This window comes from Kogia breviceps, chromosome 6 (genome assembly GCF_026419965.1).
Source record: "Kogia breviceps isolate mKogBre1 chromosome 6, mKogBre1 haplotype 1, whole genome shotgun sequence".
Classification (NCBI taxonomy): Eukaryota; Metazoa; Chordata; class Mammalia; order Artiodactyla; family Physeteridae; genus Kogia; species Kogia breviceps.
Genome location: NC_081315.1, coordinates 39,994,788 through 41,148,220, shown reverse-complemented (window position 1 = coordinate 41,148,220; position 1,153,433 = coordinate 39,994,788). Strand labels below are relative to the sequence as shown.

General features: G+C 35.2%; 1 protein-coding gene, 1 non-coding gene and 2 pseudogenes across 13 annotated transcripts; 3 read left to right on the top strand and 1 right to left on the bottom strand.

Annotated features, from left to right (window-relative positions):
• Positions 1 to 96,842: 96,842 nt before the first annotated feature.
• Positions 96,843 to 96,997, top strand: LOC131758245 (large ribosomal subunit protein eL39-like; annotated as a pseudogene).
• Positions 96,998 to 248,153: 151,156 nt separating this feature from the next.
• Positions 248,154 to 1,110,139, top strand: ADGRL3 (adhesion G protein-coupled receptor L3). Of its 12 annotated transcripts, XM_067035740.1 has the most exons (28): positions 248,154 to 249,577; positions 420,199 to 420,267; positions 533,515 to 533,734; positions 552,658 to 552,861; positions 628,317 to 628,530; positions 709,576 to 709,685; positions 777,328 to 777,342; positions 779,498 to 780,298; positions 835,955 to 836,035; positions 932,509 to 932,811; positions 935,107 to 935,210; positions 945,143 to 945,328; positions 948,269 to 948,307; positions 972,928 to 973,111; positions 974,049 to 974,171; positions 979,199 to 979,407; positions 980,104 to 980,280; positions 1,006,224 to 1,006,433; positions 1,016,357 to 1,016,577; positions 1,028,998 to 1,029,064; positions 1,030,342 to 1,030,433; positions 1,060,523 to 1,060,549; positions 1,063,097 to 1,063,265; positions 1,071,096 to 1,071,221; positions 1,077,620 to 1,077,716; positions 1,096,443 to 1,096,571; positions 1,101,165 to 1,101,216; positions 1,103,360 to 1,110,139. In XM_067035740.1, the coding sequence occupies exons 3-28, from the start codon at positions 533,662 to 533,664 to the stop codon at positions 1,103,418 to 1,103,420; spliced, it is 4,074 nt and encodes a 1,357-aa protein (XP_066891841.1). In that variant the 5' UTR covers positions 248,154 to 249,577; positions 420,199 to 420,267; positions 533,515 to 533,661; the 3' UTR covers positions 1,103,421 to 1,110,139. The 12 variants fall into 12 exon arrangements, with proteins under 12 accessions (XP_066891841.1, XP_066891842.1, XP_066891833.1 ...); XM_067035741.1 differs by lacking the exon at positions 1,060,523 to 1,060,549; XM_067035732.1 differs by lacking the exon at positions 1,060,523 to 1,060,549 and having other exon boundaries at positions 248,155 to 249,577; positions 1,101,165 to 1,101,182.
• LOC131758359 (GTP-binding nuclear protein Ran-like) lies at positions 715,522 to 716,334 on the bottom strand (annotated as a pseudogene).
• Positions 964,293 to 964,396, top strand: LOC131759081 (U6 spliceosomal RNA). Its single transcript, XR_009336410.1, has one exon. It is a non-coding gene; the product is annotated as a U6 spliceosomal RNA (small nuclear RNA).
• Positions 1,110,140 to 1,153,433: the final 43,294 nt, after the last annotated feature.

The following is a 1,153,433-nucleotide window of genomic DNA, read 5'->3' as shown; positions in this document are numbered from 1 at the left end:
AATCCCATTTAAAATCTCATGAAAAAGAATACATAGCAATAAACTAAACCAAGTAGGTGAAAGACATACTCTGAAAACTACAAAATATTAATGAAGGAAATTGAAGTTGATACAAAGAAATGAAAAGATATCCTGTGTTCTCAGATTGGCAGGAAAATATTGCTTAAATGTCCATACTACCCAAAGCAATCTACATATTTAATACAATCCCTGTCAAAATACAGTGACATTTTTCACAGAACTAGAACAAATAATCCTAAAATTTATATGGAACCACAGAAGATCCCAGATTGCCAAAGCAATCTTGAGAAAAAAGAACAAACCTGGAGTATCACACTCCCTGACTTCAGTCTATAGCACAAAGCTACAGTAATGAAAACAGCATGGTACTGACACAAAAACAGACACATAGATCAGTGGAACAGAATAGCCAGCCCAGAAATAAAGCAATGCACTTATGGTCAATTAATCTATAACAAAGGATACAAGAATATACAATGGAGAAAAGACAGTCTCTTCAATAAGTGGTGCTGGGAAAACTGGACAACTACATGTAAAAAAAAAAATGAAATTAGAACATTCTTTAACAGTATACAGAAAAATAAACTCAAAATGTATTAAAAACCTGAATGTAAGACCTTAAGCCATAAAACTCCTAGAAGAGACAATAGGCAGAAACTGCTTTGACACACATCGTAGCAATATTTTTTTTAATCTGTCTCCTAAGGCTAAAGAAATAAAAGCAAAAACAAACAAATGGGAACTAATTAAATTTAAAATCTTTTGCATAGAAAAGAAACCATTGACAAAATGAAGACAGCCTACTGAATGGGAGAAAATATTTGCAAATCTTGTGACCAACAAGGGGTTAATATCCAAAATATAAAAATGGCTCATAAAACTCAATATCAAATAACCCAATTAAAATGGGCAGAATAACTGAATTGACATTTTTCCAAAGAAGATATACAATGGCCAACAGGCACATGAAAAAATGCTCAACATCACTAATCATCAGAGAAATACAAATCAAAACTACAATAAGATATCACCACACACCAGTCAGAATGGCTATCAAATAATGTGTTGATGAGGATGTGGCGAAAAGAGAACCCTCTTACACTGTTGGTTGGAATGTAAATTGATGCAACCACTATTGAAAACAGTATGGAGGTTCCTCAAAAAAAATAAAAATAGAATTACCATATGATGCAGCAGTTCCACTCCTGGGTATATGCCCAAAGAAGATTAAAACACTAATTTGAAAAGATACAATGTGCACCCCAATGTTCATCGCAGCATTATTTACAATAACCAAGATATGGAAGCAATCTAAGTGTCCATTAACAGATGAATGGAAAAAGAAGATGTGGTAAATATATACAATGCAATATTGCTCATCCATAAAAAAAGAATGAAATTCTGCCATGTCCAACAACATGGACATGGATAGACTTAGAAGGTATTATGTTTAGGGAAATAAATCAGACAAAGAGAAATACTCTATGTTATCACTTACATGTGGAACCCAAAAAATAAAACAAACAAATGTATATAACAAAACAGAAACAGACTCACAGATACCCAAAACAAACTAATGGCTAACAGTGGGGAGAGGGAAGGATAAGGGGCAAGATCAGGGTATTAGAATGAAAGATACAAACCACTATGTATAAAATAAATAAGCAACAAATATATATTGTACAGCACAGGGAAATACAGCCATTATGTTATAATAACTTTAAATGGAGTATAATCTATAAATATATTGAATCACTATATTATACTCCTGAAACTAATATAATATTGTAAGTCAATGAGCTTAAAATTAAATTAAGTAATAAAAATAAAATAAAATCTAAATCAGACTTCGAAAAAAAAAAAGTGTCAGCCAGGCTGCATTCTCATATGGAAGCTTGACTCAGAAAAAATCCGCTTCCAAACTCAGGAGAGTTTTAGCAGAATTCATCTTCTTACAGCTATACAGCTGAGGTTCCTGCCTTCTGTGGCTCTGCCATGAGTTGTTCTGAGGTCCTAAAGACCGCACATCTTTCCTTGACACATGACCCTCATAGGCCATTCAAAACCTGACAGTTTGTGACCTCAAGGCCAGGAAGAGTGTATCTCTCTGACTCCTTTGTCTGCTACCTGCCAGAGAAAACTCTCTGCTTTTATAGAACTTACTTGATTATGTCAGGCTCAACCTGGAAAAGTTCCTTTTTCCTGTACAATATAACATGACCAGAAAAGTGATATCTTATTGTATTCATAGGTTCCACACACATTCCTGGAGAAGACGTTATACAATAGCAAAGGTTATTGGGGATAATCTTAGAACTTTGATGACTACATCAACAAAAATGGGACCAGTAGTTGCTCAGTTATTTGGAAATAAGTTCAGATACAAATATAAGAAAGCAGTTCACATATTTATAATGTAATTTTACCTAAGATTTAAAAATCATATTTATTTACCAAGGTTTTGACACAGGGTCATATTATCTTTCTTAATAAATTACGTACATATCTAGTTTTGAATGCTCTAAAATGGAGGAAAGTTTATCATAATTTGTATTTTCTTTTTTCACCCAGTAAATTTTTTAATTTATTATTTATTTACCTATTTTTCCCCCAAATTTAAAGATCTGTATAATATAAAACATGATTGATAACGATCTTGAAGTTTTATAATTTACTGGGTCTGTCTTTGTGACATGTGTAGAAATGAGCTTCATAAGTATTGAACAGATGTTTGGAAAGGATATGGAATTTAGATTTTTCAATAAAAAATTTTTAGTCTATAAAAAAGTGCTAATTATATAAGTCAGATCTGTTACATACAACATACTATTATGACCACTGTGATAGATTAAAATAAATATCTCTTCCATCTGGCCAAATACCTTCAGGAGTCTTCATTTCATTTGCTGGTCTTTTGTTCTTTTGCCACTTGCTATTCTACTCAGTCCTCTGTACTCTGTGACAGTAGTTGAATGATTTTTAGGTGTGTGATTTCTGTTTTATCTTTTCAATGTTTGATCATTTGTAAAAAAAAAAAAAGAAAAGAAAAAAAACAAAAAACCCTCTTTTTCCTGTTTGGTTTCTTCCAGCAGTACACTCTCCTCCTAGGAAACCACCAGTAACCTTGACCCACTACAAATATTTGAGCTTAGTCAATAACAGAAGACTAATTGCTTACTTTATTCAAGAGTACCATTTCCCTAGCTATATGCTATGTAAAAAATTCTTTAAAGAAAAAAACAATATTTATTTTTTGCAGCTTTTCTCAATGACATGCCTCACTATACTCATTCTAATAGGACTGTCAGTTTATTTCAAGAGTCAAGAATTCTGAAAATGACCATGAAGTCTGAAAGAATTTCACATTCTCACATAGAATTCAATGCAAACAAGTCACTGAACACTCTGTAGTATACATCAGAGAATTCATGGTAATTTCTGGTACTCTCAAGTCCAGTTTATTATATATCTGTAGATACAATGGGGCCTTAAAACCTGTGGCTTTTTAAACATCAGCATGCTAAGAATTAATTGATAAATCATGAATGAAATGCAAAGCATAAAATGGTGTTACTATTTGTATTGCAAAAATGAAGCCTCAAAACAGACTATTAGGAGTCTAAAGAGTAAATTCAGGTACATTTTCCAACAACTTAAAGATAAGACAAGAGACACATTTGCCCTGTGATTTTTAAAGTTAAATATCTTTATGCTAAGTACCCCCAAGCAGACCTAGATTTGAGGATCTATGTGCAAGATTTATAAGAAAATGCTCTTGCAGAAACCATTAAAACAGTAGGAGAAACAATAGGCAGGCCATCTTAGCCCAAGTCCCAGATTGGTACCTTCAGCCTGACCTCACAGAGAGACTCTGGAGTATTAGTTGTGGTTGACAGTTGTCCCGAGCCAAGTCAAGGGGGCTGGGGCTTGTGTATACCAGCCCCCAGCAGTCAGTTCTTAAGGAGCATCGTACAGGTAGGCAAAGGGGCCTTCAAAATGCAAAGCAGTCCTTCTTACTTAAATGCCTCAAGCTATTAAAAATAAAGGCAAACAAAAGGGTGCCCTCCACACACAAACATGGGGAAAAGGAATGGTAGGAGATCTGGGTGAAGCACATAAAATAATTTTTATTTGCATTCAAAGATGTAAATTTGGCCAATTACAATATTTTATACAACTAAAATTAGGCAGATAGAATATAAAAAATGTTGCTAAAAATAAATAATTTTCCAGTAGCTATTTGTTATAGTTGGAATATATACATACAGAGAGTTTTATTCTTTTTTTTTTTTTTGAACAACAAAGCTTGTATATCTAGCAGAGATTCCAAAAGGAAAGATATGATCAGAGTATGATTAAGCTGTCTGAGAAGCACATATCAGTAATGCTCTCATGAAAAGAAAAATACTATTAAATCATGGAATTGTTCATTGTAGTCTAGGGTTAAAACATTTCAAAACTAAATGATTTTTAGCGTGAAACTCAAGTTGCCAGCTGAGGCATAACAAGACAGCAGCAGAAGTATTAGACTCAATATTGGCCAGAGCATTATGAGTCTCATTTACTTATTTACATTTAAGTTTAAAAATTAGTATGGATCATGTTATTGGTAACAAAAGGGGACTCATATCAGGCTGCCCAGACACCTTCCTGGTAACTTATATTACATTCTCAGCCCTGGCTCACTTGATATGCAGAACAAATTTGAAAAGGATGTGAATTTGCGAAGGCATGTTCGTATTCAGAAGGAGCATAGGAATGGTCAATTTGCCTTCGTTGTAGGGAAAGAAAGTTCTACCTAACTTAGTAATTAAAAAATATATATTTTGGAGTTTAGTTTTCCTTTTATTTCCCCTTTCCCCACAATTCCCCAGATTCTCCATCCAGTCACCCTGGCCATTCTGTATTCTTTGCTTTAGGGAATAGCTCTACTTGTGGAGAGCAGAGAGTAGTTAGTCCGTTTCCCTCTTTTAAGTTTCCAATGCTTAGGCTTTAAGAAATCAGAAAGGACACTTGACTGAGAAAAAGAAAATTGATCATGCAGAAAATATCATGAAAAAAAAAACATTGAATAAATGAGTAAAGGACACACACTCAATTGTTTTTAAATATAAAATTTGATTAATAAAAGTGCAGGAGGGCTTCCCTGGTGGCGCAGTGGTTGAGAGTCCGCCTGCGGATGCAGGGGACACGGGTTCGTGCCCCGGTCCGGGAGGATCCCGCATGCCGCGGAGCGGCTGGGCCCGTGAGCCATGGCCGCTGAGCCTGCGCGACCGGAGCCTGTGCCCCGCAACGGGAGAGGCCACAGTAGTGAGAGGCCCGCGTACCATCAAAAAAAAAAAAAAAAAAAAAAAGTGCAGGAAAAAATAAATAAATAAATAAATAAAAGTCCAGTACATAATTGAGAAGAGGTCCAGGAATCAAATACCATTTTTGCTGGTTTGAGTTCTGAAGTTCTTAGCCACAATGAATTTTAAGCAAGAATGACTCAAGATTTTCTGTTTGCTAAAATGACTACCCTGTTCAAAGTCATTTATTTACATGCACGCACACACGCACACACACACACAAAAACAACGTGCGTATTTAAACTTTGTACCCAACAATTAGAGAATACGTATTATTCTCAAGCCTACATGAAACATGATCACAGATTGGCCATAAATATACTCTTGACAAATTTCAAAGACTTGTCATAGAGATCACATTCATTATGAAATAAGGTTAGTGTGATGGTTAATTTCATGTGTCAATTTGACTGGGCCACAGGGTATCGAGGCATTTGGTCAAACATTATTCTGGGTGTGTCCGAGAGGATGTTTCTGGAAGAGACTAACATTGAATGGGTAGACTGAGTAAAGCAGATTGCTCTCCCTGATATGTATGGGTAGGCATCATCAAATAGAACGAAAGCCTAAATAGAACAAAAAGGCTGAGCCCCTCCTAGTAGAGGCAGAGTCCTCCTGTCTGACTGCCTCCAAGCTGGGACATAGATTTTTTCCTGCCTTCTAACTCAACTAAAACATCAGCTTTCCTGAGTCTTCTGTTTGCTGACTTACCCTGCAGATCTTGGGACTTGTCAGCAGCCTCCACAATCCCATGAGCTAGCTAGATATACATCCTATTGGTTTTACGTATATGGAGAACCCTGACTAATAAAATTAGATATTAATAACAATAAAATATATTTCTTAATCCTCATACATTTGCAAAATAAGAAATTCATGACTAAATACTTCTTGAGTAAAAGGAGAAATCAAAGTGGAAACTAAAATACTTAAAACTAAATGATTCAGACAATATCATATACCAAAACTTAGGAAATAACTGTGAGGAATTCCCCTCTTCTCTGGCCATCAAGATTCATCATGATGCCAAAGCAGCAATTTTGGTTTCCATTTCAACGGCCGTATTTGAAACACTTCAAAATATCTCCTCAGTAATTGAATATTTGTTTTTCTAATTTCCATTGCTTGCTTTGGAAGGGACACTACATTTGTAACTGTGCTTCCACACTACCTTTTATCTCCTGATTGCAGCACCTATGCCACGTATAAATTGTGTGCTTTACGTGTTTGTTTCTTACTATAGAATATGAGCATGATGGACTTAGAGTTAAGATTATGAATTATTCACCTTCTTTATCATAGTACATAGCACCTAGTAGGAAATTTTTTTAAACTTTACTGAATTTGTTCAAACTATTTTGAAATTCTAAAAATAGAGTCACAGACATAGAAAACAAACTTATGGTTACCAAAGGGGAAAGGTGTGGGAGAGGGATAAATTAGGAAGATTGGGATTAACATATACACACTACTATATATAAAATAGATAACCAGCAAGGACCTACTGTATAGCACAGAGAACTATACTCAATATTTTGTAATAACGTATAAGGGAAAAGAATCTGAAATATATATATAACTGAATCATAGCACTGTACATCTGAAATTAATATAACATTGTAAATCAAGTATACTCCAATAAAAAATATATATTTACAAAAATAATAAAAGTAAAAATAAAACATTTTTCAGTTTTTTGGGAGAGTTGGGGGAGGAGTGGACTTGTGGGATATGATTAAGTCAGTGCCACCTTATGGCCTTACTTGGTTATATTTCAAAAGAAGAAGGTAGAACATTAATGAAATAAGTATCCAAGTTAAGATGTTAGAGAAAAAAGAGAGTACATGTAAAGAAAGTAGAAGGAGGAAGATAGTAAAGATAAAAACAGAAATAAAAGTTGTAGAAGCAAAGATAAAGCCAAAACGTTTGGTACTGGAAGGAGTAATAGGATAGAAAAAATTCTGGAAAGTCTGATGAAGAAAATAGGAAAGAAGTAATTAATAAATAATATAAGGGAAACAAAAGGATATACAGCAGCAGAGAATACGAAGATAATAAAATAATATTAACAATTTTCTGATAAATCATTTGAATAGTTATATGAAATAAGCAGATTCTTATAGAATTGAAACATCAAGGTTTACTTAATACTGTATAGTCTTCTAAAAATTGTAGAAGCAAGTTAAGTATTCACACATATATACAAACATACCCCACAGGATCGTATAGTTTGGGGAGAGAGTTCTACCAGACCCTAAAATAATATGTCCTTCCATCATTGTAAAGTCTTCCAGAAAGTTAAAAAATGTGACCATTCTCCGCTCATTTCATGAAAGCAAAATTATACAAGGAGAGTAATGGAAGAAAAATTACAGGACAATTTTATTCAAAACATAGCTACAAATGAAATTCCTTAAACTGATGAAGATTTCTTACCAAAACCTTACAGTAAATATTCTTAATGGAGAAACATTGAAATCTTTTACTGTGACATCACAAATAAGACAAAGATGTTCATTGATTCACTTACTGAAAACATGTTGATTGAACCTATACCAAGCACTCTTCTAAGCATTTGTGATATACAAGTGAAATAAAACAAAGATCCCTGATTTCAAAGAAATTACATTCTAGTAAGAGATGATAGAAAACAGATAATAAATACAATTAATAAATGATATAGAATTTTAGAACCTGAAATATCATAAATACTTATAAATGTTAAATACATATGATAAATCTTAGAATCTGAAATACAATAAAAAAGAAAAAAGTAGAACAGATTAAAGTAAATCAGGTGGTACGAGTTGTAGCATTAAATAGGCAGTCATGAGAAGCCTCTCTGAGAAGAAGTTATTTAACAATCATATGAGAAGTATGAAGGAGACCAAAGAAATATCTAGAAGAATTCCTGGCAGTGAAACTGTGTTAATGCAGTAACACGCCTTTATGTTTGAGAAATGGCAAAGAGGCCAGCATGGCTAAAGTGGTGCTCTAGACTGGGTTTCCCGGAAATTAATCCCAAGGAATTGATGAAATTAGTCATCAAGGATTTGGATATTCACAGTTTATTTGAGAGGTGATCCTGGTGAGCATGCAAGAGGATGGGAGAAATGTAAGGCAGAGAAGGAAGAATGGCTGATAAAAGCTAAGTTGAGTCTTGATCCTGCTGGGGACTAACAGGATGTATGTACATGGCATCTTAGAATTCCCCAACAAGAGAGACGGAAGCAGAAGTATTTATCCACTGGTTCCCATTCCTCCAAAGTTAAGGGATACCCTTGCAGCATCACCACCCCAGTACTTCTGGGTTGTCCTGCCGTGGGCTTGGCAAGCTTCTGTGCTGCCAAAGTCAGCCCCTGGGCAGAGAAGCAAGAGTCAAGAGATACTATTTAAAGTGGGATGGTGCTAGTGGACATTTGAAATACCCATCATCATAGCTACAAGTGAACTCAAAAGTAAGTTTAGATAATATGGGGTGGAGAATCAACAGTGTCTGCTGCAAGTGGCAAGGACATGGGGAATGAAGAAAAGATCGGGGGAAGGGGATGAATGGAAGGGAGATCTTATAGAGCATTGCACATCTTGTAATGACTTGGCTTTTACTCTCTATTAAATGCAAAACCATTAGAGGGTTGTGAAACCATCTGGCTGTGCTATTGAGGATAGACTGTGGGTAATGGAGTAGGGGCAAAAGTAGCAGCAATAAAATGTTAGGAAGCTATTAAAGTAATTACCGCAAGAAATAAAGATGTCTTAGACTAAGTTGGTACTGGGCAATTAGTGAGACAAGGTCAGATTCTGGATATTTTGTTTATGGTGAAGTCTTTTTCTATGCTAAATATTATTCTATATACAAGTTGCTTACATATTAGCAGCCGAAGAGGTACCTAGAAATATATCTAGTAGAAGATATGTAAGACCTGTACAAAAAATTCATAACATGTATCGACAGACATTAAAGACATAAGTGGAGAGATGATTTGCAATCATGGACAAGATTATTCAAGCAGGATAAAGATATAAATTTACACCAAGTGAATCTACAAAGTCAATTAAATCAAATTTTAACAAGAATTTGAAATACAGATCGTAAAACTTTTGTGGAAGTATACAGGAGCAAGAATAATTGGTTCAAAGAATAATAAAGTGAGGTGATTTCTCCTTCTAGATATCAAAACCCATTACAAAGCTATGGTATTTGGACATTTATGCCAAGAAATAAAAATTAAGCAATGCAACAGGTTAGAGAGCCTGGAACTGAGAAATATAGAGAACAGAGTATACCAGATTATGGGGAAGAGGTGAGGTGGGGAAAGAGACAAGAAGAGACATCAATAAATGATGTCAGCCCAATTGGTGAATCCATTTTTGGAAAAAAAATATCCCTACCTCATACTCACATAGAATCAATTTCAGATGGATTAAAAAATTAAGTGTGAGGGCTTTCCTGGTGGCGCAGTGGTTGAGGGTCCGTCTGCCAATGCAGGGGACACCGGTTCGTCACCCAGTCCGGGAAGATCCCACATGCCGTGGAGCGGCTGGGCCCGTGAGCCGTGGCCGCTGAGCCTGCGCGTCCGGAGCCTGTGCTCCGCAACGGGAGAGGCCACAACAGTGAGAGGCCCGCGTACCGCAAAAAAAAAAAAAAAAAAAAAAAAAAAAAAAAAAAAAAATTAAGTGTGGAAAACGAAACGCAGATCTTTATGAATAAAACTATTAAATAATAACTTTCTTACTTGGGGTGAGGGAATCGTGTTTTAAATATGACCCCCCCCCCAGAAAAGCTATAAGTTTGACTACTAAAATTAAATTCAGTTCACAAAAAATACATAAAGAAGTGAAAAAATAAGCCACAAAGTGGGAGAAGATACTTGTAATACATGTAACTGACAAAGATTTAGTATCCAGAATAAAGAATGCTCACGTACCACAAGAAAAAGACAAATAGGTCCCTTTTTATATTTATTTGCTTGGCAAAATTTTAGAAATCTACAGTTGGCAAAGATGTGGATCAATGGAAACACACATTATTCATGAAATCCAATGTGACATTTTCTGGAAAAAGGAAGAATTCATATACCCTACCACCCAACAATTTGATTCCAAGGTACATTCCAAGAAACTCATTCACATGTATACTAAGACACATGTAATAGAAGGATTGTAGAGGTGTATAAAATTTTGGATACAAAGTAAATGTCCAAAAACAAGAGAAAAAATTAAAAATTAGAGTATGTTCATATTCTCTAACATGAAGAGAATATGTACAGCTACATGTGACAGCTTAGATGAATCATTAAAGCATAATGTGGGGTATGAAATAAATTTTAGAAAACTAAAATTATATACAAGTATGATAAACTTCTATGAAGTTAAAAACTAAGTAAAACAAAACAGTATTTCACTCAAAGTCTACTGATTTAAATGTTCATTCTATCCAAAAATACCCTCACAGTAACATGTAGAATGAAATATCTATGTACCATGGCCAATCAAGTTGACACAAAATTGATCACCAAAATAAGTATTACCAATATTGTTTTGTACATGTCACATTTTATACGATAAAAGCAAATCATAGAGAAAATGTGTTGGAGATTAAGATGTGGCAGTGGGCTATGGCTGAAAAGAAAGTGGGAAGGTATGAAAGGGATGCTGCAGTTGGAAGCACTTTTAATGAGATGTGCCTCTCTCTGAGGTACAAAATCAGATGCTATAGAGAATATTAAGTTTAACTCATAAATTTTAAATGTCCAATATTTCCAACCAGCCACTTAAACTGAGTTATTGTGTGCAATTTACCTAAGCTCTTAGTGCCTCTGCTTCCCATGCATAAAAAGAGAACAATAATAGTACTTATCTTTTAGACTGTTTTCACAATCAAATAAGGTAATACATATATGTAAAGCCCGAAGAACAGTGTATATACAGCAAATGTAAAATGTTAATACATAATAAAGATAAAATGTTACCATTATCATGAGTAAGATCAGTATTTATATTTTTAGCCATATTCATACTATTATTGTTGTTGTTGTAGTTATTAAATAGAGGTTTGAAAATAGTATACTTTCTTCATGAATGCTAGTTTAAATCTGAGAATAAAAGAGAAGAGACAAAGCTACATGTGACTTCTTTCTTAATCTGGTAGAGTCCTTCCCACACATAAAGCATCTATGTGCCCAGCAGGAGCTAAAGTACAAGAGGAAAGCCATACTAATGTGTTTCATGCTTGTCTGCTGTTTGACTAAATATAGCTGGTGTGCGGCTGGTCCCTTCCCACCATTCAGTACTCCAGCAGATGCATATTACATATGTAAAATATTTTTTAAATATTTGACGTATTTCCTAACTTTGTAAAAGAAAAGCAGTTTTTAAAGCTATGGCACAATACCCTAAGGACATATCTCTGTATTACATAAAAATCAAAAAAAAAAAAAAAAAAAACAGGATTCGCTAGTTAATTTTTAAGGTTTTATTTGCAAATATGTATTTATATAAAACTGTGCAGATAAAGAATTCACCTCAATGTCCTCAGTCCTTTAAAAGGATATTGATCATTTACTGTAAAATAATCCCAGAAAGTGTAATATACTTTGCCAAATCATAATTTGGAGAAAACAAATCCTCTGGTTTCTCCAGAGGAACCACCGGACTCAGAAAAAGTAGCCCTCATTCATTATAAGAATGGTATGAAAACAGTTCCCTCTTTCCCTAAAACATTGGTATAAAATTAATAATTCTGCTGCATTATGAGTAACTCAGTCAAGTTATCTATATTAATAATTCGTGCTGCCTGTGTGATCCTCTTTGGCTTTCAGAAATTGTTCTGAAACCCCCAAAAGTGTCCTTTCAGTGGCTCACTTGATATTTTCCCCACTTGATGTAATGACACTGGGAATAATTAAGCTGTTAAGAAAAGATTCATAATGAAACAAGAAAACACAAAACAATTAAGACAAATACTTTATGTTCACTTTATTTCCCTTCATTAGTATTTAAAGGTCAGAAAAACATAATTTGGAAAAAAAAGAATAGAACATGAATGCTAATTTCCTCTTGGTTTCACTTGCAAAAATATTAACATTGTTCTGGAATGTAAACCCAAAAACAATTAAAAAGAAGTAATAATCTTTAGGACTAATGTATGATGTATTATTCATTTGCAGTTTTCAAAATCTCAAAACTGACAGAGTAGCCATACTGCTAAATTAAACCTACCATTCTGGTAGGTTTTAATCCTTAGTCTTAAGTCATCAACTTCCTTTAAGTATTATTTAGAATTGAAGTACTTGGACCTTTTACACGGCTGGTAGGATTTGTATTCTATATACTAACCCTTTATTAGCTTACTCAGATAAAGGCCACACTATCTAGGATTATCTAGCTAATCAGAGGACTAAAAAGCTCTAGTCAAGGTAGAAGTTCTTGGTTAGGTCAGGAAACCAATAATTCCATTACTGATTTTGAAGTTCATTCCCTGATACTATTAGCTTATTATCCCTCATAAGAATCTAAATCTGCATTTCTTTTCACTTGGAGGAAATTTATTAAAGACCCATTTCAATTAATAGTATTAGATATAAATGCTATCAGTTTAAAATGGCTTATTACCCATAGCAAGTACTTCTAATCCCACATTAAAACTTATTCCTATAAATAAGGTTAAAATTCTAGACAGATTTCCAAAAATCACATTTATATGCTGCTTTTTTCTAATTTTTCACTTATAAATAATATTTCTGCTACTATATATGATATAAAAATCTTTTGACCAAAAACAAACCACAGAATTATACTGGGGAAAAAAATAATACATTCCAAAGATTAACACAAGCATGATAAATTTTATTAACTCACAATTCCTTGGAATTTTCAATAATTTAGAAGGGATTTAAGCTGATGTTTACCTAAGTTTATCTATCCAATCCGTTTCAGATTCTATAAATGTATGATATGGACAAAATAGCTAGGAATTTATTTTATAAAAGCAAGTCAAAGACCTATTTTCGAGAGCTTCTCAACAATTTACATAAAGAAATATATTAATTACAATGTTTACCTAGTTATTTAAAAGAAAGTTCCCCAGTGGTTTGCACTTAAAAAAGCATTAAGGCAGTCATTTTTTTTTTTAAACTCTTTACTCTGTTTACTTATTTATGTATTTATTTGGCTGTACCAGGTCTTAGCTGCAGCATGCGGGATCTAGTTACCTGACCAGGGATCGAACCCAGGCCCCCTGCATTGGGAGCTCACAGTTTTAACCACTGGACCACCAGGGAAGTCCTGGCAGTCAACTTTTTTATTTACTCCTGTGTGGGGAATTATATGCAACCAAGATTAAAACATTGGGTTTCCTTTAAATATTATCTAATTCAATTTTTAAACTATTAAAATGAGCTTTACTACAAATAGACCTCATTGGAGAGATTTTTCATCAAAACAGTAAATAACACTTAATCTTACTACTAGAACAATTAAGAGTAGAAAATAATTTTTGTCCCTTAAGGACACTTGTGAGTCCTATTTACTACTACTAGCTCTATATTAACAATAACTAACGCCTTCTACTTCTTAGACGTTTTTCATCTCATGTCATAATGTCTTCTAGAAAGGAAATCTTAAGTCTACTCAATTCTGGAATACAAAGAACTCACAGCAAACCTCAAATAGCCATATCCATCACCAATGGTTCTTCATAATGAGTCTGTGTGATGGTTAACTTTATGTCAACTTGGTTAGGCCATGGTACCCAGATATTTTTTTTCTAGATGTTTCTGTGAAGTATTTTGGGGATGGGATTAACATTTAAATCAGTAGACCTTGGGTAAGCAAACTGTCCTCCATAATGTGTGTGAGCCTTGTCCAATCCATTGAAGGCCTTAAGGAAAAGACTGACCTACCCCCAGAGAGAGGGAATTCTGCCCGCAGGCTGCCTGCAGACTCAAACTGCAAATCTTCCTTGAGTTTGCAGACTGTGGGCCTACCCCACAGATTTTGGATTTGCCAGCTTCCACAATCACTTGACCCAATTCCTTAAAATCCCTCTCTTTATTTTCTCTCTCTCTCATTTATATATATTTTACATATACATATGGATATGTAAAAATATGTATGCATATATATATACATATATAGATATATATATCTTTATATGTATATAAAAATATACATATCTTCCTCAACTTATGATGGGGTTATGTCCCAATAAACCCATCAAAAGTTGAAAATATCATAAGCTGAAAATACATTTAATACACCTAACTTACTGAACATCATAGCTTAGCCCAGCCTACGTTAAACATGCTCAGAACACTTACATTAGCCTATAGTTGGGCAAAATCATCTAACACAAAGTTTATTTTATGATAAAGTGCTGAATATCTCATGTAATTTATTGAATACCATACTGAAGGTGAAGAATACAATGGTTATGAGTGTAACAGTTGTTTACCCTCAAGGTCACATGGCTGGCTGGGAGCTGTGGCTCCCTGCCACTGCCCCGCATCATGAGAGAGTATCATACTACACATTGTGAGCCCTGGAGAATGTCAAAATTCAAAATTCAAAGTATGGTTTCTACTGAATGCTTATCACTTTCACACCATCACAGTCAAAAAAAATTGTTAAGTTAAACCACTGTATGTTGGGGACCATCTGTATATACACACATCCCATTGGTTCTTTTTCTCTGAAAAGCCCTAATACAATCTATAAATACAAAGTAGGAAAATAAATTTTTGAAGAAAGTCATTTTTCTATCCTTAGATATCATTGCTTCAGTTAAAAGAAGTTATTTGACTATTTTAAACTATATAAGCTTATAGTTATAAACTATAATAAACTATATAAATTTATTCATTTAAGTAATTAATTGTACTGATACTAACAATTAGTCTATAATTATTTGTAATTATTTTCAACATACATAAAGTTGAGTTTTCCATGTCTTGTATATGGCCAATGATACACATAGTTCTGCCCTAGAATAACTTGAATTTTTTCAAATTTCACATGATCACAATGTGAAAAAAATGGACTTCATGCTCCCTATAATTACAAAATATCAGGAAAAAAACAAATATCCAAAAATAGATGTAATGGTTAATTAAAATTTGGTCCGTCCTTATGATGAAATATTACTAAATAATCAACAATAATATTTATGAAATTCTTAAGAGACAGAAAAATGTTAGCGCATTATATATAAAAGAGCTGTACTAAAGTGTATATGAAGTGCAACCTTGACTGTGTAAAATACGTAGGAAATATATATGTAAAATAAGACATAAAGGAATGTCAAAATGTAAATAAAGGTATTTCTAGAGGATGGGATTGTGTGTGATTATCATTCTATTCTCTTTTATATTTTCCATTTTTCTATAATAGGCCTGTGTTGTTTTAATCATTAACAAGGAAAGTTCTAGACTTTGAGCAAACAAGTAATATGATTTTCTCAAAGAATTCTCCACTGACATCATTCAATTCTGCCTTTCCATAGCATAAGTTATATGGGCTATATATAATATTTTTTATCAGTTGTGCTGTAATCATCTATCTATACATCTTTCTTCCCCTGCAGTCTGTGAGGTTTACAAGGGACGATATTGTGTCCAATTTGCTTGGGCATGCCCTCAGCACATAATAAAACCTGTAATATTCAATAAATATTTGTTCATGATAGGCAATATACAATATTTATGGATATTTAATAATAACGACTATTAATAATTAGTAACTGATCATGACTGTTATCAACAGCATTATTTATTTTCCTAACCAATATTACCTCTCTTACTAGGGTCTGCTGTTATACAAAAATGTACACAAGATAATTTTGGTAGTGTTAGGAGGAATCCTTAACTGATTCGCCTCTCTCCACTCCCTACCCCCATGACTTCCCACCCTAATCCAGCAGGTCTAGGACTGGAAATTTGATGAGATATTATGCCTGTGATTATGTTAAGTTACATGACAAAAGTGATTTTGCAGATTTGATTATGGTTACTAATTAGTTGACTTTTAGTTAATCCAAAGGGAGATTATTCCAGTGAGTCAACCAAATCTAATCAGATGAATCCTTTAAAAGCAGATAGTTTTCTTTAACTGATAGCAGAAGAGGAAACCAGAAAGATTCAAAGCATGAGAAAGACTTGACTTGCTATTGCTGGTTGGAAGATGGAGGGGACCACATGAGAAAGAATGCAAGTGGCTTCAAGGAGAAAAGAGTAGTCCCCATATGACAGCCAGGCAGAAAACTGGGACTTCAGACCTACAATCCACAAGGAACTGTATTCTGCCAACCATAAATGAGATAGAACTGGATTCTGCCCAGAACCTCCAGATAAGAACCCAGGTCTGCTGACACTTTGATTTCCACCCTGGGAGAGTAAGCAAAAGCCTCAGTTGTGCTTGCCCAAGCTTCTGACCTACCGAACTAAGAGCTAATAAATTTCTGTTGTTTTAAGCTGCTAAGTTTGTGATAATTCATTCTAAAGCAATAGAATCCTAATACACTAATAAACTTTCCCTTTTTAATGCAGAGGTTTCCAGTTCTTAAGATGTTTGTCTTACACTATGAGTAATTCTTTGCTATGGTTATGAGACCCAAATGAGCACAGAACATCATACATGGAGGATTCTTAAATTTTCTCAAACTGTTCTCAGAGGTATGTAGAAAATATAGCTCCTCTGTTCTCTAAACCTGGCCTAATCTTCTACCACAGCCCACCCCACATAAAAGAAAACTTACTCCTGCCATATAACAGTATTTCAGTCTCTTCTGATTTTTATAGTTCTGGTTTGATACTTCAAAAACCAAATCCCTCACAGAACTGTTTTTAGGGAGTTTTTTTCTCCCCCCCCCCCCCGCTCAGACTTTCTAGAAAGATGCTCCAGTTACTCTTTTCTTCCTCAAAGTGGGGCATGGGTATATTAGGAGGCTCACAGTGTTCTCATGACATCAGAGGGAGGGAGTGTGGGCATGCCCTGCTTCCCTTGGCTCCGCTCGTCTCTGAGGAGGTTTCTTATCTGTCTGGCTGCTCCTCTTCCTGCCAGAATGCCCTGCTGTAATTCATAGTCAGAGCTGGCAAGGCTTCTTCAAGGCCTAGTGCTAAGCTCTTACTCACATGGCCTCATCTCAGCAATTGTTAGTTCTATGAATCTCCTTGAGTTTCTTCTAGGTCTTCCACCCAGAGCCTGGAATAGTCAATTAGACTATATAATAGTCAATAGACCCCTAATAGTCAATAGTCAATTAGACCCCTAATTTCTAACCACTGTAGTGGCATCATACTACCTCAGAAGTCCCCACTGGGACATGCAAGAACACTGCGGATTCAATCCACACTTCACAGGTATTACAAGCAACTCAGGAAAGCTTAAACCACATCTCTTCTTCAACCTAACCATGCTGAGTTCCAGAGTTTACTTCTTCAGGGACATCTGAGAAGCAGTCTCTTTCCAGAGTTGCAGAAATGAATCTAGTCAAGTACTCTAGCCTTGGCAATTCCTTCAGCTTATAATATATCTCCTTCTGTTCAAGACAAAGTCTGAAAATGGGAGATTGAGGCCCAGATTCCTCACTTCCTCACTCCATTATTCATCTGCTTTGCTCTACCTTTATCTCTCAAAATTCCTTGGGACTAAAAAAAAAAAAAAAAAAAAAAAAAAAAAAAAAAAACAGGCTCTGAGCTATCTATCTACTGCTTTTACATCATATCTACTTACCATGGGTACCAAGCCATAAGGATTATCCATGAAGGTAGCAGGCGTGCCCTCTATATTTAGGGAAATCTTTCCATAGCCTGTGCCATTGATGTCTGGGCACTATATGGCAAAAAAATTTCAAAATATCCACTCCAAGTTCTTCTTTCAAACCTATTTTTTGGTGGAAAATTCTTCCCTGGATTTCCAGAAATTAAACATTAATTCTATCTTAAACCTTGCATACCTGGTATAAAATTCCTAATCCCACCTGGCCTACCTCTGAAACCAATAGAAGCTTGAGTTTAGCTAGACAGAAGTCCTTATAAACAGAAAGTAAAAAGAGAAAATCATAATAACATAATCAAAATTCACCCCAGATATAGAAAATCACCATAAGGTTGAGGAAAGAAGTCTCAACACAGACAAATTTTCTAATTTTCTCATCTTTGATTGACATTAACCAGTTTACAGATTTAGAGAAATAGAGTTAACCTGAATTTGTTGTGTTACTGGAGGAAAACAAATGCTATATTACTTAATGACTACACGAAATGCTATGATGAGACATTTAGTCTTTCTGTGGCATTGAGGACGTTACCAATAGTAAAATTTAAAAGAACTTTCCATAGGATGACTTATGATTGACTCAGACTATATCACTGCAATGTGTACGTTATACACCTTGTAATGGCTTCCTTCCCTAAGTTAAATCAAAGATAATATTTCCATATATCTTGAAGCCTTTAAAACATTCAAGACCACCACTGTGGACAGAAACAGATATAGCATCATGTGGGGCACTCCTCTGCTCCTAGCTTTGGGTGAAATTTAAATGCTTATAAACTAAAACATATTGTTTTTGAAGACTTTTCTCATACAGTAGTGTTCATCCAGCTTTCTTGGCTGAAAATGTAATGTAATAAACAAACTTTTCTCTACATTCCAAGACTTTTAGTGTAAGAGGAAAATAGAAGCATAGCACTGTCCTAATTTATTTTTAATTCTTTCCTGTGATTTATTATGTAGGACACTGGACACTCCCTAGAGAGCTAGAATTCTGCACCACAGAGTATTCAACACTGCCATTTATTCAAGTCTATGTTTCTGAAGTTGCCATATCTAATATTACCAGGAAGTTCTCACAGTCTTAGAGAGTTTGCTAAATGGAAATTCCACTGTGTGAGTTTTCAGCTGCAGAGAATTCCACTTTCTATGGAGAAATGTCAGTAACAACTTAATTTCCTCCTTTTACGTGAGTATTTTATCAACAAAATGTTCCCAATGATCACATCACATTTTAGAATGCCACCTTTGGTTTATACAGACTGAGGTGTTAAGTGACAGAAAGAACAAAGGGAATTGGAAAAAAAAATAATTGTATGATAAGGAGAGTTCAGTGACTACTAGCTGTGTATGAAAATGAAAATCATGCAGATTAACCAATCCGATGCCATTCCTATTAGTCTCATTTATTAAAGCTATAGAAAACTGTTTACCCTGCTGGTTGGCTCTTGCAAGAGTGACTCTGATCTCATGAATGTCAGCACTTGTCCTCCAGGTTTACTCAGCTTTCAGCATAGATACTTTTCTTGTCCAGCTCTTCAAAGCAAAGAAAAGAAGAAGGAAAAATAAAGCATCCAGAGGGAGACTACAATATCCTCCACAGGGAATCCCTCCTGAGATTTGCTGACTTTAAGAACATGTTAAGAAGGAGCTCAGTGTGTCATAATCCATTCCGAGTGTGACTGGAACCTTCTGTGAAAGGTGAGCCAAAGGTCACTCTGATGTCAACAGGGCAGAAAAGGAATCCATAGTTTGCATCTCTGTCAAATAGTTAATTATTACCTATAAATTCTTATTGTCCAAAGACAAATTTATTCTTTCCTAAGGATTTCCTCATTTTGCCAGGTGAATAACAGCAAGGTAAAATATTCACCTAAAAATACTTAGGAAATTATAATTTTGTTATTTCAGTCCATGTAAAAGAACCAGTGCTAGCCATAAGAACATGGGACTAGACTGTGGAGCAATGTTCCGGGTAATCTCAACTCTAGAAAAATCTCTACAAAACTCTAGAAGTTCAATAGCCACCTTAAGGCAGAATTGATAGAACCTAATTCTTATGCCATTCAGTGTGGTTATTCTATGTCTAATTCATCTAAACCCATTTTTGAGAGCACCTTTTTTTTTTTTTTTTTTTTTTTTTGTGATATGCGGGCCTCTCACTGTTGTGGCCTCTCCCGTTGCGAAGCACAGGCTCCGGACGCGCAGGCTCAGCGGCCATGGCTCACGGGCCCAGCCGCTCCGCGGCATGTGGGATCTTCCCGGACCAGGGCACGAACCCGTGTCTCCTGCATCGGCAGGCGGATTCTCAACCACTGCGCCACCAGGGAAGCCCAAGAGAGCACCTATTTTATTACTGAAGTATTTCAATAGCCTCATATTGTGTCTAATTTTTCTTCTCCTTTGTCCTATCTATTCATCTCCCACACCTCCACTCTGACACCACCTTTTGCTCTCTAAAATATAATTGTGAGCATGTACTTCCCTATTGAACCTTTTATGGATTTTCATTTCATACAAGACAAACTCCAAACAACTCACTATTCATTTACACTCGCAATCTGTTTGAACTATCTTTTCAGGCTCATCTACTCCTTCACTATCACCCTCATTTACAAACACCACTCACACAATGCTCACTCCTTATACTGTTCCAAAGGCTCTAGCTTCTTTCAGTTACTTCACATAATCTTGTAAAAAAAGATACCTTCTACCTCTATGCCTTTGCACATATCCTATATACCTAAAATTTCAGCTACTTTCTCATACTCTAAGTTGTTACTGAAAGCACAAATGCTACCACATTCTTCCCTGACCACCCCAGATGGAAGTGTTTCTCCCACTACAATGTCCACTTGGAAGTTAATTATTTGCTTACAGACCCTGTCCCCATGGACTCTTAGCTCCTTAAATCTAGGGACCTGTCTTATTCCAGTTTTTTTTAAATAACAATTATAGAAAATTTTCAAATGCCCATTGAATAAAGGCATAAAAGAATCTAGTAAACTAATATCTGATATTCTTCCCTATGTCTCTATCACAAGGTATCAAGGTATTAACTCATTAGCTCTAAACCAATGTTTTCTTCCATTAATACCTGCGATATAATTGCTGAGTATATTGCTGTAATTCCATTTACATAAGTAAATTACAATCATACCATCTGTGGTAAACAGACACAGGAGCTTTACTAAAATCTTATTATTTGATGGTAGATGAATTAGGCTGAGATCATATAATACAGTAGTCGTGTTAACAGCATTTTAGACTTATTTGTGGTATAATAATATGACTCTACCTGATTTTCACAAATCTTGAGGCATTATTAAGAACACCCGCATGAAACAATGAGCATATATTTCATGGTTTCACATCCAATTCTTTACAAGTATAAACCTAATCCCCTCGATAATAAGCTTTTACAATCTCTGGTAAATTGAAGGAAAACACTTTTTTTCTCCTAGAATTGTATAGCAAACTCTCTTCAGATGACTTTCACTTGAAAACATGGAGTTTATTCTATTATTAGATAATATTCAACAAAGGCCAGACAGATAGCAATATTGTTTTGTTTATTAAATAACTGGTATATTGTTAAAAGAATTATTTTCTTGAATTAACTTCTAAATTATTCAAATTATTTCAGATTTATAACTAAAGATAAGGTACACAACCTTCCTTTGTCACTTTCTCCTGTCTAAGAAATGGGTATCATTCAATATTACTTTAAGAATATTTGAACATATAGAAGTGTTTAAGAGGGTTCTGTGAAGGTGCTTTAGAAAGCAAAATTATTGATGTAAAAAAGGCAAATCCTTGAAATGCTTACAGAATGATAAAGGATTTAAATTTTCGGAAAGACAATCAATATAAAAACATTTAAACATGGATCTCTAAAAGGTATTCTACAATTTCCCTGTTTCAACCAACAACTAAAATCAGTGACAGTAAAAAGTAGCAAACAAAATTATTGTTCTATTTGCTATTTGATTTCATTAGCATATTTCAACCGATTTTGCAAATCAAACTTCTTTGTGTCACTTCTTAAGTAGAACATATTTAAATGATCATTCATCTCCAACAAACCCATGGCTTCTTGTAGGCTCACTGTATTTTAATTTTATCCACATTTGAAAGTGTTTTTTTGTAATTTAAGGGAAAAAATTTAAAGATGAAAGCTTTTAAAATAAATGTATATACTAGTTATTAAAATGAAAGAACTCTAAAATCATTACAAAGAGTTTAAGAAGGAATTTATTATCAGATCAACATATTTTTAAGTTATTGTATAAATGTAAGTAAGAGAGAATTGTATAAATGTAAGTAAGAGAGTTTGAAATAAAAATCAAGATTCCCTTTCAAGCTGCTTTGAAATAACACTGCAGGTTGGACCAAATCTAGTTTGAAATGATACTATACTTGGACCTAAACTACCAAAAAGTTATTATCACCATCAAGAAACATTTATTAAACACTTAGGAGTACATGAAGCATCCCTTTATTTCATTAAAACTCTCAAAAAAAGTAATCTACTTTTAGGGTCATGTAACAAAATACTCTATTAATATAGCAAATGCAAGTAAATTAAATAATAATACGTTACTTTTTTTAAAAGTAAGAAAGAGATAACCACATTAAATCCAAGCAAGAAATGCCTTTAAGAACAATGATCAGTAGTAAAGAGTTTCAAGTTTGAACAAAATAGGTATGAGACATTTCAAAACGTGATCTGTGCATTTGAGAGACTGGGTGTGTTGTGCACCTGTGTTTAAGCATGAAATACACTATTCTTTCATTCATAAAAAAGCAGACAAAATAAAATTACCTTATTATCTACAAGAACAAGAGTATTTCTCTCTCCTTATAATTTTTTTAGTTTGAGCAGGTCCACAAGAACCTTTTGTCACAACAAGTCAGGTGGCAGAATTGATTGACCTAGTTATCATATTGCAACACTTCTTACAGTACAGTTTATCTTTTAGCCAGTTTCATGTAAATTACATAATTCTACACTGTAAACTAGAAAAACTATGATGTCTCTGGTACATTACTGTTTCTTTATTATTTCCTTTACAGTTGATTTTTTTTAAAAAAGCTTTTAACTTCATCTGAATGATAGTTGAAGCCATGGATAAGAATTCAATAATGAAAGAAAAATGGATAACAGAAGGAAAGAGAAAAAAGGATGAGGACAGACCTTGAATATTAACTCTGCTTCACAGGCAGGGGAGTAGATATGTAAATGTAAGGAAGACATGGGAAAAGAACTCACAGGCATACTAGCATAGGTCATTATAAAGTAAATAAGTGAAAAACAATTTTGAAAAATAGGAATGGTAAACAGTTTCAGATGTTGTTGACAACATAATGAGAAAAAGAAGTGAAAACAAGTCTTCGATTTTGGTGCCTAAACAGTTCTTTGTGACCATAGAATGTTTTTGTTTGAATTTGGCAAGCTAAATCGTGGCTGGTAAAGAATGAAGATTGTACGAGTACTGAGAAATTTTTTTTTTAAATGTGCAGTTTTACTTTTTTATGTATATATTTTTAAATTTATTTTTGGTTGTGTTGGGTATTCATTGCTGCATGCAGGCTTTCTCTAGTTGTGGCAAGTGGTTGCTACTCTTCATTGTGATGCATGGGCTTCTTATTGCGGTGGCTTCTCTTGTTGCAGAGCACAGCCTCTAGGCGCACAGGCTTCCATAGTTGCAGCACGCAGGCTCAGTAGCTGTGGTGCATGGGCCTAGTTGCTCCAAGGCAGGTGGGATCTTTCTGGACCAGGGATCGAACCCATGTCCCCTGACTTGGCAGGCAGTTTCTCAACCACTGCTCCACCAGGGAAGTCCTATGTGTAGTTTACTTTTTAAAGAAAGGATAGTTATTGACTGGTCAGCCCAGAAGTTTACAAAAGTGTGGTCTGAGCTTTGATAAACACTTAGAATTCCTAGCAGAAGGGATATGATTTAACTAAATAAAGAAAGGAAAAGAAGAAAGAAAGAAAGAAAGAAAGAAAGAAAGAAAGAAAGAAAGAAAGAAAGAAAGAAAGAAAGAAAGAAAGAAAGAAAGAAAGAAAGAAAGAAAGAAAGAAAGAGAGAAAGAGAGAAAGAGAGAGAGAGAGAGAAAGAGAGAGAGAGAAAGAGAGAGAGAAAGAAAGGCAGGAAGGAAGCAGGAGGGAGGGAGGAAGCAGGAGGGAGGGAAGGAGGGAAGAAAGAACATTCTTGAAGAGAAAGTCATTGTAGATTTTTTAATATCCCCAGTCATTATCATACGGTATATTTGATTCAGAAATATCTATAGAAATAGCACCTTGCATTTATATAACACATCAGTTTTTTTTTTCTAGACACTTTCCTGGTCTTCAAAGTATCAGGAGCCTCACAATAAGCATATGAGTATAAAGGTTGACTACCCTATCTTTTCAAATGAGGAAATATGTTTCCTGAGAAACATCCTTTGACCCTGCAAAATTAGTGGCATTGTTTGGGCTGGAACTCAGTACGTTGAATCCTAGTGCTAATGATCTTTCCACTAAAATCAATCGGGTTCAGGAACAGTAGCCTTCAGAGTTTATAACCAAGACTTGACTCTAAAGACCCTGATAACCCAAATATGTGTAAATGCAAAAAGTTAGGTAACTTTTCACCTCCAGTCTCAAGACTATGAATGAAATGTTTCAATAGCAATCATTGTCCACTCACTTCTCATTCCTTTTTATTCATTTTTCTCTCACACAAAACCATTAGCTAGGTGATGTGGCAATCTCTATTTTAAAATAGAAAGAAATAAAAAGAATGAGTTATTTGTTTAAGTTCACAAAACAGATCAGTGACAGCATTGGCTATAGAATTTTATGAACTATAGAAATGATCCTTGAAAATATAATCTTGCAATAGAATTTTAAAATATCAATTGCTTATGCACCTGCCTTTATTGAATAATCCTGTTCTTCACAAAAGTAATTTGCTATTAAACTTGTTTATTATGTTACAGTGCATATATAAATATGTGTACATGTATATACATACTTGCGTATACTTGAATATGTAGTATAAGATTTTTCAAGCAATTGGGAGGATCAAAAATTCTTTTTTCCCTCCTAACCACACAAAACCAAAAACTGAATCAGATTTTCCTTCAGTCTGTTATTTAATTAAAGGCACCCTCTTCTGAACTCGACTTTGATGTCCATGATGCTACATAAGCTAGTGATAGACTTCAAAGTAAGTGCAAGAGAGAAGCATGTAAATATAATAGATCTAAGGAAATAATAGATAATTATAGCTTAGAAATCAAGCATGATTTCAAAATATAAACAATGTGGGTTCAGGTTGTCTGGCTCCTTATCACTACCTGAGGGAAAAATAATGATTCCATGTAAGTGTTCAGTACCCATGAAGCTGTAAAAAATATATTGTTCAGAGATATCTACTGATCATGAAATTAACTTCATGGGGAAAAACTGAACGTATATTGTACCAAAAACAGAGGAAGCATAAAATATATAATATTGCATTTACAGGGTACATAAAATCTTACTGGGTCGGTGATAAATATTTGTGCCTCAGCAATTTTACCATTTTACAGACTACCTTCCTTGAGAATGTTTACAAAATACATAGACAACTTATTAATCAGTGTCAAAACACAACAATTCTAAATCTAGTAACATGAAATATGTGCAAAGCAGCCACCCTGAAAAATATTTAATTAATGGAATAATTTTCCATTCAAAAATTATCTTCCCTGAATAAAGTTCTCTCAACACAGAGACAACATTTTTGAGGCACATGAATACTGGAAGGCTCTTGTTCAGAAAAGAGTGTTGTACAAATAAAAAGTGTTTTACTTTTGATACTAATCACATTTTAAAATACATTTATGCACACATGAAATATTGCATAACAAGTTTTATTATTTATGACAGATATCTGCATTTACATCTGATTCTTGAAGATTTATATATATTTTTTATTATTCTTAATTCTTTTCATTTTGGCCAATCAGATTCTATTCTGGGGCTACTGGTTCACAAGAATGTCAAGGAGCTATTTAACTTTCCATTTAATACTCATGTGGTTAATTTGGAATGATGAGGATGTGCTTGTTATTTTACAAATGAATTATTCATTACTAAAGACAACACTATCCATGAATACAAGCAAGTAATATTAATCAAGGAAGACTTATGGCCATTAAGCCATCATATTTAAAATCTGAAGACAGAAGACAGGAAAATACAAATTCAAAAAATGCAATTAGCTGAAGAATAGGCCAAAAAAAAAAAAAAAACCCAAAATCCCTATATATCTTGAATTCTTCCTCAAACATCATATACAAGTCATGACATCTCACAAATTTCATATTTCTGAGGATTTAAATTCTTATTATACGAATACAACATTGTGGTCATTCTAATAACTACCACCTCATCTCACCTCAACCTTCAAAACTGAATTTGGCTTTCTCATCTCTAGTTCAAATTTAATACACCACAAAATTATGATCCATGTTCTCTCCAAAGCAGATTCTTTATGATTAAGAAGGCAGAACAATAGCTTGAAATATATCGGTCGCTGGTTATTTGAATCATCTTATTCAAATTGAATAATAATATTAAATCAATAAGTAGTTGAAGAATTGCAAACACTAATCTAAGCACTTTGAGCCATGTTGTTTTTATTTGGAGCCAGGATGATGATAATGATGATGGTTACAGTCCTAAAGAAGTAAGCCATGAAAGTACTGTATACATCTTTTGTTATCTAAGACCTCTATGTATGAGGTAGGTATTACTATGCATGTCTTCCCACTGAGAAAATTGTGGCTCCAAGAAAATATATAACCTGTTCATTATAACACCATCAGTGTGAGGTTGACTCAGTACTTAAACCAAGATCTGCTTAACCCAAAGTTGTATTATTTTTCTTTGCTGACCTAATTTTGAGGGGTTGTACTTTAAGATCAAACATGGTAAATTGAATGATTACATTTGTCTTTGCTCTCTTCAAAATCCCACAAAAATTACAATAAAGAGGGGGAAAGTATAAACCCAGGAAGACAAAGGGAAAGGGGTAAATATTTGGAAAATGAAAAGCAGATGGAGGGTAGTTGCCATGGCGCCAGGAAAAAGTAAGTTCCTTTTGGAAAGCCCAGAAAATATTAAGGTTGAATCATGGGTCAGGGTTTTTAAAAAGATAATTGAATAAAAATCTTTAGAAGCTTGAAAACGTTAAAAATTTCCCCCAAAATCTCTTCCCTTACATTTCCCATTTAGGCAATGACTTTGTCTCAACCTAGAAGAGGATTCCAGTTTTAGAAAAAAAAATTAGTCTTGCCATCACGGGCACAGTTTAGGGTGGAAGAAAGATGCTATCCAGAAAAAGGAGATGGAAAATCCAGATCTGAAATGGTGAAGTTCCACTCTGGGCCACCTACCCCCAAGTTCTCAGAATGTGACCTAGGAAGCTGAGATCACACAAAGACCACCAAACCTATACCCACTGTGCCCTAGACAAGAACTGGAATTTTTCTCTCTGGATAACTGACCAGCCCCAGAAAACAGCCTTTCAATCACTGCAATTTGGTTCCTTAGGAAAATAGGAGTCTTGCTCGATCACTCTATGGCCTTTTATATGTCAATTTATTTAAGTCTTTTTGTCTTATTTGTTTTGTCTATTTATTTTAAGTTTTATCCCCTTATGGTTGCTGTTTGTGTGGTACATCTTTTTCGATCCTTTTGTTTTCAGCCTATTTAAATTCTTAAATCTAAAATGTGTCTCCTGTAGACAGCATATTTTTGGGTCCTGGTTTTTTTTTAATTCAGTTTGATATCTGACTTATTTAATTCATTCATATTTAATGTTATGAATATAGTTAGATTTATGTCTGCCATTTCACATTTGTTTTCTATATGCTTCATATCATTTTGTCTCTCCTTTGCTGCCTTCTCTTATGCTGATTGGATACTTTCTAGTAACATTTTAATTCCTTTAATAATTTTTAATTATATTTAAAAATTATTTTTCAGCAATTGCTCTAGGGTTTACTATGTATTTATACTATCTTGATTCCAGTGAAACATAAAAATTTTACTCATATATAGCTGCATCCTCCCCATTTTTGTGCTGTTTTTATTATACATATTACATTTACATATGTTTCGAACCCTATAATCCATTCTTATGATTATTACATTTTATAATCTTATGGCTTTCAAAGATAAGAGGAGACAAATCATATATAATATTTATAGAGTCTATTATATTAATCTCATTTATCATACTTTAATTAGAGCATAGTTGCTTTATAATGTTGTGTTAGTTACTGCTGTACAACAAAGTTAATCAGCTATATGTATACATATATCCCCTCCTTTTTGGACCTCCCTTCCATCCCACCCACACCCCACCCATCTAGGTCACAACAGAGCACCGAGCTGAGCTCCCTGAGTTATACAGCTGGTTCCCGCTAGCTATCTGTTTTACATATGGTAGTGTATATATGTCAATTCCAGTCTCCCAGTTCATCCCACCCCCCCATCCTCCACCCGTGTCCACATATCCGTTCTCTACATCTGAGTCTCTATTCCTGCCTTGCAAAAAGGTTCATCTGTACCATTTTTCTAGATTCCACATATATGTGTTAATATATGATATTTGTTTTTCTCTTTGTGGCTTACTTCACTCTGTATGACAGACTCTAGGTCCATCCATGTCTCTACAAATGACCCAATTTTTGTTCCTTTTTATGGCTGAGTAATATTCCATTGTATATATATGTACCACATCTTCTTTATCCATTCTCTTTATTTTCTTCCTGTGGATTCAAGCTACTATCTGGTATCATTTCCTTACTCAAATAAAGCTTTGTTTCCACCCACCTCCTTTGTGCTGTTTTTGTCAAATACATTATATTTGTATATGTTAAAACCTCAACAGTATAATTATGTACATATTGTTTTATGTAAGTACATTTTTAATTAGTTAAAAAAGAAAGAAGAATAAAGAATATATGCAATTATTCTGTCATATATAATTACCTGCATAACTCTAACCCTCTTTGGGTGTGTGTGGATTCAAATTGCTGTCTGGTGTCACTTGCTTTCAGCCTGAAGTACTTTCTTTAGTATTTTTGTAGAGTGGAATTGCTAGCAACAAATGCTCTGTTTTAGCTTATCTGAGAATGCCTTTATTTCACCTTAATTTTTGAAAGATAGTTTTGCTGAACGTAAGATTCTAGGTTGACAGTTTTGTCCTGTTTTTTTGTTGTTGTTGTTGTTTTTACTTTCATCACTTTGAATATGTTGAATATGTTGTCTCACTACCTTCTGGTCTCCATTCTTTCAGAAGAGAAGTCAGCCATTAAATTTATTGGGTTTTTCTTGCATGTTGTGTGTAATGAGTTATTTTCCTCCTTACTGCATTCAAAGATTTTTTGGCTTTCAACTTTTTGACTATGATGTATCTGGGTGTCATTATCTTTGTATTTATCCTACTTGGAGCTAGTTAAGCTTCTTGGATGTGTAGACTTTTGTTTTCAGCAAATTTAGGAAATGAAAGGAGATATAGATAGTATCAGGACTGTTATTTTTAAAAGGTGGTAAAGAAAGGCCAAACTTTGGATGTGAAGTTTGACCAGAGACATAAATTAAGTGACAGTAATTATAGCCTGCTCATGTACTCAGAGCTTCAGCTTCTAATCTGCTTTGTGGTGTTTCTCTCTTAAATAGGAGAATACAAAGCATGATCACCAGATGTAAGAGCGTTCTATTGTTTTTTTAAGACATTATCACAAATTTAGCAGCTTAAAACAATATCCGTTTATTAGCTCACAGTTCTCTAGGTCAGAAAACTAGGTGTGGCTCAACTGTGTTCTCTGCTCCGTGTCTCAAAAGACTAAATCAAGGTGTCAGCCAGACTGTGTCCTCACTTACAGCTTGATTAAGGTAGAATCCATTACTAATATCATTCAGGTGGTTGGCCAAATTCAATTTCTTATGATTGCACAATTGAGGTTTTTGTTTACTTGCTGACTTTTGGTTGGAGGCCACTCTAAACTACTTGAGACTGGCCTCAGTTTCTAGCCAAGTGGTCTTTTCCAGAATAGGAAAGTTTGGTTCTTCAAGGACAATAGAAGAACCTCTCTCTATTCTGCCAAGATGAAAATTTTATAACATAAGTCAATTCCATGAGTGACTATGCCACCACCTCTGTCATATAATATATACTAGTCAGAACAGTGGCTACCCCATCATATTTTCAGGACCTACCATACCCAAAGGGAGAGTATTATACAAGGCTTATATACCAGGGGCTAGAATTTGGGGGGTCATCTTAGAATTCTGCCTATAATACAAGATATTTCCAGATATTTTTAAAATACCTCTTATAAATTCAGAGAAAATAGCCATGACTAAGCAAATGAAAGGAATCAGAATGAATAGTGACAAGACAGTGTGCAAAAGCTAACTTCAAAAGAAATACCTATGATTAATATCCTCAGAGGGATGAGAGAAAACTTTATCTTCAAGAAACAAGAATAGGCAATGATAAATAATGAATAACCAGAAGAGAACAAAGAGATCTTAGAAATGAAAATTGTGATAGAAAAAAATGTTTAAATCAATAGAAAGTTTGAAAAGTAAAGGAAATCTTCCAGAAAGTGTGACAAAAGGGAAAAAATAGATATTAAATGAGCAAAAAAAATTAAAATTAGAAGCAGAATCCAGGAGATCCAGCACGTAAACATTACAATTTCTAAGAAGAAAAAAAAAATTCAGGAGAAAAATTTAGAAAGGAAATAAGAATGTTTCCTTAAATGAAGAAAAAAATGTTTCCAAATTAAAATGACCCATCACCCAATTAAATAAGTGAAAATATATTCTCAATAATTTGTATTATTGTGTAAATTCTGGCACTATACAGAACATCCCAAGAGATTTCAGTACTAAAAAGAAAAAGAAAAACAATGTTACATGAAATATCCTGGTATCAGAATGGAATAGATCAAACCAATGGCAAAACTGGAGATAGAGGACAATGGATAAGTATCTCCAATATTCTTGGGGGAAAATATTTGCAATATAAAATCCTATATTTCCCTGAAATATAAGTCACTGGAAGAATATAATAAAAACACTTTAGATATGCAAATATCTAAAAAGTTGTATCTCCCATGCATCATTTTCTAAGAACCTACTAGGGAGTGTACTTTATTATAATGTGGGAGTAAACAAAAGAAGGAAGAGATTTTATCTAGGAATCAGGAAATTCAACACTAGAGAAAAGGGATTTCCCAAAATTAAGGCAAAGGGAAATCTCATAACAGCATCTATATTGCAGCCTAGATAGGAGTCTTATATTTTGTAGATGAAAACCTATAGGAGAGATGTCTCCAAGAAAAAATTTAGATAACCTAATATGGATAAATGTATCGATAGGAGCATTATAGATTTTCCAGAGATTTTGCAGTGTATTAGTGACAGGCACATAGAAGACTTTGTACCCACCATCCAGAAAAGTTAACTACAGTGGGGGTGTGCAGGGTGGCCACAGGTCATTATATTAAAAGGTAACATAAGCACGTTAACTGTGTAGCCAGGTTGAAAATGAATACTAATATAGGGCACATTTCTTAAAGAAAATCTTCCTTCTGTCCTATGAATGGAGCTCCACCTCTCATACTTAGAGTTGCAGCAATTCATCATCAGCGTTTTAGAAGCTCAATGCCATTCTCCTCCATCCTGATACAAGATAATTAATATAAACTCTGCTCCATAAAATGCATTGATGAAGTGATGACTCCCTTCCTCTCTTCCTAAATTTTATATTAGATTATGTCATTCCTCTGCTTAAATTCCTGAATGGTTCCTTTAATTTTCAGAAACAGTTTCCAAATCTTTGTTTAGCATTCAAAAACCTCTGAGATTTTACCTCTATGTACTTTGCAAGGCTCACTTTTCTCTTGACTCGCTGCCCCATACACTCCCATCTGCAGTCACACAGTGAGCTACAGGTGACATTTCATATCCTTGCACCTTTGCACATGCCATTCATTCTTCTGGGAAACATCATCGCAAGCTCTGCTTCTCTGTCTACATAATCTCCACTCGTCCATCAAGTCTCAACACACAATTCACTCAACAGAGATACGTTCTTGACCACTCAGTCCCAAACAGATCTTCTCCAAAGTTTTCTAGCTCAAGAAACAATATTAAAATCCAGTTTCCCAAATTCTAAGCCTGGATACTATTCAAAAGTATTTCTTCCTCTCCTCTATACCCCACATGAAATCAAGGACTACATTCCATCAATTCTACTGACAATATCTTTCCAAACAGATTCTCTCGACTGTCAGTCTGTATGGTCAGGCCACTCGCTATGGCTGTCCTCTTGCTCTCAGTACATCTGCTGCCCGACCAAGGCCTGCTTCACTTACACCCTATTCACATGACTGACGTTCCTACATACTTGCCCCATGCCCCAGCTAAGGATAGCTTAGCAAAAGGGTGGTGAGGGGCATGCCTCTCTACTGGTTTCTCTGGTAACTAATAAGCCCAGCTGATGTCAGTTCCCCTATAACTGGTAATCTCCTCTTCCCCTGCAGTGAGTGAAGACTGCCAACATATCATCCCCACCATCTACCTCTCACACACATTGGGATGTCACTCCACCTGGCTTCAGACATGTAAGCTCCCCCATCCGTTAAACCACTGATGTCTCTGATGCTGACTTTCTTTGGTCTTAAAGCTGGGCAGGCCTTGTAGGCCTGCGGGGTACAGCCCAACACAGTCTTAATATCAATTAAGAACACTATCATTTCTTCTCTAGAATATTACTGAATCTTGTGTCTTTACTTCCCATCTTGCCTCCTGTTCCAATCTATCACCTATACTGGACTTAGAGCATAGGCTCTAAAAGGCCTGTATATTTATCGTTATCCCAGTTCAGAGAGAAATTTCAAACTGACTACATCTAGTCCTACATTGAACAGGAGGCAAGGCTTTCCTTTCATTTTGCCACCATCACTGAATTGTCCAAATCTCTACTTTCTATCCTAGTAGAGGGCTCAATTAAAGTTGTAAGGGCCATGTGTTTTGAGGTTCTTCACAAATAATGGGATGATGGAGTTGAGGGAAAGCAAAAGCTGTGAGACAAATGTCACTTTGACTTGATGGCCAGTGAGCTGACCACTGCAAATTTTAATCCTCCCTGGACAGTTACAAGAAGGAGATTAGGCACTGAATCAACTTCTAAGTATCTCCCTAATACTCTGTACCCTTGCTACTCAAAGTGGTGTTCATAGACCACTAGCAATTTTATCTCTTGGTATCTTAGAAGAAATGCATAGTCTCAGGCTTCACCCCAATCCTACCAAATTAAAATATGCATTTTAGCAGTATTGCAGATGATACAATATTTCAGATAGTACATTAAAATTTGAGAAACTACTGTCTAAAAGAAAAGTTTTCTACTAATCCACCATGCCCTTTCCCAGCTCCCTTCCAGGATCAAATGCCATTTCTTCTTTTTCAATTGTCATAGCTTCTTCCTCCTTTCTCAATCTGCATCTTATCTAGTTTCAAGAAGTGGAAAAACTTCTCTGCTAACATGCGTCTAAATCTTTCTGTCTGGAATTTTGGGCAGAAGCTTCTTTTAAGTCCTAGTCTCTGTTTATGCTTCCAGAATCTGTGAGTCAGTCTCCCCAGGGTGATCTGGCAAGAGAAAAGGCCCTCCAGGAGCAGGTGAAAGAATTTCATGACTGCTGAAGGGCAGAGAAACTCATAGAAAACAACAGCTTAAAATTTTGAAATTAATTTTGACAGTAGAATTTTTTAAAACACAAATATAAGCATTCCAGTCCACACAATAAAAAATCTTCAGTGTCAACCTGATGCTATCAAGACAGTACATTCGCTTCAAAATGGCTTGCAAGGTTATGTTGGACATTTATTATTTTATGGCCCATTTACTCTTCTGATTTTTCTCAGAGCAGCTATACTTCTTCCACTCTCAGTCTGTGTGCTTCAGATAAAGCTGGTTTCATCTTTAGGTCCAGAGGTGGACATGAAACCTACACCTGGACAATCTGAACTTGACCAGGGTGACTAGATAGTCATATGCCCGTGCCCCAGACCAACTCAGTCAGGCTCAGAGATAATTACACTCTTGGCTTGCTGGCTATCTTAGTTCATGCTGCTATAATAGAATATAAGAGACTGAGTGGCTTATAAGCAACAAATATATTTCTCGCAGTTCTGGAGGCTCCAAGACCAAGATCAGAGTGCAAATATGGTCAGGTTCTGGTGAAGGCCCTCTTGCAGGTTGCAGATGGTTGTTTTCTTGCTGTAGCCTCATGTGGGTGAGGGGACAAGAGCTTTCTGGGGTCTTCTTTATGAGCACTAATCCAATTCATGAGGGTTCCAATCTCATGACCTAATCACCTCTATAAGTCCCCATCTCCTAATACCATAGCAATGGGGGTTAAGATTTCAACATGTGAATTTTAGGGGGATACAAACAACCAGTCCACAACAATGGCCTTACAGTAACAAGCTCTGGAACTGACTTGGCCCTCAGGCCATACTTTGTCTACCCCTGGTAAGTGACCAAGACAAAGGAATTGTCTTTTCTGCTGTATTAGAAACTGTGAGAGGTAAGTCTTTTCACCCAGAGAGAAAAATGGTTGGAGAAAAACAGTGGAAAGACAAAGAAAGACAAGATACTGAGGACTTTGTTTGAGCACCATCTGCTGTACTCCTGGACGTTTCAGTTGTAAGAACTCAAAGATTTTCTTTTTACTTAAGTTGTTCTGGACTAGCTTTTCCGTCCCTTGCAATTAACAAGAGTCCTAACATAAAGATCCTTCTTGATCATGTCCAATTAGATTACCAGCATCAGTTTTTATAATAACCCAACCTCACACTCTATGCTCCAGTCATACATTCTCTTGCCTCTGCTGTTAAAGAATCTTCTCCTTCATCCTCTAGTGACTTTCCCTCCCAACTTTACCAACTTGACCCCAACTCCTCCAGGAGTCAAGTTGGAAGTAGCTGACTCTGAGAAGCCTTTGCAGATCCCTGCCTTACATCTGACATCACGCGGTCTGTTGACGCTACTCACATAGTGTTTTTCAGGCAGTTTGGATCGTGTGGTTTTTTTAATACTTCTTCCATTCACACAGAAACTGCTGTTGCTGCTGCTGCTTCTTTTTCTTCTTTTTCAAGTCAATAATAATAGAGGTTAATATTATATTAAGCTTACTATATGCAGGATTTATTTTAATGCATTAAGTAATTTAATTTTCAGAACAACCCTACGAGGAATGTACATTTTTCCATTTTATAGACAAGAAAACTAAGACACAAAGTTTAAATAACTTACCCTATTTGTATTCACACAAATACTTGGTGGAGAAGTTGGACTTTATTGAAATGATGTAGATACTCTAGCCACGAAAGTGTCCTGTTGTTTATTTTACCATAATTACTTGCCCCAGGGCCTGGTACAGAGAAGAGAACTCAGTGTGTATATCCTCATGATCCCTGAACATCCTGAATATATTTCTACTACACCACTTTGTAAACCATGTTATAATAAATAAAATACATGTTTTCTCCCCTTCTAGACTTTTGGTAGCCAGTCATATGCGTCCTTGAATCCTTATTTCTTAGCCTAGGTCTTAAAAATTAGCAGGTATTCAATAAGTATACTGTCAAATGTTCCGTTGGGTGGTGACTGTGCACTCAGTAACTATTTAGCTCTACTCACACTGAAAAACTTAATCAATGATAAACCGATGATGATCAAGATAAAACACTTTTTCATCAGTGAGGTACATTTGATAAATACAACACATTTTTTTTTACTACAATTCTAAAACATTTTCTTCTGTTTGAAATTTAGTTGGGAGATTGGGATTGACGTATATACACTAATATGTATAAAATAGATAACTAATAAGAACCTGCTGTATAAAAAAATAAATTAAATAAATAAAATTTTAAAAGAAATTTAGATACTAGAGGGAAAACACACATATTCCAACTGCTCATCAACCATAAACTTATGTGTCATTTCTTTTTTGTAAAAATCACTCTCAGAGAAGATGGCGGAAGAGTAAGATGCAGGGATCACCTTCCTCCTCACAGATACATCAGAAATACATCTACACGTGGAACTTCTCCTATAGAACACCCACCGAACGCTGGCAGAAGAACTCAGACCTCCCACAAGGCAAGAAACTCCCCACGTACCTGGGTAGGGCAAAAGAAAAAAGAATAAATAGAGACAAAAGAATAGGGACGGGACCTGCACCAGTGGGAGGGAGCCGTGAAGGAGGAAAGGTTCCCACACACTAGAGGCCCCTTCGCGGGCGGAGAATGCGGGGTGGCGGAGGGGGAAGCTTCAGAGCCGCGGAGGAGAGCGCAGTAACAGGGGTGCGGAGGGCAAAGCGGAGAGATTCCCACAGAGGAGCGGTGCGGACCATCACTCACCAGCCCGAGAGGCTTGTCTGCTCACCCGCCGGGGCGGGCGGGGCTGCGAGCTGAGCCTCGGGCTTCAGTCGGATCCCAGGGAAAGGTCTGGAGTTGGCAGAGTGAAAACAGCCTGAAGGGGTTAGTGCACCCCGGCTAGCCGGGAGGGAGTCCGGGAGAAGTCTGGAGCTGCCGAAGAGGCAAGAGACTTTTTCTTGCCTCTTTGATTCCTGGGGCGCGAGGAAAGGGAATTAAGGGCACCACATAAAGGAGCTCCAGAAATGAGCGCGAGCCGTGGCTGTCGGCACGGACAACAGAGACAGGTGTGGGACGTGAGGGTTGCTGCTGCCGCCACCAAGAGGCCTGTGTGCGAGCACAGGTCACTCTCCACACCGCCCCTCCCGGGAGCCCGTGCAGACCGCCACTGCTGGGGCCCCGGGATCCAAGGACTGCTTCCACGGGAAAACGCGCGGTGCGCCGCAGGCCGGTGCAGCGTCACGCCGGCCCTTGCCGTCGCAGGCTCGCCCCGCATCCGTGCCCCTCCCTCCCCCCGGCCTGTGCCAGAGCGCCCAAATCAGCTGCTCCTTTAAACCTGTCCTGTCTGAGCGAAGGGCAGATGCCCTCGGACGACCTGCACGCAGAGGCGGGGCCATTTCCAAAGCTGAACCCCAGGAGCTGTGCGAACAAAGAGGAGACGGGCAGGTCTCTCCCAGCAGCCTCAAAAGCAGCAGATTAAGCTCCACAGTCAACCTGAAGTGCCCTGCATCTGTGGAAAACCTGAATAGACAGCAAAATATCCCAAGTTGAGGAGCTGGACTTTGGGAGCAAGATATACTATTATTTTCCCCTTTTTTCTTTTTGTGAGTGTGTATGTGTGTGCTGCTGTGTGAGATTTTGTCTGTATAGCTTTGTTTTCACCATTTGTCCTAGAGTTAGACCGACCCGTTTTTTTGTTTGTTTTTTTTTAATAGAAATTTTTCTTTTTAATAATTATTTTTAATTTTAGTAACTATATTTTATCCTACTTTATTTTGCCTTCTCCCTTTCTTTCTTCCTTTCTTCCCTACTTCCCTCCTTCCTTCCTCCCTTCCTTCCTCCCTTCTTTCCTCCCTTCCTTCCTCCCTTTCTTCCTCCCTTTCTTCCTCTCTTCCTTCCTCTCTTCCTTCCTTCCTTTCTTCCTTCCTCCCTTCCTTCCTTCCTCCCTCCCTACCTTTCTTCCTTCCTTCCTCCCTTCCTTTCTTTCCTTTCTATTTTTTCTCCCTTTTATTTTGAGTCGTGTGGATTAAAGGCTCTTGGCACTACAGCCAGGTGTCAAGGCTGTGTCTCTGAGGTGGGAGAACCAACCTCAGGACACAGGTCCACAAGAGACCTCCCAGCTACATGCAATATCAAATGGCAAAAATCTCCCAGAGATCTCCATCTCAACACCAAGACCCAGCTTCACTCAAAGACTAGCAACGAACACTGCTGGACACCCTATGCCCAACAAAGAGCAGGACAGGTCTACAGCCCCAGCTACAGCCCCATCCATTAGCAGAGAGGCTGCCTAAAATCATAATAAGGCTACCAACATCTCCATACACACCACCAGACGTGGACCTGCCCACCAGAAAGACAAGATCCAGCCTCATCCACCAGAACAGAGGCACTAGTCTCCCCAACCAGGAAACCTGCTCAACCCACTGAACCAACCTCAGCCACTGCGGACAGCCACCAAAAACAGAGGGAACTACAAAACCTGCAGCCTGCAAAAAGGAGACCCCAAACACAGTAAGATAAGCAAAATGAGAAGACAGAAAAACACACAGCAGATGAAGGAGCAAGATAAAAACACACCAGATCTAACAAATGAAGAGGTAATAGCCAGTCTACCTGAAAAAGAATTCAGAATAATGATAGTAAAGATGATTCAAAATCTTGGAAATAGAATAGACAAATTGCAATAAACAGTTAACAAGGACCTAGAAGAAATAAAGAGGAAGCAAGCAACAATGAGCAACACAATAAATGAAATTAAAAATACTCTAGATGGGATCAATAGCAGAATAACTGAGGCAGAAGGACTGATAAATGACCTGGAAGATAAAATAGTGGAAATAACTACTGCAGAGCAGAATAAAGAAAAAAGAATGAAAAGAACTGAGGACAGTCTCAGAGACCTCTGGGACATTAAACACACCAACATTCGAATTATAGGAGTCCCAGAAGAAGAGAAAAAGAAAGGGACTGAGAAAATATTTGAAGAGAAGATACTTGAAAACTTCCCTAATATGGGAAAGGAAATAGGTAATCAAGTCCAGGAAGCACAGAGAGTCCCATACAGGATAAATCCAAGGAGAAACACATGAAAACACATATTAATCAAACTATCAAAAATTAAATACAAAGAAAACATATTAAAAGCAGCAAGGGAAAAACAACAAATAACACACAAGGGAATCCCCATAAGGTTAACATCTGATCTTTCAGCAGAAACTCTGCAAGCCAGAAGGGAGTGGCAGGACATATTTAAAGTGATGAAGGAAAAAAACCTACAATCAAGATTACTCTACCCAGCAAGGGTCTCATTCAGATTTGATGGAGAAATTAAAACCTTTACAGACAAGCAAAAGCTGAGAGAGTTCAGCACCACCAAACCAGCTTTACAACAAATGCTAAAGGAACCTCTCTAGGTAAGAAACACAAGAGAAGGAAAAGACCTACAAGAACAACCTGAAACAATTAAGTAAATGGTAATAGGAACATACATATTGATAATTACCTTAAATGTAAATGGATTAAATGCTCCCACCAAAAGACAGAGACTGGCTGAATGGATACAAAAACAAGACCCATATATATGCTGTCTACAAGAGACCCACTTCAGACATAGGGACACATACAGACTGAAAGTGAGGGGATGGAAAAAGATATTCCATGAAAATGGAAATCAGAAGAAAGCTGGAGTAGCAATTCTCATATCAGACAAAATAGACTTTAAAATAAAAACTATTACAAGAGACAAAGAAGGACACTACATAACGATCAAGGGATCGATCCATGAAGCACATATGACAATTGTAAATATTTATGCACCCAACATAGGAGCACATCAATACATAAGGCCAATACTAACAGCCATAAAAGGGGAAATTGACAGTAACACAATCATAGTAGGGGACTTTAACACCCCACTTTCGCCAATGGACAGATCATCCAAAATGAAAATAAATAAGGGAACACAAGCTTTAAATGATACATTACACAAGATGGACTTACTTGATATTTATAGGACATTCCATCCAAAAACAACAGAATACACATTTTTCTCAAGTGGTCATGGAACATTCTCCAGGACAGATCATATATTGGGTCACAAATCTAGCCTTAGCAAATTTAATAAAACTGAAATTGTATCAAGTATCTTTTCCAACCACAACGCTATGAGACTAGATATCAATTACAGGAAAAGATCTGTAAAAAATACAAACACATGGAGGCTAAACAATACACTACTTAATAACGAAGTGATCACTGAAGAAATCAAAGAGGAAATCAAAAAGTACTTAGAAACAAATGACAATGGAGACACGATGACCCAAAACCTATGGGATACAGCAAAAGCAGTTCTAAGAGGGAAGTTTATAGCAATACAATCATACCTTAAGAAACAGGAAACATCTCAAATAAACAACCTAAATTTGCACCTAAAGCAATTAGACAAAGAAAAACAAACAAACAAAAAAACAAATTTAGCAGAAGGAAAGAAATCATAAAGATCAGATCAGTAATAAATGAAAAAGAAATAAAGGAAAGAATAGCAATGAGCAATAAAAGTAAAAGCTGGTTTTTTGAGAAGATAAATAAAATTGATAAACCATTAGCCAGACTCATAAAGGAAAAAAGGGAGAAGACTCAAATCAATAGACTTAGAAATGAAAAAGGAGAAGTAACATCAGACACTGAAGAAATACCAAAGATTATTAGAGATTACTACAAGCAACTATATGCCAATAAAATGGACAACCTGGAAGAAATGGACAAAATCTTAGAAATTCACAAGCTGCCGAGACTGAACCAGGAAGAAAGAGAAAATATGAACAGACCAATCACAAGCACTGAAATTGAAACTGTGATTAAAAATCTTCCAACAAATAAAAGCCCAGGACCAGATGGCTTCACAGGCGAATTCTATCAAACATTTAGAGAAGAGCTAACACCTATCCTTCTCAAACTCTTCCAAAAGATAGTAGAGAGAGGAACACTCCCAAACTCATTCTATGAGGCCACCATCACCCTGATACAAAAACCAGACAAAGACGTCACAAAGAAAGAAAACTACAGGCCAATATCACTGATGAACATAGATGCAAAAATCCTCAACAAAATACGAGCAAACAACAGAATCCAACAGCACATTAAAAGGATCGTACACCATGATCAAGTGGGGTTTATTCCAGGAATGCAAGGATTCTTCAATATACACAAATCAATCAACATGATACACCATATCAACAAACTGAAGGAGAAAAACCATATGATCATCTCAATAGATGCAGAGAAAGCTTTTGACAAAATTCAACACCCATTTATGATAAAAACCCTGCAGAAAGTAGGCATAGAGGGAACTTTCCTCAACATAATAAAAGCCGTATATGACAAACCCACAGCCAGCATTGTTCTCAATGGTGAAAAACTGAAACCATTTCCACTAAGATCAGGAACAAGACAAGGTTGCCCACTCTCACCACTCTTATTCAACCTAGTTTTGGAAGTTCTAGCCATACCAATCAGAGAAGAAAAAGATAAAAGGAATCCAAATCGGAAAAGAAGAAGAAAAGCTGTAACTGTTCGCAGATGACATGATACTATACATAGAGAATCCTAAGGATGCTACCAGAAAACTACTAGAGCTAAACAATGAATTTGGTAAAGTAGCAGGATACAAAATTAATGCACAGAAATCTCTGGCATTCTTATACACTAATGATGAAAAATCTGAGAGTGAAATTAAGAAAACACTCCCATTTACCACTGCAACAAAAAGAATAAAATATCTAGGAATAAACCTACCTAAGGAGACAAAAGACTTGTATGCAGAAAACTATAAGACACTGATGAAAGAAATTAAAGATGATACAAATAGGTGGAGAGATACACCATGTTCTTGGATTGGAAGAATCAACATTGTGAAAATGACTCTACTACCCAAAGCAATCTACAGATTCAATGCAATCCCTATCAAATTATCACTGGTATTTTTTTACAGAACTAGAACAAAAAAAAATCACAATTTGTATGGAAAAACAAAAGACCCCGAATAGCCAAAGCAATCTTAAAAACGAAAAATGGAGCTGGAGGAATCAGGCTCCCTGACTTCACACTATACTACAAGGCTACAGTAATTAAGACAGTATGTTACTGGCACAAAAACAGAAATATAGATCAATGGAACAGGATAGAAAGCCCAGAGATAAACCCACACACATATGGTCACCTTATCTTTGATAAAGGAGGGAAGGAAACACAGTGGAGAAAAGACAGCCTCTTCAATAAGTGGTGCTGGGAAAACTGGACAGCTACCTGTAAAAGTATGAAATTAGAACACTCCCTAATACAACACACAAAAATAAACTCAAAATGGGTTAAAGACCTAAATGTAAGGCCAGACACTATCAAACTCTTAGAGGAAAACATAGGCAGAACACTCTATGACATCAATCACAGCAAGATCCTTTTTGACCCATCTCCTAGAGAAATGGAAATAAAAACAAAAATAAACAAAGGCGATCTAATGAAACTTAAAAGCTTTTGCACAGCTAAGGATATCATAAACAAGACCAAAAGACAACCCTCAGAATGGGAGAAAATATTTGTAAATGAAGCAACTGACAAAGGATTAATATCCAAAATTTATAAGCAACTCATGCAGCTCAATAACAACAAAACAAACAACCCAATCCAAAAATGGTCAGAAGAACTAAATAGACATTTCTCTAAAGAAGATATACAGATTGCCAACAAACACATGAAAGAATGCTCAACATCATTAATCATTAGAGAAATGCAAATCAAAACTACAATGAGATAGCATCTCTCACCGGTCAGATTGGCCATCATCAAAAACTCTAGAAACAATAAATGCTGGAGAGGGTGTGGAGAAAAGGGAACACTCTTGCACTGATGGTGGGAATGTAAATTGATACAGCCACTATGGAGAACAGTATGGAGGTTCCTTAAAAAACTACAAATAGAACTACCATACGACCCCGCAATCCCACTACTAGGCATATACCCTGAGAAAACCATAATTCAAAAATAGTCATGTACCACAATGTTCATTGCAGCTCTATTTACAATAGCCAGGACATGGAAGCAACCTAAGTGTTCATCAACAGATGAATGGATAAAGAAGATGTGGCACATATATACAATGGAATATTACTCAGCCATAAAAAGAAATGAAACTGAGTTATTTGTAATGAGGTGGATAGATCTGGAGTCTGTCATACAGAGTGAAATAAGTCAGAAGGAGTAAAACAAATACCGTATGCTTACACATATATATGGAATCTAAGAAAAAAATGTCATGAAGAGATTAGTGGTAGGATGGGAATAAAACACAGACCTACTAGAGCATGTACTTGAGGATATGGGGAGCGGGAAGGGTGGGCTGTAACGAAGTGAGAGAGTGGCAGGGACATATATACACTACCAAATGTAAATTAGATAGCTAGTGGGAAGCTGCCGCATAGCACAGGGAGTTCACCTCTGTGTTTTGTGACCACCTAGAGGGGTGGGATAGGGAGGGTGGGAGGGAGGGAGACGCAAGAGGGAAGAGATATGGGAACATATGTATATGTATAACTGATTCACTTTGTTGTAAAGGAGAAACTAACACACTATTGTAAAACAGTTATACTCAAATAAAGATGTTAAAAAAAAAAAAAAATCACTCTCAACGCTTATGGAGTGCTGAGGTGCCCAAATCAAGGAACTGGGAAACAAACTTCCACTCTGATACTCATAAAATTTGCTAAATCTCACTTTGAATATGATGCACAATTTCAAAATGAAATATTGGCAAGCCAAATGTAGTAGTGTAGTAAGAGAATAAGTAATGATTATCTGTTACACTTTTTCCCATTGTAGGGTAAAAAAGACGTAAGTCTAATTCAAAGGATAGGAATTAATTTTAAAAATAAAGCAGAATATGAGAATAAAACAGGAACATCTTCACAGCCAGGTTTCCAAAAGCCTGGGACACCATTTAGGATATTACTGAAATTACAGCCAGTTGTTATTTGAAACTGGACTCACATAGCTTATCAAGGATACCCCTGAGTTCTCTCTATGTTGTCATACTCTGGGAGCAAGAATCCACTACCCTTTTCTCCACTGCTCTTTCACTTATTTGACTCAGCTAGCCTGTAACCATGCTTTTACTCCTGCCATGACCTTTCCTCTACCCTACTCCTTATGGATGGTTTCCACTTATCATAGCATCTGTTGTCCATAACTTCTAATAAGCAAAAGTTTTGGCTTTTTTTTTTTTTTTTTGGCTACACTGTGAGGTATGCAGTATCTTAGTTCCCCAACAACGGATCAAACCCATGCCCCCTGCTGTGGAAGTGCAGTCTTAACTGCTGGGCTGCCAGAGAAGTCCCTGCAAAAGTTTTAAAAACTGCCATGAGCTACTAAATATATATTTTAAAGTTATAATTACAAAAACAGTGTGATATTATGGCAAAAACATTAAAGAGCTGTATACTCTCTAGAAGCACACTCTAATATCAATAGTGAAAAAATTAACATATTATAAATAAGATATCACAAGTCAATAAAGAGATGATGCTGAGAAACAAATAATGTTGGGAAAATGGCCTAGAAATTAGGGAAAAGTTCCAAATAGATCCTCACCTCACCTCATACAACAAAATAAATCCCAGCTAGATTAAATTGGCAAATGTAAAAATCTACATAAATCCAGATATTCACCTTCAATAGAATTAAATAATTATAAATTAAAACAAAAAATTAATGGCATTTTTTTACTAATCAAACTAGATAAATCCTAGGAATAATACTTTTTATTGTTGGAATAGATGTTGGAGACAGACACAATCATATACTCAGGTGAAAGTGTAATTGTTTACATTTTTTAAAAAATAATTTTTCAGTATGAATAAAGAGGTTCAAAAAAGTTCATAACTTTTAACTAGAAATTCCCCTTGAAGGAAACCAGGAATATGTGTAAGTATACAACTATAAAAATGTCCACTGCTCTATAATTTAACATAGATTTTAAAAATTTTTTAAGTTCAAAAATTCAAATTAAAAGATTATTTTCCTCGTAAAATACAATGCTTTTATTAGGACGAAAGTTATCAATAATAATAGATTTTCTTAAATATTGAACTATCTCCTACAATTTTGATATGACTCACCCACAATTAAAGTACCACCTTGTCAGAGAATGATAATTCTAGATAGTTTTTTGTTACACATTGAGCTTTTAGCTATAGCATTTACTACTTTGAGGACATTATACATGGTGCTCCTGCTTTCTGGGCTGTATTTCCTAGTAAGTAAGAAACAGGGGGAAAGAAAAGGCCTAACACTATTTTCATTTTGAAGATTACATAAGCTGATAATAGATGCTCAATTAATGTTATTTCTCCCCACACCCTCCTCCTGATTTTTTCTCTATAGGTGTATCTAATAAAAATGTGTGTATGTACACGTGTTTTCCAGTTGAGTTATACTACATGTACATACCATCATATAAATCTGGATACCCAGCTTTACTCAGGAGACAGTTGAGATAAAGAAGTATGATGACTTATCCATGGTGACACAAACACTAAGCAGAACATCTGTGATAAGGATCCAGGTCTCCTAGCATTGTTTATTGCTGTAGAGCACACTGAAAAAACAATGCTGAAATTGAGGTAGCCTCTAAATATCTGAATGCCTAAAGGATACCTTCCCACATTTTAACAATTACCTTCTTCTTTCTGGTACCTGTGAAGCACCCTGACTTGGATGTGTCCCAACTTATTGTCTCGGTTCTCTTTTGTTTTTAATAGTGATTCAAATGTTGGCAATAATAAGCCTTGCTGGCATTTGAAATGCAAGAGTAGACTTTTCTTGTCCATCTAGTTTGGATACCTTTATAAGGAGGAGACTGAAGGTGATGAAGAAGAATTTATGCCCAAAAGACCTAGCTTTTTTTTTTTTTTAAACCACTGAATGAGCCCTATCAACTAAGAGTTAGTTTTAGAGATTCAATAATCTTAGGAATGTATTTGCTAAATATTTTCAAAGATCTTTTATGACATAACGATTATTACAGTATCATCATCTTTGTATCTGCCTATTCACCTTTGGAAAACAGGGATATGAAACCAGAATAGATTGTGCTTCATTCTGCATGATTGTTCCAAGCTGTGTGGGAGAGCTGTGTGTGTTCTTTCTTGCGTATCTTTGTGAAAATATATTATAGCGATCCTGCTGGCCTGAGGAGTGGTGGGTGCTGTGTGCCATGTGGAGTTAGTAGTGTCTTTATGGGAAGAAAAGCTGTAGGGGCTGGTGTGACGTGTCAGGAACATGCATCAGTTTATGAGTTAGGGATGAGTCAAGCGTGTACGTAACAGGCAGCAACATCTTTTGCTCAAGTGAGGCAAAACCTATTCTCAGTATACCTTGAATTAGATTTGAGCCCACCCATTGAAAAATCCAGGGAATCACTTCCAGTATTACTCTCACAGTTAAATATAAACCAAAGGTAGCCATGGTAGCACAGGAGCGACTGATTTTCAAAGATGTGGAAACACTGTATTTCCATCACTACCAAGGAATTAAAACAAACTTCCTAATTTACCTTCAATTTAGAGGTAGTGCTGGGTTTTAACATGCTGTGAAAAAAAGAACTTTGGTTTCAGAAAATAGAGTATATAGGATAAAATCAGAATTTAATATAGAATTATGTTCATTTTAAAAGTTTAAAATTTTATCTTAAAAACTTGATGTCATGTAACATTTAGATCAATAAAAAATATACTTTTAGGGCAATTCCCTGGTGGTCCAGTAGTTAGGACTCAGCACTTTCACTGCCCTGGGCCCAGGTTCAATCCCTGGTTGCATGGGTGCGGCCAAAAAAAAAGAAAATATACTTTTAATTACTCATTACTACTAATAATGTTGTGTTTAGAATTTATTGATCAATGTATTGAACATTAATTGAGAACCTATTAATTGTTGTTAGATGTACAACATTAATAACATATCCTTCTAGCCTTGTATCCCTCTCTAAATTAAATGCACTGTTAGTTTTTTGGTTTTGTTTTTTACAGCAGCCAATAAGTATCTTTACACCTATATTTCACCCAAAATATTGAAATTCTAGTTTACCATCTATTTCCACAACTAAACTGTAAATTTTTGAAATGAGGGATGATATTATAATATTTTTGTTTGCATGCTAATACTAATAGATCTAATATAACATGTAATCAAAGCAGATACTCAGTAAATATTGATAAATTGAGTTCATACAGAATGTACATGGAATAACTGAAGTATGTACAAAATACCATGAATGTAGAATAAAGGGAAAAAGAGAAAAAAATTGTCTAAATCATATAAACTTGAGTCTTAATGAATGATTAACAGTTTGTAATATAAGTCTTGCAACTCATCTGCCTTCCTGAAGCACTATAGCATTAATGCCTGAACCAATCCCCAACACACCTTATTCCTACCATTAGAAAGAAGATATCTGGTAGTTAGACTTACTGGCTCCCCCACAGAGATGGTTTCCTGGAAAGCAGTATGTAACATTGAGTTAACAGTAAAGAATACTATAAAAAGAAGCCAAACTCATTTTTCAGCCACCTGTCACATCAAAGAAATGCTTCATAATAAAATAAAATTAAAACTTTCTAAATATTGATATGCTCAGTAATAATGTTTTACTTCATACATCTATTCATTCATTTGACAAAATATATTTTGTGAACCTACTGTGTACCAGGCACTATTCAAGATTAAGGGCATGGGGAGAGAGGTTTTTTCAAACTCTTTTCTTCTCTTTCTGAGGGCAGAGACTGTGGGCTAGGGATGACATACCTCATTCAGGACACTAAAGAAGACACATTTCTCCAATTTTTAATGGAAGCATTCTAAAAATTAGCAAAAATGATTTCAAAACAAAGAGAACATTTTAAGAAAAATATGTAGATATTATAAATGTTTTTGCCTTGCTGTAGTTACTTAACCTATCTTAGGAGGTGGGGGGAGGGGGCATCTACAGATCCTGTTTAACTTATTAAGTTCAATAGTTTAAAAAGTCTACAAATAATAAATGCTGGAGAGGGTGTGGAGAAAAGGGAACTCTCCTACACTGTTAGTGAGAATGTAAATTGGTGCAGCCACTATGGAAAACCATACGAAGGTGCCACAAAAAACTAAAAACAGAGCTACCATATAATCAAGGAATCCCACTCCTGGGTATATATCCAGAAAAGACGAAAACTCTAATCCGAAAAGACACATGTACCCCAATGTTCACAGCAGCACTATCCACAATAGCCAAGATATGGAAGCAACCCAAGTGCCCATAAACAGACGATTGGCTTAAGACAACACACACACACACACACACACACACACACACACACACACACACATACTGGACTGTTATCAGCCATAAAAAAGAGTAAAATATTGCCATTTGCACCAACAATGGATGGATCTAGAGAATATTATACTTAGTGAAGTCAGACAAAGACAAATATCATATGATATCACTTATATGTGAAATCTAAAAAAAATGAAACAAATGAACTTATTTACAAACAGAAGCAGATTCACAGACATAGAAAACAAATTTATGGTTACCAAAGGAGAGAGGAAGGGGAGAGAGACAAATTAGGAGTTGGGGAATAACAGATACAAACTATTATACATAAAATACATAAGTAACAAGGATTTACCAAATAGCACAGGGAATTATATTTAATATCTTTAATAATGTATAACAGAATATAAGCAGAAAAAAATACCCAGATCACTATGCTCTACATCTGAAACTAATACAATACTGTAAATCAACTATACTTCAATTTAAAAAAAAAAAAAGATCAATAATCCACTCTGCTTTTCCTACAGAGGGAAACTTGGAGATGTCAGAGACTCTCAGCACCCATAAGAATTATTTTCCCAAAGTTTTCCCATAACTAGTTCTTGTTTACAAGGACTCCTCAAAGTGACAATTCAATGAGCAGACCCCATAAGAAAACTCACAAAAGGACAAGCACAATAGTTGTCTGTATATACTGGTATCATCTAAAACTCTATGGTACAACACAGGAATAAGGGCATTTTGAAACTTGTATGTACTCAATCCCTGTATAAGTCTAGGATCTGGACCAGTCATATGGAATTTCACCTTATGCCGGCACTGATACAACATTTCCAGGTAATTTTTATAAAAGTTGTGCCTAGAAAGCCTTTTGACAACTCCAAAAGTCTTCCCCTTCTATGCTCTCCCCTGTATCACAGGGTCTGAAAACCTGGGAACTACATTTCCCAGCATCTTGGGGTTAATTCCCACCCATGAGAGGCATTCATAGGAGATTTGGAATGAATAATGAAAGCAGAATAGCCTTCACAGAAATGGGATTTTGCAGAAACCTCCTGTGAATCACTCACCTCAAGTTCTGAACCTACAATCATCACCAAATAGTTTACTGCAGTTTTTTAAACTTCTGAAATAATCCAAAAGCAATAATAGTTTTTTTTAATCCATTTATTAAGAAAGACTTATTGAATACCTTCTATGAGCCAAGTACTGGCAAGGTGCTGTTGATACAAAATCAAATAAACATTTCCCTGCCCCAAAGGATCTTATTATAACTTTTATAACTATCTTACTACAACAAAAGACTCAAACCTACAGAGACTGACTTTTCTCTCATTTACAGACAGGGAGAAGAGGCAGCGCTGGTTTTGCTTTCACTGAATACTGAATGTAGCAATTTGATTTTGTAAAGTTGCCAAGGCAATGCCAACTGTCTGTGACAGCATATGGGGGTAGACAGACACTCACATACACAGACACAGTGATTTTGTAAGACTCCTTTATAATATACCAAACTAAAAATAAAAGTTTCCATCAAGACTATATTTTATCACATTAAAATAGCCTAATTTACCACGCTGTGGAGAATAGACGCTGAACCACTTCTAGCAGTTTGAAATGTGATCTAAATATATTAGGAAACACTATTTCTTTTGCCTCATGCACTTGAGTCCCCTCACTGAATAGTATTACAAGTAGCAAAAAAACAGAGTAAGAATGTTTATCACACTCTTCATCCCTATATACCTTAACAGACACCCACTTCCTTATATCAGATGGAAAACTATAATGAGGAAATGATGAATAAATCATTTAAGCCAAGTATCTTTCTATATGTAGTTTAAGCCATGATTTTAAAAATAAAGCACTTATAATCCTAAAATACTTTGGGCTGCATGCAGGATGTCAGTTTTACATTAAATTCAAATAGGAGGAGACCTTCAAGATGGCGGAAGAGTAAGACGTGGAGATCACGTTCCTCCACACAAATACGTCAGAAATAGATCTACATGTGGAACAACTCCTACAGAACACTTATTGAACGCTGGCAGAAGATCTCAGACTTCCCAAAAGGCAAGAAACTCCCAACATACCAGGATAGGGCAAAAGAAAAAAGGAAAAACAGACAAAAGAATAGGGACAGGACCTGCACCTCTGGGAGAGAGCTGTGAAGGAAGAAAAGTTTCCACACACTAGGAAGCCTGTTCACTGGCAGAGACAGGGGTTGGCAGGTGGCGGAGAAATGTTGGAGCCACAAAGGAGTGCGCAGCAACAGGGGTGCATAGGGCAAAGTGGAGAGATTCCTGTATAGAGGATCGGTGCTGACCAGTACTCACCAGCCTGAGAGGCTTGTCTGCTCAGGCACCAGGGCAGGTGGAGGCTGGGAGCTGAGGCTCTAGTTTCAGAGGTCAGATCCCAGGGAGAGGACTGGGGCTGGCTGTGTGAACACAGCCTGAAGGGGGCTATTGTGCCACAGCTAGCTGGGAGAGAGTCCAGGAAAAAGGCTGGACCTGCCTAACATGGAACAGACCATTGTTTCAGGATGCAGGAGGAGACGGGATTCAGAGCGCCGCCTAAATGAGCTCCAGTGATGGGAGCAAGCCGCGCCTATCAGCGCAGATACCACAAATGGGTGTGAAATGTTAAGGCTGCTGCTGCTGCCACCAAGAAGCCTGTGTGCAAGCACAGGTCATTCATCAAACCTCCCCTCCTGGGAGCCCATGCAGCCCACCACAGCCAGGGTCCCGTGGTCCAGGGACAACTTCCCTGGGAGAATGCATGGCACACCTCAGGCTGGTGCAACGTCATGCTGGCCTTTGCCACCGCAGGCTCACCCCGCATTCCACATTCCATACCCCTCCCCTCCCCCAGGCCTGAGTGAGCCAGAGCACCCTAATCAGCTGCTCCTTTAACCCCATCCTGTCTGAGAAAGAACAGATGCCCTCAGGAGACCTACACTCAGAGGCGGGGCCAAATCCAAGGCTGAACCCCAGTAGCTGTGCGAACAAAGAAGAGAAAGGGAAATCTCTCCCAGCAGCCTCAGGAGGAGTGGATTAAATCTCCACAATCAACTTGATGTACCCTGTATGTGAGGAATACCTGAATAGACAACGAATCATCCCAAAATTGAGACGGTGGACTTTGGGAGCAACTGTACACCTGGGGTTTGCTGTCTGCATCCAGTTTGTTTCTGGTTTTTTATATTTATTTTAGTTTAGTATTAACAGTTTATTATATTGGTAGATTTGTTTACTGATTTGGTTGCTCTCTTCGGTGTTTTTTTTTTAATATAGAGATATATAGTTTTTTTCCTTTTTCTCTTTTTGTGAGTATGTATGTGTATGCTTCTTTGTGTGCTTTTGTCTGTATAGCTTTGCTTTTACCATTCATCCTAAGGTTCTGTCTGTCTGCTTGTTTGGTTTTTTTGTGTGTAGTTTTTAGCACTTGTTATCATTGGTGGATTTGTTTGTTGGTTTGGTCTCTCCCTTCTTTCTTTCTTCCTTTCCTTTTTATTACCTTCTAATTTTTTTATTTTTAATAATTTTTTTAAAATTTTTATTTTGATATTTTATTTTCCTTCTCCCTTTCTTTCTCTTCCTTCCTCCCTCCCTCCCTCTCTCTCTCTCTCTCTCTCTCTCTCTCTCTCTCTCTCTCTCTCTCTTTCTTTCTTTCTTTTCCCTTTTCTTCTGAGCTATGTGGCTGACAGAGTCTTGGTGCTCCGGCCAAGTGTCAGGCCTGTGCCTCTGAGGTGGGAGAGCCAAGTTCAGGACATTGGTCCACCAGAGACCTCACAGCTCCACATAATATCAAATTGCAAAAGCTCTCCCAGAGATCTCCATCTCAATTCTAAGACCCAGCTCCACTAAACGACCAGCAAGCTATAGTGCTGGAGACCCTATGCCAAACAGCTAGCAAGACAGGAACACAACCCCATCCATCAGCAGAGAGGCTGCCTAAAATGATAATAAGGTCACAGACACCCCAAAACACACCACCGGATGTGGACCTGCCCACAAGAAAGACAAGATCCAGCCTCATCCACCAAAACACAGGCACCAGTAGTCCCCTCTACCAGGAAGCCTACACAACTCACTGAACCAAACTTAGCCACTGGGGGCTGACACCAAAAACAATGGGAACCACGAACCTGCATCCTGTGAAAAGGAGACCCCAAGCACAGTAAATTAAGCAAAATGAGAAGACAGAGAAACAGACAGCTGATGAAGGAGCAAGATAAAAACACACCAGACCAAACAAATGAAGAGGAAATAGGCAGTTTACCTGAAAAAGAATTCAGAGTAATAATAGTAAATATGATCCAAAATCTTGGAAATAAAATGGAGAAAATACAAGAAACGTTTAACAAAGACCTACTAAAACTAAAGAGAAACCAAACAATGATGAACAACACAATAAATGAAACTTAAAATTCTCCAGAAGGAATCAATAGCAAAATAACTGAGGCAGAAAAAAACAGATAAGTGACCTGGAAGATAAAATAGTGGAAATAACTACTGCAGAGCCAAATAAAGAAAAAGAATGAAAAGAATTGAGGACAGTCTCAGAGACCTCTGGGACAATATTAACCACACAAATATTCGAATTAGAGGGGTCCCAGAAGAAGAAGAGAAAAAGAAAGGGACTGAGAAAATATTTGAAGAGATTATACTTGAAAACTTCCCTAATATGGGAAAGGAAATAGTTAATCAAGTCCAGGAAGCACAGAGAGTCCCATACAGGATAAATCCAAGGAGAAACATGCCAAGACACATATTAATCAAACTATCAAAAATTAAATACAAAGAAAAAATATTAAAAGCAGCAAGGGAAAAACAACAAATAACACACAAGAGAATCCCCATAAGATTAACAGCTGATCTTTCAGCAGAAACTCTGCAAGCCAGAAAGGAGTGGCAGGACATATTTAAAGTGATGAAAGGGAAAAAACTACTACCAATATTACTCCACCCAGCAAGGATCTCATTCAGATTCAACAGAGAAATTAAAACCTTTACAGACAAGCAAAAGCGAAGACAATTCAGCACCAACAAACCAGCTTTACAACAAATGCTAAAGGAATTTCTCTAGGCAAGAAACACAAGAGAAGGAAAAGACCTACAATAACAAACCCAAAACAATTAAGAGCATGGTAATAGGAACATACATATTGATAACTACCTTAAATGTAAATGGACTGAATGCTCCAACCGAAAGACATAGACTGGCTGAATGAACACAAAATCAAGACCCATATATATGCTGTCTACAAGAGACCCACTTCAGACCTAGGGACACATACAGACTTTAAGTGAGGGGAAGGAAAAAGATATTCCATGTAAATGGAAATCAAAAGAAAGCTGGAGTAGCAATTCTCATATCAGAAAAAAATAGACTTTAAAATAAAGACTATTTCAAGAGACAAAGAAGGACACTACATAATGATCAAGGGATCAATCCAAGAAAGATATAACAATTGTAAATTGTAAATATTTATTACCCAACATAGGAGTACCTCAACACATAAGGAAAATGCTAATAGCCATAAAAGGGGAAACTGACAGTAACACAATAATAGCAAGGGACATTAACACCCCACTTTCACCAGTGGACAGATCATTCAAAATGAGAATAAATAAGGAAACAAAGGCTTTAAATAACACATTAAGGAAGATGGACTTAAGTGATGGACTTAAGTGATATTTATAAGACATTCTATCCAAAAACAGAAATAAATGAAAAAGAAATGAAGGAAACAATAACAAAGATCAATAAAACTAAAAGCTGGTTCTTTGAGAACAGAAACAAAATTGATAAATCGTTAGCCAGACTCAGCAAGAAAAAAAGAGAGAAGACTCAAATCAATAGACTTAGAAATGAAAAAGGAGATGTAACAACTGACACTGCAGAAATACAAAGAATCATGAGAGATTACTACAAGCAACTATATGCCAATAAAAAGGACAACCTGGGAAAAATGGACAAATTCCTAGAAAAGCACAACCTGCTGAGACTGAACCAGGAAGAAACAGAACTTATAAACAGACAAATCACAAGCACTGAATTTGAGAATGTGGTTAAAAATCTTCCCACAAACAAAAGTCCAGGACCAGATGGCTTTACGGGTGAATTTTATCAAACCTTTAGAGAAGAGCTAACACCTATCCTCTTCAAACTCTTCCAAAATAGAGCAGAGGGAAGAACACTCCCAAACTCATTTTACGAGGCCACCATCACCCTGATACCGAAACCAGACAAAGATGTCACAAAGAAAGAAAACTAAAGGTCAATATCACTGATGAACATAGATGTAAAAATATTCAACAAATACTAGCAAACAGAATCCAACAGCACATGAAAAGGATCATACAACATGATCAAGTGGGGTTTATCCCAGGAATGAAAGGATTCTTCAATATAAGTAAATCAATGTGATAAACCACATTAACACATTGAAGGAGAAAAACCATATGATTATCTCAATAGATGCAGAGAAAGCTTTTGACAGAATTCAACACCAATTTATGACAAAAATCCTCCAGAAAGTAGGCATAGAGGGAACTTACCTTACATAATAAAGCCCACATTTGACAAACCCACAGCCAACATCATTCTCAATGGTGAAAAACTGAAACCATTTCTACTAAGATCAGGAGCAAGACAAGGTTGTCCACTCTAACCAATATTATTCAACATAGTTTTGGAAGTTTTAGCCACAGTAATCAGAGAAGAAAAAGAAATAAAAGGAAGCAAAATGGGAAAAGAAGAAGTAAAGCTGTCACTGTTTGCAGATAACATGATACTATACATAAAGACTCCTAAAGAGGTTACCAGAAAACTACCAGAGCTAATCAATGAATTGGGTAAAGTAACAGGATACAAAATTAATTCACAGAAATCTCTGGCATTCTTATACACTAATGATGAAAAATCTGAGAGTGAAATTAAGAAAACACTCCCATTTACCATTGCAACAAAAAGAATAAAATATCTAGGAATAAACCTACCTAAAGAGACAAAAGACCTGTATGCAGAAAACTATAAGGCACTGATGAAAGAAATTAAGGATGATACAAACAGATGGAGAGATATACCACATGGTATATTTATTTATATTTATATTAGATTGGAAGAATCAACATTGTGAAAATGAAAATACTACCCAAAGCAATCTACAGATTCAATGCAATCCCTATCAAACTACCACTGGCATTTTTCACAGAACTAAAACAAAAAATTTCACAGTTTGTATGGAAACACAGAAGACCCCGAATAGCAAAAGCACTCTTGAGAGAGATAAATGGAGCTGGAGGAATCAGGCTCCCTGACTTCAGACTATACTACAAAGCTACAGTAATCAAGACAGGATGGTACTGGCAGAAAAACAGAAATATAGATCAATAAAACAGGATTGAAAGCCCAGAGCTAAATCCATGCACATATGGACACCTTATTTTTGATAAATGAGGCAAGAATATACAATGGAGAAACAGAGCCACTTCAATAAGTGGTGCTGGGAAAACTGGACAGCACATGTAAAAGAATGAAATTAGAACACTCCCTAACACCATACACAAAAATAAACTCAAAATGGATTAAAGACCTAAAAGTAAGGCCAGACACTATAAAACTCTTATAGGAAAACATAGGCAGAACACTCTCTGACATAAATCACAGCAAGATCCTTTTTGACCCACCTCCTAGAGAAATGGAAATAAAAACAAAAATAAACAAATGGGACCTAATGAAACTTAAAAGTTTTTGCACAGCAAAGGAAACCATAAACAAGACCAAAAGACAACCCTCAGAATGGGAGAAAATATTTGCAAATGAAGCAACTGACAAAGGATTAATCTCCAAAATATACAAGCAGCTCATGCAACTCAATATCAAAAAAACAAACAACCCAATCCCAAAATGGGCAGAAGACCTAAATAGACATTTCTCCAAAGAAGATATACAGATAGCCAACAAACACATGAAAGGATGTTCACCATCACTAATCATTAGAGAAATGCAAATCAAAACTACAATGAGGTATCACCTCACACCAGTCAGAATGGCCATCATCAAAAACCTAGAAACAATAAATGCTGGAGAGGGTGTGGAGAAAAGGGAACATTCTTGCAGTGCTGGTGAGAATGTAAATTGATACAGCCACTATGGAGAACTGTATGGAGGTTCCTTAAAAAACTAAAAATAGAAATACCATACGACCCAGCAATCCCACTACTGGGCATATACACTGAGAAAACCATAATTCAAAAATAGTCATGTACCACAATGTTCGTTGCAGCTCTATTTACAATAGCCAGGACATGGAATCAACCTAAGTGTCCATCAACAGATGAATGGATAAAGAAGATGTGGCACATATATACAATGGAATATCACTCAGCCATAAAAACAAATGAAATTGAGTTATTTGTAGTGAGGTAGATGGACCTAGAATCTGTCATACAGAGTGAAATAAGTCAGAAAGAGAAAAACAAATACCATATGCTAACACATATATATATGGAATCTTAAAAAAAAAAAAAAGATTCAGATGAACCTAGGGGTAGGACAGAAATAAAGACGCAGAAGTAGAGAATGGACTTGAGGACATGGGGATGGGGAATGGTAGGCTGGGATGAAGTGAGAGAGTGGCATGGACGTATATACACTAACAAATGTAAAATAGATAGCTAGTGGGAAGCAGCCACATAGAAAAGGGAGATCAGCTCGGTGCTTTGTGACCACTTAGAGGGGTTGGATAGGGAGGGTGGGAGGGAGATGCGAGAGGGAGGAGATATGGGGATATATGTATATCTATAGCTGATTCACTTTGCTATAAAGCAAAAACTAATTTTAAAAAAATTCAAATAGTAGATACAGAGTTGTTTTTACAAGAGATGACCTGAGACAGCACTAAACTTTTGATACTATCTTTTCACTGAAATCAAAGAAGAAGCTAAAAGGAAACTGAATAATTTGCTTTTCCTTTTAGATTTTAGTCTGCACATTTCTGTTTACAAAAAAAAAAACACCTTTTTCTTTTCCTCTTATGACACTACTTAGTTAAGCATGGATTATGGAATAATTCATTAGGTTAACAAAGAGATTAACAATAATATATTCAGGAGCACTTGATAAAGAAAACCAGAGCTCAAAATAATCTCAGCCAATACATGTCACTGACCTTTTCAGAACATAAGCTTTCTCTCTGTTAATGGCTCTATGGATTCTCCACAGCCTTGTTCTGGCAAAAAACCCTGCATTTTCCTTCTTAACCTTTTTGAGGAGGAACAAAACCATCACCTTTTTAATTAAAAGGAAAAGTTAGATATACTGGAAAATTCAAATATGTCAAGGTGAAAATAAGTCATTAATGACAATTTGGAGACTATATCCAGAGCAAATAAGAAAGTTCAACTTTAAGTTATCGTAAAAGAAAACCTAATGTTTTTATAAAACAATATTATGAGTATATAATTATAGTGGAAATATAACAACCAAAAGCAGGAATAGAAGAACAAATGAAGTCCATGTCATGGCTATGGGACAGTTCAGAGTAATGTCACTGTAGCCAGTGTCACTAGGTTGGTGCTTGAGATGTTCAAAACAATGTTGCGTTGCTGCCAAAGAAGGCATCTGTCTTAAGCTTAATGCCCAAATGGAAAGTGACATTGCTTACTACTGTGCCTGAAATAGCGAATGAATGAGTGAATAAATGAATGAGTAAATACAGTCTTACTGATCAACCCAAGAAACTGCAGAAAATTACAACCAGTACAAATGCAGAACAGTATACTCCAATTAGAGACAGAAGCCAGTCTCAAGTTAAATATAATAATACAAACTTTACAGGAAATATCTCAGGGAATGCATGTCCATAGAGATCTTTTGATAAAAACTCAGTGCTTGAAATAAAATATTATCAGAGATAAAAAATGTTCTGAAAACTGAAAATAAGCATCCTGAAATAATAGTATGGCCAATTCACAAAGAACCCTCAGCACTGCTGATTAATGCCCTGTTTTCCATCCTCTGGTGTTCTTCAAATGCCCAGAGATGATTTTTTTTAAAAATACATATTTATTAACTTGGCAGGTATAATTTAAAAACTTGCAGATGATTTCTCAGTAACCTCATTACCAAAAAAGTACTTAGTTGGGAAGAACTGCAAGTTCATATCACAATCAACAAACTACCTTTATTGTTGTTGAATATATGTATGCTTAAGCTAATGCATCATAAAATGCATAATGTTCTCATTTCAGAGAGAAGATTCAATCATATTTTTCTAATTCCATGTCATTTTTTATCTGCTTAAGCTAAACAACTATTCTAAGTATTTTTAAAGTAGTTCCTGGAGTGATAAAATCTGCCTGACAATTTCAGTTAAAATTCTCACATCTAAAGTGCTAAAAATAAGGTAAGCATCGTCTCTTAGAGAATTGTCGTAATTATCTTATTTCTATCTAGGTGTGATATATGTTACTACAGAAAATATCTTTCCACTGGCCTTATAATGTAATTCTGCTCTTAGATACAATACCATGTATCTATATTTAATTGTGTAGACAATATAATGATTATAATATAGTTTAGGCTGCTATAAGAGAGAGATAAAAAATAAAGTAAGAGACAAAAATAAGAGAGAAGCTTGTTTCTCTTTTAAGTAGAGCCTGAATACAAGCATTTTACGCTGGCACAGAGGCTCTGCAGTGTTTGATATCCAGGCTTCTGTTGTCTTTTCCCAAATTTGCAAAAGTGGTGAGCCTTCTACTGTATAGTCAAGATGGCTCACCTCCATCTAGAGAAGAGAAAAGGGGAAATAGCATCATGTCCCCACCATTAAAAGCACAACCTGGAAGGTACAACCAAAATTTCTGTTCATGTTGTATTTAACAGAAGTTGGTCACATGATCATATATAGCTACAAAGAGAGCAGAGAAATATAGTCTTTATTGTGAAAAGCAATGGACCAGAAAAAACTCAAGGTTTCTATTCTATAAGAAGTAGGAAAGAATAGATATTGAGAGATGGCTTTGTTCTGGTTCCCCCCGAAACAAATGATGACCCAAGGAAGTGAGTTTAGATAGTGATGTCGGGAAGCACAAATAAGAAAATGAGAAAAGTGAGAAAATAAGTAAGTTCCAGTGAGCAGGTTAATTTCATGGCCCATGGGGTTCTAGTGCTCTGGGTACACTTGTACAGATGACATGAAACATGAATCAGAATCATCCCACCTGACAATGGGAAGTTGAGGCCGTTATTAAAAAACCCCATCCCCCTTGGATGAGGGTTGCCTCTAAGTATATTCCTTAAGTCCTATTTCTTGGTTGCCAGTGTACTACAGAGAAAGTTTGCACCAAGCCAGAGAAAGCCCTCAGGCAATGAGGAAAAGACTCACAGCCACTTGAGGTAGGAAACCAGCAGCACACTGGAAATTTTACTGCTAATGCAGTTAATCTCAGGTGTGTCACTGGGATATGGGACTCCAAAAATATCTGTGACAGACAAAAACTAGCATTCTTTGTATTTCATTAAAATGACTTTCTTAACTTAGAAAAGTTTGTCTCTTATCTATTAATAAGCATAAAGTTACAATATCAAAAGAATGTCTTCTGAAAAATTTACATTTCATGTCTTCATGTGTTAAAACAAATCTCAAAACACTGTCAAAACACTATAATTTTTAGCTTGAGTATCTTTTATATGTGAGGTCCGTATCATATTCTGTTCTGCTTAGTCAAATCCAACTATGTCTGATGAGCATTTTTTTAGAGCAAAAATTGCATGTTCTAATAGTTTTGAAAATATAAAATGAGGATTGTTGTTTAAGAGTTAATATTCAATATCATGCTTCTATTAGAGTACTCCCAGCACTCTGAGCAACATACTAATACTACATTGTTCATCATTATAAAACACCCGAGGACAAGTTATTTGTCTTACTACCTTTCTAATCCTCATAGAGACAAATCCATGCATTGTTCAAAATGGATATTCAATTAAGGTTTCCCAAACTGAAAACAATCTCCCATTTGAAACTTCACTCCAAAGAATAATGGATAAAAAGATAAATAAAATAATGGGTAACATGTAAATCCCATCTCTGCAAAGAGAAGTCACTGACAGTGAATAGTAAAAATAATAATAGTAATACAAGAATGAAGAAAATACTATTAATTATACTAGTAATACAAGCATAGAGAAAAAGTAATATTAAAAAGTAACATGTCCCCTGCTGAGTTTTATCACTCAGATCCCACCTAAAATTAGGTCTTGGCTGGGATTTGGTTTACATATAGAAATGATATTCCTGGCCACTACTTGAGAACAGGATACAAGTCATTATCATCATGCATTATCATCAAAGACATGAATTAATATTTAGCTCGGAATAAATTAGTTACTGCCAGAAACTTAAATATCCTCTGCAGAATGTAATAACACACCATATCAGGATCTTACCCACCCCCCCAAAAAAAACTTTTCTAGGAAGAATTCAATCAGAGGTAGGTCCACCTTGAGCTCTATTCAAATGTCATTAGCTAAAAGACAAAATGACCTTCTAGTCAGGGAAGTAACAGGACCTGGAAAAATAACATACTCAAACTACTCTAGCTGTAAATATCTAACGTTTTACATTTTTCCTATTCCTAAATTTAGCTATTTTTAACACTATATGTTTTCACTTACACTCACATCTGACTAAGAAATGTTCTGTACCTTATTCACAATATGACTCTGGGCTGGAAGTCAGTGAAATATACAGACTGGTCTCGTAATAAGAAGGAAAATAATTCTGACAAAGAAATATAAAAATTCATATATGGAAGTGGGTCTCAGCCCAGACTCTTAGATCTCACCTAAGAAACTTTTCAAAAGTAGCTAATGCATAGGCCCCATCCCCAAGCAAAAACCTCAGAATACCTGAGGTTGGGGCAAAGTATTTTTTCCAAAGACTTTCCAGATTATTTCAATTTTGCAGCCAAGGTTAAGACCTATCAAACTAGATAGAAAAAAATTTTTGTTAAAGTAGCATCATATCTCATTACAATTACCTGGTAAGAGCATAAGGATGCTTTTCTGTGACACAAGAAAATATCAAAGATGAAATTTAGCATGTAAAATATCCTATGAAAAGGTAAAATACTGAATGAAATAGTGTAATAATAGTGGTTTAAAGAGTAGATCTTTTCGCTAAAGTTATCTGTTATCATCTAGATTGAATTATAAAAAACTAACCTGCCTGGAGAGCTCTCATCATATAAGAGGAGCTGCACCATCAAACTAGATGAGGTAATAGTTCTTAATAAGCAGTTTTCAGAAGTAATGAAGTAAATTCAATTACAGCATACTCCTTCCTCTCCCCTTCTTTCAGTAATACTCAATCAAGGTATTTACTTAAGAAATCTGAAAATGAAAAATTAAAGATATAGATGAAAATCTTAATATATATCTTGTATATGTTTTATTTCAAAATCAATAATTATAGCAATTCAATAATTATACTGATTTTGAAATACTAAAAACTGCATATAGTCATTGTCTTTCATTTTTAAGATATTTGTATTGTATATTTATATAACTCAACTAAAATACATGTCTTTTACATGTTTTGCAATTAAACCTAACTCTTCATCCTATATATGGCAATAAATTGTCTGAGAACTGAAAGGCACTGGATCACTTCTTATTTTCAGATGAAGAAAAAGTCAAGGATCAAAATAACTTCCTCAAGACCACATAGAATAGGAATGCTCAGCAAAAAGTCTCAACACACTGTTGTCATTAGCAGTTTTAAACCACATTGCAAGTAATGTGTTATTAATAATAGAAAAAATTGTTAACTATTTTCAGTTTTCTAGAGAAGAATTTATGAGCTTATACTTACACTCTTACAGTTCTCTCTTACCTGAATGTCAATATACTATTTTGATTCAATACAAGAGTATTATCAGGGCTTCCCTGGTGGCACAGTGGTTGAGAGTCCGCCTGCCGATGCAGGGGACGCGGGTTCGTGCCCCGGTCCGGGAAGATCCCACGTGCCGCGGAGCGGCTGGGCCCGTGAGCCGTGGCCACTGAGCCTGCGCGTCCGGAGCCTGTGCTCCGCAATGGGAGAGACCACAGCAGTGAGAGGCCCGCGTACCACAAAAAAAAAAAAAAAAAAAAAAAATACAGATTCAAACTCAGAAACTGAAGTTTCTGATTGTCTATTCAGTAATTTTTCTACTTTGACCAGTAACAGTTTACATGTTTTAGTGCAGCATCTTAAACTCACCCCTGTAACACAATGTTAAAATGGAAACTTTTACTAAGACTCTAAGGTAAGGTGTGTCAAATACCAAAGTGAGATGTCATACCAAATACAAATCTCAAAGTAAGTGGTGAAGAACCAGTTGGATGACTCAAACTCCTCACTGACAGTGAGAAGATAAGAAGTTTTAAGAGTTATGTTGAAAGGAAAGGGATTTTTAAACAAGATTTTGAAAAGAGATTTTGGTATACTATGAGTCAAAAAAGGCCTGGGACTTGTCCTTCAGCATAGATTCTTTCCATCAATTCATTACCTGTTTACAATCTGCTGATCAAGCATACTGAACAATCCTTTACCAGAGTTCATCCCACCTATCCCAAACAAAACTTTGAACTTGGATATTCCATTTTAGATTGAGGGTCTGAGGGAAGGCTCTTGCCCCTTCACCAAAGTAAACTAAATTGGATCAGTGGGGAATTTCCCTGTGAGCAAAGACAGTGGTGCAACCAGAACTACAGTAAATCCCTATTAAATTCCTCCTGTTTGTGCTCTTTATTAGATAATAAAGACTATTTTATTGACTATTCACTTCAGCTTCCTATAATATGTAATTTTGATATTCATATCATCTAGAATGTTAATGCTTATTTTGAACAGGGCAGGGCGGAGGACACAGTCTTGTGGCATAATGTTAAATACATTAAAAGCTGGACTTAATATATTAATCACAACCTCCAGGGAAAGCTTTTCAACACCACATGTCACTGATTCTAAGACCTACATTTTTTCACATCTTAATATATCTAAAATCAGAATAGTGCCTCATAATTATTGTCAGCAGGGCAGTGGTCAATGGTGTAGCTTCACTGTCAGCCCTTGTGTTAAGAACAAAATAAGCAACATGAAAGCTTACAGAATGGATGGTAGCTGTTTGGTAGAAAATTCGGAAGACAATAGTAGAGGACAATTTCATAACTACTGCATCACCAATTCTCTTGACATCACAGAATACAATATTATATGGAAAAATATAGCCTCTGATGACATAGATTCAGAAGAGTCTGAATGTGAAGACATTTTAGAAATCACTACAGAATTCATTTCATTTACATGTTTCTTTTAATATATACATGAGTGATATATGAAAGATCTATGTCAAAAATTAGAATAAAACAGCTTTTTCAATAAATATAATGCAACACTTCTAAGGAATAAGAAAGTACTATGTCATACTGATTGAAAATGTTTTTGTTTTCTTTCTTTGTGTTATAGAAGGAGGAAAAATATAATGATATTTTAGATTCATTATAGATTTATAATATAAAATAGTATGTATTAATATTATATTATATATTATTAATATAACATATAAATATATCATATACAATTATATTCATATAATCATATAATACATATTAACCAATTTAATTACATTAATGTAATTAATCTATTAATATAATTGATTTTCCATTATATTACTAATCACATTGTATATTTTGAATATTAAATATTATAACATAATATAAAATATTTATTTAAAAAGCTAACTTTACATCTCAACAGACTAGCAAAGAAGAAAACAAAGTTCAAAATTATCAGAAGTCAAGAAATAATAAAGATTAGAGCACAAATAAACAAAATAGAGGACAGAAAAACAATAGAAAAAAATCAATGAAACTGAGTTTTTTGTAAGATCAGCAAAATTAATAAACCTTTAAGTAGCCAAGGAAAAAAACACAGAAAAATAAAATAAAGTCAGAAATTTAAAAGCAGATATTATAACTGATGCTACAGAAATGAAAAGAATTATGAGAATACTATAAAAATTATATACAAACAATATGGACAACCTAAAAGAAATGGAAAATTACCAGATACATACTGCCTACCAAGAATGAATCATGAAGAAATAGGAAATCTGAACAGGCAAATAACAGGTCAGAAGATCAAATCAGTATCAAAACCTCCTAAAGAAAATCTCAGGACCTGATTGTTTCACTGGAGAGTTCTACCAAACATTTAAAAAAGAATTAGCTGCAATTATTTGAAATTCTTCCCAGAAAATTGAAGAAGAGGGAATACTTCCAAACTCATTTTTCAAAGCTAGCTTTACCCTAATACTAAATCCAGACAAGGACCCTGTATGAAAAGAAAATTATAGGCCAATATCCCTGATGAATATAGATGCAAAAGTCCTCAAAAAAATAGTAGAAATCTGAATTCAAAAACACATTAAAAGTATCATACATGATGATCAAGTGGGACTTATGCCTAGGATGCAAGGCTATTTCAGCATATGAAAACCAATAAATGTGATGTACTACATTAACACAAAGAAGAATAACAATCATACAATCACCTCAATAGATGAAGAAAAAGTATGTGACAAAATTCAACACCACTTTCATGATAAAACTCTCAACAAGCTAGGAATAGAAGGAGATTACTACAACACAGTAAATGCCATATATGACAAGGCACAGCTAACAGCATATACAACAGTAAAAGCTAAAAGCTTTTCCTCTAAGATTCAGAATAAGATAAGGATGCCAACTTTCGCCACTTCTATTCAACATAGTACTGAAATTGCTAACTACAGCAATTAGGTAAGAAAAAGAAATGAAAGACATCTAAATTTGAAAAGAAGAAGTAAAATTATCTGTTTGCAGATGACACTGTCTTGTATGGAGAAAGCCCTAAAGTTCCACTAAAAATTACTAGAACTAATAATCTTATTCAGCAAGGTGTAATGAATCAAAATCAACATACGAAACTCAGCTACATGTCTGTATACTAACACTAACAATCTGAAAATGAAATTGAGAAAAAAAAGTCCATTTACAATAGTATCAAAAATAATAAAACACTTAGTTATAAACTTAAACAAGGAGACAAAGGACATATACACAAAAACTACAAAACATTGCTGAAAGGAATTAAAGAAGGCACAAATAAAGACATTCTGTGTTTATGGACTGGAAGACTTAATATTGTTTAAATGTCCATACTACCCAAAATGATCTACAAATTCACTGCAATGTCCATCATTTTCCAATGGCATTTTTCACAGAAATAGAAGAATACAGTCCTAAAAGTCATATGTAATCACAAATGACCCCAAACAGCCAAAGCAATCTTAGAAAGTAGAACAAAAGTTGAGGTATCACATGTTCTGATTTCAAAATATACTGCAAAGTAACAGTAATCCAAAAAGTATGATGCAGGCAAAAAGACAGACATATACACAATTGGAACAGAAGAGAAAATTCAACAATAAACACATACAAATATGGTCAAATAATCATTGACAAGAATGACAAAAATAATACAATGGGGAAAGGATTATCTCTTCAGCAAATGGTGTTGGGAAACTGGATATCCATGTGCAAAAGAAGGAAACTGGTCACTAATACCACACACAAAGATCAATGTGAAATTGATTAAAAACTTAAACATAGACCTGAAACTATAAAACTCCTAGAGAAAAACTGAGGAAAAGGTTTATGACATTGGTTTTGGCAATGATTTCTTGGATAAAACACCAAGAGCACAGGTAACAACAACAAAAATGGACAAGTAAGACTGCATCAAGATAAAAGTCTTCTGCACAGTGAAGGAAACAAGCAACAGAATGAAAGGCAACCTATAGATTAGGAGAAAATATTTGAAAAACATATCTGATAAATGGTTAATATCCAAAATATACAAGGAACTCCTAAAACTCAGTTAAAAAAACAAAACAAAACAAAAAACATCCTGATTAAAAATGGGCAAAGGACTGAAATAGACATTTCTCCAAAGAAGACATACAAATGGCTAATGGGTATAGGAAAAGATGCCCAAATCACAAATCATAAGGGAAATGCAAATCAAAACTATAAACATGTGTCAGCTCAGACTTGTTAGGATGGCTAAAAAAAAAAGAGACAGAGAGAGAGAAAGAAAGTAAAGAAGTGCTGGAAAGGATGTCAAGAATATGGAATATTTGTGCACTGTTGGTGGAAATACAAAATGATGCCACCATTTTGGAAAACAGTATAGAGGTTCCTCAAAAATTTAAAAATAGAATCACCATATGATTCAGTATTCCCACTTCTGAGTATTTATCCAAAATGCTCTACCCAGCAAAGCTCTCATTCAGATTCAATGGCAAAAACAAAAGTTTTACAGATAAGCAAAAGATAAGAGAATTCAGGACCACTAAACCAGCTTTACAACAAATGCTAAAGGAACTTCTCTAGGCAGGGGGGATAAAAAGGAGCCACAACTAGAAACAAGAAAATTGAAATGGGAATACTCACCGGTAAAGTCAAACACACAATAAAAGTAGAAAGTCATCCACACACAAATATGGTATCAAAACCAGCAACTATGAGAAGAGGAGAGTACAAATGCAGGAAATGGGAACTGCATTTGAAGTTAAGAGACCAGCAACTTAAAACAAATTTGTATATATAGAGATTGATATATCTAAACCTCATAGAAAATGCAAACCAAAAAACTACAACAGATATATACACACAAAAGAAAAAGTAACCCAAACACAACACTAAAGAGGGTCACCAAACCACAAGAGAATAGAACAGAAAAGGAAGGGAAGAAAAAAGACCTACAAAAATAAACCCAGGGCTTCCCTGGTGGTGCAGTGGTTGAGAATCGGCCGGCCGATGCAGGGGACATGGGTTCGTGCTCTGGTCTGGGAAGATCCCACATGCTGCGGAGCGGCTGGGCCTGTGAGCCATGGCCACTGAGCCTGCACGTCTGGAGCCTGTGCTCCACAATGGGAGAGGTCACAACAGTGATAGGCTCATGTACCACAAAAAATAATAATAATAAATAAATAAACTCAAAACAGTTAAGAAAATGGCAATAGGAACATATATAACAATAATTACCCTAAGTGTAAATGGATTAAATGTTCCAACCAAAACACATAGACTTGTATATTTTGAAGACTAATCCTTTGTCAGTTGCTTCATTTGCAAATATTTTCTCCCATTCTGAGGGTGTGACCACCAAGAACACTGGGATAGGGAGGGGTGGAGGGAGACGAAAGAGGGAGGGGATATGGGGATAAATGTATGCATATAGCTGATTCACTTTGCTATACAGCAGCAACTAACACAACATTGTACAGCAATTATACTCCAATAAAGATGTTAAAAAAAAAAAAACATAGACTGGCTGAATGGATACAAAAACAACACCAATATATATGCTGTCTACCAGATACCCACTTCACACCTAGGGACACATACAGACTGAAAGTGAAGGGATGGAAAAAGATATTCCATGCAAATGGAAATCAAAAGTAACAACACTCCCATCAAACAAAATAAACTTTAAAATAAAGAATGTTACAAGAGACAAAGTAGGAGACTACATACTGATTAAGGGAATCAATCCAAGTAGAAGATATAACAATTGTAAATATATATGAACTCAACATAGGAACACCTAAATATATAAGGCAAATGCTAACAGGCATGAAAGGGAAATTGTCAGTAACACAATAATAGTGGGAGATTTTTAACAACCCACTTACACCAATGGAAAGCTCATCCAGACAGAAAATTAATAAGGAAACACAAGCCTTAAATGATACATTAGACCAAATAGACTTATTTGATATTTATAGGACATTCCACCCAAAAGCAGCAGAATACACTTTCTTCTCAAGTACACATGGAACATTCTCCAGCATAGATTACAACTTGGGTCACAAATCAAGCCATGATATGTTTAAGAAAACTGAAATCATATCAAGCATCTTTTCCAACCACAATGCAATGAGAATAGAAATCAATTACAGGAAAAAAATTGTAAAAAACACAAACACATTGAGGCTAAATAACATGCTACTAAAAAACCAATGGATCACTGAGGAAATCAAAAAACACCTAGAAAAAATAACAACAAAAACATGATGACCCAAATCCTATGGAATGCAACAAAAGCAGTTCTAAGAGGAAAGTTTATAGCAATACAATCCTACCTCAAGAAACAAGAAAAATCTCAAATAAACAACCTAACCTTACACCTAAAGCAACTAGAGAAAGAAGAACAAAAATCCCCAAAGTTAATAGAAGGAAAGAAATCATAAAGATTGGAGCAGAAATAAATCAAATAGAAATGAAAACAATAGCAAAGATCAATGAAACTAAAAGCTGGATCTTTGAGGAGATAAATAAAATTAACCTTTAGGCAGACTCATCAAGAGAAAAGGGAGAGGACTCAAATCAATAAAATTAGAAATGAAAAAGGAGAAGTTACAACTGACACCACAAAAATACAAAGGATCATAAGAGACTACTACAAGCAACTATATGCCCCAAAAATGGACAACCTAGAAGAAATGGACAAATTCTTAGAAAGGTACAACCTTCCAAGACTGAACCAGGAAGAAATAGAAAATATGAACAGACCAACTGCAAGTAATGAAATTGAAACTGTGACTTAAAAATCTTCCAAAAAACAAATGGCTTCACAGGCGAATTCTGTCAAACATTTAGAGAAGAGCTAACACCTATCCTTCTCAAACTCTTCCCAAAAATTCCAGAGGGAGGAACACTCCCAACCTTATTCTATGAGGCCACTATCACCGTGATACCAAAACCAACAAAGATATCACAAAAAAAGAAATTTACAGGCCAATATCACTGATGAACATAGATGCAAAACTCCTCAAGAAAAAAGTGGCAAACAGAATCCAGCAACACGTTAAAAGGATCATACACCATGAACAAGCGGAATTTATCCCAGGGATGCAAGGATTCTTCAATGTACACAAATCAATCAATGTGATATACCATATTAAAAAAATGAAGAACAAAAACCATATGATGACCTCAATAGAGGCAGAAAAAGCTTGTAACAAAATTCAAGACCCATTGTTGATAAAAACTCTCCAGAAAGTGGGCACAGAGGGAAATTACCTCAACATAATAAAAGCCATATACAACAAACCCACAGCAAACATCATTCTCAATGGTGAAAAACTGAGAGCATTTGCTCTAAGATCAGGAACAAGACAAGGATGCTCACTCCCACCACTATTATTCAATATAGTTTTGGAAATCCTAGCCACAGCAATCAGAGAAAAGGAAATAAAAGGTATACAAATTGGAAAAGAAGAAGTAAAACTGTCACTGTTTGCAGATGACATAATACTATGCATAGAAAACCCTGTAGTTGCTACTAGAAAACTAATAGAGCTCATCAATGAATTTGGTAAAGTTGCAGGATACAAAATTAATACACAGAAATCCCTTGCATCCCTATACACTAACAACGAAATATCAGAAAGAGAAATCAAGGAAACCATCTCATTTCCCATCACATCAAAAAAATAAAATAAAATACCTAGGAATAAACCTACCTAAGAAGGCAAAAGACCTGTACTCGGAAAACTGTAAGATACTGAAGAAAGAAATAAAACATGATACAAACAGATGGAGAGATATATGGAAGAATCAACATTATGAAAATGAATATACTACCCAAAGCAATCTACAGATTCAATACAATCCCTATCAAATTACTAATGGTACATTTCACAGAATTAGAAGAAAAAATTTTACAATTTGTATGGAAACACAAAAGACCTCAGTTAGCCAAAGCAATCCTTTTTTTTTTTTTTTTTTTTTTTTTGCGGTACGCGGGCCTCCCACTGCTGTGGCCTCTCCCGCCGCGGAGCACAGGCCCCGGACGCGCAGGCCCAGTGGCCACGGCCCACAGGCCCAGCCGCTCCGCGGCACAGGGGATCCTCCCATACCGGGGCACGAACCCGTGCCCCCTGCATCGGCAGGCAGATTCTCAACCACTGCGCCACCAGGGAAGCCCAGCCAAAGCAATCTTGAAGAAGAACAAAAACAGAAAAATAGATCAATGGAATAGGATAGAAAGCCCAGAGGTAAATCCAGGCACCTATGGTTACCTAATCTATGACAAAGGTGACAAGAATATATGGTGGAGAAAAGACAGTCTCTTCAATAAGTGATACTGGGAAAACTGGACAGCTACATGTAAAAGAATGAAATTAAAACACTCCCTAACACCATACACAAAAATAAACTCAAAATTGATTAAAGACCTAAATTTAAGGCCAGACACTATAAAACTCTTAGAGGAAAACATAAGCAGAACACTCTTTGACATAAACGAGAGCAAGATTTTTTTTTGACCCACCTCCTAGAATAATGAAAATAAAACCAAAAAAAAAAAAAAAAAAAAACCCAAATGGGGTGTAATGGAAACTTAAAAGCTTTTGCAAAAGAAACAGCAAAGGAAACCATAAACAAGACAAAAAGACAACCCTCGGAATGGGAGAAAATATTTGCCAATGCAGCAACTGACAAGAGATTAATCTCCAAAATATATAAACAGCCCATACAGCTCAATATCGAAAAGAAACAACCTAATCAAAAAATGGGCAGAAGACCTAAATAGACATTTCTCCAAAGAAGACATACAAATGGCCAACAAACACATGAAAAGGTACTCAACATCACTAATTATCAGAGAAATGAAACTCAAAACTACAATGAGGTATCACCTCACACTGGTCAGAATGGCCATCATCAAAAAATCTACAACCAATAAATGCCAGAGAGGGTGTGGAGAAAAGGGAACCCTCCTACATTGTTGGTGGTAATGTAAATTGATACAGGCACTATGGAGAACAGTATGGAGGCTCCTTAAAAAACTAAAAATAGAACTACCATTTGACCCAGCAATTCCACCCCTGGGCATGTACCTGGAGAAAACCATAATTCAAAAAGATACATGCTCCCCAATGTTCATTGCAGTACTATTTACGTTAGGACATGGAAGCAACCTAAATGTCCATCAACAGAGGAATGGATAAAGTTGTGGTACATATATATACAGTGGAATATTACTCAGCCATAAAAAGGAGCAAAATTGTGCCATTTGCAGAGATGTGGATGGACCTAGAGACTTTCAGAGTGAATTCAGAAAGAGAAAAACAAATATCATATAATATTGCTTATATGTGGAATCTAGAAAAATGATACAGATTAACTTATTTGCAAAGCAGAAACAGAGACACAGGTGTAGAGAAAAAAATATATGGACATACCACAGGGGGAAGGGGGGGTGGGATGAACTGGGAGATTTGGATTGACATACATACACTACTCTGTATAAAATAGATAACTAATGAGAACGTACTGTATAGCACAGAGAACTCTACTCAGTGCTCTGTGGTGACCTAAATGAGAAGGAAATCCAAAAAAGAGGGGCTATATGTATACATATACCTGAGTCACTGTGATGTACAGCAGAATCTAATACAACATTGTAAAGCAACTATACTCCAATAAAAATTAATTTAAAAAAATACCTAGAGACAAATAACAATGAAAACACAACAATCCAAATCCTATGGGATGCAGCAAAAGCAGTTCTAAGAGGGAAGTTTACAGCAATACAATTTCACCTCAGGAAACAAGAAAAATCTCAAATAAACAACATAACCTTACACCTAAAGCAAGTAGAGAAAGAACAAAAGAATTGAAAGTAGAATCTCCATAAGATATTTGCATTTACTTTTCATTGCCGCATTATTCAAAGTAACCCAAAGGTGGAAGCAACCTAAATACTCATAAATGAATGAATGGATAAAGAAAATGTGAGATACACACACACACACACACACACACACTAGTATTATTCAGCCTTAAAAAAAGGAGGAAATTCTGTCAAATGCCACAATATATAGGAACTTTCAGGACAAAAAAAGACAGTAACAAATGAACAAATACTGCCTGATTCCACTTAAATAAAGTATCTACAGTAGGCAAATTCATAGAATCAGGAAGTAGAATGGTGCTTGCTAGGGGCTGGGTGTATGGAAATGGGGAGTTGCTATTCAATAAGTGTAGAATTTCAGTCAAGCAAGATGAAAAAGTTCTAGAAATCTGCTATAAACAATGTGAATATAGTTAACAATACTGTCCTGAACACCAAAAATTTGTTAAGAGTGTAAATGTCATGTTATGTTTTTTACCACAATAATAAATAAATAAATTCTCTTACCTAAATATCTCCATGTATAAAACAGGGTAATTGTAAAACAGGCTAAGTTCTGTGAATTCTACATTTATTAACAAATTAACCCTCATAGTAAAATGTCATAAATTTACTATGAGGGTTAATTTGTTAATAAATGTAGAATTCATAGAACAGTGCCTGGAATGTTATCAGGTACTGTTGTTAATTTTTATATAAATTTCATAAACAAATAAAATATATTATTGATTTTTGTCATATAAATATACTATTGATGCATAATAAATATTGATAACTGATTGAACATTAAGAAGTGTAAAAAGTTGTCAATAAAGCAATTAGTTGAGCCAAGCACCAACAATGCTATTAATTAAATCAACAGTAAAATTTCCCGGGGGGAAGTTGTTTGAAAGTTGCAATGATGGTATCTAGGTAGCCCACTGTTCTTTTGTCATTATTAATCTTTGTTCAAAGCAACTGGTAAAAGATCTATTACTATTATTCATTATTTCCTTATACAATAATCTTCAATTAAATTTGTTTTCTCATACTTAACATCAATTGCTTTAATGGCACCCAATAATAAATGAATATATTAATACCATGTGACTGTGTAGCATTAGCTGAGATTATACACAGATGCTAAAACATGAGAAGAAAACTCAAATTCTAGTACTGAATTTCCCCTATTAGCTGTGTTATCTCAGGCAGATTATTTAACCTTCTCTGGGCTCATTTCTCTCTCTGGGAGGATGAGGATGGAAAACTGAGGTACCTTCCAAGACTGGTGTTTTTTCTTAAGTAAGCTGAATACAACTGGATCTTCTTACTTCTGCCTTGTAGCACATTTCCATACACCATCATATTCAACAATGAACTGAAATATATCTTTACTCAAGTGTCTGAAGATGAGCAAAGGGAGATACAGTGCATGACATAGAGCAAAATGCTTAAGAATTTCTCTTTGCTATTTTCTGTTCTGAAATAGTCACAATGGCTTGCTCAGAAAATCTCTCCTGATCCTATATTTGATTTCCAAGTTTTCTCCCAAAACTACCTCATGCTTAAGCATTGGCTTGAATTGTTATATGCCCCCACTGTACCCCTCCACACTTAGCTGTATGTTATATAGATCAATTTAGCCTTTATAGATTTCAATCAATTCTTTTTGCCCATTATTCCAATCAGCCCCACAGAGCAAAGCGGACACTTATAACTTAATTCCTTTCCTTTTATCTGTATTAAATTTTCAAATGTGGCCCAAAACTCTCTGTGTCCCAGTTCTGATCCAATCATGCATAACATTGAACATAATCCCAAGAAATATCCTTTAAAAGAGACTCACAGCTTTGGCAGTATCAAGAGTAGCATTACTGCCAGACACAAGCTGTGTAATTAAAATGAAGACACAATGTTCTTCCCCTTAGGCAAAAATGCCTGTTGTTGAGAGAGTGCACTGCAGAGCCCAGATCTTGGCTAAGAAGTAGAAAATAAGTGAGTTGTAGTTATACTTTCTTCTATTTGCAAGAGACTCTTCAATTGTGTTTGGGGCTCAAAATAAGATACAATCTTCTTAACCAAATGCTTTTAGAAATAAATTGAAAATTTTGTTACCTAATGCATGATTTTTAAAATTACCAATGCTTTAAAAAGCAACCTTCTTATTATTCTTTTCTATTTTATCTATGTGTGTACTTATCAGAAAATAAACTGTTTAGCTATTATTACATGTACATAGAGATAGTCACTAAATGAGAAATCCTAATGATATGGAAAAACTTAACAGACTAGAATGTTTTAATCATGTTCAGCAAGGTAAGAAAATGAAATGATACTGAGATCTACCTAAAGTATAGGTTGAGTGGCTAATAGTTCACATTTCACCCTCACTGGCCAATCTGGTGAAAAAAAAAACTATAGTAGGTGTAATACAAGTTTCAAAGATCTTCTCAAGACTTTTGATATTTCCAGGCATTATTAATATTAGCTTTAGTTGAATCTTCAAATTTACCACAATTACTTCTCAATCATCATGAACCCAAAAAGCTACAACATACTTTCAATGAACTCAGTTATTCAATAGTTTGTCCTTTAGCAAACTGAGGCATTTATAGACTTTTCTAAATTGAATATGTTATTTTCTGTCCTAAGGCATGACATGCCCTAGTCCTGCAATGCAGCATACCAACCAGAGACTCACTCACTCACTCTCTCTCTCTTTCTCTCTCTCACACACACACACAAACACACACATACACACACACACACACACACACACACACACACACACACGATCAAAGTCCCTATGAGTTTATTGCCCTTTATTTGTTAGTGGCATGTCTCTTATACTCACAATTCTTATTTATTGGAGTTCTTAGTTGAAGTATTTACTAATAAACCAAAAGAAAAATGCCACAGAGCTGTCCCAGTTCTGATGTTCAATATTCCCATGGCTCCATTTAACTGAAATTACTCTACTCATAGCTCCTGATGAGAGGGTAGACCTAGATGGCCATGACTCGTATAACTTGTCTTAGCTTCCTCTTGACCAAGCCAGAAACAAATAATTAAAGTTCAACAATAATCTATAGGCACTCCAGCAACACATGATGTTGCCTGCTATATCAAGGTAAGCTTAATGAAGCTGCTTTTCTCTGGCATGCCAGCTTGGAAAGAACTGAGCAATTAACAGAGGGACCTAAAATTACAGACAAATTAGCAAGAAGATATAATCAGGGTTTAGAGGCATGGAAGTTGAATCTGGGAATGAGTAACCACAGAGGGCCACACTCATGAGGACATAGAAGCTATGAGGTAAACCCTGAGTGAAGGAAAGCGAATAATAATTGTGTCAAAGCAAAAGGAGAAAAGAAATAAGGAGAATAAATGATGATTAGATGGAAAATAGAAACTAGCTAGCTAACAACTAGATAGAAGATATAAGCCCTTTTCTATTTAAGTCACTGTAATAACATCTTAACTCTACCCTGTGTTACGCTTGCCCACTGGGATCCAGCCATTCTCCATACAACAGCCAAGGTACAGTCTTTGAAATCATGCATCCTATCACTTGACACCCTTGCTTGAAATGCTCCAAGAACTTCCCAATGCATCAAGAATATATAATCTAAGGGCCCACATGAGCTACCCAGTTTCTACTGCTCCAACCCATCTTGGATCATTCTTCCCTCCTGCTCACATACACCTGTACCTGGAGTGTTTTTTCTCCAAGTCTTTTCTTCATTTAGAGCTCTGATCAAATGTCAGCTGTTTTGAGAGGACTCTCCTGACCACCCACTATAAGGCACCCTTACATGTCACCAACACTTCTGCTAGTCACTAATTCAACACCTGGTTTTATTTTCTTTTTAAGCTCTTGTCACTACCTGCAATTTTCCTATTTGTTTACTGGTTAAGGTCTGTTATTTCTCTCTATTTACCATTATGTTTTACATTTAGACTAGTTGGAATTTTCACAAGTATAATGCTGAGATGAACTTTCATAAAATTAAATTTTTCTATAAGTACATAATTTTTCCCTAGAATAAATTCAAGGAGTTGCTATGTATTGTTTTATCTTCTGAGTCACAATCATACAACTGTAAAATGCTTAAAATTCAACAATCAAAATTAAAATGAGTTATTGGTTAAAGAAAACTGGAGTGAGAAAGGATATTAGTAGACATCATGAAATACATTTTTTTCTACAATATTGTAGAACAATGCAGATAGATGGCCAGTTTAGATAGTAGGGCAGAAAAGTACTGCCTCAAAAAAATATACTGCACACAGGAAATGTTAGTGGGAAATTAATGAGCTTTTTAAGTACCTTGCATTTTTTTTAAGACCTACAGTGAGGAAGGTAATATAAAGTTAAGTTTCCAGTCAGATGACCTATTGGCAAAATTCTTGTTTACAATCATAAATGCCTTTAGGGCTCATCCATCAACATATATTAAAAGTTTCTTTAAAAATTCTGAACATTTCCATTGACTTAGGATCAGTGCCTATATTTCTTTAATTTAATGGAGACAAGCCAGGGGAAAGGAAGAGGAGAACAGATGGGGAAAGAAGCTGTCTTTCTCATACATTTTTCAAAGAAGCCTTAGGTTTGAAATCCTCTGGAAGAAGACCTGCCTCATGAGCTGTGGAGAGGAGGACAGGCCCTTGTTAATCAGAAATGACACAAAATCAAGATTTTTCAGAGCAATACCTGCAGTAAAGGATAAGTATTCTGACAACGTCAGTGTCTGCAAACATCTTCTAATGCCACCAGGTAAAAAATAATCACTATCAGCAGTATCCAATGCTTATTCAGCTAGTCATGGACCTAAATGACCCTTACTCAGATTTCTGCTACAAGATTTCCAGAGGTAAAGAAACTCAAATTCAGCTAAAAAAGAAAATCACTACAAAAGAATCAAAATAGGATATGTGATGACCAATAATCAATGGTGTCCAAACTGCCAAACAGCAAGCAGTCAGTGATATTCTGCGTATTGTTTCATATCTTACTATGTGTTGTGAAAAGCATTCTTTCCATAGGTAGACATTGTATGTATACAGAGAAAGGTGGTAATGTGATGAAGCCCGCACCACAGCTGATACTGACTATACCTTCTTAATTCTGCTTCTTTGGTGATGTCATTTAGTAGCTAGAAGTTGGCCATAGTTGGAAGTGTTTTCATGGAGATTTCTTTTTTCTCAAAATGTCAGGTTTAGTTTACCAGCATACTCCTGGAAATCTAATTGTATTTTGTGAATTATATATTCATATATATATATATATATATATAGAGAGAGAGAGAGAGAGAGAGACTCTCCTGATGGATAAAGTAAAATATAAAACAATAAAATAATCAGGCACAGGCTATGAGGGCAATGATATTAATATTAGGCCCAGAAAGCAAATTACCAATACAGACCCTTCAATGAGAGCCAATAGGCAACTTGATTTTTGCTTAGTGACATTGCCTGCTGGAATGAATATTTATAAATGCACTTTTTATAATTATCTAATTTTACTGAGATATCTTTTACATAGAGTAAAATGCACAACTCCTAATATAGCTCCATGAGTTTTAACACATGTATAACGCATGCAGCTTAACAACAAAATAAAGATATAAAACATTCCTTTCACCTCTGAATTCTCCGTTGTTTCCTTTCCAGTTGATAACAGAAACAGCCCTCTACTCCCTGCCCAGGTGACCATAGTTCTGATTTCCAACATTACAAGTTGGCTTTATCCATTCTAGAACACTATCTAAATAGAATCAAATAGTAAGTATACATTTGTGTTTGATTTTTTTCACTCAAAATAATATTTTGAGATTCAGCCTTGTCTTTTTTTCTGTAGTTCTTTTATGTTTTTCAAAAAATTAATGTTTTATCTGGGAATAATTTCAAATTTATAAAAAATGTGTAAGAATTAGAGTAATAAAACACACAAAATGTATACCTCTTAGCCAGATTTACCTGGTACCATTTAATTATTTGTTTTAACATTTGTGCGTGCTCTGTATAAATTTATATACACACACACATATATACATGTATATACTTACATATGTATGCAACTATATAAACATCTCCAAATATAGAAAAATTTTCTTAAACGTTTGAAAAGTTGCATGCATCATGGCTATTTGCCCATATATATTAGGTAGGTTACCTAAACGTAGATATTCTTTTACAAAAATCACATTATATATTATATTCAGTAAATTTAATATCAATAAGATTCTTTAATAAACTATCCCATATTATAATTTTGTCAATAGACTCAATTAGATCCTCTATGTGACCTTTCTATCCTATACAGGGTCCAGTCTAATCAGACTTCTTTCTTTTTTATTGTAGAGAATTATTCCTTTTTATGATAGATTTAAATTATTTATTCATTCTTTTGTTGAAGGACATTTGGGTTACTTTAAGTCTAGGCTATAATGAATAAAGCTTCTATAAACATTGTTGTCTACATTCTTTTGAGGACATATGCTATCATTCTCCTGGGTTAAAAACAGTGAAACTGTTGAGTCATAGAGCAGGATATGTTTAACTTCATAAGAAATTGTCACACAATTTTCTAAAGTGGTTGTATAATTTTACAGGCCCTCACAATTATATGAGCATTCCAGGAGCTTCATACCCTCATAAACATTTGTTGCTGTCAGTCTTTAAATTTTAACAATCTAGAAAAATGTGAAGTGTTGCCTCATTGTGCTTTATTTAATATTTCCCTGATGACAAATCATATTAAGCATCTTTTTATGGCTTATTGACCATTATTATGCTTTCTTTTGTAATGATCTGCTAAACCTTTTTTCCCATTCTTTTATTGATGTGTTTTTCTTTCTATCAGTAGTTTGTAGAAGTTCTTTTCATTCATGAAACTTTTTTGTCAGATATATGTATTGTGAATATTTTCCTATTATTTGGTTTGTTCTTTTTTAGTAAAGCTGTCTTTTGATTAGGAAAAGTTTTTAATTTTGATTTAGTGCACTTTTTTTTTGGTCTAAGAAATATTTGCCTAGTCTAAGGCCTAGAATTTTTTAAAGTCTCAGCTTAACATGAGTAGTTCTATGATTTTTCTTGAATTAATTTTGGGAAATAGTATTCAAAAGAGTAAATGTTCTTTTTGTTGTTGTTGTTCCACAATTATACAGTTGTTTCAGAAGCATTTGTGTCAAAGGTTTCCTTTCCCCGTTGGATTATATAGGCACATTTGTTTAAAGTATTGGTCATATATTGTGCTTCTATTTCTGTACTTCTAGGATATTGCTTTGAGTGTATACTAATGCCAATATTACACTGTCCTGATTATTGCAGCTTTACAATGTCTTAGAATTAGGTAATATAAGTATTCTCACTTTGTTCTTTATCAAGATTGTTTTGTTTCTTCTGAGGCGTTTGCAATTCTCTTTTATACATGTATATTACAGATATATAATATATCCATATTAAGCTTTTCATTCTCTAAAGAAAAAAAATCATTTACTGGTAGTATGATAGGGTTATCATTGAATCCATTGCAAAATTTGAAGTGAATTTACATCTTATACATTGGGTCTTCCAATAGCAAACATGGCATATCTCTCCATATATTTATTCTTTATTTTTCTCAGTAATGTACTGTAATATTGTATAGTACTAAATAATGTAGCAATGTAGTGTTGCTAGTATACAGAATACAATTGTTTTTTATAAATTGATTTAATATCATGGGAAGACACTATACCCAATCTTTATGCTCATTTCTTTTTTTGAATTATTTTACTAGTAGGACTTTCATAACAATGCTGAATACAATGGTGAAAGTGAATATTCTTGCTTTTTTCCTGATCTTAGGGAAAATGCATTCAAAATGTCACCATTAAGAGAGATGTTAACTATAGATGGTAGATGCCTTTTATCAGACTGAGGACATCATTTTCTAGTCCTAAAATACTGAGAATTTTTATTATGATTGAATAGTGAACTTTATCAAATCTGTTATGTTTTGGTTTAGCTTCCCTTTTTTATCTACTGCAGTATTCATACGATTTTTCTTCTTTATTCTGTAAATGTGGTGAATTAAATTATATGAATATAGCTCTAATGAGATAAAACTTACCTTTTAAAAAGTCACAGTATTTCCTGTAAAATTCAATTAGCTTGATCAAATATAAACAGTCATGTAACAGCCACCACAATCATGATATGAAACCTTTCCATGAACCCAAAGTTTTCTTGTGCTGTTCTCCCTTCACTTCAGTCAAGCCTCTTCCCTCACTGACAATCACTGACTCATCTGCCCCTTGTCACTGTATTTTCAACTTTTCCAGAATTTTGTAAATGGTATAATATAATATATAATTTCTTGTGTCTGGAGTCTTTGATTAAAATAATGATTTTGAGAAAATACTATCCTTCTTTATTAAATTGAATTGACACATTTGTCAAAAATCAATTTACCCTACATGTGTGGGTCTGCCTCTTTCCATTGATCCTTACACTAATACCAAACAGCCTAGATGACAACCATTTTAGAACTAATCTTAAAATTAAATCCTCCAACTTCATTTTTCTTCAAAAATTATTTTGCAAAGTCTAGATCATTTGCATTTTCATATGAATTTTAGCATCTACCTGTCAATTTCTACAAGAAATTTTGCTTGAATTTTAATAGAATACTTTTAATCCATAGATCAATTTTCAGAAAATTGACATATTAATAATAGTGAGTCTTCCAATCCATGAACATGGGATATATTCTATCTGTTTAGTTAGGTTTATTTTATTTCTCTCAACAATACTTTGTATTTTTAGTGTATAAGTACTTCTCATAATTTATAAAATATTTCAAAGAATATTTCTATGCATACTTATTTAGGATTGTTTTGTAATGAATTGATTTCTTTATCATTCTGAAATTTCCCTCATTATCCCTGGTAATATTCCTTGTCCTGATCTTCTTTGTCCAATATTAGTATTAACACTCCAGATTCTTTATGTATATCCTTTTCTATCATTTACTTTCATTCAATCTGTTCCTTTTCATTCAATCTGTGCCTTTGTAGGTAAAGTAAGTTTCTTGTAGGCAGCAATTGGATTTTGCTTTTTGTATCCAATCTGACAATTTCTTCCTCTTAATTGGATTTATAGATCTATACATATAATGTAATTATTGTTATGAGTGGATTTCAATTTACCATCCTGATACTTATTTTCTATTCATTCCATTTGAATTTTATTCTCTTTATTCTTTGTGTTCTGCTTTTCTTTGGGTTAATTGAGGACTTAGGTTTCATTTTATCTGTACAACTCTTTTACTAGTGAAATCTCTTGTTTTGATTTGCTTAGTTTTTAGTCATGTTCTAGGGTTTGAAATATATATAAATGTGTGTATATATATGTATATTTGCCATTGCAATATTTATTATATATATAACTGCAAATATATATTTTGTAATATATTTGTAATAATAATAATAAATATTTGTATTTCTTTGCAATAAATAAAACCTATTACAATCTACCTTTAAATAGTACCATACTTTTTGAGGTATATAGTATAAGAAACTTACATTATATGTCCATTTTCCTCTCCATCCTTTGGCTCATATTATCATACACCTTACTTCTACATATGTTATAACCTCACAAAACTTTGTGATTTTTGCCTTAAATAGGCAATTGTCTTTAAAGCAGGGATCCCCAACCTTTTTGGCACCAGAGACCAGTTTCTTGGAAGACAATTTTCCAGGGACCAGGATGGGGGGGATGGTTTCAGGATGACTCAAGTGCATTACATTTATTGTGTACTTTATTTCTATTATTATTACATTGTAATATATAATTAAATAATTATACAATTCACCATAATGCATAATCCGTGAGAGCCCTGAACTTGTTTTCCTGCAACTAGATGGTCCCATCTGGGGTGATGGGAGACAGTGACACCTGAAGTGTGTTACTTATGTCCAGTCTACTCTGTAATCTCGTTTTGGTTACTGTCACTGCAGAAAACCCTGCCTCACAAAGATAGGATGTTGGAAATGGAAACAGGCTTTTCAGTGCTTTGGTGGCAATCTCAGGATATTCTGCCTTGACTTTAATCCAGAATTTATGGAGATTTGAAGTTGTCTCAAACATACTTTTAAGACCACCGTCATTTGCGATCTCTAGTAGTTGATGCTCTTCTAAGACAGAAAAAGTCGGTTCACCTGGCTTATTCCCAAATGGATCACGGATCCATTCCTTCCCAGTTTGGGGGTCTTTTGTGGTTTGGAAGTAATGCTCAAACTCTTCTGAAAGCTGAGATAGGTGATCATGCACAAGCTGGGAGAAAGAAGGCCCTTGCTCAGTCTCTTTCAAAGTCTCTGCTAATGTTTGAAACATGTCAAAAATCCCAATGTTCACTTGTAGCCCCCATAATTCCAGTTTGGCTTTGAATGCAGCCACTTTATCTACCGACTTGAACGGAGTTGCCATTCTCCCCTGAAGTGACAGATTGATTTCGTTGAGCAGGTTGAATATGTCACACAAGTAAGCAAGTTTTGCAACCAGTGGTGATTGAAATGTGTCACCGAAATGTGCTACCAGTGGTGACTGTTTTTCTTAAAAAAATCTCTGGAGTGGCTCTCGTAACTCAAAAACTCTGGCCAGTGATATACCTTTAGAAAGCCATATCACTTCTGTGTGAGAGAAGATGTGTGTGCTCTGCGCCCATCTCCTCACAGAGCTGTGTGAACAGACATGAGTTAAGGGCATGTACTTTAATGTGGTTGATAATTTTAATCACATCCTGCAAAACTTATAAAGTTCAGGTGACATTTTTCAGCTAGCCAGCATTTCTCTATAGATGACACAGTGCATAGACTCAAATTCAGAAGTGACCTCTTTGACCTGAATAGTGAAACCAGAAAGCTGTCCAGTCATGACAGTTGCTCCATCCATGCATATACTGACACAAAATGACCAATTCAGTTTTCTGATATGTAATCATTCAAAGACTTGAATAATTCTGCAGCTGTGGTATTGGTTGGCAACAAAAGTGTACATAACATATCCTCATGCACATCCTCCTGAAAAATATATCGCACAAAAACGAGCATTGTTGCCTTGTTGTCAACATCAATAGACTCGTCAACCTGGATTGTGTACCATGGTGACTCATTAATTCTCTCTAAAAATTGTGCCTCAATATCTTCTGCTATTTCGTCAATTCATCTAGTTATGATGCTAGCCAAAAGAGGAACAAGTGCCACCTTTTGAACTGCAGCCTCTCCTAAAAGTTCATGACAAATGTCCTTAGCAGCATGCAGGATCAACTCTTCACCAATAGTAAAGTGCTTCTTAGCTTTAGCAATGCAGTTAGCCACTAAGAATGATGCTCTCAGTACAGAAACATTTGAAGTGGTGGCCTTCAATACTTGCTTCTGTTCTTCGTGTTCACATTTTTTACTTTTGAAAAACTCCAAATGCTTGTCTTTTAATTCAGGGTGCTTAGTATCCATGTGGCAAAGCAGTTTTGAAGGTTTCATGGCTTTGTTGGATAGCTGGTCACCACATATTATACAAAGAGGGCTTGGAGAATATGAATCACCTGCTGCAATGAACCTATAATTTAAGTAGGAGTCTTGGTATTTCTTTTAAATGCACTTTCTTTTTGTTGGCAGTCTTAGAGTCTTCTACTGTCTCAACATTTGTTCTTTCCCCATTTTCAAAGAAGCTCTCCAGCAACATTTGTTTTTTACTCATTTTGGCTAGGTTTAGCTTGTGGGCTTACCAAAACTGTGACTGAGATAAGTGTGCAGTGCTGGAAAGAGGCACGGATGGAAGTGGTAAATAAAATAATGGGCAGGCCATGTGCAGACTAAAATAAGTGTCAGATTCTGACTTAAAGCCTGCCACCAGATGCAGCTGTACAATTGAAGTACATCAGCTCACTTGCCTCTTTAAATCCTACCACCAGATGCAGCTTAATTATCACTTGCCACTAATTGATAGGGTTTTGATATGTCTGCAAGCAATTGATTTATTATGGTCTCTGTGCAGTCAAACCTCTCTGCTAATGACAATCTGCATTTGCAACCTCTCCCCAGCACTAGCATCACCACCTCAGCTCCACTTCAGATCATCAGGCATTAGATTCTCATAAGGAGTGCACAACCTAGATCCCTCGCATGCATGGTTCACAGTAGGTTTCACACTCCTATGAGAATCTATTGCCGCTGCTGATCTGACAGAAGGCAGAGCTCAGGCAGTAATGAGAGCAGTGGGGAGCGGCTGTTAATACAGATGAAGCTTTGCTCACTCACATGCCACTCACCTCCTGCTGTGCAGCCCAGTTCCTAACAGGCCATGGACTTGTACTGGTCCATGGCCCAGAGGTTGGGAACCCCTGTTTTCAAGAGTCTAACATTATATGAAGAATGCTTTTACATTTATCTAAATATTTACCTTTCCAATTCTTTTCTCTAGATTTAATTTTCCTGTCTGACATTTTTTCTTTTCAGATTGGTAAAAATTCTATAACATTCTTTGGAATATGTTTCTAATCCTCAGACTTCATTTATCTGAAATGTCTTTGCTTTCAGTTTTGAAAGATGATTTCACTGGATGTAATGTTCTAGTTACATCTAGCTATTTGTAGTTATATGTCATTAATTCCTCTGGCTACTTTCAAGTGTTTATCTATCTCTTTGGTCTTCAGCTGTCTGAATATGACATTCCTATATGTATCATTTTTTGTGTGTTTTATCCTACTTGAGTTTGGCTGAGCTTCTTGAATCTGTGTGTTGCTATTCTTCAAACTTGTAAAATGTTCAGCCAATTAAAAAAACCTTTCTGCCCCATTTCTTCTTCCCCTCTGGAATTCAGACTACAGATACATTTGAGCACTTGTTCTTGTCCCACAACCTACATAGGCACCGTTAATTATCTTTCAGTATATTTTCTCTGTGTGTTTGAATTTACATAATTCAATATAATTTACATATTTATATTATATATGTTTTAATAATACACATATATCTAATCTAGCTTATCTATATTATATATAATGTATTATATAACAATATAATTGTATTAGCTAGCGTTCAAGTTTATTGATTCTTTCTTTTACAATGTTCAATCTGCTCTAAATTCTATATAATAAACTTTTTATTTTGGATGTTGTAATTTTTTCACTTCTAAAATTTCTACTTGCTTTTTTGTTGTAGTTTTTACATGCCTGCTAATGCCCTGCATTTGCTTACCCACTTCTATCTCTTTGTATATTATTTGGAAATATTTTTAAAAACTGTTTTATGGGCTTCCCTGGTGGCGCAGTGGTTGAGAGTCTGCCTGCCGATGGAGGGGATGCAGGGGACACGGGTTCGTGCCCCTGTCCGGGAAGATCCCACGTGCCGCGGAGAGGCTGGGCCCGTGAGCCATGGCCGCTGGGCCTGCGCATCCGGAGCCTGTGCTCCGCAACGGGAGAGGCCAAATCAGTGAGAGGCCCACATACCACAAAAAAAAAAAAAAAAAAAAAGAAAGAAAAAAAAAAAAAAACTGTTTTAAAGTCCTTGTCAGTTAATTGCAACACCTGGGTCATCTTTGAGTCTAGTTCTACTGACATTTTTCCTCTTGATTATGGTTAGATTTAACCACATTTTGCATGCCTAGTGATTTTCAGTTGAGTATACTGTATATTGTGGCTGATTGATTGTAGAAATTTTGGATTTTGCTACCTTCTTCTAATCATATTGGCTTTTGTTCTGACAGGCAGTTAAATTACTAGCTTATTACCTTGCTTTTATGGAAGTTTAGCTTTAATCTTTGTTAAGGTGGTTATATTTTGATTTTTCCCTTAATCCTAGAGCATAGCTCTCATCCTGGGCTTATTTCTACTCGAGGGTACGTGTCACTGGGTCACCACAGTAAGCTGCCTACTGGATGTAGCACTGAAAGAACAAAAAGAAAAGCATAAGGATCCATAAAAGAAAACTTCCTTCCTACAGTGTACTACCATAACCCTTTGCTGACAGGGTCTAACCTTATGTCAGCTGATAAAGAAAAAAAATTTGTAAGGTTCAGTTCCAGTATCATAATTCAAGGCAAAGAAAAATGGATTTTGATAACTGCCATAGATGGTGTAATACTTTCTTAATTGTTATAAAATAGAAAGGAAAGAAGTCACAGTCATTTCATTTCAAATCTCCAGTCATCTAACATATCCAAACTTCAACCTGTGTCTCTTCATCCTAGTAACACTGTTATTTTCTGTAACATTTTCTATTTACCCATGCATCATCTGAAATTGGGAAGTGCAGTGTCAGCTATTGCAATATCTGGGCCATCTGTGGTTTTGTGAGAACCTACTTTGGATTCAATTGAATACCTGAGGTTTCCACTGAGACACTCTAATTTGGCAGGTCTTGAACTTTAAACTTTTCTCACCAGCATCCCAGAAACACCTTCCTAGAAAGTTTTACCAGCACCCCAGTGCACACTATCCTAGTGAGTATTGCTGACACCCCAGTGAATAGCTTCCTAGGTAGTCCTATCACCAACATAGCAAGTTGCTTCCTAGCATATTTCACCAGAATCAAAATGAACAGCTACTTAGAGAATTTCCCTGGGACTCCAATAAGTGTTTTCTCCTCAGTAGTCATGGTCTGTGACACCTCAGCAAACCTCCTTCATCCAGTTTTACACAGACACATACTTCCTATGAAGACTGAATCTCAGCCCTATTACGGGCAGTATCTCTTTCAAGTTTGCTCCTTCCTTAAGTATACTCCCTCAACCCTACATATACTTTTCCAACACTCTCTAGGGTTCTCTTTACCCCCACTTAGTAGCTAGTCCACTTTATAATTTATTAATGCTGTTCAAATTACTGGTTTGGTTTCTGTCTCTTTAATGGACCCTGACATCTTTAAACCACCTCAATGCAACATGAATTACAACTTTTGAAAGAAACTTCTCAAATGGCATACAGTTGAATTCAATTCAATTTAGGGTTCTACAAGCTATGTTTGATGCCTGAAATATCTACAAATGGGACAATAGCAAGAAATGTAAATTTAGTTAGAGTAAAGTTAAGGAAACATTGGGAAACATAATTCATCCTGAAGCCAACACACCACATCAAAAATAGTCTAGGAAATATAGTGCTGGTGTCAATATGTCATGCTTCTTTGATGGCAAAACATTTCATCTGGTAAATATAATTGAAATAATATGAGGCCACTTAAAAAAGGATAATACAAAATTCTAAATTTGTACTCTATGAGTGGACTTTCTACTTGGTTACTGATATTTCTTTTTTAACCTGTGAACATGGGTTCAAATATTTCTTTCAAATCCCATTACTCAAAGTACCTGTGTTTACCTCACATTCCCCCTCCCAAAACAATTAATTTTCCCCTCCCTCTCCAGTCTCACTGCTGCTCTTTCTTCACATTTGTTTGTAGTGGTATTTGTTTTTCATTGTCACAGATGGAGACCAGGAGCCTGGAAAACTGGTAAGTACTGGATTTTGTTTTACTCCCGAGATACTTGTAGCAACTGATTCCTTTTCCACAGTGGGGAGGTGCTGAAACTTGAGAGACTGGCTGCTGTTTGCTCTTCTTGAAGCTTATTGACTGTCAGTGTCTCTGGGAACCACCTGCTGCAGCTGGGGAATGTCAAATGGCTTCAGCAGTTCCTACTGAGAAAGTATTCATTTCCTTAGTGATAAAGTATTTCCCTCTAAGATATTATTGAAACATTACTGCTACTGGATATTGCTCTCCTTAAGAAAGGGAGCTTTCCTTTTAGTAATATATTGACTGAAGTAGATAAATAAGCTTACTTTATCATTAAAGACTCCATAGGACTCCCAACTCTTCTTTATCCAGAGTGAAGGAAATAGTCGAGTTAAAAAATATTCTGATTGATGAGCATATAAATTATTCCATCCAACTCAACAGGTATTTAAGAAGTATCTAGCATATGTTTAGAATCAAGTTAAAGCAGAAGTATTCATAATTTAAAAAACATTAAGGCCCAGAGTCAAACTTTGGATATTTGAAGTTAACACTTCTACTTAATACATATGTAGTATAGATAGCATTTAAAAGCCCCCAATTCCTCATCTATAAACAGAGATGATCATATTTCCTGTCTCTTGTGATGAGTACATAAGAAATTTCACATAGAGTTATTAATAATTATTATAATTTAAATGTTTTTAAATATTGGAGAATTGTATAAAAACTTTCCTGCCCTCAAGTAGCTTGCATGAAGCAAGAAATAAACAATAAAATACAGTATATAATAAATTGTCAGGCTGTAAAAAATAAATTTTATAAATTACAGCACTACTAATATGTGTAATGAATATTTAGGAAACAGAGTCATTTCCTAAAGTTTTCTGAACAACTTTTAAGAAAAGATGAAAATGTAGATAGGCATAAATTAAGTGCATGGATAAAAGCAAGGTATGCAAAACTAATTATAACATTTGAATTTTTTACATCCAAAAAGTCTTGGTCCCCATCAGAACATATATTCACTTTAAAAAGTAATACCTTATTATCTCTGAATTCATGAGACCTAAAAATTACCATTTTTTGCAATATCATTCAAGAAAAAAATGACAGGGCTTCCCTGGTGGCACACTGGTTGAGAGTCCACCTGCTGATGCAGGGGACACGGGTTCGTGCCCCAGTCTGGGAAGATCCCACATGCCGTGGAGAGGCTGGGCCCGTGAGCCATGGCTGCTGAGCTTGCACGTCCGGAGCCTGTGCTCCACAACAGGAGAGGCTCGCATACCGCAAATAAAAAAAGAAAAAAATGACAAAGCAAGAAAGTCTTGGTCCCTGTTTCTTTAACAAACTAGTGTCACTACCTGGTAACAAAGCAAAACTCTCTGTGTATGTGGGTAAATGTAAAAGTACACCAAACTGGGGGAGAGTCAAGATGGCGTACTAGGAGAATGTGGAATTCACTTCTCCTCACAACTAGGGCACCTACCAGGCACCAGAGGGGGACCATGGACACCTAAGGGTATGGGAGGAAAGCCCAGCAACCAGGTAGGACGTGGGCCATGGTGGGAGTGAAGGGGAAGGAGAAGTGAGGCAGGACAGGACTGGTGTTCCTGAGGGACAGCTGGGGGAGGGGAAAAGGGGAAGTTGGGGAACCATTGGGAGAACAGAGGATCAAAAGGGATCGTGGCCAGGTTTCCCCTGCCACATGGGTCCCTGAGAACCTGCTGAGATCCCAGGCCTGATCCTCTGCCCACCTATGCTCTCTCTAGAAGTGTGCGTCCTGAGTGAGTGGGAGGGAGGGAAGGGAGAGCAAAAGTATAGGCCGGGCCACTGAGACCAGAATCCCTGAGGGGTGTCTGGGGGAGGAGAGGAGTTCTTACACCCAGCAGGACCCACCCATGGTTAGGAGTTCAGCGGCAATGGGGGAGATCCTGGGGAGGACAGTGGGAGAGGGGTGCAAAGGAACAGAAGGGAACAGGACCAGTGCTTTTCCTGTGCACCGGGAAGCCTGTTGGGCTCCCGGGCCTAATCCTCTGCTTTCGGAGCCTCCCTCCTGCCTTGCAGAACCCAAGCCCCGCCACTACACCTCTACCCAGGGCCCTACCACTACACTCGGAGATCCCCTCCAACTAGCTGGGCCTAAACCCCACCTGCATACCCGCACTTAGGGACCTACCTCCAAACTCCAGAACTCCACACTCCAGAGGCCCTCTTTTCAACATGCTTCCTCTCCCCTTCTGCCCAGATCCTAGTCAGAGGCCCTGCCCCACATTTGAACGTCACCCTGCCTAGCTCCTGCCCCATGCTCAAATGTCACCCCACCACTGCCTAGGTCCCACCCAACCCTAAACCCCACCTCTGCCTAAGTTCCACCCCCACCTAAACTCCGTACCCATAGACAAGGCTTTTTTGTTTGTTTCTTTGTTTCTTTTTTCCACTCTTAGATTTGGGTTCTGTTTTACCTTGTTGATTCATTATTGTCAATTCTTTTATATTTTTATTTTTCCTAATAAATCTTTTGTTTTTCTAATTTTATTTTATTCTTTAGACTTTGTTAGTGATCTCCCCTTTTGGCTTGTTCTCCTTCCACCCTTTTCTTTATTTTTTTTTTTTTTCTTTTTTCTGTTGTGGTTTTATTTTACCTTGCTGCAATTGTTTCATTTATAGTTTTATTTTTCTTAACATATTTTTATCTTTCTAATTTTATTTTGTTTTTAATTCTTTGATATTGTACTGCTCCTTTTTTTCTTTCTTTCTTCTTTTTTTTTTTTTTTTTTTTAACTGCGCCACAAAGCTTGCAGGATCTTAGTTACCCAGCAGGACGTCAGGCCTGAGCTCCTGTGGTGGGAGTTCCAAGTCCAAACTGCTGAACTAACAGAGAAACTCAGACCCAAGGGAAAATCTATCGGAGTGAGGCCTCCAGGAGGTCCTCATCTCAGCAACAAGACCCAGCTCTATCCAACTGCCTGCAAACTCCAGTACTGGACATGTCAGGCCAAATAACCATTAGACAGGAATACAGCACCACCCATCAAAAATAAATGAAATGACAAAAATCATGTTACAAATGAAGGAGCAAGGTAAAAACCTACAAGACCAAATACATTAAGACAAAATAAGCAACATACCTGAAAAAGAATTCAGAGTAGTGATAGTAAAGATGATCCAAAATCTTGGAAACAGAATGGAGAAAATAGAAGAAATATTTAACAAGGATCTAGAAGAACTAAAGATCAAACGAACAATGATGAACAACAGAATAAATGAAATGAAAAATATTCTAGAAGTAATCAATAACAGAATAACCTGAGGCAGAAGAATGCATAAGTCAGCTGGAAGATAAAATGGTGGAAATAACTTCCAGGGCACAGAATAAAGCAAAAAGAATGAAAACAATTGAGGACAGTTTCACAGACAGTCTCTGGGACAATATTAAATGCAACAAGTTTCAATTTATAGGCATCCCAGAAGAAGAAGAGAAAAAGAAAGGGTCTGAGAAAATATTTGAGGAGATTATAGTCAAAAACTTCTCTAACATAGTAAAAGAAATAGTAAATCAAGTCCAGGAAGCACAGAGAGTCCCATACAGGGTAAACCCAAAGAGAAACATGCTGAGACACATATTAATCAAATTGTCAAAAATTAAAAACAAAGAAAAAATATTAAAAACAGTGAGGGAAAAACAACAAATAACATACAAGTGAATCCCCATAAGGATAACAGCTGATTTTTCAGTAGAAACTCTGCAAGGCAAAGGGAGTAGCAGGACATATTTAAAGTGATGAAAGGGAAAAAACTACAACCAAGATTACTCTACCCAGCAAAGATCTCATTCAGATTTGATGGAGAAATTAAAACCTTTACAGACAAGCAAAAGCTAAGAGAATTAAGCACCACCAAACCAGCTTTACAACAAATGCTAAAGGAACTTCTCTAGGCAGGAAACACAAGAGAAGGGAAAAACCTACAAAAAAAAATAAAATTAAGAAAATGATAATAGGAACATACATATTGATAATTACCTTAAATATAAATGGATTAAATGCTCCAACAAAAAGATATAGACTGGCTGAATGGACACAAAAACAAGACCCATATATATGCTGTCTACAAGACACCCACTTCAGACCTAGAGACACATACAGACTGAAAGTGAGGGGATGAAAAAAGATATTCTATGCAAATGGAAATCAAAAGAAAGCTGGAGTACTGGAGTAGCCATTCTCATATCAGACAAAATAGACTTTTTTTTTTTTTTTTGTGGTATGCGGGCCTCTCACTGTTGTGGCCTCTCCCATTGTGGAGCACAGGCTCTGGATGCGCAGGTCCAGCGGCCATGGCTCACGGGCTTAGTTGCTCCGTGGCATGTGGGATCTTCCCGGACCGGGGCACGAACCCGTGTCTCCTGCATCGGCAGGCGGACTCTCAACCACTGCGCCACCAGGGAAGCCCTAAAATAGACTTTAAAATAAAGACTATTACAAGAGAAAAAGAAGGACACTACATAATGATCAAGGGATCAATCAAAGAAGAAGATATAACAATTGTAAATATTTATGCACCAAACATAGGAGCACTTCAACACATAAGGCAAATGCTAACAGCCATAAAAGGGGAAATTGACAGTAACACAATCATAGTAGGGGACTTTAACACCCCACTTTCACCAATGGACAGATTATCCAAAATGAAAATAAATAAAGGAAAACAAGCTTTAAATGACACATTAAATAAACTGGACTTGATTGATATTTATAAAACATTCCATCCAAAAACAACAGAATACACTTTATTCTCAAGTGCTCATGGAACATTCTCCAGGATAGACCATATCTTGGGTCACAAATCAAGCCTTGGTAAATTTAAGAAAACTGAAGTCGTATCAAGTATCTTTTCCGACCACAACACTATGAGACTAGATATCAATTACAGGGAAAAAGTGTAAAAACTACAAACACATGGAGGCTAAACAATATGCTACAAAAATAACAAAGAGATCACTGAAGAAGTCAAAGAGGAAATCAAAAAATACCTAGAAACAAATAACAATGAAAACACAATGACCCAAAACCTATGGGATGCAGCAAAAGCAGTTCTAAGCAGGAAGTTTATAGCAATACAATCCTACCACAAGAAACAAGAAACACTTCAAATAAACAACCTAAATTTACACCTAAAGCAATTAGAGAGGAAAGAACAAAAAATATCCCAAACCTAGTGGAAGAAAAGAACTCATAAAGATCAAACCAGAAATAAATGAAAAAGATACAAAGGAAACAATAGCAAAGATCAATAAAACTAAAAGCTGATTCTTTGAAAAGATAAACAAAATTGATAAACCATGAGCCATACTCATCAAGAAAAAAAAAAGATTCAAATCAACAAAATTAGAAATGAAAAAGGAGAAGTAACAACTGACACTGCAGAAATACAAGGGATCATGAGAGATTACTACAAGTAACTATATGCCAATAAAATGGGCAACCTGGAAGAAATGGACACATTCTTAGAAAACACAACCTACCAAGACTGAACCAGGAAGAAACAGAAAATATAAATGACCAATCACAATCACTGAAATTGAGACTGTGATTAAAAATCTTCTGGGCTTACCTGGTGGCGTAGTGGTTGAGAGTCCACCTGCCGATGCTGGAGACACAGGTTCGTGACCCGGTCTGGGAAGATCCCACATGCTACAGAGCGGCTAGGCCCGTGAGCCATGGCTGCTGAGCCTGCCCATCCAGAGCCTGTGCTCCGCAATGGGAGAGGCCACAGCAGTGAGAGGCCTGTGTACCACACACACACACACAAAAAATACCTTCCCACAAACAAAAGCCCAGGACCAAATGGCTTCACAGGTGAATTCTATCAAACATTTAGAGAAGAGCTAACACTTATCCTTCTCAACATCTTCCAAAATATAGCAGAGGGAGGAACACTCCCAAACTCATTCTACGAGGCCACCATCACACTGACACCAAAACCAGACAAAAATGTCACAAAAAAAGAAAACTACAGGCCAATATATCTGAAGAACATAGATGCAAAAATCCTCAACAAAATACGAGCAAACAGAATACAATAGGTTATACATCATGGTCTAGTGGGTTTATCCCAGGAATTTAAGGATTCTTCAATATACACAAATCAATCAATGTTATACAACACATATTAACAAATTGAAGGATTAAAATCATATGATAACATCAATAGATGCAGAAAAAGCTTTTGACAAAGTTCAACACCCATTTATGATAAAAACTCTCCAGAAAGTAGGCATAGAGGGAACCTACCTCAACATAGTAAAGGGCATATATGACAAACCCACAGCCAACGTCGTTCTCAATGGTGAAAAACTGAAACCATTTCCACCAAGATCAGGAGCAAGGCAAGGTGGCCCACTCTCACCACTATTATTCAACATAGTTTTGGAACTTTTACCCACAGCAATCACAGGAGAAAAAGAAATAAAAGGAATACAAACTGGAAAAGCAGTAAATGGAAATGACAGTAAAACTGTCATTTTGCAGATGACATGATACTATACTTAGAGAATCCTAAAGATGCTACCAGAAAAGTGCTAGAGCTAATCAATGAATTTGGTAAAGTCGCAGGACACAAACTTAATTCACAGTAATCTCTTGCATTCCTATACACTAATACTGAAAAATCTAAAAGAGAAATTACGGAAACACTCCCATTTACCACTGCAACAAAAAGAAAAAAATACCTAGGAATAAACCTACCTAAGGAGACAAAAGACCTATATTCAGAAAACAATAAGACACTGATGAAAGAAATTAAAGATGATACAAACAGATGGAGAGATATACTGTTTTCTTGGATTGGAAGAATCAATGTTGTGAAAATGACTATACTACTCAAAGGAATCTATAGATTCAATGCAATCCCTATCAAACTACCAATGGCATTTTTTCACAGAACTAGAACAAAAAATTTCACAATTTGCATGGAATCACAAAGGACCCTGAATAGCCAAAGCAATCTTGAGAAAGAAAAACAGAGCTAGAGGAATCAGGCTCCCTGACTTCAGACTATACTACAAAGTGACAGTAATCAAGACAGTATAGTTCTGGCACAAAAACAGAAATATAGATCAATGGAACAGGATAGAAAGTCCAGAGATAAATCACACACATATGGTCACCTTATCTTTCTTTCATAAAGGAGGCAAGAATATACAATGGAGAAAAGAGAGTCTTCTCAGTAAATGGTGCTGGGAAAACTGGACAGCTACATGTAAAAGAATGAAATTAGAACACTCCCTAACACCATACACAAAAATAAACTCAAAATGGATTAAAGAACTAAATGAAAGGCCAGACACTATAAAACTCTTATAGTAAAATATAGGCAGAACACTCTATGACATAAATCACAGAAAGACCCTTTTTGACCCACCTCCTAGAAAAATGGAAATAAATACAAAAATAAAAATTGGGACCTAATGAAACTTAAAAACTTTTGCACAGCAAAGGAAACCATAAACTAGACAAAAAGACAGCCCTCAGAATGGAAGAAAATATTTGCAAAAGAAGCAACTGACAAAAGATTAATCTCCAAATATAGAAGAAGCTCATGCAGCCTGATATCAAAAGGACAAACAACCCTATACAAAAATGGGGAGAAGACCTAAATAGACATTTCTCCAAAGATATACAGATTGCCAACAAACACATGAAAAGATGCTCACCATCACTAATCATTAGAGAAATGCAAATCAAAAGTTCAATGAGGTATCACCTCACACCAGTCAAAACGGCCATCATCAAAAAATCTACAAAAAGTAAATGCTGGAGAGGGTGTGGAGAAAATGGTACCCTCTTGCATTATTGGTGGGAATGTAAATTGATACAGCCATTATGGAGAACAGTATGGAAGTTCCTTAAAAAACCAAAAATAGAACTACCATATGACCCAGCAATCCCACTACTGGGCATATACCCTGAGAAAAACATAATTCAAAGAGTCATCTACCACAATGTTCATTGCAGCTCTACTTACAATAGGCAGGACATGGAAGCAACCTAAGTTTCCATCAACAGATGAATGGATAAATAAGATGTGGCACATATATACAATGGAATATTACTCAGCCATAAAAAGAAATGAAATTGAGTTATTTGTAGTGAGGTGGATGGACCTAGAGTCTGTCATACAGAGTGAAGTAAGTCAGAAAGAGAAAAACAAATACCATATGCTAACACACATATATGATATCTGGAAAAAAAAAATGGTTCTGATGAACCTAAGGGAAGGATGGGCATAAAGACACAGACATAGAGAATGGAATTGAGGACACAGGGAGGGGAAAGGGTAAGCTGAGTCAAAGTGAGAGAGTAGCATTTACATATATACACTACCACATGTAAAATAGTTTGGTAGTGGGAAGCAGCTGTATAGCACAGGGAGATCAACTCAGTGCTTTGCAACCATCTAGAAGGGTGGGATAAGGAGGGTGGTAGCGAGATGCAAGGCAGAGGTGATATGGGGATATACATATGCATATAGTTGATTCACTTTGTTATACAGCAGAAACCAACACAACACTGTAAAACGATTATACTCCAATAAAGATGTTTAAAAAATAAAGAAAAGTACACCAAATTATATATGAGCTAAGTTGTTGAAGAATACATTTGTTAAACAATTATTATTTTGCTCTAGTGCTCTATGCAATGTGATTTGCTTTATTTGATTTCTATAAGTCATGGCAGGACTCTCTCCCACCTGAACCAATTGCACTAAAACTGTTCCACCCTTCCCTAAATTTTAGAGAATGGTAAATTTCCTGAGAAATTGTGGACAGTTAGTAAACTAAAGTGAAATTAAAAGAAGATATGATTCATTTTCCCTGCTAGTGAAATTGCACTAGAGAAATTGTGAACAGTTAGTAAACTAAAGTGAAATTAAAAGAAGATATGATTCATTTTCCCTGCTAGTGAAATTGCACCTTTTCTGATGATTTCTTATTAGTGGTTACTGCTGCTGTTTGGCGACCTTGGAAATGATAAAACATGTACATGGAATAATACCAATTCAAAGACAATTCTGTCACCTGACACTATCCTGGGTTACAGCTCCCTGAATGTCTTTTGGGAAACTACCCCACCTTCTTTCACGCAATTTAGGTGGGATAGTCAAACTCCTTTGGCCAAGGACTGGCATATGACCTAAACCAAACCAATAAAGTTATCTCTCCTCAGTGTTTGTGTCTTGAGCAGAATGACATGAGTTAAAAAACAGTTGAAGTTGCCACTAATTTCTTCCATCTAGGTGTGTGTGGTTGACTCCATTCTTCACTATGTCTTCTCTCAAGACTTTCAGGATAAAGAGATTACTGGACAAGAAACAAAAGGAGAATAATCCCATTCCTCAATGGATTCAGATGAAAACTAGTAATAAAATCACTACAGTGACAAAAGGAGATGCTGGAGAAGAACCAAGTTGTGTCTGTAAGGAACTGCACATAAGATGGCCTACGTATTTATGCTGTATCAAGGTCGCTAGCATCTTACCATAACAAGCTGAAAATGTCACCACTATCTGGGACAGTTGGACATGTTTTACTGGGAAAATAATTGTGTTTCTCTTTACTTCTATGTTTCTGTACAAGTAGGTTGGCTCAGTAATATGTGAGACCTTCTGCTTGGGGAAAAAAGAATAAAACACTTGAAGCTGCTACAAAGGAAGGGACCAGAGGAGATGTTTCTGATACTTTTCTCTCCTTTCCAAAGTTTTGTTGTTTAGATGTTTCTGTCAATTTTGTGAGCTTCTCTGTGTATTTTCAAAAAACTACTCATTTACTTAAATTAGATGAGTCAATTTCAACTACTAGCAACCAAAGAGCCTTAGTGATGCACATGTGTACAAAGAACATTTTTAGTGTCAGTAAAATTCAGATCTTTTTCCAAGTTTTTCAATTTGTGTCCAAAAAATTCAAACATGACAGAAAAAAATGATTAAATTCTTTTTATGGCTAAATAATAAATAATATTCCATCATATATCTATACCACCTTCTGTTTATCCATAATTCATTGATAAACATTTGGGTTGTTTCAAGTTTTTGACTGTTATGAATAATGCTGGTATGACTATCTGTATTCAAGTTTTTGTGTGGACCTGTTTTCAGTTCTTTTGAGTATACACCTAGGAGTAGAATGGTTGTGTCATATGGTAAGTCTATGTTTAATTTTTTGAGAAACCACCAAACTGTCTTCCAAAGTGGCTCTCATGTCAATTTGAGTGGACAAATCAGTCTCTGAAAATGATGCTTGCAAAGGAGTTACTAGCATGTCAAGCTCTCCATGATTTCTCTGACCCTAAAGGATTCCCAGATGACAGCTGTAGGGCTACTAGAGTATCTGGGTAACTTTTTGGCATCTGTCAGGATGTACCTTACTAATGAGAGAATGTTATACTCTGTGATTGATCAAGTTCTCAAAAACAATATTCTCTTCTTCCTTTTATTGGTAGTTCTGAACATTGATATCTTTTACTCCCCATGGAGTCAAAAAGCACCTAAGTGTATGTGATTGCAAGTAGAAAACTAGGGGACAGAAGTCAGGTATTGGCAGTTTATCCACTTTCATTTGTATGTGGACTGTTAATATAAATGTAAGATGTAAACTATTAATGCAAGTCAAAATGTTTCCATGAAGAAGTTTCAGCAGTTCAATTTTATAATTATAAATAAATCTACTAAATCTTAGACAATGCCAGCACTTGGATTTTTTTAAAACAAGTAAATTTTTTATTGGTGGCAACTAAATGGTATTTATAGCATTCATATTATACAGTAGATTCCATCCATCCACTATAGTTTTCTAACTGAGTTGTCTTACATGCAAGTACATGTTTTTAATGTCCGTCTTCTGTGTTGTTCCTATAAATTTGCTATTAAAATATATTAAACTATAAAAAAGATATGAGACAATATGATTATACCTCATAATTGTTTTATAAGTTTTAATGCTATGCATTTAAGTAACCAGAAATGTGGATTACAAATAATTATATAATTCATTTACATTTTTTAAATGGACAATTTTATTGAATGACATTCAATATTCTCTCTAACTTTAAGAGACAACAACTCTGATATAACTTCTAGCATAACTTCAAGTACAAGGAGAAAAGTCCTCTAAACATTTTATTCTTAGATATTTTTACATATATGTCACGTCTAAATGAACTATAAACTCCTTAGTTGTGGAGACTACAAAGCCAAGAAGTAATATAATAAAGAAAGCACAGAGTTGGGAAGATGGCTCCAGAATCTGAATTCAGAGTGTGTTTCTTACCAACTCAATAAATCTGATCACAGCACAAACTCTCTGACTCTCAGGTTACTCAATGATATACGGTATGATACCTCCCTCAAATAATTATTGGGGAATTAAATAATATAATATGTATAAAAGTCATCTTTCATAATAGTCAGAAAATGTCTGTCCTTTCCTTTTTACTTTTTGTGAAAATAAGACCTTAGGGCAGTTTCTTGCATGGTAAATACTCAACATAAAATATTTTGAAGATGATATGGTATTCCTTTATACATTTTATAAACTAGTATATCATCACTAGTTTCTTAGTAATTATTTTCTAATATGTCCCAAAGGTATCATAAATAGTTGCTTTATTATATATATATATACATATATATATATATATATATATATATATATACACACACATACATATATATGATTAAAGTCAATGTTTCGCTGCTGAAAATATACTACTTGGTGGGAAGGAAAAGATATTCATTTCCCCAACAAAACATACAATAAAAATCTGATGGTCATCAGTGTTGGCCCCCTAATATTTTTTTTTATTCCCCTCATGAGAACATGTACTTCTTCCCTCCTGGAAGTTAAATATGGCCACGTTTCACACTCTATAATCAAAAGTGGTGTGAATCACTCCCAGGCAGAAGCTTAAAGAGCCCCTGAGCAGTTCTGCATGCATTCTTTCACTCTGTCCTGACTGCAGTGTTTTGGCGAGCAGTGGTTCCTGTGTTACTTATGCCACCTTAGGGGATGTTTGGCAAGGTCTGGAGACATTTTTTGGTTGGCACGACTGTGGAGGGTGTTACCTGCATCTAGTGAGTAGAATCCAGGTCTGCATTAAATATTCTACAGTGCACTGGACAACCTCTACCCTTCCCACCCTGAGACAACAAAAATTTTGCCAGCCCAAACTGTCAATAGTACCACCACTAAGAAACTCTAGCTTGGGGTAAGGAAGATTTGATGGTGGTTCCTAACTGTCCAAAAATGGACAAGAAGTATGAGCAAGAAATAAACCTTAGCTATTTAAGACCACTAAAAGTTTCAGATTGTGTGTTATCACAGCACAGCCTTAACTTTCCCTGACACATTTATTTTGCAACTTGAGTGAAATTAGAACACAGTGGGCTTTCCCAAGTAATGTTTAAATAATTTGGCTCTGATATTTCTGGATTTAATATACTTTGAATACATGACTGCTGGGATTAAAATTGAGGTTGAAATTTGTTTAAAATGGAAAACAAATTTATCAATTCAGATTTCAAGACAGTTTAGCTTGTTTTTAGAGGGAAATGATTGTTCATGAGAAGCATCTGGTTTTAATGCCTAATGTCCTTGCTCTAAGAAACCCAACAATCCAGTCAAATGCTTGAGGGAAAAAAGAGATTATGAAATTTGCTTTTAAAAATAAAACTGCAGGTTACAAGTTTATTGAAAAAAGTGAACTTCATATCACTTTTAGTTAAATAGTTTAATAATCCTACTATTTTGTTATGAAATATTTTGATGCACATATTGAAGTAATCACAAAAAGGCTGTTTTGATTTATATTTTTAGGGAAGAAAAAGATGGAGAAAATAAGAAAAAAACAAAAATTATAAAGATGAGTTTTTTTCTATAAGAAATAGTTCTTTTGACAAAAAGTATTACTTGTGAGACAGATGTAAAACATGAAATTTTAATTTGTTTTCAGTCACATATTTTCTCTCCTCAAGATATTTGATTTACTTTTTCATTTTATTACTTTCAAAAGTTAATATATCCACATAGTACAAATAATTAAAATGTATAAAAAGATAAACTGTGAAAAGTTTCCTTCCCAGTTTGCCTACCACCTATGACCACATGGTTTGGCATAGGACTATTCACGAATGACACCACCTGTGGACATGTTTTCATACTATATCCAATCTCATCATGCTAACCACATTCACAGTAACCCTGTTATTAATTTCATATAGTTATGCATATATTCATTCTCATATTTTATATATGCATATTATATTAATGTGCATATATAATATATGTAATATATGCATATAAATATAGAATGAATGTAAATTAAAGTTTTTTCTTCCCTTTTTACTATTTTTCTTACACTAAGCACATCTGTTGGCTATAACATAATCTCCATGTCCATCCACAATAAAAAGCTCTCAAAAAAGGATCAGATTGTCCTACATGCTTTAGGGAAATAAGCTGCTATCCAAAGGCTCCCATTTTCAAGTCTAGCATTCCTAGCAATATCCCTTAATTGAGTTTTGCTTCCACAACTTATCCTATTGACATTGTTACCACACATACTTCAAATTCCCTCTGTTTTGCATCTGATGATCTAATGCTTAATAATGTGTCAATGATTGATAAATGCTTTGAGAGTTACCCCTCAGAGAGTATTGTATACTGTGATTTTTTTTTTATTCTCACAGATACATCATATGAAGTTAAGTTTTAAAATGTTTAAAACATACATTAAACTTGGCAACTTTCATTTAAAAGAGATTTGAAAAATCCTGTGTTGGTTGATACTGGGATCATAGTATTTAAATCTCCCCTTCTAGGTATCAATGAAAATGACCTTCAAAATATGGAAATAGTGGAAATATGCATTAACCTTGGAAATGAAAAATGTACCATCCATACACTAAGATGGTCAAGGTATTTCTGTATTATATAATGCAGATAGGCTCAGATTAGGAGCCACAGAGGACCAACTGATCATCCACACTTTTGTAAGAACTGTACACAAAGGAAATATATAAAGAAGGTCATCAGACTACAGCAAATAAGAAAGCTTCTGCATAACAGAAGAAACAATCAGCAAAATGAAAACACAACCTACAGAATAGGAGAAAATATTTGCTAATCACATATCTGAGAGAGGTTAATATCCAACATATATAAGGAAATCATACAACTCAATAGCAAAAAAAGAAATTATATTAAAATATGGGCAAATGACTCGAACAGACATTTTTCCAAAGACGACATACAGATGGCCAACAAGTACAGGAAAAGGTGCTCAACATCACTAATCATCAGGGAAATACAAATCAAAACCCCAATGAGATACCACCTCACAATTGTTAGAATGGCTACTATCCAAAAGACAAGAGATAACAAGTATTAGTGAGAATGTGGAGAAAAGGTAACCCTTGTGCACTGTTAATGGATATAAATTGGTGCAGCAACTGTGGAAGACAGTATGGAGATTCCTCAAAAAATTAAAAATAGAACTACTGTCTCATCCAGGAATTCCATTTCTGTGTATATATCCAAAGTAAATGAAATCACTATCTTGAAGAGATACCTGCATTCCTGCATTCATTGCTGTATAACTCACAATGGCCAAGACATGGAAACAATCTAATTGTCCATCAATGAATGGATAAAGGAAATGTGATATATAGATCACATTTATACACACACACACAGGAATATTATTCAGGCATGAAAAAAAAAAAGAAAATCCTGCCATTTGCAACAACATGGATGGACCTTGAGGGCATTAGGCTAAGTGAAATAAGTCAGACAGAGCAAGACAAGTGCTGCATGTTCTCACTTATATGTGGAATCTAATAAAGCCAAACTCGGAAATAGAGAGTAAAATGGTGGTTGCTGGGAGTTGAGGGTGGGGAAAATGGGGAAAAAGTTAATCAAAGGGAACAAACTGCAGCTTTAAGATGAATAAGTTCTGGGGATCTAATGTACAGCATGGTGACTATAATTAACAACACTGTATTATATACTTCAAAGTTGTTAAGAGAATAAATCTTAAATGTTAAGACCACAAAAAAAGGTAATTGTTTGAGGGTATGGAAATGTCAACTAACCTTATTATGGTAATCATTTCATAATACATACATATATCAAATCATCCCACTGCATACTTTAAATTTACATGTCATATGTCAATAGTATCTCAATAAAGCTGGGGGAAAAAGGCCCTGACAAAAATATAATAATATCCTCTAACTAAGACAGGTGAGGGATTTTTCATCAAAATAAACAATAGGCTACCATCTTACTGAAAGCAATGAAATGACATACAAGGAAGAAGAAAAAGTCCAACCTAAAGAATAATTTTTTAAAGTATTTCTCTATGTAGTAGATTTCCTACAAGAAATCAAGTTATCAGAAAAAAATATTTATTTTTCATCTTTGGAAGATTAAAATGTGTTATAGAAAGTTAGAAAATTATGAGTGAAAAAATATTTCACTTTCCTCCTTAATAATGATTTTTTTTTGTCTGTTCAACAGACATACCCACTTTATCTCCAAAATCACACATCTCAAAACAAAGAAAATGTGACCTCATGAGGTCAATGAGATTTTTTTCTCCAGGTAATTTGAATTTTGAGCAGAACCACGTGGAGAGCGAACATAGTTGGAGCTGAGACATTTGATGACAATTTCTGAGTTGAATTTTTCAGTGCTTAATGATTTAGCTTGCTCTTCCATTTCCTAAATTAGCCCATGAACCTTCCAATGAGTCCCTTTTTTGCTCATTGGATTTATGGTTTCAGTTCTTAAAACAACAAATAAACATCATTGAATTTTTATATATCAAAATCAAAACATACCCTTGATATTAGATCAAGTAATCATGAAAAAATGAAAACAATATGAGATCTGTAAAAAAAAATGCAGCAACATGAAAATCATGGGGTCAAAATTTCAAATATGATGTAGGCATTGAAAAACAACTTTATAACTGAAGAAAATCTATTTTGTAAAAAGGAAGACCATTAGAATTCTCCCAGAATTCTGAGGGTAATAAAGCAATAAAAAATAAATAATTGTTATGGACAAAATGTTTGTTTCCCCCTCAATTCATATGTTAAAGTCCTAACACCCAGTATGGCTGTATTTGGAGATGAGGCTTCTAAGGAAGTAATTAATGTTAAATAGGGCCATAAGGGTGGTGTCTTGATCCCTTAGGATTAGTGTCCTTATAAGAAGAAAAACAAGAGAACATTTTTTATCTCTTTCCCTGTACCCATTCACCAAGGAAAGACCATGCGAAGTCATAAGTAGGAGGCTGCCACTTGCAAGCCAAGAAGAGAGTCCTAACTAGCAACTAAATTTGCTAGCCTCCAGAACTATGAGAATATAAATTTCTGTTGTTTAAGCCACCCAGCCTGTGGCATTTTTTTATGTAAGCCTAGGCAGACTCATAAATATAATGAAATAAAAATAAATTACACCCAGGAAATTTAATCTATAGGGGAAAATGAAGCTTAAAGAATTCATGATAGTATAAAGCAAACAGATCCAAAATAATAATTAAAGAAATAATAGAAATATTCTTAAACTGAAAATGAACATTAGCTTCAATATTTAAAGGGTTCACCAAGTACCAAGAAAAAATCAGTGTACACATATACAAAAATAAATACTTTAATGAATAAAGAACATTTATGCAAATATCAAGAGAAAAAACTTACCTACAAAAATATAAAAAATAAAACTGCATTCAAGTGTCTATTATACAGTAATAAATGACAATAAGAATGGATTCATGTCTGCAGTATTTTGAAAAAAAATTATTGGTACTTAAGAATGCTATCTCACAATTCCTAACATTTTTGTAGGGCAATGTACTAAACAAATTGGGCTATATATTACAACTAAACACCTCAACATATTAATGGATTTACACAATCAAGATTTATTTCTCACTCTTGTCACAATTCACCTTGGCTTGAGGAAGGAGCCCACCCTCTCTGTTCCATGTAATCATTCAGGGACACAAGTTCCTTCCACGTTTAGCCCAGAAGAGACATATCATTCCCTCACACTCCATGGACAAGAACTAGTGACATGGCCAGGCCTCAATGTAAGGGACTGGAAAATATATCTAGCTGCATGCTCAGGTAAAGGAAACACATTTGACAAACATCTAACCAGCACTATCCAATAGAACTTTTTGTAATAATGGAAATGCTCTACTGCATTGTCTAATATGGTAGGCACCAGACATATGAGTTATTTAGCCCTTGAAATGTGTCTAGAATGACAGAGAAAATGAATATTTAATTTTATTTATTAGTTTTAATAAATGTAAATAGCCACTTATGAGTGATGGCTTTCATACTGGAGAATGCAGACCACCTGCACAGGACAATAGGATATATGTTCAAAGATGTTCATTGGGCATTATTGGTAATAGTAAAAATTTGGAGACAAAACAAATATCAACTAATTTGGGAAGTTGTGATATAATCCCCTCAGCAAATGGTTAAAATATTACCATTGAATATGAGTGCCTAGGTTCTGGACCTGTGGAGGCTAGAAATTTAGGAGACTTGGTAGGAAATATCAGAGTATCAAAACAGGTTGGCTCTTCTAAAACTTAGTGAGGCACTGCAAAAAGTACCATGCTTTGGTCTAAGGCAGTAGTTCTCAAACTGTGTTCTTGAACCAGAAGCATTAGCATCAACTGGGAACTTGTTAGAAAAAGAAATTCTTCAGCTCCCCACCTGAGACTTCCTGAATCAGAAATTCTGGGGTTGGGGCACAGCAATCTCTGTTCAATCAGCCCTCCTGGTGATACTTCCACATGCTAAATTTTGAGAACCACTGATCTAAGGCAAAAGTTCTCAACACTAGTTGCTCATTACAATTATCAAGGGAACTTTTAAAAATAGGGTTGCCATGGCTCCATCCTCAGAGACTTTTATTTAATTGTCATGTGGTAGGGCCAAGTATTTTTAAAAGCTCTCTGGGTGATTCAAATATACAAACAGAATTGAGAACTAAAACTGAGGTGACCCAAACTGAAAGCAGTAAACAAAAGAGAACACAGTTTTAGCACAAACAACGTTTTCTGCCTGTGGTCCACAACACAAAAGTGCTGAAGGTCTATCATGACTTTGTGGTTTTGGGGTTTTTTTTTTTGGGGGGGGGTTGTTGTTGTTTATTGTTGTTTTGAGGGTTTTTTCTTTTGTTTTATATTTAGTTTTTTTAAATTGGAGTGTAGTTGATTTACAATGTTGTGTTAGTTTCTGCTGTATAGCAAAGTAAGTTAGTTATACATACACATATATCCACTCTTTTTTACATGCTATTCCCATATAGGTCATTACAGAGTACTGAATAGAGTTCCCAGTGCTATTCAGTAGGTTCTTATTAGTTATCTACTCTATATATAGTGGTGTGTATATGTTAATCCCAATCTCCCAATTTATCCCTCGCCCACCTTTCCCCTGGTAACCACAAGTTTGTTTTCCACAACTGTGACTCAACTTCTGTTTTGTAAACAGGTTCTTTTGTACCATTTCTTTAGATTCCTATACAAACAAGCAATATCATAGGATATTTTTCTTTCTGTGTCTGACTTACTTCACTCAGTATGACAATCTCTAGGTCCATCCATGTTGCTGCAAATGGCATTATTTTGTTCTTTTTATGGCTGAATAATATTCCATTATATATATGTACTACATCTTCTTTATCCATTCCTCTGTTGATGGACATTTAGGTTGCTTCCATGTCCTGGCTATTGTAAATAATGCTTCAATGAACACTGGGGTGTATGTATCTTTTGAATTATGTTTTTCTCCAGATATATGTCCAAGAGTGGGATTGCTGTATCATATGGTAGCTCTATTTTTAGATTTTTAAGGAATCTCCATACTTTTCTCCATAGTTTCTGTACCAATTTACACTCCCACCAAAAGTGTAGGAGGGTTCCCTTTTCTCCACACCCTCTCCAGCATTTATTGTTTTTAGATTTTTTTTGATGATGGCCATTCTTACCAGTGTGAGGTGATATCTCATTGTAGTTTTGATTTGCATTTCTCTAATGATTAGTGATGTTGAGCATCTTTTCATGTGCCTCTTGGACAACCGTATGCCTTCTTTGGAGAAATGTCTGTTTAGATCTTCTGCCCATTTTTTGATAGGGTCATTTGTTTTTTTGATATTGAGCTGCATGAGTTGTTTGTATATTTTGGAGACTAATCCCTTGTCAGTCACTTTTTTGCAAATATTTTCTCCCATTCTGTGGGTTTTCTTTACATTTTATTAATGGTTTCCTTTGCTGTGCAAAAGCTTTAAAGTTTAATTAGGTCCCATTTGTTTATTTTGCTTTTATTTTCATTACTCTTACAGGTGGAACAAAAAAGATCTTGCTGCAATTTATTTCAGAGAGTGTTCTGCCTATATTTTCCTCTAAGAGTTTATAGTATCCAGTTGTACATTTACGTCTTTAATCCATTTTGAGTTTATTTTTTTGTGTGTGTTAGGGAGGTTTCTGATTTCATTCATTTACTTGTAACTGTCCAGTTTTCCCAGCACCACTTATTGAAGAAACTTTCTTTTCTCCATTGTATATTCTTGCCTCCTTTGTCATAGATTAGGTGACCATAGGTGTGTGGGTTTATCTCTGGACTTTCTATCCTATTCCACTGATCTATATATTTCTGTTTTTGTGCCAGTACCATACTTTTTTGATGACTGTAGCTTTGAAATGCAGTCTGAACTCAGGGAGCCTGATTCCTCCAGCTCCCTTTTCCTTTCGCAAGGTTACCTTGGCTATTTGTGGTCTTTTGTGTTTCCATATAAATTATAAAATGTTTTTTTCTAATTCTGTGAAAAATGCTATTGGTAATTTGATAGGGATTGCATTGACTATGTAGATTACTTTGGGTAGTATAGTCATTTTGACAATATTGATTCTTCCAATCCAAGAACATGGTATATGTGCCCATCCATTTGCATCATCTTTGATTTTGCATAATTATAATAGTGTGATCCAATTCTCTGCACCATTTCATGTAAGCAAGGACAAGGGACTAGGAATCCAAATAAAAGTGAGGACTGGGCCCTTGTTAGTTCCAGAAAAGTGAGAAAGTCTGAAGAGCTCAGGCCCAGACAGCTGCTCAAGTCTCCTGACAAAGGCTCCCAGAGGCATCCAAGGATGTTGCTCCCTTTGACTCCACTCACAGTCCAGTGTCGCTCACTGCTCTGAGGAAAAAACTGGAGCCTGAGCAGTGTGAAGTGTCATGAGAGTGGTCCCATGCACAAAAAGAACTTGAGCCAAACTGCCTCAAATTCTGGCTCTGCCTCTTATTAACTGTGCCACTTGGGAAAATGAGGGAATTCTTTTATGCCTCATTTTTTCTTCTCTAAATTGGGATAATACTATTTTACCTACCCCATAGGGCTGCTAAGAAGAAAGAAAGAATGAATGAATGCATTGTTCAGACTCTTAAAACAGTGCTTAACACCTATTGTTAGACTTAGAAATAAGATGAGGTCACCTAGGAAGAGAGAGTAGATGGAGAAAAAAAAAAATCAAATTGCCTGGCATCCAACAAATTATGTAAGTAAAGTATTTGCCACCCAGGTCTGGCTATAAGAAACCTATGACTACTTAATCCCTGAAGCAATTCAGGATTTCCTAAACTCATATAAATAGGAAAAGAACTTCCAAAGTGATATTGCCCACAGATGGAAATCCTCCCAATATCCCTTTGAAAAGTGATCATGAAGGACATTGGGTGAAGGAGGCTCCAACCATCCTCACTTATAGGAAATATGGGTGTTCTCTCATAGAACTCACTCTTCAGCCAAGGGGAAAAATAATTTAAAGACCATTGGCTAGTAGAATAAAATCTGTATCCTAGAGCTTTGATCATTGCATGTTGCTTTCCATTTTCCCTGTTTCTTAAACAGAGTTCTTATCATGTTTGTCTTGTTTTTATGCATATGTGGAGGTGGTTTTATTTATATTTTAGCCCACAAATGGCCAGATCACAAAGTGTTACATTCAGACCTGATTGAAATAACTGAACGTAATCCAGAGGTTTTAAATGAAGCAACTGAACAAGATTTCAGGTGGTGCTCTGATAGAAGAGAATAAATGTGTTTTCAGTTACACATGAACTAATTGTCTTATCTTAGCATGGTCACTGAAGAAAGTTTAAGTATCGGTAAAATGGTGAAGATGTGTCTATCAAAGATGAAATGTAGTGAATATTTTTATTTTGCCTCTTTAGGAACTTATCCTTCCTCCCCTCCCCCAACCTTTTCTTTTGGGAACCACTCCTTCAATTCAAAGAGATTCAATAACACATCGTCCAGGTTTAAGAGGTAGGCATTTGATCCAGGTCTAGAATCTTATTGTCAATTCACTTGTCCACAGTGATTGGTCCAAGCCTGTTATACGATCTAATATAGTCCAAACAGATTCCTGCCCCGAGTTTTTTGTTTAAAGCAAGAGTAAATGATCCTTCCACTTCAGGTTGTAGAGTTTGAAGGACGTGAATGGCCTAGCAACTAGGGCCATTGTCTCTCGTTTCATACGTGAAGACGCTGTCTGATGTAAGAGCAAATGAAGCCAAGAAGAGGCAATCCCATATGAGAGGAAGTTGGAGAGAACCCCAACAGTGTCAGACCTCCAGTGCTGGAGCCTGACACCCCCAAATCTGTTCTCAATCCTGAAGTTCTTTCTTTGGTTCTATGACCTTAGAATTTTAACACCTGATTGCAGGGACTGCAGGGGTGAGATACAGTACAGAGACAGGATGTCACCTTGATTTGGAATATAAATACCTTGATTTTATACTAAACTGGTATTTTCCAACTAGTAGCCCCAATACTGGTGGGTTGCATGAGGTTAAACAATGTGCTACCAAAATTATTTATTGGTCATTTAAGTTTGAAAAATAGCTAAAGTTTAAACAAAGAAATAAGTTTTTTTTTTTTCCTGTAACATTTCTCAAAGCTTCTAATTGCATTGTAATTCTTTGCTGTGGTGTAGAGTAACCACAATGCCACCTATTCAAAGAAAACCATATCATTTATTAACATCTCCACCGAACACAGTTTGGGAAATACTGGACTAGTCTTATGTTATAGACAGGGAAAATTGTCCTTAGGAATCTTATTCTTGACTTACTTGTTCTGATTTAAAGTCTTAGAAAAAAAAGAAGAATGTGGCCAGAAGGAACATACCATTTTTCCCCTGTGCAGAAAGTCCCAGATAAAGATGAAAGCCAATTCAGCTTAGATACCCCAAATCCAGGTTGTTAAATTGAATCACAGAGAAGCAAAGCCCTAAGCCAAACAAACAAATCTTTCGTGATGGAGCCATAGTGACTTTGACAGGCAAATCTGGGAGTATTTATGAATAAAAGAAATTTTCTAGTTTCAAAAATGACTGATATGGCTCCATTCAGCCATTTATGTATCCTACCTGATAGACATCAACTCTCTGATAAATAGAAGTTTATTCAAGCTCTTTTAGGTGTTAAGGATCTCCTGTTTGCTAGACAGTTATGAAATGATAATGATTTTTTTGGAGAATTGTGATATCTTTAGCTTCTAGATTAATCCTGAAACATCGAGGAAACATTTTCAGTTCAAAGATAGGCTAAAAAGAGATTAAATCCTCTGCTCTCAACTGTTAGGTTTAGTACTAGCCTGAAAGCATGAAGGTAGATGAACAGCCTTGAAAATCCTTGTAATCAGTCTTCTAAGATAAAATGCACTGGGTATTTTGCTAGTGATTGATATTCAGGACATTTCGTTATTTTACTTCAGCTCTACCCAGTTTTTGAAAGTGATAAGTAGATTTTGAGAAGGGGAGAAAAAAAATGAGATGTACACTTTAGAACTTATAATTGAAGGAATTGAATTTGCTCTAAGATTCCAACTAATAAAAATCCATACAAAACAAATGTCAGTAGCTTTGGTGGAAATAAATCTAGAAATTATCTTTATATATGACTATAGGAACATAAACAAACTGAAGTCAGTTTCACCTTAGAATATCTAGGGAAGTTGGATTGCAATTCCCAAGTTCAAAAAGTAGAAGTCAAATAAAATATTTAGAAAAATATTTAATTGAGACAAAGATAATAGCAGAAGATAGGAAAATTATGCCAAATAAGGCTCAAGTTTACAGTGTTTAAAATTACTACGCAGGTAAATAACAAATTTGGGTAAATATCACTCATCAGGGTTCACCACAGCCCAGAAAAATAAACCTCAAAATCATGTACTCTATTAGACCAGAGAGATTAAATCCTCTGCTCTCAACTGTTAGGTTTAGTTCTAGCCTGAAAGCAAGAAGATAGAACAGCCTTGAAAATCCTTGTAATCAGAACATGCATAATAAGCCATCTTTGGACTACCACAATAATTTCCCACAGTAAACAAGAGATGGAGTAATTTGAATAGAAGATAAAAAGCAAGGAATGCCTGTTTTCTATGGTAATGTAGCCCATTTCCCAGTCTACTCTGGTCCAGGGTATAAAACGGAGACATATTAGCAGTAAATCTTACTTATTCTTGTTCTGACCTGCAGTTTCTCCTATTCTTGACAGAACCTTTTCCAGTTGTATTGAGAATGCCTCAACAACTGTCTTCATGTGCTCATGAACAATTCCACTCAGTACCATGTGAGAGGAACATTCATATGTTATTTGTTTGGGTTTGCCTCCAGTCATGACTAGGGTCAATAACTACCTCCCTGCTGAAAGGCAGGAAGACACTCTCTTAGGTTGCGCTCCACAGAAGCAGAGCCTGAGTTGACAATTCTTTGAGTGGTATTTTGGGAGAGTGCTTTTATAATATAAGAAACGAGTTGAGTGAAGCAGGATAGAGCAGGAGGAAACGCTAAGTAAGGATGTGCCTCAGCTAGGGACTAGCTTCTTTCTGATCCCACAGTGAAGTTCTGAAGTTTAAATTGCACCACAGATGTAGTCAAACCTTAAGGCAATAAGCTGTCCTTTTGAACACCCATGTCCCATAGTCACTGGCCAAGGTCTACTTACAAGAGGTAGGGGAGAGGTGTTTTTTGTTCGGCCAGTAATAATTCTTGGGAGAAAAGGGGAGCTATGGGTTATTATTAGCCAACACTCAGAACAGCAGGAAGAAGGATGTATGAGATGGCAAAGGAACGAGGGTGAGGTACAAATAACACCAATTCCTTACATGGCATTGTTGCCATTTTGAGTGCATGCTCCTGCCTCTGCTATATCACCACTTCCACAAGGTACTGTCCCATCTGTGAAACCTCCACCTCTTCCTCAGGATCCACCTCACCCAAACACTACTGGCTTCTCACTATATACCATCACTTTTTAAGGTATAACTGATTCTTCTGAACAAGTACTGCTGTTCCCCATTGCCAATAGTATTGATATATGGGAGACCTAGAGAAGCCAAAGCTCTATCATCTTTGGCTACACAGGAGAGAATGTCTCTTCCCTTTTTGGGTCACACTTTCTTAGAGAAGAACTTAATATGGCCATGACCCCCATGATTTGTATTATTTCCTCAGAGCTCTCTTGACTTAGGACTTAGACATGAGTTCATGTAAGGTAGGATGGAGATGAACATAGACATCATGTTCTTCTCAGAATCATTCCTCCTATTTGAGAACTGAGGCTGAATTTCCTTATCTCTTAGGAGGTGTTCTTTCCTAGAAGTCTTCTCTGTCTCTTATACAAATAGATTTCTGGAAGCCCCACCTGCTCAGTCTATCTGTCTGAGATTTCCAGATGTATCTGAATCCAATGAGGGAATATTCTTAGACTTAAGCCAAAACAGTAGAGACAAAAATTTGGTAGATAATTATATATACTTCAATATCTGTAAGTCTAATTGTTTTACCTTCCTCCCCAAGTCTGGTCAGAGACCCGGTGAAGGCTGAGTTTATACCCTGAACCTTCATGAATTCTCCAAGATATGTCCATCCCGTGAGGTCTTCCTAGAGACTACAATCAAGGTTTCTCCTCAGTTACCCCAGCCCCAGTAATGTCTCATTTTCCTCCTAAAACAAATACATTTCTTACTCTCCTTATTTTTTTTCTTTTCATTCTATTCATATGAACTATGTTTTTATCATTTTGTCTGACTTTATAACAGATGCAGATTATAAACAGCAGCAATGATTCAGAAGCTCCTGAGAACAAAATCTAAAGGTTGTAAAACACATGCTGCATATGCTTTGTAAACATTTTCATTTCATAATTGTGCCTATGAACATCTTAAGTGTTTGAATCATGCTTAAGTTTGATAGGATTCAATAGGCTCGAAATTGGTTGTTCGTTCTGCTTTTCAAATGTTAGATCTGCCATTGCCTTATCTTTTATATATATATAATCTTTAATAAATATTAAAGCAATAAAGTAAATCAAGTAATAAATACTCCCTGGAAGAGAGACATAATTTACTTTTTTATGGCTCTAAGTATAAGACTTCCAGTAATTTGTATTCAAATGCACAAATAGTATACTTTGGTAAGCAACAAAGAAGTATATTTTTTCCTGTTAAATCTTTGGTTTTTAACTTCATGATATATAGTATTCTTGTGATTGAAAAATTATTAAATCTATAAAAAGGTAAGAAAATAAGCTTAAATAATCTGGACTCACATTTCATCTCTCAACAATTCATTTAAAAAGATGAGAATGTGTTTTTCTATAGAAGAATGTCATGAATATTGCTGCCTGCAAATAGATAAGAGGGTTCATGCTATTTTAGCATTTGTTTGAAGTCAGGAAATGTGAATTCTATGTACAACTCTGATTGACATTATCAGCTAAAACCAAACATTTCACTGATTCTTCCTGGAGTTTCTATATCTGTACTATCAAATAATAATTACTGTGCTTAATTAAAAGGGTAACAGAATGTTCTTGAGGTAAGTTTGGTACTTTAGCAATGAAGCATGTATTTCTAGAGGCCCTGTAGCATTGTGGTATCGAGCATATGTTCCATAGTCAGACTGCCTAAGGTCAAATGACAGAAATACCTGTACAACTTTGAGTGAATTATTCATCATTTTGTGGCCTCAATTTCTTCACTTATAAAATAGGGATGATAATAGTAGTCATCATATAGGGTGATTATGAGGATGCAAGCTATTAATGCCTATAAAGCTCTTAGAATAGTAGGTGACACATAGTAAATGGTATGTTTGTTAACAAATTACTATTCAGGTAACTATCACAAAATTTAATATTGTTTAATTTGTATACATGTTGGGAGAGGGAGTCTAAGATAACAAAGAAAGAAATCACCATCATTTAAAATAATACATAAAATGACATTCTGCAAAAGCAGAAACAAAACAAAAAATGGTTTTTGTCAGCTGCTAAGCCATCAAGTACAGTGTTCTTATCTTTGTAGTGGAAAGAATGGTGTACCCAAAGTTTGTGACTTGCCTTAGATTTTAAAAAGATGGTTGAAATGATGAAAATCAAATCTATATACCTTGTTTCTCAGGTTAGCATTGACTTAACTTTAAAAACACCATAGGATTCTCAAAACTTCTTAAATAATTTCAAAACAGATAACAGAAAAATTCAGAATTTTAGAGATGGAAGAGTCTGAAATTTCATTGGCAGGAGTATATAGAGTTTAAGGTTAATTTTCCTGCCTCCCTAGTACTAGTTATGTCAATGTGACTAAGTTCTGACAATTAATATCTAAACATCAGTGCTACATGCGACTTCTAAGATGCCTGCTTAAAGATCCTCTTTGCCATTTCCTACTTCTGTAATGGAGACGTGATGGTGGGAGCTCCAACAGCCAATTTTGTCTATGAGGCCACCTTGGGAATGGAGCAAACAGAACATTAGACGGAGACCGGGACCCTCATGGCTGTAGAACCATCAAATCAGCATTGAAAATCACCTACCTTATGTCTTTAATTTTGAGAGAGAAAAAAAATTGTATATTATTTAAATCTAGTGTTAAATGAAGCCTACTCCCACAGAAAGGACATAAACTGCTTTGCCTCTTTACTAAGATCTGAGACTCATGTTGCATGGAGAATATAGACAAAAGAAATATGAAATAAAGCAGGCATTATCCCACTACTTTGGTCTGAAAAAATATACCTTAGTAAAAGGAAGTTTTGTGGTGATTAGTTCAAGTTACCCAAATTCTCAGCACTGGAATTCAGGGCAATATCAAATTAGGAAAATTTTGTTTTTATTCCCTTTCTTCCTGGGAATGGGCAGTAGGATTTGGTATTTCTGGCTCCTAATCCATAAGGTCATTTAACATCCTTGATGCCTCTTTTCCTCTCAGTAACCCCAGAGTCTCACCAGGACTCCTCACCTAAGGCTGATTAGAGCTCTAGCACCTAATGGTCAGGGAGTATCTCTGAAAATGTTCACACACTAAAGACACTGCAACCCCTCTAATCATGATAATTGATCAAAAATATTCCCTGAAGGAAGCCTCCTATACGGTTGGTGGGAAGGTAAATTGGTACAACCAATATGGAGAACAGTATGGAGGTTCCTTAAAAAACTAAAAATAGAACTACCTTATGATCCAGCTATCCCACTCCTGGGTATATATCTAGAGAAAACCATGGTTCAAGAGGATACATGCACCCCATTGTTCTTAGCAGCACTATTTACAATAGTCAAGACATGAAAGCAACCTAAATGTCCATCGACAGATGAATGGATAAAGAAGATGTGGTACACGTATACAATGAATATTACTCAGCCATTCAAAATAATGAAATAATGCCATCTGCAACAACATGGATGGACCTAGAGATTATCATACTAAGTGAAGTAAGTCAGAGAGAGACAAATATCATATGATATCACTTATATGTGGAAACTAAAAAAATGATACAAATGAACTATTTACAAAACAGAAACAGACTCACAGACTTCGAAAACAAACTTATGGTTACCAAAGGGAAAAGGTGGGGAGGGGGATAAATTGGGAGTTTGGGATTAACATATACTCACTACTATATGTAAAGTAGATAATCAACAAGAACCTACTGTATAGCACAGGGAACTCTACTCAATATTCTGCAACAACTCATAGGGGAAAAGAATCTGAAAAAGAATGGATATATGTATATGTATAATAGAATCATTTTCCTGAACACCTGAAACTAACACAACATTGTAAATCAACTCCAATACAAAATAAATACTCCAATATAAAATAAAAATTAAATTTTAAATTACTTCTTGAAAATGACAATCTGTTACCAGAAAAGATACTAGTTTTTAAATATATATTTAGAGTGAAGCTTTAAATAGTTTGGAGTTGAGCAAAAAGATTGAGGGTATTTGTCTAATTTTATTTTCTCATTATATCATGCATAATAATTTGCCACCTAATGTACTAGCAATGGACAGATATCAAAGACTCAGTGATTATAACAAGGAGTAGCTCTTTTTTCAATAACCAGAACTTTGCTATTTTCTCCACTGAACAAGATTCACCTTGAGTATGTGTTCCAGATAATTAATTTCCAAAACTTGTATGGGAATTATAGGTCTAATCAAAGTGAATAACAGTATTAGGTGAGAATATCTGGAACAGATATAGCTTTCACATTCTCTAAACACACTGATTTTTAAAATGTTGCCAATATTGAAGATGCATTTGCAGTACATTTGGTCAATTCTTTATCAGAAACAGAATTTCTTACAATTTTATTTAGCACTAACTAATTATGGGATTCAGAAAATCTATCAATATATGGATCTTCTGTCAAACAAAAGACTGTTTCGTTTTTGTTTTTTTTCCTCGAGAAAGAAGTGGTGGAAGCTGGAGAAATAATGTTACTTCAAAGACATGAAAACAGTCATGTTTGATAGAGACTGCTTTATTCATAGACAACATGAGACTGAACTAACCACCCCATGTTCATAACCCAGTTGGTTATATAAGTACTCATTAGACTTAAAAGGATATAGAAATAACTCATCCTGAGAAATAATCTGTAAAAGGGTGGGTCAAATATTGGGAGAAACTCAAAGTCTAATAAAAGTGACCAGGAGATTGTCTCAAGGGAGGATAACTAAACTCATTTGCATGTCTAAAGCTGAGAGAAGAATGTGTTAACCCTAGGGAGATGGACTGCATAGCTTTTAGAAAGGCCAGCCCAAAGAAAGAAAAGTTGACATAATTATGCAGTGTTTCACAGGGAAAATGGAACCTAGATTTGATAAGAAAAAAGTTTATTCTAGTCATTAAAGTACATGCTCAAAAAAAAAAGTTTTCAGCCTATTTTATTTAAAAATCAAAGCCAAAGAACTAGCAAGCTAATATTACTAAAAGAAAAAAGTGGTTGGGAGAAATGCAGTCTTTAATTTAATTTTATCCAAAGAGCACACTATTACTTTGAACCACCATGGCTGAGAGAGCCATCAACGTTAAAGGAAACCAAGGGCAAAAATAATGACTAGAAATTTAAAAAAAAAAAAAAAAAAAAAAAAAAGATGTTTAGCAGGCAGAGAGTGAGAAGAACTGTCTAACCACTAAAAACAGTAACTGAAGGTAGAATGTAGTATATTTTCAAAACAATTTTATCAACGTCTGTCTTTACCAAATCCCATTACTACATCTGGCCTGGATGGAGGGGAGAGATGTAATTCAAAGGATTATGAATGGAGTGTCTTATACATAAGAACATTTTCTCACCCTCAAGCATATTGGGTCCAAATTCATGTATTAGAGTATTAGAATCTGAGAGAGCAAGAACACATTCCAAATAAACTCTGGGGAATGTATTGAGGATAAGGTCTCACCATAGCCCAGGTGGAATTTCCCTCATGCCTCTCATGGAAATATATCATTGTTACTTTAGCAGCTTCTCAAGTATTCTGATAGTGAGAAGGTGTATAAGTACTGTAATCTTCAGATCTCATCATAATTTTCTTAAATATCATACTAATTGATTGATTAATGTTTACTTATGAGTTTAGGTAGCATGGAATCCACACTAATTGGAAGTTACTGATGGGCAGAGACTGAGTCTCACTCAATCTTCGGTTGTTGGCTATGGTAGGCAGCATAGTAGCTGGAATATGTGAACATGTTATTTTACACAGCAAAAGGGACTTCACAGATACGAGTATCCTGAATTAAGGAGGTGGGTCCAGTCTGATTGCACGAGTCCTTAAAAATGGAGAACCTTTCCTGGATCAGAAAGGTGAGATAGAAGAAGGAGGAGATATTTGAAGAGAGGGACTCAATCTATGATAGGTGGCTTTGAAGTTGGAGGAAGGAGGAGCTAAGAATGTGGGAGAGCTCTAGACACTGAGAATGGCTCTCAGCTGACAGCTATCAAAATAAATGGGAATTTCAGGGCTTCCCTGGTGGCGCAGTGGTTGAGAATCCGCCTGCCGATGCGGGGGACGCGGGTTCGTGCCCCGGTCTGGGAGGATCCCACGTGCCGCGGAGCGGCTGGGCCCGTGAGCCATGGCCGCGGAGCCTGCGCGTCCGGAGCCTGTGCTCCGCAACGGGAGAGGCCACGACAGTGAGAGGCCCGCGTACCGCAAAAAAAAAAAAGGGAATTTCAGACCTACAATTGCAAGGAACTGCATTCTGCCAACAACTGGAACAAACAAGAGAACATTTTCCCCAAGAGCCTCCAGTAAGGAAGGCAAGCCTCCCAACACCTTGATTTTAGCCTAGTGAGACCCATGTCAGGCTTCTGGACTACAGAACTGTATGAAAATAAACCCATGTTGCTTGAAACCTCTAAGTCTGCTATAATTTGCTATGATAGCAATGGAAAACTAATACACCAGCATTTAACTTTTTGTCTGACATACCAGAGGCATACAATACAAAACATAAATAAATATGAATCATTCTCTCATTTAAAATATAAGAAAATCTACTCAAGTCCCTTTATCTCCTAAACCTAACCAATATTCACTAAAGTGTGTTATTCAGAACACCAGAGCCAACAGATATTTTGTGGTGTTGGGCAAGGTTACAAAATATACTGACAGAGAGAAAATTCTCATCTGATGATTTATAGTTTACACTAGCATGGTAAAGACTCAAAAAAAATCCTCTGAAAATCAACTATTTGATTTTGTGTTTCTCAAACTTATTTGACCTCAGAAGCTTTTCTTTTCCCCCCATGTTACATTTTTTAAAATATCCTCTAGAATAAAATAAGGAACTATCATCTTAAGCAAAATATTGTCATTTGCCTGGCTTGAGTCTCCTTTCTTTATAGTACAGGAAAAGCAATAAACATTCTTAGTAGAAAGAATAATAAAACAATCAACATATTTAGCAACTAGGACCAAAAAGGACCATATGGTTACTAATAATGCCAAAAGGATAAGGTTCAACAAGAGTAGGCTATAACATGACCAGTCCACTTGTTCTTTTAAGAATACCAAACCACAAACTCATTTATCTTTAACCTTTTTTGGGTGAGAATTTTCTGTTTCTTTTTTATATGTGTGTAGAACTACTGTTACAAATCAATAAATTAAGCATTTACAAGAATCTATGTCTTTGATATTATGATAATCTTTTGTCATTACAGTGTCTAATTTTAAAAGGTTGAGAATTTTACACCACCTCAAAAATGATAATACTTAAACAAAAGCAAAAGAAAATATTTTTATATTTTTCCTATTTCCAAGATGCCTGAGGATTTCTATTAGAAGAGTTAAATGAAACAGACTTAAAACCTTAAACTATTTGTAACAATTGAAACTTCAGTTCACTTTTACTCTAACATTCATTCAATAATGGGGTTTAACGTAAACTAAATGAAATAGTAAATCAATCTGGTCTATCCATTATACTATTAAATGCTATTTTTAATTTACCAAATAATTTGAAGCCTAATGACTCAAACTGGAAATCATAAAAATAAAATTTAGTCTGTCATAGGGTGTGCTTTTTTATAGTAGCCTTGGCTTCCTCTAAAGATTAATATAATGGAAAAACAAAACTTCCAACTATGATTTCTTTCTGCCATTGGACTCAAAGGGATTGATTCTACACTTCCAGATTACAAAGCAAAAAAGACTTTTACTGTTCTTAAACTCAAAATTCACAACAGTATATTATAAATGTTCTATCAAACATTAAAGATAAAGTATTATTGAGTCATTGTTACCAGAATCCCAACATTGTAATGTTATAAAAATGGCATTAAAAAGAGTACCAAAAACACAATTTCAAATCAAAGACAGTAAGTATATTTTATATTCCACCTGAGATGTGACTATATAAAAAGTTTTGATTTGTAAGTTGAAATTTTTCATCATGACTGCTTCAATTTTACCTTAGCCTAGAATTTCATTCCCTCTTCTGATCACATCATTTAAAATCTTGTCCTTACATATGAAATATATGAACTGTGGCGCAATCAATCCATCATTTCAGCCAGCATAACAGCGGATATCCAACCACTGTTAGGCTGATGTAACCTACATCAGTCATGACAATGGTTAAAATGGATGGTTTTACCAGGGCCTGATGCCATGATCAGCAGCCACTGAAAGACGCGGCTGACTATGGGACTTGAGTGATCTAAGTACTTACACCTCCAGCTATGTGTTAGCAAAAATTAATTAAATTGTGGCTAGGAGTAGATTTGGGTGATCTTGAAGGGACAGTTACTTTAAACACTTCAAAATATATTCTCTAAGAGATTGGAATGAACTCATATGGAAATAATCTTTTTTACAGATAAGAGAATTATTAGTCTAACAATCACTTTTACTTCTCGTCTCTTAGAATCTTGATAAGTTTAAGCATATAGAAAGGTCATCAGGATGACCTTTTAAAAATGAACATTTTTCCCAGTTCAGAAAGTTTATATTACAAACAAACAAATAAGTTGAGTCACGTATTTTACTGAATCATTAGAAAAACTAAAGTTTGAGGATGACCATTAGACGTGTCTTTTTTTCTTCAGACTTTCTGCTCTACCTAAACAAGGTACTTCAATGGACCTAGCTTAGTAACTTCAGGCACTATTTTCTGTTTATCTTACTTGCATGAGAGGTAAAGATTAAACTGCCTATTCATCTTCAAGCAGGGCTCCCAGAGCCCCATGGAAGTTGGCTACAGCTGGGTGCTTAAGCCACTCAATCTTAGTAGAATGTGGCAGTGGTCCACCAGGCCACTGTCCCACTCACTAGTCCAGAAAAGCTGTAATAAGAATCTTGGAACACATCCTCCCTGATCACATCAAGGGAGGGTCTAGTGCTCTCCCCACCATGTTAGTGGAATAGGGCTGGAAACAAGGGGTTGCCATTTGTTGATGCTGCTATTGCATCCCAGATCCTGATCATGCATGCCATGGAAAGAACTAATGATTTCCTAATCATGATATTTAACAGACCCACGCTCTCAAGTCAGCCTTCTGGCATTGACAGATTCATTTGCTGTCCTTGTCCATATGGCATTAGTCTCTGAGTTTTCCCCCAATAAATGGTTTCCAAAGATCTACTCCGTGTATGCTGTCTTGTCATTCACCTTGCTTACCTGTCTTGCCCTAGCATATGAAATACCATGAGCCTGTTTTTATTTCTTGCAAGCCAAAAGTGCAAAACTTAGATACTATTTTACATAGTTCAAAGAGAACAAAATTTCCCGACATTTCTGATGAAAACACAGCTCTTGCCAAGAAAACAAATATTGGCAACAGAGGAGAAAGAGCTCAATATTTTACTGGCAAAGTTTAATTTTAAGAACCTTACATTTCTCTGGAGAAATGTTTAATATTTAGGATCTTTCACCAGAGAATAGTATATATCCTTTTACAAACGAAGAGGCCAAGTGATATAGTCAAAAGAGCCCTGGATTAGAAGTCAATAGACATAGATTGTAGACCTGGCTCTGAAAACAAATCAACTGTGTAACCTGGAGCAAGCCAGCTTAATCTTTCTGAAACTGTTGGAAAGAGACTTTGTAAGAGAAAGAGCAAGAATTGATTCGGCAAATGAGGAATAGCTAAGTCAACTACATTTTGTGGCTTGAAACTTTGAGCCGGTAGAGTGCATGTATTAAAACAGTTCTATATGGTCAAGAGGGGCACCCAAATACTTGCATTTTAAAAGGCCCACCAATTCATGAGTATAATGGAAAAAAATTATTTTGTCATCAATAGTTCAATGTCTGTATACCACTGCTGGATGAGAAAGTGGATGATAACCATGCCCTGACATATCAAGTACACCTACCAACTTCGTACAGCACAATTACTTTGGGATAAATATAACTTGTACATTGTGCAAAGCATAAAGGCAGAGACAACAAATAGTCACTGCCTCTTCAATTATTACCTAACTAGATTTCAGAAAACATTTAGATGCAAAGAACTTTTAGAATGTGTTCGCTCAAAATGTTGTAACGTATTAAGCTCACGTCATTTTGTTTTTCTAAAGAACTCAGAAGTGCTTTACAAGATTCCATTCATCCATTACAAAGCTTTTATTTTCAATAAAGGAAGGAAGATGTCCAGATATAAAGTAGCTGTGATCATAAAAGACACTAGTAAGTACTGTCCAAAGTCAGGATTTGAAGAAGAAAACTCCCTGGAATACCAGTCTTAGTTTGATAATTTTTGTTACTATTTTGTATTGTTTTTTCACCTGTTCTTTGGTGGAATTATTTTTTTCTTTTGAGGAGATTTTTCATTTTATTTATTTCCCAAATCTATTACTTGGAGTTCTCATAAGTTAATGCTTTAAAGTTTCACAATTAATAATAGCAAGTGCTAAGTTGTTCTTGTTTTAAGTTAGGAGATTGTTTAGTTTTTTATTATTATGTGACGAATATTGTCACAGACCACTGTCTCCAAGGACGTATATTAGGACATCTTGTTTTACTGACATTCTGGATTTCCTCACTAACTCTTTGTCTTTTTTTTAAACCAAGAAAGTAGAGGTTAGAATGCAGACAACAGAAATAGTGATATCTCGATGGAGTGAGAAGGAATGATGCCAGATATATGTGGTATATACATGTGAGCTTGCAATCCTTTGCAGCTGCTGGCTGTCATTCCTTTCTTCCTCAGTTTTCCTTTATCCAAATGCCATCACCCTACCAGCCCTGGCAAGGTCACAGATGTTTCACAGATTGAACAACACTGGGAAACAGTAGTATACAGAAACACTAGTGTGGAGGAAAACAAAACACACCCTGAGGAGGACTACTGTCTTGTCTTGACAAGATGGTGGCAGCATTAATTGGTTCTGTGTATCTTAAAAGAAAAATTCTATCAGTGTTCCAGAATAATGCTTTGTCTCTGCATGGTATTAGCATATTATTTTGTGACAATACCAATTGTGGTACTCCTGTGCTGTAATTAAATGTTAGAAGTTCTAGATCTTTTTACCAAATTACACAGTATTCCGCAAATTCACAAATCAGTGTGAAATATATTTTCATATGGATTAAACTGAGTAGCACCTCTCCAGTGTCTTGTTTTAGTGAACATTTTGTCTCAATTCAGGAGTGATGGTTTTACATTGTTTTATCTTTAATAGGAAGAATATTTCATCCTGTGAAGACAGCTAGGAGATGAACCATTACAGTCTTTTATATTGGAAGATATGAAAATCATCCTAAATTCCTAATTCTGTACAAATAAATAGCAGAGTTCTCAGAGACATATTTATATCTTTAGAAGAATGAATAACTAGGTGATAGATAAACAAATACAATTTTTTTTAAATCCAGAGTGGGTTCAGAACACAATAATTTATTTAAACTGAGAGACTCTTCTCCCTATTTCTTTTTCAGTCAATTCATAAGTTCATTACAACACTAAGCACACTTGTCTGTACAAAGAACTGTATTAGACGCCAAAAGTAAGAAATAGACTTTACCTTTCAAAAGTCAGAAAGACAATAATACAGAAAATTATTACATAGGATAGCATATGGAAGTAGATACTAAAAATATTTTCAAGTGATATAGAAATGATGAAATGATTCTACTTGGGGAGAATCATGAAAAACTAACTGAAATGGTCTGGAAATGTTGCATAATTATGGTATCTACAGATAAGTGGAAGAAGTCATTCCCAACGGAGAACTGAATGAGCAAAAGCTCTGAAGCAGTAAGGGTTCAATACACTTACTCTTCTGTAGGCCAGACACCCCGGTAATACGACCATGAATATTAAGGTGGTTTATATGACGGAGTTAACAGTCTGGTAACAATCTGGAAAGAACAAGAAGAGAAACTTTGCCATTAATAACAGTACCACCCAATGGAGTGATGAAGTAAAGGATATTGAAAGCCAGGGAAAGGAGGTTATTCAGTGAAATGCTGGGGGGAGTGTATGTGTGTGTGGGGGTGAGTGGATGTGCACACGTGCACACACAAGCATGTATGTGTCTGTGTGTGCACCCACTTGAAGCATGTGAGAGACATAATCATAGTTGTGATTTAGAAAGATTAGTTCGGTAGAAATAAATAATGTGGAGTTGGTAGAATAGAAGTAATGAAGCCAGGGAAGAGTTTACTTTTGCATATCAAATTTACTCTTTTTTTTAAAGTAAGGTTTTACATTTTATCTCTCTCTCTGTTCCCTTTAATCTTTTTTTTTTTTTTTTTTTTTGGTTTTTGTTTTTTAATGGGAGATGAAGGAAGGTGGGCACGGTCTCTTGCCCTTGCTACATTCACCACCTGTTGGGTTTCTCTTATCATATACCTTACATGCTCTGTCTGCTGCTTCTCACTGTTTATTCCTGCATGTATTGTTTTTTTCTGTAATCTTCTTTGTCCCTGATGGCAATCCCAAGTACTCAAAAGCTGGTTGAAAATATTACAGCCTATTTTCAAACTCTGATCTTTAAGTTTTTATATGGATGTATGTTTCATTCAGGTTGGCAGTTCAATTTATGATAAGCAGAGCTTATACTGACAGAATCATATATTCAGGTCTTTTCATTTTAAAAAATACAAAAGAAAAGAAATTCTGGAGCCCCAGATAAAAAGCCTGCCCAGTTACATGGCAGAAGAAGACCAGATGTATGAGGAAGGAGGAAAAGGATCAGGAATCATAGTAGATACGATGACAATGGATCACCAGTGTGGGACTGTAGTTAAGAAAGGGAACATGATAGTGAGATACACGAGTAGGATCATAAAATGTACGAACCATAAGGTACTCGGCATTAATCAGTCCCTATTGATCTGGGCTTAGCACCAAAAGGAGTGTGATGACAGGGCCTGCCTAAGGCACAACTGCAAGGTAAGTGAATTGGGCTTCAGCAGCTGCTGACCAGTCTTTTCCACACCCTGCTTATCCCCACTGATGCGCACCCCTCCAGGCAGTTAGCACTCAGTACTTCCACATGTGGCCCACCACCCTGGCACTGTCCCACATTCCGATGCCATCTGGCTCTCTGGCTCTCTTTCTACCATCCTTAAATTTTGAGATCAGGATCCTAGAGCTCTGACAAACTATTTTGGAAACAGAAAGTAGTTGTGTTTCAAAGAAGAACCTGAAATAATGACTTAAACCCAGTGTGATGACTCTGCAATGTTGCAACTTCATACAGAATGGCATGTAGTAAAGAGATATATTAGAATGGGGAGATACAGTAAGAAAGGCTTTAGATGCTGTTGTTCTATAAAAAATACCTAAACCAAAACCATATTATGCATGCAACTATCTACCATAATACATAAATCTGGCATAAAATATTTTAGAATGACTTTACCCATTTAATTAAATGGGTAAACAAAAATAATAATTCATTTAATTCCAAAACATATTACTCTGCACTTTTTCGTGCTGAATTTCAATATATTTGTTTCTGACAAGCTTTTCAAGTTAATAAGAATCATTTTAAACTCTGTAGGTACTGTACCAACTCCCTAATAATTCTATAATTCATTGTCATGAGCAAATATATATATGTATATATATAATATATAATACACATACTCACACGTACATATATATATATACACATACATAACCATAAACATATACATGTACTTGTATGTATATGTATTTCTATATTCTCCAGCTTGAAATTCATATCATTCACTAAAATATTTTAAAACATTAAACCAAATTAGAAAGTGGTTAGTCTCACTCATTTTTTTCTAGAGTAAAAAAATAGTACTATATACATTGGAACTCAAAGCTAAATCTCTGAACCATTTCTCTATATCTCAGAATACATCAAAGTCTTCAATCGGCAGGCGGACTCTCAACCACTGCGCCACCAGGGAAGCCCCTAACTCTATGACCTTTAACAGGGGGTTCTGGTTAAAGCAAATCATCACAAATAGTATCCTTTCATTATGTTTTCTTACTAGTTAGAGTCAAAATCTGCCCTGAAAATATGCATGTTTACTGATTCAACCTTTTTTTTTCCTATATACCAGTATAAACAAGACCAACAAAGTCTTTGTTTTCATGGAATTTAAATTCTAGTTGAAGGAGAAAGACAATTAACAAACAAAATAACAAATATCAGATGAGGATGGGCGCTTAAAGAAAATAAAATACAGTGACAGGACAGTGAGTGGATGACACGATGACACTTCAGATAGGAGGGCAGCAAAGGCCATTTGAGGGGGGTGATCTTTGAGCTGAGAACTGATTGCCAAGGATCTGGCTATGCAAAGATATGAACGAGGAGCATTTCAGGCACAAGAAAGAGCAGATTCCAAGGCCCTGAAGTGGGAGGAATAAACATAGACCACTGGAAAAATAGACAAAGATTGATGTGGCAGCAGGAGACTGACTGCAGAGGGGAGCAGAAAGACCATCAGGGAGAAACAAGTAAGGACCACATGATGTAGTGGTTTTTAGGACTTGGTAAAGAACTCAGATCTGATTCTGAGTCAAAGCAGAAGCTAGTGGAGAATGTTAAACTGGAGAGTGAAATCACCTGTTTTCTTTTTTTTTAAGATGCTTCCAGCTGCTATGTCAAGAAATAGAGGGCAGGGGGACAGGAGTGGAGAACCGGGGCCCGTGGGGAGGCTTGCAGTTCTCAAGGAGAGTGTCCAAGTGGCTCAGACTAGGGAAATAGTAATTGGGATAGAGAAAAATGAAAAATTCAGACTATATTTTGACAGTAAAGCAAACAGAACTTGTTTCCAATTGGGACTGGGGTGAGGGAGGGATAGAGAGGAATCAAATCCCAGTCAAGCAGCTGAACTTACATATTTGTAAAACAGTTTTAAAAAATAAAAATAAAAACTAGATGCACGTTAAAGCCACTTGTTAAATTAACTCTATTGGAAACAAAAACTCCTTTAATTTTAATACAATAACATTCAGTTCAAAAATATTTGTTAAGGGGCTTCCCTGGTGGCGCAGTGGCTGAGAGTCTGCCTGCCGATGCAGGGGACACGGGTTCGTGCCCCGGTCCGGGAAGATCCCACATGCCGCGGAGAGGCTGGGCCCGTGAGCCATGGCCGCTGAGCCTACGCATTGGGAGCCTGTGCTCCACAACGGGAGAGGCCACAACAGTGAGAGGCCCACGTACCGCCAAAAAAAAAAATTGTAAAGAAACTACTATGCATAAAGCACTTTGGTAAGTTTTACAGATAGCACAAAAGACACCATTCCTGCTCTCAGTAACTGCTAAAAATAGAAGACATAATTAACTAGAGAACCAATTTTTAGATAACGCTTTCAAATCAAGTAAAACATTTATTGAATGCCTACAATGAGCACAGCACTGCTAAGAATGAAAGGTGGTTTATATGCTGATGAACAAAACATGCCATTGGCAGCAAGTAATTTAAATCTAAATGAAAAACATAATTTCTCCTGAAATTAGTTACCGGAGATTATAAAATATACCTCTATCCGTTCCATCTTCAATAAGCTGGGAATCATCACTATATCACTTTTAAAATCCATCTCCACTCTTGCCCAATGACGCCAAGCAGTCATATTCCTTTCCTCTTTTACATCATGGCTCAGCAAAATGTGCCTAAGAGACTAGAGCAATCAGCACATTGTGTTTTTCTTATAGACATACTTTGCTTGGCTCATGCTGTTTTAGGTAGAGAAGCTAAATTAAAAGGCTATGTACTCACAGCAAGTGAGTGCTGATGACCTAAATGATTGGAAGGAGAGTAATTTGCTATGCCATCTGAACTCTGAGTGTGCAGAGCGGAGTCATGCATGGGGCATGGCTCTGTGCTTTTCCGTGCATTCATGCGCTAGGATTTACCATTCCACATAATTAGTCACTTTATATTAAAATAATTAATAAGAAAGAGTTTTAGTATCTCGCCTATTGCTAATGGTATGTTGCCACTAGCATAAAAATACTTCAAATGTATCTTTGGAATGTGCAAGTGTTTCAAGCCAGCATCAGGCATTTTCAGGGCTGGGTGGGAGAATAGTGACAGAGGGTTTGTGTTTTTCAGAATGACTGAAATTACCTCATCTGCTACTTATAATTGTAGGTGTTAAATGCCAATGGTCTGTTTTCATTTTGAAGGGAAGTTTGGTATTATGTCAAAGCCAATGGTATGTTTATATTCATGATGTTTGTGGCAAAGGTTGGTAGAAATGCTTAAGGAATGGAATTTTTACATATGGAAGCAATTGAAGGGCAAAACACAGAAACATGTACATGAAATCTACTCTCAGGGACTTCAGCATAGCTGACTTTTCTCTGAGTTCAGATGAGTACCTAGAGGCTGGATCTGGCCCTCATAGTGATAAAAATAACACGTTCTCACACTTATGATGATAGACACCTGTTATTTAGACAATTTCTACCAACAGCAAAAAAATAAAAAGCAAAACTCCTCATTGCTAGCACTTCCCTACTCACAGCTGCTTCCTTTCCATACTAATCACAGCAAAGCAGACACCCATCTCAAAATTGACCAGAGAATGCAAATGGAAATAAAAATCTTCACTAAAGCATCTGAATATGATAACTGTCTGGTGACAGTATTTAGGAGAAAAGGGAATATTTAAAGAAGAAACTGAACTGAAAGGGAACAAGGAAGAGATAAAGAAAAAGTTTAACATATTTCCAATTGTTAAGTCTGTCTTCAGATTAAAGTGTCCTACATGTGTATGAATATAAAGATATCTGAGCAGATATGTATGTTTATCTTTTTCAAGATGATACTACTTTATTCCCTTAACATTTAGTAATGCCTATCAGGAGAAAGGAGAAATTATTTCTTCTTCTTAGGTTGGATTGGGCTTCATGGAAATTATGACACTTTTCCTGAGTGTTAAAGAACCAAAATCTTTGCGTAGGACAAAGATGGAAGATGATAACATTGAACTAACAGCCCTTTCCATCCCGTGGACAATTAAAACTGGTCCTATTTTGGCGAATGTCTAAACCATGCCTGGGCAAGCTGCCCTCTAGACTCAAGGCCGGCCCTTTCTGCCAACAGAGCTGATCCAAACTTGACATCCCTTGGCTAATTTTTCCAGCTGCACATGCTTCTGTGTTATCTAGAGCTGTGCCTTGTGGTTTAGGATTGCGCAACTCAGAATTCCATCAGCAGTTTCTCCTGCCCTTCCTGAAATTGTCCCAATCGAACTTAACACTAAGCAGGTACTCAGATATTCTGCCATATGCCACTTTTCACATACATCCCATCCAGCATTCGAGAATTTTAAACATTAAAAATTGGCTGTGCTCTGGGACCAAGCTGTTGTTTTCATTGATCTTGTCCTGTCACTTGATATTCACCAAAGTATAAAGAATCTGGTGTTACAGAAACACAGATAATGAGAGAAAATGACTACCTTAAGGACTTTTTGTGTACCAGGGGGTTTACCGAATACTTTTTAAGATAACTTGCAAACTAGAAAATTCTATACAAATATGAGAGATTAGTTGCAGTAACAGTACTATGCTGTTGGCCTTCCAAGAACACACCGACTGTGAGTCAATTTTCTCTCTCATTTTCAGTGATGGCATCATTAGACAATACACATATCTCTACATGGTGTTCACATGAGTCACACCTAAACCCTGCCAGCCATGGGTAGAGTTTGGTTCCTGAAACCTGTAAGCACATCTGACTCACTGAGAACTAACTTACTAAGATTGTAGTTGATAATATCAACATAGATGCTATCTTAACTGGACTACTCTCTAACATCAGTGAAAGGAGCTTTCTGTCGGCTCTAGTCACAAGCTCACAGAATGTCAAAGGGGCCATCTGGCTGGCAGGTCCCAACATGCAGCTGCACAAATTCTCTAAAAATTATGAGAGAAATTGGACATTTTCTATATAATAATACCACACATAGACTTAAAAATAACTTTCTTTGATTTTAATTAACATTATATAAATGCAACAAAGGAAAATGATACAAAATGAATTGTGAATTGTTGTAATCAATTATTAATTTAATACAATTTTTGATACAAATCAAGTTATTAATTTTTAAAAATATCTCTGACTTATCTCCTGTCTTGCCCTCTTCCTAATCCCTTCTCCATGCTGCTAACATTATGCTATTTCTAAAAAAATCAAACTTAATCAAGAGCTTACTTATTTATCCCTTTAAAGATTCTCATTTGCCTAAGGGACATAGTCCAAAACTCCTTATCAGAGCATAGAAGACATTCAGTGCCCAAGCCCCAGCCTACCTTTTCAGCTACATTTCTCATCTAACTTCTCATTTCCTTCTCATCCAGCCACTCTTCTCAACCTCAAACCATACAAAACTGCATGACTTGCAGTTCCTCAAAATTTCCAGGATAAGGCTTCTCTGGTGATGCAGTGGTTAAGAATCTGTCTGCCAGTGCAGGGGACATGGGTTTGAACCCTAGTCCGGGAAGATCCCACATGCAGCAGATCAACTAAGCCCGTGTGCCACAACTACTGAGCCTGCCTGCCACAACTAGTGAAGCCCACATGCCTAGAGCCCATGCTCCACAACAAGAGAAGCCACCACAATGAGAAGCCCCTGCTCGCCCCAACTAGAGAAAGTCCGCACGCGGCTACAAAGACCGAACGCAGCCAAAAATAAATAAATAGATAAAATAAATTAAAAATAAAAAGCCAGGATATTTCACACGGCCTGGCCTCTGCATTCACTGCTTCTTCTGTCAGGAGCACTCTTTCCATCTTTGTTTGCCTAGCAAACAAACACCTACTCATCTTTCAAAATTCAGCTCAAGCACTACCTTTTCTATAAAGAGTTTCTCCCTCCTGGATGTCTCCCCCAGTAAAATTATCACTCTCCTATTTATGGTGTATATATCATAGTACCTTTAGCATAAGGCACACAACCTCATATACAACTCTGTTCTTGCACTCTCACTCCCTTCCCCACCTCCCTTCCCTCCACTGCCTGGATTGTTCTGAGGTCAGGAAACGTATGGTAATTATCTTAGTATCCTCAGTACTAGCACCCTGCCATTGAGCATTTGTGGAAAGAGAAGAAAGTAGAGAGACAAGGAGAGATGAAGCAAAGCCAGAAAATTCTATCAACTCTACTCAAAAATAGATTTCACGTCTAACAGTATCTGAGCATCTCAGCTCCTACCACCCTCATCCAAGTCACTCTTCTCTGGACTTCTGAAACAGCCTGTTTCTTTGTTGGTTTTGCTTTCAGTTTTGCCTTGTTTGGCCCATCCTCCATACAGCCGCCAGAGTAATCTTTCTGAAAATCATATCAGATCATATTACTTTTCTGATAAAATCTTTCAAGGCTTCACATTAAGAGCAACAGCAAGAAAAAGATCTTCACGTGCCATCTTACCTCTTCAATCTCATCTTGCATGGTGCTTCTCCTAATTCAATACCATCCAGCCACACTGTTCTTATACCTTTCTCATTAAGACATCAGTTTCCCTGTCTCAGGGTTTTTGCACTTAATGTATCAAGAATATTCTTCACCAGATCTTCGCATAACTGCTTCCCTCACATCATTCAGAGACAAGTTCAAATATAACTAAGAGAAGTCCTTCCTGACCACCCTGATGTAGCCTCAATATAGCCTCAATCCCATTCCAAATACTATAATTGTCTAAGTGGAATTTATCACTATCTAAGATTATATTTTATTTGTTCACTTGTTCATTGCTTATGTCCCCCAGGAGTAGAACAAAGAAGAGATTTGTCTTCTTCAACGCTCTATTCCCAGGACTTAACAAGTCAAGGTGCATACTGCATGCATTAGGCACCTAATACATACTTGTTGAAAGGAGAAGAGAAAAAATCCTATTTCATTTACTCTCTAATTTTTCTAGATGACTTTTTCACAACTCTCCTCAAACTTATACTTCCTCTCCAAAACTGCTCATGTCTCCATTTGCTCCTACCTCTTATGCCTTACCCTTTGCTGCTCCTCTGCCCTCTGGGAATTGACCCCTATAAATGCATCATCTAGGGCCCTGCTGTCTGGCTTCCCAGAGTTTAAAGTGGGAGTCTTTGGCAGGATATCAAAGGGCAGAAGAAAGAGGCCCATGCTTCCTGCCTGCTGTGGACTGTGGTCCTGCCAGTCTCTGCACCCTCCCAAATCTACAGCTTCAGAAGGGAAGCTCCTCCTCTCACCACTGTTTCCTTCCTTTCTCCTTTAGGCCTAGGAGTGAAACAGCTTTCTTCTGGTGCTAGTCTCCTTGTGATTAACACTTCCAACTCATTAGTAAGACTCTTGAAACAATTTGAGTTTGACTTTTTTCCTGCTATGATCTGATTAATACATTTATCCTAAGCCAGTGATATTGCTTTGCACTTTACTAAGAAAATTGGGACGTTCAAATGAGAATTCCCAGCACCTGCTCCACCACATCTACCTACCTTCCAGCAGCTGTTTCAATATCCTCTGCCATTCTTCCTGAGACTCCAGAGCTGCCTAATATTATAGCCACCAGCAACATGTGGCCATTGAGCACGTTAATGTGGCCTGTATCATTGAGAAACCAAACGCTGAATCTTATTTAACTTTACTTAATGTAAATTTAGATTTAAAGTTGAATGCTCAATTCAGTTGTTGGCAAATATTAAATATGTTTGAAATGCTTGTGTATACAGAATCTACATTTGATCAGTTTTGGTTTGTGAAATCTAAATACCAATTAAGTATTTCTGATGAAAATTTAGTGACCAAATTAAGACGTTCTGTAGATATAAAATACACATAGGATTTTGAATAGTACAAAATAATGTAAAATTGCTCATTAATAATTGTTATTACATGTTGAAGTGCTAATATTTTGAGTGTATTGGATAAATAAATATATTATGAAATTAATTCATCTTTTACTTTTTAAATGTGGGTACTGGGAAAAAGTAAATTACATATATGGCTCATATTCTCTTTCTATTGCACAGCATAGCTCCAGATCCAGTCTCTGGGCCCCTAATTTAAATCAACCTTTCACTTGTACACTAGCTCACATTCCTCTCACCTGCTCAAACAGACCACTTTAGCAATTCTTACCTCTCTCTCCAAAATTACCAATTTCTTCTTTTAATTGTGTTCTTTCTATCCACACACAAACATACTATTATTTTTCCCCTTCAAAAAATACATTATCTTCACCCAATTTCAACCACAGTTTCACTATTCCCCTTGGCATCAAAATTCCCTGAAAGTGTTATTGATATTCATGTTCTCTAATTCCGGTCCTCCCTTTCACTCTTAAACCACTGAAACTGCTCTTATCAAGGTTCACTGGTAAGACAAGGTTACATGGGCCATTACACTTCTACATTGCTCACCCACTGATCTAAATCCTGATATTAGTTGATCTAACAAATAAATTTGAAAAAAATCATTAGCTCCCTCTTTCTTGAAATATTTTCTTTTTTTCTAGTTTCCAGGACATCATACTCTTTAGGTTTCCCTCTGGTACCACTGATTGTTCCTTCTTGGTCTTTTTTATTAATCTTTCTTCATTTTCTGAACCTCTTAACATTGGCATGCTCCAGAATTCAGTCCTCGGGCTTCTTTTTCTCTCTACCTTCATTCCTTTGGTGATTTACATCAACTCTTGTGGCTTTATGTATCCACTGTTTGCCAATGATTCCAAAATTTATGTCTCCAGACCAGAGATAAGTCTGAATTCCAACTCATATTTCTTATTACCTACTTGACATCTTAAACTTAACTTTTCCAAAACTGAACTCCAGTCTTTTGGATCTGTATCTTTGAGTTGCTGGGGACAAAAATTTCAGTCATCCTTGATTTCTTTCACTATTACACAATAGCATATCAATCAGGAAATCCTAGTGTCTCTACAAAATATATCAAAAATCTGACCAGTTCTCACCACCTCCACTGTTACCATACTGGTCCAAGCCCCTATCACCTCCTACATGGATTATTGCAAAAGGTTCCTAATTGTTCTCTCTGCTTCTCCTTTGGCTCCAACAGTCTATTTTCAACACAGCAGCCAGAATAAGCATGGTAACAAGGAAATCAGATCTTGCCTTTCCTCTACTCAGGAAAATTGAATGTTTCATCATTTCGTCGGGAGTAAATCCAAACTCTAAACAATGGCCAACACATCCCTACACAATATGGCCAAGACAATGCTATGACCACATCTCTTATTATTCTCCAGTTTTCTGACTCCACTTCAGACACATCAGCCTCCAAGTTCTTTCTAGAGAACACTAGTCATGTTCCCATCTTTGTTCTTTGCCGTGGCTATTCCCTCTTCCTAGAACAATTTCCCTACAGATATCCATGTGCTACCTTTATGCCTCAGAATTCACCTTTCCTATGAAGCCTGACCTGACTTCTTATTTTAAATTGTGACATTCACCCCAAATCCTAACTCCCTTATACTGTTATTTTTTGTTGTCATCTCCTAGCACTCACTGTCTCCTTATGTACTATAAGTTTTACTTATTTTTAAGTTTGTTTTTTTTATTTTCCACTCCGCTAGTATGTACACTCTACAAGGGCAGAGGTAGTTGTCTACTTACTGTCTACCTAATAAAATAGTGCCTGGCACACAGGAGATGTTTACAAAGTATTTGTAGAATGATATGATAGTTCAACACCTTCATTCAGTCTTATTTATTCAATTTTTAATGGCTATGTTTTCCAACAGAATCAAGGGCTTAAGTTCTAGTTTAAGAAAAAATATGTTCCAGATTCATCCTACTTAGCCTTAGATGTGCTTGAAAGTCCTGATATCCAGAGATCATGGTATGGAGATGGTGGGGTTTTTAAGTGTAAGAGATAGAAGACAGGGGATTTGCTGAGGAACTGCAGCCTAACAGTTATCGTGAAGGCTGACCAGTCTGCAATGGCAGCTCTGCATGAAGCCTAAGACTTTCACCACAGAATTCTGATTTCTGCTACTAAAGAAATGACATAGAGGCACAGAACACCCCAAATAGGAGATCCTGGGGATCATCTGGTCCAATTCCTTCCCACAGCTATTCAGTTGTAGAACTTGAACTCCAAACACTTGTCTCCCAGTCAAGGGCTCTTCCCATTATCCTACACTGCTTCCTCTTATGTGCATGTATATCTTTACATGCATAAATAGCGATTATAAATACAGGCTGTTGTTAACTGACAAGAGGCTTGTGCTTATTTATAATACAGTTGTAAAGAAACTGCACATTTTCTCCTGGAAAAATTAACATTATGCCTCTAGGCAAGCAAGCCCATATAAATGTATTTCACCTAGAACTTAGTCCAACTGTACTATTAATAGTATTTCAGTACCTAATCTCCATTCATAGAAGTACCACTATGGGATACAGTGCACAAGGTTTTAATCCACTGTACAAAATACACCTCAGTGCCAGCTCCATAAACAAGAAAAGCCCCCCAGAAAGTTTCTGCTGTTTCTCCACAGTAAAGGTGCATCACATACAACACAGTTGCAGGAGTGGAAAGTGCGGTATTTCCTGATGGTTGGGAAAACAATTTTAATGGGTTTGCTGTGAAGTTATTATTATTGACAGAATAATAGTTAACTGTTTTCATATTTATGATTTTAAAATATTACTTACATGCTAAAGTTCTGCTTAAACTAATCAATAATATTGAGTATATAATACATTCATTTGCTACAATTTCTGCTTTCATATATGTAGATAGGCAAAATATTGCCTCCCCCACAATATGTCCCTATCCTCATCCCCAGAACATGTGAAATATTACCTTACTTGGCAAAAGAGACTTTACAGAGGTGAATAAGATTAGCGACCTTGAGATAGGAGATCATTCAAGATATCCAAGTGGGCCCAAAAAAATCACATGAGTCCTTAAATGCTGAGAACTTTTCCCAGCTCTAGTCAGAGAAGGAGATGAGACTAGGGAAAGAGGACAGAGAGTTGAGATGTAGACAGGACTCTACCCATTAATGCTGGCTTTAAAGATGGTGACAGGGAGCCACCAGTCAAGAAGTGTGGGTGACCTCCAGAAGCTGGAAAAGGCAAAGAAACAATTCTCCTCTAGAGCCTCCAGAAAGGACCACAGCCCTGCCCACCCTTAGTACAGGGAAACCCATGTCAGACTTCTGAACTACAGGACTGTAGGATAATAAATTTGTACTGTTTGAAGCCATGAAATATGTGGTAAGTTGTTATGGAAAACCAATACTGTATTCATTTAGAAATATTTTTCTCACTAACCATAACCCAGATATCAACTAGGATCTCCCTGCCTCTTAAAATCAATATCACAAATGCAAATTCCCAGTCCATTGATTGTAAGAACAATTTTTCCCTCAAATTCGAATGGATTTGTAAGACTAGGGGTGGTTCTAATGGTCACCTCCAGCTCTATGTTTGTCAAAATAATTCAGTATAAGAACCATTCCATCATTTCCCTTATATATCCCCTTTTTATACAGCATAGATAAACCCAAGTGGAATTTGTTGTCCTCTATTTCCAACAAATTATTTGTGTGCATAAGATTATACTGAAGACAGGAAATTTATGCAACAGAAAAACAAACAATACAAAGGCAAATGTTTTTCAAAACTTTTTCTTTATCTGTTCTTCAACTGAAATTTCAGAATCTAGTCCTCTTGATCTTCTCTCAAATCCTATTGCAGAATAGTCTGAGCTCTTTTCTCCTACTGAATTTTATAAGCCTTGAGTTTTGCCTCTCTTCTCCCAACCCAGTGACTTGTCAAGGGTTTTCTCCAAAAAAATATTTCTTCCCCAAGGGCTGCAACTAAGATAGTTCATTCATCACACTTCCATATAAACTTTGACAACTTAATACACCCCTTTCTATAATCTATATAAGGAAGTATTCTCCCTTCCCCACTCTTCACATATATATATATATAAAACAAAAATTTTATGGCCATAGATCAAATTAGATAACTATTAAAATCTAATGGCATCATGACCACAATTCTCAAGAAATAGTGAAAAAGAAATGTTTAACTCTAAACATTTAATTAAATTGATATCCTGTTGTTTTAATATCATGTATGTATAAAAAATAAATGTTATCTATATGAATCCCCAGTTTAGAAGTATACAGCACGATTTATAAAGCAATTCATTACTGATTTATTGGAAAAAGAGGGAATTTTATTGACTATTAACTATGTACCAAGTACTTTTCAGGTATTATCAAACTTAATGAACACAATGAATAAAAATCATCTAATAGTATTTGATACTGCAAGCCAGCACAACACATGTATTTTCTCATTTATTTTTCAATAAATCCATAAGGTAGGTACTAATATCCCCATAATATGGATAAAGAATGCAAGGCAGGGGCTTCCCTGGTGGCACAGCTGTTGGGAGTCCGCCTGCCGATGCAGGGGACGCGGGTTCGTGCCCCGGCCCGGGAGGATCCCGCGTGCCGCGGAGCGGCTGGGCCCGTGAGCCGTGGCCGCTGAGCCTGCGCGTCCGGGTCCTGTGCTCCGCGACGAGAGCGGTCACAGCAGTGAGGGGCCCGCGTACCGCAAAAAAAAAAAAAAAAAAAAAAAAAAAAAAAAAAAAAAAAAAAAAAAATGCAAGGCATAGAAAGGTTAAGTAATTTTCCCAGTGACAAAAAAAAAAATTGATGAAGCCAAGTTTCACGTTCTGAGATGCTTGGCCCAGAGCTAATCCTTCTACCCTACAGGCTATAATACTGTACAATCAAATTATAGAAAAGGAAACCGAAGTTCTGAGAATTCAAACAACTTTCCTAGCGTCCCACAACTAATGGGCCAAAGCATAGCTTCCCAAATTCAGTCCACACAGCACACCAAAGTTCATGCACTTTCCACTATTCCCATAATCTACATGGGTTAAGCAACTTGCAACACCAAGACAAAAATCTGACTGAAAGATAATCACATTAACCCATTTTTCCTCCTCAGTTTTGATGCTAAGATATCCGAAACAAATAGTATATATAAAAAATATTTTGGAGAGGCATAAACTTATGGAAAGAGTAAAAACTTTTTAGTGAAAAAGACCTGATTTCATATTTAACACTTAAATAGAATATTTCCAGAAGAGTGCATAAGAAAATAAAGTTATGACTCTAAAAAGACAAGAGTAACTGAGACATTGAGATAAAAGAAGACATTTTTCACTAAATACACTTTATATTTGAAGAATTTTCTGTAATAGATTAATGTATCAATTCCTGACAAAAATTAGATTTTTAATTTTCCTTTTCCTTTTTTTTTTTTTTTTTTTTTTTAAGAAACTGTTTACTTTCTGTCAACCTTATTTCTACTTTCTGTTTAAGAGTCTGTGGAAGAGCAGCTTAAGACCACTCAGTGGTTGTTCCTACCTATTCAGTGGGCCGAGCAGCAGGTTGAGGCTCAGGCTTCCGCAGGGAATTGCTGGATGTGCCCTCAGACAGGTGCCCTCTGCGCCTTCAGACGGGTCTACGACCTCAGGTTGAGTAGCAATACTTTCGGGAGCTGGAACAGTCCATTTACCCTAAAATTCCTCCTTGCCCACAGCCTTTTTAGCAGCAGCACCTTTTCAGTCTCTTCAGGGCCTCTGCTGTAGAGATCAGGCGTGGCCTCCCGGGGGTGTTCTCGAGAGATTTTGCCAGCTTCAGAATATGATCTGGTTAGGTTTGAATGCTGGTTTCTGTTACTACTGCCTGTGTTAGTGTCGGTAAATTTCTTATCCTCGTTGAACCTACCTCCTTATTTGTAAAGTGGGAGTAAAAACTATCCACATGCCCTTTAAAAATTTCTTTTAGGCATACAACCTTTCTTACTTGATCATTCTTAGCCCTTAGCAGTCTGGTTTCATCCCACTCCTGATCACTGGAATCAGCAATGCAACAGGCACCTCTTAATTACCACTTTATGATTATTAAATCCACCTGAGATCTTTTGACCATTCTCTTAATCTCTCTGCTGCCTTTGACTCCCTTGATTAATCACTCCTTGAAACTCCTTCCTCTCAGCCTTAACAATATACACTTGAAGCTACTTTCCTCTGTGGAAGTATTTTTCAAGCTGCAGGTCAAAACTTGCTAAAGGACTCAATTAATGAATCACCACCACAAATTTGGTTTTCTTTTCATAAAATAAAATAGAATTGACTTGAAAACATCAGATGCATCACACTAATTACAATAAGTATTTTTTGGTAACGTATTTGTTTCAGGGGTGTGCGTGTGTGTGTGTGTGTGCATGTGTGTATGTATAGATGGGTTACTGTGCATTTATTTGTATAACTGACTAAAATATAAAATGTATTTCTCATTGCAAGTCATGGTGAAAATTCTGCAAGCCATGGTTCTAGAGCCATTCCTTCTCAGTTTAATTTGTTAGTTCCTATTCTTATACCAACTTCTTTGATATTGATTCTCTTCTTCTGTCTATAACCCTTAATTATCTCTTTGCCAGCTCTCTCTCCTGAACTTCACAGCCAACTTTTCAATATTACCACTTGGTTTTTTATAGATACCTAAGCTCATTATAAAGTATTGATCTTTTTAATCAAGTGACATGAAGAAAGTGATATGTTAGCATGCTTAAGCTGACAATAGTATAACAGGTTTGAAGAAGAGAGACTAGAAGCAGGGAGATCAAAGATATTGCTGTGATCCAGGTTAGAGTGATTAGAGAATAAATGCAAGTTAAAGGTCAATATGAGAAAACAATAAGTTTAATAGCAATTTCAGAAATTAATAAAGCAGTTTCTTAATATATATTAATATTAAGGTGATACGTGACAAATTTGATACCAAGTCTAAAGAATAGGAAGATTCAATTATTTCTCCAAAGTATTCAATCTAAAGATGAAAGAAATTTCAATACTTATAGTCACCAGTGATAATAATATCATGTTTATTTCATTTTTAACTTGGGCCACTAGCAGCATACTACACCTAAGCATTTAATAAAATCTGTCTAGAACTAAGCCCAGCCCATAACTTAGTCCCATAGAAATTTTAGTCTAATAAACAGTATGCACCTATATTTAGGTTCAGATTCACACAGAAAGTTTTTATTTAAACAAAAATTAAATATATATTCAGCAAAACTAACTCCTCTGAAATTCTATTGCTGGCTGAACCTTTATACCTATACTTGTGTCATAATCAAATATATAAATAAATAGGTCATAATTTTTAAATCTCTCCAATAGTTTGTCAATATTTAAAAATTAGAGGGCTTCCCTGATGGTGCAGTTGTTGAGAATCTGCCTGCCAATGCAGGGGACACGGATTCGAGCCCTGGTCTGGGAAGATCCCACATGCCGCGGAGCAACTAGGCCCATGAGCTACAACTACTGAGCCTGTGCGTCTGGAGCCTGTGCTCCGCAACAAGAGAGGCCGCGATAGTGAGAGGCCCGCGCACTGTGATGAACAGTGGCTCCCGCTCACCACAACTAGAGAAAGCCCTCACACAGAAACGAAGACCCACACAGCCAAAAATTTTAAAATAAATAATAAATAAATTTTAAAAAATTTTAAGTATTAAAAATATTAGAGTAAAAAAATTTTAATTCAAACTATTATTTGGATTTTTAAGTTCTAGATTTATGTGTTAAGATTTTATTTTCCCCAGTGGGATCCCCTTTACTTCACACAGAAGTGTTTCTTGCTCTTTTCTAGGAATAGTTTAACTTTCAAATTATGTGTCAACAAAGAAATCTGTGATACTGTATGTCAGATAATTAATTCCTCACTTTCTCCTCCTCTTCAACTAAATGTCCTAAAATGCCATCTAACTATACTTTAACAGGGTGATGGCAGTATAATTAGATCAAGATCTCAGCAAAGAAGAATCATAATGGAATGAAGACAGTTATGGGTTATAGTTTGAGGTTTTGCTACCACCCTCCAATGAGTCCATCTGTATAAAATGACTACCTAAAAAGTCAATGAGTGCATATAAATTCATGTTTTTACCATCCTACCAATTAAAAAGCCAATGAGATAATACTGATTAATGCACAGTATATCATTCAAACAGAATTGGACTTAAAATCAGAAGACACTTTTTTAGGGAATTCCCTGGCGGTCCAGTGGTTAGGACTTGGCACTTTCACTGCTGGGGTGTGGGTTCGATCCCTGGCTAGGGAACTAAGATCCCACAAGCCACACAGTGTAGCCAAAAAAGATACTTTTTAAAGTCTGATTTTATTATTTGCTAGTGATCTGGCCTTAAAGAAGTCACATAAACTCCTCGAGGCTCAAGTTTTTTTTCATTTGTAAATAAAATGAATGTGTTTTACAATATAGAAGACACTGACAGATAAAGCACCTAAATAATACTCCTCTAGTTTTTATGCTGAAATACTCTATGAAACCATCCTAAATAAAAGGAGACAGACCAGAAGCTGAACCACCAGTTACACAAAAGAAAGTAAGGAAAAGAAGATCTAGGTTCAGAGAAGTTTATCTGAAAATGGCTCCTTGTAATAAAGGCAAGAGGAATACGGTCCGCCCATAGCTCCAAGTATGCAAGGTCAACAAATAACACAGGTTTTAAAAAAAGGAAGGAAAAAAAAGGTAGGAAAAAGAAGAATGGAGTTCACATACATTCTTACATTGTGATAATGGGAAGCTGTAGGCAAAAGTGAAGAGCAAACAAAAGAGGATATAGTTGGGTTCACAAATAAGGGGTCATACCTGCGGCATTGTTTCAATATGAACATGTAAGCCTATGTGAGCTTATTGGGAATTATGTAGTAAAAGGATGAGATTGTCAGTCAAAGGGTAGGTAGACAGAAAATAGGAATGCTGTTGCTATGTTTGTATCCAAGAAAAAAGGCATTACAACAATGCTAATAGAATATTATTTTTTAAAGTCATACAAATTGTATTCATGGCTTGCTTTCTTATACTCCAGGTATGTACTGAGAAATGCAGAGTGGAGAATGAGCTGGAGCATCTCATTCTCAGGAGATCTTATATAGCACAAAACAGCAAAATCTGCTCAGGAAGAGGATAAATACAGGTTTGCATCAGTTTCTCAAAAATAGGAATAATCACTGGCACGATGTCCATCATTCCCCCAAACCACTGGCCCAGAGGGAACGATATGCTCTGTTGACTAGGTTCCCCAAGGAAACCTTTTTTTATTTCTTTTCTTGAATTTATACTATTAACCAATCTCATTCCACAAATGATGGGAAGTTGCTAAGTCCTGGGAAATTCTTAGAAGGAATAATTCTATCAGTCTGTCTATAATTCAAAAACATATACCCCTTCCTATGGAACCAGTTGCCTTTTATCAAGCACAGTAGCTCTGAAAATTAACTCAAAATTTCTTTTATCTACCTGTTGAATGAGCTTGGCCTCAAAGCAAGCATGATGAACAAGAAGCATGGCCAGTGGGCAAAAGGAGGAAACTAGAACCATAAAAGAAAGATAACATAAAGCAATGACATTTCAGTAGGGCTGGCTCTGAAGGAGGGCCCACTGTACAAAGGGTAGTGCCCAAAGAGACCATGGTTTGTTTCAAAAGCCACCAAAGGCTGAGAAACTCCAATCAGGCAAGTGGAGACACAGAGCAAAGGTTCTAAGAAGCAGACAAGACTTGAAATCAGGTCTATAATGTGGTCCACGTATCAGACTATGGAGTCATTCAGAAGATACCAAACATATAATGACTATACGAGGAACAAGATATAGCTTCTTATAATATAGCAATTCCAAAAGCTACTCAAATTGTTAGAGTTCTTTTTAGATCAGCAATTCAGGACCAGATTTAATGCCAGGAGAAAATTGGTACTTAGCAGCACATGAAGGCAAAATTGAGTTAACTAATGAGGCCTATATGAAAGGTATAGACTAGGTAGACATGTAGATCCAAGAAATTCATTTTATCACATCAGATTCTGATTGAATAACATCAAAACTATTTCTAGACCTTGTCACATTAGTGGGATTGAAATTACAAATGTGTTCCTGGTATTCATTAATATGAGTTCAGGAGCTAAGCAAGGATGCATCTTCACATAAAGGGCAGGGAAGCTGATCAGCAAAGGAAGAGATAGAAATTGGCACCAGCCCACAAATATAACAAAATCTTTCCTTGTTCAGGGTCAATAAGATCCTTCATATTACATAAACCTACATCTGGAGGAAAAGAGAAAGTGATAGGGTGAAAAATAGAAAATTCAAGATGTCCGTCTTCTCTATATTTTTCCCACTAGAGATTTTTTTCCTAGATGAACTAAGCTTAACCACTTAGTTTCTGTCCCTGAATATAACAAGGTCATTCCAGACTTTTACAAGAGATGTTTCTAAGTTATATTGTTTTTATCTCTCTTGTTAACAGACTGGTTTTTTGTTTGTTTGTTTGTTTTTTTGCGGTACGTGGGCCTCTCACCTCTGTGGCCTCTCCCGTTGAGGAGCACAGGCTCCGGACGCGCAGGCTCCGCGGCCATGGCTCACGGGCCCAGCCGCTCCGCGGCACATGGGATCCTCCCAGACCGGGGCACGAACCCGCGTCCCCAGCATCGGCAGGCGGACTCCCAACCACTGTGCCACCAGGGAAGCCCAGGCTGGTTTTTATTCAGAAATATTTATAATAAAAAATCTGGACTTTCAACAGTAAATTCAGTGCATTCATACTAAACTAAGCAGCACAGTTTTTAAAATAAATATTAATTAAATATTATTTTGATTTTGTAGTTTAGAAAGTTACATAATGAAAAAAGTTAACAAACTTGGTGCCATTTCTGACTCTTGAGCCCATTTACTGAAATTACACTGAAATTTAAGTTAGATGGACCCCACTTCTACTATCAAATTGTTGGCCTCTAAAGGGGAGTATCACTGTGATTGTGGTCATCTTTCTGGATCCTTCTCACTTTAATCCTATTTCCCCCAATTCTTATCCCTGCTTTATTTTACTTCTATTATATTATTTCTATCCCATTAAACTTTGGCATTTGTTCTCTACATTTTGATCCTTGGCTTATCTTCAAGGATTTTAACAAAGATTCTCATTCCATTCCTCCCTACCTCTCAAGGCTCACTTAGATACATTAGATCATCCTTGTTATGGACTGAATATTAGTGTCTCCCCGTAATTCAGATATTGAAGCTCTAACATTCAGTATGGCTGTATTTGGAGTAAGGAAGTAATTACAGTTATATGAGGTCATAAGGGTGGGGTCTTGATCCAATAGGTTTAGGGTCTTTTTAAGAAGAGTCAGGAGAGAGCTCACACATGCCCTATCTCTCTACCCATGCTCAGAGGAAAAGACAAAGCGGCCAACAGCAAACCAGGAAGAGAGCCCTCACCAGAACTGACCCTGCCAGACCTTGATCTGGGACTTGTATCCTCCAGAACTATGAGAAAATAAATTCCTGTTGTTTAAACCACCCAGTCTGTGGTATTTTGTCATGGCAGCCTGAGCCAGCCAAGTCCTAGATTTGAAATCCCACAGACCCCTTACTGCTATCACACCACAATTTCCCCAAAATGTCCCTCTTAAGCAAAAGATGCTGGGGGGATACACAGAAAAAATGAAACTCATAATATCAGAAGTCATCAAATTGCACGTATTTTCTTTATTACTGCAGGATGCCAAGCTTGGCGGGGGGAGGCAGCGATGCAAAGCTCTACAATTAAAAAGTGAGAGTTTGACCTCTTTCAACATTGTAAGTGATGGTTACCTTTCTAGACATATTTTTAAAGTCAAGAATTAAGTCAAGTGGGTTTTAATAGCTTTCTGATTCTTGCATTTATAGGAATTATCCAAGGTGCTATTTTACAATATATATTGTTGTAACTCACCTTCAGAAATTTTGATTCAGTATATCTGGGGTGTGATCTTGGAATCTACATTTCAAGCATCGAAGGTATTCTGATGATGTAGTCTAAGACCATATTTGGTCAAGCATTAATTTGAATATTCTCTGTGTTTTTATTACTATTACTATATATTTTACTGTTCAGTTACATGATTTTTTGCCATTTCTCAAAAATGTATTTATTTTATGATTCTTTCATAATATATTCTATGTGTAAGTCTCTAAACATTTATGTTTCCCTTCAGAAAAACAGATGCTTTTTTTTAATAATTTATGTTAACCCTCTTATTTTATTTATTTATTTATTGGCTGCATCGGGTCTTCGTTGTTGCGCATGGGCTTTCTCTAGCTACAGCAAGCAAGGACTGCTCTTTGTTGCGGTGCATGGGCTTCCCATTGTGATGGCTTCTCTTGTTGCGGAGCATGTGCTTTAGGTGCATGGGCTTCAGTAGTTATGGCACGTGGGCTCAGTAGTTGAGGCTTGCAGGCTCTAGAGCATAGGCTCAGTAGTTGTGGCACATGGCCTTAGTTGCTCCGCGGCATGTGGGATCTTCTCGGACCAGGGCTTGAACCCGTGTCCCCTGCATCGGCAGGCGGATTCTCAACCACTGTGCCACCAGGGAAGCCCAGAAAATGATATTTTAATTGAGCTGTGAACTTTGATGAAGCCCTACTAGAACTCAAAACAAAAGGTATTTCTCTGTTTTATTTTCCTTTTTATTAGTTTACAGTCACCGATGAGTCCTTTTTTCCCCACATGTTATGGTTGAACTAATTTGATCCCATAATCTCAAGACATTCATAAAGACAGACAGATCAGGCAAAATAAAAGACAACCAAATGTGCTTTTTTTCTCCTCTGATGAAATTTAAACTAGAGCTATTGAAGTTAGTTGTAAACTGCCAATGATAAAGAAATTAGAAATTCATTTTATTGACGAGGAATAGACAAATAAGAAACATTCTGCTCCCTTGTAGTCACCATTAACACTTTTTTTTTAACGTCTTTATTGGAGTATAATTGCTTTACAATGGTGTGTTAGTTTCTGCTTTATAACAAAGTGAATCAGTTATACATATACACATGTTACCATATCTCTTCCCTCTTGCGTCTCCCTCCCTCCCACCCTCCCTATCCCACCCCTCTAGGTGGTCACAAAGCACTGAGCTGATCTCCCTGTGCTATGCGGCTTCTTCCCACTAGCTATCTATTCTACGTTTGGTAGTGTGTATATGTCCATGCCACTCTCTCACTTTGTCACAGCTTACCCTTCCCCCTCCCCACATCCTCAAGTCCATTCTCCAGTAGCTCTGCATCTCCATTCCCGTCTTACCTCTAGGTTCTTCATAACCTTTTTTTTTTTTCTTAGATTCCATATATATGTGTTAGCATACGGTATTTGTTTTTCTCTTTCTGCCTTACTTCACTCTGTATGACAGGCTCTAGGTCCATCCACCTCACTACAAATATCTCAATTTCGTTTGTTTTTATGGCTGAGTAATACTCCATTGTATATATGTGCCACATCTTCCTTATCCACTCATCTGATAATGGACACTTAGGTTGCTTCCATCTCCTAGCTATTGTAAATAGAGCTGCAATGAACATTTTGGTACATGACTCTTTTTGAATTATGGTTTTCTCAGGGTATATGCCCAGTAGTTGGATTGCTAGGTCATATGGTAGTTCTATTTGTAGTTTGTTTTTTTTTTAAAACATCTTTATTGGAGCATAACTGTTTTACAATGGTGTGTTAGTTTCTGCTTTACAACAAGTGAATCAGTTATACATATACATATGTTCCCATATCTCTTCCCTCTTGCATCACCCTCCCTCCCACCCTCCCTATCCCACCCCTCTAGGTGGTTACAAAGCACAGAGGTGATCTCCCTGTGCTATGTGGCAACTTCCCACTAGCTATCTAATTTACATTTGGTAGTGTATATATGTCCCTGCCACTCTCTCACATCGTCACAGCTTACCCTTCCCCCTCCCCATATCCTCAAGTCCATGCTCTAGTAGGTCTGTGTTTTATTCCCATCCTATCACTAATCTCTTCATGACATATTTTTCCTTAGATTCCATATATATGTGTTAGCATACGGTATTTGTTTTTCTCCTGACTTACTTCACTCTGTATGACAGACTCCAGGTCTATCCACCTCATTACAAATAACTCAGTTTCATTTCTTTTTATGGCTGAGTAATATTCCATTGTATATATGTGCCACATCTTCCTTATCCATTCATCTGTTGATGGACACTTAGGTTGCTCCCATGTCCTGGCTATTGTAAATAGAGCTGCAATGAACATTTTGGTACATGACTCCTTTTAAATTATGGTTTTCTCAGGGTATATGCCCAGTAGTGGGATTGAGGGGTCGTATGGTAGTTCTATTTGTAGTTTTTTAAGGAACCTCCATACTGTTCTCCATAGTGGCTGTATCAGTTTACATTCCCGCCAACAGTGCAAGAGGGTTCCCTTTGCTCCACACCCTCTCCAGCAGTTATTGTTTGGAGATTTTTTGATGATGGCCATTCTGAACGGTGTGAGATGATATCTCATTGTAGTACTGAATTGCATTTCTCTAATGAATAATGATGTTGAGCATTCTTTCATGTTTGTTGGCAATCTGTATATCTTCTTTGGAGAAATGTTTATTTAGGTTTTCTGCCCATTTTTAGATTTGGTTGTTTCTTTTTTTGATATTGAGCTGCTTGTAAATTTTGGAGATTAATCCTTTGTTAGTTGCTTCATTTGCAAATATTTTCTCCCATTCTGAGGGTTGTCTTTTGGTCTTGTTTATGGTTTCCATTGCTGTGCAAAAGCTTTTAAGTTTCATTAGGTCCCATTTGTTTATTTTTGTTTTTATTTCCATTTCTCTAGGAGATGGATCAAAAAGGAACTTGCTATGATTTATATCATAGAGTATTCTGCCTATGTTTTCCTCTAAGAGTTTGATAGTTTCTGGCCTTACATTTAGGTCTTTAATCCATTTTGAGCTTATTTTTTTGTATGGTGTTAGGGAATGTTCTAATCTCATAGTTTTACATGTACCTGTCCAGTTTTCCCAGCAACACTTATTGAAGAGTCTCTCTTCTCCATGGTATATTCTTGCCTCCTTTATCAAAGATAAGGTGACCATATGTGTGTGGGTTTATCTCTGGGCTTTCTATCCTTTTCCATTGATCTATATTTCTGTTTTTGTGCAAGTACCATACTCACATAGAGGTGCTTGTAGTAATATCTCTTGATCTTTTGTATTTCTGCAGTGTCAGTTGTTACTTCTTTTTCATTTCTAATTCTATTGATTTGGGTCTTCTCCTTTTTCTTTCCTGACGAGTCTGTTTAATGCTTTATCAATTTTGTTTATCTTCTCAAAGAACAAGCTTTTAGTTTTATTGATCTTTGCTATTGTTTCCTTCATTTTTTTTTCATTTATTTCTGATCTGATCTTTATGTTTTTTTCCTTCTGCTAACTTTGGGGTTTTTTTGTTTTTCTTTGTCTAATTGCTTTAGGTGCAAGGTTAGGTTGTTTGTTCGAGATGTTTCCTATTTCTTAAGGTAGGATTGTATTGCTATAAACTTCCCTCTTAGAACTCAATTAACTCCATCTTGTTTAATGTATCATTTAAACCTTGTGTTTCCTTATTTATTTTCAGTTTGGATGATCTGTCCATTGGTGAAAGTGGGGTGTTAAAGTCCCCTACTATGTGTGTTTTACTGTCGATTTCCCCTTTTATGGCTGTTAGTATTTGCCTTATGTATTGAGGTGCTCTTATGTTGGGTGCATAAATAATTACAATTGTTATATCTTCTTCTTGGATCGACCCCTTGATCATTATGTAGTGTCCTTCTTTGTCTCTTGTAATAGTCTTTATTTTAAAGTCTATTTTGTCTGATATGAGAATGGCTACTCCCACATTCTTTTGATTTGCATTTGACTGGAATATCTCTTTCCATCCCCTCACTTTCAGTCTGTATGTGTCCCTAGGTCTGAAGTGGGTCTCTTGTAGACAGCATATATACGGGTCTTGTTTTTGTATCCATTCAGCCAGTCTGTGTCTTTGAGTGGGAGCATTTAATCCATTTGCATTTAAGGTAATTATCGATATGTATGTTCCTATTCCCATTTGCTTGATTGTTTTGCATTTGTTATTGTAGGTCTTTTCCTTCTCTTGTGTTTCTTGCCTAGAGAGGTTCCTTTAGCATTTGTTGTAAAGCTGGTTTGGTGGTGCTGAACTCTCTCAGCTTTTGCTTGTCTGTAAAGGTTTTAATTTCTCCATCAAATCTGAATGAGACCCTTGCTGGGTAGAGTAATCTTGGTTGTAGGTTTTATTCCTTCATCACTTTAAATATGTCCTGCCACTCCCTTCTGGCTTGCAGAGTTTCTGCTGAAAGATCAGATGTTAACCTTATGGGGAGTCCCTTGTGTGTTATTTGTTGTTTTTCCCTTGCTGCTTTTAATATGTTTTCTTCGTATTTAATTTTTGATAGTTTGATTAATATGTGTCTTGGTGTGTTTCCTCCTTGGTTTTATCCTGTATGGGACTCTCTGTGCTTCCTGGACTTGATTAACTATTTCCTTTCCCATATTAGGGAAGTTTTCAACTATAATCTCTTCAAGTATTTTCTCAGTCCCTTTCTTTTTCTCTTCTTCTCCTGGGACCCCTATAATTCGAATGTTGGTGCAATTAATGTTGTCCCAGAGGTCTCTGAGCCTGTCCTCAGTTCTTTTCATTCTTTTTTCTTTATTCTGCTCTGCAGTAGTTATTTCCACCTTCCAGGTCACTTATCCGTTCTTCTGCCTCAGTTATTCTGCTATTGATCCCATCTAGAATATTGTTAATTTCATTTATTGTGTTGTTCATTGTTGCTTATTTCCTCTTTAGTTCTTCTAGGTTCTTGTTAAATGTTACTTGCATTTTCTCTATTCTATTTCCAAGATTTTGGATCATCTTTACTATCATTATTCTGAATTATTTTTCAGGTAGACTGCCTATTTCCTCTTCATTTGTTAGGTTAGGTGGGTTTTTATCTTGCTCCTTCATCTCCTGTGTGTTTTTCTGTCTTCTCATTTTGCTTATCTTACTGTGTTTGGGTTCTCCTTTTTGTAGGCTGCAGGTTCGTAGTTCCCGTTGTTTTTGGTGTCTGTCCCCAGTGTTTAAAGTTGGTTCAGTGGGTTGTGTAGGCTTCCTGGTGGAGGGAACTAGTTCCTGTGTTCTGGTGGATGAGGCTGGATCTTGTCTTTCTGGTGGGCAGGTCCATGTCTGGTGGTGTGTTTGGGGGTTTCTGTGGCCTTATTATGTTTTTAGGCAGCCTCTCTGCTAATGTGTGGGGTTGTGTTCCTGTCTTGCTAGTTGTTTGGCATAGGTTGTCCAGCACTGTAGTTTGCTGGTCGTTGAGTGAAGCTGGGTTGTTGGTGTTGAGATGGAGATCTCTGGGAGATTTTCGCCGTTTGATATTACGTGGAGCTGGGAGGTCTCTTGTGGACCAGTGTCCTGAAGTTGGCTCTCCCACCTCAGAGACACAGCACTGACTCCTGGCTGCAGCACCAAGAACCTCTCATCCACACGGCTCAGAATAAAAGGGAGGAAAAGAAGAAAGAAAGAAAGAAAGAAAGAAAGAAAGAAAGAAAGAAAGAAAGAAAGAAAGAAAGAAAGAAAGAAAGAAAGAAAGAAAGAAAGAAAGAAAGGAGGAAAGAAGGAAAGAAAGAAGGAAGGAAGGAAAGAAAGAGTATAAAATAAAATAAAGTAAGATAAAATAAAATAGTTATTAAAACAAAAAATAATTATTATGAAAAAAATTTTTTAAGTAAAAAAAAAAGAAAATACAGACAGAACCCTAGGACAAATGGTGAAAGTAAAGCTATACAGACGAAATCTCACACAGAAGCATACACATACACACTCACAAAAAGAGGAAAGGGGGAAAAAAATAATATATCTTGCTCTCAAAGTCCACCTTCTCAATTTGGGATGATTCGTTGTCTTTTCAGGTTTTCCAATGATGCAGGGTACATCACATTGATTGTGGAGATTTAATCCGCTGCTCCTGAGGCTGCTGGGAGAAATTTCCCTTTCTCTTCTTTGTTCGCACAGCTCCCCAGGTTCAGCTTTGGATTTGGCCCCGCCTCTGCGTATAGGTAGCCGGAGGGCATCTGTTCTTCGCTCAGACAGGACGGAGTTAAAGGAGCAGCTGGTTCGGGGGCTCTGGCTCACTCAGGCCATGGGGAGGGAGGGGCATGGAGTGTGGGGCGAGCCTGTGGCAGCAGAAGCTGGCGTGACGTTGCACCAGCCTGAGGCGCACCGTGCATTCTCCCAGGGAAGCTGTCCTTGGATCCAGGGACCCTGGCAGTGGCGGGCTGCACAGGCTCCCGGGAGAAGAGGTGTGGAGAGTGACCTGTGCTCACACACAGGCTTCTTGGTGGCGGCAGCAGCGGCCTTAGCGTCTCATGCCCGTCTCTGGGGTCCGCGCTGATAGCCGCGGCTCGCGCCCGTCTCTGGAGCTCGTTTAAGCAGCGCTCTTAATCCCCTCTCCTCGCGAACCAGGAAACAAAGAGGGAAGAAAAGGTCTCTTGCCTCTTCGGCAGCTCCAGACTTTTTCCTGGACTCCCTCCCGTCTAGCCGTGGTGCACTAACCCCTTCAGGCTGTGTTCACGACCCCAACCCCAGTCCTCTCCCAGAGATCCAACAGAAGCCCGAGCCTCAGCTCCCAGCCCCCGCCCGCCCCGTCGGGTGAGCAGACAAGCCTCTCGGGCTGGTGAGTGCCGGTCGGCATAGATCCTCTGTGCGGGAATCTCTCTGCTTTGCCCTCCGCACCCCTGTTGCTGCTCTCTCCTCTGCGGCTCCAAAGCTTTCCCCCCCTGCCACCTGCAGTCTCCGCCCGCGAAGGGGCTTCTAGTGTGTGGAAACCTTTCTTCCTTCACGGCTCCCTCCCACTGGTGCAGGTCCCGTCCCTATTCTTTTGTCTCTGTTTATTCTTTTTTCTTTTGCCCTACCCAGGTACGTGGGGAGTTTCTTGCCTTTTGGGAGGTCTGAGGTCTTCTGCCAGCGTTCGGTGGGTGTTCTATAGGAGAAGTTCCACGTGCAGATGTATTTCTGATGTATCTGTGGGAAGGAAGGTGATCTCCGCGTCTTACTCTTCCGCCATCTTCCCAGCTCGGATCACCATTAACACTTTTAAAGCAATTAAAAAGTAGTCCATTAAAGACGATAGGTGATTTGTAATGTGAGTTGGACATTTTTGTCATTGGGGTCAGTCAAGATAGATTTTCATTCAATTATCTACGCATCTTGCCTCCCCAAGGGTACTTGAAGGAGTCATCTGTACCAAACTCCTCAGTTATTTTTAACTTGAAGTTCATTAGCTCAATGGCAGGTTGATGTATCGTACTTAAAATACACTCACATGTCATCTTTTAAAAAAATGTACTAACATAGCCTTACACTATAGAGTTAAATTCAATCATTCAATTTAGCTTTTGGTTCTTTGGAGAAATTACTTTCTTTTATCAAATTCAAGCTGCAGGCTGCCAGAAAAGGTGTTAATCATGTCATTTGCTCCCATTAATGTAAGCTTTGTTTTTATCCAGTTCTCTGCTCAACTTCCTTCTGCAGAGCCCTCTACTATATAATTACTTCCTAAGAGTAATGTATGTGCATTAAGAAGCATATTACACAATCAATAAATATTTATTGACTATCTACCATGTACCTGAAAGAAGACCTGTGCCCTTTACTCAAAGAAGTTATCATCTTATTGGCAAAATATGATTTGCATACATGAAATGTTTAAAGGGCCGTAAAATAAAATAAAGTGTTAAAGTATGCAGTTCAAAGAACTACATGCTACACAAGTTCAACAATAGGAAGGAGGTCAGAGGATTTAAACTGGGTTCAAGGGAATGAGCAAAGTTTTAGAAGAAAAAACAACTGCAGAAAGGCTGAAAATGATATGAGCACAGAAAGGGGGCTCAGAAGCAAGGACTGTAGCTGGTGTGAAGTAGGGGGAGCAGCCAGCCTGCTTCGGCTGGAAGTTTCACATTGGCAAACAGTAGGAGATAAGATAGACTGGCTGCAACATTAATAGCACTTTCCAGACTGTCCTGCCGTAAAACAAACAGAAGATCAAACACTATCTCTGATCTCTAAAAGTTTACATTCTTAGGAAAAGATAATATTCTAAGATGAATATTACATCCTTGCTTCTTTCAGTTATTCACCTACAAATATATATATATATATATATATATATATATATATGCATTTAAATCTGATTCATTTTCCATCACTTGATTTGGACACCACAGAATAATTTTAACTCAACTTTGATTGTGTAAGCCTCTCTCCTCTTTTATCTATATAGTTTAGGAAGTGATAGATTTAACTCGATATATTTAATCAATGACTGGACATTATTGTAATAGCCAGGCATTTGTTACGGCCCGGATTCTGCATTGTTTTAAATATAGAATAATTCCCTGTGAGAATTATAAATTGCAAACTATAACAAAGAGGAACTTAATTGAGAATATCTTAATCATACCTTAAATGAATTTACCAGGCAAAGAGTATAATATTTAAGTTTGGATTTGACCATCGATTCCTCCTTACCTAGGACATTGGAAAGTCTCTTCCCTCCAATTTTTTTCACTGTCATCTTTTGGAAAGTAACGGCTGATTTATTGTTCTTTGCTTCTCTGCTCTTCTGTTTTCTTCCTTGGCGCCATGGAGGGGAATCGCAGAGATGCTTGACAGTGATGCATAGGTTAGTTAATCCAGAAATTGGGACTCTGTGACCTCCCTAAGAAGCCCAGTAACCCACTCTCCTTTACACTCTCTCTTGTATTGTTCTCATTATGAGTATGTAAGTGTTTGGTAAAAAGGTTTGGTTGCCAATTTAAACTATTTATTGTCTTCACTACTTCAGCTGCTGCTGGATTACTGAACTTAATCTGCCAATAACTTCCAGGTAACACATGCTCACAGCAGTTTTCATTGCAGCTGCCAGTTGCTGAAATCTTTATGCACATTTGCAATTCACTGTGTTACCCCGCTAGTGCTGTTTCTGGCATATGCCCTAACTGCTGGATTTTCAGGTGTAGAGAGGTTCAGCAATTCTCTTTACAAACTCTGTACCCAGTGGGAGGTGCTGTTATTTTACTTTATTTGGAGAAATTAGCTATTCCCCCAGGAAATCAAACAAAACCCCTCTCTTTTATACTTTCATTTTCTTACTCTGAATAAACTCAACAGGTATTCCACCCAGGAACATTTTTTGTTTATTTTATTTTAAACTCCAGACTTTTCACTCAATGAGGGCATAAAATCCATGTGACTGACAAGGGACTGGTCTCCAAAATTTACAAACAGCTCATGAGACTTAATATCATCAAGACAACCCAATAAAAAAGTGAGCAGAAGACCTAAATAGACATTTCTCCAAAGAAGACATACTGATGGCCAAGAGGCACATGAAAAGACATTCAACATCGTTAATTATTAGAGAAATGCAAATCCAAACTACAATGAGATATCACTTCACACCAGTCAAAATGGCTATCATCAAAAAATCCACAAACAAAAAGTTCTGGAGAGAGTGTGGAGAGAAGGGAACCCTCCTACACTGTTGGTGGGAATGTAAATTTGTGCAGCCACTATGGAGAACAGTATGGAATTTCCTTAAAAAACTAAAAATAGAACTACCATATGACCCTACAATCCCACTCCTGGGCATATATCTGGAGAAAAACATGGTCCCAAAGGATACATGCACCCCACTGTTCATTGCAACAATGTTTACAATAGCCAAGACATGGAAGCAACCTAAATGTCCATCGACAGAGAAATGGATAAAGAAGATGTGGTACATATATACAATGGAATATTACTCAGACTAAAAAGAATGAAATAATGCCATTTGCAGCACCATGGATGGACCTAGAGATTGTCATACTGAGTGAAGTAAGTCAGACAGAGAAAGAGAAATATGTATGATCTCCCTTACATACAGAATATAAAAAGAAATGATGCAAATGAACTTATTTACAAAACAGAAACAGACTCACAGCCTCAGAGAAGGAATTCATGGTTACTGGGGGGTGGGGGAGCTGGAGGGAAGGTATAATTAGGGAGTTCGGGATCGACATGTACACACTGCTATATTTTAAATGGATAAGCAACAAGGACCTACTGTACAGTACAGGAAACTCTGCTCAGTGTTATGTGACAGCCTGGATAGGAGGGGAGTTTGGAGGAGAATAGAGATATATATATGTATGGCTGAGTTTCTTTGCTGTGCATTTGAAACTATCACAACATTGTTATTTGGCATTCCAATATAAAATAAAAAGTTAAAAAAATAAAAAGGCAAAGAGGTAATTATAATATAAGCACAAATATAAAATATGGTTTTTAATATTTCATATTGATATGATATATAATATATACAGTAAATATAAATAAACTTTGATTATAACATTTTACTTATTCATATAATTGAATACCATACAGCAGTTTAAATGAGTGTACCAAGTTCCATGTATCTTTGTATATAGGGAAAGCGATCGGGGAGGGGTTCATGGCGACTTTCAACTTTACTGGTAATGTCTTCTTCATCAAGAGGTAAAAAAATGGGGGGAGGTTTATAGCAAATGCAGCATAATGCTAAAGTTTGATAAGGCTGGGTGGGGGAACCCACGGGTATCTCTTATATTACTTTCTATGCTTATCTCATGTTTAAAATATTTTACAATTAAAAAATAAATTTTAGAGTCTTCCTGGTGGCACAGTGGTTAAGAATCTGCCCGTCAATACAGGGGACAGGGGTTCGATCCCTGGTCCAGGAAGATCCCACAAGCCGTGGAGCAACTAAGCCCGAGCACCACAACTAGTAAGCCCGCACGCCACAACTACTGAAGCCCACACTCCTAGAGACCATGCTCCGCAAGAGAAGCCACTGTGATGAGAAGCACGTGCGCCTCAGTGAAGAGTAGCCCCCACTCACCACAACTAGAGAACGCCCATGCGCAGCAACGAAGACCCAACACAGCCAAAAATAAATAAATTAAATAAATAAATTTATAAAATAAATAAAATTTTAAAGGAAAAAAAAAGAGCCACCTGATAGATAATGTTGCCTGAGCACCCAAGTGCTGAATTGTATGATAATTATTCACATGATTTATTTCAATTAATTTCTACAACAAACTTATGAAATGGGTACTAGTAAGTAAACGAAAGTTTTAAAAGTTAAAGAAATTCCCCAAGTTAACAAAATCTTGGTTTAAATATAGGTAGGTATAGGTAGTAAAGAAACTAGCAGATGCCAATTTGTTTACTTCAATAGTATCTCGGACCATCAGCAACACTGAGAAAAGAACCAGTTTACAGGGAGATTGTAACTTCTCTGTCCATGACCATTGTTTTTTTTAAAAGATAGACAGTGTTATGAGAGCCTAGGACAAGAAGAAATTAATGCACTTTCCATTATGCATATGCGTTAATTAGAATGGATACAACTAGAACCAAGTTATCATTACAGATAGAACCCAGCTTAGCTCAAATAGAATAGTTCATTACTCATTCACATAACAGTCTAGGAGGAAGAGTAGATCAGCAGGGTAGTTCACCTTTATGCTACTATTCAGGCACCCAGACTGACAGGTCTGGGTCATTTATAACTTACGGTGTCCAATGTCCCTCAGTTACCTTTTATTATCACTATTCCAGCCCAAAGTGAGAAAGAACACGAGGGGGCATGTCACGGAGTCTTTATAATCAACCTCAGAAGTGGCACACTCATATAGGACAACAGTGGAACCATTGGAAGAACATGGTCTCATGACTCCACCTAAATGCAAGGGAAGTTGGGAAAAATGGCACAGCTGGCTAGACACATGTCCAGCCCTTCAATTACAGAAGAAAGGGGGAGAAACTTCTGAGAGGCAGATAGCCATCTTCACAACAGTCTACCTTTCTAACCATTGAATATTTGTCAATAGATAAAACAGACTCATTCCCTCCCCAAGGAGACAATTCAAAGTTACCCAGTTGTTGCAGCCAGTCCGAAGTCCAGTATCTCTGGAACTATGGAATTTAGCTTAAAACGTATTAATATTGACTCATCAATTGTAGCAAATGTACCACACTAATGGACAATGTTAACAGCAGGGGAAATGGGAGTGGGGGTGGTGAGGGAATACATAGGAACTCTCCGTATTTTCTACTCACTTTTTCTGTAAACCTAAAACTGCTCAAAAAAGAAAAAAAGAGAAGTCTGGGGGAAAATGATGCAATCACAGTTCATTGAAACAATGCACTCCCACTGAGGTAGCACTGGATAAGACCCTGCCCTGGTATGGAGAGGATTCCCATTTTAGGTGTGATTCTGCCCTCTGGGAGAAGCTCCTTTTTCCATGATCCACAGAGGCTCCTGAATTTCCCTTCTACAGGCTTTCTCCTTCTTTGCCCTCCTCCATGGCACATCTGTGATGAGCATTCAGTGTGAGCCCTCCTTACAGGTCAGAGGGTCAAAATCTTTCTCAGGTGAAGTTTCTGGTTTCTTTGGTAGTAAAATCCTCTAAAAACCTAAATAAAGTCTTTGGTCTATTTATCTTCTGTCCCTTCCAAGTAGCAGTGGCAACACCCCCCAAATTTCTTAGACATGATTTTTCATCTGTTCTTCTATTCAACTTCCCTGCAAAGTGTGTGTGTGTGTGTGTGTGTGTGTGTGTGTGTGTGTGTGTGTGTGTGTTCTGGTGCAAACTTAATGACAGCTACCTTGAGGACATCTAAAATAGTTGGGTGGGAAGATATCACTCTTTATTTGATTTTTGCTGCAAGCGTAATTACCTTGATTCAACTTAGACATATTATTGGGCCTTTGCATTTGAAGTCTTTTTAAGTCTTATTTCTTGTTTGGGTTTCAGAAGCAGTTAACTTTTCCAACCCCATAAGACTCTTCATCTGTGAATTCTCTCCCCTTCAATCTCTGTGTACAAACCAGCCAATTCTTGCAATACCTTACTTGAAGCAATGAATAGCAGCCAACACATATAAATATTCCAACTCTTTCCAACCACTACACCTAAAACTACATGAGCATGTGGTCTGTGTTCTGAGTTATAGTTGGAGACAGTTTTTTAAATAAATGTCAATGTTTTGTCATGATATCATGTATTTCTCCAACTTTTCAGGCTGTAACACCTTGGCCCAAACCTGATTGGTTACAACAGGGATATTGACTGAAACAAACATCAAAAATTCAGTCATTTTATATATATATATATATATCTCACATAAAAGTGAAGGTAGGAGTTCCAGGGCAGCCCTGGCTTTTCTCCATGTAGCTGTACAGGGATTAGTCTGATGGAAACTCTGCCATTTTCAACATAAATGAATTCCAAGATCTCTCTGGTTATTGTCATGATAATTCGGCAGAAGGAGAAAAGAACACAGCAAAAGGATCAGGAGGCTAACAGGCCAGGTCTGTGAGTGCAAAATATCACTTCTACTCACATTCCTCCAGAGACAACTCTTTCACAAACCAATATCTAACTGCAAAGAAAGCTGGGGATGCAGTAGAGCTTACCAATCATTTGCTCAACACTTCCATTCCAGTGGAAAAATGGAGAATACATTTTAACAGGCAGCAAGAATACTCAAATCATAACTGGCCTTAGCCCCAGCCTAATTTCATGGAATAGTGAGTGATTTTTTCCACCACACCACACAAGAGGATCCCAAATCATCTCCAAGTCAGATACCCAAAGAGTCATTTAGTCAGAGCAAAAAAATAATTCCTCTTCCACCTTGCTTAAAAGCTTATTTTTTAATTTTCTGTGCCAGAATTTTCCTCTATTCAAGTTCATTGTGAGTGGGAAAGTTTATTCAAGAAAAACTCCATTCCAGAAACAGGCAAACATGTCAGAGCATAGCAGTGTACATTACTATCTCCATCTGGATTAATCATGTGCAGGATCAACAGCTGTTTCCATGCTGCAAGTGCAGCTCTCTGTACTTTGTATGTGGTCCTCCTGAAAGCGGCAAGGATCAGCCTTGGAGTTCATTCTGTGGTCTTGTGTCCAAAGTACCAACATCTCCAGAAAGAACAAAAATTTGTTTATTGGCCAAGTGCAGTCTCAATCCAGACAAAGAAATTATGTATTTCTTTTAAAAAGTAGTGATATTCTCAGAAACATACTCACCACTAATATTAAGTCACTGACCAGATATGAGATCCCATTGAAAGAGGTTTACTTGTATTGCTTTATCTTCCCAAATATTATTGTCCCCACTTTACTGAGGATAAAACTGAGGTTGGGAAAGTTTCACTCACTTGCATAAGCAGAGGCAAAATCATTCATTAGCAATCTGCGTACTTAGAGTCACAATCCAAAATGTTTTCATTTGGGTGAACAGTTACATCACATTTTTCTCCCAGAACAATGCATAATTCCTAAGTGATTCGTGCTTTACATTTGCGTAATTAGAGGCCCATTCAGGAGGTTTTCCCTGAATGGAGGAACAATCAGCTCCGGAGGAGTATTCAAGCCTTTACCGGTTAAAGAAGCTACCTGTAGCTTTTTTTTTTTTTTTTTTTTTCCGGTACGCAGGCCTCTCACTGTTCCGGCCTCTCCCGCTGCAGAGCACAGGCTCCCGATGCGCAGGCTCAGTGACCACGGCCCACGGGCCCAGCCGCTCCACGGCACGTGGGATCCTCCCGGACCAGGGCACGAACCCGCGCCCCCCGCATCGGCAGGCGGACTCCCAACCACTGCGCCACCAGGGAAGCCCTACCTGTAGCTTTTATATGACAGTTTTTACAGCTTATACCTATCAAGATTTCAGTACACAAGGTTAGAAAACCTTGCAAGAGTAAGGAGTTGCTCCGAAGCAATCTTAGCCTCATCCCATTTAAGATTTGAGTCATCTAAAGCTACCTGTTCTAATTCCACACTTAGCAAGCAAACTTCTGATTAGGAATTGGCTTCCCATGTGGTTACGCAACAGGGAAAGAATGTGCTGATCCAAAGGGTCTTATTTACAGTTTCTGTGACAATACTTTCTTATGGCAAATTAATAAGTGGCTTAGGGCTTCCCTGGTGGTGCTGTGGTTGAGAGTCCGCCTGCTGATGCAGGGGACGTGGGTTCATGCCCTGGTGCTGGAGGATCCCACATGCCGCGGAGCGGCTGGGCCCGTGAGCCATGGCCGCTGAGCCTGTGCTTTGCAGCAGAAGAGGCCAAATACAGTGAGAGGCCCACGTACCACAAAAAAAAAATAAATAAAATAAGTGGCTTAGATTATAATGTGACTTCCCATGCCAATTACCAAGAAAAGAAACTGCAATGATCATGAAATCTCAGGTGTTCTCACTATGCAAAAATTAAATTTGTCATTGAAAATTAATAAGTTGATATTCTGGGATCTAAGACAAAGCCCGGAACACAGAAACCAGAAGCCCTCACTGGCTACTTTGGTTTAAAGACACCAGGCCAATAGTAAAAGATGAAAAGACAGGAAAAGAAGAGCAATGAAAAGACTGGAAATTAAATTGTGCAAAATTTAAATTTGATACAGATGTTGATGAGGATTTTAAGAACGACAACAATTTGCTTAAACCAAGAGAGTGTATTTTATAATTTTACACCACAAAGAAGGAAACCTTTAGAAAATAATTCATAAGAAATTAATTTGAATTTCCTACATGATATTATTCAGACTCAGGCACTAAGAAGAATGAAGAAATTGAATTCAACTGAAATCTCTGCAGGGAGAGAAACTGAAGAAATAAAGGCTAATATAAGATTTCATGTTTGAGATCTACGGGAAAGGGGTATGCTTCCAAAAGTGATGAAAAAGTCAAAATGGAAATAAGTTTTTGTTTTCTGAAAAGTTTTATCTCATTCTTTTCAGATTTTGATGGAACTGATTCTGACAGATGTCTTTTGAACATTTGTATGAGTCCAGTGCTATACTAGGTGCTGGATAAAATGTAAGAGGAAAGTTAAAATGGTTCCAGTCTACATGAAGCTTAAAATGTTACTGAATACACAAGATAAATATACATATATAGCTTCAAAACAAGACTGTAAAAATGAGTGACAACGACTGCAAGCTCATTAGATATTCAGAAGAGAGACAATAAGGCAAACTAGAGTTGGGATAAAAATTCTTTAAGGAGAGAACGTTGGATGTCATTACTTCATGCAAGCTTTTAGGCATCAGCATCACAAGACACAAAAATAGAGCTAAGTCATGTAGAAATCACAGGAGAAAGCTCTGGAACAATTATAGCCTGCTCCTCTCCCACACTCAAAAAATAATGTATATATAACTCTTCTCAAAAATCATGAATTGAAGTTCTGTGACTAAGAAGTGACTGGAGACTTTGTTAGACATGCTCTGGTGACCCTTAGTGATCAAAAGTTTGAGGACGGTTATACTGGCTTCCAAATTGGCTAAAGCACACACACACGTGCACACATGCACACTTTCAGAAAGTCAGATAAAAACTCTAACCAGCTCTGGAGTTGCATCTATTTTGCTCACTACCTGCAGCTACAGTGGAGGTAACTTTCAATTAGAAGAATGTGCCATGAAAACGCCAATCAGATTCAGACACTACTCATACTAGAGTATTCCTTTTTAATTACCATCTTAGTTGTTATATTTGGGAGTACAGAAAAGCCTCAACTTTTAACAGTTCCATGACCCAAGTTTGATGATCCTTCTGGAATTAATTAGGTTTAAAGCATTTGATTAAGACCGATTTATCTAACATATTAGAAATATTCCACTTTTATCTAAGAATTAAGAAACCTGAAAGTGACGGGTTCTCAGATCAAAATTTAAAAATCTTAGAATTTTACTCCTTTTGTTGATAAAACTTTTAATATCTATAATAAATAAAATTCAACAACATATAAGGTAACAAACAATAGTAACAAGTCATAAAATAGAGTAATTTATAACACATTAGAAGTCATATTTATATATTTCATCAGTTACCAAATTATATCAAGGTAGATAAAAAATTGAATAGTCTAAATACCTAAAGTCATGCTCCAAAACGGTAATATTCTGACTAGAAATGAAACCAAGTTTAAAACACAAAGCAAAACACAACCTGAATGTTCTTAGAGAAAAATAAAATGCCTTTTGAAATGTGAATTTGTACACTAAGGCGGGCAATCATATACAATATTGGAAAATCAAAGCTATCAAGCAAGAAAAGAGCTTTCCATTTAGAAATAATACTTCAGAATGTAATAGACTTTAGAAGAACACTTTCAAGGTTGTTAGGCCATTTTTGTATCCTCTCTCAAGAGTGGTTATATTGAGAGACTCTTTTCCAAAGAAATACAGGGATTTTATTCCCAATTTATTCTTCCTCTAGTAGAAGAACAGAAAGGGAAGAAAATTCAGATTGTTCTACAATTTCTTCCAGAAACACGCTATTACACCTGTTCTCTAATTCCTCTTTCCAATAGGAAGATCTAGCAAGTAAGTTGATATTCTTTTTAAATCTAAAGGCATTCTGCATGATTGATTCTTGTAGCAAAACTGAATTAGATCATGGAAGGAATTATCAGTGTACTTGCAAAATTTAAGTAATATATTTGCTGATTTAAAAAAAAAAATTATTTATTTATTTTTGGCGGTGTTGGGTTTTCATTTCTGTGCAAGGGCTTTCTCTAGTTGAGGTGAGCAGGGACCACTGTTCATCGCGGTGTACAGGCCTCTCACTGTCGCGGCCTCTCTTGTTGCGGAGCACAGGCTCCAGACGTGCAGGCTCAGTAGTTGTGGCTCACGGGCCTAGTTACTCCGTGGCATGTGGGATCTTTCCAGACCAGGGCTCGAACCCGTGTCCCCTGCATTGGCAGGCAGATTCTCAACCACTGCGCCACCAGGGAAGCCCTGGCAATTTTTTGTTCAATGTCAATAACAAGACCACACACTTCTATATGTTAATGATAACTTAGATGCAAGTCCAAGAAATAATGTCCTTACAAAATAAAGATACAATATCTTCAGGCTTGGTTAACCTGAGCCTCTGTATATAAGCCAAATGTAAAACTTGTTTGCATGAGAGACACAAAGAAATAATATTCCTATTAGAGATGTAAAAACTCAATTCAGAGTCAGAAACCATTCTAGTGCTAGTTCAGGCTCAGCTGCTCACTATTTAAACCACTTACACCCTGAAACTCAGATGTCTAACCCCCAAAATGAAAGACGGATAAAATTATGAATTTATATAATAATATTTTAATAGATTTCGCTAAGACCATTTTTATAAGTGGCAAAGGTTCTAAATGTATTTAAAAACTAATTAGGAAAAATGGAAAATCATATATATTTGTAACTAAAAAGGTAATCTATTATATTGGAAAACATCATAAAGTTATGTTTGTAGTTATGTTTTTTACTCATTTAGAATAAACATATGTATTTGAGAGTAAAAAAAGTTTATCTCTTGAATATAAATAAGTAAATAATTAAGCACAATACATGGTTCTATTCTCTGTTTTTGTTCATTTGTTTTTATTTTACTATAAACTTACAGCATATGGTCAGCTATTCTGACAATGGACCAACTAGTTACATCTTTCTGTTACAGGTTTCACAAATATAGCTTTGTGACCCATACTACTCAGTTATTCTTTGTTACTTAAATTTCCTTTTCTATTAATAAATATAAATCAGAAAATAACATGGTTATTTTTTTCTTTCAGAAATGCTGAAGATATACCAAATGGTAGATGCTAGCTATGTCCTACAGTTCCAACCTTATAAAACTTTTTCCTTAATCATGTGAATGTTTGGCTAAATTATATGTTTTACACAGGGAGATAGTCATTTTACAATGTGAGGAAATCAAAGCTATATGTCATTCATTTAGACAGTACAGCATGATTAGTCCTTTGTGAAACCTACACTGGTTTGGGACTGATTATTCCTTTTCTTCTTTCAGCAAAACAATTTGGTCCAGTCCAGTAGACCAGCATACAGCATCTTAAAATAGATAACCCACTGATGTAAAAGGATCTCAAGCCCCTTTTAAAATAAGCTCCTTTATATCTACTGTGACATTCAGGCTCCAAGATAGCACCAAAGGATCCCACTTCCTAGTGTTCATGGCCTTGTATAGCTACCACTACATTGGATAGAGCTGATATATGCCTCCAATGGAGTATTAAGGATATGACAAAGGGTGAATTCCAAGACGAGATAATAAAGGACTGTGGATTCTGTCTTACACCCCCTCTTGGATTGCTTCCTCTGTGAGAAGTTAGCTGTCATATGTAGAAGATATACATTCACACCAATGAAGTAGTCCATACAGAGAAAAGTGAAGCATCCTGTGAACAACCAGTAAGGAGCTAAGACCTTCTCCAGACAGCAGTGATGTTGAATGAGCCACCCTGGAAGTGGATCCTCTAGCCCTTGTCAAGCCTTCAGATGAATACTATCCCAGCTGACCTCTTGATTGCAACCTTTTAAGAGATCCATTACCAGAACCACCCAACTAAAGTGGCCCTAGATTCCTGAGCCCCAGAATTCTGAGATAACAAGTGTTTATAGTTTTAATTAGCTAATTTAGGGAGTAATTTGTTATACAGCAATAGATAACTAATACAATACTAAAAACCTTTGATCTTTTATTTTTAAAAAAGCGTCTTGTCAACAGTACCTCATCATACACACACATACACACATGCATTCACATGCACTTGTACATATACATATGGAAAGCATATGCTAAAAATTATTTTTTACCCCAAATGCACTCAGAAAATATTCACCTTCTCTACATAATTCCCTCACAGTTACTTTCATTACACATTAAAAATTGCTATAATTTTAAGATATTTTAAAACTGTTGCACCTAAAAGTCAGGAATTAATTTTACTTTTTTAATATTTGTATATTTATAAATGAATTTAATAGTTAGCAGCTACTTACTAAGAATAAGCCCAACTCTATTACATAAATATGCCATTAAAAAATAAACCATTTTCACTCTCTCAGACATTTGGTGTTCCCATGACTAAGACAGTTTATGTTACCAACAAAGACTTTCTTATTTTGAAATACATAAAGGTAGTCTCAGGAAGCACAGAAAACTTTGAACCTGACACTAAACAGGTAAGTAAGTTTGCCATCAGCACACAATGCTTGGCTAAGGTCTTTACCATAATACATAAACAAATTCGTAATGACTGGCTGTTTTGCTGCTTCAGCTAGTTTGCCTGCTTGCCACAAAGAACTCCAAAGTGCAACATCTTGAAGATATTCCCATATTTAACACCACAGGAAACCACTTTTGCACTCCCAATTTGTTGTGATTTTTTAAAGTGGGGCACTACAGATTGGAAAAGCACGCAAGTGTTGTTTGTTTCCTACAAACTGGCCATCTTGCTGTGAAAAAAGGGAAGCTCCCATCACAAGCTTCTGTAGAAATGGCTCTGATTGGCACTCTGCTGACTTGTTGATCTTAAGCACAGCCAGCAGAAGCCTGATTGTAATTATTCTTGTTCCTGCTCTCTGTGTATACATCAGGTGCAGCAGGGCTCTCAGAGATGTGCTGTTTAGTATCAAAACCCAACAGAGTTGGAGAGTTCCCCTTACTCATTCACTAGTAGGCAAGGAAACACATTTAACATGGCTAAGTTGTTTGCAAGCCAAGCCAAACATAGCAGGGCTCTTGATTGGAGCCTAGCCAAGTGCTCATAGTGGGTGGTCAATGCACATTTGTCTAATTTAATTGAATGATCACAGAGAGCTTTAAATTAAACTAGAACTTTCGAAAGTTTCCATTGTAAGTGCCAGCTTTTAACACTAAAATATGATAGCAGATTCATATTCTCAGAATATGATTACCAAAGGTCTTTCTGAAAACTTCCTGTAGTGTAGGCTAGAATTAGTATATGTGACCAGAGTCACTTCCACAGTGGAAGCTTCTGACATAATTTTCTAGCCGTCCTAGAGTGGTAATGAACTATCCAGTATCCTTTTAATGAATCATTCTCTTTTTCAAATATCCAGAGCTATTTTCTATTTCTTACAACTGAGATTCTTGACTGATACAGGGGTCCTTTAAAGAATATATTCCAGAACTTGAAGCTTTTAGGCAACTAAAATAGAGAAAATAAAAACTTACAGTATCAACATAAAGCTTGCAAACATTATAACATTAAAATATGACATTTCAACATAATATTATTTTAAAATGATATCGTAACACAAAAAAGTAAGACAAAAATAATTTCTGAATTTAAAAGTCCTTTAGATTGATCATATTTAGCTTCATGGGAAAGAACCATTTTTCACAGTAAAAACAGTGCTCCACAAGCAGTTGGAAATCACTGCTCTAGAGCATTCAGCTGAATGTATATTTCTAACCACCCTTCTCACCATGCCTCATAAACTACCATTGTATGTTATCTTTATTATCCCTCAATTTGTCTCCTTTCATTCCCATGTCATGACATTGTAATGGATTTAAATAATTTATCAGTCTACGGGATGAACTAGGTTGGAAACAATGGCTTAACACTCAAAACTGATCTATAGAGGAAACACAATCTCTATCAAAACCCCAAATGGCTTTTTTTTTTTTTGCCAAAATTGACAAGCTGAATCTAAAATTTATAAGGAAATGCAAGAGAACCAGAATAACTCACAAAAAATTGAAAAAAAAAAGAATGTTGGAGAATTTCCACTTTGTGATTTCAAAACTTACTAGAAAGCTATAGTAAACAATACTGTGTGGAGTTAACATACGTATATACATATAGATGAATAAAATAAAATTGACGATTCAGAAATAAACCCATACATTTATGGTCAGTTGATTTTTACAAGGCATTTCAATGAGGAAGAAATATTTTTTTCAATAAATCGTGCTGAGACAACTTCATAGCCACATTCAAAAGAATGAAGCTGGGCACGTATCTCACACCATATACAAAAACTAACTCAAAATGGATCAAAGACCTAACTGTAAGAGCTAAAATTATAAAACCTTAGAAGAAAATATAGGTGTAAATCTTTGAGACCTTGGATTAGGCAATGGTATTCTAAGACATGACACCAAACCACAGAAAAAATAGATAAATTGGTTTTATCAAAATTTAAAACTTTCATACTTCAAAGTATACTACAAGAAGGTGAAAAGACAACACACAGGATGGGAGAAGACTTTTGCAAGTTATATATACGATAATGGTTTATTATCCGGAATATATAAAAACTATTATAATTCAATAATAACAAGTCCAATAACCAATTTAAAAATTGGGCAAAGTAACTGAATAAACATTTCTTCAAAGAAGATATACTAATGGCCAATATAAACATGAAAAAGAGACTCATTAGTCATTTGGGAAATACAAATCAAAACTAAAATGAGATAACACTTCACACCCACTAGAATGACTATAATCAAAATGACAGAAAATAAAAATGTTAGTGAAGATGTGGAGAAATTGGAATCCACATACACTGCTGGTGAGAACATGAAATGGTGTGGTCACTTTGAAAAATAGTTGGCCAGTTGCACAAAAGGTGAAATATAAAGTTACCATATGACTAATTCTGGAAAAGGCAAACCTTTAAAGGGTAGAAGACAGATCAGTGGTACCAGAGTTTGTACAGGGAACAGTTGCCTTCAAAGGGTCTGCAGAAGGAAATTTTATGATGATGAAATTTTCCACGTAGGACTGGGGTGTAGATATATGACTATGCATTTGTCAAGACACACAGAATTATACATAACAAAGACCGAAGTTTCCTATGTGCAAATTTTTAAAAATCAACCATCATATCAGGAGGTTTCAGGATGGATTGTAGGCCGTGACCAAAAAATATCATTACATTACAAATAAATGACATAACTTCACTGAAGTGGGTAAGGAAAAACTGACCTAAATAACTTTAAAACAGTGTCTTGACTGGATACTATAAGGTGAAAGACAAAATGAATTGTATACAACCACTATTGCCTTGTTGATAAATTTGTCTCTCATAGAGATATGGATTAGCAATTCTGTAACTATTGATACTTTACCTGTACCTAGGGTTGAACATATAATTAAATAAATTGCACATAATAGGACCTAGTTTCTCACTTCCAGAGAAAGTAGTTACAAATAAGCAAAGAAGAATGGCTACAATGAACCTTACGCAGTTAGTTTCAGAGATACAATGTGAACATATTTTTATTTTAATGTATATATATGCAGATAGATAGGTTCAGTGATATAGATATGTGTGTATATATGGTTTGGTATACATACATGTATTTCTTAGCTTTGTCAGCTAAGGACCTAAAAGCTGACATCAGTAGTAATAAGCACACCTCACACCCAGATCTTGATTTCTAAATACATGATTCCAAAAATAATTAGGACTCCTGGAAGAAATGACTTATTTTAATTTTAGAACTGAGAAAATACAAGATGAACCTGGTGCATCTCACACTGTGAGAAAATAAGCAAGGGCTTAAGAAAGGGAGAAAAATTAGTGGTCTGTGTCAAAGAGGAAGAGAAGTGAGACAGAAAGAGCTCCCAATGGCCAAAGCTGGAACAATTTCTGCAATACAATAAATAAAGATCACATTGAATTATAAACCCAAAGAATAGAATAAATGTTCATGCATCCATGCTGTTATAAATAATTGATTAAAAAATAAATGGGGAGTTGGGAAAAATCTCTTTATAGAAGAACACAGTGAATAAATGTAGAAGGAATGAGGCAACTAGAATACAACATTAGCAATTGCTGTGGGCAAAGTCCACTGATGAATGCTAAAACTAGTTAAGAAAAACCTTTAAGAGAAACAGAATGTTTGCATATCTTCAAAGTATCTCCCCAAAAGTAAATAATTATGGTGGTTTTTACCATGTGTCCACAAATTTGTTGCTTCTCCCCCTCCAGATCTTGAAGTTTAACTCTCTTCCCCCTGAGTCTAAGTTGGATTTAGTGACTTGCATGTAACAAGGGAAATACAGTAACTTTACAGTGGAGAAATTTGACAGACATCACCTTAAGTCGTATATCAGTTTTCTAAGACTATAGTAACAAAGTACCACAACCTTTAGCTTAAAACAACAGAAATGTACTTTCTCACAGTGTGGGAAGCTAAAAATCTGAAATGGAGTTGTTGGCAGGGCCATGCTTCCTCTGAAGGCTGTAGCAAGAATCATTCCTTTCTTCTTGCTTCTGATGGTTACTGCCAATGCTTGGCATTCCTTGGCTTCACTCCAATCTCTGCCTTAGTCTCCCTATGGACTTCTTCCTTGCCTGCCTGTGTTTATTTCCAAATTTCTCTGTTAAGAGGACAACAGTCATTGGATTTAGGGTCCAAACTTATCTAGGTTGATGTCACCTAAACTTGATTACATCTGCACAAACCTTATTTACAAAAAAGGTCACATTTTCATGTTCTAGGTGGACATGAATTTTGTGAGTCAGTCTTCAATCCAGTACAAGTAATCAAGGTCAACACCAACACTGGTTTTACAAGAGCTGATTGAATGTCTTTGTAGACAATTCTACCATCTTCGGGTTGGAGTCTGTTAATCATCTTTTCCATGTGAGTTGTGATTTTCCTGATCCTTCATATGCTGAGTAATTTTGGATTTTACTCTAGACATTTTGAACACTATGCTATGAGACTCTGGATCTTATTTAAATACTATGGATACTGTTGGTGTCTTTGTTTTAGCAGGTTATCAATCCCATTTGATACAGGTTTCAAGATCTGACCAACATTCCATAGGTTGTTCTATTTGTAAAGCCTTTACAGTGCTATTTAGATTCATCCTGTGTGTTTGTCACTCATTGATCAGCCTGGGACTTGAGTGGGAGTTTATCCCTTGATTCATTACTCAGTGTTGTTGGTATGGGGAATTCCCTGGTGGTCCAGAGGTTAGGACTCCATGCTTTCACTGCCATGGGCCAGGGTTCAATCCCTGGTCAGGGAACTAAGATCCCACAAGCCACACAGGCAGCCAAAAACAAAAAAAACAAAAAAAGTTGTTGGTATGCTATTTAGGATCACATCTACATATATACCTCTCAGGGATGATCCCAATAATTTATAACAAATTTATATGGGTTGCTTTTTCAAGCTCTTTCCTCTCCATAATTCCCCTGGTACTTTTCAGTTCACTAGGCCTCCCTTTTCAGTCTTCCATCAAGAAAGCTGGGGCTCTATTTACTTCACTGTACCACACACTTCCTGATATAGAATAGAGTCATAGTAGGATGGAGAAAGACAAAAGCAACAAGGGTTTATCCCACCCTCTTGGCAGAACTGATCAAAGAGGAAGTTTCCCCTCCCTCTCAGTTTTAGGCACCAGTGGGCCCGTGCTCTCACCACTATTGCTACCAGATCTGTTTCCTACTCATTGACCATGAAATAGACTGCTTCTCCTGGAGTTTTCTCTGTCTTTGTTAATGTTCACTTCTGCGTTTCAGATTTCTTTGAGTCCAGGCTAGGAAATAGTGGGGGAAAATCAGAAACTCACTAGCAATCCAATGTCACTAAAAGTTTTGCCCTTTTTTTGCTTCTATTGAATATTTAATTTTTAAAGTCCTTAGATCACTGCTTCATACATTTTGTCCAAGTTTTAAACCTCATTCAGTAGAAGAAACAGAGTGAAATATGCTTAATCCCTTTACCTGGAACAAGAATCACCATAATGGAAATAAACTAGAATAACAGAAAGATATTAGGAAAATCTCCAAAAATTTAGAAGTTAAAAAAACATATTCTAAATAAATAGGGTATATCAAAGAATATTAGAATTGAGTTTAAACTAATGAAAATGAAAATATGACATATCAAAATTTGAGGAAAAAAGCTATAGCAGTGCTTAGAGGGAAAATTATGCCACTAGGGACTCATGTAAGAACAGGAGATATAAAAATCTGTAAACCAAGCTTTGAAGCGTAACAGAATATACTTCTCCAAAATATGTCAACTTTGGCATATTGATTATTTTGAACTGTAGACATTTGAAATACAGCAAATGCAGGGAGAGGCCTTTTCTGAACTCCCCTTTTTTACCTAAAGACAGATCCTCTAAAAGAAATTCAGTTGTCATAAATCTCCTCCCCAGAGTTTCATCACCAGGGAAAATTGATATTATCACAGGAGATGAGACTAGAAGTTGACAACACACCCAGGAAAACTTTGTCACAAAATATTGTACTTCCCATCTCTTCTTCCAAGGGCCCATTCATCTTTCCTAAAAATCATCTACTCTCCCCTAGGAAGCCTACAAACCCCTAACTTTTCCCTATTAAGATGGTACTTAAGCCTACATTCTAAGCCATTTCTTTGAGTTACTAATTTTTCCCTAGGTATCTCCCATGAGGTACACATTGGAAAAAAAAAAAACTTCTGTTTTTTTTCTCTTGTTAATATGTCTTTAGTTACAGGGATCGCAGCTAAGACTCAGAAGAGTAGAAAGAAAATTATTTTTCCTCCCCTACAGTTTCTGCCTTCAGAAATTGGATAAATAAGAACTACATAAACCCAAAGCAAGAGGAAGGAAGGAGATAATAAAGACAAAAGCAGAAATCAATAAAATTTAAAACAGAAGAGAAACAATAGAGAAAATTAAGGAAAACCAATGCTGAAAAGATATATAAGCCAACCTACTTGTTGCTTGGATCAAGATGATGATAGAGTAGACATGGTGAGAAGTAGTCAGATTCTGGATATATTTTGATGGTAAGGCCTACAGGATTTTTTACATATTAGCAGAAAGCTGTGAAAAAAATAATCAGGGAGGTCTTCAAAGGTTTGGGCCTAAGCAACGAGATAAAAACATTTGCTGTGTAAAAGAAAGACTAAAGAATGAGCAGTTTTCAAAGGTATAGCAGTCAGGATTTATTTTTTCCTGCATACAACAGAGGAACCCATATATAATCAAATTTAAACCTATGTAAGATTATTCATATATTATGTAAAATAATTCTGAAGATAAATAATCAAACATATTATTGGGAGATTCAAGTTTGCATATTTATGCTCTGCTATCCTGGCACGTGTTTTTCATCCTCAATGTCACCTATTGATGTCCAGATGAGACCTAATCCAGCAAATACATGCAAATTCAAGCTAGAAAAAAAAAAATCAGGTTCTCATGAAAGGAGCCCTTCAACTGTCAGTTCTCTTTAAGTAGCTACACAGGAAGTCCCATGTAACAGATCCATTTATATCACATTAGTTAGAAATAGTTGCATGACAGCCCCTATTGCAAGGAAAACTAGACAACATATTATGTTATACTGGGCATTGATGTATCCAACTAAAATCAGGACTCCAGAGGTCACAGTGTAAGACTTTTGTGTGACGAAGAGGAGACGGAGATTAAGAGATATACAGAGCTACATGGAAATGAAACATGGCAATGAGAAAATCATGGAAATTTTGTGATTGATGTACACAGTGATACAGGACACAGTGACATGGAGAGCAGCATGAGAAATGCTAACCATTTGTAGTATGTAGAATAGATGAAGGTGATTTAAAGGCAGCATTCTAGAGATCTGGTCTATTTGAAAAGCCAGTTAGATGGACATAAATGTTTCAAAAGAGAAAATTCAGATGTTACTGTACAGGATAGAAATAAGAAAAAACAGGTGAAAAAATGGTTCAAAGTGGCAGACTAAAGGCAGGACGCAGAAAAATTATCTGAAGAAGGACAGCAGCAAAGACTCTTCACAGAGGGCTTGTAAACTAAGGTGTGGGGAAGAAGGGACAGGGTATAGTAATGTGTTCCAAAAAATATAGTCAATACTACTGATAGATTGCTGCAAATCTAATTTCTATTATAGAACAGCTACTATACAAGTTTCCCAGTACAAATGGGACAGTGTCACATCATTATTGTTAATTATCAGTAATTATCAATTATTGGTAATATTGGTAATTATTAAAGATATTTTGCCAAGTAATTTAGCAAAAGAAAAATCCTTACATTTACTTTCTTTAGATGGCATTGGGTTTGAAATTTATTTTTAGCCACCAATTCAGGAGAGAAAAGAAATCATTTTTTGGTCACTGTTTAAATGGAAATAACATTTATATATTAATTATTATAAAACGATGACAACAGTCTACAAAAAGCTGTGCTTTTATTAATATATTATAACAAGTAATAGAAACAGACTCAGAGATCGAACTTATGGTTACCAGGGAGGAAGGGATAGTCAGGGACTTTGGGATCGATATGTACACACTGCTGCATGTAAAATGGATAACCAACATGGACCTATAACACAGGGAACTCTGCTCAATGTTCTGTGGCAGCCTGGATGGGAGCGGAGTTTGGGGGAGAATGGATTCATGTATATGTATGGCTAAGTTGCTTTGCTGTGCACGTGAAACTATCACAACATTGTTAATCGGCTATACTCAAATATAAAATAAAAAGTTAAAAAAAAAATTTGTGGCCATGCTGTTTTGGAAAAAATAATAATAATAATATGAACAGGATGTTATATGTGTAACTGGTATGTTATTGGTTGAATATATTTTTGTTTAGTATACTAGACAGAAAAGGATTAACATTTTATATTTGTATTAATATGGAATTACCTCTTTGAAGGCTAGCTCATTTCATCATCCATACCAGTAATGAGGGAACATCTAAGAGGGAATCCATATGGAAGTAGAAGAATATAGGAGATAACGGGGCAATCTTCTTCATGATTATTTCCTACGATTATTTAAATCCACCCATAAAACAGTTGTCAAAAAAATCACTATTCCTTTTCTTTCTTTTTTTTAAAGACTCTTGACCCATAAGAAAGAAATCTAAAATATTTTACTTGGGGCTATATAGCTTGACCCAACACCTAAGTTTTTGTTAACAGCTTCCTTTTCCTTCTATTAAAACTAAGTTGCTGAAGAAGTTACTTCTTGTAGGTTTGAAAATGATTGCAAATAACAACTGATTCAGTAACTAATAGAATGGTTGTTTGATTTAAATCTATACTATTTTATTGGTTCTAAATGAATCTAGGATTATAACAGTTTTTTTTAAGTGTTATTGTGCTATATTTAGTATCATCCAATGAGAACAGAGACTTTAAAAGATACTTCCACATTCTCATGGCCTAAAAACTGTCCTGAAGAACCCTCCAACAAAAGTTTTTCATCCCATGGTTACATGCCACTTTCTATAAATGAAGAACTGAGTCTGTAAGATAAACAAAAGGGACACATGTAATAAAACTTGAGCAATGTATTAAAAGGGAAACTGCCCTTTAGAGATAATGGATCTATTCTCTACTCCATGCATGAATGCAACTCTCATTAACACTAATGGAAGTTATGCATGAGCATCAAGAAAATATACCTGGAATACGGATTTCCAGAATGGGTAATGGCATCTAATCTATTCCTGGCACAGCTGTGTCTTTATGCTGCCAAACAAGAGTACTCCTAAAATTTGGGGATAGGGATAAGCATTTAAGAGAATAATTATTTTTTTAAGAGAAGAATTTTAAAGTAGTAAGAAACTTTGAGAATACAATACCTTTGCATTTTTCTTCTCTTAAAAAACTCCTTTCAGTCACTGGTAACTTCTCTCCTGCCATTGCATGGATTTTAAGAGCCTGGTTTCAAAGCAATGATGTCACCTAACCAGTTAACTAAGATAATTTATAACCGCAATGCCTGACACAAAGTTAGTGCTCAGAAAAGTTTAGTTGTTTTCTCAATCTCATTTGGATATTACATATAAGAAATAGTCATAATAGTAGCTATCAATAATCCAGAAATCTTTTTTCTCTGAACTCAAAGATTCCTGATTATAGATTACCTGTTGATGTTTTGGTAGGTTAATTTAGCTGCCTAAAGCTTTTTTACTGTGGACTTTTAAAAAATCAGATTGTCACAACATTCAAGCAAATTTTTATTAAGCAAATCATAACTATAATTTACCTAATTTATTGAACACAGCCAAGTTAGATATTAGTATAATGTTTCAATAAATATCAAAATGTACGTTGGAAACCAGGGCAATTTTGTTAACCCTTCACCTAAATATCTTTTGTTAGCCCTTCACCTAAATATCTTCCATGATTTCTGGCAGAGACGTCACATCAGTTGAACACCTGTACTTATGTTCAGAAACTCTCCAGAGCAGTCTCTCTATACAACTGATCTCTGTTCAACCACATGACAGAGAATAGCTGTTTTGAAATAAACTACATCACAGTTCTTGGTCTTGGTTTTTGTTTAAGTAACTAATTACTCAGTTTATCTAAGGAGGAGTTCCTATCTATTTCATACTGATATATTAGGAGTTTTTTCTAATCTTTCTTCCACAATTTTTTCCTACTGAAATTCTCAGAAGCTTCCCTGTCACATTTCCTGCTTCTTGTTCAATAATGGGGATTGCTCATGGTCAGCAGGTAGATCTCTTTCTCCCTCCCTCTCTCCCTCCCTCTCCCCTCCTTTACCTCTCTCTCCCCTTTTGCCTTTTGCTTTCCTTTCTGTCAACTCTACATAGGGTGTACATATTTCTCCTCCCTTTCTCCAATCTGAAAGGGTAGGACAAGTTAATTCTATTGAAGTTTTCAGGAACAGTGGGTAAGATAGAGACAAAACTGGCTTAATACTAACATAAACATCTTCATATTTTCTGTGATAATCACTTGTATAAGTATACTACTGAAATGTTTTGAAAAAGATTGAAACCATGTCTTCTGAGATCTACAATTTGAGAAAGAAGAAAAAATAGAAATTCTGGCCAAGAGTCTAGAAATAGCATAGATCAAGAAGCAGTGAAGGAAGCTGACAAGAATAGAACTAGTGTGATTGGAAATTGCCTAGATGCCTGACACTTTAAATGTTAAGTGTTATTGCCATATATTTAGTATCATCCAATGAGAATGAAGCTAGGAGAGATTTAGAAAATTTACCAAAGACAGACACATTGTAAATATATATATATATATATAGATGTGTGTGTGTGTGTGTGTGTGTGTGTGTGTGTGTGTGTGTGTGTGTACAATTTGACTCCAAATCTCCCAAACTTTCCACAGCTAGAAAAGGCTGCCTCATTAATAAAATGGAATTTTATTTAACCAACATTTTCTGTCCCCTGAGTAGGTCATCCAAGCCATCAAATTAGAAAGTTTTTGGTCTCCTACCAAACTTCCAACTATACATACCCCAAACCACATGACCCATACACTAGAAAACATCTTCCAATTTTCAAAAGTCTCCAGTAGCCAAATTATTTCATATTTCTTAAAGAAGGTATATTGCTCTTAATCCCAAATATAATATCTTTACAAGGGCATGTTCTTCCATTACAATCAGAAGAATACATTTGTTTCCCAGTTGCCTCATGTAAAATGAGGATAACCTCCCCTCCATCCTCACACAGCTGTTAAAAGACAAAATTTATGTAAAATAATTGTATTTGTTGGTGTGCGCTATTTTGCAACTTTTCTGTTGCATGACCTAAAATAATGCTTTGAGTATAATTCTAATTAAATATTGAATGGATGACCTTTGACATCTTAGTTCCAAATACAGCTCCAAAGAAGAAATACCATGTAAACCACTACCTATTATTATATTAGAATTAAAAGAATCCATTTTTAGTGTTCTAAATACTTCAGGCAGGTAACTACTCTACCATTTTCTTCATTTACATCTGTTCATTTTGCATTTAAAGAGGCAATGTGGCATAATACAAAAAGCATGAGAAATCCTAAAAAATTTGTTCAAATCCTCCAAAATACTTGCTATAAAGTTTACAGTCTTTACAAAATGTTAAATAATTTGTTTGTGCTTCAGTCTCCACAGCTGCAAAATTGGAATTGAATACCCCATTGATTTGTTAAGATGAAAAGGTACTGTACCTGGTAGCTGTTACATATTATACAGAAAATAAATTATTGTTACTTTATTATCATCACCATCCACAATATTCAAGTCAATACGATGAGGCTAGAAAGAATTACTTCATAATCGAGCATTTATATGCAAATTTTACTAAAATATGTTTTTTAGGTTGTGAACTATACTCACTAATTGATGGGCATTGAGTTAATTAGGGTACACAGACCACTAATTGCAGGGAACAAAAAAGATTCCCTAACACAACTGTCTCAAAATATAGAGTAAGTTTGTGATATCTATTATAGTGTATGAGTTCTATCAGCACAACACTATACATTTTTTCCCTGCAAAATCTAAATTTGTATACCCAAATAATAGATTTGTGGCCTTGGAAGCTTGAAATAACCAAAAACATTTCCCTTTCTTTCTTTCTCTTTCTTCATTTCAAAAAATTTAAAGTCTGTTCAATGTTCCAAGCAAATAAAACAATTTGCTGACTTTCTCCACTTATTTCATTGCTTTCTTCTTTCATCCCTTTCCCCAAACTCTATTTTCTAGTCCCTTTACTTGTCTCAAAAACTCATTCACTCTACAATTTCAAATACAAAGACCATATTTAAATTATAGTATTATTTGTGGAAAGAAAAAGGGTGTTATTTTACATTTATTTTAAATCAAAATACCAAATCATCTAACAAGCACTTCCAAATATGAAAATTTGATCACCAAAAACCTGACCAAGTCATGGATGGCTTCTTTGCTGAATTTTCATAGTTGCATCTTTACAAATTCCCTAAATATTGTCTCTACATTTAGAGAAAAAATATAGCTGTCAGATTCAAAACAGAAGCACAAAATGCACAGAAAATCAGCTAAATACCTTATAATGCACACATTATGATTTTTATCCCTAACTTCTTATCAAGGTAGAACACCAAATATTAATACTAGATAAAAAAGATCTGGAATACTAACTTATGGAAAGACCTACCACAGCTATATCCAAGTTACTTATGTCCCCTTTCCAACATTTTCTCTTTGTTCAAGGTATACATATGTCTCCTAAAAATAAGAACACTAGCTATATCTGCTTAGGAGTCAGGAAGGAAAATACTCATCTTTCCATTTTGGTCCATATTTACCAACATATTGCACCTTCGTGTTTACTGTATCAAACAATATTCCAGTCAAGACCTTAGCCATATGCTCTCCAAACTTTGATTAGTATAATGGAATTCTGAGTTTGCCTTACAAAATTGCCTTCTGGTCTGTTCTAAACCCACGTTACACTATGCCATGTTTCTTTTCAGGTCTGAATATCAAAACCTTAAATTTGATGGATTAAAGCAATGCTTTTTAATTAAAAACACATACTGAGAAAAATAAAATTAAGAAAGAATAAAGATTGACTCTGTAAATTGGAACATATAAAGCTCAAAGCACAAAAGAGAGTGGAGTTCCACTAAAGTAAGTATAATTTAAAAGTCAAATTTAAATATATGCAGAAAGCATATGAAATCGTGTGTATTTTAGCCATTAAGAACAGATAATATTATTTGTCTCAAATTTTTTAAGTTCTTTAATGAAATAATATAATGTTTAAAATATGGGGAAAACCACTATAAAAACTAAGTAGTGTTACTATGACAGAAAACCAACTAGTCTTAGGCTAAGAAAAGTGAAAATGGGTTTTTGTTTCATGAGAAATAATTAAATAGGAATATGCATTATCCTAGTTACCCTTTTAACCTAATAAATATTCCAATAATATTTAAAAGCACATTTCTTATAGAAGCATTATATTCTGAGGCTTTGAAAATAAAGTTTTTAAAAATTAAGAAAACATGACTATAATTCTGAAGAAACATATGATGTCTCTTGGAGTAAAGATGGTACAGCAAAAGAATTTATTTCATTTTTTGCTTCATTTAACATATATTTATTAGACTTCTACCATGGTCTAGCACTGTGATAGGTCCTGTGGAAAAAATAATGAACAAGCAACACAAACCCTATTATCTTGGAGAGAAAATGAAGTAGGAAAAAAGACACTAATCATTTAGTCATAACCGTAAGATCTTTGCATATGCTGTTCCTGCTGGTGGAAAGGGGATAGGGAAAGAATTCCTGACACAGAGAAAATGTATGATGAATTCTAAAAACTGTTAAAAAAAAATCCAGGGCTTCCCTGGTGGCGCGGTGGTTGGGAGTCCGCCTGCCGATTCAGGGAGCGCGGGTTCGTGCCCAGGTCCGGGAGGATCCCACGTGCCGCGGAGCGGCTGGGCCCGTGAGCCATGGCCGCCGAGCCTGCGCGTCCGGAGCCTGTGCTCCGCAGCGGGAGAGGCCGCAACAGTGAGAGGCCCGCATACCACAAAAAAAAAAAAAAAAAAAAAAAAAAAAATCCAGTAGGGACCCAAACATACAGGATTTTGTAGACAAGTTAAGACTTTGATTTTTAGTCTAAAGGCAATAGAAAACTATTGAAGTGTTAAGGAGATCAGTGAAATGATCATATTTTCAACTCAGAGAAAATTAAATTTCAGACTACATTGCTCACTTCTGTTGTAGAAACAAACATCAAAACCTTATAAAACAGCAAAAGGTTTGTATGTGAACGGTCAGTTGTAGCTCAGTTCTGGGTGTCAGGCTACACTGTTGCTCCCCAAGATTTTTTTATTTTCAGGTCAGGCTGAAGGATCAGCTCCTATCAGGCACACCTCATGGCACATCAAAAAGATTTTCCAGGGCTTCCCTGGTGGCGCAATGGTTGAGGTGAGGGTCCGCCTGCCGACGCAGGGGACACGGGTTCGTGCCCAGGTCTGGGAAGATGCCACTTGCCGCGGAGCGGCTGGGCCGGTGAGCCTGTGCATCCGGAGCCTGTGCTCCGCAACGGGAGAGGCCACAACAGTGAGAGCCCCCCCTCAAAAAAAAAGATCTTCCAGCAGTGCATAATATCCTTAAAACCTCTGCCTGAAAGTGAAAAGATCTTTTTTACTCCAATTTCATTGCCTCCTACAAGTCACACGGCCAAGACTGACCAAGTGGTCAGAAAGGGCACTTAAACTAATGAGAGGGCTGGCAAGCTATCTGGCAAGGAGATAGGAAAGAAAATATGTAATCCTTCATTAGAGAAGGGGGAGAAGAGTTAGGAACAAAAAAACAATCTACAAGTGTTTAAATATAATTTTGTGACTCGAATGAATGTATAAGATCCTATAGCAAGGTCATAGCCTTCTTAAAAATCACCTTGCTTGTTACTTAGGTATGAGGAAACAAGCTAGTAGATTTATCATGAATGAAACATTTAGAGAATGTATTCAAGGATGACTACTCCAATAATAATGTGAAAGCATATTACAACTTCATAAAATATGTATCCTCCAATAAAAAAGAAAACAAAACTAAAAGTCGTCTTGGCTAATAGATTTCAAAACCTGCATTTTATATTTATTATTTTATTTCATCTACATAAAACAATTTAATTTTAAAGATTTCATAACCAGAACATTATGGCTTATCTCTAGTTATTTGTACAGATATACATCAAAAATATACACAGCACTATCTCATGTAAATAAGCACTAAAACTTAGCCAACCACTTCCTATAAAATAAATGTACCTAATTCATGAACATAGTGAGAGTAATGGTTTGGCACTTAAAATATGAATCATATCTTATTTGAGAATTGATAGTTTAACTTCATCAGAGATAGATAACCAAAATCTGTGTACTAAGGTAATAACTTGTTCATTTTGTACTTTTTAATGATGAGGGAATTTCTAAACCAACAAATAATTATACCTTGCCACTGAAAAATTTGCCTAGTGATGTGGCTTTCTGGAAGTTTCACAAGTCTATCTAGAAATTTGAATACCTCCTGTCTGATCAGAGTGTCCCCAAGCACAGGAGTTTTAATATTCCTTTAAAAGTATCTTATTCATACTAACAAATACTAATTTTTGTAAGTATTATTCCATGAAATTTATTTTCATTAAATACTATGCCCTTTTAAAAATGACCCATCTGTAGTATATTAGTTTTCTATTGCTATGGAACAAATTACTACAAATTTAGCTATTTACAACCATACAAATTTATCATTTCACCATTTCCTTGGGTCAAGAATCTAAGTTCAGATTAGCTGGCTCCAGTTCTCAGAATCTCACCAGGCTGAAATTAAGGTGTTAGCCAGAACTGCAATCTCATTTTAGCCTCAGGGTCCTCTTCCAAACTTACTGGTTGTTGGAAGAATTCAGTCCCTGAGGCTGTAGAGAATGAAGTCTCCATTTTCTTGCTAGCTGTAAAACGTAATACTCTCAACTCTTAGAGGCCCCTCAGGAGCTGGCCAAATGTCCCCACTCCCATAGGCAGTAGAGCACATGCTGGTTTGCTTCTTCAATGACAGACAGCAGGAGAAGCTGTTGTTTGACTCTCTGACTTCTTTCGGGGTCTCAAAGGATGACATCAGACTCACACAGTAAAATCTCCTTTTTGATTAAATTCAACTGATTGGGGACCTTATTTATATCTGCAGAATCTCATCTACCATATAAGGTCACATAATCACAGCAATGATATTCCATCATATTCACAGGTCCTACCCACACCCAAAGGGAGGGAATGGAATCTTCAGGGCCATTTAGAATTCTACCTACTACACATGGTTACTTTTTTTTTTCCAACTGGCCCTGCTGACTCAAAATCTAAAATGTAGAAATACAAATTCAACTCCACATAATTAATTATAAGTACAATTTGACAATCAACATGCCTGGGTCCTTGAGGGGAAAATACCATGAGAAACCATTGGGAAACCTTCTCTAACTAAAAACTCACTTCATATAAACATGTATTTAAACTTAAAATAATTTTACTATAAACAGTGAGTGAACCAGAGAGGTCCAAAAGGGAACTAAGACGGGTTCTTTAATCATTCCACTCCCACACATTCCTCCAATTCAACCTTTTCCTTTTTCTTATTCTCTTTCCTCCACGGGTGATAGGGCATGAACATCAACATGGAAGATCTCTACCAGCAACCTCAAAAGATAATGGAATTAGTAAAAAACATCATCCCAGTATACTCTGAGTTCCTGAAAACTGTGAGCTAAGATTTTCAGTAAATGAGCAAACAAATCAATGAGAGAAAGAGAGAGTGTATATGTGTGTATGAGAGAGAGAGAAACAATATTGGCTGGCAACCCTAATCTTACCCCAACCAATGTAAATACTGAAATTTGTGTTTTAAATTGAATGCGTAGCAAATTCCAACAGTTCCATTTATCTTCCTTTATTTTTTTATAATAGTCTAGTTTTATTTTATTTAATTTTATTTTTAAAAATCTTTATTGGAGTATAATTGTTTTACAATGTTGCGTTAATTTCTGCTGTATAACAAAGTGAAGCAGCTATGTGTATACATATATCCCCATATTCCCTCCCTCTTGCGGCTCCCTCCCACCCTCCCTGTCTCAGCCCTCTAGGTTGTCACAAAGCACCGAGCTGATCTCCCTGTGCTATGCGGCTGCTTCCCACTAGCTATCTATTTTACATTTGGTAGTGTCTATATGTCCATGCCACTCTCTCACTTCATCCCAGTTTACCCTTCACCCCCACCCCCGTGTCCTTTGTTTTAAATTCTTAAGGCAGCCTTAAATATTCAAAAATATGCATATATCTAAAATGATTTTTTTCTTTCATTAAGGGTTTGTAACAGACTAAATATCTGAAGGTGAAAATTGATAAATGTCAAATGATGAAGGAAATCATTACCTTTTAATATAAGTAGAAAAGTTCTAAGGCTAATAACGGATAAAAACCTAGACACCATTGGAGTTGCCATTTATTACTGAAAAAAGCATCTAATTTCAGCATGGTATAAATTACAGTATAAATATTTAATTGTTTATCAAAACTATTCAAGGGAGAGATGGGATTTTAGGTACATTCTGCAAGCAGGCATAAGGAATTGCTAAATTATCCAATTAAATTAGAACTTGAAAGCTGCCCACTTTGAGATTCACTGCCAGTTTGAGTGGATTGACACTTACCTTATTAATTTTCTGTGATACTTTTTATTGTTTATAAGGTTCTTTCACTTTTAATATGTTTTATTTTTATCCTATTATGAAATATATGATTCAGATTTGAAAATATGAAGATATAAACTATATACCATCGTTTTACCAGACTGAAGAGATGAACGTAAATATACAAGAAGAGAGACATTAATTAAAACATAACTTTAAGATATGAGAACCTTCTATCCTTCACCCTTATAAATATATGAAAAATGGATGGCAAATACACTGAAATCTCACTTTAACACTTTAATACTAAGAGAAATTCAGCAGAAGGAAGCTTGTCTTTCATTTTACCAGAGACATTTGGAAGGTAAAACTATAATAGAAAAAGGATTTTGGCTCTAAGGTGATCTCTTGCTCTGATCCCTTGAGGACTGTATTATAGAAAAATTTCACAGTATCCCTTCATTCATCAATAAAATGAAAAGATATTTAAATATTCAGAAATTTATTAATAATTGTTATCAGTTTTTCCTACAATCCATTTAAACATCATGCTAACATTTAAGATAAGAGCAAACAGTTAAGACAGTAGTAAAAATCATATCTTTTTAAGCTTTTTTTTACTTTGTAAATTTACTTCAGAAAAGCTGATCCTTTTTGGTGTTCTATTCAAGAAATTGTAACATATTCTTGTAACCACCACAACAATCAGGGTCCATAATAATTTATCACCCCCAAAAAATCTCCTTAAGACTATCTTTTATAGTTATAGCATGCCTTAACCCCTGGCAAGTACTGATTTGTTCTCCTCACTATAGCTTTGTCTTTTCCAGAATGTCACATAAATGAAATATGCAGTTTGTGACCTTTAAATGTGGATATTTTATGTAGGTAGGTACAAACAAGAGTAACAAAACAAAACAAACAAAAATACCCTTAATATAATCATGTAGAGCTCATTAAAATAACAGTGGAAATATAGATTAGAAGTCTGCCCACAGACTTGGAACAGAAGATAAAATCAGTTCTATAATATATGAGGTCAGAACGGAAGGATAGAAACGGTGCCTCCTTTCACCAGACTAAAATGTAAAGCTGTCCCCAAATTCACCTGTCAGAAGTATTTATCTTTTAGATATGTTCTACAACTTTACAATTCTTTTAAGCTGGCTAGTCCCATTTCCCCCTTTGGAATATGGAGCCACATGACATCCACCTGTTAAGGTCAATTAATTTGTGAAAGAGCTCCAACAGCTTTGAGCAAAAGCTCCTTTCCATTTATTAAGGAATCAGATAACTGCCATATGTTAATTGATAATCCATTTCTCACTTAGAATAGTGAGACAACACAAAAGCATTATTTACACAGCATATTAAATTATTTCTTTTTTAATATAAATGGATATTTCTATAACAATAAGAGTAAGATTTCCTATAAGAATTTATCCCTTATTTGTGAATTTATTTTCTCTAATCCAGTTTTTGGAGGAAAAAAAAATATTGACAGAAGAAAAAAGGTCTTTCAAATGATTTTTGATTCGTCTTTAAAAATGGATTGAAGATTATGGGTATAATAATTTATAATAAAGAACAGTTCCGTAAGTATTAGCTTATGATGGAAAACGTATAACTATATCAGTTAAGAGATTGTCTTGTTAGCTAGGCCTTTCAGATAGCAAAGTGATAGTGAAGACAACACTAAATAAAATTATTACAACTTGCTGAGACTGTCATATCTAGAAAATGATAAATAAGGTCCCATTTCTCATTTGAATTTATGCTATTTTTTAGTTGTTGGTTAGTTTGAATGACCACTTTGAATGTTTAACTATAAGAAACATTAAGAAAACCTCCAGAGTGTTTGATGGAGCTAAAAATTCTTATCCATTATAGAGATTATGTTAAGAAAATTCAGGGGTTGGAAAAAAGAAGTCAATATTTCAATTTTTGTGCTTCCTAAATTTTCTGTCATTTTCTCTTTCCAAATACAATAATATAGAACTTCAAAGGCCATCAGTCATCACAGTATTTATAAATTGGTGAGAATATACTGATTCACTTATACTTTCACTACCATAGAAGTTTGCAGAACATTAACAATGAAATTTGCCCTCATAAATAATAAAATAGCAAGCCTTATCTTGAAATATTATGTTTTGATCATTGCAGATTAGAGAGCTATCACACAAGATTATAAAGGCTAAAATCTTTCCCACAATCTACAAGTCCTTGGGAAATGTCTATTTTCCAGATAAATCTCAAAATAATAGTTTTATTTTATTCTTGTGCACTACAAACTCATGCTACAGCTGGTTCACTTCTCCACTGAGAACAATTAGTTCATGTATTTTCCTCTATTGGATATTCTCTTCCATAAGCTACTTAAGAAGTCATTGTCCTTGATTAACAACAACAAACATTTTTTGAGCCTCAACTGTGTGTCATGTGCTTTATTAGTCACACTTTCACAAGAAGAGTCAGTCAAAAGCAAACATACCCAGTTAAGTTTCCCTACTTCCAATCCCTCTGAGGACTGCATATATCCAGCCTCTTGGAGCATTCATTCACATGGAACAGAATCTGTACCTGATCAGCTGATGAATTTTGTGCTTCTACAAATATGATATAGAAGAGTCAGCCTTGCATCTGGGGAGAAGCTGAGGATTAGTAATCTGGATGGGCATTCAAGGAGAGGTCAGGAGTAAGCACTCTGGCTCTGAGTTTACATAGGTCAGAATGGTAACACTGCAGTGGAATGGGAATATAACAAAGGAGGACTTGATCTGCTGGAGAGGAAAGAAGGATCAATTCTATGCAAAAGCATGAAGTAGCATATATTTAGTGTCTGCCACTGAACTTCTCATTGTCTTTGGTGCCATGGAAACAATAGTTCCTTTTCACTACCTCAGGTAACTAGTGTTTCTTTGTCCACCCAATAAGAAAATTTGTTCTTGAAAAGGATATAGCTTCCTTCACTTTAAAGTGTAAAATACAAATCTTCAAATTCTACCCCATTCGTCAAGTACTGGAGAGGAGAGAGTCAGCTAAAAGGTAAGAATCAATGCATTTATTATGTAAACAGCACCTGCTGATCTGCCACCTTAAGGTCTGTCTGCCTTTGCCCTTCCTTTAAAGAAAAAAAGTGTTTAACCTAACTCTGGGTAGGTTGTTCTTCTTCTGAGGATTTGGAATCATGGGAAGCAGAAATAAGCAACAGCCAATCAAAAAATAGGAAAGAAAAAAATTTTTGATGTTTAATTATTCTTCTCTGGTTATTTCAGTTTTATACCTGATTTATTTTTTAGTTTTGGCCCTATTAAGCTGACTTTGCATCTAGTCACTGTAAGCTCATAAAAGTAAATCACGGATGACAGCTGAGCAATGACTCAGAACTTACATCGCTCTCTAAGCCCACACTCTGGCCTGCCTCATATTGCTCTATGCTCTTGGTTCCAAATTCGTGATTACTTATGGTAACTTCATACTTCCCTTCAAACTTCACTTCCCTTGCTCTGGTTTGCTGATGATAGACTAGCGTTTGGATGCTGCTGATTCTCTACTGTTTTTGGTGTTATCTATGGGCAGCAAAGTGTTAACTCAGCAGGCCTAAATTTCTCAAACCCTGCACATTCCAGAGAAAGACCTATCTTCAGGACAGGCCCTTGGCTGGCTCCTGTAAAATAATCTCATAACTCCTCCAACACCCTACCACCAAAAGAGGTGCTCTTGTTAAAAGAACTGTGATGGGCAGACAAAAAAATAAACATCCATATATTTAAGTGGCACTGAAGGCTTTTACCATCAAATCTATGCCTAGATTTGTTGTCTCCCACTACTACTTGCTTCCTGCCCAACTTTGTGTCTGTCTTTAGTTACAAAAGGTTACTCACTATTGTACTATTATATGCTTCCATGCCTCTACATCTCTGGTCATGCTATTGTCTGTGTTTGGAAGATCTTTCCTCCTCTTCTCTATCTTTAGAAATTTTATTTATCCTTTAAAACTCAGTTTGAATATAACATCTCGGGTGACCCTTGGTATAATCCACCAGTTAGAATCAGTCGTTCACTCTGTGCTAATTTAGCCATTCAGTTTACACTTTATTATGAATTCATAGTCTTAGAGTTAGTTGTGTGTATCTGTGGCCATCAGAAGATTAAAGAATGGGAAAAAAAAGTGTCTTAATTATTTTTATATCCTCTAATTTGCAGTAGTGTCCCTAATCATCTGGGTTTGTAGCCCACTGCATAATTTTTTTCTCTGCTCCCCACTTCCACCTCTCAATTTATAATCCAAGTAAAAAGCATAATTGTTATGCAAAAAGTATCAGGACAAGCCTTCTAACCTCACCTTTTCACCAGATTGCGACCAATAAATGCAACCCATATGAATATTCTGGAATCACTTCTAAGACTAGTGCTTTGAGCCTAATAAACAGTAAGTATTTGAATTGAATTTGATTGCAGTAAAAACTACCCAGTCTATTGGGGCTTCCCTGGTGGCTCAGTGGTTGAGAATCCGCCTGCCAATGCAGGGAACACAGGTTCGTGCCCTGGTCTGGGAAAATCCCACATGCAGCCCAGCGGCTGGGCCCGTGAGCCATGGCCGCTGAGCCTGCGCGTCCAGAGCCTGTGCTTTGCAACGGGAGAGGCCACAACAGTGAGAGGCCCACGTACCGCAAAAAAAAAAAAAAAAAAAAAAAAAAAACTACCCAGTCTCAAAATATTCTCATTGGCCCACAACTAATCATTCTACTAGTCAGATGACAAGTTGTTGAAAACTAAGGTTTTTTGTTTAAGCAAGATTGTAGAATGAGAGTTCGTGTAAGTATAAAAGTGGATTTAATTTGGATACATTATATAAAATACAGAATTATTTTACATGCATGTCTAAATATCAGAAAGATTAATTACTCATGAATAAATGGATTATATATCATACACAAAGAAATTACGAAGGTCACTTTTTCAAAGATAGCACATTCATAATCAATATAATTAGTTCTGTGACCATACCTATTGCTGTCTTTTTACAAAACTCTGACTACTGGATCACAACCAAATTTGTCAGCTGAATTCCAGCTGCAGAATTCATGTTTCTCATAACTATATGAGAGGGAGAAGAGGACTGCCTCATTTTCAAGCCCTAAGTGGAGACCACAGTGTCAGCTGGAAAATGATAAACTTTTTAAATGAGTTCATTTTATGTGGAGATCACTTAGAAAGAATAAATATGAAACCAGTGGTAGTGTATTTTCTGATACATTTCAGATTTTAGCCAAAGATAGAAAGGGTGGCTGTAGTGCTACAGAAAAAATTTTCCTGCCTATGTCAAATAATGCATATAGCTGTCACAAATAATCTCACTGGACCAATATACATTATATATTTACAGATTCTCATAATATAAATATTCGGTATAATGGAAAAAATTATCACATCAGAATTTTAAATTTAATGATTTAAATCATCTTTTTTGTTCCTTTACTTGCATATGTCTTTTCCAAAAGCTGTAATTTATCCTATGGTATAGTAAGAAACAACAGTTTCCAATAAATGTATGATTGGGATATTTTAGGTTTTTTTAACTTCTAGGTTCATTCCTAGAATTGAAGACTTTTTTTAATGTTATACATTTATTCATTGTTTTTTATCTTCAGGTTTTAAAACAATTAAACAACAATATTGCTTGATGTTTAAGCATGTGGATGCAAAACGTGGCATTTAAGGTTTTCAATGTATGTGCCTACCATATCTTCCTAGCTAAACTTTCTCTACTATTGTACAATAACTGGATGAGTTAGTTATGTTGACCTTCTCAGATTGCTGAATAGTCCAATAACAATGTCTTTCACTTACTGATATCTTGTATTAGTCACAGAACTAAAGATTGTATATACTGCAGTGAAAATCAGCATAGAATTTAGAATGGTTAAACCTGAAGATATTTGGGTTCAAATACCAGTCTAATCCTGTAGCACTTATGTAACCATAGCAAGCTACTCAAACCTTTGTGTCTCATTTACTTCATGTATGATTTAATGATAATAATAGCATCTGGGGTTTCCCTCGTGGTGCAGTGGTTAAGAATCCGCCTGCTAATGCAGGGGACACGGGTTCGAGGCTTGGTCCAAGAAGATCCCACATGCCGCAGAGCAGCTAAGCCCATGCGCCACAACTACTGAGACTGTGCTATAGAGCCCATGAGCCACAACTACTGAGCCAGTGTGCCACAACTACTGAAGCCCACGTGCCTAGAGCCTGTGCTCCACAAGAAGAGAAGCCACCATGATGAGAAGCTTGCACACCACAACGAAGAGTAGCCCCCACTCACCGCAACTAGAGAAAGCCCGTGCACAGCAACAAGGACCCAACGCAGCCAAGAATAAATAAATAAATTTATATTAAAAAATAAAAAAATAATAGCGCTTAACTCACAGAATTTTTATGAACATGAAATTGGTTAATATTTGAAAAGCTCTAGACAAATTTTAAGTGCTCAATAATTGTTAATTGGGGTTTTAGTCCTAGCTTTGTTACTAAATTATGTGGAACATCAGGCAAGTAACTTACTCTCTTTGGTCAAGTGAAGATAATACACCTTCTTTAATTAGTTATTAAGGTTGCTGTAAGTGCAAAGCTTTAAATTTTTAGTAATTTATGTATTAGCAAAATGAGTGATCAATCTTGAAGGAAATGGAGTAAGGTTAGGATGTACCAAAAGTAGGTATAATGGTAAATGGAATATATGGGAAGAGGAGAGAGAGAGAGAGAGAGAGAGAAAGAGGAAAAGGGAGAGAGTAAACTAAAATGTTGACTATTCTTGAGCTGGGAATTCCACAAACACTAAACAGAATGTGTGACATGTACAAACCAAAACTAATAATGTTTATAAAACACAGAAACCTGGAAAATATTACAAGCTTAAAATAGAGCAATTGTTTTATAAAATTCAACGTGGTAAGTACTCAAAAAATATTCATTTATGAATACATATCTACAGAATAATCTTACAATGTGTGTATTTTTATTTCCAGTTTACTAACTGGAGAATAAAAGTTAAGAAAATGTAAGCAAATTACCCAAAATCCACAGCACAACCCAAATAACACTAGAGTTGAGGTTCAAACTGTAAGTCCTCTGCAGATAAAGTCTGCATTCCTTCTAAGATAAAAAAAACTGCATCTCATTCCATGAAATCACATCATGTAAGTCTGTCTGAGGCAATGGTGGAAACCTAGGCTGAAACAGCCAACACATCTCACAAAACACTTTAGAAAGATTATGTTTCTTTTCCATTAGAAAGAAGTAGAACATATGGTTCAGGTGGCCAGACAAATAAGTGGCAATGGTTTCATCAATATCCTAAAGGAAGAAGTTGAATAATTGACACTAGAAAAACATTAACAATGCAAGAGTGAGAAGAATTGACATTATCTTCTATAGGTTTGTATAAGGTCAACAATGTATACTATATTTTATATTGTAGTATATTATATATATCGAATTCTATAGGGAATTTCAAGGATCGTTTTGTTACTTGCAATTTTAACCTTTCACATTGGCTTTAGAACTTAACATTACACTTCCCATCCACTGGTGAGAAGCAAATTTAATCTATTCTCCTTATATGACACTCTTCTTATATTCCCTACATTAATGAAGGTAGTCTAACTGCTACAATTCGCAAATGCCAAAATTTCAGTAGCTTACCACAGTAAACATTTCTTTCTCATTCAGAACTCCCTCAAATGAGTTTTCCTAATCCGTGGGTGGCTCCCCTTCAAGCTGTGATTCAGGGACCTAGGCTTCTTTCATTTTGTGAATGTGACTCTTATCCTCCTCACTTGGCTTCTAAGATCTGGGAACAATCTTCAACAGGCAGAGAGCAAGGAAGAAAAAAATATACGTGGGAGGTCTTATAAAGCCTGACCTGGAAGTCTGCAGACTCTATAGCATTTCTACTGAACACACATGGTACATTATATACACTGTAATGTAGATACAATATATATACCTTTGGCTAGAACTCAGTCACATGGTTATGTAATCGAGGTTACTCATCAGTTAGATCCATTAAACTATATCTTGCTTAATAAGTAATAAACTGTAACCTACCTTCATTGATCAAGCTCACTTTGTTTTCATAAAAACTTGAGTGTCCTCCAAGTCTCACATAGCCTAAACAATAAGATATTTGCCCAAGTTGTTTTTCAGGAACTTGGAGTCAGCTGTGTCCAGTTTGAGCTCCAGTCGGTTAAGACTGATTGGTATGCCTCCACCCTCCAACTGGGCATGCTTGAGTGTCCGCTCAGTGACCTTTTGACGTCAGAGGGTCAAAAACTCCACCCTCAGAACATGTCAATGCCACCATTTTCTGAACATGCATCCTGTGAAGAAGCCTGTAGCTTGGTTGCACCTGCGCAGGACAAAGATTACCTCACCTTTTTCTTATTGCCAATCACCTTTCCTCACACTTCTCACACCTCAGACCACCTGCTTCTTTATCTCATAAGTATCCAGCCCCTTACCTTCAGGGAGGTGGATTTGAGATTTGTTCTCCTGTCTCCTTGCTCGGCTGCCTGGTCAAAAAACCCTTTCTCAGCTGCAAACCTCGACATCTTGGCATTTGGCTTGCTGCTCAGCAGGCAAACAAACCTGGTTCAGCAACAGTTACGCCTATCTACAAGGGAAGATGAGAAAGACAGTCTCGTTCCATGAAGAGGAAGAAGACTTGGTGACAAACTAGCTAGTCTGAGACATACTCTCACTACCTGAAGACATCTCATTTTAGAGTTCCATATATCCAAATACTTCGAGGACCATTCCAGATGCAACCTTCCTAAGAAGTTTTCTGGGTTCTTCCAGCACAGATGTGATTTCTGCCACAGGTGAGCCATTAACCAAGTTTGCAGGGGGTCTGTTTTGTTTTGATTTCACAGTGCTCTTAAGGAGTTTACCCTAAAGGCAAAATAGATTAAGACTGTGATTCAAGAGCCAACATCAAAAGTTCAAATGCCATCATGTTTACTTATTAATTTCATGACCTTGGAAAGTTGCTGTAACTCTCTGTGACTTTATTTCCTTATCTGTAAAACAACACTCTCCTCAAAATATGGTTAAAATGTTCAATTGGTATCATATATATAAAGCTCTTAGAAGAGTGCCTGGCACATAGTGAGTCCTCAATAAATGTTATCAATTATCTTAAATCTGCCACTTATTGTCCATTCACTTATCTCATTACTTTTACTAAACCAAAAACTCCTGAGGGCCATGATCATGCCTTATTCATTCTGGGATCCTATACCTTCTTTCTATGGTAACTTAGGAATATTAGGCAATCAAATATTTGTTGGACAAAGTAAATAATTTCTTTCTTAGTTTTTATAAAGATTCTATATGCACTGTCATTATATATGATGGAAAAGATAATATATCAGAACAAAATATATAGTGATGCTTCATATTCAGTTGCAAAATATTAAAATATATTCATAATTTTCCCTATTACTTATACAGTTTAGTACATAAATGTCTGCTTAAATGTATATAGGATGATATTTATGATTGAATTTTACCCTATGTGCCTATGTGTCCTTTATATTAATGTAAACTCTTGAACAGTGACCAAAAATCATTACAGCTTGATGTCTTTTTCAGTGGCCAGAATGAAATTAATTGGTCTCAGGCCAATTCCTAGTGGACAAGTGTCTAAATCAAAAAACACCACTACAATTAGCATTACTTTAGTTAATAGTTTTAACCACTGAGGTCAAGGATAAAATGAATAATAAAATTTGAACTAACCTTGCAATGCAAGTTGTAACTTCTTCCAAAATAGAGATTGGATAAGCTTAAAGTGATGTCTGCTAACGAGTTAATTTGCAAAATAAAAGAAAGAAAATACCAATGAGACTGACTAGGAATTTATGTAATTTTATGAAACCAAATTTTCTATAATAGTCATTCCTTAATAAACATAAGAGTCATTCCTTTTCACAAATAGCCTTAAAAAGTTTTCTTCAAGAAAAATTAAATTTCTACCAAAACTAACAGTAATTTTCAACCTACTATTAATTTTGCAAGTAAAGCTGAGAATTTAAATACACATATATTTATTTCATTCCCAAGTCACCATGTAGAAGATTCACCGGTAAATTTCTAAAAACCAGGAGAAACACAAATATTCCCTGGGTCTTTACAGAAAGGTAGAAGAAACTTAACCTCTGGATCCAAAGAACTTCATCAAAGGACTTCAAAGTACAAAGGCTAAAAGTCTCTCTAGCAGCAAAAAGGTAAAACCTGAATTTTTATCCCTTCACAGGATGATGGGACTCTCTATAAGAGTAGAGACATTTTATTTTTGCACATGATATAATTTAGGTTCTGATAAATTGAGTTCATTTACCTAGAGTTACACAGTGATCTCTACTCTTCATGTCATGCTTATTGTTAACCCTAAAAGATTATACATTATTAGAAGTTCTTATGTATGCATACAGGTGTGTATGTATGCATGTGTTTAACATTGTTCAAAGCACTGAGAAAAACACTAAAGAACAAAATAGGCAAAACTCCCTGCCTTCATGAAATTTACATTCTGGTGATGAGAAAAAGAAAATAAATAAGAAATATATTTAATAATGCAATAGTACAAGGTCAGAGAGATCAGTTTGTAAGATGATGTATTAGTTGCTAGGGCTGCCACAGCAACGTACCACAAATTAGGTGGCCTAAACAGCAGAAGTTTATTTTCTCACAGTTCTGGAGGTTGGAAGTCCAGGATGAAGGTGGTGACAGGGTTGGTTTCTTCTTGAGGGAAGGATCTGTTCTAGGCCTCTCTCCTTGGCTTGTAGATGGCCATCTGCTCCCTGTATCTTTACATCATCTTCCCTCTGTGCCTGCATCTGTGTCCCAATTTTCTCTTCTTATGACAACAGTCATACTAGATTAGAGCTCACCCTGATGACCTCATTTTAACTTATTTACCTCTTTAAAGATCTTATCTCTAAAAACAGTCACATTCTGAGATACTAGGACTTAGGACTTCAGCACATAAATTTTAAGGGGCTAACAATTTAGCCCATAACAAGAGGAGGAGTGATACTGGAATTTTAAATGGAGTGATCTAGTCTGGTTTCAATGAAAAGATAATGTCTGGGAAAAAGACTGAAGGAGATAATGTACAAAACAAAACAAGTTGCAACCTTGTTTGTAATAAAAGTTTGTAATAAAAGCCAAATTTCCAATTAATAAAAACCAATTAAAGTTAACTAAGGGGGCTTTCCTGGTGGTGCAGTGGTTAAGAATCCACCTACCAATGCAGGGGATACTGGTTCAAGCCCTGGTCCGGGAAGATCCCACATGCCATGGAGCAACTAAGCCCATGCGCCACAACTACTGAGTCTGCGCTCTAGAGCCCACAAGCCACAACTACTGAGCCCTCGTGCCACAAGTGCTGAAGCCCACATGCCTAGAGCCCGTGCTCTGCAACAAGAGAAGCCACTGCAATGAGAAGCCTGTGCACTGCAACAATGAGTAGCTCCCTTTCGCTGCAACTAGAGAAAGCCCGCGTGCAACAACGAAGACCCAACGCAGCCAAAAATAGATTAATTAAATAAATAAATTTTGAAAAAAATAAAGTTAACTAAGGTCAGAACAAAGGCAGTATCTCATAGGACCCAAGGAAAGGCCTTAGCTTGGCTTCAGGAAGGCCCTAAAATCAGAACCCAGAAAGTCTCCAAGAACCTAGGCAATGCTCTGTCTCTCCATGGCTTGTCCCTGCTTCTCTCTGCATGTCTACTTCATTTTCTTCTTGCAGACCTCCCCTCTCTCCTTGTCAGTCCAGTAACTGACAAAGCCTCTCCATGGTTTGCAGTTAATACCTATTCCATTTTCAGGTGGTTGGAGAGATTTACTAGCCATTCCTGAATGTTAGTTCCAAATTCTCAGGAGAGAAAGACCAACTGGTCCAGGTGACTGTGGACAAAGACCTAGGACCATGTAGAACAAAAATAGCTGTCTTTCTCTGTGGAGGGACAAGATCCTTCTTTGTGCAGGAAAGATGAGACTTGTGGGCTAAGTAAATGATTCCAAAATAGTCTATGACAGACAGTAAAAGTTTCCTCTTCAGCTATTAGATATCACATTTTTTTTACAAACTATTTTAGTCCTTTCTCCTTTTTCCACTCTTTTACTTCCCTCATCAAAATGAACAAATACTCTTCAAATTACTCTGAGCATCCCTTCTCTGGCATGGAAAGGTAGAAAGCACACAGAGGAAAGGGAGCCATAAAAATTAGGTGAAATCCTAAGTTTCACATTACATAGCCCTGTGATCTTGAGCATGCTACTTTATACCTCTCAACTAGAAAAGGCATGTATTAAAGCTTTTTCACACTATATATAATTCCTTGTTTATGTAAATCCCCACTTACTTATTCAGAATTCTTTTTTTTTTTTTAGTTTATTACTTCCTCACCTTGGGCCAGGCACTCTGATAAAACAGTGTATCCAAAGGAGGAGTGGGAGTAAGGAGGGGATCTGACACATTATCTGCACTTTGGAATTAATGTAGGTTGAGTGTTTGTACCTGCTCCCCCATTGATATGTTGAAATCCTAACTCCCAAGTGATGGTATTAGGAGGTGGGCTGTTTTTGAGAGGTGATTAGGTTATGAGGGCAGAGCCCTTATGAGTGGGATTAGTTCAAGTATAAAAGAAACCATGAAAGCTCCCTCACCCCTTCCGTAATGTGTCATGTGAGATTAAAGTGAAAAGATGGCTATCCATGAGAATTGGGCTCTTGGCAGATACCATTTCCTGTTTAAAAGCCACCCAGTTATGGTATTTTTGTTATAGCAGCAGACTAAGGCAGAAATTATTATTTGCAATGTAAAATTCCAGTCTGCTTTATGAAAACCTTTACTTATCTCAGGAAAGTTCAAATCAAGGTCCTCCTATGAAAGTGAAGCAGAGAATATGGAGATAGAAACTACAAGTTTCTAGAGGACAGAAACTGAATCTTGCTACCTTAAATAATCAGGATTTCACACATTTTAAAAGGAACTAAGTAGTGATCTTTTGTAGACCATGTGCCCCATTCTCCTATCTTTCATCTCTAAGCAACTCTTAAGTAGGGAAATTTCAGGCTAGATGGATAACAGGGTGATTCCATGTCAGACTAGTGAGGGATAAAGCAATGTGAAGATAGGACAATGAGATAACTATGAAATAAAAGCATTCCTTTTGTCACATACTATTTGTATCATAGAATCTTTTAAATCTCAAAAGATGTTCAATCTCCTTTTACCTCTAAATGGGTCACCCAAAATTTCACATACGATGATGGTTTTGTTTTACTTTACTGCTAATTTCAGCCTCTAACCTCAACATTCATATCTCCCAAATGTAAGCAATCCATGAATAGCTGCACAATTTAGGGTTATTAATTAGAATAAAGTTGGCAGTTTGACTGCAGAGTTCAGCCTGTTTTCTTGTGATTCTTTAATGCGGTTGACTGCCTGCAAACATTTAAATGATTCCCCTGCCACTTTTCTATGTATTTAAGCAAATAGACTATTACAAGAACAAAGACCTACTTGGTTTTTCTAATTTGACAGACGATAAAAGAAGGCTTTAGCAGCTTTGTTTTTTTTCTAAACCCATTTAGCACCAAGAGCATATCCACTTCGACTTTTCTTAGAACTGGTTCATTATGAAAATGGTCTAATAAGGAATAGTTGGACCTAGAGTTTTTATCCAGCCTCGAATGAGCCCAAGCTTGTTTCTCATTTCTTTGTTTCATAATTATGTTCTCTTTCAGCCCATTTTGTTGTCTCCTCCTAAACATGCTCTCTTTTGCACTATGTTTCCTTTGATTGCGAATACCTCATTATACATAGTAATTTCTATTATAGGTACAATATAAATTCATCAACTGATCTCTAGGTGTCTACTTTTCTTAAATAACCCATTGACAATTTATAATATAGGTGCTTGCTCAAAATCTTATTACTGTATGTTAGAGAAATATAAGTAAATAAACCATTAAATAATAAGAATAGAAAGTATAAATGTTTCATAACCCTGAGGTTGAGCTCTGCCCAAGCCAAAGGCTTGCATGCAGATGGCTTTCTTCGAATGTGACTCCAGGAAGCAGATGGTGAGGGGAGGGCAAGGACAGGAAAACATGGAAGGAGGGAAAGTAATGTGAGATTGCAGAATCTTAAAAACTGATGGTTAGGACACTGTTTTTTACTTCTCTGTATGTGGGACATTTTTTGTGGTGTCCTGCAATTGTCTTGAATTGGCTCCCAAGTGTTAATTTTCAGAAATGTTGATAGTTGATTTTCAAACCATGGGTAGTTTGAAATTGGCCATGGTGGTGGTATTTATACCACAGAAATCAGCAAACACTTCCCATCAGAGCATTTATTTTTATCCCCAGGAACACCACTCAGGATACTTTTATTGGTTCTATCAAGGTCCACAGATTACATTTTTGTCAATAAGTTTTATTGGAACACAACCACACCCATTAATTTATGTATTACCTGTGACTGCATTTGCACTAAAGTCAGATCTGAGTAGTTGAGACCCAGATCATATGGCCTACAAACCCTGAAATATTTACTATATGACTCATTACGGAAAATGTTTGTCAATTGCTCTGTTGAACTATGCTGAGTGAAATTTTCTGTCTTGGTAAAACAGATACCTGCAGCAAGATTGTTCCATTTACCTCTTTGCCTTTGTTTATCAAGATGATAAGGCGTCTACTCTAACGCTTCCCTGAGTAAAGTTCATGCATATATGTCCCAATCCTTGTGCTTTGCTCCCCATATGTAGGTACATTTCTTGACTCCCTAAATATATCTGCAGCTATGGAGAGATTTTTAAACAGCAGCAGATTTTAAGCTCCCAGACCCTGCATAACCACACCCTAGAAAAACAGTGTAACAAAATTATCCTTTTTGTGTATTTTACCTCTTTTTTTCTTTAGCGCTGTGTATATGAGTCCCTCTTTTGCTTAGCTACTGGCTTAACCTACATCTCCATCTTGGCCTTCAGTTTTGTGGGACCCAATGTCCCCATTATTCCATCCATTGACTTCATTATGTCTCTGATCCCAGAGAGCCATGGGGCAACTTTGATATTCATACATTGATCTTAAGACTCTGCTTCTTTACTTGTTTACTAGGCCTTTGTTGAACTCCATTTTCCCCTCTCCGGTTATGCCCAAGATCCCACCTCTCAAATAAAATGTGCTTAGCTCATACATAACTAAGCAATATACAAAGCTTCTCCTTGATTCTTGGGCTTTTCCTACATTTGATTATTCTCATTGAATTTTTTGAAATGTTATTTAATTCAATATTTGCATAACTATATTTATTTTTAAAGCACAGGTGCTTTTTTCCATATTTATTGTTTCACTTACTAACTGTTAATCCCATTACTAAACATAATAGGTGAGCAGAATGTAATAAAAAGTAAAAACATGGGAAAACCCTTAAAGAATCAGATGCCAAATGTAACTTATGCTCTGATTAAAATCCGTTATATTTTTAAAGTATATTTTGAAATTATCTTTATCCAAAATGCAACCATAAAAACCAAAACTAAAAACAGACCATGTTTTAACTGCCTTTCCTAAGACTCTAAATTTCGGAAAAGTGCCAGATTTTTATAATTATCAGGAAAAGAAAAAGTTGAGTTAGTTCTCCTCCTTTCATCATCAAAGCACATTTTAGGTGTATTTATCAAGAATCTTGCAATAAATGAAATCCAGCTTAAACTAAATTAAGCAAAATGCAAATAGATTCAGTGGGGAAGTTTGGATGTAGTTGGCTAGATCTAGGAGTTCCCCTCTGTTTCTGTGTCTCTCTGTCTCTATCTCTCTCTCTCTTTGTCTCTCTCCATCTCTTGTCTATGCTTCCCCCTCTGTTGGCCTTATTCTCATGCCGACTGTCTACATGTAACAAAATGATGTCCTATAACAGCTTTAGCTTACATATTAAGCTGATAGACATCAGAGAGAAAAAGAGCCTCTTTACCAATAGCTCAAGAAAATGTGTCCTGGGACTTTGATCGTCCCACCCAATAGGAACACATCTGTCTTTTCCCGACTCAATCAATGTGGTTAGGGGGAAAATGATATACTGTGATTGGCCAGGGCTGGATCACATGCTGTCACTGTGGTATTTGAGGGAAAGCCACTTAAAAGCCTCAAATAAAAACATAAACAGCAGAGGGAGGGATAAGAAGGTCATTGTACCTACTAACGTCTTCACTATGGACTATAAATAGCTACTTCTTCCTAATGTGAAAATTCCCACTATGATGAAGGTATGTACTGACATGAAATATAACTAAAACTTGAATACAATTGCTCTTCTCTGGAAGGGTTTGCTCCATTTCAGATGAAAGAATAATGAGTAAGTGGGTGAATGAATGAATGAATGAATGAGTGAGTGATGAAACTTGGACTCATCTTCTTCTCTTGAAGAACTTCAAGGTCAAACCAACCATTTGTCAATTCTTAAAAGAAGTATAATCAACCAGAGGTTGAAGTCACTATCTGTCCAGTGTGTATCTATACTCCTGAAACAGGCCCAGACCCAGTAAAGCTAACAGAGACAATTTAGGCCTGGGGAACTGGTCAGGTTTCAACAGCAAAGTTCTCAAGAACATGGATGTTAAAATATTTTAAAATATCCCGTTAAAGACAAGGAAGTCATAATCTGGCGGCTCTTTTGAAACTTGTGTATCCCTGGATTTTCCAAATGGTCTCACTTTTCAATGACCTAAAATTCCAATCACAACAGACATTTAACAATAAAATTCCTGATTATTTAACTTAATCAACACAGAACATTCAATCATTCATTTGTCCAATTTTTGTAATGTTGAGCAAGTCACAAGTGACTTATTTTTTTAAATATTCTCCATTCTTCCCCCCAGTACCTAGCTCTTTACATTCCCTTTCCTCTCCTCATCCTCTCTGAATTCCATACTAAACACTCCAGGTTGAATGAATCTACTTTCTTGGTAAACACAGCATTCAATTTTAGCATTTCTTTTATTAATTTGTAATTATGGGTATGTGTGTGGGCATTTTCTCTATTAGATGATAAATATATTGAGAACATAGCCCCATTAATAATTATATCTCTAATTCCAAGTCTAGTGGAAGACTAGCAGTTATTCAGTAACATAATTTAGTTTATTTCCAAATTTTCAAATGGAAGTACCTATGTGTACTTGGAATAAAATCAATTTTAATTTAGAAAGAATAGGAAGCCTTCATAAGGATTCTGACTGAGATTTCTTGGTACTTTTAAGGGCCCTAGAAATTACTTGCTATGATTTCAAATTCAAAATGTAAGACTTTTCTTTCCCTGATATGTGTAAGAAGCCATGTTTTTTTCTCTCTCTCTAAGAGAAAAAGAAAAATAGTTTTTTGTGTGGATAAAGGCAAAAGTGAAGGAAGAGTAGAGAGTGAGACAGAGATTCTTAAATGGTCACATGCAAAGATTTTACATTTGATGGATGTTTACATATTTTCACTTTGGAGTCAGTTTGATCCTGTATGAAGTGAGAAGGAAAGATACTGTTATCTTTACCTAACAAATCAGTAACTAGAAAATTAAGTAACTGGAAAGTTAAGGAACTAGGGCAAGTTCATGAATCAAGTTAATACATGAGTTCAGTGTGTAATACGGAGTAGGATTATAATTACAGTAACATATTTCAATCTCCTTCACTTATTATTACATTACCTTTGACCAGAAGCATCACTCCTTTAAGCATCATTTTTTTTTTTCATTTTGAAACAGGGATTAAATAGCACCCACCTGATAAAGTCCTGGTGAGGAAAAGGAAAGAATGCATGGAAAGCACTGCTCACTGGGAAGTATTGTTTTGCAGCCACTTCAGCAGCTCTCTCTGACTTTACCCTGCCAACCTGCCTCGTTTAAGAAAATGTTTGCTTAGAAAAGTCAGAGCAAAAGTGGAAAATAACCATATGTTGAACTTGCTGAGATGTAAGGAGAAAGGCACCAAAAAAAACTTTGACAATTCATTCTGCAGACCAACAAGAAGTGTTACCGGTTGAAAATGGATTGATTGCCATAAGAGAAAGGGCTTGTGGCTCAAGGTGGTGAAGCAGCCTCAGGGCACAATGGACAGGATGAGAATGTATAAATACCAAACACCATTTCTCCATGAGATATTTGAAGAGAGGACAATTGAAAAATTAGCTAAGACCTATAGTAGCCAATACAAGTAAATTTTGCAGCCTCATAAAAATTTTCTATATTGAAACGCTAGTTTTAAGGACTTAGACACTAAAGTACATATTTGAAGGAAAAGATGATGGTGATATTGGTACATATTTCATATGCAAATTGCTTGATATTTACAGACTTCTAAAATTTGAAACCAAAAAGTTACTGAAGACGTATTAGGTGTGAGGAGAAACTGTGTAAGCTAAGTATTATAAGGTCTGTGTTAAAAATTTAGACAATTTGTCAGAGTCCTTTCAGGCCCATAAGTGTTACAACTTTCTATTTCATTTAATATTCAACAAATATTAACTTTAGATTCATTCTAGTTCTCATGAATCAACAATTCAAACATTTAAAAAAAGATAATACAGATTTTTTGCGGGTGGGCCGCACAGCAAGGCTTGCAGTTCCCCGACCAGGGATGGAACCCGAGCCCCTGCAGTGGAAGTACAGAGTCTTAACCACTGACCACCAGGGAAGTCCCAATACAGATATTTTAAATGTTTGTTAGAGTTTATTTATATGATGTTCTTGCTCTAACTGGAAAAAATTTAATATAGTAAATAAACTGAGCATCCTAATATTTGCATTTTCATAGTTATTTACCTGAACAAGAGTATATACCTCTGAAATGAGACGTAAGAGGTAGTTCCTTAACATGGTCCCTAAAATCAGAATCCTTTAGGAAGAAAATGTAATTGAAGAACAGAAACCAATATCTCTGATATCTTATTATAGTTATTACTATTATTTTTTGAAAAAAACTGTTGGTTCCCCCTTCCGGTAATTATTAATAATGTGATGAATTCTAAAATTAATAATATGCAAAATCTCCTAGTATCTTGCACACTTCCAAGTCCCATGATCACAAATAATGCTATCTTTTCTCCTTCAGCTTCTCACCACCAAACATCCTACCTTGTGCAGTTCATTTCTTTTGAGCTGCAGAATCTGATACTGTGCAGAGAAAGAAAAGTTGTGAGAAATGAAGAAGAAAAACTTGTCACGAGAGGCCAAGAAGATACATATAATAAACTTGAGAGGAAAAGGGTGTGGGGGGAGAAAAGAAGTCACATGGGGTAGAGTAGCATGAAGAGAGAGGGATATTTTCTGATGTTGAGTGGTGAAGGTAACTGAAAGTGGAGTGAGAAAAGATTATGACTATATATTGAGTTTTTATTAGAGGAAGCTTTATCATTCAGACACTGGAATTCTCTGGACATATAGGTCCAGGAATCAAAAGAGTTACATTTGGGTAGCTCATCTAAGACTCTGAAATAATCCTGGGATAAAAATCAGAACTCCTAGGATTTAAAATAATAATACAGTCAACTTTCTCTGAATTAGAAAGTCAAAAAACCGTTATGAAGATGACAGTACAATGAAGTCAGGGGTTCAAAGTTGAGAAACATATCTATTTAGAAGTGGATATACAAGCCATAGATCTAAACAAATGGGGCCCTACAAATAGGTCTGCTAAATTGAGGAAACAAAACATATTCCCTTAAGAAGTGTTGAAATGGGATATAGTCTTGGCCAACCCACTGCCATGTACATCCACACATCCCCATATTCAGTTTCTTAAGAAATTGGAGTCCTTATTAGAAGAGTTCTAAGTTCACCTTGCATGGTGAAGTGAGTAGCTCCTTCCCATCTCTCCATTGTCAATACCAAATCTTTGAAGGGCTTGATGCTAACAAGGGACTTAGAATTTAAAAAAATTTTTGAATTATATATATATATTATTTGCCATAAGAATTTAGAAAATAGGCAAGAAATAATATTTTATGAAGTGAATAAAATTCTGAGCCATAATTGACATTGCATAGAAATGTAGAATATTACAGGCAGAGAAAAGCCACCATTTTTAATTAGTCTTCAAGCCAGTTTTGCATTGGGACTTAAAACTGTAAAGAATAGCATATGTATAAAGGGACTAACTCACTGCCTTAGAACAGAGTAGGCAAACGATGCCCCAGAGGCCAAATCTGACCCACTACATGTTTGGTGTGGGTTTTATTTTTTGTTTTTCATTTTAACCACTAACGAGAATGGGTATTATTTTTAAGTGGCTCTAAAAAATATCAAAAAAAGAATTATATTTGGTGACATGTGAAAATTATTTAAAATTGAAGTTTCAAGATCCACTGTAAAGTTTTATTGTGACACAGTCACATTCATTTACATATTGTCTATGGTTGGTTTCATACTGCAAGGCCATAGTGGAAAAGTTGGGGCAGAGACAATATAAGGGCTGTACCACCTAAAATTTTTATTAGCTGACCCTTTATAGAAAAAGTTTGCCAACCAGTATACTGGAATAGAAGAATTGAATCGAACAGAATAGAATAGAATAGAAGACACCTCTGTCTCTGCCAATTTCATAAATGTACACAAAGCCAGGGGAAATATATTCGGTCCCCTGGATAAGCTGTCCCAACTCTAGTGGACAGCTCCACAAAGAACAATAGAACAAGACATGGAGGCTCAGAAGTAAGTTAAAATGGAAGTGATTTGGAGTAAAGAATTCATACTTTCTGTTGAAATCTATTGTTTGTTCAAAATCTCCTAGATTTTCATTGTTGGTGAAGGAAAATGAAGACACATTAGAAGCTATCAGGGGATCCAGATAACTAAAATTCAAACTGAAGTGTGGGGATGAATCTGATAAACCAGAAGTGATATAAATGTCTCTGCCTTCAAAAGATGAAAGATCCCAAAGGGCTGAAATAAAGTTTCCCTTCTTAATCAGTGGACTTCGCTAGTTACAGGTTAGGGCTGGACCTAAGAAGAATGACCGTGCTTGCATTCAGAACTCAGTTGGGATAGAATTGGTTACACATTTGCTCTGATTTTGGCAAAAAAGAATATCTTTCAGTGGTAAATAACTATTAATATTATTATAAAGTAAGCAGAATTTATTTTTCAAACTACTGTTAAGTGACACCTAGAAAGTACAGGAAATAAATAGTAAATGCCCTTCCCCCAGCCTAAAGTAGAGAAGTGGGACTGTGATAAACCCAACAAGGCTCTGCTTGGCAGTGTTTCTGGAGTCCTTCCAGATAAATTACACAGCACTCGCCAAGCCCTCCTCCTCTGCCCCCAGTAAAAGAATGAAAAGAAAAAAAAAAAGAAAAGAAAAGAAAGGGAGTCAGTGTGTGATAGATTGTCAATACAAGGATCATCTGAAAGTCCCATTTATATATCGGATTTGCCTTTGAAGGCATCTCTAAAGATTGACCAGGGTAAATGTGTTAAAAGGGTAAAATTTTTAACTCATAAATTTCTCAGTTCTTTCTACCTTGTTAAATACAGAGAATGTACTCTCCCTAGTTATTTTCTCCCTGATGAAATGTGTCTTTGTCAGAATATCATGATGCTGAATCAGATAGTAGTCAGAAAGAAGTAGATGGAGTAAGAAAAGCCTTTTTGTGAGATACTAAGATTACCTACATAATAAAAGTAATTAGAGACTGGAAAATAAATCAGGAAGAAAAATCTGCTTTGATTGGGAGATACTGAAAAATGGGGTTTATTATCACTTATTTACACTCAAATATATTTTCAGGCATTGGTTTTAGAGAAAGACAGACTCCAAAACAAAATAAAGTAGAAGAGAATTAGAGAGAAAAGAGAAAATGAAAAGAGTCCCCAAATTTGGATATCAGAAGTATCACTACGTTTAGTTTTTCTGCATACCTATTTGAATATGACCATGAATAAGATGAGATCAGGAGTTCTAGGATTCATAAAGTTTGTAATATACTTTTATCATGTAGAACACATATTCAATAGGTGATTGCTGCATTTGACCTTTTATTTGGAATAGTATTTCATTCACAGGGGATGAATCAGATTGAAAACCTAGGTAACCAGCCATAGAATTTCATTGCACCCTAAAGACTGTTGGTTGACCGGCTTTAGGCATGCCATCTTGGACATCCCTTTGCTTTTATATTAGTGTTGACAAATCATTTTTCCATAACTTTCCCCCTGAATTTGTAAACATTTCACCATAAATTGTCATTTTTGAGATGATGCAATGCTATTCACTTTTCTAGAAGGCCAATAGACTCAATTTTTCTCTACTCTTGAGAATATCTTGACAGCATATTTCCCTCTTATGCTCGAAAAGGAAGATAAATAAATCAAGGCACAGTGAAATATTTAAGTGCGTAACATCCTTTCTAATGCATTATCAAAGTATCTGTTAGCACCACGTAAATAAAAGTTTAAAACATTGTGTTTCTCTAATCAGACAAAGGGTGTCACAAAAATCTTTAAAACGTAAAGGACTAGCACATTTGGGGTGAAATTTTGATGCACTGGTGCAGAAATCAGACAAAATTGTCTCCAATGTGACCTCCCACAAGTGAGGAAATAATTTATGCTCAAAGATTGAACACTTTTTTTTCAACGTGGAAAATACTGTTTTAAAAAGTGGCTTTTAGAGATATCCTGCTACTGAGTAGGAAGGTGAATTTTTGTGAAGAGCAAACATATTCAAGAGAATGACTTTTGAAGAGTGGCAATTACTTCTCCACTGAAGAGAATTACTATGTCAAAGAATCAGTAAAACATATGTACTCATTCAATTCAACAATCATTTACTGAGTATCTTCTTCATGGAAGGCAATGTATTAGGTGTTGAGGTATAAAGATGAGAAAACCACAGGCTAATGTGAAATAAATATGCCAATTTCTCCACTATAATGCCAATGTGCTAGAGAGTCACCGTGTGCTATTGGGGAGGGAGAAAAATTATGCTGACTGTGCGACTGCGGACCACTTCATGCCACATGTGGGTTTAAGCTGGGACTTCAAGGATTGTAACTAGTTGTGATAACATGGAGGGAATGTGGAAAAAAAAATTGAGCAGAAGTAGAAAAGTTCACTGGGAATGAGGTAGGAAGGAGAGGTGTGAGTGAATAGACTAGAGAGACTAATTTCAAAGACACTTCAGAGATAGAATTAATAGAGCATAGGGCATAGTGACATAAGATTTGGGTAAGAGAGTCAAAGTTGGAAAGTTTTCATTTGGAGCATCTTCCTACAAAGTTATTTTCCTAGGTGATACTGAAAATTCAGGATAAAGGGTAAGTTTTCAGGATAAGTAAGTTGATTCTGTTTTGAGCATATTATATTTAGGTTGACTATAGGACATTCAGCTAGAATAACCAGCAAGCAGTTTAAAATCCTAGTCTCAGGAACACTGGAGAAGCTTCAGTCAGTTATTCATTCAATGAATAGATATTGAGTATAATGTATATATCAGGCACTGTAGTAAAAACAGAAAGTATAAAAATTAATTAAGATGACTCAACTCTTTAGCAGCTTCAAATCTAATGGTAGAGTTAAATCTATAAACACAAAACTACAAATCAATGTGAAGTGTGGGTCTCCTAAAAAATAAGAGTTGTCTACAAAGACCATAGAAGGAAAATGGGGGAGAGGGGAGACACAACTTCACCTGAGAAGAAGGGAAAGCTGGTATTAGGATTAAGGGAAGCTACCTTTAGGAAAGGTGGACCCTGTCTTCTTACTCTCTTTAGCCAGAACTCCTCTTTATGGACCTGGTACATCCTGCTAGGAACTTTCGTAGTGATACCACTTGACATAATGCTCCTGCATTTAATATATTTCTACACCCATCTTTATGTGAACTTCTGCACCTGCCACTTGCAATGAAAAGTTTTCTCATAAGACTAAGGCAGGTAACAGGACATTAAAGATAGATATTATTTCAAATATAGAGCTTCTTTCCCCCTTGAACTCCAAATTTGTACATATAACTGTCTATTTGTTATCTTTACTTGATCGCAAACTTATGATATTCAAAACAAATTTGCTAATAAACCTTCCTACCTCTCACCCTGCAAAACCATTTGCTTCTCTCTCAAAATTCCTCATCTCAGTAAATGGCACCTTTGGTTCTCAGGGCAGCATTTAGGGTGACTTTTTAAAAATCTGATCTAGTTATTCTTCAGTTTGGGCTTTCCAACCTTCTCAGAGTAGAAGGTAAAGTCCTCACAATAACCTATAGGTCCCTAAAGAGCCTTATGATCTCCTGTCTGGAATCACTCCAAGCAGACCCTCACACTTCCCAGGTATTTATCAAGTACAATCGGTATATTCCCATCTCAGGGCCTTTGTACTTGCTATTTCCTCTGCATCACATGTTCTTTCCTCAGACATCCCTATACTTTGCTCTCTCCCCTCAATCAACAATTTACTTAAGTTTCTTGTTTTCATCAGACAGAACCTACTGACATCACACTGTCTAAAAGTTTAATCTCATTCCTCATACATATACACATGCAATATACTTCCTCTACTTTTCTTTATTTGTCTTATTTTTCAATACTTTCCACTAGAATTTAACTTCCATGAGGTCAGAGTTTTGTTCATTTTTTTCACTCTTATATCCTCTGTACCTAAAACAGTGCCAGAAACATAGGAGGTGACCGATAAATATGTCAAATTAATACTTTAAAGCGGAATGAATTATAACCCTTGAATAATTGCTAAATATATTCCTTTAATAGGAAGGAGGGAAGGAAGGAAGGAAGGAGGAAGAAAGGAAAGAAGGATGGAAGGAAGGGAGAAAATTAGGATAGAAGGGAGGGATGGGGGAGGGAGAGGAGAAGAGGAAGAGGAAGAGGAAAAAAAGGAAAAGAACAAAGAGGGAAAATAGACAATGCATTTTCCCAGAAAATTTACAGGGTATCCATGCAAGTTACTTGTTCACATTAGGAGAGTCTCAGATCTTCCTGTCAGAGTTTAAACTGAATGTAGGACCAAATTATCAGAGATGTTTTGCTTAGGATTAGTTAGCTTCTCTGTAACATTGGACTTTTCTCAATTACCAAAGTAGAAGTAATCACTCCGTTTTTCATTTTTCTTAACATTATTTTGTGTATAATCCTTTGAGATGGTACTGCCGGAAACCAGAATAAGTGATTTCGTATTTTCAATTCTTCTGCCTGACTATGAAATAAACAGGGCCATGATATTGTATCATTTCTCTTTGATCCCCAGTCTAGCATACTACCTAATATGTAATAAGTTATGTAATAATTACTCATAAATCTGTGGGTCTCTTTGACTCACTTCTGCTACAAAATACACATACCTACCTCTCCCTCTATCTTTTAAATTACCACTCATCTGAGACCTTTGAATTGAACATTCTAAGTGTTTAGAAATAACATAATAAAATTTTAAATTAATCCTTAAGTCTGAAAGATCTTCCCTTACTCCTTGTCCTAGTGGTTACCCTTCCCCTTCACCCAGATTTGTCACCATGGTCATAGGGCTCACCTCTTAAACTAGAGCTTCATAAATTGTCTCTTCATTAAGTCCCTGGACTCCATATACGGTCTGAGTCCTCAGATAACATAATGAATATCTGTACAGCGATATCCCTACTTAAAACAATTCCATTATGAAACAGATTTATTTAGCATCCTAGCCTGAAACATTTGCTTTTGGATTATTCTCAATTTGGGTGTCTCTGTAGAAAAATGAAATTATATTTTTGGTATTTATCTAACATCTGCCTGACTATAAATACTCTTAAAAGTCTTAACTTCTAGAAACAAGGGAGAGTCTGCCACCAAAAATATATGGCTTCTATCCTTAGAGCTATTTGAAGTTCAGAAATATTAGAGTTCAGCCTCAAAACAATATATTAAATAAATCAATGTAAACAAAGGAATTAAAATAATTATTGTGTAAAGTGAGCATTGAGGACTCTGACAACTTAGTGCCAAGAAAAGTGGGACCATTTATAAATATCCTCAGCCATTTAGAAACTCATTCTGGGTCCTGGAATTATTTCAGTGAGATAACTAAAACAATTTTTGATAATAATTGTTTCTGAGTACTTATAAGGGTATAAACCTGATTGTCCAATGAATGAATGGTGACAATTTTAATTTTGAACTGAATTTGCTTTCCTAACATTTCCATTTACCAAAACTTTCCATTAAATAATAATTGCTTTGGGTTATATTTTGAGAATTGCATGCTCATACTTTTGGCCAGTTGCTTTGCTTAAATGTGTTTGAATCTTCACGGCCCTTCAAGGTGGGTCTTTTCTATTTTTTTCAGGCGAACACAGATAAGAAAATAGATTTAATGGCTCTATAGCTCATGCTCTCAGTCCACTTCACTACACTGCTCCAAAGAGAATGAATATAATAAACCATTTATTTCTCTGATTCTTGCAATATTGAAGAATCCCATGAAATTAAGAATAACACAAAGGATAGCCTGAAGGTAATTGTAGTGCAAACACGTATTAATTACAACTATGAGACATTTTTATTACTCAGGATTACCACATTCTGTCATCTGAATGATCTCTTGCCTATTCTTTCAAAAAATATTTACAAATATGTTTTTATATTTACAGAACACATTCTCTATACTTTTTACTTAAATGTTTTCTTAGTGTACTATAACTGCAGAATTTTGCACATTTCCTAAAAGTATATTAATTATCCTATTGACTGAGTTTGTTCAGAGAATTCATTTATCCTAGTATGTAACCATCATTTTTTAAATAGTTGCCTGCTTTCTTAATACAATTAGAAGTATTTTTATTATTAAAAGGGGCTTCAATTTAATGTGTCAAAACTGAAAATTTTCCAAATCTGTCTTAAAATGTCAACATCATTTTATGCATATGTATCTGTGACTATAAATATTCACTTTTAAAATATCATAAATTATATATAAACAAATGAATTAAAACCCAACACAACCATATCTAACAAAACCAGCGTTTCTGATAAGTTATACAGCACGAATTACCAAGAGATGTCTTTGTGAAATCACTTTAGTGAACTCTGAGATTATATAAACAATTAAATCATTGCTCACTATTATCATTGCAATTAGGCGTTTGTTATTCAAAGATTTTTACAAACTTAATAGCGATGTCTGCTTTCAAGTGGAATGGAGCAGCTTGCAACTGATCAGTTCTTCACTTAGAGCAATCAGAAAAGCTGGATAAATGGAAAATTCAGAGAGCTACTTAGACAATGAGAATCAGAAGAGCTAAAATTCCAGAGAGAGATAAGAACTTTGAAAAGTTCAGTTTACCTCTATAGCCATTTTTACCCTGGAGCATTTGCCAATTATGAGTGTGGGAGGGACCTTGAATAGGGTAGATATCACTTCCCGTGATTAGCTTACATTGACTTTAAGGAAGAGATTACTGTTGATGGGCTAGGCCATTCCTGGTGAGAGATTCCATATGTGAGAGGTACTGAGGGAGATTCTCCTTTGCTGTGTTTGAAAATGGAGGGGGACACATGGCAGGGCACAGCAGGTAGTGTTTAAGAGCTAAGAGTAACCCCTGGTCAACACACAACAAAAAGATGGGGACCACAGTCCTATAGCCCCAAAGAACTGGATTTTCCCAACAGCCTGAATGAGCTTGAAACCTGATCCTTCCTTAGTCAACTCTTCAGATGAGCACACAACCTAGTTGATACAATGTCAGCCTGGTGAAATTGTGAGCAGAGAACTCAGTCATGCCATGCCCAGACATCTGACCTACAGAAATATAACCTGATAAGTGGGTATTGTTTTAAGCTGCTAATTTTTTGGTAATTTGTTATGCAGAAATTCTAAGCAAAGTAGAAGGCTGAGAATCTGCTAATTATATTGATGAAGAACCACTGCATGGAGAAACCAAAAAAGCTTTTGGTGGAGATTTCCAGAAGCTTCAAACGTGTGACCAGTTTCTATGTGAGACAGGAAACTGAAAACTTAAATGGAAAACCTCTGAAAAGCAGATCTGATTTTCAGCAGGTTTGTAAGATGGTTAATGTCCAAGAAAACTCACTAGATTCTCAGTTGAAAATCCCAGAGGGACAGGGGTAGAGCACAAACAGACTGAACCTAACCAGGGCTAAAACCAGCCTCTACTCAGTTAAATCACTGATGGATTAAGGGACCACTCTCTTCAACTAATAGAAAGGGTAAACTCTCTCCAGAGAAAGATAACATCATCTACAATATCCAGCATTCAGTCAAACATAGCTCATCATGCCAAAAGTCAGGACCATGTAGTTGAAAACAACAGATAATAAAACCAGATCCACCAGTGAAACAGATGGTAGTTATTTAACAAAAAACTTTAGCGTGGGCTTCCCTGCTGGCGCAGTGGTTGAGAGTCCGCCTGCCGAGGCAACGGACACGGGTTCGTGCCCCGGTCAGGGAAGATCCCACATGCCATGGAGAGGCTAGGCCCGTGAGCCATGGCCGCTGAGCTTGCGCGCCCGGAGCCTGTGCTCCTCAATGGGAGAGGCCACAACAGTGAGAGGCCCATGTACCACAAAAAACAAAAACAAACAAAAAAAACTTTAGCGTAACTGTTATCGATATGCTCTAGAAAGTATGAAAACCATGACGAAAGGGTAAAGTGAAGAATTTCACCAGATAATTGAAGTCTGAACAAATAAATCATATAGAAGTTCTGAACTGAAAAAACATGCAATACCTAAAGTAAAGCATTAATAAAGCATCAGAGGTAGTCTTCTATTATCTAAGAAAATTCATGTCAGAGTTCTCTGAAAAGAAAAAAAATGACCAAATAGTCATTACTCAGCTTAACTCATGGTATTTTTAATTTAAAAGTATAACTATGTAATTTTACAAAATAACACTTAAGAACCATTTCCAAATTCCTAACAGCAAAAGGATCAACAGTGGTTGTTATTTAGATTCATGTCCAGCTATACACTTGAGAAGGATTTAAATTTTTGTTCTTCAAATATGGAAAATAAAATAAAATACCAATTAACCAAGAGAATATCCAACCTTTAACATGCAAGTTATTGGAATTCTGGAGGCACAAGAATTCAAATATTGGTAAAGCTTAGGAAGTCCCATAAGTCTAAAGCTAAACTTCTCTGATGACTTCAGGTTGAATAAAGAAAGATTCAAAAGTTGTTTTGAAAGATACTCCTAATTACTGCTTTTTAAATTCATAAAGTGTTATCACAAGTGTCCTATTATGAAATGTCTTTAATTTGATTTCCCTCAGAAATGTGAGAAACTGAAAAGAAACTAGCCCAAAGATTAATCTTACTTCTTAATCCTTTGTTATAATCTGGTCATAAGGAAATTCAGAAAGTGCTTAACAATAAAAAAGCAATTCCATGCATATCATATTCTGTTTGATCCAAGGAAACACAGATATTCATTTACCAAGGTATTGATTCCATTTATATATTAATTATTTTTGTTTTGTTCTTAAATATAACACTGAAGATGTTTTTTGAACATGTGAACCAGGTAAAATGTTTTACATAGGGAATACAGGAACAACCATACACTAAAATGTTTTTCATTTCTACTTCAGAAAAATTTTACTATTCCAAAATGGTGTCAACTTTCTCTTGAAAGACTGTTTTTTATGAGAAAAATCTCCTTGTTGCAAGATTCTTAAGATAGTATACTAGTAATGAATATTAGCTATTATTGCAGATATAAAATTATTAATGGACAAATAAAAAAGAAAAAAATATTAATCAAAGTACCCCATTCTGGTTAAGAGAAATTTATTAACATTTATTAATTAGAAGACCATAATTTTATTTTTCTCAAAAAACAAAATATTTTATGTGATCATAGTTAACTGTATCCCACAGGGTTTTAAAATATACTTTACATAAAATGGTAAGAGATATCACAATAATCAAGTAAAATCAAGTATAAAATCATTTTGGAAATAATAATGACAAATTTAGGCTAGTAATACATTGGTTTATAGTAAATTATTATGAAATATATTCTAGATTTATTCATATATATAAATTATAATAAGCCTTTTACCCTTAAAAAATGAATATCCTCTTATTTTATACCCATTGTTGAATATTAGAGACAAGTCTCCTGAAATGGGGTAAAATGAACTCTTTCTTTTTTAGTAGTCATTAAAATGAAACAAGCCTGTAAAACATTTAGGATCTGAGCTTTAGACATCACTATGAATTACATTTTTCAAATTTTGGACCTTTTCAGTAATTCAACACTTGTATTTATTTCAAGGTTAGTCAGTATAAAATTTCACATTGGTATGTGAATGGTTTTTATTTCTGGTCTAGATCTTAACTATGCACTACAGGTGTATGCTAAAAATGACTTAGCAAAGAAAATAATATTGAGTCTTCCAGCTTCCCAGATTTTAATTGCTAAGTTGAAGAATGACTAATAAACACTAAATAAATGAGAAAAGATCAAAGAAATATAATACCCACATTTATCATTATTAAATTTGGGTTATGGTTTATGCTTATGTAACTCGTATCTGAGATGCCTGGGACTTGCAATCTACATTGTGTTACAGTAGGCAAGGCAAAGAAAGAATGACATTTTGGTTGGCCTGAGCCCCCATTCAGCACTTGGGAAAAAATATTTCCTTAGATTTAACTTTACACAGATGAAAGAGAATGAGCTTTAGAGTTGACAGATCTTTGTTCCAATTCTGCTCCAGCCCCTTGTTAGCTTTTAGAAATTAAACAAGTTTCTTAATTTATTTTAACCTTAGTTTTGTAATCTGTGAAGTGATATGCATTGTAGGTATTCTTCCCTATATAGGAATTGTAAGGGAGCAGGAACTTTCTCCCTCTACCCTCTTGAGTTCTTGTGGCTGGAGTAATAATACAATTGACACAGACAGATTAACAGAAGAAAGAGAAGCACATTTTAATTCATGCCCACAGAGGTCCCATAGAATTGGGACCTAAGAATTGGCCAAAGCAGGTAGCTTTTATACTTTTTAGACAAAGAAACAATACATTTGTGAGGAAATGACAGGACAAAGAAACTTGGATTTTGGGTGCTCAATTAGTGAAGAATCTATACAGAGTTTGGGTTTAGAGTAGTATATTAAAGAAGTAACAAGGTTTGTTTATACAGGCTTTTCAGCTCTGGATTCCCCATCTCTGGTGATATAGGGTCCTTCTCCCTCCAGATGCAGGGAGTGCACCTTTCATATAAGAGATTTATGTCCTGCTTTCAAGGGGACAAAGGAGGATCAGAGTTTCCTTCTTGCATTGGCAGCTTCAATTCAAAATAATAAATATGCCATTTGTGGCACCTGTTGGGGGGACCTGCCCTGAGCCCCAATAGAATATAAATATATATTTAAAACTTTGGGCTCTTAGGCATTCAATAGATGGTAGATATTCCTGGATGGCATGATCCTGTACTGGCAAGTACTCTATTCAGTAGTTCAAAAGAGTTAATTAACACAAAACAATGTTAACCAAATCTGAGGTATGTGTAAAATGACTAAAACTAAAATTCATGGTATGCTCTGCCTCTTGGAATCAAATTCCACATGAAGATTTCTCATCTAGCTAATACACAAGTGTTGTGATGAATTTCTCAACAGTTGCTTTCATACTGAGCCCTGCCAGGTCTTGTCCTGAATGTGACTCTTACTTAAGCACTCAAGGCACTTTGGCCTAGAGCACATTTCAGCCTTAGATGAGGGAAGCCTCTCTATTCATAATATTGCTAGATCCTTTTCTTTGCTCTTTTTTTTTTCCTTTGCTCTTTTTAAAGCAATTCTTGCTGATGAAAGTTAGAAAGTGTGATGCGTGTATAAGTGTATTTCTCCTTTCCAGCCTCCTCTATCACAAATGCCAGTCCTTACCTTCCCTTTCAAGGGAAATTCTTATTTTCCTCAATGCTTTTTTAATGCATACTTTGAGGTACATGTGAGGTATATGTGACTTTATTTCTCTCTTGGTCTTTACATCCCGTTTGAAATTCATTTTCCAGATTAAGAATCCATATAAAAGAACCACAGAATTTCTAGGGAATATCATAAATGCACTTATTGAAATTATGTAAGATATGTGTTATTGCTAAATCTGACTCACTGAGATTCAGTTAAAAAGTCAACTCCACCATTAAAGTTTCCCTCCTCAGCTCTGCCCTCCTCACAACTCCAATTGTCATTTATAACACTTTCAGTTCACATCATACTTGGACTTATAGTTTTGTATGTGCATGGCTTCATTTTTTAAGCATGAGGAAGAAGAAAGAGCATGGACTTTGCATATTACACAAACTCAGGTTGAAATTCCAGCCTTACAATTACTTCCTGTGTGGCCTTAAAAGTTACCTTAATCTTGCTCAATCGCTTACTTACTGTTTGACGCTTAATCTCTGTGTCCCAGTTTTCTCACCTATAAAATGCAGGTAACAATAGTTTTTAGTTAAGATACAAGTATTATGATGACTAAATCAGATATTTCATGTTAAGTGTTTAGAACAGTTACTGGTACATGGTAAGTGCAATAAAATATTAAATTTTATAATAAAAATAATTCTATCATAAAATTATCATTATTATCAAACACTCTAAATTTTATTTTTCATAATATGTATAATCACACTTTCTTTTCAGGGATGTTATATGAGTTAAATGTGATATTTTATGGAAAGAATACCTAGAATATTTTCTGACAACTAATGTGTATTTTGTAAATAGTGGTCTATCTTCTACCTCAAAATCTAGTTTTCTTCAGAACAGATAGAATGTTTTACTCATTTTTGAAATTCTCAAATCCTTTTATGCATAATTGAATCCCAATAAATATTTCTTGAATTAATTAAATCAAATAGAGTCAAATATAATTAAATTGAATAGCATTATACCAAATAAATTTTTGTTGGTAAGGCTAGATCTTATCAGCAGTCTTCAGTGGTTTATCATTTCTGATTCTGAGAATTTGCAGAAACTGACAAATGGTACTAAAATTTGCTATTCACTTGTGAATAATTTGAAGATTCCCCCCTTTCTCCAGACATCTGGAGAAATCTATCTTATTCTTAAATCTAAAGAAAATAATCTGTTGAAATTCTCAGAGAATTTAAATGAAAAATATGCTATATATTTTACATCAAAATCCAGAAATACCTAAAGGAAAAATGAAAAGTTTGTTTCACTATCAAGTGAAGAAACTTTAACACATTTAGCAAACAATCGTTGAATGCATATTATATTTACTTCAGGGATCGACATGGCCTGCAACAAAGACATTTAAGAAATGATCATTTTATATTTTTAATAAGTAACAGTATTTTAAGTGAAATAAGGCATGCAACTGAATGAATATAAGATGAAAAAATTGTTGATACCTATGGTACACATGGAACAAAGTACTTAATGAATTCTGAAAATAAGAGTATTTCTAGCTGAAAAATGAGAAAAGACTAAAACAAGGTAGTATCTGAGTTAAGTCTTAAAGGAGATATAAATATGTTGATAAGTCAAGATGGAGAGAAGAGTACAATCAGACTTTCCAGAGTGAAGATAGTCTTAGTGGGTTCAATTATGTCCTGAAAAAGATAGGTTCAAGCTTTAACCTCTGGTACCTATAAATGTGACCTTATTTGGAAATAGGATTTTTGCAGTTGTAATCAAGTTAAGATGAAGTCATACTGGATTAGGGTGGGCCCTATATCCAATGGTTAGTCTCCTTATAATGAGACGAAGATTTGGAGACACCCAGACACACAGGGAATAAAACCATGTGACTATGGCGGAAAAGATTGGAGTGATGCACCTACAAAGACAAGGAATACCAAGGATTGCCTGCATCCATCAGAAGCAAAGAAGAAGGAAGGAAAGCTTCTTCCCTAGAGCGTTCAGAGGGAGCCTGACCCTGCTGACAGATTGTTTTCAGACTTCAGAACTGTGAGACAAATTTCTCTTGTTTTAAGCCACCAAGCTGTGGTAATTGGTTATGGAAACTCTAAGAAACTAATACAATGGTCAAAAAGGATGTTTTCCACAGTTTACCCTTCTGTTGGAGTGGGATTTAATGAAAACAATTTGAGATTTAATCCTAATTAAAATTTTGACTGTGTCATTTTTACTAGATGTGTAGCTTTGGGTAAATTAATTAACTTCTCCTAACCTCAACTTCACTACAAAAAGGATATGAAGATACCTACCATACAAGCTTTTCAGATTTTTTTGTGGCTCAATTAAGATAAAGTATATTTGTCATCTGATACATAGCAGACATTCAATCAACATTAACAGTAATAATGTTATTAGTGATGACTTTTATATAGGGGCCATTGCTGATTGCAATTACCAAGAGCACTGATGGAGTGATGATAATTAATAAAATAGATAACCTCAGACTTTAATTATACCTCATTTATATTTACTTAAGATTTTGAAGATCTAAGATGTACCTGTGACTTTTAAAATCTTGAAAAGTCAACATTTTGTTTGAAAATAGATAAGCAAGTTACAGATACACCAGAAATTTTTTCTTTTTTGCATAATTACAATAGATATAACTGACTCTAAGCATCATGTTTGACTGACTTTGGTAGTAGTCAGATGATATGATTAAATAAATAATTGTTATTTTGTAACTGGATCAGTAATATGTTGGCATTATATTAAATAGTATTAGATATGGACATATTTCTTGGTACTATGTAAAACTGTATAATGATGAATCACATAGTCCCAGCTTTGTTCATTTTTGATAAATAGAAGACAAACAGTACCATATGCTTTATCGATGCTTCTCAAAATGAGGTTTGGAAGGTGTGTATAGCACAGTGCCAGGTGATACTTGACAGCTCCACAAGATAAACAGTGCACGTATTCCTGTAGGCTAAATTTTAGGAAGACTAAAAAGGGAATTAAATGTGTAATATGAAAGCAAGCACAGTAATGAACAAATAGTTAACAGTGCACATTCTAAAGCCAAAGAGCCTCAGTTCATTTTCTTGAGCCAACCATTAACTTTGTGAATTTGGGTGTGTCTTAGTTTCTCTCATCTATAAAGTGGGGATAATCATTAGTAAGACATATAATATGATTATTAATTGAGCTAATACATGTAAGTCACTTAAAAGTATAGTGACTGACACCAGAGTTGGATTTACCATGAAGCTATAAACCTTAGCATTAGGGTTTTTTTTTCTCTTTGCATTGCTCATTTCAAGCCTTGGGTGGCACCCTTGCAATGTTCTCACAGGCTCACATCTTTTTTATAAATATGCAAAAATAAAACATAATCACTTAAGACAGCTGTCTCTTTCTATTCTGATTCCCTCTGCATCAGCTTTCTTTCATGTCAAATGAGTTGGAGTAGCATTGGGCATTCAGAACCATCTAGAGGTAAGCTGAGTTGGAGAGCTGTTGAATTTAGGCTTAGTAGAATAATTTGCATGTATAGCTAAGGTACTACTGACTGTTTTGGTGAACGAATGCATTCCAGGATTACTCCTAGCATGCTGTGCTGATGTGTCCAGTGTCATAATATGAAGGTATAGGACGAGAGGATAAACTCGTCCTATAGCAAGGTGAACTTATCCTGTAGCACCTGGCAATGGAAGTATGTGGGTAGTTGAGAAGAAACAAGGTTTGAAATGTATGCAGTCAGAAACTAATTTCTAGAAAAATCTTCCAAGTCTTGTAGCTTATACGTGAAATAAAATTCAGAAAAGTTTCCCCAAATTAGAAAGCAAAAAATTTACATGACATTATAAATAATGAGTTGTGATGCTGAAAGAAGTTTTTCTAATGTCAGTATCATTAAAAAATAGTAATCAATCAGTTATGCTAGAAGGAAGACTAAATTATCTTTGTATACTCTCTATAGAAAATGACATTTTATGATTCTTGCCACAAAAAGACAATCAAAGGGTATGAAGACAAAAGAAAAGGAAAAGAAATAGTATAGAGGTGTGTTATGCATTTAATTAATAAAGATTTTTTTTTCTGGACTTTATGATCCTTGTGATATTTGCTGATTTCCCATTCTAAATAAATGTTCACTTACATACTTAATTTTATATACATAATTTTATATTCATTTCCTTAATGAGCCAACAAAATTTTATAAGCTTCAGAATCTATAAAACCTGGATGGGGTTTATATTAAGTATTAACTAATAAAACCACAGAGCCATTAAAAATGTGTATGAGAATATATTTAAATATACATACATACATATATATGAATATTTTAAATGCTCAATTTTTAAATGTAACCCTGAGAGTCCAAGGAAATTTATAGCTCACAGAGAGAGATCAAACTACCATCACCACGTATAATTTTGAGACCCACTCTTTCACTGAAACCATTCAGCAAACATATTGAGCTTTCACTAAGTGTTGAGTGGAATACAAATTGAGCGCTTCACTGTCTCCATCTTCAAGGAGCAGAATATCTAGAGAGACAGAGAGTTGCTGTAAGACAAATGAATGAGGATGACAGAAGGAAGAAAGGAAGGAAGGAAGGAAAGAAAGAAAGGAGGGAGGGAGGACAGAGACAGAAAGGAAGTGTGGCAACATTTCTACTTCATTTTGCTTACTTGAGACCTTGGATTTTGTGATACCTCTTGTTATTTTCTGAGTGTTAGTCATCCTTATGTCATCCCCAGGAGAAATTAATCAAGAATAGTAAGAAAGAGACATTATGTAGTCCCAAGATGCAATATTTCCAGATATTTCTAAGTCAAGAGTGTTTCATCAATGATGGCAAGCAAAAGAATGGTTCAGAAGAAAACAATGAAATAAGAAAAATGGACGTAGATATTTTCCCTTTTATGTAACTGGTATTATCCTGGAAATTCGAAATTTGGTTTTTATAAAATCACTGAGAACTATTTCTCAATATAATATAGAAAATCCCTTTTTTCAAATGAAGATTCATTTTAATTATTTTTTAAATAGGCTAAAAAATAGCCAAGTGATAAAAATAGGAAATCAGCCTGAAAATATGGAAGTAAAGATAGTGAATTATACAAATCAGGGGAAAAACTTTGGTGAAATAACATAAAGAAGTAAAAAGAACAGCATAGGAATCAAGTGTAACATCTTACTGGGTCCCTCATCAGCGAGTTAAATCAAATCTTTGACATATGTTTGTTTATATTTCCATGAAAGCCTTAATTTTATACTCTTAAAACCTATCCGTCAAGATGCCCGATGGTTTCACATGACAGAGACTGGTAAAATGTGCTGCCAGGTGATTGCATGCAATAGATGGCTTAAGCCCAGGCATATCTTTTCTTGAACTCCCAGAGGTGAATCACAAACATCAATAGAACTTTACTTTTCTATTTCTCCAGCTCTGGTTCTCTGCTAATTTTGTGTTTTGTTTAGTTTTTGGTGTTCAGGTGGCAGATAAATTATTACCCATTGGTGGCAGCAATGATTAATAATTTGGTTTTATGATTTGATCATTTAGTGATTTCTGAAACTAGATTAATAAATCATAGAGATTTATTCTCTGTTAAGTGAGAACTCAACAGAGAATCTGGTTTGTTTTCTTTTATTTGTTTGTTTATTTTGAACTCAAATAATTTAAGAATGTCATGTCCACCAGCAAGGATAATAATTCTTTGTATATGGATTTCTCAGGCATTGTGTTTTTGTCTCTCCTGTGTCTCTTTACCTGTGATTAAAATTGTAGATTTGATGTTATAAGCTCATTGTATGTCCTGCATGTCTATGTGTCTGCAATTCATCAAGGCTTTTATTTTTTGTTACATTAGTGTGAAACATTTTTCTGCTTCCAGAGAGTATTAATAATTAGAAAATAAGTTACTTAAAGGAGCTCTGCTCTAAATGGTTTATAGAGATAGATAAGTGAATATATAAATTAAATATTCCTAAAATTTATAAAGAGTCAGAAAACTTAATTTCTAGTATTTTAAGTATGCTAGACTTTAAAAAAAAGTCTTCTTACAGAAAATAACTCAGAAATGTTTTAAGAATCCAGGTTCGTATACTTAAGGCATACTTACATTATATGAATTTCATAAATTAAGGTCAATCTATGGCAAACAAGACCATTTTATAATTTTGGTTTAAAGAAAACAATTATGCCTTTTTTCTTGACAGAGTTTTCAAGTTTTCTCTATTTTAAGTATAATACAAGCATACATTTATTCTACTTGATTTTGCTTTTCTTAATCAAATTTTACATTTTTTACTGATCAAATAAGATAATTTTACTCCTACATAATGTTTTTGATCATTAAAATGTAAATTTGTATTAAACTAAATTGAATAGTTGTTCTGAAACTTTTGATTTCAAAAGCAGTTATATTTTGTAGTATGTCAACTTGAAGATAATTTCCAAAATATTTTAAGGTAACTTAAAACCACAGATTGATATTCAATTGAGTTAATTAATGGATAGCCATTAGATACCTAACTAATTTGTAAGATAGAATACTGAAACATCAAACCATTGATTAATACGCATTACTTAAAGTTTATGTATTTTACTTATTTTTCTATGTTATAGAGAAGCTATATCATGGGGTGATGCTAATGAGTGTTCATTTTTGCCACTTTAAGGAATGTAAAAGGGATGTGTGCCTATCAAAAACTTTATTATGTATTTATTTCCACAAGCGCTGCTAATCTGTTAAAATGCTTTCATAAGAAGACAGTTTTCTATTAATCACTCTGCAATCTACTGTTTTCTCTGTGAAATAGAAGTTAGTTACTTTTGTTAAAAATGTATAATTAATGAGTAGTTGAGACAATATAGTGAGAATTCACCTTTTTTTTGTATTTTTTTTTAAGGAAACATAGTAATTTGTCCCAAAGCAGGAGTTCTCACACTTGTTGGCCTTTGGATGCCTTCATATTCTTAGGAATTATTGAGGACCCCCAAGAGCTTGCATTCATGTGAGTTATACTTATCTATATTTACATATTAGATATTAAAATGAATGATTTTTTATTTCTTTTAAGAGAGTAATGATGAATACATTGTATGTTGACAATAATATCTTAGTATAATTATGAAATTAAGTTTTACCCGGTAGAGTCTCTAAAAGCTATCCTGAAGTAATGTATCAGATTTAGTATATGAAAAATCACAATGAAGAGTGAAACTTGGAAGGCAAATTTTATTTTCTTAAATTATAATACCTTAATCTGAAAAGAAACTAAGAAATATATTAACATTTTAGCAGTTTGTTTCATCCTGATTGGCTTGCTTCTTTGGTTTACTGATTAATACCTTCACCTACAATATGGAAGGTAATTCTTTACCTTTTGTGTAATATGCTTGCATTGTAAAATTCTGCATTTTATCAGAATAATTTTCTGTGCTTTATGTTAACTTTATTAGATCCTTGATTATTTAAGAGGAAAAGAGCAAAACAAAAGTTACCACTTATCAAAGAACAAAAGTTCTTTAAATCCTGTTATCTTCTATTTTTTTAATGCTTTATTGTCACTTTAATTAAATGGTTAACCAAGTACTGTTCCTCAGGTACCCATGATCCTTCTTAAACTGAGTGTCCAAATCTCTCTTAAAAACTTTTTAAAATGTATCTTTCAAAAATCAGGTCTTAAATGCAGAAAAATAAGATAAAACTTTCAGGATATATTTATATCTAAATCTATCAGACTGTGACTTCCCTGGCAGTCCAGTAGTTGAGGTTCTTCACTTCCACTGCAGGGGGCACATGTTTGATCCCTGGTGGGGGAACTAAACTCCCTCATGCTGCAGGGTGCAGTCAAGAAAATAAAACTATCAGACTATATCAGAGAGTCCCTGGAAAATCACAAAGATTTGTTCTTTCACTTCTTAAAAAGAGATGCTAAAAGTATCTAATTAGGTTTGTTTGATGAGTTGCATAGGCAGACTTGTCAAATCAGAAGAGACACTCAGCTTTCCTTAGGTTAAATTGATATTGGTAAAATGTTATTAATATAAATATTCATAGTTTATGGGAAGTCTTGGGGTATTTGTTAATGCCCTTGCTTTCAATAACATGTTTTAACCTCAAGGAAAACATTGATCAAAACTCTTATGGAGTAGTTTTTCAAGTTTTCCTGCATTGTTCAGTCTTCTTGTAGTGCTTTATCTAATAATATTAGTCAATAACAATATAATGTTATGAGTCATAGTTTCAGTTATTACTTAAAATGTTTATAGACCACCACCTTACTTCTTTAATTTGAATCTACCACCTTCTAGGCCAGTGATTCTCAAATGGTGATGCATATCAGACTAACCTAAATGTTGGTCTTACTCCAGAGTTTATATTTTTGATATGCTCTTGATGTGTATATTATGTTTCAGGATCATTATATGTTATATCTCAAGATTTTTTTCTTCTTATACGAAAATTTCCATCTGTTTTTTAATGGTCAGATAAAACAGTCACTGACTTCTTTAAAAACAAAAAAGTTCAGTCTCCTTCAACAAAGGGTACTCTCAAAGCTTTGTGGAAAAGGACTGTTCTAGGTATTTCACACTATAGACACTTCAACAAATAGCATGTTGGATACATGCTTCTGACCTGACATCATTTAGACCACTTTTAGACTGTACCAGCGGACTAAGTCAGGATTCCTAGAACTCTTTTTAGCTGAGAAACAGATGGCCTCATAAAAATGCTAACCCAATATCCAACAGAACAAGAATTAATTACATAGGACTGAATGAATTGATGAGGGAAATTTTAATATAGTTTTTTTAGGGAGGGGAATATTATTAATATTGCTTTAATGTTCTCTTTCCTGAATGTATAAGAAAGTGTTTTCCCTTTGTTCAGCTATCTGAAACCCAGAACAATTGAGTAAACTCTGCTTTTGTAAATTGAGATGAAATATTTTAGATGATACCTAATTCTGACTGATTATCAAATTCAGAAACTCTTACTGCTTCTCTTTACTTTTATGCCAATATAATGATTTGCATACATTTGATAAGAATGTCTTCCTTTTTACCAGGATATAATAGAACAAAATGAGTGTACAACCATTGCCTTATCTCAAGAGTGTCATATTTGAGAACAATGCTCATTTAATCAGATATGACAAGCTGTTTTTGAGAAACAAAGCTGGCTTTATTTTGGAGGTAATGGCTACAAAACTCTCCCTGGAAAACTGCCTGATACCTGGTTTTCAGGGCTCAGCCTTGCAGATAGTAAAGAAGGTTACTTCCTGGTAGGTCAAGAACCTTAGAAAATTTGGGGCACTATGAGAAGAGAGAAAAATTACACAAGATTAGAGTTACTGCAGGTGAATGTAGTGGAGGGATTATCTTGGAGTTCACTTCCTTACCTTGGACTAGAAAATAATAAAAGCTTTTATAAATCAAATGTGAATTACTTATGAAAATTTCTAAGCAGACATTAGCCTTATAGTGTTTGTAATTGTTAGCTATTATATGGCTCATGATTTGCAAAAAGTCTAAAAAGGTCTATATGGTAAATTAATACTCTTACTGCACCTGTGTAAATAATCAGGCCAAACTAGTGGGACCAGACATTTTGTAATCAAGATAATCTTTCTTTGAGATTATCATGATTACAAGGTAAGGGAAAACTGTCAAGGAAAATTCTGAAAGACTTTGAAAGGTACCAGAAAGATTACTTGGTGTCTACAATGAAAATTATCTATTGTCTAGAGCACACCTTTCCAGGTTTTCTGACTCTAAGAAGTTTGTACTTTTCATTGTCCTGGACCTATTTTATAATCATATAAGTTGTAGAAAATCAATGTGAATGATTCTTGACCATGGAAGTACAAATTAATTGTGTTCAGTGGAATGAAATTGATTATTACTTTGTGGATATTGAACCATTTTGCCAGTTTTGCATCTATTAAGCAAATTTATTTGAACATTCACCATGGGCTTACATAAGATGTCTGCTCTTTGGATTCTCCTACAAACTGGTTGTAACATCTTACTGGTTCCCTCATTACTTAATGAATTATGTAGAATTTTTGGCATGTGTTCATTTAAAATATAAGAAGTTATGATAGGTAGAATACTTGAATAAGTAGCAAGAAGAAAAGTATACTACCACAGGTTCAATATTAAGCATCTTAAATATATTTAAAAGGTAAAGTGTATAATTAAGCCTTCATTTTGATCTCACAAACACTATGAAGAGAGAAAAAGTTTAGATTTTAAAGTTTTATGTCAGCACATTTTATGTATCTTTATTTTCTATAACACTGGTTGGCCTATCTCTCAAAAATGGTTGTCATGAGCACTGTTCGGTCACATCGTTTCATTGATTTAAATTGGTTAAAAGTCACAACATTTGCATTTCTGAAGCAGTGCAAAAGTTCTGTCACCTAAAAAAAAATGATATCTTTGAAATAAGAAAAACCAAACTCTATATACTGAGTGGTGCACTCTTGAAGATAGATTTCTAAAAACTGACAATTTTTATCAGTCCATAAAATTTCATATCCTGCTCTTGCTTATCAGTGTCAGGACAATAAGGTACCCAATGTAGAGACCATCAATGGTCTTAAGGAGAATTATGCTAACACATCATTTATCAAAGTAATATAAGAAATATTAGTTTTAAAAAATGTTGATAAATATTTCATGCAAAAAGAATTCTGTGTCAATTAAAATTTGAAAAGAATATTGTCTATGAAAATTAGCATATTAGAAGTTCTGTGCACTCTTACCATTAAAAATCATACCTGTGAAGCTTTAGGTTTTCAAAACCTATGTGAGCATTTTTCCCAACAGATATCTATTAACAGCATGTGGAATAATATTCTTCAGAAAAATGGTTTAGGGTAGGCTTTACTGTCATGAATCATAGATTGTCAATAAACTCTTGCTAACTCCCATAAAAATAAGATATTTTTAATGATAGCAATTATAAATGCTTATAATAGAAAGAATTATAAATAAAGACAAGAACAAATAGAAATATAAATCATATATAATCCCATCAAGCAGAGATAAACATTTTTTAACACTTTGTGTCATTTTTGTATGCATTAGCAAGTTTATTTTTTTATAAAAAAGGAGTCATGGGCTTCCCTGGTGGCGCAGTGGTTGAGAATCCGCCTGCGGATGCAGGGGACACGGCTTCGTGCCCCGGTCTGGGAAGATCCCACATACCGCAGAGCGGCTGGGCCCGTGAGCCATGGCCGCTGAGCCTGCGCGTCCGGAGCCTGTGCCCCGCAAAGGGAGAGGCCACAGCAGTGAGAGGCCCACGTACCACCAAAAAAAAAAAAAAAAAAGCAGTCATCCTTCTTTCTTTTCTTATAACCTCCAATTTTTCAATAAGCATATTACAAACATATTTCTAGGCTGTTAAATGTTTGAAAAAACAACTTTTAATGGCTTCAAGATATTATATTTATGAATTTACCATAATATTTAGATAAACCTTATCAATGGGCATTTAAATTGGTTTGTTTATTATTATTATAATTCCACCATGGACACCCTTATGGCTCTATCTTGAATACATCTATAATTACTTCTTTAGGATAAATTTCTAATCCAAGCATAGTAGATCAAAGAGTATGCAAAATTTTAGCGCTCTTAATCTGTATAAGTGTTTGGCCTCCAACCTCCGTTGGGTCCTCCAAGCTGCAGACCTTTATTATGTTTGTATTTTACTATCAGCTCTCTTTCTAGTTTTTGAAGATGTTTAAAATCATGACCACTCTCTTCAAACCTTCCACTATATTCATTCTCAGCCAGCTGACTTTACATCCTTCTTTTGAGAGAAAATAGAACACATGCCTCCTCACCTAAAATAATTCTACATACTTATTTGCATCACTGTCTATCCTTTTCAGCTTCTCTAAAATTAAAATGTAAATCTTTGTCCTGCATCTTGGATTCCCTTCTTTTGTGTTTCTCAGAAGACCTTCATGTTCTCTACTCTGCATCGTCTCCCCACCTCTACTGATTCCTTCACAACAAACAAAAAAACCTCAGCACCATAGTCCTCTCCCGCTACTACCTTATACTCCCTCCACAATTAAATGTCTTCAAAATGTTTCTACTCATGGTTTTCATTTTCCTACCTCCACCTAAGTCTCATTGTACAAGTCTGGCCCACCTCCATCTCATACACTGCTCTTGCCAAGGGCATGTTTTTACCAATAATTCTAGTGTAACTTATCATTTGGTCCTTATTTTATTTGCCCTCCCTGCAAAGTTTAGCGCTCTCGATTACTCTGTTTTTGAAACATTCACTTTCCTAGGTTTCACGAAAGCATACTGTTCTATTGATGTTTTTCCTCCTACCTTTCTGACTCTCTGATCACTCTCATTTTACAGCTTCTTTTACTCTATACATGCTTCAAAGTAAATTATTTCTCAAGTACTGCACCAAGCTCTTTTTTCTTGTCTTCTCTTTATTTTTTTGTTTTGTTTTGTTTTGGTTTGTTTTTTCTCTCCCGTACAACATACTGTCTCTAGGAAATATCATCTATATTCATGAGTTTGATTATCATCAATCTCATGTTTATCCTGTTTTACAGTACTAAGTATCTAATAATTTCCATGTACTAGCTACATCTTCACTCAAGTTACTTAACCTATCTCAACCTTAGCTTTCTCATCTGTAAAATGAGAATAAGAATTGTATATCTGCCATGGGTCACACTGTAAAGCATCAGTGAGATAATTTAAGTATTTTAGTACCATACCTGGCAAAAAACAAGTGCTTAGAAAGTACCCTTGGGCTTCCCTGGTGGCACAGTGGTTGAGAGTCCGCCTGCCGATGCAGGGGACGCAGGTTTGTGCCCCAGTCTGGGAGGATCCCACATGCCACGTAGCGGCTGGGCCCGTGAGCCATGGCCACTGAGCCTGCACATCTGGAGCCTGTGCTCCACAACGGGAGAGGTCACAACAGTGAGAGGCCCGCATACCGCAAAAAAAAAAAAAAAAAGTACCCTTTATTCCTAATCTATACTGTATTCAAAACAATTTTGGACAAAACATTATAATACTCAAGTGATTAGTGGGAAGAAAATCCTCAATCCTCAGTGAATAACCAAATTAAGGCCAAAATAACACATTGATTATGTACATAAAAGTCTGTATTAGTTAAGGTTTGTACCTTTTAATCGCTTTACCTATTTCTCTTATCCCTACCCCTTTTCCTTCTGCTAATCACCATTTAGTTCTCTGTATCTATGACTCTGTTTTTGTTTTGTTTCGTTTTTAAGATCCCACACACAAGTGAGATTATGTGGTATTTATCTTTCTCTGTCTGACTGGTTTCACTTAGCATAATACATTCTAGGACCACCCATGCTGTCACAAATGGCAAGATTTCATTTTTTTTATTGCTGACTGGGTGACTTTTATTACATTGTGTACACATTTGACACTTGAACAACAAGAGGGCTAATCTTTGTATAACTTATAGCTGGCGCTCTGTATTCATGGTTTATTGATTTTGTTTATCTTTTCAAAGAACCAGCTCTTTGTTTCATTGATCTTTTCTATTGTTTTTTTAGTCTCTATTTCATTTATTTCTGCTTTGATCTTTCCTTGTATTAATTCTGAGTTTTGTTTGTTCTTCTTTTTCTAGTTCCTTTGGGTGTAAGTTTAGATTATTTATTTGAGATTTTTCTTGTTTCCTGAAGTAGGCTTGTATCACTATAAACTTCCCTCTTAGAACAGCTTTTGCTGCACCCCCCTGATTTTGGATCATTGTTAATTCATTTTAGTTTGTCTCCAGGTAATTTTTGATTTCCTCTTTGATTTCTTCTGTGTTTTTTTTAGTAGCATATAGTTTAGTTTTTAGCAGTCTTATAGCTGATTTCTAGTCTCATACTGTTGTGGTCAAAGTAGATGTTTAATATGTTTTCAATCTTAAATTTATTAAGATTGTTTTGTGGCCTAGTATGTGATCTACCCTGGAGAATGTTTCATGTGCACTTCAAAAGAATCAGTATTCTGCTGCTTTGGGATGGAATGTGCTATATATATTTACTAAGTTCATTTGATCTAATGTGTCATTTAATGCCAGTGTTTCCTTACTGCTTTTCTGTCTGGATGATCTGTCCATTGATGCAAGTGGGGTGATAAAGTCCCTGACTATTATTGTATTACTCTCAGTGTCTCCCTTTATGTTTGTTAATATTTGCTTTATATATTTAGGTGCTCCTATGTTGGGTGCATATATATTTACAGTTGTTATCTTTTTCTTGTTGGATTGATCCCTTTATCACCATGTAATGTCCTTCTTTGTCTCTTGTTACAGTCTTTGTTTTAAAGTCTATTTTGTCTAAGCATTGCTACTCCAGCTCTCTTGTTGTTTCCACTTGCATGGAATACCTTTTTCTATTCCCTCACTTTCATTCTGTGAATCTTTAGATCTGAAGTGAATCTCTTATAGGCAGCCTATATATGGGTCTTTAAAAAAAAATCTATTCAGCTACTGTATGTCTTTTACTTGAATAATTTGGTCTATTTACATTTAAAGTAATTACTGATAGGTATGTTCTTATTGCCATTTTGCTAATTGTTTTCTGTGGGGTTTTCTTTGTAGTTCTTTTTTGTTCCTTTATTAAATTCAAATGCATTCTAACAATTCAAGTGCATTTTTCACGCCCTCCTCCCATGTTTAATTTTTTTGACATAATGTTCTACATTTTTTGGCTAGTGTATCCCTTAACTACCTATTGTGGATATAGGTGATTTTACTCCTTTTGTCTTTTAACCTTCCTACTAGGTTTAGTGTATGTTTGTTTTTACCAATGAGATTTTTCCTTTCATAATTTTCATGTTTCCAGTTTTGGCCTTTCCTTTTTCACTTAGAAAAGTCCCTTTAATGTTTCTTGTTACGCCAGTTTGGTGGTGCTGAATTCTTTTAGCTTTTGCTTGTCTGTAAAACACTTTATCACTCCTTCAATCTGAATGATAGCCTTACCAGACAGAGTATTCATGGTCGTGGGTTTTTTATTCCTTTCATCACTTTGACTATATCATGCCACTCCCATCTGGCCTGCAAAGTTTCTCCTGAAAAATCAGCTCTTTTTGAGAGTTCCCTTGTACATAATTAATGTCTTTTCTCTTGATGCTTTTAAGATTCTATATTTATATTTAATTTTTGCCATTTTAATTATAATGTGTCTTGGTGTGGACCTCTTTGGGTTCATCTTATTTGGAACTCTCTATGCTTCCTGAACTTCGGTGTTTGTTTCCTTTTTCAGGTTATGCAATTTTTCTGCTTCTGTTTCTTCAGGTAAGTTCTCTGCCCCCTTCTTTCTCTCTCCTCAACTTCTGGGACCTCTGTAATTCAAGTTTTAGTGTGATTGATGTTGTCTCAGAAGTCTCTTAAACTATGCTCATTTGAAAAAACATTTTTTTTGTTCAGCTTGAGTGATTTCCACTACTCTGTCTTCCAGTTCACTGATCTGTTCCCTGTATCATTTAATCTACTCTTGACTTTGTCTGGCATGTTTTTATTTCAGTTATTGAATTCTTCAGCTCTGTTTGATCCTTCTTTATATTTTTCTCTTTGTTAAACTTCTCACTGTGTTCACCCGTTCTTCTCCCAAATTTGCTGAGCATCCTTCATTTGGAGCATATTCCTCTATCTCCTCACTTTCCCTAGTTATCTGAATTTCTTTGTATGTATCAGGTAGGTTGGTTATGTTCTCCAATATTGGAAAAGTGGCCTTGTGTAGGAGACATTCTATGGGACCCAGCAGCACATTCCCCTCTGGTCACCAGAGCTAGATGCTCTAGGACTGCCCCTTAGCTGGGCTGAGTGGGCTCTTCTGCTGTGGCAGGTTGACCACTATGGGCACGATGGTAGGCAGAAATGACCCCCAGCCCAGTTGGTTGCCAGGTCCTGCCAGCCCACTTTTGTGGTGGCTGCCAGCCCACTGGTGGGCAGGTAGGTCCTCAGCACTAATAGGCTAGAGGGAGGACTCCAAAATGGTGCTTTCAAGCACTGGTATCCTCTTGCTAGAACAAGCTCCCCAAAATAGCTGCCACCAACATCTATGTCCCAGAGGGAGCCCCAGTTGCTTCTTCCCTTTCTAAGAGACTCTCCAAGATCAGCAAGTAGATCTGACCCAGGCTCCTTTCAAATTACTGCCTCATTGCTGAGACTTGGAGCATATGAGATTTTGTACTTGCCCTTTAAGAATACAGTCTCTGTTTCCTACAGGCCTCTGGCTCTCCTGTATGTTAATTTCTCTGGCCTTCAAAGCCAGATGTTCTGGGGGCTTCTCTTCCTGTATAGGGGGCTCAGACTCCCACTCCTTGGTGAGAACCTCTGCAATTGTAATTATCCTTCCTTCTGTGGGTCACTTACCTGCGGGTGTATGTCTTGTCTCTACCGCATCTCCAACCCTCCCTCCTATCCACCTTGTTGTGATTCCTTCTTTATATCTTTAGATGTGAAAAATCCTTTCTGCTAGTCTTCAGGTTATCCTCATAGTTGTTTTCTAAAGAGTTGTAATTTTGGTGTGCCTATAAGAGGAAGTAAGTTCAGGCTCTTCCTACTCCATCATCTTGGCCACATCCAGTAAAATTCATATTGATCATAGAAAATTTACAAAACACAGATAGTAAGAAAGGAAAAGAAAATTACTTGTAATCACATAACCCAGAGATCTATCATTAACATTTTGATGTATATCCTTCAGGCAGCTGTTTTATAATTACTTAGGTACTTTGCATTTAAACAATTAAGGATAATAGCATATGTGTGTATATATATATATATTTTTTCTCTCTCTCTGTCTCTCTCTCTATATATAGAAAGCTTTCTAGTGCTTTCTATGTGTTAAATATTTTTCTAAGCACTTCACTTCATATATATTAACTTCTTTAATCTTCACAGTACTTTCTGTTACTACCCTTGTATACAGGTAAGTGAGCTGAGGCCCAGTATGTCTACATTCACATTGTTTTCTCACTGAGCAAAATGATTTTAAAAACTAGTCTGTAATAACAAGCATTGGTGAGGATGAGGAGAAAAAGCAACATAAAGGGAGCAGCCACTCTGCAAGACAGTACAGAGGGTCCTCAAAAAATTAAAAATAGAACTGTCATATGATCCAAGAATTCCTTTTCTGAATATTTGCCCAAAGAAAACAAAAACACTAATTAGAAAAGGTATATGCTCTGCAGCATTATTTACAATAACTATGTAAACAACCTAAGTGTCCATTGATATATGAATGGATAAAGAATATGTGATTTACTATATATATAATACTTAATATACTGTTTATTATATGTTAATATTTATTATATGTTAATATTTATTATATGTGTATATATATACATATATATATAATGGGGTATTGCTCAGCCATAAAAAAGAATGAAAGTTTGACATTTGTGACAACATGAATGGAACTGGAGGGTATTATGCTAAGTGAAATAAGGCAGACAGAGAAAGACAAATACTGCATAACTCCACTTATATGTGGAATCTAAAAATAGATAACAAATAAAACAACACAGAAACAGATTCATAAATACAGAGAACAAACTGGCTATTGCCAGAGGGCAGAAGAATGAGAGGTTGGATGATATAGGTAAATAGGATTAAGAGGTACAAACTTCCAGTTATAAAATAAATAATTCACAGGGAAGTAATACACAGCATAAGGAATATGGTCCAAAATACTATAATAACTTTGAACAGTGACAGATGTTTAATAGACTTATTGAGGTAAACATTTCATAATGTATTTAAATGTTGAATCAGTAGGTTGTACACCTGAAAAATAACATAATACTGTACATCAACTATACTTCAATTTTAAAAAACTTTAGGAAAAAAAAATTTAAGTTACTGGTTTGAAACTTTTTAACACATCATTAAGAGTAACTTAGTTGTTTACATTTTTTAAAAAAGTCTTCTAGTGATTCACTTTGTCATACCCATAGGTTTGAGCAAATGATTAAAAAATTGTAGAAATCCTGACAAATCTTTAATCACTGCTTTTAAAACACACACACATTTCTTTTATCTCTGTATAAAGCCAGTCCAGAGGTCAGCATTTCTCAGAAGTTACCCTGGGGTCCAGCTGCTGGAGAAGAGTATGATCTATGTTAACATCCCAGGCGGTGTAATCAGGATGAAAGGAGCTGTTCTGAGGTATCTATTAACTCCTTCCTCCAACACATTAAGTTACATCTCCTTACACTTTATGAGATCTGGAAAACACAGAGCATAATGTCCTTATTAAGTTCAGAGATAATAGAGGAGCCAGAAGGTGATTTAAAACTTAAGACACAGCATATTAGGAACTTTGGTATTCTTCTCAACTGCCAGACTCAAGAATCAGTGGAATGTCAAATCAAGCAGCATTTTATAATAACTGTGACATCTCTGCATTGAGTGAAAGTTGCCAAATACACTTACTATATTGCATTCTCTACCTTGAGGTAAAACATTAAAAACATATATGTAACACTTGGTGATAACAATATCTTTGCCACTTTGATTTCTGGGTGATGCAAGAAAATTTCACTTTTTATTACCTGTATACATAAAGAAAATATATAGAATATATTGAATTAAATAATCTCTCCAATATGCTATCATAATGACATAAAATATTACTATAATATACTATGTATTGTGTATATAACTATATGTTACTATAGTTTGACCAGTATGGTTGTCCTTTCAAATTTAATCTTTATGAAACAGAAACTTGTCTGTCTTGTACATCACTGTATCCCCTAGAATGGCTTTATGTCACGCACATTCATTATATATATTAATTCATTTAATAAATACATATGACTACATACTATTAATAAGGAAATGAGTTACAGAGAGACTAACTTATTCAGGTTCACATACACATACACATACACATACACATCAAGCATACATTGGTTTGAATTCAAGATTACTCCTAAAACAATCCACCACCACCACCAAGTAGGAAGAAAAAGGTCACAGTGACAGCTAGAGCTCTGGAACTCACACAAATCCCTAGGTATACCCCAGGAGTGTGTCACTAGGAAACATTTTAAGTCACAGAATTTGAATCACTGTCAAGATCCATATCTCCACCTGCTTATATTACAGCTATTTTTGTCTCCAACATATATTGTGACTCCATAAAGAATAAACTTTATGTCTTATTCATATGTATTACTATGGAGCTAGCCTAGTGCCCTGTACACAGTAGAGATCCAGTAAAGTTCTGATGAATTGAATTAGAGGTGAAAACTATGTAGCGGCACAACTAATATACAGAAATGAATATTCTTTTTATTGGACAAGGCAGAATATATATATATATATATATATATATATATATATATACTTATGTATGTACATGCATGTAGGTTGATCTAATCTACTATCAACATAGAATCAAACTCCAAACCAAACTAAAGGGCTATAAAGTGATGTTTCTTTATAAATTTTTATAGAGATAAAATAATTTAAAACAAAACTAGATTTTCCCACCAGCAAAAGGAATATTTGCTGTGGGTTGAGGCTGGCAGTGATGGGCCTAATCTCAAACTAGACATAGATGCTGAATTGTAAAAGGGACCTTGAAAGGCAAATAGTAGAGGAAAAGTCAACCAACTAAAACATGGGACAGGTAACAGGAACAGCCCAGAAAAGTGATTAGCATTGATGTAAACACACATTAGCACCTCCTACTGGACTCTAATACCATTAATATGCATGTATGTGTGTGTATATACACCTGTGTACATGCAGGTATGCATGCATACATATACATAGCAACAGACAGATGAACAGAGAGGCTCACATTCAGAACTGGGTCTATTTGGCCAAGGGTAACAAGACCACCTATGTAGATCTGGCCTTTAGAAGGGCTCCAATCTGGGAAGAAGAGAGACTGTAGAAAAAGTTTATCAAAATAAAGAAATGCTTCATTCCCAGAGGAAATGAAATATGAAGACATGTAGTCAAGCACAAAAAAGTAAAGCAGCTGTCCCAGCTACTCCAAGTTGGATACAGAGAAAGAGCTTGTTCAGTGAATCAAGACAGAAATCATTAACTTAAACTGAAGAAAACTAGGCAGAGCCAGACTTGAAGCAAAATCGTTAAAATGTTAAAATTTCTCACGTCTCTTTTTTTCTCTTTTCAGTGTCTTTCTTATCTTTTTCTCTTTTTCTTCCTTATCTTCAATAGGAAAGGGAGGTATTGTACAAATTAAGGTCACAAATAACAAAACCATAACATCATGTAAATAATGACAACAGACAAGTAATGATGGGAACCATAATCATCCCAGATGACAAAGTCTGGGGAAACTGCACAAAACCAGATGCTTATCTTTCAGGCATTCAAAGCAAAATGGGAACATAATACGATACATAGCTCTCAATAGCTAATAAGTAGAAAACCAAATGATCAGAAAAGAGGTATTTCCCTAGCTCTGAAATCTGAGAAGAAACATTGCATGAATCTACATTGAAACTTTTAAAAACCACACAGATAGTATTGTAATAAGGTCTTTCAGGAGGAAAAAAAAATAGATATAAAGAAACTTTGGATAAATAATGAATTCATAGAAATAAGACAGAAAAAAATCAGCAATGCAAGTGAAGATGAGACATATAAGACTAAAGGACAGGCAGGAATAAATAATTACATAAGGTAAAGAAGCACAAAGAAGATAAAGTGGTAGAATCATTTGCACAATTGAACTGGAAATGACAAAATACAGATTTTAAAACGATATAGGGCTTCCCTGGTGGCGCAGTGGTTGAGAGTCTGCCTGCTGATGCAGGGGACACGGGTTCGTGCCCCGGTCCGGGAAGATCCCACATGCCGCAGAGCGGCTGGGCCCGTGAGCCATGGCCGCTGAGCCTGCGCGTTCGGAGCCTGTGCTCCGCAACGGGAGAGGCCACGGCAGTGAGAGGCCCGCGTACTGCAAAAACAAACAAACAAACAAAAAAAAACGATATAAAATCCTATGGACCAATATCTGTCACAGTAAATGTCTACATTTTCCCTAGGAATATATTCCTCATTTTCATATAGGTCTCTCTGGCAAAAATCATTGTTTCAGAATTATTATTTTTAATGTAGAGGCTACTAAGTTAAAATTGCAGCTATTTTATAAAAATTCATTATGTTATCTTTCAACATCTTGCTTAAAAAGATTGCTCTGTTCTGAAATGACATTATTTTGAAGAGTTGATCTTTTGCTAATGTGAAGATGTGGAGGTGGAGGAACATAGGGTTTTTTGTTGTTTTGTTTTTTAAATTAATTTATTTATTTTTGGCTGCATGGGGTCTTCATTGCTGTGTGCGGGGTCTCTCTAGTTGTGGAGAGCAGGGGCTACTCTTTGTTGCAGTGCGCGGGCTTCTCCTTGCAGTGGCTTCTCTTGTTGCGGAGCACAGGCTCTAGATGCACAGGCTCAGTAGTTGTGGCTCGCAGGCTCTAGAGCATGGGCTCTAGAGCGCAGACTCAGTAGTTGTGGTACACGGGCTTAGTTGCTCCGTGGCATGTGGAATCTTCCCTGACCAGGGATAGAACCCGTGTCCCCTGCACTGGCAGGCAGATTCTTATCCACTGCACCACCAGGGAAGTCCAGGAACATAGGTTTTGGAAATAGATAGGTTTGGGTTTGAATTCAGCCCTTCGACTTATTGGCTGTTTGACCTTGAGAAAGTTAGCCAGTCCTTGGCCTTTTAAATTTACAATATGATGTAAATAACTCCTATATCTCTGAGTTGTTTTTATTGTTATTTTTTTGTTATTTTTTTGTTTGTTTTTATTGTTAAATGAGATCATGTATATAATGTTCCCAGCAAGTTTCTAGGCAAGTATTAGATAAATAACACTGCTCTGCTCTGATGGGCTTTGGACTCCCACCTTAAATAGGTAAATGAAATACATTTGTATCAGGTACTGACTATACTGCTGAACTGAATGAATAAGCATTTTCAGAACTCTAATGGAAAACTGATGAATTCATAAAAGTGCTAACAAAAGATCAAGATAAAAAATATTAATTACATGGGACTGAGTGAACTGATGAGGATGATTATAATTTTTGTGACTTTCTGTTTGAATAAAAAAATCAAAAATCCCACAAAGACTCAGAGGTTAAAAAAAAAAGAAACCCTCAAAGGAAAGAATTTCCTAAATATTTATACAATGAAAACAACCTTAAGAAAATAACTCTATGTCTATAGTTTTTAAATTATTTCACGTTCAACAGTTCAATCAATGAATATCTATTCAATATGAAAGGCATCTTGCTGGGTAATATATGTAATAAAATAAATTGTAACTGCTTCCCCAACAGTCTAATGAAGGACAGAAATATTTAACTGAATATTGAATATTAGCCAAGGTCTGAGGAAGACATATGAGTCTGTGGAAGGTAGGACAAATGGGAAATTTTATAGTAGTTCCAGAAAGGGTAAGGAAATAATCATGAAGGTTCCTGATCAGCTATACCTTTAAATATTCTGAGTATTAATAAATGTATGCGGCACTGTAATGATTTTTGCCTCCCATGAAATAATATTTCCTCTCAAAACGATTTCAGTGATTTTTTATCCTAAGAAATTCATAAGTACCAGGATTCTTCAGTACAAAATAAGCAATATTTATACCCCTGCAAGTTAACTTCAGTTTTCCCAAATCAAATTGGAGGTCTGATCTCTGCTTTTCTAATAAATACAAATCAAATTTAGTCATTTTTTTATCCTTGCTCTACCACCTGAGACCCACCAGTTTCATAGAGGGTTTTTTTTTTCATTAAAATAAATCTCCGTAATACGGCAACCACACGAGTTTAGTTCTATAAAATTATCTTAAGGGTTTTTTTCGGATTTATTTTGTTACATAGAAGTTATTTCAAGATTATGGTTTATCTCAAGATACCAGCAAAATTTTTCTTATAATTGTTCAAGTGATTTTTTTTAATTTCAAAAAATGTCTCTCATAATATTTGTAATTAGTTTCCGACAGAGTATATAACTTGCCAGTGAACCAAGGTGGGCTACAGAAAAGTAATTCCTCCAACTCACTTACTATCGCTTCCCATCGTTTGCATGAGCTGTGTAAGGCTAGAGTCCTGCAGTTAGTTCAAAGGCTTGTTGTTCTATTGCAGAATTATTCTTGAAGATTTAAGTGTTGAAGTGGAAGTAACAGTATATTCTAGGTTAGGCCACACAAACCAATTTCACTAAGGGAATGGAAAACTAATTCTAATGGAAAACCAAAATGATATTTTTTGCCATTCATATGTTCAGCAAATATTTATTGAACATTGCTATATGTCAGGCCCTATTTTACTTGCTGGGGAAATATCAATGAGCAAAATGGAAAAAGTTCTCATCCTCCAAGAGCTTACATTCTGCTGGGGAGATATTTATAAACCAGGGCCAACTTATCCATTATGTACAGAGCCTAAGGCCCATGGTACTTCTAAGGGCCCACAAAAATGTTTTAATTTTAATTTATTTTAAAACCAGATGAAAAATATGAATAATAATAATAATGCATCCATCCTGGATTATATTTTTCTTTATACCAATGCATCCATAAAATATAATTTAAAATATTTTTTATGGAGGAAGGGGACTATTAAAGCAAAAGTGCCTTGAGATCACAGAAGTTATATTATAGACATGTAATAAACACAAGTGAACAAGTAAATTACGTGGTATATTGGAGAGTGAGAAGTTCTGTGGAGAAAAAAAAAAGGAAGTGTGGTAGAGTGTGAGATAAGACTGTTTGAAATTTTAAATAGAGGTTAGAGAAAGCATCACTGAGAAGCAACAGTTGTGCACAGACCAGAAGGAAGTTAGGCAAAAAGCAGTGCAGACCTCTAGGTGAAGAGCATTCTAGGTGCAAAGATAAGCAGATGCAAAGCCCTGAGATAGGGGTGTGCCTGGAATGTGGACAAGCAACAGAGAGGCTATTATGGCTGCAGCAAAGTGATCTCTGGGGAGAGGAACTGAAGATCAGGCTGTGGAAGTGTCGGGAGTCAGACTGTATAGTGCTTTGCAAGCCACTTCAGACTTCTCTGAGTGATAAGGGAACAACTGGAGGATTTAAGGCAAGGCCACTGTTAGGAGTTAAATTTAGTACCTAAAAAGTTATATTGATGTCCTAACCCCAGGTACTTGTGTCTTTGATCTTATTTGGAAATAGGGTCTTTGTAAATACAATCAAGTTAAGATGAGGTCAAAAGGGTGAGTCCTAATCCAATATGACCATTGTCCTCATAAGAAAAGGAAAACACCATGTGAAGACAGAGACACACAGGGAGAATGCCATGTGATGACACAGGCTGAATTTGGAGTGATGTAGCTGCCAACTGTGGAAGGCCAAGGATTGACGGCCACCATCAGAAGCTAGGAAGAGGCAAGGAAAGATTCTATCCAGAGTTTCAAAGGGATCACAGCTCTACTGACATCTTGATTTCCAGCTTCTAGTAGAACTGTGAGACAATAGACTTCTGTATCTTTAAGTTACCCAGTTTGTGGTACTTTGTTACAGTAGTTCTAGGAAACTAACACAGTCACTTTGTTCTAACAGCATGTCTCTGGCTGAGTGTCAAAAATAAACTATAGAAAGGGCAAGGGTAGGAACTAGGAAGCTATCTTAGGTCAAGTGTCCTGGGAAGCAGATTCTAAGATGGAGAATTGCAAACAGAATGTTCATCCAGAAGTGCTCTCCGAAACAATACGGGGTGAGAATGTGGTTGTGGCGGGGGGAATGAGGGACTCAGAAGTGGAGAGAGGGAAGAGTGGAGCTCATAGAGCACTCGGGCAATTCAGTGGGGGTTCACTGAATGTGAGATGGTCCTTCAGAGTCAACTTGAAGTAGGAAATGGGCCTACCATAAGTATCCCTGTGAAAGACAGGTATTGAATTAGGTTCCTGAGGAGGGAACATAATCTTGAGTAAGACATCTCCCTTCAGCAAAGGGACGGAAATATTTGAGGAACTCATCTGTGAGCAGCTTACATTCTTCAGGCTGTGGAAATGAATACTTGGTCCTGGGAGAAGGAATATGTAAAGTGCGTCATAACATCTCCAGAAGAGGACACTACGATAGAAGAGAGATTCAAACAGCATGGGAAAACATGGGAATCAGAGTACAGCACATGGAATTCTGTGTATATAAATGGTGTAGTGTGTGTGAGTGTGTGTGTGAGTGTGTGTGTGTGTGTGTGTGTATCCTAGCAAGGATCTTCCATTTGCATAGCCCTCTAAATTTATGATATACATAATTTGGTGGCTACATTAACCTTGTAATGCAGGTAGGACAGATATTTTAAAATACGAATTTTTCCAATAGGGAAAATAAAGCCTAGAAATATCAACTGACTTGCCCAATACTCAGGGAGTTAATGGTAAGGACGAGACTGAAAATATGGTCTTCTGAATCCATGTCCTGTGTTCTTTGTACCGTGTCATATGGCCTAAATATTACTTCAGTTATGTGGTAGTGATGGTACTACACAATTCTGAATATTCTTTTACACTTTGCTATATTTCAGTACCACCAAGAGAGTGTGTGGCAAGAACTGCATAGTTGTTTATCAGACAATTTCTTCCTGGATCCAAAGCTAGACCACACTTGCCAATCTACTTTACAGTTAGTGTAGCCATATGACTGAGTTCTTGTGAATGGAATCTGAGCTGTGATAAGGATCATGCAGGCCCATAAATAAAATGCTAAGAAATCATTCCCACAGTGTTCCCAGTGCAATGGCAAAAGCCATGTGTTAAAGATGGAGGAGTGTCCATTAGCCTGGATCTCTGAATATTTGAAAGGAACAAAGATGCCTGTATACTAGCACCTCCGCCCCCCTTCAGTTTAGATTCCTAAACCAGGGTTTTCTTAACCATTAGAGAATTGGAAACACAGTATGCATACTTTAGTGCAAGATGTACAGTATAGATCTGGAATTTTATTTCATGACATTTCACATAAGTATAACCAAGATATCTTATTAAAATATAAATTGAATAACTTATGGTAAGACTATACCAAGCTGTTGACATATATACATTTAATCTTTTCACCATTTTGGGAGAAAATTATTATTTTATTTTTCTAATTGTTAAATACCTGAGAGACAGCTTGGAATAACATAACTAACTAATGAACTAATAAATAAATAAATAAATAAATACTTGAGATTTAAACCATTCCAACTTGAAAACACACCAGAGAAGGAGGTAAATTTTCTCTGCTCCAGTGTTCATATTTTAAAAATTGCAGGGAAGGACTCTAAATAGCCTGGCTTAAGTCATATGGCCATCTATAACAAATCACTGGGTAGAGCTGATTACAATATGTGATTTGGCCTGGATCATCTGTTTTCCCTATGTGGGCTGGGTTCCACAATGGGCAGATCACTGCCAATATACAAAGTGCAGAGGAAAAGGACACCAAGGAGTAGGCAGGCTATTTCCAAATGTAGGAAGAGGGAAATGATCAGACAAAATCCATTGATGACTATGACAAAGTTATATGGGCTTCATAAAAAAGGGGAATGTACTATAACACCTCAAGGGCTGTTTTCCAGAAACTAGGTACAGAAATGTAGCTGGCTCTTAGGAAAGAAATAGAACCCAGGTCCAGAAAGCCATCTAAAATCTCTCTGCATTTTATGTAGGCTCTTCTCTGTGCATGTGTTTTATGCTCCTTTCTGCAGATTATCATTCTCTTCACTGTTGTTGGGTGCCTAAAGGCAAGTTCAACTGATGATAAACTAGTCCAGGTTTTCCATCAAATGCAAACCATCTCTGATTCTCGAATTAAAATGGCGGGGAAAAGAGGGCCATACCACAGCTTGGAAGGTAACATGGCCTATTGAGGGAAAGAAACAATGACTCTCTCAACCCCAATTCTAATTTTCCTTGGAAAAAGACTTGATATCCCGCTAATCAAGCAACTTACCTCTTTCCCTTCCTGATCCAATGAACTGTAACCAAGGAAGAAGGTTCTCATTGTAAAAACTTGCATTTAGGATCTCTACCAATGTTGGCAGAGGTTTAGTAAGATAAACTTGTCTAAATGGTGTATTCTACTGAATGTTCAGCCTTGAGAAAGATATTATACTGTCTGAATCTTAGTATCATTATTAATAAAATAGAAATAATACCTATGTTGCTGGTTTCTTGGGAGGATTAGGCCTTGCCCATAGAAGGTGAGGGTCATTACACTAAAGGAGTTGTAGTGTAAAATTAACCTACATAAAAAATTAGGGCTTCCCTGGTGGCACAGTGGTTGAGAGTCCGCCTGCCGATGCAAGGGACACGGGTTCGTGCCCTGGTCTGGGAAGATCCCACATGCCGCAGAGCGGCTGGGCCCGTGAGCCATGGCCGCTGAGCCTGCGCGTCCAGAGCCTGTGCTCCACAAAGGGAGAGGCCACAACAGTGAGAGGCCCGCGTACCGCAAAAAAAGAAAAAAAAAAAATTAGTCATACTTTATTTTGAGCAAAATAACATATTTTCTCCTGGCTTGATAGCTAATTAGATGATTTCCAAGCTCTTTTCCAGTTCTTTAATGCAAGTGATTTTTTTCCAGTGGACGCTAAACCATTAGCCAAAAAAAGAGTGCTTTAAAAGCAAGAGATTTGCTAATATCTCAAGGCTGTTCCAAAGCATGCCATAGCATAAAATTATTTCAGAAGGGTTCAATTTGTTTTGAGCAATGGCAGCCTCCCCTAGTCAAGGTGACTAATTTAAATTTGGTAGCTCTCATTTAGATGTATAAATTCTATTAATATATAATCTTAATAGAATGATAGATATATTAATATTAATCAGACATAATTTAACAGATACCTCATGTATTTTATAACATATATCATATAACACTTGGCTTGAATTATTTCATTCACCATTTATTGAATATCTTATTAACTATCTAATATGATCCTGAGCACTGTATTTTAAAGTAAGCAATAATTATTATTCTTCCTACCACTCTTCATTTTGCTTTTATAAGAAAATAAGTGAGGTGTATGGTTGAAGCAGATATCAGAAATGAGAAAATCATCTAACTGGGAGTACTGCAAAAATAATATGACCAATATTCCAAGAAGAATAATTCAATATGCCTTCTATGAGCTCAGCTTTCAGGAAAATCCAGCAGGAAATCTTATAAGGAACCTAATTTCCTAGATATCACCACCTTAACATGGACTGTATATTAACACTATAACAACATGTCCATGCAGAATTTTCCCTTTGTGTACATCTTATTTGTGAGTTTAGATACAGATGCAAAAGAAGAAGGCATTTCTGATTAAGGGTAGCAGTATTTTTAAAATCTGATTGCTTTCTCCAGGAAAATATTGTACTATGTCATGTTTAGACAGCACCATATAGCAGAATATGTGGCCATGAATAGCATCCTCCACCATCAGGATGTTGAGACCCTTTGCATAGTATAGTCTGAAAACTCCTAGGAAAGGGTTCTGATTAGTCAAGTTTGGGTCAGCTCCCCTTGCCTGGATCAAACGTGGCCAAGGGACAGGCCCAAAAGTATGGACAAAGCCTCCTCATACTTACATGTACAGGAACCACGCTCAGAGAGGAGGGAGTAATTATGAGTCTGGTATCTCCTATTGGTGTCTTAAAAGAACAGGGTTGAGGAGCAGAGCCCAACAGGCTAGCAATATTTTACAAAGGAACAGAGTCTTTCCCTTCTGTTCCAGGCCACAACAATCATTATTAAATATCTGGTTGACCATGATATTTTCATTTGTAACATATAAGCACATTTGCCTTTACAAGAGGGAGACCTTAAGAAAACAGTGTTGGGTTTTTGAATATTTTCATATTTCTAGAGTCTGGAATCTGGACATTGTGATGTGATATTTTTAAGGCAGCTATGTTTGTATGAGTGCTGAGTACTTCTCCAAGAACCAGTGTTCTATTGCTAACATTTACAGTAAGTGGCTTACAGCATTTGGTGTTCAAGCTAATTTAAAGTTATGAAAGGTAATTTAATTGTGGGATCTAAGACAAAGTAGCTGGGATAGTTACAGAAAAAAAAAGCTTGCTGTTCCTTTCATAGTCATCCAGAACTGGCATGCATATATGCAAACATTACAGAAATTATGAAAAAGAGTCCAAAGAGACTCTTCCATTGAAAAGAAAAGAAGTCAGGATATTAAAAAATGTTAAACACTTAATTAGGAGAAGCTGTTTATAAAAAATATCTAGATCTAGATTTACTTTATCTAGATCTATAGATAAATTTCCAGGTAATTTAGAATGTAGAATACACAGATCCTCTTTTGGATTGAAAAAGAGTAAGGGTGAATTACTTGAATCAAGGTGAGAATAGACGATACCAAATCAGCAGGGATATATATAACCTGGGTAAGATTTTACAATCTTTTAAAATAGGTCCTTTGATGTACATCCCAAGGATTAGAGAGCATCACTGGATACTTCTTAGAATTAAACTATCCCTTAGTCAGTCAAATATGTTCTGACCATATATATATAATCTACACTTGAGTCATTATTCTAGTGAACCCAAGACCCCTTGGAATTCTAATCATACCATGGCATACTAGGAATCTGAGTATTAAGCTTTGCTGCCTGCTTTGCAGGTGTGATTTACCCCTGATTATCTTGATTTGTCATTGTATCTAGGCCCAGTAGCATTTAAGATTGTAACTGCTGATAATTGATTATTAGGGAGTATTTTTCCCAACAACAAAAGCTCAGTAATTTTGTGAAAGTTTACGTCTGGTTGAAATAGAAGGTCATTTCATTGAAGGTGGCATTGTCTACTGTCTGCAGTAGGGATTCATTTAGTCACTAAAAACCTAAAGTATGCAAAGCTCAGCCCAGGGTGGTGCACCATGTCAAGTCACAGGCGGAGGAAGAATTAAATCATTAAAGAACTCTGATTTTCAGCTGGACTCATGACTGCCTGGAATTGTCAACATTTCTTGTTATCCTTGTAGCTAAGTGTTACCAGCTTACCATTTTTGAGGATTAAATGAATGGGCAAATGGTACGTGCAACTTTAGGAAAATGTCTCTGGGTGTGAGTATGCCTTTCTTTTCCTCCTTTTCTTCTCTGTTCCTGCAATGTAGGCATGATTGCTAGAACTGGAATTGGGAATAATGGCCATGCCTGGCTGAGCAAGAAGTTAAGGAGGTTGTCTGTTTCAGGCTGGAATGCTTTATTAGGGCCACAAGAGCCCAGGATCGCTAACTGCTACACTTTAACCTGAGAAAGAAAGAAACTTTTGTTTACTGTTGCTTTGTGTTTCTGTTGCTTACAGCCAAAATGAATTCTAACTAATATAGAATATACAGATCATTCAAAAAAATTTTGTTTGCTTCAACCAACTTTTCCCCCCACTAACTGAATAACTACCAATTCCAATCAGGTAAGGGCATTTACTGAGTATGCAAAAACAAGATATCTTACATACTTACTCCCCTTATATAACAATTACAACTGAGGTGTGTATCACTATACAAAACAAAATCCTTGTCCATACCTCTGTTTATTTCTGTAGAAGTGATATCTGTAAATAGAAACTGTGGATAAATGACATATATATTCTATAAGGCAGTTGACATAATTTCAGCTTTCTTTCCAGAAAAATTGTGTCAGTGTACATCACTAGCATAGAGGCAGGCCTGTCTCAGTACACTTTGTTAGAGTTTAGTAGTTGGGAACTGCTATTTTTCAGCTAATTTCATGAGTGAAACATGAAACATGATGGATCTGGTAATTTTATATATTTTAATATAATTATAAAATTATAGTTAATTTTATATATTTTTATGTATTGGATTTATATTGGCAGAACATTTTTCCTTTCATTTATTGGCCATTTGAATTTTTTTTGTGAACATGTTATCCATGTTCTTTTCCTAACTTACATGTGTTAGAGATTTTAGTATATTAATTATTAATTTGAAAAAAATCCTTTGGTCAGGAAAGTTTTTAAATTATTAAAACATTTTAATTGTGGTTATCTTATTTCATTGGCTACTCAGCTTTTTCAAAAAATTGGGGGAGGGGTTCTTTTCCATTTTATAAATATTGATTTTTTTCAATTTTAATGGAGTTGAAGTCAACAGTGTGATCTATTTTAAAAACCACTCTAGCACACAGAGCTACCATGTATAATAGCATCTTTGCTCAAACATTATCTACTATACTATCTTGTCCCTGAGTAGAAGGTGTTAAATATAGCTGGGTAGCAAAGAGGGCACAGTATTTTATTTGAGTGTATTTTTGTGGAAGGTTCACCTTAGAAAAATATTGGCAAGAGTCATGGATTTCCTGGCAATGGAGTATTGACACTTTGTATCTTAAATCAAATAGAGAAGACTATGCCCATCAGATTAAAAATGATTTGGAAGCATGAAGTTTGAACCTAAAATACAGGTAGCTGCTGTAAAAATTGCTACCTTGACATTTGATTAAGTTGTATAAACCTATTCTTTTCTTTCCACTGCTTTTATTTAACCATGTTATTTTTATTCACTTTTTTTTTCCTTTTTGGTTCTTTCTCCCTCATTATTCTGTTTGTAATTTTGCTTATTTGTAGTCAACTCTTCCGTGGTGAATACTTTTAATTATTTATTTAACTCAATATGCTTACTTTTCAGTTAATATATTTCATATTTTTATAAATATATTAATTATATATTGAAATTTTATTCCTTTCACATATCCTACCAGACCTGCCATATTGTGATAAGTCTGATTCTAAAAATTGGTCTATAGGTGCTGTTTATTTATATTTCTACTGCTACCACTAATAACATTTAATATCTATATAGCACCTTTCATTCTATATTCTATTATTTTATTACTTTTCTACATATATACATTTGGGAGATGAAATGAGTAGTTTCCATTTTGCCTCCTTTACAAATAAGAGCCTCTTGTCACAATTGGCTGGAGTCTACTCTTTCCAAAATTATTTAAGTAACAAGGGACTCCAGATGTCAGTTTATATTTTGTTTAAGTACTCAGGGGAATTCATAGATGCCCCATAATAGGCAAATTCAAGTAGCCTAACTTGAGCCTGTGAACATTTAGTTGGTCAGAATTCAACAATATCATTAAATCTCTTTCCCATTTTTTTAAAAAATAAAAAGAATTATAACATGCAAAATATTGTGTATACAGATTAATCTTATGTTATACAGATGATTAAAATTTGTAATTTAGATTCCAGGAAGATCCTATAATGCGAAGAGGCATAGAGACAAGCAACTAATAATTTTAAAAGAACAAGAAAAAAGCAGAATGAAATAGGTGTTCTGTAGAGATACAATCAAAGGGAATATAATGGAAGGGGTGATTATTTTGAATGGGGTTGGTGAGAAAAGGATTTTTGGAGCAGTTGGTACTGGAATTGAGCTTTGAAGACTGAATGAGATTTTGATAGTCACTGGTACTGGGTATGGTCTGTTAATTCGAACGAGGTTTTATGTTCTTCATATGTTGACTCTACCTCCCTAAGAACTGGGAGAGCATTAGATCATTCTGAATATATTATATACATTCAAATATAATTTGGATATAATGTGCTTGTTGGATGCATATAATAAATCTTAGTTTCTCCTGTAATGGTAACCCGAAAGTATTGATATAGAAAATAACACCTTAGCCATTTCAGATTATGAAATTTTAGAGCAGGACAAGACCTTAGAAATTACCTACTTAACCCTCTCATTTACAAAGAAGGCAGAAAGGGGTTCAGTAATTGACCAAGGTCACTCAGTTAACCTGAACAGACTTTTCCTCTATCACAAGGCATTGCTTTGGAATCGGCACCTTTCTGTATCTATTATGGTAATTTTTATCGATGTAAAATAAAGTCACTGAATCCCCCACATCCGATTATCAGACGGCACTTTAACGGCTGCAATGAACTTGCACGATGAGGTAAGTTTGAAGGAACATAAAATGGACCAAAGGCAGAAAACGCACTGGGACTCGGTACCTGCATAATGAAAATATGGAATAATCTGTACCTGTAAAAAGAGACACTGGCAGTACTTTCAATCTGACGTCGCTTACTCACCTGGAGTGGAATGAAGGAGGAAGAGAAGAGGGGAGATAGGGAGGGGGGGAAAGAAAGAGAGAAAGAGGGGTGAGGGCAGAGGGAAGGCTGGGGGGGGGCGGGGAGAGAGAGAGAGAGAGAAAGAGAGAGAGAGAGAGAGAGAGAGAGAGAGAGAGAGAGAGAGAGAGAGAGAGAGAGAGAGAGAGAGAGAGAGAGAGAGAGAGAGAGAAGCTTGTCTCAAAGCCGCCAGGAGAGGTACCCTTTGTTTGACAAACCCTGAAAGGAAAGCCTCTTGTAGCAGCTCTCTCTTTCCCACCTCCAAGCGTTTGTCGAGCTGCTAGGTGGAGCCCGCGCGGCGGAGCCCGAGCGCACTCCAGATCCGGGTTTTGCCTCCCGCCACCCCTTTCTCCGGCGCAAGCCCCCTCCTCGGCTCTCGGCGCTCTCGGAGCTCGCCCGCCCGCGGCTCATTCTGGCCTCAGCTCGGGCCCCGGCTGCGTCCGCCGCACGCTGTCTGCACGGACCCAGCGCGCCCGCGCTCCGACCGGCTCTCGGCGCGTCGCCGGGTCGTCTGCTCGCCCGGCACTGCTCGCCCCAGTTCCCAGGAGCGGGGATGCAGATGCTGCCGCTGGTCCTGGTGGGCGCCGGCGCTGCCGCTACCGGCTTTTCCCGTACTGGTCGTTGCCTCCGCTCCTGCAGCTACCGCTGCTGCCGCCTGTGACTCGCCCCCTCCCCTTTCTTTCTTCTCTTTTAGCCTCCGTCCTCTTTCTCCGGGTGTGCGCGCACGCCGGTGGCACGGTTGGCTTTGGCCGGAGATCGCTCGTGTGTGCGCGTGTGTGACTGTGCGTGTCTGGAGAGCGCCAGAGCCTTGCTCGCTCTCGGGGAGTCGAAGAAGACACAGGACCGAAGAGGCGGCGGCGGCGGCGCGAAGCCCGGGGCCGCGCGATGAAGCTCCCACATGCTCGCAGCTGCCCGGCCCGGCCGGCGAGCTAATCAGCCACCCTCCGGGCTCTGGGCTCCGCGGCCCCCGGGACGCAGCCCTCGGCTGCCCGGCGCCCGCTCCGCCCGCGCGTCCCCGCTGTGCACCCGGGAAGGAGTTTGTGTGGCCCTCGCTCCAGCTCTCTGCGCAGGTTGCGGGCTCGAGAGGAGACCCTCGGCGGGGAGACAACCTCGGGAGGAGGAGGAGGAGGGTTTGGCGGAGAAGAAGCCACCCCTGGCCCTCGCGGCTCCCCCTACCTTTTCCCTCGCTCCCGCACTCAGCCGGAAAGGGGGGGAGGACGAGGAAGAAGAAGAAAAAGAAAGGGGGTGGGGTGGGAGAACTGGATATAAAGATCGGCTGGGGGGATGGTGGAACATTTTTGGTCTCTCCAGCAGCGTCTTTTCTTAAGCAGCAGCGGCAGCGGGAGGAAAAGCAGCCCCAGCTATGACTGCCGCATGTTAATAGCTGCCGCTTGGGTCCCTCGGCTGCTGTTGCTGGAGACAGAGCCTGACTCCGAAGTTGTGCAACTGTGGACTGGAAGAGACATTTGAACCCTCCACTCCCTTTGCTCCGTTTTTACCCCTTTGGTGTGTGTGAAGAGAGGAAACGTAAAGGAAGACAAACATTTGGCTTTTGCCCTCCCCCCCTTCCCTTTTCTTCATGGCTGTGTAGCAGAAGAAAGGGGGAAGGAAAGACTTTTTGTTGTTTCCTTATCTGGGGTCTCTACCCTCCTGCTGCCTTCTCTGCGCTTTGGTTATCATTCTTGGACGCCTGCGGTGGGGGTGTCTTCCCTGGGGCCGCTCGGTCTTTTGCCCCGAGCTCCATGGCTGGATTGTGGAAACTGCACCGGGCTGCAGGTTGTTGAGCAACTGATGGGACGATCTCAGGGACCGGCGGTTACGGAAGGTAATTTATTCTTCTCACACTTCCTGATAGTGGTGGCCCTGGCCCAGCGCAGGCATCTGCGTCCGCGGGGCAGGCAACCGAGGGGGTGCAGGATTCACGCACACTCACCCTCCCACTCACACACTCGCCCGCACACACACTCATACGGTCGTGATGCGGGGCGGGAAGGGAACCTCATGGCTGGTGGGCGCTGGGGGTTGGCACGGGTTCGAGGTTTTTCCAGCTATTGGGCGATTTGGCTGCTGAGAAATGAAAGGGAGAGTTGACCGGGAGCATTCGCAGTCCAACACTCTGGGGGACAGGAACGGTTTCCACCCTGGGAATTTTCCCTCCCCTCTCACCCGTGTCATCCCCTGGTAGGAACTGAATGCCGACCAGGGGGCGCCTTTTCTCTACCGGCCCGGAGCTGGTGCCGCTGGAGACGGGAGAGGGCTGGAGGACCGACAGGGACCGGGTGAGGCGCTGGGCTCAGGGGTGATGGGGACTGCGGGGCGGTGAGTCCGCCGCGATCTTCTCTAGACGCTTGCCTGGAGCATCCATGGTGGCCGCGTTTGCCCAGGTCGCGCCCCTGAGTCGCGGAGCCTCGCTACCTCCCCGCACCCCGCCCGTTGTGTCCCTTTCACGGCAATTCGGTTTAGACCTGCTTGCTTGGCCTTTGTTAGGCGCTTTTGGCTGGAGAAAGCTGCCACTTTCGTGGGTGGCCCGGGGCGGCGCGGTGTTGGGAGTGGGCACGGGGCGGGGGGCGGTGTTGCACGAATCGGGGTGGCCGGGGCGCCGGGGCGGGGTGGGCAGAACATTGGTGGCGGCGGTCGGCTGGGTTACAGGTAGGAGGGCAGGTACCCCGCATCTCTCACCAGTGAAGGGGAGGCTCTGGGCTGCAGCGGAGCGTCGGTGCCGCTGCGCTCCTGCCGATGGTCCCACATTGGAGCTCAAGGGCTAAACGTGCCAGGCCCCTAGCAGTATAGGTGGGTGGGTGGGTGTGTATGTGGGGTGGGGTGGGGGGAAACCTCCGCTACCAGGGTTAATTGGCAGCAGGATCGGCGTGTGACTGTCTGTGTGCGCGTTCGTGCGCTCCGGGGATGGCCTGGAGATATTTGCTGGGATGGGAGAGCTGATGCTACTTGAGCTGGGCTTGCTTATCGAAATCGCCTGGGATCCGCTTAACTGGAAAATCTGGTTTGAGGAGGCCGCGGGGGCCGATAGGGGTTGAGAAGAAGCCTCACTGTGTCCCCTCACCCCTACTGAGCACCTCTGAGAGATGCGTGCAGCGCCTGAGAGTCTCTGGTGCAGCGCGCAGGGCACCCCCAATTTGGCCCTGATGAGGACCAAGGAATAGAGTAGTCGTCTCTCGGGCAGATTGAAATAACCAAGTCAAGCCAGCATAACCCCTGGTCCCCGGAATTCTTTGGCCACTTTCAGATACGAACGTGCGCTGTTTTATTTATGGCCAGGGGTATCATAGCAATTGGACTAACTCGAGGTGTGCGAGCCACCTCTGGGTGTCTCCTCCCTGTGCCTGTGTGTGATCTTGCCTGCGGTAGTTGGAGTACATTGTAAACAACGGTGTAAGAAGCCCTGCCACAGTCTCCTTTAGAGCCCAACCTGGTGTGGTGTCTTGTGTTTACTTTCCTGGGTAGATTACTCATTAGGAAGTATAAGCCTTCTTGCCCCTCTGATTTTACATCCTTCCAGCCAGCTGCTGGGAAAACGAGACGCATAGACTCTGGCAGGAAGGAAAAATTGCCTTCTGGGTTTTGCTCTGAAGTAAATAGGCAATCTGCTAATTTAGTGTCATATGGGTTATCAACACTAGTTAAAGAATGTCATTGCAGAATCTACAAAGAAACAGTTCTTCAGTAATTTTTCATTTGGAGAATGTACTTTATTTCCCTGTGAGATTAAACAGAATTTAGCTAGATTTCCTTGGTGTATTTTTCAATCTGTAATGGTACTAAATGACCTGGAGTTCTGGTGCCCAATTTGTCTGTATGTGGATTAGACAGAATTGTCAGGTCTTTTATAGTATCATCAAAAGAGGTTTCCAGACGTTTGTCTAGGAGTTAAAAGAATACTTGCATTGAAATATCTTAACCTTTGTTTCACCCAATCTTTTTTTTTTTTTTTGTGACCAAGGGTTAAAAATGTACAAAGACAGTTTAAAAAAGTTGGAAAGCTAAACACTTTTCAGTTATTAAAAAGACATTAAATTGCTTAGTTGTAGATTAGCTCTGACTGCTTTTGTGTTTGTTGCAAATGGCTATGTTCTATTTTGTTGAAAAAAGTATAGCACTGTAAATGTGAAATGGTACTTTTTTTCTGGGTACCATGATTTCCACATTTCTTTCAATTTTAGGATCTTGACTTCTTGAAAAAGCTTAGGTTGCCCCCCCCACCCCCTGCCAAAAAGGAATACAGAATCATTGATGCCTGATCTTGATTAAGTTATATTTTTATGGGATAGTGCTGGTGGCGGTTGTCTTAATGCAAACTTAGGGAATTGTGATTTCATCCATGAGATTCTGGCTTCATATATTTCTTTCCTTCCTAGAGGGTATGTGTTAAAGCCTTTGCACTTGAAAATATTTCTTAAGATTAAAGAATACTTGTCCTCTCATTTTAGAAGATATAATCACAGTGTTTTGGAGCCCTTATGTTAGAAGATTTGATCAGATCTGTTCTTTGTTTCCTAGCAGCATGTGTTTCTTAGCAGTCATACATTCCACAGGTCCTGATGTCATTAGAACTGTGTCTGTCAGTGTATTGTGTGCTGTCTTTAGCTGAAGGTGAATGTGTCAGAAGTGCCTGAATGCCATTCCCTAGCACTTCTTCATAAGTAAATATTCAGTAACCTGCTTCATTGGTGAATATGGTTGACTAGACTATTTCTATAAACTCAGGATAGGAGGAATGATTAGTATAAAGGTTTATGTGAACTATTCAAATTTTTTAGATTGATATGTTAGGTTGCTCCAGGCATCCCTGGCCTGAAGCATGTGATTTGCTTGATGGGAAAATGCTTTTGATGTCTCATTTTAAGTTGCTTGGTGTGATTATCCTTCAGATTGAGAGCCCTCCATGAAAATATGAATGGAAGGTCTTTTAGAAATGATTTTCTTAATGATAATCTTCGTGCATTTTGGAGATTTAAACATTCCTTTCCATGGGGAATAATAGTGAGTATGAGACTTACTGGCTCCGGCTACTGTGCCTGACATTGTTTCTAGTAGTTAGGAAAGGCAAAATTTTTATGGACTTGTCCTTTAGATTCCTTGGTGAGTTATAGCCAAGTTAATCCTAAATAGAAGATTTTTAAAAAAAGTTTATCATATCAAAAGAATTGAAGTCAGTCAAATAATATAATGCTAAACTGGATGTTTTTCAGATTTCATTTAGGCTGCTTTAACTGCTAGATGAAACTCTCTTTGAAAAGAGCTGCCAAGTAGGAGTGACAGTTACTGTTAGAAGTGGGGCAGTTTTGCCCAGAAATCAGCAAGGAAAACTGATTGTGTACTTAAAAACAAAGTGATTTTGAGAAATGTTATACAGCCTTAATTTAGCATGGTGAGAACGGCTGGAGCAGTTGGAATTAGAGGGAGATGATCTTTCCTTAAGTTTTGCAAATGACTATTTTCCCTTTGATTTCTTAGATTTGCATTACATTCAAAATATGCAGTTGCTCACATAGGGAGGAACCCTAAAGACAGAGGCTGTATTGCAACTTAGCATTTGTTTGCCTTCAAGGACATATTTACGCTTAGATTACTATTACATTTGTGTCTTTTTCTTTTATGCAAATGAACTCCCTTATAGAATACCCAATTTTAAAATAAAATATAAACTAAAACATTCAAATATGAGTAAGGGCCTCCTGACATTTTTCCTTTCTTGTCTCTGTGTGTGTGTGTGTGTGTGTGTGTGTGTGTGTGTGTGTGTGTGTGTATGTGTGTGTGTTATTAGGGAGTTGTTGATCAGTGAGGAGAAAAATCCAGATTTTTCATTGGTTGTGATTTTGATATTGATGTTTATTGGTCACTTTGAGAGAGTAGGGTGAGCATGCCTGTGAACAGGGATAGAAAATTAAATCAACCAACTGAATACTGCTATCTGGTAAACTTCTATGTCAGTTATTTTGTAGAGCAGACAATCCTCTTTTCAAGGTGTATTCTGGGGAAATCTGTGGTTCTTTGAGACCCTTTCTGAGGATCTATTAGAATGAAACATTTTCATAATAATGCTAAGATGTATTTTACCTTTCAATCTCATACTTTAACAAATGTACAGTAGAGTTTTCCAGAAGGTTCATGATATGTAATGACATCATTGCTTTGCTGGCCTATGGCATGTGTGCTGGTGTATTCTTGTGTTTTAAAATTTTACCAGTTTAACTATTAATATATATATATAAATATTGATAGTTAAACGAACATAATCAACAGTTACTTTAGGTCATCAATTTTTAAGCGTGTAAAAGGGTCCTGGAACCAGAGAATTTGAGAACCGCTGAAGTTAACTTTTCAAGATCTTGCCTCCTTGTACTCAAAAGTTCACCCCATTGGACCATATAAAGAGCCATCTAAGATGAGAAAACAAGTAGATTGTTCAAGTTTTAAAAAAACACAAGCCATATGGGTATTTTATTAATTATTTGACGTTTTCATTTTTCTCTTCCAAATGTAGAAAAGCTTGTTTTTAGTTCCCAGTTAGTGAAACGGAAACTTTAAGGCTGCAGGTATCTAGCCTGACCTGCTGGCAGTAGCATAGGAGCTACTGGGAAAATTTAAAATCTAGGCCCCAGGTCTTGATATTCTGCTATCTGGAGAGGCAGAATGGTGTGGTGGTGACGAGAAGGGACTCTGTGGTGTGTTTGCCAAGGTTTGATAAATTATTTGATTTTTGACAAGATGCTGGATCCTCTCTCTATGCCTCAATTTCCTGGTATGTTTCAATGGGTATGACAACTATACCTAATTCACAGTTTGCTGTGAAAATTTAATGGAAAAATGTATGCGAAGTGTTTAAAACAGTTCCAGGCACATAATAGGATTGTAACTATTTGCTACTATCATTATTATTATTTACATTATTATTATTTACGAGGGTCACACAAAACTTCATTCAATTCCCCATGTGATTCAGATATGGAGTTATGTTTTAGCTCTTTGCTTTAGAGCATGTCTTAAAATGCTATTAAATTTGAAAATTTCATATAAAAGAGAATCTTGGCTTTATTTTACCCTTCTGTTTGAAAACTTATGAAGATTTACTGGGATTTTTGTGTTTTTTTTTTTGTATTGTAAGAATTAATAAAACACCTTCTTAGTTTGGGCCAAGTTTGAAATTTGGTAGAGTATGAATGCCCAATTAAAATGAGATTTCAAAGACCCTAATTGAATATTTATGTATCTTGGGAATTATTAGGGAGGAAATCACTTTTCTGAAGTGATATCAAGACGACTCACTACACTTTTAGTCTGTTAATCACTATCTAAGCATCACACCAGGGCATTTTCAGTGAAAAGCATCCTTGGGGTAATTATACACTGCAGTTCTGATTGTTTGTGAGTGGTGATATGCCTAACCAGTAACAGAAGCCCCACATAGAGATTAGTTTTAATAGTTGCTGAAGTTTAAAGATGATCTGTGGGCTTCCCTGGTGGCGCAGTGGTTGAGAATCCGCCTGCCGATGCAGGGGTCACGGGTTCGTGCCCTGGTCCGGGAAGATCCCACATGCCGCGGAGCAACTAAGCCCGTGAGCCATGGCCGCTAGGCCTGCACGTCCGGAGCCTGTGCTCCGCAACGGGAGAGGCCACAGCAGTGAGAGGCCCGCATACCACAAAAAAAAAAAAAAAAAAAAAAAAAAAAAAAGATGATCTGTAATATTACACTTCTGAATGGCATTTTGACATCTATTTGAAACTTTATAGAGATATTTATAAATTATGTGTATATATTTGGATATATTTCATGGCTAGTTTAATTTCTGACTTAAGCCTACCACTATGAAATTAGTACTGTAGCACTAATCTTCTCCAACATGTTGGCTAATCCTGACTTAGTGCTGTAGAAACTACACTATACTCCTTAGATGTGCATAGCTGGGCACTGTCCCTGATTCTGAACTGCTCAGAAATGGCCTTCGGAATGAGAGACACTTGAATACAGTCCCAATTCCACAACTTTATAGCTGTTTCATCTCTCTTTGTGAGATAAAGGTACTAAAATCTGCATTGTTGGTTTGGGTTGAGGAATAGGAAGTGAATAGAAAAGTACCTGATAAGAGTGAGCATTTAATAAATGATAACTATTATTATTAGTCAGAGTATTATTAGAAATGTCCTTAACTACCGGTATTAAGAAAACTTAGCCAAATCAAATATCGTTGTTTTTAATTGAAGAGTTCTTGATGAGCTAGGAAAATCAATAGCATTTTCTTAAGCAGTTGAGAAAGGTTTTACGTGTATTTTTGTCTTTTTCATATTCTTTTCCTCTTTCCTTTTTTAACCTTTTGTTAAATACCTATTTCTCAGTACTTCTTCATAATCCTAAAACGTTATGCTCTGCTACTAATGCTCCCCACAGAATCATAATCCTGACAGGAAAATATTTTTGACAGCCACCAAGTGCTGTGTCTGATGATTGACTTAAAATCAGGTATAAAATGAAAGTAGCAATTTAACTTAAGACATTTTAAATTAAACTCCTGATCATCTTTTCACGTGGCGTCAGCAGCTCTTTAAGCTTTAACTGCATCAGAATATTCTACAATGTTGTAACTAAATGATCATAAACTTGGAAGATTTAAGGATTTCCTATACTTTTAAAGGATTTATAATCCCAAAGTTTAGTCCTCCTAAGATTGCTATAAATGCAGATGAACCCTTAAAATTCAGAACCCCAAATTGTTTTAAAGACTAGAAGTATGGAAAGGGTCATAAATAAGTACATGTTTTAGAATGAATGTCTGTGTTTCAATGACAGTTGCCAATAAGAGAAGTTAGTAAATCTGTGACTCTTACATCTAATCATTCATCATTTATGTTATAATGGAAAAAGTACAACATGGTTGGTGGTAAGAATGAATGAAAAAATAAGCTGCATGTTGGACGTCTGACTTGCTAAATTGTACCAGGCTTAAGTGTTTTAAAGTATGACTCAAGAAAATGAAAGCCAAGTAGAAAGATACCCCCTTCTGTTTGATCAGCTTGTGTTGGTGTTTATGCATCCTGCAGAGGCAAAGTGTGTTACTATTCAAGACAGCCCCAGTGGCTCCACAGTAGCCTGAGATTGTGAGAATAGGGGAGAGACTCAAGCCCAGTTTTTGATGTTCTGCATGGGTGGGTAACCTGAATACTAAAATGCATTCCATTGACAGCTGACCCCGTAAGAGGTTTTTCAACAGTCTCCTGTTTTGTTTTCATTTGGTTTGGGTTTTTTTCCTCCTTTTCCTTTCCTCAGAGCTCTTCTAAATACTTTGGATAAGAGGAAATGGTCCTGGAGGATGGTCATCTTTTTGTATGAGATTTTATTTCTGGCCAGAACGGAAGGGCTCAACTGCTTTACATTTCTGTCTTTTGTTTTTTTCATATTTTCAGTGTTCTTGATTTGTCAGTGGCTGATGGTTGCCGTTTGAACCTTGATTTAGAATACTGATCATGACTTCAAGGAGTGGACAAAGAGTCTATTGAGAAATAGTTTTGTGTTAACATGAGGCGTGTCTATATCTGCAGACGTTCTTCTTTATATTGGCGTTAACTGTTCAGTCAAATTTGTCTATTGAGTTTTAATCATATTATTAACTATAGTTGACTTCGAAAGAAAAGCTTAGGCATACATTTTCTTTTAAAATAATATACCATCATTTTTAAAATTTTAGGCATGTTCAATTAAATTTTACTTTAATTTTCAATAATTTTTATGTATGACAGTTAAATATTATTTTGCAGCGTTCCAAAATGCAGCATGTTTTATGATAACATCATTTGTCATATGGACTTAAATTCAACTTAAAAGATTTAGTAGAATGGGTGTATTCATTATTTTTCTTTTAATTGCAGACACCTCCAACTAGCTTTAGGCCATAATGATTAATTTATTGGGAGGCTATTGTGTTTCTCACCTAAGGAATCTTGGGGGAAGGATGGAGGTTTAGAAAAAATTAGAAAATATTAGCACCTTGAGTACCACCAGGATTCTATTCCAGTTTCATGCTCCTATGCAGACTACCACTTTTCCTTCTCTCTGCCTACTGGATTCTTTTTTTGGGGGGGCCTCTCACTGGTGTGGCCTCTCCCGTTGCAGAACACAGGCTCCGGACGCGCAGGCTCAGCGGCCATGGCTCACCGGCCCAGCCGCTCTGCGAAATGTGGGATCCTCTCGGACTGGGGCACAAACCCGTGTCCCCTGCATCGGCAGGCGGACTCTCAACCACTGCGCCACCAGGGAAGCCGTGTTTACTGGATTCTTAACCTTTCACCACAGTCTGAATTAGGTACCCACCTTTAGATCAATCTACTATCACCAGCTTACTGGAATCAATAAGGATATTGCAGTTCCTAGGTGGATGCACTAATAGCTTGAAGAAGGGAAGGCTCAATTAAGAGAGGGATCATGTCTACAGAAAAAAGTAGATGGGCTGATAAAACCTGAATGTCCACTACAGTGATCCTTTGTTAACTCAGACAGATCAAGCATTAGGAGAAATGGTTAGGAAAGCCATTAAAAATGGGTGTACCCTTTTCCTTTAAGCAGCCAAAGTGATCGTGGAAAATGGTTTCCTGCTTACTTGACCCAGAAAACCCACAAAAACATGCAAATCAAGAGGTTCATATTTTCAGATTTAAGAACATCTGTGAAACTGCCCAACTTGTCAAGGCTATGCATGTCTGAAAAGCCATCAAATATCCGAAAGATGTCATTTACATGAATAATGTATGCCATTCCATCTTTCGATGGTGGAGTTGCCATCATACAATGCTGAACAGGGGACACTGGAGACAGTACTTAGAGTGCTGAATTTTTGCTACTCTTGCTTTTAAAATGCTGATCTGACAGGTTTAAGTGTAGATTATTTAAGCATTGAGTACCTCCAGGTGAAAAATCCCCCAAGATGTATCATTGGGCATGAACTCATGGTTGAGTTAACTTATGTATGAGCTCCACTAGCCACATTAAGATGGTCCTTACTGAAAAGGAACAAATTGTTGCTAAACCAGAAGTGGAGGTTTCACAGAAGAAAAAGTTATCCCAGAAGAAACTGAAGAAACAAAAACTTATGGCATGGAAATGAATACAGCATAAAATAAATGCAAATAGACATAAAAGCAGAAAAAAATGGATTTACAGATATGAATTCATCCATCTGTTTAAGACATCTAATTATTTTACACTTGCTAGTGTACTCATTATGTCATGCTACTGATGGGAATATATGTTTATTCAAGTAAACCGTATGTTTAGAGGCGAATATTCAAAAGTACATCATGTAGGATATTTCAAATAATTGAGTATGGATAACTAAAGAATCCAATGAAAATATACTTCATCCTATCCACTAATAATGTTATTGAAATGACAGACATCTAATTTGGATCCATTATTACAAAAACTAGAGTCTGGGTAGTGTTTAATGCTGTCACTTGACCAGCTGAAGTTAAAAGGTGCTTTAGAGCTATCATTTGTATAAGTTGGGAAACCTCTGAAATTTATTGTTTTTTACTTTTTCTTTATTCACCACAGAAAGTTGTGTTGACTTTTCATTTTAAGTTACCAACTCAATGTGAATAGTAAAGTCAGATAATTTGGGAGTATTTTTAAAGGTTAATAGAAACCTTAATTAGAAGAATTCCTGTGTACCTTCCTTATTGTTGCAATTCCTTGAAAAAGAAAGAGCCCTAAAAATTAGTAGGCTGTCAACATTTTATGATCTGACGTTACTAAGTGAACTTTGGGAGTATTTCTTTTTTGGTGCATTTGATTAAACGTGTGATCTTATCTTGGTGAAATAGCCTGTTGGGCTGCAGACAGTAGTGTTCAGAAATGAAATTTGCCTAGAGCCTTTGAGCAGACATTTATTCAATGAGACCCTTACTGAATAATGGATGATGGTGAAATTGCAGTAGTGTGTATGTATGTTTTCTTGCTTGAATATAGGGGTTGAGATAGAGCAACAACAAAAAAGTAATGGTGTATGAAAGAAAGCATTAGATTTATAAATGAGAAATTAACCTGCATTATTATAAATGAATGTACTATCTGTGTGAAGGACTCATAGTATCACTGTCAGAGGATGGTGTACTAGGCCATCTGCTTTGTTTTAGTAATCTTGCTGAGTTACTTCCTTTTCTGCTGCTGTCTCTTAGCTTGGTAGATGTTATTCTGGGATTTGTGCCACAATCCCAATGTATATCATTTATGTATGCTCTTTTGATTCTACTTGGGTGCCAGTAATAGCTGAATTTTGATTCCTATTCATTCTTCTCAATACAACTTATTCTACATTCTCAATGATCACATATTAAAAAGTTTTTTTTTCTTATATGATACAGTATGCTCGTGCTGAATACTTGTGAAATATGGAGATATGTAAACTCAAAACAGAAATCAACCAGTATATCATAATATAATGGTACATTGCCATATTCACAGAGGTTATGTCACACATTTTTAGCTTGATTATCCATGTATTGTATCCATGTATTAGCATTTTACGTGTGTATGTGTGTTTGTTTTCGTAGAATTGAGGTTGAAATATATTAAATATATAGAGAGTCTGTATAATTCTCTCCAATTTCCCAATTCCATTAATTTTTTGAGAGCATCATTTTTAATGTTGTAAAATATTTCATAGTGTGGACACACTATGATGTATTCAAACAGTTTCTTATTCATGTGGGTTGTTATATTTTTCGAGGGTAAATAACATAAAGCTTGGCCTATTCTCTGATGATTTTTGTAGCACAGATTCCTTGAAGTATAGTTATTAGGACAAAGGGTAAATAATGACTGTTTGACTTTTACTACCTGGTTTCAGTGATCCACATGCATCATTGTCCTCTGTGCATAACTGGTCTTCTTTTTGGGAAATTTTTAAGAATTGTTAACTGTCAGTTAGTAGTTATTAACTCTTCATTATTTATAAAGTTAGTAATTTACCAATTGTTTGGTAATTCTTAAGAATTACTAACTCTCATTTATATCAATGTATCAAAGTTGAGGTCAGTAAAATACTGTAGTCAGTAACTAAAAAAATGAAATTTATTGGCTATTAACATTTAAATAGGACTGTGCCTAATGTCTTTGAATATAACATAATATTAAACAAAACCCTACAGTGAATCTAATTATGAAGAATTAAGAAGTCCACCATCCACTTTATGTCTCCATAAACTTTCTTAGTTTTGTTCTCTGCTTTGAATGGACCTATCTCTTAAGTTCATCTAAAAACATCTCTTTAACAAAGCTCTTCTGTACCAAACCTCTCATGGAAAAAGAAAATTGGTGGGCTTGATTTGGGCTATTCTAAAATTTAAGGATGAAAAGGAGGAGTAAATGTGTCAGTAAACACATTTATAGCAATTGAAGGTTGTCTATGAAAGGAGAATGAGATCAGTAAATAAAGTAACTAAAGAGAATAGTATGGCTCATAATTCGTAAACGTGAACTCAATTTTTGCTAGGTTTAAGTTCAGTTAGAGATCTGTCCATAGGAATAAGAGTGAGATACAAAAAATGTGTTTGGTAGCACTTAAGTCAAATGGAAGAGGAAAACAGTAGGTACGCAATGCAAATTTTTATCATTTTTTACAATAATGCCAGTATCTACTGAATTTAATTTCATTAGTTCATTCTTTGGTCAGAGGGACTAACTGTTCTAATTTAAACAGCATCTTTGTGATTTCTGCTTCCAAGCATAAAGACATATATTTAAGGTACACTTCTAACAGTCAAGTTGGTGACCAGTTCTTACTTCACTTTGTATATTTTCTTTAAATCTGCACCAGAACATATTTATGGGACCGAGTTTAATGCTAGGTTAATAATGAATGTATAACTGCTTGAATGGGCTTTGTGGACCTAGAAGAAACAATTGAACATGAAAGCCGTTTTTGAAGTTACTGGTGCAAGATAAATTCAAATGCCATTGAAAATTGCCCTGCACCTGCATGTGGAATAATAAAGGCATAGAAGGAATCCTAAAAGGCACACTCTTGCACACTTTGTTTCCTCAAAAAAAAAAAAAAAAAATGTTGATTAGCAACTCCCCATTTGCTAATCAGTGGGTATAAAGTTTCAGTTATGCAAGATGAGTAAGTTTTAGAGCTCTGCTGAATACACTGTGCCTATAGTTAATAATATATTGTCCATTTAAAAATCTGTTAAGAGGGTAGATCTCATGTTAAAGCTTCTTAACCACAGAAAAAATTTTTTTATAAAGTTATCCGTCAAGAATTGAACTGACTTGCCCAAAGTGACATGGCTGGTTTGTAGCATATGCAGTGTTTTATCAAGGGATTTATCAGCCTTGCACTTGAGAATTCTCATTTCTGATTTCAGATATCGTCTCTGCATAGCTGTATCACATACTCATATAACTTTTCTAGGTCTGTTTCATCGTAAGTAGGGGATAAGGCTGGGTGTTCTTTCTCTCTAAAAACAACCATGAGATAAAATAATATGAATAAAGTTTATTAGAACAAAATACCTTTGTTTACAAGTTAATCTTTCAAAAAACTTACCTATTAAGGTAGTTGATTTTATAAGAATTTTCACATTACATTCTCCTTAAAGAGTTAACGCTATTACATGTGGTATTAGCGTATTTAAACAAATAAAATAGGTTAGACATTCTTTTTTGTGAAGGTTTAAAAAGAAAGTGATATGATGAAGATATTTTACATTCTTTAAAAATGTTAAGGAATATAATAAGTTTCTCTCAAATTTCTGTGTATTTCCCTACAGTTAAGGATGCTAATAAGTTTTCTTTAATAGTCAACCGTTTTAGGATATGATATAGGATTTGATAGAGTTTCTCATATTGGCTTTCTTTCCCTTATGTTTACAGATCAAATAAATTCTACATCCAGAACTTTGGGCTCACAGTACTCTTATCTTGTATCAAGGCAATTTCAACATGTCTTCATTTATAAAGCGGAAGTGTATACATTGATATACTTAGTATATACTTAGATATATACTTAGTGTTTCCCTTTCACTGCTTTTTTTATCACATGGCTGAGTTTATTTACATAAAATTATTACAAATTGTTTTAAGGTTTAAGCATTAACTTGCATTTGGTTCTATATTAATGATCTTTACTGAAAGTAATAAATATACATGTAGAGAAATACAAAATACAGGAACATAATGTATATTAATGAGAAGCAAAGAGGTAAAGTAGAAAGAGAGCAGAAGCTTAAGAGTCAGAAGTGCATGACTTCCAACCTGCTCTCTGTTATGACTCTGAAAATGTTACTTAGCCTCTTCATGCCTTAGTGTAAAATGGGAATAAAAATAATACTTACCTTTCAGAGTTATTGTGAGGATTAAATGAGATGATGTACATAAAACATGTAGCACACTGATAGCTTGTATACCTTGTGTTAATTTTTCATAGATCTTTGAAGCGATGCCTTCTTATAAGTGGGACTCTAAATTGTTCTTTTTCTGCAGTTCTTAAAAGACCAGCTTTATGAAGTCATTGATTTTTGTCATTCACTGTGTATTTGTTAGCACCAGATGTCTGCAGGATGCTGGGGATGTGGAGCATAACATTGACAGAAAGAGCCTCTGACTTTAGCACTTGCACAAATCATGGAAATAAAGAGGTATTAAGCAATGTATCTATCATGAATTATTTGTTAAAATTCTGCTAAATCCTGCAAAGGTCAAGTCCAGGATACTCTGAGATAGCAGCTCAGATCTTGTCTGAGCTGGCCGGTGAGTGGGTCTGCGAAGACTTCCCAGAGCAAGTGGCATTTGAACTGAGATACGAAGTTTGAGTAGGCAGCTTTAGAGAATGTGCTGGTTCACTGCTCCCTTCACATTCTGTCATTAGGAGGGCTCATCACAGACCCAGGCATGTTCAAGTGGAGGAGGCTAATAGAGGTGAGTAAAGGGAAGAAGACTGAGCATAGTTACCTTGATTTGACAGTAGGGACAACACACCTGAATTTTTCATTTTACAGAGAAGCTGAGTTAACACAGAGAATGGTTTAATATTAGTTGTCTGCCTATAATACTAAATTTCAGAATGTCAGAAAATAAAGTATCTGTTGACCATAAAGAATGGTCAGGCATTGTGGATTTGAAATGAGGAGAGTAGATAAGATCTATACAGATACTGAAACCAAGATTTCTTAGTTTAGCTTTAGACATTGTATGTGTGTTGTGACTAGAAGGGAGTTTTACTCCAGAAGTTGGTTTCTGTTCATTTTTATCCTAACTTCTTCCCATGCCCATTGGCTTAGTAAGTGTCTGGTGTCTTTTGGTTCTGAGAAACTCTGTAGAAATGGAGGAACTAGCTTTAGGAATACCAGCGTTAAAGTTTGGCAGTGCTATGGTTATGACTCTTTACTTGTCAAAGAACAGCAGTAAAATATCAATATGGAAAAACAATTGTTAAGAGAGACATGGTATTATTGTTTGGTAAAGACAGCTGACTTTTTCTAGCATCTCTCCCCTGCTAGGATTAATCTTATTATTTAAATTTTTGAAGGCTTTCCACAGTATGTGATGATAAAACTGATTTTATTGTTATTTAGAACAAATCATTGAATATGAATAAAATAATGGTAAAGTATGTTCTATAAAACAAATGATATTAGCTTAAGAGTCTCTGCAAAAGGATAAATAAGTGTGGTTTAAGAAAATTATCTTAGTGGAATAAAAATTTTAATATAGGAAAAATACTGTAGTAAGAAGTAGCAGGGCTTCCCTGGTGGCGCAGTGGTTGAGAGTCCGCCTGCCGATGCAGGGGACACGGGTTTGTCCCGCCGGTCCGGGAGGGTCCCACATGCCGCGGAGCGGCTGGGCCCGTGAGCCGTGGCCGCTGAGCCTGCGCGTCTGGAGCCTGTGCTCCGCAGTGGGAGAGGCCACAACAGTGAGAGGCCCGCGTATCGCAAAAAAAAAAAAAAAAAAAAAAAAAAAGAAGTAGCAAATTTGGGATCATTAATCTTTTTCATCCATTTATCAACATTTATTGTGTGCTTCCTGTGTGATAAAATTAAACACAATTGTGATAGAGATTAGAAAAAGGAAAATAATGAGTTTTATGAGAATATTTGCCCCAAGGATCTCAGGCACTCCAGATGAAAGTTTTTCTCATCCTGCTGAGCCCTGGAGGATATGCAGAAATAGGCCAAGCAGACAGTCTTCCTGAAGGAAGGAACCTCCAGTATCAAGGCCTAGAGTAAGGTGGAGCTCAGCTCGTGTGAGAAACTCAGGGAAGGTCGTAGTAGCTGGAACATAAGGATTGAGACAGGAAGCGTCATGAAATGTGGCTAGGGAAGTAAATGGGAGTACAGAATTTGTAGTGTTTTTTGAAGTTTAAGTATTCTGAACTTTATCTTAGGAGCAGTGGGAAGTCATTAAAAGTTTGAAGCAGGGAAATAACAAGAACAGATTTTCATTTTACAGAGATCATGTTGGCTGTTCTGTGTAGATGTCATTGGAGGGAGGCATCGAGAGGGGATACGGGGAGACCAGTTAAGTGAGAGTCTAAGCTTCTGCTGCACCCCTTCTCAGCAGGGAAGTGTAGGCCAGAGCTTCATATATAAGGAAGGGATTTGTATTAAATAATATCCCTTTCAACTCTAATATGCTACTGTAGTCTGATTATAAAGACATGGGGGAGTGAAGTGATGGTGATCATTATTTAAATTACCCTATCGGTACTTATTAATTTTTACTCATCTACCTGTTGATATATTGTTGTAATACTGTATCCAGTTGTTTCAGATTTATTTTTCACCTAAAAGTTAAAATCCATTTTTGGAGACCTGTAATATAACTAGAATTTTTTTATATGTTTGTATTTTAAAGGCTCCACAAAAATCATAAAATCAGATGTTGGGGCCACATTTGATTTAGTTAGGAGGGTTTATACCACAAAATTCTTTCATCTTGGTCAAAGTGATTTATTTGTAAATCCTCATTTCTGAAGTCATTCAAAGGAATTCCTATCTTAATGACACCTGAAAAGACAGTAATACATGTTTCTTGTAACACTACAGTGGACTGATAGTCTGAGTGACAAATGCAAAAAAGTTGACTGTATATTATTTAAGACTTTCTAAGACATTTTACCTCTTATATCTTTCATTAGTAATTTAAATATTGTCTTTCCCCCTTGTGTTCTGTTTTCTAATTCCCCATAATACATTTTTTTATATCTCTTTTATGGCATTTATGACATTTCTGCCATTCCTTTTGATTATTTCTCTTCTTGTTTTATGCTTGTATGGAAATATAATTTCATTTAAGGCTGGGAGTGCTTTTAGTTTTTTCATAACCATGAGTACCTGATTATATAAATGGAGTTTGTGTTTTATTTTGATAGGTTAATTTTTTTTAAAGATGGAGGTGTGTAGTATGTTAGATAAGCATCATACATGAAATATGTCCTGTTTGATTTTAAAAATTAATAGCATAACTTATCTCTAATAACTTGGCTGTGTCCATGACACTTAGTGATTCAGAACATGGACTTTAGGGTCAGATGAACTTAAGCCTAAACTTTGGAACTACATGCCAAGTAATAGCTTTGTGACTTTGGGTCATTTTCTGAGCCTCAGTTTACTCTGTGTATCAGTGGGCTAATTATATCTATTTCATAGTGAGATTATGAGAATTAAATTAGTTTCTGTCATATAATATAAGGTTTGGTTATTGTATATGAGAGTCAGATGGGAAAAATAGGTGCTATCACACTTGCACATAGCAAGAATGAGTAGAACACAGTGATTCAAGCCATCTCTTTTTATCCTTTGCTGCCAGACTTTTTGCAAGATTTACATCACCTCAATCTGTTGCCTTCAATCTTCATGGGTTTCCATTTGGAATCATTTTGTCATGTTACTTCATAAACACCATACTATCTTTTTTTTAATCTCTGACTTATTCTGAAAGGAATGATTGATTATGTAGCAATTTATGAGATACAAATGGAAGCCTGAACACTTGCAGGCACTGTCAGGTAAGAATGTCAGAAATGGCCTTATTACTTATTTCTAATACATTCTGTAGGCATATATACCTAATACATACAGGCTATAAAATATAGTTTTCTATACTTAGTATTTCAGGGCAGACAGTCTTCCCCTTTCCCCAAAGTACATTTCCCCCTAAATCAACTATTTTTAGAATTTGAAGAAAATTGCTTATTTTAAAAGGGACAATTTAAACAAACAGTATTACTGTCACAAATAATTAACTGATAAAGAGGACAGAGTATGAGCTCCTTTATCTTGAATAAACCTCTCTCATATTGAATGGAATACAGTTTTATAAAAACATGAAACAATGAAGAATTATGATTAGGTAAAATTCAGCAAAATTATTGGTGGTTTTGAGAAAAAAGTATACAGTTGGTATGCATAATAAAAACAGTCTAGTTTTCAAAAATATTTTGTAGCCAAGTATTCTGAAAGCAATTGCAGGTGTGTAAGAACTAGGACTTGGTGCCCTTTATACTTGGCCTGTGAGAACTTACTCTTCAGAGGTAGGCTTGTAGTATGATGTCAATATTTGTATCCTCTTGAAGAACTGCTATTTCAATATAAGATATTCTCTGTTCTCTAATTATAGTATGTAGAAGAGTTACAGTTTTAAACCTCTCTTGAGAGCTGAAAGGACTTTATGAAAGAAAGTAAAAACCCTAAGTTCTGGGTAATTGAATATCTGATATTACTTATAATCCTGACTGCTCTAAAATAAAAGTGAATTAGTAATTTTTCCATGAGTTTTTGAGTCTCATATTGGAATGAATACTTTCTTCCATAATTAAGTTGTTTTATTATTTATTTTCTTCTGAATGTTGTATTAAAAAAAACTGTGAAACACAGAGTGACACAGTTAAGCATATCAAAAAAACTTACTTTGAACAATTTTGGGTAATTGTAGCAAACCAGATGTTGCTAAGTTCTTTATTTAATCAGAGATAAAAAATATTCGCAATACAGTTTTGTCTAGTTGTCAGCTTAGATAAATGAATCCATTTCAATCAGCATGCTCCTAGTGAAAAAAGGGAGGGGATATAATAACATTTTTCTAGCTACATTTGTTGAAAATAAATATTAGCCTTCTATGTGGTTAAAACCATGCTGTGCCAATATCATCATAACCATAATTGCGGAGAAGCCTTTTCGATTTTTTATTTTTATGAAGTTTACTTCTTTTTATCCTCTGGAGGCATTGAGTTAGAGTCTACTTTTCATTTAGTTTATATGTCCATGTAGGTTTTTGTTAATTTTATATTGTCTTGAGGCTACTTGTTAAGACACTATTGGGTGCTTTATTCTACAAACATAATGCTGTGACATGGCCAAGGTTTTTTTTTTCCCTCACAAACCTAAATTCTATCTTTACCGTTCTTTAAAATCTATTGTAATTCTTGAGAGAAATAGATTCCCTGTTCTTTTTTGTTCTGTAGCATTCCCTGGTGGCGCAGTGGTTGAGAATCCGCCTGTCGATGCAGGAGACACGGGTTCGTGCCCTGGTCCGGGAGGATCCCACATGCCGCGGAGCAACTAAGCCCGTGAGCCATGGCCACTAGGCCTGCGTGTCCGGAGCCTGTGCTCCGCAACGGGAGAGGCCACAACAGTGAGAGGCCCGCATACCGCAAAAAAAAAAAAAAAAAAGACAAACTGCTTCTAGAGCTGTGCTGACTTCTCAGCAAATGGTGCATAAAACACTAAAGGAAAACAAAAGCCATGCTAACAAAACAAAATAAAATAAGGCATCAGACTTGGAAAAATAATGTTAATTTTAAACTCCATTAGAAATGCCAGTGAGAAGAATGGCAGGAAAGGATGATAGTTATAGGGACTGAATTGGTCAGGAATGAGCTTATGTATTTTTGTCTTCTTATTGTTCAGTCAAGGAGGGTGGAAAGAAAATCTCAGATAATAAAGTGATTAATTTCCTCTTATGATAATATCAACAACATCATACTTTTCCGTACTAATAGAAGTTTTGAATTTATATGCTGTCTTAGGGGCCTCCACTATTGTTGTATACAGGGGTTGTAGTGAGGGGTTTGATATTATGGATGTAATTGTTGATTTTTGTCAAATATATGGAAAGCTTGTAGGAAAAGTTGTTAGCATAGTAGAAAACCTCTATGAGCTGTAATAATTACCAGAGCTAATTGATTGTTCCAGTTTATGTGGATGTTTGTCTAGGCTATTCATTGAGGAAATATAGAAAATGAAGATTGAAGTTGGAATTTTATTTCCTGCTTTAAGAATAACTCTTAAGGATGTGTCTCAGAGTTTTTTTTTGAAAGTCAGACTCTCTTATTTCAGTTTTATTTGTGTCCTCTTTAGAAAGCAGGTTTTTGAAAGTGTTCTTAATTGGTGGATAGAAAATTGGTTGGAAGCATTTTACAAAATTCTCTTTGGAGAGAGATTGGAATGCCAAGGAAGAAGGGGAAATCATAGGTATAGTTTTATCTCCTTTTGCTTTTATTATGGCATTTTGAGGGAAGAGTGAAAAGTACATTTAAGGGTCTCTCTGCAGTTATGAGTACTACGTACAATATGAGCAGTGAAAGGAGAGTGATGCACAATTGTCCTTTTATGGATTTCTCATTGGTCTTCGCTTCAGTGACTCAATGAGAGAGAAATGAAATAGTTCCCTCAGCTTCTCCTGGAACATAGTAGTTTTGAATGTAGGTCTAGAACCAGATTGGTGAGTAGTGGTGTCAGCCAAATGACTCTACTTGTGTTTAAGATTTATATGTCAACATTGTGGGTATTTTGCCCACACACTCTGGGGTAACAAACTGTATTTGATTTTTATTTTTTTCCTGCCATGCTGAGGTGTGTGCCTGAGAGTTTGTGACCTAGCAATTGTTGGGCAGAAGAGTAGGTTGTTTTGAGGCCCCTTCCATTCTTACATTGCCTAGTTTCTGTCTGTCTCCCCGTGCCTTTTGAAGCATAACAGAAATGACAATCTAGAAGCAAGCGATCAGCTTCCAAGGGCACAACACCAACAGATCCCAGACTTTAAGTGTGTCATTTGAGGAATCTCCAAATATTACAGTCAGAAATATGAGTTAACAAAGCACTAGGTAAGTGTCTTGACATCTGTTAACCTCTCATTTAGAATGCTTGCTGCATTGTTAAAGTGGTCAGTACCTTTTCTACTCATAAAATTTCTGTGTTGGTAAGTTATAACGTATTTTTGGAATAATGTTGAAAAAATCATACTTTAATTTTTTATTTCCAGAAAGAATCTTTGTGTATATCTGAGTGGGGTCTCAAAGACAGATCTGATGAACATTTCATATCTAATAAACTACCTTTGTCATTCCTCTTTCTTCCAGCTTTCAATGTGTTTATTTTGTCAGAGTTATGATTTTGGGGGTGGGCTTATACATATCTGAAGTGTGTTTATGTGCCTTTGTGTTTGTATTGACATTAGAATGTATGCTACATGAATGTGGAAGCCACTCTTTTGTTCTTTTAAAACTGATTACAATTTGATATAGTAGTGGCCAAAAACATGAAATGTGTGGGTGTTCCTTTGGTATCCTATTGTGACAGGAGCCACTTCCTGGATGGTACTGTGGGCTGGTTAGTTTCCAATCAAACCCACCTTCCATGAGTTGGTCGCCCCACGGTTGAAGGGCTATATAAGACTGAACCTTTTAGAAACATGCCTAGTTTTATGTAGTTACTGGGCCAGTGTCTGGCCTTCCTATTTCTCTCCTTCCTATCTCTATACCGATAGGAACATTATCCTTTCTGCCTCATCTTCTTTAACCTCAGTGTTGTCCTGGGGGCATGAATATAATATCATCTAACAATCATGTGGTAGGGCAAGATAGTCCTAATACTAGAGTCAATGTTCGTCTGTGCAGATAATTACAAATACCACCTTGTTGTTCAGTTCAGCAATATATAGATTAATATAGTTTAACGGGCATCTGTTTAATGGGCATCTCTATTTTTACTTCCTCCTGCTCTTTTAGTGACATCCAGTTTATTTCCAGAGCTGAGCTTACTTCATTCTTAGAGGAGCAAGGCCCTTTCTTCTGAGCCCCAGTCAACAGTCAAAACCGGTCTTTCAGTAACAACCCTACTAGCTCATCCAGTTCTTTGGGTTCAGTCCTATGTATCTGTTTTCTTTCCTGGCCCATGGTCAGAGTGAAAATCCAGTGACTGCTTCCCTTGTTTCATTTAACATCTTTTCCATCATTGCTTTCTACCTTCTGGTTCTCTGAATATTTTTCCTAGTGGCTCTCAAAGTCTCATTTTTCTCTAACAGCCTCTCAGAATGCTCCCCACCCCCACGCTTTGTCTCCCCGAGAATTACCATCTGGAATTTATGATGATTCATCGTGGGTTACAGGTGAGTCACTTTGCCAAGCTTAGATTTAGTTCTCTATTGTTCCTTTTCAGTTCAAATATTAGCATAAACATTAACATTTCTAAACCCGATTATAACTATCATGCCTCCCATCAGACAGTAGCACAACTCTTCCCTCTTAGCTTGGTGAGGGGTGTCTCAGTATCTATAGTTATCCCAATGGCTGAGCTTAACGACCCCTTCTTTAAAAGAGAACACTTCAAGCCTATTTTAGTTATAACTAGACAATCTTTAGCATTTGTAACCATAAATAAGTCATTTCATTTTGAAGTGTGGGAGACAAGAAAAATCTTTTTCTTTCTTTTTTTTTTTTTTTTTTGAGGTGTAACATTCGTTTCTACATTGTCAGAAATCTCATTTTCTGTGCATGTGGGATTATTTTAACTTCAGGGTCATTAATAGAGCTGAGATTTTGGTGCGGAGTGGATAGCAGAAGTCCATTCATTTTATGGGACGTTAGATTCTTGACTTTAGGTGAAATGCAGATATCACTACTGAGGTGAATAATCTCTGAATTATAAAGTAGAATATGTTTGACCTTTATTTATTGGCCTCACGTTATGGGAAGATGGAGGAGGTGAAAACCCTGAGAGGTTTTCTGCTTTTACTTCAAATTGCCTAGCAAACAACTTGAAGGGCAGCTCAAGTGGGAATGTGGCATGGAGATGTAATTTCACCCCACTCTGGAGATATGTAGGTGTTAGTTAAAAAAAAAAAACAAAAAACTAATGGAAAATGGATATTCTACAAAATCCAACTCTTGTCTTCTATCCTCAGAATAATTAAAAGGTATCTGAAAGTGGAGCCTCATTATCTTTGTAAATTGAGATTAAACTCTCAGTGAAGAAGAAACAGAAATATACCCTACTGAGAAACCATATTTGACCCCTTTTAGATATTTAGAACTAGATTATTTTACTAATCTGTGCTTTGGGAGCAAGTTATATATCAAAATGATCTTAAAATCTTTTTATTTAAAATTTTGTTGTTTGGAGCTCAACATGAATTGCAGTGCTGGCACATAATACATGCTTCATAAATGCACAGTGGATGAATGAAGGAGTAAAGCTTTGTTTTGCCTTAGCAAAGATGTCTGCAAAAGATGGCGTAGGGAATTTTTACCTTTTCTTATGGCAACATATTTCCTGCAAAGTGTTTCTTATCTTTCAGAATTATATTACAATCCTAATGGGAAAGTATGATCTGTTCTTTATTTCTATCCTTGGCTGAGCTGAACCTTAGAATTTTATAACTAATGAAATACAGTGTTTTGCCTCTCAGGTTCATAAGTAGCACTTAGATTTTCATTTTTCATTCATGGCTGTATCTTTGTAAAACCATTCTTTTGTCAAAAATCAAAGGTTAATAAGCTCTAATTGTTAAACACAGACAGTAGAAGCTGTGATATGCTGATATTCTAAAGCTTTTTGAATATTTGAAATGGTCATCATTTGACGTTCTGTGACATCTGGACAGCTCAACAAACTAATCTAAAATTTTATGATAAAAGAACTGGCGTTTTTCTTAAATGTTTTATTTTGGATCAATTTCAACTAACAGAAAAATAGTACAAAGAGTTCCCATATATGCCTTAATCAGTGTCTCCTAATGTTACCATTTATGTAACTGTTGTGGTTTCAATGTGTCCTCCCTAAATTCATGTGTTGAAATCACAATGCCAATATGATGGTATGAGGAGGTGAGAACTTTTAGAGGTCTTAGGTCATTAAGGTGGAGCCCTCATGAATGGGATTAGTGCTCTTATGAGAGAGACCCCACAGAGCTCCCTAGCTACCTTCTCTGCCATGTGAGTACACAGTGAAAAGACTGCCGTCAGTGAACCAGGAAGCCCTACCAAACACCGAATCTGCGTCACTATGATCTCGGACTTTCAGCCTCTAGAACTGTGAGAAATAAATTTCTACTGTTTATAAGCCACCCAAGTCTCTGGTATTTTGCTATAACAGCCTGAACAGACTAAGACAGTAACTGTAGTTCAGTTATCAAAATCTGGCAATTGACATTGGTAAAATACCATTAACTGAATTCTGGATTGAAGATCTTGTTCATATTTCACCAGTTTTTCTGCTAATGTACTGGGGATGTTTTTAAACGTGGAGTAAGTTATAGTTGCAACTGTGTAAGGTTGATAATTTTTGCCATTATTTACTTTGTTAAAACAGTAATGATATGCCATGCCTCTTTTAATACATGATGCTATGATAATGGTATTCCTTTTTTCTTATCCTGAAGTTCATATCTGGATGCTAGCATAGGAGGAAAGGAATGCCATTACTATTTTAGGAAATCATTAAATGTTACTGATGTTAACATTTATCTGTCACCATTTAAACGATCTTTTCCATAGCATGATAAATTCTGTACTTCCAAGTCATTGTGGCTACAGAATCAAGTTAAATATTCTAGTTTGATGCTTAGATCTAATACTATCAAGATTATATTCTTCACCAATCTCATCAGTCATAAAACCCACTATTCTTAGAGTAGAAGACAGTAAGTGGAAAAAAGTAAACGTTCCAGACTAAAACAGGACTGAGAGGAACTGTAAGCATAGCAAATCATGACAGAGGAAAGTTTTGATTATTTGCAAAAGACCTTCCTTAGTCCTTAATGTGTTTAACATTATGTGGAAAAAATTTTCTTTATGTCTATAATTGTATGCTTCAGCATGGATTAAATCCCTCTCTGTCAACAACAGTTAATAACTGATCAGTCGGCTTACTGAGGACAGGTTCATCTCTTATTTATCTTCATGTGCTTCAGCTGAGCCTGTTTTCTGGCAGATGTACAGGTAAAATACGTGTCTGCTTCCCTGAGGGAGACGGTGAGACAGAGGCAAAGCAAGGGATTTAGGGGCCTGCTCTGCTACTTTCTACCTTCTAGTAGGTCTAGGCTCTGACCATTTTAAGGTCATCTTCTGGAACATTGTTCACTCTCACCTAGTCATATTAAACTACTAGCTCTTTGCCTACCATGCTCAACATTTCATATGTTGGTGTCTTTGCTTATGTGCTTATTACAGCCTTATTTATCTGTTTATGAATAATGAGCAAATGTAAAATGGCCTATGCCAAGTGAGTGGTAATAGACAGTACAGTTTTGAAGTAAGTAGTTCAAATAGGTAGTAGTAAGCCAATGAAAAGAATTACTCTGGTAGTCCTATCTAGACATTATTTGCTTCATAATATTGTTTTGAGAAAACTTGAATTTTGGGGTAAGATTTTTTACGTTTGAATTTTAATGTACATATTAGACATCTTGATCTTCAGATTGACACTGGATATATGGCTTCTTTTAACTTAATTTTTTCCTTTCAACCATACATGTGTTAATTTTAATTTGTAAATATGTAAAAAAAAAAGTCACAGACTTAGAGAACGAACTTACGGTTACCACGGGGGAAGGATGGGGGGAAGGGATAGTCAGAGAGTTTGAGATTGACATGTACACACTTCTATATTTAAAATGGATAACCAACAAGGACCTACTGTATAGCATAGGGAACTCTACTCAATGTTATGTGGCAGTCTGGATGGGAGCGGAGTTTGGGGGGAGAATGGATTCATGTATATGTATGGCTGAGTCCCTTTGCTGTGCACCTGAAACTATCACAACATTGTTCGGTTATACTCCAGTATAAAATAAAAATAAAAAAAAAACCCTCCAGACTAACATTAAATGACTTTATGAATCAAAAATTTAGAATGTATTTAAAAAACTTATTTCAGCATCGGGTATTTAAGTGAGGGCTAAAGAGTGTCTAGAGTGTAGATTGGCAATGACTAGTTATGTGATATTGGCATGTTCCTGGGTCTGTTGCAAATTGGGGATACTAAATAGTACTTCATCAGTAGTGTTAAGAATCATGAGATAATATATCTGAAGCACAGAGCAGTTTGTTCCACAATAAAAACAATAAATATTAATTATTATAATTCTTTAAAGAAAGCATCATTTTAGGATTTTAAAGCACCATGTAACATATGATAATATTATGAGAGAGGATTGAGGATAAATTTGCAGAAATATCATTGTTAGGTAGTTAGAAGTTAAACACTGTTAAATTTTGGTATATATTTGTTATTTTCATTTTCACTAAAGAAGAGATTTGTTAATTTACTTTGGAATGGATTTAGCAATTATCATAACATGTAAGTGCTTTATCCAAGAATGGGTAGATAATCAGGCAGCCTTAGGAATAAAGAGAAGTAGAGAGGTGGGGATAAATTAGGAGTGGTATGACAGCAAGAAAAGAAGAAAGCTATTAAATGATGGTGACTAATACATTTTTCCCTTACTATTACAGTAGTTAAAATACTGCCATAGAGGCATTTTAATTTTACTAGGCTCCTAGAATAAGAATATTGCTAAATTCACAAACTAAAAACTGAAATGAGATAATTCATGCAAATATGCCTAAAGAGATCTAACCAAATACAGCTTCGTTTTATTCATGCAAAAATAATTCTAGAGGTGAGTAGTCCAATACTAGTGTAGCAGGTTTGTGATGACAGTAAGACCTGAAGCTCGTATTGCTTTGTGATGCTCTTATATCCTGCGTATTCTCGTGGTCACAACATGGATGCTGCCCTTTCAGCCCGTCACATTCCAGGCATTCATATCAGCCATGGGAAGGAGGAGAAGAAGTTGTGGGGAGGTATTGGAACCAGTACTGGGAGAGGAAAACTTTCCTAGAAAATACTCAGCTTGTATGCCTTTCATCAGGGATGTGTCACAGGGCCACTCCTAGCTACAGGGGTGTCAGGGGAATCAAGTAATTTTTAAATAAGCACATTCTTATCCTGAACAAGTTTCTGTTACTTAGGAAAAGGGCGGTGAATGATAAGCAGCTAGTACTATCTGCAGAAGCCCTTAGCACAGTTCTCGGTACCTAGTGAGTGCTGCATGTCTGGTAGCCATTCTGCTGTTGTTATTACTGTATTACATGTGAATTCTTTTTGATCATCAGCATTAGTCCCAGTTTGGTCAAATGAAAGAGTACTTAATCGAACTCTCAAATATTGTGAATATTACAAATGTTGCAGCCTTTCCTTATCATTTATGAATTTGTAATGTGGGGTTAATTGCATAAGTTGTCAAGAAACTGTAATGAGATTTATTTCCCCAATTTTTTAAAACCCTTTCACCTGCATTGTGGTTTTTTGATTTGCGTGTTTTGTTTATAAAAATACCTATTACTGTTTATCCCAACCAGCTATCACATGAGTTTTATAGGAATATAGCTTTAGTTACCTATTCAACAAAATATTTATTTTATAAATATTTTTTATAAATATTTATTAGTGCACAAAAATGTGCACTAATTAGAAGTTTGTATCCTGATATGCCTAATAATATCTTGGGGCTTAGCAAACTTGCAGATCAATCTCAAAGGTTTTAGTCTTAGATGAAAGCCAACGGTCTCCTGGGGAAGAATGCTGGTAAGAACTAGGTAGGGTGGCTTGGGCCCAGGCAGGCCTCCAGCCCAAGCTGGTGTTGATTGTTCTAGACAAGGAAACTGAAGCAACAGCCCAGTTGGATAGAGTGTTCCAACATGGTGAGGATTGTTAGAAGAAAGATCTCTAGGAGAAGATGGTCTCAGCCAGCGTGTGCAGGGCTGGACCCAGCCAGGCCAGATGAGCAGTTTGCCGCAATAAAAGTAAATCCACATGACTCCAGTGGGTAGATCGAAGCTGCTGTTCTGCTTGCAGCCTTCTCTGGCAGCTGGGTGGGGCAGAAACTGAAGTTGGAAGACGTCCTATGATTCCAGGTGAGAGGGTTTGAAGAATGAAGAGGCCAACAGCTGACTAGTGATTCACACAGGGAAATCATTTATGGAGGTTGTCAGGAGGGGACAAAACACAAAAACAAACCCTCTCCCTAAATTGGGACTTCCTTGGTCCTTTCTTTTCTTCGGGAATACTACGCATGTGATGATGTGTATGGAGAAACCAGAGTCAGACTTGTTATAGAGTAAGTGATCAATTATTGTTATATGTATTACATTACACTGTCTTATATATTCTTATCTAGATTTAAAGAGATAGAATGTCTATTCTAATGTTTACTTAGGTGTGAATTCTAGTTCTACCAGTTCCTAGCAGTGTCACTTTGGAAAAGTAAGTTTATTCATCTTGAAAATGGGCTAATGATAGCAGCTGCTTCACAGGGCTGTTCTAAAGATTAAATGGCTTAAGATATGTGAAGTGTTTAGAACAGTGCCTGGCACTTGGAAAATGTGCTTCAAGATAGTTATTATTACAGTTGAAGGCACTGAAAATACCTTGTGAGGAGACAGGCCCTCAGCTTTCATCAGGGCACTCACCAGAATAGAGCCAAAGGAGGCCGTGCCACGTGTGGAAACTGCCGCCAGCACCACGACTCACCCAAAATTGTCATCAGTCAAGGTGATTTTGTTGCCCGTGTGTCAGCTTGAATGTGGATAGTGATGATGCCTCAATAGTTCTATAATATAGCTCTATTGCAGAATTATGTGCTTGAGTATTTCTTATGATGGACTTTGCAAACAAATTTATTTATTTTATAATTAGTACTAAAATTCATTATGAAAAAAGCCATCTGGTTTATTTGAATATGTTAATGAAAATGTAAATATCCCCTAATAATAATAATAATAATAATATACAACCTTATATTAAACATATTCAACTTAGTTTTATTTAACTGCTTCTGCACACATATTTTCACTTAGGACCAGGTCATCTATTTAGGCAATTGTGCGTGATTGAAGTGGTGTGGGTTAAATTCCTACAGTTCTTCTTTTAAAAATTAATCTCTTTATTCTTTATTTTAGTTTCTGGTACTTCTGCCTTCTTTCTTTTTAAGGCCATTGCTCACCCACGCTTGATGCCATGTACTACTTTTATATTTTTTCTTCCTTCATCCCTTTGATTGCAAGAGCTGTTCTTCCCAGGCTATACTGCTAAAATAATTCAAGGTCTGTACTTACCATCCAGATCCTTCATTTTATAGACCAAAAAGTTGAAGTTGTTGAAACGCGAAAGTAATGGAACAGATACTCAGAGGAACAAACAACAATATGAAGTTAGCCCGAGAGCCTGCATGTCTCCTGCGCAGTTAGTAGCCCCCGTGACAGTGCTTTCTCTGCTGGAGGTGGAGCCCTGGAGAAAGGGTATTGAGGGGCGTTCTGGGGGGTGGACCAGAGGATATGTGAGAAGATGTTAATGAGGTTAACTCCTGCGGTGCTGACTGTGGGAGTGTTCCCGTGCTACAGGTATCACCTTCATTGAGAAGGTGACATTTGAATAAAGACTTGATGGATGTCAGAATGTATAAGGAAGTTTAATCCAAATTCCTATATAAGTTAGGTTGTATAGAAGTTAGAAAATGAATAAGGTCATAAAAGTGTGTTACTTACAATCTCTGCTGTTCGGGCACAGTGACACATAATCCATAGCTATAGATATGAACCCTGCTTTAGCGGTAAATAGGAGATTTCAAGGATACTTGTTAGGGAAAACCTTAATTTACTAATAAGGAGGGAGGCATCTTTTACTGATAGAATGAGGATGATAGATAAAATGACCTGCTTAGGTTAAGAATTTCAGCATCCTCCTTAGCCCCACAATGAAAAGGGCCTCTTTGGGAAGGAAAATCTTTTACTTTTGAAAAATTACATTTTCTTTACTCTTGTAGTAAGTTCATTATATCTTAAAATGTGTTCAGTATTAGGGTTACTGTATATATCTTTAATGATATTTGCATCAATTTTGGTATCCAGTTATGTATGAAAGGCAGTGTTACATTATCTGAGTGAATGCAAGGGCTTGCCCTCAAGGTTCAGTATCAAATTTAAGTTGTTTCTTGACACTGGAAGTTTTAGAATGTCAGAAGTGCTTCCTAATAACTCTAAGCAGCCTATGCATATATTCAGTATTCACAGTCTAAGTAACACCAGCATTATATTGTTAGTGTAGGGATTTATTATCATCATGAGCTGAAACTGCTAAGTAATTCAGAAGTCTTGGTGTAGTAAAGTGTGAGCCCCGTTATTACTGGTGGATGTAGATAGAAAAGCTTCTTAATTTGTGACAGTGAAGAACATGATAATACACTTAGTTCAAAATTCTTGCTATGGTGGAAGTTGTGGTTTGGCAGATCCAAACTGGCAAAGTGAGAATTCTTTCTCTTGACATTAACTGAGAAGAGAACTCTGTAATTTTAATAATCATACCCTGGTTTTAAAACATACTGTGGATCAGGTCAGTCAACAAAAGAAGTTGAAATTGGTTTCCTGAGACTACATTAGGTGTTGGATCAATGTGGCACTGACCTGAATATTGTGCTGAAAGGTGTGACAGAAGAGGATGAACTTTAGAATAAGTTTGGTGTGTGTGTGCGTGTGTTGTATTGATGTGGTTTTCAGGAAGAGTCAGGAATTCTGATGATTAGAGCTGGGTATGAGCCAACTTCTGGGTCTGGACACTGGTAAGGAGTTTGGACTTTCTCGCAGTTAGTGGGTATAGGATATGGAGAATAAGTAGTTCTGCAAGGGAGGCCAGTCTTAGATGCCTCTTGGAAAGATGTTAAAGACCTAACCAGGCATGGTGAGAAGTGTACTGATATATAGGAGGTTGTAAGAAAGTGAAATATTTAGGAGTTAATGATTAACTTGTGGTTGGACAGTAAAGGAGAAGAAATCTAAATTGATTTACATGTTACTTACCTGGGTGATAGCGAGGATGGTGGTGTCATTTTATGGTCTTAGAAGAACATTAAAAAATTGGTGGGAAAAGTATTGCATTCAGTATAAGACATTTCTTCCCCTCCCAGATGGGTTCAGACTGGAGTTAGATTTCTGGAGCTATGGGGCGGATTTGGACTAGAGCTATAGATTTTGGCATCGTTGGGTGGAGGTTGAGGCCAAGGTTATGGATTAAATTACTAGGAGGAGTCATAAAGTGCAGGCATAGAATATAGCCAAGGGTAAATTCATGATGAACTCTAACACTGAGGGATCAAAACTAGAAAAGGGAAACAAGAAGGAATGATCACAGAGTGTGGAGGAAAAACACTTTAATTTAAAAATGGAAGCAAAGAAAGAGAGTGTTTCAGAAGTTCTTGTTCAAATGTAATTAGTGACCTTTTTCCAAAGCAGTTTTAGTGAAACGTGGTGCTGGCTGAAAGATGATTGCGGTGGGTTGGTGATTGAATGAAGGGTGATTAAGGACAGACAGCAAGTATAAATTATTTCCCCATTTGTTGGGAAGAGGTAGAGAAATTTTTGGCAGTGTCCAAAGGAGAATTACAGACAGTTGTGAGGGTTGGTTTTTTATTTGTGTGCTGCATTGCTCACTTGCACTTTCAAGATGAGAGAGGCTGGAATGTGAATATGAATTGTAGAAAATGTGAGTGAAAAAAGAACTACATAGCTAACAGAGCAAGTCCCAGAAGACCTGGAAGAAGAGGTTTAGTTTGTTCTTCTGCATGTAGAGGTAACAATACCCACCCTATGTCTGTAAGGAATTAATGAGAGAATATATTCTCATTTATCTAGTTACATGCCTAATGGTAAGAGGCACTCGGTAAGTGTTAGGTCCATTCAGCCTCCAAATCTTCATTCCCCAAATGTGCCTTGCTGACCTAGAGTTTGCACTAGCAGATATGTATTAAGTGAAAGTATTCAACTGTACTGTGTGTTTACTTATCCTACATTTATGATAATTTAAAAAGGGTGGAACTAGTTGACCTGTAATTCTTAATTTGCAGTTCAAACCTATGATTTGGCTAATTTTTTTTATTACTACATCTTTTCTGGCTATGTCATTGACTGTATAAAACTTTACAAATATAATGCTTACAGTTCAGAATGATAGTGCAGTGTGTGAGAGCTTGTAGACCAAAGTGTTGCTTATGAAAGTAAGAAAGAAGGGAAATAAAAATTCCTCCAATGGTGAGATAAGTGCAGAATGGATAAAGCATAGGTGTGTAAAGCCACCTCAAAGTGACTGAATCGCTCTCTGGCCTGAAGCTCTTTGCTGGGTTGAAGTATGACTAGATCTGATGAAATAATGTGTCACTCAGGAGAAGAGCTGGTTGACAGTGGTTGTGTAGGAAAGAAATTCTTCACCCATTGGTGAGACCATCTGCCCTTAGGGAAATAATGGACTGATGGACGAGACCTCTAGTATCTGTGAAGGTTATTTCTCCTTGTAAATTAGTAAGTTGACCTTCTGTTCGTGTATATCTAACTCTGTGGACTTGAATATAGTGAGCCTGCCCTTGAGAGGCCTTTTTTCCTCTAGATGTTCAGCTTTCATCAATGTTTCTAAGCATGTGAGAGTGAATCCTTCTGTCTGTAATGTGGTCAATGAGGAGACATGTTACAGCTTTTTATTTGGTGAATCCATCAGCCATTTTTCTACACAATGCATCATGGAGATAAAAAAATTAATACAATTGAAAACTCTTGTTTATTCTTTGGTATTATATGAAAACAGTCTTTACTACATATGACTTATTTTAATAAAGCTTTTTAGGGATTATATATATAAAATGAATTTTTATGAGCATGCATCAATATTATGATAGCAAACTAATTATTTTTAGTGATTTTTAGTCTCTGTAAGTGAAGGTCAGTGTAAGATATATAGGTTCCAGTAGTCTGTCTTATTAACTTGAAGAAAAGCATGATAAATTCTAGTAATAATTCCTCTGAATTACAGTTGTCACATGAAGTTGTTTTGTAAAAAGTATTATTTATTTCATAATTCAATAAAGTGAATTAGAGCTGTTTCCTCAGTGTGGTATATATCAAAACTCTTATGTCTACCCAATGAAATCATTATTGTAAATCTGTCTACACCGGCGTTCCTCCTATCTTTTTAGATAAACAAGGCTATGAATTTGACTTTCTCTTTCAGATATTACTACATTTATATCTTTTGCTTTACATGTGAATTTATGTATAATTCTTTACCCATTTATTTTTCAGAATGAAAAGAAATTTATTTATCATCTATAGTTGTAGTCCATCTGAGTTTATAGTTTTATATTTTACTTTATTGTTGTTGCTGACTAGTAAGAAATCACTTAAGCTTACTTTCCCTAATTTTTTTTTAATGCATGAGCAATACATTCTGAAAATGTTAGGAATCTTAACATTTTCCAAATACATATTCATTTGGGCTGCCGGGAATCTGAGGTACATTAAACTTCTAAAATTTAAGAAATTGAAAGCTTTACATGGTATTTTTTGTGTATTTTTCTATCCCTTATGTATACATATGTCACAATTTTTAGTTTTGTGGGATGGGTTCCTATTGAACAAGTAAATAATCTTTTCGCTAACAGAGTTGGGTTAGCTGCATTGTCCTCCACCTGGAGAGAGAAGAGCGTATAGGTTCTTGTTAGTCTCTATCCTTTGACACAGGGAAAAACACAAAATGAGGTGGAATAGATCACCAGTAACAAAATACTAGAGTCTTTTGTCTATGACAACTCCATGAGTGAAGCTGAGAAATGCCATTTTTTTCCTCTGACCTGAAGGATAATCCCATCTGCATTTTAGATGTTCTGAATATTGATAAAGATCATAAAAGATAGACCTATCAGTTAGCTTTAACAAAGCAAAAAACAGCTGTAAGATAATTAATGCAGCTGAGCTTTTCTGCAGTTATTAGTATTCTGGAAATATCTCACTAAGTTGCATTAGCTTTTTGAAAACTCTGCGTCTATTTTTAAAATCTGGTCAGCAATCACATCTCTAGTGCATTAAATGTAAAATAAGGTCTCCTTAACAGCCAGATGATATTGTGATATTGAATATAGAAACAATATGTAAGTGAATGGTCAGGGTGAAATAGGGAAACACAATAAAAAACATTTCTGAACAACTTTTGTAACAATGTGAATCTGTGTAGCAGAGGCATATAAATTGACACTAGCTCTTTTGCACTCCTGAGGTTGCACTGGTATCAATTCATTGGGGGCTGACAACTTTCTCCTTTCAGCTGATTGATTTTTCAAACTGATTAATGTTTTCATTTGAATGATAATGCTTACTTTGCAGAAGATGTGATCTTTTAATTAGCAGATGCTGAGATTAGCATTAGGGCTGAACAGTAATTAGCATTTGTTCTTATAGTACAAGAGCACAAACTAAGTGCTGAAGCTAATAGAGCTACTGTGTCTACTTTACATTGACTCTTTAGATCTTCTTTATGAGAGAGGTTAATAATTATTGAAATACTTGATCACTGTGGCACTAAAAACATTTTAACAAATTGAGGATTCACTTAAAAGAAGTTTCTCAATTTTCAATTCCTTTCATTTTCTCTCTCTCTCTCTCTATATATATGATTATGTTTTCAAGATTTACGTAAAAATTTTATAATGGAACTTAAATGTTATTTTGTGAAAGTGTGAGTTCTTATTTATATGTGTGTGTATGTATACACGCATATGTGTAGTTATCTGAAATAGTCCAAAATCTTGGTTTCAAGTTTTATGCTAATTTCAGTAACACTCACTCTATTTCCAAAGCTACTTTGGGAATCAGCTTAAAATTGATGAGACCCAACTAGAGACAGTAGAGTGAAGGGGTTAAAAATTGAGAATCGGTTCCCACTAGCTATCTATTTTACACATGGTAAAATATGTAAAACGTCAATCCTAATCTCCCAATTCATCCCACCCTCCCTTTCCCCTCCTGTGCTCACCCTTCCGTTCACTATGTCTGCATCTCTATTCCTGTCCTGCAAATAAATTCATCTGTACCATTTTTCTAGATACCACATATGTGCGTTAATATATTATATTTGTTTTTCTCTTTCTGACTTACAGGGAGCTCAGGTCGGTGCTCTTTGGAGACCTAGATGGGTGGGATGGGGGTGGGTAGGAGGGAGGTCCAAGAGGGAGGGGATATATGTATACATATAGCTGATTTACTTTGTGATACAGCAGAAACTAACACAACATTGTAAAGCTATTATACTCCAATAAAAAAAAAAATGCGGCTTGGGTTCAGGCAAACGTAGATTCAAGTCTCTACTGTCCCACTTTCTAGGGCGTGTTACTTGACGGTTCAATTCTCACTGTCTTCAACTGTAACATGAAGATCGTAATAGAATTCCTATGAAGATTAAAACTAGTACTTTGCATAAAGTGTGTAGTGTACATTAAATAACGATGAACTATTACTGCTTTCAAAAACCTACTATGTATATTAAATAATACTTAACATGACCTACATTTAAAAAAATATAGAAGAAAGATTATTTTAGCTTAGGTAAGCTTAGCAAAGAAAATAATTACTGAACACCTAAAGGATAACTAGACCCCCTTTAAATAAATATATCTTTTAATTCCAGATGGGCAGGCTTTTTACACTGTCTTGTGAGCATCATGTATGCCTCTACCTCCTCTCCAGAAAGCCCTGTCCTGTTAGTCATGGTGTCCATTCTAGCTCTTCATATGGGAATTCTTACAGATAGGCTGAGGGGTCTTCTCTAGAACTGCTGCTGAGCAGTGGCAGTTTCTGTTTTTTGTTTTTTGTTTAAATGGTTTCCACAGCAAATGATAGAAGAAAAAAAAAATCAAACCATGAATGATGAAATACTTATATAAATTCACGGCAGTTTGTCCATATATACAATGTGGACTACATTTTTTGGCTGAAGGTAGACAACAGGGTGATGTTTTATAGGGATGCTAAACATGTGGCTGACTGCTTAATGTATATCAAACTTCAACATCGTGAGACTTTAGCCAATGGTATTTAAAGAGAAAATTGTTGCCAATTCCTATTGCCGTGAGAGGCATGTTCCTATATAGAATTTTTTTTTAAAACTAGTGATGGCATTTAACATAGCCCTAAAGTAAGTGCTTTTACATCTGTTACTCTCTCCCAGGAGACATCAAACAGAACACTTAAACTCTGAGTAAGCAGAATAATTGACAGTCTAAATCTCTATCCCCACTGTTTGCTGCCTGCCCACTTAAATACAAACGTAGGGAAAGAGTAAAAAATGAGTCAAAGTAGATTTCTAGAAAAGAAAAAAAAAGAAGCTGCAAGATATAATGCTTTAGCTTTATTTCTTTGAGAGGATTTAAGTGGTACTTGAATGTAATGAAATTTTAACATGAAGAGAATAGGATTTTCTTTCAGGGCATCACATCCATTGAAAGTAGGTAAAACTAAATATGATATTGAAGCAGGAGAGTTGTTATTTTAGAATTAGAAAATAGTTAAGAAAGGCATTATTGAGAAATAACTGGCTGTAGTCCATAAACTGAAATATCTGTTTACTTGAGTGTGTATTTAGTTGAGTAGCAAAAGATAATATGGCGATTGATTATTTGGCAACCACTTCAGTTTTCAGACCTAACTAATTGGGGTGTTTTCAAAATAGATCTCAGAAGATTTCCTTTTCTGCCCATCTCTACAAGACCTTCTGTTGCATAAGTTCAATATAATGAAAAGTCCATCTTCAACAGCAAGTAAATCAATGAAGTTAGAACACTCCCTCACATCACATACAAAAATAAATTCAAAATGGCTTAAACACTTAAATATAAGACATGACACCATAAAACTGGGATAGAACATAGGCAAAACATTCTCTGACATAAATCATACTAATGGCAAGGCAATCAAAATAAAATAAAAAATAAACAACTGGGACCTAATCAAAGCTTTTGCACAGCAAAGGAAACCATAAAAAAAAACAAAAACGACAATCTACGGAATGGGAGAAAATATTTGCAAATGATGGGACCAACAGGGGCTTAATTTCCAAAATATACAAACAGCTCATACAGCTCAATAGCAACAACAACAACAACAAACAATCCAATCAAAAAATGGGCAGAAGACCTAAACAGGCATTTCTCCAAAGAAGACATACAGATGGCCAATAAGCACATGAAAAGATGCTCAGCATCTCTAATTATTAGAGAAATGCAAATCAAAACTGCGAGGTATTATCTCACACCAGTCAGAATGACCGTCATTAAAAAGTCTACAAATAACAAATGCTGGAGAGGGTGTGGAGAAAAGGGAACCCTCCTATGCTGTTGGTGGGAATGTAAATTGGTACAGCCACTAAGGAGAAGAGTATGCAGGTGCCTTAAAAAACTAAAAATAGAGTTGCCATATGATTCAGCAATCCTACTCCTGGGCATATATCTGGAGGAAACTCTAATTTGAAAAGATAAATGCACCCCAATGTTCATAGCAGCACTATTTACAATAGCCAAGACATGGAAGCAACCTAAATGTCCATTGATAGATGAATGGATAAAGAAGATGTGGTGTATATATACAGTGGAATACTACTCAGCCATAAAAAATATGGAATATTACCATTTGCAGCAACATGGGTGGACCTAGAGATTATCATACTAAGTGAAGTAAGTCAGACAGAAAAAGACAAATACCATATGATAGCACTTATATGTGGAATCTGAAATATAATACAAATGAACTTGTTTACAAAACAGAAATAGACTCACAGACATAGAGAACAAACTTATGGTTACCAAAGGGGAAAGGGGGTGGGGAAAGGATAAATTGGGAGTTTGGGACTAGCAGATACAAACTACTATATATAAAATAGACAAACAACAAGGTCCTACTGCATAGCACAGCGAACTAATATTCTGTATCTTGTAATAAATCATAATGGAAAAGGATATGAAAAAGAATACACACACACACACACACACACATACACATACATGTAACTGAATCACTATGCTGTACACCAGAAACTAACACAACGTTGTAAATCAGCTAAACTTCAATTAAAAAAAAAGTCCATCTTTGAGATAAAGGAGAGCTTACTTTAATATATTTATATATGAAATAGATGTAAAGGTCTTTATCTGTAATTTTTCTTATTCTTTTAATGCTGGATTAAAATTTAATTGAGTAGGTGGTAGTTTTCTATGTTTATTAACTTCCTATTTGAATGGCAAATTTTAGGGAAATTCAGTGGATATATAGAGCTTTATACAGGTATTTTGATGGGGGTATACTCATAAGCCACCAGCAGGTTCTTCATAAATGCTCATTTCTTAATAATTGCCAAAAGATGTAATTTGTTTGTTCATGCATTTACTTCTTTAGTGTACTTTCCATGAGAGATAAATTTATCTTGTTCCTTATAATTTTATGAATTGTATATCTTTAACAAATATTTGTTGAATGAATTAATGAAAGGTTTCATTGAAACTAATGATGATTATGATTTTAGTGCTATTATATCTATATATAATACATCATACTTATTGAGCATTTACCTTTTGGTCTTTCATCCATTATTTCATTTAAATTGTACAAATTATATTCTGCTATTGTACTCATTTTTAGATGAAAAAACATCTTTTTATACACATATCCATACAAAACATATATGGTGAGATTTATAGTGAAAATATAAATCTTTGATAATTTCTAGGAATAATCTGATAGATTAATTAATGAAGCAAATATAGTTCATTTTGGACCTTAAAGGATAGAAATGAGCTGAATAAGTAGATAGGATGGTTCAATGAAGATGATTAAGACATTTATGATAGCTTTTATAATGTTTAGGGTAAAAGTTTTAGAGAGGCCATGTGGTTCAGGATAGGTTCCAGAAGATATTAAATGACAGGCATAGGATATTTTGCCTCATCAAGAAATTGGATAACATGTAGATTCTTGAATTAGGGATCAATATATTGAAATTACTTTCATCAGTATCCATTTTAGCCAGATTAATCTTTAAGTGGCTTGGAAATGCATTTGAAAGATTACTTTTTTTATTTTTAGGACAGGTAGTATAAAGGAAAATATTTTTTAAAATTATGCTTTCTATATTTGATTTTTTTTAAATTTGTAAGTTACTTTAAGCAGAATCTGTAGTTTGAATTGGGAGTGACCTCTCTTCCATTGTTGTCCATCCTTAACCTGAATCTTTCTGAGATTTTAGTAAACATCACCATATTTATCACTTGGTTACAGCATAATGTAACTTTTTTTACTTGTGAGTGCAAAAGTACACTCAGATACACCATTTACTCTTAGTATAGTTTGAATTTTATATTCCCTTATTTTGCTAAGCAATATACTACTTGAGAGAAATATGTTTTATATTTCATAATATATGTAAACGTTAAAAATTACTAAATTTGCTATGGCATGTGACATGATTTGGATTATCAGACTATATCTGATCATGTAACTCCTTGCTCACCTCTCTCACCTAATTATTTTTCCTGGGCAACACTTAGTCATAATTTTATTTGCTTGATTATCTGTTTAATATCTAGTGCTTTGCACCAATTGTGACCTCTGTGAGGATGAGGTTTCTGTCTATTATGTTGCACGGCTGTACTTCCAATCCCTGCCGAGGATCAGACATGTAGTTGGTGTTCAGTAAATGTTTGTTAAATGAAGTCAATGAATGTCTTGCAGACTGATGAAATTGTGCTTCAGTGTTTTTTAAACACGTGGGATTGTTAATTGCCACAAGGAAGCCTGTGTATAGCCATTAGAGTGCTTCTGCAATTTTCCTTTTTTCTATTATCTCATATAGTAATTTATATTTGAATCAAAGGGCATTTGCATTATTTTAAAAATTAAATCTCTTTTCTATATGTAAGCAAAAATTAAAGATTAGTTAAAGATTAATTAAGATTAATTAAAATTAAGATTAATGTCTGAAATTTCAAGAAAAACCAAGGCCTGGATTTATCAGTGAGGAGATTTCCAATGAAAGAGTTGTATACATTTTTCCTTAACATTAGAACTAGTAGTGCAGAAAATACATAGAAATTCCCAGCGCACAAGTTATCATTGCCTGGAGGCTGTTGGCTAACAGTTTCCCCTGCGCTATTTAAGAATGTGCTCTTATTTGTTAGGTAAATAGAATATATATGATGATTTCAGTTTTACAGACTGTCATTCTCCTTAAACTTCATAAGCACATTCTTAATTTTAATATTTTAACATTAACGAATATATGAATTTATAATTTAATTTTACAAAATTATTGAACAGTTCTGTGCAAGGCACTGATCGAAGGGCATACCAGTAATTTACTGTCTCTGGCTTTATTTGTAAGCTAGTGAGGAAATAGGACAAGTGCTATAGGCAAACTACAAAGTGCCGTGGGGACATTGAGGAGAAACAATTAATTTCAACAAGGGAATCAATTAAATGTTCACGGAAATAGATGATATTAGACATGAACATTTAAAGATGAGTAGCATTTCAGGAGGTGAATTGGTAAGAACACAGTGACCCCACTGTGTGTTTGGTGTAGGGAGTTCAATTTCAAACCAGATGGGAAGTAAATACAGAATCAGGTGGAAATCAAAATATGTACTTTATTATTGGTAGATCTCAATCAGTAACCATAGTCTGGATCTGCAGCCAACTGATTTTTCAAATACTTCTCTCATAGAGTTAAACTTATCCAGACCAAGTGAAAAAGGACAATCACGTGCTGGGCAGACGTTTTACACCTTTTTCTTGCAGATGTCACTGACAGACTCTCAAGGTCCTACCCATCATGTAATCTCTGCTTCTCCCATGGGCAGCAGTGACTACAGAATGAAGAGATGGTCAAATATGCTTTCCTCTTGGGAGTAGAAGTTTATGCATGAGAGAGGGGATTACGGTTCCCCCTAACAGGCTATATCTTAATAGAAACCAGCTTAAGTTTTAAATACTTACTTCTAATATTTAAATAAAGCCTTGCTAGTTCTAATATTGGCTTTTCTTTAAAGCTGTCATTTTGTTTTGAAGGAAAACTATTTAATATCCATTCTAGTTCCTCTTTCTTCAAAGACGTTTAAAGGGAAGTCATGTTTGTATTAGTGGAAATCTTTGGCAAATAATTTTAAAAGGCTGTTATGTCTGATTTGTGAATGAAACCCAAGGTTGATTTTAATACCGTCATCATAAAATAAGTTAAAGGACATTATTTCACTGTGCAATCTAATGAAGCTAACCTCACTATTGAGATTGATTTGAATTCAATTTTACTTCACTACTAAAGTATTTTAATGAAATTCCATCCTTGGACTTAATGATTTTTTTTCTATACCAAAGGTAAATTTGTATTGGCAACTTGAAATACAGTCATTGATAGAATACAAAAGTTAGGATCGTTTGTTACTATCCAGATCTACCTAACTTTCAGATCTACCTAACTTTCCAAACCTGTCATATTTTGTATAGCAAATATTTGTTGGTTATGGAGTTCAGTGTGAGACCTTTGGCTGTGAAAGTTTATTAGCTGACTCCAGTTACACTGATTTATGTGGTAGTAAATATGATGAAGGGGGAGGGATTATGTTTAACTGATCAGAAAACACATTGAGAGTTAAACTTGTATTTCAGGTCATCTATTCTCTGGGAAATATTTTCCTTATAAAAATATTTTAATGATATAAACACCCATTTGATAGAATAGAAATAAAAGTCACTTAAATAGTATTATAGAAGAGTTGCTGACTTTGGTTTTCTTTCTCTGTGAGGCCTAAATAACTATACAAGTAATAAGCATAAAACTGATGTTTCTCTTTCTTTAAATAGATGTATGCATGTGTACATATATATATGGCGTGTTCTCTTATATCATGTGAGTTTAAATCTGTAATACTGAGAAAATAAAATTAGCATTTAATCTTTTAGGGTTGTTGTGCAATAACAAAATAAATTCATAAAAATAGAGCCACATAAAACCCATTCTTGGATTTCTTGCTATGGAATGGATGTACCCTAAGTTGATAATTGGGAACACGGATGGAATCATCCCCCATAAAACCCAGTCTTGAACTTGGTAGAACATAACTCTGGCAGAGATGAAATGATATTGGAATATTGATTGGTGTGGCCAGAGAAGTAGGCAGCCTGATAATCTTCATCTAAATATTTGCACTTTACACTGTGATATGGTGTTACTGGGTGACTTCGGTGCTGTCTTTCTGATCTGCTTTTCTAATCTATTTTCCACCACTCATCTTTGCTTATTATACCTTATACTAGTTTTTTTAATGAAAGAATGTTTGTTTAGAGAGAAGTGAAGGGTTTACCAAAAGGGGCCCTCTCCACATAATCCTCTCCTTGCCCCTACTCTTCTGCAGATCCTGGTGTGAAGAACTAAGCTGTAAACTAGAGAGAGGGCTGGGGAGTGGTAATGGAGAGACAGCATCCGGGCATTGTCTTTCTTTCTCATACTCTCTCCCTGCGGAAACACATTCAATTTTGCTGTCCTTACTTCTGCTTTCTTTGCCAGACTGTCAAGGACAGCTGAAGAAAAATCAAATAGACTCGTGGATCCGTGTTATTACACATGTAATGTTTTTAGCCTCACCTGAACCTCAGCAAATCCTTTCACTGGTCTCCCAGTCAGCTTCCTTTTCCCATCTATCATGGTCTTTACATTTGCACGTACTATTCTTTTCCTGAAATACCTTTTTAAAAATTTCCTCTTCAGATAAACCCTAGTCATCCTTCTAGACTGGCTGGAATGTTACCTCAATTTACAAAGCTTTGCAGCCTGCCCCTCCCTCCTGCCCATCTTCCCCTGGTCGTTTCCCTAGTGCAGTTACTATCTTTCTTTTGCAGGCTTTTAGTGTATCACAAGTAGCATTGTTGTTAGTGTTGAAGGCTTTCTCTCCCACGTGCAATTACTGGAGGCCATGTCCATGCATCATTAATTGTTGTCTAGCCCAGTGGGGGGGGCACATGGTTGACATCAGTCTAGGTTTGCTGAGTAAATCCATACCTGTCAAAATGCGGTCTGCTGGGGAAGCCAGAGTCGTCATCTTGTTGACATTTGTCACAAATATCTTCCTGTTTATAATTATCATACTTTATTTAAAATACATTACTACATAGTAATAGCATTAAGTGGTAAATAGATGGAAGGGTGAGGATATAGTTCAAATGATAATCTATTTTTCCTACTTTTAGATAGGGCCATAAAATATACCTTCAGGCAGATATCTGGTTTTTTTCTTTTTTTTAAACAAGGTTTCTCAGGTTATAGGCTGCCATAATTTCAATAAGTAGTTCCTGCCACAGTGTGTTAGCATCAGTAGGCTATTTCTCTGTTTCTTTTCCACCCTCATCTTCTCTTCTTCTATGCTACTCTGCTGCCTCCTAACTATGACTCTCTTCTAAAAATCTACATAAAATCTACCACCCCTTTCAGATCTCATTTTCATTGGCCGCCTGCCAGCTGTTGAGGCAACAGCTGATTTTCATTATATGGTGAAAGGGTGGGGCCATTGGTTCACAGCTGCCAAGTTCCTGGTTCTTTTCCCTCACCACCTTGAAAACCCATGTCCCTTATTGCATAAAATAGCCCAGCTGCTATCTGTCTTGCAACAGGTGATCAGGGAAGAGTTTTCTGTAGAATGATTAATAGTGGGACTAGTTCTGAGGGAAGCTAGGTGGTGTCTAACAAAACTTATATCAAGCATTAGCACTGGGGGTAAGTTTAGTCATTGCTCTCTTGCTGCAATTTGGGACTCTAAAAGGGTATTCTTTTATGAAAAAGTTCACAAACCCTCAGGACCTGATTATTTGCCTGTGTCCAAAGTTGTTTAGTTTCTCCATCTATTTAAACTTAAATATGTATTTAGGTTGGAATTTAGCAATATTGGCTTTGAAGGTATCCCAATCTGATGCAAATTTCACTTGTTTTTTATTTCTTTTTTTGTCATATTATTATATTAATTTTGTTTTGTCCAGAATAAATGAAGATTCACTTATGACCCAAGTAATAGATTTATGCTAATAACCCTTTTCCAATATAGTGTTTTAACCAAGATGAGGTTTCAATTTTTTGGGGGGTGGGTAATGGCTCAGAACTGGGGTGAGTGCTTTTTACTAGGATTACCTATCGTGGGGCATCAAATTTTATCATGTGCTTATAGGAAAGTTTATAATATATAAGGCAACACAATTGAGTACGTCTACTGATTATCTTTCAAGCAAACACTGTAATAATATAACAATCTGAGATTGAGATGTTTTTAATGAAAAAAGAAATAAATACTTAATTTTTTTCTATACGCTTTAGTTTCAAATATTTTTGTCATGAGCATATTGGCTTTTTAAAGCATGATGGAAAGCAGTCACTCTTAGTTTTAGCTGAATTCATTTAGCCATTAATTTAACATATAATATTCCAGACACTGAGCTACATCCTGGGGATAGAGAAATGAGTACAACACACAAAGAAACCTTCATTGTATTCTTTCGCAATTCAGGGGTGCTTTTATAAATAGAAATATTGCCTGTATACTCCCTCCGATAGGCAGACCAAAATGTATATGGCAATTTGTGCATTGTAAATTCTATAACCTGTTTAGCTCTATTGTAAAAATTCACAGGGCATTCACTTTTTGATGGTACGGATTCTAAAACTCAGGCAGGTTTTTAAATACCTCATCTGCATAGTTTGTGATGGGAGTTAAAAATATTTATTTTTAAAGGGCTTATTTTCCACCATACTTCCTACCTAATGTCATAATTCACAGTTGTCCATTTTCCTGCCCCAGGATTGTATTTAAGTAATGACACTTTTTGGTAAATTTCAGTCAGTTGCTGGGGTTGAATAACAGAAGAATAATTCTGCTATAATTTACATTCTGTAGATTTTTATGTTTTTAGTGCATTTTCACATAAAAAATCTGAGTGCATTCTCCCAACCTCTCTGAAATTTAGCTTTACCAGAAATTATTATTCCCTTTCTGAGATAATAAAATGATACTTAAAGATGTCAACAACAACAATAATAGCTTTCATTTAAATCAAGAGCAAAGGTTTGTCAGGACCAGTACCAGGAACTATACATCATAGTAGCCATGGGAGTTATGCACTATTAACTCCTTTTTACCGTTGAGAAAATTGAAGATCGGGCATGGTAGATGCCCTCCCTATTACCTGGCTACATTAGGATTTGAACCCAGATTTGCCTCTAAAACTTCCATGGAGTGTCTTTCTCCCTTACCATTGTGTCCCCCTTGTATGAATTAATCAAGTCATTCAGCCAGTTATCAGAGCTGGAATATCCAGATCTTGTGAAACATAATCTGGTGCATTGTCACTCACTGACTCATTATTTATTCAGAAATTATTTATTGCATGCTGACTCTATTTCTGTGATTATGTTTCCTTGCTCACAGAGTTAAGAGCAGAGAAACCGATTTGAATTTTCAGTTTATTAGTAATGCTTTAAGGAAACATGAAACCATTCAAAACAATTAGTGTGATTTATGTTTTAGAGCTTTTCTATTTACTCCAGACATCCCCCACAAGGAGAGTAGTAACCTAGTTTGAATACCATTTAAAAGTTTCAGAGGGGAAAACTGCTACATGTGTGAAATGCAGTGTTGACTCACTGAATTGAAACATTCTCATTTACTTGTCTTTGCTTCTTTAGCAGTTAGATCAAGTGGTACTGCAGAGTAAATTTTTTGTCATTCTTATTGATTTTCAGATATCTGCCAAAGCAGACCCATGGTAGGTTGTTGAAATGCTTCACTTTGGAAAGTTACATATGACTAGGCATGCTCTCAATTGAAAAGTTAAATTAGTATTATGTAACATTTCTTTCCAAGTATATTGAGTTTGATTTCCATTACTTACTAAGCAACTCATCAGTGATTTTATTTCTACTGCCTTAGTCTATTTATTGTTTGTTTAAAGTCCTTTAAAAAACAAATTTCACTGCTGATTTTATAATCAGTTGACTAAACAGCAAATACTGTGTTAATACTAATATATTGATTGTTTTACCTTTTGGTATAATTAGATCTGCAGTAAAACCTAATCTGACATGATTTGTTTGTGGGTTGATGACCCATGGGCAGAAATGTGTAATAGCTAAAGCATCTAAAATTAGCAGTCTTATATTTGTCTAATACACTCTTCTTTGAGATACCAACCAAGTTTTCTTTTAACAGCACATCTAATCAATTTCAAAGTAAGGAAAAATAAAGCTGAGCCAGTTTTGAAGATTTTTACTCCTTCAAATGTTCTGAGTGCTGGAATTTATTTTACAGTTCCAGCTAAGCAGCCTTCTAGGCTGAAAAGAAGAGGATGAATAGGGTCGAAATCTGCTTTAGGAGAGAGCTTGTTTATCGAGCTACACCTCATTTTCCTTTATCTGTCACAGCGTAAATAATAGGTAGAATTTCTTGGTTGGTTGTATTGTACGTGCACAGCATAAAGCTTAGAGTCAACTAACTGTAGCATTTCTGATTCTTCCTTAAGCCATCTTTAACTTACTAAGCTCTCTTCCCCATCTCACCTTCCTGCTTGCAATATGATCCAAGCAGAATTATGCAGTTTAGACAATTATAGTGTTCAGTGTCTATCTGTAAATTTGTACATTCAATCTTGACGTATAGATCTTTGCAGAAAGAAATAGCAATTACGGTGAAGTAGACTCTTAGGTATACATTGATTTTTAAATTTTTTTAGGAGCTTTCAACATTTTGTTTGGCAATATTTTTCTGTAAAGGTAATGCATTAGTAAGGATTAGCTGTGTCTCATAGCATTTATCAGAAAACCCAGCACATTAGGGGCTTAAATAGTATAGAAATTTCTCTCTCTTGGAAAAGAAGTCTTTCATGGGGCAGTGCATGGCTCTGCATTGTCTCCATGGTCTCAGAGACCAAGGCTCCTGCCTCCTTCTTCTACATTTTGACTCTGACTTTTATTCTCAGGATCACCTCATGTCACAACATGGCTTCTGGAGCTGAAGCAATCTCATCTACATTCCGTATTGCAGGAAGGAAGGATGCAAAGCAGGAAGCACAAAAGGAATGCATTTTTCAGCTGAATCTACCACCTTCTAGGAAATTCCACACAACACATATATATCATTAGCCTGAACGTAATAACATGGCCACACCTAGTCTTTAACTGGGTACATTGCTCCCTTAAATGAAATAAAGAAAAAAAGAGGAGAATTCAGTTTATATGCAGCTGTCATTGTTCATATATGTGATAGTTGGTTCTCCAATTTTCAGTTTTCTCATCCTAAAAATGGGCAAGAGTATCCTTCCCCTGGTGTTTGTATGAGGGTTAAGGGAGATACTGCATGAATGGTACTTAGTCATGGAACAGAGTAAATATTATCATGGTTGCTTTTCAACTTCTCCTTTCCCTTGTCATTATTGCAACATTAGAGCAGCAGGAAGTCTCAAGGCTTTATGGACACTTATGATATGAAGATCCACATTAACTTGTGAATTACTTCACTTTTGGGACTAATATGTGCTTTGTTTGCAATTGATATCTCCTTGTATTGTCTCTCTTCTATAATGCCTTGTACAACATGGCGACGTTCTATCTTCATGCCCTAAATATAACTGAGAACTGGGGATTAGTCACTCTTTAAAGTGAAAAAGGATTAGCCACAGTGATCATTAATCTATTCTGCAGTTTTGGGGACTACTGAGTTCACTGAAATAATCAGTCTCCTTAAAGAAGCAGCCTGCTCCTTAGTCAAGGGGACTAAATGAGTGTCAGAAAAGAAGGGCAGTCTTTGGGCAAGTCACATGGCTATTCTCTTTGTCAAAGGAGGGATTGGATTGGCTGATCTCTGAGGTCCTTCTTATTTTTAAATAATCTAATTGTAGGAATCCCATTCTCTTCAGATCTTTTAAGACCATGTAAGTTCTTATGGTGTTTGCTACCTTTTATATGAAGATAGATAGTGAGGGTGGGCTCATCCAGTGTGCTTTAAGGAGCCCTCACAATTTTATACCATTGGATTTTGCTGCCTGAGATACTGACTTCTTTATTTTCCTCTCTTAAGTTCTAAGAATTGCATATTATTCCAAGTAAATACTCTTGAGAATAAAAGTTTAGTGATACTTACATTAATACATCTTTTGTTGTAAAACGGCCATAGCATTATACATTATTTTCCTTTATATTAATACATTTTTGACATGTACTTTTATGAAAGGAACTGGACCTTTTTCCTCCCAAGTGAGCAGTGCATTACTAACAACTAAGTTCTTCCACATAACTACAAGTAAATAACTTGTTCTGGTATTTGTTAGTTCTGTGACTTTGGGAGACTACTTACAATGTCATCTGTAAAAATGGGAATATTTATTATACTTGTTTTATAGGTCAGAGAGGGAGAGTTAAAGAAAATCATGAATGTGAAGTGTTAACCACTTATCTGAAGCAAAAGATTATGACAATTATTATTTTATTACTAGTACTACTAGTACTAGTACCATTATGGAAATGCACTTGAAAGCTAGCTAATTTAACTAGGGTGATGGTCCATTTATCTATTGCTGCATAATAAACTATCAATAACCATGTTATTATGCTCACTAATTATGTGGGCAGAATTCTGACAGGACATGGAGGGCTCGTCTCTACTCTGCACTTGTCCAGGGCCTCAGTGGGGAAGATTCCAAAGGCTGCAGGTGCCTCAGGTCTGGGCCTGGATCATCTGGAGGCTGCTTCACTCAAATGTCTGGTTTCCGGGCTGTGGTGACTTGAAGGCTGTGTCCACGTGGACAACTGACAAAAGAACCTGTACATGGCCTCTCTCTGTGGCTTGGACTTCTCCCAGCATGACAGCTGTGTTTGGAGGGGGGACATTCAGAGATCAAGTGTTCCAAGCAACCCAGGGGAAGCTGCATGGCACTTTATGACCTTGCTTCAGAAGGTACATAACATCACTCCTGCCACATTCTATTAGTTGATGAGTTAACAAGCCCTTCCAGATTCAGGGGGAGGGGACATAGACCTTATGTGTCTTTGGAAGGAGTGTCAACGGACCTGGCACCATCTCCAATGCCCTACTGTTCTTATAGAAGGTTGAAAGGTGGAAAGGAATAAACATGATTTCATTTGAAAGTAGTTTTTCTGTAAATTATTCTCAAAAGTAATGAAACTCTAATCTGTCAACATTTAATATGAGCAAGCATTTAAAGTTTTTCATCAGGGCTTCCCTGGTGGCGCAGTGGTTGAGAGTCCGCCTGCCGATGCAGGGGACATGAGTTCATGCCCCGGTCCGGGAAGATCCCACATGCCGCGGAGGGGCTGGGCCTGTGAGCCATGGCCGCTGAGCCTGCGCATCTGGAGCCTGTGCTCCGCAACGGGAGAGGCCACAACAATGAGAGCCCGCGTACCACAAAAAAATAAAAAAATAAAATAAAGGTTTTCATCAAAGGCCTAAAATCGCTGTAAACGTAATCCTAGCTTTTAATCCTGCTAATCTTGGACCTTTACATTCTCAACTCTAGGATAAATCTTTCTTTTAAAAAGTTTAAAAGTCATTGTCGTTCTCAGGCAGGCATATTTTATTTCTCTCACATAGAAGTTATCTCTTCCTAAGGTTTTTATGAAGATTAAATTGCCTATTTGAAAAGTGCTTAGAACAGTACCAAGTACATATACCATAAATCCAAAATAAGTGTTCATTACACTTAAAAAAATGCCTGTAAATCCCTTTTAAAATGCCATAAGGAATAATAGGAAGTGAACTATTCTTAAGTCAATATAATATTTACCGACATTGTACCATTAAGATTTATCACTATACTATTTCACCAGATTTTAAAAATAAACAAAAGTGACTTTGTTAATTTGTTTAAAGGTCAAAATTTATTGTCAACTAATTAGTGATTCAATTTTTTTAATTAGTGACTGAATATTCTTTCTAAGGATGATAGTTACAATTATATTTCAGATGTGAATGTCTCATTAATTTTCCAAATTGATCTCTCATTTTTTGGAAGCAACAGTGTATCATCAAACTTGGTTAATAGCTCACTTATTCAGATTTATTTTAGATCATTTCTGGCTTGTATTTTGTCTCAAATTTAAATATTTTTTGAGGGGCCTCAGTAGCTTGTTTCAAAACCTGAGATTATAGCACCCACCCTCTGTTTAACAATGCTCTTCTAAACTTACTAAAAGCAGAAAGCAAACTTACTTACATCTAAATGACCATATTCTGTTTTGTTCACTATCAAGCTTGCTATTTCATTTTTATTTATAGTGACCTCATACTAGGAGTACTTTGCATAAGTAGGAGTCTAAAAATTATTTGAACAGCCAGGATAAGTATGTCTTTTCTTGATGTTTGGTTTCTGAGTGAAGTGAGGACACTAAGGTTAAAGTTTGTCATGCATATTTTTTTAGTTACCCATTCTCAGTCTTAGCCAGGCATATGAGCAGCTCTGACAGTTAACTCTATAAATCATTCAGGAATCTGACTGCTTTCTCAGAACATACCTGGGTCTTCAGGCAGGAGTCTACAGGTGATTGCCCCTACATGTTTGCCCAAAGATGATTTAGAAAATTGGTTGGAAGCTTTGCTCTTCCCCAGCTATCAAAAATTAACCTACCAGAAATCTGCAGATACAGCAACGTTATGTTAATGATTTTGTGACTCATGCACAAGACCTTTTTTTTTTTTAAGCTGGCTCTTCCAAATTCCAAAGATTCAGCATTTATTATTTGGTAATTTACTTTTGTATTTGCACTATGAATAGGACATTCATTATCAGGCTCCTTGACTGTCTCAGACCTCTAGGGTGTTGACTCAGTGTATTTATTGGGGGCAGGTAACCAGCGTTCTCTTATTCCAGCGGTGAACATTGTTCTCATTTGCTGGGAAAGAAGAGAGGAAAACCTTTGAACCAAAGACTTAACTCTAAGAGGGACTGTTGTCTGATTTCCAAACAGGCCAGGGAATACATTGTGCTGCAGGATCCCCTTAGGTGTTCATTAAAGCATCCTGACTAGGTCACAGGGGTGAGAGCCAAGAGAGCTGAAAGGGGCTTAGTCTGTGACATGTATACAGCTTTGTTTATATGTTCAGTTTTACTCATACATGTTTGTATTTATGACTTAATATATAGCCAGAGCCTTTTATAAAGTTATAAATTACAAAGTTCATTTCTAGAATTGTTATGTACTTTATAATTAAAGTAAGCTTCAAATGCTTTGAGATTTTACATGTAAGTTAGTTAATTCTTACATCTGTGAGGATTGAACCAGGTGATCTCCAAAGGTAGTTCTAAATCCTTGTGATTCTGTGGTACTTCCTATTTTTCTAAACTTGAGCTTCCAATTTTATTTTATTTTATTATTATTATTTAACTTTTTTTTTTTTTTTTTTTTTTTTTTTTTTTTTTTGCGGTGTGCGGGCCTCTCACTGTTGTGGCCTCTCCCGTTGCGGAGCACAGGCTCTGGACGCGCAGGCCTAGCGGCCATGGCTCACGGGCTTAGTTGCTCCACGGCATGTGGGATCTTCCCGGACCAGGGCACGAACCCGTGTCTCCTGCATCGGCAGGCGGATTCTCAACCGCTGCGCCACCAGGGAAGCCCTCCAATTTTATTTTTTACCTTTGCTTAATTTTTAGTGTAAACATTATCCTGATCAAAGTGCCATACAAGCAATCAAGTAACATTATCAGTATTATGGTGAGAACAGGAAAGCGTTTTACCTTCAGCTTTTCCTATTTTAACCACTTCTCAACCTCATTGTGCATTTTAAAATTTCAGTTACAGGAGTTGATTTACATTCAGCGTTTTCAGGTTTAGTCAAAGTGCATGTTTACTGTTCCACAGCCCCCTTCACTCCCCATCCTGTAGAAGTGTGTGTGGCTCAGTCCTTTGAAAGTTTGCAAACTGGGATCATAAACTTAGAAGCTTCAAGGGCCAAGCAGATAGTCTTGGTAAGTTAGACATATATTGTGTAAGTGCTGCAAGCTCCTCGATTATTTTTACTAGAAACTAGAAACCCAGATTTTTATTGTTAAGTGTTTCACCTTCTTAGTGCCGTCTGAAATTATTTTAAAACTCTGAAAAAAAAATGAAAGAAAATTAAAGCAATATGACTCTGCAAGACCAGATCTACTAGTCCTTGAACTTCTGCTTTAAAACCAGGCACACTCTTTTGCTTTGTGCTGATAGCTGTTCTGTTGTGAATCGTTCTCCCAAATAGACCCCTACCCTGGGAGATCTCCACTCCTCACTGCTATGTTGTACAAGTGTGAACGTGCCTGGAGACTATAATTATCCCTGGATTTTGACAAGAGTTCCTCAGTAGTAGTTGCCAGGCTTATGAAATTCCTGAACAAATTTCTATCGCCTGAACTAACATCAGTTTCACAGGCATCCAGGATTGATGCTGAACCTTGGGTCATCCTCACACTCAAAACTCTTCCTTTTTACCAGTCACTTGTCTTTCTTTCTTCTAGATGAACCTACGGCATTTTACATGTTTTCTGATTTATTCGTCATCTTTCAGAGTTATCCCTGTCCCTCACTCAGTGCCCATCTCATCACCAGTGCTTTCTTTCATTCTTGTTATCTTTTCACTTCTGTCATCATGTGCTCCTTCATATCACTTTATACACTCTTGCACTTTTTACATTAATGGAAAGAATGGGATGGCTGATATAAACAAAGTAACTTAAATTGCAGCATAAATGTAGCAACCACAGGTTAGGTTAAAGAACGATGCTATGGGTTGGTATTAGAATGATATTACCTGAGTGATGAATCCACTTGTTGGCAATCAGAGTTGATATATCATTGTTCTTCAACACAGACTTGCTCACTTCCGTGAAATTTTTAAGTGGCAGGTTTTCAAGAAAAGAGCTTCTGTTCTGAAGTAGCTCTTACGGCACAGAAGTTGCAGTATACACAGACTGGTGCCTAGAGGTCCTGAAATGATTCAGCTGGCCCTCTTAGGAAATGTTTTTTGGATTCCTCTTACTAAACATTGGTTTGATTTTATTTCTGTATGTCCCATTGTATGGACAAAACTGTTCTGAGTGATCTTGCCAATTGCTTTGTAGGACTTGTAGTTAAACTCAGTCTTTTGCTTTTCCCTTCTTTACATGTCTGATATGTTCAGAAAGGATGATGTTGTAGTGAGAGATGCCATTTTTGATTATTTACTCTGGGGAAGATGTGTATTATTGTTCATGTCGTCCTGAAGATCTATTAAATACATTTATTTTTCACAATGTTAAAAAGAGGTTTAAAATATTACTATTTTAAAAAAGGGAAGCCACGCTGTAGGAAGTGGAAGTTACTTGCCCAGATCACACAGGTTGTAAATGAGTCCTGGGAGCTCTCACTATTCACCATTGCTCTCTACTGTCTCTCATTACTTCATTTCAGATGACTCATGGTTAGTGTAGCCAGAGTAGCCCCTGGTAGACAATAAATCCTTTTCTAGCACCATACAAATCAATTCCTAATAAGTTGTTATGGAAGCTTTTTAAAGAATAATGTAAAACTTTTCTCTGTCGATATTTTGAAGAATTTACTGTTCCCTTTTGCAAACTGAAAATGCACTCGTCTGAGTCTGCCTACTGTCTTCTGGCCCCTCTCCAATCTCTTAAGTTCCTTCAAAGATTGCTGCATTTGTTGGATCTATTTTGCAGGTCCTCTCAAAAAAATCTGCTCTTTAGTCAAATGGTCTAGGAGATTGGAATACTTTTCCAGAAGCAGTCAAGTGGTCATTTCTCTGACAGAATTTTGAGACAACATGAACATTAGTTGTTTGGCTATCTTTTAATCATCCTTGTAATTATCCTTTATCTTTTATACTATTAATTTCAAAATGTATGCCTCTTTTCTCCTTGATTGTGTGTATTTGCTTATTGCTTTAAATTATTGTAGCACATATTTGGTATTTAGTTGGTAGAGAATTTAAAAGTAAATCAGAAGTTATCTTTCTGCAAAACTGAATAGAATGTACTAAAACTGCAAGAGTTTTCTCTGAGGTAGTATCAATAATTACTAACATTTCTTTTTTTTTTTTTTTTCCTCTGTATTATCCAGTAAAAGTACTTGACATTTTTAGAAACATCATTCATATGTTTCAAGATAAATCTCCAAAGTTAATTTCTTTTGTTTATTTGTTTTGTGTGAAGCAGTGAATTAATGAACACTAAATATAATACAGAAAGCACATTTTTACTCTGCTTTGCCAGTGACTTACTTTAGGTTAATTTTTACCTTTCATTAAGTGTAGTCTAGAACAAACCGAGTTTATAAACTCTAAAGATGATTGAGGGCATCCAGGGTAGAATCACATTTTAAAAATGCAAAGCCAATTAAGTTTGTCATGCATTTGACTGTGTGTATCCTCATATCCTGTCATTTGTATTTATGGAAAATGAATCTATGTCTTTGAAAAACTAAATGTAATATTTTTCCTATTAAAAATTCTAACATTTTTGTGATTACCTTTCTTATTTCTTATGCATGGGGTATTTTATACACACATATAATCAAATTTTAGTGTGAATTGAGATATGAAAATTATAACATAATATTCCCAGCTGAACACAAAAATATACTGTAAAACTCTGAATGTACATTCTGCAAAGCCAGTGACAAATCTTGCCCTTAGTTCTCAGAGTCAGTTTCATTGTAAAATATATTCAGTGCTTTTATTTCACCTTTCAATATCTTGAATTCCTTGGGATTGAAATGCAGTATTTCTATTAGATCCATTTTCCCAAGTCTATCCCTGACATATTTGCCCTCCTATGAATAATATCATTGTAGTCTGTGATAGATCACAATGTCAAGAAACTGATCTTGGTCCAATTTTTTGCTCTGTTGGAAGAAATAAAAAACTCAATTTGCTTCCAAATTTTGAAGAGAGGAAAAATGTTATTCAAAACAATAGTTTTAATATTTATTCATGATTTCTAATTAGTGCTATTTATTCTTGATGGTTAAAAAACCATAATAATCCTCTGGTAGCAAGTTTATATTGTGTGGGCCAGTGAATCTGTTTGTTTAAGTTCGTAGACTGGGTATGTATTTAAAAAGATCAGTTTTCTCTGAACTTGGTTTTAGACACACTAAATAGGATAGCTTAGGAACACTGTAAATGTACGCTCTGAGTGCCATATTTAAATGATGGAGATAAGTATTAAAATTCAATTTAAAAAACCCACTACTGATGATAGTTAACAGTCTTGAAGTAGAAATCAAAACATCATAATGCTATTAAGTTGTCACTGGTGTTCTATAGTCAGTTTATTCGAACTTATTAAAGATTATTTCACTTCATACCATTTTTGGATCCATTTTGCTTGCGTTAGGTAGAGATGTGTGTGTGTGTGTGTGTGTGTGTGTGTGTGTGTACGCGCGCACACACACACGCGTGTGTGCACTTTTGGACAGAAGGCACGGTGGTTTGTGGGGGAAATGTGTATGTGATTTCAACTGCCTGTTTTTCCCCAGAGTAAGAAGAGATGTGTGAATAGGTACAGGTTAGGGTCCCTCAAGTTCTTCATTTTAGCTACCAACCCTCTCATTATCCTCAAGACTAATATTTTTTGTAAACTTTAGTCTGAGTGTTACAATTTCTACCCCACCACTACTAAAATATTGGTACTACCAAGGGATCTTGCTTGTTAGCACTGAATGGATTAATGAACCAGGTCCCTTAATAAAATTTAGTCTGGGTTCCAGTAAAAAAGTCTCCTTCTTATAACATCAGAGAATCCCCAAATGAGGATACATTTTGCTCTACAAGCCACGGTGATTTTGGTACTGATGATGATTTTTCCAACTGTAATAGAATCCTCTCTACATATTGTGCTTGCAGTATTTAGGACCCACCAGAACTCCTGGGATAGTGTAAGCATGTGGCATTATGTTACATCATCATAAGGTGGTTTCATGGGGCCTTAGGGTCAAGTTTCTGATCTATTCTTCTGGGATGTGTGACCTTTGGGATGTTACTTTACCTCGTTGATCTCTTTTCTTCCATGTAGAAGGGGAATACAAATAGTTACTCCTTCTCAATTGTTATGTTAGATAACAGAATGCATATAAAGTGCTTAGTTCTGTATCAGGCACATGGTAAGTGCTCAATCAATGTTACTGAAATCAATTGTCATTGACACTCCTGAGATGTCTAACTGGTGAAAGAGTAAACTTAGAGTACTGTATTATTCATAACCATTCCTTGTAGCCCCTAAACCTATAAAATCAGTGTGTCTATAAATAGTAGCTAGGTTAACTACCTCAGCAATAATCACATGTTGTTCTTATATATATATATATATATATATAATAGAAATACAAAGTAACTCAGTTTTGAAAGTATAGTTAGAGAATACTGAGTATTGCAAGTACAAAAAAAATAGTCCTCATATACTTTGCTTCCTTAAATCCCATGTCCAAAGTAAGAAGATAGTAATTTGTCCTTTCTTCTCTGTCACACCAAGATTTTTAAGCATTCCCATATTTGCCTGATTAGCTCCTAATTATCACTTAAGGCATAATTCTCCATCAATTGAGCTTATTTCAAAACTAATTCATGATATACTCCAGTAAAATCTTTCACCAGCATATTCCCATTCTCACCATATTTAATAATTTTAGAATCAAGACAAATACCATGATAATTTGATAGAAGACCATCAGTGCTCAGAACTGATCAGGCTTCTTCCTAAATCTAAGCAACTAATAAGCAAAGCAGTTTTCCTCACAGCCTAGAGTCTTGCAGTTTTAACCTCACAGTGTCTGTATTGCATGAAGCCTGACTGAGCTACAAGTTAATCCTTGTCTCTCACTGACATGGTGATGGAAAGGAGGAAAATGGTATCACTGGCTTTTTGTATCTTTCTCTTGTACCTTTTTTTTTCTTTGAACAGGTTTGTGTTCTAAAACACTCACTTTCATTGGAAATCTGTGAGATTCTATTATAAAGTGATGCAAATCAATGCAGACTCAAATAGGTTACCAGGATATATGCCATTGACGGATTTCCTCTTTTCTATAATTTCAAAAACCATTACTTTATGATTCAATTTAGGAAACATTTGAATAGGTACTTAGTATCTAACACTGTGCTAGAGGCTTCAGGCATTCCCAAAGAAGTATAAAGATGGTTTTTACAATTAAGGAACTTCAGATTTCATTGGTGTTCATGAGATGTGTGTATGATTAAATGTCAAAATGTATGCGGAACATAGTAGACGTTAATACCACACAAGGTCAGAGTTGGAAGAGATCAGAATGATTTAGATATTTGAAGATGACTTCATTGAATATTAAACTTGTAAAGATGTGAAGCTTTTGAGAGTATTGGGAACCTAATAATGGTTTGGTTGTTTTATACTTCATGGATGAGAGATAGACTAGATAAAGCCTCAGATGAACTGTATAAATTTTATATCTCCTACCAAAGCATTTAGCCAACAGCTGTTTATAGAAAGAACCAGAAGTGTGCATTTCTGTCTGTTCTTTTCCCTGGGCATTGCTTGATCTACTTGTTAATAAATAATGAAGACTAGACACAGTCTAGTGTAGCACAGTTTATGTCAGAAGTAGAGTGTAATGGTAAGAACAAAGGCTTTGATATAAACAATGTGATTTTGGCTCTTATTTTTGATACTTACTGCCTTTACGATTTTGGAAAAGTTATTTAATATCACCATGTCTCATTTTTTTAATCCATAAATATGTATTTCATGGTAGTTATGAGAATTAAATAAGGTAAATGAAAAGTGCTTAGCAGAGTGTCTGGTGTAGAATACACCTCAACACATACAAATTTAACTATAAATTGAATTTAGAGACTGGTTTAAGACCTTTGTAACCTTATGCAACCACATCTGGTTTATTTCTCTGTATGAAGAGAAATATATCAATTTACCAAGGTGTTTTTCAGGACTGACATGATTCCTATGTTGAGATTGGCCATGGGGTGTGTGTGTGTGGGGGGGATGTTTTGCCTTGGAAATTGACACATACAAATCAGGGATCTTTATTTTTCCAAGAGCTTGTTTACAAGCACAGCACTGAATAAAAAAGACAAATGATTAAAGAATCACAGTAAAGTATGACAGAAAGCATAATACAGTGTTTCAATTTAGTATTTACAAGGACATTGAAACCAGCCAGGGGTGTCAAAAAGAGCATCTCCTTTGAATAGAAGTAACATCTGAATTGAGTTCTGAACGATCTAGGATTTGCCATGCAAAGTGTGAGGACAAAAGTATTTGAGGCAGAAGGAAACAACCTGTGTGAGGGTCCAAAGCTAAGAGGATTGTTCTTTCAAACAACTGAGTTCAGTGGGGCTTGGTCTTAGATTTCTACGGGAGATAGAGATGTTAGGGAAGGAGAGATTGAAGAGGTAAAACAGAGATCAGGAAAGGGCTTAGTCAGTCATGGTTAGAAGATTTGACTTTCAGCATTATTCCATGTTAAAGTAATCCAGACTTACCTATGAGGATCATCTTTAATACATAATAGTTATGAAACTTATTATTTGTATTTTTTAGCAGTGCCATAGATTCTGGGAAATCTATGGTTATTCATAGCCATCTATGTGGTGCAGTCACTCAGCCATCTCTAACTGTGTAATTATGATATATTTTTCATTCTTTTGTATTGTATTATGTGTTTTACTTTAAAATGAAGGCCTTTATGAAATCCAGTATACGAGTATCTGAATTCTGCCTGATAAAAGTCACTCTCTCAAAATTAGAAAACAAAGTTAGTTTGACGTGACTTTCCTAGGAATCACGCTATTCCTCTGTAAGTGCTAATTCTATTTTATAACTGTTTCAGTTTTGCCAGGAAGAAATACTAACCTCACCATTGTGCTATTTCTAGGCTTCACACTTCTGAAAAAATTCAGGCAATGCTTTCTTTCACATTTACCAAACAGTATATTAGTGGTCACCACTATCAGATCTTTTAACTAACCTTGGCTGCTTCTTGCCTGGGTCAGAACCCTGAATTAAAAGAAATATATCTCTTCCTTGATTTCTTTCCATTATCTTCTCAATTTTGGACCCTAGTTTCCACCTAATCATATTTGTTTTATAATAGTTTTAAGAGCATTTACCTTGATAGAGAAAAGAGAAAAAAAAAAAGAGTGTAGGACTTCTGTCTCCTTGCTCTAATTTTGCCCTACTTTATACAATGCCACCTATTCACCAAGAACTAGAGATTTCTTGTTTTTTTTTGTTTTGAATAATGAGGAACCAGTTCATTATTTTTGTCCTGTGATGCACTACTACCACTCTTAAAAACGGCTATAACTCAACCATAAAAGAGTGTGTCTTTTAAAATATTGTTATTTCTGGACAAACTACTAGCACCTCAGCTTTCAAATGGCAGTGCAAGGGAAGGTTTATAAAATAGTGGCCAGATGTATTAGGAACTGTGCATATTTATATGAGTTTAAAGTGTAAAGGTGAAAATTCCAAATGTGAAGTTTTTGAAAATGGTTAAATACGATCTTGATATAAACAGTCATTGGGTAGATAATGAATAGCTAAACTAAAAAGTTAGGTAAATGTAAAGTTATCGCAGAAACAATTCATCCTCAATTTGCTTTCTGCTGTGTTATTTTCTAAGTAAGTGTGTAACATTTTGTTAGCATTATTAATTGAAAATAATTGGAATGAGGGTGACAGTGTATAAAATATTATTTAATAGAAATTGAGCTTTGTAGTAAAGATATCCCTAATTTTCCCAGAAAGAGGGGATTTAAAATAGTTCATTAATTCACTTTGGCATTAAAAAAAAAAAAAATTGGGAAATTCTTAAGAGGCGGAACCTGGCGACTGTGGTTTAATCATTTTAATCTTAACTGTAATTAAGTATATAAAACATTTGTCTTTAAATCTAGTACCTTAAAAAAAAAAGACCCTGGAAAAGTTTAATCTCTTTGTATTTTTATGTATAATTCTAGCCCTTCATTTTGCAGGAAGAAAATATACTTCTAAAACTTTCTTATTTGGATGAAGTGTCTGTCTACTGTGAAGTGCCAGAAAAAGCCTTAAATGATATGTGATGTGCTACAGGTCATCTAATGAGGCATTCAGTGCAATGTGATTATGACTATGTTACCTGGTCATTTCAAGTTCTAGCCATCAAAACTGTGGGCACTAGTTTCTCAAATGAATCAGTAAAAAAGTTTCCAGGGCCAGGGAGACATAAGTACGCAAAGAGTGAGGAAGAAACATGCTATGAAGTAGAAGTGACTGGCCAACAGCATACATAATGTAGAGAGCATTGTGATTGTGGATACAATGGACTATGTTACAACATTTACTGTCATCCTCCTGGGCAACAGATGCCCTGCCAGGCCCTGTATTTTTTTCTGTGTGGGGGGCTGAGAAGATATAAATATGAATAAAGGATACTCCTTTGTTGTCAGAAAAAAAAAAAGGACTATGTTTATTTATCCATTTTGGGTAGATTTTCCTCATTTGTTCCAGGTTAATTTCGACTTTCTTTTAAATAAATGGAAATCACTTTTTTTTAGATAGACTTGTTGGTATCTTTGATTATCTGTGTGGTGCCTGCATGAAAGAAGAAAAAAGTAGATTTCTGCAGGTTTCCATAACAATTACAGATGCCATCAAACTGGCCAATGTTGGGAATTACCGCTCCATAAATAATTGTGGTTGGTTTCTAACTTGGATTTTATTCAGTCTAATAACAAGTATTGCTCTAAAGATAATTGTTGATGGTTGCAGACACTGATTTCATTCAATTAAGCTGGTAACCTTTTTAAGAAACTGCCTGGGAGAAAGCCAAGAATTCCAGTCAACTGATTTCTAGGGGAACTGAATTGAAATTGTCTTAGCCTAGAAAATGTTCCATGTAGACCACAGCTGTGTTAATTAACCTTTTCTTTAAACTACCCTCTCCACACAGAACTCCAGGTGAGTAACATAACTGGGACCATGTTATCTGGATTCAGATTTTGCTCAGAGTGTTTATAAACTTGGAAAGACATTATAAAATAAGTTTGAGACAAATAGTGAGAGTATGAAGGCTATTCTGTCTTTCTAAATCATATCAAAATTCAAATTCTTGGGGACTTCCCTGGTGGCGCAGTGGTTGAGAGTCCGCCTGCCGATGCAGGGGACACGGGTTCGTGCCCCGGTCCGGGAAGATCCCACATGCCGCGGAGTGGCTGGGCCCGTGAGCCATGGCCGCTGAGCCTGCGCGTCCGGAGCCTGTGCTCCACAACGGGAGAGGCCACAACAGTGAGAGGCCCGCGTACCAGAAAAAAAAAAAAAAAAAAAAAAAAAAATTCAAATTCTCCCTCCTTCCCTTTCTTCCTTTCTAAAAATCACTGATGTGTGTATTCAACAAAAGCAAAACCAGTGTGTATAACACAAAGGTTTGCCTTCTTTATGCCAAATTATAAATCCATAGTGATAAATATTGTGCTTGGAAGACACTGGAAACTTGGTCAAACATATTTCTTCCTAATGAAATATAGAATTATCAGAGTAGTATAATTGACCTATCACTAGTACTGCCAGTACCAAAAATTTGCTGTTTATCTTTTGTGCTCTCCAGAATGGGAGAGGAAAAAAACACATTGTGTTGAAAGTGTACATTATATCTGGGGGAAAAAAATGTTTCTTTAAATAAACAAAGTCTTTTGAATTAGTACCAATACAAGCTAAGAAGGCCAAGGTCATAGGTCCTAGTAACCTTTGTGTCAATAAAAGGCATCTTATATGTCATAACTACAACCATTTATCTATAAAATTGTATTGTTGATCATGCTAGTAAGAGGCAAGAAAGTATTAATGGAATTTCACAACCATCCATCTCTACCTGGGTAAGGTAGGAAGATAAAATGATAAACTCTCCAAAATATACTCATTTGAATGATTGGTAGTAGATGTTATCTTTATATACAGAATATTTGAGCTAATTTTTATTAATTGAATCAACTTGATTAATATTTCTATATTTCTAAACAAATAGAATCTATCAAAGAACAATTTGCTAAAAAATCATTCTTGACATTGCTATAGATACTGGGTATTAATAAGTGAAGCTTCATCATCTGCTGACATCATGTTCACAATTAAAAAGATTATTTCCAATGTGGTTTTGCTTGATTGACTTTTCCCTGGCTCATGGCAGGGTTGCTGTATACCTGAATTTCTAGGCTGTATCTTCTAGGTTTTGTGTCCACCTCATGACAGCAGCAGTTATTTCCTATTTTCTGGGCTAAATAAAAGGAGGAGAGTAGTTAATAAAGTGACTGAACAGTGGCAGGATAATGTAGCATGTATACCTTGTGTTGTAAACAACTTCTAATCTCTGTGGGCAAAAGCTCTAAGTAATGTAAGATAAAAAATATAACCTCAGGAGTTTTGCTAGGGGAGGAAAAAGTGAGATACTTGGCTGAAATGGACAAGTTTGAAATTTACCAGCCTTGAACAATGTTGAAAAGTGCCCAATCAAACTGGCTTTTGAATAAAAGCAATATAACATACTTTAGAGGTCATTTAGTTCTAGGAAGTGGGAGCTACTGGCATGTGTAGTAAGATAATGTGAAAAATTAGCTTCAATCTACGATTTTTGACCTTCAGTGCAATTTCAGTCAAAGTTAAAAGAGATTAACTTAAAATAATGATCTTTAAAATTTGCATTTTGGAATTTATCTTTTCCTTAGTCCTTGCAAAAACACATCGATGCACATAGATATTTGGGGAAATTATCTGCCGTGGTGTAAATTCAATAAGGAATTATGCCATATTAACTTTTAAGTTTTACAACTTTTAGTCTTGATATATTTCCAGAATTCTTCTTCAGGCAGTTAGAATTTGATAACAAACCCAACGGTAATTTGTTGGTTTAACAACAAATTTCAGGTTAAATTTTTATTTTTGGAATGGTTCCATTTTCAGAGAGGTTCTCTGGGCTTCTTCCTTCATGCCTCCTTTAGCCACCCTGCACAACTATATCCTAAGGGTCTTTCTGCCCTGCACTTGATTCTCCACTTCACAGTTTTTACCTTTTAAAAAATGCATTTAGGGATACTTCAAGAAGATTAAATTGTACTCATACATATTCATAAGGCAGAATAAAGAGTTGATTCTTATTTGGGGAGACCTTTTTAGAGAGTAGGGATTCTAGACTCTTAAGGAGATGCCATTCAATTTTAACATTATTTCTACTGGAAAAAGAGATTTGTCATATATTGCTTTGATTCACTAAATCCTTACTGGATGTTTTAGGACATCTTTGGACAAGAATTTGTGGGCAAATAGTCTGCAGTGGATCCCATATTGAGATTTTTGGTACATACATTTTTACAGACCGTTCTAAAAATATAGGGATAAGGATTTTCAGGAAGTCGTTTTTCTGCTGTAGTCATTCATTCTTATGGAATGAAAATGGTTTTATATGTAAAAAGAATCTAATCATTCCAAAAATATTTTATGCCTAACTCAAAAAAATTGTTTTGATCCAAATTATAGTAGTTCAGTAATTAAAGTAAGCCACGGACTAGTGTCAGCACCTTTATTTTTTAACAATAAACTCACAGGAACATTATTGTTGTAAGGCAGTGGAGAGTTAGTGTTCAGAATTACATGTTCAGTGAGGAAAATGTGCTGGGCTATTGCTAATAAATGAACTTTAATTTAGTTTTGAATAGTATTTTTGCAAATATCTTTAATTTTGGTGTATTATATTTTGTCTAAGTATTATAATTCTGAGCTTAATGGCAATTCTGATGTGTTGAATGCCATGTTTTAAAATATATTTAAAAGATTTAAACAGACTCAAGTTGCGTAAATGAAAGCAGGTACAGTTCTAGTTGGAAAATTAAGCTTTCAACTCTCTTGGAATATATTCATAATAACCTTTTCTAAAACCAAAATAAACGTCTTATATAATAAATTACTGGCATGTGATATTTAAGAGGCATCAATCAGGATTTCTTTTTTTCAGTGAGGGTCACAGCTGCAACTTAGCATGAATAAAAGTCTCTGTCTCCTCCCCTCTGAAAGATTTACATGTTTTAAGTAAGAGTTACATAGAGGTCTTGTAACACCACTGTACCATCATTGATCTCAGAGACTGGCCAAACTACAGACCTCTTCCTCCCTTCTGAAGAGTTGAGGCAGCCGACGTTTGATTCATTTGACCTAGCGTGTCAGTTTTCTTATCCTTTTTTTTTTTCGGTATGCAGGCCTCTCACTGTTGTGGCCTCTCCCGTTGCAGAGCACAGGCTCCGGACGCGCAGGCTCGGCAGCCATGGCTCACGGGCCCAGCCGCTCCGCGGCATATGGGATCTTCCCGGACCGGGGCACGAACCCGTTTCCCCTGCATTGGCAGGCGGACTCTCAACCACTGTGCCATCAGGCAAGCCCTATCCTTCTTTTGATTGTAGCTCACCTAAAAACTACCCTCAACATTCCAGCACAGACTAGAAAGAACATTAAAAGTGAGTTGATGTAAGCTTGGTAAATAAAGATGCTATCTCTCTCCTAATATCATGGTTCAATAAAAAGAAAAGGTGTCTTCTCTGTCCCTCTCGTACTGGCTCACAAAAACTGAGAGCTACTCAATTAAAAGGCTGGCTGAAAAAAAAAAAAAAAAAAAAAAAAAAAGGCTGGCTGTATATGGACTAAATCTCTGAATCTGTTTCAGTAAAGGCATCATTTGTCTAAAATTGGAATAGGGCATGGAATATTTTATCTTCACTTTCTTATTTTGATACTTTGATTCAAGCATTGTAATTATATGTTAAGTAGTATACCGGTATTTACAGGGAGGTGTTGAAATGCTTTTGAAAATACAAAATCTTAATCAAGTACGTTTTGTGGACGTATATAAGCATGCTCTTAGTCCAAAATCTTGGCAAGAAAAATTGATAACTGATTTTTAAAGTTATGAATATGTATAATTATCAGATTGGCCAACATGCCATTTTTCATGATCCCGTGTAAATGTATGATTGATTTTATGATCCCATGTAAATGTATGATTGATTTCCTAAAACACAGGGCTTCACTTTTTAGAGAGAGTTCATAAAAGTTATTTTGCTTTTGTTATGAATCCAATTTATTAACTGATCAAAATGAAAGAAAGTGTAAGTAGCTTGTGAAAAAAAAAGTGGGTCTCAGTAAGTTAATATTGCTTCAATTCTTTTGAAAGTTATTTATCTTTTGAGTGGACAAAGTCAACTTCTTAGTGTACAAGTCACAGGCCTAATATTCCAGTTTGAAATAATTGCAGGTTTTCTTTCCCGAATTCATTCTTCCCTCTTTGTAGATGCAGAATAGAGAACTTCATCTCAAGGATAGTTATCTCTTTTACCTGCTGATTAACCAAACTTACATCTTCTTACTATCAGTTTTGTTTCAGTCTAGGGTCTAATAAAGTGTATAAGAATTTATTGGACTGACTGAGCTGTTGTTTGGGAGGTAAATTCTATTGTTTAAGGAAGATATTCATATATCATAATTTCCTGTGGAAATGCCCTGTGAAATATTTAACATCAAGTTGCTAGCATACCTTTTTAGAGTTAATAACCTACTCTGAAGAAAAAGAAATGGCCTTCCTTTTCATTTTATTCTAGTTGTGTGTGACATGAAAATATGACACATATTTGAAAAAAGACATTATGTAAAATTAAATGTTAGACCTGTAATACATCATTTGTTAATTGGGCAAGATAATTTCTTGAGAAACACTGCTACTATACCACGGAAAATATGATCATGTTATCGAGTTTCTCAGAGGGCAAAAACTTTCTCAATTCTTTAAAACTAAGGACATTTATTTGGAGACTACTCCTGGGAAAATGAATTATTTTGTCAATTCATTCATTATTTGCCCTTTATACTTAGAGCTTTAAGAAGTGAAAGGCAAGTGATAGTATATCCACCGTTTCCTGGGCATTCAGATAGGAACTTGTTCAATTAAAAATTCTTGTTAGGTCAGACATAATGGATTCTTGTTGTTACTTTAGTATTTATTCAATGAAAGGGATCAATATTTTTGGCCCCAAGGGAGCTACACTGATAAGAGACTCTGCAGTTAAGTCTCTCTGTTCATTATAAACTTTTGGCTGGCAGGTGCAGTGTCTGCTGTATGACTAATTTTTATTAGAAGATCAAGGTGGAATAAGAATTCACGTATTCTTTTTCTCCCTTTTTAATAGCACATATGCTTTGTTAGTGCATTTTACATTCTCCTCCCTGTTCTCTTGTGTGTGCTCTTCATAGAAGGGATTTTTGAAAGAGAATTTGAGAACAATAGATCTGATTTTGAGAAATTTAACTATCATGCACTTGAACTCTGTACAGAGCCCATTTGTTTTGAGTTTGAATAGATTAAATCTGATCGTGGTAATATACAGGCTGGTAGTACCAGATAGGTAGAGAAGTAATCATTTTTCATTAGCATAGTCACCTTTGTCAAGTTTTAAATGTATCTTTGTTTAAATTTAATGAAACTGCTTTGTGATTTTTCTGAAGCATGGCATTAAATAAAGCTCTAATAAAATCTATTTTGCTTTGCTACTTGGAGTACTTTCCAAATATGGCCTAATGCTCTATTCAAGTAATAATGTCATTTGCAGAACAAGCTGTCAGATTTGACTAGCTCTAAATTTGGCGAGAGCCATTATTTAAAAAATTAAACCAAAATGCAAGTCCTTGCCATTCCCCAGCAGAACCTTACTCAGACCATCACATTTAATCTAATAGATGATTTATTAACTAGCCATTTAATTCATCTGAGTAGAAGATTTAAATGAGATCATTGATTTGAGAGCTGGCAGGAACCTTTCCAAATCATTTAGTTCTGCTCCCTTGTTTTGCAGATGGAGAAACTGAGACCAAGAGAAATTAAGTGCCATGCCCAAAGTTACATATCAAATTGTTGCCAGGAAAACCAGTTCCCCCAACCCAGTCTTCTTTTCAAAACATCATGTTAAAGACACTGGTTACTGTTTATAAGAAACAGTAATTGTTTATAATTTATGTAATAAACCAGTTTGTTTTGAGGCCCCAATTTACTTAGAATTATTAAAGTACAAATAATTTAGCTTGCAAAAACAAGCATATTTAAAGGTCAGAATATGTAAAGGTTAAATGTTAGAGACTAGAAATGATTAAGTATAGCCTATAAGCCTAAACTTAAACTTACAGGCTCCTGAGTGCATGGACCCTGTTTACTTCTATGTTTTTATAAAAGAAAACGTTTAGGGTTATAGTACTTACAGACTGTTGTTGCATGACTGCTTAAATTCCATAGAGGGTGTGAATTTGAGAGAATTTTACACGTGACTGGCACCAATATTTCCCACACTGGAATCACATTATTTGTATTACTTTTCAGTTAATATTCTTAATAAGAAAAAAAGCTGTTTATCTGAGATTAGACGTTCCTGGAAGCGTATATCTGTTTAATCATGAAAGTCCTAAGCATCTTAGGAGAGTGGCAATTATAGTAGTTTAGATTTGCTTGTAAGATAACACTGCATGAGAGGAAAGAAGTATAAAATGCAAAGGCAATTGGAGAGGTTGTCAGGAAATTAATGTTATCTGAAGCATGTTTTTATTATTGCTGCCAATAGGCAGATGAAATGTAAGAATGGCCAAGAAAAGCAAAATGTCCTAAACACCTGCCATTTATAGCAACTAATACAGTGAGAAAGCAAGCATTTCCTTAAATATGGAGTCCAGCCCTCACTATGCCAGGAATACCTGATTTTCTTTTTATGAATTTTCTGATCAGTTCCTTCATTGACCAAAGTTACGTCAAGACTTAATTTTGGAAGACTCGCTGCTCGTGGGTTCCAAACTCTTTTCATATCGTGTATATAGGGAATGATAATATTTGTGTGGTACATACATTTCTAGAAAACTCTGTCTCATAAGAGACTGAGGAAACCTCGTTGTGAAAAGAAACAACAGAAAAGCAGTAACAATTATTGATATGAGACCTTCTCCTGGAAAGTGATAAAGATAGGTATTAGTATTCTTTTTCTATAAAATTAATGAATGATCAGGAAGTACAGCTAAGAAGTAGTAGAACCAGAATTCAAATCCAGGTCTTCAGAATCCAAGTCAGGACTATAAACTCAAATGCCTTTAAAAGACAAGAATGTAAAATGAGACTGAAATGTATGTGTTGTAAATCTTTGCTCTTCACTATTGTATTGTATTGAATGTCCAAGTCCTTGCCCTTCAAAGATCTGACAGAATTGAATGTTACCCAATTTTTGAAATATCTCATCTCATTTGAGGTTATGCTATGGCATTAAGAAATATAATTACCCTAGAACTTTTGGTGGCTCAGAGTAAGTATTGTTAAGGTTTTGTTAGTATTTCAGATATTAAAATGACAGGGAAAAACTTGTGAAATGAAATCTATCTTATTTCTGTAGCACTTTCACATACACATCAGTGTGAAGTAGGTCTTTATAAGATTGATTTTTTTTTGGCATTTAAGGGAAAAAAGTAACTTACTAAAGTCTGAAATGGGTAAGGAAACAGAGAAGCCTACTGGTGTTCTGAACACTTTGCTGGAGGCAGCTGCGTCCCAGCACTCACTAATTTACGGGAGCGTGAGTATTCACTGCTTTTGAGCTTCAAATTATTCAGAAGCAGCATTCAAGGCCAGCCCAGAATTAATGTGTAAGTGACCTTTCTCAGCACTGGGACAGAGGAAAACATCACTTATCATTGGAAGGGGTAGATTTTCAGATGTCATGAACCTCTCTTGCTTCTATTTGAGCTAAATGGTAGAAGGCTTTCCTTTTCATAGATGTTCATTCTCATTAGAGAATGAATGGATGATATATAGTTCCATCTAATTCTGGATTCTTGCTATTCATTTGAATGATGTTAAATGCAAAGCAAGAGGGAAGAAAACGATGCATCCATTTAACAAAGGACCTTTCAGTGCATATTAAATTTACCATTAGAGGTAAAAATACATTGTTTTTTAAGTGCTTGATCTTTGTGAGATCTTCACTTAACAGAATGAATTCATAGTCAATTCCATGTAATTTGGATATTTGGGAATTATTTAGAACATCTGATTTCTCTAAGTACTGGTGTCTCCTAGGACACTAAAACATTGTACTTTCTCATATAAATTTGTGCTTATGCTAAAGTAGAACTTCTACTGAGTTTCAAAAAAGATATGGTTTTATGATACTAAGTTTACAATTTTTGTGTTCATTTTTCTGATTTTAGTGACAGACTTTTAAAATTTTAATTAAAAAAATCTATGCTCAGAAACATAAGTATGCTCAGAAGTCATTCTTTAAAAATAAGCAAAGAAAGTGAATCTAAAAGAAGGGGGAGGTAGGGTAATATCTTATATTTTTCAAATGAAGTTAAAGGTAATTTATTGATAAGATTAATCTTGCATTCCCGTGTATAAATCAAATACCTATGTGAGCCCTGTATTCTATGTAATGAGGGCTATAAAATATATTTTACTTTTTGAACAGCCTTTATAAATTCCAAAAAAATGCAGTAATGATTAGAAAAAGCCTATTCTAACATTTCCACAGACAGCTTGGGATATACTGCTAGTAAGAATAATGCTATGACCTCTATGGACTCCATGATGAGTTGGTAACTAAAAACCAACACTGATGCTGCTGTTTTATTGACATATGTAATATTTAGAATGAAAAATAGGTTTTGAATGACCTTAACTATCAGTAGTATTGAATTTATTTTGATATTTGTGAGATAAGACTCTTCATTTAAAGTAAATTAGGGAAATTCTGTGTAATCAAATGCCCATTGAAGAGCATTCAGATTGCTGTATAAAGTATATTCCACATAGATAGTAAGTTGAAGATAAGAAAAATTTGCATGGAACTATTATGTGGTATTCTGGAGTGATGTATTATACTGTCTATTCTAGTGTCAGCTGTCTAGATTTGCTTCCTTTCTCTACATGCTAACTGTGTGACTTTCAGTAAGTTACTTACTGTCTCAAGTCTCAGTATCCTTGTCATTATACAGGGGATAATGAGGAAACCTACTTTTTAGGATGGGAGTGGAATGAGATGGTGAATGTAAATGCTTAGTACAATTTCTGGCATAAATGTTACCTCCCTTATTATTTTTGTTGATGTTGTTTTTACCAGAGAGTAAGGACACATGTTGACTCACTCAGGACCAGATTTTAGTTTCCTGTGTTGAATTTATTTGATTTGGAAAGGAACATAAATATTTAAGTAAGACCACTTTCATTAGTCTGACACTCCCTTTTCCTAAGTATGATATTTGAAGGAAATTGTGCAATATATTGCCTCTCTGCAGCTGACAGAGGCGAGGCACTGCTAAGATGCCCTGTCCTGGGTATGGAGAAAGCTGGCCTAATGACTTTGACCCCATGTGAGTGGCACAGTTGCTACTCTTGCCCAACCGCCCAATCATTTCTGCAGAATTGTACAGAGGTCCTGTACTTGCTGAAAAATATGCTTGTATGGAAAGGACTTGTGGCATATTTTGTGGCATTGAATTACTACCAGCTGTTTCTTAGTCAATGTGAAAAGACAGAAAAAAAGAAGTGGTGTTAGCAAATGGAAGTGTAGTTTTAAAAAATCTGTGGTAAAATTTTTGTTTATGACTCATTCCCCTCCCTCTACCATGTGGCATATGAGAGGAGAATGGCTTCCACACTCATTATTTCAAATTTACCAGTTCACAGCTGCATAGAATAAAAATATTTAGAGCTTTTAAAGAATACTTTCTCTGTTAAGTAATGTCTGTCCCCCCCAAATGGAGTTTGTGGTACAAATCCTAATGGTTCTTTGTTATTTACCTAATATATATTTTAAGAGGTATTTAAAAAATATTTCTTCCCACAAGGATATCTGTTCCTAGGCATAAAGAATGCCATTTTAAGAGAAATTGACATAATAATTATTAGTTGTTTGAAAAATTGTGAAAACTCTGACTTTTTCAAAATAAGCTATTGTCTTCAGCAGTCTTGGTTATAATAAAGGATGCTAAAATAATCTTCAGCTTTTTAGGAGGAGGAGAATCTATGTGCAACATAATAAATGAGCAAATAATTAAGAAACCTTAAAGTGCACGTGTAGCAATATTAGAGGAAGAAGTTGCTATAATTTGAAAAGCTTTGGCAGGAAAATGTTCACTAAAGTGTGGAAGTCTAAGAAATATTTGATGACAGAGTTCTGGCAGGAGTGTGTTTTTCCTACCTTCCAACATGAAGAGTCTCTAACAGTTTAATGAGCAAGTATAAAAATGATAAATGTTAACATTATTATATAAACCATGGGAGAGACTGCTGTCTCCAGTATGAAATTGAGGAGTTCTAAATCGTATCCCATTAGTGGAAGAGAAGAAGGGAAGAATATGTTATGAGTTTTCAACTACATTGGCCCCATGTTGCAGACATCTAATTCCCCACGGCACTGGCTTTCCAAGAGGGCAGGACTGTTTGCGTTGTGTTTAGTAACCCATGCACCCAGTGTCTGGCCTAGAACTCCCCAGCAAATGTGTTGAATGAGTGACTATGTTTATCAGAATGACTGATTTAAAAACTAAAGTGTTTAGGGTTCATAATCTGTCTTCTCTGTATGTTTCTTTGGTTATCAGAGGTAGAGTGCTGGTCAGGAAAGAACACAAGATGGACACTTAGAAATCAGTTCCTGGCTCTGTCCCTAACTAGCTTTGTGACCTTGATGAAGTCACTTTCTTTTTCTGGGCTTCACTCTCCTTTCTGGAAAACAATGGTCTAGAATTGCAACTGAGGACACTTTTGGCCTTCAGAATTTATTCCTTTAGTTATTTTTTTTCTCCAGCTTTATTAAGATGTAATTGACATAAAACATTATATAATTTTAAAGTGTACAACATGTTGATTTGATACATTTATATATTGCAAAATGATTACTTCCACCCAAGGGAGGTTTTTAAGTGAGGGAATAGCCAGATCCAATTTATGGTTTCGGACGACATGTTTGACTGTACTCAACCCCAACCTAGGCCTTAGCCTTCAGACTTTAAGAGAGGATAGGGTTAACCTGCTATATTGTCCCAGACACTACGTACTGTCCATACTGCTGGGACAAAATAATTATTCCTTGCTGTCAGTGTTGCCCCCTGTACTACTTAAACCTGCACTTCACTCCCTTGTATTATCAGGTAAGTATCTCCTCCATTACACTACAAGTTTATCTGAGGGTAGGAATCTTGCCTTTATCAACTTTGAATGGTGGGTGTCTGTAGTGTTTTATACCTGACAAAATGTTTTCTTCACTAACAACAAAAAAGTACCTTTTAGTAATAAGTAAGTTTTTCCAGGAGCATCTGACCAGTGTAGCAGCTAAAGGGTATTTGTTTCTAAATTATCAGGATGTGTATACATGAGTGCATGTTGGTAAGTGGTCTATTCTCCTCTCAATGTGTTATCAGAAAGGAAGAACTAGGCCTCTGGTTCTTTTTTTTGCTCCAGGCATCACAGAATATCCTACAGGGTCTATCCAGTCTGCAAAGTTTGTCTCTCAGTGCTCTTTACAAATTTTAATTAGATCCCTGTAGAGGAGCATGCAGGCTTTAGTTTACCAGAGCTTCACTACTTCCCTTTGCTTCTACCCAGCCCACCTGACTGATTTACATAACCTGCCTGGTTCCTGCAGGCCCTTGTGTTTGAATCCTGTCTAGACAGATGGGGTGGGCATTCAGTTACTTACATATCTAAAATAAAAGCAATGTCTGTTGGCCTCTGGGGAGACCCTGTTGAATCTATTTATTCTCTTAAAAATAGAAGTAGAAAACTAAATAAGGATTAAAGTAGTAGAGATTTGTGACTCTACTATTTTTTTGTTTAAGTATTAGGTCTGAGACTATATCACAGGCCAAAGACAGATGTTATGGGAAAGACAATAAGCTGCCATCAGAGTTCATAATATAAGAGTGTGGGCCCAAAATAGAAAGATGGGAGTTATTCTGCCAAATGAGAAGTAGGTACCTGGGGGCAAAACACTGTTAGACAAAAGAAGTTGATTATTTTATTCAGCAAACCAATCCATTTCAGTAAAGGTCATGCTGCTGGGCAGAAAGGAATATGCTATATTATTTTCAACATCTTCAAAATGTTGCTGTCCACAACAAAGAAGGCTCTTTCCTCATCTTAACTTTAGAGCTTCCCTGACTAACCCCATTAAAGGTATGTCATACATAAATTTAGACATTTTAAGCCATTTATGCTTTCAATCTGTATAACTTCCGGGGTTCACATGTAATGGTTGCAGTGTAGAGAATATGTATTTTTGTTTGTTATATATTTACCTCTTTCAAACTTAAAAGAATAGCACTCAGTTCTGTCTATGGCTTTAGTGAATGTCTAGGCCTACTAGTCATGATTTTACAGATTTTGATTGTACTTATTCTTTGTTTTTGGCTTTCTGGGCTATATAAAGTACTTCATCCTTTAGTGTAGTTGCCGCAGGTGTATTTAAAGAATTATTTTGTATTATAGATTTTGGAATTCTTGCTGTTTATTTCTAATTCCTTTTAGTCAACATAGTTGGTAATGTAATGTATAACTGAGCTCTGAACTTCATTTAATGTTGGTTTGCCTATTTTTCTTACTTAGACAGTCTTCCCATTTTTTTTATTTTTTCATGCTGGTATGTTAGTAAGAAGGCAGTTCAAATTTAGAAAAAAATGCATTTTAATTCTTTTTCTAAAAAGTTTTAACCATCAAATCTTCAGCTTATTACTTAACTTTAAAAAATTACAGTGTACTCATCTGTAAAATTGGGATAATATACATAATAGATACTGTTATTTACATAATAAATATACCCAATATGCCTGCTATACATAATAGATACTGTAAATGAGAATCAAATGATAACTGATTTGCGAAAGAAACTAGAAACTTTGAAGCACTAAATAAGTTAAAATTTTTCTTTCTTTCTTATTGTAGCTATTAGAAAAGAAATCCCCCAGGTTTTATTTATTTATTTTGAAAAGTAATGTCTGGACACTCAGCAACTGTTTTTTGAGGGTTTCTGGCTCCCTGTGGGCAGGGTTTATAACATGCATTATATTTCCTCAAACTTTACGAGAGCCAGTGACCTGATTTCAGTTTCTGACTTTGCCATAGAATGCATGTGTAATTTTGGGAAAATAAGTCATTTAACTTCTTGAGTCTCAAGTTCTGCACTTTGTGGATGATAATATAGGCCTGACTAAGTTATATGAGATAGAGTGATGCATGTGAATCCTAGAATAGCACATGGATTAAAGTACTCTAGAAAGGGGTTGATATTGCTTTCTCTTGATGAATATAGGTAACGTATAAAGTACCTAGCATAAGGCAGGATCCAGGTAGACACACATCAATATTAATTCTGTTTCCCCGTCTTGTTAAGTTATGGCATTTTTTTTTTACTATAAATACCTTTTTTTTTGGTCAAAATTTCAGTTACTATGGCTTTCTCTTGATGAATATAGGTAACGTATAAAGTACCTTGCATATAGCAGGGTCCAGGGAGACACACATCAATATTAATTCTGTTTTCCCTTCTTGTTAAGTTATGGCATTTGTTTTTTTACTATAAATACCATTTTTTTGGGTCAAAATTTCAGTTACTTAGATAATAGTCAACGTCTTAGCATAGGCTTTGACTACAATCCAGAATCTAAAATCACAGGGATAGAGTGGAAAGAATGTTTGAATAGAGAGTCTCAAGATCTTAATTCCAGTCCCAGAGCCACACCTTACCAGCTGTGTTGTTCAGAACAATTTACTTAACCTTCATGAAATCCACCTCTCATTTATAAAAATAGGATAATAATATTTATCCTATGTACCAGCAAAGACTGTTGTGAGGATCAAATAAATGAACATGTCAAAATATATCATAAGCTCCGTTGCACTATAAAAGTAAATGATGCTCTTGTTCCTATTAGGCAAAGAATGCAAATATTAGGAGGGGACACTTCAGGAGAAGATAGATAGACCCTCAGATAGACCCTGAGGAAGAAGCAGTAATGGCCTAATCCTGTGAGGGAAGCCAGCCAAGAATTTATACCTGCTGAGTAAATTCTCAGTTGTAAGGTTTTGTGACTCTTACCTTAAATAGTTGAGCAGTCAACAATTTTCAAGGGGCTGGTTGGGAAATTAAATGAACGGATTAAAGTAAAATTGGGTAATATTTCCCCTGAACGTTTATACTTGAAATTTTTCAACTGTGACACAGCTGATCCTTTCATTTTTTTAACTGTTGTATCTGGGTTTGGCTGCCTGTAGTTATGGAATGAATCATGTTTATATTCTGAAATTATGGTCTATTTCATCTGTCTTTTCTCTTGCCCCACAACATGCAGCTAACATCTAAAAGTACCTTTTTCTGAAGGGAATTTTCTCCTCAGATCAAAACTCTGGAGTTTGAGCAACGATAATTAATGAGCTAGTAACAAATTGAATTTTAGCTTTTCTAGGACTATTGAAATATTTCTTATAATATTTCTGGTAGTCTTCGGAAGTGAAATTAAGAAATGTGACATCAAATTGCAAAAAATCTTAGGAAACATTGCAGTGGTGTTTCGAAGGGAAAAAAGAAACAATTCATGAGTAAGAAATGGTTTTGGAGTCCATATAAAAAAGGAACAGATATGAGCATGTACAGTATCAAAGTCTGATTTATACCACGGGTTTTGGTATGTTTTGCATACAGACATGCCAACTCTTAATTCACATTGAACAAAACTCTTTTAATAATAAAGTCTTATGTGGCCACTATTTAGTGCATTAAGTGTGTTGCTGTTCTGTGTCTGTTCATGATGATAAAAGAAAAATATTTCAGACTCCAGCAGATTGTGTCTGTCTAGACTGGTTTCAAAAAAGATATTGCATTATTTGATAATAGAAGTTGTAATATCTCAGCTTAGAGGCAGTTCCTTTTAAAATATAGATCTATTTGGACTGAGTCTTGAAGCCAAAAAGGTATCATTTCTGCTGCATCAGAAACTGGGTGTTTATTGACATTTCTGAGAGGTGGTTTGTTTTGTGTTTATCAGGTGAAAGTATTTGTTTCCCTGAACTTGTTTCATGTCAGCCAGCCGACTGTCTTCCCCTTCACCTGTTCAGAGTACATTTACTGAACACCTTATACAAATGATGTAATAGGAGAGATTGTTGAGAGTGTGGTCAAGGAAAGCATCTTTAAATAGATGACATTTAAGTTCAGGCCTAAAACGTTAGAGCTGGTCCTTCATCTCTATAAGTCTGGACTTAACGGTATCTAAGGTCACATCTGTTATTCTGTGTGTGTGTAATAGAATAATCTCCTATGACTGGCTTTACCATGTCTCTTCATGGCTTTATATTCCAGTTTGAGAACTTAACAGGTTTCTACTGCTGTTTTTTTTTTGTGTGTGTTTCCCTTTACATCTATTTATTTTATTTTAGCCCATCTCCCCTCCCCCACAGCTGTCCTTGCCTTGTGACAGAAACACTTCGCTTTAGGAGAGTAATGTCAAATGTGTTGTTTCTTATATTGGTTCTGTTAATAAATGTGTGATTATGGCTAAATCACTTAACCTCTTTGGGACAAAGTTTCCTCATCTGGAAAATGAGGATAATTATGTGTTGTAACTGCTTCAGAGTGTTAGAAGGTTATTAATATTTCAGTATTAAATGTGCATGTGAAGGACTCTGACAAGTACAAAACATGTGGGGAATATAATGTGTTTTGGTACCTTCACCCCCAGAGAGGCTGACATTGTAAAAAAAGATTTAACCTGTTTGATTTATTGCTCTCTAAAATACAGTTAAAGTACTTTTTAAGAAAAAGGATAAATTAATGGAAGTAAAGTAGGTTTCTGTATAAGGTGTTCTTTGTATGCTGCCCTTAAATATACCATGTCACTTTGGGAGACATTAATAGGGATTACATATTGGATGATGTTAAATTAAAATCCCCTCTCCAAAGTATAGCTTCTGATAATCAGATTATTTTTCCTGAGAAGATTATTTCACAGTAGATAGGCTTTCTAAATTACAGAGTTGTTTTTGTTTAATGATTAAAAACTTATCATATACTTTTTAAAAAAGGAAATAGACAAACACAGAGGTCCATGAAAAGATATATATTTTGATAGCAAGATATCAGAATCAATTTATTTGTCTAACAAAAAGAGTTTCATTAAATATGTTATGAGAGATCCACTTAGTGGAATCTTAGTGGAATGCTTTGCAACAATTCAAACTGTTGATGCAAAATTTACACCTTTTGACCCAGAAAATTGATGTAATATTTTATTGAATAAGAAAGACATAGAAGCAACCTGTGTCGACTGACAGATGAGTGGATAAAGAAGATGTGGTACATATATACTATGGAATATTACTCAGCTATAAAAAAGAATGAAATAATGCCATATGCAGCAACAAGGATGGACTTAGAGATTGTCATACTAAGTGAAGTAAGCCAAAGACAAATATCACGATATTGTTTATATGTGGACTCTAAAAAATGATACAAATGAACTTATTTACAAAACAGAAGTGGACTCACAGACTTAGAAAACAAATTTCTGATTACCAAAGGATGGGGGGAGGGGAGGAAAAAATTAGGAGTTTGGGATTAAAATATACAAACTACTATATACAAAACATAACCAACAGGGACCTACTGTATAGCACAGGGAACTATACTCAGTATCTTCTATTAATCTAAAATGGAAGAGAGGGCTTCCCTGGTGGCGCAGTGGTTGAGAATCCGCCTGCCGATTCAGGGAACGCGGGTTCGTGCCCTGGTCCGGGAAGATCCCACATGCCGCGGAGCGGCTGGGCCCGTGAGCCATGGCCGCTGAGCCTGTGCGTCTGGAGCCTGTGCTCCGCGACGGGAGAGGCCACAACAGTGAGAGGCCCGCGTACCAAAAAAAAATAATAAATAAAAAATAAAGTGGAAGAGAATGTAAAAAAAGAATACATATATTTATATATATATGTATAACTGGATCACTTTGCTGTACAACTGAAACTAACACAACATTGTAAATCAACTGTATTTCAATAAAAGTTTTAAAAAAATAAACTGAAAAAAATAAAAATTAAAAAAGATGAGTCACATAATATGACCTATTTTTGTAATAAAGCATATTGATATATATGATAATATAGAAAGTTTTGGACTATTGTATATCAAATATTATTTTAATTAAGGCTTCTAGTAATTTCTGATATTTTTCATTTTTATATATGCCTTTATATATGTCTAGATTTTTGAAAGTTAGCAAGTACTATTTTATTATCAGACAAAACAATAAAGCTATTTTCAGTTTTTTGAAGAAAAGTTGGGACTGTTTGAATTACATTTCCTAAATGGGGGTGTATTCCAAAGACCAGTAAAATTATGATATTCTAAACCATATTTTTGCTATATTTATTGCTGCAATTATATTTAAGCTTTTTACATATAAACCTCCTTTTGTTATGAATCTGGCAGTATTTCTCTGACCTAACCTTTTGGCACCTCAAGAATAGTATCCCTTGCACATAAAATTGTATTCTAATGAGGAGGTAAATATATATATTTTAAAATTTATTTATTCATTTACTTTTATTTTTGGCTGCATTGGGTCTTCGTTGGTGCATTCGGGCTTTTTCTTTAGTTGCGCGAGTGGGGGCCGCTCCTCATTGTAGTGCGTGGGCTTCTCATTGCTGTGGCTTCTCCCGTTGCAGAGCATGAGCTCCAGGTACACGGGCCTCAGCATTAGTGGCACACAGGCTCAGTAGTTGTGGCACATGGGCTTAGTTGCTCCACGGCATGTGGGATCTTCCCGGACCAGGGCCCGAACCTGTGTCCCCTGCATTGGCAGGCGGATTCTTAACTACTGCGCCACCAGGGAAGCCCGAGGAGGTAAATATTTTAAGATGACTTACATACTTGGAGGTAGTTATATTTTTTTTGCAATAAGAAATTGTTAATCCTTAAGAATACCTATAGGGACTTGATTCTTGGATGAAGCATTAAGTTCCGAACAAAGTGTGGAAAAGAAGGCAGGATTTAGACTTTAGAATCTTCGGACTGAAGCACTCCTTCCCTTTGATTCCTTAGAAATGCCTTAAGGCCAAGGAAGCAAAGGCAGGAGAAAATAGGGTGAAGTAATTCTGTAGAATTTCATTTTTAGATCTGGGCATGTTGGCTGACCTTGACTGAGCATTGGTTGTTTGTCTGGTTACAGTCTTCTTGTACAGCATTCAATTTCTTTTAATTGACAAAACCGTAACATTGATTTGGGAAAAGCATTTTTAATAAGTGTTAGGTTAGGAAAGAAGGGATTTTTCAAGGTTTAGAAAATCTTTTCAGTTTGTTATTGTCAATACCATCTTTCTAGAGTCACCAAGGTGAATGTGTCTCTGTACTAGTAGATTACTTGGGCCTTAGTGTCTGGGTATTCTAGCTCTGGGAACTACATCCAACCTATTTTTCATTTTACTATCTAGACTCTAAGAAGGGCGAGACAGCTGCTTTTGCTTGCCTTCCAAATATGGAGCATTGCAATAGAATAAAATGTAATAAAATAAAAAATAACTTCAACCTCCTTTTATCATTCATTGAGATAAAGCTTGGGATAAATTTGCATATCTTGAAGTTCTAAGTAGCAGGCTTCAAGAGTAGTCTATAAAGAATGCCATTTATAAGCCTTCATTCTTTCTTTTAAGTACTGGCAACTGATAATCAAAATTTTCAGTTAAAGAGGATTAAAATAAGTAAGTCTCATAATTTTAAAGACTGTGTTTAACAGCTACTTTCACAAGATTGAATGCAGGACTGTATAATGAGGTTTTCAATCACATTTAAAATCCACATTTGGTTATTAAATTGATTGGTAATCATTTTAATATTCATATAAGATAATTCTGTGTGAGGGTTTTTTGCACATGTCATAGTGTAGCATAGTGGAAAGTTGGTTTGGGGAGTGAGGAAGTTAGATTCATAATGCTTTTAAATTCATAACATTTTATGAGTTGTTTTGAGTAATTTTTTGGATGATTTGTGGCTTCATTAAAGAGATCCCCACACCTTTTGTATTTAACATAATAGATCCTTTTTTAATTCCTATATTTATACATCTTATTATCTTATCTCACACTGCCTAGAATTATTTATTGAGGGTGAATATTGGTTATAGATTTTATATAAATAGCATTGATAAAAGTAAAATCTGAAATTCTACAGTAATTTAGATTCGATTTTGATCTTTAGACTCACAATTTAAATTTAATGAGTAGTTGGAACCTGTTGCCCTGAGTTTGACAACCAGTAGTTATTTCATTCATTCATAATTACCTGGCAGACCCAAAGTTTTTGTTATCTATTGAAAGCCTTAGAATGTGAAGGGCTTCCTCTTGATATGAGACATAAATTTTCATTATGGAGATCAAGTCTGTTTTGTTTAATCACGCTCCAGATACTTTGCATAGTGGAGATCAAGACTTTTTGTTGTTGTTGTTTAATCATGGTCCAGCTACTTAAAAAAAATCTACACTGTTCTTTCTTTGTAATGTGTTCTCATGCCAAAGAGAATCATAATAGAAGGTTGCATTTAGCTATGTAGCCAGTCACACTTTGTAAAGGTCTTCAATAAGCCCAACAATAATTCTATCACTTACTGCCTAATATAATTTGGAAAAATAAAAGTATTCCTCTCTGTTTCCTTTGTGTTTATGTTTTCTTTGCAAGTGACAAATGTATAACTTGGCTATATCGGAATTGATCCACCTTCCTACTTTTAATAACTATAGCTACCACTGGCTTGATGGCTAAAATTTAGCTTCCCCAGAAATAGCCCATTAACAATTGAGATTTTTTTCAGGAATCCCTTTTCAGTGGTGCTTATGAACAGGACCTTCAGGTTCTTCAATTCCAGCTTTTTCTTTTTTTACTCTTTTTCTTTCTCTCTCTTTTTTTTCCTTTTGCAGCAGCTGCCTCAGGTGCTGATGACCTCAGTGAGACCTGCCCTTGCCTATTCCTTCAGCTCTGCATATCATATATTGTTACCTCCTGCCTAGGAAATCAGAGACACTCTCCCTATTTGCAACTAACTTTCAGAAATGGGACAGACTCTTCAGTCAGTTCTCCAAAGTACATAGAGATCAGACTCCAATGGTTCAGACTTTACTGGTAAAGTTCAAGGATAACAAAATAAAAATAACACATGGTAATGTACAAATGTTGTTAAAGAAATCTCATATCTCAAAGGCTGAGGTTTATCCTCAGGGTCTTCTGGCTCCTAACCTGCTTCAAAACCCTGGGCAGCTTACACTCAAGTGGAGTACTTTGAGCACCTACCTCACTGCCTCTACATTCTAGTGCAAATTTGAGAGGGCCATGCCCAGAGTCCTTAATCTCCCCTGATGTTAAAATGATTCATAGTGCTAAGGTCCATACTGCAGAGCACCCCCCTCCATTTCCTCTTACAATTATGTAACTATACCTGCTGCATCCACAATTACAAGTTTGTGGTCCTGTTCCCAGTATGTAATCGAACCCAGTACATTCTGTACTGTTTATCCTTGATAACATATCCTGCCCATTTCAGTGTCTTTCCATGCCTCTTAATTGATGTGAAGTGACACTTAACAGCGGTCTTTAACTCCAGATTTCCTGCAAACAGCTACTCAAACAAGCAATAATTTTCAGTCATAGAACTTTCTTCAGAAATAACAAAACACCATAACACTGTACCATATTTATAGAATATTAACTCATTTAAAAGGGATAACCAATTTTCTTAACCAGAGTCCACTGACGCCCCTTCTGAAATATCTGTCTCAGGTGATTGTACTGCTTTTAGGTCTCCCACGAGAAAGAATGGGCAGTTGTTTGCTTTATATTAACCTAATTTTGCACCCATACATACAGAAAAAGTGTATGACAAATATAAATAAAAGCTCAGTGCCTACTCTTTACCAAGGCAACTCACCGCATGTCATTTAAAAGCTGCATATGAATGATGAATCCAGAGATATATCTTTCCTCTTCTAAGAGTATGCAGTATTTTTATTTATTAATCAGTATTTTTGGCTACCAAAGAAATTGGAGTTTCTTATTTATAAAAATATTTTTGTTGAATCAATATGGGAATTTTAGAAGTCCATAACTAATTGCTCTTAAATAACTTTGTCTAGTTGTGAAAATAATTGGAGGGGCATATCCAAAATTTTAGCATTGAGGTATTTATCATATTGTACAATGGAAGAATTCTCATTGAAAGAATGTGTGTTTTCCTTAAAATACCTAAACAAATAGTGAAATTATATCAAATAGTGAAAATATATCAGCATATGTGAGTTGACAAAGATACTATTCATGCTTCCTTTCCTTTCTTTCTTTCCTACCGTCCCCTATCCCTTCCTCCTTTCTCCTTCAAGTTATCCTTCTTAGTCCTCTTTATTTTTTGGTGTTATTTTTAACAACCACTTTGTTTAATCTTTCCATGATACCTTAATGATCTTAAGGTTCAAAAATATGTATTTGTGAGATGGTTGGCTACAGGTAGATGGGCATGCTTTGGCAGTGAAAGAGAAACAACTTAATTTGTAGAGAAAGAAAGAAATATGACCCCAGCTTTATTTAGTATAATGCTTCAGCCAGCCAGAATACCACACGTTAAAAGACCACATCTCTAGATGCTAATTACAGCAAAAGGGTTTACCACCTGCACTGATTAAATCAACCTTAAAAAAAAATTATGCGTTTATCTTGCTAAGTAACAATACAGAATATTATCAACAAATGGAAGAGCAGGTATATATATAGTTTTAGTTCTCATCCCTGGGATACTGCTGAGTTTTAAGTTATATATACAATGAGGGGTATATTTCTCATAATTTTCGTTGGTGGCTAGACATAGTTAAGTAATTTTCCTGGTGTTAAACTTGACAAAACATATTTTCTAAAATGTAAAATATTTATCAGTACTTTTTTTCAGTTTCCCTGACCGTGCAGGTTGGTTGCCGAAGAATCCATTGATTTGATCCTCATGTTGTCCCCTCATGGAGCAACATTGTCCCACAGTCACACTTCGCAAATCCCATTGTTTTCAGTGTCTTGCTCAGTGCTCTTCTGTGGCACTTTTTGAACTGTGCTCCAGGGCTGGTGAAGCAGGACAGTCACTCGTTGTTGTAAACCAAGGAAAATGTGTTTTCTAACCTCACTTTACGCGGGTCTGTCACCGTTGTGGCCTCTCCCTTTACGGAGCACAGGCTCCGCGCGCGCAGGCTCAGCGGCCATGGCTCACGGACCCAGCAGCTCCGTGGCATGGGGGATCCTCCCGGACCGGGGCACGAACCCGTGTCCCCGGCATTGGCAGGCGGACTCTCAACCACTGCGCCACCAGGGAAGCCCTAACCAAACTTTTAACCTATTCTTGCTTTAGTTAGAGGTTTAAAATGATCCAATTTGGAGATTGGCATTATACTAGAAATTGTTATAGGTTTGGTGAAATGCTTTGTCCTTTTGGTGCTCTCCCTACATTCCAAAGAACTTGAATTCATTAATATAGTACCATTAAGAACAGAGAGGGGGCTATTCCCTGTTAGGAAATTAAAAACAATCATTTCCTTTTACTTGACAGCTTTGACTTGGGCTTCTGCTTTACCTTTCCTTATCTTTTTTCTTTCTTTCTTCCAACTCATGTGTAGGAGAACTAGGGAAAAGTGTTTAATTCCCTCAGAATCCTTTAAAAAAATGAAACAAGATCTTAAATATATTAAAATACTTTGATTTATTCTGCTGTAAGATTAATCCTCTTTGTGGTCAACTATTTCACAGCATGTGAAATATATATATATATATATATATATATATATATATATATGGGGTTATATAGTGTGTTTTTAAAAATACAATTATTTTAAACTTGATTTATATTTTTGGCTCAAATATGTGAACCCGTAGAATATTTCACATGGATTGCAGTGCCAAATTCATGTCATCCCCTGGAACAAAACAATGAAGTTTGTTTTTTGATTGGAGTATGGAGTCACTTGTTTAGGTTTTTTTTTCAACAATTAAGATTTTCACTTTGTCATGAAAGCCAGGTGGCCTTGGCAATGCAATTTTAAAAGAATGTTTGATTTTTGACAGTCATCTTTTTTTTTGGAAGTAAAATTTAAAAGTTTTTTTCTAGAATATTGTAGAGCATTTGAGATGGTGACAGAGATCATTAAATGAGAGAAGCTAAATTCATTCTGACAGTTTAAGATGATATCTGTATAACTAAGGCAAATTGGTGAGTTATATATAATTACCCAGTGAATTGGGAAACTATGCAAATAGTTAAATATAATAATTCAGTCCATCATGAATTTTTTCCCTCTTTTGTATACCCAGATAAACCTTGTGGATGGTTATAAATTCTTATGTAAATTCATCATACTCATTGAATTTTTTTAGCAGTATGTTCTTTCTAGAAGTCCTAATTTGAATAAGGTGAGAAAAGGGGGAAAACAACTCCAAAATTCAGCACTCTCTCTCTCTCTCTCTCTCTCTCTCTCTCTTTCTCTCTCTCTCTCTCTTTTCCTCTCTCTCTTTCTACATGTATAATGTTGGGAATAGTATTTCTTTCAAAGTTAGTATAAAGTCCATATATTTTTTTAAATGCAGTCACTAGTTTTATGCACATTTCCTTTTTTCAAATTTTATCCTCTTATTTTTGGTAAACAGGATGTCTGTATTCTTTAGTAATTATAAAGGTCAAAGGCCTCCCTCAATTTACAAGAAGAAAAGCAATGTCCAGCTTTACTTTCACTGAATCATGTTTAATGATTGAGCATCACCAACAAATATGGTGCTCTCTATAGTAAGGATTTTACATAGGTAGAAGAGACCATGTTCTCAGTACTTGAGTAGAAAATACAATTTAACACACCAAGGTAGAAATAGTCCAAGCACAAAATACTTGTAGATGTTGTAGCCATATTGTAGAAGTGTAGTCATGCAGAAGTTACACTTTGATGACCATTTGCCCCCTTAAACATCTCAGGATTTTAACAATAGACAGTTACTAACACAGTCTTCTTCTATGCTGTGGTCTTGCACTAAGAGTATAAATATGTTTGTTGTTAAGGTGACACATCCTGTTCCAATATGTTGACATTTTCATCTTAATGCATTATACCTGTCTGGTGAGGGTAACTTTAATGTGCTCCTGAAACAGTAAAAAAAAATTTTACCTGGAAAGTAAAAATGCCCACTCTAAGGGATTAGAGGTAATTTAACTCATTATTTTTCTCTGTATTGTAGAAAAATGATTGTTTGAATAAATGTTACTGTTTTGTGTACATTCATTAAATTGTACAAGAGTTCTGTAAGCAGCTTTCTGAGTGGTAATCAGAAGCATAGAAATATGGGCTATGATTGAGTGACATTTTTTAAAAGGTACTGTTTATAGCTCTACCTCTTTAGGAGAAATTGATAATATAGGATTATGGATTCAGATTTTTTGGTAACTTGAGAAGAACTTATCCTTGAAGAATAATACCTATCTTTTGATATATAACTTTAGTAAGCTAGAGTAAATTGTTTAATATGATTAATGTTTGAGATAAGTTTTGAGATATTATAGTTGAAGACAGTGATGATGATTTTAGGGACAGATAAAAATCTGACCCATATGACTTCAAAAAATATGTGAATATTGATTTTACAAATGAGTTGCAGGGACATATCTGGCCTCAAGCAGCAGCTTTAAGCAAGATCAAGAGGTATGATCAGATCCAGCATTTCTCTTTCTCCATTTCTCGGTGCTGCTTCCTCAGTGTTGACTCTGTTCTCTAGTGACCCAAAGATGGTGTGGCCACATGCTCTAGGACTACATGCTTTTCTCTTTAAAATCCTGATGGGAAGGAAAAAAATCTGCTTCCCATATTGTCTTATAAAAGTCCCAGGATCAATGCTATTGGCTCTGACTGGCTTGATTTGGAGAGTATACCTATCCCAATCCATCTGTAGGTCAATGAGAATGGCATGTACTAATTGACCTCAGTCAATAAAGGCTGATATGTAGATGAGAGTGAGACCAATTTCCTATTGCTGGGAAATTTGGGGTACTTTTTACAAAAGATAATGGATGCAGGAGTGGCAACCACAGATGTTCACTCTAGTATTAAGTGTTTCATTTTTGGAGCTCATGGGCACTGAGACTATTGATGGGTTGAGAGGGCTTAGCATAAGTTTTATATTTTTTGGACACTGACATTCACCCCCTCTTCCTTATTTTTAGGATCTTTTCTATTCATATTACTCCACCCATTCAGTGTATTAAGAAAAGTGAAGTAGAACACTATAAGTGAAGCAGACTAAAACATAATTCTTTTAGACCCTCCCCTAAACTGGCACTGGTGGAGAGGGCCATTTTCTCAGCTCTATACCAGCAGTAGTGTTAGAAGGTTTTGCTAGGAGAAAGCCTTGCTCTGTGCTTTTTAGCTGTAATGTCCCTCCCCTTATCAAAGGATGTTTTTCACCCAGTCCTTAAGATATTTTTATTTCCCCAAATTAATACATCTCCTTGCTTGAGTAACTTAGGAGCTTTTGGCTCTATATAACAGAAGACCAAACTAGCAGAGGCCTTAACTAAAGAACACTTGCTTACTTAAAAATAATTCTGTAAGTAGGTGGTACCTGTGATGGTTTGGCTTTGCAACTGAATCATCAAGGACCCATTCTCTTCTCAGAGCCTTTGGTGTGTAGTTTTGCTAACTCTAGGTAGTTAAATGGTTTTCAGATATCTTTGCATCAGGTCCTGACATAACAGCATTCAAAGACAGAAGTATGGTAGATTGAATAAATATTTTCCTGAAGTCACCCAGTAAACTCCCCTTCCATATCATTAACTAGAACTGGGACACATAATAATTCCTAGCTGTAAGACAGATGGGTAAATAAATATTAGGGTTTTCAATACTCAAGGTAGGTACTGTGCCAGGTAGAATGTGACTGAGAGTAGTTGCATGGCCAGCGTCTCCCACAGCTGCTTAAAGTAAATAAGAGATGGCTCCTTTTGTTTTATGTAGAAGTATGGGAGCAAGAGACTAGTCTCATGTTGAAAACTTATATGGAAATCCACTTTTCTGGTTTAGTTCTTATGCTTTTTCAATGGTTCTGAATCTTTAGGATAAAGTCATTTAAATAAAATATTTCCTGTAATAGAAGCTGATTATGCTAAACTTGTTATCCGTGCATGCTTCCTCAATCAGGATGCTAATAATGAAAACAGGATAGGTCAAAATAAATTATGCAAAAAATTAAAATTATGCATATATATGCATATATACACACAGAATGTTATATACACCTAGATATGTGTACATATTATCGTGGTTTTTTGAGGTAACATTTCCATGATGTAGCACAACTGAGGAATTCTAGTAATTTAAAGTAGCCTTATCATATTTTCCTTTCATTTACTGATTTCCAAGCTTTTCTCCTTTTATACGCTCAGATACACTATCTTTCCATTCAAATTTTACATGATCACTGCAGTCTATTAGCAAGAAATGCTTTAGATATATTTCCACCCATAGAAAATATTAGCATCTTCTCAGATAAATGTTTGCTTATTACAGTTCACACCATCTTTCTCTTTTTCTCACTTTATGTCTGACTAATAAGATACTTACCATTGTACCAGACTTAAATAATTATGACATAGATAATTTTGTTTCACTGGTCACTTCCAACAGTAGAAGAGTATTAAATTGTAGAGCATAGTAAATTGTAGAGCATAGTAAATTGTAGAGATATACATTATGGCAATAATTGTCTTTTTGGCATGGTTATAATTTATATTATAGAAGGTACCCATTTAGAGATAAGTTCTAAACATAATAGTATTTTCCTCATGCTATCAGAATCAGAACTTCTAAATCAAGTTTTTCAAACTTCTGAATGAGGCAAATATTTGGATGTTGCAATAACAAAGATTCTCTCCATGATTGTTATCTTTGTTCAGGTGAGATATATTTTAAAAAAGGAATAAAGGCAAATTTAGTGATTCCAATATAATGTAAGGAGATAGTAATAGGATACTGAAGACAGAACATCTAGGCTGGAAACCCAGCTCACCACTTATGTGCTGTGTGACCCGGGGTCACTTGCTTTAAGCTCTTTGTTCCTTGGGTTACTTTTCTATAAAATGATCGTTATGAAGAGTAAATGAAATTATCCGTGTAAGCACTTAGCATAGTGCTTAAAATATGGTAAGCACTTAGTAACTGTTAGCTCTTGTCATCATTTAATTTGTAAAATTTGTGGAAGTGATACTTAAAATTGTATTTTGAAAAATGTAAAACAGACAAAACATACCTCTCCTTTGATTACCAAAGAAATATTGTGGGTTTTCATGTGTCCATTAAATATTATATTATACTTATAAAAAGACTTGAACACTCAGTAGGCTTCATAATTATATTTCATCATCAAATTACATTGATTAGTACCATTATCTTAAATGTTTTAAGTAAGAGTTACATAGAGTTCTTGTAACCTAATCAGTTACAATTTTTGTAATTTTTACAAAGTTTATCCACAATTAATTTAGAATAGATGACCAATTGGAGTTGTCATTCATATATTATCACAACATATGCAGTTGGTTTGGCCAATAAGAATTAAAATAGTTGATCCTAAAATTCTGCATTCTGATTAAATGACATTATTATATAATTAAAATTTTAATCTACTGACATATTTTGTCTCTCCCCCTGTTTATCTTTCTACATTTACACGCACACACACAGTGTTAAGGAACATAGGACTATATTTAAGTTATTTTCGTCCTCATATGTGATTTTATTTACAATGAGTTTGGCCTTGACCAAGTTGACCATTGATTAATTTTGTGTTTCCCCAGTTATAAATCTGTGGCACATTATTATTTTTTTAGCTCCAGAAGTTATATTTCTAAATAAAAATAATGTACCATATTATGTGTAACATATTATAAATAAATAAGCTTTTCAAAAATGTAGGTGCTTAGTTTCTTAAGAATGGACTGCTACCTTTCCTTTAAGTCACTTGGCTTGGTCACTAGTGAAAATCCTGATCTTGACTGAAAGGGGAAGGTAGAAATTTGTAAAAGAAAGATCATTGCCCATGACATCATGTTTCCTTGTAAATAGGAACTGTGCTGTATTTAGTTTGAATTTCAAAGGCCTAGAATTTTAGTGGGGTTAATATATGTTTGTGTGTGTGTGTGTATTTGAGGAAATGAATGAGTGGTTTAATACAGATGCCAAACCATAACTTCTCATGAAAGATGTTATTTGCCCTTATGTCATTTTTAGCATATAAAAAATGACTACTGTTGAGACAGGAATATAAAATGAAGACATAATAAAAATAGTATAATGACTACTTTCAAATTATTTAGGAGAAGATTTTACACTGTTTTTCTCTGTTGAAAGCATCAGTTTTAAGCTCCAATGTTAACAAATGAGAGTTTTAATCACCATTAGTTTTTAAGTCATGCAACTGAGAAGGGAGGAGGAAATATTCCCCCCTTAGAGAAGAGTAAATGAGATGGAAATGGTGTTTTGCAGTGTCCGTTGACTGGTATAGAGTTTGTAGGGTGAAAAGTATAGAGCCACAATTAATAATGTAGTCAGCACAAACCTCAGTAAATAAACAGGTATAACTCATAGAGAGGCCAAGGTCTCTTCATAATCAAAACTACCTTATGCTTACTGAAATATACTTATTTTTCATTATGGCTCAAGTATAACATATTATTCTGTATATTTAATCCAGTTTATTTAGTTCAAAGAGAAAGTCTTCTAAATTTGATGACAAAAAGGAATATAATAACATAAAACAATCTCTGGGAGTTTTGAGGCAGTAGTTATAAGACTAGTAACATTTACTACAGTTTATCTGGAAGGCACTGATAGTGTTTGGGAATCAGATTATTGTTCAACTAGATGGAGCACTTATAAGTGTTTGTAATTACCTTTTGTTTATATGGAAACATGCTTCTGTGTGTATGTGTAACTGTGTATTCATAATTTGAACATTAAAAAAAAAGCCTGAATCTGAAGACTGCCTATAGCATAGGCCCTCATGACTATGCTGTACATCCAGTGAGTGCAGGGTTGTATTGGAATGAATCATGCAAATGAAGAAGGTCTGCCTGGGGGCTTTCCTTTGTTAACAGCAAAGTTAGAGACCTGGAATTGGGAGAAAGTCATGAAAGCTGGGAAGTAGCTGGAAGGCAGGAAATAATCTAGTTGACAAGGAAGGAGAATTTTATTTTATTTTATTTTATTTATTTATTTTTTAAACATCTTTATTTGAGTATAACTGTTTTACAATAGTGTGTTAGTTTCTCCTTTACAACAAAGTGAATCAGTTATACATATACATATGTTCCCATATCTCTTCCATTTTGTGTCACCCTCCCTCCCACCCTCCCTATCCCACCCCTCTAGGTGGTCACATAGCACAGAGGTGAACTCCCTGTGCTATGCGGCAGAGAAGGAGAATTTTAGATGCTTTTCTATGTTCTCTTAGATGCCTATTCTCAAAATGCTCCCCTTTGTTCAGATTGTACCACTGGGAAGGCAAATAGAACCTTCTTGACCAACAACCAAGACTCATTTTAACAAAATATGTACCTGAGTGGCTTGACTGTATCTTTTGACCTGTAACTTCCTGAGATCACCGGTCCAATTTGAGGCCCCAGTGGAACAGTAAGGAGGGATTTCACAGACTATTTTCTGTTTCTGCTGTTTCAATTCCAAACGCAGCTAGTTATCAGACACTGAACACTTGCCTCAGCACAGCCAGGGATGCACAGGAAACAGAGTTGGTGAATTGATGAGACTCATTGTGTAGCAGCTGGGGGGTTTGTGAAGTTTAAGACACCAAAGTCAAGCCTAAGCACTGGTTATATTGAGGGAGAGAAACCATGGTGCTGACTCATCAGAAGGAAGAGTGAAGATCTCTGAAATGGAGAGAACAGTTGCATTCCCCTTCCTCTTTTGCCTTTTAAGCCATTATTACCAAGGGAGCTGCATAAGACATGATTTCTGCTAGGTTTATATTAAATATGATTGTTGAATAAAGCCACTTGATTCACTTGCTAACCATATGATTTAAAGCAGTTGCTCAGACATTTCCAAATGGATTTATTTTCATTTCCTCACAATGATATTGAAACTCTACCTTTTCCTGTAAATGGAAGTATATAGATAGCTGAGGTACTCAGAATTTAGACTTATGACTTAATTTTACTTGTTACAATATACACAGTAGTGCTGAATATAATATTAACAAATACCTTACCTATGTGTGTACATCACAACTGCATTTGTTAATCAGAAATTAATAAACTAAGAATATAAGAATGTTCTAATTAATTCTATACTGATTGATAGTACTTAGAAAAAAGTGACAAAATAGAGAAGCATATTCTCTTGGCCCCAGATATTTGTTTACCCACTTTTTAATAAGTGAATCTAATTTCAAGTTTGCGGATAAGAATTCAGATCTAGCAAGCAGTAAGAATTGAGGAGGGTTCACCCAATGTGGGATTAATTTTACATCCTACTCTGACCTTCCTAGTTGTCTTACTAGAGCAAGTAACTCAATCTCTCTCTGTCAGTTTCTCCACTTCATAGATATGAAAAGCTCTCTTGTGTTTTTTTAAAAAATAAATTTATTTATTTTTGGCTGCGTTGGGTATTCGTTGCTGTGTGTGGGCTTCTTATTGCTGTGGCTTCTCTAGTCATGGAGCACGGGCTCTAGGCATGTGGGCTTTAGTAGTTGTGGCTCACGGGCTCAGTAGTTGTGGCTCACGGGCTCTAGAATGCAGGCTCAGTAGTTGTGGTGCACGGGTTTAGCTGCTCCATGGCATGTGGGATCTTCCCGGACCAGGGCTTGAACCCGTGTCCCCTGCATTGGCAGGTGGATTCTTAACCACTGAGCTACCAGGGAAGCCCTCTCGTGGTTTTTAGGGGTAAAAGAGGTAATGAACTTAAGAGTTTTGCACAGTGAATGGAACATACTATAATTTATCCACTCCAAGGCTACATTATATTCATATTTTAACATATCTGAAAATGGATGTATCATAATATTTGATAGCCTATCATTGTAATTGGCAACATGCTTTTTACCTTAATGGTACCTAAAATTATGTTATAATCAGTGGCATCTTGTGGGGTTTTTTTTTTGTGTTTGTGTGTGTTTTATTTTAAATATGGTTCATAAAATGGCATCTAAAATAATATTCTGCCCTTTAATGAAAGGTGTCAATATCTTACAAATATGGGAATGGGTGTTCCTAAACTTTTATTTCCCTTTGCTTTTCCGTGGAGCTATTATTTGGTGTTGTCAAGCCATTGTTCAATACTAATGGTTAATCTAAGTCTCAACCTAGGCTCCTTTTGTGATTTTTCAAATTAAATATATATATGTTATTTTTGATTAATAAAATATAGACATCACAAATATAAAGCAAATAATAAAAGTACTGAAATTTTCATAACTGAACAAGTTAATAACTACTGTGATTTAGCTGAAGATATTTTCACATCACCAAGTTTCTGATAAAACAGTTGATCTCTACATAATTCATAGGGGTTAAAAAACTAAAACTCCATCCAGTATGGAATTGATAGTATATGTTATATGTTTTTAAATGGACTTTCCCATAGTTTCTCATCTAAGATAGACTGATTTTTGTGGCTGTATAGTATGGATGTGTGTTACTACTATGTGCAGTATGAAAAGGATGCTGTGAAATAGAGGTCATTGATTTTTTCTGATAAGAAACAAAAGCAAAGCTAGCTTATTAACACTGTTTTTTTTTTTTGTGCTGCTTGGGCAAATGATGTGATGAAGGAGACCTGAGTGCACTGATGAAAAATCAGGACCAGAACATGACAGGTTGAGAGTTATAGGAAATGAAACAGAAGGTAGACTGACTCTGTACTCAGAATAAATCTCAGTTTATCTGGAAGTCTGAGGCTGGGAACATAGTCTCATTGCCCTTTCATGGTAAATGTCTGCAAACCCAGTTATGAGGGAGCTTTTGATGCCCTGGTGTGTGCCTTTCAGCAGATTTGTAAATTCAGTCGATATATGAAATAAAAATCAGCAGTTGGGAGTCAGTGCCTTGCCTTATATTTTGATAGTTAAATTGCTTAAGGATTTAAAATCCACCCACAGTAAGGATGAGACATACTGGATTAGAATTAAGGGATTTATTTGGTCTTCTTTTCCCAGAAAACCAAGATCACTTCATGTCAAAACAGTGTCTTAAGAAAGTGTAAATAGCAGAAGGCTTTACGCAAAACTTCATTTGGAAATGAAGATTCTCCTATTTCCAAAATATATTATCATTATAAGATATGATTTTGTGTACCTGTATTTCTGAAAGTACCTTGCTTTACACAAAGCAAAGCTTGTTAAATTATGTTTATGAAATACTACTTTGTGAAAGTAGCAATGCTGAAATATATATATATCTATTCGGCTCACTACTTTAAAGTTACGTTAATTGTAGCTGTGTAATTAAAAATGTGTTGCTATGGTATATTTGACATTTATGTTATTTGAAAACTCTCACCAAGGTATTTCACAAGGATAACATTGGTTTTATAGCAGTTGATATACCCTCACACCTCCTTAAGAATCTATAAACAACATAAAAACAGTGGATCAGTGTATAGCACCATAATTGATATTATCTGTTGAACTCTTTGATTGCATAGGTAACTGTTTATTTTAAAACTGTTCTGTTTTATTTCCTGGATAAAATGGATAATTCTCATCTCTCATTGGATACATTGAAAACCGTTACTGGATACCGGAGATGTCTTTGGTGTCCCTTTAATTGCATTGAATGGACTGCCACCTAATCAGTTTATGTGCTTGGCTCTATGCCTTCTATAATATATGCCAAATTACAGATTTCAAGCCTTTGTCTGTAGAATGGGGATGTTTATATGTACTTTGAAAAACAATAGGAAACACGAAAACACTGGAAGTTAATTTCTAATTTATTAATAGGGTTGATAAAAATCTGCTGCATTTTTAGTTTCTACCTTGAAGTTTTGAAAAGCATTAGAGTACAGTTCTTATTCCTAACAAAAGATTCTTTTCCCTTCTGTTTTCTACTTGAATCATGTTTCTATAATTGAAGGCACAGCGTAGCCTGGGGAAAAGGAGGGCTTTTGAATGAGACAGAACTTACTAAATTCCCACCTTATTTTTTTACCTCAGTCACATTACCCCATTCTCTCATTTCTGTTGTAGGTGTGTAAGAAAGGAAAAATAATTTTCCCTCTACACTTGTGAGTTCTTAGCTGAGGCCCCTGTAATGAAAGACAGATTAACAAGAGAAAAACAAAAGAAGTTTATTAACATGTGTACCTCATGTATATATGGGACATACCCAGGGAAAACTGAGTAGTAACTCCCCGGGGGTGGTTTAGAATTCAGTCTTAAATGCCATCTTAATAAAGAAAGGGTGGGGGATGTAGGCCTACAAGTTAGGGGAGAATAGATGATTTTCAGGAAAGATAAATGGGCCTTTAGAAAAAAAGATGGGAGGTATGATAGTTTGTGACAGAATTTGGGTGTGGTGTCCACTTCTAGGCTTCTCTCCTGTGACAAGTGTCGATCTTTCCTGGTGATGAAACTCCTAGGAAGTGATTTATGACATTGAGTTCCTTATGGAGGATCTATCATCATGTAGATAAGGGAAATTCAGAGAAAGCCTCTCCCTGCATTTGCCATTTTTCCAGATGTCTACAGCTTAAAATAATCAGTATTTCAGAGCAGCACAATTTGGGGTAAGATGTCTTGAACTCCTGTATATTTTAGGGTGGTGTATTTTGATGCTCTTCAAGGGTTTGTTTTGATTATCTCAGGAAACTCTCTTTTGAGGGTTAAGTAAGAATGGTCCTTAGTACTCATATCACTGTTACCAGCACCGCAACCACCCAGTCATTAAAACACTTAACTGTTTGCCAGGCTTCCTGTTATGTGTTTTGGAATCTTGTATAGTCTGCCAAATAGTCATTGTAGATGTATGGAAACAGGTATAAGAAGAATCAGCTCCTCAAGATTACATAGTTAGTACATATTATAGCCAAGAATACCAGCTAATTTTTAAAACATTTTTAATGATTTATGACATGTTTGTTGCAAACAAATTTGAGTATATGTTTTAATTATTAAATATTCTGGAATTCATCATTAACCTGTCCATGCAAAAGTTATTTAAATGGTTCCTATTTCTATGTTCTCCTTTTTTTTTTTTTTTGCAAAAGCATGAAGATATTAAGAAACTGTCATGAGAATATCATAATAATATTAAGGGGGATACAATCAGATTAATTCCATTTATACTTGCTGACTGGCCTACATTTGTGATGCATCTACTTGGGCACACAAGCTACTTGCTATACTGTGCTGGTAGAGATAACCCTTAATTCTTCTGTATCCTCTTTTTGAATCATTTCATTAAACAAAAGCCTTCGAAGTCTTTTGTTGAGGAGAACAAATGGTAAGATCTTATGAACTGTAGCTACTTTTGTTATTCACAAATTCCAGAGCCTTTCAAAATTTATCATTCACATTCTCAGCTCTGCACACAATCAGTCATCATGTCAGCTGCTGCCCAGGGAGCCTCACTTCAATTCATTCAGCCAATTAATAACCATCAGGACAACCACTGCTACATTAAAAATAATAATAAAAGCGAGTCCTTAAATAGCAGAGTTCTTTACTTCTGTAGTTAAAAATTAATTACCTATATTCAGTAGAAATCCCACTGTACATTTTGACAGGAAAGGAAAAGTAATATCTGTGTTGAAAATTAAATTGATTAGAGTGATACGTTTTAATAATAGGAAAGGCTATAAAGGGTATAATTTCAAAATAAATAACTTCAAATGATTTATTACAGGCTACCATAACTTAATCAGATTTTGGCTTTTGTTTTTGTAGTTCAGTGAGTGAGCAATCAAAAATCTGTAACCATTTGAATAATTATAAATTTTGAAGTAACTTTAGTGCACACACATCTCTACATATCGTGTGTATTTTTCTCCGTTAATAATAATAGGCACATATTGAACATTTAGCTGGCTTTTGAATATGTGATACAATCTGTTTGTGATTAAGTTATTAAGAAAATAATTATTTTCAATTACAACTTGAGTGTTCTCTGTCTTTCTCCTACCCTGTACACTCTCTCCTTCTTATTTTTTTAAAAAAATTTTATTTATTTATGGTTGTGTTAGGTCTTCGTTTCTGTGCGTGGCGAGCGGGGGCCACTCTTCATCGCGGTGTGCGGGCCGCTCACTTGTCGCGGCCTCTCGTTGCAGAGCGAAGGCTCCAGACGCGCAGGCTCAGTAGTTGTGGCTCACGGGCCAGTTGCTCCGTGTCATGTGGGATCTTCCCAGACCAGGGCTCGGACCCTTGCCCCCTGCATCGGCAGGCAGATTCTCAACCACTGCGCCACCAGGGAAGCCATCTCCCCTTCTTTTTTATCTTCTTTTATGTGATGTGTCACTTCTGGAAACTCATGGTGTATCACTGTTCAGAACACTGAAGTAACACTTCATATATTGCAATCAAAACATAAATATAAATATTATTTTATACAGCATCATTGTGAGTCTGTGTCAGGCACACTTTCACAGAACTCAATTGTGTAATATCAGGTTCTCTTTATTTTAAATGTCCTTGATCATGTTCTTCTCTACTAGTGTCTTCAATGAAAGCCCATGTTTTTGTCAGCATCCTCACTTAATTTCCTTCTTATTCTAGAAATAAAGGAAATGAGGTGTAAGTGCTGACTCGGATTATCAGTTTGCTGGCAATTTGCTTTTAAGTCACATATGGAATTAGAAGCATCAGTCTGTGCACAATGTTGCCACCTTTTGCTGGAAACTTCATATCTTTGAAAAGATCTGTTTTACTTTTGTCAATATCAACTTGAAAAAATGAAGGGCTGTATGTGAATGTGAATTTAAATTCAGTTTTTGTTTTATTAAAAAAAAATGCTTATGTCAGATGACCTGAAGACTTGTTTCTTTTCTTTGATGTATGTGAGGGCTATTATTAAGAATCTGGATAACTTTACTTAAAGATTTATGTTGTATATTTTCTCAACTATTGGCAAAAAGCTTAGTAATTAACAATTTCACTGTTCATTAGCAAATCCAGTGTAATAGATGTGAGTTCTTAAAAGGTTACCAAGAAAATTTTGATGTTTATAGTAGAAAGTGTATATGGTATCTTTTATTATTATTTATTATTATTATTATTTTTACCTTTCAGATTTTCACTTGTCTCATTTATCATCAAATATTGAGATCCAGTTTTCTCTTTTTTAGAAAAATATAGCAGCTTGCTGAAGAGTGGATTTTTTTAATATGTTTAAGAATATATTTAGCTTACACTTATCGATACTGGGTAATTCTCATAATTTTCTTATATTTATTTCAATGAAAGAAAGAACTTATTAGTTGAAATTTAACAGCTTCTTAAAAGTCATGTTCACTGAGAAATTCATTCTCATATATAATACCAGTATTTTATCTCCATGTAATCTCAGGTTACTGGTGTAGTAGCCTTTATTCGGTGTTCCATTGCAAATGCTTCTAAAGGGTTACTATGATTTTGCAAATATTTAAAAATCTGCCAAATACATATACTTGCTCTAAATACATAAATCTTCCAAACAAATCTGATGCAGGATTAATTTTGAAACTGGAATGGGCCAGCCTAATGAATGCCAAGCTTAATGTACAATCTATTTTTTGAATAAATTATACAGGAAAATTGCAGAGTGTGTAAATTACATAGCCATCATAAATCAATATCCTTTAGATTGCTCTGCCTTAGATAACGGGTAGCACTGCAGAGGCCATGACATCCTTGAAAGCGAATGAGAGGAAAGCAGTCAAAGTAAGAGAGGAACACCCATTAAGGAAAGGAAATGCTTAGAAAATTATTATAAAAGTTGAGTACACCAATTACACATCCCTGGGCACTGGTTATTTTATGCAGAGTGCACAGATGAATGAGATGGTTCATGCTGGTTTTCACTCTGTGACTGTTACAGAATTAAGATGTTTGAACCGTTCCTGCAAATTTGCCCTAATGCTTGAGAATGAGTTCTCAAATCTTAGCATTATTAAAGTAGTTTCTTAATATTTTGTACTCATTGATAAAGCTGTAAGATCCTGGTCTCTATTCTCATCTCAATTTTGTATAAGAAAATTAACTTCCACGGAGGATACTGGTAATCTCTTAAAAATATTTCACTATGGACCATCTAATCATTTTATTATAAAAACTTACTTTGCCATCCACTTTACGTTTGTATGGACTAAATGAGAAGTATTAGCCAGCAATAAAAAGATTATGAGTTTAAAACACCACTTTTAAAAATATTGTCTATACTGGCAAAACAAGTTTTATGAAGAGATGTGAACACTTTTTTTAAAGAAAGCTTTTTCACAGGATCAAATTATCTGCCAGGAAGTTTTGCCAAACAGATTTTAAGGGGAAAATCAGGCTATCCTAACTGTCCAAATGTTTTCTCACGTTTCAAACAAGCAGCTGCTGGGAGTTCATGCCAGTAGTAAACCTTTCAGGCAGAATGTGAGCAGCTGCCAATCTCGTGTCAATATTTTAAATTCACTTAAACCATCTTAACTGGTGTAAAAATGTCTCTTTCCCCCAGAAGGGCCAACAGATAATTCTTTCTCATGCTTTGCCTCCTTTTATTCCCCTAGTGGTGAAATAGCTAAATAAGCAGTTTCGGTGGAGAAAGAGAGATTTCTTTGAGTATTAGGAGTAAGAACAAATCTCATTTTGTCTGTTGATGAGGATAAATCTGAAATTACAACAAAAAATAACAATAATACGAAAAGTGTTAAAAATTGTACTCTAGGAATAGTTCAGCAAATACTAGTGTATTTGCTGATTTATTTAGTGCTTATTGTTTGAGTTTTGTTTTTTGTTTTTATTTTTAAGAAGGATAGTCCAGAATTTGACCTTCAGAAACTTAGTTAAAGCTTGGCAGAAGCAAGAAATAAATGCCTAGAAATTAGTTTGAAGATATCTATTAAACTTAAACACTGGAGAATAGTTATCTGCTTGACTCTTGGATTACGATATTAAGATTACATCGTAATCCATGGTCTAAAGGAGTTTTCTTTAAAGTAGGTAAAGTGCCTGATATTATAGCAGATGTAAACTGAGAGGAAAAATTTGGCAGAAGATTGTGCTTGAGATAAGATTGGATGCATCTTTGTTTCCTAGAGTATGAGGGTTTTATTAAAAACGTGATGGTGTGTAATAGTAGGGTGAGAATAATGAGGGGAAAAGATGAAGGAACAGCAAGGTGAGGCCACTTGTTTGCTTGGAGAGTGAGGATTTGTCCAGAGCTAAAGATGGTGAAGTGAAGGCTACAAGTGGAGACTTTGAAGCAAATGGTTAAATTCCATCCTGTCCTTGTGTGTTTTTATCTAACAAGTAGTCATTGGGAATTTTTTCATTAAAAGTTCAGTAGTTTGTGGAACTGAGCATTGTTCACTTCTCCTTCAACAGCCCTTTATTTTCTCTCTCTCTCTTTTTTTTTGCTTAGCACTGAAAAAAATTTCTTTAGTCATGGGTGGTTTTTATAAGATTTAATTTCACCTCTAATGTTAAGTTTTTATTATTCAGGTTCAAAAACTGCTTAACATATATCATTATGCACATTGATAATGGTTAAAAAAATATATAAAGCAAAATCCTAACTCATTATTCATGTTAGATTATGAGATATAACTACAAGGTAATGTGATTTTAAAAACCAAACTTTCAGAATTACTGCAATTAATGTAAATAAGGCAATCTTTTAAAATAGTTAATTTGAAAACTATACTCTTATTCTAGTGATAAGGATACTGCTAAGTCATTTTTGAAACTTCTCATTGGAATTGACTTTATAACCAGTAATGGATAAGAAAGTAAGAACCACTGCTTTGTCAAAAACTTGTGAACTATTTCTTTCTTTAACATCACTCATCTGGCTTGGCTCAAAATATATTTGGCGGGCTTCCCTGGTGGCGCAGTGGTTGAGAATCCGCCTGCCTGCAGGGGCTACGGGTTCGTGCCCCGGTCCGGGAAGATCCCACATGCCGCGGAGCGGCTGGGCCCGTGAGCCATGGCCGCTGAGCCTGCGCGTCCGGGAGATGCCACAACAGTGAGAGGCCTGCGTACCACCCCCACCCCCCCCAAATATATATATTTGGCTTTTTAAAAAATGAAATCCACATTTCACAGATACTATGAAATTTAATACGGACCTCATCAGTACCCCCAAAACATTAGTGAGTAATGAATATGCATTCTAACAGCGGTGCTAAATTGGAAAAGGGGTTCCAATATATCTTTTTTTTAATTAATGAAAAATTTGCTGTATTATTGAATAAAATTTTAAGGTGAGTTATAAGGAATCACATTCCTTAGCATGTATAAATTCTAACAAACTTGCTAAAAGTTAATTTTATAATGTCAACTCATGTGACTATCCATATTTATAACTTTCCTTTATGGAGTTAAAACACCAAACACTCGAATCTTGTGAGAGTAGTTCAGATACTAGTCGCATGGTAGTTAGGCTCTCAAAGCCTGGGAGATAGAATGCCTACTTTGAAAGCCCAGCTTCAGCTTTTACCAGCTGTGTGGTCCTAGGGGGAAAAAAATCAGTTCATCTTCCTGTAACTCAGTTTCCTCATTTGTATATTGGGAATAATAATACTGTCTCCCTTATAGGTTGTTTTAAAGATTAATAACTTAGTGCATGTGAAGTGCTTAGAATGATGCCCTGAACATGAAAAATGTTATCTAATGTTGACAGTTACTAAGTTAATACTGATAAATTTGAATTTATCCAGTCTTGTCTTTTCTTCACCATCAAATTTAACATTAAATGTTCCTATTTGTGATTTTCACCTGAAAGTAGTTGTGACAGAAACGGTTTCTCAAAAAGTAGTGTGTTATATAACAAAATCTGTCATTTTCTTTGATTAATTGTTCTCAACACTTTTACAATAAAAAAAACCAATTAATTAGATGTTTATACATTTTACATTTCAGGTGGCATCATTAAATGTCTGAAATGTGGGATTTTTAAGCTTAGCATAGCTTTCTCAGGGTTTTAAAGTAAGTGATTCTGTATTCTTAAATGTGTGAATTTTATGAATGGTTCCACAGACTACCTAGTATATTTTGATTCCCATATTTAATTGAGTAAATACTAAAGAGTACACACCACTCTTGTATGGCTATATAAAACATGGATGTGATGGAAAAATAAAGATATGTTAAGTCTTGCAAAAATCACAATTTAACCGCAACACAGAATCTCTCTGCTCTATTCACAAGGCATCATGTTCAGTATTAGAAGATGATAATAGATAGCTTGTTTTTTCAAGGGTGTGAACATGTTCATTCTGTGCCTTGGAGAGCAGCTGCGGCTGCTGTGCACAGATGTGACAGACTCTCCAGGTAAATGAGAGCTACAATGTTGTTTGTGTAGCTGCTGCTGATAATTGTAGAATATTTGTGCAGTAGCCCTGCTGCCTGGCTCTTCTGTTGCATTCATAGCAGTAAAGACCTCATTTTGTGATTGGTTTTGCCTTCAGGTAATTAACTCCTTGTTTCTCATTTTGTAGTGAAATGCATTTGATTTTAATCCAGTAGTGCAACTCTCAAGGGAATACCCATTTTACTATTGTAGATGAAATTCTCCCTGTGCACTTCAGGTCTTGAGATTTCCAGCGTGTTTCTTTATATTATTGGGAAAAGTGATTAAATACCCCACCCCACCTTTGGGTTATGCTACTGAGAAACAAACTCCTGAATTGTGACACGCAGTGAGGAGGTCTTATTTTTTTTTAATTTTTAAGCTTTATACCTGAGGTTTTTTACTTTGTGTATTCTCACACTTAGTAGTTATGAATGTCTTTGGCTTTTGTATGCTAATTAGTGCTTCCTCTTCTTGCGTTTGTTATAATTTTCAGATTTTCATTTTAAAAGTTAATTGTGTGTGTGTGTGGGGGGGGGCTTCCTTGCAATAACATGTTTCTGATTATGTCTGAAACATTTGGAGCTTTTAGCAAGCTCCAAAAGACCTTGATTTAACTTCTCCTGGGTATCTTCTTATTGATTTAAATCTCATAAAAGAGTATTACTAATATAGTGACTGCTTACTGAAATCCCAGAGCATTATGGGCCTTTGATAGGAAGGTTCTTCCCATTTTAAGATAAGGATCACCTGAAGTGATTCTGGCAGTCTTGGAAGTGAATCAGTTGCAACAATGCATACATTGCCTACCTTAGAATCCTTTGTCTTTGGATATGGCTCAAGTTGCAGTCAAAGAAAGCAGAGTTCTGGGTCATATTTATTAAGTTATGAAACAAGATTAAATTATTAAATTATGAAGACAGATTCTATTACTCAAGATCAAACAACTAGTGTTTGTTATCAGTCATAAGCCTTGTGCCTTGCATAAACCATTTGCAGGAATAATTTGAAACACTTAATTCTTTGAAACAGCAGATTATGCAAATGTCTTTTTCCACCTATTTTACTTTAAGTCTATTAAAAATACATACTTTAGTTACAACACTTAAATTGTGAATATCTTCCTGGGAAAAATGAGTTTTAATCTACATTTGGGCTTTCAGTAGTAGGACACATGTATTAGAATTTCTTTATTATTATATTGTTACAGAACTTATAAAGTATCTTGTGCCCCTCCTGAGGAGAGTTCAAGTTTAAAGTAACAAAACAACTGTATTATATATGGTGTCATCAAATGGATTAGAACACCAGTGAGGCTTGTGTTTACATAAGTATATGAAGTTGGTGGAGGAAATGCTAGAGTTGGTAGGATCTGTGGCAAACTCTTTCTGAAAGGTTATCTTTTATTCAGCTTTAGTGAATGTTTTCTTGAGGAAATGCGGGTTCACTCTTACCAGGTCTGATTTTTAAAGAGAAGTAAGGCATCTAGATTTCCATGTGAATTTTCCTAGTTTTTAAATGTTGCCTACTAATTCAAACGTTTTTCTAAAATTATTTTAAAATATATGGTTCATAAAAGAAAAGATGTACAGTATCCTTCCATAAACCCTTTTGGTTTTCTAACTCTCAGATTAGCCTGAGTTTTAAAAAATTGAGACGTAATTAACACGAAATATGCACACCTCTTTAAGTGTTCTCTTCAATGATTTTTGACAGTTATATACAACTGCATAACCACCACCTAAAACAAGATTCAGAACATTCTCATCACCCTGGAAGGTTCCCTGGTGCCCCTTTGCAGTCAATTCCTCATGCCCCATGTGTGCAACCATCTTCTGGAACTTTATTTTAAAGGGCAAAGAAATTCTGTCTCTATATGGGATGAAGCCCAAGGGCCACAACTATCATTGGCAATCTCCTGCTATAAAGGAAACAAAATGAACTCAAAACGAACTTCCTTTGGTCAAGGGAAGGAAGGAAGGGAAATAATATTTATTTAATGCTTACTCTGTGTTGACCACTTTATATCCATTATTGAATCCCCGTGTGCAAAATTCTGCGATTTTTAAAGCATCTAGATGCAGGGACTGAGGCTCATAATGAAATGGTGACTTGCCCAAGTGTCAAACAATTAGTAGTAAGGGGAGAAAGAAAAAACAGAATCATAGTATTAAAGATTTCTTACTACCATTAGCTTGGAAATGTATTTTTGAACATTAATATAATAATGAAAAATGGTTTTCTATGATATGATTACCACACGGTGATGACGACATCTAAAATATATTCATTTATTAATTGCCTGACACTATTCTGACATACTGTTTTCAACCTCACTTTCAAATTTAAGAAGTAGTACTTTTATTCCTATTTCACAGATTAGGAAAATAAGGACCATACAATAAGAGATTGTATGGTCAGGCCACTCAAGGTGGCTGTTTTCTTGCTCTCTGTACATCCTCTGCCCGACCACTGACTGCTTCACCTATACCCTACTCACGTGACTGACATTTGCCCCAGGCCCCAGCTAGTGATTGTTCTTATCAAAGGGTCGGTGAAGGGGCGTGCATGCCAGTCTACTGGTTTCCCTGGTAACTAATGAGTTCACCTGAGGTCAATTCCCCTCTAACTGGTAATCCCCCCTCCCCCACCCAAGACTGCCACCATATCCTGTCTGCCGTGTGCGTCACTGCAGGACCTTGCTTCAGACAGACAAGCTCCCCCATCCATTAAACCATTGATCTTTCTGTTGCTGACTCCAGGCTCTTTCTTAGGTCTTAAAGCTGGGCAAGTGCGGGCCTTGTAGGCCCGCGGGGTGCAGCCCAACAGATATTAATTACCTTGCCCAAATTCACGTATCAAATGAATCACTGAGCCAGAATTTAAACAGGAATTTAACTTTAAGGATTGTGCTTTTCATAAAACTATTTTGCTATTTGTTATATTTTAATATTACTGATTTTTATTTTGAAAGAAAACTTGATGAGTTATTCTGTGACAAATGTTTATGGATTACAGATATCATTAATGGATATGAAGTGTGAAAGTATACAAACAATATAGGTTTCCAAAAGTGTGGAAACAATATGGATGAAAAATGATATTTTAATATATTAAACCTAATATAATAGTAAAAAAAAAAAAACCCCAGTGTTGAAAGTACAGTTAAGATGTATACAATATTTTACTGAAGGGTGAGATCTGAAGTCCAGAAATTGGATAATTAGCAATGTAATGTTTTGTCCCATTGGTTGGGGGTTGAATAGTACACATTAATCCACCCTTTGTTCTGTATCATTTAGGGACCAATTGGGAAATTAAGATCAAACTATTTTTAGAATCATCAAGGCTAATTGAAGTGAGGGTAGCTTGAGTAAAATGTGGTGTTTCAAACTATCCCCCTGAAATGGTCTCACCTACCCATTTGTAGAGGGCTGGAGAAATCAAGATCTCCCTGAAAGCAAGCTCAAGACTTGTCCTAGTGACTTTCTTCCCAGTGGGAAGAAAAAAATGCTTAAGGGCATAGTGGTCTCTGAAAAAGGAAAAGAGCCCAGGGAGGGACCCACAGAAGAGTGTGACCTTAACAGTTTTACTTGTGCTGAAGTTGAGTATGTGACTCACTGAAAGCTAGCCTCTTAGCAATTCTTTGTCTCCTTTTGAGGGAACAAATAGGGGATGGAGGAGTGGCAGGATCTTCCACTGACTCTGCTCCGGAGAGTGGAAAGGTGCGGGGAGGGTGGGGACACATGAGCACCTCCCTGGAAGGATGGCAGTGAGAAGAGAGGGAGGGAGTGAGGGAGAAGTTCCAACTTTATTAACTGTTGCTCAGTTTTTTCATGCACCTTGAGTTTTCACTGTGAATGACAGTAAAATGTTTATGTATTCATCCTTTAATGTTTTAAGACTTCCTTAGAGGACACTTACTTTGCTTAACCTGTGCATTCACTTCAGTCAGCTGTTAGTGTGTTAATTCATCCTGGCACCGTAAGTGGATTTGAAATTCACAATAAAATAAAAACCATTAGTGAAGGTATGAGTCAGTAATAAAAATAAAGTCTGCAAAACTGTACTTTAATTAAAAATGGCTGTTGAAAATGAGAGATTAATGGAGTCATAAAGTAGAAAAATTAAAATGCATATGTAAAACTGAATGGAATAATAGTTCTGAAGATTTACCTTGTTTTAAAATGGTTTCTGAAACCTTCCTTTTATCATTGGATTGCAATTCTGAAGGTCATGAAGCCAAGGAAGGAGGAATTTGCACAATCATCATTACTGGATTGATGATAGGTATTACAGTTTACTGTCAAAGGTAATACAGTAGAAAACAATACTATTTTACCTTTCCATTTTATTTTTCTTTAAAACCAAGTAAAATATATATTTGTTTGGCAAGTTCTTTAATTATATTTTTGCTGCACGTATAGACAAAAGAATATTCCAGATTATATGGCCTCAAAGTAAATTAAGAGATCAAAATATTTTGAGTCATGAAAATGTAAAGCTGTAAATGTTGCTCATTTCTAATTGATTTTCCAGAGGGGAGAAAGATAGGAAGGAAGAAAGAAAGTCATATTTGTCAATTACTTTTCTGGATGTCTATTTGAATTCAGTAAATTAAGAGATGGCTTGGTCTACTATGTGATTCAATATCTGAGGTCAGGACAACTGGTATCCTAATTTGGCTGTACTGCAGCTTACAGTGGGGATTTGGGTCAAATCATTTAACACCCCCCCCCCCTCCAGCCGCTTTTTTTTCCCCCTCTAGTATGCCTCTACAAATTAAAATGCTGGAGAGTAGAGGCTGGGTATGATACTAGCGTCTTATCTACTCCTTGTCTGTGTGTGAAAATTAGCAAGACAATTACTTCCACCATAATGCTTTCTTATTGCTATATAGTAGTGATAATTTATCGTACTAAAAAATCTCTTCTTTATGCATACAACTCTAATAAATCATGTTTAGAATAGCATTGTCTTCAGATAAGAATAACCTCACGCTTTAAAGAGGTTAGAAGGAAAAGAAAGGTAGATTGCTGATGATTCATTGGTTCAGAGTATTGGTTTTTAGGTGTTTTCATCAGTGGACATTCTCCACGAAAACCTAACTACCCAATCTTCCACCCCAAAAAAATGAAACATATGATTTGGTTGTCCCATAAATCATCTTTCCAAGAAAGCGAGCTGTTCTTGCAATAGGATGGCAGATGGAACAGCTTTTTACCAGTGGGGGGTTTTGTTCTCTGCTGCCAAGGATATTGAGGAAAGAAGGAATTATGTTAATTTATCTGTTTTTCTCCTTTGCAAGCAATTTTATGTATATGAGAAGCTCACTCATTTTGGGATCTAAGTTATTATTTTTGGCACTTGGTACATTACACAAATTGTGTGCTGAATGTATGTATAGGCACTGGTTAATCTTTAAACAGATATAAATGCAGTGTACTGTTAAAGGATCTTCTGCTTGTTGAATTTCAAAAAGTCATGGGAAGGTTAAGTTCTAGAAAACATTCCAGGTAGTCTCTTGCTGCCCAGTTTCTAAGGTGTGCAGAATATGAGAGCTCTTACAAAAGGAGAGATTTTCTTTTCCCTAGCTAAAACCTAATAAAAAATATATAAAATGGACCAACTCTTACTCTGATTAAACATTCAAAGATTATTTTTTAAATGACCAGATTTGTAGAGGAATACAACGCTTAGCCTCTTGGTAAACTTTACTCCTGGTATTGACTTTTGATATACATGCAGATAGTTTTGCTGTCTCTCCCGACTTTATAGAATGACTGCTTAAATGCAGAATCTGTTTTCTCTCTGTCAAGACAATACTAATTTTCCATTCTTTGCCAAGGGCATGGGTTATTCCAGGGTGTAGTCAAGTGATCAATCCATAGGGACACATAATTATATCCTGCTCTTCGGTAACTTCAAAGAGAATATTTTGAGAGAATTATTAGTTTTCTCAAACAGTCACACGTGTATTGAAATAGCAAGATCAAATCCAAAATCCTTTGAGCTTTTTTGGAATAAAGATAGCATGTGAAAATGATGAACATCCTTATTACAGTTACTACTTTCTAAGAAACCCTTTGTCCATGCCCTCTAAGATCAGCTTATTTTTTTTTAGATTTCCTTTCTTCTCTTTTCTTTCAATCTCCTGTTTTTCACTTGTCCCACTTCAGGGGAAAATAATTGAATCACCTCAGGATGAGTGCTAGTGGACCCTAAGAATTTAATGCCTCTAAATAAATTATGCATGTTATGTAGCAGTTAGAAACAATGAAATGGGTATATTCCAGTCTATGTTGTGATTTCATGTGAGTAGTTAATATCTTAGGTGTTTTGTATGAATGTTGATAGAGAGGGGATAAAAAAGGATATCCAGATCTTAGGAAAGGACATTCTATTTTGTGCCTAATTTCAACTTTAGGTAAAATATGTCTTCTGTGCTCTGAGTTTCTCATGCTGACTATATGATGCTGACCAAAAACCCCAAAAACCAACCTCCTATATTTAGTGTATTATTCAATATAGTATAGGCTATGTTACAGTGACAAAGGTTTTAACACTATAAAGATTTGTTTTTTGCTTATATCCGGTGCGTAGTAGGTCATTTTCTTCGGCACTTCTTCTCTAAGTCATGATTGGTAGACCCAGGTTGCTTCCACTTTGTTATTACTCTTTCTGGAATATGTGGCGTCTAACATTGCTGTAGTAGTATAAAGAGCAGTAGAACACCAAGAGCTATATTTTGAGGGCCAGGTCTGCCCACATGTCATAATCCAGAACTTACTTAGCCTGCAACCTCACTGCAAGGAGAACAGGGAAAGCACTCTTTCAGTATGTCTAGGAAGAAGTAGTAATGGGTGGCTAGGCTTCATTGTCTTTGCCCATAGGTAGTGCTCTTATAAATTCATATAACACAACCTATGCTATTGCCATTAGAGTCACTTTCAAATTACGTTACCCATACCTAAATTCATTATGTATCTCAGTGTTCATAAAACAGTAAGAGAAAACCAGAACTTAAGACCAACACTACCCGACTTCAAGATTTTCTGTAAAGCTACAGGAATTAAGAATATATGGTATTTGGTGAAAGAGTAGACAAATTGTTCTCATCAAAAGATTAATGGAACAGAAAAAAGAATCCAGAAATAGACCCATACAAATATAGTTAACTCATCATCCACGAAGGAGCAGAGGCAATTTAATGGAGAAAGGATAATTTTTCAACAAATGGTAGTATAGCAACTGTATATCCACATGCAAAAAATATGAAACTAGAAACAGCCCTTAAACCTTTAACAAAAATTAGCTCAAAAATGTATCAAAGACTTAAATATAAAACACAAAACTATAAAACTCCTAGGTGATAACATAACCTGAAGTCTAGGTGTCCATGGGCTTGGTGAATAATTTTTATACAACAACTAAAGCACAGTATATGAATGAAAAACATTGATAGGTAGGACTTCATTAAAATAAAAAAGTCTGCCCTGTAAAATGTAACTGTTAAGGGAAATGAAAAGACAAGTCATATCTGGGAGAAAAATCTGCAAAACCCGTATCTGATAAAAGACTGGTATCCAATATATACGAAGAACTCTTAAAATACAATAAACTCTTAAAAAACAGTCCAGTTAAAAAGTGGCCAAGAGATTTAAACAGACAATTCACCAAAGATGATATTCAGTTGGCAAGTAAGCCTGTGAAAATATGCTGAGCATCATTTGTCACTAGGAAATTGTAAATTAGAAGAATGAGATGCTACTACACACCTATTAGAATGACTGAAATCTAGAACACTGACAACACCAGTTGTTGACAAGGCTATAGAGCAACAGGAACTCTAATTCATTGCTGATGAGAATGCAAAATGATAGAACTACTTTGGAAGACAGTTTAACAGTTTTTTTTAAACTGTATTACTGTATGATACAGCAGTCATGCTCCTTGGTATTTACCCAAATGAGTTGAAAACACGTTTCACAAAAACCTGCACACAAAAGTTTACAGAAGCTTCATTCATAATTGGTAAAACTTAGAAGATGTCCTTCAATAGATGTATGTATAAACAAACTGTGATACATCCAGATAATGGAATATTATTCACAAATAAAGAGAAATGAGCTATCAAGGCACAAAAAGACATGGAGAATGGTAAATGCATGTTGCCTAATAAAGAAGCAGTCTAATTCCATACTGTACGACTCCAACAACATGACACTTTTGAAAATTCAAAACTTAACAGTAAAAAGATCAGTGGTTGCCAGGGACTCAGGAGAATGGGAGAAGGATGAACAGGTAGAGCACAGGAGAGTTTTAGGGCAGAGAAACTATTCTGTAGGACACTGTATTGTTGGATACGTCACTATATATGTATAAGTTCTAAGAGTGAAAGTTCTAAGTGTGAGATGGGGAAAAGTGTGGAGAGCAAAGAGTATCCCAAGCAGAGCTAACACTCCCAAGGATTGATAAGAATCAGGTTAGACTTCTCAAGAGGAGGAACTGCTCAATTCCTGCCCAAGGTCTTAACTCACAGGTACCTTGTCTGTGGATCCCTTCCCTTACTTCTGATAGGATATCTAGTCCCTAGGTTGGCTATGGACATGTTTGTTCCTTTATCCCAATTCCAGGACACAGATTTAATGACTGTTCTTTATAAGCACCCCCAACCCACTCACAGGAGTTGAGTGGAAGTTCTGTCTAACCTAGACTAGCCACAAACACCCTAGTGGTGAGCCGCAGGATGTTAGGCAAGGGCTCTGTATAAAGCCCTCTTCTATGAGGACAGAGACTAAGTCTCCAATGGCAGTGTTAAAAGTGTAGTTCAAGTAATCTTGAAGGAGGGGCTGCAGAGGCAAGGAACCAGGCTGGTCTTGATTTTAAGTCTTGGATGTATAGATTAACAGGTACCTTCCTCCTACCAGCAACTTCTGGAAACCATGAAAGAGGGCTAAGGACCCAGAGATATAAAAGGAGTCAGACTTGGTTGGATTTTGTGGGGCTTTTGACTGCTGTTTTCTAAACCACCATAAAACCATTTTCAGATCTCAGTCTAGATATTAAAGAGTCCTCAAGATTACACTACTTTTTGGCAGCAAGTTAAAAGCCAAATGAACTTACAGAATAAGTTTGTCTCATTTTCTCCCCATTTTCCACATATGTACCATGCGTAAAAATAGTTTTGAAGTATCATAGTTTACACTTTTCATAGATATTTATTGAGTATCTACTATATACCAAATTTGTTTGAGGCACTGGGATATAACAGTAAATGAAAGTTTATCCCTGCTGTCATGAAACTTAATTCTACTTGAGGGAGACAGACTATGAAAAATATTTTAAAATAATCTAATGAATAATTCCAGATAGTGTTGAATACAATTAAAATAGTACAGGGTAAAGAAACATAGAATGTTCTGAGAATGAGCCTAACCTAGGTTCCATTGGGATGAGACTCAAATGATAAGAAAGAAGACGTTTCTTGAGGATCTGAGGGAATAACGAAAGCAAGTGCCCTGACACACAAACAAATTTGCCTTATTTCAGGGGCAGAAGAGGCTAATATGACTGGCATTTAGTGTGCCAGGCCAAGTGGGATAAAATATAAAATCAGAAAGATAGGCAGGGTCTAAATTATGTAGGTCTCTAAAATGCTGCAGTAAGAAATTTGTTTTTTCTTCTACTTTCTTACACACCACTTTAGAGAGTTTTTAGAAGGAAGAATGCTATATCTGATTTACCTTGTAAAAGATCATTCTGGTTACTGGATGGATAATGAACTGGGGGTAGGTTGGGGGTAAGAGTAGAAGGCAGGAGATCAGTTACAAGGTCTTTGTAGTTTGCTAGGTGAGAGAGAATGGTAAGTTGCCAGAATTGTGGTAGTGAACTATAGAAAGAGCTAGTCTAAATGCAGACAATGATTTGGAATTGTTCCATTCAGTTCTGTGTCATTTTCTTGTTTTAGAACTCTTTACCTTGGGAGAGTCCTAAAGTATCATATGATATACAAGATATACAAATATATATACATTGTGTGTGTGTGTGTGTGTGTGTGTGTGTGTGTGTGTATACATATAAAGTGGCCTAGTGGCCTCTTGCTCTCTCTGCTTTTTATATTTCTGGGAACTATATAAAGGGAGGTAGAGAATTTTAGGCCATTTTCTTCATGTATTTTTTTTCAAGATTTATTTTATTAAAGATACTAGTAGTAAAATTCCTGATAATATAGAAATTCAGCAGTACAATTTGATTTCTTTTGAAATTTTTTTCTTAAGGATTTGAAACTTTTAAGTGTCCACCCAGACTTATCTTTTGAGATTATTTATTTTATTATCCAGAAAGGTATAAGAGGGAAGTAAACTCTGAAACTTGTAGAAATGAAATAACTACTGATTTCTAAATTCCCTTATAGCTCTGAAAACTTTGGTCACTTTCTGATTGTGTGATTGTTGTGGTATAAACCATGAGGCTGGATTATATGTTCTTCAAGCATGTTAGTACATTTCTTAGAGCTAAATCTGGGAGAGGATCTGGTGGACCAACATCCTAGCTACTGGTTTCGCTAAAGAAGTAGCAATTATTTTCACTTTAAAAAATATAAAGCAGATTTTTGGTGGTCACATATGCAAGTACCCTACTGATTGTAAGGCACTTTTGACCCCAGTATTAATGGGATCCTTACAAAGGCTTTCACCAGTTTGTAATTCTAAGTGGTTAGAGTACATTCATTATGTACTGCCAGGATCCTTAAGGGGTTTTCTGTAGGGCTGGAAATGGATCTCCCTATATCAAAAGTTGTTAACTTGTTTTTTCCTTCTTGCATAAGGCATACATTAGTAGACTTTTTTTTTTTTTTTAATCCATTGAGTTTGGTACTTTTTTGAAGGGCACAGTAAGAATGAATTGTGAAATGTGAGTGCAGATTAGTGGAGAGCAAAGGAACTTATTTCCCAGTCATATTTTTTGATTGGGGGAAAAAAAGGCAAAAGTGAAACTTCTGTCTTTATAGCATAACCAGAGACTATATTATCCTTCCAATCTGCCACAGTAACATTTTAAATAGCAAAATATCTTCTTAAAATAATTTTTACTATTCTCCATCCTGATGTAAACGCTAAAAAGAGACCTGTTATTTCTGTGCCTTGTAAGAATAGGTATTATTGTAAATAATGATTTTTTCAAATTCAATCTACCCAACTTTGGAAGAAGATTGTTACAAACAACACTGCACAAGGAGACTCAAGATAAGGATTTTAGCTCTGGTTTTGTTAATGGTCCACAATTATACCTTCTCAGAAATCCAGTTCCCCTAGCAGCAAAAGGTCCATAGTATTTGCCTTGCCTTCATGTCAAAATGTTTTGAGGATCAAATGAGGTAATGCTCGGAAAAGTTTGTGAATCATGAAGTAGTATAATATCATTACAGTTTTTATGATTTGTGTCATCACTCCTTTTCAGAAGAACTGGCTACACACACTGTCTGCTGAAGTTTTGTCACTCTGTTCTGTGGAGTTAACCCATGCTAGTTGGCAAAATAACAAAGGTGTTATGAATATAGCCTTCAGATAAGCATCAGAGTCCCTCATCAGGATAATAGCTCTGCACCATCCCAGTACACTGCAAGTACAGTTATAGCGCACAGTTTTGTCCAGTTATAAACCCTGTCAGATTTTGCAAAATATGAGAACTCCCTCAGTTAAAATTTCTGTGTTTTTCTTGGCAAATTTAATGTTACAGAGAATTTAAAATATTTTAAATAGAATTATTATGTTGACAGTCACAATGCTAATTAAATGTCATATTTATTTAGCAGTTATTCATTGTCAGATATTTGTCAAGTTCTATAAATTCTCGAATTTAGTCCTTACAACCATCTTGCATTATTATGCCCATTTTAGCTAAAGGAAATCTGAAACTTAGAGATAGTAAATAACTTGTACAGGTTACAACTGCTAAATGATGTAATTAAGAATCAGGCTGCCTGGTTTTATTTCTTTTTATTTTTTAAAACTTTTGAATTTTATTTAAATTTTTTTTTTTATACAGCAGGTTCTTATTAGTTACCCATTTTATACATATCAGTGCATACATGTCAACCCCAATCTCTCAATTCATCACACCACCCCCCCGTGCCACTTTCCTCCCTTGGTGTCCACGCATTTGTTCTCTACATATGTATCTCTATTTCTGTCCTGCAATAGGCTGCCTAGTTTTAAAACGTGCACTGAAATACTACCTTATACTACCTTACCAGGGTCACTTTTTGGTGAAAAAATTTCAGAAAAATTTTAGATAGAAATGCAGCATTTTCAGAAACTCAAAAAACACCACTTAAGGAAAACACATGACAGTTCTTCACTTTTGTTCTGGGGAAAGAAACTTTCAGTTACCTGTACAACTACTTGGAATAAATTACTAAGTAGTTTGATAAAAATCTCCACATCAGTAATACTTTCAGTCCTATATGCCCAAGATATTTAAAGTTTATTTTTTATTCTATTAAGAACCCTGGATAAGAGAAAGCCTATGCCCAGCAATGAAGACCCAATGCAGCCAAAAATAAATAAATAAAATAAATTTATTTTTTAAAAAAAGAACCCTGGGTATATTTACATGTTTATACTTAGAGCTAAGAAAAGGATGGAAAAGTATGGCTAAATCCTGAAAATTGACTTTCACATATTGTGTTAGTGTATAAATATTTCCCCCTTCTACTATGTGTCACAGTTGATGAGCGGTTCTAAATATCTAAGCCTGTAACATTTAGAATCAATAGATGTAGGTTCGATCCCAGCTCACTATTGTGAGACTGTAGTATTGAGATTCAGTGTATTGCACTGAGCTATAATTTGATGATCATAACATGAAAATAACTATTAAAGTTTTTCTAATCTGTTTGAGAGCATTTTATAAACTATCAAATGCTATATAAATATTTGTATTATGTAACAAACTACAGATCTCTAGCAACTAAGGTACTCATATCTGTGTAACTTTCTTAAATTTTAAGTATGAAAGCTACTAAAATATGTGCATATGCTTGAACTCTTTCTCCTCTGCTGTGGACTGAGTTCTTCCCCCCTGTCCATTCATATGTTGGAGTCCTAACCCTAATAATGTGACTGCATTTTGAGATAGGACCTGTGAAGGAGTGGTAAAGGTTAAATGAGATCATAAGTGTGGGGCCCTAATCAAATGGTACTAGTGCCCTTATAAGAAGGCGGAGAGATACCAGAGTTCTCTCCTCCATGTGTGGACATGGTGAGAAGCCAGCTGTCTGCAAGCCAGGAAGAGAGTCTCACCAGGAACCAAATTGGCTGGCACCTTGATCTTGGACTTACTAGCCTCCAGACCTGTGAGAAATAAATGTATTCTCTTTAAGCCACCCTGTCTGTGGTATTTTGTTTTGGCAGCCCAAGCTCACTAATTTACTTTCTTCAGTATACTAATATACCTAATATTCCTAAGTATAGTTGTAATAAAAAGAACTAGTAGCAAGTTACACCAACCTAGTAATAGGTTATGTGGGGTGGGATGGGGGCATGGGGGGATAGATTGACTTTAAGGAATTGGCTCAGTCAGGAGAGTCAGGCAAAAGTTGATGTTGTAGTCTTGAATTCCAAGGCTGGTCACTCAGAATTTCTATGTTGCAGTCTGGAGGTAGAATATTTTATTCCTTGGGAAACCTTGGTGTTTGCTCTAAAGGGCTTCAACTTATTATATAAGGCCCACTCATGTTATGAAGAGTATTCTGCTTTACTTAAAGTCAACTGATTGAAATGTAAATTACATCTATAAAATACCTTTACAGGAAATCTAGGCTAGTGTTTGACCTAACAATTGGTCATTATAGTCTAGCCAAGTTAACATGTAAAATTACTATTATATTGCTGTAACAAATTACTACAAATTTAGTAGCTTAAAAAAATCACAAATTTATTACCTCACAGTCTGGAGATCAGAAGTCTGAAATGGTTCTCAGTGGCTTAAAACCAAGATGTTGAAAGACTGAGTTTCTTCTGAAAGTTCTAGGAGAAAATCTACTCTAGAGGCTGCCCCCATTTCTTGGCTCTTGGCTTCATTCCTCTGTCTTCAAAGCCAAGTCCTTCTTATATTGTCATCTCCCTAGGTTTCTCTCTCTTCTACCTTTTTCTTCCATTTATAATGGCCTTTGTGGTTACATTGGCCCCTCATGGATAATCCTGGCTACTCTCCTCATCTAAAGGTCAGCAGATTAGCATCCTTAATTCCATTTGTCATCTTAACTCCCCTTTGCCATGTAACATAAGATATTCCCAAGTTTCTGGGGTTTGGGACACGGACATCATGGAGTAGAGTGGCATTCTTCTGCCTACTTCACTAGCTGATCTTTGTGGCCAAAGAAGCATATGGTAATTGTTGAAACCAGACCTTTAAGTAAAACCACCTGAGTTGGTAGTCCTAACTCTTCCTCTGACTAACCGAATTCATCTGGTAGGTGACTTCATTTTGCCCCAGTTTACTCATCTATAAATTGAACTGATAGTTTTTGGAAGGGTTAAGTGGGTTGATACTTGTAAAGCACCTAGAAGAGTGATTAGCACATAATCAAGAAATCAACTCATTTATCTGTTATTATTTTGATTACAGATTTCAAATGTGGTTGTTTTAATTAAAACTAATATAAAATGGTTAGGGGAAAGGAGAGAGATATAATAATCATCAGTTTGTTCCATAGCTTTTCTTTAGGTTTTGTGTAACCTAAGATTACTTTTTCTCTTTGAAGTTATCTTGAAATCTGGAGACACAGTGGTATTTTCTACATATACGTATGTACCTACTAAATAAAAAATACTTCATGCCTGAGAATGGAAACAAATACACAAAACATCACCAAAGAAGTGAATGAGCATATTAAAATAAGAATTTGAAAGAGGGGTTGATTGTTTCCTGACTTTCTCCTGATTTGAAGAAGGAGGTGGGGGTTTTAGAAAAAAAGTGAGGTAGCCTTGATTATTTTTAAGAACACATAACCCTGTAATTAAATATTAAATATTCTCCATAGAAAATCAAAAGCAAAACCAGATTAGGTTACAACATCGACATCAGGCATAGATATGTGTTTGTTTGTGATTTTTATTGTTGGAAATGAGAAAATCTGCCAAATAGTTTACCTGTTAGGACCTGGCAGCTCAACAGGCAAATATGGTAGCAGCAAGATGATATATCTTCTTTACATTGAATTTTAAAATAATTACAGACATTTTGTTATGTACTTTTTATATTTAAGAGTTTTGACACCAGTGACCACATACTAAACTTTTCTGCATTTTTCTTGGTTTCGACAAATCCTTTCTATGATGAGTATTGTGAATTTAGTACTTACATTGGCATAGATAGGGAGAAGCTAAATTTTAACCAAGCACATGGGTAATATAATCCTCTAAATCATACATGAAATATAATGTTAAACTCTGAAAGCCTCAAATAATAACCTTATTATCATACTTATAATAGAGTTCTTATTGTGTGGAACTCTCACTTTAAAGATTACTGTACTGAATGCATTGCTTAAGAATAGCGTATACAAAATTTATAACAGATTTTGTACTGTTATTTTTATTTATGTTGTAGTGCAACATTTGGATGTTAACATATGCTCATCTACTAAGGTAGAAGTACTATTGAAATGTGAGTAGAAAGAACTTTTTTAGTAGCTTAATAGAAAACTATCACTTTGAAAGTTGCATATGAATTCTCATTTAACAGACTTTTTCTTTTAAAATTTTTTCATTTAAAAAGTATTTGTTGGGCTTCCCTGGTGGCGCAGTGGTTGAGGGTCCGCCTGCCGATGCGGGGGACGCGGGTTCGTGCCCCAGTCCGGGAAGATCCCACATGCCGCGGAGTGGCTGGCCCCGTGAGCCATGGCCGCTGAGCCTGTGCGTCCGGAGCCTGTGCTCCGCAGCGGGAGAGGCCACAACGGTGAGAGGTCCGTGTACCACAAAAACCAAAAAAAAAAAAAAAAAGTATTTGTTGAACATGTTCCAATACCGATTCTAGCTGTTGAGGACAAGTTAACAAGACATAAGAGATTCTTTTCCTATGCATCTTATATTCTAGCCTTCTTAAAAAAAAAATAATGTGATAATTTTTATCTTTTCTGGTAATTTATGGTAGTATTCTTTTGTCACTGGATATATGAAATAAATTAGAGGAGTAAAAGTATATTTAATATAAATTATTACATAAAATTTTAATTTTGAACTAATAGGATTAAATAGATTACTGTGAAATAGAAAGAGAAGGGGGTCATTGAGTAAATAGTTATTGATTACTTGCATATTGCAGAGAATTATGTCCCTTTAGGAACTAGAACCTATTATACTGAACAGTATAACTTCCTTGTAGCAAATTAGGAAATAGGGCCATACAGAAACTGGGACCTTAGAGAGTTAAATTGTTTGCTACGGTTGTACAGGTGGGGAAGCCAGGGCCCTCAGCTGAGTCTGGAAACCAGGTATATTTCATTCCAACATAAATACTCTTAACCAAATGAAATGTGGCATCTTGGTTTGTAAATTTTTAAAAATTTATTAAAGTATAGTTGATTTACAGTGTTGTGTTAATTTCTGCTGTACAGCAAAGATATTCAGTTATATATATGTATATATTCTTTTTCATGTTCTTTTCCATTATGGTTTGACACAGGATATGGAATATAGTTCCCTATGCTGTACATATGACCTTGTTGCTTATTCATCCTATGTATAATAGTTTGCACCTGCTAATCTCAAACTCCCAATCCTTCCCTCCCCCACTCCCTCTCCCTGTTGGCAACCACAAATCTGTTGTCTATATCTGTGCGTCTGTTTCTGTTTTGTAGATATGTTCATATGTGTTGTATTTTATATTCCACATGTAAATGATATCATACGATATTTGTCTTTCTATTTCTGACTTACTTTGCTTAGTGTGATAATCTCTAGGTCCATTCATGTTGCTGCAAATGGCATTATTTCATTCTTTTTTGTGGCTGAGTAATATTCCATTGTATATATATACCATATCTTTATCCATTCATCTGTCAGTGGACATTTAGGTTGTTTCCATGTCTTGGCTATTGTGAATAGTGCTGCTACGGAACGTGCATGTGTCTTTTCGAATTAAGTTTTGTCTGGGTATATGCCCAGGAGTGGGATTGCTGGTTCATATGGCAACTCTATTTTTAGATTTTTGAGGAACCTGCATGCTGTTTTCCATATTGGCTGCACCAGTTTACATTCCGACCAACAGTCTGGTTTGTAAATTACTCATTCTCTTGAGTGGGATGTTTCTAGATGTTAATATGTACTTTGTTATGAGGAATTTGAAGTCTCTTTGGTCACATTGTTTGTATGCATTCTCACACAGAAGGAATCCTCTGACTTTAGAACCATTATAACCTATTGGAATCCACATGCAGGTAATAAAAAAGACTCATTTATCTAAATGTCAACGGGAATTCTAGGAAATATATGATTTGCATATAGGTTTCAAATGAGCACTTAAATATTTGAGAATTGTATAGGAAAATAAACATTTATTGTCCAAATGTTACAGAAAAATAAATCCTCTATAAACTGTTTTTTTAATCAAGAAATTTAAATTTGAATCTCCATAAGCATTAAATCATTTTCTGTAGTTGAAATTTACCTCTATTTTTTCTCCTTAATTTTCACATACATGGAAAATTTTTGTCAATGTAATAAAAAGTTTATTTTGTTGATATAAAAAATACTACATATTAAACAAGATCTTACAATAAGCATTTCTTGAGTAGTTACTATTTGCTGTGTGCTGGGTGTAAGAGGATGAATTTGCCAATCTCTTTCCTCAGGCGTGAAATATTTAGAGACATAGTCACTTCATTTAAATGCTGTCTGAGACACATAAGGACATATCTGGTTATTTGCTATGGTTTTATTAGGTTTTTTTTTTTTTTTTTTTTTTTGTGGTATGTGGGCCTCTCACTGCTGTGGCCGATCCCGTTGCGGAGCGCAGGCTCAGCGGCCATGGCTCATGGGCCCAGCCGCTCCACGGTATGTGGGATCTTCCTGGACTGGGGCACGAACCCGTGTCCCCTGCATTGGCAGGCGGACTCTCAACCACTGCGCCACCAGGGAAGCCCTATTCGGTATTTTTAACAGAGAAAATATTTATAATCATAACTATTTTGTTATTTTAAAACCATTGTAAAATATAGAAAAATTTAGGTAGCCGACTAATATTACTCCTAATAGTAGCTACAATTATTTGTTTAATGTGGCAAAATCCGTGAAATTTTATTAGATTTTTTTAGAAGAATTTACTTTTAATTATGATTTTTTCAGTGTTATTGATATCCAGCTAGCCAACTATTCCAGTTTAAAAATGTTATTAGAAAAAAAAAGAATTCAAAGTTTGATATTAGAATATATTTAGCCAAGAATTATCTGTGAATTGGTATTGTCTAAGAATGGTATTTTTTGCCAAACTGTTTTCATATTTTATACAATAAGCTCTAAATTCAAACATGAATTTAGATTTATATGAGCCAAAACTTTGGGAAATAAGGCACAAAACATATTTAATAATAGTCTTTTTGTGCTGAAGGTTATCCACAGTCAACAGAAAGCCATTTAGTTAAAGTAGCATATTTCGGTAAGCACAAGACTACTGAACCATCTAACAGCGAATTTCAAGTGAAATCTCTGATTAAAATATTTGGAAGACTTTCTCTGGGAGATTAATCTTAATGGAGTACAGACCTATCATTATTAAAACTTACTATACTACTTTGTTTTTGCTTTGAAGATAGAACAACTGTTGTTAGGGGAAAGATTTTATGTTCTGAGTTTAAGAATGGTGAATGGGTAATTATACCAAAAAAGATAGATTTGCGTTGGAAAATTTTAAATTCCTTTCTTTTGGGGAGGTTTTGCTCGGATACTTTGGGGTAAATTTTTAATGCAGTGTGTGTTAAGATTGAACCACGCAACTCTCACTGACGTTAATGGGAATCTCTAGGCTAAATCTGTTCATGCTCTGCTGAAAATGTACCCCCTAACATTTGAGTACTTTTCTGGCTATCATAAATGCTAAAATAGTGATTATGCTCCACAGTATAAATATATATTTAGATAATTTTAAAGTATTTATTTGATGTAGGGTTATGTGAATAGTTACATAGAGCTCCAGTCTAATACTACTTAATATTGAAAATAGTGGTGTTCAATGAACTAAACTATACATTTTACTTCAACCAAGATAGGAATGCTCTGCTTCATTTTGACTTCATTTTACTTCTTGCTGTGATTCTGAACAGAAGCCACTGTGGTAGAAAGTGAGAGCACCCAGTGGATTCGTTTATGGAATGCCATATGCTAAGAGTATTCTTAGAGTTTCCCCCTCTTTCCCCTTTGTCCTTATTTTTAATATAAGTACATCCAAGGCTTCAAAAACATTCTATCTAGTGTAAGCTACACATTGAGTTTTGCTAGTTTTTTCTTCATTTTGCTGGTTGAGGCACAGTACACAAGTATTTCCTATAAAATATGTTCCTAGCTTGCTTTCTTTTTCTATTTTAGTACAAGTAGATGCTTTATCGTTAAATTGCTTTGCCTTGCATCTTTTAAAAATAATCAATTTAGAGAAATTCAAACCTACTGTAAAGCTAATTTATCAGATACTTACTGTATTTTATGCTGCTTTTGAATGGTATTATGTACTTGTAGAACCTTGTGACTCTTTAAATAGTAAACAAAAAATAATTTTTTTTGATCATTGAAGAATGATTGTAGAATATTTCTTACCTGGAACTTTCTGGTTAGCAGGGTTCAAGTAAGAAACATCCTAAGTTTTACTTTGTTAGTGTTTAGTGTTGGTTTGAAGAAAGCTTGGTATAGGAAGTTTCAGAAGAAATATAAGAAGGAAATGTAATCTGAAAATGTACCTATATTAAGCAATATGTATATATATATATATATATATATCATAGTGATGTAGCATATTTAAATTAAGGAAAAGGAAGTGGATTGTACTGACGGTAGTTTTTTGACTTTGGTAGAAGAATCAAACTAATTCCACAACATGCCTAATTTTAAAAATCTGGCTTTACCCATGTCAAGAATACTTTCTCTTTCATTCACTTTACTGAGGTTATTGAATATTACTATCTAGGACTAAAGCACCATTAGATACTCTCCATGTTAGAAAGATGAATAAAGCACTTGGAACTGGAGTGAGATTACACATTTAAGAGTGATGAAAATGAGTTTGGACTTCCTGAGTTCATTGTATCTCTAGATGCCATAAATAAATATCATCCAGTCTGATTAAAACTGAACTTCTGGGGTTTGGGGGAGAGGTCAATTCAAGGGACATAGAGGTGGTAGCTGAAATTCTAGGATTAGAGTAGGTCACTAAAGAAAAGTAAGTAGAATAAGAGATGGAAAGTCTGGAGAAATCATACAAATAAAGAGAAAGAGAAACAAAGAGACAAGGAGAATTTGAAGAGTAAAGAGGAGATTGTGAAAATGATAGACAAGGAAGAAAAAATTTTAAGAAAGATGAAGAGCTCAAATATCTAATGTTTCATATTGTTATTGGCATATTGACTGAGAAAAGGCAATTTAACTTATTAATCCATGGGTATGTTCACTTGTTTTAAAAAGATAGAACTTGTGCTCTAAAATATTGAGTCCTGAATGGAAAATAAAATGGAAGCTGCCATTAAGACTGTCAAAAATTGTTTCAGTACATTGGCCATGAGAAGAGGGAATCAAGTATGAAGGTGGTATGATACGGAGCAGGAGTTGTGGGAGGCTGTTTTGCTGTTGATTTGTTTCTCTTGCTTGGGTAAGATTTGCATCCATTTTTCACTAGGAAAATGTGTTAACTTATAGTCCAAACTGGGTCTCCTCTGATAGTGAAAAGGGGCTATTAGTATTTGCTCTAGGATTACAGGCATACACAGGAACTATGCCTAGCAAAGTAGGATATAATAAGTACACTGCCATGTGTGAAATAGATAGCTAGTGGGACCCTGCGGTATAGCACAGGGAGCTCAGGTCGGTGTGCTGCGATGATGCAGATGGGCAGGATGGGGTGGGGAGGGTGGGAGGGAGGTCCAAGCGGGAGGGGATATATATGTACGTACAGCTGATTCACTTTGCTGTCAGCAGAAACTAACACAACATTGTAAAGCAATTATACTCCAATAAAAAAAAATAGATACACGGTTTACAGGTAGAGGGAATTAAGCCTAATAATTTTCAGTTCTAATCTGGACAGGCTGGGGTAGCATAAAAAGCTTTTAGGGTTCTGGATGATATAGAGAGCAGAAACACCGCCACATTCATTCCTGAGATAATTGGATCCAGTGACACTTTCCCGATGATTGGCTGTAAAGCAGAGGCAAAACTTGCTAGCCCTATGCCAATTGTTTCATAATATATTAAAGAGTATCTTCCTTGCAATGAAAGGGAAAGACAGAAACAGCATATGACCCTCTAAACAGTTTTTACAGATGTATGTAGACACAACATAAAAAGGAATATGACAAATAGAATACCACCCATTACAAAAGAAAATAGCCAGATTTGCATAGTTGTTTTTTGGTCTGTTTTTAAGTTCAGGTTAACGTTTTTGAGATATATTAAATGGGACCATATGAGATTTAGGTGAAACTTTTTTGCATAGTTTAAGGTTTTTTTTTTTCTAAAGCAGAATATTTTCTTGATAAATATGGTGGGAATGTTAGGTGATATGATTGCCCTCTCTGTAAACTAAGAGGATCTCATTTGGTTTGGTTTGTTACACTATTGAATTCTCCTGGTCCTCCTCCTGCCTTATTGTGTACTGTTCCCCATAGTCCCTCAAGCTGAAAAGTGATCTTCAGTCAATAGTGTGCAGCGATTCGACCTGCTCGGTAATCAGTCCTGCTCTGTGAATGAAATTCATCGTGGGAGACTTGATTACTATCTCTGTTAGGACTGACCTGGTTGAAAGCCCTGTCAAGCTGCCTGAAATTTGGATGCTTTGGACGTTTGCCGTAAGGAATTCTTTGCTCACCATAGGAGCTAAATTGAACAGAGATGAAGGACTGGTGTTTATTGATTTTTTTTTCCCCCCTCCTTGCTTCTGAACAGCTTCGATGACAGGATACAAATTTAAAAGCCATTCCCTTAGCATTTAAGTAAAATACTCCTCTACTCTTGTAAGTCTTCCTGATGTGGTTTCAAATAACTTTCTAAAATAAAACAAGTTTTATAATTGGAAAAACATTTAGCTGGCTAATAGAAATTCAAAGAAATCTTTGACGATATTGTATCATTGCTTATACCTGCTCTTGAAAGCTGATAGTAATGGCACGGTTTCCTTCCTATAAGGATCAAACCATCCTTTGTTTGAAATTAAAAGTCAGTCTTTTGATGTTTCCCTGAGCCTTTTCTTCCTCTTTGCTCTTTTCTTTCTTCCTTTTTTTTGATTCTATTCTGATTCGTTTTAAATGTAGAAATTTAATTTTTCCATTTATATAAACAAAAATAAATGCTCAATGAAAAGTCAACAATACAGAAACTTATTGAGGAGAATAAAACCACCTGACATCTCTACAAAAATTAATTTTGTTACGTTTAGGTCACTATCCTTCTGTGCACATATATTGAATTGATGGTATTCTGTAAACTGCTTTTTTTTTTTTTTACTTAACAGTATGTTGTGACCATTTTCTAGGACAATAAATATAGATCTGTGTTCTCTTTGTATGGCTATACAGGATTCAGATATTTAACTGATTTTCTAAAGGTGGGCATATGGAGGTGTCTTCAGTTTTCTAAAATCCTAAACAAAGCAGAGGAAAAACTTTGTGTTATTCATTATTTGGTGTCAGGAGAGAGCTATTCAAGCTGTCTGAGCACATTGGGATGTGTTAGCAGGGGAAAGGTGCACGTCAGAGAACCTAAGGATATTCAGTTGGGTTTCCTTTAAAGCCTGGAATCAAATAAATTGGGGTTACTCTTGGGCACATTTAATTGTCTTAGCTTCTTTTTGGCATCTGCTGTCAGACTTTACATCTGTGTATATGGTGGAAAATGATTGTTCCAGTCTTACATATGCTCACAATTTAAGGCTGATTAAAGTTTTCATTTTTATTTTCAAATTTCATGGAGAGGAGCTCTATTTGGCCAGCATGAGTCAAGTGGCTTCTGCTTTTCCGATTAGTTAGGTTCAAGGGGAGGGGTAAAGTATACTGTGTACTCAGCAGGGACAGTGGAGATAATATGTGTGCCAGTTTTCTAAAGAGACAATGTGATGATGGAGGGAACACTTTTGCATGTACTTTTGTACTCTTCTGATACCCTAGGATAAATACATTGAAGTAAAATTTCAAGATAAAAAGCACTTATTGTAGATTTTAACATATCCCGCCAGCTTGTTTATTGGAAAGGTTGTTCCAGTAGACATTCCTTCCAACAGTACCTGAAATGTTTTTCTTCCTCGATGCTTATTACTACAGCAGTACTTAATTCTCAATCTTTTAACTGTGAACCTATATGATAGTCCAACAATTATGACCAATTATGTTTTAATAAAATTTATTTAAAAGTGAAGTTAAAACTATTTTACATATTTTCCCATTTTTTTTTCTTCTCTTTAAATTTTCATAGATGGATTTTTCTATGATCACCTTGGGCTCAATTTGTAGGAGCTTTTTCTTAACATTTGGGGTATTAATACTTTGTCTATCATTGATCAGAAATTATTTTCCCACTTAAACTTTCAACCTTGTTTATGATGATTTTGCTATACAGACATTTAAATTTTTATTTAGACAATTATTAAGCATGACAGAATTTTGGGTGAGAGGAATATACATTGCAAATAAAAGTAACTTTAGCTGTAAATAATAGCTTCTAACATTGCTAGGTATAAATTGCTACTGCAAATATAGAAATGTATGTAATTACTTGCAGAGTTTAGTCATTTTTCTCACTTGAATGTATGCATTGCAATTTCAGATCAGTCTTTTCTTTTTTGATTTGAGGAAATAGGAGCACAAAGTTTGAAGCTCTCTCATGGTACTGTTACTTAAAAAGGTGAGCACATTTACTGCTCTTTAGGAGTGGATAAGACTCTTAGATATCACGGGCTTCTTTTCACCTGCTGTAAAGTAAGGCATTTGGAACTGTAATTTCTATCAATGTGTATTGAGCATCTATAATTTATCAGCCTATTTACATGTGCTCTTTATTCATCTTTTCAACCCTGTAAGATAGGTATTATTGCCTGCTTCTTATGTGTTTGAGAATCTGAGGTTCAGAGAAATGAACTAAACTTTCTTATCATCATGTAGTTAATGTATGATAGAACTGAAATGTGAATTTAGTTCTTTCAGAATTTAAAACTTGTCATTTTCCTGATTATATCATATATTTATATTAATGTGATATAGACCCTGTGCTCCAGAAACTTAGTTTCTAATTGGGAAGAGGATATATTTAGTGAGTATTTGCCATCTAGATCAATGATTCTTAAGTAGGAAATGGTACCACCTCTGGAGCATTTGAAAACATGGGAGAACATTTTCATTTGTCACATTGACTGGGACTTGATACTGACATTTAGTGATTGAGGCTCAGGAATGCTAAACATTTTGCAATGCCTACTTCAGGCTCCTAGAACAAAGAATTTCCCCCCACATTTGCCCTTGGTGCCCCCATTGAGAAACAGTTTTTTTTCCTGTGATATCCATGAGCGCAGGGGACATTTCTTCTTCTTGTATTATTACTGCCTAGTAGAAGGTATAATGCCATTTAGCTTCAGGCTCTTGTTGCATGTACTAAAAACGTCCTAGAGTCATAGCCACGAATAGGAGCATCCATACTAATAGGACAGAAGTTATTACTCTCTCTTACCATCCAACCCAGAGTTTCAATACTGAGCACTTATGTTTACTAAGAGAATATCCAGAGCCTTCATGGTATTATAGATTTTATTGGGTTGGCCAGAGGGTTCATTTGTTTTTTTCTGTAAGATGGCTCTAGTAGCACTTAGTTGTCTTTAACTTCACTCAAAACAACTTTGTTAGATTGTATGTGACAGTTGTCATATTAGTGTGCATTTTGAAAAAGACATCAAAATTGGTGAACTTTTGTGTAGCCATTTTAATATTGAAGATGGAAGAATAAAAGCAACATTTTCGACATATTATGCTTTATTATTTCAAGAAATGTAAAAACACAACTGAAATGCACAAAAAGATTTGTGCAGTGTAGGAGAAGGTGCTCTGACTGATGGAATGTTTCAAAAGTGGTTTGTGAAGTTTCATGCTGGAGATTTCTTGAGGGACGATGCTCCATGGTCGGGTAGACCAGTTGAAGTTGATAGCGAGCAAATTGAGACACGAATTGAGAACAATCAATGTTATACCACTCAGGAGATAGCCGACATACTCAAAATATCCAAATCAAGCATGGAAAATCATTTGCACCAGCTTGGTTATGTTAATCGCTTTGATGTTTGTGTTCCACATAAGTTAAGTGAAAAAAGCCTTCTTGACCACATTACCTCATGCGCTTCTCTACTTAAACATAACAAAAACGTTCTGTTTTTAAAACAAATTGTGATGGGCGATGAAAAGTGGATACTATACAATAATGTGGATCAGAAAATACTGTGGGGCAAGTGAAATGAATCACCACCACACACCAAAGGACGGTCTTCATCCAAAGAAGGTGATGTTGTGTATATGGTAGGACTGGAAGGGAGTCCTCTATTATGAGCTCCTTCCAGAAAACCAAACGATTAATTCCAAGTACTGCTCCCAATTAGACCGACTGAAAGCAGCACTCTACGAAAAGCGCCCAGAATTAGTCAACAGAAGACACATAATCTTCCATCAGGATAATGCAAGACCGCATGTTTCTTTGATGACCAGGCAAAAACTGCTACAGTTTGGCTGGGAAGTTCCGCTGTATTCAACAGACCTTGCACCTTCGGATTTCCATTTATTTTGGTCTTTACAAAATTCTCTTAATGGAAAAAAATTTCAATTCCCTGGAGACTTTAAAAGGCACCTGGAACAGTTCTTTGCTCAAAAAGATAAAAAGTTTTGGGAAGATGGAATTATGAAGTTGCCTGAAAAATGGCAGAAGGTAGTGGAACAAAAGGGTGAATACATTGTTCAATAAAGTTCTTGGTGAAAATGAAAAATGTGTCTTTTATTTTTCCTTAAAAACCGAAGGCACTTTTTGGCCAACCCAATACATCCTAATCTGTTAGTATGATCTGTTTTTTTTTTTTTTTTTTTTTTTTTTTGCGGTATGCGGGCCTCTCACTGTTTGTGGCCTCTCCCATTGCGGAGCACAGGCTCCGGACGCGCAGGCTCAGCAGCCATGGCTCACGGGCCCAGCTGCTCTGCGGCATGTGGGATCTTCCCGGACCGGGGCACGAACCCGTGTTCCTTGCATCGGCAGGCGGACTCTCAACCACTGCGCCACCAGGGAAGACTTGTTAGTATAGTCTGAATTGTTCTCTGTCAGAATATGTCACTGGTTACTTCCTTCCTCACACTTATATTCTGTTAATAATAAACTACCAAAGGAATCCTGCTCTCTGCTCTTTCATGTTACTCTCTCTTGGGTGGTCTTTTCTCTACCAGGAATGCAATTCCCATTTTTCTTTACCTAAGTAGATCTAACTCACTTTTCATTATTCAGTTCAAGTATGTAAGTGTTCCTCTTCTGCAATTGCAGAATACCCTGTGCATAGTGCTATTAAGGTGTTTACCACAGTATATTGTATTTTAGTTTTCTGTTCTTGTTTCCCCCCTAGCCTGTAAGCTCTGTAAAGGTAAGAGACTATGTTTATTTCAGTAGATTAAAGATTTTACATTACTTTCCCTGTAATTTGAACTATTCTTGAATATACCACCAAGGTAAGAAGCTTGAGAGCAGTTTTGGAACAAGCTGTCCTTCCACCAGTTCAAACTATCCAAACATTGGATTATGTCTTGGCATTCTTTTTATTGGAATGAATCTTGTAAAACTCTTAGTAAATGTCCTCTTCACAGAAGAGATACTTATATGGCTTTAAATCCGTCATGGATTTCTAAATCTATCCTCAAGTTTGGCAGTAGAAACATTTTTTTTTGGCTTAATAAGGCTAAATTTTTGTTAAAATTTACTCTCTGTAAAGGCTTCATTCCAAAAAAATTTAAATCATTTGCTTTAAATAAGCATTTAACCAAAGTAGGAGATAATCACATATACTTTGCAAGGAAAGTAGGAAGAGGAATTAACACCTATGAATAGGAGAGAACACTTGGGAATTTATTATTTCTATTTTGTACTACCATCACAAATTGACTTAAAAGCAAACTATATCTTGATTAAATCCTGAAAAGGAAATCTTTAGTGGGCCTGTGCCACTATTAAGAATGCAAATATTTGAAATTCAGACTTATAAGAAATCATAATAAATGGAATTCTTGGGTAATTAAGTATTCTGATTTAAAGGAGCTTCAAATTTATAAAGTATTAACTAGTTACCTCAATTTTTCAGTTGTATTAAAAATATTTCTATAATGCTTTAGCACATTAATTTATGGGTAGTGCATTATAAAAATGATATATCCTCTTTGATATAGGCTCTTACAGTGTTTAAGGATCATTTTTTGAAATATGAAGTTTTTAATTGTAATTATGGGTTATGAATGAAATTATGTGACATAGCTCTTGAGTCTAGAATGTACTCTGGGTAATAATGTTCTAAGAATAATAATTTATAATATTTTTTTGTGATTTATCTTTTTCTTAAAAACTACATACAATAAGAAAGAGTTTAACTTAGATGGGGTTATGTTAATAATTAAGTTTTTAATGTGTCTGTTACATGTAATCTCTTTTGCTGATCAATGCTAATGACCAAAATGAACTATGGAAACAAATAAGTAAATGGTTAGAGTTTGAGAGAAAAAAAACCACTAAAATTAATGAAGTGCTCTTTCCTATTATGATATATATCTGAGCTTGTCTTTAGTTTATAAATATGTATAGTTGCATATAGTAGTAAAGAAAATCAAACTATTCCATAATTCTGTTAAAAATAGTGTATTAATTCATTCTGCCTTTCATACAATTAAATTGAAAAAAATATGTATAAACTAAACTTCAATGAAAATAAAGCTGTCATCTCAAGCTTTGTGGATTTTGTCTTGAAAAACACATGATTAGCATGTTAGATCAAGGTTAAAGAGCTTACTGTCTTTGAAGGCTCTGACAGTTGGGTTGCTGGCATGGCAAAAGAACCTGTATTCCATTAATGGGTGAACTTCTCACCCATGTGATAAATAGTGTACTTTAGAAAGAAGTAAAATAATGAGATTTATTTCCTCTGCTTCAGGGAAATGAGGCAGGAGCATATGGTTATCTTGACTGAAAAAGCTGTCTCCTTATCAATAAACTACAGATAAAAATGGCTTGTTTGAGTACAAGTCATAAGCACATGGAAATATTTATTGAAATTTTATATTCTTTGGACTCTTGTGAATTAAATGAAAAATAATACATTGTGAAATTTTAACTGATGTAAATAATACTAATATTGCTGACAGAACTAATATGTTCACTATAAACTAGGTATATTATATGTCTTTAATACATAGAGCTATAATAACTTAGGGGACACAATTTGAACTCTGGAACATTTCAATTCTTGTAATTATGTACTTATGGAATTCTACTTTATTTTTTGTTGTATTGTTCAGGGTACAGGTAAAACATCACAAAACGTGTAGTATAATATCCTGGGAATGTACTAAATTAGAAGCTACCTAATTTTGCCAGGGAATGTCACTTAAATGTGTTTTATTTAATCTGGATATGTTGAATTCTTGTTTAACCTGTGAAGTTTACTAACTTCCTGATCTTATTATTTTCAAAATATTCTTTAATATAAATTTCACTTGCAAAAAATTTCCATAGTTTGCAGATAATTTAAATTTATTTCTTTATTTGAGGACTGGAATAGAATTTCTGGAGCACTGGGGAGAGAAGTTCCACCCTCGGAACTTTCTGTAGTTGTTCGCCTTCCTCTGGTGTTATCAGGAAAGAAACTGAGAAAAATAACTGTGTTGTGGACAGGTATTAATGACATGCAGCAAAACTTAAAAGGGTGTATTTGTCATGAAATGAAAGTGAAAGGAAGCATTTTAAACTTTAGATACTTAATGCATTCAAAGAAAAAACCAGAGTGGTGGGCTTCCCTGGTGGCGCGGTGGTTGAGAATCCGCCTGCCGATGCAGGAGACACGGGTTCGTGCCCTGGTCTGGGAAGATCGCACATGCCGTGGAGCTGCTGGACCCGTGAGCCATGGCTGCTGAGCCTGTGCGTCCGGAGACTGTGCTCCGCAACGGGAGAGGCCACAGCAGTGAGAGGACCGCATACCGGAAAAAAAAAAAAAAAAAAAAAAACCACACAAAAAACCAGAGTGGTTACTATTAAGAGCTATCAGTAAGTGTTGTCAGGGACAACCTTCCTTTCCTCACACAAACTGCTATCCATTCCCACAGCTCTAGAAAATGAGCCTTAGAAGCAAGGTTTTTTCTAGTCACATTTTAGGACACTGGGGAGACTTCTGCAGATGTCTTCACTTGCGTTTTACTACGTTAATTTCCTTTTCTGTTGTTGTTAGGAACAACAAACAAGAATAGAATGTTATATATTTTAAAAAGACTCCTAGACCAGACTATAAAATATGTCTTTTTCAAATTCAGTTGAATTAGATTTGTGAGACAGCTTTGGAAGGATTTTTCTATGCATCAAATTGGATTCAGAAAGAGATTTGTCATCCTAATAGGTTAAATGGGGACAAAATCTAGTCTTAAGTTCTATCCATTGAATAAAATTTCTCAATTTTATATAGTAGATACAATATTTGCTTCCTCATTAAACATAAAAGAAGGTCTATTATAATCCATATGACTTAGATTCTTAACTCTTCCTTTTAAAAACACATTTATAAACTATTTCTATGAAAAACAGTAGAATGATTGCTGCCTTTCCTTGGAAGAGATTGTTTAAAATAATAAAACTGGTTTATTGAAAAACTAATGCAATGTTCAGTTAATAACCAATTATTTTTGTTTTTGTTTGAAGAAGAGACATTTAGAAGAACCTCATAGAGCATTTGCATCTGGGATTAGGAGAATGGACTTGTCTCAAATTTCCAGAAAATACCTAGAAAAGCAGTGCTTAATGCATAGATTCCTTTTCATTCTGTTGTACTCTTAAAGTTATTCACATTTTAAAGAAATATCATTACTACTTGAGATTATCCCTGTAATGAGAAATCACAGCGTGCATCTTGAAAAATGGTTCCACTTCATCTTTTCTCATTCATCTCCTAGTGCAATTATAAATGCATTAGTGCAGTGTATGGCTATTCAGGTCAAATTCTTTTTCAGGACTGATGTTCCTGTTGTACAGTTTATCCATCTTTTAACATGCTGAAATGTCAAAAGCTTCATTTTTGAAGAGTAGAATGTCAGTTTCTTTTTTACTTAGAGTTATTTACCCAGCAAAAAAGCAAGAGATTTGACAGTTGCAGCCATCAGGGCAAAGACTGGCTGATAATTTGAGGAGATAGGAGTAAATGTTCAAATATGTATCAGGGTGCCCAAAGTTTATATGTTTCTAGGACAGTGTATGAGGTAAAAGGGACAGTGCATGAGGTAAAAGGTAAGCACAGATCAGAATAATCTGTGCGTGTGTATATAAAAAGCTGCATTTCATTTGTAAATTTCAGGTTTGAGAACTATTTCTTCACTCCTATAAGCTCTTGATTTCAAACTCTTAAGTGACTTTTGAATTGCAACCCAGGGTATCATTGAGATTGCATGAAAGTTTTTTTTTTTTTTTTTAACATCTTTATTGGAGTATAATTGCTTTACAATGTTGTGTTAGTTTCTGCTGTATAACAAAGTAAATCAGCTGTATGTATACATATATCCCCATATCCCCTCCCTCTTGTGTTTCCCTCACCCTCCCTACCCCACACCCCTAGGTGGTCACAAAGCATGGAGCTAATCTCTCTGTACTATGTGGCTGCTTCTCACTAGCTATCTATTTTACATTTGGTAGTATATATAAGTCCATGCCACTCTTTCACTTTGTCCCAGCTTACCCCTCCCTATCCCCGTGTCCTCAAGTCCATCATCTACATCTGCATCTTTATACCTGTCCTGCCCCTAGGTTCTTCAGAACCATTTTTTTTTTTTAGATTCCATGTGTTAGCATACTGTATTTGTTTTTCTCTCTCTGACTTACTTCTCTCTCTATGACAGACTCTAGGTCCATCCACCTCACTACAAATAACTCAATTTCGTTTGTTTTTATGGCTGAGTAATATTCCATTGTATATATGTGCCACATCTTCTTTATCCATTCATCTATTGATGGACACTTAGGTTGCTTCCATGTCCTGGCAGTTGTAAATAGTGCTGCAATGAACATTGTGGTCCATGTCTCTTTTTGAATTATGGTTTTCTCAGGGTATATGCCCAGTAGTGGGATTGCTGGGTCGTATGGTAGTTCTATTTTTAGTTTTTTAAGGAACCTCCATACTGTTCTCCATAATGGCTGTATCAATTTACATTCCCACCAACAGTGCAAGAGAGTTCCCTTTTCTCCACACTCTCTCCAGCATTTATTGTTTGTAGATTTTCTGATGATGGCCATTTTGACTGGTGTGAGGTGATACCTCATTGTAGTTTTGATTTGCATTTCTCTAATGATTAGTGATGGTGAGCATCCTTTCATGTGTTTGTTGGCAATCTGTATATCTTCTTTGGAGAAATGTCTTTTTAGGTCTTCTGACCATTTTTGGATTGGGTTGTTTGTTTTTTTGATATTGAGCTGCATGAGCTGCTTGTATATTTTGGAGATTAATCCTTTGTCAGTTGCTTCATTTGCAAATATTTTCTCCCATTCTGAGGGTTGTCTTTTTGTCTTGTTTATGGTTTCCTTTGCTGTGCAAAAGCTTTTAAGTTTCATTAGGTCCCATTTGTTTATTTTTGTTTTTATTTCCATTTCTCTAGGCAGTGGGTCAAAAAGGATCTTGCTGTGATTTCTGTCAGAGTGTTCTGCCTATGTTTTCCTATAAGAGTTTTATAGTGTCTGGCCTTACATTTAGGTCTTTAACCCATTTTGAGTTTTAATTTCATTCTTTTACATGTAACTGTCCAGTTTTCCCAGTACCACTAATTGAAGAGGTTGTCTTTTCTCCAGTGTATATAAAGAAGTTTTCAGTTAACTGTTGTTTATATCTAAATACTTAGAACTGTGATTGAATGCTTTTCATTGATAATTAGAATTTTATTTATTGTATGTATGTTGGTAACGAAGAAACCAAGGATAGCATATGGATGTTGAAAAGAAGTTGGATAGAGAGCAAAGATTCTGTATATTAATGTAGAATATATAAGATTTTTCTATAAGTACTTAATTGTAATATATAAAATGCATAATGTACACCACGGAAATTGCTTTAAAAATACTGTAAATATAAATGTTAACTTAATTGTGGTGATCATTTGGCAAACAGTATTCAGATCAATGAAAGACTACACAAGTGCACAGTTTTCAAATTGGCAGTCAAATCCAAACAATAAGCTTCCCCTCAAATCTCTGAAAATTCTCCTTTTGTGAGAGAATGGATTGGGGTGGCTATTTTTCGTTTCCATTTCAAAAAGGAGTTGGACCTGAGGAATGATGAGGTTGTTATCCACATTCCACATGGTTTGAAAATACCTTGCTATATGCCTGTGTTGTGGGATTCATACAGGTCCGTGCAGTCCTGTGAAGCTGAGCCTCTGCTCGTTTTCTTTTCTTTCTCTGGATGGGACTGTGCTGTCTTGAGAAGGTCTATCTGTTGAGGGTTTTTCTCCCTGAAAGGAGGGTAAAGAGGATGGAGGGGAGCATGTTATTTTGGAAGCTTGCATGCCTCAGTGTGTTAAGTGTGTGGGGAAGTGTGAGGTTGGAAATTGGGCTCATTATGCCTTTCGGTTTATTCGTTTGTTGGTCCCCTGTCAACCTGCCAGTCCTCTCTGTGGGATAACTGCCCTTTGTATCATAATCTGCCAACATTCATGGTGGTTGCTTTCACTGTACTCATTCTACTGTGGAACTCCATTACAACTGGGGTTTGAATGCAAAGCTTCATGGTATCTCAGTACATAGACAGTGTGCTGAGCCACAAAGGCATCCTTTGTATTTCTCAGTCTTCCTATAATCCCTTAAAACAAAACTAAACAAAACAAACCCCAAACCAGCTTTGAAGAGGGGATTTTCTGGGAGTAGGAAGGAAAATATGCTTTCAACACGCTGTTCCATACTTTCATAATACAGTGTTTGGGGAGAGGGGGAAGTTTCTAATTTTAAAACCAGATTTGTTTCTTTGGCTAAAGTAGGCTGCACTTGGGGGTAATTTTCTACTTGCGGAGGTGTGGGTGAATTGGCCTTTGTCTTCTTGCTGTTACCTTGCCTGGCAGGTGGCTACATTGCTTATACTTGGCATGTGCTTTAGAAGTGCCTCTCTGATCCTTGTGAGCTCCTGCTTTGTCCTCCGCAGTCCTAGACCGTTCTTAACCCTGAACTCCCTTCTCAAAGGAAGATGTGCCTCTGCCCTCTGTGTGGTTACCTCCTCTGAATCTCTTGTTTATCCTCTCTTGTCTGTGGATGTGAGAGGTGGTTTTGAGAATAAAGCATAACCGAATCTTCAATCAGCAGACAAGTGACAATTACAAAGGAAACCAGGAAGGCTTGTTTTTCTTTCCTCCACACCCCCACCCATTACTTTAAAGACAGAATTCCAGCCCTGAGTTGTGAGGAAAAGCGGCGCAATTGGGTTGCTACAGTAAACGGGAGAGAAAGGCTGTGATTCTGCCTCTGTCCTTTCTGTCCCTCGTGGGGGCTGGCACAGGCTTTGAGGGGCTCAGGGTACTCTTTTCCTTTCTTTGTCTTTTCTGTTTTGTTTTTGTTGAAGTACTTGATGTAGATGGAAATGATATGTTTACCCTTTTTGTGAAAAATCAGTGTAAACTGATATTTAAGTTGTGGCATTAAAGTATTGAACATTTGCCAAGTGCTCTGCTTCACATGTATTTTCTCATTTAACTAGTGAACTTATATATGACCATGGAATTCAGAACTTCCTTTAGAGATTCTTTGGCTTTTTAAGAATCATAAATCTATTAATATTACTGTACCTTGTTTGGGCAGAGCATTGATTTGAATAAATTCATACACACACACACACACACACACACACACACACACACACACACACACACACACACTAATAATAGCAGTGCCTGCTAAGGTCTTAATCAGTACAGATGAATACAGGGCAGGTCCTAGGTCTTTTAGCTGCTGTCATTAAAAGAATAAAAAAGTCCTTGTTATACGGTGGTCTCTCTAACATTGACTTTTAGTACATCTTTAGTGTAGTATTTTCAGGACTTCTATGGCAGTATAAAATCGTGGAAACTTCTCCTCCTGTTCTTCATCTTTGTCAGTGGTTCCCAAAACTTAGTGTGCATATGATTCACTGGTGTTTTGGTGTGTGTGACAGAGATTGAGAAGAGACTGATTTGATTTAGCAGGTGTGGTGGTGGCACAGAGATATGCATATTAAATAAACATTCTGATTTTCATACAGAGGCTCAGAAGCCATCGTTTGAGGACCACTGAGAGAAGCCAGCTAATTTATAAATGAATCATTCTGCGTGAGGCTCTGCTCATCAACTGAGCTAGTTTAAATATGAATTTCTAAATTTGATCACCAGAAGAACAGTGTAATCTATATATAGTCATTTTTGTACATATTTATTTCAATATGTATATTTTGGATAACACCCTATATTTTCCATTCATAATTCAAAGTTATTGAATTACTGTAGTGAAAGTCAGTGTGTAAATCATAATGAATATTTTATGTGTATGTGCATTATTCTAGCCTTCTCACAAATTTTAGGTAAACTAGAAGATTATCACAGTGTTATGAAAGTATATGTTACATTCGGTAGAGCTTATCAGGTAATCCTGTTTTCATGTGTCTGCAAACTTGACTCATGACCATTCCATTTCACACATATATGTGATTCCTAATCCCTGCTACCTCTCTCATTAATGAGTACTATGGTAGTGTTGGGAAGGTTTTACTCTTTGTAGGCCCACCAATACAGTATTTAAGTGCTTTCTTATCAGACTGACTCTAGTGGTGATTGACCCAAGCTCATGCTTTTCTAGTCTTTGTTTAGATCCTTAACTTCTTAGTACTTGCGATTAAACAATTATAAGAATAGTTCTAATTCATAGGTTTATTTTGAGACTTGATGAAAGCATATATGCACAACCATTAGCACAATGCTTCACACATACTAAACCTTCCATAAATGTTTAGTTAAGTGGTCAGGAGTGTCTAGGAAACACATACAATCTCCAGATTTGTTGATTGTATCAGCAGTTTTGTTTTACTTAGATGTTTGTTAAACTCAACAAGGCAGTTAGATTGGTTTATTTTATACTAAATGAGATCTTGGAGATTTTAAAATAAACACCCATGCCACCATCTTTCATTTCAGACACTGAAGAAATGTGTATAGAATAGTGAATAGGTTGGCGTTGGAGTTGGTTTATTTGCTCCAGCTATGGAATACACATCTTCTAGCCTCACTGTACCTTTGAATATTCAATTATGGTGCCTTAACTCACAGAAGTTGAGTTATTGTCATCAAATAGCAACAATTTGAGTATCATTTATACTCTGTAAGATATTTTGTATGTATTTTCAATATTAGCAGGAATATGAAACTTTTTATACTAATTTTTTAACATTTTCTCCTTTTGAGTTGGATCTAGTTACAACATACAGCTGATATTAAACATCCTTGTAACTAAAATTGTCTTGCCCTTTGTATATTAATATAAATTGGCAAAGCTGGTTCTATAGTTTGGCAGTGGTTCTGCATGATGATGGAGCCTAGGGGGATAATCCTAGATTTCTTGGTCCTTGGGTTTGTGAAGCTCAGGTGTTTTGGGTCCAGTCTGCTGCCAGCTGGCTTATTCTGAGAGGCGTTGCTCTGGCAGTAACTCTTCAGGCAGATAGAAGCAGTCAGATTGGTCAAAATAATTGAGAACCAGTGTTATTGGAATCAGGATAATTCCTTTTCAGTTGGCCCTGGCTGCCATGTAAAGAGGAGTACAAAGTTAGAGTGGGTATCTGACTGTACTTGTTCTGCACTTCATAAAGTAACTCCATCTGAGGATGCAGTGCTTTATTTTGGTAGCCGTGATGTGGTGATTAGGTTCGTATTTTAGACAGGTCATGCATCTCGAGCCATCAGCTCTCAGATTCAAACTAAGTTGGACATTGTGCTCTAGGGAATAATTCTGCTCTACTCACATCTAACTGCTTGCTGCCTACCACAGGGTGGCCTGACTGGCCCTATTAATCCTCATTTTAAAGTCCAGGCCCAAATAGTACCTTCTCAGTAAATCCTTTCTCACCTTCCTTTTTCTACCATATCTTTCACGCTACTCTCTATTATAGCAGTTAGTGACTTCTAACTTTTTTGTCTCACTTTTGGAGGGCAGGGAGAGTGAGATGGCATTCTCATACTCTTTCTGTACAGCTTTGATTTTTTCAAGTCCCCAGTATAACGTCAGGCACATAGTAAGTGCTTAATAAAAGTGGAATGAATGAACATGTCATTTGGATATCTCTTTGTAAGGTAGACTTTAATAGGTTTCACTGGACCTGAGCGAATAGGGTTGCTGTTGTCCAGTGTAACTAAATGTAATTTATACCATTCCATCTCTGTTAAACGATCTTGCTCTGACATACTTCTACTCAGCTGGAGAATTCTGCTCTACTTTCTCCTTTAAGGACACTTTTACAAAGCTGTTTTTCACTAGTATTTAACAACAGTAATAATAAATAATGCTACATCAAGAGTCAAAGGACTTTCTTTAGGTTGTTTGCTGGTTTTTATAGTTTTCTTTTTCTCTCTCTTTTGCAGTGTGTCTGCGTGCAAGGGGTCAGGTAGGATGGGTAGTGGTGACAGTTGTATTAGTCTGAGGAATCACGACAACTTTGAAGTGAAAGATTGAATAACAGTTCTTTTAAAAGAATTTGCTTTAAACGCACCCTCTAGATGCAATTATGCCAAAATAACATTGAGGTTTTTAAAATGTATATATGTTTTGTCTTCTTATGTTTGGCATAATGGGTTGTGTGTGTGTTTTTTATTTTTGTTGTTCTTGTTTTTATTGTAAAGCCATTTTGTTAAATGTATAATCCATTGAAATCAGTACAATTTTGAGGAATAGCTACTTTGAGGTTTTCAAAACTGTTAATCTAGGAAGATATTTATTAACATGGAGATATTAGTTACTATTTCCCTTTGGGTAAATCTCATCTTACTATATTACAAAATAATTACAAAACTAATTTATGAATTCTTATAAAAAAATTAAGGACTACAGAGCTGTATCAAGTTAAGGGTAAAAATCCCCAACCCCTCCTATTGCCCGTAAGTAAATATGGTAAATGACTTAGTTCGTATTTTTCTAGACTTTTCTCTGTATATACAGTCATAAATAGGATAGTGTATTTATATATGCAATATATGTTTATGTATATATATGGTATACACATATAAAGTACATGGAATATTCATTAAAAATGGAAATGTAGCTGTTATACATAACATTCTCAGATATTTTTATCGCTTCAAAACTTATTGTAGAAATCTTTCTTTCTTAGTGTGTATAAATTTCTTTCTTTCCTTTTTATCAGTTCTATAGCGATTCTTACGTATACAAGGCCCGCAGTATAGTGATTCAATCTCCTCTTGGCCTTTTCAGTTTTTTCCTTCTTTGAATACTGCTGCAGCAGACATCATGGGCATACTTATTGGTGCACTAGTGCAAGTATTTTGGGAGATTATATTTGTAGAAGTGAAATTATAGGGGAAATTATGAAATACATAATAAGTGTTTTGCTAAATATTGTCAAAACACAATGCAAATGCAGCAGTTCTTTCTTTTACAGGGTTTTTAAAAAAACAGGATCTTGGTATTTTAGTGTAAGTACACTTTTTTCTAATTATAAAATAATTATATTCATCGTAGAAAATTTAGAATTATAAAAATGTTAAAGAATAAAAAGAAAAGCTTTAAAATCCTACCATCTAGAAGCAAGTGCTGTTGCTCTTTTTTTTTTTTTTTTTTTTTTGCGGTATGCGGGCCTCTCACTGTTGTGGCCTCTCCCGTTGCGGAGCACAGGCTCCGGACGCGCAGGCCTAGCGGCCATGGCTCACGGGCTTAGTTGCTCCGCGGCATGTGGGATCTTCCCAGACCAGGGCACGAACCCGTGTCCCCTGCATCAGCAGGCGGATTCTCAACCACTGCGCCACCAGGGAAGCCCGCTGTTGCTCTTTTGATACATTTAGTTCCAGTCCATATTTTCCTGTGAATAATTTTTACTGTATTGATACCTCAGATTTTTTGTATTAAACATTATAGTGCATTTATCATTAGAAACATTAAAACACTGATATACTGATTCACTCATTGTTTATTATATAGCACTAGCATCATACTTAATGTCTCTGTTTTGTATTGATACCTAATATATCTCCATTTTCAGCAGTCATAAATTGTAAGAAGCATCTTTCATGTAAAGCTTTCTCTGTATTTCGTATGTCTCTTAGAGCCTATTGAAAGTTATATAAATATTGGGTTAAATAGTAGTAATATTATAAAGCATTTAGATGACAAATGTATTTAGATGTCAAATTATTTCCTACAAAGACTGTATCAATTACAGTCCCTTCCGTATAGTTTAAGTATGCCTATTTCAGCATTCCCATGCTGCTGCTGAAGGGTTTTCATGATGCTTGGAAGGCTATGATCCATATCTTCTTTGAGTCTTAGAGTATTATTTCTTATTTGTTATAAGCACTTCTTTATAGTTTTGGCTTAAAGTTACAACTTGGGTTAAACCTGTTGAGCCTGCCAGTTGGCCAAATTATTAAACACTTTATGACTATTTACTTATTGTGTAGTTTTACATGCATTGTGCGTGGAGGGGTAATCAGTGATGAACCATCCAGTTATATAAATGTTTAATGGTGATAATGAAAACCTAGACTCTCCAGAGAAATGCCACATACATAAAATTTCCTTTCAACTTTGTATATTTCTTGGTGATCCCTTAGGAGACCATGCCATCTGCATCCATTTCTCACACATCCTGTGTACTCAGAGAAGGAAAAGGCGGGTCCATATCTTCTTTGGTTGCCATCTCCTCTTTCATATTTATCTTCTTTTTGTGACAAGCCATATTCTTTTGAAGCTCTTGTCACCGGGCTTTACCACCTTCTTCCCTTTTATCGTTGACATGACTGATCCCCTCATCATTTTCTCGTTCAGGGAACCTTCTAGGGTCAGTCTCATAGCTTTCCTCTCACCAAACCTCTAACTTCAAACAGCCATGGTTTTAATACAGCTCAGTTTTGAAGACTAACCATCTCTTATAAATTTATGTATTTGCCATGATTATCCTAAATCTTATCATCACCAGGTATTTCAGTTTTCAAAACCACAGAAATCAGACCTACCTCTGATTACAGTCTTCTCTTCTTCCAGTTAACTTTCTCAGGTACTCTCATAACATCAGTACCATTAACACATTGATTTTCATCCTTATCCATGTTCGATTCCTTGACAGTCATTTTTCTTACAGCCTTGCAGATACTCTCAGAAGCCTTGCTGCTCTCTCTGCATCACAGTAGCCTGGCAAGATGCCTTACCCTGTGTCGAAAATGATGTGTTGGAAGGACCCTGGCCACGTCAGGCTTAGTCCTTGCCCTCGTGCTGACTAGCAATATAACCTTGGCAAGTCATTTCAGTAATCTAGGCTACATAAATTGTAGTGTTTGGACTAGATCATCATTTTCTAAAATATAATAGATACTAGACCCAGATGTTATATGTAAAGAAAAAAAGAGTTCCACAGTCAAATGTGTTTGGCAAACATAGCATATTATTCCCTTTTACAAATTCACAGTGCATGATAACATCTTAAAGGCTCTGAGAATTCCTATAGGGAGAAAAAAGCAATTTAACCTTATTTATCCTAGTGTTTCTCAAACTATTTGACTGTGGAGCTTCACACGCTTAATTTATATCTGTAGAACTTGGGGCAGATTGAGCACACTTTGGGGATTGCTGGGTCAGATTATCTTTGGCATTATTTATTTTTGATCTTTAATTTTATGATTCTGTAATTTATTTTATGTGCTTGTTTTAGTCACTAAGCACATCTAGGGTAGATACAATTCAGCATCTCCATAGTTCAGTGAGATGGGTTTATGCTACATATCATCCACAAATAAATAGTACATTGACGGTGGTCCTTCTTTAAGAGGTATTCTTTTGAGATCAGCAGTATTTTGTATGCCATATCAGAGAGAGAGAGAAAAACAATTCCTGTGACTTATTAGCTATGCTGTGACAAGTAACCCCTTATTCCACAGTCATCACTCAGTGAAAATGAAGGTTTCTTAAGACCTTCCTTCAAAGTCACTTAAATGAAAAAGTAGATACATTTTTTGGGGGGGAGGGAACGCATATATGTAAGAATTGCCAGTACTTGCTTTGCATAATTTAGTGATTCTGTTAGGTTGCTTGAGTAAGTACAAGAGATGCATGCAAGTACAGGATTGTAAAGTTCAAAGGAAATGCAAACTTGATGAACAGAAGTCACTGTCAGAGACTAATTGTAATTCTGCGGCATATGAATCCTAGTAAAATGTCCCCTAAAAGGTCAGCCAAAAGTCCTGCTTCTGTCTACTGTTCCCTTGAAGAGAATTCTCAAATTTAGGTATTTCCTGGCATCGTAAAATACAAGAGAGCTTTAAAATATTTTTTTAAAAATATTTTTTATATGTTAAAACAACATGAGAGTGGTGGGAATGATAGCTGAGCCTTTTCCGGTTATTAAGTAATAAGAGATTTAGCTTTTAATTAACTAAATGTACTACGTGTGAATCAGAGCTCTTTAAATTGTATATATCCCCTTTTTGTTTCCATGTTTCATTGTCTTAAATTTATTTTTTTGAGAAAATATTTCTAAATATGACCTTTTTCAAATATTAAGTTAGCATATAGACGATTCATGCAAATGTTATTAGTTATGCATTTTAAAATAATTATGTTGGTTTTATTATAAATATGGGGAATAATTCCCCAAGATCATAGCAGAAATAATGAATTAATATCAATACTTAGACATTTTTCTAGCTCTGATGATTAAATGATTGCTTCAGTAGTGTAATTTTTCACCTCTACATAATTAATGACTCTGCATAAGCAATTAAATTATGTTGAATTTTGATAACTTATGATTAAATAATTACATATTTTGTTATTTCTAAAAATTAATTGTTTTATTGGCTGTGATGTTGATTGAGTTCTCAATTTATTGATTTTTGTTTTATAGGAAATGTTTTGCAAGTCAAAGAAAAAGCCCATGATACAGCATGGCAAAATCTCTATGTGTTTATTATACTGGCAGGAATAAAAACTGTGGTCCAAATACAAGAGCAGTTCCGCATATTACTGATTCATAAACTATACCAAGAGGGTGGTCATTGATTTTTTCTGAAAGGAAGTGCTTAGTGGCATACTATACTTTTCTGTTTCTTTTGTCCTCTTATGAAATGTTCAACATTTTATTAATGACTTGAAAAAAGACATCAAAAGGAATTTCTCCAGATTTGTAGAGGACACTTATTTGGTAGCAAAATATTACATTTCAGAAATAAATTCCACAATTGGTCCCTACAGCCTATAAAATTTGCATGAGTTATAGAAGAGGTTTATGGTATCGTATTTTCTTCAAGAAACCATCTGAGGAAATACTCTGTCAGGATGAAGTGGGTTAGGAGCTGCTCAGTGGGATAAGACTGAGGGATTTTTAGTCATTTGTCAAACCTGTCTGAGGGCTGACTACATGCTAGGTTCAGCTGCTGCTGTGCCTCCAAGGAACTTATAGTAACTTCTGAAATAGATATACACAAATTAGTGATGTTCAATAATATAGGTGCTCTGTCAGAAGTAGAAAGTTTGCTCAGAAACAAAATTAAAGTCATTTTAATGTGGGCATTGCTTCGGATGTTTGAGGTTTCAGTTACCTTACCACAATTTGACATTGTGGTGGTATCATTAGTGACAATTAATATTATCCGGAATAAGGCAGTTATATGTAGTATTGAAAAGAAAGAAACTTAAGAATTAGGGCCATTCTTACATACCCTAGTTATGATAAATTATGGTGGTGAAGAAGGTCCAGACCATATTATATAAAGAAATATTGGAAGACTATTTAGCCTAAGGAAGAGAATACTTAGGGATATGACAGCGTTGTATTGATGCCTGCAAATGCCATAATACATGCTTTTACTATTCTTTGCCCTGCTATAAGTGTCCAGAATATTTGTGAGAGTTAAAACAACTTTCAGAGTACGCTAAATTATATACAGTGAGGGTATAAGGAACCTTAAGCTTCTCTACTGGTATGTGAAACTTCCTTAAAATGGTTATGAGGAGAATTGCTTTAAGTTTTTAATGTACCTTTCCTTACACGAAAGTTAATATTTCCAACTATAAGAAGAAAGAAAAGGTATATACTTCCTGCTATTAAGTAGGAAGAGGTATATTCAATTTGATTCATCCTGGTAACTAAGTCTCTTCCTTAGCTATAGAAAGGTGCATTAGGTTTTTCAGGTCAGCAGGTATCATTATTCAAATAATAGAGCTCACTGTGTTATTAATACACCAGTCTGGTTTTTAGTATATAACCACAACTACTTAGAATGGTGTTTTGAATGATAGTCCTACAGTATGATGTCTGAGTTCACCAAAACAAAAAAGCCAATGTATTGTATGTGTATATTAAACCTCATTTATGTTTAAGGTCCCTGGGATGACTGTAGCTTTGCAGTATAGTCTGAAGTCACGGAGCTTGATACCTCCAGATCTGTTTTTCTTTCTCAAGATGGCTTTGGCTACTAGGGGTCTTTTGTATCTCCATATAAATTGTAAGATTTTTTTGTTCTAGTTCTGTGAAAAATGCCATTGGTAATTTGATAGGGATTGTACTGAATCTGTAGATTGCCTTGGGTAGTATAGTCATTTTGACAGTATTGATACTTCCAATTCAAGAACATGGCATATCTTTCCATCTGTGTCGTCTTCGATTTCTTTCATCAGCGTCTTATAGTTTTCAGAGTACAGGTCTTTTGTTTCCTTAGGTAGGTTTATTCCTAGGTATTTTATTCTTTTTAATGCAATTGTAAATGGGATTGTTTCTTGAATTTCTCTCTCTCTCTCTCTCTTTTTTTTTTTTTTTTTTTTTTTTTTTTTTTTGCGGTACGTGGGCCTCTCACTGTTGTGGCCTCTCCCGTTATGGAGCGCAGGCTCCGGACACGCAGGCTTAGCAGCCATGGCTCACGGGCCCAGCCGCTCCGCGGAATGTGGGATCTTCCTGGACCGGGGCACGAACCCGTGTCCCCTGAATCGGCAGGTGGACTCTCAACCACTGCACCACCAGGGAAGCCCGAATTTCTCTTTCTGATCTTTTGTTGTTAGTATATAGAAATGCAACAGATTTCTGTGTATTAGTTTTGTAACCTGCAATGTTACCAAATTCATTTGATGAACTCTAGTAGTTTTCTGGTAGCATCTTTAGGATTTTCTATTTATAGTATCATGTCATCTGCAAACAGTGACAGTTTAACTTCTTCTTTTCCAATTTAGATTCCTTTTATTTCTTTTTCTTCTCTGAATGCTGTAGGTAGGACTTCCAAAACTATGTTGAATAAAAGTGGCGAGAGTGGACATCCTTGTCTTACTCCTGATCTTAGAGGAAATGCTTTAGCTTTTCACTGTTGAATATGATGTTAGCAGCAGGTTTGTCATATATGACTTTTATTATGTTGAGGTATGTTCCCTCTGTGCCCACTTTCTGGAGAGTTTTTATCATAAATGGTTGTTGAATTTTGTCAAAAGCTTTTTCTGCATCTGTTGAGATGATCATATAGTTTTTATTATAAGAGGCACATGAAAAGATGTTCAACATTGCTAATTGTTAGAAAATGCAAATCAAAACTATCAGAAATATCACCTCACACACTTCAGAATGGCCATCATCAAAAAATCCACAAACAGTAAATGCTAGAGAGGGTGTAGAGAGAAGGGAACCCTTCTACACAGTTGGTGGGAATATAAATTGGTGTAGTCACTATGGAGAACAGTATGGAGGTTCCTTAAGAAACTAAAAATAGAGCTACCATATGATCCTGCAATCCCACTCCTGGGCATATACCCAGAGAAAAATATCGTCCAAAAGGATACATGCACCCCAGTATTCATTGCAGTACTGTTTACAATAGCCAAGACATGGAAGCAACCTAAATGTCCATTGACAGAGAAATGGATAAAGAAGATGTGGTACATATATACAATGGAATATTACTCAGCCATTAAAAAGAATGAAATAATGCCATTTGCAGCACGATGGATGGACCTAGAGATTGTCAATACTGAGTGAAGTCAGACCGAGAAAGAGAAATATCATATTATATCCCTTATATACAGAATCTAAAAAGAAATGATACACATGAATTTATTTATAAAACAGAAACAGACTCACAGCCTCAGAGAAGGAACTTATGGTTACCAGGGGGGAAGGGTGGGGTGGGGGAGGGATAGCTAGGGAGTTTGGGATTGACATGTACATATGGATAACCAACAAGGACCTACTGTATAGCACAGGGAACTCTGCTCAGTATTCTGTAACAACCTAATTGGGAAAAGAATTTGAAAAAGAATAGATGCATGTATATGTGTAACTGAATCACTTTGTTGTACACCTGAAAGTAACACATTGTTAATCAACTCTACTCCAATATAAAATAGAATCCCAGGGAAAGTAATGCCTTTATTCAGATGAAAGGGCCTATCACAGGTACTTAAAAATCTTGGATATTCTGTGAGAAAAAAAATGTTGAAGTTTTGTACTTGCTCAAAACCAGGATGAAGAGATGGCTTCACCAGTTTGACTCATGGTATGTTTCTTCACTAACTCATATTTTGTACATCTTATGTATAGAGAGTTTGCATTTATCTATCCAAATAAACTATATTCAGAATTTTTCTTCTTATTTCTCAGAAAGATTCTGTTAGTGAATTATTCTACCCCTAATGGATAATTTCTTGTCTATCATTTATTAAAATCAGATAAGCTGCCTTGTTAATATTTCTTCATCATCTAAAACCACCAGAGAGCACTCTTGGATAATTTTAGCACTTTTTCTAGACTTGTAATAAAAACAAATATTATGGGAAAAATAGAAAACATGATTACCAAAGAGAAGGAACCAAATCAAATCAAACCCCCAAACCCAAAGACAGACACTTTTTATTCCTTAATGGACACGTGAATGTTTTAATCAAAATGATTATAAAATAATTATTTTCCTATGTAATTGATTCTCTATTTTACATATATTTATATCATAGAATTTGAAATTACTTGGAGGGTAATTTTTGAATGTACATCAAGACATTTGTTAATCTTTTTATTTAAAAAATAAGGCACAGCTGGTCTTTCAACATTTTATAATTATTCTTCCTGGAGTACTTCAATGAGATCATGTCATAAATACTCCTTACTATTGCAAAGCAGAGTTGTGGAAAAAACCATGGATACTCAAATGAGTATCCTAGTAGTACTGCCAGAATAAATGTATGTTCTTAAAATACATTAACAAAACTTGTATTCTTTGGAACGTGGAAGCATAATTCTCAAATTAAACTTTTACAAGACAGAATTAAGGTTATTTAATGGGTGAAAATAAATTTCTGTAATACAGAAAGCTTAAATGTGAGAAAAGGACTAGTCAAGTTATAAAGTATGGTAGCTATAATAATGAATTAAAAAACCTTTGTAAATCATGACTGTGCCATTTTATTAGACATGGTTTCATAAACTGGAAGTTCTGGCAATCTGATAAATCTGCCTTTTAATATTCAGTGGTTAATTTTTAAAATAAATTATTCCTTTGTCTTCTAATGCAGTAGTTAATTAAATCTGTCTTAAAAAATGTGGAAATCTGCAGTCATGGCAGAGTAATAATGCAAATGTAAGTAAAAAGTTCTGAACTTAAATCCAAAACTATTATTTTAACCAAGTTCTTGATGTAATTTCAGAAGAGAATTTTGTAGTGAAGGTGAATGGGTTGGAAGGGTAGGTATTTAAGATATATACATTTCATTTAACTGCCTTAAAGTATTTATTTTATTTCTGTAAGAACTGATTATGTTTGAAGGCTAAGTAAAACATTTTTATCATGTTACTAGGTTCATGTAAAAAACAGGCAGTGGGGCTTCCCTGGTGGTGCAGTGGTTGAGAGTCCGCCTGCCGATGCAGGGGACACGGGTTCGTGCCCCGGTCCGGAAAGATCCCACGTTCCGCGGAGCGGCTGGGCCCGTGAGCCATGGCTGCCGAGCCTGCGCGTCCCGAGCCTGTGCTCCGCACAATGGGAGAGGCCACAACAGTGAGAGGCGCGCGTACCGCAAAAAACAAAACAAAACAAAAACAGAAAAAAACAGGCAGTGCTATTTTTAAAAATAACAGGACATTTTGAATCTTATGAAGTAGTGAAAATTGATAAATTAAACTGACATAATTTTGGTATTTAGAGATGTGTTCCATCAATATGTGGATTCCTTTCCTGAATAGCAGAAAACAGTAACAGTTTTTAAATATTTTCATTCCACTGAGAACCATTTATGATACGTTTTTACTTTGAAGCTAATTAAGCATTTGGTTATTGCTTTTCTGCCAGTGATTACAGAAAATACAACACAACAATAACAACCTATGGTTATTTTAGCAGTAAATCTCTTCCTTTTCCTACAGTGCTACACCACAATTATCTGTATTCTCTCTGTATTAGGCTCACCATACAATAAGACACAGTGTCCCTTTATAAAAATTGATCAAGTCGAGCCCCCTGGCTTCATTGCACACAAGGGTGTAACAACTTACCTCTTTTACCATCTGTTAAATGGCATAGTACTAGCACTTGTCTTATAGGTTATAGTGAGGATCAATGAAATAAGGCTTAACAAGTGCAAGTACCTTTAAATAAAATAACCTGTCAAAAATGTTAGATGTCATTATTTTCCATTAAACTGTGGGGTCCATAGGACTTTGTTTTCTGTAATATTTATCCATGGCTCCTCAAACTGTGCCTTCCCACTGTCAATATATGTTAAATGAATCAGTAAATAAATGAATGAATGTTTCGTGGATGGCCTTTTCACGCTATACCTCACTCCTACTCATTTTTGAGTTAGCCATTGGAAATTTAAAAACATGTATTACTTCTTTCATTTATTCTACAAATATTTATTGAGTACTCACTCAGAACCAGGACACTCTCTGAGGCTGTCGGTAGATTAGGATGTATTTAGTTATTTTAAAGGTTCCTTAGTTTCACAAATACTGTAGGTATGGGCCAGGTGTTGTAGAGATTATTTCAGAAGGGGCTCAAATTGGAAGCAAGGAAACAGGTTCAAACATGATATTGATAACAATCAGAAAACATTATTTAAGATCTGACATCAGTGGAGCATGAACCCATATGTGTACTATTTTCAGTTAATACAGTCTTCATTTTCCTTTTTGGATTTTGAATTCTATCCTGAAGAGTAATTATGAAGTAGGAAGTGTAATTTTTATGAAAAGGTGTGCCTCCCCCCAAATATTCTCATATAGAATATTTTCTTTCTGTCTAGGCACATCTATACCTTCATAATAACTGTTCTGTCAGAAATATAAAATTAAAAGCAGTGATGTGGTGTTCTTTATGTTAATCATAATTACCACTTTAGTACATTCAGGCACCTAGTGATTTGAGTGATGTTACGAATTTGAAAATATTCAATACCTGTTAGTTCCTACACTTGCAGTTCAGCATGAATAGAAAGGACCTGAGTCTCTCCATCTCTTTTTTTTTTTTTTTTTTTTTTTTTTTTTTTTTTTGCGGTATGCGGGCCTCTCACTGTTGTGGCCTCTCCCGTTGCGGAGCACAGGCTCCGGACGCGCAGGCCCAGCGGCCATGGCTCAGGGGCTTAGTTGCTCCGCGGCATGTGGGATCTTCCCGGACCAGGGCACGAACCCGTGTCCCCTGCATCGGCAGGCGGACTCTCAACCACTGCGCCACCAGGGAAGCCCTCTCCATCTCTTTAACTCCTGGTTCAAAAATCCCAAGAGAGGAGTCTTTTCTGTGTAGCTACTCTAGCTTAGGGAGACAGGCCCTAGCACTTCCAAGAAGGAGGAGTTTGCTGATGTTCTGGGCAAAGTGATCCAGGTGATCTAAGGTACAATTTATTTGTGTGCTTTTTTTTTTTTTTAAATAAATTCTCCTTAGCGCTATGTTTTTTTATTATTATTTTTTAGTTAATTTATTTTATTTTTGGCTGTGTTGGGTCTTCGTTGCTGTGCGAGGGCTTTCTCTAGTTGCGGTGAGTGGGGGCTACTCTTCCTTGCGTTGCACGGGCTTCTCATTGCAGTGGCTTCTCTTGTTGCAGAGAACGGGTTCTAGGTGCGCGGGCTTCAGTAGTTGTGGCTCATGGGCTCTAGAGCGCAGGCTCGGTATCTGTGGCTCATGGGCTTAGTTGCTTTGCGACATGTGGGATCTTCCCAGACCAGGGCTCGAACCCATGTCCCCTGCATTAGCAGGTTGATTCTTAACCACTGCGCCACCAGGGAAATCACTGCATTTAGTTTTTGATATTAAATTTGTTAAAGGATGATAGACATAGAAGGAGTTTGATATGTGGCATTACTGGATATAATTAGGGGAGAGCTGCAAAATATAAGTTACAAGAGAAAAGTGAAACTGTGTTCTGATCCTGTTGTGAGAAGTTGTGGTTCTTTTGGTGGGTGTATTGAAAGAAGTGAAAAACTTGGGAAAATTTTGAAAAGTATTTATGATTAGATTAATAAGTCTGGAAAAAATGTTGTATAACTCAAAAATAATAGTTGGTGGTTGTGGTATATTACTAAACTAGTTAATATTAACATAGGAAAGGTGTGACTTAAAAATGTACCACTATGGGAGGTGGTCTCTTCTAGATTAAAAGATCATTAAAAGCCATATTTAAATATTGGGTATAAACCATTATTAAATCCTTTTTGAACAAATCAGCAGTAAAAAATGATAAATTGGATAGTGGGTGATATTAAATAGTGATTGTTAAATCAGGTGTGAAAATAGAATGGTGGTTAAATAGAAAATATTATTATTTTTTAATAATTGGCAATGGAAGGCATTCTGTGTGTAGTTAATTTAAAAATACTCGGCCTCTAACCATCGTCTGAAAAGAGATGAAGAGGGAAAATACTTAGCAGCTTTCAGTATGTGGATGGATGTGTATAAAATTCGTGCTTTGCATTTTTCTCTTCACTTTTCTAATTGGAATTAGTTCTTTTTGAAGTGATAAAGCTTACCAGTATGGTTTCCTACTTTTCTAATTCCACAAATGGGTTTAATAGTGCCATTTTCATTTTCTAGGTAGAACCTACACCCAGCCATATTTTGTATTTATGTCTCTCTTCTTTTCTGACAGAAACATATACCATATATTTAATAATAACTGTAATACCAAATACTTATTGGTTGCTTACTATGTGCCATGTACAATCTAAGTGATTGACTTCTCTTAAATTTTTAAATCCTTATAACAGCCCTATGATATAAGTAATGATATACTGCCTTTTCATAGGGGAACACACTGAGGTATGGACAAGTCAAGTGGCTTGTCTTAGGTCTCACATCTAGTCATTGGAGCATCAGGGATGGGATCCTTAGCCATTTGTCTTCATTGCTTATGCTATTAACCACTGAACTATGCTGCTGCTTATAAAATAGTTTATTCCAAATACCTGGAAGTTCTAAGTATACTATGTTACAATATAAAGTTTACATTCAGAAACAAAATTGTTTTAAGAAAAAAAAATGTCATGGGCAAAACAAATAATTGTAGAAATGAAGGAAGAATTTAAGAAGACATTATAATGGTCGGGGTTATTTATTTGGGTAAGAAAGCATGATGGCATATATTACAAATTTCATATAAAGCTCTCTACTACCTGCAGTTGATAAGACTGGTTATTTTTGGTGCTTTAGTGACCCAAATAAAATTCAGACTTTGACCTCTGACTCAATAAGCTTTTGTAAGATATATACAATTTTCAAAATTATTAATCAGGAATGTAAATGATCTGCCCATTACCTCTGGGTTCAGAGAGGCCAGGACAGTGGGTTCCGAAGAAATTAGCATGATTTATTAGTAGTTCCAATTCGTATTCATTTCAATTTATCAGCACGACCTTGCTAAGACTCTTTAAAAAGCTTCTAGTGTTCACCTTGAGTCTCTGTTCTGCCTAGGTTTGAACAGTGGTATAGTTTTATACTTGCTTGAGCAAGTCAGTCTCTGATTTCAACTTTTCCTTCTTTCACAGTCTGAATTGATTGGAATATTTAAGGTCAGTGGACCAGAATAATTTGTCCTTGGTCCTTTCTTGAGTTCCTTAAAGGTAGGAATAGAAAGATTAGATTCATTTTATAAAAATAGTAGCATAGAGATCTCTTTTCTGTTACCAATTCTTTAACTGCCTGGTGGGTAACATTAGAGGAGACACTTAAGTAAGTAGTTGGATGTTTTCATCTGAAAATCTGGTAAGATGAAGTATAACGTGTTAACTGTTCAGAAATGTAAAAGTCAAGTAAGATAAAACATTTTCATCTGCTGCAAACAGATCCCACATTATATTATTATTATAAATGGTTTTTGTTAATATTCTCGTGTTAATTTTTTAAGCCTCTTCCAAAAAGGCTTCCTCTCAGAGACATATTTTACTCTTAGAATATACACATAGTCCATCTTTTTTGATGGTTTCTTAATCCTTAAATAATAGTGGTGCATTATTCACTCTACATAAATTAATTTGGTTCCTGTTATATAAGCACAGCTATTGTGCTTGGTTTAAATGCATTTCTAAGTTCTCGAGTGAAGAAGGTACATATCAAAATATGGAAACCTCCACTGGTAAAATAGAAAGGTAATAGGTAATATCTTTCTAAAAGTGGTCATTTGAAAATTAAATTGGGTATTTTCAATTTGTGGAGGGCATGCAACTGAGTCCTTTTTGGCCATGTCTATCTTGACAAAATATGCCTTGGCAGTCAGAGCAGACATTGACCTACTCTCCTTAAATGTATATGTATATATGTAGCTTTTAGTTGCTGACCATTTCACTTCTCAGCACAGCTGTGCAAACCTTTCTATGGGAGTTATGCATCTAGCAGAGAATAAAAGGAATGAAAGATTTTCAATAAATGTTGGTTAAATGAATGAAGAATAAATTCAAATTTATGTTTCAAGGATAGTCTTTTGGCTTTGGAGATAATGTTTATGGTGATATTCAAGTTTTGAAGTGTAATCCTGAATCTATTAGTTAATGTGGTATTAATTTGTTTTTTTAAATTTAGCTTTAGTGATAATAATAATTTAATAATTTATTATTTGAGCCACACAAGGATAGGTAGATAGATAGATAGTTAGATGCTATTTCTGTAGGGAAGTTTTGACGCTAGATCCTTGTATATAGAATGTGATATTTATGACTGGTGGATAGAGGAGATTATACACATTTGACCACAGTTTTGTTCCTTTTATCTGTGATAAATTCCTTTTTTCTCTAAAAATAGAACATTTGCCACTACTTAGGCAGATTACCCACTTACTGGTATTCTCATTGGTGTCTAGGTAAGGTTATAGATTTCTGCATTCCAGAGCAGTGATGTTGGAAAAGAGTGCATTTAAGCCCTAAAAAATATGTTACGTAGAATTTGTTTCTGCAAAACAGTTAAGACTATACCAAATGCACTGTGTTCTGGCACCTCATTAGTAAAATGGTACCGTTTCTGTTAATGCAGAAAAAATGATTCCACATATTAAGAGGAAGAATCCAAGAGTATTTTTCCTCAGAGAGGAAAAAAAATTGTTATGTAACTAATGACCATACACAATAGCTTTTTAAAAATTTCCATAATACTAATCATAGTTTCTATTTCATTTTTGAGCATTTTTTTAATACTCTAGTGAAGCAAACACAACTCATTCCATGTGATATTTGACAAGTTCATTGAGTTAAATGGCTTCTTCAGTTTTTGCTTCTTAATTTTTTTTGCTTGGTCTCATTTTAAATTAAAAACAAACATTAAAATTTTCCTTGTAGTTTCTCTTCATAAACAAAGTGGTTTGCAAATGCATTTTATCATTAATCATAAGAAAAAAAAGTTAGGAATAATGGTTTTATTCATTACTTTATTCTCTCTTAGAAAAAAAATTTCTAGCACATAGGAAAAGCTCAGTATATTTACTGAAATAATTAAATAATTTTTGAATGAATGAATTTAAAATCAGTACATATTCAGTTTACACCGTGTATTATTAGTATCATGTTATTGTTTTCATTATTATACATAGTATTATATATAGTATGGATTAGTCTTTATCTGTAATATTGGTTTACCAACTGATGGTGCTTGGGACCTAGACAATTCCCTGTTGTGATTTTAAGGATCATAAATATTTCTAACTGTAAATGTGAATACGGTTTATAATATTCAGTCCAATGTAAAAGGGGCAGTTTATTAGATGTAGGAATCCTAAACATGAACAAAATCATTAGAAAAGATGGTATATGTAAAATTTCTTAAGAAATTGAGATTATTCAGCCTGAAGAAGAGAAATGGCAGGCTTTATGTATATGACCAAGGTTACTGTCCAGAAAGTTTCTCTAACTACCAAAACAGACAAAGTAGATTAAAAAATGGTCTTTGGCCCTAATTGTAAAAATTTTCTTTAAGATAGAGTTGTTGAATAAGAGGATATATTACTAATACAATTATCTTTCTATGATAGTTTTTTTTAAAAAAAGAAAAACCCTTTCCCTGAAATAGATCTATAAACTAAACTCTAAGAAGGATTTGGATTATAGGTGCCTAAATATAGCTGCTCAATGCAACGTACTTCGGGTGCACTTTTCTCTCTTACAGTAAAAGATAGTGAAGGCTAAAACCCTTCAGACATTTAACGAGCATCTTTTCATTGCCTGCTGAATACTGAGATTTTTGAGGAAGTGAACTTTCAAATAGCTCTTTCCCTACTAGGTGACAATGTCATGTAAATAGCAATTATAATAATAATAGCAGCTAAATTTTATGTATCAGGCTCTCTCAGTGAGCATGTGCCTGTATTATTTCATTTAGGTCTTCAAACAGACACTATTTTTATATAGATATTCATACCAGTGAGGAAATTGAGGCTGGTAGGTACCACAACCCAAAGGCTGTGAATCTAGTAAGTAGGAGGCCCAGATATGAGCCCAGTGCTCCTCATCCTGTTCTCTTCTCTCCAGTAGCAATAGAATGCTGTGTGCTGTGCATGATGTGGGGAGCACAGCTTCTAAGGTTGAATTTTTACCAGCCACGTGACTTCCTGTGACTTTTTAAATGCCTTTGGTCTTCATTTCTTACGTTTATAAAGTGGAGATAATTATATTACCTATATCATTTGTGAGGTGACTCATGTATAGGAATAGTGCCTAGCATATAGTGAGTATTAATAAGTATAAGGGATCAGAGAAGAACAGGTACATGGGATGAGGAGAGAGAGGGAAGCTTCGTTTTGACTGATGGCCTGATTGTAAAAAGCTTTTTTGAAATAATCTGCTTTTGATTTGAGCCTTGAAGTATAAATAACATTAAACCAGTCAAAGAAAGTAGAGAGCAAAATGAAATGGTTAAGACTGGTGGGCTTGGGGTTAAATAGGCTTGATATCTAGTCCAGGCCCTGCCAATTAGTGACAAATTTCTAGACCTCCATGGCTACATCTTAAAATCAGAACAGTAATGATAGCTACCCTCATGATATTGGGAAGATTAGATGAGTCCATGTATGCAAAAGGACTTAGAATGGGGCTAGCGTATAATGAAGTTAGCTATTTTCATTATGAATTTACCTGCATTTTAGGACAGATACTCTGGAAGCAATAAACAGTATGAATTGGCAGAAAGAAAACAGGATATGTAGAAAACTATGATAGACTTGTGTAAATAAAAATTAGCAAAAAAAGTTATCAGAATACCACGGAACTTAGTGTTCTTTAGAAATAAGTGTAAGTTGTGAGACATACCTATCCAGTCATAAAGTTGAAGACAAATATACAGAAACAGTTAAAGGAATTATGAAATTGTGTGTGAGCTGAAGTAAAGAAGTTCTCTGAGGAAGGATACATTTTATTTTATGCTGCAAGGATATATTTGAAAATGCTATTTTTATGATATATATATGTAAGAAAAAATGATTACTTCCTAGATACTTCTGCTATAGTATATCCCAATGCCTATTGTTAATGTCTATTTTTCAAAGCTTTGTGTAGCCATTTACCAATGACAAGCTCATCTTCCTGTATTTTATTTATTTATTGAATTTTATTTTATTTATTTTTTTATACAGCAGTAACTAATAAGAACCGTCTTCCTGTATTTTAATTCAGAGCATAACATGTTGACACCAAGGTCCCATGACTAGCCCTTAACTACTTTTTCTCTGATTTTAAATTCTGTATTGTTGCTACAACTGACTAGCTTGAGGAATTTAAAATGTTTCTTTTAGGACTTTATATTGGATGCCGGTTAGAATGGCAACTTCTCTGTTTAAGCAATCTGTTGATATGAGTAGCATTTGTCCTAACTAACATTATTATTAGAGGACGGGGCTTCCCTGGTGGCGCAGTGGTTGAGAGTCCGCCTGCCGATGCAGGGGACACGGGTTCGTGCCCCAATCCGGGAAGATCCCACATGCCGCAGAGCGGCTGGGCCCGTGAGCCATGGCCACTGAGCCTGCGCGTCCGGAGCCTGTGCTCTGCAACGCTAGAGGCCCAAAATATATGTGTAAGCCGAGTGAAACTCCTAGATGTGTCCTAGCTTCCTAGTCCTGGGAGGGGAAATTTCTGTTTCAATTGTTGAAACAATTATTGTATTGTTGAAATTATTGTGTTGTGTTGTTGAAAATTATTTTGATTATTCTTTTAAGACTACAGGAGAAAGCTATTAGTGTAAATTTCATTAACTAAATTAATGAATTAATTAAATGATTAGTATAAACTTGTACATAATTTCATCTAAAATGCCATGTTTTTTTTTTGGTTTTTTTTTTTTTTTTTTTTTCCGATACGCAGGCCTCTCACTGCTGTGGCCTCTCCCGTTGTGGAGCACAGGCTCCGGACGCACGGGCTCAGCGGCCATGGCTCATGGGCCCAGCCGCTCTGCGGCATGTGGGATTTTCCCGGACCGGGGCACGAACCTGTGTCCCCTGCATCGGCAGGCAGACTCTCAACCACTGCGCCACCAGGGAAGCCTATGCATTTTTATATCTAATTTTTTTATGATATAGTCTTACTCCAAAAGACCTGAAGATATAAATTTCATTTAAGTATTTTTTAATGGGCATAATACAAAATATCATCAGAAGTGATTACTTGATGTTCTTTTTTATTTATTAATAAAGAATACAATGATATGTATACTTCATTTTGTCAGGATTCCTGAGACACGTGTCCCAATTTTTAAAAAAACCTCAAATTAAATGCTAGTAATACTTGGCTGTTTAGGATTTTTTTTTAATGTTTGAAAACATTTTGCCCTTTGTTTACTCTCTCTTGTAGTGATACTCCCTTATTTCTTGAAATGCCTAGAATTGTGAGCGTGTAAGTTATGATGCCCAGCATGATACAAGCATGTCATTTATTTCTGTCCTTTTTGAATATTGTCTTATGACTCTGCCATTTAATACCTCTTTCATGTTGAGAAAGTTTTACATTCTTTATACTGCAGATTCATCATCTGTTGAATGGTGATAATGTTATTTACTTTATAAGTTAAGATTTAAAAAATTATTCATGTAAAGCATCAGGTGTAACATTTACAGCCTTAATAGCTAAAAAAATGTGCCTATTATGTGCTAAAAACAGTTCTAGTTTTTTCACATGGTCTACTTTTAAAATCTTCTCAATAATATTTTAAGATAGCTCATAGACCCAGTTTTACAGATGAGCAAACTGAATCACAAACAATTGAAGTAATTTAAGTTCATACAGTTAGTGTCAGAGTTATAATTTGTAATCAAGCAGCCTGGTTCCAGAGCATACACTTTATGGTTTTTTTTTTTTTTGCTGTTATTACATAGATATTTTATATGTTATATGCATAATTTATGATAAATAATCAGAGGTGTGAGAGAACCACTCAATAAATGATATATCCTATCTTCTATAGTTTTATTATGTGGTGGGTGACATATGAAATGTGAAATAGAGTATATAAGGCAAAATTATATTATATTTATCTTGTATAAAACCCTACTGTGCATCTTCACTTCTTTCAGTTCTTTTTTTTTTTTTTAAGTATTTACCTCAAGTTTTTTGAATATTTATTTACACACTTGTTTTCTCCATAGGGTATAAAGCTTCTTAGTAAGCAGGGATCTCATGGTTGTTTTCTTTTTTGTATCACACATAACAGTGTAGAGATTAGAGCACAGTAGATTTTGAATAAATTTTGTAGGATGAATGAATAAACAAATAAATGAAGCCATTAACATAAATGGAGAATCAAAGAGGGACATTCTAAATGTTGGTCACGATATGTGCAACAGGTTGGAGTTAGAAATGGAAACAGGACATTTGAGAGATCACCCAAATACAGTAATGATAGTAATGGTTACAGTAATGTGACTTGCAGTAGTCTTTTCAATAATAACCATACTTTAATGTCATCAAGTTTTGAACAGCTGTGTTTTGTGTGATGTTGTAATAGATGTAATAAAAAATAATTCTGCACGCATGTTCTTAAAACTATTCTAGCAATTATGATAAAACTTACTTTTGCCTTAGGTTGAATTTCTAGACAGAACATTAAACAGTAGGATATTCTCTAAATGACAACAAAAAAATGCTTGTCTGGTAAAGGAAATGGAAGATGAGATAGGTGTTGTAGGCTATCATTATACCCAAGCCATGAAACAATGAATGGTTAGGATGTTATCACTATCATGCAGATGCCACTGCCTGGGTATCCTTCTAACTGAAGTTGGTTGCTGTAAACAGGGAAGGGAAAAAAAAATAAAAGAAACTTTTACTGTTGAGTTTACTTGACTACTTAACTTTAAAGATGACAATGCCAAAAAACAAAAAAGTTCAGTCCAACTACCACTCAGTTTAACTGATTTTTCTAAATTGTAAAATCTACATTTTAGCTCTACAGAAACTGCTGAAGAGACCAATACTTCGGGAAATAAAAAGGTGTGGAGGAGACTCAGCAAACATAGGCAACTAGATGTTAAAGATCGTTTGAGCTAAACTATCTCAAAAAGAATTACACCTTCCATTTAATGGAGACAAGGTAAAAGTATCCTTGGTGCCATCCTTGTTGTACATTTTCAGGTGGTCCAGGGGTAGTTTGCAGTGGTCCTGTTGCATGTCAGGAACTCTCAGTTTTTGGATCAGCAGAAATTTTGACAGGATGCTTCATGGTAGCAAATCTAAAGTTGGTTCTGCTTCAAAACTAAAAGCAATTCTTGGAACTCCTCAAGTTTTGTACCACAAATATTTTCTTGTCTAATGTGTATAGAACGGTAGAACACCAGTTAGTATCCTTAGGACCTGCAAATATCAACCAAAAAACTAATTTTCCTTCTCTTTTTTCTCTCCTTCCCAAATAACATTAAAAAATTTGTATTTCTGTTTTGTATGGTAAGAATTCTACATAATGCCTACAACATTTTCAACACACGATGAGTATAGATTGATGAGAATAATGATGAAAGAAGGAAAGATATTTGTTGGGCTTAGGAAAGTTATTATCTTAATTCTGTTGTGAAGCTCATTCAATTTTCCAAAAATTAGTCTACGTATTGAATAACTGATTTGAACTAGGGTTTACAGTTTATACTCTGGTGAAATGACAGCTACTTTCCCTGAAAATAGGGTAGTAGTTTTAGGGGGAGAAAATTAAGACATTTTATTTTTTAAAAAAGGGGTAATGGTACTTAGTAGCTTTATTTTAAACAACTCTTCTCCTTCCAATGTGTATAGAGTCACTAGAGATGCTGAAAAGACTCGAGGTTTCTGCAAAGCCACAGTCTTATGGAACATTTAAGTGGCAGTAGTTCTGCTAGCTTTACCATTAGCCACATAAACATCAGGTTCTATTGAGACATTGTAAAGGCACAAGTGGAATGCAGCCTGGCGTGCTGCTGTCTATGCTGAGTTTTAATAGTGCATCTGCATCATTTTTCCCAGTGGAAAATAACAGGATGTCGCCTCGTAGGTTTTTTTAAAAATAAATACTGTATAATAAAATATAGCCATAATAAATAGCATCTAAGCTAATAAAGCAGATTTGGACTGAATCCATTTTGCCTTCATCACTTAGTGTAGCTCAGGCTTTTAAGTAGTTGTGTATCCTAAATTGGCTTAATTGGATCAGGTTGCATTTGACTGCAGTGAAGTAGAGAAAGATTTTATTTTTATTTGTTGTTTAGGTAATATTTTCAGTATATTTCCCTTTGTACTGCACTGTGCTATTAACACAGTTTGTCCAGATTGTAATGTAAATTGCACTTTGATTAAGGTAGTTGACCTCTTAAGCTATTTTTGTTGTTTTGTTATTGTTACTATTATTATTCTTATTCCTAATGCTGGTAATTAAGTAGCTCCAAAGACAGGTGTTGTACATTGTTAAGAATTGGATCTGAGTGTCCTGGGAGCAGGAATAATGTTTACTTCAGTTTTGCAGCTCTGTTAGCTAACCCAGCTTCAGGTTTTCTGTGGCTTTGTTTATTGGATTGATTACTGAATGAAAATGGCTATGAATAGTTTTCTTCCTTGAAATCTAAATATGTAAATATAGGTTTGCTTTTTTAATATATTTAAAAATTTCATCCTTTTTAATAGAACGAAGGTTAATATTACAAGTTGAAATATAGAATTTAAAAGCTGTTGCCTATCAGTAGGAATTTTGCCAAGCATTAGAAGAAAAAAATTGGGGGTGAAAAAATGATTTCAGCCAAGTTTTTCAAACCCTTTCTGTCTTACCCTTCCAGAAATACCTTGTTCATCTTTTTTTTTTTTTTTTTTGCGGGCCTCTCACTGTTGTGGCCTCTCCCGTTGCGCGGAGCACAGGCTCCGGACGCGCAGGCCCAGCGGCCATGGCTCACGGGCTTAGTTGCTCCGCGGCATGTGGGATCTTCCCGGACCAGGGCACGAACCCGTGTCTCCTGCATCGGCAGGCGGATTCTCAACCACTGCGCCACCAGGGAAGCCCCCTTGTTCATCTTTGATCTTGATTCGTAACTATAATAACCGTAGCTTGCTGTGTTTACGGTTATAATAGGTATGTAATAATCATGTAAGAGGGGATATATGACTGTTTTCTATAAAGCATGGTCATTTAGTTCTAAATGCTATTTGAAGGAATAAGAAACATGCAAAATTTTATTTTCATTTATAGTTATAGGTAACTTTATATTTGCATATTTTATCTCATGAATTTGAGAATTTAACTTTATTTGTTAAGAGGAAAAGTAGAAAAAAATAGAAAAAAACATTTTATTTTAACCGTTAGTATTTCCTTTACATCTCCTGAAAGCATACTTTAAAGTAAATTGGTTATATTCAGTAACAAAGGAAACTAAATTCCAGTACCAAGTAAATTTTAAAAACTCAGTATTTTAATTCAGTGATTTCCCTTGTGTTATGTTCCTTGACTTGTTATTCTGAAAAGTACTGTTTCATTTTGATAGACTTTACTTTTTAAAGATTTGTGTTGATTGCTTGCAAGCAATATTTATTACTGTTAAAAGACTTGTGAATAAATATGGTTCCCCCCAAAACCCCCAACTAATTAAAAATATTCTACTGGACATTGTTTAGAAGGAGAGACATGAATTTCCCCCCTAATGGGTATGTGATATTTAAATAGCTTAGGGACTTCCCTGGTGGCACAGTGGTTAAGACTGCACTTCCAATGCAGGGGGCCTGGGTTCAATCCCTGTTCAGGGAACTAGATCCCATATGCATGCTGCAACTAAGAGTTTGCATGCCACATCTAAGGAGCCTGCATGCCTCAACTAAGGAGCCTGCCTGCCGCAACTAAGGAGCTAGAGAGCCACAACTAAGACCCGGCGCAACCAAATAAATAAATAAATATTAAAAATAAATAAATAGCTTAAAATGTGGGTTTATGTGCTCTTCTGGTGTACCTAATTTATAGAAATAAAATAGATATATTTAAAAGTAACATCCTCAAAGGGCATGTGTAAAACACACACGTATATACATATCCTTTAAACTTTATGAAGGGCGTTAACTTTTATTGTCTATAATACCAACATAGTTTGACCTTATTGAACTGCACAAAAGTAAAAATTCAGTTATATAAAATCTTGTTTGGGCAATGTGTTCTTTGCATAGAGAAAAACTTCTGAAAAATTGAAGCAAACACCTACCCGATTAAAGTGGCAAAACTCCAAATGTTTGATAATTTGAATAAAATAGTTTCCAAGGTTCTTTTTAGGTAGATTTCATTTTTCCTCAGAGCTTCAGGTATTCGTGGTGGTGGTTAGTCTGTCATTGTGCTGCCTCTGCTTCTGATTTCTACTTGATAGAACTCTATAGAAAATAAAGAATAACTAAGTGTTGACCGAGCGCCTGTCTGTGAGTCAAGTGCATTGAGTTTTAGTGCAGTGTGACTATTTTCTTTTTTAAACGTGTTTCTTGATTAAGGACTGTATGTTAGATTGATCTGATTTCCAGATGGTGGAGTCTCGTGATAAGGGACTTTTTACTGTGGCATATAAAGCACATCGTTTTAAAGATCTTAGTACTCAAGATTTTCTGCTTGAAATCTTATACAAAGTGAGAAATAAAGCTGCATGCAATGAACTACAGGAAGTATAAGAATGGAACAGAAAGAAGGAGGAGAAAGCAGAGTAGCAGTGCAATGGAAATCTGATATTTGATATGTAAGCTATTCCCTTTTAGTCCTGCAGCCAGATATTTTTTTTTTTCACTTGTGCAGAAGCATTTCTTTCTTTCTTTCTGCTTTTTGATCCCACACCCTGCCCCCTGCACAGTTGGAATGTCCCCAAAAGACTTTGGCAGAGGTTGCTTCTCAGAGGCTTTTTAAACTTTAGTTAGAATACATTTATTGATTTTTTTTAATGATCAGTGGAATGAGGATTTTTGGAAAAAGCTCATCTGAGATTCTGTGTCTGACTTGGCAATCCGAACTCTTTTAAACCTCTGAGAACACTTCATTAGATGCCAGGTCCTCATCGTTAGTAAAACTCTGTGAGGATTCTGGCATATTGGATTTTCCTTGGGATTGATATCAGCTGACAATTTGGCCTCACAGATATTGGAGATAAAAATCATTTTTCTGGAACTGACAGAAACTGCATAAGTATTTAAAAGTTCAGTAACTTTTTAAAAAAAATTCATTCATGAGTCTGTTGAAAGTATTTGGTAGCATGAGTTGGCACAATAACTTGTTCTTAGGCTCTTTTCCTTATTTATAATCGTTTGAGATTAAACCGTTTTAATTGTCTAAATTAGCCATGAAGAGAAAGTACATTTCTGTCAACTGAAAACCTGATAATTAAGGATAGGATAATATTTAAAGAAAAATATCTTTTCATATTTCAGCATTTCCGCTTCAGTGCATTTTAAAGTTTCTTGTTTAAATTTTGAACATGAGATAAAACTTGACAAGATTTCCTAATCCTTAATTCTGAGATAATTCTCATATGAATCAGTGCGTGTACTCCCCAAGTTATTCTGATTGATACTGTTCTAGCACCCATGTTTCAGGTTAGGCTCTGGTGTCTGACTGGTGTCAAAGGAAACGAGATGGATTGATTGTAGAGTGTTTAAATAATATACACTGAAAGTTGATTATTATGCATTGTATTTAAAAATTACTATACATTGTATTTAAACATTATTTAGAGGTCATTTAAATATCAAATATCTGCAATACATACAAAATGAATTAGTTCGTATGCAACCTTTCAAAAATACATATCTTATAGAAAACAATATAACTGTACTTTTTTTCTTTTTGCAATCCACCTTAAAAAAAAAGGAAACATTATGAGCTTTAAAGTATATAAAGAGAAGCAATAACAATCAATATCACTTGGTTGATGTATATATTAAATTAATTCTATATAATTTGTGAACCGTAGTTTTGTATTTTAGCAGGAATTCTGAGACCACATTTTTTCTAACTCCTGTATTTGAAAAATATGTTTATTATTCAAAATTTGCTATATTGCTACTGAAGTTGAAACAAATGGATATTGATCTAAATAATCCTCTTTTTAATAAAACTTCTTGGGTACTCAATTACTGTTATATTTTCATTACTTATAAAGCAAACTGTTCAAGTTATTTTGAACTGTTCTGTCATAGAACATATAAATGTGTATTTTTTTAACAATTAATACTTCATGATATAAGTAATGAAGTGGATTTCAGTGTGTTCTACCAGAAAATGATTATTTAAAAGTATAGAGAATAGGCACTTTTTATTATAAGTGAAAGAAGCTAAATAACTCCTTTTATTGTAGAACTTGGAAATCATGATCAGGATGCAAATATGTGTTATTATAGTTAAAACATAGCCACTTTTGAGGGTTAAAAACACAGATGAAAAGAAAGAATTGGAAAGAAAAGAGCATACATTGCATAGGAAATAATCTTCCTGGAATCTCACCAACTCTTCTTAGGGTTAGAGCAATGGGCTGATGACTACTTGTAATGCAGAAATGTTAAAGGGAAAGCAGGAAACCCTCCTTCCCTCAGCCATTAATCCATCTTCCCCACACAGAGTTTCCATTATGAACTGAGTCTTTTTCTAAGTATTGCTTCTAACTTTCCATAGTCACATCTGTTGTATATTTTACCATCTCTTCTCCCATCATAGGAAGCTTCTCCTTTTCCTGTAAGTGACAGAGTGCTTGAACTCCTTTTGATGGTGAATTATTCACAGCAGGTCACATTTTTTTCCCTTATTATGCCATAGGGCAATAGCTGCAGAGGTCCTTACATAGGAACAAGCTAAAGCATCTGTGACTCAGTTCTAAGGCCAAGCCCGAAGAAAGAGGTGCTTGTGGGTACAAAAACTTGGGAGAGAATAATGTTCTTGCCTTTTAGTATCTTTATCAAGGCCAAAAGAGTACAGCAGAAACAGACCCCTGAAGGAATTACCACTCAAGTACAACGCCTCAACCAAGATGAGAATTTTGGTGTTACATATTCCATGAACTTCTGATTAATCAGGAAATTACCATATCTGTGGGGCAGAAACAATCTTTATATAATTGAATTACAAATGAAGTAAAAGTCCTATTTTTGGTTTTGATTTTAATAAATAAAAACTGTTCTCTGTGAAAGTAAGAACTTTGTGTACACTATTCTAATCCTTGTTATTAACTACAGAGGCTGGGTATACAGGAGACACTAATTAAGGGTTTTCCCCTTCCCTTCTGTTTGTCTACCATATCCTATCCTATTCTACTTTATCTTATCCTGTCCTACCCAGTCCTATCTTCTGTATGCAGGCAGCCAAACTGACTGTCACCAGAATAAATTTCTTCCCTTGTCTTGGGTTAATTATAACTTATTTTCATATTCATTTAAACAAAATGTAAGAAGTTCAGCATTTTATAAGTAAAACTGTTGGGTAATACATTGCTTGAGCTTTGAGGATTATTCCCGGTTTTGGATTGTCTGCAGTCCTTTCCCCCAATGAACTATGAGTTGCCCATGTACTGTATATTATTTATATCCTTTGTAGATCTGTTGGCTGTTCCAAATAATATGTAATATTTTTTCCATGAGGAGGAAGTTTGTAAGTGATTTATTCTAATTTATCCACATTAAAAATGAAGATACAAAGGGCTAGAGAAGGGATGGGATTTTTCATAACGTAAAATAAATATTTAGCGGGAGTGTTTTCATTTTAACATCAGTCTTCAGTCAACATTACACATTCTTTCCTTTTTTATTACCTTGTTTTTGTTAACTTGGCATTGAGTTTGCTCTTCTTTTCTTACTTCCATTTAAGGTAGAGGCTTTAGTTGTTGATTTGGGAACTTCTCTGCTAATATAGATGTTGAAAGCTATACATTTGCTTTTAAGCACTACTTTAGCTGCATTTCATAAATTTTGTTATGTTGTGCTTTAGTTTTCCTTAAGATGAAAATGTTTTAAGTGATTTCTTCTTTGATGAATGGGATATTTAGAAAAAACATTTTTAAAAAAGTCCAAATATTTAGGGATTTCCAAAACTTATGTCTTTTTTATTTTGAATTTAATTCTGTTTTGGTTAGAAAACTCACTCTGTATGATTTCAATTCTTTTAAATTGGGAGAAAGATGGTATAATTCCTAGGTGAAAATGCCACAGCATCCCTACTGTTCTTACCAAAAGCAGAGTAGTTTTTCTGGCATAAGCACTTAATTTATTATATGACTAGTCAATTTCCATTGTCCTGAAATAGTTGTTTTTGGCAATTTTGTCCAGTTTTATAATTGATTTAGAGGTCTATCCTAAGGTACTTTCCTTTATAAAATAGCATACATTCTTGGGGCCTCTAAACTATCACATGTGAAAAATATGGTGCATTTAGAACAAAACTTTGTCTCTCAAGTTAAAATGCACCAGGAATTTAGAGATGTTTTTGTGCTCAAAGTGTTGAGGCTAAATTCATGGAGTTTACCTTAACAAGCTACTCTATCTGAGCTGTAATCTCTCTGAGGAACAAGCCAGCAACCCAAGCTGGCTGATGGGGAAATTCTATTTAATGGAGTAGAGTAGTGTCAAAAAATGTTTATAATGGAAAAGAATGTAGTCATCCTATAGAGGGTCTTGAAAGCCAGACTCTATGGAAAGCAATAGGGTGCATTTTTGGATTACTGAGGAAATGAGGTCTTAGATGATTCTGTTAACTGTTTTCAAGGTAGATTTAAAAGGGGATAGAATCGTGCTCTAAGAGTACCAAGGTGCTGTTGTAGTATGGCAGTTATGGGGGCCAGTGGTGACAACATGTAGTAGCAGGTGGCCAAATAAGTGTCAGATGCTTTGGATTCTTGTTTTGGCACTATTACTTGATAACCATGATAATCTTTTTGAGTTGCAGCTTTCTAACCTGTAAAATAGGAATATTTTTGCCTCTGCCTGCTTCACGTGGCTAGGATGATTATGTTAATGGAAATAGAGATAAAAAACAAATCTAAACACTGCAGAGAGAATAATATGGTGGTATATGGTGATGGTTATCAATAAAGAATTAAAGTAGAAAATATTTGAAGATAACTCATAGACTAATAGATTGGAAGACTGAAAGGGGGTAGTTGGAAAAATGATTTGAACATTACAGCTAAAGAGGTAACACTTGAAGGCAAGTTGAAGATATGGAGATAGAATGTTAATAATTCTGTAATGTATCTATTTATGGAGCTTTGTCTTATATTTTCTTAACTTCCAAATAATTTTAAATGATAGTATGAAGGCCATATACTTCCTTTCACAGATAATAAATTGTGGCACCAGTATTTATTTGTTTAATTCTGAAAATGATTGAAAGACTAGCTCTCATAGACAAAAATATTGCCTTATAATGACTTCTTTGATTCATTGTATTTTTATAAAATCTCAGCTCTCATTGATCTTTTAAAAATAGCACTGTCATCTTAGGTTGCAGACCATCTATTAACTGATACCAGAATGATCTTTTAAAAATATATTTGTACATGTCGCTTCTTTATTTCTTCATGAACCTTTCCTGGACAGTTCAGTACAAGATGTCAGATACTTTTGGAATTAATGCCACATGGACAAAGACAATAAAATGTCTTTTCCTCTTAATTCCAGACTTATTTTTACTGAGATTTCCTGGGGAATCTCATTTAAATATCAGAATGTGAATGTGCCTCGTAATAGTCATCAATGTTAGGAAATTCTGAGATGACTATTTCCTGAAAAATTCATTTAAGGAAGCTTGTTTTCTGCCTTCCATTATAAACATCCTCGTAACATATATGGACGGTAATAGTCAGTATAATGCTATTTGAGAAGCTTGAGGGTATAGACTCTGAATTTGGACTACTTGTGATCAAATTCTGATTTTACCACTTAGTGTCTTAGAATATTTATTTGTAAAATAAAGAAGATAGAATTCTTACCAACCTCAGAAGATTTTTGTAAAGGTTAAATGAGAATATAAATAAAGTGTTTTAGTCCTTAAAATTTTTTAAGTTAAATGAGAATATAAATTGTTCAGAAAATAGTGTTTAAAACTTAAAAATATTTTTCTAAAAGTCTTAAGAATATAAAATCAGACTTTCTCTTTTTCTCTTTCTCTCTTTTTCTCATTCTGTCTTAATCCTCATTGAGAATGATGTGTAAACTCTATAAGTGATATTTTTGTCTGTTCACTTCACTTCTGAAACCGTAGTACCTAGAACAGTGCCTTGACACAGGGTAAATATTTAATTGCTAAGTGAAGGAAGGAAGGAAGGAAGGAAGGGAGGAAGCTGCTCTACTTTTTACAATTGCTAGCTCAGTATTAGAAAATTTACCTTGAACATTCATATTTATCATGTATTTTTTTAAAATTGGAGAGTCAAACTTTATTGTTATATTAATTTCCATTTTTGATATCTTATATATGTGTTTGTTTACATTTTATCTAAAGCATGGACTAATTTAACTTTTAATTTTTAATTAAAGCAATCTAGTATTCATATCCAAAGTATTTCCATCTAATTCTTAAAACCTAGAGTGAATTGTGATACTTGCTTGGGAATTGCTTTTTATATAACTTTCGAACAGTAATGAAAAAATGAAAATATAAACTCATCAAATTCTTATATCCTCCATGAGTGTTTTCCTTTGAAGTTGTCACATTGCTCAAAAATAATTCCAGTGGCTTTTCTTTTTAAAATGCCTTTTAGACAAGTTTACTAACTAGAAAGGAAATTAGTAAATTCTAATTTACTAATTAAAAAAGCAAGTTTACTAATTAGAAAAGCCTTATTACTTTATACTGATAGAACAGTGTCATTTGATATACCTTTTCTTGAACTTCTCTGCTTTTCTATTCCCTTTACCTGTCCACTCCTCTTTTCCTTTCTGTGTTTTACCTCAGACCTGGCCTTCCTCCTCTTAGGAGGCTAAGTGACCCTGTGTGTTCTTGTTCTTTCCTCTGAGTTGTCTACAACTCTTGAGTCCCTTAAGTGGCTGTAATTGAGTGAAGTACTGAGATGTTGAATAGCCAAACTGTAAGTTGGAGAATCTCTGTTCTTCTGTATCAATAGAAATATGACCTACAGAGATAGTTATGCAAACAAAATCAAAGGCACCTATAATGGTGCACTTTTGTTCTTGGTCTCAATTTATGTAAGGTCAATACAGACAGTTTCCAATTAATAATTTTAATTTTTAACTAAAAAATTGTTTTGTTCACCCAGTCAGCATTTTTGAGGCTGTATTAGGGGCTTTGTTCTTTAGGGAGGTGTAATGGAAATTGAAGAAGTAGTCACAGTCCCTGTTCTCAAACAATCCACATTACAATGTAGGGTTCAGGAAAATAGAAGAATATACAAAGAGGTAACAGAGCATCAGGGAAAATCTGCTTGGCTCTGTCTGTGGCATAGTGGGTCTGGTGCTATCAGGGAGAATGTTGTGGAATATTATGTTTGGATTTCAGGATGTATTTCCTAAATGGGAGAAGAAAGATCTAAAGCACGAGGATATTTGGAAGAGAACCTGTGCTGTCATTACCCATGATTGCCCAGATATGTAGAATATTTACAAGGTGGGATATGCTTTTTCTTCAAAAAACAGGGAAAAAATACCTTATTGGTATTTTAGCCAATAATTATTCAAGGAACATATTCAATTTGTTGAAAGAAGAGTTGTACAGGGAAATTCAAGACGTTGATGAAAGAATTGCTTTCAGGTTCCTGTTCAAGTGGTCAAATCTGCCATTCAAATATGGACTTGGATTGCTCTTGTACAAAACCTCACTGATTGGCCAAATATGGGTAGATATTCACTGGAAAAAATACAGCGAGTTCTATTGCTTTAATGTTTTAAAATGTTCAAACAAAATATAATGATTCTACTAGTGAATATTTTTCCACTAATTTGTTTTCATACATATCTGATGGTAATCAATAGTGATTCTGTAAAGGAGAACTCAATTTTAGTTTTATGCTAATGACTTTCTGCCTGTATCTAATTCCTTATCCATTTGGGGGACAAGATTCTAGAATAGGTAATAGATTTTGTCATTGTTTTGGCATGTACATGATTACTTACCCTTCTGCTAATAGCATAATACTACTAATAGTGTAATAATTTCTAAGTATCATAATAATTAATACAGGTGACGCTTGTATAAAGCATTAAATGGACTCACTGGAAAATTCTAAAGTTGATAGGACCAGTTACATAACACTTAGAAAACACTGAAATCTCAAAGAGAATACCTTGAAGGATGTTACTCCTTTTTACAATTTACTTTATTTGTATACATAAAGTATACTATATATATAAAGTATATATATACTTTAATATATATATATATGTCTTTACATTATTCCTTTTTTGGTAAAATGTCTGACATTGATATTATTTTAATAATAACAAAAATAGAAAATGCTATGGTAATTTACAGAAAATGAAGACCAAAATCTACCATTTAAGTAAACTGTCATATTATTGTTTATTCCTTTCTAATATTTTTAAAATCTGAAATTGTCTAAATTATTGTAATCATAGCCTCTGTATTTATATATGAATACAGAGAGCATGTGTATTTTTTGTGTTTGTGTGTATATGTAGGATAGAGTAGGGAGATATATAGTAAGGTCTTCCTCTGATTTTTTTCTCAAAACAGTTCTAGTAATATAAGTGGTTAAACTCACCCAGGATCTTAGCTAGAAGTGCCTGTTGCAAGAAACCAGAACATTTCTTGGAAATCTCAGAATTTATTTTAAAACGTTGTGTGTTCATTGAATTAGGAAAATATTTAAATTCCATGCCTATCAAATTCATTCACTTTTCCCAGTGAACATTATAGTAAATGTTATGGTGTAGGAATATAGGTCACATGTAAATTGAAATTCGTTTTTACACATGGTTCTGCTGCTATACCTCACGCATTGTGGGAAAAAATACACTTGACAAACAATAAGAAATACACAAGTCTATTCAAGTAGTCCTACAACTATAACCATAAAATAAAATGTATATTTTTTCTCATCATCTAATTAACTTTTTTTTACAGAAATGTTTAAATGTTCAGTAAATCGGAGGAAAAAAACATGGATTTTTAGCAACTGAAGAGCAAATTAAGGTAATTATTAAATTATTGTTGGGAATCATGATTGTTAGTAATTTCAAAGTGTATTTAATATGTTTATATTCAAGTTAGTATCTGCTTTTATAAGTATCATATTGAAAATTTAACGTATTTAATGGGCTACTGAAATGAAATTTTACACATTTTTGGAAAATAAACATTTCTTGTGAACAAAAATGTAAATAATACACTTCAAAGTATTTGCTGTTGTGGGGAAGTGTACTCCAGCTATATGAAAAATAAATGAGCTACTAAAAATAAATAATTTCAGTAGCTTTCTACCTCTTTTAAAAGACACATCGCTGTCTTACTCTCTTAACTAATATGGAATAACTATTCAGATTTTTAAGAAATTAGTACATGTATATGACACAGCTCATTAAAGCCATTTTTGCTTAATTCATTCCATTTACTCTCAATTACATATCTGTGATAGTGAATGTCAATACTAGGAAATAAAATGTATGCATTTTATAGACCAAGCTGTTTAACATAAAGCACGTCCTTCTCAAAAGTTTTTTAATTTATCACAAATATATTTACAGAGTGCAACATAAGAGACTTCAAGGTGTATAACCTTAGTCCAGTACACATATTTGCGTCTTCTTCAGCAATCATTTGAAGGCTAAACAGGCCTTTATATTAATCAATCAACAATAAATTGGAATTTCCTTTCTCCTTAAAGTTACTAAAGTTAACTTCCTTAAAGCAATTTTGTAATTTCTAAAATGTAAATTCTTATAAATATGCAGCTTAAAAGTAGAAATAACTTTTAAATTATTTTCTTTATATTAAAATCATGTTCATTTAATTTTGAATTGTTAATATAATTTGTATGTATTATAAATCATTATAAACCTATTTTCAAAGATTCTGTATTTTTCTTTTTACTCTAAGCGTACTAACTTAAGATTATAAAAACGTTACACTCACCTTTGTAGATACTAAATTTTCCCCTTGATGTCTCTTCTTTTAGATATTTTTGTTTTAATTTCTTTGTCACTGCTTTCTTCTGCACACATTCACAAATGCAAACAAATAATATTATCCCTCTTTTCCAGAATAGATATGATTGAATCTACTTTATTTGTATTTGCTAGCTTATCTATATGTTGGCAGATAAATTGTACAGACATTCTTTTACTGACTTGAATAAAATGGGTTTTTTGGTACTTAGTGAAAGAAATAAATTTAGGCTGATTGAATCATTTTTTTAAAAATAGGCTGATTGAATCATTAAAAAAAAAAAAATTAAGCCAAACAAAACTTAGACGTCTTGCTCTGGAGAAATTAAATGCTGGTGGGAAAGATATGAAGCTCTATAGAAATTATTATATACATTTTAAAAGGGTCAATGGCAAACTGCTAAGGAAACAAACGTGGGAGCAGCTCACTTTTGCTAGAGGCTCTTGAAACCTTCATGGAGGCTATGAAATTCACTGAGGAGGTTGTTGAGACAGAGAAGGTGAGGTCATGCATTCCAGACTAACAGAACAGCTTGTGAAAGAGCATATAGAGCAAGGGATGGCCACTGAAGGATTGATATTTACTCTGTTGCTGAAGGGTTACACACGTGGTAGAACAACGTTAAGATATGAGTCTGGAAAAGTAGATTTGGAGCAGCTCATGTAATATATCATGTTTGCCAGACGAATGCTTAATTTTCCATTAAGCTGTCTCTATGGAGTGCTCAAGGGTATCTGTAAGGTTGTGAGAAGAAATTTCAGAACCTCTCCTGATACTTGTTTTCATTAAGAAATATAAGAAAGAAAGGCCTTATGATATTTAATATAATGACTGCTACTGGCCCCACATAAGAAATTTCTGGAAAATTGTAGGAATTTTTACAGTGTTAAATGATTGACAATGTTTGCTTCCTTGTTTTTTAACTGAAATATAATACATGTACCATAAGTTCACCCTATTAAAGTGTACAATTCAGTGGTTTTTAGTATATTCACAAAGTTGTGTAATTGTCACCAGTATCTAATCTAGAAATTTTTTTTCATTCCTAAAACAAACTTTGTACTCACAAGCAGTTACTTCTCATTCCTCCCTCACCCCATCCCCTGGCAGCCATTAATATACCTTCTGCTGCTATGGATTTACCATATAAATGGAATCATACAATATTTTTATATCTGCCCTTTTCACTTAATGTAATGTTTTCAAGTTTCACCCTTGCGTGAATCAGGACTTAATTTTTTTATGCATGGATAATAGTAATAATATCACATTTTGCTGATCCATTCATCAGTTGACAGACATTGGGTTTTTTTTAATACTTTTTGGCTATTATGAGTAATACTACTATGAACATTTACATCCAAGTTTTTGTGTAGACATATGTATTCATTTCTCGTAGGTATATACCTGGGGTGGAATTGCTGGGTCATATGGTAACTGCATGTTTTATCTTTTGGGAACTTTCAAATTGCTTTCCAAAGTGGCTATACCATTTTACATTCCCACTAAAATGTATGAGTGTTCTAATTTCATCATATTCTAGTCAAAAGTTATTGTCATTTTGAATTATAGCCATTCTGATGGATGTCAAATGATATCTCATTGGATTTTGATAGCAGTGTTTGTTTTTAAGAGTATTTTAGTGTACTGATGTTACATGAGTTTGGATAAGTGCATTAAATATAATTATTGCCAAATTTAAACTAGACTGGTTCTCATATTTAGACAATACATGCATAAGTCAACAATAAAAAATGGTAGAGCTGGTGTTTTCTCTATTCCTGTTAAGGGATATTTTCAGTCATTATATGATAAACATTGATAAGCTACTCAGATTTATTAAGGATAGCAAAAACAAAATAATCTCATACCATATGTGATTAAACTTGGCCTAAGGACATATTTGTCTTGTAGTATAAGTTAATGATAGTACACAGCATCATTAATAGCAAGACTTTTAATAACATCTGGAACACAAGTGCACACCTCTCTGGGTTTTTCAGCAATGTTTGAAGTCATGTTCAATCTAATCATTTACAAATTTTCACTAAATTTATGATAAATGTTTAGAAGGCTTATTTGAGATTTCCTGGGGGGAAGGAATGAAATCATTGGAAAAAACCTTAGTTCTTCCTGCTGTGGTACAAATGGTTGAAATCACACAAGATAAATTATATGGCAACAAATAAAATTGAATTACTTTATCACCAAATACTGTTGGAAGATGACATGAAAAACATTATTTTAACCAGAAAAAAAAAGTATTAGAACAAATTATGTAGTATGAGAGTTTTGTTTTGCCTTTGGACAAAATATATGTTTTTCCAGCATGCATTAATTTATGCTATTTGTTAGATTATTTTTTAAAATCAGGTTTATTGATATATAATTATGTAATGTACAATTCTATTTTGATGCATAAAGTTGTGTGAGAACGTACCACCAAAATCAAGATATAGAATATATCCTTCACCCCCAGTTCTCTTGTGCCCCTTTGTACTCATTCTCTCCCACCACTATCAGCCCCGGGAAACTCTAAATTCTTCTTTAGAAACAAAATACAAAAAAACAAAACAAAACAAAAAACACCTGAGAGGAAGCAGACTAAAGAGGTCAGGTTTTGAAAACAGATTCTATATATGACCTTCAGGGTGTTACTTATCCTCTCGCTGTTTCCATTTCTTTATTAGAAATATGGGATTAACAAAACTGTCTATCATTTAGGATATCATTTAGGATACAGCTAGGTATATTTAAGCACTTATAAGCACTTAATGTTTTAAAAATAAACTATAAGTTTTTGAACCTTTAAGGCAGGATATACTGGAGAAGATATATTTTCCACCATAAATGACCTCTTAGTATAGATTCAACCACAAAGCGTCAAATCAAGTTTTCAAAATAATAAAACCAATTAAGGAACATCATGCCCACACAAATTTTGGTTAATGGCTCCATTCTTCCAATTCCTTAGGCACAAATGCTTGAAGTGCATCTTGAATTTTCTTTCACCTACATTGCACATTCATTAGCTACTGAGCACCTCTTCGGCTGCTACCTTGATCCAAATTGCAATCCCGTCGTGGCCGGAGAATTACAACATTCTCCTGTTTTTCTTGCTCCACTGTTTTCACTGTACAGCCCTGAGAACCTCTTTCTACCCTCAACGTCCCCTGCACTGCAGACATCATTTCCATTTGCAGAACACAAGAGGCCGCTCTACGAAGGAGCCTTAGCTCCTTCTACGAATCACACTCTCCAAGTCACACCCATGGCTTATTTCCTAGGCTTCAAATATCCTCTTCTCATGGCAGCCTTCCTTGAACAACCTACTTAAAATTGAGACTGTCTGGGGACACTCCTTGCCCTCCTCTCTTGCTTTATTTTTCTCCAGATCATATAATACCACATTAGACACAATTCTGTATATTGTCTCATCCCATTAGTTAATGGATTTTAAATATTTCGTCTTTACAGCATCCTTTTAATTTCTACTTTTATGTGTCTTTTATATTGTACCACTGGCCTTGCTCATGGATTTGGATATTAGAAAGTTAATTCTGGAAGCAGGCAGTGTGGGGGGCCGTGTGACTAGAGGAAAGGAGGATTATCTGGGAAATATTTGCAATATCTCATGTAAGGAATTATAAAGATCCGGTTTAAGGCAACAACACCGGGGATCGAGTGGTAGTAACACATTCGAGACTATGTGTTTAAAAAGTAAAATTGGGGCTTCCCTGGTGGCACAGTGGTTGAGAGTCCGCCTGCCGATGCAGGGGACGCGGGTTCGTGCCCCGGTCCGGGAAGACCCCACATGCTGCGGAGCGGCTGGGCCCGTGAGCCACGGCTGCAGAGCCTGCGCGTCCAGAGCCTGTGCTCCGCAACGGGAGAGGCCACAACAGTGAGACTCCCGCGTACCACAAAAACAAAAAAACAAAACAACAAAAAAAAAAAAAGTAAAATTGACGGGCTTCCCTGGTGGCACAGTGGTTGAGAGTCCGCCTGCCGATGCAGGGGACATGGGTTCGTGCCCCGGTCTGGGAGGATCCCACATGCCGCGGAGCGGCTGGGCCCGTGAGCCATGGCCGCTGAGCCTGTGCGTCCGGAGCCTGTGCTCCGCAACGGGAGAGGCCGCAACAGTGAGACTCCTGCGTACCGGGGGGAAAAAAAAAAAAAAGTAAAATTGACAAGTCTTAGTGATTGTATTTGATTAGTGAGGGTTGAAGTCTCAGTGGGACAAGTCTCAAGCTTGAGACTGGCAAACCCATGGATGGTGACGCCTTTTACTGAGCTTTAGGGAGCAGTGTTCTTTGAGTGTGTTTTTTTACAGAAATAATTAATGGTTTCACATAAATAATAATGCTTGTGTTTTAAAGAAATAAAGTCCAGAGCTAGATGTTAATTTTTATCTTTAGGTAGAAATAATCTCTAAAACTACAACACCTTAAACTGAAGGTCATTAATGTCTCACTTCTTACCCAATTGTTTATAGGAATTAAAAAATATTTTGACTTCCTATGAAATTACATTTTCTAATTAATTTCAAAACCACAGTCAAAGTGCAGGATGTAGAAACTGGCCATGGGCAGAGCAAAAACACATTAATTATTCAGACAGTCATCCCTGCTTATCCCATTCTTGGAGATAAAGTGGCTGTCAGAATCTGTCAGCTGTATAGTTAGTGCCCTTCAGAATTTACATGCATAAATGGTGACCTTTGGAAATTTGTATAAAGATAAGTCTGGCATTGGAATGATAGCTGCCAGTCAGTTTTGCAAGGCAAAAGTTGTCAGCCACCATCTAAACCATAGAATGGGCAGTGAAGCAAGAATAGCAAATGGAGTATATACAAAACAACAATAATACTTATTTCACCCAAACAAAAATACAACCTATTTCTAATAGAGGTTTATAATGGTTACAGAAGTTATAACTAATTACTGAATATCCTTGAATCAGTATTTTTGCTTTTCTCACTAAACATTTTTGTTAAAACTTTTGTTCTAAAATATCAAAAATTTAAAATTTAATCATTAAAATATTTATTAGATGTTATATTATAAAATCAATGTATACTCATTATAGAAAATTTAGAAATATTACAAAGAGTTTATTATCCATAACCCCATACCCAGAGGAAGCAGAAGTTAATGTTTTTGTGTAAATTTTTAGTTATCTTTTTAAATAAATAAATATACATAAACATTCATAGCCTCATAAGTGGGCAAGTACCTTCTTACTAGCATTGTATTTTACTGTATTTTACTCAACCTAAATACTACTGAGAGAAACTGAGACAAACGTATATTTATATAAATCTTTTGGTATATAAGTGATTATTTCCTTGAATAGATTTTTAGCAATGGAATTATTGGGTTTAAGTTTATGACTCTTTTTAAAGTTTTTGATACATATTGTTAAAATTGCCTTCCAGAAGGTTTCATTTCCACAAGCTCTCAATTTACCTAAATACTCACCTTCTTTACCTAGTCATTTTCAAATGTTATATTTTAAATGTCTGATAAAAGCCTTCCATTTAGGGAATGTTGTATTAAAATCTTTGTAAGGTAGAAAATCATTTTCAATTAAAAATATATTTTCTTTGATAATTGTTACAAATTTCAATTTCTATATATAGTAGCATGTCACTTTATAACTTACCACACTCATCCCCCCAAACCTGAAACATTCATATTTCAGAACAGTGCTGAATATCTAAAATGAAAGTAAAATATAATGAAAACAAAATTCAAAAACTTTGAGCATTCAAAATAATTATACATAAATTGTGTGATAAGAGAGACTGACTAGCTGAGCAAGCAAAGTTTATTCTTCATCTCCTCTTTTTTGGACACCTATGACTTTTCCTGCTTTTGCAAACAAAGTAGTGTCCACTGTAATACTGGAATGCAACCAGACCTCCTTTAGTGTTTTTCATCTTGAAAATACCTGAACATGTTTTTTTTTTTTTTTTTAACTCAGTACATTGAAAATAAAACAAAAAGACTAGTTGAGAATAAACTATAAATGGATATACAGCTTTTTCCTGACATAATAGTTAATCTTAAATTGGGACATTATGTGGGAAGTACACTAGTTTAATCAAACCTCTAGGACAATTGTATGTTGACTTTCCATTATTTCTTATTTTGATGGGTAAACCCTGAGCCGGCAGTTTCCTGGACAGAATCTTGTGTCCTGAACCTTATACTTGACCAGATCTTCTTTACCTTAAACTATCCAGTGCTGCCTCTAATTTATGGCACTGAAAATAATACGATGGTTCAAAAAGACTGGTCTTTTCTGCCTAAATCAGGGATGCTATGTTGAATATAGAGAGATCTGCTCTAGGCCATAAATATTTATAGATTGGGGTTTTGTGCCATAGCTGAAAAGCTAAAAATAGTTCATTATTGACTATTGATTTTATTTGTTTTTTGCAGGAGAGGGATTTTTAAATAATTTTTAATTTGAGTATATACATTTAAAATTTTTTATTGCCTGTATGTGTTTAAAATTACTTAGGAGTATGTAAATACTGGAGGAATTTTATTAAATGTGTATACCCATGCAACCATGCGTGTTATTTGTCTGTGTTTATCGATCTGTGTATCTGTGCTTATAGTATTTGTTTTGTTTTGCTTTCTCCATGCAATTCTACGAGATTTAAGACTTGTATAGAACTGTGTTTTTATCACCACAAGTAGGATACAAAATAGTTCTATCACCTAAAAATTCCCCCATGCTGCCCCTTTGTGGTCATTTTCTGCCTGTGTCTCTAACCCCTAGCAACCACAATTCTGTTCTTCATTGTTATATTTTCAGATTTTTCAGAATATCATATAAATGAATCATACAGTAAGTAACCTTTTGAAACTAACTTCTTTCACTCACCATAATGCCTTTTTTACTTGTTTTTGAGTATATCAATAATTCATTCATTCATTATTGCTGGGAGGAATTCCGTTGTATAGGTGACTCAGGTTTAACTATCCATCCACTTGTTGAAGATATTTGGGTTGTTTCTAATTTTTGGTGAATATAAAGTTGCTATAAACATTCATATGCCATGTGTGTGTGTGTGTGTGTGTGTGTGTGTGCGCGCACACACATAAATTTTCATTTCTTTAGGGTAAATACCTAAAAGTGGGGTTGCTGGATCGTGGTAAGTGTATATATTAATTTTTTATTGTTCGTATTTTGTATTTCTAGCTGTATTTTGTTTCTATTTTATTTGTATTTTATGTGACATTGTTATATAAATTGTTGTGCAAAAACATTAATCTTCAAGTGATAAGTTAAGCTGTTAATTTTTTAACACTAGCTTGACTATGGCAGGACCTACTTTTATTGGTGTCTGAATTTAAGTAGAAAAAATTATATCATCCAAGTGGAAAATGCTGCTTTCATGATTTTTCCTTCCATGATATTTTTCACTTTTCTTTAGGAGTGTGTCTTCTTTCCTTTAGTGAGTGATCCCCAAACAACTAACCACAGGAACCACAGCTTAACTGTTTCTGCACTGGATACATGAACTGTTTTATTCTAACTAAAGCACCTTTTACATAGAAAAGACCCTCATTGAGAAAATAGTTTACAATATGTTCTAACAAATTTGGTCGTCTAGCATCCAAGACCCAGGAGATGAAAATAAAATTTATAAAGAGTAGAAATACTAAAAACTAAACATGAATCTATATATTAAGGATGGGGACCAAATAACCACTGGAAGTCATCATAAAAATTAGTAAATGTAGCAGTCTGGATCTATTATATGTCAGAGCAAAGTTTCCATGTGTATCCAAGAGCCTTTGAATTATATATATTTTACAAATGTGGTTCCTATTCGGAACACCTCTGGATCAGTTTACCTTCCCTCTAGGCCTGGTCTTGCCATTAACTTGCTGTGAGACCTAGGGCACATCATATAATCTCTCTGGATTATAGTATTCTCATTTGTCCAATTAGTGAGGGTAGTACTAGATTATCCATAAAGAACCTTCTTGCTCTTAAAAAAATAGGATGCTGCAATTCTGTGGTGAACTTGGGTCATTGAGAAGGATAAGTTCATTTGTGTGTGTTTAACATACTTTGTCAGAAAGCAAGGATATATACGGTATATTTTAAAAGACTTAAAAATATACATGTAACTTTGAAAAACAGTTTTGGTGCTTGGAAGAAATCCACTAGGTATTCTAGAAAGCTTGACTTATAGAATCATTAACTTCCCTATTATTTTTAAAAAGTTAAGTAATTTGAAAAATTCTGGATTTTGTTTTATATTAAGTATTTACATGAGTAAATATACATTGATATCCCCATTTTTTAGTGTTATAGATCTTTATTGAAAATTGTATTTTAAGATTTTTCCGGAATTTCTAATGTCAATAAAAACATATTGAATTAGTGCCTCCCCTTAATTATGAAACACAGGCTTCATAATAAATTCTCAACATTTTTCAGAGTAAGTATGCATTTTTTTCTAAACAACTTCAAGCTTATATAATCACAAGAAAAGGAGACTGATTAAAAACATCATCTTTGGTTACATTTGCTTAATGCAGAATAACTACTACATTAAGTAACATGTTTCAAATGCTAAAGAATGTCATTGTAAATCTTGAAGAGGAATAAAGATTAAAACATTAATTTTAATTTGCTTTTAAAAAATTTAGTGCATATTATATTAGTGTCTGGTGTGTGTAAGACCTCTGCTGTGTTCCGGAGTGATGGTGCTGTCCTGACATAGAGAAAATCACAAGTCTAGCTGGGGATACAGAAACATGTAAAACTAGATATATTATAGTGTCCTAAATACTATAATAGAAACATGAGAAAAAGGAAGTAAGTAATTCTGAATAAAAAGCCTTAGTAAAGCTTTGCAGAATTGGTAGCATATGGGAAGGATTTTACTACTGGAGAACAGAGAATGGACATCCTAAGAGAACAGATATTCTTAGAGTATTCTTTAGAAAATAGTAAATATTTTGTTCTGGGTAATATAGTTTTCCTGGGTGATAGAGTATTAGGTAAAGATACTTGAGGAAATTTAAGTACATTAAGAGACCCTTTTAATATTATTATATATTTAGTAGAGACCTAATAATATTGTGCTATTATTGTGACACTTTTTTTTTTTAAAGAGCAGCATCTCTTGGAAGTGTGAGAGTTTCATTAAAGGTGGGATAAAACCATCCGATAAGAAACATGAAATACAGGGCTAGAACTGATAGCTACCATCTTCTGTGAACTTTTTGCAAACACCAGTGCTCTCAGCATTGATGAAATTCCAAATACTGAACTTTCTCCACTGAATTTTTATATGAACCTTTGAAATGTATACCTTTAGAACTTATTTAGCTCAGGAGGACTACATTTTTTCTTCTTTAAAACATTATAAATTTTACACTTAAATAAAAGTTTCTTTTATATCTTTTTAGTTCATCTCATATACATTATATGCATTTTTTCTTTAGTCCTAAGATGTGTTAGTGGAGGAGAATTTAATTGTTTAAGAAAAAAAAAAGAAAGAAAGAAATTGGATTTCTTGGTTTGGCTTAGTTGCTGCCTTCAATATTCTGATAACAATAATGCAATTAGCTAAAATGTTTATCCACAAAATTTAATTCCTGGGGAGTAGCTTCTCAAATTGCCTCTTACAAGTGTAATGGAAGCAAGCAGTTGTTTGCTGCTTTGTTGCCAAAAATTGTGAATGGCTAGATTTTTATAAAACTTGGTGGTAATGCATGTATAATCATGTAAACTCTCCATTGTCAATTTGAATGAAGAAACTGAATTTTGTAGACACTTTTTCTTATGTTGTGTCTCAGTGTTCTCAGCCGTGAGTGAAGAAATCCTTGATGTTATTAATTATTCCACAAATGCAGTTTTTAATAGAGTTCTTTTTCATTTCAATTTAATTTCATCCCTGATTAAATACACTGAATTAGTAATATTTTGGATTGTCATTTTATGGATAATCTAGTGATAAGTAGTTGAAAATGAAAGTTTGGATATTTATTCTGGGCATAAATAAATATCCAAAGACAATGAATGCTTCTTATCATTATACCTGTATCAGTAAATATTGTAGCTATAATTCCCTCTGATACTACCTTCGAAAAGAATCGCTAATAGGGAAAGAGCAGAGGAAGTGTATTATAAAACCTTTGCTGAATATATAGCTTCTGAAAAGTTATCCCTGGGCAAAATCCTTTACAAATCATTTCTAACAATTTTGCTTTATTGTATTATGTTATTTCAGGTGCTTTCTATCTCAACTGGACTGTTTCCTAGCTGCAGTTAAAATATACTAATAGGTTAATCCTATGCAATAAATATAATAAAAATATTAGGGCTATAATAGGTTAAACCCACTCAGCAAAATATCACAATGAATTAGAGCTTTCACTTAAGAAATAGCCAACTGCAACCCATTTGTAATAGATAAGAAAGTGATAGCTGAAAATATTTTAATTGGCATGAACTTCAATAGAATGCCAAGGAATAAATTTAATATAAAACAATTTAGAAAACATTGATATGGAAGGGAATAGCTCAACTGTTAGTTTAGAAAGAGTAATACTAATTGCTTTTTTATCCCTTCTTCTAAAAGAGCACCTTGGGCTAATGCTAATATACAAACAAGGAATAATGAGCTAATGGAGTCTCCACTATACTATATTCGCCATAAATTGAAGATCACATCTGAACTGAGATTATTTCCAAATTGCATTTACTTATAGCCTATGTTAGCTAAAGCGGGAAAGGATTTATTTGTGAAGGACTACTTACATTGTGCCCTTCACTCAAATGCTTGCCACCTTTCCTGTACGTACGTGATATCCAGTAACAAAATTCTTTTAACTTTAGTTATAGCAGAAAGTAAACTTCTAAAAAAGTTTAAATGAATTAAATAACATTAGATTTTTTCTGATTATGCATATTCATCTTTAATACATTTAGAATGCAAACTCAAAGTGCTGGCCGCCCATTTCTGCCATTATTGATGGTCAAGTCTTTAAAGTAAAAAACCCACATTTTTTACTATCTTTGATAATGCCATAGAGCAACAAAAATTGGGTACTTTGAAACTTTTTAAAGAATGTACATATATCAAGTTACATTAAAACACATCCATTATATTAATCTGGAAGGAGAGGTTCTTATTTTGACTTATATTGGAAAATCATTGCCATGTTGACTCATTTGAACTGAATTCTTGAGTATTTTATCATTTGAAGGGCTTTGATCTCTGACAACATATTGTATAATATAGGTAAATATGAAGAGTAACCAAGACGCTTTTGGCTTTCCCCCATCACTGACTTTTTTGTAACATCCAACTTTAACTTATCTAGGAGGGAAATTTTATTGTTGTTATATTAATGTATAATGTAGTTACTATAAATTTACTATACTAAATTAGTTTATAAATTGACATCAATAACATGTATTCATGCAGTGCTTTGACTGGTGGTGTTTTTTCTTTTTTAAGATTTTTATTGATGTGGCCCATTTTAAAAGTCTTTGTTGAATTTACAATATTGCTTCTGTTTTATGTTTTGTTTTTTTTGGCTGCAAGACATGTAGGATCTTAGCTCCCTGACCAGAGATTGAACCTGCTCCCCCTCCATTGGAAGGTGAAGTCTTAACCTCTGGACCGCCAGGGAAGTCCCTGACTGGTGTTTTTGATGCTTCTCACATTCAAATTCACATCACTGAGTGTCTATTATGTCCCAGGTACTAGGAAACATATTTTCATGAAATTTTTAATAATCCATTGACCTAGTGAAGAAGAGACTACCCACTGAGAGGAATGGAAATTTGATTTAGTAGAATAAGATTTATATTTCATAGTTTCCAATATAATACAGATATGTTAAAACTGTAAAATAATGTATAACAACAACAGCAATAGTGCAGTTTCTCAGTTCACTTATATACAAAATGTCATCAAATCATTACATCATCATTCACCAGTTATTACAAAATTGTATAAAGTTAGAATTTTAAAGCAACAAACTTTTTCTTTTTTGCATGTTAATATAAATTCTGTTTTTTTCCCCCGTAACAATTTTGTCTTCTTGTTCTTCCCACAGAACTTCCTCAATTTCAAATTTTAAATAATTTTACAAAAGAAATTAAGGAATAGGACCAATGTGATTGAAGCAGAATTACCCTCCATTTCTGTGGTCTGGTCAGCATTAAAAACCAAACAGTAAAAAAAAAGATATCCAAAAGGGAAATGGGTGCAAATGTCAGGATATGAAAATATGAAAGCACATGATCTCTGGAGGTTTTGCTTTTTAAAACTCCTTCAGAGACCACCTGAATCCTCCAGAAAATTGTGAATTTCACAGCATCTTCCTACCTCTCAATTCCTAGTTAGCTATGTTGTCTATTTCCTCACCAACTTTTCTTCCCTCCTTTGCACTGTAGAGCTGGAACACCACTGTTTCTAAGATGCTGGTTGAGATTAGTCCTGTTATGTTCCTTATGTTTTGTAAGTGCCACATGTGAGTACCTATCTTGGGAAAATTTGAATAACTGCAGGAGTTGCTAATCTCTCGTAAAAATTTTAAAAATAGTAACTGGTCTTTTCAGGCTCCAGAGGTCTGTGTTGAATCTCTTATCTCTTAAGGATCATTTCTTCAAAGAAGGGATTTTAAAACTTAAAGATTCTACTTTTCTGTATTGTACTCTAAAGATCCTTTGAATATATAGTTGTAGAAATAGAATGGATGAGTAATAAATCAGTCACTGGAGAACCATACCAAACCATATTTTAAACAGGTAAGTAAATCTGGAACTGTTGGAAACTCTGGAATGAACCATTCTTCATATTATTTTAGAAGACTTTATCACACCCAGCAGGTTAAATTCTGAATGATGAAATAACAAGGTAATGCTAATTTTGCTATATTTTATTTTGCTTTGAGAAAAAATTCATTGAACAATGTTTCACTGAAACTACAATCCTGAAAATTTGTCAGTGTCCTTTGTGAAATGTCTAAGAGTTAAAATTAAGAAGTAGTTGAATGAGATAAAGTAAATTATTAAGAAATCAGCCTTTGGAAATCTAAAATTCCATATAAAACATGAGATTTTAGCTTTGAATTTGGATTTTGATCGATTGAAAATATCCATTTAAGCAGACCCTTCATTAGATATCAGAGGGTGAGAATTATTAGTCTCTGTAAATGTATGGCACCATAGTTCAACTTGAACAACATTTATTTCATTGAGATGTTATCTTTTTTCTTGTCTCTTAACATTTAAAACATGGCAAAGGATTTCATATTTAAAGTCATCATCTGGACTTGGTTAGCAAGTTTAATTCATGATAATCCTATCCGTCAACCTTAGTCTGATTCAGTTAATACCTGGTAAAATAGCATCTTCTTTTCTGCCTTTCCTGGCTTCCCTAGGTTGGCTGGCCACTCCACCTTTTTGGCTTCCTCTGTAGTTTTGTCCTCTCACACCATATATGGAGCCACTGGTACAGAACACCTTTCTTTAAAAAACACGTTTGACTTCCTTGGTATACCCTTGAAATATGAACCAACATATTCAGAGGATCTGTGAAAATCGAATATTCATTTAAATAAGCAAATATATCTGATGTAGAGAACATTTAAATAAAGGAAACCTCTCTTTCTTTTTCCCTTCTTTTTTGCATGTGCTTTTTCTCCTTCTACAACTGTCTCCGTGACACCCACCCCCCCACACACACCAGTCCTTTTTTCTTTCTTATTGCATAAGGAAAGAATAATGTATACTAGGGTTACTTGAATTTATTCACATATTCTAATTAGAAATAAAAGTACTGAATGGACCATTTATAGGACAGGACAATCCCTCACTTGTAAGTAGAAAGTATACGGAAATAGAAATTGTCCATAGAATTGAATGATACTAAAATTATTATTTATTCAAATGTCATGATATCCGAAATGAAAATTGCTTACTTCAGTTAGTATTCAGATCTTTACTAATAAATAAATAACATTATATGAACTGTGTGAAACAGGAATAGAGATGATTTTTTATATTTTTCATAATAGGAATTAATATAATTTAGAAAAGGGCACTGCTGACTAGTTTGGCATTGATGTTGAAAGTGTGTTTTTATGGCTAAAGATGCAATCTTTAAAGTGGATTATTTTCCATATGAAATCCAATTTTTAAATGACATAAATCATATATTAGACAATAATGTATAACAGAATTATTAACTTATTCCTATTTCATCTTCTGGGCTAATCGCATTAATTTTCAAGATGTAGTTTACAAATATTATATATACTTTATATTTTTAATGTATTTAGGTTTGTAAGTAAAAGTAGAAAAAGTTATCAACTAATAATAAGAGAAATGTCACTCTTTGTAATGCATAAAAATACTAAATGAGTACTTAAAACTACTAATACTGGTTCTATTAGTACATATTAAAGATAGGATTTTACTTCCATGAACTTGAATTTCTACCCTAAAATCTGAGATCATTGAACTAAATAACTGAGGTATCTTACTGGTGCTAAATGTTTCATATTTAAATCTTCCCTCTTGCTTTACAAACTTAAACACTTTCCTTTGGGATTTTAGAAGTGAGAAGGAATGTCATTCATGTTTGCTCTTATATATGGTAAGGTAGACAAGAAGCTCAGTCAGGATGGCAGGGTATAATTTCCAGATTTAAAATGTTGTGTTGACGAATGCAGTAAATTTGTACTTAGTTTTAAGTAGAGGCGATGAGTACCAGGGCACATGATCAGTGCAAGTGTGCCCCTGAGACAATATAATTTTCTGCAAATCAAAATAATCAGCAAGAGAGCATATATTTCCTTAATGGAGTACTGAGAGTTTATCAGCTTCTAATAGAGGGTTCATTTTAAAAGAAAGAAAAGGGGAAAGATCTAGTTGAATTTTTAAACCTCAGTTAAATAAAAAGGTTTTGCATATGTGGTATCTTAATAATTAATATAGCTGGAAGAGTTAATTCCATGTTGAAAGTAGTGTAATAATTATAGAAACGAGTATAATTATTATAAAAAGCTTCTGCTCCAGTGGAATAGTCAAATGAAATAAATATAGAATTCAAAAAAACTCACAGTATAAGAAAGAAGAAAAATGATATACTTTGTTTGGTACAGGAGACTAGAAAGTCAACTAGAAATAATTCCTGTTTAAACCTGGCATTTTGTAAAAGAGAGCTATCACTATAGATTGTCCATGAAATTCCCTGTGAATAACTGGCGATGTGAGGCTATAGTAGTCAGAGCTCTTTATTCCTTCCAAACCAGTTATTGTGCTACTAATTAGAATTGGATATTGGTGGTAGTGGAAATGAGGGAGACTATCAATGTTACTTTGTGTTAAATTTTAATCACACAAGTTAGGACATTCAGAATTATGGTTTCCATGGTAACCACAACACTGAGCCCTGTGTGAAGGCATTACAGTGGGGGTCTTTGATTAAAAGAAAGTAAACCAGAAGCGAAACAAAATGCTCCATATGTGCAGCTAAAGTTACCCAAAAAAAAAAAAAAAAAGTCCAGCTCCCTTGTCCTTAATTATATTTGCTTAATAGTATGTCACATGTTTGTGCAGTACACTGAAAGGTCTGTTGTAATTCTCATGTGGATGCTGTGTTTTCATTAGGTTTTAAATGATTATTTTTATAGTAACTTTTACATTTTTAAAATTTATTTATGATTTTCATTTTTAACACATCTGCAGAATCTGACTTTGGGGAACTCATGATAATGCATATGGAAGAAGATTTTTTTTTCACTGAAAATTTTTTAGAAAATGTGTAGATAGAATTGTAGTACTGGACTTTTGCGTATAAGCTTTCATTTTAAATATTTAGGTTAGGACAACTGTTTAAAATTCCATTTTGGGGGCTTCCCTGGTGGCGCAGTGGTTGAGAATCTGCCTCCTAATGCAGGGGACACGGATTCGAGCCCTGGTCTGGGAGGATCCCACATGCCACGGAGCAACTGGGCCCGTGAGCCACAAGTACTGAGCCTGCGCGTCTGGAGCCTGTGCTCCGCAACAAGAGAGGCCGTGACGGAGAGAGGCCCGCACACCGCGATGAAGAGTGGCCCCCGCTTGCCACAACTAGAGAAAGCCCTCGCACAGAAACGAAGACCCAACACAGCAAAAATAAATAAATAAATTAATAAACTCCTACCTTCAACATCGTCTTTAAAAAAAAAATCCATTTTTATTAAGTTAATCTTTATCATCAACATGAAAAGAGTCTCAAGGAAGAAATGAGATTGAGTAATTCAAGGTGTTTAGGAACACTGGACCCATAAAGATAATTCCCTGGTGGTCCAGTGGTTAGGATTCTGGGCTTTCACTGTCGGGGCCCCGGGTTCGATCCCTGGGGGAGCTAAGATCCTGCAAGCCACACGGCGTGGCCAAAAAGCAAAACAAAACAAAACACAAAACATTGGACACATAAAAAGATTGGTACAGTAAAAAGTAGTTGAAGACACTGATCACTAAAGATAAAATGTATTTGGAGATTTATTTTTGAAGAATACTCTTTGGTCACAAATGGGGATAATAATCATTAAACTGTTATGCTACATTCCTGTCTCATTTTTTATAGAAATGTAATATTTAGCATATGCTGGAAAACAAATGTGTTACATGTATATAGGCATGACTGGGTAATGTTTGTGCTGTAGAAACAGTAGAGACCTGCTCAGGTAAGGAATTTTTCCTGTATGATGGTAGTGGTGCTTTATTGAGCACCTATTATAGGCTTAGTTATGCTAAGTTTGTCACTGTCTGAATTTATATGCTTTAAGGAACATGTGATCTGGTGATATTTTTGACAAGAATAAGTAAAAATAAGGACAAATATTTTTCTACATCTTCATCTCTAAATACAGAAAATGCTAATTAGGCTAATACTTCTCATGAAATAGTTCAAAAACTTGTAACATATATTTGAATCAATAACATAGATTAAGTACTTCTCTATGAATACTTAGTCATGGAAGAATGCCAATGGATCAGATTTTAAAATTAAACATCATTTTACAGACCATTGGTGTGTTGCAGATATCAGCAAACTTTTTCTATAAAGGGCCAGATAGTAAACATTTTAGGCCTTGCAGGACATGTGGTTTCTGTCCTAACTGCTGAACTCTGCTTTCATAGTGCAATGACAGCTGTAGTCAATATGCTAAAAAATGAGCATAGCTGTGTTCCAATAAAACTTAAGTAGACGTTGAAATTTGAGGTTCATATAATTTTCACATGTCATGAAATATTCTTTTTTTAACTATTATAAAATATAAAAAAACATTCTGAGCTTGTGGGATGTACAAAAACAGGCAGTGTGGCAGATTAATCTTGTGGACTGTAGTTTGCCAAACCCTGACCTTTTTTATTTTCTGATTTTTGTTTTATTTTTATTTTTATTGGGGGGTTGTTTATTGAAATGCAAAGTATAATGTCTATCTGAATGATAAAAATTAGTACTTCAACACTAAACACTTCTGTATCCCAAATTATATTTTAAAATTCTATATCAGTTCCCATTGATGATGTGAATATTTGATGATCCACTCTATTTTGAAACAATAGTAATATAATCTACATGGATTTGATATGCCCCCAAAGTAGCGTGTTCTTTTCCACATGTGAGGTTTAATCAGAGTGAGAGCTAGGCAAATATTCGTGTAGAAGGGCGTCAAAATGTTGATTAAAGTGACTGGAGAATGTAGCTTATGCATATAGCTGCAATGTTAGCTACCTAACATTGCATCCCAGAATTAAGTGGTGTCAAGCTCAGAGGGATACATACAGGCCTCCCCATGTAGGGTGATGCCACTGTAAAATTTATGGTATGGAATAATACAATAGAATCTGTGTTTCCTTTGTGTGCCTGGCTGCCCACAGATGGAAGAGGGAAAATAATTTAGCTGGATATGTCAGGTTCTTTCCTAAACTCATCAGTTAGATAAGTCACATTTTTTACCTTTGGTAGAGTGAATAAAGGCTGACAAGAGCCAAAAGTTACATTAAATGCTGTTCTTTCTCATGAAAGAATGAATTTAGAGAAAAGGTTTCTGTTTTTCCTATCTTTTATTCATTCACTTATTCAGTCAATCATTCAACACATCTTTTTAGTTATCCACTGTATTAGCTCAGGCTGCCATAACAAAATACCATAGTCTGGGTGGGTTGAACAACAAAAAAATTATTTTTTCATAATTTTGGGAGCTAGAAGTCCCATCTCACAGTGCCTGTCTATTTGGTTCCTGGTGTGGACTCTCTTCCTGGCTTGTAGGTGGCTGCCGTCTTACTGTCCTCACATGACCTTTCCTCCCTACATTTTCAGAGAGAGAGAGGGAGGGAGGGAGGTTGCTGGTATCTCTTTTTATAGGGACACTAATCCTATCAGATCAGGGCTTCATCCTCATGATATTTAACCTTAATTGCTTTCTTAGAGGCCCCATCTCCAAACACATTCATTTATGAATTTTGGAAGGGAGTATTTTATTCCATAACACCTACTCTGTGTCTGGCTCTGTTTTAGTTAATGTATATGTATTAGTCAGCAAGTTCTTGGTACCATGGTGTTTATAGTCTATTGGCAGAGACAGACATCACTCAAGTAATTTCAATAATTAATGTGTAATACCAAACTGAAATAACTTCTCTAAGGAAAAGAAAAATATTTTTGAGACCATTATAATAATAAAGAGTATATATGTAATATATAATAAAAAACCTAACCTAGATACGTTCAGAGAAGGCCTACCTGGGGACTGAAGAGCAATGTTCTAGAGAAAGGAAGCAGCTTTGTGGGAAAAACAAAAAACAAAAAAACCCTTGTCATTGTGGGGTTCCTGTTCAGTTACTATGAGGGGAATAGTACCTTGCTTTTTTTCCAATTGCAGCTTACTTTTTGGTCTGCAGAAATACAAGAATAAATCCATAGTCTGTAAAAAATTAATTAATTACATTTAAAAGAACTTATCTGAAAAAGTTTAGAATCATATCATTTGACATTTCTTTATCCTGACTTTAATATTTATTAATAGAGGATGCCTCAACTAGGTGTTACTGCTAAGAAGTGGAAACTTTCAATCCATCAATTTTTAATCATCACTCCGAATGAAATATAAAAATCCTGATAGTGTATATAAGTAGTTTAATCTAAATTGATACCATGTTTACCTTTTTCCCTGGCAAAAAATGTTTGGTTAATATCAGTCAAAGGGAAAAATCTGTTCATGTTTTCAATAATTTTTTTCAAAAAGTATCAGAATCATGATTAAATAATGCCTTAAATAAAAAGCTTTTTGTCTTTTTAGAACTCTAGTATGTTAGTAGTGTCCTAATACTACAAAAGAATATTAAAAATATTTGAAATACTCATGAGAATAAAATAGAAAGTGATGATATATATGTATATAGACAACTGAGATGCAAATAAAGATGTGGTGCATATGCTTACAATGCACTCCACTTGACCAGAAGTTTTTTGCTAAACCCACTCCCAGACTGGGGCTTGGATAGTTTTCATAGTAACTACTTACTTCTTTGAAAAGAGATGGGATTAATTGAGGAGGGAATGTAGATGTCAAGTCTTTGGAAACACTGCTACTTGTTCATTATGGAGAATACAAGAATATTGGCAAATTAAATAACGACTTGATTTTACAGTGAATGAACAATTCCACTTGGAAAGGAAACAAAATTTCATAGGCTTTGATAAGTTTTTCCATGTGTAACAGGAACTCAGCCTTAATTGCACTTAGTATTATAGTAACTATTTATATTTCTTATTATTATATGTATAATAAAAGGGCACAGTTCTGTAAGTGGTACTATTTGTAGACTCCTAGCACTTAATCTTAATTGTATTAGTTATAATCTACCTAGTCCTGATACTATCTGTAGTAATACCCAAAGGGATTCTTTAACTTGAGATTTATGATGACAATAAAAACTTTTGTTAAGAGTTAAGTTTTGTTAAGACTGAAGCATTCCTATGGCATGAGAACTATTCATTAAGCCCAATGGAACACCAGATTGTATTCTGGTGTATATCACTTATTGTGATTCAAATTCCTCTTAATTCTGAAGTAAAAAATATACAATGTAAAATTCTAAGTAGATATTAGTACTGGCTGTAAGACAGATTTTTTAAAAATTTGGGGATGCAAAGTGAAATTTAGATTTGATCCTAACTTTACCAAATTCTTATGTTGAGAGGCTTCTTTGTATTAAATGCAAAACATGTTTTTCACATTGCCAAATGCTAAGCTTTCTAAGTATTGATAATTACCCTTACTCAGTGTAGTGGTAAGCCACAGCAGAAAAAGAATGCATTTTGTTCTGTATAATTCAACATCTGGTTGTCACTATAATGCTAAGCCTACCAGAAATACTCTTTGCCAGATGTGACTTATAGTTACATTGTATTTTATTCAGTGCAGCAAAATGTATTTGAAAAGAAGTCAAAGACATTACAGTAATAAACAAACCTAAGCAGTTTATTCATTCATTCACTGAAATGGTAAAAAACATTCGTAATGAAAATAGTTAACATTTATTGAGAAGGACTTGCACACCTGCTATTTGCGTATATAAAACGTTGTTCAGTTTTCACACTAACTCCGAGAACAGATTCTATTTGTTCTTCATGGTATTGCTGAGAAAACTAAGGAGAAAAAAGTTGTGGTTGGTTACACAGCTAACATGTGGAAAGGAAAGCTTTGAATCCAAGCTGAGACCAAAATGCTACACAATACAACCTCCATCTATGCTGCTACTTTTGACCCTGCCTATAAGAATAACGAGTGGTTAAATTTCAAGGTCAAATGACTTACTTTTTGTAATGTTAATGAGGACTACATGCCCCTTCTGTGAATTACTAGTACATTTTAATGATGATATATATTACTGAGGGAGATAGAGAAGGCAATATTTTATTAAGATGTTTTTCTCTGGTGAACATACAGATTTTTTGTGTTTAAAATTATTTTTAATATATCTGCGTTAATAGATAATCCACTTTTATTTTTAAAAAGTCATTTCCAGATTTGTATACTTTAAATTTGTCCTTTTTCCTTTTCTTATTTATCAAAATACAACAGGATAGGTAATGTGGCTGATAACTCATTGCAATTATTAAATCTTTGCAATATTATGCATTCATGTTGGGAGACGCAAGGGTAGTTCAAATATTTTAACTATAATGTGTTTGTAGAAGAAAATAGTCTGTGCAACTTTCTCGACATGTCAGGTTAGTAAAATAAAACACTGTTAGTATTGTTCTTTAATAGGTGAGCTTATCTCCTGTAATAGCTAAATGATGTCATTGGTATTTCCTTTAGCTTAGAACAGTATGCTGTATGCCACAAATCATTCCGTGGAACCAACTGTCATAAAATGGGGTGTAAGGTTTTATATTACAACTAAGGTTAAAAATAACCTTATGAATATTATGGATATGATTACTTTAGTCAGATTTGTATAGGTTTTATTTCATTCCTATGGCATTCAAGTTAGGCAAGTAATTGTATAAGTAATTCAGCAGGACTTCTGTACTTGGATTTCAGTGATAAAATTTGTATTCAATGCCTAAATCTGATACAGTGAAACCTTACAGTACTTTATTGTACTTTTGCAGAATTAATAATAAAGATAATTTCAGGTAATTTTTTTTGTAACTGGAAGCCAAGGTTAGAGCCATATGGAAAAAAACTGTTGAAGAATTATCCTAAAGTAATGTGCCTAAAAAATAATTTGCTTTGATATTGCAGAAGAGGATATGTCATTAGTCTTTCACATATTAATTTTCTCTTTCCACAAATCCATAATGAGAGAATACTCCCAGCCCTTTAAGATTTGGACAGAGTCTGAAAGCATAATTCAATAAATACTGTATTTAATCCTTTAATTTCTTTCCTTTATGTCCTATGAAACCCTCAAACTTCAAGGTTTGAGGTTCTCACAATCTTTATTTGTAACATCTTGATGATGTCTTAGAGTTGTCCACAAAAAGACAAAAGAAAACGCCAGCTTTGTAAACCAATTTTTAGTTTACATTGCATCTCCAGACAAAGTTTTACCTTCCAGACAAAGCTCTGTAATAAGTTTCTCTGTCATTATTATAGAACATCTTAAAGGATTGGGAAAAGGCAAAGAGAGTCAAATCCCAAGAGGTGAAGGAGACTGGATTAGCTCATATGTAATGTACATACTTTGCCATTAATTTCACAAATGCCTGTATTTAAAGCTATAAACATTCTTTTGGCTTGCATTCTTATGTATATGTGTGTGTACTCTATAACAATGAATGAATTCATTAGAGAATGAGAGAATAGATTAGTAAATGAAGGGATTCTTTTGTAAATCGTAGACTCAAAATTATAAATTAGTTCTCCATAACAAACATTTTGTGGACTATATTTATGAGGAATGCATATGGAAAAATAACCCATCTAATCTAAGTACACCTGATGGTGAGTCTACATTATATCATATTTTGTTAACGTAGAGGGCAGGGGGAAGAGGGAGAAGGAAAGGAAAATAAGATAAAAACATATTAAAATAAAGAGTCATTACTATTTATAAGATGGATCTGTGATTCTCAGAGAAATTTTACAAAATTTAACTTCCAGCAAGATTCTTGTGAACACTGCATTAAGTTGACTATTATACTCTTCTGTATGCTTTCTTCTTGTGCATATTTTCCCTCCTCTTTGCCGACAATGAATTCCAAATGTGCCAGGCTTATTAGTTTGGCCCTTACTTCTCTTGCTGGGTCTCTTGCTGGGCCCCAGTTGGCCAATGAGAAGGCTATTTTTTTTTTTTTTTACACTTCCCAGACGAGAAGGCTATTTTAAACTACTAATCCTGCACCTGGGTATTTGTAGCTCATGGGGGTATTAGCTGCTGTCCATTTTTTCCCTTTCTCTACTGCTTGGTTGTAGACTTGCCTGGTTGTAGACTGTACAGAGATTAATTTGATCATTACCTGCTTGTGAGAATAGGTTACCAGAAGCCCCACATCTGTCTTCCAGCTCTTACTGGTGTGGAGGACTGATTTTGGACTGAAGCTTGGTTTTCTTTTTTAAGCCTTGTGAAAATGTCCCCTGCTTACCAGTATTTAACTTGGAACTTGCTTTTTTAACGTGGATTATTTGATTTATATAAACTACAAAAGAGTCAGTAATGATGAATTTTAAAATTCTTGAAACTAATACATATGATTTTAGATAGACTGAGGTTCAAACCTAAATTCAGTGATAGCCTGGTTTTGTTTTTTTCTGGAATTTTAATAAGAAAACACTGAGTTTATATGATTCCAAAGTGTATTTCCTCTTGCTAAATCTAACAAGCTATTAAGCTTATTTCTGACAGTTTTAAAATTATTCTTATCGATTAATTTAAAAAAATATTTATTTATTTATTTATGGCTGTGTTGGGTCTTCGTTGCTGCGCGCGGGCTTTCTCTGGTTGGGGCGAGCTGGGGCCACTCACTCTTCATTGCGGTGCGCGGGCCTCTCACTGTCGCGGCCTCTCTTGTGGAGCACAGGCTCCAGACGCGCAGGCTCAGCAGCTGTGGCACATGGGCTTAAGTTGCTCCGCAGCATGTGGGATCTTCCCAGACGAGGGCTCGAACCCGTGTCCCCTGCATTGCCAGGCAGATTCTCAGTCACTCTGCTACCAGGAAAGCCCCCTTATAGATTAATTTAAGAGTCGTTAGTAACAAAGAAAGCTGTTGAATCTTCAGCTTACATATATTGACTTTCAAGTCTAGATAATGCAATTTACCTATTAATTTTGTCTTGACTCTTAACACGTCATAAGAACAATGATTTTGGCTGTGGAAATCTGATACTGGCATTTTATGCCTCAAGACTAGCTCTGCTTGTTTTATTAGTTTGTTTTTCCATATCTTTTAAATAAAAGCAAAGATATGTTTTGAGAAAAATCACTGAAAATTCCAATTTTGTTGAAAAATTTTATGATAACTATGTCCGTCTCGTCCCAAACTTTTCCTTTTCATATTTATCAAGCAGGAAAAATATCATTTATTTTCTTTTTTGATATGTCTAAAAAATTAGGCACTGTGATAACCTTGATTAATTCACAATTCCAAAACCCTAGACCAGTTGAACTAAATGAAAGAAAGGCATCCAAAAGAACCAGATTGTGTAGAGGTCTAAATGTTTCCATTATACAAAAAGTCACCTCATTCATTTTTTATTCTTTTTAAGCAATATCTAAAAAAAGAATATTACTTACCATAAGCCCTTTTAACCAAAATTTGAACCAGAAAATAAAATGTTATATCAGTACTTTCTTTTTAAAGTGACTTGTAAGCATTAGATAATATACCTTTATTGGGACTCTAAACATGATTGCGTTGATTTTTATGTTTGATTTATATTATTATTAAAATAAAAAATGTTGACAATGATTTGATCTGTAAGGTTAATCCAAAAGAAGTATGGGTTTTGCTTTGCCTTACTTTTAAAGAAGTGTTATTCTGACATTTTAAAATGAACTTTTTGAATATTTAGCCTTTCATAGAACTAAAACTTAATCCAGAGTTTAATTAAGGGATCACAGAAAGGGAAGTTTAGAATAAAGGTAACACATTACAGTTACATTTTTGTCTATGAGTATAGATACACTAGATTTTTACAATAATTCAGATGAATGTGTGTGCATGTGTGTGTGTGTATGTAATGTTCTTTTTGAAAAATAATTGCTTAAATCAGCATTTTGGCAAGGGAAGAAAAATTAAAACTCTAAAAAGTTGTTTTCAGTTACTCATTACTTTAAAAGAATTGGTGTTGGACACTTTAAAATAACATGTTTTTCCATAACTTTATTTTTGTAATTCTTTAAGCCTAGGTTATAAAAATGAGTAGTATTGAGAGGTGAGCTAGATAGAACAGGATATTTTTTCTTCTTTTAATTTGACATAGTGCAAGAACTATACAAAGAATTTCTGTATATCCTTCAACCACATTACCCAAAATATTAAACTTTTACCTGTAACCACAGTTGGTAAAAAAAAGAAAAAAAGACTACTTTGAAAAAAAAAAAATTTTTAGCACAGTGATATATGTGCTCTGTCATATCATTGGGCTTCACATGCAAATACAGATGCAAAGATAAAATTATGAAGAATGTCAACATGGTTAATGAAGAGCATTTAACCCAAAGTGTTGATCCTTTTGCGCATGGGATTCGTGTGACTACACTGGTTGCATGCCCACGAAGCCAGCCCTGTTTATAAACCTTATTCAGATGTCATCAGTTGTACCAATAATGTACATTATAGCAAGAGAAAATCCCTAATCATGCCTTACGTTCAGTGATTGTGCCTCTCTAGTTTCTTTTTTCCTTTTTTTTTTTTTTTAGGCATTTCTCAGTCTTTGCATCTCATGACATTGACATTTATGAATAGTATAGGAAGTTATTTTACAAATGTCCCTCAGTTTGAGTTCTTCTGATGTTTTCTCATGATTAGATTCATGTTAGACTTTTTTGACAAGAATACCACAAAAATGATACGGTGTTCTCAGTGCGTCATATCAGGAGGCAAGTGATGTCAGTAATAATAATTTGCCAGCCCTCCTTCCTCTGTAGAGATTATATTGTAACAGAATAAGCAGGATTCTTTCTTAAATACTAGCTTTCACATTTTTGTTCGCCTCTTATATGGATAACTGGCTGTTTCACAGTGGTATGATGCATATTAATACTTAAGAACAATATTTAACTTCTAGGTTTGAATTATTAATGATATTTCCATTCTTTCACATGCAATTTTGTCTAATAGCTCTTTCAGCCTTTATCTTTTGTTAGAAAAATGATCAATTACCTTATCTTGAAATTTTGTTTTCTACACATTTGTGAATTGTCAGAAATTTCAACTACATCTTAAGCTGAGTTGCTGGAACGACTACTTATATTTTACTTACTGGATGTCAGGAAATACTTGGGAGATTTGAGATATTTCCCAAACACTTTCAAATGTAGTGATATTTCTGAGAAAATCAGTTTAAAAATTCAATGAATGAAGTGATAATTCTATTTTAAGATGAGAACCAATTTTTGAAAGGATTTAAATATAAAGTCATTAAAACTTTTATTTTTTAGATTAACTATTAAGAATGTGTTAATATGAATGTTAACCCTCATTCATTCATTGTAATAAACACGAATTGAGTTCTGGGTAATACATCACCTCTCAAATCTCCACTCCAGCCGACCAAGTGCTGTGATAGTTCGTCTCTAAAAGCTCACTGTTTGGCCAGAGTCACAGACAGGTAACTCAATAATTTCAGTTCAGTGGGGCTAAGTCCTATGAAAAGGGCAGGCAGAGGATGTTCTGGGAGCTCTGATGTGGGTGCCTGACTCACCTTGGAAATTTATTGAACTGTTATGTTTCCCAGAAAGCTTGCCCGAATATATGATAAATTTTGAAAGGTGACTAGAGACTAGGGACAGCATTCTAAATGGAGGAAATAAATTAGAGCTATTGTGCTTATATTACCTTTAATGGTTATTCATTTTATAATGCTTTCTTAGTAAATTTGGTTTTGTTTTGTTGATTCCCCCAAAGAGGTTCCATAACTCCCTGAAAGTATCCCACCTACCACAAACAGGAGTGGAAACAGCATTAATAAATAATTATTTAGGTAAACTGAATCTGTAACTAATGCTGCAATGAACATGGGTCACATATCTTTTTGAATTAGTGTTTTTGTATTATTTGGGTAAATATCCGTAAGTGGAATTGCTGGATTATGTATTAGTTCTGTTTTTAATTTTTTGAACAACACCCTCCATTTTGTTTTCCATTGTGGCTGCACCAAAATACATTCTGACCAACCGTGCCCAAGGGTTCCCTTTTTCCCACATCCTCACCAGCACTTGTTATTTCTTGTCCCTTTGACAATAGCCATTCTAACCACTGTGAGTTGATAGTTCATTGCAGTTTTGATTTTCATTTCCCTGATGATTAGTGGGCTTTTACATTCTTATTTCACTCTACTATATATTAAGGTGAAAGATTTTCTTTAAGGTAGTCTTTTTTATTTATTCATTAATCTCCGATGAAATCGCTCAAATGTCTTAGGTTTTCAAGGAAAATGATTTAAAAGAAGATGTAACATTATTGCAACTAAGCTTTGACAGCAAGCTTTGCGATATTCCAAATAAGCTTTTCTATACTATCTTGGGGAAAAAGATTTCTGTACAATTTAAGAGGTGCATAAAATGTTTTATACAGTGAATAATTTGAAAAATATTTTGTTATATTACAAATTGCAGCCTATGACAAGAGGCTTGGGTCTGATAATGTTTTGTAAAATAGTAAATATGAAATCTGATAAAAATACCCACATTAAAATATTCCCATATATTAACTGAACACTTTGGTATATTAACTTCATACGGAGGAATTTCAAATACATCAAATGTATTAAATTTATGTACTGACCCTTAATATTTCCATAGTGTACAATGTTTGAAATCTACTGTGTACTAAAAAATAAAATATTTTTTTATTAAATTACATCAATTTTATAATTTTCATAGAATTTTTAGTATTGAGGTGACCAAAAATTTTTGTTCCGGTTTTTCCATAATATCTTACCGAAAAACCCGAACGAATTTTTTGGCCAATCCAGTAGTATGTAAATAGGAAGAGACGGAAGTAATTCCTGAAGTTATAACTATATCCTCAGAAATGATATGAAACACTTTTATTTTTGCAACTTACAAACCAATTAATGGTGTGAAATTTGTCCATTTAAAATAATCTACTAGAAATGATTGTCTAATAAATATACAATTACTCTTAACTCAAAATTATAAAATGTTTCTGTTTTGAAAGTTTATAGTTATGTGCATATCTAATAAACACAGTTGAATATGTATGCAAATATTGGAAGTTAAATTACACAATTTCCCTAGGATTTACTATACTAATCACTTTAGTAAATCTTTGGACATTTTATTATTTAGATCAAATTTTTGATGTCTTTGTGAAAATTATTGGAATAATTTTATCATATTTGTATTAATTAAAAATATGCATAATTATAATGCCTCATTATTCCATATTACAATTCCTAATTAAGGCCCTGTAGTAAAGGATAAGCAAACATTATTTCAAAACAAATTTTAATATTTAATTTTTTACTTTGTTTTGAATTAAGCTTTTTATATATAAAATTTATAAATAGATGTAGATTGACATGTAAGAAATATTACAGAGAGATTTCTTTTACATTTTACTAAGTTTTCTCCAATGGTGATATATGGCAGACTGCAGTAGAATATTACAAACAGGGTATGACATTGAAACAGTGAAAATACTCTTACTTTCAATCTGCATATATTCTTATATTTGAAGTGAGTTTCTTGTAGATACCATATCTGCCAATCTTTGTCTTTTATTTGGTATAAATTTATATAATATAGTTATTGAATATGTTAATTTAATGTTAAGGCTTACATCTTTAGTGTTTTTAATGTGTTTTTATATGGTTGCTTTAGGTATTACATTATATATAAATGACATCACAGTCAACTATTGTCAACATTTCACCAGTATGAGCAAAGTATGGAGACTTTGTCTCCCTTATCATCTCTTCACCCTCTCTCATTTATAATATAGTTGTCTTATATTTTCTCTACATGTATTCAGAACCACACCAGTGTCAAAATTTTGCTTCTAATGTCAAATATAATTTAAGAAGAGAAGGAAAGTCTTTTGTATTAACCTTTATTTTTTCTTACTATATTCTTTTTTTTCCTGATAATGATTGATTCTTACTTTTATTATTTCCATTCGATTTAGAGAACTACTTTCAGACATTCTTTTAGAGTAGGTTTTTGGCAACACATTTTCTTAGTTTTCCTTCATCTGAGGCTATATTTATTCCTTATGATTGCTGAAGGATATTTTCCTTGACATATAATGCAACATGTTCACAGGTTCCAGTGATTAGTATGTGGAAATCTGGGGGGGGGGTGCATTTTGTGCCTATCAGAACAGGAATGGTAGATCTTTTATTATAGTTTCTGTGGCCTATTCAAATTTTTTTTTTCATTTTTTTCTTCTCTGTGGTTTAAATTGGATAATTCTTTTTTTGTTTATAAAGTTAACTAATTCTATTATCTGTCCTTTCCATTTGGCTCTTGAGGCTATACACTGAGTTTTTAATTTTGGTTATTGTATTTTTCTGCCCTAAATTTTCCATTTGGCTCTTCTTTACATCATATATGTCTTTACTGAGACTTTCTATTTCTTTGCTAAGATTATCTGTTTTATTTGTTTCAAGTGTTTTTGTAATTACTCTTTGGGACATTTTTGTGGTAGTCCCTTTAAAATCTTAGATAATCGTGACACCTCTGTCATCTCAGTATTGACATCATTCAATTTTTCATTTCTTTGAGATCTTATTGGATAGCTGTATGATGAATAATTTTCAGTTGAAACCTGGACATTTTGTGTATTACGTTATGAATCTCTGGATTTTATTTAAATCTTCTGTTTTAGCTGATTTCTTTTGTCACTGCCCCAACTGGGGAGATTGAGTGCTGCCTTGTTACTGTTGTATGGAGATAGAAGTTCACGTTTCCCATTTGGCCGCTGTTAATAAGGGGGATCCTTAACACTGCTGGGTGAGGCTGGGATATCCAGTTCCCACCAGTCCTCTACTGATACCTTCCTGATTGGGAGGACTAAGAGTGCTTTGTTACTACTTCCTGTGTGGCCTCCACTGACACCACAGGGCAGGGGAACATCCTAACTGTGGGCAGTGGTGAAAGTCTCCACTTGGCCTCTGCTCACACTACCTTATAAGAGGTGCTTCATTACTATTGGTTGGGTGTGGGTATCCAAGTTCCCCATGTAATCTTTATTGGTAATATGGAGTTGGGGGTTCTTATTATTGCCTAGAGGGGATGAAAGTCTGAGGTCCCTGCTCTGCCTTCTCTGATACCATCCTTCTTGGGGGAATATTACGCTGTCTTGTTATAACCTACTGGAGGGAGAACTCTAGGCATTTCTTGGCATTTGATGGCATGGATGGTGGTTGGGTACACCAACCACCTGTGTTGTTTGCCTTGGGAATAGTGGTTTTGTTAAAAGTTTCCTGAATTACTGTGATGCCTCTTTCCTGATTCTTTGGCTCAAGAGAGCAAGCTTTATTTGGACAGTTTTTTGTCTGCACCTGTTGTTGTTTTCAGGTTGCCAATTTTTTTGTGTTCCACGACTAGGTTCTGTAAATCCAAAAGAAAACCTAGGAACTCATCACCAGGTCATTCCTTGAATCTTAAGGTCTCTAACTTGTCTGCCTATTCTCTCCAGTTTTCAGGGTCTTCTTATGTTTGTTTTATGTGTAATGCTCAGAATTCTTAGTTTTACTTCGTTGAAGAAGTAGAAAAAAAAGAAAAAACTTGTATACCTTTTTCCTGGGATCAGAGTTCTCTCTACCTTGTTGTTCAGAAGAGTAGTTCCAGATACTACCTGATTTCAGAAAATGTATCTGTTCGGATTTATTTTGTAATGTATGTGGATTCAGGATCAAGGGAAATTTATGGATTATTGCTAATTTTTGACTATTAATGGAAAAATATTAAATTCACATGTTCCACTGATATGAAGTATCTTTGTGTAAAAAAGCCAGATTAGTATGAAAGTTTATATTTAATAAGATGCTTCCATGTTACCAATCCACAACTTTGCCATTAGCTTCTAACTTTTTATTGTTTTAATTTTATTTTTATTATCTTATTCCCTTTCTCTGAGAGTATTGTCTTTAGTGATCCACACTAAGTCCTTCATTTGACAAATTGATTCTAAAGACATCTTCTGTATGACCAAGTTAAAAAAAAAACACATTGTTTACCATTTATGTACTTAAAAGTTTAATGATGAATATGTTGAAGAATGAGAAATTATTGTGGGTTTTCTTTTTGAAATATGAGAACATATTTAACCTTCATTTCCTCCTATTGTTTTCCTTCGTTCTGTCCCTTGTTTTATGTCTTGGTACCTTAGAATAAGAAGCCAAACAAGAGTCAAATGTTGACATGGCATGTCTTGGGTCTTATTGTTTTGAAACCAGTTTATTGAAAATATGCATTTTCAAATAGTATATGCATATTTGGCAGCTGTGTGATTTTCCTGTAGTTATTGTAAATACTTATGCTCCAAAGTCCTATTTCTAATATTAAGTTAAACCATATTGTTATGACTTGAATTCATCAGCTTTGTGAGAAAAGAGTCAGAAAATCATCTCAGAAGTCATTCTTAGGCTATCTCATATAATTTTGAAGGGCAGAAAGCGTTACATAAAAACAGGAACCCAGGAGCTAACTCATCTGGAAAAATGGGAATAATAATATCAAAGGCTTTTCACCTGCTTCTGGTTGGGTCTAATTAAAATCTGTGAAGTTTAATAAGTTCTGCAATGAAAATGTTTCACTAATTCAAGATACATGGTCCCTTGTATGTAATATAAAGAAGAACTTCCAAGACTATTGTTTCTACTACTCAGTGCATGTTAATTATTTTTGAACATTGGAGCTGATAAGTGAAGATTTTATTTATTCTTTTATATAATAAGTATATACCACTCTTATTTCCAGAGAAGAATTTTATTTGCTTGAATCTTTTCTTCTTCTCTCTGGTAAAGAGATGAATTATTTAAGGTAACATGATCCAAATGAATATTTTCAACAATTGTATTATTACGCTTGTTATTTTGCTTAACTCTTTCACCATTAATCTGTGCTCTTTATCTAACTGTTTTTGTTTCTGTGGGGTTTTTTTTTTTGGGAGGGGGTTTGGTTTGTTCTTTTATTTTGATTTTTTGTTTGTTTTTATATAGTCCATGTATGAGTGAAATCATACGACGTTTGTCTTTCTCTGTTTGACTTATTTTACTTAGTGTAACACCCTCTAACTCCATCTGTGCTGTCACAAAGGGCAGGATTTCATCTTTTTTATGGCTAAGTAGTATTCCTTTGTGTATATATACCACATTTTTTATCCATTTATCTATTGATGGGTACTTCGGTTGCTTCTATATCTTGGCTATTGTAAATAATGCTGTGATGAACATAGTGGTGCATTTATCCTTTTCAATGAATGTTTTCATATTCTTTGGATAAGTAGCCAGAGGGGAAATGCTGGATCATATGGTAGTTCTGTTTTTAATTTTTTGAGGAAACTCTATACTGTTTTCCACAGTGGCTGCAGCAATTTACATTCTCACCAACAGCGTATGAAGGTTCCCTTTTCTCTACATGCTTGCCAACATTTGTTTTCTTGACATTTTGATAGTAGCCATTTTAACAGTCATGATGCCTCATTGTGGTTTAGATTTGCATTTCCCTAATAATTAGTGGTTTTTATACCTTTTTATGTACCTGTTAGTCATCTGTATGTCTTCTTTGGAAAAAATGTCTCTTCAGCTCTTCCGCCCTTTTTAAAATTTTGTTGTTGTTGTTGTTGAGTTGTATGAGTTCTTTATACATTTTGGATATTAAACCCATATTGGATATGTCATTTGCAAATATCTCCTCCCATTTGGTAGGTTGTCTTTTTGTTTTGTTGATGGTTGCTTAGCTCTTTGAATAGTTATTAGTTAACCTGTGTTTTTGCAGTTATATTAAGGGAAATGGAAGAGAGGAGACAGAGACAAAAAGTATGAGAATTGGTTTGTCTTTTGCAATAGTATATTAAATCTAAGGGTTATATTTCTGGTTATTTTCTTTTGTTTTTTTCTCTGGTTTTTACAGGAGTTGATATCTGTCATGTACTGTAAAAGTGATTTTTCACTTAGTTTCTTGTAAAAGACATAAAAATTTGTTTTTCCAATTTTAGTCATCAAAATAATAAGAAAGCTTTTATATTATCATCTCAGCTTAAATTCTTCAACCTTTCATGGATATCTTAAGCAAAAATACTATATTTACCTAACTACATTGTAGGTTTCTGGTTGTTGTAAAAATAATCAGAAATGTGCAAATTCTAAGTAAGTTTCTGGATTGAATCTGAATGGAAGGAGATGCTACATTTTTATTTACAGCTATTTCTTATGTTTTGCTTTGACATTAGAAAATGTTTTATATGTTTCAGTGGAAATAGTCTTGAATACAAAGATAAGAACCTTTAAAGATAGGCTTATTAAGGGACTTCCCTGGTGGTGGTTAAGACTCCACCCTTCCACTGCAGGGGGCATGGTTCCATCCCTGGTTGGGGAACTAAGATCCCATGTGCCATGTGGTGCAGCCAAAAAAAAAAAAAAAAAAGGCTTATTAAGAGATATTGCTGAATGCTAATTAAGCTTATTGTTATAATTATTTCTCAGTGTATACATATATCAAATCATTATGTTATACACTTTAATACAAAGTTATATGTCAATTATATCTTAATAAAACTAGGAAAAGCCTATTTATTAGAAGTCATATACAAGAAATTTACAGTTACATTAGTTTGCCTTTGGTATTGGTAATTCATTATTGAAAATTTTATTTATTTGTAAATAATTGCCTTATTTCCATGAATCCTTTTTATTTTAGGAAGTCTTTTTTTTCCTGAGGAACTGAAGAGTTATTGAGGAAAGACAGAGGTTTTTTTTTCCAAAGTAATGTATCCAAAACAATTTTTGTAGAATATTATACTAAATAGTTAGGAAAACTCCAAATCTAGAAATTTATTGCATGAAGGAAACAATTTTAAAGTTGCACCATCTAGCACATCATTGTTTGCCTAAGATTGAGATGCTTATTATAAAGACAATAAGCTTCTAATGAGTAATGGTAACACATAAAATTGACCATTTTTAGTTTATCTCATTTTCCTCTATCTTTTTCTCCACTTCCTCTTACCAATCTCTTCTTCTTTCTCTCCTTTTTCCTTCTCTTCTTCTCATTTAGAAAAAACATTTATTTAAAATATATATTTTTCTTTTTCAATATAGTATGTATTTTCAACTTTTCAAATAATCACTTGATAGAGCCAGAAAATACATTTCAATAATATGGCAAGTGATAGCTCAGTGTAGGGAATCTAGATGAGGACATTTTTTCCCCAAGTTCTGACACTAACATATTATTCTTGTTTCAGCTATTCTTCCAATAAAGCATTTTAGAACTTAATAGTAGTCTATGCCTTTTTAAGCCTATCTTTTCCTTTCCTGTCTCTTTTGTGGTTTAGTGAGTTAGACATTCATCAAAATTCTGCAATCTCATTGGTAAGAAGTTTAGTTATTATATAATGTAATTTTTAGAATATAAAAAATACATTTTTCAGTTATATTTTTCTATGTCCTCATTTTTAGAATAGGTGAAATATGCAAAATATTATAATGTGTTATTTGAAGTTATTGTTAGTATTTTTTCACAAGCATAATATTGACTTATATTTGTCTCAGTTTTGGCTGAAAGCATATGACAGGAGGTAAGAAACTCAACTTCTTCAGTAAAAGCTAAAATTTCAAGTATTTTTAATAGTTATATACCTATTAATAAAAATGAAATAACTTTTAAACTTCTGTCAAAAGTCATTGAATCTCCTCATCTTCTTCATCAAGAACTTCCCCAGATTCCTCAAAATGATGTTATTTTATTCAGTTTCAATTTGTGGTAAAGTGTAGTTGAGTACTAAATTGAGTCAGAGTATGTAAGAACAAAGTTTAGAAAAATATTTTTGCCTACATTTTTGGATTCCAATATAAATGATTTAGAAAGATGTTTAAAAAGTACAGGCTGTGGATAAATTCCAGTGTGCTAATAACTGCTTGTTTCCAGTATGCAACAAAGCAAGGAAAAGTTGAGATTAATTTTGGGGAAACTTTTATAGCAATTTGTTTTTTGTTGCAACATCCAAACATATGATCAATGGGCTTGTTTTGTTGAGAGGGATATATTTCATGAAAGAATTGGTCTGTGACACATTGTATTGAAAAAAAAAGTTACCACAAATAGTCTGTAAAGCAATGGTTTAGCAAAACAATCCTCTCATTTGGTTTGATTGTTTTATGTATGGCTATTTTTTAGAAAAGTTTTCCTAAGTAGTAAATATTATGATAATAGATGTTTTAAAATAGTATGTCAAATTTTATATTTTTTCACTTTTAGAGGAAGTGTCTATAAATATAATTGAGGATCCAACTTTGTGCTTAAATTGTGTCTACTCCATGAATGAGACATATGGGTTATGAACTTTGGTGAGGGAGATAATTTTAGGGGGAAACCTTTTACTGCTGAAGTAATAGGCCCAAAGGGATCAGATTCATTTTATGTTGGTGGTGGAACAGTGAAGATTTTTGGTAAACACATTTTAGGCAAAAGTTTATCAGTTAGCAGTTGAGCTTGGTCCAATTCGATTAAAGATAGGATTTTTAATTTTTCCTAAGATATGTCATCCAGACACAGGGAACAGAGACTGGCGTGGTTTCCTAGGACTAAGCTTTTCTGTTGTCCTTATGTGTAACCTTCATTTTCACTCTTGCAAAATGGTTACTAACTAGAGTGCCGGTCACCATGTTCTGGCTAAAAAAGGACCAGAAGCAAAAGGCACATTTCATCTAAGACTGCCATTCATTTTGGAGATTTTTCTAAATGTCGCGCTTAGTAACTTTGTTATATTTCATTTGGCAAAATGATGCTACGTATTCTCTCATATCTGAAAGAGTGGAAGTGTAATTCCTTTTTAAGGTGAGAACAGAGCTTCTGCCAAGAGAAATGAAATTATAGTAGGGCGGCATTAGAGAATGGATATTGGGTAATCACCTGGCAGTCTCTGCTATAGCAATGGTCTGATATTCCACAACTGAGCATATTTCAAGCTCTGAACATCTGACCTGCTTTTGTCTTCAAAATGGCAATAAATTTAGATCAAATTCTGTTTGGGGTCATCTCTGTTCATTACTTCAGTGTCTTGAGTACTGTCTGATTTTTTTATGTTCCTGCAGTATTTTATTCTTCCTGACAGTCTTCCTATTGATATTATTTCTTTCTTTTTTGCTCTTGATAAAAGCTTTGTTCTTTGATAAAATGATACACATTGATAAATTCTGCAAAAGAAAACCACTTTCAATGAAAAGAGACCATTTGAATAGGGAAACAGCATTCTGTTCAGAAAATTCTCAGTAAGGCCCAATGTTTGTTTTGTTCATTTTCTAGTAAAATGCTCTATTCATCATGCATTCATATAATATGGCTCAATACCTAATTTTATTGACTGTGTTGAATATTCATTATTCTATGAGTGGAGTTTAAGAGGAGATACTCGATTGGATATACAGGTAGCACAGAGTAAAATTTAAAAGCTCTGTAATATTTAGGAAGAAAACGTATGTGAATTTAATTCAGATATTATCTACATGTTACTGATTATAAATAGAAATCCTATGTCATACATTTCAATAGTTTACTTGATTTAGAGTGGTTTTTATGGCTTTACAGTTTTACAAATTCATAGGTGACAATTGTATTAAGAATGTATGTATAATACATGTATGATACATGCAAGTAGATTTTTTTGTATCGTTATGACTATATTTTATTTTGGTGTTTTCAGAGAAGTAAAGTATATTTATATATTTTATTTTATTTTATTTTATTTATTTATTTATTTTTTTTGTGGTACGCGGGCCTCTCACTGTTGTGGCCTCTCCCGTTGCGGAGCACAGGCTCCGGACGCGCAGGCCTAGCGGCCATGGCTCACGGGCTTAGTTGCTCCGCGGCATGTGGGATCTTCCCGGACCAGGGCACGAACCCGTGTCTCCTGCATCGGCAGGCGGATTCTCAACCACTGCGCCACCAGGGAAGCCCTATATATTTTAAATAATTATTTTTTTACAACTCTAGATAGATCTGGTTGTGCATGACTACAAAATTACAAATTTTAAGGCACACCTTTTTATTTTCTTCACTTTTTCTTACATGGTATCTTTTACATTAGGGATGTAAAATGTGAATGTGCATTAGATTTACTAAATCAGTAATTTTAAAACATTTTGGTTTCTTTAAATGTACTCATGGGTTAGTACTTCATACATATTTTTATCATGATAAATTCTAAATAATAATAAAATACTGGCACTGGATAAAAGTTTAGAGACTAGTTCAAAGTCTCATTTTTATAGATAAAGAAACTAAAGCATAGAGTAATGTAGAATCATACCCAAGTTCAAAAAAAGCCACTTATTAGGTGAGCTGAATTAGAACTTCATTCTCTAAATCTTTATTTTTCTATCGCCTGACTCAAAGAAGAAATCTGCATACCAGATGAGAATTGCCAATCTAGTTATTTTGGAATACTAGTGGAAGATATATTCAAGTTTTAGCTCTGTCTCTTAAGAACTGCATAACTTGGAGCAAAATACTTGCCTGTCATCAGTTTTCTGTAAAACTGGCAAATGCCATCTTACTAACAAATTCATTCACACAACTGCTATGAAGATCAAATAAGATGCATGTGAAAAGCACTAGAAGTCTAATAATAGTACCACCAACAAGAATAATTTATATCTCTGTGGCACTTTTAGGCAGTACTATTTATTATTGCTCTAGTGCCTAATTCATTTGACCTGCTTATTTTTCTTTCATTTTATACAGAGAAATCATTAAAAATATTTCTACATGCTGTGATGCTAAATACAAGTAGGAAAATTTCTCTCATGATTTCAGCAGGATTAAATTTATTGATTTATAAATTTTGTAAATTATTTAAAGTTAATGTATATAAATGTGATCTATAGTATCAAATAACTAAATATTAGGAACTTTAATGAGTTAATCTGATAATAGTTCCATAGATGTGATTAGTACTGGAAGTCAAAACTCCTTGATGGTGCTGATTTTACTATCTATTTTCAAGGAAACAAAAATACACCTGGCTACTAGAAGCATCCCTAGTATGTCTGTGGCTTAATACCATTCACAGTGTTTATAATTAGATAGGAATTTTCTTTAAACATCATTAATTTTTTCCATCATTCTTTCTTGTCCTTGAAAACATCTATTCATCATTCAAGTCCCAATCTGATACTACCACCTTTGTGAATCTTCTCCTAATTTATCTTTTAATTTATATAATTTTTATAACTTGTATAAAGGATGTACTATGAAAATTTGTCCCCAAAAGGCATGTAGAGAGTTACTGCTTTGCATTTTCAGGTCTTTCCATGTTTTAGAGAGAATAGTCAGCAGATTTCAGTGTGTGTGTATTTTGAGGGTAGAAAGTCTTGAGAATCTTTCATTTAAGGTAACCTTTGAGCCTTAGAATTCAAATGGATGTATAACCTTTTTATGCAAATGTTAACTTTAGTATCTCTGAAAAGTTTACCAATTAGAGTATCCTCTTTAAAACATCCTCCTTAAAACATTCTTCAAAATTTTGTTCTTTTAAATGCTTCTTTGATTTCTAGTTTATTTGATTTCTCATCACATATTTTCAGCTAAGATTGTGACAAACACGTCATTATTATGCTTGTCAATATACACAAACATTCACAAACATATCATGTTTATGTCTACACACAGGTAAGACAAAATTGTTTATGGTTAAGTATTATGGAGCATCTTATTATATACTTGGTTGTATTATGTACTGAGGTTTCCAAGATAATTTTTGTAAACATGATAAAACCAAAACTGGTCCAAGATATTTTTCTATGTACTGGATATTTAAGAGACTCTCAAGTTATTATAAATTACAGTTCAGAAATATGAATGGGGAATAGTCATTTTAATTAGGAAGACACCCTTGGAAATGAAGTAATTTTTTTAAGGTAATTTCCTTGGTGAGTATTTTACTGATCACTTGAATTTATTTACCACACAGACGTCACTATGGAATAGGTATTTATGGGGTAGTTTTTAACTAGAAATAACGTTTTTTAGAGTTGAAATGATGAATCATTTTATCCATATCTTGGCTCAAGCAGCCCTAGTGAAAGGTGATCCCATTGATAGATTTGGCATATCCTAACTGAATGCTTCTAAAACACAGCAAAATCTGTCTTATATTTATGTTCAAAAGCTCTACATCAACAATGAGGTACAAAGATAATCAAAATATTAACCTGTACTTTGGAAACAAACAGGTAATTTTGCCTTTCATCATAACCGAAGCACTTTATAAATTAATAGAAAAATAAGTTATATGGCTACATATTTCTAAATGTAAATGGGATTGGAAGCAAGTCAACCAATCTAGTCAAATTTATGAACACAAGTGCAATAGTGTAGCTGTTGAAATGGCTTCACAGGTATGAAGAATATGTCATTCAGAAGGACACATTGATTCAGGTTAGTTCTTTTCTGCTTGTTTGCATTTAATTATGTCCTAAAAGGATTGCTATAGAGAATAAAATATACATGAACTACCACTTCTGATTTACAAAAGTATATCAATGACATTTCAATTTCGAGTGCAACCTCTGTAGGGAGAATAAGACTGTACATGCAACTTGCATTAACGATATTGAATTCAAATGAACATTTACTCCTATTTCTCATTCATCTTTTAGCCAAGATATTTTATTCCTACTGAAATGTACATTTTAACATTGCTTGTACTTAAAACCCACAATCAAAAAAACCAAGATACAAAAATAAGTAAATAAAGGTTGAAAAAAATTATGTTCTTAATTTCATTCTTTGTTGGTCCCTTATAAAGGTGGTGTTTCTCAATGCCCCTTAGTAAATATGGAATTAAGAAATTGAACTGCCAGTAACTGACTATGGAGAGAATTAAAATTTTTCTTGTGAATGCAGCACATATCTGATATGTTGATATCATATCAGAATATACTCCACCTAGTATTTTGATATTAAGTATAGCAGAGGTTTAGTGGCAACATTAAAACCTCGAGCTCAGGAAAGCCTCAGTGTGATTTTACAAAGAATAATGAGTGTTAAACAGTAGTTTCAAACTCAGTGTCTTTGATGTTCCAATAGTCATTGAATGCTACAAATATCCATTCTCCTTCCTAAGCCTTTGGTTTTTTCTCAAAAGTTTGAGCCACAGCCAGGGTAAGATAAACTGCCTTTCTCTTTAATTTTAAATTACTTGTCATTGTAATCATTATTATCACTTGTAACCAAAGAAAAGAGGTGGATTGGGAATGCAGTCTATGTATAGTTTCTGTCATTTTAATGGAAACAGTCTGTCTTTGTTAGGAATCTGAGGTAAATTGCACCAACCATGAAATAGGATCTTTAAGGTGCTTAAACAATCCCTCTATAAAACAAAACCAGTAGATGTGAGGGTCATCTGGCAGTAGCAGCTGTCCTCCGTTGCCCCTTCCTCAATGGCTGTTCTCATTTCACAGTGGGTACCCTTTGTCCCGGGAAGTTGTTCTCTCTTTAGCGACTGAACACTCAACAGAAGATAGCCTACTGAGATATAAGACAACTATTTTTTGTAGGAGTACTCAGCCTCAGGTAACTGGACCTGTTTGTTACCACCTATAACAAGTTCCATTGACATTAAACTGTTCTAAATATTTTTGTGTTGTACAGAGAGCAAACTAAATATAGTTGACCCTTGAACAACACCAGTTTGAACTGCACAGGTCCACTTACACATGTATATTTTTCAATAGTAAGTACTACAGTCCTTGGTTGGCTGAAACTGCAGATGTGGGGGAAGGGAGGTTACCTGGGCTGAATATAAATTATAAGAGGATTAACCCCTGCACTGTTCAAAATTTAACTGTATCAACAAAATGAATTGGAATATAACAAAGTTCTGTTGTAAAAAAATCACCATGTAAGAAATGATTAGGAAAGAATGAAAGCAAGAAAATCTGGAAAGATAGATTTTAATATTAAATCTGCCTCAGGAAGGGAGCTATTTTAAGTCATATTATTAATGTCAATAATAGCTTATAATATACTTGTCTAATAGGGTCAGTATTTAAAAAATAACTTAAGTTCTTAATAAATTAATAGCAATAACATGCCCTGTCCCAGTAACCATAGATAAGCTAATTAATTTATCTCTGCTTCAGTTTTCTCATAAGTAAAATGGGGATACTAATAGGTACTTTATAGTTTTGTTACAGTGATTGAGCCAATATATGTTGAGTATTCAGAAGGGTTCTAGGACAGAATAAGTTAAATATTTGCTATTATTTTTAATAATTACTAATAGCAAACTGGACTTACTGGGCTTTCCTTTACCCTTTTGCAGAATTACTTGCTTTGTTATGAAGTATGTAAACCAATTGATCTTTTCCCCTGAAGAATTAGTGTAAGACCAAGTTCTTGAAACTGGTTTATTTCAAGATATAATTGAAATTTCACTCTCACTTTTATGATTCTGTAAATGTCATAAATTTTTGTTTGTAGTAATTGTATATATAAAAAGTTGACTTTTAAATCAAGTTATTATGTTATATATTAACCAACCTGATTATGACTTCTGCCATGACATATTTCATCCATGCTTATCCATTTTTAGTCCATTTCACATCTCTGTATTACCTATTATGCAATTCAATTATTATATAAGGCAGGCTTTAAGTTTTAAAAGTCAAGAGAAGCCTGATAGGTAACAAGTACATTGGACTCTCTCCTAATCCTGAATTATTGTTGCAAGTGTCTCATTACTTGTAATACTTTTCTTACTCATGATTGGTGTTTTCTGTGTTTCTAGTGCTTCATTTAGGCATGAAGTTACTAATTTCCTAAAGCAAAGGATCAGGATATGCTACAAAACCAATAGCCTTATAAGGGCTCTTTTAACATTTAGAAGTAGCAGTTCTAGAATAAAAATGCATAGAATAGAGAAATTAAATGATTATTTTCCTGCATTCCAATGATCCCAGTACTTCACTATGCACTGTTTCTCTCTGGTATTTTCAGTGTTTCTTACATATATTTTTATCATCATGTTCTGGGCTCATTATGTGTAAAGATTGCATCTTGTGTATTATTCCTCTTTGAATTGTCAGCTCACAGTAGATTGCTTGTCAGTAGAAATTTAATAAAAGTTTGTTAAATTTAATTTATGAATGTATACATAAGATATCTAGATATTGTATTAGTGAAAGTTTATAAAAGTGTGCCTTTTGATACTTTACAGTGTCAGGATTGTGAATAGTTTTTTTCTTTTTAAATAGTTTTTTTCTTTTTAAAATTAACCTATCAGACCACCTCGCTGCTCACTAATGCTATAACTTCTGTGTTACTAAATACGATGGATAATTTCCAGTATCATCTTACTTAAGTCTCAGTAGCATTCAAAGCACTTAATGACTCACTTTTTTCTGAAACTTTTTTTTTTTTAAATGTGATGAACTAAATCATGTCTCTGGCACTTCCTTTTCAGTTGTAGGCAATGCCATTTGATTTTCCTCCTTTCCCTGTTTACTGAGTTCTTTCTGTGGATTTTCTAGCCTACGTGTCTTCTTATATTCCTATTCTGTAAATACTGATTCTGTATTGCTGACTCACAAATATTTATCTGTATGGACTTGGTTCCAGACTTATATATCATATGTTCAGCTGCCTCTTGACATCTCAACTTGGGTGTGTTATAGGCTTCTCAAATTAACATTTTCAAAATATTAAAAAAAAAAAATCTCTCTCTGCCTTCCACAACTGTTCTACCTACCTACCAATCTTCCCCATATCAATAAGTAAGACTTCCATTATGCCAAGGACTTTTGAATCATCCATGATACCTCTGTCTTGCTCACTCCAGAAGCTGCTCCTATTGATTGGACCCCCCCAAAATATCTCTCAAATGGAGCCAGTTTTCATTATATTCCTAAAGGCTATCTGCTTAGTCCAAGCCACTTAGTTTTCTGGTTTAGTCTACTAGAATGTAAACTTTTAAGAGCAGTTATTAGATATGTTTTGGTTCTTGCTATTTTTCAAGTAACTAACCTAGCAGCTGCCTCACAGTAGGTATTGGAAGATATCTGTGGAATAAATGGTTTGATTGGGGCTTCCTGGAGGAGCCTCTTCTATAATCACTGATAATGATATCTTGATAGAGAGGTCTGCCACAGTCATGGTGGGAAGACTGCTGGCAAATCCTGCATTAAATTGACCCTGATATTATTCGAGGTAAATTCTAATGCCTTTTTGGTGAAATCTTCCTAGAACTTTGATACAGTGATAAGTTTTGACAGAGTGATTCATGATTTACATAAAAGCACTGCTGTGAATGCCATGTGCACATATATCTTTAACTCAAAATATATGGTATCTAACTATGAAATTCCATACATTTAAATATTTATAAAATCAAATGATATTCTGATTTTAATCCTTTGTTTCTATAGTCAGAATAGGTAATGGACACACACAAAATAGTTTCCTTCTTTAGCATTAATGAAAGCTTAATGATTATCCTGAATCCTGCTTATTTTAAAATTATTACTAAGCTGTAATAATTTTGAAACAGAAAGAGGACTTTATACTACAATATTTAGTGAATATTTAGCTTCTTATTCATTGAGTGATTTCAAAATTTTTTAGTTTTTTATTAGAGCTAATTTTAAAACATACTCACAGCTTGGTTTTAACTGACATAACTTGTAAAATGAAGATCTGTAAAACTGAAGATGTACATGTCATCACTCATTATTTTAATTCAAAAGGACTTGGCAGATATTTTTAATATTAATTAATCATAATTTATATTTATTAAAATAATTCATTTGTTTATATGGCCACTGAGATTTAAAAATATCAACTCAAGTTCTGTGAAGAGAAAGCTTTCAAACATTAAATTGAAGAAGATAGAATTCATAATTCTGTTTATTGTAAATGATGAAATAAAAACAGTGTAACTCATATTTTTAAATGCCAGAACAATTTGACTTGCTACTTATGTTGAAAATACTTTTCAGTAATATATTTGGTCATGTGCAATTATGATATTTTTGGTGAATTTTTGTGTGATGTGACCATTTAAATTTGATATGCTTTATGCAGATGACTATTGTTTTTTATGGTATTGTAGCCCCTGAAATTAAAGGTGAATCATTGATTTTGCCATTTATTTTATTTTTTTTCATGATTAGAATTGTTTGTCATTGTTTCAAAAAAGAGTTCATGCTTACTAATAAAAATAAAAGATGTAGAGAGTAAAAAGTAGAGGCTCCTTTCCAATCCTCTGCTTAAATTTCAACTCCCACCAGACACTTATGGATTCATCATATCTTAAGTTTTCCATATCAATGCATTTCTTGATAAATGTATATGTACCCATTTTCAATGTGAAAATAGAAAGGTTGGTTTGGGTTTCTACATATAGGTTCAGAAAACTATTTTTGTCTGTGTTGTATTGTCTATATAATATTGTCTCATTCTAAAATATGTATTAATCTGATTACATTTCACCATCTCCTTTAATCAGTGCATAATCCAAATGTTTTATCCCTCACCTGAGCAGTCTTCTTTCTGGTCTTCTACCTTGTTCCCTGACAGTCCTTTTTCCATGAAACAGTAAGTGAAATCATCCCAAAAGATAAATCAAATCTCATCACTTCGCTGATTAAAACTTTCATATTAAACATTGATATTTGGTTATTTTGGGAGGTCTGAATTAAAGTAATCAATGGGAAATTAATCTTCATTGTGTCAGTTTCATTCTTATAGTTAGTATTCCTATTAGACCTTTATTAGTAATCACTTTTGTGATAGTCACCATTATAAAATTTTAAATATCTCAATATAGTCACTTTTCATGTTAGACTATGTCAGACATTTTTAGGAATATTTCAGGATTCAAATTAAAAACCTTTAGACCACTTAACCCTTTAATATTCCTTTCCATGTTTACATAACCATTTATTGCCTATGTATTACATATTTCCCTTTGCAGGCTATTCTTATGTCTAAACTATAGTCTTATGTATATGTTTATTAGTAGTAGGTATATTGTAAAATGTTGAGTCTATTCTTAGGCCATTTATTTCTAAAAAGGTTATAAAATATTGTTTATACAAAATATAGGAAATATCTTTGCTAAATTGGAAAAATTCAATCTTAGGCAAAATTAGGGGGGAGAGAAGCTCAAGAATTATTTGAAAAGATTATTTACATTTGCGACACTTCATATGAAGAAAACATGCACTTTTGCATTAGCTCACAAGTGAACATGGATCTATACCCGCTTAATAGTATTTATTCTTCTTTACAAATGCCTCAGTTTTAATAAGGACAAGGAGATTGTGTGTGTGGTGTTGTTCCTCTGTTCATTCTTGTGCATCTACTCTTTTGGTAATAACTATATAAAATTATATTTTGAGGTTTTTCATGTATATTGATGAATATACATACTGTTTTAGTTGTTGCTTGTTGGTGGCAGGTCAGTTAAAGGAGAGAGTACATTTATTTTCAGGAGACATATAATAGATACACGATCTATCAGATTGAGACAAATTGAGAGCATGCATTTCATTTTATGAATGTTTTCATCTTTTCTAGTTCTAGTGTGTTTTCTTGTCCTTACTCATCAGCTTTCTTTACATCTCTCTCCACTGTCCTATTTTTCTTAAAATACAAAACCAAAAGGAATGTCTAAGTTTTATATAATCTAGCATATTTCAAAGAATGTATTAAAAATTAAAAGTAGTTCCTAATATATAATATGTATACAAAATAAATATGAACCTTGCATAATAGACACTTTTTACAAATTTGGGGTTTATTCTAAAAATTCAGTTAGTATGTAATGCTTGCAGACCTGATGTACTCTGAACAACTTCACTAATATGAAAGGACAAAAAGAATTGATTCCATTTTACATGAAATCAAGAGTAAGAGCTGATTAATACTGAATTAAGCTCATGATTCCAAATGTGAGCAGCTTTTGTATAATAATACTTTTGTCAATACTGGTTAATTCATCATCTTTAACATCTATTTATTGTTTGTTTAAAATTTATTTGTTTGTTTCTTGGAAAAATTAAAGATTACAACTCTAGTTCATGTTTGGCTTCTTGAATTTTAAAAAAAATTTATATTTTGATTTGATTTGATTTTTATATTTTGATTTTATTTATGGAATAAATGTTTATGGATATGCAATTTGATAAGCACCTCATCCTCATGATTAATGGATCACTTATCATGTGGATAAACTCATTCTGATTCTTATATGTTCATTCACTTATTCATCCATGAACAGTTCCTGAGTGTCAGTCTGTTTTCTGTATTAGTACTTGTGATACACATCTGGCTGGACAGTTTCTTCTCTCAAGGAGCTCATAGTTGAATATGTCATAGTTGATTTGGGAAGACCAACATAAATAAATAATTACAGGAAAATGTAATGAGTTTCTTAAGAGATGTATGTGCAAGGGGCATTGCAGAAATTTAGGGCAGCAATGAACTCTGCCAGAGTTCATAAAGAAAAGAAGCAAGTACTAGGAGATTATGAGACCTAGCACTGACAGCTGTCCATTCCAAGTAGAGAGAATATGTTCAAAGGGACAGTGGTGTAAAACAGTGTGGTGGTACCCAGAGTTAAAGTACAGCAGTAGAGCTGCCTCCCTGTAACTGTTGAGGCCACTTTTCTAAAAACTCTAGTGGTAAAGTTTATAGATGAGAAAATTAACACCTCATATGAAATGCAGGGTGGATCCAAAGCCATTGCCGATATGAAAGACTGTTAGAATAATGCTTTTGAATTTGTAATATTTGTCATTGAAGAGAGACGTCAAGGCTGGAGACAAACATTTGGGATTGGTCAGCATATAGGTTCAGAGAAACGTGGGCTTGCCTGAAATTTCCAGGAACTTTGAACTTGATAGACCTTCAGCACTTACCAACTTTGTTTCTTGTTAATGCATAAATATCTAAAGATCACAAGTAATACTGGATTGAATAATGTTGATAGGAACCTAAAAGTGGGAAGACAGAAGGTGAATTTATAAAAATGTTGTTATATATGAATATAGAAAAAACATATTTGAGGTGAAGAGCATAATGACTGGTACACCATTGATCTAAAACCAAAAATTTGGTATGTTTATAATTAAATTTTATTCATTGATTTGAAAAGGTGAGTATACGCTCATATAAAACATATGCAATGTAATGGATACTTTAGAAATCTATAGGGTTTATGTTAAAAATGTAAAGACATCCTTAAAACTATCCATTGCATTTTTGTGACTGTTAAGTTTATTCAGCAGTAGTCTTTTTAATACACCATAATATTACTGGCAATGAGGCAGACACTTTGCATTGTTTTCCTGGCAATGATAATAAATTTGACAACTCCCTTTTTCCATGCTCTTTACCTCCTCACCTCGTCAGTCATGATGTCTTATCTGTTGGATCTGAAACAGTTTTATATATGTACTTTCTTACCACAGCTGTGTTTATGTTAAACCTGTCACCTTCTATTTGTAAATTTCCTTTCATCTTCCTTTTAAAAGTGCATACTGTTCTCAGAACCTCATTTGTAAAATATCATTTTCATCATGTCATTCTCCTCAGAAATAATTGAATTACTTGATGAATACAGATAAAAATCCATGAACAAGTTTCTCCTCAAGTGAACTTCCCTTTCAGTACAAGTTTCTTCTTCTCTATAAGCCCCACCTCTGACAGACTTCTTCCATACTTAGTTCATCCTCTTTTCTCTGCTTACAATTTTCTTTGTCCTCCTCCCTCCCTTTCCTCACTTCAAGGTCCAGATCAAATCCTGTTTTCCTTCACTGGACATCAGTCAAATTTTTTCTCTGAATTCTTTTAAAACCCATCCACACTTGGAACTTAATCCAAACAAATGGTTAACATTTGTAACAGATTTCCATTATTGACTTCTCAGGCCTATGTACCTTGTTTTCCCTAGCTACCTGGAAAACTCCACCAGGGCTGTCTACACATTTTGTACTTCTTGGAATTCCTTATACTCAGTGTTGTGTTTCTCAATATATAGTCTTTAAGCATTTTTTGATGGAGTGATAAGGCAGATGTACCCTCAGTGAGATGATGAATATGAATATGACAGAGTGAAAGAAGATATGAATATTTTAATACCCTTTTTAAGAATTTGCATGCCAAAATGCATACAAAAATATAAAACTGTAAGTATCTGAGACACTCATCACTTTCTTTCACATTAGCCTATTTCATTTCCTTCCTAGTACTAAGTATCATCAGAAATGAACTTATTTATTTACTTATTTAGTGGCATTTTTGTCTAGTTGATACATAGACTAGGCTCCATAGGAGACTTGTCTGTCTTCACTGCTGTGTCACCAGCATCAGCATAGTACCTGGAATGTGGTAAATATTAGATTAATTAATTAATTAATCAATTAACTAAGCAAAAACATACAATGCTAATACCCTAAGATGGTACAGATTATATGTTATTGTCTATCACTGGGTTTTAAGTTGAAGGAAAGAGAAACCAGGAGAAAGCTATTAATCTAAATAAATGATACCGAGTGCCAATTTAAGGTACTTGTGAAAACATCATTATGTTGTAGTATTCTCTTCAATTCTAGCTTCCAGATTTGGACTTCATTTGATAAGGAAGGTTCTCTGTAAATCTGTCTGAGATGCGTTAACTCTCAGGTCACTGTACTTAGAAATTATTGAATGAGTAAAACAGACCCTAGGAGGTTGAAAGACAGTACTTGATAGAGCAACTTTTTCTTAGCTTAAACTTCTGTCACGATTTGGTCTCAAATAATTCTTGAGAGTGACCCCCCTCCCCTTATAAATAAGAGGTGACATTTTTCTTCTGAAGGAAACATATAAATATATTGGCTGAATTTTTATTTTTAAACAGGTTTCCTTTTTATCTTTAGAAGATGATCCTTAGAAGGATACATTTCAGAAAAAAATATTCTTTTTCTTTTTCTTCCTACATTCATCCTATATCTCCCACCCCTTTTAAACTATTGCAACACCTGTTTTACACGTGCACTATACATGGATATGTACACACATTGATTTAATATGTGTGCCTGTCATATGCAATAAAATTATTGCAACCATTTCCATCAGTGATGTATCTGCCCAATATTTCTTATAATATAAAGTTTATGGTTCTTGCATTTAGAATATTTTTTCACACTTCATTTGGAAACTGACAAAGTTTAGAAGAAGGAATTATAATTGGGTGGCTCCAGTCATGTAACAGGTGATTCAAATCCTATTTATAAAACACCATCTGTTGTCTCAAGAGACTTCTCAGATGTATTAGCCATGTCAGTAGATTTCTTATAGTTTGTGAGTGGCTTTTCTGAAGAGAGCATAAGCAGGATGATTTCATAAGAGGTTAACATTTGCAGATGGTAGAAGTTGAGTTGCTACTTGAAAATTTGAGATAGAAACACATATAATGTATCACAATATGTTGTTGACCCATGATGTCCCACTCATTTTTCCTATCATGATTTCTGTTGTTCTGAGTTGTCCTGATTCTCATTGTTCCTTGACTTTTCTCTTTTTTCCCCTAATAAGTAGTGGAGATGATGATGATGATGATAACAACAGTAGCAACAACAACAAAAGTACTGATAAAATTACAGTTAATTTACTGTGGTCCTACTATATAATAAGTCATGTGCTATTTAATTTAAACATTATGCCAGTTGATCATCACAACATTCTAAGACAACATTCTAAGTTAAATTATTTGTACAGTATTGTGCAGCTATAAATGACAGAACCAATGTCTGAATTCATGTCTCTTTGAGAGCATGCAGAGTGACTCTCTAAACTTTATTTTTTTCCTGCTATTCCTCTTCTTTTTGTACTTTTTCTTGCTAAACTGATTCATTCTTGCTCCATCAATTTTCATCTCTTTGTAGATAATTCTTAAATTGATATCTGTAATCCCATCCCTCTCTTTCTTCTAACTTCTAATTTGTATCTCCGGATGTCTGGTCAATGCCTCTGCCTGAAAATACTCTGGAAATATCATTATCTTTCTACCAATATTTACCCCAGATTCTTCTTCGTTAAATCATTATCCTTTTAAATACTCAGACTGACAACATTGTTTTTGTCTCTATTCTCTATTTCAGCTGCTATCTACAAACAGGAGGCATGTAATGTTGATTTTTATCTTGTTCCCTGGTTTCCTTCATTGTTCTATAGCTACAGTATCCCTCAGATATATAACATTCTTTTAAATATTATTGCTATTCAGCACGTTCTAAAGCCTGCAAGTAGCCCTACAAATTACTCCTGCATGTTACTGCTGAATAATCTTTCTGAAATTATTGAAAAGATTCTCTTTATACTCTAAATAGTCTTCATTGCCTGCACATTTTCAAAAAGAATTAGAGAGGGCACACTTGCCTTATTTCCGTCTTGGTATTCACTATCTTACATTATTATATGCCAACAAATATTGGTTACATCCAGAAATCTCCTTCACAAATCATAAACTCCAATAAGCTGGACAACTTTTCATTACTTATCAATGTGTCCAAGTCCTTGTTCATGGCTCTTTTATCTCCCTGGAATGTTCTATTCTCCCCACCCCCTTATTAACTGCCTTTCTGATTCTACCCTTCATTCATTCCGTTTAGATAACTTTTCCAATGGGAGGTAATCTCTTCCATGAACAAACTGATCATGCCTGGCTGAGTGTTCTCCTTTCTGTTGTAGTTGTTCAGTGAATAAACATTCATTGAATTAACCATGCTTCATCCAAATCCTAAGCTTGGCTATTAAGCTATAGATAATTTTAAAGCTCTAAGTTCACATGAAGTACTATTTTTGCTGGAATCATATTGATTCTGATTATGAATATATTGTTTGAATATGCTTTCATTTTTGACTAGATAGTATGGTTCACAATGATGTTCATAAAACTTGCTTAAAAGTTGAGAATATTTTTATGGTATTCAGTGAAAATTAGGAATAGTAGTTTCAACTAAGGGAATAATTTGAATTGCAGGGAGTAAATAGCTTTCTTCATAAAAACTGTAAATATTTTATTTTATTCCTTGTAAAGTATTACTCAACTGTACACCATATTAATTCGATATTTTTGAGTTTCAGAAAATATTTAGATCACTTAGTGGGTGCAGTGTACTGAGTGCCTGGAAGATGAAAAGGAGCCCCTGTCCCTGTTTAAAATAGAACACTAGGTATTAACAAAAATCCTTTGATGATAGCTATAATGCTAGTTCAAATAAAGTATTTGAGAAATAGATACAGTTGGTTATTTCACAGAAGGAGTTATTTCTGAGTTGAACCTTGAAGCATAAACCTGAGTATAGGAAAGATATTACAAGTAAAGGGGAGAATTTTAGACATATTTTTGGGGGATGACTAGTGTGTTGTGCTAGAAGAAAAGTAAGAGCTGATGAAGCAGAGTATCAGATATATGGGAGAAAAATGACAAGAGGTTAAGCTTAAAAAGAGGCTGGAATAGGTCAAAGAGAGCCATTGGATCCTTTTAAGCAGAGAGATGACACAGTCATATTTATGGCACTGTAAATGCTGGATTGGAGAGGGAGAAGAACTGGTCATAGAGCTCATTTAGGAACCACTTCCAATAACCTCAGAGAGAATATCATGCTAGGGCTGGGATGGGGAATAAGAGTGGAATGAGGCAAGTGTGAGAAATCAAAGAAATTAGTATTCCATTGAGTGTGGGTTTAAAGGAGAGGAGGGTTACTTAGATGTTCATCTTGAACGTTGGGTGGGTCATAATAGTACCACCAATTTAATACAAAAAGCAGGAGAGTTCAGGAGGTGAAGAAAGCATAATGAATTTGTCTCAAGTTTATTAAGTACTTAAGCTTATGTCTGGGTTCCTTGAAGTCAAAACATGCTTATGCATCTTAATAATTCATACTTCAAAAAATACAACATAACTATATATTTCTTATTTTAGTTCTCCATTCCAAAGCAAGGGAATTTTTTTTTTTTTTTTTGGCCAGAAAGAGAAAGGAAATGTAAAATATTCTTATTCAAGGCACTCATGGCTATGGGGCATTGTTCAATTACAATTCATTTTTGTCCTAAATTATGTTTAATATAATGTATCTTGGAAACACAAAATGAACTGTGCAGCATTTTAAACAGAAGTTAAAAAACTCTGATACAAAACCATTTTGTTCTAAATCTAGTGCACTGTTTCTGACCCCTTTCTTGCCAAATTCAGCCAGTTTTATACCAATGAAGTCATGTAGTTTTCTCAACTAAAGGCCACTTAGTCTTTGTCTTATGCAACACAGTCTGTTTACCACCAAACGAAGTAATTTTCCAAATCCCATTGCAACATACACAGTTACATTCTTTACAAATACTCCATTTATTTTTAGATATTAAATGAAGATTTACAGGAACTCATGCTCTAAAGGATATTTCAGTACATGTTATTTAATCTTACTTAAAATTTGTTATTTTTTTTCCCTTTTAAAGCAGTTGGAGCTGTGTCATTTCATGTTTAAAAAGGATGTTACTTATTATCACTGTTCAATTTTTTTATGGTTATTTTCTTTTCTAAGAAAGACCTTTAAAAAGTCCAAATAATCTTAGCATATAAACCAGCCAACATTTCATTCTGTTATTTTTTTTAACATCTTTATTGGAGTATAATTGCTTTACAATGGTGTGTTAGTTTCTGTCTAATAACAAAGTGAATCAGGCATACATATCCCCATATCTCCTCCCTCTTGCGTCTCCCCCCTACCCTCACTATCCCACCCCTCTAGGTGGTCACAGAGCACCTAGCTGATCTTCCTCTACTATGTGGCTGCTTCCCACTAGCTATCGATTTTACATTTGGTAGTGTATATATGTCCATGCCACTCTCTCACTTCGTCACAGCTTACCCTTCCCCCTCCTCATATCCTCAAGTCCATTCTCTAGTAGGTCTGTGTCTTTATTCCCATCTTACCCCTAGGTTCTTCATGACCTTTTTTTTTTTTTTTCTTAGATGCCATATATATGTGTTAGCATACGGTATTTGTTTTTCTCTTTCTGACTTACTTCACTCTGTATGACAGACTCTACGTCCGTCCACCTCACTACAAATAACTCAGTTTCGTTTCTTCTTATGGCTGACTAATATTCCACAGTATATGTTTGCCACATCTTCTATATCCATTCATCTCTTGATGGACACTTAGGTTGCTTCCATGTTCTGGCTATTGTAAATAGAGCTGCAATGAATATTGGGGTGCATGACTCTTTTTGAATTATGGTTTTCTCAGGGTATATGCCGAGGAGTGGGATTGCTGGGTCATATGGTAGTTCTATGTTTATTTTTATTAAAAAAATTTTTTAAATAACATCTTTATTTGAGTATAACTGTTTTACAATAATGTGTTAGTTTCTCCTTTACAACAAAGTGAATCAGTTATACATATACATATGTTCCCATATCTCTTCCCTCTTGTTTCACCCTCCCTCCCACCCTCCCTATCCCACCCCTCTAGGTGGTCACAAAGCACAGAGCTGATCTCCCTGTGCTATGCTGCAGCTTCCCACTAGCTATCTAATTTACATTTGGTAGTGTGTATATGTCCCTGCCACTCTCTCACATCGTCACTGCTTACCCTTCCCCCTCCCCATATCCTCAAGTCCATGCTCTAGTAGGTCTGTGTTTTATTCCCATCCTACCACTAATCTCTTCATGACTTTTTTTTTTTTTTTTAGATTCCATATATATGTGTTAGCATACGGTATTTGTTTTTATCCTTCTGACTTACTTAACTCTGTATGACAGACTCCAGGTCTATCCACCTCATTACAAATAACTCAGTTTCATTTCTTTTTATGGCTGAGTAATATTCCATTGTATATATGTGCCACATCTTCTTTATCCATTCATCTGTTGATGGACACTTAGGTTGCTTCCATGTCCTGGCTATCGTAAATAGAGCTGCAATAAACATTTTGGTACATGACTCTTTTTGAATTATGGTTTTCTCAGGGTATATGCCCAGTAGTGGGATTGCTGGGTCATATGGTAGTTCTATTTTTAGTTTTTTAAGGAAGCTCCATACTGTTCTCCATGGCTGTATTAATTTACATTCCCGCCAACAGTGCAAGAGGGTTCCCTTTGTTCCACACTCTCTCCAGCAGTTATTGTTTGGAGATATTTTGATGATGGCCATTCTGATTGGTGTGGGGTGATACCTCATTATACTTTTGATTTGCATTTCTCTAATGATTAGTGATGTTGAGCATCCTTTCATGTGTTTGTTGGCAATCTGTATATCTTCTTTGAAGAAATGTCTGTGGAGGTCTTCTGCCCATTTTTGGATTGGGTTATTTCTTTTTTTGATATTGAGCTGCATGAGCTGCTTGTAAATTTTGGAGATTAATCCTTTGTCAGTTGCTTCATTTGCAAATATTTTCTCCCATTCTGAGGGTTGTCTTTTTGTCATTTATGGTTTCCTTTGCTGTACAAAAACTTTTAAGTTTCATTAGGTCTCATTTGTTTATTTTTGTTTTTTCTTTTCCATTTCTCTAGGAGGTGGGTCAAAAAGGATCTTGGTGTGATTTATGTCATAGAGTGTTCTGCCTATGTTTTCCTCAAAGAGTTTTATAGTGTCTGGCCTTACATGTAGGTCTTTAATCCATTTTGAGTTTATTTTTGTGTATGGTCTTAGGGAGTGTTCTAATTGCATTCTTTTACATACAACTTTCCAGTTTTCCCAGCACCACTTTTTGAAGAGGCTGTCTTTTCTCCATTATATATTCTTGCCTCCTTTATCAAAAATAGGGTGACCTTATGTGCATGGGCATATCTCTGGGCTTTATATCCTGTTCCATTGACCTATATTTCTGTGTTTGTGCCAGTACCATACTGTCTTGTTTACTGTAGCTTTGTAGTATAGTCTGAAGTCTGGGAGCCTGATTCCTCCTGCTCTGTTTTTCTTTCTCAGTATTGCTTTGGCTATTCAGTGTCATTTGGGTTTCCATACAAATTGTGAAACTTTTTAGGTTCTAGTCCTGTGAAAAATGCCATTGGTAGTTTGATAGGGATTGCATTGAATCTGTAGATTGCTTTGGGTAGTAGAGTCATTTTCACATTGTTGATTCTTCCAATCCAAGAACATGTTATATCTCTCCATCTGTTTGTATCATTTTAAATTTCTTTCATCAGTGTCTTATAGTTTTCTGCATACAGGTCTTTTGTCTCCTTAGGTAGGTTTATTCCTACGTATTTTATTCTTTTGGTTGCAGTGGTAAATGGGAGTGTTTCCTTAATTTCTCTTTCAGATTTTTCATCATTAGTGTATAGAAATGCAAGAGATTTCTGTGCATTAGTTTTGTATCCTGCTACTTTACCAAATTCGTTGATTAGCTGTAGTAGTTTTCTGTTAGCATCTTTAGGATTCAGGTATAGTATCATGTCATCTGCAAACATGACAGCTTTATTCTTTTTTTTCCGATTTGATTCTCTTATTTTTCTTCTCTAATGGCTGTGGCTAAAACTTCCAAAAGTACGTCAAATAATAGTGGTGAGAGTGGGCAACCTTGTCTTGTTCCTGTAGTTAGAGGAAATGGTTTCAGCTGAGAACAATGTTGTTTCAGTTGAGAATGTTCTCAATGGTTGAGAACACTGTTGGCTGTGGGTTTGTCATATATGGCCTTTATTATGTTGAGGTAAGTTCCCTCTATGCCTACTTTCTGGAGAGTTTTTATCATAAATGTGTGTTGAAAGCTTTTTCTGCATTTGTTGAGATGATCATATGATTTTTTCTCCTTCAGTTTGTTAATATGGTGTATCACCTTGACTGATTTACGTATATTGAAGAATCCTTGCATTCCTGGGATAAACCCTACTTGATCATGGTGTATGATCCTTTTAATGTACTGCTGGGTTTTGTTTGCTAGTATTTTGTTGAGGATTTTTGCATCTGTGTTCATCAGTGATATTGGCCTGTAGTTTTCTTTCTTTGTGACATCTTGGTCTGGTTTTGGTATCAGGGTGACAGTGGCCTCATAGAATGAGTTTGGGAGTGTTCCTCCCTCTGCTCTATTTTGGAAGAGTTTGGGTTATTTAAAAATATTTCTTTAAATTTGAAGATATTGCTGATTATGTTTAGTACACTTATGTGATTGTGGTTTTCCTTCTTTAGTCCAATGGTGTGTAAGCAATATAAAAATCCATTCACACATTTTGGCCCTCGATACTCTGTATTCCTCACTGAAAGACCACAGATCAAGTTTTCAAAGGAAAAACAGGATGGATATAAGCCATAACTAACTTCCAATATGACATCCATTTGTTGTTACTCAGTGAGTGTGATCATAGGTACAAGGACAAATTGCACTATAAATTATGTGAGATTTTATATGAAAAACTTATTAATTCACTAACACTAGATTTAGATGGTTTCATTCTCCTTGGGTGTCACTTTAAATACATTGCAGACATACTTGATTCTGATTCTTGAATCAGTGTGTGCTATTAGATGAAAAACAGTGAAAGGAATTTATTTTATATTATGTAGTATAGGCAAAGGGACTCTATTTGCTGGAATAAATAGGTATTCTTTGTTCACAGTATCAGATCTGTTCTATGCATTTAATAATCATAACATTTCTGGGTGGAATGACATCCTATTTAAGAGGGCACATTTGCATTGCTTCTCACTTGGTGTATCTGTTACTTTAATGTGATTAATTCTTTCAGATGAGCAGCTTTTAGGAATACTGGAGCTTTGTGTCTGGTCGTAAGCCTTTGATTCTGTTTTCCTAGGTTATCAATTCTTGAATCCTTAGCCTTGTCTCCTTTCCAAACCTTTAGATTGGTCTATGGCCACCTCCCCCATCCTCTCTAGGCACCAAATTCAGTAAATGGCTTTTGTCTTGATATGTGAACACAGCCTCTGATTTGATCTCAGTTTGCCTAAACCTGCTTTTTGTTCCCTTACTCCAGTTTGTTGTATGCCTGGATCCCTGATGTTTGTCTCTTTTGTAATCTTCTAATAAATTCCAGGTATCTCGGTCTTGGCACTAGATCTTACTTTATGGTGATTCTTGCATTCTGTATATCATGTACATTTGTAGTTTGATCTCTTATTATTGATGTCCCTTTGGGTCAGTATTTCTCATTTCACTGAACGTGCACTTTGTTTTCTATAATTCATTACTGGCTTTCAACCAACCCAGTGTGGCCTGTATTGTCACAGGCCATACCATGGTTATAAGCTAATCACGAACCAAGTTCCATAGTTGTTTTTTTTTTTTTTTCTCCCCTCAGGAATCCATGTATTCTAGGAACAAACAGTTTAGATTAGGTTTCTTGAACCTATGATACAGGATTGACAACTGATAAATTATTAAAACATGTCACTTCTATGTGGGATTTCCATTCATGTTTGTAGGTTCTGCATCTTGGAAGAAAATCTAGGCCCTATGACAGGCTTAATGCTGATAGCACTGCCCGTAGGAAAAGATGTATTCTGGATGCCCTGGCTAGGGTAGTTGGAGAAAGTATAGATGAGAATACCAAAAGTCAGAGAAGATTTATATAAAGGCAACGGCAATCTTGTTTTCGTGAAATCCTCAGAATTTTCCTCTGTGGCAGGCACAGAGCAGTAATATACATTGGTTGAAATCAGTAATAGTGTGCTGATAAAATCTTCCCCTGCTTTCTTCTCAGTTGTTGGCAGCCCAGGTGTATATTTATTTAACTGCTTGTAGGCCTCGCCTAGAACAAAAAATGTATTTTCTAGCAAATTGTTTGCTGCTACAAAGCTGAAAATATACCTATTAAGGAGAAGTGGACACAGGGAAAATAGTGAGAGATAAGAGACTTGGGGAAATAATTCTAAGCAACCTAGCTGTTAAGGATGAGCCTCTCTTGGGGAATTTTGGGGAAGTGATTTTACCTGTCTGCTTCAGTTTCTGTCCTTATTTGTGGAATGAAAATAATAAAAGTACTTCATAGATTATTGTTAGGTTTAAATGAGAAAATGTATTAAAAGTGCTTAGAACACTTCTCAGCATATGCATCATTTTATCAGCGTTACACCTTACATCCTGTGAACGTCAAATAATTAAGTTGAAATGTCATTCAAATGCATTTCATTAGCAGCTTTAAAGGGCAAGAATGGCATTGAAGGTTGTAGGGAGGTTGAAATTGAAAATATATTTAGTTACTTAATTTTTTCGTTAGACCTAGATTCTTAACTCATCTTGATAAATATTTATTGAGACCCCTTGATAAATTGTTTCAGAATTTGGATTAATTTTGTTTGAATGTGTCAGGCCAGAGAATAATGTACATGTAGGGAAAAAATAGTCTATTGTTTTTCCAGTCTTTTGGAGTCTTTTACTACAGGTATTTATGATCTGTAGAGTGTATAGCGTGCTAAGAATAATGGTGTATGAACTGATAAGTTGCCTTTACTTTCCCTAAATGAAACAAAAAGAAAAGATTTGAAAACCTATGGAATAATGTTATTTTTTTTTCTCTTTCTCTCTGCTGGTGTTCCATTTGATTTTTCTCATAGCAGTACAGTTTTAAAAGCCAATAAACAAAATATTTAATTGCATGATATTTTGGACAACATTTTCATGTGCCTTGCTTTCTGATATTTACAGGGTTGTCATGTACGATGTATGGTTTGTTTACTGTACAAGTCAAGGAGACAAATAAAAGCCTGAAACGCAGACTCTGCTTTACTTTCCAAGGTATATGCTCTAGTATGGGCTGAGTATGCACAGATCGGGCATCTTTTTCGAATGAATTTGCACAGAGTACCCTATGGGCTAACAGCAGCCCTGAATATTTGTTTTTGACATTCATCTAATGTACAAGTGACAGTAAGCATTAGATAATATAATTGAATTCTCTGTCACAGATGTCCTGCGTCCTAGAGTTATTCAATGGCAGTTTTAATTATTCTACAGAGATATTCCAAAAGAATATGGCACATCCTTATACTCACCTTTTAACTCTGTGGAAAAACTCTTCTTAGACATTTTATTATTCTCCTTTTATTAACTTAAACAAATGAAGTTGGACAATGCAATTGTAATCATGACTAGCATTCAGCATTGTAATGTAGACCTAGAGTTGAATGTTAAGATCAGCTTATTTCTCTTTATTGCTTTAGATTGATAAAATATACAAACAAATAATGATAAAAGTACTAGTAGAGTATTAAGTGGCAGGCATTAATGTGTAATTTGTGAGAAAATGGAAATCTTTCATTGTATGGTTTCTTTGCAGTATAAAGGAAGCAAAGGGAATTTAATCAAATATGGAAAATATGAAGGAGTGTTTTGTTTTTTTTAAAGCAAACTTTCTTGAAGGAAGAAGTATCCTATAGCTTCCTTTACCTTATTGTGGATATACTGAGATTTCCAGCCTTTTTATACCACTTCTGGGGTTTGATTTCTGGCTCACTACTTGGTGGTTGTATATTTACTTTGTTCCTTGGTTTTACAGATTATGAAAAGAGGGTGATAACTGTGGGTACCATTTGGATTTTTGTAAGGTTTAAGTATCATAATGTACATAAAGAAATAAGAACAGTGCTGGTTAAAATTCAAATCAATACCCATTTTAGCATTTTAATACCATTTCGTATAGTAATATGATAGAAATATATATATATTTTCGCTTTAGTGTCACTTTCAATTTAATTACAGTATTGGATTCTTTGGATGTTTAAATGACAAATGGATAGATGTGTGACAAATAGCCACCAAAGAATTCATTCTTTAAAAAGAAATTATTGCATTATCACTACCTTCATCATAATCGATTAGTAATTTGTAATGGTGCATATTCTACCAACGCAGAACTATTTTAAGTCTTACATTTTTAGAGATTTTCTAAAGCTATATCAAAATTAATGTTTTAAAAAGATCTGGTGGTAGTTAGACAATTCAGGGAAGTTAAAAAATGGTTGACCAGGGTTCCATTATAGCCTGTTAAAAACATAAATGTTTGTTCTATTCAGAGAATTCTCTGATACACTTACTATGTACTACATTTTTTCTCGGCAAGACTTCAGACACAAGTCTGTTGGGCTTCTGAGCTCTTACTGTTATTCTGTTTTGGCCCCAGCAGATTGGTTATTGATGAGCCATAAAAAAAAAAATTCTAAATAAGACAATTCTTATTATTTTAGAGTAGTAGAATACTACATTGCTTTTTCTAGCAGACATCATGCCTAGAAAACACTATTATGTTCTTTATTTTGTAAGACTACATATTCTAATATGATTATTAAGTGTAATGGAGAAACTCAGTTGCCATAGACTGGCATTAATTGTATTCAGTGAAAGTGCTGAATATGGGCACTTTACCTTTTGTTCGTTTCAAGGGTCCTTATTTAGTCAACTACAAATTAGGTAAGAAAAAAAAATTTGGCTAAGGAAATTAAGGTTCTGTTCTCTAGATGATAACTTGTTTTGTGAACATACTTTAAGTAACTAACATCAAGTTAGAGAATGTTACATACAACAGAGTGCAATGTTTATGGTCCAGACTGGGCATCCAAGAAGTTTGTGATTTGGAGCAAGTCATATCACTTTATTGGGTCTACTTATGCTTTGAATAAATAGACGAGACTTAGAGTTTTCAAACTGTATCTTCCTAGTCACACAGTCCTGTAGTAATTTATTTTTTTCATCCACATATTATGTCACTAAAATAAAGAAAAGAAAATAAAAGAACAATCCTTGAATTAGAAGATCTGTTCAGGTTCCCCTGTCTTTAAACTGAGTGCTCTAAATAAATTATTTTGTCTCAACAATTTATTTGGTGCCTTATTTAAAAAGGGAGGAAACATAAATCTCTACTATGAATATAGTTTTCTCCAAAAAAATCTGCTGATTATTTACTTCATTAGTCTTTGCTGTTAGTCCTGTTTTTTATGAAGCTAGATAGCCATTGGAAGCTTTACAACTCATATTACAAGTTATATCTTTTTAAAATTATTATTTTACTTTATTTGTGTCTTTTTGTATGTTTCTTTTTTACACTTGATCTTAGCCAAAAGGCTGAGAAGCGATGTATGTTTCTTTTTTTAAAAATGTTTCTTCTAGTTACATAACACAGTTATAAGTGACAATATTTAGTTTAGTCTTACATTTTATCTAGCCTATTAATCTCTGCCTGTTTAGTTGGCATATTGAGTCTACTTATATCTACTATAATTATTTATACATTTGGTATAAGACTATGATTCATCTCTGTTTGCCCCATCTGCTTTTTTGTTCTTTCAGCTCATTTTAAATGCAATTGTTTATTATTGAAATCTATGTTTAATAAAGTGGTCTGGTAAAAATTAAAGATAAAACATTTTCTTATACATAGCTTTCTTACGCATAAGCAAAATAAATTTGAGATTTTGCTGAAGAAATTTCTGTATACTACAGGCTTAAACATTTCAAACATCTATGAATAACCCTAATAAGAAATATTTGAGAACCATTTAGTGAGTACTTATTGTTTGCTGACTATTTCATTTATTATCTAACAGTTTAAATGTTCTTAAAGGAGTAAATTTAATACAATAGGCAGACAAGTCATTCGAATAGAATAGATAGCCTAGAAACAATTCCTGGTGTATATATATATATATGACCTGATTATGTGATAAAATAGATGATTCAAACAAACAGAAAAGAGATTGAAATATTTTAGAACTGTTCCTCTGTTAATTTCTTAGATACTTCTATAAAAATCCATTTCCCCTCTTACATACCACATGGCTAATAAATTATAGATGATTAAAGACATCAGTGTAAAATATATAACATTTAAAAAATATGTAATTATTCTATGAAATAGGATCATTCCTTTTTTAAAAATAGATTTATTTATTTTTGTCCGTGTTGGGTCTTCGTTGCTGCATACGGGCTTTTCTCTAGTTGTGGCGAGCAGGGGCTACTGTTCGTTGCGGTGTGCGGGCTTCTTATTGCGGTGGCCTCTCCTGTTGCGGAGCATGGGCTCTAGGCGTGCAGGCTTCAGTAGTTGTGGCTCACGGGCTCTAGAGTGCAGGCCCAGTGGCTGTGGCTCACGGACTTAGCTGCTCCGTGGCATATGGGATCTTCCTGGACCAGGGCTCGAACCCTTGTTCCCTGCATTGGCAGGCGGATTCTCAACCACTGCGCCACCAGGGAAGCCCCAATATATAACATTTTAATGAATAAAAAGGGCAAAGTACAACTTACTCTGAAAGGTGAAGGCTTTTATTAGCTTTCAGGTAATGAAAAATACTGTACAAGGCTGTACAACCACTGTGTTGAATGTCAATATATTCAACAATTTACAGATTGATGGCTAGGCCAGTTCAGATACCACTAAGGTAAAGAGAAGAGTTTACTTACATAATATGTTTTTAAGAATCTCAGAGCAGTCTGGATACATGGCAGAGACATGAGCAATATTTTCTAATATAAATGGACCTTCAAATTTTGAGCTCATGTTCCTCACCAGAGGATACAGAGGTGCAGAAAATAACATTTGATTGAGTGAGGATTACTTTATGTCTTCTGGAAGACCAATTGTAATCCTCAGACTCTTTTTCTATCTGTATACAAATGTCCATATGTTTGGAGTAGTCCAACTCATAGCCTAATTTGGACATATTCTGGACACCACTTGAGCTGGCCAGTAGTCCTCCTTAATCACTTCTGATCTACATAGAATGGAACAGGGGTCAGTTTCCCAGAAGTCATAGGAAGTCTCCGTAACAAAAAGACCAGCTAAAGAGTTTTTGCTATAGTATACTAAGCTTAATATGTACTGAACTCTGATTTTGCATTACTTTATTTTCAAATCCCTTTCCTTCTACCTACACAAAAGAAATCACTGGTTGGTGATGGGTATTTTATACAATGTCCAGATTCCCCTCCTTTAGAGCTGATTCCCCCAATTGCCCGGATTGTGGCTGCTTTGGGCTGACATGCAAATTTCTCTGTAGGAATTTCCCTTAGGCAAGGAGTTGCCTTGATCAAGGTTATGTCTCTGTCCTAAGGAAGTCTTCCTCCAATGAATGGTCAATGCAAGGGTTCCTAAACCCTCTCCATTGCCTTGCACTACTACCCTCACGAGGCAATCTTGCCTTGCAGTCTCCTCATTAATAGGGTGAAGCCTCTGACTTCTATCACAGTTCAACCTTGCCCTCTGCTCAGCTCTGCTTTACTCCTCCTGGGTGTTGTTCTCAGTAATCTTCCTGCAAAGTATCTTGGACTCAGAGTCTGCTTCCCAGGGAATCTGACCTAGAATGCTAGTCATATTCATGATAATATTCCAAATCTTACAGATATTGTCTCAGTTTTTATTGATTCCTGAAACAGGAAGACGGACTTGTTCTTAGTTGAACTTGTGATAATGTTTGAGAATATTTTAAATGTACCTTGCTTGGTGTTTGAAATTATCTTTAGCATCTTTTAAATCGTTAACAGGGCTTTAAGGCACAAAACATTTTTTTTTTTTTTTAAATTTCTGGAACACCATATTTATAACATATACCATTCAAGGATATCCATAAAGAAGGTGTATTTCTTTTTTTAATGTATATAAATTTATTTATTTATTTTTGGCTGTGTTGGGTCTTCGTTTCTGTGCGGGGGCTTTCTCTAGTTGTGGCAAGTGGGGGCCACTCTTCATCGCGGTGCGCGGGCCTCTCACTGTCACGGCCTCTCTTGTTGCGGAGCACAGGCTCCAGACGCGCAGGCTCAGTAGTTGTGGCTCACGGGCCCAGTTGCTCCGCGGCATGTGGGATCTTCCCAGACCAGGGCTCGAACCCGTGTCGCCTGCATTGGCAGGCAGATTCTCAACCACTGCGCCACCAGGGAAGCCCAAGGCACAAAACATTTTAAGACTAATTCTGTATTCTCCTCATTCTCACTAAAATTGTAGGTATAACTATAATAAATATGTTGTATTCACCATCCATTTTGAGATTTGGAGCATTTGTGACACGAAATCTCATGATGTACCTTCACTAGATAATGGAATAGGCAAATGACACAGGTCTTATTTCACAAAATGCCTGAAACAAAAATACCAGCATGTAAAAATAGCTTGGCAATTTATGGACAATTTATTATTATTATTTTCTTAATTTTTGAAATTCTGTTGTACAGACTACTTAGGAGAAATTCCCCAGAAGTTTAATGTGAATTTTGCTATGCTTCAGAGAGACATACATAGATTGCATTTTTAGGAATCATAATACTAAATTATAATTAAGTGATTAAGTCCATAAGTGCTGCTGTAGTTCACAAGTATCATAGTGTGGTTGGAAAGGATTCATAAAAAAGAAGAGACTAGGTCAATGGTGAAAGATTTAGGTACAGCAATGGGAGAACATTCTGAATGTGAGTAAAGTCAAGTAAGATGGAGGTAAGTTGTAAAAGATTTTTAATGTTAGTCTAAGGACATTGAACTTTACTTTTTAGGCAGTATGAAGTTTTAAACGATTCAAAGGATAGGTGACATGTTAAGAAATATATTACAGATGAAATAGTGATACGTAAAATGAATTGGTAAAGGAGGAGAGTGGTGAAAGGGCCCTATTTAGGAACTGATCTCAATAAGGTAGGATGCAGATCTACTTGATTATCATATTCTCAGTTCCATTATTCAGAAATCTTACAAGTATATATATGTTACGTATCTCTTGGGTTGATTCCTGGGGTTACTATTGACATGGATTATCTCAGATAATTGTATAGCTGACAAACCCCTCTTAGGCAGTGGGGTATTGGTGTGTTTAGTCACAGAATTGTCATTTTGGTTTATAATGGGTATTGTATTGATTAAAATCAGAACAGTCACTGAAGTCCACAGATTAAATATATTGCTTTCTCCTTATCTCATTGCCTCTAAGTTTATCCCAGGAGAAAATTTAATTGGTTTGGAAGCATTTATACTTTACAAAACTATGTTGGATCTACCTAGTATCTCACACTTCTGCAGATAATGGAAAATTGATTTGAACTTACAGGTATACATTCATCTATACTTAGAATTATTGTCCATTTTTTATACAAACACTTAGCTTATCTCTAGACCTCTGTTGTCTCCACTAACTTGCTTATTTCATTTAAAAAACATTATACTAGGTAGTAGCCCTAGAAATAATATTACCTAAAAGTCGCATAAATACCTTTATACATACACATTTTTTACATATATGCACAAAGATATATATATATATACACAGATACATTGATGTATTTATTATATTTACTTGACTTGCTTTCAAATGGCTGTCATTTTTCGATTGTTCTTTTAATTGAATTAGTACTGGTGATTCAGATAGCCAGTATTTCAAAACTGAGGAAATTGTTTGGTATCTGCATTCATATTTCACTTGTTTTAGATTCTGTGAACTTCACATTTGCTAAGAAAGTTCCCTGTTTTCCATGTGGTTTATGGAAATAAGTAGTATCACCTTTCACACTAAGATAAGCGTTACTCTAAAACAGACTTGTATCTTCCTGATTTCCAGCTATTTCACTTAATTGTAAATATGACATTATTAAAAGCTATGTGACTTATGTAAGCAGAGATCCTGTTTATGTTAACAGAGGTTTCATGAAGAGGTGACTAAAAAATAAAAACTTGAAGTTAAAGTTGGCAGAAGAATGAAAATTTCGGATAAATTATGTTGATTGAATCATTTTATTTTTAGATTTATCATAGAGAAATAATTTCTGTTATATTCAATACTGTTCAGGAATTTTACAAGCAGGTAGCAAAACTATGAAAGACATATACATATGTATGCATACATATATATATATATAAAAAGAAATTTTAAGAAAACTTATCCATTCCATCTATTAATAAGAGTGACTTTGCTTGATTTTATTTATATTTTGGAAGACATTACACATTAAGAATATTATTTTTAAAAATTATTTTATTGCCTCAGCTTTCCTTTCCTTTTTTCATATTCCTGTTCTTTTCTCTAGTAATATTCTTTAGGGCCTTTGCTGTATTTATAGTGTGAGATAAGAAAAAGTTGCATAGATGACCTTGGTAGAAATTACAATAAAGTTAGTTATCAGTGACAAATAGGATTCTTATGTAGAAGTCATAAAAGCAAGAATAAAACAAAATATATGATTGATTTCTGCAAATACATAAGTAGTAACTGTTTATGTGCAAACTTTTACTTTCATATATCTTGTATTTATTTTTATTTTCAAATCTGTTTTTTTTTTTTACCTTGAAAAATTATATTGAATAACTTTCTGCAATTTGGATATTATTTTCCCTATACTGAGCATGCAGTAGACTTTCATTCTGGGTTTAATGAATTTTTCAAATGAGCATTGTTAATTTTCATAACTTTCAGTTTAAATCTAATGAATAGAATAGAAATAGTACATAGTTAATGTTTATCACACACATGACTATAGTAGTATCTATATGTATAACATTCCTCCTACACTGAATTTTTAACAATTGTACTCATATACTTAAATATTGATATTTATATGATAATATATATTGTTTTCAGGTGTGAATTTGTTCCGTGAGCCAAATATTTAAATGTAAGTTATAAAAACTTAAAAGCATATGCTTCTAAATCTTCAAGACAAGCTGAAATTGAATCATTTCACTCTTCAATCTGTAAATAAGATTACTCTTTGTTTTTTTCTTTACTTATTAATGTGGCTTTTTAAAGCAAACTTTCTCTGAAGTATTTGAGATTTAAGAGATAATATTTATTTATACATACTGTTTATACTACATCTTGATAAGTGATTTTGAATCTATTGGCCAAACATGTGTCACATATATTTTACTGTGAATCCATACAAATAATGTTTATTTGTAAAATTTTATCTTGAATCCTTTCTTCCTCTCATCCCACCTACAAGGCAGAAAGGTTGTTAGACGTAATGAAAATATTCAGTGATAGAGTGTTATATTAGTCAATTATTTTTTCTTCCTGGAGTGAGATTTGGAGTTTAACCTAGATGACGATGGAGGCTTCTTTCTCTCTCTGAATGATCAATTCTAACAGCAAAAATAGAAAATGTAGATGATGTTAATGTATTTTAAAATTGGTAACCTAAGGTAAATAAACTCAACTGTTTTGAGGATAATATGTGGGTAATTCTTTCCACCCGGGCCCTCCATGCACACCGAATTCCAACTGTGAATGGCAGACCCTAGAAGTAGTGCTAATGGGCAGAGGAGCAACTATCAGGTTCGTTGTGATTCTATAGTGGCTTGCTGTTTTACACAGCTTCACCTAAAAACAAAGCAGCACATTTTATACTATTTTTTCTGAACTGTCAATTATCCTTAATTTAATGTATGCAACACTAAGCTAGCTAATATTTTGATTAAAAATACAGTTATTAATGCTCATGATTTTTAGCAGAATATTCTAAGTAGCAATTCTATGATTTGACATTAATAAAAGTTCTTAGGAAACTTCCAGGATTTAAAATTGCTCTTAGATATAGTAATAGCTTTCTCCTTGCAATTTATAGATCATTTTGGAATAGCAGCTGATATGTAGACATTAAAATGTTTTGAAGCTTCTAGTGGTAAAAAATCTATTATTTGCTCCATTTTTCTGGGGAAGAAAGTACTTGGACATGAAAAGACCTAAAAACCCATGTCTAGACATATGAATTTCTTTTTTAACATCTTTATTGGAATATAATTACTTTACATTGTTGTGTTATTTTATGCTGTATAACAAGTGAATCAGCTATACATATATCTCCATATCCCCTCCCTCTTGTGTCTCCCTCATACCCTCCCTATCCCACCCTTGTAGGTGGTCACAAGGCACCGACCTGATCTCCCTGTGCTATGCAGCTGCTTCCCACTAGCTATTTTACATTTGGTAGTGTATATATGTCCATGCCACTCTCTCACTTTGTCCCAGCTTGCCCTTCCCCCTCCCCATGTCCTCAAGTCCATTCTCTAAGTCTGCATATTTATTCCTGTCCTGCCCCAAGGTTCTTCAGAACCAGCTGTTTTTTTGTTTTTTTGTTTTTTTTTTTTTTAGATTGCATATATATGTGTTAGCATATGGTATTTGTTTTTCCCTTTCTGACATACTTCACTCTGTATGACAGACTCTAGGCCCATCCACCTCACCACAGGTAACTCAATTTCGTTTCTTTTTATGGCTAGGTAATATTCCATTGTATATATGTGCCACATCTTCTTTATCCATTCATGTGTCGATGGACACTTAGGTTGCTTCCATGTCCTGGCTATTGTAAATAGTGCTGCAGTGAATATTGTGGTACATGTCTCTTTTTGAATTATGGTTTTCTCAGGGTATATACCCAGTAGTGGGATTGCTGGGTCATATGGTAGTTCTGTTTTTATTTTTTTAAGGAACCTCCATACTGTTCTCCATAGTAGCTGTATCAATTTACGTTCCCACCAGCAGTGCAAGCGGGTGCCTTTTTCTCCACATTTATTGTTTGTAGATTTTTTGATGATAGCCATTCTGACCAGTGTGAGGTAATACCTCATTGTAGTTTTGATTTGCATTTCTCTAATGATAAGTGATGTTGAGCATCCTTTCATGTGTTTGTTGGCAATCTGTATATCTTCTTTGGAGAAATATCTATGGAGGTCTTCTGCCCATTTTTGGATTGGGTTCTTTGTTCTTTTGATATTGAGCTGCATGAGCTGTTTGTAAATTTTGGAGATGAATCCTTTGTCAGTTGCTTCGTTTGCAAATATTTTCTCCCATTCTGAGGGTTGTCTTTTGATCTTGTTTATGGTTTCTTTTGCTGTGCAAAAGCTTTTAAGTTTCATTAGGTCCCATTTGTTTATTTTTGATTATACCTCCATTTCCCTAGGAGGTGGGTCAAAAAGGATCTTGGTGTGATTTATGTCATAGAGTGTTCTGCCTATGTTTTCCTCTAAGAGTTTTATAGTGTCTGGCCTTACATTTAGGTCTTTAATCCATTTTGATTTTAGTTTTGTGTATGGTGTTAGGGAGTGTTCTAACTTCATTCTTTTACATGTAGCTGTCCAGTTTTCCCAGTACCACTTATTGAAGAGGATGTCTTTTCTCCACTGTACATTCTTGCCTCCTTTGTCAAAGATAAGGTGACCATATGTGCGTGGGTTTATCTCTGGGCTTTCTATCCTGTTCCACTGATCTACATTTCTGTTTTTGTGCCAGTAACATACTGTCTTGATTACTGTAGCTTTTTAGTATAGTCTGAAGTCAGGGAGTCTGATTCCTCCAGCTTGTTTTCTTTCTCATGATTGCTTTGGCTATTCGGGGTCTTTTGTGTTTCCATAAAATTGTGCAATTGTTTGTTCTAGTATGAAAAATGGCCTTGGTAGTTTGATAGGGATTGCATTGAATCTGTAGATCGCTTTGGGTAGAATAGTAATTTTCACAATATTGATTCTTACAATCCAAGAACATGGCATATCTCTCCATCTGTTTGTATCATCTTTAATTTCTATCACCAGTGTCTTATAGTTTTCTGCATACAGGTCTTTTATCTCTATAGGTAGGTTTATTAGTAGGTATTTCATTCTTTTTTTTGCAGTGGTAAATGGGAGTGTTTCCTTAATTTCTCTTTCAATTTTTTCATCATTAGTGCATCGGAATGCCAGAGATTTCTGTACATTAATTTTGTATACTGCTACTTTATCAAATTCATTGATTAGCTCTAGTAGTTTTCTGTTAGGATCTTTAGGATTCTCTCTGTATAGTATCCTGTCATCTGAAAGCAGTGACAGTTTTACTTCTTCTTTTCCAATTTGGATTCCTTTTATTTCTTTTTTGTCTCTGATTGCTGAGGCTAAAACTTCCAAAACTATGTTGAATAATAGTTGTGTGAGTGGACAATCTTATCTTCTTCCTGATCTTAGTGGAAATGGTTTCAGTTTTTCACCATCAAGAACAATGTTGGCTGTGGGTTTGTCATATATGGACTTTATTATGTTGAGCTAAGTTCCCTCTATGCCTACTTACTGGAGAGTTTTTATCATAAATTGGTGTTGAATTTTGTTGAAAGATTTTTCTGCATCTATTGAGATTATCATATGGTTTTTATCCTGCAATTTGTTAATATCGTTTATCACATTGATAGATTTGCATATATGGAAGAATCCTTGCATTTCTGGGATAAACCCCACTTGATCATGACGTATGATTCTTTTAATATGCTGCTGGATCCTGTTTGCTAGTATTTTGTTGAGAATTTTAACATCTATATTCATCAGTGATATTGGCCTGTAGTTTTCTTTCTTTGTGACATCTTTGTATGGCTTTGGTATCAGGGTGATGGTGGCCTCATAGAATGAGTTTGGGAGTGTTCCTCCCTCTGCCATATTTTGGAAGAGTTTGAGAAAGATAGGTGCTAGATCTTCTCTAAATGTTTTATAGAATTCGCCTGTGAATCCATGTGGTCCTGGATTTTTTTTTGTTGGAAGATTTTTAATCACAGTTTTAATTTCAGTGCTTGTGATTGGTCTGTTTATATTTTCTATTTCTTCCTGGTTCAGTCTTGGAAGGTTGTGCTTTTCTAAGAATTTGTCTGTTTCTTCCAGGTTGTCCTTGTATTGGCATATAGCTGCTTGTAGTAAATCTCTCGTGATCGTTTGTATTTCTGCAGTGTCAGTTGTTACTTCTCCTTTTTCATTTCTCATTCTGTAGAGCTGAGTCTTCTCTCTTTTTTTCATGATAAGTCTGGCTAATGGTTTATCAATTTTGTCTTTTCTTACCAAAGAACCAGCTTTTCGTTTTATTGATCTTTGCTTTCATTTCTTTCATTTCTTTTTCATTAATTTCTGATCTGATCTTTATGATTTCTTTCCTTCTGCTACCTTTGGGATATTTTTCTTCTTTCTCTTATTGTTTTCGATGTAAGGTTAGGTTGTTTATTTGAGATGTTTCTTGTTTCTTGAGGTAGGATTTTATTGCTATAAACTTCCCTTTTATAACTGCTTTTGCTGCATCCCATAGGTTTTGGACCATCGACATCTCATTGTCATTTGTTTCTAGGTATTTTTTGATTTCCTATTTGATTTCTTCAGTGTTCTCTTGGTTCTTTCATTGTCATAGTCTTTATTTTTAAGTCTATTTTGTCTGATATGAGAATTGCTATTCCAGCTTTCTTTTGATTTCCATTTTCATGGGATATCTTTTTCCATCTCCTCACTTTCAGTCTGTTTGTGTCCCTAGACCTGAAGTGCATCTCTTGTATACAGCATATATATGGGTCTGTTTTTATATCCATTCAGCCAGTCTATGTCTTTTGGTTGGAGTATTTAATCCATTTACACTTAATTTAATTATCAATATGTATGGTCCTATTCCCCCCCCCCTTTTTTTTTTGCTGTACGTGGTGGGTGTCTTACTGTTGTGACCTCTCCTGTTGCGGAGCACGGGCTCTGGATGTGCAGGCTCAGCGGCCATGGCTCATGGGCCCAGCCACTCTGTGGCATGTGGGATCTTCCCGGACTGGGGCATGAACCCGTGTCTCCTGCATCGGCAGGCAGGATCTCAACCACCTCGCCACCAGGGGAGCCCTATTTCCACTTTCTTAATTGTTTTGGGTTTGTTATTGTAGGTCTTTTCTTTCTCTTGTGTTTCCTGCCTAGAGAAGTTCCTGTAGCATTCTTTGTAAAGTTGGTTTGGTGGTGCGGAATTCCCTTAGCATTTGCTTGTCTGTAAAGATTTTAATATCTCTGTTGAATCTGAATGAGATCTTTGCTGGGTAGAGTAATCTTGGTTGAAGTTTTTTCACTTTCATCACTTTAAATATGTCCTACCAGTCCCTTCTGGCTTGCAGAGTTTCTGCTGAAAGATCAGCCGTTAACTTTATGGTGGTTCACTTGTATGCTATTTGTTGCTTTTCCCTTTCTGCTTTCCATATTTTTTCTTTGTATTTAATTTTTGATAGTTTGATTAATATGTTCTTGGGGTGCTTCTCCTTGGATTTATCCTGAATGGACTCTCTGTGCTTCCTGGACTTGATTGACTATTTCCTTTCCCATATTAGGGAAGTTTTCTTCTCTTCAAATATTTTCTCAGTTCCTTTCTTTTTCTCTTCTTCTGGGGCCCCTATAATTTGAATGTTGGTACATTCCAGAGGTCTCTAAGACCTCAGTGTTTTCATTCTTTTTCTTTATTCTGCCCTGCAGTAGTTATTTCCAGTATTTTATCTTCCAGGTCACTCATCCATTCTTCTGCCTCAGTTTTTCTGTAATTTATTCATTTTAGAGAATTTTAAATTTCATTCATTGTCTTGTTCATCATTGTTTGTTTGCTGTTTAGTTTTCTAGGTCCTTTTTAAATGGCTTTTATTCTGTTCTATTTCCATGATTTTGGATCACCTTTACTGTCATTACTCTGAATTATTTTTCAGGTAGACTGCCTATTTTGTCTTCGTTTACTTGGTCTGGTGGGTTTTTACCTTGCTGCTTCATCTGCTGCTTCTTTCTTTGTCATCTCATTTTGCTTAACTTACTGTGTTTGGGGTCTCCTTTTCACAGGCTGCAGGTTCATAATTCCCATTGTTTTTGGTGTCTGCCACCAATGGGTAAGGTTGTTTCATTGGGTTGTGTAGGCTTCCTGGTGGAGGGGACTGGTGCCTGTGTTCTGGTGGATGAGGCTGGATCTTGTCTTTCTGGTGTGCTATACCAAGTCCGTTGGTTTGTTTTGGGTTGTCTGTGAAAGTATTATGATTTTAGGCTGCCTCTCTGCTAATGGGTCTGGTTGCGTTCCTGTCTAGGTAGTTGTTTGGCATGGGATGTACAGCACTGGAGCTTGCTGGTCATTCAGTGGAGCTGGGTCTTAGCGTTGAGCTGGTGATCTCTGGGAGAGCTCTCGCTGATTGATATTACATGGGGCCAGGAGGTCTCTGGTGGTCTAATGTCCTGAACTCAGCTCTCCTACCTCTGAGGCTCACACCTGACACCCAGATGAGCACCAAGACCCTGTCAGCCACATGGCTCAGAAGGAAAGGGAAAAAAAAAAAAAAAAAGAAGGAAAATAAATAAATAAAATCAAATAAGATAATTAAAATAAAAAATTAAAAAAATATATTATTTATGTAAAAAATAAAAAAGTAATTTAAAAAAAAGAAGAGAGCAAACAAGCTAATAAACACACCCACCAATGATAAGAAGTACTAAAAACTAAACTAAGATAAACTTATAAATCAGAGACTAGTTAGTTGCATGCAGCAAACCCCAAGTACACTTGCTCCGAATGTCCACTGCCTCAATTTTGGGATCCTTTTTTGTCTATACAGATGTTCCACAGATGCAGGGTACATCAAGTTGATTTTGGATATTTAGGCTGCTGCTCCTGAGGTTGCATGGAGAAATTTCCCTTTCTCTTCTTTGTTCACACAGCTCCTGGGGTTCAGCTTTGGATTGGCATGGCCCCACCTCTGTATGTAGGTTGCCTTCTGGCATCTGTTCTTTGCCCAGACAGGACAGGGTTAAAGGAGCATCTCATTAGGGGCTTCTGGCTCACTCAGGCTGAGGGGAGGGCAGGGTACAGAATGCAGGGCAAGCCTTTGGCGACAGAGGCTGGTGTTACATTGCAACATTCTGAGTCATGCCATGTGTTTTCCCAGGGAATTTGTCCCTGGATCACTGGACCCTGGCAGTGATGGGGTCACAGGCTCCTGGGAGGGGAGGTGTGGATGGTGATCTGTGTTTACACACAGGCTTCTTTTGGGCTGCAGTAGCAGCCTTAGCATTTCATGCCCGTCTGTGTTGTCCACACTGATAGCTGCAGCTTGTGCCTGTCTCTGAAGCTTATTTAGGCGGTGTGCTGAATCTTTTCTCCTCGTGCACCCTGAAACAATGGTCTCTTGCCTCTTAGGCAGGTCCAGAGTTTTTCCTGGACTCCCTCCCGGCTAGCTGTGGTGCACTAGCCCCCTTCAAGTTGTGTTCATGCAGCCAACCCCTGTCCTCTCCCTGGTATCTGACCTCTGAAGCCCGAGCGAGCCTCAGCTCCCAGCCCCAACCCGTCCCAGTGGGTGAACAGACCAGCCTCTCAGGCTGGTGAGTGCTGGTCGGCACTGATCCTCTGTGATCCTCTGTTTTGTCCTCTGCACCCCCTTTTTATTTTTGTGGTACGTGGGCCTCTTACTGTTGTGGCCTCTCCCGTTGCGGATCACAGGCTTCAGATGCACAGGCTCAGCGGCCATGGCTCAGGGGCCCAGCCTCTCTGCGGCATGTGGGATCTTCCTGGACCGGGGCACAAACCCATGTCCCCTGCATCGGCAGGCGGATTCTCAACCACTGCGCCACCAGGGAAGCCCTGCACCCCTTTTTTTGTGCTCTCCTCTGTGGTTCTGAAGCTTCCCCCTCCACCCACCCCTTGTCTCTGCCAGTGAACGGGCTTCCTAGTGTGTGGAAACTTTTCCTCCTTCACAGCTCCCTCCCCGAGGTTCTGGTCCCATCCCTATTCTTTTGTCTTTGTTTTTCCTTTTTTCTTTTGCCCTACCCAGGTATGTGGGGAGTTTTTTGCCCTTTGGGAAGTCTGAGGTCTTCTGCCAGCGTTTATTCGGTGTTCTGTAGGAATTGTTTCACATGTAGATGTATTTTTGATGTATTTGTGGGGAGGAAGGTGATCTCCACATCTTACTCCTCCACCATCTTGAAGGTCCTCTAGACATATCAATTTATTGTGAAGAGCAATTAAAATAAGATATTCTTGAAAAGGACCTGAATATGCAGGATCATGTAAAGTTTAAACGAATATATATTTTGCCAGAAATACTTACAATGGAGGAGTAAAGTGTAGTGGTGAAGAGAATAGATGTGGGCCAGTCAGGTTTCAAATACTGGCCCTGCCACCTACTTGGTGAGTGGCCTCAGGCAAGTCACTTTAGTCTCTGTTCCTTACCTTATTTACATACAGATTAGGGGAAGGTTGTGGTACATATTAAGTTGATTAACATGTGTAAAGTGTGCCTATTAGAAAGGAAAGCTTCAGCTATCTTGGTTGCCTGTTCTTGAATTACAATTCTTCCTGTAGCTCTGAATCCCCATGTGGTTTCAGTTGAACAGCTCCTATAACTAAGTTTCACCTTAACTTAGTGGCCTTAGAAAAGAAGCTAAGGAAATTCCCTTGCTGTCCAGTGGTTAGGACTCTGTGCTTCCACTGCAGGGGGCACAAGTTCAATCCCTGTTTGTTCCTGTTGTGCAGCCAAAAAAAAGAAACGTTAAGAAAATTAGTACTTCTACTTTCTTTTCTTTTTTTTTTTTTTTTTTTTTTTGTGGTACGTGGGACTCTCACTGTTGTGGCCTCTCCCCTTGCGGAGCACAGGCTCCGGACGCGCAGGCTCAGAGGCCATGGCTCACAGGCCCAGCCGCTCCGCGGCATGTGGGATCTTCCCGGACTGGGGCACGAACCCGTGTCCCCTGCATCGGCAGGCGGACTCTCAACCACTGTGACACCAGGGAAGCCCAGTACTTCTACTTTCTGAATACAGATTTCACTGAGAGAAAAGACAAGGGTTTATTTAGGAAAAATAAGTGGTTTTGCTGATTGATTTTCTTTTTCTTTTTTTTTTTTTTTCCAGTTTGAGTTGTTTTTCATTCCTACCTTTCTTTTATCATAATACTCAGGTAAATTATAATATGACAGAAATGTTTTGCATTTTAAATTTACTTCAAAACAAAGAAATATTTAAAAGAAAACAGTGAGAATGTATGCAAATAGAATTATTTTGGTGAAAAATATAATATATTATTACATTATACTGGAGTATGATGAGCTTAATTTATAACCATGGATAGTTAACATGAATAAATCATACATTACAACAGTGAGCTTCCTCTGAGATGTAAAATACAGTATTTGCATATAGTCAGAATGAATTTGGCTGAACAAGTGTTAGCTTTTTGTTTGTGTGCATATATATATATACATATACATGTACATATGTATGTATGTATACACAGCTATGGTCTTTAGTCTTTTGTCCATGTAGACTCATATACAAAAACAAATATTTTGTTTTTAATCACAAACTAAACATAGAAATATGTGATTTGACAGAATGGAAGATTTTTTTTTTTCCCCTTAATCTGTGAGAGAAGTCTGTATCTTTGAAATTTCTTTTGTTTAGAGCTTACTTTACCAGAAAGGCCTGAATGCCTTTCACACTGGAAATCCTTCCTCAGTGACGATGGTATTTATACATTAAAGATGAGAAATTTAATTATGTGGCCAGTAATATATTTTACCTGTTTGTTAAAGCAAAACAAAGCAAAACTCTTAAAAAACAACCTCATGTCCTTGGACTAAAATTTAGTTGTTTTTCCTTTTATGTACCTAAATGTAATCACTCTAACATAGTGGTGCTGGGGTGGGAAAAGACATGTTTTAGATTTGAAACACTTCAAAGAGATTATTTTCTAACTAATGATGACAACTGAAGCAGAAAGAATATTGTATGAAGGCTGGAGGAGTGGACAAGGCAGTGAGAAAAACATCAAAGCATTATTATTAAAAATGAAAAAGAAGAATTAATCATAACTTTGGAATGTTTTCAAAGTTAAAAATGTTTTCCTATGACAGGGATTACAGTTAGGAATATTTATAACTAGAAAAGGTAAAAATATGGTCAAAGCTTAGCTATCTATATTTGAGGCTGCATGCTGAGACTGAAGTATTCTAAATAATAAATTTGTTTATTTAACAAATTTACTGAGCATCAGCCATGTGCCTCGCCTAGAAATTGTAGGTGTGAACAAAATAGACAGAAAACATTGTTTTTCTGTAACTATTACTATATTACTATAGTAATATAATAATAGTAATATAGTAATAGTCTGTAACTATTTAACTCACCTATTCTCTATTCTAGTCTATTCTACTCTGCTTCATTCTATTGTTGATTCTGAATTAAGAAGAAATATTTCCAGATAATAGCCCTACTCTACTTAAAGAAACACACTCTTTTACATCATTGAGATATTTGAAATTGAATAAACCTGTTACTTCATCATTAGATGTAAAGGACCTTTGATCAATAACAACATAGAGGGCTTCCCTGGTGGCGCAGTGGTTGAGAATCCACCTGCCGATGCAGGGGACACGGGTTCGTGCCCCGGTCTGGGAAGATCCCACATGGCCCGTGAGCCATGGCCGCTGAGCCTGTGCGTCCGGAGCCTGTGCTCTGCATCGGGAGAGGTCACAACAGTGAGAGGCCTGCATACCATAAAACCCCCCCAAAAAACATAGAGATATGTGTTTAGTTATTTGTTACACACACACGGAAAAAATAATTTTCACAGAGGTACGGAGTTGTATCTGTTTTATTCATTTGATCTCTACCAAATTGTCTATTAGTTTCACGTGTATTTAATAATTAAACAAAGCAGATATTTGAACAGAATGTTACAAAACATTCCTAAAGGAATTCAATGAGTTATTTAAACAGCCTTTATTCCATACCTACTGCTGTCTTTGCTTTGTTACTTAGGCTGATCAAATGTAAAGAAAAACACAGTCCCTTGAGTTTTGCGAACAAGTAAGAACAAACATAATGATATGTGACTCAGATAAAAGTATGTTGGTTTACTTCTGAGTCTAGAAGAGGTAAATAAGAGTTTTGAAATGTGGTGTATTGAGGTAAGTCTCAAAATATGCATAAGCAGTTGTTAGAAGGAGATGGGAAATGACCTCCTATTTATTGGTTAACATTTAGTCATACAAATTATTACATGGTAAAATGTAGGGAGTTATATAACTCAGTTTCTCTTCTAAATTACTTTTAGATGTTTTTCTACCAGTTAATATCATTTATTCATATTTTGATATACTTGTTTTTAGTCTTCTGAACAAAATGTACCTATGATGTTTTTTCTGATATAGAGTCTTTATGGACCAGATGCATGTACAGTTTGTGTCTTTTACTTAAATTAATACATCATGAGGTACTCTCCTTGCCCTTAATATGTCTCAGAATGTGATTCAGTGACTGTTTGCATTGTTTCCAAGAAACTAGTCTCCCTTTTTTAAATCATGGTTTGAAAATATATAATTGCCCAAGTTAATAATAATTTTTCCAGATATAAAATTGGTATTTAGTCATTAAGCAAGTTATTTCACTAGGTTGTATGTAGTTATCCTCAAATACTTAGGGGTTGGCACCTGGTAGTCATAGTGTTGAATTTGGAAGATGATGGGAAATTGATTATTAAACATAAAGTAATAAAAAATATGATTTTCATTAAATCACTTACCATGTCATATATTAAGAAAAAATCAAGAAAAATTTAAAAATCAGAAAATTCTGTCCATTGGCTTATTCTTTTCTGTGAATACAGTTTTGATAGCAGAGATTTCAGCTTAAATCATGTAATAGTCATATTCCTGAAGTAGTTTAGTTTGAAAACCTGTGTTAAAATGCAAATTACAGACAGTTGAATAATGTGAATTTAATCAAATTAATGGAGCTTTAATTTACATTTTTAATTCCTTCTGACTTGTTTCTTGTTCTTTGTGACTGGTCAGATTGAGTATATTCTGGAATGAGACCTACACTGGCAATTAAGATTCATGAGTTGTTTTTTAAGGTCTGCTATTATATGAGTGAATTTTAGGAAAGTCATTTAACATCTCTTATTTTACTGACTTATAAAATGATTAGATTGGACAAGGTTGGAGTTTCTTAGTTATTCCTGAAGATACTGAGTTTCTGTATAAATTCGTGTGTGTGTGTGTGTGTGTGTATGTGTGTGTGTGTGTGTGTGTGTGTATGAATGCAGATTTTGCTTGGAGTTCCTAATCTCCAAAAGTATATACACAACCATTGATTTTTAAGGCCTCTTGCAAATATAGAATTCAGTCTTTCTGGAAGTGTTCAGATTTCATGAAATGCTTTTTGTCATAAATTTGTCAAGATGCTTTGTCAATGAGTTAACGTGTCTGTAGATAGTAACTATATAAAAATAGATTACATGTGATAGTATTCTTCTTTTTGTCATAATAGGTGGGGTACTTTGCATTATGATTTTGTACCACTGCTATTTGATTTATATTTGTTTCATGGGAAGTGAAAATAACTAATTGGATATGTCCATAGATATGAATACTAGTGTTTTAGTTCATAAAAGTATGATGAAACAACAGTTAAATATCTTTAGTTCACCTATAAAAATTCAAATTTTCTTTATTTTTAAAATCTGAGTTAATTGAATTACTTTACTAATTTTCAAGGAGATTTCTAAAACAGTAATAAATAAAATCTTCATTAATAATTGTTTGATCAGAAGGATATTATTATTTTAAGACTAGAAATATCACCTCCAGTAATGGTTCTATGTACTAAATAGGTTCTAGATACATGATTTATAAATGTGCTTAAGATATGAGTATGATCTAATAATATTCTTGTTAGCTCTCAAATAGTGATTTGTCTTAGAAGAAATGAATTTGTAAAAATAATAGGAGTAGAAATAGGTAAATTCCTAAATTTTGCTCTTGAATACCAATTTATTCTAATTTATAAATAAGAAAATATAATGCTTTCTTGCCAAGTAATTGAATTTACCACATCAAATTATCCAACACAAATTATTCAGGTCATCTAACATTACTGACCAAAATTAGTTTAAAATTATATAGAAATACATTTTAAATTATGAATCATTTATTTATTTCCTTTTTGGAAACCTGTTATCCCTAGATGTTCTTGAGATATTTTATGTTTCAAAATAGCAGAACTGCAGTGTGATTAGCATGACACTAGTATCTTAGAATTTCAGTTCCATTTATTTTTCTAATTCCTATTTGTCACATTTCCTTTTAAAGGATTTGGAACATTTAAAATATCACCAATAAGGTGTTTGTTCAAAAACATGTTAATATTTAATGACATAACTGATGGTGATTTTTTAAGGATGAACTTTATATCACAGTCAAAAATATATTTTAGTTTATCTTATTTAGCTCATGTTCTACTATATGTGAATTATCTTTATAAATTTGTCTCATTAGATATTAAGGACAACCATTTAATCTTAAGTTTTAAACCCATTCTCATTCATTGACACTAATTTTTTAGGCACTTATCTTAAAAAACAGTAATAATTTAAAAAGTCATTAGAAACTGAATTGTTTCATCTTTCTAAGTCGCCAGTACAGATCTTAGTAGAAACCATATTGAATGGATTTATATAAACACTGTATGGTAACAAATTGATTTACCTCAGGATTACAGCTAGTTCCAGTTCCATGCCTCACAGCTGGTGTGAGTCAGCTCAAAAGTGCATCCTTTATTTTCTGTTATTCATCTGTTCAGAGAGGGTGTATTATTTTTCCTAATAAGAAATATAGTAATTAAAAAAATCAAACAGACAAAAACATCATAAATGCCTAAGGCATGTATTATTAACGGCATGAGGTATAATAAAATATAATATTTATATATGTAATTAAGGAGCATTTTGTTGTAAAATTTATACTTGACCTTTCATTTTTATAGCCCTTTTAGCAACCTGGTTATCTTCATTAAATGCATAAATAGAGATGGAAAGAAATACGATTTCAACAAGTATTTCTAATTTGAGCTGAACTTAATAACAGGCATAGTAAACTGTTGTCTATATATTGTTATTTCAAGGGTTCCAGAAAGTCCTTGGATCAACTAACCTCTTACTTTGCTGAATTAAATCTCCAGTAAGATCAATTCTTGGCTTTTATTGAAATGCAGGTGTTCTTGGGAAGGATAACTTCAGCCCTAGCAGAACTTTATGCTTTAGGTAAAGGAGATTATCACATTGTTTTCTAAGTAAGGCAAGTAAGAAGGAGTGAGAATTTGAGAAAAGGGTGCCTCTGAAGGGAAAAGGAAACTGTGGGGAAAATAGTTTCAAAATAGAGGAGACTGGGAGGCTGTCCTAGATGCTTTGGGCTTGGTTTGGTCCAGTTCACTGAATCAGTAGAAAAATTTGTTATGTACTGAAACATAATTAGCAAAGAATAAGATGACCTGATAGTGTCATTGTCCCTTGGTAAACTATGTCTTAAATGTCATTTAACAGAAGGAAGTAATAGATCTGAGTATTTGAGAGAAATAAAAAAAGAGAAAAAGAGATAGAAAGTTCTGTTGAGTTCTGTTTTCACCTTGGCTGAGTACAGTGGGCCAATCAGCCTAGCCAGGTGTTACGGTGTTACCCAGGATACACAGCCATTGTTCAATGAGTATAATGGTTGTACAGTACCTGCTTCTTGGCAAAAGATAGAGGGCCAAAGCCAAGTAGCACAACTCCTACACCAACAAGATTAAGACTTAGTCAGATTTGGGCCTAATCAGAATGGTTTCAGTGGCCCCCTTCTCAGATGTTTGCTTGTTCCCACCTCCAGAGTGTTTAGTAGAAAAATATAAGCCTCAGTTACAGAGCTAATATTCTTCCAAAGGTGGAATAGTTTAAAAGTAAAGTGAATGTAGAAAGGAAATCACAAAAGGAGCAGACATGGGTCATATAAATTTTCCTTGTTCCTAGGTATGGTTAAAGGGGCGGGTAGGGTATGCATAATGACTTGCAATTCTAAAGACATACAGAGATATACAGCATATACAAGCATAAGCTGTTCATTTGAAATTCAAATTTCACCTAGAATCCTGCATTTTTACTTTATTCTGGCAGTCCTTGTTTAGCGGACACATTAAAAAGGATAAAATGAACATAATAAATACAATGCATATGGTGCTTTACCTTGAAAAATATTTCAAGTTTATTGTAGAAGTGTGTGTGAGATTGTGAGTTATTGTGAGGAATGAGTGGATATGAAGGTTATCTGAAATTGGATGGAAAGTTTCAACGCCAGAGTGGACAAACTGAAGTCGCCAGTGGACCTTTGAATGTGTGTCTGTGCATTTTGTGTATCACTCTGCATTTGGATTCAGTTGAGTACAGCATTTTCCTAAGGGACTAGAGATGGTCTGTTACAATTACTTGATATTTGAAGCCTGAAAGCAGTCATAGACAATACATAAAAGGATGGGCATGGCTGTCTTCCAATAAAGCTTTATTATACAAAAACAGGCTACCTGATGGTTTTGCATGGGTTTGCAGACCCATGGCTTAAAGTTTCTTGCCTACAAAGTCTCACATAAGCAAATACAAAAGTTGCATTATGTTCAAATAGTTTCCCAACCACACCAATTGCATTGGAACAAATTTATATTTTCAAAACAAGTCATTCTTAAGTTTGGCATATTGGGGTACGTGGACATATATATAGCAAGAGGGTGAAACTTAAATAAAGAAACATTAATGCCTGTCCTGGGAATATAAAAATGCAACTTTGTTAGCTGGGACATGCTAAGTCAGGTTCACATTCTCTGCCAAGGTGTTTTCATATTTTTATTTCTTTAATTTCTTAAATTTAACTTCTGGTTTATACTGTTTATGTATATGATATTTAAAAATATCTATTTATTCCAGCAATCTCTATAGTACCTTTTGCATTTAATTTAGACTTATAAAAAACATTTTAACTAAAGTTCTGAACTCCAAACATTTAAATATGTTTATTCTTTTAAAATAACATATAACTAATATTATAATTCCTAAAGAATTTACACTGTGTAATATACATTTTAGTATTAGAACTAGGAATATGCATTACTTGTAATTGATATGGAAGGTATCCTTTCTTGACCACTTGATTTAAAATTGCTTTAAATTTTAGATAGTGTATTTATTAATTATATGTTTCCCTAGAAAACCTACCAAGGTTGGAGCATATAAATACATTCTTTACAACCTTCTCTAATGCAGGCAACCAGTTTGTGTTTATGTTATATATAATTGGTGAATGCCTCAAATAGTACTATAAGCATATTAGTCTACATAACAATGTAACTATTCCTTTGATATCTGTATTTTCTGAATGTCAAACTGAAACAAAAGGCCTTTAGAATTGTTCTTTATAAATTGTTGTCATCAACTGATCCTCAACGCTGGGATCCTGATGTCAATGCATGTTTTGGGAACATACATTTCAGTAAATGTTAAAATATGTGATTATTTTAGAAGACCCATGTAGACATGCTACATTTAGAGTATTTTGTATATAAAAATATCAATAAAAAAGGTATCTGCAAATATATTTATTTATAGGTGTATATATGCAAATATAAAAATACAATTAGTTGCAAGAGTGCAAATATATTTCATTTTATAGTAAAAATTTTTTCTGATTTAAAGTTAAAAAAGCTTGTCCAGAGGAAGATAGTAAGGATTTTAGGAAATAATTGTAAGAAGTTTTTAAATAGTATAAATACAACCTACAAATAGCTACATTTTTGTCCTAAACAAGGAGATTAATCAGCTCTAACACAATACATAATATTATGTTTAAATATAATTGGGATACAATTGCAAAGACATATGGTTGTCTGTTCTATAAATAATCGAGATGAATTTATATTGTATTTTATTGAAAGAAAAATAAATATTATGCTTTCTACTTATATTTCTTATAATTTTAAAATTGAATGTTCAAAAAAATCCAATACTTACTTGAGTATGAATTATGTATTTCTAACTGACAAATGATTTTGCCAAAATTTATTTTTTCTATTGGTAAGTTAGTCCAACATGATTGTGGAATCTAAAACTGTGGTTTGTTTTGGGCCTGGTTCTTGAATGGCAGAGTAATATACATACATTTTATATGGGATACATATTTTTGTTATATAACCATAATTCAATACAAATAAGCCAACTCTTTTTTTTTTCTTTTTTTTTTTTGGTTTTTGCGGTACGCGGGCCTCTCACTGTTGTGACCTCTCCCGTTGTAAGGAGCACATGCTCCGGACGTGCAGGCTCAGCGGCCATGGCTCACGGGGCCCAGCTGCTCCGCGGCATGTGGGATCTTCCCGGACCGGGGCGTGAATCCGTGTCCCCTGCATCGGCAGGCGGACTCTCAGCCATTGCGCCACCAGGAAAGCCCAAGCCAACTCATTTTTAATGTGAAAACTGAAAGGGTTTAACATTTGACAATCACATTTAAAACAATTTCCACTAACTGTTCCCTTTTGATCTTATTTCTAGATTATCTCCTACGTTAGCCAGTATCAGAAAACAAAGCCTTGGGGAAATTTGTCATCTCTAAAAATGACTGTAAAATACATTTCAATTCACCATATTATTTTCTTATATGAAAGATCATTTAAAAAAGCCCTAAAGGGCTTCTCGGGCTTCCCTGGTGGCTCAGTGGTTGAGAGTCCACTTGCCAATGCAGGGGATATGGGTTCGTGCCCCGGTCTGGGAAGATCCCACATGCCGCGGAGTGGCTGGGCCCCGTGAACCATGGCCGCTGAGCCTGCGCATCCGGAGCCTGTGCTCCGCAACGGGAGAGGCCACAACAGTGAGAGTTAGGTGTATCGCAAAAAAAAAAAAAAAAAAAAAAAAAGCCCTAAACATTTTGTATCGTTAGCATTTCATATGGGTGCCAAGAGCAAAATGTCCACTGGATAATTCTATTGAAGTTATAGTTGGTTTAGTCTGGTAAAGTAGGGAGGATACAAAAATCAGCTTATGGATGAGTGTGTTTTACATTACCTTCTTCATGCCATTAAATTGCCAAACAGTGGATCCAGTACTATTTAGAGAATTAAATATCCTGAAGGGATTGTATGTTCCATAAAATCAGAGACTGCTGGCTTTGTTACCTGCTCTATCCCCAGACTTAGAATGTCTGGTTACAAAGTAGACACTGAATAAATATTTGTTGAATAAATGATGTCTTTCTGTGTTTGTTAAACCAATGAGAGTTCAATTAAACCAATAATCGTTTGGGAAAATTTTTTATATAAAAATTAAGGAAGTAAATTTAAAATCAAACAGAACCCAGCTTTATGACTTTAGCTTGAGTCTGGCACCTTAGACCACTCGGCCATCCTGACAGCCCCAGAACCCAGCTTGAATGTCAGCTTTGTTGATTTTAGAAAAGCACCTGACTGGCCACATTAATAAAATATGGATGATGATACCTCAATTACAAAACTATTTATAAGGACCAAATAAAAAAATGTATTTAAGGCATTTAGCACAATGCATAAGATGCGTGGTGCACATTTTAAAAAGTAATTATTTTTAAAAACTATGTCTATGGACTGTTTTATTCATTAACCATGTGATTATCGCTTGCTGTGCCAAGCTTTGGTTTAGGTCCTGGGGATGCAGAAATGAGTAAGACACAGCCTGAATGTGTTCAAAGTCAAGGATAAGCAACAGTTATAAAAGCAAATAATTACAATAAATTTTTAATGTCCCTAATAGTGGTATGGACATTACAGTGTTAAAGGAGACATGCATTTTGTCTTTAGGTATGTTTTGTTCCAGTCTGTCTCACCTATCAGTGTGAAAGCTTGGTAGTTGCTTAAAGCACTTGAGAGTATTACTTCCTGGTACCTTTGAGTTCTATGCTTTAGTCTTGAAATTATTGTTATGGTGTTGTAGACCATACATTTAGCTAAGGAATTTCAGTGCTTGACAAACATTTAGTTAAAGAAATTCAGTGTCTGCTACTCTAAAAATAATTGTTGAATGGATGAGTGAATGGACACATTAATGAGAAGTTTGATTGCATTTCAAGTGTGGACATATGTATATGTGAAATAGATGAAGATTGAGGTAGATGTAGTTGGAGAACAATTATTTCTTCAAGAGGTGTGGTAGTGAAAGGCACCTCATTTCAAGTTGAAACACTCAGGAGTAAAAGTGATCTCTAGTTTCCTTGTCACAGTTTGTGTGAATGTAGCTAAATCATCTCCTAATTATTTGACACCTCATTATCTCATTTGTAATTTTGCAGTTCTTGCTTTCCTTCAACAATTTCCCTTTTTCATTAAAAATAATCTTTGATTATTTTTCATTATTCTCCACCTCTCTCTCTCTCTCTCCCTCCCGCACTCCCTCCCCCTCTCTCTCCTTTCCTTTCATCTATTTTTGATTTCTGGAACATGGAAAATAGTTATGAATAACCACATATATTCTCTTCTCTGCATGACTATGGCTGCATGTCTGTATTTCTCTGTTTTTTTAATCACTGAATTGATATGTACACCAGGAAAAATATTGTAATTTTTGTGGAAAATTATGTTCTTGCTACCTAAATTTGTTTTCTCACACCGTTGGCCTCTGTCAAGGGAAGGATAGATTAGACCTTGGGTAAGGCAAGTATACCATGATATCTCAGGTAATATAGATAGAAGGGGACATGGAGAAGAACACAGGTGTCCAGAGAAGAGAACGTGAGTTTCTCTTTGTGTGTTGGGGGGAAGGGGATGAATTAGAGAAAGAAGTAGCTACCTTAGATGTGGTTTATCAAGCATTAGTCAGTAAACTAGGGTGAGACAAATGCCCATGTTTTAAATCTTGGAATAATTTAGCTGGTCAAAATGCCTCTTTTATATGAATAAGCCAGAACTGTGGAAACAAGCCAACAAAAAACCTTAAGGAAGAGCTTCCCTGGTGGCGCAGTGGTTGAGAGTCCGCCTGCCGATGCAGGGGATGCGGGTTCGTGCCCCGGTCCAGGAAGATCCCACATACCGCGGAGCGGCTGGGCCCGTGAGCCATGGCCGCTGAGCCTGCGCGTCCGGAGCCTGTGCTCCGCAAGGGGAGAGGCCACAACAGTGAGAGGCCCGCGTACCGCAAAAAACAAACAAAAACCTTAAGGAAACTTTAAAACGGCAGCATTGACTATTGATGCAAAGTTCTAATGATATCAGATTATTTGTCTTTTTCTTTGAATGTCTGTTGCCATCCTCACAAAAATATTGCTTTGTAAAAGTCCACGTGTAATAGTTCTATGCCATGTACAATATACAATAATTTAGGATTAAGTAATTTAACATACGTGAACTTATGTTCTGACACAGTCATACACATATTGCTTTCCTTTATTTTTGTGCTAGGGAAGCAATAAATAGCCAGGCTCTAACAGGTTTTTCCCTGTAGTCTTTATAGTTACAAAAATCACTTTAGGCTAACAGCTCTCTAAATCATGGCAGCATATATTGCATAGGTGCTGCAAAGGAATTACGCATAAAAGGGAATAAAACAAAGTAAAAACCCCATTGTTGAAAAACAGTTATTACCACAGGCATAATTTCTTCCATCCCTTCTCCTGAGCCCCTGCCCATGTAGTGGCCACCGTCTCTTAAGCAATATCAGTCAGGTAACTTTGTGAAACCGTGTCTGTGTTTTACTGCCTGGCATGTAAATACCAGGTAGCTCGGCTTCAGCAACTGTTTTCCTGGCTTCGTGGCTTTGGTGAATCATTATAAGGTGCAGCTGGGATACTAATGCTAGCGGGCTAGAGAGAGATCTCTTTTTTCAAAAAGGTCTGCCTTTGTCAAATCACCCTGAAAGGAACGATTTTTCTCTAAAAGACTTTTTCAGAGTGTCCCAAGTATTCTGTAATATACAGGATGATTAGAGTTTAGAGAAGATTTTACTTTATCAAAACCTTAGCCTCAACTGAGTTAAAAATTATTTCTCTTTGTCCAGAATAATAGTGTCTTATGTAGCCGCATGTTGGAAATAGTGGAGAGAGCGATCTGAGACTCTAGCAATAGAGGCTGGAAGTAGGACTAGGGTAATGATTAACAACTGTGAGAAGTCCTTGTTTCTTGTTTAATGGACTTAATAACTTAATGGACGCCAGCTCTGTTACAGTGGCTGGCGTCAAGAGAGGGAAAGTCATTTAAAAGAGCCTACACTGCAGACTTGACCACAGAAAGAAGGACACCTAACTTCTCTACTTCAGTCATTGACTATCAAGCCAATCACCTCATTGTACTGACAGCTTCTCATTTCTCAAGTAATAGGTAAAATGAAAGATAAAAGTAAAATAGATTACTAAAGTATAAAAATGTTATAATTAAACTCTTCTTACTTTTTTGTGACCCTGGAGCCAGACTCAGAGTTCTGGACTATGTGCTCTGTTTGGCTGGGCTTTGTCATCTAACCCTGTCCTAACTCCAGGGAGCATGGACGTTTTCTCTGTTCTGAATGGGAGGTCCAGCTACCATTATTTCTAATTGATTCCCAGTCAGCCCTCAGATCTTAGAAGGAAAGGCAATACACTGCCTTGTGGTTCTGAGTTTAGGCTGTGTAGTCAGCCTGCCGGGTTTGAATCCCTTTTTGGCCACTGTGTGACTTTGTGAACAGAGATGTCTTCTTGGGAAATTCTTAATTGTTCTGTACCTCAGTTTCCTCATCGGTAAAAGTGATGGAAATAATAGCGTGTAACTTAAAGAATTATCATGAGAAATAAATTAACCTTTGCCAAGTATTTTGAATGAAGCTGAGTACGTCATAGGTGTTCAGATGGGGAAGGCTTTCCTAAGTAAAGACCTCTGTTTAAAAGCTCTCACACAATGGTCAGAGTTGCAGTTTTACCTTTGTGTGTGTGTGTGTGTGTGTGTGTGTGTGTGTGTGTGTGTGTGATTCAAGTTTGTCTCTTCATTTGAAAGCTATGCTCTTGGACATTTAAAAACTTGTTTTATATTAAAACTTGTTTTTACATCATCCTAATAACATTTTATCCCATGTAAAATATTTTTAGTTACTCTTTTGAGATTGAATTTGCATAGAAAAAGAGATAGATTTGGCCATGTGAAGATTCATAATTTTTAAACATTATCCAATTTCAAGGCAAATTGTAGTTTACCACATGAGAATATTGCACGGAATACAAGTGCCAAGAGAATATATAATATGGAAACTAATTTAGGATATAGTTACGTATATGAATTGTTTTGAAAAGTCAGATACAACTCCAAGAGCCCTAACTGTATGTGCCTAGGAAGAAAAAGAAGACATGATATTTTTATCACTGTTGTGCCCCCAGTAAGAATTTGTTTCACTGTGTCTTGTTTAAAGAAAAAAATACCCTAAAGAAATGGATGTACTTTCTACCCGGTGGGTGCTTTATTTGTTATTATTGGCTATATACACTGATTATATAAAGCTAATTTAAATTCTGCTTTTCCATTCTAATCACCTTGTCACACTTTTAGGTGGTACATCATAGTAAGATTCTAGACAGCTGAGAGGAAAGTCTTTTTTCATATAATTGGAAAAACTATGATTTTGAATGGGGAGGAAAATCTTGATCCTAAGTACCTTCTGAGGCAGATTAATTTTAAAAAGAGAATAGTTTGAATTTTAGGATCTGGAAATTGATTATGTTAAAATTATCTGTATCCCATACCTTTTAGAGAGTCTTTACATATTCCCAGAGTAGGCATACCTGAGTTTAAAAAATATTGTCTTAAAACACTTAAGTAACAACTGAAAATAACAATAGAACCAATAAGACAGAGAGGTTCTTATCTGATTGACAAAAGCATTTAGATAACAGTGATTTTTTAGAATTCTGTAAGTGGTCAATATAGGTGTCATTGAACAGAATTTTTGCTAATTCTGAACTTTTTCAGTAATATTTCAATACCTATCCTAAGGTTGCAAATTTGTCCCAACCACAAATAGCAGAAGGAAACCACTATATATATTTGAGAAACAGTAAACCAGGTAACACAAAGTGGAAGATTGTGGTTGACTTTGGGTACTAGATTCAGTATTTTTAACATATCCCTGGTATGTTACTACGTTTATGACATTGTTTATGGGACATTGATTAACAAAAAAACATGGTCAATGTAATGGTGTTGGAGGGATAATGGAGTAGAACAATACAAAATGCTTTGGGTTGAAGAGATATTTTAACTATTACAAGTAGTTTCAGGATAAGATGTATTATCTTTGTTGCATGAGAAAAATTACTCAAATTATCATCTTAAAAAAGCATTTTCTCATAATTTTGGTGGGTTATGAGTCCAAGTGTTACTTAGCTGAGTGCCTCTGGCTCTGTCTGTGTTGGGAGGTTGCAGTCAAGATGTTGGCCTAGGCTGCAGTCTCATCTGTAGATTCAGCTGGAGGAGAATCCACTTCCAAGCTTACTCAACATGGGCCTCTCTACTGGCTACATCATGATATAGCAGCTGGATTCCTCCAGAGTGAACCATACAAAATAGAAAGTACCTATGATAGAGGCCACAATATATTTATTATCTAATATTTGAAATGACATCCTATCACTTCTGCCCTATTCTGTTTGTTTGAAGGGAGTCAGTAAGTCCAGTCCATACTCAAGGGGGATGGATTACATGTGAAGACACCTGCAGGCAGGAATCATTGAAGTCCATCTTGAGGCTGCCCACCAAAGAGATGAAAGCCTGAGATGTAGATTTGGTAGAAGTAGAATAAAAGATCCACACTGAAGAAAGTATTGATGAACTTTGGAATGATAGCCCTAAATTTTAATCATGGCTCTGTGTCTAACTCAAGATATGATCTTGAGAGAACTAACTTATCTTCTTTTGGCCACAGATTTCCCATTTGTAAAGTGAGGTGTTGACTTCAATTATACCTACAGTTTCATTATTATTTGGTGTTATCTCCTTTTATCCTTTGCATATGGTTGAATTTTAGGAGCCAAGGAATCTGATTGGTATAAGGATCATCACTGCTACAGATGAATTAAGTAGATTGAAAACTATGAAGAGGCTACTGGATTTGACAATTAGCCCTTAGGGAATTTTTTGAGAGACTTTTTAGTGAGTGAAGGAGACAGACCTGGACTGGAAGTAATTAGAGGTTGAAGTGGCTGTGAGGTAATAGATCCAACATTTATTTGCTAAGGTGAGAATTTTGGCAGTGAAATGAAAAAGACACCTCTTCCTATGTTTTTGAGTGTATGTATGTGTTTTTTTAAAGCATTAGAGACTTTTATATATTTCTGAGAAAGACAGAGACAAGGAGTAAAAGGGAGCCTCAGCCTTATTCACCTTTGTACCTTAGGTACTTTGTGCAGTGCCTGGAGCAAAGCAAATGCAGGGCAAGTGTCTGATACATGAATGAAAGCAGCTTTTCCTTCTCCCATCATCAGAGGCAGAGCTATACGGCTAAAAGCAGGCACTAGATTGAAACTACTTGGACTGAAGCCTGGATCCCACACATTTTAGTTTGGTGACAAGTATTTGAGCAAGTTCCTTAAGGTTTTTGTGGCTCAGCTTTTCCATATGTAAAATGGGTATAATCCCAGACTGAACAAGAAATAAATGAAGAAAAAACAAAGACACACCAAAAACATATATACTGTTTATAATAGGGCATGAGACATGCTAAGAGCTTGATGTATGTTAACTTTTATTATTAACTAGTTTTATTTAGGAAAAAATATTTTCAGTCATTTTCTCTTTGACCTAATCAACTCTAATTACTCATCATCTGGAACCTTAATCATTGGTTTATTCTGTTACAATTTACTGAAGCAGACATTGATTGACCTTCTATTAGATGCCAAGCCTTGTGCTAGTTGATGTGAACATAAAAATGAATAAAATGTGATCTTGTACTTTTGGGCCTTATTGTCCAGGGGGAGATACACCTATGTGAACAAATGAGAGTAGTAAAGTATTCTTGACCTTGTGATAGAAATGTGAATAGACATTTTTGGGAATTTGTCAGGAAAACGTTTGCAGAATAAAAAATTGTGACTATTATAGAAGTAGGGTTTATTTTGTGATGGAAGAGATTAATGGATGTATTATCAATAATGACAATTAGCTCTGTTTACAGAGCCCATGCTTGAATCTTTTACAATAGTAAAAATCCTTACTTTTACAATATTGTAAAAATACTTTTACAATAGAGCCAGCAGACAAAATATTTTGCAAGGCTAAGTTTCAGTGTATAATAAGAAGGTTAGGACAACTTGTGCAAAATCCCTCTGAAATGTTCAGAATGTAGTCTTGGTATTTAGGTACAACTGTCTTATATGAATAACTTTTAAATAAGGAAAAGAATGTGAATATCCTATCACTTTTTGTGAATGACAGTAAAAACAGTTAATTCGAGTCTTTTCTATGGGAGGCTTTGTTTTGCCTCCCTACCATGTGAGGTTCTAAAAGTTAAGGACATGTAACAAACAAACAAGTTTCACTGAGTGTTATGGTAAATAGCACTTTGGGGATACTCAGATAATTTATGTACATCATTCGTTGAACCCAGGGGTTTTATAGATTATTATTAGTTGCCAAATTCATAGAACCAAAGTGATATCATTGCCCTTAAGTGTTGATAATTTTTTGAGGGAGAACATGGGAAAATCATTTGTCTAGCAAGAAGGAACAGTGAGAACACGTCAAATAGCAAAATAAAAACTGAGAAATGTCCTTATTGTGTTACTTTTATAATTTTTCTCACCCTAAACAGTAAAGAGTATGTTAACATCATCAGCACCATTACAGATTTTATTAACATGAAAAGACCTGCATATCTCAAAGCTTTAGTGCTAAGGAATTACCAGCTTTTTAGTATCTAAAGAATAAATTTATTTCACTTGAGTGCTATTATACTTCATCTATTTATCCAAATGTAGTGTATTTCCTCCAAAGATAAATCCTTTTCCCCCACAAGATTTTGTTGCTGGTTAAATTAATGTAACTTACTGTCCAACTCTCATTAAATCACTATTGCCCAATTGCACAAAGTTACGTTTTTAATTTAAAATGATTAATTGCTCACCAAAGAACATGTGCACTTCATAACAATCAATTAAACTATTTTAGACTAATGTAACCAACTATTTTAGACCGTGAGGGAAAATGTAAAATAAATGTCTTCTCACTGTGCTCCAATTGAACGTTCTGAACAGAGTTTTCACAAGCTGGGGCATTTTCTTGTGTTTCTTTGTTTACTATTGATTTGTTCTATAGTAGTATTTATTGCATGTCGCATGTCATAGGGTCCCTTGATTCCCTGTGTTAAAAATAATAGTATTTGAATCATGAAATTTTAAGCATGTTTTATCAGAACCTGAGGGAGGTGAAATAAGTTGGGATACTATTAACAAAACTACTATGTTACCTCAGCCAAGAGAAAAAGAATACAGCCCATTCTGATTGAATTCAGGGCTCGTTTCTGAAAGTGACAAAGATTTATAGTTTCTTTTCTGTCAATCCTGCTTATTCCCCATGGTACTAGATCTTTCTTAGTGCTAAGGGCAAGATATTTTCTATGAAGGTGTATTTTAAAGGTAGATTTGGGGAATGTTAGCAAAGCAACTCTGATTTTTTGAAACCATGATGAATTATGACTACCAAGTATAGGTCTTGATTAATAGTCATAAAATAGATCTTACATTTTCTTTGTTTTGTCAAAATACCTGCTAAGTTGTTGTGTTAACTGCTGCGACCACAGAGATTCCTCAGAAGCCTTGATAATATTTCAAGGCTTTAAACTTCAATTCAATAATATTAAATCATGGACAAGTGAAACTTCTAAATTCTATTACCTCAGTAGATTTATAGACTATGTGCATTTAGTTTTGAAATCTATAGACAACATCTTATTCATTGTAAAGAGCAAATCTGTAGATCCTGTACTGATGAAAAAATAATGATAACCTTTAATTTCAAAAAGTACATGATGTTACACAAACATTTTAGTTAAGAATTTAGACATTGCTCTTAAAAGATAAAGTGGCTTCTCAGAAAAATATGGGCAGATTAGCAGCATCACAATCTGTCTTGACCTAGGGGCATTTTTGGGGCTGTACTCAGTTTGGGTCATAAGACTTCTATTATTTATCTTTGTATTTATAAGTCAGATTTTCTGTTGTGTGATAGCTACTGTTCTGTCATCTGGCTAATTCCTTTCTAAATTAAGTATTCAAAAACCTTTGTTACCATAATCAAGTATTCAACAAATATCCTTGCGTATCAGTAATTTATAAGGATAATTATTATTGCTGGGGAGCTTTTGTCCCACATCCTACTTCCCATTTTATTTGTTTATTAAACAAAAGACTTGAACTCAGTCATGTGAAAACATTGATGAAATATACAGAAATAAATGAAATGGTATTGCACCAAATCTTAATCTTTGTAGTTTGAAAAAGCACTGTAGTGTAATATGTCTGATACATAATTTTAAAAGTTTCTTTCATAGCTTTTCAATAATTTTTTGTTCAATACATCTAAACTAATTTCAACTATAGTTTTGGTCTCCATACAAATAGTATAAAATCAAAAAAGTGAACTGCAATAGAGAAGTTAATAAAATTTCTCATTATTAGGTTAGAGTATTCATGGCCAGAATTTTTATCTGGCAGTATGGTCAAGCTTTGGTGTGGTGGTCATTTATGTTTTGTTATTATTAAGCTGTAGTAGTATTTTTTTAAAAAATGGTGATAGTTTATTTAGAATAGCAATGATCCACATCAAAAATTATAAAAACGTGGGCTTCCCTGGTGGCGCAGTGGCTGAGAGTCCTCCTGCGGATGCAGGGGACACGGGTTCATGCCCCGGTCCGGGAAGATCCCACATGCCGCGGAGCGTCTGGGCCGCTGAGCCTGCGCTTCCGGAGCCTGTGCTCCGCAACGGGAGAGGCCACAACAGTGAGAGGCCCACGTACCGGGGGGGGGAAAAAAAAAAAGAATTATAAAAACGAGTTGAACCAAAAAAGCCTACTTTCTTTCTTTTCTTTCTTTTTTTTTTTTTTTTTTTTTTTGTAAAAATATTAATGTTCCAAGAATCAGTGAATTCTCTGGACCAAACTGCTTAGTACAAAAATGTGTGGAATCAACAATTTGAACTGTACCCTTTAGCTCCTTGTAAACAGACGTTACCCCCAACTGTATTTTACATTTTCTTCAGTTTCTCTAAGACATTTGTAAATGCATCCCAGTACTAAAGTGTGTATAGGGGAAGGATGCAGAGAGCTTAGGGAAGTATACAACATTATCTCCTCCTCACTTGGTTTAAGGGATTTAAAAGTCTGTGCATACACACTACTATACCTAAAATAGATAAACAACAAGGACCTATACTGTATATATAGCACAGGGAACTATATTCAATGTCTTGTAGTAACTTATAATGGAAAAGACTCAAAAGAATAGATATATCTGTGTGTGTGTGTGTGTGTGTGTGTGTGTGTGTGTGTGTGTGTATCTAAAACTGAATCACTTTGCTGTACACCTGAAACTAACACAACATTGTAAATCAATTGTACTTAAGTTAAAAAAAAGAAAATTAAATTTATTTTGTGGTTTGGGGTTGGAGATACTACTTTCTACCTTACTATTATAGTCCTTCTTTGTCTTTATTATTTTAAAAAGCTTTATTATTTTGGCAGAAAAATATATTACTAATAGAGTATTCATAAAAAACTAGTCGATTTTTAATGTTCAATGCATTGCATTTCTCCTCTTAAAAAAAAAAGGCTTGAAGAAGATGATTTTGAGAGATTTCCTTAGTTCTAACATGCCATAATTACCCAAATATGGACTTGGTACTTTTTACATATATTAAACTATTTTAGTTAATTTCTCCATAAAATGTCTTGAGTCACATGTTTCATTTTCATTTCCTTATAAATTTTCTTGGAGAATAGAACATAAAATAATAATTACTTCATTTGGAATAAAATCTCCCAAGGCCAATAAAATGTTCATGTCTGTCAGAGTAATTTTTATAGTTATCTAGGATTAACTCTGTGCTAAAAAGATTAATGCTACATTTCTTTCCAGATAATTTTGTATATTCTGGTTAATTTTAAGATACATACACTCACATTGAGATACATGTTTGCATAAAACCATCTGCATTCATAGCAGGGTGATTCTTTGCATTCTTGGCTGGACCACTGTAAGTCAACAAAGCAAAAGAGAAAGAAAAAAAAGAGGGAAACATAGGGGGTCATGTCTGAGAGGAGCTAATGGATGCTTTTGGTATAATGATACCTGAAATATATTTTTTAATGTTCCTTAGAATTCAAAGAAACTTTTCCATTGCAGTAACTGTTTTAATCCCTGGGAACACTGATGTTCTCCAGACTGCTCATCACATTACTTTTTGCTTCTGCTATATATCTTCATTTCTGAATCTTTAAAAAAATTAAGGAATCCAATGTGGGGCTATTTGACTCTTCTCTGTTTGAGATAAAGAGAATCATTGTAGTATCTGTGTCTTGGATTTAGATGATGAAGATGTTTTACAGTGGATGTTTACTGGCAGTATTCAGCAAATTTCCCCTTATCTATTAATTTATAATAATACATCCGTTTCTATCTAAAATATTTAAATGTGCCTGTGTGTGCACATGTGTATATGTTTTATTTATATTCATATGAAATAATAAAATAATTAATTCAGGTAATATTTCCACAGTGAAAAAAAAGAATGCATAGATACATTGTAAAAAGAGCTCATTTTTTCTTTAGCATTTGTCACATAGGAATTACTCAATGTATTTTTGTTGTTAATCAAGTTAACATTTGTTGCTGGACTTCAGCTGAACCAACAAAGTTTTTCCTTTTTTTCTTTTTGACATCTTTATTGGAGTATAATTGCTTTACAATGGTGTGTTAATTTCTGCTTTATAACAAAGTGAATAAGCTACAAATATACATATACCTCTATAACTCCTCCCTCTTGCATCTCCCTCCCACCCTCCCTATCCCACCCCTCTAGGTGGTCACAAAGCACCCAGCTGATCTCTCTGTGCTATGTGGCTGCTTCCCATTAGCTATCTATTTTACATTTGGTAGTGTATATATGTCCATGCCACTCTCTCACTTCGTCCCAGGTAACCCTTCCCCGCCCCGTGTCCTCACGTCCATTTTCTACATCTGCATCTTTATTCCTGTCATGCCCCTAGATTCTTCAGAACCATTTTTTTTTAAGATTCCATATATATGTGTTAGCATATGGTATTTGTTTTTCTCTTTCTGACTTATTTCACCCTGTATGACAGACTCTAGGTCCATCCACCTCACTAGAAATAACTCAATTTCGTTTCTTTTCATGGCTGAGTAATATTCCATTGTATATATGTGCCACATCTTTTTTTCCTCTGTCGATGGACACTTAGGTTGCTACCATGTCCTGGCTATTGTAAATAGTGCTGCAGTGAACATTTTGGTACGTGACTCTTTTTGAATTATGGTTTTCTCAGGGTATATGTCCAGTAGTGGGATTGCTGGGTCATATGGTAGTTCTATTTTTAGTTTTTTAAGGAACCTCCATACTGTTCTCCATAGTGGCTGTATCAGTTTACATTCCCATTAATCTCCAAAATTTACAAGCAGCTCATGCAGCTCAATATCAAAAAAACAAGCAACCCAATCCAAAAATGGGCAGAAAACCTAAATAGACATTTCTCCAAAGAAGATATACAGATTGCCAATAAATACATGAAAGGATGCTCAGTATCACTAATCATTAGAGAAATGCAAATCAAAACTACAATGAGGTATCACCTCACACCAGTCAGAATGGCCATCATCAAAAAATCTACAAACAATAAATGCTGGAAACAGTGTGGAGAAAAGTTATTAGCAGATTAACTCTAGACAAAATTGTCAAAGAGATGCCTCTTTGACATCTTGATTCCCAAACTTCTTTTGTGTTTTGACACCAGGCTCCCAACCAGATCCAAATTTGTCTTTCTATTAGAAGAAAATTAACAATAAGCCACAAATCCCTCAGTATAAATCAACTACCCATGCTAGAAAACTTCCATATTTATAAAAGGACCTTATGAGAGAATATTTAAAATAAACTTAACACATAAGCTTTATAAACTAAACACATGTGTAATACACACACATGCACAAATGCACACCCTGGTGGAAGAACGGATATTCAAAAATATTTGGTTATATTACCTACCTGTCTTCCTATAGAGTTCCTTGGTGAAAAATACATTAGGATCATAAGGCATTTCTCAATTCTGTAAAAATGTAAAATGTAGGGTGTCATTCTTTCTGCTGACTGATAGGAGTGATTCTTAAAGGGAGCTATTATTTGGAAATTTTTAAGAAATATCTTTTAAGTAAATATTTAAAAGTTTAGGAAATTAGAGAAGATTTAAATCAGAAACTATTTATTAAGCCCACCACTGGAGAAAACACCATGGTGCATAAGTCTTGATTAAGGTAATAAAGGAATTTTGAGGGGTAAAAATACAGTGTAAATTCACTGGAAACATGTACATCAAAGGTGAAATTACCATATAGTGTTTACATGATTTTTTAAATATTTGAGATCCATATTAATATTGTTCCCAATGATATAATTTCTCCTTTTTTAAAGTTAGCATTGTTGTTACATTCCAAGGATGCATTATGATTTAATTTTAAATCATAATGAATTACTCTAGAAGACATTAACTTATCCCCTGAACAGTTTATAATGGTCAATACTGATATTTTATATATAATTATAAAATTAAACTATGCTTAACACACCTTTAGTAATATACTGGCTGTGATAATGAACATTTATTCCAAACAGCCAGAATCTGAAACAATATAATTGTCAGCGATCTAATTAATAAACAGTAGTAAGTTCAGTGATGAGATTTAATCAAAGAAGTTCATGCACTTCTTCATCTGACTAAAATGACTTGGTGATCGCAAAGTTTTTGTTGTACAATTACAAAGAATAGCAATAAAAAGGCAAAGAAGTCGAAAAAAGTTAGGATGATGCTCTGTAGATAGCGTATACTGATTAACTATGACACTGTGTAGACCTTGGTTTTCTCAGCTTCCTCAGGTGTAGTGAGGGAGCTAGAGGAAAATGGGCTTTGGAGTTACCCAACTCCAACAGGTGAACAAGACCCACCAGAAGCTTACATGTTCTTCATGTGGGCAAAACTGATGCAGTTTATTAGAATAAAAAAAGCCACTCATGACAAGATTATGAAAAGCCACTAAATATAATTAATCTATTGAGATGTTTATGTTAGGAATAATTGGAATTTTATATATTAATTAGGTTCCTTTATCAAGACCATGGGGAAGTTTGAGAGTATATTTATCTGTGTTTTATTTTTTTCTTCCAGTTTTATTGAGATATAATTGACATACAGCACTGTGTAAGTTTAAGGTGTACAGCATAATGATTTGACTTATATACATCATGAAAAGATTGCCATAACAAATTTAGTGAACATCTATCTCCTTATACAGGTACAAAATTTAAAACAAAAGAAAACAATTTTTCCTCGCAATGAGAACTCTTTGGGTTTACTCTGTTAATAACTTTCATAGAAACCATACAACAGTGTGGTTGATTATATTGATTGTACATTACATCACTAGTATTTATTTATCTTATATCTGGAAGTTTGTACCTCTTGACCACCTTTGTCACAGCACAAAGATACTACATTATTATTACCTATATTCCCCACTCTGTACATTTCATCTTTGTAACTAATTTATTTTGTAACTAGAAAAACCAGTTATTAAAGTATACATTTTCATTAAAAGTAAAAAATAAGACTTATCATAAAGAAAAAAGAAAGAAGCCTTTTCAAAAGGCTACGATTTTAATTGACTAAATAACCTTATTGTTTCACAGAGAAAAATAATTATCTCCCTTGTATTTTAACAGTTTTAGGAAAAAAAGTAAAGGATATATATATATATATATATATAAGCTTTGTGTTTAAACCATGTTATGTTTCATGTATAGCATTAAAAAATTATTGCTATGGTAAATCTTCATGAAAGCAAGACTATTTCTTTGGAAATGCAAGTTCCTGAGATATTTGATGGAATACCTTATTTTTCTGAAACATAAATTAATGTCTCAAATGCAAGGAGAAATAATCTTTGGGGTGCTTTCAACTATATCTTATTCAATAATCACAGACATGATAGAAAAAGCAAAACCAGAAAACATAGATATCTCTTGATTCTTAAAAAGATAAAAGAGATTCGCAATTATTCTAATTCACAAAAACTTTAACTACAAACTTAACACAAATATAGTTACTGTTTAAAAAAAAAATATATATATATATGTATTTTTGTTTGTGGTACACGGGCCTCTCACTGTTGTGGCCTCTCCCGTTGTGGAGCACAGGCTCCGGACGCTCAGGCTCAGCGGCCATGGCTCATGGGCCCAGCCGCTCCACGGCATGTGGGATCTTCCCGGACCGGGGCACGAACCCGTGTCCCTCGCAACGGCAGGCGGACTCTCAACCACTGCGCCACCAGGGAAGACCTTAAAAAACATTTTTAAACTAAAGTTGTCTCCACAGTTTCCATGGTAGGCAGTTATCTGCTTTGGCTCTTTATCTGCCATCACTGTGAAATATATTAGAAGAATATTTAAATAAAATGTTAGTTAAAATTGATCCAGATATCACTGTGTGTAATAATCTGCCAGCTTTGTTGTTTCTGATGGATTTTCCATCACAGTTGATCTGTGTTCCCTTACTTTATTTCTAGCTAGAGCCAAGTAACAATGACACTATATATCTTTTTGTACAATTTGCCAATTTTGATTATTTTAGAACCTAGGTGCTCCTGAATTGTCCTTGTGAATCAGCATTCTACAGAGAAAGGACTGAACAAAGAAATGATTTATGTACTGAAACGTCAGTGTGATTTTGAAACTACATAACTCAAACATATTTTTACCAAAGATGAGGAGAAGGGCTTTTTGTAGGGAATCAAAATAGTGGTATCTTTAAATAAATAGGAGTCATTAAGCCATTTTAGATGTCTTAATTATTAAGAAAATCAAATTTCATGAGAAAACCTTCTTACAGGCATTTACCTTAAATAATAATCTTTATCAAAGTAATTTTGGATAGCCACTTTTGTACTGCTCTTTTTCAAGTTTCTTTCCTTATGCTTTTTATTTGCATAGTCTCTAGAATGGATTGCTTTTGGCTTAAATTCATTTAAATATAACTTAGAGATAATTGTATAACATATCCTCTTACCTAGTGGTAAATAAAAAATAGTCACCCTATAGAATAGTATCTTGCTCAAATCAGTGAGATGATTTCACTGACGTGTCCAGTCTTTGAACACTTTGGAAAGTACGAACACCCAGAGGATGCAGTGTAAACACCTCTAGGTGAGATGTGTATGCCTGTTTGTGTGGTTAGGTTTTCATATTTCTTAATGGGGCTGTTCCTTTTCAAGAACGAAAAAACAACTTGGTTATTTTTCCCATTAACCAAGACTTTTGTTTTGTTTTGGTTTTACAAGTTGTCTTAAGTCACTGTATTTGATTGGTTTAATTATCTTTTTACATCAGAAAATGTGTACTATTATTTGTGTGGACATCTTTAGGAGTCATTTGGTGTAATCTTTTTAAATGGCAAGTGTTTGACATTATTATAATTTGAGGTGCCACTTATTTTTACTATTATAAAATAACCAGATACACAGAAGGTACACTGAGAAATAGAAATTGACTATTTGAATGATAACTTTGGATTATGCATTCATATACATTCTCTTGTTGTACTAGGTTACCAAAATCACAAAAATTGTGAGTTGCAATATTTATTGGATAAAAATATGAATGGTATGGTAAAAGATTATATAATTGTAGTTATGTACATTTATATAAATTATATATTACATATATACGAATGAATAAATTCATATATTAATAACTATAAAAGTTGTGTTATAAAATTCTCTAATTATGGGAATCTGAACAGGACCTGACTTACATGTTCCTTCTCTAAATACATCCTTTATTATCCTGTATTTAAATACACTAGCCAAACCAGTTTAGTTATTCCTTTTCTGCTGAGGTACTACCTTTAAGTGGAAATTTCCACTTACATTTCTGTTTTTCTTTTTCTGATATTTTCTTTCCCAAGCTTTTGCTTACTTATCCCCAGACCTAACTGGTGCTTTTTAGTTTTTCCTAATGCTGCTCCACATCAGTTTCTATAGTGATAGGACCAGAAACAAGATGAATGAAACATAAAGATGGTTTCATTCTGATTTCGTTTTACTTCCTGTTTGCCATTTTGCCTACCAGTTAAAACCCCAGAAGTTGAGGAAATGTTTTTAATTTGAAAATAGGCTTCTTTACCTTAAGCAGCAATGCCAATATCTCCATCATATACTTGTTTTATAGCTCCTGAAGAATCGATGTTATGATGATCATTATTTCTACTAAATTATATATATTTTACTATAAAGATTAAATATATTTTAGATGTATTTTTCTTCCCAATGAAGAAAAATACTTAGACGTCTAAGCAGCTATCTTAAAAGTTAAGTTTTGTAAAGTGACCCATTTCATAATTTGGTAGCGACCTATAAATGCTAATCATCAAAATATTAATATAAAATGTATTGATACATTCATATTTTTAATCTGTATCTTGGTGTTATGCTAAACCTCACTATGGTAACTGTTGATTTTAAAACCATACATATGTATTTAAATAAACTCCCAGTCAGGCTAAAGTTACAGCAGAAATATTGCATCATATGCTACAACCTTAGAAACTCTCCCTTGACAGTAATGGTCCCTGACTGCCTTTGGGTATTTTAGGCATGATACTCCATAATGGGCCATTAAGGAAGATGTTTAATTTGAGACCTATCCAGGTGCACCCTACTGAAATGAGATAGTTTCAAAATGTGTATTTTCTCTCCTGCCTGGTTACTACTGATACACTAACTACAAGGAATGACATATAACAAAGTTACCTTTATGAATCACAAAAGACAAGATATTTCTTTCATAATCTCAAGAACAAGATATTTAAAATATATAGATATCCTATGTCAGGAGGTTCTAAAGGAATTATTTTTAGACCTTGTCTGCTATACATTTAAATATATTTCCACTATTTTACAGTAATCTCTTTCTTATTAATACTTGTTTAATTCTTATTCATACCTGTTTAATTTAATTTTGAAAAAGAGACTTGTTGAAGTTTTTTAAAAATGTGAATATCAAGGGTTTAAATTAAAATTGTTTATATGAAAGAGATGAATGGGACTGACTATGATAACTAAACCACAGTGAAACTCTGATATAAGCATCTAGCTCCTAAAAAGATTTAGCTTCCCCTGCATTCCTCTTGGTTTTGGAAAGTCTTTAAATAAATTGTAAGTAGATGTGTATTTTTTTATTATCTGCCTGAAGGAATTGGAATAGAATGAATTTGACATTACTACCTCATTTCTTGTAGCTTTTCTATCCTAGGCTTTATTTTTAAGTCAGTTATTTAGTAACTGTCATTGCTTTCAGAGAAATAGTGTTAAGACTTTTTCCCCCAATTCAGCCCCCTAAACCCATGCTGTAGCTTGATATGATAATTTGACTTTTAAAGTTTATTGTCCCCAGCTATGGAAATAACTTTTTCATCAGTCTCAACTGTAGTGCTATCTGTAATGATATTTTCTATAATTTTGCTGGAGAAAACGTGGTTATGTTGGTTTTAAATCAAAACCTGCAACTTCACTTGTAAATGAAACTTAGAGTAGATATAATATATTGTCATAGTTGTCAATTATGAAGTACCCAGGTGATTTCAGTTGGGTAAAATTTCAGTTAAAATTGTCAAAAAGGAAGTGACGTAAGGCAGTACTAGTTTATCCCAATCATATAGCCTCAGCAGATAATAAAAATCCAATAAATATTAGAAACATTTGAAGTCAGCTTTACTGATCATTTGTTAATTTGATTCTTGAATTTAAAATAAGTGTGATGAAGTCACAAATAATTTTAATACTTTGAAGATATATTTTCTTCTTCTCAGTAACGTTCCAAGTAATCTCAGTTCCCTTTTTGGAAAAATTACTAACAGAATTAGTCATGCTGATTGGAATTAAATTGATACATTTTGAAGCTTTTTCAGAATATCACTTGGGAGATATTTATTTTTTTCCTGGTTGCTTTCAACTTTTTATCTAATTTAAGAAGCACTTGCTTGGCTCTTAAGAACCTCAGAGATCATTTCTGGGCTACTCACCTAATAAAGTCTGTGGTCTTGTCCCTCACTCACCCAAGACAAGCATGAATAAAATGGATAATTGGTGTCTATTCCGATATGCCAGAGATATATGATGCCAGCTAGTAGATTTTCAGAAGTGAAGATAATGAAGGCCTTCTGTTTATGGCATGAATCTCTCAATCTGAAGTTTGTTTGAATATTTCAGTGTACAACGATATCCTAGATCTTCATCTCACTTCATTCAACCCATAATCACTATGATAACTAGCTTAAAGCTCCTTACATTTATATAAAGTATTGTTTTATCACAGGCTGCTCTAAGAAAAATACCATAGGCTGGATATCTAAATAAACAACAGAAATTTATTTTTCACAGTCCTGTAGGCTGGAATTCCAAGATCAGGGTACCAGCATGGTTGAGTTTTAGAGAGAGCCCACTCTCTGGGTTATAGACAGCTGTCCTCTTGCTGTGAGCTCACATGGTAGAAGGAGCTAGAAAACTCTCTGGGGTTTCTCTTCTAAGGTACTAATCTCATTCATGAGGATTCAGCTCTCCTGACCTAATCACTTCTCAAAGGCCTCACCTACAAATTCCATCACATTGGGATTTGTATTCAACATATGAATCCTTGGGGAGGGACAAGCACAATCCATGGGTCTAGACTGTTCAGGTGCAAATCTGGGCTCTTTATTTTCAGCCACGTGACCTCAGCAAGCTCTTTTAACTTCTTGTTCCCATAGTTTCCTCATTGGCCAGTTAGTAATAATAATAGCCCCTTCCTTTGGAGTTGTTATAGGATTAACAATAATGTTTATATTTAAAATCAATTAAATTATTTAATATGTGGGAAGCTCTTACAGCAGTGCCTGATAGTAAGGGCTCAATAAATGTTAGCTGTTGTTATGAAGAAGACTGTATTTTGTCTCGTGCTCTAGATTTTGGAATAGATTCACATGCTTCTGTTAGAAATGGAATTATTTACTTTGAAGTAGAAACCTGTTAAATCTGCATGTTTTAACTGTAGCTTGCTTGCCTTTCCTAATTTCTACTTCCCCTGGAAATAGAAATCCATCCTTGATTATTATTGTAAATGATGTATTTTAAAGCAATTGTTAATTTTTTGAATATCCTTTAAAATAATGGCTATATTCATTCAAACTTATTTTTCACAACTAATATTGATGATAAAAATTTGAGATTTTATGAGTATTTTCATTTGTGAAGAGCAAAGTATCTATTTGACAAATCATATACATGGAAAGAGTGTGAGATTCAGTTTTTAGTTTTAAGCTATCTCATTTCAAACAATTATTTCCCAAACTAGTTGCTTTAATGCAATTATTTATAGTTAGCTTAATTTCAGACTCATTGATTTTTATTTGCTTTTGAACATATCAATGGAGGAAAATACTGTCTTATCCAAAGTCTATTGGAAACAAACTCCAATCAGATGCTTTGTGGGATCTCAGGGAGAAGGTTAACTCAAGGACACTTGGCAAGAAAATGATCCTCAGTAAAACATCAGTCTATTTTATGGTTAAATGATATGTTGTCCTAAAGCTAAAAATAGCATTGTTCATTAAATCCAAATTTGTTCCTGAACATTAATAGACATTTGTTAGATCATAACATTATCTGAAAGACAATTAGATGGGACTTTTACTCTAGAGAACTTCCTTATTAAAATTACCTTTCTAGATTACTTGTTTTCTAACGTAGCATCAAATTATGTTTGAAATATAATTATAAGGCAATATGTGTTTTACTTAAGCAATAAAAAATATTGTTTGTTAACGTTTCAGACAGTGTGTAGAGATTTAGCATTTCATTGCTTGAAAAGTGTGGTAAGTAATCTTTAAAAAAATTTAATTATACAAATAGGTCTTTCTTTGCTCTGATCGCTTTGAAACTTGTGGAGAAGATAGGAAAGGAATGAGGGAAGAATGAAGACCTGAGTGAAAGTTCTAGTGGAAACATAGTTTTATTTCTGAACTATTTCCCCTACTTCTAATCTGATTTAATTTTTTCCTGTATCTTCTGTTTGCAGTGATTTTTATTTATTTCTGTAATTTGTGCTTTTAAAAATTAAAAAAATAATATTATTCAAATTTTCAAAATTCATAGTTGGAAACTAAGCAAATTGAATTCAAATTCCTTTGTATAGCCCTCAGAACCTTTCCTGTTTTACCCAAATGCATTGTCTATATGATTTTCTCTTGTTCCTTCCTTGCTCAGTAGACCTGACATACCAGATAACTGGCAGTTCTATAATATGCTGTTTCTTTTTCCTGCTCTTAACTTTTTTCATAACAACGCTTAACTTAGAATAATCCTTTTCCAACCACTGTTTAGTTAAATTTCATCTATCCTGGGGCTTCCCTGGTGGCGCAGTGGTTGAGAATCTGCCTGCCAATGCAGGGGACACGGGTTCGAACCCTGGTCTGCGAAGGTCCCACATGCCGCGGAGCAGCTAGGCCCCTGAGCCACAGCTACTGAGCCTGTGCGTCTGGAGCTTGTGCTCCGCAATAAGAGAGGCCACGACAGTGAGAGGCCCGCGCACTGCGATGAAGAGTGGCCCCCACTCACCGCAACTAGAGAAAGCCCTAGCATAGAAACTAAGACCCAACACAGCCAAAAAGAAAATAAATACAAAAATAAAAATACAATTTGAAAAAAATATAATAATAAATAAATAAATTTCATCTATTCATATCCTTGTATCCTGAATGATACAAGTATCATTCTCTTCTTGAAGGTCTTCCAGACCTTCCAAGCTATGTTATCTCCTTTATTTTTTTAACTCCCTTCTTTATCATGTTTGGATTTAAATTTTATTATTTTTAATTTTTTGCGTTGTCTCTTCTCCTCCTCTTTTCTGTCCCATTATTGTCCTCCTGCTACTCCTTTTCCTCCTCTTCCTTCTTTAATGCAAGAATCATGCCATATATATATATTGCACACATCTTCTGTGACCACAGTTTACATTGTTTGCATTCAGTGATGATCTCTTGGAACACAGTGATGAAAAAAACATATGTGGGTTGATCAAATTTAATATTTCTTGAAAATATTAAACAAGATGATGGAGACTTTATTTTCTGTGAATCTCCAAAGGGATCTAGTACTATTTAAAAAAGTATTCACTGCTAGAACATTCAGCTCCTTATTGTTATCAGACTCGATAGTTAAATACTTTTTAATAATTATTTAATATAAAGTTCTTTGACTCCATAAATATTGAAAGGAAGGAAAGATCCTTGAACCTAATTGCAGCACTTCAGTTTTCAAAGTCAAAATATTGAGAAAGTACATGCCAAACATGCAACAGCAATCAAGCTCTAAAAAGACTTAAATGACAAAACATGTAAATACACAAAATGTAGATTAATAAAAATTTGTAAAGTTGATATGGAGTAAAATTTGTAGTTAGCAGAATTTGTAATAAGTGAACATATAATAGGTGGGGAGATGTAAAAGTATTATAAAGAAGATATTATAGTGTCTTTTCTAGGCTATTATGAGGGGAAAGCTATAATTATAACATGCAATTTAATTTGGGAAAAGATTGAGAATAAGTTATACAGATGTGATTAAGAGTAGCTAAAATAGAAGTAACAATTCCAAGATGAGTGACATTCAGATTTTAATCCTAATCTTTATTTAGAGGGTAGAAAGAAAGCTAATATAAAGTAAAAATAGCTTTCAAATGATTTGAGAAGAAGGATACATGAAAAAATTAAATGGAAAAAAAGTTATGACATCAGAATTTAAGGTCCCAGTTTCCTCAAAGTAAAATCAATGTCTTAAGTTTAGAAGAACTTTTGTTTCAGCAGTAACGAAAAAAATTCAAATAGTTTCAGAGTATAATTGTGCTAGATATGATTAAAATTTTGTCTAAATGTAAAAAATAAGGAATTTTCCATGAGGAAAGACTTTATTTACATAAAGCATTTGTAGACTATTTTTACATGTGATTAAAAAATATTTAGTGGAACATGAGTCAGATCACACAGTTACATAATTATAATCTTAAATATTAATGATATAAATTAGGATACTTTTAATCAACCTCACTTTATAATTTTGAATATTGTGAAATGTAGTGAAGTTCGGTAGCTTTGTTGGAAGACATATAAACTTCACTTACCTAATCAAAGTCTGTATTAGAAATATATACCTTCCAAGTTTTAGATAGGGTAACAGGCAAAACTGCCATATTGTGATAATCTATGGTAAAAGTTAGAAACACTGTCTTTCAATAATAATTTTTAAAGCATTTTATGTGTTGATTTGTTACTGGAAATTAGTAGCCTAAGTTACAAAGTATATTTCAAACAAGAGAAGCATACTGAAAATCCTTTTTTTAAAAAATAAAATCTCACATTGTTTTAGTACCCACCATTCAGCCATAGAATTCTTGAGTGTGCATCTCTCTCAAGGAGAGTGTGTTATTAGTTTCCTAAACATGTAAGTGAAAGGTGTGGGAGTTGGGCATGTGGTCTCTTCCTCAGTTTTGAAAGAATTAAGGAAAGAAGGGAATTGGCGAATGACAGACATGCACTGACAGACACGCACGATGGCACGACATCTCTGCATCAGACAATAATTTATGCTATCACTAATCTTCTCAACCAACCTACAAGGTGAATATTGTTTTCTCTTTTGTAGTTGAAGAAACTTGAGATTCAGAGAGGTGTGTAAACTTGCCTAGCATCAGAATATTCAGTTTGCATACTTTTAAGTCCCTTGCTGTTACATACAAAAGAAAATCTGGCAGTTTGTGTGTGTGTGTGTGTGTTTCTAGATTATCTCCCATAACACATATCACATTTTGCACAGCTTTAATTATTGGTGAGTATACCTTCTAGTATTCCTATTTTACTGCAAGTTGTTTTAAAACAGTGATCACAGACTTGTAGACACACTCTCCTCATTTGACCCATAGTGTTAACACAGAGCTTTGTACATAGAAAAGGCTAAAGAAATTTCATTGGAGATGGAAATACATGTTGAAATCGACGTTTCAAATGCTTTTTCAAATGCTTTTCATAAATCTTTTTTATGAGTAATTATTTTGTCTATATATGACTTAATGAGCCCCTAATGTCTTTTCTTGGTTTTTCTTCTCTATGTATTTTTGAAGAGCTATGTTTCAGAAATGACTTGAGTGAAAATCCCTTTTATATGAAAACTGGTTTGGTTAAGTTAATGACAACACATAAATTGGAAAAAAAATATCATCCCAGAAAGTTTTCTTTCTTTTTTTTTAAAAAAAGTTAGTAGTTAAAGAGTGGTAGTTTATCTTTCTGTAGATTATAAGCATACTTGTCTGGAACATTATATATTAAAATTTATATAGTTTACTTATTACAATTTTATTACATATATGCCCAAATTAGCACATTATTGTGGGGCTGTGGGTGAGAGGTCCATGGGTGGTGAGGCTAGGGTGTGAAAACATATTACCCTCCTCAAGTAATATCTTCTATTCATCTAAATTCCTTTCCCCACCTCTGTTTACAGAGTAATCATGAAAACAAATTCTTATGCTCAAAACAAATGCAAAATAATCTTAGTAGATGGGGTTTTATGCCCTGCTGTGATATCTTAAAATAAGCCATTATTATAAATAATAGATAACACGTTCTTATCCTTTCTATAAAGTAACTCTCTCTCATTGCTTCATCAAGGTGAAAATATACTATGTCATATGAAATAAACTATTCTGGTTTTCACTAAAGCTAGACTTAACAATTGCAATACTCATACTTCACTATGGAAATAATTTGCCGGCTCCTTCAAAAGGTACAATGTTATAATTAGGCTGGTTTCCTTCTTTAACATGCCCTTCTTCTCCTTTCTCTTTGTCCCTCCTCTCCTACCTCATATATCCATGCTGTTCCCTTTTTCTCTACTTGTCGCAATTGGGTAACACATTTAAGCCAGGCCTAAGTCTTCCTTGGAAACTTGCTACATTGTCCCTCTTCCTTTGCACAATTACTACCCCTGGTTATGCTCATACATTTTCTTGTTTATTCTACCATAGAGAGGTGAAAGAGCACTGATGTTGGAGTCAGACATTTGGTATGAAATTCTTGCTGAGTAACATAGTCCGATTTTACTTCTCAGTCGACATGAGACAATATTATCTGCCTGATAGATTTGTATGGAGAATTAAATCATATAATTGTATAACATCTAGAACATTGCTTGGAATATGACAGGAACTATAAAATGTTGCTTCTCTTTATGTTGAGACTTCATTTACTACGTCTTTTCCATTACAGTGGGAGTTGTGAGAAAAATTGTTCTACTTTATTGGTGATCTCAATAATATCCACCATGGTAGATATTTAGTATATATTTTTGAAATAATGTATAAATAATTCGCCTAGATGCCTGCCCTCAATTTTTTTTTTAAGTTGCAAAACAGTACTGTATATATTTATCTTACGTATATGTGTGTAGTTGTTTGTGTATACATGTCTGTGTGTATATAAATATCTCTTCATGCCATATAGAGGGGGAAAAAGACAATAACTGAATATGAGGGGGTAATTGTTTACTTGTTGATGCATCAGTCAATTTAAATATCTTCCTTTAAGTATCCATTAATTATTACATGCATGTAAAAGAATGCAATTTTAAATTAGCACCTGCTTTCAAATTTATTTTCAGAAAAAGTTAAACACTTATGGCACTTCTGGTAATTAAGGAAAAGTTCTAAATGTTTTCTTGTAAGTCAGAGTGTGAATAAGGAAAACAAAAGAAAAATGTTAAACATGATTCCTTTTTACATAATTTATTTTATTTCAGCCACATTTTTTTGTTGTCAATGCTTTCTCTATTTGTGAAAGTAAAATGTTATGAAAGTGTTTATTATGAGCTTCATTTTTCTATCATGTCTGTGTGTTTAGAAAGAAAATTATTATATCTGTTATTTCCAGATTTAGCATTCTCCGAGCGTGTCTGTACAATAGTGACTCAATAAATATTTTTGGCTTGATTTATCAAATGGTCTTGCTTCTTACACAACCACATTAAAAAGTGTGAGTAGGATAAAACTGAAAAGTAATGAGATGTATAATAACTGTTAAGATATATAGCACTTATTACATACTAGACACTGTTCTGGGCAATACATATTTTTATGTATTGTATATAACTAAAATGACAATTTTTAGCTTATTTAATGTTCATATAACCATATGAATTAATATTACTCCCCCACCATTTGCAGATAGGAAACCAAGGAACCAAGGGCTTAAATGACTTGCCCAAGGTCTTAGTACTAGTAGAGCTAGTAATTGAAATTGGGTTTTTTTGCTTCAAAATCTGTGCTCTTAATTACCATGCTATGAATAGTGGTGCCAGAGATTCAGATAAATCTGTGTAATTTTGCCTTATAACAAAGGCAAGTACCTCAAAAATACTTTGGAATGTGTTTTGGTAGAATGAGGCTTAATAAAATCCTCAGTAAATTATCTCTATTTTGAGTATTCCTTTCCAGAAAAATTTTAAACTTATACTCAAAATGTGAAATGATTTTAAATATATACCATTCACTTGAATAGAAAATAGAAAGAGAGAGAGAGAGAAGGAAAGAAGGGAAGAAAAGGAAGATCCAGTTTGCATTTGATCAGTTTTAAAAATGCTCACTGTGATAAACATCTTCAAAATTTGGGTCATGTTCCTTTAGTATTTTCACTTCCTAAGATAAGTCTGTGCAAACTTTAAAGAGGGGGCAGCTATATCAGTTTGGTTCAGTAAAATAACTTTACAATGCTAACAATTTTTAATGTCTTCCATATACACTTAACACTTTCAAGCCAGATTCCTTATTTTAAGTTGTAAGATCCTGGAGGGATAGGTTGCATGTTTTACTCAGTATTCTATTCTATGTTCCTAGCACAGTGCTTTGTATTTCAGTGGACACTCAATAAACTTCTGTTGAATGAATTGATTATGATTGAGCATAATTAATTAACATAAATCTAAAATTTTCACAAATTTAATTATAAAAATATTTAGAAAAGTAATATAGTTAATATGTGGAATGATTTCTGAATGATTATTAGGGCCTGGAATGAAAGTAAGACTCATGCATTTAATTTCGTTTAAACACACAGTAATGGTAATGAATGATTTTTTTTTTTACTTTTCTATTAGTAAAGATTATATTTGTGGAAAATGTTTACACAGAGTTAAGTACCAAATCTATTTAAACACATTAACAAATTATACAAACTAATCATTAATTATTATACAAATGAGTATAGTATATTTATACTGCTTTGTCCAGCGAGACTGAATTATTTGTTTCAGTCAGTTTGGGGGCTGGGAAGTAAACACTGTGCTAATACATGCATAAATAATGTACCTTAGGTTACTTACTTATTTGTATACATGATGCATGTATTCATTAAAATGATGAAGGGAGACAGTATACAGATGTTCTATTCAGGAAGGAAATTTTCAAGGAAATGAGAAAACCTATATTTGATAACCCTTTTTTTTTTCTTATTTGCAGGATTCAGATTTGGGATATTGGTGTTTCTGTTTTGAAGAATATTTCCTTTTGTGCTTTTTTTTTTAATCATCGGTCTTGGACTACAGAAGAATCAGAAAGACACTTATTTTGTTTCAAGTTTGGAACACTCACTCTTGAGGCACTATTATGCCTGAGAACATGACCATGTGGCCATCACAGCTACTAGTCTTCATGATGCTCTTAGCACCAATAGTTCATGGTAAGACCTTTAATTATATTTTTGTGTGATGCTTAATGTTGTCTTTGTTGTTTACACTAGACCCTTTCTTCTAAATTTTTGCTCTATGATTTTGCAGCTTTTGCCTACCATATATTAATAACAGTAAGTAATGTACCTTAAGCTGCAATAAATAGGATTTCGAGTTTGATTTCTTAAAATACTATTTAAAATGTATATCTAACCAAAGTTTTTAAAAAAAATAATGCATGTTTTATTCTTTGTTTTACCACACTTAAGGAATATCATCTGAATCATTAACTATATCATTTATTGTGAATTATTTTTATTTACATATTTTTGTAGGTAAAATAACTTTTAATACAGTAAGTATGCACATTTGAAAGAAAACACTCCAAAAATCTACTTTCCTGAACCAAGTAATCATTTGTTTCTGAGTGTTTACTACTCTCCTCAATCTTTAACAAACAGAATAAAAATTAAACCTCTCATTAAAGCAAAATTCTCACATCCCTTTCAATGCAAAAAAAGGAAAAAACCCAACAACATCAAAATGATATCAACATATGGAGAAAGGTATTTTTCTTGAAACATGCTAATATACTCATAAAAGACTGTGCTCTTTGTTCATTTAGACAACTTGGTATTCATGACATGAGTATGATAGTTAAGAAATGATCTCCCTTTGCAAATTTTATAAAACATAATTATTCAATAAATAAGCAAGACAAATTCTGTACCATTTAGTACAATATTCACGAGATCTCTCTAAAAATTGGCAAATTAAAGTCTATATATATGTTCCTTTTTTACAATTTAAAGTTTTCTACTAATTATCATTGGTTTTGCACTAAGATGAAAATGGCATAATATAGTCACTATCTCATACATTAATGGTAATTAGAACAAAGAAAAAGGGACACAGCTGTATTTGCCACTGCTTAGAAGGTCTCAGAATATTATAGTTTAGCAAGCAGCTGAAATGCATTTTTAGACTCTTCAGCTCACTTTTGGTTTTTAATTGACTACAGAAATCTATTGTAGTTCGTCAGTGATGTGAATCCGAATTTGGCTCATATTCATAAGTTTCAACATGAATTTTGCATTCTGCTGTCAGTATAAAAACTGGATATGATCACTTCTCTCTTGACATTTTCCCTAAAGTTCCCCTGATTTAACACCTTTATTTCTAACAAATTGCTCCATGATAGTGTTTTTTAAAAAATGAATGTAAAATTATACAACCATCTACTTTTAAACAAAGTAAATTTGTCAAATATTTCAAAATTTTTCCTTAATTCTTATACTGAATGTAGCACTTACATACATACTTGGGCACATATAACATTTTGTGATATGGGACAGTATAAGAATTATACAGCTTTAAACAAGTGCTTTTCTGATTATCTGTATATCTAAAGATGATTCTAATTAGGCTTTTAGATGTTATAAAAACACCTCACTCATAAGGTTACTTTGAAGATTAAATAAATAGCATATGTAAAGAATCTAGCACAGTGCATGACAGATATTAAGTGACTAAACACATTAATTTCCTTTATCATACTATCTGCCCCTCCAGTTTATTTTTGTTCCAGTAAATTGTAACAACTAGGAATTAGCTAACCCTGAGATCTTTTTCATTTGATGTTGATATTCAGAAAAAAAAAAAAAAAAAACAAACCTCTATGTACAAGTCAAGTTTAAAAAGTCAGTCTAAAATTGCACTGTTAGAGCAAGGTTGGTTAAAAATAGCAGAAATAGATATTGTAAGAAAGACTCCCTTTTCAGAGGTGAAATTTCTGGTCTCCAAAAAATGATACCCACTGTATATTTCAGTGGGCCCCAAACATCGCTGAGCCTTAGATCATAGGTCTTGAGTTAAGGCCTGTAGTGAACACACATACGTACACACACAAACACACACACACACAATCTCTCCAAGTAACTCTGAGAAGTATTTAAAAACTCCTAACAGGGCACAGAGAATATTGAGCCTGGTATATAAAAAATATAAAACATTTTGGCTAAAAACTAAAGTAATTTTTTCCATTGTATGTGAACTACTTTCTATTATCTTGACATTGCACCACATCAGGATAAACAATATAGAAGTGTTCCACTTATAAACTTTATTCTTATTACCTTGTGTAAGTATTTTAAAACTTCACACCAGAGAAAATGCAAATCAGTTTTGTCTGCCTTCCATAGGAGGCTTTCTCCATTGCCTTTGTGATACCACTTCGGGCTTGTAAATAAAGGGCTTCACGTGAGCAGCCTTTTGGAATCCAGCATGCTCATAAACAGAGGAGTGTGTGTACCTTTGATCAGTGATGAAATCTAATAGGATAGGCATTTTTATAGTCCCATATAGCTTAGAGTCCCAGTCCTGGCTTAAAGGAATACCATATAGCTCGAAAACTTAGAGGACTGAGGTAAAGTGGATGTCTCAGTTATAGAAGTACTCTTGTTTCCAAAACATCCCCTGATAGCATCTCTTTGCCTACTGCTGTTGAGATGCCTAGCTTCATTTGTCCTTAAGACCACAGAGAATTAACTTTTCTGGGTATTACCCGAACTGCTGGCCTTTTCTCCAGCGTAAATAATAATGATGACTATAAATTCTGTAGCCATAAACTTTAGAGGTATTGGTACAATTAATTATCACAACATTCTCATGGGTTTAATGTTATTTATTATTATCATCATTATCATTAACTTCTTATAGTAAAATCATTGAGGTACCAAGTGGCAAAAGAACTTGACTCAAGTTGCACATGAGACCCAGAGAGGCTTTAAAACAAAGGACTTAGCTTCTTAAGCTCTGGTCTTAACGCCAGTAGATAATCAGTTACTATCAAGGCCATTCTTCCCTACAGTAAAATCCCACCTCAACTCTCCTGGTCCTTTGGGAGGAGATAAGGCAGAAATGTAGATTACCTGCTTCTTCCATGTTCTGGGCACAGACAGACTGGGATTTGAAGTCTAACAGACCTGAGATAAAATTTCAGCTCTACTGCTTACAAGCTCTGTAACACTGTTACCTGGTAAACTAGTTAACAAATGTCATTTATCATAGACTATGAGCCAGAAAACTGTGGTAGTTGCTAAAGGTAAGGTAGTGAACAAAAGATTCTTAATTTTTCCCTCAAGCTTACAGTAAGTTAAACATTTGTAAACCTACTTCTCATCCCCAAGAATGAACACTTACTCCCTGTGCGGTTATTTTAAGAAATGGATGGAATGATATGTGAATAGTTTCTAACGTAGTGCTTGGCATTCAATAAATCTTTATATTTTATTTTCCTAGCCCTAACTACCTTGAAATAGAACTAAACCTCTCAGCATTACATAAGGAAAATGCATAATTATCATTATTCTTACCCTGATAATTGACATCTTTTGCTACTTGGACCTCAGCATTTAAGTTTTGCCAGAAAATGTTAATACTAGTATGTAAACAAAATTATTATCAAACTGATATATATATGTGTATATATATATAAAGGCTTAGTATATAATTGTCAGTATATAATAATATAGTATATAATTATCAATTGTCAGTGGTAGTAGTATATAATTGGTAGTATATAATTGTCAGAGAAGCATTTTTTGCATGATTTCTACATGGGTAAGATTAGAAACTAAGCTGAAGAATTCATTCTGAATAATGTTTACATTAGTTGAATAATCTCCCACATCATCCTAGAAAGTCTGGCCAGTGCTTTTTATAGGAAAACAAAATTAATTAGTATATCCACATTGTGTGTGTATATGTATATATATGTGTGTGTGTGTGTGTGTGTGTGTGTACACACACACACACACACACAATTTTAAAATTAAGAAATGTCTCTAGTTCTGTGTTTATCTGTCCATATTTTATGTCTCTGTGTACCTCTGTATTTCTCTTTTTCTGTTTACCATGATTGTGCCCCCTTCTTATACAGCCATAAAATCCTTATCTATAATGCAATGAGACCTGGCAGAAGTAAAGCGAAGCAGCTAAAGCAGGTGGCCAGTTCTTTGCTGTTAACTAATGTAGTGTTGCATGAAGATAAAAGTTTTTTTGTTCTATTGATGTTGTTGGGAGCAAGAGAAAAAGGGGGAATCGGAGAACAAAAATCAAGTGATAACATGGGCACCTGGGACTCATCCTTATTGGCAGTAAAGCAATATGCTTCAGTGTAGGAGCTGGACTAGGAGATCTGGTCCTGGAAGGGATGTCACACAAGCCACAATGGGTTGGGAGTTGAGAAGGTGATTGGGGTGCTCAAATATTTTAACTGCATCTCATCTTAATTAAACTGTGTTTAGAAACTGTCACAATTAAAAAGATAGAAAACAGGATCATTGGAGCTTACTGTGTGCTAAAGGGTACAATATTTTTTATGGTACCTTTGCAGAAAAAAGTAGAATTAAAAAAAATTCTTCTGTGACCACATGTGTACTTTTTTCTGCAAGTCTATTTTTTTGTCATTAAACTTGAATGTATATTTATATATTAATGGACTTTACAGGCAAACCTGCTCTTTATTATGTTCAAGAAGTTAATTATTATAAACAGTTCTTAGCAGGAACAAACCAATGATCGAACGCATATATATTTCGTACTATATGTTTTTATGTAATTTGCATTTTATTATTAACTGTTTTTACAGTTATAATAATGTTTAATGTGTCAATGATTTAAAATAATAATTTAAAATATTTTTTAACCTCTAATAAAATGTAAAGCTTGAGAAAGTACAAAATTACATTTTATAACACAACATATTACCGTATAATTTTTTTATGAAGTCATGTTTTATTAATTGTGAAAAAGACAGGTTGACTTCTAAGCTCTGCTTAACTTTGTTATTTTTAGAAATTAATCATCCTTTAAATATTTATAATGTTTGCCAGCCTAGACAATTTGTAATACTTGCAGTAATATCACTGTTTTTATGGTCAGATATGTTATACAGAAAAATCTTTGTCATTATTTTATATGAGGTTACTGCGAACACATCCAACACCATCTACATTAGCCACTCGGTACTGAAATTCAAAATATATATTTCGAAAGTTAACTATGCAGTCTCTAATATCACAATATTTACTACAAATATGCATGCCTGACAGCTTTCCTTTGTAAGAATGTGTTTAGGAGCCTTCCCTACACATTCGGTATGCAGGTTGGCAATTGGAAAATAGTTTTATTTTGCCTTTGCACTTGCAAAACATGTTATATGTGAATTTTATTGTAGTGATACTCTATGAGTAACACGGGTAAACCTTGAGAATGAAATAACATTTTTTATTTTCAGATTTTATGTACTGTGACTATTTGGGGAGTTTAGGATCATATTTTTTTGTATTTCTTGGCTTTGGGGTAGACTGTGACTGCACTAGGATGGTCATCATACACTTGATGTTGAATGAATTTCAAAGTATTTTGATATATAATATATAAATAACTATCTGTTTTCCTCTTCTCTGCATTGGTATTTACTTTCATTCTCAATGTAAGAATAGTCCTCTTATATTTATAATTTAATATAAATAGCCATAGTGCATTTTTCATACATTTATTTCCTCCATTCTGATTGGGAAATGATTACTTAAAAACTTGAAATGCAATAGGAAAGAGTCTCATTGATTTGTCATGCAAATAAGACACTATATATTATATTGTGATCTGTTTTAATTCGACAGTTTAGAATAAGACCCTATTGAAACATAGGGTTAATTCATTCTCTATTTCATGTTTTTAATTGATAAATTAAAAATAAACTATTTACATTTTAATACTTACATTTTTGTTTTATTTGAATCTATATTTGCCCTATATTACCATCATGGCAGAAGTAGTTTCTTTAAATAAAGAAAATTGTATTCCTATCAGAAAAATTATATATGAAGGATTTGATCAAATAAGTGAGTCTAGCTAAGGATTTTCAAGAGAAATATGCTAGTTGTACTTACCAAAGTAATAGGTAGACATCTTTGTACAAAAATAGATTCTCACAATGACATTTGATAAGCTTCCAGTGTTTATTTCATCTACACATAGTTTGTGGTGATTTGATTATCAAGAAGTCAAGGTTGTAGCTTACTGTTAGAGCACAAGAACATAGTCTCATGTATTTTTTTGTTTGTCATTACCAGTGTCTCCTACTTTATTGTCAAAGTAATTCTCCTCTTACAAATTTAGATCAGAAAGAAAAAAATCCAATAATCCCATGACCCAGTGGTATAATTAATATTAATGCTTGTTAGATTTTTTTGCAGTTATGTGTATGCACATTTTTTAAAAAATTGGAATAATGCTAGAAATAAAAATTATATCTTTAATTTTGACTTAACCTTTAAATTCAGACATTTCTAGCATGTTATTAAAGTTTCAAAAAATCATGATATCATGTCATATGATTGAACCATATGTTGAGGGCTCAGCACTGAAGGTCATTGATACATTACCATTACAAATAGCAGTAAACTGGAACACGGTTGTATATAAAATTTGACTGCATCTTTGTACCCCTAGAAGAAAATCTCTTGAGATATGGAAAGTAAAAGAATGATTCATTTTTAGGTTAATTAATAATTACTTAGTAATTAATAATTGATAATTAATAACAATAATTAATATTATCTAAAATGAATGGTAGTAAATGATCAATACAGCCTTGCTTGTTATCATAACAGTTTGTTTAAAACAATTCCACAAATTTTGGCTACTATAATAATGAACAAAATATAAATAAGAAGAGTAAATATTCAAATATTAAGATATAATTATTATTTGTAGGAGTATAATGATGTACTCAGAAAATTCAAGAAATAATAACTTTCCTAGAATTAATGGGAGCACTGATTTCAGGTGTATGATTCAAACATACATATATGATTCCATCAAAACAGCAATGAAATGCCTGAGTTACTTAGGAAGTATCATAGCAGGAACTACATGGAACCTATGAGAAGAAAAATGTGAAACTTACTGGGAGTTATAAAAGAAGACATGCAATATACCATGTTCCTAGATGAAAAGACTAGGAATAGCAAAATTGTAAGTTATTTCCAAGTTAATTTATATGTATGTTCACACACTGCATTCAGAGTACTGATGTGAGCTTTTCTATGTAGAAATTCAACAAAATTATTCTAAAAAATATATATAGAGAGAATATTAAACAAAAGTTAATAAGAAATGAAGAGTAATAGGATGACATAAATTGAACATAAATATATATATTATGAAAGTACAGTAATTAAGATAAAGTCTCAAAATTAGGCAAATTTATCAATTGTAAAAGAGATCCCTGAAACATTACTCTGTATGTTTGTGGTGTAATTTGGTAGGAATGAGTCCTCAGAAAATCAAATATCTAAGACAAGAATAGTCAAATAGGGATCAAATCAAGTGTGTGTGTGTGTTTCCAATTATATATTATGAAATTTCTGGAGAAAGAAATTTGAGTTACCGACTTTAATTTCCATTCTTGAACAATGTATTAGATAGGATAAACTTCGGCTGTAGTCACAGTAGATTCGAAAATGAATAATGGATTCTAGAGAATATTTTCTTGTTCACCAAGCATTCCAAGGCAGGTAAGTGTTTCTGGTTTTGTGTGTGTGTGTGTGTGTGTGTGTGTGTGTGTGTGTGTGTGTGTGTGTGTGTGTGTGTGTATGTAATAGGGGCTGGGAGGATGCCCTTCTCTTGTTCTCACAGTTATTCAGAGACCCAGTCTGATTTTGGAGCAAGGGTTCCAAAATCTTTCTGAGACTCATTGCCATTCCTGTCTACAGGAAGGAAGAACAAGCATTAGAAAGATTCCAATTGGAAGTTTTTATGGATATGCTTGGAAATAGTGCACTTTACTTTTGCTTCCATTTTCATTAATTAAAACGCTTCTTCATAACCACATCTATAAATGAGTCAGAAAAGCATAGTCCTCTTGTGATAAAGGAAGAAGAAAATATTTATAAAAGATGCCATGTAGTTTTTTAAAAAAACTAGATCTGATGCACCAATATCTTTTTTAATGTATAAATGGGGAGTTAAAAATATCTTTATTGATTTATATTTCACATACCATAAAATTTACCCAACTTAAAGTGTTTAGTTCAGTGGATTTTAGTGTATGCATAGTTGTGCACCCATCACTGAATCAATTTTAGAATGTTATCGGTCCTCCAAAAAGAAATTCTGTCCCCATGAATAGTCATACCCAGTTTCCCCTTCTCCCCAGTCCCTGGCAACCACTAATCAATGTCTCTATGGGTTTGCCTGTTGTAGACATTTTGTATAAATGGAATCATACAATTTTTTATCTTTTGCAACTTGCTTCTTTCATTTAACAATAATTTTAAAATTTATTTATATCATAGCATGTATCAGTAGTTAATTCTTTTTTTGTTTCCAAATAATCTATTGTATGAATATACCACATTATATTTATTAGTTGATGGAAATTTAGATTATTCCTACTTTTTTGGCTAATTTGTGTGTTGCTGTTATGAAAATTCATGTGCAAGTTTTTGTGTGGACATGTTGTCACTTCTTGGGTATACACCTAGGAATGGAATTGCTGAGTAATGATAACTATATTTAGCATTTTGAAGAACTGCTAAACTATATTCCAGAGTAGTTGCACAGTTATACATTCCAAACGGCAGTATGAGGGTTCTCGCATTCTCACTCGCACTTGTTATTGTCTGTCTTTTTTCTTTTAGCCATTCTAGTCAAGATGAAGTAGTATCTCATTGTAGTTTTCTTCTTTTTTTTGACAAACAATTAAAAAAATTTTTGCTATATAGTAGGTCCTTTTTATATATCTGTTTTAAATACAGTAGTGTGTACACGTCATTCCTAAACTTCCAGTCTTGATTTGTATTTCTTTAATGAATAATGTTGAGCTTCTTTTCATGTACTCATTGGCCATTTGTATTACTTACTTGAAGAAATATTATTTAATTATTTCTCAATTTTTATTTTTTGTTGATTTGTAAGCTTTCTTAAATATCTTTTTAAAAAAACACCACAGGATATCAATGTTAGAATACATTTAGATTTAAGAATTCTTTAACTGCATTTTGTAAAAGAGGCTTTTTGCCTGGATTTAGCCACTTAAATCTCATCTATTTTAAATTCACTTTGAAATCATATATCACTTGTCTAGCCCCACTCCATCTCCTCTTTTACTTACATATTTGATTCCTAAAAATAGTTCATTAATCTGCTTTTTTTATGATGGCAAAAACTAGTAATTGGCAATGATTGAAACTTTATTCTGGGATATGAACTGTATAGTGGTGAACTATATACAAAACAGCAAGGTAATTCATTGGGTTCTTTTAGTTAGTTTCCAATTACTCCTCCTTAAGAAAATGGTAAAGAACATTAGGCTTTAATTGTAGTGGCCAGAAATGTTTCTGTTTTTGTTCTAGTTTGAATTCTTGTCCTTCCAGATTCTGGAAATCCCCCTTTTTTACATTTTTTTTTTTTGTATCATTGCTCAAATTATAAATATTGAGTATTCTATTTCCATAGACTCGTTTTCTCTGATATGTTCTACATACAACTCAATACCTCTTTTAATTCATCTCAAGAAATTTAGGCAATCTGTTGTGTCTCTCTATCAAATCTACATATTTTAATTAGTGTCCTCTGGACTCACTCATATCACATCTTTAAACAAACAAATAGAAAAAGACGAGAAATGGAAAAGGACCTGAGGTTTTATATGGAAAGGTTCCTAGTAAACTTGCACTATTTCAGCCCATTGGGCTTATCTGAAATATTACTATTTGGGGAGAAAAGATTAGGAGAAAACTAAATAAAGATAATGACTTATAAATGTTAATACTGTGAACAGCTCCTACAGTTTCAAGGAACCCTGAATAAAGGAAGGTGTCAGTATTTAGAAAATAATACTTAAATGAAGCCCAGAAACTGAAATTTAGAGTATTATTCAATCTAAACTGCTTTAGAATCCTAATTTGCATGGTTCTGTTGAATGAACTAGAAGGATTTCAAGCCTTAGAGTCTAATTCCAATTCTATTACTTCCAAGAAACATGACCTTAACCAATTTGAATCACAGTTTCTTTATTTATTAAAGGGGTAATTAGGCCTACTTTGTTATAGTATGAGGATTAAGTAAAATAATGTATAGAAAGGCCCTAACACAAAGCCTCACACATTTAATCCTGGGAACATGTGGTCATTAAAACATACCTTTAGGAATTAGAACTAAAAACCAAATGACCTGGATAGTAAGCAAAATTTAAAACACAACACCATCTTGGGTCACTTACTTTCCATAGTGGTTTTCAAAGACTGCATTGTATATTCTTAATCCCCAAATGTGACAGTTTCTCTAATTATGAGCCTACACATTTGTACACACATTCCGTCATTATATTCAGGACTTACCCACTGGACTGTAACTAAGTCTTTAATGAGTTACTAATGAACATCTTAAGCTTAGATCAGCAAAAAAAAAAAGAGTGTTGAAAAGCTATTCATAGTTAAGCCTGTTGCTTTTAAATTAGACTATAAGCCCAATCAAATTTCCTGTCTTCACTATTCTTCCCAACTTTGAAGAAATTGAATAACGAGTGACAGATGTACCCTTACTTTTATATTATTAGTTTAATGTGAAGTTAAAGGGGATAAATACATTGAGCTAAATTAGAGAAATCATTGCTTATTAAATACAAAGATAAAATAATATGCAAAATTAAAATAGCATTTTACAATGATTCATGTTTTTCTTGGACTCAGATGACTTCAAAACCGATTAATTTTGTTGTTGCATTAAGAAATAACAGATGACATGAGGAAAAAAGATCCAGATATGATTAGACCATGTAGAGGAAAAAAACCCCTCTATATTTATAAAAGAAAAAACAGCTTTCACACATTACTCCTCTCCAGGCTGTTAGAGATACTATGAGAGTAGTGATCATAGACACTACCTGAATTAGATTATGACTATTCTTTTCTGTAGCGGTTGTTACAAATCAACATGGTGGTGACCATTTAGCAATGATCCTTTTTTAAAAAATGCCTTTTGATAGTGAAGTTGGTGAAACCATGCAAACCTTAAGGGCAAATGATTTAATAATGCAGACAGATAATACATAAAATTCAAAGCAACAGGCTGGTATGATGCTCTCTCCAAGGAACACTACATATTTGCTTAAGAGGAAGCCTTTTATATTAGTCACAATGGCTCAGGCCAGTGGGAAGAGCTGTGATAGTCCAGATGTTTTATGGGTTACAGGCTGTTGTTAGAGGCAGGCTTGTTGTCGTGCCTCTGCACAAAGATTAAAAACCACTATGCCGATTTTTTTTTTTTTTTTTTTTCCTTCGGTACGCGGGCCTCTCACTGTTGTGGCCTCTTCGGTTGCGGAGCACAGGCTCCAGACCCGCAGGCTCAGCGGCCATGGCTCACGGGCCCAGCCGCTCCGCGGCATGTGGGATCTTCCCGGACCGGGGCACGAGCCCGTGTCCCCTGCATCGGCAGGCGGACTCTCAGCCACTGCGCCACCAGGGAAGCCCCCACTATGCCGATTTTTAAAAGTGGGTGTCCAATAATAATTACACTCTATGTATATATCACCAACATAATATAACCGATCGTTTTGACCTGTGAGCCTGTTAACATATCAGCTTTCTTGTGAACCAGCATTTAGGCATTCATTTAGTATGTGTATTGAAGAGGGGGTGGAGGGGTAAAAGTCTCTTATTACCAGAAAAAAGTACATTAAAAGTTTTCATTCTTCTCAACTACCTTCAGAGATGCCAGTTATGGTTAACTTAGGATGGGGAGAAAGAACTCGTTAATGAGACAGATCTCTGTCAAAATATGTATAGTTTTGCTGTTTTTTCCCCACATGTGGAGTACAATTGGAAACGTGATTAAGAAAAGTGCCCCATTACTAGTTATAAAGATTTTTAAAGAAATTATTTACAACATTCTGAAAGCACATTTTCTATACCATTAAAATTTTAATATCCTTTAAGAGGGGAGTAGAGGGAGGGAAGTTAAAAGAAAATCCTTATTTTCCAAAGAATAAATTCCAGAATTTTTCTTTTGTTATCATGAGTTGAAATCTGTTTGCATTATGTTTACAAAGAGGCAGGTGTTTTTAGTTTGGAAAAAAAAAGCTATTAGTTATCACTCTTCTGAGGAACAAGGTATGTAATAGGCATTTTATTTAATTCGAATGAAAATAATGTCTTTTTGTCAGAAACTGATTTTTTTTTTTACAAATTTACATCAATAGCCAAAATCTTACTCTGCTTACTCATTTTAACAAATGCTTGAGATATTTACATTGCAATATTGCAATCTAGGCAACCATTACAATGAATAAGCCACAATTTTTCTTCTGTTTAAAACAAGGAAGATGCCATACATGAAAGACAATTAAAAATAATCTTTTAATGTTGTTTCTTTTGTTTTTTAACACAAGGAATTAAGTTTCCCTTTAGCTTTATTCATAACAAGAGTTTGCTTCTTCCACTAGTCTCAGGATGTCTTATATAGCTTTCATAACTTGCCTCTTCAGTATTCCGGTGAAAGTTTAGCCATATTATATTTTATTTTACTGTAACAGCTCTATTGTAGAGAAGAAGAGCAAGGAACCCAGTCTGAAGGGATAATTGCTTGCCCGCACAGGACATACCAACGCTTCATAAAACAGTTCAGCCCAGAGAAGGAGTCTGTTGAGTTAAATTGAATAATATTCACATATATTATGAAGGTGGCTTCATCATAAATAGGTAGACAATTCATCACTTCGGAGCCATTTTCTTGTAAGACCCAGAATTAACTCAGATTTTTCTCTGTGTTAGAACTTCCATGATGTAATTTCTACTTGGTGCCATCCTTAGTCAGGTGCTTGAGTTGGAACTTTTATGACGGTTGTTAGAGATTACTACCCAGCCTAGAAAGGAATTTTGCAGCTGTTCACACGCACTTCTAGGGGGAAATCAGGAGAGTGGTAATTTATTTATATGGCCAAAATGAAGGTTCTGGGAGAAAGGTAGAGCCTTTCAGTTATGCAAAAGGAAGCAGAATTGGAAAATGACCTTTACTTATAAGAAAAGAAATGAAAGCAGTAGTCTGTTTCCCTTTCCCTCTCCTTTCCCTCCTGCTTCCTCCCACCCCTTCCTCCCTCTCTCTATACATAGATAGATAGAGAGATATAGTTATAGATATGGGACTGAATTGGATTAGATATTCTGTATCAATCAATCATTTGTTGTTATAAGTATTTCAGTATAATTTCTAGCATTTATGTAGCACTTTACAGTTAGCTGAACACTTTTGCACACAGTAGCTCAGCGAATACTTACAACAATCCCTTGAATTGTAGGTAGTGGTATCAGTAATTTTAAGATGAACAGGGCTTCCCTGGTGGCGCAGTGGTTGAGAATCCACCTGCTGATGCAGGGGACACGGGTTCGTGCCCCGGTCCGGGAAGATCCCACATGCCGTGGAGCGGCTGGGCCCGTGAGCCATGGCCGCTGAGCCTGCGCGTCCGGAGCCTGTTTTCCCCAACGGGAGAGGCCACAACAGTGAGTGGCCTGCGTACCAAAAAAAAAAAAAAGGTGAACAAATATACTTGGAACCATCAATCTAATGATGCAGTGACATTTCAAATAGTTGTTAGAAGAGAAACTCAAACCAAAATTCCTTAACCAGCTCATGGAGACTTCTTCCAAAAGCATTTTAATAACCTACTGAGAATTGCCTTATTTTGTAGACCTGTGATTTAAATTAGAAATAAACCAACCAAATCAGCATATAGAAGAACGAGCTAGAAACAAAAGAAGAAAACAAAAGAAGTAGTGTTTGATTTAAGGAAAGCAGTATTGTATTTGCTTAAATCTTGGAAATAAAAAAGAAATCAAGATTTTAAATGTTTAGAAGATTTAAATTTTAATTTAAAAGTAGATTTAAAATTTTAGATTTTAGTAGAGAATAGAAGGGAAGTAGTGTGAAATTTGGTGCTGATTATATATACATAGTGAATAGTTTAGAATAATTATGGGAAGCATGATACTGGGAGTGTCATTTGGAAAGCCTGAGCAGTAGGGGAATTTCCTGTTAAGAAGGATAATTTGAACAAAGGATTTGGCAGGTACATATAGAGAATAAGTTTTGTATTCAAGAGATAATAGTGAAAGGCAGAATTGAATATGTAGGTTAGGGTCATAGCTATAATTACAGTACAGTTAAACCCTGTAAAGCTCATAATTAGCTAATTATTAAAAATATATGGTAGGGGGCTTCCCTGGTGGCGCAGTGGTTGACAATCTGCCTGCCAATGCGGGGGACGTGGGTTCGTGCCCCGGTCTGGGAGGATCCCACGTGCCGCGGAGCGGCTGGGCCTGTGAGCCATGACCGCTGAGCCTGCGCATCCGGAGTCTCTGCTCCCCAACGGGAGAGGCCGCAGCAGTGAGAGGCTCGCGTACTGCAAAAAAAAAAAAAAAAAAAAAAAAAAAAAAATATATATATATATATATATATATGGTAACCTATTACCCCAAAACACAAAGATGAATGACTCGTGAATATGAATGTTAAATCACCTGTAACTCTGATAAATAACACTCTGATGATGTCTTGTTGTAAGCATTTCTCTCTCCTTAGAAATATCTTAGTACTGCAGCCCATTGCTATGTCTAGATTCCAGGCTCACTATTATGATCAATAGATGTTTGGAGGAAGAAGCTGAATAATTGAATTACATTGCTAGTCACCTAAGGTCAACAAGAAAATAGAAGCAGTTGAAATTTGTTAGGAAAGATGCTTATTTAGTATTTTTATTAATTATAAATCAGTTTTGATCTCTGAAGGCATATATTATTGAAATCTGATATTTTAATATTTATTTCAATTATAAGCTCCACAGATAATATGAAAACTCTGATACCACCATCACGAATACTTTACCTCTTACATGCTCGTTATTTTTCCTTTTCTTCTCGCCTCATATTTACCCAGAGCCAATATTCAGGAACTTTGATACTCTGATGTTTGGAGACTACACATAAACATAGTGGAAATATTTTGATAATTTCAGTAGGTTGTGAAATATTAATTTTTATATTTCATGCTTGCCCACTAGGAAAGCAGAATCAAAGTGTTTAAATAGTAAAAATATCTGAATATGAATTAATTATGTGGACAATTTAAGCATGGCGATAATTTATATTACTTATGATGAACTTTTAATATTATTAATGATTAAAGCAACTCACATTAAAAAAATTAGTGTGTCCCTCATTTTAAAAAAATGAAATCTAAATCAGATATGTAATTTTTAAAAAGGTTAAGAATGAAGTTTTTCTCACTTTGAAGAAGGATAGAAAGAAAGAACAAGATGTATTGGCCTCATTGTTACTTCCTGCCCTGAAATCAAAATTACCTTTGAGACATCCTAAAATTACATACAACAAAGTTTGAAAATGTGATCTCAAGTAGAGATGGGTGTGGAGCATAAGGGGGATACCTTCCAAGTACAGATAATGTCACAACATTGTGGGGTATTTTTTCATAGTTAATTTGAAAGAAACCTTTTCTTTATGAATCTGGAGAAGAAAAGAGACATTCAGGATGTGAAGGCTATCTTCAGGTATCTGAAGACAAATGCCTTCTAGGAGTAGCTTGATACGTTTTGCATATAGCCCATTTGTATCAAATTTAGACAAGTGGATGGAGAATGCCAGAGTATAGATATCGCACCTTTTTCAACATGAGGAAGAACTTGCTGCTTCAAATGGAATTGGGTGGCCCAAGAACAGAGTGAGTTTGTGATCACTGTTTCCTTGTGTGAAACTTGGAGATTTTTAGCAGGGATGCTCTAAGGGTTATTATCTGTTGTGTGAGTTGAATAATTCTTTCCAGTCTTGAGATTCAATGCTTTTAATGGAATACCAGACTTATAACAGTGATGTTTATCTTGAAGATTTATTTTTATAATAGCTTCAGGAAGAAAAATTAGATTTATATTTATACTTGAGTAAATATTTCCCCAGAATTTATATAGTACCTTAAGTATAACATATACAATATTTTTTAAAACAAAAATTAAGCTTTTGGCTCTGTTCTAACAACCCTTCTCCATGTGGGCAGTGTAACGTCCTCTCCACTTGTGCTTCCAGTGGTCGGTGACTCTGGTTTCCTTTAATAGAGATGGTCATTTTAAAGGAGAGGCTGACCTATATAAAATGACCTATAGAAAATAATCTAGCTCCATGGAACACCTTGGAGTCTAATCTTTAATTTACGAGTAAAAGTCTACTTAACTTCCTGGTATTTTTATTTTCCTCAGTCTTACCACATGGAATTATTTTGTTCTTTGATCCAGATCTATTCTTTCTAGGTCCCTAGACTTTGCTTTCTGGTTATAGTTCAAACATTTTTGTCTATTTCTTGTTTAAGCTGAGATTCTTTCATTTAATGCAGGCACTATTATATTTTTCAACTGATGGTGATTCCACTCTATATGCATTTAAAATCAATTATAATTCTCTGCCTACTCTAGCAATTGACCTTTCCTGAAATAATTCATCTCTAATTCAGTAGAGATCATTATTCCTATGTCTTTTTCCCTATCCTGCCCTAGTCTTTTTTTCCCAGGAGCTTTATTCAGTATCCTAAACAGATGGTTGATTGTCCCCAAACTAAAAGCCTTACCCAGGTTTACAGAGCCCATGATCTGGCTGTTGCTTACCTTTCTGATCTCATTCCAGATTACTCTTCTCCCAGTCCACTATATACAGCTTCATTGGCCATTGTGCTATTTCTTTTTTTTTTTTAATTTTTATTTATTTATTTTTCATTGTGCTATTTCTTGATCAGACCATGGTGGTTCCAGCCTGAGCCCTCTGCAGCAGACTGGAATGCTCTTTACTCCTGATTTTTGTATGACTAGCAACTACCAGTATTTTGAGATCTCAGTTTAAATTTTACTCCCATAGGTATGTCTTCCATAAAAACCTAGACAGAGTAGCCTTTACACATTACCCTACTTAAACTTTCTATGGTTTACTCATATCTATATTGTATTAAAATTATTTATGTATTTGCATTATTCTCTATCTCCCACACAAGAATGGGTGATTCATTAAAGTAGGTATGTTATCTGTTTTGTTCACCAAAATCTCCAGCACCTAGAAAAGGACCTGGCATATAATGGGAACTCAAAACATATTTGTTGAATGAATGAACAAGTAAATGCATGTTCCATCACTCCGAATGTCCTTAGATGTTAATTTGGCTGAGGGTGAAATCTTTCAACTTTATTATAACTGAAGCTTGCAAGATAAATAATAGTTTTATAATCTTTTCCTAATTTCCTTCCATAGAGCAGTAAAAAAGGTGTTAGCAAAAACATACCTGTATATATTCATGTAAAAATAATCAAAAATTAATCACATTGTCAGTTTGGATAACAAAGAGAATGATATTTTGGAAGTTAAAAGATCAGAAAAGATGCCACTGGAGGTAATTATTTAGAGATTTTAATTTTCACAGCTTTTTTGGTCTTAAAACTTGTTTCCTTCTTTGACACCTTTTCATTCACATGAACTATCAAAATAGCACTCAGATTACCTCTTGCCTAGATATTTTAGTACACACACTTTATAATGAGTTTAAATAAAAATGTTGTTTAAGGGTGATGCCTTAAAGTTATATTATAAACTTTTTCATTGTAGATGGATTGTTTGACAGATTTCTTAATATAATTTTTATTTTCTATAAGAGCTGTATCATTTGTTGTGATTTGGAGGAGAACATGTTTTTCACTCTTAATTTGCAAATATTTTATATATCAAGAAATTGTAGTGCTACTTTATAAACTTCCAGTGTTAGAAAGATGATCTAAAATTCTTTTGCTTTATCGAATTTATTAGTTTCTCTCCTGACTGTTGAATGGTAGCCCTATAGCATTATTATCATGTTTTTAATATGCATGTTATAATATGTTAAAAATAATTATGTAAAGCAAAATCTTCTTCCTTGTAAAGTCTTTTTCTTTCTGTTAATAGGAGCATTTTCATTATCACTCCTATTTATTACACTAGTTGCAATTAGTGTAGAGAAATATGTATCTGTACCAATTCACCAGAAAAACAAAATCCTGTACTTATATCGTTCTGTTTTTCATATCATATAATGTATGACTGTTTTGTGAATATTAAAAGATAGTCATGTGTGTGCAATTTTATTTTTTCATGATTGTCTTGGTCTTCCATATTTATTCATTTATGTAATATGTACCATTTGTCAGTAAAATCACTGTGTATGTAAATGGCAAAAATGTATGTATATCCTTTTCACCCTAATGTGCATCACAGACCTTAATACAGCATCTTTCCAAAAAGGTTAAGTGGCCTGAAACATATAAATAAATATAAAACAATCCATGTAAGTGTAACAGTACAACAAATGAAACTAATAAAAAGAAAACCTCTCTGAAACTTTCTTCACCCATTACTTTATCAAGCTTTTTGTGTGTAAATATTTAGTTCAATAACCAGTATTTTTATTGACACAGATATTAGTGCCCATAAATTATAACAGAATGCTGTGAATCTTTAACAAATATAAATAATCTTCATATTTTTTCAGGTAGCTTTCTCTGCTTTCAATAATTATATTTAATTTTCTAATCATTGTTAGGAATTAGGATGAGGTTTTTGGCTTACTTAAGATCGTGATTAACTAGGACAGAGTTAACACAGTCATTACCACACTAGCGACTAGGAGATGCGATGTCCTCAGCTCCAGGGTTGTCTGTGGGGCCTGGGGTGGTGGAGTCCTGGGCCTTTGGCCTGCAGCAGAGAGCAGCCTGGGAATAGCCCCTAGCAGGGCTCCTCTGAGGCCGCGTGAGCTGAGCGGAGTCTGACGGTGCGCCCTGCGGTCCCCGCAGGTGGCAAGCACAGTGAGCGACATCCAGCCCTTGCTGCTCTACTGCGACATGCGGAGCGCAGCCCAGGAGGCGCTCTACCTCCCAGACATCTCCTTCAGCAGACAGCTGCAGAGCGCGCCACTGCTCATCGTGGACAAGGGCCCCGTGGAGCCGCCAGAGGAGTTCGTGGTCCAGGTTCCCAAGGAGCTCAGATCTCAGCCCAAGGTGCGGCCAGCGGTGGGGAAAGAGGGCTGCGGGTGGCTGGGCAGGGGCTCCTGGGAGGCTCAGCCTCAGGCAGTGGCCCAAATGTGTCTTCTCATATACTTAGTCTCTGCATCCACTCATACTGGCTGATGTTTGCACCCACTGATATCCTGATCTGTTGTTGAACAATGCATGCTTGTTCTACATTAGAGCCTCATCACTATCTCAGAAAGTTTGACTTTAAATTTCTGATTAGGTTTGAAATATCCTTGCATTATCACAGGAAGTTTACAATTACTCTTAGTGACAGTGTCAATGGTTGTAACATTTGAATGGTTGTAAAAGACACGTTTTAACATTTCTGATCATCTGCTTGTTTGAAATAAAATTCACATCAGTGGAAACTACCAAGATTTTTGAGGCGATTATGGTGAAAACATCTTGGTTAGGAATTGTGTATAGTCATCTAAAGCATAAAACCTGATAGAAAAGTGATTTTTACACAAGCAACCTAATTTTCTTATGAAAATGTTGGAGAGTGCTTCATTTATAATATTATCTCTGCAGCTGGCAAGTACAGTGAGTGACATCCAGCCCTTGAAGTTCCAGTGAGGAATATTATACAATATTTGCACAAAATTCAATACTGTTCTTTTCCTCAATAATTTATATATATTTTTTTCACCTTTACATAATATTTAGGCAATATAATTTTTCTTTTTACTCACCGAACTCAATACAGACACTCTTATCCCTCTAATTTCCCTCAGGGAATATAATATGTATAATGTAATATAATATAATATAATATAATATAACATAACATAATATACAAGCATTATATAATATTTATATATTTATTAAGTATTTATATAATTATATAAATATTATATTTGTAATTTTCTTTGTGTCTGCAGCATGAAAAAGGCTGAGAAGCATTTGGCAGGTAGAACCATGAGTATCAAGCCTTGTTCCAAAACACACTCACCTCTCCTATAGCATACTTTAATAATTATACAGGAAATACCGGCAAAGGAACATGAAATGCCACTATATTAGCTGAGCTTATCTTCTAAGCCCCATTATAGAACTCCCTGGTAAAATAAGTTGGAATACTGTGTTTTAGTTCAGGGACTAAGGTTAATGCATCACCCTTTGATCATTTTGAGATTTAAGAGACCTGTGAAATTTAAACCTAACTCTTCAATTACTGCAGGCACATAAAAAGAGTAAGTGTGTGGTGACTCTTGCACTCACAGTGGCTCTGTCCACTCAGTCACATCTTTAATCAGTGGCCCAGAATCTTGCAGTTCAGATTAGCATTTCTTACCTAGTGATGATGATTGGGGGGCAGTGGTGGTGGCTAAGTGCATATGTTTCTACAGAAGCATGTAGAATTGACTCCAGTGTATTAGGAAAAATCGGCAAATGTATGGTAAACATTCTTTAAGAACTATATTTTTTTTCTTTTCTGTTTTGCTTTGCATTACCATTTCAAACCTGAAATTCTCTAAATTGGGTGCAGTTACATTTTTCACAAAATGTGCTTCAGCAATCACAAAGTTTTCATAATATTGGCTTTGATTTATATTGTAAAATAGTAATATGAAATTAATATTATTTAATTTACCCAATGCATATATGTTTATCAGTTTCTAGTACTAGTGAAGAAGAAATCTAGAAATGAATTTTAATTTTTGAGTAGATGTTATAAATGTTTAAACCAGCAGCTATAACATAAACACACACACACATAAACACCTGCTGGCAATTCTGTCTTGTGACAAAAATTTAGAATAGCAGTCAATTAGAATAGTTTTTCCTATAGTACTTTTACTAAGATGTTGGCTAAATTTTTACATTCCCCCACTTTTATAGCTTAATAAAATTTTTCTATATTACGGGCTTTTACTTTTTGCCACGTACGTGGCAGATTACAGTGTAGTAATGGGATTAAGTCACGTTTTTCTATCAACTTACAAATAGGAAAACTGTATTCTATTCTGTTTTGGACAAAGACAAAAATGAGGGTACAAGGCAACCTTTACGTGATCTTGTAAATGAAGATTGATGTAAATGTCATGTGATTTAAAAGGAGCCTACAGAATCATGTTAATCTGTTATGATGAGGCCATACTTTCTGAAAGTTGCTTTTGTGCAAAAGTAATTTTATCAGTGAGATAGAGAACAACTGAAGGTCATCTTAAATGTTCCCTATAGAAAGAATAAAGAAAGCGAAGTAAATATTACAGGGGCATACTCTTTCTTGATATATAAGATAGTACATACAGCTAGAACACTTGGACCATTATTAAAAATGAAATTAAAATGGGAGATACTACATTACCTTGAGCTCTTCAAATTGAAAAGACATGAAGAATTCAAACTAGAAAATGTCAATAAACTCCAGCTTCCTTCCTTCCTCCCGCTGTCTTTCTAAAACAAAAACAACAGTATGCTATATAAACAAGATAGTTTAAGATATAGAAAAATCAGAAAAAAATGGAAATAATGAAGACTAATATTAATGCAGTCTTTGATTTGAAAATAAAATTGATACTACTTTAAAAAAGTTAACCTCTGTTTGTTCTATCGATAGCCAAACAAGCAAATAGAAACCCAACACACACAGCCTTAACATAACAAAAACGCTTTTATTTGTTTGAAATTAAACTTTGCCCCTTTTTTCCCCTTTACATTCGTTTGACTCCAGATAGCTAATAGAAGTTCTTGAGAGTTAATGAGTGTTTGGAGTCACAGGAATTAGGACTTCACAGGAGAGCAGCAAAGCATAAAGAATTAAAAAACACTGTTCTCAGAAGACCTGTTTCTCTTTAGCTTATACTAAGGCAGAAGGAAGTCTGAGGACAGATTGCACACTTAATGACTAGATATCACGACATTTCCTTGAAGCTAAAGGAATGTTGATGTGTTTTTTTATCAGCATTTTCCTTGCTTTAATTGTGATCTTCATGCAGATGCTTAGACAGTTCATTGAGATGATCTACAAATAACCCTCCTGCAAGCCATACATATGGTGTGCAGGGCTCATACAAGTTTCCCTCAGAGTATAGCTAAAGCATTTCAATCCTGACAAGTCATAAAAACTCTACCCTGTGCTCAATTTTTTAAACATCTTTATTGGAGTATAATTGTTTGCAATGGTGTGTTAGTTTCTGCTTTATAACAAAGTGAATCAGCTATACATATACATATATCCCCATATCTCCTCCCTCTTATGTCTCCCTCCCACCCTCCCTATCCCACCCCTGTAGGTGGTCACAAAACACCAAGCTGATCTACCTGTGATATGCGGGTGCTTCCCACTAGCTATCTGTTTTACATTTGATATTATATAAAACTCCATGCCACTCTCTCACTTCAGCCCAGCTTACCATTCCCCCTCCCCATGTCCTCAAGTCCATGTTCTACATCTGCATCTTTATTCCTGTCCTGACCCTAGGTTCTTCAGAACGATTTAGTTTTTAGAATCCATATAAATGTGTTAGCATACTGTATTTGTTTTTCTCTTTCTCACTTACTTCACTCTGTATGAGAGACTCTAGGTCCATCCACCTCACTACAAATAACTCAATTTTGTTTCTTTTTATGGCTGAGTAATATTCTATTGTATATATGTGCCACATCTTCTTTATCCATTCATCTGTCAATGGACACTTAGGTTACTTCCATGTCCTGGCTACTGTAAATAGAGCTGCAATGAACATTGTGGTACAAGACTCTTTTTGAATTATGGTTTCCTCAGGGTATATGCCCAGTAGTGGGATTGCTGGGTCGTATGGTAGCTCTGTTTTTAGTTTTTTAAGGAACCTCCATACTGTTCTCCATAATGGCTGTATCAATTTACATTCCCACCAGCAGTGCAAGAGGTTTCCCTTTTCTCCACACCCTCTTCAGCATTTATTGTTTGTAGATTTTTTGATGATGGCCATTCTGATAGGTGTGAGGTGATACCTAATTCTGGTTTGCATTTCTCTAATGGTTAGTGATATTGAGAATCCTTTCGTGTGTTTGTTGGCAATCTGTATATCTTCTTTGGAGAAATGTCTATTTAGGTCTTCTGCCCATTTTTGGATTGGGTTTTTTGTTTTTTTGACATTGAGCTGCATGAGCTGCTTGTAAATTTTGGAGATTAATTCTTTGTTAGTTGCTTCATTTCAAATATTTTCTCCAATTCTGAGGGTGGTATTTTTGTCTTGTTTATGGTTTCCTTTGCTGTGCGAAAGCTTTTAAGTTTCATTAGGTCCCAATAGTTTATTTATTTATTTTTATTTCCATTTTTCTAGGAGGTGGGTCAAAAAGGATCTTGCTGTGATTTATGTCATAGAGTGTTCTGCCTATTTTTCCTCTAAGAGATTTACAGTGTCTGGTCTTATATGTATGTCTTTAATCCATTTTGAGTTTATTTTTGTGCCTGGTATTAGAGAGTTTTCTAATTTCCTTCTTTTACATGTAGCTGTCCAGTTTTCCCAGCACCACTTATTGAACAGGTTGTCTTTTCTCCATTGTATATTCCTGCCTCCTTTATCAAAAATAAGGTGACCATAGGTGCTTGGGTTTATCTCTGGGCTTTCTATCCTGTTCCATTGATCTATATTTCTGTTTTTGTGCCAGTACCGTACTGTCTTGATTACTGTATCTTTGTAGTATAATCTGAAGTCTGGGAGCCTGATTCCTCTAGCTCGATTTTTCATTCTCAAGATTGCTTTGTCTACTCGAGGTGTTTTGTGTTTCCATACAAATTGTGCAATTTTTTGTTCTAGTTCTGTGAAAAATGTCATTGGTAGTTTGATAGGGATTGCATTGAATCTGTAGATCACTTTGGGTAGTTGAGTCATTTTCACAATGTTGATTCTTCCAATCCAAGAACATGGTATATCTCTCCATCTGTTTGTATCATCTTTAATTTCTTTCATCAGTGTCTTATTGTTTTTTGCATACAGGTCTTTTGTCTCCTTAGGTAGGTTTATTCCTAGGTATTTTATTCTGTTTGTTGCAAGGGTAAATGGAAGTGTTTCCTTAATTTCTCTCAGATTTTTCTTCATCATTGTATATGAAAGCAAGAGATTTCTATGCATTAGTTTTGTGTCCTGCTACTTTACCAAATTCATTGATTAGCTCTAGTAGTTTTCTAGTAGCCTCTTTAGGATTCTCTATGTATAGTATTATATTATCTGCAAACAGTGATAGCTTTAGTTCTTCTTTTCCAATTTGGATTTCTTTTATTTCTTTTCCTTCTCTGATTGCTGTGGCTAAAACTTCTAAAACTATGTTGAATAATAGTGTGAGAGTGGTCAACCTTGTCTTGTTTCTGATCTTAGAGGAAATGGTTTCAGTTTTTTACCATTGCAAACGATGTTGCCTGTGGGCTTATCATATATGGTCTTTATTATGTTAAGGTAAGTTCCCTCTATGCCTACTTTCTGGAGGGTTTTTATCATAAATGGGTGTTGAATTTTGTCAAAAGCTTTTTCTGCATCTATTGAGATGAACATATGTTTTTTCTCTTTCAATTTGTTAATATGGTGTATCACATTGATTTGTGTATATTGAAGAATCCTTGAATTCTGGGGTTAAACCCCACTTGATCGTGTTGTATGGTCCTTTCATTGTGTTGTTGGATTCTGTTTGCTAGTATTTTGTTGAGGATTTTTGCATCTATCTTCATCAGTGATATAGGCCTGTAGTTTTCTTTCTTTGTGACATCTTGGTTTGGTTTTGGTATCAGGGTGATGGTGGTCTCATAGAATGAGTTTGGGAGTGTTCCTCCCTCTGCTATGTTTTGGAAGAGTGTGAGAAATATAGATGTTACCTCTTCTCTAAGTGTTTGATAGAGGTAACCTGTGAATCCATCCGGTCCTTGACTTTTGTTTGTTCGAAGATTTTTAATCACAGTTTCAATTTCAGTGCTTGATATTGGTCTGTTTATATGTTCTGTGTCTTTCTGGTTTAGTATCAAAAGGTTGTGCTTTTCTAAGAATGTGTCTGTTTCTTCCAGGTTGTCCATTTTATTAGCATATAGTTGCCTGTAGTAATCTCTCATGATCCTTTGTATTTCTGCAGTGTCAGTTGTTCCTTCTCCCTTTTCTTTTCTAATTCTGTTGATTTGAATCTTTTCCCTTTTTTTCTTGATGAGTCTTGCTAATGGTTTATGAATTGTGTTTATCTTCTCAAAGAACCAGCTTTTAGTTTTATTGATCTTTGTTATCATTCCCCTCATGTCTTTTTTGCTTGTTTCTTTTCTGGTCTTTATGATTTCTTTCCTTCTGCTAACTTTGGGGATGTTTGTTCTTCTTTCTCTAATTGCCTTAGATGTAAGTTTAGGTTGTTTATTTGAGGTGTTTCTTTTTTCTTGAGGTAGGATTGTGTTGCTATAACCTTCCCTCTTAGAACTGCTTTTGCTTCATCCCATAGGTTTTGGGTCGTCGTGTTTTCATTTTCATTTATTTCTCAATATTTTTTGATTTCCTCTTTGTTTTCTTCAGTGATCTTGGTTATTTAGTAGTTTATTGTTTAGCCTCCATATGTTTGTATTTTTTACAGATTTTTTTCTTGTAATTGATATCTAGTCTCATAGCATTGTGTTTGGAAAAGATACTTGGTATGATTTCAGTTTTCTTAAATTTACCAAGGCTTGCTTTGTGACCCAAGTTATGATCTATCCTGGCGAATGTTTGATGAGCACTTGAGAGTGAAGTGTATTCTATTGTTTTTGGATAGAATGTCCTATGAATATCAATTAAGTCCATCTGGTTTAATGTATTATTTAAAGCTTTTGTTTCCTTATTTATTTTCATTTTGGATGATCTGTCCATTGGTGAAAGTGGGGTGTGAGAGTCCCCTCCTATGATTGTGTTGCTGTCGATTTCCCCTTTTATGTCTGTTAGCATTTGCCTCCTCTACTGAGGTGCTCCTATATTGGGTGCATAAATATTTAAGATTGTTATATCTTCTTCTTGGACTGATCCCTTGATCATTATGTAGTGTCCTTCTTTGTCTCTTGTAATAGTCTTTATTTTAAAGCCTATTTTGTCTGATATGAGAATTGCTACTCCAGCTTTCTTTTGATTTCCATTTGCATCAGATATCTTTTTCCATCCCCTCACTTTTAGTCTGTATGTGTCCATAGGTCTTAAGTGGGTCTCTTTTAGACAGCTTATATATGGGTCTTGTTTTTATATCCATTCAGACAGTCTGTGTCTTTTGGTTGGAGCATTCAGTCCATTTACATTTAAGGTAGTATCGATATTTATGTTCCTATTACCATTTTCTTAATTGTTTTGGGTTTGTTGTTGTAGTTCTTTTCCTTCTCTTGTGTTTCCTGCCTAGAGAAATTCCTTTAGCATTTGTTGTAAAGCTGGTTTTGTGGTGCTGAATTCTCTTAGCTTTTGCTTGTCTGTAAAGGTTTTAATTTCTCCGACGAATCTGAATGAGATCCTTGCTGGGTAGAGTAATCTTGGTTGTAGGCTTTTTCCCTTTCAGCACTTTAAATATGTCCTGCCAGTCCCTTCTGGCTTGCAGAGTTTCTGCTGAACGATCAGCTGTATACCTGATGGGGATTCCCTTGTATGTTATTTGTTGCTTTTCCCTTTTTGGTTTTAATATTTTTTCTTTGTATTTAAGTTTTGATAGTTTGATTAACATGTGTCTTGGTGTGTTTTTCTTTGGATTTATCCTGTATGGGGCTCTCTGTGCTTCCTGTACTTGATTGACAATTTCCTTTCCCATATTAGGGAAGTGTTCAACTATAATCTCTTCAAATATTTTCTCAGTCCCTTTCTTTTTCTCTTCTTCCTCTGGGACTCATATAATTCGAATGTTGGTGTGTTTAATGTTGTCCCAGAAGTCTCTGAGCCTGTCCTCAATGCTTTTCATTCTTTTTTGTTTATTCTGCTGTGTGGTAGTTATTTCCACTATTTTATCTTCCAGGTCACTTATCTGTTATTCTGCCTCAGTTATTCTGCTATTGTTTCCCTCTAGAGAATTTTAAATTCTATTTACTGTGTTGTTCATCATTGTTTGTTTGCTCTTTAGTTCTTCAAGATCCTTGTCAAACATTTCTTGTATTTTTCTCCATTCTATTTCCAAGATTTTGGATCAACTTCACTATCATTACTCTGAATTCTTTTTCATGTAGCCTGCCTGTTTCCTCTTCATTTATTTGGTCTGGTGGGTTTTTACCTTGCTCCTTCATCTTCTGTGTGTTTTTCTGTCTTCTCGTTTTGCTTAACTTACTGTGTTTGGGTTCTCCTTTGCGCAGGCTGCAGGTTCATAGTTCCTTTTGTTTTTGGTGTCTGCCCCCAGTGGCTAAAGTTTGTTCAGTGGCTTATGTAGGCTTCCTGGTGGAGGGGACTGTTGCCTGTGCTCTGGTGGATGAGACTGGATCTTGTCTTTCTGGTGGGGAGGACCTCATCCGGTGGTGTGTTTTGGGGAGTCTGTGACCTCATTATGATTTTCGGCAGCCTCTCTGGTATTGGGTGGGGTTGTGTTCCTGTTTTGCTAGTTGTTTGATGTAGGGTGTCCAGCATTGTAGCTTGCTGGTTGTTGAGTGGAGCTGGGTCTTAGTGTTGAGATGGAGATCTATGGGATAGGTTTTGCCATTTGATATTATGTGGAGCTGGGAGGTCACTGGTCAACCAATGTCCTGAGCTTGGCTCTCCCACCTCAGAGGCACAGGCCTGACACCCGGCCAGAACAACAAGACCGTGTCACCCACATGGCCAGCTACGTGGGGAGTTTCTTGCCTTTCAGAAGTCTGAGGTCTTCTGCCAGCATTCAGTAGGTGTTCTGTAGGAGTTGTTCCATATGTAGATGTATTTCTGATGTGTTTGTGGGGAGGAAGGTGATCTCCACGTCTTACATCCTCCGCCAACTATTCTCACTGACCAAAATATCTTCTCATGCCATTTACAGTAGCCTTTTCTGCCTCTGTCCGAGGGCTTCACCGCTGCGAAACTCATGGCTTTAGTCCTGTCTCTTTAAATGGTGGGGCCCACTGGCCCTGTGCTCATTTTTAAGTGTACCTTTTCAAGAGCCAAAATGCTTTTACAAGGGGCTTGTGTATTCTCTCAATCCTATTGGTGGATCACATCCAACTCTGCCATCACTTTTTTTTTCATTTTGTCCCATTCTTGGGTTTTTGTGTTTATAGCTTAGAATGCTTTTATGGTAATTAAAGCAAGGAGAAACTCCATTTGATTTTTTATTGCATTACACAAATATCAGCCTTTAAAATTAGTCTGAATTATTAAATACTGGTGGTTCCTTCATTGATCCTTGCCCTCACTTATTTTTTCAACTTTAATTGAGTGCTGATGCATGCTGGGTACTGCACTAAGTGGCAGGAAGGCAGTGATGGAGAACTTACAATCTTCGATCTCTCAGTCAGTACTGGGAGTCAAAAATTATACAGTGTGGCAAACATTTGTTAGAGGATACCTCTTCCCTGCACCCAATGAGACAAGAACTTTGTTTGTAAAATGGTGGTAAACATATGCCTTTGTGTGTGTGTAGGTGTGTGTGTGTGTGTGTGTGTGTGTGTGTGTGTGTATTTGAGGGGGAGTACTAACTGTAAGAGCACTATTTTAAGAATACATAATTCTTATGGAAATCTAAGGACACTCTTGAGTATTGGACTTTGGTTTATCAGTTAATGATGCCAAGTGTTTTGTTTTGTTTTTTTAAATTTCCTGTGGGCCTAGTTCTTCTCTGATTCTTCTCTTACTTTCCAACAGCTTTCTTTGCTCATTAATATCGTAAGTGACCACTAGCCTGAATTGTATACCACTGCTCTTAGCCACAACACTAACCAGCAACTGGCACTTGTTGTCTTGCCTTTAGGTTTGAATTTCCAAAAAGAGAATTTAATCCTCATTGAGTAAGGCCAATGTCCCTGATTTAATTATTCATGTCACTGGCCATCTCATGACCTAGGCCTACATAGAAGCAAGTTTGTGTAACAAAGAAGCAATACTGAGAATACCTTTTGTAAAAGTGAGTATAAAGTACTATGGAGCATGTAGAGAGATTGTCAACCCAGTCTTGGAGGATCAGAGAAGATGCTTTTGAAGAAAAGTGCATTTAAGTTGGGACCCAACAGTCAAATATTAGTTAGCCAAGCATAGAGGTAGAAGAAAGATACTATTATAGATAGGAAACAGTAGCACAAAGGCCTAGTTCAGTATGATTGGAACTTAACATGTCCAAAGGATAATTTTTAGTTATCAGTCCAGAAATCATCTGGAGAAGATCAGGATGGCATGATATAATGTTATGAGGAGTTCAGAATTTCTCTGATGGCAGTAAGGGGAAAATTAAGTTAATCTTAGAGGAATTAAGGGAGGAATGACCTGCCACCTCCATTTGAAGAATAAACTAGAGGCTTCAAGACTGGAAATGGGAGGTTATTCTATTGATTCAGATAAAAATGATGGTGGCACTAACTCTAAGAGTGAGTGACATTAGTGATAATGAGGACCAATTGACAAGAGTTAGAGATTCATTGGATAAGTGAGTAAGACAAAGGGAAAACCCAAAGAGTACCACTGAGTTTCTGGCTTGAAAGGTTGTATGAAGAATGATCGTCTCACTGAGATAAGAAAGAAAAGAGGAGGCACAGAGTTGGTAAGGAATGATGGTGGTGTTACCCAAACATTTACAAATGATTTCTTCAACATACTCCTTTGAATAGAAACCCAACTTTCTGGTCCCAAATTTTAGAACACTTAACTTAAATATAATATATAAATCTGTAAAAACATAGTTAAAAATAATGTTTGTTGAGCATGTTGTTCTCAATAGAAAGAACAAAAATTATTATCATTCATTGTTAGGATTCTATTTTGGCTTAGGTGTGATAAGATTCTGCCACAAAAGATCATCTGCTAGGCTTTTCATTCAGTTCTTCCTTCTACTTCCCAATAATACCTGGCAGGGCTGTAGTGGAGCCAAGATTAGATTTGATTTTGAGCTCTCCTGTGTTCCCATGAAACGGCTGAAAGAATTCTTACTATATATGTTTTTTTCCAATGTATATTTTTCAGTACTATGGCAAGGAGACAAATTGAATGAGGTTAAGACAGTTGATCTGCAGGCCTAAGTATACTGGGCATTCATTCAGTTCTTAGTATGATGTTCCATGTCAAAATTTGGAAAGAAGTAGGAGACTAGTCTGCTCATATTTGGGCTCATTAACAGTGTAACATAGCACACAGTTTAATAAAATAATAACAAAAATAATCTTCCTGTGTCTTTTGAGAATGCCTCAGAAACAAATCTTTATTAATACACTTGCCTAATTAAAACTGTTTATTAAAATAGAATATCACTTGATGCCATTGTTAAGTGATGCTTTTTCTTAAGGAAATGTTTACTGTTCTCATTGGTTAAGAGTCTAGAAAAATAAAAGCTGCACTCCAAAAAATAAACACTTTGAAATTCATAGATCCAAGGCCACAGTTGCAGAACCCACCTAATTGTACATATGAAGGCATTATAATAAGCTGATAGAGGCAGGGAAAGGGTGGTAAAAGTTCATTTATTGGACTAATTGTAAGACAGTGATTTGGGAATGGAGCCAAGTCTTTAGTATACCATGAACTTACCAACATGATAGGGCAGGTCATGGACACTGGACTAAATAAAGAGCAGGAATGCTTTAAAACCTATGAGCCAATCCAGTAAATAAGATTAGTAGACAACACATTTGTCTCTTTCCTCAAACTACCTCTCCACATGCCTTATCCTTCAGCCACATGGAAGTTCTAACAGTTTATTAAACAAACCATGCCCCCTTCCTTCCACATCTTTGGCAAGTGATATTATCTTTGCTGGTTGGAATGTCTTATACCATCTGAGTCCTCCTCACCTCAGCTAAAAATTTGATGTAGGGTTGACTTGAATTGATTTTCCTCTGCCTGCATTCATCCTTAGCTCTATTCTTGACCAAACAATTTCTGTCCTTCATCTTATTCTGAATTACAGTGGCCTGAAAGTTGTGTGTGTGCATTTGATAAACAATTTCTCTTTACTTCCTTCTGGCTTTTATATCTTCATTTGATATAACTATTGATCATAGGAAAACCTGAGACTTTTTTACTCAATATGTTTTTAATAGTGTTATTTATATTGACTTTGATGCGTTATCCTTCTGGCATGTTCTCATGTTCTTATTCCCCTTACTCCAGATTTTTGGAAAAGCTGGTTTTAATTTTGTTATTATATTACAGTCTGACGCATATAGGTAAAGTCCAGGAATTCATGGGGAAGTAGAGAGATGAAAGAACTTGTAACAGAAGAACAGAGATTATTGTTTCTACAGCAATGGGAACCCTCTCTTTTACAAGCTCAGCCTTTTGGATATAACTGTTACTGCAAGATAATAATATAATATGGCCTTCGAAGTGCTGTTAGCTTCTTGTTTTATGTGACAATATAATATTGTTTTAGATAAAAACTCGTTCACATTTATTTGTGTCTTTCAGTGAGGTTTGCCAGTTTAGACAAAATGTCAGGTCTAATTGATATGCAAAATAAATTATTTGGACATCATCCTTTTGAATCCTTATATACTTTATATGTTATTCAGGAAGGGTCAAAAGGAGAGAGGATACGCCAGTCCATATGTCCTACCAACCTCCCAGAATCCTTCTCGCTGGAATCCATCTTGGCTGAGCAATATGCGTGCCACCAGGAAGGACCCTGAGTCAGTGACTGGCCAGAGACAACACGGAAACTAATCCCATCACCATAAAACCTGAGACTGCAAGCCGTGTGGCAGAGCAGTTCTCCTGGGTTTCCTTACCCTACTGCTGTCCGCTAGGACACCCCTTCCCATTAAAGTCTCTTGTTTGTCAGCAAAAAAAAAGGAAAACAATTATATGTTCATGTGGGAAGAAGGATAATAGGCTAATAGACATTTAGGGAAATAGGTAAAGTATTGAGGTTAAAAGACAATAATAAACTTTTCAGCCCTAAACATGATTTTAAAACATTTTTTTAGGATCTTGTTTCTTTCCCAAATGGTATAAATACGAGAATGATGTATCCACTTGAAAATAAATGTGTTAGTGAGTTTGGCCTTCAAGTATTTTCAGGAAAATGTGATAAACTCTTGTTTCTATTGGCATAAATTACAAATTATTTTCCCTTTACATCTGAGAAGTAAAATTTGAGTAGCTTTTCAAAATGCTTATGGAAATTATATTTTTCACCATTACATTTTTCTTGTTACAAAGAATATTAATAATGGAAAATGGATGCTAAACCTTGACACTCTGGCCAAAAAATGATTTAATTAGGAATATATAAGTCATTTCATTAATTCATTATTTGAGTGTCTGCCACATAATACTAATTGTTTATATGTTCCAAAGAACCAAATTTTACCCTACCAGTCACAGATACTTTTCAGAATAAATTAATTACTAGAAAATCTTTTCCTTTTTCTTTTGTTTCCCTTCAACTCAAACAATGTGTGGTAGTAAAAGAGATCTGAAGTATATCCCAGATACAGAGAGGAAACTTCCATTATATTTATAGAAGTCTTAACCTCAAATTAAGATGAAAGGGGAGAGCAGAGCAGGTGTTGTTTTGCATAGAACATCATACTTTCATAGACTGTTTTATGTCTGTGTTTTCTAATCTTGCATTATTCATATAGGTCTCCAGTACAGCAATGCAAAAATTTGGCCAGGCACTCTAATTTATACTTTGTGTCTTTCATATATATAGTTAAGTAAATTGATGATTCTCCCTCTCCTCCAGATATTACTTCCTAAGGAAGGAATTTCTTTTTCTTGGCTATAGACATATCTTTAACTCTTCATTTTTTATTTATTTATTTATTTTATTGCTACAGAGAGGGTAGTAGTATGGAATTATAGTTACTCTGTGAGCTTTGGGGTCAGACAGATTTGGGTTCATTCTCAGCTTTACTGTTTATTAACTGTCTTAACCAAGGCTAAGGACTTACATTTAAAAAACTTTGTTAACGCATCTGTAGAGTGTGAAAATAAAAGTACATACATTGTTGTGATGATTAAGCATCATATGTGAATATATTAAAATGATTAAACTCATAGTTTTTGAAACCTAATATGTGTTACCTACTACTATTTACCCTTTTCTTGGCTTTCTGTTTTGTAGTAATCATATCAGAGATATATAATGGAAGAACCATGAAGAATTTTCAATGAATTTATTTAGTTACTTGTTAATATTTTTGTTTAGGTTTGGGAAGAGACAAAGTGCTATAATAAAATACTGGCCTTATATTTCTGTCACAATCATGGGTTCCCAGCTTGGGTAACTGAACATTGAGTATAAATGTTTAGGAGGGGAAATAATTTAATTTAATTTTCATATTTCTTGTGCCTATAATGCACATAGAACCCTCCATAATGCTATTTTTTCCTCAAGGACTTACAGTCTGTTGCTGGTAACAGAGAGAATAGAAAAACCAGTTGGTATTTGACTCAATGATTTGGTAAAATGTGTTGTCATACAAATGCTGTAGTATTTTATTTTATTTTTTATTAATTTTTATTGGAGTATAGTTGCTTTACAATGTTTTCTTAGTTTCTGCTGTACAGCAAAGTGAATCAGCTATATATATATATATATATATCCCCTCTTTTTTGGATTTCCTTCCCATTTAGGTCACCACAGAGCATTGAGTAGAGTTCCCTGTGCTATACAGTATATTCTCATTAGTTATCTATTTTATACATAATAGTATATACATATATGTCAATCCCAATCTCCCAATTCATCCCACCTCCCCCTTCCCTCCTTAGTATCCATACGTTTTTTTCTCTACATCTGTGTCTCTCTTTCTGCTTTGCAAATAAGTTCATCTGTATCATTTTTCTGGATTCCACATATAAGCGATATTATATGATATTTGTTTTTCCTCCTTCTGACTTACATCACTCTGTATGACAGTCTCTAGGTACATCCACATCTCTGCAAATGGCACAATTTCATTCCTTTTTATGGCTGAGTAATATTCCATTGTATATATGTACCACATCTTCTTTATCCATTCCTCTGTTGATGGACATTTAGGTTGCTTCCATGTCCTGGCTATTTTAAATAGTGCTGCAATGAACATTGGGGTGCATGTATCTTTTTGAGTTATGGTTTTCTGTAGGTGCTATAGTATTTTAAAGAAGGAAGAAATGGCATCCCTGGTATGTAGGGATAGTAGAGAAAGGAGGGCAGGTAAAGCTTTCTTAGATAATGTGGAATTTTTACTAACTCTTAAAAAATCCCTAGGATTATTTGGGAAGTGCTGGCGGGTGGGGGGGTGTTCCAGAGAAGTGAATTATGTGAACAAAGTTATAGTTGGAGAAAATTATGACATTTTCATCAAACAGTTAAGAGTCTAGTTTAACCAACAGTAAGAGCATGAGGAAAGAAGTGGTGGGGCAGGAAGTTTGAAAGGTATTTTGTAGCCATCTTGTAGAGGGTTCTAAATGCCCACGTGTACATAATTTTGTCTGTAGTGGGGATTCTTTGGAAGCTCTTGATCAGAGTTGCAGTTTAGAACCTGTCAGGATTGTGTGGGAAAGTTTAGTGTGGAGAGAGACTTTAACATGGAAAGATCAGTTAGGTTGTTGCCATAGGGCAGAAGGTAATGAGTGTCTGAACTGGAGAGAGGGTAGTCGGGATGGAAAGAAGAGGAACGATGTGAGAGACGCACAGAGATCGAATCTGCAGTGCTTGGCTACTAACTGGATGTAGGAAGTGAGGTTGAGGGAAGAATCAAAGGTGCCTAGGTGACTGTGCTCCCATTCATAGAATTAGAATGTCAAGAAAAAGCTTTGGTTTTCAGGAAAAAAAAGATGAATCTGGTCTTAGAAATATTTAGTTAAAGGTGTAAATGTGAAGTAAACTCTGAAATATTAATCTAAATATCAAGGGAGAAGTTATTGCTAGTAACAGAATTTAGACATTTTCAACATAAAGGTGATAGTTAAGGTCACTGGGGTTTAGGAGATCGTCAAAGCAGAGAAGAGAATGGGCAACAGGAGAACTGGGGGACACACTTTCATTTAGAGAAGGGAAAATTATAAGCCAATGGAGGTGATCATATCATGGGTTGATACAACTGGTAAATAAAAGTCCCAAACTTTTCTTATGCTTTGCCCCTCTGGTAGCTTCTGCTAATGCTAATCCACAGAAAGTTCATAAATGCATGATAAGATGATGACAGAGCATGAGCTAAATGGATGAGAAAATGAAAGTGTTTGATTCTCACTGAAAGATTTGTGACATGTGCTGATCTTTCTCAAATACCCTCTAGCAAGTAGAGCAAATAATAGATTAGATTTATGAGTATATATGATGGAATTGGGGAAATATGACTATGTCTACTGATTTCCTTCTATTTTGGAAATGTAGTTCCCTGTTTTTTTGTTTTTGTTAATTGGTTAATTGTGAATCATCAGGCTAAAGTAGTGCTGGTGTGAACATATATTAAAAATATATGAAAGTTTTTAAAATGTTAATTTCTGGAATGTTGTAATACTGTTTGAGATTAATAGAAAAACACTGGGATATTTTTTGATGAGACTTGGAAATTAATAATTAAACTAAATATTATATATTATAATAAGTTCTAACTGGTTGAATCTAAATATATGCAGTCAATAGCAAAAAAAAGTGAAGACTTGTTTAAATAATTAAATCAGTTTAAAATTTAAGAATTATACCAAACAGATTGACTTCTCAATTTTATTTGAAACGACAGATTGACTTCTCAATTTTATTTGAAACTACTGGTCTTGTATAAGTAATTTATTCCCACAGTTTCACATCTGAAAGGAAAACTGTACCTTTTGTTCATCTGATATTTATAAATCTTGTTTCATTTATATTAAGTAATGTGATTATTTATAGCATTAGAAAAATAACGTGTTTATAATGGGAAGATATTCTACCAGAATTATTTGAATAACCTATGACGATGTGTGTCTTGTTGGTTTACTTCTTACCTATATTTTATTTGTCCTGTTATACAGATTTGTTTACCATGTTAACATCTATGACAACATATTATTGTTGAAAAGCTACTTGTATGAGATTTATTTTTGCATTTCGCACATTTTTAGTTGACATATACATATACGTAAGTGCGTATCCATAGAATTACATATAATAATTACATGTGTGAAATCTAAACAAAATAAAAACGATTATATAACCTATGGGTAGAACTGTACTACAGATTAGATATAAGTTCTGTTAAAATCTTTATTTGTATTGCATTGTAGTTCAGAGAATGTTGAATATTTTTATAAGATACTGCCTTAAATTGAAAGAAAGTTATCACTAATTGAAAATTTCAAGGCTTGTTTCATTTTTTGCATTTCATGCTACATGATGTATTCACTTGTTTTCCCCTATAACATTGTGATGTAGACTTTGAGTTACGGGGTCATGTGACAAGGAAGGTGATGAGGTGTTTTGATAAGGCCTTTGGTAATCTCATTTTCTGGGCCCTGCCTAATTTAACAGCTTCATCTCTTACAATTCCTCATATGCATGCCATGTTTTAACTCTCTTGAAATATGACGGTTGTCTTGGTTTGGGTTCTCACGTTACCATGCCCTTCTCTCCCTTTTTTGCCTTTCTAACTCCCATTCATATTTTAGTTCTTGGCACCTGGGATATGACGCAGTGTAATTTAGTGATTAAGTGGTTGGTTTCTTGGGCCAGAATGCTTGGCATTCAATCCTGACTCCTTCACTTGCTAGATATATGACCTCTCTATGCCTCCCTTCTCTTATTTTTCAAATAGGAATAGTAACAATAATGACTCATAGGGTTGTTATGAGTATTAAATGAGTTAGAAAATTGTTGTGGCATGCAGTAAGCAATAAATGTTAGTAAGTCTATTTTTCTCTTCTGGTTGTATTGTCCTATACTATGTTCTTTGCTGTCACTTCTTCTGGGAAGCCTTCCTTGATCCCTGGAGGCTAGGATATGACAACACTATCATACCTTGTCTGTTTACTCATCTGTTTTCCTCCTTGATCTCTGTTTAAGAATAGAGGCTGTTGAGAATTCTCTGGTGGTCCAGTGGTTAAGACTCTGCGCTCCCAATGCAGGGGGCATGGGTTTGATCCCTGATCGGTCCCTCATGCCACACTGCGTGGCCAAAAAAAAAAAGAAAAAACAGAGGCTGTGTCTTTCATTTTTATATTCCAGGCACCCAGAATTGAGCATGCTGTGTGGTAGGTACTCAAATTTTTTGAATGAGTAAATAAGTCAGTGGGATTTGGGGGATATGTGCTGTTGTGTGGGAATTTATATCAATGCAATAAAAACCCCTACATAAACTACCAGGCAAGCTATAATAGAAGTCAGGACTGCAAGGCTTACAGACCAAGATGCCAAGATTCTGGAATCATGTGCTTTATTTATTCTGTTGTGGGAAGCCAAGAACAAAGCTATAGGATATGTTTACACAGTTAGGATAGGGTTCCATTGGATGGTTGAAAGGTTCACACTTTCTTAATTCTGTTTAATGTAATGTTGCAGTATCCTGATTCACTTTCCACTTCATCTGCTATTTCTGCTGATGGTGTGGTTACAAAGACCAGATAAACAAGGAAACTTAGTGATTGGAAGGTATCTGCAGGTAACACAAGCTCAGTTTGTTGGAGAGATGCAGAGACTCGTACACCTGACCGCAGCTGTACCTCACTGTTTAATGTGTTGAGCTGCTGTGGTTTATATCTGTCTTTCTCAAGTGGAGAACACATGGGGTCAGAAACGGACCATAATAGATGTCCCTAAGGGAGGCAGATTTAGAGGGAAATAGCTATCAATATAGAGGTGATATAATCTGGGATTTATGAACACTTAAGATTTATGGTCTTTATATCCCTTTCTAAGTAACACTATTTCATTCTTTTAATTGTTCCATTAATTCTGTACTATGTGTACGGGTTACTAACTTACTTTCTTTTCTTAGTACATCTTATGAATTTTGCCTGTCTCCCAAGTTACTTGCCTGTGCATTATGTATATTTAACACATAAGTCTTATCTATCCCATTTGTTTCTTGTATGTATAGCAGATTGAATATTCTCAATTGAAATAGCAAATACACATTGCATGTGTTATAGTTAGGCTAACCATATGTTCTGGTTTTCGCAGAGAGACCCAGTTTATACCTGTTGTCCTCCAGTATTAGTAATAGTACTAGTAATTTTCCTTAATAGCATCCTCTCCCATTCTCAGAAGTGTTCTGATTTGGGTGATAATGTATATTGCCACCTTAGTATTAATCTACCATCTGCTACTTGTAAAACTATGTAAATTGTGGTAAATTATATAATATCCCATCTATAAAATTTGTGAATTGGCTATTATTTGTAAAACCCTTGCCAAGTCCAAAAAACTTTTGATATTTATAGAAAAAAAATATAAAGCATTTTATTTCTTTTTTTTTCTCGTCACGTGGGGCTCTCACTCTTGTGGTCTCTCCCGTTGCGGAGCGCAGGCCCCGGACGCACAGGCCCCGGATGCGCAGGCCTAGCGGCCGTGGCTCATGGGCTCAGCTGCTTCGCGGCATGTGGGATCTTCCCGGACCGGGGCACGAACCCGCGTTCCCTGCATTGGCAGGCGGATTCTCAACCACTGCGCCACCAGGGAAGCCCAGCATTTCATTTCATTGAGTCTATTCATGTGACTACTACCCTGAAGACAAGTACATTTATCCATTAGAACTGGATCTAAATGCAAGTTGCATATAAATGTATGCATTAACTACTTTGAAATGTGCAAAACTGCAGTTTTAATTTATACTTGGGGTGAAATGTTTGAGACATTGTGACCATAGACTTTAAAGTTGAAAAACTAAAAGCACTTTTATTAATTTCTTTAAAAATTGAGTGTATTAAATAAAAGTTTTTGAAATTACTATATGTGGTTTTTAAAATACCTTATGGCTGTGAATTCAACCTATGCTTATATTCCTTATCTGAATATTGAATTAAATAGTTGGCAAGGAATACTGGCTTTTGAGGAAGATCATAATTTTAGTTTTCACTATGTTATATTTTCAGATGTCCATAGCCAGTTCTATAGGGATTTTGAGAATAATGGGAATTAAAGTAACTCAGATCTTTAGCAATGGATTTGGATATTACCTACAGAGAGGAAATCACATAAATGTATGAACTGTCTCAGAAGGGTTAGTGTAGACATAGAAGGGAAGTGAAGAAAATCTGGATAGCATTTCTGACTTTTTTTTTGCAGGTCAGTTAATTCTTGTTTTGTGGGTGTTTCAAGATTGACAACTAAAAACCTTACCATATAGTAACTGGATTTGCTCTACCCTCCAGAAAAAAATCTTCCTAGAATATATATCTGTATTATTTCATTTTAATGCAACATTGCTTTTTTTAGTTTTTGTCATGGGTAGAAAATCCCATGGCCCAGCAATGAGTTTGTTGAACACAGACTACAGGGAGATAGATTTTGCCTTTTGGTATTTTGCACTTATATCGTTATTCCACTTTGAAGGGGCTGGGGGTAATACATTAATTCGTTATTCAAGTCTACCTGCACGCCTGCTTAGGTGATGATCTGACACGACTAAAAAATGGTTCTAACAGCGTGCTGTGGTAACACATTAATTTTGAAAATACCAGGAGATTTGATGGATGATTAAATGACTTTAGCTTAGTGGAAACTTTCTCATTTTTGTAGGTGGATGGAAAAGCAAGAGTGATGGAAATGTATTGATCTGTGTATAACTGGCAGTTTATAGGAATTAGTATAGGTTAGATGGCAACACTTGACCCTTAAATGTAGTAGAGAATTTATCACACAATCATATTATAGTCATGTATATGTGTACCTTTTCCTCCTTACTTGATTATAAAAGTCTTGAGATGAGGAACTATTTTATTTATCATGTATTTGCCAGGGTTCTTAATATTATCTATGGCTTATGGTATTTACCCAATAAATATTTCTTTAATGGTGTATTAATTATAATGCAAATAGCACAATATTTGTCATCCGTAGACTACCACCTATGAAAGCAGGAGGTAGCTGATAAAACATTGGCATGCTTCTATGACATATCACTGACGAGCCTATTAAGCAAATAAAATAAAATGAGTGTGCATGTTTGCACACATGTTCTTTCACAGACCTGAATCTCACTAAAATAATTAAGTGCTTTGCTCCCACTTCTACCCTGCAGGAGACACGTTTTTCTCCTAGTTTGACTTGTTTTATACTAACAGGCTGCAGTTCAGATTTCAGTTGTTTGCTTCTGGGCTTTGTGGAAGCTGCTCATTAATTCCTTTGGGGTTGTGGAGGGGAGGAAAGGTGAGTACCTTGCATCATTCTGTGATAGCCTCAGGGGTTCATTCAAGAACCTTTGTGGCTTGCTGTGGTGAGAGCAATGAACAACCCTCCAGTTGGAAAGACATTATAAATAAAGCATTTCATTTCCTTCATTCAGCAAGCATTTACTATGAACCTACAGTGTGTAAATGAATGACTCTGTTTAGATAAACAATAGGAATCTGAAAATTTAACTCCTGCTTGGGAAGAAGTAATAAACCAATAGATAATATAGAAGATGAAGTAGAGAGGAGAGCAGCCCTGTTTTAAATCATTGAAGGATAGGGGATAATTGTTGGAATAGAATTCTCATATATGAATGCTCTCCAATTTTCTAATAGTATGCCTTGTGTTTCCTCCTGCCTGCATGACTTTGCCCTTAGTACTTCTTAAGAAAAGCAGACAGTTCTTTTTATCCTCTAGTATACTTTTTGTTAGCCTGTAGAAGTATTATTTTTACCTCCCATAGTATAGTGTCTGTGTTTCAAATGAAGGTGGTGTGTTTTCTACCACATGCATATAAAATAAGGAAAGTATCATTTTGGCTCTCTGAGTAAATTACTTATTTGATTCCATTCCGTCTGTTTTATAATACTGAGTAGTTAATAAGCTAAAACAAAATACTTGGCAGGGTTGACGATCCCTTTCCTTAGGAGAGATTTTGGAATTGGAAAGCATACCTCAATTTATATGAAGGTCACCAGTTTATACTGAGTATGTGAGGAAAGGAGGCAGTCAGATATGCGCGGCTGCATCAAGACAGGAAAAGTTTTGCATTTATAGCCAGGGCAGCTCTTTCTTGATCTTCAAAGTTAGAATAAAAGCTTGTATGACTTGGAGTGGGGAAAAAAGTTTATCAGCAAGATCATTAATAACTTGGTACTAAGCTTTTCAAGTTACAATTAGCTGCTCAACAGCTGTGACCTTCAAGAATGACTCATTATTGCTGGTCCTGATTGTTCACTCCCACTCTAGAGCTCTTTTCTGAAATAGTTTCTCTGACATCATTGACCCCAGGGGTCAGAGTGAGAAATGAGTCTTCAAGCACTCATTTGTAAGTCTTGTGTCTGCAGGATGCTCTCTCTCTGTGTGTGTGTGTGTGTGTGTGTGTGTGTGTGTGTGTGTGTGTGTGTGTGTGTGTGTGTGTGTCTAAGGAATTCAGCCGACAGTTAATGCTTCATTGTAAATCCAGCTGTTTGGTCAGATCTCAATTAGTATGATGCCTGTTGCAAGAAGGGGCACTCCTGGGAGTAGCGAGGAGATTTAGTGGCCTCAAAAACAGAGTAAAATTGATGGTAACATAGACTCCATTTTATTTAGTTTTATTTTTTTTAAGTCTCAATGCACATGCTTGCCAAACTCTGTCATGCACTGCGTAGCATCTCAACGGATCAGCAGGGATTTTAAACATGCTGTGTATTTGGCGTACCCTGCAACCCAAAGAGAAAGTGGGGATTAGAGAAACTGTAGTGAAGTATGAAATGAAAGCTCAGCTGGAAAAGGAGGACTGGATTATGTTCAGCTTCTTTGCCTCAGTTCCTTTGGATATTAAGAACATGGGGCTCTTAGGAAAAAGGGATTTGCTTTCTCAAGGTGTAGTGCCTAATCTCTATGTTCTGAAAGGAGGCTTAATTAGGGAAAAGCTATCTGTCATAAAACAAAGAATAAGCAAATCGACCAGAAGGTTGATAGAATTTGTTACTGAAAAGGACTTTTCTGGCTAATTAAGACTCAAAATTATATCTTTTACTCTTTGGGGAGTCTGGTCAATAAAATGTATATATAATGAAGCTTGTGAACATGCAGCCTTGGCAATTTCAACCTGAGATCTCAAACATGTGAAGTCATTGTGACTCTATATGGGGATCTCTGGATAGGACGAGACGGTCTGGTTTCTAGTTCTGACTCATTTCTTTCCAAACCATGAGATCCAGGACAGCACCTCTGACCTGTGTGCTTCTTAGTTCTCAGTTGAGAAGATGATGGGACTGGGTTAGACTTGAATGATATGTAAAGTTCTTGGGGAACTGCAATTCTCGGCATCGTAATCTCTCTGAGAGCATTTGTATTTCTCTATCGCCTTCATTTTAACCATCTGCCCTGGTTTCACTATTACTAGTTTGAGTGACTGAAAGAACCCTTGAATAAAATTTAAATACACCTCGGAGGTCTTTTCTTTTGTTTTCCAACATTAGCCTTTCCACCACAACACTGTAATTTCTTTGCCATGTCTAATGTCAAATGTTTAGGTTATCTAATTTCTATTTTTTGAAACGTCCCTATTCATGAATTTTCTAATATTATGATTTCTAAAGCATAGCTTTTGCATTCAAATGTATAAGTTTCCTCCAAAACATATTAATGATGAAATTGAAACTATTATTGATACTTTTAGCCAAAAGAAGATACAGATAAACAATAGCAATAGTAATAACTTGCTTATTAAAATGTACTGTGTACCGAGTACTTTTTGTTAAGTACTTCACATTAATATATATACTTCACATATATTAACTTATTTACTCTTCATAATGAACCTCTGATGTAGGAACTATTATTATTCCTTTTAAAGATAAAGAAATTGAAGCACAAAGAAATTAAATGACTTGTTCAAAGTCATGGCAGAAGTAGGATTTGAACCCAGGCAGTCTGTCACAAAGTCTGAAATCTTTACCTCTGTAACCACATTAATATTGAGTGAAATACAATGGATTTTCTTCCAGGAATATAACATTTCCACATGTTTTAGACATTAGAATTATGAAACACATTCCTAAAACTGGATTAAATATAGTAAAATCTTGGGGGAGAAGATTTGAGAATACAGCAGAATTGTCAAGTTGAATTCATTGTGCTTGAAGATTAACCTGAACTTAATACCCAGGTTGATATTTCAAAGGGACACTTAAAAAAATATTATATCTGTGCATATTGGAAATCTACCACTGATTAACTACAACTGATCACGGACATACAGGGGCATCCTTGGGTGTAGAAAAGAAGTTAAAATATACAACATTCATCTCACTCAACTTTTATCAAAGGTTATATATGATAAAGGGAAATATTCCCCAAAAAGGAAGAAAATTAGCCACACACCTTTATTCACAAATAATTAGGATCAGCTGGATTAAGCTGGGGAGGTAATGACACAGAGGCTTGATAAGCAGAAACCTCGAGGACATTGTTTTCGGAAGCAGAGTAAGAGAAGCATTCCAAGTTCATAGAAACTGCTGGTGGCCTGGAGAGCCATAGGAAATGAAAGGTCTGGGGCAAAATAGGCAGGAGTTCGTGGCCTCAGCAGCAAAATAAAGTCCTGAAGCAGCTTGATTTGCTCAGTCTTGGCTGTCTTTATTTGTTTCACCCTCCAGTGAGAATTCATCCTGAGAGAACCTGGTCAGCAGGTGAGAATAACTGAAAACAGCTGGCTGTTAGTGAGGGCGGGGATAGAGCAGATGCTGTTTTCTGGTAGAGTTGTTTTTGTTTGTTTTTTCCTGACAACTGGGCAAGTCACATGTAGTTTACTCTTTTAGCTAGACATTGTAATGGTGCTTCTTGTAATCCCAGGCCCAAAAGCCTGCCATTCTTATATGCTTGAAGGCTGATGTAGCTAAGGAAATATAAAGAAAGGATTGGGAATGAAGTATTGATATTCTTCACTAAGGTTGATTTGCTTCCATCTCATAGCTAAACTCCAAAGTCATCTTGATAGGAAAGCTGTCATTGGAAAGAGGAAGAATGCTTCCTAGAAATCCAGAAGGAATGTCAGCTCTATTCAGCTGGATTACCTGGAGAGAAGTTCCTCTGTACATTTCCAGAGGGAGCCCTCTGCTGAAAGAACTAGATGATTCCCCAAAGTTCCCTTGACCTTGTAAGTGTGTTCTTCCCTTCACTCTTATCAAAGCAAACAATCTGTAAAGAAAGGCAACTAACCAGGCAGATGGATATATTGAGACAAATATATATATATATATATATACACATACACACACTAATCTTTCAGTGGCAGTGCTGGTTGAGTTTTAAACCTATTTTAAATTGGTTTAGTCTATCCTTGCCTGTGACCGTATTTAGTGACATAGAGCTGTGGGGTTATAGAAAATGCATCCAAACTTTAACAAACCCTGATTACTAGAAGTAGCCCAGGAAAGTTTCTTTGTTCTGATAATTTTTTTATCTAAGTAAATTATATAGATTTTTATATAAATAAAGGTGATTATGTGAAAGTAGGAATGCAGTTTGAATCCGGATATTCTCATAAAATGTTTAAGCTTAGAAGGGACCATTTGAGATCATATCTACAATCTACTGATTTGTAAATGAGGAAATTGTGGCCCAGAAGTTTCAAGTAACTTCCCCATAGTTAATGGGCTGATGCCAGTTATGGACCCAGTTCCATTTCCAAACAAGTTTTACAGTTTCTTTATTGTGAACATTTATACTTTTTTTTTTTTTTTTTTTGGTACGTGGGCCTCTCACTGTTGTGGCCTCTCCCGTTGCGGAGCACAGGCTCCGGACGCGCAGGCTCAGCGGCCATGGCTCACGGGCCCAGCCGCTCCGCAGCATGTGGGATCTTCCCAGACCGGGGCACGAACCCACGTTCCCTGCATCGGCAGGCGGATTCTCAACCATTGCGCCACCAGGGAAGCCCCACATATACATTTTTTAAGTGAAATATTTATATTTTGATTTTAGTTGTTCAAACAAAAACATTTCTGAGGAATCTTATTATTTCTAAATATTTACATTATTTCTGGAAATTAAAAAAATAATTCATGTTCATAATAGAATACTGGAAAAACATAGGAAACTTTTAAAGAAAGAAATCATATATCGAGCTGCTAAAGGCAACTGCTACGGAGAGTTTTATGTATTTTATCTTTTTATTTATGCTAGCTATGTATCGATATATTTAGTGCAGTTGTGATTATACTATAATATTTTTAATCTTTTTTTTAACTAAGATTTTGAAAACATTGGACTCTTTTAAAGTGTTTACAACAGTTGCATTTGCATGATATTCCCTTAAGAAATAGAATAATTTATGTGCTCTCTATTTTTTGGCATTTCATTTTTACTAATAGGAGACTTTTGCATAATACAAATACATCTTAGAGAAGTGACATTGTGCTCTCTCACCATTTCCTCACCTCACATTCTCTCCTCAATTCACTTTAATGCTGCATTATTTGCTAACACTATACTCAGATTGCTTTTATTAAGTTCACCAAGTAATACCATTTTGCCAAATTCAGTGTTTGTTTCCTCTATCCTTATCTTTTTTTTTGTTTGTTTGTGTTTTGCGGTACGTGGGCCTCTCACTGCTGTGGCCTCTCCCGTTGCGGAGCACAGGCTCCGGACGCGCAGGCTCAGCGGCCATGGCTCACGGGAACCAGCCGCTCCGCGGCATGTGGGATCTTCCCAGACCGAGGCACGAACCCGTGTCCCCTGCATCAGCAGGTGGACTTTCAACCACTGCGCCACCAGGGAAGCCCCTATCCTTATCTTAATTGACTTCACAGCATCATTTGACACAGCTGATAACACCACGGTCTCATATTCCTCTTTTTCCTATGCTATTTTAGGACCTTGGGCACACAGAATTGAGTTGATTTGTTCCACACTGGTGTCACACTATCATCACTCGTCCCAGCTTGTTCAATCTTTGTTTTTATTTATTTATTTTTATCTTTCCCTGTGGTGGGCAAATAATGGCCTCCCAACGGTGTTGCCATTCTAATCCCTCGAACCTGTGAGTATGTTACCTTGTCTGGCAAAAAGGACTCTGCAAGGTGTGATTAAGTTAAGGACGTTGCTGTAGGAAGAATATTCTGGATTATCCAGGTGGGTCCAGTGTAATCACAAGGATCCTTAAAAGTCGACTTAGGAGGAAAAAGGGAGAGACAGAAGGAGAGGGAAGAAAGGCACAAGGGATGCACCATTTATTGGCTTTGAAAATGGAGGAAGGGGCCTCTAGAATCTAGAATTCTCCCCTAGTGGCTGGCTTCAAAAAGGAGCACAGACCTACCAACTACTTGAGTTTAGCCTAGTGACAACCACATCAAATTTCTGACTGCTAGAACTGTAGAATAATAAATTTTGTGTTGTTGTGAGCGATTTAACTTATATTAGTTTGTTACTGCAGCAACAGAAAACTAATACCTACTTTTCATCCTCCTTTCTCAAGCTCATTCTCCTTCCCTACTCTAGTGTATTTAATATATATTCTTCTGGTCATACCTTCATACCTGTATCCTTAAAAAATTAGAAAATATTTTGAGTGTTTTTTAATACACATGAATGCATAGGTGGTATCATGCTATTCATCTTATCTTTTTATTACTTTTTTCACTCAGTGCTGTCATTGAACTCTGTCCATATTGCTATGTTTGTTCAGTGATTCGGAAATACTACGTTATTGAGTATTCTACTGCTGTATCATATTTCATCATATGCATGTACCACATATTACCCATCTAGTCTTCTAGTGATTCTGTCTGCTTATCTAGTCCATCATATGTGTGGTTTGCATTTTACTTACCCAGTGATGGGTACTTAGGATGCTTCTAACTCTTTATGATCAAAAACAATGTGCCAGACATCCTAAATGTCTCTTTGTGTATCAGTATGAGAGTTTCCTTGGGAATACATTCCAGAGTAGGTCACACACATAGATAACTAACTTTGCTAAGCAATGACAGGTTGCTCTTCAGAATGGCTGTGACAGTTTTCACTTGGACTAGAGTTTCCCATTCTTCTTAGCTTCTCCATAGCTTAATAGTAGAAGCCAGCTTTAAAATTTTTGTCTGTTGGATAGATATTAAGTGGTGTCTCATTGTTTTAATTTGCATTTCTCTGATTAGTAGTGAGATTGAATATCCATTTTCAATACTAACTAACCATTTGGATAGTTTCTTCTGTAAACTGACTCTTCGTAGTCATTACCTATTTTTCTCTTTGTTGTTTTTCCCCTCTAGGTTGTAAGAATTCTTGATAGTAAGCCTTTGGCATTTTAAATTGTGCAAATATCTTCTTCCTTTCTGTTGCCCTTTAGATAAGTTTGGGCAGAAATCTTTCATTGAAATATAGTCACAACATGCCATTTTCTCCCTTTTGGTTTGTGATTTGCAGGTGTTTGAAAAACCATTCCTCACCCAATATCATACATATTTTACCTTTCACGTTTACAGTCACTCTTAGAATTGAAGTAGGTTAACTTTAAGTTTTTTTATGTTATGAGTTAGATAAAACGTTTTTTGGATGTAGTGAGTCATTTTTTTCAATTCACATTACCAAATAATGCAAGCTCTCTTCAGTGGTTTCTGATGTCATTTCTGTATAACAAATTCTCCTGTACTCTTAGACTCTTTATTCTCTTTCACTGGTTCATTAGCCTGCATCTAATCCAGTATACCACTGTGATTCTGCAATATTGCTTAGCACCTGCAGGAACAAGCCCCTTTTTTTTACTCCTTTTTCAAAATTGGCTTAAAAATTTTTAAACCAGATTGTCAAGTTCGTCCCAAATTTTATGATTGAGTTTTCATTAGAAATTCATTGAGTTTAGATTGATTTGTAGGATGTTAATAAAGTGAATCATATTAATAAAGTAGTCAAAAATCTAGAAGTCCTCTTCCATTTCTCTTTTGTTTACCTCCCCCTCCTACTACATTGCCTTTACTATTTGTGGGGCTAGAGCAGGAGCTTAAATAGAAGCCTGCATATCATACATCATAGTTAAAAGTTATAAATCAAGCTCTCCTCAGTACTCTGCCCATGTTATCATCCTGAAATATGGAGGCTGAAGGAGTTTCCCTCCTTGTGGGACAAACGCTAATAAACCTGAAACTTGTACTGTTCTGCTGGTAGGAAATGGTAGAAGCTGGGTTTACTCAGGATCTACCCAGAGGTGGGACTGACATAATCAAACTCTCTAGGGAGACAAGGGTGGGCAATGGCTTTCCTCTGTATCTCACTTTTCCAACTCAGGATTTCCAGGCAGTTCTAGGCCCTTCCAAGCAGCAAGGAAGAGAGAGGGAACTCTGTCTCCCTAGACATTGACTAAAGCTAGTTTGAGAAAGACAACTTTAGGCAAAAGCAGCCACTCTTTTCTCTGATTTTCTACTGCATAGTTTTTCCTCAGTTCTCCCCTTCTACCACCACCCTTCTTCCTTCCCCCAGCTGTCAGACTTGCCAGCACTTTGGAGACAGTTCAGCTTCTGGGTCTCTCCCAGTAATTCTCCTTGGTTATTGAACCATCAAAAAACTTTAATATGACGTACAAAAGAGTTTCTGTGAATGTGATTTGTGGGTCTCAGTCTGATCTAAGGGCTGTGCTGCCTCTACCTCAATCCATCAGGAAGTCTAGTCAAGCTACCTTGAAAACATCATTGTAATGAGTACCTTTTTTAATCCATTATTATCTCTCACCCAGGCTTCTACAGTAGCTTCTGTCTGGTCTCCCTGTTTCTGTTTTTACCTTCTTGAAATTAACTCTCCTGAGAAGGATCATTTTAGAACACAAATTGAGTCCTATCTCTCTCCTGATTTCAACCCTCTAGGGGTTTTTCCTTATTCTTTCAATGAAATAAAAACTCCCTTCATTGGTTTATAAAACTCTTACCTGCTCTGTCCCTGTTTACATCTGCAGCCTCATTTATATCACCTTATATGTATATTGAACCAGTGTCCTGGAGTTGGCTTGCATTGACCTGTGAGACTGAATTGGTAAATTTTCAGGAAATTTGCAAGCCAGCCGTTAAAACCAACTATTAAAAATAGTATATAATCTTACAATTAACTAAATTACATGGCAAGCAAATGTAATAAATTCTCCAAGCTCATCACTTCCTAATTATTTTATTACCTTTTAGTATTATTTATACTCTTGGGGTCTTTTCAAGTATATTGTATGTGTATAGTTGAAATACTATATAATGGTTTTGCTTTTGCGCATCTCTTCCCAACTTCATGTATAGTGAAGTCATGTTGATAGCTTGATATCAGCTATGGAGGGAGAATTTACACCACAGAAAAGGGCAAATGTTATAAATCAGTGCTTACTTAATGTTTTGTTGATTGGACAAAAGTAAGTGTTGGAGAAAATTAGTAATGCAGAGTAAACTTAACAGTGAGTTGTGTCTAGCTGTTACATTATGAATAGCACAAAATTTTGAGGAGATACTCCAGAATTTAGGAACTATATTGCAATATGACAAAGAAGTTACTCACATTACTGATGAACCAGTAAAATTTCAACATTTGCTGTTTTATTTTCATCTTGCTCATTAAACAGAAATATCAATCAGCATTAACTTTGGAACTACACTTGTTCATCAGTTACAACCTTACTTTGGCTACAGATAAAAGAGTTCTGCAAGTCAGTGACAGCATACCATGAGAATCAATTGACTGTATGGAATTTACAACATAGGGTATTGTATATGTTATTATTGTTTAGAAATTGTATGCTAGACATCTTTTATATTAGTAACATTTATAATAAACTTAATGTTTCTATATACACACATGTTTTTCTAGAAAGCCAGTTAAACATTTGTCAGCACATCACTGCTCTCCACCCCTATCCATTAAGCTCTCACTTCAGGGCCTTTGCCTTAGTTATGCCCTCTGCCTAGATTTTTCTTCCTCCTCATTTTTGCTTGGATATTTCTTCTGCAGTCTTCAGCTTAATTGTCACCTTTGTAGAGACCTTCTCTGACAAAAAAGTATAATAGTTCCTCTTTATCACAGCATCCTATTTTAATTCTCTGCAGAAGATTAGATATTATCATTATTAGTTTTGTTTATTATCTGCATCCCAAATTCTACCTTTATCCCTCTAAAATATAAGGTATCATGAGATTTGGTATCTGGCTTAATCATTTTATTCAGAGGGCCTTGAACAATATCTAGCATTTATTAAACACTAGGAATTACTTGGCTTATTTTCTCTTTTTGTTTATCATAGAAATGTTACATTTAAAGATTGCAGTTTGATTATTAAATTACATTTAAAATACTCAAATATGGTTATATGTATTGAAACTAATGTTGCTTGGACCAGAGAGTAATTATAGAATATAATTTTATCTTATTGAAATGATGCAGGAAAATTTTAAGTTATTTACCTTACTGGAAAAATACAGAGATATCGTGAAATATACCACTTGAAATTTTATTCTGTCTTAATCCTCAGGAATTATCTAGTTTATCTGTTACAGAGGAAATACACCGCCCTAGAGACTGATGCTGGGCTTTAAATACATCAAATACGTTTGCTTTTTAAAGTTCATACAGTATCTTCATCTTTGCAAGGAATATTTTTTGATCAGGATCATTTTACTTTGGGATTCAGTTGAAGTCTGGAAGATAATTAAATTCAGAGAACTAGATTGTTTTTCTTCTGCTGTGGTTTCTGGTATAAGAAAACAAACTGAAGAGTGCTAAAAAAGACAATATTGTTAATAATGACAGAGGATTTTGAATTTGTGTACTTTTGTTGCCGACTCTCCCAAGTTGGCCCCCTGCAAGGGTCCTTCTGCCTGGTATTCGAGCCAACAGAATGAGACCGAGTTCAGTTCAGAAGTAAAGGAAAGCTTTATTCTTCCATCAGAGAATGGAGAGGTGGGAGCTCATCACCTCCAGTCCAAGCTCTCGCGACAGGTTGCGGTGGGGCTGCTTTATAGGGCTCTCTTAAGCGGGGAGGGAGTGCTCTTGGGGCCGGCACAGCTGTGCTGCTCACGCTCCAGATCCCAGTGCCAGGCGCAGTGGCTCTGCTCACGGCCCGTTGCCGCCATCTTGAGTCCAGGTGTCCTGTGGAGCTTCTGCCCGCGCCCGCCCAGCTGAGGTACTGGGCGCAGCCATTTTGGCAGGAGGAATTCCGGTCTGAAGTGACAGGTTAGAGGCCTCCGCACGTGACGCCCTATGAGCACAAAGGAAAGGAAAAGGGAAAAAAAAAAAAAAAAAAGGTAGGCTTTATCTCATTACCCATAATCTATTTTTACTTCCCAGGAATTGTTAATGGACTTTGCTGGTGACACTTTCTCAGAAAGAGGCATGCCTTATTTGTACGGTAATTCATATATGCATGCAGACACGTGTATGTGTTCTAACTAGGTATGTCAATAAAATATTAAGGGGATAGGGATTACTTCAGTGTCCTATAATCTTTGTTGATTCACTTTATGAAGCAACAGACAAACTATCAATATTTTGGATATTTTGCTGTGGTGAATGGTGAATCAGTGATAAAAGCACTAGTCTAGGGGTAACAAGTATAAATATGATTCCGGAAGTATTTTTACTTGTGAGGCCAGTTGATTTTGAGGGGCTGACTAAGGCATAGTTTTAGAGTTATGATATATTTATTAATTTATGGGTCATTAATCTAGGGAGCTGGCCAACTAAGTAGTTACCCTATTAAATAATGGCACTATAAATCCAGGTAATTCCTAAATATCTCACTATTTATATTATAAATTGAGCTAGTCATAGGACCTTTCAATTCTCAACTGTCAGCTCGTATGTGTGTGTCTCTGCGTGTGGTTAGACACTTGTATATTTTTACATTGAAGATATTAATCACGTTGTAGCTTCATAGTTCTTTCTCATATCAGCTCCACAGTTAGTAGACTGTAGCTAAACATCGGATCCAAGAGTCACTGTACATATTCCTTTTAGATTAAACTAAGGATTCTATGGATATTTTTCCAGCACTAGGCCTTGAGACAGGTGGACCTGTTTGAAATTCTATAGTAGATCCTGGCTTCTAAATTTAATTATTTAGAAACTTGCCTGTCAAGTATTAGCAAATTCCTCGTGATGTTTTGTGTAATTATAAAACCAGGTATGTGCTTGTGGGGGAAGAAAAAATTTCCCTTCTTCCCTTCTATGTTCTTTGGCTGGTCTAATAATTAAGTTGATATAAAACAGAATAACAGGAGAAATACAGACAAAATGGCATGTATATGTAGGAGCCCCATAAAAATGAAGACTCAAAAGGCAGCCAGGTAATTAAAGCTTATGTAACATCCTGAGCTAAGGAAAGGGATAGGGGCATGGTGGGGATTCAAAAGAGTCAAAGGCCATACACAGGAAGGCAGAGGAGATGTTTAGAAAACAAAGGTTGCCCTGTTATAAGTTATCAGTTTCTTAGGTAAAAAGATATTTCTGGTAACAGCTGTCTTCCTGGTACAAGCCCCTTTTCCAATGGAAATTAGGGCTGTTGCAGGGGAGGTAAAGAGCTGTCCCTCAATCTGTTGGGTTTTTGATTACCTTTAGCTTATAATAATCCTCATGCAAAAGTGACATATTAGGCAGGGGGTGACAAAATCTACGCACCTTCATGCTCAATGAAAATAACAAAGGTATACCTCAAAGGTCATAATCAGAATTCTTCATTTTAGATAGAGTTGAAAGTATTCACAAAATCATGAAACTGGATATTTGAATGTTAAAAAAGACTTTGGTCTTTTCCTCTTTCTTATTTTACTTGCATCACATATGAAAATTAAGAGTAATAACTCTGGAGGAGACTGAAGGAACTGTGTTAACTGAGAAACACTAGAAAATTTTATTCATAGGATGTACTGTCAGCATTTATACAAGCTGTGATTGCACTTACATATAACTCATTACAGTTGACCCTTGATCAGCATGGGTTTAAATGCTCAAGTCCACTTATATGCAGTTTTTTTTCAGTAGTAAATGCTTTAGTACCACACGATCTATGGTTCGTTGAATTCAAAGATGTAGAACAGTAGCATCGGAGAAACTATGCATGTAGAGGGCCAACCATAAGTTATACACTTTGAAGGCGTGGAGGGTTGGTACCCCTAACCTCCACGTTGTTCAGGAGTCAACTGTATATAGACTTGAACATGACTCCTTTTGTTAAGATAATCAAGAACTTATTTTTACCCCTTGGGTTAGTAAATCCCTGATTCTAGGGTAATTTGTACAGATTATATAACAAACAAACTGAAGTTTTTTAACGTGTATACCTCATAGACATATGGGAAATAGAAACAAATAAGCAATTCCTTGAGGTGGGCTAAGCCACCACCTTAATACCATCCTCAGCTAAAGAAAAACGGTTGTGTGAGGTGTGAGGGTTGGAGTAGATGGTGTGTTGGTAGCATGGGAGGGGGAGAGGAGGCCCTTTATGGAAAGTTACCAGGGAAAGCAAGATAAACAAAGGTAAAGTGTGCTATGCAGATTTTGGTTGGTGACTTTCCACTGATAAGATTCTCTTGTGATTTAGGGAACCTTCTCTTCCTGGTAGAGAAGGAGACACACTCTTACAAATGAAGATTTCTTTTTTAAATGTAAATGTCCCTTACAAAAAAGTGACTTCTGTTTTCAGAGCATCTTCTGCAATAGCTGTTTCTCTAAATAATCTTCATAGCAAAGAAGCATGTATTTTGTGGTAGCTTATTCTGCTACCCTTCACAACTTTGCCCCAAATCTAGACGTTACCAGCCCAGTAAGGGAGAAGGGGAAACACCACTTTTTGTTAGGTGGATTACATTTATTTAATAATATGAATTTGGGGGCTATTATTTTAAGTGTTTATGATACTTTTTTTATACGATTCATTAAATTCATGCTTGGTATCATTTTAAAAGAATGCAGCTGTAGCAAATCTATATAATAAAGTGAGATTATGTTCAAATTTTAGGTTATTGTTATGTAATTTTTTTGAATTATATTTTATTGAATTTTTTTATACAGCAGGTTTTTATTAGCTTTCTATTTTATACATATTAGTGCATATATGGCAATCCCAATCATCCCACCACCACCACCCACCTCTCCCCACCCCGCTTTCCCACTGGTGTCCATATGTTTGTTCTCTACATCAGTGTCTCTATTTCTGCCTTGCAAACTAGTTCATCTGTACCAGTTTTCTAGATTCCACATATATGCGTTAATATATGATATTTGTTTTTCTCTTTCTGACTTAGTTCACTCTGTATGACATTCTCTAAGTCCATCCACATCTCCACAAATGACCAAATTTTGTTCCTTTTTATGGCTAATATTCCATTGCATATATGTGCCACATCTTCTTTATCTATGCGTCTGTAGAGTGGCATTTAGGTTGCTTCCATGACCTGGCTATTGTAAACAGTGCTGCAATAAACACTGGGGTGCATGTGTCTTTTTGAATTATGATTTTTCTCTGGGTATATGCCCAGTAGTCGGATTGCTGGATAATATGGTAATTCTAATCTTAGTTTTTTAAGGAACCTCCATACTGTTCTTCATAGTGGCTGTGTCAATTTACATTCCCACCAACAGTGCAAGAGAGTTCCCTTTCTCCACACCCTTTCCAGTATTTGTTGTTTGTAGATTTTCTGATGATGCCCATTCTAACTGGTGTGAAGCAATACCTCATTGTAGTTTTGATTTGGTGATGTCTCTAACGATTAGTGATGTTGAGCAGCTTTTCATGTGCCTCTTGGCCATCTGTATGTCTTCTTTGGAGAAATGTCTATTTAGGTCTTCTGTCCATTTTTGGATTGGGTTGTTTGTTTTTAAATATTGAGCTGCATGAGCTGTTTATGTATTTTGGAGATTAATCCTTTGCTGATTCATTTGCAAATATTTTCTCCCATTCTTGGGGTTGTCTTTTCATCTTGTTTATAGTCTCCTTTGCTGTGCAAAAGCTTTTAAGTTTCGTTAGGTCCCATTTGTTTATTTTTGTTTTTATTTCCATTACTCTGGGAGGTGGGTCAAAAAAGATTTTGCTATGCTTTATGTCAAAGAGTGTTCTTCCTAAGTTTTCCTCTAAGAGTTAGTTTTTTATAGTATCTGGTCTTACATTTAGGTCTCTAATCCATTTTGAGTTTATTTTTGTGCATGGTGTTAGGGAGTGTTCTAATTTCATTCATTTACATGCAGCTGTTCAGTTTTCACAGCACCACTTATTGAAGAGACTGTCTTTTCTCTATTGTGTATCCTTGCCTCCTTTGTCATAGATTAGTTGACCATAGCTGTGTGGGTTTATCTCTGGGCTTTCTATCCTGTTCCATTGATCTATATTTCTGTTTTTGTGCCAGTACCATATTGTCTTCATTATTGTAGCTTTGTAGTATAGACTGAAGTCAGGGAGTCTGATTCCTCCAGCTCCGTTTTTCTCCCTCAAGATTGCTTTAGCTATTTGGGGTCTTTGGTGTCTCTATACAAATTTTAAGATTTTTTCTTCTAGTTCTGTAAAAAATGCCGTTGGTAATTTGATAGGGATTGCATTGAATCTGTAGATTGCTTTGGATAGTATAGTCATTTTGACAATATTGACTTTTCCAATCCAAGAATATGGTATATCTCTCCATATGTTTGTGTCATCTTTGATTTCTTTCATCAGTGTCTTATAGTTTTCTGAGCATAGGTCTTTTACCTTCTAGTTAGGTATATTTGAGGTATTCTATTCTTTTTCTTGCAATGGTGAATGGGATTGTGTCCTTAATTTCTCTTTCTGGTCTTTCATTGTTAGTGTGTAGGAATGCAAGAGATTTCTGTGCATTAATTTTGTATCCTGCAACTTTACCAAATTCATTGATTAGCTCTAGTAGTTTTCTGGTGGCATCTTTAGGATTATCTACATATAGTACCATGTCATCTGCAAACAGTGACAGCTTTACTTCTTCTTTTCTGATCTGTATTTCTTTTATTTCTTTTTCTTCTCTGAATGCCATGGCTAGGACTTCTAAACTATGTTGAATAATAGTGGCGAGAGTGTACATCCTTTTCTTGTTCCTGATCTTAGAGGAAATGCTTTGTTTTTCACCATTGGGAATTATGTTTGCTGTGGGTTTGTCATTTACGGCCTTTATTATGTTGAGGTAGGCTCTCTCTATGCCCACTATCTGGAGAGCTTTTATCATAGCTCTCCAGATAGGTGTTAAATTTTGTCAGAAACTTTTTCTGTATCTATTGAAATGATCATATGGTTTTATCCTTCATTTTCTTAATGTGGTGTATCACATTGATTGATTTGTGTATATTGAAGAATCCTTGCATCCCTGGGTTAAATACCACTTGATCATGGTGTATGATCCTTTTACTGTGTTGTTGGATTCTGTTTGCTAGTATTTTGTTGAGGATTTTTGTATCTATATTCATCAGTGATATTTCTGTGTAATTTTCTTTTTTTGTAGTTTCTTTGTCTGGTTTTGGTATCAGGGTGGTGGTGGCCTCATAGTATGAGTTTGGAAGTGTTCCTTCCTCTGCAACTTCTGGGAATAGTTTGAGAAGGATGGGTGTTAGCTCTTCTCTAAATGTTTGATAGAATTCATCTGTGAAGCCATCTTTTTCTGGACTTTTATTTGTTGGGAGGTTTTTAATTACAGTTTGAATTTCATGACTTGTGATTGGTCTGTTCATATTTTCTGTTTCTTCCTGGTTCAGTCTTGGAAGGTTGAACCTTTCTAAGAACTTGTCCATTTCGTCCAGGTTGTCCATTTTATTGGCACAGAGTTGCTTGTAGTAGTCTCTTTTGATGCTTTGTATCAATGGTATCCATTGTAACTTCTTTTTCACTTCTAATTTTATTGATTTGAGTCCTCTCCCTCTTTTTCTTGATGAGTCTGGCTAAAGGTTTGTCAATTTTATTTATCTTCTCAGAGAAACAGCTTTTAGTTTTATTGATCTTTGCTATTGTTTTCTTTGCTTCTATTTCATTTATTTCTGCTCTCATCTTTATAATTTCCTTCTACTAACTTTGGGTTTTGTTTGTTCTTTCTCTAGTTCTCATAGGTGTAAGGTTAGATTGTTTATTTGAGATTTTTCTTGTTTTTTGAGGAAGGATTGTATTGCTATAAACTTCCCTCTTAAAACTGCTTTTGCTGCATTCCAGAGGTTTTGGATCATTACAGTTTCTTCTCAAGTGCACACAGAGGTATATACTTGAGAAGAAACTTTAATCTGCTGCTTTTGGATGGAATGTTCTATAAATATCAGTTAAATTGATCTGGTCTGTTGTGTCATTTAAAGCTTGTGCTTCCTTATTAATTTTCTGTTTGGATGATCTGTCCATTGGTGTAAGTGAGGTGTTAAAGTCCCCCGCTATTATTGTGTTACTGTTGATTTCCTCTTTTAGAGCTCTTAGCAGTCACCTTATGTTTTGTGGTGCTCCTATGTTGGGTGCATATATAATTATAATTGTTATATCTTCTTCTTTGATTGATCCCTTGATCATTATGTAGTGTTCTTCTTTGTCTCTTGTAACATTCTTTATTTATTATTATTATTATTATTATTGTGGTACGCAGGCCTCTCACTGTTGTGGCCTCTCCCGTTGTGGAGCACAGGCTCCGGGCGCACAGGCTTAGCAGCCATGGCCCACGGGCATAGCCGTTCCATGACACGTGGGATCTTCCCGGACCAGGGCACGAACCTGTGTCCCCTGCATCGGCAGGCGGACTCTCAACCATTGCACCACCAGGGAAGCCCTAACATTCTTTATTTTAAAGTTGATTTTTATCTGATATGAGTATTACTCCTCCAGCTTTCTTTTGATTTCCATTTGCATGGAATATCCTTTTCTGTCCTCTCACTTTCAGTCTGTATGTGTCCCTAGGTCTGAAGTGGGTTTTAGTTTTCTTGATCTTTGCTATGTTTTCTTTTTTCTATTTCATTTATTTCTGCTCTGATCTTTATGATTTCTTTCCTTCTGCTAACTTTGGGTTTTGTTTGTTCTTCTTTCTCTAGTTCCTTCAGATGTAATGTTAGGTTGTTTATTTGAGATTTTTCTTGTTTCTTGAAGTAGGCTTGTATAGCTATAAACTTCCCTCTTAGAGCTGCTTTTGCTGCATCCCATAGATTTTGGATCGTCATGTTTTCATTGTCATTTGTCTAGGTATTTTTTAATTTCCTTTTTGATTTCTTTAGTGATCTGTTGGTTATTTAGTAACGCATTGTTTAGCCTCCATGTGTTTTTGTTTTTTACCTTTTTTTCCCTGTAATTGATTTCTAATCTCATAGAGTTGTGGTCAGAAAAGATGCTTGATATGATTTCAATTTTCTTAAATTTACTGAGGCTTGATTTGTGACCCAAGATGTGATCTGTCCTGGAGAATGTTCATGCTCACTTGAGAAGAAATTGTAATCTGATGTTTTTTGATGGAATGTCCTAAAAATATCAATTAAATCTATCTGGTCTATTGTGTCATTAAAGCTTGTGTTTCCTTATTAATTTTCTGTTTGGTTGATCTGTCCATTGGTGTAAGTGAGGTGTTAAAGTCCCCCACTATTATTGTGTTACTGTCAATTTCCTCTTTTATAGCTATTAGTAGTTGCCCTATGTATTGAGGTGCTCCTATGTTGGGTGCATAAATATTTACACTTGTTATATCTTTTTCTTGGATTGATCACTTGATCATTACATAGTGTCCTTCCTTGTCTCTTGTAATGTTCTTTATTTTAAAGTCTATTTTATCTGGTATGAGTATTGTTACTCCAACTTTCTTTTGATTTCCATTTGCATGGAATATCTTTTTCCATCCCCTCACTTTCAATCTGTATGTGTCCCTAGGTCTGAAGTGGGTTTCTTGTAGACAGCATATATATGGGTCTTGTTTTTGTATCCATTCAGCAAGCCTGTATCTTTTGGTTGCAGCATCTAATCCATTCACCTTTAAGGTAATTATCAATATGTATGTTCCTATGACCATTTTCTTAATTGTTTTGGGTTTGTTTTTGTAGGGCCTTTTCTTCTCTTGTGTTTCCCACTTAGAGAAGTTCCTTTAGCATTTGTTGTAGAGCTGGTTTGCTGGTGCTGAATTCTCTTAGCTTTTGCCTGTCTATAAAGCTTTTGATTTCTCCATCGAATCTGAATGAGATCCTTGCCTGGTATAGTAACCTTGGGTAGAGTAATCTTTGTTGTAGGTTCTTCCCTTTCATCACTTTAAATATATTGTGCCACTCCCTTCTGGCTTGTAGAATTTCTGCTGAGAAATCAGCTGTTACCCTTTTAGGAGTTCCCTTGTATGTTATTTTTCCCTTGTTTCTTTTAATAAATTTTTTTTTTCCTTTAATTTTTGTCAGTTTGATTACTGTGTGTCTTGGCATGTTTCTCCTTGAGTTTATCCTGCCTGGGACCCTCTGCACTTCTTGGAACTGGGTGGCTATTTCCTTTCCCATGTTAGGGAAGTTTTCAACTATAATCTTTTCACATATTTTCTCGGGTCCTTTCTCTCTCTCTCCTTTCTGGGGCCTATATAATGTAAATGTTGGTGCATTTAATATTGTCCCAGAGGTCTCTTAGGCTGTCTTCATTTCTTTTCCTTCTTTTTTCTTTATTCTTTTCCAGGGCAGTGAATTTCACCATTCTGTCTTCCAGGGTCACTTATCCATTCCTCTGCCTCAGTTATTCTGCTATTCCTTCTAGTGTATTTTTCATTTCACTTACTGTGTTATTCATCTCTGTTTGTTTGTTTTTTAATTCTTCTAGGTGTTTGTTGTTTAATTTTTCTAGGTCTTTGTCAAACATCTGTTGCATCTTCTCGATCTTTGCCTCCATTCTTTTTCCAAGGTCCTCGATCATCTTCACTATCATTATTCTGAATTTTTTTTCTGGAAGGTTGCCTATCTCCACTTCATTTAATTGTTGTTCTAGGGTTTTTTATCTTGTTTCTTCATCTGGTACATACTCCTCTGCCTTTTCATTTTGTCTATCTTTCTGTGAATGTAGTTTTCGTTCCACAGGATGCAGCACTGTAGTTCTTGCTTCTGGTGGATGAGACTATCTAAGGGGCTTGTGCAAGCTTCGTTTATGACACATATTGATTATAGGTATGGAGTAAGTATTTATCTAGGGAGTAGACTCAATAAATACAGGACAATGTCATGACAGTTGTTGACCTGAAACAAACTGACTGCTAGGTATTACTCCAGCAAAGATCATTTATTCAGAATCAGCAGAGAGTTGCAGTTCCAGGTCTGCAACTGTAACATGCCAGTTACAAGCTCCCACACAACAAGGGATGTAGAACAATTTTAGAGAGAGCAAAGGGTAGTTGGGAGGGCTCTAGTAAACAGAGTCCTTGTCTTTTCATTGGCTGTGTCCTTGCCAGGAAAGAAGAGTGAATCCTTCTTCTTGTTGGCTTCTGCTATCATCATGGAATATGAGAGCTCCTTCTTCTAGTTTCCCAACTCTATTTAAGTGAGGTTTGTTTATTAATATTTTACACAAAATAAGTCTCATAAATGTTATTTACTTACTATTTAATTCAAGCAAATTTATTGAACACCTACTATAGTATCAGATCAAGTACTGTTCCATCATAGTCTACTGTCTCAGAGTTTACTACCAATTGCTTTGTTTACTTTTCTTTCTTTTTTTTTTTTTTTTTTTTTTTTTGTGGTACTTGGGCCTCTCACTGTTGTGGCCTCTCCCCGTTGCGGAGCACAGGCTCTGGACGTGCAGGCTCAGCGGCCATGGCTCACAGGCCCAGCTGCTCCGTGGCATGTGGGATCTTCTCGGACCGGGACACAAACTTGTGTCCCCTGCATCGGCAGGCAGACTCTCAACCACTGCGCCATCAGGGAAGCCCTACTTTTCTTTCTCTAAATTGAAGTAAAGTTGATGTATGATATTATATTAGTTTCATGTGTGCTTTCTTTACTTTATAATCTGTAGTTTAGGTACCTGGTTACAAACACTTGATTTATGCTTTTTAATTTGAAAGTATTCTTTCCTTGTTTAATAAAAAGGGAGTCCTCAGAAGATTACCAAACTTTGCATCACAGGGTAGTACTACCAAACTGAATCATATTTTTCTTTTATTTGTTGAAGGCCTTTTGTATTTGACTTTGTTATATCAGGCCAAGACTACATTATTAGACCTTGTATGCTAAAAATATAAAAAATTATTTCTCTGTCTAACTTCTTTCCCTGTGTTTTTGTTTGTTCTTCACATCTGTCCTACATTCAACTCCTTATCCATTTCCCTAAATGTTTTGAGATGCTGCAATGTGTCCAATGCCATGGCAAGTTCTAGGAATCAAAGATGTATACTATCAATCATTGCTATATGTGGGAAGCAACACACGCTAACAGGTAGTTTCAACTTATGTTAAAGGTATTTGGTTTATTGCACCTGCAACATTTAAGTTATACGATGCCTCCAGTCATTTTTAGAAATAGGGATAGTTTATAGGTGCATGTTTTACATTTGGATATGTTACTAAGTTGGTTGGCCAGATTTCTCTTAATTAAATTTTATATAAATGGTCTGTGACAAAAGTGAAACAGCTGTTGTTTCTGTATTTCCACTCTCTTTTCGTTTGAAATTCCAAAGTCAAAGAAAACATGTCTATGTACCTTAGCATTGCTGTACCTTAAATATATAATCGAGATCAAAAATAACAATAAAAATAAGAATAAATAAGTCTTTAGTGCAGTAGGCAAAATGGAAAAATAGATTTAGATTTTTAGGCAGGGGAGAAAGAATTGTTTTAGGTGGATAAAATAGCACAACTGTTAATTATGCTCCCACAAACATACAAAATTCGTCCCAGAATGCTAAATAAAGAAAGCTAAACAGTATAAATGATTTAGCATTAAAATAGATTCAGCCTCCCCAGTTGATTATATAACTGGTTGGTTGTGTGATTTTTAACCGTTATTTAACTTTATTTTTTTCCCATAGGAACTTATTAATTATTGGCTGACCTTACAATATAAGGAATGATTTTTAGGTATTAAGATCAAGTGTAAGCATAAAAAGAAATCACAATAATTCTAATTCATTGCACATTTTTCTATCAAGTGCTCTGAAATAAATAGATCACCAGATATTTCTCCAGCAAAGATGGGTTTATTTGGGATCAGCAGATAATTATAATTTGGAATGTGTAACCATGGTGAGCCACATGTAAGTCTTTACACTACAAGGGAAGGAAAACACTTTTATAGAGGGGAAAAGGAAGTTGGGAGGGCTCTAGTAAAAAAGAATCCATGGCTTTTCATTAGCTGAATCTTTGCCATGAAAGAAGAGGAGTGTTTTTTCTTTCTGTTGGGCTCTGTTATCATTATAGGGCATGAGAGCTCCTCCTTCTGGTCTCCCAACTCTATTTAAATGACTTGTCTGTTTAATTTTCACAGTATGTTGTTCTAAACACCTCACCCAGTGGAAGTATTTGGTTAATTTGTGGCTAGGCAACAGGATGTTTTGTAGACTTGGTGGAAATTTTCTAAACTTCTCAACTCCTACATTTGACATCTTTGGGTTTTCAGATTCTCAAGCTTGAAACAGAGTTAACAGCCCGTTTTTAAATTAGCTTATGCAAATGAAGAGTGTTTGAGCTGAAGCAATCAGAATTTACATATCAATGTTATGTGGAATTTTCTTTAAATTAGGGCTAGGGCAGTGCCTCTACATGTTGGAGGACCCAGGAGAAGGTTTTTGTGTGAAAGCTATTAAAAGGAAAAAAAAAAAGGGTCCATTTTGTCAGTCTCTGTTTTAGGAATTCACTGTAATCCTCATTAACTCGTAAGATTATTAAGAAATACTTTTAGTCCAGTTTGGAATGATAGCTCTTTAATAGGATCTCAAAGTCATATTAAGTACAGACTTACTGTAAATTACTTGGACCTTTAAAATGTTTGATGCTGTTTACTTGTAAAAAATTTCTCTCCTAATTTTAGGTTTTTAGTTTGTCATTTATATTCACATTTTCTGCTATATGTTTCCTAACCCACCATCTGTGTGTGTGTGTCTGTGTGTTCATGAGAGAAACTGAAAGAAAGGAGAGACAGAGAGGGAAGAAAATTGATTATGTATCTAAGTGTTTAAACAATAATTACAGGTTTAAATTTTATGGCATTTCTACACTTTAATTTCAGAGGCACACTGAATTAAATTGTATGTCAACATAAGGCATCTAAAACTTTCCTTTCTTGTTTCTTTGGAGCCTCCACATTAAATGCAAGACAGATTAGCAGGAGAGAAGTTTTATTTTGTATTCTTATGAGGAGCAACACAGAAAGGAAGGGAAATCCCCAAAAATGAGTTACACCTGGGGACTTACATACCTTTTTTTTTTTTTTTTTTTTTTTTTTTTTTTGCGGTATGCGGGCCTCTCACTGTTGTGGCTGCTCCTGTTGCGGAGCACAGGCTCCGGACACACAGGCTCAGCGGCCATGGCTCACGGGGCCCAGCCACTTCGCAGCATGTGGGATCTTCCGGACCTGGGCATGAACCCGTGTCCCCTGCATTGGCAGGTGGACTCTCAGCCCCTGCGCCACCAGGGAAGCCCTTACATACCATTTTAACAAGTGTGAAAAAGTGTGGGTTAGAGATATTTTATAGGGAATGTTTTGAGGCTTCTGGGGGAGGGAAGGAATTGTGGAAAGGTAGGGTAATAAGGGTCCTCTAAATACATTTGTTGTGCAGACTCCAGTCATCTCAGGTGATTAGAGTTGTCTCCAGAGTAGTTCTCTCATACCTGGTAGGGGGAGGAGAACACCTTTACAAATGGAAATTTCCTTTACAGAAAGGAAATTTATATACAGCTTTTAGGTAGCAAGTGGAAGGGCAGAGAGCTCCTCTTGAGTTTGCTATTTCTTAATTGCTTTTAGCTCAAAATAATCCTTTCATCAATGTGCCATATTTTGGGATAACATGTTCTGATCCTTTTTATCTGCCTTAGAATGCCATTGAATGTCCAGTAAGAGAATTTTCTTGCAATTAGTATAGGCATGTTTTAATTTTAACATACTGTATACCTTAGCTCTTTATTTCCTACCTAAAAGGTAGAAGAAATCTATATTTTAGTGAATGCAAATGACAAATGAGACTATTCAAAAAACAAAGCTTGGGTTATATACATTATACCTTTTTTTCAATAAATATTAATTGACTATCACTGTGCTCTAGGAGCTGTGCTAGATACTGAGAACACAGCAGTGGGATAGAAATGAGCAATAGACAATATTCTGCTTTCTTGGATAGGCAGTCTAGGGGGAGCAGATAGAGAAAAAAAGAATGGGAATATAATTCATTGGTATACTGCATCAAAGGAAAATAATCTTCTACCATTCTAGCTTCTTCCGGTGTTACCGAACCTAACTTTGGTCCACTCACCTGATGTGCAGCAAAGCCAATTTACTGATACCAAGTTGTAGTGAAGGAAGAAAGTACAGTGCTTATACAGGGCACCAAACAGGGAGAATGGGCAGCTCTTCTCAAAAGACCTGAACTCCCTGATGGCTTTCAGGGAAGGGTTTTTATTTTATTTTATTTTATTTTTTTTTATTTTTTATTTTTATTTTTTGTGGTATGCGGGCCTCTCACTGTTGTGGCCTCTCCCGTTGCGGGGCACAGGCTCCGGATGCGCAGGCCCAGCGGCCATGGCTCACGGGCCTAGCCGCTCCGCGGCATGTGGGATCTTCCCGGACCGGGGCGCGAACCCGTATCCCCTGCATCGGCAGGCGGATTCTCAACCACTGCGCCACCAGGGAAGCCCAGGGAAGGGTTTTTAAAGGCAACATCTTGGGTTAAGTTTGCAGGGTACATGACTTTCTTGGTGATGAGGTAACAGGTGGTATTTTGGAAATCTCAGTCATCAACCTTCTAGTTCTAACAATTTTGACCACAATGCTTGTGGTCAGCATTTAGCCACTATCTTCCACCTGGGTAGAAGTCTTAGGTTTTGCCTATCAACTCAAAGATATGCATCAGATTGTTATGTATATCTTTTGAGGAGGAACTAGGATTCTGTTTTATGGCTAAACTATTGTTCAAGTTACCTTGCTTAACTTCTTTTCCTTTGTTTCTGCATTCCATCACTTCTCTAATTAGTAACTGCTTGAGTCTGCTGTTTGGAACTTAACAAAAGCCTAGGAGATTAAAACCTTTTTTTACAAATAAGAAATGGGGACATGGAGGGGATTCTGTATCTGAGAGGCCTCCACAGGGACCTGCTTGGTTTCAATCCCTTCTTTTTTTATACTTCTCAATCCTAAGGGGAACAAAGGTGGGACAAGAAAGGGAATAAAGTTTTGAATAGAGAAGTTAATCATAAACTTGGCAGGAGAACTTGGTTTTAGGGGGACTCTGTTTCACTGGCTGGTCTAAGGATTAAATTGACATGAGACAGATTAACAGGAGAAAATTGAATTTAATTTCATACATGTAGTAACCCCATATACACGAGAGGCTCAGAGACAGAAAAGTAAAATGAACTATATATGACATCCTGGGCTAAGAAATGGGATAAGGGCCTAGGACTCTCAAGGACAGGAAAGTCATTCACAGGACAATAAAAAGAACAGATACTGGGTAACTAGATGTTTCCCTGCCATACAGATGGAATCACTTAGATAAAATTTCTCTGTAGTAATAACTCTTTTTTCTTTTTTTTTTTTTTTTTTTCAGGAAAAAAAACCTAATTTCTTCTAGGTTGTTAAAGGGGGCACTTATTTCTCTTGAACCTCTGGGTCTCCATTGCCTTTAGCTTAAAATAATCCACATGCCAAGATGGCACATTTTGGGGAGGCCTCTTTTAAAGCCCTGCAATATCATAGATCAAAAAGCATGGTATATATCAGAAAGTGATATAAAGAAACATAAGGCAGGGTAGATGAAAAAGGTTACAAATATAAAGAATATAGTCAGAAAAGAATGCAATGAAAAAGTGACTTCTGATCGATACCTTGAGGAAGAACATTCCAAACAGAAGGAACAAACAGTAAAAGAAGGCTGTGAGACAGGAGTGTATTTGAAGAACAGCAAGGAGATTGGTGTGGCTAAGGCAGAAGGAGCAAAGGGATGAGTATTGGGGAATGGCAGAGTTATGGAAGTGGGAATTGTGTGTTGAGGGGGTTAGCTGGGCCAGAGTAAGGACTTTGGATCTGAGGAAAATGTGGCTTTGAGTAACAGGACTTGACTTCCCTGTATCCAAGGATCATCCTGCCTACTTTATAGAAAACAATGGGGAAGGACCTTGATCATTTTGAAATGAAAGGTTTTCCTAAACAACTAAAGCTCCACAAACATAGATGCCTACAGGGCCAGGAGATAATGTCAAAGAGTAAAGATAAAGACTGAAAGCAACTGGGTGTTAAGAGGATAAAGGTAATAGGTATTTAGCCTCAGTGTGAAGGCTGAGACAAATCAGAATGAGCATGCACATTGTGGAGGTGCTGTCATTGCTCACCTCCAGTTTTTACAATGTGATAACATGGGTCCAGGTGTTGCTAGGTCTTCAGATTTTTTATGAAAAAATTTTTACAAAAATGTGAATTTTTATGTTAAATCTGCCGATCTGTATAAGTATGGCCACCAGCTCATATTCAAAACACTCAATAGCCCAATACTGTAGGTTGATTAAAGGATTTCTGAGGGTTGGATTTAGCAGAAAGGTTCCAGTTTGCATTCTCTAATCTACATACAGCAAGATAAAGCTGGTACATTCAACACTGGTAAATAAGAGATGAGATAAAAATGAAGGGAGATAGATCAGTCCTTATATTCTGATCTTTTCAGGTAAAAGTCTTATCAAAATTTTCTTCAGAAAAATATTTAGTCATAACCCAGTAATGAGTATGACTTAAATTATTATGCCTTAATGATTTTCAATTTGCTTATCAGAATAAGATGATCCTTAACACATTCAGATGCTAGAATACTCTATCCTTGAATAGCAGGAGCTTGTATATCTTATCTAAAATAGATTTTCATTATGGACCTTCAATGGATGCCTGGTACAGTCATTTTTGTAAAATTATAAATACATCATTGATTGACAGACATAAGACACCAGGAATTGCTGGAACCCATAGACTCACTGTGTGGTTTTGTTAAAAATAAGGCGGTAAAAGTTGATAACCCATTTATTATCAATGTGTACTCTCTACAGAACTGGGTATTTTAATGATGCACTGCCTGTTCCAGTGGATAGATCTATCTAACAGGCATTTATAAGTCATTACTAATGTAAAATTATCCAGCAGGCTAAGTGCCTGTCTTTTACTCTGTAATGCTAAAGTACTGTAGGTCCCCAGAGTTGCAGTTAATAAGAGCACTCAAAAACCAACTTTAGGAATCTCTCACAGGGTGTGGTTTCTTTAGAATGAATGTATGTATATATATACTTAGGCTATTTTGCCTTAAATCATTTGTCAGATTTTCTGTAGTTTTTTTTTTTTTCTTTTTATTTTATAAAAAAATATTAAAGAACTGTGATTGACTCCACCAATTTTTCATGAGAAGGGAATAACAGGTTGCCTGGATGAGAATATTTACAAAACAGTTGAGGTAATATGGCTCTTTATCTTAAAACCTGGTGCAAAACTTATGGGTAAAAATGGCACCTTTGATATAGTAGCTTGTGAAATATTTAAAAAGTGTCCCAAGTTTTGGGAAAGTCACAATATATATCTTGCATTTTATTAAAGTACTCCTATTGAGTTAGCTCAGATTTTGAGGTTATTGATTTATATTCTTTCCCATCACAATATATTTAATTTTCTGGCTACAAAATCTGATGATAGTCTAGTTGAATGGAGCTTTGATAGAATTGTAATACTTTTAAATCATTTTTCTTATGTGTTCCTGGCTCCTTTCCTCATGGACTGTTCCAGTCTGCATTGGATGCCCATTTTAGGGGCTGAGTAAAAAAAAAGTAGCACTGTGAAATTGGTGTTTAGCCCTTTGGTAAACATCTGATACATAATATTGCTTTTGGTTCTACTCTCTTTTACCGGTATCGGAGATAAGATAGATCTCTCTTTTTATTTCCAGATATTTACCTACCTACCTCTCTATCTACCTAGATTCGCTGCCTGTAAAATTGCTTGAAGAAATTATTTTTATTATTCAATTGTTTTTCAAAAATTCTCTTAAGATTCCTACAATGGAACCATTTTATTTTAAAGAGGGATGCTATTAAGCTTCTGGAAAAATGGGTACTATTTCTAGAACATATTGGACATATCCAAATCTCTTATAAAGTTTCAAAGTGCTGTTGAACAATGGGTGAATGACTTGAATTTTCTGAGTCTTCTTTTCTCATTGGGAAATGCAGATTATAGTGCCCCTTGGTTTATCATAAGAATTAAAGGAGAATATTATGTATAACCAACAGTTGTACTGAGAATTAAAAGAATAATGATTAGCACAGGTTCTGGTGCAGTAAGTGCTTAGTCATACTTTGGGATTATTATTATCATCACATACTGTGCTATGTAAGGAATAAATGAGCCAGGTTACATAATATATTTAGTGCTCTGTTTGTCACAGAGTAAGCTCTCTGCAATGGTAGCTTCTTATCATTATCACCACCATCATCATCCCTAACCACTGACACTTTCTCAGTACATAAAATTCCAAATTTTATTTTTTGAATGATAAATAAAGCAATCTATTTGCAGAGAAATGAGTCAGTAATTACAACTGGTTTTCAGTTCCCTTTAATTTTTGCATGGTGACTTGAAAGTCTTCTGTCAGTTGCCCTCCCTTTGTCAATATAAGTTGCTTTTGTTTATGGCCTGGCTGAAGACTTAAATAAAAATTAGAAAATGAAAAAGTTTAAAAATAAAACCTTGGATTGCATCCACCATGGCATTTAGTGTGATTAGTCTGAATTTGGCTCTTACTTGTCTACTGATAGTTAGTGCATCTGACACATTGGCAGGAGGTTTTTCCAGCACACATGTTCATGCATTGTAATATTTTGTACTTAGTGTGTGGACATATTTGTTATGTGTTACTTTTCTGGCAGTACCATAAGGGGATGAAAGTATAACTAAAAATGTAGGAAACAAGAAAAGTATGAGTAAAATATTTGTGTCTTTCTTCCCTATTTGCTGATGTCCATATTAGTTTGTATAGTCCACTGACCAAAAGAGGAAATAATAGGGCATTTATGCATAATCATAATCATGTTATTTTTTATTCTAGTGTTATATATGTTTTATAGAACAAAAATTAGCTTTGAAGGAATTGAGGAACTAAATATGGTATTCGGTTCTCTTGTTACCCCCTGCATATGCTATATTCATTCATGCCTATTCCCTCTATATGTAATTATCTTCTTTCTGTTTGATCCTTAACCATACCCCTCTGATTGACATGACAAACTCCTAATTATCTTTCAAGATTCAGCTTCAAGATTCATTACATCCTAAAGAAGTCCTTCTGTGCTATTACTCCTTCCCTGGCCAGGTAGAATTAGAGAGGCCCTCTCTTTGCTCCTATGTCCTGCCTTCCAGAGTTCAATTACGACATTTAGCCTATTATATTGTTATTGATTATTTGCCTGAAGCAAAATAAAAGTACAAACTGGGGAGGAATGCTGGATGTGTCTTTTTTTTTTTTTTTTTGTGGTACACGGGCCTCTCAGTGTTGTGGCCTCTCCCGTTGCGGAGCACAGGCTCCGGACGCGCAGGCTCAGCGGCCACGGCTCACGGGCCCAGCCGCTCCGCGGCATGTGGGATCTTCCCGGACCGGGGCACGAACCGGTGTCCCCTGCATAGACAGGCGGATTCTCAACCACTGCGCCACCAGGGAAGCCCGTGGATGTGTCTTTTTGTTGTTGTTTTAAATCTCTGATGCCTAGCATGGTGGTGACTAGCTTGTGATGTACAATAAATAATTGTTTGTTTCATGAAATAATGCATGCTAACTGTAACAGTAAATAAGGTACCTTTTATGTATCCAGAAATCACTTGTATATAACATAATTTCCCTACATTTCAAAGTAGAAATTGTAAAAACTAATGGTAAACTGACTACATTTGACCATTAAGTGACCAGGAGAATCTAAATTTCCAAGGGTCAAATTATTATATCCTGAAATTGTTGTGATGGTTGTTGTTTGTCTTTTTGGAATGGTGTGATAATCTGAGCACCTAAAGTAATTATGGTGGATACCTGCCTTTGTAAGTCACTAAGTGTGTTGGTATAGAGAAACCCAGTCCTACCAAATACGTCCAAATATTCCAGATCCCATTGAATTTTCCTTTTTTTTTTAACCTTACTTTAAAAAAGGAAGAGTAGGGCTTCCCTGGTGGCGCAGTGGTTGAGAATCCGCCTGCCAATGCAGGGAACACGGGTTCGTGCCCGGGTCCGGGAAGATCCCACGTGCCGCGAAGCGGCTGGGCCCGTGAGCCATGGCCGCTGAGCCTGCGCGTCCGGAGCCTGTGCTCCGCAACGGGAGAGGCCACAACAGTGAGAGGCCCGCGTACCACAAAAAAAAAAAAAAAAAAAAAAAAAAAAAAGGAAGAGTAATCTATCCCTTCATAACAACATAAAGAAGTCTTTATTCTCCATCTGGCTGATTCCTTATGGCCAATCTAATGGCAATAAGACAGTGTGAGAGAGATATGCCTAATTGTTCTCCAGTCATAGGTTTGTTTTCACTGTCACTAAAATACAGATTCTCTGGTATATTTATTTATTTATTTATGGTTGTAGCCATTTTCTTTAGGTGAACTATGATAACTTGGGTTGCTAGTAACTTGAAAAATGTTGAGACAGATAATAGTACTCTATAGATAAATAAACATGGTATGTTTTATTTTAATTTTCTCTCTAGGTGCTTAAAGAGTATGAGTGTGCTTTATTAATAATACTGATCAGTAATACACTGTAAGCTTTTATATCAAATTTTTTGCCATCCAGGGAAAGCTAATTCTGCCATTCAAGACTCATTTCTATTAGGATGCAGTGCTCCATGTTGAATACCTTATTTGGCAGTAGATAAAAGACGAGTTAATTCTGCTTATCTTACATTATTTAACAGCACCATTTTAGAATAACTTTTAAAAAACCTGTTCCATTGCCAATCTTCTGACTGAGGAAAATTGTCAGGAAAGTAATACATGTTTTGGAAGACAACAGACCTTTTAATTTTCAAGATTTAATTATTTCAACCTGTATCATTTATAATCTCATTTAACTCTAGGTACATTAGATTTCCTGATATCTCTTCCCTTCTCCAGAAAGAAAAATAAGTAATTTACTGTTTGTTTGTTTGTTTTAAAACAGATGATTCAAGGAGGAGGGGAAAGAGAAAGAGAAAAATCTCTTCAGGATATTTGATCTACTTTGAGTGAATTTTTGAATACCTGAAATTTTCATAGCTTTATGCTAAGTAAATATTAGTCAAGTCCTTGTAGAGAAAGCAAATATTGCCTGCATATGTTTCTCTCTATTATGAAACACACTAACAGTTGTTCCATTTCTATTTCATGGAAACTTACAAATTACAACCTATAAATCTCATAAAAGCCTACCAAATAAATATGAATTATTTTAATTCTCAGTAAGGTTGACTTCAGAAATTATTTTTAGCTGTATATCATAATGTTTGCTCTTGTCATACTATCTATACTATGGATTACTAATTCTAAGCTCAAGTTTACCATCTTGAGAATTTATTTATTACTTGTAAGATGGCTCTAACTCTATTAGTGTTTTAAGTAGACTTACAATTTATATTTAATCACATATTATGTTGGCACTGTTGATGATGATATAGGATAATAAATCTTGTCTAATTGCCAATACACTGGAACCAAAATAGAAAGCCAAATCAATGGTACATAGATATATCAGTTTAGGTATGTGTTGTCTTCAATTTTCTTTGACTTGGGGATCTGTTATTAACTATGATACTGCTGAAATGATCCTTTATTCCCCTCACTTGCTTGATTTTGTATGGATTTATGAGCTTACTTGAGATTTATGATTTCCAAGTCATAGTTTTGAAGAGAAAAGTCTAAAAGTATATTGATTCTGAGAAGGGAGAAGAGAAGATTTACCCAAGAACACTGAGCTGTAGGAAGTTTATTAGTTGGTCAAGGCTGCTGTAACAAAGTACCACAATGTGGGTGGGTTAAACAACAGAAATTTGTTGTCTCTTTATCTCTCAAGACAACAAGTCTGAGATCAAGGTATCTACACATTGGTTCCTTCTAAGGTCTGTGAGGGAAGGAACTGTTCCAGGCCTCTCTCTTTGGCTTATAGATAGCTGTCTTCTCTCTGTGTCTCTTCATGCAATCTTCCCTCTATGTTTTGTCTCTGTGTCTAGATTTTCTCTTATGAGGGCATCAGTCAAACTGGATTTCACTCTATCCTAATAACCTCATTTTAACTTGATTATCTTTGTAAAGTTCCTATCTCCAAATAAGGTCACATTCTGAGGTACTGGGGGTTAGGACTTCAACATGGAAATTTTGGTGGAGGACACAATTCAACTCATAATGGGAAGGAAAAGTTGCATTTTGGAAAAAACAATCTGTAATTTTTTTTCCTAGTAAGGCTTTACCTGCTATTTAAAGTTAATTTTTAAACTATGAACTGTCTCTCTTGGCATCTGTTAGAGGAGATTTAACGAAATATATTTTGGCATATACTCAATAGTTTTAATGTGTCTGATGAAGGTAAGACATGTATGGTTAAAAAATAAAATTAAATATTATGTATCAATGCAATTTTGATGTTTTATACAAGGAATTTTGTTCTTAAAGTATAAATAATTGAATAATACATAATAATTAAATAATGTAGTATAAACTGTACAATTTTACTATCATTAGCAATACATGTGTGCCCATTTTTATTTAAAAAAAACTGAGTTCCTGTCTTTTTGAGTAAATCTGATCTATTTGCTCAACAAAAATATAGCATCCTAACTTATAGAACATGGGATTGCCCATATTGTATCATCAATCACCTATTCAACTTGGACTCTAAGCTTGAAGAACATTATTGATCATTTACTTCCTATGTCTTATGATAAGGAAATAGATGCCTGAAGCAGAGAAGAAACTTGCCAAATGCTATGCAATTAGTATAAAATGTAGGGCAAGAACCCAAAAATTACAGAATAAAAATTCAACAAATTTTACAACTTTAAATGACCTTTGAGTTCAACAGCTTTGTAATTTTCCAGAGGAGGGAATTAAGGCTCAGAGAAGTTAAATAATTTGTCAAAGTCGTACAGTTAGCTCAGTGGCAGAGTAAATATTAAAATGCATGTTGCTGCACTAATTTAGAAATCAGTTCAAGCAAGGTCAGTGTCATGGGATGTTTTAGGGGTCATTGGGTAGCCTACACTGATCTTCATCACCCCTTCCTCCAAATAACCCTACATGTAACTGCTAAATATAGTTAAGCAAGTACATACATAGGTAGGAAAAATAGGGAGAATATCTGCAATCTTCAGACTATTGAAGTCACAGAAGTCCCAGTCAATTTGTACTACTGTTGGAATAAGTAGCCAGTCATTAGGAAGAAAAGTATATTAAAATTTAAGGACAAGACCCTCTGTCCTCCTACCATCTAACTCCCCAGCTAGATTGCTATTCCTTGGCCCCTTCTGGAGCCTCTGGTGAATTCACTGATGTGTCCCATACACCATTCTTGTCAAGGCAGAAAGGAAATTAAGTCTAACTGTCAATTCGTTTTGGTGTGGTTTTTCTAATTATTATGGTGCCTTATATTTTTCCTTATTCAATTTTCTTTTATCTTTTAATCTACCTAATTATATTATTAGTGTATTATCTGACTTTATTTGGAAACTTCCTTTTCTATCAGGAAATTTCTCCTTTCATTTTTAATCTTTTCACATGGCCCCATATCAAATATTTATAAATACTTTTAAGGCTTCTCCAGCAAGACATGCTCAAACAAGCAAAATAATAACAATAATAATTTCTAAAAGCCTGTACACCATACTACCCTTCAACCTGTTCTCTTCTGATAGTTTTTAATCAAATCATACTAATAATTTGTAACTAAATTTATTCTTTATCTTTAGTGGGTTCAAATCCGTGTTTTCCTTTCTTTCTGACTACTATAGAACCAATTCTTGCTAAGTGGAAGCAGTAGAAGAGGCATTGTGAAATAATTGCTTACATTCATAGTTGAGGCTGTGAGGAATTGCGAAATTTTACAATGGTTATACACTTAAAAAGTGATGAAGTCAGAACTCTTAACAAATAATTTTTCCAGTTTCTATTAGTCCCACTCTAATGTATTAATGCAAAGACATTAACTAAATTCTTAGGCTGGGATGCTATAACAGTTATACTACTGACTGGGTGACTTTTAAACAAAAGTTTATTTCTCACAGTTCTGGCAGGTGGGGAGCCCAAGATCAAGGAGCTAGAACATTTGTTGTTTGATGAGGAGGCTTTCTGATTCATAGGTGGCCATCTTTTTGCTGAATTCTCTCATGGTCGTGGTGGGAAGGAATCTCTTTGGGGTCTTTTTTATTAGGGAACTAGTCCCATTTATGAGGGCTCTGCCCTCATGATTTAATCACCTAACAAAGGCCCCCAGCTCCAAATACCATCATATTGGGGATTCAGTTTCACCATATATATTTTGGGGGAAGGGGAACACAAACATTCAGTCTATAGCACTAAGTTAATCATCTTTTTCACTCTTCATCATCAGTGAAAGTTCTGCATTACTCGATATTAATTTCTAGTTCCTTCATGATCCCCTTCACTCCATTTGATTCTGTAGAGCATAATCATGGTTCTCCTCTTGCTTCTTTAACTCTCTTTTCTTTTCCCTTTATGATTCCTTCTTCTATTTTTACCCCTTCTTCCAAAAATGAGTCTAATCCTTAGGATAATCCTCAGCTCTCTTATGTTCTCCAGAATAGTTTTTTTTTTTTCAATCTATGGATTATGATGATTGAGTTAGAAAATCAATTTAATGGATTGAGATTAGAATATTCTAATGAACCACAATAGAATAGAGTGAACCTCTCATATAGTGAGCATTGGTACCGGTTGCAGAGACTTGTTTCCATTGTGTGTGTGTGTGTATGAGCTTTGTATTGGGTAAAATATAAAAATGTATTTATTTCGATAGGGTCATGGTCAAAAAAGTTTCAGAAATACCTCCCTGTCTAGATTGTCTTCCTTGGCAATAAAAAAAAATAGCTTTATTTAGATGTAGTTCATATGCCATAAAAATCTATCCTCCTATAATGTACAACTCAGTGGTTTGTGGTATGTTTGCAGAATTGAGCAACTATCATCACAATCTAGAATTTAGAATATCTTCATCATCACAGAAAGAAAAACTATACCTATTTACACTCATTCACTATTTTTTTCCAAATTCCCAAGCCCTAGGCAACCACTAATCTACTTTCTGTCTATAGATGTGCCTATCTAGAGATTTAATATAGATAGAATAATACAATATATTGTAGCTTATGACTGGCTTCTTTTACTTGGCACAGTGTTTTCAAAGTTCATCTAACTTACAGCATGCAAGTTATACTTACATGAAGTTATAACTTACATGTAAGTTATCACTTACATGAAGTGAGTACTTCAGTTTTTTTATTTTAATTTTTCTATTGAGGTGAAAGTCACATAGCATAAAATCAGCCATTTAAAATTGTACACTTATATGGCATTTAATACATTCACAATGATATGCAATAACCACATATATCAGTTTCTAAAACCTGTTTGTCACCTCCTTCATTCTTTTTTATTGCCGAAAGATCTTCCATTGTGTGAATATACCACATTTTGTTTATCATTCATCAGTTGATGGACATTTGGCTTGTTTTCATTTTTGGCTATTATGAATATTGCTGCTGTGAACAGTTTGTATACACATTTTATTGGCAACCTTTTAAAATTCATGGAGTTCATGTATCATCTTAAATTCAGGTAATTATCACTTATGTTCCCCAAGATTGATTTATATGAGTACTTGAGGTTTAAGGGCTAGATAGTTTTTGAGTCTTTTTCCATGTAAAGACTTACCTTAAAGTGAGCTTATCTTTGTCTCCCTTCCCACCAATTTGAATACTCCTGACTTTCCCTTTTTCTGCTACTAATACAGCCATCCTTGTCAACTTTGATACCATTCTACCCTTTCTTCCCACATCCTGAAAGTCAACAGAATTTTGATTAATTTCCACAAGTCTCTTAGAGTCACACTCTCTATTTTCTTTATTAACATCATCATTTCTTCTTATTTGGGTGAGTACTATTGTTATCTTGTTATTCTACTATTTTTTCTCTCTAAATTCTCTCAAATCCATTTTGAGCATCTCAGGCAGACTAAGTTTCCTAATGTGCAGTTATAACCAAATCCAGACTTCACTCAAAGATATCAGTGCCTCATCTCTGAAGCCTCTCCCTATCCCTCATGGCCGGTGTTCCCTGGGTCCTGAGTCTACTGATGGCAGTGCTCTCAGCTAGGAACACCACACACATTCACGCAAGCCTGTATTACTTGCAGTAAGCTCCACAGACATTTCTGCCACTGAGGCCATTATAGTGGCTGGTTCTTACTGTGATCTCAGGACTCACTTCGGCAGAAACTACCAAGGAACTTTGCAGGGCACACAGCATGCACAAGGGCCACACAGGAAGGTTGTAGGTAGAGAGAGAGCAAATATGGACCTGGGGTTCTGCCTTTATTAGTATCTGTGGGTTCATTCTTTATTGGCTAAGTTGAAGCATAAGAGTGGGAGTTAGGGTTCATGAAAGGAGAAGCAGGATCACTCAAGTGGTCTGTTTTCTAGGTTATCAAGGGCTTTCTGAAAGAGGGAACTTCATGGGTGGGGGTGGCCTAGTTCCTTATCTGATTGTTTCACTATTAACTGTGTCATACAGCTGGAAATATGTTTATTCAATATGGATGTCTTTTGAAATGGACATCTCAGCAATCAAAAGTTTAATATCATGTACTTATAATCAGAAAGCTTAATGTCAGGAACATACACTACAGTCTGTTACATTTTTTTTGCTGTAATACTTACCACCAATGGACACAACATAAATTGATGGTTCATTTTATGTCTCCCCCAATCAGAAGTTAGGCTCCATTGAGGGTAGAGATTTTTTTCTGTTTGTTTGCTGCTATGCTCCAGCTCTTTGGACAGTGTGTAGGAGCTCGATAATTATTTGTTGAATGAACTAAAAGTCAAACCCAGACCTCTCTTGAACATAACCTAATATATATTTTCACTAGTAACATATATTATTTCTTGTCTTATACCTGTAGCTATAGCAAAAGTAGATTTCTTGCCACCTCCTAAATTAACTTCTGTGTTAATTTCAATTTAAACAAAATGGATAAATGGGTGAGAATGGAAATGACTGGGGCTAGAGTGGTATGGCTCAGGATTATGGAGAAGGGTTGGTCAAAGTAGCTCTGAAATCAGGATTATCTCAAAAGGCATCTTAAAGCAGTGGAGACACAGAAAAGGACATAAAATATGATCTTAAAAAAAGCATAAAAACTAAATGAGATTTATATTGAAGTGGAGACCAAAAACATGAGATCTATATTGTAGACATTGAGGCAATTGGAAGGCTCAGATCAGTGGAATGTGGAGGTTTTGGGCAGCATGGAGGCAGATAGTTGTTTTATTGGTTGTCTCTATGTACTTCGGGCTCCCAGATGACTCTCTATGGCTTTATTTATACCATTTTATCTACTAGGAATGGTTTTGTATATAATTCTCATATTCACTTAAAACTCTGGCAGTATCGAAATATACTAGATGTGTAACTTTGATCAAGCACTTATTATGTGCCTGGCACTATGCTTGACAATTGATTTAATTCCTATGAAGAAGGTTCAAATTATTATCCTCATTTCATACAGAAGACGACAACTACTTAAAAAGTTTGAGAAAGTTGCTCATGATTAAATAGCTTTTGGATAGGAACCATAACATTTATATTCATTACATTCATATTCATCTCCTAGAGAATAAAGCTTATTTTTTGGCATATAATAAAACTCAACAGCTGTTTGTTGAATGAATGGCTGAGTAGATAGATAAATAAATTGTATTAACTTACAAATAGTAATAAGAGGTTCACATCAGATGATGCTTCCCAAATGTTTGAGTGTTTTTGAAGATTTTAATAATATTTGTTAGAGAGTTTTCAAAAATTCTCTTGGCTTGCTTTAAATCCTTTTTCTTGGCAAAACTTGCTTTAATAGATTTAGTGTTACGGTAAACAAGCACATAAACCATACAAAACACTATAATTATGTAATTCACCACTTTTTTAAAAGTGCAAATATTATTCCGTGGGCTTATGTTTCCTCTACAGAAACTGATCAGGGGACCACAGATACAGAAGAAACTTCAACTCTTCGTAAATCCTATCTGTGCAGTTATTCTTCCTTGTGTCATTTTTTGCTTCCGTGTAAACCACGATTACTTCAGCTTCACATGGTCTTATATTTTGTCTTGTGAACAAATTGATAGCCCAGTCTGTCCTTAGACAGAGAAGTTAAAATTCTTAGTTTATCCAGATGCTGTAATGTGAGAAAAGAAATATAATTTAAATGCGTATGTTTTTAAAAAGAGCAATTTATGAGAAAGTGTGAATCACCTAAGAGACTATAGATGAATCCTTTTTTTAATATATATGTTTAAAAATATATTTCCCAATATTAGAAGATTTAAACCATGTGACTTGTGATATTTATGGCTATGTGGTATCTCAGAATACTATAAATTAAATAACATACCAACAACTTGTTATTAATAAAAACCTCACTTATGTCACAATTTGTTTTCTCCATAAATATCACTGCATTAATTGTGTCATGTGAAATTAAATACTGCAGAGATTTATAAGTATTATAGATGTGAAAATTCCATGTGTTCTCAAGGCCCCCTTCTGTGATATGACCTCATCTTTGAGACCACCCAAATAGAGAAATGCTTTTGACACTTTGAGTCTCCAAAGCATCTTTATGTAAATGATCATCTTTTGCCAAAAGTTCAGGCTTTTTGTGATGAATTCTTAGTGCATTTCTGAAATAAGATTTATGGGTGATCCAAGCGAAATTGTAGGACCAAAATAACAGTTGTTTATTAGTGCAGCAAACTAGAGATAGAAAGGCACTTATTCAATAAATACATGCTAAGCATAGTGTTAGGTATTGGGATCTGGTGGGATCTGTTCTGTTGTATTTGAAAAAATAACCCCATAAAATAAATATGATGTATAAATTACTTGTACTGACCCTAGAATTTTATAACCTTGAATACTCTGGAGATTCAGATTTTCTCTCAATAACTTTTTTCTACATAGGAACTATCAATTTGTTACCTCAGATTTAAATGTTATCATTATAGTACACAGATTTTAAATATATCTGCATCCTGGCTCCCTGGAGAGGAAACATTTTATTTTCATTTTTAAACTTTCAAGTGCCTAAACATATTTCATACATGGTAAATAGACATTTGATGCATATTGAATGAGTGAGTGATTGAGTGAACCTGCATCTGATTTCTAGTTCTTCCAATTTCCCTACTGTTTTTTCCAGGAAAACCCCTTATATTCACAACACGATGTGAGTTTTTTCCTAAATTAATATTCATATGATATTAAATTATGCTTTGTTAAAATAGAAATCAAATGATTAATATTTTCCCATAAATTTATGAACTAGAATAGAATCTCTTATTTGGAGAGACTTTGGACAAAATGTTCAATTAAAATTGATATATATAAAGAATATTTTTAAATACCTCTACTGACTTGCATTCAACAAATACTTATAAAAAGCCTGCTAAATTGCATTCACTTGGACAGATGTAAAACATAACTAGAGAAAGCTTACTAATTACGGAAAGCTAGATATTATTCACACTTTATTATAGAATGATAGTTGATTTTTAAAAAAATAATAACAACTGGTCTCTTTTTCTTGGATGTTCATATGAGGGAAAAAAAACCAATATGAAACTTTGGCCAAATAAGTGTACAAACAAGAAGAATGAAGAAACTAAATTAAAAACTGCATTAATGGTTATTTTTAAACTGTTTGTTTAAAGTGAAATACTTTCATTCACAAACCAAGTGGCCTCTGTCATTCAACCTAATTCTATTTTCTGAATTGGGCATTTACTGAGAAACAGATATGTTGAAAGCATACTTCAGATCAAACCAAGAGAAAGAGAATAACTCCATCATACCTACACCATCAGCAGTACTAGAAAAATAACTTAAAAATTGACATTTTCATAAAGCAGCCTTACGGATGTATGTATGTATGGTGTGTCTGTGTGATTTGCAATGCTTGTATATATTGAAAAAGCAAGCATAAATAAATGTAATAATTGCAATAAGGTATATGCATATAATCATCATTTGTAAATATCAGTGTGTCACTTGAGAACTTTAATAATTAAGTTCCAATTTTAGTTTTTAAATAATAAACTTGGCAAAATACCTTCTGAAATCATTATCAATTCAGTAAACAAGGTAATTAAAAAAAAACTTCCTCAAATATTAGGAACAGAATCCTGTTTAAATAATAGGGAAATATATCAGCCATAGTCAACATTAACAAGGATCTTGGAAATATTAGAGGATTCCAAGTGATAAATAAATATGAAATTAGATGATCAGCAGGATATAATTAAAATTCAGTTCAATGACTCCAATATCATTGACAGGAAGATGTGTCAACTGTGGAAATAATTTTGGATTTATGTATTTTTAGTGATGGATTTGTTTCTTGGAGTTGGGCAAATTTCTAGGCATTAAAATGATTCTTTCACTAAAAACAACTTACATTTTACCTTGTAATCCTGAAATGATAATTTGGAAACTTATTAAAATCTGTAAGATATCTTTGTTCTCATAAACTCTTTTAGAAATAGAGAGATTGAAAAATTCATATTTGATTAACCCAGTATATTATTTATTATTAATATTAGAAGGCTCCTCTATATTACTTATTAAAAGTTGCATAAATCTTTTTTATAGCTGCATTCAAAGAATATGTATTACATTCTATGCCAGTTAAATCAAAGATCTGAAAATCTCTTTACAAATGTCAGCATTTTCTTTTTATCACATCTGTTTAAATATACTTATAAAGTGATATGGTTTGATTGAAGTGTGAAAAATAATGCAGTTTATCCCTTCATTCATTTTTGGTATGAATCACAGAAAGCTAATTATGAGTGTAATCATCCTTTCTGCTCTCCCCTTCAACAACTTATTGATTCAAGTAAATGTCTGTTTGTAATAATACATTTTCGAACGCTTCCTCTACTAAGAGTTTGAGCAAGACTTAATGAAATAATTCATTTTGAATAACACTGAGCATTATAAGATTTTAAACTTGTGTTTTAGTAACTTTATAAACACTCTCATTAAAATCATTTTAGATACTCCCAACTTTCTTGGGTAAACCAGAGACAGACATGCTGTTCAAACCTCAGTTGGTGAAGCTGTGCTCTTTTCTTTCATAGTGTCATATTTTGTTTTGTTTTGTTTTTCCATCATAATCTTCATGATTATTTTGGGGTTATTTAATCATGTGTATATTTAATTGTTTTTAATGTTTATCCCCTGCCTCCATTTATGTTGTAAATTCCATAAGGTCATGAATCAATGTTTTATTGACCATTGAATACCCAACAGCCTGGAACAGTGTTGGACGCTTCCTTTAATGATCTATTTTTATTTGTTGAATGAATAGATGAAGTTAATCATTGATTGATATTTATTATTCAGGCATGTCAGAATATGTATTTCTCAACCATCATTTTGAAAACTGGTTTTTATTTCATAACTTTTTTTTTTAATGATTTGAGGAAAAATCAGGGTAGATGTTTAGAACTTTGATTTTAATCTATTTCAAGAAACTTGCTGTGTGATCCTGAAAATGTATTATATAAAAACTTTCCATTAAATATTTTTGTATGTGGGAAAATTTTACTAACCTCAGTGGTATATTTTGTAGTTGAGCTGAACAAATAAAATAGAGTGCTGGACATGCCCTATGTCATTTCACGACAGTTTTCCCATGTATACAAACAATCCTGGGTATAGCCTTTATCACCTGTTTCCTGTGATTTTTTTAAATGTGGTTTTTGAAGTCAATTCGTAAGGCTTTTGAAACAAGTGTGTGAGGTGCTTTTCTGCCTTTCAGAATATTTTTGTTTTTATTGTTGTTAGAGAGAAGAGAAAAATCTGTTTATTCAGAATCCTTCTGGTGGCTTTGCCTCAAAGTTTGGGAAAGGTGAGAGTTCACTTCTGACCCAGCCCAACATACCCAGCCCAAAATATCTTCACTAGTGTCCAGAATTATCCAGTGTGTGCTCAGGTTTTTTGTTTTGCCTAGGGTTTATGGTTTAATTTTGGCTAACTTTTTTCACATTCCTTTTTTTTTTGGCTGCGTTGGGTCTTCGTTTCGAGCGGGCTTTCTCTAGTTGCGGTGAGCAGGGGCTACTCTTCGTTGCAATTGCTGAGGCTTCTCTTTTTGCAGAGCACAGGCTCTAGGCACGTGGGCTTCAGTAGTTGTGGCTCGTGGGCTGTAGAGCACAGGCTCAGTAGTTGTGGCTCACGGGCTTAGTTGCTCCACGGCACGTGGGATCTTCCTGGACCAGGGCTTGAACCCGTGTCCCCTGCATTGGCAGGCAGATTCTTAACCACTGGGCCATCAGGGAAGTCCCTTTTTTCACATTCTGACTGTTTATTTTTCCTACTTTGTAGGAAAAATTGTCATCAGTATTTATGGGGAAAAAAAAAAACAACTATCTGGCTACTCTTTCTATCCTACAGTTTGCATATTTAGCAAGTATTTGGACTTTCCTAGGCTGAGAGATTTGGTTGGTTAATACATTCCTCATTTACCGATATCACCAAATAGAGATTCACTGTATTTAAAGCCAGGATTTACATTCAGTATTTAGTGTTTAGTTAACTTCTTAATGAAAATATATTTGTTTTAAAACATTGCTAATAAAAGTTTTCACTGGGAATAAAAAAAAGAATAGGCATTTCATTTTGCAAGCAGCATCATCAATTTGCAAACTTACTCCTAACAAATACATTCTAGTGGAATGAATGTTAACTTCTAGCTTCTGCAAACAGGTAGTAGGAAACTTTGGCTAGAAACCTTACCAATGTCGAGATGTGGATTTGGTCAGGGTCTTTATGATTAAATTTATTGTTCTAATCTGAGGTGCATTACACAGACACTAATATTCAGCACTGACTGGGTGAGTTTATATATGTGAAATCTGTTGTAAAGCTTGTGGATACAGGATTTATAAACCCTGTTGTATATGTTTTTCAATATTGAAGATTACCAAAGAGGTTATTACAAGGTCTTTTCTGCAGAAGATTTACCCTGCTGAATTAGAAAATGTCTTAGCATTGCTTTCCTTAAGGATAAAACAAAACAAAAACTTTTAAGCCATTGAAAGCTCTTTATCCTTTCCAAGGAATATAGTGTATTTGGGGGGGTGAGAGGAGGGGACGAATGTAAGTAGGTGCTGCTTGTGTATTTCTGAATGGCATTTGAAGTGCAGTAGAGAGTTCAACTATTCACTGTTTAGGAATTCCTTCCCTTCAAAATTAAATGTCATTTAGTCTTAACCTGAGACATCACTGTTTATTCAAAACTTATATATATCCTTCTCTAAATTTACTGTATATTTCTTGTTAAAATCTATATGACTACAGATTTTCTCTGTTATATGAGAAGAATAACATAAACTTTAAATTTGGCGATTTGCAATAAAGAAAATCATGTATTTATATACTTCAGTAAAGTATAATGACTACATTTGAGAATTAATGTCACATTTTTAAAGTAAAATAGTGATTTTCCATCTTACTGCAGTAGATTTTCACACAAAGGAAATTTTCGTATTAGTTATTGTGTTACAATATTATAATGTATTAAAATGTTAGAAAATAAATCTTAAAATTCTTAAAATAATAATATTATGATGTTATGTTTTGAGCTATTAAAAAAATGGCCCCTGTCAGACACAGTAAATGGAATATTTAACTTGCATTTTATGTTTGGAAATAAGGCTTCATTTCACCAAAGGAATGGCAATCCTTAAACTTTATATTATTGATAACTAATGTGATATCCTCACATTGCCTTATGTATTTCCTGACAGAACTCCCCGTCCTTTGTTCTTTCTGTTTGTGTGACACACAAGGAGGGTCATTGCATCTTTTTTCTCACTTGTATGACTTTCTAGTTCATGCCTCACATTCTTAGCATTTTGGGCTAAATCATATTTTCCTGGTGTATACTAAATGGGGATGATAATATTGACAAGCTTTTATAGTTTGGAGTTTGAAATACAATGATACTTTTTTTAAAATTAATTTTTATTGGAGTATAGTTGCTTTGCAATGTCGTGTTAGTTTCTACTGTACAGCAAAATGAATCAACTATACATATACATATATTCCCTCTTTTTGGATTTCCTTCCCATTTAGGTCACCGCAGTACATTGAGTAGAGTTCCCTGTGCTATACAGTATGTTCTCATTAGCAATGATGCTTTTAAAATTTAAACACCAAATATGTATTAGCAATTACCATCATCATATTGCCTTTTGTCTCATCAATTTCCAGACTCTGTTATCTTTCACCTAATCCGTTTGAATAATTATTGGTTAGTGCTTTTTAAGATTAATTTCATTAATATTATTATGTTATTCTTTTATGCTGTAATCTTCCACTACCCTATATTTGGACTATATTCTGAATCTAATTTGAAGCCTCTTTCTGATTTGACTGCTGTTTAGTTCTGTCTGCCATCTACTCCCAAATCTCTTGTGAATGTAACTTCTTTTCCCCATACTTATTGAGTTATAATTGACATAGAATATTGTGTTTGTTTAAGGTGTACAACGTGTTGATTTGATACCCAGGTATGTTGTGAAATGATTACCACATTAGAAGTAATTCACACCTTCATCACGTCACATAATTGCCATTTATTTTTTTGTGATGGGAACATTTAAGGTCTACTCGCTTAGTAACTTTCAAGTATATGATACAGTTTTGTTAACTATAATTACCATGCTGTGCATTAGATGTTCAGAACTTATCCATATTACAACTACTGGAAATTTAAACCCTTTGACCAACATCTCCCCATTTCCCTTAACCCCCAACCCCCGGAAACCACTATTTTGTTCTCTGTTTCTATGAGTTTGGCTATTTTAGATTCCATATATAAGTGGTATCTTACAGTATTTGTCTTTCTCTGGTCTGACTTACCTTAGCATAATTTCCTGAAGGTTCATCATTGTTTGTTACAGATGGCAGGATTTCCTTCTTTCACATGACTGAATAATATTCCATTGTGTATATATACCACATCTGCTTTGTACATTTATCCATCGATGGATACTTAGGTTGTTCCCATATCTTGGCTATTGAGAGTAGTGCTGTAATGAACAAGGGGGCACAGATATCTCTTTGAGATCCTCACTCAAAATGCTGAATATAGCTCTCTTTGCTCAGAATTTCTGCCTGGAATATTTTGTTATCTTTTCTCCTATATTCATATATTATTTCATCTTTAAAGGACGTCTCAAGCTTGCTTCCTTCAAGAAATCTGTCTTAAGAAACTAAACAAATTTATCGCTTCATTACTTTGTAATCTGTGTCACATTTTCATTGCACTTTATGATGGTTAAACCTTACATAGGTTGTGTACTCTCTCTACAACTCTAAGATTCTAGAGCGAAATGGAGACACTTAGGAAGATTCTCAGTACTTTTGCTCTGGATCATCTGTCCATCTGCACTCCCCTGCTGTGAACGTTCACCCATCTGATCTTGTTGTAATTATTCTATAATCTTTTGGTTTTAGTAATCATGGATACTATATATTGTCTTTGGGGATTTTGCTACACTCACATTATTAGGGTTCTCTAGATTGTTTTCCAGTTATATTCATGGGATGACATTTCTAAACTGTCAAATTTCACATATCACAGTTATCTATATTATCTATATCTATCTATCTATCTATTTATCTAGATCAGTATGAAGAGATTTATTATGAGGGATTGACTCACACAGTTATGAAGACTGAGAAGTCCCATGATTTGCTGTTTGCAAGCTGGCAGCCCAGGAAAACCAGTGATGTAGTTCCAACCCATGCTCAAAAACCTGAAAGTCAGAGGGCCACTGGAGTAGCCTCTGGCCTATGTCTGAAGGCCTGAGAACAAGAGCACCAATGTTAGAGGGCAGAAGACAGTTATCCCAGCTCAAGCAGAGAGAAAATTTACACTTCCTCTGCCCATTTGTTGTATTTAGGCCCTCACCAGACCACCTTAAATTGGTGGGGGTGATCTCTGTTAGTCTACAGAATCAAATGCTAATCTTTGTTAATCTTTTCCAGAGATGCCCTCAGAGAGATGCTCAAAAATAATGGTTTAGCAGCTACCTGGGCATCCCTTAGCCCAGTCACAATGACACATAAAATTAACCATAGCATACGAATGTTTATCATTTTCTTGATTTCATATGATACCTCTGAAGCTCCTTCTGTCAGACTTTTGGAATCCCATTCTGTATAGGACCACTCCTAGGCCTGAGATAATCACCAATGTGGATGGAGAATTTAAACAATATCCATGTCTTGTGTTTAAATAACTCCCAGCAGCCACATTGTAACTGATAAATATACATTTAGAGTTCAATTGGCATATCTTTTAAAATTTATTTTGAATTGTATAATTCTTTTTACTGGATTCTTGTGTATCTTGAAATTACAATTTTACTCTCACGAACACTTTGAACAGCCAGTTTGGTGTTCTTGAGATTTAGGAAAAGGCTGGGATAATAGTGATATGTGAAGTTTGACTCAGTTTTAGAAATTTTGTCCCTCATGAATATAATTAGAAGACAATGTAGAATATAATTTTATTAAATGTTGAAAACTTATAACAAGTAGATATGAGTTCATTTATTCAAACACTTGCTACATTTTTTAGGCAATCTCCATGTGAATAATGTCACTTAAAGGTCACCATTTCGTATATATATCCTCAAAAAGAATGATTAATGTTACCCTCATGCTGAAGCTCCATAAGTCAGAAGGATAGATTTACAGTAATTGTTTTATGATATTCCTCTCATGAAGACATTTTTTTCCTGTAATTTCAGAAATTCTAAATTTCATGCTTTTCTTTTTGACCTCAGAACATAATTGCCTTTGGTTATTTCTTTATGGTGTCAATTTTAATTGTCACTGTGTTACACTTAATTAAATACTAAAGCATTTAAATTATATGTATTCTTTGTTGAAATAGACTTTTGAAATTCAGTATATTAGATGCTTACTGGTAGTACATGTACTTTTATAGAAAGTAGATGATAGTTTGATATTTCACTAGTTTTCCAATGTTATTTTTGCTGCCAAACATTTCAGACTAGATTTTCAGGGCACATTTTTTAAAATTTGGATAAGCGTGTTGGCATGTAAAACAGCACAGAGAAAATACATATATTTAAGAAAATTATGTCATAGGTTCTGCTGAAACTTAAAATTGGGAATATTTGCTTTTTGGCAGCATTTAAGTAATAAAGAATTTTTAAAAGGCATTGCCAATAATTTATTATAGGCAGTAACCCACTTCCAGACATGTAAGTGCCCTTCTCTATAATTAAGAAATACCTTTAAAATCATTAGCCTTGACCTACAAATAGTTTAATTTACTTCTTTCTCATAAGGAACCAGATCTGTTTTCTTTTTATTTTAAAGTTTTCAAAAGAGCCTTTTTTTCCCCTTCTTATGATCATTGGGATACAGGGGGGAAAAAAAAACTTAACATCTATTAGTAATCTGTTTTTAGTGCTGAAACTGGATTATTTATGTATTATATATAATGCATAATATAAAATATGTGTATAATAAATTATATATATGAAATGTTATATTTTTTAAATTAATGGCCCAAACTATGTTTAAGCAAAGGGATGGTAATATTAGACTATCTGTGTGGGTCATTCATAGTATTTTTCTTTTATTGATTTGGTAATTCTTCAGTATCATCCAACAGTTTCAATGTCCACTCTTTAAACATTCCTTCAGAATTGATTCTGCACTGTATTAGTAATATATAGCCCAAAACTTAGTGGCTTAAAACAGTAAACGTTTATTAACTTCTGTGGTTTCTTTAGGTTAGGAATCTGGGAATAGTTTAATTTGCTGGTTCTGGCTCCAGGTCTCTCATAGGGTTGTAGTTACCCAAAGGAAGGGTTTCTTGTGGCTGGAGGGTCAGCCTCCAAGATGCCTCACTTGCCGGCCTTGCAGGTTCATTCTGGCTGTCAGCATAGTGTTCAGTTCCTTTTCTGGACCTCTCCTTGGGGCTGCTTGAATGTGCTCAAGATTCGGTGACCAGCTTTGTACAAAGTGAGTGATTCAAGAGAGGTTAAAGCTGCAATGTCTTGTTAATGAACTACTCTTGGAAATCACACACTTTCTACCAGGCTGTGTCCATTAGAAGTGAGTCACTAAGTAAAGCCCACATTCAAGAGGAAAGGGAAAAAAATGGAGAAGTAGCAAGGAATTATGAACGTATTTTAAAACTGCCACGTGGACATGTTTAATACAGTCTTTCTCCCTCCATGGGCTATCTTATCTACTGCTCTGGTTTGAGTACTACCTTATAATTCTCAAATTTATAAAGATTCTCTTCTAAATCACTGACCTGTATTCAACTTCCTACTAGATTTTGTTCATGGCACTACAATCTAATCACTTGCTTATGCCAATAACCTGGTAGTCATCCTTGTACCCTCACTTTTACCCTTCATGTTCAACCAATCATCAAATCATGTAAGTTTTTTGGTCCCTAAACATAGGTCAAATATGTTCTCTGGCATTACCCATTTAAAGCAACTGTTTTATCTTTACTGTTGCAAAATAGCCTTTTAATTTGCATTTTCTTACCTATGCTTAAAATTTTTTCTTAGTAAATTTAATTTTATTTAATACATGGGATTTGGGGTAAACAAAGTATAAAAGTAAGGAAATGAAAAATAAATAAAAATATAAGCTGATTGCTAATAGTTTTTAATATCACAACAAACACACACATAGGGCAGGTTGAAGATTTTAGCTTCTGCCTAATGGAGAATAGACTGCACCATTTATTTTTGAGTGGATCATTGAATATGTAGAACAATCCATGGGAAACCAGATTTGAACAGTGCATTGAAGTCTTGGTCCAGGGAGAGATATATATAAGTGCTTGATTCATCTGTCCTAAAACTAAGTAGTAGTGGCAGGCGTATTGTCCATTTAGTGAAAATCTAAATGAAAATCTTCCTTAAATAGGTACACAATGCTTTTCTCTATGTTATATATATGTCCAGCAACTAAGTAGTACACTCTTCTACACTTCTTCAGTGGCTACTGATACTCCACCTTCTGCATTTATTCTCCTCTACATCTATCCTCTTCAGCTACTTAATGTTATTACCATAGTTTTAGCCTATAGTCTACTCATACATTCTAGACTCATGAACCCAAATGAAAAGTAAACATTCCTGAGTGTTATCCTGACACCTTAAATTCAACATGTTTAAAAACTTAATTAATTATACTGGGTTAATGCCCTCAACCAACTAACTGACTGCTTACCTCTTAATCTGTGTTTAGTCTTTTACTTATTGATATCCTTTGTCCTAAAATCCGATGTCTCAAGTAGCACTCCCTTCTTTGAATGCTACCCTGTAAAGCCCTAGGGTTATCCTAGCAAATCTCTGGCCCCTGTCCTTGAGTACAGGAGGAATCAATTGACTCTTTGGTCATCAGCTTTTAGCACCCTACTCCCGCCCTCACCCCATCTTTAGACTGGTATCTTTAGTTATCATAACACACATTCACCAAGAATTTAAAGCATTTTGAGTCAAAAGTCACCAAGCAGGACTGCAGTAGGAAAGCCCAAGAAGAGAGTAACAAAAAGCAAGAAGTTTTAACAACAGATTGGCTGAGGTCTCAGAAAAGGAAGAATAAGAGTGATTTGTGCAGAAACAAGTGAGCAAGAACCGGGAGCAAATTCTCCGGTTGTTTAATCCTTGGTCAGGAGCACTTTTAATTAGGGATGTGTTCGACATGGGACTTGGGCAATTCCTGACGTTCTGGACATCCTTAGCAGAGAAGCTTAGTTTCATTTGCGTCCTCTTAGTCCTGTGGTCAGTGGGTAGTTCCAAAGTGCTGCATCTTAATAGAAGTCTACCAGATTTCACATCTGAAGCTTTTCCAATTTATTCATCCAATGTCTATTACACACCTAATAGGTGACACTCTGTTCTTTGTTACCACAAATTAACTCATGGTGAGAAGGACCTCAAGAATATGCCATCTTTTCCCTGTATTATTTTTCCATAGCCACTTCACAGTTCCCAGTGCAATATTATCCTGACACAAAATACAGTAGACTGTTTCACTGGCTAACTTGCATTCAATTGTTGACATTTTCCGTGTCTTAGTTGTTTTCTCTAGTAACCAAAGTCTCTCCGTTGTTAGCATGATAACTGAATGGTAAGAAAGACAAAACAACAACAACAAAAATCTTTTAACTTAAGCATATTTTTCCATTGGACTTTAGTGGCTGATTAAAGCATTTAGCAATGTAATTAAAATAATTTAAGTAGCTAATTAGGTATGTTATAGAATAGTTTCCAGTAATACATTCCTTTAAACAAAGCATCCATTATTCAGGAATGCAATTTATCACTGAGTTAATGATACTAATGCAATTATATGTTAAATGGAAGAAAGCATCCACAAATCAACCCTGGTACCCTGTAAAAATTTCCATATCTATAACTTTTGAATAATCCTTATAAGCTCAAAAGAGATACATGGGAAATTTGCCCTCGACATTTTAGTTGACTTTGCCACTGTCTGGTTCTAAATCATGTTTTTGACAGTTAAGACCCAGATTAAAGCTATGTCTCTGTATGCATTTTAGCAAAATTGACTGATGAGTTTAATCAACCAAATTGTCCACTTAGTCAAACAATGCTTTGACTTATTATTTGCTTATTTTTATTTCTTTGTTAAATTAACTTGTTTTTTAACAATATGACTTAATAGGTTAGGTTAACAAAATATAGCAAGATCAACTCAATGTTTGGAAGCAGTTTCAATGTGATATTTTAAAAATGGCTATACCAAAGTTAAGAAAAAAATTGTCTCAGCAAATGCTCAAAAGTTTACTGTAAAACATTCTGAAAAATTCTGATTTCAAGAACATTTTATAAAAAAAGTAAGCAAAAAATATCTATTATTCTATTTAAACTGATTGAAATTGTGAAACTGGATTCCCAAATTGGAACATTTTTATTGTTCAATGATTTTATTACTTAAAATGCTATATACAGTAATGAAAATATCTTTTTCCATTAAAATAGAATCTGAGTATTAAAAAGGACTTCATGTTTAAACAGCCATCTAATTTCTAAATGATAGATAAATACATATATTTTAGGAACCATAGAAACACACATTTCAGAAATTCAGTGTCTATTGTGAGACTACCCTGTCAAAATGTTGACTCAAGAACAAACTTTGAAAATATTGTTACTGGGCTTCCCTGGTGGCGCAGTGGTTAAGAATCTACCTGCCAATGCAGGGGACATGAGTTCGAGCCCTGGTCCGAGAAGATCCCACATGCCACGGAGCAAATACGCCTGTGTGCCACAACTACTGAGCCTGCGCTCTACAGTCCGTGCCCTTCAACAAGAGAAGCCACTGCAACGAGAAGCCTGTGCACCACAACGAAGAGTAGTCCCCGCTCACCACAACCAGAGAAAGCCCGCTTGCAGCAACCAAGACCCAATGCAGCCAAAAATAAAATAAACTTATTTAAAAAAATAAGTATTACCACCAATCTCTGTGTTAACTCTCTTTGATCAGTGCTGTGGATGTGCTAGATTCAGGTGTGTGTGTTTGCGTATGTGTATCTGTGTGTCTGTGTTTGAGGGGGATTGAGGACAAAACAAGAAAGATGTTGAATGACAACCAGAATGGATTTAACTGCGCAGTGCAGCTTGAGTGACCTATTCAGAAGTTATGTGTGGGGTCTTTGGTACATGTATAGTTTTTCCAAAATGGTATAGAAATGGGGTAAAAACTAATGTCATTTTCTATTTTGAAATAATAGGTATGGTTTCATAAACCAAGTCAATATTTTCTGTAGAGTTTAAGTGAAAATATTTATAGTAATAAAATCTCTTTTTCCCTATTCCAACTTCTTTTACACTTTCTTGCTTCTCTCCTCCCTTCCTTGCTTTCCACATTTCATGCTTACTAAAAAAGCCATAAGAAAAGGTGAATGTATTTATTTAAATACATATTTATGTATGTGCCAACATTAGTGAGTTAATCAACTATCGATGCAAGTTTATAGCTATCATGTATTTATAATTAATTATCTTATATGAAAATCAACTTACTAGCTGGTTGGTAAAGAATTTAAGAATTTCAATTATGTGCTTTTAAAAGAAGACTTGTTGAGTTTTTACAATTAAACATTTGACTGTCTTCCAATAATGTACTGATTATATTCACAGTCTTGGATTGTGAAACTGTTAAATCTGATGTGAAAAGATAGACAGTTTGCTGTATAAAAATGAAATATATATGTTCAGCAAACATATGAAACCAAACTAGAAAAACATATTTGCCACAAGTATAAAGGACAACTTTTCAATTTTCTTCTATCCAAAGAACTTTTTTTTGGGGGGGGGGGTGTACGCGAGCGTCTCACTGTTGTGGCCTCTCCCGTTGCGGAGCACAGGCTCCGGACGCACAGGCTCAGCGGCCATGGCTCACGGGCCCAGCCGCTCCACGGCATGTGGGATCCTCCCGGACCAGGGCACGAACCCGTGTCCCCTGCATCGGAAGGCGGATTCTTAACCACTGCGCCACCAGGGAAGCCCTATCCAAAGAACTTTTACAATAACAGTGTATAATAAAAAAGAGATGAAGGGTCAAGAAACATGGAAATATATTTCATTGTATAAATAAAGTGGTGAAAATTAAAATAAAGATGTTATATCATTCTTTGTCTATCACATTGGCAAAATATAAAGGAATTGGTAATGTGTAGTTTTGAAGAGGAAAGTACCGCTGGTGGAAGTGTACATTTGTATGAAGCTTTTTGGACATCTAGTTGTTGATATTTGCCAAATTTCAAATATATTTATGCCTTCATCAATTTCATTTATTAACATATACTGTAAAATATATTTGGATAGTTAAATTTTTTTCTAAAATATTATAGACAAGCTACACAGGTAGGTTTATACTTCTTGCAGTATTATGACACAAAAACACTGGGACATTTCTTTTGAATTTTATTTTATTTTTTTATACACAGGTTCTTTTTAGTCATCCATTTTATACACATCAGTATATACATGTCAATCATTTCTAAGTGCCCATTAACATGAGACCAATTAAATAATGTTTTATATGTGTATGTAATGTAGCCATTAAAAATGAGGGATACAACATAGGAATGAAAAGATTTCCACCATATATTGTTAAATTAATAAGTAAAATAAATCAAGATATGAAACAATATGTGTAGTGTGATACTACCCGATTAAAAGTTACTTAAGTAAAATTAAAAGAGGGATGGGAAGAAATATACAATGTTTATTTTTTTTCTGTAGACAGTTCTAATAGAAAAGTCACCACATTGTTAACTGCTTACCTCTTGACATTGGGGGAAGGGTGTGGGAAGGGGAGTTGACGGAAAATTTAATTTGTCTCCTTACAAATCTCTATTTTCTTAAAGAACATTCACTATTTCTATAATTAACTCAAAAAATATACTGATTATGTTATTACCTGAAACAATGAAACTGTTTCAAAATTGAAATAATTATTTAAATAAGTATATATAAACGCAAGAGGAGTACGTTTTTTGTTGTTGTTCATGGTTTCTATTAAAAAAGAAAACAAATAGACACAGTATTCCTGAGGTTAATCTGAGAATCTTGTTTTACAAACCGCACGATATTTCTGTATAGTCTTTACCTCACATACCAGCCAGTGTTTTAGAAAATCCAGAGTGCTCTGTTCCATTTATAAGAAAAATACCTGTGAGATAAGGTTTCTAAGAAATAATTGTTATAGCTAGATTTTTAAAAATTCTGTCAAGTTACTGAAGTGAGAGATAGTCTACTTTTAGTTAAAATTATGAATTGCAACTGCTTTATTCCTTTATATTAGTATATCAGAAATGGGTACTTTTCCTTTCTATGTAGCAAAGATGACTTATTTTTCTTCCTCCTCCTGGTAGCTTTCAGCCGTGCCCCAATTCCGATGGCTGTGGTCCGCAGAGAGCTCTCCTGTGAGAGCTACCCCATAGAGCTCCGCTGTCCAGGAACAGATGTCATCATGATTGAAAGTGCCAACTATGGGAGGACTGATGACAAAATTTGTGACTCTGACCCTGCTCAGATGGAGAATATACGATGCTATCTGCCTGATGCCTATAAGATTATGTCTCAAAGGTATGATATTTCTAATATTCTTTGTGCATTTAATATAAACTCAGCATGCATCTGTGTGACATATTGAGCATAGGTACACATAAAATTGTGTACTTTAGGATACTTTGAACTACTTTTTCAATATCAAACTATTCCCCATATCACTAAAATGCTAGTGCTAGAAATTGCAAATGGCATTTGGAAAATATTAGAATGTATTAGATTATTTATTGTTTCATGTGTTCTATTCTGTGTTCTCTAGACCTGAGTTCATTAGTTGAGAAACTAAATTTATTTTTCAGTTTTCATAAACAGAATTATGTAATTTTCTCCAGAAATTACAGAAAAATTATTTTACTGCTAACAATGATTTCTATTAGTGTGGGAAAAAGAGTAAAATTTAAATTCAGAGGCAATTTTATAACTATTAATCAAAATATAAAGACTATTGATTAATGATTATTTGGCCTTGGAAAACAATAAAAAATATTACTTTGATATCTAGTATATAGATTAATTAATTTAATACATTTAAACTATCTGAAATATTACCATAGTAAAATAATATAAAGTACCATAGAATATCGCTGGATAAGTAAAATAAAATCTTCAATTGCAAAGAGACTGGTCAATTAGAATCTATACTATATAAAGTTTATATTAAAATTTCTTGATAAATTAGTTAAATATTAAATATATCTCAAATATTTGTTCACTGTTATGATTTCTCAGAAATCAGTGACTGAGTCATTCATTTACGATAAACCTTCATACTTTCTAACTACTTGCTCACAAAGTAATTTTTAAAAACTTAATTAATAAATGATTTACTTAGTAAATTTGTTTTTCATTAGGATTTTTATTTAGGCATCTCTTTCTTTTGTTTAAGGACTTCTTAAAATATGGGGAAAATCAAACATATGTAAAAATAAATTGAATTATAAAAGCAAAGACAGTGGATTTTAAGGATTATCTTTCTTGTACTTAAGAAAGCCTGCCTTATTTTTAACCTTCTTGATACTTAAAATTCTGATATCTACATTGATAGTCAATATTTTTATAAATTTCTGTCATATAAATTATTCAAAGAAATTATCACATGCCAGAATTTTGATGATCAGAGCATCTGAGGTATAATTGAAGGATAGTGGTCTCTGGGCAAATCTGAGAGCTTTTATTTGTCTATTTCTAAAATGCTGGCTCATGCTAAGGTGAGTGTTAATGAGAAATAAGATTTTTAAATTAGCGATTCCATTTGATATAAGTTTGGTTGCATTTGGTTCTTCTTGTTGTCTCTTGTTGTTATATATTGACATACCTCCAACTATAGCTAAATTCTCTGACGTTATACCTAAAAGAAATCTAATCATTTCGTTGCCTGTAGGTGTTATAATCATCTTTCAGGAGTGGTTATTCCCTATGTAGTATGGAATGGGCACCATGACTAAATTGTTATTTTATTTGTTTCAGTCAGAAAACCAAACACAGGATTCTTCGGAATCCATTTGGGAAGTGGGTTGAGGAGGATTTTCTGCTTTTCAGTGATTAGGTTTTCATTTAAAATGTAGCAGAACCATTAACTTCACTAGCTCTTTGATCTCTATATGATTTTCACCAAAATTGTCTTAATCCTTTCATTGATATTATTAATGGCTCCCAAAATAAGCCCTTAATCTTATAATTATTGCAAAAAGTAGTTACAATGGATCCTCTGGAGCTACTGAATTATATGGGATGCATCTGTAAAGTGACAAATCTGCAGAGTAAAATTGCTTTAAGCACCCTGAGTAAATCATTTGTAGAAGCCTTCCTGGGGGGTTCTCAACTAAGAATTGTCAGTTAAAATAGCTGTGGTTGATTCTCCATGGAGGCAAGTTTCTTGCTTGTATTTAGGCCATTAAATGTACTACATTTACACTTGTCCAAAATAAATGGAGAGAAGAAATCTGGTCCCATTTTGTAAGCTACAAAGATATGGGGTGATCACGTCCACTTAAGCTGCTTTATAATGAACTCTCACTGTCACGTCAATGATAGTATGTTAAATAATGTTCATAATTACTAATTATGATATGGGCACATCATATTAATTATGATGTCAACAGTTTAAATAATGTGTTTGAATTAAAATATTAGTAGAAAAAAATCTTTTCCAAAAGGTGTTTTAGATTATTGTGTTTTCTTTCATTTAAACTTCTAGAAAGACATTATATCAACCTAAAAGTTTTAAGCACATCTCTACATGGGAGGATTATCACTAAACTCAAAATATTATTTGTGTGTCTTTGCATAACGTTGTTAAAAACGCTTCCTAACTTCAGCCTCATAAATTAGACAGATGTCACAGGCAACGACAGACATGAAATGTTATTCATGCAGATGTTTGAATACATGTTGAATGAATGCATAAATAAAATTGTATACTAACATGTTAGTTAGGTGCGAAAAATTGGGGACTTGAATCAAAAAGGTTATGACATGTGATTTCCACATTTTTTTTCCCCAGTAGAACTATGCAATCTGATATCTGCTCTAGAGAAGCCAGTTTCCTCACTGCCTTTCAGATTGAGCCTGGTGCTCTCAAATCTAAGTGTGTTCTCATGCTATTCTGTCCCCGACTTCTCTGAGTGTTCTGTGCTTTACTTTTTTCATTATACTATCAGAAGACTTTTTCATTATACTATTAGAACACATTTATTTGTCCTTCTCAGAACTTCTGAGGCCACTCACCTGTTATCATCTACATCCATCATTTTTGCATCCAAACAATAAATGTGTAGTTTTTTTCTTGTATAAACTGTAGGCTTCTAGAGGGCAGACTTTCTGTTTATCTTACCTAAAACTAACTTTTAATATGTAATAATCAAATATATGTATATATATATTTCAAATCAAACCTAATATATATATATATTTCAAATCAAATCAAATATATGTATAAATTTAGAAATACACCGTCCAAGTTTGTCATGCCATTTAAAAACTTTTTTAACTTTATTTTCTGAGTCATTTTTGTTTCTTTTTACTTTATATTTATATACTTAAAAGTTTAAAAAGATAGTATATATAGCTTTTGAATATAAATGTGAAAATGACTGTTAGCAACTGATAACTACAGAAATTTTACATTTTTAATGCAGCTGAGGTGTTTATGTTTTCTTCAGCCATTAATGGAAATACTTGCATTTGTCTTCTCTTCAATCTTTTTTATTGACGTATAGTTGATAAAACTTGCATTTATTAATTCCACCAATACCTGAAAGTCCATGATATGCCGTTCACTATGACAATTACTCTGCAGTTTTGTGGTTAAATAAGTCTGGCATGGTTCCTGTCCACAAAACTAGTTTTTTGGCCAATAAAAAACAAGTAGCTATATCATTTGTTCAGTAATTTATTTTTATCTCAGTTACATTTATTGAAGAGTTCAAAACAAGAAGGAATACTCTTGTACCTAGATGATATTAGGGAGTATTCACTGAAGAGAAAGTGTTAGGCTTGTCCTTGAAGGATTGCAGCGTTAGTGGAACTGGAAGAGACCAAAGTGATATTAGATATATAAGTGGATGAACGCCAAAAAAGATCGTGGGAAACAGCTTCTCTTCAGTAACCCTTCACCCATCCTTTTCTGTCATGGCTTCACAAGCTTATTGGTTTCTGCTGTGCACAGCTTACTCTCTCTAGGCCCTCTTCCAAACGTGCCTGAAGCCAGCCCTCCACCATCACCCATCCCTATAGACCCAGTACATCTTGACAATTCGATTATAAACTAGCTTGGATGCTATTCTCTTGTCATTAAAAGCTCCGAATGGAGTCCTTCTTATAAATTGGACATAGATTCCATCTAAATGTGGGAAGTTTGAATATCATATGTAATGATATCTTCATGCCAGCTTTTTGTAACAAATATTTTAAACATGTGGCATAACAGCCTTATTCTGCATAGAGTTGCCCATATTTTTTTAGTTGAAAAAGGAACTTTGAACAAGCATGTATATATGTATATGAGGTACAGTGATTTATTGAGGTATAATATATATATACTGAAAATTACACACGATAAGTGTACAACTCAGTGAATTTTCACAAACCAAGCTTATGTAACAACAACCAAGTAAAGATAGAATGCTAAGGGGACCTCAGACACCCCACCTTGTGCTTTGTACCAGCCATCCTCCCCTCAACCAAGAATTGCTGCTATTGGGACTTATATAATCTAAAATTAGTTTTGCTCATTTTGTAATTTAAATAAATGGATTCATATAGTATATGCTTTTTGGTGTCTAGCTTCTCTCATCCAGTGTATTCAGTTTTAAATATAACTTTATCGAAGCATTTTTATATATCAAATTCACCCATTTCGAGTGTACAATGATTTTTTTTTTTTAGTAAATTTACCAAGTGATACAATCATCACTATAAGTCAGTTCTAGATCATTTACATCACCACAGTAAGATTCTTCACGCCCATTGTTGTTAATCCCCGTCTCCTTCTCCACCCCATGCAATGACTAGTCTATTTTCTGTCTTTGTGTCCATCCTTCATGCATTACTTTTTTAAGCTAAAACCTGAATATTTGAAGTCAAGTTAGATTTATTGGGTGTTTCCGTGGGGACATTATCAAAGAAATACTAGCAGTTATTCCTGGAGGCATAGACATAAATATGTTGCTTGCCTTTTGAATTATGTTATAATCAAAGATCATGAATCTACACATTTAAAAAGTACCCTCTTTAGAGTTTTCTATCAAGGAGAGATGTTAAATGTATAAAGTAGGAGTAATTTTTTTCTGATTAAATGAGTGATTTAAGTTTTACTTTTAATTTTCCAGCACCATTTTAGCAATATTACATTTTCACATGTCATAGTCACATCAAGAACATGCGAAAAAAAAAAAAAAAAGAAAAAGAGACAGGGGAGGGAGAATTGTTTCTCACCTTTCTGGAAAAGTTATGTTTCAGTTTATATCAGTATCACTTCAGGGGATTTTACAGTATACAAAAAGGCCTTTGTTTTTGTTGTGTTTAATCCTGGTGAAGTTAAGAACTCTTTCAATAGCAGTAGAAGAAGAAACGCCAGTGGCAGTTTTTGTATGTACATTGTTGAATAAATGTTCTGCAATAACTGTGTATATAGACATGAGTTTTTCAATTTGAGAATTCTCCTTTGCTCATTACATCATGTCTTGTATTTCTCTTATGAATTATAACAGATCAAAAACAATCCTGCATATCAGGGACTTTTCCATTGAATCCATATTCTAATGCAGTAAAATGAACAAAAGAACAGATAGGCATAGAGACAGAAGGAAAAAAAGGAGGGAAGGAAATGAAGGAAAGAAGGAAGAAAAGTCCCATTCCCAAAGCCCAAATGTAAAGAATATGAAGAAACTGGAAAGTTTCTATCTGGAAGGCATTTATCTCTTCTTCTTTAATATTTTGTCCCATTTTGAGTCTGAGAATACATATTTGATAATATTCTACTAAAATGCTTCCTAGTAGTCTTTACTAATATTAAATTAATTTTGAATGAAATTATGTATGTGTAGTTTGAAATTCAAAAAGTTAGTAAATGATTCAAGTATTTCAGGATAGCTTAGGATAAAAGTTAAAGGGAGTTGTGTTGGCTGTCTCTTACAGGTCTTGGGGAGTATTAACCCTTTGTGCAGCCATTTTCTAAGCACTGTTCATGGAAACGTGGAATCTCTGAGTCCTTTCTTGGGATTCCACAGGGTCCAAACTATTTTCATAAAAATTCTGACATAAAATTTGCCATTTTCATTGTATTTGACATAGGCACTGATGGTGCAAAAGCAGTGGTAGGTAACTGTGGGCATTTTAGCAGGGATCAAGGCAGAAGCAACAGTGTACTTTAAAAAATATCTCAGTTATTTTAATTTCTAATATGATAAATATTGATAGCTATAACTCATATAAACTGATAGTCTGAAAATTTTAATTATTTTGAGAGTTAAAAAGTCATGAGACAAAAACTTAGGAAAATCGATGATTCATCAAACACAACTACTTTTTCATTTCTACTTACTGGCTGAAAATTAGTGATTTATGTTTTGTTTTCATTGTTTTTACATTGCATAATACTCATTCTATTTGCTTTTAAATCATCTAGACATTTTCTATGAGTGAATTATTTTTGAAGGGAAGAATATCTGCATGTTATAGAGTAGCCCCTGCTAATACAGAATCAAATGAGAATTAGACTCATAGCCTGAAAATTACTAACATAATTTTCTGTTCAGACACTCATAATTTTCATAAAATTATGAAAACCTCCTTAAATTAAAAATAAAATGATTAAAACAATAGAAACTTAGAATAGTTAATTTTTAAATAAAAAGTACTGCACAGGTTAACTGTATGATTTTGTAGGAGGGGAGGGAGAGTGCTGTCATGAAATTATTCTAAACACAAATATGTTGGAAGAACTAAATTTATAAGTATGTATACTTGGAAAGATATTTTTCAATTTAATGTATTGTTGATGTCATTTTTTTTTTTTCTCAACATTTTTTTTTTTGTTTTTTAAAGAGTCAATCTTGTAAAGACAGAGTTTAAGAAGTTTTGGGCACTCTTTGTTTCCAGGCACTCTTTAAATTTTCTGAGTTCTTTTTAATTTAGCAGTGTTAATGGTAATTCCAATGCTTGTAGCCATTAGTAAATGCATTGGCAAACAAACTAAACAAAATAAACCTAGAAAGGACCTAGAACTACAGGTAGAATGAGAATGATAGATTTACCTTGAATTTGCCCTGTTTCTCATAGATTTATAAAACATAAGAATCACTTTTTTTCATTCATAGTAAATGATAATCATAATCGTTTCCCCACCTCTAGCTTTTTAGAAATTTTATACTCTGTGGTCACCATGTAGAACTTGACATCTTGTGTAAAGTGTTTAGAAGATATTACCAAGAGAAGAAACATAAGTAGTTTCTGAAAATTAGAGAATATAGGATAAAAACACTGAAGCAATTATCTTGAGTATAGCTTAAATCCAAATGGAAATGAACTAAGCAGATTATGAACATAAATTCTGTCACTGATTGATGGGATGTCACTGGACTCTGGAGGAAAATAATTTATGGTGATATGTAGCAGATATTTAGAATAAATACCTCAGTTTCTCTATCATTACAATGATTTTAAAGATTGCTGAGGATATTGGGGCAGTGGCTTTCGAAGTACTTTGCCTTTCAGTTTTTGTTTTACTGATGAGGAGGTTAAGTTACACAGAGTTAAGAAATTTACCTTACTGTATGATGGTGCAAACATACCTGCTCTCTTTGGGCACAAGGCCTGTGATTTTTTTACTGTGCTCTTTTTTCTTCTTCTAAGACACTAAGAATACTTTTCTTCCCTCTTTTTTTAAAGTGGAGTGTAGTTGATTTACAATATTGTGTTAGTTTTAGGTGTACAGCAAAGTGATTCAATTATATATATATATATTCTTCCAATTATTTTTCTACTATAAGTTATTATATCGAATATTGTCCCCTGTGTTATACAGTAAATCCTTGTTACTCATCTATTTTATGTAGAGTAAGTTGCATCTGTTAATCCCATACTCCTAATTTATCCCCCCTTTCCCCTTTGTAACCATAAGTTTGAGTTCTAATTCTGTGAGTCTGTTTCTATTTTGTATATAGAATCATTTGTACTATTTTTTTAGATTCCAGATATAAGTGATATAATATTTATCTTCATCTGACTTCCCTCAGTATGATAACCTCATACTAATTGCTGCAAATAGTAATATTTCATTCTTTTTTTATGACTGAGTAATATTCCATTGTGTTTATGTACCTTATCTTCTTTACCCATTCATCTGGTGATGGACACTTAGGTTGCTTGTATGTCTTGGCTCTTGTAAATAGTGCTGCTGTGAACATTGGGGTACAAGTATCTTTTCGAATTAGAGGGGTTTTTTTCTAGATATATGCCCAGGAGTGGGAATGCTGGGTCATACGTATGGTAGCTCTATATTTAGTTTTTTAAGGAAACACCATACTGTTTTCCATAGTGGCTGCCCAGTTTACATTCCTACTAACAGTATAGGAGAGTTATTATCTGTAGGCTTTTTGACGATAGCCAGTCTGACAGGTATGAGGTGATACCTCATTGTGGTTTTGATTTTCATTTCTCTGATAACTAGTGATACACTAAGAATAATTTTTGTCACAAGGAAAGGTCTTTTCTCTGTTTTAGTACATCAGAAAAAGCAAGTTAGATAGTCAAATCCATCCACATTTTATATAATTCCATCTGTTGGTCAAACAAGAGAAGGGTTTTAATAAAACCAACCTTACAAAATTGATCAGTGTAGCCATTTAGTTTCATCTTCAGGAAAATGTCCTTAATATTTAGGATATTATGTACTTGCATAAATAGAAAGCATATTCAATTGTTATTGATAATAATAATACCTGTTAACATTTATTGTGTGCTTTTTATTTGCCGTAAACTCTGGTAATGAATTTACCTTTCGTTATCTCATTTATTCCTCTCAATAACACTAAGAGATACATATTGTTATCACTTCCATTATACAAATAAGTAATTAAAGCACATAGAAATTAACTTGCTGAAGAATTTATTTTAAGCCAATGTACTACTGCCTTATTTGAGGATTTGGGGTTTTGTTTATTGTAGCAAGGATGATAAAATTATAAAATGTTAAGATTAGTTAAGAACAGTGCTCCTGATTATGATCATGATGGTGAGAAAAGAAACTCATTCCATCTCATGGAAACATTCAACCAAATATCGGAGTGGTTTGTCTCAGGTTTGGTTAATGTTCAATTACAGCCATACATAGATTTTTATTATTGAAGTTTTTGATAGAAATGATTAAATTATTGTGAATCTGAAACTCTCCAGCCTCTCAACCCCTTTTTTATTTGAATCAATTATGTTTATAAAATGTTTTGTATGATGTCATGTTTCTTGGAAAAACATGCATTGATAGAACAGAGCCAATTGTATTACTAAATATTCCAGCTATAACCGTATATAAAGCAATATTTATTGAGAACTTTGTATGAGCCAGGCAGTGTTCTAAGTACTTTATATGAATTAACTCATTTAATTCTTTGTTCACGCCTATGAAATTGTTATCCTTAATTTACTGATGGGGGAACTAAAACACAGAGAGTTTGATTTACATGGCAAAGCTGCAATTTTAACCTAGGAAATCCAGCTTCAAAATCCAGGATAGCTACTACAATCTCTTGGCTGGTGTGCTCTGTCTAAATTATCTATTTTTAATAAAAGGCCTAACCCAGGAAACAAGTATGAACCAGTCACTGTTCCTGAAAAGAAAACACACGTGTGTGTGCCTGTGTGCATGTTCGCCCACCCACATATGTACACTGTTAAGTAGTTTGTTGTCATATTCACATACAAATAATGAAAACATGGCATGAAACTTATTAAATTATATGACATTTATTTTCTTCCTTAGGATAAGTTTTCAAGAAAAATCACTCAAGTACTTGTGATAAAATTTTTCATAAGAAAAACTATGAAATCAGATTTTGTGATTGTTTTTAACATTTTAGAGTTTATAGGGAAACAATTATCTATAGAAATACTTCAGTAAAGGTGAACTTATGGCTAATAATGGGAATAATACACCAGTTTCTATATGTGTATGGAAATGAAAGAAAATAGGTATCAGTTAATGTGCAAACTTGAGAACAGTGAGGACTCATGAGAGAAGCTAAATATATCATGTGGGCACTTTGAAATACTTGTAAATGAGGAAATGTATGATGCCAGCCTTTTGAAATCAAACTTGAATGTAAGTAACAGTGTGCATTAAAATTTCTAATGTTTTATATAATGAGATTTTAAACAGCATTAAACTCCACAAAGCTTTTGATAATAGTTATAAAAATGAAAGTGGATCTTTATTTGTACCACACTATGGTAACTTTGCTTTATTACAGAGGTCAGTTTATTCTTATTTGATATTTTCCATTTTATTTTTCATTTTCTGCCAGGTTATGCTGAAAACATATTGGTAAATTTGCCTCCATGAATACTCTGTTAGACACAATCTTTAACTGATTTATTTTTTCTTTATTATTAAGAATATGACTAAATAAAATATAATTAATAAATCATTCTGCGTAATATAATAATAATACCAGTTTCTGTAAAATTAGATATTTACTTTGTCACGTGTATTGCAGGAAGATATGTAAATCATATTTATTTGTAACTTGGTTTACCAAATGGTAAAAGCAAGATATGTTTCTTCATGCATATGGCCTTATTTCTATATATAAATATATGTTTGTGAGCTTTGGCTCAAAAAGACTTTGATCTTTCCAAAAAATGGTAGTACCCATGACTATTAGTACTATCAACCTTATGAAAATAAACATTTGGAATTGTTTCTTGGACTTGTTAGTGTATTGAGGAAGTAATATTAGGAAAAGAATATAATTCTACAAAAATATTGCCATATAAAAAGAGAAAAACATACTTTAAAAATATTATAAAAGACAAAAAGAGAAATTAAATGGCTATGGGTTCAAACCTTCAAAGGTAACAATATAGGAATGTTATGTGAAAGATTTATGAGTCCTCTACCAATATGAACATCTTATTAAAGACAATATTCTAATGTTATCTAATGATTTAATGGCGTTGACTTTTTTATTTCATAGTAATAGTAGTTTTTGTTTTAGTTTCAGAATTATGCCCACCAAGGGTAGACAACATGCTACATCCTTGAGCATTTCTGTTATATATGAATATTTATATATGTGAGTCTGATATATATCTAAATGTTTCTAATTTTATTTAGATACTATTTTTTTATTATCTTATTTCTCTCCCCAAACCACAACTTTTTGTCTTTCCATTAGAATATGCTGTAAAAGTACCTGTAACCAGTTTCATTGCTTACAATCTTCTAGACAGTGTGAATTATTTCTCTGAAGGTATTTTAGAAATTAGGTTCACAAAAATGTACTCCCTTTTCACAAATTACTCTCTGCAAAGTCTGTCACATTAAAAGGCCTTTCACCTTTCCAAGGAATTCAAGTAGATCATTCTTGCCTGAGGAGATAAGATTCTGAATTATTTCTAAGTTCAGGTCTTAAAAAACAAAACAAAATAAAACAAAACAATAACTAGAGTTTTGAAATGACTTTATATTCAATTATTTCCTCCAATAGCATTTCCCTGCTGTGACATAAAAATAATACTACACTATAAATAACAACAAAAATCATATATAATCTTTCAATAAAAGACATGGAAAAGTATAAATTAATAAAAGCAACACAAGCCCACATGGATATTGGAATGGAATATGAGCCTTATTATGCAAATTAACAGAAAAAAATGTGTCTCAGAATAAGTTGTGAGGTGCATAACATGTATCTAAAATGTTACATTATTATATGTAAAGGAAGAGATAATTATCCATGTGATATAATTGAATACATATTTTATAGATGTAATTGCATTATAAAAGAAGGTCAGCAACAAATGACAAAAAGGAGCTGCAACATAAATCTTATCCCCCAGATACTTTTAGTCTGTTGTACCACAATTTCTTGTGGGAAACAATTGAAAAGCATGTTGTTTTGATGGTTATAGCATGAACTCGATGTATCCTTAGAGTGGCAGCTTTGAAACTGTTATGTCAGCAGTGTTGGCATTACATGTGTATACAGACACATGTACACAAACACAAATAAAAGAGAACATAACTTCTGAGATATAAGTGTAGAGCATTTATGATATGTATTTCTTGAATGCAGATTAACTGTAAGAAATGTATTTTCCCTGTAATCACATAGTTACATCATGATCTAATGGGTCAAGACTTCAGATGATTTTCTTTTTTCTATCATTTATTAAGTAGGGGGGTATGTTTCTCATCCATTTATTTGATTATTTATTTTAAAATATTTTTTATTTGTTTTAGGATGATAGAGCAGATATATTTATTTTATTTTACTGTTGATGGTACTGATGCTTAAACAGATAAAATGATTAATCCAAGGTTAAATGTGACCCTGTGCCTTTAAGTTTATTTATAGATACACTAATCTATTTTTAAAACTAGTTTTTTTTGAAAACAGATTGACTCATATTTGGTTTTATGAAATAAAAGTATGTCTTTCATTTATTAGCAAAATGAAAAAACAGTTTAAATTCTTAGACTTTACAATTCAAAAATAAAATTTCCTAATTAGAAGCGGTAACAAATTGGAAATGAGATATTCAACAAAGGTGTAGAGACTTTTTTAAGAAAAAGGTGTCTCTTGGAGCTCCAAAATTATATTAGCTTTAGGAAGATGTTTAGAAACCACCTCCTTACTCCTTGGACACATATGCCTCATCTTGTAGGTTCAGCGTATGTGCTTTGAAATCTTTGCAGCAGACTTTGGTTTGAAATCCAAGACGTGTCCTGGTGCACATTGCTTCTCTGAGCAAGTTAGAAGTAATATACTTGCCTTGAAGGGCCATAATGAGGAAAGAAAAGTTTATGTTTTTTCACATGTATAATAGTACAATGTTAAAGTGGTTATTATTATGACTAGAGGTAAATGTTTCTGTATTATCATCTATTGTTGAATAAGAGGTGTCAGTCTGGATTTTAATGTTTATTTTCCTATGTAAGTCAAAAGAGAAGTGCTTAAAGAATTCCAATCTCAGAAAGACTCCATTATGTCTTTAGCAATACATCAAGTTCATATTCCAAACAAATATGATAGGATTTATTTACACTTGTAAATGTTTGTCTTGCTGTACTTATTTTATTTTTTAAAAAAATTTTATGATCTCTGTATAAAGAGTTCTGGTTCTGGGAAAATCCTTACAGCATATGAAGTTTATCTTTGAAGCCAGAAAGTTTTTTGGGGGGAGGCAGGGTTGGAGGCTTTCACTTCTGTATGTTCTGGGACCTCAGGCCTCATTTTTTTAGTATGTATAGTCTCTCTTCCCTATCCTAGTCCTTGCTTTGTAGTCCTATATAAGAATGCCATTACTTTCTTACTTTAAAATTATCTCTGAAGCTAAGAATTGTTCCAATTTCAGGTGAAGCGCATGCCTCAAAATGAGGGAAGAAGGCTCACCAAAGTAATATCTGTATAGTCCTGACAGAGAATGAGAGAAATAGATGCTGGGGAGGTAATCAAAACTATCCACTCCATGGGCTTCCCTGGTGGCGCAGTGGTTGAGAGTCTGCCTGCCGATGCAGGGGACACGGGTTCATGACCTGGTCCGGGAGGATCCCACATGCCGCAGAGTGGCTGGGCCCGTGAGCCATGGCCGCTGAGCCTGCGTGTCCGGAGCCTGTGCTCCTCAATGGAAGAGGCCACAGCAATGAGAGGCCCGTGTACTGCAAACAAACAAACCAAAAACTATCCACAGCTGCTCCAAAGGCAATTCAGAATTTTATGTGGAATATCACAAAATGATTAACCTTAAATAGGAATAATGCCAGGTGTAATACTGTATAATATATTACAAAGCTATTATTATTTCTTGAAAGTATTTCCTTCCCTCTTAGGAGTTCATCTACATACTTACAAGAGGCTATATTTCGAGCTATGAAAATGTCACTAGCTTGGCAAGAAATGTGGCTTGGGAATGTCTCCACAGATCATTTCTTTAGTCTTGGCATTGAATAATCACATTTTGTAGATTTTCTCTATTCTAGTTCAGGAAGTTATTTCAAATAATAATCTTCGTAGATTTTTAAAGGAAGTCTTATACTTGTGAATTCCATCTCACCAGTGTCATTTCATTCTGTCATTATTGTTGGAAACATCTTTATAGACCACATAAGGAAGAGTCACCCACACACTGTTTACATCAGTAATTAACAGAGATAGAATTTTAGGAGGGATTTTAGGCAGTGTCTTCACTCCAGAATTTTCCTCTTAATGAAGTAACTAGCACAGTGGGCGGCCAGCTGCATTTTTAAACCCAGCAGCACGATTGTGAAATAGAAACTATTAAGTGTCAGAAGGAAGGGTTTGAATATAACGTTTGCTACTCTGAAAATGATAAGAAGCTCTTCTGTAAGGAAATGCCTCTTGGACAATCCAGTCTAGGAACTTAGAAAACTTCAGGGCTCTTTCCAAATACATGTTGCCATACATTTTCTAGTATAGCTGGACATTTTGTAGGCGAAAGCCACAGAGCCTAAATAGGATCAGAATTCTCTGGCTTGTGAAGGCCCTCCTCCCTAAGACTAGAACCAGAATTATTTAAGTGGGCTCTTTTACATATACCTATAGGTTTGGGAATAAAGTAGTCATCTCTCAGCACTGAGGTATTGATATTTTCAGAAGGAATAATTGAAAAGGAACAAACAGCTGTTTGAAAAACTAAACATACTAACTCCCATTCCTCTTAGTTTTTTTCCTGCCTTTTCCTGACCTCTGGCCTTTGGGTTAATGGCATCAATGGTTAAGAATGGTTCTGATCCCAGGGAGGCACATGCCTAAAAATAAGGGAAGAATGTTCACCAAAAGTAAATCTGTATGTTCTTGATAGAAAACGAGAGATATAGATGCTGGGGAGATAATCAACACTATCCATTCCCTACTCCAAATACAATTCAGTATTTTATGTGGAATATCATAAAATGATTTCCCCTTTACTGGAAATAACAATGCTAATCACAAAGACTCAGAATCTCAGAATCTTTCAGGTCTCTGCAGTACCACCTCCCCCACATGAACTAAACCAAGCCAAAGAAGATAAAACATTGTTCCCACATGGTAGGACTTCACTTTTGAAAGAAAGAGAAGCAGTGCCTCTGTTTCAGTTTCATAGCACTGGATGCCTTATGATCTGATTGGAGATCCTGCCTGAAAGAAGAGATTTTTGGCACTAAGTAAATTTGAATTCAAATTTTAGTTTTGTTGCAAGTTTTATATAGGCCTTTGCGAATTCTCCCTCTCTTTTCTTTTTGTTTTTTTAAAATAAATTTATTTATTTAATTAATTTATTTTTGGCTGTATTGGGTCTCTGTTGCTGTGCGCGGGCTTTCTCTAGTTGCGGCCAGAGGGAGCTACTCTTTGTTGCAGTGCACGGGCCTCTCACCGCAGCGGCTTCTCTTGTTGTGGAGCACGGGCTCTAGGCGTGCCGGCTTCAGTAGTTGTGGCTCGCGGGCTCTAGAATGCAGGCTCAGCAGTTGTGGTGCATGGGCTTAGTTGCTCCGCGGCATGTGGGATCTTCCCTGACCAGGGTTTGAACCCGTGTCTGCTGCATTGGCATGTGGATTCTTAACCACTGCCCCACCAGGGAAGCCCTCCCTCTCTTTTCATCACTGATCTGAGGAGACTAATAATGAAGCCCTGGGCTGGCATACACCCCTGAGTGTGTGCTGGTGTTTCTGACCTGAGACCTGGATGCCTCCTTTATGTTGGCATTGGCCTTCCACTCCAGCTTGTCAAGGTCAAACTGCTGAAAGAAACTGGATGTGGGAAGGACTGGTGAGGTTTCACAGTAACCGCAACCTCTAAAATTACTTAAAAATTTTAAAATCAGTGGTATTTTTGCTCGGAAATAAAATGTCCAAGTTAAAAAAGAGAAATGCCATCACATTTTGCTCTTAGGATGAAATAACTAGCGAATTCAGTAATGAAAGTTTTTTTTTGTGTGTGGTACGCGGGCCTCTCACTGTTGTGGCCTCTCCCATTGCGGAGCACAGGCTCCGGACGCGCAGGCTCAGCAGCCATGGCTCACGGGCCCAGCCGCTCCGCGTCATGTGGGATCTTCCCGGACCGGCGCATGAACCCGTGTCCCTTGAATCGGCAGGCGGACTCTCAACCACTGCGCCACCAGGGAAGCCCGAAAGCTTTTAAATGTTTAAAATTTTGTATTATGACAACAGAAAAAGAAGTCTTAAAACAATGTAAAATCTCAAGTGATTTCTTCTTTCCCTTTCTTTAGTTCAAATTGTACTTTTAAATTTGATAAAACAATTCTATATGTTCTACCATAAAAATAATTGCTGCAGTTTTTACAGCATCCTAACTTCTCTTGTTAACACATATACTAAATGAACCATTGTTAGATATTGCATAGTAAATGGTATAATTCATTTGTAACAGAAAAAACAAATAAACAAACAAACAAAATATATATATACTGCTTTTAGCAGCAACCAAACACTTGAAAATCATTTTCCATTTCAGTCTGAATAAAAAAATAAATAAAAAGTCTATTATAAACATATGAGGTCTACTAATCTACCAAAAATTAGGAAACTTATTCATTATAGGAAGAAACTACTGTGCACTAAAATGCAAATCAAAAGTTCACTCTTCTGGTTTTTTGGAAACCTTTAAACTTGTCTTATTTGAAAAGACAGGAAAGGAGAGAGTCAGATATTAGAGGAAAGAGAAAGGTATTTCTATTTAAATCCCCAGCCTTCAAGGGGATTGTAACTAATGTAACTAATTAGCTACTTCCAAGTTATCAGCCTTGTTACCTGGCTAAGGTTTCCAAACCAGAAAGGGAGGAACGTAATGGAGCCTTCTTCACCCTGAGGGCAGGGTAGAGGAAGGTGGCATGCATAGGGAAAAACCATAGATAGACAGCTTCCCTTGGTCTGTGTGCATCTGGCCTGTAACTAGTGTTCACAAGAGCCAGTCTTTAGCTTGTTTGTACCATCCTTCACTGTTGCCATTTCCCCTATCAGAGAATGTAAATCATTTTAATAGTAGGTCCAAATAAAGAACCTATATGGTATATACATCTCAAAAAGGTAAAGCGATGCATGCCAACCAAACTAAAATCACTTGGATTGTCTATTCTTGGGTTATCAGGGGTTCACAGAAGATTGGGAAAGAAATTGCACTTTATTGAGGACATTTTAGTTCCTTATACCACCTCAGCAGAACTTTGTCCAGGCTCTCCTTTTACCTTTGTGCCTTGACTGTGGTCCTTTATGGCATGATGCTTTGGTTGGTAAAACATAATTTGGAACAAAGGATCCACTGAAGTGGAGGGAAAGAAAAGGAAGAAAAGAAGGAAGTAACTTTTGAAGAATTTGGATCGTTGAAAAGTAATCTTTTTCACTTTTTGTGTATATGCATTGACTAAAGAAGACTGTTAACTTTGTTTTGTGAAAGAGACCTTAATGTTTCATAAGAATTGTCAATAGCAAACATGTATCTGCAACAATAGTAAATAATGTGATGCTACTTCTTAGAAGGATTTGGCAGCTCCACTTGAGTCATTTGTAATGAATGCAATGATATGTACTCTCATTAATCATTCCATATTCTATACAAACACTATGAGGTACAAGTAGTTCAAACACTTATAATCTAGGGATATGATTATATTTTGGGTAGTTCAAGGTCCTCGATTTCAAACTAAAAGCATAAGAAAAACCAAAAGCCTACTCTGTTTTGTCGATAAAATTACTTCGATACAAAAAGTACAAGTTTTACTTCTCAAACATCCAACAAATACCCACAGTTTCTATATTGCAGTCGACCTTTATTAAAAGCTTATATATGTGAAATGAGTATTGAAAGCTGATGGTAAGCAAGTCCAGGCTTGATGGCACAAATAGACTCAAATTAACCACAGAGATAAGCTATTACTAAAGATACTTCCACTTAATGCACCTTTGCCACGAATCCTGATAACTGCTAGGAACTTAAACATGACTAAAATCGTTCCTCACTATTAAGGAAGTTTAAGGGAGAAGATTACATAAGCAATTACATTGAATAAAATGTGGTAGAAATAGTAAGAATGATACAGAAAACTAAAGGACTAAATGAAAGGCCTCCTAATGTAGCCTGAAGTGGACTGGGAAGCTAAGGGGTAAAATCTTAGCTAAGTCTTAAAGTGTACATGAGAAAGGCATCAGAAGGGTATTCAGGGCTAAGGAGAGATATGGGATTGCACAGATGTGAAGGGAACTAATGTAGTTCAGTGACACTGGAAGTTAAACTGTAAACCAGAGACTAGGATAACATGAGGTATATAGAGGCAAAATAATGGCCTTGACTATCATGTTCAGAATATTGGATTTTATAATGACTGTAGTAGTTTCCTAGGGCTTCCATAACAAAATACCAGAGACAATGTAGCTTAAACAACAGATATTTAATTTCTAACAGTTCTGGAATTTAGAAGTTTAAGATTAAAGTGTTGGGAGATTTGTTTTCTCCTGAGGCCTCTCTCCTTGACTTTCAGATGGCTTCTGTGTGTCCTCACATGGCCTTTTCTCTGTGCACATGGTCTCTTCTTCTTTTTTTTTTTTTTTTTTTTTTTTGTGGTACGCGGGCCTCTCACCGTTGTGGCCTCTCCCGTGGCGGAGCACAGGTTCCGGACGTGCAGGCTCAGCGGCCGTGGCTCACGGGCCCAGCCGCTCCGCGGTATGTGGGATCTTCCCGGACCGGGGCACGAACCCGCATCCCCTGCATTGGCAGGCGGATTCTCACCCACTGCGCCACCAGGGAAGCCCTTGGTCTCTTCTTCTTTATACAAGGACATCAGTCCTATTGGATTAGGGCCTGTCCTATAGCTCATTTAATTTTAATTACTTCTTTAAAGCCTCTCTCTCCAACTGTGGAGGTTAGGGCTTCAACATATGATTTGGAGGGACACAGATCTGTCTGTAACAGTAATTATGAAGAGGGTCCCCTGAAGGGTTTTAAGTGAAGAAGTAAATTCCTGCGTTAGGAAAATTTGTGTCTAGATGCATAATGAAGATAGATTTGAAGGGGAAAAATAGTGGAGGCCTGAGGACTAGTTAGAAACATATAACAAGTTTTTCGCTGTGAGAGGCTTGATCTAGGGTAGTTGTAGAATGAAGGGAGAAGGGGAGACTGAGTTGAGAGAAATCTATCATTAATGGGATACAGAGGGTAAGGGGATAAAAAAATAGAAGTCCCAACTTCTGTCTTAGGAAAATAGATAGTGGTACAGGCCAACAGAGAAAGGGAATAAAAACCGACTTTCAGCGCTGGACCAATCTGCCTCCACTGCCTGTCTCTCACGGTTGCCCACGCAGCTTTGCCTCTTTGATCTTGTCTCTTTGTACTCCCTGTCTTGCTCCTTCTAATCCAGCCACGATGGTATGTCCTTGAACATGACAGACACCCACCAGCTAACAATGCTATGAGTTGATCAAGGTAACAGCATAAGCAGTGTTCTCATTAACTTGCTGTGGAATGCTGTAGACAAAAGTACATACAGGCGCTTCCTTGTTGGCTCAGTGGTTGAGAGTCCGCCTGCCGATGCAGGAGACACGGGTTCGTGCCCCGGTCTGGGAAGATCACACATGCCGTGGAGTGGCTGGGCCCATGAGCCATGGCCGCTGAGCCTGCGCATCTGGAGCCTGTGCTCCTCAACGGGAGAGGCCACAACAGTGACAGGCCCGCGTACCGCAAAAAAAAAAAAAAAAAAAAAGTACATACAGAAAAATAGAAAAACCTCCTAAGTACAGTCATGAACTGAGAAGAAAACAAAACAAAACAAAAATCCCAAAACAAACAAAAAGTGAGGCAAAATTAGAAATGTAAAAGGGAAAGAAGTAGCATTTTGCAGACTCATTCAATCAATATTTGTTTATTTATGTATTGAAATATAAAGACAAACTCTGGTGGTTTTCGGGTGATAATGATAAGAAATGTTAAACTAGAGATATGTACACTGTCTAGAGGTTTGCCATTGGAACGCTAGCCATGTGCAGTTAGGCCCTTTTTATTAAGGAGAAGTGAGAAATTGGAGTTTTATAAAAATTTCCTAAATTCTGTTGGATCACTTAAAAAATACATTAGGTGAGTTGAACAAACTATATCTGAAGAAGAGATTTAGCTTGTATTTGACTGGTGTCTACTAGAATCTGGGGATTCAAATATGAATTATCATGAATGATGATTATTACTTCAAGAAGTCAATGAATAGGGCTCTATTTAATCTTCTGTTTAAAATGCATTTCATGATTCAAGGATCTTAATTAGTGTAGACAATCTCTTAAGTTCACAAAACTGACAGTCTCAGGGTTTGTTTCAGTTTACTTTCAACTTCACAGCATGCGCTTACATTCCAAGATTCTTCTGGGTGGTGGTAATGAAAGGAGGAGCTAAAGACCATCAGGGTATAGCTTTGCAACACAAACTGGAGTTATGTCAGAGCTAGGTTTTCATAATTACATTTGGCCAGAGCCAGATAGTAAAATAATAAATGATTATAGGCTTATTAGAAATGTTTTCCCTCAGACATGATGTCATTAGAAACGGTATGCCTTCACTTATTTGTAATTTGAGAAGATGTTGCCAAAGTACAGCAAATGAGGCAGGACAAATTATCTTTGATTTTCATAGTTGAAAAATATGGAAACATAACTGTTTACAAATTTCCAAATATAACTTAGTTATTCAGGGACAAAACACCTCAGATTTGTTACAGAGATATTCTTTTATTAATTTGGCTCTTTTGCTGGCATTTTCACCTACTTTACCCTAATTGTACATAAGTGTAAGGGTGAGAAGGAGGTGGAATTTTCATCTATTAATTATCTTTTAAACATGTGTCTGTTTGAGTTAAGTCTTTTATGGGAAGCACTACAAGGTCATGGGTATATGGAATTTACTATACCTTTATTTACACTATTAATTGAGAATAGTCTAAATCATTGATATATGCAATAGCATAAGGATATGACTTAGATTAGAAATATACTTGAGGGTATTGTTAGCGACCTCCAACAGCTCGATCATGTGGCAGTATTTTGAAGCAAGGTTATAATATTTTTTTGAAAATTAATAATTCACCAACTTACCCATGAAATTATTTGTAATTTCTTGCTTAAGATTACAATGAGAAAAAATAATAATTATTTTTTGTATTAAAATTGTCTCTCTATTTTATATTTCACAGTTTAACATTCTGTTAAGTATGTGATAATGCTTATTTGTTTGTGTTTATGTAGATAAGCCTTATCAACTGTGAAGCTATTAACTATGGAGAGGAAGTCACAGCAGGCATGAAGCAGGAAAATCCTTGCCAACAATATTCTTATTGGTTAGTCTGTTTGCCAATTTTACGTGGAAAAGGATATCTGAGTTCCAAATTGTTTAATTTTGAAATTAATTAAAATTTACTCATCAGTATTCCCAGAGAAATCCACACTCGTGTGTTATTCCGCACCTTCTGAAATAATAAATTCTAACTCTGCAGACTCGTGCAAATACATAATTAATAAGCAAGGTAAAATATGCTGTATATACTATATTGCACTACACCGTAAAGACGATTTAAAAACCTTTTTTAGGTTTCATAAAGTCATTTATGAGTAAGAATGTGCCTGATTACTTTTCATAGCTATTAATATTTAATGGCATAGCTCTTAAATTTAAAGAAGTAAACATGGTTCATGGGGAAAACACCCAGAATATATGGGATACATTTTTAAAGAATCATTTTATATTTTAACGTATTACTTAGTTCAGTTTCTCTGTTAAGTATTTTGAGTATTTCAGAAGTCTTCCTTCTGAATTTTCTTTCCTGTATTTATATGTACAATCCTGATTATGCAACCCAGCTTCACCTAATATTATTACGTCTTAATCCTTCCATCCCTTTGGCACGCCCAATGTTATTTTCAAATGTGTAATATTATGATAACAAATATTTCAAATTAGAACCCTCCAGCTTCTGATATGAATTTTTAAAATTGCCTGTGAGTACTTGGTTTTAATATACAGAATAAAATGGGCATAAATTATCAATGGTTATTTTTGCTACCTTCAATAAACTTTCCCCCCAAAAGAAACTGAAACAAAACACATATATAATAGTTACCAAAGATATGTCATATGTAGGCAGATACAAATTTTTGTTTAGAGAGACACTTCTGAAAGTCAAAGTGGGCAGTGTTAGTAATTATGTCAAGATAGTAGGGGTATACAAGAAGAGCCCTGTACTAACGAGGCCATGTGTATGAAATCTTATCTCCCAGAATTATTTATATTTTTATGAGCATTTCATATTAAAATAAGAGAAGTTATACATATACCTCTTTTATAGAAGGAACTGATTTCATTTTTAATGCAAGGAAATCTATGATGCAAACATTTAATTATAGATTTACTAACTCTCTAACTTAGTACTTTTCTTTAAGACAAGTGTCACGTTCCTAAAATCAATTTTTTAACGTCTTTATTGGAGTAAAATTGCTTTACAATGGTGTGTTAGTTTTTGCTGCATAACAAAGTGAATCAGCTGTACATATACATATATCCCCATATCTCCTCCCTCGTGCGTCTCCCCACCACCCTCTCTATCCCACCCCTCTAGGTGGTCAAAAAACACCAAGCTGATCTCCCTGTGCTATGTGGCTGCTTCCCACTAGCTATCTATTTTACATTTGGTTGTGTATATATGTCCATGCCACTCTCTCACTTCATCTCAGCTTACCCTTCCCCCTCCCCGAGTCCTCAAGTCCATTCTTTATGCCTGTGACTTTACTAAAATCCATTCTTAATTTTAAACGTACGTGAGTAATGCATTGATTCTTCACCTCGAATGGGCCCTATTTCCAAAGATTGCCTGGGGATAAGTCAGCAAACTACATTTTAGAAGGTGTGTAATTTCAAATTTGGACATGATAGGTCACCTTCTTATATCAGAACTGATCTTTAAAGGATGTGATGGACCTCGGAAAAATACCATTTAATGTTTTATACCGTAAGTGATCTGGCAGATTAAAAAAAATAACCATAGTCTAAGTATTTGTTGAAGAGAAATCCTCTAGAAATAACTTCACGGAGATAATAGTGAGATGGTCCGGTGATTAGAGCATATCATATTTTTCCTTGAGTTTTAGCAAGAATATAGGCAACATTCAATGTATTCTTCTAACATGTTATATGCTTGTCACCGGAAAAAGAAAAGAAAAAGGATTTGACCATGGTGAATAGAACACTACATCAATACTTTGAAAGATGAAGTCTTTTGTTTATTTTAGATTAGAAATTCATTTTTAGAGGTCAAAAAATAAATACTGAAGAGATAGTGAAGCATGTTTGCATATAATCAGCATTAGCAATTTGACTAAAAAGTGACAACTACTTATCAAAATCTTTTAATATTTTTAGGCATAGGGAAAATATTCTTTTTCTTTTTGTTCCCCCTCAAGTCCATTATGTCAAAATGTCAATATATGCAGGGCCATTCTGTTTTAGGGAGATGCTAGATGCTCTCATAAACCCCAGAATTTCAGAGGCTTAAAACCCATCTTCCCTAGGGCCTAGGATTTCCGTGCATCCAGCGGCAGGGCAGACAGGGGACATGAACTATAAACAGAGAAACCCCAACAGATCTTCAAAACCCTGGTCTGGAAATGTCACCTTTTGCTTCCAGTCATGATCCACTGGCAAGAACTAGTCACCTAGCCACAACTGATAAAGGTGTTCTGGGAATTCCCTGGCAGTCCAGTGGTTAGGGCTCTATGCTTCCACTGCAGGGGGCCTGGGTTGAATCCCTGGTCGGGGAACTAAGATCCCTCATGCCTCGTGGTACAGCCAAGAAAAAAAAAAAAGTGTTCTGCTGGTCTATAGTTTCTATATGTGGCTACTTCCTACACTCTGGAGTAAAGAACACAAATTTTTGTTCACTAACTATCTCTATCAAAGTAATTATGGTAAATTTAATTTGGTAGTGAAAGTTCATTCCAAAGATGAGTATTAACAGGCCATCAGAGTGGTACCTCTAAAAGGGTGAGCTGCATCCCCAAGGGGAAAACTATCTTCAGTTAATATCATTTTACAGTTTGAATTAATACCATGTGCATGAATTGATTAAATTGTCTATGTAAATTTAATGGAAAAGAATTTTAGTAATCAGTAACTCATCTACTCTAGTGTTTTACTGTAAACCATATACATCTTCTATTTACTTAGCACATTACAAAATGGGAATTTGATCATTTAAAGAGAATAAAAGTTAAAAAGATGAAGTAGGGTTTGCTTAATTTTCCTGTTGGAAAACATTCCCACTAGTTCACATGATGAAAGAAAAAAAATCCCTTTACTCTAGTCAGATTGACATCTTGCCAGCTTAAGCATATGATGAGTACTTTAGGGGAAAAAAAGCAGATATAGCACAGTATAATTGGCATGATTTTGATAACTTTCAATCTTGCAGCCATGAGGTTATTGTGAATTTTATCAATTGAAGCATTTACTGGTGGGAAGCCTGCTCCCTTCACTTCTGAAAAATCTCCAAGTGATTCATTCTGCTAAAAGACTCATGAGAAAACAGAAACGATAGTCTAAAGGCTCACTAGACATTAGACGGTGGAAGGAATCATAGTTATCCCTGTGTTTTGTCCTGAAAATATACACCTTTACTTATTTGTGGATCAACCAAAAATATGAAGAGTCTTTTAACTAGTTCTATAGAGTTCACCTTACAATAATGACCTTTTCCTTACTTTTACAAGATGGTTATTACCCTTGATAGAGATGGTAATACACTTTGAGGGAGAACTAAAAAATGAAGGCGGGGACTTCCTTGGTGGCAAAGTGGTTAAGAATCTGCCTGCCAATGCAGGGGACACGGGTTCAATCCCTGGTCCGGATCCCACATGCCGTGAAGCAACTAAGCCCGTGCACCACAACAACTGAGCCTGTGCTCTAGAGCCTGCAAGCCACAACTACTGAGCCCGCGTGGCACAACTACTGAAGCCCATGAGCCTAGAGCCCGTGGCAACAAGAGAAGCCACTGCAATAAGAAGCCCATGCACGGCATCCGTCTCGCCACAACTAGAGAAAGCCCATGCGCAGCAATGAAGACCCAATGCAGCCAAAAATATAATAAAGAAATAAATTTATTTATTTATTTTTTAAAAGGAAGGCACTCAAAAATCCTTAAATGCAAAGAGCAGCAGTCTCTTTTGCCATTGGGAAAGTGGATTATATTACTAGCTACAAAAAGTTGATGGATTTAGGCTTTTGCATCCTAGTATGAAGAATAAAGGACCATTTATAGATTTCACTACTCTGAGCACTGCTAAATTATTTATCGTTATACTTGAGATGTGTGGAATGGTGTGCTTGCCAGTTTAGTCTAGCCAATGTGAACATGAAATTGGCAGTCCCATGTTAAAAAACCTCAAGGGCGTGACTGGGAGCTGCTGTCTACTTCAAGGGAGAAAAGGAGAAGAGGAAATCCTAAAGCTTCTTTAAGTCTCAAGAGGGTTAATTTATTTGTTTTTTGTTTTTCTAATCATCCTAAATCATTTTATAGGACATCTATGTGCAATTTAGGCAAAGTTCCTACCCTCGTACATCTGAAGTAATTTAACAAAAATTTTAAAGGAGCAGATTATCCCTTAAATAATCATATTTTGTGCCTTACCATGGCCCTCAAGACTGAATATGATGTGAACCCCAACTCCTGTCTGATCTTGTCTCCTACCATGTTCCCCATTTTCACCAAATTCCACCCAAATGTTATTTAAGACTCTGGATTTGTTCCTTTAACATTTTCTTTATATTGGTCTGGGGAAGTTTTGAAACTGACTTAAATGAGAGCATAATTTCAATTTCTCTTCTCTGTTTTTCTTGTTTTGCATGTTTTGTTACAAAGAATGATATATTTGAGGCCTAGTTTCACTGATATTTTCTAAGAATTGTTGTATGTTTAAAAAATTGATCTAGAGTGGGTCCTGCAGACATGTTGTAGTAGTAGATTCAATTGGTAATGAAATATATACACTAAGGTACAAATATGGAAATATGTCATGTGTAAAAATGAAAATGTGATGGCAATGCTGCAGCTTGATTCCAACTGTGAAGACAGAGGCGTTTGTTAAATTACTAAATGGTATATGCATCAAAATCATCAGTGTGAACTTGTCCAGCATTTATTGGTAGAGATGCTTTACAGATAATGAATTTATTCCTCACATGTTTAATTTTTAATAAAGTTGAAAAGTAGTATTTTTACGAAGAAAGTGAAACATCTAGATCTCAAGAAAAATATTACAAAGTAAAAAGGTACTACTGCTAACTGTATTTGCAATACTCACAGTCACCAGCCAGCACAGAAGCGAAAGTTGTCACTGGAAGATTCAAAGTCTGCCAGCATACTACTCAACACAGTACTCTCACTAATAGCATTATGCATGCTTACACTGAAAATGATCTCAGAAACATTGAACTTATACCAAGTGGCAAACTTCAGAAGGATCTCTTTCCAAACTTCATAGCATGCAGTTCAGAAAGTGATTGATCTTATTAAGCAACTGCTGTTGTCTGCTATGAGGCAGTGATGCTTAAGATCACTACTTATTCTGTGCACCATTTATCCCTACTGAGAATATTTGCACTGCAGGATGTGAGCAATCAATTGGGATCCTGATGGCTAAAATATAAAGTCTAGCTTCTGATAGTTTAAATAAGGCACACTAGATTTAAAACACCTTTTAGCATAGTAATCACCCTAGTGCTAAGAGAATTAAAAGAAATTCATCAAGTCTAATAGAGAAAGAAAATCCAGGGTGCCAAGAAATAACATACTGCACGGGGAATGATGCTCACTTTATTTAGTCTGTGCTCAAGACTCACCTCTTAAATAATCCTTTCTTGACCTCCATGTCCGAAAGAGCAGTTGTGACCCCCTACCCCCAGACACACTTATTTTATTTCTTCTCATTTATTTTTCTTCAGACATGACTACCAATCCATATAAATCTATTTAAATGTATGTATGTATGTATGTATGTGTGTATGTCTCACCCAATTAGAATATCATCTTTATGAGGGTAAGGACTTTGTCTTTTTTAGATCACTGCAGTATGCCAGTGTCTAAGACAGTGCCTGGAGTATATAAGACCTTTAAAAAAAATAAATGAATGATGTGTAGTAAAAAGGAATGTACTATCCTTTTTTTTTCACTGGAACCAAAGTAAGGAATTTTTTTATAAACTATCTCAGAATATAGAAAGAGTTTTACAGAGAACCTTTTAAAATGGAAAGGAAGCTATTAATTTATAAGATAATGATAAGAAAAAAGTACAGTTTGAAAGGAAAAATTAATATTTATATGAGGTATGCATAAGGATGAAGATTTTAAGAAGTCTAACATCTTGAATTATGACTGCTATAAGTTGTTTTTAAATAATTATTAAATTATGCTTACTAAGCCTGACATTACACTAGACATTATGCATAAAAAGATTAATAGAGCATATGTCCTGCCCTTCAAAGGTTCACAGTCTGGAGAGAGTTGAATACAACTACAATAATTTAAATCAATAATGTATGTGTTAAAATAGAAGCCCAAGGATCTATGGGAACTAAGAGCGGAAGTGCCTTGCAATGTTGAGGGAAGGCTTTGAGAAAGAGGTACTATTTAAATTTAATTTTGAAATATGATAGAGATTTGTTGGTTGGTTAGACAAAAAGGAGCAAAAATGTGAGAAATAATTTGTATGTTCTGGTCAGAATCGTGTGTGTGTGTATGTGTGTTATGTGGCAGAATGGAAGGAGACTGATAGAGAAAGAGGGAGTGAATTATGGTTCTGAATATCAGATTAAAGAATACATTTTAATTTTATTCTCTAGGTGATAGGAAGCTGCCAAAGAATTTAAAGCAAGGGAATATAGCTTGAACAAGCTTGTGTTTTTAAAAAGTGATTTCTATGTCTAGAATGTGGTTAGTACATTGGAGGGAGACAATATGGCAAGGTAGGAGACTGGTATTTGAGACCTCCAGTGTTCCCCAAATTTTGTTCAATGGAACACTGGTTTTAGGGGATGTCCATTGAGAGTGTGTGAAAAAAGGATCGCATGATCAGCTATGTTTTGGAAATATTAAGTTAAGCACAGGTAAAAGGTTTATTATTTCTATTATTTTTTATTATTATTACTACAGAACTTCTTATCAAATTCAGTATATTTATGTGCATCATGAATCTCTAAGTTGGGAGAATGTTATGTCGTGTTTTCCAAACATGATTGGTCATGGAACCATGTACCTTCCCTCCTCCTGTCAACTGCCAATTTTATATATGACACTCTTGAATCCTCAGTAGGGCTAGCATTTTGGTTGACTTTCTCAACTGGGCTTCTATGAGAAATTAAGCCCTTAACGAAAATTATTTGAGTGAGTCTCTTGGCAATTCTCCCAAGCATGGTTCGTAGGTAATACCATTATAGATGCATAAAAGAGAAGCTAATTTCTTACATACAGTGAAAGCACTTGGATATTAGAAATCAGTTCTTTAATGGGGCCCCAACTGAAAGGAACACACTTTGAGGGCTTGAGTTAAAGCAATAGGAGTGTTAATGAAGAGACTGCCCCAAACACTTTAGTGAGTTATTTTGATTTGGGGGGGAATTTATGGCTTGGATAGACAGCTGTTATCATAGATTTTCTTTATTGAAGATAAATAAATGCGCCAAAAAGAATCTCAATACATATATATTTGAATTTAAAAATCTGACTTTTTCCTCCTCATAATTACATGACAGCAAGGCAGAGTTCTATTCAAAATGATTTAGAGACACCTTAATATAAGGAACAAACTTCTTCTATAGAAAATAATGGGTAGGGAACATTTGCATCTCAAAGAGTCTGGGAACATATGTTTCAACAAAACTGACCATTTTGTTGAAACACAGGAAAGACATCAAAAATATACTAAAGATCACATTGAAAATTATGAGGAAATTAGACACTGAGAGAAAATGGTCCAAAATATTTATTTTAAAAGGTTGACAATATAAGTGGCAGGAAAAGAAAACAGACTTAAGTTATTTGATCAGAATGATAAGTTGTTACAGAATAGCTGTGACATAGGGATACGTTGAAAACTAAAACATTATTAGAAATAAAAGTTTTTGAAAGCAGTGTCTTACTGAAAATATGGAAATTTACATGGCCGATGACTAAACTTCATACAATTAACATTTTAAAGTATAATTTAAGGCCATTTATATTTTTAGTTTCAGAATGAAAGCTGTTAAATAGTTTAGTGGGCAAAACAATTTTATCACTACTGTAGATTATTTTTTACTTCAGTAATCATGGAAAGGAATTTAAATTTTTCTATCCTTAAAAGATGTCATGTAGAATTTGAAGCAACACAAAGACCACAGGAGAAGGCTTGTTTTTCACAAACAGCTTGATTGATGGAAGGTTCCTTTCTTTTTTTTTTTTTTTTTTTTTTTAAGTAGTGCTGTCTTGCCAGTGAGATAGTCTCTATCCAACTATTGACTACAACCTTCCCATGTTGACAAATATATTTTTTTAAATTTTTTTCTTTATAATTTTGATTGGTACCTGAAAGGAAAGGCTATATTTCTGATACTACTTTGTGATTCACTTCTGTTATCCATACTATACAGTGTGACCAATGATTTAAAAATAAGCTTTTGTAAGTATATTATGTTCTCTTATGTTGGTATCCAAAATTAGACAAAAATATTAATGAGTGGATTCTTAATATTTAAACATTATCCTATAATTTATTATTTCTTCCTATAATAAGATCCTATCTTTATGGTACAGTGAATATTTATTTTGTTAATTCCATTTCATGAAAATCTGGACTTGCATGGGAACTTTCATAGGCATAGGATTAATTAATTTTGATTTCTAATGAATTTGATCACAGATGCAAATGGTCTGTGTTGTTCATTAGAATGATTTTCCCTGTATTTTATATGTGTGAAAATACAAACTTACATATAAACACATTGAATTTTTATTTAATATGGGGTTTATCAATTTTGATGTTTAGGCTATTCAGGACAAATGCTGCCCTTTAGAATTTTTCATGATTGCTTGAGTACATTCATATTTTCCTTTTTATACTTCTTTCTTCTTTTAAACTTTTCTTTCCATCGTACCATTTGTATTTTCTTAAACTTCAAAACCCCAAAGCACTTGTTTTCTCTAAGCCATTTAAATGAGCACTTTCTATCCAGGTGTTTAATGCCTCTCATTATTTTTGGTGATCACTAATTGTTTCTTCCACCTCTTGCTTTTTTCCCAAAATTACTTTGAGTGCTTCCATTAAGGCTGGCACCTCTGCTGCTCAATCAAAAAGAACATTCTTCTTCAAAGCTGCTCCATATATAAAATGGGCAGGTAAGAGGCAGCCAAGAATTCAAGCAGCATCTGCCCCCATCTCAGGTCACTTCAGTGTTTCTTGTTCAACAGCTTTATTTTTTTTATTTCTTCAACTATCGATCTTATTGACATAGTTTGAATTCTGAAGACATGCTTAATATTTCCTTCCCTAAGCAAAAACCTTGACCTATCTATTCTGTTAACTTTTGTTATAAATCCTACTTGAGTATCTACTCTATTACCTACCTAGGGTCTCTCTGACTGTTCTGTATCAATCAAATTCTGCATCAGTCAAGTTCTAGTAAATTCAGCTCAGTAACATAGTTTAAATATCTACTATTTTAAAATCTTTACTTGGCCTGAGTATTAGGGCTTCACTTACAATAAGACATCTTCCTGACTTTGAAGAGTAAAAGTCTAGTAAGAGAAAAAGTCACATAAATAGATAATTTCAGCCTAATATTTTAAGCCGTGAAATTGAGGGTATAATCAGGATTCTGTTGGAATCTAGAAATAAATTCTTTGCTCGATCTTAGAATTGAAGGATAGCTTCTTGAGAAAGATTCTATCTTGTAAAAGTAAGCAAAATAGGAAGATTTCTAACAGCAGAAGCCCAGATATGAAACAGAATGAATGTGAGGAAAACCATAAGCTTTAAATTTGTATTTAATAAAAAACTGTTGTATTATTTTAAATACTTGTTTCAAAATGTTATTTTTTTATACTGTGAATTTTAATCAAAGTAAGACAGTGCATTAAATTGCTGTATCAGCTGTTTCTATTTAACAAATCACCCCAAAACTTGGGGTCTTAAAACAATAAATGGTGATCAGATTCACAGTTTTGTTGGTCAACTGTGTGATTTTTCTGATCAGATTTTGGCCTGCTAGGCTGAGGCTTGATGGCCTAGGATAGCCTCACGCATATTTCTAGTGGTTGGCAGAGTGATTCCTTTGGTTAGAGGAGAGTTGGAGGGATCAATCAGATGGAGCTGGTTGACTGAGCTTTCCTTGATCTCCAGTTCTCCAGGCTTCTTTAAAAGGTGGTCTCAAGGTTCCAAGAAACTGCAAGCAAGAGCAAGGTCCAGTATGCTAGCGCTTTTCAAATCTCTGCCTGAGTCACATTTTTTTTTTTTTTGTAAGTGAACCATTAACCAAAGCAAGTCACATGGCCTATCCCTATCCCAGAGACAATTGTGGAGAAAGAAACTTCACCTCTGTTTAAGGAAATAGTTGCAATTCAGGTTTCAAACAGATTATTTGTATAGGGATAGGAACAATCTGTGTCTTTGTAATTTACCAGCCACCCTGTAGACTTTATAAAATTTATTATTTCATTTTTTTCTTCCTTCATTGTGTTGTTTTCATATTAAAAAGCACATTCCAATTTGCCGTGGGACCAATTATTATAAATGTACAGTAAGAAGAGCTGATGTGTTTTTTGTTTGTTTGCTTTTGTTACTGTTAATTTAGTACATTTGCTTCCTCACAGATCTCCTTTGTTCTTTCTACTTGATCTTTTTAAATGAAATCTTCCATAAAGAAATTCCCCCAAATATTTTTTTTCTAGAAATCAAAGCAAGAAAATAAGTATTTTCTCTGGAAGGAGATATTGAAATTATTTTTAAAAGATACTTCTATGCTACTCAGTACTCACATTTGAAATACTCTGTTTGGTAGCTTTATTGCTAGGCTTTTGCAGAGTGTGTTGTAGATATACATTTTTTGTCATGCTTTTGGATATATAGCAACTTTTATGATATTTTAGAACCAGTTTTTCCCTGGTGTCCAAAGTATTCCTAGCTAGTAATTAAAACTCACAAGGCTCATTGCTGCTCTCTGGCTACCTGTGTGCCATTCAGAGCAGATCCACTGTAGCCACTGCAGTTCACCCTTGAAAGTTCTAGAGACTGCAACTTCTCTCACATTTTTCTTTCTTTCTTCACTCAAACTATATCAGCTGTTTCCAAAGAAACATATCCTACCAAAGGACTTTACATTCTGGAGAAAGCAAATTTAATTTCTGGAGATTACTGCTAATTAAGCAAAAATGTGCTGCTAGTCATCCTGGTAAGAACAAATAGTTAAAATTTCTCTGCATCAACTTTTTGGTGGAGGTTTTACTAGTAGAAAGAATAGAGCAGAGTAAAATTATAAATACTTAAAATCTGTTCTTAGATAATTTAGGATACTTTTTCATATTTTAGATATATATACACATATATTTATATAGATGTATACATACATATAGATGTATGTATATATATATAAATATATAAATAAAATAAGTCTGGCTTTAGGCTTCTTTCTAAGAAAAATGTTGGGGGGTTCTTTAATAATGTAGAAAAGCACAAACAAGAACATTCCAATAAGTGTAGCAGATTTAACTCATGCAAATGAATTTCTCTCCCTTCTGAAACCCATACTAATGGCAGTAAAGAGATTTTTCAGACATAAATTCTACAACAGTGGGAAGACTAAGAAAGGAAACAATAGCTAGGCAACTTTGGAAGCTGGAAAGTAGATGGATGAATGGTAACTATTTGAGCATAGCTGAGAAATTTCCGTTCGAAACTGACATTGCAGAAAGCCTAAAACCAAGCCCATCCATCAAGGGATTGATGGTACCAGGTCCTTCTGGAGGTGGAAAATAAAATAAAAATAAAGTTATTTAATAAGCCACACTCTCAGAGAAGCCTGGACACTTGAATCTACACTAGTACCTCTAGTGTGCCTTGTATTCTTTCCCTTGCAGTAGTAGACAAAGAAAAAGTTTGGCTGACTTATTTTCTACTCTTGTGTATAGTATATGTAGTGTAAGTTATGCCTTCCTGTAGTTCATTTCTGTAACAAATTTTATGGGTTAATTTGGTTCTTTGTTTCTGTTTTTCCTTTTTGTTTTTTGTTTGTTTCATTTTAAACAATAAAGCCTCCATAGGACTGTGGAGGATTTCCCTCATTGAAGTGTATGTTGATAATGAACAGTCTTATGGTTTATTTAGTATTGATTAGTGCTTTTTAATCTTCTTTTCATATTTATTATAACTTTTTTCCTAGCTTCTTCTTTGCCTATATCTTTTCTCTATTATATAGTTTATTTTAATACCATGGATGAATTGAAGCCTGACAATTATAATGAAATTATCACAGGTTAAAGTCTTATCTGGAATTTAAGTAATAACAATGATGACAAACACACAGTGATTTCTAAGAAAGATGTTTCACCACCACTACCCCCCCATTCCCCTAGTGGACCTCAAGATGCAGTTGGCTTGCTGGAAATTTCTTATCATTTATAATTGTGAGAATACTTTTAATGGTAAATTAGTAAAATCTGAATGAAGCAAGGAAATTTTATGAATCTTGAATTTTTTTCATTTTAAAAAGTCTTCGGTGTTGGGATTTTATCATATGTGTTAACATTTTGCTTCTCTTCGCTCAAATGTTTAAAAATATTATGCCCTTAATATTAATAAAAGCCTTTTTAAGTATATTAATTGTTCTCAGTAAAAGCAACATTACCCTTTATTGCTCAGTGTGCTTAGTTAATTCTTCCAAACAGCTAATTTTCCTTTACTTACTGTCACAAGGACAGCAGAGCTAATTAATTTGAGTACAAAAAAGGCAGTTTTTAGGGGTTTTTTGAGTGCTTTTAATTTTTGCTGTGAACTTTAATATTAAAGAAGAAAAATAGTTATATCTCTCATTTCCTGTCTTAAAAAGGGAAAAAGGCAATTAATTTCTACTTCCATAATTTATTCAAATGAAGACTAAGGATAGAAGAAATTGCTGTTTTCATCTTTGTCTGTACTTGTAAGCAAAATTTTAGTCAGACAGTTAGACCACAGTAATTATTCATCAAGAGATTGCCTGTATGTCTCTGGCTGCTGTTGGTATACTTATATCAAACCAGTCAGTATTGCTTTCAGCATTTTCTGAGAGTTTACAAAACCAAGTTTGAGGCATACATACAAAACAAAGAAAACTTTGGAACTGCATCTCTTCTATGCATTGCAAAAAAACCCCATCTTTTAAAGGAAAGTGAGCTATAATCATTGACCTAACATCAGTGAGCCAAATCTCCTCAGTTTCATTCAAAAGATTCCATAAATTTTCCTGTATTCAGATTGAGGACAGTCTGTTAAAGTAAGAGAGAATAGTAATCCAAACCAATGTTGATAATTATGGCTGTGGATTAAAAAATGTCCGTATGAAGTTCTCACTGTGCATTATAAAAGCTTCTATCTTAACATGCTCATCATTACCTACCATTTCTCCAAAGCTTTTCTTACAAATTCAGTCTGATCTGTTAAGGTATCTTTTTATACATGTGGCAGGATAATAATAAAGTAAAAATGAAAATAATAAAAATGAAAAAAAACAGATTAGTAATAACATGATGAAGAAAAGAATAGTTAGCATTTATTAAATATTTGCTCTGTGCAGGCATTCTGATGGGTGCTTAATGTGGATTATCTTGTTTAATCATCACTATTAAGTAGATAAAAACTTTGCTTCCATTAAAAAAACTGATGCAGACACAGAGAATGGACTTGGGGACATGGTGAAGGGAGAAGGGTAAGCTGGGACGAAGTGAGAGAGTGGCATGGACATATATACACTACCAAATGTAAAACAGATAGCTAGTGGGAAGCAGCTGCATAGCACAGGGAGATCAGCTCGGTGCTTTGTGACCCCCTAGAGGGGTGGGATAGGGAGGGTGGGAGGGAGGGAGATGCAAGAGGGAAGAGATATGGGAACATATGTATATGTATAACTGATTCACTTTGTTGTAAAGCAGAAACTAACACACCATTGTAAAGCAATTATACTCCAATGAAGATGTTTAAAAAAAACAATAAATGAGGTGTGGCACACACAAAAATAAATAAATTTTTGAAAATAATATATTTAAAAAATACTCATACAGTGAGTAAGCAAAGGAGCTGAGATTGAAATCAAAGCAGTCATTTTCAAGGATTCACTATAACCGTAACATTGTACTTCACCTTCCTCCTTAGTGGTTAAGTGTAGTCATATCATAAAGTAACTATGATGATGCCATTCTTCTCAGTAAGAATTATGCAAAAATTGAGGAAACCAGCTGTTCAGTTTTCAGTCTTTAGAAGGAAAAAAAAAAGATTGAAAAATAAATGTTTATTATAACGGTCATTTTAATAGGCTAGTGAATAGGAAAATGTTTTAAAATATAACCTGAAATTGGCTATTTAACCAGGTATCATTCTTTCCCATTGTGGCCTAGAGTAACATTTCTGCAATTTCAGAAAATGACCAAGTCTCATCTTCTTCAAACCTTATTCTGCTGTCCTATTTTGTCTTTGCCACAAGTCTTCTCTAACTTAAGGTCCTAACTTTTTCTTCTCTGACTCATTTTATACATTCACATCTTCCTAATAAAACCAGTCCTTACTCAGCAATCTTGATTTTCCTAGAAGCCATCCCAGTAAATGTGCGTTAGCCGTTTCTAAACAAAAGGTAACTTTAAAAACTGAAAAAGAAGAGAGATGGTGTTCAAGCAGAACTGTGTGGTCACAACCCTATAATTTAAAAAGATTTTAATATGAATTAATTGTCAACACAAAAATCCTCTATTATCTTCTTTCATGTTTGAATCTTAGAATGTAATCCTACTAGAAATACTTCTTTGTAGATTTTTCCAAAGATAAAACACATTCATCCTTCAGAAACTGATACAGTTTCTTCCATCATTACCTGTACTTGTCAGTAATTGGTATTTAGCTTGTCCCTGATTGTAATAATTTCAGCAAATATTTATTGTGTTCCTGATATGTGTTAGGCACTATGCTAGGGGATAAGGAGAAGATAGTGTCTATTGAAGAAGACAAACATTCGAAGAGTAACCCCAATGAGTATATTATTACTCTAATAGAAGTGCCCTGAAGGATAGAAACATGGTTCTGAAGAGTGTTTAACAAAGAAATCTGAGCTACTCTGAGTGGGCATGTCATGGGAAACACTCTAAAAGAGACAGGAGCTGAAACACTGGAGAAGGGTCAGGAGGCGTATGGAGGTGAGATGGGAATAGGTTCTAAGGAGAGGGAAAGTATGGCCAAATGCTCTTCCAGGGAACTTAAAGGTTCCGCTTGTAGTGTAGCTGGTGCTTGCAGTACAAGGCGAGTGAGGCTAGAAATTTACTCCTTTCCTATGTATCTAAAATGATACCAGTCTTGTAACATCCTTGGAAGAATTGAGAAAATAGTCATCTAAGTCTTTTTATGTAGGGTTTAATTATCTTGCAGAACACTAGTTGAGAAAGACTGGTTTGCTTCATGTCAGATACAATTTTACCTATGTCTTGAATGTAATGAATATGGGATATCTTTAAGCATTTTAAATGAAGAAAAATCATTGTCATGATGAGATTAACTATAACAACTTAACTGTATTTAATAGTTAAGGTACCTCAGAAACAGCTTATATATTTTGTTATATATAGTTAAGAAATACCTTTTAAAAACTCATAAAACATGTCCTTAAAAATTACACTATAATAGTAGATATGCATCATTAATGTACCCTTTCTCGGATGCTTTAGAGATAACATTTTTGCTTTCTATTAAAAATGCAAATGCTGCATATTTACAATTCTTTTTGAAGTATGCATAGCTCTTTATTTTGAAGTAGAAAACTGGAACCTATTTTGAAAAATTGCCTGAATGGTGATAAAGACCCCAAAAGAGACTAGAATGTTGAAAATGAAATGTAGAAAATGAAACAATGGCATCTGAACTTTGAACTTTAGATGTAATTACATTAAGGTAAAGTATTATTTTTCATCCAGTCATTCAGTAGTTATTTATTTAGTGCTTGGTATATGCCAAGCAGTATTTATGGCACTGGAAAAATCAGTGAACACACTAGATAAAATAAACGTTTGTGGGTGGGATAGGCCAGATTGCTATTTATATAAGATGTTCAGAAAAGTTCTTGTTAAAAAATCATAAGGAAGATTGAGAGTATTTGTTACAAAAAGCATATGGACTTAGTTTATAAACTTTAGGTGCTTTCTGCTATTATTTTGTTCTTTTTTGGATAATAAACTTACATGTTAGAGGGAATAAAGCCTATATGTATTAATTAGTATGTAGAGACCTATATATTGGCTACAATACATATTTAAAATTTTTTAAAAATCTGTTTATGCCAACCCTAACTTAGGTGTTTTCCACTTCTTAATTTGAATATTTTTGAATTTGATCATTTGTCCATTTATAGACCTGATAGTCCTAATGAAGGTCAGGCAGACATATAAAGATGAATAATGCAAAGCTAAGAACTTGGATGGGGTCTTGATTCAGCATGGGGGTGGTGAAGGAGACTTCACAGAGAAGATGTTAGCTACTTGAAGGAGGAATAAAGTTAATTATTGGTGTGGCTGTGGGCACTGTAGGCATATCACTAAAACTAATTTTTAACAGTGAGTACATAATGGGAAGCATTGCATCAATTGACAATATTTTCTTTTGCTCTATTTTATATATTTTTGTATATCACAGAAAAAAGATCAAGTGGTTCTGCAAGTGGCAACTATTTATTAAATAGAACTCCAAGTATGTGTAAATTAAATGCCATTAAATTACAGTTGACCTTTGAGTAACAAAGGTTTGAAGTGCATGAATCCACTTATACATGGGAGTTTTTCAATAAATATATGTATATTTATTATTGGTTGAATTCATGGATGCAAACCCCATGGATATGGAGGACTGACTACGGGAGGTGATCATCTGCAGATTTTGGTATCTGAGATGGGTTCTAGAACCAATCACCCACGAATACCGAGGGATGACTGTATATTTTCTCACCATTTCACAGTGTAGAATGGATGTTTACAGAGCCTTTTATTTCATCTTCATATCAAATGAGAAAACTTAGCGTAGAGATGTTAAATAATTTCTCACTTTAAAAGTCTGTAAGAATCTAAGGACTGATTTAGTTTTTACTTGATTTAATGATTTATTTTATTCAGAAATATTACTGTTTTAGTGATTAAGTGAATGTTTTACACAGAATAACTTTTGTCTGTGTTTGTCTTCAGCTTCATTTCCTCTCCTCCAAATATGTTTATTTAGATTAAGCCACTTATCAAGTATTCGTATTTTCATACAATTCATGATTCAGCATATTTCTTCAAACAGAAAAGCTTGATAGGAACCAAGTTGGAGTCATTGACTGTATGCTACTTATATTCTCCTCAAACTTTTTTAAAACATAATTTTTTTTTTCTTTTGATCTCTGTTGTATTATCCTGATAGTATTGTCTATCGTCTGGAAAGGTTGAAGAAGTAAAACTTTTTCTTCCTCAAGAGGGATCAAATACAACAACTAAAATTAATCATTAATTAAAATTATATTTCAGGTCCAAGGATGTTACCTAATTTATGCTTATTAATTGCATAATTTCTAATTCCATTTTTATTATACCGTTATGAAAGAAAATTCTGTAAATAGTTTGGTGCTGATGATCACAGGCTTTAAAGTGATAAAGACCTAAGGTTAATAACAATTTTTGTTTACCCATGAAATTACCTTTATTTAATCTTCATGGTTGTTACTATCTTAATCTCTAAAATGGGAACAATTATATCAAATATATTGTTTTATGAAAATTAAGGGAAATATATACTAGTCACTCTTGCAATGTATCTGACATAGAGGTAATGCACAATTGTATATCTTTTTGACTTTTCATCATCATTTATTAAATTAGACATCCACCATTATATTTGAGCACCTAAAACAATAATATACTGCATCATTTTATGATTTTAGTCTGGATATCCCCTTTTCCAAAGAAATTGGAAAACCTCTCTACCCTTTTTTCCTTCTGATACTAACATTTTTAGTATTTCCTTCATGTATCAAGGGACATGGTAATTCTGATATTCTGCAGAATTTTTCATCTTTACTAGACTCTATATTCATTTTGCCTTATTTAAAATTTGTCTTTTCTACTTGTACCTCGTGAAAAATAATAGTCATCTTTCCTTAAGTGTTCACACATTTTCCTTTAGAGCTGGTACATTTAAGTATTAATAACAAATCCTAACTCTCAGTATATTGGAATTATAATACCAGATTGATTCGAAAAAGAATAAGTGGCGGTGTTTGGCTACTTCAAGGGGACATTACCCTCCTAAGCCCCCTCTGCTTGCTTATAGTGCCTTAATTTCCCAATCATTTAAACTCATTTTTTTTGCATTAAAGTTACTTTAAAAATGTCAACAAATTACTTTATAGATTATCTTTGAGTCACTATCATATATTTTGTGATTGGGTGGGATAGTGATGGAAGAGACGAAAGGAGGAGATGCAAAAAAGCAAGGATATACGAGTAGGAAGTAAACCTGGGTAACAGCGACTCTTGGACCAAATTGTTGTATATTTCATGGTAACTCCCCTTGGAGTTAACTTGATAGCATGGTAGAAAGAATATAATAATAATGATAATAATAATAGCAGCTAATGCATAACATAGCTATGTACAGCTTAATGATTAGTAGGACAAAAAGTGCATGTTTCAGATTCTTTGACAAATTATTTGTTTTAAAACAAAGGAGTTCTTAGAGAATAATTAATATTTATAATGTGGTTTACTTGTGACTGAGTTCATTAAACAGTTTCATTTAATATTATACCTCTCACTGATAACTGGAATTTAATTATAAATGAAGAATAAAAGCTTAAATCAAAGTTTGACATCTTAACCTGCCTACTTGAAAAATTTTGGTATGGCTCTCTAGCATGAAAGATGGTTCCTTCTTTTCTCTCACATATTCTTTCCATTTTTTGTTGTTGTTCTTATTAAAGTTTTGAGGGCAGTGTTCATTTCTTAAAGAGATGTCTGTAGGGAGGTTGAGAACTGCTTTGCCAAACTCAACGTTTCCTGCTTCAAAATATAGTTTAGGGACAGTCCTGTTTAAGAATCTCAGTATTAAAATAAAATTGGACCTTGCTCTTTTTGATTGTATATAAAATACCTGGAGAATAAGTGCTGCCACAGCATAGCAGCGGTACTTTCTGCTTACATAGCACCTATTCCTGCAAAGCAAATACAACCTTGCCTGCATGAGAGCCTCGGAGCCTCTGAAATGTGAGATCTTGCTACCTCACTTGACTAACAAATCAATGCTGAAAAGACAAGGGAGACTTTGGTGAGAATGATATGATTTGCAGATCAGCAAGGTGAGAATGAGTGAAACTGAAACTTACCATATATAGATGGAGATGCTCTTTAGGAACCTTTTTGCCTCAGAAGTGCTATGGAGATAGAAAAGATTTGTTTTCATTTTCTAAAAGGACAACTTGTCATATTCACAAACAATTGATGCTGAAACTATTAGAAATTTGTAGGGCTAAATGTATATTTTTATGGTGATGTAGTGACATTAGATATTTCTGTCCCCATTGTTACTTACTTTGTGAACTTGCATTTGTAGTTCAACAACATACATCTTTCATAGTTATTCAGGGCCATACGCTATTAGTATCTGAAGTTGTACTACATTTTTTTCCTCCATCTTTTTTAAAAAAGTCCAGCTAATTTGGATTGATCTAAAAATCATAATGCAGATTGCTAGAATCATAGTCATTTGCATTGAACATGTGTCCTAATTGTATCCATGTGCTGGCATGATATTCTGTAGAGACTAATTCTAATCAGTTCTGTCTAAACATTCTGGATTTCCATAAATTACTATGCTAAGTCGTTGACAGAATTCCTGCCAATCTTTGGGCAAATGCTTCCCAGTACTGCCATTTTAACGCTCCAGAGTGAGAGCAACATGACAGTTCTCTTCATCTATGTATTTTGCAGACCCACCTTATTTAAATGTGAAAGATTACTCCTGTGAAATCTCTACTTCAAGGGTATTATACTTTTCATGGATTTTATTGTACTGAATATATTGGAACAGTATATTACCCCAGTTTTCCGAACTGAATTGGCAATTGAATTATTAGGGTATGTTTATACACATGTAATACTCAGACATATTTTAACCCTTCTAACTAATATAATATACTTCACCTTCAAAAGGTGACATAATTTTTTCACTATTGACATTGTTATAATTTCATATGTATATAATATTATTCAGGACATTTCTCTTTTAATCATAGGTCTCTTTACTGCAAGTAATAGGATCTTAGTAAAATAGTTTGATTGAGAAAGAAATTTTTTTAGAAATATATTGTGTTGTCTACTGACTTTACATTTTCCTGGAACAAAGAACTATGAAGACTTCAGCAGGACTTCCCTGGTTGCTCAGTGGTTAAGACTCTGTGCTCCCAATGCAGGGGGCCCGAGTTCTACCCATGGGCAGGGAATTAGATCCCACATGCATGCCACAACTAAGAGTGCGCATGCTGCAACTAAGGAGCCCATGAGCCACAACTAAGGAGCCTGCCTGCTGCAACTAAGACCTGGTGCAACCAAATAAATAAATTAAATTAATATATTTTTAAAAAAGACTTCAGGGACTCAGTAAGCTTTGTGTCTTTCTCTCTTCCACTTACTTTCTCATTCTATTTTTCTCCCTTGCTCTCTTTATAATTCTCTTTTTTTCACTTATTTTTCTCACTATTAAATGTTTCTTACAGCTAATGTGTACAAATGGCCAAAAAAAAAAATCCTATAGAAATCATGTTTACATGCCTGCAGTCCAAGAAACCAGCCCAAGCTGTCTAGCCAAGTACCCAGGAAAGAACATTTGGGTTAGGTTGTAAATCTTGGTCACAAAGTAAATATATGAGTGAGTGAAAAGTGCGTATATAAATATGGAGCATTCTTTATGGGCAGAGATATAGGTGGCAGTTCTCGAAGAAGAGGTGGGCAGACACCCTGAAAGATGTCCACTTATATTATCTTTTAGAGGATATTGTATTCAGTCATTAAACTATGATGGTTGAAACTGGATAATAGTTTTTTCTTCACTGGCCACCTTCCTAGCCTAAATAATTCAGAATGCCAAATAAATATTTATTGCATAATTAAATGAGTGAAGTAATGGTTGGCAGGCATACCTATTGGTATCTCAATTTATGCTGATAATTCCATTATTTTCCCATATTCCAAGCTAAAAACCATGACAATTGTCTTTGACTAGCCCTTCCTTTTATGCATCTTTAGTACACTCTCGGAGGTTCTTCTTCTTGTTCCTTCACTATGCTTAATGAATTTCTACTTTCTCAGTATTTCCAATGGCATCTCCCTAATCCTGACTTCGCGTAGATCAGCACTTTCTAAATTCAGTTTTGTGGAATAGTCATATCCAGTGAGATGTTAATGAGAGTCCTGGGAAAAAATAATAAAAGGTTTCTGCTTTCAGATAAATTTGGGAAAGCTGCGTACTCTATCACCCCTTGGTGATTCACAGTGTACATTAGTGCTTTGAGAAGTTCTACAGTAAAGAAACCTGTTTAATGTTGATTATCCTAGCATTTCTTTAAAACATTTGACAAATGAATTCTTTTATCATGGAGTTTCTGTTAGAATCTCATGAGATGGTGTTCTATAGATCAATGATTGAAAAATGCTGAGCTGTAAAGTGTTAGAAGGAATTCTTAACCACTTTCTGTATTTCTTATCTTTCTGAGTCTCTGTATCCTATACATTGCCATTGAAACAATAATTATGAAATACCACCATGTAATGGGCATATAGAAAGTGATTACTAATCCTGTTGATTAGATTTACTTCCTAGAGAAAAAAGAAAATGAGTTTAATTGAAATCAGGTATTACTTACTAGAATGTAACATATGTTAGTTACTTAAAATAAGCTTAAGGTAATTTCAAAAAGAGTAATATAACTAGTATTGTTTTACTTAAAAACTAACTACTATTTACATATCTATATCAGCAAGGCCCCTATAAGGGAACTATGAAACAAAATTTGTAGATAGCTTCTCATAACATACATACCAACTCAAAGGTAATAATTGATAATAGGACAAATCAAACTGTATTAATTTTGATCATTGCTTCCTTAACTTTTATTTGCCTGTTATGTATTATTTTCTTTTAAATGGTGATACTGGGAAACGTTTTACATTTTAAAATTCCTAACCAGAAATATATTATTTATTTTGGTGTACTAGAAATCTTAAGGTCATAATCATTTTTCCATGTAAAGTAAAATGTTTATGTAAATATTTTGAAAGTCAGAATGAGAGTGAGAATGTGTTATTGAGTCTTTAAATCTCCATGAGTATTAGCTTGTTCTTTTTCTAACATCTTTATTGTAGTATAATTGCTTTACATTGTTGTATTAGTTTCTGCTGTATAACAAAGTGAACCAGCTATACGTCTACTTATATCCCCATATCCTTTCCCTCTTGCATCTCCCTCCTACCCTCCATATCCCACCCCTCTAGGTGGTCACAAAGCACCCAGCTGATCTCCCTGGGCTATGCGACTGCTTCCCACTAGCTATCTGTTTTACATTTGTTAGTCTACATATGTCCATGCCACTCTCTCACTTTGTTGCAGTTTACCCTTCCCTCTCCCCGTGTCCTCAAGTCCATTCTCTATGTTTGTGTCTTTATTCCTGTCCTGCCCCTAGGTTCTTCAGTACCATTTTTTTTTTTTTTTTGGTAAGTTTCCACATATACGTTTTATCATACGGCATTTGTTTTTCTCTTTCTGACTTACTTCACTCTGTATGACAGATTCTAGGTCCATCCACGTCACTACAAATAACTCACTTTCGTTTCTTACTATGGCTGAGTAACGTTCCATTGTATATATGTGCCACATTTTCTTTATCCATTCATCTGTTGATGAACACTTAGGTTGCTTCCATGTCCTGGCTACTGTAAATAGAGCTGCAATGAACATTGTGGTACATGACTCTTTGAATGACGGTTTTCTCAGGGTATATGACCAGTAGTGGGATCGTTGGGTTATATGGTAGTTCTATTTTTAGTTTTTTCAGAAACCTCCATGCTGTTCTCCATAGTGGCTGTATCAATTTACATTCCCGCCAACAGTGCAAGAGGGTTCCCTTTTCTGCACACCCTCTCCAGCATTTATTGTTTATAGATTTTTTTGATGACGGCCATTCTGACTGGTGTGAGGTGATACCTCGTTGTAGTTTTTTTGTTTTCCTCACTGTAGTTTTGATTTGCATTTCTCTAATGATTAGTGACTGTTTGTCAAAAAAAAAAAAAAAAAAAAAAATTGAACACAGCCTCCCAGGACAGGAGGTGATAATGTGACCTGTGCTTGCACATAGGCTTCTTAGTGGCGGCAGCAGCAGTGTTAGCATTTCATGCCCATCTCTGGTGTCCCCACTGATAGCCAGGGCTCGTACCCATCTCTGGAGCTCGTTTAGACGGTGCTCTGAATCCCCTCTCCTCGCGCAATGGTCTCTTGACTCTTAGGCAGGTCCAGACTTTTTCCCGGACTCCCTCCCGGCTAGCTGTGGCGCAGTAGCCCCCTTCAGGCTGTGTTCACGCCGCCAACCCTAGTCCTCTCCCTGGGATCCGACCTCCGAAGCCCGAGCCTCAGCTCCCAGCCCCTGCCCGTCCCGGTGGGTGAGCAGACAAACCTCTCGGTCTGGTGAGTACCTATCGGCACCGATCCTCAGTGCGGGAATCTCTCCGCTTTGCCCTCCGCACCGTGTTGCTGCGCCCTCCTCCGCAGCTCTGAAGCTTCCCCCTCCGCCACCCGCAGTCTCCGCCCGCGAAGGGGCTTCTAGTGTGTGGAACCTTTCCTCCTTCACAGCTCCCTCCCACTGGTGCAGGTCCCGTCCCTATTCTTTTGTCTCTTTTTTCTTTTTTCTTTTGCCCTACCCAGGTACGTGGGGTGTTTCTTGCCTTTTGGCTGAGGTCTTCTGCCAGCGTTCAGTGGGTGTTCTGTAGGAGTTGTTCCACATGTACATGTATTTATGATGTATCTGTGGGGAGGAAGGTGATCTCCGCATCCTCCTCTGCCATCTTGAAGGTCCTCCTAGCTTGTTCTTTTAAGTTAATGAAAGGAAAGCAGTAGTCATCATCAAAGCATGTATTGTTTAAAAATCAATGAGGGAACTGCCTTCTGTTGTGCTCTTTCCACTCTAATTTTTTTTTCCCTGTTCCTTGAAGCTTAGGAAGAGTCCTTGATGAGCCTTTAGATGTACAGTCTGGTGTCATGCCTGTTAACTCCATGATAAAAATGAACTAGTGTCCCATTCTAACCTAGATACTGGTCCTTGATGTTTTATACCTGGAAGGTAATTCTTGTTTCCCTTTTCAGAACCTCATTACCCCCAAACAACTTTTCTGTGCTCATGCTTATTTTATTTTCTCTTGCTAAGGATAATTGCATATAGTTCTTATTGCTTTTCTTAATGGTATAAATATAAGTTATCAATACAATGTAATTGTTGGCTGAGGTAAATGACCTTTCTGGGTTTCCAGAATGTTTTCTCCTTAGTTGATCTGCCGTATATGTCTGGCATTGATGTACTGTATGTGAATTCACAGTATTAACAATTTAAAAGGTTCATTAACTTTATTTTTAGGAAATAACATTGATAACTTTTAAAGTTTGGAGCTTCGCAATAATAACAGTGATGTTCATAGCTTATATTTGAAAGTAATTTACATGTTTGCAGATGTGCCTTCACCTATATTATTTTATCCTTGTAGCAACCTTGTTAAGATCATAGATATTATTATTCCATATAATGAAGGGATGAAGTGTATATTGTAGAGTCAATTACTCTGTGTCCTCATACACATAGGAAGTTTTGGAGCTGGGATTCCAAAGCCAGTTTTTCTTACTTCTTTATTCCTGAAGTAGTAATTTGATAACATTGGACCCATGTTGCAATTTTTGGTTTTAAAGAATGGTTATTGTTTGGCACACACACTTAGGCTTAACATCTACTTCATGTACAGTCCTAAGTTTATTTTATCTTTTGTGTGCTCCTTTTACAATGCAAAAATAAAGTGGACAGTATCTCAGCATTAATGCTAATTGCAAATCAATTCTGTGTTACTGTACTCTGTAAGCATATGATTTCACATATTCTAAAGGCACAGAAAGAAGCAAATATTAGGGTGCTGGGAAGTAAAAGCAGTATACCACTCTAGATATCCTATAAAGTCAGACCACATGGGTTTTAATTCACACCTTCCAAGCTCTGTGATCTGGCCCAAGTTACTTAAGACTCATTTTTCTTATGTGTAAAGGGAGAACCATTAAAGTATTTTCCTTGTAGAATTGTTCTGAAAATTAAATGGCATAATATATGTAATGCCCTTAGTACAAACACTTGCTAATTTTTAGCTATGGAAAAAACTAATGGAATGGAAACTTCAAACTATATTGAGACCACTGGAAGATCAAAACACACGGGCATGAAGAAGAAGAGAGAAATGAAAAGGAAGGAAACAGGGGAATGAGAAAGGGTAATTATAAAGAAACGTGATGGGGCTGCTCTTTCGATTCAGGAGGTACAATGTGGTGAGAGAATGTTCCTCCCAACCTAACAATAAAAACAAGCTGAATAAACTATAAAATCAGTTACTTTAGCCCATCAAAGAATCAGGCCCAAAGCAATTGAATAAATTAAAATCCAAAATTTGACAAACCTCTCTTAGCATATAAAGCTGCTTTCATTTTTGAAATGTGGGAGGAGGAAGTCACTAAAGTAAAAATAAAGCAGCTGAACTTTTAAATTTTTAAATGCCGTATGTGGGTTGGTGTAGGAGCTCAGAATTCCTAGGAGTCCTAGATACGAAGGGAGTCTTTACTCTCTCCTCATCTTTTCCCCATTGGCTTTCATTTGAGAGCTCATGAGAAAGGACAGGATAAGGGCAAGAGAACTGAGAAGTGCATCCTGTGAGGAGCAGGTACACCAAGTCTGCTGTAGTCTCAGTGTGATAAATGAGAACTAAGAGAAATGCTTCTTCATTCTGGGACTTATGTTGAACAAGTGGCAGAATCAGTCTGCCACAGGAGAGGGGCAGGAGAGATCCCCACTGCTCCTGATCTGGGGTGGGAGTGGGGAGGGCTAGGAGAGCTGAGACCTCCCATACAGTCTGCTAAAGTTTGAGGTCAGGCAGAACAGAGAGAAGCCCACAAGCTCTCTCCCCTGAGTGAGTCAGTGTCTGTCTTCCATTAGGGGAGGGAGAAGAGAGTTGAGAGAGAAAGCCCCTAAATAACAGGTGCAGAGACCCTGTTGAATGAAGTCACACGGTGGAGCAAGAATAGGTGACACCAGTGCACTGGGGGGTTGAGATCAGAACCAGAAGAAACCTGACAGGCACTCCAGGCTCTTGAAAGAGTACCAGGAAGTGGCCCTATAGCACTGGGACAGGAAAACGATTGCTGAGACATGCCTCTGGGGCATCTGAAGGCAGAGTATGACAACTAAGACAAAACCTTCTGTCACTTAGACTGTAAAGTGAAGTTTCTAATTCCATCCTCAGCATTTGAGCCTGTGGTGAACTGAATTTAATTAAAACAACAGTAAAGCCCCGGGCCACTGTATTAGTTTGCTAGGTATGCCATAACAAACAACTACAGCCTGAGTGACTTAAACAACAGAAATTTATTTTCTCGTGATTTTGGAAGCTGGAAGACTGAGATTCACCCTAATGAGTACATACAATCTTAATTAACTATTTAAAGACCGCTTCTTCAATCACAATCATATTCTGAGGTACTGGGAGTTAGGACTTCAGCATATGAATTTTGAGGTTACACAGTTTAGCTTTTAATTCCTATGTAAACTATACTAACATCTGGTCCAAACAGGAGTTGTAGCCTTTTCTGTGTGTAAATATTATTCACCTCAACCCTTATTGTTCTTTCATACAATGTTCATATTCAATCAAAAAATTACAGTACACAAAAAAAGCAAGAAAATGTGATCCTTTGCCAAGAGAGGAAATAATCAATAGAACCAGATCCAAGATGTTGCAATTATCAGATTGGATTTTAAAATACCTCTAATGCATTAAGGGACTTTCTTGAAAAGATGGACAACATGTATGAGCAGATGGGGAATTTCAGCAGATAGAAACTATGAAAAAGAATCAAACGTGAATGCTAGAGACGAAAAATACTGTATTGGAGATGAATAGTTCTTCACATTATCTTATCAGTAATCTAACACATGAAAGGAAATATCAGTGAACATGGCCAACATAGAGCAATCAAAATTTTCTAACTTGAAACACAGGAAGAAATATAACAGAGTAACTGATTTCTGTAAGACTATGTTTAAGTAGAGTCCCAGGAGGTGAAGAGAAAGAGAATGAGAGAAGAAATACTTGAATAATAATTGATAATTTTCCAACATTAATGAAAAACATCAACCACAGATCAAAACCCCAGAGAACTTCAACCAGTGTAAATACAAAGAAAAACATACCTAGAATATCCTAATCACACACAGAAAATCAAAGATAAAGAAAACTCAAGGAAGCACCCAGAGAAAGACACATTAAATATAAGGCAAGTGATGTAAATGATACCCAGTTTTTCATCAGAGACAATGAAAGCCGTGAGATAACAGAATAGCATCTTTAAAGTTCTGAAAGATAGATCTGTCAAACTAGAATTGATACCCCACAAAAAAATATTTTTCAAAAAAGAACGTGAAATGAAGACATTTTTTCTAAATTAAAAAAGCGGATGGGCTTTCCTGGGGGTGCAGTGGTTGAGAGTCCGCCTGCCAATGCACAGGACGCGGGTTCATGCCCCGGTCTGGGAGGATCCCACATGCCGCGAAGCGGCTGGGCCTGTGAGCCATGACCGCTGAGCCTGCGCATCCAGAGCCTGTTCTCCGCAACAGGAGAGGCCACAACAGTGAGAGGCTGGCGTATGCAAAAAAACAAACAAACAAACAAAAAACTGAATTTTTCTCTGCGTTCTCCATTACAGATATGTTAAAATTAAAAAAAAATTAAAAGGAAGGCTTCTTCAGGCTCTAGGGAAATGATAGCAAATATGTATCTGTGATCTTTGAGGTGAAGAATACATCAAAGATATGGAATATATACATATGAATATATTTACATATATGGGAATATGTATATATAGTATATACATATATTTTTATAATAAATATACACACATTAAATATATTATCAATCTAGTTAAATTCATTTTTGTGATTAAGGAAAAATAATAGCAGTATAATATGTTTATAGCATAAATAGAAGTAAAACATAATACTAGCACAAAGGATGGGAGGATAATAATTGGAAATATACTGTTGTAAGGTTTTTATGTTTCTTATGAACTAATAGAATTTTTTTTAAGTAGAGGGTGATAAGTTAAATACGCATATAGTAATGTTTTGAGCAATAACTGAATTCAACAAAAGAGGCATTGTTATGGATTGAATTTTTTCTCTCCCCCTAAATTCATATGTTAATTCCTAACCCCAGTACCTCAGAATGTGCCCTTCTTGGAAATAGCATCATTGCAGGTGTAATTAAGGTGAGTTCTACTGGAGTTAAGATGAGGTTCTATTGGAGTAGAGTGGACCCCTAATTCAATGTGATGGGTATCCTTATATAAAAAGGAGAAATTTGGACACATACAGGAACCCAGGGAGAATGCCATGTGAAGATGAAGGCAGAGATCATGGTGATATTTCAATAAGCCAAGAACACCAAAGATTAACAGCAAACCACTAGAAAGCAAGGGAAAGACATAGGACAGATTTCTCCTTCACATCTTATACTCTAGCCTCTAGAACTGTGAGACAATTAATTTCTGTTGTTAAGCCATCCAACCTGTGATACTTTGTTACAGCGGCCCTTAGCAAACTAATGAAGGCACAAATAAAAAGTCAGTAGCAAAGATAAAATGGAATACTAAAAGTACTCGGTTAATGCATGCCCCAAAATAAGGCAGAAAGAGGAAGAAACAAAATACAGACTTCATGAAACAAAATCAAACACCTGAATAATGAATTAAACTCAAACATTGCAGTAATTGCATTGAAGATAAATGGACCAAACACTCCAATTAAAAGGCAGAAATTGTCAGACTGGATAATAACTTTGTCAGATTCTCATAAAAGTGAACATACATCAACTTTATGTATGAGTAATTCCAATCCTAAATATTTATCTATGAGAAATGAAAACATCCACAAAAATATTTGTACAAGGATGTTCATACTAGCTTTATTGATAATAGCCAAAACTAGGAAATAGCCTGCAGGTTTATCCATAAGAGAATGGATAAACAAACTGTGGTATATTGCTAATACAATATGACATTACTCCCCAATAAAAAAGAACAAACCACTGATGTATGCCACAAAAAGGAAAACTCTCAAAAACATTGTTGAGTGAAGGAAGCTAGACACTACTAAGTAAATATATACTGTTGGATTACTTGGTAATGGAAATCAGATGAGTTGGTTTTTTTGTGTGTGTGTTCCAACAGAGTAGGGATTCAGTGGAAAGGGCATATATGAATTGTGGGGTAATGGGACTAACCCATGCTTCATAGGGTGGGTTAGGTGAATCTAGGCATTTGCCAAAATTGATCAAAATATGTTTAAGATTTCTTTATTTATGTATGTAACTTGGGAAAAAATTGGAATAAGAAACACATTTACTTATACTGGCATGTGGTCGCTTTTTATTTGACTTTATCTGTCTTTAGTGAACAATGCACACCATGTTTTAATCTACTAGTCGAGTACTACCACAAATATTTAATATTAATGTTCATACTGAGTTTCTGTTTACAAAGTATACTGCATACATACTGTACAGGCTTCAAAATTACTCTGAGTTAAACAGGAAAGGGTCAGTATGATTATCCCTGTTTTATAGAGGGGATGGTGCCACTGATGTTTATTTATCCAGAATCAGTGAGGTGATCAGTGGCCAAGACAAATCCTAAATGACAATATTTTGACTCTGACTCATTTCAGTGAATGTCTTCTACTGGAAGCTCAATAGTGTATAAATTTAGTTCCTCCCCCTCACTTAACCTGCTTGCTTATGTCTCATTTATGTTAAGTGGTTCTCTTTGAGCATTAGGTGGCATAAAGCTTGGTGGCTTGTTGAATAGACCCTATGTTCTAAGCCAGTCATATTGTACTTCCATGTCCCTGAATAAAACCTAGTTATTGAAAACAGCCAATGACAAGAGTGGGATTATTTCCTTTGTGCATATAGTAGGTTTAGAAGTAGAAGAAATGCCAACTCAAAATGTCCTTGTACTCTAAAGTAGAAAACCTATTTGTTTTAACCATATATTTCTGCCATCCTCCTTCCTCCACCTCCCCAAGGCTGTGAGATCTGTTGTGGTGATTATTAAAAGATCTTAGGTTGTTGAGGCATTAGGTACTTTCTTATGAGGAAGATAAGACTTTGGAATAATATTTACCACAGTATGTGAGTAATGCAGCATCTTAATAAATAAAATGATATGCTCAAATTCTTTTAAAAATTAGAAAATGTGTCTCCCAAAATAGTATTAAACATTACTGCTATGTTCTGAAATTCGTCATCAAAACTTACATACTTGTGAGATCTTAGGAAGGACATTTCAAGAGTTACATTTACAGCTCAAATAGGAAAGGGTGAATATAAATTAGAATCTCTCTGGAAAGTAGGTTTATCATGCAAAATAGGACTGATTCATTAGGGGGATTTATTTTACTCAGTTAATAAAATATGATATCCTGCTGAAGACACGACTACAGCAAGTATAAACTGAAGTAGCAGAGAGGTCATAAAATCTCATTAAAAAGGATTTTTAAATTGTAGTCACAGTAGTGGGTTAAATTAAAGAAAATGAGTGCACATATTTCTCATTCAGAATTATGTGTTCATAACCATAATTTTTAAACTTCAGTCATAGAGCCCATATTAAGTTCTAATTAATATTGACCATCTTTTCAAATAATTTTAGTATCTATCTAGATTTCTACTTAGTCCTTCATGTTACAGATTACATGGAAAAACAGTTGAGACCATCTATATTTCACAGAGGCTAACCAATACTCACACTCATTAAAAGAGAATGGAAATGTCTGAGTAAATTACTTCTGACTTTACTGCTGACAGCTGGAATCTAGAGAACAGTTCAGAGTATAATATCCTTATCTCCCTAAGCAAGAAGTGGTCAGAATAGTTACACCTCTTTTTACTTTCTGCAGACTTACAACTTAGAATCATTTAAACTGCTGTGATTGAATAATCAGATTGGATCATGCTGCTGCCACCAACTAAATCTGTTCAGAAAGCGGAATATGGCAAGAGGAAATAATTGAGTGTGTCTTCATTTTGAACAGAAAAAAGCAAGAAAAGTAGTAATTAAATACAATATCATGTTTTCAACAGATGTCATCTTTTTTTTTTTTTAACATCTTTATTGGAGTATAACTGTTTTACAATAGTGTGTTAGTTTTTCCTTTACAACAAAGTGAATCAGTTATACATATGTTCCCATATCTCTTCCGTCTTGCATCACCCTCTCTTCCACCCTCCCTATCCCACCCCTCTAGGTGGTCACAAAGCACAGAGGTGATCTCCCTGTGCTATGTGGCAGCTTCCCACTAGCTATCTAATTTACATTTGGTAGTGTATATATGTCCCTGCCACTCTCTCACTTTGTCACAGCTTACCCTTCCCCCTCCCCATATCCTCAAGTCCATGCTCTAGTAGGTCTGTGTTTTATTCTTGTCCTACCACTAATCTCTTCATGACATTTTTTTTTTCCTTAGAGTACATTTATATGTGTTAGCATACGGTATTTGTTTTTATCCTTCTGACTTACTTCACTCTGTGTGACAGACTCCAGGTCTATCCACCTCATTACAAATAACTCAGTTTCATTTCTTTTTATGGCTGAGTAATATTCCATTGTATATATGTGCCAGATCTTCCTTATCCATTCATCTGTTGATGGACACTTAGGTTGCTTCCATGTCCTGGCTATTGTAAATAGAGCTGCAATGAACATGTTGGTACATGACTCTTTTTGAATTATGGTTTTCTCAGGGTATATGCCCAGTAGTGGGGTTGCTGGGTCGTATGGTAGTTCTATGTTTAGTTTTTTAAGGAATCTCCATACTGTTCTCCATAGTGGCTGTATCAATTTACATTCCCACCAGCAGTGCAAGAGTGTTCCCTTTTCCCTCTCCAGCATTTATTGTTTCTAGAGTTTTTGATGATGGCCAATCTGACCGGTGTGAGATGATATCTCATTGTAGTTTTGATTTACATTTCTCTAATGATTAATGATGTTGAGCATTCTTTCATGTGTTTGTTGGCAATCTGTATATCTTCTTTGGAGAAATGTCTATTTAGTTCTTCTGCCCATTTTTGGATTGGGTTCTTTGTTTTTTTGTTATTGAGCTGCATGAGTTGCTTATACATTTTGGATATTAATCCTTTGTCAGTTGCTTCATTTGCAAATATTTTCACCCATTCTGAGGGTTGTCTTTTGGTCTTGTTTATGGTATCCTTTGCTATGCAAAAGCTTTTAAGTTTCATTAGGTCTCATTTGTTTATTTTTGTTTTTATTTCCATTTCTCTAGGAGATGGGTCAAAAAGGATCTTGCTGTGATTTATGTCATAGAGTGTTCTGCCTATGTTTTCCTCTAAGAGTTTGATACTGTCTGGCCTTACATTTAGGTCTTTAACCCATTTTGAGTTTATTTTTGTGTGTGGTGTTAGGGAGTGTTCTAATTTCATACTTTTTGAGAATGAGTTACATAACACATCGTTCTGCCTCTGACAGTATCCATTGGAGGCTACTTTTGCCTTCTGTAGTGTGAACTAAGAATGTTAATGGTACCCCACAGAAGATCGCTGTTACATAGTTAGCCGTAATTGCCTTTTTCGGACACACAGTCCCATTATGTGGGATTTTGTGAGCAAACCCTGATTCACTCTATTCTCCATATGACCTTATAGTTGTGACACATTTCCATCATACTTTCTGATCTATTTGTCCATATCCATCTCTTCTCCATAGGATAACTCTGGGTGTGAAAACTCCACTTTATTAATTTATCTATCAGTGATAGTGATCCCTGTCAGGTCTTGACATATACTAGACACTCAATAGGTAGTTTTTATTTGTATGTAACACTTTTTCTTTAAAAAAATTATTGATTTCCACCAGTCAGTACTTAGAAAAATAGACCATTTTTAATCATTTTTTACAGGTCATTGGGTCTCATTATCATTCTGGAGTTCTGCTTCGATGGGCTTCTTTTTTTGTTTGTTTTAAAGAAACAAAAATGATTTATTTTTCTAGAATAAACTTGTTTTCCTTTGTAATTAACCAGAGTTTGGCAAAGCTGTTTAATTTTCTGTTTAATTTTCTTTAACTATTTAGTGCTTCGGATTAATGGATACACCTTTCAGTTTTTTTAAAGAATTTTTTAAAAGCAGTTTTAGGTTAACAACAAAATTGAGAAGGAAGGTACAGAGATTTCCCTTACACCCCCTTATACCCTTTGCCTCCCCCATTATCAGCCTCATTCACCAGAATGATACTTTTTTTTTTTTTTTTTTTTTTTTTTATACCAAGGGCAAAGCTACATAGGCACATCATTATTATCCAAAGTCCAGGATGTGCTTTAGTTTCGGTGTTATACTTTCTATGGGTTTCGATAAAAGTATAGATCATTATAGTATCATATGGCATATTTTCACTGCCCTAAAAATCCTCTGTGATCTTCACACCCCACCTGCCAACAACCACTGATCTTTTTTTATTGTCTTTATAGTTTTACCTTTTACAGAATGTCATTTAGTTGGAATCGTACAATATGTAGACTTTTCAGATTGGCTTATTTTACTTAGTAATATGCTGTTAAGGTATTTCCATATCTTTTCATGGTTTGATAGCGTATTTCTTTTTAGAGCTGAATAATATCCATTGTCTGGATGTACCAGAGTTTATTTATCCATTCATCTAACGAAGGCCACCTTGGGTGCTTCTAAGTCTTGGCAGTTATGAGTAAAGCTGCTATAAACATCTGTGTGCAGATTTTTGTGTGGACATAAGTTTTCAACTTCTTTGGGTAAATATCAAGGAATGCAATTGCTGGATCCTATGGTAAGAGTATGTTTAGTTTTGTAAGAAGCTGCCAAACTGTTTTCCAAAGTTGGTTGTACATTTTACATTCCTACCAGCAATGTATCAGAGTTCTGTTGTTCCACATTCATGCCAGCATTTAGTGTTGTATATGTTTTGGTTATTGGTCATTCTAATATGTGTGTAGTAGTATCTAGTTTTATTTTGCATTTCTCTAATAACATACGATGTGGAGCATCTTTTCATTTGCTTGTTTACCATCTGTATATCGTCTTTGGTGAGATGTCTGTTAAGATCTTTGGCTCATTTCTTAAGTCGTGTTTGTTCAAAAGTTCTTTTATGTTTGGGATAACAGTCCTTTATCAGATGCTTCTCTTGCAAATATTTTCTCCCAATCTGTGGACTATCTTCTCATTCTCTTGACACTGTCTTTTGCAGAGCAAGAGTTTTTAATGTAGGATTTTAGTGAGTAGGCTTGAAGAATTGGGGAATGAAATACTTTTAAGTTAAAAACAGCTCTTAATGAGTGATTTTCTGTTCAGCAATGTTGGAATGATACACATTCCTTTCTAGGTCACTAAGTTAATCAAGTTAAGGATTTGTCGCCAATTGCCAATCCTATTGGTTACAGATATCATTGGTACTAGGAGGGTTTTTTGGGTTTTTTTGGTTTTAAAAAAGTATTTTCCTATGCTGAGTAATCCTCTTTCAAGTCTGTGAAGCTAAATGTCTCATAAGCTATGTTTCTATTCTCATTAGGGGAGAAAGAACAGTCTAGAATATGAAACATCATTGCCTTTCACTAATGAACAAGGGAGGAAAATGAGCAAACTGGCATTCACGTAGTAACTGCTATGTGCCAGACACTGTTAAGCACCTTGCATATATCATTTCAATTACTTCTCATCTAATTCAGGCATTTAGATATTGTTTCAGTTTTATTGATGAAGAAATTGAGTCCCATGGGATGTGGTAATTTTTGAAAATAGTTTTTCATCCTAAAAGTACTAGGGACATAATAAGAACACAGTTTCCTATGACTTCAGCCATCTCTTTCCAGTATTCTATATACTATCTTTCTCTCTTTTAAGTTCTTTAAATTACAGAAATAATGTTTTCCAAAAAAACCCCACAACACATTCTAGTCCTCATAAGTAACCACTTTTAACTATCATATTTTAATGCTACATATATGAACTACATGTAAGAAAATGGGATCTTACTCTATATATTGCTCTAAATATGGAGCAGTTAAAATAGGTACTTGCAGTTAAAATACATTTTGGAAAAGAATGCTAGTAAAAACAGTGCTATCTCATTCTTTTAAAATAGTTATATATAAAGGTAACATCATGTGCTAATTAATGAAAAAATCAAGCTCAATTTTTTTGATAATATGATAACAAGATATGTATCCTTCTAGTATTTTGTATTTTATTAATAAGATGAAGATCTATAATTAATTCATCCTTAATAGTGGTAACATCTAAATTTGCCAAATAAATTTTTAAGGCTTTAGGCCTCTTTTTATTCTCAGGAATGTTTATCTTTTATTTGTATGCCTTTAGTTCTCAGTAAATTTATAGTTTGAACTTTGCTTTGTCTTTTTATATTATCATTTATTTTTTAGAGGTCCTTTATTTTTTTTTACTAGGTTTATAGGTTATTTATATACTTTGTACCAGGGTTTAACCTTTTGTCACATCTCTTTATTTTAATGATCTATACTTTTTTTTTTTTTTAAAGCACTAAGCAACGTCTTTTGGGTTGATCCTAATGTTTGGTTATCATCATTTTACACCCTTGTTGTTTAAGATGAAAGTTTTAGAGAGATTCCAATCACTTTTTTAAAGATGAGAAAATAAATGTATCAATACTATTTTTCTTTGACCTGTAAATAGCAATGTTAGAACCAGAACCAAGCCCTCTCTAGTTATTATTTCTAGAAGATACCCATCTACACACACACGCACGCACACACACACACACTCACACACACACACATATATGGATTTGAGTCCACATCTCAGTTTGCTTTCCTATTATAGAGATCCTTCATATTTTAGAAGGGAATTATAATTCTTGTTCCAGTAAAGGTGACAAAGATTTACTGATCAAGCCTTGTCTAGGCTTCATTATGACCTTTTTCAGGATGGGCAGTTGGAACTGGAGCTGCAATCCATTGTCTGGCATCTTTTCTGCCCTTTCAGAAGAGTATCGTATCCACTTAACAATAACACATGTATATTGTAACCAGCTAAAGGTGTGAAAGTGGAGAAGCAATTTAGGGCAACTAAGTCTACCAAGAAAAATAAAGACTTTTAATCTTTGTTGAACAATAGTAAATGTATCCATATATCCTCTTATGTTATCAGAATTTACAATGGAAGTTTATTAAGGAGGATAATCAATAAAATACAACACCATTTTATAAAGTATAATCAAAATTGGACTTGATTCTATCTCAAAATGCTCATCACTTTCTAAGAAGTAAATTATAATTGTTGGTAATACATACTCAATAACATTAGAAATGATGTATTGAATGGAAGCATATTATAAGGCTTCCAAAATTTTACCAGATTCAGTATGCAACTATATTATTAGCACTGTCTGTCTTGCGTGAAGTTTCTCTATTGTATATTTTTGTAATGATATATTCCTAAAACTTAAATATTAAATTCCAATTGTAATGTTTTATAACAATATTTATTTTAAAAGTTATGACTACTATCCTTCATGTTTTTGTAATTTTTTGGTATTTTTATTTTAACATGTTTTTTGGGGTTTTTTGTTAATTTTTTGTTCTGTTGTTTTGGAAGCTTTTGCCCAAAATGACTACCAAGTGAACTAAATGAATAAATGATATTAATTTGACCTGGATCCTTATCAGTTGAAGAAGATAACTTGACTTCTGACTACAAGGTCATGATGGAGATCATCGTTCACCTTAACCATAGTATATAAAATAATTAAAATAAAATAAAATATGAACACAGTGAAAATTAACATGTCCCCTGTATTTCTATATGAAGTGATAGTGAGCTGGCAGAATCTATGCTGATTGTGGACAATGAGTAATAAATAATTTTTAGAAGGGTGTTTTTTGAATATCTGTTTGCCTGCTTAAGAAAAATAAAATGGAATAATAAAATAATACAGACAGGGATCCACTAAAGGACAAAGAGATTTGAATAAGATAATCAACCTCAATCATTGTAATTCTTGAACAAAATGATTTTTTTTCCTATTAATTGGTAGTTTTAAAATGTTGGGAGGAAAGGTTTTAGCTTATGGAGGCAATTTCCATATGAGAATGAGGTTAGAAATCTTAGCAAATCATTATTGGTCCATTAGAGAGCAGCAGTGATTCTTTTTTTGGATCATATTACAAGGGTAATTGCAATCCCCAAACAAATACAAATGGGGTGGTGAAAACTGATAAACTGATAAATGTGTATAATGATTATAAATCCTTTGTATTTACACTGTTTCCTAAATCACTAAAATACCACTAAATATATTTATACTGTTTATTGAGTCAGTAAAAACAATTCACTAAATTATTAACATTTCTTGTCATTAATTGCTATATGAGAGCACTTCTAATATACAGTAGCCTGATCTACCAGCTGCAATTTTGAAAATATATTTCAAGTTGTAGTGTTTCTGAGATTTGGAATGAAAGCTTTTCATACAGAGACCAGTTTTACTTTCAGGGGCAGGCTTAAAACTTTTATTGAGTAATGTTTTCAAAATAAATTACTTTTTAAGATAATTTTAATAGTGTTTTAAAAAATAAAAATTCTATTAAAAATATTTATGCCAAAGAAGGAAATATAATTGAATTATTATTTTTCAATCTTTCTGACAATGTTTGCATATGCATATTAAAAAAGAATTTCCTTAATACCGTCTAACAGAATTGGAGAAAGCATAATTTATTCTCTATGTTTTGCCAAGCATCTAAGGGGTGGCCTTAGTATAGATAACTTCAACAGACTATTGAAGAATACTGGAATCTTTTTGTTGTTGGTGGTGGTGGTGGTAGTTTTGTTTTGTTTGTTTGTTGTTTGTTTTGTTTTAGATATCAACATATGCATGGAATGCAAAGCTATATAATTTTAAATTGGGGAAAATTTTTTGTAATACTTGATGGAATGCATAGGATTTTAAAAAATTTATTGGAATATAATCGATTTACAATGTTGTGTTAGTTTCAGGTGTTCAGCAAAGCGCACATTCTACATCTACATATATACACTTTTTTTTTTTTAAGATTCCTTTCCCATATAGGGCATTACCGAGTGTTGAGTAGATCCCTGTGCTATACAGCAGGTTCTTACTGGTTATCTACTTTATATATAGCAGTATGTATATGTTAATCCCATTATCCCAGTTTATCCCTCCCCCTCCGTTATCCCCTGGTAACCATAGGACTTTAATAAGTATTTTTCATTTTATTTTTTACCCAATCTCAAAGTTAAAGATAGCTATTATTGTTGAAATCAAAATTGAGGTTTCTTTGGATTGACTGATTAAATAAATCAGGGGAGAGCAAGCAATGGCCCTCATTCCAAACTAGGCCTATTGTAACACAACTTATTTGTTTTTTGTCTGTGGAGGCTTTCTTGCTACAATGACAGGTTTGAATATTTGTGACAGAGCCCATCAGTTCAGTGAGGCCTAAAACATTTACTACCTGACTTTTAAAGAAAACTTATGCTGACCTCTCAAAGGAATACATACATATATACCATACATAGATAATCACCAAATTATAGTGCATTTTAGAAATCATTTTGTAGAAAAATGTTTGGGTATAGAATCTATAAACTCTTCCAAGTTTATCAGTTTTTGCTTCCCTGACCTACAATATTTGTATTTCTATCAAAGTTATAACCACCTTTTTTTTTCCTTGTAAGAGCATTTTTTTTATAATGGCTGCCAATAGAATAATTACTTAATGCCTTAATCAATTCCTGAGCACTTGGTAGGCACAGAAAAAGTAAGTACTAATGATATAAAAGTGAATAATTTTGTTCACAATCCACTGGGAGAGTCAGAGATAATCTAAATCAACACATGCATTATAGGCACTAAACAAGATGTAGTCAGGCCTGGAGGAGACACAGCTATTCAGGACTCTAAATTGCAGAGAGCTCAAGTCTAACTTAAAATGACTTACAGAGCAAGAAATTACTCTTTTACCTGAAAAGCCCCAGGTTTAACTGACTTTAGGTCTCTCTTCATCTAGGTGCTCAAGAGATGCGATCAGAAATCTGTCTTTCTCCACTTCTCTTGTCCTTTGTGTTGGACTTCATTTTTAAGTGTTAGCATATCGGCTCCAGGAGCAGCAGACTTATGTACCTGACCTTTCAATCTCAGTTTTACATTACCAGCAATCTTTTTTCCAGTGTTCTCAGCAAAAATTCCAAGTTTGGATACTATTGACTTCCGTTGGATTGCAAGCCCATCCCTTATTCAGTCAGTGTGACCAGGGAGCGACATTAGGCAGGTGAGGCTCACATGCCCAAATAGATTGAACATATGAGCAAATGATTCTTCAGGGCAAAATCCAGATGCACTTATAGGAGTGGGTGCTAGGTAGAAAAATCGATATTGACTACATGCAGCTAACCTGAAAACCTCTTCTAGGGAAACTTTTCAATAATGTGTAATTCCATGTAATTAGGATTTTCTGCATTAATCTTTCTTTGTGATATTTTGTGCTAAAAATAATACGACTTTTGTCTTTGGTGATGTGCAATGAAAAAGTATGGGAGAAGACTACAGTGACATTTTTTATTTTGGTAAAAGTTTGTATTTCTTATGTATATACTGGTGATTAGTTGATTTAGAAATTTGAAACTTTTTTAAAAAGTTTCTGATTTTTTTATATCCCTAATAATAAAAATTTTTGTAATGAATATGATCTATTTCATTAAGAAAAAATATATATGTATGTTTGAACTTTCTCTTAGCACCCAAAATTTAGATATGAATATAAATACAGCATGTTATTATATTAAATTGGATTCTCTTTTTCATTATTATCTATGAGGTGAGTTTGAAATGTTTCCAGATGAATATATAAAATTGTTCATATGCTGTAGGATAAGTACTGACTTGAAAATTAAATATGAAAATGATCTTAACACTTTTGTATGTCTTAAAATTCTATTCCATGTTCTATTATTTCCTGAAATAAAAATGATTATGAAATTTGTATTATATAGTAAAAGACCTGAGTCTAAAGAAAATGTTATTCTTTAATTATTGTATATATAAGTATATTAAAAAAAAATGGAAAGGAAACAGTGTTTTGAGAATGCGGTTTTCCAGGAATCTGACCTTTTTAAATGAGCTGCCTTTCATTGTTATTATTATTTTTATTGTTTTGGTATGGCTCCTGTTATCAGGAGCACTATTAATACCTAAATGAAAGTGTCTTCTTGGTGACCAGTATTGTATTTACATATACTTTATGATTTGCCTCTTTTAATTCATACAGGAGCCCTATGAAGCATGGGTACAATTATCTCCATCATATAGATGAGGTGTTTGAGGCTTAGAAAGGTTAAGTAATTTATAAACTATAATAGCTGATAATTGACTGACCCAGGATTTATTCTCAAGTTTGCATAACTTTTAATCAAATGTTTTTAATTTATGCAGGGCTACCTCCAATTACCTCTATCATGTAATTTGAAAATCATACATTTGAAAAGCATTATAATAAAAACAATAGTATATACATAAAATCTTCATTAGCAAATTTGTTATGATTGCATTTAATAGTAATGTGCTTCCTCAGGCTTACCATTAAGTCAATTCAGTAGTAACTAAGATAAAGGAAATAAAATTAAAAAATGAGAAAACAGTTTAAATAATCTATTTTTTACATTAGGAAAAAAAAATAACCTAAAGTTTGAGTTGCTTTTATGCAAATGCTTTTCTTTCCTAGTTAAAGCATTTTGGCTCAAGATTGTGGTGGTGGTTAGTAACAACTGAGGCCTTCACTTTTCCTTCGATAGATAGATTCATTCAGAAAACGTTTAAAATCACTGATTTCTATATGCTGGCCACTATGATAAATTACGGCACAAAAATTGGCAAATTTCGCTTCTGCATAAGTCAAGTTTCTAAAAAAGATTTATTATACTTTTCTTCTTATGGAACTCTAAGTACACAGTTGACTTGAATTTAATTCAAATAAAACAAATGTAATGTTACCTTAGATTTTGAGTAAAAACATGTATTTCCTTTGGATTTATGATATTCTAGATATATGTGGAATATACTTTACTAACTGGTATAAAAGAAAAATACCTGCTTCCTTGACAATGTTAAAATTCAAGATCAGTGGTTGACTTGTCCCCAGCTGTTTGGTTTTCTCTAGTGGCTTTTGATGTATTTTCTTCATCAGGTTCTTAATGTTGAAATAAAGCATTAAGTGTCCACTGTATTGCCAAAAGGACGTTTATTGTTTTAGTGAGGCATACATTCCATCTTTCAGCAGATAGCGATACAAATTTCATGAATGTCCCTTAGTGCTCTCTTTTGATGCCACCGCTTGTATAACTATGTCTGCATCTTAAAATATCTTTAAAATATTAGTATGAACCAGTAGTTTATTTTTTCTCTATGAAATTAAACTTATATATGACCATTTGCTGAGTTAAAAAAAGCTTGCAATAAATGTACATATAAATTGGTTGAAACATACAAAAAGTGTATTCTGTTACACTTTTTTTCATTGCTGTGTGCAGTGAACTCAAGAAGTCCTTGAAGATCAGGATAAATATATATTGGAACCCATATCCCTTAATTATGGAATCTAAATTTTAAAACTGCGTGTTATAAATGACTATATACATGAGTTATTTAGCTTCTAGGTAAAATACATGTCAAGTTTGTTTTTTTTTTAATATTTTTATCTTACTATTTTGTAAATTTTGGCAAGTTGAGATGCAGTAGTTGTATGCTACACTTCTAGAGTGGGTCTCCACTGAAGGGAGAAAACAGCCAATGTATGATTTAGAGAATTGAAACAATGAATTTCCTAACTTTATCAGCCTCCTCACCTAGCATAAAGCATCGTGCTTGCTAGTTGACTACTTGTTCATGTCCACTTAGACATTTCAAATTCAGTTAGCCATTGCAGCTACTTAATTTTTATCCCCTGCTATTTCTCTCCTTGCTAAACTTCCACTGATTTTCTAAGTTGGTGTGCTATTAATGGCAGTCTCCCAGTATTCTTTTCACCTGGTAAAAGCAGCAAACACATCCTTCATTTTGCATACATCTGCCAAATCTCTACCCTTTTGATACATTTTATTTGTAAACTGTGTTTACTTATCAAGTGGATTAAAATTCTTGAAATATGGTAAGCAGTAAAAAGCATATGTGTTTTTTCACCTTTCCTCCTGTCCATTCTTGTACTTCTCTTTCAGGCTTCTCCATTTACTTTCCATCATTTTTATGTAACTTGCTTCCTACTGAGAAGAGTGGCTTTCCCTCAAGCTGACGCAGGTATCGCTCTGTAATTAGACTGTAGGGAATGCTGCAGAAGGGAACAGCCACCTTCTTCCCTGCCTTTAGGGACTATCATCTCTGCAATACACTCAGACTTTATAACCCTCAAGAGCTAATTCTACAGACATACATATATGCCTTAGGTAAATAAATGTTTATTTATAATTCCATATGTTCAAAAGTATTTTGCCAACTGATAGTAACTCTAATCAATCTCTGACAGTATGGGAATTTTATTCACATAGGTATTATTCTCTCTGGAGACTCAATTCTGTAAACTGTGTTGTAGGGCTTCCCTGGTGGCGCAGTGGTTGAGAGTCCGCCTCCCGATGCAGGGGACGCGGGTTTGTGCCCCAATCTGGGAAGATCCCACATGCTGCAGAGCGGCTGCGCCCGTGAGCCATGGCCGCTGAGCCTGCGCGTCCGGGAGAGGCCACAACAGTGGGAGGCCTGCGTACTGCAAAAAAAAAAAAAAAAAAAGTGTTGTAAAAATTTCGAATCAATACCAAAGCCAAGAAACAAGGTTGTCCTTTTAATTCTGTAGCTAACCAGCTGCTTCAACCACTTCTTATATTTGCTCTTCTGGGAAATTTGAGTCTTTCTGACTAATTTTGAAAATGTTTCTTTCTTTGGAGAAAGAATAAACAACAACAACAAAATCTGGTTATTTGAATGTGTATATTGCATTGGAAATTGCTAAACATTTCAGATTATATATTAGAAAACCAAAGGATGGATACCCAAGATATTTCTTTTGACATATGAGATTTAGATTTATATCTGAATCTCTTTAAGGACAACAATAAACATTGGAGAACAAGAGATTCTGTTTGGAGTCTGTTTAACAGAGTGCTGCTATCTGCCACTCTGCCTCCTTATAGCACAATATAGCAGAGGAGCAGTGCTTGTCGAAGGACATAGGGGGTTTACTAGCAGTCATTCAGAGCTCCTATTATGTACATATCAACCCAGAACCAGTGCTTCATGTATCATTTTCCTAATGTAGATCTACTGTAAGTTTTGCCCCCTCTTGTATTCTCTGCCTTCTTGGATTTCACCACCAAACATTCAATTTCCAAAGCTAGAGTCTGCCTTGGTTCCTCCCTCGTTTTAATTCTTGACATTCTAACCAATTATCAAGACCTTTCAGTTTTACATAAATATATTTTGAATTACTTAAAATATATATAAAATATATTTTGAATTCACTTTTTTTTTTCTATCTCTGTTATACAACCCCTATGCTTGTAGGCCTTTACTTCACAGATTCATTTTCTATGGAAACAGCAGATTAATGTATATCAAAAGCAATGAGAGCTATTACTTCCTTATATGTGCTTATAACATATTCTATGATCTTACTTAACCAAGTAGATCAAGTCCAGACTCCTATAATAACTAGGTGGATAACCTTTACATAAATCGCAATTTCTCAAAGCCTTGCTCTTCTCTTGTACACATTTATACAGCACTATTAGGGTCATTGTGAAGATTAGGCAAGATAATGCACATGAAGCACTTTGCACAGCGTGGAACACAGAGGAAGCGATCGATACATGTTAGCTACTATCTTTATTAACATGTTATACAAAATCTCTGTATATGAGCCTCTGCTTGCCTCTCTGACCTCTTCTCTTGTCAGCCTGTCTTCTACTCCAAGAGCCCCAAATGGCTTCTGGGTCTCTATGTAACCATGCTGTTTCAATTTGCTTTTTCTTTTCATCTGCCTGAAATGCCTTCTCTCTTCCTCCAGTAATTTCACCATGGTGACTTATTCATCTCTCAACACCCAATTCTGATGTCATTTCCAGGAAATCTGCCCTGATATCCCCTATTCTGTCCAGGTTAGGTATCTGTATTATTTTCCTAGGGCTGCTAAAACAAAGTACCACAAACTAGGTGGCTTAAAACAACAAAATTTATTCTATCACAGTTCTGAAAGTCAGATATACTAAGATGTCATAGGGCTATGGTTCCTCTGAGCCTCTGTATAGAATCCTTCCTTGCCTTCCTAGCTTCTGGTAGTGGCCCTCAATACTTGGTACTCCTTGGTTTGCAGCTGCATCACTCTGATCTTTGCCTCAGTTATAATATGGTGTCCTCCCTGTGTGTCCAAATTTCCCTATACTATCATATTGGATTAAGGGCCCACACTACTCCACTCTGACCTCATCTTACCTAGTTACATCTGCAACAAGTCTAATTCCAAATAAGTTTACATTCTGAGGTACTGGGGGTTAACACTTAAACATATTTTTGAGGACACAATTCAACCAATAACAGTGACTCTCATGTGTATTTTTATATCACATGTAATACAGCTATCTTAAGTTAAGCTATCACTTAACTCATCATATGTTAATAACCTGTTCGTGTATCTCCTATAGTAGATATCAAGCTCTCTAGAGCATGTGCCAAGTGTAATCTATCTTCCTAGCACAGGACACATGGTAAGCTTTTAATACAAGTCAATTAAGTGAACATAGAATTGTTCACTATTTAAAAAACAGGTCTTGTGATACAAAAGATTACAAGAGTTGATAATGTCATATAATACCTAGTAATCTGATTTTTATTTTCCCATTACTACAAAGAGAAAGGAAATAGAAATACCTTGAATCAGGGGCAAAGAGAATATAGTTATTTTCCCAGGGTCCTCATTGTTAGTGCCGCTTTGGGGAAATTACTTAATTCCTTCATGCTTATCTATAAATTATAAATAAAAGAAGTTATAACTTACTGATTCATTTTCAGCATCATGCACTTTCCCTTCCAGAACCATCAGATACTTAATCTAATCAGAAAATAGATGCTACTTATGAAGAGCCTGGTATATCATGTTTCACTTCTAATCTGGAAGAAATGAAGGGTCATGAAAATCAAGTGAGGATTCTGAGAAAAGCTCAGCTAAAACAGCAGTAGAGAATCTGGTTAAGAATGGATACTGGAGATGAGGGGGGACACACAGGTATGGGACTGATTATACTTTGGGAAGGAAGAGAAGGAGGTTCAGAAAGCACTGTTGAATGAATCTTTGGACCCGTTCTCAAATGCCACATATGATGCTATGGATGCTGGAATCTAAAATTTTAGAATTCAGTAGAATGATATTTTTGAAAATATTGGAGGCTTTAAATGTCTTTCTCTGTATATGTGTGCTTCAATGAGACCTATACTGAAGTTATTATACCTTGTAATTATAAAATATTTACATTTCCCTCACTGTTCCCACTTCATGTTATCTTTGATGTAGGGAGGCAAAGCCCTGTTACAGTTGTTTTACACATGAGTACAGTAAAACTCAGAAGGATAAATGGTTTGCTTGGATAATTGTTACTTTGAAAATGGTCTTTTGATTCAGAATTTTTTTCTTAAAGTAAAGCATATATGTAATTTTAGTCTGATTTCTCTGACTACATCAACATGTATTCATTCCCTTAGATACTAAAAATCAACAAATGTTTCTTAGTCATTATCTATCATCAGGGAGGTCTCCTATAATAGTTGAAAATATCGTGTGTATTTGGAAATGGGCATGGTCTTAAGATGCAGCACAATTTTCCCAAACCCAAACTAAATGGTTTCCTTATTTTGTCTCCATTACTCAAGAGTATTTTAATTAAACTGTTCATGAATAAGATCTAATGGCATAGTGATATAAAGATCACCATATATTAATAATTTTAGTTGATGGCAATCCTGTGTGAAGGAAGAAAAGCGAAGTGCACAGTGCTAAGTGGCTTCTTTCTACTGAGTAACCTTTCTACACTGAACCCAGTTGTTCAAAAATGAAACCATGAGGTTTGGATGTACAATGCTTTACTTCGTTGTCTGTGAATTGTTTCATTTTATTTGGAATGCCAAATTAAAGACTTTTTTGAATGCATTTATTTTATTTTTACCTTTTAATAATTTAATTCTTACCTTTTTAAGAATTATCATATATCTTGATTCAGTAACCCAGCATTTGTTGAGTACCTACACCATCCTGTGTTATACGTTGTATTATCCTATGTATTATTGATTTTGAGTCTTAAAATAATCACAGATTATAATTACATATACACAGAAATTGAGGTGCTGAGGGGTTACATATCTTGTCTTGTTTACACCATAATATAGGTTCAAACGTAGGCTTCTGAACTTAATTCTAGGATACTTTCTGTATTACTAATGGTATCTAAACTTTTGGCTGTGGATTTTTTTAGTACCTTAAAATTATTCTACATTTCAAGCATTGTCAGCAACCTGAAAACTACCTCTGCACATTTTGCTTATTTTTCAAGTGTGTATAAAATTATTTAAATAATACAATATAAATCCATTTAAAAATAGTAAGAATAAAATGATCACTTTCCATTCTAGACTTTTTAATCAAAAAACAACAAGAATGCAACTACTATTCTGTAATAGAATAGTACTTTTCTTAAAAGGGAATTCTATATTCTTGAAAAGATTGGAAACCATTGGCTTATATCAGGGCATTCTTCTGGTTAAGTGTTATATGTGAATAACAAAAAGTCTAGTACATAGTAAGCACATAGTAGGTATTCATAAAAAACTTTTTTATTGTGTTTATTAGTTGTTATAAATGTTTATGAAACTTTTCTTTCTCTAAAGAACGCAATTCTTAAAGAGCAATGTAATGACTGTTGAATTATATTAATATTTTTTCTCTCAAGTTTGACATAAAGTAATAATTGTGTATATTTCATTATAAAGGTTTTAGAACAGTGCATTATGCATTATATTACATATTTTATTTCTATTTCATATATATGATTTCATAATAATAAAGGAAATGTTAATAAAACATTAAGTGTTAAACTTGTTAGGGTTCAGTAAAACAAAGTAGTTTCACTTAAACTTCAAGTTGTATAGATTAGTTATTAAATATCTATCTATCTATTTATCTACCTATGATTCCAAATGCAAAAGGAAACACCAAGTGCCAATCATTGAAAATGGCAACCTGGCAACCAAGAAAATAAATATATCATATTTACCTAACTGTTGCTTATTCTCTTTAAAGACAAGTTGTGATACCAGATTTTTTTCTGCCCTTTTCTCCTTTACCACAAACTTTAAATTACTTAAGTTTTCTTAAATAAAAAGAAACGAAATTGAGTTATCTGTAGTGAGGTGGATGGACCTAGAGTCTGTCATACAGAGTCAGAAAGAGAAAAACAAATACCGTATGCTAACGCGTATATATGGAATCTAAAAAAAAAATGGTATTGATGAACCTAGTGGCAGGGCAGGAATAAACACGCAGACATAGAGAATGGACTTGAGGACACGGGATAGAGGAGGGGGAAGCTGGGGCGAAGTGAGAGAAGCATCAACATATATACACTACCAAATATAAAATAGATAGCTAGTAGGAAGCAGCCGCATAGCACAGGGAGATCAGCTTGGTACTTTGCGATGACCTAGAGGGGTGGGATAGGGAGGGTGGGAGGGAGGCTCAAGAGGGAGGGGATATGGGGACACAGGTATGCATATGGCTGATTCACTTTGTTGTACAACAGAAACTAACACAACATTGTGAAGCAATTATACTCCAATAAAGATGTATAAAAATAATTATTGATGACTTTCCCAACCATGCATAAATTATGAAGCATATGTCTCAGATAATCACTGTGTTGGATTGAGCATTATAGTATCACTTCAATATATTTCTCTCGTATATGGAATAAGGACCACCACTTTCAAAGAGACAAATGTGAAACACTCCCTGAAGACAGTGTCATTGTAAATTGTCATAAGTTGTCATCAGAGTCATTCTAAGATGAATCAACTAATACTGTTACCATCTTAAGGCCCTTGGCAACTGTAGCAGAGGTTATCCAGTTGTGAATGATATGTATCAGCTTTCTGGACATGTGGCAATGTAGATTTTCATTATGCCAGAATTGCTAGGTGATCTGCACCTGTACATTATCTCTAGAAAGAGGCTATTTCTCAACTCAACATTAAAAATAAATGTAATGTTTTAGAGGCAGAGAGATGTGCAATAAATACAGGAGAAACTTTGTTTTACAGAAATATAACTTCTATGAAACCTGCATTCTATAGATGTTATTATGTAAAATTTTTAAAGAGTTAAAAGGTTATCAGAATATGAAGTAGTTAGTATGGATAGTCCTGAAAGAATTATCATTCTGTTTGAATTCTATGTACACTTTGGAATGATCATGAAATAGTAAATGTTCACTTTGTTTTAAATGGGGGGAAAAACTATTAAACTGACAACTCACACTTATTCTATATTGCAGTGATAATCAGTTGGTCTAATCCTTCATACATATTCCGTACATTTATGCATGTATTCAGCTATACAATTTTTAAAAATGTTTTTATTTAAAATTTCAATATGAAGGGGTTTTTTTCGGGTTAATAAAGGAAGAGTTACTTCATCATTTTTAATGGCTGTCTAGCATCACATAGTAGAGACTCAACGCATTTAACCAGACTCTGTACATTAGAATGCATATAGCCTATACATACTTTCAAAGTAAAATATTGTGGTTTAAATTTGAAACAAGACTTATTTTATATGCCCCAATATTTTTTTGGTAGCTGTGCTGAAAACTTTGTAATATCTTAAATATGAGGTGCTTTTCGCTAGAGAAGGGAACTTGAGAGAATGGTATATCAAATATGTTTGCCTACGACAAACCCATCCTCACTAGCAAAACCATGATTTATTCACTCTCCTATAAGCAGCTAGTGCTGCAGAGGAGACCAGGTGCCTCTCTGGACCTGTGATAATGAAACTTCACTGGGTAAAACCAGTCATGTGGATGTCCTTCCCCTTGTGTGATTGTTTTAGGAGTAGGCATTGGCTCATTTTGGTCATTGTTCTTTAAGGGTAGTCTGCTGAGTAGCTTATTGTAGAATATCCTTTCTCTTAAAATGAGACACAAGATAGGAACTTTACTTTTTCTGGATTTTATCTTCAAGTAACATCTACAAATGCAGTGGCCATCTTAGGACCATAGGACATAAATCCAGTAAAATTTCACAGATTCCAAGTCACAGCCGTGACTTTGTAAATCTCTGAATTAACCAACTTGAATCAACTCATCTTCCAATTTTTAATATGTGAGGTAATACAACCCTTATTCTTCAGCCACTTTAATTTGTATTTGCTGTTTTTTGAAGCCTAAAGCATTCTCATACCAATAGAAATGTCTTTGCATTTCTCTTGTACTTATTGCTTCCTGGTGATACCATAATTCAAAGCAGGTAGGTTGTATGCTTGAGATGAGTCTCTGTCTGAGGTCATGACTGGACTTAATTCAACAGAGGTAGCCCAACAAGGCCAAGTACCAGAAGTGAGAGATGAAGCATCTTAGAGGAGAGGGGACCATGAGAATTATTGGTCTTCAGTCACTGGCACATGGGGGCATTCTTTCATAGTTTGTTGTGCTGCACCAGGTACATAATACTTACAAAGCATGAAGATGACTAAAATTATTTTTGTGTAATATGAATCTTACTACTGCATACTTCAAAAAAAATTATGTATGAGGATACAGACAAAGTTTATTTCTGCTGTATATTCTGCTTTGGAAGTCTTTTATATGTATATAAATGTGTATATATGAGTGTGTGCATGTGCATACATGGGTACATGCACACACACACGTACGTACACACACCGTTATTCATTTGCTTTCATTTAGCACTTTATTGAAATCAAATGTGAGGAAGCCAAAGACATTTTTCCGAGCTCATCTTATGTTGTTCCTTGGTTTTTATGTTAAATGACTTAAGTAGCCAACATTAGTAAAATTCCTTTTCCGTTGCAATTCTCTTTCTCAAGGTTTGAATTTATTTCTTTTTATTTTTCTCATACATACATAGTTTGATTTGGAAATTTTATACATTGACAAGAAAAAAGACTTAACTAAATGAATCAGTATGTCATCTCTTGTCTTAGCTGTGTCTTGGCAGATAGGATATTCTTGTAGCTCAGGGAAGAAAAGAATGTCTTGCAGCACTCTTAGGAAGTGTAATCAATTATGTCTGTTTCTGACTTAAAAAAAAATCTAATTCTCTGCAATGTGAACATTGTCTTCACTTAAGAAAAATACATACATATAAAATATTGTTCCTTTTTATTTAGAAGAAAACAAGTAATACCTCCATTTGCTGCTATACTTTCAGATAATGAATTCATACACACACACAGATTTATTTGGTTAACCATACATGCAAATAAAGAATGTTCAGCTCTGATATGCTACTTCAAGTAGACAGTAATAAACTAATACAGATGCAATTCCAATTATTTTTCAATGAAAAGCTTCTCATAATTCTATGTAACCATTGTTATAGCATTCAGCTACTACTAGAAGATTACAGCTTAGAAATCACTGACACATAACTCAGGACTGAAATACTTTTCCAAGAAATGTTTGTGAACATGTTAATTTTAAATGCACATTTCCATTTATTGTGAGTGCATGCTTCTATGAATTGTATTCATGTCTAACATAGCTAATCATTTTATTTTTGGAATGAGCTCCATAAATATTCTGTGGATGCTGACTGATGATTATGATAATTTATTCTATCAAACATTACCCAGAGATATGTGGAATATTTGGAAATTGGACTTCCTTTCAAGATTACTGCATTTTCAAACATATTTAAATGTTTTCAAAATATTATTAAGTCAATTTGAAAAATTCCCAATAATAAACCCTTAAGGTTCATAAACTTGTAAATTTATACTATAATAAGAGAATCTGAAAAGTTTCCTATTTTTCAAATTGCTACTGAAATAGTTTAGAGCATAGGAAAATAATATCTTTTTAGTGCAGTACAGAATTAGTATTTTAAATTGAATTTTGTCAAAATAAAATTATTTATTTAAATCTGTAAATGTGAAATAGTCACCTTTTATTTATTCATAGAAAGGTGTAATGACACTGAAACATGAATTCAGTTTAATATGAGTCAGTTGGGTTTCATTAATAATATCTTAATGTTTGATATTTCACATTTTATGAAGTTTTATGTTTGATATTTTAAACTTTATGAAGTTCCAAATTGAAACAATGACCCAGTTTCTGTAAAATGCTGTAAAAGTAACCTATATGGGTCAGGCAAATCTAGCTCAGTTTCTCACATCTATCACAATAAGCTTTATGCACTGAAAATTCCATTGTGATCCAACAAAACAAACATATAATATGATGTCTTTTAGCCAAACTATAATCAAACCATTTGTTTGTACTGAAAGATAGTGTATGTAAGTGGAGGCCTATGCATCCTTTTAATAAATAAAACTGTATATTAGGGAGACATTAAACACCTTAGCCATGTTCCACTGTAATGATATATGCATCTTCCCATGTAAGACTTCTACAAAGTGACCACCTCAGGAGACAGTCTCAATATGTCTTTTTGCTTAAGCACTTGTGGTGGGCCGAATAATGGCCCCCCAATGATATTGGCATCCTTATCCCCATAATCTGTGAATTGTACTTTATATGGCTAAAAGAACTTTACTTATGTGACGATGTTAAGGTTCTTGAGGTGGGCACATTATCCTGGATTATGGAGGTGGGCCTTAAATGTGATCACAAGGGTCCTTATAAGAGGGAAGCAAGAAGGGCAAAGAAGGAAGAAGGCAGTGCCATGTCAGAATCAGGGTGAAAAAAGGAGGTGATGTGGTGTGGGGTCACAAGCCAACAAATGAGGGCACAGCCTCTAGAAACTGAAAAAAGGCAAGAAAACATTCTCCGCAGAGCCTCCATGTGGGACAAACTCTGCCAACACCTTTGTCTTAGCCGTAGAAGACACATTTTGGACTTCTACCTCCAGACCTATAAGAGAATAGATTTGCATTGTTTTTTTTGCGGTACGCGGGCCCCTCACCGCTGTGGCCTCTCCCGCCGCGGAGCACAGGCTCCAGACGCGCAGGCTCAGCGGCCATGGTTCACGGGCCCAGCCGCTCCGGTCCGCGGCACGTGGGATCCTCTCGGACCGGGGCACGAACCCGTGTGCCCTGCATCGGCAGGCGGACTCCCAACCACTGCGCCACCAGGGAAGCCCCAGATTTGCATTGTTTTAAGCCACTAAGTTTGTGGTAATTTGTTCCAGAAGCAATAAGAAAACTAACATAGTATCCTAGTTTCTATGGTTCTCCCCACTCATCATTTTGGTCATGTTTTCACTTGCTTGTGTCACATCACATTTTTCTAATGTAAAGAATGTTTGTGAAATGAAATATAAAAGAATATAGAAAATGAAAGACTTGAGGTTAAAGAATCACCTTGTGAATCATAGAACTTGGTTTAAATACATTGTCACGATGTGTTCTGTAAGATCTTACTATATTTTTAGTTTATGATTTAGAATCAATGTTCTCAAAAATAAAAACAGCAAACAAGGGCCTTATCACTTCTGTTACTCTTCTTAAATTGCCACTTAAAGTGTATATGGACAACATTGGCAAACTCCTGTGTGAATGCTAGGTGTAGATATACAATATAAGAATTAGAGAAAATTTTTAATATTTATGATGATGATTGATTCCATTTTTTCTGACCATTTAGTTCTCTTACTAATTGAGATCTACATGATTCCTTTATCATATATATATATATATATATATATATATATATATATATATATTCTACCATGAGATATTTGCCTTATTCTTCCCAGGCAAGTCCAAAATGAATGACGTATTTGCAGGTCTCAGAGCGACAGGCAGTGAGTGGCACATAGGGAAAGTACTGTCTTGAGGAAAAGAGAGTTGTTCTGTTCTATTTATGGACATTGAGCAAAATACTCTTGATATTCACATATGAATTTATGGGTTTTTTTATATTGCTACATTCTATCCTGAGAATTAAAAACTCCTAGTTACCCTGATTACTTAAAGGACCAGATGGCATCACAGGCAAATTCTATCAAACATTGAGAGAAGAGCTAACACCTATCCTTCTGAAACTGTTCCAGGAAAATTGCAGAGGAAGGAACACTCCCAAACACATTCTATGAGGCCACTCTGATACCAAAACCAGACAAAGATACCACAAAAAATGAAAATTACAGGCCAGTATCACTGATGAACATAGACAGAAAAATCCTCAACAAAATACCAGCAAACCGAATCGAATAATACATTAATAGGATCATATACCATGATCAAGTGTGATTTATCCCAGGGATGCAGGGATTTTTCAGTATCAATCAGTGTGATACCCCACATCAAAACACTGAAGAATAAAAACAATATGATCATCTCAATAGATGCAGAAAAAGCTTTTGACAAAGATCAACACCTATCTATGATAAAAACTCTCCAGAAAGTGGGCATAGAGAGAACATACCTCAACATAGTAAAGGCCATATACGACACACCTACAGCTAACATGATACTCAGTGGTGAAAAGCTGAAAGTACTTCCTCTAGGATCAGGAACAAGACAAGGATGTCCACTCTTGCCACTTTTATTCAACATAGTTTTGGAAGTCCTAGCTATGCCAGTCAGAGAAGGAAAAGAAATAAAAGGAATCCAAATTGGAAAAGAAGTGAAACTGTCACTGTATACAGATGACATGATACTACACATAGAAAATCCTAAAGATGCTACCAGAAAACTACTAGAGCTCATCAATGAATTAGGTAAGGTTGCAGGTTACAAAATTAATACACAGAAATCTGTTGCATTTCTGTACACTAACAGTGAAAGATCCAAAAGAGAAATTCAAGAAACAATCCTATTTACCACCGCATCTAAAAGAATAAAATATCTAGGAATAAACTTGCCTAAGGTGACAAAAAACTGTACTCTGAAAACTATAAGACGCTGATTAAAGAAATTAAAGATGACACAAACAGATGGAAAAAATATACCATGTTCTTGGATTGGAAGAATCCATATTGTCAAAACGACTATACTACTCAAGGAAATCTACAGATTCAATTCAATCCCTATCAAATTACCAATGGCAATTTTCACAGAACCAGAACAAAATATCTTAAAATTTGTATAGAGACACAAAAGACCCCGAATAGCCACAGCAATCTTGAGAGACATTTTTAGATTTTAAATATTAATGTGTCGTGATGGTAGTGCCTTGATTTTTGCGTGAATAGTTATCTTGAAAACATTTTTCTCTTGGAACATAATGCCTTATTCTTATATGATTTAAACGCTGAATTGCCATATTTTAGATGCTGTGAATTACTTGAGTATACTCAGTGTATGTATTTCTTCATCAGTCATTTGATAAATACTAATATAAATTCATATGACTAATTTTGCTAAGAGACACCCATAATGTATGTTTTTTTACACCATCATATCTTGTTATTCCAATTATTTTAAATGGAGTTTTATATATTTTCATGACTGAAGCATTAATTGAGACATTTCTGAGCGTTCATAGGTTTGGCTTTTTTGTACACACTGATTTAAGAGCATAATAAGAATATGTAATTGCATTTTTTAAGGGAGAACCCTATGAATCATCCTCCTAGTAGAGAAATACAACAATATTTTACTTAAATTATTTTAATTGTACCATATTAGATTACTAGAGCTATGGAACCAACCAATACAATCCTTATATGTCTCTTATGTAAGAATGTTTTAAAACAGTTATACTTAAGATTCATTTTAGATGCTTCATCTATAAATTTGTTGTAACTAAACGGGATAAAATGGGCTGCTACTTTTTATCTAGATATGGAAGTTAAAACAAACATCACTTTCCTAAATTTAGCAGAAAAGAGGTTGGTTCATTTATTTTATATATAATAATCACTTAATAGATGATATGTGCATAAACCTAGCAATATCATTTTTATTATATGCTGCAGTATGTTGTGGCAAATAAAGGAACTTCTTTGCCCCAGAGGTGACTTTTTCATTATCGTTCTTAACCAATTTTGTTCTTATACTGCTATGAATCATACTGGAATGAATAAGTTAGCATCAAATAATTCTGCATCTAATTTCTAATCCTGTAATTATGTTTATCTTCCCTGGCAGTCATCATAAGACCTCTTTTTAAGTTAAGCAATACTACTTTAAAATTAGTGCTAATAACCAATAGCATTCAACATATTACATAATATTTATTAAATAAACTATCAATAGATGGCAAATATACTTAAGTTGGAGCTTTGAATGTGAGTTGAATTAAAATGGCATGTTTCTGTGTTTCTTTTTTTCTTTTGGAGTAGTCTATATATATAGAAATACTCATTTATCTTATTACTCCTTCTACCTTATGTTCAGAGATTGATCTTTCTGATTGCTGCATTCCAATTTGAATTGAGAGGGCCTGGTTATGTAATGTTAATTTAAATTCAGAGCTTCCTTGGAATGCCCGATTCACATCACAACGGAATGAATCCTGGGTCAGTTAGATATTTCACAGCTGATCTTTACCTCATCAGATCATCATAGTACTCCTGACAACATATAAGAGTGAATTAAATTAGTTTCCCAGAGTGACCATGATATGTATGACTCACACGCTCAGGAGACAATAGGATAGTGGTTTTCAGGTCACTGTTCTGGAGTCCAGTGACTATTATTTGATTACTGAGAGTCTAAAAGGTTATTCAACATCACCATACCTATTCCCTCCTCTGTGAAATTGGTACTAGTAACATTCATCTCAAAAAGAAGTGACAAGTAGGATATATATGAACATGTTTGATAAGTTTAAAGCATTAGTATAAATCTCAAACTTATGATATCCCGGGTAATGTATATTGCATACAGTTAATTTATTTGGCTTTCTTTTTTTAAAAAAAGTGAATCTCTTTTTTCCTGTTTCTACTCTCAATCCAAAGCATCTATGTGCTTGTCTGTGTGTCACTTCTTTTGTGTTGTAGGTTTCTCTCAAAAGACTCAGTCTATCTGGAATGAAGTGTTATTAACCCATCCCAAAGCAAATGACTGATGTTAATAATGATAACAATGTGGATAGTTACAGCAACAAATAGTATACATTTGTATAGTATACTATACAATAGTATACGTGTGCATTTATGTGATACTTTATAAATTTTTAATGCATTTTTATAAGCACGTCAACTCTGTGAGGTAGTAAAATAACTGACCTCCGTGTTATATACGTAAAAATTGAAACTCCAAAAGATTCCTTTGAGAATTCTATATGGTATTTGTTATTGTCATCTGCTTTTTTTTATCAAATACTTTATTTGAAAATTGTCTATTGTTGGATTAGAAAAATTTTATTGCATAAATTTTCCGATGAAAAAATATTGAAACTGTTATCAAAAGTTCAAGCCTTAATGCTTTTATAAGATTATGGCATTTTTTTTCTGTGGATATTAATAGATTAGGATACATTTGACATTATCATTGTAGTCTTTTCTCATCCTTTACTATGGGTTTTAAGAATATCCTTAATATCAGGTTTACTGAAAATCATTTTTTAATTTATCTTTAAATTAAAAGTAAATATAAAGAAAAATCTGAGTGTAAAGCACATTGGAACATTCAATTATTTTATTTCCCTTTTATCAAGAGTATTTAGGATGAATTTACTTTTGACGATTTTGATATAATTATAAAAGTAATCTTAGTGGTGTAAATTGATCAATAATCTTTAATCTAATACTAAGCTTAATTTAATTTTGACTCACAGCGACTGAAATCATAAAAAAGAAAGAAGACAGACTTTTCAACTCCTGTTTTTGAAATGTAACTAGTCTTTAAACAATCAGTATTATATCTTATACAAAAATAATATTCCAGATGTTGCCTACCTTTTGATTTTTCAGTATCTTAATTTATAAAAAGCATTTGATATAGAAATCATAATAGCATATAAATTATTTTGAAAAGTAAATGCTGTAAAGCATTGTTTTCTACAGAACAATGATGACAATGACTGCAGTACATTATCTGTGTAGAACGTGTTGGTTTATATACCTCTTCACATACACTATCTCATCAGGTAGAAGACTTTCTTGATTCTTCTTTGGTTAACATTAAGTAAGGTATTTGGGACTCATTACAGTGTCTAATGTTCATAACAAATGTCGCTTATTTCAGTTTTTTTACATATATATAAATAATTAGTATTTTTGTAAATAATATATAATATGCAAAGGATCAGTTCACATGTTTAGATAACTAGATGGATGGATGGATGTGTCTAATGTCCATATTCTATTTTAATATCTGATCTATACATATATAACCATGTGAAATTCTTTTTGATTCAAGACAATTTTCTGTGAAACAAATACTTCCATAATTGTAAATTTTAACCTTTATGCCCTACTCAAAAATGACTAGTAATTTGGTTTGTTGATATCAAACATTGATTGTTTAAATAATAAAAGATTTGTAATTGCCCATTTACATCTGAAAATTATAAGAATAGACACAGATTGTAAATCAATTTTATTATTATAAGAGCTGTAGTAATTAGAAAGAAGGATGATAGTAGGCAGTAGAACAACAGTAGGCCAAGAGACAAAATACAATATATATAATATGTATATATATATATTTATTTTAAACATTATAATTTAATGATTTGAGATCAGCATTATTATATTTACAGAATATTTAAATATCAACAAATTTTATCATATATACTTTCATTTTTCATTATTTCTACTTTGAAAGCATTTCTGATAATAGCTGATTGTTTCTGTAACAATTATGGATATAACTGAGTTTATATAGCTGCTCATTGTATAAAATCCTGAGATAGATTTATGAGTTTATTTTTTCAAGGCGTGATATGAAAATTGTATTGCTTTAACTGCAAAAACATGTCTTTTAACTTGAGACAGCTTCCTCTAAAGGGTTTTCTATGTAATAGGAAAGTACTGCTATTTTTAAAAAGTGTCAGTCAGTACACTAAAATATTTGCACTACCTATTTGTAATGCATGTTGAGGACAGCCACATTTACATTAATGTTATTTTACAATTGTCTGATAATCATCTTTAGACACTAAATCTACACAAGAGAACTTTAGAATATGTTGACCCTCAGGATTAGCTGTTATGCTAAAGTGACTGATGAGAATGGGATATTGGCTTTTATTAATCTTTCACTGATAACACGAAATGTATTTTTCAGTTTAAGATATTTACTAATGAATCAATTTTTATTTAGGGACTAAATAAAATCCTCAGTAAGCCTGGCAAATGATAGCCTTGAGTAAACTCAAAGCATTTTCACTCTAAATCAAAATGAGCTCTGCCCTAAATGCTCCTTATCCAATTAGTAGCCTAGCAAGGATTCAGAGGTATTGCTTATATCAAAAAAGGAAGCATCTTTTTAAGAAAGGAAGGAAAGAAAGAAGGGAAGGAAAGAAGGAAGGAAGGAAGAGCGGAAAGAGAAAGAAAAGAAAAGAAAGATGGAAGGAAGAAAGGAAGAGAGGGAGGGAGAGGAAGGAAGGAAGGAAGGAAGGGGGGAGGAACTCTATTGGGTCTAGAAAGTTTCAGAGTAAAATTTGCTGTAACGAGGCCACTCTGACCTTGGGTGTCTTTTTCAGAGTAGGAGTCAATTTCATTATATGTATATTTATTTACCCATGAGTAAATCTGCTAACCCAGATCTGTTTAGCCCAATTGCCACAAAATATGCCTAGTTTGTGTTTCTGTTTCGATAGTGATGTCTGATTATTCTCTTTGGAGATTTCAAGTTACTTTAAATTATAGGATATTGGAATTTGTGAATAGCAATCTGTGAGGTTAGTGTTGTTATTTGGCTGTACGTGAGGAACATGAGTCCATTCTTAAAAATGGTTTTACTTATGGGATTAGTTTATTATTATATTAATTTATATAAATTAAATTTTTAGATATATTTTAATATTTAAAGTTTTTACTGATTTTATTTTTTAGGTTTGGCTAAAAGCATTTCAACACCATATGTTCACAGCCTATAAAATAAATAATATGATAATCAGTGAATTTATTTTACTACTGCCTAATTAAAGCTCTGATTTTCTATTTTCTTAATTTTTTTTTATAAGAGAGTGAGTTTTTCCTACCAAATCATCCTGTCTTCACATTGGCAATATCCTATGGGCCAGTTAATGTTGCTTAAGCAGTATTTAATCCTAACTCAAAATCATGCTGTGTTCAATCAAATATTAAATTAGTTAATATGAATAAACTGAATGAATTTTTTAATGTCTAGTTCTTTTTTAGGTATACTATAGATATTTCCTTAACAAGTCTAAAACTCTAAATTGACCAAAACCTTATTTAAATCTGTGTAATTAGGAACTAAAATAAAATTGGTATTGGTGTTAATGATTTAATTATGTAGAAACTTATTATTTTTTTCTTTTCTTCTCTTTTGACTTCAGGTGCAATAACAGAACCCAGTGTGCAGTGGTGGCAGGTCCCGATGTTTTTCCAGACCCGTGTCCAGGAACCTATAAATACCTTGAAGTGCAGTATGAATGTGTCCCTTACAGTATGTATATTCCTGTACTTTTCTTATAAAAGGAAAGATATTAAGCTTTGTTTTGCATGCGTTGACAACATAGTCTATGAAAACATAAAAATAATCACATAAATTATATTAAAAAAACTGGCTAATTTTAATTTTTCAGGGTCTTACATTCTCCCGACCCTTGGAAGAATTAGGTGTTGCCTGCATGATCCTGCAGCATTTAATTTTGACTATACATTTCTGTATATCAGTATCTATTCTAAAACTCTTTTCTTAATGCAAGAATATAAATTATTTAGAAAAAGGATGAAAGAGTGGTATGCCAGTACTATATCCCTCCAGGTCCAAGCAAACAAATGAAAGTGAATAATATCCTTGTATATATAGTAGTATAGAAAATGATAAATCTTGAATTTGATAGGAGCAATTATATCTAAGCTTCCTGTGCTGCCAAGATATTGAGAAGTAGAAATATATTCACCCAGAGGGAGCAGATTGGAAAGAAAATAAAAGGATTACATGGACTAAAACACTCTTTAGAGAATGTATCTTTTACAGTCTCAAGAACTGTGTCTTTGCAACCTTTATGTCAGAAATGATATATACCAACAACTTTTATTTTTTCTTCAGGAATAATGAAAAATCAAACAATCAAAAATGACCCATTTTTTTTGACTTTTTTATCCAAAGGTAGAATCATCGTCTCGAAATATATTTGATCTGACTAGTTAATTATTCATGGGATACCTTAGTGAATATCACTCAGGAAATCCTGTATTCTCGTATTACCTATGTAGCTCATCCCAGAGGTAGAAAACTCCTGGGGTCATGAACAAATCCCAGGTTCCAACTTCCCTCGACATCTCAGAAGAAACAAAGCATCTGGGGGTCAGCAAGTTTACTATGTCAAGGGGTAGTTCTAGGCTTGCCTCATTGATATTTATTTATGCTCATGAGCTGTAAGTGTGTGTACTCCAATAACAATAAAGAAATTTGGCCAGCAAGAAATGAATTGAAATTTAAAAGTAATAATGAAAGCAATCAAGAGAAAATTTCATTGTTCCTTTATTTACAGTGTGATTGAATAGAGAAAGTTTATCTAGGGAAGTTTTATAAGCTTACTTTCTTGTTGTGAAAAAGTATAAGTGTATAGGTTTTATTGAAATCTCAGTTGAGGTTATGCTTCTTATATTGTTATCTCCAGGAACCCTTCTATAAAAATATAAAGCTAAATGACCATTTATTGTTCATTAGTGATACTTTAAAGAAATGAAATTTGTAGTCCACTTTAGAACTGTGACAGTTATACTTAGGTTGTGTAATAAGATCTTTGTGAAATATGTAGAATAGCTATTCCCAAAGGCATTTTAAAAAAGTTAAATAAGGTGTGCCTCATTTTTAAAGACAGTTTTAAGAAACTTACAATCATATTATTGCAACATGAAAGCTGAAGAAGTTTTGTCAAATATTTCTTTCACAATTTTTAAAAATTAAAGAATTTCACAGCTGTTTCTTCAGTTTTCTGTATTTCTTCAGAATTCCTTTAAGGATAACTACTCCAAATTCCTCTGCCAAACTCATTCTGAAAAATCATCTTCTTAAATCATTTCAATATAGATAAGAACTTGCTCATACACTTTTGTATAAAAGGATTGTGGTTTACCACAGATTTCCTCTCTCTTATAAATTTTTAGAGTTGGGCAATTTGATTCCTGAATATACTATATTTTCAGGTTTCTGGTAATCCTGAAAATGTACTGATTGCCTTAGAAGTATGTTCATATTATATTAAAATATTTAACTGATTGTTTCATGAAATAAGAATTACAAACACAGGTGCAACCACTTTCCAGTTTATACACGGTTTGATTTATATGATATAGTATAATTGCATTTGTTTAAATTATCTTCAGTATGTTTCACTTAAAAGTGTAATGCATAACTGGAAACTCATTTAGAAAATTTAACATGAACTTAAAATAATCCAAAAGAAAGTAAAAACCATAAAATAAACTATAGTGACTCATTTGAAAGGTAGGCTGGTTTAGTAGAAAAATGACCAGATATCAGGAAGCCTGGTTACTTAACAAAAATTCTGGATCCTTTAGCCTCAGGTAAGCTATTAAAATTTTCTGGATCTCACCTCAGACTTTCCCTCATCTATAGTACAGTAGTCCCCTGTTATCTGTGATTTCACTTTCCTTGGTTTCAGTTATCCATGGTCAACCTCAGTCTGAAAATATTAACTGGAACTTTCTAGAAATAAGCAATTCATAAGTTTTAAATCATGTGCCATTCTGAGTAGCATGATGAAATATGCCATCCTACTCGAGACGGGAATCATCCCCCTGTTTAGTGTATCCACTATATATGCTACCTACTTGTTAGTCAGTCATCTGTAACGCTTCAGCTGTCACACTATCATAGCGCTTGTGTTCAAGTAACCCATATTTTAATGGCCCCAAAATGCAAGAGGAGTCATACTGGAAGTTTGGATATTTTCTTACTGTGCCTAATTTATAAATTAAGCTTTATCATAGATATGTATGTATAGGAAGAAAAACAGTATATATAGGGTTTGGTGCTATATGCAGTTTCAGGAATCCACTGTGGGTCTTAGAATGTACTCCCTGTGGATAAGGGGTGGACTACTACAAGTTCTGATTTAGTTAATAATAAGCTCTTTTTCTTTTCTCCGGCATAAACAAACACTGATTTTTCCATTGCTGAAAACATTCACTTATTAAAATAGCTTTCATTTGTTAACATCTACTACATGGCTTATATTTTTTCATACATTATTTTATTTAATTCTCACACTCTCCTCCCTGTTAGGTATGAGTGTCAGCACTTTACTGAAGGGGAAACATACTCAAGAGGATAAGTAAAATGTTTCATGTAAAATGTAGAATAGCTAGGAAATGGCAGAGCCAAGAGTTGAGTTTTTTTGTAATACCTGTTCTTAAGGACGCAGCTATAGTTCTCCCCCTAGATTTTACCCTTTATATTTTCAAGAGTTATTCAGTGGTGTTCAATATTTAACTTTCATCAGTACAGTAATGGTACATAGTGAAAGCAAATGCTTCAAGGGCCCGGACCCTTTTTCTTCTTTCTTTTGCTACTTACTTTTAAGAGGTTTGTATTCTTTTTTTAAAACAGCTGAATCACTGCAACTTTTATTTTCCCAAACACCTGATGAAGCTTTATGGCAAAGACTAATTTGTGCTATAAAAATACCACCGACAATTTAGAATGAGGCTCTTATCTAAGTAGTAACTTAAAAAGTTGTTTAAATTACCTGTATTATAGGAGAAAATCCTTGTACTTAATTAATATGCTTGTTAAAAGACCCTATTGTATTAGTAGCAGACAGACTTCATATTTAGGGTTCAATATTAATATTTGAAAATTTTCTAACTGGACAACTGAATAAACAACCAAACAACAAATAATCTTAGGTTCTGTTTGTTATATAATTTAATAATATCCATTTTCATTTTGAATTTAAGATGACAAACTGCAGTGTATATGGTGATATACTTTGTTATGAATGTTTTCTTAATATTGATATGTGGAAAAATATTATTGATATTTTCTTTTTTTATATATGCTCTGTGTGTATATGTTTCTAGGGTAATATTGATTTTTAAGATGATACTTTTTCATGGAAAATATAGAAAGAAAATATAGAAAAACAAAAATATATAGAAAAACATCAATATTAATGATATATAAGTATATAAGAGGTAATATAGAAAAATTCAACAAAGTTTATTGTATCACACAGGAGAAGGAAAATTAAAAACATCTAAGATAAGCTTGCAATAATTTTTGCAGAGTTTTAGGAGTCAGTAAATCGGTGTATAAATGAACACTGAAATTTTTAAGAGGACTTTAACCTAAATCAACCAAATGGTGTGGCTTGTTTTGAAAAGAAATAAAATAAGGAAAATTAGGAATTTTAAACAATTTAGTGAGGCTACTGAATTTGTCTTATACTCTGTTTTTTGAGTGTCTTGTACTCAGTTTTTTCCAAATCACTAAAGTTCTTTTTAATCTTTTCTTTCTACTGTCTGTAATTTCTTGTTTGGGTTCAACAGATACCCTGTTTTGGGGACAGTTGAATCATTACTTTTCACTGTTCCTGTGACACCTTAGTTCCAGTATGACTTCCATAGACTTTGCGTTTTCTTTTGAGGTTTGATTTTCCTCCTTCGTGATATTTCCTCCCCAGGAGATGACCCAAATATTCAAGAGGTTAAACCTCAGCATTTACGAACGCCACAGTTTTGTTTTTGCAGCTTCCTTTTTCTCGCCCCACCCCATCACTTCTAGCTTGATTTAGGATGGAAATTGTGGCATGTTTAAGTGGAGCTTCCTTCAGTTAGCCAGTTTACGGGGATGACTTGTGTTAGAGAGAAAACAGTAAAACAACTAACCACCTATATAGAGTATTTCTGAGCAAAAGATCTTTAGCTGTACTTTATATCCTAATGATAATTTGTCTTTCTTCCAAGGCATACAGTTTCACACACATTACACTCAAAAAGTGTTTGTCTTCTCTCACAGTCCACCATTTCTCTTCAGTTCTTTGTTTCTTCTTTTTAAAAATACAAAGTACATATTACTTATTCTAGTAATCTTCTCTGCTAGTAGATTTTCTTCGAAATAGATGGGGGAAGCACACAATTGGAGAGCCACTAGAAATGAGTGTTTGGTTAAACCAATCTTATTTTATAGCACTTACAGACTTTCTCACCATTCATATTAGCCATCTGAAGTTATGTATGTGATTGTCTTTATGGAAAGACATGCCAAACAAGTAATGTTGGAAATTAATGTTTACAATTAATTATATAATCTGTTATTTTGTCTTTTTTACTAAAAGAAAAAAGTACTATCTTTCAGCATTTAAAATGAACAAAAGCCTTTAAATATTTAATGATAAATAACTAAATACATTTTGCAACTAATATTCAACTGAGTGCATATTTTAATATGGTCACACTTTGGTTTCTATTATGGAAATAGATAATTACATATTTTAAAACTCATGCTGAAATTAACCCATATGTTAAGTTTTAAAAATATCACAGAATGTCAAGATCTAATTTGATTCCCAATGCCTCAGTACCTTTTCCAGTTTCCGATACATAGGAGACATTCAATAAAGGCGTACTGAATGATTGAAAGAAAAAAGGAAATATGGTCGAAATTTAATCCTCTAAAATCATTATGTTCATTGCTAAAATGATAAACAAAAGAAACTCTTGTCTACACACAAGACCTTATTAATTCAAAGGGAAGATCTATGGTAAAAAATATAGATTATATGAATTTTAGTTTTCCCAAATTGTTTAATATTGTAATTGTATTCCTCAAGAATGCTAGAATGCTCCTAGCAACCAATTTGTTTTTCATATTATTCTTCTGTATGCCTCCATATAATGTATCAAGTATTGTCCCTTTATAAGAGGAATGTCAGTTATCTAAATTCTCTTTTTTTAGAATGATACTTATAACAAGAACAAAAAAATTCTTTCTTTCTTTCTCCTTTTTCTTCCCACCAAAGTTTCTTTCTTTTTTCTTTTCTTTTTTTTTTTTTTTTTTTTTTTTTTTTTTTTTTTTTTTTTTTTTTTTTTAGATATTTGAAATACAACTTTGTTCTGATTCTAAACAAAAAGGAATGGGAATGACAGTAACAAACAAGATTCCACCACTGAATATTGTGATGTGACTGTAGCAGTCTTATATTTAGAACTCAAGGAGGAAACAACTGTGTTCCAAAGCACCTAAATATGCAGGTCCAAAAAAATGAAGGTTTTTTTTTGTTTTTGTTTTTGTTTGTAACAGCTACATTCACTCCGAAGCCCATTCATCTCCGTCAGCATCCCAAAGATTAAGCACATGTTCTGCTTAGCTATATAATAAAGTGGCAAACACGCTGCACCACTGATATCACAGGACAGTTACCTATAAAACTAGACTTCTGACGCTGGGCTCCAGCTTCACTTTCTCACAGGTGATCATCTTCATCCGGGAGGGCAGTTGTCTGAGCAACCTCTAGATCGTGCTCTTACTGCACTGCCAACGCTGGGTCCATGACCACCTCTGGCGGGGCGAGAGCAGGCATGGCAATGAACTCCAAGTTAGGGTCTCCCATCAGTTTTCTAGCAAGCCAGAGGAAGGGCTTTTCAAAGTTGTAGTTACTTTTGGCAGAAATGTCGTAGTACTGAAGATTCTTCTTTCGGTGGAAGACAATTGACTTTGACTTAACCTTTCTGTCCTTAATATCCACTTTGTTGCCACACAACACGATGGGGATGTTCTCACACACTGGTACCAGATCTCTATGCCAGCAAGGCACGTTCTTGTAAGTAACTCTTGATGTTACATCAAACTTTATAATGGCACCCTGAGCTTGGATATAATAGCCATCTCTCAGTCCACCAAGTTTCTCCTGACCAGCTGTATCCCATACATTGAACTTAATAGGTCCTCTGTTGGTATGGAACACAAGGGGATGGACCTGAACACCCAAGGTAGCTACATACTTCTACTCAAATGCACCAGTCAGATGACGTTTCACAAATGTAGTTTTACCAGTACCACCATCACCAACCAATGTAAGTTTGAACTGAAGTTGGGGTTCTCCTTGGGCAGCCATCGTGATGTTAACGCGGGCGGGGCTGCGAGGGCGAGCCATGGGGACGGCGTCTGGGGCGCTGCTCCCCCGCCCGGCTCCCCCGGCCCCCAGGGCCCCGCTCACGCCTGCTCCAAGCGCAGACCGGACGGAGCAGAGGGGCCTCTGAGGCCCGGGGCCAGTTTCCTTCTTAAATAGTTTCTACTTGATAGTATCTTTCACCTAATATATAATTCCTAAAACTTTTGCAAGTGAATCAGTAATTACTTAATAGTTAATTTAAACTTTTATTGTATGTCCCAAATATGAAATATTCATAAAGATTGCTATTATAAATTTGGAAAACAGGAAGCGTAGGTGGACTATATACTTTCTTAGAAGTTCTCACCCTAAATTCTCTCCTATTCTTGTCTAGCTGCTTCATGTTTATGGAAATTATTCTCACCTACATTTAATCATTTGCTTTCAAGACCTCCCTCTTTTATCTTCCTGTCATCACACAATGTCTATTGCAGACCAGGCACTATGCTAAACACTAGGTAGAATGCTAGGGTAAAAATTCTGCCATAGAGGAATTTAGCCAAATTTAGGCTCAAGGTCCCCAAAGTTACACTGTTCCTAGTTCAACAAAGCAACTGAGCACTTCATGTTAGCAGTGCACGTAGAAGACATGCCCATCCCATAGCGGCTGATGTTTGTAGGGCATGTGTGGGGGTGGTTATCTTCAGGGAAGGTTTTCTAGAGGAGATGACTCTTGAGCTGAATCTTAAAGAATGAGTAGACTTTAATGAGAAGGGCAATCATTTTTGGCAGATGGGACAATATAAGATAAGTAACTGCTATCGTGAATATAAAACCAAAACAGTTTGGTGTTTGCATGAAAAACAAAACACAGAGTGACAGGAGATGAACCCATAGATGGGCAGGACAGAAATCATGACTTACCTGTATGCTGGGATTCTTCTGAGCCCTAATACCCATCACAGTGTGGAGCATAAAGATAATAAACTATTTTTAATGTAGTTAAGTAATATATTAATAAGAAATACTTGTTTGCAAATCTGCAAAAACCAATGTTGACTAATTTAAGTTGAAAAATGAAGGCTTTTGTGGTGGGAGGGAGGGTGGGAAATACAAAGTAATAGTTCCAGAATCAAAAGAAGAAAGGTGAAAAACAGGTCTGAAAAAATAAGATCCAGTGATCTAGAGAATAAGAATTAGTGGACAGTCTCTTAAGTACTCTGCGTTTGGATGAATCAGTTACAAAAATGGTCCATCTGATCTAAGTCCTGTAATGATCTAGGCTAGGACATCAGGACTGCATGAAATTCAGTTGTTTCCAAGGAATGAGAATGGGGCTGGCAAAGAGCCTATATATAATTAGAAAGAATCAGATCCCTCAGTAGACTTTTGAGCAAGGGCTATAGGTTAGTGGTCCTGGAACAGATTCAGCCTGCAGAGGGTTTCCTTAGGTCTCCCAAATCCCTAAAACTCAGATTTAACCTGAAGTCTGGAGAAACACTGGACTTGTATTCCCTTGGGCAACAATAGATTAGAGCTGAGTAGGTGCTGCACCTTTTAAATAGGGTCTGTTCTTTGCTATTTCCTGTAATTTCCATTACTTATTTTATTGTACCTGGTTCATTATACTCTTCTAAAATATCTCCTGGCTTATGAATATACTTAAATTTGCAACTCTTGTTCTAGAGTTTGTATCTAATCAATGCTAATAGGTGTAAAAGCACTCTAGTTACTATATATATATATTTTTAATTTTCAAAATATTTAGTATTAAGTTCTTGCACCAACAATAATTCTACCAATAGAAGTTTATCATACGTATTATGGGTTAATCAGTGCGTTAAGTGCTGGGGAAAAGTAGTGTTCGGCCTTATGGATCTGGTGGTCCCGTGGATAAGGCAAATAATAAATACATGAACCAATACATATAATCTTAAATGATAAAATGCAAGAAGAAAATAAACACAGTTGTACAATAGAAAACAATAAAAGGGCTAGCTTCTATAGGTGTGATAAGAGACTGCTCTCAAGAGATGGTATTTGAAACCTGAAGAATGAGAATGCGACAGTCAGGCAAAGAGCCTGGGAAAGAGCTTTCAAAGCAGAGAGATCATTAGCTTTAAAAAGCATGAGGTTGGGAAGAGGTTGGCTTGTCCTAATACCTGATAGAAAGTCAGTGTGATTGCAGTCAACATGGGGTAGTGTGACTTGGAGACATACCAACCAGCAATTAGTACTATTAATACCATTAATAATGAAGCAGCAATTTCTTTCAAGTTTCTAGGATTTATTAAGAATCAAAATATATTTGCCAAATGAAATTTAATAAAGTGATATTTCCTTTAAAATATATATTTTTGAAAATATTACATTCTATAATAACATAAAGGTAAACATATCAAATAAACCAAATATCAAATGGCATCAACAGCTAGAAAGAATAAATAGATATATTTGTAGTGGATTAATAATATGTAAGTGTACACATGATGCTAATTGTAAGGAAACATGAATTGAGAGTATTAAAAAATTAATTGGATCAGCAAAGTTAGGAAAATATTTGATTTAGGAAGTAAAATGTTATTACAGACATAAATAAAGTTGGAGGATTAGTTTACCCATGCTCACTTGCTTTATTTGAAATAGTAAGGTTATAGAACTAATGCACTTGAACTTAATTAAAATAAATTTTTATAAGATCCTCAAATTGAATAGCATAAACATGTGAGGTTTAAAGAGACATGGAATATAACATTTTGTTTTTAAAATATACTGCATATGTATGGGAAGAGTAGTGAAAACGTGAAGGTTAGGGTTTGTTTTTTTTTCCCAAAGTGTTTATTGCTAAAAAGATCTTATAGCAAACTTGATGTATGGGATCTAAAGAGTTAATTTTCCAGATAAAATTTTTCTAAATTCTTGTAAAATCAATTGAAATATTATGAAAGATCATTGTTAGTTTTCTTGTATTCTAATCATTAATCTTATGAAACTAGAAAAAAGTAATCAATTTGCTTGGAAAGTACTTCATTCAAATTTTTCAATTTTAACATAATAGTACTTCATTAAAATGATTAGTTAGTAAAGGGAAAAATCTACATAAACATTAATGGTTTTGTTTTATTTTTGAGGAATTTCTCAAATGGTAGGAGATCACAATTCCTGTGAATTTTGTCAATTTTTTAAATTGCTTAAAATTTTTCAAAATCCTGCTATAAAACCCAAATTCTTGTACACAATTAAATACTTATATGGTAGATTCAATAATGGTCCCTCAAAGAAATCCATAATATGTTATTATAAATGGCAAAAAGACTTTGCAGATTTGATTGAATTAAGGATCTTGAGTTGGGGAGATTATCCTGGATTATCCATGTAGACCCAATCTAATCATAAATATCCTTATAAAAAGGAGGCAAGAGGTTAATGTTTGAAACAGGAGCTACGACAACAGAAGCAGAGATTAGAGTGATGAACATTGAAGATGGAGGAAGGGGCCACTAGCCAAGGAATGCAGGTATCCTCTAATAAGCTGGAAAGAGCAAGGACATAAATGTTTCCTAGAGCATCCAGAATGAGCACAACTCTGCTGACCTCTTAATTTTAGCCCTTAAGACCCATTTTGAACTTCTGACAATTTGTGTTGTTTAAAACCACTAAATTTGTGGTAATTTGTTATAGCAGCAGTAGAATACTAATACAACATGCTATAATATTTTTTTCTGAAATGATTAATATAGTTTAAAAATTCATTTTTTTACTTAGGACATGGAGTAGTAAGACATAGTTTTATTTTCTAAATAAAGATTATGGTGTATTTCTGTAACAGTATTTTTAAAGTGTAAACATAGAAACCTTCCCTGTTATGGACTGGCTGGATGTGGGATGCACAGCATGTTGTTATAGGCAAAAGTCATTTTAATTCTATAAATATACAAAACCCAGGGCAAACTGAAGTCAAGTTAGTGTTTAGTCAAGTCAGTTTTACTGTATTACACCTATCTACTATTTATATGAGGCAGCAGAAATAGTGAATGGGTAAATAAGTGGTTGATTATAAATATATGAGCTAGATGGACAGGATGAAGAAATGTAGTGAATTTCTGTTTAAATTTTCTTATACTTTAAACAAACAGGAAATTTTCACAATAACTGACTTGTAATACTTCAATTAAATTTATGGACTTCCAATTCTACTCTATATGTACTAATTTAATTTAGTTTTATCAGCCCTTAATGAAAACCTACTTGTTTTTTAAAACATTGCACAATGTCTACATGCCCCCCATAGTATAAATATGATTGTTTTCTAACTTCTGGGAAACCATAATCTTCTCATTATTCTGTAATCCTTAGAGTAATCATATCAACATAGAATCAGACAGGAAAGGAAATAATATTGCTTAGTTTTTTTTGTTCGTTTTGTTTTTTTAAGTTTTTAGCATCTTTATTAGAGTATAATTGCTTTACAATGGTGTGTCAGTTTCTGCTTTATAACAAAGCGAATCCGTTATACATATACATATGTCCCCATATCTCTTCCCTCTTGCATCTCCCCCCCTCCAACCCTCCCTATCACACCCCTCTAGGTGGTCACAAAGCACCGAGCTGATCTCCCTGTGCTATGCGGCTGCTTCCCACTAGCTATCTATTTTACATTTGGTAGTGTATATATGTCCATGCCACTCTCTCACTTTGTCTGAGTTTACCCTTCCCCCTCCCCGTATCCTCAAGTCCATTCTCTAGTAGTTCTGCATCTTTATTCCCGTCTTGCTCCTAGGTTCTTCTGACCATTTTCTTTTTTTTTTTTTAGATTCCATATATATGTGTTAGCATACGGTATTTGTTTTTCTCTTTCTGACTTACTTCACTCTGTATAACAGTCTCTTGGTCTATCCACTTCACTACAAATAACTCAGTTTCGTTCCGTTTTATGGATGAGTAATACTCCATTGTGTATATGTGCCACATCTTCTTTATCCATTCATCTGTCGATGGACACTTAGGTTGCTTCTATGTCCTGGCTATTGTAAACAGAGCTGCAATGAACATTGTCGTACGTGACTATTTTTGAATGATGGTTTTCTCAGGGTATATGCCCAGGAGTGGGATTGCTGGGTCGTTTAGTAGTTCTATTTTTAGTTGTTTAAGGAACCTCCATACTGTTTTCCATAGTGGCTGTATCAATTTACATTCCCACCAACAGTGCAAGAGGGTTCCCTTTTTTCCACACCCTCTCTAGCATTTATTGTTTGTAGATTTTTTGATGATGGCCATTCTGACCGGTGAGAGGTTTTACCTCACTGTAGTTTTGATTTTCATTTCTCTAATGATTAATGATGTTGAACATTCTTTCATGTGTTTGTTGGCAATCTGTATATCTTCTTTGGAGAAATGTCTGTTTAGGTCTTCTGCCCATTTTTGGATTGGGTTGTTTGTTTTTTTGATATTGAGCTGCATGAGTTGTTTGTATGTTTTGGAGACTAATCCTTTGTCAGTTGCTTCATTAGCAAATATTTTCTCCCATTCTGAGGGTTGTCTTTTCTTCTTGTTTATGGTTTCTTTTGCCGTGCAAAAGCTTTTAAGTTTCACTAGGTCCCATTTATTTATTTTTGTTTTTATTTCCGTTTCTCTAGGAGGTGGGTCAAAAAGGATCTTGCTGTGATTTATGTCATAGAGTGTTCTGCCTATGTTTTCCTCTAAGAGTTTGATGGTGTCTGGCCTTACAGCTTAGTTTTTATTAATATATTTTATAAATATATTTCTTCCTCTCTGGGCTAACTGCTTTCTACTTCAATTAAAACAGAAACCAATGCAGAATAGAGTAGTAAGTGATATGGAAAGAAAAGAAGTGGCTGTTTTCCGGTATTCTTCATGGCAATGATATATTTCTAATTATTACTTAGGCAGGTGGCAGGTCCTATCACGTTTTCCCTATTTTTGCCTTATCAGTTCTCTCAAACACAAGAACATAACATAGTGGTTAAGAGTAAGAGCCTTAGAATTTATGTTCTGATTTTGCTAATTAATAGCTGTTTTCTAGTGAAGTTGTTTTACTCCTCTGAATGAGTCTCTTCACATAGAAAATAGGGATGATAATCAATTCACACAGCGTCTATGAAAATTAAAATCAAATATATGTAAAAATGTTGTACAGTGATGGCCATGTTAGAAATTCTCAGTATATCATAGCTATTAAAATTAATATGGCTCTGGCATCTCATCCATTTCTGAAGTTTTTTGACGATCAATACTATCATGTACTGGGGCTTAGACTTATATTATGCTGTTAACTTATCACAGGGAGCCCCAGGCATCATAGAGTTATAGCCTTCTCTATTGCTCTTGACTATTGGTATAATTTCACAGACAAGACTTTTGTCTTAGTTCCTCATTTTTTATTTCAGATCACCTCTGAATTTAAAGTCTTTCTCAGAGCTAGTTACAAAGGCATCTGTCATCTGACTTAGTTCTTGAACCAGTTCTCTTTTATGGGGTTGCTCTCTTTAACCTAAAATTGATACTAAGACACATCAAGCAAGCAGATTTTCTGAATCTACCCTCAGCTCAGTTGTCTCTGTGGGTTCTTTTATCACTTATTTCCTGCTCTTCATCCCCTCTGGACTTAACCTGCTGGTGCTAGAAATTGCATGAATCACACCCAAGCTTGCTATGGAGTTTGAGCATTGTGTCTTTTCGTTTCATACTTTCCTCACTGGTGTTAGCTTTTAGTACTAGATTATTTATCTCCAGACCCATTTCTCCCCATAGATAACAATAGATAAAGAGGTGTCAATGTCCTCAAATACCTCCAGGTGGAGCCTGGCCATGTTCATTTATTTCATTCAACAAATATTGGTTCAGCCTTTATTATATGAGTTTTCACATACTGTATCTAGGTGATAACAGTGGAATTTAATCATAAAGCAATCTAAACCTATCTGTTAGTTTTTTCTTTTGTAGGTGAACAACCTAAGACTCAGAATAAGTGAAATAGTTAATGATTATATAGTTATAACTCATTGACACCTAATTGTAAGTTGAGTTGTCAATCCATCATCCTACTCTTGTTTCTTTAACTTTAAGAATACGTTTCTATAGCCTAGAGACAGAAGCAGTGATTAAGGCATACTCTCAAAAATATAAAAGATTCAAATATATCCCCTTTAGTTCATATTTGTCATTCTAATTCAGTTCCTCATTTTAATTCACATTCTGCCAGGAAGATTTCAAAATTCAAAATGTCCCTCATGTGACTACTGGATTATTTTGTCTTTGTTTGCCTTCAATTTAGCCTGTAATTAATACAATTACATACATACAATAGCATATTGAGTTATCAAAAAACCCAACTTTCTCAATATTACGAAAGAACAGTCTATTCCGTGCATACAGCTAGATTTCAAGCCTCATGGCCTTTCTCATAAATTTATTTCAAAATTGCCTGGAGAAGGCCAATAAGTGAACATTTTGGGGGTGTGCAATTTGCTTTTATGTTCACTATAAGCTAACTATTTATTTTGGAAGCCTTTGTCAGATATGTATCCAAATTTCTGTGGCAAATCCTTTCTCATTTTAGTTTTTAAAGCAGCTTGCAATAAGTTCAGTACTCAGTTACATTGAGATTTCATAGTTGCTAAAAACCGTCTGCAGTTAAAAGCAAAAAAAAACAACCCAGCTAATGTACTTATGGAGAAAATAGAAGAATGCATATCTCTCAAAAGGCAGAACACAGATTTCCTTTAATGTGATTTTCCTTGACTTGCTCTCTCCCCTATTCTTCTTATACTTAGAGAACTCTTTGCTCTTAAGTTTATCAAGATAACAGGAAAGGTTCAGAAGGAAGATCATATTCAAATTTGTTGGAAATAAAATGCATTTATTTCTACAACAATGCTTTCTCTTTTTTTCTTCTGTATTCATTCTGATTGCTCAAGCACCAATAGAACTGGTAGCGGGCTACTTTTGTGTATCAGAACCTAACAGAAATTGTTCTTATGGCCATACTTTGGTTTTATCCTGATCTGTTACTTATTGAGCTATCTACCCAGACTCATCAAGGCTTAACTTCAAGAAAAATGTGTGCCTAGTAAAAGAGTATTATTGGGGAGATTATCAAGGCAAAGCTCTAAGAATTCCTGATTCTACTTTATCATGCACTCACTAATACTCATATTAAATGTTTTCAAATATCAAGCTCAGATCTCATAAATTATGAATGACTGTCCTGCAACGGATGGCATGTGTTATTCTTTTTAAGAATGAGTGATAAGTGTAAAGTGAAAAACATAAGGTATTCTTTGTCTTTAGGACTGGCAATCCTTCTGTCATTTATCAATGATGGCCTACATTTGTGATTAACACTGTTTCTAATACAAAATTCAAGAGTTTATGATGAGTTATATTACTTGACTGAATCTCACCAGCTGCTGCTCCTTGGGGGTATCAGATGGTATTTTCTAAAATGTTGAAATACCTTATCTTTATCATCAGGCAGTAGCTTGAACACTGGAGGAGCTGCTCACTAAAAATCCCATTTATCATTGGTTCTAAAAGTGCTCAAGATTCAGAGCTAATAGGGACCAACCTACAAACGCCATTTTATTTTACCTAAGTAATGGAAAGCCGGGATCTTTTTTGCCTCATTGACAGATAACAGAGATGAAGAGTCTCATTGTGTACCAGAAATATCCAAATGAATCTAATGCTTTAGAAATATGATTTACCTCTTCAATGTAAGCACTACAGCAAAGTTATTTTGACTCTTCAAATAACGAATACACACAACAGTATTAAAATAGTTTGTGGCATGTAATTAGTGCTTGATAAAAGTTTGGTATTATTATTTTAGTCTTTCATACAATATGGATAAATAATGAATAAATAAATAATGAAATTCTGAATACCAAGCTATAAATAATATTGCACATTCCCAATTTAGGCCCTTGAGAGCCCACCTGGGTGTGTTTTTAAGAGTTAAAATTCTGACATGGACCAGTATTTATCTATCTTCGAATCCTTTCAGTAGATTGTAGACTTTTACAGAAACTCAAGTCCAATTTTATATTAGTGATGGTTGCCAGGCAACAATTTGATGCAAATACTTCATTAAACATTTAGCAGCTCGTTCTCTGATTGGAGTGGAAACTGGAGTGACTTAGAAGCTGATGGCCCAGGAAATGATTGAGAAAGAATATCTTAGAGTGTTTAATAAAAATAGACCATAACTCCTCTACTTGATTTTCTTCCTCTTTGTCAAAATTAAAATATAAAGAAGAAAAATTGCTGGAGAAAACTGAGGGGTTTTTTTTTCCCCTAATAATAGATATTGTTCTCTGAGCAAGTACCAAGTGCTAACACTATGCGAAATACTTTGTATCCAATATCATTTTATCCTCATAGCAATTTATTTATGCTGTATAATTCCCATTTTTAAAATAAGGAATGCAAGAATATAAATTAAGTCCTTAGTTTGTCCAAATTCCCATGCCTAGTAGATGGGTGGGGAGAGGGGGTGGGTATTTGAATACAGGTCCCTTTGACTCATGCAATTTTGTTCATTTTGTTAAAGGCTGGTAAAAATATCTCCTTGTCTGAGAATTGAGAAGCCTAACCAGCTACCTTTTACAAAATATTTTACTACCCTCTAGCCTGATGCCTAAAATTACAGTTGTGTGTGCTGAAGTTAGCTTGACTTGAAAAGAATTTCTATCAGGAGGTAGGAATCATTGGTAGGAACCTGTGTTAATACAAGGAGGGAGAGAAACTGCAGTTAGTGAGGGGGATGATCACTATCACTGATGCTGTAAGTCTTGCTCTGAACTGAATCTGATTTATAATGCTTTGTTGCTGTTAATATTGTTAAACTTTTGCATTAGTTTTCAACTGCTACTATATCACAACATGGTGATAATTTTATTCTCTTACAGGTGTAGAGGTCAGAAGTCTAAAATAGGGGTATTTTTAGGAGTCTGTTCCTTTTGGAGGAATCTGATTCCTTGACTTTTCCATCTTCTAAAAGCCACCTGCATTCTATGGCTTGTGACCCCTTCATCCATCATCAAGGCACATCACTCTAACCTCTACTTCTGTCCTCAGGTCTCTTCTCTGACATTGAATCTTTTGCCTCTCTTTCATAAAGACTCATCATGGGCTCACCTGGATGATTCAGGATTATCTTAATATCTCAAAATCCTTAACTTAATCACATCTGTAAAAGTTCACTTTGTGATGAAAGGTAAAACATTCACAGGTTCTGGGGATTAGGGCATGGACCATTGAGGAGGGGTCACTATTCAGCCTTCTACAAGTTTGTTTTAATTAAAGTGTGAATTTTTATTTTAAAAAAGTACAATTTAGTATAGAACACATGTGAAGTTCTATTGCTCTATTTCTTAAAGACCAAGTATACCTGATTATGGAGTATCAACAATCGCAGAATGCTCATAGTATCAATATCTAGGAGAAAATGGGCAGTCCATGGCTGATTTAAGACTGATGGATTAAATTGACACCAATCCACTTGCCTTTTTTCTTCTACAATAATATGTCTTTTTTTCTGGTTATATAAAAAAAAGAATAAATGATCAAATAATTAAAATATTACAAAAATATAAAGGAAGATGAAAGTAAAGTTTACTTCAGTTTCTTTAACTGGAGATAAATTCAGCTAACTTTGTAATTACCATTATTTTAGGCATTGCTTTATGCTTATATACACACATGCATGATTTTACAAGGATGAGAGTTTTATATATATATATATACACACACACATATATAAGCACACACATATATATAAACATACAATTTAGTGTATGTTCTTGACAGTTCTTCTTACACTCAGGTATACTTTGGAGATTTTTACATGAATGTAGATTCATATATGTGTGTGTCTGGGTGTGTGTGTATGTGTTTTTACAAAAATGGGATCATATCATACATGCATCTTTCTTTTCTCATTATATGATATCTTGTGAAGTTAGTCATAATCAGCTGGTATAACTGATTCTTTTTAAGGGCTTTATAATATTTCATGGGTTGATGTAGATGATGTATTCAGTCATTCCCCTATTGATGGAAATTTTTATTTTGCTTCATATGTGATAAGATGAATGATCTTTATTAGTAAGATGATCTCGGTTGGTTTACTAAGAATGATTTGTGTTATCTTACTTTTCAAACAGCAGTGAGACACTTGCCACTTGACACAAGAGCACCTGTCTGTTGACTGAAGTTAATAGTTCACGGTATAGAGTCAAGCTGAATGGGATTGAACCTGTGACCTTTAATTCTCCACCCAAATGACTGACCCAACACCACTGACAAATCTTAGCCATTGCTAATGTTTGAGGCATGTGTCTATGAATCTGTATAGTCACTTGATTTGGAGAGTTTTCATTAAATAAACTTTAGAAGTATCTGTCACAGGTAGTGCAACTACCTTAATCAAAATACCTATGGTAAGAGAACCAAAATAACTTTGAACTACTCAGAAACAGAGGGCCTACTACACATGTGAACTAATTTCTGTAGTGGCACAAGGCTGGGAGGGTTATTTTGTGTTTGTTTCTTAACTTAATGATATTCCTTAAGCATACAGTAGCTACCTTCTCGCTATCTTTTTCCTCCACTGATTTACTGGTAACATTTTATCAAAAACCATCTGAAACTTTCTTTTGAGTCAAACTTTATTTTCTCAGAACTTATTCTTCAATATCTCTGCAGTAGTTGTGACCATTTACTATCTCCTCCTTTACTAAGTTCTTCCTCTGACTTATGTGAAAATGTTATCTTTTACGTAATATCTAATTCCATCCTCTCAGTTTTATTTCTTAATTCGTTTTGGCATCCCTTTCCTTCCCTTGTCTCTATGCTTCTTTTGTCCCTCTCTATTTTTCAAACCCCATATAAAGAACTGTACAATCAAGGTACTGGTTGAGTTTTGTTTGCCTTCTATCTGACTGTTAGTCATTCAGTCTGTCTATCTGTCTCTCTCTCTCTCTCTCACACACACACACACACACGGAGAACTGTTTTTAAATTTTGAAGAACTGTCGCCAATTCATTCTCAAAATTATTATTTTACTTTGTTGAATTTCGTATACTTTGAAGAATTCAATGACCCTAATCCTTCCACAAACATGTAGTGGGTAGCTTCAGTGTGTACTTTACTACTCATGGAAAAATGTGAGTTCTTTTCTTGAAAATTAACATGCTCCAATCCTTTTGCTCCTTAGCGATTTCTTCATGTCCCGAAACTATTGTATAATTTCATTTTTTATACACCTTCCCTGTGTGAAAGTAATTTAGAACTCAGGGAAAAATGCCAAAACCCATGAATGAAAGTACTTAAAGTTAAGGACAGTTTTTTTTTTCTTTCATTCTTAGTCTTGTGGGGCTTAATTATCTTCACTTTTGTGAAAAGAAAAGCAATAATTGGAATAATAACAGAAAATGTATCATTTTGTTTTGCACTCTTATATTATCATACTTTAACTCAATATTACCACTGTTTATTTAGTTTCTTACATAAAGTAACCAGATTAACCTTTAAACTGCCATGTACACTTTTCTAAAGTTTCAAAGGAAATGGATCACTTTAGCTCCAACCAAAATGTATTCTATTTTTTATGAGAGTTTTAGACAAACCAAAGATTTAGCATGCCAGAATTCTAACCGGCATGCCTAAAGCTTATAAAGTTATACCCTTAAATTGAGTATTATTAAATCACCAAGAAGGTTCAAAGTGGTAGAATAAAGATTATGTTTAGTCTGAGATTAAGCTGTCACATCAGAGTAATTTGATTTTAAGTCTGGCTCCATCACCTCCATAAGTAGTCATATCCTTGACAGAGACAAAGTTCATCCAATATGAATTCGCACTGCAGATGAAGTATTGATGTTTTCATGTTACTTTGGTCAGTCAATAAGATTAAAAGGATAAAGTTTATTTAGTTTTTAACATTGCCTTCTTAATATTTAATTAAATTTTTGAAAATTTGGCAAGAAAGGACTGGTCATGTCAGCTTTCTTCAGCTTAATTTTTTTTTTTTTTTAAACAGGAGAAAAATAAACACATTTTAACTTATGTGTATGGAGGTCTCATAGATATAGGACCTAAGAAGTGGCCAAAGCAGGAAGCTTTTATACTTTTTAGACAAAGAAACAATACATTTGTGAAGAGTGGACAGGACAAAGAAACATAGCCTTTGGGTACTTAATCAGTGAAGAATCTAAACAGAGTTTGGGCTTAGGGTAGTAAATTAAAAACGTAACAAGGTTTGTTTATGCAGGTTTCTTGGCCCCAAATTCCCTATCTCTGGTGATAAGAGTGGCCTACTTCCAGATGCAGGGAGTGTACCTGTCATATGAGAGATTTATTTCCTTCTTTAGGGAGACAGAAAGGAGAGTCAAACTGTCCCTCTTGCATTGGCTCTTTCTTTTTTTTTTTATTAACTTTTTTAAAAAATTCAAACAGAAAGTCACAAAAATTATAATTATTCTCATTCAGCTTGATATTAAATAGCATACTGTGAAATTTGATAGAGACTATCTACAGTAACATGAAACAGATACACTTGGAGTCTACTTAGAAGAGCATCAGGAGGTCCAAATTCTTTTTCAAGGTAGTTAATAACTTCTAAGAGTCTCCTAATGCTAAAAGTTTGAATTACATCTGCAAGTTTTCAGTATGATATTAATTTTCTAACTGGCTTATGGTAATATGTAGTATTCTGTTTCTTCAAATATTGAGCAAAAAGTAAACATATTATGTAATTCACAAAATTTTTTCTGAACCAAGAGGTGATAATGACTTCAAAACAGTATGTCTTCTACATTTTATTTCTAATCCAGGCACCTGTCACATAATCATCTCATCTGCCTAGCCCTTTTGAAAATTTATAGTTGCTTTTTAAATATGCTGATGACATATACAAAGAAGAAAAAAATAGAAATTTAATTTATGAAAAATATGGCCACATTTGAGGTATTAACATTTTATTCCTCAACAATGTTGTGTTTTTAGTTTAACTCAAAAAAATTACAAAATTTACTCAACAGTTGAATCTTGTGTGCAGTTAGTATAGGTACCATGTTAAGCAGTCAGCATGCACCAGTGAATAAGATGGATACGATTCTGGCCCTTATCATGTTTTCTTTCTAATATAGCATATAGTCATTAAATATAGCTGTTAACTACATTTATAATAAATATTACAAAAACAAAAAACACCTCTAATGAAACATGTGAGTCTGGTGGTAAATTATTGAGGGTAGAATTTCTTCTTCAAACTTATTATATGTAGATTTCTGACCCTACATCTGACTTGAACCCACAAAGTCAGGGGGAATATCGTATTCCAGAAAGGAGTGTGCTTCCCAGGACAGGGTTTGATTGCCAATGAATTTTACAAGTTACCTGCAGGTCATACTTAATCTTCATGGTAATTTTCCTTCCATAAAAAAATAGTAGAATGACTGTGATTTTAAGTATCTACTTTATTTCTTTTTGTTTGTTTCTTAACATCCTTATTGGCGTATAATTGCTTTACAATGGTGTGTTAGTTTCTGCTTTATTAAAAAGGTAATCAGATATACATATACATATATACCCATATCCCCTCCCTCTTGCGTCTCCCTCCCTCCCTCCCTATCCCACCTTTCTAGGTGGTCACAAAGCATGGAACTGGTCTCCCTTTGCTGTGTGGCTGCTTCCCACTAGCTATCTAGTTTATATTTGCTAGTATATATAAGTCCATGCCACTATCTCACTTCATCCCAGCTTACACTTACCCCTCCCCGAGTTTTCAAGTCCATTCTCTACATCTACATCTTTATTCCTCTTCTGTACTGAGGTTCTTCATAAACATTTTTTTTAAGATGCTATATATATGTGTTAGCATATGGTATTTGTTTTTCTCTTTCTGACTTACATCACTCTGTATGACAGTCTCTAGGTCTATCCACCGCACTACAAATAACTCAAGTTCGTTTCTTTTTATAGCTGAGTAATATTCCACGGTATATATGTGCCACATCTTCTTTATCCGTTCATCTGTCGATGGACACTTAGGTTGCTTCCATTTCCTGGCTATTGTAAATAGAGCTGCAGTGAACATTGTGGTACATTACTCTTTTTGAATTATTCTTTTCCCAGGGTATATGCCCATTAGTGGTATTGCTGGGTCATATGCTTGTTCTATTTTTAGTTTTTTAAAGAACCTCCATACTGTTCTCCATAGTGGCTGTATCAATTTACATTCCCACCAACAGAGTAAGAGGGTTCTCTTTTCTCCACACTCTCTCCAGCATTTATTGTTTGTAGATTTTTTGATGATGGCTATTCTAACTGGTGTGAGGTTATACCTCATTGTAGTTTTGATTTGCATTTCTCTAATGATTAGTGATGTTGAGCATTCTTTCATGTGTTTCTGGGCAATGTATGTTCTTTGCAGAAATATCTATTTAGGTCTTCTGCCCGTCTTTGGATTGGATTGTTTGGTTTTTTTTGATATTGAGCTGCATGAGCTGCTTGTAAATTTTGGAGGTTAATCCTTTGTCAGTTGCTGCATTTGCAGTTATTTTCTCCCAGTCTCAGGGTTGTCTGTTTATCTTGTTTATCGTTTCCTTTGCTGTACAAAAGCATTTAAATTTCATTAGGTCCCATTTGTTTACTTTTGTTTTTATTCCCATTTCTCTAGGAGGTGGGTCAAAAAGGATCTTGCTGTGATTTATGCCATGGAGCATTCTACCTATGTTTTCCTCTAAGAGTTTTATAGTGTCTGGCCTTACATTTAGGTTTTCATTCCATTTTGAGTTTATTTTTGTGTATGGTGTTAGGGTGTGTTCTAATTTCATTCTTTTACATGTAGCTGTCCAGTTTTCCAGCACCACTTATTGAAGAGGCTGTGTTTTCTCCATTGTATATTCTTGCCTCCTTTATAAAAAATAAGCTGACCATATGTGCCTGGGTTTATCTCTGGGCTTTCTATCCTGTTCCTTTGATCTATATTTCTGGTTTTGTGCCCGAATCATACTGTCTTGATTATTGTAGCTTTGTAGTATAGTCTAAAGACAAGGAGCCTGATTCATCCAGCTCCATTTTTCTTTCTCCAGATTGCTTTGGCTATTTGGGGTCTTTTGTGTTTCCATACAAATTGTGAAACTTTTTGTTGTACTTCTGTGAAAAATGCCCTTGGTAGTTTGATAGGGATTGTAGTGAATCTGTAGATTGGTTTGGTTCGTATAGTCATTTTCACAATGTTCATTCTTCCAATCCAAGAACATGGTATATCTCTCCATCTGTTTGTATAACCTTTAATTTCTTTCATCAGTGTCTTATAGTTTTCTGCATACAGGTCTTTTGTCTCCTTAGGTAGGTTTATTCCTAGGTATTTTATTCTTTTTGTTGCATTGGTAAATGGGACTGTTTCCTTAATTTCTCTTACAGATATTTCATCATTAGTGTATCGGAATGCAAGAGATTTCTGTGCATTAATTTTGTATCCTGCTACGTTACCAAATTCACTGATTAGCTCTAGTAGTTTTCTGGTAGCATCTTTAGGATTCTCTATGTATAATATCATGCCATTTGCAAACAGTGACAGCTTTACTTCATCTTTTCCAATTAGTATTCCTTTTATTTCTTTTTCTTCTTTGATTGCTATGGCTAAAACTTCCAAAACTAAGGTGAATAATAGTGGTGAGAGTGGGCAACCTTGTCTTTTTTCTGATCTTAGTGGAAATGGTTTCAGTTTTTCACCATTGAGAACGATGTTGGCTGTGGGTTTGTCATATATGGCCTTAATTATGTTGAGGTAAGTTCCCTCTATGCCTACATTCTGGAGGATTTTTATCATAAATGGGTGTTGGATTTTTTTCAAAAGCTTTTTCTGCATCTGTTGAGATTATCATATGGTTTTTTTCTTTCAATTTGTTAATATGGTGTATCACATTGATTGATTTGCCTATATTGAAGATTCCTTGCATTCCTGGGATAAACCCCACTTGATCATGGTGTATGATCTTTTTAATGTGATGTTGGATTCTGTTTGCTAGTAGTTTCTTGAGGATTTTTGCATGTTCATCAGTGATATTGGCCTGTAGTTTTCTTTCTTTGTGACATCTTTGTCGCTTTTGTTATCAGGGTGATGGTGGCCTTGTAGAATGAGTTTGGGAGTGTTCCTCCCTTTGCTATATTTTGAAAGAGTTTGAGAAGGATAGGTGTTAGCTCTTCCCTAGATGTTTGATAGAATTCGCCTGTGAAACCCTCTGGTCCTGGGCTTTTTTTTTTTTGTTGGAAGATGTTTAATCAGCATCTCTATTTCAGTACTTGTGATTGGTGTGTTTATATTTTCTATTTCTTCCTGGTTCAGTCTCAGAAGGTTGTGCTTTTCTAAGAATTTGTCCATTTCTTCCAGGTTGTCCACTTTATTTGCATACAGTTGCTTGTAGTAATCTCTCAAGATCCTTTTTATTTCTGCACTGTCAGTTGTTACTTCTCCTTTTTCATTTCTCATTCTATTGATTTTCATCTTCACCCTTTTTTCTTGATGAGACTGGCTAATGGTTTATCAATTTTCTTTGTCTTCTCAAAGAACCAGCTTTTAGTTTTATTGATCTTTGCTCTCATTTCCTTCATTTCTTTTTCATTTATTTCTGATCTGATCTTTATGATTTCTTTCCTTCTGCTAAATTTGGGGTTTTTTTGTTCTTCTTTCTCTAATTGCTTTAGGTGTAAAGTTAGGTTGTTTGAGATTTTGCTTGTTTCTTGAGGTATGATTGTATTGCTATAAACTTCCCTCTCAGAACTGCTTTTGCTGCATCCCATAGGTTTGGGTCATCGTGTTTTCATTGTCATTTGTTTCTAGGTACTTTTTGATTTCCTGTTTGATTTCATCAGTGATCTCTTGGTGATTAAGTAGTGCATTGCTTAGCCTCCATGTGTTTGTATTTTTACAGATATTTTCCTCTAGTTGATATCTAGTCTCATAGCATTGTGGTTGGCAAAGATATTTGATATGATTTCGATTTCCTTAAATTTACCAAGGCTGGATTTGTGAAGCAAGATATGGTCTGTCCTGAAGATTGTTCCATGAGCCCTTTAATAGAAAGTGTATTCTGTTGTTTTTGGATGAAATGTCCTATAAATATCAATTAAGTCCATCTTGTTTAATGTATCATTTAAAGCTTGTGTTTCCTTATTTATTTTCATTTTGGATGATCTGTCCACTGGTGAAAGTGCGGTGTTAAAGTCCCCTACTATGACTGTGTTACTGTCAGTTTCCCCTTTTATGGCTGTAAGCATTTACCTTATGTACTGAGGTGCTCCTATGTTGGGTGCATAAGTATTTACAATTGTTATGTCTTCTTCTTGGATTGATCTCTTGATCATTATGCAGTGTCCTTCTTTGTGTCTTGTAATAGTCTTTATTTTAAAGTCTACTTGTGATATGAGAATTGCTACTCCAGCTTTCTATTGGTTTTCTTTTGCATGGAATATCTTTTTCCATCCCCTCACTTTCAGTCTGAATGTGTCCCTAGGTCTGAAGTGGTTCTCCTGTAGTCAGCATATGTACATATCTTGTTTTGTATACATTCAGCCAGTCTCTGTCTTTCGTTTGGAGCATTTAATCCATTTACATTTAAAGTAATTATCTATATATATATGTTCCTATTACCATTTTCTTAATTGTTTTGGGTTTGTTATTGTAGGTCTTTTCCTTCTCTTGTGTTTCCTGTCTCGGGAAGTTTCTTTAACATTTCTTGTAAAGCTGGTTTGGTGGTGCTGAATTCTCATAGCTTTTGCTTGTTGGTAAAGGTTTTAATTTCTCCTTTGAATGTGAATGAGATCCTTGCTGAGTAGAGTAATCTTGGTTGTAGGTTTTTCCCTTTCATCACTTTAAATATGTCCTGCCGCTCCCTTCTGGCTTGCAGAGTTTCTGCTGAAAGACCATCTGTTAGCCTTATAGAGATTCCCTTGTATGTCATTTGTTGTTTTTCCCTTGCTGCTTTTAATATTTTTTCTTTGTATTTAATTTTTGATAGTTTGATTAATATGTGTCTTGGCATGTTTCTACTTGGATTTATCCTGTATGGGACTCTCTGCGCTTCCTGGACTTGATTAACTATTTCCTTTCCCATATTAGGGAAGTTTTCAACTATAATCTCTTCAAATATTTTCTCAGTCCCTTTCTTTTTCTCTTCTTCCTCTGGTACCCCTATAATTCTAACGTTGGTGCATTAATGTTTTCCCAGAGGTCTCTAAGACTGTCCTCAATTCTTTACATTATTTTTCCTTTATTCTGCTCTGTGGTAGTTATTTCCAGTTGTTTATCTTCTAGGTCACTTATCTGTTCTTCTGCCTCTGTTTTACTGCTCTTGATTCCTTCTAGAGTCTTTTTAATTTCATTTATTGTGTTGTTCATCATTGTTTGTTTGCTCTTTAGTTCTTCGAGGTCCTTGTTAAATGTTTCTTGTATTTTCTCCATTCTATTTCTAAGAATTTGGATCATCTTTGCTATCATTACTCTGAATTCTTTTTCACATAGACTGCCTATTTCCTGTTCATTTGTTTGCTCTGGTAGGTTATTACCTTGCTCCTTTATCTGTTGTGTGTTTCTCTGTCTTCTCATTTTGCTTAACTTACTGTGTTTGGGGTCTACTTTTCTCAGGCTGCAGGTTCCTAGTTCCTGATTTTTTTGGTGTCTCCCCCCAGTGGCTAAGGCTGGTTCAGTGGGTTGTGTAAGCTTCCTGGTGGAGGGGGACTAGTGCCTGTGTTCTGTTGGATGTGGCTGGATGTTGTCTTCCTGGTGGGCAGCTACACGTCCGGTGGTGTGTTTTGGAGTGTCTGTGACCTTATTATGATTTTAGGCAGCCTCTCTGCTAATGGGTGGGGTTGTGTTCCTGTCTTACTAGTTGTTTGGCATAGGGTGTCCAGCACTGTATCTTGCTGGTCGTTGAGTGGAGCTGAGTCTTAACATTGAGATGAAGATCTCTTGGAGAGCTTTCACCATTTGATATTATGTGGAGCCAGGAGATCTCTGCTGGACCAGTGTCTTGAACTCAGCTCTCCTACCTCAGAGGCACAAGCCTGACATCTGGCCGGAATACCAAAACACTGTCAGCCCCATGGCTCAAAAGAAAATAAGAAAGAAAAGAATAAAAAAATAAAATAAAGTTATTAAAGTAAGAAATAATTATTAAAAATCAAAAAAATTATAAAAGTAATAAAAGGAAGAAGAGAGCAACAAAAGCTAATCTACCAATTATAACAAGCACTAAAAACTATACTAAAAAAAAAAAAAAACACCAACTGAGCGAAACCTAGGTCAACGTAAAAGCAAAGCTCTACAGACAATATCACACCAAGAAGTATACACCTACACACTCACAAAAAGAGAAAAAGGAATAAAATATATATATCATTGCTCCCAAAGTCCACTGCCTCAATTTTGGGATGATTCGTTGTCTATTCAGGTATTCCACAGATACAGGGTACATTAAGTTGATTGTGGAGGTTTAATCCACTGCCCCCAAGGCTGCTGGGAGAGATTTCTGTTCCTCTTCTTTGTTCGCACAGCTCCTGGGGTTCAGCTTTTGAATCAGCCCCGCCTCTTCATGTAGGTCACCTGAGAGCCTCTGTTAGCCCAGGCAGGATGTTGTTAAAGGAGCAGCTGATTAGGGGACTCTGGCTCACTCAGGCCGGTAGGAGGGAGGGGTACGGAATGCGGGGCAAGCCTGTGGTGGCAGAGGCTGGCATGACATTGCAACAGCCTGAGGTGTGCCGTGTGTTCTCCCAGGAAAGTTGTCCCTTGATTACGGGACCCTGGCAGTGGCGGGCTGCACAGGCTCCTGGGAAGGGAGCTGTGGCTAGTGACCTGTGCTTGCACACAGGCTTCTTGGTGGCTGCAGCAGCAGCCTTACCATCTCATGCCCGTCTCTGGTGTCTGCGCTAATAGCTGTGGCTTGTGCCCATCTCTAGAGCTCGTTTAGGCTGTGCTCTGAATCCCCTCTCCTCGCGCATCTTGAATCAATGGTCTCTTGCCTCTTAGGCAGGTCCAGACTTTTTGCTGGACTCACTCCCAGCTAGCTGTGGTGCACTAGCCCCCTTAAGGCTGTGTTCACACAGCCAACCCCAGTCCTCTCCCTGGGATCTGACCTCTGAAGCCTGAGCCTCAGCTCCCAGCCCCACCCGTCCTGGTGGCTGAGCAGACAAGCCTCTTGGGCTGGTGAATGCTGGTCCGCAGCGATCCTCAGTGTGGGAATCTCTCTGCTTTGCCCTCTGCACCCCTGTTGCTGTGCTCTCCTCCATGGCCCTGAAGCGTCCCCACCAGCCATCCCCCGTCTCTGCCAGTGGAGGGGCTTCCTAGTGTGTGGAAACCTTTCCTCCTTCACAGCTCCCTCCCAGTGGTGTAGTTCCCTTCTCTATTCTTTTTTTTTTTTTTTTTTTTTGGTATGCGGGCCTCTCACTGTTGTGGCCTCTCCCGTTGCAGAGCACAGGCTCCGGACGCGCAGGCTCAGCTGCCATGGCTCATGGGACCAGCCGCTCCGCGGCATGTGGGATCTTCCCGGACCGGGGCACGAACCCGTGTTCCCTGCATTGGCAGGCGGATTCTTAACCACTGCGCCACCAGGGAAGCCCCCCTTCTCTATTCTTTTGTCTCTGTTTTTTCTTTTTTCTTTTGCCCTACCCAGGTACATGGGGAGTTTCTTGCCTTTTGGGAAGTCTGAGATCTTCTGCCAGCGTTCAGTAGGTGTTCTGTAGAAGTTGTTCCACATGTAGATGTATTTCTGATGTATTTGTGGGGAGGAAGGTGATCTCCACGTCTTACTCTTCTGCCATCTTGAAAGTCTCCTCTGTTTCTTTTTTAAAATAATTATTTTTTATTGAAGCATAGTTGATTTACATTGTTGTTTTTCAAATTATTTTCCATTATAAGTTTACGTTATTTGTTTTCTATCACTATTATCATGGATTTAAGTGATGATTTATTATTTTAATTAATTAAGATACTTGAAGTCCTACTAGCTTATATTTTAGTTTTAATTGCAACAGATGCTATATTTTAAAATCCCACCAACCACACAAAAATTTTCTTGTATACTTTCAACAAATATTTACTGAATGCCTTCTATCTAAATGATAAGTGATATATTCACCAGGTCCCATGTGGTCAGGAACTATATATTTCTTGTCCATGTTTATATCCTGTTATGAATCACATTGCTGAATATATAGAAGATACTTAGTAGTACTTTTTCAATGATCAATTGAAGACTAAATACAAAATGACCTTAATATCCTTTAAAAGCTTATCTCCAAATAGGTGAGAAAATACAAATTCACGAATGACTGTTATAGTGCTATATGTATAAAATAAAAATTATCATGTACCAGGTTCTATAGAAGTAGAAAGAAAGATTCAAAACTAAAATAAGCAAAGATTTCAAGGTAGAAGAAATACTCATGATGAAGTGAATTAAAAGATAAGCCTCAATAATTTTTTAAATCAAGCAAATTTGATATTATTTGAAAATTGATAAAAATAGGTGGAAATATCCAAAAGCTCCGTGAAACATCAGAGGACCCTATACATGTGGTGTAAGTGACAGAGGTCTTTCCAAGAAAACACTATCAACTGTATTCTGTCCATTTCTGAATTCTCCAGGTGCTGGCCTAATAATTGTAGCATACTGTTGTTATGTGTAGGGAACTTTGCTGTGTCTTTGAACTTGAACCAGTGCCCACTTTGGAAACCCACAAAGCCTCTGCACCAGTTCTATGCTGTTAGCATGGAACCTCATGTCAGACTAACCTCAAGTTAGTCTGTTTTATTCATCTCTTAACCACAGAGAAATTTCTGCCACATGAAGGCCAAGAGAGATTATTGGACTAGAGTAGATCATTCTGATCTATACCATTATCTCTCAGCTATGGAGTAATATTTAGAATTACTAAATACTATTCAAGGGGCTTCCCACCATTAGGAATCGGGAGCCATAGAGGAGAATATCGCTCATCTTAATTTTCTCTGTTGGATTTCTGACTCTTCCTTTGAGGCACTAGTATCAAAACTTATTTGGCTATACAAATTTATAAAATATTAATGATTGTGAATTTTATGATTTATTCAAAAAACATATATTGAGCTTCAGTGCTATATGCTAGGCACTGGATAAAAAGCTGAGACCAAAAGTGAAAATATAGTTGGTCTCTGACCTTACAGAGTAAAAAGAGATTACACACTTTCAAGTTCTTGTGACATTCTCAAATACTTAGTTCTAAAATTCCACTAATTATACATTAAATAAATTATTTACAGAAATTATAGTAGTATGTGAGATTATCTTAAGAAAAGTATGTGATTAAGTATTATATTCATTTTGGTTTGTGATTCTTCATTCAGTCAGAGTGTATTGCAATCTTTGATTCCAGCCCTTGCTTATAAACTGAGATAATTGCATATTACATAGACTTCCAGAAAATCCACTTTTAAATTATATCTTATGTAAATGGCAGACTGTTCTTTTGCAATGGGTAGCATTATTTAATCCAGTTAAAATTACTTTCTTTTTAACTCTGGAGCTTTGACTTAAATTAGTTTATCTTGAGGCTTCAGCATCTCACTTAAACCATTAGTGTGCTTCTTCCTCTAGGGACTCCCATTTATACTTTCCAATTCAGAATATAATTCTATCAGAAATAGTAGTAATACTTTATACTTGGTAACATCTTTCATCCAAAGGCGTCTTGAGCACTTTTAAATATGACCTTGTTAATGTTTGCAGCATCCCTGAGATGGAGCCACTAGCTGAGAAGAATTTCTTCAGTTTTACAGATGGAAGAATGGGGTGAAGGAGATAAGTGTTCTCCAAATGTGATTTTAAGAGAGAAATCTAATATGATGTAATGTGCATTTTAAAATGAAAGAAAAACTGTGAGAAAAGGAGTAAGTTGCATATCAGAGTTACTCCAGAAGAATATAAATTTTTTTTAGAAATATACTTATAATCAATTATAATATTTAATTTTAAAAAACATTTTCTACTAATCATTTATTAACTGGCTACTTGGGGCCCTCTGGTATGCTATGCACTGAGTACAGCAGGAAGCAAAATAGAACCAGGGTGGAGAGGAAGACACAGCGTTCAGATCCTTCAAGGCCTGTGGGCCAGGGAAAGGGTTTTGGACTTGGTCTAAGTTTGTTGAAGGGCTTAAAACATGTTTTAGGTTTTAAAAAAATCACTCTCAGTGGAATGTGAAATAGGGGATTTAAGATAGAGAGCAGAGAAAACCCATTAGGATTTTTATTTCTAATATTGTTTATTGGCTGTTTTTGCTCTTATCTCTTAACCATGTGTTCAATGGTTCCTAAACACATAGTAATAACTTCTAGAAATCTGTGCAATTATATAGGAATAAGTAATGTTGAATGTATTGAATTTTCTAATAAAATATGCTATTTTGTTTATTCAGGAGCTACTTGAAAATTGCTTAACTTGGAAGAAAGTATTATGGATAAGTCATGCTTTTAAGAAGTTACAGTCTAATAGGAAAGTTTAGATCTGTGCTCAGATAACAAGGATCTATTATCTATCATCTATCTATCTGTCATATGGGCTAGATAAGGTATTGTAGGAATTCTAAAAAGAAAACAATTACTTGAGGGGAAAATGACCAGTGAGGGAGAAAGAAACTGTACATTATATGTCAATCCATGAAAATGTATATAAAAAATTCACAAAAAGCCATGTCATTTTCCAAACACTATGGAAAGTTATGAAGAGGATATGGATGTGAATAAGACATTGTATTTGTATTCATAGTGCTCATAGTCTATTGGAAGAAATAAATGCATAAAAAGCTGTAATACTAGGCATAGTATCATAAGTACCACAAAATGGAATATAAAAGAAGAAATTTAATACTACCCCAAAACCCAAGCAGATTTTGAATTTGAGAATAGTACACAATAAAATAGCAAGTTTTAATTCAAGAGAGAACAGATCTTACCTTAAATACCAGTTTAAAAGAAGTCAGATGTATCAGAGAATTTTAGAAAATGTTATGACAGTTGCATTCAGGTGCCTTAGATTCGAGAAAGAATAGGTAAGTAGATGAATTCCACAGTCTAGACGCTGAGTGATTCCAACTGAACTAATATGCCGATGATGGTGATGGGGATAAATGAGATTGGGGTGACATGATAAAGAAAATTTGACAGAAACTAACAAATTCTTAAATGTGGTGAAAAAAACCCCAAAAACCAATAGCTGAGTTTTGAGCCATAGTGATTGTGCAAGTGGTAATATTGCCATCATTTACAATAGGAAAATGAAGAAATGTTGATGTGTAGAGTTCAGTGAAGTGGGATTGGAAGCAAGTCTTAAACATCTAAAGTTTGAGGTGCTTCTGAAATTTATAGCCCTCAGCAGCGATGATAGCCTTAGGGCCAGAAAAGAGCTTGGATTAGGAAAGAATAAGAGTAGGTAATAGTGGGAATTCCCTGGCGGACCAGTGGTTAAGACTCCGCACTTCCACTTCTGGGGGCATGGGTTCAGTCCCTGGTCGGGGAACTAAGATTCTGCATGCCATGAAGTGCAGCAAAAAAAAAAAAAAAAAAAAAAAATAGCTTTTTTTAGTAAGTATTTGAGGCATTTTTTTCTTACCTCTAACTTAATTCTCAAAACTTGCTGAGCAAATACTACTAAAACCCAAGGTCATACAGCTAATAAGTAGACCTGAAGTTTGAACTCCTTCACAGTCATTTCACTGAACCAAACCACTATGCTGCCACTTAGAGAGGAACTAAACATTTGAGAATCATTTGTAGAGAGGTACAATTGGAATTTTGAGAGTGGTGCAAATATCTGAAACAAACCAAAGAAAAAAGGTAGATAACAAAAATTTGGAAAACAAGATGGAGATACATATGGAGAAGGTTTGTCAAAGTTGAAAAACGCTAATCCAGAATCCAGGAAAAAAAGCTATTGTCACAAAAGCGAGAAGAAAGAAGTTTAAAGTAAAAGAAGTGCATTAGCTTGTAGAATTCTCTAGAGCAACATTTCTCAAAGTATGCTCTATGGAATATTAGCCATACACCATATTTGAGGGGGGCGGAGGAAGGAGTCCATCCATCATCAAGTAAGTTTGTTAAGACACAAAATAACAGGCTGTCACTACCCTCTTTCCCCTTATCCTCTAGAATCAAAGTGTAAATTAACACATTAAAGCTATAGAGAAATAATTAAAGGAAATTCACTTCATGGTAGCTTAGAATGCATCTTCTTTTTTATTTTTTGAACCTAGAAATTACATATTTGAATATATTTTAACAAAAGAATCATATTTAGGAAGAGGATGAACGTTCTAAAAGAGGGGGCTCTTGAGTTACTAAGATCTAAAGAATGTTAAAAGAGGTGGTGCAGAGATAAAAGAACAGTTTAAATCTGGATGGAGGATTAGGGGTAGAAAATGGAAGAGATTTGTGGAATTGTAGAATTAGGACAAAAGGGTGAGGCCCACTAGTTTAATGACTGTGTGTTAGAATTACCCTGGAGACAGGTTGGTTACAGACCTCACAACAGTGTATCTGGGATGTGCAAAGCATGATGGGAATACCAGGCCCTGAATTATTTTGTCCTGCTAATGACTCCAGATTCTTTTTTCATGGTTTCTAGACCCCAATCCTTTCAAGTTTCAATGTTTGAACTAGTCCACCTTGATTATATTCATCTCAAAAAGTGTTGCTCAGACCTGAAAATAGGAGTTTGTTGCCTTTTCTAAGGCACTGTGGGTTTTTTTTTTTTCCAAACATCTTTATTGGAGTATAATTGCTTTACAATGGTGTGTTAGTTTCTGCTTTAAAACAAAGTGAATCAGTTATACATATACATATAGCCCCATATCTCCTCCCTCTTGCGTATCCCTCCCAACCTTCCTATCCTACCCCTCTAGGTGGTCACAAAGCACTGAGCTGATCTCCCTGTGCTATGCGGCTGCTTCCAACTAGCTATCTATTTTACATTTGGTAGTGTATATATGTCCATGACACTCTCACTTTGTCCCAGCTTACCCTTCCCACTCCCTGTGTCCTCAAGTCCATTCTCTACGTCTGCGTCTTTATTCCTGTCCTGCCCCTAGGTTCTTTAGAACCTTTTTTTTTTTCTACATTCTATACATATGTGTTAGCATGCTGTATTTGTTATTCTCTTTCTAACTTACTTCACTCTGTATGAGAGACTCTAGATCCATCCACCTCACTACAAATAGCTCAGTTTCCTTTCTTTCTATGGCTGAGTAATGTTCCATTGTATATATGTGCCACAACTTCTTTATCCATTCATCTGTCGATGGACACTTAGGTTGCTTCCATATCCTGGCTATTGCAAATAGAGCTGCAATGAACATTGTGGTACATGACTCTTTTTGAATGATGGTTTTCTCAGGGTATATGCCTAGGACTGGGATTGCTGGGTCACATGGTTGTTCTATTTGTAGTTTTTTAAGGAACCTCCATACTGTTCTCCATAGTGGCTGTATCAATTTACATTCCCACCAACAGTGCAAGAGGGTTCCCTTTTCTCCACACCCTCTCCAGCATTTATTGTTTGTAGATTTTTTGACGATGGCCATTCTGACTGGAGTGAGGTGATACCTCATTGTAGTTTTGATTTGCATTTCTCTAATGATTAGTGATGTTGAGCATTCTTTCATGTGTTTGTTGGCAATCTGTATATCTTCTTTGGAGAAATGTCTATTTAGGTCTTTTGCCCATTTTTGGATTGGGTTGTTTCTTTTTTTGATACTGAGCTGCATGAGCTGCTTATAAATTTTGGAGATTAATTCTTTGTTAGTTGCTTCATTTGCAAATATTTTCCCCCATTCAGAGGGTCGTCTTTTTGTCTTGTTTATGGTTTCCTTTGCTGTGCAAAAGGTGTTAAGTTTCATTAGGTCCCATTTGTTTATTTTTGCTGTTTATTTCCATTTCTCTAGTAGGTGGGGCAAAATGGATCTTGGTATGATTTATGTCATAGAGTGTTCTGCCTATATTTTCCTCTAAGAGTTTTATAGTGTCCGGACTTAACATTTAGGTCTTTAATCCATTTTGAGTTTATTTTTGTGTATGGTGTTAGGGAGTTTTCTATTTCATTCTTTTACATGTAGCTGTCCAGTTTTCCCAGCACCACTTATTGAAGAGGTTGTCTTTTCTCCATTGTATATTCTTGCCTCCTTTATGAAAAATAAGCTAACAATATGTGCATCGGTTTATCTCTGGGCTTTCTATCCTGTTCCATTGATCTATATTTCTGTTTTTGTGCCAGTACCATACTGTCTTGATTACTGTAGCTTTGTAGTATAGTCTGAAGTCAGGGAGCCTGATTCCTCCAGCTCCATTTTTTGTTCTCAAGTTTGCTTTGGCTATTCGGGGTCTTTTGTGTTTCCTTACAAATTGTGAAATTTTTTGTTCTAGTTCTGTGAAAAATGCCCCTGGTAGTTTGATACAGGGATTGCATTGAATCTATAGCTTGCTTTTGCTTGTATAGTCATTTTCACAATGTTGATTCTTACAATCCAAGAACATGGTATATCTCTCCATCTGTTTGTATAATCTTTAATTTCTTTCATCAGTTTCTTATAGTTTTCTGCATACAGGTCTCCTGTCTCCTTAGGTAGGTTTATTCCTAGGTAGGTTTATTTTATTTTTTTTTATTGCAGTGGTAAATGAGACTGTTTCCTTAATTTCTCTTCCAGCGTTTTCATCATTAGTGTATAGGAGTGCAAGAGATTTCTGTGCATTAATTTTGTATCCTGCTACTTTACCAACTTCATTGATTAGCTCTAGTAGTTTTCTGGTAGCATCTTTAGGATTCTCTGTGTATATTATCATGTCATCTGTGAACAGTGCCAGTTTTCCTTCTTCTTTTTCAATTTGGATTCCTTTTATTTGTTTTTCTCCTCTGATTGCTGTGGCTAAAACTTCCAAAACTATGTTGAATAATAGTGGTGAGAGTGGACAACCTTGTTTTGTTCCTGATCTTAGAAGAAATGGTTTCAGTTTTTCACCATTGAGAACGATGTTGGCTGTGGGTTTGTCATATATGGCCTTTATTATGTTGAGATAAGTTCCCTCTCTGCTTACTTTCTAGAGTGTTTTTATCATAAATGGGCGTTGAATTTTGTCAAGCTTTTTCTGCATCTATTGAGATGATCATATTGTTTTTCTCCTTCTATTTGTTAATATGGTGTAGCACATTGATTGATTTGCCTATATTGAAGATTCCTTGTTTTCCTGGGATAAACCCCACTTGATAATGGTGTGTGATCCTTTTAATGTGCTGCTGGATTCTGTTTGCTTGTATTTTGTTGAGGATTTTTTCATCTATGTTCATCTGTGATATTGGCCTATAGTTTTCTTTCTTTGTTACATATTTGTCTGATTTTTGGTATCAGGGTGATGGTGGACTCATAGAATGAGTTTGGGAGTGTTCCTCCCTCTGCTATATTTTGGAAGAGTTTGAGAAGGATAGGTGTTAGCTCTTCTCTAAATGTTTGATAGAATTCACCTGTGAAGCCATCTGGTCCTGGGCTTTGGTTTGTTGGAAGATTTTTAATCATAGTCTGAATTTCAGTACTTGTGAGTGGTCTGTTTGTATTTTCTATGTCTTTTTGGTTCAGTCTCAGAAGGTTGTGCTTTTCTGAGAATTTGTCCATTTCTTCCAGGTTGTCCATTTTATTGATGTATAGTTGCTTGTAGTAATCTTTCATGATCCTTTGTATTTCTGCAGTGTCAGTTGTTACTTTTCCTTTTTCATTTCTAATTCTACTGATCTGAGTCTTCTCCCTTTTTTTCTTGTTGAGTCTGGCTAATGTTTTATCAATTTTGTTTATCTTCTCAAAAAACCAGCTTTTAGTTTTGTTTTTGCAGTACGCAGGCCTCTCACTGTTGTGGCCTCTCCTGTTGCGGTGCACAGACTCCGGACGCTCTGGCTCACTGGCCATGGCTCACAGGCCTAGCTGCTCCGCGGCATGTGGGATCTTCCTGGACCGGGGCATGAACCCGTGTCCCCTGCATTTGCAGGCAGACTCTCAACCACTTTGCCACCGGGGAAGCCCAGCTTTTAGTTTCATTGATCTTTGCTCTTGTTTCCTTCATTTGTTTTTCATTTATTTCTGATCTGATCTTTATGATTTCTTTCCTTCTCCAACTGAATATTAATATTTGATCAGTATGGAGGACTGAGGTTTGCTGAAAGCTGCTAGAAATCATTGTCCAACTTTAACTTACCCAGATATCTCTCTGAGTACAGTTATTAATTGCATCCAGCTCATTGGGTACAGCTTTAAGTCCTCTTAAATGAATCATCAATGTTGTTTTTATTTCTATAATCTATTCACTTATATACCAGGTTAAAATTTGTCAAAGCCATTTGGTGTGCTGTAAAATCTTAAAATCTTTATTCCTGCATTTCCTGATTTTCTATGAAAAAGGTGGTGTTACTTTGATATAATTTGTAAGTGATTCCATTTTCATGTATTTAGAACCCATCTCTTCAATCATTCTAGAATCTAGCTTGTGTCCTAACTCAGTACCACTAATGCGTTTCTCTAAACATACATTCCCTCCCTTTCTACAAAAGGTATGTGTCTTTCCTCTTGCTTCACCACAACTTTCATTTGTATTTTATTATTTTCTTTGTGAAGTAGTTTATCATAGTGGCTTTGCATTCTTGAGTAATGCCCTCAAATTCTTTGTACCTCATTTTCTTCATCATTGTGAAAATTAAATAAACTTAAGTGATGAGAATATACTTTACACAGTAAATGCTCAACAAATCTTGGTTGTTATTGTTTTTAGCACGCTAGTCTTTTTGAAGAAGGATGATCTATTTACAACCCTAGAGTGAAAGTGCTTTTGGGAACTGTAAGTCTCTGAATAAATACAAAGTTTCTTTCAATTACTAAGCTTGAGGAGTGAGGCAAGTCTTATGCTGGGAACGTAGTATTTAATTATTTCTACATAAACAGCTTCTGGAAGACATCTATCCACTTAAAAATATGTTATAATGAAGGGTGCTGTTTATCCATTCAACATCTGAAAATAACTTTCCGAATTTGAAGTTACAATGCCAAGTATCAGAAAAATAGGGTATGGTTTTTAGAAAAAAATGGATCAATTTATAAAATAGACATCAACACTGTTATTTCTATTGTTAGGGATAGAAAATTAGGATGGTCTTGCTGGGCAGTGACTCAGAGAGGCAGATGACAGAGAAAATGGGTGCTATAAAAAACCAAACCCCGTCACCACAGAATTTACATCCCCTTCCTCCACCGGGCTATAGGATGTTCCTTTATGATGTATTTCTTCTATTGTTTTGCTTTGATGTTATTTTAACCATTGTTGTTTTTACATAAAAAGGTTTGTTGAGAGAGCAGAATGGAGGAAAGTTAAGGAGTAGTATCTGCACCCTAGGGAGGTGGTCGCTTTTCATTGGAGCTCAGAATCACTTGCTTCCAAAGTGCTGAGCAGGAGACAGCTTCTTTGGGGTAGCATCTATGCTCTCTAGAAGATGTCTAACAGTACAATTTAATTAATAGTGCTTCATGAGGCCACACTATTACTAGCTGAAGGATTTTAATGGGAACATAAAAATGTATAATTGCCAAAGAAGGTAAGTTTGCCCAGGCTTTGTTATTTGATATCATATCAAGTCCAGGATTGACTAGAAAATATGTATCAGAGTCTCTCCACTTACCAATAAGTAAACATTTCCATAGGAGCACAAATACTTGGAAAGAAAGGTAAACTATAGCAATATAAAATAAATAGCAGTTTGTTGATTTCTTTTTAATGTGTTAATATTACTATCTTTTCAATGATTTTAAAGGTGTTTGCTTGACCTTGATTTTTTTTAAAGCTGTATTAGGTTAGCCTTGTTCAAACATGCAAACATTTTTAGCTATCTAATTGGATCTTAAAAATACTTTTCAGCATGTGTAAGTGTACTTTGAATTTTTTTAAGCCAACGAAGAAGAACTATGGAAAAGAAATGAAAACTCTCAAGTGTCATGTGTTTGTCTCTCTTCATATGTATCCCAGCATATACTCCTTGGTGTGTAAGATTGTCTGCTGTTCTAAGACCCCCTGATGAAAGGCCCATATGTACTTGCATATTGGCTGTAAGTCTACCAGGACCCCATTATGAGAACAGTGGAGGGCTTAACTCACCATGTCACTGCCTGCACTACTTTATTTCAAATTCAGCTGTGTATCACCCCATCTTACTTGTATTCTTTCCCTTCTTTTGTGTCTATAATGTGTAATTTAACTATGTCTTCTTCAGTTACATTCAACTTACCCAAATTTCAGACATTCTTTTCTTAAAATCAGCTTTCCTGGGTCATTTGGCACAGTTACTGGCTTATTTCCAAACTTGCCATCTCCCTTTTGTTTAGAATTGCTGACATTTTCATGTTTATTCATGAAAAATATCATGTGAATTTACACTGGCACTGGGAGAAAGTGACTGCGGTGCCAACAATAAATGTCATTTGGGATGTAGAGGGATTTAGAGCCATAATAAATTGTCACATTCTAAGTAAAGTAATGTATCAGAGTCATAAATCTTACCTTTCAAATGCCTTTCTTTAATTGCAGTTTTTTCCTACACCACTAGCAAGAAAGATTTGATTATTCTTAACATCTTTAAAGATGGTTTAAAAACAAGTTTTTAATGATACTTATTTTTACTAAGTTACTGGTTGTTTAAACTCTTAAGGTCTTAGGTTTTTTTTAATACAAAGTTTCCAAGTTGAAAATTCAGAATTTCTTAGATCTAGTGTTTTAAAGTTAGAACTAGAAAACTCAATGAAAATTCAAGAAACACATGAAGTTTTCTACTTATTTTTTTTGTTATAAATGAAAATTTATTGAAGTTAAAAGATCACTTATTCCATTTTTAACAATTCTTAATCTTTCAGTTTAAGCCCCACCTTATCCATAGAACATTTTGTAGAGTCATATTGATCTTAATATTACACCCTTCTGATGATTTGTAGCTCATTGTATCTACTTAAATTTAGCCGATTATTTTAGTCCATTTTATTTTAGTCCAATTTATATCTAATCTGGTAATTTATTTCATATTTAAATGTTACCTAATTTGCTCATGTATTTAATTTTCTAATTATTCAATCAGTAGAAGTCATATCTTTAGTAGCAAAATTATGAAAACCATAAAAGCAGGGAAACCATGTGTTTGTTTGTCTTCTATTTACCAGTGACCCTTCTGTCATTTTAATAACAATTAAAAACAGTAATAATAATACCTAGTAGTTATGAAGCATTTATTCTGTGCCAAGCACTGTTTAAGCTTCATAATAAACCAGAGAGATAGAGACTTTTATTATACTTTTTTTTTAGCAACAAGGAAACTGAAGCACAGAAACATGTTATTCACCCAGTGATACGTAGCTATCCAGTGGTAGAGCCAGGATTTGATTCTGTTTGAAACTATGTGACTCAACACCTGTTCTCTTCACCACTGCAATACTGTGTCCATTAAAAAGGTACCATGCAATGAACTATTTGTTGAATTAATTATTTTTAGTGGACCAATCCAAATTCTACCAGTAGTGGTTAGTATATACTTTATTAATGAATGCAATCAAATTTCTGGTATATTCAGGGAAGTTAATACTTGGGTATAGAGGAGTACGAAGTTAATACTTGGGTATAGAGGAGTACACATGATATAATAATAGAATTGAAGTAGGCAAATGCAGCTAATTTCCTGGAGTGACTTGAGAGTCCTAGGTCCTAGTGACCTTTATCAGGGTGTGGGCATGCTATTTCCTAAGCAACAGTTATTCAAAGCAGCATATGTTTTTATGGTAGCCAAGTTAGTTTTTCTATGGCTAAAGCTTTGAAATAATTAACATAGAAAACATGCTTATTATTTCTTAAACTGAACTTGGTAATGGAAGCTACTCTTACAGATGTTTAAAATGGGATGGGTTCTTTATTTTACCGAAATGTCTAAACAATGGCATTAAAAGCGGTTCTGAAGCCAGTGACTGGATGGTAGGTTTACCCAAGGCTTTGAGTCAAAGCTTTTATGAGATTCTAGATTTCCATATTTATAAAACAAAGGTTATTCATGACTTTGTTGTTCAGAAAAAAAAATAGATGATATTTACAGAAAGAAAAGCCAATGGATTAGTCTGTGGAATGGCCAATGGATCCAATCTTGAGCTTTAAAAATATCCTTAAATTTATACTAGCGGAGGTCTCTCTTCACAATGTCCCTTTACTCTCCTGGAGATCCTCACCTGAAGGATGCCACTCTCTTTGCCTTGAATGGCAGATTTTGTGATCCTTCTGGCCGAGTGGCAGGCCAACAGGAATATAGCAATTTGTTGAATATCTGAATTCCCAGACGGTATTTGGAAAGAATTAAACTAAGGTTATTGCAGATTATGCTTAGAGTATATATCAATGGTTCTGAACCTGTGTATGTACATATGTATATTAAAACACCTCCAAATACCAGAATCTTTGTGGTTCTTTTGAATGAATTAAATTTCATTCACAAATATAGCACTGTATATTCATTTTGGTGTATTGCCCTCTCAACATAAACGTTTTCTGACCTACTACCCTTATATACTTGTCAAACAAAGTTCTTAGGTTTCAACTAAATATTGTGGATTTGGGTTTTTGTAAATCTGTTTATTTTGGAGGAGTTTTTTTGGCATTGGCTGTACTCTAAGTTGCACCCCACATGTTACCACGATTCCACTTAATTTAACATTTCATCCAGCAGACATTATTCTTCTCAGTTGTATTTATGATAATGATTTTGCCCATCGATCAAAATTTGGCACCACATCTGTGAAGGGTTTGTGGTATATTATGAATTCTATAGACTTTTGCAGACTGTCCAGGAAAGTCAGCCACAGGTGGACATTATGTCTCCGGGAAAGACCAATCCCAAGATTTCAATGACCTAATTAGACACGTTTTTAAAAAAATACAGCCTCTTCTTATATCAGAAGATATCTCTTTGCTTATAAAACACATATTGTAGCACAACTGTCAGCATTCACAAACAATGTGAGCAATGTTATTTGCCTGTTATAATTTTAATGGAAAATATATTTCACTGCACTGGCTATACATCGTATTTAGTTTGCAGTATTGATTTCTCTTAAATAAAGAGTATGCAATGATTGCTGGTGCTTCTTTCTGTCCTTTTTGTCTGTTACTAAAGTTAGGATCCATTTGGCAACAGGGAATGCTATGAACCTAATAGTGCTGTCTTAAAACATGTGCTTCAGAGATTTTGCTGTGATAGTTCAATTATAGAACTAATAGATGCAACTATTTCAGTCAGTCAATTAGAATACCACTAGCTTTGAACAGTATCAGGGAAATGAGAGTTTTCAGCATCATTGCAAATAAAATTATATTTTACATTTGCATTTCATTCTATACTCTGTTATATCCACAAACAGAAGTATAGCATTTTAGTTAGAATGTAGGTTTTGTAATCATACAAATCTGGATTGAAATCCCAAGCTTTTCCATCACACTTGTGTGATTTGTGTCCTGGACTGTTCAGTTCACTGAGCCTTCATAGCGAAATGAAGACCTTAACCTGAGCGGTTTTATACAGAACTTGATAAAGAGTAGGAACGTGTGAGAAAACATGAGAGGACTAAAGGTATGAGTGAAGGTTGGTAAACTGGGATAAACTGTTCTTTTGGATTCCTCTCAGCATCCCTCTGTCTTTGGGGTATTGGGAGGGCACCTCTCACAAGAGGGTCTTAATGACGTGCTTCAGGGGAGAAAGGGAAGGCTAGAGAGTCCTTCCTGTACCTGCTGTTTCTCACATTTCTTCATATTAAGTAAAAATATTACTTAATATGCCAAGGTGCCATATCTTAGGGTGGCATATTCTGATCCCTTTCATGTCCATACAGTTACATGGCTGATATCACTATGTGAGCATACTTGCCACCTATTTAAATTCAAGTGATGGCTGCCATCTGCACGAAGGCAAATGATGCCTTATTCTTCACTGTGATTTTGGTTGCCTTTGTCTCTTGGTAGCACTCTCTGTATACACGTATATTCTGTGTTTCTTCTTGAAAAGTGTTGGTTTAAAATTAAAATTGCCCATTTTGACAAAAATGACTATCATATGCTTTCAAAATTGTCTATCAGTTAAACCTAGGTGTCTGAGTTGCACAACACCAAGATATATGGAAAACAATGAGGACTGATATTGCAGCTACTTCCAAGTACCCTGCTCATTAAAAAGTAATTATATTTATGTGTAATGATAAGACTTTATTATTATTTTAGTATGTAAGTATGAATGCATATTACTACATTACTAGCTTGATTCTGTAGCTACTTTTACATTAATAAACATACTGTCATTTTATATTAATTATATGAGTAGTTAATGGTCATTTGTGCTCATTTCCTCCAATGAGAAAACATTTTGGAGCCAATTATGCTTGTTTGGCGAGCACTGAGTGTACTCATTTTTTTTTCTGTATGTTCTTCCTCCATCTAGAAATTAGTTCTTATTAACTCATCATTATGTTCATTAAGTCGATAAATCAGCAAGTATTTATTGTGTACCCAGTGCTCAACAAAGCATACATTTTGTTGCCTTTAAATTGCTTATAAATATTTCAGGTTGCTTGCTAATTTACTGTGTTAGGTTAATTGACCTTGATCTACTTCTAGGTTTAAATTACACCTTCTCAGAATCTTAAAATTTGCAAGGGTACACTTTTCTGTATGTGAGTTAGTAAATGAAAATATTTGAGTTAAAATTGCAAGCATTGCCCATCCTTTCATTCTTCATTCAAGAATTTTAGACCGCTCTGTAACTGTACTGAACTACAGGTGATTTTTTAAATTCAATACTGTATTTTAAAAGGCCAAGAAATAAGACCGCCCAAAATGAATAATGGTTTCTACATAGGAAGTATTTTAATAGTTTCTTATTATGAGGTCTATCTAAACACATTTTCTCGTATGAAAATAGGAAGGGGGCTATCAAAAGCCTCAATTTAAGTGAAAATAGGAAGGGGTATCAAAAGCCTCAATTTAAGTGACTGTTACCATATAAAGTAGCAGAAAAGAATTACTACTTCTCCCGAAACCCCACTTGTCAGCTGGGTCTTAACTGCTTGTGAATTTAGGATTTGTGATCTAAGTGATTTATCCTTCTCTTTTTTAATTCCCAGAATTGACATGAGAATAGAAGAATCATTCACAGCAAGTTCTATTTTTCCCTTTCTGTGCCTGCAGGAGGAGTTCTGTGGAGTGTGTAAATTTTAGACCTCTAGCTGCAATTCTTTTCTGAACTTTTCACTCTCAACTATGTGTAACTGGAAAGGATATTACAAAAATAAGCTAGTAATATTACAGTAGTAAAGATTTTGTGGTTGTTGTTGGAGAAAGAGTGAAGAAAAACTGCTATGTAAAGAACCATATGAAAAAAAAAAAAGAACCATATGAGTAACAATACCTATTGCTGTTTCCAAAATTGAAGTGACTGCTAAATAAATGTGAAACTCGGTATCATGAGAGAATAGAAGTTAAAGATTAAGGTTTAGGCACCTTAAACCTTAATTTTAAGGTTTTGTTCATGTGCGCGTGTACACACACACACACACACACACACACACACACACACACACACACAGCAGATGCCTCTGGCATACATATAGCATCCCCTTGGCTCCACTCTGATTTTACCCAGACCCAAAATAAACTATTTTGTGGGCACTCGGGCCTACCTCAGTTACCCCGTTCTCACCTCAAATGCCTTTGTCTTTTAGCATTCTGCCATAAGACTTTCCCCAAGCCCAGAAACTTGTTTGGCTGGCACCCAGCTCTATTCACTTGTATGAAGGGCTTTCATCTGGTGAAATTGTCCTCAACCACTGGGGAGGAAGGGCCTGTATATAATTACTCCAGATATATGTTACTCAGGGAAATATCTCAGAGATCTGGGCAGAATTTCGTCCTCCTTTCCAACAGTGGCAACTCCAATAATAATGCATATTGTGACTTTTCTCCCTTTTCAGTTTCTCTCTCCCTGTTCCTTCACACTTGTTTCCTGGTATCACCTCCCAAATAAACTACCTACATCAAAATTCTTTTCTCAGGGTCTACTTTCCGGGAATCCCAAATTAGGACACTATACCACATAAGATTGTTTAGATTTATTATGTTTGAGTAACTCAAAGCACTTGTAGGCATCATCAGTCAATAAGTATCTACCAACCATTATGTAATTATTTAGTGTTATTATAAAAATATTGCATAGCCTCTTGTAAATCTGATTTGACAAAACAATCATCTTATCACCTCTTTTAACATTTAACATATTATCTACTTTCTTGGAAAGCAGCTATAATCTTGTTGATAAAGTAAGATTTATATGTTTGAAACAGTTGGTCAATAATATAGAAAATCTGCTCCTTTCTGGGATTCTACTGATTACTGAATTTCTTGTTAACATACTAATTGGAGTGATGTCTTACTCCATATCTCCCAAAGTAATCAATTTCTGCAAAACTTTCTTCCTAAGGCTTATCTTTCGAAAGCAGGCCTTCCTGAAAGCGCTGGTTCACGTGGGAAGTTGTTCAAAACTTCATAGAAGAGGTGGGATTTCAACAGATCTTAGATAAATGTATTGGAGATTGTGAAAGTCAGTATTAAATGATAAGTGGTATGTGCAAGGGCACAGATATATGAGAATTACTGTGTTTCATTGCAAAAGAGATGGTTTGGGACAGAATAGCCCTATAACCAACTTGTTTTTTCTTGTGTAAAAGGGAAGTTTGTATGCAAGAAAATAGTATCAATATATAAAAATGAAAGCAAGGCATTAATTCACACACAGCTTTTCAGAAATAAAATCAAGTGTATCATAATAAAAAATCTGGCATTTATCTACTGAGAGATATTTTGTACTTGTGGTAGGTGCATAGAAGATACAGTGTATCAGGCTTCCCTGGTGGTGCAGTGGTTGAGAGTCTGCCTGCCAATGCAGGAAACACGGATTCGTGCCCCAGTCCGGGAGGATCCCACATGCCGCGGAGCGGATAGTCCCATGAGCCATGGCCTCTGGGGCTGCATGTCCGGAGCCTGTGCAGTGAGAGGCCCGTGTACTGGAAAAATAAATAAAGAAAGAATATTGGACTAAATTTGCTTTTTATTTTATTTGTCCAAATGGAAATAAACTAGGTTCAACAATAAGCTATTTTACTGTACTTAATTTTTAAAAGGCATCAAACTAGGGCTTCCCTGGTGGCGCAGTGGTTGAGAATCCGCCTGCCAATGCAGGGGACACGGGTTCGTGCCCCAGTCCGGGAAGATCCCACATGCCGCGCAGCGGCTGGGCCCGTGAGCCATGGCCGCTGGGCCTGCGCGTCCAGAGCCTGTGCCCCGCAACGGGAGAGGCCACAACAGTGAGAGGCCCACGTACCACAAAAAAATAAATAAATAAAAGGCATCAAACTAACATAAAATTCAGCCAGTTAACTTAAGCTCTCTTGCCTCTTTCTATACTGAAGAGTTGTATGGCTCTAGAAACAATAGATAGAATCTTTTAAAGTCTTAATATACCCCTCATTGACCCTCTTATAAATATTCCCAAGTATAATATATATCACAAATATAGATCTGGTCCTATTAAACTGCCATTTATTAACATTAACAAAGTAGCATTGCTGCCAGGGACAAAAAAGGGAACATAACCTCTCTGACTTCTTGAAGTTTGCAAGATAAATATGTACTAATTTTAAGTGAAAGTGAACATCAGTAAACTAGACAGATTTATTAAGTTAGCTTGTAGCAAAATGAGCTTGCTCCATTTTCACTTACTTTCTGGTAGTGAATGTTTTAATCTATGGATGCCATGGAGAAATGCTACATTAGCTATAAAACAGAAAGAGAGCACTGTTCAGAGACAGAACCAATAATATATATAGTGCAGCAAATACTTTTCAAATATTTAATGGCCCTGAATTCAAATAGGCAATATATAGTTTACTAAGCTGAGAGAGAAGATTCATAAAAGACTGCTGCCTTCTCCAAATGCATAAACTTAACTTGGACATGAAATTAAGACATTAGTTTTACAGTGGTAGAAGAAACTATATTTGATTTCAAAAAGAAGGAAAATCCATTTTCATAGCACTGCTGCGCACTAAAATTTTGCACTCTGTTCTTCCTTTCGTAGTATAAGCATTTGACTTTTACTTTTGCTGCTAAAGAGTTTTAATTTTCCATCACAAATCTCTCTTCTTCTCTAAAATTGGTAGGCACAGTGGAGCATAGATCCTCACTGTGTGGTCTGATGAATCCATGCTACGTGCATAACAAATGAACTGATGCTAAGAGTAGACTTGTGAGTTAAGATGCTATTGCTTGTGACTAGAAAATACCAACTTGAGTAATCTAAGAAATCTAAAACTTACCTCACTCTCTTTCCAAATATATATGTCATTTATTTGCAAGTGGATACCAGATTCTATGGGCCACATAGTTTTCATATAAGTAGCAAACCAGCCAAAATTCACAACTTGAGATTTCATTCAAAACATCATACTTTTGAATCTACTTTTCAAATTTATTGACATTTAAAATAGAGCATCAAACTGTTGTGTTACTCTATTTTCTGAGTGAGAAAAATTAGTCAGTATAAACTGATAAGTAATCTTCTTAAAAGATGATATAGACCATCTGATGAGCATAAGCTTTTGGAGCCAGATTGTCTTTTTTCAAATCCTGCCTCTGTTTCTTACTAAATTTGTGACTTTAAGTAATTAACTTAATTTCTCCTCCTTACACTTTCTTCACCTGTAAAATGGTGATAGTATACTTACCTTAAAGAGTTGTTTTGATAATTAAATGAGTTAATAGTAAGGGTTTCCACATAGTAAACATTCAGTAACTGTTGGCTGTTGTTGCTATAAATGCTTCTGGTTTCAAAATTATGCATTTATTGTCGTGTTTTAACATGTCAAAAAATGCAAATGATTTTGTTTCAATGTTCATTATTTTAAAATGGAGCATGATGGAATAGAGTATAGAACTTGTTTTTTTTAAAGTAATTAGATATTAACCAAAAATATCAAATGTGTTTATTAATTAAACATCATATGCAGAAAACTTTTACTTCAGTATAGCAATTATGCAATCCACATACACATATCATTTAAAAAGTTTTCCTTTTATTTTGCCTTTGAAATATGAGTAAAGTTATATCAGTTATTCAAGACCATCATAGATAGAGACACTTTATACTGATTTAACAAATTCAGTATATTTATTGAGTAGCTTCTATATTCCAGGCACTTTTCTAGGTGCTGAGACACAGTGGTGAATAAAATGGTGAGAGTCCTTGAATATTTACAACTAACATTCTAGTAGATTAATAGAGCAGGTCGTAATATGAGTGTTCTTGAGGAAATATATAGTTTCAATTTGAAATTTATTTGGTCTTTAATGTTGTATTTTTTAAATCACCTTATGTGGTAGATATAATGATAACATTTATGTAGTAGACGTAATGATATGTGGTAGATGTCATGTGGTAGATATAATAATAACATTTATGTAGCACCTACAATTACACCTGTAAACGTGAAATTAAAAATTAAAATAAATACCATCTACATCAGTTTACTAGATGTTAATTGCTTTTTTGTTTCTTTACAGGACTTTTTAAATTAAAAAGTGAGAAAATTATATATAATAATGTTACACTGATGATAGTTTGTTCCTTAATGCTCTAACCAGCAAATTCATTTTTATGATCCTCCTACAGATAGCTTTTAAGGCAAAATTAACAAACAAACAAACAGTTGGAGCCTAGTTAGTTTAAACAGACTGTAAAGTATCTTACCAGTGTCCACTAGAGCAAAGAATAAAGTGATTGTTGATTTCATTCTCTAAAACTTGCTTTTCCTCTAATTTGACATATTTTACTAAAACAAAACAATACATTTAGTGAATTACTGAACAGATGTTGGCTGAGTATTATAAAGAATGGAAGGGACAGCACTCTTTATGTTTTGTTTTAATTTAATTTTAAATTTAATATGCTTTGGGTGTCATACCACACTATATACATTTGAAAGGCTGCCTGTTCATTATTTCCTTTCTCAACTTTCATCTAGCTAATTTACAACCATCTTTTAAGGAATATTTATTCCTTCTGTTACTGTCTCTCAAAAGAGGAACATAAATTCACAAGGAAAGGAGGAAGAATATGCTCCTGTTCTTAGGAGCATATACTTTTTTTTTTTTTTTTGCTGTACGCGGGCCTCTCACTGCTGTGGCCTCTCCCATTGCGGAGCACAGGCTCCGGACGTGCAGACTCAGTGGCCATGGCTCACGGGCCCAACTGCTCCGCGGCATGTGGGATCCTCCCGGACCTGGGCACGAACCCGTGACCCCTGCATCGGCAGGTGGACTCTCAACCACTGCGCCACTAGGGAAGCCCCAGGAGCATATACTTTTTATGTCAAATATTATAACATTGGAGAGCTAAATTCCATTATGAATGTTCTCACCTATGAGTGAGAAAAAAGTAGAACCCTTTCACTATACAATTAACTATGTTTGGCTAGGCCAATGAAATCTTGCTACTAAATTGTTATAGACATGCTATCATGGATACTGAGGAATTAAGAAACAGGAGACTCCCATGAGAAATCTGCTACGTCTACAGTTTACTCTAGGATGCATAATTAATAAAACATGTTTTTCCTTCAAGTAGGAAAAAAGTAGCAAATAGTTTTATGTATGTCACCTTTATTTTGGTATACCTAATTCTTCTACCCTTGCACTTCTTCCAGCTCTATCCGACATTATTGATTTAAGTCAGATGCTAGCTCCTGCCTTTACAGGTGACCAGTGTATGCCTTGTGAGTCAAAAAAAGTGTCAGAAAAGAAAGCCTGTTGTCTGGAAAGAGATCTTAAATAGATGGCTCTGAGAAGAGATTCTTTAGCAAAAATCAGTGTAGCACTTTTTTTCAAGTTAAGTTATTGGTAGTTGTTATTACTAACTTTTAAAAGGTTTTGTTTGTTGAAATCACGATTTTCCTTGCGATCAGGCCATCAACTCATTTCCTATACCTGATAAATATAATTTAGCGGATAAAGCACTATTGGCATTTAGAAAGTAATAGGGATAGCTGAGACTCTATTCCTCACTCAGTTGATGGAATTATTCAACAATAGTAGCTTGCACTTGAAAGATACTGAACTTGGTATCAACTATCTTGATACAAGAACTTGGGTTCTTGTGTCAGAGGCCTCGCATTGGATCCTGGGTCTGCCATTTACTATTTATTTAACTTATCTGCATCTAGTTTCCTTCTCTGTAATATGGAAATAATAATACTGTCAACTTTATAATGGTAATGTGACTATTATGTGAATAGTATATGTAAATCATTTAAAATGGTAGACCACCTAGTAATTATTAAGCACTCAGATAATATTAGTTGTGCTCATTATTTTCATCATCACCTTCTTGTTTGCCAGAGAGTGTAGCACAGAGGTTAACAGTGCAGGCTCAGAAGTTCAAATAGCAGCTCTACAAATTGCTATTTATATGGACTCTGAACTCCTCATCTGTATAGCAGTGACAACATTCTCAACAGGGTGGTTGTGAGGATTAAATAAGATAATATAGATAAAGTATTCGGCAAATAGCCTGACAGTGTAAATGTTAACTAAACGTAAAAAATCTAAAAATAACGTAAGTTTCATCATTCTTAAGGAGAAATTCCACAGGGATTACAAAACCTTTCTTAGCAATTGATTGTAGAAGAAATATCTTGCAGTGTACAATTGTTTAAGTAGATAGAGTTACAATGGACTCCATTATAGAGAGATAAGAAGTAGTACCTATACGGGATTTTATGTGCCTGTTTAGCAAAAGTATTTTGCCATCTGTAAGATTTCTCCCCTTCTCTTTTGTTCACATTATGAAATAAACCATACCAAGTTCATATTTGGAGCCATTTGCCTGTGATTTTAAAAGCATGTCAGTGCCAACATTTATTGACCAGCAGTTATAACAAGACATTAAGAGAGAACCTTATAATGCATGAGTGAATGATACAGAGTTCCTTGCCTTCAAGAACCTATCAGTACAGTTGATCCTTGAACAACTTAAGGGCTACTCTGAGTATAACTTATAGTTGGTCCTCCGTATCCACTGATTCAACAAACCATGGGCCGTGTAGTACTGTAGTATTTACTATTGAAATATATCTGTGTATAAGTGGACCTGCACAGTTCAAACGCACATTGTTCAAGGGTCAACTGTGCTTCCAGAAGAAGGATAGAAGGTTAAAATACCAAGGGTCAGGAGAATAGTAAATGAGACCATATAAATGAAATTAACTAGAATAGATATTAGCAAACTATGGCCAAGGGATAAACATCCAGTGGGTTGTTTATGTATTGGCCCATGAGCTAAGAATATCTTTTACATTCTTAAAGAGTTGTTTAAAAAAAGAGAGAGAAGAAGACAACTGTGTGACACAGCTTGCATGTGGCTCACAAAACCTAAATTATTTACTGTCTGGCCTTTTGCAGAAAGTTTGCCAATCTCTGGACTGGGACATTGTGGAAACCCCCCTCCTCCATAAACTATGTTGGAATTATGCAGTTATTCATTATGGAGCTGGAAAATAAAGTAGTGTTCATGAAGGAATGATTTAGAACCTAAAGATAGGGTTTGGCTTAACTGGGATATAATGTGTGAGGCATTCTAAGTAGGGGCTACAGAGTGAGTAAAAGTTGAAAAATAAATATAGGTGTGGAGTATATGAAGTAAAATGAATAAACTACTGTGAAGAATATGGTTAACATGTAGAATTAGTAAGACACAAAATTAGAAAAATGTTATAAAGAACACATTTTTGGAGATTAATCCCTTGTTAGTTGCTTCATTTGCAAATATTTTCTCCCATTCTGAGAGTTGACTTTTCGTTTTGTTTATGGTTTCCTTTGCTGTGCAAAACCTTTTAAGTTTCATTCAGTCCCATTTGTTTATTTTTGTTTTTATTTTCACTACTCTAGGAGGTGGATCAAAAAAGATCTTACTGCGATTTACGTCAGAGTGTTCTGCATGTGTTTTCCTCTAAGAGTTTTATAGTATCTGGCCTTACATTTAGGTCTTTAATCCATTTTGAGGTTTTTTTTGTGTGTATGGTGTCAGGGAGTGTTCTAATTTCGTCTGTTTACATGCAGCTGTCCAGTTTTCCCAACACCACTTACTGAAGAGACTGTCTTTTCCTCATTGTATGTTCTTGCCTCCTTTGTCATAGATTAGGTGGCCATAGGTGTGTGGGTTTATCTCTGGGCTTTCTATCCTGTTCCACTGATCTATATTTCTGTTTTTGTGTCAGTACTAGTTTTGATGACTGTGGCTTTGTAGTATAGTCTGAAGTCAAGGAGCCTGATTCCTCGAGCTCTGTTTTTCCTTCTCAAGATTGTTTTGCCTATTTGTGGTCTTTTGCGTTTCCATGCAAATTGTAAGATTTTTTCTTCTAATTCTGTGAAAGATGCCATTGGTAATTTGATAGGGATTGCAATGATTCTGTAGATTGCTTTGGGTGGGATAGTCATTTTCATAATGTCGATTCTTCCAGTCCAAGAAGATGGTATATCTCTCTGTGTCATCTTTGATTTCTTTCATCGGTGTCTTATAGTTTTCTGAGTACAGGTCTTTTGCCTCCTTAGATAAGTTTATTTGTAGGTATTTTATTCTTTTTGACGTGATGCAAAACATACAAACAGCTCATGCAGCTTAATATCAAAAAAAACCACAAATAACCCAATCAAAAAATGGGCAGAAGATCTAAATAGGCATTTCTCCAAAGAAGACACAGATGGCTAAAAAACACATGAAAAAATGCTCAACATCACTAATTCTTAGAGAAATGCAAATCAAACTTACAATGAAGTATCACCTCACACACTTCAGAATGGCCATCATCAAAAAATCTACAAACAATAAATGCTGAAAAGGGTGTGGAGAAAAGGGAACCCTCCTACACTGTTGGTGGGAATGTAAATTGGTACAGCCACTATGGAGAACAGTACGGAGGTTCCTTTAAAAACTAAAAATAGAGATACCATATGATCTAGCAATTCCACTCCTAGGCATATATCCAGAGAAAATCATAATTTGAAAGGATACCTGCACCCCAGTGTTCATTGCAGCACTATTTGCAATAGCCAGGACATGGAAGCAGCCTAAATATCCATTGACAGAGGAATGAATAAAGATGTGGTACATATATGCAGTGGAATATTACTCAGCCATTAAAAAAACTGAAATAATGCCATTTACAGCAACATGATCTAGAGATTGTGATACTGAGTGGAGTAAGTCAGCCAGAGAAAGATAAATATCATATGATATTGCTTATATGTGGAATCTTAAAAAATAAAAAGGTACAAATGAACTTATGTACAAAACAGAAATAGAGTTACAGATGTAGAAAACAAACTTATGGTTACCATGTGGTTGGAGGGGGAGGGTTAAATTGGGAGATTGAGATTGACATATATACACTACTATATATAAAATAGATAACTAATAAGGAACTACTGTATAGTACAGGGAACTCTACTCAATAATCTGTAATGTCCTATAGGGCAAAAGAATCAAAAAAAGAGTGGCTATATGAATATGTATAACTGATTGACTTTGCTGTACACCTGAAACTAACACAACATTGCAAATCAACGATATGCCAATAAAATTTTTTTTAAAAAACCACATCTTTGGAAATTTATAGCAATGAATCTAAAGACCTGAAATTTATTCAGAAGAATTGGTATTAGCATCTTAACTTTATCAAATGCCAAAATCTAAATAAGTAAGGATCTTAAATCTACTTTCAAGAGATTTCATTGATGTTTATATGATATTTTTGGTGTATATTTTCTACTAATGAATTCTGGGATTAATTTTGTTTGTTTTTTGTTTATAGTTCCAAAAATCATATTTATATTATTAATCTGGGTGTTATTATCTATGCTATTACTGAATACAAAATATTTTCTGCTCTTTGGCTAGTGAGTCTAGTTCAAGTTGGTTGGGATATTTGGAAGAGTTCTACAAAGTACCCTAGTGCATAGTAGTTCCTCAGATTCCTAAGCTATTCCTCAAAATGTTGTTTTCTTTTTTTCCTTACTGAATGTCACTGTGGGTTTTGTTGTCCCTTTCTCTTGCACCGAGTGATGATAAAAATTTTCAGTTTCAAGAATAATTCACAAGATCTTAAGAGCTCTGGTGAAGACTGAAAGAATAATGTTTAGTCAAAGGTAAAGTAACTTGACTTCTTTCAGCTTCTAGTTTTTCTCATCAATAAAATTAGGATAGCCCTTTCTGCCCTCACAATGCATAAAGTTGTTAAATGACTCAAAATATTCACATTACTTAATAATTTGTTTTTAATACTATTAAAACTATAATTCAAAAATTAAACTGATTTGGGGCTATTATCTTAATTCTCTGGCTTCATTTTTCTAATTTGTAAAATACTGGCTGGGACTAGATATCTAAAAAGAACTTTCAGCCCTAGAACCCTGGAAACATTATTTATAAGGTATTTACTAACTATCTGGGACTTGATTTAGATTCATTCTGAGTATTTTATTTTTTTAGATATGCAGAGCTGGATCCATAGAACCTAGTAATACGCATCAGTCAAAAATATATTTCTCAAGAGCAAATGGATAACATTTTCCACAGGCAATTTTATGGTAGTCAAACTGTTATGCTTTGTGTTTCCTCTTAACAATTACCCCTTTCTCTGCCTTTCACTTCTATTCTTGTCTATTTTTAATCTTTTTATACTAGCTCCTTTGAAAGCATTTAAAAGGAACTTATTGTTGGTAAACAAATGTACTGAAAATCACCACTTATTATAAGCTTCCCTAAGGCAGAGATCAGTTCCTCCCTTGTAACATATTCATAATAGTACCAGCAAATCCAGTTTCTTTGAGGATTAAAGAAAATGATCTACTGGATGACTATTCACATAGTATATGTTCAGTAACTGTTAGGTATTATGATTGTTATTAGTTATCTCTGTATTCACAGCTCTGAGGGCCTTGCACATAACAAATGCAGTCAGTGGATCTAATATATAAATATGCATATATACTCTATGAGGGGACTCTGCCTTTGTTTTTTATTTAGCAACTCTAAATGCCACATGGTTTTTACACAGTGCTGACAAATCATTATGACAAGGGTATATCCTAGATGAACCAAATGTGATGTTGACTTTAACTGTTACCAATAATAACTTTGAAAATTACTATTTTCACTAGAAGCTATTACTAAGAGATTCAGAAAGGAGTCAACTAATAGCACCATTTTCTTTTAAAAGGCTAAATTAACAGTTTGAAAGATTTTACAGATACATCAATGGAATGGAAAGTTAATACAAAATAAAAGACAGTCTCATTTTCTGCAGCATCTATAGATATTGTATTTAAGAGCTTAAATTATAATGGGACTAGTGAAAACATTTTATGAATTATTGACATTTTCAATCTACGCACTCCAGGATGAAATTCATTAGGAGGTGATAATTTTGGAAACACATTATGTAAAGCCATTGTAATACAAGGTGCTTGAGCGGCACTTTTCTTCACTGATGCATAGGTATCATTTGAAAAACATAATTTGGAAGCTGAGCTGCAGAGATTACCCTTGTCTTTCATTAAATAAAGGATTAGCACTTTGTTTACTGAAAGAGACAGATGTCTGTCAGAATTTTTGATATGTAATATACCAAAAAATTAATGAACTTCATAGATCTTTTTATTTCTGTTTATTGAAGTGCTTCTGTATTTTCTTGGTGGATGTGAAATGGAAGAAGAGAGAATTTTCTCTCCTTCAGAATAATAATTAACAGGACATGAGGTATTCAGAACTGGTTTGTTTCTGGTGATAAGAAATATCTCGTTTCCTTGGCCAAGAAATGAGGAACCCATTTTTTCTATTATTTTATCTTCTCTGGAGATATGCTTTGCATCACCATTCTCAGGCTTGATAGCACTGAAAAGTATGACATTCAGTTCCTTTCTTTGAAAATACCACAGTGCAATTCATCATTGCATGGAGGCGTAAGAAATATTAATTGAGCTCTTTCTGTGTGCTGGGCATTGAAGATGCAGTGATGAATAAGATCAAAACTTGGATTTGAATTCCAGCTCTGCTACTTACTAACAAAAGATCCATGCATCTTTGTGCCTGTTTTATCATTTGAAAAGTTAAGATAATGAGAATATCTACCTCATAAGGTTGTTGTGAGATGATTAAATTAGTATCATATGCAATATGTAGCATGTGGTACATACTTAATTAATGTTAGTTTTTATAACAGACACAGTGCCTGACCTTAGGGAGTTTCTATATATGTTATTTATCTCCTCTAAAGTACACTCCTGCTTGGATTTGGTGACAGAAAGGAAATGGAGAGCAAGAATGCAACAAACTGTGTTTCATTGAGTTTACATGTTGTGAGAACCAGTGTATGATATTAGACAAATGATAGGACTCTGCCACCTACCAGTGTTGACCTTGGTCAAATCCTTTTGAGTTTCAGTTGACTTATCTCTGATACGGTAGTAACTAGCACCATATCACAGTGTTGTTTAAATAATTAAAGCAAGTGATTCATATGAAAACATTTTGTTTACTTAGAAAGTACTATACTGATATAAAATATTATTGTGAACTTTTGGTTATCCACTTATAGATGATTTTGTTTGTAGATAATGCACTGGCAAATTTTTATCAAAGACTGATTTGTTTATTACTTAGTTAGCCTTTCTGCCATCTCTGTAACTGCCCAGCTGGCCTGTGATAAGTGTACCCAAATGTATTTTAATAGTCTAAGCCAAATGTAACCAAGAAAATAATTCTGTTCAAAATACTACTACATTTAAATGATAAAAATATTTGTTTATAAATTATGTAATATTTCATTACTATCCTATGCTACTCTTAAGTATCTTTTTATTTATATATTACAGAGATCCAGAGGCATCATCGTATTATAACATTCTACTCATTTGGAACCTTTAAATCATAGATAGAAAATGTGTTGTATGACTTGCAGTTTAAAAGAAAAGAAATTTTAAGCTACATTAGAATTAGAGACAATTTCATAGTTCTTAGTTATAGCAATTTAGTTCTGACAATTTTTGGCAGGCAACAATTTTATTTCTCTGTAATTTGCAGTACAACTTTAAAAAACTTGGCAATGCATGCATATGCTCTCTCATCTATACCTTTTCTAATTAAGGAACACAATTCAAAAGTATTGCATATGGTACAAATATGGACAGAACTAATATAGAACTAATAACATCTTATTTTTCTAAACAATAACATGACTGTATTATATCTATTTTATGAACTGTTGGGGAATGAAGGGAAAATTTACTATTCTTTTTTATCCTGTTTCTTCTTTTTGTACAGAACACAATTACCCTTAGTCTGAATTTGTCATTTACTCTAAGCACAGGATATAGCTTGAGACGTTAAGGAGGACAAAGGACAACAAGGAAATCACTTTAAGGAAATACATAAATATATTTATGGAGGTTGAATGGACAATAAAAATAGTTTGGGGGTTAAAAGTGAAGAGAGAAAAGGAGAGAAACTAGTTCCAAGGAAGTCTGGACATGAACAGCGACAGCTATAATGTGGAATTCAGGATATTAGACCAGGCTGAAGACAAGAGGTCCTGAAGAAGGCCTAGCAGAGTTGTCATCATACAATTCATTTATTTATGATCTCATAACAGAGAGGAGTAAAGGGAGTATTTTCCACTTGTGTTTTTAGATTGTCACAGGCTGTTTTATAGCAACAAATTTTTCTTGCTAATATAACCCTCAGAATCATATACTTTTTCTTCTTTGCCTTTTTTTGGGTCTGATTTTACATTTAATGAGTTGAAGAAACAAACTGCTTATAAATTTTACTTTCCTCCCCATGCATTAAAATATTCAAAGACATCATGCAGATATGCATTGCACGTATGAATCTATATAACAAGTCCAGATTCTCTTTTGCCACGTTTTTCTTTTTACTACATGCTTAAAATATTGAGAAGCAGAATTAATCACCTCTGTGGATTTTGTATTAATTCAATAGCTGTTCATCAAGTATGTATTATGTGCCAGGCATTGTGAGCTTGTGAAGGATACAGTGGTAAGCAGGTTTCCTGTATGCAGGCAATTTGTTTGTTTGCATGTTTTTTGGTTTTTTTTTTCAAGTGAGGGAAGCTTCTAGAATCAATTAGATGATAGACAATGACTGGCCAATCCTAAATGTTACTAAGCTTTTCAGTGACGAATCATGTTTGCCTTGCCAGTTTTTGTTATGGGAGTATGATTCGTGTGTACTTACTTCAACTAAAATTATAGGATATTTTACTTTAGTCTTGAAACTAGCAAATAAATGATGAATGGGCTACAGCCAGTCATGACATAGGCAAGACCATAATAATTTTCTCCAAAGTACAACTGCCTAATAAATCTTAATTTTGAGTCACCAGCAGTACCAGAGGCACACTTTACTTATGCTACAGTTCATGCCAATTTCTTCACATTAGACCAGGACCAGAGTATTAAAAGTTAAATTTTACCTAATGACAATTGAGAGGAAAAAGAGGTAAAAGTTCTTGGAAAAATAAAAATGTCCATTAAATTGTAAGATAGTATTTATAGACTATAATACATACCTTATCAATACTTTTTACTATATATGCCATCTTCCTCATTAAGTATTTGTTGGAGAGAGAAATACTAATCACCAAGAAGTTAGGACAATTGCAATCTAAGTTGAAGAATTTTATGTGGAATAAGACTAAAGTTGTGTGAGTGTACATTTTATATTCTAGAATATAAATACCTTCATATATAATACAAAGGATATATATTTAGAGCTATTTAAAGGAATGAAATTAGTTCTAGAAATCCCTTTATAGGCTAGTGCTAGAAAAATGTCAACTTTAGTGTAAGATTCCACGCCCAACTTCCAACTTCATTGAAAAATGGACCTCAAGTCCAAACTTTTGAGACTATTGATTAAAAAAATTTTTGCACTTTTGAAATCACATTTAATTCATTATTTTCATGGGCATTAGTATAATCTTTTATGTTACCTTTTTTAACAGTTGGCTTTTGATTAAATAATTTTTTTAGCATCTTTCTTGGAGTATAATTGCTTTAGAATGATGTATTAGTTTCTGCTTTATAACAAAGTGAATCAATTATACACATACATATATCCCCATATCTCTTCCATCTTGTGTCTCCCTCCCTCCCACCCTCCCTATCCCACCCCTCCAGGTGGTCATAAAGCACCGAGCTGATCTTCTGGTGCTGTGTAGCTCCTTACCACTAGCTATCTATTTTACATTTGTTAGTGTACATATATCCATGACACTCTCATTACGCCCAGCTTACCCTTCCCCCTCCCTGTGTCTGCAAGTCCATTCTCTATGTCTGTGTCTTTATTCCTGTCCTGCCCTTAGGTTCTTCAGAACCATTTTTTTTTTTTTTTTAGATTCCATATATATGTATTAGCATACAGTATTTGTTTTTCTCTTTCTGACTTATTTCATTCTGTATGACAGACTCTACATCCATCCACCTTACTACAAATAGCTCAATTTCATTTCTTTTTATGGCCGAGTAATATTCCATTGTATATATGTGCCTTACCTTCTTTATCCATTCATTTGTCGATGGACACTTAGGTTGCTTCCATGTCCTGGCTATTGTAATAGAGCTGCAATGAACATTGTGGTACATGACTCTTTTTGAATGATGGTTATCTCAGGGTATATGCCCACTACTGAGATTGCTGGGTCGTATGGAAGTTCTATTTTTAGTTTTTAAGGAACCTCCATACTGTTCTCCATAGTGGCTGTATCAATTTACATTCCCACCAACAGTGAAAGAGGGTTGCCTTTTCTCCAGCATTTATTGTTTGTAAATTTTTTGATGATGGCCATTCTGACCAGTGTGAGGTGATATCTCATTGTAGTTTTGATTTTCATTTCTCTAATGATTAATGATGTTGAGCATTCTTTCATGTGTTTGTTGGCAATCTGTATATCTTCTTTGGAGAAATATCTATTTAGGTCTTCTGCCCATTTTTGATTGGGTTGTTTGTTTTTTTGTTTTTGAGCTGCATAAGCTGCTTGTAGGTTTTGGAGATTAATCCTTTGTCAGTTGCTTCATTTGCAAATATTTTCTCCCATTCTGAGGGTTGTCTTTTTGTCTTGTTTATGGTTTCCTTTGCTGTGCAAAAGCTTTTAAGTTTCATTAGGTCCCATTGTTTATTTTTTGTTTTGTTTCCATTTTTCTAGGAGGTAGATCAAAAAGGATCTTGCTGTGATTTATGTCATAAAGTGTTCTACCTATGTTTTCCTCTAATAGTTTTATACTGTCTGGCCTAACATTTAGATCTTTATTGCATTTTGAGTTTATTTTTGTTTATGGTGTTAGGGAGTGTTCTAATTTCATTCTTTTACATGTAGCTGTCCAGTTTTCCCAGCACCACTTATTGAAGAGGGTGTCTTTTCTCCATTGTATATTCTTGCCTCCTTTTTCAAAGATAAGGTGACCATATCAGTTTAACTCCAGGCTTCCTATCCTGTTCAATTGATCTATATTTCTATTTTTGTGCCACTACCATACTTACTTGATTACTGTAGCTGTGTAGTTTAGTCTGAAGTCAGGGAGCTTGATTCCTCCAGCTCCGTTTTTCTTTCTCAAGATTGCTTTGGCTATTTGGAGTGATTTGTGTTTCCATACAAATTGTGAAATGTTTTGTTCTACTTCTGAGAAAAATGCCAGTGGTAGTTTGATAGGCTTTGCATTGAATCTATAGGTTGCTTTAAGTAGTAGTCATTTTCACAGTGTTACTCTTCCAATCCAAGAACATAGTATATCTCTCCGTCTATTTGTATCATCTTTAATTTCTTTCATCAGTGTCTTATAGATTTCTGCATACAGATCTATTTTCTCCTTTGGTAAGTTTATTGCTAGGTATTTTATTCTTTTTGCTGCAGTGGTAAATGGTAGTGTTTTCTTAATTTCACTTTCAGATTTTTAACATTAGCGTATGGGAATGCAAGAGATTTCTGTGCATTAATTTTGTATCCTGCTACTTTAGCCAATTCATTGATTAGCTCTAGTAGTTTTCTGGTAGCATCTTTAGGATTCTCTATGTATAGTATCATGTCATCTGCAAACAGTGACAGCTTTACTTCTTCTTTTCCAATTTGGAAATCTTTTATCTCTTTTTCTTCTCTTATTTCTGTGGCTAAACCTTCCAAAACTATGTTAAATAATAGCGATGAGAGTGGACAACCCTGTCTTTTTCCTGATCTTAGAGGAAATGGTTTCAATTTTCACCACTGAGGACAATGTTGGCTGTGGGTTTGCCATATATGGCCTTTATTTTGTTGAGGTAAATTCCCTCTAAGCCTACTTTCTGAAGGGTTTTTATCATAAATCGGTGTTGAATTTTGTCAAAAGCTTTTTCTGCATCTATTGAGATGATCACATGGTTTTTCTCCTTCAATTTGTTAATATGGTGTATCACATTCATTGATTTGCATATATTGAAGAATCCTTGCATTCCTGGGATAAACCCCATTTGATCATGGTGTATGATCCTTTTAATGTGCTGTTGGATTCTGTTTCCTAGTATTTTGTTGAGGATTTTTGCATCTATGTTCATCAGTGATATTGGCCTGTAGTTTTCTTTCTTTGTGACATCTATGTCTGGGTTTGGTATCAGAGTGATGGTGGCCTCATAGAATGAGTTTGTGAGTGTTCCTCCCTCTGCTCTATTTTGGAATAGTTTGAGAAGGATAGGTGTTAGCTCTTCTCTAAATATTTGATAGAATTAGCCTGTGAAGCCATCTGGTCCTGGGCTTTTGTCTGTTGGAAGATTTTTAATCACAGTTTCTATTTCAGTGCTTGTGATTGGTCTGTTCGCATTTTCTATTTCTTCCTGGTTCAGTCTCAGCAGGTTGTGCATTTCTAAGAATTTGTCCATTTCCTCCAGGTTCTCCATTTTATTGGCATACAGTTGCTTGTAGTAATCTCTAATAATCTTTTGTATTTCTGCAGTGTCACTTATTACGTCTCCTTTTTCATTTCTAATTCTATAGATTTGAGTCTTCTCCCTTTTTTTCTTGATGAGTCTGGCTAATGGTTTATCAATTTTGTTTATCTTCTCAAAGAACCAGTATTTAGTTTTATTGATATTTGCTATCGTTTCCTTCATTTATTTTTCATTTATTTCTGATCTGATCTTTATGATTTTTGTCCTTCTGCTAACTTTGGGGGTTTTGTTTCTGTTTTTCATTCTCTAATTGCTTTAGGTGTAACATTAGATTGTTTATTTGAGATGTTTCTTGTTTCTTGAGGTAGGATTGTATTGCTGTACACTTCCCTCTTAGAACTGCTTTTGCTGCATCCCATAGGCTTAGGGTCGTCTTGTTTTCACTGTCATTTGTTTCTAGGTATATTGTGATTTCATCTTTGATTTCTTCAGTGATCTCTTGGTTATTAAGTAGTGAATTGTTTAGCGTCCATGTGTTTGTATTTTTTACAGATTTTTTTTCCTAATTGATATCTAGTCTCATAACGTTGTGTTCAGAAAAGATACTTGATACGATTTCAATTTTCTTAAATTTACCAGGGCTTGATTTGTAACCAAAGATATGATCTATCCTGGAGAATGTTCCATGAGCCCTTCCAAAGAAAGTGTATTGGTTGCTTTTGGATGGAATGTCATATAAATATCAATTAAGTCCAACTTGTTTAAGGTATCATTAAAAGCTTGTGTTTCCTATTTATTTTCATTTTGTATGATCTGTCCATTGGTGAAAGCAGGGTGTTAAAGTCCCCTACTATGATTGTGTTACTGTTGATTTCTCCTTTTATGGCTGTTAGTATTTGCCTTATATACTTGGGTGCTCCTATATTGGTTGTATAAATATTTACAATTTTTATATCTTCTTCTTGGGTTGATCACTTGATAATTATAAAGTGTCCTCTTTTGTCTCTTGTAATAGTCTTTATTTTAAAGTCTACTTGTCTGATATGAGGATTGCTACTCCAGCTTTCTTTTGATTTTTATTTGCATGGAATATCTTTTTCCATCCCCTCACTTTTAGTCTGTATGTGTCCCTAGGTCTGAAGTTGGTCTCTTATAGTCAACATATGTATGGGTCTTGTTTTATAACCATTCAGCCAGTCTGTGTCTTTCCATTGGAGCATTTAATCCATTTATATTTAAGGTAATTATCTATATGTATGTTCCTGTTACCATTTTCTTAATTGTGTTTGGTTTGTTATTGTAGGTCTTTCCCTTCTCTTGTGCTTCCTGCCTAAAGAATTTCCTTTAGCATTTGCTGTAAAGCTGGTTTGGTGCTTCTGAATTTTCTTGGCTTTTGCTTGTCTGTAAAGGTTTTAATTTCTCCATCAAATGTGAATGAGATCCTTGCTGGGTAGAGTAATCTTGGTTGTAGGTTTTTCCCTTTCATCACTCTAAATATGTCCTGCCGCTCCCTTCTGGCTTTCAGAATTTGTGCTGAAAGATCAGATGTTAACCTTATGGGGATTCCCTTGTATGTTATTTTTTGCTTTTCCCTTGCTGCTTTTAATATTTTTTCTTTGTATTTAATTTTTGGTAATTTGATTAATATGTGTCTTGGTGTGTTTCTCCTTGGATTTATCCTGTATGGGACTCTCTGTGCTTCCTGTACTTGATTGACTATTTCCTTTCCCATGTTACAGAAGTTTTCAACTATAATCTCTTCAAATATTTTCTCAGTCCCTTTCTTTTTCTCTTCTTCCTCTAGGACCCCTATAATTCAAATGTTGGTGCATTTAATGTTGTCCCAGAGGTCTCTGAGACCGTCCTCAATTCTTTTCATTCTTTTTTCTTTATTCTGCTCTGCAGTCGTTATTTCCACTATTTTATCTTCCAGGTCACTTATCCGTTCTTCTGCCTCAGTTATTCTGCTATTAATTCCTTCTAGAGAAATTTTAAAATTTCATTTATTGTGTTGTTCATCATTGTTTGTTTGTTCTTTAGTTCTTCTAAGTCCTTCTTAAACATTTCTTGCATTTTCTCCATTCTATTTCCAAGATTTTGGATCATCTTTACTATCATTATTCTGAATTCTTTTTCAGGTAGACTGCCTATTTCCTCTTCATTTGTTAGGTCTGGTGTGTTTTTACCTTGCTCCTTCATCTGCTATGTGTTTCTCTGTCTTCTCATTTTGCTTAATTTACTGTATTTGGGGTCTCCTTTTCACAGGCTGCAGGTTCATAGTTCCTGTTTTTTTTTTGGTGTCTGCCCCCAGTGGCTAATATTGGTTCAGTGGCTTATGTAGGCTTCCTGGTGGAGAGGGCTGGTGCCTGTGTTCTGGTGGATGAGACTGGATCTTGTCTTTCTGGTGGGCTGTTCCATGTCTGGTCTGATGTGTTTTGGGGTGTCTGTGACCTTATTATGATTTTCAGCAGCCTCTCTGGTAATGGGTGGGGTTGTGTTCCTATCTTGCTAGTTGTTTGGCAAAGGATGTCCAGCACTGTAGCTTGCTGGTCATTGGGTGGAGCTGGGTCTTGACTTTGAGCTGGAGATCTCTGGGAGATTTTCACCATTTGATATTACGTGGAGCTGGGAGGGCTCTGGTGGACCAATGTCCTGAACTTGGGTCTCCCACCTCAGTGGTACAGCCCTGATACCTAGGTGGAGCACCATCAGCCTGTTGTCCACTCAGCTCAGAATAAAAGGGAGCAAAAAGGAAAGAAAGAAAGAAAAAGATAAGATGAAATAAAATAAAAGTTATTAAGATAAAAAATAAAGAATAATTATTTTAAAAATTTAAAAAAGTAATTTAAAAAAAGAAAGAAGGAAAGAAGAGAGCAACCAAACCAAAAAACAAATCCACCAATGATAAGAAGCACTAAAAAATACACTAAAAAAATAGGAAAAAGAGAACAACAACAAAAAACGTACAGACAGAACCCTAGGACAAATGGTAAAACAAAGCTATAAAGGCAGAATCACACAGGGAAACATACACATACACACTCACAAAAAGAGAAAAAGGGAAAAAAGTATATATATCATTGCTCCCAAAGTCCACCTCCTCAATTTTGGATGATACATTGTCTACTCAGGTATTCCACAGATGCAGGGTACATCAAGTTGATTATGGAGATTTAATCTGCTGCTCCTGAAGCTGCTGGGAGAGATTTCCCTTTTTCTTCTTTGTTCACATATCTCCGGGGATTCAGCTTTGGATTTGGCCCCGCCTCTATGTGTAGATCGCCCGAGGGCGTCTGTTTTTCCCTCAGACAGGACGGGGTTAAAGGAGCAGCTGATTCAGGGGCTCTGGCTCACTCAGGCCAAGGGGAGGGAGGGGTACAGATGCGGGGCGAGCCTGTGGTGGCAGAGGCTGGCGTGAAGTTGCTCCAGCCTGAGGCGTGCTATGCGTTCTCCCAGGGAAGTTGTCCTTGGGTCACTGGACCCTGGCAGTGGTGGGCTGCACAGCCTCCTGAGCAGGGAGGTGTGGATAGTGAACTCTGCACACAGGCTTCTTGGTGGCTGCAGCAGCAGCCTTAGGACCTCATGCCTGTCTCTGGGGTCCGCTCTGATAGCTGCGGCTTGCGCCTGTCTCTAGAGCTCCTTTAGGAGGCGCTCTTAATCCCCTCTCCTTTCGCACCAGGGAACAAAGAGTCAAGAAAAATTCTCTTGCCTCTTCGGCAGGTCCAGACCTTTTCCTGGACATACTCCCTCAGGCTGTTTTCATGCAGCCAACCTCAGTCCTCTCCCTGGGATCTGACCTCCGAAACCCGAGCCTCAGCCTCTCGGGCTGGTGCGTGCTGGTCGGCACTGATCCTCTGTGCGGGAATCTCTCTGCTTTGCCCTCTGCACCCCTGTTGCTGCGCTCTCCTCCATGGCTCTGAAGCTTCCCACCCACCACCCTAGTGTGTGGAAACCTTTCCTTCTTCACAGCTCCCTCCCTCTGGTGCACGTCCCATCCCTATTTTGTCTCTGTTTTTTCTTTTTTCTTTTGCCCTATCCAGGTACGTGGGGAGTTTCTTGTCTTTTGGGAGGTCTGAAGTCTTCTGCCAGCGTTCATTAGGTGTTCTGTAGGAATTGTTCCACATGTAGATGTATTTCTGATGTATCTGTGGGGAGAAAGGTGATCTCCACGTCTTCCTCTTCCACCATCTTGAAACTCCTCTGATTAAATAATTTTTAAGGTGCTAAGTTATGCTTCTTCTAATTATCAGTCTGAACTCAGGTTTTTTAGTAACCTAGTCATAGCATGAAGTGCATCTCTTGCGTAAAGCTTTTAACTAACCTGTAATGAGGCATACGGTCCAGTGAACACTACAGTTACTTGATAAAGATCCATAATTGAGAATGATGATAAAATTTAACAGTATGAATATCATAGAGTTTTTAAGAGTCCTAGAAATATTGCTAAAAATAAGATTTGTAAATTAATGAGATAAGGAATCTTAAGAAGAGAACCTCATTTACAACTTCCTAAGCATAACTTTTCATATATACCAGTTTTGTCTTCTAACACGTGTGATACTGAGCTTTCAAAAAAAGTCAGTGGAGAGAAATGAGTGTGATTTTGCCAACAACTGAAGACATGAGCATTGGTCAATGCACAAAAACCTCACCTAAAAGTAACTATCCAAAACGGTATTTCTCCCTTGTTTTAAAATTTTCCTGTAGTTTTATTTATTGTGCATAGTAGCTCAATTTATCCCTTCCACTGAAATTATCTTAGATTTGTATCACTTGCAATCTGTGATTTTTTTTCAAAGTTTATATTACACACCCATTCTTTCCTGACTCTTTCTCTCTTTTTTCCCATTGATTTATTTTTTCTTGTTGTGATCTAGGCAAATTGTCTCCAATGAGACAAATGTTTATAAGATAAAGAAGATGCTGCTTCATGAGTTTCATGAATGTTATAATTCCCATGAATTTTCCCTGACTTGTATTAGCCAATATCTTAAAATAATAATGGAATCTAATTTGAAAGATACATAACTATAACGTGTTTGAGGATACCAATTTATTCTTTTAAGAGTTTGTTGAAAGACTCACTTAAGAATTTCAGAAAAGCCCAGGGCAGGTGGCTCATTATTTATATCAACCTTCAGATACAGATTTTTCTGAAAGATGGTATTTTTCCACAATAATATAAAATATTGTTGAGTGGGAGGAATAGAACTTTCTTCAATAAGGATTCTAAATATGTTTATTCAGAATGAGAGCATTCCCTATAAGTACATTTCGCATAGTATTGACAAGATATAGAAAATACTAGGCCTTAGGAAATGAATTACAGAGTAGTTTCTTGTGAAGAGATCAATTCTTGAGATGGGTAAAAAGCAAGACTATTATGTTAAATAGTGATATAAACTATAATATTTAATAAATGAGACTATCCCAGCTATCTGAAAGCTTTCTATGTATAGTTACCAACCTCTTTCAAATGGAAAATATTTGTATTATTATTATGAATATTGTGTTCCCTATGTCTGTAATTTGGAATGGTATGTTTATTTAGTCTTAGCTTGATTAACTTTTGCCTTATTTTTTCCAAGTTTGTACTGTATTTTTAAGCTTATAATGTGATTGTTTCTTAAAAAATAATTTTATAGAGGAATGGGTATTTTAAAAAAACATAATGTTCAATAAAGCAAGTATGAGTGAAATAAATTATTTACTTTCAGTTTGGAAGAGGTGAATAAAAAGTGCTTGGCCAATATCGTACCATTAATCTATTCTCTTTTCTCCTTTCTCTCTTTACTTCTCTCTCTCCAATAGAAGTGGAACAAAAAGGTAATTAAATACCTTTCATAAATTATATACTATTTATAGGCTAAGTTATTTAACAGTTTAACATCTAGTTAAAATAATTTTGTTATTAATTCTTATCTATTTTATGAAAATTTATTTACTACTTCTGCTGCTCAACTTCACTTTAGTCTGTTGTACTCACCAGTGCTGGTTTGATTTTTTAAAATCCTAAAACAGTTTAATAGTGTAAAATTTTCAACCGTGCATTCTATTCCTCTTTATTCAAACAGTTAGAAAAACGGTAGATGGTTTTGGATAGTAACTGCTTTAGATTTGTTTTTATTTCTATACTAGATAATTTTCCATAGCTCTGGTGTGGTTCCCCTGTTCCTTTAATTTTTAACTATTAGGGGAAAAGGGGAGATGGTTTTCTAAAATACCTTAAAATAAATCGCTTTAGTAACCAAGGGCTGATTATTAACTAGCATAAAGTTTATATACAATTTTGACAATAATACCTCCCCATCCTTTATAATTATAGACATCATATTAGAATCCTGAGAAATTCTTCTAATAATCAATTTTATTATGGAGTATAATTTGATGATGGCCCTCTATCCTTGCTATGGAAGATTTTGATAGTTAACTTTTCCCCTAAACTTTTCATTTTTCTGAAATTAAAACGTTGGGCATTTTAATAATGTACTTTCCTTTTTAATAATCTGTAGACCCTAGCTGAGTTTCATCTTAGATTGTTTTCCATTGGATGTAGGTTTATAGTTGTTGTTAAAGAGCTAATCACTAATACCAAGAGAATAATACTTTAATCATTAAAATATGGGTCAACATCCAAATTTCTTGTGATTTCCTAATTTCTCCTCCCAATACACTTCTAATCATTTCAAACATAACAGTGGACTGCATGATTATTTTTCAATATGTTTGCTCTGCAAAAATATTGGAGCACTGTTTCCCATAGCAGGTTCAGCAGAACATTACACCCCATTAGGCTCTGTAGAAAGGGTTCCATGATCAAATTAGTTTATGAAATTTGCTCACCCTGCCCACTTCCATCTTGGAGATTCACTCATGTACCTCAGCTATTAGAATCCTGATATTATGTTTAATATGATAGTTCTTAAACACAGATGGGTAGGGATCCCTGTTTTCTTTCTGTGTAATATGTGGCTAAACCACTTAAAACAGGTGCTTCAAGGACCTCCCTTTGGGAAACATTGCTTTTTAGCCCCTTCGTTACAGATGAATCAGCCAAGTTTGTGTTTTTTTTTTTTTTTTTTTACCACCACTCATATGATGTGCTACTGAATCATACTAAAAATCAACTAAATCAGATAATTCCTGCCCATTTTCAGTCTGAAGTATGAGCAGCAAAATATTGTAGCAAGTAATCTTGTTTTTTAATGTTCTTCTCATGTAACAGTAAAAGGTACATGTTTTTAAGTTCCAATACTACTGTTAACAGGACATTTTTAACTGATTAAAATCTAGATCTTGGGTTCTTCTCTGTAACCTTTCACCTTTTCTTCTTTCCTTATTCCTTCTTTCCTTTCTTTTTCTTCCTTTCTCTTTTTCCTTCCAGTATCCATCCATCACTCATTTTTAATTGTGTGGGTTGCATGCTCTGTGTGTGCTATAGCAGCTTTAAGAGCTTTTTTCCTAGAAGTCTCAGTGGCCTGTATTACAGGGCTTTTCTTTTCCCTTGTTATTATATTTTAATTACTATTGTATTTTCATATGCTTCTTAATAAGTATAGAATAGTTAATAGCATCAGAATGAAAACAATATCTTTAAAAATTCCAAATAAGATATATAAAACCATCACATATAAAATATATATTTGTTATATGTCTATAGAATATATAGACATAAGTCACATTTATATATATAGCATATCCAAAATTATTGTAACACACTTGCAAAGGTAAAAAGCAAAGGAAAGCACAGCCACTCTTTAAAAGGCCAAATTTTTTCAGCAAATGAAATCAAAATGATTATGAATAAATGTCAGAATTAATGTGGAAGACTACTTTATGTTCTCAGAAGAATACAGCAAAATAATTAAGTGGTGGTGGGTATTTCTTGTTAGCGTTGAATTCCATTTGGTGAAATATAAGAATATATGACAAAATATTAAAATTAATACATTTATTATTTTGACTCTTTCCCTTCCAACAGTTTTTCTTTGTCCTGGACTACTAAAAGGAGTATACCAGAGTGAACATTTGTTTGAGTCCGACCACCAATCTGGGGCATGGTGCAAAGACCCCCTGCAGGCTTCTGACAAGATTTATTATATGCCCTGGACCCCCTACAGAACTGATACCCTGACTGAGTACTCATCCAAGGATGACTTCATTGCTGGAAGGCCAACTACAACCTACAAGCTCCCTCACAGGGTGGATGGCACAGGATTTGTAGTGTATGACGGAGCTTTGTTCTTCAATAAAGAGCGCACCAGGAACATAGTAAAGTTTGATTTGCGGACTAGGATAAAGAGTGGAGAGGCTATCATAGCAAATGCCAATTACCATGATACCTCCCCTTACCGTTGGGGAGGCAAATCTGACATAGACCTGGCAGTGGATGAGAATGGGCTATGGGTAATCTATGCAACAGAGCAAAACAATGGTAAAATTGTCATTAGTCAGTTGAACCCTTACACCCTACGGATTGAAGGGACATGGGATACTGCATATGATAAAAGGTCAGCTTCCAACGCATTTATGATATGTGGGATTCTGTATGTGGTCAAATCTGTATATGAGGATGATGACAATGAGGCCACAGGGAATAAGATTGACTACATTTACAACACCGACCAAAGTAAGGATAGTTTGGTGGATGTACCCTTTCCCAATTCATACCAGTACATAGCAGCTGTGGATTACAATCCCAGGGACAACCTTCTTTATGTATGGAATAACTATCACGTCGTGAAATATTCTTTGGATTTTGGACCTCTGGATAGTAGATCAGGTAAGTTTCACTTTTGATGGTACTTTAAGGGGGAATATTTACAACTTGCTCTTAGTAAGTTGATTGTACATTTTGATTAGACATCCTTTTGTGGTCTTTCTTCTGGCCTGTGTATTGAAAGTTATTCATTGTCTTTTCAGCTAAAAAATTGTTGCTGTTAATCACTTTCAACTTTAAAAAAGTATAGGCGTAAGAAACTGACTCTTCCTCCTCTGTGCAGCTAGTCTCCAACCTTCAGCCCTTATCTGAAGGGCATTTTCATTATCAGCTAGTTAGTTCTTTGTGTAGTGAAGTACACAAAACCTTTGCAAAAATAGAATGCCATCCTATCTAATTAATTGTGACATGCCCTGCAAAGTGCTCTTCACTTGGAAAATGTCAAAGGGTTGGCTTGATATAATTCTTCAGGAGGCCTGAAGAATATATTCAACTCACCAAGAGCATCATATATGACCACCCCTACTGGGAATATTGTCGGTTTGACTGTACATATGTCTGAGTGTATCTAATTAATACATACAGAAAAATGTACATAACTGATACAGACAAAAAAATAGATCTCAATTTTATAAGAAACAGGAGTGCAAAACTCAGCTTTGAAAAAAATGAGACAAGCTTTAATTCTCATTCTTTAAAATTGTATTTTTCCTCTCTAGGACATACTGTTTACTTTTAATATTGTTTAAAGACAGTCATAAATTGCTTTGTCTTTTACATTTCTATTTGCACAAGTGAGCAGAATTATCTTAGTCTAGAAGTTAAATTATTTTAACTAGCAGTAATGTTGTTCCTCCTGATGAAGTATAATGGAAAAGTAAGATATAGGTATCTGAATTTTGATAGTAATGTAGCAATTCATAGTTTAATTTTTTTCTTCTAGTGCTTACATGTTAATATTTCTTATTTTCTGCATTGCTTTTACCTTGCTTTTACTAGCATGTCATTCTGCTTACTAACTTACTTCACTATATACATATCTTCTTATACAGTTAGATTCTAAGTGCCATAGAGCCAGTAATCTTGCCCTACCTACCCATCTTTTTATTATTTTTCATCTGACCATTATTTCTGCCTTCTGAGACACTAGTGTCATATATGGCATATAGAAAATAAAGGCTCAATAATTCTTTGTTGAGTGAATGAATGGATGAATAAATGAATGCCTTTCCACTTCTCACTGTGACAGAATGTCAAATTGGGTGACATTTTCTCTAATCCCTGTAAGAGTGACAGCAATTCTTTCCATGGCCAACAATGCTGATATTATATTGAACTGCTTTGTGTGGAAGGAGAAGCCTAATATGCAGCAGCAGCAAAAGCAACTTCTCCTTACTAAGTTCTCAAAAATCTCGTAGACCTGGCTAACCTCTGTACAGGTAAGGTTACTCAATCCAACACACCCTTCAATTAAAAACCTAAGCAAATCATCTGGAATATTCTGCGAAGACAGTTCTTTCAGATCTGTGATGTTCTTAAACCAAAATTCATATTTTGACAGTGAAAACCCTTGACAAGTGGTTCTTAGCCCTTTTTGACTTTTAATTGTAACTGGAGTAATTTCTAATTGCCTCCAAAGAAATAATATATAATAACTCAGCATCTTTTAATGTTTGTGAATAAGGGGCAGTAAGGTATATTAATTTTATTTATTGGAAAGATCATGTACTATTTTTGTTTAGAATAATAGATAGGTTAAAATTAATTAACATTCCAGGTTTTGATTTGATGGACTGAAGCAAATTCTTAGCTTCGTTTTTATAAATTATCCTTAAAGACAAAGATGATACCATAGCCTCATGTATTTAGACTTGCCAAAAAATATTTCTAACGTACATTAATAAAATTATGTGTGTATCCATATATATGATGTCATTGTAATTGTGGACATAGGAAAATTATACCACTCATTTAATTTTGTTTGTTTGTTTGATTATGGGAGTTAAATTATCAGCCATCTTGCCCACTTGTACTAGTGCTCCTATTTGTTAAAAGCATGTTTTTAAAGTGACAAACACTGAGAAATGATAAAGTTCAGCTTTTGAAACAAATTCCTAACTTAAGCCAGGAGATTCAGTTTTCACTCTTTTTAAATGACAGTGAAGCTCTCTTATGTTGTGCAAAGAGTGAGATTTCAGCTGTATTAAATTTGTATATATAATGACAAGAAAAATTATCAATTTTCATGCATGAATGCTCAAATTAAAAAGCTAGTACTTTGGTGTGGACTTAGCAGTTTAGAGGTAGAAAGAATAACTGTAGAATAATAATAAGTGTACATTTTATGCATGAATATGAGAATTTCAGTTAGCATTAATGGAGGCTGTTCACCTTATTCTACACAAAGTTTCAACTGAGTGTTTTTCTTTAGTATAAATTACATTGACATTTTTCAAAGAAATTTCCTTCAACGAATTCTTATTACGGATCTTCTTATGTGTCTATGTAGGGAAACCAACTTACTATAAATATGTTAGGGCCAAAAAGATTAATTCTGACTAATTCTCACTCCATAGATCCATAGTATATTTTCTGTTGCCATCTGTTGGAAGCAAGCTGAGTATTTTTGCTCTGATTTCAACTGAGCTCTAATCATTGAAAAGTCACACTTTTGGGGCTTCCCTGGTGGCGCCATGGTTGAGGGTCCGCCTGCCGAGGCAGGGGACGCGGGTTCCTGCCCCGGTCCGGGAGGATCCCACGTGCTGCGGAGCGGCTGGGCCCGTGAGCCATGGCCGCTGAGCCTGCGCGTCCGGAGCCTGTGCTCCGCAACGGGAGAGGCCACAACAGTGAGAGGCCCGCGTACCGCAAAAAAAAAAAGTCACACTTTTGAAGTTTTTATGTAAAGGGGTATCTGTTTTACTTCTACAGAATATTACTATTCTGTAAATTAAAAGATCTGGGTGTTGGAAGTTGAGACAAATATGTTCTCTCAGATGTATAAAAATCCTCAGGTGAAGCATCCATGGAGGTGGCATACTGCTTCTGGACATGGGTCTGGGAGCCTGAAGGACTTGTGTTTTGATTCTGCCTAAAGTGCTTGTTTGACTATAGGCAGGCTACTGAGCCTCTTGGTCTTAGTTTCCTCAACTATAAAATGGAAAAAATATAATACCTATCTCAGAAGATCATTGTTATGATATATGTAATAGGCATAGCAAAATTAACAGAAAATCTGCATGCCAACCGTACAAGGGCCATTATTATCCATATTATCTGATTGAGGGTCTTAAGGCACTACAGTTCGTATAATTTATTTAAAAATTACTCAGCTATTAAAGTGCAGCCCAACTTGAGGTTCATGCTCCCTTCCATGACACTAGTAGTGGAAAGTATGCCTACTGAAGCTGTGTGTCTGGATGCATTCACTTGACAGAAGTGATCTCAGTATCCCCATGTGTCAGACACTCTCCAGATGCAAATTTAATTTGTAGTTCTCATGATTAGATAATTACCATAGATCTGCACTCCAAACAATTGCCTCTGTTTTTCAATGGTGAAATCATACTGTGTCAAGATTTGTTGAATACTTTAAGAAATAAATAAATGAATTATTTATATATATATATATATATATATATATATATATATATATATATATTAAACCTTCTTATTCAGCATATTATGGGAATGGGAGTATTAGTCCTAACATTTGTTTTACTAAGATCACATGTGCGCTTCTCGGGTAGTCCTCTTCACAGTTTACCATGCACTCCTATGATCGAGAAGTATTATGTCACCCCATTTATTCCCCACACACCACCCATACCTACTTCTCCTCTTCACTCAGATTGTAGCGATATTTGGTAACCTAAAGGAAGTTTGGTCTGTTAAAAAGTGCCAAAGCACTTTAACACTTAATGCACTTTCTTCCAGAAGAAGTAATTAGAGAAATTAGTCAGTATTTACAATGGGAAAGAAAGTGAACAACTGTTCAATGAATTTTATTTTCGGAACATATTCTCAAATTTTTCGGTTAATGAATTACAGGAATTTTTTCAACTTAGAGAAAACAGAAACTGTATTCAAGTAAATAAGTGTGCTCCTTTGAAAATACATTTTGTCTGCAGACAGGTGATTGATTCGGTTTTGGACACCAGTATCAAAAATGCCTGTAAGCATTAGCACCTGAGGATAAAGTAAATATGAAAGTGCTATTTTTTTTTTTTCTGAGCAGGGAACTAGCAAATCTAGAATTTTTCTCAAATGTACTTTTAACTGAGCCTTTTTCCTGTCTTATAAAATATGATAAAACTATACATTCATCATTGCCTCCAATTGGCTATCTTTTGTAAGATACACATTAAAAACCTCCAAACAATACTTAGCTATTTCACAAGTTATTTGAGTGATTCTCATGTCAGCATCATAATTCTAAAATTCTACCTGATGTCCTGATATATCCGGTGTGAGGGAATTAAATAGTTACTTTACTTGCCTTTAGTTAACTGGTGTTGAATGACTTTCACTCTTGAGTTCTTTCTCCTAAACCATCTTGTGCTGAGTTCATTATTCATTGATAAATAGAAGATGTGAGGTATTTTCTTTGACTCTTCCATTTTGTTTCTAAAGTGTCCACTGAATAACCCAAACTTTCCTTGCCAAATATACAAATATTTTCCACTATTTCCTACTGAAGGAAGAAGTAGGCTCAGGTTGATAATAAGAATAGACAGAGAAAAAATTTTTAGACAGAGCCAAAATTTTTCTGAAATTAGTGTGTCTAACAGATCTAAAAATCTGTTGGTTGAGGTTTAGTGAAACACATCAAGCAGTCAGTATGAACCACAATGATAAGGACATGTAACTACTGTCTAGTGCCTGCTCTTCTGCTTCCCAAATACAATCCACATTTTCTTGAAAGCCATTTGAGATTATGTAAATGTAATCATTCTTGTATATGCTGAAGATAGTAGACTCTAAAACCACAACAAAAAGCCTACACATAACAGTTTAACAATGCAGATAAGGTGAACCTTCTGTCCTTATAATATGCTAATTAAGTGCATCTGTGTCTCCAGTAAAAGCTGTGGCTATGTAGTGATGAATAAGAACTTTAAACACACATGACACCTCGTTAAAATGTAATTTTCACATCATATATCTGAGCCCTTTACTTTGACAGCTGAGTAATGTGAGTGCTCGGCAGAGAATCTTGAACATTTCGAAACTGTCACGTGTTTAATAAGTAGCTGAATCTGCTTCCTGAACTATTTAGTTAAATATGTTGCACCCTAGTCACAAAATAGAGCCTGAAAGTAGTGGGATTTTAAATCAAACTTGTCCTCAGTGTATGGGTTATGATTGCTTCACAGTTCCACTTGAGATGCCACATTGTCTCTAAAGTTTAATTTCCATCTATCTTAGTAGCTGAGTGAACTTTACAGAAAGAAAAAATAGCTACTTGTTGCTAATTTCATCCAGGTCTGTATTTTTATGCATCATCTGTTTGCCTGTCTGCAAAGGAGCCCCCTCTTTTTCTCTCCAATGCTTCTTCATTGCCTGTAGTGACAGCTGCTGCCTGAAGGGCATTGCTGCTGGTGATTTTTCAGGGAGCACAGCCAAAACTTGCAACATTTGCAGTAGCTATTGCATTGCCACTTAACATCAGCTGAATTCTCTTATGTTTGTTTTGACATGTCTTGTATTTTTCTTCTTCATAATTGAAGGCTAAACCTTTCCTAGAACAGCACCTTCTCCTTTTCGGGCTCTGAATATCAACATTGCAGTCCTGTACAAAGCATAGCTAGCTGGACCTGGCTTTGTACAGCTGAGCCCAGTGTTAGCCATTCATCCCACATCTAGGTGACCCTCCTAATAAAGGAGACAAGCTGCGAGGTTCACAAATGTTACTAACTTATTAATTTTTTTTTTCCTACAGAGTGATGTCCCTGATAAATGTATAATTATTAGGACAGTAATCATGATTATTTCTACGTGTAGCTCACAGTCATAAAAGATGACTTACTTGTGAATAAGCTTCCCACTCACACCAGCTGTCTTTTCTGTAGCCATTTCACTGCTCATTAGCACATCCAGCAGAGGGCAGGCAGGTGGAACTGAAATAGTTTGGCTGCTCATTATTAGCACATCTTGTCAGGGTTGGCAATAGTGATTATAATGGGATTTCTGGTTAGCGAGGGGTTCCACTTTAGAATACTCTGCTTCTATCCATATTAACATAAATAAGTGAGAATTAACTTTATTATATAACAAAGCCTGACATGTGCTTTATTTCTCTGTTTTTTTGAAAAAATTTTAGACAATGAACAAATACCTTAGAATAGGGTTGCCAAGCGAAAATATGAATTTAAGCAGAAGAGTATTTCCCTCTTAATAACTACTTTCCACCACAGAGCTGAATTCTCAGATAATAATGATTAATGGCCAAAATTTTAAGATACCTAAATTACAGGAATAATCTACCATGTTGTATAATTTTATGGGATGAGACATGTCAGATTTCCCTTAAAACACATGGATAATATCTTTTTTGTCTGCTTAATAAGAATTTGCCTGTTTCTCTTCATTCCCTTTAGTAGTACAAATTCATAGCCAAACTCTACGCATCCACTTACCCCAATGAAAATACAAATTAAAATTATCCAGTACTTTCTCTCTGAAGTGTCATGTGACTGAATATTTTAGCCTTAAAATTTGGATTTTTAAAACTAATGTTAGAAAAAACAATTCTACCAAAAATATACAGATGCAAGTGAAATTAGGTATTTGTTGATTTCATAACTTAGAATTATCTCTTATGCTAATTTTTTAAATAAGAAATGATTTTGAAGAAACTTTTGCCTTTGAGAGAAAATGGCACTTAAAAACACTTTGTTCAATAAAAATATAAAATCATAAACTTTTTAAATTTTTGAAAACAAAATTTCTAAAATCTATGATAATTTTGCTGTATAGAATACCTATTTACATATTAAACAAAAAAAAAGAGACATTTATATTTTATAGAGAAGCCCACTGAGAGAAATCTGAGACAAATAGTGATAATAGTGGGGAAGGGGTTTCTGAAAATTCATTCTTTATTTTGATACAGAAAAATAAATCCTTCAACTTGTTTGTGGAGAAGAAGCTTGAAAGTGGAATTGGAAGTATTAAGACAAGGTCAAAGGTGTAAAGTGAAATTCAGGCACAAAATCAAACCTGCTGCAGAAAGCAGAAGCAGGGAGCCAGACTGGGCTTAAGTCAGAAGTCCAATGATTGATTGATAGGTCTTTCTTCCTCTCTTTCTCTCTTCTTTCTCCCTTCCTTACTTCCTTTCATTACTCAAGAGACTTGGCTTTAGGTAGCTGAGGCAAAACACTGTGCTATACTCTGTGGTTACAACTGCATTGGCCCTGCCCTCATGGAGTTTACAGAATAGTGAAGACAAATAAGAAGAAACAGAAAGAGAAGTGGGGAGGGGTGTCAGAAAATAGTAGTACTTATTAGCTACTGTTTGTTGAGTGCTTTCTTTTCTGGCCTTTTACATAGATTACCAAATTTAATCCTAATAAAAATCATGCAAAGAAAACATTATTCTTATTTCCAGATAAATAGGATCAGAGATGGTAAATAACTCAAATGTCACATACATAGTCCAGAGTTACAGTTAGAATGTTAGTCTGTCTGACTTTCTGCTCTGTCATGTTGCCTCCAATCAGTAATTAAAAAGAATACAGGTGCCATAGCTAAGGAGCAAGGGAAAAGCAGGAAGGCAATGTGCAGGTAGTAGAATATAAGTAAAGCAGGTAAAATGAGGTAGCAAATGCAAAGTAGCAAGGCCACATCAAACTCACTTAGAATAAGGACAAGCAAACAGCAGCTATTGTTATAAAGCACCTACCGCACTCTGACCCGCATCTGGCCATCTGGGCAGTAGGGTGGAGGGCCCTCCTTGGCATGTGCCTTGCTCCAGTGCTTGGCAAACAGTATCAGTGTATGAAACAGCATCAACATATTACAACAGGGTGGCTGGCAGACGGGCAGGCCTTCCTCACTTGGGTCTCTGGTCTCATTTGGCTGAAGACTGAAAGTGAGCAGTCTCCACTGCTTTGCTGTGTACTCCCCTCCCCCCATCCCTGGCCAAGACCTGCTCTAGTAAAGTAGAGGTGCAGCGGTCTTGTCAGGAGGATGGTGTAGGATGTAGGAGCTACAGGTGTTTCTGGAGAGGACTTTGGAGAACTGAAGAGATGGTTCCAGATCACTTCCGTTTTCACACACACACACACAGCACCTGCCATCCCCTCCAAATTGTACTGGGTTTCACACACATGCCTTAATGCTTTAAAAAAATGCTATGGAGTACAGATGTGGAAAATAAGACTCAGAAATGTAAAATCATCTGTCCAGAGAAACCCAGTTGATAAATGTAGATGTGGGTTTCAAAGAAGCCCAGGTTTATTTGACTAAGTCATGAAGCTGAAACAGTTTATATTTACAGGGGAAAAAATTATAATACACACAAACATACAATAGAATATGATAGAATGGTGCATAGATTTGATGTGGGGTGTGTGTGTGTGTGTTCCTGTTCCTAGAAATGCTTGAAGAAACAGATTTAATTATTGGAGGATTAGAAGACTTAGAAACTTTTGCGGAAATTCTGAGCAATTTAAAAGACCATATGCTAACAGATGTGTATGGAATCTAAAAAAAAAAAAAAAAAAAAAGATTCTGAAGAACCTAGGGGCAGGACAGGAATAAAGATGCAGACGTAGAGCATGGACATGAGGACACGGGGAGGGGGAAGGGTAAGCTGGGATGAAGTGAGAGAGTGGCATTGACATATATACACTACCAAATGTAAAATAGATAGCTAGTGGGAAGCAGCCGCATAGCACAGGGAGATCAGCTCGGTGCTTTGTGTCCACCTAGAGGGGTGGACTAGGGAGGATGGGAGGGAGACTCAAGAGGGAGGGGATATGGGGATATGTGTGTATGTATAGCTGATTCACTTTGTTATAAAGCAGAAACTAACACACCATTGTAAAGCAATTACACTCCAATAAAGATGTTAAAAAGAATAAAAATTTAAAAGAATTAAATAAAAATAAAAGACTTTAGAGCTTTGGGGACTGGCTCTTTGTTAGGTTTATTTCTACTTAACTTATTTCCATTTTCTTAATCCAGATGTTTTGCTAGCAATACTATTATGGTTACTATCTACGAGCAAGATTAGCAAAATGGGGAAAAAGTGAAACGAAGGAAGAAAAGAAAGGAGTTAGTGAGGTAAAGAATGAGGGAAATAATTTTTTTTTTCCTAAAAATAAATGGACAAGAAATGAATGAGTTCCCTTTCTTCAAAGGGAAGGTGATGAAAGAGCATGCATTTTAAAATGTTATTTTCCAAGATTGATTTAAGAAATAACCTCAAGTGGTTAAAAATAAAATTAAAGACAAAGTGTGGAATACTTGTACGTTGCTGGTTGAAATATAAATTGTTGTTAACCACTTTTGAGAGAAACTTGGCAATATCTAGTAGAGCCCATGTCTACGTGATTGGCATATCTTATATACTAGCGAATCCACTTATAGGTTTGCTCACTGGAGAAACTTTCTTACATGTGTACATAGAAAGCAAGGTTTGTGTGTAGTTGCCCAAGTGACTAATAAGCAGCTGGAATAGGAGACATGAATGTGACATCTATCTTCGCTGGCACAGAGATATTAAAAGCCCTGGTCAGTGTTGAAGGTAGAAGGAAACATTATGTGATCAGTTATTCCTTAGAAAGAAATATACTAAGTTAAGTACTGATACCATGAAATGATAAGTAAGAAAAGATATTATACTGGAATTTACTTTTTCTAGTAATATCATTCCATTTGGTCTCAAGCTGGCTGTAATAACTTAAAGAAGCCAGGATTACAATTTGCCAAAGTACCAACAACCTTTAACTCCTGTAACTCTTTATCAGTAAAAGAAGCCCTCTTTTGTCAGAAAAGGAAAATTTTACTCTGAAATTTTAATTGAGTGTGACATAATAGTAGCTATTATGTGTTTCAGCCACTGTGCACATTAAACAATTCTTGAGAATTTAATTGCTTTAAAAGTATTTTTATACCTCCTTCACTGAATTTTCCCCCTGAGTATGAATAGATTCATATATTCTGGATTCCTCTAACAGCTTTTGGTATAACAGTAATGTTTAAGCTTCAGGAACATGGCAAAGTACTTCAGGGGATGAACAGGACTACTGAGTTAGCTCATCATGTTCCAAAGTTAAGAATTTATAATGCCATGACACAGGTTCAAGTGCCCAGTTTTTGCAAGCATGGAAAAGCTAAAATTTTCTAAACCGAATAGTGAACTAGAAGACATATGTGAATTAAGGTGGAGGTTTTAGTTCTCTGAGTTATACAACCGAAAAAGATGTTAATCTTAAGAGATACATGCCATGAAAGTATTGAATTTCAGAACAGAATATCACATAAGAAATATAAAAAATAATTATCTAGTGGAGTTGAATTGTATATTGGGGTTAGAGTCTAAAATCATCTATTAAAGTAAAAATTAAATATAGCCAAACTTGTTTTTGAAACTCCTTTAGTAGTTTATAACATATAGTGAGTTTTTAAAAATATATCCGTATAGAGTACAGAGATAGCATTATATGTTATTGTGCAATGTATATAGTGCATAATAAATAAAAGGTACCTTTACAGAGTATAATTGTATAATATTTTAATTACATAAAAGAACTACATGAATTCATTTAAATTGAATGTAATATCTGTGATACAATTTCTCTGTATTAAAAAAAAAAGAGTTCCATAGTTATTTCTGTGTAAATTCTTTCCGTGAGAGCTTTTTTCCCTAAGCAACACATGTATTCTTCTTGAATATGTTGATTTGTGCTTTCCCATTACACTTACATACAATTACTTATTAAGTGCCTCAGCAGTACGACTAAAAAAGTCATGTGACATAAGAATATTTAATTATATCAGAAATATTCATTATGTATTGCTAATTTTTCTTAGAAAGCAGGTTTAAATGATTTGGAATTTAGGTCATTATACATTCTACTATTGTTTATGTTTGAAAATTGTTTTTTAAGTTTTTTAAGAATGATTTATGTAGAATAGGCCTATGCATTATATCGAGTACATTTTTTAACAAGCTGAGGATCCAGAGTTTGAATGATAGTTAATTTCTTAATGGTTCAGATTTGAGCTTTTCTGGGTTTTCCCAAATTTCTTTAGTGAATATGTTAAGTCTCTGAAATATTTGAAATAAATTTCTGAAAATTAAGCTAATATTCTACATGACTAGAATAACAATAAGCTATTTAGAATTCTATGATGGAATGTAAAAAGGCCTTTTAACTGTGTTCAGGACAATTACCCAACTGCCTAATTCCCACCCCCTTGTGACTAGGACACACAAATAAGAAATTGCCATAGTCTTACTGAGAGAATGAAACTGTTAAGAGAGGAGCCTTACTCCATTTCTAGCTTTTTTTTCTTTGCTAAGGAAGAAAATTTGTAGTTCTTGAAAGTATTGGGCATTCCTAGAAACTTTGCTTCTACCCCTTGACTACAGAGTCATTATATTATTTGGTTTAGTGGTACTTTCTGTCAATTTTGACTTTTAAACTTTTAAAGCATCAGTTGTTTGTAAGGATAAAAATTGAAAAGGCAAAAACATAAAGAGACAACCATGAGTTTAAATATACCCACATTGAATTTGAATGAAAAGAGAGTCAACCATTCTAATCAGAGGTGAAACTTAAATATTTTACTTATAGCTTTGACAATATAGCAGATAAATTTGCCCATCTGAAACTTTCAATATTATTTTTTTATTTATACAACTATGCCCTTTTTATGTTCATGCTTCTATTTTCTAGGAAGAAGTAGGTAAGTATGTTTATTGAACATAGACTATTAACCATTAAAATAAGATATCCAATGAATATTTTTGATGAAGGAGAAGCAGTAATGGTTTTTATCTTGGAGTAATTATATTAAAAACCATTCATAGCGAAAGTATTAGAGTGTTTTGCTGCAATTTTATGTAGTTATTTTGGGAGGCAAGTAATTTTGTTCTAGTGAACAGTGGATTTAAATACTTTGGTGAATTACAGCCTCTTTTTATATATCTTTGTGTAATAGAACTTAAGTGTGTGCAAGTAGGTTATAGGCAAGTGATTCCGAAGTTATATAGGATAATGGATCTCAAAGAGTAGTCCAGCAGGAACTTGTTACAAATGCAAATTCTCAGGTCTCACCCCAGATTAAATCAGAAACTCTGGGGGTGAATCTCAGTAATCTATTTTTAATAGGCTGCTAATTTGAGAATTACTGTGTAGGCCATAACCCCTAGGTTGTATATACTAGGTTAGTATACACTATGGAGTATAATTAAAAACATTAAACTTTTTTTTTTTTTTTTTTTGCTTTCTAAATTTCTGTGATATTTGTTGATTGCCTTTAAGTGTTTCCCTATCCCCTATCTGATGACTCCTGCAAAGAGGCTCCCTTTAACAAAGGGACCATGTTAAAATGCAGATTTCCTGTCTCTTTCAAATCACAGCCCTAAAATGTTGATTCAGTATGCAAAGTGAAGCGTGGGGATAGTATATTTTAAAGGTGATTCTGGGTTTGGAAAAAATCACTACTCTACATTCCCTAAGGTTTAAATAAAATTTATATCTTAGCAGGAATGTTATCTTAATGCATTAAAAATCTGTGGAGCGGTATATACTTTCTACCTCTTCTCTGGGCTAAGGCTGTTCTGGCAGTGAAATGCATCACTTTGTTTTATTAAATGACCCTGTTTTGTGTCCTCATAGAATTACTACCTGTGTGGTTGACAGAAAAGAACAGCAGCCTGATACAGGATGGACACATCCCCTCTCAGGCTTGTCCTAGCAATGCAAGATGCCATTCATCTTCACCTTGAATAGCTGGAATAAATTAACACAGTGAGAAGAGCAATGAGACTCTAGGCAATCATGCAGTGCCTCACAACCACTCATGGTCTAATCATATGTTGGGAAACAAACAAAAAAGGTGGAAAATGTGCAGGAAAACAAGTTAGACCTGTCACTATATTTGAAGGAACGTAGCAACCAGTATAATCCCATCCTTAACCATGAGCAATACCTCAAACTTCCAAATTCTAATTTAAGGCTAAGTTTTGTTTCATAATCAAAAGTGAGGTAAGTAGAATTCTGAATTTTTCATTTATGCTCATAATTTTACAAGTATACTAACACATAGTCTGGAATACGTGATAGTTCCTTCTTCTGTCCATTCCCACTGACTTTTGTAAACATGGACAGATGACAAGCTGTTTTGAAATGCTATTTTGCTGCCTGAGTCCGATCACTCTTTCTGACTGTTCGTTTATTCTGGCTATTCAAGGCCGGCATGAATGGCACTCAGATTGGCCAGCTGAGATCTGAGTGGATGCAGAAAACGCGCCCATCCTGAATCAGGCTGATGTGTAATCTTTGTTTGGTCCAGCCCCCTGCTGCTCTCATTTTTCTCTTTTAAGACAGAAACATCTAGTGGCTTTGACCTAATAAGAATGTAAAATTTAAAAGCATGTTTTCAAACGTGAACCTGTTGAATTAAATATGCTGATATGCTTAAAAGGCACTCAAAAATTTTATATCATTTTAATTTTTAAATTAAAATTGTGCATGGAATTGCTGTTCCACTAAAGAAAATAACTATTTTTATGAAAAATTTATGTTAAATTTTCCTTTTGCCTTTTAAAATATATCTATTATTAGAGTTATCCCTAGAAATATTTGGCTTAGTGACTAGGCTAAATAGTAGTTGTTTGTTCCAGAGATTTTTTGTTAAGTTTCCTCTAATTATTTTAATTTTACACCATCCATCCCCCTGATTTAGAGCTGAAAATACAGTCATTCATTCTTGTTGCATGAAGTGTGATTTATTTGTTTTGACTGTGCTCTATTCCGATTAGTATGTAAGGCAATTCTGCTATTTTTCCTGTTTAAAATAATATGAAATAGTAAAAGCAATAAAATAATATGAAGCCTCACACAAGCCTTGGGGTTTTTTGCATTTCTAAGCTATAGGAAAAAGGAAAATCTAAGAGGTGGAAAATCTAAAAATCTTGTTTTACTAATTGCTATCATGATTTCTGATTTTAGATTCTAAGTATATTCTGTTTGAGATAATTCAGAGGCCTTTTAGATTTCCTTAATTGTTTTATATAATAAGGCTAAAAATTTTACATAATTCATTATGTTAACAAATACTTATTTAATTCTTAATTTTGTGTCAGCTCTGTACTCAAGATCTTAAATCAATTAGAATGAACATGTGATGGAATTGATCCTTTTCAATTTCAAAGCAATTCATTTTAGTGTTAAAGTGGACTGATTATACTGCTTGAAATGGGACAAGTAGGACATAGTTATCATTTGGCAGGGTATTGATGGGTACTATAGGCAGAGATGCAACACTGGCTGCATCCTAAATATGTGAGCTCCCTGCTATTTTGACATACTCAACTTATACTAGATTCCTTTCTTTTCCCATTAATGAGAAGGAATAATATTCACTGATTCAGTCTGTAGCACTTGGCCATTATTTGCTGAGCTGTATAAACAATGAGCAGCTGTATCATTGTTTATATTACATGATTTTGTTGATTCATTTAAAAATTTTATGACAGTGTGGCTTAGCAGCATGCTTATGGTAATGAAGAAGTTAATTAGCAATGTTGAGCAAGACTTCAGGAGATGAGTTTTAATAAGTAGTACTGAAAATATTATAGTAGTTATCCACAGATAAACATAATAAGCCTCAGACAAATGGGAAAAATGTTCAGATTACAAAAACAAATCACATTAGAATCCTTTAGCTTTCAGTTTCCAAAGAATAACACAGATAAACACGTACTCATTCAGATACCATAATTTCCCTGTTTTCTTTTGTTTTTTTTCCTTAACAGAAAACTACAACATGGGTAGAAAATGGAAGATTACTTTAATAGAAAATAAGCAATCATCTTTAAATAATAAATTCACTCTGAAAGATGACTCTGCCAGTAAAAGAGTCAGACAGCTTACCAAGAATCCTGGAATTACATGAGCTTTCCAGCCCAGAAATATTGATAGACATAGTCTGAGTGTGCTAGTCTCCTTCATTTTAGAGCCAAAAAAGTCTTAATTCAAGGATCAGGAAATCCATAATTGGAAAGAATCCCATAATCACTGCTGATATTTTTCTCTAATTATAAGTGACTTTATTGTGTCATAAGCCCACTGAAGAGCTCTGGATTTTTGCTAAGAAAAGTATTCTCAGGCTCCATTTACTAGACCTGGTGTTATCAGAAATTCACTTCTGCTGGCTATGCATTAGCATGTCATGTAGTATTTGATAGAGTGATATGAAAAAGCTTATACTGGAGTATTTTAATACAGCATCAATTTTGCCTGAGGGCTAAACAGAAGTTAAACTTACATTTCTTGCCATTTGTAACTTAGTGGATAGTATGACTCATTTTGGGAATTCATTATGATTGTGGCAGGTAACATTACTTTATTCTTGTCATGTACCATAAGCAGTGTCTCCATATCTGGGCCAAACCCACTGGATAACTTAGTATATATTCAATTCCCATAGACCTAAAGAGGTTATTTTTAATGAGGAAAAGGAATTTTTTTTATTGTTTATAAAAGTCAGGTATATGAGTCTCATATGAATGGGAAGTGCCAAAAGTTATTAAAGCCAAGAGAAGTTAGATCGGTGATAGGAGATATTTTGAAAAGAGATAGTTCCAGGAAATTGTACATAAAGCCTCTCAATGAAGATTTTTTGTTGGATGAGTTATGCACACACTCAAAATATTATTTTATTTATTTAACATATTATGAGTGTTTATTATGTGCAAAATACTTTACTGAATGCTGTGAGAAATAAAGTAAGAGCCTTGGCTCCATATATAAGAAACATATAATTCAGTTGGGCGGGCAGTGCAATGGAACAAAGTCAAGTCATGCCAAGTAACCAATATTTTTAGTTTTTAAAAAGCTTACCAAATTAATAATAATACATCTTAATAAAAAATAATAAATCTTTCAAAAGTCATATTCAGCTTGGATTTAGTTTTATTTAAATGAGGTATTTAGCCGACTCTTATATGACAGGCTTAAGAGAAGATGAAGAAATGTGGATTGGATTAGATTAGGTTACATTACATAGAATTGCCAATATTTTTGCAGTTTTGATTTACAAATTACCAGTTTCATATGACTTGACTTAATATAATGTAACATCTTCATAAGTGGCTTGAATTACCAAGTGAGAATAAAGAAATATGTTGATTTTTCAGAGTAAGCCTGGAAGGTGGTCTTTTGGGCATGTTGACAGGCTTTGTCATTAGCCCTCTCCTGCTCAATATTTTTAATGAATAACTTTGATGAAGATATAGAAAATGTGACAAATTGCATTGATAGATGACAGATTATTGGGAGGAAATATAATGCACCAGGTGATAAAATCAGGAACCAAATGTATCTGGACAGCCTGTATCAATGATCTAAAATGAAAAAGATGAAATCTGATATGGATAAATGTAAAGTCCTCTGTTTAGGTTTGTTTGTTTGTGTATTATATAATACCCAAATGAGAAGACTCTGCTAGACAGTTGTTCATGTGAAAGAAAAAACAAAACAAAACTTTTAGTTCGGGCTTCCCTGGTGGCGCAGTGGTTGAAAGTCCGCCTGCCGATGCAGGGGACACGGGTTCGTGCCCCGGTCCGGGAAGATCTCACATGCCGCGGAGCGGCTGGGCCCATGAGCCATGGCCACTGAGCCTGCGCGTCCGGAGCCTGTGCTCCACACAACGGGAGAGGCCACAACAGTGAGAAGCCCGCGTACCACAGAAAAAAAAAAAAAAAAAAAAAAAAAAAAAAAAAAAACATTTTTAGTTCATTTTCTGTCAGCAAATACAAATTAGTTGACTCACAGCATAATATACTGGGAATGCAATGATCCAAACCAGTTAGTCCCTATCTTCCCAAGCTTATAGGATGTGGAGGACCACAGATTAAATTTATATCAACAATTTGAAATATGGGGTAGAAAAGGTGAATGCAATCTTCAAATGTGTTGATGATAACAAAAACAACAACAACAAAGTACCTGGAATACAGAAGAAAATGTCATGCTATTCCCAATTTTTCCGACCATTTCCTAAGAATTTGGTTCAGAACTTCTGGACACCAGCTTTTTTTTTTTTTTTTTTTCCGGTACGCGGGCCTCTCCCGTGGCGGAGCACAGGTTCCGGACGCGCAGGCTCAGCGGCCATGGCTCACAGGCCCAGCCGCTCCGCGGCATGTGGGATCTTCCCGGACCGGGGCACGAATCCGTGTCCCCTGCATCGGCAGGCGGATTCTCAACCACTGCGCCACCAGGGAAGCCCCTGAAGCCCCTGAAGCCCCTGAAGCCCCTGAGCACCAGCTTTTAGGAGCAATGTTAATATTTGAGAGTTTGTCCAGTGGAGAATGTCTAGGTTTGTTGTGTATTCTGGGAACTATGATCCATTTGAAGGATCAGGATATTTAGCTAACAGAGATGAGATCTGATTGCACGAGTTTGAAAATGGCTCCTCCACTTACTAGTTGTGTGACTTAGGGCACGTTACTTGGCCTATCTTCACCTTAGTATCCTCACCTATAAAATGGAAATTGTAATAGTAGCTACATCTCGGGTTTGTTACAAAAAGTTGGTTAATATTTGTAAAGTACTTAAAACTATGAATGAAATATAAGTGACATATAAGTGCTAAAAATGCCTAAATGGCTAGCAAGGGAGAGAGAGAGTGATAGAGAGAGAGATTGTTAATAAATTAAAAAAAGGGCTTAGTAGGGAAATCAGAGGTGTCTTCAAAGATCTGAAGAGAAGTCTGTGGATGAGAAGGTATTTGTACTTCATTCTTCCTACAGTGAGCAAGGACAGGTGGTTAGAAACCACAGGGTGAAGAAAAATCATAATCTTTTATAAAATATAATTTAAAATTTTTACATTTAGTCAGTTGTATTTCTGCAGTGCTCTCCTCCTTCCTAAATTTTGGTAATTGCTAAAATGATGCAGAATTGGCAAATTAGCTTCAACAACCCTGCAACTTGACAGCTTTCATGTGAACTAGGCAGCAGTATTTTTAAGGTCTAAACAAATTTCAGAAATATTGTCAACTCCTAATATGAAAACAAAATGTATTCTAATAATGGTTTGGGACCTGAGTACATGCCATGTTAGGGCATGACTGCCTAGTGACTGATAATACAGCTGACTTACAGTGGTAACCAGAGGTCGTAAAGTCTATTCCAGCAGCGTTTCTGCCAGAGATAATCTGAATAAACTCAAATAATTTTCTTAGCCTCTCTTTTTCTTTAACCAAATAAAATCTCATCAATGCAGTGCTATTGCTAACATTATCGGAGATTTCTTGTAGTAACTGGTCCTACTGTGGTGACTTCTTCCTTTGACTATTCCTAATGGATTTAGTGAAACCTCTCTTGCTAACATTAATATAATGTAACATTTTCAAAGTAAAACCATGGTTATGAAGAAACAGAGGAGCTTTTGAAATTATATTTCTAAAAGTGACTTCCTTAAAAGGGAATTGCTTTTTTCCCTGGTATGCTAAGCCTACAATATTTTTAGGCCAACCACAAATAATCCAGAAAAATAAAAGTGTTAGCACATCCACTGACACTGTGGCTCAGTGATATTAGCTGCGCAGCATTGTATAATTGGACAACCGAGATTTTCCTTATAAACTTGGAGGCTGTATACCTACTTGTATGTATACTAGCTGTAATATTATAGCTTCATCTGTAGAATGTTAGTTTGGTGTCTCCACTGATACGTATCTACATTCATGCTGTTAGAAAACCATTTAATGTTGTTTTGGCTGTTTTCAAAAACACCAATTTCCCCTTACTAGAAATGTGTAAGGTTTGGGATGTGATTAGTAAGCAGTCAGTTTTTAGCATTCAGTAAATAGTTCTCTTATTCATCTTCCTACAATTTAAACATTTATTCTTTCATTCACTCTGTTTTCATGAGGTTACTTGGTGGACACTGTGTGTGGATTTAACATATATAAAAATATATATATTTTGCCCAAAATGAATGCAGTCCAGTTGGGGCACAGACCTTAAATGAATAAACCAAATAGAGAAAGGAGAGGAAGAGCGTTCGTAAAATGATGAAATAACACTCAAAAAGGCAAAAAGCATGAGTGACTATGGGGAAAAACGGAGATATAAGGTATTTGATAAGGCACCCATTCCTTAGTTGCTATTGCCATTAACCAACAGAGTGTTACATTTCTCATAGCTTTTATTTATTTTTACTTTTTAACCAGTAACCTATCTGAAAAGGGTATTATATTGGATAGTATAAACAATGAATTTTTTAAAATTGCAGTTTTTGCTCACAGGTGAGCTTATGAACTAATAGGATATTCTTACCCTAAGTGAGTTTTTGGTACAAAAACATTGTAATGTTTGCCCATTATGCTTTCATATATTTATTGTAATATAATTTCTCAGTTGATAGATTTTATTGAGAGCCACTCAGCTTTCTGAAAAATTAGAATGGAATTCATCATGTGGTACCCCAAATAATCCTTATATTATGATGGTGATAAGCCATACATCCAAAATAGACCTATTAATTTACCAATAAAAGCAAATGTTTTATAGTCAAGAACTCTCATTTTACAGTATCAATAACAAAAATTAAATCTTTGTGAAGTCTTTCTTATCCTGATTATTTAAGAGTTTCTTTAGTATTAAAAAAAGAAAAATGAAAATTTATCACACAAAGCATTGCTAATTCTAATGGCATTCACCAATACAAAAAAGATAAAGAGAAACCTAGAATATGAATTAATTAATTAAAAATAAATCTATTAACCGTTCTTAATTTCCCATATAAGTAATGCCCTGAGAGGTTGTTACAGGCAAGGGAGTTGTTATTATATCCTGTAAATGACATAATTTGTGAATAATTCACTAACCTCACAATGGAATAGATCATTTCTCTTTGATATGTCACATAAGATAGAGTATTGTTTTCCACTAATTGCATATGTTATCCAGGCATTATTAGGCATCCTAGAATTTTGTGAAAATTTCCAATTATCCTCACATTATTTTTCAAATATTCCAGATCTTAGTAAATATAAAACTAACATCATGGATTTACAAAAGCATAGGCCCATATAACAGTGAATTTGGATTAAATAATATTTTGCCACTGTGTTATCTGAAAATCTTATTGTATGTTCCTTCAATATTATGAAGTAACACCATAACGAGTTTTATAGGGATTTCAGCTTATACCTGTGAAAGAAGAAAACAAGCCAGTGAAATTTTGAGATCCAAAACAAACCCATTCCAAATCTATTTTTCTTGCAGTTTACCATTAATTGAAAGTTTGCCAGAACTCCTTGTATGTTTTTTTCTTTATTTTTTATTAAGGTCCTACCTGATTTCAAAGAGAATTTTTTTAATTTTTAAAATTAAAGAATAAATTGGATACAGTAAAATTCACCCATTTTAGTATAGGTTTCTATAAATTTTAACAAATGTAGTCATAAATTCACTACCACAATCAAGGTATAGAATAGTTCTACAAAAATCAGAAAAAGTTTAACGTGTCTTATATTGGTACATAATATAGAGTAAGAGCACATAAACTAAAACTGAAAGACTAAGAAAAACAATAAAGAAAATACAGTGAAGAAAGTAATGAGGCTAACAATGCATACTACATAACGTGATATCTGGCCACAATTTTGACAGTAAAGAACTTTTTCTATAGATGAGAGTATAATAAAAAAAATTATGTGTATGTGTGTGTATGTAACTGAGTTATCAAATATTGCAGTCAAAAATGATTAGATGTTATTTTATATATATATATATTTTTTTTTCTCTCCCTATATGGAAATACCTGTTATAATTTATGTGCCAATGACCATCCTTTTTCTGCTTTGTATGATATGTGTTCCCATTTTTAAGAATGGATTCCATTGTAGAGAACTGATTCCATTATTCCAGTGTAATAAGTTTTTCCTTACATGAAATCAATATCTTTTACCCAGTTTTTAAAAAGTTTTCCAATTCCCTTTGGAGCAGGATGCAATAATTCAACTTCCATTTAAATATAATGGTCCATCAAAAATTTAATAATTGCCCTTTTTCAGTCTTCTTCTCCGGTCTGAGCATCATGTATCATCATAACAAGGTTCTTAAGACTCCTTATCTCCTTTTCTCTTTCTATTCTCAAAACTGGGAACAACATAGAGATATAATGTGATCAAGGTAGAGGTGGTTTGACTATCATCAATGGTAATCACTAAAATTTATTGAGCTTTTCTAATGAACTGTGAGGTTTTATTTTTCCCATTTTACAGATGAAATAGGGAGTTACAAAGATTGGACTGTATCTCTATGATCTCATAACTAGTAAGCTTACAAGCTCAGATTTCAATCTACATTTGACTTTGTTCAGAATACTAAACCATTTTAATACAGATTGAGAGTATATCAGAGTTTAAGCATCTGTATCATTCTATTGATTCATGATGAATTTATGGTTAAGAAAACCAAGTTGAGCTTTCCAAAATATGACTTTTCATGTGAAATATAAAACTATGTCTCCTCAACCCTATATATATATATATATATATATATATACGTACAATCCATATTATAAACCTTAAATTCAGCCCAATTATGAGACCTTAAATGAAGTCATTCTTCACTTTTAAAATTTAAGTAGAGAATAGGAAATATTTTAATAAATTTTAACATTGGAGCCAGGATATTAGAAATTTATATATTTATGGCATGAAGACATGCATTAAAGCTATTCTATTTATCTAGACTGTTTATATTTTTTACTTTTTCTCAAAATATTTTTGTTAAAATATGTTTTACATTTTAGGTTCTATCTATTATAGGAATGAAAAGCATCTGTTTATATACTGAATTTATGTTTTATTGGAATACTTTTCACTAAATTATATAAGTAAAAAATATGGATATAAATTGGTCTTCATTAAGAAAAGAAGAAACTCTCAAAAGAACTGTCCTATAAGGGCTTCATATGACACATTTAAACACATACTCCATAATAAAAATGACTGATAGTCAACTTTCAAAGAATTCTCTAAGGAATGAAATGTCTTCATTACAAGCAAAGTGTAATTTTTTGTTTTTTCGCATTTTACTTTATTTTATTTTTATTTTACTTTATACAGCAGGTTCTTATTACTTATCTATTTTATACATATTAGTGTATATATGTCAATCCCAAGATCCCAATTCATACCACCAACACCACCACCAACACCCCCCTCCTGCTTTCCCCTCCTGGTGTCCATATGTTTGTTCTCTACATCTGTGTCTCTATTTCTGCCTTGCAAACCAGTTTATATGTACCATTCTTCTAGATTTCACATATATGCATTAATATATGATATTTGTTTTTCTCTTTCTAACTTACTTCACTCTGTATGACAGTCTCTAGGTCCATCTACATCTCTACAAATGACCCAGTTTTGTTCCCTTTTATGGCTGAATAGTATTCCATTATATATATATGTATCATATCTTCTTTATCCATTCATCTGTTGATGAGCATTTAGGTTGCTTCCGTGACCTGGCTGTTGTAAATAGTGCTGCAATGAACATTGGGGTGCATGTGTCTCTTTGAATTATGGTTTTCTGTGGGCATATGCTCAGTAGTGGGATTGCTGGGTCATATGGTAATTCTAATTTTAGTTTTTTAAGGAACCTCCATACTGTTCTCCATAGTGGCTGTATCAATTTACATTACCACCAAGACTGCAAGAGGTTTCCCTTTTCTCCATTTGTAGTTTTGATTTGCATTTCCCTAATAATTAGTGATGTTGAGCAGCTTTTCATGTGCTTCTTGGCCATATGTATGTCTTCTTTGGAGAAATGTCTATTTAGGTCTTCTGTCCATTTTTTGATTGGTTTATTTTTTTAATATTGAGCTGCATGAGCTGTTTATATATTTTGGAGATCAATTCTTTGTCTGTTGATTCATTTGCAAATATTTTCTCCCATTCTGAGGGTTGTCTTTTCATCTTGTTTATAGTTTCCTTTGCTGTGCAAAAGATTTTAAGTTTCATTAAGTCCCATTTGTTTATTTTTGTTTTTATTTCTTTTACTCTGGGAGGTGGGTCAAAAAAGATCTTGCTGTGATTTATGTCAAAGACTGTTCTTCCCATGTTTTTGTCTAAGAGTTTTATAGTATCTGGCCCTACATTTAGGTCTTTGATCAATTTTGAGTTTATTTTTGTGTATGGTGTTAGGGAGTGTTCTAATTTCATTCTTTTACATATATGCTGTCCAGTTTTCCCAGCACCACCTATTGAAGAGACTGTCTTTTCTCCATTGTATATCCTTGCCTTCTTTGTTGTAGATTAGTTGACCATAGGTTCGTGGGTTTATCTCTGCACTTTCTATACAGTTCCATCGATCTATGTTTCTGTGCCAGTACCATATTGTCTTGATTACTGTAGCTTTGTAGTATAGTCTGAAGTCAGGGAGTGTGATTCCTCCAGCTCTGTTTTTTTTCCCTAAAGTTTGCTTTGGCTATTTGGGGCCTTTTGTGTTTCCATAGAACTTTAAAGATTTTTTTGTTCTAGTTCCATAAAAAATGCCATTGGTAATTTGATAAGGATTGTGTTGAATCTGTAGATTGCTTTGGGTAGTATAGTCATTTTCACAGTATTGCTTCTTCCATTTCAAGAATATGGTATATCTCTCCAACTGTTTGTGTCATCTTCAATTGCTTTCATCAGTGTCATAGTTTTCTGCATACAGGTCTTTTGTCTCCTTAGGTAGGTTTATTCCTGGGTGTTTTATTCTTTTTGTTGTAGTGGTGAATGAGATTGTTTCCTTAATTTTTCTTTCTGAACTTTTGTTGTTAGTGTATAGGAATACAAGAGATTTCTGTTCATATGTATCCTGCAACTTTACCAAATTCATTGATTAGCTGTAGTAGTTTTCTGGTGGCATGTTTAGGATTCTCTATGTATAGCATCATGTTATCTGCAGACAGTGACAGTTTTACTTCTTCTTTTCCAATATGTATTCCTTTTATTTCCTTTTCTTCTCTGATTGCTGTGGCTAGGACTTCCAAAACTATGTTGAATAAGAGTGGTGAGAGTGGATATCCTTGTCTTGTTCCTGATCTTATGGGAAATGCTTTCAGTTTTTCAACATTGAGAATGATGTTTGCTGTGGGTTTGTAGTATATGACCTTTAATATATTGAGGTAGGTTCCCTCTGTGCCCACTTTTTGGAGAGTTTTTATCATAAACCAATGTTGAATTTTGTCAAAAGCTTTTTCCGCATCTATTGAGATGATCATATGGTTTATTTTTCCTTCAGTTTGTTAGTATGGTGTATCACACTGACTGTTTTGCATATATTGAAGAATCCTTGCATCTCTGGGATGAATCCCACTTGATCATGGTGTATGATCCTTTTAATGTGTTGTTGGATTCTGTTTGCTACTATTTTGTTGAGGAATTTTACATCTATATTCATCAGTGATAGGGGTCTGTAATTTCCTTTTTTAGTAGTATCTTTGTCTGGTTTTGGTATCAGGGTGACGGTGGCCTCATAGAATCAATTTGAGAGTGTTCCTTCCTCTGCAATTTTTGGGAAGAGTTTGAGAAGGATGGGTGTTAGCTCTTCTCTAAATGTTTGATAGAATTCACCTGTGAGGCCATCTGGTCCTGCATTTTTGTTTGCTGGGAGAGTTTTAATCACAGTTTCAATTTCATTACTTGTGATTGGTCTGTTTATATTTTCTATTTCTTCCTGGTTCAGTCTTGGAAGGTTATACCTTTCTATGAATTTGTCCATTTCTTCCATGTTGTCCATTTTATTGGCATAGAGTTGCTTGTAGTAGTCTTTTATGATGCTTTGTATTTCTACAGTGTCCATGTAACTTCTCCTTTTTCATTTCTAATTTTATTGATTGCATCCTCTCCCTCTTTTTCTTAATGAGTCTGGCTAAAGGTTTATCAATTTTGTTTATCTTCTCAAAGAACCAGCTTTTAGTTTTATTGATCTTTGCTATTGTTTTCTTTGTTTCTATTTCATTTATTTCTGCTCTTATTTTTATGATTTCTTTCTTCTACAAAATATGCGTTTTGTTTGTTCTTCTTTCTCTAGTTGCTTTAGGTGTAAGGTTAGTTTGTTTATTTGAGATTTTTTTATTTCTTGAGGTAGGATTTTATTGCTATGAACTTCCCTCTTAGAATTGCTTTTGCTGCATCCCACAGGTTTTGGATTGTTGTGTTTTCATTGTCATTTGTCTCTAGGTATTTTTGATTTCCTCTTTGATTTCTTCAGTGATCCCTTGGTTACTTAGTAGCATATTGTTTAGCCTCCATGTGTTTGTTTTTTTTATGATTTTTTCCCTGTAATTGATTTCTAATCTCATAGTGTTACGGTTGGAAGAGATGCTTGATATGATTTCAGTTTTCTTAAATTTAACGAGGCTTGATTTGTGGCCCAAGATGTTATCTATCCTGGAGAATGTTCCATGTGCATTTGAGAAGAATGTGTAATCAGCTGTTTTCTGATGGAATGTCCTATAAAAGTCAATTAAATTGATCTGGTCTATTGTGTCATTTAAAGCTTGTGTTTCCTTGTTAATTTTCTGTCTGGATGATCTTCCCATTGGTGTAAGTGAGGTGTTAAAGTCCCCCACTATTATTGTGTTACTGTAGATTTCCTCTTTTATAGCTGTTATCAGTTGCCTTAGCTATTGTGGTGCTCCTATGTTGGGTGCATATGTATTTATAATTGTTATATATTCTTCTTGGATTGATCCCTTGATCATTATGTCATGTCCTTCCTTGTCTCTTGTAACATTCTTTATTTTAAAGTCTATTTTATCTGATATGAGTATTGCTACTCCAGCTTCCTTTTGATTTCCATTTGCATGGAATACCATTTTCCATCCCCTCACTTTCAGTCTGTATGTGTCCCTAAGTCAAGTGGGTCTCTTGTAGACAGTATATATATGGGTCTTGTTTTTGTATCCATTCCATGAGCCTGTGTCTTTCAGTTGGAGCATTTAATCCATTCACATTTAAGGGAATTATCGATATGTATGTGCCTATTACCATTTTCTTAATTGTTTTGGGTTTGTTTCTCTAGGTCCTTTTCTTCTCTTGTGTTTCCCACTTAGAGAAGTTCCTTTAGCATTTGTTGTAGAGCTGGTTTTTTGGTGCTGAATTCTCTTAGCTTTTGCTTGTCTGTAAAGCTTTCAATTTCTCCATCGAATCTGAATGAGATCCTTGCCGGGTAGAGTAATCTTGGGTAGAGTAATCTTCGTTGTAGGTTCTTCCCTTTCATCACTTTAAATATATCATGCCACTCCCTTCTGGCTTATAGAATTTCTGCTGAGAAATCAGCTGTTAACCTTATGGGAGTTCCCTTGTATGTTATTTGTCAGTTTTCCCTTGTTGCTTTTAATAATTTGTCTTTAATTTTTGTCAGTTTGATTACTGTATGTCTCAGTGTGTTTCTCCTTGGGTTTATCCTGCCTTGGACTCTCTACGCTTCCTGGACTTGGGTGGCTATTTCCTTTCCCATGTTAAGGAAGTTTTCAACTCTAATCTCTTCAAATATTTTCTCAGGTCCTTTCTCTCTCTCTTCTCCTTCTGGGACCCCTATAATGCGAATGTTGTTGCGTTTAATGTTGTCCCAGGGGTCTCTTAGGCTGTCTTCATTTCTTTTCATTCTTTTTGTTTTATTCTGTTCTGCAGCAGTGAATTCCACCATTCTGTCTTCCAGGTCACTTAACCCTTTTTCTGCCTCAGTTATTCTGCTATTGATTCCTTCTAGTGTTTTTTTGTTTGTTTGTTTGTTTTTCGGTATGCGGGCCTCTCACTGTTGTGGCCTCTCACGTTGCAGAGCACAGGCTCCAGACGTGCAGACTCAATGGCCATGGTTCATGGGCCTAGCCGCTCTGCGGCATGTGGGATCTTCCCAAACCAGGGCACAAACCCATGTCCCCTGCATCAGTAGGTGGACTCTCAACCACTGCGCCACCAGGGAAGCCCCCTTCTAGTGTATTTTTCATTTCAGTTATTGTATTGTTCATCTCTGTTTGTTCTTTAATTCTTCTAGGTCTTTGTTAAACATTTCTTGCATCTTCTTGATCTTTGCCTCTATTCTTTTTCCAAGGTCCTGGATCATCTTCACTATCACTCTGAATTCTTTTTCTGAAAGGTTGCCTATCTCCACTTCATTTAGTTGTTTTTCTGGGGTTTCATCTTTTTCCTTCATCTGGTACATAGTTTCCTGCCTTTTCATTTTGTCTCTTTTTCTGCAAATGTGATTTTCATTCCACAGGCTGCAGTATTGTAGTTCTTATTGCTTCTTCTGTCTGCTCTCTCCAGCAAGGTGTAATTAATTCTAAATTTTTTCCACTTTTGCCAAAATACATTCACACACCAGAATATACATTAAGTAACATCAATGGAAACAGTTCCAAAAAGACACCAAAAGATTGTTACGTAATCAAAACTTGAATGAACAATATAAAGTGCAAATGCATAAATGAACCATGCCCTTTTCTCAGCATCTATTATTTAAAATAGGATGAAAGTTTTCCTTTTTGAATCCCTCAGAAAATGAGTCATTCTGAATAGCTGAATTCTCCTTGTAAATGAGAATCTTTAAGAACTAAAACATTTATGACATACTTTAATCATTTTGTAGATATCCTTTCTGTAATTTTCTCTATGCACTAACTTTCTATTTTTTTACCACACTTTTTTCTGTATCAAAGCTAATTCACTCTAACTTTTAACATTTCCTTTGTCACTCCAGTTTATCATTATGTTTGTGGCTTTTGACTTGTCTTAAATATATTTCATATTTAAATTCCTGGTTTCAAGATAAGTGGGTTATTTTTACTATGATATTATGAGAAATTAAGTGCCCATAACATAAAATATATGTTCATTACAAACATTTATATTTCTAAATTAAACTTTCACAGCTCCTATGACAATAGTTGGCTATACATTTATTTATGTAATCATGAACTACTTGGATTACATTGAATGCATGCATTTGTCTTATTATTGAAAATAAGCAAAAACAGAAGTCAGTGTTGACACTGTAAATTACATCACTTGTATCAATTCTTTTCAAATTCTGGGATACTGGATTTATTTATATTTTTTAAAATCACATAACCTTGGCATCCACTTTTCTACCCCACTGTCATTGTTTTACTTCAGTTCCCTGATTTTCTATTCAGTTGAGGGGTAGAGACCTTGTAAATTGTGTATTATAATCACTTGAACACATCAAGCTTCCAAAACCTCCTCATCTTCTAGAGTTTCACCTGTTGAGAATGATTGCTGAGTGAGTCACTGTTTCTGATGGAAGTTTGTCTTTCCTTTACCTATTTGGAGGCTGAAATGCAGGAGAACTATTGGTTGAGGTTCCCAGCATCACTTGCCTATCGTCTTGCACTAACTGATTTAACTCTCAGCCTCCAGTCTCAGCAGACTCCTCTCCACCCTCATTCCCACTCTCAGCCTGTCCTCCATACAACTACCAGATAGTTCTAAAACTCAAAACAATAATCTAAATCCTATAGTTTGTTTTCTTGACTCCCTGTTGATTTTATTGTAAACCCTATGAAACCTATCATGAGAAATATGACTTCAATATATGGACTGCACCATAAACAATGTGTTGTCATAATTTCACCTAAATTTGTACTATGAATGAGAATGCATTTTATATATTTAGTTCTAAAAAGAATATTAATTTAAGCTAATATTTTTAAAAATAGATTTTAAATACATTAAATAGCTTGGGAAGCTAGAATAATTCCCTGATAATGATCAGCATATTAACTCATGGGAAATCTGTTTTACAAAGGATTCTAGGTGACATCTCCACAATGTCATAACCTATTTTGCAGACACAGTCATAGTTGATAAGGTTATATGCCTTGAGAGAACCAGGTAGATCATATATATTTTTGTAGTTAAAAGAGTCTTAAACATGTGATCTACCCTAGTTGACAGTACTCCACAAAATGTCATTTAGCCATTTTTCCTGCTTATAATTTTGTTTACCATTGGGGAGTGGGGGTGGATTCATTGTCACCCGAACATTAGCCGAGTATAATTTTGTCCTCACAAAGGTAAGGATGTAAGTGGATGAATTATTACAGCATGCTGTCTTTAGTATTTTTCCACTGTGGTAGTTCACACATTTGTGATGCCCTTTATTAGCATATTCTAAACAGGACTGAAATTTCTGCTTGTAATACTTTCTGAAAAGACCAAATTGGTTGGTTTTAAAACCAACTAATCTAAAAAAGAGAACACCTGTCTCTTCTTAAATAGTGAGTGTGATGTTTTCCCATGAATTCAGTTTAAGAGATAATGTAAAGCTGAATAGCCATGATTCATTTGTAGTTGTCTATTTCTTCCAATTTGAAACAAATGAAAGCTTCCTGTTATTGAGGTTCCTGGAAAGAAAAGACATGTGATTGTTCACTTGCCTATGGAGATATTCTTAGTGAAGAGGAACTCAAATGCACTTGGTGATGATTGAATGACTTAAAGAATAAGGTAGCAGAGTTTAAGAGGCACTTGCTCACTTGTAAATCATGGAACCTAAATGAGGAAAACTATTAGGTGATGGCTCCTTCAGTTTTCTGTCATGTTTGCTTATGAACTAATGACCATTTTGAGCATAGATCTTAACTGCAAATTATTCTAAAGAAAGTCACTCATCACTGTTGTTGCATTCACAATTACTTCCACATGAATAACTTCTTATCTTTTAACCTCTTTTCATGCCTAAGCAGCTCAAAAAATTTCTGTGCAATAAATGCATTTTACATGAATGGTTTTATGTCAGGTCACTGAGGAGAAATTGAAGAGCTTATTCATTGGATTTTTCTGTATATCAAGTAGAAACAATAATAGCTATTTTCTAAAAATGAAAAAAATCAGTTTGAGCTCAACCTAGATTTTAAAAAGATCAGATCAAGAATGATGAGAGAGCAAGTACTGATTAGAATTCTTGAGTTTCATTCTTTTCAATTTATATGTGACCTTGAAATCATTTCTCCTTTTAACTATGGCTAGGGAGTAAATATATTATGCAAATTTTGAAAATAAAATATAGAAACATAAAGAAAATGAGTCACTTTTCCAGCTTATCAACTACCATCTGGAAATGAATACTTTTCAGCTACTCACAATAAATGAGTCACTTTTCCAGCTTATCAAGTAATCTCTTCAAAGGAACACTTTTCAGCTATTCATGGGGGTTTCCACTGTTTCTTAGAAGTATGGTAAGTTCAGACAGAAACCAAAGATCCTTTGCAGAAAAGGATAATTTTTTATTTCACTCTCCCAAAAGATTATTCTGTGACCATGTTGGAAAATATATCCAGAATCTGCTCCTGCTTACATCTCTTATCCCATATCCCACTTCCTACTACTTACTCAGTACAATGGACTGTTGTGTCCCTGTGCTATTTCATGCAAATGAACCTCCCCACATGCTGCTACCTTGATGCTGCCTCTCTTTCCTCACTATAGAATCAAACCCCTCTGTATCTTTTGAGATTGGGATGATCATAGAATTTATCACCCAAATTGGGACCCGAGTAAAAAGGAAAGCTAACCAGACAGGAAGTGTGAAAATAGGTGTCAACAGGGATGTATGGTCCTCTTACTTAAGAGCCATCTAAAACATTATGTCCTCTGTGATGGTTTCTCCCAAAACAGAAATGCTTGTTTCCTATTTTAATTGCTGTTGTACCTGTTATGGAACTTAACACATTGTAAACTTACTGTTTGTATACATGCCTGTCTCTTAGAAAGGGATCTTTTAGGGCACGTTCTTAATGCCATAATCATTTCAAATCCTCATCATACATACTTCACAGGAGACAATTATTTTCCACCCTAACGTATCTGAGGGACATCCTCCTCTCATCAATGTCTGTGTCTCATTACCAGAATAACTCTTGGTGGAGATGGAAAGGCCATCTCTCCCTGGCTTAAAGATAAAGGGATCAAATCAGAAACTGCAATCAGAGCTCTTATGAAATTTGAAAATGCTCTGATGGTGATTCCAAGGGAGATAGGCTAGAGAATCACTGGTGTAACACATCATGTGGATTTAATAAACATTTGTTAATGAATTAATAAAAGAGGTGTTTGTTGTAATATTAACACTTGATGAAATCTATTATGATGAAAAAAGGCTTTACTGATTTCTCTTTTACCTCTGTTTTTCCATGCTAAATCTAAATGTCTCTCCTTTTTTGTGTTTGTTGTTTTAGTTCATTGTTAGTTATTTACCATTGTTAGTTACTCACCAGATATTATTTAAATTTTTTCCTTAGAATAGTTTAAACATTAATGGATTTCATTCTAACAAAGTAGAAACAGATTTCAAAAGGAAAAAAGAAAGCAGTTTGCACCCCTTCTGGTATTTTGGGTTTTATAATTGAACAATTTGATTTTGTGGTAGAGTTGTTTTCCCCTATTCTTTAGAATTTTTAAAGGTCAGCACGTACAACCTTCGTTTTTCTTTTTTCTTCTCTCTGGCTGGCTTTACCTTTTCTTCTCAAACACAGCATCCCTTTGCTTATCCAAAGAATTAAAAGGATTTCTCTGAAGTTCTTGCCTTTTTTCCTTACATGACCAATTCAAATGAAATTTGGTAATACTTTACTTCTTTCAGTTTTTTGATAGCTTTTCATTCACAGAGAAGTTAAGCAATGGAAATTTATAACATAAGAAAATCAGAATTTTGGTTAGAACTCTGGTATCTAAGAATGATATTCAGACTCTATGACGCATGATGAAGAATGTTTCAAAATATCAGTTGTTTAATTTTAGACCAATATGGAAATTAAGTACCCTACAAAAGGGCATTTCTAAATTAAAGTCCTTAGTTTTAATTTGAGGGTCATATTTTCTCTGAAATTAGCACAAATTTGAGGAAGAGTATATGCGGGAAAAACATGTTTAAACTGAGACTTAGTTTCCTCATTTGTTAAATGGTGATGACTAGAGCAATTACCTCATGGATCTGTTGTAAGGGTAAACATGTGTTTATAAAATCCTTAACAGAGAATTTGGCACCGAGTTAAATATTCAACAAATATCAACAACGTTATCATTATCCTCATTTTTATATTATCTTTTATAACAGTTTATCGTTACACAAACCAATTGATAAACCAAGAAAAAGTCTGACTATTTAACCAAATATTCATGCTATTGGGGGAAAAAACCCAAAACACATATTCCTTTTTAGATTAAATTTGACCATATATATATGAATTCTCAATTCTTAATGGATAGGTTAATTTTCTCCTTCATGTTCAACTTGCATATCAGAAGCCATGTCATTATAAATGTTAAATAATTAATGTGTTGTCATTTTTGTTAGCTATTTTATTTCCACACCCACCTCTTGTGGACTTAGTTTTTGACTTTAGAAAAATCACTGGATCACATCCATCTCTCAGTATAGGAAGGCATAGCCTTCTATTACATTTGACCAATGGAAGAGTTAGAATGATCAAGGGATGTTTAGAAAATGTATCTCAGTCTTTATTATTCATATTTTGCACCTTATGGACAAAAATCAGGAGCATGCATTTTCTGAAGCAACTGACTCCCATTGTCTTGTGTTGTATTGATTAGTAATAAAATAGCAGAGGGACAGTTAACAATTGTTAGGTTTAAAAACTTCTCAGAGCTAAAATCACAGTGGGAACTTTTATCATTTTTGAGTTCAATAGTTTGTTAATGTCCCTTATGATAAAGCTGAGCCAACAGTAGGTACACTCAAAGCAGCACCCACAATACTTTGTGTGTGTGTGTCTGAATGGAAATCTTTGATATAAGACTCACTCCTATTAAATGCAGCTGCATGAACCAAAATGATCTAAACTATATTTGCCAAATAATTCCTTGCAAGCATAATATTGTAATCTGTCTCTGCCTTATTTAGCATATTTCTTTAACCAGAGAAAGAAGAACCTGTTGGAAAATTCTTTCTAATGAGTTTGGAATATCAGATATTTTCACATCAGAAGTCAGAGGTGACACAAGAAGTATTACTGCTTCCTTGACTATGGCTTTTAGAAGAAGGCTTAGGCTAGTAGCAGGAATATTAACTATAATTATGCCAACTCCTGCTTAGCATTTACTTATATATTGGCTCCTTTAATATTCACAATAATTCAAAGACAGAGATCAGCAAAGTTTTTCTTTAAAAGACTAGATGATAAATATTTTAGATTTTGCAGACTACATATGATCTCCAGTGCTGCTAGTGATGTTCTTCCTCCTCTCCCTTTTCTTCTTCTTTCCTCATTTTCCTACTACTAAGGTTTTTGTTCTTCTAATCTTTTAAGAATTGATAAACAATTCTTAGATCACAGGCCATGCAACATCAGAGCATGGGTTAGATTTGGTCTACAGGCTGTAGTTGGCTGACCCTTGCTTTCTGAAATATCTTTAACTATCCCTATGTTCCAGAGGGGGAAATGGAATCTCCAAGAGGCTAACCAGCCTTCCCAGTGTTCCTCAATTAAAGACAATGCTTTGATCTTCAGCTAAGAATCTCACCTCTGATACCATCTCCTAATCACCAAGCTATTGATAATATCTCAAAGGAGTTTGATGAACAGTGCTGATACTGTCTCATTTGTCTCAGAGGAAACAAGTGTGAGATAGTGATGATGCAAACAGTTATAATGACAAAACTTTACCATTCAGGCACATTTAATATGTGGCAGGCACACTGCTTCATATTTATTATTTTTTTTGCCCTCACCACAATCCTGTGAAATGGGAATGCTATTGTTTGCTTTTTACAGATGAGATTGACACTAAGAGATTAATATACTCAAAGCCACAGAATCCGTGAGTGATATAACTGTATGAGTACCCATAGATCTTATGTCTCTAAAACCTGTGTTTTTAACCATGGTACTATACTGCCTCACTACTGAAACTCATGTGTTCTGGGATATGTGACTTTGATTAGAGTTAGTGAAACCTATCTCATTTCGCCTTGTAAATAAGGTCTAGCAAAGACTAACCTTCTTAACTATTTAGTAACAGTGAGCAAAGAAGTAGAACAAAAACAGGGGAAAAAATGCACACACACATTTATGTATATGTATTTTTTTTTTAAGATTTTCTTAGTGAGTACAGTTGAAGCAAGATGAAAGCTATCACCATGGGATTCAGCAGGAATGATTGTTGTTTGGGGATACTGAGTGACACTTTGAAGACTGAGCAATTTGTCACAATTCGTTAGCTAATTATTTCATATTATTTCATGTTATTTTCATTCTGCTCTATGGGATCCTTTCTTGTCTGCACCATGTTTCTGGCTGTTTCTTGATAAGAAGAGTGGCATTCAGATAATGATACTACTATTCATAAAGTTTCCAACCTCAACTGAGATAAATTCAGGTATGGCCACAAAAAGATATCTGGCCATCTGTATATTGAAAATAATTGGCTCAGAGCTAATGAAAACAGAGGTTCAAGATAGAACTAGAAACCCTTTGTGTTGTTTTGATAAGTAACCCTGCAAAATAGAGACGTTCCCCTGGAGTTATCCTAAAATATAAATGAAAATACTTGTTCAAACATCGTTGGTTATTTTCTAATAATGTAATTTCCTTTAATGGGTTTTCATGAGCAGCACAATTTGGACTAAACTCCTCTAGAGCATAATTCTAAGGAGGATTTTAATGAAAATGGTCCCTCCATGTGTATAATATTTTCTAGATAACGTGACAGTAATATTCTGGAATAACCACTTAATTTTTTCCTTTAATAGTACACTATATGTCAGATAAGTCAAATTGTTTTTTTGTGACCAGCTTTTATTTCCTCAGCCATGTTCTAGTACTGATGTCCTCCTTCATACCTGCCTTATAGGACTGCTGTCCTACACAGTTAACTGTGCAATTTGATCAAGTTGAAAAGACAGTTGAGATGGTCCACTAGCCTCAAACCTTCCATGGAGTTAGCACAGTGTCACCTTTGATGCTCAGTGGCAGATGATTCAGCCCATCAGTATTCAACATTGCTTTTCTGGTTTTGCAGTTGCAGATAAGACCTCGTGCTCTTCTGCGCAGGTAATCTACTTGAAAATATGCTTATTTTTAGAAATGAGGTTAGTCATGGGTACTTGGTAAAGCCGTCTCTAAAGTGGAGGCCATGGATAATGGCTTTTGGAAAGCTTATATGCTTTTTTTTTCTTGAGATAACATTTCTATGAGCATTTAGAACATCAAGGCTATTTGAGTACAGCACCAGCACATGATGTAAAATATTAATGATAAGACACAATGGTTTATATACATAACATGGAACAAATTTTCAATTAAATTGAGATTATTTGAATTCTATTCATTCTCTAGCTTTTATTTTTTTAATAGAATCTTACATTCATCTCATGAAAATAAGATGTTGGATAGTAGAATAAAGTGAAAAAAAGCATTATTCCTTTATTGAAACCATAACTTCTCGTTACAAGTAGAACCTTGGACTATCACACTCTAAGTCACTGTATCAGTGAAATACAAAAAGAGAAAAGTAAAAATATTATGATGCGTCATGGTCTTATGGTATAAGGCATCAACTGTTCATTCTATACTAAAGGAGAGTACAGTAACAAGTCTAGCATTCCTATATAATACAAGCAGCTCATAGTAGGATTTGCTAAGAATCTTGTTTGATGCCTAGTGTCCCTAAAAAGCATTTTCAGGATATAAAAGTACTTCAAACATGTTGGATATTGACATAGTTAATTTCCAGAGCTGAGTATTCTCCTTAATGTTATAATGATTTCATGCTTTTCCCTCACCAACATATGAAGTGATTTAGCAAGTTTCTCTATTTTTTGTAGATACTGCTATCTAAAATTTCTAAGGTGTCTCCCCCTCCCCTTTATTGCTAGTTAATAAGCATTTTAGGGACTTTGATAATGAGTAATTTTAGAAGAATTATATATTAGCCCTCCAAATATTCCCATTCAAAAAAGTGATATATTAAGATGTGTTAATTGAGTTATATGTGGCTGAATTAATTGAACTGAAACTATGTTAGCGAGTTTTTGAATGGTCAAGGGAAAAAAGCTGAAGTGATTAGCTTCCTTTTATAGAGTGCACTTATTAAAGGAAGAAAATACTTCTGCTTCCTAGACACACAGGCACATGTCTACACACACAAGATGCTTTTGTTTTAAAGTAAGAAAAACTCAACTCAAATTGGCTAAAGCTAAAAGAAGGCATTTGATGTCTCAGGTAACTAGACTTGCAAAGAGAGAGGCTTGCTTCAGATCTGAAAAGGAGGTGTTCATTTCTGTTATCAAGGTTCTATATCACTCAGTCCCTAAACTCAGCTTGCTTCTGATTGGCTCCTGTTTCAGATACACTTCTTCCACGTGGTAACAAGATGATCACCAGCATCTTCAAGCCTATGTTTTTCATGGAGCTCAGGTTCTCAGAGAAAGAGCATTCCTTCTCTCTATTAGCATTAGCAAGTTCCAGGGGAAATTCTGATAGGGTCTTCTGATATATTTGATAGAACCCTCTGAGTGACCAAACCTGAGTGATGAACTCACCTCTCAGATTTTAGAGGATACTGGAAAGGGTCAGCCCTACCCAGTGTATTTAGAGCAGAATTATTTTTTTTTTTTTTTTTTTTTCCGGTATGCGGGCCTCTCACTGTTGTGGCCTCTCCCGTTGCGGAGCACAGGCTCAGCGGCCATGGCTCACGGGCCCAGCCGCTCCACGGCATGTGGGATCTTCCCGGACCGGGGCACGAACCCGTGTCCCCTGCATCGGCAGGTGGACTCTCAACCACTGTGCCACCAGGGAAGCCCAAGAGCAGGATTAATATTGAATGCTATATATATCCTGAAACAAAGGAATGCTGAACAACAAAAAAACCAGACATACAATTCCACACAACAAAACAAATCATCTAAATTTACACTAGTAGAGGTGATGTGGTTTTTTTTATAAGCATGTCCTTGGAGTTATGTTTATTGCTTCTTTGCTTGTTTCCCACAATATAAATCTTAAAATCCTTTATGAATAAGAATTAACACTTTCAGATCACTTGAGGAAAGCTAAAATATCTATTAGATGGTGTTTCCTTGAAGTCTGAAGGAAAAAAATAAGACTATAATATGCAAAATTTTCACCAAAATTGAGACATAATAGGAGCGGAGAGATTCATTTAATCATACATTAAGTTGCAATAATGAAGTATGATGACCTTTTTAGAAATATGAAAATAATGTATCTGTCTCTTAAAGAGGAAAACATAAAACTATGAAATAATGTGGCATAACTAAGAAAAAGATACTTCTTTTTTTTTTTTTTTTTTTTTTTTTTTTTGCGGTACGTGGGCCTCTTACTGCTGTGGCCTCTCCCGTTGCGGAGCACAGGCTCGGGACGCGCAGGCCCAGCGGCCACGGCTCTCGGGCCCAGCCGCTCCGCAGCATGTGGGATCCTCCCGGACCGGGGCACGAACCCGTGTCCGCTGCATCAGCAGGCGGACTCTCAACCACTGCGCCACCAGGGAAGCCCAAGAAAAAGATATTTCTATTAAAATATACAGTATCTTAAAATCAATCAAACTCTATACTATTACTTTATAAATATTTTCACTTTTATGACACCTTATACTTTTCATAGATAACTATAATATAAATGCCTAGTACCTCCAAATTATGCTAATAGTACTTCCTATTCTTTGAGTGTAAAGCTAAATTCTAACTTTTCCAAATTCCTTTGATTAAGACTACAAACATAAAAGTAGGGTAAATCTGTCAAAAACGAACAATTTGCACAAAGAGTTCAGATTTTTCAGCTGACAGCATTTTAGCACACAGAGGGGAGTTGTCAAAATTTCACTACAGGCACTTTCCTTCTATACAATGATATATTTTAGAGTTTATTGAAAAGAATTAAGTGGTAAAATTCACTGTCATCATCCTGGAAGAATATCCATATCCTTTTACTCTTGATGTGAAAATCTGGTCTTATTATGCTTGGGTCACTCTGATCACACTTTTGCAAGCCTATGCATGCAATACCTTTTGCATGGAATTTTCTGAATTCAGGTCTTTTGGGGTGTATATTGATCTCTGTCAACTAACTGAATGATCTGGCAGGTCCTGCTGAGCTCTTCATGATAGATTCTCTCACAGATCACATGGATTGATGAAAAGGGAGAAGAGATTCAAACCTAATTGTGGGGGAAATAAGCATCTCCCTTTCTCTTTTCTTTGAAAAAAAAGTTAATTTCATAAACAAACCTCATATATATTCTTGTAAAAAAAAATCTCCTCTGATTCTTCATTATCTTGCCTAACTATATCATTTTACATATAAAGAACTTCTTTGAACACCAGATCTGTAATTAATATATTTGAATTTTTCTACTCCTCTTTTAAATAAGTTTAGGTATATTTAGTTTATTATACTCTAGTATCCAAAGGTCTCATTCTAATTCTCCTATAGATATGCCTTCTCTAAGATTTACTGACTCAGAAGCTGAGAGGAAAAATGCCTGTTGGGCATCATTTGAGAATAACACCGGATGAGTAGCTTTTACTTTGAGATCTATGTTGTCACACTTCTCCACTGATAACATTTATTTAGTCAAATCCAGGCTGCTACTTTTCATATTCTGGACCCTTCCTTGGGGGTGGGGCTAAGGGCAAGGTGTTAGCATTTTGTTGCCATCCACCTATGAACCTTTCCTCAGGTACATTTAACATGCTTTACCATTCTTCTTTGTGGATTAGTGTTACTGGATATTTTCTGATCTATCAGCAGGGAGGACAAGAAAATTTAACATATTATGCTTTTCTTAGCATGCTAGGATAGTCTTTAAAGCAGAATTTTAAAAGTATAAACACAGCAGGCCAGTTCTTAGCTCTGTACACAACAAACCTCTGTTGTGAAGACCCTGGTCTATACTTTTCTTCTTGCTGCTTTTGCTTCTGTGGTTCTAGAAGCAGATTTTCATTTGCTAGTTCTCCTTTGAAGTAATTCTAATATCACTTTTCAGGCACCGTAACCCTTTATCCTAAACACGTAATTCCAATCTTTCCTTAATGACATTAACTATTTTCAGTTCCATTAAATACAGATAAATAATATCAATATAGTGCCAATTTATCCAATTTTTTCGCAGTTTATCATAATGATGTAATTGCCACCTACTCAATAAGGGGGAAAATAAAATTGATAAAAGTACATTAGAAGAGTATTTTTTTTTAATCTACATAAATGCATTGGGTTAAAGTCTGTACTAGGGAATTGCTATGCATCTCATTTGGTAAAGACCTCTTCAAGAATCACATGAATCTTTTCTGGTAGAAATGGACAGGCTGAGAGAATTTAATTGTTATAAAATTTGTAACATTTCTCAAACAAAATTAGTTACACTATGAATTTATTTTCATTTATGAAAGATTTTCAGAGTTTTACTATTTACCTTGTTTATAGTTTGGAGTGTAGCAATTTTAACATTCATCTTAATTTTTATGTCATCGATGTGAATTTTCACAGAAACACACTGAATTCTTACAGTGACTAAGACATTTGAGTGAGTCCTAGGATGCCAGAGAATACATGGAAACTGGAGTTGTTATGCTTCCAACTCTCATGGAGTTTTATACCTGGATTGACCTATGTAAAGTCTTTTCTATAAATGTGTTCAATTCGCTTACTCTTCCAATGAAGACAGATTAGAGAAGTGAAAGGATGTTTCAGTTTTAATATTTACAAAATTGTAGCAAATGTTAAAACAAGTTTAAGAAATCCTAGAATAATTTGAGGGTATTCAAGATGTGTGTGCTCACGTGTTCATGTGACTATAAATATATAAATATAAATACACACAAAATTGCTATCCACATTTTCCCACATCGCACAGAGTTTCTGGAGAATACACATTTTTAAATATTATATAAATTTTCATAACTGAAAATGAGTATAAAGCCTACTTCACCCTTTTTATTTTCCTGGAATTTGATATCTAGGCTGCATGTTGAAAAGGTTAAATAGTTGGTATCTTCTTTTGACATTAAGTTTTGATAGGTGAATTTAATTATAAGTAAAAATGTGGATTCAGTAAATTAATAGACTATGCCCTTTATGTATTTTTTGCTATAAATCAGATACCACAGAAAACCCCTCATCTTTTTCTCTCTCTTAAAAAGCACGTTATAATATGGTGAATCATATTTCCAAATATCACAAGAGAATTAGGAGAGTAAACATGACAACTTCAGTCTTATACAGAGTCACCGTATGCTCCTGATGCTAGTCCTCTGCCAGCCTTTCCTGAGTCACCCAAGGAGATTTTACTCTTCAGTAATCAAGGTTATTTTTGCCTTTCTTATAAACAAAAATAATAAGTATTTATTGAACACCTCCTCTGAGTCACATACATATTTATTGGGCTCCCTTTACCTTAATTAGTGGATTTTTCAATTAAATCCCATAATTTTAAATCTCTGATTATAGGTTCCAAGAGTTAACAGTTTACTTGCTTATTTCCAGTAGTTGGTACCAGTAAATAGTAGGCACTCATTAAATATTGTGCTAATGAATAAATGAGTAATTAAGGAAATTAATGAAAGCTCATTCACAGTTTCTTTCTCTTTTGCCATTATTTGTGTTAAAGAGTTATTTTACTCAGTCTTTACAAGTTTGATGATCAATAACTGCTATAAAACTAACGATTGGAGGCTGGGCTTCCCTGGTGGTGCAGTGGTTGGGAGTCCGCCTGCTGATGCAGGGGACACGGGTTCGTGCCCCGGCCCGGGAAGATCCCACATGCCGCGGAGCGGCTGGGCCCGTGAACCATGGCCGCTGAGCCTGCGCGTCCGGAGCCTGTGCTCCGCAACGGGAGAGGCCACAACAGTGAGAGGCCCGCATACCGCAAAAAAAAAAAAAAAAAAAAAACCTAACATTTGGTAATTTATTTTAAAAATTTACAATTTTAGAATGACCCATTCCTGAACAAAGATATATCATCAGGAAGATCATATATACTTCATTATCACAATCCTTAACAGAATATCTGCGATATTCTTAAAATACCACAAAGTATCTGAATATTAATAGGAAATGCAGCTGATACATAACAAATTTTGAATCAGTAACCAAGCTTGCCCACATTTTAATATCCCACTACACAATTAGATTCTGAGTATTGGAAAACATGACAAAGAATGATTCCAGCTTGATCCAAAATTATCATGTCTTAATTTACTCCTCCCCAAAATGAGATATTAAAAAAACTTTTAAAAAGTAAGTCATTTTTCATTACTTATACTTATCATTTTTGTTTACTGATGAATAAGATGTCAGAAATGCACAGCACAGCAATAAAATAACCCAAAAGGAAATATTTATTAAAGGGGTAGGAACTAAACTCATTTAATGAAGCTTGATTCTGTACTAGACACTAGTAATCCTTATGTCACTATTGATTTCATTCTCACAGTAAATCTGTGACCTAGGTAATTTCATAACAGTGGATAAACTCTAAATCTTCCTTTTATATAAAACTTTTATTTTCCTGTAATGCAGCATTCCTAGCCCTAATCGTTAGCCAACAAAGTTTCTATACTTTCTACATTTTATGTCATAAAAATAAGAGAAATAAAGGAGAGAGGATGAATAGGCAAAACACAGAGAATTTTTAGGGCAGTGAAAATACTCATATGATATCATAATCATGGACAGTTGTCATCATACATTTGTCCAAATCCATTGACTATACGACACCAAGAATGAGCCCTAATACTATATGGACTTTAGGTGATTATGATGTGTCGGTGTCAGTTTATCAGTTTTAATAAATGTACCACTGTGGTCGGGGACATTGATAATGGCTATCTATACCTTTGTGAGGACAGGATACATGGGAAATCTGTACCTCCTTATTTTTGCTATGAATTTTTAAATGTTCTAAAAAAATCCTAATTAAAAAAAAATAAAGAGACAGACTAGTATAAAGGAAAGAGCACATAACTAGGGGCTATATAACTATTATGCTACGTCTGCCTCTTGCCCTTAGCTAGAGGGTGACTGTACATGAGTCCTATATCTTGTCTAGGCCTATTTCCCCCTGTAAATTACAGCAGTTGGGCTAGATGATTTCTAAGGAAGCTATTCTATCTCTTTGATTTTTGTTTTGTCTATCTCATTATATACAGTTGTGTTTTATGCTTATCATTTAGTTGCAGTCATCAAGTTATTACATTGCCTTGTGAAGTAATCTCCTCTTTCTGATTAAAAGAACTATCTGTGCCACTGGTGATATTTTAGGTGATGGTACATTCTTAATAATGTATGCAAGAATTTGTATGTATTAGAAAGATGTGGTTAAACATTGAAGCTCTAGAACGGTCTTCTAGAGCAGTCTTGACAAAATGCAGAATATCAGTGTGTTTTAATATGGCAGCAATTCAAATAAATAAATATATGGTAGAGTGTGTGTTATAAGGGTTTAGAATAACTCCAGAAGTGTACACAAGATACTGGAAAGAGAGATTGCCTGTGGATAGCCATCAGGTTGATTAGATGCTTTCATTTTGTCCCAGTTGAATATATACCATATCCATGTATTAGCTGTTCGAATAATTAGTATATTTAATATGAAAAGGATATTTTTAGAATTAAAATAAGTACCAGTTATTGTATCGTGTCTTAGTTTTCTATCACTGCTGGAACAAAGTACCACAAACTTAGAGGGTTAAACAATGCTAATTTATTACTTTATATTTCTCTAAGACAGAAGTTCAACACAGGTCTTATTAGGCTAAAAGTAGTTCTTTATGTAGACTCTGGAAAGGATCTTTGTCTTTGTTAGTTCTAGAAGCAGCCCCAATTCCTTGGCTCTGGTCTCCTTCCTCCATCTTCAAAGCCAGCAATAGCTTATATAGTGTTTCTCACCTCGCACCACTCTGATTTACTCTTCTGCCTCCCTTTTCGACTTTCAGGAACTACTGTCATAAGGATAATCTCCCCATCTCAACCATAATCCCATCTGCAAAGTCCCTCCTGCCGTATAAAATAACATATTTACAGATTCTGAGGATTAGGAAGGACCAATGTTCTATCTACCTTAAGCTATAAGCAAAATATCTGAGGAAGCTATAATTCCTAAATCAGAATTGCTCTGGAAGAGAAGGAGGCTTAGGAACACCTCTTGTATGTCCTGCGCTAATTGACCAACTGAAGTTATTGACCCCTGTGTTCATGCTAACATCACAGTTCTGCTCATTAGGTTCACCTGTGTTTTTTTCTAAACTAGCTTTTCACAGCTCCTCACCCTGAATACACACCTTCAGTGGAATAGGCCTGAATATTAACTACTTCAATAGTGAAATATTTTCTCCTTATTCTACTGTATGCAAAACATGGGCTTAGTACAATGATGATAAACAATAGGAAAGATGTGAGATGTGTGGAGGAGGACTGCTTCAAGTGTCTTTTTTCTTTTTTCCAGCTTTTGGAATCACAATGATTCAAGGAGATCTGTATTACTGACCCCTACCATTTTTAAGACCTCTATTAATTTAAAAAAAAAAAAAAATGTCCGGGGAAGGCTAATATAGTTAACCTAGTGTTGAGTAGAACATAGTGTTTTGCTCATTGTTTGAGAAAAGTGATTTTAGAGTCTTGATTGTTCTGTGATTTAGTCTTTTATTAATGTAAACACTTAACTTTAGGTTAGCCTGGAAAAGGACTAAAAATTTCTAATGTTTAAGAAATTTAGTATATTTGCCTCTCTCCACCCTCGTAGGTCTATTTATAGGGTGTGGAGGCAGTAAGCTACATCGTAAGAACATGGTCTCTGGACTTGAAACCTGATTCCCACACACACTGTTGTGTAACCTTTGAAAATCCACTTAACTTTATAAAGCTTTAGTTACTGCATTTTTTAAATGGGAAGCAATATTTACCTCACATGGTGCTTCTTAGTATTAGTCTCTTAGAAAATTAGAAAATAACTATTTTTATTACTATGATCTTCAGTTTCCAAAGTGTTCATTCCTGTTTATTTTTGAAGAATTATAAAAACTAGAAATTCAGGAAAGATAAATGCTCTGATTTATTTTTTCTTTTTCTATTCTGTTTCTAGTTTATTTTTGTAAGGCTTGCTACAATAGGTTTTTGAGACTTCAAGGAATAATTTTGAAGCAATGCATCCGAAATTCAGTGTTTATCATTTTAACTACCAAGTCTGTTTTTCACGCTTGTGAAAGAAAGGAAAGCATTTGTATGGCTTATAAGATAGAGTCTCCTCTATATCTGTGAGCACCTGAAATTCATCATTGATATAGAACATTCCTCAGTCCAACACAATTTCAGCCCTAGGCCCAATGAGGTATTTTGCAGGCCAACAGGTTTCATTTCTTTCAGACTGGCTGATTTCTTCCTGACAATTGCTTCCTTGAATTTTATATTAAACTCATTTCACAATGTATCTTCCTAATTTTTAGGTATCATAATGGTATTGTGATTGTTTTTAAAGAACTCATATTTTATAGACACATACTCAAATAATTTACAGATGAAATTATATGATGTTTGGAATTTGCTTCCCTTTATTCTGGGATGGGGAAAGAGGCATAGGAGGAGAATGGTGAAACAGTATAGGCCCTGAATTAACCATTGATGAAGCTGGGTGATAAAAATGTGTAGAGGTGGAAAACTTGTCCCTTTTCCCCTTCTAAATTCTTTGGCTGGTTTAATAATTAAATTGACATAAAGATTAGCAAGAGAAAAACAGATTTGATTTTGTTTGTACTGGAGGCCCAAAAAAATATGACTCAGAGAATTGACCATTGTAAGACAAAGGGGTTTGGACTTGAGGTAGCAAATCAGTGAAGAAGTAACAGGGCTTGTTTATGCAGCTTTCTCAGCCCTGAGTTCCCTATCTGGGATAATGATGCCTTCTGTCCTCCTCGTGCAGAGAGGATACCTTTCACATGGGAGTTTATTTCCTGCTTTCAGGGAGACAAAGAAGAGTAAGAGTGTCTTTCTTGTACCATTTGTTTCTCAAGTAACTTTAATTCAAAATAATCAATATGCCAGAGGGGCATGCTTTGGGGTGATATATTCTGTTCCCCTTCACATGTATTTTTTATTCTTTCCTTTTTTGTACATTTTTGAATTTTTACACTATTTTTAATCATCTTTTCTGCCCACCCTCCTTTGTGGGTCCCTGTCTCCTAGCCCTCTCACTTATCTGATCAGCAGGCATCCATCCCCTCATATCATTCCTTCTGATTCCCCATATGCCTGCCATACTCTCACTAGACTACTAATTGCTGTTCCCTCAGTCTCATCTTTCTCCAGGTACTGTTCTTCCCTCACTTCGCTTACCTCAGTTCGATGCTATCGTTGTACTCTTTTCTCTCACCTCTATCAAGGTACATATCATACTTCACTGCAATTTCTTAACCCTGGATCTAAGCTGAAGTCCCTCTTTGGGGCATTGTATTATCTTGTTCATATGGTATTGTTAATACTGGTCACAGAGTGGGAGTGGGTACGGAAGAAATATTTGCTGGAAGAACTACACACACACACACACACACACACACACACACACACACACACACACACACACACACACACACAAAACACAAGAAAGTTACCTTTGCTGCAAATTACTCCATTTGTTTCCTTTGTGGCAAGAAATATCCACTGGAGAGAAGCCCGTCAGTGACCTTTGCACCTCCATCAATGACTTTATGTCCTTAATAAGAAGTCAAGCATGTAGTTGTTTCTCTGCTACTTCATATTTTACTAAAGTCACTGAAAATAAGTGTGAGTAATAAGATGAAGGGGGGAAAGGAAACCAGAGTGAAAAGATAGGTGTTAAATTGACAACTTTACAACTCTTTGCATTGATGATTATTTTTGATTGGTGTTTATATCTGCACCTGAAAGCTGACTTTTTGGATGCCAGATGGTTATAGTCAGACTGGGATTTAAAGACAAAAAAAGCAAGCTGTTGTAATGTTAGGCACACCAAGTTTTCCATCAGCACAACCAACACATTGACCTCTGGTATTTTTTTGGTAGCTGAAATTATTTTCAACAAAAAAATTAAACTTTTTTTGAGGGGTCTCATTTACTTTCAGAGTATTTGAAAAACTTAGAAAAATCCCATATGCCGTTCTTAAATGTAGTTTAGTATAGGTTTCCACCATTATTATAATAGGGCAGAGAAATGCAGCGATGTTACTTGCTATCATTCTAAAGCTTGTAAAAGGAAAATGGCAATGTCATTAAAAACTCGTGTTCAAAAATGTGAGATCTATTTTATTTACTGTCTTTTTTTTTTTTTTTGCGGTACGCGGGCCTCTCACTGTTGTGGCCTCTCCCGTTGCGGAGCACAGGCTCCGGACGCGCAGGTTCAAGCGGCCGTGGCTCACGGACCCAGCCGCTCGGCGGCATGTGGGATCTTCCCGGACCGGGGCACGAACCCGTGTCCCCTGCATCGGCAGGCGGACTCTCAACCACTGCGCCACCAGGGAAGCCCTATTTTACTGTTTTTAAGGAGGGGGAAATGTCATATTTCTAGAGGAAATAATTAAAATCAGAAGTTGAAAATTTAAAGGAAACAAAAAGAAGGCATGAAATCTGCCTGGAGAGCCATAAACTATTAAACTTGTTTACAGCACTATATAGAAAATGAGGAAAATTTGAGTTGAAAGATAGTATAACTGGAGAAACTAATGGGGACTTTATGGTAGTAAAATGTGTTTTTACTTTAGGAACAAAGTTGTGTTCATTTTCCCAATTACATGTCACCGTATTTTATTTATGTCTTCTTTTACTCATTGGTCGTTGGTGTCATTATTAATATGTCTATGAATATGTGTAAAATTTGAAATAAATGTTAGGCAAAAGCATCTGCTACCAGCACATTTTATTCTTTCATTCTTAATTAGTAGAGTTAGATTTGGACTCTTATCTATACTTTTATCTTTTTACAATTTCCTATAAAAGTCAGATAATATCTCTTGCCTTTTCTTGAACTCTTCAAAATCTATTCATAGAAATTAAATTAGGCCTTCCTGATCACTCTATTTAAAATTGCAACCTGCCCCTCCCACTTCAGATCCCCTTTAGCCTGTTTTAATTTGTTTCCATTGCCCTCAGCATCTCACACATATTATATTTACTGTGTTAAACGCTTACTGTCTGTCTTCCTCTACATAAGAGTGTGGATTATCATTTATTTTGTTGTGTGATGTATGCCAACCGCCTAAGAAGGCACCTGTCACATATGAGGCACTCAGTTAATATTGTTTGGTGAATTAATGAATGAAAGAATGAATTTAGCATAATAATAATAATAGCTAAAAATTCTAAGTACTTTGCTACATACCATGCACTGTTCTAATTACTACATAAGTATACATTTATCTAATTTTCAAAACACCTCTATGAGGTCAGTGCTATTGTAATCCCCATTATACAAATGAGGAAATAGAGTCACATAGAAGTTAAACAGCTTGATAGTTGCTGGCTAATAACTTATATGGTTAATAATTCTACGGCTAAAATGTGGCAGAGTCCAAATACCAACACTGGCAGTTCTGTTTCCTGGGCATGATCTTACCTGTTATGCTAAGTTGCCTTTAGTTTATAGACATAGCCAAATCGAAAAAGATATACATATTTTTATAAATAAATAGTTTTCAACCCTTTTAATGTCTCAACAACCTGAAAGCTCATGGCCCACACACCTTGAAAATAATTGCTTGCTAAGTAGGACTTCAGAAGTAAGATAGGGTTGAGGGCAGTTTTCTGCAGGCTAGCTGCATCTCCTTTCTTACTGTCCTCTGACATCACTCTTGACAACCACCACCTTGATTTGACTTTTGAAAGTCACCAATTTATCAAGATGTCAGTTTCCTTATTCTAAAATGTAGGTTTGGGATTATAAGACATCAAATGTCTTTCTCCCTCCAAACTCTATGGTTCTAAAAATTTATTGCTGTGCTCTGATGTGCAGGTAAAGAATTGACAGTAGAAAGAGGAAAAAAAAATCCTTTTCCTGTACATAGTGCTGGTCAAGTCTTTTCTATATTTGAACTTCAGTAGAAATTGCAGAGAATTCCTCAATGAAATAGAAATTAGATGAAAGTTGAAAAATAGGTTGAAAATAGAAAGATAATGGCTTTTCCAAAATCCATAATGGCCTTTTGGGATCTACTAACCAGCACCCTTAAATCTTCTACATCGTTGGCATACCTGACACTGGATAGTTCACACATTTTCATTTCAGAATGTGAGCAACTCTTTCTTTGGTTTCGTTTTCTTGGCCAGATCATTTTTTTCCTTCTACTCTCTCAATGTCGATGAACTGTACAACTTCTGACCCAAACCCTATGCTTTATTTTTCTGTGTTCGTTTGGGGAGATTATTCCCTCCCCAGATTTCACAATTGTCTTAATATTAATCATTTCGTGTCTCATCAATCCTGATTAACTAGACTATCACCTTAAAATGGACAAACAAGCAAACAAGCACAAAACTCTGAAAAACATCTCTGTGATAGTGGAACCCTCATACATTCCTAATGAAAAGTAAAATGGTATAGCTTCTTTGGAAATCAGACTGACATTTCCACAAAAGTTTATACATGGAGTTTACTATACGACCCAACAATTCCACTTCTAGGTATGTGTATTCAAGAAAAATGCAACACATGCCCACACAAAAACTTGTAAATGAAGGTTCATAGCAGAATTATTCATAATAGTCTAAAAGTGGAAATTATCCCCAAAGTCCATCAACTGATTAATGGATACAAAAAATATGGTATGTTTTTACAATGGAATATTATTTGGCAGTATAAAGGAATTAAGTACTGATTCATGCTACCATATGGAGCCTTGAAAAATTAAATTGAATGAAGGAAACTGATCACAGAAGACTATATATTTGTATGATTCCAATTACATGAAATGTCCAGAACAGGTAAATCTATAGAGATGGAAAGGGGATGAGTGGTTGCCCAGGACTAGGGTGGGTTGGGAGGAAATGGGGAATGACTGCTGAGAGGCTTCAAATTTCTTTTTATGGTGATGAAAGTAGTCTCAGTTGATTGTGGTAGTGGTCGTGCAAATCTATAAATGTACTAAAAACATTGAATTGTATATTTGAAATGGGTGAATTATATGATATATAAATTATATAAGTATATATTTCATATAAATGTACACATATATACATGTATGTATGTACATACATTTATATATAAATGCATATATATGACATCTTCATGCAAATGTATCATTTACCTACACTAAAAATTGAATAAAATCTAATTCATAAGCTACCCACCCATTACCCTGTTGCCATTATACTTCTAGACTCCTAAGCAATGAACCAAGAAGCATTTTTTCCTCCCACTTTTTAATTCTTTGTAATTCTTTTATAAAATCTGTCATTAAGCAATGCTTATTCCTTTGGTAATTACTTTGTAGGGACTTAAAGATAAAATGACATGTGAATAGGGGACACCAGGAAACTCTTTCCCCTAAAATGCATGTCCTATAAATTCAATCTTTAAAATTTAAATTCTGCAGCACAAAATAATTAAATACAAGAGTATATAGATGAATCTTAGCCTGGGAATACACTTCTTACAAGAAACAAAGATCACAGGGCATCACCAAAATATTATTATCAGTGTCTCTAGCTTTAAGGAGCTAGTAAGGTAGACTCAATAACTAATAATTACAACAATAAAGGTCAAAAAAGTTAAATAAAAGTCATCAAGAAAATTTAGAGATTTTATTCAAAATGGGGAAAATAGAATACTTATACAATGAAATATTCTTATAACCAAAATATAGAAAACTTCAAAAATAATTTATTCCTATTTATTAAAAAGCAATTCAAACAAAAAGCAATCCATTTAAAATACATGAAGAGAAATTATTTAAAATATTTATTCTCCAAATTGATTTATAGAATTAATGTAATTCTAATAAAATCTCAATATGATATTTTACTTTAAAATTTACAAAAAAATGCAATAAAATTCAGAAGAAAAATAAGCAGATATGTATCTTTTTTAATTTGGAAAAGTAAGGACAAAAATAAAAGGAGCACATCACCTATTTAGATATACAAAGCTGTGGTTATGAGAACCAAGTGAGACTAGTATGACAGTCAAATATGGTGGAAAATTTGTCATATTTTTAAAACATGTGTTTGTCATGCTTTTTACCTCCCTGTGCTCTCTTTGAGCTGATTGCATTTTTTTGCTGAATATTATTCACCATAAAGTCCAAGAGAAATTTTTATGAAAGTTATTTATGGTTTTAACTGGAGTTTATTATTATTACTATTATTTTGCATTAATGCTTAATATTCTCTCAACATTTAATTTTTGTCATTTTAATTACAATGAGTCTTGGCATGATCCTCTTTCAGTTGATCCTGTCTGGGAGTCTCTGTGCTTCCTGTACATGGATGTCTGTTTCATTTCCCAGGTTAGGGAAGTTTTCAGCTACTATGTCTTCGAATATTTTCTCTGTCCCTTTCTCTCTCTCTTCTCCTTCTGAGACTTCTGTGATGAGAATGTTAGTACACTTGAAGTAGTCTCAGAGACCTCTTAAAATGACTTCGTTTCTTTCTATTTTTTCAGTTCAGCTTTGGTGATTTCCATTACTATAACTTACAGCTCACTGACTGTTCTTCTGTATCATCTAATCTGTTGATTCCTTACAGTGTATTTTTTAATTAAGTTATTGTATTCTTTAGGTGTGTTTAGTTCTTCTTTACATATTCTGTTTGTTCAACTTCTCACTGTGTTCATCCATTCTTCTCCTGAGTTCTTTGATCATCTTTGTGATCATTACCCTAAAATAAACTCTTTATCAAGTAGATTGCCTATCTCTACTTCACTGAGTTCTTCTGGGGTTTATCTTATTCCTTCCATTGCAACATGTTCCTCTGTTGCCTCATTTTGCCTAATTTGCTGTTTTTATTTCTATGTATTTTGTAGGTTGGTTACATTTCCCAACCTTGGGGAAGTGGCCTTTTGTAGGAGGCGTACTGTGCATCCCAGCAGCACACTTCCCTCTGGTCACCAGAACTATATATTCTAGGGGTGTCCCCTTTGTGGGCTGCATGGATCCTTCTGTTATGGAGGGCTGAACTACGGTGGGTGGTCTGGTAGTTGTGGCTGGCCCCTGGTCCACTTGGTTGCCAGACGCTGCGGAAGCTGGCAGCTGCTGGTTGGCAGGGCTGGGTTGTGAGGCTGCTCACTGCAGAATGCCACAGGGTCCTGGGGCTAATACTGACCCACTGGTGGGCAGAGCCGGTTCTGGGGTGGGTGGTTTCAGGGCTGGGGTTCACAGATCTACTGTCAGCCTGCTGGTGGGTGGGCCGGTTCCTGACATGGCTGGCTATGGGTTCTGGGGTGACCCAAATCTGGTGTCAGACCTCTGGTAGGTGGGGCTGGATCCTGGTCCACTGGCTGAGGAGCCCAAGGTGTCACAAAGCTGGTGTTGGGAGGACTTCCTTGGTGGTGCAGTGATTAATAATCTACCTGCCAATGCAGGGCACATGGGTTCAAGCCCTTGTCCGGGAAGATCCCACATGCCGCGGAGCAACTAAACCTGTGTGCCACAACTACTGAACCTGTGCTCTAGAGCCTGTGAGCCACAACTACTGAGCCCGCATGCCACAACTACTGAGCCCGCATGCCTAGAGCCCGTGCTCCGCAACAAAGAGAAGCCACTGCAGTGAGAAGCCCGCGCACCAGGACAAAGAGTAGCCCCTGCTCACCTCAACTAGAGAAAGCTTATGCACAGCAATGAAGACCCAAAGCAGCCCGAAGTAGATAAATAAATAAATAAATAAATTAGTTAATTAATTTTTAAAAAGCTGGTGCTGGTGGGCAGGGCCAGGGCCCAAGTGATCTTAAGGCTGGTGCTGGCCTTTTGGTGGGTTGGCTGGGTCCTGACAAAGCAGGCTGCAGGGCTTTGGTAGTCCTGGGGCTGGTATCTGCCTGCTGATGGGCAGGGCTGGGACCCCCCAGGTCTCTGCAGCCAGAGACCCAGGTCTAGTGTCTGTGCAGTAGTATGTAGGCCCAGATCCTGGGCCCTCTGGTGGACAGGGCCATGTCCTGAGATGGCTGTGGGCTCAGGGGGGTCTTAAGCCAGCCTCACCCAGTTAGTTACTTGTCCTTTTGCATCCTAGTACTGGTGCAAACAAGCTGGTGGGCAGACCAGGTCCCAGTGCTAATAGGCTAGAGGGAAGATTCCAAAATGGCATTTACCAGTACCAGTGTCCACGTGGAAGAATGAGCTCCCCAAAATGGCTGCAACCAGTGTCTTTATCTCCACAGTGAGCTTCAGTTGCCTTCTGCCTCTTCTTGAGGCTCTCCAAGATCAACTGGTGGGTCTGACCCAGGCTTCTTTCAACTTACTGCTTCTGCCTTGGGTCCTGGAGCATGTGAGATTTTGTGTATGTCCTTTAAGAATGGAGTCTCTATTTCCCACAGCCTTCTGGCTCTCTGGACACTAAGCCCCACTGGCCTTCAAAACTAAATGTTCTGGGGATTTGTCTTCCTGGTACAAGATCCCCCGGCTGGGGAGCTTAATGTGAGGCTCAGACCTCTCACTCTTTGTAGAGAACCTCTGCAATTGTAATTGTCCTCCCCATTGTGGGTCACCCATCCAAGGGTATGGCTCTTGACTATATGGTGATTCCACCTACTCCTACCCGTCTCATTGTGGTTCCTTCTTTATATCTTTAGTTGTAGAAGATCTTTTCTGCTGGTTTCCAGTCTTTGTCATCCATAGTTGCTCTGGAAATAGTTGTGATTTTGGAGTGCCTATGGGAGGAGGTGAGCTCAAGGTCTTCCTACTCCCCCATCTTGGCCAAATTCCTTTTTTTAGTAATTCTTTATGAGGGGGGTGGGACTTTGAGAGACAATGAATTTTTTTTCAAACTATGCACAGCATCTCCCCATGTTTCCATATGCCCTTCCTGATGGTGATAGATTACTACCCTGAGAATTGTTGCCTTAGATTTCTTATCTATTGGTTAATTATCCTTAGTTAGAAGTATTGCCTACTAGAATGTGGGGTTTTTTTTTACCTTTTATGTGTTTTTGTGGAGATAAATGTATGAATACCACTGATCTAAAGTGTGGCAGGAATCTTTTTAAGAATTTGATTAATTTAATCAATCAACAACAACCTCCATAATTTCTAGTTTTTATTCTGCAGATCAGAAATTTCACTTACCAGATTGGAATCCATTACTGCATTTCTCACCTTTCTCTAAGGCTTAGAGTCCCAGTCAATGCCTACCACTGTGACTTTCCCTGCCATACTGCATCCTGCAGTTTGCTAGATTTCTCCTTGGAGAGGGAATGGAAATTATGGCAAACCAGGTTCAGAATTTGACCATCAATAATCCCCATTCTATTTCACTGGCTCTTTGATATCCCCATTTTCCCTTAGGGATATACACATTGTGAACTTGTGCTGCTTGAAGTGCCTATGTTGAGTACTGTTGAGGTTACATGCTTATCCCAAGAACAAAGGCAAATGTGGCATTTAAAGGGACTGTTTACTTCATTATAAATGTAGAGGTAACAGTCCCGAAAGCAGTGACTTGTCAGAGTTTAATCACTCAAATCTATATGCATTATTTTCAGGTTTAATATACCGTCTTTGAGAAAAATATTATGATATAGATGAAAACACTTGAAATTTGAAGTCAAAATATGACTGGCCTTGCTGTTTACTATCTGCATGTTAGTTACTTAATCTCCTCTGCTTGTATCTTTGATTTTAAAATGTGTGTGTACTAATGTATTACCTACCTGTAAATCCTTATAGTGATATTGGTTGCATAAAAGGAGATGATGTATGTATGAATGCATAGTGGTTATTATTATATGTAGTAAAAGCCATGTTCCTTGGTTTGAGATGACATCAACACTATTTTATATGCTGATGTTATTTTGAACCAATATAAAGTGAAAGATTCTTATTTTCATTTACATGATCAATAAAGTTTCAAACCAATCCATTTGTAATGACACAAGACCTTAAAAATAAAAATGTTTTTGCAACCAAGTATGCAACAGAGGTAAGCATCAGGTGTTTTTATAATTAAGATAATCTGAAGTTTTTAATAAGCTATATTACACATGGACTGCTAGCAATGCACAATCTCTGTCGCTTCTTTTGTAATAGTGCTTTTAGTATTCCACTGAAACATGACCAGTGAAAGCATAATATTCTTAGTTACCATTATGAGGAGCTCTGTATATTACAGCCTCTCCACTGTGTCTGCTGTTAGCTAGAAAAATGCTGGGAGCAATAGCAGCTACTATCAACAGGGAGCCATATTAATTATTTGAAATGTGCCTCATAAGAGAAATCAGCAGAGTTTATTACAAGTTGAATATTACTTGAAACAGAAAGGTTACTCTAACTGTTATCATAATCTAAGTATCATTAACTTTCCTTGTTTAGGAAAAGAGATTAACAACCCTGTAGATTGCTAAGTAAATGTATAAAATATAACTGCATATTCCCATTTTAGAAAGAAAGTGGTGGATTCTGTACTTTTACCCAAACCTTCTTTATGTAAAGTAGCTTTAGAAATTGAACTCTGTAATTATGCTTTCTTGCCTTAAAATCCTAATTGCTTACTGGATTATCAGTGTACAAGCTATAGCTGCTTTGAGCATTAGAAAACTCTTTTGTTTTTAAGCTAGCAATTTTTTTCAGTCAGCGTCTAGCCCTTCAAATCAACTTTAACTCATGAGACAGAAAATGTATTACAGATATGCATGTGAATTAGCAGAATGCTTTACCAGAAACAGAGAATGAATCCATCTACCTGCTTTTTAATATTGTGGTTAGTTATTATTTTTTCATCAAATACAATAAGCAAGTAGGAGTAGTTTTCTACTCAAATAATAAGTAAAAAGTTTAAAAGTAATCATAAAAATAAGATATAAATTAACTAGGGTTGTAAAGTTATCTAAATAAGTGCTATTCAAAGTGTTATCTGACAAAAATTCCAGTCTGCAGACCATTTATTACTGATCTGCAGTGAAATAAATGCAAAAATTAAGAGTAAATGTTTAGAAACACTTAAAGCAAATTGATAGAGTACTTAATATCTGTTTAACAATCAAAAATGGGGACTTGTATTTTATGTCTTTGATTTTAGTTTTTGCATTTCATTTTTCCTGTCAATCACTTTTATTGTATTTTTTAAAGTGTCACTCAACAATAAACTTGTGATTTAACAACAACAACAAAAGTAGATGGCTTAAGAAGGACTGATTTAATTGCTTGATGTTTGGATGACACATAATGATTCTGTGTTTGGATAGATCTGTCTGCACTCTATAATGGTTAGTAATTCAGTGTGAAGAGAGATGTATGACATCATAAAACCAAAAAAAATTTAAGAAGACATAATTATAATATCCTAACATTTATTTTTGGGTCCACAGGACAGGCACATCATGGACAGGTACCATACATCTCTCCACCAATTCACCTTGACTCTGAACTAGAAAGACCCCCTGTTAGAGGTGAGTTGTATTCTTTTTTTTTTTTTTTAGTTTAAAGAAAAAGAAATTTATTCATTCTTTGTTGAAGACAATTAATTAAATTAAACATAACTGTGAATATGTATCTTACAATGCAGTGCCTATTTAAAAAACAGGAGGAAAATGGTGTGTAAGGAACAAAATAACAGAAAGAGTAAGTCTTATTTATAATAGGATGTGAAATATTGTTTTGAGAAATGTTTGTAAACCAAATAAGAAATGAGGATCCATAGTAGAAGACTAGTTGAAAACCAACCTAGATTTAGAGATTACCAGATAACCGTTACTTTTTTTTATTGGAAATTTCTTCTTCTACTATCCTTTTTTATTTGTAAATAAATTAAGATGTCTTAATCTAAAGTCATATTGACAGATTTATTTCCTTGCAAAGTGATCTTATATTTTATTATTCCTTTTAAAAGTCATTTTATTATTAATGTGATAATTTAGTTTTAAAGTATATAAATAAAATTATGTATCTAAATTGATGCCATCTGTTTAAAGATTTTTAAAAATAACTAATCATACAAAGTAGAAGTTAAAAGTAGCATTTATCTCATAATCTAAATACAGAATTCATCTTTCTACTTTTAAAAATTAATGATTTTTAAATGCTTTATAATGTTCAAACTAATGTAATAATAGACAAACTTTTAATTTTATAAATACCAAATATCCTAAGGTTAATTTTCAGTTTAAAGTAATATGGTATATTTTCTTTTTTTTTCTTTTCCTTATTTTTATTTTTATTTTTTTAACATCTTTATTGGAGTATAATTGCTTTACAATGGTGTGTTAGTTTCTGCTGTATAACAGAGTGAATCAGCTATACGAATACACATATCTGCATATCTCCTCCCTTCTGCCCCTCCCTCCACCCTCCTCACTTTGTCCCAGTGGCATGGTATATTTTCTTATACTTTCAGTAGTATACAATAAAAGTCATTAGATCTGACTTTTATGAGCATGTTTTCTATACATGCTATTTCCTCTGCCAGGAGTCTCTTACCTTTTCTTTTCCACCCAGTAAGTTTCTACCAGTGTTGCAATGCTCTGCTTTCCCTTCAGTTCCTCTGTTAAGCCTTCCCATGTACTAGGCAGGAGCTAAGTACATGCCTCTGTCCTCCAAATATCCCCTGTGCTTGCCTCAGTTATTATTCCTAAAACACTACATTTTATTTTTCAGCTTGAATGTCCCCTTTCTCTTCTGTAAGATCTTTGAGGGCAAAGAGTGTCATAATTCTTATTTCTCCTCCAGCCACTGGTCTGTGCTTGGCGCATAATAGGAACTCCTACAATGATTTCTAAGTGACTGAAAGTGAAGGTGACAACCTAAATTGTGAAGGATGTAGCCTCATTTTTCAAGAAGAAAACTGATCAGTGACAATAAGAGAACCTTACAAAGAGGAAACAGAATGAACCAAAAAATGTATATGTGAAAGTTGTGATATTTTTAAAGAAATGTGCTTGAGTGCACAGTAAAATGGGAGCAGTTTTAGAGGAAGAGACTGAGAAGATGTAATGAGGGAGATTGTGAAAGATTTTGTGTCTCATGCCAAGGAGTTTGTACTTTATCCTGGAAAAAATTCATCAAATATTTTTAACTTTTTAAAAAATTTTCCTAAGTTAGTGGGGTGTTACATCATAACAGAATCAGTTCTTGATATGAGAAAAGTATCTCTTAAATCAGTGTAGATGATGAAAGATTGACAGGGGGAGGCCATTTCAGTAATCCAGGTAAAAGATTGTTGGGAAATTAGGAGTGTGTTGGTGGCAATGGTAGGGTCCGAGAAGTGTTTTGGTTTTGTTTTGTTTTGCTTTTTGGTACACGGGCCTCTCACTGTTGTGGCCTCTCCCGTTGTGGAGCACAGGCTCCGGACGCGCAGGCCCAGCGGCCGTGGCTCACGGGCCCAGCTGCTCCACGGCACGTGTGATCTTCCTGGACCGGGGCACGAACCCGTGTCCCCCGCATCGGCAGGCGGACTCTCAACCACTGCGCCACCAGGGAAGCCCCCGAGAAGTGTTTTGAAGAGACATGGCATTGGTTGAACTGTTACAGGGAAAAGAGCAGAAATGCCTCTAAGGTTTCTATATTGATTAACTACTTGGATGCTTATGACATAATTTCTCATCATGAGGAAGAGATGAATTTAAAATGGATGCCTTGTTTTAGATATGTTAATTCTTAGTAGAATGTTGTTCCCACCAAAGATGGAGACCTATTTATGCAAGTTGGTGACTTTAATATAATTCAGTTCTTCAGACATGATCCCAGTATGATTTGGGAAGAATACTATAAAGTCATGGGTGTGACAGTGTAATAATCTACTCCAAAAGTTAGTGGCTTAAAACAGGAAACATTTTTTTAGTTCTCAGAGTTGGTTGAATCGCATATGTGCTGACTTGACTGAGGCTGGATGTTTAGCAGTTAGCAGGCTGGTTGGATTTTCAGGGGAGGAAACTTATTCACATGTTTGGTAGTCACCTTGATGTCAGAAGGTATGAATTATCTAACATACAATTACATATCAGATTGTTTCGGACACTTTGCCATTTTATTCTGTTCTTATCTCAGATATTTTGGATTACTTGGTACCTTTTTTTTTTAACAGTGATTGTGCTTTGAATATTTGAGATAGTGAACTAATTATTGGTAACTTTGGAATTTTTTTTAAAGCTCTATTTTTAAAAATAATTATAATTATTTTTCAAAAAGTATATGTTACGTTTTCATTTCTTTTTCATCCCCTTAAGTTCTATATGTAGCTTATGAATCATTTTGGTTTTAATCCACATGTCACCATACTACCTCCTTTCTATTCTCTTGATTTCTTTCACTTTTGCACTCACTTTTTAGGGAAAAAATATTTTATGAAATTGATGCATTTGTTTGTCAAAATGTATTTCTTTTTTGGTATTGTGTATTTTAATTGTGACCAACATGCTCTTAGTAACCATATGGAAAAGGTAGTAACAAGTTACCAAATAACCTTGAATAAAATGTTGAAATCTATATTTCAAAATAGCTGAAGTATATAAATTCAGTGGCACCTACCCCCTATGAGTAAATTTGAGAGATTCTGTTGTTTAATGTGATCATACGTGGCATTTGGTCACATAATTTATGACTGTGATAACTTTATATGCATTCTTCAACTTATAGATTTCATTACTGAATAGGAGTGTAAATTCCAATAGTTTACTAGTGCATTAATGTCACAATACATTACAAGGTAATTAACCAGAGCTGCCACTATAAATAGAAAAAACAGTCACAGTCCTCACTATAAACTACTTAATAAAAATAAGATTCCGAGTCAGCATTCACCATTATAGTAATTTTTCTTCCCATACGTCTCATTAATCAGGACTTAAAAAAAAAATAGTTTCATCTAGAAGCACTATTATTTTTAAACCTTTCATTATTAAAACAAGTTTGTTACAATTTTGTACTTAGTTTAATGGGATTATTATATATTTCTGTATGCAAATAAGTTCTCTATGCTTTTCAGACATATTTCCCAATTTTGTGTGTTATAAGTGAAATGAAAGTCTACCTTGTTAATTTTGTAGCAGATTTGTAAATCAGCGCAATGGAATTCTTAGCAGGGCTCATTAGAAGTTGCAGTTCTGAAGGACATGTGCCCTCACCAAGGATCCCTCTGTCCGTAACCTTTAGTTTGCTTCCTAACTACTCACAAAATACTCTACCCCCAAATCATGTCTGTATTACAGATAGAAGCACTCAACGAAGGTGTTTGGGTGGGAATTTATTTTGGAAGCTGAATTAGAATCCTAAGCAGAGGTGAATATTGAGACTCAAATATACCAGTTGAGGCACACTCTTCAGTTGAAACTGTTTTATTTTTGGTTTGTTTTTCTATACAATTTGTTGACAGCCTTAGCAGTTAATGATAGAACCCTACCCATGAATTCTTCACATCACTAGCAATTCAGTTCAGATAAGTTCCTGTCAATAACCAAGAAAAGACATTAACTTCTGAAAAATGTCCTCCATTTTATTACTAAGGATGGTATTTTGAATATTTTGCTACATAAAAATTTGCCAGTTACCAGATACATTCTGCCGTCTATTATGGTAAACCACTAGTAATAAAGCTGGTGAAAACAGTACTGTATTTATTCTGTATGGTAATGTGTATAGTCTTCCTTTAGGTAGGATTTTATGTTTGATCAGAAGTCTAATACTAAACACTAATTTATACAGTTGCTAATTGTTGACAGTTACAATTTATACTCTGAAAAAACCTAAAATATTTGGGCACATTTGGAAAACTGTGTCTATTTTTTTAAAACTTTTTTTTTCTATAATAAAATGAGTAATATAAACATGGTTCCATTGGCAGATAATCAATGAACTAGAATAATGCCAGACATTAAGTTTCATGTGCAAACTAAATTACATTCAGCACATCCACACACTGACGATATTTTTTTAAGTTCAGAATAAACAGATGGTCCTGCCTGGTGCATATATATTAAAAATAGGCTATAGCCAAAGATTCAGCATCACAAACTTGAGACATTAACAAAAGATATTATTTAGTGAAATATAAAAGCATTTGATGTTGATTAAAATAAAATAGGAACAAGACATCTGGCATTCTTATTGAGGAGTCTCCAGGCTTGTCCTTTAAAGTGCTGTAATGGTGTTTTTCAACTTTCCTGGTTAGCAGATATTACATAGTAGAACATAATTTCCTAGCTTTATTCACCCTTAACCCAAGGGAATAAAAATTAAACTTGCAAATAACAGAGTACTTTGACCATGTTAAGTAAACACCCTTTTCCTACACTTGCAAATGCCAAGCGTTTTTTTGCTGTATTTAAGTACACTGTGAACACCTACAAGATAGAGGCAGAGAGTGTAGCGTGTTATTATTAATGGTAAACACCACTCCCATTCATTAAGTATGTATCTTGTGTCAGACACAGGAAAAAATATTTTATACATATTGCCTCGCTTAGTCTTACAAGGATCCTATCACTGTTTTCATTCAGACTTCTTGGTCATCATCATTCTCTTTCTAGTATCAAGCATAGTACTATCATACTATGAAGTAATACTTGAATTTGGGTTGAATTTAATTGAAGTTAAATTCTAAACTTGATGGTAAAATGTACTTTTTATTCAATATTGTTAGGAATAAGTAGGAGGGTTTTATAAATTATAACATACTTTACAAATATAAGTTATTGTTGAAAAGCCAACATTTATCATTTGAAATAATTTAGCACACTCCTGCAGGCCCCTTGTGGAAAATAATTCATGTGTTGAGAATAATTATTCCAGAGAGTAGTGTGATCTAGTAGTTTATCACATTGGGTTCCTAGTCAAATTGTCTTGGCATTCTCTCAGTGAGCCTGAATGAGGAGAAGGGAGCTTGTTTGAATTCTCTTTCCCATTGGCTGATGGAGTGATAGTCCTAGTATTTGAAGGGTATTAAGCAGAAGCTTGATACTGTTGTGATCTGAACATTCTCCTTCAGGTTCAGTGTGCCTACTGGCGAATCTGGTGATAATGATCCTTGATTTGAATATGACGATTCCTCCATTGGAGCTGTTGTTCAAGGCAAGGGAAAGTCTCTGGGATTAAGATATCTCTAAGAAGCTATGACCAGAGTTCGGTTCTCTGAACTTCACAACTCCCCACACCTCCCAACCACTCCCGGCTTTCTGTGCCCCCTCCTCAGGTTGCTCAATGGCCCAGCTCTCCGAAGACTGCTACCACAGGTTCCAGTACTTACTTCTCTTTGTCTTATTTTGATTTGTCTCATTCAGTTCAATGAGAGTAGAACTGCTTTATCTTGTTGAGGGAGAAAATATTTAGCATTTTCTGAATGTCACAACTTTACGGTGAGGTATTACTAGTCAATAATAATAATAATAACAATAATAATAAGAGCTAACATTGATTATGCAAATTAACCTTAAGTCCGATGTTCAAACTAAAAATTATCCATATGATCCCCTCTCCCAATTCCCAAAGAGAGCCGAACATACTATTCCTCAGAATACCACAATAGATACCACCTTTTTGAGTTGACATGGTATGAATACTTAATATTTATACTTAACCTTTGTGCCAAGCTCTATTCTAAGCACTTGACATGGATTATTATTTCACTGATTTCCCGAATACCATGAATCAGGTAGTATTATTATTGCATCTTTGTGAATGAAAAAACTGAGACAGAAATTTTTCTTTAACTTCATAAAGGTCACACAAGTATTAAGTGTTGGAGCCAGTATTCAAACCTAGGCATCTGTAAAATCTGGTATGGCAGTTTTTCATTTATACAAAAGGAACTGTGACTTAATTTCTAAAACTACATACAATAGCAAGTATTTAGTAATGAAACATATTGTCAGCAAGCAATGAGATATCTGACCATCCATAGTAGAGTATTTTTTTGAAAAATTCTCACCATTTCCATTATTCATCTCTAGAACACAATATAAGTAGTTTGAACACTTATGTACTATTTACTACCCAGTGACAAATTTTTTGTGTCTGTTGTCTTTTTCTATAAAATAGAATATCTTTGTTCTATTGCCACTCTGTTACTTTTTACTCTTTTCGTAAAATGTCTCACTGTTTCCCTCAAAAGAGGTATCTAATACTGTGTTTTTCAATATTCTCTCCCCAAAATGGTTATTTATGTAGTCACCAGAAAATAATTTTTTACCTGTATACTCAAAATAATTGATTGAATACCAGGAGCAGACAGCAGGCCGATAGTTGTATTAACTGCCACCACTAGAGCCTGGGATGGGGTGAAGAAGGGGTCGGCTTGACTTCCAAATATAGCAGTCACCTGCATCCCTACCTGCTGAATACTCACAGCTAAAAGGTTCCAATTTTTTGCTGTACCCACACAACACATGCATACACACACACACACACACACACACACACACACACACTATTCAGGAGTATCTTCTTTAATATAACAATTCTTACTTGACAATAGGTTTAGAAGATAGATATGATAAAGATTAAATGTATGGTAAATCCTTAAAATGTAAAATATATTTTACTTTTAGAGTCAATTGCCTGAGATTAGATAAGATCTCTTTTCTCCAGATTCATCTTTTATATCTGGATGGTAGGGATTGAGACTATTACAGATACAACCAATGTATCATGAGAAATGAGGAGGGTGAGGATCTTGATCTCTTAGTTCTAAAAGGCATATTTTTCAGTATGGGAAACATTACTTTGGGTATTATTCATCACATAACACCCCAAACAGCATTGCCTTCACAGTAAGAGACATTTGGCTCCCCCAATGCTAAGAAACACTTTCCTCTTTGTTAGTTATAGCTCTGGGTCCAGCAATTATTTCCAGTTCTTAAGAATTCAGCAAAAAACAATTTCCCTAACTGGAGCAGATAGTCCTGTTAAGTTTAGTATCAGAGTCCCCTGGGTGGAAAAACATGGAAGTATGCAGCTTCAACTCTAATCCTCAGATTTCATCCTGATAACTTAATTTGCTAAGTATATGATCTTGGACAAACCCAATAGCCACAGCAACAATCTCTCTCCCAAGATTTTTAAAGTATCAAATACAAAATATGATACTATATGTGAAAGTGCTTCATATCCTATAGAATGCTATACAAATATTGTTTAATATAATTTAGCAGCAATACTTTATTGCTCTAATCTTAAACTCATTATAGCTCATATAGATCAAGGAAATAAGTCCTCAAGGGAGTCTGAATGTGTTTTGTTTTGTTTTTTGCGGTACGCGGGCCTTTCATTGTTGTGGTCTCTCCCCTTGCGGAGCACAGGCCCCAGAAGCGCAGGCTCAGCGGCCATGGCTCACGGGCGCAGCCGCTCCGCGGCATGTGGGACGTTCCCGGACCGGGGCACGAACCTGTGTCCCCTACATCGGCAGGCGGACTCTCAACCACTGCGCCACCAGGGAAGCCTGAGTCTGAGTGTTCTTATCCTCCTTAAATCCTATTGGCTTAATTATGATACAGTTTCATATTAAAAATAACCATATTTTTCCTGTGAATGTCTATACATTTATTTTATTTTAAAAAATTATTTATTTATTTATTTTTGGCTGCGTTGGGTTTTCATTGCTGCAGGCAGACTTTCTCTAGTTGCGGCGAGCGGGTGCTGCCCTTCGCTGCGGTATGCGTGCTTCTCATTGCAGTGGCTTCTCTTGTTGCTGAGCACCGTCTCTAGGCATGCGGGCCTCAGTAGTTGTGGCACACCGGCTCAGTATTTGTAGCACACGGGCTTAGTTGCTTTGTGGCATTTGGGATCTTCCCAGACCAGGGTTCGAACCTTTGTCCCCTGCATTGGCAGGCGGATTCTTAACTGCTGTGCTACCAGGGAAGTCCTGAATGTCTATACATTTAAAATCTCAAACATGTATCAGACAATAAAGCTATACATCATCTTTTCTTTGTGCTCTCCTGAAAGACTAACTTCCATTCATTGTTCAGTGTTCTATGCAGCTGCATCTTATGCATGGGTTAGATTTTGAAGTTAGGGGGTAAGACCAAAAAAACAAAACATAAAACCCACCTTGAAAAATGCTCAAAATTGTCTATAAAATATGGTTTATCCAACAGTGAGTTATTCCTCAATATCAGAAAATGTGAATAAAAAATACCTCAGATCTCTCTTGGGAATGGAGTTCCTTGTGTGATTAGTGCTGTGGAGAGACATGGAGCCGAGGGAACATGTCTCTGCTTCTCTAGTTACTCTGGACCTTGCACTCCTTGAGTAAAATGGCAAATGGAATCTTCCCTCAAATCCTTTTTGAGTGAATATAGTTGAATTTAAGTCAAATTAATTTTGATATGACTCTACTATAGTGAATGCCTTCTATGTGCCAAGCACTCTACAGGGGACAGGCAAATACAGTGATGTACAGGAGAGAAGAGCTGGACCTTACCTAGCAGTGGAGGAGGTAAACAATAGATCAAATACAGATTAAACAAGCAAGGTTATGCATAGGTTATAGTTAGAGCTACAAAGGAGATATATAAGGTGGATGGTCAACCAAAACCATTCTAGGTTGACTATCGAGCTGAACTGTGAAGAATGAAAGTGAGTTAGCCGTGATTAAAGTTGAAGGATAGTGTAATCAAAGGCCCTGAAATAGAAAAGTCATGGTATATTAATCCATTTGTTCACTAAGCAGATACTGATTAGGGCCTCACATGTGCCAGGCATTGATGGAACTGTGCAGTTTATAAGTCTGCCAAGACTTCAGTTCTCATGAAACATACACTCTAGACAGCTAGAGAAACAATAAATGAACAGAAAAATGAACAAATAAGTAGACATGATAATTTCTGGAACATAATGAGAGGGGGGACTGGGGATACAGGCAGAGTATTTAGGCATGACTCAGATAATGAAGGGCCTTTTCAAGGAAAAGCCAGAGCTGGACAGTAAAGGGATAAAAAAAGTTTTGGTTTTTCTCCCCCAGAGCCATTCAGTAGAGGAATAAAGACCCTGGGATAGAAGGGACATCAACTCCAAATACAGCACAAACAAGTGGGAACTTATAGCCAAGGAACAGGGTGGTGGGGGGGCGGTCACTGGATGAAAAATTACTGAGAGGAAACATCACAGGTGAGGGGGATTCTGGAACCACCTTAATAGGATTCTTGCTGAAGACAGGCCAGGGTGATAGGACACCACCCTGGCCTGTCTTCAGCCAGAGGATGGTGGAGGATGAGAACCTGATCAGATATGGAAGGTGATCAGATATTGAGGGTGGGAGTTCTGACTAAACTGACTTAGCAGGGTCCTTGCTAAAACTGTATTGTACAAGGAAGTGCACAGATAGACTTAGAAGAAGGTTCAGGAGTCTAAAGTTTGATCCAGCAGAGAATCTTTGTCAGCCTTGTAGGCCATGAAAGGAGTTTGGCTTTTATTTTAAGATCTGTGAGGATCCCTGAGGAATTTTTACACAGAATACTGCATAATCTGATTTTGACTTTAAAAAGATGACTCTAGCTATAGGTTGGAAAATGGCATAGAAAGAGGTAAATCCAATCATACTGGTGTGGCCTTTATTTAAATTTCATTTAGAGAATTGCCTTGTGCCACTTAAATTTTTTGAAGATTTTCTTTCCTTCTTTTCACTCTATTTTCCACATTACTGGCCTTTGGGTAATGTGAGACTTCTCTGATCCAGAAGTAGCAGAAAAATCTGGAAACTGTCTGTGGGACTAAGTGCTGAGCCCTTTAGAAGTAGGACCTGAGGGAACACATCCCTGGATTCCAACAAATGCCTGGGGATTACAGTCCCTGGAGGGAAGAAGGGCATTAAGTGCTAGCGGATAACCCATGAAAACACTGACTGCATTTGCTGAGCCCAGGCTGGGTACACTGAATATTGACCCTGTAAAAGCAACAATAGTCTCAGTCACTTGGCTGGGTGACTGCTAGCCTGTTAACCTATTGGTCAGTTTGGTCTGCATTGCCTCTGAAACTGGGAAAGGCTTCATTGTCTACAATTGGTATGATGTGAAATGGGAAAAAAGAAGCTGGCAAAAGGGTTTGTAGCTGAGATTATAGCAGATCTTTGTATACTAAACCTAGCAATTCAATGTATCCTATAGAAACCACAAAGGAATTTGGGTATAGAAGGCATTAATACCACTATTTTGCATAGAAATGTTGACTACTCTGTTTCGGATGGATTAGGAATAAAGAAAATTAGTAAGTTATTTAAGGATTCTTAGGAGTACAAATTTGAAGACAGTAGCAATGGGAATACAAAAGACGTGATGGACTCACAGACATTCATATATGCAATTAAAGCATAAGAGGACGTGGTGATTGGTTGGATATACTGGAGAGGAAAAAATAAATAATTTCTTGATTTCTAATTTGGATAATTTGGGTAAATATTTATACCATCCTGGAAGACAAGGGAAATCCATGTTCAAACTAAAGATCACCCATTATTTATTTTTTGAAAATACATGTAACATGAAATATGATTGGAACTCATTTCCTTTCAGTCTATGGGAGATATGAAAAATAATTTCAGGGGTGTCTGAGACCTTTAGCCTTTTAGAAGTAATTGAATTGGCCCTTTGGTCACCAGGTGGTTAGTTATCCTGAGATGTAATTTATTTAGTAGACTAAGACTAGTGGATTTATGTGATACTGAGTCTGATAAAGCTCTTTCCTGGAACCTGAAAGGCATGCCTGCCAGACTTTATTTAGGTTTTAATGAATGAATAAATGAAGGCAAGGCTACAGAGTGAAAACCACCTCTGGTCACCAAATGGTCCATGCCTTTCCTTTGTTTCACTCTTTTGAACAATCGTACTTCTTCATTTCAAATGCGTGTGTTCATTTGAGAGGGGCACCTCAGGGCATACTTGTTTTTTTGTTAGACAAAACCATTCTTGAAGATGGAACATAGAATGTACAGGCTGCACTGCAAGCACATAAAACCTGGAATACCAGATGGAAAATGTCTTAGCCTTGTACTTCTGATTTCTTAAAGTTAAGAAATGGGGGGTATGAACATTCAAATTTTGCTTCTGTTTTCCCTGTTATATAAAAACATGATGTTGCTATCTTATAGAAGCATGGGTTTTCAGAAGCAAATCTTCAGAATTTTTAACCACCCCCCCCAAAAAAAAATGTGGTTTTATTGTTCTTTATAAAATCTATCCAGCTAAAATATTTTCTGATAAGTTTAAATGCATATGGATTAATGCTCTGGAGAATTTCTTAATGGAGTACTTCATTTTGCACCTTACTGAAATGTGTAATTTGAAAACATTTGTGAAATTTGCCATCCCCCACCTGGCACCAGCAGCTGCTGGAACCTGGACCATTTCTGATGGCCTACATTCAGGCAGCAGTAATCTAAGGCAAATGACACATTAAAAGCCACCTCCCCACCCCTTCTGTTAAACGTATCTAAGGTAAAAGAAAGAGGATAATATTTTATTTAAGCTCCAGCTATTTTCCTTTTTCTCCTCTTCTCTTTCCATTCCTATTACTCTAAAACCATGACGAGTGGTCATGCTCTTAACATTCAAATATTTATAGGAAGAAGATTTGTCTTGAATGAGCAGATAGACCAGTTCTAAGACAAGCTGCTGTATTAATAAACATGTGTGTTGCTTTATCAGCAAAGGAGCCAATTTTGACATTTCTTCTGGATGATTTGTATAACCTATCACTATCACACCTGGTGCAGGGACAATAAATGGGCACTTAATAGTCAAGCAGTGTGTGAACACCTTCCATTATAGCTTCATTATGTCAGATATAATCATCTATTACTGAATGTCAGACATTTAATTTATGATCAGCTGCCCTACAGAATTAGTGGCCATACAAATGAATGGTCCATTCATGTCACTTTTACTGTAAATTTCCTTCTTCCGATACCAGCCCCTTTTTTAAACACATAGAATTAATTTGATATCCTTTTGGGATTTCAAAATATAAGATGTTTGGCTTATATTTATGAAATTTGAGAAGATAAATATGAATCACATGTGACATAAAATTCCATGTGTTAATGCACATATCTATTTAAAACAATAGTACAATTCTTTAGTTTCCTTTACTTATGAACTTTGATTTTGGTAAAGAAGTGATAATGCTCTTAGGAAAAAACAAGTTTCCCTAGAAATCTGCAAAGATACAACAATGTGCATATAGTTAGCAATACTTTACTGTACATCTAAATGTTCATTGAGAGTAAATTTCATCTGTGTATTTTTTGTCATAATAATAATTCCACTGGACCATAATCAACTGTGGCACTGCCAAAAGGTATGTACAAGACAGACAGTAAAAAGAGAATCTTAGGTTTGTGAGAGAAAAGCTGAGGGAAATAAGAGAGCCAGGAAACTAGCACTTTGTAGTTTTTCAGAATTAATGTTCCTACAGGCATCTTTAGAACCCTCAGGCCCTTTTCTTTGGACTTAAGTAAAACACAGCCAGAACTTCACCATGTCTATTTTCACGATCTCTATTAGAGAGAGCTTCAGTTCTTATGAAGACTCCAGACTGAAATTACTATCTATGAAAAAGTTCTTTCAGAGCTGTCTCAACTGCTGTCTAATAAGGACCTTAGGAGTGGGGCGATGGTAGGATCCACTACATGGGAAAAGAAATCTCAAAGACTATTAAACAATCGATGCAACTATTGGACCTTCCAGCTTAGAAAGAAAATGAATGGTACAGACAGGAAAATATTAACAAACTGATAATAAAATTGGATGGTATGAGGATGAATCTACATTAGTACCAACACCATATTACAATTGCCTTTGGCTGTTTGAAAGGCCAGAGCTGCCGAAAAGAAGGTTCCACCTGTATATTATTGACCGGCTTGTCTTCTACCCAGTTCTAGCTTTCAGTGTGATGAGTGGCAGCACTCACACAGGAAACCAGGTGGCAGAAGATCATGAACTTCTTCATTAGAGTTATAAACTTAAACCATGCATTTTGGAAGGGATGTCTCACATAACTGAAAAATGTCATCAAGGATGAATAAGAGGAATATGCTGGGTGGGGGATATTTAATTCTAATATCCTAAAGAAACAAAAAGCTCAGCTAGTGTGAATGAATACAATTGCAAGACCACACTACACTGACAGATTTCTAATTGGCATGGACATAGCTGCCTTTTATTTCTATTTTCTGTAGACAGCAATGGTCAATAGACATATTAGTCCATAGACTATTCCAATGACTCAAATGTCTGGAAAGCTCATAAAGGGACCCAGGTTGTAGAAGATGATCCTTTAACAACCAACCCAAATAATGTTGTTAAGGTTTATTTGATGAAAACTCATGCTAAGGTGACTTGGAGTGATTCTGGCTGAGACTCTTCAGGGATGCAAGCTCCCCAAATGAACTGATTAAGACTGCTGTCTTTTACAGATCAGAACCCTTGGGCAAGTGTAACCAGAATCAAGGGGAAGTTGGCATCAAGGCTTAAGTTGGCTGGCAAAAAATTCCAAAACCTTCATAGTAAGCTTTACATAAGAGAGCCCTCACCCAGTCCAAGCATTAGACAGCTGACTAGACCTCAGTGCCTATTCTAAACCACCAGACTGATACTTGGCAGGGACCTCTGTTCATTTACTTTCCTTTCCCCATCGTCTTATATGTATTTTTCTCACAGTTTCATTGGGTCTGCTGTATCAAAAATTTACATAATCTGGAACCATATTGGAAAACCTGGCTTTATAATCACTTGACTGGTCCAGAATCATTGTTTTTCTCACCTTTCTAACCATCATGTTTATGTAGAGCCATGTTTATTTCCTGCTGTGTCTTCAGGCAGGATCTTCAGTTGTTTTAGTGTGCAAAATGAAACATTACCATCTGGAAATTAAAAGAAAAAATGCATTTATTTGAATTTGTATCCTCAGACTGATTTTATTTTTGCTGGTTATGCCAAGACTGAATAGAGAATAGACACATATATCATGGTGTATAAGTGGTAGGAAAAATATGAAATTTCATGTAAAATAACTAGCATAATTCTTGCAAGGGCACTTGGCTCATACTACATTTTTTAAAAAATGTGCAAAGGTGGATACTTTGCCTTTTTGTTTCCAGCTATAATTACAATCTGTAAAATCCGTATTAGTAACTTTAGTCCTCATACATATTGAAATTGGGCTTAACTGCTAATGCACAAAGCAAATTCAAGAATATATATGAACAAATATTTTAAATGTTTAACAAGAAAAGAAAAAATGTTAATAAAAGTGAAAATATTTTTTTAAAATTTTAATGAAGTAGCACATGGTAGAAAAAAGCATAACAGTAATTTGTAATAGCAACATGGAGGAAGCCTGTGATCTAATTATAATTTTTTCAAGGTGTGTACAATCACAATTAAAAGACTGTAACTAATATTTACAATTGTTACCTTGAACACTAATCATTTGATAAATGTTTATGGAATTTAACAGAAAACTTTAAGATACAGCATCTATTTTAGGCTATAGAGCAGCAAAATGTAAATTGCTTTCAGTCAACAAGAAATGGAATAATTCCAAAATGTAAGCAGCTCCCTTTCCCTCTTGGGTATAATTAGAACCATTATTAAATCAGATCCATTAAACTGATGGGAATTTGGGAACAATAATTAGATTTATTTGCATAAATTGATTGAAGAATACCTAGCCTAAAGAAAAATGACATAAATTTTTGAGAATTCACACTTTTTACTTATTTTATTCCCTTTTTATGTTTCAAATAGGCTGTGGCTTAATCTTTGTTCATTTTCTAAACTAGAAAAACTACTCATTACATTAAAGCTTCAAAATTCTATGTTCTCTGAGAAAAAATATTATATAACTAGGTTCCTATCAAACTATGTAAACTCACTATTGTCTGTACTATTGAATAATATTTGCGATGCAAATAAGTGAAACCTTGGAGTCATATAGTTGTAAAAGCCAAGTGGAAACAATTTAAGTGCATTGTTTCTTGTATAAAATCCACTAGAGTTTTTTCTTTCTTTCTTTTTGTATTCTATGATTTAGAATAGACAGTGTTAGATAGTTTTTTAAGGAATCTCCATACTGTTCTCCATAGTGGCTGTATCAATTTACATTCCCACCAACAGTGCAAGAGTGTTCCCTTTTCTCCACACCCTCTCCAGCATTTATTGTTTCTAGAGTTTTTGATGATGGCCATTCTGACCGGTGTGAGATGATATCTCATTGTAGTTTTGATTTGCATTTCTCTAATGATTAGTGATGTTGAGCATTCTTTCATGTGTTTGTTGGCAATCTGTATCTCTTCTTTGGAGAAATGTCTATTTAGTTCTTCTGCCCATTTTAGGATTTGGTTGTGTGTTTTTTTGTTATTGAGCTGCATGAGTTGCTTATACATTTTGGATATTAATCCTTTGTCAGTTGCTTCATTTGCAAATATTTTCTCCCATTCTGAGGGTTGTCTTTTGATCTTGTTTATTGTATCCTTTGCTGTGCAAAAGCTTTTAAGTTTCATTAAGTCCCATTTCTTTATTTTTGTTTTTATTTCCATTTCTCTAGGAGGTGGGTCGAAAAGGATCTTGCTGTGATTTATGTCATAGAGTGTTCTGCCTATGTTTTCCTCTAAGAGTTTGATAGTGTCTGGCCTTACATGTAGGTCTTTAACCCATTTTGAGTTTATTTTTGTGTATGGTGTTAGGGAGTGTTCTAATTTCATACTTTTACATGTAGCTGTCCAGTTTTCCCAGCACCACTTATTGAAGAGTCTATCTTTTCTCCACTGTATATTCTTCCCTCCTTTATCAAAGATAAGGTGACCATATATGTGTGGGTTTATCTCTGGGCTTTCTATCCTGTTCCATTGATCTATATTTCTGTTTTTGTGCCAGTACCATACTGTCTTGATTACTGCAGCCTTGTAGTATAGTCTGAAGTCAGGGAGCCTGATTCCTCCAGCTCCATTTTTCGTTCTCAAGATCGCTTTGCCTATTCGGGGTCTTTTGTGTTTGCATACAAATTGTGAAATTTTTTGTTCTAGTTCTGTAAAAATTGCCAGTGGTAGTTTGATAGAGATTGCATAGAATCTGTAGATTGCTTTGGATAGTAGAGTCATTTTCACAATGTTGATTCTTCCAATCCAAGAACATGGTATATTTCTCCATCTATGTGTATCATCTTTAATATTCTTTCATCAGTGTCTTATAATTTTCTGCATACAGGCCTTTTGTCTCCTTAGGTAGGTTTATTCCTAGATATTTTATTCTTTTTGTTGCAATGGTAAATGGGAGTGTTTTCTTAATTTCACTCTCAGATTTTTCATCATTAGTGTATAAGAATGCCAGAGATTTCTGTGCATTAATTTTGTATCCTGCTACTTTTCCAAATTCATTGATTAGCTATATTAGTTTTCTCGTAGCATCCTTAGGATTCTGTATGTATAGTATCATGTCATCTGCAAACAGTGACCGCTTTACTTCTACTTTTCTGATTTGGATTGCTTTTATTTCTTTTTCTTCTCTGATTGCTGTGGCTAGAACTTCCAAAACTATGTTGAATAAGAGTGGTGAGAGTGGGCAACCTTGTCCTGTTCCTGATCTTAGTGGAAATGGTTTCAGTTTTTCACCATTGAGAATGATGCTGGCTGTGGGTTTGTCATATATGGCCTTTATTATGTTGAGGAAAGTTCCCTCTATGCCTACTTTCTGGAGGGTTTTTATCATAAATGGGTGTTGAATTTTGTCAAAAGCTTTCTCTGCATCTATTGGGATGATCATATGGTTTTTCCCCTTCAGTTTGTTGATATGGTGTATCACATTGGTTGATTTGCATATATTGAAGAAGCCTTGCATTCCTGGGATAAACCCCACTTGATCATGGTGTATGATCCTTTTAATGTGCTGTTGGATTCTGTATCCTAGTATTTTCTTGAGGATTGTTGCATCTATGTTCATCAGTGCTATTGGCCTGTAGTTTTCTTTCTTTGTGACGTCTTTGTCTGGTTTTGGTACCAGGGTGATGGTGGCCTCATAGAATGAGTTTGTGAGTGTTCCTTCCTCTGCTATCTTTTGGAGGAGCTTGAGAAGGATAGGTGTTAGCTCTTCTCTAAATGTTTGATAGAATTTGCCTGTGAAGCCATCTGGTCCTGGGCTTTTGTTTGTTGGAAGATTTTGAATCACAGTTTCAATTTCAGTGCTTGTGATTGGTCTGTTCATATTTTCTATTTCTTCCTGGTCCAGTCTTGGCAGGTTGTGTATTTCTAAGAATTTGTCCATTTCTTCCAGGTTCTCCATTTTATTGGCATACAGTTGCTTGTAGTAATCTCTAATAATCTTTTCTATTTCTGCAGTGTCACTTATTACGTCTCCTTTTTCATTTCTAATTCTATAGATTTGAGTCTTCTCCCTTTTTTTCTTGATGAGTCTGGCTAATGGTTTATCAATTTTGTTTATCTTCTCAAAGAACCAGCTTTTAGTTTTATTGATCTTTGCTATCGTTTCCTTCATTTCTTTTTCATTTATTTCTGATCTGATCTTTATGATTTCTTTTGTTCCGCTAAATTTGGGTGTTTTTTTTTTTGTTCTTCTTTCTCTAATTGCTTTAGGTGCAAAGTTAGGTTGTTTATTCGAGACGTTTCCTGTTTCTTAAGGTAGGATTCTATCGCTATAATCTTCCCTCTTAGAACTGCTTTTGCTGCATCCCATAGGTTTTGGGTTGCCATGTCTCCATTGTCATTTGTTTCTAAGTATTTTTTGATGTCCTCTTTGATTTCTTCAGTGATCACTTCGTTATTAAGTAGTGTATTGTTTAGCCTCCATGTGTTTGTATTTTTTACAGATCTTTTCCTGTAATTGATATCTAGTCTCATAGCGTTGTGGTCAGAAAAGATACTTGATACAATTTCAATTTTCTTAAATTTGCCAAGGCTAGATTTGTGACCCAAGATATGACCTATCCTGGAGAATGTTCCATGAGCACTTGAGAAAAATGTGTATTCTGTTGTTTTTGGATGGAATGTCCTATAAATATCAAGTAAATCCATCTTGTGTAATGTATCATTTAAAGCTTGTGTTTCCTTATTTATTTTCATTTTGGATGATCTGTCCATTGGTGAGAGTGGGGTGTTAAAGTCCCCTACTATGATTGTGTTACTGTCGATTTCCCCTCTTATGGCTGTTAGTATTTGCCTTATGTATTGAGGTGCTCCTATGTTGGGTGCATAAATATTTACAACTGTTATATCTTCTTCATGGATCGATCGCTTGATCATTATGTGGTGTCCTTCTTTGTGTCTTGTAATGGTTTTTATTTTAAAGTCTATTTTGTCTGATATGAGAATTGCTACTCCAGCTTTCTTCTGATTTCCATTTCGGTGGAATATCTTTTTCCATCCCCTCACTTTCAGTCTGTATGTGTCTCTAGGTCTGAAGTGGGTCTCTTGTAGACAGTATATATATGGGTCTCGTTTTTGTATCCATTCAGCCAGTCTGTGTCTTTTGGTGGGAGCATTTAATCTATTTAAATGTACGGTAATTATCGATATGTATGTTTCTATTACCATTTACTTAATTGTTTTGGGTTTGTTCTTGTAGGTGTTTTCCTTCTCTTGTGTTTCTTGCCTAGAGAAGTTCCTTTAGCATTTGTTGTAGAGCTGGTTTGGTGGTGCTGAACTCTCTCAGCTTTTGCTTGTCTGTAAAGGTTTTAATTTCTCCATCAAATCGGAATGAGATCTGGGTAGAGTACTCATGGTTGTAGGTTTTTTTCCTTCATCACTTTAAATATGTCCTGCCACTCCTTTCTGGCTTGCAGAGTTTCTGCTGAAAGATCAGATGTTAACCTTATGTGGATTCCCTTGTGTGTTATTTGTTGTTTTTCCCTTGCTGCTTTTAATATGTTTTCATTGTATTTAATTTTTGATAGTTTGATTAATATCTGTCTTGGCATGTTTCTCCTTGGATTTATCCTGTATGGGACTCTCTGTGCTTCCTGGACTTGATTGACTATTTCCTTTCCTATATTAGGGAAGTTTTCAACTATAATCTCTTCAAATATTTTCTCAGTCCCTTTCTTTTTCTCTTCTTCTTCTGGGACCCCTATGATTCGAATGTTGGTGTGTTTAATGTTGTCCCAGAGGTCTCTGAGACTGTCCTCAGTTCTTTTCATTCTTTTTTCTTTATTCTGCTCTGGAGTCATGATTTCCACTATTTTATCTTCCAGGTCACTTATCCGTTCTTCTGCCTCAGTTATTCTGCTATTGATCCCATCTAGAGTATTTTTAATTTCATTTATTGTGTTTCTCATCATTGCTTGCTTCCTCTTTCTTTCTTCTAGGTCCTTGTTAAATGTTTCTTGCAATTTGTTTATTCTATTTCCAAGATATTGGATCATCTTTACTATCATTATTCTGAATTCCTTTCCAGGTAGACTGCCTATTTCCTCTTCATTTGTTAGGTCTGGTGGGTTTTTACCTTGCTCCTTCATCTGCTGTGTGTTTTTCTGTCTTTTCATTTTGCTTACTGTGTTTGGGGTCTCCTTTTTCCAGGCTGCAGGTTCGTAGTTCCCGTTGTTTTTGGTGACTGTCCCCAGTGGCTAAGGTTTGTTCAGTGGGTTGAGTAGGTTTCCTGGTTGGTGGGACTAGTGAGTATGTTCTGGTGGATGAGGTTGGATCTTGTCTTTCTGGTGGGCAGGTCCACATCTGGTGGTGTGTTTGGGGATGTTGGTAGCCTTATTATGATTTTAGGCAGCCTCTCTGCTAATGGCTGGGGCTGTAGTCGTGTCTTGCTATTTGTTGTGCATAGGGTGTCCAGCACTGTAGGTTGCTGGTCATTGAAGCTGGGTCTTGGTGTTGAGATGGAGATCTCTGGGAGATTTTCGCCATTTGATATTGCGTGTAGCTGGGAGGTCTCTTGTGGACCTGTGTCCTAAGGTTGGTTTTCCCACCTCAGAGACACAGCCCTGATGCCTGGTTGGAGCACTAAGAGCCTTTAATCCACACAGCTCAAAATAAAAGGGAGAAAAAATAGAAAGGAAAGAAAGGAAGGAAGGAAGGAAGGAAGGGAGGATGGAAGAGAGGAAGAAAGGGAGGAAGGAAGGAAGGGAGGAAAGAAGGGAGGAAGGAAGGGAGAAAGGAAGGAAGGAAGGGAGGAAGGAGGGAAGAAAGAAAGGAAGAAGACAAAATGAAGTAGGATAAAATATAGTTATTAAAATAAAAAATTATTAAGGAGAAAAATTTTTAAAAAAAACGGGTCAGTCAGAACCCTAGGACAAATGGTGAAAGCAAAGCTATACAGACAAAATCTCACACAGCAGCACACACATACACACTCACAAAAAGAAAAAAAGGGGAAAATAGTAATATATCTTGCTCCCAAAGTCGACCTTCTCAACTTGGGATATTTCACTGTGTATTCAGGTTTTCCACAGATGCAGGGCACTTCAAGTTGATTGTGGAGCTTTAATCCGCTGCTTCTGAGGCTGCTGGGAGACACCTGCCCCTCTCCTCTTTGTTCGCACAGCTGCTGGGGTTCAGCTTTGGACTTGGCCCCGCCTCTGCGTGTAGGTCGTCCGAGGGCGTCTGCTCTTTGCTCAGACAGGACGGGGTTAAAGGAGCAGCTGATTCGGGGGCTCTGGCTCACTCAGGCCGGCGGGAGGGAGGGGCACGGATGCGGGGCGAGCCTGCGACGTCAGAGGCCGGCGTGACGCTGCACCGGCCCGAGGCACGCCGCGCGTTCTCCCCGGGAAGCAGTCCCAGGATCCCGGGACTCCGGCAGAGGCAGGCTGCTCAGGCTCCCGGGAGGGGAGGTGTGGAGAGTGACCTGTGCTCGCACACAGGCCTCTTGGTGGCGGCAGCAGCAACCCTATCGTCCCACACCTGTCTCTGGTGTCCGCGCCGACAGCTGCGGCTCGCGCCCGTTTCTGGAACTCCTTTACGCGGTGCGCTTAATCCCGTCTCCTCGCGCCCCAGGAAACAGAGGCAAGAAAAAGTCTCCTGTCTCTTCGGCAGCTCCGCGCCTGTCTCTGGAGCTCCTTTAAGCGGCGCGCTTAAACCCCTCTCCTCGCGCACCAGGAAGCGAAGAGGGAAGAAAAGGTCTCTTGCCTCTTAGGCAGCTCCAGACTTCAACCGGACTCCCTCCCGGCTAGCCGTGGCGCACTAACCCCTTCAGGCTGTTTTCACGCTGCCAACTCCAGACTGCTGCCAACTCCAGAGTTCTCCCTGGGATCCGACCGAAGCCGAAGCCTGAGCCTCAGCTCCCAGCCCCCGTCCGCCCCGTCAGGTGAGCAGACAAGCCTCTCGGGCTGGTGAGTGCCAGTCGGCACCAATCCTCAGTGCAGGAATCTCCCCGCTTTGCCCTCCGCACCCTGTTGCTGCGCTCTCCTCCGTGGTTCCGAAGCTTCCCCCTCCGCCACCCGCAGTCTCCGCCCGTGAAGGGGCTTCTAGTGTGTAGGAACCTTTCCTCCTTCACGGCTCCCTCCCACTGGTGCAGGTCCCCTTCCTATTCTTTTGTCTCTGTTTATTCTTTTATCTTTTGCCCTACCCAGGTACGTGGGGTGTTTCTTGCCTTTTGGGAGGTCTGAGGTCTTCTGCCAGCATTCGGTGGGTGTTCTATAGGAGTAGTTCCACGTGTAGATGTATTTCTGATGTATCTGTGAGGAGGAAGCTCATCTCCGCGTCTTACTCTTCCGCCATCTTCTCTGTTCCCCCAGAGCTATTTTAATTGTGTTTACAGTGGTTTAAAATCACTTGAATATGAATTTAGCTCCATAAAAAGGAAACAAACAGGATTTTTTTACAAATTTCTCATGGTAGTTTAGCATTTGTCTTATTTAAAGTAAGATTGTCAAGTAGGTAAATTCAAGACCATTTTCTATTTGTTGAAACTTCAGATTTTGTTAGAACTACATATGAATATGTACAATTGAGTTACTTTGGTTTCATGTAGATATAGATATCTAATATATAAATATGTAGTGAACATCTTGAAGAATCACCAACTCAGTTTATATTAATGAATGAAGTTTTAGCACAAGGAAAACTATACCTTCTCTGGTTGGAAGTAAAAAAAAGTCTGTGCCTTTTATCTTTAAGGAAGTGTCTGAAGATGCTGATTCATTTAATTTCTTCCCTTTGTTATATTTTATTGTGGAGGAGATAATGGGATTGGTTTAATTTAATGAAAAATAAAAACCTCTGACTATAACTAACTCCCATTCATTTCTATGTCTAAGTGTCTAGAGAAATTAGAAATGATCTTTTAAAAATTTGAATTGAAGGCTAGTGACACTAGTACAGAAGTGATCTTCAGAATCAGTTAATGTAAAGGGTTGTGCTGATAGAGTGATATTCTGTTAAGGAGACTTGGTAGATAGGGTGGAGTAGGGGGAGGCAGGAAGGAAGAGGGTGTGTGCTGGACTATTTAAAAGTATCAGACTTTATGCAGTAGTTTTAAAATGTGTTGCCACCCATGGTATTCTTTGTCTTTATATAATTATAGAGTTTATAGTTATAGTGTGACTCTTGAATTAACAGGAGAAAATATATTCATGTGGTAATTTTTTTCTTTTTAATTGTCATAATTTTCCAGATTCTTTTCTTTTTAATTGGTTGGTCACTTTTGATTTAGTTATAGGTTTTAGAGGTAAGATGTATAAAAAATTACAGCCTGTAAAAGTGTGGTTCTGATGTAATGGCATAGAATGATGCTACCTTTTTTATTTAAAGGAATTAACCACTAACTAGTTTGTGTCATTTAACTTTCACAGAGACACCTGAAGTGATTATAAACTCCCATTTACATACGTTAAAAGATAAGCTAAGGCAAATTAAAATTTTAAGAACTTATTTGAGGAAAAGTTGATTCGAATCAGGCAGCAGCCAATCTAGCAGATAGAAAGGAGGTCTGAGGAGCTGTACAGAAGGAAAGAGTTTTATAGGCAGAAGGGAGTGGAAGCAAAGAAGTTATACTAGGCAAAAATGCAGACTGTTGATTACAAGATTAGTTTCCTTCAAGGAATAGCAGGGGCAGATAATCTAACTAGTGCTGACCAGGCAATTCCTGACTGACTGGCTTAGGATTACATTCTGGGGAGAGCCAAAACTGTAAATAAATTGTGGTTGGTTTAGTGAACTGGGACTTAGCATAAGCAGCTCCATTTTGGGCCTGTTGTCTTGCTTTTTTTTTTTTTTTGGTGCTAGGCGGCCTCTCACTGTTGTGGCCTCTCCCATTGCGGAGCACAGGCTCCGGACACGCAGGCTCAGCGGCCATGGCTCACGGGCCCAGCCGCTCCACGGCACGCGGGATCCTCCCGGACCGGGGCACGAACCCGTGTCCCCTGCACCGGCAGGCGGACTCCCAACCACTGCGCCACCAGGGAAGCCCGTCTTGCTTTTTTTTTTACACATATAAGGAAAGGGAAGCTCTAACAATTTGTGACTGGTAATAACACATTTTGAGTACACCCTTTTGTGAGTCTGAGTTCACTCTTGGGAGTCAATTAGCAGCTCCATGTATTGCCTTTAACTGACCTTTTCTATTTTTGCTTCTCTTTTGTGTTTATTTTACTAGCTACTGTGCTAGTGCCTTTGGGAGGTTCTAATAAAAGTGTTCATTGTTTGTTTAGCTTTCTTGCTGTCCCATCTTGAAATGAGAATTTTTCCCTAAAAGAATGGGTAAGATAATTTGGGAAACAGCCTATGTTCCTGAGTTTACGTCTGGGTTTGGAGGAAGGAAAAGGTTACAAGAATGCTTCTGGATGATCTATCAAAATATGCTACTTAAGTGAATGTTTCCCTCTTCAGCCAAAAGAAGAGGAGATGGTTTGTGTGTTTGATTTTGATTATGGTTTTTTGGTTTTGTTTGTTTGTTTGTTTGGCTGCGTTTGGGTCTTCTTTGCTGTGCGGGGCTCTCTCTAGTTGAGGCGAGTGGGGGCTACTCTTTGTTGCAGTGCGCAGGCTTCTCATGGCGGTGGCTTCTCTTGTTGCGGAGCACAGGCTCTGGGCTCGCGGGCTTCAGTAGTTGTGGTGCACGGGCTTAGTTGCTCCACGGCATATGGGATCTTCACGGACCAGGGATCGAAACCGTGTCCCCTGCATTGGCAGATGGATTCTTAACCACTGCACCACCAGGGAAGTCCCTTGATTATGTTTTTTTAAAGAATTGCTTCCTTCCCTCCTCTCTCTCTTCTTCTATTTCAAGCCTAATAAAGATTTCCTCCTCAAACTTTCCCTAATCTTAAGGGAGAGTAAGAACTATATTCCAGGTGAACTTTATCAGTGTAAACTAAAAATGTACATTGGATAAATTTTTAAAGTCACATACTCCATATTCCCCCCAAAAGGCATCCATGAGCTAGGCTTTCCACCACCATACCCCCACCTTTCCTTTTTTCACTAGGTCCTCTCCTTTTTCTCTCTCCTGTTTTGCCTAAATAAAAACAACCATGACAATAATGAACATCCTGGTTCAAACCTTTAAACATTTGAAAACTCAAATTATGAAAATTCTTTGGCATAACTGAAAACTGTTGGTCTCCACCAGGCCTTTCCAAGATGCTGGAGGCTCCCTTATGTATTTGCATATAAATTATGTAGTTTCTTATATTTTCATATACATCCTCAGGCCTAACAGATATTCTCAGGTGATTTTTGAGTCAAAATCACAATAGCCAGTACCCTTAAGGAAGTTCTTTTAGAATTTTCTGTTCTCCCTACCTTTTCATTTCACTGCTCATCTTAATTGGCTCAAAACTTCATCAGCACCACGTAGTAGCTGATAGAGATTTTGAGAATGAAAAATGAGGAAAAAGGTTAACAAAGCAAAACAGATGTTTCTAAGAATATTTCACACAAGAAGGATAAATTGTCTTTTCAGAGAGGAAGAAACACACCCATGAGATCATTTAAAACCATGAGATAATTTTGAAATTGTAGAATGGGAGAAATTTTTTTTTTGGACAAAGTAAATCAGTTATGATGAGGAAAAAATAATTTCCATAGTGAAACCATTTGGACCTGCTTGCTGTTTTCATGCTAGTTCCTTGCTGCCTAAAGTATTTTACTATTATCTTTGCACACATTGCCATTAGAGTAATACCTGTCGTGGGGGGAAGGAGAGGGCATGGGAAGAGGCCAGCACAAATGGAGATAAATGACTGAAATTTGGCTTTAGTTGTACCTGGAAAAAGCCAGCAAAATTGACACTGTGGGTATTTTACAATGATTTGTTTAATTAGCTGAAACTCCTAAGGGGAAATTTTATGAAATGGCAAGCTCCCAAAGCCTAATGTAAATCTGTTTTTCCATGTATGACAGAACTTCATAATACAGAGATGTTAAAAAGGCACCAGTGAATAAAACTCCATACAGTCAAACCTTTTAATACCAAAAGTAACATCTTACAGAGAAATGTGAAAATAAGTTCTATAGGTTAAAATATTATTCACCTGACAGAATTAACGTACATGTTTGCAGGTGACTAAGATAATCGTATTTTGGCTAGGGGGGTTTTCTTTTAACTCTCTCCATTTCCTCTCTTTCTTGTTTCTTGTGGATTTTTCTATATAGGTAAGTTTTTAATCAGGTTTACATTCTGTTTTTACCTAATGGATTTTTTAATCTACAAGATAATTCACTTTTGGAACAACTAAAGGCTATTCATCATTCTGCTTTAGTGCTTTCAGAGTTTGGATTTAGGTAACTGGTTGACTGAAAAGGCTAGAGAACTAGGTTTTCTTTTGCATTTGGTTACACAGGCACAAAAACATTGTGAGTCATCCTCCCAGGGGTGAAAATAGCAGCTGGCCAAAGAGCCATCTCCTCAGGTGTTCTTAGTTTAATTTAGAAAATCAAAATCTTATTAATGTATTGATTCCAGATGAATAAAATCCATCAGTTTTGTTATAATCCTGAAGCTAGAGGATGACTTTATATAAACTGTAGTTGAAAGCAGTTTGTGTTTTGTATGAAGCTGCATCATTTGCTGTTTTCAGTAACTGATGAATTTTCTTGAAAATATTAGCTAAATGGAGGCTTCTAGTCATGAATATATGTAGTCTACACTAACGATGTAGTTTATACATTGGAGATTGGAAACAGGTGTTCCAGCACTGGTTCTATAAAGCTGTTATAAATTGCTTTCAGTAGGAGGCTATGAGGAAACAAATGTAAGAAAAAGAGCAACTCATAATTCTTATGATTATTCCCTCATCTATACAAGTATTGAATGTATTTTTCCATTTTTCCATTTATTCTCTTTTTCCAAGTGGAAAAAGAGAATAAAGAGCAACAGGGGATTAAATCTTTCAAAATGTAAGCCTAGGTGGGAAGGGTGTGATAGGACAGAGACAGAATCACTGTTCATGCTGTAAAATTGTTCCATTTCCTTTATTCTCAGAAGTAATTGATGTCATTTCTAAATGTATAGATATAAACTTATAGATATGAAAAATCCATGTAGCAGAGACAACTAAATGTCCAGTATCTGTTTACCATTTCTTCTGCAGTAATGGAGCCCTCATTTTTAGCTGGACCCTTGGCTAGTGGGAATAAAGAGATTTTCCCTTATACCTAAGGATGTCTTAGCCAATAGTACATAAATAGAAGTGGTATGTGCAACTTCCAAGAAGTATTCTTGAATGAAGGTGGCGTTCTCCTTCCCTTTTTTTAATTCTTCCTACTGGCTGATTGCAATATGCTAGAAGAGCCACTATAGATCACAAAGTAGACTCTTATGTATTAAAGGAAGAAAAGAACATGATAGAAGGTGCCTGCTTCCATATTAACCCTGGAAGCCTGTTTTCTCTTGAGAGAAAAATAAATGATCTCTTGAGTTAGCCATTCTTCTGTTGAATTTTCTGTCACCAACAGCTAAACCTCATCCTATTATACTCTAGCATGAGATCCAATAATAATTTCACTAGTAGACTGTGCCTATATCAATTCATGAAGGTCTCTGCTTCTCAAAAATGCATAAAAATGTGAAAATTATATTTTTATGTGTTTTCTCTTTCATCTTTGCTTTATTTTTTTTGCTGTGCTAGTTTTACAGGTAGCAATTGCAGTCAAAAAAGGTTTTAGAAAAAAATTTAAGTAAAGGCTATATATTTACTTCATTCTTGTAAAAGTTGGGGAAAAACTGGCTAAAAGTGAATAATGGCAATAAACTCACTGTTTCATAGTTTGAACATTACTGCTTTAAAGATCCACATTGATGTAGCCTTTATATCCATTCCAACTGTCCTTGCCTTTTTGCAAAACGCCTTCAACTCTTGTTTGTGTTATTCCAAGAGACTCAAACTACATTCATTGCTTTTGGACTGTTTCTTTGCCTTCTCTGACCAGCTCCCTCATTCTCTTGTGCTACAGTACATCTCTTTAACACTTAACCACACTCTGCAGTCATTCTTTACATGGCAGTCAAAACCAATGGAACTGTTTGTTCCTGAAGGGCATTTGTCTGTCTAGACTAATGGGCATATAGTAGCTACCCATTAAATATTAGGGAAGAAAAAGGGATGGAGGGTAGGCAAGACGAAAGGGATTGTTCTTAGGGTAAGCCAGCTTTCCTGTTTATATTCGTTTAAAAAATTTTATGTGGACAGGTACAGTCATCATATACATTTCTAGTATGTACAAGAAACTTTTTTATTACAATTTTGTGTTTTAATAGTTTAATTCTTGGCATTTTAATTTTCTTTTAGGCATAAGTTCTCTTGGAATGCTCCTTTACCTCTTTTTTGGACAATTTCTTATATTGAGAAAAAGGAGGAAGCTATTCATAACTAGCGGTCACGAGTCCGTTTATATTTTTCTCTTGTATTAACAATGATCACTCTCCACTGTGTTCTATTTAATTACCCAGAATTTGCTTAGTCATAATATTAACCCTTAACGACAGAAATCAATAGCTTCTGTGGGAAGTGTGGCAGTTTGGGGGAAAATTGGAAGAGCTTATAGGGATACAGAAAGACACAAACTGAGACAATGTAGATATTTATAAGATGAGATGTAAACCAATTTTTGCCAGCAATTGCCTCCATCAGTACTATTCTATTAATGTGTACTGTTAGTACACTTTTACAATATTTATTGGCATGACATTATTTCATCGGCGATTCTTTCATTCTTTGGTTGCAAAATTCTATATTTTCATAAAGTCTTTATTAAAAATTATACTCTTGCTCATGTAGAACACATTAAAAAGTAAAAAAGAATAAAATTAAAAATTACTCATATATTCACTTCCCAGAGATTACCAATGTTGTCATCTTAGCTTACAGCCACCTAGCCTGCTGCTTGGCTTCTGCAGGGAATATTATTATATAGACTGTTTTTCAATCTATTTTATTAACTTCAAAATCGGTCATGAAAAAAGTTTACATCAACAAATGTTTTTCTACAATATTATTATTTTTTTTAAATTAATTTATTTATTTTTGGCCGCATTGGGTCTTCGTTGCTGTGAGCGGGGGCTACTCTTCATTGTGGTGCTCTGGCTTCTCATTGTGGTGGCTTCTCTTGTTGCGGAGCACAGGCTCTAGGAGCATGGGCTTCAGTAGTCGTGGCATGCACGCTCAGTAGTTGTGGCTCGCGGGCTCCAGACGCGGACTCTCAGTAGTTGGTGGCACATGGGCTCAGTTGCTCCGTGGCATGTGGGATCTTCCCAGGCCAGGGATCGAACCTGTGTCCCCTGCATTGGCAGGTGGATTCTTAACCACTGAGCCACCAGGGAAATCCCTACAATATTATTAATGTAGGTATGATATTTCACTTGTATGGGTATAATATATTCAACTAATCTAATATTATGGGATACTTAGGATAATTCCAATTAGTTCATATTATAAATAGCACTGCAGTGAATATTCTTGCAAATTGTGTGATTATATGTTTTGTGCCCATCTATGACAGTGTCCTCAGACTAAATTCCTAGGTAATGAACTTCCTAAATTAAAGGATAAGCAAAATGCTATCGCATCATTTTAAATACTCATTGACAATTGTCCTGCAGAAACGTTATACTAATATACAATGTAAATAGAGCTTTCCCCCAAATCTCACCAATTCTTTAGAGCCACTTAAAAAAATGTTTAGCAAGTTAAGGACAGGGGTGTGTGCGTAGGTATCACTTGAAAGTAGATATTATACTTTTTGTGTGAAGAATCATTAAATTTTTATCATAGAATTCTGTTGCTTAAAAGTCCCAATTGGGAATTTATGTTAACTGAAAATAATATTTACATATTTAAATAGTAATAGAGGAAGGGCAGAATATTTTTAAATCATGTACTGTATCTAAAATTTTATCTTATAAACCATACTTGTATTTTGAAACCACATGTATTAGTTTCCTAAGGCTGCTGTAAAAAATCACCTGCTGTAAAAAATTCACATATTGTAATGGCTTCAAACGGCAGAAATTTATTCTCTCCATAGTTCTGGAAGCTAGAAGTCCAAGTCAAGATGTCAGCTGGACCATAATCTCTCCAAAGCCTCTAGAACAAGATCCTTCCTTGCCTCTTAGCCCCAGGAGTTCCTCAGCTAGAGGCAGAATAATTCCAACCTCCGCCTCCATCTTCACATGCTGTCTTCCCTATGTGTCTCTCTCTTAAAAAAATACCAGTCAAAAAAAAAAAGGTAAACACCAGTCAAGTTGGATTTAGGGCCTACCCTCTCCAGTATGACCTCATCTTAACTTGATTACATCAGCAAAGATTCTGTTTTAATAAAGTAAGGCCACATTCAGGTCAAGACTTCAACCAAGCTCTCTTTGGAGGACACATTTTAACTCGTAACCCCATATATCTTAAAATTTATCCAATAATTTATTATCTGTTTTGATAATGAGGTAATAGTAGTTCTTACTTGTCAATAATTTTAATAGTATTACCTCCTACAAGGAGAAATTAATTAAATGACCAAACTTTTGCACCCTGTGACTACTTTCTGTTCTAGAGACCCTCTTATATACAAATAATAGGAAAATTAAAATACACTGAGGATTTTCCGAGACATGCCACTGATCTCACAGGTGTCTAGATTATGACAGAAGGCAGTGAAGAAAATTCCAGCCCATTCAGACCTCTGTCCATACCAGTATTTAGAGAAGTGCTTTATAAAGGTGTCTAAATACTTCAAAATAACCAAACCAACTCGCATAAATAGGAGGTATATGCATTTTAACAAGTTCAGCTTTTAGTGATATGCAGCAAAGTTACAATAATAACCAGTTTTCATCTACTGAAAAGTCTTAGCCACTGTTGTAAAAATATATATATTCATTTTTAGCTGGTCTGGTCATTTTTAGCTGATCTTTTACTTTTTTCTCTAGTTTAAGTTCTTTTGATCCTTTTCTATTTTTGAATGTTTTTCCCCCTCACAATAGCCTACTATTCTTTACTAGGGCACTTACTACTATTTGTAAAAGTCCTGTCTGTTTATAGAGATGCTCAAATTTAACTTTAAATCCAATGATATTTAGCATTGTATTACCAATGAAGTATTGGTTCTTCAGGGCACAAACTTCTAAATGCTGTCTGCTGTATTTATTACACAGCTTCACTTAGTGTGAAGCTCTCTGTATCATTAGGATGGATTCTAATGTGTTTTCTGCTTTTCTGTAAAGAGAGGAATATTTTATATGATTTTTGTGAGATGTGGTACAAAAAATGTATCCCCCTTCTTTCATTGGGCACAAACTGGTGTATCTTAACTCTTCCTTAGTAACCCTTTCCACACTCTCTCTGCAGTGCTTGTGGGGGGCCTTTTTATCCATTTTATATAAAAGTTATATATGTAACCTTTAGAAACAATTCTGTATCTTCTTGTTCTCATCTCTGATTTTAATTGTCTTTAGGTTAAATTTTCAATTCTTTCTTACAAGTATGATACTCAGTTAATATCTAAATGCCAGCTATGACTTTATTTCTTATAAACAAAGAGAAAATGCAATGAACATAACCAAACACATTTAGTTTATTCCTGATTTGAGGACTGCTTAAAATATTTTTATACTCCTGTAAACACTGCCATGGGTATTTTAGGTATAAACACATTACATGTAAACAGAATGCTTTTGCAAAACAGATTCACTTGTAAAATATTCACTTGAATTATAATGACATAATATGTACAGCATGTTTAGGCAGATTTTTGGCATTATTTTATTTTCCTAATTTCACCTATTGTGGAAATCAGAATCTTAACTCCTAATAAGTATGTAGTATCCTCTGATCCAGGTCTTGATGTAAACAGTTCCTTAATTCAGAATACTGGATGGTCAGTCCATATTCTCTTAATATTTATTGAGCACATGCTATGGGCCACATGCACTCTGCTTATTAACTTTATGCTTATTATCTCCTTTTATCCTCACAATTGTGGATTATTATTAGTAATTTTTTTCTATTTAAAAAATAAAGACATTGACTCTTAGAGAAATAAAATAATTGCATTTTCTGTCCTAGTTTGAAATGCTATTATTCAATTTACTAGTACTTGCCATCAGTGAAATATAAAATGTAGAAAGGGTTTGATATCAGACTTTAGCTTTTCTTACCGTTATTAGATGATGAACTTTAGTAACTAAATGAAGAGTCCTGATCCATTTTAGATACTTTGTCCTAATTTTGTTCTAGGCTAAAGAGTTTAAATTATGCAGGAAAATTGTATTGTTAATGATAGAAAAGATGTCAACATAACAATGCTAGTTCTCTGGGATCTTTCTAGATGGCATTTTCTTCTCGGCATATTGCACTTAAAATGGATACTCTGGGCAAGGCTATTACTTCTTTATAACAGCATTAAATGTCTTCCATGTTATATAGGATTGTAGTTAAATGGAAATTTAAATATAGATGGAAAATCTAAATTTTTTTGTCAATAGTCTATTAGAAAGTATCCTCTGTGCAACAATAGGGAAAAGAAAAAAAATAACTTTAGATAGAGCAAAATATAAATTATTCCCTATCAAGCTATACTGCTATGCTATTGAAAATTCTATTCCCAAATGGAATCATTTTTGCCCATGGCGTTTCTCATTGAAATAAAGAAAGGCACATTTCCTAATAATGGAAGTGAATTAAAGTGAGCCAAATGTCATTTTTAATCACTCAACAGTAGAAATTTAAATTGAAAGCTTCATATCTTTTATTCTAAAACAGATGTAATTTTTTTTTTTTTTTTTTTTTTTTTTTTTTTTTTTTTTTTTTTTTTTTGCGGTACGCGGGCCTCTCACTGTTGTGGCCTCTCCCGCTACGGAGCACAGGCTCAGTGGCCATGGCTCACGGACCCAGCCGCTCTGCGGCATGTGGGACCCTCCCGGACCGGGGCACGAACCCGCGTCCCCTGCATTGGCAGGCGGACTCTCAACCACTGCGCCACCAGGGAAGCCCAAACAGATGTAATTTTATCTTCTTTATGTACTATTTTTATCATATATATTATTTTAATGTCCAAGTCTTTTATGTTTTATTTTTCAATGTAGTGATTTATGCAAAAGTCATACAGAGAAATTATGAAAATCTTTAGTATTAACTTAAGTGAGCAAAATGTATATTTCAGGAAAAATATGTATTCATTTCAAGAGCATTTATTAAAGACCCATTATATGAATAAAAAATGAAGGTTCTTGATTCAGTGCATTCAAGTGGCACTTTTAGGGGATAGTTATTACACAGTAACTTTGGTAGAGATTTTGTTAAAAATTTCACCCTAGACCCGTGTTTCCTGAAATTATATTTTAAAGATTTTTTTCCCTTTGAAATATTAGAATATATCTCTCCAATAACATGTGAAACTGCTTATGTGTTTTTGACATAATATAATGGATGCAGTGGAGTTACTTCTTTAAATCTTGAAAGACATTGTCAACATACAATAGTAAAGACTTGTTTTGCTATAAACTAGAAAAAAGATTGACGTAGCTTTTAGTTTGTCAGCAACTAATTATATAATTATGTATGTGTTTATGGAGGAAAAAAATGTCATAGCTAAAATATATACTGTTAGTGTCTAAGTATTTCCTAAGCAATTTAAAATTTAGATCTTAAATTTATATGTTGGGAGATCGCCAGGATGGAAAATAACAAATTTGAGGATGACCATATTATTCTGTTTTTGTATACTTCTTAGGACAGTTTTTTAAAAGATAAAAAAATGGAAGTTTGCCTTGGTTTCTCTAAACTCTGCTTAGTTAGCAGTGATATTACATTGATGTATTATTTAGTACAATTTTTTAAAAACTTTTTAAAATGCAGATGCCATAGTTATTTTGTCCGTTTATTGCATTTAATTAGAGTGTGTGAAATTAAATATGGAAAACTCTTTGAATCAAGTCTCAAAATGTGTGAAATTACCAGTTAGGTATTTTTGCCCACAGAAGAAGAATCTTGTTTTAGAACTCAGCTTCTTACTTTTTAAAACTACATCTAACTTCCCTCTTGAAATCACCAGCTACCGACTGTAGAAGAAAGAAACATGTTTTGTGCCCTAGAGGTGTGTGCCTGTCAGAGCTCATCCCTCTTTGTACTCCTGTGCTTAATTAGCACAGTGTCTGTCGTGGGGACTCACAGGGGCAAGATTTACTAATCTGGTATTCATTGAATGCCTTATGCAATCACTATTTCTTAAAGAAATGTAAACATATAGAATAAATGTAAACCAATATCTACTTAAGGATCTGGTGGTCTTCACATTGTAAGATCCATAAGAATTACCTGGGATGCAGATTCCCAGGAAACATCTCCCAGATTCTAACCCTTTAGGCTCATAATGGTGAAACAGAATTTGCATTGTTAACAATCAAATTTAGGAAATTTTGATAATTGTAGACCATTTATCCCTCTGATCTTGGGATACCCCACTAACACTACTATTATTATTGACAGCTTGTGTTACTAATATTTATTAAACACTTGTCACGTGCTTGAAAACATCGCATGCACTTTTTAAAGTACTCTCTCTTTACTTCCTTACAACAACCTTATATAGTAGGCACTATTTCTGCCCATTTTACGGACAAGGTAACTAAAGCCCAGAGAGTATGGTTAACTTGCCCAAAATTACAAAGTTAATAAGTTGATTTATGGAGATCTCTCACTTTAAATTTCATAACATTTATTTAACAATTAATGATGCCCCCAAGTGGTTTTCACAAGATGGATGAATCAAACAAAACAATAAACCCAGACTACTCTAACATACACATTATACATCTGCAGGATGATACCTACTAAACAATGACTTAATTTCTATCATTAGAATGGCACTGATTTCTTTTTAAACATTTTTATTGGAGTATAATTGCTTTACAGTGGTGTTAGTTTCTGCTTTATAACAAAGAGAATCAGCTAATCATATACATATATCCCCATATCTCTTCCCTCTTGCATCTCCCTCCCTCCCACACTCCCTATCCCACCCCTCTAGGTGGTCACGAAACACCGAGCTGATCTCCCTGTGCTATGCGGCTGCTTCCCACTAGCTCTCTATTTTACATTTGGTAGTGTATATATGTCCATGCCACTCTCTCACTTTGTCACAGCTTACTCTTCCCCCTCCCTGCATCCTCAAGTCCATTCTCTAGTAGATCTGCCTCTCTAATACCGTCCTGCTCCTAGGTTCTTCATGACCTTTTTTTTTTTTGGTTCCATGTACTTTTGTTACCATACAGTATTTGTTTTTCCCTTTCTGACTTACTTCACTCTGTATGACAGACTCTAGGTCCATCCACCTCACTACAAATAACTCAATTTCGTTTCTTACTGTGTCTGAGTAATATTCCATTTTACATATGTGCCACATCCTCTTTATTCATTCATCTGTTGATGGACACTTAGGTTGCTTCCATGTCCTGGCTATTGTAAATAGAGCTGCAGTGAACATTGTGGTACAAGACTCTTTGAATGACGGTTTTCTCAGGGTATATGCCCAGTAGTGGGATTGCTGGATCATATGGTAGTTCTATTTTTAGTTTCTTAAGTAACGTCCATACTGTTCTCCATAGTGGCTGTATCAATTTACATTCCCACCAACAGTGCAGGAGGGTTCCCTTTTCTCCACACCCTCTCCAGCATTTATGTTTGTAGATGTTTTGATGATGGCCATTTTGACCAGTGTGAGGTGATATCTCATTGTAGTTTTGATTTGCATTTCTCTAATGATTAATGATGTTGACCATTCTTTCATGTGTTTGTTGGCAATCTGTATATCTTCTTTGGAGAAATGTCTGTTTAGGTCTTCTGCCCATTTTTGGATTGGGATTTTTGGTTTTTTTTGATATTGAGCTGCATGAGCTGCTTGTAAATTTGGAGATTAATCCTTTCTCAGTTGCTTCTTTTGCAAATATTTTCTCCAATCTTGAGGATGGTCTTTTTGTCTGGTTTATGGTTTCCTTTGTTGTTTAAAAGCTTTTAAGGTTAATTAAGTCCTAATTGTTTATTTTTGTTTTTATTTCCATTTATCTAAGAGGTGGGTCAAAAAGGATCTTGCTGTGATTTATGTCATAAAGTGTTCTGCCTATGTTTTCCCCTAAGAGTTTTTTAGTGTCTGGCCTTATATTTACGTCTTTAATCCATTTTGAGTTTATTTTTTGTGCATGGTGTTAGGGAGTGTTCTAATTTCACTCTCTTACATGTAGCTATCCAGTTTTCCCAGCACCACTTATTGAAGAGGTTGTCTTTTCTCCATTGTATATTCTTGCCTCCTTTATCAAAGATGAGGTGACCATATGTGCATGGGTTTAACTCTGGGCTTTCTATCCTGTTCAATTGATCTGTATTTCTGTTTATGTGCCAGTACCATATGGTCTTGATTACTGTAGCTTTGTAGTATAGTCTTAACTCACTGCTTAACTCACTGTGTTTGGGGTCTCCTTTTCGCAGGCTGCTGGTTCGTAGTTCCCATTGTTTTTGGCGTCTCCCCACCAGTGGCTAAGGTTGATTCAGTGAGTTGTGTTGGCTTCCTGGTGAAGGGGACTAGTGCCTGTGTTCTGGTGGATGAGGCTGTATCTTGTCTTTCTGTTGGGCAGGTCCACGTCTGGTGGTGTGTTTGGGGGTGTCTGTGACCTTCTTATGATTTTCGGCAGCCTCTCTGATAATGGGTGGGGTTGTGTTCCTGTCTTGCTAGTTTTTTGGCATAGGGTGTCCAGCACTGAAACTTGCTGGTCATTGAGTAGAGCTCGGTCTTGGCGTTGAGATGGAGATCTCTGGGTTAATTAGCCATTTGATATTACGTGAAGCTGGGATGTGTCTGGTGGACCAATGTCCTGAACTTGGCTCTCCCACCTGAGAGGCACAGGCCTGATGCCCAGCCCGAGTGCCAAGACCCTGTCATCCACACAGCTCAGAGTAAAAGGGAGAAAAAAGGAAAGAAAACATAAAATAAAATAAAGTTATTTAAATAAAAAATAATTATTAAAAGTGAAAAAAAATGTTTTTAAGTAGTAAAAAAATAGATAGAGAGAAAGAAGAGAGCTACCAAACCAAGAAACAAATCCACCAATGATAATGAACACTAAAAACTATACTAAAACCACCAAAACCAAAAATAAACAAAAAATGGACAGACAGTACCCTAGGACAGATGGTATAAGCAAAGCTATACAGATAAAATCACACACAGAAGCATACACATACACACTCACAAAAAGAGCAAAGGGGAAAAAAATATATATATATATATCATTGCTCCCAAAGTCCAGCACCTCAATTTGGGATGATTCTTTGTCTATTCACATGTTCCACAGATGCAGCATACATCAGGTTGATTGTGGAGATTTAATCTGCTGCTCCTGAGGCTGACTGGAGAAATTTCCCTTTCTCTTCTTTGTTCTCACAGCTCCTGGGGTTCAGCTTTGTATTTGGTCCTGTCTCTGTGTGTAGGTCACCTCATGGTGTCTATTCCCACTCAGACAGGATGGGGTTAAAGAAGCAGCTGGTTCAGGGGCTCTGGCTCACTCAGGTTGTGGGTAGGGAGGGGTACGGAATGCAGGGCGAGCTTGCAGTGGTAGGAGCCAACATGACATTGCAACAGCCTGAGGCACGCCATGTGTTCTGCAGGGGAAGTTTTCTCTGGATCTCAGGACCCTGGCAATGGCAGGCTGTACAGGCTCTGGAAGGGGATGTGTGGATAGTGACCTGTGGTTGCACACAGGTTTTTGGTGGTGGCAGCAGCAGCCTTAGCATCTCATGCCCGTCTCTGGGGTTCCACACTGATAGCCGTGGCTCACTCCCATCTCTGGAGCTCGTTTAGGTGGTGCTCTGAGTCCCCTCTCCTCGTGCACCCTGAAACAATGGTCTCTTGTCTCTTAGGCAGGTCCAGACTTTTTCCTGGACTCCCTCCTGGCTAGCTGTGGTGCACTGGCCCCCTTCAAGCTGTGTTCACACAGCCAACCCCGGTCCTCTCCCTGGGATCTAACCTCCAAAGCTGGAACCTCAGCTCCCAGCTCCCACCCACCCCAGTGGGTGAGCATACAAGCCTCTCAGGCTAGTGAGTGGTGGTCAGCACTGACCCTCTGTGAGGTGATCTCTCTGCTTTGCCCTCCGCACCCCTGTTGCTGCACTCTCCTCTGTGGCTCCTAAGCTTCCCCTCTCTGCCACCTGCAGTCTCCACCCACACAGGGACTTCCTAGTGTGTGGAACCCTTTCCTCCTTCACAGCTCCCTCCCACTGGTGCATGTCCCATCCCTACTCTTTTGTCTCTGTTTTTTCCTTTTTCTTTTGCCCTACCCAGGTACGTGGGGAATTTCTTGCCTTTTGGGAGGTCTGAGGTCTTCTGCCAGTGTTCAGTAGGTGTTCTATAGGAGCTTTTCCACATGTAGATGTATTTCTTATATATTTGTGGGGAGGAAGGTGATCTCCATGTCTTACTCTTCTGCCATCTTGAAGCTCCTCCAAACTAGGGCCAAATGGCACTGATTTTTAATGCAAAATTCAAACAAAGATCTTTTCAGTTAGGTTTTCCTTCAGGCCCCCACCCTCCTTGGTCTAAATCAACATTGCTTCTTCTTGTGTCAGTAGCTAGTTCATTCTTCACAGTCAAGAATGAGCACAGTCATCAGTAGTCCTCATTGAGATTTAGGTGTCACTAAGTAACTTCAAGAAATGTGATAAATGCATAGCTTTTCAGTGATACATAATGCAGGATTTTATTATCCAGCTCCGTGTTCCACCCTTGTTACCTAATCTGTTGATATTATTATCCTTTACACAGTTTACCGAAACTATTCTAACAGTTCAGGTTACATGCCCTAAAGTGGCCTTTTTGTACTAGTAAAACTTAACCAAATAAATACATATATACATAAACAAAGGATGAGAAACACAAGATTGACAACATTTTTTAAATTTTGCCAAGTAAGTATATTACTTATATATATTTTTAAAAGCTATTGGCATCATTACATAAGAAGAAAGAATATTTTAGACCCTTCTCCAGTGAAGAAAGGGAGAATAAAAGTCATAATCTCAAAGTAAAAGATATTGTTTTGAGTTTCGGGAAGAAGGGAAATAGATCGGTATATGTTCCTGAGCTGTCATTTTGCAACCACTGTTTTCAAAAGTTGCCTATATTGTTTTTTCAAGAGCTTCCTAATGAGTTATTCCCTACTTTTATACTTACTTATAAAAGGCTCCCCTTCAAATTTTCAACCATTTTGAAAGTTGCTTCCATCTTTCATTCTGTTTAGAGTTTAAAATTTTGTAGCATCATTGCTATGATGTACCATTTCCTCTCTAAGTGAGTAGCAATCTGCAGTTTTTTAATTTCTGTAAAAATGTATTCCTAGTGTTATTCTCTCAGCCTTCTACTTCCTTTTTTGACTAAAAATGTATTTAGAATGTATTGGTGCCTAATGTTATCTTTAAAAAAGGAAAAAGAAGTTCTCAGTTGCAATTTCAAAACAATAGCAATAGTTCTTTTGTTTCTATTTATTTGTTTTTCTTACTACTGTATTGAAGGCACTAAGAAAAGGAAGTCTGGAATTAGAGTATTTAGGGACTATCTGGTATGTCTTTCATTTTTTAAGGTATGTTTTCATATTGTTTGTATCTATTGTTTTCTGACACCAACCAGGTGTCCAATAATTCAATTCAGTTCTGATACTAACTTCCAGAGTAAGAGAAGACCCCATAGGTTAAAGGCTCAGTCCCAACTCAGAGGCCAGCCACAAATGAGTGCCCAGGCTACCCACACTTCTGCCTACCTGACTACAAATTCAGAGGGTTCCCATGACTCTCTTCCCCCATCTCAGGTTCCATAATTTTGTAGAACAACCCATCGAACTCTGAACTCATGCAAGTGCTCTATTTAGGATTCCAACTTTATATGCTACTCAAGAAAAGCCAAATTCAAGTGATTTGTAAGACGATGTGTGGCCTTCTGCACAACCTCAGTGCTGGGTGTCAACTCACAGCACATTAATGTGTTCAACTAACCCAGAAACTTTCAGAATCTTATGGTTCAAGAGTTTATATGACTGAATCTCCATCCCCCTCTCCCCTCCCAGGCAGTTGGGGAATGAAGCCTAAAGTTCCCACCCTCTAATCCTGCGTTTGGTCTTTTTGTTAACCACCCCCCTCCTGAAACCATCTAGAGGCCCCACCCTGAGTCACCTCATCAGCATAAACTCAGAATTTGTTATTCGTAACAAAAGACACTCATAATACTTAGGAAATTCTCAAGACTTTAGGAGTTCTGTGCCAGGAACCAGGGATGAAGACCAAACACATTTTTTATTTTACCACAGTTTGATTTCTGCAGAGACTGGAATATTATGACCAGATTTTCCTCTCCCAAACCATCAGTAGGCTTTCACAGTGTGTTTACTGTCTCATCATCTGCTTCTTATGTTCTACTACCTAATTTCACTTTGGCTGCAGCATAATGGCTATGAAAATACTTTGAAAAAATTTAAAGTAATCTCTGCCATAAAGTATTATTATTACCTTAATTATTTTGAAGAACATTTCTCTCTTAGACACTAAAGAAACATGTTTGTGTCCCCTGCCTTTGACCCATCAAGAGTGTAAACTCAAAGCCACCTGCTGAAGCATTTTTTCCTTACATGATTTGCATTCCTTGTATTAATGTTTATATATAGTTCCTAATATTTGAGATTTATTCTTACTTTCCAGGAGCCCCAGTCTCAGTCCCAAGGGACAGGTTCATCTGTAAAACTAACAAGAGAGATCCAGAAATGGAAAGTATGAACTATAATGATTTCTGAACATAATTGTTTTTATTTATAGCCTCTTTTCTACAGCCTGGTCTTGAGATCTATACTTAATGTATAAAGCATATCTATCTTTTTGGGTACTTATGGATGTTAATACATTACAGTTATCATTTGCAGATATGATTTAGTTTATTTTCTAAGAAATCGTCTATCTTAGCCTATTTGTAAGCCAGAGTAGTTGGGGATTTATTGCCTCTTTATTGGTAGAAATATGTGTGTGTGAGTATGCTTGTATTCATATTCTTAGAAGGATTGATGGAATAATGGAGGGCATCCAGAAAGTTAACTAACTAGTCAATACCTTCCTTGCAAAACTGAAACCAATATCAAAAATAAAAGAATCCATGTAGCACCCAAGTCTTGGTTTCTAATATGATTCTCCAGTCAAAGAAACCAGATCCTTGGAGGGATGTCTGACTCTGGGACTGGGGCAGAAAGTATACAGAATGAGCCTGGAAAATCTTATAGTATCAGAAAGTAAGGGGGGGGTGTCTCAAAAAATAAAACAATGGGGATGTGTCAGAGATGAGAGTAACTAACAGGGAAGAGCATCCATGGCCAAAGCAGATTAAATTATGTAACACTGGATTACAACCTACAGTATAAGATGAATATCCATGAGTCCATACGGATACAGATAAATGATTAAATAAGTAAATAAATGGAGAAGGAGAGAGAAATCTCCTGCATAAAAAAATTCCGAATAATTTGTGTTGATACTCACTCCTCAATGAAGTGAAGCTTAATTCCCACACCTTCAGTGTGGGTTACACTTAGTAACTCGCTATCAAAGAATATATGAAAGGGGAAATAAAAAACAAAAAGTAAGTTTACAGTGGAGAAATTTGGGAAACACTACCTAAGTCAGATGATCAATGCTGATACCTTCATCAGTCAGACATGTTAATAGCATATACGCTTGGCATGATGTGATTAAAATGGCACTTCACTTCTGTGGCCATCTTTCCAAAAGCCTACATTCCCAGTCTAAACATGAGAAAAGGACAAGAGACAAGCACAAATGTAGGGACATTCTACACATTATCTGAACAGAACTCAAAAATTATCAAGATCTTCACAAACAAGCAAAGTGTAAGAAAGTGTCACAGTCCATAGAAAGCTAAGGAGATACGACCACTAAATGTAATGTGACATCCTGGATGCGATCCTAGAACAGAAAAAGGACATTAGGGAAAAACTAATAAACTATGGTGTTTAGTTAATAATAATTTATTAATATTGGTTTATTAGCTATGACAAGTATACTATAGTAATGTAAGATGTTAAAAATGGGGAAACTGAATGCTGAGTATATATGAAACCAGTTGCAAAGTAAAGTAATCTTTGCAAATTTTATGCAGTAAGCTAGAAACCATTTTTTTAATTGTAAAATAAAAAGTTAACTTCTAAGAACAAAATAAAATTACAAACCCGAAAGTCTCACATTTATAGAGTTGATTGAGTTTTTGTATTGAATATTTTCCGGAAGCAATCAAATCCAGAAACTGAAGAGTATATGGTATTTGCTTGCTTTTCAACAGATAGGAGTTCTGATTTAAAAGATGTTGTTTAGTTAGTGAACTATCAATGAAGAATATTGAGATAGCAATAGGGAATATCAATAAAGATTATTTTTCACTTTTAACAATTTTCCTGGGACTATTGCAAAGATCATGACAGATTTAATTTTGTCCCTTAGATATCAGCAACTTCTTACTAGTAAAATGTACAACTGGCCCACCTTGGGACTTTAATAACCCACCCTGAATCATTTTTAAGTAGTTTTATGAGGGTTATGAGTTATTAGTGAAGAAAATACTTGCCTAATAGTCACTGAAAGGCAGTAGATATAATTCCTTTAGTTTTTTCAGCACACATTTATTGAATGCCTACCAGTTGCTAGGCTCTGGAGATACCAACTTAGTTCCTAATTTCAAGAAAGTTGCAGTCTAGTAGAGGGCAATGGGCATATAATCAATAAGAGTAATTAAGTAAACTATTTGCCTGCGTCCATTGAGAGCACTGAAGGAAGGAATCATCGATTCCAGAGGATAGGGACAGTTTACAAAGGCTTTGCAGAACAGGTGATTCCAGAGCTTAAATATCTTTCATCATGCCAAAGAAGTTGGGAAACCAAAGGCATAGTCAGAAGCCTGAAGCAGTATGTCAAATTCAGGCAACTGCTAGTGTTTGAGAATTTTTCAGTCATGGTGGGAGTAGAAATTCTACAGTAGAAAAGCTTCCATAAGCAAAAAACCTAGAAATAGAGGCATGCTCCAGGTTATAGGGGGCTTTATGAACATGGCTAGAGTTTTAAATAAGGGAATAAGATGATCAAATTATTCTGGCAGCTGTTTATCAAGGACAGTGAAGGTGGCTCGCCTGTCAGAAAGTCTTGGGGCTTTGTTTAAACTTCCTACCACCTAAGCACTGCTAATTTCCTCCACAAGGATGAAGAAATACACCTAAGAGTGGTGTTACAACAGCCATTAAATGTGTCCGGTAGAACATTGAGGAAAGCTTTGGAAGAAGAGCATAAGATTGTAGACAGCTGAGAAAGGTGTTGAATGACTGTTTTAATAGTCCACATAAGAGATCTGAATTAAAGTACAGAAATAATGATAGAGAGGAAGACAAATGTGAGATACTGGGTTGGCCAAAAAGTTCATTCGGGTTTTTCCTTCTCATCTTACCAAAAACCCGAACGAACTTTTTGGCCAACCCAATACTTTGATGAGGCAGAATCCTTTGGAACTTAATCACTGATAAGTGGAAAGAGTAAAGATATCCCAAATTACCTTTCATTATTGAAAGGAACAGAGGTCGGCTTGTGAGGAAGGATTCTGAACACTGAGCTTGAGATACCAATGAGAAACAAAGGTGACATACCCAAAAGGTAATAAATAAAATGATCTAGAGCAGAAGCTGGCAAACCTTTATGGTAAAGGACTAGATAGTAACTATTTTCGTCTTTGAAAGCTGTATAAGGTTTCTATCACAGCCACTCAGTTCAGTTGCTGAAGCTGGGAAGTGGCCAGAGACACTATGTAAACAAATGAGGGAAGCTGTGTTCCAATAAAACCTTATGATCACTAAAATTTGATTTCATATCATTTTCATGTCATGAAGTATTCTTTTTTTCCCTAACTTAAAAAAACAGGAAAAAAAATCTGCACTCACGGACTATAAGAAAACAGGAAGTGGGGCAGATCTGGCCTAAGATCCTTAATTTGCTGACCTTTCATCTAAAAAGAGATCTGGCTTAGAGATGGGAAGTTTTTGTTATTAACCTATAGAAAGAAGTCTGAAGTGATCGTTGTGAATACCATGTCTATGGATTGAGGGAGAAAAGAGCATGGCTAGTATGTGGTTAGGGAACCAGAATTTATGGGATAGGAGTCAATAAATGAGATTTTAGAAGTAAAACAAATCCTGTATTGTTATGAATAATCCCATAATCATTATTCTATACATATGTTAACTATGAATCTATTTACTATGAGTATATATATACTACACTGCTGCTTCTGGGCTCATTTTTGTATGTATTTTTCAGTGTTTAGTATACCACCTGCAATAGAGCTTGCATTTGAAAAATATCTAAAGGAGGATGGATGGTTAGTAAAAATTTTAAATTCCGTTATTTACAACTGTTTGATTTAACTGGGGAAGTTGTAGGGAAACTAAGTGAAATGCTTAGAACGTTAAAATAATTTGCAGATCAAGTAATAATAAAAGAATTAGTAATGGTAATATTGCAAATTAGTGGTTACACTTAACTTTTTCATACTCCAGTCATGATGGTGCTAAAAGTTTTTGTTTGTTTCTCCTAATTCCTTGATGGTGAAAAATAATTAACTAAAAACATTTATTAGTGAAGTCCCTAATCATTAGGTAGGTTTTAGTGAACCAGAGCTCTGTATTTTCTCAATACTGTTGTTATCTTTCCAATTTGTAAGTTGTTTTTAGCATGACATAGAAACAACAGTAACCTCTTGCAGTTTTGTAAGAAGTAGAAGAAATTCAAATGTCAGAAAAGTTAAAAGCATTATTAAATGATATAACAATTCTGATAAAATGCTAGGAAATAACTGTGATTATGGATCTGCGATAATGATCCTAGATGGGTGGGATGGGGGCGGGTGGGAGGTCCAAGAGGAAGGGGACATATGTATACATACAGCTGATTCACTTCATTGTATAGCAGAAACTAACACAACATTGTAAAGCAATTTTACTCCAAAAAAAAAGATTTTCTGCCTTAAGTTTATCTCCATATTGTTAAGGAAAAAGACAAAAAGAGGAGAGAATGTCATGGTTCTTGGGTTAGTTGTCCTGTTTCTGCAGTATGTAGTATTAAAGTAGCATTATTCTCACTAAAGAGACAACTACTAAACAGAACCAGTTATCTCATCAGTAAAACCAGTTTTAAAGGAAGCAAGTTAGTGCCTAATTATTCATATTAAAGAAATAAAGGACATAAACTTTTTCTGATGCTTGTCTGGGTTAGAGAAATATGGTCTCACTGCTTTTAGGTTAATAAAATGACACTATGCTAAAAGCTATTTTTCAAAGTACAAATCCTTATACTTACCTTAAAAAATAGAAGTAAATGTCTATGTATATGTTTATTGTTTTGGAATAAAGCTTTTAACTACAGGGTATACTTCAGAATTACTTGTGGAGAGTTTTGATTCAGTAGCTTCAGAGTGGCAGGGCTTTGTAATTTTTAAAAGCACTCCAAGAGCTTTCTAACATGCAAGTCAAAGGTAAGAAGCACAATTGTGGTGTGTGTGTGTGTGTGTGTGTGTGTGTGTGTGTGTGTGTGTGTGTGTGTGTGTGTGTACAGGTTTGTGTATTGTTTCCTTCCTTCCCTGCATCCAACTTAGGACAACCAACCCATGAACCATGGCATTCTCTCCTCTTTTTGTCTTTTTCCTGAACAATATGGAGATAAACTTAAGCCAGAAAATCTTTTTTTGGAGTAAAATTGCTTTACAATGTTGTGTTAGTTTCTGCTATACAATGAAGTGAATCAGGTGTATGTATACATATGTCCCCTTCTTCTTGGACCTCCCACCCGCCCACATCCCACCCATCTAGGTCTCCACAGAGCACCGACCTGAGCTCCCTGTGCTATACAGCAGGTTCCCACTAGCTCTCTATTTTACACATGGTAGTGTACATATGTCAAACCTAATCTCCCAATTCATCCCACCCTCCGCTTCCCCTCCTGTATCCACATGTCCATTCTCTATGTCTACTCCTGCCCTGAAAATAGGTTCATCTGTACCATTTTTCTAGATTCCACATATATGTGTTAATATACGATATTTACTTTTCTCTTTCTGAGTTACTTCACTCTGTGTGACAGACTCTAGGTCCATTCACATCTCTACAAATGGCCCAACTTTGTTCCTTTCTATGGCTGAGTAATATTCCATAGTATATATGTACCATATCTTCTTTATCCATTCATCATTTAGGTTGTTTACATGTCCTGGCTATTGTAAACAGTGCTGCAATGAACACTGGGGGTGCTTCCCTGGTGGCGCAGTGGTTGAGAATCCGCCTGCCGATGCAGGGGACACGGGTTCGTGCCCCGGTCCGGGAAGATCCCACATGCCGCGGAGCAGCTGGGCCCGTGAGCCATGGCCACTGAGCCTGTGAGTCCGGAGCCTGTGCTCTGCAACAGGAGAGGCCACAACAGTGAGAGGCCCTCGTACCACACACAAAAAAAAAAGAACACTGGGGTACATGTGTCTTTTTAAATTACGTTTTTTTTCTCAGAGTATATGCCCAGTAGTGGGATTGCAGGGTCATATGGTAGCTCTATTTTTAGTTTTTTAAGGAACCTCCATACTGTTCTCCATAGGGGCTGTATCAATTTACATTCCCACCAACAGTACAAGAATGTTCCCTTTTCTCCACACCCTCTCCAGCATTTATTGTTTGTAGATTTTTTGATGATGGCCATTCTGACTGGTGTGAGACAAGCATTGCCCAAAATCAGATTATCAGAGTTGGAGTGAAATGTGGAATTATTTGTGATGCTGATCGGAAAGTGAACAAATTTGCCCACAAGCAGAGATAGGATAACAGCAGCTGCCAGCTAATTCTTTTATCTCTCTGAATCTGGGTGGAGTAGAAGACGTTAATGTTGCTGGCATCAATGCAGTGTGCTGATGCCAATATCTGGGCCCTTTTGTTCATGCCAAGATTATACAAATCTTCTTATCCACTCTACTCCATCTGTGGTACTTCCCCCCTGGGTGCTACATCTAAGAATTGTCATTGAATGCCCGCTTCCAGTGCAGTAACCTCTCAGAGCTCCTTCAGGTTATTAATAGCTGCCATGAGAATGCCTGCCATGTGGCAACTACTCTTTGGAGCACTTTATGTCTTCTCATTCAGTAATCATCACAATATTACAAGACAACTACCATCATCATCATCATCACCATCATCATCATCATCATTCTTCTATTACAAATAAGAAAACTGAGGCTCAGCAAATGTAAAATAGTTTATCCAACAATAGGAAGTGATAAAACCAGGATAAGAACCACATTCTGCCTAATCCTTAAGTCTGCTTTCTTCCCTAAGCCATGCTGCCAAATATTACTGTGTTAAATTACTCATCATTTTGTGTCCAATTGGCAAGTATTTCTACATATGAAATATTAAAATCTATTACCTAGTATAGTGCGGATGCAGAGTGCTGCTTTGTGTCATAGGATAGATGTACAAGGGCAGTTACATCCTCTCATTTTACAAAAAGCATAGTTCCAAATTAAGGAAACCAGCTTCAGGATTATCAGGGAAAGACCTGGGAAAGGTGAGAGCAAAAGAATATATCATGATTGTTAAAAGCAAGGACTTTGGAATGAAGTATGTATTTGAATTCAGAATCCACTGGTTGTAAGATGTCAACTTGGGCATCTGTGCAATGGGTACAATAGCATCACAAGGTGTTGTGAAAATTACATAAAATAATATAGGTGGTTAATTTAGGGTAATTCCTGATGAATGGTTAGTGCTTATAAAAGTTTGTTTAGAAAAAATATATTCTGAAAGACTAGATTACTAGATTGGAGTAAATCAAGAAATCAAAGGGATGGAAGATTAAATTCAACTGAGGAACAACATGCTTAAGCAACAATGTTCATAAAGCCAAGTCTAAATTGAAAAAATGTTGGTCCCCTTTTAATTAGATGGGATTTTGATTACCTACTGGTGCATAACAAACCACCCCAAATTTAATAACATAAACTTTCATTTTATTCTGCTCATGAATTCTGGGGTCAGCAATTTATCCCTAATATGGTGGAATTGGTTTGCTTTTGCTCTATGATATCAATAGCCTCGGCTGAGAAAACTTGAACAGGTGACTTGAATGACCACGAGTGGAATCATCTGGAAGCTTCTTTATCATAAGTTATCTGCTGGGGCTTGATTACTTAAAGCCCAAGCCTACCTGGAACTGACAACCAAAACACCTACATGTGGCTTTTCCACATAGGATTGACTTCTCAGCATGGCATCTGCTATCTGCAAGAGAGTGCCCCAAATTAAAGCTTCTGGACAGCAAATGTTCCAGAAAACACAGTAGAATCTGCACAGCCTTTTCTGACCTAGCCCTACAAGTTGTGTAGCATCACTTCGGGAACATTCTATTGGTGCAAGGCAGTCACTAAGGAAAGCCAAGATTCAGGGGAGATGAATGAGACTCTCCCTTTTGATGGGGGAATGACAGTAGAGTGGCCAGCCCTCTTGGACTTAGAGGGTTACCATGACATGAGCCTCTCAGTTTTAAAACTGGGAATGTGCCAGGATAGCCAGGATAAGTTGGTTTCTCTATGGTAAGCTCACATTCAAAAGAGCATTTGGAAGAAGATAACTGTTGCTCAAAATATAGTCTGCACCAAAGACGAAAACCATGGGGCAGAGTTGTAACTATGAGAAGGCAGAGTCTAGATCAGCCAAAGCATAGGCATTTGCATGTTTCAGCTGGCCTGAAACACTTTTAGCTAGAGTTGTTGGTTGGCATTGTCAAATGTGGGTTAGAAGAGAAAGAGACTGACCTATGATGGGATATTGAGTAACCTGTCCCTAAACGAAAACAAAGCAGACCGTTGTCCCCTCACACATGGTCCTTGGTGTTATGTGTAGCACCACTGCCAACAGTACCCTTGGGAAAACCTCCACTCTAAGTCTCTGCATAAGCTAGTGGCCTTGCTCTCCATAACAGTGCAATGGGGAGTGTAATCCCTGGACCACTACTATTAGCCTCCCCAGGAGCTTGTTAGAACTACGACTTCCTGGACTCTATCTCAGAATGACTAAACCAGAATCACTGGGAGGTAACCCAGGAATCTGTTTAAACTCTCTCCAGGTGATTCTGATGTTTGAGAAAGTATGAAAAGCAGGGCTCCAGCACAGCTACTCCAGTGCAACTGCTAGGTTAGTGGTTCTCATCCTGGGTGTGCATCTGAATCAATTTTTAATTTTTTGGTGGGATAGGGGGTATATTTTTAAATCCGACTAAAATAGCCTTCCTATTTTCTATCACCAAAGTGATTCTGATTTAGAACATTAGGAAAACAGTAGATAGGCAAAAGAACGTGGATTTCAGAAGCCAGTATTTGCAGCCCAGCTTTGCCACTTAAATACTGTGTGACTCCTCTCTGAGAAGGGCAAGTTGAGCCAGATGAACAGTATGACCTTTCTCTGTTCTGACATTCTGAGATGTGCATGATATCCTGAACTCACTAACACAGACAAATACATTGTTGACTGGGAAATACTCTACTTCACATAGTGTCTGGACATCATTCATTCTCTAATTCCAGTCCCACATCTTTTAGGGAAGGGGGGTAAAGTGGATATTAATGTTGATAGCAGCATACAGACACACACCCATAGATACACATGAAATTACTTTATTTTCAAACATTAACACAAGTCTTACAAATATATCACATTTGTTGTGGAGGAAGGTAGATATTTTATAACTTCAGGACTGTAATTTATTATTGGCAACAAAAGGCAAAAAACCACACTGTCAGCATGAGGGCACAGTTTGAAGCAATTGAAATCATACAAGCATTGCTTCATAAACATCGATTTCTGAGCAGTATAGTTTCAGAAAAGATTGCTTTTTAAAGGATATTTTAATTATGCTCTAACAGGTGTTTGGAATGAAATGGTATGTTGCAGCTATCCATATGAAGGTTTGGTCAGCATTGATTATTTGGAATGTCTAGCTTTGCAAGAGAGTAAAAAGGAAAGTGGCTTGAAATAGACAAACTCTTGTAGCATATAGTTTATATGACTAGAGGTTGTCATCAAATCTGGAAAATAGTCTTGATGTATTTAAGTGAAAGATAGTGGACACTAAGCTGTTACAGGAACAAACTATCTGGGTTGCTTATCCTTGGAAATTAAGTTACTGAGTTAGAGTTCTTAGTTTTAAAAACTAATAATAATCCATTTAGATATTCTTTTCAAATCAGTTTACTCATGAATGACTGCCATGTATGTATACATTCCAATTTGTCAGTGAATTGGTATGAAATGTTGGAAATTGATTTTTTTTTCTTAAACATCTTTATTGGAGTATAATTGCCTTACGTTGTTGTGTCAGTTGCTGCTGTATAACAAAGTGAACCTGCCATATGTAAACATATATCCCCATATCGCCTCCCTCTTGCCTCTCCCACCTTCCCTCCCTCCCTGTCCCACCCCTCTAGGTGGTCACAAAGCACCAAGCTGATCACCCTGTGCTATGCAACTGCTTCCCACCAGCTATCTGTTTTCATTTGGTAGTGTATATATGTTAATGCCACTCTCTCACTTCATCCCAGCTTACCCTTCCCCCTCCATGTGTCCTTAAGTCCATTTACTTCATCTGCACCTTTATTCCTGTCCTGCCCCTAGGTTCTTCAGGACCTTTTTTTTTTGATTCCATATATATATATATATATATATATATATATATATATATATATATATATATATATATGTTAGCATACAGTATTTCTTTTTCTCTTTCTGACTTACTTCACTCTGTATGACAGTCTCTAGGTCCATCCACCTCACTACAAATAAATCAATTTCCTTTCTTTTTATGGCTGAGTAATATTCCATTGTATATATGTATCACATCTTCTTTATCCATTAATCAGTAGATGGACACTTAGGTTGCTTCCATGTCCTGGCTATTATAAATATTGCTGCAATGAACATTGCTGTACATGACCCTTTTTGAATGATGGTTTTCTAAGGGTACATGGCCAGTAGAATTGCTGGGTGAAATGGTAGTTCTTTTTTTAGTTTTTTAAGGAACCTCCATACTGTTCTCCATAGTGGCTGTATCAATTTACATTCCCACCAACAGTGAAAGAGGGTTCCCTTTTCTCCACACCCTCTCCAGCATTTATTGTTTGTAGATTTTGTGATGATGGCTATTCTAACTGGTGTGAGGTGATACCTCTATATAGTTTTGTTTTGCATTTCTCTAATGATTAGTGATGTTGAGCATTCTTTCATGTGTTTGTTGGCAATCTGTATATCTTCTTTGGAGAAATGTCTATTAAGGTCATCTGCCCATTTTTGGATTGGGTTTTTTGTTTTTTTGACATTGAGATGCATGAGCTGCTTGTAAATTTTGGAGATTAATCCTTTGTCAGTTGCTTCATTTGAAAATATTTTCTCCCATTCTGAGGGTTGTCTTTTTGTCTTGTTTATGGTTTCCTTTGCTGTGCAAAAGCTTTTAAGTTTCATTAGGTCCCATTTGTTTATTTTTGTTTTTATTTCCATTTCTCTAGGAGGTGGGTCCAAAAGGATCTTGCTGTGATTTATATCATAGAGTGTTCTTGCTATGTTTGCCTCTAAGAGTTTGATAGTGTCTGGCCTTACATTTAGGTCTTTAACCCATGTTGAGTTTATTTTCGTGTGTGGTGTTAGGGAGTGTTCTAATTTCATACTTTTACATGTAGCTGTCCGGTTTTCCCAGCACCACTTACTGAAGAGACTGTCTTTTCTCCATTGTATATATTTGCCTCCTTTGTCATAGATTAGTTGACCATAGGTGCCTGGGTTTACCTCTGCACTTTATATCCTATTCCCTTTATCTGTATTTCTGTTGTTGTGCCAGTACCATATTGTCTTGACTACTGTAGCTTTCTTGTATAATCTGAAGTCAGGGAGCCTGATTCCTCCAGCTCCGTTTTTCTTTCTCAAGATTGCTTTGGCTATTCGGGGTCTTTTATGTTTCCATAAAAATTTTCTTGTTCTACTTCTGTAAAAAGTGTCATTGGGAGTTTGATAGGGATTACATTGAATCTGTAGATTGCTTTGAGTAGTATAGTCATTTTCACAATTTTGATTCTTCCAATCCAAGAATATGGTATATCTCTCCATCTCTTTGTATCATCTTTAATTTCTTTCATCAGTGTCTTATAGTTTTCTGCATACAGGTCTTTTGTCTCCTTAGGTAGGTTTATTCCTAGGTATTTTTATTCTTTTTGTTGCAATTGTAAATGAGAGTGTTTCCTTAATGTCTCTTTCAGATTTTTTTTTTTTTTTTTTTTTTTGTGGTACTCAGGCCTCTCACTGTTGTGGCCTCTCCCGTTGCGGAGCACAGGCTCCGGACGCGCAGGCTCAGTGGCCATGGCTCACGGGCCCAGCCGCTCTGCGGCATGTGGGATCTTCCCGGACCAGGGCACAAACCCGTGTCCCCTGCATCGGCAGGCGGATTCTCAATCACTGTGCCACCAGGGAAGCCCTCTTTCAGATTTTTCATCATTAGTGTATAGCAATGCAAGAGATTTCTGTGCATTAATTTTGTATCCTGCTACATTAGCAAATTCATTGATTAACTCTAGTAGCTCTCTGGTGGCATCTTTAGGATTTGTTATGTATAGTATCATGTCATCTTCAAACAGAGGCAGTTTCACTTCTTTTCCAATTTGGATTCCTTTTATTTCTTTTTCGTTTCTGATTGCTGTGCATATAACTTCCAAAACTATTTTGAATAATAGTTTTGAGAGTGGGCAACCTTGTCTTGCTCCTGACCTTAGTGGAAATGGTTTCAGTTTTTCACCATTGAGAACGATGTTGGCTGTGGGTATTTCATATATGTCCTTTATTATGATTAGGTGATTTCCCTCTATGCATACTTTTTGGAGAGCTTTTATCATAAACGGGTGTTGAATTCTGTTAGAAGCTTTTTCTGCATCTATTGAGATGATCATATGGTTTATCTCCTTCAGTTTGTTAATAGGGTGTATCAAATTGATTGATTTGCATATGTTGAAAAATCCTTGCATTCCTGGGGTAAACCCCACTTGATCATGGTGTATGATTCTTTTAATGTTCTGCTGGATTCTGTTTGCTAGTATTTTGTTGAGAATTTTTCCATCTATGTTCATCAGTGATATTGGCCTGTAGTTTTCTTTTTTTTTATAACATTTTTGTCTGGTTTTGGTATCAGGTGATGGTGGCCTCATAGAATGAGTTTGGGAGTGTTCCTCCTTCTGCTCTATTTTGGAAGAGTTTGAGAATGATAGGTGTTAGCTCTTCTCTAAATGTTTTATAGAATTCACCTGTGAAGCCACCTGGTCTTGGGCTTTTGTTTGTTGGAAGGTTTTTAATCACAGTTTCAATTTCAGTGCTTGTGATTGGTCTGTTTATATTTTCTATTTCTTCCTGGTTCAGTCTCGGAAGGTTGGGCTTTTCTAAGAATTTGTCCATTTCCTCCAGGTTGTCCATTTTATTGGCATATTGCACTTGTAGTAATCCCTCATGATCCTTTGTATTACTGCAGTATCAGTTATTCTCCTTTTTCATTTCTAATTCTGTTGATCTGAGTCTTCTCCCTTTTTTTCTTGATGAGTCTGGCTAATGGTTTATCAATTTTGTTTATCTTCTCAAAGAACCCGCTTTTAGTTTTATTGATCTTTACTATCGTTTCCTTCATTTCTTTTTCATTTATTTCTAATTGATCTTTATGATTTCTTTCATTTGGCTAACTTTGAGGTTTTTTTGTTCTTTTTCTAATTGCTTTAGGTGTAAGGTTAGGTTGTTTACTTGAGATTTTTCTTGTTTCTTAACGTAGGATTGTATTGCTGTAAACTTCCCTCTTAGAACTGCTTTTGCTACATCCCATAGGTTTTGGATCATCATGTTTTCATTGTCATTTGTTTCTAGATATTTTTTGATTTCCTCTTTGATTTCTTCACTGATCTCTTGATTATTTAGTAGCATATTGTTTAGCCTCCAATTGTTTGTATTTTTTACAGTGTTTTTCCTGTAAATGATATCTAGTCTCATAGCTTTGTGATAGGAAAAGATACTTGTTACGATTTCAATTTTCTAAGGCTTCATTTGTGACCCAAGATATGATGTATCCTGCAGAATGTTCCATGAGCACATGAGAAGAAAGTGTATTCTGTTGCTTTTGGATGGAATGTTCTTTAAATATAAATTAAATCATCTTTTTAATGTATCATTTAAAGCTTATGTTTCCTTATTTATTTTCATTTTGGTTGATCTGTCCATTGGTGATAGTGGGGCGTTAAAGTCCCCTACTATGATTGTGTTACTGTCAATTTCCCCTTTTATAGATATTAGCGTTTCCTCATGTACTGTAATGCTCCTATGTTTGTTGCATAAAATTGTTATATCTTCTTGGATTAATCCCTTTATTATATAGTATCCTTCTTTGTCTCTTGTAATAGTCTTTATTTTAAAGTCTATTTTGACTGATATAAGAATTGCTAGTCCAGCTTTCTTTTGATTTCCATTTGCATGGAATATCTTTTTCCATCCCCTCACTTTCAGTCTGTATGTGTCCCTAGGTCTGAAGTGGGTCTCTTGTATACAGCATATGTATGGTCATGTTTTTGTATACATTCAGCCAGTTTATAGCTTTTTCTTGGAGCATTTAATCCATTTACGTTTAAGGTAATTATCTATATGTGTGTTCCTATTACCATTTTCTTAATTATTATGGGCTTGTTATTGTAGGTCTTTTCCTTCTCTTGTGTTTCCTGCCTAGAGAAGTTCCTTTAGCATTTGTTGTAAAGCTGGTTTGGTGGTGCTGAATTCTCTTAACTTTTGCTTCTATGTAAAGGTTTTTATATCTCTGTCGAATCTGAACGAGATCCTTGCTGGGTAGGGTAATCTTGGTTGTAGGTTGTTCCCTTTCTTCACTTTAAATAGATCTTGTCACTCCCTTCTGGCTTGCAGAGTTTCTGCTGAAAGATCAGCTGTTAACCATATGGGGATTCCCTTGTATGTTATTTGTTGCTTTTCCCTTGCTGCTTTCAATATTTTTCGTTTGTATTTAATTTTTGATAGTTTGATCAATATGTGTCTTGGCATGTTTCTTCTTGGATTTATCCTTTATGGGACTCTGCTTCCTGGACTTGAATGACTATTTCCTTTCCCATATTAGGGAAGTTTTCAAGTATAATCTTTTCAAATATTTTTTCAGTCCCTTTCTTTTTCTTTTCTTCTTCTGGGACCCCTATAATTCAAATGTTGGTGCATTTAATATTGTCCCAGAAGTCTCAGAGACTCTCCTCAATTCTTTTCAGTCTTTTTTCTTCATTGTGCTCTGTGGTAGTTATTTCTACTATTTTATCTTTGAGGTCACTTATCCGTTCTTCTGCCTCAGATATTCTACTATTGATTCCTTCCAGAGAATTGTTAATTTCATTTATTGCGTGTTGTTCATCATTGTTTCCTTGCTCTTTAGTTCTTCTAGGGCCTTGTTAAATGTTCCTTGTATTTTCTCCATTCTATTTCCAAGATTTTGGATCATCTTTACCAACATTACTCTGAATTCTTTTTCAGGTAAAATGCCTATTTCCTCTTCATTTGTTTGGTCTGGTGGGTTTTTACCTTGCTCCTTCATCTGCTGCATATTTCTCTGTCTTCTCATTTTGCTTAACTTCCTGTGTTTTGGGGTCTCCTTTTTGCAGGCTGCAGGTTTGTAGTTCCCATTGTTTTTGGTGTCTGCCCCCAGTGGTTAAGGTTGGTTCAGTGGCTTGTGTAGGCTTCCTGGTGGAGGGGACTGATGCCTCTGTTCCGGTGGATGAGGCTGGATCTTGTCTTTCTGGTGGGCAGGACCACATCTGGTGGTGTGTTTTGGGGTGTCTGTGACCTTTTTATGATTTTAGGCTGCCTCTCTGCTAATGGGTGGGGTCATGTTCCTGTCTTGCTAATTGTTTGGCATAGGGTGTCCAGCAGTGTAACTTGCTGGTCGTTGAGTGCAGCTGGGTCTTAGCATTTGGACGGGGATCTCTGGAAGAACTCCCACCAATTGATATTACATGGGGCCAGGAGGTCTCTGGTGGTCCAATGTCTTGAACTGGGGTTTCCCATCTCTGAGGCTCAGGCCTGACACCTGGCTGGAGCACCAAGGCCCTGTGAGCCACACAGCTCAGAAGAAAAGGGAGAAAGAAAAATAAATAAAGTTATTAAAATAATTTTTTTAATTATTAAAATAAAAAATAAAAGGAATAGAAAAAGAAGAGAGCAACCAAAACCAATAAACAAATCCACCAATGATAACAAGCACTAAAAAGTAAGCTAAGATAACCATATAAATCAGAAACTAATGAATTGCATACAGCAACTCCCAAGTCTACAGTTGCTCCCAAAGTCCACCACCTCTGTTTTGGGTTGATTCCTTGTCTATTCAGGTGTTCCACAGATGCAGGGTACATGAAGTTGATTGTGGAGATTTAATCTGCTGCTTCTGAGGCTGCATGGAGAAATTTCCCATTCTCTTCTTTGTTTGCACAGCTCCTGGGGTTCTGCTTTGGATTTGACCCCGCCTCTGCATGTAGGTCACCCTCTGGCATCTTTGCTTCACCCAGACAGGAGGGGGTTAAAGAAGCAGCTGATTCGGGGGCTCTGGCTCACTCAGGCCAGGGGGAGGGAAGGGTACGGAATGCGAGGCGAGCCTGCGGTGGCAGAGGCCAACATGACATTGCAACAGCCTGAGGCATGCCCTGTGTTCTCCTGGGGAAGTTGTCCCTGAATCAGAGGACCCTGGCAGTGGCGGGCTGCACAGGCTCCCAGGAGGGACGGTGTGGATAGTGACCTGTGCTTGCACACAGGCTTCTTGGTGGCTGCAGCAGCATTAGCGTTTCATGCCCGTCTCTGGTGTCTGTGCTGATAGCCGCGGCTTGTGCCCATCTCTGGAGCTCGTTTAGTGGTGCTCTGAATCCCCTCTCCTCATGCACCCTGAAACAATTGTCTCTTGCCTCTTAGGCACTTCCAGACTTTTTTCTGCACTCCCTCCTGGCTAGCTGTGGTGCACTAGTCCTCTCAGGCTGTTTTCACACGGCCAACCCCAGTCGTCTCCATGGGATCTGACCTCTGATGCCCGAGCCTCAGCTCCCAGCCCCCTCCCACCCCATCAGGTGAGCAGACAAGCCTCTCAGGCTGGTGAGTGATGGTCGGCAGCAATCCTCTGTGTGGGAATCTCTCCTCTTTGCCCTCCGCACCCTGTTACTGCGCTCTCCTCTGTGGCTGTGAAGCTTCCGCCTCTGCCACCCGCAGTCTCTGCCCGTGGAGGGGCTTCTAGTGTGTGGGAACCTTTCCTCCTTCACGGCTCCCTCCCACTGGTGCAGGTCCCGTCCCTATTCTTTTGTCTCTGTTTTTTCTTTTTTCTTTTGCCCTACCCAAGTACGTGGGGAGTTTCTTGCCTTTTGGGAAGTCTGATGTCTTCTGCCATCATTCAGTAGGTGTTCTGTAGGAGTTGTTCCCCATGTAGATTCATTTTTGATGTATTTGTGGGGAGGAAGGTGATCTCCACGTCTTGCTCCTCTACCATCTTGAACGTCCATGGAAATTGATCTTTAAAGATAGCTTCTCTAAACTCATAATGATTTCCTCACTGAATTCAAGCTCCTGATCAGAGCAGGAAGGCAAACTAGTTTTCCTCTCAGTGCCGAAGGCCTTTCAGGAGCCTCAGTATATATTTGCATGTACCAACATAAAATCCTGTTTCTTTCCTATCTTACATTTGATTTGAACATTTCAAAGCCCCAGAGTATCAGATACTCAAGTTAAACTGAGCTCACCAGAAAGCCAAGCTTTCAGATGTTATTGTGACAGTCACTTACTGCCTAAAACGTGTGCAGAAACTATAGTAATGCTGGCTTTAGAAGGTCAGAATTTTGATCTACTATTCCCTTTTATTTGTGGTAGAATAACTTTATACTGCTGAGGCAACAAATAAAGCTGAGGTCACTAGCAGAAACTGGAGCAAATAATGGAATTTTCAAGCAAGATTCTTTTCAATCTGGTGTTGAACTGACTGAGGGGGAAAAGTGTTACATTCACTGAACTGAGCAAGTTCTGTGAATAGTGCCCTGAAGATACATAAAAGGAACAAGTTGGAAAAACTGTTAAAGTTGTGAAGCTGTTGAACTAAAATGCAGTCACCAGAAGCATAGTATATAATGTTTCACTTAATCATATCTTGTGGTTGTTTTATTTGGGGGATATACACTATCACATGTTTGGTACTTCGATCCAGAATGGCCCAAATATCTAAATAATAATGCAGTATGCTGCATCGATTTTTAGCCTGTTAGGAGAAAATGTAGAAAGTATTATTTATGTATGAATGTTTGTAATTTGCTTAGTAGTTTACTTATATCTCTCTGAATGCAGTTGGTTTAATTTAAGCAAAAACTATGAAACAAAATTTTCATCTAGAATAAAATGATTATTTTAGATGAGAAACTTCAACCATCCAAGGAGGGGGAAAAAAACGGAATTGAGTGAATCAGTTTCTTCAGGGCCTTAGTGTAACTCTCTTGTATCCTGATATCACTTCACTCAACATGCAGATCCTCAGGAAGTCTAACTGGCCTAGCTTGACTCTCAGACCCTCTTCTGGACCAGAGAAGGTCAGGGCATCTTGAATGGCATTTCAAAAGTTTACAGACACATGAAGCTGGATAGTTTCTCAAAGCAGAATTGAGATGCTTTCCCAAGCAGAAGGAATGAAAGCCCGGGAAGCCAAAACATAAATATTCAACACAGAAAGCAAAGTGGGAATTCATTCTTATTAGTCCTGGTAATGGAGGATAGTTTCTTACCAATGTGACACTTTTCCACTTCAGTTAACAGATAGATTGCCAAATATCCCTGAAACACACACACACACACACACACACTCTTTATTTGATAGCAAAAATTAATCCAAAAATGCTTATGCCCATTCCTTCCCCTCCTTGCCTACTTCAAGATTTCTCACCCTCCACACTTCGGGCAGGTGTCCATTTGGCACTTTGACATCTGGGACAGGATAATTCTTTGTTGTAGGAGGCTGTCTTGTGCATTCTGGGTTGTTGAACAGCATCTCTGCCTTCTATCCACTGGATACCATCCCTCTCTGTTGTTACGACCAAAAATCTCTAGATATTGTCAGATGTCCTCTAGAGGACACCATCATCACCATCGAGACCCACTGAAGTCCTAGACTATATCTGAGGAAAAATCTCTTTTTTCTAATGAAAATAGATGATAAGTCTGCTAATACATTTTAGCTATTTGAAAGAAATTTTACATAGAGGAAGATTGCCCAATATACTAATATTAACATTTCTTTTTGTAATGGTTAGTCTGTAATCAGCACATTAAATAAGGATTCTGAGTTCAGTAATAGAACACCTTTTTTCTGATCCTACCAAGTTTCTTCCCTGCCCTTATAGCCCCCTTTGCCCCACAATCATCATTTCAGTCCAAAGAATTATCTGATTTTTGAAGTTCCAAGTTCCATGTACAGTTTCATATGATAGCAAAATTTCCAAACTTCATTTACAGTAAAATTTCTTCAAAACGTTCTGTCTCCTCAGTGCTGTAGGTAGGAAGCTTGCTGTGTGAACTGGGTGCCTAGCCTGCTTCCTCTCTGTTTTTTCACTGGATGCTTCCACTTGTCCTCTATGGGACAGTCTCCCTCTAGCTCCTAAATGGTTTAGCATTGCAGGTGAGGAGGGGAGGAGAAGTGAGACACCGGAAAATTCTTATGTGATAGATTTAGATGGAATAAAAAATAATTTCTCCTTAGGAAGATGGATAAAAATGAATCTGTCTTGGGCAGTTATTTGAAAGATGGAAGGTCCTATTGAGAAATATTTGACTGTGTTTCATGTGAAAACAAATGATGCATGTTCTTCCAGCTGGATGATCACTTACATTTCCTCCTTATGCCCCTGGAAATTCAGTGGTACACTTCTTCTGCAGACATCATTTTTCACCTCCAAAAGTCACCTTGGGCTTCCAGGCCACACCCTCCCCTGGTTCCTGAGAAACTTATGCGGCCCTTTTGTCATCTTTAGAGTAGAATCATAGCTAATTCCCTATGCATCTTGGTCTTTCTTTCCCTGCTTTGTTCCCAAACTCTGGGAAATACATATTAAGCTCCGTGAATCCTTTCTCATTAGGTTTAAATGAGAGGGAAACAATGCCACAGCCGTTCAATAACTTAAATACACTTGATGGTGGCATATCTCACCATTCTCACTGTAGTATGTTCCTCAGGGTCACATCACTTGTACATGCTGCAGTGAACTTTCTCAGGACTGTCTGTAATCTAATGACATCAGATTTCTCTGCACTGGAGCTAGTCAGCCTGTCCTCAGCATATATGTTCTCTGTGGCAGGAGGAATTCAGATGCTATTGGTAGTGGCCTAAAGCTACTTCATTCTCTTCCTTCATGTGCATAGTAAAGCTGGAGAACACTCAGATTTCAAAATGCCTCCAAGCTTTCCAGTATAACTTCTGAAGCCTTATAATTAAGGAACTCCCTGTTCAGCCAGTCTTTTCACTGAAGACGCCTTTCACTTCCTGGCATTAACTAAAATGCATGTCTCCCCTGAGCACACCCTCAAGTCCTCTGAAGGAAGATTATTTTCTCATATCTGTTTTAGGGATTAAAGGTAGTGTCACATTGATCAGTCATCCACATGCTTGTAGAATAGCAAAAGTAAACAAGACAAAAGAAAAACTCCGTTTTTTTGAAGCTCATGGCATTCAGCTGTTTTCCCTGAGAGTCAACTATAGGCACAGTAGAGATTATGTACGGACTCTATAAGAATCATATTGACTTTGTTGTAGTTTCTTTTGATTACAACATGGAAAATTCTTATGTACTTGGCCTTCAAATTCTGTTTCTTAGGTTAAAAATCATAGAAAGGGGATTATGATATTAGCCCATATCTATTTTTAACAGATATGCTAAGGAATATTTGCATTATAACTGGTTAGATTAAACCAAACAGAAACTTACATCTAAATGTAAATTTTTTGAGATAATCATATCAGCTCCCAATAGTAAGTTAAAGAATTAAAAGGTAAAGAGGAGGAAGACCATTATGAGGGCAAGAGAGGCAAGCAGTGGAGAAGGTAAGTGTGTGAGAAGGGATTCAGCTGGGTGAAATAGGAGCAGGAATTGAAAAAGGTAGTAAGGAATGAAACATGAACAATTTTCACCTGATTAACTAAAGATCCACCACAGGAGTCAGATAGATGTTATTTTGACTCATTGCAGTACTTCTCAGAAGTTGTTTTGGGTAGTTACTAGCATTGCGCTTCCAAATGACAGTAAGGGGTTTTTTTCCCCTAAAACTTTACCAAACAAATGAATTTAAGTGAAGTTGATTTTAAGGAGGATCTGGTGGAGTCTAAGATCAAATAGTGTGTATATCCTTTAAAGTAGGAGTGGTAAAATGCAACTTGAATTGTGCATTAATAGTATACAGTCTTTTAAACAACACATTAGACTAGTAAATTTGTCAAATGGTTATGATAAAATATGAGCAAAGAGTTTTGTTTTGCTATTTGAAGTTGTTCCACTGAGAAAGAACAGTATCATATGTTTATTTCTTTAAGTTAGTTGAATAACCCTTATCTTAAAGTTTTACCAAACACATTTGGAGTACTTGATAAGAAGTAATGGATTTTTGCTTTCATGATAAAGGGGAATTTATATACCTTTTCTTCTTTATGGGAAATGTCACTAAATCAAAATGTTGCCATTGTCTTTTTGATGAAATTTATTTCTCTGAACATACGCCATATTCCAAAAAAAAGAAATATAACTGAACTTTCAAAATTACTTTCACATTCTGAGTGTCTTTCACTACATACAGGTTGACATGAAATGTCAATCTTTTATTAGGTCATTGTAATATATGACAGATTGATTTTTGTCTTTAAGTTTTCTGATTAAATATATAGGGTAATAAATGATAATATACATAATATAAATGTCACCATTTTGATGTGGTAAATGCAATATTATTCTTGACAACACTGCTATGTAAGGTTTTATCTGTGAATATATGCAAATATTTAATTCCCAGTAAAGTAAGAAGTTTGAGACAAAATCAAAGAACATAAGATAGTCTATGTAGAACAATATGAACAGCAGGTTTTTTTCTCTCTATTGATTACTTAGCAAATCTATAGAAGTCATTCCCGAAATGTAAGCTATACTTTTAGCATGTATTCGTATTTATGCTCTATTCGAGTGCTATGCCAGTTACTCAGTTTTTACATGGTTATAATAAGTAGACACATATTGTTGGGTCTTGTACTTTTTCTCTTGGATTTTGTATAAACTCTTAGATATATCTGTGCAGCTTATGTATTTATCACTTTTAGTGGCAATAATCTATAGCCATTCTAAAACTGTGCATATTTGTCTTCTCTTCATCTCCTCTCTAATATGCAGCACACATATACATCATTTTATATACATATTTGGGTTTCTCTTGTAGAATTTCCTTGTGATATAGTTCCTGAAATGGAAATATAAGGAGAACAGGTTATGATGTCTTTTCCATTAACAAACTAATAATGGGACCACATTTTAAAATACACACTACCTTTTCTATTACCAGTGCCATTATTACCCTATTGTCCTTTAACTCTACTGTTTATTATAATAACTTCCAAACTGTTCTTTAACACTCTTCTTTCTTTCTTTTTCTCTTATATTCTATGTTCTATAGCCAAATTATTCTTCCTAAAACAGAACTTCATTCTCTGTTCATAAACTTCAACAGAAGTTTTAATTTCTAATTTAGTAGGCAATTACAGTTAGCAAGACATTCAAGTTACTGCAGAGTATCACTTCAGCCCACTTTTGTAGCTTTGCGACCCAAATTTGGATGCCTTCCGTGGGTACTATTAGTCATTAGAGTACTATCAATTATTCAAGATCCATCTGAAAGGTCTTTCTTTGACTTACCAAACAGTTACCAAGTGCCTACTATGTAGAAGGCACTGAGAGATTCAAAAATGAAAGAAAACAGAACAAAATATAGTTTCTATTCTCGCAGTACTCACTGCGTGGATTTGAGATTGAAAACAACACATTTGTGTAATTGTTGACAGCCTGAGTAGAACATGAGTTGCTTTGAATGATGAGTAGGTGCACACCAGACACAGGAAGTTAAGGACAAGACAATTCAGTGGGAAAAGAATAGTAGACTTTTTAACAAATTGTACTACGACAATTGGATATCTACATGCCAGTGAGTAGAGTTAGACTCCTGCCTTATAACATACACAGAAATTAACTAAAAATGGATCATAAACCTAAACATAAGAGCTAAACTATAAAACTTATCTTCACAAGCTTAGATTAGACAATAGTTTCTTAGATATGACACCAAAAAGCAGAAGCAACACACAAAAAAATAGATATATCTTACTTCATCAAAATGAAAACCAACTGTACTTCAAAGGGCACTGTCAAGAAAGTGAAGACACCCACATAACTGGATAAATTATTTGCAAATCATATTGTATAGGAGAATTATATTCAGAATATATAAAAAATTCTTACAACTTGATAATAAAAAGATAAGTAACTAATTAAAAATAGGACAAATGATCTGAATAGACATTTCTCCAAGGAAGATATGCAAATGTCAAGTAAGTACATGCAAAGGTAGTCAGCATTATTAGCCATCAGGGAAAGGCAAATCAAAACTACAATTGTAGGGCTTCCCTGTTGGTGCAGTGGTTAAGAATCCACCTGCTGGTGCAGGGGACACAGTTTCATGCACTGGTCTGGGAAGATCCCACATGCTGCAGAGCAACTGAGCCTGTGCACCACAATTACTGAGTCTGTGCTCCAGAGTCCACAAGCCACAACTACTGAGCCCATGTGCCAAAACTACTGAAGCCTGCTCTCCTAGAGCCCATGCTCTGCAACAAGAGAAGTCACCACAATAAGAAGCCCAAGCACCACAACGAAAAGTAACCACTGCTTGCCACAACTAGAGAAAGTCCACGTGCAGCAACAAAGACCCAACGCAGCCAAAAATAAATAAATAAATAATTTTTTAAAAAAAACTACAATTGTATATCACTTCTAACCACTAGACTGTAATCATAAAGACATATAACTATAAGTGTTGACAAGAATATGAAGAAATTGAAACGCTATCCACTGTTGAGGATTGTAAAATGGTGTGGCCACTTTGAAAAACAGTCTGGTAATTTTTCAAATGATTAAACATAGAGCCACCATATGACTCAGTAGTTTTCCTTCTAGGTATCTACTCAAGAAAATTCAAACATATGTCCACATTAAAAAAATACACAATTGTTTATAGCAGCATTTATTCATAATAGACAAACCAAAACAAAAAAAAGTAGAAACAACCCAAATATCCATCAACAGACGAACGGATAAATAAGATGTGGTATATTTGTAAGTAGACTATTACTTAACAATAAAAAAGAATCAAGTACTGATTAAAGCTACGACATGGATAAACCTTGAAAACATTATGCTGAAGAAAATAAACAGTCAAAAAATTCACATATTGTGTGATTCCATTTATATGAAATGTCTGAAATAGGCAAATCTGTAGAGATACAAAGAAAAGTAGTTGCTTCCTAGAGCTAGGAGGTTGGGGAAAATGGGGAGTGACTTCTAATGGGTATTCATTTTCTTTTGGGGGTGATGAAATTATTCTAAAATAGATGGTGATAATGGATACACATTCATATGAATATACTAAAGACCATTGAATTGTGTACTCTAAATGGCTAAATTATATGGTATGTGAATTATATCTCAATACAGCTGTTACTTTTTAAAAGTTAAGGAAAGAAGGGTACAGAAAGGCATGTTCCTGTTACGTATATACTCTCTCTGTATAGAATGATCTTCCCTAGTTATCTGTAGGGCTCACTGCTTCATTTTCTTCAAATGTCACCTTACAGTTGGGCCCACCTTTATTACCAATCTAAATTTCAAAATTTTCTCCTTTGTACATATTACTATCTAACATAAATATTTTACTTATCTTGTTTGTTATTTGCCTTCTCATGAAGGAAAGAATTTTTGCATCTTAATTTGTTGCTGTATCTCTAGTCTCTAGCACATAGTAGATATTTGTTCAATGTGTGAATGGTATTACATGAAAAAAAAAAGTGACAAGTAAACCCAGGTCTCAAACAGTGTGGTTTGTTTTGACACTACAAATAGTTCTTAAATAGTTCTTAAATAGTTGGATCAGAGGATAGCCAATGGGGTGTGGTATAAATAAGGCTGTAGAGGAAAAGAGAAGCCCTGTTTCTAAGGATCTTATATAGACACACTAAAGAGTTTAATCTTATATCCTATAGACAGGAGAGAACCATGGAAAGGTGATGACCAGGGGATTGTGATGAGCATTATTAGTTTGGTTGACTTGTAGAGGCAGAGAATTCTCTCTCTGTGTGTCTCTCTCTTGTAAGAAGGGGTCTCTTTAGTTTTTCATTTTCCCACCCATTCCGTAATAGTATAGATTGTCATGTACTTGGAAGTACTGATGACACTAAGGACATATAATTTATAAGATTATTTACATTTGTTTATTTATTATTTTATTTTAGACTATTCCCCATTGTTTAAATTAGACATTTATTTAATCAGTCTCAAGTCAGTTTTTAGTCCCAATGTTAACCTTATTTAAAACAAAAAAGAGTAGAGATTCAGAAAAAATAAACAACACCCCCAAAGACTGAAAACAAAACAGAGTATTTTTCCAATTTAACTTGATAACAACAGTATTTGGATTTTTCACACTAAAATCAGGATAACTTACAAAATGTCCATAGGCAAGTAGTACTTGTGAGAAAAGTAGTACATTTTTTTGTTTAGTTTTAAAATTATTATTTAGGCCAAAAATGTGAACAGAAAGTGACTAGAGTTTATTCTATTCTCTTAAGACAAAAATCTATTTATCAACCCATAAGGAAATTACAAGCCCTGGTTTCTTTCAGTTCTTTGTTAAAAATGCACTGTAGTGTGGTATGATTTGCATGTTAATGATGTGAATCCAACTGTATAATAAATGAGAAGGGGAAGATATAAACTAGTTTCAGAGAGCAGGCTTGTTTGTTTTTCATGATTTCTTCCTTAAACGTTAACTTGAGAACACATCTATGAGGTATGCTTATGTGAAAGCTGATAATTTGTGATCATCGAATGCAGTGGCATTGAAGCAAGAAGTTTCATTCTCAGATTTCTCACACAGAAAGCAACTGGACACTAGAGGCATTTGAACATCTTTGGAAGGCAGATCTAATATAGTAAACAAGAGGCTAGCAGAATTTATTCTGTGCAGTGTGATCCCTGAAATCAGAAAGCATGAAGCCACCACAGTTTCTCTTTCTCTTACCAACTTCCTCCGTCCTTGACCCAATTCAAGCATACAATTGAGATGCTTTGTATTTTGTGTTTTTCATTAGTTTCCTGGTGTGTTGTTATGCATGTGCTCCTTAAGTTAAACAGCAAAACAAAGCCAATTTTTAAATATTAATGTCTGATTTGTGGAATTGTGTCTTAGAAGCATGGAAACACTAGAAATTGAAATGCATAATCTGTGTTTTTGAAAGCCATCCAATTTCCTTTATTTACAGCCTTTGAACCATTTCACAAATTGAAAAGCAACCATCCAGCCATTTCATGTTTAGATTAATATATGTTTAAAATATCCTAAAACCATTATCAGCATGCAGTGGCCCTCTCATTGAACAAATATAGATTAGAGGTAAATGAAGAAATTCCTAAATAGAGGTGATTTTTCTCCAAAACCGGCATTTGGCAATCTCTAGAGATATTTTTGATTGTCACAACTAGGATTAGTGAATACTACTGGCATCTAGTGCATAAAATCCAAGGATGTTGCTAAACATCCTAAAATGCACACGACAACCGCCTTCCCCAACCCCCACACACACACGCATGCACCAAAGAGTTGTCAGTAGTACCAAGGTTGGGAATTCCTGCTCTCAGTAAAGTTGTGGAACCAAATCATATTTTTAATTTTAAATTCTAACTCACAAACGTTTCAAACTCAGAAAACAGTTAGGACTTGTATTATCTACTGGCATATAACAATGCTACAACAAACTTGGAGGCTTAAAACATGCACATTTATTATCTCAGAGATTCTGTGGATCGGGAGTCCAGGAACAGCTTAAGTGGGTCTTCTATAAAGCTGAAATCATAGTGCCACTCAGGGAAGAGTCCTCATCTGAAGGCTCAACTGGAGAAGAATCTGTTTTCAAGCTCATTCAATAGTTGGTAGAATTCAGTACCTTGTAGACTGTCAGATTGAGGGTTTCAGTTTCTTGCTGGCTGTTGTCCTCAGCTTCTTGTCCCATGGCTCTCTATAAGCAGTTCACAACATGGGCAGCATGCTTCATCAAAGCCAGAAGGGAAAGTCTTCTCACAGGCAGATATTATGTGTAATATAAATCATGCACATAATCACATACATCCTGCCACCTTTGCCTAATTCTATAGGGTAGAAGTAAGTACAGATCTAGCCCACATTCAAGGGTAAGGAATTACACCAAAGTGTGAAAGTGTCCACTCCTCTGTCTGTTTCTTTTTCTTTCTCTGTATTAAAATTTTTCACATTATTTGGGACTTGGAGTTTGGGTGTTTGGGGAGTAGAAAGGCCATCTTGGGTTCTTGTTCATTACTAGTGATGGGTGAAGATTCGTCTGTATTTAAAATATACAATTGTAAATATAAATGGAATAACTAATGAGTGAATGTTATATGAGTTACATAATACAAAAATCGGTATTGAATCTCTCTCCACTGTACATTAAGCTTAACTTATTATAATAAATTTGTCTTGTTATTATAAATTTTGTTTACTATATCCTTACTGGAGAACTTCTCTGTTTACTTTTACTTTAAGTTTATGCTGAATATTCATTCTCTGATATGAAACTATGTTTCCCTTTGGCCTTTATTCAAGCCAGATTAATTTCTAGTGTTGGAAATTAATTTCATCAGTGAAACTGTGATACTACTTATGTTATAATATTAAAGAAAATTATTGTTAAGCAAGAAACACAAATATTAATGAGAAATAGTTTTATGATTACAATAAATCTTTTATACATTTGTGTTCTTTTAAGATGTACAAATAACTATAGTTTTTTCCATATACGTTTGATCTATCATATATACTGTAAGACACATTCTATGGTATTTAATACATATGTGATAAAATTGCATCATGTAGATATCAAGTGTATTTTTCACTTTCATAGGTGAATTCAGAGTTTCTTTTTTATAGAAATTGTATTCATAAGCATAATTTAGGGAGACATGAAAATTACATAGTCAAATAGGTTTTTTTGTTTCCTTCAAATCACTTTCTTGGACATTTGCACCATTTGCATATCTTACATGGATACTCACATATACACAAAATATTTATTAAGCACCAAAAGGAACTAACACTCATCCTGGTTTATAGACTTGACCAAAGTTTCAAAGCTAGAAAGTGCAAGAGCTGGTACTCATATGCAAACATCCCTTCATGTGGCTCTACCTAACTAGTAAGAAATCTTGAATTCTTAGTCTAAATTAACATCCTAAAAATAATAAACATATATTGAATACAATTATGAGTAATCTAAAGATGACCATTTCATTCACTCTTTCCCCTTTTCTGCTTGCAATCACTATAAATCACAGCTATCAAAAAGATTAGTGATTTAGCCAAGTAAAGGAAGTGGGATGTGGGTGGGAAGAATAGCTAAGACTGAGAAGAGTGTGTTCCAGAAACAAATGTTAGTATCATTGAAGATGAGATGGAGCCTTTTGGGGACACAGGAAATAAATCCAGGATGGTTAGAAGGGAGAGAGCAAAGGCAAGGAGGCTTCAGTGGAAGCTTGAGAAGTAGGCAGGATGAGGATCAGAGGGCTTTTGAAAACATGTTAAAGCATGTCAAATTTATAATAAGATCAGTTGGGAGCTTTTAAAGAGCAACAACATGAGATTTGCGTTTTCAAGATCACTCCAGTTACAAGGTTAAAGATATATTATAGATATTCATGTGATGATTCAGGGAGATAACTATTGATAGGTGCAACTACTACCTCAGTGGACCTCAAGAGCATTATGCTTAGAGAAAAAAAGTAAATCCCAAAAGGCTTCATGCTTATGATTCTACTTATACAACGTTCTTGAAAGGATGAGACTGTAGAGATGGAGAATAGATAAGAGGCTGCCAGGAGATAAGGATGGGGATGTGTGGGTATGAATACAGAGAGGTTACACAGGCTGTTCTTCTCTAATGATGGAACATTTCTGTATCATTATTGTGGTGGTGGTCACACATATGTATACATGAGATACAATCACATAGAACTATATGCATGTATGCATAAATGAATGCAGTTTAAAAGTGGTGAAAACTGAATAAAGTCTGGAGTCAAACTAAAAGTTATGTTCCAATGCCCATTTCCTGGCTTTGATATTATACTGTAGTTGTATAAGATTTCACCATTGGAGGAAAGCTAAAGGAAGGGATTCTTTGTCCTATTTTTGCAACTTCCTGTGAGTCTATGCTTATTTCAAAATAAAAAGATTTTTAAAAAGCTATTGTAATAGAACAGGCTTAGGTTAGAATGGGAATGGTGGTGAAGAACGAGAAAGGCAATATTCTCTGGGCTCAATGACAATCAAATTTGCAGTCCCAGTGTTAATATTTTGTATGGAATCAAGGCAGTTGATGTTAGAGCACTTTTACTGAACAAATATTAATTGAGCAACTCTCTGTGTCCCAGGCTATTGAAGGCACTGAGGATCACTATTGAGCAAAACAACAAGAGTCTGTCCTTACGGGATTTGGGGGCTACCAAAAGAGTCTAAAACTTGCCTGCAGAGAGTGTTACACAAATTTTTGATACTCTCCTATATGAAGACCAGGCAGTGCTTCTAAGAGATCAAGCTACTGATAGCTTGTGGACTCCTAAATTATGTGAGCCATCTATAATTTTTATTCCATAGTAGTTTGATCTTCTTCATATCATATATTTCAATATTGATTTAAAATGTCCTTTTCCTTCCCCGTTTTACTTTCAAAACTAAATATTGAATTTTTTTGAAAAAAAATGATTCGTTATATCCTGTATGCCCCCAAATTTCAAGTTTTGAAATACCACAGAGCAGACAAACGATTTTGAAGAAATATTTGCTCCTTATTTACATTATTCTTACTTAAAAAAATATTCCCCATTGGAGTGCAAGTAACAATTTCTTATGTTTTCCAAAGCTGGTTTGGATAAAGTCAGTGGTAGATTACTAGTGGGGTTTTAAATATCCTTCATAGATTGAGGTGAAAAAGATAAACTTTATAATTGTACTTCAGGCTGGTCTAATTTCAGTTTTTGTTATATAAATTCAGGAAATAGTTCAACTTTCTAAGTTAGATGGCTGTTTATAACTTCCCTGAAACAGTCAGTGGCATCTCAGGATAACCTGCATTTGATATAATAATGCTATTATTACTAAATGTCTATTTTATGTCAGTATTACTGAAGTAAACATAGGAATCCACATTTGTTAAATCCATATTTTTAAAGATAAGTAAATTATTACTTTCTGGAAAATTAACTTGCCCAGATCCAAACAACTAGTAGATGATTATCTATTATTTGAAGCAAAAATAAATGTTCTTTCCAGTACACCTCACTGTCTTTCATCTTATTATTACTACAGTAAATACACTGTTTAATGAAGCTTTTGAGGGCTCTTCAGAGGTCTCTGAAAATGAACATAATTTGGGGGGAGTAGAAGAGCTCAATATAATCAGTATCCATTTTATTTACTTATTTTCCTAACAATTTGAAACATACAGGTGATATGCATATATTTGTGTGCATAAGTGTGTGTGTGTGTGTGTGTGTGTGTGTGTGTGTGTGTGTGTGTGTGTGTAGAGAAACCTGAAAATTATGATCCTGTGGGCAGATTTTTTTCCTAAGAAATTTGCTTCCCTGACCCATTTATTACTACCTGTGCAATGCGTGACTCCATCTTCTTAAAAGGAAAATCATCAGGAGAAAGCAAAATGGGGAGGTTTTTATTACTCTGTTAATTTGGAAGGTGTTGAGTAGGCATGGTTGGCATGTGAGTAGGAAAAAAATAAATTGTTTGGTACATATTTGAGTGAGGAGAAGTTACTGGAGAAAAAAGTGTCTTCAGTAAGTGGTGCTGAGATACTGGACAGCTACAAGTAAAAGAATGAAATCAGAACACTCCCTAACACCATACACAAAACTAAACTCAAAATGGATTAAAGACTTAAATATAAGACCAGACACCATAGAATACTTAGAGGAAAAGATAGGCAGAACACTCTTTGACATAAATAACACAAACATCTTTTTTGACCCACCTCCTAGAGTAATGAAAATAAAATAAACAAGTGAAACCTAATTAAACTTAAAAGCTTTTGCACTGCAAAAGAAACCATAAACAAGACAAAAAAACCCCTCAGATTGGGAGAAAATATTTGGAAACAAAGCAACTGACAAAGGATTAATCTCCAAAATATACGAACAACTCATGCAGCTCAATATCAAAAAAAACAAACAACCTAATCAAAAAATGGGTGGAAGACGTAAATAGACATTTCTCCAAAGAAGACATACAGTTGGCCAACAAACACATGAAAAGATGCTGAACATCACTAATAATTAGAGAAGTACAAATCAAAACTACAATGTATTATCACCTCACACTGGTCAGAAGGGCCATCATCGAAAAATCTACAGGCAATAAATGCTGGAGAGGGTGTGGAGAAAAGGGAGCCCTCTTACACTGTTGGTGGGAATGTAAATTGATACAGCCACTATGGAGAACAGGAGGTTCCTTAGAAAGCTAAAAATAGAACTACCATATGACCCAGCAATCCCACTACTGGGCATATACCCAGAGAAAACCATAATTCAAAAAGATACATGCACCCCAATGTTCATTGCAGCACTATTTAAAATAGCCAAGACATGGAAGCAATCTAAGTGTCCATCAACAGAGGAATGGATCAGAAGATTTGATACATATCTACAATGGAATATTACTCAGCCATAAAAAGGAACAAAACTGCGTCATTTGCAGAGACGTGGATGGACCTAGAGAGTGTCATACAGAGTGAAGTAAATCAGAAAGAGAAAAACAAATATATATTAACACGTATATGTGGAATCTAGAAAAATGGTATAGATGATCTTATTTGCAGAGCAGGAATAGAGACAGAGACGTAGAGAAAAACCGTATGGATACCAAGGGGGAAGAGGGGTGGTGGGATGAATTGGGCGATTGGGATTAACATATATACACTACTACGTATAAAATAGCTAACTGAGAACCTACTGTATAGCACAGGGAACTCTACTCGGTGCTCTCTGCTGACCTAAATGGGAAGGAAATAACAAAAAAGAGAGGATATATGTGTATGTAATGCTGATTCACTTTGCTGTACAACAGAAAATGACACAGCAATGTAAAGCAATTATACTCCAATTAAAAAAAAAATGACGGAGTTGTTGAGGATATGACAAAAACTGGTTAGAACCAACTAGGCCCAAGATGGTGGAACATTCTACCTCCAGTAGACCTTGAGACTCATTATATGCTCCTTGTAATACATTAGCATGCTAAATGACACACCCATCAGCACCACAACAGTTCCAAGGCCATAAAAGGACAAAAAGTAGGCAGTGGCTCAATTCCTGGAAATCCCATCCCTTCTCCAAAGTAGTTGGAATAAATCTCCCACTCTATTTATTTTTTAATTTTTGAATTTTATTGTATTTATTTTTTATACAGCAGGTTCTTATTAATCATCTATTTTATACATAATAGTGCATATATGTCGATCCCAATCTCCCAATTCATCCCACCACCACCAGCCCCTACCACTTTCCCCCCTTGGTGAACATAGGTTTCTTCTCTACATCAGTCTCTCTATTTCTGCCCTGCAAACAGGTTCCTCTGTACTATTTTTCTAGGTCCCACATATATGCGTTAATATACGGTATTGTTTTTTCTCTTTCTGACTTACTTCACTGTGTATGACAATCTCTAGATCCATCCATGACTCTACAAAGGACCCAGTTTCATATCTTTTTATGGCTGAATAATATTCCATTGTATATATGTACCACATCTTTATCCCTTCATCTGTCGATGGGCACTTAGATTGCTTCCATGACCTGGCTATTGTATATAGTGCTGCAATGAATATTGGGGTGCATGTGTCTTTTTGAATTATGGTGTTCTCAAGGTATATGCCCAGTAGTGGGATGGCTGGGTCATATGGTAATTCTATTTTTAATTTTTTAAGGAACCTCCATACTGTTCTCCATAGTGGCTGTATCACTTTACATTCCCACCAACAGTGCAAGAGGGTTCCCTTTTCTCCACACCCTCTCCAGCATTTGTTGTTTGTAGATTTTCTGATGATGCCCATTCTAACTAGTGTGAGATGATACCTCATTGATGCCCATTCTAACTAGTGTGAGATGATACCTCATTGTAGTTTTGATTAACATTTCTCTATTAGTGATGTTGACCAGCTTTTCATGTGCTTCTTGGCCATCTGTGTATCTTCTTTGGAGAAATGTCTATTTAGGTCTTCTGCCCATTTTTGAATTGGGTTGTTTGGTTTTTTTAATATTGAGCTGCATGAGCTGTTTATATGTTTTGGAGATTAATCCATTGTGCATTGACTCGTTTGCAAATATTTTCTCCCAATCTGAGGGTTGTCTTTTCGTCTTGTTTATGATTTCCTTTGCTGTGCAAAAGCTGTTAAGTTTCATGAAGTCCCATTGGTTTATTTTTGTTTTTATTTCCATTACTCTAGGTGGATCAAAAAAGATCTTGCTGAGATTTTTGTCAAAGAGTGTTCTTATATTTTCCTCTAAGAGTTTTACAGTGTCCAGTCTTACATTTAGGTCTCTAATCCCTTTTGAATTTATTTTTGTGTATGGTGATAGGGAGTATTCTAATTTCATTCTTTCACATGGACCTGTCCAGTTTTCCCAGTACCACTTATTGAAGAGACTGTCTTTTCTCCATTGTATATCCTTCCCTCCTTTGTCATAGATTAGTTGAACAAAGGTGTGTGGGTTTATCTCTCGGCTTTCTCACTTGTTGCATTGATCTGTATTTCTGATTTTGTGCCAGTACATATTGTCTTGATTACTGTAGCTTTGTAGTATAGTCTGAAGTCATGGAGTCTGATTCCTCCAGCTCCACTTGTTTCCCTCAAGACTGCTTTGACTATTCAGAGTCTTTTGTGTCTCAATACAAATTTTAAGATTTTTGTTCTAGTTCTGTAAAAACTGCCATTGGTAATTTCATAGGGATTGCATTGAATCTATAGATTGCTTTGGTAGTATAGTCATTTTCACAATATTGATTCTTCCAGTCCAGAAACATGGTATGTCTCTCCATCTGTTGGTATCATCTTTAATTTCTTTCATCAGTGTCTTATAGTTTTCTGTGTGCTGGTCTTTTGTCTCCCTAGGTAGGTTTATTCCTAGATATTTTATTCTTTTTGTTGCAGTGGTAAATGGGAGTGTTTCCTTAATTTCTCTTTCAGATTTTTCATCATTAGTGTATAGGAATGCAAGAGATTTCTGTGCATTAATTTTGTATCCTGCTACTTTAGCCAATTCATTCATTAGCTCTTGTAGTTTTCTGGTAGCATCTTTAGGATTCTCTATGTATAGCATCATGTCATCTGCAGACAGTGACAGTTTTACTTCTTCCAATTTGTATTCCTTTTATTTCTTTTTCTTCTCTGATTGCCATAGCTAGGACTTCCAAAACTATATTGAATAATAGTGGTGAGAATGGACATACTTGTCTTGTTCCTGATCTTAGAGGAAATGGTTTCAGTTTTTCACCATTGAAAATAATGTTTGCTGTGGGTTTGTTGTAAATGGCCTCTCATGTTGAGGTATATTCCCTCTATGCCCACTTTCTGGAGTTTTTTTCATAAATGGTGTTGAATTTTGTCAAAAGCTTTTTCTGCATCTATTCAGATGATCGTATGGTTTTTATCCTTCAATTTGTTAATATGGTGTATCACATCGATTGAGTTGTGTATATTGAAGAATCCTTGCATCTCTGGGATAAATCCCACTTGATAATGGTGTATGATCCTTTTAATCTGTTGTTGGATTCTGTTTGCTAGTATTTTGTTGAGGATTTTTGCATCTATATTTATCAGTGATATTGGTCTGTAATTTTCTTTTTTTTGTAGTATCATGGTCTGGTTTTGGTATCAGGGTGATCATGGCCTCATAGAATGAGTTTGGGAGTGTTCCTTCCTCAGCAATTTTTTTGAAGAGTTTGAGAAAAATGGGTGTTAGCTCTTCTCTAAATGTTTTATAGAATTCAACTGTGAAGCCATCTGGTCCTGGACTTTTGTTTGTTGGAATATTTTTATCACAGTTTCAATTTCATTACTTGTGATTTGTCTGCTTATATTTTCTATTTCTTCCTGGTTCAGTCTTGGAAGGTTATACCTTTCTCTAAGAATTCGTTCATTTCTTCCATGTTGTCCATTTTATTGGCATAGAGTTGCTTGTAGTAGTCTCTTAGGATGCTTTGTATTTCTGAGGTGTCTGTTGTAAATTCTCCTTTTTCATGTCTAATTTTATTGATTTGACTCTTCTCCCTCTTTTTATTGATGAGTCTGGCTAATGGTTTATCAATTTTGTTTATCCTCTCCAAGAAACAGCTTTTAGTTTTATTGATCTTTGCTATTGTTTTCTTTGTTTCTCTTTCATGTTTTCTACTCTGATCTTTAAGATTTCTTTCCTTCTGCTAACTTTATGTTTTGTTTGTTCTTCTTTCTCTAGTTCCTTTAGGTGTAAGGCCACAATGTTTATTTGATATTTTTGTTGTTTCTTGAGGTAGGCTTGTATTGCTATAACTTTCCTCTTAGAACTGCTATTGCTGAATCCCATAGGTTGTGGATTGTAGTGTTTTCATTGTAATTTGTCTCTAGATATTTTTTGACTTCCTCTTTGATTTCTTCAGTGATCTCTTAGTTATTTAGTAACGTATTATTTAGCCTCCATGTGTTTGTGTTTTTTACTTTTTTCCCCCTGTAATTGATTTCTAATCTCATATCATTGTGATCAGAAAAGATGCTTGATATGATTTCAATTTTCTTAAATTTACTGAGGCTTGATTTGTGACCCAAGATGTGATCTATCCTGGAGAATGTTCCATTTGCATTTGAGAAGAAATTGAAATCTGCTGTTTTTGGATGGAATATCCTAAAAATATCAATTAAATCTATCTCATCTATTGTGTCATTTAAAGCTTTTGTTTCCTTATTAATTTTCTGTCTGAATGATCTGTCCTTTGTTTTAAGTGAGGTGTTAAAGTCCCCCACTATTATTGTGTTACTGTAGATTTCCTCTTTTATAGCTGTTAACAGTTGCCTTATATATTATGGTGGTCCTGTGTTGGGTGCAATTAATAATTGTCATATCTCCTTCTTGGATTGATCCCTTGATCATTATGTAGTGTCCTTCCTTTTCTCTTGTAACATTCTTATTTTAAAATCTATTTTATCTGATATGAGTATTGCTACTCCATCTTTCTTTTAATTTCCATTTGCATGGAATATCATTTTCCATCCCCTCACTTCCAGTCTTTATGTGTCCCTAGGTCTGAAGTGGGTCTCTTGGAGACAGCATATATATGGGTCTTGTTTTTGTATCCATTCAGAGAGCCTGTGTCTTTTGGTTGGAGCATTTAATCCATTTGCGTTTAAGGTAATTATTGATATGTATGTTCCTGTGACCATTTTCTTAATTGTTTTGGGTTTGTTTTGTAGGTCTTTTTCTTCTCTTGTGTTTCCCAGTTAGAGAATTTCCTTTGGCATTTGTTGTAGAGGTGGTTTGGTGGTGCTGAATTCTCTTAGCTTTTCCTTGTCTTTAAAGCTTTTGATTTCTCCATCAAATCTGAATGAGATGCTTGCCGGGTATAGTAATCTTGGTTGTAGTTTCTTCTTTCATCACTTTAAATATTTAGTGCCACTCCCTTCTGACTTATAGAGTTTCTGCTGAGAAATCAGCTGTTAACCTTATGGGAGTTCCCTTGTATGTTATTTATCATTTTTCCCTTGTTGCTTTCAATAATTTTTTTGCCTTTAATTTTTCTCAGTTTGATTACTATGTTTCTTGGCATGTTTCTCCTTGGGTTTATCCTACCTGGGACTCTGCACTTCCTGGAGTTGAGTAGCCCTTTCTGTTCCCATGTTAGGGAATTTTTCTAATATAATCTCTTCAAATATTTTCTTGGGTCCATTCTCTTTCTCTTCTCCTTCTGGGACCCCTATGATGTGAATGTTGTTGCATTTAATGTGGTTCCAGATGTCTCATAGGCTGTCTTCATTCTTTTCATTCTTTTTTCTTTATTCTGTTCCATGACAGTGAATTCCACCATTCTGTCTTCCAGGTCACTTATCTGTTATTCTGCCTCAGTTATTCTGCCTCAGTTATTCTGCCATTGATTCCTTCTAGTATATTTTTCATTTCAGTTATTGTATTTTTCATCTGTGTTTGTTTCTTCTTTAATGCTTCTAGGTGTTTGTTTTTTAATTTTTCTAGGTCTTTGTTAAACATTTCTTGCATCTTCTCGATCTTTGCCTCCATTCTTTTTTTGATGTCCTGGATCATCTTCATTATCATTATTCTGAATTCTTTTTCTGGAAGGTTGCCTATCTTCACTTCATTTAGTTGTTTTTCTGAGGTTTTATCTTGTTCCTTCATCTGGTACAAAGTCCTCTGCCTTTTCATTTTGTCTTTTCTGTGAATGTGGTTTTCCTTCCACAGGCTGCAGAATTGTAGTTCTTCTTGATTCTGCTCAAATCTCTCACTCTTTAAATTATGTAATTACCCAGCCCATAACAACTGTCCACCCCGTATTTCACGGCTGCTCTCACCTGAGACAGCTCATACTCTGTCTGTGGAGTGTGTATCTCCCAGGGCCACTCTGGCCTTTTGAGATGGACTGTGTTCTGCCTATGGAATGTGTTTTTCTGTTTTCACTTTCCTATGGCTCACTCTTGAATTCTTTCCTGAGAGAAACCAAGGACCTATCCCAGGAACTTGCCCGAGACCTGGAACATGACCATCCTCTCAAGCCCCATTTTCCTGCACCTCTTTACAAAGGGTATTAATAAATCTATCTACTTCTTACCTTAAAACAAAACAAACAAACAAAGGAAAAATTGCCTTAGAGACAAATGTCCTGAAATCTATTCCTAAATGTATAACAGAAAATACCTTGGCCTAATCACTCAACCCCTTAATTCTCTCAACATAGACAATTTCTACCCCTACCTTTATTTTACAAGAAAGTAATCATTAATTACTAGTATCTATATAAATATGTTTCTTGAGAGTCTAGGTCTGTATTTTCTGATACTTGTATTATAACTGAATATTATATAAATTTAAATTGGAAACTCCTGTATATTAAATCTTACAAAATTTAATCTGGAGTGGGTGATTAAATTATTTAATCCAACTTTATTAAAATCTCAATGTAATAAGATACAGTAGCATATTCATAGATCTGAAAATACTTTTCAAAATAAAGCGTAATTATTCAAGACTCACCCATCATGCATTATTGAGTATTTAATATATGTCAGGTAGTATATTTGCATGGAAAACAAAGTAGAATATCAAATTTCCTTTTACTCAATAAGAGCTGTAGAGTTGTAGAGTTTAAATGTGGTTTTGGCAGAATGACTTAATTTATTAAGTCTGTAATCTATAAGCTGATTATTAAGTGACTTAGAATATTTATGGATTTATTTGAAATTAAGAATCATTTATATGACAATTATGCAGCTCTCTTTCTTTTCTATAATTTAAATTACCTGAAAAAAATGAAATGTTTAGCAGTCTCATCAGTGTTAGAAAGATGATGGGCACAGTGGAGAGTCAAGATGTGACTCTCTACCACCCATAATACAGTGAGCCTGCCCACCCTGTAAACTCTTTGAGGAGAGGGGCCACGTCATATTCAAACTTGTATTTCCATCCTAGCAGCTAGGATCCTAGCAGTTGGATCTCCCATTTGTGTCACTGTTAGGTTTAATTGGTTAAAAGAAATCAATGCTTGAGTTTACCTGTTTGCTTTTAAGAAAGTGCTTAGACAGCAATATAATGACCTTCTTTTTTCCAGACTGTAAACGTAAACAGCAGAACAAATAACCAAGAACTGTAGCCACCCTGAAAAAGGGCCTTACATTTTGCCAGTTTCTTGGAAACTTGTGTATATGTAACAGGGGCAAGTACATATATATTATTTCAAGCATCTGCAATAGATCAAAGTTACTAAAATTGCATTCTTTAAAAAAATCTTGGAGCTTAAATTATGAGCTTTTCATTGCTATTCACTTTGAGTATTTCATTTCTAAATACAGAGAATAATTTTATTTTTCTTGAATTTATTTTAACTTCATACTTACAAATAAATCATGTATAAGCAGTTTGGAATCACTTTGTCTTCATAGGTAAACTACAATTCACAAGTTAATAATAAAACATATGTCCCTGTAAATATTAGGCAATAATTTTAGTAACTGGATAACAATGATGTCAAAAATAGGGGAATAAAATACAATATTAAGGCTAGAAGTAGGAATTATTCTAAATCCTAACCCAGTTTAACGACTTACACTCCTTGAATGCTTTGCTGGTTGCTGAGAAATCAGTAAACTCAAATTTAGTTGAATTTATTCTCCCAGTTTTTTTGTTTGCATGGTTTTGTTGCCACCAAAGTTTACTTAATATTCTCATAAATCAAAACTTCTAGATATTTTGCAGTAATGAGAAAACCAACACAACTCTGTTGGCTATAACTCAGGAATCCTTGGGAATATTTTCATACTGTTTGAAGTCAATATGTCTACGTGGTTGTTTCAATTTTAAATAAATAATAGTAATTGAGGTGGAGCTGAAGAAGAATTGACATTAGAAGAGCTAACTCTTCTTTTGTTAAAATGAAGAATCAAACATCAGCTCAATTCCACCAACATTGTTCAAGGCCTACTATGTACCAATGAGGATCATAGTTTCCATACTCAAAAGCCATCACCTCACTCACACCCCCAATGCTCTTGTATATATGCACATGACCCATAGCATTCTAGTCATTATGATCACCACTGACACCTCAGACGTATAGTCAAATAGATACTTGTTCTCCCTACTTCTGTTCTCTTCTCATTCAGTCACTCTTAAACACAGCAACCCAAGTGAACCTAAGTCAGATCATACCTTCCCTCTGCTCAGACTGTACAGTGGCTTCCCACACCAGGCAGAGTAAATGCCAAAGTCCTCCCTATAACTATAAAGTGCTATATGCTCAGTCCCTCACCACATTTCTGATCTCATTCCATACTTGTTTTCCTTAATGTTGCTCCAGCAACACTGGTCATCTCACTGCCTATAGACCTTTGCGGATGCTCTTCCCTCTACCTGGAATGCTCCGCAGTTATTCACATCTCTCAGTCCTCCACTTCCTTCAGGTCCTCCTTGTCACCATAACAGCTAGGCAATGCCTGACACCCTATTAAAAATTGCAATTTCCTCTACTAACACTTCCGATTACTTTCCCTTCCCCTGGTTTTTTTTTTTTTTTCTTCTTATCCTTAGCACTTTTTAATATCTAATATGCTATATATTTTAATTTTTTGTCCTATTTATCCTAATAAAATGTAAGTTCTATGAAGGCAGGAATTTTTATTTTTTATTGTTTTTATTGTTCATTTCTGTATCCCCTGCATTTAGAATAGCAATTGGCACGTGGTAAGCAATCAATAATTCTTGCTTCTATTAGGGAATAAATAACATTATTACTGATAGTAGATGCTTATTAATCTGTTCTCTGTCATTTACTTTGCTAAGTACTTTAAACCCATATTGACACTTTTCTCTCAAAAACAAAATAAATTTTATTGTCTCCATTTAGTGAAAAACACAAAAAGAAAACCAAAGTACAAAGTTATTATAATTTGTCCAAAGTCACGTTTCTTTTAAATGATTATTTGTCTCATTACATTATAAAGAGATATTTCTGTTACTACAGTATTTTATTAACTCTAGGATTCTCATGATTTCACCTCTTAACATTTCATTAGTTGGATATACCTAACACTTGAAGATATGTCACAGTTTAATTGGCAGAGATTTTTTTCTAAGTGGCACAAAGAAAAATTAATTGATCTTGTACCTTCCACAAAATACACTATATTAAAATCTTCTTAAGGGCAGTGCTCTTTGCTTAATCTCTGAATCCTTGATGCCCATCACAATGTCTAGTATAAAACAAACACCAATAAATATTTACTGAATAAATAACATTTTTAGTATATTTCTCCTCTTTCTATTTCCTAACTTCTTCAGTAGATTTTCTATAAAGCTTCTTAGGGCTTCATGAGGGCAAGGAACTTGATAACAATATTCAATATTTTATTCCCAGTACTACTCCTGTCATATGGTAGATGCTTAATAAATATGGATGGGATGAATTAATCTTATAATCCCTAGAAATGAGCTCTCTTAGAGACAAATAATATATTCTAGACTTGGTACTTTAAAAATTGACTTCAAATCTTTGTCAGATAATATGGATTACACATGAGTTTTGGAATCAAACTATCCATATTAAGATCCTGGATTTACCACTTCTGAACTATGTGAAATTAAGAAATTCTCTTCACCTCTCTGTATCTCAATTATGCATGTACAGCATTAGCACACTACCAGGTACATGACATATGCTCATGAAAAAGCAGCTATATTTCACATTATTGTTTGCTGATTGTTTATTTGCCTACTTGTGTGTCCAACACTACTCAATTTTCTGGACTTTATAGTTTTTTCTTGGGGGTCCTTACGTTGAGAGACTTAAACATGCCATAACATAAAGAAATTAGCTCAAAGAGTATTACTTCCTCAAGTCTCACCATCATTGGGCAGGTACTTTCCTGTGAATCAAGTTCAGGTTATCAATATTCCTTCCAAGTTAGTGTGGTTAAGAGTGTGCCTAGGTTGTTTCTCTGTTATGAACTTTCAACCTTTGAAAAATTACTGAATCTCTTTGTGCTTCACTTTCACCATCTGAAAATCATGATAATTAATAGTACAGATTTGTTGTCCGAATTAAATGGGCGAGTTCCTGTGAAGTGCTCAGAATAGTGCCAGATGCATAAGTACTCAAAACTACCCAATAGGTCCAGGCCATAGCAATACCAAGAAAGCATATGTGAGCAGTATTGGGGACATATTAATTTCCAAATTTGAGTTTTTACATATATGTTTCTGTCATTAAATTTTGTCTAAATTTTTAACAATAGGATAATACTAATAGAAAGGGAGAGATATTGATAGACTTGGATTAGAATCCTGGTTCTATCACTTTCCAGCTGTGTAAGCTTGGGAGAATTGCCTAATTTGACTTCTTTCATCTCCAAAATGAAGATCAGTATAGCTACCCTAAGGTTATCAGGAATACTAAATGAGTATTTCTTATAATACACATATAAGACACACAGCACAGTTCCTGGCATGGTAAGGGCTAAATATGTAGCAGATAATTCTAATAAGATGCCCCCAATATCCTTTGTTTTACCTTAATATCTTACATGATAAGACCATTAAAAGTTCATGTTTATTAGAACAGATAATTCTTTATTTACAGTAAGAATATTTTCTATGAGAGAATCAGAAAATATAAATGGATCAAGTTACAAAAATAACTTTACCCCTACATGGCTGATAGTATGTGGAATTTCACTATTTCAGGGGGCCATGGAGCCAAGTATTATAGATGGATTCTGAAAAGCATTGGAAAATTTCATGACTGATAATGTTAATGTTTCTTTTTAAAAACTAAGTGTAATCAAATCTTCTGCCACCAACTGACATTCATGGAGGTCAGGCAGAATTTCTTTCTTCTACCCAGAGCACTGCACAAGCAGCCAAAAGCCACTTGCAGCATTGTCATGGTTTTGGTTTTGATATTTCCTTTATCATGCCCTTGGGAGGATTTCTTCAGTAATTGATCTTGGATTAAATGCTTGGAAGGTGGGGAGAAGGAAATGCTTCTGTAGTCAACCAAAATACTTTATGTTGAGATGAAGTTAGCCCAAAAGAAAGGCTGGTAAAGGGAAAACCATGAGGGGAGGTACATATTTTAAAGAGGAAAGGAAAAAATGGAGAATCAAGAAGAAGGTCCATGTATTTCATAAGTAGAAAGAAAACATTTCTTCTATCATAAAGTTTATCCTATTTTTGATTCCATGGTTTATATTCTATTTTAAGTATTACATTTTTCAGAAGATGCCTGTATTAGTCTGCTAGGGCTGCAACAACAAAATACCACAGACTAGGTGGCTTAAGCCAGCAGAAATTCGTTTTCTCCCAGTTCTGATGGCTGAAAGTTCAAGCTCAAGGTGCTAGCAGGATTGGTTTCTCCTGAGGCTTCTCTCCTTGACTTAAGATGGTCACCTTCTCACTATATCCTCACAATGGCTTTTACTCTGTACCCCTGTATCCCTGGTATCTCTCTTCTTATATGGACAGCAGTTCTATTGTATTAGGGCCCCACCCTTATGAATTCATTGAATCTTAATTACCTCTTTAAAGGCCCTATCTCCAAATATAGTCATATGGAATAGGGCTTCAACATATGAATTTGGGGGAAAACAACTAAGTCCATTAACAATGTCAATCCCAAATAATAAATGTGTTTTGTGATCAAGAATAGTAATGTTTTATTAGAATCATTTTAGTTCCTTCAGTCTCTTCTTAAAGCATTATGGAAGACTTGTAGTTGTAGAATGCATGAAATAATTCAGGCTGCCACTTTTAAAAGCATATTATGAAAAATATGGAATATGGAATTAGAGGACGACTTACTACTTGCGTGATTATGATTCACTTACCAGTTGAGCCTATGTTTTCTCATTTGTAAAATTAGGAATTCATAGTTATAATTACTCTGCCCATTTTAAAATAAGAATTCAATGAGATAATAGAGATAAGGGAAAGCATTACAAAATGTAAAGCACTATACAAATGTCATTTATTTTCAGTTTTCCATAGTATACTCCACAGAGTATAATCTATAGTAACATTCAAAATAATATGTATTCTTTTCAAGGCAGGCTGAAGAAAAAAAATTAAGCAAAATACATCAAATCATAAGAATGAAATAGGGCTTCCCTGGTGGTGCAGTGGTTGAGAGTCTGCCTGCCGAAGCAGGGGACACGGCTCGTGCCCTGTTCCGGGAAGATCCCACATCCTGCGGAGTGGCTAGGCCTGTGAGCCATGGCCACTGAGCCTGCGCATATGGAGCCTGTGCTCCACAACTGGAGAGGCCCGCGTACCACAAAAAAAAAAAAAAAAGAATGAAATAACCCATGGACAATAAATTTCAGAGGGCAAGAGAATTAAAAATTTATTTTGGAAATAAATGTCAATAATGAGGGGAAAATGTTAATATGAAGGACTTTTTCGGTTACATTTCTGATAACCAAATACTAATCTGTATAAGCTCAATAACAATGACAAAATAATAAGGAAAATTGCACAATTTTGATAAAGTGTTTTATATAAACAGTCACTCAAACTTATTTTCTTTTACATAGTAACCTTCCCTGATACACAACCTCAAGCATATGAGGCACTAAAAACACGAAGTTTTATTAAGCTGGCTATGTCATCAGGTAAGATTCAGTAACAGTGTACACTGGAAAAGTGTCTTATCACTTTTACCTTGCTGGAAGATAGAAGGACAAACTCCTTATAGCATATGATATAGGCTGGAACTTCACCAAAGTGTGCTGCTAGAACTCTTTCGTGAATCTAGATCTTTTTTCACAGTATCTAGATGTAAGGCCCGTTCTTTCCTGGGCACTGGTGACAACATGTATGTCACTAGTAGTACTTATTCTGCCAAAAGCTGGCATTGAGCAGAGCTCTTGGGAGTCGTACATGGCCGTAAATGGGAGGGAAGGGAATGGGGATCAGGGACAGCTTTTAAAATGGACTTATGCTGCTTAAAGTCAAACAGAAAGGTACAACCATGCTTGTAGATACTCTCTGTGACACAGTTCCAAGGAAAAGAGATCTATACTGATCCTTAACATTAGTGTTTCTGCATTAAACTAATAAAGTCTTTGCAATGTATTTCATAACAAATTGAACTTTAAAAAAATATATCTTTTATCAGTGTTATTGTTTCACAAAAGTATATTCAATTTAAATATGATTGTTCTGAGATAAGGTAATTTGGGGAAAGGGGTTTTGTATTCTCCCTGTTTATTTTCTCTTTGAGTTATTTCTTTAAGTTTTCTTAATGTAGAGTAAAATGCATTTATATAATAACTTCTGCAGCCCACCAACTGTAGGGATTCTTAGCTACCCCATTTGCTATTTCTTTTTATTTATCCTTTCCCATCTTTTGTGAATTTTTACAACGGGACCCTCTCCTGCTTCCTTGACCTATCCCTGATGGTCATCTATCTTGGCTGAGAGCTTATTAACTCTTACTCAGACACAAGGGCAAAAGTTGAGGAAATGATCTTGACAAAACACATTAGTATAAAACCCTGTCTTGTTAAATTTGAAAAGTTTCCTTGATGGAGATGGTATCCAATCTAAGCCCCACAGAATACATAGGAATTACTAGGTGGAAATGAGGGCAGGGGCACTGCAGCATACGCAAAGACTCTGAGGCCAAAAGAACATGGGACAACTGGGAAACTACTGGTAATTTTGTATGGTTTACGAGTAGAAGTAAAAGATTAAAAAGAATTATAAATGAGCTGGAGAAAGAAACTCCTAAGGGCTATAGGCATGAAGAAAAGGAGTTCAGCTTTATTCGGAGGGCAGATAGAAACCATCTGTGGATTTTAATCTGGTGATTAATATATTCCAATGTATACCCTAAGAGATGCCTTTGGCAAAAGGTGGAGAATGGTGTGAATAGGGTAATTTTAGAGAAAAATAAGAACACTGATTTTCATTATGTGATGCTATTGTTAAATACTTTTTGGTGGGATACTATAGTTTTTAAAACTCTGAAATCTGGATCATTTAAATAGAGCACAGTGATACATATATAAAATCTATGCTAAAAGACAATCCTATTAAAACTTGGCAAGTCTGGAATCAGAGCAAGTAAAAGTCTTATAATATGTCATTGCTCCTTGTGCATGATTTGTGTGATTGAGACAATAGACCAGAGAATCTTCTCACCAGACATGTGATGAAGCAGTTTTATCAGAGCAAAAATGATTACAAAACAAATCCCCTCTTCTCCCAGAGGGTTGTATGTTAATTAAAATTTCTAAGTGAAGAAGTGTGCATTTATTTAGAAAGCATTCTTTAGTACCTATAGAATTCTCAGGAAGAGAAGGAAGACCATTGAAAATCACAGCTTCTATTTTTAAATTAACTTCTTCTCTAGATCAAAAACTTCTTGAACGAGTAGATTTGACCATGAGATTATTTCACTAATACAGCTAACTGATATGAGTCTCCATTTCTACATGATCAGAGTAGACTACAAAGAACTAAAAATGCTTTGTTTGAAACAAAAACTATAGCTCATTATCAATGAAAAGATTCAGAGTCCCTTTCAAAAATTTGTTATTCAAAATCATCCCTTCAAAAGTACAAATGAGAGATGGCATTATTGAAATTAGAGTCAGAGAAAATAACTTGGAAGTTAGCTTTTAATTATTGCCTTACTACTCCATCGAGTAGGATGTGGTCAAATATAATTTTTCCATCAGCTGGAAAAATTTGCACAAAAAATGTGCTTATATTTCCAGCAATGACACCATTGACATATTTTTTAAAAGCCAATGCTAAATACGAATACAATTATTTACTTTTAACATTAATTGATGTTAATAAATAATATTTGATTTTCAACTTAATATTATTAAATTTTCTTAATTTTATGTTTTTGGAAAATTATGATATTATATGTAAACAATATATTTTATAACAATTTTTACTGTTTATAATTTTAAGAATTCAATTACACTTGTTTAAAAATATGTTGTTAAATATTATATTTGAATTCTGTTAAATGCTTAGTGTCAAAAATTTTGTTTACTAAATCCTGAATTTCTATTTTGCAAAAGTAGATATTGAAATACCAGTTTTGGCATTTTGCTCTAGTGTAGCTTTTATTAGGAAAAATGTTAAAAGGCCGCTGTTTTCATTCATAGATGATGGCAGGTTGAAAATAGATAATGGTGATTAGAAGGACAGAGACTTTTTTTTTTAACATCTTTATTGGAATATAATTGCTTTACAATGGTGTGTTACTTTCTGCTTTATAACAAAGTGAATCAGCTATACATATACATATATCCCCATATACCCTCCCTCTTGCGTCTCCCTCCCACCCTCCCAATCCCATCCCTCTAGGTGGTCACAAAGCACCAAGCTGATCTCCCTGTGCTATGCAGCTGCTGCCCACTAGCTATCTATTTTACATTTGGTAGTGTATATATGTGCAGCCACTCTCTCACTTCGTCCCAGCTTACACTTCCCCCTCCCCATGTCCTCAAGTCCATTCTCTACGGCTGAGTCTTTACACCTGTCCTACCCCTAGGTTCTTCAGAACCTTTTTTTTTTTAAGATTCCATTATACATGTTAGCATACGGTATTTGATTTTCTCTTTCTGACTTACTTCACTTTGTATGACAGTCTCTAGGTCCATCCACCTCACTACAATTAACTGAATTTCACTTCCTTTTATGGCTGAATAATATTCCATTGTGTGTGTATATATATATATATATATATATATATATATATATATATATAACATCTTCTTTGTCCATTCATCTGTCAATGGGCATTTAGGTTGCTCCCATATCCTCGCTATTGTAAATAGTGCTGCAATGAACATTGAGGTACATGACTCTTTTTGAATTATGGTTTTTTCAGGTATATGCCCAGTAGTGGGATTGCTGGGTCATATGGTCGTTCTATTTTTAGTTTTTCAAGGAACCTCCATACTCTTCTCCATAGTGGCTGTATCACTTTACATTCCCACCAACAGTGCAAGAGTGTTCCCTTTTCTCCACACCCTCTCTAGCATTTATTGTTTGTAGATTTTTTGATGATGGCCATTCTGACTTGTGTGAGGAGATACCTCACTGTAGTTTTGATTTGCATTTCTCTAATGATTAGTAATGTTGATCATCCTTTCATGTGTTTGTGGACAATCTGTATATCTTCTTTGGAGAAACATCTATTTAGGTCTTCGGCCCATGTATCGATTGGGTTGTTTGTTTTTTTAAATATTGAGCTCCATGAGCTGCTTGTGAATTTTAGAGATTAATCCATTGTCAGTTGCATCATTGGAAAATATTTTCTCCCATTCTGAGGGTTGTCTTTTCATCTTGTGTATGTTTTTCTTTGCTATGCAAAAGCTTTTACGTTTCATTAGGTCCCATTTGTTTATTTTTCTTTTTATTTCCATTTCTCTAGGAGGTGGGTCAAAAAGGATCCTGGTGTGATTTATATCATAGAGTGTTCTTCCTATGTTTTCCTATAAGAGTTTATAGTGTCTGGCCTTACATTTAGGTCTTTGATCCATTTTGAGTTTATTTTTGTGCATGGTGTTTGGGAGTTTTCTAATTTCATTCTTTTACATGTAGCTGTCCAGTTTTCCCAGCACCATTTATTGAAGAGGTTGTCTTTACTCCATTGTATATCCTTGCCTCCTTTATGAAAAATAAGGTGACGATAGGTGCGTGGGTTTATCTCTGGGCTTTTTGTCCGGTTTCACTGATTTGTATTTCTGTTTTTGTGCCAGTACCATACTGTCTTGATTACTGTCGCTTTGTAGTATAGTCTGAAGTTAGTGAACCTAAATCCTCTAACTCCATTTTTCTTTCTCAAGATTGCTTTGGCTATTCGGGGTCTTTTGTGTTTCCATATAAATTGTGAAAATTTTTGTTGTAGTTCTGTGAAAAATGCCAGTGGTAATTTGATAGGGATAGCATTGAATCTGTAGATTGCTTTGGGTAGTAGAGTCATTTTCACAATGTTGATTATTCCAATCCAAGAACATGGTATATCTCTTCATCTATTTGTATCATCTTTAATTTTTTTCATCAGTGTCATAGATTTCTGCATACAGGTCTATTGTCTCCTTAGGGAAGTTTATTGCTGGACATTTTATTATTTTTATTGCAATGGTAAATGAGAGTGTTTCCTTAATTTCTCTTTCAGATTTTTCATCATTAGTGTATAAGAGTGCATGAGATTTCTGTTCATTAATTTTGTATCCTGCTACTTTATCAAATTCATTGATTAGCTGTAGTAGTTTTCTGGTAACATCTTTAGTATTCTATATGTATAGTATCATGTCATCTGCAAACAGTGACAGCTTTACTTCTTTTTCAATTTGGATTCCTTTTATTTCTTTTTCTACTATGATTGCTGTTGCTAAAACTTCCAAAATTATGTTGAATAATAGTGGTGAAAGAGGACAACCTTCTCTTGTTCCTGATCTTAGTGGAAATGGTTTCAGTTTTTCACCATTGAGAACAATGTTGGCTGTGGGTATGTCATATATGGCCTTTATTATGCTGAGGTAAGTTCCCTCTATGCCTCCTTTCTGCAGGGCTTTTATCATAAATGGGTATTGAATTTTGTCAAACACTTTCTCTGCATCTATTTAGATGATCATATGGTTTTTCTCCTTCAGTTTGTTAATATGGTGTAGCACATTGATTGATTTGCATATACTGAAGAATCCTTGCATTCCTGGGATAAACCCCACTTGATCATGGTGTATGATTCTTTAAATGTGCTGTTGGATTCTGTTTGCTAGGATTTTGTTGAGAATTTTTGCATCCATGTTCATCAGTGCTATTGGCCTGTAGTTTTCTTTCTTTGTGACATCTGTGTCTGGTATTGGTATCCGGACGATGGTGACCGCAGAGAATGAGTTTAGGAGCATTCCTCCCTCTGCTGTATTTTGGAAGAGTTTGAGAAGGATAGGTGTTAGCTCTTCTCTAAATGTTTTATAGAATTCACCTGTGAAGCCATTTGGTCGTGGGCTTTTGTTTGTTGGAAGATTTTTAATCACAGTTTCAATTTCAGTGCTTGTTATTGGCCTGTTTATATTTTCTATTTCTTCCTGGTTCAGTCTTGGAAGATTGTGCTTTTCTAAGAATGTGTGCATTTCTTCCAGGTTGTCCATTTTATTGGCATATAGTCGCTTGTAGTAATCCCTCATGATCCTTTGTATTTCTGCAGTGTCAGTTGATAATTCTCCTTTTTCATTTCTAATTCTATTGATTTGAGTATTCTCCCTTTTTTTCTTCATGAGTCTGGCTAATGGTTTACCAATTTTGTTTATCTTCTCAAAGAACCAGCTTTTAATTTTATTGATGTTTGCTATTGTTTCCTTCATTTCCTTTTCTTTTATTTCTGATCTGATCTTTATGATTTCTTTCGTTCTGCTAACTTTGGGGTATTTTTGTTCTTCTTTCTCTAATTGCTTTACGTGTTAGGTTAGGTTGTTTATTTGAGATGTTTCTTGTTTCTTTAAGTAGGATTGTATTGCTATAAACTTCCCTCTTAGAACTGCTTTTGCTGCACCCCATACATTTTGGGTCATTGTGTTTTCATTGTCATTTGTTTCTAGGTATTTTTTGATTTCCTTTTTGATTTCTTCAGTGATCTCTTCATTATTTAGTAGTGTATTGTTTAGCCTCCATGTATGTGTATTTTTTACAGATTTTTTCATGTAATTGATATCTAGTCTCATAGTGTTGTGGTCGGAAAAGTTACCTGATACAATTTCAATTTTCTTAAATTTACCAAGGCTTGTTTTGTGATCCAAGGTATGATCTGTCCTGGAGAATGTTCCATTAGCACTTGAGAAGAAAGTGTATTCTGTTGCTTTTGGATGTAATGTCCTATAAATATTAATGAAGTTCATCTTGTTTAATGTGTCATTTAAAGATTGTTTTTCCTTATTTATTTTCATTTTGGATGATCTGTCCATTGGAGAAAGTGGGGTGTTAAAGTCCCCTACTATGATTGTGTTACTGTCGATTTCCACTTTTACGGCTTTTAACATTTGCCTTATGTATTGAAGTGTTCCTGTGTTGGGTGCATAAATAATTACAATTGTTATATCTTCTTCTTGGATTGATCCTTTGATCATTATGTAGTGTCCTTCTTTGTGTCTTTTAGTAGTCTTTATCTTAAAGTCTATTTTGTCTGATATGAAAATTGCTACTCCAGCTTTCTTTTGATTTCCATTTGCATGGAATATCTTTTTCAGTCCCCTCACTTTAGTTGGTATGTGTCCCTAGGTTTGAAGTGGGTCTCTTGTAGACAGCACATATATGGGTCTTGTTCTTGTATCCATTCAGCTAGTCTATGTCTTTTGGTTGGAGCAGTTTATCCATTTACATTTAAGCTAATTATCTATATGTATGTTTCCTATTACCATTTTCTAATTGTTTTGGGTTTGTTATTGTAGGTCTTTCCCTTCTCTTGTGTTTCCTGCCTGGAGAAGGTCCTTTAGCCTTTGTTGTGAAGCTGATTTATTGATGCTGAATTCTCTTAGCTTTTGCTTGTCTGTAAAGCTTTTAATTTCTCCATCGAATCTGAATGAGTTCTTTGCTGGGTAGAGTAATGTTGGTTGTAGTTTTTTCCCTTTCATCACTTTAAATATGTCCTGCCACTCCCTTCTGGCTTGTAGAGTTTCTGCAGAAAGATCAGATGTTAACCTTATGGGGATTCCCTTGTATGTTATTTGTTGCTTTTCCCTTGCTGCTTTAAATATTTTTTCTTTGTATTTAATTTTTGATAGTTTGATTATTATGTGTCTTGGCGTGTTTCTCCTTGGATTTATCCTGTATGGGACTCTGTGCTTCCTGGACTTGATTGACTATTTCCTTTCCCATATTAGGGAGGTTTCAACTATAATCTCTTCAAATATTTTCTCAATCCGTTTCTTTTTCTCTTCTTCTTCTGGGACCCCTATAATTCGAATGTTGTTGCATTTAATGTTGTCCCAGAGGTCTCTGAGACTGTCCTCAATTCTTTCCATTCTTTTTTCTTTATTCTGCTCTGCAGTAGTTATTTCCACTATTTTATCTTCCAGGTCACTTATCTGTTCTTCTGCCTCAGTTATTCTGCTATTGAGTCCCTCTAGAGAATTTTTCATTTCATTTACTGTGTTGTTCATCATTCTTTGCTTGCTCTTTAGTTCTTCTAGGTCCTTGTTGAATTTTTCTTGTATTTTCTCCATTGTATGTCCAAGATTTTGGGTCATCTTTACTATCATTAGTCTGAATTCTATTTCAGGTAGAGTGCCTATTTCCTCTTCATTTGTTTGGTCTGGTGGGTTTTTACCTTGCTCCCTCATCTGCTACATATTTCTCTGTCTTCTCATTTAGCTTAACTTACTGTGTTTGGGGTCTCCTTTTTGCAGGCTGGAGGTTCATATTTCCCATTGTTTTTGGTGTCTGCCCCCAGCGGTAAGATTGGTTCAGTGGGTTATCTAGGCTTCCTTGTGGAGGGGACTGGGGCCTGTGTTCTGGTGGATGAGACTGGATCTTGTCTTTCTGGTGGGCAGGACCATGTCTGGTGGTGTTTTTTGGGGGTGTCTGTGACCTTTTTATATTTTAGGCAGCCTCTCTGCTAATGTGTGGGGTTGTGTTCCTGTCTTGCTAGTTGTTCGGCATAGGGTGTCCAGCAGTGGAGTTTGCTGGTCGTTGAGTGGAGCTGGGTCTTAGCGTTAAGATGGAGATCTCTGGGAGAGCTTTTGTTGTTTGATATCACTTGGAGCTGGGAGGTGTCTTTTGGACCCACCTCAGAGGCACAGGCCTGACACCTGGCCAGAGCACAAAGACCCTGTCAGCCACATGGATGAGAAGAAAAGGGAGGGAGAGAGAGAGAGAGACAGAGAGACAGAGAGACAGAGGGAGAGAGAGAGAAAATGAAATTTATTAAAATTTAAAAATTTTAAAAATTATTCAATGTAAAATAATTAAAATATAACAAAAAATAAGAGAGAAGAAAGCAACAAAAACAGAAAACAAATCCACCAATGATAACAAGCACTAAAAACAGTACTAAAAAAAAAATAAAACAAAAAAACGGACAGAACCCTAAGACAAATGTTTAAAGCAAAGCTATACAGACAAAATCTCACAAAGAAGCGTACACATATGCACTCACAAGAAAGAGAAAAGGAAAAATATATATATATATTAAAAAATAAAGGAAGAGAGCAGCCATATCAATAAACAAATCTACCAATGATAATAAACTCTAAATACTAAACTAAGATAAACATAAGACCTGAAACAAATTAGATGCAGAAAGCAAATCCTATGTCTACAGTTGCTCCCAAAGTCCACCTCCTCAATTTGTGATGTTTCGTTGTCTATTCAGGTATTCCACAGATGCAGTTTACATCAAGTTGATTGTGGAGATTTAATCCGCTGCTCTTGAGGCTTCTGGGAGAACTATCCCTTTCTCTTCTTTGTTTGCACAGTTCCTGGGTTCAGCTTTGAATTTGGCCCCACCTTTCCATGTAGGTCACCTGAGGGCATCTGTTCTTCACTCAGACAGGACAGCATTAAAGGAGCAGCTGATTAGGGGGCTCTGGCTCACTCAGGCCGGAGGGAGGGAGGGCTACGGATGCGGGGTGAGCCTGCAGCAGCAGAGGCCAACATGACGTTGCACCAGCCTGAGGCGTGCTGTGAGTTCTCCCTGGAAAGTTGGCCTTAGATCACAGGACCCTGGCAGTGGCGGGCTGCACAGGCTCCCGGGAGGGACGGTGTAGATAGTGACCTGTGCTTGCACACAGGCTTCTTGGTGACTGCAGCAACAGCCTTAGCCTTTCATCCCCGTCTCTGGTGTCTGCGCTGATAGCTGTGGCTCGCTCCTGTCTCTGGAGCTCGTTTATGCAGTGCTCTGAATCCCCTCTCCTTGTGCACCCCAGAACAGTGGTCTCTTGCCTCTTAGGCAGCTCCAGACTTTTTCCTGATTACCTCCCGGCTAACTGTGGCGCACTAACCCCCTTCAGGCTGTGTTCACGCAGCCAATCCCAGTCCTCTCCCTGGGATCTGACCTCCAACACCCGAGCCTCACCTCCCAGTCCCCACTTGTCCCGGCGGGTGAGTAGACAAGACTCTCAGGCTGGTGAGTGCTTGTCAGCACCCATCCTCTGTGTGGGAATCTCTCCGCTTTGCCCTCCTCACCACTGTTGCTGCGCTCTCTTCCACGGCTCTGAAGCTTCCCCCCCTCGCCACCCCCCTGTCTGCGCCAGTGAAGGGGCTTCCTAGTGTGTGGAAACTTTTCCTCCTTCACAGCTCCCTCCCAGAGGTGCAGGTCCCGTCCCTACTCTTTTGTCTCTGCTTTTTCTTTTTTCTTTTGCCCTACCCAGGTACTTGGGGAGTTTCTTGCCTTTTGGGAAGTCTGAGGTCTTCTGCCAATGTTCAGTGGGTGTTCTATAGGAACAGTTCCACGTATAGATGTATTTCTGATGTATCTGTGGGGAGGAAGGTGATCTCCACATCTTACATCCTCCGCCTCTTGAAGGTCTCCGAGAAATTTTTTAAATGAGACAGAATCTGCCAGACTTGGCAATTTGGGGGATATGGTGTATACAGAAAAAGGAAGGGTAAAGAAGGATACTCTGGTTTCTTGTATGAACTTTGAGTAAATGTAGTTATGAACATTACCATTCATGTGGAGAGGGAACACGAGAGAAAATGGAGGAAGAAGGGGAGAGGAAACAGAAGAATAAGCAAGAAGACAAAATAGCAAATAGTATCATTTCAGAAAATGCTACAATTTCAGTGATTAAATAAGTGCTTAAAATTGTTCTGATGAACCTAGGGGCAGGACAGGAATAAAGACACAGACATAGGGAATGGACTTGAGGACATGGGAAGGGGAAGCTGAGACCAAGTGAGATAGTGGCATGGACATAAATACACTACCAAACTTAAAATAGATAGCTAGAGGGAAGCAGCCACATAGCACAGGGAGATCAGCTCAGTGCTTTGTGACCACCTAGAGGGGTGGGAGGGAGACACAAGAGGGAGGAGATATGGGAACATATGTGTATGTATAGCTGATTCAATTTGTTATACAGCAGAAACTAACACATCATTGTATAGCAGTTATACACCAATAAAGATGTTAAAAAAATAAATAAATAAGTGTTTGAAAAATTCATAGACCCTCCCTCTGCCATCTCTATTCTATTTTATGCACCAAATACACCGTCATGGATTTGGCATCTCTTCTGGGGCAGCAGAGTCTAATTGATAACATGGTAAAGCAGACCATGAATGAAGAGCAACAGGAGCCTCATAACAGTTTTCCCTTCAGTTTCTTAAACCTGTGCTACTTTGAATCTGACCAGAGCCAGTTCCCCCACTGTTTATTGCCAGTACATGAGGTTAAGAGTAGTTTCTAATCTTACAGTTAGAGAAGCAGTGTATGATTGTGTAGTCCTGGTACACACTTGCATTCCTATGATGGGAATCTGAATATATTTTACCAGAAAGATAATTCTCTGCAGTGATTATTACTATAGTATCATTAAGACATTCCTTTGTATACATTATAGATTTAATAACTTGTTAATATCTGATCAAGGAACCTAACAACTTTTATCTGGAATTTGGAAAATGCCACTTTAAAAATCTAGTTAGAAAATAATTTGTGAACACTAATTGAAAATTACTAATGTGAAGTTTGAAAGTTTTGATACAATGGGTCTGTTTTAAGAGCATCAGAGTAAATCACGCTACTTGAATTCGTGTTAAGGATATTATACTCAGAATTGCTCTTTACCTTTTAGCTTGTGAGCAGTTTAATTTCTGATTTTTTTTTTGCCACATCTTTAGAAATTCATGTTATAGTTAATGTGGAGAAAATATTGTATATAGCTCTCTCCCTTCCTATACCGAATTTGAAGATTCTAAGGAGAGAGCTTTAAATGTTTTAATCCCCTAATTGTCCAAAAGGCCTGAAGCTTCTTAAACCTTACTGGAAGAGTTGAATTGTGCTGTAACTTTGTTTTCTGTACTTGAAATTGAGAAAAGCTACAGACAAGCCTACATTTGGTATTAGTCAAATGACTGTCTTGATATTCAAGTAGCACTCTGATATTTTGATATTGGCTTATTTTTTCCCATATTTAAGGCTCCTTGAATTGTCAAATAAAACTGACTTCGGAAGTATTAGGACATTTTTAGGTCCTACTGTGAACAACCAATTTAGGTGTTTTCTTCTGAATTTTATTTCAGATATCTCTACAGCAGGACCTCTTGGCACAGGAAGCACCACCACCAGTACCACCCTACGGACCACAACTTGGAGCCCAGGCAGGAGTACCACCCCATCGGTGTCAGGAAGAAGAAACCGGAATACCAGCACCCCATCTCCAGCAGTTGAGGTACCTGACGACATCACCACACACCTTCTGTCAGGATCATCCCAAATTCCAGCTCTGGAAGAGAGCTGTGAGGCTGTGGAAGCTCGAGAAATCATGTGGTTTAAGACTCGTCAAGGACAGATGGCAAAGCAGCCGTGCCCTGCAGGAACTATAGGTAAGTCTGTCCTACAAAGCTAAGCTAAAAGTGTATTGTTACTTTGGCTTGCTTTTCTAGTTTTTTTTTTTTTTGGTCACAGCGTAGTTTTGTTACTTAACATTTGATTAAATTCTGGACTCAGCTAAATTACAATTTATAGCCAAGTATTTTCAGAGTTTGAGAATGCAACCTGAAGAAGTCACAGGTGAGAATTTGGTGGGAATACGTGTGAGATCAATAGTTTTCACCGGTGCTGTAAGGTCAAGTTACAATTAAGCTATGGATGTCCCAGCTACTCCAAAGAGCCAGCTCGCCTATGCAACAGCCCAGAGTGAATCACTGGATTGGTGGGAGCTAGTTCTCATACTTGTCACCAATTGTCAAATGTTTATTGCAGAAAACTAGATCGAGGACTTCTGTATTAGATGATCATTGAAACTACCTAACATTTAACAAAAGAGATTTGACTATCCTTTATTACCAGTCATCATAGCTGTCCTTTAATAGTTGGAGCCTCTTGACATTGTCAAGGATGATGCTGGAAGGAGCCAACCTCCTCTTACACAACATCCACTAGGGAGATCAATCCTGCATTGTTGGGCTTCCCTGGTGGCGCAGTGGTTGAGAATCCGCCTGCCGATGCAGGAGACACGGGTTCGTTCCCTGGTCCGGGAAGATACCACATGCCGCGGAGCAACTAAGCCCGTGAGCCATGGCCGCAGAGCCTGTGCGTCCGGAGCCTGTGCTCCGCAACGGGAGAGGCCACAACAGTGAGAGGCCCGCATACCGCAAAAAAAAAAAAAAAAAAAAAAAAAATCCTGCATTGTTTTCTCTAGGAGGTAGTCAAGAACTAGGTAGCTCTTTGTCCCCCCACCTTTTTCTTTTCGCTGATTCATAATATCACCAAATGGTAACCATATTATTATTTACCATTTTAAGCCAGAAATAGTTTGATTTCTTATTGTTACAGATATTGATCTTCATAAAACTAATACTTGACACCCTGCATAAAATTTGCATTATTGCATAAAGTGTGTAAATAAAACAAATGCACAATAGACGTCACTAGACTAGCATTGTTAAGGGCTGTGATTTTAAGTCTTATTGATTTGGTTACTTCAACAGGTTTGTCTTAACAAAGTTTCAATGTGGAAATGTCCTTCTGAATTCCATGGTATATGAAGTGGTGGGAAGATAAGAAGATATATAAAAGTGCACATTTAATTTCTTTTCATCAAAGTGTTTAAAAATATTCTGAGATCTTCCTTCCCTTTATGAAGGGGCACAATATTTAGTTCCAAAGTTTTCTGTGGTATTGGAATCAGAAAACATTTTGAACTTTTCTCTTAGCACTGTCCCCTTAGTTCTGGACCTCAGTTCCTTTATCTCTAAAAGAGAAATAATAACAGCCCCCCTTTCTTCAGATGTTTGTTGTAGAGGTTAGTGAAATACTTTATTTGAAAGCAGTTTGCAGACTGCAAAGCACTACAGAAATACGTCATGCTTATTCTGTGAAAATTGAGAAAGAGATTTACAGGAAACCTTCTGAAGCCCTCCCTCCCAGGTGACTGTGCTTACTCTGAGGTCTTCTTTTTACCCTTTCTGTGTCCCCTCTGCTGTGCCCCTGTTCAAGGCCCACACAGTCTTTTCTCACCTGAACTATTGCAATAGCTTCCTCACAACTTCCATATCACTCCCTGAAATTCATCCTCCATGCTGCTGCCACAGTTATCTTTCTACAGCTTAAATCAGCCCATTTGTCTCCTCTGCGTAATGGTCTTCATTGATTTTTCCAGCACCTACAGATGACAGACAAGGGCGTTTATGATATGGCTCTGCCAGACTTTCCAACTCCATTCAATACAACTCCCCTACCCAGTAGACCTCAATTCAAAACACTTGATGATTCCCAAAGACAGCATATTTTTCCTTTGCCTGGAATGCCCTTACCCACCTTGTTTTCCTGAAAAACCTGCAAACTGATTCCTTTAAGACTCAACCGCTACCTTGCCTCTGAAAACTCAAGCAGTAAGCCCCATGGAGGCAGGTACCACATTCATCTAATTCATGAAGTTATTCTCTGTACCTGGTATAGTTGTCAGCAAATGCTTTAAAAACACTGAGTGTTTGTTGTATTATTTCTCTAATGCCAGTTACTTGCTAGGCACTGCACATGGTGTTTTAATAGACATTACCTCAGTTTAATGATCATAGTCTTACCTTTGCTCATATTTGAACATATTATGGATATAAAGTCATTATAAAAAGATGGTTTGAACATTTGAAGCAGACCTATTTCTCTCATTATTTTAGGAGTATCAACTTATCTATGCCTGGCTCCTGATGGAATCTGGGATCCCCAAGGACCAGACCTTAGCAACTGTTCTTCTCCTTGGGTCAGCCATATTACACAGAAGGTAAATCGTGTCACTGACAAGGAAGGCTTTGCCAGATCTGCATCCTCTGTTGTTGATTATAACTGCTGAAAACAAAATAGTCAATAATTTTTTTAATTAATGTGGAAAAATTTCTCCATTTTATTTTAAGATTTAATGACAAGCCTAATATGCTATGAGCTAATTCTAGAATTTTGTTGTTTTTAAAGGGGAAATCCAGGCAGTATTGCTTATAATAAGTTTATTATTAATAAAATTTTTATGATATTGTGATCTACAGATATAAAAGTCCACGAGGTATTATAAATCAAGCAAGCAAAAGCTTCTAGCATGTATACATATGGATTTTCCTGTGGAAATAATAATTACCAAAAAAAAAGTCTACCTTTGGAATCTTAATCCATTTGATAAATGTTCTGTAACCTAATCATTTATCCATATTAAAAGTATACACATGTGTAACAGAATCTTGCAGACTCAAATTTGCAGGGCTTATTTGGTTGCAATATGTTGAACATTTTTATTATTAATGCACTGTGGGGCTTTGAATTGATTTCATTGCAAACAGAGACCAGATGTGCATTTATGCCAAAAGGGCTATGGGATGAATCCTTATTATAGCAATTTGTGTGGATTTATGTGCTCTTAAAATGGAGAGTCTTTCTATGTTACATTAGCTATGCTGAGGAATTTCTGAAAGAGATTTTTCCTGAGAAATATTACAAATGATGGCCTTACTAAAAGCCTCTCTGTGCCATTTGCTCTTTTCTCTATTTGTTTTTAACCAGGCTTATCCTCAATAATATACTGTTCAATAATCCATAAATATCTACCCAGTAGATTGTTTAGCAGATGAGCCATAACCATCTATTTACCCTAAATCATGGAAGAACAGTGGTTATATTGACTCCAGTTAACCCTCTTACATGTGCATCTCCATACTTGTTGCTATTCATAATGATGCTTCTCCAATTTCAGTACTGTTCCTGCCAGTTTTTATGTCCTTTGATTTTATTACATTGTAGCTCAGACCCCAGAGCAAGTAACTCTTCCTGGATGTGATCAGATTAAAAGATCAGTAGCATATCTCCTTACATTAGCACTTTAAAAAAATATTCCCTACATACTAAGCCCGGGGGTTAATATTAATTCAGTAATAATTCACCTAGAAAGTGAGTGTTTTCATGATAATTCCTGAATATGGTTGGCCTATTTCATTGCAGAAATTACTGGTGACTTTAACTGATAATGATGCTTAATTCTTTTCTTTCCTCTGCAGACCTGCTAATCTTGTGACAAAAGGCACAATTCCTTGCAAAGAGCAGACAGCTCTTGCCCATTTGATTTAGGGATGGAATGTTTTTGTTTTATAGCAAGTATGTTCCGTTCTTTTGGAGCATTTCTGTGTAATCCTGTAGCACCTGTAAAATTATGTTGTATTATAATTATATTAAGATTATATAATTTAGAGAGTTGGAATTTATAATAATACCTTAGCTTGATTACTTATAAATTTATAGAATTGTCAAAAGTATAACAGGAAGTTTTTGAGCCCTGTGAATTGGCTTATGTAACTATTGCCAGGTCAGTGCTGGAGCTGGTGTTTAGCTGGGTCTACCTTTATCAACATGTCACATTTAGCCACAACACTGGCTACACTGTGAATAGATGATGATGGCCTTTATATCCCACACCCACTTACCTAGTCTCTCTTCACTTCTCTCCACTCTTTTACTTATACCTCCAACTATTTATGCTATTCATTAAACATAAATGATAGTTGAACAGGTTACCACAAAACTCTAACACTTTTAACTATTCACATTGTAAGCTTCTGAGAGAGAATTTGTATGCACTGTCCACAGAGTTATTTGTCCCTATTTTCTCCCCCTCCTCCCCAAAGCATCGTCCACAGAATTCATCCCTTTGCTCATGTCCTCCCTCAGTACCTGAGGCCCCAAAACAAACAGATGGAACCTTTGAAGAGGGTTTGTTTACAATGGCATTTGTGGGAGCAGAGGTGAACTGCAAGGGATTGAGAGGAACCCAGAGCTAGTAACAGGCATGGAGCTGTTCCCAACCCCAGGCGTCTGGTTGCCAGATCAATGGAATGATGGAAAACTGGTAACAGGGTATCCTTGAGAGGAAAGATGACCTATAGACAAGAGACACAACCTAGCCTCAGGCAACTTTTCAGAAAAGATCTAGGGGAATAAATACTCTGATCTCACCCTCCTCACCTGCCCAGCCTCACCACTGGCCCAACCCAAACAAAAGCCAGAGAAGAGGGGTGCTCTTACTAACATCATGTAAGTCCACCTCCTAGGGCAGAGAGAAGGATGGAGGAGGATGGAAAGAGGCCTTCCTTGAATTAGCAAATGGAAAGTAACCAGCAGAGTTCACAGTTTTTGCTTCCCTTCTCTCACCCCTCCTCCCTTTCCCATTCCCCTCTCTTTCTCTCTTCACTGCCCCTCTCTTCCCTCCTTCCTTTCCCTTGTTCCATCCTCCTTCCTCTTTTCTGACCTCCCTGCTTTTCTTTAATTTGTTTGTTATGCCAGTGTGAAAAAGTAAAAGTGAAATAGCTAACCGGAATGATTTATTTGTTCCTTTCCTCCTCTACTCATTGTCATTCAGACTTTTAAAATAGAGTAACACTTGTTACCCACAATAAAAGCATAGATGAAAAAAGAAAAGAAGGGGTGATTCTCTCATTTAAACAGTGTATTCAGTTTTCCCTTGGCAAGTTTGTGGGTGAACGTACCTTGGAACATGAGGCCCGAGGCCCATCTCTTATGGCTTTATAGTGTCTGTGGGGAATTCCTGAGGGCTTTAAAGGAAAGACCACCCTGGGTCGCAGTCACTGCATCTTTCCCATGGGAGGCTCTTTCATTTTGTTATTGGTACTGTTCACACACTGTATGTCAGGCACCACTGTAGACAGCAAGTATACACAAATAAATGGATCAGGATGCTTACTTTAGTTGGAAAAAGCAGACCTTAAATTTTCATTTTCATTAAAAATGAGTAATGTTTTTTTCCCCTATAGTCAGGCCAGGAGGGAGAAAACAAGCAAAGAATCTTGATGGTTTCTGACTCACAAATGAATTTAGACCACTTACATACTGATGAAATTATAGATTAAATTTTGAGTGATATTAAAGAGTAGATTACATTTCACTAGAGAAAATGTAAGCCTTTAAAGGCAGAAGAAATTTGTTATAAACTGGCCAGAATACTTTCATAATCATGAGATTTAATAATCTGTATAGAAGGGGAAAAGCAAAAGTTGTACAAAAAGGTGCAGTGGTGGAGTGTAGGGGCAGAGAGGGAAAGAGAGATTGGTAGGTGGGTGGGTGGGTGGGTGGATGAATGGGTGGACAGAAAGGTAGGTACAAAGATAAACAGATGATTGGATACAAAGATAGATTAAATAGTGAGATTAGGTACATATGTCTTCAAATTAATGTTTTAAAAATATGTTTCGGGTCATATTGGAAGCCAACAAATTAGTTTAGAGCTCTGCCTTCTCTAATGTATGTGATAAAATATCCTGTTTTCTCACATTTCTTAATGACTGTTTGCTGAAATCATAGTCTCTGGCTTCAGCTTGCCCTCTAGTTTGGACTCAAGTTATCAAAAAGGAGTTTATACTTTCTATTTTGCATACCTTTAAAGAATTCATTGCACTTTATAATCCCTCCTGTCTTTTTTCAATTGAAAATTGTGAAATTAAAGTTGTGAAGGCATTCCGTATTTATTTACATGTAAAGTAAGGTCTGCTTTCTACTTCATTACCTGGTCCAACTATTATATGAAAAAGATATGCCTGAATTGTTACTGGGAAATAGTGTTCTTATTTCTAGCAAACTGAAATATCTTTTCGTTTGTTTGCACACAAACTACTGACAACTTTTGAGATAATGTAAGATTCTTCCTGCATTTTCTAAAGAAGGATGTGAAGATCTAGAAATGATGTTGCTGTTTTACAGTATAAAATAAGCCGGTGATTTGCTCTGGAAGACTGGTTGAATCCTGTCACCCAGATCTTAATTTCTCCATTCTTTTAGCCTCTGTAGATCTACTATGGAATGAAAGTAAATAGCTTGTTAATTTGATCAGAGATTAGTGGGATTTCCACATCTTCAGGCTCATTTAGCCTACATTCAGTTGTAAACTAGAAGCATTTTATTTTTTATATACCTGCTTGACTCAGATTTATAGAAAAAATAGGCAGATCTTTCAAAGAAATGGTAGCTTTGTACTTAAACAGTATGAGTAACTTCTTCATGAATTGTTTTGACACCTGATTATTGTTTGATATAATAAATCCCATAAATTGTCAAAGCTTATTTCAAAGAAAACTGTTTTTCCTTGTGTCAAAATCTGAAATGCAAATAGTATCCATCTCTGTCATAATTATTATCCTTAACTACAGCTGCAGGGTTTCCCCTCCCCTATTGAAGCCCTAGGTATAATCCCACCATTTCAATACAGGCATTAATTTACTAATCCTCACAAAACTCATAAGATTTCTCAGTGTGCATGCACTTATTTCTGAGAAATAACTTTAGCAGAATAAAATAAATGTTAGAGGTAGACATTGTAATGATGTCTTTAAGCTAGAATATATGAAATAACTATTTCAATCCTGCCTCTTTGCACAGAAGACTTGAGGCAGATTCAAGATATGTGTATATTTTTGTATGGAAATAAGATAATAATAACAGTGGTGAGAGAAATAAATAAGACAATCAGAAAGAAGAGTAGCTTCTGGATGCCCCTGGAAAGAATATGGTTAGTGAAGGACTGGTCTGATAAGGCAACCTTTGAACTGAGCTTGAACCTTGAGGTCACAGGGACTATGAGAGAGTCCAGTTGATGGCACCACTGCCATTCACAGCAAGAAAATCGGAGATGACTCTTGGTGCCTCCCTTTCCTTCCCCGCACACATCCAATCAGATAATAGGCCTGTCAGGGTACTTGTAAATCTCTCCCAAATCAGGCCAGTTGTCACTTTTCTCCACTGCTACTACCCTTAATCCACAACAGCTTCTTCTACTGCTGTGGCAGTAGAAGACCTCACAGCAGGTCCCATTTCGTTCACTCCTGAACCCTCTAATCCATTCTACTGAGTTTGATTTCAAATATAAGACTGACTAGACCACTCCTATTTAGACTCTTCAGTACGTTCACATTACTCTTAGCACAATTTTCCAAAATTGTCGTCGTGACTTCCAAAGTGGGAGTACTCAATCTGCTCCTTGCTTACCTCTCCAGCTGCCTAAACCCCAGTCACAAGTGCCCTTTGTGCAGCGCCCTTAAGACTCCCTGCCCTACTCTCCTAAAAGCTGCTCTCTCTGCCTGGAAACTCCTGCCCTCATCCCAACCTAATTTCCTCTTTTCTATTTCATCTCAGATTACACATTCTTTCTCAGAGAAGTATTTCCTAAATTATTCCCTAACTTCATACACCAGGTTAAAATCCCTTTAAACTACTCTACCACACTGGGATTCTGTATTGCCCTCAAAAAAACTGAAATCAAATTCTTGTGCAGTTAATTTATGAATAGCCCTTCCCTTGCTAGTACATAAGGTCCTGTTATTGGGAACCATTTTATCCCCAGACTTTAGCATAATACTATTAGAAATTCAAATTTTGGTTAAATAACAAATGAACATTTAGACTGAAGAAACAATTATTGAAATTATAAATAGAGATAGGATATTCTATTTTTTAAAAACTAGATATATATATTTAATACATACAAACACACAATTTGTGCTATGTAAGTACCAAATTGAATTCTGAAGGTAGAAAAATGTGCTTCTTTCTGTTCTGCCTTTAGTACCCTGTCTTCCCAAACCATGATTATTTAGACTTCGCTTTTTATATAGCATCCTCTTGGCTCTCTCTCCCCACCAGTCCTCACCAGAATTTTATCTTACCAAGTCACCCTCAACTTATCTTTTAACTTTCAACTTATTGTTACTTTCTGTTGCTTTCCCACCTAATTTCCAGGTGTTTATTACCCCTGTACTATATTCCAATAACACCTCATATACATTCTGTTATTATAATTGCATTGTTGAATTAGTATTATCTGCCTTTATGCACCCTCCCCCACAATACCAACTAGTAGAACGTGAGATTCCTGAGTGCAAGAGCCACATATAACATTTGTCTTTATTTCCTTAGGAAATAACAAGTGTCCAAATGATTGTTGAATGAATGAAAGAATTTTACTGTGATTTCTTCAATTTTAAGAGGAAGAGAAGATCATAATGAATAACTGGTTATATTCGTTTTTATTTTACTTTTAAAAACATGCTAATCACATTTTTATTATAAACATTTTTATAACTTATTTGTAGTTTTTTTCTGACAACTTTCTTGTTGGTGAACATTGAGTTCCAGAGTTCTTTTGTGGGATTAATTAGATTTATTCTTCATAAATAAACACTTGAGTGCTAAAATGTAGTTACTATTTTTAAGATAATCCACTAGAGATTTTCATATTTGACTCATGGTTTTACAACACTACACTAGCTGCTATTGACACATATATAGGCAGCATCATTATCTTTTATGTTGAGAGCAGTAATATTTTGACTTATTAGTCATTTACATTTTCAACTTTTTCATTACTGTACATAAAGAAAAAGTTTAATTTTTATATTAGGGAATTACATAGGCCTCCTTTTTCATCTTATCATGTCCTACCCCCATGTTATAATAATTAATAATTGAAAACTATGTTTGTATAACTACACAGAAAAAGAAAAGAAATTGAATTACAATGTGAAAGTACCTATTTTTTTCTGTTTGATAAGTAATTTTGTTTTTTATAATGTTCCCTGATAGCTGTAATGAAAGTCAGTACTTGCATCTTTAGTTTTGAAGATAATGTATGAAAGAAAGCCTATTATCTAGTAGATCTCAGCCTTTTTCCAACAGCGCCCATTTAAGTGAATCAAAAGACTCCAGAGGTCCATGTGCCTTGACATTTTCTCATAGAAAAAATATTATGTGGTAATAAAGGCATAGAAGAAAAAAATACAGTAATAATGATAATAAAACAATTATACAAGTGCATAATGCTTAACAAAGTAAAACAATAGTAATTCCACAAATAGATTCATTTTTATAAGGATAGTGTAGGTGGGAAACTACAACAAATGCAAGACTCTATGGATGGTGGATGTGGCATCTGTCACCTCATTGATCTCCAGGGTTGATTCGGCTGATCTGGTTGGCTAGGCGGGTATCCCCTTCCTCTCTCACCGCTCCACGTGCATCCCTTCCAAAACTGCTTGCTTGGTTGAAGAGGATGACCTTTCCCAATAGAGTAGGACCATTCTTCAGTCAAGGGTATATGTGTAGGTGCGCTCCCCTGCTAGAAACTCCAATCAAGCTCTCAAGGTCCATTTGTAGGAAAACATAGGGTAGTCAAGCTTCCAAGACTCTAGACATATCCAAATGACGTGCTGCATGTGGCAGTCTGCCTTTCTATTAAAAAAAAATACTCTATGAGTGGTGCATTGATTAAAAGAATATCCCTTTGGAAAATTATAGGAATTCCAGCTATCTGGATACTCATGTGCACAGGAGTTTTGCAACATTGCCAAGCAATTGTATCAGGTGTTCAGACTTACTGATGGAGTATTGAATTTGAATACTTCATGAGTACTAGCATTTCACCAATTTAATTAACGAATACTGAATTTTATAAATCATTAATTGATTTACTAGATTACTAGATTATTTAGTAGCCCTAAATTATATGTAATGATTAAATGTATGGATTATAATCACATTTACGTCACTTTGTGACCACTTAAAAGTACTTTAATGATCCATCAGTGGGTCTACATTGACTTTGTACTTTCTACACACTTATCCTTGAAACTTACAATCTATTCCATTTGGTCTTACAAGTATCTCAGGTTTTCAGGTCCTGACCATAATTTACAAATTCAATACATTTAGTGCAAGTGCTTTTTATTTTAAGGGTTTCTAAAAAGTACCAATTAACTATATAATAATACTTTAACATATTCTTCTTGTAATACATTAATATATTCTTCTTGTAAAATTTAAACATTGCAGAAAAGGATTTGTTTTTTGATTTCCATCTTTCAGATTTTGTTCTATGTGTTTAAATATATACACATATATATATAAACGTTAAATATTTACATATAATATTTATTTTTCATAGGTAACATGTTTATATGCTACTCAAGTTGTGTGTTTATATTTCACAAATAACATGCCTATATATATTAGCATATAAATAATTTTTATACTTGCATTTATTTTAACTCAGTATTACATGTTGAAGATTAACGTTAACGATATTGTTCTCCTTCATACTTTTAAACTGTTGATTACTATTCCATAGTATTTATATACATGAGCAGTTTTCCACAGTCATACCCCACTTTGTTTTCTATTATAAGCAAGCTAGAATGAACATCTTTGAAGATATCTCTTTCATAACAGTGGGATTATTTTTTTTATGGTTGATAGTGATAAGAGACATCTCTGTCTTATACAGTCTTCACATTTCAGAGTTTAATAGACACTAGTAATTTACTCTACATAGGAAGTATGCAAATATACACATTCAGTAGTAGTTTATGATGGTCACATACATTTTTACAAATCTTTGCAAACACTTTGTTATTAAACTATTTTTACGTTTTTGAATTAGGATTTTTCTATATACTTGAGAATGCGGTTGTTCACAATTTAGTTATTCCAATTTCTCCAATTTATTCATGTTTCTTTAACATTCAATACCGCTACAAACATTTATTAAGCATCCCTGAGTAGATAGTGATAACCTATTTGACTAAGAGTTTTTGTTGTGCCCCTTATAGCTTTCTGGATATCCATTAGGAAGATAGCCTTACAAAGAGAGGACCTTTCTGTTCGGGATCCTAAGTTCTGTATTAGACTGTGTTAAAAATAGAAAAAGAGAAGAAAAGAAAATTTTCTAAATAATGACACTATTATATATTTAAGTAGTAACAGAGCAGGCTAAAGTCAGGAAAGATACGTGCCAAACCATTAACAATCCCTGGGAAGTGGGAATATCGAGAGGCAAAAGAAGAGACATTCATGATTTTTGCATTGCATACCTATATCTGTATTGTGTAAATGTTTTATAATCTTATTTTAGTCTATAAGTTTAAAAATGATAAAGGACATGATAAATTGGGAAATTACACTTACTTTTTTTTTTAAGTCCCTCAGGCCTTCCTTATAAACTAATATATATTCCTGTCTTCTTATTACCCAGAGCTATCAAATTTGCTCAAGTAATCATAGGGTATTAGTCTGTCTCTTTTAACATCTTTGGATTGTTGACAATTTGAAAAATTCTTGTAGAATATACTTGAAAAAGCAGCACGTACTTTCAGAAAAGGAAAGTGCTAGAAACTAAGCAATAGTTTGCTACCTAGTACATTGGGAACAAAATCTCTTACTTGGTAAGAAGATGAAGAGCACTTTGAAAAGCAGGGATTTAATTTGGAATTAAATTTTCAGAGTTTAGCAGCCAGTGAGTATTTGTCGTGAACAAAGTGCTAAACTAGGCATAATGGAAAATTTGTACTGGCCTCTGTCAACATCCAATTTAGAAATGCATAGAGAAAAGTCATAGGGCAAACCTTAGACTTAACCACCTAGATGGGTAAACTAAGAAGAATTTCTAGAAGTTAGATTCCTCAAGAGGAGCTTCCTAAAGCCATGGATTTCAAGTTAGGTATTGAAGAAAATAATGGATTAGCAGGAAAACTTAAGGAATGTATACCAAGTAAAGATGGAGTTTAATAACTTTCTTGCGCCTCAATGATTAAAACATATGCAAAAACAATTGTCCAAAGAAACCACTAAAATTACTTATTTAAGATCTCTTTCCTTTTTGTTCTGTTTTCAAAATTGTAGTTGAAATCTGGAGAGACAGCTGCCAACATTGCTAGAGAACTGGCTGAACAGACAAGAAATCATTTGAATGCTGGAGATATCACTTATTCAGTCCGGGCCATGGATCAGCTGGTAGGCCTCCTAGATGTACAGCTCCGGAACTTGACCCCAGGTGGAAAAGATAGTGCTGCACGAAGTTTGAACAAGGTAAGGACCTTAGTTACATGTATCTTTAAAGTTGTAAAATCAGTGAGACTTCCCTGATTAATTTCTTTCTTTCCATAAAATCAGCTCATTCTAAAGAGAATTGCTAGCTATATTCAATTCACTTCACTATTGCAGTATAATAATGACCTTATTTGACTTTCAGTCTAAGGAACAATAAATGATATCTTTCTATATGTATTTTGAATTTACAATTCTATTTTCCATAGTACTCTTTTGTATGCTAAATTCTGACAGGGTTAATATAGATAAGTGCCATTTCTTTGGGGTATTTTTCCCTTTCAAACCTTTATATTAATATAATTAACAGTAAAACAAATATCTAATCAACAAGCAGAAATTTAGAAAATAACAATGAAAAAGGATATTAGTAGTACATTGTCGATTTTTTAAAAAATAATTTAACCTAATTAATATTACATTAAAAAACTCATAGAGCAAGTATTTGTTTTAATTTTTATTTCCTTTTGATTTTTAAATTACTGATTTTGTATCATTACCATTATAACTTAAAAGGTTTAAATGTGTTTCAGCAACTTTGAATTGTAACTAATAAAAATAATTTATTTTTTAAATTTTAAGGAATTTTATGTACTTTAATTTATATTTATAAATCTACTATATATTTATATACATTATATCCTCATATATAAGCATTTTATATATAACCTATACATATATAAGCATTTTATTTACATAAGTATGTAAAATGTATTTAATATATTTATAAAGAATATCATTTATTTATATAACAAAATATCACATGGTGAAAAGATATTAGAATGCTGCCATCAGATACCATGTATTCCCTGAATGGCATTTTTGTAGTAAAGATGATCGGTTATTGAAACTTGATTTTAAGGTCTCATATCAGTGATAATCTTATTACTTAAAAAAGCAAGAATTTGGCAGTGACCGTCTAATGTCCTGTATGGAATTCACTAAATGAACATTCCCCTTTAGAATGAAAAACTAACTTTTCAGACTGGTCTTTATTATGTTTATTTCTTTTCTGTCTTAGGAGTCTCACTCATGAGACGGAAGAAATTTTTTTTAATAAAAATGGTTCGACATTAAAAAGCTAGATATTTTATCTGTCAGTTTTTCCTGCAATTTCATCCTCAGAAAATAGATTCAGTTTTATCAATTAGACATAAATTATTACTAAAGTTTTTTTCATGCTGAGCAAAAAGGAGTTATTTTTGTCATTCATATTCCTGATAGAATCTCAACCAAGCCGCTGGCAGAATATAATCCACAGCTGCCTGTGTAATCTGGGCATGCTGTGATTTTAATGTGTTATTACCCAGGCTGACTGGAGGCTATTAATGAATATTGCTGCCAGCTATTGTTATCATAATGTACTGGATATAGTAATTTCTATTAATGTTACATATCCATACCATTACTTGTTATAGCAATACTTTGTATCTTTATTTTAAAATGGTGTCAATGTCTGACAATATCAGGTAAAGCTGGCAGTTAATGTCACATTCTAACTAGCTACAGCTAATCGGCTTGCCTAGTCTGAATATCAAATAACTACATAATGGACAAATTTTCATTTGTGAAGCTTTTAATGCTCTCTTTTGTTTCTTATTTGGCTCTTTTCAACTGTTTATATAATGTGGTTTGTTATATGTTAATTTGCATGATGGGGTAAGAAGATGGGAGGGCAGAGGTTATTCACATGCTTCCTGTCTTGCTCTCATTTCCTGTGGTTCCCACTGTTCCCTGAAGCAGTTTTAACCCATCAGATTTGCAAAGTCAACTTGGTACAAATCAATTGCGCTCCACATTGAAATTCTGGAGGGTTTAGAGATCTGCTAAACCAAAATGAGAGTCAGTGGTCCAAATGACAGGGCTGACAATTTACTTGCACTCCTTCCTCACTTAATTCTTTAGAGGAGTAACTGCTCTATGCTCACTGAAGAATGCATGAATTAAAGTGGGAGAGTATTAGCCGCACAAAAGGCATCAGAGTAACTGCTTCTTAAAACTGGGTAATTTTCTCCTTGAACAATCTAGGCTACTGAAGGAAAATAATAGGGAAAAGGAGGAAAACTGCAATCTAATTTATAAAATTTGCAGTCATTTATTTAAACAGAGCAAATATATGTATTAATTATTCATTTTATCACCAGGAAAAAATGTTTGGGACTGAGTCTGAGCTGCTGTTAACCTTTTGCCCAGAAAAAACATCATTCTGTATGCAAACAAAGAAACACACAGAAACAGGCTTCTTATCCCACAGAAGTTTCTAAAATGTACAAAATTTTTGGTCAAAATCATCAAAAGGAATTCTTCAAGAAATAAAAACAAGATAAATCACAATATCAATTGCATTCTTTTAATCAGAAGTTACTTATCTCTTGGTATTTGTCCCTTAGAATCAAACAGTCAAATGAATGGGCATTTCTATTTTCTTAATAAATAGAACTTTTTGTATGTATGAACAAATGGTTTGTGGGACATATTAACCATCTAAAAAATCTGTAAACCACAGACAATTTACTATCTTTAAAAAATGGGTTCCAAATTTTTGACATAATTTACTTAACTTCCTAGATCTTCATTTGTGGCCCATGAATTAATAACTAACCTCATGTGAAATGAATCATGTCAAATGAATGAAGTATATTGGTTTTTACTAATTTCTGCTAAATTTAGTCTAAGATTTCTTTCCATCATTAACAGCTTTATACCATCCAGTTGTCACTTGGGTTCTGAAAAGCTGTTAGTTACTATTTTTCAAGCCATTGCTGACATTTTGCTGCTGCTTAGCTTTCATTCTCTTCTTGAAAGTAGTGCACAACAAAATAAGGTGTTTGTGTAGATGTGTTCTTTTATTTTTCTTGTTTTCTTCTGTCACTAACTTGTTTTTTCTATTCTGTGTTTAATCTGCTGTCTTAATGGACTCAGCTTCAGAAAAGAGAGCGCTCTTGCAGAGCCTATGTCCAGGTACTTTCTGCGTTTTTATAAATGTGTTAAGTTGTTGAATTGTCTCTGTTGGTGATAGCATGTATGGGCATCCCATAGAAAGATGATAATGTATCCTGTTGAACTAGAAGAATTTCAGGGAGGGCATGGAGGGTGGGAATGGAAAGTTATATAAAAGGGTATGTGCTAAAAAGAAATCTGACAGTGCTCTATCATACAAGAGGAGCACAGACTAGCATAGAGGTGCAACTTTGGGTGTGAGAATTTTGATCATCACTGAAAGGTGAGTTGGGTGTAATATATAATAAATCTCTAATTTCTTCAGAGAGGTGGGTGTGAAAACATTTCATTCCTATGTTGGTCTAGCTAATATTTGAGTAGCAAGTCATCCAGAAATGACACTCAATCAAATAAGACAACAGTTCCAGGATACTTGGAATATCATGCTTCTGTGCCAAATTAATCAAGACAAGCTGTGACGATCTTACTCTTCCACTTATTATAAACACATGAATCTGAATGTAAGTGTAATTTTTCCTCCAGTGAACATGTAATTTGTTTCTAAGCAAGATAAAAAAACTTTTCTACTGTTTCTGAGTTATTTGTGAAAAAAAGAATCCCAGAAGCAAGCTTCATAGTTATTTTTAGAATAAGGGAAAGAAGGGAGGGGAAGGGAGAAGAAGAGAAGAGAGGAGAGAAGGGACGGGGAAGGGAGGGGAGGGGAGGGGGAGGGGAAGGCAGGGGAGGAGGGAGGAACAAAGACAGGCAAGGTCAAATGACAAATTCAAATGACAAAACTATTTAGTTAAGACTTTGATGTGCTTTATTCAAGGGAAAACAATCCATGGGTTGAGGCAGTAAGTGCCTCATCATCAGTGGTGCACTCTCCCTGAGGGATGTTGGACAAGAGTGAGTTTTATAGAGACAACTCTCAACAGGGTGCCATTGTCAAGGATGTTGGGGATTTCCTTATAAGGCTAGCAGGTTTTGTTTTCTAGAGTAAGGTGAGCTAGCTGAGTTGGAGGATTGGGTTCAGTGTTTGTGAGGTTTCCTTGACAGTCATTTCCGGTAAGTGAAGATTTCGATTTGTGATGTGGACCAGGCCACTGGGGCGGCCTCCCATTTCTTGGGTCCCAAAATACAAATTAACTTTATCAGAAGGAAGAAAAAATATGAAGCTGTGTGACTGTCAACTTTATTCCCTATGTGTATATATCATAGCATTTTTAAGGGGAAGACCAACTACATTTATGAAGAGAGATGCCTTCAAGACCCAAATCACTGGTTCTCAGATTAGTAGTCCAGAAAATACACAGTATCAGTTTATTCACAATAAGGGCATTTTGTGAGACAGTCATTTAAAAGGAAAAAAATAATAATTTGAACATTGAACAGAGATTAGGAAGAAAAGCTTTTAGTTTGCATTTAACTTTATAAATTAATGAATCTTTGTATATAAGAAGCTGTTCAGGTTTATTTTTCTAAGGTTTTGGGAAAGAAATTGCTTGGGGGGGGTTATGTATATATATTGCTTAGTGTGTGCCATAGACAGAGAAATTGAAGTACTCTTCAGCATTGAAAGCTGAGGATCATTTTTGAGCAATATTAGGATTGTTTTTTATTGTAATCTATGCTATCCCTTTAATGGGGCCTTGGAGATAATTAGCCTTTCAGTATTTAAATCTATGAAATGCATGGTCATTCAAACATGAATCTCTGATGGAAAATTAATAGCACAGTTTACTCAGTAGCTGATTTCCTGGTGTTGTAATTGACTGGCTATGAATAAATGTTTCAGCTATTGACTAAACATCTGATAAGACCAAATACAAACAGAATATTGGTGAAGCAGAAATGCTGTGCTCACTATAACACAGCATTATTTCTGTTCCTTTTATTGTAGATCATTATTCTATGAAATTCTAGAGTGAATAATACCTTAAACTTTAGTCTATTTGAATTTTAAAGGCTTATGTTCCCTATTATTTCTCTGTTCAGAGCACATTCTGAGCTACCTATGAAATAGGTATGAAATACATTTGAAATGTTTTATGCATTAAATTTGAAAAAGGATAATTATTTAGTTATCACAAGATTCTTTAAAAAAGAAAATCCAAAATTTCCTTTCCAGGGGCACAAGCAGTGATTCTCCTAGGTTTGATTTTGACCATCTAAACACATTTAGCTTTTAATTTTTTAGAAATACTGTGTCTATTTTATGAATTATCTAGATCTATTTTTAATTTCTTGCTTCACACTTTTTATTCCACAAAAAAAAAAAAGTGAAATCTGGACTGTCAGCTGTCAACTATGATAACTCATCTGTAGGTGAACAATTAAAAGATAGTTGCTTTGATTTTTTAAATAATATGTGAATCTCCTAAAACCCATTATTCTTTTGTCTCAAGAGTTTTAACAAAAACAAAAAATTGGGTCAAATATATTTTATTTTTCTTTATTTGGTTGTAACTTTAGATTACATTAAAATCCGTGTTGACTATCAAAAGATAGATATTGACATGTCATAGTAAAAATAGCATTACCGTATTGCAGGCATAATACATACCTTCATTTAGGAGAGGGTTTTAAGTATTATGCCAGAGATAACAAGTAAGGTTTGTGTTACATATACATATTAAGTAGCTACCATGATATAATATTACCAGGAGGGACCTTAGAGATGAAGATGAGTGAGTTGAGATCTGGAGAGATGAAATGACTAGACCAAGGTCACACAACTAGCACCAATGGCACTAATGCTGCTATCCTGATGTGCATCCAGTGCTTCTTCAACACCATGATTAAGAATAATAGTGATTTATTATGAAGAATAAATATGTTTATTAGGCACTGTGGCCATCATTGTGCAAAGCATTTTGCATACATTCTTCCTTAATATTAAAAACAACCCTATGATATAAATTATTGCTATTCTTAAAGTAGAGAAAATGGGGCACAGGAAGCATTAAATGACTTTCACAAAATTACACAGTAATAATTGAGGGGCTCCTGAATTCAAAGTTAGGTCTTCCTGATTCAGAAACTCATGCTCTCATTTGCCAAAATAATGTAATTGTGGAACTGACATTATTTGGTGTTAGAAGTCAAGATATATTATTTGGTTTATATTTATTGATTTATGGTACTGTATTTCAGGAATGGTATAAAGTATAACAATTTTTTTTTAATTTCTCCTTTTTTTGAGAGTGAGCTCAAATGGCTGTGTGGTGATTATTTTGTACTCCTATAGCCAGGTCAAATACAAACATAATTTACTTTGAGGTCATTTGGTTTTCAGAGGAGACTGTAATTTAAAAATTATCATATTGAGAGAAGAAAAAAGAAAGTGGAAAATATTCTAACTCTATGCTAAAGGAGGAACAGTCAAACTGTTTTCCAAAGTGACCACACCATTTTACATTTCCACCAGCAATACGTGAGGGTTCCAATTTCTCCACATGTACGGCAGCACTGTTATTTTCTCTTTTTGATTATAACCATCCGAGTACATGTGAATTGCATAAGTTCTTAATTCTAGTGGTGGAATGGGGGCAGGGGAAGTTTTAGGAGGATAATCCATGAACGAATAAAAAAATTATATGGCTCCAAAGAGAGGTCTGTGTTTTTTCATGAGAATCTGAGAGTAGAATGTGACCTCAAATAACTTAAGAACAACTGTCTTCATGTTCTATAAATGTAACCAGAACTTATATTTATATTTTTTTCTCATTTTTCAATCCCAAGTTCCCATATTTTAAATAGTAATGTTTGTTAGCATTGTTCTTCTCTTTAGCAGGAACTATTAAAAATTACTAGCATTCATTTTTTACTGCTTTAAAAGCAGGACATTTTCCTAGTTAAGAAATATGTTTTGATTTTTATCAGCAGTTTCTTTTGTCCTCCATATCTCAGAGGTGGCATGGACTCCTTAGAGTGTGCAGTCATTCTTGCTTAATGGGAAATATATGTACATACAGTTTTTGATGTGAATCTTTTGAGTCATTCTTTGGAACCTACTATTATTTGCATAGTCGGGCTGAGAACTGATCAGAAAAAATTGGTAAATAGATGCAAATTTTTTTTAAAAGACACATATACATGCATACCTGATTTCCTCCCTTCTTCCCATCCTTCCTTAAATTTTTCTTTCCTTTTTTTTTCAAAGGCAGATAGTCTATGTGTTCTTTAAATCTTACCAAGTATTTGTAATAAGGTCTCTTTTTATTTCAGTTTGGAATTAGAGATTGCTTTTTTTGTTTATTTTATTTATTTATTTTGTTTGTTTCACCTTCATTACCCACTAGAAATCTGTATCCTAGGTACCATCAGTGTAAAAGCAATCTCTATATTCAAAACTATGTAAAAAACATCACAAAGTAGTTAACGACAAAAACATTCAAGAATTACTAGTTCAGCACATGTGCCCAGTAATTTTATCAGTACTGGGAATATAGCAGTACCCATAACAGGCCAAAATCCCTGCTCTCTCTCCTAGGATGAAATGTCCAGTAGCAGAATATAAACAGTATGCTAAGTATGTGAAATATATGGTATGTGAGATGATGATAAATGTTACGGAGAAAAATAGAGCAAGAAACGCATTGCTGGGGTGACATTTCAGAAAAACTCTGAAGGAGTGAACTGTGAAGATATGCAGGAAAAAGCATTTCAGCAGAGAAAACAAAGTTTCTGAGGTGGAAATATGCCTGTGTTGTCCAGGAAGCGAATGCAACTGGAGGGGAGTGAAAGAGAAGAGGATAACAGGACATTAATCTGTAGGGCAGCAAGGGCCCAGATCTGATAGACCATAGTAAGGACCTCAACTTTTACTCGTAGACACACAGGAAACCACTGCAGGTTTATGAGCAGAAGGATGACATGATGTGACACGTTTTAAAAGTAGAGACTGGGCTTCCCTGGTGGCGTAGTGGTTGAGAGTCCGCCTGCCGATGCAGGGGACGCGGGTTCGTGCCCCGATCCGGGAAGATCCCACATGCCGCAGAGCGGCTGGGCCCGTGAGCCATGGCCGCTGAGCCTGCACGTCCGGAGCCTGTGCTCCGCAACGGGAGAGGCCAAAACAGTGAGAGGCCCGCATACCGTAAAAAAAAAAAAAAAAAAAAAAAGGTAGTAGACTATATTCTAGCAGGAAAAGTAAGGGCTGAAACAGGGTGACCATTTGGGCAAGAACAACATTACTTGGAACAGGATATGCGTGCGGGATGCTGAGATAATTCTTTAGCTTTCGGAATTTTTTTTTTCTAAATTTTTTTAAAAGTTTTATTTATTTATTTATGGTTGTGTTGGGTCTTCACTTCTGTGCGAGGGCTTTCTCTAGTTGCGGCGAGCGGGGGCCCCTCTTCATCGCGGTGCGCGGGCCTCTCACTGTCGTGGCCTCTCGTTGCGGAGCACAGGCTCCAGACGCGCAGGCTCAGTAGTTGTGGCTCACGGGCCTAGTTGCTCCGCGGCATGTGGGATCCTCCCAGACCACGGCTCGAACCCGTGTCCCCTGCATTGGCAGGCAGATTCTCAACCACTGCGCCACCAGGGAAGCCCCGGAATTTTTTTAACTGGAGCAAACAGGGTTCACTAAGGGCTTTTATGTGAAGTGTCAGAGATAGAGAGGAGTTGGAATTACACGAAGTGTTTTGACTGAGCAACTGGAAGGATGCAGTCACCATTTATTGAGATAGTCAATCTGTGACCAATTTGGGAGGAGCACGAAAAGAACTTCACTCAGGGGCATGTTAAGTTTGAGATTCTTATTCGGTATGCAATATTGATGGTAAATATGCAGTTAGATATACGAGCTTGAAATTTACCTGAGAGATCAAGCTAGAGATAATCATTTAGTAATGTTTCACTTAGAGTGGCATTTTCAGCCCATGTACTAGATGAATTCATCAAGGAAATGATTGTAGAAAAAGAAGAGAATCTAGAGCTGAGCCCCAGGACACTGTCATATGATGAGGTCAGGGAGAGGAAGAGGAACCAGCAGTAGAGACTAACGACCAGCCTTAAGGAAGGAGGAGGATCTGGAGAGTATGGCCTCCAGGAGTCAACTCAAGTTCTTGTTTCATGGAGGAGGAAATGATGTCAAGTGCTGCTGAATCTGCTCAGAAATGCTGATACAGCTTTTCAATGATAAAAGTAATGTCAACTTTTGATGGACTTTAAAAACTTCCAAAGCCCAGATATCTATATTATTATATGCACTACATAAACATTTTTGCCTATTGCTTTCACTTTTTTGTCTGTAATGCAGACTTTCTGTGAACCAAAGTTGCTACTTGCACCTTTGACAAAGTGCAGATTGAATTATGCCAGTTTTACTTGTGTGCCTTTGGTGCATGAGACAAGAAAGATTCTAACCTCCATTTATACTGCTAGGAAGAAATTAATGAGTATTTTCAAGTTTCTTATTTGGTCACTTAATTGGCTGTGTGACAAAGAGCTCCATGGTGCATGTCAAACGACTTTCTGAGTCCTCTAATGATTTGTGCTTTGCTTGACTTGTGATACTATTTTGTGTGGCCTGTCAGGCTGGATATCCTTGTTAAAGTGGCTAGAATAAATTGGCTAGTGGTGTGCATACAATGTAGTATATTAACTGCAGCAACGGGGAGTACTTTTAGCAGCTCTTTCAGGAGATTTCGATGTTTGCCCATAAGCATCAAAGCCAACCCAAACTTTCATTTAATATAATTAAAAGGACATCTGAAAGTAGTTTGAATCACACCAGGTTCTTGAGGTTTGGTAACCCTTTGTTAAAACCTTGTGAACTTAATATATTTCACAGCTTGATAAATCTGCGCTTGATTTGAGTCAGTAAGAGAAAAAAATATAAATCTGCACCCTGCATGTTTCTGGTACCCTGAACCTATTTCTAAAAGACTTTGAGATCAAAGAAAGTAACTTCCATCTACAAAGCAGAGTACTTTTCTTTAGATAAAGAAGATATAAGAATTATTTTCTATAAGTTTCAGTCACTAAATGCTGTTGTAAAGCAATTGTTGAATCAAAAGATAGTAAGACCATATGTAATGTAAGCAGTGTAAATTATTCAAGTTATTATTTAAGAGCATAGGTAGGTCAGTTCATAAATCTAATAATTTGAAAACCTCCAAAGGACAATGACAGACGTTGATGATGGAGTTCCTGCTTTGACGTGCAAAGAACATCATTCTGGGAATCTCTCAAAATTCCCATGGCTAATGTATCAGGTCAGGCAGAGATGGCCACTTTACAAAGTCATTTCTGACTCTTCCAGTTTGCACATTTCCTATAAGTAAACAAAATGTTCCAGCTGCTGTTTGTATATACATGGCTTGTAAATGCTTCAGGAAGTAATTCTAATAAGGGTGAAAAAAAAGCCCTTTTATTTTTAAATAAAATGTTTTCACTTAAAACGAAAGTATTTTCTCACTTCTTTTCACCAAATTTTATTTTCTTCTCTCTTATAACTTCTTGATCAAAGCCTAGATAACTACTTAATTGTAAAATTGTTTATTTAAAGTCCATTCTAATGCATCATTGCTTTCCAAACATGAGTTTACTTTCAGAAAAGTTTTAAATACATAGAATATAAATAGATATACTTTCTATGCAAACACAAGAGAATGCACATCAATTTACTTTGCTATTTCTTTAACAGCATTATGATCATGTACCTAACCAGAAGGAAAAAATATATTTAAAATAGGATTACAGATTTAAGATCCTACTTTCTGAAACTATCATTAGCATTTCTGGTACAGGTAGGAAAGCAATGGAAGTTTTAAGGTGTCATTTGCAATAGAGTAGTTCCTTGATGGCTTGAAACCAAACAAATTATTTTTTAATACTGCTCCCAACAGAGTTATAATTCTGATATTTTCCCTTATCAGCCAGTAGTAACAGAAACTTAACTATGACAGCTTAACTAGGGCTTTATTTTCATTAAGTAAAAAGGAAATGCAGCCAAAACTGTTCAGTATTAGCATGAAAACTCCGTATCAGAGACCAAGGCTTCATCTGCTTTTCTGCTCTATTGTCTTTAGCACATGGGTTTCCATCCTCAAAATGACAAGATGGTTACTTAGCATCCATGCTAATTTTTACATAGAAAGAAGGATAAGGACAAGTAACTAAAATGTTTATCTCTATTAGAACTTTCCAAATGTGTCACCCAACTATATTTGACCATTTCCCCTACTTCTGACCATATCCCTTGGGCTACTCAGGGATAGCCCAAGGGATTTAGCTTTGCATAGCTAAATGCTTCATTAATAGGTATACTTTTGCAGCTGGGCATAACTATATCTATTAATGTCCAGTGATTCTGTATCTAAAACAAGAGAATTATTGGGCAAATAGTATTCTTAGATGCAACCCAAAATACTTTTTTCTTATTTAATGGTACATGTTGATATATTCATCCAGTTTTGATGTAATAATCTACCATAGAGTTATGACAATACCAATGGTTACTTTTAAGCCCTAAGTGTAGATTAAAATGTTCTTTTGATTGTTCTCTTATAGTTATAGTCTGAAAGCAATCATGTTTGTTAAAAGGGAAAAAAAGATTATTTCAGATTATTTCTGAATAGCTAATATAGGTATATTTAAAATTCAAAAAGTAGAATAATAGATATGGCTCCTTTCCACTGAGTCTGCTGCATTGCTAACTCTGGGGCACGCCACTGACATTGTGACCTATTTCAGTGGTGACCCCTTGGAGTTGTGTGGTGCAAGCAACCCTGCCTCTCCCCTGCCTCTCTCCCCAGTCATTCAGATCTCCTTCCTTACTGTTATCAGCCTCTTAAATATCCTACCAGAGAAGACTATTTCTACTCACAACCATGTTTCTGTAATGTTTCTTTATAAATTTCGTCATACAATCACAAAACAGTGCTGTTCTCTTTACCTACAACTAGGACTTCGGGAGCAGCTGTGGCAGACCCACATTATGTGGTAGCATTCCACCACTGAAAAGAATAAGCATATAGAGATGATCACAAGGTACACTTGTATCACAGTTTATATCCACAAAAAAACTTAACTGTATCAGTAGGAAACCGGTGGAATAAAATGCTACACCAAATAGTGGAATAATCTTTAGCCACAGAAGGAATGAGGTAGATCTCGTATTGACTTAGAAAGATGAGTATAATACAGTATCAAGTAAAAAAAAAAAAAAGGCAAGCAAGCAAAACCAAACAAATAACATTATTATGGTGATCACATCTATTTGTATGTATGTATAAATATTTATGAGTCTGGAGGGGTCCACAACTAACTGTCAAAGAAATTCCTTGTGGGAGAGGTGGGTGTTATTCCATAAATAGACTTTCCAGTTTTAATGTACATACTTATGTATTTTCAACTGTTCACAACGTATACTTTTTAATTTTTTTTTTTTTTTACTAGTACAGAGTATTTACTGGAAAAGTTTTAGACTTACAGAAAATTGGTCAGTTAGTATCGAGTTCCAATACCATATATCCCTCCTACACACAGAGTTTCCTTTATTATTACTACCTTACATTAGTATGGTACATTCATTATAATTAATGAACCAATATTGATATATTATTATTAACTAAAATGCATAGTTAAGATTCACTTAGTTTTTAACTATGCCTTTTTTCTGTTTCAGGATCCTATCAGGATATCACATTACACTTAAACATCATATCTCCTTAGGCTCCTCTAGGCTGTGACAGTTTTTCAGACTTTCCTTCAAGGTTGTCCTTTTTAACGTCAGAAAATGTATTTTCCATTTAAAATAATTAGTGTGTATACTTTATGAAGAGCATAGAAGTATTCATTCATTCACTCACTCAGTCAATATTTGTTGAGCTCCTGTGCTTCAGGCACTGTTCCAGGTTCAGTGATTCAAAGGTAAAGACAGACAGGATTACTATTCTTGCAGAGCTCACATCCTAGTTTAGCAAACTGGAGTTGGGGAAGGAAATAGACAGTAAAGCAATCAAAATAATAAAAGAAGATAATGGCCAAAGGACTATGCAGAGAATTAAAACAGAATCATGAGTTAAGGTAACTGCTTGGTTACTTTAGCCTGCGTGTATCAGGGAGATGACAGTGCAGCTGACTCCTGGCAGCATGAGATCAGCCATGTGCCTATCTAGAGAAAAAGCATTCTAGAATCAGAGGTCACCCGTCATGGCCAAGTGAGGTTGGATAGTTCTGGAAGTAGAAAGAAGGCTAATATGCCTGAAGCAATGGGTTGAAGGAGAATACAGGGCTAGGAAAGCTATGGGAAGGAGTCAAGATTCTGAATGCCATTGAAGAGTATTAACTAGGGTTGTGACAGTAGATTTTTGCAAGATTAATTTGGTTGCAAATTTAGTTTTCCTCTGATATCCATTATTGCCGCTTCAGTTACCACCTTTATGTAGGTAATTCTCAAAAAACCTTAATCAACCACTTTAAACACTTAGAAATTTTGTCATTCCATTCTCCCTACTGCTGAATAATGTTTAAAGATGCAAATCTGATTAAGACTTGATCCCACTCAAAGACTGTCCATTACTTTCTTTTTCACTAAAGAAAAAATTTCATTTTGGACTACACTGTTTGAGAATTTGGCTCCTCTTTTCCCATACCTGATTTCCCATACCCTTAGCTGGCCCCTTCCATATTCTTAGATTCTACACTCCAAAACCACCTAAGTACTTGCAGTTCATGTCTCTGTGCCTATTTAGTCACAGTTATGTTCTGCTTGGATTACTTCTATATTTGTTCTCCTTTCTCCATCCTTTCTTCTCAGTAACATTGACTTATCTGCCAACACCTACTTTATAAGCCATGACTCTAAAGAAGCATTCTTTCTCCCACCTAGTCTGGATAAATGCCCTCTTATACATCCTCGTTTTTCCTCTTATTACAGCAATTATCAAGCTATATATATTTTTAAATTTAATTTAATGTATTTTTTTATACAGCAGGTTCTTCTTAGTCATCCATTCTGTACACATCAGTGTATACGTGTCAATCACAATCTCCCAATTCATCACAACACCACCCCCACTCCCTGCTGCTTTCCCCCTCTTGGTGTCCATACATTTCTTCTCTACATCTGTGTCTCAATTTCTGCCCTGCAAACCGGTTCATCTGTACCATTTTTCTAGGTTCCACATATATGTGTTATTATACGATATCTGTTTTTCTCTTTCTGACTTACTTCACTCTGTATGGCAGTCTCTAGATCCATCCACGTCTCTAAAAATGACCCAATTTCGTTCCTTTTTATGGCTGAGTAATAATCCATTGTATATATGTACCATATCTTCTTTATCCAGTTGTCTGTCGATGGGCATTTAGGTTGCTTCCATGACCTGGCTATTATAATTAGTGCTGCAGTGAACACTGGGGTGCATGTGTCTTTTTGAATTATGGTTTACTCTGGGTATATGCCCAGTAGTGGGATTGCTGGGTCATATGGTAATTCTATTTTTAGTTTTTTAAGGAACCTCCATACTGTTCTCCATAGTGGCTGTATGAATTTACATTCCCACCAACACTGCAAGAGGGTTCCCTTTTCACCATACCCTCTCCAGCATTTGTTGCTTGTAAATTTTCTGATGATGCCCATTCTAACTGTTGTGAGGTTATACCTCATTGTAGTTTTGAGCTGCATTTCTCTAATAATTAGTGATGTTGAGAAGCTTTTCATGTGCTTCTTGGCCATCTGTATGTCTTCTTTGGAGAAATGTCTACTTAGGTATTCTGCCCGTTTTTGGATTGGGTTTTGTTTTTTTTTATATTGAGCCACATGAGCCATTTATATATTTTGGAGATTAATCCTTTGTCCATTGATTCGTTTGCAAATATATTCTCCCATTTTGAGGGTTATCTTTTTGTCTTGTTTATGGTTTCCTTTGATAGGGATTGCATTGAATCTATAGATTGCTTTGGGTAGTATAGTTATTTTCACAATATTGATTCTTCCAATTCAAGAACATGGTATATCTCTCTATCTGTTGTTATCATCTTTTTTTTTTTTTTTTTTCGTGGTACACCGGCCTCTCACTGCTGTGCCCTCTCCTGTTGTGGAGAACAGGCTCCAGACGCACAGGCTCAGTGGCCATGGCTCAGAGGCCCAGCTGCTCTGTGGAATGTGGGATCTTCCCGAACTGGGGCACGAACCCATGTGCCCTGCATCGGCAGGCGGATTCTCAACCACTGCACCACTAGGGAAACCCTGGTATCCTCTTCAATTTCTTTCATCAGTGTCTTATAGTTTTCTGCATACAGGTCTTTTGTCTCCCTAGGTAGGTTTATTCCTAGGTATTTTATTCTTTTTGTTGCAATGGTAAATGGAAGTGTTTCCTTAATTTCTTTTTCAGATTTTTCATCATTAGTGTATAGGAATGTAAGAGATTTCTGTGCATTATTTTTGTATCCTGCAACTTTACCAAATTCATTGATTAGCTCTAGTAGTTTTCTGGTGGCATCTTTAGGATTCTCTATGTATAGTATCGTGTCATCTGCAAACAGTGTATACAGTTTGACAGTTTTACTTCTTCTTTTCCAATATGTATTCCTTTTATTTCTTTTTCTTCTCTGATTGCCATGGCTAGGACTTCCAAAACTATGTTGAATAATAGTGGTGAGAGTGGACATCCTTGTCTTGTTCCTGATCTTAGAGGAAATGCTTTCAGTTTTTCACCATTGAGAATGATGTTGGCTGGGGGTTTGTCATATATGACCATTATTATGTTGAGGTAGGTTCCCTATGCCCACTTTCTGGAGAGTTTTTAATCATCAATGGGTGTTGAGTTTTGTCAAAAGCTTTTTCTGCATCTATTGAGATGATCGTATGGTTTTTATTCTTCAGTTTGTTAATATGGTCTATCGCATTGTTTGATTTGCATATACTGAAGAATCCTTGCATACCTGGGATAAATCCTACTTGATCATGGTGTATGATCCTTTTAATGTGTTGTTGGATTCTGTTTGCTGATATTTTGTAGAGGATTTTTGCATCTATATTCATGAGTGATATTGGTTTGTAATTTTCTTTTTTTGTAGTATCTGTGTCTGGTTTTGGTATCAGCGTGATGGTGGCCTCATAAAATGAGTTTGGGAGTGTTCCTTCCTCTGCAATTTTTTGGAAGAGTCTGAGAAGGATGGGTGTTAGCTCTTCTCTAAATGTTATCAAGCTATATTTTAATGTCTGTTCACTTTTGTATCTTGGAGCTCCTTGGGAAGGAACAGTGCCGCTTTTATTTCTATATCCCCAATACCATTTAAATTCTACTTAGCACACAAAAAGTGACTTCTAAATATTTACCTTTTAATTGAGGCTTCTGGCTAATGTTTCCTATTGCTTGCTGGTTTTTCCACTGCAGTAGAAATTCTCAAAACACTTGTCTACACTCACTATCACCAATCCCTCTCCTCATATTCTCTCTTGATTTCACCTCATCAGGCTTTTGCCCTCACTACCTTATTGCAACTGCACTTGCTGAGGTCATTAAGGAGTTCATGCTGCTAAACTCAGTAGTCAGTTGTCAGTTCATCATACTTAACCAATCAGAAACATCCAATACAGTTGATCACTCCCCACTCCCTTTTCCTTGATACATTCTCATCAGGACAGCTCATTCTCTTGGTTTTCCTCCTCTTGATGCTTCTTTCCAGTCTCCTTTGCTGGTTCCTTTTCTCCCAGACCCTTGGGTTGGAGTGTCTCCTAGCTCAGTCTATTCTTGTTCTCTCTGTCCCCACACTCCCTGGGTGAGCTCATTGATTTAAATACCATCTATGTGCCTAAGACTCACAAATGTTATCTGCAGCATAGACCACTTTCCTGAACTCCAAAATTCATTTCAAGCTAACTTCTCAACATCTTCACTTTTTTTTTCTGACACCTCCATTTATAACTGAATTCCCAATCTTCACCTGAAAACTATGTTTTTGTGCAGTATTCGCCTACTCAATTGACATGGATCAGTCCCACCCCTCCTGTTTTCTGTAAAAAGCTCCAGACATGGGCCTCCTTAAGGTTTTGAAACATGCAGAGCATGTTTCCATTTGTGGATTTTTATTCTGTTTGTTCCCCCTGATTGGAATATCTCCTCCAAATATCTGCATGGGTAACTCTCTCAGCAACTTTGTCTTTTTTCAATTGTTACACTTTCAAGGAGGACCACTGGACCATCCTAGGTAAAATCACAAGCTACCCTGTCCCCAACCCTACCCCTAACTCTAGATCCCCCTATCATGTATATTTTACTTTTACTAGATAGTTAGATGAGAGAGAGAGAGAGAGAGAGAGAGAGAGAGAGAGAAATCTATCTGATTTTAAGTTTACTTTCCTTGCCAGAACATTTAGTTCTAGGAATTTTTCCCATTTTCTGCTTTGTTTAAGAATACATCTTAAACAAAATCTCAAGAGTCTAGAACAGTACTGGGATATATTAAATGATCAAGAAATACTTATTGAATGGATAAATGTCCTACTTCAGAGTAAAGATACTTAAAATTGAACTGATTATCACTCAAAAGCAGCTTCTCCATAGCTTTACTCTTTATTTTACAACCATTTTACTAGTTACCCAGGAAAAAAATCTAGAGTTATTATTTCAAGAAGGACTTTTTTCATACTTTTATGATTGAGTTCATTTTGAAATTGATGGAAACAATCTTCCCTTGACTTCTGTGATACCACATTCTTCTGGCAACTTACTCTTTCTTCATCTCAAGTTGTCGACTATTCTTTCTACATTTTCTTCTTTATCATTAGTGTTTCTAGGTCATCAGTTCTTCTCCTTCTACTCAGTTTACCTGGGTAATGTGAGACATCTCAGTGGCTCCAATGAGCTTCCTGAATTTATGATGCCTAAACCTGTATGCCAAGAGCAGATATCTTAGTCAACTGCAGACTGAAGAGGTTAAGAATATGCCACCCCAAAACCTGTCACTTTGGCACATTGATTATTTTGAACTGAAGGCAATTAAGAAACAGCAGATGAAGAAGGGCTTTCTGATCACCCCCTTTCTATCTAAAAGCAGATCGTAAAATTTCCATGTGCCAGGAAGAGAAGAGCATTCTTATCACCAGAGAGTGGGAGTCAATGCCAAAATGGATCTGAGCAAAAAAAATGTACAAAAATGAAAATAACCTTATTTTCCACTGGTTTTCCCCCATGTATTTTCTAGTCGCCTTCCCACAATCTACTGCCCCTAGTAGCTTAATCCTTTTTCCTTTATGTTTACACTTCATCACAAATTTATCATTCTCTGGTTAAAGAAGCAGGTAGGGCTTCCCTGGTGGCGCAGTGGTTGAGAGTCCGCCTGCCGATGCAGGGGACACAGGTTCGTTCCCCGGTCCAGGAAGATCTCACATGCCGCGGAGCGGCTGGGCCCGTGAGGCATGGCCGCTGAGCCTGTGTGTCCGGAGCCTGTGCTCCACAACGGGAGAGGCCACAACAGTCAGAGGCCCGCGTACCACAAAAAAAAAAAAAAAAAAAAACAGGTAAACTCTCAGTCGTAACTACTTCTTCAGGTCTTTATTTCTCCTATGAAGTATCCCTTGTATTAATAAAATTTGTGTGCTTTTCTCTTGTTACTCTATGTCAGTTTAATTCTCAGGTCTTGTCACCGAAACTAAGAGGGTAGTGGAAGGTTACTTTTCTCCCCTACAAGTCTTCTCTAGACCTTTTAAATTAATTCATTTCAAGTACTTTGCATTCAAAATAGCCAAACCTAAATTCATCATGTTTTTCACACTCTCCCCCAACATGTACTTACATCCTCTACCTTTTAACGATCAAAACTGTGCTCCTTTTCCTTCATTCCCATTTTAAGTGAGTGCCACCTCATTGCCTACCCCCCAAATTCACTTCATTTCCCTTTCCAACTGTTAATTAATCAACAAATTGTTTTAAATATTTTTGAAATCTCTATTTTTCTCCATTGCCAGAGCCAGAATGCATGGATTTGAACCCTGGTTCTTCCCTATGTTGACTAATTAGCCTTTAGCAAGTTAACTTCTCTGAGTCTTGTGCTCGCTTTGACAGCACATATACTAAAATTGGAACAATACAGAGAAGATTAGCATGGCCCCTGCATAAGGATGACAGAAAGAAAAAAAACAACAACTTCTCTGAGTCTCAATTTTCTCAGTGCAAGATGAGAATAACTACTTCTACCTGTTGGGTTATTCTCAAAATTAAAGGAGCTGATGCATATAAAGCATTTAGATGACAGTCTGGAACACACTCAGTAAATATTAACCTTTTTTTTTTTTTTTTTTTTTTTGGCGGTATGCTGGCCTCACTGTTGTGGCCTCTCCCGTTGTGGAGCACGGGCCTAGCCGCTCCGTAGCATGTGGGATCTTCCCAGACTGGGGCACAAACCCGTGTCCCCTGCATCGGCAGGCAGACTCTCAACCACTGCGCCACCAGGGAAGCTCTAACCATTGTATTTTATATCACTCGCCTACCTTAAATTTTTCAGTGACTTCTTGGTGCCTTTTGGAAGAATTGCAAATATCTTAACAAGGTTTGCAAGCCTCTTTGAAAACTAGCCTTCACTTACTAATCTTGTCATTGAACCCTTTGCACTCTACTCTACTGTAAGGAATTTTTTTTCAGTTCCTCTGAGATGCCTGTTCTCTTTCACCTCTGTACGTATAAACACATGTTTACCCCTTGCCTGTTTGGTCAACATTGTATTTAAGCTTGAAATTCTACTTCATGGAGCCTAATACAAAGCTTGAACCCCGTGTTTCCACTATTATAATGCTTGTCATGTCATATTTTATTTAGTGGCCTCACTATATTGTTATCACTTTGAGGGAAGGGAGAATATCTGTCCCTCTTGCAGTATCCCAATTGAAGGTACTTAGTTAATATTTGTTGAATGAATGTTGAGTTAGCAAAAAGTTTGAGTCAAGTTTATAGTTCCGTTTAATTCCTATAACACAACATAGATTTGACGGTGTTCAATCATTTAACTGTAAATAAGATTTTAAAATTAATACAATTACAGTTTGCTAAAAATAATACATTTTTAAATAACAAGGGGTTTCTTGAAGAGGCAGAGTCATTTCTATGGAATTTTAGTTTCACCTTGTTCTACTACTAAAGGTTCTTATTACTATATTAAGGTCAGTTGTGTTATGCAATCTAATTTAAGACTTGAAAATGCCAACACTTCACTGTAATGTAAAAGGGAGTTCAGAGATTAGTGGTTTTTATATGCTTAGTAATATTAAATGACAGTGATCATAAAAAGAACCTTAGGTTTATTGATTAGATGTGTAAATATCTGTCACTCATCTTGACTTCTAATAAAAAACCTGCAAGTTTAAAACTGTTTTGAAGACTTCCAACATTTTACCTTTAAATTTTCGATTCGAATCAATGTCTAAACATAAACTGTAGTACAATGTGCCTTATTCAGGAATGATTGTAAACTTTTACTCTATTTTATTCTCAACTAGTAAACTTTATATCAAGAAGTCAAAAATGAAGAATGAAAGAAAAGTTTTTATTTTTTTAATTATAAATCAATGTAAACTCTCTCTATATATATGTGTATATATATATATATATATATATATATATATATACACATATATGTATAGTGAGAAAGCAAGAAATGGGAGTAGAGAAGACCTGAAGACTTATTTCTCTTTCTCTATATATCCTGAAATTTATACATGAAATATATTTAAACATAACCATGTGTATAATATAGTAAGAGAAAATAACAGTGTTCAGCATGATTACTGTATATATTGATAAAGAAATATTGCCTTCAGGAGAGCACATCAAAAAACAAAGATGTGGAAGTAAAGAGTAAAAACTTCATGTTACTAGGCATTTTTTCAAAAGGATGTCAACGATTTATTAATTTAAATTTATCTACTAGTAGGAAACATTTGCTCTTAATTTTCTAATGGGCTGCCTGATGATAATCTGCATATATATAAATCTTTGCTTTATTTTAACACAAGAGAATTTAAAAATATAATAAATGAACTGAAGAACTTAAGATCTAAACTTATAACTCCTTTGCTTAAAATCTTTAATGGCTGTACATTTTCTACACAATAAAGCCCAAACTTCTATCATACTGCTGATCTTCTAAAATCTGACTTCTACTTACCATTTCTCTCACTGTACTCATCTTTTAAACTATCTTTCCACTCACCATACATGCTTCTCACCCTAAACCCAATAAATTTCTTGCCTTGGTACCTTCTTTTTTTTTTTTTTTTTTTTTTTTTTTTATCATCAACTTGCTTGTTACGTTCCTTAGCTTCAAATTTCCTCATCATAGTTAAAGAAAGTTTATTCATCTTTTAGTGTCCCACTCAAAACCAAACACCTCTGGGATCTTTTCTTGATCCTCCTCAGGAAGAATTCATTATTTTTTGTCCCATGTGACATGCTTACCTTCCGCTTTGGAGTATGGGCAAATTGAGAACAGATTCCATGTTTTCCTAACTCACACAACAGTAACTTCCCTAGTTCTTTGCATATCATACATATTTAATAAAACCTCATTAAGTTGCATTGAAAGTGAGCTTTGGTACATTTTAAAACATTTTGGGGGGCTTCCCTGGTGGCGCAGTGGTTGAGAATCCGCCTGCCGATGCAGGGGACACAGGTTCGTGCCCCAGTCCGGGAAGATCCCACGTGCCACGGAGCGGCTGGGCCCGTGAGCCATGGCCACTGAGCCTGCGCGTCCGGAGCCTGTGCTCCGCAACGGGAGAGGCCACAACAGTGAGAGGCCCGCGTACCACAAAAAAAAAAAAAAAAAAAAAACATTTTGGGGAATTCCCTGGTGGTCCAGTAGTTAGGACTCTGAGCTTTCACTGCGAGGGTGGGGGTTCAGTCCCTGGTCAGGGAACTAAGATCCCACAGGCCACGTGGCTCAGCCAAAAAAACCCCAAAATAAATAAATAAAACATCGTGGAAAGCTTTTTATAGAATTCATTGCCATTATGCATAGTGATCTGCATTCACTACAATAACCTGTGCTTCTGCTTTTCTCCTTAATTCCCTGTAATTCACCCTGCCTTCCTTCCAAACCATGTTGATATCTGAGCACTCAGAAGACTTCTTGGAAGACACAACAAAAAGTTATAGAACTAAAAGAAGATGTTTTCAGTTTCCCTATTTTATTAATGATTTGATATTAAAAGTAGGTTATTTTTGTTTAATGGGCATTTATTGAATACCCAAAATGTCTCAAGACACTAAAATTTACCCTGGAAAAATACAAGTGAACATGATGTATCCTCTGAGGACATCATAATCTAGTGAGAATGCCAGACCCAAATATGGATAATTCTATTAGAGGTGAACAAGTACTAAAATGGAAGCCCGTTGTGACATTGAGTCTCTGAAATGATAATGATTCAGATAACATTGGTAGTTAATAGGTTTTTTCATTTGTGCTTAGATAATCTTTGCTCTTATAAAATCAGAGATTTGTTTTCTGCTGGTGTAAAAAGGTAGAAAACTCACCTGTGAATCTTCACTGGATGGCAATCATTCAGCAAAGAGTTATTGAACACTTATTATGTGCCAGGCAGAGTTTTTGGCACTTACAAATGACAAGGTCACCACCCTTATGAAGCATGCCTTTTCTTGAGTGAGAGATCTTGAGTGAGAGAGTCCTGTAGGTAAATAAATATCTGACATATCTTAGATAATGATACAAAGAAAACAAAACAGATCTTGGATTTAAGGGTGGGAGACTCTGCCTAGATATGCTGATAGTGGAAGGCCTCTTTGAGTACTTGATACCTGAGTTAAAACCTGAATGAGATCATGATCAAAAACCTTGTCTTCAGAAAAATACCATGGTAGTATATAGTTGTATATCTTTTCACAAGACATTCATTCTATTTGGATCTTTATTCTAGTGGTTTCAAGCAAAGGAAGAAGGGTAACTAAGTTTCCCAGGTGGTTCTGCTTACCTAGTTTAAGATTTACAGCTCACCTCGGTAAGAAGTGCCATTGATATGTCTTTCACCATGGATCCTTTTTTTTATCTTTAACATGTTTATTGGAGTATAATTGCTTTACAATGGTGTGTTAGTTTCTGCTGTATAACAGTGAATTAGCTATATGTATACATTTATCCCCATATCCCCTCCCTCTTGCATCTCCCTCCTACCCTCCCTATCCCACCCCTCTAAGTGGTCACAAAGCACTCAGCTGATCTCCCTGTGCTATGTGGCTGCTTCCCACTAGCTATTTTATATTTGGTAGTGTATATATATCAGTGCCACTCTCTCACTTCGTCCCAGCTTACCCTTCCTCCTCCCTGTGTCCTCAAGTCTACTCTCTCAAGTCCATTCTCTACATCTGCATCTTTATTCCTGTCCTGCCCCTAGGTTCTTCAGAAACTTTTTTTTTTTTTTTAGATTCCATATATATGTGTTAGCATATGGTGTTTGTTTTTCTCTTTATGACTTACTTCAACCATGGATCCTTTTATGTATTCTTGCCAAGGAATCCTAGACTATTTCACAAGCATATTCTCCTGGAAAAATGACAAAAGTTGTTATTGGAAGGATATATAGCTGTTTTTCTCCAAAATTTTTCACAGTAGTTATAACAAATAAGTACATCCTCCCTTTTGAAATATATAAAGTGTGATTATACAGTTTATAACATCTTTTAACAAGCATACTACAATTATATGCTCTGAGTAAAATTAGTCAAATAAATTTGCTTAATATCTGAATTTAATGATAAGAGATTCAATAATATTGTGTAATACAAATATATGTCCAGAAGGGTATGTTATGTACATGATTCTGGTATGAATCTAAGTGACTTTTCATACTTCCTAATTTATATTTGATTTTTATAAAGTCAAAAGTGACTTTAAGGGCTTCCCTGGCAGTCCAATGGTTAAGACTTCTCCTTCCAATGCAGGGGGAGCAGGTTCGATCCCTTGGCTAGGGAGCTAAGATCCCACATGCCTCCTGGCCAAAAAACCAAAACATAAAACAGAAGCAATATTGTAACAAATTCAATAAAGACTTTAAAAAAAAAGTGACTTTAGAGTCTAGTCCATAAACTGTATAACGAGAAGAGTAATATCTAATAGTAGAATGCCCCTAACCACCCTCGAATTGAAACACAATGAGTTTTATTTTCTTTTGTAGTTCACACGTTGTTGATTGGTTAGAAAACATCAATTTGTTCAAAGGCACACAAATTTAGTGGCAGAACCAGAATGTAAATTTCCAATGTCCATCTCCTATTCAGTTTGTAGTGTTTTAAAAAAGATAATGGAGTGAATTAACATTTAGTTTCTGGCAAAGATATTGTTGACTAAATTAACTTCTCAAAATTTAGATTATTTCAGTCCATACATGTCAAAACCATTAGGTGTTTTTTGTTTGTTTGTTTTTTCCTTCTGGATTAAGGCATTGTGGTGAGAATATAAAATTTTTTAAGATAAATTCAGAACCAATCTTATTTCCTTCCAACTTTAGAATGTAAATTTTAGGTCAGAAAAAAAAATTATAGCAGAAAATAGAAATTAATGAGAGCTGTTGGACATTAATGCCACAGCACCTCACTTTAATCAAATTCATTGTATATTTCCTGTACATCTTTGGTTCTAAGTGTAGTCAAGCTCATTTCTTTGTAACCAAATACAATGAAAATCAACCTGTTTTTTAAAGAAATGTTGTTGAGCTAATGAAAGCAATGCAAATAAGTAGTTTGACCAAAAAAGAAAAAAAAATATGGAAAACTTAATTACCAGATGTCATCATTTATGGGTAAATATATAAATGCAAAATATATAGGGGAAACAAAATATATTCTTTTACCATCCAGGAGTTGTGACTATTTAATTGGCCTTCATTAAACTGGTAACAGGGACACATCAACAACCTTTGGAAAGCTTACACAAATTGTATCAATTATAAAGCTATTAAAATGGACTTAATTGTACTGTCTCACTAGCAGAAAACAGGTCAGTTAGTTCAAGCCTCTGGAACACACATTATGAACCATTTAATACACATGTTCCTCCCATTCCTCAGTAGTAAAGTTGTGTAACAGGTCTGTTTATGAAGATTGCATTGTAGAAGATGTATTCCTTCCAGATCTCACTTCAGTGTGAATATTTTGCAATTATCGGGTATGACTTGTGCATTATTTAGTGAAGACCTCTTTTCTTCCCACACTGGACTTTGATATCATATGAAAGTAAAGATTGCACCTAAACACTTATAATGAGCCAGGCAACCTTATGAAATGATTATATTGTCATCTCCAATTTACAGGTGAATACACAGAAGTGAAGTAACTTGCCCAACAGCACACATCTAGTAAAGTGGCAGAGTCCAGTTACAAACTCAGCAGATGTAGTTCCAAATCCCACACTGATTTTAGCACTAGAGAATTATCTCTCTCAATTCTTGTGCTGACATTTCCTTTCAGTTATACTTAGGCAATCATAACAGGTGCTGTTTTAAGAATAAATAAATATTAGATTTATGTCTTAACCCACCCAGGTTTTAGGGCCATATTTTAAGTCTGTCGTTTCTGCAATGAACTTGGAAATCCTTTGGCCTTTAATAGAAAACTTCTCTAAAGACTATATTTTATTTGGGAAGATGCAGTTGTTGAAATGTACACAAAATGTATAACTATGAAAAAATATTGCACCTTATACATTTTCAGTTGCAAAACTAAGATAATGGGGTGTGTCTGATTTATTTGCTGTCAATTTAAAGACAATATTTTAGCTAAAGCAGTCTGTTGTAAACAGTTTTCTATTTAGAACATTCCCAGAGTTGACCATAGTGGCTTCTTTTTCCTTTTCTTTCTTTCCTCCTTTTGCATTTTTTAAATTTAAAACATTAAAAGCAATAAAGAGCAGAACAGAAACATTGCATTATTCCCAAAAACTTTTCCCTGAGGTAAGGTTTAAATTAATCAATGTAAGATTATTCACTAACGTTAAAATGACTGCTCCATAAAGCACAGGCATAATTTCTGTTTCATATGGGGTTTTCAGAGCATTTCTAATGAATTCAGAGGATCATCTAATCCCAGAAAGAATACTTCCTTACACTCAAGAGGTCAGTGTCCTCTGTTTGGCATCAGAAAAATACCTAAACTTTTTTTTGTTTGATTTCTAGCTGGCACCTCCTTTTTTTGGCATATCCTGTTGGCATCACCCCATAGAGAACTTCCTGAAAAGCAGATCAGATTGTTATGATCCAGAAATGCTTTTGTCTGGCTTCTAGGTCATGCTTTAAACCCAGAACAAGTGACAGTATGCTTAAGCATACTATGTGAAAATGACCAGTCATTAAACTCCAGAGGTTTTTTTTTTAAATGATGCAAAATACTCAAGTTGCAAGTAGAACTATTTTACATAAAAGTCCAGTGATGTTGATTTTTGGCCAGAACTTGGAATAACTGGGAAAAACATCAAGAAAAACAATTTTTATCAAAAGGCAAATTAGTTTTTGAAGCTGGTGTTAATTGGAAGCCAAGGTGTTTCATTATGAAGCTGAATTTTTAACAGTTGTTACTTAGTTACTATGAAAACACCAGCCAGAAGAAAACACTGCAGCTGTAATGGATATTTCTCCAGTCTTTCCCTGTCCCTCTGCCAACGTGTCAATAATGTGAGTCCTGTTTCTAAACACCTATGTGCTGCCTGGAAATTGCCTGTGCTGGCTGTTTATTCAACTTTATTTCCAGATTAGATGCATATTTGATAATCAACAGGTTCAAGGATGATCACTTTCAAACTGCCGGTGTTGTATTTTTCTGTTTTGCAATTCTCTATGTTTGAGTGAAACCTTAAGAAGACCCTATTGGAAGAACTGTCTTTTCTTGTAACCTGGAGTATTGAGCTAACCACAGGAAATATATAAATTGTAACTAGAAAGATGATTCTTTTGGATGAAGCAAAGAGAAACGTGGTGCCTTATCTCTATGTGTGAGTGTACCTACTGCTGTTTTTTTTTTTAAGGAAAAACACCTGAGGGCCATAGGTAGTAAGTTCCAACTGTTTGTTCCCCTCCCTAGTAATAAACAGCAGGAAGGTTTCTCTCCACACATAACACATCCAAAGCCCCTGGGAGTATGTATGCTTTGATATTTTCCCTATCCTGACATTTTACTAGCTGACTAAGAAAAAAATTGGTTTCCTCAGAGTCCTCAACCTATAGGCGACAGATTCTTGTATTGTCCTGTCTGTAGTCATCCTTTTGATTTCTGTTATATTTAGCATCTAGTTTTATGGTGATGTATAGAGAAAATCATTTTTTTGTGGTGATGTGATAAAAGTAGTAGTTTAAATTACTTGCGAACAGTTCACCAACCAAATAATTTAACTATGTAATTATAGTCTTATTGAAGCCTTTGCTATTGATTTTAAGAAGCAACCATGGATCTATTTGTTCTCCTTCAGAACAAAAGCAGCTTTTCCTGTTGCCTTGCAAAGTCTCAGCTAGGGTTTTACAGAGCAAAATAATGAATGCTTCCACTGCAGCATGTCACAGGGGAGGCTGGGACAATACTGAACTCATGCACACCACTGATCCTTACTTGCTGGGCAACATGTATGCCTGGATTTCTGACAGCCCTGTGGGTTCACTAGAGACCTCAGTCATTCTGTTCGTCCTTTCGTAGGCAATGGTCGAGACAGTTAACAACCTCCTCCAGCCACAAGCCTTGAATGCCTGGAGAGACCTGACTACAAGTGATCAACTACGTGCAGCCACCATGTTGCTTGACACTGTGGAGGAAAGTGCTTTTGTGCTGGCTGATAACCTTTTGAAGACTGACATCGTCAGGGAGAACACAGACAATATTCGTAAGTGGCCTTTGTTCTACAGAAGGGCCAGAGAGGGACAAGAAAAAACTATCATCTTGTTCAGCAGAAGAGGGAAAAGAAAAAAGTATCATCTATAGCGGACCAGATATCATGAGTGATACTTTATTTCAGTGGAGATAAGTTATCCTTTTTCTATAATTAGGAGGGTGTCACCTGTCATTAGTTTAGAAGTATCCTCATAATCATGTATGTATCCTCCTAAGGACATTCCAATATTGAATATATTAGCCTGAGATCACTTACAATGAGGTACGTGTATTTTTTTTTTCAGTTTTTAAGTATGTGTGTATCTATGTATGTACAGTAGTATTTAAAATTTTATCCTTATGGGTCACTTCAGTTATAATAAGAATGTCTCTGAATTATAAACTATAAAGAAGCCAGTCATTTACATGAAGGTGATAAAACAATTTTTGATAATTGTGTTATTGGCTCATAAAGAGTATAAATCTATTTTTAATGTGTCTAAGGATGTAGCTGACAGTTTTATTTCAGAAGATTTGATAAAGCTATTTCAAATTTATTACATTTAAAGATAAGTCAATATTGATATAATAGTACAGCTCTAGATTATAAAAGGCTTTTCACTTAATTCACAAAATAAAGATAACATTTTGAAGGTAAACTTATAGTCAATGACAATTGTAAGGATTTGAGCTTGAGTTTTAAAGTCTAGGCTTTGTAATTGATATCCTTGTATTCTTATCTACCTGATTTTAATAGCTTTTATTTGCATTATTTTGAAAAAATTAAAACACTAAAAAATCTTCTAAATAGAAGACTGAAGTACTATAAAGTATGGCAGACAGAACATTAATTCCAGTGTTTTGATTTCAGAAATATTTCAATAATTAGGAGATTATCTTAAATTTGTCATGTTTCTCAACGACCACTGATATCTCTTTGCCATTAATAGAATTGGAAGTTGCAAGGCTGAGCACTGAAGGAAACTTAGAAGACCTAAAGTTTCCAGAAAACATGGGTCATGGAAGCACTATCCAGCTCTCTGCAAATACTCTAAAACAAAATGGCCGAAATGGTAGGTTAGAATTTATTTATTAAGCTTGATGGAATTGAACTTGTCATTAATTCATTGCATCTTGGCTTCAAATTTTAGATCTGCTATCTAAAAGCTCTCCTCTCCTCTCGCTCCACTGTTCTCTTTCTTCACCTCCTCTTTCTTAGCTCCTGCACCAACAATATTGCAATAATATTTGCTCTACAAAATTCTCAATTAGATTTGGAAATTGTTGTTAATTTTGTAGAAAAATATCAGAAACTTGAATGTAAGGGAAATTAATAAACAACAAAATCCAGATGTTCTGACTTTTTTCCTTAAAAGGAGTAACTCTCACCGAGTTGACAGGATTTGTTTCTAAAATTTCAAATGGAAATTTTACTTGTAATTTTAAAATTATATGTGTTTTTTCTTTATTAACTTCTTTTTGAGGGTGTTTCTATGCTTTTTCTTTGCAAAGCATATAAAAAATATAAATGTAAGGAGATGCTTTTGGGGAATGGAACTGGTAGATGTAGATTGATTTAGTACTAGGTTATATTCATTGAATATGATTAAAATTAAATAAATAAATAATTGCACAGAGAAAGTATGTCTGAAGCCTCACTAATATTATTTTTTTTAAATTTTCTTTATTTATATTTTGACTGGGACTTCATTTCTGCACGTGGGCTTTCTCTAGTTGCAGTGAATGTGGGCTACTCTTTATTGCGGTGCATGGGCTTCTCATTGCAGTGGCTTCTCTTGTTGCGGAGCACAGGCTCTAGCTGTGCAGGCTTCAGTAGTCGTGGCTCACGGGCTCAGTAGTTGTGGTGCACAGGCTTAGTTTCTCCGCGGCATGTGGGATCTTCCCAGACCAGGGCTCGAACCCTTGTCCCCTGCATTGGCAGACAGATTCTTAACCACCGCGCCACTTTAGGGAAGTCACTAAAATTTTTTAAACATATTTTTTGCTAAGGAAGTGAGATCCTTTAACCTGTTAGGTGATAGGAAGATGACTTCAGGTTGTAGCAACCAACTGAAAGCTGATTTTTCATGTTACAAGGTAAATAGTTTTGAAAAAAGAAGAGACTTAAATAATATCAAGAAAAACAAATTATGTTTGTTGCCAGCAGAACAAAATTCTTTGTAAGTGTTGGAAATCTTATAAGACTGAATTTATAAATAGTACTATGTTGCTAAATTGACTATGTGAATTTTGAGGCAGCAATAAGATTTTCCTTTTTTTTTTTACTCTATTTATTTAAATTTTTGAATTTTATTTAATTTATTTTTTTATACAGCAGGTTCTTATTAGTCATCAATTCTATACACATGAGTGTGCAATAAGATTTTCTGTAGCGCGAAATCAGATTCCTGCATTAGCTTCCTAACTGGTTTCCCTTCTTTGACTCTTGCCCCACACACTATATCCTGTTGACAAAGTGTTCTTCCTGAAACATGGGTCTGACCAGTTCACGTCCATTTATGCTTAGAATGAAATCAAGTGACTTAACAGGCCTACCACGTGCTCCCTGGTCCACTTCCTTCCTGCCTCAGCTGTTTCACCTCACGTCTGCTTTTAGCATGCTCTCTGTGATCCAGACAGTCTAGTCTTGATTCTCTTTTTTAATTGAGATATAATTGATGTATAACCTTGTTTGTTTCAGCTGTACAACATAATGACTTGATATTTGTATATATTTTGAAATGATCACCACAATAAGTCTAGTTAACATCCATCACCATACATAGTTACATTTTTTTTTGAGAGGAAAACTTTTCGAACTTTTTGACAAACCCAATATTAACTATAGTCACCATGCCACAAATTACATCCCCATGACTTGTTTATTTTATAAATGGAAGTTTTTACATTTTACCTTCTTCACCCATTTGGCCTACTCCCACCCCTCACCTCTAACAACTAGCAGTCTGTTTTCTTTATTTTTTTTTTTTTGTTTTTAAGATTCCACATGTAAGTGAGATATTTATCTTTATCTGACTTATTTCACTTAGCATAATGCCCTCAAGGTCCATCCAGGTTATAGCAAATGGCAAAATTTCCCTTTTTATGGCTGAATAATATTCCATTCCCCATTTTCTATCTCTATGTATAATTATATATATAACATTTTCTTTATCCATTCATCCATCAGTAGACATTTAGGTTGTTTCCATGTCTTGGCTATTATAAATAAGTCTGCAATGAAAATGAGGGTGCATAGATTTTTTCAAGTCAGTGTTTTTGTTTGCTTCAGATAAATATGCAGAAGTAGAATTGCTGATCATATGGCAGTTCTATTTTTAATTTTTTGAGGAATCTCCATACTATTTTCCATAGTGGCTATATCAATTATATTTTTATTTACAGTGCACAGGGTTCCCTAATTCAGTCTTGATTCTATTCCTCGAACACACCAAGAGTGTTCCTTCATCACATGTTTGCATTTTCTTTCTTCTGGAATACATATTTCATATTTCTTTTATAGAAACTTCTCTATCATTCACTGCTCATTATAAATCTTAACGCTTCAGGAAAGCTTTCCTATCTCCTCAAAGGTGGACTACTCTTTCCCAATCACTATTTTCCCATTAGCCATTTTCTGCCAGCGCTTCTTCATAGCATTTATTTACTTACCATTATATGAAATTATATTATTATTAATTATTATTATTTTTAAGTTGCCTGCTTATTGTCTGACTCTTTCTCTAGGAGATGATCTCCATGAGAGCAAGAGCAAGACAGCTCCCTTCCTCCTCAAAAAAATGGAGAAAAAAATTTACTGTCTTTATTCACACTTGACTCTAAGATTCAGGGATAAGGACTGGGACTTCCTCGTCTTAGTTACCACAGTGGTCAGTGCAGTTCCTGTCTCTTGAGGATCCACCAAAATGAATTTATACTGAAAGTAAAACATAGGGCTTGACTTATTTTAAGAAAGGAAATGACAAAAAATTTTAAAAACATCCTAAAAGAAGGTTAACTTTACAGAGGGTTACTTGTAAAAGATTGCCATAAGGGAAAAAAAATAAGGTAGAAGGAGGTATGGAGATAGTGATCTTAAAAGAGCATGATAATTGAATTTTAAGACAGATAAAGATTTTTTTAAATTTTATTTTATGGAAGTATAGTTGATTTACAATACTGTGTTAATTTCTGCTGTACAGCAAAGTGATTCAGTTATACATATATACATTATTTTCATATTCTTTTCCATTATGGTTTATCACAGGATATTGAATATAGTTCCCTGTGCTGTACAGTAGGACCTTGTTTACCCATTCTATATATAATAGTTTGCATCTGCTAATCCCACACTCCCAATCCATCCCTCCCTCACATCCTCTCCCCCTTGGCAACCACAGGTAAAGATTTTGAATCTTTGTTTTGTTCTGTTTTGATTGTAATTGAGATATAATTTGCATAAAATAAAATGCACATATCTTCTGTTTAGCTTGATGAATTTGATAGTTGTACATTCCTCTGTGATACCACATAAATAAGATGAAAATCTCATGTATTACCCAGAAAATGTCCTGATACCTCTTTTCACTCTTCTCACCCCATCTCCCCACCTGATGAACTATTTTCTTCTCATTACAATTTCTAAAGACAAATTTTACCTGTTCTTAGACTTCATGTAACTGGAATCATACAGTATGTACTCTTTCTGTCTGTATTCTTTATCTCAGTATAGTATTTTTGTGATTCAGTCATGGTGCTCCATCTATCATTAGTTTGTTCTTTATTGATGTATAGTAACTCTATTATTTTAATAAGCCATAATTTATTTACTCTCCTATTGATAGATTTTTGAGTTGTTTCTAGTTTGGAGCTGTTGTGGATAAGGATGTTATAAACATTCTTACACAACTTTTTTTTCTTTGTGGATATATATTTTCATGTATCTAGGAAGGGTAGATATATGTTTAACTTTGTAAGAAATTGCCAAACATCTTTCCAGGTAGTTGAACCATTTTACACTCTCACCAGTAGTATGCAGACTTTCATTTGTTCCACACTTTTACTAACATTAGTGTGGCTAGTATTTTATAGTGTGGATTTCAGAGATCCTAGTGGGTATGAAATGGTATCTCAATATGATTTTAATTTTTATTTCCCTAATTACTAACGATGTTGTTTATTTTTATGTGTCTATTAGCTTTTTTAAAAATTAATTTATTTATATCCTTATTTTTGGCTGTGTGGGGTCTTTGTTGCTGCACGTGGTCTTTCTCTAGTTGTGGCGAGCAGGGGCTACTCTTCATTGCAGCGTGCGGGCTTCTTACTGCAGTGGCTTCTTGTTGCAGAGCACGGGCTCTAGGCGTGCAGGCTTTGGTAGTTGTGGCACACAGGCTTAGTTGCTCCATGGCATGTGGAATCTTCCCGGACCAGGGCTCGAACCCATGTCCCCTGAGTTCACAGGCGGATTCTTAACCAATGTGCCACCAGGGATGTCCCTTTTAGCTTTTTATATATATATTTTTTTAAAGTGTGTTTTTATGTCTTTTGCCATTTTAGTATGTTATTTATAATTTTACTGTTGAGTAGCAGAAATGCTTTATATATTTGAGTCATATGTATATATATATTTCCTAGTTTGTGGCTTTCCTATTCATTTTCTTAATGCTGTATTTTGATAGGCACAAAGTTTCAATTTTGATAAAGTTTAGTTTACCATTTTTTATTTTATGGTTAGTGTTTTTTGAGTCCTATCCAAGGCATCTTTGACTTCCCAAGATCACAAAGATATCCTAAATTTTGTTCCAGAGGCTCTCTGCTTCTGATTTCTATATTTAGGACTGTGATCCATCTTGAATTAAGTTCTGAGTATGGAATGAGTTAGGGATTGAGGTTCATTTTTTTTAATACTGATACATAGTTGTTTCAGTATCATTTGACTTTCCTCATTAATGACTTGGCACTTTGGTTGAAATGAATATCTGAATTTTGTTGTGAATATATATATTATACAGACTTGATTACAATCTAATTAGAACTCTCTAATTTAAGTGGGATGTACAAGCTAATCAGTTTCTTCCCAATTTATATGTACTTATTTTAGGAGAGATCAGAGTGGCCTTTGTCCTATATAACAACTTGGGTCCTTATTTGTCCACGGAGAATGCCAGCATGAAGTTGGGAACAGAGGCTATGTCCACCAATCATTCTGTTATCGTCAATTCCCCAGTTATTACAGCAGCAATAAACAAAGAATTCAGTAATAAGGTTTATTTGGCTGATCCTGTGGTGTTCACTGTTAAACACATCAAGGTAAAAAAATGGCATGTGAAGTTTTTTATCCACATTATCTATATTTGTTATAACAAGAGCATGAAATGTCTTAATTTTCTTTTTCTTTTTCCCTATTTTTTGACATATAGCAATTCATTGTCTATGAAATGATTAGTTATCTTTTTTCCAAAATGAGGGAGGAGGATAATTCTTGTATATGTATATACTTAAGGTAACAACATTCATAGATGAATTTATAAATGCTTCTCTATAATTAAAAAGAGCTAGTAATATGTTCAGTGGAACTCAGCATAGCTCAACTGATGTTACAAGTAGTTATGTCTTTGTGTGTAGATATATTTTTATGTATATGCAAAGATTGTATTGTAAATTTAACAAAGATTTTTTAAAAACATGCTATCAGAAATTCATTGTATAGAGCAATTCTTTGCTTTGCAGTATAAATTAACTGATGTGATTCTGAGACAATGATACAAGTATTCCTTCAATATTACTTTTGAAAAATGAATTCACCTCTAATCAGGGTGAATAAATAACAACATATATTCAAATTTGCTTAGAATTGGTAAGCCCCACTTAATATGAAAACTCTGGTAGACGTCTCCACAAAAATTGAAACATAATGTGAAGTGGTGTTAAATGTAAAGAAAATGCCTACCTAATTTACATGATCAAAAAGTAGTTATTGGTTTTATTGATGTTTTTTTCCTGTAGCAGTCTGAGGAAAACTTCAATCCTAACTGTTCATTTTGGAGCTATTCCAAGCGCACAATGACAGGTTATTGGTCAACCCAAGGCTGTCGGCTCCTGACAACAAATAAGACACATACTACATGCTCTTGTAACCACCTAACCAATTTTGCAGTACTGATGGCACATGTGGAAGTTAAGGTAAGATACATACCATAAAATTAAAATGGCTTAGCATACAGTTAAGACACTAACTATAAAAAGTCGTAACTCCATGTCCAACTTGAGTGTGTTTCTACTTTCACAGTAATTCTATTCAAGAAATCTCTGTTGTTCAAACCGTATCCTATCCATGAGTCAAAGAACCCTTTTTTTCTATTATCAATATAGTTCGTAACATTGAAATTTGCTTATAAAATAAAACTTTGGGCTTCCCTGGTGGCGCAGTGGTTGAGAATCTGCCTGCCGATGCAGGAGACACGGGTTCGTGCCCCGGTCTGGGAAGATCCCACATGCCGCGGAGCGGCTGGGCCCGTGAGCCATGGCCGCTGGGCCTGCGCGTCCGGAGCCTGTGCTCCGCAACGGGAGAGGCCACAACAGTAGAGGCCCGCATACCACAAAAAAAAAATTTTGCTAAGAAAATTTCCCCTGTTCTTCCCTGCTTTTATTTTGTGTGAGTAAATATCAAACCATATCCTCATGAACAGGGCAAGGTAGGACCCCAGCACCAGAGGCCAGTGTGATAGGGTTAGAAAGCTGGGATCTGGTAGGCTGAAGACCAAGGAGCCGTGCATGGGATTAAATACTCTCCAAATGAGTCTTAGGAAAATAGCTGTTAAACACAGTACACAAAGCATTGTAATACATAGAGCCTGGCAAATTCTAACATAATGTAATTGTTCTGTCCATTCAAGAAGACACTATTCTAAGGAAAAATCTAGGTGATAGGTTGTTTCCAAAATCAGAAACGTGGCTAACTTGGCTGCATCAGTCTCTTGCCAGGTGACTGGTTGTCTTGGAAAGCAGGAAGAGGATTTAGATTTCAGATATACTTAGGACATAAAAATACAAAGGGATTATTAGCTTGGTTATAGAAATTGATAGATGGTTTAGTAACAAGAAATTATATACTTGTGAATTCTCATTTTCCTGATGTCAATAAAAATAGAGGAAGTGTCACTGTCCAATACATTTTAAAACATGAAAACCATGGCAAAGGTTTTATCCACCTGATACCATTTATCCAATAATTTCATCCAAAATTTTCTTTGACGCTGTTGAATTTAGAGATGATGCAGGTATCTTAGAGGGAGACCAAATCCAAGCCCACTTAGGACCTTAGGAATAAATTACCTTAGCTGTGTCAACACAGTCAAGTTTGCTCTTTAAAGGATTACAAACCATAATTTGTCAGAGCTTCACGCATTGAGCAAGCTTAGTAAGATTGGCTACACTAACAAATGTTAGGTTTAAACCTTGAATGTATTCGTATGGCTCTAGGATTCTATCTTTTCAGTTTAGGGAATAAATTCAAACACAGAAAAATGGATCATATTTCAAGCAACCACAAAAAATAATTTTTTGCTCAGTTCATTGCATGACAATCTGTACCCAGTCCATTACACAAGAATCTCGACAGTGACCATTACTGTGTGTCAGCAAGAGATAAAAATAGATGGAAATCAATATTTTCCTTTGACAGTCAGTCATAGAGTAAGCATGCCCTGGGTTTCTTGTATCACAATCTCTTGCAATTGCCTGGGTCATTCCCATCTTGATCACACAACATGATTTTGGCACTTGAAAAATGAAAAACAAGCAGAATGATCATCCCTGGAAGTCCAACAGGAAGCAAACCAACCAAACTTACATTAGACTAATGTCTAAAAATGAATGCTAATTTATTCATGCACAGTGAGATATGCAGCAGCCAGTTAGAACAGATATTTGTTCTTGCTAGTTATCACTTCCTAACTCCACAGGAAAATCTATAAAGGAAACAAAATTATATTCAAGAACTTTGCTTGATGAGAGCAAGAAGAGTTAGCTGAGTAGTCTTGTTGCTATTGCTATTAAGCTGTGGTGCCCTAATGCGTGGGTCTTCACCCCAGGGTTGTACCTGTGTACTGAGTTGCCTTTTCTATCATCTGTGTTACCTCTGCTATTCATTCAGTACTTCCTTCATTTTTTTTTTACTAACAATTTTCAAACACCTGAGTAAAGGTATTGACATGTTGCCTGCTACACCATAGGCTGCCAAAAAATGTTAACTTCCTCCTGATTTGCCAGAGATATCACTAGATTCCAGCATTCTGGTGAAGCTTCTGGCCCTCGTGGAACTTGCATTTTTGAGGGGAAAGAAAGGGCAGAGAAGTGAAGCTGCAGTCATAAATGTGATAAGTCTTATAATTGAGGCCCACACTGTGATTTAGGGACACAGAGGGGGATCGTCTATCTAAGGCAGGACTGGTCAGAGAGGGCTTATCAAAAAAGTGATCTTCTCTGAAGGATGAGTGGGATGAATTTAGTAAGGTAACCTGTGAAGAATTTGTATCAAGCACATTCCTGGAAGATTTTCTTCACTTTGCTTTGGGTACACCATTCTCTCTTGCTTCTTTCCTTCCTCAGCAGCTGGTCCTTTTTAGCTTCCTTTGCTTGTTCCTCTTCATATCCACAGCCTCTTGTTCTTGCTCTGGCCTGGAGCGTAATCCTAGATGTAGTCTAGGCACTATCCATTCTTTCTCTGTAGTTGATCTGATATGTCCATATGGCTGTAAACATCATCTCATGATTCCCAGACTTCTATCTCCATTTCTTAACTCCAGACTCCTAGATTCAACAGTTAACTTGATATATCCACCTAGATTTCTAATAAGGGTCACAATTCTAGAACTACACTTTTGGTGTTTTCCCATCTGTCCTTTCCTTCTTAGTAAATGGTTACTCTGTTCTTCCAGGTGCTCCAGCCCTAAATCATACACCATCTTTGATTTGTTTCTTTTCACTCACACTGCACACGCAATCTCATGTGCATATCCTGCCAGATCTAGCATCTGACAATTTAGCATCTTCATTGCTACCACCTGGATTCCAGCCCTTATCCTCTCTCCTCTGCTCTTTTGTTACAGCCCTTTAATTGGTCTCCTTGCTTTATTTCTTGTCCTCCTTAAATTTATTCTCAACGTAATTGCCAGAGGGATACTCTTAAAATGTGAGTCACTCTTCTGACTCATTCTCAAAAAGCCATACTGTAATCCCTTTAAAATGCAGATCAAATACTTCACACCTTTGATCCAACCTGAATAACTTCTTATCTCAATAAAAGTAAAGTCCCAAATCCTGACCCCTTTAGCAACTCTTGACCTACTCGCCTACTACTCTTCCCCTTGCTCACTTGGCTTCCTTGCCTTTCCACAAACGCATCAGGTTTGCTCAGGTTAGACTTAAAGTTTCCCTTCTCCTACCCTTCACCCACCAGATAGCCACAAGGTCAGCTTTCTCATCTCCTTCAAGTCTTTGTTCCAGTGTCGGCTGCTCAAAGAGGCTTTCCCTGTCCACCCTTTTAAAATTTCAGATTACCCCACCCCCACAAAATACTGTGGGAAATAAGGCAAAACAGGTCCCTGGCCTCAGTCAATTTATACTTTATCAACGGAGAGAAGTATTCAAGATGGTTTTTGAATGGGGTGCTCAGAGAGGTTTCATAGCTAGGTTAATTTGAGCAGATAAAAGAAGGAAAGGGATGCCCCAAGGTGGCAGTGTCGCCAAAACCTGGCCTCAGTGCACCGGCACCAAGTTGAACCTCGGAGACTGAGTTTTGGGTGAAGTAGAAAGGAATAGCTTTATTCTTTTGCCAGGGAGAGGGGGCCACAGTGGACTAATGCCCTCAAAAGTGTGTGTCCCCACCTGGGGGTGGGGTGGTAAGGAGTCTTATAGTAATGGTTCAAGGGGCAGTGTTGCTGATAAGGATCAGAGTGCATGCAGGGCCTGCATTCCTTCAATCCAGAAATCATTTGGCATCTGGTGATCTTGTGATAGGCTTCTGTGGTTCTGGAGGTTATGGAACTGTGACCTTCTCTCTGCAATGAAGAATGCTTCATCAAGTAGTTAACATCCTCCATTTGGTGGGGTTTTAGTTCTACAGAAGAGCTCAAAGACATAGTTATATGTATCTCTTGAGGAGGAACCAGGATCCTGCTCCAAGTTGTCACTATTGTTTCTTGACTGCTTCTCCCTTGTCTCTGCATCCCCTCCCTTTCCTGATTAGCAACTGTTTGAGCCTGCCCTTTGGAACTCAGGGGAATGTCATGGAGGTTGAATGAAGCCTATTTCTCCTACAAACAAGAAATGGGGAGCACAGAAAGAATTTTGTGCCTAGGAGCCCCACAGGATCCTGCTCAGTTTCAGGAACACAGCTGACTAATTTCTTTCGAGTTTTCTCTACTTCTCTTGTCTAAGGAAACATTTGATTGTCTTCTCTTTTAGATCCAAAAGTAATAATTATGGAAATTTATGTAATTTTATATTGAACTGTGGTAGTATGCATGGCATTTTAAAAACTTTTCCATTATTGGAATCACCTGCAGGTTTATTTGTCTGTTGTTCAGTAGAATGTTGAATACACTAAATTCAAATGTCTGTCTCTTCTCATACCAGTGATTCTCTTTGTGAACACTCTTTGTGGGAGGAGTATTTTAGTTTGCAGGATCATAAGTTTCAAACTAATTGACTAATTAACATTTCTACTATGGTTTTGTAGAGCTCAGTAACAAATGCTTTAGAAAATGGGCTGACAATTTATATCACCTGTAGCTTTTTCCTCTACCCAAATTATAATTCTTTGGGGATAATAAAAAAAAAAAAGTCTCCCTACTCATTTCTGTCAGTTCAACTTGACATTGATTTTTATTATCTTTAAAAGGCTTCACTTTCCTTAGTTAGATGCTTGCATCTCTCTCTTTCTCCCTCTCTTTTCTTTTGAGCTTAGTATATCCTATTGCCCCTACCCCAACTTTACCCCAGTCCAGCTATAGGCATTATTTTGCTATTTAAAATCATTGTGTTTCTTTTTAAATTTAGTATTGATTTAAAACGACAATTTGGAAATTTTTAACTTCATACCATGGATTCTGTGTGTCAGATATTTTATAACTACACTTTTTCTAGGTTAGAAGAAAATACACTCTAAGGTTCTGCAGTTGCATATGAAGAAAAGTACTTGCTTTTCAAAAAGTATTTTTACTTTTTTAAAGTTCAAAAGAAAAGTTAATTTAAGAGTTAAAAAATGATTTTATTAGTGAAAAATAAAATGTTTAATGTATGATGCTAAAGGTTGTACACTTCCATTCCCCAATTTTTATGTTCATTTTGTATTTTGCCATCTATAGTGCAGTGGGATTGAGGTGAAGGTAGAGATTAAAAATTATAAATATTACATAGTACTTTAAACAATGTATTTATTTAGAGGAGAAAAAACTAGATAACTCATAAGTTGAATACCCTCCAAATATGTAAAATTCCATGAAAACAAAATGGTTTCAAAAATGATCAAAAATGTAAGATTTTATTATATTATCTTAAATATTAACTCTATCAAAAAAATCGACAACCTCTTAGAACTAAGAACTATTCTTGGACCTTCTCATCAAAGAGTTTTATAATGACATGTTTCCTTCCTAGATTTATTAAAATCTGAAATTATTTGTTTGCTGTTTTATTTTCTGCCTCCTCCACTGGACCCAAGCTCAGTGTTAGGAGCAGGGACCTGAAAGAACTGAGAATGAGTCTTGCAGATCATCTGGGGAAAGACTCTTCCAGGCAGATGGAACAAGAACAAGAACCTGAAGCAGGGGTGATTCTGTGTTTCTGATGAACTGCAAGGAGAACAGTGTAGCTGGAGTGGAAAGAAAAATTATTTTATTACTTATTTTCTCCACTCTTTTTATAGAACTTTTATAGAAAAGTTGAAAGAGTGTTACAATAAGCACTCATATACCCCTTTCTCTGAATTCATATTTAAATTTTGACACACTTGACTGTCACTCTTCTGTGTATGTACATGCATATATATTTTGCTGTATTATTTGACTCTTTGAAAGTAAATAGCTGATTTTATAATATTTACTTCCTAAATCTTCCAGCAAATAGGTTTCAAGAACATGCTCTACCATTAAAACACATAAGAAATTTAACTTTGACTAAATATTATCATCTACTATATAATTCATATACAGATTTTCTAATTATCCTGATAATGTCCTTTACAGCCATTGTATTTCCACTTAGGGCCTAATCAAAGATCACAGTACCTTTAGTTGTGACATTTCTTTGCTCTTCTTTAGAAGTATCCCTGCCTGTTTTTGTCTTTCATGAAAATGACACTTTACAGAATGCAGGCCATTTGTCCTGTAGAATGTTTCACAATCTCAATCTTTCTGATTGTTTTCTCATAATTAGATCCATGTTAAACATTTTTGGCAAAAATACCCTGTAGGAGGTGCAGTATCCTTCCCATTGTATCAGGAAGCCCCTTATTGGAGTTACTAAGTTTGATCATTTTGTTAAAGTTACATTGTACAGGAACATTGAAATTTTTGTAATTAAGAGGAACATGTGGAAACATATCTGGAAAGTTTGTTTTATTAATCTCAATTTCTTTCATTGTAATCTGTTAAGTCTACCCTTTACTTGTTCCTCAAATAGTTAAGTACTGTCTTTGTGACAGGCAAAGTTTATGATCTAATTAGTAATACAGATAAGGAATCAGCATAATCTGTATCTTATAGGAAACCCCTTATTGTTGTGGTAGAGACTGCTGTAGGAACACATGGGGAAAAGCCTTAACTTGACCTTGAGAGGTCAGAGAAGATGCTCTAGATGAAATGACATAACTTTAAGCAAAATGAGAGCAACAGGCTTGAAGTAACATGAAGTAAGGCTGGATTTTTGTGGTTTTGAAGTGTATATTTTCAGTAAAATTTATATGCGAGAGTATTAATTACACTCTGATTGTTTTTATTTCTGAGTTGTAGTAGAATTTTTAAGCAGAAAGAGACATGCCGTCTTCTCATATGCACACTAGATCCTTACCCTTACAATTTTCAGGTTCTTTATCATCTTCAGTAAATAAGCATGGCTAAAAATAGCAGCTGGAGATGCATCTGCTATTCTAGTGAGAAATATAGGTAATAAAGTTTATGGAGATTGCAAAAAGTAGAGATCTGGTTAGGACTTAACTCTCAGAAAGGCCCAGCATGTTCAATGATAAGAGGAATTAATATCATTTCTTTAGTGTCTACATACATTATCTCATTTGATCCACAGAACCAGAATAGGAATTGTCATCATAATTTATTTTCCCATTTTATAATTTGCAGGGAAGTTGGAATAAGAAAAGTTAGGAGGCTTAGGGTCCTGATTCCAGTTCTTTAGGTAGTTGCCTCTATCTTTAGCAAATCATTTGGACTCACTGTTCCCATTATTAATCAGCTAACGGAGAGTAATAAAATTATTTCTAACATTATCTCAGGATTATTTTGGGGGATTGAATAGCAAAATCTATTAAAATCATGTTGAGAATTATAAAGTTTTTCTGAAAATATAATTTTTAAATTCACTATATTCTTAACTGTCCTTAAAACCTTTGAGCTTTTGATCCTGGGAGTAGTTAACTATCAAGACCCAAATAGTTAATTGAGTTTCTAATAGCTGATAATCATCTACCTGTACCTGAAAGAAAGACATTTAGGCCAGTTCTTTGCATCACTGTTCACAGTGACAAATTCTTTTTATCACAATGAAATTGTCAAAATTGTTTTAGTTTATTAGCTCTACTCACCCAATTTACCCATGCTTGAGAAAGTATAATCAACCAGCCAAGCAAAAGAAGCAAGCATGAAAACTTTCTCCATCCTAATATTCTAAAACTATCCTTAATTGCTTATACTGTTCTTGGTAAGAACTAGTTGATATGTTTACTAACTGTAGTCTATTTGTTCTGGGTTGTAAAATTTTACCCTTTTTTTTTTTTTTTTTTTTTTTTAACATTCAGACTCTTCTGTGATTGTTTTTATTTTTTCCTGGCCTATTTCATTCTACTGTGTCTAGTAAATAAAATCATAAAGCTAGAGAACTATTGAACTCTAGAGGAATTAAGCTAGATTTTCCAGAATAGTTTTATAGCTTTCTAAGATAGGAAGTAAGTTCAACTTGTGTGTAAGATTTTAAAAGCATGTGAACAAAAATATGGCTGAACGAAATCATTTTTCCTACCTTGTTATAGACCATTCAGGGGACTGCCAGTTTCCTTTGTGTATCCTCACAGCATAAGCATTACTGTTTAAAGATCTTCTATGGTTGGTTACTTGCTGATTTAAAAAGCCAATCAGGGAACTTTTAAGTTGTTAATTTTGTAAAATTTAATGTTAGCTCAAGCTATTGACTGGAGACCTGTGAGATATTTGTCCCCAGGGTTATTATTTGGAAGATCCCTACTCTGTTTAAAATGCAATAAACTTATTCATGAGAATGGAAAAAAGAAAGCCTAATAACCATCATCCCCTTTTTCTTTTTCCTGAATTTGATATAGCTAAGAAAACCAAATGAATATGAATAATGAAGTAAAAATGAGATATACGTGTGTGTATACATGTGTATATATTTATATTTCCATTCTGTTTTATTCAGTACCTGACACACAGTAGGCATCCAATGTTAGGATGAATCTACCAAATTTTATTAGATGTTTTTGGCTTGGTGTAGTTTCTATTTATTTGGTTTTTATAATGTAGTTATGCAAAATCACTTTCTCTGTTAAGCCTAATTCTATTTGTCTCTATTTTAAAACTTTTCTTTCTCATTGTGGTAAATTTATCTTTCCTTACATGCCAAAGGAAATGGCTCTATGAGAAGAATGATATTTAAATAATAATAGTAAACATATCTGAGTAATTCAAGTCTGGCATTTCTATGGTTTCCCTTTATTTATACTTCAGCTCCTCTATCCCACTCCATTTCACCTAACCCTTTAAGAAATACTTTCAAAAATTGTGTGTGTGTGTGTTGTGTGTGTGTTTTAATGAAAACAATCTTAAACGAAGTTACCCATTTTGTCTGAGAATCAGGAAATTTGCTGAATGATCCCCAGCAAACTTTGTTTTAACAAAACCACTGGATTTAATCATTGTATTTAAAGGATAATCAAGAAATTTTCATCCGTGAACCCTACCTCTGTTTAGTTCTAAGGGGCTTAGTATAATTGAGTCTACAAAGGAAATATAGGAAAGGATCTGTGGTCCTCCCCACTGTTAGTAGTATTGTTAAGAGCATGGAGTATTTGGCCACCAGTTAGGGTGGTCAACCTTTTAGAGAGCCAACCAGGAAACAGCACTACCAGATCAAAAAATATACTTAATATGCAATAAGTAATTATGCACCTATGTGTTATTACTACTTAAAAGTGACAATTAGAAGTATTTCATGCTAATTAATAGTAGTGCTAATAGTGTGAATACCTATAACAATACTTTTTAAATGCTTCTTTCCATCCTCTGATACAGCAAAAGTCTCTATTGAATATTTAAAATTTCAGGCTATATTATTGCATATTTTATAAATGTGAGAGTTAAATAAGTTAGTACAACAAAGTAATTAAACAGATATGACCTATATTTAATAAAAATAACTATGATATGTTTTTTCTATGTGTATTTTTCATTTTTTTCAAAATAAAGTTAAAACTGAATATAGTCAAAAGTAAGATTCACTTTGACCTGAAGTTCTGATTTTATCAAGCCCATATTACATTGATTCCTGGTGTCAGTCCAATAGATGACATCAAAATAAATATCTTCTCAACAAAAGTGTTCAGCATGGAGTACTTAGGATTTTAATTAATAGCTTTACTTTGTAGCTTTTTAGACTTTTAGGAATTAGTTCCCAGCTCTCCAGAAATGCCAATCCACTTTGTATGTACAGGCTTGTCTTGGAAACCAGCTGTTTGTCAATTTGTTCTTTTGCATCTGTGAATTCATCATATGAGCTGTCCATGTCCAAAATGTTCATGATTTATAAACATTTCCAAGCACATTGGATGTCAGTATAAGCTTAAACACTATCAGGGATAATGGTTTTAGAGCACTGAAATAGTTGTACTTTATGAAGTAAAGACTGGATCCCAAGCAAGTTATAGGTTTAATAAAGAAATGATAAAGTCCTATTAACATGACTGTCCTTTTCTGATAATATTTTTTTTTTGTAAACAGTCTTAAATCCCCAAAATAACTCATGTTTTTCACTGTAATGATTTTTTTGTTCTAACCTACACAGAAATCCATGCAACTCAGGTAGAATAAGTTCATCTTTTTCCAGGTTCCCTATAGCCTCTTCAGAGCTCATCAAACAGTTTTAGAGAAATATATAAATGTGTCTTATTGTACTATTTTTCTCCATTCTCATCTGTCATATATTTCAAAGTTAGAGAAAGACATTTTTCTTGTCCCACACTTTGGAAATATGATTTTACAGAAGGTCAGTATTTTAACATCTTGTCTATGGCCAGCCCCAGTAATAGCCATCTTGAAGGCACATGTCTCAGGAGACTATCTCCTTCCATTTCTAGAAAGTTAAAAGGCTCATTAAGTACTTCTACACATTTTGAAGAAACTGAAAAGTGACCAAATAATTTCATTATGAAACCTCATTATCGCAGGTAAGCACATAACATTCCTTTTTAGCAGCCTTGTCTACAAGGTATACAGCACATTTAGTGGGTAAGAACTGTTCATTTTCTTTTGTAAGAAGTTTATAGGCTGAAAGGCATTTTCCAAAATTTACATTTGCACTGTCCATCAAATATGCAGATAGATGAGCAAAGTCTAGTTTATATATGGACAAGGTTATAAACAGTCTTTTGTTTCGTGTTTTCTGAAGTTTAATCAAAATCTTTATGGAAATCAAGAGGACAATTTGAAACTCCATTTTTCAAATCAAGATGCATAAGAGCTGGGGGAAACATTATTTTGTTGTTATGATCCAACACTTCACTTTATATACTTTAGAAAGCATGATCTGACAGAATCAGCTCTATATTGTAAGGAAGCAAAACATTGGTTATCAAATTTTCTCCCTCTGTTTACCCATAGGACATTTCAGTTGCCACCTCTGAATCAGGAAAAGTAACTTTACTCAGGTGCAAAGACAAATAAAGGGAAGAAAGCAATAATACATGTTTATTCTTTTGGAATACTCAGGCTTACTCTACTACCATTAATTTCAACTGAACATTGGTACCTTTTGAGGGGAGGTTTAAAAAAAAACATAAAACAAAAAACCCCACTTTTTATCCTACAAAAACTTGCCTGTCTTATCCTAGATTTGTGAGATTCAGCCTCCATATGCACATTCACAGTCTTCTCACGCCTGGCCCCAAATTCATTTCCACCTTTTGTGTAGTATGCTTTGTTTTGCTTATCTCTCTAATCTAATTTCATGTATCCTTCCATGTATCTTTAAAATAACACATTTGTTAAGCATTCCTTTTCAGTATTGTCACGTTATTATATTGTTCTCAGTTTCATCAATGAACTCTTAGAAAACAGTCAGAAAAGTAACAATGTTAAAAATTAATTTAGCACAATCTTGGTACAAAGCACAACAGTTAATCCAAAGTCAAAGAGAAATTTAGCATCACAAGGCCCTGAAGTTGCATACTTAGGTTTCATCACTCAGAATAATACAACAATGTCTGATTCTCTACTAGGAACTGCAAATCATGGTTTCCAGCATCAGTAGTCAGGGAAAAGAACAGCAGGAGTCACTAAGGAAGGTGGATATTCAATGCCACAGACATTTGATACTAAAAATAGTGTTGCTTCCAGCCTCTATTTTCTAGACTATCATATGGATTTTGTACTTTTCTTTCAAACTTCTGAACCCATCTCTGATCTCTGGAATAGTTTCATGTCTGGGAGAGGATTTTCCCAGGATAGAAAAATTTAATGCTAAAACTAAGACATTCCTGAGCAAACCTGGATAGTTGGTCATGCTACCATTAATACTATATCTACTGCATTACTAGTTGAATGATCTGTGGTAAATTACTTATCTGTGCTTCAGTTTTTTCATCTGTAAATTGGAAATAATAATAGTATCATGTCACAGTGTTTTACAGGACTAAGTGACAACCCTAATAAAATAGATAAGCACTTCTAAAAGAAACTGATATTTTGAAAGTTATGTGTTAGCTCTCATCATCATCATTGTTATTATCATCATCACCATTATCATCATCACTGTACTTAACTCAGAAATGTTAAAGATGAAATTTTCTATCTTCCCAGCTTCATTTTCTACCCTCACCCCAGATACTCCTAAAATCTTTTTCTTATTTACTGCTTGATTACTTCATTTACTTTAAAAATTTCTAATTGGTCAATAATTGGTTTTTGTTTATTAACTTTACTTTTAAAGAAACCTATATCTGTATTTAATTCTCAACTACTGTAAGGTACTTAGTTTCCACATTTTCTACTATTTCCTTTTGTTTCCTCTATTAAGGTAGTTGTGAATCTGGTTCACCAAATATGGTGAGATTAAATTTTTTTTTTTTCAATTCAAATCAAGAAAATTTCAAATAACTTAGAGTATACAATGCTGTGCTTCTGAAACCAAAGAGATATTCTGAATAAGTTCTCTTGAATTCAAAGGATAGTTGGATATGAATATTTTTGTGTGCTTTACTTGCCAATGGTTCTCTCTCAGCAATTAAAGCTTGAAAATATTTGATTTTTTTTCAACTTGATACAAATTTGGAAATTATTGCTGAGTTATTTTGGCTAACTTACTATAAAAATCATAAGAAATGCAATCATTTCATTCTTTTTACTGTGTTACTCAACTTTGACCTTCATCCTGTTACTGCAAAGAAAATTCTAATTTCCTTAGACCATTGAGCCCTTTATTTTCCCAAGCATTCGTGTGGTGACCTATGTGTTTGATGATTTGTTAGAGCAATGCAGGGAACTTATTTCACAGAGTTCTTACCACATTTATCAGAAAATAGGCCTTTCATAACCCTACTAGCTTCAGTGAAATTCCTGAGTCAAAGCAACGCCTTATGCTGATATGATACATTGGTAGCAAAGTGAGTGCTCCCACATTTGCAAAGAAGAAAAAATAAAACTCATTTAGCTATATTACAAGTATTTCAGAACAAGATATGTTTAAGAGGCAATTTAAAAATCATATTATTATGCCTAAACAACTGACTCAACATTAAAATAATACATTTTAATGCAGAAAGTAAAACACGTTCTTGAAAATTACTGCCCACAATTAATAATTATTATAGGGTGATTGTTCAAGCAATGTCTGGAAAATGCAACGTTCTAAAATTATAAAAAAGCCAAAAACATCCAGAGGGGTTCAGAATTAATTCATATAGTTAGTGTATCTGGAAATATAAAATATATCTGGAAATACATAGGCAGTTAAAATGGAAAACATTTCAAAATCTATTTCTCCCATCTTGTTTGCTGACAAGATGCTTTTTGGACAATAAAGTTAGAAATATCAAGATTTACATAAAGATCTTAGTGTATGCAGGCTGAGTTATTTTTAAATCATGAAGCAGAAGTCACATTTCCCTATTCCATGAATTTGGGCTTAGTTTCATTAAATGTACCTATTGGTATATTTGAGGGTTTTATACTGACAGACTGAGTTTCACAAAACATCATTGTTTAAGCCACCTTTTTTTTCCCTCATTGTGGTACTCACCCCTTTTGTGGTATTTGAATTACTCAGTAACCCCACAGTGATAGGACAAAGCAGATTCATTGAGGTGAAAATAAAAGGAAAAATCAGAAACTTTCTGTAACTTTTACAAAATATCTGGCATTTCATATGTGAATGTAAGCTTCACAGAAAGCCTGAAAAATGAGTATTGTTTTCATAAAAATTTCTTTCTATAGTGGATAGAGTCAGTGAATTTCCTGAAAGTATATTCTGATGAATCATTCTGTCGTTCTGCTTGTAGATTTTCTCTCACAGGTCCCCATCTTCTTTAAGAAATTAATTTCCTTGAAGTTTTTGATTCTTTATTTTTCTAATGTGTATTGGTGTATAACTGATTTACAATATCATGTTAGTTTCAGATATACAACAAAGTGAATCTGTTTTATCTCTGTATGTATGAAGTGTCTGATACTTTAAAGGGTAAGTAGTTGTTCAAGTTGTCCAATTGCAAAATTGGAGCGACAAGGTTAAATCCACATCTTCAGACTCTAATCATACTTACTCTGCAGTCATCTTACTTCCACACATTTTAAGATATTATGGTGTAACGACCTCCTCATTCTCCAGCTTTAATTTTCTTTTACTCAAGATTTTAGAGCAGGTAGTTTATGAACCAAAGAACCCCAAAGATTGCAAAAGGCAGCATGATACACTTTTAGTTTATAATCTAAATCCATTGCAGAAGGGGGGGGTAATTAAAGAGAGATTCATTTATTCAGTTCACACATTAATTGTGCATCCACTGTATAGGAGGCAGCTTTCTAGGACCTGGGGATACATTGGTGATAAAACAGCCTATTCTCTTGCAGTGTACTTTCTAGTAAAGGCCACAGACGATGTACAAGAAATTTTTTTTTAATTGGAGTATAGTTGATTTACAATGTTGTGTTAGTTTCAGGGGCACATTAAAGTGAATCAGTTATAAATATATATATATATCCTCGTTTTTTTAGATTCTTTTCTCATATGTGCCATTACACAGTATTGAGTAGAGTTCCTTGTGCTATAACAATAGCTTCTAGACTATGTATTTTATTAATGTTTCTTGTTATGTAGAAAACATAGATAAGATATATTAATAAAATATATAGTCTAGGTAAATGTTAAGAAGAAAAAAAATTCAGGAAAAGTAATAGAGAGTCAGAGTGGGTAAATGATGTTTGCAATTTTAGATGAGGTGATTCAGAAAAACTCTGTGAGGTGACATTTGAATGAAGAACTGAAGGAAGTTAGCAAGTAAGTCACACAGCTAGTTTTTGGAAGAGAATTCCAGACCAAGGGAACATCAAGTACAAAGTCACTGAGGCTGGAATGTGCTGGATGTATTCAAAGGCTAGAGGAAGCCAACTGGGGTAGAGTGAACTGAATGAAGGGGAGAATAGGAAATGTTTCACAGGAGTGAAGATCTTATAGGACATTGTAGACCTTTGTAAAGACTTTGGGTTTTACTTTTATTGAGGTAGGAGACATTGGATGCCTCCATCAATGAATCGTATTATCTGGCTTGTATTTATTTATTTATTTTTTTAACATCTTTATTGGAGTATAACTGTTTTACAATAGTGTGTTAGTTTCTCTTTTACAACAAAGTGAATCAGTTATACATATACATATGTTCCCATAACTCTTCCCTCTTGTGTCACCCTCCCTCCCACCCTCCCTATCCCACCCCCCTAGGTGGTCACAAAGCACAGAGGTGATCTCCCTTTGCTATGCGGCAGCTTCCCACTAGCTATCTAATTTACATTTGGTAGTGTATATATGTCCCTGCCACTCTCTCACTTCATCACATCTTACCCATACCCCTCCCCATATCCTCAAGTCCATGCTCTAGTAGGTCAGTGTTTTATTCCCGTCCTAACACTAATCTCTTCATGACATTTTTTTTTCTTAGATTCCATATATATGTGTTAGCATACGGTATTTGTTTTTCTCCTTCTGACTTACTTCACTCTGTATGACAGACTCCAGGTCTATCCACCTCATTACAAATAACTCAGTTTCATTTATTTTTTTTTCTTTTTTCTTTTTTTTTTTTTTCGTGATACGCGGGCCTCTCACTGTTGTGGTCTCTCCCATTGCGGAGCACAGGCTCCGGACGCACAGGCTCAGCGGCCATGGCTCACGGGCCCAGCCGCTCCGTGGCATGTGAGATCTTCCTAGACCGGGGCATGAACCCGTGGCCCCTGCATCGGCAGGTGGATTCTCAACCACTGCGCCACCAGGGAAACCCAGTTTCATTTCTTTTTATGGCTGAGTAATATTCCATTGTATATATGTGCCACATCTTCTTTATCCATTCATCTGTTGATGGACACTTAGGTTGCTTCCATGTCCTGGCTATTGTAAATAGAGCTGCAATGAACATTTTGGTATATGACTCTTTTTGAATTATGGTTTTCTCAGGGTATATGCCCAGTAGTGGGATTGCAGGGTCGTATGGTAGTTCTATTTGTAGTTTTTTAAGGAACCTCCATACTGTTCTCCATAGTGGCTGTATCAGTTTACATTCCCACCAGCAGTGCAAGAGGCTTCCCTTTTCTCCACACCCTCTCCAGCATTTATTGTTTCTAGAGGTTTTGATGATGGCTAATCTGACCAGTGTGAGATGATATCTCATTGTAGTCTTGATTTGCATTTCTCTAATGATTAATGATGTTGAGCATTCTTTCATGTGTTTGTTGGCAATCTGTATGTCTTCTTTGGAGAAATGTCTATTTACTTCTTCTTCCCTTTTTTGGATTGGGTTGTTTGTTTTTTTTGTTATGAGCTGCATGAGTTGCTTATACATTTTGGATATTAATCCTTTGTCAGTTGCTTCATTTGCTAATATTTTCTCCCATTCTGAGGGTTGTCTTTTGGTCTTGTTTATGGTATCCTTTGCTGTGCAAAAGCTTTTAAGTTTCATTAGGTCCCATTTGTTTATTTTTGTTTTTATTTCCATTTCTCTAGGAGATGGGTCAAAAAGGATCTTGCTGTGATTTATATCATAGAGTGTTCTGCCTATGTTTTCCTCTAAGAGTTTGATAGTGTCTGGCCTTACATTTAGGTCTTTAACCCATGTTGAGTTTATTTTTGTGTGTGGTGTTAGGGAGTGTTCTAATTTCATACTTTTACATGTAGCTGTCCAGTTTTGCCAGCACCACTTATTGAAGAGGCTGTCTTTTCTCCACTGTATATCCTTCCCTACTTTATGAAAGATAAGGTGACCATATGTGTGTGGGTTTATCTCTGGGCTTTCTATCCTGTTCCATTGATCTATATTTCTGTTTTTGTGCCAGTACCATACTGTCTTGATTACTGTAGCCTTGTAGTATAGTCTGAAGTCAGGGAGCCTGATTCCTCCAGCTCCATTTTTCGTTCTCAAGATCGCTTTGCCTATTCGGGGTCTTCTGTGTTTCCATACAAATTGTGAAATTTTTTGTTCTAGTTCTGTAAAAACTGCCGGTGGTAATTTGATAGGGATGGCATTGAATCTGTAGATTGCTTTGGGTAGTAGAGTCATTTTCACAATGTTGATTATTCCAATCCAAGAACATGGTATATCTCTCCAACTATTTGTATCATCTTTAATTTCTTTCATCAGTGTCTTATAGTTTTCTGCATACAAGTCTTTTGTCTCCTTAGGTAGGTTTATTCCTAGATATTTTATTCTTTTTGTTGCAATGGTAAATGGGAGTGTTTTCTTAATTTCACTCTCAGATTTTTCATCATTAGTGTATAAAAAGCCAGAGATTTCTGTGCATTCATTTTGTATCCTGATACTTTACCAAATTCATTGATTAGTTCTAGTAGTTTTCTGGTAGCATCCTTAGTATTCTCTATGTATAGTATCATGTCATCTGCAAACAGTGACAGCTTTACTTCTTCTTTTCCTATTTGAATTCCTTTATTTCTTCTTCTTCTCTGATTGCTGTGGCTAGAACTTCCAAAACTATGTTGAATAAGAGTGGTGAGAGTGGGCAACCTTGTCTTGTTCCTGATCTTAGTGGAAATGGTTTCAGTTTTTCACCATTGAGAACGATGCTGGCTGTGGGTTTGTCATATATGGCCTTTATTATGTTGAGGAAAGTTCCCTGTATGCCTTCTTTCTGCAGGGTTTTTATCATAAATGGGTGTTGAATTTGGTCAAAAGTTTTCTTTACATGTATTGAGATGATCATATGGTTTTTCTCCTTCAGTTTGTTGATATGGTGTAGCACATTGATTGATTTGCGTATATTGAAGAATCCTTGCCTTCCTGGAATAAACCCCACTTGATCATGGTGTATGATCCTTTTAATGTGCTGTTGGATTCTGTTTGCTAATATTTTGTTGAGGATTTTTGCATCTATGTTCATCAGTGCTATTGGCCTGTAGTTTTCTTTCTTTGTGACGTCTTTGGTATCAGGGTGATGGTGGCCTCATAGAATGAGTTTGGGAGTGTTCCTCCCTCTGCTATCTTTTGGAAGAGTTTGAGAAGGATAGGTGTTATCTCTTCTCTAAATGTTTGATAGAATTTCCTGTGAAGCTATATGGTCCTGGGCTTTTGTTTGTTGGAAGATTTTGAATCACAGTTTCAATTTCAGTGCTTGTGATTGGTCTGTTCATATTTTCTATTTCTTCCTGGTTCAGTCTCGGCAGGTTGTGCATTTCTAAGAATTTGTCCATTTCTTCCAGGTTGTCCATTTTATTGGCATACAGTTGCTTGTAGTAATCTCTAATAATCTTTTGTATTTCTGCAGTGTCAGTTGTTACATCTCCTTTTTCATTTCTAATTCGATTGATTTGAGTCTTCTCCCTTTTATTCTTGATGAGTCTGGCTAATGGTTTATCAATTTTATTTATCTTCTCAAAGAACCAGCTTTTATTTTTATTGATCTTTGCTATTGTTTCCTTCATTTCTTTTTCATTTGTTTCTGATCTGATCTTTACGTTTTCTTTCCTTCTGCTAAATTTGGGGTTTTTCTGTTCTTCTTTCTCTAATTGCTTTAGGTGCAAAGTTAGGTTGTTTATTCGAGATGTTTCCTGTTTCTTAACATGTGATTGTATTGCTATAAACTTCCTTCTTAGAACTGCTTTTGCTGTATCCCATAGGTTTTGGGTCGTCGTGCCTCCGTTGTCATTTGTTTCTAAGTATTTTTTTTATTTCCTCTTTGATTTATTCAGTGATCACTTCGTTATTAAGTGTGTATTGTGTAGCCTCCATGTGTTTGTATTTTTTACAGATGTTTTCCTGTAATTGATCTCTAGTCTCATAGCTTTGTGGTCGGAAAAGATACTTGATACGATTTCAATTTTCTTAAATTTGCCAAGGCTAGATTTGTGACCCAAGATATGATCTATCCTGGAGAATGTTCCATGAGCACTTGAGCAAAATGTGTATTCTGTTGTTTTTGGATGGAATGTCCTATAAATATCAATTAACTCCATCGTGTGTAATGTATCATTTAAAGCTTGTGTTTCCTTATTTATTTTCTTTTTGCGGTACGCGGGCCTCTCACTTCTGTGGCCTCTCCCGTTGCAGAGGACAGGCTCTGGACATGCAGGCTCAGCAACCATGGCTCACGGGCCCAGCCGCTCCATGGCATGTGGGATCTTCCCGAACCGGGGCACGAACCCGTGTCCCCTGCATCGGAAGACAGACTCCCAACCACTGCGCCACCAGGGAAGCCCCCTTATTTATTTTCATTTTGGATTATCTGTCCATTGGTGACAGTGGGGTGTTAAAGTCCCCTACTATGATTGTGTTAATGTCGATTTCCCCTTTTATGGCTGTTAGTATTTGCCTTATGTATTGAGGTGCTCCTATGTTGGGTGCATAAATATTTACAATTGTTATATCTTCTTCATGGATCGATCCCTTGATCATTTTGTGGTGTCCTTCTTTGTGTCTTGTAATGGTTTTTATTTTAAAGTCTATTTTGTCTGATATGAGAATGACTACTCCAGCTTTCTTCTGATTTCCATTTGCATGGAATATCTTTTTCCATCCCCTCACTTTCAGTCTGTATGTGTCCCTAGGTCTGAAGTGGGTCTCTTGTAGACAGCATATATATGGGTCTTGTTTTTGTATCCATTCAGCCAGTCTGTGTCTTTTGGTGGGAGCATTTAATCCATTTACATTTAAGGTAATTATTGATATGTATGTTCCTATTACCATTTACTTAATTGTTTCAGGTTGTTCTTATAGGTCTTTTCCTTCTCTTGTGTTTCTTGCCTAGAGAAGTTCCTTTAGCATTTGTTGTAGAGCTGGTTTGGTGGTGCTGAACTCTCTCAGCTTTTGCTTGTTTGTAAAGGTTTTAATTTCTCTATCAAATCTGAATGAGATCCTTGCTGGGTAGAGTAATCTTGGTTTTAGGTTTTTTTCCTTCATCACTTTAAATATGTCCTGCCACTCCCTTCTGGCTTGTAGAGCTTCTGCTGAAAGATCAGATGTTAACCTTATGGGGATTCCCTTGTGTGTTATTTGTTGTTTTTCCCTTGCTGCTTTTAATATGTTTCTTTGTATTTAATTTTTGACAGTTTGATTATTATGTGTCTTGGCGTGTTTATCCTTGGGTTTATCCTATATGGGACTCTCTGTGCTTCCTGGACTTGATTGACTATTTCCTTTCCTATATTAGGGAAGTTTTCAACTATAATCTCTTCAAATATTTTCTCAGTCCCTTTCTTTTTCTCTTCTTCTTCTGGGACCCCTATAATTTGAATGTTGGTGCAGTTAATATTGTCCCAGAGGTCTCTGAGACTGTCCTCAGTTCTTTTCATTCTTTTTTCTTTCTTATGCTCTGCAGTAGTTATTTCCACTATTTCATCTTCCAGGTCACTTATCTCTCCTTCTGCCTCAGTTATTCTGCTCTTGATACCATCTAGAGTATTTTTCATTTCATTTATTGTGTTGTTCATCATTGCTTGCTTCCTCTTTATTTCTTCTAGGTCCTTGTTAACTGTTTCTTGCAATTTGTCTATCCTATTCCCAAGATTTTGAATCATCTTTACTATCATTATTCTGAATTCTTTTTCAGGTAGCCTCCCTATTTCCTCTTCATTTGTTAGGTCTGGTGTGTTTTTATCTTGTTCCTTCATCTGTTGTGTGTTTTGTCTTCTCATTTTGCTTTTCTTACTGTGTTTGGGTCTCCTTTTTGCAGGCTGCAGGTTCGTATTTCCCGTTGGTTTTGGTGGCTGTCCCCGGTTGCTAAGGTTGGTTCAGTGGGTTGAGTAGATTTCCTGGTTGGGGGTACTAGTGCCTCTGTTTTGGTGGCTGAGTCTGGATCTTGTCTTTCTGGTGGGCAGTTCCACATCTGGTGGTGTGTTTCTGGATGTTGGTATCCTTATTATGATTTTAGGCAGCCTCTCTGCTAATGGATGGGGCTGTAGACCTGTCTTGCTTTCTGTTGAGCATAGGGTGTCCAGCACTGTTCGTTGCTGGTCCTTGAGTGAAGCTGGGTCTTGGTGTTGCGATGGGGATCTCTGGGAGATTTTTGCCGTTTGATAGTGCGTGGAGCTGGGAGGCCTCTTGTGGACCAGTGTCCTGAGGTTGGTTCTCCCACCTCAGAGACACAGCCCTGACACCTGGCTGGAGTGCCAAGAGCCTTTAATCCACACGGCTCAAAATAAAAGGGTGAAAAAATAGAAAGGAAAGGAGGGAAGGAAGGAAGAAAGGAAGTGAGTAAGGAAGAAAGGAAGGGAGGAAGGAAGAAAGAAAGGAAGGAAGAAATGAAGGAAAGAAGGAGGAGAGCAAGGAAGAGAGGAAGGAAGGGAGGAAGAAAGGGAGCAAGGAAGGGAGGAAGGAAGGGAGGTTGGAAGAGAGGAAGGAAGGAAGAAAGAAAGGGAGAAGACAAAATAAAGTAGGATAAAATATAGTTATTAAAATAAAAAATAATTATTAAGAAGAAAAATTTCTATTTAAAAAAAAGGGTCGGTCTAACCCTAGGACAAATGGTGAAAGCAAAGCTATACAGACAAAATCTCACACAGCAGCACACACATACACACTCAGAAAAAGAAAAAAAGGTGAAAATAATAGTATATCTTGCTCCCAAATCCCACCTCCTCAACTTGGGATATTTCGCTGTCTATTCAGGTTTTCCACAGATGCAGGGCACTTCAAGTTAATTTTGGAGCTTTAATCCGCTGCTTCTGAGGTTGCTGGGAGAGACCTGCCCGTCTCCTCTTTGTTCGCACAGCTCCTGGGGTTCAGCTTTGGACTTGGCCCCGCCTCTGCATGTAGGTCGTCTGAGGGCATCTGCTCTTCGTTCAGACAGGACGGGGTTAAAGGAGCAGCTGATTCGGGGGCTCTGGCACAGGCCGGGGGGAGGGAAGGGCACGGATGCAGGGCAAGTCCGCGGCGGCAGAGGCCGGCGTGATGTTGCACCAGCCTGAGGCGCGCTACGCATTGTCCCGGGGAAGCTGTCCCTGGATCCCGGGACCCCGGCAGTGGCAGTGTGGAGAGTGACCTGTGCTCGCACACAGGCCTCTTGGTGGCGGCAGCAGCAACCATATCGTCCCACACCCGTCTCTACTGTCCCTGCTGACAGCCGCGGTTCGCGCCTGTTTCTGGAGCTCCTTTAAGCGGCGCGCTTAAACCCCTCTCCTCGCGCACCAGGAAGCAAAGAGGGAAGAAAAGGTCTCTTTCCTCTTTGGCAGCTCCAGACTTCAACCGGATTCCCTCCCGGCTAGCACTCGTGCACCCGTGGTGCACTCTCTGGCTTGTATTTAAAGAGAATCTCTCCATCTTGTTGAACAGAGAGGAAAGGGGGGTGGATGAGGGTCAAATTAGGGACATCCTTTAGGAGGCTGTTTAAAAAAAAATCAGGTAGCTCTAACCAATTTGGTGCAATTGAGGGGAGAAGCAGCTGTCAGATAGAAGACAGGAGCTGCAAGATTTCTTGATGAATTAAGAGTGTATGAGGGCTTCCTTGGTGGCGCAGTGGTTGAGAGTCCGCCTGCCGATGCAGGGGACATGGGTTCGTGCCCCGGTCTGGGAAGATCTCACATGCCACAGAGTGGCTGGGCCCGTGAGCCGTGGCCGCTGAGCCTGTGCATCCGGAGCCTGTGCTCCGTGGCGGGAGGGGCCACGACAGTGAGAGGCCCGCATACCGAAAAAAAAAAAAAAAAAAAGGAGTGTGTGAAAAAGAGGAATCAATATGACTCTTCAGTTCTTGGCCAGAACACTTCAAAGAACAAAGTTGCTGTTTACCGAAATGAGGAAAACAGAAGGAACAATAGATTTGGGAGTGGGGGGTGGAGGGAGAAACGGGATATGCTTTGAACATGTAATTTTTGATATTGATACTTTTTAAAATCCAGTGGGGATTAAATGGATACTAAAACTATACTGATGTAAGAGGGTTCAGCCCTTAGACATTTGGTTTAAGTGGAGTAGTGTTCTTATAACCATTCAAAAACAAATATTTATTAATCATTTTTAATGTGTCAAGCCCAATACTAAGTGCTAGGATATAATAATAAGATATAAGACTAATAAGATCTCAAGTCACATAATGGTATATAGTTCATGCAGGGGTGATTGAGTTATAGAGTACTCAAAACGTGGGAACTTGGAAATAGGAATACTTGATCTATTATCACATTGTTAAGACTCTACCTAGGAGTTTTATTCAATCGACCATCCTCTTGAAGGGGGGCTGCTTTTTACCATGCTTGGCCTCCTGTAAGTTCTGTTATGACAGACTATTATAAAGAAGGCTAAACTCATAGGTCTTGTTCACATTTAATGTCCATTGTTCTTTTTCTTTCATCTTACTGATAAAATTCAAGTGGTGAGTTACATTCGATCACAGTATAATACATATAAGGTAGTTGGTGTTTATGTTTTCTGAACTAGACAGTAATACCTGAAAGATGATTACTAATTAATTGCTAGACTTTTTTGTTCTTTCTTTGAGTGTTATGTACTTTTTGTACTGTTGTTTTGACATTTGGTATTCTTCTCTTAATAACTCTGCATGGGGTTTTTGAAAGACCTACAAAGGCACTGAGTAAAGTCAATACATTATTTCTAATAATGCAACTACCCAGGAAAAGCCGGAGTTATTTGGTTTCTTTTTTTTCTTTCTTTCTTTCTTTTTTAGTGTTTTAGGTCTTTAGGATATATTTGAGAATGTATTATACCTGCCATTATGGAAGACTGCTGTGCTGAACGCTGGTGCTTGATACTCAATTACAGCATCTTTCCTTTGAGTCAAAGAAGAGCAAATAGCCCTCTGTTCAGGGAACCGGGTAGCACTAACCACTCTCCACTCTCCAATAGTAAAAGTAATTTAAGCTATCAGAGACCCAACACTACTTTAGCAGTGTCCCCTGGAGAACAAAGCAGTTAAAGCAAAATTTCATGTGGTTTTCTTTCATGATTTGAGCTCCTTCCGAGAAATACATCTAGAGTTATGCAGGAATAGTTTGAAACTCTTTCATTGACAGTGTCCTAGCAGAGTTCTTTATCAGATAACAACTGTGAAGTTGTATCTAGCAATATGCGAAGTGCTGTGATTCAGGTTACAGCATGGTAGCTCACTTGTAAGGAGAAATTCCACATTCAGAATAATCTTTGTATGAAGTTTATATAAAACATAAAGGTACAAAGTTTGAATAAAAACAAAAATAGAAAACCTGGATATTTATGAATTTTTTAAGGTGAGCTAACAATGTGGGAGACAACTAAATGTAGTAACTTCCATCCTAAAACAAAAAACAATGTGTATGATCTATACAATTGAAAAAGATGTCAATTAGAAACACATATCTTTGTTTTCAACTAAAATATTTCCCATGCACGTTATGCTTTCACTACTTATGCATATATCCATAAAAATCAATGTCATTGATTTGTGTCATTTAAAATTTTACATAAATGGTATCATACTGTATAGATACTTTTGCCACTTGCATTTTTTTTTTTTTTTTTTTTTTTTTTTTTTTTTTTTTGCGGTACGCGGGCCTCTCACTGTTGTGGCATCTCCCGTTGCGGAGCACAGGCTCCGGACGCGCAGAGTCAGCGGCCATGGCTCACGGGTCTAGCCACTCCGCGGCATGTGGGACCTTCCTGGACCGGGGCACGTGTTCCCTGCATCGGCAGGCGGACTTTCAACCACTGCGCCACCGGGAAAGCCCGCCACTTGCATTTTTTAAAACCTAATATTAGATTTTTGAGAAGTATCTATGTTTGTGACTATAAATCTAGAACACTGATTTTCTACTCCTCTTTTGAATATCATTCCATAAATATCAACCATTATTTATGTATTCCCCTACTGTTGGAAGTTAAGTCTTTAAGAATTTTCAAGAAACCTAGGAAGAAAAGAGGAATTGACAGTCATAGACAGTTTCTCGATTCTGCTCCAACATGTTGGTACACTGATGTGTTGGGCTACCATACATTCTAAGCTTCACAAAAGTGGTTTCGACGGAGGCAAACTATCATAGAGTGGAAATGGAGTTTTGAATCTTAGAACAAAGACAGAAATGAGATAGTGGACAAACCAAGGAACATGGCAGGTATGGAACTCACAGGAATGTAATAGAGCCACATAATGTAGTTTCAGTGTGGAAGTTTTCATGAGCGTATTTCTTTTTCATGGCTCTACTATCTGTTTTGGGCTGCTATCGGGTATAGTAATTCTGAATACTTATTTTCCATCTGTGTATAACAGGTTCTATTCATGCAAAACCTTTCAGGGATCAAACTTCTTGATCTCCTTAAGCCATTCAATATGAATATAAATCCAGTGACTATCCTCATTCTTTTAGATTTTCCACTAAATAAATGGTACACATATGTGGCTGTCCATCAGAATTAACTGGAGATCTTTATAAAATTACATACTTTTATGAACTCAACCTTCGAAATTCTGATAAAGGATTTATAGGACAGAGGAATTGTATTTTTTTAATAAAAATTCTTCAGTGATTCAAATAAATTTCAGTTGTGATACCACTTTCCTAAGTGTATAACAATTTTTATATAGAGTATTCCCTAGCAAGAGTTGTAAAAATATTAACCTAAAAACGTGATGTGGGGTAGAAAAATGAAAAGCTTTACCTTGAAATCTTTGGCCAGAATTCAGTTGATATGCTTCAGCTGACAATGTACTTAGTTGGAAATGTACAACTAAAAATGTACAAAGCTAAGAAAGGTGCAAACACTATTGACAAACTGATTTACACTTCACCGAAAAGATAAAATGCTTTACCTGTGGATTAGAAAACCCAAATGATTAAGTTATCTTATTCATTGCATTTGTGGAGGATATTTAGTACATTATTAAAATCATGCTTCATGGAAACAGACCCTTATAAACTTTGTAATTGGTTATGCATAATTGCAACTTACGGCTTTTCTATTGTGTTTCCAGCACAGTGACGCGGTCCATGACCTTCTTCTGGATGTGATCACATGGGTTGGAATTTTGCTGTCCCTTGTTTGTCTCCTGATTTGCATCTTCACATTTTGCTTTTTCCGTGGGCTCCAGAGTGACCGTAACACCATCCATAAGAACCTCTGCATCAGCCTTTTTGTAGCAGAACTGCTCTTCTTGATCGGGATCAACCGAACAGATCAACCAGTAAGCAATTTATTTTGGTGTTAGAAAAGAATTTCTCCACTTCCAGTTTTCCAATACACCAATCCTCTCTTCCAGTTGTCTAAGATAGTTACTAATTTTAAGATTATTCAGTATTCCCTTTTTCATGTCCATTGTCATAAAGAAGCAGTGAATATATGGATGTATGAATGCACATTTCTTCAGGAATTCTGTTCAAAAACTTGCCTTTCTAAAGAACTGTGTTTCTTCATTAATCTTTTTCTTTAATTTTTTTAATCACAAAGCTGAATATTGAGAAAACTTAAATCATTTGGGGAATGGAGGAGTATATTTTCTAACATGTAATTGTTATTCTTTGAAGTTTATAATATATTTTTTTAAAAAAACACTGGAAATTATATTGAAAACTGCATGTCAAACATGAGTTGTTTTTTTTTAATCTTTTTTTTAACATCTTTATTAGAGTATAATTACTTTACAATAGTGTGTTAATTTCTGCTTTATAACAAAGTAAATCAGCTATACATATACATATATCCCCATATCTCCTCCTTCTTGCATCTCCCTCCCACGCTCCCTATCTCACACCTCTAGGTGGTCACAAAGCACTGAGCTGATCTCCTTGTGATATACGGCTGCTTCCCACTAGCTATCTATTTTACATTTGGTAGTATATGTAAGTCAATGCCACTTTCTCACTTCATCCTAGATTACCCTTACTGCTCCCTATGTCTTCAAATCTATTCTCTACGTCTGCATCTTTATTCCTGTCCTACCCCTAGGTTCTTCAGAAACATTTTTAAAAATTTTTTTAGATTCCATATACATGTGTTAACATACGGTATTTGTTTTTCTCTTTCCGACTTACTTCACTCTGTATGACAGACTCTAGGTCCATCCACCTCATTACAAATAACTCAATTTCATTTCTTTTTATGGCTGAGTAATATTCCATTGTATATATGTGCCACATCTTCTTTATCCATTCATCTGTCGAGGGACACTTAGGTTGTTTCCATGTCCTGTCTATTATAAATAGATCTGCAATGAGCATGACACTTTCTAAATTATGGTTTTCTCAGGGTATATGCCACTAGTGGGATTGCTGGGTCACATGATAGTTCTATTTTTAGTTTTTTAAGGAACCTCCATACTGTTCTCCATAGTGGCTGTATCAATTTACATTCCCACCATTAGTGCAAGAGGGTTCCCTTTCCTCCACACCCTCTCCAGCATTTATTATTTCTAGATTTTTTGGTGATGGCCATTCTTACTGGTGTGAGGTGATACCTCATTGTAGTTTTGATTTGCATTTCTCTAATGATTAGTGATGTTGAGCATTCTTTCATGTGTTTGTTGGCAATCTGTATATCTTCTTTGGAGATATGTCTATTTAGGTCTTTTGCTCATTTTTGGATTGGGATGTTTGTTTTTTTGATATTGAGATGCACGAGCTGCTTGTATATTTTGGAGATTAATCCTTTGTCAGTTGCTTCATTTGCAAATATTTTCTCCCATTCTAAGAGTTGTCTTTTCATCTTGCTTATGGTTTCTTTTGCTGTGCAAAAGCTTTTAAGTTTCATTAGGTCCCATTTGTTTATTTTTGTTTTTTATTTCCATTTCTCTAGGAGGTTGATTCAAAAGGATCTTGCTATGATTTATGTCATAGAGTGTTCTGCCTATGTTTTCCTCTAAGAGTTTTATAGTGTCTGGCCTTATATTCAGGTTTAATCTATTTTAAGTTTATTTTTGTGTATGGAGTTATAGAATGTTCTAATTTCATTCTTTTACATGTAGCGGTCCGGTTTTCCCAGCACCACGTATTGAAGAGGCTGTCTTTTCTCTATTGTATATTCTGGCCTCCTTTATCAAAAATAAGCTGACCATATGTGCATGGGTTTATCTCTGGGATTTCTATCCTGTTCTATTGATCTATATTTCTATTTTTATGCCCATACCATACAGTCTTGATTACTGTAGCTTTGTAGTGTAGTCTGAAGTCCAAGAGCCTGATTCCTCCAGCTCTGTTTTTGTTTCTCAAGATAGTTTTGGCTATTTGGGTTCTTTTGTGTTTCCATACAAATTGTGGAATTTTTGTTCTAGTTCTGTGAAAAATGCCATTGGTAGTTTGATAGGGATTGCATTGAATCTGCAGATTGCTTTGGATAGTATACTCATTTTCACAATGTTCATTCTTCCAATCCAAGAACATGGTATATCCCTCCATCTCTTTGTATCATCTTTAATTTCTTTCGTCAGTGTCTTATAGTTTTCTGCATACAGGTCTTTTGTCTCCTTAGGTAGGTTTATTCCTAGGTATTTTATTCTTTTTATTTCAATGGTAAATTAGAGTGTTTCCTTAATTTCTCATTCAGATTTTTTATTATTAGTGTATAGGAGTGCACGAGATTTCTGTGCATTAATTTTGTAACCTGCTACTTTGCCAAATTCATTGTTTAGTTCTAACAGTTTTCTGGTAGCATCTTTAGGATTCTCTATGTATAGAATCATGTCATCTGCAAACAGTGACAGCTTTACTTCTTTTCTGATTTGGATTCCTTTTATTTCTTCTTCTCTGCTTGCTGTGGCGAAAACTTACAAAACTATGTTGAATAATAGTGTTAAGAGTGGACAACCTTGTCTTGTTCCTGATCTTAGTGGAAATGGTTTCAATTTTTCACCATTGAGAACAATGTTTGCTGTCGGTTTGTCATATATGGCCTTAATTTTGTTGAGGTAGGTTCCCTCTATGCCTACTTTCTGGAGGGTTTTTATCATAAATGGGTTTTGAATTTTGTCAAAAGCTTTTTCTCCATCTATTGAGATGATCATATGGTTTTTCTCTTCAATTTGTTAATATGGTTTATCACACTGATTGATTTGCTAATATTGAAGAATACTTGCATTCCTGGTATAAACCCCACTTGATCATGGTGTATAACACTTTAATATGCTTTTGGATTCTGTTTGCTTGTATTTTGTTGAGGATTTTTGCATCCATGTTCATCAGTGATATTGGCCTGTAGTTTTCTTTCTTTGTGACATCTTTGTCTGGTTTTGGTATCAGGGTGACGGTGGCCTCATAGAATGAGTTTGGGAGTGTTCCTCCCTCTGCTATATTTTGGAAGAGTTTGAGAATGATAGGTGTTAAGTCGTCTCTAAATGTTTGATAGAATTTGCCTGTGAAGCCGTCTGGTCCTGGGCTTTTGTTTGTTGGAAGATTTTTAATCACAGCCTCAATTTCAGTGCTTGAAATTGGTCTGTTTATATTATCTATCTCTTCCTGGTTCAGTCTCAGAAGGTTGTGCTTGTCTAAGAATTTGTCAGTTTCTTCCAGGTTGTCCATTTTATTGGCATATAGTTGCTTGTAGTAATCTCTCATGATCCTTTGTATTTCTGCAGTGTCAGTTGCTACTTCTCCTTTTTCATTTCTAATTCTATTGATTTGAGTCTTCTCCCTTTTATTCTTGATGAGTCTGTCTAATGGTTTATCAATTTTGTTTATCTTCTCAAAGAACCAGCTTGTAGTTTTATTGACCTTTGCTACTCTTTCCTTCATTTCTTTTTTACTTATTTCTGATCTGATTTTATGATTTCTTTCCTTCTGCTAACTTTGGGGTCTTTTTGTTCTTTCTCTAATTGCTTTAGGTGTAAGGTTAAGTTGTTTACTTGAGTTCTTGAGGTAGGCTTGTATTTCTATAAACTTCCTTCTTAGAACTGCTTTCGCTGCAGCCCATAGGTTCTGGGTCATTGTGTTTTCATTTTCATTGTTTCTAGGTATTTTTATATTTCCTCTCTGATTTCTTAAGTGATACCTTGGTTATTAAGTAGTGTATTATTTAGCTTCCATGTGTTTGTATTTTTTACAGATTTTTTTCCTCTAATTGATATATAGTCTCATAGCTTTGTGGTCGGAAAAGATACTTGATATGATTTCAATTTTCTTAAATTTACCAAGGCTTTCTTGTGATCCAAGATATGATCTATCCTGGAGAATGTCCCATGAGCATTTGAGAACAAAGTGTATTCTGTTGTTTTTGGGTGGAATGTCCTATAAATATCATTTAAGTCCATCTTGTTTAATATATCATTTAGAGCTTGTGTTTCCTTATTTATTTTCATTTTGGGTGATCTGTCCATAGGTAAAAGTGGGGTGTTAAAGTCCCGTTTTATGATTGTGTTTTTGTTGATTCCCCTTTTATGTCTGTTAGCATTTGCCTTATATATTGAGGTGCTCCTATGTTGGGTGCATAAATATTTACAATTGTTATATCTTCTTCTTGGATTGATCCCTTGATCATTATGTAGTGTCCTTCTTTGCCTTTTGTAATAGTCTTTGTTTTAAAGTCTATTTTTTCTGATATGAGAATTGCTACTCCAGCTTTCTTTTGAATTCCATTTGCATGCAATATCTTTTTCCATCCCTCACTTTCAGTCACTATGTGTCCCTAGGTCTGAAATGGGTCTCTTGTAGACAGCATATATATCCGTCTTGCTTTTGTATCCATACAGCCAGTCTGTGTCTTTTGGTTGGAGCATTTAATCCATTTACATTTAAGGCAATTATCGATATGTATGTCCTATTACCATTTTCTTAATTATTTTGTGTTTCTTATTGTTGGTCTTTTCCTTCTCTTGCGTTTCCTGTCCAGAGAAGTTCCTTTAGCATTTGTTGGTGGTTTAGTGGTGCTGAATTCTCTTCACTTTTGCTTCTCTGTAATGGTTTTAATTTCCCCATTGAATCTAAATGAGAATCTTGCTGGGTAGAGTAACCTTGGTTGTAGGTTTTTCCTTTTTATCACTTTAAATATATCCTGCCACTCCCTTCTGGCTTGCAGAGTTTCAGCTGTTAACCTTATGGGAATTCCCTTGTATGTTATTTGCTATTTTTCCCTTGCTGCTTTTAATATTTTTTTCTTTGTATTTAATTTTTGATAGTTTGATTAATATGGGTCTTGGCATGTTTCTCTTTGGGTTTATCATGTATGGGACTCTCTGCACTTCTTGGAGTTGATTGACTATTTCATTTCCCATATTAAGGAAGTTTGCAACTATAATCTCTTCAAATATTTTCTCAATCCCTTTCTTTTTCTCTTCTTCTTCTGGGACCACTACAATTTGAATGTTGGTGCATTTAATGTTGTCCCAATGTTGTCTAAGACTGTCCTTAATTCTGATCATTCTTTTTTCTTTATTCTGTTCTGCAGTAGTTATTTCCACTATTTTATCTTCCAGGGTGCTTATCAGTTCTTCTGCCTCAGTTATAATGCTATTGATTCCTTCTAGAGAACTTTTAATTTCATTTATTATGTTGTTGATCATTGTTTGTTTGCCCTTAAGTTCTTTTAGGTACTTGTTAAATGTTTCTTTTATTTTCTCCATTTTATTTGCAAGATTTTGGATCATATTTACTAGAATTACTCTGAATTATGTTTCAGGTAGACTGCCTATTTCCTCTCATTTGTTTGGTCTGGTGAGTTTTTACCTTGCTCCTTCATCAGATGCATAATTCTCTCTCTTCTTATTTTGCTTAATTTACTGTGTTTGGGGTCTCCTTTTTGCAGGCTGCAGGTTCGTATTTCCCATTGTTTTTGGTGTCTGCCCCCAGTGGCCTGGGTTAGATCTTGTCTTTCTGATGGGCAAGACCTCGTCCAGTGGTGTGTTTTGGGGTGTCTGTAACCTTCTTATGATTTTAGGCAGCCTCTCTGCTAATGGGTGGGTTTGCATTCCTGTGTTGCTAGTTGTTTGGCATAGAGTGTCCAGCACTGTAGCTTGCTGGTCATTGAGTGGAGCTGGGTCTTAGCACTGAGATAGAGATCTCTGGGAGATTTTTGCCTTTTGATATTACATGGAACCAGAAAGTCTCTGGTGGACCAATGTCCTGAACTTGGCTCTCCCACATCAGAGGCACAGGTCTGACACCCGGCCAGAGCACCAAGACCCTGTCAGCTACACGGCTCAAAAGAAAAGGGAGGAAAAAAAAAGAAAGAAAGAGAGAGGGGGGGAGGGAGGGAGGGAGGGAGGAAGAGAATAAAATAAAATAACGTTATTAAAATAAAAAATAATTATTACAATTTAAAAATTGGGGCTTCCCTGGTGGCGCAGTGTTTGAGAGTCCACCTGCCGATGCAGGGGACATGGGTTTGTGCCCCAGTCCGGGAAGATCCCACACGCTGAGGAGCAGCTAGGCCCATGAGCCATGGCCGCTGAGCCTGCGTGTCCAGAACCTGTGCTCCTCAACAGGAGAGGCCACAACAGTGACAGGCCCGCATACCAAAAAAAAAATTAAAAATTAAAAGGTAATTTTAAAAAAAGAAAGAAAGAAGGAAGAGAGCAACCAAACCAAAAAACAAATTCACCAGTGATAAGAAGCACTAAAAACTGTACTTAAAAAAAAAAGAAAAAGAAAAACAAACAAACAAACAAAAAAATGGGCAGACAGAACCCTAGGACAAAGGGTAAAAGCAAAGCTGTACAGACAATATCACACAAAGAAGCATACACATACACACTCACAAAAAGAGAAAAAGGAAAAAAAAAATATATATATATATTAAAAAAAGGAAGAAAGCAACCAAATCAATAAACAAATCTACCAATGATAATAAACTCTAAATACTAAACTAAGATAAACATAAAACCAGAAACAAATTAGATGCAGAAAGCAAACCCCAAGTCTACAGTTGCTCCCAAACTCCACCACCTCAGTTTTGTGATGATTCGTTGTCTATTCATGTATTCCACAGATGCAGGGTACATCAAGTTGATTGTGAAGATATAATCAGCTTCTCCTGAGGCTGCTGAGAGAGATTTCCTTTTCTCTTCTTTGTTCACACAGATCCTGGGGTTCAGCTTTGGATTTGTCCCCGCCTCTGTATATAAGTTTCCTGAGGGTGTCTGTTCTTAGCACCCACAGGATGGGGTTAAAGGAGCAGCTGATTAGGGGGCTCTGGCTCACTCAGGCTGTGGGGAGCAGAGGTATGGAATGTGGGGCTAGCCTGCTGTGGCAGAGCCTGGAGTGATGTTGCAACAGCCTGAGGCACGCCATGTGTTTTCCTGGGGAAGTTTTCCGTTTCACGGGACTCTGGCAGTGGCTCCCTGGAGGGAAGGTGTGGATAGTGACCTGTTCTTGCACATAGGCTTCTTGATGGCTACAGGAGCAGCCTTAGTGTTGCATGCCCGTCTCTGGGATCCGTGCTGGTAGCTGCAGCTCACGACAGTCTCTGGAGCTCGTTTAGGTGGTGCTCTGAATCCCCTCTCCTTGTGCACCCTGAAACAATGGTCTCTTGCCTCTTAGGCAGTTCCAAACTTTTTCCCAGACTCCCTCCAGCCTAGGTGGTGCACTAGCCCCCTTCAGGCCGTGTTCATGCAGCCAACACCAGTCCTCTCCCTAGGATCTGACCTGCGAAGCCCGAGGCTCACTCCCAGCCCCCACCCACCCCAGCAGGTGAGCAGACAAGCCTCTCAGGCTGGTGAGTGCTGGTCGGCAGCAACCCTCTGTGCAGGAATCTCTCCGCTTTGCCCTCTGCACCACTGTTGCTGTGTTCTCCTCCATGGCTCCAAAGCTTCCCCACCACCACCCCCCATCTCTGCCATTGAAGGGGCTTCCTAGTGTGTGGAAACTTTTACTCCTTCACAGCTCCCTCCCACTGGTGTAGGTCCCATCCTTATTCTTTTGTCTCTTTTCTTTTTTTTTTTATTTTGCCCTACCCAGGTATGTGGGGAGTTTCTTACCTTGTGAGAAATCTGAGTTCTTCTGTCAGCATTAAGTAGGCATTCTGTAGGAGTTGTTCCACATGTAGATCTATTTCTGCTGTATTTGTGGGGAGGAAGGTGCTCTCCATGTCTTACTCCTCTGCCATCTTGAAGGTCTCCTAACATGAGTTTTTCTAATTGACCTATTTTGGAAAATAGTTCAAACTCAATGTCATTTTTACAATTTATATACTCTTCCCAAATATTGTTTTACACTTTATATTTTCTCAAGTTCTGTTTATATCTTTAAGTGCTAACTTCATGCTTTATACTTTACTACTAACCACATTTAGCCATATCACAAAAGGAAGGGAAGGAGGGAGAGAGATGGGGAGAGAGGGAGGGAGAGAGTGAGGGAGGAAAGGAAGGAGGGAAGGAAAGAAATAGGAAAAAATGAATAACACTAGCCAACTGTTCTTGATAAACCCAAACAGAAAATATGATCAACAGACAATATCTAATATATTAAACAGTCTTTATGCACATTTGTAATTTTTGTGAGGCCCTTTCTACTAACTTAAGATTCAGGCACATAACACAAGTTGGTTCTTATGACTAAAACTGCAAATGAAAATTTTCATTTTTAGAAGACTTGTAGGCATAATAAATAATTCATTCATTTAATGCTGTTCTCTGGTATGTGTCCATATGTATACAGTACGTTACAATGAAAATGCAGTTGGATTCATGTTTGTGATTACACATTCATGATTAATGGCTGTGAAGGGTACAATTATGATGATTATACTTTTAACTGGTTATCATATACAAATGTGACAGTTTTTCCCATAAATGCATACAGATGAATAAGCAATCAAAGTACACATTTTTTTCTCCAAAAAAGTAAAGCCTTCTGATAACAAAAATTAATAGTTGAAGTTCTAACTCTACAAAGCAAGAAATGGAAAACGATGTTATTTCCCATGAAGAAATCATTTCATTCTCTTTTTAACCTGCAATTCAAATGCTCTGTGATTTCTTTTCATTTAGAAACCTTATTCTTATTTTTGCTTCTTGATGTTACATATGGTATGATAAACTTCTCCAAATGTTGCATACTGCAGAAAACTTCTGACATGTAGCATAAAGGACAATGATTGATATCAAAAATTGGTGTTGAGTGCGGCTCAGCCCAATTTGTCTTTACTCTTATGGCTGGATATGTGTTCTCTTTCTGCCTATTATGTGGCAGTCAGGCTCTGCTTTCTCTTTCTAGCCCCTTTGACACTTGACTGCCTCATCTCCCCTTCATCGTCCTCTCTCTAATCCAAGGAGATAGACCTGCCCTTTGTCTCATTTCTCAAGGATCATACTCATCATTGAATCCATACTAATCAGTTAATTTCTATAAATTTGTTGCCTTTTCTAGTAGGAACTGTAGATATTAGTTAGGACTTCTTATAAAAAATGAAGGCATCCCCTCCAAAGGAGTGAGAATTTCAGGAACTCACATAAGAAAATTAATATATGGTCAGCTGAAACTTATAGTACCTTAGAAAATATACTAAAGTAAGGGCTAGCTGCCTCTTGTGACCAAGCTTGTATAGACCAACATTTAGTAAAAATAACAAAAAATGAGAGAATGAAAGCACTTCTGGAATACTTTATTTTAACCAGATCTACATTTACACCTATGCAGTATGAACTTCCCAATGTCATCTTAAATCCTTTCTGAAACAAGGCAAGGAAGAAATAAACAATAAATAATAATGAATTAATAATCTCATTATAAAATACTTTAATTATTATATTTTTTATTTTAAGAGCTTTTATTTTCCTTGATTTTAGTGTTTCTCTTTCACTTACATTGAAGAACTTAATATGTTAATAAACACAGGATTATGACCAAGCAAAAAATTCATGAGATCTATTTTAAAACCTTTAGACTAATCTCAGTAATAATTATCAATAGGATCTTATTAGAACTTTTCCCTATATGTTATACTTTTTTCTTATTATAATGCTCTGCTCTCATCCATAGCCGTTATTAATAAAATGTTAAATACAGTTTTCACAGATAAGTTATATTTAATTAGGTTTTAATGTCTGAATTTTAAGAATCTTGTCTCGATTATTATTTTGCAGACCTATCTTATTATTGCAGTCTTAATAAATATTTATTTTAATTTTATGGCAGTTGGTATTTCATTTGGTAGTTATTTGACTGAATCATTTGTTCCTTTCCCTAGATTGCCTGTGCCGTTTTTGCTGCTCTCTTACATTTCTTCTTCTTGGCTGCCTTCACGTGGATGTTCCTGGAGGGAGTGCAGCTCTATATCATGCTGGTGGAGGTTTTTGAGAGTGAACATTCACGAAGGAAATACTTTTACCTGGTCGGCTATGGGATGCCTGCGCTCATTGTGGCTGTGTCAGCTGCAGTAGACTATAGGAGTTATGGAACAGATAAAGTGTGAGTTTATGTTTTCTTTCCTTTTTTTTCCTCTTTTAAAATCTAGTTGAAATTGAAACTTTGCATTTTCTCAGAAGCTAAGGTCTTTATATCACTTCACAGCAATAAACAACAGAACTGTAGAAGCAAATGGAGATAATTCAGTTCATGGGTTATACTTTTGTTATGATATAAAGAGAGAAAAAATATTCCTGAGATTGCACATCTACATCACAACCTTGAGTAATTATAAAAGGTTGATACTTTTAATATCTTTCAGAGCATTGAGACACTTGTCAAATGAAGAGCTAGCTGTATTAAAGATGTGTATTCAGAGGACAGTGTAGTCCCTGACTTTAATGGCTTCTCTTCTTCCTGACATGTCAATTCTAGTCACTAGAAAGTAACTTATATCATTAACAGAAAGATAAAGTATATGAGCAGGGGCAGCTTGTGTTTTCCTTTTTTCCCCTAGGTGGCTATCGAGGTACAGTGATGAACTTTATTTTCAACATGGCTTCAAATTGGTGAAACATACCCATAGAGATGATCAGCATACTTATGGAAAGGAATTCAGTGAAAAATATTTCAGTAATCCACATCAATATAATAGTTGGGATCCTGAGAATGAATGAGTTTCAATAGAAAACGTTTAGAAAGATGACCAAGATAGATCTCTGATGTATACTCACATTTAGAACATAGATTGAGGAGGGAGAATAAAAATAAAGAAAAGAGATGACCAGAGCCTTAAAAGAGAACCATGGGGAAAGTGAGAAGAAAGTTTTAAGGTGGTATTCTCTGTCCATTTTTCCTTTGCAACAACTATTTTGGCAAAGTCCTGGAAGCAGAAGCCAAATTGGAAAGTGTGAAGAGATAAGTCAGTGGCAACAAAGTAGAGTCTTCAAGTGTTGTCTACAGCCTGAAAAAGTTTGATTGAGAAATAGTGAAAATATTAATTCATGGTAACAGTAATGAAGAAGGATTTTTTAAAATGAAGTCCCAGGGGCTTCCCTGGTGGCGCAGTGGTTGAGAGTCTGCCTGCTGATGCAGGGGACATGGGTTCGTGTCCCGGTCCAGGAAGATCCCACGTGCTGCGGAGCGGCTGGGCCCGTGAGCTGTGGCCGCTGGGCCTGCGCATCTGGAGCCTGTGCTCCGTGGCGGGAGGGGCCGCAACGGTGAGAGGCCCATGTACTGCAAAAAAAAAAAAAAAAAAAAGAAGTCCCCAAATATCTAAGGTGGGAAGAATCAAGTTGGTAAGAGGAGATTAGTAGAGAGAAGTATCTTATGCCTCATTTGTATTAAATATATATATATAGGATGAATGAAAAGAAAAGGTCCTAGGGGGATAGAAAGGCATAAGATTAGACATAAGATGAGAAAAACCTTGATTTAGTACTGAAAGTGGCCTTAGAATTCACCTAGTCCAAGGCATTAATTTTATAGATGAAAAAAAATCAAGAACCAGGTAAATTAATTGCCTTGTCCATGGTGATGGAGGTAGATAGTGGCAGACGTGTGATGAAATAAGTCAGGCTTATTTCCACTAAACTAGGATTTTTTTGAAATAGTCAGATGACCCCTGTCTTCTGAGGTGTGAAGGAAATAACAGAAAAGATAAATTTGGAAATGGAGGAATTTTTCCATCAAATAGGAAATGCTGATTTTTGAGTGAATAGGTGAGGTCACACTGAGAGGACAGATTTGAAAAGCTTTGAAATGAGCACTATGGAAAATGTGTTAAGGAGCCAATTAGACATTAATAAAACGATTTCCAAGCAGTAGTGTAGGCTCAGATGAGGTTAGACAACATCAAATGTACAGAAGTTAGTAAGCCAAATTTCATGACTTTTCACCAGCAGTCAGCAGCCTGAATATGCTGGCAATAAAGCAGCTCATTTCCCAGAAGAGATGATTCAGAAGGAGGGAACAAAAAGAGGACTCCAGAGTTATAGGGAGCATAGTTATAATAGAATATACATTGGTGTAGAAGCACCAACAATACAATCAAAAGAAGACCATCTCGCTTCTGTTGAATTTTTTTCTTGAGTACAGTGACAAGCTACATAAAACAATTTGTCTAAATGTAATAGTAATTATTTTTTAATCTAACCTTTGTGAATTGTGGTCGAATCTGAGGTCATTTTGTGTATCCCAGTGGCAATCATGGACCAGATTAGGATTAGATAAAAATATTGTCAGTATTTGCTTCTAAAAACATTTTAGGGGAGGGGGATTAGATAATAGAATTTAATAAAAAACACCTTTATTGATATAATTTGCATACCATAAAATTCACTCTTTTAAAGAATACAATTCAGTTGTTTTTAGTACATTCAATGTTAGGCATCCATCACCACTATCTAATTTTAGAACATTTTTATACCCTCTAAAAGAAACCCATTAGCAGTTACTGCCCTTAGATCATAAGATTTTACGTTTTAATTAATGCATTTTCTCTCTAATGTATTAAATTGACTGATATTGTTATTTGTAACCTATACTATAAATATTGTCCTTATATAGTTCAATTTTGCTCTCTTACACTTCTTGACTTGCTTTTATTTTTGTTTTATGTTGTTTTTTCTCTTTCGATATTTGCAAATTTTCCTATTACTGAACTGACAACTTGTTTGCTTTATGTTTTAGTCATTTATTTTGAAAGAGAGGTCATTTTCTGGATAGCAGGAATCTATCTTTTCTTAGAATCAATACTATGTAGTCTCTTGTGACTGTTAAATTTTTGACCATCATTGCTTTAATTTCCTGCACCATAACTGGAAGATCTCATTTATTGACATTATCACTTTGTGAGAATAGAGGCTAATTTTTTTCCCAGGCATTGATTTAAAACAAGCCTTAATAATAGTTCAGTTTCACCATTATGATTTTTCCCAACACAAAGAGAAGCAAAACAGATACAGATAAAATAAATGGTAAATGAAAGAGGAATAGAAAAGGATAGGGAAAATTGCACTAAAATTCTTTCACAGGTGGGCATAGAGCACTTAGTGTCTCATTTGTGCATTTTCAATAAATTGTCCAGAGAGAGCCCTTCAAAGTACATGGAAAAAAGATTTAACTTCTTCCTTTGGGAATTCATCCAACTCAGCCTCTATACAGTGCTGTTTTGCCCATTGAGAAAGCAGGTGTTGATAAAGAAACATTATTCAGTCATTTGTATTTACTTGATAAGCTGAAATGAACAGATCATGTTTCCGTCAGTTTAATCAAGATATTGTCTCAAATAAAAATATAAGCAATGAACTTTTATACACTCGAATGATTTCTGCATATAGAATTATGTATCTTGTTCCTTATTATTAAATCTGTTTTTGTTGTCTTGTTTCTGTTACTATTGTTTATTTCTTTTATTTCAAATGGCATTTCCTACTTCCTGCTCATCACATTTAGGGGCTTTTCGGTTTGTTTGTTTTTGCCAGTGTTACCTTCTTATGTGCTACATTGATATTTTTAAATACAAATATGTAAAGTCTACAGTCATAAATAAACTGGAATTAGCCAGAATTCAGAGACATATTGTCACTCATTTTCTGTAAATTCTTATTAAGCTTAGTACAGTAAATTTATATGTCTCAGAAGTCTATTTTACTTATTTTTGGAATTTTGTTATTATTAAATTTTTACTTCTTAGTCTCAACCACTTGGATTACATCGAGACTAAAACCATTGAATACATATTACAGTAATCCAAATAACAAATTTCTCTTTCTTTTCTCTCCTCTTAATGTACTTAATGTATTTTATTATAATAACAATGAGGTTTTATTTCTGAAACCTTTAATAATAATAATAGCTTACATTTCTAAAAAGTAGAGAGTTGTATCTATGATAGGAGATAAAATTAGAGACAGAATTGTTTTTGTAGGTTAAATAAATGTTATTTTGATACAGATAGAGGTAACTTTCATATTCCATTTGGCTGATGGATTATGATGTGTTTTTCTATGAAATGTTATTAGGGCTGTTGAATTGATTATTATGTAGAAAACACATACACATAAAGCATACATAATTTGATTTTGAGAAGTTTCTTAGTTTGCCATCAATTTGCAATATTTATAAGAGAATCTCATTATTTTCTGATGTTATTTAATGAAATCTTTTTATCTGTATTGACATTATTCTCGAGAGAATTTACTTAGAATTACATTAAGTCACAATTATCAGACACTTAAAAAATCAGATTAAAAGTCCAATACAGTCATTAAAAACAAAAAAAAAATTCAACTAGTGTACCACAGGTCTAAATTGCACTGACTATGGGGTGTTTTCCATTTTCTCTCTGTTTTTCTATCTACCATTAGTCTCTTATACTGTTATTCATATGCACATTCAGTGAAGCCATCCATGGGGTTATAGCTCAGAGGTAGAGCATTTGACTTTGGTGAAGCCATCCAATATGATACTGTCAAAAAATAAAGGCTGGAATTGACTTAATAATTCAAGCACAACTGATATGCAAATTCTGTGCTAAGTACTTTGATTTTATGACCTGAAACTAATCAGTTCATGTAAACTTTAATTACCTCAATATTACCTCCAAAAATGCAAACTGTTTGAACAGTTAATTTTTATTCAAAGGGAAAAAATTGCATTTATAGTTTATAGCACTTTCCTTGAAATCTAACTTTATGACAGAAAAAGCAGTGGTTAAAGTCATGGGTAGATTGGAAAAGGACTGGAAGTAGGTTCCAAGAAGAGGAGAAGGGAGGGTGCTGGAAAGGAGTAAAGCTCAGAGAATAGCCCAGAAATTAAAATGTGGGCTCAAAAATTGGTAAAAGTTTTCTGAAAGATGTTGATTAGGTCATGAACATTTACAATGGACCAGAAGGAAAATCCTTGAGTTCTAAAAGCATAACTGAGATTTTAAAAATAATTGAAATCAATTTTATGATCTGAAAATTATTATAAATCATCCGTTAAGTCTTAGATTTGTCTTCTTAGCTCACTAGCTTAACAACGGCTCTAAAAGGAGTAGTCTCTCCTCTGCTAGTTAAAAGCCCCCCAATTTCTTTATTGCCCCTTCATTCTCTAACCAGCATAATCATTTGGGTAGAAAAGTGATTATTGATTTTTAAAATACTAGGTTATATTATTATCCAAGAAGGAGCAAAGCCATGGAACATTAAACTTGATAGTATCTGAAAGTTATATGCATAGTTTTCTTCAATAGATTTTGCAATGTCTAAGCACGTCATCCTACTCATAGAACATTATATATTCATCTGAAATATTTCTCTAAGCATGTTATTATATGAAATATATTCCTACTTGTAACATTGTATTGACATGAAGCATTTACCTTACTAAATATTTATCACCAGGCATGTTTGACTTTAGGTTGGCCAGTGGGAAATAGTACAGATAATGAAGAAGTATCATTGACATATATCAAGATAGTCATTCAATATGTGTATGGGGAATGCTCTGTATGTTATATGTTCTGTTTTTAAAGCCAAGAGCATATTTTATGTGTATGTATATCAGAGACTGAGGGCTTATTTTATTATCACTTCATCACCCAGGAACCCTATGACTGGCATAAGATTATCACCGTATATAAGAATTTGGAGTTGAGCATAATTTTTTTGGTTAAGGAGTTATCCATTCCAGAGCTTATATAAGAGAACATAAGGACTGTTGTCCTGTTATTTAGAAAATATAATTGAAGTCAAATATGGAACTTAAGTTCTTACTGGAACCAAAGAAGTATATATAATAACTTCCACATCTAGAGATTACCTTTTATCATATTTTCACCCACTAGAAGTTTATAATCAAAAAGACAGCTAATGACACATATTGATGAGGATGTGGAAAAATCAGAATCCTCATATATTTCTGGTGACAATGTAAAATGGTGCAGCAAACTACTTTGGAAAAGAGTTTGACAGATCTTCAAAATGCTAACATTAGGTATCGAATGACCTAGCAATTCCACTCCTAGGGATTTACCCAAGAAAAAATGAAAACATGGGCTCATTCAAAAACTTTCACATGAATATTCATAGAAGCATTATTCATATTAGCCAAAAAAGTGGAAACCCCCATATCCATCAGTTGAAGAGAAGATAAACAAAATGTGGTATATATGTATGATAGAATATTATTTGGAAATAAAAATGAAGTATTGATATGTGCTACAAAATAAACACAATTTAAAAACATTATGTTAAATGAAATAATCCAGTCACAAAAGACTACACATGTATGAACCCATTTGTACTAAATGTCTGGAATAGACAAATTCTTAGAGACAAAAAGTATAGTGGTTACTAGGAGTGGGGAGAGGGTAGGGAAGCCATTACTATACCAAGGGAGTGAATTTAGTAGAGAGAATGGAGGGTGGCTGTAGATAGGTACAAGTTTTCATTCTGGTGCCATGAAAATATTCTAAAATTAGATTACAATGATCATTTCCCAACTTTTAAATATACTAAAAGCATTGAATTATATACTTTAAATTGATGATTCAGACTATATAAATTATACTGCAATAAAGCTGTTTAAAAATACTAAAATTTTTACTAACTTATCAAGAGATCACCTTATATTTGGAAAGATCTAATATTTGTACTTGGGACATATTTCAACAATCTGTGCTTTATGTGCAGCATATAAATTTCTCATCTACTCATTGAGAATTTATCTTTGTCAACAAAACCATAGCTTTTATTTATTTTATAACTTGTATGTTTATTCTTTTTGAGAAACACATATTAGGTTCAGGACTTCGGAGTCAGGTAGACTAGAATAAAATTGAGGCTCAACTACTTATTAGCCATGTGGCTGTGGGCAAGTCAGTTTGACTTTCGAATCTGTAACGTGGGGGTTATTATATAAGTACCTTGCAAAACTACTGCAATATTTAAAACTGTGTATGAGTAAATACATATGTATATGTATGTGTATGTGTGTGCATATATATGTATATATATTTAAGTATGCATGCATGTAAAATGTTTGACATGAATAAGCATTTATTAAATTATAACTTATTACTGGTACTATGATTTAGCTGATGCAAATGAAGGAATACATACTATGATTAGCAACATTGTTTTAATTATAAAATAAATTACATTAAAAGCATCCATTTATAAGAGTAGTCATCACAATTCTTATACTACTGCCTCCTATTATTTCAGGCAACATGGGACCATGGAAATTATTCCAACATTTAGTATTAATAAATTATAACAGCACTTTTTTTACCTTTGTAGTCCACCGTAAACTTATAGGATGTATTTTGCTGAAGAAATAATGAAACACTTATTTTTAAAAAACATATTGGGGGGAATTCCCTGGTGGTCCAGTGGTTAGGACTCCATGCTCTCACTGCTAAGGGCCTAGGTCCAATCCGTGGTCAATGAACTAAGATCCCACAAGCCATGTGGCATGGCCAAAAAAAAAAAAAAAAAAAAACCATATTGGGTGCATGAAGACAACCTAACCTATATTTGATGTATGAGATCTAATTTTGTGTTCTAAATTTCAAAATTGTAGCTGAACCACAAATTCCAGTGTTGAGTACCAGTGATCACACTGCATTCCTGCATTACTCTGCCAATCTTTTTTCCAGTTCATGCACTTGCTTGCAAAGTATTTCAATATTAGATGCATGAGTGTGCTGTGATACAAATGTCATTTAAAAACCCTTAACAGATGTATTATGCAGTAAGCTTAGAACTAGAGTAATTATACTTGAAGTGTGTATCTGTCCCTTTTCTTCTCTTCCTTCTTTCTTGCCCCAATTCTCTTCATTCCTTCCTTTTTCTCTGAATATTGCCAGAAATTTGTAGTACAAATATGGAAAGATCTGCATATGCTACAGAGAAAAGGAGAATATGTAGTTTACAAACTGTCATAAACAACCTGATATAATTAAACCCTATAAATTTCATGGTCTATCAGTCACAAAGATTGTTTACTGGTTACATTTAATACTCAACAAGGATAGTTTAGTCTGTGATTTAGGTCCTGTAAAAAAAGAAGCAAATATCATTGTTAATTTACATTACTTCAAAGAATTGGTTAATGGTCAGATGTCCGCTTTGGTAAGAGTGAATTAAACAGGCAAAAAAATACAATATCCCAAGGCATCTTAATGGAACAACGTTAAACTAACTTTGAATAAGGAACTATACTCTGTTAGTGTAACTGGTACCTAAAAACATTATAAAACATATGTTTTAGGTGACATTTATGTATGTTGGTCAATTGGTCTTACCACTTTTTAAAATACAGAGCTGTGCCTTTTTAAAATGACTGATAGAAAAATGGTGAGGAGTATTTTAGTAGGAGAAGAGAATTAGCTTTAGAAGCATGGTTTTCTGTTGTCCTGTTTTGAGAAAATAATTTATTTCATTGTATTTTTCTGTTTTCTGAGTAAACCTAAAGGTAGTACTTGCTTAATTGGTAATTAACATTTTTACAGGAGACTGATCCAGATTTCAACACCTTTATTATTATTTAATTTGCAGTGATGTTTCTTATATTTTGGAAGAAAATAATTCTGGAAGAGCATAATAATTTATCCATGCAGATTAGTATCAGTTGTTTAGAGTATTAAACTAATAAACCTGAATTAATGTAGTAAGACTTTATCAAATATATGGCAATATATGCTGATTTTATAATTTTTTTAAAATTGCTACAAAAAGAATTTCAGTGACATCTTTGTATAGGTTAATGGGAGAAAAAGTCAAGGTTTATGGTATGTGACAAGTTCTCCTTTGAATTCCAGAGTATAGCTGGTCTTGTAAGATTTTTCAGTCTTGATTCAAATAAGCATGTAGTGTCATCAGAATGCATTTGCTCTTTCAACAGCGGGTTATCTCTTCTATTACAGTACTGATATAAACATAATTTATAGATTTTATGTATATGACAGAAGTTCATTAAAAAAAGAATTGATATATCTTAAAAATTAAACAAAAGTAGCCTATTAAAATTAATGATTTCACAAATTAAATGATGCTAAGTGGATAAAGGCAATTTTCAGATAAATTGTATTTTTCGATGGCCGGTCTATTTGGCCATTTGCAAGTTGGACTTTATTATGTTTAGTACAATAAGCTGTTCCTTTATAGCATTTGTCTCCCCTTAATCAGTGGTTTTGCATTGTATCTAAGTGACATTGAATGGCCTAGACTTAGCGAATACTGTGAGGTAGGATGTATGTGCCCAGGCATGTAAAAACACACACATAATACAGCCGGCCCTCCGGATCCATGCATTGAGCATGAGTGGATATGGAGGGCCAGCTGTAAGGCACTTGAGCATCCATGGATTTTGGTATCCATGAGGGATCCTGGAAACAATTCCTCATGGTTTCTGAGGGATGTCTGTACTCTCCCTCACTTAAAGCCAGGGTGAATTCTTTCAACATTGGCACAGGAAACTCGGGGCACAAATCACACAAACTTTTAAGGTAGTTAATGGGAAAGAGGAAATACAGAAAGTTTTGAGAAAGCCAGCATGTGGCCAAAAACAGCAGGTATGGCCATATGGTAATTGAATTAGAAAAGGGATTCTTGCCACACTGTGGTCCAGAAGGTAGTCAAGCCCAGGCAGCCATCAAGTAGAGAGGATTTATTTAATACATGTTAAGTGTTTCATATCGCCTCTTTCACTCTTCAGTTCCTAAGAGAATTGAAATCTGTTGTACGGAATAGATATTGAAGAATTTTCTTACAGAAAAAAATAATAACTTCTAAAGTAATTTCACTTCTACATTTAGAGATCACTATGCCAAAAGCACATTTATTTCCAGATAAAGCATTTGCAAAACAGACCTTTTTCAAAAGGTATAAAAGTTTTGTAAGGCTAAAACTTAATGACATTATTTTATTTTAACAGCACATTTGGTGAAATTATGTAAATTTTTAAAATTCCCTACTTTATCCAAGACTTTCTGTAATATTGTAATTAAAATTGTTTGTCTAAGAAGTCATTAACCTGTAGAATAACAGTTTTCAAAAATTCTTGAAATACATTTTCCTTTGAAAACAGCTTGCTGAAAATGTGTTTTGGTTCTCACATTAGCTCTCTAAAACTCGTCTGACCTACAGAAGAACAGGGGCTGTACTATTAACAGTCATTCTTATATGTATTATTAGTATATCATGCTGATACAATTTCAGCAACATTCTTGGACTCTGGTGTATGTGTTTGTGTGTATGTGTATGCTTTTGTATGTTTTAATTTGGGAATATGTCCATGATTTGTCCTTTATTATCCTTACCTTGAGGGAAAATGTGGTCTTTGTTGAGCACCCAGAGAGACCCACAAATATTTCCCCTTCTCTGGTCTCCCTGCAACACACACACACACTCCTTTGTTATTAGGGCAGTAACAAACTAGCCTCTGGTCAGAATGAAGACAATGTTCATATTTCAACCTTTGTGCTCTCTGGTTTGTTTCTGCTTATTGGCAATACCACACTCTTATTTTCCATGACCAAATTTTTTGAACAACAGCACAACAAAAAGATAACCAATTACTCAAACTAATGGCTAATAGTTTAAGTATTGATTGCCTCCCTAATAACATTTTTTCAAATTGGATTATTATGTTTATTTTGAATAAAGATAAATTATATGTCTATGTAAAAAATATGTACTTGTAGTCAGTTTCTTTTTCTTTTTTTTTTTTTTTTTGGCGGTACGCGGGCCTCTCAATGTTGTGGCCTCTCCCGTTGCGGAGCACAGGCTCCGGACGCACAGGCTATGGCTCACGGGCCCAGCCACTCCGCGGCATGTGGGATCCTCCCGGACCCGGGCACGAACCCGTGTCCCCTGCATCGGCAGGTGGACTCTCAACCACTGCGCCACCAGGGAAGCCCTGTAGTCAGTTTCTTATTGGACTGCAAATATTATACTCCAATTGAAATTAGTTTACATATATTTAACTTGATATCTATAAGGCCAGATTTTCTTGTTTTGAAATCACTTTTTTTTCAGGCCATTTGGTTATTTCTTTACTTAAAAATCTAGCTTCTAACCTTTTTAAAAATAATTGAAGTTACATAAAAGTAAAAACAAAACATAATAAACATCCCTGCCTCTATCACTCAAATGTTAAAACTATATTAGTATTTTGGCACATAGCTTTCAGTAATTACTAAAATAAAGCATATGGCTAAAGCCCTTTTCATCTGCTTCTGGTCCTCTCTACTCACATATGAGAGGCAATCACTAATCTGAGTTTGATGATTTTTCCCATTTCATTAAAAAACTTGCATACATATATGTATCTGTCAAAAATATGTGTATTGTAGTTCAAAGTTGTATAGATTCTTCACTTTACTTTTTCACTAAACTTTGTTACTGTGGTCTATTCTATTGACATATAAAGATCTACTTCCTCCCTCTTCACTATTTTATAACATTTCATCATACAAATAGGGAACATTTTATTTATTTATTGCTGTATTGACATATATAAAGTTCTTTCTACATAGCTTTTCTGGTATTCCATTATTGCTGAGGTTTAAATAACAGTTACATAATAATCAGAAATATTTACATACTTTGGATTTGCTCTTTTAGATCACTTAGCAAAGCACTCGACTGTTTTCCACTGGAGATGTTTTCTTTTTTAATTATGCCTCAAATATAGCCAAATGGCAAATAATTCAAGATATGATTTTTAACATCAAATGTAATTTGTTCAAAATTTACATTAATCTTTCTCATAACTAGTCACTTCCATTTTGTCTCCCTGTCATCCTGAAGAATGAAAATGTAATTTCCCAGAGGCTTTAAGAATTGAGGGAGTATTAAATGTAACTGAAATTAAGTGATTAATAATTTACTTTTGGGTCATGAATCAACTTCATGGGATGCTAAGGATAATTTGCAACCCCAGAAGCACTAGCAGTAACAATGCACTTTTTAAGACTTAAGAACTCTCAAAGGTTGGCTGCCCAACCTAATTAAACTTCAGTTTTCTGATACCAAACTTATTTCTTCTTTGTACTGAATTTCCTCAGATCTTCTTGACAGGAAAATGTCACTTTACCTGACAGCTAATAGACAGGTTATGTAGCACCATAATTGGAGAGAAAAAGATAGCTTAAAGCTACTCGATTTAATGGCTATGTGTATGGCTTTTTCTTTCTTTCTTTTTCTTTTTTTTTTTTTAAGGTTTCTATGACAGACACAAAAGGCCCTAGCAAATAGGCCCAGTGCCATTTTTTTCCTGCTTCCTCTAGGGGTGATTATCTTACTCCATCAATAGTGCTGTCAGAAATTGGGCACATAATTCAACATTTAAATGAACAAGCAATGTAATATTTCCTGTCTCCCGGTGGAATGCTTTGCAGCTCACATTCTTCTCTGTCACTCGCTCACTCTTGATGTATGTCCCATATCCAGTCCTTGAATGCCTTCTCTTCCTTGTGTTTCATTGCAGATGTTGGCTCCGACTTGACACCTACTTCATTTGGAGTTTTATAGGACCGGCGACCTTGATAATTATGGTAAGAACTCCTAATTAACTATGTGCTTCCCAGGTCAAGAAATAAAACTTTCACTATTCTTGTGCTGTCTATCTTTAATTTACATAGAGTAATCTGGGGACAGCATGTACTTATTTGACCCTATATAACTCAAGCAATTAGACACTCATTATAGTCTACTTTTATATTGTAAAATACTTAATCAAAACCCTTGGGGGAAGAAAACATGCATTTGCAAGAGCTTATGCAGTACTGTGGCTCCTCAGGGGCCTGATCTAGCATAATCCATTTGGTTTTATAGGTTTTAAATAGTGATGACTTTGTTTGACAACAGTACATTTTCTTTCTTTTTCATTTGGATAATTTGAATTATGAATGGAAACAGAAATTGGAAATATGGCAAAATAACCTTCCTGTTCCTTCCAGTTTTGTTTTTATATAAATCTCAAAACCTTTAAAATTTAAGAGGATTCCACTTGAGAATGATAAGTAAGTTAGGTAAACATTCTGGAATCATACTTCTTTTTTTAATTTTTAAATACATAATATCTTGATTTCAAATATGCATTATTTATCCTAATTGAGATACTATTGGTGGTATCATTATTTACATACTTACTATTTTAAAATACAAAATAGCCCCAAGTTCTGGAATATATAAACGAAACAGGTGACAAGGGCAATTCAACATGTGGTTTTCTATACAGTTTACATATGTGTGATATTTGAAATTTACACTGGAGCCTTTATTTTGTTTTGTTTCAGATCATATGTTCTCTCTCGGTCCAGTGATATAACAATGTCAGTGGGGGTTCCCTCTACTTTAACCCTAATTTGTTGTAGCATCAAAATTTAACCAGCATTTTATAATCCTTTTGACCTAGCTATTCAAAAATACTATGATTTTTGTATTTATGTTTTGTAATGTAGCACTTGAACAGTAGATCAAGGGCCATGTTTAAAGGGTAGATATAGTAACACACCTGGAATAATTACTGTCTTTTTAAAAAATATATACTTGACTTGGCTTTGTCTTGCAGTTTCCATATCATCATTCCAACTGCTGCTGATTTTGTATGTGTGTGTATTTGGCATAGCAGTGCTTTGTAACTCATTGGTATCCCGAGTTCCCAAACTGGCCTCTTGCTTTTACTAAAATACTAGGTAGTCATCTATGATCCAATTCCTTTATAAGTGTAGGAGAGCTAATTTCCCAGAACAACTCATCTGTCATAGAGAATACACTTACTTTTTTTCTACTCCAGTTATGCTATATAACAGTACCTTTTACATTCCAGCTTAATGTAATCTTCCTTGGGATTGCTTTATATAAAATGTTTCATCACACTGCCATTCTGAAACCTGAATCGGGCTGTCTTGATAATATCAAGTAAGTGATTTTTCTTTTTCTTTTCTTTAGTCTACCTTACTTTGATACACTAAACTATCCCTACTTTTCATTGTATTGAAATCTTATGGCAAAATGATAAAGATCAATGTGTTGTCTTTGCTGAATAAGATCATGTATTGACTATTGAGGTGACTTGATCTGCCTGAAAATAAGTATAGTGAAGTTCTGTCTTCAAAGAAACTTTTCCCCCTAAATTCTTATTTACAGTATGATAACTTTTTATTAGATGCATTTATTTATTTTGTCCAGGAAACAAAGTTGCTGTGTCTGGGCAGACTGTTATTTGTTAGAGCAATAACCACACCAGTACTCAACACTCCATCTCTCCCTTCAGAATAGTGTGAAGAGAGTGAGATGGTCGCACCTGCAAGTACCAAAAGGGAGATTTTTTTACACCAAAAGAGAGGAACCCTGAAATTATTAACCTGGATGTTTGCAGAGGAGCTGTTGTACAGCTGCCCTCCTCTCTTCCTGAGAGAGAAAAGGATACCTCAGCTCCCTAATGTAAAATCCCATTGTATACATATATATGGCTCCAGGCTGTACCCCCTTTGAAATGTTAACATTTACCTCTTGGGAAGTAAATCTCTCCATAAGACTGTCACTACCTATTCAATCATCTTTTAATTCCCAAGGTTTATCCTTTAACCCAAATTCTACTTTTTTATGCTCGAAAACCTGAACCATGCAGAGATATGAAAATATCCACAATCCTTTCCTCACTAGTAGTACTTCTTTTATATATACGCAAAAAGAAGACAATTTACATTTTCTGGGGAAAAAAAATAGTTCTTTAGTGTAACCAAAAATTTTGTCTTATTCCCTTAGAGGCTATGACACTTGAGAAAGTAATGTGAACATGTACTTTAGTCATTAATATATATTCTATATTAAGTAACATTTGTATATGATTTGCCTGTGCTATGTGTTAACTTGGTTAAATGTTTTTATTTAAATGAATGCACTTTCAGAAGTTTCATGAGGTCGCCTGTGACTTTCATGTGCTACTGACATTCTCCTTGAACTACCTCAGATAGCAGCGATGTCACCCATTTTTCATCCTCCTACATGCAGTGCCTGACATAGTTCCTTGCCCATAGTAGGCCCTCAATGAATGTTTATAGAATAAAGTAATACATTAAAGACTGTAGTGACAGAAGTGTATTGACATTAAGTATTTAATTTTGTTTAAGGGGTCATCTGTCTACATTAGTTGAAAAGGTAGCTAAGGAATTAGCAAAAATAATGTAATGGAGCAAACTAGAAGTTATCTACTATGAGTAATAGTCTTTTGTACTCTTAATATTACTTAGTTGAGTCATTATACTGTTGAATTATGTACAACTAGACTGCCCTTCTAAAATGTAGCATTAGTTCCTTGGACCATTTGCTCCTGATGATATTGAATTTTGATTGTTAAATAGGCACATAAACTATAATTTCTTTATCTTATCATACTTCTACTCACTTTAGTATAAATTGCATCTTTATATCTATTACTGTGTAATATATAACAAAATGCATATAATACTTTATCATTTTTGTTATGCTTTTAAAGTACTATCAGAATGAAGTGAATAATACTTTGATATTTATGTAACAGCTTTTACCAGATTAAAAATTTCAAAAAGGCTTTGCACTTAGTTCAGTCATATATTTAAAAGATAGATTTGTATTCTCATTATTCATATATATTTCTTTAGGTAATATGGGTTGAATCTCTGTGATATTACTATTTAGAAGAACAAACACACAAAAGCTAATAATTACATTTAATGATATTGATGGCATCAAACTTTATATTACAAAGCAAAATAAAACCTTAAATGAGACTGTCTTGATTTGAGTTCTGTCTAAACTGCTTTATAGTTTATAGCCTTTGGAAAGTTTATTTAACCTTTCTGAGGCTTCCTATCCTCTTTAAAATGGGTATAATAATGAAACATACCCAGCCATCAAATGAGCAGAGGTATGTAATCAGCCTTTGATGATGCTTTTTAAGGAAAAATCAATAAGGCTCAAGGAGAGAAATTAAGTAGCTATTAGAAAGAATATGGAGGGTGGTTTTAAGATGGAAAAAAGGGGGATATGGATATGCTGATGGGAAGGAACCAGTAAAAAAGTGGTTAGAAATAGAGGAAAGGAAATCAGTGTTATAGTCATGACCTGAGGAACTATGGGGAATGAGATCCAGAATAGTGGGAGAGTAATTCCACTCCATTCAATTTCATGAAGGACACTTTTCTACTGAGATAACAGAAGCCAGCTAGGAGGATCCTCTTCTACTCAGACTAGATAAAATAAATAATAGGCGTGGTGTAGATATGTTGGTGGAACCAGGGTAGAGCAGTAAATTGAGGGATTTCTGCCTGCTCTCCTCTACAAAGTAGGAAGAATGATCATCTACGGGATATGAGAGCATGCAGGAGAGAGATAAGAAGAGAGAAATCTCAAGAAAATAATCCTTAGAACTTTCCAGAATCTGAAGGACATTTTATTTCATTTTATATATGTTAACTATTTAATAAGTGCTTGTAAAAAAAATCACCAGGGCATAATTGATAAGGCAAGCATTTAAGAAAGGTTTAAGCAGAACACAAAATCTGGCATCCTTTTTGTTTTTAACAAAAATAAGGATCTGTATAACATGAATTTTTAAGTGATATGGGTGATGTGAGAGTATTTTAAAGGCATAGCATCGTTAATTTGCAATGTCTTCTTTGTTTAGTACAGGGAAAGGGCATAAAAGTTAATAATGTTTTCTTGGGGTTTTTTTGTATTTTTGTAAAGTGATGAATAAGATGCACCACCTTGGGCAGTTTATTGAGAAAATAAACTCACCATATAAGGCCTTTTGCTGGTCAGTGTCTTTCTAGAACAATTCATTCATTCATTTATCAAATATTTGTTACTTTTATTATGCACATTCTTTCACATAGAAATATCTTCTTTATCTAAAATGTGTTTGCTTCTCCCCATGTTCACTACCACCACTTCCTTTTTGGCCACCATGAACTTCTGCAAAGCTGCTTCAGTGGCCTCCTGACATTTTTCCCCATTCTGATTCTTGCTCCTGCCTTCATTAGCTAGAGTGATCTCTTGAAAAGTTTAACTCTGATTATGCAACTCTCTTGGGTAAAACTCTTCAGTGATTTCCAGTTACTCTTACACTAAAGTCCAGACTTCCTACCATGGCCTACTTAGCCTTCCTGGTCTAGTTGTCCCTTTTTAAGCCATGTGCCCCTCTGGCCATTCTGGGTGTACCCACTTGTGCTTCAGGTCTTATCTGCTGCTACTCTACAGATTTTCTTTTCCCTAACACTGCATGGATAACTCTAATTTACTCTAATTAATTTAATTATTATTTTTAAATAGTTTAATTATATTTTAATTTTAAATTTACTTCACAGTCATCATAATAAACACCTTTTGATAATAGTATAAAACATTCATTTCATTGGCTCATTACTATATTAATGATATACTCTGGGAAAAAATAATAATAGAGTAAATTCCTATAGTTAATGTGATTACAGAAGAAATGAGGTACTCCAAGTCTCAGATTTAACTAAAAAAGTACTTAAAACTAAATAATGCATTTCGGTTTGCTGTTTGCTTACTTGTCCTTTGTCTTCTTTTCATCAAAATAGGTAATTATATTTGGAGGAAAAAAGTAATTCCAGTCATTTGAATTTTCTGATGTAATTTCAAACAAGTTGAAATTGGAGCTTACAGTAATCATAGCAAAAATCTAACCTAGTTCTTAAAAAATAATATAAATATAAATAAAACAGTTAATGAATTGTTATCAGTACAAAATTAATTTATAGTATTGCTGTAGTATTATGACAGTTAGAACTTTAATTCTTGAGAAGCATTTATAGCACGCTTGACATTTAACTTAGAAATAAAAATTGATCATTTCTGTAGTTATCAACTACTTCTCTTGTTGAAAAAATATTTAACAGCATCACAAGTACTTTGCAGAATTAAAAGAAATAATAGAAGCTTTTAGGGCTAGGAAAGAAAATTGGTGCCCGTATGGAGAGACGAGGAATCTACTAAGCTTCCCTTTCCTATGTCTGACCCTTTGCCCTTTTCCAGGGACAGACTTCTGCATCCAAGATTCTGATTTTGACCTAGTCTAGTTTTCCAATTTCTGGTGTCTCCCCTTAACTTGGGTTTTACATGAGTGATGGGCTGACAAATACAATGTCAGATCGTTTAAAGAAACACCTTTCACTTCCCTTCCTTCCTCCCTGTGCTCTAATTGCTAAAGGAAGGTGTAGTGCTAAAGAGGAGCAAAAACTCATGTCATACACAATTTCAATTTGAATTTCAGTTCAGTCCTGTGATGGTTATATGATCTTGCAAGTCACATCATGGCTCTCAGTCTCAGTATCTCCTCAGAATTGGGAATAATTGATTCTACTTTGTAGAGTTTTGCTATAATTAAATATAATCATATATGTATAGCATACAGCTCATAATTTAGTATTCATACAGGATGATTTGATTATTTTTAACCACTCTATGTGGAACTATATTGCTGCCTTTGGTTCTCTGTGTTTTCCTTACTGAAATTTGCTCAACCTCTTATCAAAATCTCATTAGAATTTGACTGGCTTTGTTTCTTATGTAGTGTCATAAAGAATTTGCCTGATATGATCCTTTTTTTTAAGCCAGAGTTATCCTGTTATAAAAGAATTGGCTCTAGGAGTGAAATGCTCATTTGATTAATTAATAACAAGTTCTGTAGTTAGCTCTAAATTTAAAAAAAAGAAGTGTCTCAGTGAACTTGGGCACCTGCCGTACATAATGAAATCTAAAAAGTCTTCTGAGTAGCTTCAGGGATGAATAGAAAAATGTTTTGCCTTAACAGTATCCATAATAACTTATTTATTCCTTAAGAAGGTAACTTTTGCTTTGTACTGTGTTTCCAGATATTGGTAGAAACAGTTAAGTAATTTAGCTTGACTAGCATTACATTAGTATTTCATGGAGTTAAATGTGGTAGAGTTCTAAAAAATTGAAGGTGGAAAAGCAGAATGATATAATCCTGAAAAATGCAACAACATTACAAAAAAATTCAATGCTTTAATTTTTCTTCTTTATATTAATATATTAAGATGGAATTATATATATATGGCCTGCTTTTCAAAATGGTAACATTTTTATACCATAGTCAGAGCAATATCTTAAAAAGAGTTTGATCCTTTATAAGAACAGTAAACCTAGTTCTGAATTATACTTAATAAAAATATTCATCCACTTCAATGTTTTTTGGATGAGTTTTGAGGAAAATATTTATAGTACTTTCTCATTCTTCTTAAAATATTAGCTAGTGATGTTAAAAGGTTGAAATGTTGTTTGGGGTTTTTAAACAGGAAGCTCAGTATAGTTTATATAGTCCATGCCGACTTTAAAAAAAAAAACTTATGTCTCCATTCACTTGACTTTATTGGTTGTTTACCTTCCACCACCAAAACTACTCAATTTAAATGAAAACATCACAAATTTCTAATTATTTTAAAATATTTCTAACTATTTAGAGATGTTGTGTTTAAAAACTGTCACATCTTACAAAAAGATTCCAGGGCCAACACACTACACTGAAGATGTGTTTTTTTCCAAACCTTTTTAATCAAATATACTTTTCAACACCCACACACACATTGAACACTTTAGTTCTTGAGTCAGAACCAATAATTGATTTATTTTATTCATTGTTATAAGATAAAATACTTTTTAAGAAATTCTGAAAGGAATATCATCTGTTATCTCATTTTCTCCACCTTTCCTCCATTTCCTTGTTCTGTGGTTAAATATCACTGGAAATGTGCCATAACATTATCATAAATGATCCAGGTGTATTTGAAAAGTAATACAATCTAAACAGCACTGTTTGGAGCCCTGTGCATTGTTGACACCACTAGAGTCGCTTCAAATAAGTTAAATCCTTCCTTAGGTATTAGTTAGTCCTTTGCTGATTAACTTAATTTCTATTTACAAGCATTTAACAATCACTTCAATGGAAAATGAACTGTAACCACTGGTTTACGAAGCTGTACATTCGCCAAGTGCTGTTGCCAGTCTCGTTGTATTATGCGTTTTACGCTGTAGTTTTAAGTTTTCTGAAATGTTAAAAGTGTTAGTCTCTGTTTTGAGGCTTTCTCTTTAAAGTGCATTCAAATCCCTATGTGATCTTTCTAGGAACCAGGTGTTTTATGCATCACTGTATTTGGCATACTTCATACTCTGGGAGCTGACACTTGAGAAAAAAAAACAGTTTGAAGGATGACTGTCACAGGCACACTGGAACTGTTAAGTGTTATACCTTGAGATCAAATAATTCTTTCACTTTTCCCCAAAATAATTAGGTTTATATCAGAATTAGGAGAGTCAATTGCAGCCTAAGGATGAGAAAGCCTGAGAGACTACCTAAGGGAAAAATAATTCTTCTTTATGAGAAAAATGTAAAATTTAGCAGCTCCTGTGTTCTTTATATGTGGCTGAACTCAGGTTTCCTTTGTATCCTATATGAAATGTGCAGTTAGCTTTTGGAAAGCTTGATAATCAGAATTGTATTATGAAACCAAAATTTCTGAAGTAATCGTACACACAACAGCAAAATTAATCTAAAATAAGTAGTCATAATAAGGCTATAGTTTTTCCCCCCAAATAGTTCAGAGCAAATATTAACTTAAACTTTTATAAGAGTGGAGGAAATCTGAGAATAATTATAATTAAATAATATTTGTATTCCATATTATTCACATATTTTATTTAATTTTTAATGTATAAACTTTGATATGATTTTTGTCCTTTAATTATTCATTAATTTATTTAATAAACAAGAAGTGCTAAAATTTTGGATATGTTTTGAGGATAGAACTTACAGAATTGCTAATTTGTTTTACGTAGACTATAAGAGAAAGGAGTGGAGTGTGATTCCAAGGATTTTGGCTTGCGGTACTGAGATATGGAACTGTAGGAAAAAAATCACATTACGGGTAGATTAGAAGTTTTGGGGGAAGTGATTAACAGCATAACTTTGAAAGACTTACTAAACATTACAGTGTAGATGCTGAGTAGGCAGTTGAAATAATGAAAGCTGAAGATTTAAATCTGGATTCATTGGTATATAGATTTTATTTTATTTTTGCATTTAATGGTTTTCAGGTTTTATTTTCAGTATTGATTTTGTTTTATATATCTTTATTACTTTCTATAATGGTAAATGATCCTGTTTTTTAAATTTATGACAATGATATATTTCCTTTTAAAACATTAAGCAAAGTGAGATATTTTGGGGAAAAAAAGTAATAATGTAAAGGTGGTATGCAGATATGACAAAAACTTGAAATAGTGATTTTCCAGCCAGACTGGTTTCTGTCACTTAGTCACTGTATGTTTCTGTTAGCATAGCTTTGCTATGAGTAGCAAATGCTGACCAGTATAGGGCCTAAATCATAATGATACTGATGATTTACAGAAACCAAAATCCAGAGGTAGGTGGTTCCATAGTTGGTTTAATAGCTCAGTAATGGTAGTAAGTACCTAAGCTCTTTCCATCTTTTATCATCCTTAGCATGTTGGCTGTTGTCATTCACAGTGTCAACGTGTGGTCCAAAGATGGCTCTTTCAGTTCCCACCATCATATCCTTTAGCAATTGTGTTCAAAAGCAAAGATGAAGGGAGAAAAGAACATTTTCCTCAGAAGCCTTTTCTCATGCCTTTCTCTCTCATGGTCAGGGTAGAAGATATTTCCCAGAAGCTCCTTGCTCATATCACATGTCTAGATCACATGACCACCTCTTAATGCAAGAGAGTCTGGGAAAGCAGTGATCTGGCAGAGGGGACTGGCTCAACCCTGTGGGCAGGAACAGGCCAGTTTCAACATTTACAGAGCTCAGGGCAAGAGTACAAAATGATAAATTAAACATATCCTAACCTCCTACTCTAACAGATATACCTTGAAAACCACCTGGAAGGCCAGGATTTAATTTAGAATCCTTCAGTTCCCTGGAGTTCCATGTCGGGATATGGCCATTGACTCACTACCCATCTTCCTTCTCTTCCTACCTCGACTTCCATCCCACACCATGTGGGACCTCACACAGCCATGGGGACACTGCAACCAGCACATCCAACTTGTCTCTGTCTCTCCCACAAACAGCCACTGCTTGGCCACCCCTCAAATGTAGGAGTGTGGGCATTGGCTACAATCTTGGGAGAATGCGTCACAGTAGATTTTGTTTTAAACCCATGTGACTGGATAAAATAAAGGGATTGATATAGACATATAAAAGAAGACCAAGGACTGAAACACTGGGTCTCCCTAACTTTTGAGATCTTGGAAATGCAGAGTCTACAAAGTAGATTTAGAAAGAGCAGCCAGTGAGATAGGAAGAAAGTTAGAGATCCTGGAAGCTAGGCAAATGAAACATTTCAATTAGTATGGGGACTTACACTTGACCACTGGATTTAGCAACTTGGAGGTTCTTGTGCCTTTGACAAAAGTTGTTTGATGAAGCCTTATTAAAATGGGTTGGAGGCAGATGGGAAGAGAGGAGTTAAAAACCACATGTAAAGACAACTCTTTTCAGATCTTTTTCTGTAAATAAGAGCTAAGAAATATAGTAGCTGGAGAGAAATGTTGGATCAAGGGCATTTTTTTGTTTTGTTTTGTTGATTGGTTAGTTTTTAAGCATGATAGAGATTACATCCTCTTCCTTTTAATCTGGTATGAAGAGACAATTAGTTGATACAGGCAAGAGAGGAGAAAATTGTGTGGTTTCTGCATTTGAGTAGGCAAGGGAAGATGGGATCTAGTGTACAGGTGAAGGTAAGAAGGAATACAGACAAAACAGTTCATCCTTTATATGATGAATTTATGACTGAGTTCTGTTAACTTATTGACCAGCAGATATTTTCCTTTAAAGTAATGCAATAAGTTATCATGACTCATAAGCAGTAACTACTCATTGTGTTCAGAAACATTCATCTACTTGGAAAGAAAGTTATATCATCTTGAAAAATACAATGTTGTTACAAGATTTCTTTAATCCTCTATTTTCCCTTTTACATTAATATATATTAATGTATATATTGTTATAAATTTAATATTCTGCTTATAAAATCTATATCTATATGTAGGTATGTATGTATGTATATTATATACTCTGCATACACTATATATAACCTATATACTTTATATAAAATGCAAAGATCCAAATACTTTGTTGATAAGTAAAATTATTTTATATTTTGAACATATTTAGTAACTTTTATGAGTATTTTTCATTAATTTAAGAAACAAAATCAATAGATAATACAGTTTGGAGAGGATTAATCATCAATAAATATTACTTAAGCAACAAAATTCCTTTTCCTTCAAGAAATAATAAGATACACATTTTTATACCTGAGACAATCTTTTAGTTAGCTATCTTCCTGAAAATAAAATACAGAGTTATATATATATTATAAAATTTTATCAAATATACTTTATAGGATAACTGAGTGCTAATATACCTTTTGGGATATAAAATGAACATTCTTATTCCTCATAAATGACTGATTATATATGCAGAAAAAAAACCTAAATGGAAATGTACTAAAAAGTTAATAATGGTCACCTTTTAGTGGCAAGATTGCATGTACTTTCAAAATGTTCTTTTTTATGGACTTCAGTGGTGTTTTCTGACACCACTTCTGACACCAGTTTCATGTTGTTTTTCCACGCCCCAGCTGATTCTCCAACACCAACTAAGTTTCCAGCAATTCAATTCAATTCTAACACTAACTCATAGAATTAGAGCAGATCCCACAGGTTAAGGGCTCCCCACTGCAGATGCCAGCCACAAACAGAATGCCCAGGCTACCCACACTTCTGCGTGGAGAACTACACATTTAGGACTTCACAAGACCACGTCTCAGGTTCAATAATTCACTAGAACAAATCACAGAACTCAGGAAACTGCTCTATTTACAACTGCAGCTTTATTAAAAAGGATAAAACTTAAGAAAAAACAAATGGAAGCAATACATGGGGAGAGGTGGAGGATTAAGATTCCATGGCCTCTCTGGGCTCCACCCTCCTAGCCCTTCAAAGTGTTTGCCAAACCTAGAAGCTCCTTGAACCACATCTGTTAGGGGTTTTAGTGGAGGTTTCATTACAAAAGCATGATTGATTAAATCATTGGCCACTAGTGATTAAAGTCAATCTCCACCCCACTCCCTTCCCTGGGCATGGGGTTGTAGGTGGGAGCAGGACTGAAAGTTCCAACCTTCTAATCTTGGCTTTGTTTCTCTCAGACCACTTCCCACCAAGGAGCTACTTAGCCCCCACTAGTGTCTTCCATTACCTCTAGGCACCACCCCCACCCCCATCATCTCACAAGCATACAAAAGACACTGTTATCACTCCAAAGATTACAAGGGTTTTAGGAGCCCTGCACTAGGAACCAGGACAAAGACCAAATATTTGTTTCTTTATTGTACCACAGCAATCTGAATTTTTGAAGTTGGTATTATGAATATATAGTGCTCTTATAAAAATATTTTTCTTCAAAATTGCTTGCCCTACATTTTGTCCATAAACATATTAGTAATAGAATAATCTTAAAATGTTATTTTTCTGCAAGTCATTCTATATTTCTAAGCTCTGAAAAAAGTTTCCAAAAAATCATGTTTAATTGTCTATTTTTAATTGTTTACTGTGGATATAGCTACATAACGAAAATTCAGTCAAGTCTGATGAAAATGGGAGCATTAGATTACTGTAGTTCATTTATCTCCAAATTCTTTGACAGATGGAACTTATTTTAAGGCTTTTAATTGCTTTTGTTTATACCATTGAAAGAATTAATGTAAGAATCTAGTTATGATTTGGGGATAACATTTTTTTTAACTTTTTTTTTCTTTTTTTGAATTTTAGAATTTTATTGACTTTTTTATACAGCAGGTTCTTATTAGTTATCCATTTTATACATATTAGTGTATCTATGTCAAACCCAATCTCCCAATTCATCACACCACCACCCACCCCCTGCCACTTCCCCTCTTTGGTGTCCATACGTTTGTTCTCTATAACTGTGTCTCTATTTGTGCCCTTCAACCTGATTCATCTGTAGCATTTTTCTAGGTTCCATATATATATGTTAATATACGATAATTGTTTTTCTCTTTCTGACTTACTTCACTCTGTATGACAGTCTGTAGATCCATCCATGTCTCTACAAATGACCCAATTTCATTCCTTTTTATGGCTGAGTAATATTCCACTGTATATATGTACCACATCTCCCTTATCCATACGTCAGTCGATGGGCATTTAGGTTGCTTCCATGATCTGACTATTGTAAATAGTGCTGCAATGAACATTGGGGTGCATTGTCTTTTTGAATTATGGCTTTCGCTGGATATATGACCAGTAGTGAGATTGCTGGGTCATATGGTAATTCTACCTTTAGTTTTTTAAGGAACGCCCATACTGTTCTCCATAGTGGCTGTATCAATTTACATTCCCACCAACAGTGCAAGAGGGTTCCCTTTTCTCCACACCCTCTCCAGCATTTGTTGTTTGTAGATTTTCTGATGATGCCCATTCTAACTGGTGTGAGGTGATAGCTCATTGTAGTTTTGATTTGCATTTCTGTAATAATTAGTGATGTTGAGCAGTTTTTCATGTGCTTCTTGGCCATCTGTATGTCTTCTTTGGAGAAATGTCTATTTAGGTCTTCTGCCCCTTTTTTGATTGGGTTGCTTGTTTTTTTAACATTGAGCTGCATGAGCTGTTTATATATTTTGGAGATTAATACTTTGTTGATTCATTTGCAAATATTTTCTCCCATTCTGAGGTTATCTTTTCGTCTTGTTTGTAGTTTCCTTTGCTTTGCAAAAGCTTTTAAGTTTCATTAGGTCCCATTAGTTTATCTTTGGTTTTATTTCCATTACTCTAGGAGGTGGATCAAAAAAGATCTCGCTGTGATTTATGTCAGTGTTCTTCCTATGTTTTCCTCTAACAGTTTCATGGTGTTCAGTCTTACATTTGATCTCTAATCCATTTTGAGTTTCATTCTTTTACATGTAGCTGTCCAGTTTTCCCAGCATCACTTATGAAGAGACTGTCTTTTCTCCATTGTATATCCTTGCCTCCTTTGTCATAGATTAGTTGACCATAAGTGCGTGGGTTTATTTCTGGCCCTTCTATCCTGTTCCTTTTATCTATATTTCTGTTTTTGTGCCAGTACCATATTGTCTTGATTACTGTAGCTTTGTAGTACAGTATAGTCTGAAGTCAGGGAGTCTGATTCCTCCACCTCCGTTTTTTTCCCTCAAGACTGCTTTCTCCTTTCAGGATCTTTTGTGTCTCCATACAAATTTTAAGATTTTTTGTTCTAGTTCTATAAAAAATGCCATTGGTAGTTTGATAGTGGTTGCATTGAATCTGTAGATTGCTTTGGGTAGTATAGTCATTTTCACAATGTTGATTCTTCCAATCCAGGAACATGGCATATCTCTCCATCTGTTTGTATCATCTTTAATTTCTTTCTTCAGTGTCTTATAGCTTTCTGCATACAGGTCTTTTGTCTCCCTAGGTAGGTTTACTCCTATATATTTTATTCTTTTCATTGCAGTGGTAAATGGGAGTGTTTCCTTAATTTCTCTTTCAGATTTTTCATCATTAGTGTATAGGAATGTAAGAGATTTCTGTGCAGTAATTTTGTATCCTGCAACTTTACCAAATTCACTGATCAGCTCTAGTAGTTTTCGGGTGGCATCCTTAGGATTCTCTATGTATAGTATCATGTCATCTGCAAAGAGTGACAGTTTTACTTCTTTTCCAACTTGTATTCCTTTTATTTCTTTTTCTTCTCTGATTGCCATGGCTAGGACTTCCAAAACTATGTTGAATAATAGTGGTGAGAGTGGACATCCTTTTCTTGTTCCTGATCTTAGAGGAAGTGCTTTCAGTTTTTCACCTTTGACTATGATGTTTGCTGTGGGTTTGTCATATGTGGCCTTTATTATGTTGAGGTAGGTTCCATCTGTGCCCACTTTTTGGAGAGTTTTTATCATAAATCGGTGTTGAATTTTGTCAAAAGCTTTTTCTGCATCTATTGAGATGATCATATGGTTTTTATTCTTCAGTTTGTTAATATGGTGTATCACATCGATTGAGTTGTGTGTATTGAAGAATCCTTGCATCCCTGGGATAAATCGCACTTGATCATGGTGTATGATCCTTTTAATCTGTTCTTGGATTCTGTTTGCTAGTATTTTGTTGAGGATTTTTGCATCTATATTCATCAGTGATATTGGTCTGTAACTTTCTTTTTTTGCAGCATCTTTGTCTGGTTTTAGTATCAGGGTGATAGAATAGGTGATAGGCGTCATATAATGAGTTTGGGAGTATTTCTTCCTCAGCAACTTTTTAGAAGAGTTTGAGAAAGATGGGTGTTAGCTCTTCTCTAAATATTGGGTAGAATTCACCTGTGAAGACATCTGGTCCTGGACTTTTGTTTTTTGGAAGATTTTAATCACAGTTTCAATTTTATTACTTGTGATTCGTCTGTTCATATTTTCTATTTCTTCCTGGTTCAGTCTTGGAAGGTTATACCTTTCTAAGAATTTGTCCATTTCTTCCAGGTTGTCCATTTTATTGGCATAGAGTTGCTTGCAGTAGCCTCTCAGAATGCTTTGTATTTCTGAGGTGTCTGTTTTAAATTCTCCTTTTTCATTTCTTATTTTATTGATTTGAGTCCTCTCCCTCTTTTTCTTGAAGGTTCTGGCTAATGGTTTATCAATTTTGTTTATCTTCTCCAAGAGCCAGCTTTTAATTTTATTGATCTTTGCTATTGTTTTCTTTGTTTCTATTTCATGTTTTCTGCTCTGATCTTTAAGATTTCTTTCCTTCTACTAACTTTGGGTTTTGTTTGTTCTTCTTTCTCTAGTTCCTTTAGGTGTAAGGTTAGATTGTTTATTTGAGATTTTTGTTGTTTCTTGAGGTAGGCTTGTATTGGTATAACTTCCCTCTTAGAACTGCTTTTGCTGAATCCCATAGGTTTTGGATTGTCCTGTTTTCATTGAAATTTGTCTCTAGGTATTTTTTGACTTCCTCTTTGATTTCTTCAGTGATTTCTTGGTTATTTAGTAACGTATTGTTTAGCCTCCATGTGTTTGTGTGTTTTACTTTTTTTCCCCTGTAATTGATTTCTAATCTCATAACATTGTGGTCAGAAAAGATGCTTGATATGATTTCAATTTTCATAAATTTACCAAGGATTGATTTGTGACCCAAATGTGATCTATCCTGGAGAATATTCTGTGTGCACTTGAGAAGAAAGTGTAATCTTTTCTTTTTGGATGGAATGTCCTATAAATATAAATTAAATCTATCTGGTCTATTGTGTCATTTAAAGCTTGTGTTTCCTTATTAATTTTCTGTTTGGATGATCTGTCCATTGGTGTAAGTGAGGTATTAAAGTCCCCCACTACTATTGTGTTATTGTAGATTTCCTCTTTTATAGGTGTTAGCAGTTGCCTTATATATTGTGGTGGTCCTATGTTCAGTGCATAAATATTTAAAATTGTTATGTCTTCTTCTTGGATTGATCCCTTGATCATGATGTAGTGTCCTTCCTTCTCTCTTGTAGCATTCTTTATTTTAAAGTCTATTTTATCTTATATGAGTATTGCTACTCCAGCTTTCTTTTGATTTCCATTTGCATGGAATATCTTTTTCCATCCCCTCACTTTCAGTCTGTATGTGTCCCTAGATCTGAAGTAGGTCTCTTGTAGGCAGCATATATATGGGTCTTGTTTTTGTATCCAATCAGTGAACCTGTGTCTTTTGGTTGGAGCATTTAATCCATTTACGTTTAAGATAATTATCAATATGTTTGTTCCTATTACCATTTTCTTATTTGTTATGGGTTTGTTTTTGTAGGTTGTTTTCCTCTCTTGTGTTTCCCACTTAGAAAAGTTCCTCTAGCATTTGTTGTAGAGCTGATTTGGTGGTGCTGAATTCTCTTAGCTTTTGCTTGTCTGGAAAGCTTTTGATTTCTCCGTGGAATCTGAATGAGATCCTTTCTGGGTAGAGTAATCTTGGTTGTAGTTCCTTTCCTTTCATCACTTTATATATATCATGCCACTCCCTCTAGCTTGTAGAGTTTCTCCTGAGAAATCAGCTGTTAACCTTATGGGAATTCCCTTGTATGTTATTTGTCATTTTTCCCTTGTTGCTTTCAATAATTTTTCTTTGTCTTTAATTTTTGTAAATTTGATTACTATGTGTCTCAGCATGTTTCTCCTTGGGTTTATCCTGCCTTGGACTCTCTGTGCTTCCTGGGCTTGAGTGGCTATTTCCTTTCCAATTTTAGGGAAGTTTTCAACTATAATCTCTTCATATATTTTCTTGGGTCCTTTCTCTCTGTGTCTTCTCCTTATGGGATCCCTATAATGTGAATGTTGTTGCGTTTAATGTTGTCCCAGAGGTCTCTTAGGGTGTCTTCATTACTCTTCCTCCTTTTTTTTTAATTCTGTTTTGCGGCAGTGAATCCCACCATTCTGTCTTCCAGGTCACTTATCCGTTCTTCTGCATCAGTTATTCTGCTATTGATTCCTTCTAGTGTATTTTTCATTTCAGTTATTGTATTTTTAATCTCTGTTTGTTTGTTCTTTAATTCTTGTAGGTGTTCATTCTTTAACTCTTCTAGGTCTTTGTTAAACATGTCTTGCATCTTCTCTGTCTTTGCCTCCATTCTTTTTCCGAGGTCCTAGATCATCTTGACTATCGTTATTCTGAATTCTTTTTCTGGATGGTTTCCTATCTTCACTTCTTTTAGTTGTTTTTCTGGGGTTTTATCTTGTTCCTTCATCTGGTACAAAGCTCTCTGCCTTTTCATCTTATCTATCTTTCTGTGAATGTGGTTTTTGTTCCACAGGCTACCGGATTGTAGTTCTTCTCGTTCTGTTGTCTTCTCTCTGGTAGATGAAGCTACCTAAAAGGCTTCTGCAAGTTTCCTGATGGGAGGGAGTGGTGCTGGGTAGAGCTGGGTGTTTCTCTGGTGGGCAGAGCTCAGTAAAACTTTAATCCACTTGTCTGCTGATGGGTGGGGCTGGGTTCCCTCCCTGTTGGTTGTTTGGACTGAGGCGACCCAACACTGCAGCCTACCTGGCTCTTTGGTGGGGCTAATGGTGGACTCTGGGAGGGTTCACACTAAGGAAGACTTCCCAGAACTTCTGCTGCTATTGTCCTTTTCCTCATGGTGAACCACAGCCCCCACCAACTCTGTAGGAGACACTCCAACACTAGCAGGTAGGTCTGGTTCAGTATTCTATGGAGTCACTTCTCCTTCCCCTGGATCCCGATGTGCACACTACTTTGTGTATGCCCTCCAAGAGTGGAGTCTCTGTTTCCCCCAGTCCTGCCGAAGTTCTGCAATCAAATCCCTGTAGCCTTCAAAGTCTCATTCTCTAGGAATTCCTCCTCCCATTGCCAGACCCCCCGGTTGGGAAGCCTGATGTGGGGCTCAGAACCTTCACTCCAGTGGGTGGACTTCTGTGATATAAGTGTTCTCCAGTTTGTGAGTCACCCACCCAGCAGTTATAGAAATTGATTTTATTGAGATTGCGCCCCTCCTACTGTCTCATTGTGACTTCTTCTGTGTCTTTGGATGTGGGATATCGTTTTTGGTGAGTTCCAGTGTCTTCCTGTCAATGATTGTTCAGTAGTTAGTTGTGATTCCATTGCTCTCACAAGAGGGAGTGAACACACATCCTACTCTACCATCTTGAACCAATCACCATTTCTTCATTTTTTTTTTTTAAGTAATTGCTTTGTATTTTCCTTGGATGTTAAACATTTGAATAAAGATTCAAAAACAGGTATGTGTATTTAGCAATATCTCATTTAATTCTGTCTTATAAAATTAAATCATATATACTATGGGGTAAACTCAAAAATCCTATCCTAAAATGATTTAATTCACTTTTAACATATTTATTTTAATATTGTTTCAGCTTATAAACAATTATACAAGGAATTAACAGAGTTAGAACTGTAGATTTCAACTCTAAATGAAGGCATTTGAATCACTTTTGAATTATTTCCAAGCAGATAATTTTCCTTTTCAATATATAAGCCAATTTTTACCCCAGTGAATACTTAGGGTCCTAGTTCTTTAAAGTATAAAGTGGAAAATAAGATTACTTACAAAGGCTGAATGAAGTACATATGAAATCTCATGGATATCATAATCTGGCAGCTTTTAAGAGCTGTCTTGGTTGCTATAGTCAGAATCAACTAGAAATTATATTTTTTCCTAATATAGCTCTATTTGAAATGACACAAATTATTTTAAATTGAAATTTTTATTTAGTACAATGATTATATGTTTATAAATTGGGCTGAGAGACTTTTAGCCTGCAAATGCTAATCAACCCATGTTTCAAATGCTTCTTGGAGATGTTTAAAGTAAAATTTTATGGGTAATATTAAGTTAAATATTATATCCTATTTTGAGTCACATACTGTAGGTAAAAATTTAGTCATAGATTCTGAAATAAGCAACCTGTATTCTCTGGTTCACCCTTAAATCAACTATAATGGCTGCACTTGATCCAACATCAATTCGAGATTTCATGTTTGTGTCTATTTGAAACTATGTGCAAAATAACAAGACAGATACTTAACTTATTGAAGTTTTGCTATGTGGTAGGTACAGTTCTGTGTCCTCTACATGTGTAAATTTAATCTTTGCAATAACCCTTTAAGGTTTCTGAAAGGGTAATTAGCTCACCTTAAGACCTCACAGCTAGTTCGTGCCCAAACTTGGATTCCAACAGGCAGTCTGGCTTCAGTGTCCATTTTTTTACTCATTACCATATATTCCTTGTTATATCACATTGTACTTCTATAAATAAATTAAATTGTGCTTCATTTAAGAGTTTTTTAGTAAATATAATTTTATATTGAACACATGCTTAAAGAAGCTCTAAATTCATATACTGATTGCAATACATGACCTAAGAGCCCCATCTTTAAAATCCTGTGATTATTTTAATATTTTAAGTTATGAACTGTAAAATCAGGTTAGAAACATTCAATTTTCAGTAGTCTTAATGTGACAGCAGTCTTGTCAGAATTAGAGGTAGAGTTTTCAGAGTTACTATTATTCAAAGTGAATTACTGAATGAAACCACCCAAGAAGAATGTTATTTTGGTAAAGGTGACTCGGAAAGTATAGTCAATAAGGTAAATAGAAAATTATGTCATACAACCCAAGAGTAGAAGAACTATAGTTGAATAGTTCTATTCTATTCAACTATAGAATATTGCTGAGTACTCAAGTATGATAAGATGGAAAAAGTTGACAAGGGATTTGGCAATGACAGGGGCATTGTGGAGTTAGGAACATATGCCTAAATAGAGTGGCTTTTATGAAAATGAGAAGTGACTGAGTATGAATTACAAAACTCTTGATAAACTTTTCAGGAAAGGATAACACAAAAGATTCTTGGAGAATCTCTGGGATCTGGAAGGTGTTTTGTTTTGTTTTGTTGTTTTGGTTTTTAAAGTAAGAAATACTAAAGTATGTTTGCTGATGGGAATGAGCCAATAGAGGAGGAGATAGTGATAAAAGCAGGAGAGACAGGAGCACAGTTCTTGAGAAGCATCAGAATGAGTGGATATGTTGGCTTTATAAGAGCAGAGGCACTTCTCTCATTATAATAGGAGGGAAGACAGTGTGTGTGGCTACTGTTGAAAGTAGTTGATAGATGTGGTGTTGGAAAGATGAGAATATTTCTGTCAGTAGTCTTGTTTGAGTTCTCCCAGAAGTGGACTCTGAGCCAAGGATTCAGCTCAAACAATTTATTAAGGAAGTGCTTTCAGAGAAGATCAGTAAGAAAGTAAGGGGAAGCAAGGGGATAGATAAGAGGAAGAAGCGATGCAAGGTTGTCATTTTGGGTGAAGTCTCAGACTGACCCTGATCCTAAAGGGAGCTCTGGAGTGTAAATTACACTTTGGAACTGTCCAACCTTAAGGCATAGGAGCTGGAATTCTGTAACTTCACACCTGTTAATAATTGATCACAGGCTTGCCAAAGGGGGGGGGGGCGGGTGTGAGAGTGGAATGTAAACTCCCAGACACTACTGGTTGTATGGGCATAGCAGCTCTGGTGCCCCAAAACAGTCATCTGTGGGTCACAGGGGCAAGTGTTTAGCAGCTAAACATGCAGCAGATGAGTGATAAATTCAGGAGCTGTGCAAGCGATTGTGAGGTCTAGACAGTGCATCAGTGCATTTGCAACTGTTAGATTGTTTCTTTTTTTTTTTTTTTAAGGAAATAGGAGGCAATATTCAGCTAAGGGTGTTGGGATGAAAAGGAAGTTTGAGGTTGAAGGAAGATGTGAAATATTCCTTATGGGGAAGGGGGAAAGCATATGTGCTAGGGGAGTTTAGTTGGCTTTTGGATATTGGCTGTTAGACATTTGTTGTCATGAATTTAATGTGTCTTCAGTAGTCATGGTTGTGTGTTTTTTCCATCAATGCCCACCTATCCAGGGTTGCATATTTTTTCAAATCATTAAGGATGAAAGGGGAAGTAAGAAAGTAAAGGTCATAGAATCTAGTCTGGCCAAGCAGGAAAGGATGGACACAAAAGGGCTGATAGATGGTGAAAATGTGGAGAGACAGAAAAATGGGAGGTCTGGAGATGCTACGAGTAACAAAAACAGAGGAAATAAATGGTGGTAGTAAATATTTGATGGCAAGAAACTCAAAGGAGCTGGGGGTTTGGACAGAAGAGAAATAGTAGTTGGGCAGTGCCACTTCTTACTGCCTGAGTTGTAAGAGAACCAATATTTGAGTTTGTGAGGTCTTCAGGGAAGGCACTGTCATCAGGCAACGATTTTACTTAAAGCATGAAGGTGACAAAAACACACAGGGATGAAGATTAGAATGTAGGGGAATTTGTTGATATTGGACCCTGAATTTCAAAGGACAGTATGGAATTTGGGGGTAGGAAGAGAAATGTGGAAATTTGGATTGGATTAAGGGATATACAAAGAAATTTTAGAGTAAGTGGATGGAACAAGCTTGGAACCATTTTTGTTGTCCAAATTCATTACTTACTATCTTCTTGCAGTCACTTACAATCTTGGGCAATAGAGTTCCTACCAGTATCAATGGAAAATACCCCTAGATGGATGAGAACACTACTTACACTCTTCATACATTTTCTCCCCAAATTCTAGAAAATACCAAGATACATAATATTAAGAATAACATCTCAGGCTATTTAACTGTATTCCAATTTCATAAAAGAAGGCTAAAATGCTCTATGATTAAAGGTAATAAATAGATGATCACTGATTGGCAAGTTAATCATCTCAAAGGTTATGTGCTACACAAATGGACTAACTTACCAACACACTCTGGGTGCGTATCAGTTTTCCCTAATTCCAAGGGAATACCTCTCATTTAAATAAAAACAACATTAAGGTAAACAGCACTCTTTCAGACTTAAGCTTTTCTCATTCCCCCACTCTCCAGGAGTGCTTTTTAACAGGAGTGTTACTTTGTTTTAAAAAAGTTTACCTCATATTAAAAGTGGTGAAGGTATGTAAGTCATAGTTATTTTAAATAAAGGACTGTGTAGTAAATCATTGGATTTGTAATTAAAACGTGTAGACAGTATAGTGGAATGTTAAGTGTCTTGAGCTACTCAGTCCACACTTGAAAATTTCCTAATCTGATTTTCTCTTGGCTGAATCCCAATTGTTGTTGGATTTTTCCCCTACATACAATTATGTATTTTTAAAAGATCTGTCAACAAAGTCCCTGGCACTTTTATAAATGTGCTATTTGAGTATGTATTCTAGAATACTCCAGAATGTCGTCTGTAGAAGTTAACATTTTCAATCAAACAATGAAATGTGCTAATACAAAAATTGTCTCAGTTCCAGAACTGAGATTGATAGTGTAAGGTTATAATTTCAAACTGTTTAATTATGAGATAAAGAAAAGAAGCCATCAGTATGAAAAGTAATAATTTATCAGCAAAAGTATTGACATGATTGAATACTAATATATTACATATACCAAGATGTAAGTTAAAAAAATGGCACATACTCTTTACAAAAGTCATTGTCATTGCACTTTTCTCATTTTTCTGCCTTCTTTGAATTTACCACATCTTGCTCAGTTAGGTGTAGAAAGATTTCTAAAATTGCCAGATCTCCCACGCAGCAACTTTCATTCATTCAATAAAACAATAAAAATGTAACATCTCAGTTAATACCCACAGGAAACCCTATTGGTAAAATGATTAGGCTTATTTATTTCTATTAGATTTTTTAATGTTTTTAAAAATATTTTAATTTTTCCCCATTTATTTCTGTTAGCTTTTTGGTAAACTTTCCCTTTTGCTTGCTAACATACAACTTGAATGCTTTGGCTATTGCATGTATCTTCTCCCAGCCTGTCATGTCTCTGTTGATTTTGCCTTTGTTACAGAGAGCAATATATATATTTAAATCATCATTTTTTTTTCCTCTATAGCTTTTGAGGTCTTTGGAGGACATTTTGTGTTCCTTATATAAAGCGCCAAATTTCCAACATCATTTGCCAAAAAATCCATCCTTTTCCTCCAGATTTGTGCTGCTACACTATTCCATTATCAAATCTCTGTTTCTGTGCTCTCTTCTATTCTGAAGACATGCACTTCGTTCCTCTACCATTACTACATTATTACCAAAACTTGCTTAGTATCTGGTAGAATGAGTCCTCCTATTTTTATCATCTTCTTTCAAAACTGCTTTAACTACTCATAGACTTTCATTTTCTTTCACATAAATTTCAGAATCAGTTTCTAAGGTTCTTCTGATATATTCCTTACCATTCTGGAACAATTGATCATGATATTTATGCACCATTAGATTTTGATATTTAATAGCTTATTTCGGATTTTTATGTAAGATTTTAAATAAAATATTCTTATTTATTTTTTATTCTCTTAAACTGTCCCTACGTAGTAAGTTATAGTAGTCTCATAAAGTTTTTCTTCTTTTTTGTTTAGGCCAGTCCTATGTGAAAAATGATTATTTGCTAGTTTAATATTAGATAGAACTTATTTGTAAAATGTTTGGGGTCTAGAGAGGCTTTTTTGGAGATGTAGCAACAGAAGGATAATTGTTCATGTGCATCTATGCATATTTTATTAGTTATTGATTTCTAATTTAATGTCACGATCATCAGAGAATACATTGTGATTGATGTTGATTCTTAGTACTTTATTGAGGCTGCCCTTTGGCCTAAAATGTGATTGATTTAAGAATTGTTATTTTGGTATTTGGAGCTTTTGTGTATCTATAAAATTGGATTTATTTACTAGATTTGCTTAAATTTTCTATAACATTTAAAAATTTTTTCTCACTGACATTTATATTTAGATTTCTAGTAATAAATTTAATTAGGAACAACAACATCTTTCAGGGCTTCTGTATTAGAAGCAGAATTGTGGTAGAGATCTTGTGTCATTAACTAGGTCTACTCATTGTCCAGGTAACTAGCTGGGGCATAGACTATTCTTTTCTTTTTCCATTAAACTCTAAAAAGATCCTAGTAAGATTGTTTTATTCATTGTGAAGCTGAGTAAACTAAGTAATGAAGGTTAAATTACTTGACCAAAATTAAATAAAACTTGTCTGCTTCCCATTGTGTTTCAAGGCCTCCCTTTGTTCCATTTATTGGCATCTTTACTAAGTACAAACATGTTTTAAATACTCAGTTGTGCTTTTTTTATGTATTAGTTGTTCTTACCAGCAGTTTATAATAAGGTGTTTATTCACAGAAGGGTTATGATGAATGTTTCTGTTGCAAGTTGTTGGAATGAGAGGTGATGATACCATATGGTATGAGAAAGAGTATAACAGCCATTCAACCTATCAGAACACATTTGGCAAGAATATCAAAAAGTTATGAATTTCCTGACTTATTTTACTTCAGTTAAAAGTTTGTGTATCTTCTTAGTTGCAGAAAAAAAACCCTGAAAGTAATATATTCTTTAAAGTACTTCCTCTCTTTGCATTCCAATGACCAGATTTTATCAGCTCTCTTGTTCTAAAGAGTCAGTGAATTCTAAGACTCATGTAAGTCTGAAAAACACTGGCCCTTCAATAGTGAACCAGGAAACAGAATTTTAACTATAAGTATTAATAAATAAAAGATAACTTGCCATTATTTTATAGATCTTGAGATGTTTCTTACTAAAACCAGTTTTCGTAGATTACAAGATAAAAATTACTAATTAGAAATACAAATTTCTCTATATATTTTGTCATTTACTTTATCTTTCCTATTCAAAGTTTCAAGTTTTCAAAAAATCTTAAGAAAATATTAATAAAGTTCAATTTTAAAACATATATCTCAATGAATTTTCATGAACATTTCACATAATTTTATGTCCTTTGTTTCTTACTTTATGGTCAAATGATTACATTTAGTGAAACATTGCAGTTACTTAGTGGACTTTTTGACACTGAAGATACAATATATTTATGAATTAAATTTGGATTTCTCATGTAATCCAGAGGACTCTGGGTTTCTATTTTAATGTTCATTAGGCATCTGAATATAACCCATTTCAAAGGTGAATGTAAAAATTCATAGCATTTACTAAGCCTAAAGAAATCTTAGAATGAAATATTGGATAAACTGAAGCTTTCTAAATGTAAATAATAGAGATCATTTCAGAAAGAGGCAGTGGTTCCCTCTTCCTCTTTGGATTTCTACTTAATATATGAATTTGCAAAACACTTAAAAGGAAAACTGTGTTTTTTCCCTAGAGCTTGTTTTTTGAGGTCAGAAGTTCAATACACAACAGTAAATGTAATAGCACATATGTATATAGTACTTTTGTATGTTAAAATTTTGTGTATTTGAATAATTTTTGTATATGAAATAAAAGTTCCAAGCCCTTTTATTTAATACACACAACAGCCCCATGAACAGAGTTCTGTATTTATCCGCATTTCGCAGATGAAGAATGTGAGGCTCAGAGAAGCTGAATGATTTGCCCAAGGTTGCAGCATTAGTAGAATGCTCAGCTGGCATCCAAATGCAGGCAGGCTGATTCACAAATCCATACTTTCAGTCACTATGATATACTATCTTTCATATATTAATCGTAATAAGTAATCATACAGTGATCTTATTTGCTGCCAACATGATTCCAGAATTTTATATTTTATTTGCATGGAATCTTCCAGTTCATTTTTATAAATCTGATAGATGGAGATACTAAACTATAATAAGTTTGTAGCTGTCTGTGTACAATATACTAATTCATTATTCATTCTCATAATTGATATTCCTAATTTCTTTCATAATATGTTAGTTCTTTGACCATATTATATTGAGTTATAAAAATTTGTATAACATTGAGTTGTGGAGATAATATAATTAAAGTTTTATTAGTCATTGATTTAATATTTATTGATCCTGATTTATTATACTCAATTCTGCCTAATTTCAGACTTACCCAATTCATCAGCAGTGTGAAATCTGTGATTAAAAATTTAATATTGGTGTATGCTCTCAAATCTCCAATACTATTGTAAGGAAATTGAGGCATGGGAATGAAAATGTTTATGATATATTCGAAACCATTTATTTTCGTTATTTGGTTCATTTCATTCTCCTCTTAATATTTTTATATGAACAAAATGTAGAAATATAGCTTTTTTTTTTTTTTTTTTTTTTTTTGCGTTACGCGGGCCTCTCACTGTCGTGGCCTCTCCCGTTGCGGAGCACAGGCTCCAGACGCGCAGGCTCAGCGGCCATGGCTCACGGGCCCAGCCGCTCCGCGGCACATGGGATCCTCCCGGACCAGGGCCCGAACCCGCGTCCCCTGCATCGGCAGGCGGACTCTCAACCACTGCGCCACCAGGGAGGCCCAGAAATATAGCTTTTAGTCGTACTACTTTAATAGTAGTAAAATCCACAATTGAAATAAAATCATATTCTCTGTTTATAATTTTTATATTTATATTATATAACTTAAATATTTTGAAAGGGTTTTTAATATGTTTGATAGTGAGTGATTTAAACATAAGACCATGATGAAACATTGCTTATATTTTACTCAAAAATGTTGAATCACATTCTAAATGACATTTCCTTTTAATCTTCCTATACTGGTTGAAAAAAAGAGAATTGAATGATGTAATTCTAGGATGTTAGATTCCCACTAATATAAAGTTCATTTGAAAGAAATATAAAGCTGTCAAGATTTCTATCATAAATGTTACTGATTGAGCGTTTTCAATACAGTGAGGTATAAACATTGATATGTTTAGATTTTCTCTGATCACTACTCTTCTAGCTATGCTATCTCAAATATCCCTTAACCAACCTGGTAACAGATATCTTAATGCCACCTTAGACAGATCTTGATGCTTTGCCAGTCCATTCTGGTTATTAAATGTCTGACCAATTTAAAAATTAAATAACATCCCATTTAAAACATTCTTCTTTCATTGCCTGTTAAGATTTGTGGCTGGGGGATTCGTATAAGTAAAGGTGTTTTTTTCCTTCCTCTTTGCACTATTTTATGTATTCTATGAACATTGCAATCTTAAAGGCCATGTCTTTACTCTTCCAGTTTTAAAGATTGGGGACACATATACACTATTGATACTATGTATCAAATAGATAACTAATGAGAACATACTGTATAGCACAGGGATCTCTACTCAATGCTCTGTGGTGACCTAAATGGGAAGAAAATCCAAAAAAGAGGAGATTATGTATATGTATAGCTGATTCACTTTGCTGTACAGTAGAAACTAACACAACATTGTAAAGTCACTATACTCCAATAAAAATTAATTAAAACTAAATAAATAAAGACTGGGGACCCCTGGATTTGGTAGTATGACAAAGCAGTGTCTCATAGATCACTTCTAAATGAAGTCTGTTAGCTTGGGTTGCTAGAATATGGGTAACTGAATCCTCTTTATCCTCAGTTTGAGAGCCTCATTATCGATGAGGGGCAACTGGGAAAGCCCACTCAACATACAGATACATAAGTATTTATTACTTTTTTTTTTCTTCAATGAAAAGTGAAGAATACTTTCATTTTGAGAAACTTACTCATATTACCTTTATCATTCCTACAGTAACCCAAACCAAATCCAAGGGGAAAAATCTTTATTCATTTGATATAATTAGTTTTATGTCAGGGAAAGTAAATTCAGCTGCATACTGAACCTGGAAATACTGGAGCGCTAACCAGAATGTATATATACATCATGATTGCACTGCTTCTTGCTGTTAAATATACAGTTCACTCACCAACACCAATTAGCTAATTCCACAATTCCAGAGGATCCCAGAATGTATTAGTCTTGAAGTTGATGAGATCAACAATTCTGCCTAAAGGCATTCATTTTCCTTTACCTGTTGTGATTTATCAATGACCAGATCTTTTGGCTTGGGGATTAAATTCTCAAATATGGCTCTCATGACTCCATCTTTCTTCACACCAAACCTTACCCATGCCACTATTTTTAAAAATTCTGTACTATTTTGTATAATAAAAGGGAAAGTTTAAAACTATTTTTAAAATTAATGTTCTTTATATCTTGAATTTTATGTAATATTTCCTTCAAAAATTTTGTCAAAAAACATAATACTTTGAACTGTTAAAGTCAGAGAAAGAATATCCTATAACTAATCTGATTGATTCATATTGTTTCTGTCCATTTATCATCTGTCTACACTGATATACTATATTATGAGTGTTTATATCATAGCATTAATTTATAAATTAATGTTTTGGTTAAGAAATCTATCCTCTTGAAGATATATTTTTTGCTAAGTTTCTATGGGACTAGATTTTAATGTTCTTTGGAATTGTAGAATATATAAGCATATGCATAATTATTATCAGTCTATGCAGAGGCCCCTAACAATTCTGATCTTGATTCTAATGATCACTTTTAAAGATAATTTTATGACATTAATGTTTTAAATAAAGCTTTCAAATTTAGATGTAAGAATAAAATGATAAAATGTCTGATAAAAGAAAAGTGGATATGCTACTGTGCCTTGAAAATTGTTTGTACAATATGTTTCACTTCATTTTCAGTGTCACCATTTATAAATTCTAAGATAACCTGTAAGTTCCTATTAATGTCTGCCAAGAGCATCTTAAGCCTTTGTGTCCATATTTTCATAAAACCTTAAAATAATTGCAGTAAAATTGTTTTAGTCCTACACCTTGGAATGAAGTTTTGTTTCAATGGACTTTCACTGGTAAATCAAAATGAAAATTATTCAGCTTTAGAAACTAGTTACGTAGATATGTTTTTTAGAATAAAAAAATGAATCTATAGCATACAGCTTTAGCACCATAACTGGTGGCAACATTATCATCAATTTAATTTAGATTTGATGGAGAGACATTCTAAAACTAGATACTCTAAGCCAATAGAATATCTGACAAAATGATGGAAGGCACTGAAATATTATAGATAATCTTTAGTGATCTTTAGATTTTGAACCATTGTATATTATTCATGTCATCCTGGAAGTAAAATTAATGAATAGTTCTTTTCCATTAGCATGAATTTCTATACTGAATATGAACTAGGGATTCTTATAGCTAAAAGATACAAATTAAATGCTTTAGCAATTATTGCATAGGCTAAGACACTATAAAAATTACTCTAAATTATAGTTGCTTAAACTTATATGGGTCTAGAATAAGTGGTCTAAATCTAATACAGTGGCTCCACATCAATAAACACCTTTTTTTCTAGGTCTGTCACTTTCTCCTAGCAAAAGAGAAGGGGAAAAAATGGTCAGAGGAAGGCCAATTCCAATCCTTTAATTGGCAAGACCCAGAAATGTCACAGTTCACTTCTGTTCACATTTCTGTGGACACTACTTAAATACATAGCTATAGCTAACTCTAAGTAAAGCTGGAATTGCTGTCTTTGTTATTGAGTAGAGCAAGCGGCTGATCCCCACAATTACCAACAAAAACTGCTGAATTGCACCCTGATATCTCTCTTTAGTGGTTCTCATTAAAGGCAAACATCTCACTCCAGCAATTACAGTGCAAGTTCTGTATTTTATTTTTTGAAACATTTGGATAGCTTAATAAAATTTTGTAGAGTAGTTTTGCATGTTTTCCTACATGCTAACGTCTGAAACTTTCTTTACTTAAATTAACATTGTACTATACAGATTAAGATACAGTCATTCCAATCATGAACTTGGCATCACAGATGGAATATATTGATGCAATGGGAATGCATATAATGGAATAAATATCATGTTATTAAGTTCTGTAACTTTTCAATGTTAGTAGAAATACAGGATTTTCTTTTTTGGCACAGTTTACAGCTGTTAAATATGATCAATTCTTAGAAATTCTTCTCTCTTTATCTTTTCACATACCCATGACTTTATTTACATTTCTCTTGGAATTTCATTTCCTGGCTTAAAACTCTCTCTAGTCCAGCACTGTCCAATTGAACTTTCTGTGAAGACAGAAATGTTCTAGAACTACACTGTCCAATATGGCAGCTACTGAAGCTTTTAAGTACTTGTAATGTAACTAATGTGATTAAGGAACTGAATTTTAAACTTTTATCTCATTTTAATGAATTTAATTTAAACAAACCCATGTGGCCAGTAACTCCATATCAGACAGCATGGTTAGTCACTCCCTGCTCCATCTACAAACTTATTTCTGCCACATCTGTTTTACAGCATAATATTACTCCTGAAACATCCTCAAATGAATTTAACTATTCAACATTTATTATTTGGTGTTTTATTCTTTGGGTAAGAAATTGTGTATTTTCATTGTGAAAATAGTCTAATAATAACTATGTGATATTTATCAAACACAATATGTCAGACACTGTTCTGAGCACTCGATACACAGTATATCATTTCATTATCACAAGAAAATTACCACTATTTTATAGATGTATAAAGTGATACAACCACAAGCTAATTAATTTTTGCCTAAGATCAAATAGCTAGTAAGTGAATAAGTTAGCATGTAAACCTCAGGCAAACTGGCTTCAAAGCCCAGGCTCTCACTCTATTCTTTACCCTTTCATCACCCTGGAGAGTAAGGTTTTTATCAGTGGTTCTCTTTGTTCAAGATGCATCACAGTTGGGGCCTTTCTAAGAGCTTTACTTGTGTATGCATAATATCAGAAACTATTGCCTCTTGCAAGAGGTAAGAGAAAAGAGGACACAGTTTTGTGTTTCTTTTCTGTCCTATCACAATTCACTGAGCAGCAACTATGTTTGTAAAAAAATATCCAAAATATCCCCTAACTATTCTTTACTAATTTGGCACTTGGATCTCATTTTATCAGGATGATACTAAATAGATTAGTATATATAAGTGATAATGAACAGGTGCCATCTGTTTGCTCTTATTACTACAAAAGATTATTCAAAATTTTTTCTCAGTGCACTATCAGAAAGAATGTTAAAGTAGTTGGGTTGATTATTTTTAAAGAGCTTTAATGTTCAGATTTAACTCAGGTCAATCATCTGCAAGTTAAAATTACTCAGAAGTGTACTGCCCATAATTAAGTAATCTTACCTACTAATATTACACAATAAGAAGACCTTTAGGTGACATGAAATCTGTCATTTTAAGTATGCCCCCAAGCCTTTTCCAGATTGCTCATAAGACTTCTCATTCTCTAGAGAAATGTGATCTCTTAGAAATAAATGTCTATGTCAAGTCACAAGTAATATGAGCATATGATGAAAAAATGGAATTTTTTAGTCCCATAAGGGATATTGCAGTATTGTAAAATTGATTTTATTCCTCGTTATTTAAGTTCTCATGGTCATTTTAGCATTTACCTTTTAGATATAAAGGGAAGTTTATGGTGCCTTTTAGGAAGGTGGGGGACAGAGGCCTTTGGGGACCAGGAGAATATTTTTCATATGAAATTCTTTGTCATAAAATGCTAATGTTGGTGTTCTTGTCTTTATGTCTATGCATTCTTTAGCTATGAGGATAACAGACCCTTCATCAAGTAAGAATGACCTGAATGGCTGATAAATTCCATTTATCAGTGTGGTCCCATGAACCAGCTGTCAGATCAGTACTGAAAAATCATTAGAGCTTCTGTCATTCACATTGAGGCAGAAGAGCAAACTGTGCAGGAAAATAATCAGGCATACAACTTTTATGCAGAATAAATATGCTGCAGGTGTATTGCCAGAAAAATTCTGCTTCACCTCTTTTAATGATATCACCTGAATTTAGTACCACAGTAATAGCAACTTAATGTGGTACAGACTTGTTTTGCTTTTAATAGATTTCTTCTTTCATTTCAGTGTGCTCCTCTGTGTTGCATATGTCCTCATTTCTGTTGTTTGTTTGGACATCTTTCATCTAAAATTATTTTGTGATTTAGTGTTATATCTTCAAATGATCTCAGGGGTATGAAACTACCCAACTGCAAATGAAACTAATGAATTTTTAGGTTAAATATCCAAAAGAGGGGAAAATACCTCCTTCAAAAATTAAACTTTACATATGAAAAATTGTCTCTTTCAAATTCGATACATCACTTGATTGTTGATCCAATTGTTTATGAACGTATCTTTTAAATTTCTAAAACAAAGCTACAAGTCTGTACTAATCTATAAGCATAAACACAAATGCTAATATTTGGGCTTTTATTCCTTTGTACATTTAAAAATTACTTGTCCTGTAATTAAGATTGGCAACCTTTGGGTGACCTTGCTGTAGACTTTCAGTTTGTTCTTCTGGTGAAGAGTCCTTTGTTTTCATTTTCTCCAATACCATTTCACTAACTTCTTCATGCTCTTGCTTATATTTTTCTTTTGAAACTGGGCTCATCACTCTTTTATATCATCAACACTTGGGCCCATCATGTGTTTTCTAGTGGATAATAGCTGGCTTGAGTATTTTATCCTATCATTTTATTTCTAAATCTGAATAGCAATTTTGACTTAATGGTGACTCTTCCCATTTTTCCTTATTCCAATACCTGTAAACAAATAACAGCTTTACCTTGAAAGTTCCCATACTTCTGAATCTGCTTGTAAAATAAGATATTAATATCTAAGATGTTTTCTAATTTGTATAAGCAAACATGCCACATACAATGGCAAGCTTCCTTTAGGAATTCTTTATTCAAGAGTATTAAAGTTTTAAATTATGCACATTAAATTTAGTGGATGTTTACATCTGAAATGTAGTGGCTGATGGTTGTAGAAGGAAAATGGTAAATATTTGAGATTAATTTTAATAAGACTTTAATAACATTTGACTACTTTGGGACATATCTTTCTTAAGACGTAGTTCTCTCTGAAAAATTTATTAAAGCCAGCTTCAGATTATAGTAAGCATATGTGATTTTCCCTCTTCATTTTGCAAAGTTTCAATCCCCATATTTATTCCTTAGACAATGTAAGTAGCAGATAGTAGTCTGCTAAAAGTAAATATTAGATTACCATGTTCAGGAAGGTATACTGGGAAAGGAAAAGGTGGGCTCATAAGAGTATAGAGATCTAGACTGTTTTGGTCCTATTCTACACACTTAGAGAGAAGTTGAGAAGATTCCATTTTCAATTATTGGATACCCGTCTATTGGAAAGATTCATTTTATTTTGATAGTAAATACATATTACATAACTACAAATATATGGACTTTTGTCATCCATTTATTACAATTGTGAATGGCAGCTTGGAGGAAACTAAGGGAATGGAGTGAGAGTGAGAATTTGTCTTCCATTCTGGACTACTTTATTCATCCCTCTCCATCCCATTCTCAGCTTCATTTTCTCCCACGGGTTTGCAGACACTTCAAAGACATGAAGGTGTCCTGAGCTATTGGGCTTCTTTTCAACAAAGCTGCCAATTGCCCGATTTCCAAAGTCTAGTCCAATGTAACCCAAGACACAGCAATCCAAAGGCTGAAAGAGTAGATGGTGATCTAGAGGGGAACTGTTTTTTCCCATCTACTGTATCTCACACTTGTTCTACTTAACTATAGAATCAGACAAATAGAAGTTTAAAATTTTATACAATCTTCCATATACTGGTTCCTTCTGTTTTTGTCTGTAAACACTAAATTTTTTATGGAAAAAGAGGAAATTTGGAAAAATGGGGTAAAAGTGTATCAGATGAAGAGTCCAATCAAACAAATGTTTGATTAATGGAAAGAGTCCAATCAAACAAATGTTATCATACCAATGAGACCAGTGGAGACTAACATAGCTTTACAGACTCTTCCCCCTTGCCATTCACCATAATTACATCTCCATACCATTTGCCTATGTGCTGCAAATACATGAATAATTTAATAGTACAAATCTGCTTTTGCATAAGTGAATTTCTGTGTTTATAGCATTTTCATTCATGTATATCTCCTCAAGCTTGAAAACATGTAAGTTCTCATTAAAATCTTAAAGTACTTATATCACCTGTCTTACATTTTCTGTCAATAAAACTGTAACATTTTTTTCAGTGTCAGTATTGTTGATACAATATGACTGTGTTAATTAAAGACAAATTATTTGATAACCTTAATTTTCTCTTCTCTCTGCAGGTCATGGGTTATAGGTGCAATAGCTCTTCTCTGCCTATTAGGATTGACCTGGGCCTTTGGACTCATGTATATTAATGAAAGCACAGTCATCATGGCGTATCTCTTCACCATTTTCAATTCCCTACAGGGAATGTTTATATTCATTTTCCATTGTGTCCTACAAAAGAAGGTAAGCTAGAATTCTCTGTTCAAGAATAAATGGCATACATTCTATGACAGCAAATTACCCATAACATAAATCATTCTTGATGTGTTTGTCTCTAAGAAATAAATATATTACTTAATTGATTTCATTTTTATAATAGTAAAGACAAAACAGACATAAAATGAAAGCATAAAAGTTGGCAAATGTGCTTAACAGCAAAAAAACAGAATCAAAATATTTTGATTTGGAAAATGTACAAAAATTATATTCTTATAGATTTGACCTTATAGTCTTTAATATTTTTATTGGCAGACACATGGAATTTGTATATTAGGGAGTAGATTTTCTAAGATGTTATGGAGGCATGGGATATATGTATATATATGTACATATATGGCATGGCATAGGAAATATATTTTTCTGGTTTTTTTTAAAACTAATTTGTATTGATATATTCTAGAAAATATAATTATCTAAACATTTTATGATAAAAACATTTATTTTTTAAATGAATGGTGGAAACAGTAAAGATCTGTATTTCTTTAAAAGCATCTTTTATAAAATCTATGATTTTGATGATTAGAATGCAATATTTAATTTTTATATTGGTCTATTTTTATGATTTTTCACATCTATAAGGACCAAAGTATTCATTTTCAAAGTTAATTTTAGCAACTAAATACTTACATTGCTTTTTTTTTTTTTTAATCTCAAGATTGATTTTCTCATCCTACACTGTTTAACTCTATTGTAAATGTGGTCTTTGTAGTTCTGACCATATAGACCCCTGATCCAAGACTGGGTCCGAATCCTAGCTCCTCTACTTAAAGGCTTATGTGACTTTGGGTCATTTAATTAACCTTTATATGCCCCAGTTTCCTCATGTATAAAATGGAGGTAATGAAAATAATTATGAGATATTGAGAGGTGGCTCTGAAAATGAAATGGGAAGAAGTGAAATTTTTTTTCTAAGAAAGAAACTATAAGACCTAAAATTGTTTTTGGAAAATAAAGAGTAAAGATATCCACCTCTACGATTTTTGGCTTGAGAGACTAAGGGAACCTCAAATAAAAGTTGAGAAAGGTGTCCACTTGTCGAGATGCATCCAGTTTTATCCTGTTTCTGTTTTATGTGGTGGTAGGTATTAAAAATGTGTTGGCATGATCTTAAATACAGGCTAGAATAGTATTGATGACTCAGACCTGTAAATGTAAGTTACAGAAAAGAGTTTATGATGTTAGAATGGATGGATTCTAATCTAATGGATTAGAATTAACTTAGAAAAGAGGTTGTGTTGGAACGGATGAAATCTTCCCAAATACTTAGTGTACACACACCCCATATTGTATCACTTAACCTAATAACGTTTTTTTTAACTCATTGCCCAATTGATGAGGGTGCCTCATGGAGGGACACAGGCCAGTGAAAGCTCAGCCAACCTCACTGTTCGATTTCCACAGCCACCTTGGGTGTTGACATCTAGCAGATAGTCTGAGAAAGAGAGAGAGGATCTTGTATAAAAAGTCTGGAAGTGGTTCACATCACTTCTACTCACCTTCCATCAGATAGGACACTATCAATAGTACCAACTAAACTGCAAGGAAAACTGGGAAACATACTCTACTTTTTGTACCCCAGGAAGATGAGGAATTGGGTATTACAAACAGCTAACAGTCTACCGGACTTGATGATTATGAAGAGTAGGAGACATGAGTAATGAGTAAGAATAGAAATGGAAGGAAGAAAGTGTTTGAGGAGAAGAATGAGAAGATAATACCTAAATGAAAGATAAGGGGGAAATGTCCAGAAGTAGACACTGGTCAGTATTATAAAACACTTCAGAGAAATCAGAAAGACTAAGAACTTGGAAGGATTTCTAGATTTTGGTAGAAAAAAGCTGTAAGTGATTGTCAAGAGCAATATGTAGAATGATGGGTTCAAAATCAGGAGATTAAGGGAAAGGGTGGCATTTTTCCATATAAATAAGGGAATATTGGGCCATCATATTTAGTTATACTAACATCTTCAAATATAGGGAACCAGCTTTATCAATTATTTTATGTATTAGCTGGAAATTGGACTAACACATTTTTAAATTTTAATGTGTATATTGAAGTTTTCTACAGAAGAGAAAAATTTTTGTGCTTTGTGCATGAATGATTTTGATTGTAATTATTTTTTATTAGCCAGTACCTATTAGTTTTCCCAATTATTATTTTTATTGTATTACAAATACATGTCAATGTTTTGATGTCCAGGTAGAGATACCAGACCTCAGGATCCCAAAACAAGCCTAGAATTTTTAGTATATCGAACATATTTAACAGAAGTGAAATTTTAAAAATATATGTCATCAAGCTCAATTTTGTGATTCATTAGAATAGAGTTCAGCAAACCACAGCTTGTGGGCCAGATTTGTCCAGCTGCTTTTAATTTTTACAGTCAGTCAGCCAAGAATGGTTTTTACATTTTTAAATGGATACATTTAAAATTTAAAATAAGTACACACACAGCATTGTTGGTTTTGCCTCTTGGTTCACAAAGCCTGAAATAATTGACTGTCTGGCCCTTCATGAAAAAACGTGCCAGGCCCTGATTCAGAAGCTTATTTTTATGATTTATAATAACTAGTAATAAGCATATTTTCTTTCATGCATTCTGTGTTTTGAATTTTTTGATTTTGGTGGCATTTTTATTGGGTGTCAAGAACATGGCCCAACATCAGAGAATATGAACATCGAATTATCATTCACCGTTTTTTTTTGCCTACAGAAAATCCAGATACTTCTTTTTGAAATTGCAGAAACAGTCTTAGGAGATTATTCTTTTATTCCTTTTTTAAAAATTGAGGTATAATTGAGATATAACATTGTGTAAGTTTAAGGTATACAATGTATTGATTTGATACACTTATGTATTGTGAAATAATTACCACCATTGTGTTAATAGCTAATACCTCTATCATCTAACATCTTTTCTTTTTTGTGGTGAGAACACTTAAGATCTCCTCTCTTAGCAACTTTCAACTCTATACTACCGTACTGTTAACTAGAATCATCATCATGTACCTTAGATTTCTAGAACTTATTCATCTTATGGCTAGAAGTTTGTACCCTTTGACGAACATTTCCCCATTTCCACATAGCCAACCTCTGGTATTCTGTTTCTATGAGTTTGGCTTTTTTAGATTCCACATATAAGTGATACCATACAGGATACATCTTTCTCTGTCTGACTTACTTCACTTAGCATAATGCTTTCAAGGTCCATCCAACATTGTTGCAAATGGCAGGATTTCCTTCTTTCTTATGGCTGAATAATATTCCTAGATATATGTAACACATCTTTTTTATCCATTCATTCACTGATGGACACTTAGGTTTCTTCCATATCTTGGCTGTTGTGAATAGTGCTGCAATGAATATGGGAGTGCAGATATCTCTTCAAGATCCTGATTTCATTTCCTTTGGATATATACCCAGAAGTGGGATTGCTGAATCATATGGTAGTTCTACTTTCAATTTTATGAGGAACCTCCATACTGTTTTCCTTAATGGCTGTACTTATTTACATTCCTACCAACAGTGCACAAGGGCTCTCTTTTCTCCATATCCTCACCAATACTTATCTCTTGTCTTCTTGATGCTAGCCATTCTAACAGATGTGAAGAGATATCTCATTGTGATTTTATTTGCATTTTTCTAATTACTTATGTTGAGCATCTTTTCATGTTAGCCATTTGTATGTCTTCTTAGGTAAAAAACATCTATTCATTTCTTTTGTCCACTTTTAAATTGGATTGTTTGGTTTTTTGCTTCTGAGTTGTATGAATTCTTTATATATTTTTGGTATTAACCCCTTTTCAGATATATGATTTGCAAATATTTCATTCCATCCTGTAGATTGCCAATAAATTCTGTTGTTTCTTTTGCTGTGTAGAAGCTTTTTAGTTTAATGTAATACAACTTACTACTTTTGCTTTTGTTGCTTGTGCTTTCGATGTCATATCCAAAAAATTATTGTCAAGACCAATGTCCAGGAGTTTTCCCATTTTCTTCTAGGAGTTTTGTGGTTTCAGGTCTCATGTTTAATTCTTTAATCCATTTTGAGTTAAATGTTGTGGGTGGTATAAGATAGGGGTTCAATTTCATTCTTCTGTGAGTGGTTAACCAGTTTTCCTAATACCATTTATTAAAGAGATTGTCTTTTCCGCATTAATTATTTATGGCTCCCTTGTCAGATATTAGTTGACCATACATGCAAGGGTTTATTTCTGGGCTCTCCATCTGTTCCACTGTCTATGTGTCTATTATGCCAATACCATACTGCTTTGACTACTCTAGCTTTATAGTATAGTGTGAAATCAGGAAACATGAAACCTCCATCTTTGTTCTTTCTCAGGATTGCTTTGGCTGTTTGAGGTCTTTGGTGGTTCTGTACAAATTTTAGGATTGTTTTTCCTATATCTGTGAAGAATATCATTGAAATTTTTTCAAGAGATTGCATTGAATCTATAGACAGTATTGGCTCTTGTGGACATTTAACAATCATATTTCCTATAGGAGGTTTTTCTTAAGCCATCTGACTGAATTTCAATAATATGCCCATCTAATGTAGTTGATCTTATGTTTGATTAGGGAAATATGAATTATTCCATTTTTGAATTATTTGTTTTATAGGATTATTTGTTGATTGATTCAACTCATTAATAAAAATCAAACTTTGAGTTTTCAGTCCTTTTCTGAGTGTGGGTTGTATGATTGTGTCACCAGTATCTCCACTGGGCGACATTAAACTTATCAATTTTTCTTTTGTTGTGTACTCAATTATGTGATACATCTCAGAGGTTTCATAATTATTTTATTTCTGATCAGAGAGTATAAAAGAAATATTCCATTTGTCAGGTGTATTTTCTTTCCCATCTTTATATATCCTAGAACAACCTCATGTTGAAATAATAAGATACCATATCTGATTGGGATAAGATGGAGTATCATGTGAAATAGTGGATTAGCATATGCAAATAATTGATCAGTCAAATAAATTTTATTGTAATCTAAAGAGAAATATCTCATGGACATGGTCTATGTTATTTTGAATTCTTCTTTTTAAAACACATGCTTACCACTTCAAATCTCATCATAGAAAAATAAAGTCCATAATGATTCAGCAAGTAATATAGCTAAATATGGGACTGGCATCTCTAGATATCTTGATTTACTGGTTGTTAATATAATCAGTTCAGAACATTTAACCTTTGTTGGTAAATGTAAATAGTCCATGATGAATTCCTGTGTCTTATACAATATTGCTGCCTTTGTAAGTAACAGGAATGGAACTGGTTCCTTTCCTCTCCCTTTCCCCCAAAATATTTGTTTAGATTTAAGTCACTTCATTACAGAACACTTCCTCTTCTAAGAAGAAAAATCTTACTTGTTGAGTACATTAGGAAAAACAAAATGGGATGTAGGTTATGGTGAAAGTTTAGGTTTTGGGAAATGCTTCATAAATTCAGTACAAATTACTAAACTGTAATTGATAGTGCTTACCTTTGGGTGGAGATTATTTTAAGTTTCCTCAAATTCTAATTAAATGTTGGTCCTTATTTTCTCCAGAGACAGAGGAGGAGATAATCTAATAGATTACTTTAATAATATATAATGCCTTGTGTTGGTCTTATATCAATATTAGAAATGTGGCATCTTAGTAAGAGCTTTCTGATCATAAAGCACCCATAAGATTTGGATTTTTTTCACATAAGACACATCACTTAACTTTTTCAGTCTTTCAGTTTACTTTCATTGCTTAACCTTTTCAGTGTTCTTATCTGTAAAATTTAGGTAATAATTATTTCCCAGAATCATTTTGAGGGAGGAGCTTAGCATAGTTCCTAGCAAATAGTGATTAAAAAGTAGAAGCTTCTTCATCTCACCCTCCCAAAACTCACACATGTCTTAGACACACACAGGTGGGCACAAACTTACTTCTTTTAAAAAATAAACAATATGAATTGGCTTGTAAATAGTGAATAAAAATAATTATTTCTAATTATTGATAAATATAGCATAGAAGAGGTTGGTTGGAAAACATTAATATAACTTAAATATATTAAATAATATGTAATTTTGACATTACAAATCAGAGAAAGGCTTCAAATCTTAGCACATCATGCCTCTCTGTTTTGTTCTCACTGAATGCCTTTTTTCTCTTATCTATCCATTCTTTCAACTTAATCTTCTAAACCAATACATTCCAACCTATCTTTTAAAGATAGCTTGAAGAAGTCCTCTTCTCTGAGAAGCCTTCCTTGGTCTGCCTACCCACTTTCTATCAGGCTCTCTTTCACCATGCTTTGATTCAGCTCACTTTGTATCATTGTTCCTATCACGTAATAAGGACTTAATGAATGTGAGTTCTTCAAACAAATCTGAATATAGTCAGTCTCTGATTTTGCTATATCTTTGATAGAATGAATGTTAATACATTAAGATATAATGTTTTATTTCAAATACTAAGTTTAATGTGTCATTCACACTCCTTTTTTTGTTTTTGATTCTAAAAAACACTTCTCAAAAAAGTATGTTTGTATAACTTTGTTTTAAATAATATTACATTGTCACAAATTCTGGAAACTATGAACTCATGTGAAATCAATAAAGTGCTAAGAATAACGTATATACAGTATTATTTCATAATGAATGTAAAATTTGTGAATATAAAACCAGTAAGTTATCCTCGAATGTGTTTTTAATTGGTGATTATTTTTCTTGATGTTGCTAGTGGAGGTGAGATTTAGAAAGTTACTGTTTATTTTTGTATGTCTTGTTTGATTAAATAGGCAGTAATAAAAATTTTTAAATAAACATGATCAAAGTTTTCCCCAAAATTGTTGATATATTTTCCTGTTTGAAAATATCAGCTAAAAAATGCTTATCTCCTTTTATCCTGTGATTTTTATACTACAGCCAGGATTCATAATGTAATCACAGTGCTATACAGAAAAGCAGTCATATTTCTCTGTAATTATTGAATAGAACTATTTTGAAGGAATGAATTTAAAATATTTTGAGAATATTTTATAGTCTCAAGTTGCAAATTTGACCTCCTTTAAGAGAAACTTCAGAGAAATATAAAAATTTTTTAAATGCTTAGCCCAACACATTCCTTTTTTTCTGTTCTGTCTAAATATTCTCTTCTCCCTCTCCTTCTTTGTCCATTCCCTCTTCTCTCTAACTTCCTCACTACACTTCTGCCTAAAGAACAGTACAACTGTTCTAGTGAGGAAGTTAGGGAGAAGAGGGAATGGAGAAAGAGTTAGACTACTTCATATCAAATCCAAGAAGCTAAAAATAGTGTCTTGAAGAGTGTTAAGTTTTTTGTTTTTGGGGTTTTTTTTGCAGTACGCGGGGCTCTCACTGTTGTGACCTCTCCCGTTGCGGAGCTCAGGCTCAGCAGCCATGGCTCACGGTCCCAGCCACTCCATGGCATGTGGGATCCTCCCGGACCGGCGCACGAACCCACGTCCCCTGCATTGGCAGGCGGACTCTCAACCACTGTGCCACCAGGGAAGCCCCTAAGTTTTTGTTTTTTCAACTGAGACCGTATCATTAGAGAGTGATTGGACATATGTGTGTTTGCGTGTTTTAAAAGGCTCCATTTATACAAAATATCAATCTTGACAGTATGAATATTATTTTATATTGTAAAAACTGTATAAAATATATGCTGAACAGACTTTTTTATATCTGTAGGGCAAAAAAATTTTATATTAATTATCTAAAATAAAACACATACATTTATATTTCCTAGCTGAAAGGAATTACTTGCTAACAGAAGTTAATCTTTTTGGCTAGGTACGAAAAGAGTATGGGAAATGTCTGCGAACACATTGTTGTAGTGGCAAAAGTACAGAGAGCTCCATTGGCTCAGGGAAAACATCTGGTTCTCGAACTCCTGGGCGGTACTCCACAGGCTCACAGGTAAACAATATTTGTTAACTAAAATGAAATATCTCTTACCTATATTCTGTTATGAGTTGTTACCCTTTCTCAATGAGATCTATTTTCTATCCCAAGTATTTAACATATCAAATTTGTTGTTTTGTTTTAGTGTGTCTCAAATGAAAATGGTTATGACCTAAATTTAAGAAACCAAATTGCAAAAAAAGTGAAGTTTAGGGTCTAAGTTTGCATAATAATTCATGATTTCAGATTATTCCCAGTTGAATGAATATAGAAGGTAAGGAAAGGAATTTTGCATTTCACCCACAATTCTAAGAAAGTAATATTTTACATAGATATATGATTCTTGAGTTAATTACTTCTCTTAACTAGTGTAATAATTCTTTATCATATACTGTATTTACTTATTAGATGGTATGTTTAATAAAAACAGTTCTAATTCATACCATATTGTATGCTGGTAAATCGAAGGGCAATTCAGGTAATGAAGAATACCATAATAAAATCATTGACTTAACTGATCTAGGTGCTACTCCCATCAGTCCAGCATTAAATATAGTAGCTGCATTATCCCTCATCAAGGAAATTTTAAACTTTTAGGTAACCTGTCTGCCGTTTTTCTCAGGCCACAATGTCAGTCCAAAGATTATTACGTAGAAAGTTCATTAACTCTAGGATGACTAAAATGAGCCAGTCAAATAAAAGACATATGTGGGTCATGCATGAATGAGTTTGGGTTCCAACTAGCATACTAATATTTTTAAGATTGTATGGTTCAGTGTGAAAAACAATCATTTTTTTCAGTGTTTTTAATAGCAATTTTCTGAAGAAGACTTGAATTTTAATTCCTAAATAAAGTTATAAATAAATAACATTTTTAAAACTCAGTTCAACCTATAAATCTATTTTTTTTAACTTGGTAATTTTATATATAATATAAAAAAGAACACTTCATTTGTTCTTTGACTAATTTCCAATCAGCTTGTAAATTTAATGAATTAAATTCACCTAAACAATTCCATTCATATGCTTAGAAAATTAAATATCCTCGTAACCTTTAAATATCATTTACAAATCTAATATATCTGATTCTTTCAAACACATTCACTGTCAGACTGGACTGTTGTACACACCTATCTAGCACTTGAAAAACTCTATAAACCAAAGATAATGAACAATATTCTCAGAAATAAACACTTTCCTCACACTAAAGGAGTTCTCTTTTATCTTATAAATAAAACTACATATCTAATATCAATCTAATATTTCCAACTAAAAATTTTAAAACTAACCTATAACTGTCAAACCTATCAGACTATCTCAACATTTAACAAGCACTAATTATCATAATGATCATGAAACTTATTCCTACATATAAATACAGCTATTAATAATTTGAATTTATTTTATTATTTCTATGCCTTACTGAGGTTGCAAAGTTGTAAATTAGGGGAAACAAATGTTCCAAGTTAGGTGGACTGAGATTTCTTAGTCCAGGACTACTAAATTTGTCAGTTAGAAATTTGAAGTTTCACATAAGAGTTGGGGCATACCTGGGTGATGCTTCCAGTGTGACCTCCTTGTAATCCATTCCTTTATTTTCAACCTGATAATGCTTAACTCTCTTTTTTGTAACAATCTTTTCCACAACTTTTAAATTGCCGAGATTCTGTATGTCATTTAACTTGATTTGTTTGTGCATACTTCTCATAAAACCGAATGCATCAACCATTAGCCCATAGTCATTTTATTGACATATGCCCTTAATGAAACAATACTTTGGAGCTTCATTTATTATGTTAGAACAGAGTTGTGCAGTGTTTATAGCATTACTTCTAAGCTACATGATAGGGCAGTGCAGCTTAATAGAATAACCAACCATAAACTTAGTGGGTGGGAAAACCTTGGTTTGAATTCTAGCCTTGCTGTATACCTACCAGCTGTGACACAAAACAAGTTATTAAATCTCACTGACCCTCATTTTTTTCATAAGTAAAGTGGTTTCTGATTTCTTATGTTGTTAGGAAGATCAAGCTAATGTATACCAAACACAACATACTGTACATGCTCAATAAACTGGAGCAGGTACCACTTACTAGTGTCATTATTGCAGACTATAATTTCAGGTATATATTTTAAAGATGTGTCATTTTTTTCACTTTTACAGTTATAACATCACAGTTCTAATATTGGAGAAAAAACCCAATATTGGGTTTTTTATTATGCTTAATATAATACTAATTCTGATTAACTACAACAATCCAATGCTACATAAAATGATAGTCACTTAAATCTAATCTGTTTAGGTAAAAATAATAAATATTTCATATTAACTGTGAACTTCCATGAGCAAAGTCTAAAATACTCACTGATATTAAGGTAAAATTTTGGCAGTATAGATGCCTTTTTCCACGTCGGAGAACTTCTAAAATCACAACTGTTATATTTTTTGTTGAGAAACATTGAGTTTCTCTTTAAATGCCAAGCAGTCTTGTAAGCTCTGGTGATAAAATGGTTGAAAGACAAAATAACTTTCCCCATGATCTGGAGCTTTCATTCTAATTGTAAAAGGCAGAAAATTTATTAACAAATAAACCAACAGAGAATATCAGATTATGAGAGCTGGTGGGTAGCCAAATATGGTTATGTGGTACAGAAAGTCCAGGTAGTTACTTGGATTAAGTGCTATGCAAAGACTATTTGGGGAAATGACAGGAAGGGAGTTCAGGGGAAGAGAATTCCAGGTGAGAGAACATCAAATACAAAGCCCTTTAGGTGGGTGAGACCTTGCAACTTTGGGAATAAGAAGAATGTCATTGGCTAAAGTGGTGAGAGAGTGAGTAGGAGATGAAGTCAAAGAAGGCTGGAGATGGATCCTTAGGTATTTTAAGAGTATGGGAGTTCACATTTTATTTTGATTACTTTAGAAAGGTAATAGGGTCATTTAGAAAAGGCAGTGACAGGAAATCATCCACATATAATAAAGATCATGTGGCTACTATGTAGGTAATGAAAGAGTGTGGTTGGCAAGACTAAAAATTAAAAATCCTCTCCACCTGTTGATCTCCTGGTGCTAATCACTTATAAAAAGTTGGTAGTATCCATAATCACACACAAACATATATTCATAGAGATGTGTATAGGATTGGTATGTGTGTGGGTGTAGTTTTAAAAACTATGAGCTGACGTATTGTCCTTTCCACTTTGACCTTCCATTAATTGTTCTATCATTTATCTTTCATTTGTTTTACTGACTTTGTAAATGTATTTACTTTTGTTACATAATATTTGAAACATAAAAAAAATGTGGCATATATTAAATTGTGAAGGATAGTATAATAAAATCAACACCCGTGAGCTCACCAACCAACTTAGGAAACAATATTTTCCATATGTTTTTCCCTTGTTGAAACCTCTCCCTAACCAATCCTTATGCCTCCCTACCAGAGACAGCTACTAACTTTTGTTCTTCATTTCCTTGACTTTTCTAATAATATCTTCACCTCCAAAAAAGATGTTGTTTACTTCACCTTTTTTAAATCTTTCTTTAAAATGGTACCTTATTGTATGTAGTCTTCTGTGACTTGCTTTATTCACTGCCATATTCTAAGGCTTGTCCTAGTTCGTTCCATGAACATTGAAGTGTTGGCTGTGTGCCACATACTGTATACTTTTCTTCTGCCTGCAATACTTTACCCTTTTCTCCGTTTCCTTTTCAGCAGTTATTTGATATAATGTAGTGAGTTGTAATTCTCCTAGATCAGGATTCAAATACTGGTTATGCCACTTATTTGGTCTGTGATATTGGACATGTAAACCTCTAAACCTCAATTTTGTAATGAATAAGAGAGTGAATACATGAAAAATACATAGCATAAAACCTAGAACATAGAAAGAATTGAAATATTTAAATATTATATTTAGAATACATATTTTATGTATATACACATATAATAATCACTGTGTACCAGGCATTAGTTCAGGTGTGTGATACATCACTGAACAAAAAAAGACAAAATTTTTGTTTTTCTTTTATTCTTTTGGCCATGCTTCTCTTCTCGCGGGATCTTATTTCCCCAACCAGGGATTGAACCTGGACCCTCGGCAGTGAAAGCGTGGAATCCTAACCACTCGACCGCCAGGGAATTCCCAAAATTTCTGTTTTTCTAGAGCCTCAAACCTAATGCAGACATTGGACATTAAATATAAATATAGGAAATAACTATATTATAATAATATTGTAGAAGATGCTAATGCTATGGGGGCAGAAATTGCAGAGTTGGGTGGGTGCAATACAGTTCTAAATAGGGTGATCAAGTTAGGTCACTTTCAGGAGCAAAAGTGGAAGAGATGAAAGATTTATCCATACCAGTATCTGGGGAAGGAGCACTCCAGACAGAAGAAATAATCATGCAAAACCTAAGGCAGAATTGTGCTTGGTGTGTTAAGGAATGGCAGGGAAACAGGTGTGGCTAACCCAGGTAGGGGAGACTAATGAAAATAATAATAGAAGATAATGGGGGCAGCTCAAATAAATGTCACCTAAAAATTATCATAATTCCATCAACTCTCAGCTGAGATGTCACTTCTTCAGTGCAATGTTCTCAGATTTCCTAAACATGTTCTCTTGTTACATGCACTTAAAAAATATTTCAATTAAGCAGTATAAAAAACATTTAAAATGCATGCAAAATATAAGCATATGGCACGGTGATTTATTACCCTTCCCCAGACCAAATATTAGAATATTGAGAGTGCCTCAGAAACCATTTGAACCCTTCTCAATCATTCACCTCAAAACATAGTCACTATATTAACTTTTAACAGTGCTTTTTGTTTTGCATGTGTTTGATGCTTATCCACATGAAATCATCCAATACATATTCTTCTATGTTTTCCTCCTTTCCTTGAACATCTATGTTGCTTCAGGAGGCTATGTTGCTCTTTTATTTTCATCACTGTATATTGTTCTGTAATTTATTCATTCATTCTACCATTGATAATCAGTTGGGTTGTTCACAGTTTTCAGCTATAAGTAATGCTTCTATGGAGATTTGTGGGCACATTGTACTTTTGCATTTATTTTTGTTAATTTATATTTGAGTAGTCTGTCACTTACTAGTCTAGCAACTCCATGAAGGCAAAGATGTTTGTGTTTGCCTTTCCCCTTTGTATTTCCTAGATTAGTATTTGGCATGCAGTAGAGGGTTATTAATATTTTTAATTAGTTAACTAATAAAACAAATGTGAGAGATTTGTTCTCAGTATTTCTGCTTGAAGTTTTGAAGAATTTTTCAATAGAAACATTTTGCAAGTGCAGGTTTTACTGCACCAGTTTTCTTATTGTACTTTTATTAGTTTTGCTGTATGTGTATGTATGTATGTATTTGCTGACCTATATAACAATATAGACATTTCTAAAAGATAAACGTATCCCAATATTCATAAAACCAATTGTCTAATATTTTAAGATTAGGTACTCTTATTATTCAAGGAATTCAAATATATTTGGAACATAACCCATTTGTGAGCTTGATTTCACCATTAGTACTAGTAATAGTTCTAAGAAGTTTTTCATCCTTGGAAAAGCTTCTGAAAATATTTTGTTTCCTGCTCACAAGATTGTTAACACTTTCTGATCCCTAACTCAAATAAAATAGCAAAGCAATAAACCAGAAAAAAAGTCTCACCCAATGGAAAAATATTACACTGCTTTCTTGAATTATGACACTTGGAAAATTGAATTTGAGAATATATATAATGATGTAAGAATTTTCATTCCTCTATAAAACTTCCTACTGTCTAGAAATGAATAAAGATGAATCGACTTCCTTTATCTCCTTCAAAAGAAAGAAAAGTTGAGATAGTATGTAACCTGTAAAATTACATTGGTCTTACAAAATTTATGGAAAATGTTCAGTTTAGTAACATTTTAATATACTCTGGGTTCTTTTCTTACCAAACTGTTTCTTCTTGCAAGATTCTGAATTCGTAAGTAAATCTTTTGTTAATAAAACTTACAAATTAATGCATATTTAAATATCCCATCCCCATAAAAGTTACAATGAAAATAATTTATTTTACCTTAGAAATTTAAATTATTAAATTCTATCTAGAGTACATTTCTATGTATCTTCATGTTTATATTGGTATAGTATGTTACATTTATTCCTTTTAAATAGTTATAATTATTTCTGGCATAGGCATTTAAGAATGCACTTAATGAGAACCAATTATCATTAATTTAGTTCCTGATGTTCTCATGCTACTGTACTACAAGCATGTAGAAGTTGTATATTTGCCAGATGCTAGAAATATAAGCCTCATATAACTGTAATAGAAACAAAAAAGAACAATATGTGTGAAAATTCACAGTGTGGTGAGTGCATTTCCTTTTTTTCCTTTCCCTCATCCAGAGCCGAATTCGTAGGATGTGGAATGACACGGTCCGAAAGCAGTCAGAGTCTTCCTTCATTACTGGAGATATAAACAGTTCAGCGTCACTCAACAGAGGTAATTAGAAATAATTTTTCATATTTATTCTTTTTCGTGATTACTTTAAGAAGTTCTTAAATGCATTGCTTTATTTGCAACTTCTGGACCTTGTTCCATGTGATAGGAATATTGCAAGGATATAAAACCTGGTTGAGTATAATAGTGTGTTCCATTATTCATAAGCATTTTTGATTTTTCAATCCAAAATTTTCAGGAGATCTTTTCTGAAAGTAAGTTAAAAAGTGAGAAACTTCTTTCTCTAGTCATCTGCCACTGTTATAAACTGGTGAGCTGTCAGGCCTCATTGGAAGCAGTTAAAATGGACAATTATGTGGCTATATAGTCTGCTAAACATCATAGAGTTCTACATTATACCACGTATAGAGCAATTTCATAGTCTTTGTGGAAGCAAAATTATACTCTCTAATACATATTTAAGGCAACCTGTGTATTTGGGGAAAAATCCCACCTAATCTTAATATCAAAAAGATGTGTCCAGATAATATTGGATATTTAAAGATACAGAAGAAAAATCCCACTATATATAAATTTTATATATATATAAAATGATTTTTTTGGTGTGTATGTGCTTCTGGTTAAAATGCTTCTGGGGTATCATTTTGATTTTGAAAATGAAGTTCCCTTAATCTATTATTTTGTTTGTGGTTGATCTTTTTTATTGCCTCTGTCTCTCTCTTTCTCCCTCTTCTCCCCCTCCCCACTGTGTGTGTGTGTGTGTGTGTGTGTGTGTGTGTGTGTTATTAAAATTAAATTGCAGTAAAAATGAGTAGATATGATGTTTGTGGAGAGCTAGAGTACACTACAGTCTGTACTGGGAAATCTTTAGAATACACTTTTATCTGGGGAGTGGTGCTTCTGTGAGCACATTCTAATTGCACTGTCCTAAAAGAGACATTTTTTATGCATATATTCAGTGATTATTTTTATGATTGACATTGTTAAATTTTTTATCCTCCAAGCTAGAATTATTTGTTTGTTTTAAACCTGTTTCTGAGAGCTTTCTGTTATATTAAATGCTACTTAGAAACAAATAATTTAATAATTATGGTTTACGATTAAGAAAGATTCAGATGCTGGTGCTGTTAATTACTTTTACTCAAGTAAGTTGCAACTTATTTATATAAAAGAAGTTACAATAAGTAGTGCTAACTTGAATTTGATATAGGGATTCATCCATATTATATTTAATCTTGATTGACTTACATACTTACATACATGTGGTAGTGATATAGTAACTATAACCTAGTAATGATATTAAATTTTCTACATCACTTTTGCTTAAGTTAAAACAGTGAGTGCAAATATTCCTCCAAATATGAAGAAAATACATTAAAATAAAACAATTACCTTCTTTTATTTTGTTTCATTTTTAGTTTATTTAACATAATATCTCTCAAGTATTCTTCTCATTTTTAGTTTTACTGGTTAGTTTGTGAAAATTTACATATGAATACTTTTAACTTTCTGACATACTTCCTAAACCACAGAGAGCAAATTACTTACACATGCCTCCAAAGTTTAGGAACAAATTTGCTTTCATAATGACAGATTTTTCTTTTTACTTTAAATAATACATAGAAATAATACATAGAAAATTTACAGTATGTTCCTTTAAGAAAACTATCCTTATTAATAAGATTTATTATTAGAAGTATCTTGCATCTAACGGTCACAGCAACCATAGGGTAAGTGTCATTTAAACAAAAGATGAGATTTAATTTTAATGATGCACTGTTTATTTGCCTACTGTGAAGACAGATAAAATATGTAAAATAACCATTTGGTTTAGCATTATGATCTAAATTTATGTAAAGATAGTAAGGTATGCAGCTTTATTAAAAATTATTTTAAATGAATAATTTTTATGACCTTGATTTTCAAGGTCAATCATATTATATAACATTGCTGTGCCCTTTTTAGTTCCTGCTCAGAAAGTTCAACTTGGAATATGTGCTATGAGGATGACTAGGTCAATTTGAAATATATTTAAAGAAAATAATACTTTATATTGTCTGATTATATGTTTAAATCTGTTTTTTAAATATTGAGCTTAAAAAGATATTTCTTAAAGTTATTGAAGAAATGGTATAAAATTTCTTGTGACATCCAATAAGTTACTTTGATGATGGCTTTGGGGGGGGGGTTAAATTGAATTTATGACTTGTATGTTCATGCAGTGATCTTTTCCTTCAGGATATATATTCTTCCTTTCACTCAGTGACTTTAATGGTAGTAGACATCACAGTGATCTTCCTGAACTCCTATATTAACTTCCTAGTTCCCCTAGTCAGAAACTCCTCGTTTTATTCTCATCTCATTAATTTTTATCTTAGATGAGTGCAGTATTTTAAAATTTTATTTCTTCATATTATATCTCTGAAGCTAGTCTTTAACTTCCTTCTTTAATCTTGTCTTATTTCCCAGGGTCCTATCCTCCCTGCATTCAGGCGTGTGTATCATATTTAGGTAGGTGGCATCCAAGATTCACCTTTCCAGATAAACACTTCAGTCACCTCAGCAACATAATTATTCACATCTATTTATTCAAAAAATTATATTTCCTATTATTAAAATAAAATGTTAGGCACTGCATTTTTACATCTTCATGTACAGTATTCTAACTTCCCATTCATTCTTAGTTTCTTATAGCTGCAATTTTAAAAAAAATTCCAACTCCATTTTCCTTTCTTTCTAACTTAAATATATTAAATCTCTTATGTTTGCCTTTAGAATACTTCTGACCTTTGAAAACTACAAGAAGTCGTCTAAAAATTAGTCCTATTTTCACTTCAGGTTTTCTTTCCTATTCATACCACTGCTCAATTCATCAAAAGAATAATTATTTTAAAATTCTGTATGTCTTATCACCTGTTCTTCCAAACAAGAATCCATCATTATCATCTTTGGGATTCATTAAGAATAAAGCATCTACCATGCAGTGCAGAAATCTTTCTCAATGGTTTTTATTTTTTCAAATCATCTCTAATATTCTGTTCTTGAACCAGCTTGTTACATCCTATGTATCAGTTTACCTGTCCAGATTTCCCAATGTGATACATTTGATTACTATTGGGATTTTACTCCTTGTAATCAAGCAAGACCTTGGAACATTTGTTGATAATTTTCAATTTATGTAATCATTCTTATATATTCTCTTTGGGATTTTGTTATTTGGTCACCTCATCTCTTTAAAAACTTTCATTACATTGTCCTTTGAATATATTTATGAAAATGTTTTCCAGGTGTTCTCTATACATTTTCAAAACTTTTTCTTCTGCTGACTTGTTTGCTACAATGCTACACACTCATACAAAGCCAGAATTTCTTGAGGGCAATACCCAATACTCCAGGGTTACCATCAAGTTAACTTCACCCATGCCGCTGTATACACAGGTAGAAAGGAGATTTTTGAGAGGCCTAAGGTGATGGTTGATTACAGAGAGTTTCAAGGAAAGTTAACTCTTATCCAAACCCAAGTTTCACAAATCCCACAGGAGGGTTTATTCATTTGTTCATTTAAAACATATACAATTTGCACATACCTCGAAGTCAGTCCTCAACCCCCAAGCTCCTCCTAGGCCAATAGAACTCTAATCCAAATTTCTGGTAGCTCTAAGTTCCTGATAGTAGTAGAAACGATTTGCAGCTAAGGTAATCTTTTTCACCTGTATCCCCTACCCACAATCTCTGCTAGCTAAACAGCATTCTGAGCGATTTAGATTAGCAATACCTATAAAACTTGAGTTTGATCCAAAAATGAAGCATTGGGGGAGAAATTTCTCTGGTGGTTCAGTTAATTGTTACATATTTCCACTCTTTCTGTAGATTTATGTAGAAATTGGGATTTTTCTGAAATGAGATTTTACTAGGCTTTATCATCATGAATAATATAATTGCATTCCCCATTTTCTTTATTTTAATAAGTTGAATCGACATCAGAAATTTCAGTTTAAAATCAAGGTTTGCTAGGTAGCTGCTACCAATATGGTATTGCTTTATGAATTACCAAAAGGTGGCCCCCTCCCAGCTGTGGATTGCAAAAATGTGCCGCATCTGAGTGACAGAATTAGCAAAAAGGCATTTCTCCTTCTGCAACAACGACTTGGCCTGTATTGTGGGTTTTTATTTCCCCTACCTCCCGTTCTCCATCTTATCAACCTCCCACACAAGTTAATGCAATACAGATTTTTATTCATGGAGATCTGACCAGTTAAGCTATATTTATTTAAGCCAAATTTAAGTGTTCTATGGCAGAAGAATGTCTAATCTGTAGTTGTTTTTTGCATAGAAGTTTTGAGTAAGGAGTTTTAACCCAGCGACTTTGGGTAAATTGCTTAACTTCTCAGTGTCTATGTAATAGGGATATAAGCAGTACCCACTTCAGAGGGACTTTGAGAGGACAGGGTTGATATGTGTTATTTGCTTACAACATGCCAGGGACATAATAAGTACTATTATTATTCTATTCAGAAGTTCACTTATATTTTCTAACAAATGAAAACTGGTCCTTGTCAGTGCTCTCAAGAATGTTATTAAAATTCATCATTCACTACCAAAGGTTTCTTTTACTTTGTATTTTCTAATAATAGGCGGGAGGAATGAAGTGATTACCTGAATGTCAAGTAAAAGAAATAATTTACCTAAAATGGTGCTCCCCTTGATGCTAACACAAGGAAATAAACTCATAAAACTGAATTATCTCTTTTAAATTAGAAATTAAATGCAAATTACATCTGCATAGTTGTACTTTCCATTTTTGATTTGTAGCTATATTTTAGCAATGAGGAAAGAAATGTACAATATTTCTTCTCCCTACCTTAGATAATGATATAAACAAGCACTGCCTTCTCTTTCCTCCAAGCCCTCCTACCCTTCAGAGGTTTAGAGAGCACTAGTTAGGCTTGCTAAATAACCAGTTATGTAGCAGAGTAGGGATGTGACTCATTCCCTTTTAAACTCATATTTTCTCAGAGCCTGTATTGTCTTTCCCAGGAGGCTGGTCACTGGCACGGATGAAACTTCACAATAAATCACCTGCTGTCTCATTAATATTCAGGCTACTAAACATATTTTGTTTTTATGTTTTTAAAGAAAAATACAAATGAAAAGGTATAAGTGGTGTTCACCGCGACTAATGATTTCTATAAATTAAAGCTACTAGGGTGAACACGCATACTCATTCACTCCATTTTATTAATGTTAGTAAATATAACTTGGCTTATATGCAGAAAATGTCATATTGCCCCAAAGCTTTGCTGTTTTGAAGGATTAAAAATCATTTGTTATAAATATTAACCAGATTCTAATATAATCTGACATTTGTCAAATTTGCAGAAACAGTTAATCATATGCCTAAGAGTACTTCTTGCATAGCTAACAAATCAGACTAGGCTATATTACAAATTACTTTTTGTTTTGAGAAAGTATTACAATGATATGAGCACAAATATAATAAGTGTCCCATGGCATGGAGACATTTTTCATTTGAGATTCGCCATTATATTTATATCTACTATTTTTCGACCTTTATATTCTTGATTGTAAATGAGGCAACAGCTATTTCTGTGTTAATTTCTTTCCTTTGTATGTGTCCTCAATAATCAGAAAATGTACAATAAAATAAGGATATCTTCTGTTTCAGGAAAATCAGTTTAATATACAAAAGCATATTAAAATACGTACAGATTTTTTTTTCCGTACAGATTTTTAAAAGTGAGATGCTGCATCAAATAGATAACTGAACAATACTACTAATACCCTGATTCCTAATTCTAGGAGACCAAATAACTTTCAGAATGAACTTTTCATTGTGAAATGGAATATATTAAGTACTGATCTCTAGTCAATCTGGGGCAAATGTTCTTTCTATAAATTGTTAGCAGGAACTGAAAAAGAAAAGCTTTTAAAATGCTTGCCCAGTGAGTCCTTCTTATGTTTTGCTCTTAACTTTGTCTCTTTGTTCGGAATCCTTGAAATCATCCAGCCTCTCACAGCCAACTACACAATATTAAAAATGGTTTTATTATTATTATTATAGTTTTCAAAGATACCTTCACAAAGGGCTTATTTATGTAGAGTAGATTTCTCATTTTTATGGTTTATTATCTTACTGCCTTTATATATAGTTAGCAGTATCCCTTACCTCTTTGTTATAAATCAGATAAGCCACAGTGGATTACCTTGATAACTTCTAAATATGGTGCTATAGAACTTTTCCAATTGGTTTTAAAATATTACTGTTTTGTGTAAGTTGCTGAGGATGTAATTTTCTTCAGAAAACAGTATCTTTTTTGAGAACTAAATGTGACTGCTACAACTTATCTTCAGAAATTAGTGGTATTCTTTTCTCTGATAGAATACAATGTGCCTCTTTACAGCCTTGGTGAAGCTGGGATTTCTCCTTTAGTGTGTGTAACTATCATCTACCTGTTTTACACTGTTCATTATTTATTATCCATTATCTTTATATCCATGAAGAACCTGGGTTTTCTGGCAATTTGTCCAAAATCACATGACTAATAAAGAACACAATCTAAATTCCAAATGAGGGCTTTCTGACCACACAGTCCTACTTACAATTATAAAAATTTTCGTTATTTTCTTATGATGACAGTTTTACATGAAGCTTGCTGAAGATTAGAATTAACTTTCCAAGAATGTATTTCAGAATGATTTTTATCACCTCATGGAAAAAGCTTTAAAATATTGTGAATATATGGGGAGATGGATTGACCAATAACATTTTTTTATAAAACTATTTGATATCGAATATGCTGAGTTATTATACATAACTGTTCAGTTGTAGGACTTAGATTGCAAGAAATTTATAATCATTCTTTTCTCCTGGAAGTTCTCAAATACCAAAAATCTCAAGATATTTTATTAGTAGAATCCTTTTATCTTTAATTTCTTATATTTCAGTAAAAGGATGAATATTTTGGTCAGAGCAAAGACTGTGTTTAAAAAATCTGGTAAGTAGCTTCTGCCTATAATCATTTAGTAATAGAAACAAAGATATAACTTTCCCAAATCTCCATACTCCTGAATTTGATATTCTTTGAAACTGTGTCCTCTGTCAGGGCAATATAATAATGCCTAGAACAGATAGGAAATTTATTTGAGGTGACTTCAAATAGGTAGTGATAATGTTATAAATTCAACTTCCTATTACTTTTATGTGCTAATTCCAGTTTTTTAAAAACTATGAAATGCCTTATAATTCAAAATTTAAAAGCAAACAAAACTGGACTGTACTTCTCATCTGGAAAAATATTCCTACTGTATTATAAGCATAAAATTGTGATGATATAAATGCATTATATAATATCCAAAGTTAACGAAAAGTCATCACTTGTTCAGATTATTTTTTCTAAGGAATAGATTATATTAACCTATATCTGCTATTTGAAAGTGAATAGAAGTTAGTTCATTTACATGAAAAATTAAAATATGGAAATGGGATATATGTTTAGCATAAGAAGGTCTTATTAGAAAAAAAAGATACTTAAGTACCAATAATTGTGTATTATCCAAGATAACTCCTGTTTATTGCATACTGGGGCTTGCACTTTATATAGTTCAGCCTTATATACTGCACGCCAGTTAAAAATAAGTGTTACGTGATAGGCTCTCTTATGATCTTCATAATAGGCTTTCCTCATAATTTATTATTATAAGGAATGTGGGTGCTTAAAAAACTAAAACAAATTACCCATCACATTCATAGATAGTAATTTATAACCCCAGAAAATCACTGGAGAACTAAGAAAGATTTAAGAGGATATACAGATTGAAGGACGACAGTTAGTCTTGATGTAGAAAAATAGAAACAATATGTTTCCTGAAACAGTCTCAGTCTAAACAGAACAGAGCTGGTTATGATTATATGACAAAATAAGCCTTCTCTGAATAACATAATCAGGAATCTCTTTATTCACAGATATCTTGTTTTAATTCATATCTACTTTTCCCTCACATACTTCTTTTCAAATAAATTTCCAAATATAAAATTCAGGTTTTAGCTGGTATAGACTTTCTGCATACGAGTTTGTATAATTTGTACAATATAAGAAAGTATGCCAATATAGGGCAGAGAAGTATATGAAAAGACACATTTTCTTCAAATTGGTAAATTATTTTATATTGTTAAATAGTTATACTTTCCTTTGTTCCGAGGTTTGTTTTCTTCAGCAAAAATTCACAAGCAGTGTGAATTTACAAATAAAATGTAAAGCAGTGTATGATTTACAAATAAACATAGCTGTGGCAATGACTACATACCACACACTATACACTACATTCTTACTAAAAAGAAATGGAATTTACTGCTATTTTACCTGTGGTTAAGCATACTTGAGCCATTATCTTTGGGCTCAGGATTCTTTGAGTACTATGCCAATGTATTCAAAATGTCCAAGTTAAAAGCACACAGAAATATATGACTTTGACCAAAAATGAGTTTTAGAGATGAATGACTGAGTAGTATAGGTTCATTATTTCTACTTGCCAATCAGCCACTTCCTATACTATAAAGCAAAGATTCTTCAAGAATTATGATTTCTAAGCCTACCACTGCTGGCTAGAGCAGTCAGAAAACATAAGATCTCTGAGAAGCTTCTTTATCAATAAAAAACAACAATGAGTATCTAATGGTATCAGTTTCTTCATTGCAACACAACCAGGTTGTGTTGAATTTCAGGGCCAAAAAAAAATGTGTATACATAAAATAATACTTTAAAGCTTTTAGAAGAAAATATATTTTAGATTTTAGGTTAAAGGAGTTCTTAAAAACAAAATAACAAAGATCATAAATTATAAGAAAAGACAGATAAGAGTCCTATCTCAAAATTTAAACAGTACTCAAAACAGGTGAGCTACTGGAAGGAGGAGTAAACAATACATATATAAAACAGAATGTTAATGAATATATTGTATAAAGAATGCCTACAAACCAATTAATAAAATTCAACAACCTAATATGTATGTGGGCAAAAGATAAGAACAGGCAATTCACAGAATAAGAAACCTTTACAACCAATAAATATATGAAAAATTATTCCATCTCTCTGGTAATCAGGAAAATGCAAAGTATAACAGTAATATGAGATACTCCATACTCTATCAAATTGGCAAAATGTCAGCCTGACAATACCATGTCCTAGCAAGAATTTAAGAAATATACACTGCTTATGGGAAGTGTGAATTATACATACATATTTGACAGCATTGTGGCAATATGTTGTAAAATGAAAATGTGGACCACATATGACCCAGGAATTTGACTTGTAAATGTTTACTATAGAAAAACCCATATATCTGATGAAGAAGACATGTATAAAGCCAATTAGTGCAAAATAAGGGAGAACAGAGTACATAATTCTAGGGTTCCCAACTCTAAAGCTTTGAATTTACCTATTGAAATAGAGGCAACACCTCTACATTCAGAGTATTGCATTTGATACTGAGCTAACAATGACCCAATCTGTACTCTGGAGAAGACATGTCATTGAAATCCATATTAATAGATTCCCAGTGAATGAATTAGCTGTTAAAAGAAGCTGAAGTATCCCTGAACCATTTGAAAGAAATTTAATAGGCAGGTTGATTAAATTTAATAGCTAACTTGTTGGCTATTAAAAGTGCACAGTGTGATAAATCAGGATGTCAGCTCTTCAATTTATGACTTTAGAAAAAAATGATGAAAAAGATTTTGGCTTTCAATAAAACATTTCTTTGACACTTTGTAATTTTATTAATTTTTTGAATAAAAACAGTAAAAAATATAAAATTATGGTTTCTATGGCTTTAAAACTTGTATAACTTTTAAAGATAGTATGCAGATTATTTTAGCTTTGTTTATTATTAAAACAACTTGGTGTTGATTAATATGGCTGTCTCTATTTTATAAAGTAGCCCTTTAAAATTGAACTAATCATTGCTTACACTGTCTTTCTGTAGATTGTATGTGTGCTGATATTGTTTTGTTACATAGAAAAGCAAAATATAGGAAACAAAATATTTAAAATAGAAAATGCCTATTGAATCAGTTCTCCAAGTTCTAGAGTCTCTTTTATCTATTTACTTTTATTTTTGTTTATTTATGTTATGTGAATTAATATGTGAATATGAAAATAATTGAACATTACAGAAAAGCATATTATAAAAAAGTAATGCACTCCTATAAGGCTCCTAATAAAATTTTGTTGAAACATATTTTTGGGAGAGGGTGCTAAAAAAATGTTTGAAAATCGCTGATATAAATATGTTTAAGAAAAACTACCAGAGTCATGTGTGACCTTGAATAAATTATGAACATCTCTGGACCTGCGTTTCTTTACATATTGAATGATGATAGTAGATTAGATAAGATTAAAATCTTATTCCATTGTAAATTCTGGATTATAACCTTCCTCCATTATGTTATACTGTAATTGATTAGGTGATACTTACATACATAAGATATATTTTGGATATTCTGAATCATTTTTTTCCAGTTTTCTTGTTTATATTATAGGTCAAGGTCACTCGCCAAAGAAAGAGACATGTCTTTTTTCCTGTATACCACTTTTCTTAAATATTGAAAAGGAAGTAAAAGCCTCAGGACCCTTTCACTGGAAAGAAGTGCAGGCATGTGTGTACACAACAGAGCATACAAACATACACCAAAAGCATTTTACATACAATTTTAAGGGTTTCACAACTTCATAGATACCATCTCCTGTGAAAGATTCCTTGCCTTACACTGAAGTTAGTATTCTAATTCTATAGAAAATACCATCATTAGTGAAATTATTTTTACTTGTACAAAATGAAGTCTCTGCTTTGGGCCAAAATTTATGTCTGAAAATAAAAGCACAACTTCATCACTCAGTAGTAACTCTGCTTTGTTTATAACTCCGACTTGTATGTATCAGTCGACATATATAATGAAAATGACTTCATAAAAGAAAAATATGTCAAACCAAAGGAGAGAGAACCATGAGGGAATTCAGTGGAGGGTGAGGTACATTAAGAAAGAAAGAATCATCCAGGTAAAACTATTTTATTGAAATAAAACAAACAGAACATTTACCATGTTATATGTTTATACATAAAAATTTGAAAATTGACGTATATTGGTATGTGACTATTAGAGCATTGTTGTATTCAGTTGGTTCATTAGATCACTGAAGTCTTAATTTATAAAACTTTGTCCATTTAATGTGATAAAATAAGAATGTAACTACATTTTTAAAAAAATGAAGTGTGAGGGGCAAGCAGAGTGATAGTTCAAGTTATTTTAAGAGCTTTTCAGTATGCTTTTGTAAGCCTGCTGTCAAGAAGAAACGTTGTTTGAATTATGTTTCTGAATGATATAATATAGATTCAAGTGAGATCCAACTGTCACTGTGTTTCAGATCTGTTCTTTACTTCACAGTTTCAAAGCAGGTGGATCTGCCTTGGAGTTTCAGTCCTCAATTACATGTTCACATTGAACTGGCCTAGGCAGTGCTGTCATTCAGGGCCTCCCAATGTCAAAACACCTATTTTATTTTCATAAGGAAAGAAATGTAGCAGTTTTGTGGTAAAAACTACACATTTGAAAAGAGTGTACTCATTATTCCATTCAAATTTCACTCATTTAAAAACTTTTATATCAAAAACTTCAGTCTTCAGGTATAAAGTTAAAAGAAAAAAAACTCTTCTTAAAATGATTATCTGTGATTTTAAACTTAGTCTTTTTTCAGTAACTTACAGTCTTACAAAAATCATCAGAAAAACTTCCCTAAGTTTTTCAGTGTGGAATATGAAAATCCTCTTTTGCTTTCTATCACGCTTTCACCAGAAATAAAGATTTTGTGCTTGGTCTTCTGTTGATAGCCTTGTTAATGATTCACATATGTTGAAATTCAATGTTAATTCCTTTTCCATGGCTTTATGAAAGAGCTGACCGTTGTTTCTGATAGCAAAAACGGCAGGTATGACTAGACTGTAGCCCGGATTTTAAGGACTCAGAGAATTAAAGAACAACTATTTTTCACAGCCACCTTGAGCTGTTTTACCCTATTTTAGCTTTTTGAGTCATGGCAGGTTGTACTGTTTATTTCCCCTCTAATTAATATCTGCAGTTAGTATTCAGGTAGTATTTTCTATTTCCAAATAATTATATGAATGTTTATCTTTGCTTTAAAAGTTTCAGTATTATGGCCACTGGTATAGTATTAGAAGGAAATAAATCACATTAGAAATTAGACAAATGGCACTCTTCAGAAATTTACTCAAAATATAAAACTACTCATAATTGATAAAAATGACTTGTTTTAATTTTCATATTTTCAGGATGCCATGGATTTCACATAATTTTTTTCCTTAATTAAGGAAATATTTATTGAGCTCTAAGAACTATCCTAGACATGCGGTATAGAGCAGTGAAAAAACAAAAACCCTATTTATTCCCTGTTTGCCTGGGGTTTACATTCCAGTAAAATTAGCACATAAACATGCTTTTCACATACATAGGCTGTAACTACCTCCCAGCATCAACTTATTTGTGTCTTCAAACTGACTAACCAGTAAGCTTAACTTTTCAGCTGAAAAACAGTGACAGATGGTCTGTAAACACTGATCTTCTCGGAAGTCTTCAGCAATTTCACAGCTATTAGAAGGGAAGTTTACAAATCAGAAGTTAGTTGGAGGTTAGAGAAAGAGGCAGGATGGACAGAACCTTGGAAAATAGTATCAGAATTCAAAGTGACCCTATTAAATTGGAGAAGCAGCTAGAAGCAAACAGAAGAGACTTGGGCAAAGCCAAGTGAAATGCAGTGCAGCTATAGAGAAAAGACAAAAGTAACTGTGCACATAAAAGATGAAGGAAGACAGGTTCTGTGCAGATTTTTAGGAAAAGATCTAGGCATTGACAACAAGCAGGGTTTTTTTTAGCACAGTCAGTGCTACCTTTCAAAAGTATAACTGAAATGCCTAAATGTGAATGGGTACTGTAGGCAACACTTTCTAGGAAAATTGCGCTCGTTTGGCATGCCAACAGGAAAAATGGCCTCTTGAGGTCACAGCAAGCTGTGAGTGTCCATTAAAAATTATTAACTTCTTACACTAGGTGAATCAAATGAGGGATAATTGTTCAGTTATTCAGACATCTCCCTAATTCTTTCAAACTAGCAAACTCATAGAGCTTACCCATAACCTTATATTCTTTGCAAAACATTAATCACCAAACTTTACATCCTGCTCTGTAATTCCTGTGACTGAGCCCTCACTTGTGTTATAGCTCTCCACTTTCAGGACTAAATCCGTTTCAGTGACACTAATTATATTAGTTTTAAATGGTGCATGAAGTATAAAAATGAGCGGTAGTTAAAAAGCAACTTAATTTAAATAGTGATTCTTTTTCTATCAGGAAAAAAAATGTCCTTAATACCAAGGAAAAAGAGAAAACTGATTTTATTTTAAAATTTTTTTAATAAGTGTTTGTGTGGTTTTAGATTTAACAGCAGGTAGCTCTCCAATCATGTCACTCATTAGGGCTGTAGATTAGTAACAGATTCTGTGTTGCACCCAGATTTGAGGAAGCACCCTACCAAAGCCATGTGGCAGAGACTGAATATTGTTCCATTTCACCAACATTGTGTCATAATACAGCTGTATGCCAATCCATTTCTGCTATTGTTGCTTGCCTTTCTAGCTCAGCAGGAATTGATGATAAATAAGTGAACTTTAAAATTCAGTCTTCCCTACATTAGTAGTTTTCACTGATATAAGTGCTTTAAATTTAAAGTACATTCAAAAATTAGAAAAACACTAAGAAAAACTGAAAAGGAACTTTATGCTAAGAAAGCTAGAACCAGATAGATTTATCTATACAAATTGTGAAGCTTTGTTAGAATTCCATTATGGAGCTCCATTTTTGTATGATTAAACTTTTTTTATTCTCACATTATTAGCTTTTTTGTAAACTGAATGCTAAACAGAAACCAAAATATTGAGTCACCTGCTTCTTGCTTATGCTTGATTCTTCCCAACTCAATTGTTTCCTTATTCTAACATATAGATCATCTTTTTAAAAATTACATTATTTTATCATTTATTTATTAGTTTTTGAATTTGACCCACCTCCTAGAGAAACGGAAATAAAAACAAAAATAAACAAATGGGATCTAATGAAACTTAAAAGCTTTTGCACAGCCAAGGATACCATACACAAGACCAAAAGACAACCCTCAGAATGGGAGAAAATATTTGCAAATGAAGCAACTGACAAAGGATTAATATCCAAAATTTATAAGCAACTCATGCAGCTCAATAACAAAAAAACAAAGAACCCAATCCAAAAATGGGCAGAAGAACTAAATAGACATTTTTCCAAAGAAGATATACAGATAGCCAACAAACACATGAAAGAATGCTCAACATCATTAATCATTAGAGAAATGCAAATCAAAACAATGAGATATCATCTCACACCGGTCAGATTGGCCATCATCAAAAACTCTAGAAACAATAAATGCTGGAGAGGGTGTGGAGAAAAGGGAACCCTCTTGCACTGTTGGTGGGAATGTAAAATGATACAGCCACTATGGAGAACAGTATGGAGGTTCCTTAAAAAACTACAAATAGAACTACCATATGACCCAGCAATCCCACTACTGGGCATATACTCTGAGAAAACCATAATTCAAAAAGAGTCATGTACCAAAATGTTTATTGCAGCTCTATTTACGATAGCCAGGACATGGAAGCAACCTAAGTGTCCATCAACAGATGAATGCATAAGGAAGATGTGGCACATATATACAATGGAATATTAGCCATAAAAAGAAATGAAACTGAGTTATTTGTAATGAGGTGGATAGACCTGGAGTCTGTCATACAGAGTTAAGTAAGTCAGAAGGATAAAAACAAATACCGTATGCTAACACATATATATGGAATCTAAAAACAAAAAAAATGTCATGAAGAGATTAGTGGTCGGATGGGAATAAAACACAGACCTACTAGAGCATGGACTTGAGGATATGGGGAGGGGGAAGGGTAAACTGTGACGATGTGAGAGAGTGGCAGGGACATATACACACTACCAAATGTAAATTAGATAGCTAGTGGGAAGCTGCCACATAGCACAGGGAGTTCACCTCTGTGCTTTGTGACCACCTAGAGGGGTGGGATAGGGAGGGTGGGAGGAAGGGTGACATAAGAGGGAAGAGTTATGGGAACATATGTATATGTATAACTGATTCACTTTGTTGTAAAGGAGAAACTAATACACTATTGTAAAACAGTTATACTCAAATAAAGATGTTAAAAAAAATTACATTATTTTATCATTTATTTATTAGTTTTTGAATTCAGGTTAATTGACATATAACATTATACTAGTTTCAGGTGTATAACAATTAAATACTTGTATATATTATGAAATGGTCACCACAATGAGTCTAGTTCACATTCATCACCATAAATAATTACAGTTTTTTTTCTTCTGATGACAACTTTTAAGCAGATCATCTTCTTTTACATCAGCAGGTAAGAAAAAAAAAAAAAAGAAGGAATATTTTCTTTTATAAGCTATATGAAGCCAGGGAAAAAAGTGACGAGCCATCTTTCCAGCATACTGTTTTGTTTTCCAGTTAGTTTAAATTACATAATGTGTAGGAATAAAGGGAAATGTGTAGAGATGTACATATAAGTCCCAGACATAAAGATCTTACCCTTATTTGATCTATAAGGAAGAGTAAAGAGTTTGAGCAATTTTATATTTTTAAGGTTTTTACCCTAGTTCATTTTAAGTTGCTTACACCTTTCATTTTTTATTTAAATGCTTATTTAGAGTAATTTTAGAAGACAGCTACTTGTGTTAGAAGACTAACTTTCCTTTTTACTTGAGAAAAGGCTGCAATAATAAATATTAGGTAGCAGATACAACTTACAGGTAGTTTGCTTTCTAAAAATGTTGGGCAGACCAAATCCTGTCTCAAACAATTAATCTTAAATTTGTTTCACATCAACAATATCCATGTTTAAGATTAACAGTATTCCATTTCTTATCTGAAAGGCACTGTAGCCAGCTCTTTTTAGCTTTTCATACTAATATACCATGTATTTAATTCATCAATGGGAAATAATAAACTGATATGCCCATTATATGATAAATTGAAGATCTGTCATCTCACCGTGTAAAGACATCTAAACGTATATGAAGTACAATTTCAGCAAATAGTCATCAAGCACATAGAAAACTTCTGTGCTAGTTCTATGCTAGTTCTTTGCTGAATGTGTAGGATGCAAACATATGGCTTATTTCCTGATAAAACTTAAACTTTCTAGCTCTAGCTATCAGACAAGCTTTATTGTCCTTTAAATCAACAGTTCACTTTCCCAATTTTGAGATTAAAATATTTATTTGACTGGTAATTTACTATATAACAAAGAGCTATGATTAAGAAAAAATTAAAACTGCCATAGCCAAGTTTTCCCTTTTCATTTTTTTAACATTTCTATGAGTGACTGAATGTTCTTGTCTTATTCATTCAATATAGATTACTTTTTATTTTGAGATAGTTGTAGATTCACTTGCAGTTGTATGAAATGATACAGAGATTATGTACCTTTTACCCAGTTTCCCTCGATAATATCTTGTAAAACTGTACTACAGTGTCATAGCCAGGATATTGACATTGAAACAGTCCTCCAATTTTGTTCAGATTTCTTCTACTTTACTTGTATTTAATTGTATTTGTGTGTGTGTGTGTGTGTGTGTGTGTGTTTAGTTCACTGCAATTCTATCACAAGAGTAAGTTTGTGTATCACCACCATAGCCAAGTTACAGAGTCATTCCATCACCTCAAGGATGCCTCGTGCTGCCCTTTTATTAGCATACCCACCTCCCTCCCGTTTGCATTTTTAAACCCTGGCAACCAGTAATCTATTCTCCACTTCTATAATTTTGTCATTTCTATGGAATCATTCAGTTTTTGAATTGTCTCTTTTACCCAGTATAATTCTCTAGAAATTCATCCAGGTCATTATGTGTATTGATAGTTGTTCCTTTTTATTCCTGAGTAATATTCCATGGTATGGATGTGCCACAGATTGTTTAACCATTCACCAGTTGAAGGACATCAGAGCTCTTTCCCATTATGGGCTATTACAAATAAAGCTGCCATGACCATTCATCTGTAGGTTTTTGTGTGAACATAAATTTCCAGTTCTCTGGGATAAATGTTCAAGAGTACAATTGCTGGGTGGTATGGTAATTGCACATTTAGATTTATAAGAAACAGAGTAGCTGTACTATTTTACACTCCCACCAGCAAAGTATGAGTGATCCAGTTTCACTTCATCCATGCCAGCATTTTTGTCACCACCACTTTTAAGTGTGTAGTGATATCTCATTATGGTTTTAACCTGTATTTTCCTAACGACTAATAAAAGTTCTTTTCTCATTATGAGCTTGTTTGCCACCTGTATACCCTCTTCCATAAAATGTCTGTTTATACCTTTGGCCCATTTTCTGATTGGATTGTTTTTGTTTTGTTTCTTGTTGATTGTTTTTTACCGTTGACCTTTGGGAGTTGTCCAAAGTCCCATATATCCCAGATACTAGTCCTTTGTTGGATTGCAAATATTTGTAAGTTTGTTTGCAAGTATTTTCTCCTGTTCTATATATTTCTATTCTCTAATATATATATTTTAATTAATATATACCTGTGTTTTCAACCTTTCCTTATATAATTTGTGTTTTTCTTTCTTCATTTTTCTTTTCTTTATCATCTAATATAAATATACATTCTGCCTATCATTTCCATACATGGCCTAATTCTATTTAATAAAACTGTCATTCTCAATTTTTTGCTTTTTTGGTTAAATGACTCTTGAGGGTGGGAGGTTGTAATGCATACTGACCTGCTAGTATGTTAGAGATTAGGTATATCTGTTCATAAAGAGATGAAAGAGTTTAAACTTGTTACTTTGCTATGCCAAAGTCCAAACAACCAGTTGGAAAATGGAAAATGGAATTATGTATATTGCTTGATACCAGGAAGTTAATATTTTATTTAAAATATTTAAAAATAATATCCTTATGATCATTTTATCAGTTTTGTAAGTTCACCTATTTAGTATGCTTATTATGGTGTACTAATAAGTGTGATTGCATTTTAGTTTATTTCAATTTAAAGAATTCTTCTTCATAGAATTTTAAGTAATGTCAAAATCTTCTGTTGTGTCAACAGCTGCTCTCCAAATGAGTGTTTTATCATAAATGTTGCCTTTTATTATTTCATTGAAAACAACCCAAAGGTTTCCGTGATTGAGGGAATGTTCTGTTTAATTTTAACTTTTCTTTCTCTGTTTTAAACTTTTCTTTCAGCTTTTGTTTTGTGTTATATGTTTTGTTTATATGGAAGACTATATTTTGCTTTTTTTTTTAATTTTTCATTTTTAGCAAGCATGGGAATATATTTTTGCTTATACTCTGGGAAAGAGAAGACCCTAAATGTGGCTTAATCAACATTGTAAATCATTTAATTTCTTTCCCATTGAGTTGGATATGTGCCTTGTTGGAAAACGTGTGCTTTAGTGGCATATATTTTTGAGTCTAACTAGCTGCCTGCCTGTAATCAGGACTATATCAACTGTTGTCATTCTAAATGTTTCCTTTCCTTTTTTTCAAACACATTTGCCTGATTGACCTTTTTTTTTTTTCTCTGTCTTTCTATGGGGCTGCTCCAGGAGCCATGGCTAATCATCTTATAAGCAATGCTCTGCTTCGTCCGCATGGTACTAACAATCCCTATAATACATTGCTTGGGGAACCGGCGGTCTGTAACAACCCTTCTGTCAGCATGTACAACGCACAAGGTGTGCTGGAGTTTATCTTAATTTTTTCAAGTGAGAGTCCCAGTTTATATAGCTTTTATGGCCACATTCTATTTTTCTTTCTTTCCTCCTGCCTTTTCTTTCTTTTGGAAGCAGATGCACAGACTCTTTTTGCCTTCCACCCCTCTTGGTGCTTTTATTTTCCATTTTCCTTAGGTTTTCCTTAGTCAGAAATGGATTCCTTCCTTCTGATAAACAAATGCTTGATTCATCAATATGTGTTTGTTTCTCTGTAATGTTGTAAAATGTATTGTGGTTTGTCAGTACTTTTCTTGTTGTTGATTGATTTCTATATTAAATACCTATATATTCATTTTAAGAAATGAGATATTTGCCTAAGGTAAGTAAGATAAAGGAAGACTTGATTCAGCGATCTTAAGATCGAGAAAGTAATCTTACTCTGTTATACCATGAAGCACACTCTAGGCACAAACATCACTACTGATGAAAAGCACTTAGATCAACTCCGTGGAAAACACTGAAATAAGATGTGATGGAAAGAACAGTGAATTGAACAGTAGCAGATCAGGTTCTACCATAGCTTGATATTGCCTCTATGAACTGGTTCAGGAAGGTCATGAAATGCTTTTTCTACTGTGGCTGCATGTTAAAAACAAGGGTTTTGAATATGGTTCCTCTGTATATCCTCCAACTTTAAATGATTTTAAAATTTAATTGTATCTCAAACACATAAGCATAAATCTCCTTAAAACCACTTAAAATCTAAGCATTTTTACGTGACTTTTTACCTTTTGTAAGCTAAAAAATGTATTGGGGTACAAGAAATTAAAAATATTCATATCATAAATAAAGTGACCACAGGAAAAAAAAATTATTCAAGTAAAAGTGTCATAAAAGAAAAATTTTAGTCAGTGATACACCTATTTAAAATTATGTTTGAAAGAAAATTCACAGTAACAAAGAGACTTCAGTGGTTCCTTCAAATTGGATGAGACAGATTAGCAATATTAAATTTTTCCCAGGCAATCTTGAATAAAATTTCTATTATCCTCTTTGGGAATCTTCGTGTGTGTGTGTGTGTGTGTGTGTGTGTGTGTGTGTGTGTGTGTGTGTGTGTGTGTTTTCCTTCTCAGTCAGAGGTAAAAGATTAGTGGCATGAGTGTGAAAAACTTGGTGTGCAAGCTTATTCCAGAAAAGCATGTTTGTTGCAGCATGGCCATTGGGTGTCTGAAAACATCTGAGTTTCCCAGGTGACACCTTGTCAGATATGAAGGATAATTTAAAATTATCTCAAAAATACCAAAGCCAGTAAGTCAGAAGTGACTTCAGGAATAGTCAAGTTGGTTTTCAATAGGATTAAATAATTAAGCAAACTGTCAGTTTTATCCAATTTCTTAAGGGTCTACACCTAAGAATCATAGACTTAGAATCAAAAGAAGAGGTAGAACTCATTGAATCCTCTTTACCACATTGTGGATGTTCTGTCAACCTGTGCTTAAGTATTTCCTCTAATGAGGACCTTCCTACCTCAGGATTTTATATATTCAACTGTTGAAATCCTCCATTCGTTATAAATATTTTTCCTTTCCACCAAGTCGAAATTTGCCTCTGGCTGTGATGCTTAGGTTTGCCTTCTAGAACAAAGAGGAGCAGAGCATTTTTCTGCTGTCTGTGGCAATCCTTTAAATATTTGAAGGCAGTTAATCTGGCTTCTTTTAGTCCTCCATTTTCTAGTAAAGCAACCTCAATGCTATCAGTAGGAGAAAGTTTCTTCATCGTTGTCCCCCTTTACATTGTCTACCATTTGTTAATGTCCCTATTTCATTGTAGCACTCAATGATGTGTATATTACATAATGCACTAAATGTGATTTGTCAGAACAATTTTGCAGATATTATAGAGTCTTGTTTGGGTTTTTCCCTTTATTTTCATTGGGCTAAATACATAAATGTGTCATTAGAGTATTTTAAATTGTTCTGACGTATTAATAAGTTTTGAATGATGTTAAATGAAGATTTACACCATATTTGCATATTAAATCTATTCTCCATTATTCACCTTATGCAAAGAGTTGTTGGAAATTGTTTTAAAATAAGTAATAGTTTAGATCATATTTTGTTTAGCTTTTTTGATTATTCAGATATAATTTCTAATGTCTTAAATAATGAAAAACTAAAAATCATTAATCTGTATGTTTTCCTTAATTCAGTATATGCCTTCTTGTCTTATTTTACTCCTGGTATCCTAAATTAGGAGATTTTTCTAAGGATGGAACACTATTATAAACACTATCAAAGTGAAATTCTCACGACAAAATTTAAAATAATACCATATAAATCCAAAGTTTTATTCCTATCGAGCCTATTACTGAATATTGCTATTAAGATTATCAAAAAATACACAAAGGATTCTTTAGAATGGATTTGATGTTTATGCCAGTAAATTAAATTCTACTGACTTTTCTTAAAAACAAAAGTAAATAATTTTATTATTGGTTTTCAGAGTCAGAAATGGAATTGTTCAACTACTTTATGTTTTAATATTTTTGACATGTTAAGAAACTATGGTAGTGCTTAAAATAATTTTTTTTTACCACTGAACAAAAAACTTGGTGATTGTCATATTGCTACTAATCTTATGCTTTCAGATGAATGCACTTATATTCTTACTGGCAAGGTGAAATCTTACATGAAATATAGGTGGCTCGGTATGTACTGGAGTGGTTTATGTTGAATTACCACTTGGTTCTGTTCTGTTGGTCCTTTAATTCTGTTGTACCAATGCCATCTAAGCAAAGAAGCATTCAGATTTAAAGTATCCATTTTTGTTTGTGATGCCTTTATTTAAAATATGTAAAGATATGTTATGGTATTACTAATGCATATAGAGTTAGGAATAAAGATGAATAATATAATTTTGTTATATTAGATTCAGATTCTATCTGTGGAAATATTTAAAACTTCATGCGTAGTATTTCTGAACCATTATCTTCTTGTCAGTGTTGGAGAATTGTTTTTGTTAGATAAATCTCATTATAGAATAACCTGTCAACAAAATGTAATATAGAGAAGTCATGCTTTTACAAGTTAATTTACATTTTAAAATAATTTAATTCAATTCTAAAACTTTAAAGAAAAACATATCTTTAGGATGGGATATAGTGAAGAATACATTATAGTTGTCAAGAATACAAGGTTATAGTATAAAATTTATAAATAAATATTCTGTTATAGCTTTCAAAGCCTAAGACAGATGTGAAGAGAAGGAGGTAGATAGTAGTGCAGGAGTCAATCTAGAAGATTCCCATTATGATCCCAGTTCTGCCACTGTTAGCAGAAGTGGTGTTAGATAAGGCTCAGTCTCTTTTGGTTGAAGCTTCCTCATCTTAAAAAGCAGAAGCTGAACTTCAGTTATCTCTTAATGTGCTTTCCAGTTCTAAAATGTTATCATTTACAGAAGGAGCCATAATGAGCCTACTAGCAATTTCCATCTGTTGCTATACTAGTTTGGCTTTTTATTTCCAATTCTTTTTCTAAATGTGTTTTGAAACTTTAAAAGAAATTTTCTCTGCATTTTGAAATATTGTTGGTCTTTTGCTGAGAAGCAAATCGACTTTTAAAGTACAAAAACAGTATCTCTAAAGCAATGGCTAAATTATAACAAGTTGGAATCTCTTGAAATGATACAGCCCAATGACTTCGCTGGTTTTTATTTTGTGATGATTTAACCTTCTTATAAACAAAATCAGCAAGAGCAAGTTTTTTGACAGGATTAAAATATGAGGGTTTTCTTTTTTAAATAATTTTGCTACTATTGTTTTTAAAGGATTAACTTTTAAAATGTTAGATTTCATATGATTGTGCAACAATCCAGAAGAAAACCTGATATTGATTGGTGGTATTTTTTCCCCCTCACATTATCTTGGTACAGAATAATGGTTGCATTTAACCTTTTTCTTTCTCCATAGTTATACAGCTTTTGAATATGAGCTCCAGAAATGACAGTATCGATCAGTATAATTTACAAATGATATAAAGCTCTTGTATAGGTACAGTGGGAGAAAAATAACCTTTATACATGAAAAGAGAAGATACATAAGAGAAAACACAATTATGAAAAGTTCAAACTCTGGTATTTTTCTCTGTATATAAATGAAAGAATTTGTTATAATCTTACTGAAAGATTTTAAAGTTAAATGACATTCCTTAGAAGCAAGTATGTCCTAACCTAAACACACACACATATACATAATACTGAATTATATTTGTGGAAATAGTCAGAGCTTGCCCTCAAGATTTTACTCTCTTTGGTTGGTGTGATAATTTTAACTTTAAAATAAGTGTGTATTTGTTTGAAATTTACAAACTGCAGAAACGCTTATTAAAGACTCATTAGCATGTATTATGGGGGTTTCTTATTTTCTGACTAACATTTCAGTATTTTTAATTATGATAAACCATGTAACACAGACTCATGAATTTTGGGGCAGTGAAACTATTTCCTTTGACTCTTTTTTCTGCATATCATCAATTTGCTTTTTACTCATGTTTCTTCTACTGTCGCTGTAAGCTTACTTGTTGTTTTTTCTTTCCTTTTCTTCATGCTGTCGTTTAGAGCCCTACAGAGAGACAAGTATGGGAGTAAAGCTAAACATTGCATATCAAATGTAATTTTTTTTAGTTCACTTTTATTGCATCACATATAGATGATGTAGTTATTAAAAACAGTTCATCTCACAATTTAAAAACTAAAGAACCTATGAATCAACTTATATAAATATATGTTAATAGAGATTAGACGCTTTTGTTGTCTGATTCTTTTATTGTGTCACATAACATAGTTGTTAAGTCTCATGTAATGTTTGTGTGAGTTAAATTGTTTTTAAATTAAGCATTTATTTTTGCTAAGTAATTCATAAACTTTTAATTTTCATTACTACATTCCATCATATAAAATACATGTCACATGCAACATACCCAGTTTATTTAACTATGGCTGTTTTCAAGCCATACCCAATGCATTGACAACAGAAATAAGAAACACGTGTTTCAATGCATCAGTTGCTCAACCATAACCATCAAGCCTACCATAGCAGCCTCTGCAGCAGCAATCACCCATCACATATGGCCCTTTAAAAAGCATTTACTTTTATTTTTTCTTAACATTGTGGATTTGTCTACAAGATATCTTACAACATGAAAATAAATTGCTTCACCCTATGTCTGTGATGGCTGCTTTTTTAATGTATTTAATGCGTTGCTATTTTTGAAAACTGTGTTACTTGAATACAGAGTATGCATCAGAAGTCCATATAAAAATTGTTATATTTGGGATACTTTATTTAAACAAGTAATGAACTAGTTCAGTTTTGGTAAACATAACTGCATCACAGATATAGAATGAATGCTATATTTTCACAAGTTAGTGATGTTTTGACAAGTTTAATAGAATTCTTCAATTAATTGTTCTGTAAAGAAATACCCTTTATTATTTAGCAGTATTCGTTAAATGTTTGTGTTTTATTTTCTTTTGTGTTTGCATTCGGAGATATTTATGGAACTATTATAGATCCTTGGATTTCTGTTCATTCAAGAAAATGCAAAAACCTTGAAGAAGCATGTGGTCAAATTTATTTCACTGCAGCTGTTTCTTCCCAGAATAAGACATTTAATCTCTTTTAAACCCAAAGTTTAATATGACACAAAGTCATCACTCATTATGAAATGGAACCTTTAATACTGACACTGTGTTTTTTTTTTGTTTGTTTGTTTTTTTGTGGTACGCGGGCCTCTCACTGCTGTGGCCTCTCCCGTTGCGGAGCACAGGCTCCGGACGCACAGGCTCAGCGGCCAGGGCTCACGGGCCTAGCCGTTCCGCGGCATGTGGGATCTTCCCGGACCGGGGCACGAATCCGCGTCCCCTGCATCGGCAGGCGGACTCTCAACCACTGCGCCACCAGGGAAGCCCGACACTGTGTTTTTAGGAATCAGATTCCCTATGTCTTTACACAGTCTTTTGTAGAATTATCTAATGACCCTAAACAATTACTGATGGATTAATATATAATAGTAACCAAAGTACTTATAGCAGAAAAAAAAATTGGAAAGTAAATCCAAATATTTTTGTTTTGAAAGTTCCTATGTGCAAATTATTATTTTGAAGTGCCATTTATTTGACTAGGCATTATTTCATGACTGTATCATTCTGACAAATTTAACATAATCCTTTTGTGGTTTTGTGTGTAGGGATTATTTTCAATTTTATAAATTACATATCAGATTATTAGAACCTGCTTGAATCTTTTACTTTGACCAGTATATTCAAAGTACCACACATGAATTATGTTAATTTTATACCTATTTCAATGTTAAGACAGCACATAAAATTAAAGGTAATGAATTATTGGATTGACTTTGGTGTGTATAAATTGAAAGCTATGAATGACTACAGCAAAATTTTGCGGTTTTTTTCCCTAAGTTATAACCCAATATGTTTCAAATACTGTCAAACAATGTTTGTGTGGAAATTGCAAATTTATAGGGTTTTTAAAAATTCTTTTAAAGATTTACTTTAAATACTTCTTTTCTGTTTATAAGATTTCTATCAATTGTCCAAGTATACATATATAGAGAGAGAGATATGTACATATAGATTTAATATTTTTTTATTTCCAAACATTTTATACTTAATTAAAGTTGCTAGCAATTTATACATACTTCATAGTCAGGTGTTTTCGCTTTTGTGTTTGTGTGTGTGTGTTCTATGGCCAATTGGATGTAAATGTCATAATGTTTTGTAATCTTTTTCAGAGGGGCTTCTGAACAATGCCAGGGATACAAGTGTCATGGATACTCTACCACTGAATGGTAACCATGGCAATAGTTACAGCATTGCCAGTGGCGAATACTTGAGCAACTGTGTGCAAATCATAGACCGCGGCTATAACCACAACGAGACGGCCCTGGAGAAAAAGATTCTGAAGGAACTCACTTCCAACTATATCCCGTCTTACCTGAATAACCATGAGCGCTCCAGCGAACAGAACAGGAATCTGATGAACAAGCTGGTGAATAACCTGGTCAGTGGGAGTGAAGATGATGCCATTGTCCTGGATGATGCCACCTCCTTTAACCATGAGGAGAGTCTGGGCCTAGAACTTATTCACGAGGAATCTGATGCTCCTTTGCTGCCCCCAAGAGTTTACTCCACAGAGAACCACCAGCCACATCATTACACCAGAAGGCGGATCCCCCAAGACCACAGTGAGAGCTTTTTCCCTTTGCTAACCAACGAGCACACAGAAGATCTCCCGTCACCCCATAGGGACTCTCTCTACACCAGCATGCCGGCACTGGCTGGCGTGCCCGCCGCAGAGAGCGTTACCACCAGCACCCAGACCGAACCCCCACCGGCCAAATGTGGTGATGCCGAAGATGTTTACTACAAAAGCATGCCAAACCTAGGCTCCAGAAACCACATCCATCAGCTGCATACCTACTACCAGCTAGGTCGTGGTAGCAGTGATGGATTTATAGTTCCTCCAAATAAAGATGGGACCCCTCCAGAGGGGAGTTCAAAAGGACCTGCTCATTTGGTCACTAGCCTATAGAAGATGACAGCAATCTAAGCCAACAAAACTGCTAACACCTGGTTGACTGTTCTGAGTTGATATAAGCAGTGGTAATAATGTGTGTACTCCTAAATCTTTATGCTGTTCTTAAACGACAAACACAAACTCTCAGACTTTTTTTTTTTTTTTTTAACTGGGATTTTTTTAGGTCAGCCCAGGGGAGAAAGATCATTGCTGAAATTCCCCTGTGCCAGCTTCTTTCGTGTCCTTCCCCCCTCAGATGGAGACTTCATTATGTTAATGAACGAGATTTGAAGAAAATGGCGCTCATTGTGGCCTTGTTGAATTATGTTGTGTTTGTTCTAACATCTCTGATGCTCTGTTACTATAATTACAAGGACCTGATTTTTTAAAAGGCCAGAACACTTGTTTGAAATTAGTAACAATGCTGCATCTAGATTAGAGTGCTGCACAGACATAAAATCAAAGCAAACTATCACATAGTGGTTTTTAGTCGCTCACAACCTGAATTCACCACAGCAGGAATAGCTGAGGTGTACAAAAACAACAAAATCGATAATGAAATGGAGGGGAATTCTAGAATTATATGCTAAATGCATATTTTATGATTTGCTGTATTAACTGATGATAAAACTAATGGCAGAAAAAAATTTGAACAATTCTATGTAATGTACAGATACTAGCATTGCACATGTAGTCTGCTTTCTGTTCCTCCAGAATTTGAGTCCTGTTAATGTAGTGGAAAAAAAAGAAATTTTCTTTTTCTTTCGTGCTGGTCTTGCAAGTTTGTCTACCAGTAAGAGAGCAAAGTTTCCTCCTTTCTTCCTTCTTTCTTCATTTTCTTCTTTTTTCTTTCTTTCTTTTGTTCTTTTTTCTTTTCTTTTTTTTTTTTTTTGCCTTTTTTTTCTTTAAAATTTCACATGGCAAAAAATAAATAAATAAATAAATAAATAAATAAATGAAGCTATCACTTTATAAGAATCATTTTCTAGTAATGCAAACAAATTATTTTTTACAAAAAAAATAAAATAAATAAAATTAGACTTCCTTCCCTCACTATATATCTTTATTCAGTCAGAATATTTCCAAGAACATTTTTGCAATTAGAGCAGGAAGAACTTTTCCGTTTACAGTGCACATCTGTTGTAATGCAAAGCATATTTGGCAAGCAGTTCATCACTAAGAGAGTAGCTATGATTCTAGAAGTAAAGAGGTGTCAATAGAACTAGTGGGGCTTCTGCATGTGAAAAATGGTATCCCATGGGCGTGAAAATGCTGAATGCTCAGTCTGTTCCCCAAGTGGGCACCTGCACTACCAATTTTTAAAAGAAATTCACTCCCCATAGAAAGAATTTAAAGGTCAATTATTTTGAAGTGATTTTTTTAAAAAACTCTTCTGTTTATTAACAGGAAAATTTATTTATTTGACAGGATTTTAAGTAATGTAGGAATACAAGAGGTAAATTAGCAGCACATATAATTTTTTTTAAATTTATGATCCATTTTGTATGGTCTCAGAGTTGGATGACCTCATTACTAATATTTGTTGTAAAAGTGAAACTTGTTTGCCAACCAATAAACAACTGATTGAGATTTAGAAGATATTGTATTGATGTATGTACTATATGATTAATTATTCTTTTCATTTTTCTCGTCTTTCCTTCTGTTTTCAATAGATAAACTTTGCTAATCCTCTATGGCCCAAATGAGCCATGCAAAAGAAGTCAACCTGCCTAAACTAAGCACAACATTATACAGTTTTTGCAAACTAATCCAGAAAAATGGGATGGGCATGTTTATATTGGATGAAATAAGATGCATAATGTACTTTCGAGCAGGTTAATATATAGGTTACTATGTGCTTATTTATAAGCCAACTGCAGTCACACGGCTTATTATAAATAAGTCAGCTTCAGTCAGAGATTTCAGTATTGAACTGGGGAAGGGGGGATCATATTTTTTCCTCCCTTGTATGCTTCATTTTGATGTTGGATATTAAATTGACTCAATTGGCTAAAAATGCAAGAATAAGGGCAAGGAGAATATCCATTTCTATAAAGATGGTATTATAAGACAGTTTTTTGCTAATTCTTTGTTTTTCTATATATGGATAAAATGGGAAGGAAAAAGTCCTTTTAAAGAAACTTTCTAGATCTCCAATTACTGAAGAATCTTTACCAGCAGAGTCTAAGCATGGAGACCCTCCTAGGGCAAAGTTAGAATGAATTTGCCTAATTGTAATTTCTGTTATATTATGTGATATCTTGGCAATTTCTTTATCTTTATTTTTTCAAAAAAAATTTAAGCACCAGCCACTTATAAATGAATTTCTTAAGATTAGAAGGAGTAGTTTAGAGAATAGCCAGTAATCTATACATACAGTTTTAAAATATATAACAAAAGAAAAAATTCTGTGCTGGGCCAGCGTACATCATAACCTTAAATTAACATCACCTCAAAATATCTTATGCAGCATTCCTTTTTAGTCATTTGACATAAGTATTTTTTAAGTCTACACATTTTCTCTAAGTTGCAGAGAACCACAAGCTTTAATAGTAATTAGGTCTTCTCATACCACATATGGCAATATTAGCACCTGAAAGGTGGTTAGCCTATCTGTTACAAAGAATACATTTGGTAATGAAAGAATCCTTTTTAGACATGTTTAATGTAACTTCAGAAACACAAATGTAGTCTGTGGATTTATGAGTATTTATGTTAGTTTTGCCAATCCAACACTAATCTATATGAAAGCAGCTCCATCAATAAGAAGCTAGTTTCACAGAATAATGGGGAAACTACCTCAATTCAGCTTGCTGATGCTGCCGATTCTGATTTTCTGCTGTTGCTACCTCCCTGCCCATTGTCTTTTGTGTTTCATTATATGGAAATTTGAAGCCAATAGTTTCCCAGCTCTACATAGTCCAAACTGAAGAAAATCACTTGAATACATAAACTGATACCGAAAGCCATTCAGTCCTGTTAGTTACTACCAAGTTCTTACATCAAGGTGAAAGGGTGACATTTTTGAACTCGCATACATCGTAATTGGTGTGCTTTCAGCGAGACTTAAGATCCCAAAGACCTTCACATTGAAGATATTATTCCCCCAAATTGAATGTGACTATAATGGAAGCAAAACTGGATGAAAGTTAATTATGTATACATTTCAATAGAAATTTGTGTATATCTAACATGTACTCATTTAGTCCTCTTTACACTAGCAAGGGTTGAATTCCTGAACTTGAATCTTTTTTTTACATGCATTTTCATGTGTAGCAACTGATAAATTAATAACTTTAAACTTTTCTCACTTTTTGCCATTTTGGCTGACTATATTTGCAATACCCTGTGACATTCATTACCTTATTTGCATATTTCTGATGTGTTTATCTGATTTTCCATTAAGAAGTAAATTTTCATCAAATATACTATACATACATAGCACATTATTTGGATAGCTGGAAGTAAAAGTTATGCCAATGAAACAAATTATTATTTCCAAGTAAAATAATATTTTCATAACATTTTACACTTTTATTTCCTCTTTGAGGTCTATTTCACTTGATACTTTATTAGGGCACTAGCTAACAAACCTCATGTTATTTGATTCAGAAGCTGTTGGATTGTTGCACAGCTCACATTCCTAATTGATAATATTTATGGAGAAATATAAATTTTGTGAAGGAGAATAGGCTAGAATTCCAATTCAATTTTTGAACATCCCTCTTTGTTTTCACTCTACTAAAATTAAAAATACTACACTTAAATAATAATTTCTATGTTAAAATAATCATAATGACAAAAAAGAACTGACATGAGGACAATCATCTTGAGATAAAAATAGTGTGGAAAATGTAGTAATCAAATGCAGGTTATGGAAACCCCTTAACTTCGTGTAATACAAATTCACAATGACTTAAATTAAAATGTAGTTTACGATGTGTATTTTTAAATTCCCCATTAATCTAAAAATGTTGACATATTGATGAAAGGTCTTTAAAATTTCATCTTGTAATTTTTTAATATTAACTTGGTGTAACATGTTTTCATAATAATGGAGATAAGCATGTAAGTGAATTAGTAATTTTATAAAGAACCCATAGACATAAATTTAGTCAATATCTTCAGCTTTTCCCCCCGTGCTTGTTCAGATCCATTGACTACTTTGCTTATTTTTTTTTAATGACATTTAAGGGCTTCCCTTCCCTGGTGGTGCAGTGGTTGAGAGCCTGCCTGCCGATGCAGGGGACACGGGTTCGTGCCCCGGTCCGGGAAGATCCCACATGCCGCGGAGCGGCTGGGCCCGTGAGCCATGGCCGCTGAGCCTGTGCGTCCGGAGCCTGCGCCCCGCAACGGGAGAGGCCAAAACAGTGAGAGGCCCGCGTAACGCAAAAAAAAAAAAAAAAAAAAAAAGACATTAAAAACTTCAAAGACTGACTTTTTGCTCAATTATAGAGACCAAAAGGAAGAGGAAAAATATTTCTTCTGTGTTGTCTAAGGATCAATTTCAAATTAATCAATCATCACCTCCTATTAGTGAAAGAATAATTCATTTTTAGAAGTTGTCCATCAGTAGTGTACCAAAGTGCTGCTGCTTGGGGCATTCTTCAAAAAACACAAAACACTGCAGAACTACAATGCAGTCAATTCAAATTTAGAGACAGAGATTTAGAGGGAAAAAAAAAAAGAACCCAGACCCTAATTTGATTTAGAGCAATTCTGAAAATATTGACATGAATGTCCTTTCGTCTCTAACAAAAATATTTTAGATAAAATAACAATATGTATGATCTTCCCCGTATATTATAGTATCAAGGTATTAAGAATTAATTAGTTAACGTTTAGCAATTCATAACTCACCACAGATAATTCTTATGCATTTCTAAGTAATACTTTAAATATATCTCATGTTAGATTTCTGCACATCAGTAAATTAGGAACATGGAAGCACAAGAGTGAAGCAGCAACTTTGCAAAATAGTCTATGGAAGAATTTTTGTGCAAATGAATTCTACATGAGACGCTTCTTTGACCTTATAAAATAGATTCGGTGGATCCAAACTAAATTCAATTTTGTAATCAGCAAATAGGTCCTTATTAAATCATCTGGAAAATATTGCAAAATATCTAACTTTTCATTTCTAGACTAGAAGAAGTTAAAGTGTTGGTTGCCACTTCTTTCCTGCTTAGGCTGTAAGAGGAATCTTTCCTGTTTACTAATTAACCTGATTATTTCCTCTTTGCTTTAAAAGGGAAATCAATCTTCAACTTTCACCTATACACATACTTACATACTCCATTCCTTTTATTTCCAGCCTGCAAAGGAAATAGCTTGTTTACATTATTGCAAACTTTGTGATTTTTGCAATGAAACAGGTAGTTATTATGGTTTTGCATATTCTCATTTGAAATAAAGTTATTGCTATTCCCTCTTTTAAAAGATTTAAAAGTCAGAACTTCTTTAACATCTAGGATCTTCATTCTTATTCAAATGTCTTGATTTCAACTATGTTGTGATGTTTCTTTCTCTCTCTTAATATTACATCATGCAAATTTTTCTTAATTTGTGTCCCTTTAGAATATTTATTGCATTTAGGTAAATACAAACTATGATTTTTAAGAAGACATGTGATATGAGAACTTTGATTTACGTGAAGAAGTCAAAGAAGACTATACAAGAAAAAAAACCACTATTGAGATAACGAAGTCTTTTCAATCACAATAGGAACAGGAGAGCAGGACCAAGTTGGCAAATTCACGGTGAGGTAACTGGACCTAAATTAGAGATACAGAGAAAAATTATCCAGGAAAAAAATAATAAAATTCCTTAGAGTGATAAAAATCTTAAACACTGTACCCAATGCTATTGATGTGTTGAAAAAAATAAAATTGCAGTTTACCATATTATAATTTTAACCTACTGATTCCACAGAAAACACCAAAACACTTTTAACACTCTTTAGGCATTTCTTGTCTAAGTATTTTTGCCTCAATTCACATTCACTCTCTAATCTGCTTACTCTGTTGTATGCCAATGCAGTTAATGCTACTAGTAGCTTTGTACCTTTTAGAGCTTTATTATGAATCTTTCTAATAACCATTAAATTAATATTAAATTGGAATTATGTATGTTGTGCAAAATAATTCATAACTAAGCAATAGTCATAGGATAATTCATTATATATATGAATATTACTTTGAGACTGAAGAAATAATTACACTGATGAAAATATTACTCTCAAGTCCTTCTCTGTCTTCAATTATTGTAGTCAGTTCATAAAATTCTGCAGACAGTTGTACACATGATATGTTATCAAAGTACTCCATAATCCAAATGTGTCTAAAAGTATTCCAATGCTTCTTTCATTCTAGAATGCTAAAGGAAAGAGCTTGAAAGAAGCGGAAAGTAAAGCTGTCTTCTAAGTATCTAATTTAAATAAACATTGTCATTCAGAATGAAAAATTTTGAAATGAGAACTTTCCACTTTGTGGTCTGAGGGAGAGGTTATTAAAGATTACACTTAGTCCAGTATTGGAGGATTTTTAATTTTAAAGAAGTTAAGTTTGTCTCAGTGGCCCAAGACTGCAGAATTTCACAGTACATTGGCAAGGAAGTATGTTTAAAATCCATACCCAAAGTGGCTTTTTAAAGGTTAAAAATTTCTCTGATTCTTCTGAAGGTGAAACTGGCAAAATAGTCCTGGCTTCAAAATGAAATATATTAGTTGACCTAAAAAAAGGGCAAAATTCATGAATGCCATCAACTCTTTAATAGTAGATAGAGGTCTTTGGGGATGGAACTCAGGATACACTGACTAGAACAGAGTGTCCTCTTATGCAGACCACTGCCTAGTCCTCTAGAACATTTTTAATGCCTTGAATTTCAACTTGTCACAATGTCTTTTGTTTTGAATGACATCATGAATCAAGAGATGAGGAAAAAAACAAAGTTGGTTTTCATGCCGCATTTGAAAATAAAGATTTCCTTTACCATCCTAAGTAATAAAAGATGATATGTCTTGAAACAGCTGTGGGCAATCAGAATGTTTTCATTTATAAACAAGTCTTATTTGTATATTCTAACACTGCTCTTTGCCTATGAACTACAAAGACAGGAATTGTAGAAAGGGTCCACTTGATTTCCCTTAATGGCTTCTGTGAATGTATTGGGAAATAGAAGGATAATTGAAACAGTATTTTCATACTTTATTCCCACTTGCCAAGCTTTAAATCTAATTCAAGATACATCTTTTTAAAAAATGATGGTTTACTTTAAAAACTAACACCTAATTAGGCTATTTCTCATTGATAAGAAAAATCATTTTTTAGGAACAAGAATATAGCTATCGCAAGCTTTGGTCTCTTACATTCTCATATATTACACATGGCATTAATCTTAGCATATACACCCACCAGATTTCAATCTATTGGATTTTTTTCCCTTGTACAACCTTTCCAACCTCTTTTTTTCCCCTTAAATCTTCTGTACAATCACATGTAAAGTCATGAGCTACAAACCTCAATAAAAAATATCAGTGAACAATAAGTGATGTAGTCACTGTTATTATATGGTAATACTCAAACATTGGTTTGGGGACAGTGTTTCAAACTGCAGGATAATAACTGAAACATGGACTCCTGGTTTATTTTCTTACTATCCCTGCACCCTTCAACCTCCTCTCATATATTGAAAATAAAATGTGAGGGTTTTTTCTTTATGTTTCCACAGAACTGCTGCCACCCAAGGTGTCTGTGAGCCAATTTGTTCTTTCCAGGAAGATAGGAAGTTAAATTAAGAACTTACAGTTTGCCCTTAAAGTTTGCCAATGATGTGATATAATCAGATGTAGTCCTATATTGCTGCCTAATCAATTTATTTCTCCTAATCTTAAACTGGGTAGTAGGAGAGTCAGTCACCAATGAAACTTTGGCCCAAAGGAGAGTTAGGAACTCTGTGCTATTCTTCTTTTGAATAAAGAGCACAATAAATATTAGTATACGTTGTGGATCACAAAGGTAGACATTATATAACCATCATTCTGTAGTGTCAGGGATTCTGATTATTTAGTTTACTAACTCTTAGCATCAGTAATATGAGTACAAATATCAGCTAGAGTAATCTAATTTATAATATTGAAAATACATTTTCATAAGAAATATTCCAGAGGAAACAGAGAGAAATCAGCAGCTCCTGAGTGGCTAGTATGTGCCTGGCACTTTACATTGCCTCATTTGATCTTTTCAATAATATGGTGAAATAGATTTTTTTCATAATTGCTTTATGAAGGAAGTTGAAATTCAGATCTCAGAGTCATAAAGCTAGTAAGTTTTGAACGAAAATCTCTCAGTCTAAAGTCCTTTTTATTCTTTTTTAACCATGTTACATTGCATCAACTAAATGATTAGTTGAAAAGAGATTAACCCATCCCTTCTCGTTTAAATAAACGGGTGAAACAGGCATTCAAGGAAACCTTAAAAAAACATGGAACCTGCTTTTAAAGAGCTTGAAGTTTATGCGAACTCCATTTTACCAGGCAGTTGGGAAAAATAAAAAGAGAGAGAGAAAAAGAGAAGTGTCACTGATTCTATACTTTAGAACAAATTACTTTTCTAAGAATAAGCCTTCTCATCTCTAAAGTAAATTCAATACCTAATTTGTATGTGATACATAATGTACTTGGCTCACATGAAATTCTTGAGAAAACTCTTACACAGATTTTTGGTTAGTACTAAATAGACTCTGTGTGTGTGTCTTGTTTTTCAGCAGGTCTCATTTGATGAAAAAAATGTTTTTGAGTTTAAATACATTTGGCAGATGTCAGGCTAAAGTAAAATAGCTTTTTTATTACAAGATTTCAGAGAATGTGCTGCAAAATAGAAGAGTATTTATCATGCTGTTTCCTAAACTAATTTGGCCCTGAAATCCTCAAGGAACCTGAAGAGCAATAATTTAAAACTATTAACCCATGGAACTCAGTTTGTGAAACACTGCCCAAAATATTTTTGTTGCAACTGAGTTTTTTTCCCGAGTATTTTAAATCAATGAGATGCTGGAGGTGTGACTCCTCCAATATTAATTGGTTTCATAACTCATCATAAAATAATGTTACAAAAGTTTCTCCACTAAATGTATGGTCCCAATCTTCAGATAGAGAAAGAGCAATTAATAAGAAGAATGATGGCTTAAGTATTCTGCCCTAATCATAGAATCCCTTGATTTTAGTATAGCTTCCTATCTTCCAATATCAAATATCCACTTGGCTACAGTAGCTGGAGACAGTTTTTACTCAACAATAGTGTTTCTCAAAATAAAAATCAACTGGATTATTAAATATATATTTCATTTTTTAATTCTTAGCACAAAAACTCTTGTCCAGAATATCTGGATTTCTATCACCATTTTCAGGGTCCATGAATATTATCATAGAAAGAAGTCAGTTATGAATTTTAAATCATGCAGAATTCACAGATAAATATCAGAATTATTTACATGGAGCAAAAGCCTTTTCAAGTATTCCCTGGAAATTTGACTGTTATCAGACCATATATCTACCTGATACTTAGCACAGTGTCACAGCTATTCAAAAATCTACTCATTGTAAAAGTAAATTGACTGTAATTCCACAGAATAAAGCTGTAAATTGATGAAGGATTTTTTTTTTTTATTATTTAAAATGCATGATAGTAAATCGAGTTTCTTCAGTATAACTCCCAGCTTATATTTAGCTGTTGGCCACCCAATTCACATTCTTCTTTTTAAGTTTTAGTAAATAACTAATATTGATTCCTAAAAGTTTCTCTAAACAGGAATAGCATGGAGGACCCCATGGAATGTAAGAGAAAAATTAGTAACCATTCATTAGATAGAAATAACCACTTCTCTTGGGTTCTCACAACCACTAGTCTTCTCCTTCAATGGTTAGTAATAATATATAGAATTAATACATTTAAATTACCAAGCTATTTATCATATAACTTTCATGGATAAAGAGATAGGGTGTCAAATAGATTTTACTCTGGTGACAGCTAATCCAATGGTAATGCCTGTTTGGAGCACGTCTTCAGAAGGCTGCATCTAAGATTAGTAAGAAAGAATTCCATGATGGATTATTTATGTCTGCTATGGTCAGGGAAAAGAACCGCAGGGGTAATAATCAACTCACATGCAATTTACATATAAATTATATGTATATTTATCTCTTGTATACAAATTGTTAATACAAATATCTGGCACATATTTTATTTTATTTTTATTTATTTTTGGCTGTGTTGGGTCTTTGTTGATGCACGAGGGCTTTCTCCAGTTGCAGCAAGCAGGGGCTACTCTTTGTTGTGGTGCCCCGGCTTCTCATTGCAGTGGCTTCTCTTGTTGCCAAGCACGGGCTCTAGGCACGTGGGCCTCAGTAGTTGTGGCATGTGGGCTCAGTAATTGCGGTGCACGGGCTTAGTTGCTCCGCAGCATGTGAGATCTTCACAGGCCAGGGCTTGAACCCGTGTCCCCTGCATTGGCAGGTGGATTCTTAACCACTGCGCCACCAGGGAAGTCCCTCTGACACATATTTTGGAAGAATCCAGTGCCCTAACTCCTCTTTGATGATAGCTACTTCAATTATGCCATGATAGAAAATATTGATATTTTACAAGGGGAGCAGAAAAATTATTTATATCATTCATTCCACTTCTTTCTCATGTTTGCTTTATATAAATTATTGGGCTATGTTTAGAAAGCTTTCTTTCCCATTATTTTCACAGAGCTATACCTAAGCCCTCCTCTCCTCTATGCAGTCATCACCTCCATCTGATCACATCCCTGACCAGTCTCCCTCAGATTCAGGCTAAATTCCATCTACTCTCAGAAAAATATGAGGTCTCTTTTCTCTTTAATCTTTTCCTAACTAACAATCTCATTCTCCGTCTCCCTCATATGTTTAATCTTAGTTTTACTCGTTTTCCCCTTTTATGTCTGTTTCACAAGTCATTTCTATTTTTTTTTTTTTATTTTTTGGTTTTTTTAACATCTTTATTGGAGTATAACTGTTTTACAATGGTGTGTTAGTTTCTGCTTTACAACAAAGTCAATCAGTTATACATATACATATGTTCTCATATCTCTTCCCTCTTGCATCTCCCTCCCTCCCACCCTCCCTATCCCACCCCTCTAGGTGGTCACAAAGCACGAGCTGATCTCCCTGTGCTATGCGGCTGCTTCCCACTAGCTACCTATTTTACATTTGATAGTGTATATATGTCCATGCCACTCTCTCACTTCGTCACAGCTTACCCTTTCCCCTCCCCATATCCTCAAGTCCATGCTCTAGTGGGTCTGTGTTTCTTTAACTCCAAAAATCAGCAGCATCTTCTCTCACTCAGTCTAGAGATTTACTCATCAGATAGTCCTTTTCTTCATTTCTTCTTTCTCTCAAAATTCCCAGACCCACCTTTGTCTTAGCCCTCAACCACATTTTTTTTTTTTCTAGGTCATTTTCATCCATCTCTCTGAACTTCTCCACTCATCGCTCTAAGTCGTTTGTTTTTCCTATGTACGGTGTAAATTCACAGAATTGCAGACCTGAAAAAACCCTTGAAATCATTTAGTTCAATCCCTTTACTTCACAGATAAGTAAACTGAGGACTACAGAGGACATGTGACTATTCAATGTCATAGCTCATTCATGCTGGAGCTAATTCTTGAATCAGGGCTTCCTGATCAGCATATTTTCTACTATGTTATTTTAAAAATATTTTCCTGGCTAAGTCTTTCTACTGCAACATGTCTGCCTCACCTGTGATCTAGTTTCTCCTCTCTTACTAGATGAGTATTTCAGGATCCTTTGGTTTTAAGCAATAGAACCATAATTCAAACTTGCTTAAGCTAAACAAATGAAAAACATCAAATTTTATTTTTATATTTTTACTGGAGTATAATTGCTTTACAGTGTTGTGTTAGTTTCTGCTGTATAACAAAGTGAATCAGATATATGTATACATATATCCCCATATCCCCTCCCTCTTGTGCCTCCCTCCCACCCTCTCTACCTCACCTCTCTAGGTGGTCACAAAGCACCAAGCTGATCTCCCTGTGCTATGCAGCTGCTTCCCACTAGCTATTTATTTTACATTTGGTAGTGTGTATTTGTCATTTCTACTCTCTCACTTCCTCCAAATTTCCCCATCCCCTTCTCCTGCACCCATGTCCTCAAGTCCATTCTCTATGTCTACATCTTTATTCTTGTCCTGCCCCTAGGTTCATCAGAATAATATATATATTTTTAGATTCCATATATATGTGTTAGCATATGGTATTTGTTTTTCTCTTTCTGACTTACTTCACTCTGTATGACAGACTGTAGGTCCATTCATCTCACTACAAATAACTCAATTTTGTTTCTTTTTATGGCTGAGTAATATTCCATTGTATATATGTGCCACATCTTCAACCATTAATCTCTCAATGGACGTTTAGGTTGCTTCCATGTCCTGGTGATTGTAAATAGTGCTGCAATGAACATTGTGGTACATGACTCTTTTTGAGTTATGGTTTTCTCAGGGTATATGCCCAGTAGTGGGATCTCTGGGTCACATGGTAGCTCTATTTTTAGTTTTTTAAGGAACCTCCATACTGTTTTCCATAGTGGCTGTATCAATTTACATTCCCATCAACAGTGCAAGAGGGTTCCCTTTTCTCCACACCCTCTCCAGCATTTGTTGTTTGTAGATTTTTTGGTGATGGCCATTCTGACTGGTGTGAGGTGATACCTCATTGGGGTTTTGATTTCCATTTCTCTAACGATTAATGATGTTGAGCATCCTTTCATGTGTTTGTTGGCAATCTGTATATCTTCTTTGGAGAAATGTCTGTGGAGGTCTTCTGCCCATTTTTGGATTGGGCTGTTTGTTTTTTTGATATTGAGCTTCGTGAGCTGCTTGTATATTTTGGAGATTAATCTTTGTGAGTTGTTTCATTAGCAAATATTTCCTCCCATTGTGAGGTTTGTCTTTTCGTCTTGTTTATGGTTTCCTTTGCTGTGCAAAAGCTTTTAAGTTTCATTAGGTCAAATATTTTAATGGGATTTATTGACTCACCTAATCCTGGAGAAAAAGTGTGAGGCCAAGGCTAATTAGGAACCAGGACAATGAACGCAGTAAAGACTTTCTCTGTGTCTTATCTTTTCTGTTTTTCCCTGTTTGCTAGCTTGATTTTTTTTCCTACTGAGAAGCAGTATCTGATGGTAGTTGAGTTTCCAGACTTCGAATCTAGACTCTGTGAGTTAAAGCCTGCTTCTCTATTTTCTAGTCTTGGGATTATGAGCAAGTTCCTCTCTATAGCTCAGTCTCCTCCTCTATTTAAAAAAAAAAAAAAAAAAAAAAAGGGTAATAAAATCTACTGAATAGAGTTATTGAGATAATAGAGTTAAAATCATGAGTTAATAAAGTGTTTAGAACAATGCCTTACACATAATACATGCTTAAGATCTGTTCCCTCTTCTTACTGTTGCAACAAGACAGTCTCTTTTTTTTATAGAGAGTCATGTTTGGCAGCAGGTTTGGACTTAGAATCAAATAGCTCCATGAAAATATGAAAGGGCATTTGGTTAGAAAAATCTCAAAGAAGGATTCAGATTCACCATGCTTGGTTCTTATACCTTACCCTGGACCAGTTTTACCCAGAGGATTGAGTACCACGATGATGAGTACTAGCAGCCGAGGTTACTGTTCCTATATCCAACTAGGACAGCAAAGTCTTTCTAGGAGCTAGTATGAGGGGAATGCTGGACAAACACACTTGGAGTAGAATCAGTTCTTACAGTGTTAAGTCTTGCCTAGTCCATCTGAGACATGAACCTTGCAAACTTCACTCTTTCTTACCTAAATCATGCTTCACGTCTGACTGACCTTAACTGTTTATCTTTACTCAGTTCCGTGTTCTATTTCACCAGTATACTGCTAATCAAATGCACTCAGTAAACCCAATAATTCAATCAATATTACAAAGTGACACATTTGCCAGTTACGATTCATGTCTCTCCTCTCTTTAATAAGCCTTAATTGTAAACATTAGAAAATCAGAAATGAATGTTTTGCTCTTCTCACTCTTCTCTCAGATCAAGGTCTTGAATTCCACTCTGTAAGTTTGAAATTTTCAAGTAGAGAAATACTACTTTTTCTAAATAATGTGTCCTTGAAAAGATAATTAAATTGGTTTTGATGAAAACTCTTTCTCAAAAAAAGGTAGAAATGAAAATGCTGTTAGGTTTAATCCAGGATTAGCAAGAGATATCCAGAAAAGCTGTTATTCTTACTAAGCCTGAAGGCTTAGAGCTGAGGGATACACCCTACCACAATACGTACCGTCTAAATAAAAGAACAGTTATGTTTACAAAGAATGCTGCCACCAGTCAGAAACAGTCTTTCAGATAAAATTGTCAGGACTTTTCCCAAGGTATGCCTTGCACGAAAAGCATTTTATTTGAACATGGGTTGCCGATCTTACTTTTCAACACACACGCAACTATTGGGAGGAAAAAACAAGTGGAAAATATGTATACACAATTCTAGCAAACAAAAGTGAATACTATCAGTTTTCCCCCAATTTCACGAAGGATGTATATGTATACAGCATATTCTGGGGTCCTCCTCGTTCTCTGAGTTAAGGAGAAGATCCAACACTTAGTATAGTGCCATAGGATTTCCAAAGTCAGAAGTGAAAAACAATTACAGTCCTGCATCTTCTGCGCAGTGATCCATATGACTGTAGAGTTGTGTTTTATTTATTAGTACCTTCAGTTTTATTTTAAGTGGAAGTGGTTATTGACATTTTTGTGAATAAACAAACTAGAAGTGCTAGTAAATTTTGATTTTTCTTTTGGAGCATTTACTGAAATGTTAAAAGCTAGACAAAAATTAAAAAACTGAGTGGTCTCATTAAAAAAAAGTTTGAAGTGTTACAAATCTGCAAAAACTTGGATATATGTCAGAAGAAATTACTATTTTGAGTAGATTTAATTTAAAACAAGCTACAGGAGAGACCATAATAAGAAAATGATACAAATCTTTAATTCAAATAATTAAAGTCTAATAGTGACTTAATTACAGGTAAGATAAATTTTTTTCAATTTTACAAGTAAAATTCAATTGAATGTTAATGCTTTATTGAAGGTTTGCTAGATTTAAAAGCCTACATTTTGGAATTGTGGAATTTTGATTACTAAAAAAGACCTCTTCCTTTATCTATATATGTTTTACATTAAAGCAGTTGCATGATCTCAGGACACTAAAGTTTTTAAGATGATAGAATGTTCAACCATTTCTTGTCACCCTACATAAGAGCTAACAACATAAAAAATCAACATATACTTTCACTTTTCTCAGAGGAATATCATCTTCAAGAACAAACCAAAATACTGAGGATTAAATCACACTTGGGGCTTATAGAGTCACATGACCAAAGTGTTTGAAAATGCTTTCAAGAGAAGCGAGTGCTTAAAAGGATTATAACTCTCAAGACTATTGTAACTAAGCACATTGTGCTACAAATAAATCCTGATGTGACTGTTTCAGAAAATAGGTGCTGCAAAGACCATACTTTAAAGGGAAAATACAAGCTGTCTATGCAAATAGTAAAACCTTTCTCATTAAATGAGCTGAAGCTCTGATGTCTCCAGAGTTTTAGAATGCTATTCAGCAATTATGTCCCTACTGAGATTTAATTACCCCATTAGATATTTATTTACTACTACGTATTAAGTTACAGTAGTCTATTAGAGTCAGTGGACTAATAAATACATAACTACTTCTAGATAGAAACAGCTTAGCCAAATAATTATTTCCAATTTTTTCACTAGTATTTAACAATATCCCCAGAACAATCCTCTGCCCAGAATAGGCATTTAATAATTTTTGGAAATGAGAGGATGGAGGAGGGGTGATCTGACTTGCATGTTATTTGGCTGCTATTATCTGATTTCCTCTGCAATAAACCTTATGGCGATCCCCTTAGAACTTTAAGTTGAGTCTCAAACTACATTAAGCAGGTTTGGGGAAGGAAAATAACAGAGAAATGGAAGAATGGATAGGGTCACTTACAAGTAAGTAACTTTTTTTTTTTTTAACATCTTTATTTGAGTATAACTGTTTTACAATAGTGTGTTAGTTTCTCCTTTACAACAAAGTGAATCAGTTATACATATACATATGTTCCCATAACTCTTCCCTCTTGTGTCACCCTCCCTCCCACCCTCCCTATCCCACCCCTCTAGGTGGTTACAAAGCACAGAGGTGAACTCCCTGTGCTATGCTGCAGCTTCCCACTAGCTATCTAATTTACATTCGGTAGTGTGTATATGTCCCTGCCACTTTCTCACATCATCACAGCTTACCCTTCCCCCTCCCCACATCCTCAAGTCAATGCTCTAGTAGGTCTGTGTTTTATTCCCATCCTACCACTAATCTCTTCATGACATTTTTTTTTGTTTTTAGATTCCATATATATGTGTTAGCATACGGTATTTGTTTTTATCCTTCTGACTTATTTAACTCTGTATGACAGACTCCAGGTCTATCCACCTCATTAAAAATAACTCAGTTTCATTTCTTTTTATGGCTGAGTAATATTCCATTGTATATATGTGCCACATCTTCCTTATCCATTCATCTGTTGATGGACACTGACACTTAGGTTGCTTCCATGTCCTGGCTATCGTAAATAGAGCTGCAATGAACATTTTGGTACATGACTCTTTTTGAATTATGGTTTTCTCAGGGTATATGCCCAGTAGTGGGATTGCTGGGTCATATGGTAGTTCTATTTGTAGTTTTTTAAGGAACCTCCATACTGTTCTCCATAGTGGCTGTATCATTTTACATTCCCAGCAACAGTGCAAGAGTGTTCCCTTTTCTCCACATCCTCTCCAGCATTTATTGTTTCTAGAGTTTTTGATGATGGCTAATCTGACCGGTGTGAGATGATAATCTCATTGTAGTTTTGATTTGCATTTCTCTAATGATTAATGATGTTGAGCATTCTTTCATGTGTTTGTTGGCAATCTGTATATCTTCTTTGGAGAAATGTCTATTTAGTTCTTCTGCCCATTTTTGGATTGGGTTGTTTGTTTTTTTGTTACTGAGCTGCATGAGTTGCTTATAAATTTTGGATATTAATCCTTTGTCAGTTGCTTCATTTGCAAATATTTTCTCCCATTCTGAGGGTTGTCTTTTGGTCTTGTTTATGGTATCCTTTGCTGTGCAAAAGCTTTTAAGTTTCTTCTGATTTCCATTTGCATGGAATATCTTTTTCCATCCCCTCACTTTCAACCTGTAAGTGTCCCTAGGCCTGAAGTGGGTGTCTTATAGACAGCATATATATGGGTCCTGTTTTTGTATCCATTCAGCCAGTCTGTGTCTTTTGGTGGGAGCATTTAATCCATTTACATTTAAGGTAATTATTGATATGTGCGTTCCTATTACCATTTACTTAATTGTTTCGGGTTGTTCTTGTAGGTCCTTTCCTTCTCTTATGTTTCTTGCTTAGAGAAGTTCCTTTAGCATTTGCTGTAAAGCTGGTTTGGTGGTGCTGAACTCTCTCAGCTTTTGCTTGTCTGTAAAGGTTTTAATTTCTCCATCAAATCTGAATGAGATCCTTGCTGGGTAGAGTAATCTTGGTTGTAGGTGTTTTTCCTTCATCACTTTAAATATGTCCTGCCACTCCCTTCTGGCTTGTAGAGTTTCTGCTGAAAGATCAGATGTTAGCCTTATGGGGATTCCCTTGTGTGTTATTTGTTGTTTTTCCCTTGCTGCTTTTAATATGTTTTCTTTGTATTTAATTTTTGACAGTTTGATTATTATGTGTCTCGGCGTGTTTATCCTTGGGTTTATCCTGTATGGGACTCTCTGTGCTTCCTGGAGTTGATTGACTATTTCCTTTCCTATATTAGGGAAGTTTTCAACTATAATCTCTTCAAATATTTTCTCAGTCCCTTTCTTTTTCTCTTCTTCTTCTGGGACCCCTATGATTCGAATGTTGGTGCGTTTAATGTTGTCCCAGAGATCTCTGAGACTGTCCTCAGTTCTTTTCATTCTTTTTTCTTTCTACTGCTCTGCAGTAGTTATTTCCACTATTTTATCTTCCAGGTCACTTATCCGTCCTTCTGCCTCAGTTATTCTGCTACTGATCCCATCTAGAGTATTTTTCATTTCATTTATTGTGTTGCTCATCATTACTTGCTTCCTCTTTATTTCTTCTAGGTCCTTGTTAACTGTTTCTTGCAATTTGTCTATTCTATTTCCAAGATTTTGAATCATCTTCACCATCATTATTCTGAATTCTCTTTCAGGTAGACTGGCTATTACCTCTTCATTTGTTAGGTCTGGTGTGTTTTTATCTTGCTCCTTCATCTGCTGTGTGTTTTTCTGTCTTCTCATTTTGCTTATCTTACTGTGTTTGGGGTCTCCCTTTTGCGGGCTGCAGGTTCGTAGTTCTATCTATTTTTGGTGGCTGTCCGCAGTGGCTGAGGCTGGTTCAGTGGGTTGAGCAGGTTTCCTGGTTGGGGGGACCAGTGCCCCTGTTCTGGTGGATGAGGCTGGATCCCGTCTCCCTGGTGGGCAGGTCCACGTCTGGTGGCATGTATGGGGATGTCGGTAGCCTTACTATGATTCTAGGCAACCTCTCTGCTAATGGATGGGGCTGTAGACCTGTCTTGCTCTTTGTCGGGTATAGGGTGTCCAGCACTGTTCGTTGCTGGTCCTTGAGTAAGGCTGGGTCTTGGTGTTGAGATGGAGATCTCTGGGAGATTTTCGCCGTTTGATATTACATGGAGCTGAGAGGTCTCTTGTGGACCAGTGTCCTGAGGTTAGTTCTCCCACCTCAGAGACACAGCCTTGACACCTGGCTGGAGTGCCAAGAGCCTTTAATCCACACGGCTCAAAACAAAAGGGAGAAAAAAATAGAAAGGCAAGAAAGGAAGGATGGAAGGAGGAAGGGAGGGAAGGAAGGAAGAAAGGAAGGGAGGGAGGAAGAAAGGAAAGGAGGGAGGAAGAAAGGAAGGGAGGAAGGAAGGAGGGAATAAAGAAAGGAAGGGAGGGAGGAAGGAAGGAGGGAATAAAGGAAGGAAGGGAGGACGGAAGGAAGGAGGGAAATAGGAAAGAAAGGAGGGAAGAAAGGAAGAAAGAAAGGGGAGAAGACAAAATAAAGTAGGGTAAAATACAGTTATTAAAATAAAAAAATTATTATTAAGAAGAAAAATTTCTATTAAAGAAAAAAAAAAAAAAAAAGAAAGGGTCGGTCTAACCCCAGGACAAATGGTGAAAACAAAGCTACACAGACAAAATCTCACACAGCAGCACCCACATACACACTCACAAAAAGAAAAAAGGGGAAAATAATAGTATATCTTGCTCCCAAAGTCCACCTCCTCAACCTGGGATATTTCGCTGTCTATTCAGGTTTTCCACAGATGCAGGGCACTTCAAGCTGACTGTGGAGCTTTAACCCGCTGTTTCTGAGGCTGCTGGGAGGGACCTCCCCCTCTCTTTGTTCGCACAGCTCCTGCGGCTCAGCCCCGGACCTGGCCCCGCCTCTGCGCGCAGGTCGTCCGAGGGTGTCTGCCCTTCGCTCTGACAGGGCGGGGTCAAAGGAGCAGCGTTAACGGAGTAGCTGATTCGTGGTCTCTGGCTCACTCAGGCGGGGCGGGGGCGGGCACGGATGTGGCGCGAGTCCACGGCGGCAGAGGCCGGCGTGACGCTGCACCGGCCCGAGGCGCACTGCGCGTTTTCCCGGGGAAGCAGTCCAAGGATCCCGAGACCCTGGCGGTGGCGGGCTGCACAGGCTCCCGGGAGGGCCGGTGTGGAGAGTGACCTGTGCTCGCACACAGGCCTCTTGGTGGCGGCAGTAGCAACCCTAGCGTCCCACACCCGTCTCTGTTGTCCGTGCCGACAGCCGCGGCTCGCGCCCGTTTCTGGAGCTCCTTTAAGCGGCGCGCTTAAACCCCTCTCCTCGCGCAGCAGGAGGTAAAGAGGGAAGAAAAGGTCTCTTGCCTCTTCGGCAGCTCCAGACTTCTCCCGAACTCCCTCCCGGCCAGCCGTGGTGCGCTAACCCCTTCAGGCTGTTTTCACTCTGCCAACTCCAGACCTTTCCCTGGGATCTGCCCGAGGCTCAGTTCCCAGCCCCGCCCGCCCCGGTGGGTGAGCAGACAAGCCTCTCGGGCTGGTGAGTACCGGTCGGCACCGCTCCTCTGCGGAATCTCTCTGCTTTGTCCTCCGCACCCTGTTGCTCCGCTCTCCTCCGCGGCTCTGAAGCTTCCCCCTCCGCCACCCCGCAGTCTCCGCCCGCGAAGGGGCTTCTAGTGTGTGGGAACCTTTCCTCCTTCACGGCTCCCTCCCACTGGTGCAGGTCCCGTCCCTATTCTTTTGTCTCTGTTTATTCTTTTTTCTTTTGCCCTACCCAGGTACGTGGGGAGTTTCTTGCCTTGTGGGAGGTCTGAGGTCTTCTGCCAGCGTTCGGTGGGTGTTCTATAGGAGAAGTTCCACGTGTAGATGTATTTCTGATGTATCTGTGAGGAGGAAGGTGATCCCCGTGTCTTACTCTTCCGCCATCTTCTCCCGTAGCCAGTAAGTAACTTTTTTAACACATCCTGCTATGGTTATTTTCTCTGCCAAAAGCTACCATAGGTTGGCAAGAGAATGTTTACTGTGTTAGGAACTGAGACACAAAGGACTAGAGATAAAGCCTTTGAATAATTATTTCTGTGTTGTAGTTCTGCAAAAGAAGAGAGAGGAAAAAAAAAAATCTACTGATCTCAAAGTAAGCTTAGTGTTTCTCCAGTAAATGAATGTTTATATTACACCTCTTATTCAAAGAGTTTGGAAAAGTTATCAAGCCTTCAAAATAATCTCTATCATGATGACATTTCTCCAGCAATGAAACGTTAAGCAGTTATTCTAAGACTTAAGTCAATGTTTCCCAAACTACTCTGAAAAACTTCTGTTCTTTGAGATATTATGTGTGTGTGAGGGTGGAGGGAGGAGGGTTTTCTGTGAGTCAAGTAAATTAAGTGAGACCAAATTAAACAAATTTAAACACATTTTTTAACCACAAGATTTACAAAAGCTGTAATATACTAACTGTTGTTGTGAGTCTCCCCAAAGACAACACAAATTGAATATTTATTAAGAGGATAATATTCCAGATTTTGATGGGATATAAAAGAAGGAAATTAAAATAGAAAGAACATTCAAGATCCATTACTAAGTCCATGATCCGTTGATTTCTAAACCTAGTTCTTGATCAACAGGATATCAACTATGCTCTATTTTGTAAGAAGATGTTGGAGAGGAGTGACAGAATAGACTCACTCTTTGGTGAATAAGCAATTGCATGTTACTTACCCAGTCATCCTAGTCCTTCTTAGAGAGGTGGAATAGTTATTTGGGGGGGGATAAACAAAGTCCACCTTGAAGGTATTACTGGAACACAGCCATGCCCATTCATTTAGTTTCATCTATTGCTGCTGCTTTTGATTTACAAGGGTAGAGTTGAATAATTGCATAGAGACCTTATGGCTGGCAAACCTAAAATGTTGAGTATTCGACCATTTTTAAAAAGATTGTCCTGTCCTGCCACTAGGTTCATCAGAACCATTTTGATTTTTTTTTTTAGATTCCATATATATGCGTTAGCATACGGTATTTGTCTTTCTGAGGGGTGGGATAAGGAGGGTGGGAGGGAGGCTCAAGAGGGAGGGGAGATGGGTATATATGTATACATAGAGCTGATCCACTTTGTTATACAGCAGAAACTAACACAACATTGCAAAGCAATTATACTCCAAAAAAGATGTTAAAAAAAAAAAAGGTCAAAGAAAGTCTTTAAGAAGGACCACTTCTTGAACTTTGCAGTGTTGAAAAAAAAATTTAAAAAGGTTGTCAACCTTGGCATTACTAGTTAGGGGTACACACTCTGGAACCATAAATCAGGCTTCAAATCTTGGATTATTCCTGACTTAGGCAAGTTACACAACCCTTCACTGTCTCAGTTACCTCATCTGCAAAACATGAGTAATAATTTTCCTCCCTCATAGGGTTGTTATAAGAACTAAATGAGTTAATCTAGGAAAAGCACTTAGAACTTGTGATACACGTGTATGCCTGACACACATATAGTGTACAAAAGTACTAAACTGTTATTACTATACTAATAAAACCCTGATATTATATACCATTGCAGTTTGCTCAGCTACAAATCAATATTACCCATCCTTTCTTGTAGCCGGAAGTGATCAATGAGATATAGCTGAAAATTATTGATATTGCTTCAAAGAAGACTCCTTAAAGGTAGTTGCCTCAGCTGGGCAGTGTGTCCTTCATCCTTCTTCCCCTTCCTCCTTATCCTTGTTGGAATATAACTGTGATGGTTGGAATGCTAGCAGCCATCTTGGACCATTATGCAACTTTGAAAAAGAAAGCTATATGCTAAAGGTGGCAGAGCAAGAGATTGTAGGAGCATAAGTCCCTGGTGACTGTGTAGCTTCTGTATGACCCTGAATTGTCCACCTTCAGACATCTTTCACCTGAGCAAAAATAAATCACAAACTTATTTTAGTCATTGTTACTTAGACTTTTCTAGCACATGTAGCTAAACATAATTCCTAACTGATACAGCAGTGAATCAATTAAAATTATTATTTTCTTTTTTTGATGGGGGTGGGAAAAGGTAATAATACCCCTTTTTCTAAACATAAGCAAAGAGTGGCTGAGCTTTACCCTTCAACATTAAACTACTGCTTTGCATCAAGGTCTCACTTTAGACCGCTTAAAACAGGATGATTCCATTTAATTCTAATCTCTTCATGGATTATATATTATTGTGGAAAAATCTCAGCTATCATTTAGCTCCAGCACAGCATGATTTCTCATTACTAACCTACAGTTATCAGAGGAGTTTCCTCTCAAGTTTGCAATCATTATGAAAATGGCAATGAAATAGTTAGTCGAAAGATAGTAAAGTATGCGTCAATTAAAACCTGATAGCAACACAAATCTTTCTTTTCTTTCTTGACTCATGCATAAAAGCTGTCTACATCAACACTTAACTACTCAATTAAAAAAGAGCACTAGATAAGGTATAGCAAGGGCTATAATGGCAAACACACCATGAGATGGCTATTTAACAAATGCTGCAGTATCTTATTGGGGAAGGGGGAATGATGGCCAGATATGTGATTTAACTTTCCACTTGATAAGGCCATGCCATTTTACCCAATGACGTCAGTAAGATACAACTCTCTGTCCAAGTAACACGGCACACATGACTAGCATAATATAATCAAGCTGATAAGCAATTGGATGGTAAAACACTTAATAAGTGTTGCTTAGGTGGACGTTTCTGAATATTTCTGCATTCTCCATCTTTTGCACATATACAGATACCTCCATTATTTGAAATTAAGAGGAACAAACAGGAAGAGTATAATTAGATGTAGTGGCAAGTGAAGAAACTAGTTTCAACAAGTGGTTACAAGGAAAAATAGTGAAGATTGTTAGAGCTAAACACATAAGTATTTAAGAATGACTCAAGGTTTAATTTGATAGGTTCTCAAATAGATCACTGCCAACTGGCAACCCGGCTAATGCTTTCCTTTTCTGCAAATGGTCATACTTCCAAATTAAGTGAAGACAACCACAGATGTCTTTTTATAAGTATTTTCATGTGCAAATGATACAAACTTATAAATCACAACAAAATAACCACATAAGAAAAATCCCCAAAGCTAGTATTGCAAAAAACAATTTAAAAATGTCTGATAGCCTGTCTCATCTCACTCAGTGTCAAAAAAGTAAGTCCTTACTAAGACCTACGAGATTAGGCACCCAGTTCCCTCTGAATTCATCTCCTATACTCTTCCCTTCATTCTCTCCCCTCAGCCACACTGTTCTCAGTGCCGGTCCTCAAAGATAGGTGTGCTTTTGCAAAAAGTCCTTGCAATTGCTATTCCCTCTGCTTCTGGGCTCCCTCCCAAGAAAATCTCCAGAGTTACTGCCCACAGTTCCTCAGTGAGGCTTGTGCTGGCCAACCTATCTAAAAATTCATCATTCTCCCCCTCCCACTCTTTCTTTGTTTAATTTTTCTCGTGATATGCTATAATTTTTACTTATTTATCTGGCATATTATCACTACCCATGAGAGTAGTGATTTATGTCTGTGTTATTCATTAGTGTATTCCCAGTTCCTGGAATCATATATGGCACATAGTGGCACTAAATAAATATTTGTTAAATAAATGAGTCAATGAATGGATAGGCAATAATGAAAACATTTACAATAGCGTATTATAAAATTTGCCATTGATATCAGTTTGGTGCGTATGCCTTCTAAAAACTTTCTTGGGATATGCCAGTGTGTATTTGTTCCTGGGTATACATTCACATACTATATATATGTTGATATGCATATATAGGCATGCTTTATATAATTATATGTTTTACACTGACACTTTTATATATTCACATTTAATATGTTACTTATGTTATTTATGAGAAATTATTTTCAGCAAATGGCTTTTTTTTTTTACATTTTGAGTATTTCAATGGCAACAGAGGGAACAGCATTTATTCTTTATAATAATTTTTCATTACTAAATTTACTTTTTTCTTTTATTTCCAATTTTTTTTGTTCAATCACCTTGTCTAAACTTTCAAACTTCTCATATATATTGTTCTTTCATAACTTCTATCATTTTATTATTTCTTTTACTTTATTTTAAAAGTTTATTTTATAATTTTTATCTTTTTTGAGGGCATCTGGTCTGCTTTCATGTGTGTAGGAAGTTCTGCTCCATATTCTTTTCTTACTTCCAAAAACTTTGTATGGGTTTCAAACCAATCACTTTCCGTAGCTCAGTTCTAACTGAATTTAGTTTTCTGAACTTTTAGAAAGGAGAGGTCGATCAGAATATTTTTTTAGCATATTTCTAGGAATCCTTCTTGTTTTCATAAAGTGTTAAAAAAATATGGTTTTATATTTTCTGAACTCTCCTGATCTGGTACCCTTCTTCTGTTTTTGTTCAGACCTTCTCTTTTCTTACATTTTATATCGTCCCTGTCTTGCTCAAGTTGCAATCTGTTCCCAACAATTTCTTCTCATTGTGGGACTTTGTCCTAGATGGAAGCTTTGGCTGGTTAGTTTTGAGTGTTCACAGAGACTATACTGCTCCATCCCGTCAGACCTTACCATGGAACTCGTGCACCCAAGAACTGGAATGTGCAAAAACCCTCCCACTTTCAGTTCTTGTGCTTTCTGGTAAAAATCTGTTGGAATTCTGGAGTTCTCCTCCTTTCAGATCATTCAGATTTCCATTTGCTTCATTTTTATCCCTCCAATGAATGCTATGAATTGCAGTTTTATAATTATTGGTGGTCTATCCCCATCTGCTTGTATTTTGGAGTCCATGAAGATACTTCGCCATTTTTATTGTAGTTGCTAGCTGTGAGGTTTTGGTTTTTGCTATGCAGTTTCTGCATCTCTTTTTATGGTGGGATTTTGGAAGATCCAACATTATACCACTACAACAATCATTTCAGAATATTCTAGAAAAGAGGGTATGTGGCTATTTATTTTTGATGGGTAGGGGGAAATTTCCCTCAACAAAGTCTTAGTCATTGTGCTCTCACATACAGTTTATGAGAGTTTCTTTCCCCACCCCATGGCTAACATTATATATTATTACTTTTCATCTTCAGCAGTCTATCAACTGAACAGTTGTAGATCACTGTTTTATGTTACCTTTCATGAAAGAAGCTTAAGAAGAAAGGGTGATTTCAGCTGTTTTCATGGATATACTGGGCAATCATGTATGTTTTCCTAGGAACTAATGTTTTGTATCCTTTGAACATATTTCTTACAGGTTGGTGGCCTTGTTAGTATTGATTTACTATTTTAATATATTAATAAATTGGTTAAATTCTTTAGAGAATTTTAATGTAGTGATTCATAGTGTCCTAAGTATTCCATGTCATTTGTCTTTCATAAAACAGCCTGGCATTTAAACATTGTTGCCCAAATATTCTGTTTTCTTTGATGATTTGAAATCCCACGTTTATGCCTCTTAAATTACAAAACTGTACTTGGATTGATTAATGGGCATTTAATTCTGATTCACTTGAAGAGTCTGCCTACTCTTTTCTATCACAATCCATTTAAAATTATTATCTTTACAGTATATTTTAATATCTATAAGGACTATGTTCCTCTCAACACACTTTTCTTAATGTTTTCTTTCTATTAGATGAAATTTCATTATAATTTTTACTTTTTAAGAAGTAAGTGGCTTGCCTGAAGACACATAACTAGTGGTGTGCAGAGGCAGCATTTGAAATAAAATCTGCCTGGCTCCAAAATTTATGCTCTATATACATGGTTCTTCTTTTTTAAAACTTCAGTTCATTCATCAAGAGAAACAAATCTGTCGTGTGTACTGTGTGCCGGATTCTGTGTTAACTGCTAAGGCTACAAAGATAAATTACTTTGTTTTTGAACTTGAGAGCTTATTGCCTAATATTCTATTGTAACCCTTTTTTATTGCCAATTTTCCTCAAGAAAAATCATATATGAATCTTTACAGAGCCTTTTAAAACCATAGACGTAGCCATTTAAAATATCATAAATATGTCATTTGTACACAGAGACAGTTTCTAAAATAATTTTTCTTTGGATTCATTTTTATAGGAGAATACTACTTTTAAAAAAGCAAGCTTTATATTTAAAAAAATAACAGAGTAAGTATAATCCCTTCTACAAAACAGTTGCTTTACAGTTTATACATAAAGATCCTAATTCATGCCCTCTAATTCCCCTTTAAAGATTGTTTGAGCTATTGGAAAACATGGCTCAGGTTTCAAATCATCCCTCCTTATATTAGTTATTTGTAGCTGCATAAAATATTACCCTGACACTATCTTAAAACAACAATATTTATTATCTCACAGTTTCAGTAGGTCAGGAATCCAAGTGAGGCTAGGTTGTTTGTTCTGTTTCAAGTTACAATCAATCAAGGTGTCAACGAGGAGAGCAGTCATCATCAGGTTCAACTGACTAAGGGTCTACTTCCAAGCTCACTCACCAAATTGTTGGCAGGATTTAGGGCCTCAGTTTTCACTGGCTGTTTGTCAGAGGCTGCCTTCAGTTCCTTGCCAGTTGGACCTCTCTATAGTGCAACTCACAACATGGCAACTTGTTTCATCAGAGCAAGCAAGAAGACAAGAGAAAGCTGTGCTAACAAATGGCAGTCAGATTTGAATCTAGTCTTGGTAACACCATCCCATCACCTTTGCTGGGTTCAATTCATTAGAAGTAGGTCACTAGTTTCATCCCACATACAAGTGAAAGGAATCATAAAATGACATGAATAACAGGAGGCAGGAGTCAATACAAGTCATCTTAGAAGTCTGCCTACAACTCTCCGTTCTGTACTGATTCTGCTACCTTGGCTTGTCTGTGTAATAGAGAGTCAGAGAAGAAAAGAAATATATTTACAAATTATTATCACTAAAATTAAATCTAGATATTCATGGAATAAAATTTTGTCAATATTTTCTTTATTTTTACTCTTACTGATAATAGTTAACATCCATTATCCACTTACTGTATGGCCAGTGCCGAACTAAATTTTGTACAAGTTTTGTCTCCTCTAGTATTCACATAAGATTACTAGCACAATCTTAAGTTAGGTGATCACTATGTCCCCTTGTTGTATTTGACAAAACCGGGGCACAGAGAATCTAAGTAACTTGTCCCAAGTCATACAACTAGTAAAAACCTGCCAGCCTATCTCCAACTTCATGATTGCCACCACTACATTGTAAACAAAAGTTGTGTTTATTTTTAAAGTCTCTCTAAATACTGTAAACTGGAAACTCTCTACTGCATTGCTAGTAACTAATGCTGAGACCAAAATCATCTTCTAGGTAGGACTTTGGGTGTTTGTTTGAAAAAAAAAAAAGCTATGAGTTAAAGTTCACATAAATATCATACAGTATGGCTTTGCTGCACAGAAATTTTATAAGCCTGCAGCAGTTATTACCCTGAACTGTTAAAAAACCTGAACAGACACAAACCTTTTGCAGATAATTGTGCTGACATTCCTACTTCATTACTTTTAATAGAATTGAATTTGTGGTGCTTATGCCCAGGTACATGAGTGCTACCTTCAGGAGGAAGATGTGTCAAGTGTCTTTATTGCGAGGTGAATCGAATGCTTTTGGCAGGAAGTCACTGTGCAGCACAAAGGACACATTCACTTAACCAGTTTTATTAAAGCAAAATAATTTTTTAAATGATTTCAGATGATCCTGTGCATCTAGCCTAGCTATAAGTAAAAGAGATGTGATGATAGAAAGCAATTATACAATAGAGCTCTCTGGGCAAATTTGGTATCCATTCCAATATATATCAAGAATTAACTAGATAACCCACTCTTTTAAACTCTGAGGGGGAGTCAAACAAATACACATTGTCAAGGGTTACTTTTGTATTCAGTGAGTGATGAGATTGAGAAAACTTTAAAACATTTAATATGAAACAAATTTAATCAATAAAATTAAACAGTTAAACATAATACTCAGGTCCTTTGCCTATCCAAATGAAATTCTTTCTAGCCCCGAAACCACTCCATTTTGTCATTCAAGTCACTTTATTAAATGAATATTTATTGAAAATAGGTTGTATATCACTGCTATTCCTGCACTCATTCAACTAGTGCTTTTATATGCCTTCCTAAGAGACTTTTCCTGACTAATGCTACTCCACACATTATTGTGTTTTTTTTTTTTTTTTTTTTTTTTTTTCCGCGGTACGCGGGCCTCTCACTGTTGTGGCCTCTGCGGTTGCGGAGCACAGGCTCCGGACGCGCAGGCTCAGTGGCCATGGCTCACGGACCCAGCCGCTCCGCGGCATGTGGGATCTTCCCGGACCGGGGCACGAACCCGTGTCCCCTGCATCGGCAGGCGGACTCTCAACCACTGCGCCACCAGGGAAGCCCACATTATTGGATTTTTTTCAACACATTTTAAGATTATAAAACATATATATAATATATATTTTATATATATATATATAATGGTGATACTCTCCAAATTGATCTAAAGATTAATTCACACTCTGTCAAAATCTCAGGGACCTGTTTTGCAGAATTTAGCAAGCTGCTTCTAATATTCATATGGATATGCAAGGGACCCCAAATGACCAAAGCAGATTAAAAAAAAAAAAGAAGAAGAAGAATTTAAACTTCCTGATTTTAAAACTTACTACAAAGCTGCTTATCAAAACAGTAGGATACTTGCAAAAGGATTGACATACATATCAATGGAATAGAATTTAAGTTCCAGAAATAAACCTTTACATTTATGGTCAATTGATTTTGACAAGGATGCCAAGTCAATTTAGTTGGGGGATGGTGGTGAAGATAGAAGCCTTTCTATAAAAAGTGATTGGACAATGAGACATCCATATGAAAAGGAAAAAATTTGGTCCTCTACATCATATCATATGTAAAAACTAACTCAAAATGAGTCAAAGACCGAAATTTAAGAGCTAAATATATGAAACTCTTAGAAGAAAGCATAGTAGCCAATTTTCATGACCTTGGATTAGTAAATAGTTTCTTAGTTATGATGATCAAAGCACAAACAATGAAAGAGAAATAGATAAATTAAACTTCTTCAAAAATAAAAATGTGCTTTAATGTGTACCATCAAGGAAGTGAAAAGACAACCACAGAATGGGAGAAAATATTTGCAAATCATAAGGGATTTGTATCCAGAATATATACAAAATTTACAACGCAACCAGGAAAAGTTAAATAACCTAATTAAATAATGGGTAAAAAAAACAAATAGACATTTCTCCATAGAAGATACACAAGTGGCAAATAAGCACATGAAAAGAGATGCTCAGTATCACTAGCCATTAGGGAAAGGCAAATCAAAACAATAGTGAGATGCCCCTTCACACTCACTTGAACGGCTGAAAGAAAAAAGACAGAATAACAAATTTTGGCAACTGTGGAGAAAGTGAAACCATTAAACACTGCTTGTGAAATTGTAAAAGGTGCAGGCACTAAGGATGACAGTTCAGCAGTTCCTCAAAAGAGTAAATAAACATAGAGCTATTATATGTGGCAGCAATTCTTCTCCTAGGGGTATCCCCAAGAGAACTGAAAACATAGGTCCACACAAAAACTTGCATACAAATGATCACAGCTGCATATTCATAATAGTCAAAAAATGGAAACAAATCAAATTCCACAAACATAAATGTATAAACAAAATATGGTATATTCATTCATACAGTGGAATATTATTCATCTCTAAAAAGAAATGAAGACTGGTACATGCTACAGCCTGGATGAACCTCAAAAATAGCATGCTGTGTAAAAGAAGCCACTCACGAAAGACCAGATATTCGATCATTCATTTATACAAAATGTCCAGAATAGGCAAATCCAGAGAAAGAGAGAGTAGGTTAATGGTTGCCAAGGACTGGAGGAAGGAGAAAATTGGGAGTGACTGCTAATGTGTATGGAGTTTCTTTGGCGGGTGATAAAAATATCTTGGAATTAGACAGTGGTTGTGTTTGCACAATTCTATGAACATTAAAGACAACTCTATATTTCAGGGAGGTGAGTTTTATGTTATATGAATTATATCCCAATAGAAGTGAATAAGAAAACTGTACTTGCCTCATTATGTATTTGTCTATTTTTTCTTATTACATTTTAAGTTTTTGTTTTTACCTGAATATAAAAATTCATTAAAATTAGAAGGGTTCTACTTCCCTGCGAAATTGTACTTATTCTCTTTAATAACTATCTTTAACTCTACTTTTTGACGTAAAGTCTATTTGTCTATTGTTTTTAAAGCGACAACAGCTTTCTTTGATAAGAATATAGTGTGTTATAACTTTTTAAGAATTCTTTTAATTTCAACTCTATTTTTCAATTCTAAATGTTTCTCTCACAAGTAGCAAAGCCCTTGGAAAGACCTTAAGCAATGTATTCATTGGCCATATGTTTTGGTTAAATTTGCAGGAAAAGATATTTTGACTGTAATTGATTAATTGCTTCTTTTTTCCACTCAGTATTCCCTCAGTCATACTTCCCTACCTGGTTGATGGCAATAGAGTGGCCATGGAACTTTTGGGGATTCAGCTAAGGGGATAAGTTCTTTAGGTGTAGAGAAATGTGTTTATGTGGTTTATAGAGTTAACTTTCCTGGATTTTTAATTCTTGATTGCTGTGTTGGGGTAGGAAAGCCTTCCAGGAGTTCTCCAACCGTGCATCATGCAGTCTCACCTGGCATCACAGCACAGAACTTATGGTCCTGAAACTGAGCTGCCAAATGAACTTGTCCTACAGTTCCTGGCAACAGAGATACATGTGAAGTGAAGGAGAAATAAGTTTTTAAAAGCATGAATGCAGGAACTTACTTGTGGAAAATTCTTCCAAAGAGGTTTAAAATGGTAAGCAGAGGGTGTGGTTATTCTCAATGCTTATTCAGAACAGAAGCTCTGTCCTGTCCGATACACACCCAATAATTCACAGGTACAGTTATAAATACACACTTTTAAAAAAGTAACTTATACAGTAGAATCTATTAGACCTCCAGTGTTTTGTAGGGCACAAACATGTAGACATGCTGCAAATAAGTACACCAGCATGTTCAACCTTGTTTTATACATCTCAACATATGGGAACACATCTTAGTATACTAAATACATTTGTCTTTTAAGTTCCAGATGTATGGCTCATGCTAAAAAAAAAAGATTTCTTGCTGATGTGACCCAAAATACTAACACTGATGAATATACCATAAAATATACCACACATAAGACTATCAATAATTTGGTTAAAGAATACATAATTCTTTAATATATTTCCCTGCACAAGAAAATTTTAAATGCCCTGAAATCTCCTAGCTCATATATGAAACAAACTTACAGAGGTTTTCCTAATTTTGACAAAAATCTTTAAAATATCTAAATGATATTACTAATAATAAGTCATAAAGCTGAAACTTTCCTACACTAACAATATTAGAAACAAACTTCAGTCATGTTAAAAATTGGAATTATCAGGATTTACCTGGTGGCACAGTGGTTGAGAGTCCGCCTGCTGATGCAGAGGACACGGGTTCGTACCCCAGTCCGGGAGGATCCCACGTGCTGCGGAGCGGCTGGGCCCGTGAGCCATGGCCGCTGAGCCTGCGCGTCCGGAGGCTGTGCTTCGCAACGGGAGAGGCCACAACAGGGAGAGGCCCGCACACCACAAAAAAAAGAAAAGAAAAAAAAAAAAAATTTTCTAGTCCCTTCACTAAAAATTTTCCAAAACTGTTATTATCAGTATATGAAGAGCAATAAAGAAATATGCAGCCATGGGGAATTCCCAGGTGGTCTAGTCATTAGGACTCTGTCCTCTCACTGCCAAGGGCCCAGGTTCAATCTCTGGTCAGGGAACCAGGATCCCACATGCCTTGGGGTCCAGCCAAAAAAGAAAACGAACAAACAAACAAAAGGGTAGGGGGGAATATGCAGCCAAAAAGTTCAGGGACATACCATTATAAGATATATCCAAAAGGAAATTTTTTAAAGTTTTTTTGTTTATTTGTTTTGGCTTATGGTGGTTGTGGTATTTATCAGCTTTTAAAATTTGTAATTTGCTTTGATTTCTCTTTTTAAATAAATATTACATTTTATACCTAATTTGTTATTAGTTATTCTTTATTTCTTTTTTCTTAGAGAAGCCCAAATTAAACCCCTGGATTCTTACAAAATCTGGATTTGTGTCTATCACTTATTTTAATTTTTGTCATTAAGTGCATATAAAATGGTATTTCACTGTGGTTTTTTTGTTTGCTTTTTGTTTTCTTGGTTTATTGTTTTTTTTGCATTTCCCTGTCTACTACTAATGTTTTTATTGGCCATGTGAATTTCTTTTTCTTTGAAAAGTCTCCATCCATTTTGACCATTTCTTTTATTATTTAAAAGTTTTTCATATTATTTTTTTACTACATCTTTACTGGTATATATATTGCAAATATTTTCTCCCACTTTCACTTGAATACATCTTTTGATTAATAACAACTTTCAGTTTTGATATAGTTAAATTTATGTCTTTTTATTTATGGTCAACTCTTTTTTCTAAATGTATTTTAAAGAAACTTTCATGTTCCTGATTCTAAAAACTTTTTAAATAGGTTTTTCTACCAGACACTTAAGACATTTCAGTTTTGACATTTAAGTCTTTAAATCTTTGCACTTTATGTTTATATATGAGATGAAGTGGCTTCCTTTTTATTTTCTTTTTTTAATCTTTTTTCCATATGGATAGTCATTTTTTCCCCAAACATCTTTCCTTTCCCAACTGATCTGAAATGTCACCTCTGTCATGTATCAACAAGTGTGGGTATGTGTCTTAGTTCTCTATTTTGCTTGTCATTTTGTTTATTCTTATACCAGTGTAACTTCCCACTTATTATAGGTTTATAATAATTCCTGGTCACTCTTTGGGCAATTCCTTTCCCCTTCATCTCTACTATTGGCCCTTTACTCTTCCACATAACATTTTAGAATCAGATTATGTTTCATGAATAACATTGGTATACATTGGAATTGTATTGGATATAATCATTATCAGAAGATATACTATTTCCAAATATCAGTCTTCCTAGCCAGAGGCATGGTACATTACTCAATATACTTAGATGTCTTTTAATATCTGATAATAAAGCTTTTAAAAATGTCATCTTAGCAGTCTTGAACATTTTTAAAGATTCTTGATCTTCTGTGATAATATTGTAAATTGTGATATCTATTTAATTGTATTTTCAGAATGCTTATTACTGGCAATTAGAAATGCAACTGATGTAAATTTTGTACTACTATTTAATTAATTAATAATTATATATAGCCAATTTACTAAGTTATTTTTAGTAATTTATAAACTCTTTGGTTTTCTATGTAAATTATATCTTTCCTACTTCACATCTTTATGTCTCATTTTTTTCTTATTACACTTGCTAAGACTTCTAAAGCAGTGTTGCATAAAAGGACTGGTATTGTGCATCCTTGTCTTAGTCCTGATTATAAAGAAAACTCTTCTAAAGTTTCCCCTTTCAGGATGGTATTAACCTTAGGTCTATCCTCTTTATAAGATTAAGGATGTTCTACTCTACATCTCTTGTTTACTACTAACATTTATTATGATGGGTATTGGATTTTATTAAATGTTTTTTTTCAACCTAAGTAGAAGATCACTTTTTTCCCCTTTAATCTGTTAATGTGTTGCATTAAATTATGAATTTGAAAATATTGACCTAATCTCACGTAACTGGGATACCATTTTGGCCAAATATATTATTTGAAAAATGCACTTGGAGTCTATTTGCTATTATTCTGTTTAGGATTTTGCATCTATATTCATGAATGAAATATTTCTGTAATTTTCCTTTCTTGTATTTTTCTGGGTTTAACATCAGACATGTCCATGAATAGGAGAATGAGTTTGGAGGATTTTCTCTTTTTCTATTGTCTATAATGTTTGGCATGATCTGTTCTTTGAAAATTTGATAGAACTCTCCTATCTTCTGGATTCCATTTTTGTTATTAAAAAGTTAACTGTCTAGGGTACATTCCTTTGAAAATAACCTCTCTTTTTCTCTATCTCATTTTAATAATTTATCTTTTTGTTTGCTGTCTATAATTTCATTAAAATGTTGCCATGTATAGATTTCTTTAATCTATTCTATAAATGACACATCAGACTTCTTGAGTGTTTTGTTTGGCATCTTCCATTAGTTATAGAATATTCTCAACCTCACTCTTTTTACTAATTAATTTATTTCTCTCTACTGGATCAGTAATTGAACTATGTTAGATTTTCTCAGTTATTTTCACCATCTCTTAACCTTTTTCATAGTTTCTAAGTTTTACATTCTGTTCTGCATTCTGTGTGCTTTCTTCTTACCTAGCTTCCATTGTACTAACTCTTTCCCTCTTTTGTGTGTAATCTGATGTTATGATCATTTATTGAGCTTCTATTTTCAGTTTTCACATTTTAAATTTCTATAAGTTCTCTTTGGGTTTTTTTTTTTTCCCCAAAGCTGCTTGCTTGCTTTATTGTTTCCAGATTCCTGAAGATAGAGTCAAACTAATATTTTGTTTCTTTAATTCTAGCCAGCATAATTGCTTTTTATTTTCATAAAGTGAATATTTGATGCATTCATGGTTTACTTCTGTGGTCTGATTTATTTTTTTTCTTTTTTGCTGGTTCTTACATATAGTGGCTTATTTCCTTGAATGCTTTTTGATTTATTTTTCTTATAACTGCTTATGTTTTGGGGAAATTATCCAGGAGAGTTCTTTGAGTCCTAAGATGAAGGTTTGCTCCTCTAGAAAAATTTTTATTTGCTTCTTCCAGATCCCTGGAAGTACTAGCAATCTCCATCAACTTTACTGTAAATTTATGACAAGTTTTCATGTATTAACAGTACAATGTGAATTTTTGGCAGTAAATTCACCTTGGGACTAGTCTGAGTTACTACTTCACAAAGTCAGTTCTATGTTATAGGTTTGCTCCGGGAATTTAATTTTTGGTGATTTATTCAAACAATTTTATTGGTTGTGTTAGGATTAACAGCCATACTTTGAGTTTGCATTGCAGTTAGTCTAAACACTTGAGAAACAGGAAATGTGATATTTCCTTCAGATACTAGTTTATGATAGCTTTATAACACCTGCGTTACTGAAATGATCTGACTGCTATAAATGTGTGGATTCAGTTTAAGATTAAGGTTAGATGTGTTTAATAGCTATTCAATTATAGAATTCATCATTACATGTTTACAGGAAATTGATTTGGCCAGAGGCCAAAATGTGGAGATGTTTTTATGGCATTGCTTATTTGTAAACATTTTGCTTAGGCTAAGCTTTTAAGCAGTTAAATATGAATAGATACTGTGAATAATAATGTAAGCACCAGAGTAGTTTAAAATACCTTTATCTAAAGGAAAATACCATTCTGGTGCCTTTGTTAGCAATCAACATATGTATTTAATGTAAGATTTTTCATCATCGTTATTAACTACTGAGCTTCTGAAAGGAGAAATGCACACATTTTCAAAAAGCAGTTTGCCTAGATTATAAAGATATAATATTCACTCATACATCACTTAATAGATTTTTCTATCACTGCACATCTTTAAGTTTAATTATTGCTTTCTTTTTTTACTTAGAGCCAAATTCTAAAGCAACAGATGTACTGAAATAATATATTTGATGCAAAAGTTCATTACAACAATATGCATGTATGTAATATATATTATTATATACATAATTGTGCCTGCTTAGCACAGATTCCTAGCACTTCACATAAATGAGGCGGCTGTGATTATGATTCCCAAGTTCATGTGCTTTTAGATGTATTATGATAAAGTATATTACACTTCAGAGTATAATGTTAGCACTCAGGTTGTATGAAATGAAACCCACTCAGCTTGAGCAAAAAGTTAACTTATTAGGGCAGCAATATGTCTGGGCCTCAGGAATAGAATTAGAATGGGAACACATTAACGAATACATTGTTAGTCTCTTTGTTCCTCTTATGTCTGTTTTTCTCTGAATATCATGCTTTGTTTTTCTTCTTCATTGAAAGACAGTTTTTTTCTTTCCCCGTCCCCTGGGTAGAAAATGACCACCAACACATGCTCTGGAATTTAAGTAAAGTCATGAGGTAATTGAGAAATACTAAATTGACTCTCCCTGGGTCTCAATTCTCACTATTTGACAAGGAACTGATTGGTTGAGTTCAGGGCTCACTCCTGGGGTGTGAATCAAATAGAATCTTGAGGGCTTCCACTGTATCAGTGTTGATGGAAAGAAAAGGGAATATTCCGAGAAAAGAGATACTGGACAACAGTTTAGTAGTATCTCTTGTATTTGGCTAGAGGCTGCATTCCCTAACCGCTTGCCACTCAAAGTGTGGTCAATGGAATAATAACGCTGGTATTATCACGGAGCTTGATTGAAATTTAGAATCTCAGCTGCACCCTATCTCTTATGAATTTGGATTGGCAATTAACAAGATCCTCAGGTGATTTGAATGCAGGTTAAAAATTAAACACGGTTCTAGTCTGTTAAAAAGTCAGGACCAGGTGCATAAAAATTGATGCTATTTCAAGGTACCTTTTACTCCTAATCAGACATAACCCTTTAGCTTCCCAAGTTCTTTTACATCCTGGCAGAATCCCCATCAACTGGTATATATACATTTAATATATAGACACAAGTATAGATTTAATTATAATATAAAGGTAATCTTGAGAGTGTGTAGATCACTGCAAATTCATTTCCATTAATGGAAAAATCAAACAATTTAAGATTTAGATCTTAATGATTTGGGTCAATAGTCCCAATTTTACATGTGAAAGATAGCATCATATATCTATTGACAATGTATTCCTAATATTTTTAAATTGTACTAATATAACACATTTATATTAATTACCAAAAAAATAATAACTGATTGGACAATTCAGATGGAAACAAGAAATCCAGGTAACCTTTATGAAGATGCTTAAGATCATGGAAATCATCAGGTCTTAGGTTATCATATGCTTTAATTTTTATGTAAGCATAACTTATGGAATAAAATATTATTAGCTGAGTGTTATTAATGTTTATTACATGCCAAAAAAACCTTCCTAAATAATTTACATAGATTTTCTGGTTTATATTTGGTGGTGTTCAGATTGTGATCTACACTTAATTGAAATTTTACAAATATAATTGTTTTTAAAAGCTAGGTTTTCTTTTCTGTCCTTATCACGGTAGTATACATTTTAACTTGAGCTTGGGATATGGTGTTGGACTGATATTGGATTTGAATTCAGGTTCAACTTCTTCCTGGTTGTATGTGCTGGGGCTATTTACATCACTTCCCTAAGCCTCAGTTCCTTGTCTATAAAGTAGAAATAATCATTGCAATTTTTTTATAAAGTTGTGAGACTTGAAAGAGAAAGTATATATGTCCTGGCAGATAGTTAGCATCATGTATGGTCAGGCCACTCAAGATGGCTGTACTCTTGCTCTCTGTACATTCCCTGCTTGACCAGTCCCTGCTTCCCCTATACCTTACTCACATGAACATGCTTGCCTCCAGCCTCAGCTAGTGATTGCCCTAATCCTTAGGCCAGAATGGGTCCACCTGCTAGTTCATTAAAGGGAAAGCCCTTGTGATGTTGTTAACCTGAGGGGCTGTGAGGGACATGCCCCAGCTTCTGGTTTCCCTGGTAACTGATGAGCCAGACTGATGCCAATTTCCCCTATAAATGGTAGCCTCCTTCTCCCCTGAGTAGAGAAGATGGCTGTCTGTCCTGTCTGCTGCTTGCTGTCCACAGTGCGATGTCGCTCCAGCACCTTTTGCTTCAGACAGGTAAGATTCCCTGCCTGGTAAACCATCAATGTCTCTATCTCCGACTCAGAGCTCTTTCTTTGGTCTCGAGGCTGGGCTACTACAAGACTTGCAAGACTGCGGGGTGCAGCCCAATACTTCAGTAAGGATTCGTTATTATTATAATTATTTACGTATACAGTAACCCTTACTTAATTTCATTTGGTTCCTGACAGGAAGATTTTTCATGTTGCTTTTGGAAACATTTTTACTCTATCTAACCACTAAGAAAAAGAAATTTTCTTCTTTGGTCAGATTATTTTCACTAAGCCAGATGTGGCCAATTTGGGTTAGAGATTTATTGCCAATAGCTCTCCTTTTTGAATGGGAACTTGAAAATAGTATGTGTTGCCTATATTTGGTCATACATTATGTGTTGCCTGTATTTGGTTATAAACTCCACTGGAGTTTTCAACTGAATCCTTATTTAGGTTGACTTCATGTAATCTTATACCATTGTATATATACTGTGTCAGAAACAGGTAAGCAGAGAAAACTCAACATGAAAGACATTGTTTGATGATGTTTATATATATTTTAAACATAAATAGATCTCTAGCTTCCTTACCTCCTGATTCAATATTAGATTTGCCACAGACAATTCATACAACATTTTAGAGGTTGGAACCTCCAGGTTTGAAGTTTTGTGGTAAATTTATACTTTTCTATAATCATAAAGACAATCCTTGATCTCATACAAATTTATTTTAAAGAACTTTGCAAATATCCTTTTAATATTTCTGTATGACACAGGGTTAGGTATATTATTCTGATTCAATATTGTTATTTCTCATATATTTCATGAGATGAAAAATTCAGGTAGAACGTATCTCACATAAAAACACATTGAATTTTCGTTTCTCAAGGTTTATTCTTTTTTCAGGTTTGGACGCAACTGAGAGATAGACTTGAAGACCAGACAAAGAACAAAATGTCACATTCATTTCTCTCATGAGTAATTGGAAAAGGTAAATTTAGATGTAAAGCTAAATTGGCTTACTAATAATCCATCTCTGTATCAGACTAACTCACCCCATTAATGGGAGAACAGTATAATCCCAGAATGGATATACCAGACTTTTTTCCCCTTACAAATAAGACAGTAAATAGACCAGAATAGATGCCTCCTGCAGACAAAATAGAAGCACAGAAGTTGCCAAGAGACTTATGCTTAATTCTTTCTTCTAGCACCATCATCATCATGAAAATCATTCCTCCTTCTACGATCAAGGTAATTTGAACTTTATTTTTTTTCAAGGTAATACAGTGAAATAACACAAAACTTTAATATTACTATGGAACTGAAGACATCTTAAGCACTGGTAAATAATAGCATTCTAACATTCTGGGTAGTTTTCAAAACCTAAGGATAGATTGTTCACCTTAAATGTATTATCATTTTAAGTTTGTGTAAGATTAAATAGAGATCTGTGATACCCTCAGAAAAGTAAAATCTAGCCCAATCTTTGGAACTATGAATTTAAGCTTTAAAAATGCTGTAGATTTCCTCTTACCATTGACTATGAAAGGGTGCACCTTCCTTACTAAACCTCTTCTAACTTCATGTATTTCCTTCTGCCCAACTTTTTTTCTAGTATACCAACAGTTTCAGGGTGGGAGGAAGCTCATTGGGTAGGATCCAAGGCAAACCATTAATTATGATGCAATTGCAGTGATAAAAATCTCAAACATTGAATTTAAAATTTACTTTTACTTTTTTTCTTCATTGGATCAACTCAGTTTACTTTGATTCCTCCAGCTCCAACCTCACTCATTATGTCATCATGAGGAGCTAATCTCCTCCCATGACATTGTGTATATGGAATGCATAAGAAAGCCACAGAGACAAGATTTATTTGTCAAATCTCTAGCTCTAAGGTTTCATGAGTGGACAAAGAAGTTGAAGTTCTGCTTCTCTTTTCCTTTTTTATATTTTAATTGTAGAATTCAAGACTATTGTTTTTGTTTTTTAAAAACCTGCAACTTTTATCATTTAATTGGGCATTATCTGAAACAGATTTTGGGACATGATTTTTTTCAATATAAACATCCATTTCAAAATACACATGTTGGGTATTAGTTACATTCTTAAAGATGATTAAACTATTCTCTCTGGACAATTTAACAGTATTCTTACTGTATGCACTTCAACCATCTGGTTTACCTAAAGAGAATTTAAAGGATGATGTCATCAGAGTACCTCATCTACATTGAGAGCACTACACAGCATACACAAGTGTGTTATTAGAAACATATGTTTGGTTTAAAAACACCTTCCATTTCATTCACTGTGAGCCAGATTCTATCAGTGACAAAAATTTCTCAGGAAGTTGGCTAGCACTTGAATTTATTAAATTACTGCTAAAAGGCACAACATCTTAAAACTAGTTTCAAATATCTGTTTGTACCAATCAATATTTGATTTACTCTAAAGAGAACATTCTCCTCTTTAAAAAAAAAAAACAAACCAAAGAACAAAAAACACAGCAGCTGTATTATAGTTGAGAAGGAATAGCAAAGATTTAGAGAGTCTATATACCACCACTTATATTGTTTCATGTTTAAAGAAAAGAAGGTCAACATTTAGTCTCACAGTGAAATTATTGACCTATTTCCACAGAGGGTTAAAAAAAATTAAATTGTCTGGCTTCAGAGAGGAAATGCAAAAGACATAGGGGAAAAAAAAAAAAAAGACATAGGGGAACATTTAAAAGAAATAATCAGAACAAAGTATTCTTTGGTGGCTAACCTAGTGTTTTCAGTGACTTAATTTTTAAAAGAAAGAGCTGTTTATAATATTATTTTAGAGCTTCCTCCTCCAAACCAATTGCCTCATAATTTCTTTATAACATGTTTTTCCTGAAAGAGAAAAAAACTTTAGACTAGCAAAATTCATCTTACTTACTTTAAAAAATAGTCTAGAACAAGCCTGGAAAATGGGTGGTAAATATCAAACAAAATCATATTTCTGAGAACAAGGATAAAGATGGAATGGCTTTTAGATAGGCAATCAACCACATGTGCTTCTAAGGGCTTATATGAAATCAATTTTGATGTAGTCAAATTATTCAATGTACTTGAAGTATGTTACTGCATTATACATTAATGTATTAATTGCTATGTTTCTTGTGAAAGCTAAAGCTCTCAAAATAAAAAAAACCCTTATATTTTCCAATGTAAATGACAGAATAAAAATATACCTTAAAGTCAATGAAACTGATAATATGGGTACAAGATATAAATAACCTAGGAATAATGTGCTCCCCTAAAAGTCTTATTTGTTGATAAACCAGATTAAATATATAGAATGATCTTTGACTTAGCAAATGTCATAAATTTAATGTCATATTAAAATGTGGTTTATTCTGTAAGCTTGTGAGTATCCATAAAGTTCAACAACTTCCAAATTGGGTTACATTTTAGGAGATAATGTAGTAAAGTGAATGGGACATGGGTTTTGGAAAAACAAACAAATGTCCCCTAAACAACAGCCTGAGTTTTAATCCCAATGTCTTTATATACTAACAGTGTGGGTCAGAGTGAGTCATATAATCTGAGCCTGTTTTCACTTCTGTAAAATGGGGTAATTTTAAGATGCTGTGTATATGACATATACTTATTCCAGTTTCTAAGGCTTCAGGACAAATCACCCCAAAGTTAATGGTATACAACTGTCCAAGTGTTCTGTGGGTCTAGAATTCATCCAGGGCACAATGGAAATGGTTTTTTATCTGCTCTACAATGTCCTTTAGCTTAGCAGGTACCTCTTCTCATAAGCTTCTCTGTGTGAGGGCTAGTTTAGGCTTCCTCACAGCATGGTATCTGGGTTGCAAGGATGAGTGTCCTGAGAGAGCACCAAGGGAAGCTGCATCCATTATGCAACCTAACCTTAGCAGTCAATAAAATTATTCTGCCATACTCTGTTGGGCAGAGCACTTACAAACACCTGCCCAGACACAATGGAACCCTATCTCTTGATGGGAAGATTTTCAGTCACATTGTAAGAACATGTGGGATGGGGTACATACATTCTGTGATCATTTTTAGAAAATAAAATTTCCTACAGTACTCAACATATAGAAGCTATTATTATTACTTTTATATGATATAGTATCGAATTGTGGAAAAGGCAAGGATTTGGGATCAGGATACTTTGCTACTTAAAAGTCCTTGTTAAGTTATTTAGTGTCTCTGACAAATTCTTCACCTATTAAATTAGTATGATACACTTATTTTGAAGGGTTATTATGAGGATTTAAGAGATAATATGCAAAATTATTTGACAGATACTACATGCTCAGTAAATGTTCCGCCAAATTTTGGCTCAACAGGTAATGGCACTAAAAATGCCTCAGTCTGCTACAAAATCAGAGTTCCCAACAAGCCAAAGTGGTTGTGAATAAGCCAAAGGGATGGATTTCTGTTTAGAATCACACTTTGAGCAGGGTGTTCAAGAACAGCAAAATATAACTTTATATGGAAAAATACAGTGTCGCCAACAAGTTTGAGGAACAAATTGAATCACAGACTCATGGAACCTTAGAGAAGGAAGGTGGCTGGCTGACAGATAAAACTCCACATTTTATAGATAAGAGAATCAAGAGAGGTTAAATAGCTTGTTCAAAGTTATACTCTAAGGAGCAAATCTGCAGCTGAAATTCATGTCTGCTAACTTGTAAGTTGAAATCTTTAATAGTCAACTATGCACATTATGAATTTTCTTTATACCTTTGCCCCTCTGGAATGGAATCCTGCATTAATTACAATTGAGCATATTATTTATGTGAATACAATAATAATGTGATTATAATAGCTAATGAATTAATGTCTTATGAGAGTTTTTCAAAATTTTAATACAATAGAAGGAATTATTATTCCATTATGGGAAACAATCAGGAAGTTGAGGCTTAAAAATAGCTGAAAAAATTTTCCAGTTTCCAAAAATGTATATTTCCAGTTTTGAATTTTTGACATTGGTTAACCAAAAATGCAAATATGGTTGGATTGATCATAGATACATACTGGGCAAGTCAGTCAGCTTTCCCATGGAATACAGTGTAGCAGGTAAGGATAAGGGGTTTGGAACCAGACTACCTGGATTGGATCCACACTACCTGGATTGGATAGGTAAACTGTGCTTCCAATAATAGTTGGTACATTGAGTAGTTGTGAGAACTAAGTGGTGTATTAGTTTCCTGCTGTTATTCTAACAAATTGCCACAACGTAGTGGCATAAAACAACACAAATGTATTTTCTTACAGTTCTAGACTAGAAGTCCTAAACAAGTCTCATAGTTTCATTTGGTTAAAGTCAAAGTGTTGGCAGTCTCCTCTGGAGGCTCTGAGGGGAAAATCGTGTGTGTGTGTGTGTGTGTGTGTGTGTGTGTGTGTGTGTGTGTGTCTTTCAACTTCTAGTGGCCACCTGCATTCCTTGTGATTACATTTAGGGCCACATAGATAATCCAGAATCATCTTTCCATCTCAAGATACTTAAGTAAATCGCATTTGTAAAGTCCCTTTGGTCATATTAGAGAACATTCACAGGTCCTAGTTGTAGGTAAACATGGGAGTCTTTATTCAGCCTACCACAAGTGGGATGATACATACATAGTACTTTTCCTCTTGCTTGGCTCTAAGCAAAGTCTCAATAAATGCGAACAATTATGAAATACAACTAATTTTTAGTTATACACATAAACATCATTTGTATCCCTCGAAGCCACACTATTGTGTATGTTATTCAAAGAATGTGGGTGACAAAAACAATTTAGTTAAAAATGATCTTTGGGGCTTCCCTGGTGGCGCAGTGGTTGAGGGTCTGCCTGCCGATGCAGGGGACACGGGTTCGTGCCCCTGTCCAGGAAGATCCCACATGCCACGGAGCGGCTGGGCCCGTGAGTCATGGCCACTGAGCCTGCGCGTCTGGAGCCTGTGCTCCGCAACGGGAGAGGCCACAACAGTGAGAGGCCCGCGTACCAAAAAAAAAAAAAAAAAAAAAAAAAAAAAGATCTTTGTCTCTGAGCATCACCTAGTGGAATCACTAGAAACCAAGCACACTCCATAGCCCTTCTTTCCCCTCACATGATCCTAAGAAGTCACCTCTGTATTCTACGCACTTTTAAATCTTCTTCTTTCCACCTCTTTCCTGATTCTCACTCTTGATCTGCAAAGATGTCCACCTTTGCATTTCCTGTGTCAGTGACATTTTGTCACTGCTGCTGATGCATCCTAGCTCTGTCCCTGCCAACCAGGGTTGCTCCACTCACCATGAATCCTCAATCATGGGTGAGATGCTCCACCCTTTTCTCTCTTTATCACTCTGATGATTCAAGGCCATTTGGGGGCCCTTCTCTTGCCCTAGGTTTCTTTTTTCTTTCTTTTACCAACTTGAATATTGTATACTCCTTTATTAATTGATGTCTGTAGGTCTCTCACAGCCTTCTCTTGCAAGGCACTTCAAGCAGTTTTCCCTAGGCTAAAATGGAAGACATTAACATCAGCTGTCTCATTGACAGAAGATGTTCAAGTTGAAGGTATTCTTTTTGCCAAGCACAGAGTGAGTTTTCTGTTGATCTAGGATGTGAATAATGATTAAAAATGTAGTGCACATCAGGCCTGTGTTGATGAACATGAAAGCCACAATCTCTGGCTAAGAAGTTTATTAAGTATGGGGAAAAAAAGACATGAAACAGATAATTATAATCCAGAGTGATATGCTGGAGAATATTAGACATTTAGGGTGCTACAGGAGCACATAGGAGAGGCAATTAATCCTTATTTAGAGAGTTAGAGGATGGTTCCTGGAGAAAATGTTCAGTAGGATGAGACTTAAAGGATCAACACTCCTTAGACAAATGAAGTACAAGAGAGGATAGGACTGATGGCTGCATGGAGAATACAGTTTTCGAAGGAAAAAGAAAAGCCTAAAGCAGATACTTAGAGATTAAGAGAGGCTGGTGTGTGTAAAGTTCTGAGTGATTTCAGAATGACTGAAGCATTTGGTATGACAGGAGAATGGGAAGAGAGAAGACTGGAGAGGTTAGCCAGATCCTGAGGACTTTAAGCGTGATTTTAAGAAGTTTAGATTTTATATAAAGGACGAAGAGGAATTCTTGAAGTGGAGTGGTATTTTAGGAGTGGTGTTTAGGAATATAATTCTTTGACTCATATGGCAATGGAAAAAGGGCAAATGGCAAGACTGGAGAATGATTGGGTAGGGCAGAGTGGAACCTATTACAGTAATACAGTTGAGCTTAATTTTAACCGGAGATTGTGACAGAATAAAGTGGGCAAATTTAAGAACTACTTAGGAGGTAAACCTCACAGTATTTTATGTTTGTTTGAATGTGAATGTTGGTGTGAAATGAGAGAGAGGAGTTCCTGGTGCCTATCATGTATAGATTCTTGGTTCTGAGGTTAACTGTCAGACTTTAGGGTCCTTTCACAGTTTTTCTAAGGAAACACTTCATTTTTGCATGAAAAGAACTGACAAGCTAGAATTCATGGCGCACTCACAGATTTTGCCCTTCAACTAGGCCTCTATTGCACATATACTTTTTATTATAATCATTATTGTTTAACCATTGCATGGGATTCATTTCTGTGACCCTCCCATAGAATTAGATGGAACTGATTTTCACAAGCCCCATAAATCAAGAAAAAGTTAGGAAACATATGGCTACAGATTAGTCAGAAAGTCTTGTTGTTTAGGAGACGAAGACATTTTGATGAAGCCCCTGGGAATCTTTCAGCTGAAATATCTTGACAGTTTCCTTCTGCTCTTTAGGAGGTATCAGAGGCAATGGTTTTGTTAGAGAAAGTGAGCAAAATTTTCCTACTCACCTCCTGTCTATTTTTAGGGTCATTTCCTAGTGTGATTCCAGAATGTTGTAAGGTGCTGAATTATTAGTAAATCCAAACAATAAGGCATAGTAAAAGCTTTTATAACTAAGAGATGGGAGAGAAACTTTATCCAATGGATTGTTTCTTCTCCCTTATGAGGAATGACCTTAGACTGTCAAACCATATCCAACATGACCACAATACACACTATGCAGCCATTAGAAATTCATCTCCTGTTATGACGAGAATTGGTAAGATCTGTGATTTCAAAGCTCTGTACAGTTGGCTAGCCTTTGCAAACAATGTGGGAGAAGCACAATTCGTGGGTTTCTAGAGTTTGACAGAATCCTTTAATTTTTTATTAAAGGATGTGAACAGTTTACACAGTTGTCTGCATTTTCTAAGAGAAAACCAGGCAGGTCAAATTTCAGAAAGATATGCAGTACTCTTTTGGCATGCCAATGTGTTTTTCTTTGTATGCTCTATGGAGGACCATGAACAAAAATAGTAAAATTATTGTTCAAAAATAATATAAAACAGAACAAAATGAAAAAACAAAACAAAAAGCAATACAAGAATAAATATGTCGATAATTTTGGATTGTGTTACAGGGAGGACCTTTAAAAGCACAAAACAAATGAAAGAAATGACAAAAGATAGACAGTTTATGTCCCTTAGAAAAATATCTATATGCAAATATTAATCGAATCAAATGTAGTGACAAACTGGATGGATATGATTAAGAAATATGACAGAAAAATCGTTCAGAACTTTAACCTCTTGCTTTTCAAAAAAACAAATTCACAAGGAAATTTTAATTACTTTAGGACAAAGTTTGGAAATAGCTCACAGAGAAATGCCAATAGCCTATAAGTGTATTGTGATGACCATTTGTTTTTCCTTGAACTCTCCAGCAGTTATTCTCTTCTGACATCACTCCATGAAATTCATTTGGGGACTCCACCTCCGACCCCAGTGGTGAACCATGTAATCTAGGCTCAAGGCAATCAGTAGTTCAGAGCTGGGCTTGTGTCCTAAGAGTATCCATTCAGATCTTAGGCTCTTTCTGGGGGCTACTTGTAAAGAGGCTTTCCCACTGAACTTGAACCCAGGAATATGTGACTTTGGAGTTACTGCAGCCATCCTGCCACTCTGTGGTGCCTGAGAATAAAGTTTACATGTAGAAGAAAGAAGAGTATAGCAAGTAAACAAATAAGGAGACTAGGAAAGGATGACATTTTTTAGAGCCTAGAAATTCTTCTGTGCTTGGAAAGTAGTTACAACCTTTTTGCATAACAATATGTTAATAATATTAGCTCATATGACCCAGAATATATAAGTTAATACAGTAAAAGGTTAACATACTCATATTGCATATATTTGGTTGATATAATTACTAATGATTTTAATTTCCTTTTTCATGTTCTATTTCCTAAATTCTTCTAAAATGACATTTATTACTTTTGTTTTTAAATTTTTATCTTTTTGTATTACCTTATAAATAAGAAAAATATACATTATTAATGTATGTTAATTAATTTGATCAACTGTATGAGCAGCAGGACTTAATTCACATATTTTGAATTTAGTTAGACTTAAATATTTACTGTCACAGATATAATAAGATGTTACCGGTTTGCCAGATTGTGAGGTTTGAGGATACATACCTCTAGACTGCCAAGTGTGCCCAAGACTTCTGACATCAACTGCAAGTTTTGGAGGTTACCATAACCACTCTAAATTTGAACAATTAGCTAGAAGAACTCACAGAACTCATTGAAGGCCAGTATACTCATGGTTACAGATGATTACAGGAAAAGACAATATATGAAAATATCAGTCGAAGGACGAGATGCATAAGGCAAAGTCTGGGAAGGTTCCAGATGTGAAGCTTCTATTGACTTCTGGATGATTTACTCTCCTGGCATTGGTGGTGACAATACACCTGAAGTATTGCCAACCAGAGAAATTCACCTGAGTTTCAGTGTCCAGAGTTTTTACTGAGACTTTGTTACATAGGAATAATTGATTGATTGGTTGCCCATGTGGTTTAACTCAATCACCAGGTAGATTACTCTGCTTGGACTGCCATAACAAAATACCACAGACTGGATGACTTAAACAACAAAAATTTATTTCTTATAGTTCTGGAGGCTGGGATGTCCAAGATCAATGTCTTGGTAAGGTAGATTTCATTCTAAGGCCTCTTCTCCTGGCTTGTCAATGGCCACCATCTTTCTGTGGGCTCACAGAGAAAGCTATCTGGTGTCTCTTATAAGAGCACCAATCTCATTAGACCAGGGCCCCACCCTCATGAACTCATCTAACCAAAGTTACCTCTCCAAAGCCCCTTCTCCAAATACTGTCACATTGTGGTTTAGGGCTTCGATATATGAATTTTGGAAAGACACCATCACTCAACCCATAAAACCAGGTCAGTTGATACCATGGGATTCAAAGCCCCCACTCTAATCCACATGGTTGGTCTTTCTAGCAGTACCAGCTCCACACTAAGGTCCAGTGTGGCAAGAGCCCTCATCTTTAAACAATGGCATAGAATACCTGGCAGAAGCTGAGGACAAAGGCCAACCCCTTTTGGGGCAAGGTCAAATTCCTCACCACACAGGTGCCATATATATGTATATATATGGCTAGTTCTTTAAAAAAACAGGTTAACTTAGTAAAGTGCAATAAGGGAACAGCTTTATTCTTTCCCTTTTTCTGTGTTTTGATATAGGCTTTGCTTTCCCTACCTGATGACAGTATCTCTGGCAGATCCTGTGGCTGTACACAGTCACTGTCAACTATAAAAACAGTCTTATTTAATCTTAAATAAAATTGAAATGTTTTCTTCTCCCTTTCCTCACACTGAATCTGTGGCCTGGTACCTACAGTAGGGATGAGACCTAGTCTCTTTTTCTCTTTCCCTCCACCTCCTTCCCAATCCTTCTGATACTGCCAG

What these genes read in the sequence shown, in the direction of transcription:
- ADGRL3 (XM_067035744.1), top strand. Translation starts at nt 533,662, where the DNA reads ATGCCTGAGAACATGACCATGTGGCCATCACAGCTACTAGTCTTCATG. An exon ending in CTTAGCACCAATAGTTCATG is followed by an intron (nt 533,735 to 552,657) that starts GTAAGACCTTTA and finishes CGGTCCCCGCAG; the next exon opens with GTGGCAAGCACAGTGAGCGA. An exon ending in AAAACAAAATGGCCGAAATG is followed by an intron (nt 974,172 to 979,198) that starts GTAGGTTAGAAT and finishes TACTTATTTTAG; the next exon opens with GAGAGATCAGAGTGGCCTTT.